The sequence below is a fragment of the Hippocampus zosterae genome, chromosome 16, assembly GCF_025434085.1.
Source record: "Hippocampus zosterae strain Florida chromosome 16, ASM2543408v3, whole genome shotgun sequence".
NCBI lineage: Eukaryota > Metazoa > Chordata > Actinopteri > Syngnathiformes > Syngnathidae > Hippocampus > Hippocampus zosterae.
Genome location: NC_067466.1, coordinates 17103883 through 18209254, shown reverse-complemented (window position 1 = coordinate 18209254; position 1105372 = coordinate 17103883). Strand labels below are relative to the sequence as shown.

At 46.5% G+C, this 1105372-nt stretch overlaps 99 protein-coding genes, 7 long non-coding RNA genes and 4 other non-coding genes across 175 annotated transcripts; 53 read left to right on the top strand and 57 right to left on the bottom strand.

The window, feature by feature from the left end:
• Window positions 1-721: 721 nt before the first annotated feature.
• Window positions 722-2751, top strand: LOC127588601 (uncharacterized). Its single transcript, XR_007959130.1, has 2 exons — window positions 722-1220; window positions 2207-2751. It is a non-coding gene; the product is annotated as an uncharacterized LOC127588601 (long non-coding RNA).
• A 1012-nt stretch (window positions 2752-3763) lies between these two features.
• LOC127588577 (transcriptional coactivator YAP1-like) lies at window positions 3764-150970 on the bottom strand. Of its 4 annotated transcripts, XR_007959122.1 has the most exons (10): window positions 150231-150970; window positions 149689-149965; window positions 148683-148876; window positions 147671-147822; window positions 146787-146888; window positions 146506-146585; window positions 145937-146055; window positions 145749-145852; window positions 143038-143303; window positions 3764-3811 (listed from the first exon to the last, which is right to left on the bottom strand). XR_007959122.1 is itself a non-coding variant. In XM_052047366.1 (9 exons), the coding sequence occupies exons 2-9, from the start codon at window positions 149899-149901 to the stop codon at window positions 143119-143121; spliced, it is 1149 nt and encodes a 382-aa protein (XP_051903326.1). In that variant the 5' UTR covers window positions 149902-149965; window positions 150231-150969; the 3' UTR covers window positions 141884-143118. The 4 variants fall into 4 exon arrangements, 3 of the variants coding, with proteins under 3 accessions (XP_051903326.1, XP_051903327.1, XP_051903328.1); XM_052047366.1 differs by lacking the exon at window positions 3764-3811 and having other exon boundaries at window positions 141884-143303; window positions 150231-150969; XM_052047367.1 differs by lacking the exon at window positions 3764-3811 and having other exon boundaries at window positions 141884-143288; window positions 150231-150962.
• On the top strand, window positions 8521-35375 carry tcf7 (transcription factor 7). Of its 10 annotated transcripts, none has more exons than XM_052047352.1 (13): window positions 8521-9327; window positions 9489-9561; window positions 12395-12501; window positions 25258-25384; window positions 26808-26895; window positions 29280-29372; window positions 30429-30548; window positions 31087-31249; window positions 31351-31458; window positions 31583-31615; window positions 32590-32638; window positions 33311-33383; window positions 33754-34017. In XM_052047352.1, exons 1-13 carry the CDS (start codon window positions 9127-9129, stop codon window positions 33755-33757), a joined length of 1239 nt encoding a protein of 412 aa, XP_051903312.1. In that variant the 5' UTR covers window positions 8521-9126; the 3' UTR covers window positions 33758-34017. The 10 variants fall into 10 exon arrangements, with proteins under 10 accessions (XP_051903312.1, XP_051903308.1, XP_051903309.1 ...); XM_052047348.1 differs by having other exon boundaries at window positions 8522-9327; window positions 33778-35375; XM_052047349.1 differs by lacking the exon at window positions 31583-31615 and having other exon boundaries at window positions 8522-9327; window positions 33778-35375.
• skp1 (S-phase kinase-associated protein 1) lies at window positions 37401-40509 on the bottom strand. The gene is made up of 6 exons (XM_052047381.1): window positions 40349-40509; window positions 39074-39173; window positions 38908-38981; window positions 38667-38810; window positions 37993-38133; window positions 37401-37868 (listed from the first exon to the last, which is right to left on the bottom strand). Exons 2-6 carry the CDS (start codon window positions 39168-39170, stop codon window positions 37833-37835), a joined length of 492 nt encoding a protein of 163 aa, XP_051903341.1. The 5' UTR covers window positions 39171-39173; window positions 40349-40509; the 3' UTR covers window positions 37401-37832.
• ppp2cab (protein phosphatase 2 catalytic subunit alpha b) lies at window positions 41505-47868 on the bottom strand. 2 transcript variants are annotated; one of them, XM_052047373.1, is made up of 8 exons: window positions 47526-47868; window positions 44344-44442; window positions 43123-43332; window positions 42859-43032; window positions 42674-42763; window positions 42444-42605; window positions 42227-42345; window positions 41505-42155 (listed from the first exon to the last, which is right to left on the bottom strand). In XM_052047373.1, exons 1-8 carry the CDS (start codon window positions 47625-47627, stop codon window positions 42083-42085), a joined length of 1029 nt encoding a protein of 342 aa, XP_051903333.1. In that variant the 5' UTR covers window positions 47628-47868; the 3' UTR covers window positions 41505-42082. The 2 variants fall into 2 exon arrangements, with proteins under 2 accessions (XP_051903333.1, XP_051903334.1); XM_052047374.1 differs by lacking the exon at window positions 44344-44442 and having other exon boundaries at window positions 47526-47864.
• Window positions 51634-56544, top strand: ube2b (ubiquitin-conjugating enzyme E2B (RAD6 homolog)). Its single transcript, XM_052047386.1, has 6 exons — window positions 51634-51862; window positions 54587-54667; window positions 54895-54920; window positions 55172-55261; window positions 55398-55486; window positions 55656-56544. The coding sequence occupies exons 1-6, from the start codon at window positions 51819-51821 to the stop codon at window positions 55782-55784; spliced, it is 459 nt and encodes a 152-aa protein (XP_051903346.1). The 5' UTR covers window positions 51634-51818; the 3' UTR covers window positions 55785-56544.
• On the bottom strand, window positions 56745-58347 carry cdkn2aipnl (CDKN2A interacting protein N-terminal like). Its single transcript, XM_052047380.1, has 3 exons — window positions 58044-58347; window positions 57240-57345; window positions 56745-57158 (listed from the first exon to the last, which is right to left on the bottom strand). The coding sequence occupies exons 1-3, from the start codon at window positions 58256-58258 to the stop codon at window positions 57150-57152; spliced, it is 330 nt and encodes a 109-aa protein (XP_051903340.1). The 5' UTR covers window positions 58259-58347; the 3' UTR covers window positions 56745-57149.
• jade2 (jade family PHD finger 2) lies at window positions 59754-98829 on the top strand. Its single transcript, XM_052047340.1, is given in 15 exon segments — window positions 59754-60476; window positions 62968-63031; window positions 64697-64782; window positions 69813-69970; window positions 82727-82872; window positions 83177-83388; window positions 83557-83724; window positions 84022-84138; window positions 85034-85369; window positions 85604-85768; window positions 90884-91001; window positions 93349-93489; window positions 93952-94097; window positions 94331-94881; window positions 94883-98829. Coding segments are annotated over 15 exon segments (2490 nt in total). The 5' UTR covers window positions 59754-60473; the 3' UTR covers window positions 94962-98829.
• On the top strand, window positions 91008-93144 carry LOC127588600 (uncharacterized). Its single transcript, XR_007959129.1, has 2 exons — window positions 91008-92494; window positions 92699-93144. It is a non-coding gene; the product is annotated as an uncharacterized LOC127588600 (long non-coding RNA).
• Window positions 101353-105740, bottom strand: lrrc32 (leucine rich repeat containing 32). Its single transcript, XM_052047342.1, has 2 exons — window positions 105424-105740; window positions 101353-103972 (listed from the first exon to the last, which is right to left on the bottom strand). Exons 1-2 carry the CDS (start codon window positions 105538-105540, stop codon window positions 102122-102124), a joined length of 1968 nt encoding a protein of 655 aa, XP_051903302.1. The 5' UTR covers window positions 105541-105740; the 3' UTR covers window positions 101353-102121.
• On the top strand, window positions 107749-111323 carry LOC127588586 (serine/arginine-rich splicing factor 1-like). Of its 4 annotated transcripts, XR_007959126.1 has the most exons (6): window positions 107749-108260; window positions 108724-108884; window positions 108969-109141; window positions 109953-110226; window positions 110450-110555; window positions 110850-111323. XR_007959126.1 is itself a non-coding variant. In XM_052047376.1 (4 exons), exons 1-4 carry the CDS (start codon window positions 108067-108069, stop codon window positions 110142-110144), a joined length of 720 nt encoding a protein of 239 aa, XP_051903336.1. In that variant the 5' UTR covers window positions 107749-108066; the 3' UTR covers window positions 110145-111323. The 4 variants fall into 4 exon arrangements, 1 of the variants encoding a protein (XP_051903336.1); XR_007959124.1 differs by having other exon boundaries at window positions 110450-111323; XR_007959125.1 differs by having other exon boundaries at window positions 109953-110555.
• LOC127588597 (dynein light chain 2, cytoplasmic-like) lies at window positions 111900-113639 on the top strand. The gene is made up of 3 exons (XM_052047388.1): window positions 111900-112062; window positions 112719-112861; window positions 113080-113639. The coding sequence occupies exons 1-3, from the start codon at window positions 111924-111926 to the stop codon at window positions 113215-113217; spliced, it is 420 nt and encodes a 139-aa protein (XP_051903348.1). The 5' UTR covers window positions 111900-111923; the 3' UTR covers window positions 113218-113639.
• Window positions 114277-121366, top strand: heatr6 (HEAT repeat containing 6). Of its 2 annotated transcripts, XM_052047325.1 has the most exons (19): window positions 114277-114602; window positions 114859-114966; window positions 115037-115177; window positions 115250-115365; window positions 115451-115565; window positions 115679-115780; window positions 115983-116144; window positions 116212-116426; window positions 116659-116839; window positions 116944-117150; window positions 117391-117490; window positions 117564-118027; window positions 118113-118202; window positions 118328-118462; window positions 118760-118882; window positions 118949-119073; window positions 119149-119245; window positions 119441-119645; window positions 120296-121366. In XM_052047325.1, the coding sequence occupies exons 1-19, from the start codon at window positions 114297-114299 to the stop codon at window positions 120847-120849; spliced, it is 3546 nt and encodes a 1181-aa protein (XP_051903285.1). In that variant the 5' UTR covers window positions 114277-114296; the 3' UTR covers window positions 120850-121366. The 2 variants fall into 2 exon arrangements, with proteins under 2 accessions (XP_051903285.1, XP_051903286.1); XM_052047326.1 differs by lacking the exon at window positions 114859-114966.
• Window positions 121550-125448, top strand: ddx52 (DEAD (Asp-Glu-Ala-Asp) box polypeptide 52). The gene is made up of 15 exons (XM_052047341.1): window positions 121550-121649; window positions 121865-122069; window positions 122201-122340; window positions 122487-122672; window positions 122754-122897; window positions 123061-123172; window positions 123263-123335; window positions 123687-123890; window positions 124058-124148; window positions 124231-124353; window positions 124434-124584; window positions 124764-124839; window positions 124925-124996; window positions 125084-125251; window positions 125336-125448. Exons 1-15 carry the CDS (start codon window positions 121563-121565, stop codon window positions 125361-125363), a joined length of 1860 nt encoding a protein of 619 aa, XP_051903301.1. The 5' UTR covers window positions 121550-121562; the 3' UTR covers window positions 125364-125448.
• rpl23a (ribosomal protein L23a) lies at window positions 125562-369091 on the top strand. Of its 3 annotated transcripts, none has more exons than XM_052047385.1 (6): window positions 125562-125643; window positions 126986-127166; window positions 127353-127529; window positions 128400-128469; window positions 128676-128702; window positions 369080-369091. In XM_052047385.1, exons 1-5 carry the CDS (start codon window positions 125619-125621, stop codon window positions 128688-128690), a joined length of 468 nt encoding a protein of 155 aa, XP_051903345.1. In that variant the 5' UTR covers window positions 125562-125618; the 3' UTR covers window positions 128691-128702; window positions 369080-369091. The 3 variants fall into 3 exon arrangements, with proteins under 3 accessions (XP_051903345.1, XP_051903344.1, XP_051903343.1); XM_052047384.1 differs by lacking the exon at window positions 369080-369091 and adding an exon at window positions 259032-259050; XM_052047383.1 differs by lacking the exon at window positions 369080-369091 and having other exon boundaries at window positions 128676-128740.
• Window positions 128952-141059, bottom strand: birc2 (baculoviral IAP repeat containing 2). 3 transcript variants are annotated; one of them, XM_052047345.1, is made up of 13 exons: window positions 140917-141059; window positions 140291-140425; window positions 139540-139768; window positions 139179-139459; window positions 138382-138690; window positions 137948-138230; window positions 137643-137742; window positions 137487-137565; window positions 137350-137398; window positions 136975-137217; window positions 136798-136896; window positions 129376-129531; window positions 128952-129296 (listed from the first exon to the last, which is right to left on the bottom strand). In XM_052047345.1, the coding sequence occupies exons 3-13, from the start codon at window positions 139631-139633 to the stop codon at window positions 129061-129063; spliced, it is 1929 nt and encodes a 642-aa protein (XP_051903305.1). In that variant the 5' UTR covers window positions 139634-139768; window positions 140291-140425; window positions 140917-141059; the 3' UTR covers window positions 128952-129060. The 3 variants fall into 3 exon arrangements, with proteins under 3 accessions (XP_051903305.1, XP_051903303.1, XP_051903304.1); XM_052047343.1 differs by having other exon boundaries at window positions 139540-140425; XM_052047344.1 differs by lacking the exon at window positions 140917-141059 and adding an exon at window positions 140728-140903 and having other exon boundaries at window positions 139540-140425.
• On the top strand, window positions 155314-160415 carry trpc6a (transient receptor potential cation channel, subfamily C, member 6a). Of its 3 annotated transcripts, XM_052047337.1 has the most exons (14): window positions 155316-155488; window positions 155656-155972; window positions 156823-156955; window positions 157076-157376; window positions 157528-157713; window positions 157794-157958; window positions 158046-158280; window positions 158558-158785; window positions 158882-159146; window positions 159219-159414; window positions 159640-159840; window positions 159916-159972; window positions 160042-160117; window positions 160187-160415. In XM_052047337.1, the coding sequence occupies exons 1-14, from the start codon at window positions 155373-155375 to the stop codon at window positions 160312-160314; spliced, it is 2604 nt and encodes an 867-aa protein (XP_051903297.1). In that variant the 5' UTR covers window positions 155316-155372; the 3' UTR covers window positions 160315-160415. The 3 variants fall into 3 exon arrangements, with proteins under 3 accessions (XP_051903296.1, XP_051903297.1, XP_051903295.1); XM_052047336.1 differs by having other exon boundaries at window positions 155314-155488; window positions 159640-159972; XM_052047335.1 differs by having other exon boundaries at window positions 158558-159146.
• Window positions 162713-174694, bottom strand: arhgap42a (Rho GTPase activating protein 42a). The gene is made up of 24 exons (XM_052047332.1): window positions 173931-174694; window positions 173141-173236; window positions 172408-172469; window positions 171192-171263; window positions 168966-169067; window positions 168791-168901; window positions 167632-167736; window positions 167360-167489; window positions 167192-167292; window positions 166966-167075; window positions 166815-166893; window positions 166682-166721; window positions 166519-166581; window positions 166329-166403; window positions 166164-166248; window positions 166025-166083; window positions 165861-165966; window positions 165403-165562; window positions 165183-165327; window positions 163966-164541; window positions 163743-163896; window positions 163557-163631; window positions 163387-163466; window positions 162713-163130 (listed from the first exon to the last, which is right to left on the bottom strand). Exons 1-24 carry the CDS (start codon window positions 174082-174084, stop codon window positions 163042-163044), a joined length of 2829 nt encoding a protein of 942 aa, XP_051903292.1. The 5' UTR covers window positions 174085-174694; the 3' UTR covers window positions 162713-163041.
• On the top strand, window positions 175825-178470 carry si:dkeyp-69c1.9 (uncharacterized). The gene is made up of 4 exons (XM_052047379.1): window positions 175825-175978; window positions 176291-176642; window positions 176723-176831; window positions 177342-178470. Exons 1-3 carry the CDS (start codon window positions 175870-175872, stop codon window positions 176829-176831), a joined length of 570 nt encoding a protein of 189 aa, XP_051903339.1. The 5' UTR covers window positions 175825-175869; the 3' UTR covers window positions 177342-178470.
• Window positions 177291-177994, bottom strand: snrnp35 (small nuclear ribonucleoprotein 35 (U11/U12)). Its single transcript, XM_052047377.1, has one exon. It carries the CDS (start codon window positions 177992-177994, stop codon window positions 177305-177307), a length of 690 nt encoding a protein of 229 aa, XP_051903337.1. The 3' UTR covers window positions 177291-177304.
• bud13 (BUD13 homolog) lies at window positions 178472-181619 on the bottom strand. Its single transcript, XM_052047365.1, has 9 exons — window positions 181442-181619; window positions 181193-181280; window positions 180643-180727; window positions 180144-180565; window positions 179911-180019; window positions 179673-179811; window positions 179141-179325; window positions 178983-179064; window positions 178472-178701 (listed from the first exon to the last, which is right to left on the bottom strand). Exons 1-9 carry the CDS (start codon window positions 181579-181581, stop codon window positions 178608-178610), a joined length of 1344 nt encoding a protein of 447 aa, XP_051903325.1. The 5' UTR covers window positions 181582-181619; the 3' UTR covers window positions 178472-178607.
• Window positions 182086-183511, bottom strand: LOC127588596 (thy-1 membrane glycoprotein-like). The gene is made up of 4 exons (XM_052047387.1): window positions 183358-183511; window positions 183039-183095; window positions 182645-182971; window positions 182086-182583 (listed from the first exon to the last, which is right to left on the bottom strand). The coding sequence occupies exons 2-4, from the start codon at window positions 183073-183075 to the stop codon at window positions 182498-182500; spliced, it is 450 nt and encodes a 149-aa protein (XP_051903347.1). The 5' UTR covers window positions 183076-183095; window positions 183358-183511; the 3' UTR covers window positions 182086-182497.
• LOC127588575 (integrin-linked protein kinase-like) lies at window positions 184148-189470 on the bottom strand. 3 transcript variants are annotated; one of them, XM_052047362.1, is made up of 13 exons: window positions 189438-189470; window positions 189181-189321; window positions 187565-187730; window positions 187393-187488; window positions 186810-186906; window positions 186640-186723; window positions 186477-186562; window positions 186261-186370; window positions 185481-185608; window positions 185258-185379; window positions 184808-184907; window positions 184597-184727; window positions 184148-184515 (listed from the first exon to the last, which is right to left on the bottom strand). In XM_052047362.1, exons 2-13 carry the CDS (start codon window positions 189267-189269, stop codon window positions 184366-184368), a joined length of 1359 nt encoding a protein of 452 aa, XP_051903322.1. In that variant the 5' UTR covers window positions 189270-189321; window positions 189438-189470; the 3' UTR covers window positions 184148-184365. The 3 variants fall into 3 exon arrangements, with proteins under 3 accessions (XP_051903322.1, XP_051903323.1, XP_051903324.1); XM_052047363.1 differs by having other exon boundaries at window positions 189181-189357; window positions 189438-189469; XM_052047364.1 differs by lacking the exon at window positions 189438-189470 and having other exon boundaries at window positions 187565-187746; window positions 189181-189317.
• Window positions 190085-196107, bottom strand: LOC127588553 (trichohyalin-like). The gene has a single exon (XM_052047324.1). The coding sequence runs from the start codon at window positions 194471-194473 to the stop codon at window positions 190142-190144; it is 4332 nt and encodes a 1443-aa protein (XP_051903284.1). The 5' UTR covers window positions 194474-196107; the 3' UTR covers window positions 190085-190141.
• Window positions 205691-230722, bottom strand: mtnr1bb (melatonin receptor 1Bb). Its single transcript, XM_052047370.1, has 4 exons — window positions 229982-230722; window positions 210642-210760; window positions 209515-209859; window positions 205691-208547 (listed from the first exon to the last, which is right to left on the bottom strand). Exons 1-4 carry the CDS (start codon window positions 230190-230192, stop codon window positions 208122-208124), a joined length of 1101 nt encoding a protein of 366 aa, XP_051903330.1. The 5' UTR covers window positions 230193-230722; the 3' UTR covers window positions 205691-208121.
• LOC127588548 (protocadherin Fat 3) lies at window positions 233766-281547 on the bottom strand. Its single transcript, XM_052047309.1, has 51 exons — window positions 280838-281547; window positions 277042-280016; window positions 276343-276477; window positions 276040-276241; window positions 269720-269838; window positions 268397-268595; window positions 266407-266468; window positions 264600-264914; window positions 263354-263564; window positions 262473-262544; window positions 261243-261379; window positions 260289-260564; window positions 259996-260206; window positions 259011-259225; window positions 258779-258937; window positions 258470-258591; window positions 258214-258396; window positions 258011-258125; window positions 257674-257940; window positions 257242-257592; window positions 256798-256971; window positions 256165-256695; window positions 253665-254029; window positions 253445-253598; window positions 253076-253183; window positions 252820-253003; window positions 251716-251936; window positions 251130-251585; window positions 250544-250678; window positions 250087-250432; window positions 248737-248933; window positions 247684-247837; window positions 247149-247561; window positions 246177-246390; window positions 245891-246105; window positions 245671-245808; window positions 244599-244742; window positions 244265-244462; window positions 243819-244096; window positions 243118-243680; window positions 242909-243040; window positions 242104-242270; window positions 241478-241943; window positions 241122-241287; window positions 239410-239566; window positions 238099-238512; window positions 237760-238000; window positions 236270-236371; window positions 235526-235585; window positions 235391-235429; window positions 233766-234728 (listed from the first exon to the last, which is right to left on the bottom strand). Exons 2-51 carry the CDS (start codon window positions 279991-279993, stop codon window positions 234079-234081), a joined length of 14085 nt encoding a protein of 4694 aa, XP_051903269.1. The 5' UTR covers window positions 279994-280016; window positions 280838-281547; the 3' UTR covers window positions 233766-234078.
• On the top strand, window positions 282291-286400 carry chordc1b (cysteine and histidine-rich domain (CHORD) containing 1b). Its single transcript, XM_052047372.1, has 10 exons — window positions 282291-282487; window positions 283925-283974; window positions 284037-284093; window positions 284177-284337; window positions 284617-284720; window positions 284928-284986; window positions 285308-285378; window positions 285456-285561; window positions 285767-285949; window positions 286017-286400. The coding sequence occupies exons 1-10, from the start codon at window positions 282424-282426 to the stop codon at window positions 286200-286202; spliced, it is 1041 nt and encodes a 346-aa protein (XP_051903332.1). The 5' UTR covers window positions 282291-282423; the 3' UTR covers window positions 286203-286400.
• LOC127588573 (tyrosinase-like) lies at window positions 286935-297558 on the bottom strand. Of its 4 annotated transcripts, XM_052047361.1 has the most exons (9): window positions 297424-297558; window positions 297142-297357; window positions 292708-292952; window positions 291329-291424; window positions 288787-289813; window positions 288389-288605; window positions 288173-288320; window positions 287625-287806; window positions 286935-287271 (listed from the first exon to the last, which is right to left on the bottom strand). In XM_052047361.1, exons 5-9 carry the CDS (start codon window positions 289603-289605, stop codon window positions 287015-287017), a joined length of 1623 nt encoding a protein of 540 aa, XP_051903321.1. In that variant the 5' UTR covers window positions 289606-289813; window positions 291329-291424; window positions 292708-292952; window positions 297142-297357; window positions 297424-297558; the 3' UTR covers window positions 286935-287014. The 4 variants fall into 4 exon arrangements, with proteins under 4 accessions (XP_051903321.1, XP_051903319.1, XP_051903318.1 ...); XM_052047359.1 differs by lacking the exons at window positions 297142-297357; window positions 297424-297558 and adding an exon at window positions 293238-293380; XM_052047358.1 differs by lacking the exons at window positions 291329-291424; window positions 297424-297558 and having other exon boundaries at window positions 297142-297391.
• On the top strand, window positions 291863-300749 carry grm5a (glutamate receptor, metabotropic 5a). The gene is made up of 18 exons (XM_052047330.1): window positions 291863-292011; window positions 292668-292945; window positions 293010-293143; window positions 293244-293508; window positions 293720-293834; window positions 293947-294196; window positions 295871-296106; window positions 296189-296310; window positions 297024-297148; window positions 297211-297379; window positions 297435-297561; window positions 297650-297767; window positions 297966-298152; window positions 298370-298528; window positions 298918-299043; window positions 299120-299302; window positions 299383-299552; window positions 300114-300749. The coding sequence occupies exons 2-18, from the start codon at window positions 292718-292720 to the stop codon at window positions 300691-300693; spliced, it is 3294 nt and encodes a 1097-aa protein (XP_051903290.1). The 5' UTR covers window positions 291863-292011; window positions 292668-292717; the 3' UTR covers window positions 300694-300749.
• On the top strand, window positions 303559-307122 carry rab38b (RAB38b, member of RAS oncogene family). The gene is made up of 3 exons (XM_052047378.1): window positions 303559-303841; window positions 305314-305591; window positions 305922-307122. Exons 1-3 carry the CDS (start codon window positions 303640-303642, stop codon window positions 306075-306077), a joined length of 636 nt encoding a protein of 211 aa, XP_051903338.1. The 5' UTR covers window positions 303559-303639; the 3' UTR covers window positions 306078-307122.
• bach1b (BTB and CNC homology 1, basic leucine zipper transcription factor 1 b) lies at window positions 307206-312249 on the bottom strand. 2 transcript variants are annotated; one of them, XM_052047333.1, is made up of 5 exons: window positions 312053-312249; window positions 311714-311947; window positions 309063-311198; window positions 307972-308178; window positions 307206-307694 (listed from the first exon to the last, which is right to left on the bottom strand). In XM_052047333.1, exons 2-5 carry the CDS (start codon window positions 311945-311947, stop codon window positions 307449-307451), a joined length of 2823 nt encoding a protein of 940 aa, XP_051903293.1. In that variant the 5' UTR covers window positions 312053-312249; the 3' UTR covers window positions 307206-307448. The 2 variants fall into 2 exon arrangements, with proteins under 2 accessions (XP_051903293.1, XP_051903294.1); XM_052047334.1 differs by having other exon boundaries at window positions 311729-311947; window positions 312053-312245.
• map3k7cl (map3k7 C-terminal like) lies at window positions 313028-318324 on the bottom strand. Of its 2 annotated transcripts, none has more exons than XM_052047389.1 (5): window positions 318161-318324; window positions 317038-317132; window positions 316312-316370; window positions 315648-315763; window positions 313028-314287 (listed from the first exon to the last, which is right to left on the bottom strand). In XM_052047389.1, exons 2-5 carry the CDS (start codon window positions 317111-317113, stop codon window positions 314122-314124), a joined length of 417 nt encoding a protein of 138 aa, XP_051903349.1. In that variant the 5' UTR covers window positions 317114-317132; window positions 318161-318324; the 3' UTR covers window positions 313028-314121. The 2 variants fall into 2 exon arrangements, with proteins under 2 accessions (XP_051903349.1, XP_051903350.1); XM_052047390.1 differs by having other exon boundaries at window positions 317038-317119; window positions 318161-318315.
• On the bottom strand, window positions 319890-328583 carry LOC127588563 (glutamate receptor ionotropic, kainate 1-like). Its single transcript, XM_052047338.1, has 18 exons — window positions 328104-328583; window positions 327522-327689; window positions 326824-327081; window positions 326468-326649; window positions 326242-326295; window positions 325823-325993; window positions 325483-325626; window positions 324932-325039; window positions 324804-324848; window positions 324023-324136; window positions 323732-323935; window positions 323422-323645; window positions 323235-323353; window positions 322396-322613; window positions 321883-322108; window positions 320861-321111; window positions 320571-320722; window positions 319890-320242 (listed from the first exon to the last, which is right to left on the bottom strand). The coding sequence occupies exons 1-17, from the start codon at window positions 328177-328179 to the stop codon at window positions 320597-320599; spliced, it is 2688 nt and encodes an 895-aa protein (XP_051903298.1). The 5' UTR covers window positions 328180-328583; the 3' UTR covers window positions 319890-320242; window positions 320571-320596.
• On the bottom strand, window positions 330319-351312 carry tiam1a (TIAM Rac1 associated GEF 1a). Of its 2 annotated transcripts, none has more exons than XM_052047322.1 (28): window positions 351173-351312; window positions 350199-350336; window positions 349557-350125; window positions 349177-349481; window positions 347473-347766; window positions 347056-347293; window positions 346406-346578; window positions 346060-346284; window positions 345455-345640; window positions 344464-344616; window positions 344300-344374; window positions 342252-342422; window positions 342052-342156; window positions 341248-341329; window positions 340804-340890; window positions 339735-339947; window positions 339028-339134; window positions 335018-335218; window positions 334869-334937; window positions 334662-334787; window positions 334251-334359; window positions 333994-334173; window positions 333597-333812; window positions 332924-332982; window positions 332687-332798; window positions 332456-332543; window positions 332129-332304; window positions 330319-331949 (listed from the first exon to the last, which is right to left on the bottom strand). In XM_052047322.1, exons 3-28 carry the CDS (start codon window positions 350116-350118, stop codon window positions 331498-331500), a joined length of 4764 nt encoding a protein of 1587 aa, XP_051903282.1. In that variant the 5' UTR covers window positions 350119-350125; window positions 350199-350336; window positions 351173-351312; the 3' UTR covers window positions 330319-331497. The 2 variants fall into 2 exon arrangements, with proteins under 2 accessions (XP_051903282.1, XP_051903283.1); XM_052047323.1 differs by having other exon boundaries at window positions 332702-332798.
• On the bottom strand, window positions 367802-370144 carry sod1 (superoxide dismutase 1, soluble). Its single transcript, XM_052047382.1, has 5 exons — window positions 369972-370144; window positions 368919-369015; window positions 368765-368834; window positions 368176-368293; window positions 367802-368101 (listed from the first exon to the last, which is right to left on the bottom strand). Exons 1-5 carry the CDS (start codon window positions 370065-370067, stop codon window positions 367994-367996), a joined length of 489 nt encoding a protein of 162 aa, XP_051903342.1. The 5' UTR covers window positions 370068-370144; the 3' UTR covers window positions 367802-367993.
• An 840-nt stretch (window positions 370145-370984) lies between these two features.
• On the bottom strand, window positions 370985-378676 carry scaf4a (SR-related CTD-associated factor 4a). Its single transcript, XM_052047331.1, has 18 exons — window positions 378488-378676; window positions 377393-377476; window positions 377266-377310; window positions 377005-377166; window positions 376635-376761; window positions 376414-376541; window positions 376166-376336; window positions 375996-376075; window positions 375810-375873; window positions 375366-375551; window positions 375202-375275; window positions 374893-375077; window positions 374698-374798; window positions 374512-374625; window positions 374038-374194; window positions 373838-373953; window positions 373615-373756; window positions 370985-373409 (listed from the first exon to the last, which is right to left on the bottom strand). Exons 1-18 carry the CDS (start codon window positions 378515-378517, stop codon window positions 372484-372486), a joined length of 2892 nt encoding a protein of 963 aa, XP_051903291.1. The 5' UTR covers window positions 378518-378676; the 3' UTR covers window positions 370985-372483.
• Window positions 378677-379349: 673 nt separating this feature from the next.
• Window positions 379350-386139, bottom strand: LOC127588570 (solute carrier family 22 member 4-like). The gene is made up of 11 exons (XM_052047347.1): window positions 385565-386139; window positions 384859-385041; window positions 384472-384575; window positions 384234-384388; window positions 383732-383903; window positions 383528-383657; window positions 382702-382796; window positions 381512-381726; window positions 381079-381261; window positions 380628-380763; window positions 379350-380071 (listed from the first exon to the last, which is right to left on the bottom strand). The coding sequence occupies exons 1-11, from the start codon at window positions 385769-385771 to the stop codon at window positions 379957-379959; spliced, it is 1695 nt and encodes a 564-aa protein (XP_051903307.1). The 5' UTR covers window positions 385772-386139; the 3' UTR covers window positions 379350-379956.
• A 1440-nt stretch (window positions 386140-387579) lies between these two features.
• Window positions 387580-412108, bottom strand: pdlim4 (PDZ and LIM domain 4). The gene is made up of 7 exons (XM_052047369.1): window positions 411872-412108; window positions 406099-406250; window positions 399194-399275; window positions 393001-393308; window positions 392729-392889; window positions 389917-390055; window positions 387580-389094 (listed from the first exon to the last, which is right to left on the bottom strand). Exons 1-7 carry the CDS (start codon window positions 411962-411964, stop codon window positions 388890-388892), a joined length of 1140 nt encoding a protein of 379 aa, XP_051903329.1. The 5' UTR covers window positions 411965-412108; the 3' UTR covers window positions 387580-388889.
• An 8725-nt stretch (window positions 412109-420833) lies between these two features.
• On the top strand, window positions 420834-429445 carry LOC127587887 (phosphatidylinositol transfer protein alpha isoform). Its single transcript, XM_052046358.1, has 12 exons — window positions 420834-421513; window positions 422952-422982; window positions 424104-424249; window positions 424804-424895; window positions 425125-425132; window positions 425302-425376; window positions 425571-425654; window positions 425741-425818; window positions 426486-426596; window positions 426672-426794; window positions 426861-426964; window positions 427455-429445. The coding sequence occupies exons 1-11, from the start codon at window positions 421497-421499 to the stop codon at window positions 426906-426908; spliced, it is 813 nt and encodes a 270-aa protein (XP_051902318.1). The 5' UTR covers window positions 420834-421496; the 3' UTR covers window positions 426909-426964; window positions 427455-429445.
• A 152-nt stretch (window positions 429446-429597) lies between these two features.
• On the top strand, window positions 429598-436883 carry inpp5kb (inositol polyphosphate-5-phosphatase Kb). Of its 3 annotated transcripts, XM_052046357.1 has the most exons (13): window positions 429598-430389; window positions 430843-430894; window positions 432690-432794; window positions 433312-433420; window positions 433496-433612; window positions 433694-433905; window positions 434012-434123; window positions 434202-434311; window positions 435117-435330; window positions 435456-435593; window positions 435667-435750; window positions 435999-436103; window positions 436184-436883. In XM_052046357.1, exons 2-13 carry the CDS (start codon window positions 430851-430853, stop codon window positions 436250-436252), a joined length of 1419 nt encoding a protein of 472 aa, XP_051902317.1. In that variant the 5' UTR covers window positions 429598-430389; window positions 430843-430850; the 3' UTR covers window positions 436253-436883. The 3 variants fall into 3 exon arrangements, with proteins under 3 accessions (XP_051902317.1, XP_051902315.1, XP_051902316.1); XM_052046355.1 differs by lacking the exons at window positions 429598-430389; window positions 430843-430894 and adding an exon at window positions 430946-431826; XM_052046356.1 differs by lacking the exons at window positions 429598-430389; window positions 430843-430894 and adding an exon at window positions 430951-431826 and having other exon boundaries at window positions 433694-433869.
• Window positions 436884-437210: 327 nt separating this feature from the next.
• Window positions 437211-442781, top strand: nle1 (notchless homolog 1 (Drosophila)). 2 transcript variants are annotated; one of them, XM_052048087.1, is made up of 13 exons: window positions 437211-437287; window positions 437951-438095; window positions 438198-438418; window positions 438605-438684; window positions 438781-438857; window positions 438926-439023; window positions 439091-439283; window positions 439353-439488; window positions 439679-439725; window positions 439809-440011; window positions 440090-440249; window positions 441489-441559; window positions 441630-442781. In XM_052048087.1, the coding sequence occupies exons 2-13, from the start codon at window positions 437961-437963 to the stop codon at window positions 441640-441642; spliced, it is 1434 nt and encodes a 477-aa protein (XP_051904047.1). In that variant the 5' UTR covers window positions 437211-437287; window positions 437951-437960; the 3' UTR covers window positions 441643-442781. The 2 variants fall into 2 exon arrangements, with proteins under 2 accessions (XP_051904047.1, XP_051904046.1); XM_052048086.1 differs by having other exon boundaries at window positions 437214-437287; window positions 437905-438095.
• A 136-nt stretch (window positions 442782-442917) lies between these two features.
• slc25a1a (solute carrier family 25 member 1a) lies at window positions 442918-445519 on the bottom strand. The gene is made up of 9 exons (XM_052048083.1): window positions 445078-445519; window positions 444327-444434; window positions 444166-444265; window positions 443930-444068; window positions 443767-443851; window positions 443583-443687; window positions 443360-443475; window positions 443225-443298; window positions 442918-443157 (listed from the first exon to the last, which is right to left on the bottom strand). The coding sequence occupies exons 1-9, from the start codon at window positions 445265-445267 to the stop codon at window positions 443043-443045; spliced, it is 1032 nt and encodes a 343-aa protein (XP_051904043.1). The 5' UTR covers window positions 445268-445519; the 3' UTR covers window positions 442918-443042.
• Window positions 445520-445890: 371 nt separating this feature from the next.
• LOC127588823 (uncharacterized) lies at window positions 445891-447475 on the bottom strand. The gene is made up of 6 exons (XM_052047689.1): window positions 447368-447475; window positions 447139-447268; window positions 446911-447016; window positions 446554-446624; window positions 446222-446470; window positions 445891-445935 (listed from the first exon to the last, which is right to left on the bottom strand). Exons 1-6 carry the CDS (start codon window positions 447391-447393, stop codon window positions 445891-445893), a joined length of 627 nt encoding a protein of 208 aa, XP_051903649.1. The 5' UTR covers window positions 447394-447475.
• A 4873-nt stretch (window positions 447476-452348) lies between these two features.
• si:dkey-175g6.2 (uncharacterized) lies at window positions 452349-456146 on the bottom strand. The gene is made up of 2 exons (XM_052047688.1): window positions 455817-456146; window positions 452349-454243 (listed from the first exon to the last, which is right to left on the bottom strand). Exon 2 carries the CDS (start codon window positions 454212-454214, stop codon window positions 452349-452351), a length of 1866 nt encoding a protein of 621 aa, XP_051903648.1. The 5' UTR covers window positions 454215-454243; window positions 455817-456146.
• Window positions 456147-473993: 17847 nt separating this feature from the next.
• LOC127589021 (multidrug and toxin extrusion protein 1-like) lies at window positions 473994-480607 on the top strand. The gene is given in 18 exon segments (XM_052048085.1): window positions 473994-474077; window positions 474079-474180; window positions 474395-474493; window positions 475520-475621; window positions 475681-475749; window positions 475850-475998; window positions 476073-476115; window positions 476190-476234; window positions 476324-476421; window positions 477346-477443; window positions 477542-477723; window positions 477790-477898; window positions 477983-478058; window positions 478144-478213; window positions 478289-478421; window positions 478505-478599; window positions 478925-478988; window positions 479106-480607. Coding segments are annotated over 18 exon segments (1794 nt in total). The 5' UTR covers window positions 473994-474008; the 3' UTR covers window positions 479297-480607.
• A 190-nt stretch (window positions 480608-480797) lies between these two features.
• Window positions 480798-483003, top strand: tmigd1 (transmembrane and immunoglobulin domain containing 1). The gene is made up of 5 exons (XM_052048084.1): window positions 480798-481114; window positions 481563-481847; window positions 482187-482474; window positions 482557-482660; window positions 482814-483003. The coding sequence occupies exons 1-5, from the start codon at window positions 481063-481065 to the stop codon at window positions 482823-482825; spliced, it is 741 nt and encodes a 246-aa protein (XP_051904044.1). The 5' UTR covers window positions 480798-481062; the 3' UTR covers window positions 482826-483003.
• A 1242-nt stretch (window positions 483004-484245) lies between these two features.
• Window positions 484246-488035, top strand: LOC127587958 (uncharacterized). Of its 2 annotated transcripts, XM_052046437.1 has the most exons (6): window positions 484246-484366; window positions 484982-485306; window positions 485388-485668; window positions 485771-485866; window positions 486399-486438; window positions 487058-487199. In XM_052046437.1, the coding sequence occupies exons 2-5, from the start codon at window positions 484989-484991 to the stop codon at window positions 486427-486429; spliced, it is 726 nt and encodes a 241-aa protein (XP_051902397.1). In that variant the 5' UTR covers window positions 484246-484366; window positions 484982-484988; the 3' UTR covers window positions 486430-486438; window positions 487058-487199. The 2 variants fall into 2 exon arrangements, with proteins under 2 accessions (XP_051902397.1, XP_051902396.1); XM_052046436.1 differs by lacking the exon at window positions 486399-486438 and having other exon boundaries at window positions 484248-484366; window positions 487058-488035.
• A 147-nt stretch (window positions 488036-488182) lies between these two features.
• cct8 (chaperonin containing TCP1, subunit 8 (theta)) lies at window positions 488183-492936 on the top strand. Of its 2 annotated transcripts, XM_052048088.1 has the most exons (16): window positions 488183-488350; window positions 489036-489126; window positions 489208-489287; window positions 489372-489521; window positions 489617-489797; window positions 489900-489961; window positions 490055-490192; window positions 490336-490514; window positions 490624-490690; window positions 490784-490871; window positions 490950-491065; window positions 491229-491300; window positions 491397-491561; window positions 491854-491973; window positions 492092-492207; window positions 492710-492936. In XM_052048088.1, the coding sequence occupies exons 1-15, from the start codon at window positions 488291-488293 to the stop codon at window positions 492197-492199; spliced, it is 1677 nt and encodes a 558-aa protein (XP_051904048.1). In that variant the 5' UTR covers window positions 488183-488290; the 3' UTR covers window positions 492200-492207; window positions 492710-492936. The 2 variants fall into 2 exon arrangements, with proteins under 2 accessions (XP_051904048.1, XP_051904049.1); XM_052048089.1 differs by lacking the exon at window positions 492092-492207.
• A 209-nt stretch (window positions 492937-493145) lies between these two features.
• rskrb (ribosomal protein S6 kinase related b) lies at window positions 493146-498041 on the top strand. The gene is made up of 13 exons (XM_052048090.1): window positions 493146-493428; window positions 494057-494347; window positions 494426-494509; window positions 494723-494791; window positions 494909-494978; window positions 495544-495651; window positions 495790-495830; window positions 495938-495965; window positions 496214-496303; window positions 496390-496478; window positions 496567-496677; window positions 496747-496860; window positions 496961-498041. Exons 1-13 carry the CDS (start codon window positions 493405-493407, stop codon window positions 497123-497125), a joined length of 1284 nt encoding a protein of 427 aa, XP_051904050.1. The 5' UTR covers window positions 493146-493404; the 3' UTR covers window positions 497126-498041.
• A 741-nt stretch (window positions 498042-498782) lies between these two features.
• Window positions 498783-505510, top strand: aldocb (aldolase C, fructose-bisphosphate, b). Its single transcript, XM_052048091.1, has 9 exons — window positions 498783-498949; window positions 502420-502536; window positions 503138-503349; window positions 503732-503786; window positions 503871-504031; window positions 504301-504384; window positions 504573-504747; window positions 504841-505040; window positions 505209-505510. The coding sequence occupies exons 2-9, from the start codon at window positions 502425-502427 to the stop codon at window positions 505299-505301; spliced, it is 1092 nt and encodes a 363-aa protein (XP_051904051.1). The 5' UTR covers window positions 498783-498949; window positions 502420-502424; the 3' UTR covers window positions 505302-505510.
• Window positions 505511-506418: 908 nt separating this feature from the next.
• On the top strand, window positions 506419-511109 carry pigs (phosphatidylinositol glycan anchor biosynthesis, class S). The gene is made up of 12 exons (XM_052047192.1): window positions 506419-506493; window positions 506990-507129; window positions 507233-507344; window positions 507604-507693; window positions 507794-507885; window positions 507959-508199; window positions 508339-508481; window positions 508664-508778; window positions 508882-509027; window positions 509521-509618; window positions 509697-509907; window positions 510573-511109. Exons 1-12 carry the CDS (start codon window positions 506475-506477, stop codon window positions 510849-510851), a joined length of 1686 nt encoding a protein of 561 aa, XP_051903152.1. The 5' UTR covers window positions 506419-506474; the 3' UTR covers window positions 510852-511109.
• A 392-nt stretch (window positions 511110-511501) lies between these two features.
• tlcd5b (TLC domain containing 5b) lies at window positions 511502-513022 on the bottom strand. Its single transcript, XM_052047687.1, has 3 exons — window positions 512900-513022; window positions 512408-512622; window positions 511502-512040 (listed from the first exon to the last, which is right to left on the bottom strand). Exons 2-3 carry the CDS (start codon window positions 512613-512615, stop codon window positions 511502-511504), a joined length of 747 nt encoding a protein of 248 aa, XP_051903647.1. The 5' UTR covers window positions 512616-512622; window positions 512900-513022.
• A 555-nt stretch (window positions 513023-513577) lies between these two features.
• Window positions 513578-517424, top strand: rcc1l (RCC1 like). The gene is made up of 11 exons (XM_052047201.1): window positions 513578-513732; window positions 514036-514329; window positions 514398-514527; window positions 514975-515103; window positions 515290-515356; window positions 515427-515563; window positions 515641-515822; window positions 515932-516019; window positions 516235-516408; window positions 516502-516587; window positions 516926-517424. Exons 2-11 carry the CDS (start codon window positions 514045-514047, stop codon window positions 517001-517003), a joined length of 1356 nt encoding a protein of 451 aa, XP_051903161.1. The 5' UTR covers window positions 513578-513732; window positions 514036-514044; the 3' UTR covers window positions 517004-517424.
• A 76-nt stretch (window positions 517425-517500) lies between these two features.
• pou2f3 (POU class 2 homeobox 3) lies at window positions 517501-527998 on the top strand. 2 transcript variants are annotated; one of them, XM_052047203.1, is made up of 13 exons: window positions 517501-517871; window positions 518193-518250; window positions 522508-522536; window positions 523791-523892; window positions 524164-524269; window positions 524360-524448; window positions 524607-524783; window positions 524860-525001; window positions 525866-525999; window positions 526103-526267; window positions 526810-526855; window positions 526976-527090; window positions 527507-527998. In XM_052047203.1, the coding sequence occupies exons 1-13, from the start codon at window positions 517833-517835 to the stop codon at window positions 527544-527546; spliced, it is 1242 nt and encodes a 413-aa protein (XP_051903163.1). In that variant the 5' UTR covers window positions 517501-517832; the 3' UTR covers window positions 527547-527998. The 2 variants fall into 2 exon arrangements, with proteins under 2 accessions (XP_051903163.1, XP_051903164.1); XM_052047204.1 differs by having other exon boundaries at window positions 517502-517972.
• Window positions 527999-530072: 2074 nt separating this feature from the next.
• Window positions 530073-535910, bottom strand: slc37a2 (solute carrier family 37 member 2). Of its 2 annotated transcripts, none has more exons than XM_052047194.1 (18): window positions 535301-535910; window positions 534376-534457; window positions 534197-534287; window positions 533663-533741; window positions 533437-533572; window positions 532938-533014; window positions 532169-532335; window positions 532053-532090; window positions 531795-531941; window positions 531536-531626; window positions 531404-531466; window positions 531213-531298; window positions 530983-531031; window positions 530833-530906; window positions 530652-530730; window positions 530469-530566; window positions 530342-530406; window positions 530073-530266 (listed from the first exon to the last, which is right to left on the bottom strand). In XM_052047194.1, exons 1-18 carry the CDS (start codon window positions 535357-535359, stop codon window positions 530251-530253), a joined length of 1497 nt encoding a protein of 498 aa, XP_051903154.1. In that variant the 5' UTR covers window positions 535360-535910; the 3' UTR covers window positions 530073-530250. The 2 variants fall into 2 exon arrangements, with proteins under 2 accessions (XP_051903154.1, XP_051903155.1); XM_052047195.1 differs by having other exon boundaries at window positions 531795-531896.
• Window positions 535911-536343: 433 nt separating this feature from the next.
• On the bottom strand, window positions 536344-540335 carry ccdc15 (coiled-coil domain containing 15). The gene is made up of 11 exons (XM_052047205.1): window positions 540232-540335; window positions 539941-540152; window positions 539660-539797; window positions 539498-539560; window positions 538905-539021; window positions 538693-538812; window positions 538033-538125; window positions 537846-537949; window positions 537401-537598; window positions 536664-536812; window positions 536344-536577 (listed from the first exon to the last, which is right to left on the bottom strand). The coding sequence occupies exons 2-11, from the start codon at window positions 540103-540105 to the stop codon at window positions 536528-536530; spliced, it is 1197 nt and encodes a 398-aa protein (XP_051903165.1). The 5' UTR covers window positions 540106-540152; window positions 540232-540335; the 3' UTR covers window positions 536344-536527.
• Window positions 540336-540430: 95 nt separating this feature from the next.
• Window positions 540431-543093, bottom strand: psmg1 (proteasome (prosome, macropain) assembly chaperone 1). The gene is made up of 7 exons (XM_052047207.1): window positions 542892-543093; window positions 542009-542112; window positions 541792-541928; window positions 541374-541436; window positions 541075-541273; window positions 540855-540985; window positions 540431-540564 (listed from the first exon to the last, which is right to left on the bottom strand). The coding sequence occupies exons 1-7, from the start codon at window positions 543017-543019 to the stop codon at window positions 540487-540489; spliced, it is 840 nt and encodes a 279-aa protein (XP_051903167.1). The 5' UTR covers window positions 543020-543093; the 3' UTR covers window positions 540431-540486.
• A 222-nt stretch (window positions 543094-543315) lies between these two features.
• On the bottom strand, window positions 543316-545039 carry nhp2 (NHP2 ribonucleoprotein homolog (yeast)). The gene is made up of 4 exons (XM_052047215.1): window positions 544733-545039; window positions 544466-544535; window positions 543906-544011; window positions 543316-543831 (listed from the first exon to the last, which is right to left on the bottom strand). The coding sequence occupies exons 1-4, from the start codon at window positions 544905-544907 to the stop codon at window positions 543706-543708; spliced, it is 477 nt and encodes a 158-aa protein (XP_051903175.1). The 5' UTR covers window positions 544908-545039; the 3' UTR covers window positions 543316-543705.
• A 676-nt stretch (window positions 545040-545715) lies between these two features.
• Window positions 545716-548688, bottom strand: LOC127588473 (T-cell immunoglobulin and mucin domain-containing protein 4-like). 2 transcript variants are annotated; one of them, XM_052047211.1, is made up of 6 exons: window positions 547882-548688; window positions 547588-547653; window positions 547317-547384; window positions 546824-546908; window positions 546392-546419; window positions 545716-545938 (listed from the first exon to the last, which is right to left on the bottom strand). In XM_052047211.1, the coding sequence occupies exons 1-6, from the start codon at window positions 548096-548098 to the stop codon at window positions 545806-545808; spliced, it is 597 nt and encodes a 198-aa protein (XP_051903171.1). In that variant the 5' UTR covers window positions 548099-548688; the 3' UTR covers window positions 545716-545805. The 2 variants fall into 2 exon arrangements, with proteins under 2 accessions (XP_051903171.1, XP_051903172.1); XM_052047212.1 differs by lacking the exon at window positions 545716-545938 and adding an exon at window positions 546088-546297.
• A 143-nt stretch (window positions 548689-548831) lies between these two features.
• Window positions 548832-566446, bottom strand: LOC127588469 (hepatitis A virus cellular receptor 1-like). The gene is made up of 7 exons (XM_052047208.1): window positions 566298-566446; window positions 550597-550773; window positions 550046-550235; window positions 549806-549954; window positions 549570-549709; window positions 549391-549499; window positions 548832-549267 (listed from the first exon to the last, which is right to left on the bottom strand). Exons 2-7 carry the CDS (start codon window positions 550745-550747, stop codon window positions 549185-549187), a joined length of 822 nt encoding a protein of 273 aa, XP_051903168.1. The 5' UTR covers window positions 550748-550773; window positions 566298-566446; the 3' UTR covers window positions 548832-549184.
• On the top strand, window positions 559823-567163 carry LOC127588461 (alpha-1A adrenergic receptor-like). Its single transcript, XM_052047200.1, has 5 exons — window positions 559823-560638; window positions 562379-562630; window positions 562769-563168; window positions 565800-565921; window positions 566196-567163. Exons 1-5 carry the CDS (start codon window positions 560336-560338, stop codon window positions 566499-566501), a joined length of 1383 nt encoding a protein of 460 aa, XP_051903160.1. The 5' UTR covers window positions 559823-560335; the 3' UTR covers window positions 566502-567163.
• A 2007-nt stretch (window positions 567164-569170) lies between these two features.
• Window positions 569171-570390, top strand: LOC127588477 (histone H2B 5-like). The gene has a single exon (XM_052047217.1). The coding sequence runs from the start codon at window positions 569853-569855 to the stop codon at window positions 570225-570227; it is 375 nt and encodes a 124-aa protein (XP_051903177.1). The 5' UTR covers window positions 569171-569852; the 3' UTR covers window positions 570228-570390.
• Window positions 570391-570793: 403 nt separating this feature from the next.
• Window positions 570794-570866, top strand: trnav-aac (transfer RNA valine (anticodon AAC)). The gene has a single exon. It is a non-coding gene; the product is annotated as a tRNA-Val (tRNA).
• Window positions 570867-571227: 361 nt separating this feature from the next.
• On the bottom strand, window positions 571228-573844 carry LOC127588456 (uncharacterized). The gene is made up of 2 exons (XM_052047193.1): window positions 573761-573844; window positions 571228-572949 (listed from the first exon to the last, which is right to left on the bottom strand). Exon 2 carries the CDS (start codon window positions 572803-572805, stop codon window positions 571288-571290), a length of 1518 nt encoding a protein of 505 aa, XP_051903153.1. The 5' UTR covers window positions 572806-572949; window positions 573761-573844; the 3' UTR covers window positions 571228-571287.
• A 160-nt stretch (window positions 573845-574004) lies between these two features.
• trnav-aac (transfer RNA valine (anticodon AAC)) lies at window positions 574005-574077 on the bottom strand. Its single transcript has one exon. It is a non-coding gene; the product is annotated as a tRNA-Val (tRNA).
• A 334-nt stretch (window positions 574078-574411) lies between these two features.
• On the bottom strand, window positions 574412-575064 carry LOC127588479 (histone H2B 5-like). Its single transcript, XM_052047218.1, has one exon. It carries the CDS (start codon window positions 575016-575018, stop codon window positions 574644-574646), a length of 375 nt encoding a protein of 124 aa, XP_051903178.1. The 5' UTR covers window positions 575019-575064; the 3' UTR covers window positions 574412-574643.
• Window positions 575065-575295: 231 nt separating this feature from the next.
• Window positions 575296-576746, bottom strand: LOC127588476 (histone H3-like). Its single transcript, XM_052047216.1, has one exon. It carries the CDS (start codon window positions 576534-576536, stop codon window positions 576126-576128), a length of 411 nt encoding a protein of 136 aa, XP_051903176.1. The 5' UTR covers window positions 576537-576746; the 3' UTR covers window positions 575296-576125.
• A 622-nt stretch (window positions 576747-577368) lies between these two features.
• LOC127588470 (histone H1-like) lies at window positions 577369-578279 on the bottom strand. The gene has a single exon (XM_052047209.1). It carries the CDS (start codon window positions 578257-578259, stop codon window positions 577585-577587), a length of 675 nt encoding a protein of 224 aa, XP_051903169.1. The 5' UTR covers window positions 578260-578279; the 3' UTR covers window positions 577369-577584.
• Window positions 578280-580143: 1864 nt separating this feature from the next.
• LOC127588480 (histone H4) lies at window positions 580144-580594 on the bottom strand. Its single transcript, XM_052047219.1, has one exon. It carries the CDS (start codon window positions 580501-580503, stop codon window positions 580192-580194), a length of 312 nt encoding a protein of 103 aa, XP_051903179.1. The 5' UTR covers window positions 580504-580594; the 3' UTR covers window positions 580144-580191.
• Window positions 580595-582083: 1489 nt separating this feature from the next.
• ncf1 (neutrophil cytosolic factor 1) lies at window positions 582084-586423 on the top strand. The gene is made up of 11 exons (XM_052047202.1): window positions 582084-582246; window positions 582354-582434; window positions 582554-582629; window positions 583469-583634; window positions 584068-584120; window positions 584442-584564; window positions 584893-585000; window positions 585071-585188; window positions 585278-585391; window positions 585470-585645; window positions 585877-586423. Exons 1-11 carry the CDS (start codon window positions 582175-582177, stop codon window positions 586038-586040), a joined length of 1251 nt encoding a protein of 416 aa, XP_051903162.1. The 5' UTR covers window positions 582084-582174; the 3' UTR covers window positions 586041-586423.
• Window positions 586424-586938: 515 nt separating this feature from the next.
• Window positions 586939-587010, bottom strand: trnaw-cca (transfer RNA tryptophan (anticodon CCA)). The gene has a single exon. It is a non-coding gene; the product is annotated as a tRNA-Trp (tRNA).
• A 624-nt stretch (window positions 587011-587634) lies between these two features.
• On the top strand, window positions 587635-595984 carry st6gal1 (ST6 beta-galactosamide alpha-2,6-sialyltranferase 1). The gene is made up of 9 exons (XM_052047196.1): window positions 587635-587836; window positions 588702-588779; window positions 591936-592142; window positions 592300-592644; window positions 592764-593028; window positions 594043-594140; window positions 594210-594311; window positions 594386-594560; window positions 594656-595984. Exons 2-9 carry the CDS (start codon window positions 588768-588770, stop codon window positions 594913-594915), a joined length of 1464 nt encoding a protein of 487 aa, XP_051903156.1. The 5' UTR covers window positions 587635-587836; window positions 588702-588767; the 3' UTR covers window positions 594916-595984.
• Window positions 595985-598222: 2238 nt separating this feature from the next.
• uimc1 (ubiquitin interaction motif containing 1) lies at window positions 598223-605728 on the top strand. 4 transcript variants are annotated; one of them, XM_052047179.1, is made up of 20 exons: window positions 598223-598435; window positions 599088-599209; window positions 599312-599399; window positions 599563-599684; window positions 599770-599926; window positions 600047-600195; window positions 600294-600896; window positions 601177-601298; window positions 601765-601864; window positions 601931-602035; window positions 602602-602645; window positions 602751-602965; window positions 603031-603071; window positions 603152-603227; window positions 603574-603915; window positions 604023-604098; window positions 604209-604311; window positions 604424-604472; window positions 604592-604625; window positions 605161-605728. In XM_052047179.1, exons 2-20 carry the CDS (start codon window positions 599090-599092, stop codon window positions 605324-605326), a joined length of 2712 nt encoding a protein of 903 aa, XP_051903139.1. In that variant the 5' UTR covers window positions 598223-598435; window positions 599088-599089; the 3' UTR covers window positions 605327-605728. The 4 variants fall into 4 exon arrangements, with proteins under 4 accessions (XP_051903139.1, XP_051903141.1, XP_051903142.1 ...); XM_052047181.1 differs by having other exon boundaries at window positions 598297-598435; window positions 600294-600878; XM_052047182.1 differs by having other exon boundaries at window positions 598297-598435; window positions 602751-602917.
• A 571-nt stretch (window positions 605729-606299) lies between these two features.
• Window positions 606300-612634, top strand: LOC127588460 (hexokinase-2-like). Of its 2 annotated transcripts, XM_052047197.1 has the most exons (12): window positions 606300-606464; window positions 606808-606876; window positions 607615-607695; window positions 609635-609797; window positions 610002-610150; window positions 610338-610457; window positions 610838-610933; window positions 611004-611103; window positions 611170-611353; window positions 611430-611585; window positions 611986-612219; window positions 612373-612634. In XM_052047197.1, the coding sequence occupies exons 3-12, from the start codon at window positions 607636-607638 to the stop codon at window positions 612563-612565; spliced, it is 1455 nt and encodes a 484-aa protein (XP_051903157.1). In that variant the 5' UTR covers window positions 606300-606464; window positions 606808-606876; window positions 607615-607635; the 3' UTR covers window positions 612566-612634. The 2 variants fall into 2 exon arrangements, with proteins under 2 accessions (XP_051903157.1, XP_051903158.1); XM_052047198.1 differs by lacking the exons at window positions 606300-606464; window positions 606808-606876; window positions 607615-607695 and adding an exon at window positions 608759-609034.
• A 2454-nt stretch (window positions 612635-615088) lies between these two features.
• On the top strand, window positions 615089-631290 carry zgc:77151 (uncharacterized protein LOC337153 homolog). Its single transcript, XM_052047178.1, has 12 exons — window positions 615089-615256; window positions 621008-621160; window positions 621726-621833; window positions 623407-623617; window positions 623800-624030; window positions 624111-624217; window positions 624424-624571; window positions 624667-624719; window positions 624830-624927; window positions 625000-625171; window positions 625282-625470; window positions 625772-631290. Exons 1-12 carry the CDS (start codon window positions 615236-615238, stop codon window positions 627113-627115), a joined length of 2835 nt encoding a protein of 944 aa, XP_051903138.1. The 5' UTR covers window positions 615089-615235; the 3' UTR covers window positions 627116-631290.
• A 3462-nt stretch (window positions 631291-634752) lies between these two features.
• Window positions 634753-668100, top strand: dbn1 (drebrin 1). 6 transcript variants are annotated; one of them, XM_052047185.1, is made up of 15 exons: window positions 634753-634940; window positions 659696-659751; window positions 659839-659951; window positions 660035-660109; window positions 661393-661536; window positions 661781-661861; window positions 661976-662127; window positions 662221-662278; window positions 662417-662473; window positions 662578-662692; window positions 663376-663501; window positions 664045-664167; window positions 664271-664713; window positions 665039-665138; window positions 665454-668100. In XM_052047185.1, exons 1-15 carry the CDS (start codon window positions 634858-634860, stop codon window positions 665510-665512), a joined length of 1785 nt encoding a protein of 594 aa, XP_051903145.1. In that variant the 5' UTR covers window positions 634753-634857; the 3' UTR covers window positions 665513-668100. The 6 variants fall into 6 exon arrangements, with proteins under 6 accessions (XP_051903145.1, XP_051903143.1, XP_051903146.1 ...); XM_052047183.1 differs by having other exon boundaries at window positions 662417-662475; window positions 662574-662692; XM_052047186.1 differs by having other exon boundaries at window positions 634755-634940; window positions 661784-661861.
• On the top strand, window positions 635271-637945 carry LOC127588482 (uncharacterized). Its single transcript, XR_007959089.1, has 2 exons — window positions 635271-636871; window positions 636946-637945. It is a non-coding gene; the product is annotated as an uncharacterized LOC127588482 (long non-coding RNA).
• LOC127588467 (proline-rich protein 7) lies at window positions 667607-673974 on the bottom strand. The gene is made up of 2 exons (XM_052047206.1): window positions 671706-673974; window positions 667607-670100 (listed from the first exon to the last, which is right to left on the bottom strand). The coding sequence occupies exons 1-2, from the start codon at window positions 672046-672048 to the stop codon at window positions 669580-669582; spliced, it is 864 nt and encodes a 287-aa protein (XP_051903166.1). The 5' UTR covers window positions 672049-673974; the 3' UTR covers window positions 667607-669579.
• Window positions 673975-675935: 1961 nt separating this feature from the next.
• On the top strand, window positions 675936-694107 carry nop16 (NOP16 nucleolar protein homolog (yeast)). Of its 2 annotated transcripts, none has more exons than XM_052047214.1 (5): window positions 675936-675992; window positions 692902-693010; window positions 693307-693373; window positions 693450-693556; window positions 693819-694107. In XM_052047214.1, exons 1-5 carry the CDS (start codon window positions 675937-675939, stop codon window positions 693954-693956), a joined length of 477 nt encoding a protein of 158 aa, XP_051903174.1. In that variant the 5' UTR covers window position 675936; the 3' UTR covers window positions 693957-694107. The 2 variants fall into 2 exon arrangements, with proteins under 2 accessions (XP_051903174.1, XP_051903173.1); XM_052047213.1 differs by lacking the exon at window positions 675936-675992 and adding an exon at window positions 692333-692568.
• grk6 (G protein-coupled receptor kinase 6) lies at window positions 677641-690976 on the bottom strand. 3 transcript variants are annotated; one of them, XM_052047190.1, is made up of 17 exons: window positions 690526-690975; window positions 688631-688762; window positions 686955-687050; window positions 685652-685764; window positions 684209-684286; window positions 683868-683968; window positions 683708-683800; window positions 683274-683337; window positions 681775-681915; window positions 680277-680467; window positions 680142-680179; window positions 679929-680018; window positions 679612-679820; window positions 679342-679482; window positions 679046-679183; window positions 678811-678945; window positions 677641-678376 (listed from the first exon to the last, which is right to left on the bottom strand). In XM_052047190.1, the coding sequence occupies exons 3-17, from the start codon at window positions 687004-687006 to the stop codon at window positions 678326-678328; spliced, it is 1635 nt and encodes a 544-aa protein (XP_051903150.1). In that variant the 5' UTR covers window positions 687007-687050; window positions 688631-688762; window positions 690526-690975; the 3' UTR covers window positions 677641-678325. The 3 variants fall into 3 exon arrangements, with proteins under 3 accessions (XP_051903150.1, XP_051903149.1, XP_051903151.1); XM_052047189.1 differs by lacking the exon at window positions 688631-688762 and having other exon boundaries at window positions 690526-690976; XM_052047191.1 differs by lacking the exons at window positions 683708-683800; window positions 683868-683968; window positions 684209-684286; ... (2 more) ...; window positions 688631-688762; window positions 690526-690975 and adding an exon at window positions 683423-683469.
• Window positions 694108-694352: 245 nt separating the features above from the next.
• arl10 (ADP-ribosylation factor-like 10) lies at window positions 694353-698142 on the bottom strand. Its single transcript, XM_052047210.1, has 4 exons — window positions 697822-698142; window positions 696293-696470; window positions 695523-695698; window positions 694353-695435 (listed from the first exon to the last, which is right to left on the bottom strand). Exons 1-4 carry the CDS (start codon window positions 697957-697959, stop codon window positions 695262-695264), a joined length of 666 nt encoding a protein of 221 aa, XP_051903170.1. The 5' UTR covers window positions 697960-698142; the 3' UTR covers window positions 694353-695261.
• Window positions 695492-697141, top strand: LOC127588481 (uncharacterized). The gene is made up of 2 exons (XR_007959087.1): window positions 695492-695642; window positions 696300-697141. It is a non-coding gene; the product is annotated as an uncharacterized LOC127588481 (long non-coding RNA).
• A 660-nt stretch (window positions 698143-698802) lies between the features above and the next one.
• Window positions 698803-717518, top strand: wwc1 (WW and C2 domain containing 1). Its single transcript, XM_052048002.1, has 22 exons — window positions 698803-699647; window positions 705116-705225; window positions 705335-705538; window positions 705734-705810; window positions 706254-706333; window positions 707856-707985; window positions 708637-708786; window positions 708870-708940; window positions 709026-709271; window positions 710541-710630; window positions 711381-712057; window positions 712145-712262; window positions 712358-712528; window positions 712698-712890; window positions 713015-713155; window positions 713259-713305; window positions 713840-714032; window positions 714098-714268; window positions 714345-714437; window positions 714871-715101; window positions 715260-715378; window positions 715473-717518. Exons 1-22 carry the CDS (start codon window positions 699529-699531, stop codon window positions 715537-715539), a joined length of 3498 nt encoding a protein of 1165 aa, XP_051903962.1. The 5' UTR covers window positions 698803-699528; the 3' UTR covers window positions 715540-717518.
• A 167-nt stretch (window positions 717519-717685) lies between these two features.
• On the top strand, window positions 717686-723531 carry rars1 (arginyl-tRNA synthetase 1). The gene is made up of 15 exons (XM_052048006.1): window positions 717686-717853; window positions 718686-718820; window positions 719066-719254; window positions 719350-719458; window positions 719548-719648; window positions 719745-719866; window positions 719945-720065; window positions 720161-720290; window positions 720616-720720; window positions 721028-721206; window positions 721291-721400; window positions 721859-721964; window positions 722050-722222; window positions 722295-722542; window positions 723323-723531. The coding sequence occupies exons 1-15, from the start codon at window positions 717806-717808 to the stop codon at window positions 723430-723432; spliced, it is 1986 nt and encodes a 661-aa protein (XP_051903966.1). The 5' UTR covers window positions 717686-717805; the 3' UTR covers window positions 723433-723531.
• A 4612-nt stretch (window positions 723532-728143) lies between these two features.
• On the bottom strand, window positions 728144-751051 carry si:dkeyp-23e4.3 (rho GTPase-activating protein 7). 3 transcript variants are annotated; one of them, XM_052048004.1, is made up of 17 exons: window positions 750834-751051; window positions 737374-737445; window positions 736751-736832; window positions 735827-735890; window positions 735128-735696; window positions 734755-734932; window positions 734251-734604; window positions 733774-734111; window positions 733415-733582; window positions 731728-731890; window positions 731420-731618; window positions 730468-730681; window positions 729999-730113; window positions 729717-729908; window positions 729367-729596; window positions 728828-729001; window positions 728144-728599 (listed from the first exon to the last, which is right to left on the bottom strand). In XM_052048004.1, exons 1-17 carry the CDS (start codon window positions 750940-750942, stop codon window positions 728491-728493), a joined length of 3330 nt encoding a protein of 1109 aa, XP_051903964.1. In that variant the 5' UTR covers window positions 750943-751051; the 3' UTR covers window positions 728144-728490. The 3 variants fall into 3 exon arrangements, with proteins under 3 accessions (XP_051903964.1, XP_051903963.1, XP_051903965.1); XM_052048003.1 differs by having other exon boundaries at window positions 733415-733591; window positions 750834-751050; XM_052048005.1 differs by lacking the exon at window positions 750834-751051 and adding an exon at window positions 740955-741235 and having other exon boundaries at window positions 733415-733591.
• A 6218-nt stretch (window positions 751052-757269) lies between these two features.
• Window positions 757270-868862, bottom strand: sgcd (sarcoglycan, delta (dystrophin-associated glycoprotein)). Of its 5 annotated transcripts, none has more exons than XM_052046406.1 (9): window positions 835594-836076; window positions 809959-810129; window positions 786997-787182; window positions 777159-777260; window positions 775882-775969; window positions 774795-774914; window positions 764578-764650; window positions 761213-761336; window positions 757270-757371 (listed from the first exon to the last, which is right to left on the bottom strand). In XM_052046406.1, the coding sequence occupies exons 2-9, from the start codon at window positions 810058-810060 to the stop codon at window positions 757285-757287; spliced, it is 882 nt and encodes a 293-aa protein (XP_051902366.1). In that variant the 5' UTR covers window positions 810061-810129; window positions 835594-836076; the 3' UTR covers window positions 757270-757284. The 5 variants fall into 5 exon arrangements, with proteins under 5 accessions (XP_051902366.1, XP_051902363.1, XP_051902364.1 ...); XM_052046403.1 differs by lacking the exons at window positions 757270-757371; window positions 835594-836076 and adding exons at window positions 758821-759533; window positions 868752-868862; XM_052046404.1 differs by lacking the exons at window positions 757270-757371; window positions 835594-836076 and adding exons at window positions 758821-759533; window positions 822628-822678.
• A 1171-nt stretch (window positions 868863-870033) lies between these two features.
• Window positions 870034-872304, bottom strand: mrpl22 (mitochondrial ribosomal protein L22). Its single transcript, XM_052046335.1, has 7 exons — window positions 872197-872304; window positions 872079-872121; window positions 871701-871836; window positions 871562-871627; window positions 871348-871425; window positions 871200-871269; window positions 870034-870321 (listed from the first exon to the last, which is right to left on the bottom strand). Exons 1-7 carry the CDS (start codon window positions 872219-872221, stop codon window positions 870113-870115), a joined length of 627 nt encoding a protein of 208 aa, XP_051902295.1. The 5' UTR covers window positions 872222-872304; the 3' UTR covers window positions 870034-870112.
• Window positions 872305-872416: 112 nt separating this feature from the next.
• On the top strand, window positions 872417-883074 carry gemin5 (gem (nuclear organelle) associated protein 5). Its single transcript, XM_052046331.1, has 27 exons — window positions 872417-872711; window positions 873167-873321; window positions 873384-873565; window positions 873982-874139; window positions 874226-874324; window positions 874687-874819; window positions 874886-875051; window positions 875477-875689; window positions 876021-876106; window positions 876188-876270; window positions 877350-877486; window positions 877598-877671; window positions 877755-877936; window positions 878018-878157; window positions 878297-878468; window positions 878550-878744; window positions 878812-878859; window positions 879006-879140; window positions 879246-879329; window positions 879421-879558; window positions 879656-879803; window positions 879869-879988; window positions 880504-880714; window positions 881442-881693; window positions 881775-882274; window positions 882385-882472; window positions 882857-883074. The coding sequence occupies exons 1-27, from the start codon at window positions 872570-872572 to the stop codon at window positions 883010-883012; spliced, it is 4197 nt and encodes a 1398-aa protein (XP_051902291.1). The 5' UTR covers window positions 872417-872569; the 3' UTR covers window positions 883013-883074.
• A 202-nt stretch (window positions 883075-883276) lies between these two features.
• Window positions 883277-885928, bottom strand: cnot8 (CCR4-NOT transcription complex, subunit 8). Its single transcript, XM_052046334.1, has 7 exons — window positions 885781-885928; window positions 884731-884920; window positions 884436-884629; window positions 884205-884366; window positions 883963-884107; window positions 883726-883836; window positions 883277-883645 (listed from the first exon to the last, which is right to left on the bottom strand). The coding sequence occupies exons 2-7, from the start codon at window positions 884845-884847 to the stop codon at window positions 883517-883519; spliced, it is 858 nt and encodes a 285-aa protein (XP_051902294.1). The 5' UTR covers window positions 884848-884920; window positions 885781-885928; the 3' UTR covers window positions 883277-883516.
• Window positions 885929-886180: 252 nt separating this feature from the next.
• On the bottom strand, window positions 886181-890285 carry LOC127587864 (protein FAM114A2-like). Its single transcript, XM_052046333.1, has 13 exons — window positions 890030-890285; window positions 889105-889292; window positions 888509-888611; window positions 888248-888438; window positions 888037-888171; window positions 887815-887973; window positions 887609-887732; window positions 887407-887492; window positions 887135-887221; window positions 886902-887029; window positions 886617-886689; window positions 886480-886533; window positions 886181-886407 (listed from the first exon to the last, which is right to left on the bottom strand). The coding sequence occupies exons 2-13, from the start codon at window positions 889270-889272 to the stop codon at window positions 886306-886308; spliced, it is 1410 nt and encodes a 469-aa protein (XP_051902293.1). The 5' UTR covers window positions 889273-889292; window positions 890030-890285; the 3' UTR covers window positions 886181-886305.
• A 445-nt stretch (window positions 890286-890730) lies between these two features.
• On the top strand, window positions 890731-892451 carry LOC127587976 (microfibrillar-associated protein 3-like). The gene is made up of 3 exons (XM_052046458.1): window positions 890731-890925; window positions 891333-891551; window positions 891707-892451. Exons 2-3 carry the CDS (start codon window positions 891344-891346, stop codon window positions 892270-892272), a joined length of 774 nt encoding a protein of 257 aa, XP_051902418.1. The 5' UTR covers window positions 890731-890925; window positions 891333-891343; the 3' UTR covers window positions 892273-892451.
• Window positions 892452-893495: 1044 nt separating this feature from the next.
• Window positions 893496-893567, bottom strand: trnae-uuc (transfer RNA glutamic acid (anticodon UUC)). Its single transcript has one exon. It is a non-coding gene; the product is annotated as a tRNA-Glu (tRNA).
• A 15257-nt stretch (window positions 893568-908824) lies between these two features.
• On the top strand, window positions 908825-925814 carry LOC127588251 (polypeptide N-acetylgalactosaminyltransferase 10-like). Its single transcript, XM_052046901.1, has 14 exons — window positions 908825-909311; window positions 913120-913222; window positions 914179-914317; window positions 914902-915068; window positions 919047-919232; window positions 919608-919791; window positions 921479-921596; window positions 923451-923558; window positions 923635-923856; window positions 923989-924105; window positions 924186-924335; window positions 924429-924608; window positions 924906-925028; window positions 925236-925814. The coding sequence occupies exons 1-12, from the start codon at window positions 909150-909152 to the stop codon at window positions 924591-924593; spliced, it is 1821 nt and encodes a 606-aa protein (XP_051902861.1). The 5' UTR covers window positions 908825-909149; the 3' UTR covers window positions 924594-924608; window positions 924906-925028; window positions 925236-925814.
• Window positions 925815-954668: 28854 nt separating this feature from the next.
• LOC127588250 (polypeptide N-acetylgalactosaminyltransferase 10-like) lies at window positions 954669-982668 on the top strand. Its single transcript, XM_052046900.1, has 12 exons — window positions 954669-955024; window positions 967529-967631; window positions 967746-967884; window positions 967995-968161; window positions 975425-975610; window positions 975721-975904; window positions 976401-976518; window positions 977901-978008; window positions 979025-979246; window positions 979321-979437; window positions 980588-980737; window positions 980814-982668. The coding sequence occupies exons 1-12, from the start codon at window positions 954851-954853 to the stop codon at window positions 980979-980981; spliced, it is 1836 nt and encodes a 611-aa protein (XP_051902860.1). The 5' UTR covers window positions 954669-954850; the 3' UTR covers window positions 980982-982668.
• A 12576-nt stretch (window positions 982669-995244) lies between these two features.
• On the top strand, window positions 995245-996776 carry LOC127588278 (uncharacterized). The gene is made up of 2 exons (XR_007959026.1): window positions 995245-995700; window positions 996052-996776. It is a non-coding gene; the product is annotated as an uncharacterized LOC127588278 (long non-coding RNA).
• Window positions 996777-998676: 1900 nt separating this feature from the next.
• On the top strand, window positions 998677-1003841 carry LOC127588271 (histone deacetylase complex subunit SAP30L). Its single transcript, XM_052046928.1, has 4 exons — window positions 998677-999321; window positions 1000678-1000800; window positions 1000933-1001031; window positions 1001987-1003841. The coding sequence occupies exons 1-4, from the start codon at window positions 999136-999138 to the stop codon at window positions 1002116-1002118; spliced, it is 540 nt and encodes a 179-aa protein (XP_051902888.1). The 5' UTR covers window positions 998677-999135; the 3' UTR covers window positions 1002119-1003841.
• Window positions 1003842-1004482: 641 nt separating this feature from the next.
• Window positions 1004483-1007853, bottom strand: LOC127588270 (heart- and neural crest derivatives-expressed protein 1-like). Its single transcript, XM_052046927.1, has 2 exons — window positions 1006963-1007853; window positions 1004483-1005367 (listed from the first exon to the last, which is right to left on the bottom strand). Exons 1-2 carry the CDS (start codon window positions 1007479-1007481, stop codon window positions 1005269-1005271), a joined length of 618 nt encoding a protein of 205 aa, XP_051902887.1. The 5' UTR covers window positions 1007482-1007853; the 3' UTR covers window positions 1004483-1005268.
• A 2260-nt stretch (window positions 1007854-1010113) lies between these two features.
• LOC127588283 (uncharacterized) lies at window positions 1010114-1026398 on the top strand. Of its 2 annotated transcripts, none has more exons than XR_007959032.1 (4): window positions 1010114-1010403; window positions 1012249-1012370; window positions 1020111-1020227; window positions 1026146-1026398. It is a non-coding gene; the product is annotated as an uncharacterized LOC127588283 (long non-coding RNA). The 2 variants fall into 2 exon arrangements; XR_007959031.1 differs by lacking the exon at window positions 1010114-1010403 and adding an exon at window positions 1010602-1010706.
• A 6058-nt stretch (window positions 1026399-1032456) lies between these two features.
• Window positions 1032457-1034518, bottom strand: LOC127588273 (cornifelin homolog B-like). Of its 2 annotated transcripts, none has more exons than XM_052046929.1 (4): window positions 1034434-1034518; window positions 1033652-1033810; window positions 1033390-1033550; window positions 1032457-1033224 (listed from the first exon to the last, which is right to left on the bottom strand). In XM_052046929.1, the coding sequence occupies exons 2-4, from the start codon at window positions 1033755-1033757 to the stop codon at window positions 1033093-1033095; spliced, it is 399 nt and encodes a 132-aa protein (XP_051902889.1). In that variant the 5' UTR covers window positions 1033758-1033810; window positions 1034434-1034518; the 3' UTR covers window positions 1032457-1033092. The 2 variants fall into 2 exon arrangements, with proteins under 2 accessions (XP_051902889.1, XP_051902890.1); XM_052046930.1 differs by having other exon boundaries at window positions 1033652-1033804; window positions 1034310-1034440.
• A 5238-nt stretch (window positions 1034519-1039756) lies between these two features.
• On the bottom strand, window positions 1039757-1043091 carry LOC127588264 (heterogeneous nuclear ribonucleoprotein A/B-like). 3 transcript variants are annotated; one of them, XM_052046921.1, is made up of 9 exons: window positions 1042864-1043091; window positions 1041666-1041851; window positions 1041316-1041484; window positions 1041062-1041220; window positions 1040833-1040964; window positions 1040626-1040752; window positions 1040378-1040527; window positions 1039977-1040061; window positions 1039757-1039918 (listed from the first exon to the last, which is right to left on the bottom strand). In XM_052046921.1, exons 2-8 carry the CDS (start codon window positions 1041824-1041826, stop codon window positions 1039994-1039996), a joined length of 966 nt encoding a protein of 321 aa, XP_051902881.1. In that variant the 5' UTR covers window positions 1041827-1041851; window positions 1042864-1043091; the 3' UTR covers window positions 1039757-1039918; window positions 1039977-1039993. The 3 variants fall into 3 exon arrangements, with proteins under 3 accessions (XP_051902881.1, XP_051902879.1, XP_051902880.1); XM_052046919.1 differs by having other exon boundaries at window positions 1039977-1040085; window positions 1042864-1043090; XM_052046920.1 differs by having other exon boundaries at window positions 1039977-1040085; window positions 1040644-1040752; window positions 1042864-1043090.
• Window positions 1043092-1043719: 628 nt separating this feature from the next.
• On the bottom strand, window positions 1043720-1045628 carry LOC127588269 (maternal B9.10 protein-like). The gene is made up of 4 exons (XM_052046926.1): window positions 1045127-1045628; window positions 1044885-1045022; window positions 1044451-1044712; window positions 1043720-1044174 (listed from the first exon to the last, which is right to left on the bottom strand). Exons 1-4 carry the CDS (start codon window positions 1045297-1045299, stop codon window positions 1043959-1043961), a joined length of 789 nt encoding a protein of 262 aa, XP_051902886.1. The 5' UTR covers window positions 1045300-1045628; the 3' UTR covers window positions 1043720-1043958.
• Window positions 1045629-1045664: 36 nt separating this feature from the next.
• Window positions 1045665-1051498, bottom strand: LOC127588260 (brain mitochondrial carrier protein 1-like). Of its 3 annotated transcripts, none has more exons than XM_052046914.1 (9): window positions 1051302-1051498; window positions 1050221-1050350; window positions 1049520-1049658; window positions 1049160-1049254; window positions 1048987-1049072; window positions 1048516-1048611; window positions 1048306-1048430; window positions 1047854-1048067; window positions 1045666-1047661 (listed from the first exon to the last, which is right to left on the bottom strand). In XM_052046914.1, the coding sequence occupies exons 2-9, from the start codon at window positions 1050282-1050284 to the stop codon at window positions 1047620-1047622; spliced, it is 861 nt and encodes a 286-aa protein (XP_051902874.1). In that variant the 5' UTR covers window positions 1050285-1050350; window positions 1051302-1051498; the 3' UTR covers window positions 1045666-1047619. The 3 variants fall into 3 exon arrangements, with proteins under 3 accessions (XP_051902872.1, XP_051902874.1, XP_051902873.1); XM_052046913.1 differs by having other exon boundaries at window positions 1050221-1050407; window positions 1051302-1051497; XM_052046912.1 differs by lacking the exon at window positions 1051302-1051498 and having other exon boundaries at window positions 1045665-1047661; window positions 1050221-1050510.
• A 456-nt stretch (window positions 1051499-1051954) lies between these two features.
• Window positions 1051955-1053149, bottom strand: LOC127588279 (uncharacterized). Of its 2 annotated transcripts, none has more exons than XR_007959028.1 (3): window positions 1053017-1053149; window positions 1052336-1052452; window positions 1051955-1052138 (listed from the first exon to the last, which is right to left on the bottom strand). It is a non-coding gene; the product is annotated as an uncharacterized LOC127588279 (long non-coding RNA). The 2 variants fall into 2 exon arrangements; XR_007959027.1 differs by lacking the exon at window positions 1053017-1053149 and adding an exon at window positions 1052893-1053006.
• Window positions 1053150-1053964: 815 nt separating this feature from the next.
• Window positions 1053965-1055602, top strand: LOC127588277 (glucose-dependent insulinotropic receptor-like). The gene is made up of 2 exons (XM_052046933.1): window positions 1053965-1054815; window positions 1055036-1055602. Exons 1-2 carry the CDS (start codon window positions 1054170-1054172, stop codon window positions 1055563-1055565), a joined length of 1176 nt encoding a protein of 391 aa, XP_051902893.1. The 5' UTR covers window positions 1053965-1054169; the 3' UTR covers window positions 1055566-1055602.
• Window positions 1055603-1056319: 717 nt separating this feature from the next.
• LOC127588276 (dual specificity protein kinase CLK2-like) lies at window positions 1056320-1059534 on the bottom strand. The gene is made up of 12 exons (XM_052046932.1): window positions 1059510-1059534; window positions 1059324-1059403; window positions 1059115-1059238; window positions 1058976-1059042; window positions 1058698-1058811; window positions 1058048-1058214; window positions 1057858-1057952; window positions 1057656-1057785; window positions 1057506-1057588; window positions 1057300-1057379; window positions 1056816-1056906; window positions 1056320-1056745 (listed from the first exon to the last, which is right to left on the bottom strand). The coding sequence occupies exons 1-12, from the start codon at window positions 1059532-1059534 to the stop codon at window positions 1056593-1056595; spliced, it is 1209 nt and encodes a 402-aa protein (XP_051902892.1). The 3' UTR covers window positions 1056320-1056592.
• Window positions 1059535-1062961: 3427 nt separating this feature from the next.
• Window positions 1062962-1067475, top strand: LOC127588274 (rho GTPase-activating protein 24-like). Its single transcript, XM_052046931.1, has 10 exons — window positions 1062962-1063322; window positions 1063808-1063924; window positions 1064011-1064218; window positions 1064296-1064428; window positions 1064535-1064608; window positions 1064681-1064802; window positions 1064882-1065089; window positions 1065184-1065431; window positions 1066302-1066869; window positions 1066943-1067475. The coding sequence occupies exons 1-10, from the start codon at window positions 1063271-1063273 to the stop codon at window positions 1067205-1067207; spliced, it is 1995 nt and encodes a 664-aa protein (XP_051902891.1). The 5' UTR covers window positions 1062962-1063270; the 3' UTR covers window positions 1067208-1067475.
• Window positions 1067476-1067617: 142 nt separating this feature from the next.
• LOC127588259 (putative monooxygenase p33MONOX) lies at window positions 1067618-1072393 on the bottom strand. Of its 2 annotated transcripts, none has more exons than XM_052046910.1 (9): window positions 1072121-1072393; window positions 1071535-1071700; window positions 1071374-1071435; window positions 1071122-1071297; window positions 1070745-1070859; window positions 1070528-1070655; window positions 1070314-1070417; window positions 1070055-1070233; window positions 1067618-1069367 (listed from the first exon to the last, which is right to left on the bottom strand). In XM_052046910.1, the coding sequence occupies exons 2-9, from the start codon at window positions 1071588-1071590 to the stop codon at window positions 1069147-1069149; spliced, it is 1041 nt and encodes a 346-aa protein (XP_051902870.1). In that variant the 5' UTR covers window positions 1071591-1071700; window positions 1072121-1072393; the 3' UTR covers window positions 1067618-1069146. The 2 variants fall into 2 exon arrangements, with proteins under 2 accessions (XP_051902870.1, XP_051902871.1); XM_052046911.1 differs by having other exon boundaries at window positions 1067618-1069364.
• On the top strand, window positions 1071682-1084574 carry LOC127588253 (protein POF1B-like). The gene is made up of 13 exons (XM_052046903.1): window positions 1071682-1071789; window positions 1073131-1073704; window positions 1081371-1081606; window positions 1081720-1081744; window positions 1081838-1081912; window positions 1081993-1082085; window positions 1082189-1082302; window positions 1082434-1082586; window positions 1082677-1082796; window positions 1082957-1083094; window positions 1083466-1083539; window positions 1083635-1083755; window positions 1084049-1084574. Exons 2-13 carry the CDS (start codon window positions 1073381-1073383, stop codon window positions 1084052-1084054), a joined length of 1479 nt encoding a protein of 492 aa, XP_051902863.1. The 5' UTR covers window positions 1071682-1071789; window positions 1073131-1073380; the 3' UTR covers window positions 1084055-1084574.
• A 1405-nt stretch (window positions 1084575-1085979) lies between these two features.
• On the top strand, window positions 1085980-1088711 carry LOC127588820 (homeodomain-interacting protein kinase 2-like). Its single transcript, XM_052047686.1, has 6 exons — window positions 1085980-1086207; window positions 1086292-1086483; window positions 1087524-1087705; window positions 1087780-1087903; window positions 1088111-1088224; window positions 1088493-1088711. The coding sequence occupies exons 1-6, from the start codon at window positions 1085995-1085997 to the stop codon at window positions 1088709-1088711; spliced, it is 1044 nt and encodes a 347-aa protein (XP_051903646.1). The 5' UTR covers window positions 1085980-1085994.
• A 2031-nt stretch (window positions 1088712-1090742) lies between these two features.
• Window positions 1090743-1099479, top strand: LOC127588268 (protein sprouty homolog 3-like). The gene is made up of 2 exons (XM_052046925.1): window positions 1090743-1091281; window positions 1095485-1099479. The coding sequence occupies exon 2, from the start codon at window positions 1095571-1095573 to the stop codon at window positions 1096480-1096482; it is 912 nt and encodes a 303-aa protein (XP_051902885.1). The 5' UTR covers window positions 1090743-1091281; window positions 1095485-1095570; the 3' UTR covers window positions 1096483-1099479.
• The last annotated feature ends 5893 nt before the right edge of the window (window positions 1099480-1105372 follow it).

The following is a 1105372-nucleotide window of genomic DNA, read 5'->3' as shown; positions in this document are numbered from 1 at the left end:
AAAGATGTATTTATTTATACCATTTATTTTTTGTGCGCTTGAACTCTCCTGGCTTCCACTATTGATTTCCGGTTGGTGTAAGGCAATGATTCTATTGAGTTTAACTAAGGAAAAAAAAAATACATAAAAATATGTATCTATAAGTGTATGTTTGTGTATATGTGCATATATATATTTTTTAATGTTATTCTGTTTATGCTAAACTGTTATCGGTTAAATTTAAAGCCACCAGAACTCGTTTTTAACTAAGGAAAAAAAATACATAAAAATATGTATCTATAAGTGTATGTTTGTGTATATGTGCATATATATATTTTTAATGTTATTCTGTTTATGCTAAACTGTTATCGGTTAAATTTAAAGCCACCGGAACTCCTCTTTATTATATAATGTTCTGTTTGGAAATAATAATACTGTGTAATCATTTTAATGCATTTTGGAAATAATATTTATCTTTAAGAGTAGCTTTAATTATGATCTTTAGAAAGGCAGCTGTAACAATGTGCTACCTCCTAAGGTAGATTATCGTGTTATCTTGTGTTTGCCAATAATTGCCTTTTAGCATTTTCTTTTGTCTTTTTAAGGAACCGCTCACTGCTGTGAATGCTGACGTTTAGCATGGATGCTAAAACAAGACTTGTGAAGGCTGGTCCCACGCCACAATTATGCGCCGCTAGCTAAAATTGTTACGTTTCATAGCTAAAATTGTTACATTTCATACCTTAAACAGAATTGTAAAGCTAGTTGGAAGATACGTGCTGTTTTGTTTTTTAATGAACAGCACACAATTTTAAGCTAACGTTAGCATGCAAGTTGATCCACACGAATAAGCTTGCTAAAGTCGGCTTGTCTTTTGTCCGCTGTAGCATCCAAGCTCTTGTAAGTTTAAGGCTTTCATCATGTTCATTTTTCATATTTTTGATCATTAATAGTACATCTGTCATTGATGGCGACACAGAAAGCACTTGCGCTGGCGCAGAAAAAGGTTTTATATTTTTATTTAGCATTTTTCACCCCGACGAAATGAACCACCATGTAGAGCCTGTCGGCGTGCGTCCGGGAATAATCAAGTAATTTATGCCTTTTTGGCCCCCCTCGGGTGTCCCGCTCACATCAAAGGGGCGGCGTGGTATCTCGACCCGCGACGCCCTGCCTGGAGACACGGAGGACCGAGAAATTTGAAATTTCACAACTCGGCTCTACGCTGCTACACCTGGCAGGTGAGTGCTCGCATTCGGCTTTTGCGCACATTTTAATGCCTATTTAAAAAAAAAAATTAAAAACGTCCCCTTCATTAGGTACACAACAACAGTGGTAAAACCTCAGTGTGGTATGATACCTTGTTAATAAAATAGTAAGATAAACATGAGAATATCCAGTATAAATTTTTTTTTTTAAATCGTGTAGTCTGACATCGTCATAAGTCTAATTACTACTACTTAATTTTTACTTTGGCAAGCCAAGGCAGCTTTACATACATACCGCATTTCAGACAGGTTACCTCAATGCGCTTCACATAATTAAAAGTACATTTAGGAGCAAACAAAAGAGTTCAAGACTTTATAAAAGCAAAGTAAAGAAATTCATAAATCGCTTTCGAAAAATTACCAAAAACAACAAACGAGCAGTGCAGAATAACCGTTTGGTGGATTATTTCCAAACGGTCATTTTTACCGCCCGATGCTAAGTTTTATCCGCTAACCTTCTCGGAGTGAAAGTACCTCAAACGTGTATTTAAATCATTACGTTCTCTTCCACCGCTGCCTGTAATCTGGTCTGTCAGAGCTAATTGCAGTGCTTGGCCAACGTATCATCATCATCATCGTGATCATCGTCGTTGTTATGACAACGCCGTTGCGCAAAAGTCGGATGATATACTGTGAGAAGGGACGTTTGTAAGACGGAGGGGGATCTTTCTCGCCGCCGCTGTGCAGCTGTGTCGGTTTTGGCTGTTGTCATCTTCCCCTCCAGAGGGAGAAGCCGTCGAGTTTTAAAAAACATTTTTTGTCATTATTCTGAAAATGTTTCAAAAATTCATGAAGAATAATCCTGGCGTAGCGACACGAGCTCATGCTTGTTCTCTTGTACGAGATTTGAATTTTATCAGCACGATATCTGACTCAATATCTGACCAATGGTCTCCCAATTTTGAGGGATTATTGTTCAAGCAAGATCTTTTTTTTTTTGTTTTGTTTTTTTTGGCCAGGACTTCACTCACATCAAGTGATCTCCAAGTTTTGAAGAACCTTAATGATTTCGAGCCACGCTAATGGATGTTTTGGGAAGACCAAGTTGAGAGCCTGAAGACGCTAGTAAGAGGAAGAAGAAAAAAAAAAACATCAAAGCCAGACGTTTGGTTTGGAGGACAGAAGAAGAAGAAGAAGACACATGCTTGTCTTGTCTTTTAAGGTCTGCCAAGAGTTTATTTGTTTTGGATTAATGTAATTATCCCCCCTAACCCCCAGCCCAAACCGAACCAACCCGGCCCAGCGCCCCCCCCCCCCACCCCTCCCCACTTTAACACAGTGAAGATTGCACAAACATCCCAGTAGCGCCACTGGATTACATTCGTGCTTTGTGTGGACGGCCGAGCAGCTGCTTTTGGGTTGTGTCCAAAATAACATTACATACGGATTGAAAAAGGCATTAACACAAAGATGGCTGCATAACTCACTGGACACTTTATTTGTCGCTCTGCTTTTAAAACACGACAGATGCTCTATTTTGGGTTAGTTAGTTTTTTGGGTTTTTTTTTTAACACAAAAAGGTGGAGAGTGTGCTGGATTTTTTTTTTCCAAAACTGCTAATACTCGCAAAATTGCCATACAATATTCTTCAACAGTTTATTCTAATACAGCTGTTGCATAGTTCACTATTTTGTAACTGTACTTAATAACTGAAATGTATGTTGGAAATGAATCGGGAAAAAAAATAAGCACGCATGTTACAATTTAAAAGCCATAATACACAAACTCATTCACTTCATGAAATTAAATCAATTATCAATATAATAATAATAATAATAATATTAAATCAATAAAGTTATCAATTTGTCCTGGAGTAGAACTACTCCTTCTTATCACCCTTCAAACGTTTCTTACGTATTATAAATTGAATGGGACACATACTTTTTTATTCATTCATTCATTCATTCATTCATTCATCTTCCTAACCGCTTGATCCTCACTAGGGTCGCGGGGGGTGCTGGAGCCTATCCCAGCTGTCTCCGGGCAGTAGGCGGGAGACACCCTGAATTGGTTGCCAGCCAATCGCAGGGCACACAGAGACGAACAACCATCCACGCTCACACTCACACCTAGGGACAATTTAGAGTGTTCAATCAGCCTGCCATGCATATTTTTGGAATGTGGGAGGAAACCGGAGCACCCGGAGAAAACCCACGCAGGCCCGGGGAGAACATGCAAACTCCACACAGGGAGGCCGGAGCTGGAATCGAACCCGGTACCTCTGCACTGTGAAGCCTAACCACTGGACTACCGGGCCGCCCATACTTTTTTATGATACTTCATATTTAATTACAAACTGTTATATTTCATACTTAATTACAGAATGTAAATCGGCAGCATCGTAGATACTGTGTGTTTGTGTGTGTGTGTGTTTCTTGTCTAGGTTTACACTATTTTAATACTTCACTGAAAATAAGTATGAAATATTCATATGATAATGCCAACAAATATTTATAAGTCTTTAAATGTTTTTGATTTTCACTTGTCACACAGCTGCGACATTTTGTAACATGACCACGTTTCACCTCTAGAGGGCAGTGTAGTCACCTTAGGCGGTCGCGTGTCGCCCATGGCTGACCTTGACCCATTGAACTTTCGAGCGCTAACATTTGGAGTTACGTGATCATGTCCATGATTGATGATATTGATCCATCGAATCCAATTGAATGCTAGTGCTTTCATCGCTTGTCTGGATGGCAGTGCGCAGCATGTTCATCCTTGATCTTTCCTACCGACTGGGAAGCATGGAAACAATCTTACACAGGCACACACACACACACACAGTAAAAAAAGCCAAACAATGATCCATCATCACCATCCACATCCTCCTACGGGCCACATCAGGGTACTTTGCCGCAGGAAAAAAAAAAACAAAAAACGATTCCAGATCAGGCAGCCAGCAGTCATCTGCGGGCCCCTTCGCCACTAGAAAGAGACCACTGTGGACGCCACATTTAATAAGAGCCACCCGCCTTCTGTCACAGGGAGCGGAGGAGGCTCCCTCCTCATGTTTGTCGAGCTGCAAAAATGTCTGCTACTGCAGTTTCGGGTTTCACGTCTAATGACAAAAAGTTGCGATATTTCGCAATGTAGCGCATTCTCTCTTTGATAGCAGTCGAAATCAAATCGCGGGCTTCCAGTGGCATTTCCCGCATGGTTTCTTGAGACTTTTTTGTGGGTCTCTTCGGCATAGAATTGTCAACCAAAATTTGTGAAGCCAAGTAAAGTGGCTTTGAGGGCTGGAAAAAAAAAGTAGCCTCATCTCTGTATTATTCATTGTTCAAGTTTACAAACAATCGGACTAAAACTGTGATCAGTTTGTCTTTGAAAATGCCACATAAAAACGGAGGTGGCCCTCCATCAGAAGCGGAACTGCGGCTAACATGCTAACCGCGTATATCAAGCGGTCGCGCAAGACGAGCGCATCGACACATGAAGCGGACAGCTGCTGCCGCATCGCGACACACTGTGATACAATCGGCAGCTTGGCTAATGGCGGCGACTACGGCAAAGACTTAACGGGGCTCGACCGCTAACATGTCATTTTGATTATGTTCCTTTTAACGACTGGACGCACACCAAACGTCTTTTCACCCAAGAGAGAGTTGCGTTGCTTTAAATAGCATAAATAGCAACACATGCTACAAGATAGCTTCTGAGCAACTGTAACTTTCAACTGCGTGTGTGTGTGTTTGTGTGTGTGCGTTAGTGAATGGCTTGGATCCACATCAAAGGGCCCCAGCTAGTCTCTGCATTAACGAGACCTTTTGTTTCCTGCCTCACAGATTACTGCATGACCCCCCCCCCCCCTCACACACACATACACACACCACCGCCCACCCACCCAGCCCGAGTCCCCGCTCTTTGTGTGTGCATGTGTGTGCGTATGCGGAGCACATTAACCTGTGCACCCAAAGGTCAAGTTGTGACGGTCTTCTTTGGTTTGCGTGGTGCACACGTGTGATGTCCGTTAGCAACCTTTGGGAACATTTGACGGAGTTCAAGCGTCAAGTATTTGCAGTTTTGTCGGCAGTATATCATTCGTCATTTCTTAAAGCCTTTTCATTTAAATTTTTGAAGATTTTTTTTTTTTTACTTCAACGGTTTTACAAATAGCGGAAAGTAAGTTTTTTTTTTTAAATCAAAATTTTTTTTACATCAAAATATTGCAATGCATTACAAAATATTGAAAAATATCTTAGGATATTTTTCAATTTTTATATATTTTTCAAATATTTTTAAAATATGAAAACATGTTGAATTAAAAATCAAAATAGCTGTAATTCATTACAAAATCCTGAAATTCTCTGACTTTAACTCAACACCCCCCCTCCAAAAAAAATGTGTAGATCCTCCAGCACCACCAAGCTGTTTTCAAAAATGTTCTTTTTTTTTTTTTTCCAGTGTTTGTTTGTTGTTTTCCGCCCCAGAGCCCCGCACAGATCTGCGATCGTAACTCATAAATGTTTGATAAGCCGCTAACGACGACGAGGTGAAGAGACCGAATCAATCGTAGCGTCAACACAAACATGCCTTCTATGGCTCCGTGGAGCCTCGTTAACAACTTCTCGCCAGAGTAAAACATAACTTCTGCACTGCGCGGCGGTGCAGGATGTGGACAAATATATTGGGACACGTTGACTTTCCATCTCTTGGAAGTGACGTCGGACAATATGACCGCGTGATTTGTTATGCTGGCTTGGTTCCGTTGGATTCTCAAAACTTCAAACAAAATGAATTCTTCTCACCAACGAACTGCGTGTTCCTTCGGAATTATGAGTGACCTGCTTCATAGGGTGACAGCGATCTTAACGACAAACAGCAGTGAGGCAGTTGCGATTGACTTTAAAACTAGAGACATGAGACGTGTATTTAACGGAAGCATCAAGCACCTAGCTTAATGCTAACACACAATGCAAAACATTGGTACATGGTAGGCTTCGGTGTTAATTGCAATTGTGTTTTGCATTGTGAAATGTGAAAAAAATTAGTCCTAAACCACTTCCTAGTTTGCCAAGAAAATGGGCTATTCTATTTTTTTATTTGAGGGGGGGAGTGGGGGATAGAGGCTAACAATTGCACCATATTTCGTGATCCATCCGTCTCCGAGCAAACTACTTCATGCTGCGTGGAGACGGACGGGGGTCGGTAACTTCATCATTCCGAAGAATGAATGAAATCCTGTTCACGAACGTCACTCAAATCAATACGTTTGTGCCTTAAAAGGAGCGATTAGTGCTGGTCGCAACATGTCGTGCTTGTTGTCTGCGTGATGCCTTCAAGGACATGTTTCCACGGGCAAGCGGGCAATAAAAAGGCACACAAGTGGTTCCAGTTAAGAGCCGTTTGCCTTGGATGTGGTTTAACCCCAATGAGAGGACATGATTTCATTACTTTGCCTTAATGTCGTGCCTGCATGTCGCTTTCGAAAGCACGGCACACTACAGTATGTCATCTATTTTCTTTTAATTGCACGTACAAACCCACTGTGATTCATCTTTTTTTAAAAAATACATAAATAGAAATTAAAGTGTGAAAGGTTTTCAGAATATTAAGACGTAAAGGGTGCGCTTCATATTTTTGGCTTGTTAACATGTTGGCGAGAGCTGTTTGTAAGATTTTTAATAAATCAAGTCCCAAGAATGTAAAATCGCTAGTAGCTAGTGAGCTAGTAATTAGCTAGCTTTAATAGCTAGCTCCTCTCTGTGTACTACCAAGTAGAAAGTTTGGTTCAGAAGGCTATAAATTTTCTTTTTCCGGTTTTATTCCAAGTATTTTTTTCAATCAAATCCATCACGTGGCTCTATTTCCGATTACCTGTGTGTTTCGAGCGTAGGTTCTACGTTGGCATATTGTGAAATATGCTAAGTTCAAACAAAAATGGCCAACTCGCTCGCTGTTTCACAGCATATGTTCTTCGTGGATTTCACGTGCATCTTGTCATGTTTTACATCCGCGCTGGATTTCGTAATAATAAGCCCTACTGGTGCCGGGTACTAATATGTTCTAACATTTAAGGAGGGCGTATTTTTGAAAAGAAAAGAAAAAAAAAAAGAATTGCCCACGCGGGTCTCGACAGACAGAAACATCTGTCTATATTTAATCAAGGCGAATAAACAAGGAGTTTAAACAAGTCATTCATAATTTAGATTTGCATACATTGGAAGTGCGCCTTTTAATCTTTGTATTAATATGCACCGGCGATGTTGTATAAATATGCAGCTTTATGCAAATGGCCGTGCGTCCGTCTTCTCTGTTTGTGTTTAATTTCGCTCCGCAGCTGAAGATCGTCATTCGGCCTGCGATTAAGTGTCGCGGATGAATATTTCTCAATTAACAAGCGCATTAAAAATGCATCGGCACAGGGAGCAACAAAAAGGAGGAGAAGAGGGAACGACATTGCAACTTTCAACTGTCGTGTGTGTTTTTCTGCCTTCTTTCCCTCCTCAACATCGAGTCAGCCAACATACAAAATGGAGGCCAGATCCGTGCCGGGTAGGCCACGCCCTCTTGTTTGGCACGGAACGTCCCGCGTGGCGTCCTCCTGCCCGGCGCTTGTAAATGAACACTTTTGGACCAGAACACCGGCGACATGCTTTTTAGCAAAGCAAAAATGGCGGTTCTCAATCTGGCACAGGATGACTGGAGAAACTTAGAACCCTGTCATTTCCTATTTTGTTGAATGCAGCGTAAAGGTAGTGGGAGTCAAGGCGGGTAATTGCCTTGTTTTGTTGTTGTTCTGTACTTTGCATTTACAATACAGATGACATGACTTATTTTGTTGAATGCAGCATAAGGGGAGTGGTCGACGACCCTGTTTTTAATTTCGTCTCTGTGCCCCCTGCGATTGGCTGGCAACCTGTTCAGGGTGTCCCCCGCCTCCTGCCAGAAGACGGCTGGGTTAGGCTCCATAAAGCGAATCAGAAAATGGATGGATGGCTTAAAAGCAGTGGAAGGGTTGATGGCTATAAGCAGCAGTCTTTGTTTGAAAGTTTGTCTTATGTTGATGTTGGGATATTTCCCAGTTTCGCAAATGCACCACAATCAAGTGCAAGTGGTGGTGGGGGGTTGGTCAGTCACCATATTTTATTTATTTATTGTGCTTTGATGTTAGCGTTGAACTATGTTGACATGGAACACTTTGAATACAGACCCAAGTGCAATGGACTCAATTTGCGAGGAATAGGGGCCCGGGTGGCGGGCATCATATCATGCATCAACTGTGACAGACTCATTAATTACTATTTTCCTGAATGTAGCGCACAGGTCACAGAAGTTTTGATTTTGTTTGTTTTACCATTTAATTTGGTTGAAATTCAACATTTTGAATCTGGACACAAGTAGGATTTCCCATGATCATGAAAGCAGCATGTTGTGGTGAAAACAATACAAATGCAGTTAGGCTTTCCCAAGTTTCATGAATGCAGCATTTGCTGACAGGGTGCTGGTGCTGTTCGTAGCCCCGAATCTTGGATGGTGTGAACACGCCTCTAGTAGTCATGAATGATGCTCGAGGACGATAAGGAGGTGGTGATGTCTCTTGAAGAAGTTCTGTAGAAAGAGTCTCTCGCACACAGACACACACACACACACACACACACACAGACTCGCATACACGAGTCATCGGAACTGTCAATCACCCCAGCGGCGCCCTTTGATGTCGGGGGTCCTCGTCTTGCCTTGCTCACTCTTGCGGGAGAACGTCAGTCCTCCTCCAGGCGGCCGCGGGACGCCACGGAACAACTTTACCCCGTCTTCTTCCGGACTTTTCAAGAGGACAAACTCGCAGATTTGACGTCTCTTTTTCGACTTTTTTCTTTGAACCTTTTAGTTTTGATTTTGTTGGACATACTTCATAAAAGTGTCCCCGGACGTGGACATGCCTCAGCATGGGGGGGACGACCTGGGAGCCACCGACGAGATGATCGCCTTCAAGGACGAAGGCGAGCAGGAGGAGAAGGTCCACCAGGAGTGCGCCTTCACCGAGCAGGACCTGGCAGACCTCAAGTCGTCGCTGGTCAACGAATCCGAGATCCACCAGCACAGCACGGGCGGCCCCGCCGGCTGCGGCGCCTCGTCGGTAGGGTGCTCGTTCTCGGGTTTTTTTCAAGCATTTTCCCTCACTTTCGAGCAGTTCCTCACCACGCGACGCCGCGTTTTATGAATCGATTCGCCCGCGATAGACTTGAAGACACTTTTAAGCAGCCTACAGCCTTCTTTTCCCACTCTTGCACCCTCCAGGCGGTGAGACGGGGGCAGCCGACCGAGCAGCAGAGGGGCTTCCCGGACAAGCACAGGGAGCAGCTCGACGCCGGTAAGGAAGCCTCCAAAACACACCGAACGTTGAATTTTAGGCTTTTGGGGTTTGGTTAGAGCGTTCAAAACAAACTTTTTATGAAACTTGTCCAAGTATTTTGCTCGCGGGGGCACGTGCTGTTCAACGGCGGCTTCAAAGAGTTGAGCTTCCAGGTGGCCACTGTAAAAAAATGTCGATCCTGAGTTTTTGTTTTGTTTTTTTAGGCTACCCACTGATAGCATCCATCCAGGGCGAAATGCTGATTATTGCTCTTATTTATCCATTTCTTACAGTTTTACTCTTTAGAAACTACATTTAAAATCGAAATGGCTACACAATAACTCTGGAATTTGAGAGTTTTTAAAGTTGTTTACACGTTTATGGAGCGAGATTCTGCCGTTAAAAAAAAACAAACTAAAATTATGAGTAAACATCCTCGTCTTGAAATTGGATTAACCATCCCACTAATTATCATTATTATGGCATTTTGTTCATATTTATATGTACTTATTAACTGCACTAGGCTACTCGATGAGTCTTGATGCACGCATGGATTTAAATGTAAGAGTTTTGAAGGTGTTTTTGAGCGAGTCAGAAATGGTTGATTCTTGTTATGATTGGGCATTTCTTGTGTTTCACTAGTCACCAGTCTTGATTAGAACTAACTATGAGACTTTTCATGTTTTTTACACATTGAGGAGCAAGTTTTTGCTTTAAAAAATGGCAATTAAGAGTAAAACTCACCTTGGAAGATGCACAGAAATCCTCAAAATTTTCATTTATTAAGTCAGTATTTTATTTACCTTTTTAGGGTTTCTTTTTTTTTTTTTAGGAATGGCTACAAAATAAGTCTCAAACAATTTTGGACTCACCTTGAGTGGTTTTCAGGTTGTTTACAAAATGACAGTCCAAAATCCTGTTAATTACGTCTGTGAATTATTATTTTTGGACAGTTTACCCATTAAAAATAATTGTCCTGTTTTAGTGTGACACAATGAGTCGTAATGCACCTATTTGGACTTAATTTGAGAGGTTTGACATTGTTTAGATCACGAAATAAGTTAGTAAGAAAGTTGACTCATTTTAATAGTGATTAAAAAAAACAATCTGACTGTTGTCGAGTGCATGAAATGTGTATAAAAAATTTAACAAAAAAAACCCCCACCCTGAACCGGTTGCCAGCCAATCGCAGGGCACATAGTGACGAACAACCATCCATGCTTACACTCACACCTTCAGACAATTTAGAGTGTTACATTCCAATACAATGTTTTTGGAATGTGAGAGGAAACCGGAGTACCCCGAGAAAAGCCACGCAAACTCCCCACATGGAGGCCAGAGCTGTAATTGAACCTGGTCCCTCTGCACTAAGAGGTCGACGCGATAACCACTGGCCCACCGGGCCGCCCCTCGTTGAAACTTTCAAGCAAATTTAGCTTAGCCAAGTAGCCACTAACATAGCGATATGTTTGGGATCAAAACAGTCTAGGAAATTTCCCTCTCCGGTCTCCAGATATTTATTTCACGGTCACACTGGATCAATTTCAAGCTGCTGAATCATTTCAGACCAGGTCGTTTTGAATCAACTAATATTGAATTGAATCAACAACCACAAACGAAATCCGATGAAATATTGCTAACTGTTGGGCTTCTTTTTTTTTTTTTTTTTTACAATTTATCTCACGATAATAGGCTCATATTAAGATGGCCGCACAGTGAGTCTCTGTGTATATTTGGACTACATTTGAGACGTTTTAAGTTGTCTACTTGATGAATGCCGGCGGATTTTGACCCCGCTTTTTAGTGAGCTAAGAATGTACAGCAATGACTTTAAAAGCTGCTAACATGTCTCTATTGTTGTTGTTTTTAAGCAACATTTCCTCTCATCGTAGTGCAATTCTTTGATATTTCTGTAAAATGGCTCCCGAGGTGACTTAATACCAAACAATGACCTTATTAAAACAGGCGTCAGCCGGCATCTGTGTCTCTGGGTACGACGTCAGAAAATTAACATGTAGGCTTGAGAAACAGGAGGAGGAGGAGGCGATGCTCGTAACGCGTCGAAGGATCTAACATGCCGAAACTAACAACACTTGTAAACGCTCGCTCTGCATTCTCGGATCATCACGTCTTTAAGGATTAGCACGAAGTAGCTGGGACAAAATGTGTTGCATCACACCAGACGACCAAACTAAAGGAATGCTGAATGACATGTTTGTTGACTTGTGTCACGTCATTGCACTGTTGTGGTTCTTTTTGTTCTTTGTTTTAGCCTGAAAGTTGGTTGACATGCAATGGTCGATAAAGACGCAGCTCGAATATTTCTTATTTTCTTGAACGCAACATAAAAGGAAGTGGAACGAGCGGGACGGCGTCAGCCATGCTTTTTTTAGGGGTTAAACTATGTTGATATGAATCGCTTTGAAAGCAAATTCAGGTGTCACTGACATTTTGATCGACCAATTTAGCAGATTTTACTGTTCCACTTAAGTTCTGCAGGTGTCAGTTGCTGACCGTCAAAACAAAAGGTGTTAAGACCATCTTTGGACTAAGAAAACAACAAAAAAACAAAACAAAAAACACGCTAACAACACACAACTTGTCTTGATTGTGTGTCGAACTTGTTGCTGAAGATAACTGCTCAGACTTGAAGCACTTCATGCTAACGTTAGCGCCGCTCTCGGCTCGGTGTTACGTTTCGCATGAAGATGGTAGCATAGTTATGCTGGCGAAGTTGATCGTTTAATGTCACTTGGGGAAATAGAAAAGTGGAACTACACTGAATCAAAATGGGGTCACGACCTAACTAGCATTTCCGCTAACTTGTTGTTGTTGTTTGTTTCTTCCGCAGCATCCAAGCAACAAGATGGCGGCATGTACAAGACGCCGGCGTACTCCGGCTACCCTTTCCTCATGCTGCCGGACCCCTACCTTCCCAACGGCTCCGTGTCGCCAACGGTAAGTCTGCGCACCTCAAAATAAATTTAAAAAAAAAAAGGTTTTGAGCACGGCTTTTTTACACTTAATTTTTAACATATTACATGTAATGAATTGCCTTAAATTATCAGAATTTTAATCTGTTCCTTAATTCTTGAGTAAATATGCATTTAATTTAATACTTTGCCTAATTCGTCTTTGAAATTGCATGGATTTAACTTTCATTTTCACTTTTTGCCTTTTAATATTTATATTTGTATTTTCACAACTTCATCCATTTAAAAAAAAGTGTTGTTTTTAAACATGTAGTTTTTAGTGATTCAGTAAATAACGGTTTACTCCGTTATTTACATTTTGCCTAATACCTCCGCAAAATAGCACAGATGTCACTTATTTTTTTGGCTTGGTTGACATCTGCGGATAGACACTATCTTAAAAAAAATAAAAATAAAAGAAAGAAAATTATACTGTACGTGTCTCTAAACATTTTGTTATTCTTTCGTAATCAGTAGTCATGGACGATCATAATGTCACAGATTTCTAAGATCAAGACGAGCCTGCTAGCTTCTGTCTAATTGTGACAAGATTGTTTGATAGTGCGTGTGTGCGCATGCGTATGTGTGTGTGTGTGTGTGTGTGTGTGTGTGCATGCGTGCGCGTTTGTCGTCGCGGAAGTCTGCCGCCGCCGCTAATCGCTAACAAGCGTGCTCTTTGATCTTGTTTGTTTGTGGGCCCCGACTGAGGTCACATGTGACGTTTTGAGCCAATGTTGTTGTTTACAAAGGCGACAATCTTTGAGTTGGCTGAGCAAGAACGGGATTTGATTTGGAGCGATACGCAATCCCCAAGTGACAATTGACACTGGAAGAGGAAACCGGAGAAACGGTTTGTCCATTGAACCTGACGGGGAGAAGGGCGTCGGTGCCCTAACGGTGCCATTCAGTTTATGTCTTATAATCAAATCGGTTAATTACCGTCGCCAACTATTGGCCTGGCATGCGCACTGCAGCGTCCTGTTACTTGTAAGGCTGTCGTCGTGTCAACAAGGCCTCGATGTTTTCGTCCAATGTTTCCATGCATCCTCTCCTTGCGTCTGTCCCCTTCGCTTCCCTTTTGTCCAAATAAGATCAAGGGAATGTTGCCCCTCTCGCGTCTTCCTACTTCCTCGTTTCTCTTTTGTAATGCTGCTTTGAGGGGGTTCTGGTGACTTCATCTGTTGGTCAACAATAGCAACAATATTGCCAGAGGGCCCCCCCCACCCCCACACTCTCTCCCTCTTCCCCCCACTAATGCAACCCCCCTCCTCGCCTTCTTTAAGACCCAATGGGGAGTCGTGGTAAGCCGAGGTCTTGGGAAATTGAGCTCCCGAAGCCAGTTCCACTTGGCAACGTGAATTTTGGGAGGCATGTCTATCATGAGCATCCGCACGCACACACAAAAAAAAGTTTCAAGAAGCCATGCCTCAAAAGATTTGACTTGGCTATTGTGAAGCAGTGGCACATTTTTTGGTCAAATTCAGCATCTCAAGATGTTTTTACTTGGCAGAATGAAATTTGTTACTCCGGTCTATCACGTGTAGACCCGCAAAAAGTCTCAAGTGGCTATGCCAAAAAGCGTACAATTAAGTCTGCCGTTTTTGGTTTGACATACAGTACAGGATTTGGTGACATTTAGCTCCCAAAGCCTGTTTCACTGACAGCATTGTGAAATTTGGTAGGATTGTCTATGATGAGTTGACCCACCCAAAAAAATCTCCACATACAACCCCCAAAAATGGACACAAATGTCTGCGTTTTACTCGCAAGTTTGAACCTTGTACACTGGGCTGATTGACATCGCTAAATCCATCCATCCATTTTCTGAACCGCATTATCCTCACAACGCTAAATTAAAAAAAAAAACATTAAAATTTTTAGCAGCGTGGGTGGGCAGAACATGTCGGTGATGTTTGAGGAAATCCCCTTGAAACCCCAAATTTTTTACCGGAAAAATTCAGCAGCCCCCCCCCCCCTCCCCCAAGTCATTTTCACTTGGCAGTTTGCCATCTATCATGATGAGACCCACAAAAAAGTCCCAAGAAGCCATGCCCGAAAACACACAGGAAGTCAGCCATTTTGGTTAGACGCGACCACTGTATGGACTTTTTCACGTGAATGTTGACTATAAAATCATACCACGACAATGATAATAAGCCCTAGGAAGTAAACACACGTGCATTCTAGATAAGCCAGATGAAGTCGCAAACCCGCGTCGGTTTGACTTTGAAGTGGCGGGTGGCTGAGGCTTTCGACGATCTCGAAGAAGAGAAGGGTGGGGGGGGGATGTTAAAGGGATATCAAAAGAAAGGAGGGGGGGAGTCCTCCTTTGAGACGGCCCCCGGGTGTTTGTACCTGTAATTATTCATTTTCCGGAAGAAAGGCGGGGCAAACAGGTGTGTGTTGTGAGGAAGTGGCTCTTATTTTTATACTTTTCCTAAAACGGGACATAATGATGATGATTAAACGTCGGTAAAATGTTCGGATCTGGTTTGTTTGTCTGCATGACAGAAACTGTGGAGAAAAAAAAAACAAAGCAGTTCTATATTATTATATGAAAATGTCTGACATGAATTGTATCGAATAGTATTCAACATATAATTGATCATATCAATGCAGATATTAAGAACATATTTCATATATTGACTATACAGAATATTTTTTATTTTATTTTTATGGATTTGTTGAGTCAATTACAAAAGGGAAACAAAAACAAAAAAAGAAGCAAAACCTTTGGGGGGGGGTTGCGGGGGGGGGGGTGCGGGATGTATTTTGATTGATCATCTGTGGCCTCCACACCCAAAACTTCCTCACGCGGGTGCATCATTAAAATAGTCTTGTTTAAAAATAGTCCAAACCACATGGAACTCAAACCTCCTCCTCCTCCTCCTCTTCTTCTTCTTCTTCTTCTTCGTCCTCCTGTTTATCGTTGTCGTTGTTCTCGTCGCTCTCTGCCCACGTGGCCGTCGTAGACCAGCCGGAGCCTCGGCGGCCGCATGAAGCGCACCGCCACACATGGCTGTGATCACGCACGGCCACCCGCCGTCCTCTTTCATCTACCGCCGCGCTCGTTCTTCTCCGTGACACACTAACATATATCGGTTGCGTCCAGAGAACGGGAGCACCAAAAAAAAAAAAAAGAATAAGTACTTGTCAAGAGGTTGTGAAGCCATGCAGGAGCAAGCAATTGTTATTTTTATTATATAAAGTTCTTTTTAAAGTGAGCAAATTTATTCTTGGTCCAAGCCGAATCCAATAGTGGGCGCTGACTGTACAGTAAATAAATAAATTGTTTTAAATAAGACTGTATAGATTGGTCCATCTTCTGATCGGATCGCTTATCAGGTTATTTATTTAGTTTTTTTAAACTAGCTGACCGCTCATTGGCTCCAAAATATTAATTGTGCAAATCCTAATTTTAATTTTAAATTGCCAAATAGTGGCCTGGAATGTTTATTACAGCATGTTCGAATGCAAAACTTGTCTAAAGTTTTTTTTTTTTTTTTTTAACTACAATACACTATGTCGACATACTTGATGAATTAATTTGTTTTTGTGCACATGATATCACCAACTACTGCCCTGGAATGCATTTTCATCCTTTTTTCGGGTGGGAGGTGATAAATTTGGACAACTATGTTAGTCAACACGACTTAAATTTTTTTTTTTTTTTTTACTATGCTCTGTTGACTTTGATGATTTGGGTGTTTGCATGTTGCGGTGGTGAACACTTCTAGGGCGGATGAAAAACTGGAGCAACTGTGACGTGCGCTTTGTGTTGAGGAGCGTTCAAGTGCGGGTGGCGCGCGCGCTAACATTCAGCGGAGCAAACGGCAAGCGAGTAGGCGTTGGAGGAAGTGCTCAACAGATGGGTGAAAGTGTCAAAAGAGAGTGGGAAGGTGACACCGGAGTACAGTGAGGGTCAGTCAGATGCGAGTCGGAAGTAAACAATCAGAGCGCTAGCAGCTAACCGCAGTGCGCTACAAGAACAAAAACCGTAGCCTCGCTCGAAAGTCACTCCCCGACACCTTCGGAACACCTTTAACTATTTCCCCGCCACACGCGCCAAACGGCAGCAGAGCTTGACTTCATATTTTGGCTCATAATCGTGTAGCACAGTGCGACATCATTCCAAACAGTCATTCCAAAGCAAAGTTGTTGTGTTTTAAAAGGTAATTCACATAAAAGTGGTGAATTTACGGCGCTGTTTTTAAAGTCGTTTCCTTTTCTCAAATGTTGTTCTTGTATGAATAACATTGACTACTACGTGGCAAATTTGTTGATGTTAATGATTAAAAAGAAAATATTAAAAAATCGGAGATACCCCCGTGTGATTGCCCTGCCCTATAAATTCTGCCTAGCAACAATCTTCTCAAACATGACCAGGAAAAAGACTGTCGAGAAAAATTAAATTAAAAAAAAGCAACCGCAAAATAATGCATTCGACATTAAGAAAAAAAAAGTTTTGTCAGTTTGTCTAGAATGTAGCAGCACCGTTGGCGCTTGATGAGACATAAGCGCAAACTCCTTATTGGCAGTATGTGTCTTCTAAGGTGGAGCTCACCGTGTGCAGTTTGGAGTGGTTGACCACGGAAAATACAAGCCTCACCTGAACCACACACACACACACACACACACACACACACACAAACATATGCAAACCACAAGTGGAAATTTTTCACTTGCCGAGCGACAGGGGAAAATGTAACCATAAGACAAAAAGGTATCATTTATGCTTCCTATGTGAAGTGAAGTTGCGTAATCTTGTCAAGTTAACACTTGGGGTGCGTTGTGGGGACAAATTCCAACCGTTGTTTTGGGACACACACACACACACACAAACACACAGACAAGCTCACTTTGTTATCTCGTATATGTAAATATGCGGCGCGTACGTCTGTCTCAGATTATTTGAGTATCGGCTGCCGGGTGAGGGTTAGTCGCTCTTCCTGAGTGGGTAGCAATTACGTATCGGTGACGGCGCGGAGCCCACCAGCTGAAAATGCAATGCGTGTGTTTATTTGTGCGTGCTAATACCCGCCTATTTACAGCGCAACTCGGCAGCACGCAATTTCTGTAGCTGCAGACGCAAAGAGCAGATGTTTCTAGAAATGGATGCATGTCAGCATTGGAAGAAATGAACTTCGAGTAAACTAAGTGGCTATAGAAATTGTCCAAGATCCCCAAATGTTCTCTTCAATCATATTTTCGTGGATGATGTTTGTACCGATCCATCCTTCCACACCGCCAAGACAACCCACTGTTTTATTATTATTATACATGCATACATCTTCCGAGCCGCTTGATCCTCACTAGGGTCGCGGGGGGTGCTGGAGCCTATCCCAGCTGTCTCCGGGCAGTAGGCGGGGGACACCCTGAATCGGTTGCCAGCCAATCGCAGGGCACACAGAAACGAACAACCACTCACACCTAGGGACAATTTGGAGTGTTCAATCAGCCTGCCATGCATATTTTTGGAATGTGGGAGGAAACCGGAGCACCCGGAGAAAACCCACGCGGAGAACATGCAAACTCCACACAGGGAGGCCGGAGCTGGAATCGAACCCGGTACCTCTGCACTGTGAAGCCGACGTGCTAACCACTGGACTACCGGGCCGCCTATTATTATTATTATTTTAGTAAAAATGATAAATGTGACCTGAGTGACAGTTTTTACCTGAGGTTCTGGTTCCGCCCCATGAAGAATGACAGCGAAAGAAGCACCGACTTGCGGGTTTTTTTTTTTGTCATAAATTGTGCACTTTAATGTCCCCAAATGGTCTCGCAGCAGAGCCTGCCACTTCTATTTCGGCAACATAATTACACACCAAAGTCGGCCGCCGCGTGATTATTACAGATGATCGATAGCAGAACCCAAGCTGCCACCCGACCGGGCTTGGACACAAACCTCCCAAAAGTGCCCCGCTATGCTATCGAACACCAACACTCGAGTAAATAAGACGTCTGCGCTTGTCGGCTGCCGCGCTTCTCCGAGGGGGCCCTAAAATAAAACAAATGTTTTATAAACACACAAGCGCGCGCATATGGATGAGACAAAAACATAAATACACTCGGCGGGCGGACGGTGTTGATAGATGAGCTCTTCGACACGCAGCGTCGCGGTCGAACACACGACAACGAGCCCGCTAAACGGTTTTGGGCCAAGTCCACTTGCGGTCTGCCGAATGGTAGCGCCCTCGCTTCACCCTCCCTCTCCCTCCCCGGCCCCCCTCTGCCGGCACACTTGGATTAGACCGGTGGAGCCGTGCCACGCCGAAATCTTGGCCGTTGGACAACGAGCCCGCTAAACGGTTTTGGGCCAAGTCCACTTGCGGTCTGCCGAATGGTAGCGCCCTCGCTTCACCCTCCCTCCCCCTCTGCCGGCACACTTGGATTAGTCCGGTGGAGCGGTGCCACGCCGAAAACTTGGCCCCTCTGGCTAAGAGGTTGAAATCAAATGTACTTTTTTTAGGGTTTGTAGGCCGATGGGGAGGAGATTTTCTCGGTCCGGTTCTGGGACGCCGCTCTCTGGAAAAACACGAGGCCGGCAGGTTGCTCGCAGCTTTTAATGGCAACGCATCCATTTTTAGCTTTAATATTCATTTGAAACACGCGTCCGGAGGCCATTTGGATTCTCATGTTTACGGAATGACATCCTCCGTTACTACCAGGGCGATGATAGCTCAATTTGAACTCGAGTCCAGATGCGTCATCATGTGGATCGACTGAATACTTTGCGAACAGCATCCACTTCGACTAATTTTTTTTATTTTTTGGGGCTGTGGGGCGGTTGGACAAAAAAACTGTTTTGAATTAAACGTTACTACCCAAAGCAACAGGTGTCCATTCAGATGCCTGATGACTGGTGGAAAGCTATATATTGCTGCTAGCGATGTCCTTTAAAAAGAATCTAGCTTAGCCGTTAGCCGAAACACAGGAGGATCCCAGCCGGCCCGTTTGAGTTTTGAACTTGTGAAAATAGCGAGTAATAAATGTTAGCATTAACGGACGTTACTTTAGCTTAAGTAACAGGTGTCCATTCAGATGCCTGATGACTGGTGGAAAGCTGTATATTGCTGCTAGCGATGTCCTTTAAATAAATCTAGCCTAGCCATTAGCCGAAACACAGGAGGATCCCAGCCGGCCCGTTTGAGTTTTGAACTTGTGAAAATAGCGAGTAATAAATGTTAGAATTAACGGACGTTACTTTAGCTTAAGTAACAGGTGTCCATTCAGATGCCTGATGACTGGTGGAAAGCTGTATATTGCTGCTAGTGATGTCCTTTAAAAAAATCTAGCCTAGCTATTAGCCGAAACACAGGAGGATCCCAGCCCGCCCGTTTGAGTTTTGAACTTGTGAAAATAGCGAGTAATAAATGTTAGCATTAACGGACGTGACTTTAGCTTAAGTAACAGGTGTCATAAAGACGCCTGATAACTACCAGACAGGCATTTTCCAGCTACCCGGAAGCATCTCAAGTCCTCATTGGACGAAACGCGCTAGCACCTCAAACCCAAGGTGGTTTTTTTTTTTTCCCCCTTTTGAGACTGCGCGGAGATAAAAGCGTCAGGCGCAAACATCAGATCAATCGGCGCATCAATGGCAACAGTGTTTCCCCGAGATTAAAGAGAAACTCCATGAGAGAGGCGAGAAGGTGGCGCGCTAATAAAGAACAAGAGCTCGCCAACGGAAAGGCCTTTAATTGATGCCGTGGATAAAAAGGCGGACATGTTCTAATGGGCTTTTTTTTTTTTTTTCTTGCTACAAGTTTGCACCTTTAGTCCGCGGAGTCCCTTTGTGCGCGTACCGCTCGTACAAACTCAGAGGAATATCGTCTAAGATGGAGACTTGTACTTTTTGGCGGTTGTCAATCTGAAACTCGCCTCACGAACGAAAGCAAGCGATGTTTTGTAAAAGAAACCTCGTGTGGTAACCAGACAAAAAGGCAGTTGCTCTGTCTTGTTTTTTTCCACCACCCCTTCTCCCATTCAAACATGGCCAGAAAGAGATTTTTCAAACCTGTTTCAAACTGAAATTTTTTTTTCAAACCTGTTTCAAATCTTTTTTTTTTAACCTTTCAAGCTCGCAACTGTACACAGCACGCAATTTGTTGGCGCTTCATTTCTTGTTACCCAACTCAATTCCACATCATCTATGACTGTACCTTTAACATGGCATGGTGAAGCGGAAAAAAAAAAATCAAGCAGAAAATGATTTCCCGAGCCAGTTTCGAACTGAAAACCGATTTCGGCTCCCGCACCAGATGTTCCAGTCGTAAATGAAAACCTTCTAAATCCTGCGTGCTATCCCCTTCGGAACAACTTGTCACCAGTTCGCCGCCAACATTAAAACGGCACAGCATCTCTGCGGGGATGGAGCAAGAGGGGAGCTGGGGGGGGGGGTAGTTTGGAATACATTCGGGCTTTCAGAAATATTCCTCAGTCGTCGACCGCAGGACGAGGCTCAGCGCCGAGCCGGCCTGCGCGGTTGCGGGCTTTTGGTTTTGCGCTTGCTGTCTGAAGCCACATCAGAGCCTCCGGGCCTGTGTAACGCGATCTGGACGGGTTGAGGAAATCCCCCCCCCCCCCCCCCCCCGCCCCCCCTCCACCTTTGGGTCAGAAGAAGGCCCTCAGTTACAAACAATTAACAATTCATAGCTAATTGTTTTCGTCAATCTCTCCCCTGCCCTCTAATCCCGTTTCATCTCCTCTCACCGTTTGCTTGATCCGAGACGTGAACAAAACATTTCTGATCTTTAATCCAAGACAGCCCAAATGCAGTGACGGGCCAAGAGCAGGCCTTTTTCTTGTTTTTTTTTTTTTTTTTTTTTTTTTGTAAGGACCCAAATGCTAAATTAAAGTCATATTTCAGAACAGCTGCGAGCAAACGGTATCCATCGGAGGGAGCGGGAGGTGGGGGGGCATCAAATTCCCCGTTGAGGCCGCACGCCAAAACCACTTTGGGCAACGGGAGACGATGGCAGTCGATGTTTTTCCAGGTGTTTGGAGTCAGGCGAGTTTTTCTTTTTTTTTTTTTGTAATTCTGATCCCGCTTGCGTGCCTACAGTATGCAATGTGGCGTCTCCTACTCTGGTTTGCTGCTTCTTTCATCGTGGCTTGTTTTCCGATGGAGTTTAATTGCGACGTAACCTGAATTTGTACGTGCAGTCATCCCGAATACGACATCTCGCACTAAACTACGCGAGCGTCGCTGGAAATGTCATAATTATAGCCAGTATTCAGCTTAAAGAAAATCACAGCCCATGAATCAATTCCGCTCAAATGAAAAGTTCCGCGCTTGTTCTCAACCGTGCTCTCAGAGAGTCCCACGAGTGCCCGAGTCGGATCCTCGGGCAGTTTTACCGTGGTGGACCCCCCGCTGTTCGTGGAAAAATAGAAACGGCGTGCATTCAAAAGTGATTGGTGTGCGAGGGCACATATGAATGATTTAAGGGCCCGTGTTGACAGTTTGTGTACTTGCGGCATTTCGGAACAATAAAAAGACAAAGGCACTCTCGGAACTTGTCCATTTTTTGGGGGGTGTGGGGGGGGGGTGCTCTGGAGGATGTCTGGTGACATTTAAGAATCTGGTATTAGGAATGACTGCTTTCACTCTGAGTGACTGCTCAGTCATATCGATCATGAGGCCGCATCGTAAACACAGTCCGGAATGTTTGCGGGGGGGGGGGGGACACAATCCCAAAGTCATTAGCATTCAATTTTTTCAGCCATTCATTTTCTCGCCACCCTGTTGTGCTGAAAGCAATTGTCACTCACTATTCACTCTATTCCCCCCCCCTTTGTCACATTTCGGGATACTGTATACCGGTTGTGAAGTTTGACGGCTGACACACAAAAGCCCGTCTTTTGTCATCGTGTCATTGAATAATTTGATTGTCTCGGTGTGAAAGTGGCACCGTTTCATTTCGCTGGGTTCTGTATTAAAATCTTCCGTTGGGATTCTGATGTGCCCATTTTGTGGGGTCTCTGTGGCACAAAGAAGAGAAAACTGCATGAGGTTTTTTGGGGGTGTGGGCTTTTTTTTTTTTTTTGGTGGGGTTGGTTGGTTTTGTGGGTCTGTGGTGGGGGGGGGTGTTGCTTTTTTTAAACACGGCTACACTGTTACGGCAGTCCGGCTTTTGATGTCAACCAAGGCTCTCATTTGGAGAAGGCAATGACTTCCAGATTTGGAAGGGGGAGCAGCGGGGGTGGGGTCTCTCTGGTTTGTTGTACTTGAGCGACACGCTAATGCTATGTTTACAAAGCTAGCATTAAACTGATATTTGGAACTTTTAGACAAACAGTCAGTGTGGCAGAGCTCAAGGGTCAGTCTTTTTAGGTGGTTTTGTTTTTTTAGGCACTACTACTCATAATTTTGGACTGATACGTGTCACATTGTGAGAATCTGGTTGACCTCGGAGCTCGTAGAGGCAAATGGCCAGAATAGCTCGTTCAAAAGATTTTTATTTTAGTTACAATAGGAATGCGATTACCGATACCAGATATCCACATCGGGCCGATACCAGCCTTATTTCAATGTATCGATTGTTTTGAATGCCTACCGATACTAGTCACAGATACACCTCACTGGCGCCCTCTTGTGGCTGGCCTAATGCCGGCAAGTAAATGGCATGCATAGCTGACAGAACGGGTTTTTTCTCCTCCCAAAAGCCCGTTAATGTGGATGCAATTTCTATAACGAGATGTATCTTTTGACAATTTATATTAGAATGCTTTATCAGCGTGCGAGCAAAAGTATACACTCCTTTTAAAAAATAAAAATAAAAAATCAAACAAAATATGTAACAGGAAATGGGCGAATAATTGCCTGTTTGCAGATGACATCAAAGATTGACTTCAAAGGAGCAATTACTTGATCAATTGGTTCAAGTATGTAAGCTAAATGCACACGCGTGTTTGTGTTGTGTTGCACGTGTGTACTTGAAAGGCCTTTTTGAGTCGTGTTGGTATTGTCCCGAGTGTTTTATGTGCACTCCTCCGCTCTCGGCGTGACACTTCATGACAGCTCGCGTCACACTTGTTTAAATCGACGCGACACACACATGCTAAAATACATGCTAAAGAGCACGCGCGCACGCTACTAATGTATTCTTTAGTTGTCTTTTTATTCCATTAAAAGCGGAAATTGAAACACTCGTCTCTTTGGTCCTTCACTGGCCCGAGTGTCTTTAATCTCACCTTTTAGAAAGGAATTACATTAATAATTGAAAGAAAGTGGGTGCCCCTGCGTTTTGTCGCCTGAATTTAAAAAAAAAAGCTAAAATCGCCTTACATTGGAGAAAAAAAATTGAAGTCCGTTAGCTTCGATTATTTGGTGCTGTTTTTTTTCTGCACTCGACTGGTCACAATTCTGGATTGATTTGTCTGGCCACCAAGGGGCAGTATCGGTCACGACTGCTCAGAAAGTTGCAGTAATGTTGGTCGATTTTCGCAGAGGATAAGTAATCTATGCCTGCGAGTATTTCAACTGTCTGTCTCCATCTATCGATTTATTTTTTTTGTGTGTTCAGTGATCCATTGTTGAAACACCAACATCGATGCTAGTTTCATGAGCCCGTCATTGGCGTTTTGCATTGTGTGTTAGCATTAAGCTAGCAAGCTTTCGTAAGGTAACATTGTGTGGCCTGTTTGAAAACACTCTGTAATTTTCTTGGTTTTATTGTTTAATTTGACAGTAAACTTCACCTGGCAGTGGCAACTAACAGATTAAAATGACTTTTTGAAGAATTCACTCTCTGCTACTTGATGGGTAGTTAGCTGCTATGCGCTCCTGTACAATTGTAAAATGTGAATGACGGGTCACTCACCATGAAATTTGTCGTGATTGAGCAAGATTGAAGCAATGACTCGACTTGCTCAATTTTGGCCCCAGAAACTGGTTGAAAGTTTATGAACAGAGACTTAGTAATGACTTGGCCATGTGAGTCACTCCCTCATTTAGAGACCCGATTCATTCTGTTACTCGATATTGTAAGAAAAGCTCTCAGTTCTGTAAATATATCACCGCAACTCCGTGAATAAAATACATGGTGTGTGTTCTGCGAGCGTCGTACGTGTGCACACTTGCTTGAGCCGCGCTAAGTGCGTGCGCAACGTGTACGGTTGTGCGAGTGTCTGTGTGTGCGAGGTGAGGAGTGGGAGATTTATCCTCCTTGCTTAACTACAGAGCGGTCTGATAATGACGGGGTTGGGACGAGTGCCTCCCCCTCGAGCGCGCTCGGAAAAGGCGGAAGGCGCTCTCGAAGCCACTTCAAGGGTGGCTAATTACGGCGAGGAAACGCGGACGCACGGGCAGGACGCGCTTTTTTTTTTTTCTTCGTCTCTCTCCCTACTCCTTTTTTCTTCGGTGAAACGAGCTCAGCACGTGAAAAGAAGCCGCAGTGACAGATGTGCGGCCGTGTGCGCTAAAGTTAGCCCGCCAGCACGCTTTTAGGATTTTTCGTGGCCACGCGGCACGAAATCGGTTGTTTAGAAGTGCGGTCGCGCCACGCTCATGCTGCCGTAAATGGCCACGAAAGTTTTTTTTTAATTATACGAATTTGTATTATTCATGATCGGAAGTGTTTCATACATTTTTTTACATACATATATTATTTTGTGATCATGCTTTGATTTTTTTTTTGTGTATTCCTGTTTAAACCCCTCATCAAATCATTTTCCCATTTAATTTTTTTTTTAGCATTCATATTTTAATGTTCGGATATTTTTTTTGTCGTTCCAGTCCAACAAAGTGTCTGTTGTGCAGCAGCCCCACGGCATGCACCCGATTACGTCGCTGCTGCCTTACGGCAACGAGCACTTTGGCGGCAGCCCCCCGCACCTGCCCACCGACATGAGTCAGAAGACTGGTACGAACGCATACACTCGCATAGTCACAACAGCTGTTTGATCCATGAAAGTTTCAATGCTTGGCCCACTTCCTTGCCTTTCTGTGACTCCTCCATTACGTGTCATATCTTGACAATAAAGTTGAATCCAATCCAATCCAATCCAAAAGACGTGTGTGGCACATCAAACTAATGCACCTCAGGCAATCGGCCGCCTTGTGTGTCTGGAATTCCCCCCTTTTTTTTTCCTGTACAAGCACACTTACTAAACACACACACACACACACACAGACGTCGATGACGCTAGCATAGTGACTCAGCTCTTAATGACAGACTGAGACACCTGCACGCGCACTAAAACACACACAGCGCTAACACCTGGATGCAACGTCCGACGTTTCTCACACCATCTCGGGATCGTTGTCAATCAACACACACGCAGACACGCAAAGTTATCTCACACCCCCCGCCTGCCCCCATATCATTCGCCACATTGTCCAGGCGTGCTGTTACATCATCAGTGATGTCATCCTTGTTGATCAACAGTATAGTCGCTCGTTGAAAGAAATCAATGTTATGTTTTTAGTGCTGCTACATATATAATTTTTGTTTTTTTTTTTTAAAAGAAAGCACAACATTAAACGGGCGACGACTGACTCAACCTACCGTGACCGATTTATTGCCTTTCTTTCGCTCTCGGGGTCCCGAAAGGAGAGGCATTCCTTCGCAGCAAACACAATTGGGCCTGCCTAAAATCTTGCTGCCGCCTGTTGACAAATGACTTCCTACGATCACACCCAACATTTTACTGTGTGAACAAGAAGAAGGAGTAAACAGCATTTTTTTCACGCCATTTTTAAAATCTGTTTAAAATGACGACACGCTTGTAACGTCTCTTGTGTGATTCGGCACTTTTCCCAACCAAACAAATTCCTTCCTTCCAATAAGTGTCTTTGAGTGTGATGAAAAGCACTTTCAAATAAAATGTATTATTATTATTATTATTAATATCCCTTCAAACATACACACACAAAAGGAGAGCTATCCTTCTTCTGGGCTGTTGCGCAAGAGGCTGAAAGTAGGCGTAGCGCCACCTATGGTTGTGGAGTCCAATCTATCTATTGTTAGTCGCACAATTTGACTTCATGGAGTGGTTGCTAGTGCGTTTTAAAGCTACAGTTGGCCAAGGGGAACGCTCTCACACACACACACACACACACACACACACACACACATACACACAAATACACACCATGTCATTGTATGACCTTTGTGTATCTTTACGTGCACTTAATATGAGGTTCCCACACTGCTAATATTGCTAATTGCCCTCGCGGAGGCCCCTTGAACTGACCTAATGATGTGCTTAAAAGATGCAAGTACGAGTGTAGTTGTCATAAGTGTGTGTATGTGTGTGTGCGTGCGTGCGTGCGTGCGCCTCTAGGTGTTCACAGGCACCAATCCCAGGACCTTTCAGGATACTACCCTCTCCCTTCAGGCGGTGTTGGACAGATCTCGCCATCTATGGGGTGGTGAGTGTCATGTACACACACACACACACACATTACGACGCAGACCACCTGTGTGAGTGCCTCCTCTGTGAACTTGCGCTGACCTTGTACAAAGTGTAACGGCTCTTATTTATGCCGCTTTGGATGTGATGTGATCTCATCCTGCACTCGGACGCTTTAGTCAAAAATACTCGGACGTTTGGCATACACCGAAACACGGTATTTTGGAGGTAGACGTGAATATGTTGCTTCCACAGCGATACAACATTTAGCAGACGCGTGAAACTTCATTAGTAGCTTCGAAATCAAGAAAAGTAGACGTGTGCTCATCTGATCTTAGATTCAAGAAATGTGTTAGCCGGAGGAAAGGAAGTGTGCTAGGAGATTAGCCAAAAACTTGCTAGGTGGACCTTTTAGCCGTATTGGATACATATGAATTCATTTGTAGATCCTGTTTGATTTATTGATATTTTAACATTTTTAATGTAACTTCTTTCCGTCTAAAAAAAAGTTTGTAGATTCACATTTTGTGTATTTACTCTTTGACTTTTTTATTGGTACTCTTCTGCTATGACCATTTATTTGAGATGGACTATTTGTTTTCTTGATTTCATTTCCCAAAATTCTCTTGAATGTCAATCAATTCCCTGTTGATTTGTGGATTAATTTCAACCGAAGCAGTTCAGGGATTCCGTCAAATGTCACGCATGCTTTCCAATGAAGTCTTTGTCCGAAGATATTTCCGATTGGGAACAATTTTATCTTTGTCGGACAAGAAGTCTTCATTGAGGAATTCCTTCGGGTTTATCTGCCTTAATCCGGATGATCTGCCGGTTCAGGCCCCTTGTACGATGTTGTTGTTTTTTTTATTGAAGGCAAAGGATCAGCGGAAATATTGTTTTGCGACAATTATCTTGGACGCTCGTGTACTCCCCGATGTTTGGCAGATTAGCCTGGATTAGCCTGGACTTCCTGGTTTTAGCGTGGTGTCTTTTGAACTGGAAGAACACATCAGAACAGAAAACGTCCCTTATTGAATCCAACACAACGTTTAGCATGTGCGTGAACACGTTAACCTACACAGGGAAGCGATGTTTGTCCCACAGAATTTTTTGTGCACGTACGGCATTTTATTTGTTTATTTTATAGTGAAATACTTTGTTCTTTTTTTTTATATTTTATTTACCAAGTTATTCTTTATTTGCTGATGATTTATCTTTTAATGAGTTAGTCCAACCAAATTTGGACTTTTAGCATGGGTGTTTTATTCAATCAGTATTTTTTTACTTACTATTGTATATGATTTGCTATTAAATATATATTCCGGGGTTTTTTTCTCCTTAATTTATTTAATATTTTATTTTTATTATTATTATATTTTTGTTTATCAATGAAACAATTTTGTCAAGCTGATAGCATACATTTTTTTTCATTTATATTTATTAGTTAGGATTTCATTTTAGATATTTTTAAAGCACTTTTTTTTTTAAATTATTATATTTTTTACAGATATTCATATAGGCAAGTTACTCCAACCAAGATTGGACTTTTAGCGACTTTTTTATTTATTTAGTATTTTTTTTTTCTAACTATTTCAACTTAAAAATATTTTGGGGGAGTTTGTTTCATCATTTATTTACATAGGACATTGTATTCTTGAAGCTTTACTTGGCATGTAAACATGAAACTGAAAGCTTTTTTTTGCTTCGACTCCTAAGCGGGTTAGTCCGTCCCAAACTTTTAACGTAGGCTGTTGTCATTAGCTTGGTGGTGTGTGACGTTACGCGCGGGTGCATTTGTTGAAAAAAAGATTTGTTAAAGAGGGGAGGAGCCCACGACATCAAAGGCTCTCGGGCCAGCATCTCACCCCACTGTGGTGCGACACGCGGCTGTCAACGGTAACCCCCGACGGATTCTCCTGCAGAGGCTCTCTCTGCTTCACCGCTTCCAATTAGATTCTCCCGAAGATTCTTTCAAACATGCGATTTGTTCCTTGGATACTTTTTTTTTTTAAACCCTTCACCTTACCACATGCAGTATGAAAAAAAAGATAATATATCAAAAGTACTTGAGGTATTGGTACTCGGTCCTCATTATTGAAGCTGTGTGCTGGTTCGACAGGTCTGGACAACTGGCAGACCAGTCAAGTACTCGCACACAAACCAAATTTGTTGTAACTTTTTTTTTTAACTTTTTCATTTTATTGACTATTTTTATCCATTTATTGTTTTGTTATGATTTACCTTTTTTTGTTGATGTTGTTGTTAGTTTTGAAATTGTATTTGTTTCTTGACTATTTTATGCATTGGCTACTTTAAATTGACTTTTTCCTTTGACGTAAAGGGCGTGGCATATACGTCCTGTCAGTGAAGCGACTGTGTTGTGGTTGTGCTGTGCTGTGGTAGGCAGAAGCAGACGGTGTACCCCGCCGTTCTGTCATCGTGCGGCTTCCGACAGTCCTTCCCCTCCAATTTTCCTGCCGCCTCGTCCTACACCAGGTACTGCGGCAGGTAGCCAGCTGCGCTGCGCCCGCCGCCTGATACAAGACAAAAATATATATCCCACCGCCCCCCTCCCCCCTCCAAAGAAAATGCATGTCAACGCTCATCCGCCGAAGTGCATCCGTGTACGCTTTGATAGTCATTTCATTTCGCTTTCACTTTTTAAAGAAAGCCCAATGTGGCGCCAAGGCGCTTTATTTGTTGCCAGCGTCGCCTCTGTGTGCTGTTTTTTTTGTTCTAGACCTGCATGAGGCCAGATGACTCGAGGGTCAAGTCAAAGCATCCAAAATAAAACCAGATTTCAATGTGAAAATTCTTCCTTTAATCCAGTCGGTGCACATATGGTGCGCCAACAACACGAGATAGCGAAAATAGTAGCGCTGATGGGAATCTGTCCCTCATGATTTTGTTGAGATAAATTGCCGTTGCTTGTGCGATTTAAAAGCAAGCTGAATTATTATTTTATTTTCAGTCATTTATTTAATTTTTCATTTTGGTAGTCTGATTTTCCACCTCATGCAGCTTTAAACAATTATTGTCATCTACTGATTTTGTGTAGTTGTCTTTTTTTTTTTTTTTTTTTAGCTCATGCAGATTAAAAGAATGTTTGCTTTCCTTTCTGTTAACCGTTCATGAATAATTGATTTGTGCAGTTCCACAATCATTTGTATTAACTTCAATCTTTGAGTGAGTAACTTATGCAGTTTTATTTTTTATTTTGCATCACGTGTCCACTGCTTCATTGTGGTTGCCTCTCCCTCTCTGTACAAACTCCAGTGACAAACTTTGGCTCCCTCTAGTGGAGATACAGCATATTCCCTTCAAACATCTTGGTTCCGTTTCCACTGGAAAAATAAAAGTGGCTAAAATGAACCGAAAGCGGGAACTAGATGTTGTTTGGACAGCAAATGATACATGTTGTCCTCTGTTGTTTGTTGTTTACCTTCTTGTGTCACGCTACTTGGCTCAGTTGGTCTTTGGCTTACATTATGATTGTTATTATCTTTTTATTTTGATGATTGTTTTTTTATTTATTTATTTTTTTGTGGTCAGGTTCTCTCACTCGCTGATGCTAGGCCCATCCGGCATGCACCCCACGGGCATCCCGCACCCTGCCATCGTGCCCCCTTCAGGCAAGCAGGAGCACGAGCATTATGACAGAGGCATGTACGCGTAAGTGCCACACTTGAATGGAAAACGCGCTTTCATGCTCAGCTTTTTTTAAATATGGAGTATCGTGGGTCTATCATTGCCATGTTGAACAAGGATCAGCTCCTTTTTCTGCTAATTTGGGGACCGGCCAGGATAACTCTGAATGTCGTGAGCATTAGCATTGAGCTAACAACTCAAAGCTGAATTTGTACTTGGGAATTGTATTTTTAGCTGATTTTTTTTCTGCCTTAACATAAAAACATACCTAAGAATGGCTTCAGTGCTAGCACCGGTGCCAACTTAACTTTTCGGAATGCCACATTTCAACTGAAGTAGCCAATTTCAGAAGTCGTACTCGGCATGAACATCTCTGCCCTTGTTTTGGCGACCACACACATGAGCAAGAGCATCTCCACATGATGTTAGCATTAGCTTCGCGGCTAAAATCGTGCCTTTGCTAACAATCAAACGGCTGTGAAATTGCGTTGCGGCTCTTCAATGCCACAACGGTAGACAAGAAAACAACACACAAGTCTCCATCTTCCTCCGCGCCGCGCAGGAAACCACACGTGGAGGCCAAGCGGGAAAAGGAACCCAAGAAACCTGTCATCAAAAAGCCACTCAACGCCTTTATGCTCTACATGAAGGAGATGAGGGCCAAAGTCATCGCCGAGTGCACACTCAAGGAGAGCGCCGCCATCAACCAGATACTCGGACGAAGGGTATGCACGCGCACGCACTGTCCCTCGGTCTGCGTGTGTGGTCGTCATGGTGATGGTGATCGCCATGTTTGACGCCCGTCGTTGTGTGTGTGCGTGTGTAGTGGCACGCGCTGACGCGTGAGGAGCAAGCCAAGTACTACGAGTTAGCACGCAAGGAGAGACAACTGCACATGCAGCTCTACCCCACCTGGTCTGCACGTGACAACTACGTAAGGCTGCTGACTCATCTTCAACACTGCACTCCTCTTCATCACACACACACACATACACACACACGCACACGCACGGTGGCACAGCACGTGTTGCGCTAAGTGTGCTGTTGACCTGTTGCAGGAGGCGGCAGGCGAAAAGAGTAAAGCCGATTGGGTAGGGACTCGTCTTGTTTGTGCTGGGGGGGCGGGGCTAATACGCCAGCATGCATGAAAGGAATTGGGTAATACCAACGACGGCCGCACGGCGTTCCCTCCGCATGCTTCCTTCCTCGCGAGGGGCGGCGGCTTGCATGCTGCTATGGTTACCAGCAACACACGAGACCACGAGACCGCTCACACGCTGACAAAAATGATGTCATCACGCTCGCAAGGTGTTTTTATAGGGATGCCCGCGCTGGTTTGTCTAATGACATCCAAGAACAAAAATCGCCTCATAATCACATTTAATTACTTATTTAAAAGGAAAAGTTATTATTTTTTGTTTTATTATGCAAAAATTAATGGATTACCTAATATATTCTAACTGTGGAATAGTACGTGGTATTTTGTTTTTATTTTGATTTTTAATCATTACGTATTTCACAATGAGAATACATGAAGATAAATAAATAAAACATTTTGAAAATATTAATATTTAAAATTGAGTATAGTGCTAATTTTCAAATGTCACCTTTTTCTTTGAAAAAGTATTCCATGGTATTAGATTTTTTGGGGGGGGTAATAAAAAATTTAAATGAACTAATTTCAAACGTTTTTTAAACACTATTCCTTGTAACAGGAAATTTGTTATAAAATATTCAATGTTAATGTAATATACCAGAACTGTGTGGAATGTAAAAGCCTGAAAATTGTTGCCCTAATTATACCAATCCAAACTTGCCCAAACAATTACCAAAAAATTCAGATCAGTGAATTTCTTCGATAACGTGTCGTATTGGATGTCATTAGATTGCGTGAGTGTACCTAACAAAATGACCGGTGCGTGTCGTCCTGTAAACGAGCCAAAGTCGCTACAAACTTGACACATGCTAATTAGCACATGTGTGTTTTTAAACTCAATATTTAATAGTCGACTCTCATTATTTTTATTATTGTCCAGTGAATCACTTCATATCTGTCCTCCTGCAGGGAAAGAAGAAGAGGAGGAAAAGGGAGAAGCAGCAAGACTCCAACACAGGTAAAAAAAAATGTATATTATTTTATATATATATAGCTTCCCCCCCCCCAAATTGTTCCATTCCTTTTCTGTAGAAAAGGTACTAATTTGATCCAGCAATTTTCCCAGTCCCTGTTAAATCCTGATTGAACAGCTACATTTGCTTTCAACACATCATACTAGACGCTGGGTTCTGTGTCAAACATCACATCCGATCTCGGCTTTTGGTTATTCATTTTCACATGGTAATATTGATAATATTCCTCAAACCTGCCACAAACAAAACAATTATTATTATTATTGTTAGATGCAGTGTTGCTATGTGAAATGTTCCACTCTGCTGGGTTACCATGTAAAATTCCAGATGTTCTGCAGCAGCAGTGGTGCCTCTTCTCGAGGATATCTGTGTGAAAGGGGAAATCTGACACTAACCTAAACTAATGTGAAATGCAGTGTTGCTAATTGAAATATTGCTTGGCTGAATTTCTGCATAAAAGGCTCTATATATTTTGTTTTCCCTCTCTGCGTGAAAAGGTCTGACTAAATTGTGTGCGTTTGTGACTAACGTGTATCCCGCATGTCAACCGTTTTGATGCTTCTTCTTCTTCTTCTTCTTCTTCTTCTTCTTGTGCATCTTTGCCACTCTTTTCATCGCCGTCCCCCCCGTCTTCGTGTCTTGCTGTTGCGGCTCAGAGCCTGGCTCCCCTAAGAAATGTCGAGCTCGCTTTGGCCTCAAGCAGCAGATAGATTGGTGCGGTCCCTGCAGGTGTGTAAACCACCCATCCTACCACCATGTGCACCACCTGATCCCCTGCAACCCCCCTTCTGAAACACAATACCTGTTAGCTTAGCACGTTAGCTTAACAAGTGCACTACTAACTTTGTTTCCACTAGTATTTGTGCTAAGGGCGCGCTATCACTTCTTGCCTTTACGATAAGCTAACTCTGCTCAGAAAGTCCGCCCATCTCTCGAGTCTTTGGTAAGAAATGTATACGAGTTGCACTTCCATGTTAGGAAATAACGAAATAAATAAAGATATACAGTCTAGTCATTTCCACATGGGTGTGTGTTGTACATGTGTTTTGTGTTGTATTTCTTTGGTTATTGACGTTGTGCCATTCGGATTTATTCCCAGATAACTGTCTGTGACTGTCCTTAGGAGGAAGAAAAAGTGTGTTCGCTACCTTCAAGGAGGAGGCTGCGCGAGCCCAACTTGTTCACATTTAAGTGCCGTAGACTCCACGCCGCCGCCTTCGCCCGCCGCCCTCGCCCGCGGATCACCTTTTCAACAACAACAACTACATCAGCGTCCCTGTCGCCCCCCTCCTGCCACGGCCCTGGGCAAACGCAAGCTGTCAGCCACGCTACTCGCGTCGCTTGCTTTCCTGGGTGACCAGGAGGGGAAGAAAAAAAAAACACACAATTCAAAATTTGTACAGCAGGGAGTTGGCGTGTTAAAAAAAAAAAAAACATTGGAGAAGTCCACACAAACACAAGTTGCTAGCCTAATAGCCTTTGTGCTTAAGTTATTTTTCAGCATTTTTAGAAAAAAAATTGAATAACAAAAAGAATCCACTTGTCTCTAGTCAACTTTTTGCGTTACCAAGTATTTTTAGCAAGCACATGAGCCGTTTGTATTCACATTACAACAACGGGTTTGAAATGACTATGGCAAATTAGGCAATTAGGCTAACAGAATATTCTTTCAAAACACGTTTTCATCACTTTTGCGCATTTACAGGAAACAGATTTTTTTTCTCTCCCTCTCTTTAAAAATTATATCTCAATATAAGTAAAATTAGATTTAATTTGTTTATTATATTTACAAAGACAAAGCAGAATTTTTTGTTTTTATCATGAAAAGAATTAAATAAATCACAATCAGGAAACTTTAATGAGAATTTTTGTCTGGTTTCAGGACAAATTAAAGATCTTTTGTCCCAACATCTTTTTACAAAGGAAAACAATATTTCTATTCAAAACAACTATTATAATCAATAATAAATTAACTAAATATATTTATTGTGTGTTTCAGATGAAAATCTCACCATTTGTATTGGGTAACTTTTCAATATTTGTAGATTTTATCAACTGAAATACCAGCAAGACCCTTCTCACTCCGTGCCCCCTTTTCAGACTTTTAAAATCAATGTGAGGGGTTATGGCGCCCCCCGTTGCTTTGGCATGCACCACACACCCAAAATGCGTACTTGGAGCATACACGAGGAACAAATGCGTTTGAAATGAAATATTTAGTGTCTGTGTGGACTTTTAGAGCCATCCATCGATTCTTCCTCATAGTGTGTGATCAAATGTTTCAACCATTTTAGGCACTTTCACTCACTTTCATATTTTGTCGTGTCTTCTTTCAAACTTCAGAGATTTTGCTGGTGGCCAAACCTGTGAGGGATTATCTTTACCCCTCCTTTGTTTTGACTGAATATTTTGTCAACGATTTCAAAGACGACCAAATGGGTACTATTGTATTATGTGTTGTAAAATTTGTTTTTTTTCTATCAGTGTCAAGAAGGTCCTGTAGTTAATTAACTTGTGTAAGTTGGGGGGGGGGGCATTTTTAGTCATGTCCATACCTTAAAGCAATATTTTGCAAGTGTTTTGTTATTGTTACATTCACATAGCAAGTTCTCATTTCTGCGATGATGCTTTTAAATGTCCCACCAAAACACACCTGAAGCTGTCTTTTTTAAAATCCATTTTATCAATTCTTATGTTGATGTATTAAAATGGAAATATATACACATCTTGCACTTGTGTTATTTGTGAGTGCCAAAGAAATTCAAATAGTCTGAATAAAAATATGCAATGACAGAAAATCCAGCTTGACACGGCAAATTTACATTTAAATCGAAATCACAGGTTTGTTAAAAAGAAGGGTCGAATTTAAATGTGTTCTTTCCAGTTTGATGAAGTACTCTAAGCACATTTAAAATATAAGTATTTATTCTCATACGTTATACAGTACTTCCTCAAGATATGTATTTGAATTTTGTTGTGTCGCCTGATAATTACGACGGCTGTGGCCTTCTTTTATTACGTCACCGAGCCCCTTGTAACACGTCAAGAACGCACGTGTTGAGCGGGAATTGCAAACACGGAAGAACAAGGTAAGCCGCTACAGAATTTTGTTCCATTTTGAAGTGAAGCAACGTAATGTTCGTCTCTCTTGGCGCCGGTGTGTATTAATTCTTCAGTTTGACCAGCACGTACGTTTGCTTGTGAATGACATGAGAGAGCAATAGTGCAGCTCGCGTGTCTGGACAAAAAAATTGTTTTTAGTTCACTTGTCATTTGTCATCGGTCTTAAGAGTTGTTGGGTGTTTCCCTTGGTTTCATTTGTTGTATTATATCTGTTTTTGAGTACACTGTGACCCCACTAGTCAAAACACGGTGTTCTGATTAATTTTGCCATTGTGTAATATGGATTAAGCAGAAGAATTCATATGTTTTTATCATCTCAGGGCGCGGCCATATCACTTCCACCTGCTGTCGACTGAATTGGACATCAACGCTGTCTCAGCTTGCGAGTGTCACGTGACGAAACCCAGGAAACAGGTGAACTCTGACTTCACGTAAAACTAAAGCACTCAATTACAACAAAACTTACGTATATATTATTCATATGTGTGTAAAATAAGTGTCATGCCGTGTCTCAGCAAATTGCTTTTGTTGCGATTAAAAAAAAACTATCTTGGTTGCACGATGTGGTGATGTCGCAAATTGCAGCCAATCAAACGGAAGCTTTCACACAGGCGAAAAATCGATTTCTGTCAACTGTGACAAATGCAGTAGATACAGTATAATATATAAATATAATTTCTTGTGTATATGTGAATAAAATAGTGAAGCTTGTGGTAAAAATATTTATGAACGGTGTACATTCCGCGGGGGTTACATTCAAATGATTGGGAGCAATCACGTATTTAAATATAGCCCTTTTTTGTCTTTATTCTCCCGTCATCTTCTGCATCTTCCTTGACTGATACTTGTGGCCTGACATTAACAGAATTGTACTGAATATTTACGTTTTATACATATACATTTGTATTCCGTGGTGACATTTTAATTATTGGATTAATATAATAAATTATATAATTTCATTGGATTATGGAAAATGTCGGGCGGCCCGGTAGTCCAGTGGTTAGCGCGTGGGCTTCACAGTGCAGAGGTACCGGGTTCGATTCCAGCTCCGGCCTCCCTGTGTGGAGTTTGCATGTTCTCCCCGGGCTTGCGTGGGTTCTCTCCGGGTGCTCCGGTTTCCTCCCACATTCCAAAAATATGCATGGCAGGCTGATTGAACACTCTAAATTGTCCTTAGGTGTGAGTGTGAGCGTGGATGGTTGTTCGTTTCTGTGTGCCCTGCGATTGGCTGGCAACCGATTCAAGGTGTCCCCCGCCTACTGCCCGAAGACAGCTGGGATAGGCTCCAGCATCCCCCGCGACCCTAGTGAGGATCAAGCGGATCGGAAGATGAATGAATGAATGAATGAATGGAAAATGTCTTGATTTTGAAGTGAGTTTTTCGTTACTTCTACATACAGCATACACAAAATGAAAGAAAAATTACACAAAATGAATTTTGAAAAAGTAAATGTTAAAATGCAAATCCATTTTTTGAATGCAATTTTATTTAAATTAGTCTAGTTGTCATTGACATTTTCCTGCGTTAAAAGGAAATAAAGGGTAGCCCCTGCCATTGATCATGTACTCGTATGAGAATCCATGAAATTTGAACGACTGGAAGACAAAAACATCACCAAACTCTTTTTCCAAACATTTTATTTCCTTCTTTCATCACTGGTGCACATGTTGAAACCCACCTTAAAAACCTTTGATCACTTCCCCTTCCCACGCCCCTTTTCATGTAAAGACCAACCTAACAGGCGACAATCATGTCTATAAAAAACAAACTGAAACCAACACATGGGGAGTCATCAAAAATGACTTTATAGACGACTGACGACACAAGGAAAGAAAGGGGGGGGCTTATTTAAATAATGACACACGTGTTAAACATGTCATGCTAGTATTTTGTACACAGTTTGGAAGTGGAGAACTGGGGAGGAAGTGTACTCGACTGAACCGTACAGAAGTAAGCTATATAGTCAATATTAACAAAGTATGAACAAGACCAGTGCAAGCAATAAAGCGGACACATTTCCATTCTGTGTGTTTGAGTAGTTTTGGCCAGATGCTCTACTTCTCTTCGCACCACTGGTTCTCTTTGCGCACCTGCAGGGGGCGACAAATACAATCCATAAATGTTTAATTTGCAAGCATTGGCAATATTTTTTTTGTGATCAGGCCAAAATCCCAAACTCCTTTGTAAAGTGAATGTGCGAGTGTGTTGGCTTACCTGGGCCTCCTCCTCCTCCGTGAAGTCGTTCTTGATGTTGAAGGTCTTGCGGATCTCCTCGGGGGTTTTGCCTTTAATCATGTTGGCCACAGTCTTGCACGTCACGTCCAGCAGACCCTTGATGTCCAAGTAATTGGCCGCCTGACGCAATTGGGGGAGAGGTTAGGGGGGACAGAGAGTAAAATATTAGGAACAGCTCTGGAAGTTGATTATTAGATGGTTATTTGGCTTTGGTGGAGGTGTGCATGCTACTCTGTGACAGTTTTATTATTTTATCTGAAAGTCAGAACTCTCATTTTTTTTCAAAATATGAGAAAAAAAGAACGTTATCTCCTTTCACTTTTTCAGCAGTCAATTTTCTTCATTCTACAGATTTTCTTTTGAGCTGAAAGTAAATGTTTTTTTCTTGTAGGAAAAAAAAAAATACAAATCAAGACCTACTTTTTTTGGGAGGGGGTGGCGGGTAACTTGATACTTGCCCAACAGAATGGCGACACTTTTATTATTGGAGCCCCGAGGTGATAATTTTGGACATTTGTAAACAAGCATGTTCATGTTTCACTTGGTGGGCGGTGTCATTTGCCAGCAGCTCTTCTGCGACTTTGTACACATGCAGAGCGACCAATGAGAAAGCCGCTGTCCAGTCACCTATCACCCTGGCTGCTGACGCTTACCAAAATAAGTTCGAACAGGGTCCCTTGGTCCACTTTGAGGAACTCCTGGTCCCACACAGGGATGTCGTCCGTCCTTTTCTCCTTGTTCTCGTCGTCCTCGGGGGGAGGGGGATCATCCTTGTGGTGGGTGCACCACTGGATCACCTGACATGCACACGTTAAGATTTAAAAAATATTCAGTATACAAACAGCGCAATTTATATTACATTTGAAAAAAAAAATCATGGTCTTGACACATTACCTTCTTAAGAATGGCCGCGTTGACGTTTGGGAGTGGCACCGGATCGTCATCTCCTTCGTCATCCATCCCCAAATCTGTCAACCCGCAAGTGACGTTAACATGTCACACTCCTCCACTGTCATTTCAACGATAGTCAAAAGTGGAAATAAATGCTGGGGGGGCTGACCTTCTAACATGGTTTTGATGGTAACAGACTGTTTGGCGATTTCCACATCCACCTCAAAGATTTCTCCATCCGAGCTCTGTAACTTTATTGTCGGCATTTCCTGAAACAAACAAAGCCACCTCAGAATCGTATCAACGTTAATATTTGTGTGGGACAAAAAAACTATTAGCAACAGCAACAATTAATCGCATAGTGTGCCGTGAAAAAGTACTTGGAGGCCAGCGAGGTCTAGAGTTCTTTGGATGTTCTAGGTTCTTTTGCAATCGCTGGGATGAGTCGTTGGCGCACCCTTGGAGTAATTTTAGCTGGTCGGCCACTCCTGGGAAGTTTTGCCACTGTTCCCAGTTTTCTCCGTTTGTGGATAATGGCTCTGATAGTGGTTCACTGGAGCCCCAGAGTCTTGGAAATGGCTTTGCAACCTTTTCCGGAGTGATGGATTTCAATAACCTTTTCTGTAATTTCTTTGGATCGTGGCATGATGCGTTTGGTTCTTGATCTTGTGCCTACTTCACTCTGACAGATTCTATTTATGGGATTTATTGATTCAACAAATGTGGTCCAAGAGTGTTGCCTGTGAAATTGAACGCCGCTTTCCCAAAACTGTCGTTAAGTCATGGTTACTTGGAAACGTATTCCCATAGATCTAGATGGGTTTTAATTTTTTCAAACCTTGGTAAATGAAATCATCATTTAGAAACTGCATTTTATATTTCCTTGGGTAGTCTCTGTGTGATAAATATGCAAAGAACAAGGAAATCAGGAAGGGGGCAAATACTTTTTTCACAGCACCGTAAACTCATGTAAAGGTATTTCTTTCCAACGTGTGATTGGTACAAGGTTTTTTTTCCAGTTAAAATTAGCAGACAAAAAATCCTTTGAGTACAACAAGCCTCCAACTTGAGTAAAATTTAACGTTTAATTAACGGCATTCTCGCTGAAGAATATCAACGATAAACGCCTGGCTGAAAACAACAGTTTAGCATCCTGCGTCGCCGATGATTCCCGCGTGCCGGCTTTTGTGCCGCTTTGACACATTAAACTCGACTTAAATATGAAGATAAGGATCTCCATTTTTGTCACAATTATGCTACTTACTATAGAGGGGCCCTATCCGTAAATGTCATCAATACAGCCGCTAGGATAAGCTAACGTTGCCAAGCTAAGTCACGAAGGGCCTCTTCGCAACCCGTAAAGTAGGACGCGAACAGAGACGAAAAACAGACGAAAGCCGAGCCCTGATCGTGTCCGGCTTCCGAGATGAAACTTAAAACATACCGCGAATGTGTTTATTCCAAACCCGCGGGTGGAATTTGTCCTCTGTTGTCAGTTATTGGAGGAAAATGGAGGAGTCGTAGACGTTCAAGTGTGTGTGCAGCTATGGCGCTGGCTTTGTCAGTTACACGGGAGAGGGGAGGGGCCAATCGCAGGTCGGGGGTGTTTGTTTATTTATTTTTAATTATTTTAACAAATGTTCATGAATTATGTTTGTTTTTTTAAATTATTTTAACTAGGACATTTACTATTCCCCCTAAAGTATAAAGTATAAAGTAATTAATAATAAAATTATGAAGAAAAGGTTAAGTATGTTTACGATGAGGGTTCGTGAATAGATTCCGTGTGGCAACAAATTTGAGTGTGAACTTGTGTTCCGGAATGCATTTTAGTGGATCTTTGGCGCATAAGGCCTGTGCTATCTTATTTGTAAAACACAAATTAACTTTAACCGGATCAAAATTAGTTTCTAATAATTAAGAACTGTAGTGAATCATTTCCAATATTTTGATGACCATTTTCTCAGCTCCATGACAGGTGCAAATTTTATTTAAACTAGAGTCACAAAAGGTTAAAAAAAATAGACGACAAAAAATTATACTTTATACGGGACTTTGGTATTTTAAACACAATTACAAGCTTTATTTCCCTAATTGGCTGGAAGAAGGCGGCCTTCAGGTGCAGCATCACCACATTTTTCACTCAAATTAAGTGACAGACTATGCTCTAAATTAACTCGCTCATTGAATTACATTTTGTTAATCTTCAATATTTTTTGTCTTTATTTTTAACATATTCCCCTATTAAGTTGGTTACCGGTACTTCTTCTTCAGCTTGACTTGGAAAACTCATGGGAGTTCTACTTGGTATGTGGCGTTCATTTTGGCTCAAATTGAAACAACTACATTAACACAAAATAATCCTACCGCCCCACTTGAACGATAAATCTTTCATACATCATATTTGATGTAAACTTGAATTATAGTTTGTTTTCTGCTGATTGGCTGAGAGAGGTGACACAGTTCTACTTTGCTGTGACGCCCATTTCTGCTCAAGTTCAACAAAATACACTAAAATATTTTCAAATTGTTCAGAGGTCAAACAAACATGAATACCATGATGAAATATCCCACAAATGTTGCCGAATTAAACTGCCATGTCATGAAGGAGCCACCTTTATTATTATTGTTCACGTCTGTTAATACAAGCTTGTGGTTCAGTGCGTTGATGATCTTTACACACACATGCATACCATCACGCATTCGACAAGACACCTCATGTAAAACCTTCTTGTTTCCGGGACATTTTTTTTTTGTAATAAAAAGAAAACAAAATGTAAATATTCTCTTCATCATTTTATGTTACATTTCTTACGATTTACAAAAGTGCAAACTGATCTTCCCATCTTCACAATATATGTTTGTAAATGTGTGTTGATATACTGAATTTTCTCTGTCAGTCCTAAGCATCGAGTAAACTTGATTGATCGATTTATTTTTTTTCTGGGCGCGGAATTCCTCAACAACCCATGATGTGTCGATTTATGGCACACAGTTTGGTCTGTCCACAGACACACACGTGCGCACACATACACACACACACACACATTTCTTGCTAAATGCTTAAATAGGTCTTTGTGTGAATGTACAATGTGTGCTGCTGCTGCTGCTGCTGTTTCTTCCATTATATGGCAACACTGGACTTGAATGTACAAGAGGGGTGGACTTTCAAAGCCGGTTACAGGAAGTAGTCTGGGGTGCGGCGGGTGACGTGGGGCTCCCCTCTGCGAGGTGCCGGGTCAAACTGCAAGCTAGTTGGGGGCGGAAAGTATTCATCATTTTAAAAAAGAGAGGTTTTGGAGGACGCGTTCACAACACTTACAAGGAGTATTTGAGGGTGTCGTCCAGCTCCATGATGGCCGCTTGGTTGCCACAGCGATAGCAGTAATTGGGAGCGCTGAATATCGTCACCACGTTCCTTTCGTGGCACCAGTTGTAGCCCTGGTAGCAAACACGAGTGTACGGTTAGTGTCCGCGCTAATGTGATCATTTGTAGTCCAGTCTCCAGGAGCTGGCAAGATTGGCATTTCTAGACTCGCCTCCATGACCAGCTGGTGGGCGCGGGAGACCAGCGTGAGGCGGTTGGCGTGGTTGAACGTCTCCGAGATGTCCTGGCCGAAAGTGTAGCCGGCCCCCCGCGGGGAGATGCCCCATCCGCCGCGGTCGTCGGGGTCCGACCACAGCAGGTCGCACATGGGACCCTAAGAGATGTAAAAATATTTTTTAGGGGGCCGGAATGAATACAAGATAGTATATATTCAATTTTTACCTCATGAGGCACTTCCTGTAAGCGATCCAGCGCCCTGATATGGTCCAGTGTGTCAATGGATGGTGACAAACCACCATGAAGACAAAAAATCTGGAAAAGCATCCGTTTTTTGAGAATCATTTCTCCTTCTTTTTTTTTTCTCCCCCTCCTCAGCATGAACGAACGGATCCCTCCCACTAATTCACCTGAGAGTCGACCAAGGCGGTGAGCGGAAGATAATCGAAGAGGTCAGTGAAGTACTTCCACACGTTGGCGTTGCCGTACTTGCGCAGACACTCGTCGTAGAAACCGTACACTTGCGTGATTTGTCTGCTCTCGTGGTTGCCACGCAGGATGGTGATGCGCTCCCGGAAACGAACCTAGTCAACTAGCAGGTTTAGAACATCCTACCAACACCGACAAATACAAATCAATAAATACACTGACCAAAGTATTACACAAAAGGCTACCTTAAGTGCTACAAGTAAAGTGACCGTCTCTACGGAGTAGTAACCCCGGTCCACGTAGTCGCCCATGAACAGGTAGTTTGTGTCGGGAGATCTGCCGCCGATCTTGAACAGCTCCATGAGGTCATGGAACTGGCCGTGAACGTCGCCGCACACCGTCACGGGGCATCGCACCTCCTGCACGTTGGACTCCTTGGTTAGGATCTCCTTGGCCTAAATAAATCGACACGCTTGAAAAGTTACTTTGTCGCGGGGCAGTTGGCGACTAAACCGATGGCCTCGTAGCGTAACTGCTCCAAGTTAAGAAGTTGGAAGCTATTTTAGAAGCACGCTCTAGCGCCACCTAAAGGATAGAAGCGCATAATCTAGCACATCATGGGTTTTCCCCAACTATGACGAGTCGGGTGGATCGTTGTGCTTTTTTTGCGCGGAGGTCTGCATCTTTATTCAATGCGCAAGCCGGTAGGACATCATAGCTGCGGCATCTCCGTCGAAATTCAAGTGTGCGTGTCCTTTGTTTCTGTAAAATCAATTTTGATTCACTTTTTGGATGGCGCACCTCATATTAGTCCAGCAGGACAAGTCGGGAGGATCATTCAAGCGACCGAGCTTTCAAAACCAAAAGCCACCACTGTCACAGGCGCTTTTTGCCAACTGTTTGTCTTTTGAAATATTCATTGCGCATCTAAAAAGAGGATAAATCAACAACTATTCGAGCGAGACCATTCATGACAAAAATGAGGTCGCTGCGTAGTAGTTCGCTAAATTCATCAGGTTTGTGGAAAAGAGAGTTTGTCCAAATAGGTCAACATCGAATTGATGTCGACAAAGTGCTCGAGTTGGTCCGTCGCCAGGGCAGATGGGAGAGCCGTGCACGTTGTTGAACTAAATTTGACACACACATACCCATGCTAACATGCGGCGATAGAGAAAATATTATCTCATCGCTTCTGAAGTTATCAGTTGATAAAAAAAGTAGAGCAATAGTCCAGGAACTTACCCCTACTTTTGTGATATAATTTTTTTTGGGTGTGTTTTTATACCCTAAGCCGTCTAATGTGGGCAGAGCTGACGTTTAGGCCGTATTATAAAAAATGGCATCAAAGGTCGCCTTGGAATTGGACGTACCATCCATTTTAACCCTTTAAAAAAAAATAAAACGCTTAAGTGTTGCGCCGAAGTCAGCACTTTTCCCGTCCACAAACACAATCCCATTAAAGGCACTTTTACGTGACCAAAGGTCCTCGCGTCAGAACGAGCCGGGGCGAGTTCAGCTTTACAACCGCAGAGGATGACTTCACTCAAAGCTGTCGCCCGATGGCCCTTTGAGGTTGAGGGGAAGAAAGCAGCGCAGTCAGCTGGTTTTGACCGCCGTGCGTCGTGATGTCTCTGAATTAACCCTTGCGTCGGCTATTGTGGTTTGCTTTTTGCCTGCTATGATTAAACAAGTGTGGAAATAGCGTCAGGCATCAACAGAACACCAAACGGTTGCGTCACGGTGCCAAAACTGGTCCTGTGGAATACGTCGAAAACATGACATGCGGGCACACCTTCGATGAGCTCATCGCGTGTCGAGGGAAAGCATTCCCAGCGGTTGCCCCGGCAACACGGGACGGAACGAGTGGGTCCACAGGGACAAATCAAATTGAGGTAGATTAGAGATTTATGGGCTACAAATGTTATGGGGAAAGCTCCACATATGCCAACAGGTAGCAGAAAATATTTTTAAAAAACACGCATTTTCCCTCGAGGAATTCCCAACAAAAAGTCAGAACAAAAGCAGCGGCTAATCCTTTTCATGTTCACATGCGGGCCGAGTGAAACGTGTCAGCACGTGGAAATCTGTTTCAAAAATCCGTCCGTCAAAGTAGTGCTCATGTTAGCATCATACCAAGTTTGGCAGCTCCACGTTGAACCATCCAATCATCATTGCTGTTAATTTCGCCTGCGGTGATCAAGTCTATTAAGTTTGATTCGAAATGCAGCAAAATCCACCCCCACCGCCCGTTTAGGCAGCGAGGCGAGCAATTAGGCCTGAAAGAAATGTGTATTTTTTTTTTTGTGATCTTCATTCGCCAAAATTGCTTTCAAGATTGCACATCGACCTCACAGCACAGAGGTCGTGGGTTCGATCCCGGCTCCGGCCTTCCTGTCTGGAGTTGGGTCTCCCCCAAGCCTGCGTGGGTTTTCTCTGGGTACTCCGGTTCCCTCCCACATTCCCAAAACATGCATGGCAGGCTGATTGAACACTCTAAATTGTCCCTAGGGCCTACTTCCCGAAGACCGCTGGCATAGGCTCTAGCACCCCCCGCGAACCTTGTGAGGTTAAGCGGATCGGAAAATGATTGGATGCTTTCAAAACGATACCGTCTCTACAACACAACGAGGCTGAAATAAAAGCTCTCGTTCCCATCCTCCTCCTCCTCCTCCTCGACGTCCTCCATAAATCCCAAAACAGCCTTTTGCTCATGATTCACTGCATTCTCCCGAGTCACGCTCCTCATCTTTTTCCGGCAACAAAAAGGCTTCAACATGGATCAATCGAATCCTCCCACTATTTATTTATTTTTCTTACAGCTGGGAGGGCACCGCGTCAAATTGACATAGCGTGCACCGACAATGGTGTTCACGAGGGGTGCTGATGGCGGTCAAGCTGTAGTTCGGAACCAAGGTCAGCAGAACCGTCGGGCCTGTTCCTCGAGTGTGGTCAATGCAAAATGGAAGCTCAACATCATGACTATCAATGACTTAACAGCCCCGTAACTTCAAGTTGCTGCTTCAGCAACAAGCCGGCGTTTAAAAGGTCAAAGCCGCGCTGCAGCGTAAACAACTCTGCAGGATGCCAAGTAACCAAGCGAGAGCAGATCAATCCAGACAGGAATTCAAAAATAAATGTGTAATATACACGCCAATTTATGATTTATTTTAAAGGCACTTCCAAAAAAAAAAATACAAGCGACTATAAGAGAATGTGTGATGGGCAAATTAAATGTAGCGTTTCCCCAGGACGACAAACTTTAAACAAAATCATCAAACACAATTAAAAATGGTAACGGCAAACCAAAATGGTCAACTTCCTGTTCGTTTTTGTTGGATGGATATTATTAAGCATTAATACAAGTGGAGGCGGCCCGGTAGTCCAGTGGTTAGCACGTCGGCTTCACAGTGCAGAGGTACCGGGTTCGATTCCAGCTCCGGCCTCCCTGTGTGGAGCTTGCATGTCCTCCCCGGGCCTGCGTGGGTTTTCTCCGGGTGCTCCGGTTTCCTCCCACATTCCAAAAATATGCATGGCAGGCTGATTGAACACTCTAAATTGTCCCTAGGTGTGAGTGTCAGGATGGATGGTTGTTCGTCTCTGTGTGCCCTGCGATTGGCTGGCAACCGATTCAGGGTGTCCCCCGCCTACTGCCCGGAGACAGCTGGGATAGGCTCCAGCACCCCCCGCGACCCTAGTGAGGATCAAGCGGCTCGGAAGATGAATGAATGAATGAATGAATAATACAAGTGGGGTGGGGGGGTGAAATCATTTTATGATGACCCTCAAAGCAGAGACATTCATCAGGACCCTGTCGCTTAAAGGGAAGAAGGGAGTTCAAAGGGATGATGACGGAAAGCGTTGAAGGGACGTAGTTTGCCGCTTGTTAGTTGTGTTTTAGAGTAAAGACGCACGACTTGCCTACACTTCAATCCCTGAGATTCAAGTGCGCAGCATTTCATCGGCAAGCCACCAAATTATATTTCTAAACCACCGTTGTGCGGTGATGTGTGGCATTTGTCCATCCCCAAAGCCAAAGGTGCCTCTAATTTCCCTCAGCTCTGTTTACTCTTTTGACTTTGACATTCCAGCACTTCAGGTAGATTGAAAGGGTCTCTTTCCCGTCCGGAACCTCATCCTGCCTCGCTGTCAAAGTTATCTGAGAAACCGTATCGGGCTGTTTCTGTTCATTAGTCCCACTGTGTCGTCACAGTGGGGCGGAATGGCTTGCTCATAGGCATGAGTATCTGAAATCGGAGGATTCGACAAAACCTGAATGCAAAAATGTAGCAATGAAAAAAATAAAATAAAAACCCGAATGCGTGTCCGCCTTTCACTCCACATAACATCCAGGAGTGCGGTCGAACCACAGCGGTCCTTCGAGGTCACATCTGGCGGACGGAAGAGATCCGGGTCCCTCGCGAAAGGACGCTCATAGACGCGCACACACCCCCCAACACGCCGGCCATCCGACGGGGCTCTTGAAGCCACCCGCCGAGGCACGTCGCCTGGGTAGGCCGGTGAAATATAAATCCAAGACGCCATTTTAAGAACGTGTGTATGTGTGTGTAAGACAAGCAGGCGGCGATGAGCGAAAAGACGTCCGTAACGGAGTGAACTAACACGGGGGGTGTCATGACAAATAACTGACCTTTTCGCACAAATTCTTCACTTGCCCCTCCGTGAGCTGTTTGCATTCGTTCAGCTGCTCGATCCATTGATCTAGCTCCTTCGTAAACACCTTTTCGTCCATTTTCTGATTGTGTTAAAGCGTGGGGGAATAGGTTTAGGAGGAGGGGGGGTGCGGCGTCGGGCGTTCTCGGATTTTCTGCCGCAGATGAGCCAGACTGCGACAGCTACTGACAGTCGCTCGTTCGTCGGCACAGTTGGCGTCGACGTCGCTCCCCCCGCCTCTCGACAGGGGCCGACACTTACCGGGCTCGATTAAAAGCGCGTCGAGGAGGGGAGAGAGGAGAAGACGTCAGCATGGAGAGCGACCCTGCCTACGAATGTCTCCCTACGTCCGGGTTTGAGCGTCAAAATAAAAGCATTTCCAGCAGTTTTGTTTGACGCATTCCGGCGTTTGTTTCAGTTTTTCCGAACACAACAAGCCTCGGTTGGGATATATTCTCCTGGCCGATTAATAGTTGATATCCGAGTCTTGGCTGTGATGTTTCCTGTCCTGTCATGGATTATTAATTAGCCTTGCCTTGCCAAGCCCAGTCTTGCATCTCACTTTTGTTTTGATTCACACAAACCCAGCAGGGGCCATCACTATTTCTGAGCGATGATCCTTTCTTTCCTCTGGTTTGGACGGTTAAATGCAAACCGAATGCGCACATCTGAAGCTGCATGCAAGTATGACCGTTCTTATTATTACTCATGTCACCAAGAGTGCCCTCTTCCAAGTTTGTGTCGGTCCTCAATGGAATAGCACTAACTGAATATCACCCAGGGCCTGCACAGCTGGTTGATAAATATTCACGGTTGATAATGTAGTTTTCTTCTGAGCCTGCCTCGTCACAGGAGTTGTGTTTTAGGTTCCCCCCCCCCCCCCCCCTTTGGTTCCACAGTGTTAATCATTCAGGAGTTAAACTAAAGTGACCTACTTCACAGTCGGTTCGAACAGAACTGTTCAGCCCACATTTATGTGGTAGAATTATATTCAGATGGAGGAGTCGTGTCGCTTGAGATTGATCCAAGATAACGCATCCTAGCTTTATTTGAGCCTCGAAATGCAAACTCAGCCACTTGGGATCAAAGACGCACTGAGGCACGTGTGCCAAGTGTATGACTTTATTAATCCTAAATGAAGACCGCGGGGCTCCTTTGTTATTGTTCATGAAAACAAAGCGAGATTACAGCTAGACAAATGGCAGCTATGTTGAATGAAGTCATTTTATTTTAAAGGCCCATAGAATCCTCAATAAATACAATACGATACTGTGAAGTGAGTCTCTCTGTGAGCACTGAAACCCTCCTGACGGTCATTGCAGACTTTGGCCTGCTCTTTTCATCTCTAGTGATGACAAACCAAAGCTAAAATTCTCTCCCTGTACACAACCGTGTTGACATGTTGACTATGATTACATCACAGTCAGGGGACAAAAGAATACGTTTGGCTTAATCTAAAATAACTCGACTGTCAGCTGCTCCGCGGGAGGCACGACGCTGTCATCGCCATGGCCAATCAATGTGTGGCCATTGATTGATGTTATTGTGCTCATAGAAGCTAATTCAGGAACAGAGCCTGGATTTAAATTCTCCCCGTGGATGAGAAACATTTAATTCTAAGTGATCGGGTAACACTATCATGCGTACGTGTTTGTCTTGGTTAGCTTAGCCTGTTCCATCCTGTCCAAGCCTTTTGTATCCTAGCCACCCGGAATTTGTCCTAGCCTTATCTTGTCATGTTTTACCTTAAATTATGCTAGCCCCATCTCATTAGTTAGCTGAGCATATATCATATCTTGTCTTGTCCTTTGATGCCCTTTTCTAAATTATCTTGGCCTATCCTAGGTTTTCCCAGTCTTTATTACCGATTTGTTTTACTGTTTATTGTATATGTTAAATTGCTCTATGTACAGCACTTTGTATGGAGCGACGGCTGTTTTCAAAGTGCTCTATAAATACAGTTGAGTTGAGAAAATAATTTTTACTGGTCACAAGTACATTTTATTCACTGTTTTTGTTCTGTGAGCTCCCTGGTGTTCTTGAAATGCTTGAGTCTAAATATAGCAAGAGGAGTCTTAAAACAAAAAAGGGAGGGAGCCCTCTCCTCTCTTTTCCCCCCCAATTAGGAGGCAGCCCTTCATCTCAGGAAACCTGAAACCATGACAACAGCCAGTTACTATTTCCATCCTGGCCCAGAGCGCCACCTGCTGCAGAATACCAGGAAGTGCCCTCAGGCCTGTCACGTGCCAGAGCAGACGAGGACGGGCTTTATTATGGAGGTACAGTCGTGAAGGTTAGTCCGTGCCTTTTTGAAAATGTACAAGTTTATTCCAGTGGTAATTTCACTCACAATTTAATTCTGGTTTTATAAATTGTAATTACTGTAGTAACCGTAATGGTGTGAGCTTCTGGGCGCGAGATGTCGTAAACAGCAGCTCCTCCTAAGTGTGTTTGCGATGGATCGAAACTCAAAGTCGAAAGTTGAGAAACTTGTAAGGATTTTTGTTGTTGTTGTTGTTTTTTTTTTAAATAATCTCCACCATCTGATCGGAGCAGAGCATGGCATCAAATGTTGACCATTTCGAGGATTAGCCATGAAAAAGGTGATTCTCGGGGTCTATTCATGGTAAAAGATCACCGGTTTCACCGATTGACACAAAGTTCAGCATTTTGACACAAATTTCAGCGTGGGCTACATGTCTGTCATAATAGGATGCGTAAAACTGGAACCAAATTTTACTGGATGTCAGACATTGGGTGGGGGGTATTCAAGGAGTCCTGCTTTGATCTCCTCCTACAGAAGGAAACACCCCCACTGAATGGTTGAAATGGGGCATTTTCAGTGCTGTAACCAGGTGGATCCAGCAGATAGAGTTATACATACTGACCACCTTTGAGGGAAGATGACATGGGGGGGGGGGGGGGGTGCTTGCAGTGAAAGCTCCAGCAAATATAACTGTCGTTTAATCTGTCTTAATCGTTCCCTCGATGGCGTTTCAGGCTATCAATAGAAAGGCGAGGCGTAGAGCATGGCGAGAATGCAAGTCACATGGAGAGGAACTTGTCATTTGAACCTTCAGAGTTCCACGAAGTCCGAAATGAGTTCAAACTATTGCTGACAGTCAAAACCGAGGGTGAAGAAGGAGGCATTTCAGCCGTCTGCGGAGGAGTGAAATTATAATGCTAATGACAAAGCAAACACAGTGATGGCATAATTAGCCTTGTGCGGAACAGAACGCTCAATCCTCTCAGGTCGCCACACATTTAAACTCTGGGTTTGACATGAAGACATTTCCACCATCTGTATCTTACCCCGGTGCTCGAGGTGGCGGTTATGCTCATTATGAAGTGGGTGTCAAAGCCACAGGGTTACCATCTAACATTGTCATTATTACAGTCACTTCTATATTTTTTTTTCCCTGAAAACTTTTACCAGTGCATTCTATGCCATGATCTCTGCATGGAGTAACGAGAGCCTTGCAAAGTACCAACTTCACTGGCTGCATAGACCATTCAGAGTATATCTCAGTACAGTATCATGACTGACTGATGTTACATTTATCTTTCACAGCGAATATGTTCCTGATGAGATTTGCTTGCATTCATTGTTCGTGGTTTTGACAACATGATGTGGGTGAATCTTTTAGTAGCACTCAGAGATATACTTTACGGCATTCCCATCGGAGAAATTTGTCTTTGAATTGGGCACTCCTAGGGTGTGGCAACACAAGATGGCCGCCGGTGACTTCGGTTCTCGCTACGACGAGTAGGTGGCATTATGGGTCCGGGTTATTTTTAGACGTCCATGTTTTTTTAACCGCTTTGATCTGCCGGATCAAATGTCTTCTTTCTTTGTGTCATTGTAATGAATTTATGAAGCATTATTTTCCTGAAATGATCAATGAGGGCCCAGCGGCGACTGTCTACGATTCAAATCACCCTCAAAACCATACAACCCGTGACTTTTTGCATAAATCATGGCCTGATCACCAGTCATGTTGTGGGCTCTTAACGTGCTCATTGCACATTGTTACATGGCCACGTGTGCGTCATTAAAGGGGCAGGGCCTCTGCTGGTGAGCTCCGTCAGTCAGTGACGTCATCACATGGAGTAAGCCTCCCAGACGCTTGTTTTGAGGGAGAGAGAGCGAGGAAGAAAAAAGAGGACAAGAGAAAGGGGGGGCTCCAAGCGGAAGAAAAGCACCGCTCGTCAATCGATTGATGCGTCTGCTTTCCCTGTACATACATTTTTATTTTTTAAATTTGAAATAATGTCCACCCCGGCGAGGAGACGGCTTATGAGGGATTTTAAAAGGTACCGCAGTTCGTCCTTTCTCTTCCTATGTGTGCGTGTGTGTTCGTGCTAACAGGGTTAGCAGATTGGAGCTAATGCCAGCTAAGTTAGCTTCGCCTGAGCTACCGGCGAACAGACCGAACGCAGGCTCTGCTTTACCTCACCGGATGTCTATTTAGGTGATATACTTCGGCATTGCGGTGACATTTTTTGGACAAATTATGTACCCAGTTCCAACCAAAGGGAGCCGTTTAGCGTACGCCGTTGATTATCGTTGGTGTGCCAGGCTGTTGTTTTTTTGTGTGGGGGTGATCAGATTAACATTAAAGGGACAACCAACCGAAACCTGTTTAATTGCTCGTGAAAGCAACAACATGGAATTATGTGGGCCATCCTGCTCGAGCCCAAGTAGCATTCGGTGGCACGGCATTAAATGTTAATGCGAATTTGGGTAGCAGTGTCGCTTTGAGGATAGATTTTCCGATTTTCCGTTTGTGCTTTTAAAATGGCTGAGAGTGGCAATGATTTTGTTATCGCCTACCCACAATCTGTTGCCATACGCCGAGTGTCATCTGAGTGTGTGTGCATTCCGATTTGGGCCGAAATGTGGCGCACAGGTGAGCGTTTGTGTTTTCAAAATGGCCGAGTGTCAATGCTTGTTTCACACCTGCACCATCCTTGAGTTTGTGTTAGTCAGGTGTATTTGTATATACCCTCATCACAAAAGAGTCTCGGAAGGGCTTCACAGACAGGCAACATCCTCTGATCTCCTATCAACCCCCTGGGCACACACACAGACCTGGCTTGGAAAAACTCAAAACCTCAATTTGGGGGGTGGGATCCTTGAGAAGAGACCATAGATGGAAACATCTCCCTTCCAGAATTGCCAGGCTGCAATGGATGCCGAGTGAGCAAAATGTATCACATAATATGGTGCTGTACAGTCTTAGTTGAAATAGCATAAGAATCCATGTAACAAGATGGAGCGCAGCAGTTTAGATGCCTTCTGCAAGGTGTTTCTTTGTCACGATCAGACCCGGTCAGTCGATGCAGAATCCTCCATAGCAACGCCTCCCGGGAAAGTGATCCACTAAAGATGTTGTCCCGGTCAGTCGTCACAGAAGCCATACAGCAGCAGCCTCAGATTTGATCATGGCTTCCTTGCCCCCTCTCAAACTAGTAGCTGAGGGGGAAGGAGAGTGGGGAGGTGGCAGTAAAACAGGACAACAAGCAAAGGTCAGGTGTCGGGGAGAGCACAAGGCAGCTTTCATACTATGTATGAGTTAATGTTAAACTGCATTGGCTGCTCAGCCTCCTTAAATAATGTTGTATTTGTCCTATTTAAATTCAGTTTATAGGGTAAGTGATGTCATGCATAATGGAGCCCCTCTCGAAAATTTTCAGCCAATCGGGACTTGCCCAAGAAGCCAGTGAAACAAAAGCGTTAGCCAATGGCTGAGCTAACCGGTTGCTGTTTTCGCACATGGTGGCATTAATGTATTTTTACACGTCATGACAGTAGTGTCCCCACAATGTGCAATCTGCTGCCGTCTTCCATCTGTTGTCAATGTGTGTGTTGTGTTGTGAAAATGCTGCAGTATTGTGGAAGGCTGCTGGGGCAGGAGGACACCAGATAAGGTGTCATGTAACCCTATGCTTGTCCCTAGGTGCTAAAGCATGTCCTGCTCAAGCCTGGTCAACAATGGCAACATCAGCTGTGTGTGTGTGTGTGTTCGGGTGGGGGTGGGGGCTCTTCCCCCCCAAAAATGTTTCCAAGAAAAATACAAATTTATTCTCGTGAGAACTTTTTTTGTTTGAGAAAAGATGTACTGTAAATTTAAAATACCCACGACAACATTATTGTGAAACGTCACATCAAGAAAAACGTGCAGCTCCGCTTTCGGTGTGACGTCACATTTGACATTTCCATTCTGCTAAGACATCAAAAAGCATCCATGAGATATGGAAAAACATACATCTTGGTGGTGATGGTTTATCTCCCAATATTTTGCCTTTGAGAGGATTTCCCGACCAAGCCTTCGTTTTTTAGGGGGCGGGGGACCAAGGCACAACTGTCAGAACATTGTGTTGAAGTGTGAGTGTTGAACAGAGCAGAAAACATCTCAGGGGAGCTTACCTTTAATGAGGTTAATTGCAATGCGTCGGTGTTCGCACACACGCGTGCGCTAACACACACACACGCGCGCACACACAGATGGAGTTGGCGTGCAAGGTCTGATCGGAGCTGATATTAGGCCGGCATCTGCCCTAAGCTGTGGTGTTGCCATGGCAACCAAACATGAAGTTTGGCATAAGAATGATTTTTGGTCCGCAGTGTTACTTCTTTTGCAGAAACACAATGTTATTCAACAGGGAAAAAAATGAATTTTCATTAGATCATGACTTGCTTTGCGGGGGCTATTCTGTCAATTTACAACCTTTTAATAGAAAAGTGTGCCATTCCCCCCCCCCCCCCCCCCCCCCCCCGCAGAAATACAACTTGAATGGACTTTTTCTCTGGTCAGATTGCTCCCTTTTTTGTGATTAAAATTAGGGCTAGTGAGATCAGAAGAACGTGTGACGTGTCACGTTCTTCTGGGTGGTAAATATTCCTTGCGATATTGATAATGCAATATTTGACGGGTACCTGAAGATTTTTTTTCCCCATGGAAAAAAAATAAGCAAGAGTTTGAGTTGGACCTTTTTTTTTCCCTTGAAAAATAATCTTTTGTTTGTCCTGTGTAGACTTCAAGAGGACCCTCCTACCGGTGTGAGCGGAGCGCCATCGGAGAACAATATCATGCTTTGGAACGCTGTTATTTTTGGGTGAGTTGCGCGCTTGTTCTGCACCGCCCTACCGTTTTGTTCCCCCCCCACCCCTCCTCTTGTTGTTATTCCACCTGCCCGGCAACCCCGACGTGTGACAACAAAGTTATGTCATGGTGGATGCGCCTTGTTTTCTCAGTCAACACAGAAATCAAGCAGCAGAGTGTGGACTTCCCTTCGCGTGGCGCGTTACTGAGGGTATTGACTGATTTGTTTTGTCTTTGCAGGCCTGTCGGCACGCCATTTGAAGATGGTGAGTTCCTCCGTTTGGGGCTCTTTCATTGTCTTTGGTAGAGAAATATGATGAAATATTGACTTAAAGGGGACATTCCTTTATTAGCTGTGAGTGCAGTATCTTGATTCATATTTCACAAACTATTGATATTTTTGGGCCTTTTGTTAGTCAAGAAATACATTGTGAAGATGTGGCTTGATTCTCGTAAGGTTGCAGCTTTTCCGTATATGCGTTGAAAAAATATATATTTTCTGTGTCTCTCACTGCAGGAACGTTTAAGCTTCTGATTGAATTTTCAGAGGAGTACCCTAACAAGCCTCCCACGGTTCGCTTTGTATCCAGAATGTTTCACCCCAATGGTAAAATGAACACAAGTGCCTCTCACATTATTTTAGTAACTTTTTTTTTGTAAAATATTTGACTCCATTCTTGCCGTTTTTGTTCTTATTCCCAAATTCTAAAGTGTTGATTGTTGTTTTTGCCGTGTTCCCTCAGTATACGCAGATGGCAGTATATGTTTAGACATTCTCCAGAACCGCTGGAGCCCCACGTATGATGTTTCGTCCATACTCACCTCGATCCAGGTCGGTGCCGTCCTTCACCACCCCCGCGTCTCACACACCCGCTAATCCATCGTTAACTGAAAATCATCATATCCAATTAAATGCACCCAAACTGGAGAAAGACTGATTTTGGTCCAAAATGAAAAACAAATCTTAGGCATTTATCAATCAATCGATCTCCCCCTCGTAGTCGTTGCTGGACGAGCCCAATCCGAACAGCCCAGCTAACAGCCAGGCGGCGCAGCTCTACCAGGAGAACAAGCGGGAGTATGAGAAGCGAGTGACGGCCATCGTGGAGCAGAGCTGGGTGGATGTGTGAGATCCCAAACCAACCCCCCCGCTTCCTCCAACCCCCGCTCGTTGATTTTTACCTCGTGTGTGTGTGTGTGCGTGCGTGTGGAGATGCGCATATCACAAAAACTCAATAAGTGCCACCATGCAAAAAAACAAACAAAAAAAAACAATGGACGTTATATCAAGGGAGTGAGGCAGAATCATGTCCCACCCACCCCCAATTATTTTACTTTTTTATTGCATGTTGTGACATAAGTTATTGCTAACAGAACGTGTAATATATGTGTTTGTTTGTTTGTTTTTTTTGATTGACACGCTGTCAGTGCGCTGCTGCTTGGTTTGCTTGGAAATGGCAGTTTCATGACCAAATTTTTTTTTAATCCCCCCCATGGGTTGTTTAAAAAGCCTTTTGATTGGATGCCATCTTTTAACATGAATCTCATGACGACAGATTTCCCCACCTCGAGGTAGAGGAAGTGCATCGAAGGACAAAAAGTGTGGTGAGTCAGGCTAAGTTTGTATTCTTGAGGGAATTTTTTTTCCTCTGATGTAAAAGGACTGAAAAGCTTGCCGGAAAAAAAAAACAATAAATAAATTAAAATAAAAATCACTTACTCCCTCTATCCAAATGAAAAAGGCTGGGAAATTGCGCTATTTTTTTTTTAAACTGGCATCATGTATTTAGGATTTGTTCCGACTGAGCAGAAGGGACGTGTTACATTTGTCAAAGGAAAGTATACTTATAACAATATGCTGTATAAAAAAAAGGTAATAAAACATTTTTTTCAGATGACTTTTGTCATTTGTGCTTTTGCTAGATGCTCTCGTGTGGCAGAATACGTATCCGATTGGTGAAAAAAGTCCCATCTTTCCAGAAGGAATATTTTTAGAATCATGTTGAATTGTATTTTCTTGACATGTCATAATCTAGAAATAGTCACATTTTATCAACACAAAAATCTGAATCAAGTGACAATAGTTATAATTCAACAAGTAGTAATCATAGCTTTATGGTGTTTTTCGGTTCAAGTTTTAGTCTAGAGAATGGCTGTATTTTAATCAGAATAGTCACATTTAAGAAACATCTTTTTTTTTCCAGGTACTTGAGGAAAAAGGTCAGTTTGTCCAGAATTGTTGTTTTTTTTTGGGTGAAAGAATGCCCAATAATTCCAGTTAACACAGGAGGATTTTTATTTTAATACATTTAAAATAGGTCATTTAAAAAAAATAAAAACTAGTACACTACAACAATGAGATAAAATGACATGACAAATGTCCACACTGCTGGCATCATACATTAATTCATTTTTTAAAAAATCATCTATTGGTGTGAAAGCAAACAGAACAGAAGCACAGCCTGGATGTTCCCAACAGCAAGAAAAGGAATCCATCATCTGCCCTGTAAGCACAGTAAAACGCCGTAGTCAGCAGATTGAATTCATAACATATGTGGTATTTTCATATACAGGCTGGACTGTACCTGCTGCTGCTTTACAATTTCATCTCTTGTCTTGAAAACGGGCGCGTCCTCCACCTCGATACCCTCGGCCATTTGTTTAACTTTGTTAAGGAGCTCCGTACTATACCTACCACAAGGGAAAAAACACTTGATTGTATGTTACGTCTTGAGACACCGTACTGTTCCTTTCACAAAGCCCCCTCACCTAATATTTTTTCCTATCCACAAGCTTTGTGTGTGTTAATATAAAAATGTTATTTTTATACTTAACATTTTATTTCATACCCACAAGCTTTGTGTGTGTTAATATAGAAATGTATGTTAATTTTATTCGCTATTTATTTTTTTATCATTAGCTCAGACGCCAAAAAGCATTTCCGTTTATAGCCAAAGGGGGCAGTAGCCAATTGATGTAGCAGCATCATTCTATAGGTGCGCAACGAAGAAGAGTAGTTTGAAGAGAAGAATCAGCCCAAAGAATTGCTTTGAATAGTTTGAGAACTTTTGGAGCCGTTCGTCTCAATTTAAGTTTAAATTTGGCAGTTGTTGAACGAAATCACGAAAACAAAAAAGGATCGTTCTAATGTTGCTTCCGAGCTGGCTGATGAGCCTATCATCTGAATTAGGTGTGTTGCAGGCGGAAGAGCTGGAAAACAGGACAGTGGTCCAGACTTTTACATTCCAAGAGGTAAGTGTAAATATGAACTGTTAAACCACTTTTTTATGAACCACGAATAAACGTAAAAAATGCATGTGTTCTATTGTCTTAGCGATGCTCAACAAGCAAATATTAGATATTGCATTGTCTCGGGGTGACTTGTGTACCGGCAGCCGAGGAAGACGTTGTTGGCCCACACCATTGAAAGCGAAAGCAGCTGGTCCATGTGCAACTCGCTCTCAAATCCGCTCATATTCCGCAGTATGAATTCCCTCCTGGGCACCCAGTGCTTATCGCTTTCCCAGTGTCCTCGGAACGCCTCCACTTGGTCAGCCACTGCACGGTTTTGTCGGATAAAATCGTTTACGTCCGAGACCGACATCGTCGCGCAGAGTTCCACAGCGTGAGCAAAACTCGAGTACAGTACTGTACAGTGTACACCGTTGTCAAGGAAGCCTGCTTCCGGTTTTGGAAGAGTTACCCGGATTTTGTTTTCTACTCTGCACTTTGGGACACAGCAACATACAGTGGTGGGAAAGAGTACTACAAGAAGGTAGGAGGGGTGGGGGGGGGGGCATTTATGCATCGCAGCATAAATGCAAAGATTAAGTACAGGACTTAAAACAAGAAGTTTGTGACATTAGGCTTGAGTGAAATTTCAGGATGGCAACCAAGTATATTTTAAGACATACCGTAAGTATATTGCATCATTGCAAAAATGGAAAAGCCATTCCACTTTGTAAGTCGAATAAGAATTTAAATGCTGTCAAATAAAACAAAACTACTTACTCACTGATGGTGCCGGGCAGGAAGGTGTATGAAGTATACCTCTCGCTTGGTAAAATGAGATCTCACGAGAGTTAAGTCAAGTCAAATTTATTTATAAAGCCCTTAATCGCAGAAACCTCTCAAAGGACTTACCATTCCAACCGTTGACAAATATTAACGACATCCCCTGATCTTAACGCCCAGGAGAGCAAGCAAAAAATAAAAAACAGGAAAAATGAGAAACCTCGAGAAGGGGACGGGGTAGGGGAGTTTCATTGCATCATCCTGAGAGCTGTCCCTAATATTTTGCACCATGCCACTTGCTTTGTTTAAGAAAACAACGGAGGATGACAACGATGGAAAATACATCACAGCATACGATGCAGCGTGGCAGATGACATTGCTGCGATTTGATTGGATGCTTGGCAATTGTCCAGGTTTGTCCTTTCTCAAGGTGAAATCTGCACATAAAATTAATGCATCACATAGTTTTACATTTACTTTAGAACCCGTCAATGTGACCTTGAAATCTGAGAGGATTGTGGGACACCATGCATATACCGTGGGGGGAAAAAAATCTACACCCCTCCGTTCAAATGCCAAGTTTTGAGATATGACAAGAAAAAAAACATTTGCAAACCAATGACCAGCAGGTCCAAATAGCAGTCAGTGTTCTCACAACACCTTCGGGAAAAGCCTACCACAACATCTGAACTTTATTAAGGGTTAATGAGAGGCACCTCAAATGGTGGCAAGTGTTTGCTGACTCTCGTTTAACACGAGAATGCGACTGGTTCATCCTGAATACAGCCACATGCTCATTTGCTATTGCTATTTTGTTACAGACATTGTGAAAAATACCCCCCCCCCAAAAAAAAAATTCTGAAGAGGAACAAAATGAATACATAATTACATACATCAGTAAATAAAACTTCACTAGGGGGCCAAGAATGGATTCTTGTTTGTCATTCATTTATCAGTTAAACATCTTAATACAATTACGTGTGAACGCATTAGTACATTTTGTTCCGCTGTCCTGTACGGAATGACGTACACGACGTGCTCGAAGTTGCATCGTTTTCCTATAGGGGGCGCTCGCATCTCAGAAACGGCACGACGAGGAAGTGCCACAACCGTGCTGCTCAATTCAAAGTACGCCATAAATATGGCGCCAAAAGAGTTTTCAAGCTGAGGCTCCACCGCTCCATTCCTCCTCCACATTTGTTTTGTCTCTCTCGCTCACTCTCTCTCTCTCCTTTTTTAAGGAGGAGCGTGTAGAGCTGTCGGACGTAGGGGACGTGCATCTTGTGCATAGCCGCGTCCAACATCGTGCGGCCCGGCCAGAGAGGGACGAGTAAGACGTGTTGTCCTGGTAGTGTGTTTTGGAAGAAGAAGAAGAGAGGTGGAGGACTGCGAAGCAAACTGGATTGCAATCTTTTGGGGGACCTCCGTTTTCCAAACTATTTTTGGACGCTGTTGTATTTTCGTGAAGAAAAAAAAATGCGACATGATTTTTTCCAGTGAGCGGCATGTCGTGCGCTGTAAGCCGCTCAGCGCGTAGTGAAACGCGGCTACGGTGGCGGCGACACCCCGGCCCCGCTGCTCCGTGACCTGGAGCTACTCCAGCGGACTTTTTCTCCCTCTGATTTTGTCGGGGGTGTGTGAATTTTATGTGGATTTCTTTTTTTTTTTTCCCTAAGCTGTCAAAGTGGGTGGGAGGGGGAAGGCTCCTGTCAACCCAACGTGGAAGTTCACCCAGAGGAACAACATTTCCATGTGCTTGGATCCCGATGGTCTCCTAATCGGTGTGACCCCTTCCCCAGCAGAACATGGTAAATACCCCTTGATTATGTTATTACGTAAACGGTATACGAATGTAATGAGGTTTGTGGTTCTGATGCAGCAATTCGGCATCCTACTTAGTACGTGTGCGAAGGGGTGTGTGATGGAACTAACGCATTTTAAAGAGGAAATGCACATGTTGCTAATACGCAAGCGCAATTACCCCCGCCCCCCAGCAGAACAAGATAAACACCTCCCTGATTATTGCGTTCTAATCAATATTACAGTGAACGGGAAATGCATATGATGTTACGAATGTCGCGGTTTGGGGTGCACTTTGGGTGATTCTGATGAAGCCCTTTGCCGATAAATCACATTAAATGTACAGTCATCTTAAAGTTGGAATGTGACGTCATAAGATGCGGTGGAGGTCCGATGGCATGTGTGTGTGAAGTAAAGCGTTTATTTAGGAAACGCACATGTCGGTAGTGAGCATGCGCGTGGTGTCAAGCGGTTTGTGTGTGTGTGGGGGGGGGGGCAACAAATTGTGCACGATTCGCAGTGGCGCGCAACCCCAAACTTGCCAGATAGTGAGTCGGATGGGGTGCGCATGCGTGGTCGAGTGGAGAAGTGCACCTTCACAGCCCTCGGAGGAATTGCAGGTTCCTTTGCATAGGTGGGGCGGGGGTGTGGGGGGGGGGGGCAGTTCTGCTTTTAGGAAGGCAGAGCACGCCACCACACACACACACACTAGGACTCGCACACACATGCACGCACACACCTAGGAATTAGAGCAACCCCTCTACCCGTGCCTCCTCCTCCTCCTCCTCCTCCTCGTTCTGCTGCTGCTGCTGTGTGCTGTGCAGATCCAGCAGGCTTTGGAGGAAGAGGACAAGGAGGGGAGGGTGTATTAGGGGTGGAGGGGTCTGATAGTTGTTTACCTCCATTTCTTGTGTGCAAGTGACTGCAGCACCTTTCCCATATTAATAGAGCGACAGCTACTTCCTAGCATCCGAAATCTGCTAATTGGATTGGGATGCACCGATTTGATAGTTAATACAGTACAGAGGAAGTATGTGAAGGCAAAGTAGGGGTGAGAAGCATTTACCTTGTTGGCCCAGGTTAAGGGTGCAAAAGCAGGTTGAAGTTTCACAATAGGCCTTCATCCCTCTTTTTGGATTGCAAAAAACAAAACAGTTAGTGATTCAATGTAGAGTCAAGGATTTTGAAGAAGGTTTTCCGTTGAACATTTGGGTGCCCATCCAAATGAGGGTTGTTGCCCCCCGGGGGAGGTCTCCACCATGCAATCTATCGTCACTTACTCGCCCATTTTTGAATCAATTAACGCACAATTGTCGGGAGACTTGTTAAGTGTTCCCGTTGGTGACCCATCATCACGTACACACACACACACACACACGCTCGCTCCCTCCTCCTGCTGGGTCTGAAATTGGAGATGAGTCATAATGTGTGTGTGTGTGTGTATGTGTTGCATATCCCCCCGCCCCCCGAGGGTCTTATGTGGCAAGATGTTGTTTCCAGGCCTTCATCTTTTCATCCCTCGTGCCTCCGTCATCATGCGACTCACAAGTGTACATACAGTGTACACGTGCGTGTGTGTGCTGGGCTGTGATTGGTTGAAAAAAAAGGGGTAAGGACCACCACGTGGTGCAGTGACGGACTGAGGAAGAGGAGGCAGATGAAGATTAAGGGGAAAGCGGAGGGGGGAGGGGGGAGCAACGTCACGCCGGAATGTACGCGGCTGCGTACGTTTCTGTTTAGAGAAACGTCGGCTTGCAAGTCATGATGATTCGGGTTTCAAATAAGGCACGCCCATTTTTTTTAAATTGGGGTGGTATTCTGATATTTGACAGAATAATATTCAGAGAAGCGATTCATCTGTCGACTCATGAAAAAAAATATACAGAATAAAAATGTTATGACATTTCTCCTTGTTTACAACAGAAAAATCGCCAGATATTTCGATTATGTATTTAAGGTGCAAGTATTAATCGACAACTGGTCTGTAATTAAATTAATGGAGAATTGTTTTGATAATCGATGTATTAGGCTTTCAAATCGGGTTACGATTTCACATGAGTGGTACTGAAATTTGGGATCTCAACTCGGTCTTGGGACTTGAAAGTCGAGTTTTCACACTGCACCTTGTTCTGAGCAGTGGACGCTGTCCCGATACTTTTTTTCCTTATCGTGTTCGGATGCCAGCGAGTGAGGGATGAGGGACGGGTGAAGGTGAGAACGGGGGGGCTGGCAAGGCAGGCGGACACACACACGCACGCAGTAGCATTATGAAGCAATTTATATGCAACGATTCGCTATCAAACTGACTGACCTCGGCCTTCTGTGTGTGTGTGCGAGTGTGTGTGTTCTGAGGCAAACAGCCTGTGTTGCGTAGCTGTTTGCGCGTCTGCCGTTAGTTACCTAATGTATGTTTATCATGGATGCATTTGTCAGTATCCCATGACGAGCGTAGCTCTGACTTTGTGTGTGTGTGTGTTGTCGACGGCCGTGTCCCGGTAGATGGAGATCGAGACGAAGAGGAGGAAATATTCCACCAGCAGTAACGACTCGGACACCACCGACAGTAAGTTTCTTTTTCTCCGCGTCTAAAACAGACTTTGCATTTCACTTTCTGTTTGAACGCACAAGCACGATTGCATTTTTTGCATATTTCAAAAAAGAAAAGGAAAAACATCTTTAACTTGTTTGTATTTTTAGTTGCTTGTATTTTTATTCTCTCGCCATTTGAGTCGTTTTACAATGGATGTTTTTTATTTTGGAGAAGGTGATTTTTCAAATGTTTTTTGTGTAGTCTTAATGGATGCATTTTTATTGTATTGATTTTTTTTAACTTTAAAATAATATGTTTTGTATCCTCAGCACAAAACCATTAAACTTTTCTTCTTGTTTTTTTTTTAATTACTTTTATTTAGTTTGTCACAATATTCATTCATTCATCCATTCATCTTCCGAGCCGCTTGATCCTCACAAGGGTCGCAGGGGGTGCTGGAGCCTATCCCAGCTGTCTTTGGGCAGTAGGCGGGGGACACCCTGAATTGGTTGCCAGCCAATCACAGGGCACACAGAAACGAACAACCACTCACACTCACACCTAGGGACAATTTGGAGTGTTCAATCAGCCTGCCACGCAATGTTTTTGGAATGTGGGAGGAAACCGGAGCACCCGGAGAAAACCCACGCAGGCCCGGGGAGAACATGCAAACTCCACACAGGGAGGCCGGAGCTGGAATCGAACCCGGTACCTCTGCACTGTGAAGCCGACGTGCTAACCACTGGACTACCGGGCCGCCCTGTCACAATATTGTTTACTTTAAAAAAATCTTTCACTTTTGTGCTTCCTAAGACCAAATTAAATTTAGGTGTTTGTAAAATTTTATATTATATATTAAGTAAAAACACATAAATACACACGCACTACGCAATTTGAAAGGTAAACATTGACAGCATTGCCGAGTGGAGCTGATTTGTGCGACTCTGAAAGGACGTGACACTAACTTTAATGGAGGCGGAGTGTGTGTGGCTGATCATTAGCACCTAGTGTGTTTGTGCGTGCGCGTGTGTGTGTGTGTGTGTGTGTGCGTGTGTGTGTGTGTTGCCTCCCACTCAACATATTTTCCTCCACTTCTGCAAACACCCTATTTGACTTGTCTGAACAAACTCATTCACGCGCGCACACACACACACAAGCAAAGCAATTAGGTGGCAATTGTCGAGTCGCTTTTTGCGAACAAACAACGTTGATTTCGATCTCATGTGGGTGGCGAGGTGTGTTTTGAGTTGGTGTCTTCGCAGAATTTTGACTCTGCCACTATAGCGGTGCTCAAAAAGGTCAGATGCTATGTTAGCTTTACGTGCTAGCTAACCAGTGGTTGGCTGGCACACGCTCATTTGGCCGCCAGCTTTTTGTAAACCGTTTGAGAGTTGATATGGATTTTATTTTTGTGAACTTTCTACTTCCTGTTTTTTCTTCTTCAATGCTGTTGGCTTGATAGGATGCGCACTGGGCAGCTTTTTGTCAACAAACGGACTTTGGTTATGATATTCTGTGACAGGCAGTGCGCTCGCATGTATATTTTATTTTGGTAACCGTACTACTTCCTGTTTTGACTCCGTTGTCGCTCGTGAACAAAAAGTTGGGTGTGTATTGCGGTTGTTTTGGTCCTTATTCTCGGCATTAGCTCAGATATGTGTTGATGTTTTTTTTTTTCTTTTCTTTTGATTGTTGCAGGTCAGGTGACGTCATGGTCCAGGTCGTCCAAGAACGCGGCAACCAGCATCACGTGGGTGCGACACCAGCACAAGAAGCATTCAGAGGTGAGGGACAACCTGAACGCCAATCAGCCCACATTCTTGGCTAATTGGTCTTTTTCAAGGCGGAGTCAAGACTTCCAATTAGGATGTCAAGCTTGGGGAGGATTAAGGTTTCAAATGATGGCTGTAAGCTGCATTAGGGTTTCAAATTCCAGTACTTGGTTAGGGTTCCAAATGAGGATTAGGATTTCAAGTCAGGAATGGATTTCCCCCCGATCAAATTAGCATTTTTGAATTAGGATGAGGATTTCATGTTCGGGTTATTTGCCAGTGTTACGGTTTTCAAAGAGGGGGGTAAAGTCTACGATTAGGGTTTCAAGCCTGGGTTAGAGTTTGAAATCAGGGTTTTAAGCACACTTGTGTTTAACTGGCCCAACCGGCCGTGTCCAAAGTCAATACATCGGTCTCCCGACACCGCTCTGACGGCCTGCACGATGCGGTCGGACAAAGTGGCAGGTTGCCCGAGCGGTCGCCGCGAGCGGTCGCCTCGAGCAGTCCCGTAGGACTCTAAAATGACTAAGCGTGGGGCGCAAGAAGCGGGAAAAAAATGGTTGCCGCGAAGGACGCTCTGCGGCTTGCAAATTCCTCCCGCTTGAAGGAGAACAATTGACCAAAATAACTTTGGACTGAAAGCAATTAGCCGTTGCTATGCGCTGAACATATTGACTGCGGCATCATTGTTTTGATCTCGCCCTTGGAAATAATCTCTTAATATTTTGAAAATTATGTTTAGGGAAGCGTTCCAAATGGGCAAGTTAAATCGAGAGCCGTGTGTCTATTTCTTGCTCATCCTCCTCACTGGAGCTTTTTTTCCTACAAGGCCGACCCCGCCTTGCTGCTTTGATTAAGACCGTTCCGGATACTTACAGGCGGTCGTAGTTCACTTCTTGCGAGCGATGCTTTACTGGCAGCGTTTAAAAAAAAAAAAAAAAGAAAAAAAAAAAGCACGTTTGCATCCTGAGACTCCATAACAACTTCCTGTGTGTGTGTGTGTGTGTGTGTGTGTGTGTGTGTATTTGATCCTGCTGGATTATTACTCTGCACAAGAAGCGTATGCATTTTGCACAAGTGTATTCAAAGCCCTACTTTCAAGTTAGGGTACCGAGCCACGGTTAGGGTTTCAAACAAGACTTTCATATGAGGGTTTTAAGTCTGGGTTCGGGTTTCAAGCAAGGGTTGGGGGTGTCGAGACAGAATTAAAATTTCGAACCAGACTTGGGGTTTCAAATAAGGGTTTTTCGAGGAGGTAATAATCAGCTGGACCTCAGGACCAGCAGACCTCAGTCCTCTTTGTTCATGAAGATTATTTCTATTTTTAACCACCACCCCCCCCCCCCACACGAATCATGTATCTGTCCATTTTTGTTTTAAAAGCACCAGTTTCCATAAGTGGGTCACATCTTCTTCCTCGCAGACATTTGTTTGTCTATTTGCACCACGCTCCAAAGAAGTGAGGGCAGAAAAAGAAGGTGGGGGCTTGAATGGGAATGGGGGGGGGCTGTAAAGTCTCCTTCATTATCAGGCTTTTCAGTGACCCACTTTTTTTCCTTTGTAGGTTTTCAGAGTGTGTTTGCTGCCTCACACTCACTCTTACGTTCCACTCGTACTCCACGCTGCTTCATATTCATGCCGTCACGCCGCCTTCACACACCGAGCAGCCCCCGAAAATCGGGTTTCCAGCCAGTGATGCGCTTTCAAGGCAGATTTACGGTTTCCAGTTTAAGTCTCAAGTTAGCGTGTTTGGATTCCGGATTCAATTTTGTGTTTTCGATTAGGATCGGTGGCCCTGCGATTGGCTGGCAACCGATTCAGGGTGTTTCCCCCGCATGCTGCCCGAAGTCAGCTGGGATAGGCTCCACCCCCCGCGCGACCCTAGGGAGGATGAAGCGGTTCGGAAGATGAATGAATTAGGATTGGACGCATGGATTAGGGTTTCAAACAAGTGTTTGGGTTTTAAAATAAGAGTTTCAAGATAGGATTCGATTTTCCAAGTCGAGACACGATTTTTGTTGCATGTTTGGGTTTCAAATTTGTTGCGTTAAGAATTTTAAATGAGCCTTTCATGCCTGGGTTACGGTTTGGAGAAATGTTTCCAATGAGAGATTCAAGCATGGGTTTTGAATTTGGAATTGTCTTTGAAATGTAGCTTTTATTGTTTTTTTTTTGGGGGGGGGGCCTTGTTTTTGTTTTTAAAGCTAATTATGCACCCCAATGAATACCACATCACCACAGGTGCAACATTCATTTACGAGCCCGATCCCAATTTCCCTTTTGAGCTTGTGGCACATCTGCTGATTTTTTTTTTTAATAGATTTTTTTTTTTCTCGTCCTTTTTAGCATTTTGGTTGGAACTCGCAAACGAGCTCGCGCCAGTGGCAGGATGTGACATTTGCCATCCCGAGGAGGAAATCCCATTCACGTTTCTATGCCGGCTTTTTATGTCCATTGACGGCTTTTTATTTTAACAGTCTCGTGATTTTGTCTGGCGGGCGGGGGAAAGAACTCAAAAGACCATCTTGAGTGCGACTCCTTTCATTCATGCTAAAAGGAGCCGAGAGGGGGGGGGCGGTTTTACTTGACAAGCTCTTTTGGGCTGGTTATTTTTTTATTTATTATTAGTTTGAAAAAAATAATTGTGACACCGGAGAGTCCCCAGGGGGGTGTTTGATGGTTTTGTTCTTCCGCACCAAATTCAAGTAGGATTTCATTTTAGTGTGTCAAGCCTGAGTTTGGGTTTCAAAGTAGCATATTATTTCCAGCAGTTGCCATATTTTGTTGTTCTACTTCTTCCTTTCATAACTTTGCTGCTGTGAATTGGGAATTTCTCCATTGTGAGACTAATCAAGGTTTTCGTAAGATTTCAAAAGGTGCGTTATTCAAATTAGGGATTTGAATTTGGGTTACAGATTCAAAGTAGGTTGTTGAAAATGAGGTTTTCGAGACATTCTTAGGATTTCAAAGAATGATTCGCGTTTGAAGGGGAGGGTTCGGGTTCTAAATTAAATGTTAAAAAGCCGCACGGCACCACGCTGCGCTTTTGAATAGCGGCGATTATGATCTTTTTTATTTTACACACGTGCGCACGCCTCCCGTGGACCTTCCAAGCTCCTCGCACTAAAATTAGCCTCCTCCATCTGAGTGGCGACATCTGCTGTGACGTTGTGTTGGGTCACCATGACGATAATGCTTCCACATCCTTCGCAGTAATGCCTTAAGAAAGCTGCCAGGCGCCTTCATCCCACTGAAAATTGATTCCGCTCCTCTGTCAACCTTGGACACTCGCCAAACGGGTGATGCCGAACAGAATGGTGAAATTCGGCGATAAAACTGGAACCGAATCATTTGTGTCGGTGACAACCAAATGTGTGAATAAAAAGCCATTTGTCTACGCCCCCTAGTGGCTGCAACCAGAGCAGCACTCCCGACAGGCCGCAGACGGACATAAAAATTAATTACCCAAAGTGCCGTCTGTCAAACTTGTTGTTTTTCCAGTTTCGGAGCGATGTGACCGTGTGCATGTGTGTGTGTGAGACGTTAGCTGGCCTTTAAAAGCACTTGGAGCACTTTATCACTGTCCTCTGTGGGAAAGTGACTCAGCAGTGTAAACGCGGCGCGAGTGGAGCTACGCGTGTGCGCGCGTCGATTGTCCACAGCATGTGTCTGCGTGGGTGCGTGGCCTGGTGTCGGTATCATGCGTCGCGGTGCATTCACGTGGATGCGAGAGTGGACTTCCTGCTTTTAAATGTCACCCTTCATCTCACCGCACGCACATACGCGCACGCAGGGTGAAAAATGCCGAAGTCGTTTGTGTAACATTGGTCTCGTTTGCCGTATTAGTTTCATTGGTGGCTTCGCGTGTTTGTGGTCGGATGAGCAATGACACATACTTGTCAGACTTGCATTGCTTCCAGCAATGTTTCTTAAGCTTTATTCAGACATGGCGGCAATCTCACGGCGCGTCGCCAAGCAAAAAAAAAAAAAAAAAAAAGGTCACCAAAGTAAATAAACTGAAGTCATGACAATCTCGTCTCTGTTTACTCACAAATGGAATCAGTGAGTGTGAAATCTGGGCCTGTTTAGTCGAGCACAAAGCTATTATTATTCCCATTATGGATTTTTGGGAGGGCCATCTAGATTTCAGTCTGGTCGAGTATATTCTGAGAACCGATTAATTAAAAAAAATATTTAATGAAAAAAACAATAAAGATATGAATAACATAAATTTGAATGATATATTCTTTGTCCTTTGGTATTTGTTTACGTTTGCCACATTGAGAAAAATTTGCAAAAAGTGAATTATTATAGGCGGCCCGGTAGTCCAGTGGTTAGCACGTGGGCTTCACAATGCAGAGGTTCGATTCCAGCTCTGGCCTCCCTGTGTGGAGTTTGCATGTTCTCCCCGGGCCTGCGTGGGTTTTCTCCGGGTGCTCCGGTTTCCTCCCACATTCCAAAAATATGCATGGCAGGCTGATTGAACACTCTAAATTGTCCCTCGGTGTGAGTGTGAGCGTGGATGGTTGTTCGTCTATGTGTGCCCTGCGATTGGCTGGCAACCGATTCAGGGTGTCCCCCGCCTACTGCCCGGAGACGGCTGGGATGGGCTCCAGCACCCCCCGCGACCCTAGTGAGGATCAAGCGGTACGGAAGATGAATGAATGAATGAATTATTATAAAAAAAATTTTAGGTGGTGCAGAATGTTTTATTTTGAAAATAAATAAAAATGCACACAATGGGAAAAAAACATCTGCGGATTTAAAAGACCTAATATCTCATCAAATCCTCTGGCTGAATAATCCGTCAGGCCTTAGTTGTAAGAATAACAGCAGGTGGGTACACAAATGAATGGAACACCATTAAGTTGTATCAGTCGCCTGAATAGAAAGTTGCATTTAAAAGCTGTCTGACAGAATTAAAAAAAAAAAAAACGCCATTTTACATGATATGCCCCGTGGTTTGTTTGTTTTGTTTTTTTGTTGTTGAGTTTGGCTCAAGAGTGTTTGGAAAAGCTTAATTCCCCGTGTGCTTGTTTCAGGTGTTTCGCACAGATTTCATCACGGCCATGAAGCTTCCCGACTCTGCGCAGCTGGGGCCCGACGACTTTTACGTGCTGTCGGACCCTTGGAGGCAAGAGTGGGAGAAAGGAGTGCAGGTGCCCGCCAACCTGGAGGCCATCCCGCAGCCTGTGGTCAGGTCAGACAATGCAACACGGTACTAGCTTGTCAATTTTCCAAAGTCGGACAACATTTGTGGGAGTTCATCTTGGAAAGGACCGCTCAAACTTTGTGTTGATCAATGGAAATGTTCTAAAAATGTTACATTTGTGATGAGGAGTCATCAAATTTTAGCTAAAATGGCCGCTTTGTGGCTAAAATGGCTGACTTCATGTGTGTTTTCAAGCATGGCTCTTGAGACATGATAGGCAAGTCAACTAAGTTTCATGTTTATTGAAACTGGACTCAGAGCCCCTCCCCACCTTCCCCGAAAAGGTTTTTGTTTGTCCGCTCCTGGTGGACATGCCTGCTAAATTTCATCTAATGCTAATGAAGCTAGCTTGAAGGGCTGAATTTTCAAAAATGTTTCGAGAGTTATCCAACATTACTTTGAACCAAAATGGCTGACTTCATGTGTGTTTTCAAGCGTGGCTCTTGAGACATGATAGGCAAGTCAACTAAGTTTCATGTTTATTGAAACTGGGCTCCGAGCCCCTCCCCACCTTCCCCGAAAAGGTTTTTGTTTGTCCGCTCCTGGTGGACATGCCTGCTAAATTTCATCTTGCTAATGAAGCTAGCTTGAAGGGCTGAATTTTCAAAAATGTTTCGAGAGTTATCCAACATTACTTTGAACCAAAATGGCTGACTTCATGTGTGTTTTCAAGCGTGGCTCTTGAGACATGATAGGCAAGTCAACTAAGTTTCATGTTTATTGAAACTGGGCTCAGAGCCCCTCCCCACCTTCCCCGAAAAGGTTTTTGTTTGTCCGCTCCTGGTGGACATGCCTGCTAAATTCATCTAATGCTAATGAAGCTAGCTCGAAGGGCTGAATTTTCAAAAATGTTTCTAGAGTTATCCAACATTACTTTGAACCAAAATGGCTGACTTCTTGTGTCTTTTTCGAGTTATTATTATTATTATTTGTTTGTACAGTTGATCCCAAAGCAGTCAATAGATATGTCATCGTACGTGATCGTTTGTGGCGCGAACACGGGATAAATGTGTCTTGCTAAGTGTTTACACTGGCTAATGGGCTCATATCTCACTCGCATTCGTGCGCGTGCGCACAGACACGCTCGCAGATGGATGCGCGCCGGTAGGCAGCGACGTAGAAGCAGATTGTCAAGGAAAAAGACACATGGTCCAGATAGGCAAGCGCGAATGGAGGCGAACCTTTTGATGATCAGCGTCGAAACGAGAACAGCCCCGAAAACACAAATGGCACCGCATGAACGGACGCAGGCTCGTTTTTCCATCTCTCATTCAGCGTTTTGCCACTCTCGCGTCGCTCCTGCGCCACCCTTCCTTTTCCTCATGTTGTGAGCATGCCAGAGCAGCAGGTGGCTCTGTAACTGTTAAAGTGGGAGTCCCTTGTAGCCAGTCACTTTATTTTAATTTATTTTAAAATAAATAAATATTTTAATTTCAATTACAACTTTTTTTTCTCACAATTTTACAAACGTCTCCACACAGTATTTTAACTAAATTCTTGTGTAACTTTTTTTCCCCAAAAATTTCCTCTCAAAATATACACATTTTATATTTGAGGAATTACAGATTTTTATGCATTATTATTATTATAAATTTATTCTTGCAAAATCACCAATTTTTTTCCCCCTCACGGTGTAACAAATATCTCACATTTACATTTTTTCCTCATGGAATTATTTTCCCGTCTTGAGAAAAATGTACTATAATCCTTTAAATGGTCTTTTTTTTCCCCTCTTAAAATTAAAAATGCATCTTCATAAATAAATAAGAAATTCTCCTCATATGACGACAAATTTACTCTGACCTGATTTTTCTTTGAAAATTACGACTTTATTTCCTCATAATTTTACAAATACCTTCTTTATCATTGTTAAAATGTTTAACCCTGCCCCGCCCCCCATATTATCATGGATTTATTGGCACAATATTCATCTTGCCTGCAACCGTGAATGAAAAGTGAAGGCTGAGAGAGAAAAAGTGCAAGAGGAAGACGAGTGTTTTGTCAAAGCCAGACGCGCCCGCAGCGCTTTCCTTTTTTCTAGTTTTTTTTTTCTTCTTCTCCACTCCAACAATTTTTAGTGATGATGTCATTATTCATCACGAAAAAAAAAAATAGGAGGAAAATATGTCTGCGCCCGAGGCTCGACTGCAGTGTGAGCAATGGAGGGCGAAAACGGAGAAGCTTTAACCTGGAGTTTGAGCTTCCATTTGTTTTGCTTTTAGTTCTTTAACATTTTACGATAGTTGTTGTTGTATTTTTTTGTGCATATATATATATATACAGTATATATATCGGAATAAAAAGGTTCAGATTCGACATTTTAAATTAAATTATTAAAAAAAAAAAAATACATTAAATCGGTTTTAGACACTTGTTCATGATTTAAAATGGTTGTTTTTTTAGATGGATTGATGAGGTTTAAAAAAAAATCTTTTATAATGGTCAAAATGTTATATTGTTTCGAAGGTTACAACGGCCACAAAATCGATGCTAGCTTCAATATTCCATCCATTTTCATATTATGTGTTAGCATTAAGCCGTTGGATATTTGGAAGCCAAAGTTATACAGTTTGTCTAAATACGCAACTTTGTTTGATGTTTAGTTTGACCGTAAACATCAAGTAGTAATGGCAATAAAACGGCTCGGAGGAGTCTTTTTTTTTTTTTTTTTTTTTGCTGCCAAACTGCCTCTTGTTGTGAAGTTTGCTGCCAATTTGTTACAATTGGAGTTCATGAGGTTTCAGTCATTTCAGCGCCACATTTTTAAGTCTTTATAACCAGCCCCAGATGTATTTATGTCATCCGTCGTGTGTTTTATGTCTTTTCACTTTGGATCCACCCTCCTTTGAATGTCAATGAGAAGAAGACAGAAGTGATGATGTTTGATCCCAGGGGGCCCATCCTGTGGTCCCCCCCCCTCCCTTGGCTCCTTATATTAAGCCAACAGTCTCGAACTTGGGTCTTAAACCCAACAGTGATTTGAAATTCCACCGGCAAATTGACCCTGGCACTTTACTTTGGAGTCAACCACTCCTCCATGAAGTGTCTCCAGTTGGTCCACAATGCTGCTGCTCGCCTCTTGACTGGTGCTCATAAGAGGGAGCACATAACTCTGACTCTTGCATTCCCTCACTGGGTCCCCATACATTTTAGAGTTCTGGTCTACAGTGGCGGTTTGTTTTAAAGTGCTGGAGAAATACCGTTGGGTCGAGTTATTCTTCAAGTTATTCGAGTTATTCTCCTGTTGAACGATTTCTTCAATCACGGCGTCGCGTGAGAGTGACACGCTCGTAAAGTGGTCCGAGTCCAGCGAAAGGTCGGAAGGAAACAGAAGTGCGTGCGCCCGAGTCAAAACGAAAGAGTAGAAATGAGTGACGGGGGCCTCGGTAACAGACGTAGATGCTGTGTTTTTCCACCGTCATTTGTGCCACAAAAGCAGCGTGTGGAAATCCCCCAACGATGAAACTTTTTTTTGGGGGGGTCACGTATCGACGAGACGCAGAAGTGTTCACGTGCACAGTTGGCGTCCAACTCATCATTTGCATATCTTGTGTTAGCTGTTGAGTCATAAATGCCCCCTTTTTATGTCAATTATATTTGGAGCTGCCACGGAGGGAAAAAAAAACAACAACTTCGATTTACCACACAGGAAGTCTTCAAAGGAGCATTTTGACATTCTTGACGGTCACACAAGTGTGAGCAGATGTTTAAGATGAATACGTCGCAGTCAAAGTGTTGTCAACCTCGGAGAATAAAGTCATGCAGTCACAGTGATAAACTTTTATGATGAAGCAATTGTCGTTTTGACATGACTAGAATTGGATTCAGAGAATAAATGTCATCGGGAAAAAAATGCTAGCTTTGCAAATAAGTGCTAATATCGGTCGGTTCAAGTAGTAGTATGGTGACAGTAGATTGGCAATGTTGGAAGGGGGGGGGATTTTTGCCAGAGTAACATTGTGATTTTATGTGCACAATTGTTTTTTAAATTGGCCATTTTGTGAGAGTCTGTTTCTCATATTACTAGCATAACATTGTTATTACAGTCTGATATTTCTAATATTGCCAGAATATAATTTTCAGTGTTACGGGAAAAAAAAAATCTTTTCATCTTCAGTTTCGCACTTCAGACATTGATGACTGACAGCTTGGCTAACCATAAAAGCAAAATTCATGTGCCAAAACCAGCGATCGAACCAGGTGACTTTTCGACGCCCAGCCTGCATCTTAGACATTAGCAACTTCCTATCCAGACACAATGAGCTTTACCCCCCCCACCCCCCCTTGGAATGGCCGTTTACGATTTTGTCTTTGACTTGATGTGTAATCACCCGCCCAACGCCGACGTTTTATGGCCGTCGGGTTCACGGCCCCGGAGCGTCTCCTGCTTGTGGCTTTTGCTTTGGCTTTGAAGCGGGCAGGAAGGAATGCCGCACATCATCGGCGGGGGGGGGGGGGGGGGGGGGGGGTGAACATCTTTTAAAACTTCGGGATGGATACCCGTCCCAGAAGACCACAAAAGACACAGAACGCGGCTTCTAAACACGTGGGTCGGTCGCCGGCAAAACCGTAGCGGCGGGGTCGTGAACCGGTGGAATTGCCTCGTTTTCCTCTCCGTCATCGTTTTGGGGGGGGGGGCATTCATTTATCAAGTCAGGCCAAGTCCTTCCCGAAAAGCCGGAGCCTGGTGCCAAATGATAGTTGCACAAAGGACACCTGATCGGCCTTCATTGCGCACAAAAACTGCTGACTCATCTGCAGGTTGTTTGGGTTCGGGAAAAAAAAAGGGGGGGGGGGGGGGTTTAAACGGGTTTCGCTTGGGAGTCTGACTCACCCTTTGGAAGCAGCCGGCGTCTGCACGTCCAGCTTCGCTTGTCATTCCATCGAGGGCCGGCCGGTCGGTCGGGAACGCTGCAACTGGCTGCCTTGATTGGTTGGATGCCGTCCAATGAGAGAAGGGCAAAGTCCTCCTGCCGGGGACGAGTTCCTTTCAACGGCAGGTGGCGGAGGATCGTTGAGGGGGGTGAACGACTCTTTGACTGCTCGCATACAAAATGGTTTTCACAAAGCTTTTGATCATCGCTTAGAAATTTTTGACGCGTTCGTAAAACCGCTTAGCTGGGGTCGAACGATGGGGGGGGGGGGGTCTACCGGACGGAGCGGTTGGACGGATCGTTTGAGGTTGTGGTCGGATCATGTTTCGAAGGATGCTCGGATTGCTGAATAGTCGGGTTCATTCATCCTTTCATCTTCCGAGCCGCTTGATCCTCATTAGGGTCGCGGGGGGTGCTGGAGCCTATCTCAGCTGTCTTCGGGCAGTAGGCGGGGGACACCCTGAATCGGTTGCCAGCCAATCGCAGGGCACACAGAAACGAACAACCATCCGCACTCACACTCACACCTAGGGACAATTTAGAGTGTTCAATCAGCCTGCCACGCATGTTTTTGGAGTGTGGGAGGAAACCGGAGCACCCGGAGAAAACCCACGCAGGCCCGGGGAGAACATGCAAACTCCACACAGGGAGGCCGGAGCTGGAATCGAACCCGGTACCTCTGCACTGTGAAGCCGACATGCTAACCACTGGACTACCGGGCCGCCCCCCAGGTTCAATGTTCTATTTTTTTTGGGGGGGGGGGCAGGTGACTTTGGTCGGTTGTACAGTGTGCATGACTGGTGTGGCCGAAACGCGTGAAAAAGTCCAACTCGTCACCCCCCCCCCCCCCCCCTCGGTTCTTCGTTACGCACGGTCAGCGGGTTTGCCTCCACTTTGATTTGTTTCCTTTTGGCCGCCACATTTTCAAGTCCAAGTGATTTGCCTCGCAGAGCCAGAGAGGACCGCGGCAGTCAGCCGGCGGTGCGCTTTGGTGAATTCATCACTGTCCGTTTAATCGCACGTTGGGAACGAGAATGAATTCTCGTTGCCGGCGGCGCCAGCTTCTTGTGAGGTTTCGGAAACGGTGTCGAAGGCAAATCGGGCACCCGCCCCCGAGGCTTTAATGTTTGTTTTGTCTGGAGTCGTGCTTAAGGGGGGATAGCTTTGAGCTGTCACCGCCGGGCGCTGGCTTGTCGAAGGGGGTGCGCCGCTTGAAAAGTTTGGCAACAATTATGGGGCGCGAGGGTGAAAAAAGTTTGAAAACAAAACCCGTTCAATGGCGTCAAATCATTCTAGCGAAACAGAGATTTCACGAAAGAAATCATAATAAATAATTTGGACTTTCAGCTCAACTGTCATGAGAACATTCTGAACTATGCAAACATCCTGTTCTCCCTCGGGCCCGACTAACGAGCGCAGATTTTCCACGAGCATCCTTTTAAAACGGCGCATGGCATCAAAAGGAGAGAAAATAAAAAATAAAAAAAAATCAAAGCTCGCTAAAGGTTATTAGCAGAGGCTGTTTTTCATCTTTTGGGGGGGGGGGGGGATGTTCGCAGAGTCAGCAGCCCTGAGGGACGCCGCGGATTCTTCCGAGACAAACCTGCCTGTCACTTAATGGCAAGCGACTGCTGCATTGTGGGTAGTTGTGGTCAGAAATGTTTTTTGGGTGGTTCTTTGCCTTATCCGGAGCGAATATAACAGCACATATGCGGAGCGAATGAAATATGCACAATATGGTCTGATAGTCACAGGAAGTCGGGCATTTTGATCTCAAGTAGAAATTTCCACGGGTCCTTGTCCGCCTGACCCTAAATTGGAACCGAGTTTGCGCGATGCTAAAATGTCAGGAATCTCAGTTTTCGGAGCCCGGCAGGAAAGTTTTGTGACTCATGACAAAACTGTTTTGAAAAATGTCGCCCCGGAAACCGCTTTCACTTTGCAACATGAAACTTGCCAGGCTTATCTATCTTGAGTTGACTCATAAAAAGTCTCAAGAAGCCATGCTGGAAGGAAGACAGGAAGTCGGCCATTACGGCTCACGGTGGCCATTTTTAGGATCTGACGTGCAATCAAAACTTTTTTTGTCGTTGTTGAAAATGTAGGCCCGCAAAATTTCTTGCACGTTTATCAAGCCATACGCAAAACACACACGGGAAGTCTGCTATCTCCACGTCGCCCTCAATCTCCCCACAGGGATTTGAGCTTCTGACACTTGCCCATTATACTCCACAGTCTCCACTTTGCTGCAGTGGCCCTTTGGCTCCATTAGCGTAGCTCTGCACATTTCATTACTCAACTCCGTCATACTGCTGCGGCCTTGAGTCTGCCTCCAGATAAGTTAGCTTACCCCGTTAAAGGTCCTCTGCATCCTTTGAATGCTAATACTTTAAAAAAAACATATTAATAAAATAAAAAAAATGCTAACAACAAAGCAACACTCCCCTCTTAACTGTGCATGTGACCGAGCCAATTTCTCCTCCTTCAAACGACCCAACTCACCTCATTGGCTTCAGAACACTTGGCGGTAACGTTAGCGACGATGCCACGCGTTTGCATTCGGGCGAAGGGCGCGTTTGTGTGTAAACGCGTGTGTGCGTCATCGCATCTATACTTGATACGCTAGCCATACATATTGTATTGCTTCCTGGAACAACAGCGTGACTCATTCGCTTCCCATAGTGGGCCATAAAAGCAATTTACACACACACACAGGCGCGCACAAGGGGATGGTGACATCATCCTAACCAGGAAGCGGCAGTTTGAGTACCTGGAATTGTGGTCTCTCCATCTCTCTTGTGGTCTTTCATGATCTTTTGAAGGAGGGACTCGCACACACACACTCTGCACAAACAGACACTTCACAAACAGACACTTGAGTATGATAGGAATGTTGTAACATTTGTCGAGAGAGGGCTAGAAATGACGGCAACAAAAAAAAAAATCCCCTTGTAAATATACTTGATCTTACGGCCCGGTAGTCCAGTGGTTAGCACGTCGGCTTCACAGTGCAGAGGTACCGGGTTCGATTCCAGCTCCGGCCTCCCTGTGTGGAGTTTGCATGTTCTCCCTGGGCCTGCGTGGGTTTTCTCCGGGTGCTCCGGTTTCCTCCCACATTCCAAAAAACATGCGTGGCAGGCTGATTGGACGCTCTAAATTGTCCCTAGGTGTGAGTGTGAGCGCGGATGGTTGTTCGTTTCTGTGTGCCCTGCGATTGGCTGGCAACCGATTCAGGGTGTCCCCCGCCTACTGCCCGAAGACAGCTGGGATAGGCTCCAGCACCCCCCGCGACCCTAGTGAGGATCAAGCGGCTCGGAAGATGAATGAATGAATGAACTTGTACTCTCTAGTCTCTACTTGGCCCTTATTCTCCTCTTGGCTTAAGCCGTTGTTGTGCCTTAGCTGCTCATGCTTGACTTTTATACCCCATGTTCTCCACTTTGCCGGATTGGCCCCGACCCCCCAACCTCAAATATATTTGCCAAACTTGTGCCTGTGCCCTAGCGTTCGACTCCTCTGTCTCCACCTGGCTGCAGGTGCCCTCTATCCTCTGTTGGATATACCATTTTACCCTTTTGCTCGTTTGCGTTTTGCTCCAGTGGCCCTCAGTCTCCTCTTGCCATGGCGAGCTCAGCCTGTCCGACCCGTTACCGTCCAGCTGCTGCAACTTAACGCTCCTCATTCTCCACTTTGCTGCATTTGCCCTCTTTCCTCCGGAATATTGCTGTGCTTTAATCGCTGGATGATGCTACAGTTGTGTAGTCCACTCCTCCCACTGTGACTCATTCCTCTCCTAGCCAAGCGAGCGATATGAATGAAAAAAATTCCCGCCGGCCTTGTTTGCCCAAATATTGGCCGCATTCTCCCCCCCCCCCCCCCCTTTGGTTTCCCCTCCTCACCCTTTTGTCAAACATTTGCACAGGCTGCAGCTCCTCTCGAGCGGAGGTGTTAATAAGTCGCTCGCATATCCATAACAACAGGCTCACTGTAGTGGCATCTCAACCGCACACAAAATGGCAGCTCGCTCTCAATTCAAATATGACGGCGCTAAGGTCGAACTATATATCAAGAAAATTGTTGTCTTTTTCCCCAGAATTAAGTTGAGATATTGAATTTTATCGGGAGATTTCACACATTGGACTCACACCATCGCTCTCTTTTCCTACCGCCCCCGTGTGGCCAGAAAAAATACTGCAGTGTTAATCCTGCATATTGCAATTTTGCTGTATCACGCTTCAACCGCTCTCATATTCAGTCCAAAATGTGATTTTTTTTTGTGGCGCTTTCACACCAGCTGCAGCTGTAACGTGTGTATACAGATTTAGCCCTTTCAGTGTGCTTTCGAGCATGCGAGCGGAGGATGCAGAGCCCATCTGTTGGCACACACACACACACACGCATGCACACAGAGGGAGAGTGTGGTGCTGTGAAAGGTTTGGGCATTTAGAGGGGGGATTATGGGAAAGAAAGGGAATCACGTTTTTTTCTCAGCCAGCCTGTGGCTGCGAGGTATTCCAAGAATTACATTTTAAACACACACCCGCTCAGACTTATGATGTTAATCAAATATTTTCCAGTGCAAACATGACATTTTTCTGTATCACACTTTTTACTCGCATTTTTTACAAGACTGACATTGTCGAGCCACAGAGGACAAGAGTGGGCTAACTCCATTTGTCTCATTTATAAATGAAGTGCCAAACTGAACAGAGGAAAATGTTTTTTTTTTTCCGGAATTAATGCCAGGCTAAATCACAGTTTACTTCCATTTCCGCCCATTTTTGCAATTGCCCTTTTCTTGATTCATTAATGCAACACTGGGCCAGGTCACGTTTCCAAGATATGAATTCCCCAGATTTTTTTTTTGGTGTGCATCTGCTGCAAAAATGAGTTAGCCCACTCTACAGCGTCACAATTTCGCGGCGTTTTGCCCCCCCCTCCTCCCTGTTTCTGTTCATGCATGTTCCTCTGAAGCCACGTCTGCGTCTGGCGGGAGCATCTTCTCAAAGCTCGCTTTCTCCCTTACCATACTTATTTATTTTACACTGTATGATTTGCTGGCGCTCAAGGTTATTATTTGCTTCACTGTGCGTCCGCGCTGCACATTTAATGAAGCCATAAATTAATGAGAGCACATAAAAGCGCTTTTTGTGCTTTGCTGGAGGTGCAAAATCTCCTTCTTCACTTGACACCCTTGACTCACAAATGTTATTCCCAGCTTGTTGCACGTTTTTCCTGCTGTTGCATAGGCACCCCCCCCCCACCCCCGCAGCCCCATTTCTTTTTTCTTTTTTTTTTTTTTATCTGAGACTTCATCAATCTCCAATAGCCCGCATGCGTGTCGAAAGCGTCCTGAGCCTCAAGACGATCCTAGCCCACGCTGGAGAAAAGCGTCTCTTGTGTCAACACTTGCAAGTTGACAAAAGATGATTGTTTTACAAGGAGGGGGGGGGATATGCAAAAAAAGAAAAAAAAAGGGAGCTTGCTCCTCTTGCCAGGAAGTTGCGATAACCGCCACAGTCGAAATAAACTTGACGAACTTTTTTTTTTTTTTTTTAATGGAGCGTGTGTTTCTGTGCAAGTGTGGCCTTGGTGATGATTATGTAGGAGGTGAGTCATGGAAGCAATGAAAGTGACAGATTAAATAGAAAGCCTCACATTTCCAGTGGACATGCTGCTCTTAAATGTCTTACAAAGAACACAAAAAGCACACCACGCACACACCGATGAAATGCGACACTCAAGCCGCTTTGCGCCTTACATAACAAGCGCCATTCTCTCATCTCGCTGTGTTTGTGCGTCTGCGTGTGCCCATGGTGAGGTGTCCATTCGCCGTGTTATTTAATTATCATCCCGGACTGAAATAGATCGGCGCAGTCTGTTTGTTTGTTTTAGATCATAAAAGGAAGCTGTAAAAAGCACGCTTTTTAAGATCACCGTTATCGCTCACCGCCTCGATGGCGCTAAGGGAGAATTGAGTAGAAAATGGGACAAAAGGGTTTATTTCGGGTCAGGACTGGGGAGGGAAAAAAAATGGAAATAAAATTGTTGCATCCAGGATAAACAAAATTAATCGCCGGGAAGAAGCCGGAAAAAAAAAAGTTTAGAGAAACGATAAAATAGACATAAGAATAGCCTGAATAATACACAGCATGGGCGGCCCGGTAGTCCAGTGGTTAGCACGTGGGCTTCACAGTGCAGAGGTACCGGGTTCGATTCCAGCTCCGGCCTCCCTGTGTGGAGTTTGCATGTTCTCCCCGGGCCTGCGTGGGTTTTCTCCGGGTGCTCCAGTTTCCTCCCACATTCCAAAAATATGCGTGGCAGGCTGATTGAACACTCTAAATTGTCCCTAGGTGTGAGTGTGAGCGTGGATGGTTGTTCGTCTATGTGTGCCCTGCGATTGGCTGGCAACCGATTCAGGGTGTCCCCCGCCTACTGCCCGGAGACAGCTGGGATGGGCTCCAGCACCCCCCGCGACCCTAGTGAGGATCAAGCGGTACAGAAGATGAATGAATGAATGAATACACAGCATGTATTGTATTGTATTGTATTTAATGTATCCATATCTCCCCCCCCCCCCCCCAAAGTATTTATTTAATTACACTTTTATCAGATTTGGGGTCAACAAATGAAGATAAGTTTGAGGTATGGACATTTCGCTAACTTCCTTTTGATGGACAATGTGAAAAATTGGCGCCCAACTCATCTAATAAATTCATCTGTGGAATATTAAATGGAGATCGCACAAAATATTTTACTTTGTCAAGTGTCTTTGGATTGTTTTGAATACTTCAATCCTACTTCAATCCCGTGTCAACACGAAGCAAAACATCGGAGAAATAGTACGCGTGCGCTTCACTGCGCGGAGTTGCCCGCTGTGCCGTCTGTTGTGATTGTTGTGTCACATGACTTTAACGTCAGTCGAAGGCAGCTGGCTCCCACCGGGTCACGCAGAGTTCCCGACCCCTATTTCTCTCGCTTGTTGACCGTGGAGATATTTTAGTCTGGACGAGCTCGAGAGCAGACAGTGCCCGGAGGAACTTCCTGCCCCGCATTCCCCCCCCACCGCGATTGCTCCCTTTTGACACACTTTCAACGGCGAGCGTCAGAACACGCCTCTTGAAATTGCTTTGTTTTATCATCATTGTCATTCTTAGGTCAAATAAACGACCATTTTTGACAGTGTTCCCAATGTCAAAAACTAAAAAAATTGTCTTGGTGGTGCTTTTTAACACTCCCACCCCCCAAAAGCCAGTTTCACCGCACAATCTGAAACTCTGTCATGTTTCATATCGCTCATGATTAAACTCCAAAATGTCTCGAGGAACCATGCTTGAAGAGACAGTCCGCCATTTTGTTTCCCATCCACCATTTTAACGATTTCCTGGGTTAAGTTGTTTTCAAATTAGAGGCAATTTTACGAGACAGATGGAGCACGTTACTATACATTTGTGAGCCGCACGTTGTTTTTGTCATTTCTTGTGGGCCACAAAGTTCCATCTAATCACCATAAAACAAAATTTTTTTTTTTTAAAATACAGCCCCTAAAGCCAGTATCGCTGAGGTACATGAAATTTGGCGAGGGCAGCTATCGTGAATCGACCCACCCAAAAAGTCTGAAGAAGCCATGCCCAAAAAAAGTTTTAGGATGACTTCCCGTATGCCTTTTAAAGTAAATTGTCCTAGCGATTTTGCCCTATTGCTACCCCTTTTTTTACTAGAGCAAAGTACAAGGCAAGTGGCTATTTTTATTTTTTTTTATTTGACCATTTCCATTGGTCTTTCAAAGATGAACTTGCCCTTCCAAAATGACTCACAAATTTGGAACGGGCAATTGAACTCTTAATCATTTTTGTTTTTCCCCTCCAAGGTTACTGCCCGAGGCACAAGACGTAACATCCAAGGAGGGCGACGTGGAACCTTTGCCTCTCCCCGGCCAATTGTACAGCTGCTACGACCTGGACGACACGGATGTGGCCTGGCTGGAACTCGTCAACCAGGAGTTTGCGCAAATGGGTGAGCGTTGACACTTTTATTTTTGTATTACAGTGAGGGGCGAAATTAAACAACAACATCTTAGCTAGCTTTAGCTCTAGCTTGTTAGCAGTGAATGTAATCCCCCGCTATGTCACGCTTCACCCATTGTGTTCCGACAGACCTTGTAATTCCCGTGATGAATGGGAGATTATTGTAGTCAGTTTTTTTTTGGAGGGGGGGGGGGGGACTATCAATCAATGATTTAAAAAACTTCAGTGTATAACCTCTATTTAGCGAGCGCTACTGAACATTAGCTGTGCTCTCCAACCCCAACTCTCATCAGCGCTGCCCGAGCTGGCCGAGCTGACGATGGAGCGCATCCTGGTGGAGCTGGAGCGCTTGTGCGAGGAGAAGATGCAGCAGGCCATCGAAGCGGAGGAAGGCCTGGGCATCGAGTACGACGAAGATGTGGTCTGTGACGTCTGCCGCTCCCCTGAAGGCGAGGACGGCAACGAGATGGTCTTCTGCGACAAGTGCAACGTCTGCGTGCACCAGGTACCACGTTTTTAACAAGCAGAACTTACCTTGAGCCAGACAAAGGAGGCAGGCGTTCATCTGACTGCCAAGATTTGTCTGCAAATAGCAACTCGGGCTCACATTAGCATTTTAGATAGCCTGATTAGCTTAGCTAGCTAACTTCTCTCTCTCTCTCTGTTTTGGTAGGCCTGCTACGGCATCCTGAAGGTCCCGCAGGGCAACTGGCTTTGTCGGATGTGCGCCCTGGGCGTACAGCCCAAATGTCTGCTCTGCCCCAAGCGGGGCGGCGCACTCAAGCCCACCCGCAGTGGAACCAAGTGGGTCCACGTCAGCTGTGCCTTATGGATACCTGAAGTAAGGCTCATAACTGCTCCTACTACTACTCTAGCTATTTGCTCAAAATAAACACACACGCTAATGTTAGCATAGCTTGTTCCTGTGCTGGAACATTGCGGTTTTATGTACTCTGGAACCTGCACTGTTCCATTCATTTTTCCGGCGAGCTCAAAGTGTGTTTGTTTCTATACATCTTGAGTCGATATTTACCAGGGCTGTCATTAAACGAATCGATAATCCTGTATAACAATGCAGTATTATGATGAAGTAGAACGTGTAGCCATCAGTGTTTCAAGTCCCCAAATTGTGTGCTAGGTGAGTATAGGCTGTCCGGAGAAGATGGAGCCCATCACCAAGGTGTCCCACATTCCCGCCAGCCGATGGGCTCTGTCTTGTAGCCTGTGTCGAGAGCACACCGGAACATGCATCCAGGTACTGCTGGCTTAAGTTTTTCGGCGCAGCGTGAAATTTGGTCTGCATGTATGTGATGAGTGCACCCACCAAAAAAAGTCTTGGGAGCTATGCCTGAGAGACACGGGGAGTCTGCCCTGTTGGTTTGAAGTGACCGTGTCAGAGTCTTATACATTGTAATGGAAGTATTTTGGGGGAGGGGGGGCAATTCAGCCCCTGAAACCAGTTTCAACAACATGAAATTTGGTCGGCATGTCTAATCATGATTAGACATTTTGTTTTGGTTTGACCTGGCCATTTTAGTGTCAATTTGGACACATCTACAGGTCCTCATGAGACACAGACAGTTTTTGATCATCTAAAAGATGCTAAATTGTCAACTATTTTAATTTTACGTAACAGTGAAACTTGATGACCTGCCATAAAACACAAAACTTTTTCCATTCCACAAGTTCAGAACTGGCGGCCCGGTAGCCCAGTGGTTAGCACGTCGGCTTCACAGTGCAGAGGTGCCGGGTTCGATTCCGGCTCCGGCCTCCCTGTGTGGAGTTTGCATGTTCTCCCCGGGCCTGCGTGGGTTTTCTCCGGGTGCTCCGGTTTCCTCCCACATTCCAAAAACATGCGTGGCAGGCTGATTGGACGTTCTAAATTGTCCCTAGGTGTGAGTGTGAGCGTGGATGGTTGTTCGTCTATGTGTGCCCTGCGATTGGCTGGCAACCGATTCAGGGTGTCCCCCGCCTACTGCCCGAAGACAGTTGGGATAAGCTCCAGCACACCCCGCGAACCTAGTGAGGATCAAGCGGCTCGGGAGATGAATGAATGAAAGTTCAGAACTTGACGTCCTGTGTTTGATGGATGCGAGCAGTCTAGAGGGAATAACCCCTGAGGTTCTTTCCTGGTTCTTCTTTCCAAACAGTGTTCGATGCCCTCATGTATTGTGGCCTTCCACGTGACGTGCGCCTTCGACCACGGTCTGGAAATGAGGACCATCCTTGCCGAGAACGACGAGGTCCGCTTCAAGTCCTTCTGTCTGGAGCACAGCGGCGGCGGAGCGGCTCGACCCGAGTGGACCACTGAGCTCCCGGAGTCCAGATCGGTACCGTATTCGGTGTCGGAGAGGGCCGAGCGGGACCAGATGGAACGGGACAAGGTGAGCCAGCGCAAGCAGAAGCTCCAGGAGCTGGAGGACGAGTTCTATCGACTGGTGGATCCCGGAGAGGTGGCGGAGAACATGGCGCTGCCTGTCACACAGGTACTTGGAGAACCGTAACCTTTTGATTTTGTCGGCAGAAGTAAAACCGGTCCACGGTTTTTATTAACTCAATCGAAAGAGAAGTGATGTGGGAGGAGGTAGAAATATTTTGGAAAAATGACGGCAAGCTTTACGATCTCATTTCCTGGAGACGTCTACTAAAGATGACGTCACGTCATTGCCGCACGGAATAAATGAAGCATTAAAATAAAATAAAAAATATCCCCCCCTTAGGTGGACTTCCTGTACCAGTTCTGGAAATTGAAAAGGAAGGCCAACTTCAACCAGCCCCTGGTGACTCTAAAACGAGACGAGGTGGACAACCTGGCCCAGCAGGAGCAGGACGTCCTCTACCGCCGGCTCAAGCTTTTCACGCACCTCCGACAAGACTTGGAGAGGGTGAGTGGGGGGGTGGAAACACTCAATCCCGACAGGCAGCAATGCATCCCGTTAAACAAGGTTGGTGTCACGGTAGAGCCGCCATTTACTCGCCTGCGCCTTTCAGACAAGACTTCGGCGTTTGTAAGGGGGCTGCGACTAGAGTGGGGAAGCTCTCCTAGACGTATCTTAATACCCAAAGCTGAAGTAATTGTGTGAACACCCCGATGCCATTAATATAGAACAGTGACGGGGGGGGATGCGTCTTCTACAGGCAACGAAATAGCCTAGGCAGATTGACTTCAGAAGTGTCAAAGTGGTGATTTGCAGTCTACATCGATCTTTTCTGTAACGCTTTCTTACCTCCTGTGGCGATAAAGTGCTCAATAGCTTCCCAGAAGGCAGCGAGACTTCAACAAGTGCTCTCCAGTGTCTCCTTTCACGTCATCGCCAAGATTAACTCCGCTCAGGTTCATCACGGCCACGTCGCCTGCAAATCAATCTATCGATTCACCGCCGCCCGCGCGAACCGGCGCTCTCCCCCGGCCCACGCCGCCCGTTATTGACGCCTTCCGCGTTGTTTATCCCGTCGATATGAGCCGAGGGGGTGGCGGTTTGGCGGCCAGGGAGCAAATCCACATGTAAATAACGCTAAGGAATAATAAATCGCAGTGGATCAGATTAGCATGTGTGGAAAGGTGAAGCGACGTAGCTCATGTTAGCATCACGCCACTACAATTACAAGTAAAAATTGACTGAATAAAATGTCATCCCCCCCTCCCTCCCAAAAAAAATCTTAGTTCCAGACTTTGAATAATAATAATAATATAATAATATATATAATAATATATATAAATATAATAATCTTTTTTTTTTTTTACACCTGAGCTCACGTTAGCATCGAGCTAGTAGCAGCAAGTCTTGCTACCAAGTCCGCACACACCATTTCTCTTCGCTTGTCGTCTTTTTTTTTTTCCCTCTCCATCCTTCACCTTGTCTCTTCTTTGCCCTGAAGAGCATCTGTCAGCATGAACGTGTTGCATTTCGTGTGTGTGTGTGTGTGTGTGTGTGTGTGTTGCCACAAAAGAGGTTTCCAATCAATTCTGATTTACTGGCAAATTGAAAAATCCCTTCCATTTAGCAGCAGTGTGTGTGCGTGTGTGTTTCTGGGGGCTCATGTCGCCCTGGATTACTCCCCCCCTCCCGCCCCCACTCTCTTTCCTCCACTCTCGGTCTTTGAAGTGCTGCCAGTGTAACAAATTACTGCGTAATGTCCCTGAAAACATCGGTGAGCTTTTTCGCCGAGTCGGCACTCCGCTCCCCAGTGGTTGACGAGAGTCGTCGCTTCGCGTCTTATCGGCGACGGCTAACTGCGACTGTCAAAACAATTCAAGAACAGAGGGAATTTCTGTTGTTTGTGGGCCGTTGGAGGCTAATGCTACGCAACAAAGCGCCGTGCATCTCGTGAACGCCATTCGTATCCATTTGCGTCCGACCGTCTTCTCACGGCTCACAATATTTGATATTTTCTCTGAATTTGACTTTTGTTATTCATGCCGTCGATATAACCATTTCCGAATCACACGTCCAACATGATATTTCGTCCTTTTACAAGCCTGACAGAGTGGGCTACTCTTTTATGATGTATTTTAGCCACAGGAAGAAAAAAAAAAAGACTGTAAGGGGAAAAGAGAAGCCAGATGACAGTTGAGTTGATTTCTCTGGTGGGTAAATGTATTAGTGAGGCCTATCTTGTATCTTCATGTCTGCCATCAACTGTGTTATGTAACTTCCTCGGGTTCAGGCAGAGGACAAGGCAAAAGGGGCGGAGGGGTGGTGGAGGGGGGGGGGGGGGGGTTATTCAATGACTCAGCCCAGCTCTCACACAGAAGTACAGTGAAACGGCTCACCCGAGGGCTTTGGAGCTGCGGGGCGGTCCCGCCCCGTTGGACCGGCATCAATGCAGCACGCAGCGCCGTTCCAAACACCAACACCCCCCTCGGCCCCTAAAACACGTACACAACAAACGTAGGTTTTGGCTCTCAAGTCAATCTGACATCATCCGCCCGTGTAACACTTTGTCGTGAAAAATTCCCAGAGGTGGAAATAAGAACACGGGGAATATTTTTCGATCGGTGCGTGCGACATAGACCGCCCATGCCTTTAAAAAAAAAATAATTATGTATGTATGTATATTATATACAGTGTCACATTTCCCATGACCATATTCCCAAATAAATGGATTAAAATATGTTTGTGTTATTTAAAAAAAAAAAGTAGTCATTTTCAGTGGAACATTTCTTCGGTTCAGGGGTGGCCCGGTAGTCCAGTGGTTAGCACGTCGGCTTCACAGTGCAGAGGTACCGGGTTCGATTCCAGCTCCGGCCTCCCTGTGTGGAGTTTGCATGTTCTGCCTGCGTGGCTTTTCTCCGGGTGCTCCGATTTCCTCCCACATTCCAAAAACATGCGTAGCAGGCTGATTGAACACTCTAAATTGTCCCTAGGTGTGAGTGTGAGTGCGAATGGTTGTTCGTTTCTGTGTGCCCTGCGATTGGCTGGCAACCGATTCAGGGTGTCCCCCGCCTACTGCCTGGAGACGGCTGGGATGGGCTCCAGCACCCCCCGCGACCCTAGTGAGGATCAAGCGGTATGGAAGATGAATTAATGAATGAATGAATGAATGAATGAATTTCTTCGGTTCAGTGTCAGCACTTGCAATATTATTGCAGAAATTAAGTTCTCCACTTAATATTAGTTATAAGTCCTTAGGCATATTAAGCTATGGTATGATAATAAGCTAAGCCTGCGGTGCTCGTATAACATCTTTTATTCAACCTCCGTTCCCCCCCCCTGCCCCACTTCCCACATGTTAGACCGTGCCAAGGCTACGCAGGACTGTAACGGGAACCCTCATCAATTTCTCTCACCTGTTTTTATCCACTACCTTCTCCTCGTCCTCCTCCTCATTCCCTGACGCCATCCCGCAAGCTGCCCCTCCGATACCGCGATGAAATAAAAATGAGGCCGCATATAAATATTTATTGCCGCTTGTGTGTTTCCATGGACTCGGCGGAGATAAATAATTCACGGGCAGTCAAACCCTAAATTCGCACGGCTTTGATAAGACAATAGAGGGGTTGGGGGTGGAGGGGGGGGGGTGCACGCTCACGCTAGTAAACACACGGGGGGGTTGACACGGGTAGCGTGTTGCTCTGCTACAGCCGTGTGTAAACATGCATGAAAAGAAATGTTGCAGTCTTGAGTGTTTTGCCGCAAGTGTGCATCAGTCACTACAGTGACAGATATTCAAAATTTTTTTTTTTTATTCTTATTAATTGACAAAAGGAAAAATAAGGACATGTTTGCTTTGTAGTTTTAGTCGGTTTTACAAAAGTGAGATATTGTTTCAGTTTTTTTAAAGGCATTTTTGTTTTTTTATTTCCTTTGGATTTTTTTTTTCTTTTCAATTTTAGCTTCATTTACATTGTTAGTTTTGTAACCATAATAAACTTGGTAGAGTGGAAATGTATTCAAAAGTCGTTTACTGCTTTTGCCCATTGTATTTTTTTTTCCCCCTTTCCCGGCACAAAAAAGGAACCCGCCCCAGCAAAAAAAAAACAACAACAATACACCAGTCAAAACAACAGTGTGGGCTGCCAAATTGTTATTTCAATAAAAGCCCTGCGGATGCCCGCACTGTCACACACCGTCGCATCACTCAATTTAATTCACTTTGCTGCACAAACGCCACCAAAAAAAAAAAAAAAAAACTCCTTCAAGTGACTGAAAAGTCAGCAGAGTCGGTTCCAGCATCGCGTTTTCTGCATTGAGACGTCATTTTGAATGCAGATGTTTGTGCAATGATGTCAGGCCTTTTTCGAGACGGCTGTGTGACGGACTCCCGATGTGACAAATGACTTGTTGATGCTCTCACTGGCGGTGTTCTCTTTTGGGAACATTCCATCTTTGTTTAAACGCCGGCTGTCCGTGCGGTGCCAATTTGAGATTAATAGTGGTGATATTTCAATGGTTCGGGCCCAGTGCACAAGGTCGATTGGGACCCGGCACTGACTTGAAACGATGTCTCGTATGCGTGGCAGTTGGACAAAATCTCTTGGATGAGTTTGCTTTTGAAGGACCCTCGAAAATAGCCAAAATGGGCCAGAAAAGGGTGGCTTGAAACGAAAACGGGCAGTTGAAGGACCCGTGGAAATTGTTAAAATGGCCTAGTGGGAGCCAAACTTGCGCGCAGACTTCCTGTGGCTTTTCGGTTTGCATTTTGGGACTTTTTTTTTTTGGTGAGCTCACCGATGGTTGCCATGTTAATTGAATTTCACGAGCCTAAGATTCCGTCATTGGGGGCTGAAATTCCAAAACGACTCTGCCTTTAAGGTCCCACGGAAACGGCTAAAAGGTCAGCTTCAAAGCAAAGAGGCAGACTTTCCACAGCCTTGTCAAGCATATGCCCCCTTGAGACTTTTTAATAGAATTTAATAGAAACGTGTCTATTAAATTTTAACTTCCTTGGGGATACTGCCCTCAAAGTCTGAATTTTCGAAAAATTACTGCTTGGCATGCAGAGAATGAACGAGAAAGAAGTTGGAAAGGAAACAAATGATTGCCCTCCTGCCCCGTTACGTCTCCTGTTTTGCTTGCTGATAGACGCGCACACTTTCGCACGCATTAGCAGTCTAATCGACAGGTTGCGCACATTGTATCCCGCTTGAGAAGCTATTATTGTCCGTCGTGCGCTAGCTCGCGGGGGGGGGATAGTGCAGGCCGGATAGGCCGAGCAGACCAATCAATCAAGATCAGCTCGCAGCCAACACACACGAAGTGGTCAGAGACACATAATAATCGAGTTAGTGTCGTACAACCCAGCTGGCTGGTGTCCAGTTTTTCACGCGTTAGCTGCAAGTGTTCTGGCCGGCATCCAGAGCTTAAAGTGAACGACTCTAGCGCCCAGATGCTACAGTTTCATAGCTAACGCTAACGCGCTGTTTGACAAGTCGACTCAACTAGTCTGCATTGACGTATAAAGCTCGTTCTTGTAACTTAGAAGTGCAAGATGATAGTCTTTTCCATTTTTTTTTATGCATTTCTTTTTTTTACTATGTCGTATTCGTCTGCTTCCAGGTGCGTAACCTGTGCTACATGGTGACACGGCGGGAGAAGATGAAGCACAGCCTATGCGACCTCCAGGAGAAGATCTTCCACATGCAGATACAGCTACTGGAAGAGGACATGGCCGGAGGTAAAACAGCCCGTGCGTTTCACACATCGATCAAGACGTCTTGTCTTTGTGGCGTACCGCAGGGTGTGCTTCTAAGTCCTGTGCATTGTCATTCGCTTGGAGGTTGTTGGGGGGTTTTTTTGGGTTTTTTTGCGCTGTCTTTTACTGGTTTTGCGTTCTACTGCCTTTGTTATTCATTCATTTTTTTACTGTTTGTTGAATTAATTATTCCTCCCCCCCCCCCCCCCCCATGTACAGCATTTGGGATACAGCGATGTTTGGTTTAAAGTGCTGTAGGAATGCAGTTGAGTTGAGTAAAAGTAATAGGAAGGGAATACAACGTACTTTTCAGAAGGCCAGCTCCTATCTAATTTGATTGTGTCACGTTCAAATTTTTTGAAATTTTGAGTTTTAAGCTTTTCTTGAGCTAAGATCCATGATGATCAAACTGATAATACACACTTTTTTACTGTGTGTGTGTGTAGTGAATCAGTTGCACGTTTTAAATTGAACCTACTGAAATAATTTTCTACAATATTCCAATCTATTGAGTTGCACCTGTCGATCCTGACAAGAACCCTTTTCGAATTATTTGAAGTGGTACCCGACACAAAATGCGGCACTGTCATCCGACACGGTTTTCTAGGCCACACACACATGCATGCAAGAGTATGAGTATTGTTATGCAGGAAGTGCAGCACATTTACATTCCGACTGTGACGAGCTGACAGCGGTTAGTTTTGGGCTCTCTGATCTGCTCTCGCCTGATGTGTGTGTGTGTGTGTGTGTGTGTGTGTATCGGGCTACGACAAAGGCAGCCAAAATGAGGAAGGAGAGGGTTGAGAAGGTTTATGGGATGGCAGTCCGAGTAAAGATAAGAGAGGGAGGGAAAGAGAGGGTTGAGGGAGTGAGGAAGAAAAGCTAATGAGCCCAGGTATGAAATAGGACACACACACACACACACACACACACAAACGCACAATTATGCTGCAGTTGAGTGCATCTGGAAAGCGAGGTCATTAATCATTCTGCATAACGTGTATCTCCCGCACAGCGAGAGAAAGGTGAGAGGTCCTCCGAGCATAAATATAAAAAGTCATAAGAATTAAAGCAGCTGCGAGTAAACAGTCTGAAGGAAACCAAAGTGTCAGCAGGGGAGCTATTGCATGAATGGAATGGCTGGAATGATCTTGAAACGGCTGCTTCTTGCCAAAGTGCTGTGGCTTCTTGTGGTTTTTTTGGGGAGTGGGGGGGGTGGCTTTTGAGACTTTTGTGTGGGTCTATTTGTGATAGACGTGGCAACCAAATCCCACGTTGCTCAGTGAAAGTGTTTTTTAATATAAACGTGTCGAACAAGATTGTCATTGGAGGACCCCTCTATGTCAACCGAAATTGGTTGCTTCAACCCCAAATACCAGACCCCCCCTGACTTTTCAGGCATGGCTTTTTTTTTTTTTTTTGGTGGCTCTTCTCGTGATCAACCTGCCTACCAAATTTCACGTTACGAGGTGAAAGTGTTTTTTAATATAAACGTGTTGAACAAGATTGTCATTGAAGGACCCCTCTATGTCAACCGAAATTGGTTGCTTCAACCCCAAATACCAGACCCCCCCCCTGACTTTTCAGGCATGGCTTTTTTTTTTTTGGTGGCTCTTCTCGTGATCAACCTGCCTACCAAATTTCACGTGAAACTGACCCTGCGGTCTGGATTCTCAAAGCAGCCCCCGGGGTGAGATTTTAGGCAGTGTACCCTCCCCCCCCCAAAAAAAAACCCCGTTCACCAGGTTGAACACAGCTGCAAATCTTTGAGGCTAAGAAAGCCCTCAAAATTGAGATTTATACGACCTAAGATCGAGTGCCTGCACACCGCTTGCTCGGTGAATAATGCCCATAAGAGCTTGTAAAATGGTGTTTTAAAGCACTGCTGATGGAGCTGGATCTGTGCGCAGATTACAAGCTGCAGGGGGGGGGGGGGGGGAATCTTCCACTCTTGTCCTTGAAAACCCCAAAAGATCTTTTTTTTTGGCCCCCTCCTGCTGAGCTGCAATGCACACAAAAGGGGAAAAAATCAGATTAGAGAAATTAAAAAAATGGGGAACACGGTGGCAAAATTCTGTTGCGGAAGATTAGAAACTGTCACAATGGTGAACAAAAAAAAAGAAAATATCTCTGGACTTGATGAAGCAGCATGTGGCTCAGGCTTTATTATCATACACTTTGATCAAGGTGAACAATCGCGTGATTTTAAATCACACCTGCTAACAAGAAAGGTGCTAGCTGAATGCCGCCAGTAGTAACTCATAGTGTGGGGGGGGGGGGGGCGTACTAAATACCTTGATAACATCTCCTTGTGTCTCCCCCCCCGCAGAGAGAGCCCAGAAGGGAGGAGGAGGAGGAGCAGGAGGAAAGAGGAAGCAGAGTGCAGGGAAGGAGAGCGGCAGGAAGAGTAGCCCTGACAAGCGAAAGGAGAGATGGGAATCAGACAGTAACTCGCTGCTTAAAGAGCTAGGTACACTCCACCACCGGATTGTCCGCGCTCCGATTATTTCAACGCTGTGCCGCCTTGCCGCTGCCTTCTGATTCCCCCCCCCCCCCCCCCCCCGAGGCGCATCGCTGCGGGGCTCTCAAAACAAACGACATTCTGTCAATTTTCAGTCATGTCTTATTTGTCCCCTGATGTAAGGTTGCCTAAAAACACGCGTCACATCATTTCCATGGCGCTGTGTTTACCTTCCTGCTCATTTTTCCGCCCCCCCCCACCCCCCTCCCTCCCTCGCTTCTCCTGCAGAGGCATGCTGCGTCATGGAAACAAATGCGTTGTGTTTAATGTGTGGTGTCCCAGCCACCCAAATAGCACCTCCTGCTGTCCTACTTGGCACATCATCCCTGAAGAATTGACACAGCCCGGGAGTCGAATTAGCTCCGCCTTTTTTTTTTTTTTAATATGAAACCTTGTGTTTGCTTTCTGCAGGTTTGTCCAAGTCCTTCCCGTTGGACAACACCTTGTTTGACAGCTGGCTGGCTCAGTCTGTGCAGATCACGGCCGACGACACGCTCAGCAAGTGGGCTCTGGGTTCACGGCACGGGGACAAGAGCGGCAGTCTGCTCTCTGACCAGGTAACGGTCCCAAAGGTTCCTCAGCCTTTAAAAAAAAATAATAAAAATAAAAATCTGTATTTCGGCCCCTTGAGCCATTTTCCCTTAAGAACATGGAATTAGCTCGGCATGTCTCTCACGAGTAGACCCACGGAAAAGTCTCAAGATCCCATGCCGGAAAAGACAGGAAGTCTGCCATTTTCATTTTTTACAACCCCCCGCTAAAATTTCCCAACTCGCTGCTTGTCCTGCAGCTCCTGCAGGGCGAGGAGAGTTTGCTCAATCTGATGATGGAAAACTCCATGGAGTCCGCGTGGAAGACGCCCCATCTGGGTCGCAAATCCCAAGGCAGCTGCAAGCCCCGCCCCCGCGGACACTCGCCCTCCTCTGGCGCCGCGCCGCCGCCGTCGCCGCGGATGCTTCTGTGCGCCGGCTCGGGGTCCTGCGCCTCCGCCGTTAAGGCCGCCTGGGCGGGCGCCAGGGCGGAGGAAAAGCACGGCTCCCGAAAGGGGTCCCGGGGTTTCTCCAGGGTCCTTCACCGCCACCACCTCCGCCGTCACCACACCAGGAGCTCCGACCTGCAGCCGCCCATCTCCAAAATGGACTCCTGCCACATCTCGGAGGACGGCGGGGGCGGCGTCACGTCGAGGCCGCCGCCCGCTGCGCCGACCCCGCGGCTACGCGTGTCCCGCCAAGTGAAATCTCGAGGGCGAGCCGGTGGTGGAGGGGCGTCCGAGGCCAAGGACCAGCGTTTGCTCCATGGCGACGGCTACTTTTCGGACGGAGAGCAAAGTGACTTGGACACGCGGAGCGCGCAAGCTCCGCCTGCCCCAGTTGCATTCCGGGAACGAGGACCTGCTGAGGCGGAGCGTCATGGCGTCCTAAGGACCCTGAACGCACCGTATACATGTTAGCGCTCTCCTTAGCCCACTGGCTCCACCTGTGCCCTGAGCATTCTTTGAATGTAGCCACTAGCCTCCTCGCGTCTCACCGCTAAGTTCCGAACGGAAATAGGAAGCAGACGTCTGATTTATTTTTTTTTCCTCCGAATTCTACGCGTTAAAAGACTTTGTTGTCGACATCTTTGGGGCATTCTTCTAAATATCTATCTACCGAGGCTGGTTTCAGGGTCTTGTTCGAATAGCAAGTGGTGTCGGAAAGCACAACTAGCGAGCAAGTAGCGTTTATGAACACAGAAAAAAGAAGCTTGGTCATTTCCAGATCGAAGAGCAGTTGTAGTTGGAAAGAAGGAAAAAAAAGACCATACAAAAATATTCTTCCTTATTCAAAATTCCGTTTGTTTGCCTGAAATAAATTCTGTGCCTTCTGTCGCACCCCTCTCCCCTCAAAGAAACCCCCAAGCCAAACAATCGCCAACCAATCAGCTGTCGCCCAATCCAATTTGTAACAATCAATGCGAATGTGTCACCTTACTTAATCATTTTTTAGAGTGCCTGAACAAAGGATGTACGGACAAAGCTTTGTTTTGTTTTCACCATCAGAGGTGTTTTCAACATCGTGCAGTGCCAGTTAACAGCCTCTAGAGGGCAGCATTTAGGACGTCCGACTTCCTGTTCCATTTACTTTTGCCGACGGATGACGTGGCTCGGCGTTACAAGGTTGGCCGGCAATTTGTGCGTTTGAGAAAAAAAGAAAACATTGCTGTTTTTGTACTGAAGGAAATCTGCGGTTATCTCAGGGGTTTTAAGAAAAAAAAAAGGTTTAAAAAAAGAAAAAGTAATGTCTTGATAACTCGACCAACAATTTTTTTTTTTTTTTGCGAAATTAAATGATTCCGCTAGCGACCGCTAACGTATCTATCTGAATAAATATATATATACTGTCTATATAGAAATACTGTATACATATCTACTTTGTATGTGTGTGTGCATATATATATATATATATATATACACACACACATACATATAAAAACGACATGTATGTCGAGATTGAGAAACTTCCATGTTTGGACGACTACTGAGCACTCGGTTTGGTCACTTGATCATAATGCCGGGACCAATCGTGCATGGGCCCACTTTTTTATGCCCTGCGTTTTTTTGGGGGGTCGGGGGGTTGTTTGTTTGTTTTTTTTTTTTGCGTGTGTCGCTCCGCTAATACGACGATTTCAAAATGGCGCGTTGCTGCTGAACTGATCACACAGTCACTTAAAGCAGGTTTTGGTGTAACAGGGTTTGATGATGCGACCAGACGTCAGCTATCAAGTGTACGCGCTCCAAATGCGGTCCCGAAACTCCCGAATGCGATCCCGCTGCTCCTGTATGTGTGCGCAACACTCATTGATGTGCTCGTGATACTCCCGTATGCATCGCCGACGCTCCCGTATGTGTTCCTGAAAGCTCTCGAATGCGCACCCGACACTCCTCTATGCACTCCTTCCGAGAGGAGGCTGTTATTACGATTATTAATATCATTATTCCTGCTGGCTATATGACAATGACAACCGTTGACGTTTTCCGTGTTCCTTCCAAGTAGACAGCAAAGATCGTAGCACGTAGTAGTGAAGCGGCGCGGTGGAGTAGGCGGCTCGATGTACTCGAATTTTAACCGCCACGCCTTCTCCTTAGTGTAGACAAACCGCTATGATACCATATTTACAGTGTGGCGAACACGCCCTTTCCTTCCTCGCTTCCTAGCCAAATGTAGAGCAGGGGTTCTTTGCCTCCTGTGTTGAGTAGATGCTAAGCTAATTCTCGTGCGCTACTTTGGACTCGCTGTTGGCTGTGAAGTACACATCATATTCCAATTTTTTTTCCCTTTAATTTTTATGTATTTTTCCCTCACGGGATTCCGGTCATGTGTTTTTAAACACCGAAATAGTCAGACCACATGAAAACACATTCAACCGGTAGCACTGTAGCCTGAAGAAAGTTTGAGGAATAGACATGAAAATGCCGAAGGAGTTGAACTACGTTTGGACTGTTAAATGAATTGATGGCACTTATGAATACAGTATACGACTTCAACTTCACCCTGTTATCGGCAGCATTTTACAGCAAAGCATCGACACCCGGGCTGAAATGCTAACTTCATTGCTAGCTTGTAAATGACAACCGGTTTCAAGTTAGTGTCTCACTCACAATCCCTTCCCCCTACTGGCACAAAGTGGTATTACAAGTTAATTTGCCTTTGACTTCTGCATAATCTTACCTTTAATCAACTCAATTTTTTCAGGTTTTAAAGCAGAGCATTCCATGCCGTTTATCCCAAGAGTGCTTTTACACTGGCACTCTTGAGTTTGCTTTAATCCAGTTGGTCCACAGCAGTTAGTAGGTTGTCATACACGTGTAATAGTTTCTGCCTTGTTTTGTTTGGGCAAGAAGATAATACGCATTTGGCTAATTGCTGGTGTAATTTAGCCATGTTTAGCTTGTCCACGTAGTTATTAAATTGAATTGAATACAACTTTATTGTCAAATGTTAGTCATTAAAAAAAAAAACGCTCTCGAAAAATCCAACTTCCTGTAACACTCTTGTGACCAATCAAAGAAGAGAGCAGCATCAGAATGTGGTCTCGTACACTCTTGAGTTTTTGTGAACCAAACCCTGGGGGGGGTCACGGACCAAGTTACAAACCCATCAATTGATTCAGAGAAGAAAAGGCCGACTACGGGTGTGAAAGCACCTCAATTAAACACTTAAAGTAGCACTTAACTCTCCTGTGACATTTGTTTCTCAGGATCGGTGATATTGTTCCTGGGTCATTTTGACCCAGCGCGTATTTGATTAATCATAAGTGGATAAACCAAATGGAAAAAAACTAATTGTATCAATTGTATTTATTAGTTTGGATATTTTTTTTTTGCCATGAAATGGGTCAATTTGACTCCGAGTGGTGTTTCATGATCCTAAAGTGTGAGAAATGAGCAATCTTAATATCTCCGTTATGAGCCTTTGCATTACAAACCTGTGAAATTGTATCTGTTCATAACACTTCGAAGCCAACCAGAAGACGTTTCCAAAGAAACAACTCCTTTTTGGGTTTAAAATGGGTCAATTTGACCCAGAACAGAACAGGAGGGGTTTAAAATGTTTTCTAAGCACTTATTGGCTTAAATCGGGCAAATTTTCTCTTTGTGTTCATTTAAAGCATCATCCTCACCAGCACCAGATTGAGTCCAGATTATGTTTAGACTGGGTGTGAATCTGGATCAGAATCTAAGAAAGAAAAAAACAAACCATCAATCTTCCGCTGCATCAAAAGTTTCTTTTGTCCAACACGTGAATATGAATGTCGCAGGGGTTTTATCCTTCTGTCTTCTTTTTGTTTTGAAAGAATGTTGTGCCATTTGTGAATAGCAAAGAACTATCAAACATATATGAGAAGAAGAAAAAGCTATTTTAAATTATTTTTTATTTTTCTCTGGCATTTTGTTTTGCTATATTTATTTTCTTGTATTAGAATCTTTGTAGAAGGGAGGGACAAAAACAAACAAAACGTGTATTTTTCCTTAGCGCGAGAAGCCTATTTTCTTCCTTTTTGTACAATTTGGATGTTTGGGGCGAGACTTTGACAAGCAATATGATGATGTCCTTCCTCTGTGACTGTATATCTGCATGCTTTTCTTGTGTGTTGCCTTAACCACGGCTGCCAATTCCCCCCCACCCCCCCCCCCCACCCCACCCCACCCACACACACACACACACACACAAACCTCTTATCCGGTGGTGTCCCACCCGGTCTGGTCCAGTGCAGTCCAATAAAAGCAGTGCTTTCTGTGTACCCCCAGGACGGTTGCATTCGACTTCTTCCGCACCATACTCATCAAGCACACCTTTGCGGACGTGCATGACTTCATATGTTGGTGTACGACGTTCACGCTAAAAGGAGAAAGTGTATGCGAACCACGGACGTGTGCCGTATGAGTCAACAAAGAAGTCATTTCTGTTTTTGTTGCACTTGGTTGCCATCTAGCCCGCCTGATGTCAGAAGATGTCATTTTGCACTCGAGTAAGCTTGTCAAGTCGAAAGTCCCGGAAATTGAAAAAAAAAAAACTTACCAGATAAATGAACCAAACATGCAAATTTTGGTGACAGGCAACGCATTGTTCAGTATTTGGCGTCATAATGCAAGAATAAAATCTATAATGTCAGTTGCATCTCTAACGCCCTCCAGTGGTCATGTAATATGCAACTGATGACATCACCAAGACATGAAACTCCCATCATCCAACACAGCATAATTTGAATATTAAAAAAAAAATCTTTATATTGAATACAATCCTAATATTTTCTACATTTCTGATAAATAATAATATGCATGCATAAAACAAAAAACTGAAACCTAATAAATGCAGTTAATCAAACGGTACACTTTTGTTTGTTCCAGTTGCGCCTCAACGATGCCTCTTCCCGTCTCCATCTCATCAAAGGGTGAGTAGTTTATTTTATTTTTACCTCCTCTTTATGTCCAACAGTGATTTTGAAATCTGATTCCAAGTCCTGTGCAGTGACATAAATCTATGATGATGATGATGACAGTTTGACCCTGGAACAGATTATGTCCAACATTGTGTGTGTGTGGGGGGTGGGGTCTCGAAAGGGGGTTCTCAAGGCTGATTGACAAGGTCACAGCATAGACCTTTTATCGATATGAAGCTGAGACCAAATATATTGTCTGTATATTGAACTAAAACAATAAAATGATGAGTAATATAAGTAATAATGATTTCAATAAAACTAACAATGTAAATAATTCAGTTTAAAAAATTGAGATGAAAAATCTAAACCTAATTAAACTCAAATCAATATCAAAGTAAACGACCATTGTTTTGTCGCACTTGAAATCGAGAGGCTTGTCGGTAAGATTCTGTGCACCAAGAAGCGGGGGTCCGGAAACTAAACAAGATCCTTCAAAGCTATAAATAGTGTTGACAATATTGCTGCATCGGCAGTACTTGTTCATTATATTATGTGTTTATTATTTTACTTTATGTTCACTGTTTTGTTAAGTGCTTTGTTACAGCTGCCGCTGTTGTGAAAGCTCTATATAAATCAGCTTGTATTGTATTGTATAGAAATCATTAGCCTGGTGGTGTTGAGTCCATTGTGAAGTCGTGAACAGACATCCATGTAAAGCCAATTAAGTGTGTGTGAGTGTGTATTTGTGCTGAATGCCAAAAAGCTGCCGGTGAGAAATTGAAGTCGTTGCTGATCTTCTTATCTTTGCGAAAATAAAATACTCACTGACGTCTCAGGCGCCATCTGGTGGACGCTCGAGGACACGCTCGTGGCCAACTTGGAACATAATTTGAACGGAACGCAGCGCCCCCTGGTGCCCGCGTGGTAATTGCTGCTGGCCAGTAAACTGGCAAGAGCCAGATTGATACGTTAATCACTCAAATTAATTCTCCACTGTGAACTCGCAAATAAATAATATTTAGCAATCTACCAACCATCTATCCATCTGGCTACCCTTCTAAAAAGTTGATTTAAACCTTATTGTATTTGTTATATTTGATATTTACATGGCGTCACGTGTCATGACTATGTCCTCCAATTCTAGAAGGGCCCATGAATCGACCTAATAACTACCTATCGCTTCAGTTTACCCTCCGTTGTTGTGGATTAGTGTTAGTTTGTGAGTCCCTGTATAGTCACACTTTTTTTCACCTTTTTTTTATCTCAGTGGGACTTAAGTGGACTGCTGAGCATCACCATGAGTCACCGGCGGCTTCAAGAGAACACAGACTAGTAAAGTGAGTGACTGAGATCTGCTTCAAATTAACCTCCCCCCCCCTAGGGGCTGTTCCGAACCTCCTTGGACCATCCTGTAAACACATATTTCTCCTTATTATTATGATTGGCATCACATTGTTGTTTACTGTTGTGTTGCTAATACACCCGAGCGTGTGTTTAGTCTATCAAATAAACAGATGAAGAGCCCTTGTGAGCGCGGCGTAAACAACAAAAAGTCTAGACATTTGATTGTGGTTATTATGGCTAAAAATAGACCAGATTTCCATCTCGGCTTTCCTGTGATGAAGCAGAGCCTTCAACGGGGCCGCTTTGACATTAGCGCCCTGCGCTTAGTATCCCATCTGTTTAGTGTTTACACAATATTTAGTTAGTCAGTTAGCAACCATGCGAGTCTCCATAAACAATGAGCAAGGCTTTGTCCAAATTGTGTGACAAATACTTCAAATTTTGTTTACCTTTGTGCAAAACATGTCGCAACAAGAGCCATTAGCATCGAGCATCCGAGTACAATCCAGATGATTTTTGTCTCTGTGACGAACAGACGGAGAAGAAGGAAAGTGTTTGGGGGTTTATGTTTAATCACGCACGTTTTCGGTGTATATCGTGATATGAAATGACTTTTTGGTACAAAAAGTGTGCCATCATAGTTTTTAAAAAAGTGTCACAGTTTTTATTATTGCGAGTGCTCAGTCCAATAATTTGATTAAATTCATCCTGGGTAATACAAAAATAAATTATAAAAACTGTTATTAGTGTTCACAAAATGACACAAAAAAAAATAAACGAGCGTAAGCGTAAAGTGCAAAACTACTTCTCGAGTCTGAAGAGGATCGGTCGCCAGACTCCAATTACGACAGTGGACTTCACCCACACTTTTTTTTTTTTTTCATGAGCTTTGAGTTCAAGCTAATGTCCAGAAAAGCTAAATGCTCATCCAAACTGTCCCCTCGGGTGTTCCTTCTCTCCAGCGGTTTAATTCCATCATCATTCATTTCCATTTATTTTAAACAATGTTGATCCTTAAACGTTAGCATAAAAATGGAATTTATCAAGCGGCAATAAAATGGAGACCGTTGACTTAAACCTGATTGGTTATTTGGTTTCAAATTGAAATCAAAAAAGCAATCCACGATGAAGACATTATTAGTCGAAAGCCATTTCCTAGATTGAGGGATTCTGGACTCTTAAAAAAAAAGTAAAGACCTTAGCAAAATTTTCAGCAGAATTTTAAGCAGGTGAGGTCAAAAATCAGATGTTAAGATCTTAAAAGTCAGTGTGTGTGGCGGGGGGGCTATAATCCACTTTTTCCTAAATAAATGATCCTTCACGCGCTAAATCTTCGGATATGCTTCCCCTTCCTCGACTTGCAGTATTTCACCAGCACTCCCAAGGCAATCGCAGCCAAGAACACAACCCCAACGATGACGACGACGACATATTTGGCTTCCTTTCGTCCCCGACACATTTCCCGGGTCACTTTCTCGATGTTGACCGGTTCCGAGCCATCGGCGAGAACGCAAGTCGCCGCCTCGATGTCGGGCACCACCACTGCCGAGTGCTGCAGCAGGCGCACCAAGTCCGGGTTTCCGCAGCAGCTGAGCGGATTGTCGCCCACGTAGAGCGTCTTCAGCGAGTGCTCCAACGCCGCCACGGTGCCTCGCTCCAGAGTGACCAGGCTGTTGTTCTGCAAGTTGAGGGTCTCGATAGACAGCTCTCGCTTCCACGCGGGGAGGCTGGTCAGGTGGTTGGTGGACAGGTCGACCAGTTTCAGGCTCCTCAGCGATGACACGTCCGCGTTCAGGCGGGAAATGTTGTTCTCCCTAAGAAGGAGCTCGACCAGGGAGTCCTCCAGACCGGCCAAGGAGTCCCGGTGCATCTCCAAACCGGGATTGAGGGACAAGTCTAGCGAGTTGAGAGGCGTGTTGGCAAACGCTCTGTCCGGCAAACTCTTCAGATTGTTCTGAGAAAGGTAAAGGGTCCGGAGATTCGGAACGGAAAAGAACGAGACGCATTGCGCAGGATTTTGATCTGGTTTTGTCTCTGAGGAGCACACTCGAAGATTGTTCTCCTGGAGCTGTAGTAGTTTCAGACTCGGAAGTCTCTGGAACGTTTGATGCGCTAGGGTGCTAAGGTCGTTACCTTGCAGGAAGAGCTCCTCCAAAGCCTGGAGACTGCCTTCGCCCAAGGAAAGTCTCTCTAGGGAGTTGTAGTTCAGGTTGATGATCTTGGCTGCGGGAAGGAGGTCTTTGTCGCTGACGGAAAACGAACTGACGCAGTTGTTGCTCACGTTGAGGACTTCCAGCGACGTCGTGGTGCGAAAGAAGGACTCCGGCAAGTCCGTGAGCCGGTTGTAACTCAAGTCCAAGTGTTTCAGGTGCCTCAGAACGGTCTCGGGTGTCTTGGTCTCGGCCGCATCCGTCACGTTAACGCTATGCAGGCGGTTGCGCGACAGGTCCAGGTGTCGGATTGTGTTGTTGGCGGGCAGCAGTGGGAAAAAAGGCAGTTTGTTTTCGCTCAGATCCAGAAAAGCGAGATGGTACGGCTCGGCCGATGCGGTACTCTGGAAGAGCTCCAGGCTGTTCCTGCTGAGGTATAACACTCTCAGCCGTCTCAAATTGAAGTCTGTGATGCAGGCGATGGAGTTCTGGGACAAGTCCAGTTCCACGAGGCCTTCAAGAGAGTCAAAGGCGCCGTCTTCGATCTCCAAAATGACGTTGTTGTGGAGGCTGATCCTCCTCAGGGACGGGGCGCCGCTGAAAGTGTTTTGCGAGATCTTGGTGATGCTGTTCCTGCTCAGCGATAGCTCCGCCAGCCAAGGAGAATCGGCGAGGAAAAAGTCTGACATCCCCGTGTACAAGCCATTACTGGAAAGATCCAGAGACTCCACCGCCGCCAGTCTTCCGATTTGAATTTTGGCCAGAGCAAACTCGTTGAGATGATTGCCGGAGAGATCCAAGACTTTGAGGTCAGGCATGGCTTCAAAAAGTCCCGGCTGAATGAAGCGGATCTTGTTGGAGTGCAGGTCCAGGCGATGCAGGCCCGTGTGGCCGGCGAGGGTGTCGCGGCTGAGATTCCGCAGCTGGTTGTGCGAGAGGTCCAGCGCTCGGACGCCCAAGGGGAGGTCGGCGGGGGTGCCGGTGAGGCTCAGATCGCTGCAGACCACCCTCGTCCCCACCTGCCGGCGGAGACAAACACAACGCGGCGTGTTGGCGGGATCTCCTTGAGAAAATAGCAACATGACTTTTGTTTTTGGGAGGATGTTGGAGGAGGTTTACGAGCGTTCATCCGTCCGATAAAAACTTCACGTCTTGATCTATCTGTTGTTTGGCTGTTTCGAGACGCAACATCATAAGGCTGCCACTAAGCCCCACTTCGGCACAAATCTTTCCGATCAATCGGGGGGGGCGGGGGGGGGGGGAATTCCAGAAGGAAGCGTCAACAAAAGCGCCTTTATTAGCGTCAGTTATAAAAGTACCTCTTTGTTGGGTAACTTTCTCTCCCTTGGCACAATCTATAGATAGGAGACCTATGGAGTTTGTAATTGAAAACAGATGGCCAGAGGACCCCCGCCATCCACCACCCACCCCCTTTGCCCCCCCAAAAACAGCCCATAAAACTGTCTCCATCTCCAATTTCTCACGGAGGCCTTTCGGATTCTCGGCATACTTGCGGTTTTGATGAAAAGCTGCTCTTTGCTTACGCGCCGAGACGTAAACAAACACCAGCGACTTTTTCGTGAACCCCGTCCGGTCCACTTCAAGGATTTAAGAACCTGAAGTGGATTCGCGTTCTCTCCTTTCAACCATCATCTATTCATCCATTGATTTTCTTTTCTGATTTGTTTCCGGATGGGGCGTTGATTGGTCCCTCCTACTTTAGTTTGAGCCAAAAGTGATGAGGGGCTACAGGGGCCTTGGAGGGGGGCAAAAAATGCAAAAGTAGTTTTTTTTTTAAGACTTAAATGAGAAGCAGGTCTCAAGGTGGATGTGAGGATTTTGGATTTGGGGGTTCAGGTTGGTTAACTCATTCAGTACCAGCCAATTCGAGACCAAATCTGAAAAGACGTTTAAAAACGTCTTTGGGAGTGAACGAGCCTTGCTTAGGACTGGTGTAGGTTTAGAGTCAAGAGTGAGCATCCGGTTTACCGTTTGGTGTTCGGATTAGCACGGCAAGGTTTGTGTTTCGGGGACGCAGTCACTCATGTGAACTTTTCGTTCTCTTTTGCAACCTCGTGTGATTCAATTTCTCGTCACTTAGCAAAGACTCCTCGTAGGAATTGCTCAGAACATTTATAAAACAGGAAGGGGTGTGCGGGGAGGGGGTGGGGGGTGACTTACATTCCCACTTTGTCATCCAATTACAACATCGCGAGTGTCGGTAATCGACGTGTACACGATTTACTGGGGAAACCTCTGGGCCAAAAAAGTCAAACGTGATTCACCAAACAATCTCTAAAGTCCAATAAATGAAGCGGCTCAGGCAGATTAGGAAACTCATCCCTGTTGCCATGTGCAACGTATCCAAATACCCCCCCCCCACCACCACCACCCCCCCCCTATTTTATTTACATTAAAATGTCAGGAATGTGCTTCCACCTCGCAAACACTCGTCGTAACATTTACTTACGATGTGGCAGGAAGGGCGATGGCGAGGCGGGCGGACCGCCGTCAGCGCGCAGCCGACCAGAAGCGGGAAGAGCAACGGGAAGGCGGCCATGTTGCTGTGGGACAAGGGGGACATCATCAGCGGACGCGTGCGGAGGCGCAGGATGCATGCTGGAAGTGTGATCGAGCCCGAGCAAAAGAAGGAAGTAGACCTGTGCTGACCTACGTGACGGAGCTATTTATGCCCGAACAAAAAGGGGCTTTTTTTTTTTGCTTTTCTTTTTAAGAACTGGTTCGACGGAACGCCAGTGACTCGGCAAAATTCATCAAAAGGGCATTGTGATGTCACTCGACCTTTAAAGCCGATTGCTTCTTGATAAAAATATACGTCACGTGACTGCGAGGTAAACTCCAAAGGGGGGGGGGGGAATTTTGTTTTATTTTGTTCAAGCGAAATTCAAATTTCAAATGTTCAGGCAGACAAAATGAAATGAAAAGTGAAGAGGAATCTTCCGACTTTTCACGAAAATCAAAAGCATCTTTTTGAGCCGGAGTCCATTTAAGTCTGATGTTGTCAGGCAGGAGGATGAAGACAATTTCTGCAAATTTGGCCCAGCACATATTCGTCAACGGCGGCCATTAAATATTCACCGACAGGGGGTGCGAGGGTGTGTTTGTCTCATAGACGACTCTTTCAATTCACGTCAGAAGTCAAACTGCCGTCCATGTCAAGTCGCGAGTCTTCAACTCACCTCCAGCTCACGTGTAGTCGTAAGACTTTAAACTGAAGCCTGAGTCGAGGTCTAAAACCGAATGGGGGCCTCAAGTCTTTCAACCGCAGTCCCTGGTTTTTTAAAATTCAAATCATGTGAGACGTGCTTCGTATCTTTGAGGGTTCGAGTCCCAATCAAGCGTAAGACCTGCCGTCCCAAAAACCGAAGAGCTACTTTCCAAGTGAAGTTTCTGGGCTGGAGTCTCAGCCAAATCAAGTGTCAATCGGTGAGCTGCGACTCTTGAATTTTTGATTAAAGCTCCCGTTATCTGCGTCTTTGATGCTGTACGTGACCGACTTGCGTTAGCCATTCGCTGTCAATAAATAAACACGACTTTCCGTTTGACAAGATGTCACACAATCTCCAACGAACGTGTACCTGACTCTTGGCAGACGGCGAATCTTTCCAGCGCGTCCTGCCCGCGTCGATTTCACATCGTCACCCCCTCGTGTGCGCACCCCACCTTCCGACACCTCCAAAACGGGATCGATAGACACGGCACGGCCGCCGGAATCCCCGACGCTCTTCTCAGCTGACTCTTTTCCTTTCTTCCTCCTCATGCCGCTCGACTCGGACTGCTCGTTCCAGCATCCTGTGAGAACATCCTGCAGGGCCACCCCCCACCCCTCCACCTTCCCTTCACGGACCCGCTCACTCCTTCCCTCTCTTCTAAGGGAAATGCCTTAAAAGGGGGGTTGGCAAGTCCGATTGGATTCCTCATTTCAAGGAGGCGCATGTTTATGTCTTCCGCAAATATCCCCGATTTATCAAAACCTGATGCCCCCCACCCCCCTTTCTCTGTGTTATCATCAGGAGGAATTTGGGGCATTTAGCCAAAAAGTTGAAAGGTTACATCTGCTTTTGCTTAGCAAGAGAAACACTCTTTTTATGACATTTGAAACAAGCATTTCGGTGCCGTTTATGAGTCCCACATCCTTATGACTTGTGACGTGCCGTATTGTCTTATGACTCTATGATGGTTCACACCACAAATTACACAGTAATAATGAAAAAAACAAGCCAGGCATGAAAACAATTTGGTTTTGTCGGTCTCCTCTGATACTTTTTTCACGTGAAAAGGGATATTGAGGTTTTTGAAGGTGGTTATTTTGGAATGATGTAGTACCATGTATATTTATTTCATTTGAATGAAACACTGAATTATTTTCAGTGTTTTATGTATTTTATTTAATTTATATCTGTTTTTGTGAATTTCTCTATCTATCTAAAAACATTCAAATCAGATTTTCATATTTTACGGGACATTTGAATGGAGCATATTACACATTTCACATTTGAATGAATAAAACCATTATTATAAACTGGGTGATAGATAGATAGATAGATCCAAATTACCCCATGAGAATAAATAAAGTTTTCTGAATCTGAATCCTAATTGCCATTTACTCGGTGCAATTTACATAATTTTTCTCCTGTGGGTGGCGGTGTAAGTGACATTCCAATTCCGCCATTTAAATATTCCCACAAAGAAGTCGGTGTTGGCGGGAAAGGGGAGTGACGCTCACTGAAGAAGTTGACACGTTTCTCCTGTAGGCGGCAGTGTGCTCATCTCCCCGGAAGCCTTTAAGTCGTCCAACAAAGAAGACGGCGGTGTTGGCGGAAAGTGCAGAGGCGAGCACCTTGAGGGAATTAGCGAGCTTTTTTATCCACTTTAATACCTTGAGGGATTTAACTATACCGCGCGCAAGTAGTGCCAGAATACTCCCCGCGCTGTTCCCAACGGTGAGACTAGACTAGTTGAACCACAACCGCGCTTCTTCTTCGCCCAAGCAAGGAAGCCAGCGAACACGCCAGCTAGCCTCAATAGCTAGCGAGCTAGCCCATCCACTTCCACGCTACCACGTCCATTGTGCGCTAGCTAGCTTGCTAGCATGTCTGGCGGAGGCATAATCCGCGGACCGGCGGGGAGCAACGACTGCCGCATCTACGTCGGCAACCTGCCGCCCGACATCCGCTCCAAGGACGTCGAAGATCTCTTCTACAAGTACGGTTCCATCCGCGACATCGATCTGAAGAACCGACGAGGGGGGCCGCCTTTCGCCTTCGTGCAGTTCGAGGACCCGAGGTGAGCGCCGAACGCGCAAACGCTCCCCTTGCAGGTGGCTCGGTTGAAGTTGCATCTTATCGGCGAGAATTGCTTTTTACTTTTTTTCAACAAAAAGTATGTCCATTTTGACACCACGTTTGAATAAGTTCAAAATTGGATAACTCGATACCCAAATACATCAAACAAAGGCCATTAATCTGATCACGTATTTATCCCTGAGTGTTGCTTATTGTATTAAAATGAGGAAGACGGACTCTGGTTGGCTTTAACCTCCGTAGTTAACATTTTATCCAAATAATCCAGAAAAAATGTATATCCTTTTTCTGAACCGCTTTATCCTCACGATGTTCGCGGGCTTACTGGAGCCTATCCTAACTGACTTCCGAAAGTATGCGTGTGGGGGGGGGGGGCATCAACACATACTCATTATGAATTGCGTGTATGTATATCCATGTATGTAACTTTGTGTTGAATTTGCCAGGGATGCAGACGATGCTGTGTACGGTCGAGATGGCTATGACTATGATGGCTACCGACTGCGAGTGGAGTTTCCCCGCAGCGGCCGAGGCGGAGCGGCAGGCCCCCCCAGGGGCCGATATGGGCCCCCATCTCGACGGTCAGAGTACAGGGTCATCGTGTCAGGTGGGTTGGGGCTTCCACAGTGTGTCAGGTATCTGTAAACCCGCCAAAAAGTCGCTTAACGTTTTGTTTTATTGTTTTTTTTAGGTCTTCCTCCTAGTGGGAGCTGGCAGGACTTGAAGGACCACATGCGAGAGGCGGGCGACGTGTGCTATGCCGACGTGAACCGCGACGGCAGCGGCGTGGTGGAGTTTGTGCGCAAGGAGGACATGACCTACGCTGTGCACAAGTTGGACAACAGCAAGTTTCGCTCCCACGAGGTAGGCGGGCGGATGGGGAAGAGCCCTTAAAAGCAGGAACCAACATATGATTTGGGCCGAGAGAGTTCAGAGTTACGATGAATGACTGGGCAACTAGGTTATTAATTTCATGATTTCTTTATTATTGTTTTAACATTTAGCAATAGAAGAGTAAGTATAAATCTGCTTTTAGGACAATATCATTTGTATTCACATTTTGAGTTTTTCCATTTTTACCAACCCCCTTTTCACATTTTCATCATTAATCAATCAATGGGATGAATTTCCAACTGTCACTATTTTACTGAATTTGCAATTTGATTCCCCTTTTTAGGTATTCATATGTATGTTTTTATTCTGTTTTGAGTATGTTCAATAACTCTTCACATTTTGATTGAATGGCCAATTAGGAATATGAATTTTAAAAATTGGATGTCATTTTTTTCCCCCTTACTTGACAATGAATTAGATTAATGGGTGTAAATGACTACACTTGACACATCTCCCAACATTAGGGGACAGCTAAATAAATACTTCAAATATTATCATTCATTACTCTTGAATGCAAATGATCGGTGGGCTGCAGCCAAAGCGGGAAAGCCCCAACTTCATTCTCCCGAGCCACTTCATCCAGCTTTTCAAGGGAGTCTTTCCCAAACCAGCCAGGAGACTATTCAGTGCATCCTAGGGCCTCCTCTCGGTAGGACACGCTTGAAACCAGGCAGGCATTCGAATGCAGTGCCCGAGCCACCTCATCGGGCTCCTCTCCATGAGAAGCAGCACCCAATGTGTTAAACATGAAACACTGAGCACATTTGTTTTATGTGCGCAGGGCGAGACGGCGTACATCCGCGTGAGGATGGACGGCCACCGCAGTCCCAGCTACGACCGCTCGCGCAGTCGCAGCCGAAGCAAGAGCCGATCGCGCAGCTACTCCCCTGCTCGACGCAGCCGGGCCTCGCCGCGCTACTCCCCGAGGCGCTCTCGCTCCAATTCCCGTTCCCGGTCTCGCTCCCGCACCTAAATGCACCGCCACCCTGACTGGATGGAGAGTGGCGCGTCGAGAGGGGGGAAAAGAAACCTCGGAGTCGGATCCCGTTTATCATGTATTTCTCATTAGCCCTGCCTGTGCTTTTTGTTGCTGCCCCCTCCCCTTCCTCCCCTCCCCACTTCACTGTCGGGTGACTTTTTTTTTTCTATTTTACTCACCATTCCTTCATTTTCCCGCTCCCTCTTCCCCGTACCTTGAATGCTTCCGCTATTGCTGTGCTTTTTATTTGGCTTCTCAAAGCATTATATCCGCTGATCTTCTTGTGTGTCTCTCTGTAGAGATCAGAGCGGCAGGATAGGATGGGAAGAGAAGGAAACAGTTCAAATTAGGATAAACAGGAGGAGGAGGATGAGAAGGAGGAGGATACAAATGTGGCACGCAATGGTATGATGGTTGTGCCTTTACAAACATCTAATTGTGAGGCTGTTCACATGTTTTTACACTTAAAATGGCGCCTCATTGTTTCTCAGTACTCAATCCCCCAACCCCAGAAATAAGATTCTGCATCTATTTTGTTTGTCGGTGGTGCCTCCACCCCACCCCGTTTTTTATTAACATTAATTTTCTTTGTAGTTTTCTTCAGACCGCTTTAGTGACGTCAAAATGTAGATATTTTTTCCGTTTAATGCGAAGGTGTGATTCTAACTCCTTCTCTTTGGTTCTGCTGGTATTCTGAAGGTTTGGACTGGGCTCATTGTCACCCCATCCGGAGCCGGATCACGATTTAGGATTTTTAGGCATCAGGATGGATACAAGGAGCAGGAGCATTGGAGATTTTTTTGTTTTTTCGTTTCTTTGTTTTTTGTACCAGGACAAGCTCCCACATCCAACCTTTCAAGCATTGTAGTTCCATAGTCAAAATCTAATTCGGCGTTCCCAAAGAAGCATATTTAGTGGTTATTTTCCATGTTGTGGAAATTAAAAAATAGTGACAGTGTTGTGATTTCAATTTTTTTTTTAATTGTTGGAAAATCAAGAGCTTTCATCAAAACCATGAGAGGCTTCCAGACGGTGGAGGGAGTGGGGAAAAGAGGGAGTGAATGTGGTTTATCTTCTTGAACCCGCTTTTTCCTGATGAGGTTTTTTTTTTCCTTAAGTCGAGTCTCCAATGTCATCAGAGCTTTATTCTCTTTTAATAAAATTTAAAACGTATGCCATGTGTCTGGAGTTGTCTCTCTTTGGGAATGATTGCTGAATACCGTCATTTCTCTTTGTACATGCGCTGAATTACAAATGACAATCAACATGCACTTATTTAAAAATAAATTGATAGTATCGTACGGTCGTAAGAGATGCAATGAAACGTTAATTGAGAATGCAGTTCTGGTGCATCGCCAGACATGACTGGATGTCTTACGCAACTTAATCCAACTCTTGCATTAATATTGCATTCGAGGTACTTTAAAAATCACGCTTCTGTTGACCAACGACTCCGATTTTTCATACTCTTGGAACGAGCCGAACGATTTATCTCCGCGATCGCAAGGTAATACTGTCGCTATATTATGACGTCATCGGCCATTCTCGCTTTTTTTCTCAAACTGTTTGTTTCGCATCTCCTGCGCGTTTAATTCACACGAATAGGCTTGCACGATGGTATTATCACGACAAATATTAACTCAATTAGGTTACTCAATTCGTTTTAGCTTGCGTATTGTTCAAATTTAGCCAATTACGCACCGAGATTTAGGGAGGAGAAGGAAGAGCGGTGCATTGTGGGAGGAAACAAGATGCGGCCGTCATACCCGGAAAATGGCCATTGATTCCAACCAATCAGCGAACAGGCAGGAAGGGAAGGGCGGTACTTGTGAAAAAAAGCACATTGTCGTTCCAGAAGACCGACGTGCTTCACCTCTGCGACGATTATACAGAACACTGTGGAGTGAAAAAGGTACGTTTGCTTGTGTTTCTTCTAATCGATGCAGATTTATTTTTTTGGTTATACGTCATTGCCGTGCACAAATTGCTCCCCCCACGTTATGGTCTCACGTGAAAGGATGTCACTTGTAAATGCGAAGTGATGCTAATTGATAAGTGAATAGTAGTGGTCGCAAACGTAAAACTCCGGGCCTTTTGGCTACTTTAAAGCCCTTCAATACAAAGGTAATTGATGAGCGAGATATATTGATTAATTAATAAACCTGAGCCACGTGCATGAATTCACCGCACTTTTCAATAGTGTGTGGCACAAAGTTATTCTTTAATGCATTGTGAATCTTGTCAGGCCTAATGAATTTAGCACGCCTGTCTGGAGAGGTTCGGGGTTCGAGTCTTGATTTCGGCCTTGTGTGGAGTTTTCATGCTCTCTGTGTGGTTTTTCTGCAGCTACTTTATTTAGCTTCCTCCCACATAAGAAAAACATGCATTTTGGGGGAAAAAAAGTTAAAATTAGTGCCAGTGAAGGGATGCCAGAGTAGGAGTTATGTGCTCCCTCTTACGAGTACCAGTCAAGAGGCGAGACTCAAGCTCACCCGTGATCCGAATAAGGACAAGTGTGCTTGAAAATGAATTCCTGAGTGTAATTGTTTTATCTTTTAATCTTTGGAGTCTTGGCCAACATGTCTGACAAGAAGGCAGTGATCAAGAATGCGGACATGTCCGAAGAAATGCAGCAAGACGCCGTGGACTGTGCCATGCAGGCCATGGAAAAGTACAACATTGAGAAGGACATCGCCGCCTATGTCAAAAAGGTGAGGATAGACACAGATTTTCAAAATGAGAGATTCCAGCGAAGTGTTTTCTTGCTATTTTCTCTCTGTTGTATTCCAGATGACCAAAGCAGCATACCATACTGTATATAATAGTATAGGAAAAATCACTCTCGGTAGAATCGTTCAGAATATTGCAATTGCAAAGCAAATTAAAAACATGCTCAGATTTGTCACTAAACTGTTCTGGAATCCCGCAGGAGTTTGACAAGAAGTACAACCCCACGTGGCACTGCATCGTGGGCCGGAACTTCGGCAGCTATGTGACGCATGAGACCAAGCACTTCATCTACTTCTACCTCGGCCAAGTAGCCATCCTGCTCTTCAAATCGGGCTGAAACTGTGGGTGGGGGGGTCTTTTTTGGGGATGAGAACACCACCCATTAAACTCCATGCTGTCCGTCAAGCACTCTGCAGATGGGACTCCCTCAGAAGGTACCTGCTCAGACTATTAAATGGAAAGAGACGCTGGTGATGTGTCTACAGGGTTTTGGGAGGTATTTGTTTTGTTAAACCCACGACCGTTGCTTATGTGTACATTTATTTCATATGGATGGTTCATTTAATTTTCTATGCCAGGCTGTTGCCATTACTCTAAATAAAATGTCACACTTCCAAGTTATAGTATGTCTGAACTTCACTGTTGTTGCACAGTAGTTGCTGTTTGTTTCATGTGTCAGTGCATGGTGTAATTTTGCTTACCAGTACATTCTGCACAGCAACACTGTTGTAATTAAATATTGTCTTGTATTTACATGTATACTGGTGTTTGTGTTTCTTTGGGATGAATCAACAAATTACACAAATGGTTATTTACTTGATATTTATTATTATTATTGCTTAAATTGAGAGAAAAATGTGTAGGATCAAATTAGTTAAAATAAGCTCACACATTTTTACGAGTTATCTATTTTCATAGCCATATCTATGTATATAAGTATGCTTAAACGGCATTTAGTTTCACAAAAATTGCTAAATATATTTTATCGGTGCCGAAACTTTTATATGAAATATTTTATAAAATAGAACATCAATTTCAAATATATTTTGTCTAATTTTGACTTTTAACCCCAAATGTTTTTTGAATGAAAATACATGTCCAAAATTTTTAAGCCACCAAATATATTTTATTTGGTCTATTTCTAGAATTGAAGTATTACTAAATTGTTTTTCAGTCCATTAAATGTATTTATGCACACACACTGACAAATAATTCCACGAAATAGTCATAATTTCAAAAAAAACAATATTGAGAAATTATTTGTGAAGTGTATTTTATGATCAAAATTATTTTTCTGTTATTTCTGTCATGATCAAGGTTGCATTATCCTCCAAGCCCACAGGTGGCGGTACTACGACCAGTGTTTTGCCACCGCAACACTAAAGTCAAGGAAGAAGTAATAGAATACAAACCAAAATGGCGGGTCTTGGCGACTTACCGGCGTCGTCTGCGCCTGTCATCGGACGTGATTTACCCGTTTTCCCCTCGGTGCCTCTCTCCGCCGATGCCGCTCCGTTCACGCCTCAGGGGGCCGACGCGTGGCAGCGCGGCGCCTGGCCGCAGACGGAAGCCGAGCGGCTCTTTAGCCGCTGTGCCGCTAAGGTGCGTGGGCTGCGGGCAGACTCGAGCAACCTGCGGGAGGAGCTCAACCTCCTTTTCGACCAGCTCATCTCCGAGCCCTTCAACCGCAGCTTAGAGCCCAACTATAACATTCAGCCGGAGGTGAGGATAGGACACCGAGTGTCATTTTTAACTGTCTTGTTCCAGGGGCTAAAGTGGAAGCAGAATCCCGAATCCTTCACAATTCGGGCGCTTGTCCGGGGTCCTCAAAAATGTGTGGTGTGTGATGGAACGACGAGGTTGTGTACATGAAAACATTTCAACATTTAGACACCATGTGAATTATCTAACAGTGATGCAATAATTTACGTCTAATAAGTGAAATGAAATGAAAAAAACAAACAAACTTTAATTTCAGGATGTTTGCATCCTGCTGGTGAATGCCACTCGTCTTGTGCCCATGAATCAAGAACATTTGGTTGTCAAGCTATGCAAGCTCGTGCACCACCTCCTCCACCAGCTCAGGGTAGGTGACTATTTACTCAGTAAGTCATAAGAAATCCAAAACGTTTATTTTTTTATTTTTTATTTTAAAGGTAATAATGGACAAACAGACCCTGGACATCCTGCTGAAATACTTGACGGCCGCGTTGGAAGCGTGCAGCACGTGGACGCACCTCGGGGTCCTGCAGGCGCTTGCCACCGTTATCTACGGCAACGGACAGCAGTGCCACCAGGTGCCACGTCTTGCGCACACTTTGTGGACACCACCACGGCTGCAATTTTTAATTTATCTTTTTTTTTTAAAGCACCTCGACAACCTGCTGGGAGAAGGCGGAGTCCTCCTGCTCTATGGCGCCCCCTCTCAGCCTGATATGGATCTACGTCACGCGGCCCTCGCCTGTATGGCCAACGTCTGTGTCAGGTGGGCTTGATATCTTCAGCCACAGGCGACAAATATCATTTGTGGATGTGTGCAGTAGCTCCTCCTGCGCTTTGTCTCCTTGCAGGATTTCGGGTCAGCCGCCGCTGGATGACGGGCACAAGAGCGTGTGTTTCTCGGTCTTCCTGCAAACGCTGCAGGCGCCCCGACCGGACGACAGCGATGAACTCTTTTACTGCATTGTAAGCATCGTTTGTGTCTTCGTTTGGGCCTGTTTTAATGAGGGATGGATTTTAAAGGGAGGAGGTGGACGGATGAGTCACCATCCACCATGATCGGAGAATGTCCGTTGCAGGTGCTCCAGGCCGCGTTAAAAGGACTCCATTGTTGTCTGCTGGGCGGGAAGTGGAAGTTCGGTGGCGACGAGGTGGTTGGATCGGTGCTGGCCGCTCTCAAGGTGACAAAATGAATTTATCAATGCCTTAAAAATTGGAATAGGTTAAATTCACGGCAGCCTTAGTATTCTCACGCTTTGGATTCCATGACACTTTGAGATGGTCACATTCTCCCACGCGAGAGTCACGGTTTAGGAACGTTTGGTTGATTTCGGCTCGGTTAAGTGTCCAGCTCGTTTATTAACACAGCCGACCTTCTCTCAGAGGCTCATGTTCCAAGGAACTCCGGGTGTCAGCGTGACGTGGCCTGCCGTGCTCTACCCAGCGCCTCTCTCACACTACGAGAGCCCTTCCGCACGCAAACCCGACGACGAAGCCCCGAAACCGACGCAGGCGGTGAAGGACGGCGGGGGGAAAGCGACTGCGGTGAGGCGGCGGACCTCCAGTGCGAGTCTTCTGACGGGATGACCGACACTATTTAATTTTTTTGTAGAACAAGAAAAGGAGTTCCAGAGGGAAGGCTAAGAAGCCGAGCGTGGAGGAGGGCAGGCGGGACGACGAGGATGACGGCGAGACGGCGGCTTTGGCGCTTCACAAAACAGGAAGTGAAGGCAAAGCTTCGGTGGTTTCTTTGTACCCCTCGTGGAAGCGGAACACTTCGGATTCGGAGTTTTCTGACTCGGAAGGCAGCGCGCAGGGCAAGCTAAGGTAGTGAAATTAAATACAAAACGGCCTGAAAGCACGCGGACAGTAATGCCAAACAAAATGCCCATTGCGTGACATTTAGCTTTCATGAGAGGCATTTTAAATTTTACTTGCTCTTTATTTGTTTCTAATTTTTAGTTGCGGGAGAAAAAAAAATTCCTATTTTGCCAAATGATACAAATACAATGAAATGAAAGCTGGCAATGCCAAACGATGCCTTTCCTTCCACTGTCAGGCTTCAGCATGCCCGCGTCCGCCAGGGGGCGCTGCACTGCCTGCTGGCCGTGGTCAAGTGGGTGGAGAAGCGGACACTGTACGGCTACTGGTCCTCCTTCATTCCGGAAGCTCCTGTCGGAAACGGAGCAGCACCGCCGCTCACGCTGCTCACCATCATACTGAAAGACCCCTCGCCCAAGGTAGGCCAAAACCGTTTGCCTTCAACCCCCCCCCCCCCCCCCCCCCCCCACTTCACCCGCCACACAAATCGGCAGCGGTTTCACACCCGGTCTGTGTTTCTTAGGTCCGTACGTGCGCGCTGCAGGCGCTGTCGGCCATGCTGGACGGTTCCCGGCAGTTCTTGGCCGTGGCGGAGGACACGGCGTCGCCGCGCACTTCCTACACGCCGTTTTCTTTCACCTTGGCCACCGCCGTCCGAGAGCTCCACCGTTCCCTCAGTTTGGCTCTCATGGCCGAGACGTCTCCTCAAACTCTCACGCAGGTCATCAAGGTATTCATACATCAATTCCTTGAATTTTTTTTTTTGTATATAATAGTGCTTTTCCGCCATCTTGTGGCATGTTTGTAAATGGAGCTGTGTTAAAGTCAGTTGAGGAGGTTCTCTTTGGCAAGAGTAGTGCTATAACTGTCGGGAAATTATAATTACTTCATTACTCGTGGGTTTTCGCCATTCGTGGTGAGCGTGGCTGTATTTTAAAGGAAAAAATAAATAAATTTCCTCTGTTGTCAGTGTTTGGCCCACCTGGTGTCCAATGCGCCGTACCACCGCCTGAGGCCCGGCCTGCTCAGCTCACTATGGAAGCAGATACGACCATATGTGCGCCACAGAGGTCATTATTGAGTTCCACACTCGGAAACTTGCCTGGAATCCGCACTTCAACCCAACGAAATCGTTTTCCTCAGACACAAACGTGCGCGTGTCGGCCCTGACGCTCTACGGCGCTTTGGTGACGACTCAGGCGCCGCTTCCTGAGGTGCAGCTCCTCCTCCGGCAGCCAGAGGGCAGCACCGCGAGTGGCTCCTTCACGCCGCAGGACTCTCGCGCCCTCAGCTGGCGACAACCGGGCGACGCCCCCTCGCCGCGGGCTCCCCGCACGCCAAAGGAGGCGGAGGGCGGCGGCCCGCCGTGGCTGCTGACGCTGTGCGCCGCGCTGGTGACGCAGCCCAGGGACGAGCATTCGGACAGCGAGGGCGTCGGAGGCTCGGCCTTGGAGCCGTCGCCGGTGCGCCTGGAGGCCCTGCAGGTGCTTTCCCACCTGGTGCGAGGTTACATCTCGCTGTCCCAAGCGTGCCTGTGCGAGATCGGGCAACTCTGCGCTCGCTGCCTGGCCGAGAGCGACCCGTCCATACAGCTTCACGGCGCAAAGGTAGCCCTCAGAAAATCCAAATATCTGTCAAAAATGTCCATCAAATGTCATCGTTTAAGCGTTTTGGGCACACCCTACTTCGCAGCTGCTCGAGGAGCTCGGAACCGGAATCATTCAGCAGTACCAGGCCGAGAACGCCGTTCCGGAGGGCCCGTCGCGGGTTCCCCTCAACCAAGTACGTTGGCGTTGAGATGCGCACACATAAAAAAAATTCTGCATGTCTAGCCATGGGGGGAAATTTACAAAATGAAAAATTAACTGTCTCGGCTTGACATATATTTAATGCCCTCGCATCAAAAGGTGGTGCGGTTCTGGACGGAGGTGCTGAGCGGGCCGCTGAACGGCGCGCTGCAAAACCAGCAACATCCCACCTTGCAGACCAGCGCCTGCGACACGCTCGCTTCCATCCTGCCGCAGGCCTTCGCTCAGCTGCCCGTGAGTCACGCACCCTTTTGTCCATTTTTATTTGTCTCTATACGTGCCAGCTAGGCCATCAATCCATTTTCACGTAAATTCATTCCACGATTTGACGTGGCTGCAAAAAGAGAAGAGATTACAAAAAGTGTAGTCCATGACACCAACGTAGTCAATTTTGCGACCACTCTTGGAAGTCATTTTCAACGACAACAACAAAAAAAAGCAACCAGAAACAAATCAAATGACTTTTTTGTGGGCGATTGGCGATTTCTGGAGAGTGCAGACTCAGAATCGTTTGCGTGTGTCTCGTCAAAGGACAAGATGCAGCTGATGTGCATCACCGTCCTGCTGGGCCTCACCTACAGCGACAGCGACCTGGTCAAGATGGCGGCCGTCAGGGCTCTGGGCGTCTACGTGCTCTTCCCTTGCCTGAGAGAGGTAAGGGGAGCCATCATCCAATTCTGGAAAAAAATGACTTGACGCATTGTTTTGTCTTCATTTGAGGACTTGATGTTTGTGGCCGACACGGCCAACGCCATCCTGGCCGCCTTGGACGACCGATCCTCCAACATCCGCGCCAAGGCCGCATGGTCTCTCGGGAACCTGACCGACACGCTCCTTGTCAACATGTGAGACCTTTAAAAAAAAAAAAAACAGGGCCCTTTTGTGCGCGCGAGTGACGTTTTGCTTCTCGTCTTCTCCAGGGACTGCGTGGAAGTCGACTTTCAGAAAGAGATGTCGGATATGTTGCTGCTGAAGATGCTGCAAGCGGCCACGCGGTCGGCGGCGGACAAAGACAAGGTGACATCTTAGGCAGATCGGATGTTCTGGTATCGGTAGCGCCGTAAGTATCAAAAAGGTGCTATGGTACAAATCTTGATTAGAAGAATTGTAGAGATGACACCAAAAGAAACATTTGGTGCAGACGTTTTTCCGCACATTATTTGTATACAACTTCCCCAAATTTCATGTTTTTGTTTTCGTCCCCCCTCCCAGGTGAAGTCCAACGCGGTGCGAGCCCTCGGCAACTTGCTGCACTTCCTGCGCGAGGCTCAGCTGAGCCGCGCGGCCTTCCGGCAGCCTCTGGAAGACGCTGTGAGAGCTTTGGTCAAGACTGTGCAGTCGGTGGCCACCATGAAGGTGCGCTGGAACGCCTGCTACGCTCTGGGCAAGGCCTTCAAGAATCCAGACCTGCCGCTCGGTAAGTGGACCGCAACCAAGCCCCAGAGTGTCAGTCCTGTGATTGACAGCTGACCAATGCAGGTTTTTAACCCTGCACAAAGTCACCTCGGATGACTTTATTCCAGGGGTGTCCAAACTTTTTGCCAAGGGGGCCAGATTTTATGTGGTAAAATGTCGGGGGGCCGACCTTGGCTGACATTCTTTACATTGAACAACAATATTGTTCAGCAAATTTTAGTAAGCCAGTCTGTTTCACATTTCCATTTTTATTTTAATTTCAACAATCTTAAGAATTTCTTTTGGTTCATTTGAAACAGGTACATTTAGTGAATGCTATTACTCATTTAGCCACTAGAGGGAAGCAGTACTCTATGAAACATCACTCACCAGTCTACGAGACCTCAGTCAATGCAACACGTGTTCCATTGCGCCCAACCTGCGCGCCAGACGGCACTGATTTTATGACGGGCCGAGGGCCGGATGAAATTCGACCGTGGGCCAAATCCGGCCCGCGGGCCGGACTTTGGACATGCTGCTTTATTTATTCATTTAGCTGGTTTTCCACTTGGTCGTGAAAATATGTTTATTATGGATTTTTAAAAATTCTTTTGGCTTGATATGAGTAAATATATATGTCAACATTGCTTAAATGCTGTCCCCTCGCTATAGAGTCCGCCTGCTGGTCCGGCGACGCCTTAGCCGCCCTTTGCAAGGTGGTGGGCTCCTGCAAAAACTTCAAGGTGCGCATCAAGTCCGCGGCAGCCCTGGCTGTGCCTAACCACCGTCGTTGCTACGGCGACGCAGAGCGCTTCGGTCACGTTTGGCGCTCACTGGATGCGGCGCTCCGGAGTAGCGAAGAGACGGACGACTTCCTGGAGTACCGCTACAGCGCCAGTCTGCGCCACACGCTCTCTCGGGCCCTGCTGCACCTGCTGCGTCTCGGGCTGCCGTCGGACCTACCCGCAATCTCCGCCTCGCTAGCCGGCGTGGAGGGCGCTGGCCTCAGGGAGCACCTGCTGAAGTACCTGCGAGCCGAGGGGGCGGCGGGGGAGGAGAAGGACGCGGCGGCGGCGGGGGACAGTTTTGACCCCCAGCAAAGAGTCCAGAGTCTACAGCAGACGGTTCAAAGACTCAAGGCGATGGAGGTCGACACGGAGGAGAGCACGAAAGAGGCACTCATTTGCTTCTTGGAGGATTTGCTGAAAGACTCCGAGGAACCCTGACAAACTTGCAACAAAACAGACACCCTTGTGCCTTACTGGAAGCTTTTTTATCATACACCATGAATAGCTTGCCTATTTTTTTTTTATGTTACTTGATCATTTCAACACAGCTCATCTTCGTTTGTCTTTGATGTTCAAACTCAGGACATGTTTGACATGTTGGGAGCACTTTTAAGTGATGATTTCATGTATTCATTCAGCCATCAATCCAATTTCAATACTGCTTGTTCTCATTCGTGAGCTGGAGCCTATCGCAGCTGACTTTGGGGAACAAGTCGACTGCACCCTGGACTGCTCTCTAGCTAATCACCGGGCAAATAAACAGCCGCTCTTGCTCACGGTTACAAGACAGTTGGAACTGTAGTTTTTTGTATTCTTGGTTTTCATGAAAGACGAATAATACTGTTCGGCCAACGAAATAAAGAATAACACAATCAGTATACACCGCTGTCAGGTATCTGAAAGTGAACATCTTCAGACAATATTTTCCTAAAACAATCTGGATTGAAAAATATAATGTGTGAAATCATTTAATTATGGACAATACAGTACTAGTTCCAAGTTTTCTATTTTATATGCACATGCTCAGTGTAAACTCCAATCCAGTTGTTGGCGGTAATAAAATAATTGACCGCCATTACAAACCACAGAAGAAGAAGCACCATCAGCTCATGTGCTATACGCATGCGCGTTTGCTTGGCCTACAAACCAAGATGGACGCTTTCGAATTGTTTCGGAAACTCGGAGCTGGAGCTAAATTCGACCTGAAAAGGTTCGGCCAGGACGCGTCTCGATTCAAGGTAGGTCTATTGTGTGTATGTGATGACTTGTGGGATGGAAAAAATAGTTATTGGATGTAAATCGCAACTATTCATTCGAATTTTGGCTACTCGTGTCAACGCGGCGTGATTGGCATCCGCCGTTATCGTTTATTTGGGAAGTTTTACGAACGGTATAATGTCACGAGCGACTCGATGTAACGCCGCAGTTCCGTCTGTAAATATTTTCTTTTTAGTTTGTCAGAACACATGCAAGAGACGCGTCGTTCGAGCAGCTCTCTGCGATCGATTACTTCGGCGCAGGGGGGACGAGTGGAGCGCAGAGCACAGCCAAAGATCGGGAGGGAGATGAAGATGAGAGCAGCGTCGGGGTCCAAAAAAGAAAGCGACGGGATGAGGAGAGGAGGGTGAAGAAGAAGAAAAAGACAGCAAAAATAGCAGGTAACATTTCTTTTTAATGGCTTCCAGAGCCACTTTCAATGCAGTATGTTGATAATAGCGTCACATCATATTGTACTTTATGAAAACATTTTTTAAAATGAATTTAATGGTTGATGGTCAACATTTTGTAGGGAATGCCAATGGACTGAATAACTCAAAGCAGGACGGGATCACCTGGATGTCCTCACTGGATGGGAAGATTCAGAACCTGCGGGGCGATGGGAAGGAGAAGTCGTCGCTGAAAAGGCTGAAGCAGCTTCATCGGGAGAAGGTCGGAATTTTACATTTTATGTGTGTGTGTGTAGGACCTTTATGTGTACTCTCCTGCCATGGATGAACTATTATGTCATCCATTATTATTAAAAAAAATTTCAGCGTATGTAATGAACGACTACGTTATGTCGTGATGTGATTCAGGTGAACCGCCTGCGTTCTCGTCACCGCATCAACGTTCATGGCAGCGACACGCCGGACCCCGTGTGCACCTTCGAGGAGCTGCAGTCCGAGTACCAGCTCAACCCGCGGCTCCTGGAGAACATGCGCAATGCCGGCCTCAGTACGCCCACGCCCATTCAAATGCAGGCCATCCCGCTCATAATGCAGGTGAGTACAAACACACACGCACACGTGTGCGCTCTGCGTTGATCGTGCACGCCTGTGATATCATGACGGCACGTCCTTCAGTGTCGCGAGCTCCTGGCCTGCGCTCCGACGGGATCGGGCAAGACGCTGGCCTTCTGCCTCCCGCTGCTTGCGCACCTCAAGCAGCCCGCCAAGCTCGGATTCAGGGCGGTCATCATCTCACCCACAAGAGAACTGGCCAGCCAGGTAACTCATGACAATCCCTTCATGCAGTAAGTAGAGCAATAATTATGACCTGCTGTCATTAAAAAAATTACTTCTTGATTCAAAGTGGACATTATAAGAACTTGTGCCATACTTTGGAATTTTTAACCATGAAAGAAGTCCTAAGCAACCATTTGTTTGTCAGACCCACAGGGAGATGCTGCGCCTGTCTGAGGGTACCGGCTTCCGAATCCGCATCCTAGACAAAGCGTCGGTGGCGGCCAACAAGTTCGGACCTCAATCGAACAAAAAATTTGGTAATGTGTGCTGAAAGAGGCAATGACCAAAATAAAAATGGTCATGTGAAGAGTTCATTTTCTTATGCCCTCCTGTTGCGTCGCACACAGACGTCCTGATCAGTACTCCCAATCGACTTGTCTTCCTGCTCAAACAGGATCCTCCCGCCATTGACCTCAGCAGGTAACGTGTCACCTCACATCGGCAGCCGTTTTGTTGCATTTGGCAGTTGTTCATCTTATCTTATTGGTTATTGATATTTTTATTTTTAATTATGTATGAATTTAATTAAACCTCTTTTATGTAACTCTGCATTTAATTTTTCACTTTTAGTTGATTGTTTTATTTTATTAAAAAATTAATGGATTTTTTTTATTTTGTTGGTATTGTGGGATTGTACTTTTCATTACATTTGAGTGTTCGCTCAAAAATGTCTTCAGTCTTTTGATTGGCTAAAAAAACAGTTTCAGGGTTTGGCGCCCCCTGTAGTTTTGTTGGGAGAGTGTCTTTCAAGTAGCGCTTGTCTTTGGTCAGCGTGGAGTGGCTGGTGGTGGACGAGTCGGACAAGCTGTTCGAGGACGGCAAGAAGGGCTTCAGGGAACAGCTGGCGGCCATTTTCCAGGCGTGCTCGGGCGCGAAGGTGCGCCGGGCGTTCTTCAGCGCCACCTGCACGCAGGATGTGGAACAGTGGTGCCGTCTTAATCTGGACAATCTGGTCTCCGTCAACATCGGACACAGGTACGGCTGCAGGAACGTCGGCGCTGATGAACTCTGGGTGTCGGAGTAGAAATACATTTTTTTTGTAGTGTGCTAATATTTTGTGGTATTATTTCTACTTCAAAAGTAGTGCCGAATCGGATGTATTTATTTTACAAATTAATGCTCGATACACGGATCTTATTTAGGAACACGGCGGTGGATTCCGTGGAGCAGGAGATGCTGTTTGTCGGCACGGAGAACGGCAAGCTGGTGGCCGTACGTGACATCATCAAAAAGGTTTGAACGCCACTTCCCGCTGTCAAAACAATCATCAAATAAAAAATACACACGGATACAAGCTCGAATGTTGTGTTTTCAGGGCTTCCTGCCTCCCGTGCTGGTGTTCGTCCAGTCCATCGAGCGAGCGCGCGAGCTTTTCCACGAGCTCGTCTACGAGGGCATCAATGTGGACGTCATCCACGCTGAGCGCACGCAACAGCAGGTAGGATATTTAATTATTATTATTTTTAAGCATGTTGCAGTCATAACTCAGTGCCGCTAACTTCCCCGATGGTCTTTTAGCGGGACAACGTGGTCGAGAGTTTCCGCTGCGGAAAGATCTGGGTGCTGATCTGCACGGCGTTGATGGCCCGAGGAATCGATTTCAAAGGCGTCAACCTTGTGCTCAACTATGATTTCCCCACCAGCGCTGTCGAATACATTCACCGGATAGGTAAGCAACCTTCGCCAGTGTCACTTGCATTTTACTTGGTGTTTTATTCTCTTTTTTTTTTCAAACAATTTTCCATGTCTAAAATTATCGAGACAGAGAATTACGTTGATTTACATTTAAGGGCCTTTTACTCAGTGATAAGATTTTAAAAGATGACGAATCCATGCCACCGCCCTTAGGTCGCACGGGCCGAGCGGGCCATCGAGGGAAAGCCATCACTTTCTTCACAGAGAACGACAAGCCGCTCCTGCGAAGGTATGATTGCGATGATAAATGATGCAGTCGGCTACATTCAAAAGTCTTACAAGTTGCTAAATGCTAATAAATGTCATATCTCTAGCATCGCTAACGTTATCAAACAAGCCGGATGTCCAGTTCCGGACTACATGGTTGGCTTCAAGCGGATACACAGGTACAAACGATTTTAGTCATTTTATGTCTTTTGCACATTCGCAGTTTAAGTAACTTTATACATTCTTTTTTAAATATTGTATTAAAGCAAAGTCAGGAGGAGACTGGAGAAGAAACCTCCCAGCAGGAGCACCATTTGCACCACGCCACGTATCCTCATGAAGAAACCGCCCCAAAAAGTCCAGAAAAGCAAGCAACGCCCAAGAAATTTGGAAAAACAAAAGAAAACGGCAAATTCTCTGAAAAAACAAGTCAGGTGAGACAACCGTGTGATTTACAATAATTCCGACTCCTCCTACCAACCACAGTTTTTGCAGCAAATGTTTTGTTCTCCATGCAGAAAAAAGACCAAGACACCACAAGAGTAGAAGATGGACTTTGGAAATGTTCCAATATGCTTTGGTCTTTGTATGTCGAAATAAAGAAAAAAAATAAACTTTGTATTACTATCTGGATTTTTCTCGGTTTATTGTTGATCATAATGACTATGAATTAAGTCTTCGTCTTAAGTACGACGTGTTAGTGGTGACGCCACCACAGCGCCACAGACCAAATATCGCGATACTTTAGCTCGCCCTTGCATTGTAGCTCCGGAAACCCCAAACGGTCTTTCTTTTCCCAACATGGCACCGAAGGTGAAGAAAGCAGGTCCGTCTCTTCCGAATACTTTTCGTGTTCAAATTTCACTAAACGTACGGCTCTTACTGTACCTCGATTTACAAATAGAACAGAAAAACATACGTCTGCATGATAACCTCAACAAAAGCCAACTAAAAACTCGCAATGTTAATCAACAACGCGTGCGAAGTTCCCGGCGTGTATATATGCTGAGGACGTGCTAGGCTAAGCTAATAGCTACATGTAAGATGTTTATATATTTTTGTCGATCGTTACACGCAATTGTCTGCTTGTCAAGATTTGTATCGAGTGTGTTATGTTTGTTGGTCGTTCTCAGCCGTAGTAATGGCTGCTTGGCGTGAAGGTTTGATGTGTTAGCTTCACGCAACGCATGTTAGCTTATCCGTCTGATTCACTCGGCACCCGTAAACGGTCGCGTGCATTTCCGTTCCAAATTTCGTCTTCAGAGGGCATGATTTCACGGCACATGTCAAGCCTTTATTTCCTACTTATGGAAGGTTTGCGTGTAGACGCTTAGGTTGTAGGCGCGTATCAGAAGCCCACTTGGTTGGCAACTTGAATCGGACATGTTTCGAGTCGTGTGCTTCTGGCCCATTACTCTTAACGTTCGTTTGAGGTGCGGTGACGTCCTGTTAATTGTAGGGCAAAAGAGTGTTTCGTAGATCGAAAACTTTCCTAAAGTGTCCCAGAGAAATAGTTGCAACTGCCATTAATAATACTTGCTGAGACATATGGATGTTCCAATAAAGTCGAAGCCAAATCTCCCTGGATATTTGTGCTCTTCCGAATTTCTCACTTTCCCCAAATTGAAACAATTAACTTAGTAACCAATGATAAAATTGAGCAGATCACAATGTTCCATTCAAATTAAACTTCCAAATGTGTTTGAAATTAATTGTTTTGGTAGTTCAACTGGAGCAATGGAGTCATTGTTACAAAAAACTCAATGGAGGATCTTTTTCATTCCCCCCCCAAAAAAACTTAATTTGCTTATTTTCATGGATGAAACAAAACTTTCAATCGGTTGAGTAGTGTTTAGAAAAGGAATGTTGGAATGGAAATGAATCAAAATGCGTTTGAACTAATTAAACTTTAACAATTAAAAAGTTCAACAAAATTGTATTCAATCTTGGAGTTAGGTTTTACAAGCTCTTAAATCAATGAGTCAAGTAAAAATATTCAGTTTTCTGCAAATGACTAGTAAACAATGATTTAGCTTTTCACTTTGCCTATATTTTATTGACCAATTTAATGTTAAGTGTATGTGAAATTGCAATGTGATTATTAATTAAGCAGTTAATTAGAAGTATGGCATTTTTTTTTTTAATTTTCTTGATTCCCCCCCATATAGCGGTCCCGGTCAAGACCGAGGCCAAATCGAAGGCCTTGAAGGCAAAGAAGGCGGTTCTCAAAGGTGTCCACAGCCAGAAAAAGAAGAAGATCAGGACTTCTCCGACCTTCCGCCGCCCCAAGACCCTCCGCCTGCGGCGCCAGCCCAAGTACCCCCGCAAGAGCGCCCCCCGCAGGAACAAGTAAGACCCTCCCCGATGGTGACCAAGTGGTGCAAGTGATGCTTAAAAAGCGATCAAAGTATGAACACGCCATGAGTCCAGCTTTTATCCCACTGATGCACCTCCATCAAACGATGAACTTCAGTCGTGCCAAACATGGCGGTGAAGAGATTTGCACTAACGAGAGACGTGTGCGGTGTCGTTCAGGCTGGATCACTACGCCATCATTAAGTTCCCGCTGACCACCGAGTCGGCCATGAAGAAGATCGAGGACAACAACACGCTGGTGTTCATCGTGGACATTAAGGCCAACAAGCACCAGATCAAACACGCCGTCAGGAAACTCTACGACATCGATGTCTCCAAAGTCAACACGCTTATAAGGTGCGTACGCTTGCACAGAGAATTTGGGGCAAAAGCCCCCCGAAAACCCACGACCATGTATAGTAAGGCGTTTTTAGCCATGAAAAAAACGACCATGTATAGTAAGGCGTTTTTAGCCCGAAAAAAACCAACCATGTACAGCGAGGCGTTTTTGACCCGAAAAAAACGACCATGTATAGTAAGGCGTTTTGAGCCCCAAAAAACGACCATGTATAGTAAGACGTTTTTAGCCTGAAAAAAACGACAATGTGTAAAGCAAGGCGTTTTGTCCGAAAAAAACGACCATGTATAGTAAGGCGTTTTTAGGCAAAAAAAACGGCCATCTATAGTAAGGCGTTTTTAGGCAGAAAAAAACCTGACCATGTATAGTAAGGCGTTTTGAGCCCAAAAAACGACCATGTATAGTAAGGCGTTTTTAGGCGCGAAAAAAACGACCATGTATAGTAAGGCGTTTTTAGGCGAAAAAAAACGGCCATCTATAGTAAGGCGTTTTTAGGCAGAAAAAACCTGACCATGTATAGTAATGCGTTTTGTCCGGAAAAAAACGACCATGTTTAGGAAGGCGTTTTTAGGCGGAAAAAAACGACCATGTATAGTAAGGCCTTTTTAGGCGAAAAAAACGACCATGTATAGTAAGGCGTTTTTAGCAGAAAAAAAAAGACCATGTATAGTAAGGCGTTTTGACCGGGGAAAAAAACGACCATGTATAGTAAGGCGTTTTTAGGCGGGGGAAAAAACGACCATGTGTTAGTAAGGCGTTTTTAGCCCGAGAAAAACGACCATGCGTTTTGAGTCGGAAAAAAACGACCAGTTTTTAGCCCCCCAAAAAACCCACGAGTTGTACTCACAAGGGTTTCCTTTTCCTTTCAGGCCGGACGGCGAGAAGAAGGCATACGTCCGCCTGGCGCCGGACTACGACGCATTGGATGTTGCTAACAAAGTGAGTTTGGTTTTCTTTTTTTCGGAAAATAATTCAAATTGCGACAGCTAGTCCTGAGCATATGATGCCAAACGAATTCGTCTGAATGCCGGTGATTGCGTTTCAAAGGAACCACTGATGCCAGGACATCAACGAACTCTTTTGGCATTGCTGTGCAACCATTTTCTTCCCCCTGCTAATGTTTCCTCCTATTTCTGTTTTTACAGATTGGAATCATCTAAAGTGGCAAAAAAGAAAATTTGGGTGCGAATAAATATTTGTATAAACCAAACACGCTGCTGTCTGTATTCATAACATAAGTTGGCCAAAGCATGACAATTTGAGTATCTTTGTGCAAATACATTTTTGATCTTTTCACATTCGAAGACTAGCCTCTTTCATTCAACATAGAATCCATTTAAGGAACTGCTAAAATTGAGCGATACCACGGTCGCCCGCCCCTTTCAGAAAAATGTTTTCACACAGCTGATGTCAACACAAAGCATGAGTTAGCAATTTTTTTTATTTCACTGATATGTGTACTGTGTATGTTAGGGGGGCTTTTTGTCAAAAGCTGCGTGTTACATTCAACAGTGATTTTTGCGGTGCTTTTTATGAGAGGAAGGTGCGCACGGTGCCTTTGACCAGTCCTCTGCAGATGGGACACTTGCGCAGGGACGGCGCGCACTCCCTGCACACCACCAGGTGTCCGCACGGGATGAAGACGATGTTGACCTCCTTGTCCATGCACACTTTGCACGTTCGCTCCTCCTGAAGACGTCTCAGTTGCTCCTCCATGGGAAGACCCGACAGGTCCTGGCTGGGGGATGCCGCTTCGTTGGACTGAGCTGAAAACGCATCAACGCAGTGTGACGCGCGATTTAAAAACATAGGATTTCTATCGGCTGTCAATGTTCCTTTTTGTACCCATGAGCTCTCGCAGAAGGTGCACGTCGTTCTTTTGTATCCAGTTGCGGAAAACCTCTGCGGCCGCATTGCCTTTGGTGAGGACCAGCTCGATGAGACGAGCCGTCTGCTGCTGTGGTGACGTCTGCGCTTGCAGCCCGCCGTACTCCTCGGCGCCTACGCATAAAGCACCAGTGAAGCCGAATGTTTAAAGAGTCAGTCATTTTAAGGGACACAATGGAAGCTTCAAACGGCTGCCCGGTGGGTGGTCAACTGGTTAGTGCGTCCACTTCCGAGTGCGCAGGTGCAGCGTTCAATTCCGACTCAGGCCTGTGGGTTTTCCTCCCCTTGTATTTTAAAAGAAACCAGCTTTTAACGGTGGCTCCATGGTCAAGTGGTAAGTGTAACGGCTTCCCAGTGCAGAGGTGCAAGGTACAATTCCAGCCTCCCTGTGTGGAGTTCTCCATCCCCGTACGTGCCTGCATTAGCTGTTCTTTGCTGAAAAATTGTAACCATGTAAGGCGTTTTCAGCCCAAAAAACGACCATGTATATATATAGTAAGGCTTCTTTGGCCGAAAAAAATGTCCATGTATAGTAAGGCGTTTTTAGCGTGGAAAAAACGACCATGTATAGTAAGGCGTTTTTAGCCCGAAAAAAACGACCATGTATAGTAAGGCGTTTTTGGCCCGAAAAAAACGACCATGTATAGTAAGGCTTTTTTAGCCGAAAAAAACGACCATGTATAGTAAGGCGTTTTTAGCCCAAAAAAACGACTATATAGCAAGGCATTTTTAGCCAGAAAAAAAAACGACCATGTATAGGAAAAAACGACCATGTATAGTAAGGCTTTTTTAGCCGAAAAAAATGACCATGTATAGTAAGACGTTTTTAGTGTAAAAAAACGACCATGTATAGTAAGGCGTTTTTAGCGTGAAAAAAACGACCATGTATAGTAAGGCGTTTTTAGCACGAGAAAAACGACCATGTATAGTAAGGCGTTTTTAGCGTGAAAAAACAACCATGTATAGTAAGGCGTTTTTAGCACGAGAAAAACGACCATGTATAGTACGGCGTTTTTAGCGTGAAAAAACAACCATGTATAGTAAGGCGTTTTTAGCGTGAAAAAACGACCATGTATAGTAAGGCGTTTTTGGCCTGAAAAAAAACCACCATGTATAGTAAGGCGTTTTTAGCCGAAAAAAAACGACCATGTATAGGAAAAAACGACCATGTATAGTAAGGCTTTTTTAGCCGAAAAAAATGACCATGTATAGTAAGGCGTTTTTAGCGTGAAAAAAACGACCATGTATAGTAAGGCGTTTTTAGCGTGAAAAAACCACCATGTATAGTAAGGCGTTTTTAGCGTGAAAAAAACGACCATGTATAGTAAGGCGTTTTTGGCCCGAAAAAAACGACCATGTATAGTAAGCCGTTTTTAGCCGAAAAAAAACGACCATGTATAGTAAGGCGTTTTTAGCGTGAAAAAAACGACCATGTATAGTAAGGCGTTTTTAGCGTGAAAAAAACGACCATGTATAGTAAGGCGTTTTTAGCACGAGAAAAACGACCATGTATAGTAAGGCGTTTTTAGCGTGAAAAAACGACCATGTATAGTAAGGCGTTTTTAGCGTGAAAAAAACCACCATGTATAGTAAGGCGTTTTTAGCGTGAAAAAAACGACCATGTATAGTAAGGCGTTTTTGGCCCGAAAAAAACGACCATGTATAGTAAGGCGTTTTTAGCCGAAAAAAAACGACCATGTATAGGAAAAAACGACCATGTATAGTAAGGCGTTTTTAGCCGAAAAAAAACGACCATGTATAGGAAAAAACGACCATGTATAGTAAGGCTTTTTTAGCCGAAAAAAATGACCATGTATAGTAAGGCGTTTTTAGCGTGAAAAAAACGACCATGTATAGTAAGGCGTTTTTAGCGTGAAAAAAACGACCATGTATAGTAAGGCGTTTTTAGCACGAGAAAAACGACCATGTATAGTAAGGCGTTTTTAGCGTGAAAAAACGACCATGTATAGTAAGGCGTTTTTAGCGTGAAAAAAACGACCATGTATAGTAAGGCGTTTTTAGCGTGAAAAAACGACCATGTATAGTAAGGCGTTTTTGGCCCGAAAAAAACGACCATGTATAGTAAGGCGTTTTTAGCGTGAAAAAACCACCATGTATAGTAAGGCGTTTTTAGCGTGAAAAAAACGACCATGTATAGTAAGGCGTTTTTGGCCCGAAAAAAACGACCATGTATAGTAAGGCGTTTTTAGCCGAAAAAAAACGACCATGTATAGGAAAAAACGACCATGTATAGTAAGGCGTTTTTAGCCGAAAAAAAACGACCATGTATAGGAAAAAACGACCATGTATAGTAAGGCTTTTTTAGCCGAAAAAAATGACCATGTATAGTAAGGCGTTTTTAGCGTGAAAAAAACGACCATGTATAGTAAGGCGTTTTTAGCGTGAAAAAAACGACCATGTATAGTAAGGCGTTTTTAGCACGAGAAAAACGACCATGTATAGTAAGGCGTTTTTAGCGTGAAAAAACGACCATGTATAGTAAGGCGTTTTTAGCGTGAAAAAAACGACCATGTATAGTAAGGCGTTTTTAGCGTGAAAAAACGACCATGTATAGTAAGGCGTTTTTAGCGTGAAAAAACCACCATGTATAGTAAGGCGTTTTTAGCGTGAAAAAAACGACCATGTATAGTAAGGCGTTTTTGGCCCGAAAAAAAACGACCATGTATAGTAAGGCGTTTTTAGCCGAAAAAAAACGACCATGTATAGGAAAAAACGACCATGTATAGTAAGGCTTTTTTAGCCGAAAAAAATGACCATGTATAGTAAGGCGTTTTTAGCCCGAGAAAAACGACCATGTATAGTAAGACGTTTTTAGCGTAAAAAAACGACCATGTATAGTAAGGCGTTTTTAGCGTGAAAAAAACGACCATGTATAGTAAGGCGTTTTTAGCGTGAAAAAACGACCATGTATAGTAAGGCGTTTTTAGCGTGAAAAAACCACCATGTATAGTAAGGCGTTTTTAGCGTGAAAAAAACGACCATGTATAGTAAGGCGTTTTTGGCCCGAAAAAAACGACCATGTATAGTAAGGCGTTTTTAGCCGAAAAAAAACGACCATGTATAGGAAAAAACGACCATGTATAGTAAGGCGTTTTTAGCACGAGAAAAACGACCATGTATAGTAAGGCGTTTTTAGCGTGAAAAAACGACCATGTATAGTAAGGCGTTTTTAGCGTGAAAAAACGACCATGTATAGTAAGGCGTTTTTAGCGTGAATAAAACCACCATGTATAGTAAGGCGTTTTTGGCCTGAAAAAAACCACCATGTATAGTAAGGCGTTTTTAGCGTGAAAAAAACGACCATGTATAGTAAGGCGTTTTTAGCACGAGAAAAACGACCATGTATAGTAAGGCGTTTTTAGCGTGAAAAAACGACCATGTATAGTAAGGCGTTTTTAGCGTGAAAAAAACGACCATGTATAGTAAGGCGTTTTTAGCGTGAAAAAAACGACCATGTATAGTAAGGCGTTTTTAGCACGAGAAAAACGACATAGTATAGTAAGGCGTTTTTAGCGTGAAAAAACGACCATGTATAGTAAGGCGTTTTTAGCACGAGAAAAACGACCATGTATAGTAAGGCGTTTTTAGCGTGAAAAAACGACCATGGATAGTAAGGCGTTTTTAGCGTGAAAAAAACGACCATGTATAGTAAGGCGTTTTTGGCCCGAAAAAAACGACCATGTATAGTAAGGCGTTTTTAGCCGAAAAAAAACGACCATGTATAGGAAAAAACGACCATGTATAGTAAGGCGTTTTTAGCGTGAAAAAACCACCATGTATAGTAAGGCGTTTTTAGCGTGAAAAAAACGACCATGTATAGTAAGGCGTTTTTGGCCCGAAAAAAACGACCATGTATAGTAAGGCGTTTTTAGCCGAAAAAAAACGACCATGTATAGGAAAAAACGACCATGTATAGTAAGGCGTTTTTAGCCGAAAAAAAACGACCATGTATAGGAAAAAACGACCATGTATAGTAAGGCTTTTTTAGCCGAAAAAAATGACCATGTATAGTAAGGCGTTTTTAGCGTGAAAAAAACGACCATGTATAGTAAGGCGTTTTTAGCGTGAAAAAAACGACCATGTATAGTAAGGCGTTTTTAGCACGAGAAAAACGACCATGTATAGTAAGGCGTTTTTAGCGTGAAAAAACGACCATGTATAGTAAGGCGTTTTTAGCGTGAAAAAACGACCATGTATAGTAAGGCGTTTTTAGCGTGAAAAAACCACCATGTATAGTAAGGCGTTTTTAGCGTGAAAAAAACGACCATGTATAGTAAGGCGTTTTTGGCCCGAAAAAAACGACCATGTATAGTAAGGCGTTTTTAGCCGAAAAAAAACGACCATGTATAGGAAAAAACGACCATGTATAGTAAGGCTTTTTTAGCCGAAAAAAATGACCATGTATAGTAAGGCGTTTTTAGCCCGAGAAAAACGACCATGTATAGTAAGACGTTTTTAGCGTAAAAAAACGACCATGTATAGTAAGGCGTTTTTAGCGTGAAAAAAACGACCATGTATAGTAAGGCGTTTTTAGCGTGAAAAAACGACCATGTATAGTAAGGCGTTTTTAGCGTGAAAAAAACGACCATGTATAGTAAGGCGTTTTTAGCGTGAAAAAAACGACCATGTATAGTAAGGCGTTTTTAGCACGAGAAAAACGACATAGTATAGTAAGGCGTTTTTAGCGTGAAAAAACGACCATGTATAGTAAGGCGTTTTTAGCACGAGAAAAACGACCATGTATAGTAAGGCGTTTTTAGCGTGAAAAAACGACCATGGATAGTAAGGCGTTTTTAGCGTGAAAAAAACGACCATGTATAGTAAGGCGTTTTTAGCACGAGAAAAACGACATAGTATAGTAAGGCGTTTTTAGCGTGAAAAAACGACCATGTATAGTAAGGCGTTTTTAGCACGAGAAAAACGACCATGTATAGTAAGGCGTTTTTAGCGTGAAAAAACGACCATGGATAGTAAGGCGTTTTTAGCGTGAAAAAAACGACCATGTATAGTAAGGCGTTTTTAGCGTGAAAAAACGACCATGTATAGTAAGGCGTTTTTAGCGTGAAAAAAACGACCATGTATAGTAAGGCGTTTTTAGCGTGAAAAAACGACCATGTATAGTAAGGCGTTTTTAGCACGAGAAAAACGACCATGTATAGTAAGGCGTTTTTAGCGTGAAAAAAACGACCATGTATAGTAAGGCGTTTTTAGCGTGAAAAAACGACCATGTATAGTAAGGCGTTTTTAGCACGAGAAAAACGACCATGTATAGTAAGGCGGTTTTAGCGTGAAAAAACGACCATGTATAGTAAGGCGTTTTTAGCGTGAAAAAACGACCATGTATAGTAAGGCGTTTTTAGCGTGAATAAAACCACCATGTATAGTAAGGCGTTTTTGGCCTGAAAAAAACCACCATGTATAGTAAGGCGTTTTTAGCGTAAAAAAACGACCATGTATAGTAAGGCGTTTTTAGCGTGAAAAAACGACCATGTATAGTAAGGCGTTTTTGGCCCGAAAAAAACGACCATGTATAGTAAGGCGTTTTTAGCCGAAAAAAAACGACCATGTATAGGAAAAAACGACCATGTATAGTAAGGCTTTTTTAGCCGAAAAAAATGACCATGTATAGTAAGGCGTTTTTAGCGTGAAAAAACGACCATGTATAGTAAGGCGTTTTTAGCGTGAAAAAAACGACCATGTATAGTAAGGCGTTTTTAGCACGAGAAAAACGACCATGTATAGTAAGGCGTTTTTAGCGTGAAAAAAACGACCATGTATAGTAAGGCGTTTTTAGCGTGAAAAAACCACCATGTATAGTAAGGCGTTTTTAGCGTGAAAAAAACGACCATGTATAGTAAGGCGTTTTTAGCACGAGAAAAACGACATAGTATAGTAAGGCGTTTTTAGCGTGAAAAAACGACCATGTATAGTAAGGCGTTTTTAGCACGAGAAAAACGACCATGTATAGTAAGGCGTTTTTAGCGTGAAAAAACGACCATGTATAGTAAGGCGTTTTTAGCACGAGAAAAACGACCATGTATAGTAAGGCGTTTTTAGCGTGAAAAAACGACCATGTATAGTAAGGCGTTTTTAGCGTGAAAAAAACGACCATGTATAGTAAGGCGTTTTTAGCGTGAAAAAACGACCATGTATAGTAAGGCGTTTTTAGCGTGAAAAAAACGACTATGTATAGTAAGGCGTTTTTAGCGTGAAAAAACCACCATGTATAGTAAGGCGTTTTTAGCGTGAAAAAAACGACCATGTATAGTAAGGCGTTTTTAGCACGAGAAAAACGACATAGTATAGTAAGGCGTTTTTAGCGTGAAAAAACGACCATGTATGGTAAGGCGTTTTTAGCGTGAAAAAAACCACCATGTATAGTAAGGCGTTTTTAGTGTGAAAAAAACGACCATATAGAAGCTAAAAACGCCTTACTATACACTGTCGTTTTTTTCATGCTAAAAACACCTTACTATACATGGTCGTTTTTTTCACGCTAAAAACGCCTTACTATACATGGTCGTTTTTTTCACGCTAAAAACGCCTTACTATACATGGTCGTTTTTTCACGCTAAAAACGCCTTACTATACTATGTCGTTTTTTTCGTGCTAAAAACGCCTTACTATACGTGGTCGTTTTTCTCGGGCTAAAAACGCCTTACTATACATGGTCGTTTTTCTCGGGCTAAAAACGCCTTACTATACATGGTCGGTTTTTTTCGGACTCAAAACGCCTTACTATACATGGTCGTTTTTTCGTGCTAAAAACGCCTTACTATACATGGTCATTTTTTTCACGCTAAAAACGCCTTACTATTCATGATCGTTTTTTTGGGGCTAAAAACGCCTTACTATACATGGTCGTTTTTTTTCTGGCTAAAAATGCCTTGCTATATACATAGTCGTTTTTTTGGGCTAAAAACGCCTTACTATACATGGTCGTTTTTTGGGGCTAAAAACGCCTTACTATACATGGTCGTTTTTTTCGGCTAAAAAAGCCTTACTGTACATGGCTGTTTTTTTCACGCTAAAAACGCCTTACTATACATGGTCATTTTTTTCACGCTAAAAACGCCTTACTATACATGGTCGTTTTTTGGGGCTAAAAACGCCTTACTATACATGGTCGTTTTTTTCGGCTATACACATGGTCGTTTTTTTGGGCTAAAAACTCCTTACTACACTATGTTGTTTTTTCCGGGCTAAAAACGCCTTACTACACATGGTCGTTCGATCGAACCCAGGTTGAAAACCACTGGATTATCGTCTTATACTTTTGAAGAGGGGGAGTGAATCCAGACTCGGTTTTGGAAAAAAACAAATTTTAGAGCAAAGTCCTAAAGGTGAGTGTTTCCGTACTCAGCACATTTTGCTCTCTGAGATGTTCCAAGACGGGCTCCACACTCTTGAGCCGCTGCACTAGAGCCGCCTGGTGTCGCTTGACAAACGTGAAACCGTCTGGAAGAACAGCACAAAGGTCCGTTGATGCTACTTTCAATGGATAGGACGAAAAACGGCGTTCCGAGAGCGGCGTACCCGATGCCATGGCCTCGGCCATCATCTCGCGCTCCTCCTCCCTCTTCTGGTCTTCTGCGCTGAGCAGGTCCGAGACCAGTTCCTGGACGGTGCGGTAGTTCTCGCCGCTGCTGAGGATCTTGCTCTGCACCGTCTGCTTGACCAGGCCGCGCTCGAAACCCATCTCCAGGGCCGACTTGATGACGGGCGTGTTCATCATCACCGCGTCCTCGCAGCGCTCGTCGCCCGGGCCCAGGTGCACCACTGGGGAACGCATAGACAAAAAAAAAAGCAAAACGTATTGGGTTCAATGTGTTTATATTTAAAGCATGCATGTCAACAGCAAATAAACTTTTTCAGAATTAAAAACTATTTTCAAAAACAGTTCAAAGTCACCTGGTGGATCCACAAACTCCCTGGAGCTGCTGTCTCCATTTGTCAAAAGCTTTTGGGAAACAAAACGCAGAGCGTGAATGTTTATTTTCTTCTCAAATTGAAACCAACTAACTTTTTTTTTTTCTACGCTGTCAAACCTGCTCAAAGAGTCGAGGGAAGCGCGCCTGAATTTGGTGCACAAACTCTTGACCTTTCTCCTGCAGCAAATATTCACACCTGAACCACAACCACACAAGCATTACCATCACGTTTCTCCGCACAAATTGCCGAGCCTCTTGATTGATTTCCGTTACCGTGGAAACCATTTGGCATGTTCCACCCAGGGATCGTCTCCCGACTCCCAGCAGCGCAAACCTCCGTCGCAGCAGAAGCACTTCACGTCGTCGTTACGACCTCAGAACAAAAAAAAATTTGCGTTTTTTAAATGTTTTTTTTTGTTGTTGAAGAAAGCACGTCTATTTTAATGGTCTTGTTCTTGGATAGAAAGAAAACATTTGACAAGAAAAATGTATCTTTTCTTCCCCCCCCCCCAAAAAAAGGCAAGACTTTTTGAGAAAAAAAAACAAACAAAAAAAAAAACTTTGGTTTGCTTGCTCACCGACATAGTAGAATCCCGCCTTGGCCAGCTGCTCGGGCCTGACAGGGATGCGCGTGGGCCAGTTGACAAAGGTGAGCAGCCGCTCGTCATTCTGCCGCATAGACGGGTTGGACACGTTGTTGAGAGCGGCAGACGACGATGATGAGGAGGAAGAGGAGGAGGAGGAGGGCGGCGCCCCCGTCAGCGACACGTTGTCGGTGCGGTCGCCCCGCACTAGGCGGCAGTTGGGGTAGTGGCGCTGGTGCTCTGACGATGCGCGGTCGCCCGGCTCCCAGTTGCTGAGCTGTCGGCGACACGCGGATGTCACTTTTTCTCACAATCGACTTGGATTTGAAATTTTTTTTTCAGGAAATATGCACTCACGAAATGTGTCTATTTTTTTTTTTTTTTTACAAGAATGAAGGATTGCAACTTCTATTTGAAATCTCCCAGACCTGCCCACCGCAGCTGAAGCAGGCCACGTGGTCGCCCAGCCCCAGGAAGTAGAAGCCTGCTTTGGCCAACTCGGCGGGCGTGATGATGGATAGCGTCCACGCGTGGAAGGAATCCAGGCGGTCCTGCTCGCGCCGCATGGCCGGGTTGTGACAGGCGGGGGGCCGCTGGTGCGACATGTCCTCCACGCCGCGAGAGCTCAGCGGGCTGGAGGGCGGCGGCGGACCTGAGAACCCCATGTTCAGGTAGCCCGCCGGCTCCTCTACCGCACCTCCCGCTGGGTTCGAGGTGGCCGGGCCTGGAGCGGGGAGCTAGGCGGGGTGAGGGGGGAAAAAAAAAATTACATTTTTTGAAACTCCGGAATGACAAATTGAACATTCATTCATTCATCTTTTTAACCGCTTGATCCTCACTAGGGTCGCGGGGGGTGCTTGAGCCTATCCCAGCTGTCTCCGGGCAGTAGGCGGGGGACACCCTGAATCGGTTGCCAGCCAATCGCAGGGCACACAGAGACGAACAACCATTCGCACTCACACTCACACCTAGGGACAATTTAGAGCGTCCAATCAGCCTGCCATGCATATTTCTGGAATGTGGGAGGAAACCGGAGCACCCGCAGAAAACCCACGCAGGCCCGGGGAGAACATGCAAACTCCACACAGGGAGGCCGGAGCTGGAATCGAACCCGGTACCTCTGCACTGTGAAGCCGACGTGCTAACCACTGGACTTCCGGGCCGCCCTCAAATTGAACATTTGAAAAAATAAAACAAGTTGTCTGGCATTCGGCGGGCGACTTACCGGTACGCCGGTGGCGACGCGGAGCGGCGAGAAGGCCGAGTGCGAAGAGGAGAGCAGGTTGGGGGCGGATGGCAGGCTCTGCACGAAGGAGCAGGACGGCGACAGCTGACGGTGCTTCTCGGCGGGACAGTCGCCCGCCAGCCAGCCTTCTGCCGTCACGTTGCAGCGGAAGCACTGCACGCGGTCGCCGACGCCCGTGTAGAACCAGCCGGCGCGAGCCAGGCTGCGCTCGCTGACGCCCGATGCCGGGAAGCGGGCAAAGGTGGAGATGCGGAACAGTTCTGCGGGACGGAAGGCACATAAGGACCTCAAACACATGGAATGTACATTTGTTTTTTTCCTCTGCTACAATGAAGGCTACCTGAGGAGTTATCATACTGCAGGTCAGGCGGGGGTCCGCTGCGACAAAGGCCCAACAGAAACGGATTGTTCTTGAGTTGAAGGAGAGTCTCCATGTTTTCGGGTGATGAAGATGAGCGAGGAAAGTGGAGTTGCCCCTCGTGAGGGGGAGAAGTTTGAGATGTTTCACTCACTCTCACAAAGGAGAGCTGACAGTAAAAACGAAATGGGAGGGACAAAAGCCGTACCACCTATGCATGTTAAATGAGTGGTGGGTGGGGAGAAAGGGGGTGGGGAAATACCAAATCAGCCAGGATCCACATCAGCGTTACGTATATTTGGCACGCACATGTTGAACTCAAACAATACAGCGTTGCCTCAACTTATTTTTTTTCTTTTGATACGGCAGCTAGGGTTGCAGCAAACTACAAAAAAAAAACTGTTTGACAGACAATTTTTCACCCCCCCCCCCCAAAAAAGAGGTTTCAAGCTCTTTATTTCCACTCCTAGTCGAAATTTACTGAAAAACTAAACAAAGTCAACCCACATGAGCTGATCTATGTCTTAAAAAACTCCTGTTGCTCACCCCTAACACACAATGCCTAACGCAATAAAGAGGAACGAGAATCAACGTGCCGAGGCAATGAAAAGTCTGCAGGATAAGATAAGATAAGATAATCTTTATTTGTCCCACAAGGGGGAAATTTGTAGTCTACAGACCCAATTAAAAAAATAAAAAAATCACATACAGACAGACGAGAAACATCTCAAACCTCTCCCTCTCCTTCAGGGCATCTCCTTTGCGGGGTCTAGCCGTCCATGACGAGAGGAAAGCCCCCCCGGTTGTAAATTAAAAAGAATAATAAATGTAAAGGGAGGAACTCCTGGTCTTTTGGTCTAAACAGCACCTGAGGGAACACAAGGAGCACACAACAGAATGTCAGTATTGAAAAAGACAATAAAGCCTGTCAGTGCACAAGTTAGAGTGGAATCGTGCCAAATCGACGCGGAAATCTGTGACACTTTCGTTTTTGTAACATCGAGCAACATAACGTCGTTACCCCTTTGATGTCTTCTATGCACCAACACTTTCGTGAATATCAACCGTAAAAAATATATATATTAAATCTTCCTTGGCACCGTTTTTAAAGTACATTGACTAACTGCACGTCTGCTAATTCGTCAATATTAAATAAAGTCAAACACTCACGTTCACGAACGAGGAAAATGGCCTGCTAATGCTACTCGCTCCCGTCAGCTCACTGGGTTTATTGCAACAAACACCTAAACCTCGTTATGCTCGTCAGACAGTAAAAAAAAAAAAAAGACGAAACAGAAAAAAAGAAGAACATTTCGAGCAAAAAAAAAAACCCCTCCCACGTTAGATCGGCACACTCACCGCGGGGCAATTGTATGAGTCAGGAGAGTGGTGGAAACTCCCGTTTCGGACAGCGACTCGCTAGCTGCTAACCAGTTGACCCACTTCCGGGTTCAAGCGAAACGAACCCATCGGTCAGATTGTATTCCAAATATTGTACTTTAAACACCACGTTACACGACGAGCGCCGATGAAAGTCACGCTCAGACTGTAAAATTGTATTATATTCATGAAAACTCACGAAATGTGTGGGTTATCTGTTTAAGTGTGTCGTAGGATATAGCTGTTAGCCTGTTAGTCATATCTGTAAATACATATGATTACATACATGTGTCACTTGGAGCGTGGCTGATTTAGTTCTTCATGTAAACCAACGACGACTAGTCATGACGTGTCAATAAACAAAGTCATGTGAATGCTGTGTGTCATTAAGACCATTTTCTCCGCTGTTATTATTAAGCAAGATCCAGTTACACGTTTTCTATATTGGGGGTAGTCCATAATTGCGCTCAGAACTTCATGATTAGTAAGTCAACTCATTTCACAATTGAGATTTGGGCACACGCTGAACACTTGCTCTAAAAGAGGCTCCAAGCTGTTTACTGCCACTCCCAGTTGAAATTTACTGTCAAACTTGAACACGAAACAAAGAATGACATGTCGTGTATTTAAAACCACAACGCTTTGCTTAATTTTTTTTTTAAAGTCCACTTGCCTTAATGCAAACAATGCAAAACACCATAAACTGCCCCCAGACGGCCAAGGCACGCCCATCAGAAGGAGCAACACAATTTCCACTGAATGGATATGTGGCAAATACAATTTAAATTCTTTAAAATTCTTTTGATTTGGAAACAGATTATAAACATATATGCAACATTTTTGAGACACCACGAACCCTTAAAGGTATCTTAAAATGATGAGTACTGTACTCTCACTTTTTATGTAAATAGTAGTCATATTAAAAATAGCACACACATACGCAATCTACTTCCATGGTTTGCATTTATTTAACGTTTATTATGGAGTTCAAACAATTAGTGAGAATAAAATGGATAGATGAACCGCATGCATAAAAAAAGGTACACAACTCTGTAAATAGATAATAAAGCTCATTGTTACGTATATATTCGTATACCATAAGGGGAGTGTCATGCATCATCCTAAAACAAATAAGCTAACGTTGCACTGAAGGGGTATGAATGATACGCGTAGAATCTTATTAAAAGCACACCGCAACTTCTACAATTAGGATGTTGCTCCATTAAGCAGCCTTTAAAAACATTCAAATAAAATTTTAAAAAAAGTCTTCATTTGCTGTTTATTGCCAAGGTAAAGGATTGTAGCGTACCTCCAGGAGTAACAACGGCGTTAAAATGGCCGCCAACGACAACACCACACGAGAAGGCTAAACCAGAATATTCGGAACGGCCGGCAGTACTCCACTCAGTGCATTCATTTCCTCGGCCATTCCTAATATTTGGAGCTTCTGGCATGGTACAAGAGGGTGAAGGAACGATTAGGAATGGCCCTCAGTACGAGAAACCGCAACAACACATTTCCGTCAAATGCATACGATTACTTCACAAGATTAAACACCTTCCCTTCATTTGGAGATTGTGCAACACTCTGTTTAATTTGTGCAAGGTGGTGCGAGGAGCCACTGCAAGACGTATAAAACAAATAGCTAGCACACACGCAAGTGGATTTTTTTTTATCTTTCTTTCTAGGCATTCTGTTATTTTCTGTTATGTGAGGTGGCATCTACGGATAACTGACGAGCGGTGCAATCAGATCAATTAGAAAGGCGCTGTAGGTACATTGCGCCTGTGCGCGTCATGGATTTTTTTTTTCTTTTGTGGATTATTATAAGTGTTCTGTTTATCTATGTTGTGCACTGTTTTATGGTATTATAATTAACTGGTGAAAGGAGCCAGAATATACAAATGACGCGTACATTTGGGGCTCCTGCGTGCCCAAAGCGTCGCTTCAGCCTACCGATGAGCGTCCCGACCATGTGGATTCTTCCGAAAACCTCCCCAAGAGAATGAATTCCAGCATCTGACCACCTGAGGTGAGATTATTTCAAGGGCACCAGGGAGGGTAGCGCTGGGCGTTGGTCGCGTGTGGGGGGGGGGGGGGGGGCAAATTGAAGTCTTTCTCGTGTTAGTGTCAACAATCTACACACAAAGTGTTCTTGGAAGAAGACACAAAATGGCGTCTTTATAGCCAGGTGAGCAGGCTGTCCCTGTCCATGTGTGAGCCAGACAGAACCGTCTCCATGTCCATCAGGAGGTCTGAACTCAGACCCTCCGGGATGCAGGGCATCAGCTCCTCACTCTCGCTCATGGCAGGCATCGAGTCTTGTAAAGTCGACGACTCGCCGCACTCACCTACGACGGAAGGTTCTTTTTTTTTTTTTAAATGACCAAGTGATGTTAGCATTTTAGCTTTTTCTTCTCAAGTTGCCGGAATATTGTTAGCATACCAACGGTCTCATGCTACAATGTCAGCGCTAAGTGATTTTAGCGTGATCTAGCTTTTTCTTCTCAAGTTGCCGGAATATTGTTAGCATACCAACGGTCTTATGCTACAATGTCAGCGCTAAGTGATTTTAGCGTGATCTAGCTTTTTCTTCTCAAGTTGCCGGAATATTGTTAGCATACCAACGGTCTTATGCTACAATGTCAGCGCTAAGTGATTTTAGCGTGATCTAGCTTTTTCTTCTCAAGTTGCCGGAATATTGTTAGCATACCAACGGTCTTATGCTACAATGTCAGCGCTAAGTGATTTTAGCGTGATCTAGCTTTTTCTTCTCAAGTTGCCGGAATATTGTTAGCATACCAACGGTCTTATGCTACAATGTCAGCGCTAAGTGATTTTAGCGTGATCTAGTTTTTCTTCTCAAGTTGCCGGAATATTGTTAGCATACCAACGGTCTCATGCTACAATGTCAGCGCTAAGTTATTTTAGCGTGATCTAGCTTTTTCTTCTCAAGTTGCCGGAATATTGTTAGCATACCAACGGTCTTATGCTACAATGTCAGCGCTAAGTTATTTTAGCGTGATCTAGCTTTTTCTTCTCAAGTTGCCGGAATATTGTTAGCATACCAACGGTCTTATGCTACAATGTCAGCGCTAAGTGATTTTAGTGTGATCTAGCTTTTTCTTCTCAAGTTGCCGGAATATTGTTAGCATACCAACGGTCTTATGCTACAATGTCAGCGCTAAGTGATTTTAGCGTGATCTAGCTTTTTCTTCTCAAGTTGCCGGAATATTGTTAGCATACCAACGGTCTTATGCTACAATGTCAGCGCTAAGTTATTTTAGTGTGATCTAGCTTTTTCTTCTCCAGTTGCCGGAATTTTGTTAGCATACCAACGGTCTTATGCTACAATGTCAGCGCTAAGTTATTTTAGCGTGATCTAGCTTTTTCTTCTCAAGTTGCCGGAATATTGTTAGCATACCAACGGTCTTATGCTACAATGTCAGCGCTAAGTTATTTTAGCGTGATCTAGCTTTTTCTTCTCAAGTTGCCGGAATATTGTTAGCATACCAACGGTCTTATGCTACAATGTCAGCGCTAAGTTATTTTAGTGTGATCTAGCTTTTTCTTCTCCAGTTGCCGGAATTTTGTTAGCATACCAACGGTCTTATGCTACAATGTCAGCGCTAAGTTATTTTAGCGTGATCTAGCTTTTTCTTCTCAAGTTGCCGGAATATTGTTAGCATACCAACGGTCTTATGCTACAATGTCAGCGCTAAGTGATTTTAGCGTGATCTAGTTTTTCTTCTCAAGTTGCCGGAATATTGTTAGCATACCAACGGTCTCATGCTACAATGTCAGCGCTAAGTTATTTTAGCGTGATCTAGCTTTTTCTTCTCAAGTTGCCGGAATATTGTTAGCATACCAACGGTCTTATGCTACAATGTCAGCGCTAAGTTATTTTAGCGTGATCTAGCTTTTTCTTCTCAAGTTGCCGGAATATTGTTAGCATACCAACGGTCTTATGCTACAATGTCAGCGCTAAGTGATTTTAGTGTGATCTAGCTTTTTCTTCTCAAGTTGCCGGAATATTGTTAGCATACCAACGGTCTTATGCTACAATGTCAGCGCTAAGTGATTTTAGCGTGATCTAGCTTTTTCTTCTCAAGTTGCCGGAATATTGTTAGCATACCAACGGTCTTATGCTACAATGTCAGCGCTAAGTTATTTTAGTGTGATCTAGCTTTTTCTTCTCCAGTTGCCGGAATTTTGTTAGCATACCAACGGTCTTATGCTACAATGTCAGCGCTAAGTTATTTTAGCGTGATCTAGCTTTTTCTTCTCAAGTTGCCGGAATATTGTTAGCATACCAACGGTCTTATGCTACAATGTCAGCGCTAAGTGATTTTAGTGTGATCTAGCTTTTTCTTCTCAAGTTGCCGGAATATTGTTAGCATACCAACGGTCTTATGCTACAATGTCAGCGCTAAGTGATTTTAGCGTGATCTAGCTTTTTCTTCTCAAGTTGCCGGAATATTGTTAGCATACCAACGGTCTTATGCTACAATGTCAGCGCTAAGTTATTTTAGTGTGATCTAGCTTTTTCTTCTCCAGTTGCCGGAATTTTGTTAGCATACCAACGGTCTTATGCTACAATGTCAGCGCTAAGTTATTTTAGCGTGATCTAGCTTTTTCTTCTCAAGTTGCCGGAATATTGTTAGCATACCAACGGTCTTATGCTACAATGTCAGCGCTAAGTTATTTTAGCGTGATCTAGCTTTTTCTTCTCCAGTTGCCGGAATATTGTTAGCATACCAACAGTCTTATGCTACAATGTCAGCGTTTCAGCATTCGGGAAGAGGCGTTACCAGTGTCCATGTGATCCGCAGAGGCGAGCGCCAGGTCGGACGAGCGCGGCAGGCTGCTGACGCTCAGGCCGCTGTCGGTGCTCTCGTTGCGCGAGTGAGCGCCGCTGCGGGGAGCCAAATCAGTTAATAAGTAACGTCGCGTGACGATAACGACGGGGAAGATGGAGGGGAAGGTGGCCGACGCTCACCCGTTCAGTGTGGGCTCGTGGGCGGGTGCTCGGATCCTGACATCCACAGATGGAGCGAGCGTGTTCCTGTCATGATCCATAGCCACTGACATCGGGTTTCTTCCTCCTGCGGTTGTGTCCTGCAACGCACGCATGTGGACGGATTCGTTCAAATACAATAGATAGAAGTCTTACAAATCAAAATGTTACTTTTTTTTTTTTTAATATACAAAGAGGCTGCTGTCAACCACAGCTCACGAGACACACAACATGCCCCCGTCAGGCGCATGCATGTCACATGTTGGCTACAAATTATTCTTCCAGTTTCTATCACTCACCAGCAGAGGGCGCTCGCGTGACACAAAATGGTTCCATTTACTACAGTAAGTACACTTGCATGCGATGAAAGCATACCGGTGCAATTCTGTAAACACGCCCTCGACATCAATGGAAAGATTTACACCACGCCCTTTGTTCTTACTCATGCCCTTATGATGTATTTATGTTGTAAACGTGAGTTGACGCACGCCGTAATTGCCCCTGAGGAATTAAAATTAAAAAAAAAAGTTTTGGGCAATATTTGTAATAACCTGTGTGTTCATCTGCATTTGTTGCTTGCAGCGCAGTCTTTCTTTCTCCTTCCGCTGCTGCGTGACCAAGCTCAGCAAGCCTGTAACACCCCAAAAAAAAGTATAATTTAAGAGTTACAATAATAAGTTTCATTCATTTCCTTAAATCAACTGTTTGTTTGTTTTTTCTCGTGACCTTTCCGGTTGCGGTGAAGCTCGTGGACAAACAAGCACCTCTGCAGATTCCCCCCCCCCATTCACCCCCACCCCAAAAAAACAAAACTGGACTGTGGCGGCGCTACCTAGACGCGGGTGGAGCCACGTGGTGCTCTTATTTATGTGATCGATGTAGTACACGTCCCCTTCGGCAGTGGCGGCCCGCTCCCAGCCTTCAGGCAGCCCACCTGAACAGCAGCGAGAGCACACATGAGCAGGAGAAGACGCACAAGATGAGCCCCCTTTTTCTTTCTTTTTTGAAATTTTTTTTTTTTTGGGATGCCCTCTGAGCAAAGGATTGTGCCCCCCCCCACACCCACCCAAAAAAAGCATCACAATGCCATTTTGTGCTTACTGAGTTTACAGTGCTTAAGTACAGTCCAGTGACTAAAGTGATTAAAGCTGCCGATGGTTTTGAATTTTTCATTATATACTAATTTTTATTTTGAGTTGTCTTTTCTTTCTTTCTTTTTTTTTTTTTACTGTACTTCATTTTCAGAGCGGGTTTGTTCATTTTGATGATGACTTTTTCGAAGATGCTTTGCTTTAGGTTTTATTGGTTTTAGTTTTAGTTTTTTCCAGTTTGTTTATTTTTTGTGTGTGCTAGATTTTTTTTAAAAAAGAGAGAAAAAGTACGGTAAGTATTGTGTTGTAAAAACAGCCCAAATATTGGATTTTTTTTTCTTTTTCAAAAACCACACCCAAATCAAATACAGCTCCTATAGGATAGTCCGCAGACGTTGAAGTACACGAAGTGCAGTGCAACCCGAACGTCACCTTGTTTGCCAACTTCTAAGATGCCTTCGATGGATAGCGTTGAAGGAAACGCCACATACAAAGTGCCGACAAGTTCATTCATGATTGTCGAATGACAAAAAACTCCTCTTGCATCATATGCGCCGGCATATAAGAACATATTGCATCATATGTTCTTGCGACTTTGTTTCTTGCGAGGATTCGCGAATGATACCTGCGTCTGGATTGCAGTTGGGCGGCGCGGTGGCCGTGGCCGGGTTGCTCAGGGAGTGGGCGTGGACGGGGGACGGGCCGGGCTGCTGCGGGGCGGCGGACTGGAGCTGCGTCAGCCGGGGGTCGTGCCAGGTGGTGGTCTTGTCCAGGTGGCTGCACGCACACACGCCACGCACGCACGCCAGGTTAGAACAATGGACTTGAAGAAACGAGACTGGATTGACCAGTATGACAAGAGGTGCAGCGTGCACGCAACGTGAGCGCATGCGAGAGACTCGCAAGTCACAGCAATTTGCCATTTTGTAATTTCCAGGAACAACGGAGTGCTACGTTGTGACACGTGATAGTGTCATTTTGGGACGGCGGTAGGGTTTCAAGAATCAGAAAGAGAGGGTTAGATTTTCAAAACTGGGGTTTTTAGGCAAGGATTTGGGTTTTAATTAAGGTTGGTGTTTTAAATGCGGGTTTCAAGGACAGGGTAGAGGTTTCAAAACACAGGACTAAGGTTTCGAGACGGGGTTCGGGCTTCAATGTTAGAGTTTTGAAACGAGGTTAGGGTTTCAAAAAAGGATGGTGCTTCAATGTAAGGTTTCAAACCGGCGGTGTGGTTTCAAATGAAGTTTGAACACTGGATTAGAGTTTCAAGCCTCGGTTAGGGCTTCAAATTCAGGTTTCAAGGCAAGGTTAGCTTGCAAAAAACGTTTAGCGCTTCGGTTTAAGGTTTCAAGACCGACTGTTAAGGTGCCAATGTTCAAAAACAGAATTCTGGCGTAAAATCAGGTTTCAAGGCAGGATTAGGGTTTTCAAAGTCGAGTGTCGAGACTGTGTTGGGGTTTCAAATCAGGGTCTTAAACCACAGTTGAGGTTTCAATGTGGAGGTTTTCAACAGGATTATGGTTTCTAAGTAGCGCTTCAAGACAGGGTTTCAAATTCAATTTGCCACTAAAACTGGATTAGGGTTTCAAAGCAGGTTTTGGGCTTCAGGGACTGCAAGGTCACACAACCGCACTTACTTGAGGAAGTATCGTTGTCCAGTGGGCGTCTTGGCCATTTCCCAGCCGTGCGGCAACGGCACATCGTCCGGTATGACGGGCGGGGCGGCGGCGGCCGCCGCGTCGGGCATGTTGACGGGCAGCGACGCGGGCGAGGAATGAGCACGGATGTGGTGAGGCGTGAGGGACGCACACGCGCTGCCGTCCGAACTGGCCTGACGTGGAAGAAAAACACTCACGCAATACATCGGATGCTTCTACGAAAGGAAGCGGAACATGTGACAGCGTTATGCTTTTCGATTGGAGCGTCAGGGGAGCGTTAAGTCCTTTAAACTAGCGTTGCGGTTTCAAATAAAATTTTGGGGTTCAAGATGGGGTATGGATTTCAAATTTGGAATTCAACACATAATTGGGGTTTCAAGTTCATGTTTGAAGCCTGGGTTAGGGTTTCAAACTACAAGTGGGCTTTCAATGGCAAGTTTATGGTTTCAATTTTGGCATTCAAAATGGGATTAAGGTTTCAAGACGCTGTTGGGATTTCCCTCCAAGATTTGGAGTTTCAAAACAGGTTTAGAATTTCAAGTTCAGATTTCAAATATGAGTTGGAGTTCCGAACCTAAGTGGGGTTTTCAAATATGGATTTCAAAACAAGGTCGGGGGTTTCAAATTGAGGATTCAAGACAGGATTCGGTATTCATCTTCAGTTTTCAAACCAGTGGTAAGGTTTCAAGACACGTTTAGGGTTTCAAGTTACCGTTTTAAAACATAGGTCGTGCTTCAGGTTAAGTTTAGGTTTCAAACCAGGACGATGTTTTCAAATTAGGGCTTCAAGAACAACAATGAGTTTCAATAAAGGCGTACAAGACGGGGTTAAGGATTCACGTTGGATATGAAAAGCGATCAAAATAGGGTTCAGGTTGTTTTTTTACAGGCAATGTGAAAGGGTCTATAATTTTGACCACTTATTTATACACTTGAAAAGCAATGTTTACTATCATCCGGGTCGCGCGAAAGGTCCGTTCAATACCTGTCTGGAGTGCAAGCGGGGGTCCGGAGGCTTGAAGAAGGAGTCGGGCAACTTCCGCATCCTCATGGGCAGCGAGGCCGGCTGCTGGGGGGCTTTGGCCGGGTTAATGACGGCGCTGAACAGGGCCTCCAGCTCGCTCTGGGAGTCGCCGCGGACGTGCACCACTTGCTGGCCGGCCGGGGGCGCGCTGCCGCCGCCACGGTGCGCGTCCATGTGGGTGGCTTTTTTTTTGTGGGCGAGTGTGTGCGCTGGTCACACGATTGACAACAAGAAAAAGCTGCAAAACAACACCTCAAAATTCAGAATACGCGTGGACGTCGCGGGGGCATGGGATGAGGCAAAAGTTGCGGGACAATGCGTGACGTGGTGACTGGATTGTTTACACTACTCCCCCACTTTGGTCTGATCTCCCCACGCCCCAGATGAATTTAATCAGAAGTTATTCAGAACTTCTTTAGAAACACGGAATCAACACGCGAGAAAGTGCGTGGGTGTGTGGAAAAAAAGAAGGAAAAAATGCACACTTCATGCCTCCCACATACCTTCACGCAGACAGTCCGTCTCCGGCACTCTCTTCGTTGGGATCCACGCTCAGGGTTCGGGGGAAGGGGGAGTGGGAAACCAAGAACAAAAACAGTCTGCCACCTCTCCTCAAGGAAGAAATCCACGCAGCGTGAAGTGGAACAAAGTGCGTGGAACAAATCACGACGACTCGTCCAAACTTTTCGTGCGCGCGTGTGCGCGTGCACATCCACGTTCCTGTGATAGTGCGCATGGGCGGGGTTGCAGCCTTTAAAGCCGCCGCTGCACCAAACTTGTGCACCCATTCGCACTCAAAAACAAATCAAAACGCCGATTTCGTCACAGTCGCACGGATGACACAAAACGGATTCTGTGTTATGAGGAGTTTTTGAGCAGATCGATGTCTGAAAAGCAACAAGAAATAGCTTAAAATGGACAAAACACGTCCCCTTAGGTGATTTAAAGATTTAACTAAATTAAAGTCAAACCAAAATGTGTTACCCCCAATGATTTATTTGAGGAAAAATTACACTGAAAGGAAACATCCGCTCCGTTTGGGTAAGGCAGACAGACGGCTTGCACCCTCTGGTGGAAAACACGCGCACTGCAGTTTCAAAAAAGAACACTCGCACACAATTTTAATACAATGCGACGCATTCTTCTCCGAGTGCCTTTATATAGAATTAAACATGGTTTAATATATGTGGATAAATGGTTCCGAAAATGGATGAACGTTTGTAAGAAAATATTTCAACATCCCTCCCCCAAAAAAAGACCTTAGCCAGATAGCAAGACCAATTAGCTGAATTACAGTAATACAGTATAATTAACGTGAAAGACGGAAAACTAGCTCACATAGCTTAGGCTTAGACACATTTAAAATGACTCGTCATTTTCGAAAACAGCCCCCCCCCCCAAAAAAATACTGTATATATATGGAGCTGTCTCCATATAATTAATTTGCTCGCGTCTGTTAGCTTCACAAACTAGCTCGTCAAACTGTGTACTGTGTATGTACCTTTAAATGTATATCCTGGGTTTAATCTGAAGGAAAAACACAATTTGAAAAGGCTGACTGTTAGTTTTAAGGTATTTTAAAAAGGAGTTCAACGCGATTTGGCTTTATTTAGCCTGCAAGTGGGGCCAATGAGTCTGATTAACAATAAAGACTGGAGCTATTATTAAGCTAGCTGAGAAACGCCACAAATTGGCCAACAAACACCTTGACAACGAATCATTCTCTGGTCTTAAAAAAAAGTGGATTTGGAGTTAGAGCTATGTATTTGCCACTGCATTCAGTCCTTGGAGTAATGCTAAGCTAACAGCTGGGGTTCATCCAGCACACTTAGCATACAACAGAAGACACACGTGGTTGTGCAACCCCCCCGTTTGTGGGGCCCCCTAAACTGTGTGGCCCCTGTTGACTTGCACTGCGCATTCCACAGCATTCGCCATCTTTCACTCAGTTGTTTTCTTTTCCAAGGAGGTGAGCGTCTCCATCTGGACTCCGGAATGTTCTCCTGCTTCCCGTTTTAATGGCCCAGTTAACGGGAGGTTTTAGCCGGACCCTACAGGAGGCGTCTTTTCCATCCCAGTGAGGAAATGTGACGCGTGGATGTCGCGATGAGTGAGTGAGAGAGAGAGAGAGGAAGAGGAAAGGGGAAAGGGGGGGTGGTTTTGTGTTCAAATCAAACCGCCATGTTTCCCTTTCACATCTGGTTTCCATGACTGGGAATCATGTCTCGCTCCTGGCGAATATGCACATGAGCACAAATTGCCTGTGCGTCTTATTCAGAGTGGGAATCTAGGGAATGTCATCAACCTTGACACACTACAACTCACTCAAAAATGCTAACCCTAACCCGTAACCCACGACAACCGTAAACACAAACTCCTGAGCTCATCATAATCCAAAACCCGAACCACAAACCTAAAACACCTCAATGCTAACCCTTGTTGCTCTTTTAGTATCTCCACCTCTGCTTTCGGGTCAGACCGGGCACATATATTTATAAAATGCTTCACCATAATCCAGAATAAAATCAAGTCCTAACCCTTAACCCCTAACAATGACCCAAAACTTCAAAGGTCTAACAACCTAACCCTGATCCAAACCCTTGACTAAGACACCATAGCCCTGATCCTGAGCAAGCTGCTCAGTCACAGCATGGCTCTTTTCAGGGAATGGCATCATGGGAATTTATGAGCGGGGGAGAAAAAGAAAAAATAAAGAGAGGGGGGGGGGGGATTGAGGTGCTCGGAGAAAAAAAACTTGATGTGACAGGGGAAAGAGGAGCAGCTTTGCTGGGAAATAAAAGTGGAAAAAGAGTTGGGAATAATCCAAGCGGAACAAACGTGATCAACGACTGTTCTCCACCTGTATTCGAACACATCTGCTTTCCTCCGCTCTAAGTACCCTCGCAGGCTCATAATTTCTGCCTAGCAACACATGACCACGGAAGAATGTGACATTCACAGCATAAATGAAGATTTTATGCTGTTTGCTTTGTGTGCGTTTAACTGCATCTAGGGCGGACAAATAGTTTTTTTTTAAATTGAATGGGTTTCATATTAATTCATTTTCTTGGCCAGAACACAGGAAAGAGTCTCGACCAATTTCCTTCCTCATTTCTATGTTCCATCCATTATAAACACTACCTTAGTCACGATTCTTCTACATTTGTACACAAAAACATTTTGTGCTTGAATAGGGCGATGTTCTCCAGCAGATGGCGCTGTTTACCTTGCAGCAACACAGACAGAGTTTCATATCGTCTAATAGTGTGCATGGTCTAGAAACGAGCGTATGATTGACGTATGGCTTTGAGTCAGAAGCCCTGACAGATTTATCTAATCTCGCCCAAAAGAACATTTGTTTTCACACAACTGTTACAAATAGCGTGACATCGCGTTACTGACTTTGAGTTACATTGCGAGACTAATAAAGGTTTTCTTATCTTATCTTATTACCATTACTTTATGGTAATAAGATACACATGACCTTACGCGACATTAAATTGCTGCATTCGTCAAGTTACATGACGTTGTTACGTTGCGTTACATTGGGTCAAGACATGAAGTGACGTAACATTCAGTCGTGTTACAATTTGACATCTTCTACCACACGCTACTTACAGTATGCAGTTTATGATATGGTATTTATGTGACGTGACATGAGTTAGGTTGCATTCAGTTGAAAGAGGTACGTTAAAATAAGTGCGCTAAATTACATGGTGGTGTAACATAAGCGATGTTACATTTCATGACGTTACGTTCTTTCCTGCTTCATTGGTACGGTCCCCGATTCCTGCGCATTCGCTGCGCTTTGATTGCCAGCTGAGTGATGACACCCCCTCAAGACCTTAAAAGCGCTCGGCGCATGGTGACAAGTTGTACCCGACTCTCCAGGTGTTTGCCTGCCCATTAACAAGATATACACACGGGACTTTTACAGTGTTTACATTGACATGGGGGCATGTGTTCGACTCACGCATTGAACAACTCACGCCGCTGACGCCTCGACCCCCGCTTGCCACCCGCGCCCCCACTAACTCACATTCAGCTTCACGCCATAAAAAGTCGGAAGTGTGTAATCCTTACCAATCGGGCCTTTTAAGGGGTGGGGGGTGGGGGGGGGTGCACAATCTGCACATCAGAGGCCCAGAAGCCTTATCAGATGTTCTCGTGCTGATGTCATGAGGTGGTATGTCCTCATCGAGGCGCTCCTGTAAAACACATTAGGTGGGAAAGATTCTGTTACCTGAAGAAAACGGAGTATGCAAGTCTACATATGTGTGTGTATATGTAAGTAAGTAAGTGTGTGTGTGTGTGTGTGCGCGCAGTTTGAAGCCGTTTTCCCACAGTAGACAACCGATCTGTGCAGGGTGGGAGGACACAGGAAGCAAAGTCTGCTGGGAATTTGGACCCCGAGGAATCTCATCTGCTGTTCATCTGGCCATCAGTCAACCCTGCGCGAGAGCACACACACACACACACACAGTGCAGTTTAAAATAACTGTACAACGTATGAACATAAAAAGCACATTTAGGGGGGCTATTTTTTGCCAATCGACACGTTTTCATCAATGTGACTGTTGAAGGAAAATAGCAGACATGCAGTATACAACAGATATGGAACACAATGTGTGCACAGCAGTACAATATTGATATTGTAGATAAGAATTATATACCGGTATATAAAAAAAATCTGTTACAATTTTGTTCCAAGGACCTTACTTTACATGAACATCCATTAGACTACGGTAAATTATGTTGTTAAATTGTGGCGCATTATGTTAAATTACATTCTGTAGCATGTTCATAAGATTGATTTGTTACATGACGTAATGCTACATGAAAACACGTTGCGTTAAATGACCTTACCTTAAAAAATACATTTAATTAAGTTACAATAGATTAGGTTAGGTTACGTCATGTTACGTCACCTGAAAATAAATTGGGGGATTGCGTCTGGAAGGCCCAAATCGTAACCCTTGATGGAACAAGTGAAGTTACCTTAAGAAATCTTAGACCAGGTTCATTTACGATTGTTAAATGAGGCTGCAATTGATTAGCTTGCTGTCAGATACATGACAAGCTGTTACGTAACGGTGATACATAACGTCTATAGGCCATGTATAGCTCACGTTGCATCAAGTTATATTATGATAAGCTAGGCTACATGCTACGTTGCTCAACGACACATGGCGCAACGCCCTGTAAACATTTGCGCCCCCGTTACAGTCAACTACAAAGTCGTCACGTCAGATTGTGTTACCAATCATTTGGTTATGTTACCTTAATTTAGGTTTGTCGTGTTACACTTCCAAATGTTTAATTTAGGTTAGATTCGGTTTCATTTTGTGAACATTTCATGACGTTGAATCGAACAAAGGGAGGTTACGTTAAATGACACCCGTTTGCGTCAACATTATCCGCGTTGTTTGTCTGCAGAATGTAATCGATGGATCTGGTGGAATCCGAAGGAGGATGATAAGAAGTCAAAGTATAGCAAGACCCCTGCAGGATGGATGCTTTCTCAAGGAGTCCAACGGGGGCAGAGGGAGGGGAGGGATGAAGCAAGGGAGGGGTGAACAAAAAAAAAAAGTCCCACTCTACTCCGACTGTTGTGATGATCCGCTCAGTCCGTCTGATCTCCCGGGATGAACTACAGGCGGGCCGCGACGGCGACCGCTCCGATCCACGACAGCCCGCGGGCCAGAAGCCGCGATAACCTGCTGACGTGCGACGATTTCCCCGAGGATAACCGATGGCTTGGGTGAGTTGACCTCGTTTGTGATCCTACCAAATCTTAAAATGAACAAAGTTCAGCATTAGGTTTTTTTAAGGGCAGGGGGGGGGGGGGGGGAAATGAAGAAGTCTTCAGGTGTCTTGTGTTTCAAAGTCAAAAGTTACCGATGGACACGCCGCGTTTATTTGCGGCAGGCAGAGCCAACTGTTGGCTCGTCTCAGCGCCGCCAAGCGCCGGCAGGCCCTGAGGGGCCCGGCCCACATGTTCACCCCACCGTCCGGCGGTCCGTCCGAGGTGGAGCAGCGCTTCCTGGAGGCGGCCGAGTACGGCAACATCCCCGAGGTGCGCCGCATGCTGCTGCACGTGCCGCACCTCAACGTCAACACGGTCAACTACATGGGACAGAACGCCTTGCAATTGGCCGTGGCCAACGAGCACCTCGAGGTGACGGAGTTGCTGCTGGGGAGGCCCGACTTGGCTCGGGTGGGAGACGCCCTCCTGTTGGCCATCAGTAAGAGAAAACTCCTTCTTGCTAGTCCTGAACCTGACCCTGATCCATAACCCGGTATCCCTAGGCTGGCCTAACTCCTAACCCCAAAACCCCTACGAATCTGGATGGAGGTTATCACAAGTCGTGGCTAAATCAGAGAAAGTCGATTCTTCAACGAATAGGACTAACTTGTGAAATCTGCACTTTTAAGAAGATCGTTTTTTTTTTCCTGGCTCCTAAATGACGATATTTACGTTTCTATGATTTGATCGCTAACGATTTGACTCGACTTGCACTCCAAAGCTCGTAACGTGAATTCAAGTGTCTCAAGGCGCAATAACAAGACCTAGAAAAGTTTGCTTTCAACACAGCAGTCTGTTTCTGTATGTTTGTTCGAGAATAACGAGACCCTGGACACCAGTGTTCGTTATGTGCCGCTGTATTCAAAACTGCCGGCCGTACAAACAAGCGCAAGCACTTCCCCCGTGCTGCTGGGGCAAACCATTCTGAAAGAGGGGAGTTTCACTCCCCCTAACACAGTCAGGCTATGTTGATTATGTTGGTCCTTCTTGCGCGGAAGTCTCTCTACGGTTTTTGTGTCTACCTCATTTCGGATGACTACACTTGGTTCGATGACAACACTGGAGACGTTTAATTTTCGCCAGGTCGCTACAACAGCAGTGCACTGTCACTGTCAGACGAACACAGAGAAGCTCCACCCGCTCTATTTATATGGACACGGAACGCTGTGACCTTCCAAACAAAATAGTTCCAAACAAGTAACAACAACGTCAGTCATTCTTAGTGAAAGTTTCCGACCACCAGGAGGCGACAAGCGGACAAAAAAAAAATAACATTCTGGACATTGCAGGTAAGGGCTATATCCGCATCACTGAGGCCCTACTGGCGCACCCTTCGTTCCGAGACGCCCATCGTCTGACAGCCAGCCCTGCTCAAGTGGACCTGCTGGATGACTTCTACGCTTACGATGAGGACGGGACCAGGTAAGACAAAGACGGGGGGTGGGGGGGGGGGGGAGCTTTCCTAGATTCGTGCTGAAGTCAATGGCCGTCATTCAAGATCACTCGGTAAGTCACATCTGAGCGGTCCATAACCAACCTCAGGTTCTCTCAAGACGTGACTCCCGTGATCCTGGCGGCGCACTGCCAAGAATACGAGATGGTCCACACGCTGCTCAGTAAAGGGGCTCGCATCGACCCACCTCACGACTACTTCTGCGGCTGCAACTCGTGCAACTACCAGCAGAAGTTTGACTCCTTCAGCCACTCGCGCTCTCGCATCAACGCCTACCGCGGGTTGGCCAGTCCCGCTTACCTCTCCCTGTCCAGCGAGGATCCGGTGCTGGCTGCGCTGGAGCTCAGCAACGAGCTGGCCATGCTAGCCGACATCGAGAAGGAGTTTAAGGTACGTTTAACGATACGCGTGTCGTTCGCATCATCTCATCTTCAAGGATATAAACATCAGGATTAAAAAATGTTCTACTCCGCCGCCAAACTGACTGCGAAAGATGCGAGTAAAAATGTGACTTTTTCATTTGTTTCTTCTGTGTGCGTAGAACGACTATTGCCGCTTATCCAGCCAGTGTAAGGACTTTGTGGTGGGTCTCTTGGACCTCTGCCGCAGCACCGAGGAGGTAGAGGCCATACTAAACGGAGAAACCGACTACGAAGACAGCTACGACCCGCCCGGTCGCCCTTCCCTCGCACGCCTCAAGTTAGCCATCAAATATGAACTGAAAAAGGTCAAACCGGATAAAGAATCTAAAGATTTAGCCTTGCTAGCGCTAGGCTAACTGTGGTCACGATGATTCTTGTTTTTCAGTTTGTGGCCCATCCCAACTGCCAACAGCAGCTACTAAGTATCTGGTATGAGAACCTACCGGGTCTCAGGCAACAGACCACCGGCGTCAAACTACTGGTGGTCCTGGCCGTGGCTACGGGGCTACCCGGGTTTTCTTTGGCGTACTGGATCGCACCATGTAGTAGAGTCGGTTCCGCGTCTCATCGAAAAATCCACCCGTCCGAATGTCTTCCCATCCCCAACTCAGATTGCGTTTGTTTTTTGTGGAGCCAGGTTGGGCGGGTGATGAGAAGCCCCTTCATGAAGTTTGTGGCCCACGCCTCATCTTTTACGATCTTCCTGGGCCTGCTGATCCTGAACGCGGCGGACCGTTTTGCGGGGACCGCATTGTTGCCCAACATGACCCACCACAACGTGCCAGAAACGGGCGTGGACCCGAGGCTGCTCTATCGCATGACCACAACGCCCTTCACCTGGATGGAGATCCTCATTGTCTCATGGGTCATGGGTAGGACCATCCAGAAACTGGGAACATTTGGGTTTCTAAGACAGGTTCTGGGAGATAGCGCCCTAAATAATATCTGTTATTAAACGTCTTACTGTTTATTGTATATGTTAAATCGCTCCATGTACAGCACTTTGTATGCAGCGATGGCTGTTTGAAAGTGCTCTATAAATACTGTTGACTTGACTTGACTTGACTAAATCAGCTGGAATAGGCTCCAGCAGCGAAAATTGACGGATGGATGGGGCCGGATCTTCACCTTATATCCTCTCGTTTACAGGTATGATCTGGACTGAGGTGAAGGAAATCTGGAGTCTGGGGCCCGGGGAGTACCTGGTGGAACCGTGGAACTTTCTGGATTTTGGGATGCTGGCCATCTTCCTGGCGTCCTTCAGTTGTCGCTTGTCCGCCCTGAGACACGCCAGCTTAGCTCAGACTCGCGTCGAGGCGCATTACACCGACCTGACAAATGTCACGCTGCCTCCGGAGCTCCTCTACTTTACGCTGGGTGACAGCGGTCTTAAATCTTTCCTGGCCAGATACGGTATGCAGACCTCTGCTATTCCAACCCGGTATCCCATCCTGTTTTGTTTTTTACCCCCAGCACGTATCCACTGGTTGCCGTCGGATCCCCAACTGGTGTCCGAGGGTCTGTACGCAGTGGCGGTGGTTCTGAGCTTCTCCCGGATCGCGTACATCCTGCCGGCCAACGAGAGCCTCGGGCCTCTGCAGATCTCCCTGGGCAGGACGGTGAAAGACATTCTCAAGTTCATGGTCATCTTCCTGCTGGTGTTTCTGGCCTTCATGATCGGCATGTTCAACCTGTATTCCTACTACCTGGGCGTCAAGCAGAACGACGCCTTCACCACGTGAGCCACCAATGTTCCTTCGACGTTCGACTGCCATATACGAAACTAGATTCCGGTTTGTCGACGCAACAGGCTGGAGGAGAGCTTCAAGACGCTGTTCTGGGCCATATTCGGACTGTCCGAGGTCCGCTCGGTGGTCATCAACAACGGGCACAAGTTCATCGAGAACATTGGCTACGTGCTGTACGGCGTTTACAACGTCACCATGGTCATCGTGCTGCTCAACATGCTCATCGCCATGATCAACAGCTCCTTCCAGGAGATCGAGGTTGTCACGGGGTCGGATGCCGAGTCCGCGAGACATTCGCTAAATGTTTACGCTGGGGAGAAACGGAAGAATTTATGCCATTCGTCAAAGTTGTTATGGTGTCGAGGGTAAAGTATGCACAAAGCGTAGGGTCAGTTTCACGGATAAAGTTTGCGGGTTCAGCTGAGGATCCGAGTGATGACGGGTGCAGCCGTCAAAAGTGTCATTTCTCTGGCGCTCCACCAGGACGACGCCGACGTGGAGTGGAAGTTCGCCCGAGCCAAACTGTGGTTCTCCTACTTTGAAGAGGGACGAACCCTACCGGTGCCTTTCAACCTGATCCCGAGTCCCAAGTCAATGTTGGGCTTGTCCAAAGGCGTCAAGTCTCTGGCGATGCGGTTGGCGAGGCGGCAAAGCGAGGACAAACGCGACACGCAACTGGACAAGGTGACTTCTTCAGAATCAACAATCGCACCCTCCCGTCGCAGTCACGCATGTTTTAGTTCTCCGTTTGATTTTCAGATGGGAGAAGGGAAGCATTCGGCATTCAGCGGTTCTACAAGTCCCTCCCGGTATCAGGTATCGACACCGGAATGCGTTCTATCATTTTGGAGGATTCCACAAGACTCACATTGAGCCAAACCGTAGAAGATCATGAAGCGTCTGATCAAGCGTTACATCATCAAAGCCCGAGCCGACCGGGAGAGCGACGAAATCACCGAAGGTGAGCTCGCGCGGCGCCAAAACGCAAACGACCCCCCCCCCCGTTTGACCAAACGATGATTCGACTTAGGCGAGCTGAAGGAAATCAAGCAAGACATCTCCAGCCTCCGCTACGAGCTTTTGGAAGAGAAGTCTCAGAACACGGAGGCGCTGGATGAGCTGATGAGGCGACTTGGCGACATCACCGCAACATCCTGAGTTACATTTTCTTCGTATGGTTGCATTTTTCAGTTTTTAAAAAAAAAACATTTATGCAGCTTGTAAGTTCTATCGACTTGTATAAGCAACTGTGCTATCCAGCGGCTGGATTGGAATCATTACGGGATGGCTTTCAAAGGACTGCCGTCTGTAACTCGCATGCAAGATAACACGTAAACACGAGACACCGAACTACAATGATAATACTGTATAAACAGGACATACCCCAACTTGCTCGAGTGTCATTCAAAATCAAGACGCTTCTTGCGGCTGACCCCGCGATAGGCTGTTCACCCTTTGGGAGACAAGACAAAGGACAAACATAAATCTCTCCAGTCTTGAGCACAGCCAAATCGATGGTAATGCAGTACTCAACTGATATATCTTCTTTATCCTCGACGAAGAGTGACTGTCACCGCAGCTTACTGAGATGACTTGCACCGTATATCAGAGGGTCCGTTTGAAAACTCCTCCCAGGTGGCCAAGGTGGACATACCAGAAAGGAGCGGCACAAAGTCCATTGGGTTGAAGCAAGAAATGTGACAACAACAAAAAAAATGGACATACTGTAAGTTGCAGCACTGCTGCGGTTACAATCATCTTCATTTGTTGTTTATGCAACGTCAGTGTCGCGTCTGACGCGTCTAAAGTTGCTCTTGTTCACACTAAAACTCACACGCTTATTCTTGTTGCGGACTCCGTTTACTCAACTCAGCGCGCAAGTAGCGAGCGACACATGTATTGTACACAATAGATATTCGGTCTGTTTAGATAGCTCGACGAGTGGAAAAAAAAATAACACCGTCCAAGCATAACTCATCGATTGAGGCTCGATCCAACTGTTGCGCAAATGTAACAGTTGGGATGGAGTGTTGATTGGTCATGCCGGAGAATTAATTGCACATTGTGTTTTTTTAAAAAAACAAGCTCACAGTTTTGCTTCAGTCAAGTCCACATAGCTTAATGGGAACACACAATACAAAATGCAAAAAAAAAAAATAGCTAATGGGTCGCATCCGAGTCACCGTCTTTGAACAATCCAAGTGATGGACATTTGAACAAAAATGCTGGAGCAACTCGTGCAGACCAACAACACAAGACTCACAGCCATATACATAGATGTTTTTTTTCCAACTCTGCGAAGAATGGGTGTAATTACAGCATCTCACTGAGGGTTTGAGCCCAGGGCCCGACTGATATGGATTATTTTAAAAGCCGATTTCGATATTTGGCAGAAAAGAAATTCCGGACGATTAATTAAAGAATAGATAATGAATAAAATACCTTTTTTTGGTCACTTGATATGAATTACAGGCAGAGTGTTTCACCAATACTTTTCATTTAGTATTTAATAATTCGTATGATTTTTGCTGTCTTTTGGGGGGGTTATTGTCAGCATTTTTTTGTCTCATGTTGTAATGTCTAAAAATTTTATTTTAAAAACTGGGGATTTTCCCCCCCCTATTTTTAATTTGCAAAAAATTCGACATTTTTTTGCCAATTTTAAAAGCGCTAATATGGCCCGATTAAATCAGCCAGTCGTTGGCTTATCCGTATATCTGTATTACACTGCCCCCTGGTGGTGATCAATTCTTTATCATGTGTACGTCAATCGATGGTAAGAATATTATCGAGTGCTATTATTTTTCTTAAAACATTAAATAAGCCCAGGCTATTACTGTTCCATTTGGCAACATCTTTGTACTTAATGATTTTGTTTTAGAACTTGAAAATGACGCGATCGACCACAATTTTTTTTTTTTTAAAGATGTGCGAAACCGTCATTGAAACATTTACAAGTTTTGAGCTAGGAAAACCAGACGGTCCACGGCATCCGGTTTGAGCGCAGCGCTGTGGCACGGGACCATGTTGCCGTCGGTGCTGAACGCTCTTTCCGACGGCGCGCTGGTGGCCGGGATGCACAAATAGTGCCGGGCGAGCTTGGCAACGTGAGGGAAATTTCTCTGGTGGCATTTCCACCAGTCGAAAGGGTCGACGTCGCTGTCCACCTCAGTGGTCTGCAAGTAGATGGTCAGCTCCTTCCTGATGCTTTCCTCTTCGCTCATTGCGCCGCCGTGCTTTTTGAAAAAGCTGGCCAAGGTCTTTTTTCGTTTCACCCGGTGCAACGTTCCGCACGGAACTTTGTACACCTTCTATCAGAATCCGACCAAGCTTTAAGATACAAAATCATATTTACGAGAGACTAAATCATAATCTCGCCACTTTTTGTCAAATCAATAAGAAAGCTTGGCCTATGGGCACGTGTTGCGCGACAAAATAATCCAAGAGTGCGTTTAGTAAATTATTAGCCACTGAAATACAGCAATGTGAACTGTGTACCTTTTGCCGTTAAATTATTTTCCTTTGCGTAACAGAGAAATAATCCAGAAAACACTGCTAGGGAATGTACGAGTCCTTTATTAGGACAAGAAGGCACGTCAGGCAGCAGTAGGATGACAATACAACAGTTCGCTTCCACATATCCCACATGAGTGGACACTGACAGTTGAATTGACCAATAGCAACAGTTAAATTATGACAATTAATTAAAAACAACAACAAAAAATACCACTGCTGTGAGACAAACACAGTAAACAGATGAGAATCAGTCATGTCGCACAGTGATTTCAGCTACATGTTTACCTATAAACAGGATACGCTTTACGGACGTCTTCAAGTCAGGCAGCGGATGTTTGGGTGTATATAGAGTGATGACATCAGAGAGATTCAGGTGTACGCGATGTAGTTCTCGGGTATGAGGCCCGTCCTGCCCTGGTAGGTCGCCTGGAGCCAGCCTGGCTCCACCGATGGGTGGACTGCCGAGAAAAAGAAGAAAAAAAAAGAAGACAGAAAGACGATGCAAAATAAATTCCAAACATATGTGATTCAGATTAATTAAGATTATTACAGAGACTTTTGTGTCCCACCAAGTTTAATGGGAACTGGATCGGAGGCTTTTGAGTAATCCCGTTAAATTCACTTACAAAGCTTCCTTGGCAGAGGTAATAAGCGGCAAATCATTGACTGCAGCTGCTAACCCAAATTTAAGACGCCATACCCGTCTGTTCTTACCGTTTGAAAAGAGCGCCCCCTGTGGGAAACTGAGCTCATGGCTGTGCTCGGCCTCGCAGGAGTACAGAGCTTTCGCTTCCCTGCGAGACAAGCCAAACGTGTCAAAACAGTTCATACTTCCCAAAACATTTCACAACAAAGTGATAACGTTGATTCATGAATCGGCATACCTTCCGGAAGCACAAATGTCCAAAGCCGAGGAGAAGACGGAGCTTTCACGCTGTTTTTGCGCCCGGACAGATAACCTGGTACACAAACAAACGTGAACATCGTGACATGAGGTCGCCACGGTTAACACGAGCTAGGGCGGAACTTGACGGGTATTCATAATAACAGTACGCCCCGAGGACACCTACACGGATCCTGGCCTCTGGTAGCCGTTGGTGGACAGAGACTGTGGGGTCAGGTTGTCCGAGTTTCGTCGTACGTGTGAAGTTTTCCGCATCCTTGTGGCTTCCCGCGGGCCCAGCGACGCTAAACTCTGCACAGAGCCGTGACAGCTCCGGTAGTCTGAAACGGGAAACAAACGCACATAAGCTCGAGGTGCTTTTTCAAGTCCGAGTGGAAGATGCTGCGTACCTTCCGAGATGTGCAGGGAAGTGAGTGAGGAGCATGTGGACAGCGGGTAAGGGAATAAAGACGATGAGGAGGAGGAGGAGGAGGACGCCATCCTGTACCGCCGCTGCTGTTGAGATGGAGGCGGCGGAGACTGCTTCGTCTCGTCTTGGGTGCTCCGCAGGGACGAGACGGACGATGCCCTGGGGACGCAGCGAGCCTCCCTGGCTGGGGACCCCGAGGAGGAGAGCTGCACGGTGGACGAGGAGGAAAGCGATTTGGAATCCTTGGCGGAGGACAGGGAGACGGTGGAGTCCGTCCGCTCGGCCGCGGAGCGCAGACTCCGTAGAGATGCCGCGGACGACGACGACGCGGATAACGCCGGCGGCGGCGTCTCCTTGTCCGTCGGCCATTTTCTATCGTCTCCGTTGGAGGAACAGGAAGGAGGCGGGTGGACTTGAGTGGAGGAACCGGGCTCGGCCGGAGGCGAGGACGGAGACGCCGTCAGTGATGCGCCGTTCTTCTCTGAGGAGTGTGAGGACAGCGACTCCTGGCTGCCTGTCGGGGTAGTGCCGGGACTGCTGCTGCTGAAGGTGTCGCCTGGACCCACAAAAAAACAAATATGTATCCAGCAAAAAAAACCAAAAAACTTTTAATGCCAGTCATTTCAAAAAGATTTTTTTTAGTAATCAGCAGCAAAAAACGGGTTGGTTTCACGCAAATCACTGATTTTGGACCAACATGCAAAAAAACGTTTTTTTGGGGAAGATATTTTTAGGCTCAACAGTAATTTTATGATCAGAATATTTGTTTTGTTAGCAATGTTACAATTGACAAGCTTTACCAACTATTTACACAGGATTTAGTAGTAGTAGTATTTAGTAGTGTGTACGTCCACACTTTGCTTCTACTTTTAAATGTAAATAATCTTTGTCTTCTTTTTTCTTATTTGTGACAGACTTTGTAGATGTAACATTTTGATTGATCTTAATCCCAATCAATCAAACCAAATGTCCCGTTTGTACCCCGTGTTTTTACCCCATGTATCAAGATCTTACCTAATCACCTTTTACTGGAGAGACGCACACCCCGACAACCTACCTAACTAGCTACTTAACTATCTGCTGACCGAGCGAACATACACGCCTATAAAAAAATAATAGCCATGAGTGTGTGTAACTCGAAAGATAAACTGTTGTTGTAGATAAAGCAACATTGTGTATCGTCCGTATCGCACTCACTGTCGTTGTCAGCCAGGCAGAGGGTGGGCGGGTAGAGGCGGGCCTTTCTCTTCCCCGACGACAGACAGATGGCCTTGCCCCTTCGAGGGGTCGCCCGCGAAGGCGGCGGCAACGGCAGCGATAGGTCGGGAGCCTCGCTGAATATCTGACAGCCCAACACAGCACAAAGTGTTAACGTGTGTGTGTGTGTGTGTTGTCCTAATTGTGTGCAAGTGTGTACCTTGTCGTGGTTCTCAATGATGATCTCCACGACAATATTCTGGAACTTGATGTTCATCATGGCAGCCACAGTCTCCTCCTGCGACCTCATCAGCGTGGGCCCGAAGATCATGCCCAGGTTGGATACTGTCATAAGGTTCTGGCTGCAGTGGGATGACACCCTGCGGACAAAAATGAACACCCCACCCGAAAAAAAGGCGGTATTGATATGGTCCACCAAGGATAAAACATCCTCAAAAAGGATAAAAAATGTTCAGGACCCTTACTGGGTTTATAAAAATGGTGATGCAATCCAGCAGATTGAGCAAAAGAAAACAAAAAAGGTTCTGTGTGTGATGGTCGGCAGCTAAATAATGTTCATTACTGCCACACAGAGGACTGGAGTGGAAGTGCAACTTACATGTTTTATCTTGTCTAGCCTTAGTGGAGGTGTGTGTGTGTGTGTCTGAGTGTACAAACCTGAGGAGGTGATTGGTCAGCAGGTCCAGCATGGTTCGGTTCTTCTCAGGTAGCTTGTGGACCAGCGCGTGGATCGCCCTCACGCGATGCTTCTGGTCATCATACTCTATGAAAAACGTTCATTTTAGCGATTTTTAGCGAGTGATCTTTGGAGGCCTTCTTACTTGCAGCTTTGATGAATTCCTTGTGCAGTCTGTAGGTCAGCACGGGTTCGGCCAAGCACCTGCGTATACACATGGGAAACCGTTAAGAGCAATTTTTTTTTTTTTCACGGTGTTGTGAATTTGGTCAAAATGCAGCCACCTAAAATAATTCTTCAGTCCGCTTGTGACGGTCTTGTTGTCCCAAGCGTCCGCGTCGAGCCGTGCGTCCGAAGCAGAAGTGGAGGCTGTACAAAAGCAGCCATGATTTCAGCATGACATCATCATCATCATAGGAAATAACATCAGAACGAAGCCTTTTTCTTACCAAACACGCTCGTCATCAGCCGCTGAACTTTGGAATTGACACCCCCGGTCCGGTACAGGCCCAGAGTGTTGAGACCTACACTCACATTTAGGAACTAAGTTTTAAACACTTGATCACGGTTTAACTGTCAAAATGCGCTGTTCATTCGTCGTTTCTTCCACTCTTTGTTTTACTTCTCGTCATGATGTACCTCGCGTTTCCACGAGCTCGATGCAGTTCCTCACAAAGCTGAAGCCCGTCTCGTTCAGGAAGGCTGTAAAACGGCACCAAAAAACCCCCCAAAAAACACATCTGATTAAAAAAAAAAAAGGAAACCGTCAGATTTGGAGATGAGATTAAATCTGCCGCCTTACTCTCTTCCTTCTTGCTGAGTAGAGACGGCAGAGTGTAGATCTGAGGGGTCGGAAAGAAAAAAAAAAGACGAAACGTCAACACCAAATCAATAGAAGGAGAACCGGCGCACAAGGTGAAACTCCAAAGTCGTACGGGTTCTTTTCCATCCATGGCCTCCATCCACAGGCGCCTGTTGGCCTCCGAGAGCGCTTGCAGAGTGATGACGCCGTGTCTGCGCCAAGGGCAAAGGCCAATTGAACCCGAGACGCGGCGGCGATATCAACCCCGCCTCGCTTCCCGTTACCTCTCCACCACTTCAATGTCAAAGCAGAAGCGCTTGTCGATGGAGTCCGTCTTCCTTCGCACGCACGAGCGCAGCCTGAACATCTCCGGCGCTCCGTTCGGCACGCCGTTCTGCAAACGTCAATCAGCTACCGTCATCCCATCATCGCCGGATGCGATCGCAATTAACGCAAAGAGGAGAAATAAACGCAGGGATCCCCCCCTCATCAAAACCGACGGCGGCTCACCTGTCTGCCGGCCGGCCGGGCCTCGGTGTTGCTCATGGTGAACATCTTGGAGCTCTTCTCGTACGTACAGTAGTATCTGGTCCACACGCTGCCCAGCGGCCCTGGAAGAACACAGCGAGGATGCCATTTTGTCTGCGAAAAGGGGGCGGGGCGTCCGATTCGGCTCACGTTTCTCCTGTATGTAAAGGTAGCCCTCCATGGTGAAGGAGCCGGGGGCTTTAAAGTCCTCCTCGGCCGAGCGGATCCTCTTCATCAGCCGCTCCACTTCGGCCCGCGTGCTTTCAAAATTGTTCCGGGCCTAAAAAGTGCCAGGTGGGAAATGACTGAAGCCTCTCGCGGAACTTTTTGAAGGACCGAGTTGGGATCCATACATGATTTTGTCTATCGCGACGCGCTAACCGGGACACTTTGCGAGAAACCGGCGGGTGTTTTGAACTTACATTTTGCAGATTGAACTGCAGCTGCTGCTTGTAGGGCTCAAATTCGCTGGCCAACTCGTAGCCTTCATGGTAGAAGGTCAGCAAGCCTTGCAGGAAGGCCAGCAGCTGAAGAGTACAACGGCAACAAAAGCAGATTGATTATCATAACAGAAAAAAAAAAAGAGCGTGCAGGCTGCCGTTTGGGTCACTGTTCTTGTTTACGTTCACAACAAAGACTTTGTCTCCCAGGCCGGCGGAAGAAATCTCCGCACAGGAAGTGGCGCGGCCGTAACAGGAAGTGGCCTTCACTGATATGTATCGTGGAAGCATGTTTTATCGGCAGTGTTTGGCGGCTGGGCTTTCTTTTGGGCTCCGCTTTTGATGCCGATGACGCTTAAGTTCACAAGCAATGACGCGGTGACAGAGAGGACCCCTTTTCAAAGTCATTACATGAGAAAAAAAAAAAAGAAAAGAAATAGATAAAGAACATTTTAGAATTGTCCCCCAGGGGGAACATTCAGTTTGCAATCTTCATGCTACTTTAACACGGTCAACTTAAACAAACAACTGATCCTTTGGACAGGAAGTGTCGTTTTTTTTTGCAACTCGACGTTTAGTATCTTGCGAGAAAATCTTGCCCCGACTTCTTCACCGAGTTCCTCGGACGTTCTGTTTTTTTTTTTTTTTAAACGTACACTTTGTTTAAAACGCTCAAACAAATACAGACGCTTCTCTCTCCGACAACGTGCCTTCCTTTTTTTTTTTCATTCAACTCAAGTGGCGTTCAAGGACCGCCTCAGAAAAACGTAAAATTAATGATAGGTTCAATGGCACTAAGGAAAATCAAAAATAAGACACCAAAACGGAAAATCCAACGAGGAAATCACAAAATAAATTCAATGGGGGGGGGGGGGGGGGGGTTGTGAACACTCAACAACGGAATAATTCTTAAAACATCAAGATGGGCATTTCTGAAACAGTCCGGTCTCCTACAAATGGATGTGAAAGACTTTCCCGACTTCTTCTCTGATCTTCAGTTATTTGAACGTTCCCAATTGTTCTGACACTAATTCATTCCATGCCACATTCAAAATGGACTCATACAAACACATTTTTGAAGAGTTGTTGCCTTGGCGTCTTGCTAGCGCGCGCGTGTGTGTGTGTGTGTGTGTGTCCTCACCGGCTCCACAAACTCAAATTTCTTCCTCTCCTGTACTTCCTGGATCTTGAAGACATATTGCAGCGAGGCGTCGTTAAACACCTGACGGTCTTTGCTCATCTGCGAGTCGGCCTAGGAGGACAACAAGCCAATCACAGGCCCGCGTGTGTGCGCGTTAGGCGCTTTGTGTTTTTACCTCATGTAGTTGCGATTCCTTCTTTTTAGAGGACAGGCTGAGGTGTTTCTCCAACACAGAGTAGTACCGTTCCGTTTCTTTGTCAAACTGCTTCTTGCCCTCCTGGGTGAGATAAGCGAATTATTTTAAAAATAAAAAATAAATCCCCACTGGACTAGAGACGAAATGATCCGTTCTCGTCAATATTTAGCCGCGCTGCTTAAACAGAATCCATCAAAACGTGACAAAGCTGAAATAGTTTTGCGTACAGCTGCGACTCACATGCTGCTGCTACATTCGACAAGCGGCAACCAAGAAAAAAAAAAAAAACCCTTGCACTCTCAACACAATCTCTTCAGTGTAGTTGTTCCAGACCACAAGCAAGCTATTTCTTTTTAATTGCCGCCTAACATGAGACGGCTGAGATAATTACGGGTCCAAAGTGAAAATCGGTGTTTTTTATATTTCTACACACCACAAAGGCAAATGTTCATTGACCATTTCTACTCTTCCGGGCAAGAAAAGTACTCTTCTCCAATGACATTGAGGAAGAAGCTAATTTATTTTCAATACGGCATTTACTGTAACTATATAAAATTGTCAGGTCAAAAGCTAAACGCCGAATGTTTTGTTTTCTTTGTATCAAACAGAAAATCAAGTGGTCATGGGCTATTTCTATTCATCCTGTCTAGAAAACTGGTCATTCCGGAAGAGCAAGAAACCCGTTTATTTTTTTTTTGGCATCTCGCAGGAGATGGCGGCGTTAACTGTCACGTTGACACCTTCCTTCAATTAACAAACCCAAATGAAGTCCAAATGTTTCTGGTCTATTCCTATTATATGCGCGTGATATAATATTAACTCATTCGGTACCAGCCAATTCGGGACCAAGTCTGTAAAGACGTTTTAAAACGTCTTTGGGAGTGAGTGAGTTAAGGATGGGATACTGTATCGGTGTCTTAAAAGGTGGCGGCCGGCCCGGTGAGTGACATGGGAGTCAGCAAATGACCGTGTCGAGTGTGCTGTTGTGCGCTCGGGTTACCGGCCAGCTAACTGTTAGCGCAGGGGTGACAAACTCATTTCAGTCGCGAGACAATTTGGGAGTTACATCTTCCCTCGGAGGGCCGAAACCACACAATTATCAGTAGTACACAACAAATTATTAGATTACTAGTTTTGAAATCAGTCAAGTCAATAATTACTGTTCAAATGAGTGGGAAAGGGGAGAACAAAATGATTGCAAAATATCAATGCTATGTTCTGTAAGTCTACGTCTGACGCAATACGGCTGATGGAACTGATGGCTGGGTTCTCTTGAGGTAAAAAGTCATCTTAGAATCGTTTATCTCAATTTGGGGGGGGGGGGGGGGGGTCCGGTGACAGCACATCCAAACTCTCACGGCTTATTATTGTTCGCTATCTCAAAAAGGCCCCGAAGGGATGATGGCCGTAAGTCTTCTGCTTCTTTGCGGGCTGAAGAAAAGATAACGTGGATCAGAGGTTGCCCGCCGAAACCAGACACCGGCCCATGTTTACATCGCCTCATTTCAAGTCTGTGACACGCCTCCCAGCGTCCGTTCCCATGACCTCCATTTGTGGTTTATCGGAACGAGCCACACACTCAAGACTTGGACTGGGGCACGGCGGGACTGACGACTGCTCTAAACACCTGACCAGACATTCACAACTGCGCAAGAATTTTGAAGTTGGATTAATCAAGTAGAGAAGAAAAACAATTCAGACTGGATTCCAAACAAAATGGCCGACTTCTTGCTCAATTTTGGGTCCTTGAGATATTTTTGTCTTGTTGTGAAAGACCCGGGCAAAATGGCAGACGTACTGTTCAGTCTCTAGTCGCTAGTAGAAGTACTTCAGAATTTGTCAGGATAGACACGCCCACCAGATTTTAACGTAACTATGTGAACCTGCTGATGAATAAAAATAACAATCATAATAATAATAATAATTAAATGATGTGAAGGAAAATTGTAAATAGTACTGAGATTTATCCATTTTGTGTTCATATTGCATTTAATTGAATGTTTTTTTTTTTCTCTTTCTTCTTTCTACCTACATTCTTGCTGCTAGAGGCTGTAAATTTCCCCAGTGTGGGACGAATAAAGGATATCTTATCTTATCTTAGCGAATCTCCACCCATCCATCCATTTTCAATGTACTTTTTGGTACAACTTTCCAGGAGCACACAGTGAGTTTTGTTGTTTTTTGAAAAAAAAAATGCAGTTGTACCTTTACAGCGCCAATCTGCTCTTTGCGAAACCTCTCTAGCGGTGAGATCAGTACGTTGTCAGCATTTTGGATCTGTGGGAGGGGGAAAAAAAAAAAATCGAATGCATGTCGCAACAGTGATGAAGTAACATGTCATGGTCATCGTCCACACACGCCGTCTTCCCGCTATGAGGCTAACTCTGGCCCGCGGTTGTGACGTGAATTGGGAGTTGCGGCTGTCTGTGCGTCAGCGAAGGTGTCTGACTATACGCACGGCAGTATACCGATCATGGCGGACAGAAAATTGTCAGTCAAAAAAAAAAAAAAAGATTTCCTCTATTGTTGTTCACCGTGTCGACTTCTTGTCGCCATTTGATGATGTCACCGCCACTGGCGCAGCCAATTGCTTTGTGGAACTGAACCCGCGGATGACGCTCGGGTCTCGTCAGACCCGAGCAGGCTGATGATGTCGTAAAAAGCAATAACATCTGCCATACGCCTGAGGGGCATGTGATCCGTGATAAGGCAGCTGTTGTCCACACTTTTTAGTGTTTGCAACCACACGACTCTCCGGTCACATGCCGCGACTTTAGTTTCACATCATGAGGTCATTTGTGTGAAAGGAAAACTTTCTTTTGTGTTGCTTTCGCCGCTGCACCGCAACAGCCCCCATGAAATTGGATACCACGAGACTAACTATGATGAATGTTCTGTTTTAGGGGCCGGTGTTAAGAATGCAATGTTCAAATTAGGGCTTGAAGCCCGGGCAGCTTTGCTAACCGCTAGTCCACCGCGGTGCCTATAGAAAACATTAGTGGTGGAATATGGAAAGGAAGTGAGGCCATGAAGGAAAAAAAAAAACGTGCACGCGCACAGACGCACAGGAGTCTTTTATGGACTTTCCCATGCAGCGAGGGGCTCGGCTCTCACTGGGGAATTGTCGGAATACGTTCCACATGGTTCCTCAACCGGTAGACCGTGCACACTTTCACAAAAGGCGCACATTCGCGCGCACACACACAAAGAGGGACCCTGTCGAGAAAGTAGCGCACTAAAACACACACTCTGAAGCAAAGGTCGATGAAGTGTGGCTGAGTCACAGACTTGTGTGCAGGCGGGGAACTCAAGCGGAGTCACGCTTTCGGAGAAAAACTTTCCCGCTCAACTCGAAACAGGAAGTACTAGTTCAGACACAACAGGTGGAGCGCAGTAAGCATGAAGTGAGCCGTTTACTCACCAGACGCTTTCTCTCCTCCTCCACGGTGCTCAGCAGCTGAGAGAACTCCTTGAGAGACTGGGCTGCAGCCAGGGTGCAAATACAAGTCAGAGTCTGGGTGTTGCTATGGAAACGACATTGCTTAAAGGGCTGTTCTGCTGGGATTTAGGTTGCTCTATAAGGCCAGTGGGGCTTGTCGACGTCATCAAATAGTGGCCTGAGCTCGGATGGAGCCATGTCCCACTTTCAAGGGTTTGAGATTTTGGGTTTCAAGCTTTAGTTGGGGCTTCAAAGTACCGTTAGGGTTTCAATGGGGGTTTAAAAACAGGGTCAGGGTTTCATGTTTGGTTTAGGGATTCAATCTGTGGTTAGGTTAAAATGCTATATTAATTAAAATGCCATGCGGAGACTAGCGGGGGTGCACAAAGCCTATTATTATAAAAGATATTCCTTGCCTTGACTACCCCTTGAAGGGCATCAAGGCAGAGTTAAGGTTTCAAAGTAGTGCTTTAAGCCTGGGTTAAGGTTTGATGCAAAGGTTGCGATGGAATTTTGACATAGGTTTCAAGACATGGTTAGAGCTTCACATGAGAAGCTCATATTAGGTACAGATTTCAAACTCAGGTTAGGATTTGAAATTTGGGTTTCCAAGTAAGTTTTTAAGACATTGTTAGAGTTATACTGATGATAGGCTGAGCAATTGTGGCATCTGTACAGCTGACAAAAAAAAAGTGTGAAATGGGGTCAAACCCACCGATGTTGATCTCGTCGTCCGTCTCGGCATCTCCGATGCACTCGAACTGGAACTCTTGCAGTGACTGAGAGAAACGCTGCACCGCTTGGGAAAGACCTGACAGGGGCACAGCAAACGTGACCTCAATTTCAGCAACAGCTCTCATATATGAGATATAGCAAATACTTTAATAGGTGTGGAAATTAAAGTAGAAGGACCAGCAGAAGTTACAGTGAAACAGTATCATTGTAGTAACAAAAGTAGAAGAGAGTAAAAGTTGTACTACCAAAATCAGAAGTAGTTATAGTACAAGTATTAGTTCAAGTGAAAGTTTTAATAACACTTGTAGTAATCTGTTATAAGTAGAGGCAGTACCAGTAGTTACAGTACTAAATGTAGTGGTGATACTTGTAGTAAAATTCAACAAAGTACTAAGAAAAAGAGTACTTATCTTGATACTAGTCAGAAAAGATTGCAGTATCATTTGAGTATTCGCATTTACATTGCAAAAATCACTTTTCAGACCACTTCGGGGTCTTCTCTGGGACTACCAACAGCCCGCCTTCCACGGGTTGAAACCCCTTGCTGAATTACCAAGGGCGCAAGGACGATAATAACGACAATAAAAATAAGGTAACAATAAAGTTTTATAAGACCGTAAATGTCTTTCGGGCAATAAAACAGGGTAAAGGGCAGTAAAAGTCAGCTTGGCTGTTTTGGAGCTTTTCAAGGGCAGCCTCAAAGAAAGCAATTGGAACACCGCAAGAATTACATATTGGTTACTTTTTAGCTTATTGTAAAATGATCTTACTTCTGAGAGCTGAGATGAGCAAGCTTCCATCTTTGATGAGATCTTTGATAAACCTGTTGGTTCTCTCCAGCTCGATCTCGTGGCACTGGAGCCTCTCTCGGAACTCGGGGCTGTCCACAAACGAGTCGCTGAACTCCAGCGTCGGGAGACCCATCCTCGGAAAACCGGAGCGGGACCACAAACTACGCCGAAAAGGACGCCGAGGGTCCGGTCAGGATGGCGTCGAGGCTCTCTGGGAATGTCCGGGTGAAAAGTTGGCTGCGCTTGACCTCTTTTTTCATGCCTTTCTCCGCTTTTTTTCCCCTCGCTCCCCCCGCTCGCCACTTCCGGACACTCGAGCGGCGTTGACAGACTTTATGCTAGTTTTTTTTTTTTAAGGGCAAGAATAAATAAAAGATGGACACAAAGTCCGATGGGGGGGGAGTTCTCGATGACTTCCTCGCTTAAAGTAGATGATGAAAGCGTGAGGGCGAGTGACAGAATAGCAAGATGCAACTTTGGTTAAAAATAAATCAAAGAAGAAGCGCTTGGCAAAGAATGTGACGCTGCTAGCTAAAGAGGCTCTGGTGGAAGGAGGGCTGCTGGTTACTATGGGGACGAGAGACTCCTGCTGGCGCCTCGTGAAACATGAACTAAATCCACACCACTGCCACTTCGCACTATTGGAAACTGCGTTTACTACCACTCATATTTCTACGACCCCCCCCCCCCCCCAAACTAAGGCTCACTTCTTCTATTACTTCTACTCACGACGATTCCTTTGTACTACCAGTACTACTACTGCGACTACTCATGCCTCCTCCTACTACACTTACTCCCTTCCAGTACTATTCAATGTAGTAGTAGGTTATTGTTGTAGTTTAGATAGTTTAGATGTAGATAACAATCATAATAATAATAATTAAATGATGTGAAGGAAAATTGTAAATAGTACTGCGATTTATCCATTTGTGTTCATATTGTATTTAATTGAAAGATGTTTGTTGTTTTTTTTTTCTCTCTCCTTTCTTTCTACATACATTCTTGCTGCTGGAGGCTGTAAATTTCCCCAGTGTGGGACGAATAAAGGATATCTTATCTTAGTTTAAGTGGTTACAATTTTATTTTTGTGTGTGTCTCTCTGCTCCAACAGACCAGAAGCGAGCATAACATATGACTCCAATCCCAAAGGCGTGGCTCCAAGTAGACTTGTCAAATAGATTTTAAAATTGTACTACTGGTTTATAAATCGCTGAATGATTCCGGTCCTTATTACATGAAAGAAATGCTAATCTAATCTAAACCCAACAGGGCTCCGAGGTCTGCGTCCTTGGGGGGTCAATGAATCGAGCTCAGAGTTCAAAGCAAACATGGTGAAGTAGCATTTAGCTGTTATACTGCACGCTCTACATTCTGTTAGTAACTTTACAAAGCTACTTTTATTCCTTTACATGTCTACTTTGTTTACGAACGCTTTTACACATTGTACCTTTAATTATGTGTAGCCCATTGAGTAAGGTCGTATATGAAAAGCGCGGAATAACTAAAGCCGCATTGCCTTGGAGTTATACCAGTTGTAGTAGCACTGCTAGTAGTAAAAATAGCCGAACTAAAAGTAGCAGTTTTTGTCAAAGAAGTAATATTAAGTGTAGTTTTACAAAAACTGGAGCAGGCCTCGTGGTAAATAAACAAACTGAGTCTGGATCGATGCCAGCTGCTCGGCGGCAAAGAAAGATGCATCAGTGACAGACGGCGAAAGGCGCCAAGGTAACCACAAGCTGTTTTCTGACTCGCAGCTTACACTTGATTCCAGCAATGACAAAGCTGCTTTGTTCTCGTCACTGTACCTGCTACGCCATGACGACTGCAGTAAACAGGACTTTGGTGTGGCCCACTGAGATGCTGTCTTCCAGCTCAATAGTCTAGAAATTTACGGAACGTTTCAGATGAAAGGTACGGCATGGAGCAATCCGAAAACATTTTCATTGAAAACCTGCAACGTGCCAAGCACCGCCGCGACTTCTTTCGGCGGGCTCGGCCATACAGAGGAGAACTTCCCACAGTGGCAGGTGAGATTAGCATTTCTTGCAACAGATTAGCGTGGAGCTGTGATGATGACTTGTCTGAGAACGAGAACCAGGAAAGCAGACCTCGCCAATCGCATGGATATTGTCAAGCCACCTTGAAAGAAGGCTGAGAATTGGAAGCCGGTCGGTTGCGCATACCTGTGCCGTATGGTTTTGATGCTATTCAGCCCAAAACGTAGCTTCATGACTTTTACATTAATACAGCTAAAATGGTTCAATAAAAAGGAAGCAAGGCGGATACAAATTGTCAGCATACAGCCTGGAGGATTACCTGAATTCACTCCAATCCTGCAGGGTTTCTCCTCTACCCGGACACCCCTGCCAAGATGGAGACCACCTCTCGAGAAGCTTTTTGCTTTAGGACCGTCCTGCCACGAGACAGCGGAAAAGATTGCATTTTCGTTCCGAATGCCCAGAACTCACGGCAAGAGACGCGCCATTCCCATGTGTTGTCCTCGAGACAAACAGGAAGTGTCAAGAGCAGACATGTAGAGGCAGATGAGCAAGCAGATATATGTGATGGAAACCAAGATGCGGAGATGCTGTCTCAGTACCAGAAGGACTTCCCGCCTCCGTCCTCCTGGCGCAGGAGGAGAACTCCGGCCATGCCGCAGCCGGACAACATCGGCATCAACCGGGCTTTCGGGTGAGAACTGCTGTCAAAAGTTAGGAGAGACTTGCGCATGCTTGTTAATTGGTGTCACCAAACTTTTTTGATTGGTACAGGATTGAATTTGGGACGGTTCACAGGGAGACGTACCGAAATTGGCACGACCTGAATATTGGACGGGTCCGGTCTACCATCCCTGGTAGCACAAGTGGGACACTTCATTAGGTATGAAAAGAATTCGAAAATTGAAATCCTCAATAAATACGACTCAAGTTAAATTTTTCCGCGAGACAGCACAGCATTGCAAAAGCAGTTAGTCATTGCTCAATTGTCATCCCTGTGCTGCCACTAGGTGGCATATTGGCATCAAATACTGTATGTGCTGTGATGCGTTTTCCAGACGAGACAATTTTCACGATTAAGTTTTAAGATGGCGGTTTGTTGTCGTTACCGTATTGTATTGTTTTTTTTTTGTTATTGTAAAGTGTCCTTGGGTGTCTTGAAAGGCGCCTATTTATATATTCCATTTTTATAAATAAAATGTATTGTCATTATTATACAATGAACTTTTTGGTTAGGTTACATAAAAATGTTGGGCGTGATAAGAAAAAAAAACAATCGATGAAAAATAAACCCGGCTGGGCCATAGAGCATTACAGAATAATAATAAAAAAAGGCTGTCCATTTTTCGTAAAGTTTCATCTCCTGTCTCGGTGCCTGCTCCTGTCACGGTAGCGGCTGTCCTCCCTCCCCCTGCTCCCCCTCTCGTCCCTGTCTCGGTCCCGGTTATCTCGGCTGTCTCTGTTGTCCCGGTCTCGCCATCCGGACCTCTCCCACTCCCTGCGTCCACCACCCGGCCACTCCTGCTGCGAAGTTCCGGCGACGAGGTTGATGGGCTTCCGGAAGGGTCGATCCCTGCCGCCGAAGCGCAGCTGGCCGGACTCCTTCTTGCCCCCCAGCCCGCCGCCGAGCCGCCTGGGGATCCAGCCTGTGAGGGTTCGCTCCAGCTCGAAATCCACGAACAACTCCTGCTGGTCGACGACCAGCTTGTTGGCGTCCCGGCGGGCTCGCACCACGGCCCGCTCCTCCTTGTACTCGACGAAAGCGTAGCGCTTGGAGAAGCCCGTGACGATATCGCGAACCAGCCGGAGCCGCTTAATATCGCCGAATTTGGAGAAGACCTGGTGAAGTTTATCCTCGGTGGTCATCGGGTTGAGTCGCGCCACGAAGAGAGTGAGCAGCGGGTCTCCTACGACGCCTTTGTTAGGCTTGTAGCGGGCGCACATCGCCCTCCACACGGCCCGGTCGTGGGGCTCCACGTCGGTGCCGTCGATGCTCCCGGCTTTGAGCGGGTCGTACACCTTGGCGATGGGGCTCCACTCTGCCATGTCGTGTCTATTTCGATTGCTCGTGGGTCGTTACGCAGGAAACAATGTGAATGATCCGCATAGATTCTTGCTTCCGCTTCAGCGTGCATCCACAAAAACAATCCGATGGGAAACAATTGGTCCATCCGATTGTTCCTCCTATTAAAATGACCCTGCGCAATCCTTGAGGTAAATTTAGAGTTGCCTTTTGAAACACAGTATCGATCGATTTTAATCGAACGTGTTACTTCAACAGTATGTTTAGCAATTGTTCCCAAGTATATTCCAGTCTTACCATTGCTACCTTCAACAATTCTATGTTAAGTATGGGAAAGGCACAACCCTTGAGATTTGCTTGAAAAATGAAATGTATAAAATGTCGGAAATATACTGTATAATCATATTGTATTTATCGTATGATTTTAAATGTGTTTAAACGAAAAAATTATTTGGGTATTATCCTGCATGTGAAAATAAACCAAAGGCTTTTCAAGATACTTCTTAACAAAGTCAAATGATTTAATTATCAGTAAAAACTGTGAAAAACATCTGTGTTCCACATTGTGTCATATTTACAACATCAGTCTGTGATGCTCACCGCTATGTACAGTCCGCGTTAACAGTCTCGTCGTGTCTACATATCCTCCACACTCCATTTATAGGCTTCTTCCTGGAGTGCTTTTTTCTCGGCAATCCTCGTGTAGCGCTTCTGCTCAAAGCCGTTGGACCTACCAAACACATACAACGAATATTCAGTCACAACTCACCGCGTGAACTGATAAGAACAATTGCTGCAATCTCCGGTCTGCTCATCTGGGGTACAGTATAAAATATAGACATGCCGATATACATGGAGACGGTCAAACCTCCTGAGCAAGCTAGTCATGTTTTTTTTTTGTATCGGAGAACGAATATATGTCTTGAGTATTGTCATATTGTGACTAAATGTGGCACCACACCATCATGTTCACCATCTGTCAAACTGCTGCGTATGTTTCACACATTGTACCTGTTGACGCCATCCCAGCGATATCCTGGTAAAATGTTGAACCTGTTGAGAGGTGGTGGAGGGCCTCTATACCGAGGTTTTTCTAACACAAAAAAACATCAAAATTATTTTCAAAAATCCCGTCGGTGAAAGTACCATTTAAAAATCTCTGGCATTACCTTTCACCGCGAGCGTCTTGCGCTCCTTCTTACGCCGCAACATGCCCGCCATGGGATCTCCCTCCCTCTCCTGCTCCCTCAGCATGCGGTCCAGGTCTTCGTCATCGTAATTGCGCGCCAGCGGCTTCTGGGCCTCGCGCACGGCGTCCTCCAGACGCTGCTGCTCCATCTGACCCTGAGCCACCCTACCAGCCGGTTTGTTCACATTAGTCAGATTTCTTTTACACTTTACAATGTAAGGTTTGAGAGTCAGGTTTTAAACCAGGGAGCGTATTTAAAGATTGAGTTAGGTTGTCAAAAGCGGGGTTCAAGATCGGTTAAGTTCGGGTTTTGGCATTTGGGTACAGCAGAGCTTCAAACACAGGGCTGTGATCACACATCAGGGTTTTAAGAAGGGTGTTGGTTCAAAGAAGGGTTTGAAACCATGAGAGTTTCAAACAAAAAAGCTCAAATAATCACGAGGCTTTCAAATTGGGGTTTTGAGGGTTCAGGGTTTCAAACAAGTGTTCGGGTTTCAAACCCACTCACTCACCCTTTTCCCCACTGAGCATATTTTTCATCCTTTGCTGCTTTTTCTTCGGCTTTCCTTTTCTGTTCTTCCCGCTCCGACTCCAGATCTCGCTTTTTGCCACCCTTGTCTCGAAACACTGTCTGAGCGTGGCGGGATGCATCTGGGGACACGTGTGTGTGTGCGTGTGTGTGTGTGTGTAGATCATGTCATCAGCATACAGTTGTTTTTTTTCGTAACTAACAACTAATGAATAACTGACTTTCGAGATCCTTGTTGTTCCCGTCCCTGCGTCGAGCCTCTTCTTTCTCCTTGCGTAGAACATCCGAGGAAACCAGACCCGCCTTTCCGCCAGAGAGCATACTATTGCCCTGGCAACAACAACAACAACAACACTTCAAAATGGCTACCGTGGAACAAGACATACAGGACTTCATCACAGTGAGGGAAAATGATTGTTGGCTCTACCCCACTTGACAAACTTGAATGTTTCACCTCAGCTTGTCCTGTCCTGCGAGGAGGCGACAGGTCATCATCTGACATATTACGGCCGCGCCTCCCCCGTTTGGGCGGTGACTGGTCCGAGTCGGAATCCCGTCTTCCCTTCTGATGCTTCTTCCTCGGCGGCGACTGGTCGGAACCTGAACCTTGTCTTGTGACTGGTGCGCTTTGTGCTTTTCCCGACTTCCCTGAATGCTGCCTTGGTGGCGACATGTCGGGAGAGTCGTGGCGTTTTTTCCTTGGTGGAGACATGTCAGGAGAGTCGTGGCGGTTTTTCCTTGGTGGAGACATGTCAGGAGAGTCGTGGCGAGCTCTCCTTGGTGGAGAAGTGTCAGGAGAGTCGTGTCGGGATTTTCCGCCCAATGACCGCTCAGGTAAGTCTCCTGATTGGATGGTGTCCTCTTTATTTTCATCTTCTATAACGTAACATAAGTCTCACATTGTATACTGACACAAAAATGTTTATTTCCCCCTGTGAAACAAAATGGCTGACCTCCAATGACTTTCCACCTGGAGCTGCTCCGGAAGATTTCCAGCATCCTCACGTCATCGGGGCGCTCATCAATCACTTCAGCGATCTGATTGGTGGACAACATCGGGTGGGTGGGTCATTTCAAATGTTCATATAACATTGATATGAAAGATATCGGTCAATACCAATGGAATGGCACCAATACTTTCATTGAAAAAGAATAAATTATTTCTTTCAAGTCAAGGATTCTAATGTGTTGTTTACACTGGTTTTTGTATTTTTTCTTTCAAAGCCAATAAAAGAACTGCAATGAAGTGGACTTTGTCATTAAATTTGATTGTAATTTAAACTACACTTACAGTTCGAAATTAAGGTTTCGAGACAGCATTGGAGTTTGAACTAATTGTAGCAAGGCAATTTTAGGTTCCCCTGCCTGGTTTTAAGGCTTCACGTTGGTGTTTCGATATATACGGTCATTTCTTTTCTTTCAATAGTTAAATACCGCGAAAAGTATTGCCTCTATTTTTACATAAACAACGGTCGTGCCTGTCAAATCAACCTGTCTTCTTACCACGGGCGCTTCATCGTCGTCCTCTTCCACCTCATTTTCCTCTGCCACCATCTGTCTCCAATCTACATCATCGTCGACTATTTTAAGTCTTGAATACGAGACAGAGGAACACAAAATGGATTAGAAACCGCCCTATCTCATTCATAGATAAAAGTGTGACGTGATGTGTAGCTAACGAATGGTAGCAACAAGGTGCTAACTACACACACATACTCAAACGAAGAGAAACAGCTCGACGTAAAAACTCACCCTTTCCCTGGAACTTTTCGGCGCTTCTTTTTAAGTTTTCCCTTAGACTTTTTGGCGTCATCGTCGTTGGACAAATAGCGCTTTAGGTACTCTGCTTTGGATAATTCTGCTCCTTTGATGCTAGTAGAGGAGGCAGACATTTTGATATAGGGCAACTACGGAAAGTGTGAGGTGTCAAAAAGAATATCCCACCACTGCGCGGGCAAGCGACATAACGAGTGCTCGTAGAAACGTTAAAAACGTACGTGTTTTTCCGGTTATAATAATTTTATAAAGATTACTCTGACATAAATGTTGTCTTTTTATATTGGCCAGCCGATGTAGCCATCTTGACGTGGGGCAATTGCGGAAATAGCGGCGTGCCATAGACATTCATTCATAAATTCATTTTCCGAACCGCCTGATCTTCACTTTTCGTATTACATCACGGTCTTGAGTGGGTTGGTTATCTCCTAATAACTGAAATAAGGTAACAACATTGTTTTTTTTAAATAAATAAAACGTTCAGTGTATTGTTGCCACTGAAATCAAATTAAGAGATGATGTACTGCCCCCCACACACACGCGTTAAAGATGAACGTACTGTATTTACATGTGACATGTTATACATAGACACGTTAAATGTTATGATTAATAGGTCACACTTTTGTCATTTTTGTGACTTTATTAAATAGAGTTGAAACAATCAGTACATCTTTCGAGCATATGCTCCCATAACAACTCTGTAGCGCTAAAGTGCAACTACACTAATACACAAAAAAAGAACAATCACTGGAGAACATGTCAATAGTATGGATTCTCTCTTGCCGATGAATACGAGACGCATGCAAAGTGGTACAGTATTTTTACATGGAGCTTTGCGGTTGTGAAAAGATGCTTTTGGTGCGTGGTAACAGCGTTCAAAGTTAAATACACCTTAACTGTACTCAGCAAATGCACTGGATCCAAGTCGAACCATAGCAATATTCTCCACGCTTTGAACATTTAAAGCAGCGCTTCTTTGGCGTTACCATTAGAGGTGGCCCACGTGCAACATTTCACAATCATTTTAGAGCATTACATGCAATGGTATAAAATCAGGATGGCGACAATCCAGGAGTTCTGCAGAAACGCGCTGACGGCACCACACGGGATGAGATGATCTGCAGAAGGAGATAAAGATGAAGAAATACGACTCCGAATGTCCTCCCTCCCTGCACTCACCTCTCTCCACATTCACGCTGGCTCCCTCCCCGGTGATCTTGCACATGTACGTGGTGTTGTGCGGCAGCTTGTCTAGGTAGCCGCTCAACGTCAGTCTGTAGCCATGTGGCTCCACTTCCGTCACACGGCTCACTTGCCGGAACTCGGCCTCCGCCGCCAGGCCTGACACATTGGAGTTGATGAGGGATTGCTTGGAGCCTGATGACCAGGAGAACTCATAGCTGTTGATCTTATTGGGCTTGCCCTTGACCAGGCAGTCCACTCGCAGGTCCCCGTCGTCTTCACGGCACACTGTGATAAGGTCGCACCGCGCCGGCGTCAGCAACACTAGTGTAGAAGGGGAAACAAAATGCACTTGAAGCATGTAGACACTCCTGTGTAACATTTTGCTCACCTCCTAGCATGCCGAACACAAACAGATGCTGGAGCATGGTGGAAAGCGCCCATCCAACTGGAAAACAACACCCCCCCCAAAAAAAAAAATCATGGCAAATCATCAAAGTCATCACAAAACTTTTCCTTTTCCGACATTAAAACATACATCATCAACTTTCATGCAAAACATGAAGCAGCAGTTTTTTTTTTTTAATGAACTAGATTAAATGTTACAATCAAATCGAATCCATGTGAAGAAACTACCCATTCTTTATTTTATTTTTCCTCTTACAAGAGTCAAATGTACCATTTTTTTTGGAGGGGGGGGTGTCTCTTACCTGTGCTTCGGTGCAGGATGATGAAGCAAATCTCAGCACTGCAGAGTAAAAACACCGGATGGGAAGGGAGGCAGCTGGAAGGGGGCGGGCGTAAAAAGGAGCAAGAGAGAGGAATGATGCTGAATGGCTGGATGCCTGATGAAGGGCACTCGATCCAAATAAACACTCGCCGACGCTATTGTTTTACCAGCACTGCTCTATTTTTAATCTTGTACGTGGAGCTGGATAACAACAACTTCACCTCGCCATTAATAACAATCCATCTGTTGTAACATTTCCACAATATAGTCGAGACAGACTATTTTGGTACTAATGAGCGTCACCACATTATTGGACACATTATTGTATATAATGAAAACATTATAATCGGCGTCTGTCGGCAAAATGTTACGCGTCCGACTTTATAAAAACTCCGGTTGAAGTAGATGTGAAGACCGTGAATAGGGCAAATGTGAAAAGGGAATAAAAAATGAAATGTAATTCTGGAGAGCATAGCGAAGGATGCACAAGGTGAGCAAGGAATCCAGAGCGCTGTTGAACCAGGAAGTAGCCACTCTCAAAACGTCGAACCATAAAGAGGTCACATGCGATTTTTTTATGACTAATAATTCCACCACAATGCGGGGCCTTACTCACGTACAAATAAGCGTATATAACGTGTCCCTAAAAGTTAAAAAAAAAAAAACAATCAATCGGCCCTCTGATCGTTTGAATCAGATGTAACAGGTCTGGTACGGCTCTCAAAGACCCAGAGTGCCATTCCCCCGCACTAAAAGGAAGACAGCAACGATTTATCATAAATAGAAAACTTTATTTGCACCGGTGGAGATATAGCGTTATCTTTTTTTTTTTTGCCTTAATTCGGTCACTAAATAGTCCAACCAAGAATAAAAAAAAAAACTATTAAAAAAAGCAAAAGCTTACTTCAAGCCGAGACGTATATTTACTGGAAAATGTGCGGTAGACGCAACATTATGTACAGCGGCTTAGCAGATAGTTGAGCGCAGTTCACTTGTCTTGCATTTTTTCCAAGATGGGCATGATCATGTCAAACTTGGGTCTCTTGGCGGGGTCTTCGTTCATGCACAGCTTCATCAGCTTGCAGATGTGAGGCGAGATCCCCGGTGGGATGGTTGGGCGCAGGCCCTCCAGAGCCACCTGAGAAGAGGCTGCGTGGTTATGTATGGCAAAACAGAGGTGATTTTTTTTGGGGGGGGGGGGGGGTATAAACATGCTTGCCTTCATGCCAATTTCCATTGGAGAGAGATGGGCGAAGGGCACCTCCCTGGTGACCAGCTCCCACAGGAGCACGGCAAAGCTCCACATGTCGGCCGATCTCCTGTTGATGTCTTCCGAGCGCTTCTGGAGGGCTGAAATGTCACAAGATGGGTGTCGAAATGTCTCGACTGCGGGAAGGTTGCGTTATGTCGATAGAGAAAGCTCGCACTACCTTCTGGGGCCATCCAGGCCGGAGAGTACATGCGTCCGGCACACTGGAAGGAGAACTTGGCATCCGCCATGCTTATCCTTGCCGTCATGTCCTCGTCAATCTGCCATGCGGTTGACAAGCACATCAACGTGATTTTTTTTTTTTTACAGTGATGGAGACGTCGCCGTAGTCGTGTTTATTAATGCAGGCTAACTAAATCCACATCTGAGAAGATGAAACATAAGATTTTTTTTTCTGGTCAGGTGGTTGCAGATATTACACATTTATTAACGTTAGCTGAATAGAAAATTAAATTTTAATGTGATTACTCGGTTCAACGTCATTGAATTAAGTTAGGTGGACTCACGTTTTGTGTTCTGAGAAGATGTTTTGAAATTGTAATTAGCGGTAGTTAACAAAATCCAAGTGCAAGGGAACTGAAGTACAAAGCCAGACTGGGGCGCCTCTCACCATGACATGTCTACTGTTGAGGTACAGCCGTGGCACCAATGGCTCCAGGGTGTGGAGGAAGGTCATGGCACTGGCGACGTCCAGCGCAAACTTGACCGCTTGGCTTTGGTCCACCACCAGAGCTGAAGAGCACACGGAGGGGGGGGGGGGGGGGGTGTAGAGATGCGCGCCTACTCTTTTGTTTTACTTAGAACCGCACGTGCCGAAGAGGACCGAGACTCACTTGTGCCCTGGTGGAGAAGGTTGTAGAGAGATCCGTACGGCATGTAAGGGGTGATGATGATGGGGTGAGGGGCCGGGGGGGATTGACATGCTCCCAGAACTGGGAGGATGTTGGGGTGAGAAAAGATCCTGCACAACAGCATAGCGACTCATAGTCAACACTACTCAGTGAAAAATTTAAATATTCATTCATTCATTCATCTTCCGAACCGCTTGATCCTCACTAGGGTCGCGGGGGGTGCTGGAGCCTATCCCAGCTGTCTTCGGGCAGTAGGCGGGGGACACCCTGAATCGGTTGCCAGCCAATCGCAGGGCACACATAGACGAACAACCATTCGCACTCACACTCACACCTAGGGACAATTTAGAGCGTCCAATAAGCCTGCCACGCATGTTTTTGGAATGTGGGAGGAAACCGGAGCACCCAGAGAAAACCCACGCAAGCCCGGGGAGAACATGCAAACTCCACACAGGGAGGCCGGAGCTGGAATCGAACCCAGTACCTCTGCACTGTGAAGCCGACGTGCTAACCACTGGACTACCGGGCCGCCAAAATTTAAATATAAAAAAAAATAAAGGACCTTTTTGTCCCTTTCAGCCCACCGTACCAAACCTCTGTTCCAGCCCATGCAGTGATTTACATTCCAACTTCAACTGCAAAATTTGTACGCACGCCTGTTTTGTTCGCATTCTGATGACTACGACGGTTGCGACGATTGTTTGTCGTTTTCCACTTTAAAAAAAATGCGAATACGGCATCTTTGTCGAGTGAATAATTTACCGCAGCTTGGGATGCTCCTCGCTGAAGTCTCTGCTCTTCCTGGTGCTCCACTCCCTCACCTGCAACACCTTCACCACCACCTCGTCCCCCTGCCAGCGACCCTGCCAACTCTGATACACACACACGGAAATAGAAATACTTTAAATCCATGCGCACGGACATTTCACACACAACGGTGGGGGTCGAGGTGGTGGGGCGGTCGGTCGACACACGAACCTCTCCCGAGTGGTTTTCATTGATTTTGGCCAGCAGTGAAAGTTGTTTGTAATCAATGCCGGCCTGCTTGTTGAGAGTGCCGTTACCTGAAGGCAAAATAAAAATAGACGTGAAGTTACGAGTGAAGACAAACGGCGCCGATATTGGTTGTGTGCTGACTGACGAGGCCTGGTCCTCATGGTGCCCTTCCAGAAGGTTTCCTTGTAGGGAATTTTGGTCAAACTTTGTCCCAGTTTTTCTGCCTTCTCTGAATCAATCGAAGAGAGCAACAATGTGTCAATGCTCCCTTCAAATAATAATCTTGCTAATACTTCCTCTTGTTTCCACTCTGACCTTGAAGCAGTTGCCTGAGGTGAGGCTTGGCCTTATCCAGTGGCGTCTGTCCGTACCGGTTGCACACACACACCTGAGCGCCGCTCACCACCAGATCCTGAACACACATTCCGTTGGAGTAATTTAAGGCATGTCATCATGTATGTTCCATCCATAAGTTGGAGGCATTTGACAGTGGATATAAAAAAAATGTCATTGTCAAATTTGATTTTTATTGTCACAAAGTCGGTCACGAGCTATGGGTCGTCACGAGCCAGATGAGGTGGCTTGGGCATCTGATTCGGATGCCTCCTGAACGCCTCCCTGGTGAGGTGTTCCGGGCATGTCCAACCGGGAGGAGACCCCGAGGAAGACCCAGGACACGCTGGAGAGACTATGTCACCCAGCTGGCCTGGGAACGCCTCGGGATCCCCCGGGGAGAGCTGGAAGAAGTAGCTAGGGAGAGGGAAGTCTGGGCTTCCCTGCTAAAGCTGTTGCCCCCGCGACCTGGCCCCGGATAAGTGGTAGAAGATGGATGGATGGATGGATGTCACAAACCAAAGTGTTGTTGTAATTTTTTTTCTCCAGCAGGGGGGGGGTGTACCTGTGCTACTGCCTCTTGCCCCCAGAAGCATGCGTAGTGCAGCGGCGTGTTCCCGTGCTCGTTGACCGTGTTGGGGTCCGCCTTGCACTGAATCAGCTGCGCACAACACAAAGACGATAATACGCTCGGCGCTTACGACGTCATCGAATTTGGCCACGTGACGATGGCATACTTTGGCTACGATGTCGGCGTGGCCGTGGCTGGACGCCAGATGCAAAGGGGTGTCGTCGCCGCGGTTCATGACGTTGATGCGGGCGCCCCTCATGATGAGCATGTCCACCAGGCCGCCGCGCCCCTCCCGGCACGCCCAGTGCAGCGGGCTGAAGCCGTGGTCGTCCCTGGCGACAGCAAAGCCTGTGTTACATGTCGAACATTTTCAACTCGTGCATTGTTTAGCCCCTTTCACACAGACCTTTAAAGTAGCCCCCGCCCCAATTTTCTCATGTCGCTGTTCTGCGTGAAAGGTAGTGATATGAAATGTCCTCACATTTCCTGTCGCTACCTTTCACAAAGTCGAACCACAAAATTCTAAGCTTCCGATGGGGTTTGTGTGAAAGGGTATAGCAGAAAACCGGGACATGAACACCTGACTCTCATTCCTCTCACTCTGTTGTGATGAAAGCAAATGTCACAGTGAGAAAATTATTTTACATGTCCGACGTTAAGCCCCTTTCATACGGTCCGTTAACGTCAGCTTCTTCCCAGATTTAAATCGTGTCAGCCTTCTGCCAGACGCTGGGTTCCGTGTGACATGTCACCCCCTTCGCACAGCCTGCCATGTCGTCGTTTGAAAGTGCGTACGGTCTGGGCAATATTCTGCCTTTGATGGGTTCTTTATGAAGAGCGAAGTTGGATATTTTCCAGATCCGTTACCACTTGTGAAAGGGGCTCAATGCGACACTTCGGCAGATTCCGAGTGGAAGGGGCTTCAATGGAAAATCAAGAAGTTTCACACCCTGCTCTAAATTGTAGCCGTCTCTGAAAGCGCACGGTATTGCTGCAATATTCGATTTGTTGAACACTGCGTGAAAGGCAAACATTTTTTTGTGTGCGTTAGCTGCTGTTCTTCACTCCTATCTTTATTTAGACTGCAGTGCACGCTTCCTCACGCTGCATGTGGTCTGAGGCCCAGCAGACGCCTGGCGCACTGATAAACACGTCAGTGAAAAAAGGGGAATGCCTGTCAGCCGTTGTTTTTATCTCTATTGTGCAAGATGCCAGTCTTTATGTGTCCAAGACTGCTTTGGATTTTTGTTTTTGTTTAATTATTTCTAGTTCAGTCCATTGTGTATAATGGTGGCCATCATGAATAAGTATCATATTTCTTTGATTAAAGTACAACAAGCGCCTTGTACTTTAACAGATTGATTTTCCTTGACACTTTAAATGACAGCGCAGCAACTTGGGAATCCCTGCCGTAAATTGATATCACGGTTGTGGCTTCCCGAGCTATAAAAGGAATCCAGGAGCGTCTGAAATATTCCAAAGCAGCTCATCATTGCGTGCATTCCAGATGCAGTGATGGAAAACGGTGACCAGTCCCTCCCCTTGTTGGCCTGGCCCCGCCCACACAGGAAATGAGCGCTATCAATATACAGTACATATATGGCCTGGGCCGGGAACGAGCTTCCTTTCAGGGAATGCTGCTATTATAATGACCTCTCGATTGTGTGGCGATGACATCATTAACATGCTCAATATGGAAACTATTTGATGGCTAGTGCACACACACACACACGCAGGCGCGCCACTCATTTTTTCCTCCCCAGTTTAGTTTTGTCCACTCACCCTAAATTAAGGTCATTTTCCGTGTTGTCCAACCACAGGCGAACGGCCACGGAGTTGCCCTCTCGACACAGGGTGAAAATGTCATCCATGTTTACAGTCGGCTGCTCCTTTAAATCCTATTTGGCGTGCGAGATGTGCCGCCTGAAAGGCGGTTAAAATCAACAAAACAAGCACAGCCTGAAATGTGCGCAAAGTGGCGACAATTTTTAAAAAAAAAACGAACGAAAGGCGCAAAGCAATGAATTAAAGGAGCTTACCGTTACGGCTTTGCTTCCGTTTCCCCACCCAGTCTTTAAAAAGTTCTTCCCCATAAGCGGGGAAGCGTAGCGGGCGCGAGTTTGCCCCGCCCCGGGAGTCGTCCTCCAGGCGTCTGCGGTTGGACGGGCCGCTCTGGAATCGTGGAGCTCGGTCGCCCCCTGGTGTACAAATGCAACAGTGCCGTTTTCCATCCGCCCGTGACGTCACTATTATTATGTCGCACATACCCGAGCCAGCGAATGCAAATCTCCTTATATGGAGTTGTAATGAGAGATTATTTATTTTTGGATATGATTGTTCATATTCGGTCAAGTGGATTTAGTCTTTATTTTATGATGTGACACAATACACGATTAAAATGTGCAAACAAGGTAATATGAACATGACAAGCAGTAGTTGAGCTGATAATACACTCTTAATATTTCCACTGGCATGACTCCACTAGTAGGCAATGTTGCCTCATTATCAGACCGTCCCCCACCCCCATCTTTCTTCTGCCTTTCTTTCTCCGTCTCCTCCATTTGATCCCACGCAAGTTTCTCCTCCCGCTTCTCGTTTTTCACCTCCTGCCTCCTTTTCTCGACATGCCTCTCCTTCTGTTCACCATTTCTCCTCTTCTAGCCTTGTCAATCTCCTCAACCATCTATCCGGCTGGTCACCTTTGACCCCGTGATCGGTCTTTTTCCTCCTCCTCATCCCATCATTACGCACACTTGCCAGGTTCCCCCCCCGGCCACTCGGATCTTCCCGGCCGACCGGCGTCGGGGATCACCGTGGCTCTGCCGATCCTCCTCCTGATGGCCACCAAACTTCTCTTTGCTCGCTTCCTCCTCCTGGTGGTCATCCAGCGCCGCCTCATGGCTCTGTACCTCCTCCCCCTCATGACCACCCACCGCCTGCCGTTCTCCCTCCTCACCCTCATCCACCTTTCCGCCCAAAGCCTCCTGGCCGCCTCGTTCCAACGGCTGGGGGGCACCTCGTCGAAGTCGCTTTCCTTGTCGTGGTCGCCCATGGCTTTGGTGTTGCTTTGTCTCACCGCGGCGCAACCCTCGTCGACATCCATCGCCTCGGACGGGTCTTCCGCCGCCGACTCGGGGCCCCCCACCCGATCCTTCCCGTCTGTGGCCCCCTCCCCCCCTTCCTCCTCCTCTTTCTTCTTCTCTTGGCCGCCGTCTTCCCCTCCCTCCTGATTGCCGTCGTCCTCGTCACTGCCGCTTTCCCGCTCGGGATCGCTTTCGCTTTCGCTGTCGCTCTCGTCGTCGTCGTCGTCTTCGTCGTCCTTGTCGGTCTCCTCCTCTTCCTCCTCAGTGTCGTCTTCGGCTTCGTCGTCATCGTCGTCGCTGTCCTCCTCCTCGTCATCCCGGTCGCTCTCCTCCTCGTTGTCACTTTCTTTCCCCTCCTCGCCATCGTCGCTGCCTCTCTCCTCCCCCCGGTCGCTCTCTTCCTCAGTGTGCTCCGCCTCCCCCGCCTCGCCCGCCGGGTTGCTCTCACCCCCGCCGTTTTCTTTCTCCTCGTCCTTTTTCTCCTCCGGGCGACTCTCTTCCGGGTCACTCTTTTCCTCTTGGTCCTCCTCGTGGGAATTCCCGTTCTCCCCCCGGGAGCTCGGTCGCTCCTCCTCCTGGCACCTCCCCCCTCCCTGGTCAGCCTCTTTTTCCTCCTCATCTTTCTCCGACTCCTCCTTCTGGTTTTCCTGTTCCTCATCTCGGTCCGCCTTTCCTTCCTCCTCAGAAGACCTTTCCTCCCCCCCTCCCTCCCGGTCGTGCTTTGGATGAGTCCTCTCCTCCTTCCTTTTCTCCTCTTCTTTCTCCTCCCCCATCCACTGGGCATCCTGCGTTGGGTCTTCCCGTTTCTGCGAATTATGATGGCTTCTCTTGTCCTCTTCTCCTTCCTCCTCTTGTTCCTGTTCCTGCTCAGCCATTTTCTCCTGCACCGCATGAACAGCCCCTCCCTCATTCTCATCTTTCATCCAGTCCTCCTGCCTCATCTTCATCTTCTCCTCCTCCTCCCCGCTGCCTGCCCGATCATCACCCCCGTTCTCCCCCTCCTCCTCCTGCTGCTGCTGCTGCTCCTCTTCCCGCTCAACCCTGTTCCCCTCAACACCTTCAGTCCCTTTGCCTTCCCTCCACCCGCCAGCTTCCTGCGGCCGGTGGTTCCCTGGCTCCGCCTCCTTGCGCTGGTTCATCTCGCCATCTTCGCGATGGCCTTCGTCCTCCTCCCGGATCGAGTTGATCTGCGCCTCTCGGAGGCTCCTTCTTTGCTCCCCCTTCTCATAGCTGCCCCTCCGCGGTACCTTCTTCTGGCTCCTCTCCTCCTTGGCAGTGCCCTTGTTGCTTTTGTCCTCCTCCCGGCGGCTCCTTTTCTCCTCTTCACCATCAGCAGCTTTCTCTTCGTACTTTTCCTCCTCTTCATCGTCGTCGTTCCTTCCCTCCTCCTCATCCTCCTCCTGCTCTTCACTCGTCTCCTCCTCCTCACGTTGCATCTCCTCCTCTTCCGTCGGGCCGTCCAGATTCTCCTCTCGGCCATCCCATTTCTCCTCCTCCCGGTCGCTCTTCCCCTCGCCGTCTTTGCGAGAAGACTCTTCCTCCTGTGGCTTCTTCTTTCGGTTGCCGCCATCACGCGCCTGCTCCTGCGTCATGCGGCGGGTTTGCTCCTCTCGGTGGCCGCCGCGTTTTTCCTCCGCCTCAGAGTTGCCCTTTTCGCCCTCTCCTTTGCAGTGGCTGACTTTTGCCTGGCGCTCGTCACATTTCTCCGCCCCCCCGCCGTCACTTGCGTTCTCCGCCTCCCCCCAGTCAATCGTCTCTTCCCGCTCGATCCTTTTCCTTTCATCTCTTTTGCCGTTTTTTATCTCCTCGCTCCTTTTCTCCTCCTCCATCTGATCAATCCGGTCTTGGTCTTTCCTTTCGTCGTCTTCGGGGTTGCTCTTTTTGGGCTTTAGGCGATCACCGCCCCCCTCCTGCGGGTTTCCCTTTTCCTCTTCCTTCACCCAGTCAATCTCCTCCTCGTCCTCCTCGCAACCCGTTCTTTTCACATCCTCCCATTCATTCTTCTTCTTCTTCTGGTCTTCGGGACGACTTTGCCGCTCCTCCTTCATCTCCTCACCGCCATCGCCCGCTTTGTCGTCCGTCGCCCGGCCGATCGCCGCCTCCGGGCTCGTTTCTTCTACGCGAGTCCCATCGTCGCCCTGCGGCTCGTTCTTGTTCTCCCCGAAATAATGGCCTCCTTCCTTCTTCTCCTGGTCGGCCCTTTTCTCCTCTTGACTGTCACCCTTCCTTTCCTCTTCCTTTAGCAAGTCACTCTCCTCCTCGTCTTGGTCCTTCCTTCTTTCCTCCTCCTGGTCTTTCTTCTCTTCTTCGCGATCAGACCGTTTTTCCTCTCGCTCCCCTTCCTGTTCGGCCTCCTCCTCCAGGGAGCTTTGGATCATCTCACCCACTTGATCCTGATCCCTCTCTTTCTCCGGCCCCTCTTCCCGGTCACCTTTGTCCTCCTCCACCCGGTCAAGCTCCTCCTCCTCCTGCTCATTCATCTTCTCTTCATCTTGGTGATGGTCGGCCTCCTCGGCCCGCTTGCCGTTTTTCTTCTGTGTCAACCAGCAAGTCTCCTGCTGCTCTTTGCCGTTTGCTTCCTCCTCGACTTGCTCCTGATCATTCTCTCTCTCTTGTTGTTGCTCAGTTCCTTTCACCTCCGTGCGTTGGTCACCCCGTTGGTCCTCCACGTCACGATTTCTCTCGTTCTTCAGCTCCTCCGCCTGGTCACCCGTCTCCTCATTGACCCTCCCCCGATCATTTCTTTTCTCCTCTGTCTGGTCCGTCTTCTCTTTATGACGATTGGCCTCCTCCTGCTCACGGATTGTCTCCTCTTCATTGTGGTCACCGTCCGTCTTCTCCTCCAGACGCTCAGTCTGCTTCTCTTTGTCATCACGTCTTTTCTCCTCCTCCCGATTTGTTTTTTTCTCCACCGCTTCCTCCCGGTCGCTCGTTTTCTCTCCCTCGTTCCCAGTCACATTCTTCTCCTCCTCCTCCTTCACTGGGTCACTCGTTTTCTCCTCAGCTTCACGATGACGGCCTTTCTCCTCCCCCGAGTTGGTTTCCTCCTCTTGGTCACTCGGTTCCTCCTCATGGCACCTCCTCGTTTCCTCTTCCTCCTGCTCGGACATCTGCTGGTTTCTTCTCTCCTCCTCTTCGTCGTCACTTTCTTTCTTCTCTTCCACCTGCCGGTCTTTCCGTTCCTCCTCCTCCTTATGAAGGCTCCCTTCCTCCCCTTTCAGCAAGTCGGTCTTTTCTTCTTGCTCATTCCATTTCTCCTCCCGGTTGGCGTTTCTTGAGTGGTTTTCAAGGTCGGTCTCCAGCTCCTCCTCCTCCTCCTTCACCCAGCGAAGCTCCTCTTTCATTTTCTCACCTGCCTCCCGGTTGATCGTCTTTTCGTCAACATGGCCGCTCGCATCCTCCACCACGTGGTCACCCTCAACTCCCTCTTTCTCCTTCTCAGCGTGATGGATGCTTTTCTCCTCCTCCACTTTGCGGTTGTTCTGGTCCTCGGCCGGGTTACTCTCCCGCTCCCGGTCCTCCTTCCGCTTCACTTTCTTCTCCTTCACCCGCTCAATTTGCTCCCCTCGGTGATTCTCCCTTTCCTCGCCGTCGCTCTTTTTCTCCTCCTCCCGATCACTCACTTTGTTCTCCTTATCGTCCCGGTCTTTCTCCCCCGCCCCCTCCAGATTTCCTCTTTTCTCCATCCCGTCGCAATGTCTCTCGTCTTCTTTTCCGTCTTGCGCCTCCTCCTCGCCTCCTTTCAGGAAACCCTTTGCCTCCTTTCCTCCGGACATCCTCTGTGCTTTTGAGTCTCTCGATCGAGTCTTGGAATTAACGCCGAATAGTTGACGTTGCGTCTCCTCCACACATGTCAGGCAGAAATCCAGCCAGCCGTCACGGATGCAAATCACGTGATGTCGGCGATTTCCCACCCGGTAACTCTCCCGGAAGTGTTGCAGTTGCAGATTGGACAGGCAGGAGCGTATTGGCAGCTTAATTTTACTCTCCATTTGGCGTGACTCTGCGTCACACTGTTGCCCGCCGGAACGAGACTTCTTTGACGCGATCGGGTCACCGCATTGCTTCCTGATGAGTTGTGTATTTTTTTTTCTCTCTCGCTTTCTCTCTCTCTCTCTCTGATCCGGACAAATTCCAGACTTTCCTGCCTTTGTCGATGGCAACTTTCCTATCTCATAAAGGCCGACAGGGCTATGATGTTTGGCGATGATGATTATGTCGTGGGAGTAAACAAGCCCTTGTCAACAATATGTTCACAAAGCAACGGAACTGAACCGGAGATGATTGCTGTGTGATTATTGTGAGCGTGGAGACTTGATGGGGCTCATTGAGGTTATTTTGAACACACCCCGCTTCCAAGTAAGCCCTTGCGTATTTGTGATGGCGATGAGGCCGCTTCATGTGGAGTGTAAGTCAGTCAAAAGACGTCACGGACCAGATTGTCATCAAGCGCTTGCAACTTTTAGCGTTGCTAATCGGCGCTAATTCAGCTTCCTTCCTAGCTTATGTTTGTACTCTTAACAAGTTGATGTATGTGCGAATGGCACCAGTTGACTCCAAACGGGCTCGAAAGCCAGCAGAGGATCCATACAGAGGCCACCGCTAGCTATTGATTAGCTGTCGGTCCGCGCGGGCTGGATTTGCACATTACTCTATTCCACCCAAACCGATTTGTTACTCGCTGAGGAGGAGGCTTGCAGCAACAACAATAAAGCCAAAAAGCAAGTCTGCGTCGGGGCTAAAAACATAGCGACACCACGACCTTATTCCACATTGTTTCCTTTGTCTATTGAGGTCGTACACGAGCACAGTCGCGACCTCATCCGACACACATTGAGGTTTGAGTTTACAAAATGATCTGGTTCGCATTGAAATTCAGATCACGTGTGGGGGGAAAATATCTATGCAATCTAGTAGACACAAGCATGTGAATGTTAAACATGATTTCCCCTGTTGAATTGACGCTCAGTCTGGATCGGGCCTGATTTCAGAGCAGGTGGGAGTTACCTTACCAACTATATCCCTTCTTAATATCGGATATGTTAATTAGAATTGAATTAGGAGTAGCATTGTTGCTACTCGAGCAATCTGGAATGGATTTGGATGAAGGGCACTTAAACGCAAAATATTTTAGACTTGTGTAGACCCGTCCACATTTGAAGATGTTGAAAAGGCTTATCCCCGTTTACATTGTTGCTATTTGGCCACTCTGGATAGGATCCAGATTCACAAAATTTGTGGGACAGCTAGCTCGGAGTAATACGTATAAATCTCATACAATAGCCTTTGAAACATGCAACAATGTGAAATAGGACTTTTCCATGTTGAGCTTACACGGGCCAAATGCGCAATCGGGTTTGGATCCAGATTCAGAAGGTGTTAAATAGGATGTTACGGATTGGAATAAAGTTCTTGCCACCTGGGTCTTCCCAGTTTAGACTGACTTGATCTGTTCCACAAGTGTTGTAGATTTCTACAAGACTGAATGTCGTGATCCTTTTCCAATTTGGTTTCGATTCAATGTACTTTTTTTTTTCACACCAGCCTTCCCACTGAGGACTGATGTTGACAATTCCTTCAACGTTCAATATTTTTACTTTGAGTAGCAACACCTTCTGAAACACAAAAACACCTGTGTCCCTAATAAAAAAAGAGACAAATAAATGACCCACGGAAAACCTTTTGTTGTGCTTGCAGTGACGCTTTGAGGCGTCCGTGTTGGCTGAAAGTCTTCGTAAGGCGTCGCGCTCCCCGTGACCTGAACACAAAACATCTCGATGTGTTGATTAAGTCACACAAAGACGAGACAACAACAACAACAACAACAGATATCGCAGTGAGCGCTGACCTGCGATCTTCTCCCAGATGGGATTTTCTGTGTGCTGGGTCGGCCTCGTCTCGCCGCTCGGGGTCGATGGGACTCTACAAAATGGCGCCCCACTTCCTGTGATGGCCTTCGGACAACAAAGAAAAGCAGCGCCATTCAGCCGTTGTTGTTGTTGAAGCAAGAACGGAAATGTATTAGTGATCTGCTGCGCGACTGCGTGCGCAACGGCAGCCCTTCCACGTGGGCAGAAAAAGGGCGTCATGAAGATGTCGGGGGGGGGGGGGGGGGGCGCACCTCACAAAAGGCCTACGTGTTGTTTGTCGCACGCCTGCGCACAAAGACGGCCGCTGCGTGACGCAAAAGTGGTGTTGACCCACGACGACACCGACAAAGCCGCAAGCAATTTCAAGGAAGGCAATGAAAACTCGTCAAAACTTGATAGGAGATGTCTTATGGCGGGAGGACAACAAAAAAGTTTTTGCGCGCGTCACACAACATCAATAACAAAACAGATTCAATTACAAAGGTTTGCAGGAAGACAAAAGCAACAGAAATGGCCACCAATGCTGACTTTTCATGGGTGATCGTTGAACAATTGTACTTTTTTTTATTGTCGTTTTGGTTTCATTCCAAATCCTGGGAAATCCTAACCATGGCTTTGTTAGGTCAAACCTTTTTGAAGCCTGGACTTGAAACCCTAATCCCAAACTTCAAAGCTTACTTTGAAACCTTATAAGGGGTTCAAAAACCTAACCTGAAACAGCAATCGGGTCTTAAAACCTGAATTTGAAACCCTACCCCTTGCTGAAAACCCAGTTTTAAACTCAAAACCTGACTTGGCGCAGCCCTTTGAATTGCAGATGTGCCTAATGAAGTGCCCAGTGGAGAAAGGTTTAATTTATTCTAACCCGAGCGCATTTTTACAATTCGAAGCATCACTCTCGTTGCGTGTCTCTGGTTTGGAAGAATCCCGTTTGCAAGAAATTCCCACCACCAGGGGGCAGATAACCTCCACTTGCGAAATCTACAATGTCACTTCGATTTCAAGCCTGGAATGACTGACATGCCTGAAACGGCCGTCCGCCGCTTGTCCAAACGCAGCTAACGGGCTTTCTTATGATACATATTGGTAGGAACTAACAACATTCTCCACCCTCACCCTCACCCCCACCACCCCCGTGCTCCCCCAACAACCCTCAAATTAATGTTGTACTGTGGGTATGATGCAACTCACAGCAACGTTGCACCAAACATGTTTATTCATGTCATGCCCCATCGAAAAAGAAGATAAAACAAGAACGCTTTTATTTATCTTGTTGAATGAATTCAGTAGAAAAGGCGACCCATGAGCATGTTACCTTTTTTTTTTTTTTTTTTAATATTTGTTTCATTTGTAACACACTTTACATTTCGGAACACATCTCAAAGTGCACAGTACAGGCACAGCTTTTTTTTTTCTTTAAGGGGAAGTCAACCGCAAAATTTTCCACTGGGCTCAAGGTCGGCATTCTGATTAATCTTACCTTTGTGGAATTTGAGTTACGTAGCAGAATCCACCCGTTTTTTTGCTGGTCTTGAATCAGCATTGAGCACTGAAAAAAAAAAAAGTCAATTAGAACGGGCATCTAATTTCCATGTTGACATTTGCTGCTTCTGGAGTCCCCTGACAGTTTTGAGTTCCTTGAAAAAAAAAAACAACGAAGAACAGCAGCTGACCACCTCGGGCTACAACTCCTCAATTCCTCCTTTTCTATTGCCGATGCTCGTTGCTGATGAATCGGGTCTGCAGAGACCCAGAATTACCCGGAAGTGCCAATTTTGATATTTTTATTGTTTGGACTGTGTTCCCTCGGGAGTAGTTTATGAAGGTGGATTATTCCATCGAGGGGGACATTTGTACCAAAGGACCTCTTAAGCTCTGCTGCTTTTATTAATTAGCCTGGGAGGAAATGGAAAGACGCTGTAGAGAAATGAGCTGCCATGTGGATTAATACAATTATTACTCAACCACCGCCATCGACTCAAACTTATGCAAAATAACATACTGCATAAATGTCATTCGCGGCTTAGACTGCGTACGTTCATGACTACACAAAAAAAATACGTTGAGTGAACTTAAAATTTCAAGGCAACAACCTTTCATAAAATTTTAAGTTGTGAAGTTCAACAAAATGTTATGTTTTGCTCATGAAATGCCATCACTGTCAATAATTAATATTTTAGAATTGTTCAATCTTACCGCGAGGCAGCTAACATCATTCCCCAGTGCTAAATCATGTTCCCCGCTCCCGTTCACGTCTGCGGGTTAGCATGTGTGCTAAAGGTTAGCGCGAGAAGCTTGACCTACTTGTGTGCTGTTCCTCAAAGTATGTTTTTCGACCACCACCCCGACTTAATGGAAACGAGTTTTGTTCTGCCACGTCGGTTTGCGCTCGGTGTTAGCGTTGTGCTGATTAGCTGTTGATGTGTTTGCCATGTAGCCGCGTCAGCACTAGCATGTGCAGTGTGTGTGTGTGTGTGTGGAGAAGGTGGCTGGGTTTTCACTTTTAAGTTTTTTTCTAAAAATTGTTGCCCTTTAAAAAATTTGGCGGCGTAAAAATGGAATGTGTCTTTTTAAAACAGCCATATTGTTCCATGGGGGAGGGGGGGGGATCACATGTATAAATTCACATTGACAACAATGGAAATACAAATTTTAAAGTGAAGATCAATAAAACCTCTGAAGTCAATCTAAAGTGGGCATTGTTATCCCTCCAAAGGCAGCCTTCATCCATATATCGACTTGTCAGATTGCGAACGGAGACCACACGTACAGTTGAATTTTTCGATAGATCAGGAAACCGCTCACACCAAACAGCAGCATACCTGTTATCGGAAGGCCGGAAATGTAGAAAGCAAAAGCGTCGGCCTTCTTCGAGAGCCAAGCGAGAAGATGTACGCGCCCAGATCGCAACGTCAAGGGCGTCAGCCCACATCGCAGCCCGCGTTACGTGACGCAAACAAAGCAGCATCCGTCATGCCATGTATGTTTTCATGCGTGCGCATACGGTCGCTTTGTATTGACCATTCCAGTTTGGTTGAAATGACGACAACGTCGTGTTCAGACCCCGGCGGGGGAAAAACGTCATCTCTTCTACCCGACTCTCTTATGTGGAAGCCGACCTAAAAGATAGAAGGGGGTCGGGAAAACAAATTCTCCCCATGCCGGACGTGAGGGCAAAGCAAAGTTAGTGGAGGGGGGGGAGGGCGGCGGCCAAAAAAGTCAATGCGGACTCACCGTTGGATCTTTTGACATTGTCTTAGAGCAGCGTCGCTTTCTTAGTTGTTCAAAGACTCCGGCATCGACCGTTCTCCTCGTTATTGAGCGCGCATCCGGAGCCGCGATGTTCGTCCTAATTGGATGCCGCGTGTGTGGAAGGGAGCCTTTCACGTGTACCCGGACACGAGGAGAACTTCATTGCAGGAATAGGAACATTATGAAATGGCACGTTTGATGACATTTTGCCAGCAATGCATTTGAGCAGGTTTGCCCTTTTTAATGCGTTCGTCTTTTTTTTTTGTGTGGGGGGGAGGGGGGGGGATTCTTTTCTTGTCGATGTTTTACAATCAATTTGCAAACACCACGCTGAAAGCTCTTAAGAACGACTCGCTTTTTGCTTGTCCTGAAGGGGCCACAATTTGAATTAAAAGTCCTTTCAAAATACAATTCAATAAAACTCTCTCTGGGAAGTGGGGGGGTGGGGGGTGAATATTAAAATTCACTCCACTCATTCAGATGTTTAATTTTCCCCTTCTCTTCCTGTTTCCGCATAGCAATAAGTTGCGCAAAAGATTCAAAAGCGAGCGAATAATGCAGAGCCCCTCATAAATCTCCATAATGCGGGCAGCCTTCAACTACCGTGCAGATAAGACAGAAACAACAAAAGCCATTAAGGAAAACATCGAAAAGGACGTCTGAATTTTTTTTATGTCAAATAGTCTTTTCACGTAGTATTTAAAAAAAAAAAAAGATGACATTATTCACCCGCTCGAATACGATCCGCAGCGTGCCACAGAAGCAAAACGGTGTCATTTTCTTTCATAAAGGCGGCCGCAATTTGTCAAAAGTGCGCCATTTACTGTCCTTATGCGCAAAATGCACAATTTACCGGGGCGCTCCCGGCGCGCATCTGCATGTCAAAACCCTTCGCGATGGGCATTGGTTCGCTCCGGAGTGCATGTTTTCAAACAATGCAAATAATGACGATGATGAGGATGATGATCCCGAGCAACATTTGCGCTCGCTAAAAATCAGATGAATGCCGACTTAAGCGCACACACCAAACAAGCGGTCCGCTATCATTGGGGGGCGTTGGGTCCTTATTTTCGTGTTTTGACAATCGAGCCCCAGCAACATGAAATTTGGGAGGGGTGTCGTGAGTGCCCCCCCCCCCCGTCCCCCCCGTCCCCCCCCCACACACAAAAGGCGGATGCAACAGGTTTTCAAGTTTGTGGAGATTGAACTTTAGAACTAATTGCTCTAAATATACATTTTATAGGGAATGAATGAATGAATGAATGAATGAATGAATGAATGAATGAATATAACTTCATGTGGGGGAAAAAAGTGCAGAAAATGAAATCCAAATGCAAATGTCAATGTGCAAATGACTTATTGGAAAATAAGAGATTTTTCAAATTTAGTTTGGGTACGTCAGGCTTTTATGTTTAATGCCAGCTAGGTAAAAAAAAATAATAATAATAAAAATGAAAGCGCTCCCTTTTTGTGATGGCGACACATCAGAAATGAAACTTTTTGGAAGGGTGCCGACATCAATTATTACCTTTTCGGGATCGTCTCCGTACACAATTTGTCATCCTGGTGGGCTTTTCATGGTTCATGTTTGATATGCCGCGCAGCCCTCCCGCAGTCGGGCAATCCTGCTTTTGATATAAATCGGCGTTTTCATTTTTAATTTTCTTTTCGACGCCCAGACAGCCCCCGCGGAACTTCACCTACAAGCAAAGTGAAATTACATTTGAGCATTTTAATTACTGTGGCAGCGTGTTGATGATTCTGGTTGGTTTCAGTTTCTCTGGCATGTAAACCACACAATTTCTTGCGATAATTCAACCCTGAAAGCCAGTTTTACTTGGCGGCTGTGAAGTTTAGGAGCTATTGTGAGAAGCCAAAGGAATTCATCCCTTTTGGTTTAAATCAACAGTGAAGTTCAATTACTTTTTGGGTTTTTTTTTCCCCCCAGCTCCCAAATTGAGTTTCACTGAGCAGCATGGCATTTGGTACCACGAAAAGACACAAATCGTCCAAATTCGATGGGGGTCTTCCCTTTTCATAGGACTTGAAACGCTTGAAAGTTTGACGATTGGCTGAAAAATCCAACCCCATCTCTTTGCTTGGCATTTAAAATGAACAAGAACTTTTTTTTATCGTTCAGTCAGAAGCAGCTCAAACCCCCCCCCCCCCCCCCCCCATTCCTTGTGGGGAGAGTGGGGGGGCTTGCACATGTCAAAAATGCATTTCAAGCAACACAAAAAGGAGCCGAGATGACTATTGACATTTGCACACAATAACCCCCCCACCCCCCAAAAAAAATTATGCAGTGAAAAGATGGACGTCATCGGCTCCGCGTTGGAGAACCGTGGTGGTGCTAACATGAAGGGCCCTTCAGAGTGGCCGCTTTTCAAAAAGTTCATCCATATTTCATGTGAAAAGGACGCGCGGGACAAAAGACGGCCGCATTAATTCCATCCACCGTGCTAATTAATTCTCTTAAGGGTTTTAAAGGTGCCCATGTGTCGATTCAACCACTGTGAGCAAAACACAGCAGTCAGCAAAGCTACGCTAAATTAAGCTCAAAGTAAAAAAAGCCGAGGACTTAAAAACTAGCTCCAAGTCCTCTCACTTATTTTTATTTTAAATGAAATTCTAATTGTATCATTATCTATTAAAATAATAAAATATTGTCACAGATGCATCAAATATCAATACAGTGGTTAGCTTAATGCTAACAAACAATGCAAAACACCCCTGACAGGCTAATGAATAGCATCGCTGTCAGGGTGTTTATGACCCTTCACACGATGGCGTTCCGAACTCAACACGAGGACAAAGAAACAGTAGTCACATCTATATATTCTTGATCCTCTGCAAAGAACAACCAACACGACTACGGCTTACAGTGCAATTGTGTCTGTATTATACTGGCCCCAGGTGGCCAATTGAGTTGCAATAGTGAGAATTTAACCGCCAAAATGTGTTCTTTGTGGTTCCTTGAGCGACAAAAATAAATAAACGGCAAAAAGGGGACCTCGGGTGTACCTAATGAATTGTCCAATCAGTCCACTAATTACAGGCAAATCCAACATGGCAGGCACAGTTAATCTGCCTGGCATTTCGCTCATCATATTTGCAAGTTACATAAAGCAGGCCAGCTCGCTTTAATGAGCGGGTGTCCTTTCCGTCGGGATGGAAGCTGCCATATTGTTTGCGGACAAAATGAACACCGGGATTAAAACATGTTCATCTAATTCCCCCGAATAAATCGCTAATCTGTGCCGTTAGATGCAATTAAAGTGAGAGATGCGATTTATTCGGACAAGCACGATCTTTGTCACGGTCTTATCGGAGCTCCCGACATGTATTCACGCACATACATGCATACATACATACACCGCTAAAGTGGATGAAATATTCTCTATGAAGCGCAGGAAAGACGTGACTTTTTGTTTTTTTGCACCCATCGAGGCGGCAGCCCGTAATGAGTCTCGCAATAACAGGCAAGCCTTTGAACCCGTCACATTACGTTCGAGTGCATCACATCCCACACGCCCCCCCCCCAACCCCTTTGGTCCATGTTTTCACTCGCAGCGTTGTAAGGGCATGCGAGCGCCGCACCTGTCGGAGAATTCGTGTCAGTGAACATCAGCCGAGAGCGCCGGCAGTCGAGCGCGACGCAAGCATCCCTACCCACAACGCAGCAGCAAACATTTCCGCCCTCGCCACCCCAAAAAAAGATTTTAATAAAAAGCAACGGTCTAGAATGCTGATGAGGGGCAATACCAGAGATTTACGACAGGTGGCGCTATAACGGCCCTCATGTTACCTCCAGGCCAATCAAAAGCCAGAAGAAAGTCCTTTGCAGAAAAGGCACAAGGAGATAAAAGGGACTTGGTTCAAGAAATTGGTGGAAGTAGAAGTAAAATCGAATAGTTGAATGACTTAAAAAAATACAATTAAACAAACAAAAAAAAATAGAATAAGATCTAAAAATTAAGCTAAATCGAATAAGGTAAAGTAAAAAATAAGACCAAGCAGGAAAAAAACATCTAAGAAAAAAAATTCTATAATTATGTTCAATTCATACTTCCAAAAATGTGAAATTTAATAAAAAATAACAAGTCCGGATTCATTTCCCACCAACCCATTCCGTTTCCATGCGACCCAAATGCATCGGCACAAACTAAACATTCCGACTGCAATTGATAATACGTCATTCTCTATAACCACTTCATAAACTCCAGCGCGTGCCTTTAATAATTCATCCTTAATTAGTAGTAGGCGTGTTGTGGTGCTCTTTAAGCAACATTTGGCGCAGCGCGTGCAGGCTGAAGGCGTCCGTTGCGCCCTATTTGTTTGCGGTGGCATACGAGGCGTCCATGAGCATCGTTACATCACTCAAGAGAGAGCCTCGGAGTGAGAGATGTTTTGTTTTTTTTTATTCTCGGATTGTGTAAATTGCCCACAACATGTCTACAAGGACACGTGCGGCGAGAGTGCAGGCATCAGAATGTCACAATGTGGCGTTTTTGACGGTAGAAGCAGAAGGGGATGGGTGGTGGCGGTGGGGCTGGGGGTGTAGCCCCTCAGGTGTTTGCAAAGTTGACTCCATGAAATACTAATCCCGTTAGCCAAAATTCTCGCCTTTGGCTTCTAAAAGTAAAAACACACCTCAGAGGAACTGCAAGGGCTCATAAGAGGACGTAAAAAAGACGTATCAAGGTTGATGTGAGCTTTACATTTCTATTCGCCGTGCAAGCTGATATAGCATATGACTCTGGACGATTAGATTTTGATCAAATTTTTTTTGGGGGGGGTATACAATACAATACAATACAATACATGCTGATTTATATAGCGCTTTCACAACAGTTTGTTGGGCTTCATTGAAACGCGTTGAATAGCAAAACTGGGAATCACACATTTGTATGTTGAGAATGGTCTCCAACTGTCATTTGCCAGGAGGATGTCATTAAAAACTCATCAACAGGGCCGAGTCTATGCTATGCATCATCTTTAAACCTGACTGGAAGCTCTCCGTGAGGTTCATCCGAGAAAGATTTTAACTGCATGTGCACCACTTTTCCACATAATTTTGTCATAAAAGAAACCTCATCAACGAAAAACTGCAGGAATCTATCGGAGGCAAAAATCTGAGCAAAAAAATAAATACAATTGTTTTGAAATAGTACACGCGGGTTGTGACGGTTAGCCTAAATTATCCATCCATCCATTTTCCGATCACAAGGGTCGCAGGGGGTGTTGGAACCTATCCCAGCTGTCTTCGGGCAGTAGGCGGGGGGGGGGGGGGGACACCCTGAACCGGTTGCAGGCCACACAGAGAAGAAACAAACATCACACTCACACCTAGGGACAATTTAGAGTGTTCAATCAGCCTGCCGTGCATGTTTTCGGAATGTGGGAGGAAACCAAAGTACCCGGAGAAAACCCACGCAGGCATGGGGAGAACATGCAAGCTCCACACAGGAAGGCTGGGGGCCGGGATCGAACCCACGACCTCTGCATTGGTCCAACCTAGCCACTGGTCATCCTAGCTAAGTCTCGCATCTAGCTTTTGACTGCACAGTTTTTAATGGAGTCGCCGAATCCAGTACAGCACGACAACGCACATGAATATTAAAATCCCCCTTGAGGACGATATGATCATACTTGGGCCTGATTTCGGCAAGATTTCAAAAAGTCTTGTTTTGTAAAAGTACTCACCGTTCCTCCATCGCGGCCTGAAGTCCTCGGGGAGTCCAAGAAGGGCGACACACCGGTACTTGTCCAAGTCTCCGTCGGACAGAGGAAATCCAGTTCAACGCAATTCTTGTGGGAGCAACAACAGGTGTGCATGCCTCTTCCCGCGCAGGGCAGTCGTGTCGTGGCCAACACAGGTACCAAGCACGAGTCCACGGGGTACAGGACGCGCCATGACGGAGTAAATCCGTGCGTTCGGAAACAGAGGACGCGTGTTTAAATTCGCGTGTTCCCGTTTTAAATTCACCGGTTGAATGTCACCGTTTGCCGCGGCGGCGGTGACTGCGCATGCGCCATCAAAGACGTACGGGAACGCGGAAGTGATCAGTATCCGGGCAACACAGGTCAAGCAGAAGCGAGGAGTCCACTTTTAATGACGTGACATGAACTCCCACCCGTGTGAGAGAGACATTTCCATAAAAACACGTCCATTGACAACAATTCAAATTCCACACTGACACTAATTTACAAAATGTCCTCGTTACATTTTTGGAAAAAACAAACAAACAACAAAAACAAACAAGAAAAGATGCCCTGAGATGGCGAGAAGCGGCAATGAATGTCATTGACTCACAAGAACAATGTTTTATTTATATGAAAATAAATATAGCACAAAAATATAGGGCTATGAAGGGACTGCGTGTGATGCAGAAGAGAAAGTTTCTTCATTTACAAAATTAGACTATATTCAGGTATTATTATTACAGTTTAGTAGTAGGATTGATTCAATTAGAAATTGTATTTTATTTTCCTGAATTAAAATTTTACTAAATTATTCGATAAAATGTGTTTCGACAAGATAGTTACCTTTTTAAAACAGTATATGTAAGTTAAAATACATTTATTTGGTAATTCAATTCAGTAGTTTAATTTTAAATGTCTTCTCTCTAGAAAAAAAAATACTAAAAAAATCAAGTACTTTTAGATTATAAATTTGCTGATTTCATTTTTATTCAGTCCTTGTTTCATTAAAATAAATTAAATAGACAAAGAAACTGCTAAAACATAAAATAATTTAAAAAACATTTATTTGACTGATTTAGTTCTTGCTTCTTTGTTAAATATCCACATTTGAAATAAAAGGCTTCAGCCTCATCACAGTAAGAATTCAAATGCAACAACGTAATCTACAATTCTAATCTTGAATTGACAGATTGTCCAATGGGCAGCATCCTCGAGATGCTACATCAAAGTAGCCATGTACGTTTGGTAACACAAGCAGCCATGTTCACCTCACACAGCGTGAGTGGAGAACAACTTCCTGATTGGGAATTACTAAGTTTGTCTACATTTTGGCTCCGTATACATCACAACAGGCCATGCCAAACACTCATTTCACACTATTGCCAGAATTGAGTAGGATTTTGTACAAAAAAAATCCAACATTTCTATCTGAGCCCAAAGAATAGATTCTTGCAATGCGCGAGCATACCAAATATGAGCACATTTACGTTCGCATTTGACCAACCCTGAGTCATTTTTTTTTAGCATATTAGCACATCTCAGTCTATTGAGGTCTCAAATGAACATTAAGGTTCCAAAGATAATTGCATGTTAGCATATTAACGTATGATATGACATAAAATCCTTAGACACGCATCAGCACTTTTTGTAGTCAAGTTTCTCTCTTGCTATTCACTGGCATAACGACTGTTATCATAAAAGCATTTGTGTACGCTTTTTAAGCATTTGAGGCTTCATGAGCACCCAGTCCAGTGAGCATTATTTTCATATTTGTCTACAGGGGAAGCCTGTAATCTGTCACAAATGTCCGCTTATGTGTTCACCAGAGCTAGCGGCTTATGTCAAGGAGTACTAAAAGCAATTAAAAACTCCTGGAAATTTTTGTAACATTTCCTTCTAAATTCTGGCAAGAGTAGATGTCAGCACCGTCATGACATAGCTGTAAATTTCCCCAGTGTGGGACAAATAAAGGCTATCTTAATCTTCACTGGTTGTGTGACTTAAATGGTATTCAAGTGAGGAGAGTCAGAGAAATGAATGTTACAGGTCCAATGTAGGTAGTTATGCGATATGTTAACATACCAACGCCATCTAAGCAATTTACAATCCACATTATTCGGCAATCCAGAGGCACAGGATGTTTCCAAATGAATGATAAGGTTCCAAAGCAGGTTGTTAGCATGCTAACTATTAACATGCCAGTAATTTATCAATTCCTATTTGAAATAATATGAGCACGATGTAAAACATTGACCTTACTTAGTGTTTTTCATAAATGATCATAATGACTGACCCGACCATAGAGCACCCTGTAAAAGATTTATCAATATGTCTTTTTTTCACCGTTGTGATGCTTTGTGTTAGCATGCTAACTGTTAGCTGTTATTTGAACCCAACCACAGGGCACAATGAAAAATCTTGATTAATTTTTTTTGTAGCCAGTGTGCTATCTTGCTATATGCTGGCACAACTACTGTTAGCATGCTGGCAACATTGTTAAAATTTCCATTTACAAAAAAATTAATCGATAATAATCATAATACTTTGACAGGGCAAGTCTATATTCTGTCACAAATGTTGGCTGAAGAAAAACTAAAAGTTCCTGGAACTTTTTTTGGGAGTAGTTTCTACGTTTTTCCTACTAAATTCTGGCACAGGACGACACCCTGATAATCATTTCGTTTTTTTTTTTTTTAACTAAACTGGCATTCAAGTGATGCGAGTCGGACATATTTGAGGCTTTGGAAGTTTATCAGGCAGTTCATGTGCAACTAATCGGATTGTTCCATTGGCGTTGCCACGGTAACAATGCTCAGTCTTTGTTGTTGGCTCGATCCCGAAGCGACTCGTTGTTGTTGAGCGGCGGCGGCGGCGACTGCTTGCTGCGCAGGCTGCGGCCGTCGGTGGCGGCCCGCGACGTCTCGGTAACAAAGAGGCGCGTCACCCAGACGGAGGTGACGATGCGCTTGTACTCGTTACGGAAGTTTCGGTTGAGCAGGCCGTAGATGACGGCGTTGAGACAGCTGTTGAAGTAGGCCATGAAGTAGCTGACCACGAAGAGCCACTCGGGGATGAGCGGCACGACGCGCAAGGGGTCCACCGCCACCGCCAGACCGATCAGGTTGAGTGGCGCCCAGCAGATGGCGAACAGCACGAACACCACGAACATGGTGATGAAGTTACGCAGGTCGCTGGGACGCAAGCGAGGGCTCTCCTCCGTCTTCACTTTGCGACGCACCTACAAGCCAAAAAAAAGAATTTGTCAAGTACAAGCAATTACTTGGATTATTCAAAAATTTGTAATGAGAGGAGCCAGATGAGGTGGCTTGGGCATCTGATTCGGATGCTTCCTGAGCGCCTCCCCGGTGAGGTGTTCCGGTCATGTCCCACCGGGAGGAGACCCCGAGGAAGACCCAGGACACGCTGGAGAGACTATGTCACCCAGCTTGCCTGGGAACGACTCGGGATCCCCCGGGGAGAGCTGGAAGAAGTAGCTAGGGAGAGGGAAGTCTGGGCTTCCCTGCTAAAGCTGTTGCACCCGCGACCCGGCCCCGGATAAGCGGTAGATGATGGATGGATGGATGTAATGAGACTGACATTTTTTTTCCGCTTAAAAATGAGACTTCTAATCGGTGTTTTAGAATTTTACTCTCGGTGAGTGTGTTGCTGTTATTTGGCTTTTTTTTGGGTTAGATGATCTAATTGTCAAGGATGATTTTACATCAATTCAAGGTGTTAGTTAGAGTATCTCGGATCATATTTTGACTGGAGCAACAGTAGAATCGACGACATTGCCTGATTGTTCCGCACGTGTGTGCTGACATTTGCGCACGTGCTCAAAGATGCAGGTAAAGGAAAGCGTTTGGCTCGTTACGGATCAACATGGTCAAGCTGAAATGTTAACATGTCAGGCAGGGTTTAAACGGCGTGTTGTGGCATTTACAGAATTACGCTGACTCGTGCAACCGAAGGGTCACAAATTAAAAGGTCGTTATTTCCGAATCGCCATAAAAGACTTCCAGTTTGGATCTATCGTAAGAAGCCGGAGAGATTTTGTTGTTATTTGGCTCACTGAGCTGAGGATTAGTTACGAATGCTTGCATCTGCAGCCTGCATTCTGACATTTTTTTTTATTCCCTCCTATGAAGATTCCAATTGTCTTTTCTCTCGCCACACTTAAAAAAAAAAAAAACAACCCAACTGACCTGAATGACAAGGATCCAGATGCGCAGGTAGCAGAAGGTGACCACGGCGATGGGCACCAGGAAGTGCACCACCACTACGGCCACCGTGTAGGAGCTGCTGACGTTCTGGGCGAAGGTGCAGGAGTAGACGCGCGGGTCGTAGCGCAGCGAGCCCACAAAGAAGTTGGGCACGATGGCCACCACGGCCAGCAGCCAGATTAAGGCCACCAAGAGCAGCGTGTTGCGGTAGCTGTACAGGCGGCTGTAGGAGAAGGAGTGGCAGATGTAGCAGTAGCGGTTGACGGCGATGCCCGTGATGTTGAAGATGGAGCCGATCACGCTCAGGCCCATCAGGAAGCCGCTCACCTGAGCGCAAAACAGCACCAAGGACAGTGAAGAGCGCGCGCAACCGCGACAAGGGAATTCTGTCAGATTGTTGTTGGGTTTTTTTGGGGGGGGCACTTTACGAGAGATCAAGTCGAGTTTTGAAAAGTTGTCTTTAAAAAAAAAAGCAACAAAAAGCATGACAAGACATTTCATTCTTTGAAGAAGAAACACATTTTTCTGAGACTATTTCAATATTAAAAAAAGGAGCATTTTGGGGGGGGTTAAAAAGTCAGGATTTTTTTTTTAAATTAAAAATAAATTCATGGCGGCCCGATAGTCCAGTGGTTAGCACGTGGGCTTCACAGTGCAGAGGTACCGGGTTCGATTCCAGCTCCGGCCTCCCTGTGTGGAGTTTGCGTGTTCTCCCCGGGCCTGCGTGGGTTTTCTCCGGGTGCTCCGGTTTCCTCCCACATTCCAAAAACATGCGTGGCAGGCTGATTGAACACTCTAAATTGTCCCTAGGTGTGGGTGTGAGTGCGAATGGTTGTTCGTCTCTGTGTGCCCTGTGATTGGCTGGCAACCGATTCAGGGTGTCCCCCGCCTACTGCCCGAAGACAGCTGGGATAGGCTCCAGCACCCCCCGCGACCCTAGTGAGGATCAAGCGGCTCGGAAGATGAATGAATGAATGAATAAATTCATGGCAGAAAAAAATGTTGCAATGATTTATTCGGCTTGCATTGCTTGATATCACTAAAACAGGGGTGTGTAGACTTTTTATACCCACTGCTAACATGGAGCCAATGCGAGATGGGAACCTTACCATGCACTGCGTGTTGCCTAGCGACCATCCGTCATGGAAGAGAGCGTAGAGCACCAAAGGGTACGGGTAGAACGCCACCACCAGGTCGGCAAAGGCCAAACTCACCACAAAAACGTTACCTGCCAGAAAAAGATTTTTGGTTTATTTTTTTTTGTTGCTGTTTTGAAACGACTGAGCCCACTCCCCTCCGCCCTCACCCGCGGCGATATTTTTGAACCGAGGCGCTGCTTACTTTGCACGATGGCGCTTTCAGCCGCTCTTATTCTACGGAAGGGCGCCGACGCTCTCCACGTGCGCCGGGCTCGCGTCCAGCGTGAGCAAACGAGTCAGCCGACGGGGCCAAAAAAGGTTGCTGGACCCTTGCGACGCCGGCGCCGCTTTTATCGGGAAATGGCACATTTGCTGCGGGAGTGTGAAAGGATGCCGGGGGCGGGTGGTCAGAGTGGTGTGATGGTGTCCTGAGCTTTTCGGGAAATCATCTTTTAACCTTTTTCGGACATTCGCGTGTGTTGTTGGGCTCCGAGGAGACAGTTGTATTTCTTTCGTGAATAAAAGTAGCGATACTGTATAGGGAATTTTTCAGAATAAAAGCTAATCCTGGGAGAATAAATTTGTATTTTTCAGATAATTTTTGTCTGATATATATGATTTTTTTTTTAAATGAACCTATCCGACCTGAACCAGACTTTCATTTTAAGGTTGCGACTTAAATTTAAAAAGTTTCCCTTTTCAAGGAAAGAAGCAATGTTTGGAGAATTAAGTCCGATTTGTTTTTGTTTTTTTTTGCTTTTGTAAATGAAAATAAAAGCATGAACTTTCAGAAGCTAGAGATTTTTTTTAAAATTCATATCTTTTGAGGGATTTTTTTTTCTCTCGCAATTTTCCCGGCCGTTGATGTGAAGCAATAAAATGAAAACAAACACGAAATATGCTGTCGTGTAGCAGCAGTGGCAGCGCCAGCAACCGACTGGGGAAAATTTGCTCAGTGAGGCAAAAAAAAAAAAAAAAAAAATCCCAAACACCTTGGTCAATACAACGGAAGAGAAAATGCATGGATGAGCATTTATAATGTTGGGAGTTATTTCGGGACAATAATTTCCTAGCAAGGACTTCCAACTTTGTCGGGGGCATTTGATGGATTATTTTCACAGAGGGGGATCAGGGCGAGGGGGGAGCGGGGGGGGCGGGTTGGGGTTGCAGCCATCCAGTCCCCGACGGCACCCAGACGATCGATAAGAAGTGATAGCTTGCACATATCAGCTCTGAAATCATTTGCACGGCAAAAGGGAGACCAGAAGGAAAGAACAGGAGGGGACTCGGGAGGCTGCCTTGGGGGATACCAAGCCGCTCGGGGTGATCGATGTTTTTCTAACACCAAACTTGAGACCTTGAACGCTGAAATGATGACCATGATGACCCCAATTCAAGCTTGAAGTCATCATTTGAAACCCTACTTTAAAACCTAACCTTAGTTTGAAAGCCCAACTTGGGTTTGAACCCCTAATTTGAAACACTAACCTTACTTCGGAACTCTAGCACGGGCTTGATACCCTAATTTGAAATACTGCTTTGATACGAAAGCTTGAACCCCAAACTTACCTTTCCTTGAAACCCCACCCTGGCAACCCCAATTTAAGACCATCATCCAGTTTGACAATTTCATTTGGAACCCTACCCCTGTTCGAAACGCTAACCAAAACTTGAAACCCAAACTTTAAACCCTAAACCTGTCTGAAAACCCGAACTCCAAGCCCTTATCCTAGCTTCCAATTGAAGTAGATGAGTAATTTACCTTGACTTTAGCGTTGATTTTGCAACCTTAACCCTAGTCTGAAACCAGCAAATGATCATCTAGCCTACCAACCGTCCTCCCACGACCTCTTGACGACTCCTTTCTGGAACTTTCTTTCCATCAAGTTGAAAAAGTAAAACTTTGCAGCCATCCGACTACTTTTAATCTGCATCGACAAGGAGCTTTTTTTTTAAACTCTGCTACCCGATTGATGTGCACAGCTCGACTGTAGCAAGATGTCTTCTTTTCAAATTGAACGGCCGACGTCGGGTTTCCCTTTTTGAATCCGGCGTGAGCGCGTAATGGCCCGGTAAGATCACAGGTGGTGGACAATGAAAAGGGATATTTTGTTCTGTATGGGGAACAAAAGAAGAACGGGGTGGGTGTGGGTGGTGGTGGTGGTGGGGGGGGTGGGGGTGGATAATAAAAAGGGCCGTCTTTTTAATTATGGCGTTGGACTCAAAGGCGCAGTTCTGTTGGTTTTCCGTTCATTAAGTTTACTTTGCGAGCAGAGCGAAAAATGTCACCCGGGGCCTACATTAGATTCACGTCAAAAAAAAAAAAATGTAGCGTGGGTAATTATGCTTTTATCTTTCTCTCACTCCAGAAGACATTTCATGTTTTTGTTTTTTTGTTTTCCGCACGCTACCTCAGCGAGCAGGTTAGCAAACGTCACGCAGGTGACGGACAAGCTGCAATTGGGCGCTAGCTAAACAAGCGAGCAACAGGCCTTTTTATTAGCTTGCCGTTACAAATTGCCCTCGTACGCAGACGACTTTACTCATTTTAATCCCCCACTGAGAACACTCTTCGAAAACCCCCATTCTCGGTTCGAAACCTCCATTTGAAAGTCAAACTCCGGCTTGAAATTCTTCTCCCTCCGCCGCGAAGCTCAAAGAACGCAATATCGCTCAAGCCGCAAAGGCCCTAAGTGACGGATGATGGTCGTCATACATCAGTGGACCAACGCGGCGGCCCCCCCCCCACCGGCGCACGCCCCAACGCGGTAAATAAGGTTTTTAATCATTTCCCTTCTTTCCACAAGACTAAGCCTTGGCAAAGTTGAGCTTCGTGTCGTTTTTTTTTTTTGCTGCCAACCAAATATCCCATTTGTATTCTGTTCCAAGCAATCCAAAAGAAATGGAAACACTTTCATGTCAACACCTCGCGCTAAACAAAAAAGTGCCCTTGAGCCATGACAAAAACCCACGCGAAACAATTGATTACGGCGCGCTTCTTCTCGCGCGACTATTCTTCCCCGAAAGCCGAAGACGTCATGCGGAGAAAAAAAAAAAAAAAAAAAAAGCTCAACTTAAAAAGGAAATCATGACTAAATTGAACTTTCATCGGAGCAGGAACAAAGCCTGGAGTTATGTTGCGTGATTATTATTATTTTTTTAATTTCTCACTTTTATATTTGACAGTCTTGTAACGAAACATGCTGTAGAATTTTTTATTTTAATAATTATTATTATTTTTTTTTGCATGAGATGTACCAGTGGTATCGGTTGCTTGGTATCGATGAATACCGAAAAAATGGTATCAAACAGCCCTATTTTCAATTTAAAAAAAATATTTACTTTTTTTTTTTTTAAAGAAATGAGTTTTAAACTCCACTAACAAGTGACCTACGTGAAATCACATCGTGCGCGGCTGCAGAGGGCCATATGCAAAAAGTCAAAATCATATTTTCCACCTGAGGCAAATCCAGCGCCTCTGTGTTAAAGTTTCAACTCCTAATCTGGCGCCGTGTGGCAAGGGCCAACGTCGCCTGCGGTGTGGAAAACTTTTACTCGCACTCAGAAAGATCATCACGAAAGCCACGTTAACTTTACAGAGCGAGAGAGGAACGAGCCCCAAAGTTGAGTCGGGCGGGCCAAACGATTCTGGGGGTGGGGGGGGGGGGGGGGGGGGGGGCGTCGACCCGCCCGGCAGTTCATCGCTGGCAACGAGTTGAGTTTTTAATGAGAAAAAAAAAAAAAAGCGTTGATCCCGCAAGTGCAGAAGGGGAAGATGAATCTCAAGACGGTGGAGAAAAGTGGATGAGATGGCGGCAACGGCGTCAAGCTTGACATTTGCAATACTGCGGGAAAAACTAATGAGATTTTCTCGCCGGCCTGCCGCTCATCCGCTCGTGATGATTATCGCTTTTAAAATCCAGTCGGGGTCAAAAGTAAACAAACGATGCTATCGCGTCAACTCGAGACCCCGAGCCCAGCTCGACGCCGCATTGAAAAGCCCGAAAAACCTGTTTGAAACACGAAACCAGGCTCGAGGAAGCCAAGCCGAAATCGAAAACCCTAACTTGAAACCCTATCCCAGGAATGGGAACCGTAACCCAGGATTGAGAACCCAACACATCAACGCTGCCTTGAAACACAAATCCAGGCTTGAAGCCCAACTTTCAAAGCCTTATCCTCCTAATCGAAGCGCCTTTCCGTGTCTTGAAACCCAAACAGCCTTGAATCCCAAACTCCCGTCCCCGTTTTCAAACCCTACTTTGAAACCCGCCTCCTCCGTACGGAACTCTCACGCCGGTGCCGTTGGCCACAATGCGCTACCGAGCTGACAAATGTCATTTCATGTAAATACAGATTTTTTTTTGGGGGGGGGGGGGCTGTCGAAAGCCCAGGATGTGTGGACATGGGGAGCTTTTATCCGTGTTTGCCGAAGCCCACCTGGGCTCCGGCGTGACCAAATACAGTCGGTTGGATCTTTTATGCAAACATGCGCTTTCTGCCACCAAGCGTGTCATTTACATATTCAACTCAAAAGTCAACACGGTCGCATGGCGCCAACTATTCGCCGTCGCTCCTCTTTGCATGCTAAACGATGCCCACTAACCTTGGCAAAAGTCAAAAGATTTGGTTCGGCAGTCATGAGTCAAGACAGTCCGTGTCGGGTGTGGCAAAGCAGCCCCAAAACAGAACCGAGCCTCCCCCGCATGTTTCACAGTTGGGTACAAAACATTCATTTTTTTTTCATTCATTCATCTTCTGTACCGCTTGATCCTCACTAGGAGTGCTGGAGCCCATCCCAGCCGTCTCTGGGCAGTAGGCGGGGGACACCCTGAATCGGTTGCCAGCCAATCACAGGGCACACAAAGACAAACAACCATCCACGCCCCCATTCAAACCTAGGGACAATTTAGAACGTCCAATCAGCCTGCCATGCATGTTTTTGGAATGTGGGAGGAAACCGGAGCACCCGGAGAAAACCCACGCAGGCCCGGGGAGAACATGCGAACTCCACACAGGGAGGCCGGAGCTGGAATCGAACCCGGTACCTCTGCACTGTGAAGCCGACGTGCTAACCACTGGACTACCAGGCCGCCGGGTACAAAACAACGTAACCAATTTCATCTGACTGAAGCGTTGACATTGTACCGAGCCCAAATTCAAGACGCATCGTGCCGGATGTAGCAAAGCAGCCCCGAAAACACAACCGAGTCTTCTGCTTAGTCTACGGGAAGCAACACCGAGTGTCATGCCATCCTCCCTTTTACCATTCAAGTGATACATCCTGTAATTAAAAGCCAGATCGTGGGTGGAATTTGTTTTCCCCCCCACCGCCTCCCTGAGTGAACTCGGGCCTGAAATGTCAACTCGCTGTCTGAAATGAACTCTCCTTCTCTCTGATCTGTTGCCGTTTTTTTTGCCGAGCCAGAACATCTCTCTCGCGAACGGCGTCGTACTGCCAAATGATTGCTGAGCACTTGCGGAAGACAATGCGAAATTGGCTGGATAAGGCGACGGCGGCGGCAGCGGCGGCGGGGGGGAAGAGAGAGCGGCATCTTGCGTAACGCCGCTGGAGCGGGACCAAGCGACGGGCGAGCCAACGTTCGACATGAGCGCCGTTCGCAGCCAAGGATGTGCGGCAAGCGATTGGAGCGGCGGCTTTAATGCAAAATCAAATCCTTGCAGGTGTTACATCAAAATTACTCCAGATGCTAAATATTCCGGGCGCAGGGCGCGAAGATGCCACTGCGAGCGTACACGCCATTGCTATTTGTCAAAACGGTGAATTAGCATCATCCATTAGCCAGGTGTCTTCTTATTTTCTGGGACATTTTGGTACATACCAGGTCAGCGAACCCCCAACGGCCGTCCGAGAAGGATCACATTGGACTTGAGAGCCCTGCAAGCGGTCATGCGATTAACTCGAAATGGCTCATCTGTCTCTGCCAATGAAACGAGCGCAATTAGCTTGCTCGTTCCACCTGTTATCTTTCACGCAGAAGGAAAATGAGCTCATCGAAAAACTCTAACTCGTTCCCTGCTAAGTAGGGCTGAACAATTTTGAACCCCACCCCCCCAAAAAAAAACACAGCTGATTGTAATCAGAGAGCCTCATGTGACCCTAAACTCGCTTTTTTTGCCGAGATATCTCATCAAATCAGGCCTAAGAACTCTGCAAGGAAGGCCGCCGAGGTTTGCAAAAGCAACTTTGGTTCAGGGACGTTATTTAAAAAAAAAACTCTTGGAAAGTTTCAAGGACGTCCCCGCGAAGCGCTAAGTCCTCTTTCCTGCGACGACGGGCTGCGGGGCCGGTGGGCGTTGCGGAGATGCAATCAAAGAGTCGGAGATTAAAGCGGATCTCTGGTGCTCAGCGGGTCAGCTGGTGATACAATAACTGCGTCATATTGGAAGTGTGGCGTGGCCAGCCCCCCCCCCCCCACCCCCCCACACTTCCATTAATCAAAAAAGGCGTCTTAAGTAAGCTCCTTAGCGGGTTTGTGCACACAAGCGGCGCAATGCTGAATTGTTAGAACAAAACATCCGCGACCGTTCAAAAAGTTTGATGCCCAACCAGACGGTGAACCACATTTGAACCGAAGTAGCCACGCTAGCAGACTAGCCAAAGGGAAGATGTTTTTTTTGGGGGGGGGGGGGGGCAGGAGAGGCCCAATTGTGTCACTGGACCCATTTTAATCACCCCCCCAGCCCCCAAAAGAAAATAAAATGTTGAACGACGGTTTAATGCTTTCTATCTCCACAATTCACTCAAACATAGCTCACAGTCTTTGCACATTTCCACCATGATGGATCAACAAAATCTTGTTTTACTGCAACTTCACATTCACAAGATTTTTTTTTAACTAACACGAGTCCTTGTGATTTGTCCAAAAAACTCTCGTCAGTTTTTACTTTTCAACCCTTCAAACTTGACGCCACTCGTCGCCTAATTCTCCTCCGTCGTCCCCAGACGCTTCCTCCGATTCTCAAAATGAAAAATGTGTCATTCAAGCCATTAAACGACAAAGAATATGACACAAAATGAGTCTCTCGTCTCCAAAACTGATCAAAGCAGAACTCACCTAATTTCTCTCCGTCTTAATGTTTGTCCCCGGCAGAACTTTTCGCACCGCTAAAGTGGCCGCATTTGCTAATCAGCTTGGGGATTTCGCTGTATTCACCATCTTGACGAGCATAGTTTTTAAATCTCTGATTCACCCAAACGCTCGCTTTCGGTCCTTGCGGATGTTTTTCCGCCACGTGCTACTCACGAAACGCGCTCACTGGTGTAACGCCGCATCGTTGGAATTGATTTCGTAGCATCCCATTTATCCGCGGGGAATTCTCCCGACCAAAATAGTTTTATCTCTCCCTCTGGCCGATCAACACGTTAGAATTCATTAAAACACACACAAAAAAAACATTCAAGTACATTTTTTTAATCTCGCTGTCACGTAACGGGAGATTTGAAGTGACGGCTTGCTACTCGAGCGCAACATGCTAACGTCGGCGCCGACGTCCCAAACGAGCCTCATTGTCGCTGCCTCCCGACGGATAAGTACTCCACGTGAGCGGCTGTCTGGTTAGGTTGAGGATATTTGGATGCGCTCGTGTGGGTGGGAGGGCGGTGGTGGTGGTGGGGTGGGGGGGGGGGGGGGGTTCACTGGCAAACAAACGTGTGCACTCACTCGCCACTTTATTTGCCATTCAAGCAGACTAATCGCACAGCCCCTGCGGTCAGGAGCGTTCCGAATATTTTGTGGCCCAAATAACAAAAGTGTAGCGGTCAATATTCATCTCGTTGGCCCGATGTCGACTTGCGTTTTGTTTTTTTGTTTGTTTTTTGTTTAGTTGTGAAAAACTCCACGTCGCCTGCTGCGACCTGCTTGGCGTAGACGCTGATGCAATTTGTCGTCAATTTGTGGCGTTTTGGCCTCAAGTTGTGATTTAGCGCAAATGAACTGTCAAGTGTTAATGTTTTCGGGGGGGGGGGGGCGACAGTCGTGGCTGCTGGGAGTCATTTAAGATGGCTCCGACTTGCCTCTGGAGGCTCCGCTTGAACTCTGCGCTAAAGCAAGTGAAGCAAATTATTGGTGGGCCGGGGGGAATGGAAGTGGGAGGGGGGGGGGGATTTGCTGGCCATGCGGGCAGCTTGTGGCAACTGCGTGGGTTTTTTTTTTCTTCCCCCCAATGAGTCGCTCTATCCGCGAATTGTGTGCATTCCGCAGGTAAATAAAAGATTTTGGCTGCGAGGGCCAAAAGGGGTCAGGGCGCGCGCTCATCGCGTATGCACTTTGCCCCCAGGCGGTACCAGCCTGCGTCCACCCCCCCCCCCCCCCCGCCTTGTACCTGACGAGCTTTTTAAGATGCACTAGAACAACCTCTTGAATTGTGCAAAAAAAAATGTTGCCCAAGTCAAGCAAGTGGAGCACAGGAGCCCCCCCCCCCCCCCATTGTATTCTTTTCACGTTCCAAAAACAGCAAATTGTGAGAAAACCTTGACATTAGACAGTGTCAGCAACCCAGCTATTCCGGAGTCCTGCTTTCCCGCTGGGGCTATTTTTTTGGGTTAAGGCCTGGCATTCAAACAAAATGGCTGATTCGACCTCAAATTGTAAACGGCCATTTTGTTTTTCCAAAATATCGAAATATTTACAGTCAAAATGAGACACTCTGCTGGCAGTTTAGCGTCGCCCATCTCTCTAGAGGTTTGCTGTTGTCGATAACGGATATCTTACCGGGGCTTGTCAAAATGCGAGCCCCCGGATACACCCAAAATGGGTTGACCCAATCAAAAATGGCCGACTTTTAGTCCCATTTCAGGCACGCATCCTTGAGACTTTTTTTTTTTTTGGGTGCATCCAGTTCTGATCCAATTTCATAATGATTGATCAAACTGGTAGAGGGCCTGATTATTTCCCCCTCAAAACAGAATAGAATAGGAAAAGATTTTGTTAGTGTATGTTTTGTGAAAAGAAAAAAAACAAACTGAGGGCATTACAAAGCCGTGGGTCCTTGAATGTTTTTTTTTTGTGGGTTCTGTCACACTGAGCGTTTCAGATGCACAAGAAGGAGCTCTCGAATTGTTCAAAAGGCTGCCAAAAAGCCAACAGGCGACGGAGTTTAAAAAGCAGAGATGCTCGCCTGGTTGGTTTAGGGGGAGCTTTAAGACGCCAGCTGCCGCCGCCGTTTCTGGCGGCGTCTCAACGCAGCAACCTGCAGGACGGAGAAACTGCCCGTGTCTTCTTCCCACTTTTTTTTTTTTTTTCGCATCGCATCCATCTGCGCCGGATGGGCTTTAATGCCGACGCCGGCGGGCCAGACGCCCTTTGAACTCGGAGAACTAAGCAGATGATCGAGTCGGAAGGCTGTCGCGGCTCGTCGTGATCGCGTCCGAGAGAACAATCTGGATTAAAGGCAGCACACGCTGATGAGCGGGGCGCCTCGGGGGCCTCCGTGAGACGGGCTGCGCTCAACCAGAAATGTCAGTTTCTGGTGAGCGAGTGCGGAGGGATGCCCGGTTGAAATGCCAAACAAACAGATGAGCGAAGAGGGAAGCGGTTTCGAATGCTAGCGATACCAAAACGTATTTGTGCTAGCGGGGGTGGCGGCTATGAATCTCAATAAACGTTGCGGTTTGGCTCTCGCCTCGTTTCAGGACGAGTCGTAAAATGTTGTTTTTGTTCAAGTCGCCATCTGTCAGGGATAATTTGGAATTTGGTGCGCGCTTACACGCTTGCCGGTTGAAATCGCAAACCCAAACTACTCCTACGGATGAGTTAAAGCCACCGAGGAATGAGTTAGCAGTTTAGCAATCAAAAATTTGACACATTTTTCTGACAAACAACTTCCCCCCCCACCCGCTGTTTGGCACACTTTTTACACCGGATGCCCTTGCTGACGCATTTTCCGGGTGGCGGGGGGAGTGTGGGGGGGGGGGGGGGGACCAAGATGTGAACTCAAAATCCAGCCGCCAGAAATAATGTTACGAGTTATGATTAACAGCTAGAATACGATGTGGACCTTTGACTATATTAAAAAGAAAAAAATAAGTTTGACTTTGCGTCGGGCGTGCCGAGCCGTCAGAGCGGGTGATGCGCGAGAACAAGACAGCAGAGGACGCAAAGGCCCCCGGGAGGGGCAAAAATGACTTTGCTTCATTTTGCTTTTTTTGTTTACTCGCACGAGCCGACGATTGCGCTTCAGCCCGCGCGTGATTGTCGGCGCCAACCATGCGCCGCCGCCTCGCTCTCAACTCACCCCCCCCAGCAAAAACATTGCGCCCCCCTCCCCCAAAAAGCCTTTGCGAAAGATGCCATTTTGCAGTTTACATTGCTGACGGGCCGTTGGGTGAGCAGCAGTTGGCGTGAATGCCAACTGATGAAATATTCAGTCGGCAATCAATCCCATTGCTGTGGCGCGAAAAATATCGGAAGCAATTTGAAGGTCGCTTATAAAACGGCGACGACAAACATTCCACTTCTATGAAACAGCTGTGTTTTTGCGAAATATTCATTGGACAACGCGATGGTCGCATTTGGCAGTGCTGTCCAAGTCGCCCGAGATCGCTGCTTCTTTGATTGGTTCGTCAAAGGAATTCTTCCAAAATGGCCGCCTCAAAGCAAAACGGCCAAAGTTCCGCGCAAACACTTTTGGGTGTCCTTTTACGCATGACATGCCGACTGAATTTTGTGTTTTACGTTCATATCGGTGTCGGGAATTGCATTTTTTTTTTACTAAAGCCATCCATCCGTCTGACTAAGTACAAACTCTGGAATTAGTCTGAAATGCTTGCTTCAAACCAAAATGGCCGACTCCCTGAAGATGGAGGTTGACCTTCAACTTCCATGGCTGTCATTTGATCGTGGTGTCTCGAAAGAATTAGAGATGACAACGTTTTGTTACTACATCCCATCTTATTTGGAAACATTCGGGAATCATCGCGGCGCAACAGGAAGCTCCTGTTGAGTCATTATGTGTGGGGGGGGGGGGTGCTCGGTGTTAAGATTATCGGAGCAGACCACACGCTATCCAACCTAAACTGGTCAATGCCTGATTTTGTCTGTCTTTGTGTGGGGTCTGTCACAGATTGGGGGGACGGGGAGGGGGGGGGGCGAATATTTCAGATTTGAAAAATCCTTCTGCGTGTACCCAAGACTGACAATACACCATCAGCAAATCTGACAAATGTGTGCTCGCATGCAGGCTGAAGCTTATTTACAAAGATGGCAAGGAAAACAACAACGGCGACTGCCGAACACAATGAACGTCTTCTTTTTTTTTTTTTTTTTTTTCCACAGGGATGAGAGTAATTTCCTCTCACGGGGGCTTTGCTTTGCCGAATTCTCACAGATGTAATAAAAGGATTAGGAATTCCGGCCCTGTTCTCCCACTGCTGAAGAATTTGCAATGTGTCGCTTCTAAGCTGATCATCAGAGACATTAAAAAAAAAAAAAAAAAAAGACTCCTACAAATGTGGTGGGAGTCCAGCTTTCAGGCTTTTCGCATGCTGCAAATTACCTAAGGACAAGCTATTGTAAAACACTCCAATGTAACTAGCGTTATTGTTGCAAGCGAATCAAAAATATTTTTTTTTAAAAATTAATCAGATGATTAATTGTGATTAATTCACCGTTGGTCCTCGAGAAATTAAAAATCTACTCCAAATACAGATACCTGAACGAGTATTTGTCCTTTCTCCAAAGTCGAAGAGCTTTTATGAAAATATGCGGGGAGAGCCGAGGGAGGGGGGGGGGGGCACGATACGTTTCATTGAATGCATCAAGGCGTCAGTGCGAAGGACTATTCTGCTTTCTGTGCATTCCAGGTGCGCTTCCGCATGTTTACATTCCGCACGCGGCGGCGGAAGCATCGGCAGGCAAACATTGTTGTTCGCCTTGTTTACGGATTCGCGCCGCACGCGCATCATCCTCTCCTCCTCTTCCTCCTCCATTTGTTTTTTTTTTTGCTCTCCCTCCCTCGTCTTCCCACCTCCTCACCCATGGCCGCCTGGAGGTTGGCAGGAGCCGTTACGTAACCCACTTCAAATTACCACCGCGCATCTTTTATGGAGACGCGCTCGCATGCGACGCCTTTGACTGATTTCGATGAGGAGGAATTCAGGGTCAGTCGTCCACGGCCGTGGGGATTCTTTGGGTTTTTGGGGGCAGGGGGTTGTGGGGGGGGGGGGGGTATTGAGCACTCAGCAGCAGGAAAGACTGAATCACCCTCCTCGTCCCCTTGAGCCGGCAGCAAAGTGCACACGAGTGGCGCTTGACCGTGATGGCACATGACAGCATCGGGAGCGGCGGCCCCTTACATTATGCCGCGCTTCTTCGGCCGATGTTTTCCCAACCTTCGTCGAGCCGAGGCACGTATCTTACATTAGAAAAACCTCACGTGTGCTGTATGGTGGCCGTGACCTCGGCTCAACTCATTTTACAACAAGCTGCAGTTTGCCAGTTATGGAGCGACTCTTCAGGAAGAAAAACAAGCACTTTGCCTTCAGCTAGCTTAAATGCTAATGCGCGCTCTTCCTTGAGATACAAGTGTTTGAAATTTAAGTTCACAACAAATGAACTAAACTCGTATTCCGAGTCAGCCCGAGCCGATTGAAGGTTGACCATTCATGAATTCACTTCTCTTCTCGTTTTTTTCCCTACCTAACACTGGAACCATCTCAGTCACGGGAGAAAAAGGAAGGCGAGCGGCTAATATTTTGTCACAATGGGACGTATAATGGCGGCGGCGTGTGCAATTCTCCCGCGTGGCTCCGAATCATTCAATATCAATTCGTATGAATTAATTCTCATCAGGCCCTGTGGCGAATCTTCCGCCCCACCCTTCCTAAAAAGGGGGGGCTACACCCTCCATTTCCATTCTGCCCCGCTCTTGCTCATCTCATTTAAGACGAGTTCAGCTGTCAGGAGAAACCTTTTTCACACTCGGCCAAATCTCCTCTGGATTAAACGGGATCCCATTGATCTGACAACCTGCTCGCTCGGCTGATTTGCGTTTTTTGAGATTCAAATCAAACCCCGAAGTGGCGAACGCCATCTCCTGCCCAATCGCCCAACAACCCCCCCCCCCCCCCAGCCTTTCCCGGTCGGGAGAATACATTAGCCGAGGAGGAGGCAACTCCACACCCCCACCCATCCTTTATCGGTGCCCGGCGGGTCGCATTAAGGAGGGGGAAAAAAAAAATGCGACGAAGGCCCTAAGTACGTTTTTAAAAACGGATGAGGAGAATATTAAATAGCACTAAAAGCAAAGAGCGGAGAAGTGAGGCTGGGAAGCGGGGTCGTGGGATGGCTCTTTTATAGCACGGGCACTTAGCGGGCCCGCCGCCTGGTGACATTTCTCTTCCCTCGGTGCATTTGGAGAACATTTGGCCTTCTGACGCCTGCCCCGTCACGGCCTTAACGGCCCCTCGGGCACGGCGGCAAAACTTTTCGGTCACAAACTTTCATCAAACTAAGGATTAGCATCGCGCGACTCCTTTTACTCATTCACAAGGCCGATTACGTCTTACGTCCAAACTTGGTGGAGCCTTTACAATGTATACAGTTGTAGTACCACATTGTGCCACAACATGCCCCGGCAGCGCTGAGCGATAATGAAAGGGATGTAGCATGGAAATGGAAAACAAGACGTTCATTTCCATTAGCCTGTATATGCTATTACCCTTTATATGCTAGCGCTTGCCTGTTAGCCAAATTAATGTGATTTGGTTTGAATCTTTTCTGTGTTTAAATCCACAAGGTCTTCTTTTTTGTTTTGTAGGACTGCTTTTCAGTCAACTTCAACTGGGAGTGACAAATAAACAACTTGAAGCAAGCATTCACATTCCTCACAGGCGCTAAGGAATACTTACAACTATTTTGTATACTTCAAAGTGTGTTTTGAGACATTTGAACACGTTTGAAGGCCGTGGAATTTCTAAAAACTCGCTTACGATGGGAGATTCTGACCTATCGAGCGGGTTCACTGTATTGCAGCGTAGGTTAGCCGTATTCAGACTTGACACACACACAAAGGCCAGTACGGTCGCTACCGCAGGAACGTCGCGGCTTCGGTACACGACTCGGTATTAATCAAAAGCCTTCCGTTTCACTTCCTTCAACCCGCGGAGAAAGTGTCAAACACACAAAACTCTCTCTTGTGCATTGCAATGCTAAGACAAGCCCATTCAAGATAAAACACACCTTCGGGGACAAGCGCGACTTGCTTTTATGTCGAAATAAATTGAGTTTTTTTTTTTTTTGCCGGAGTTGTTTTGAGAGATGCGTGTGACGCTTTCATTTTATTTTTTTTTTTCATTTCCTTTTCGCTTATTTGAAACAGCGCCTTTTTCCCTCGTCGGTCGTTTTGTTTGCTCCAAGGCCTGATAGCAATAGCGAGCGTCTCGGCGTTTACGAGCCGCCTCGCGCGTCACGTAGCCGCGTGACAAACGGCGTACATAATTGGGATGGACGTGGGGAAGCTCGAGAGGATTCCTTGCTAAGTGTCTTTGAAAAACATGCCGAAATCCCAACTACGCCCCCCCCCCGTCGCCATGTACTCACTGGACCGGAGAAACACAGTTGATAAAGCGGCTCCGTTGTCAAATGAACCGAGAAGTTGCATTTCATTACAGATGTAAGTCTCTCATTTAAGTTTTTTTTATTAATGTGAATCGACGGAATACGTCGTTGCATTGACTCGGGCGAACGCCTCCCGCGGTGCGTCAGACATCAGTGCCGCACGCAGCCATTTGGAAACGCGGCGTCAAGCAGAGCGACTCGGCAGCACAAAAAACGGTCTGGCGGGAAAATTTGGAGGTGGAAGCAATTTGTGAAGAGACCACGTGGGATTTCGCGTCCTGATTATCATTCGTACTTCTCCGCTGATCCTCTTTAAAGGCTCGGGAATTTTCAGGCTGGACGACAACCTCGAGATCAGATACAAAAAAAAAAGAAAAAGATCAAAGGAAGGCCAGTCGCCACTTTGTTGGCGTGGGCCCAGCGGTTTTGAACTGGTTATTGACAAGTTCTCGACTGAGTCTGAGCAATTTGGATGCGACAGCTAAGCGGGGGAATAATCTGGAGTTTAATGATAAGTGACAAAGAGAAATGCAAAGCTAATCACCGGTGTGGTGAGAAACGGAGACGAAAGAGTAACAGAAGAAGCCAATTGCTGTTTTGGTGGCATCCGGGATTTCAAATATTCTACAATCAAATGTTCTGAGCGTATCATCACTATTAAAATCACGGTACAGATGCTCTCTTGGGATTGAATCTTTTTGGGATAGTCTCTGCTGTTCAATTTTGGGGGGGAAAAAAAAAATCATAAAATCTGCAATTTTTCAATTTTGCTATATTTTTTGGGGGTGTTTTTTGTTGATGCTCAAAATAAAAACAGCTTTGCTTATGTAGTTATTATTATTATTTTTTTTTTTGGTAAATGATGAATAATTCCAGATATATTCATTACTAGCCTTCACCCAACGCCTCTCGGATAGAAGTTTGTTTATGTACGCTGGCTACCGATGATGATTCCCATCCCAGTGCAGTTCTTCCGTCTGCCACTTGGTGGCAGCAGAGTTACCATGAGATTGATTTCGAGTCGCATTTGGTGTATAAATTACACGCGCTTCGCCACAGATGATCGACGACGATCGCCACGCAAGTCAAAAGTGACACAATAAAATCTTATCAATCGTCTTCACGATAGATTTTGGGCAGTGCCGCCCAGCTTTAAGAGGCACACTTTGTATGTCGCAAGTTTCCCAAAGGCGTGGATGATTAGTGTCACGTTTTGCAGCAGATGGCTGACAACAATCGATCATCACAATGCATTTATTTTGGCGCTTTTCATTTCGAGATGTTTCTTCAAGCATTATGTTCAGACGGATGAGGGCCTTGGGGGGGGGGGGGGGGGATGTAGCTTGTAGATGTGAAATAAATAGTCTCTTTGAAGCGACTAACGTGTGATCGCTTTGACGCTAATCCCCTTCAAAGGCGGCGCCACCCCCCCTTCCTCGCAAAAAAAAAAAACTTCTGACCTACGCGGGGGTGCTCGCACATGCACACACTTCGGCGCGTCCGAGCTGCGAGGCCCACAAAAGCGTATTATGGCGCCGGCTGTTGAAAATGGGCCGATTTTTTGTCAGGACGCCCAATTCCATGACTTGCAATGCTGATTTTTTCCCCTTTTGACGTCAACGACTTTGCCATCATCTTTTTGTCGCTCACAATCAAGAGCGAGGCGTGCGTGGACGCCGACGAGAATAACGAGAATAACGCAATTTTGCAGTTGCAGACGAATTTTGCCGTCTAATCTGCCAAACAAGGCCATCTTTTGACATGCTACGATATCGTTTTGATGTGTTGCTTCATCCCTTTACACGACGTGACCTTCAGTCATCTTTTAGTCCAAAGGAGTAAACTGTCTTGCTTGGCGGTTTGACCTTTTGGGGGAAAAAAAAAAAAAAAAAAAAAAAAAGTTCAAGCTAGCGATCGTTCCAAATGAATGGACTTTTTTTTAACAACAGGGCCTGCGGTCCCAAGTGGGCCGCCGCGTATTACTTAACTTCCTCGCCGGCGCTATTATTATGCTAACGGCTCACGTAGGTGAGCGCGAAGCTCGTCGTTAGTCATCACCGCGCGAGGATTGCTCACGTCAGCAGCGAGTGGCCTTCAATCGGGTGTTTTCCCACCCGAAGCGCGCCGAGGGCGGAGGGCTTCACCCTCGCGGGGACGAGTGGGCTGCCACCTAACTGCGAGCGCGTGTGACTAAAAGCGCCGCGCCGCCTACTGTAATGCCTCTTCAACCCAAAAACAACACACACAAAAAAAAAAAAAAAACTAAAGGTGGGTTGTGGATTGGAGTGCGATGGTTAAGAGTAGTTTACAGGTGGCAGAGACGTTGGTGTGGACTCGGGAATGCTATACGTGTACGGCTAAAATATTCGTCGGCGGACTTAAAGCATGCGAGGCAGACGTGAAGTAACGTGTGCAATTAAAGGGGAGCTGGCAAAATCCACGGAGCTCTTTAAGTGAAGCGGCAAACCGAGCCGGCAAAAGCTGAGCGCTGCTTCGACTGAGCTTTTTTTTTTTTTTAAACGTCTCCGTTCAAACTGAAGGACGGCGCCGTGAAGGCAAACACGTCTTCGTCCTTCCATTGTAAAGATATGCTCAAAGATTGGGTTTTTTTCCCTGTTCTTCTTTTTCTTTTGGAAAAAAAAAGATCCTCCGCCAATTCTGTTCAATCACCTTCGGGTCAAGGTGATGTTGAGCGCAACAAAAAGAAAAAAAAAAAAAAGAAAATGCCTTTGAGCACGTGAAGAGAAAAAGCAACACGGTGCACTTTGGAAGTCGAAATATACAGTCTCGGATTTTAAAAAGTTTTTCCAAAAGAAAAAGTCACACGAATTGACCTTTAAAATGTTTACACTTTAACGGCCTTTATAGATTAAAAAAAAAAAAAATCCTCGTCTCACCCCCCCCCCCCCCCCCCGCCCTCCCCGCCTCGGGTGGTGTCCGTCCCTCATTCAGCTCGGGTCCTCTACCAGGAAGCTTGAGGCTTCTGCCCAGTATCCTTGCTGTTCCCATGCTACATCCCGTGTAGGGGGGCTTGTCCCCCCCCTTCCAGCGCCTCATCTTCTGTTCCCCATTGTCTGAGACATTCTCCGAGTACCGTTGGAGCCTTCTCCTTCATGTCTTCTTGGAAGCTTGGATGTTTCATCCTGGACCGTGGCCCTCACACTCGCTAGTCCCCGGCCTCCTTCCTTTTCGGCTTGCGTACAGTCTCAGGGTGCTGGATTTGGGATGGAACCCTCCACGCATGCTTAGGAGCTTTCGGGTCTTATTTTTGCCATTGAGCCTGGCTTCTTATAGGACTTGCCTCACTCGCCGGAGGAATTTGGCCGTAGCCGCTTTTCCTTGTTGCCAGTTCGAGGTTGCCATTGGCTTGCGGTCTACCGAGATACTTGTAGCTTGTCCTCAACGTCTGCTATTGTTCCTTCGGGGAGTGAGAGTCCTTCAGTGCGGGCTACCTTTCCTCTCTTAGTCACCATCCGGCGACATTTCTCAAGCCTGGAATGACATCCTGACAGGCTCGACATGTACAACCCCCCGCCCCACTTGCACCCCCCCCCCCCCCCCCGCCCCACGTGTCGTTGCATATTTACAAGCGCTTTCCCGTAAGTAATAACGCAGCGCACACGTCGCGGGGCAGAAATAGATGTCGAGGAGGAGTGCATTGTGGAACATGACAAGCAAAAGGTTCTCAGAGAATTGGCTGCCCCCGGTTTCCAATCTGGTTCAGATGCACGCACAAAAATGAGAGAGAAAGAGAGAGAGAGAAAAAGAAAACATCTTCTGCACAACAAACCAGACTTCTTTTCTCTGTCGCAAAAAGCACTATTTTTTTTTTGAACCTCGAAAAGCACGACTTGAATTCCTTCCCTCAAAATATGACCTTCTCTGTGTGAAAAGAATTTCTTGACTCAACAAAAGACTTATTTTTTTCATCAGAATGTGATTTTTTTGCACAGGCAAACCCTTGTATAAATAAAGGGACCACTTTTATGCCCCCCCCCCCCAAAGAGGACTGGGTGGTTGTTTTACTAAAACATTTCTGAAGGATTTGGGGGTGGGGGTCACGATAGATCCCCCTTCCATAATTGTAGTGGCACACTTGACCATTTAACCAACCCGCAAATCAATCGATTAATCCTCCAAGTGGCGATCTTATGCTGGCTCCCTCTTGTGGCAGAAAAAAAGATCACCGCCCTGCTACAATTCGGTTGTATTTAACCTTCACTAGTTCAATACATTTGAGACTCTTAAAACTGTTGGGTTGAACACACAACACTGGGTCCCCCCCCCCCCCAAAAAAAAGAAAAAAAACCCCATTGCATAGGGTTGAGGATTCGACCCAGAATGTTGGGTCAGGAATACGATCGTGATGAACCCGGCGCTGGGTCCAAAAGGGACTGAGTCAATGGTGGCTTATCTAATAACTTTGCATTGGGTCCAGGATTTGAGCCTGTATGTCGGGTCCAAAGCCCCACTTTGAAAAGAGTCAAATAAAAAACCCAATCTGGACTGATCTACCACTTGGAGCCAACTTTCTGGGTTGTTTTAATCAAACTTCCACTTTTCAGGACACAACAACAGCGTTCAAAACGGTGACCGACTTTCAACCCAATCAGCTGCGTCCAAAAACAATTGACCCGACCTTGGGTCAGCGTAACCCAGGCTGCTGAGGCCAGCATTTTGTGTAAAAAGTTCGATAAGCGCCAAAGGAGATGAAAATTGGACGTTTCTTACCCGAGTTCCTCAGCTTGCGGTTGCGGAAGACGCTGACGATGACCAGCAGGTTGCCGAGCACGTCCACCACGGTGGTGAAGATGAGCACGCCGGCTAGGATGCCGATGACCCAGGCGGGCCGGCTGCCCACCTCGCCGCCGCCGCCGCCGCCGCCGGACAGGGCTTGCGCCTCCTCCGAGCGATTGTGGAGGAGCGCCAGCGTTCCGGGCATCACGTCCCGCCGAGCATCGCCGCACCTCTGCCGAGCCGCCTCCGACTCCCTGCCGATTCTTCTTCTGGTTCTTCTTCGTCCGCCGCCGCCGCCGCCGCCGCTGCCGCTTGTTGTTCTTGCCGAGACACTTGATAGGCAGAGGGAGGCGCTCACGTGTGACCTACATAAAGTTACACCAGTCTTGTTCACTCAAAGTCATTCATCCAAAGCACACTGGCTTCTCCCACCTCCTCCTCAGCCGAAGCGCTCACGTGTTCTTGTTTTTTGTTGGGGGGGGGGGGGGACGTGGGGGTCTCCCTCTCTTCCGCTGCTCCCAAAAAGAAGCAAAAAATGGGAGATGTTTGCTCTAAGCCATTGTGACGCCTCGGCAGATATGCTCAGCATCCCCGAGGAACGCTCGCCCGAGCCCTTGGCAGCCTTCCTCTCACTCGCCGCCCCCCTCCCCTGCTCACGCGTACGCACACGCACGCACGCTCCCCCAGGTGAGGCGCGTACGGAGACACCCCGCGAGTAACACACCACCTCCTCCCACGTGCCTTTATAGCTCGCGCTCTCTCTCTCGCTCTCTCTCTCTCTGTCTCTATCCCCCCCCCCCCCCCCCCCCCGACGCTGAGCGATGCGTGCCAAACATCAGCAAAGCGTGGCAGCACCCTCACTCCGTTTATTACCTTTTTAACCGAGAAGAATATTAAGAATATTAATGTTATGATCGGAAATAAGAGTCTATCTTTGAGTTAGAATGTTTCTATATTTTCCACCATTTTTTTGGGGGGTGGGGGTCATCTGTAATATTCACATCTTGACATTTGTCGGAATTATTTTGAACCAAAAAAATGGAGGAAAAAAAACGGGGCGGGGGGAAGTTTCATTTTATTCCGTGTTTTCTCCGTAGAAATTAAAATAATGATGAAAAAATACAATAAAAATCAAATATAATTTCTGTCCAGTATTTTAAATTAAGGAACAAAAATCTTCAGAGTAATTTTTGGGCCGGAAAAATATATTTCAGATTGTCCCCCAATCCAAAGGTTCCCCCCACCCCCACTCCCCGAATAAAACTTTTTTTGGGGCAGTTATTAAAGTAATTTATGCTTTCAACTGTCATTTCTTTGTGTCTGGATACTCAAATTTTGATGACAGTTTGTTTTGAATTATTTCCAGAAAGAAAACGTTTTTTTTAAATAAAAGTTTTTGTTTTAGGGGGGGTAGAAAATAAAAGTAATTTTGAAACAGAAAAGTAGCGGCACGCACGGAGCGCGGAACAACGACGCCCCCCCACCCCCCCTCCTCCCACGCGCCTTGAGATGCGTTTCGCTCTCTCAGGCTTGGGCTCTCTCGAGTGCCGAGCAGTGCGCGCAAAAAACATCAGCGCACTGACGCAATTCATTCACCTTTTTCCACTCAAACTACTTGACGCCAATTGCGTGCACGCTGACGGCTGCTGCTGTTGTTGTTGCGTAAATGCTTATTTTGGAAAGGCATTTGTGTACAATTGTGTCATCAAATCAACCCAAAAAAATAAAAAATAAAAATCGCAACCCTCATCACTCATTTCTAAACGCAAATTTATTTATTTTTTATTTTTACATGTATTTATTGAAGGTTTCAGGAAAAGATGACGTACTAAAAACATCTTTTTTTGTTGGTTTGTGTTTTGGTGAAACAAGTGACAATCGTATCGCTTTGTGGGGGGGTAAATGTTGATTCGAGGTCCGAACGTTTCGTGTTGGGCGTCGTGCGCAATGTGACGTGTTACGCAAGCGTTTGTGGGTTTGTGGAGTGAAAGAAAGAATTGAAAAGGCGTCCAGTGAGTGAAAAGCGTGCCGTGTCCCTCTCCGGCGTCATTATGGAAAAACGCTCAGTCGGCGCGGACAAATCGCATCATCGCGGCTGCCATTGATCCCCGGACCCCTTGTGACGCACTTGCAATTATTCGGCATCGCCTGCATGGATTTTTGTCGCTTTTTTTCTTTTTTTTTTGTGGTCTCCTCGTGTGTGTGTGTGTCTGACACCGAGCGGGACCGCTTTCATCTGCCGAGGGGTGACTGTCGGATGGCCAATAACGCCGGCCTCAATGTGTCATGGCTCAAAATGTGGATGACAACGTTGGGGAGGGAGGAGGGGACAGTGTAGGATGGGGGTGGGTGGGGGGTCATCCAGCAGACGTGACGGTGCTTGGTAGGATTAACGTGCCGGATGTAATTTGTGGAGTGAATTGATCCATTTAAAACAAGAATTAGCAATGTCTCCTTGGGGGGAGGGGGGGGTATTTTGAGTGCAGAAATGCAGGTTACTTCATGACAAGGTTTTCAACGTTCATGAAAAGTTGCTCCCTTTGACGGGCGTTTAAGTGCACTCGCATCTCAATTGTTTCCTCGTATCTCAAGACTAAAATAAAATAGATAGATAGATAGGGACGCTTGCTGGGGGTGGAGTTTAAAAAAAAAGCTTCAACGACGATACAGACGTATTTACATACACACACGTGTACATATACATACACATATATACTCATTCATCTTCCAAGCCGCTTGATCCTCACTAGGGTCGCGGGGGGTGCTGGAGCCTATCCCAGCCGTCTTCGGGCAGTAGGCAGGGGACACCCTGAATCGGTTGCCAGCCAATCGCAGGGCACACAGAAACGAACAACCATTCGCACTCACACCCACACCTAGGGACAATTTAGAGTGTTCAATCAGCCTGCCACGCATGTTTTTGGAATATGGGAGGAAACCGGAGCACCCGGAGAAAACCCACGCAGGCCCGGGGAGAACATGCAAACTCCACACAGGGAGGCCGGAGCTGGAATCGAACCCGGTACCTCTGCACTGTGAAGCCGACGTGCTAACCACTGGACTACCGGGCCGCCTATATATATATATATATATATATATATATATATATATATATATATATATATATATATATATATATATATATATATATATTATTGGATATTCCGGTAATGCACAATGCCGTTTACTGAGCACGTTCGCAATACAGTAAAACAGGCAGCAGCAGTAGCGTTCCTGGCATATGTCAAAGGATTGTCCCGCTAATCATCTGCGAGACAGCCAGCCAGCCACATACACACACACACACACATTCGCACACACACACACACACACACACACTCACACCATGCACCATGGCTCACTGCAGCTGATTACGCCGTTGAAATTAAAGCATTGCTGAATAATACATGAGTGGCAGTTGCGTGAGATGATGTTTGTGTCCGTTCCAGCTGTGCATCCGCATGCGTGTGCCTGGCCAGGCAGATGTCGGCCAAGCAGATTAGGCTGCGCCCCGCGTGTGTGTGTGTGTGTGTGTGTGTGTGTGTGTGTGTGTGTGTGTGTGTGTGTGTGTAATCGTGGTGTGACAGAGAGCAAGCATCCTCCTCTTTCCTGCAAGCTTCATCCAGTCTCCCCACTGACCAACAGGGGAAAGTAATCAAGTGCAAAAACTACGCTTCCAAACTACGCTACTGGCTTGTAAAAAAATTGGAAGCACTTTGGATGGTCGCGCCTTGGCGGAGGTCTCGCGCGAGTCATAACTGACAACCACGACTTGCGTACGGCGTACACAATTTATTCACAGTGATAAAAAGACGGCCTGGAATCGACGTTTGTGCGCGCGCGCGCGCAGTCTTAAAAGTGTCTTCCTTTTAATTATCTTTCGCTTTGATGCTCGTGCCGCTCGGCCGCCAAACGACCTCCTCGTGAAATAAATAACTGGCGAGTAATGAAATGATTAAACAAAGACGCTGCTAATCTTAATAACATCTCTGAAGCGGGCGTGCCGCATGCGGTTAAACACTCCTTTAGCCGGAAAAACGAAAGACGAGGGAGGCTGATGTCTACCCCCCCGGGGCCAAGAGTCTGGCGGGTCATTGGAATCCGTCCCACCCCGCCGCAGGTTCTGACCCGGTGGAGGTTCTGTTGGTCCTCGTGGCCCTCCTGGCTCGGAGTGACACCAGGTTCAACAGTCTCTCAAGCTCATCCCCGGACCCGCTTATGGCACCCGAGCCAAGATTTCCGCCGCCGCCCTCCCGAGTCCCCGAAGCCCAGGCCCGCAAGGGGGGCAGGAGCTGGGCCGGGTGTAAACCGAGGCCCGGCGGGCTGGACGGGTAGCCGTCATAGGCTTCCCGGCTCGGGGGCAGGGTGTCATAGAGATCCTCGGTCTCCTGGCTGGTATCGGAGTCTCGCCGGGTCTCCCGGTACTCCTCGTAAACGGGCGATTCCTCGCTGCTGCGTTGCCGCCCTCGCCCGCCCGGCCACCTTTTCCTCTGCCACTCGCCCGACTGGTTCCTCTCCCACTGGAAGGCCCTCCGCCTCGCCTCCGACGACGGCTCCCGGCCCCCTCCGTCGCCGCTCGGCACTTGGATGGGGTAGTCCAGCTGCAGGGAGCGGGTGCTGCCGCCCCGCCGAATGTTCTGCCGGGTGTCGCTCAGGTCGTAGCGGGACCCCGCCTCGAGTGGACGCGGGCGGGAGGGCGAGAACCGGCCGGGGATCTGCCTGGAGGAGTCCCAGTGGTAGGCTGCGGGGACAGGAACGCACCCTTTTCAGGTCCTGTGTCGCTCCGTGAACAGGAGTATCATGAAATTGGTGTGGGGGGGCGGGGGGGGTGAAGAACTGAGCCTGCAAATGTATTGGTTGTGGCCCGGCTACGTGCTCACCCGACGACGATTTATGATAAACGATGCCTTGTGTGAACAAGTCAAGACTCGTTTTCTCTGTCGTCTTTTTGAAGTTGAACGCCCTCGGAGTCTCTTTCTCTCTTTTGTTTGCGCCGGCACGGTGAAAAAAAAAAAAAAAAAAAACCAAAACGCTCGGCGCTATGAGGAGAACTGGCATCGGTTGCTAGGGAACAAGACATCAAAGTCAATAGGCAAACGAAGTCTCTCTCAGCTTGGGCCATCGCACGACTTCCTGAACCTGACGGGAGAATTCCGGCGCTTGACTGTCAAACCGTCGCCCAAGACGCGTTGGGGCGCATTTGTTAGCAGACGCTCGGGAGCGCCTCGCTACCAAATCCATCGATTGATGAAATGAAACGGTCGGCGCGTTGAGGGTCTCCCACAATGCATTGCCAAGTCGAGTACTTCGACCTACGTAGCCGGCAATTGACCTTTGCCCCGCTCCAGCCCGCTCGCCCAAACCTTCCCGCAACCTATCGACATGTTTGAACGTGACACTTACCGGGACTGTGCTGCCACTGCTCCTTGTCCAGGTTGGTAACTGCAAACCATAAGAATAGTGAATGAACGGCAACCACCCCCCAGCCCCACCCCCCCACCACCGCCAAAAAAACAAATCTAATAAGAGTTTTCCTACCTTCACTTTCAATGTGGTCCACCGTGTCATTGACCAGACGAATGACTGTGACGATGGAGGCTGTGTGCGTTAAAACACACACACACACACACACACGATAGTTGACTTGAATGAGGTTTTGCATGTCGGTGTACACGCACGCTTGTTGTTCTCTTTCGGTTGTCAGATGGGCGACGGTAATTAGAGAGGACGCAAGCGGACACGCGGCCGGTGTGTTAGCAGCGCACCTTCCCGGTAAGCAGAGGGACGATCAATGCTATTGAGTTCTATGGGGTGGGGGTGGGGGGGGGGGCTTCTTCGCCTTGCTGTCTTCTCCTGAATGACTTCATGTCAGTGGTGGTGGTGATGTGATGTTAACTCTACCAGGTTTGTTTTTTTTTTAACTCGTTTCAGCAATAATTAAAAAAAAAATCCATTGACTTCAAACTGCCTTTTTATATCCGCGTGTGAAACGAACGCAGGCTTGAAACTCTTGATTTGACACCTAAAAGTTGCCTTCAAATCCTAACTCTTGTTTCAAACCCCTATTTTGAAACCTTTTCCAAAACTCTACTCCCGTTTTGAAGCCCATACCGTAACCGAGCCTTTTAAACCGTGACCCTTACTTGAAACCCGACTAAGAAGTCCCAAAAACCCGTCTAAAAACCTTACTTTCGAAGCCTTAACCCAATCCGAGGTGCGCCGTCATGGTCAGTAACGTATCATCTCGGTGTTGGCGCAATGTCGTTAGCGTCGTCCACGTACCGTTGTCATCGAAGGACTCTGACGTATACGAGCTGAGCTCCTCTGAAGTGGATTCTGACGAAAGGCCAATCGCGGCGCTCTGAACAGGCGACAACCGCTTACCTGTGCACACACACAATTTCAAGCCCGTCTTAAGAGTTTCAAGTCCGGGTCAAGTTTCAAATGAGGGTTCCTGGTCGGGTTGGGGGTTGAAAAAAAAAAACACAAAAAAAAATGAATATGAGTGCTCATATGTGCTCCGTGTTGCCGCTGCTAAATTATTCATCATATGCTAATCGTTAATTATTCAGCAGGCTGCGTAAACGACCAATCGGCTCGCTCGCCCGGCCCGTTTATGAGCCGGGCGGTGATACGCGAGCCGGCTGTCGCTGAGCTCGGCGCTCGTAAAGTCTTTCAGCCGCTTCAATCGGGCGCTAATTAGACGCCTTCCCTCACCGGCAGTGGGTGGGGTGGGGCGGGGGGCACAGCATTCCGATGAGGACATCCTGATCCTGTGGAAATCGATGATGACCAGCAGGAAGCGGTCGATAACAAAAACAAATGCTTAAGATTCACTTCTGGCATTGGAAACAAACCCTGTGGGATTGAGGAGTAGCCGTTTTAAATAAAGATCTGATTAATTAATCGAAAAAAAAGCAATTGGCAGATTAATCGATTAATCTAGTGAGCAGCTCTAAAACGTGGAAGCTAGTAGGGATCCGAATCGCTATCGGCATATCTCACTCATGGACGGTCGGTCTTGAAGTCGGCAGCATAGCACTCCTATCGTTTACATTTTTTAAAGTTGGGCTTCAAGGCCGGGTTCAGGTTTGAAACCTGGGTTAGGGTGGCGCGGCTCCATTTTACCATCTTTTGGTATTCCTCCAACTCGAGCACTTTGCTCCAAAGTAGGGCAAAGCAGCAACTCCCAACATTTATTATTCATGCGTGTTCATTTGAACCGACAATGAAAACGTGTATCGAGGTCAGCGGGAAGTCATCCGTCTCCGTGGCAACCATGCAAACCAAAGCGGGGCCCCGGCGCAGGTTCCCTTGAAAGATCCGAAACGTTGAAACTCGTAACTTAATTGGTTTGAGAATATCATTTGAAACCTGACCCTGGGTTGAAACCCTAATCCACGTTTGAACCACAAATCCCGTCTTGAAGCCCTTTTCCCTTTTTTGAAACCTTAACTACAGCTTGAAACCCTAATTTGGAAAACTTACCCAGGTGTGAAACGTTGGTTACAGGCTCTTATTTTGAAAGCCAAAACCAGGCTTGAAACGCTACTTTGCTGAAACCAAGGTTTAAGACACTAACCCTGTATGAGATTTGACGTTAAAAGCACCAACCCTTGCTCGAAAGCCGTAACTTCAGGCCTTACTTTTGAAATCCAGATTTAATACCCTCACCCAGTCGTGACGCTCTAACTTTGAAACCTTAACCCTGGCTGAAAACCTTGGTTTGAAACCCTGCCGCCGGCTTGACACGTCGCCGCGCGCAGTCTGACCTCCTCCGGTGTCCGTCCTGTCCGTCTCAAAGGCTCTGCGACTCCACTCGTCTCGGCGTTCGTCACGCCGCCTCACTTCCGCCGGCGCGCGGCCGTCCCAGGACACCTTGTGAGCGGGGCTGTGCCAGCTGGGGGGGCGGCAGGGCGACGGCGGGGGCAGGTTGGTGGGCGCCACGCTGCACACGGCCACGCCCCGACGGTTGCTGCGCACGTTGGACGTCTCTGGCAGAAACTTGCTCGGCTGTGACGGGAGAATTGAGGGATGGGGGTAGGGGGGGGATAAAAGACATGAGCAACTGTTGAACAGCCGTTGAGGGTCGTACGGTCGGCGCGACTGACCCCGCTTTCATCGGCGTCCCCGCCGCGTCGCCCGCCCATCAGCGGCGAGTGCGCGTTGGGTCTCACCGCCACCTGAGGTGGTCCCGCCAGGCCGCCGCCCACTTCGCCGCAGTCGACTCTGCCGATGACGCCCGCCTTCCCCGGCGAACCCGACACGCGCAGCGCCGTGAACTCGATGCCTTCGGCGCCCGTGCCCGTCTTGCGCAACACGTAGCTGGTCTCCGCGACGGCCGACACGGCCGCGACCCCCGCGACCCCTCCGGGCGCGGCGCCCGCCGCCGCTGCCGCCGAGTCCTTTCCAAACTGGATCTTCTTCCGAAAGATGACAAAGAGGATGAGGAGCAGGACGATGACAAAGGCCAGGACGCCGATGCCGATGATTTCGCCGGGGCCGACGTACGACAGTGGCTCCGCCTGCGGACACATCCGGCGCACGGTCATGACAATTGATTGACACTGATGATTGACGCTTGGCAGGGATGACTGTCACCTGTTACAGATCTCCAGATGCTATTTGTAGTTTACGTTGGATCATACTGGCAGCGGTTGCTAATATCTGCCGCATGAAATATCTTTACGGCAGTCGGTTCTGAATTTGATATCTTAATATCGTATTTTGTTTTCCTGAAATGCTTTTAATTTTAAAAAAATATAAAAAATATATAATATAAAAAAAATAAAATAAATATATATGTATGTTTATATATATTTTATAAAATATAAAATATATTTTATAATATATAATTAAAATAAATATAATATATATTTATTTTAATTATAGATATATAATTAATAAAAATATAATATATTTATATTTAATATATAATATTATATATTTAATATAATATTCATTCATTCATTCATTCATCTTCCGAGCCGCTTGATCCTCACTAGGGTCGCAGGGGGTGCTGGAGCCTATCCCAGCTGTCTCCGGGCAGTAGGCGGGGGACACCCTGAATCGGTTGCCAGCCAATCGCAGGGCACACAGAAACGAACAACCATTCACGTTAACACTCACACCTAGGGACAATTTAGAGTGTTCAATCAGCCTGCCACGCATGTTTTTGGAATGTGGGAGGAAACTGGAGCACCCAGAGAAAACCCACGCAGGCCCGGGGAGAACATGCAAACTCCACACAGGGAGGCCGGAGCTGGAATCGAACCCGGTACCTCTGCACTGTGAAGCAGACGTGCTAACCACTGGACTACCGGGCCGCCTAATATAAAATATAATATATATATATATATATCTTCTATCTCATGTACAGCTAAACGCTATCAGAGTGGACGGACGGGGGTGTACGTTCGCACCTGGGTGTCGTCGTCGACGTAGCCGTCACCCGCCCCGCCGCAGGTGCCGTCCTCGTCTCCCATCGTGCAGTTGCAGTAGAAGGATCCCGGCGTGTTGACGCACTCGCCGCCGCCCCCGCAGTCGGCCTCCTCGCACTCGTCCACGTCTTGGTCACATCTGGAAAAGCAAAAAGTCATTTTTAAATCAAAGAATTTTTTTTTTCAGGGTTAAAAGTGTCTCTGCGTTTCCCCACGAGCGACGTTAAACCCCCTTGTGTCCACCAATTTAAAAAAAATATGAATTAAAAAAAAAAGAGGGGTGGGGAGGAGCGGAATTGTTTTCCAGGGGTGGGACGTTGGTGTGGAAGAAGGTATAAACAAACAAAAATATCGTGATTCATTTAACAATACCCGCGTGTGCTTTGTAGATGAATTCAAGTTTAAGACTCTTTTAGCGAGGGCGCGCTCGGCGGTGGTCTGCCCGACCGCCCGCTGACGCGCCTCCACGCTCCCGCTTTGAAACGTAGCCCCCTGCCGTCAGCCCCCCCCCCCCCACCCCGAGCGAGACTCCGTCGTTTTCTCATTTGTGATGACTTGCATCACGCGCACACACACTCCGCTGTCTTCGTTCTCATTAGCACAGCACGCCGCTCCTTCTTCCACTTTATGATTATGATATTTGTTTGATATTCGGTTGTGCGGCGCGACACATGTGCAGCAACACTTGGAAATGTGATCGCGCTGAATAATATCCGCTGACTGAGCGTTTACGGCTGATTATTATGCGGTGATCAAAAGCTGGGGCCTCGGAACAATTAAAAAAATCTCTCTGAAAAACGACATTTAAGCCCTCGCTCTCATCAAATACAATTATTTGCACTTCGGTTCTATTCAGTATTATTTAACTTTTTTTTAATGATTCAATAAAGAAAACCCATTTGTTATTTCCATTTTTTTGCTGATGGGAACAGGTGATCTTGGTACTTGTTTCTTTTTATCCTCGGAATTATTTTGAGTGGATGTTTAATTGTTTTTCCTGGAATTGTGAAATTTGTTGTTTCCAGTTTTTTGCTGATGGGAACAGGTGATCTTGGTACTTGTTTCTTTTTATCCTCGGAATTATTTTGAGTAGATGTTTAATTGTTTTTCCTGGAATTGTGAAATTTATTTGTACGACGGTCCGTGCAATTGTTGGGGCTTGAATGATTTTGTTAATTGAAAAATAAAACTGCTACAGTGACAGTTCTATGATTGTATATTTGTGGATTGACTCAGAAAAAAAACATATGCTTCATGGGGGAAAGTCAATATAGTAGGTTAAGAAAATTTTAAATATAGATTTTTTTTGTTTTTGAAAATATTTTGTCGGCATTTTATTGTATTTTGTTATGATTATCAATATAAATGACTACTTATTGTTTTGTGGATTGGGTGGGACAATTCATGCATTTATCGTTTGTTTTTCTTCTGCAATATTATTGCACATTATGTAGTAACTATTGTATTTTTCTTTTTAATTACTGGTCTTCAGATGGGATCTTTTTTTTGGGGGGGCCAAAACTCAGGCGCTTACTCTGGCAAGTATTTAGCAGCATCAAAACAAAACTGTAACAAATGTGTAAAAGGAGTGGTGCTGCCCTCCTGTGGCGACTTTTGGTAATACCAGTCGCTCACCGAGTTGTAAACAAGACACGCCAACGCTCCACTAAGGCTAAAAGCTTTTTTGATCTCACGTAAGCCCAATCAGTCCCGCTGGGCATTGGCAGACAAATCCGCTAGTAGCGCCGCCTTCCGTGGCCCGGCACACGCCACCAGCCTGGCAGGGGTTTGGCGTGCAGGGCGTCACTGGGCTCTCGCAGCGTCCCCCGGTGAAGCCGGAGATGCAAGTGCACCCGAAACCTGTCAAAGACGCAACACGGCAAGCGTCATCAAAACAGCACTATTTGTTTTGCTGGGTTCTGTGTGAAAGGCAACTAAACGGATGAATCGCTGATTTTCTGTTATGGCCGACGACGATTTTGCAGGCAAAGAGGCAAAAAGAATGCATAAATGGTGACACTGACATTTTCATGCAATGAGTGGGACTGACCGCCAGAGGGCAGGCCGGTGCACATGGCTCCGTTGAGGCAGGGGGCGCTGACGCAAGGGTCCGGGTAGAGGACGCAGCCCGGCTCCACCTCACTCAGCCCGGCGATCTCGGCGTAGCGACTGCGCTTATTCAGCAGCGGCAGCTCTCTCCCGTTGAGCGTCAGCCGGGCCAGGCAGCCCTGGAAGCCATCTTGGGCCCTCGCCCCTTGGCCGCCCGCCGCCGGAGGCCTGACCCGCGCCCCAAAGAAGAAGGAGGATTCCGGGACGACGGGCCAAAGGCGGACGGGGGCTCGGGCAGCTCGCCGGCGCTCCACGTAGCTGTCGTCCAATGACAGGAGGGTGTAGTTGCCGGTCAGCTCCAAGGCCACGGCGTGCCACAGCCCGTCATTGATCCGACGGCCAGAGATTCCCATGATGCCGAGCGTGTTATCGCAGTCCAGCTGGAACCAAAGGCGGCCACCTTCGATCTGGAACAGAGGGATTCGGTGAACACCGAGACACAAAACCAAATAAAAGGATGACTCAAGAACCGTGTCAAGAATGAATCAAAGACCACATAAAATTTTTTAAAGTTTTCTTGAGCTCGCTAGATCTGGGACATTCCGTTTCAGCGACCTTTACGTTTACCTTGAGCATGGTGCACGGGTTGACTCTCGTGAACATGATGACACCGCTGGTCTGCAGCGTGCGGACGCTCAGGCCCAGCTTCATCTCGCCGCTCTGACTGCTCTGACCACTTTCAGTCACTTTGTACTTGATGTAGCCGTTACCAGAAAAACTCAGCGTGCTTCCACCTGGGACAAGACAAAAACACGTACTTTGCGAAAGGCTTTTTCCACGTGGGAACACTTCTACACCGACTACAAAGAACGACGTCAAGAATTAAAGAAAGAAAGACCAAGTCGATCCACAACCAACCAAATCAAGCCTCAGTGTGAAAGTCACAAACCAAGCCCAAGAACCGAATGAAGAACTTGGCTGCTTGGGACATTTGTAACCTGATTCTTTTATGTTTGGGAAGTTTATAAAAAAAAAATAATAATAATAATTTGAACAGATTGTGGCGGCCCGGTAGTCCAGTGGTTAGCACGTCGGCTTCACAGTGCAGAGGTACCGGGTTCGATTCCAGCTCCGGCCTCCCTGTGTGGAGTTTGCATGTTCTCCCCGGGCCTGCGTGGGTTTTCTCTGGGTGCTCCGGTTACCTCCCACATTCCAAAAATATGCATGGCAGGCTGACTCTAAATTGTCCCGAGGTGTGAGTGTGAGTGCGATTGGTTGTTCGTCTCTGTGTGCCCTGCGATTGGCTGGCAACCGATTCCGACCCCCGCCTACTGCCCGGAGACAGCTGGGATAGGCTCCAGCACCCCCCGCGACCCGAGTGAGGATCAAGCGACTCGGAAGATGAATGAATGAATGAATGAACAGATTGTACCAGCACACTCCTCCAGTCGCTCAGGTAGACACTGGCAGACAGATGGCGCCGTCGGGCCGGAGCGAACACACTGCATGTCTGCAGGACACGACTGACCTTCACACAGCTCCACGGCAGCGGGGCACGCCCCACCTGTTTGGAACAGGACCAGATGAACATGGGGATTTGCTGTCGTCCACCAAAAAAATTTAAATAAAAAAAACACTGACGGGGGCAGGTGCAGGTCTCAATGCGTCTGAACGGCAGCGACACCAGGCTGACCCTCTCCGTAGCGTAGCTCAGGAGCGAGCCGGCCTCCATGGCCAGCGTCTGCTCACACACCTGGTCGCCACACTCCAGCGCCCCGGAGCAGACGCCGCCCACCGCCTCCGCTCCGGCCAGGACCCCTCGCAGCTGCCCCTTTGCCTCCCGTAGCTTGGCGGCCACCTCCTGGGGCGTGTAGAAGCCCCCCGCCGTCCGCCCCCTGCCGCCGGGCTTCTCCGGCCTCTCGACGGCCACCAGGAGGTCCACGTCGGACGTCCCGTCCGCCGGCTGCACGCCGAGGATGTGGAGCGGGTCCTGTTGACCCGCCGACCATTTCCAGCCCGCCAGCGCCCGCAACGTCAGCCGGATCTGGTTGAGGTAGCGGCCCAGCAGGTCCTCGGGGGACAGGGAGCGGAACCTGAGGGTGACGGCGCTACGCAGCAGGACGTCCGTCACCTGTTCCACTCGGACCGAGACGTCGGCGATCACGGCAAAGCGCCCGTCGCTCACGGTGGCGTTCATTTGATACCTGACAATAGAAAAAAGATCAATGACCTAAGCTGAATGTTTTTTTTTTTTTCCCGATTGTGTCTGCACAAAGTTTGAAGTATATTTTAAACAGGAAAAAATAGTTTGGTTCAATGCAATCGAGCAACGCGTCGTCCACCTGCCCAGCTCCAGGCCCGGAAGAGCCGTCACACGTCCGTCCTGCCTGTTGATGCTAAACATGGCGTTATCCTGCGGCCCCTGGCTGAAGGAAAGCGCGTCGCTGGGGTCGCGGTCGGTGGCGTGGATGCGACCGATCGGGCCGCCCTGGAACGTGTCGCTCGCCGTCACCACCAAGATTTCCAGGGGAGAGACGGCAGGCTTGTAGCGACTGTTCCCGATGACCCGCAGGAACAGCCACGAGGACGAGATCAGAGGAGGCTGGCCCGAGTCGCTCGCCTGTCGTACGAGAAAGGACATTCCTCAGGCTGGTGCAGAGCATTTAGGGATATTATGAGGAGAAGAAAGAAAAAAAAATCTCATAAGTGGTCTCTGGAGCCAAAACGTTGGAGAGGTTTTGTCGCAGGACCGCTCAAAACATTGACAGGATGAATATTTGTTTCTCACCTGGACCTCGAGGGTGAACTCCCGCGGGGACTCGGGGCTGAACTCACGGTTGGACCTCAGCGTTCCCGTCTGGTCCAGAGTGAAGAAATCGCCCTGGTTCCCAGAAACTAGGCGGAACTCAAAGGGCGGGCCGTTCCTGGGGGAGTCTTTGTCGTCGACGGACAGACGTAGCAGGACGCTGCCTGAGGCTTGGTTCAGCTGAAAATTAAAAAAAAAAACTAAAACTAAAAACGAAGATCAGTGGTGGCAAGTAAAAAAAAAAAAATACAATGTCTAGCATTTATTCTTATTTTTATTTGATTCTTTATTCTAAAATAGCAACGGAAGCTTTTGCCTGGACCACAGCGGTGGCGTTGGGCGGGCTGAAGACTGGCGGGTTGTCATTGACGTCGGCGACGTCCACGTTGATGGTGACGGCCGAGGACATGGCGGGCGAGCCGCTGTCGAAGGCCTGTACTGACAGAGCGTAGCGGGACACCTGTACGGTGTGCGAGAGAGCGAGCACATCTTTATGCATGAGACGATACGGCCGACACGCTTCGTTACGGCCGCGTAATGCGAGCGCTCGCTGACCTTGCGCTGACTCAGAAAACGACTATTGATTTCCTCGTGACTTCTTTTGCGCGTGCTCAAAATGGGTCGACGGAAACTGGGATTCCAAGATAAATCTGGGCATTTTGTCTGATTACCCTAAAGATGATTCTTACTGATTATCACGGGGGTGTGCGGTGCGCTCAGAGTGATTTTTGTCTCCCTACAATCAAAGTCGGCAAATCAATACTATGCTGAGGGATCATCCTGTTGCGTTGATTTTTTTTTCCTCTCTTACCAACAAAGTCAGCAAAGGCCCGATTATCGGATGTTCCTCAAGGATGATCCTGAGCGATCATCCCATGGTGTGCGGGTGTGCTAATAGCAATTTTTCTTCGCTTCCGATTATCGGATGTCTCTAAAAGATGATTCTGACCGATTATCACGGGGGTGTGCGGTGTGCTAAGAGTGATTTTTGTCTCCCTACAATCAAAGTCGGCAAATCAATACTATCCAGAGGGATCATCCTGTTGCGTGGGATTTTTTTTCCTCTCTTAGCAACAAAGTCAGCAAAGGCCCGATTATCGGATGTTCCTCAAGGATGATCCTGAGTGATCATCCCATGGTGTGCGGGTGTGCTAATAGCAATTTTTCTTCGCTTCCGATTATCGGATGTCTCTAAAAGATGTTTATCCGGCGGCGTAAGATTAAAAAAGGGATTTTTCCTTTCTTCCGTTCAAAGTCAACAAAGGCTTAGCTACCGGATGTCTAAAAGAGCATCGAGATTGATTATCCTGCGGTGTGCGCATGTTGCGTGGTCGTCTCCAGAAGATTATCCGGCCATGCGTTTCTGTCCCCGTCACGCTCCGCCTTACCAGCTCGCGGTCCAGACGCTTATTGACTTTCAGCAACCCAGCGACCGGGTCGATCCAGAAGTGGTTACTCCGGTCGCCTTTCAGGATGGAGTAGGTGATGCGTCCGTTGACCTGACTGTCCGGGTCCTCTGCCAGCACCTTAAGACAAAAAACGCACGCGTCCGTTCAAGTCGCGGCGATTCCGGCCGACGCCGCAGACGATCGAACCGATCAAGACTACCCTGGTTATGGATTGGCCGACTGGCGCGTCCTCGCTGACGAGGACGTTATAGACGTCCTGGCTGAAGGCCGGGGCGTTGTCGTTGACGTCCATCAGCTGGACGGTGACCATGGTGGCAGCGCTGAGGGGCGGGCTGCCGCCGTCCCAGGCCTCCACCGTCAGGTAGTAGTCCTTGCACACCTCAAAGTCCAGATCGTCGGCCACCGAGATGGAGCCTGGGAGACAGAGGTAGGTGGGAGTTTGTTTATCTATCTAGATCTGAAGGTATCCGGACCGGACAGCTCACCTAGGTTCCTATCGATCGAAAACTTGTCCATTTCGTTGCCCGAGCGGATCCGGTAGGAGATTTCGGCATTGGACCCTATGTCGGCGCTGGTGGCCAGCACCCGCAGCACTTCGGTGCCCACCGCGACATCCTCGGGCACGGTGACGGTGTACTCGTGCTTCTGGAACACCGGTGCGTTGTCATTCACGTCCAGGACCAGCACGGTCAGCTCCACCTAGTGGTCGCAAGCCAGAATGACTTGCAGGGTGTGTTTCAGAGTACTCGGGGAAGCTAACGCTATCAATTTGGGGTCTTTAGCGTAGCGATGAAGTGTTTTTTTTTTTGTGTAAAGATTCAAGTTGTCTTGTCAAAGATGACAAGAGATTAAAGAACTTTGAAAAAAATAATACAATTAAGAACGAACCAAAGATCAATCATGATGGGATAGATGTTAAAAATGTGTATTCTTTGCACATCTTTCAATATTTTCCAAGCGTTTTTGCACCAGCGGCTGCCAGAGAGCCACTGGGCCCCTCAGCTGTCACCTCTTGTCATTTTTTTTCCTATCTCGGTGCTCATGTGATAAGCGCCGATCTTAATTAAAATCTACATGGCTTGTTATCGCGTCTCCTCGCGGCCCATCTCCAGATGGCCTTCTTTCAATGGGAGGCGCGCACGGTGGGGACAGGAGTACATCTATTTCTTCCGTTAATCGAAATGTATATCAAGGGTCATGTCTGAGCCTTCAAGGAGCCTTTTTTTTCCCCTCCATTTTTTTTTTTTTACAACTTAAACCTGTTCCCAGGTGTCAAAAGTCCCGTAAGGTACTTACTTGCTTAAAAACAGGCTAATGTTACTTGTCTTGCTTGAATTAGCATCAAACAAACCTCAGTGCACCCGTTGACCTTGGTAGTAGTGTTCATAAATGTTAGGTCATATCTCCTTTCATGCAATTTATTTGCAGCGAGGTTGATTATTTTCATTTCCACCAACCTGTGTGAACAGCGCCCCCTGCAGCCCGGCTTGGTCTGTGGCCCGAGCACGAAGCCGGTACGAGTCTTGGCTCTCTCGGTCCAGGGGTCTCTCCAGGACCACCACCCCGGACACGGGATCGATGGAGAAGAAGCCGTTGGCCGAGTCCACCAGGGAGTAGACGATAGTCCGGTTGAGGCCTTGATCCGGGTCGGTGGCCTGGAGTCGCGTGAGTAGGGTGTTGGGCGCGGCGTTCTCGTACACGCTGGTCACGTAACGCGAGGAGGCGAAGGACGGAGCGTTGTCATTGACGTCCAGGAGCACCAGAGACACGTCGCAGCGGCAGAAGAGACCGCCGCCGTCCGTGGCTTGGGCAATCAGCTTGTAAGCGGGGCGGCTTTCGCGGTCCAAGGGTGCCACTGTGCGCAGCTCGCCTTGAAAGACAAAAAGATCATTCAATTTTTGGGGGGGGAAATGTTTTCAAACAAGATGGAATCTTCAACCAATCTATTTTTTTGGGGGGGAATCTAATCTTGGATGGTGCCACGTGAGATACCAGTGTTGGCATCCATGTAGAAGTCTTCCACGCCGATGCCAAAGAGCGAGTACTGGATCTCGGCGCTGGAGCCCGAGTCCATGTCGGACGCGCCTACTGTCAACACGCCCTTGTTAGCCGCCACGTCCTCGGGAAACGAGGCGCTGTACACCGCCTGAGCAAAATGCACAAACACACACAAAGCTGTCAACGGCTCACCCAAATGGTTTCCATTGAGCGCATCCCAAAATGGCCTCCGCGATGTCTTACACACACACACATACAATCTGCGGGCCTTTAGTGCATCGTCAACAGGTTTTGGCGTATTGGTTGACAAACGTTTTAACGCAAATTCGAGGGCTTAAGATTCTAAGTGAGGAGTAGAAGAATCGAATGCAAGAACGGCAAAAAACATCCCCCCCCGTCTGTACTGAAGCACATTGTTTACACAAATGAATGTCTTTTGCAGCACCGGGGTGCCCCAGAGGAAGATTTGCATTGTGGGTGGAGAGAGGGGGGGGGGGGTTGCATGGAGGTGAGGACTGATGAAAAATAACAAATGAACGGGTAACTAGAACGGTGCTCAGTGGAGCGCCATCCTCCGCCAAGGTCTTTCTATCCAAGTTTGGAAAAGCCTTTTTTTTTTTCGTCCTTTCTATTCAGTCATTGGCACCGACCCAAAATATTTTATGATGAATATGTGTACTTTTTACTATGAGGGAATTGTTCTTTTCGCTCTCTATGTATTTGACATTGCCTTATCAAAAAACAAATAATATTAATAATACATTTAAGACACGTCTATTACAATAAGGGTTGTATCATATTTTTATCATATTTATGATAAAAAATATATGCAAATAATTTCATTTCATCCCATTCATATTTTCACCATGTAGATAAAATTAGGAGTTGCTTTTTTAGTATTTAAAATAAAATCCGCACGATACAAAATGGAATGAATTATGGAATTGCTGTTTTTTTTTCTACATGATGCACCCAGCTTAGATTCAAATATCCCCATATTTAAAGCGTTGACAGAGGTCGTGCCCTTTGGGCCTAACCCGACTTTACCTGGTTGCAGACGGGGCTGTTATCGTTGGCGTCCATGACGGTGACCTCCACGGCGGCGCGGGCCACGTAGAGGCCGTCGCTGGCCGTCACGTTGAGCAGGTAGCGGTCCTGACGCTCGCGGTCCAGCGGCCCGCTCACGTACACCTTCCAGTCGCCTTGCACCAGCGCCAGACCGAATACGCCGCCCACGTTCCCGCCTGACGAACAAGACCAGTTAAAACGATCATTTCCTAAACCTCAAAGACAATTTAGAATCTTCCAGAAACGACAACAACTTTTAAGAATGTTCAGCAAAGCTTTTCGTCAATCCTCTTCAAAAAGAAGCGAAAGGTTTTTAACCAACCCATCTTTTTTTAAAAAGTCGCTCAGAAACACCAAAGGCACTGAAGAACCATCAGCAACGATAACGAAACATCTTCCCGGAGTATCAAAGACTATTTGGAGTCCTTCTGACCTCAACTGTTTTGTTGTAAACATCAAGGAAGACATCAGAGGAGAGCTTGCCGGCGCTCGGAAAGTTTCAATCACGTCGTTGCCGTGGAGACCAGGCGTACGCGGCATTTGGCGCGTGACCTTTGATTACAGCGCCTCCATTAGGCCGCCGAGCGCGCTAAATGGCAGGAAAACAAGGGGCGGCGTGTTGACGACGCACCTTCATCCGGAATACGAAACACGTCTCGGCGAGAATTAAGAAGTCTCACAAGGCTGCCGCGCCGGCTACGTCTTAATCCCCAGGAAGGCTTTTTAAACTCACTCCTCCTAATCCAAAAGAGTCCGGCTCGCTGCGGAATAACAATTGGGTCCACGAGAAATGGACGCCGAGTCTAACGAGACGACAAGAAAACACTTGAAAAACCGAAGCAATTCGAAAGGCTTTTGTAACGATGGATTTTCACCGCAGATCAAACAGAAATTGAATATATTGGAGAAGCGTGAAGGCCCGACGAGCATCCTCATATGGGACACACCGAAGACATTTTATGTCATCTCAAATCTCATTTTTGGATCTGCACGGCAAAAGAGCTTTTAGCTTTTATTTTTTTTACATTTAGAAAAATATATTCATCCCAATATTGGGATCTCCGCCAAAATAAAAGCTTGAGACGGTGTGCGTGTGGGCCGATTGCGTCATTTCCTGCCGGAATTGTGGTTTTAGATCAGCTGGCAAGTCATCAAAATCCTTTGAAAATGCCACAAAAGCAAGTTGATGACCGATATACGCAATTCCCCCCCCCCCCCCCCCAAGATGGCCACCATAGGAAAAAAAAAAATTAAATAAAGACTTCTCAGAATGGATTACTCTGAACAGCATGCAGGCGACCCATTTAACTTTTTTTCAGCCTCCCTCACCGGTGATGTAGAAGCTGACCATGCGGTTCTGGTCGGTGCCATCGTCATCGCTGGTCTTGAGCACGGCCACCACCTCTCCGGGCGGGTCGCTCTCCTTCACGGCGCCGCGGAACAGCTCCCGCCGAAAGCGCGGCGGGTTGTCGTTGACGTCCGACACCGCCACCGTGACGGCGGCGCCGGACCGCAGCGAGCGCGATTCGCCCAGGTCGGAGCCCACCACCCGGAAGCTGTAGCTGGAGCAGGCCTCGTGGTCCATGGCGGCGGCGGTGGTGATCCAGCCCGTCTTGCTGTCGATGGAGAAAACCGAAACGGCGGCCGACGGCCCCTCCGCCAGACTGTACGTCACCTGCGGCGGGGGAATTTTCACCATACTTTCTATTTTCATGTCATTTTTCGCTTATTTAAAATATTCGTGCGGCATTTGGGGAAAACGGGCAACCGCACGTCGGTGACCCACCTGACCGTTGGAGCCCCAGTCGGGGTCCAGCGCCCGCACTTGGACCACCCTGGTGCCCACCGGCATGCCCTCCATCACTGTGGCCACATACGTGTCGGTCTCAAACACGGGCTCGTTGTCGTTCACGTCCATGACCTGCCGGCGGTGCGCAGAAGAGCTTTCGTTGGAATGCAGTAAATACGAGGCGGGGATTGGTGACTGAGCGTTTGGTATATTAACATATTTTGTGATAAACTCTTGAACTCGCTTTGGAATGCTTTTAAATGATTGCAAGTGAGATATAAACTCTTGAACTCGCTGCATAACTTGCATGCCTAAGCGACTTCGTAGTTTGCTTTGCTATGTTCCTGAATTGTCGAAACTTGTTTGCAAAAGAGGGAACAAGGCGAGATGTTCTCGTGGAATGCCACTTGGTTACACAACAAACAGTGTGGCGTAGGGGGGGGGGTGAGAATGGCCACTCACCCCTCCCGATGCACACACTTTAGAGGATAAAAGGAGGGGAGCGATGCTCCTTTAGCAGAGTCTGCTGCGGGTAGCGTACGGACGCCCAGCAGGTTAATTAAAGACCAACGGCGTTCTGGACCTTGACTTCCACGTCCACGCTGGTGATGGCCTCGATGAGGTCCCTGCGGGTGGCGGCGGCCACCTTGAAGCGGTACACGGGGAAGCGCTCGTAGTCCAGCGCCTTGACCAGGCGGACCAGCCCCGTGTCGGCCTCCACCAGGAAAGTCCCGCCCCGGTTGCTGTCGACCGTCTCGCCGGCCACGGCGGAGAAGACGGCGCCGCTCTGGCCCGGGCCCATGTAGACGGAGCCCAACGCCGTGCCCGCCGGCGTGTCCTCGGGGACGGTGAAGGAGTATTGGGGTTGGCTGAAGGACGGGATGAAGGCGGCGGGGGGCACCACGTGGATGAAGGCCGACACCAGCGAGTGTTTGGCCGGCGAGCCGCAGTCGGTGGCCTTGACGAAGAAGGACAGCACGGTGCCCTGGAGGTGGGACACCGAGCTCTTTGTCATCATCCAGCCGCTGTCCGACTCCACCTTGCGCAACGGGGGGGTGGGGGGGGGGGCAACACGGTAACAGCGGAAAAATAATGACTTTCATTTCATTGGCCACGATCGCCTTCTCCGTCTGAATAACCGCGCGCATGGGTTCAAAACCGAACCTGACCTCCAAGACGTCGACCAGGGACAAGCGCGCCTCGCTGTAGAGCGAGTAGACGATCCTGCCGTTAGCGCCGGCGTCGGGGTCGCTGGCTTGGATCTGCGTGACCAGGGAGCCTTTGCCCACGTCGGCCTTGATGCTCATGCGGTACTCCACCGCCCGGAAGCGCGGCGCGTTGTCGTTCTCGTCCGCCAGCACCACTCGCACGGTGCAGAATGACGCCCGGCCTGGAAATTCAACGCGTGATCAAGAAGCGCAACGCAACACTGCTAATTGATCTAATTTCGGCGGAGGTGACGAGATCCGTACATTTTCCAGTGGCTGAGGGTGCTAACATTGATATATCGATAACATTCATAATTGCAAAGAGTGTTTTATTTACTGGCGGCCCGGTAGTCCAGTGGTTAGCATGTCGGCTTCACAGTGCAGAGGTACCGGGTTCGATTCCAGCTCCGGCCTCCCTGTGTGGAGCTTGCATGTCCTCCCCGGGCCTGCGTGGGTTTTCTCCGGGTGCTCCGGGTTTCCTCCCACATTCCAAAAAACATGCGTGGCAAGCTGATTGGACGCTCTAAATTGTCCCTAGGTGTGAGCGTGGGTGCGAGTGGCTGTTCGTTTCAGTGTGCCCTGCGATTGGCTGGCAACCGATTAAGGGTGCCCCCCCCCCGCCTACTGCCAGAAGACAGCTGGGATAGGCTCTAGCACCCCCCGCGACCCTAGTGAGGATCAAGCGGCTCGGAAGATGGATGAATGAATGAATGTTTATTTACTCCGCCACAGATGGGGGGGGGGGGGGGAGTCTCGGTGCACTACGATGTTATTTGACAATATCTAATGTCATTCTATAGCACACTGTGATGTCACGCCAAAACATTCCTGATGTCGTGCTATGGTGTCGTCCTGTCATGATATCCGTGTCACACGATATCGTTCAATGTGCCACTGTGATTTCCGCACCATAATAACGATACTGCCGTTTTATTATGTCGCACTTTGATATCACGCTGTGACGTCCCGCATTGATGTCGCCGACACATACCGGAGTGAACTGGACCGTCACCAGACAAGTTTTGGACAGGACGACGTTGATGAGCACAAAGACGCCGACGGTACCTCCTCCATCCAGTGCCATGACGGTGAGCAGGATGTCTTTGTTGAGAGGGTCCTCTCGGTCCAGCCTCTGCGCGGTGGTAACGAGACCGTCGGCGTCCACGGCGAAGCCGGCCTTGCCCAAGTCGTTGATGAAGGAATAAGTGATCTGGCCGAACAGACCCGAGTCCTCGTCGGTGGCGCGCACCTGCAATGCCGCCGACACGCGTCGATGGGAGCAGGCCACACGGAATAAGATCACGTCATCACGTGATTGTACCTGGATGACCTTTGAACCCTGCGGCGCATTCTCCGGGACCTCTGCCAGATAGAACCTCTGACTGAACACCGGACTGTACAGGTTGGCTCCCAACACGTACACCACCACCTTAGAAACCGCAATCACCGGCGCAGTTGTTCCTCTGATTTGCTATTCAAGAAGCGTTCGCGCCTCACATAGGCAATTACAAAACGGCCGACGCGGCACAAACTACGAGACCGAGCGTCCCGCGCGGCAGCTGGTTCCCCGTCAGTAAATCCGACGAGACGTGAACGCGAATTAACCTCAGCGCACTCAGGTGCCGAGGCGCTCGCCAAACGCCGGGCGTCCGCTAATTGCGAGCGAGCGGGTCGGAGCGGCGGACGTCACCTGAGCCGTGTTGGTGAAGACGCCGTCAGACACGGACACGTTGAGGCGATACGACGGCTTCATGCCCTGTCGCCTCTTGTTAGACAGACGCAGAATGCCGCTTTCCGCCTCCATGGCGAACGTCATGCGCTCGTTACCGGACAGGATGCTGTACCTGGGGGGGGAAAGGACCAGGAGTAAAACAACGACTTTTTATACCCCACTCGATCCACAAACTGACCTGAGCCTCTGGGCGTCGCCCACGTCGGCGTCCGAGGCCTGAACGCAGGTGACAAAGTGTCCTGGCGGCGCCAGCTGGCTGACGAAAGCCTCGTACAGCACCTGGCTGAAGTCGGGCGGGTTGTCGTTGGTGTCGGCGACGCCCACCGTGACGCTCACGTCGCTGCTGAGCGCCGGCGCGCCGCCGTCCGTCGCGCGCACAACGAAGTTGAAGCGCCGGGCGCGTTCGTAGTCCAGCAGCCGCGCCGTCAGCAGCAGGCCGCTGTCGCGCTCCACGTGGAAGTAGTCGCTACTGTTGTGGATGTCCGCGACGATCTCGTAGCTCACCTTGGAGTTCTTGTCCGAGTCTTGATCCTGAGCAAACACCTGCAATGAACCATCGATGACGGATTTATAATAATAATAATAATAATACATTTGATTTAGAAGTGCCTTTCAAGAGACCCAAGGACACTTTACAATAACAAAAAACACAAAACAATACGTTTAATGAGCAAAATGAAATTTGGTAGGCGGCCCGGTAGTCCAGTGGTTAGCACATCGGCTTCACAGTGCAGAGGTACCGGGTTCGATTCCAGCTCTGGCCTCCCTGTGTGGAGTTTGCATGTTCTCCACGGGCTTGCGTGGGTTTTCTCCGGGTACTCCGGTTTCCTCCCACATTGGTTAGGAAGATGAATGAATGAATGTATGAAATTTGGTCTGTCATGAGTAGACTCCCAGTCCCAAAGCCTGTTCGACTTGATTAACGAGATTTGGCAGGCATGAGCATATCCACAAAAAAAAAAAAGTGTCAATAACCCATTGGTGAAAACGCAGTCGATTGTCCGTTTCAGTTGAAATAGCAGTTTTTGGCACATTTTCCTTGTTTTTCCAGCGGTTCTGGAAACTCCAAAAAACCCCAACTTGGTTCTGAGAGTTTTTGTCAAATTTTAAATCCCCCAATACCACGCAGTTGGTTGAAACATTCATTCATCTTTTCATCTTCCGAGCCGCTTGATCCTCACTAGGGTCGCGGGGGGTGCTGGAGCCTATCCCAGCCGTCTTCGGGCAGTAGGCGGGGGACACCCTGAATCGGTTGCCAGCCAATCGCAGGGCACACAGAGACGAACAACCATCCACGCTCACACTCACACCTAGGGACAATTTAGAGTGTTCAATGAGCCAGGCAGACATGTTTTTGGAATGTGGGAGGAAACCGGAGCACCCGGAGAAAACCCACGCAGGCCCGGGGAGAACATGCAAACTCCACACAGGGAGGCCGGAGCTGGAATCGAACCTGGTACCTCTGCACTGTGAAGCCCACGTGCTAACCACTGGACTACCAGACTGGACTACCTGAAGGCACTTTCATTGAACAACATGGAATTTGGCTTGCATGTCTCTTCAGACCAGACTCACAAAAAAGCTTGAAGAAAGTATGTCAAAAAAGTTTCAAGGGGTCCTCTCCAAAGACAAATTCCTTCCAGAGATTTTGTCAAATTGCTCTAGAACGTGAGCCACGTACAGTAGATGAATGAGGGATGCTAAAAAAAACTGAACTTGAATGTAGCGTCAACCCCACAATGATCAAACATCTTCGGTGTGATGACGTTTCTGCCGTGACGAGATTCAATAGACTGCCATAAATACATAACTCTGCCCCTAATATCTCCCAAATCAAGACTGTTCTTGCTTTGGCACTGGAGTACGAGCCCGGATAGATCAGCAAAGATGAATCCGATTTTTTTTTTTTATAGAAGACCAAACGCCCAATAGAGCAAAAATGCTCTCTGCTAATAACAACAGTAATAATGAGCTTTATTGCTGATGATTGATGACGAGATCCAATATAATTACACCGTCTCTGTGAGTCCAGACAGTTTAATTACACGTCGCCTTGCGCAAATGTTTCCACAGCTCCCGCTCAATCATTCGGAAAAGGTCAGATACTTTCTCAGGGAACTTTCGGGGGAGATTTGCATAGATCCGCTTCGGAATAACGTCACGGCTGATAAGCCGAGGTGATCGTCAATATTTTGGGGGCGATTCAAATTTTATTATAATTTTTTTTTAATAAAAAGTTGTATTTTTCAAGCTGGTTTTAAGATACATTTGTACGCTTTAATTTTAAATTTTTTAATTTATAAATATTTCTAGAATAGTCTTCATTTTCAAGAAAGGCCTTTAGTTTTTTTTTTGTGAAAATTACAGAATATTTGTCAAGATAAAAGTCACTACATTTAATTTTTAATTTTTTAATTTATAAATATTTCTAGAATAGTCTTCATTTTCAAGAAAGGCCTTTAGGTTTAGTTTTAGTTTTTTTGGTGAAAATTACAGAATATTTGTCAAGATAAAAGTCACATTTAATTTTTAATTTTTTAATTTATAAATACTGTACTTCTAGAATAGTCTTCATTTTCAAGAAAGGCCTTTAGTTGTTTTTTTTTTTTTTGGTGAAAATGACAGAATATTTGTCAAGATAAAACATTAAATCATACGGAAAATAGTAAATTGTGCACCTGCAGGACACTAGTTCCGATCATGGCGTTCTCAGGAATCACGGCCGAGTACGCCGGCTCCCGGAAGGCGGGCGCGTTGTCGTTGACGTCGAGCACCACCACGTCCACGTCCACCTCGGACCTGGCGCCCGTCAGCGCGTCGGTGGCCCGGGCCGTGAGGCGGTGGTACGGCGCCGTCTCGTAGTCCAGCGGGTAGAGCACGCTGATGACGCCCGTGTCGAAGCCCATGTCGAACTGCAGCGATGGGTCGCCGCCGGCCAGGGTGAAGATGACGGGCTGCCCCAGGGGGCTGCTGGCCTTGACGCTCAGCAGCGAGGTGGACGCGGCTACGTCCTCGGGCACGGTGACGCCGTAGAAGGGCTTGTCGAACAGCGGCATGGCTTTGTTCAACACGTTGACGGGAAATTCCACTTCGGCGGAGCGGCAGGGGGTGCCGCCGTCCGACGCCACGACCGCCACCTTGAACTCGCCGTTGGACAGGTCGGCTTCGAAGGCTCGCTTGAGTGTCAGCTCACCTGTCGTTGGGTTCACCTGCACGGTAAGAGTAAAGCTTACTTACAGTAACCCAACGCTAGCAAAAAATCCTAAAATCCGCATCTCAAAGAGACCGCCATGGAAGATCAGACTCCTAACCTGAAAGTTCCTGTGCGGGTCCTTGAGGCGGTAGGTCACCCGAGCGTTCACTCCCAAGTCGCGGTCGGTGGCGGTCACCGTGAAAATGGAGGAGCCGGGTTCGGCTTCCACCCGCACCGTCGCGTAGTACGGGAGGTTGATGAACTCCGGGGCGTTGTCGTTGTCGTCCTCAACCTGGGAAGAGACAAAATGAGCAGAAAGCCTGATTTTTGAAGTTTTTTTTTGTGGATCTGCTCATGACACGCATGCTCACTAAATTTCACGTTGCGAAGTGAAACGGATTTCAGGGGCTGGATTTTCAAAATGGTGGACTCGGTGCGTCTTTTCTGGCATGGCTTCTTGAGACATTTTTGTGTATCTATTCATGATCGATCTGCACACCAAATTTCAAGTTCCGATTTTTTTTTTTTTTTGGTAAACAACTTCTACGATTTTTAGCCTCACCTGCACTGCGACCTTGACTCTGGCCACTTTCAGTACTTCCTCCTCCCTACGGACCTCCACCACCAGTTCGTAGCTGTCCCGTTCCTCGCGGTCAAACGGGACGCCGGCGGTGAGCAAAGCCCCGCAGGTGGGCCTCATAGTGAAGAGCCCCCCGGGGTTGAGCAGCGTGAATTTCAGCGGCTCGTTGAGGCGCTGGCCAGCAGCGTTGACCACGGCCAGGACGCTCACGTTGCCGCTGTTCTCCTGAACGGCGGCGGCGTAAAACGGGGCGGCGAAGGATAAGCCGCTGCTGACGGCTTGGCGGACCAGTACCGTGACCAACGCCGCGCTGGAGAAACGTCCATCCCAAACCTGCGGCACGGATGAGCAGAGCGTGTTCACGGCCATTTTGTAGCCGTTAGCTTGCGGCTAACGAGATGTCGATTGGCCCACCTTCACGTTGAATCGATAACGGTCCTGGCTGAGGTTCTGATTGACGATCGTCACCACGCCGCTGCTGCGCTCCACCGAGAAGTGTTCCAGGTTGCGGTCCACCAGCGAGTAGACCAGCCGGGGAGTCTCGTTGCCTGGGTCCGAAATGACGTCGGGATCGAAGGCTTCCACGCGGAGGACCTCCACTCCGGGGTAGGTGGGCAGTAAGAGGACGCTCTCGTACATGTCTTGGGAGAATCTTGGTGGCGAGTCGTTGATGTTGATCACCTGAAATTCATAAAGCAGTGAGAGTTGATTGGCTCGAAGACGACAAACAAGTCAACGAAGGGCCACCGACCTTGATTAAAACCTCGGCGGGACCGTCGGCACTTTTAGGCGGCTGTCCACTGTCTCGGACGTGAACCCTGAAGGCAAACTCGGGGAAGGTCTCATAATCCACACTGGCGATCGTCCTGAGAGACGAGATGACAAGCGAATTTGTGTAGACGAATTAAATAGCATTGGGGCTCGGAATTTTCGAAAACTCCGGCCGGCACTTACCTGATGGATCCGGTCCCAGGGTCCACGCTGAAGAACATGCAAGCAGTCTCGTCTACGATCTGGAACACCAGCAAGGCATTGTGATTGCGGTCGGCGTCCGTGGCCCGGATGACGAGTGGGTTGCCGTCGTCTCCGAGGACCACGCTGTTCACCGGCGCCGCCTCGCTGATGGAGCCCGCGTACCTGCCGCAGGAGTTCCGACAGCGGAGTCAGGACGTACGGTCTATACCGTGCCCGGGGGAGGGGGGGTTGATACCTTAATTGCCGGAAGATGGGAGCGTTGTCGTTGACGTCGCCCACTTGAACGACAACTGCGGCGCTGGTCTCTGTGCCCGCCATGCTGGAAGCGCGGACCATCAAGAAGTAGGATGCCGTTTTCTGACCAAGGACAAAAACCACACATGATTTTTTTTTTAACTCGGGATTGCTAACAGATCCGATCATATCACCTCAAAAAAAAAAAATTGAGATTGAAATTTGTGATCAAGGAAGCCTTGGAAGGCTCCATGAAAAAGTTTAATTTTTTTCATATTTCGAGTTAGTTAAGCGACATGAATGAACTGACCTCAAAGTCAAAGCGTTTGCGCGTGCTGATGACCCCCGTGTGGTGATTAATGAAGAAGCACTTTTCCTCATTGCCCCCGGTGATGTCATAAACGAGCGCCGAGCGGCTCAGGGCGCTAACTGTGGTCACATGAGCTCCGACCGTGCTGTTTTCCATGATCTGCAAAAAAAACCCCAAAAAACCATCAATAAGTTATCATTTTCCAGGTCCGCCAAATCTCTCCCCGCTTTACCTCGGCCTGGTACTCCTTCTGAGAGAATTTGGGCGTGGATAAATCGGAGAGCGTCAAGGATACGCGAACAGAAGCAGTGGCCGTCAGCGGTGGAAAACCGCCATCCGTGACTCGCACGGTGAGCGTGTAGGAGCCTACGGAAGTGATGTCCAGGTCCTTTGCGATGAAGATGATGCCTGTGTTGTTGTTAATGCTGAACACGCCGCCTGCGTTGCCTGAGGAATGACACAACCACACAGAAAACATGCACGAATTTAAATGAGACTAACTTGTTTTTGAAATTTTGACTGCTTCCTACCTTGTGCGAAACACACATGCAAATTTTTTTTTTGCTGCACATATCTATCATGAGTAGACCCACAAAAATTCCTGGAATTTATACTGGAAATTGTACTGTGTTGGTATAAAATTGCAGTTAAATTAAATGAAGCAACTACTTATTCTTAGCTAATTATTCTTTTTTTTTAATTCATTCCCAGAAACCCGTTTTCCTTAGGAACCCAAAATTTAGTTGACCTGTCTATCATCAGTAGACCCACAAAAGTTCCTGGAATTTATACTGGAAACTGTACTGTGTTTGTATAAAATTGCAGCTAACTTAAATGAAGCAACTACTTATGCTTAGTTAATTATTCTTTTTTTTTTTAAATTCATTCCCAGAATCCCGTTTTTTCCTTCGGAACCCAAAATTTGGTTGACCTGTCTATCATCAGCAGACCCACAGAAAAAAGAAACGATGCCTGAAAACACACATGAAGTCGGCCATTTTGGTTCAAAGTGATTATTTCAGACTCATTGTGACCATTTTCCAGGAGTCCTTCCAAACGCCGCGTTAAGGAGGCGCTCTTGGTTTCAAAAAGATTTTGTTTAATGACTACTAACTTGGAAACCGGAGGTCTGCCGTTTGATTTTAAGGCACACAATAGGTAGGTTTGAACTTATCTGAAACCCCAAAAAGTCAACAAAAAGTACCGGTAATCCCAACCTGCTTGTATGGTGTAAGTGAGTTGCCCGTTAATCCCGTTGTCCTTGTCCAGTGCCGTGACCTGCAGGACCGAGGTACCAACGGGGGAAGATTCATATGCGACGGCATCGTAAACTGTGCTCGTGAAGTAGGGAACGTTGTCGTTTGCATCCTCCACCGCCACCAGGATCCGAGCCAAGTCCCGGTTGAATGGGAACTCCTGGTCCTTGACCTGAAGAGGAAGGGGCGCACACCACAAGGTATGACCATTGAGATCAAATCGGCGAGGCGAACAACGCTAGCAAGGAGCTCACCATGACGGTGAGGATGTGCTGCGTGCGGGCCTCGTAATCCAGCCGGTCGGCCGTGTAGACCGCCCCCGTGCTCGGGTTGACCCGGAACAACCGCATGCTAGCCGGGTCCACGCTGCCGTAGATGGAGAAACTGAGACGGCTGCGCTCGTCCATGTCCGACGCCCGCAGGCGCAGCAGCTCCGTGTCCAGCGCCACTTCTTCGGAAACGCTGACGTCGTAGGCCGGCTGCGAGAACACTGGAGGGTTGTCGTTGCTGTCCTGGACCCGGATGAACACCTGTGTGAAAATTGTGTGTGAGCTGAGCATGGCAGCAAAGTTTGATTATTTGCCCCAAAAAACTCAATTCCATAACATCAAACATGGTTTAAAAAAAAAAAATCAGTTTGGCTAAGGAACATGATATTTTGTGGGGGTGTCGATCACTAGCAGACCCACAAAAAAAAGTCTCAAGAAGAAGGAACATGATATTTTGTGGGGTGTCGATCACTAGCAGACCCACAAAAAAAAAAGTCTCAAGAAGAAGGAACATGATATTTTGTGGGGGTGTCGATCACTAGCTGACCCACAAAAAAAAAGTCTCAAGAAGAAGGAACGTGATATTTTGTGGGGTGTCGATCACTAGCAGACCCACAAAAAAAAAGTCTCAAGAAGAAGGAACGTGATATTTTGTGGGGTGTCGATCACTAGCAGACCCACAAAAAAAAAAAAGTCTCAAGAAGAAGGAACATGATATTTTGTGGGGTGTCGATCACTAGCAGACCCACAAAAAAAAAAGTCTCAAGAAGCCATTTCTGTTACGGTCGTATAAATCACATTCTTCGTTCCTTCATCAGATGTTATTCATAGCTCGATAATATTGTGACAAATCAATGTGCAGTTTGTGTGTGTGTGTATGTATGTACTGTATGTATGTGAGCGGGGTGGGGCGGGGCGGCGGGGGGGGGGGGGATGTACCTGTGTGGTGGCAACAGCGTTGCCATCCGTCACCTGCACCGTCATGTTGTAAATGGCCTGCACTTCGGCGTCCAGCGGTCTGGCCACTACCAGGGTGCCCAGACCCACTTGGAGGTCAAATTGCATATCGAAGCTACCTGCATCCACACACACACACACACACACACACACACACACACACATCTATAAGAGCATGTTAGCATTCGCGTCTCGACCTCCCCCTCCAATTATTGCGGCCATCTGGGCCGGATGGCTGAAGGCAGTAAAATGAAGTGAAACGCGACAACGAGCCGTTAGCGTTCTCTCCAGCATCTGCCTTTTAGCTCGCCAAACACCAGCCACCTCGCGGCCCAGGCCAGTGTACAGTTTATAGGCTTAATGTTTGATTAGAGTCTCTCACACACACACACACACACCGAGGGAGAGGGAGAGAGAGAATTGATACGCCTTAGCTATTCAACGCCATCCTCGCTCTCATCCCTGAACATATCTTGAGGGCTGCTACGGCTTCATGCGCCACCACATGAATACTGATTCCCACTGCAGGGATTGGCTTACTTTTTTTTTGGGGGGGGGGGGGGGGGTCTTGTTGATGCTCCCCCCCTCCCCCCCGACGCACCCCTCAGGACAAGATGGTCAATATTATGCTCAGGGTTTTAGCCGTCTTGCAGCATTACCAAAAAAAAAGATATCATCTCAAGTCGAAAAGGCTTCAAAGGCTTTTGACTCGGAGCAGCACAAATGTGAGGCAACTGTCAGAAACGACGCTCAAGATGACTTCTTCGCAGTGCAACGGGTCTTGGGCTGTGAAGAGCAGCTCACAAGTAGTCGAAGTTGTGTTGTGTGAAGCGGTTCTCAGAACCGCTGCTAACAATTAGATGACGGGCTACCATGCAACACGTGTGAAGTCGCTTCCATCCTATTTTTTAACAGCCTCTTCCTCATTTCCTCAGAAAAAAAAATTGTTTTCCCTGGTTTTGATTCGGAATATAGTATACCGATATTGCGTCATAGGCTAAGCCATTTGCGGCACTAATGCATTCACACGCTGTCAGAGTGCACGGACGTTTCGTCCAAATGAGATCAATCCATTTCGCCGTCGGCTAAGCACACATGCTGCTGTGCTGATCTCCCCATTTTGTTTTGTCCCATTTGATTTGATTCTTTTTTTTTTTAATGATCATTATTATTATTATCATTTTAAAGTGTCTAATTTGCGTTTTAGCTTACCCGTGTCGAGGGAGCAGTTCCTCCCACACGCGTTCTGCGGAATGTAGAACATTTCTCTGGCCACGCGTCCTCCTGCGCACGGAGACCAACAGCGATTAAAAAGGAAATGAATGGACCGAAGAAATGTGAAGAAAATTGAGAGTTTCCGCATGATGATTGAGGGATTTTTTTTTCAAATATTTGCAAAGTCAGATAGGATGTTAAGTGTGGCAAAATGTGAGCAAAGCAGAGGCCCGCGGGCCAAATGCATCCCATCCGGTTGTTGGATTCGGCCCGCCAATCATTTACATTATCCTGTAATATGCGTCGACTTAATTTTGATGTACCGCCACCTCAACCTTGAAGTCGTGAGCACATTTGTTTATTTCTCTACAAATCTAATCTTTATAGGCGCCAATTTTGTAACCCCGGGAACGGAAAATAATTTCTTCTCCAAAGCAGCTCCCAACAAATTGAGCCGCCTCCAATTCTACAAAACGCTTCCGTCCTTGTAGCGCACCAACAGCAACTTGATAAGCGCGACCGATCGTGTTACGACACGCTAGTTGGCTCTCATAAGTTCTAATAACAAGATTGTGGCCACTGAAGTATGAAAGATGCAAGCAACGATTCTAATGACGCTTTTCCTCTGCGCCAGACGAGTATTAATCGCTTCATTTTTAATTCATGCCTCGGCGCGTGGTGGTGTTGATCGTTCTGAACAACGACCGCAGTAGTCGAGAGCAACCGGCACAGTGAAAGGTCATGAAAATCAATGACATGTTGTCACTCGCACAGATTGAACAAATAAATAAATAACTCCGCGTGCGCCGTTTCCGTCCGTCCGAATAGAAAGCATTATCGATGTTTTTTCCGTCATTCACTCTTCCGAGTGGCCTCACCCGCAATGCTGAACCAAACCGGGGTGTTGGACTGGCCCACGGCGACCACTCCCACGGGCTGAGCCACGGAGGCCGTCTCGGGCACGGTGAAGTTGTAGCAGCGCTGGGTGAACAGCAGGGGCAGTGGCGAGGGCGCAGGCCTGCCGATCCACTCCACGTGAAGCTTGACCGTGGACCACAGCGGCGGGTCGCCGCCATCCTCCGCTTTGATCTGAGACAGGAAATGATGTCATGCGAGTGGATTCGACCGCTGATTGGTTGCATTTAATAAAAGGCTAAACACCAAATTTCATGTTCCTAAAGGTAAAGTGGCGGCAGGGCTGAAATTGTCAAAACCGTGTTTCAGTTGTATGAAAAAAAAAAGCTCTACGAGAAGATTGCGGACGTTGTATCGGTCTGTCGTGGTGAAGAAGGAGCTGAGCCAAAGGGCAAAGCTCTCAATTTACCGGTCGATCTACGTCCCAACCCTCATCTATGGTCACGAGCTATGGGTCGTGACCGAAAGAACGAGATCCCGGATACAAGCGGCCGAAATGAGTTTTCTCCGCAGGGTGTCCGGGCTCTCCCTTAGAGATAAGGTGAGAAGCTCGGTCATCCGGGAGGGGCTCAGAGTCGAGCCGCTTCTCCTCCACATCGAGAGGAGCCAGATGAGGTGGCTTGGGCATCTGATTCGGATGTCTCCTGAGCGCCTCCCCGGTGAGGTGTTCCGGGCATGTCCCACCGGGAGGAGACCCAGAGGAAGACCCAGGACACGCTGGAGAGACTATGTCACCCAGCTGGCCTGGGAACGTCTCGGGATCCCCCGGGGAGAGCTGGACGAAGTAGCTAGGGAGAGGGAAGTCTGGGCTTCCCTGCTAAAGCTGTTGCCCCCGCGACACGGCCCCGGATAAGCGGTAGATGATGGATGGATGGATGGATGAGAAGATTGTGTTTGAGGAGCCTTTTGGAAAATAGTTTGGGATTCGGCGGAGGTCTTGCGTTGACCAATCGGAGAAGAAATCAAGCTTAACGTCTGCAGTAAAGTGGTCTCAAAACAAGAAAATGGAGTCATTTATTACGATGACATCGGTTTGTAAACGAAGGCCCCCAAATAGGCTTTTTGCGTTGCCGTGATTGAGTGCGAGAAAACCGAAATAAAAAAAGCAATTCCATCGGCGCCTGAGCAAATGCATCTTAAAAATGCCGACGGTAAAATATGGATTTATGTCGGATGAAAAATGGTCCAAAAAAAGCGAGGCTGACCGACCGTGAGGACGTGGTAGGCGCCGGCCGCCACCGCCTTCTTGGACACCACCGTGGCGGTGCGCGGATCCACGCCGAAGATCTCGTCCCGGTTGCCGTCCACGATGCTGTAGCTGACGTTGGCGTTGGCGCCCAGGTCGCGGTCGTGCGCAAAGACCCGGTAGACGGGCTCGCCGCGCCGGTTGCGGTCGCGCTCGGGCAGCCGGATGCGGTAGGTGACCTCGGGGAAGACGGGCGGGTTGTCGTTCTCGTCCTCCACGTGGACCATGACCCACACGGTGGACTGGCGGGTGGTCACCGGCCCGTCGATGACCGTCACCTAGGAAACCAACACGGGCGGAATATATTTTTGCCGTGCTTTCCGCGGCCGCACGTCGGAGGCGATGAGGAGTGGAGGCTCATGGGAAATCTCTTTGTATTAAGCGAGGCCCGCGCTGGAGGCAAAGGTCTCATCACAACATCGATCGGATCACATCACCAGTGCGAGCCGCCCGACTGCCGACTGGACTCTTAATTAGACGCCGTGTCGGGCAAAGCCGCGCACGGCAGCGCTCTCGCGCTGCGGGGTCTGAGATAGAGAGCCTGTTTTCCGATTGTCTATTTCCATTCGCCGTCGAGTGAGCGCGCAGAAGGAAGTCGGAGCTCTTGCGATACGTTTCGTCTTTTGAATGAGCCCTGGACATGGGCAAAATAAGCTGAATAGCGTATGTCCGTTTCAAAATAAAATGGCCGCCTAGCTGTATCTTTACGGGCGTATTTTCTTTTTTTGTGGGTCGACTCGTGATGGACGTGGCCGCCAAATTTTTGATCCAGGAGGTAAACTGAAATTGGGGGCCGAATTATCCCCAGATTTCACAAATCTTTTGGACTTGGCTTTTCGATCATTTTTGTTTTGCGTCAACTCACTTCCGGAGAAGAATTTTCTTTCGAATGTTTGAATTTTGATGGCGAGTCAACGAACATTTCCGCCATTTTTCCAGAGCAATGGCTAATCTTATGATGTACGTCAACCGGATTTCACGTCACTTGATAGAATCAAGCTCCAGGGACTGGATTTGGAAAATATTCCTTGCTGTACTAATGACGTAAAGTAGTCTTTACAAAGGCGGAATTATCGTTCCAGCTCTTGTATTGGATCTGATTGAATTGCCCCCCCCCCCCAAAAAAAATGAAATGAGCGTCTATGATTTCAATGTCTTCCCCAGTAGTCCTCTCACCGTGCGCCGAGGCTGACAGATAAACATCTCGGGAGGGGTCACTCGAGAGGGGGAGGTGGGGAGGGCTTATTTCATTTCATTGCGGCAGTTAATAAATTGCGTGCAAAGTCTCAGCGGGGGGGGCGACGTTTTCCCACTAAAGTGGAGACGGTGCGATTATCCGCTTCATCTGCATGCAGCGCGGCTAGCGCAAATGCTAATCACGACGTTATCTGGACGCCCAGTGTCTGCACTTATCTAACACTCACACACTTTCACACACACACACACATACACACATGCACGCACGCACACACACACACACACACACACACACACACACAAACACACAAACACACAAAAAGTCCTCCCCAGGCCCAGCCAAGGAGATAACCAATGATAAACGATTATATTTAAGAAATCCTCACACCCGGGCCCCAAACCGGAGGCATTCATCAGCGTCTGGGCGGGGGGGGGGCGGCCTTGAGGGACCTGGTGTCTGGCTCATCCTCCAGCCGGTCCGCGGTGCTAACGCCGTTACAGGTGGCGACTAAAGATAAACGAACCGGCGGACCCCCAGAGTCCCCCCCCCCCGCGGCGGTCGTACGTAGTTACCTCCAGGAAGTGTTCCGACTGCTGCTCTCGGTCCAGCTTCCTTGCCGTGGTGGTGATCAAGCCTGGCGGTGTAAAGGCACAAGAGAGTCATTGAACGGCATAATCGCATTAACCGTCGATATAATTTGACTCAAGTCATATTACAGCAGAGTGAGTCCGCGCATTAAAATTGTCGGGGGGGGGGGGGGGGTGCCATACGGAAGTATGAGATTTACATCCTAATCCGTCTCAAAAATCTCATCAAGTCCGTCTAGGCACTGCGTTGATCCCAGCTTCACTTTCAGACATATTTCGGAATGTCTTTTTTTTGGAATGAATATGCATTAAAAATTCAATCATGAAATACACGCCAGTTAAATAACACGGCGCTATAATGAATGCCAATTCATTGACTCGATGGCAGCGGAATTAAAGCACAAGGATGAGGAGGACCGTTTGAAGTGTGTGCGCGAGCGCGCCGAGGTGTGTGCGTGTTATGAGGTGGAACGCGCCCCCCCCCCGTTTCAACCACACACTCATACACACACACTCATACGGAAGCCTCACCTTGAGTGGGATCGTCTCCCACACGCTCGCTTACACACAACCGGCATGCAAATAATGTCATCATACGTACACACACACACACACTCGCTTGATCATTTTTGTACCGTCATTCAGAAATGTCATATTTGCACATTGTATAAGTAAGTAATTGTGATTCATCCCAACCAAGAAAGGTTTATAAAAAAAAAAAAAAAAGTCACGCAGCCAGCGAGGACAAACGTGGTAGCTTATTCCTATGCCTTGGACCTTATGTCAACACTCATCTCTTGTGTTTGCTCCCCCGCCAAGCACGAAAACGAGGAGGAGGATGAGTGGAGGGAGGGAGGGAGGGTGGTGTGGGGTGAGGTGAGGAGGGGTTAAGTGGTTTCGGTGTGGTAGTGGTGTTCTGGGGTGGGGGGGCGTTGTCAGTGCTCCTAAAGCAGGGAACACTGCTTCAATCTTGTGTTGTGTTTGGCGACACGCGTCTGCGCACACATACACAACACACACACACACACACACAGAAAGTCACAAAACGAATCAAAGTGTCGAGGTGGAACGGGACACATCAATCAGTCCGGGCGAAGAGCCGCGGAAAGTTGCAGGACTCCCGGCACACACAAAAGTCCCACTGCGCTGTGATAACACGCCTATCATATCAATCCGTGGCTTTATAAGGCTACCGGTTGGGAGGCGGCACCGGATGCGGTAAAAGTCTATTTATCAGGGCACAGGGGCATCAATACGGACGAGAATGAGCAAGAGATAAAACGGCAACAACAAGAGCAGAGGAGGGGCGTGGATGGTGGGAAAAGTGCAACCTCTGTGGCGCGTCCCACAAATGTTAACTTCTTTTTACACTTTAATGAGGGCAAAGAGTGAAGGACCGAAATCGTTTATATTCAGCCCCGTTTGTGTCTGTGGCTACTCTGTCCATGCCTTCATTTGAGTCCGACAAATCGGATCGCTTATCCCGCCCACCCGACCTCCTTGAGGTGGAGGTGGGGGGGGACTTTGACAAATTGTGTTCCAAAACGTCAATGCTATTAAATAAGAATAATTCTAAATTTTTATTTAAATAAAAATAAATGTTAAAAGGAAAGAAAAGCTGTTGCATCAATAATTCCCATAAAAAAATGCAATTACATTATCAGAAAAAATTGAATTCAATACATAAAGATACAATTAACAATCATAATAATAATAATAATACATTTTATTTGAAGGCCCCTTCCTTGGCAGTCAAGGACTGTGCTAGATGTCCTTAAATCCAAGCGCAATAATTATTAAATATTAAACATATTCAATTTTACTCTTTATTGAGGTGCACAATTTAATTATTTCTCATTTTCCTTAATTAATTGACATTTTATCTACCTATATAGTTTAACTAACTAAATGTATATTCTGAAAAGCCTATTAGAACTGCTGAACTTTATTTTGGGTTGTAAATGACTTTGCTGACCTGTTTTGGGGTTAATGTAGAAGAAGTTCTGCGGGTTGCCGGCGGTGATGCGGTAGCTGAGGCGGCTGGGCGTGGCGGTGAGGTCGGGGTCCTGCGCCTGGATGCGGATCACCGACACGTCCCTGGGCGAGTTCTCCAACACCGACGGGTGGTAGATGGGGTCCGAGGTGAGCGGCGCGTTGTCGTTCACGTCTTCCACCTGATGAGGGGGACAAATATTTCTTTAGTTGCTTCATTTGCACACTTTCAAACCCCGGTGACATGGCATCAAATGATCGTGGAATATGAAGACGAAAGAAAAAGTCACATTTGCGTCTTTTATTGTGAAATTATTTGAATCCAGTAGATTAATCTCTCAATCAAGCATATGTAGCGCATGCTAGTCTGCTATCTGCCACACCCACGGCGTCCACTCAACTTCGGCGCGCGCCTGTGCGGAATATTTACGAACGTGGGCCGCGAGCGACACGGTGCCGAGACTCTTGAGCGGGTAATTGAGGAGCACCTGTGTCTGATTAAACTTTGTGTTTCGGGGGGGAGGGGTGCGCGTGCGTGCGTGTGCGTGACCAATCACACCCCGGAAGGCACAACAATCACGCTGCCATTCCGCAAAGTCTCTCAAATGTGTCCTGTTTGTGCTGGATGCTGAGGCGGAACAATCAAGTGATGCAATGTTTTTGCTTACAGGTTGAAGATCACAACATTGAGTTCGGGAGAAAGCCATGCAGCCAGCCAGCGTACGAGTCCATCAAAAAGCAACATGTCTATTCCATCGTACCCAAATTCAAAATTTTTGTTATTTTTCAACATTTGGACTTAATGCGAGTGCTGTGCTATTGTTAGCTTGCAAGACAAAATGCTGTCAGGTGCTAACAAGCTAAATTTTAGGTCCAACCCGGTACATTTTGTAGAACTGCTTGTTCTTGAACATCTTCATTGTTTTCCTGGACTGAAGAGCAACATTGATGTCCAAATTGTGCACAATGTCCATAAACAATTTGTTAACATTTGGACTTAATGCCAGTGCTGTGCTATTGTTAGCTAGCAAGACAAAATGCTGTCAGGTGCTAACAAGCTAAATTTTAGGCCCAACCCAGTACATTTTATAGAACTGCTTGTTCTTGAACATCTTCATTCTTTTCCTGGACTGAAGAGTAACATTGATGTCCAAATTGTTCTAGTTCACATGGCTCAAGGTTGTTTTTTTTTGGGGGGGGTGGGGGGGATGGATGTCCTGCTGTGGCACTGTAATGTTGTGGCCAGCGAGTAGATAACCATACCGCAAAGACGCCAATTGGCATGCAGAGAGCGTGCGCGTCCTACCTGGATGAAGACCTCGACGGAAGCGGACAGCGGCGTGACCCCTCTGTCTGTGGCGTGCACCGTCAGCCAATAGGAGTCCTTGCTCTCGCAGTCCAGGATGCCTGCTGTGTAAATCACTCCTGCGGAAAAGAAGACATATTAATACCAGCGGGGACATATAACACTCAAGTGTGTGTGTGGGTCTGACTGTGTGTGTGTGTGTGTGTGTGTGTGTGTGTGTGCGCGCGCGCACGTGGTTGTCACGGAGAGGATTCATTCCCAAAGTGAGAAACAATTTGAGTGCAATTTCCCCAGAGGAGGCAAACTCATTGCCCCCCATGCCCACAGATCAGCAAACAAGAGATTTCTAGAGGCCGCAGTGACATGCAGGGCCACTTGGGGCGCCGCCAGGCTCACATTCAGCGGTCCGGGCAATCGTCGCTCAATGCCGCTTCGGAGCAGAATCAGGATTTGGTGAAGGTTGGTCTAATCCTTCCGATTTTTCTTCGAATGATTGACGTCATTTCAATTTGATGTTGTTTAGCTCGTTGGTGAGATGTTGGGAATCATTTTCCCACAAAAACTCTCACATTAAAAGACAATTGACATATTTTACGCTATTAACCCTTCAAAATGTCCTCTTTATTCACAACATCTAGAAAATCAAAATTTCCGCATCACCCTAGTTCTCATCGGTTCCAAATTCCACCTTTTCACACGAAAACATCCAAACCAATAGACATCGACTTACTGATGCTCTCCCTTCCACTTTTCTGAACCGATTCAAACCATTCCAACTTCAAATTTATTCCGCGCACTCGCTTTCCATACTCAGCTTAGCATTTTGCAACATGTTAGCATACCTCCTGGTCGCACGTTGAGCAATTATTATTTGCAATTTCCCAGTTTGAATCCCGAGATGATTTCACTCTCTTTTTAAGGATCCATTTGTATTTATTTGCCCACAATAAAAAAAAAAAAAAGACCCACAATACTGGCGGCTGCAGTGACATTCAAGGCCATTAGCGGCGGGGGGGGGGGGGGGGGGGGGGCGCGGTGGTCACCTTCGAAACTTTGGTCGATCACGGCTCACCCCTCGCTCACTGTTACTTTTGTTGCCAGCACCAATAAAGTCACACACAATGTGTCAGTGGCCTCAAGTAAGATGAGGAGCTGACAGCTCTGGTGCGACCCCCCCCCTTAATGGACTGTCTGCTCTGCTCTGCATGCCAGACTTTGCATTGAAGTCAGGCCGTCTGACGGACAGCTTTTGCGTAGGCGAGTTTAGACAAATGTATCGAGACGCGCCTCCTTGATGGAAGTTAACCATGCATTCCCATAGCTGTTTTTTTTTGGGGGGGTGGGGGCTTTTTTTGAGTGATTGCAGGCTCCCAGAGAAGTTTCAGCAGGGGCGAGGAGGAGGCTGCTCAGGAAAAGTCGGCGCACTTCTGTAAGATCCGTGAACATCACGCTTGCCTTAATTCCTCTGAATAATTCATGACTCTCCGTGTTGGAAGGCATTCATATGCGGGGGGGTCGCGTCAGTGAAGGTGCTCATCCAAATGAGGATTGTTGAGGTCCGAGTTTGATTCCAGCTAATTAGTCGTAAGTTGGAGAGAGCCCCCCCCTTCATTATTCTGAATTAATTCCCGCCATTCTTATTTTAAAAGCCGTAAACTACATTTGGAGAGCATCTGAAATGGATTTAGTCGTGTCGGTCCCGAGAATATAGTCTTCCTCCTTCCCCGCGCAAAATCTACAAATGGGCAAATTTGCAAATGGCGAAACATGAATGTGATGGGGCCGTGCCCGGTGCGTTAACGACAAGAGGTGGGCTCGGGTGCACGTACGCCGCTGTTCAAAGAGTGTTTTGTAGGTGGTAATGACGCGCTAATATGAGCTTGTCCTTGGCTTTGTCCCTTCCAAAGAGCATCCTGTTTCGAGAGAGAAAGAGAGTGTTGGTGGGGAGGCAAGAAACACCCGCACACCCGGCTTTTTTCCACCAAAAAAAAACTCTCTGAACTCGTGAAGGAGCACGCTGCCGATTTCACACAAATGTGACTTGACAGCCTTCATTGTCACCATAAACAACACACTGCACAACAAACCGAGCTGTTGCTACATGCATTTTTGTTTCGCTGAACACCCCCCCATCCCCATGCCCGCCCCCCCTCACAAGTCTATCCATCACACGTCAGAGTTCTCAAGAACGCGCCCCCCACGCCAATCTCTGAGCATTCGCACGGGAGGAGTGAGTCATCTCCAAAAGGGGGCAACGGTAAGGCTGACCTTTGGGGCGAGGGAAGGGGTCGGAGGTCAAAGGTGCAAATGCTTGAGAAAATTGCAGACGTCGAAAAAAACGAAGGAAGTTGCCTGCGCGCCTTTTGCTTTCAAATCGAGACGCCCACAACAAAACCAAAATGGAATGAAAAGGGATTGAAACGGCGAGGAAAACAACCACTTGAGTGCTGTAATGCATAATCGAGCATGAATGTCATTCCCCCCCCCCCCCTCCTCCACAAAAAATAGGTCATCTTTCTGTGCCCCGTATAGAAAAAACAAAGCCCCACAACTGGCTTCCTAATAAAGTGGTATTAAAATGTTTTTTTGTTTTTTTTCACGACAGGAACCGGTGAGGGGGTGTTGTCGAATCGTAACTAATAGCAACAGTGTCCTTCCGAGATAAAGTTGGACGCCGACTATAAAACATGTCAAGCAGGGTCATAAAAAAAAAATAATAAAAAAAAGGTAATAAGGTAGCTTTCCGACCCCCCCCCCACCCCTCCTTTGCAATCTTCTTTCAGTTTCTTCTCCGACCTCCCCCGGAATAATCTGGGCCTCAGCGCCAGCTAGCTTTACGCCTCGGTAACTTTGTAATGTTAAGGTACACAAGTGTGAGCCGCGCATCGTTACACATTACTGCAAGGGGGTGGGGGGTGGGGGGGGCGCTCACATAGATGGAAAACATCTTTAAGTTAGAAAGCAACGTAGTATTTCTGCTGACTGCACCGTATAATGAGGTTTACAAATGTTTTTTGCATCGAAGGCATGATAAATACAGGTTGGGGAAAATAAAGCTACAAAGTCGCTAGTCATTTGAGTCGCTCGGCAAAATCAACATGTCCAAGGTACACCAAAAAAAAACAAAAAAATGTCTGCGTAAAATAATGCAAAACGTCGAGTTGAATACATTCGGGAGGATGTTGATGTGCTTGGGTAGGGAGTCACTGCCGTTTTGGTTAGAGATTTTATTTTGATTCAGTTGGATGGCGTACACAGCAATCAAGTGTGATACATTTATAATTTTACAAATGTGTGATTTTTTTTTGGTGGGGCCTACATTTTATTCTCTTAATATAATTGATAATATTTAGCTATTTTTTTATTTATTGTTTTAACTAATTTATTTGCAAGATCACGGTATGTTGTTTTAATTTAATTTAAATTACGCTGTTGAAATTTGTATTATTCCACAACACATTTTTAAATGATATTTCTCATGTTTTGCTTGTTTTTGTTACCTAGCGACATTATGATAATTTCTTGATTATAGTTCACATTTTGTTTTATTTGACATATTCACAATCATATCATTTACACTCCATTTGCCGTTTTCTCATTTTATTTTAAAGCTCATATATTTGCTTATAGTTCCATTTTTATTTTTATTTTGGTGGCTTACTTTTGTTATTTGTCATTTTTTTATTTCATACTCATTTTTACCTAATAGTCTTCATTTTTTGCATTGGACGGTATTATCCTCTCCAAGCGTACCTCATGCCACATCCTCCGAGTGGACGCCAACAGGACAAGCACGGTGGCCCGAAAGAGCATGCGGACCGGAGCCAACAGGCCTTGTATATATGCGTGTGTCAATTGATTGTTCTCCTGCGACTGTCCGATCAATACTAATTAGCCTAGTTAAAGGTCAGCGCGGCCCTTCGGTGGACGCTGAAGAGCGCACAAGACGGAAGGAGCCGCTTACCATCCCCGGCCGGGCTCACGAACAGGCAACAACGAAGCGAGCCAGCAGCTACTAGTTTGATACGAGAAGACAAAACAATAGATTTACATTGCGCTCGTAATATAGTCTTTTATTTTATTGCTTGCTGCGGTGCGCCTTCGTTTGATGGCTATGTGCTGAGCTGCCGCCGCGGCAACAAAGTCCCCCCCCCCAGCGCGGGGATAATAAAGTTCGCCTTGACCTTGGGCGAATGTTGAAATGAGAGCGGCGCCAAGCGTATATTATATGAGGGTTTATTATAAATAAAAGTGTATATGACTGGACATGTAAAGGCCTTTCATGAGCGAAGGAATGTTTGGATTGATTTCAGCGTATAGTGCAGGTGCACTGTTGTGTCTGATGACGGTCACTTTTGAATCATTCATGGCACAGCGAGGCATCGTTTTGTGTCATGCCGTGTTTTCCATCGCATGGTAAATTATACAGTACGATATCGTATCGTGCCTCATAGTGTTTCATTCATTCATTCATTCATCTTCCGTACCGCTTGATCCTCACTAGGGTCGCGGGGGGTGCTGGAGCCTATTCCAGCTGTCTTCGGGCAGGAGGCGGGGGACACCCTGAATCGGTTGCCAGCCAATCGCAGGGCACACAGAAACAAACAACCATTCGCACTCACACTCACACTTAGGGACAATTTAGAGTGTTCAATCAGCCTGCAATGCATATTTTTGGAATGTGGGAGGAAACCGGAGCACCCGGAGAAAACCCACCCGGGGAGAACATGCAAACTCCACACAGGGAGGCCGGAGCTGGAATCAAACCCGGTACCTCTGCACTGTGAAGCCAACGTGCTAACCAATGGACTACCGGGCCGCCTCATAGTGTTTCTTACCATCAAATATGACACCGTATCGCATTGTGTCGCATTGTATTTATATTGTCTCTAATCTTATATCGGACTGCGTCGTGTCATGTAGCATTTCTTCAATTTTGTTGGAATATTTGCACATAACGAATACAAACCGAGTGATTTGTTTGCTGCGAGAGCTGACAGACTCCGATCGCACAGCGAAACCTTTCTGCACACTCAACTTCCATGCAAATATGAACCGTGCAGACGTGCGTGGCATTTTCAACAGCCGGGCAATGAGAAGTGCCGGGATTTCAATCCAATCCACGTGTGCCAACGGCGGTCATGTATAGCAAATGTCAACGCACTGCGTTGAACACCTATTGGAATTTTTGTTTTCTTTGTTGTTTTTAGTCGGAACAGTCTCAGCGGTTATGGGAAAGCCTTGATCTGCAGTTTGGCTCAGTTGCAGGGCCTCTCACCCCCACCCACCACACCCCCCAAAGCTCTGCTCGTGCTGGTGTCATGTTGCCCTCATTAAAATAATGATCGCCACAAATTAGCATATCAACGACTCTGACGTCACTCTCGTCCCCGAGCTCCTTTCTAACCACAAAAAAAAAACGTATTGAGATTTAAAATTCTTGCTTGGCTTGAACTGACTCAATCGATGAAAATGTGACATATTTGCAACGGAGTGAAGTGATTATTTTTTTTTTTTTTCATATCTTACATTATGGGCGGCCCAGTAGTCCAGTGGTTAGCACGCCGGCTTCACAGTGCAGAGGTACCGGGTTCGATTCCAGCTCCGGCCTCTCTGTGTGGAGTTTGCATGTTCTCCCCGGGCCTGCGTGGGTTTTCTCCGGGTGCTCCGGTTTCCTCCCACATTCCAAAAACATGCATGGCAGGCTGATTGAACACTCTAAATTGTCCCTAGGTGTGAGTGTGAGTGCGAATGGTTGTTCGTTTCTGTGTGCCCTGCGATTGGCTGGCAACCGATTCCGATCCCCGCCTACTGCCCGGAGACAGCTGGGATAGGCTCCAGCACCCCCCGCGACCCTCGTGAGGATCAAGTGGCTCGGAAGATGGATGAATGAATGAATGAATGAATGAATCTTACATTATTGGATAATTAAATGTGCCACGGCTCAAATTGACTCGGGAATTTTCTTACTGAGAAGCGAACATTAGTTATTTCATTTTACCTTTAAAGAAGAAGAGGTCACATTGACCCGTGTTGATTCACAAAAGAAACAAACCTACCAGGAGAGTTAATAAACAACTCAATTAACCGCAAGGAGCTTTTCTCACGTCCACCGGCGGACTCCCAAACGGTAGACAAAGTCCCAATACTTTTGTCCCACTCATATAAATCAAGTAATCATGCAGCCATCATGCAGCCCTCGATTCCGCGTATCAGCTACAACACGACTTTAATAAGCGACCAATTACAAATAAATGGAAACATCCTGCACGAGGCACACGCGTCGCATCAGGCGTTAATTGGGTACGGCGGCGTCAAACCTGTGTCTTCGTCGATGGTGAAGGCGCCCAGCCCGCTGCCGCCTCGGATGGAGTACTTCACGGCGCCGTCCCTCCCCTCGTCGTCGTCCTTGGCGTCCACTGCCAGCACGCTGGTGCCCGCCCGCGAGTTTTCCTTCACCGAGCCTCTCACGGCAAAGTCGGCAAAGTAGGGCGCATGCAAATTCTCGTTGACGTCCACCACCTGCGAACCGGTTGACCGATTAGCAGTGGTGCAAAGTAATGTACGACGATTGTTTCGTTCATGGCATTTAAGTCGATGTTTCAGATATCTGTGTGGCGCACCTCCACCTCCACATACGTCAGGCTGCTGAGGGGGGGCGTTCCCTGGTCTTCGGCGAGCAAGGTCAGGTTGAAGAAGGCCTGCGTCTCAAAGTCCAGCTCCTTCCTGATCCTCAAAACGCCACTCGTACCGTCCATCTGCCATGTACGCACACACACAAAATCAGTAAATGCAGCATATAAATAAATACCGTATGTAGGACATATGTAGGGTGGATAATCCTTTTTCCATCTATCCATTTTCGATATCCCGTTTATGCTCAAGAACAGCTGGAGCCTGTCTCGGTTCACTTTGGGGTGAACGGCGAACTACACTTTAGGATTTTTACAGATTTGGGCTCTCTTCTTGTATGATAGCAACCCCTTGAAAACAAGATGATGCATCTCAATGGGTTGATCAAAATATAAATGCAAAAATGTAGGACAAGTCGGGCCTGCGTGGGTTTTCTCCGGGTGCTCCGGTTTCCTCCCACATTCCAAAAACATGGGTGGCAGGCCGATTGAAGACTCGAAATTGTCCCTAGGTGTGAGTGTGAGCGTGGTTGGTTGTTTGTCTCTGTGTGCCCTGCGATTGGCTGGCAACCGATTCAGGGTGTCCCCCGCCTACTGCCCAGAGACAGCTGGGATAGGCTCCAGCACCCCCCCGCGACCCTTGTGAGGATCAAGCGGCTCGGAAGATGAATGAATGAATGAATTACAGACCTCAAAAGTGCCGTTGAAGTCACTGAAGAGGGAGTACCGGACTTGCCCACTGGATCCGACGTCCGGGTCCTCGGCCTGCACCCACATAATGACGGCCCCCGGCGGGAGGTCCTCCAGCACTCGAGCGCTGTAAGTACTCGGGATGAAGGACGGGGCGCAGTCGTTGACATCTTCCACCACGATGTTCAAGGTGGTCACCGCCGATCTGCGGTTGCCTCTTTCGGCCTTGTCTCTGGCCTCGATCCTCAGAGTATATGCGGGAAAGCTCTCCCGGTCCAGGTGTCCGGCCACGAAGACGCCGCCGGTCTCGGCGTCGATGGCGAACTGAGGGACGCCGGTCAGCAAAAGATAGGACAGCTGCGCGTTCTGAGCGGCGTCTTTGTCGACAGCGGAGACGGTGACCACCTGCGTGCCCAAGGGTGCGTTTTCAACCACCGGCGCCGTGAACGACTCCTGGTCAAACTGCGGATCGTTGTCGTTGGAATCTTCCACGATAACCGTCAGGAGCCTCCAATTAGACCTCTGCGGGACACCTTGGTCGTAGACGGTGATGTTGAGAACGTAGCGGTCGGTTCGCTCGCGGTCCAGCGGCCGCAGGACGCTCAGCAAGCCGCTCTCCACGTCCACGGTCAAACAGTCCTCTTTGCTGCCGTCGGCCGCGGAAAAGAGAAGACGGCCGTTGAAGCCGGCGTCGCCGTCGCGCGCCCTCACCTGGAACACGCTGGACCCCGGCGGAAGGTCCTCCCGAACCAGAATACTTGTAGGCAAGGCTTCGAACTGCGGAGCTTGTTTGTTTACGGAAAAGACATCCGGACTCCCGTCAAAGTGCCTCACGCGAGCCATCGCCGAGGCCTTCGAGAGCATTTTCTCCGCCATCGAGCGGGCCACTTGGGTGTCCTTGCAGCTGAGCCCTCGGGGTGGCATCGAACCCCTGACCACGGAGATATTTACATCAGTGGGTGCCGAGGACATTTCGCCATCTGTGGCGACGACTTTCAAGTTGAACATCCCGCTCTTCAAATTCACCCCCGCTAACGATCGCCTCAGCGACAAGGCGCCCGTCTCCGCCTCCAAGGTAAAGTAGTTCATCTCGTTTCCTGAGATGACCTCGTACTTGACCATCCCGAGGTCGTCCATGTCGAGAGCCGACAGGGTGACGACGGTTTGGCCGACGGGGAAATCCCGGCCGATGGTCCCTCTGCAGGAGATCCTCTCAAAGACCGGCGCGTTGTCATTTATGTTGATCAAACGCACCGTGACGTTGGCCTCGCTCTCCCGTCTGTAGGGCGAACCCCAGTCCGAGGCCCGCACGGCAAACGTGTAGATGTCCTCGGACGACTCAAAGTCCAGGTCTCGTGTGACCCTCAGCTCCCCGGTGTCCCGGTCCACGGCGAAAGGAAGCCAAGGCTCACCGCTAAGCGTGTGCGTGACGTAGCCGTTCTCTCCCCTGTCGTCGTCGGCGGCCGAAACGATGAGAAAAACGCTGCCGACGGCCAAGCTCTCATTGATGGAAACGTCATAAAACGGCCGGCTGAAAACCGGGGAGTTGTCGTTGGCGTCTTCCACGGTGACGCGGACCTTGGCTCTCAGACGACCGACGGCCTCCAACACTTCCATCTCCATGAAAACCTGCGAAATCCCCGTCAGTCCTCTGGAGGTCCTGATAACGCCGGTCGACGGATTGATATCAAAGTACATGAGTTCCGAGAGGCTGCAGAAGCTGTAGTTGACGCTGGCGGGAGCCGGGGAGATTCTCAGAACCTCAACGACAGTCCCCGGGGGAGCAAGTTCACTCAAGGCCACTTCATAAACGTCTTTCTCGAAAGTCCCCGAAAGTGTGGGTTGGGGCTTTGTGAGCAACAACTGAAGCGATTGAGCGTCGGAGAATTTCGGAGGGATGCCCCGGTCTTTAGCCCGCAAGGTTAAGTTGCAGCCGTTCGGGTATCCGTCCCACTGGAACTGCTCTGACGCTCTGACCCAATATTCATTCGCAACGAGTGGCGATCGATCAATCGCAAACTGTTCAAGTGGGTCACCGTCAACGATGGACACCCACTCGATGTACCCGCTCACTCCGTCATCGTTATCCTCCACCGCTACTTTGGCAAAGACCGGGTTCTGGTCGGTCCACGACGGGGCCACGGCGACTGCCCTCACAATCGGGGCAAACTCATTTATCGGAGTCACGCTGACCGCCACTCGGGCCGTGCTGCTGACGTCGTTGCTACCGTAGAGCTTCATCCCTCGGTCCACCACCTGGACCTCCAACTCGATGAGGTCCCGGTCGTCCGCCCCGGGCCGGCCAGTCAGTGTGACCACGCCGCTCGTGGGGTGCACGGCGAAGAGGTCCACTTTGCTCTTGAAGAAGTAGTAGAACTCGCCGTTGGAACCCACGTCGGCATCGGTGGCCGTCACGCGGCCGATGCTGGCGCCCAAAGGGGTGCTCTCGGACACCACGAAGGAATAAGAGGTGGGAGAGAAGAGAGGTCGGAGGTCGTTCATGTCCAGGATTGTGATGTAGATGGTGGCCAGGGCCTCCAGGCCTCCTTGGGCGGAAGCCTTGACCGTCAGAGTGTAATTGTCTTGCACTTCTCGATTCAGCATGGCACCGGTGTTTGTTCGTATGCGTAGGAAGCAGAAATCTCCCACGGTAAAGTCCTCTGCCTGGAAGATGCCCTCGCCGTCGCCGGACTCGATGGAGAACTTGACGTCAAACGATCGGAGCAGGACCACGCCCATTTTGACCTGGCTTCCGGCATAGGTCCTGGCGGCGGAGTTCTCAAAGATGGAGACGTTGTAGACGGGCTGGCTGAAGAGCAGCGGGCCTCGGCCGGCCCTCGCCTCTGGCAACAACTGGCCAAGTAGCGTCAGGAAGTCCAAAATGAGCAGAAAGCAAATCCGACGGTAAAGAATCGGGAAGCGCATCATCATTCCCTTCGCTTCAGGCTTCATGGCTGTTTCATCATCCAGTCATCCTGCAAAGAGGAAAGCATGGCAAAAGAATAAACGTTTCTTTCACCAGCTCAGGTTTTCAACTGCTTGTTAACATTTTGATCAAGAACGATTGTAACAAAGACATTTCCGGGGTCTTCCCCCAATTGTAGAGGGATGCACATTCAAGTCTGCAGTACGCCATGTTTCCATTCAAATGAAGCCCAAAGGCACAAAAATATATTATTTCTAATACAGAGACGGTGGACATTGAAAAGGAAATATGACAAAATACTCGTTAATTAATGTGCAACTCGGGGTGTTGTAACTAGGCTAGCGAATTCTTCTTCTGCAGAGCGTGGAAAAAAAATCAAGTATGTGCTGCATTTAACAAATCTCAATGCAGGTCCACATGTCAGTGTTTCAGACGATTGTGACCGATGATTGTGCCAATTCGACAAAGTATGACAAGAACATTCTGAAGGGCTCACTACGACCTTGTTTTCAGAAATAGGTAGCAAAGAATTTACTCAAACCTTCTCTTAAGCGCTTTGTTACAGCTGCAGCTGTTGTTAAAAAAAGCTATGTAAATAAAGATGTATTGTATTTTCCTAATTTCACACGTCACAGGTGGATCCCGAGACCCAAGTACAGTATTTGCATACACGCTACTGTCTAAAGTCAACTTTCCATAATATGCTATGGTAAGATAACTGGGAACTGTTTTTAACGGGTTTTAAATGTTTAAGGGTTATATAAACTGTTTGTGCAGAGGTTAGAGTCAATCACAACAAACGGGGGAAAAACAGATTGATAATGCAAACCTCTGGATCGTCTGTCACAAACAAATGTCATGTTGTCCTACCTTTCTTTTCTGAAATCACTCAAAAGTGCATCCCCCCTCTTTTCCTCGGGGGAGGAAAAGTCTTCAAAAGCACTCAGACGAGCACATTAGATCCCGCCAGGAGGGATTCGTCAAGAGAACCGCAGCCATCCGCCGTCAAAGTGCACGCCAATTGTCCCAGTTTTCACGCACCTGCGTCCTGCCGAGCGTGACACAAAATGGACGTTAAAAACGCTGCTGCTTTCTCAGACAAGTCAAAGGGGAAAGAGTAGGAACCAAAAGATTTTGCGCAAGTTTTTTTTTCCCCGAGTGCGACCGGCCAGCAGCATCAGTTGTCGCCGCTTTGGGACCACGGATGGATCGGAGCGAAAGGAGGGAGGCGGTGGGCGAGCGAGCGAGAGAGACGGAAAGCCGAGGTTTTCCGAAAAAGGACGAACAACTAACAAGTGAGCGAAGGTAACGTGTGTGTGTGTGTGGCCAGAAAAAAAAGACCGTTCTTGTGTGATAACTTTTTTTTGTCCTCCAAAGAATATTAAAACTATGTTAAAAATACCCCACTATTCTTCACGTCATATTATTTTGGATTTGATGTATATTACTATAACACTTTCTCTCTCTCCCTCGTGTGCATTCAAAAGCTTATAGAACGTCACAAAGTTCACCTGTAAACATTTGAATGCATTTATGGTTTGTCCTGAAATTTCTAGGTCTTTTTTTCCACTCTCTTTTTTTCCACTGTGGAACAACATTGAGTAACACCTGTCCGCCAATGTGACACGATCATACTGCCCTTCTCTCCAACTACAGGACAATCGGATCACCATTTATTGTAAAGTGTCCTTGGGTGTCTTGAATGGCGCTTATAAATAAAATGTATTATTATTAGTATTATTGTTATATAGACCTTGAGACCACCAACAGGCTGCTCACGGAACTGCAGTTAGCCAACACAAGGACTGGGTCTTTAAAAAAAATGTTTTCTTAGAAATGTATTATTGCTTTTCATCATTGCCACTTTGTGTTTTTTTCTTCACTTTTTACGTTTTAAGTGCCCTAGAAATTTAATTATTCATAACTACTCCCCCACTCTCCAAAAATAAGCCATAATGTCTGAAAAAAGCGAGAGAGCTCTTTGAATAAAACCTACTTTTGTCCACAATAATTAGAGACAAAATATTCGTGTAATGACGTCTAAAAAGTAAATGGAGGATCAGACTTTGGGGGGTGGGAATTCTCCGATCCAAAATCATTTTTTACTCAGTTGTCATCAAATATATTTTTCAATAAAATATAATTGTAATAACACTTATTTTCCCCTAAAAATTTACAAACATTCGCATGACAAAACTTTCAACAACAACAAAAAGCCCGACTCTCCCTTGATCGACCTTTGCGGGAACAAAAGCCGAGGAAACCCGGAAGTGAGCGAGCGAGTGAGGCAATGACTGAGCGTGTGCCGAAGTTGACCGAAAGATTCCGATCAATCCGGAAGTGAGCAAGGCCAGCTGAGTGTGAGTGAGCGTCGCGCTGTGAAGCGTCCGCCGCGTCTCCTTGTGCTGCTTTTATAAGTGTCCGTTTCCGAATTTAAAATACATTTACTCGTCCCGATGTCTACTTTGTGCTACAACAAGGGCTGCGGCCAGCGATTCGACCCGGACAACAACCCAGACGGTGAGTAGCTAGTTCGAGCGAGGCTAACAATTCGTCTGGAAAATTCTACGTGCCGACAGGCCAAAGTGGGGCCCGCTAACTGACACGACTCGAAACAAACGCGTCCCCACTTTACTTCACTTTTGACCCTGTTAGTTTTACTTAGACTTGGGTTATTCGGGGGAAAACGCTGTTATTATCTTTGCACAACTAGTTGCCGAAAGGACAATTTCATCACATTTTAACTTTTATATATTGAATGCAGCTTTTTATTATCCTCAAGTACATACGGTGCCGTAAATTTTTATTTTTACAGTTTCCCTACTTCAGATCAAGATCATCAAATGTAAAGGGCACACAAATACAACCCAAACAAAATAAAATGCAGTTTTTTAACTGTTGATTTTACTTTGTGGTTAATTTTTATAAATACATTATTGGTCCTGTGTTTTGTAGTTGTTATAAACCAATGTTGCTTTAATTGTACCAGACAATCAGCAGGAATAAGAAACCTCAGAAACGGAGGATGTATACCAATTTTTTTCTCGACTGTGTATCGTGTTGATGTGACTCGCTTGCTTTTCTTTTTTCGTTTGTTTCCTGTAATAACTATTCCTTTAATTGGCTAAAAATTATTTACATTCAATCTAAAAAGGTTATCCAAACCAATCTAATTCCCACCGGCAACATGAGACTTCTTGATCAAAGAAACAAATAATCCAACCATCATCTATTATCTAAAGGTCACATTAACAAAAAAAAAAAAACAGTCTTCAAAGAATTGCTTCTTTCTCAAGAAACATGAACCTTTCTCATCCTATAATTTCTTTTCACGGTGACCCCAAATCTCATTTACACGAACTCTGAAGGGCAGTGAGGTAGTGGTAGTCTTTAGGACTTGGCATCAGTTTGAGTTTGTTACCGTTTTGCATTACTTGTGAAAATAATTTGTCGCTGGCTTATCGTTTTCATGAAGCCTTTTTGTCATAGTTAAAATTCAATTGGGTGTCTCTCTAGGTTTGTGTGATTAAACAAGCACACGTCTTCATCTTCAGAAATATCGCAGAGGACTCGTCTAATTTCCATTTTAATTGCATGCCACTTTTCATCACAGCGCAGTGCATTACCTGAAGGCTTGATGGAAAACTGTGTGGACTACTTGTTGGGAATTGTTGCTTTATAAGGTCACCCAGGCAATTTTATACTCTTTGTGACTTTTAAAGATGTGGAGCTGGGGTTTGTCTCTGCAGGCGGCTGCACGTAGCACCTTGAATTACCACAAAGTCAGAGTGTTGTTACAGGATAATAAAAAGACATGTTGGTATTTCTTTCACAGTAAAAAAAAAAACATTTTAGATCTGATTTTGTGAGGGAAAGTGTTGGAATGATGTTTTTCCCCTTGAAAGATGACTACTCCAATCATAATAATCAGATTTATTTATGTATTTTGGGCTATAGGCGGCTGCACATACCACCCCGGCGTCCCAGTGTTCCATGACGCACTGAAGGTAAAAACCCTTGGACAAAAACGTGACTTCCCAGCCATTAACGCTCATCTCCCCTTGCCTAGGGATGGTCCTGCTGCAAGAGACGGACCGTTGACTTCTCCGACTTTCTCAGCATCGCGGTAAGCTTTTCTTACCGCTCGCGACGTCGGCTCGCTTGTCCGCCTTGTCCGCCTTTAACGGCGCTCTTTTCTCCCGCTCGCAGGGCTGCACGAAAGGCCCCCACAACAAAGAGAAACCCCCCGAGCCGGTGAAGCCTGACGTGACCTCGTCGAAAGAGAAGAAAAACAGAGACGAGCAGAAGCCCAAATTTAGCGAGTACATCATCACCGCGCCGAAGCCTCAGGAGGCCATTTGCAGACCCAGGTTGTCCAACACTTTCACACTTGGAATCGATAGCATTCACGTCCAAGGCGCACACTATTGATTGGAAAGCAACTTAAAAAGAAAAGAATAATGGTATCGATTGACCCTCACTCAGCCGCCAACTGCACCTCCTCAATTTTTTTTTTTAAACCATTAAACCCACCCTTTGATAAAATATCTCCTGGTGCGATGTATTCTGCCGAACGATACAAAAGTGGACAATACCTGAAAGAAGAGTGACATTTCTCCAAAGCTATATCGTCGTCTTGTTTGTGTCAGTGCCGACGAGCCCGTGGTGAGGTTGCAGCACAAAGTGTCTTCTTCCCTCAAGCAAGCGCTGGAGAAGCTCAAGCTGACTGACAACTCGCATGCACTGAAACAAGGTGAGAGCACAACGCTTATGTTTTTTTTTAGGTGCAACTCAGTTCTCCAAAGAACAGGAAGTAAACAGAGTCCGGAAAGTTAAAAGATCTCCGCTGGGAATTGGAGCGCCATTTGTGTCAGAGAAGCTCAGTCAAAGTTGATGTTGACGCATCAGAACTGCCACGCACGGTGTTACAAGTGCGTGTGTGTGTTTTGCATCGCCGCAGAAGACGACAGCGACGAGGTCAAGATTGGCACATCCTGCAAAAACGGAGGATGTACTAAAGTAGGTGGATCAATCTGCATCGTCTTATTTACCAGGTACCAAGGCGCGATATTTATAATATATAATTAGGAAAAGAAGTAATTTTTTGAGATAATATTTTCAGGATTAAGGTCAATATTTTTTTTCTTGCTCATTCTTACTTTAAAAAGCACTACTTGGATATGAACTTTTATTTTATTAACCGTGAGATTCCCACTTGTCCAAAAAAAAGTCACATACCGTAATTAACTTATTTTCTGGAAATAAAAGTACTTGTAATTGATAGAAAAGCGACAAAATTACTGAAGTGAAACTCACCTTTTCACCCCCTCTCCCAAAAAGAGCTACGATGGCCTGGCCAGTGACACTGACGCGTGCTTCTTTCACTCTGGATTTCCAATCTTTCATGAAGGGTAGGTTGCGTTCCACTCTGACCATCTATTGCTGTGAGGGGGGGAAGGAAAGTACATGATTTTGTTTCCGTATTCAGGATGAAGTACTGGAGCTGCTGTAAGAAGAAAACCTCTGACTTCAACTCCTTCCTCTCCCAGGTGGGCTGCACTGAGGGCCAACACCTGTGGAGGAAAAAGGACGAGGTAGGTTGTTAGAAACAGCACTCTGGCCCCATCTGGTGGTATGATATGAAATCATCCCGCACACATATTGCAACGAAACAATAGTTTTACCATGTCAACGTTTTTTTCAAGAATTTTTGGACTACAATTCTACATTTATTTTTTACTGAGAGTAGACAGTAGTTAAACCTCCACGTTAAAAGGCACCACTATGTACCTGATTCAGGGCAAGAAGGTGGTGCCATGTCGATTCGACTGGCACCAGACTGGCTCGCAGGTCATCATCTCCATCTACGCCAAGAACGCCGTGCCCGAGCTGAGCTACGTGGACGCCAACAGCACCACGTTGCACATCCACGTGGTCTTTGAGGGCGAGAAGGAGTTTGAGCAGAAGATCAGCCTGTGGGGGGTAAGTCCGCAAGTCGGGGTTGGGACAGCAATACGAACATCAACCGTCATTGTCGCCGTCTTTGCAGGTGATAAACGTGAGCCAGAGCGCAGTCAACATGATGGCGGCTAAGATCGAGGTGGCCCTGAGAAAGTCGGAGGCCATGTCGTGGGCTCGCCTGGATCTGCCGCCGCCTGTAGCGCCACCCACGCAGGACCACGAGAAAAAAATAGACGCCGCTGACAGTGATAGCAACGATGAGGAGAACGAATGAGAGGACGCGAAAACTTTGGAACTTTTGCACTCATATTTTCATTATTCCTGAACTTGAATAGGCACATAATGCCAGGTGATGTCATGCTGGACGACCACATTTCTGCTTGACTTTCAGCCCACTTTTTTTTCCCATTCCAGTCAAAATTTCAAAGAGGTTGGTGAATCATGCTTAAAGCCAAATAAAATGTTAAAAGAACTGAAATGTATTTTCTCCACCTGAAAGAGAACAATGGATTTCATGTGATTTTGTCAAGTAATAATGTCCTTGAAATGTAATGTGAGAATGCTCAAGAAAAACAAGTTGGTAAATTGACAACAAACTTCCCTCAAGAAATGTAACTGGGGAATTTAGGATAATTTTACTGTAAAGTATCACTCCATTCACAGCAGGAATGTTCAATTATTTTTGAATGCAAGTCACGAAATAGCAGGTTTGCTGCCATAATGCTGAATACCCACATTTCCGCTCCCTTGACTTGAATATTTTACCTCACCAGCACTGATTTAACAACGTTTTAACCTACAGAAAGAGTCAAAGGAGCTGAAGTTATTTTCTGCACCTGGAAGCAAAGAATGGATTCCATGTGATGGCTTTTACTCATGTAATTGTCTGTCCTTGTGGTGGTTCAGACCAAAAAAAAAAAACGTTTTTAACAATGATAAAGTACTGTAATACTCACCTCGGATTCTCAAGTGCTCTATATTATACACACTCGGTTGTAGAACGGTCTTACTTTTGCAAGAAGAAAGGTCTTTATTGTAACATGTACATGTTGACAAACAAGCGCATGACTACCTAATGGTACGTCATCACATAGCTGCTGTGTAGCCGCAGGGTTTGTTTTCTTCATCTCTCCTGAGAAGAGGCTGAGTTTCCTGAAATGTTGGGTACAGGAAGAATCTTTTCCGGAGCCGTGGCCACGCCGGGACACGGCGTTTGATGTAAACTGCGGCGGCGGGCAATGCCAGCGCCGCAACTGCGCCGCAGAGGCTGGCGAGCAGAAACCATGGCCACATGGCATGCAAATCCTCCATGTAGGGACGCAAGGAGTCAAACAGAAGCTGGTCTGTAGAAGAAATAAGGAAATGTTGTGCCTTATGGATATTGGGCTCATATTTGCAGCGGAGAATCTGAAATTCTGAGAAAATTTAATTTGGAAAAAAAAATCTAAATGATTAATCCATAAACAAAAATGAGCGCTTAATTTGCTAATCGATTAATTGCCGATTAATTTTTGGGCCTCTGCATCAAAGAAATGTTTCGCTCTCAATAGGCGTTTAGTTACCACCATAAGATTTGAGTCTTAAAAATAACCCATTGTACAACGTTTTCGTAAACATACACACACTATACGTAGATGTGCAATTTCATTGTGTTCTGATGCAATGACAAAAGGAAATTTGAACTTAAAACACTTACTGGTAGCCAGCAGGCGTGAGTACTCGTAGCCCAACTCTTTGCTGGTTATAAAATACTCCCGGTTGGTGTGCAGAGGCAGGAAGGGAACCATGTGGTACTCGCCGTTGTGTCCAATGGGGGCGTTCGAAGTTGGGTATTGCGACGGGTCGGGCCTGTGCCTCCTGAGCCACTCTTCATAGAGACTAGACACGGGAATATAGCACAAATATTTAGTGGAAATGTGCATTTGCGTATGGAGGACGCAAGTCTTCAAAGTGCTTCATCACTTTGCCCATATTTTGTTATTTTGTCTTCTCACAAAAAAGTTGGAGCAAAAGCTATGAACAGCGAGCTGCACACCCGCGCTCACAGCAGCCAACTCGATACCCGCATTTGCTGACATCTTGTGGCATCTTCAAGCGTGAAAGAGGCCACAAAAAAAAAATGCTGAGAGCTGTGAATTTTTCAGCGAGTTCAGGTTCCAGAACCAGACACATTACTAACTAGTGACGTTAGGTTGTATTAAATTTGCTAGCATCAATAAGTTGGTCATGAAAGGTGTGTGTCACCTGTCCACAAAGGAGTGGTGCAGGAGAAAAATGGGGTCGTTAGCCGAGCCCTGCACAGAGGACATGGATCCGTTCATGAAGATATGCAGAGCAGCATGCATGCCCATACGAGTGCTGCTGCCCAAGCCCGTCTGGGGGTCCCCAAATCCTGGAAAGGGAAAAAAACAATCACACACACGTTTTTTTTTTTGTTTGTTTGTTTTGCATTTCATCAACCTTCCATGGTGTTCCGGAAGCTCATTGCGGCGGTGCGATCCATAGCGCCCGTGTCGTAGTTGGTCAAGCTGAGGGTGAAGGCAACCTCGGCGGAGGTGGGCAGACGCGGCACCCGGTTTCGGTCGTGGTTGCCCGGGTTACGGCGAAGAGGGCCCTCGGCTCGGGCGTCGCACAGAACGCCGCGAGCGTTGTAGTCCTGCGCTTGGGAACACAACGACTGCAGACAGAAACGGACGGCGTCAATAAACCTGTGCGGTATTTTACATTTTCAAAAACAAAGACTCGTCTTCAACAAACCGAGCAGAGTTATTTAAAAAAAAAAAAAAAGAAATAGGACAAACCAAAAGAAAAGCAAGCTAATTGGTGGGGGTAAGGAAATAAAAAGGGTCGTTATATACCCTCCAGGAGGAGAAGACGGAGCCGGGACTAAGCAGAGTGGGGTCCCGGGGGTTCCGCCCCCCCATAAGCTGATCAGTGCACACGTCGCATCCCTGCGCATCCCTCCAGTCCCAGAAGGGGATAGAGAAGCCGTCGTCCCCGGCGATCTTCCTGATCTCCCGCTCCCATTGCAGCAGGTAGACGCGGTGCCACGGAAGAAACCCGGGTGCCCAGTGGGCAAAGTCTACGTCCACCCACACGTTTCCCGCCCCGCCGAGCAGCGTGTCCCGGGACACGTAGTAGTGCATCCACACGAAGATGTCGTACACGGAGACATTGGCAAAGGTGGGGTTGGAGCCATTCTCCATATCCCGGTAGGTTCCCGTGGCGACCACGTAGTCGCTGCTCGGCGTCTGCTTGGCCAGGTTGAGGTAGGACACCAGCTGCGTTCTCTCGGTTCGGGTCAAGTGGAACACGTTCCTCCGGAGCGACTCCCTCCTTTCAAGGCAGTTCACCCCGTAGTAGCCAAACTTGCAGTCGGCACAGCTGAACCCCATGAAGTTGCCCATGCACTGGCAGGTTCGGTTGTAGAACACCAGGGGCCATCTCTCGCGGTCGTCCACCCCCCTGAAAGGATACTGCGTCCCATCCGGTGCGTCCGGTACCACCACATCTCGGCAGAAACCTCGACCGGAGCTGGCCCCGCACGCAGAGCCGTCCCCATCCCAAGGGGGGCAGCACTCCTTGGTCAGCAGAGCCTGGCGGGTGGCACAGGGGCGCGGGAACTGCTGCAGCCCCGGCTCCCAAAAGATCATAAAAACCAGGGCCACACACCACATCGCAGCCGGTATGAAAGAAAAAAGAAAAGGCCTGGAATACGGTCTGTCATGCTTTTCAAGGCCTTAAAAATCTTTTCCTTCGGAGACTCCTCCTTCCCCGCTGAGTCCGGTCACATGCTGCTTAACCTCAGGATGAGGCTTTCACTGATGCTATTAGAGAGCTCACGACCACTCAGACAGAAATTATTGGTGATGAAGTTGCACATTTCTGGGGAGGGGAGAGAAAAAAAATGAATGCAGTGAAAAAGGAAACTTGGGTCAACTTGAAAAGAAATTGAAGGCTTGAAAATTGTTGAATACATGAAGTCACAATTAAAGCAAACACTTTATGGAGCTCTTCAAACACCGAGACTGAAAATTTGAGAATCGTAGTTTTGAAAGACTGCAATTATTTTCACAAAAACTAATTGTTGTAGAGGTGTGAGTGTGAGTGCGAATGGTTGTTCGTCTCTGTGTGCCCTGCGATTGGCTGGCAACCGATTCAGGGTGTCCCCCGCCTACTGCCCGGAGACAGCTGGGATAGGCTCCAGCAACCCCCGCGACCCTAGTGAGGATCAAGCGGTTAGGAAGATGAATGAATGAATAATTGTTGTAGAAATCCTGTGCAGAAATCCCACCTCCTTTGCCGTGATTATGTTTCAGAGAATAAAGTTTCAATTTCATGCAAAAAAGAAATGTTTTATCAGAAAAACGCAGCGCATGTCTTAGAAAAGTCAAAACTTTTTTTTTTTTTTAACGAGAATCTAATTTTATGTTGATGTCAATGTATCGCATTCGTTTCAGGGTAAGAATTTCCCTGAGGCCATCACAGAACTCCCAACCACTCAGACAGAAACGTTAAGATTCCACTTGATAATCATATTTTACAATGGATCAATTTTTTCAAAGTTCGGTATCAGTTGTTTTTTTGTTTTAAGTGCTATGTGACTAAATGTCAAATGAGCAAACAACCGTTAACTCATGATCGCCTCACGGAAGCATTTACAATCGAGGCCGCAAAAATATATCCATTCCAAAAACCCACAGGCATCGTGGAACTGTAGGCCTTTTGTGGTATGGGCATGAGACAAATCCGCACAAATAGACCACAACACTAACTTTGACAAATTCAAGAATTGACATCAAGGTCAATGTCAAGGTCAACTGGCGCCAGTTACAGTCACATGCCCCCCCCTCGGGCTCACGCCAAAGACAAAAGATGCGGTGACACACCATAAAATGGCATCCACTTGAAGGTGGGAAAACACAGTGATGCGACACAAAAGAGTGCATTATTCGAATAAAGAACACTGGAGCCCTTCACTCGGGGGTTATTAATCGAGGCAATTACGTACCTGAGAGCAAATTGAATGTCCATTTGGTGTCCCAAGAAACTACGCTAATTGAAAATAACATTTTTTAAAACAGGACACAGCCGGCATCGGCATCACAAAATAGCCTGCGTTAAACAGAGCTTTAAGTTAGCATGGGTAAATTTGTTCTGCTTTAGCCCCATTGGCTTCAATTGAACAAGGAACTAAAATCATTATCTGCACTTGTGTTAGCATGTTCCTACGATGAAAAATACTACTCTTCTTGTGATTTGGTGTGGCGAAATTGGAAACAAATTAGGAGTCTTCTTTTAACACGGTGCCCCTTAATTTGTTTGACATAAAATTTGTTTGTGGAAAGCCCCAAACGCACCTTTTTGAAATGAATGTTGAACTCATTTGGCCACACTCACCACTTGAGCGACGAACAAGTGGAAAACGACGTGATTCAGGGCAGGTCCAGGAACGCATGCGCATTAATGCGCGAAAAGCGAGGCAACATGGCTGACCTGAAAAGCAATAAATTGTTGCCCATAAAAAAAAAATATTCCCCTGACACGGAGGAGATTTATAACGTGTGGGCTGACTCTGAAACTTAAAAACAACCGCAAATCGCCACTCGTCTGTTAAATTGAGCGTCAGAGTATCTCAGCCACAAACAAGTTCAAACGGCGCCACCCAGTGGCAAAGAAAGGACTATGTCATAAACGCCAACTTTTATCTTGAATGGCATATTGATTTAACTAACGGTGGACGAGGATTAAACGATCATTAGTATTTTTTTTAGTAATAAATGATGACGAGTATTTGTTAAAGGTTTACTGTGAAAGCACCTCACCCTATCATCCCCGGGGATGGCTGCTCTGATGAAGCCGTCTGTGAGTGGGAGGGGGACGGGAGCGATTAATTATACTACGAGCCGAGGGAGGCTGCGGGTATTCGCTGCTGCTTCTTGTGCTCGTGATGTTCTTACTAGACGCGCTCCAACCAGAAGAGATCAAATGTATCGACGTTAAGAATATTCCAAATTTCCCAGTGATGGAGACGCTCGGATCCGCGTAGCCTACTCACTTACATGGATACTACAGGACCGCAGGTAGGCTGAAATAAAGTTTGAGTGTGGCTAATTTGTGGTTTCAGAGCAGCTCTTGCAGACCTGGAGAGTTGTGTTGAATACCTGTTGTTAATATTATTGTTATATTTAGATTACAGCACCTGTACCATTAAAATAAAGCCCCCAAAACGGTGAATATTCAAGTAATTTACACAAAGCTTGTCTAAACCTTTTACGATAAAGAAAAAAAAAGTCGTAATTTTACAATGAAGTCGTACAGAAAAAGGTCAATTGTACAAGAAAAATCTTATTTTAACAGGGGTTAAGTTGTAATATGACAAAAAAGGAAGTTTTAATATTTGTAGGAGAGTGAAGTCACATCAGGAGTATAAAATATATCCTGATAAAGTACATGTCACAATCAATTTGTATTTCTACAATACACATTAGCGTTACATGGAAATCACTAGCTACTTTGATTTGAGGTAATAATAAAAACAGAAGCAAGATATTAAAACCTAAACTGCCTGTGGTGGAGCGAATGAAAAGCGAGCATTGTGTGCATTTGCCACCCACAAGCCCCCATTGGCCATGCTCCAGCTTCACCGTTTATGGCCAGCATGACATTGTTGCATTTGTGCAATGTTTACATTTACCCGTCGTACAAAAGTAAAACTCGTGCTATCATTCTACTCAAGTCAACTCAAAACCAGTGAGCAGCACGCATGCGGACCTCACCTCTGAGAAGATGGCGGCAGGTATGACGAGGAACGGCAGGGTGGTGTGGAGAATGGGGGTGTACGCACGGCTGCTGGCTGCGAGCGTTCTGCTGGGAGCCGAGATGAGCCGACTGGGTTCGCGGGATCGGGTCGGGGTCGGCGCCCAGAACAACGAGAGACGGGTGCTGGCTCGCATCCCAGGCGACATCATCATCGGAGCGCTGTTCTCCGTCCATCACCAGCCGCCCGCAGACAAGGTGGATACTGTTGATTGTCAGCGTTAAGTGTAAATGTGACGTTTGTGTGGTTGACCTCTCTCAGGTGCACGAGAGGAAGTGCGGGGCGGTGCGTGAGCAATATGGGATCCAGAGAGTGGAGGCCATGATGCACACGCTGGATCGGATCAACGCCGACCCCAACATTCTCCCCAATATTAGTCTGGGCTGTGAGATCAGGTAAATCTTTAACATTTACAAGCCGTTTTTTTTAGCTAAAGCATGAACATGAGGGGTGCTAGGATAGACCCCAGAGGCACAACTTTGTATCTACCCGCAGGGACTCATGCTGGCACTCCGCCGTGGCCCTGGAGCAGAGCATCGAGTTCATCCGGGACACGTTGGTGTCTAGCGAGGAGGAGGAGAGCCAGGCCAGGTGCATGGCACCTGGTGGCATCGCACCGGTGCCGCAGAGTAAGAAGCCCATCGTCGGCCTCATCGGGCCGGGATCCAGTTCGGTGGCCATCCAGGTCCAGAACTTGCTCCAGCTCTTCAACATCCCTCAAATCGCCTACTCGGCCACCAGCATGACTCTCAGTGACAAGGTTCGGGAAACTTGGCCTCACAGTAGGTCCTAGCGGATTGGTTAACGAGCATTTTTCACAACTCTTCAAATTAGCAAAAATATCTCGAATCCTCGGAAGCTATGTCCAGTTCTGTTCATTTTATTTTATTTTTTTTTGTGCTGTGATTGGCTCAGCAAAAGGTGAATTGTGAGCACACTTTTTAAAGACAAAAGCGCCTCCGTCTTCACAGAGCTTGTTCAAGTACTTCATGAGGGTGGTGCCTTCAGACATGCAACAGGCCAGAGCCATGGTGGACATTGTCAAGAGATACAACTGGAGCTACGTGTCCGCCATCCACACCGAGGGTAAGGCTTCAAAAAAGATTAGAGTGACCGATATCTCTCAACGCGTTGTTATCAATTACAGTAGAAATTCAAAAGGCGGAATGCAATCGCTTTTCCACAACCCCGACCCCAGGTAACTACGGCGAGAGCGGCATGGAGGCGTTCAAGGACATGGCGGCCAAAGAGGGCATCTGCATCGCACACTCGGACAAGATCTACAGCAACGCCGGCGAGCGCGCCTTTGACCGGCTGCTACACAAACTGCGGGCACACCTGCCCAAAGCCCGTGTGGTGGCCTGCTTCTGCGAGGGCATGACCGTGCGAGGCATCCTCGCCGCCATGCGCCGCCAGCGCCTGGTGGGTGACTTCCTACTGGTGGGGAGGTGAGAGCGCCGAGAGAACTCACTCTCATCCTATACATCCCCATCATCCATCCTCCGTCATCGCCATGGAAACCAGAAGGTACCCGCTCTCTCTGTTCTTTACGCTTGCTCTGTTGGGCTTTTTTCTAAATGTGTTCAAGAGTTGGATGGAAGGAAAGCGTGCGGAGGAGTGGAAGGGAGGGCCGATGATTGGGGAGGTGGGGGGTTGAGGGGGCGGAGGAATAAGCGGTAAGTGAGGGGGTTGATGCAACCGCAGGATTGGCCGCGTCTCCCAAGAAGGTGTTTTATTTTAAGGTTGCCGGGCGTTCTATAAATGCTTCTGCTCATTAGGAGACGCACATGTGGGCTGAAGTGGGGGGGGGGGGGGGGGGGGACATGTCAAATAACCTTGAACTACATTTCGCAAAACACGTCGTACACGTTTTGTCAAATGCGTAGTGGCGTCCATGTTGTTGCTCGCGTGCTGATGAGACAAAATGTCAAATAGATTCATGCAAAAATGTTGGTGGAACATGCATCGATTTTTTTTTTTTTTTTTACTACGATGGAAAGAGTTTAGTTAGATCAAATTGGAAGGTAAAAACTGTTTAATGTGCTTTAAAAAGCGTGTAAATTTAATGATGGTGTTTTGCAAAGGGTTTCAAGCCAGGGGATAGGATTCCAAATTAGGGTTTCAAGTTACGGATTCAAAATCGGGTTTCACATTTTGGTTGAGGGGTTCAAATGAGGTTTTCAAGTCAAGGTTATGGTTGCAAATTAGGGTTTCGAGCCTGGCTTGTGGTTTTCGATAAGTTGCGGTAATGATTTTGAATTCATGTTTGGTGTCAAGGTTCTCACGCCAGGGATATCGTTTTAAATGAGGGCGACAGTTTCAGTTTTAGGTTTCAAACCTTGGTTGAGGCTTTCAGAATGGGGGTTGAGGTTTGAAATTAAGGTTTCATGTCTAATTCGGCATCGGCTGAGAGCCGACTGAAAAGCCCATGCATGAGCTAACACATTAAGACGATAGTGGGACCGCAGCCAAATAAGCTCACGTCTCTATTCTCGGCGCTCCAGCCGCACGCGCGCGCGCCCGTTTCAAGAAATAAAAAAGCAGCCAAAGTTTACGACGGCGTCCCGGAGTTATACAAGCCTGGTGTGGGCGTCCATTTTGTAACACATCCTCAGAGAGGCTACACGCTCGTGGTGAAAAGCGCGCGGGGCTCCGATTCTGAGAGTTTGAATCACTCCTGAACTAAATAAAACCCACGCACCCGAGCGCTCGTGGGGGCTGGGGAAGGGGTGGGGGGGCAGCAACCACATCGCCCTCCTTCGCTACACCACCTACGCACACATCAACAGACGCACTTCGAGTCAACACGGGTGAACTTTGAAGCAGAGTAGCCACTTTCACTGCAGAGGAATAAACCTCATCCAGTGTTCAAACGTAACCTAAAATAAGAAAGCACTCCCCCCCCCCCCCCCGACGAGCACGGTTCGTGGAAATATTCGTCATCCTGGATTCAAACCTGAATTTGAAACCCTAACCTTGTCGTGCTTTTGTAATTTGAAACTCGCACCCGATTTTTTTTTTTTAAACTTTGATGGCAGTTGCCACATTCAAATGCGACTCGAAAACGAAAACGAGTCCAATGAATTGAAGAAAGCGTTTAGCATGATGTTCTTCCCGCTTAGCGACGGCTGGGCGGACCGCTACGACGTGACCGACGGCTTGGAGCGCGAGGCGGCGGGCGGCATCACCATCAAGCTCAAGTCGCCCTACGTGACGTGGTTCGACGACTATTACCTGAAGCTCAAGCCCGACACCAACCTGAGGAACCCCTGGTTCCCCGAATTTTGGCAGCACCGCTTCCAGTGCAAGCTGAGGGGGGTCCCCCAGGAGAGCACCGCCTACAACCGCACGTGCAGCTGTGAGACCTCTTCCTGATGGTGCCAGTAGGTGGCAGTAGAGCGGCGTGTAAAAAAAAAAAAAACAACGTCCCTTGTGCGCAGGGAGAGAGTCTTTGCGTCACCAGTACGCCCAGGACACCAAGATGGGCTTTGTCATCAACGCCATCTACTCCATGGCGTACGGTCTACATGCCATGCAGCAGGACCTCTGCCCGGGGTACAAGGTACACCCGAGACGTTGGACAAACTTTTCCGATGATTGAACATCATTGGAAATTAGGCTAACGTTTGATAAGGAAACCTTTATTTGTCTCACAATGGATTTTGGCCATCATAAAACAGACTCCGCCCCTCTTTTGACACTTTGGCAGTTGTACCGGAGTTACAAATTAGGGTTTCGAGCCAGGGAATCTATGACTAGATAGGGTTTCAAGTCAGGGTTAGGGTTTTCATTCGGGTTTTTAAAGACAGGTTTGAAGTTTTGTATTAAGGTTTCAAGACAGTGTAAGGGTTTCAAAGCTGGATTCGGGGGATAGGATTTCAATGAGGCTTTGAAGTTATGGGCTAGGATTTCAAATTCAGGTTTCAAGCTAGGGTCAGAGTTTCAAAGTAGGGTTCTAAGTCATTGTTAGAGTTCGGAGCCTGGGTTAGGGATTCATGGTGGGGTTTAAAATTAGGATCTGTGTAGGGTTTCAAGTCAGGATTGTGGTTTTAAATTGAGAGTTTCAAGACAGAGTTGGGGTTTCAACGTCGAGTTTCAAGTCAGGGGTAGGGCTTCAAATCAGGTTTTCAAGTCAGGGTTTCACATTCAGATTTCAAGACAGGTTGGAGTTTCAAATTACGGTTAGAGTTTCAAAGTAGGCTTTCAAATTTTGGTTTTCCAGCCAGCGTTAGGGTTTTCAAGTAAGACTTCAAGCCAGCATTAGGTTCTGTCCAGGGTCTGTGTGAGGCCATGCGGCCCGTGGACGGCCGCCGGCTTCTGGACTACCTGATGCAAACCAACTTCACGGGCGTGTCGGGAGAAGTCATCCACTTTGACCAGAACGGAGACTCACCCGGCAGGTGAAAACGAGGCAGCGTCTCCTCCCGCACGTGACGGTCGACTGACGGCGCTTTGGTCCCAGGTACGAGATCATGAACTTCAAGCAAATGGCCCAGGACGAGTACGCCTACGTCCACGTGGGTAGCTGGGACCAGGGCGGCCTTCGCATGAACGACCGGGAGATCTGGAACAACGACAGCGACCTCATACTCTCCGTGTGCTCCGAGCCCTGCCAGAAGGCCCAGATCAAGGTGAGACCAGAGCGACAAGGTGAGCGATGGAGATTTGATTGAACAATTTTGACAGGTGATCCGCAAAGGCGAGGTAAGCTGTTGCTGGACCTGCACGCCTTGCAAGGACAACGAGTTTGTGTTCGACGAGTACACGTGTCGCGCTTGCCCGCTGGGCTCGTGGCCCACCGACGACCTGCGCGGTAAGAAACTAAAATAACACACAATGCAAAAAATAATAATAAATAACGGCAGAACCTTGTGGGTTTTTTTTTTTCCTTCCCCGTGCAGGTTGCGAGCCCATCCCGGTGCAGTACGTGCGCTGGGCCGATCCGGAACCCGTGGCCGCCGTCGTCTTTGCCTGTCTGGGCCTACTTGCGACGCTCTTTGTTACGGCCGTCTTCATCAAGTAAGTCCCACGGGCTCCATTTTGACCGCCCGTTAACCATGACAAATTCAAAATGAAACGTTAGCACGACGCCATTTTGAAATCCCCAAAGTAGCATTTGAAAAATATGATGATGATGATGATGATGTCATCATATTTTGATGCCATCTGCGCCAGGCGGTCACGCGACTCTCTCGCTGTCATCCGACTGGCCGGCAGGTTCTGGGACACGCCGGTGGTGAAGTCGTCCAGCCGGGAGCTGTGCTACATCATCCTGGCGGGCATTTGTCTGGGCTACGCGTGCACGTTCAGCCTGATCGCCAAGCCGCACCTGCTCTACTGCTACCTGCAGAGGCTTGGCATCGGCTTGTCGCCCGCCATGAGCTACTCCGCCTTGGTCACAAAGGTGACAAAGCGCAACCGTGATGCCGGTTGACGTTCGAGTCCTTCCCATTTGCAGTTCTGCATCGTTCTAAAAAGTCAAACGACTCACCCCGCAAGATTGCGGTGGTGGGAGTGAGTCGTGACAAAGGGGGTGGGGGGGGGGGGGGAATCATCGAGATGTATTTCTGTATTTTGTGCCGGCCAGCTCGATAAGCTCTTGAATCTATTTTGGAACGCAGACCAACCGCATCGCTCGCATCCTGGCGGGCAGCAAGAAGAAGATCTGCACCAAGAAGCCTCGCTTCATGTCCGCCTGCGCTCAGCTGCTCATCGCCTTCCTGCTCATCCTGCTGCAGCTCGCCATCATTGTGGCGCTGCTCGTCATCGAGCCACCAGAGGTGGGTTTTCTGCAGGGTGTACGCAGGGAAGGGGGTGCACGGGTGTGTCAATTCGTTCCAAAAGGGTGCGCCGAATCAGCCCGGGCGGGTGAACGGCTTAAAACGTTGTTTGGACCTTTTTAAACGGGAATTCTGTCCGAATTCTCAAAGGGGTGCGCGACTTAACCCGATGAGAGGCTGAGACGGGGTGCGCCAACTCTGTCAGAAAATTTTTTTCAGGCTGTATGTTTCGAAGAAGGTGTGCACCCAAATTTTAACTGGTTACATGTTTTAAACCAGCACGCCCCCCTCCGAGGCCCCATTTCCCGCTACACCACTCGCGATAGACTGGTTGCACACCCCCTGTTTTAAACTATATGATGTAACATGAGCGTCAATGTGCTCTTTAGGTGATTCACGACTACCCCAGCATACGTGAGGTGCACTTAATCTGTAACCTCACCACTCTGGGGGTGGTGGCGCCCTTGGGCTACAATGGCCTGCTCATCCTCAGCTGCACCTTCTACGCCTTCAAGGTGCGCATGCGCACGCGCCGCGCGTCGTCGATACGCTCTCCGGAGCTTTTTTTTTTCTTTTCTTTTCTCGGCGCAGACTCGTAACGTTCCGGCCAACTTCAACGAGGCCAAGTACATCGCCTTCACCATGTACACCACCTGCATCATCTGGCTGGCCTTTGTGCCCATCTACTTTGGCTCCAACTACAAGATTATCACCATGTGTTTTAGCGTTAGCCTCAGCGCCACCGTGGCGCTCTGTTGCATGTTTGTGCCCAAGGTAAGCGCCGCCGCCGCCGCCTCCACCGCACCGGCCTGAACCAGCCCAGTCTTTTTGACCTTTACATTCCGCACCTTCAGGTGTACATTATGCTAGCCAAGCCGGAGAAGAACGTGCGCAGCGCATTTACCACGTCCACGGTGGTGCGCATGCATGTGGGCAACGCCAAGAAAGCCGCCAAGGCGAGTAAGCCGTCCAGTAGCATGGCCAACCTGTTCAGGCGCCGATCATCCGCGCAGGACAACGTCAGGTACGGGTTTCATATGGCTATTGCATGTTGCCGCACCCCCCCCGACCACCCCACTTCCCTCCTTTAACCCTGTTCTGGCCTACTTGGCACACCCCCAAAGCCATGCACGCGCCCCAAAAATGATCAAAACTATTTACAGCAAAGCAGCCCCCCCCCCCCCCCCCCCCCGTCTCCCACACACACTCTAAAGATTTCCAAAATAAAATGTTAAAGCCACGCACCCCCTTCAACATGATGGTCGGCGCACCCCTTGTCCATGTACACACCCTAAACATTGTCATAGCATATAAATGTCAGCATTTCCAGGAACTACCCACACCCTGGAAACAGGCATCGAAAGAGAGAGGAGAAGAAAAAATAGCCGTCCTCGGCAAATGTGGCCTCATTTTTTTTTTGACCCTTTGGGAATTTGATTCAGATTTTTCTTTCGAGGAAAGATGATGGGTAACGGAGGGGAATGTACAGTTACGTGTTAAGAGGGAGGGAAGGGGGAGATTATGGGAGGAACGCCAGGAAGTGGAACATGGAAGGTGGAGATCGCGACTCGAGTTTTGTTCGCAGCTCCAACGGGAAGTCGGCTGCCTGGAAGCAGAACGAGCGCAGCTACAGGCCCAACCTTTGGAAGAGGATGACCTTTCACGTCAAGAAGAAGGACGCCGCGGAAGCCAACCAGACCGCCATCATCAAACCGTTCTCCACGGGCGGCGGCGAAGATGCGGCGAGCGTCCAGTCTCAAAGGTTCCGAGACGGAGACGACACCGAACCGACGCCCGCCGTCGGCGACATCAGCGTCATCGGCGTAGGCGAACTCGGCATGATGGCCGGTCCCGTAGAGAGCGCCACCGTCATGGAGCAAATCAACTCCGTGGTGGTCAACAGCTTCAACCAGCGGGACGTCGCCGCCCCACCGCCGGCGGCCGCCCTCGCCCCCGCCGGGAAGCTCTACGAGCACCTGGCGCGCCGCATCAGAGACGCGGAACAGCTCGCCGTGCTGACGCCGCCGTCACCGTTCCGGGACGCTTCGCTCAGCTCCGAGGAAAGCGACGACGCTTGCTCCTCGCGCTCGCTATCTGGGGCCTCAGAGGCGGAATACGGGCAGCTGCTGCCGCGCCACTACAGCCAGAGTGCTTCCTCTCTGTAAACGCCGCTTCCCACGGACCAAACTTGTGGTGCCTTTAATACGGTGGAAAAGTCTGACGTGGATATGTTAACTTTCATGGTCAAGTAACGACAAGCTAATAATGCTAACGCTAAAACAAAAGAGTCAACGGGGAATACATTGATCCTGAAATTGGAATCCCCCCCCCCACACCACCACCCACTCCAGAAATTATCCAGGTCCCACGTCTAATCACGACAGGGATACACGGCACCAGGCGTAGGAAAGCATTTAGCGACGAGGGTATGCTAAATATAACGTGAATAGGAAGCTGGAACAGGCTCATACGCTATTTGGGAATTTAGAAGGTGGCAACTCTTCCAGGAACTGTCCACGTCACGTTCCGAATCCAACATGGATTCACCTCGACAGGCTGCGAGAACGTCAAGTAAAGCGGACACACCTAGCTTAAGAGAGAACGTGCTTTCCTTGAGCCTTGCATCTTAAGAGTCTTCCAAGATGGCAGATTTCCCAGGAACTAGCCACGTCCCGGTGCTATGACAACCTGGATTCATTCCAACAGGAAAACGGCAAGTCAAGCAAATGTCCTAATGCTAACGCTAAAAAACAAAAAGCTAAAGAGGGAATGTGATTTCAGTGCCAAAAGGAATGTATCCAGGCCCTGCTCCGAATTCTCGCGGTTTCACTCCATCGGGTGTCCAAGAATGTCAAGGGAATCGGACATCCTGACGCAGGAATTTTAGGAATTTCATCACCAGAAACGGCGAACGCGTTGCTGAAGAAAAGCAATGACGCTCACCCACGCTCCTCATCAAACATAAATTCACTGCGACGGGTGAAAAATGTTCATATTTGAATTTGAGAAATGATTATTTCCGGTGACCTGGAAGTGTTTACACCCGAATTACTTAGTTGTATCTTATTTGTTGGGTTTTTTTATGCATTGGTAATAATGCACTGTAAAAAAAACAAAGAGTTTTGATGAACTTTGAGAACGACTGACTTCGTCCGTTTACTTTGCGCAACTTCCTATGATTTTTTTTTTCTTTTAAGTCGATGCCTTGGCGCTCGCCGAATTGAGCTCTGGCGAGGAGTCCGGATGTTTCGTTGTTTATACGACTTTAAAAAGGCGATTTTTCTTTTTTTCCATGATTCAAATGAGCTAATACTATCGATATCCTACATGAGTGCTATTTGCATCTTTGTGTGTGTTTTTCTTATGGATTCATAATACTTTGTAAGATGTTTCTACGACCTTAGGAGCACAAAAAAAAAAAGTTAATTAACAAGTGAATGTGATTGTGGTTTTTAAAAAGGACCAAAAACCACCTCAGGACTGACAGTGTAGCAGAGTCTGAAATCTTGATAATGATGATTTAGATTTTTTTTTTTAAGATAATTACATTTTTTAGCTGAAATGTTGAAATGTTTTAGATTTTTGCAGGGGGGTCAATTAACTTGCCCCAGTTTTGTTTTTGGTCCCTGCAGACTTTTATATCCAACTAGAGGATAGCCATAGTAGTGCGGTTTGTTTCTCAAAGTCACTGGGCCCGTTTCACAAACAAGGCTTAAGCCCGAAGGCAAACCTAAATGCTTTTCAAATATTTTTTTTCTTTGTCCCCAACATGCAAGATGGGTTGGGTTGAATTCTATTATTCATCTTGAGTCAAAACTTTGTTTGTTTCGGTGAATGTCATTTTTATTATGAAAATTTTTCTTTCAGAATTTACAGTATATGCGTTTGTGTTGCTGCATGTTTACTCGCAGGCGCGCACACGCATGACGGCGCGATATTTGACGACGGTGTTGCCATGTTCGCATGCATCTTTGTGCCAGTAGACACTTTTGATTCTGATCGAAACGCCGACGAGCTCGTTCAAGTCAAAAACAATTTGCCTCGAGTCTATGAATTTGAGTTTGTTGCAAGCGGAACGGTTGGCGTCCTTGTAGAAATAAAGTGAAGTCAAAGTTGACCGCCGTATTACCTGTGCAAATGTTTATCTTTTGTTTCAAAGTGGAGTCCATGACTATTAATGACCACACGTTGGTTGTCAAAGTCAATTATTTAAGTGAGGAAACTTGAAAGTATTCAAAACAAATACTTAAGGTTTCAAAGTTTGGGATAAAATCCGGGTTCGGGTTTCAAGGAGGCTCAAAGTCAGATTTTGAGGTTGAGTTAAGGTTTCAAATTGGGACTTCCGGCCCGGCCGAGGTTGGAGTTTGAAAGTTGGGTTTCAAGCCTTAATTTGACGTTGAGGTTTCATGGCAAGGAAGTGCTTCAGGGTAGGGTTTCGAGCATGGGGGAGGGCTTCAAAGAGAGTTTCGAGCCTCAGCCATGGATCCAAACAAGCATTAGGGTTTCAAATTTGTTTTAAAAGCACTGCTGGGCTTCAAGTTGTGCTTTGAAACCGGAGTTAGGGTTTGTTTGACCTTCAAACAAAGGAGTTCAAAGTAGGGTTTCGAGCCAGTGTTCAAGTTTTTAGTCGTCAGGGTACGGGGTTTAAAGGTGGGTTACGGTCTCGGATGAGGGTGTTCGGCAACATTTGAGGTTTCAAGCATGAGCTTTGGGGTTTTAATGTTGCATTTCAAGCAAAGGGCTAATGATTCAAATCGAGGTTTCAAGACCCCGTTCAGTTTCAAAGTAGGGTTTCAGTCTCGGGTCAAATGAGGATGAAATTAGGGTTCCAAGGCTGGCTTTCAGATGGCCACAAGATTACGGTTTCAAAGTAAGGTTTTGTTTTGTTTTTTGCTAAATGTGCATTCTAGCTTATCTAGATATATTATTCCAGTTCTCTGGTGTCATCACCATAATTAGCATGTCAACAGGAAGCGGCGGCGCGCAACGGAGAGCCCGCCCCTCCCCGCGCGCTCACGAGAGCCGGCGAGCGGGAGCGCGTCTCTGCGAGTAGGGTGCGCGCACCCGAGAGAGAGAGAGAGAGCGCGTGTGAGCGAGGGTGGCCTGAGAGCATGGCGAGCGCCGGCAAGGAGCACCTGTACAAGGTGCTGGTGATCGGCGACCTGGGCGTGGGCAAGACCTCCATCATCCGCCGCTACGTGCACCACACCTACTCGCACAACTACCGCGCCACCATCGGCGTGGACTTTGCGCTCAAGGTGCTGCGCTGGGGCGCCGACGACACGGTGCGCCTGCAGCTTTGGGACATCGCCGGTGAGTGACCCCCCCCCCCCCCCCGACCCGAACGCACGCAACTTGACTCGAAGCGACTTTGGTTGAAGTAACTCGATCGCTTAAGCCCTCAACTCGAATAGGCTCACTCGACTTCCTCAAATGTTGACTTTTTTTTTCTAAGGGGAAATAAGCAAAAGACAAAACGTGCGTGCAACACAACTTTCTTAAATGTTCGGTCACGGAAGCGCGTCCACGTGGGCGGTGGGGTGCAAAAAGTCATTTGGAAAAAAAAAAAGTATTCAAAGATTCGATTGCATTCATTAGGGCTACAACTAACGATTATTTTGATAACGGATTACAGGTAATCTGTCGATTCATTGACGTGATGACGTTTTCATTTCAAGTTCAAGTTCATTTCAGTTTTATGATGAGAATCCAGGTGTATTTTCTTCTCACGGCAAAAAATCATATTCAATTTAGTTACAAGGTTGGAATTTTTCCAAAGTACACAGTTAACCTATAATACAAACATTTTACAAGACTAATAGCCATGTTTTTTTTTCTATTTTAAAAACCATTCATGCAATCAGAATAAAGTCAGAAAGTTTTCCAAACTTTAAAAAAAAAAAAAACGTCATAGACCAAAAGTCAAGCGTCAACCTCCTTCGCTCATGTGAGGCTTGTTAGCGTCTTCTGGCGGGGGGGAGAACGCAACGTGACACAATTGATGTTAAGCACAAACCCGGGTCACCAGATGTGCTCTTTGTCTCGCTTGAGATCCGCATCGGATGCAATGCCCCTCATGTGACCTGCGCCATTTAAAACAACGGCAGCGTGACAAATGTCTGGACGGTAGCTGTGTGTATTACTTTTTTATTTTTTTTTTGGGGTCCACAAAGGAGGAAGTGCACATCCTGTCATATGGCGGCTGATGATTCAGCTGCGCGCTTATTTGTTTCGCACATTGGAAATGTCACAGCGACGATAGCAAGAACCTGCTCTTACACACACACACACACACACACACACACACACACACACACACACACACACACACACACACACACACACACACACACACACACACACACACGCACACGCACACGCACGCGCGCACGCCAGGTCTTGTGCAAATAGTCATTGTTAGTGTCAACAAGGGCGGCCTGTGTGCACTGAAGGAATGTGCAATCTTCAACAAAAACATCAACTACGGCGCCGTCCATTAGCGTGCCAAAAGCGCTGCGTGTCTCACCGCTTGTCTTCGTAACGTGACCCGCGAAGACGTCCCGTGGGTGCCATCATTGTCGTCCTGAAACAGAAGGTCGTTTTGTATTAGAATGAATAAAAAAATGACAAGGAAAAGTTTGATTCAAAGTAAAATGTAAACTTTTTATTTTCCCCAAGAAAATCATATTTTCCAAGTAAACAGTCGCAAAATCATCACAATGGTCATTTTTTCCATGTTTTTTTCCCTAGATTTGTTCTTGTGTATTTTGCGTATTTGTTGGCAGGCCAGGAGCGCTTCGGCAACATGACGCGGGTGTACTACCGCGAGGCGACCGGCGCGTTCATCGTGTTCGACATGACGCGTCCCAGCACCTTCGAGGCGGTGCTCAAGTGGAAGGCGGACCTGGACTCCAAGCTGATGCTGGCCGACGGCCGCGGCATCGCCACGGTGCTCCTGGCCAACAAGTGCGAGCAGGGCCACGCGCTTCCCGCTAATGGCCCCAAGATGAAGCAGTTCTGCCAGGAGCACGGATTCGCCGGCTGCTTCGAGACCTCCGCCAAGGTTGCCCTTCATGTTTTTCTTCCCATGCTTGGAGATGACCATTAAAAAAAAAAAGTCTACACATACCTGCTCAAATTCCAGTCGTTTAAAGTACAGCTGTTCTATAGCCATTGACATATGTTTTAAAGTCTTTTGAAAATATGTCATTTTTTGAAGCATCGTTGTGACATGATCCGATATCCGGTTCAATTATGAAAAAGAGAAAATTATTTTAACAGATATTGTGGAAAAAAACAACACTGATTATTCTTACATGGCATTTGTTATTTGAAAACCGTATGCACATTTAAAAAGGTTTAAAATAATTGGTTCTTCTTCCTTTTATCACAGGACAATCTAAACATCGACGAGGCGGCCAACTTCCTAGTGACACAAATCATGGCGAGCGAGCACGCCTTGCTGAGGAGAGCCGCGGCCACCGACACCGTCACGCCACAACTCGACCGACATCGCCAGTCGGACGGATGCGCGAGATGCCTCAAGTGAACTGGAGAAGAGCCTCAAAAACTCCATTTTGCACATCTTTCAGTTTCAAATCCTCTTTATTATTATTTATTTACCATATTTTGTTAACTGACGGAATGGTCGTCGTCGTATTTATTCAGTTTGCTTTCATTTAACAGCCCCATTAGAATTCATATTTCACACACACACAATTTATATATATATATTAAATTTTAAAAAAGATGCTCATGCGTTTAAAGTTTTTAACACAACAAAGAAGAGTTCATCTTGCCCTGTATTGGCTCCTATTTCAAACGTGACTTGATACCATGCTAATATGCTAACAGTTAGAATGCTCACTCAAGGCAAGATGGCCACCTGGCCAGAGTTCAGAAAGCGCTAAAGCAGTTCGACATGGATTTTGCACACAAGGTCAGGTACTATTTCTGACAAGGAATACCAACAGACATTTTATTAATCGCATTACTGACCTTCTTCGTGCTGAATTATTCCGCCGTCTTGACAAGGTTGAGTGTCCATCCTACGCATCGGCAGCTTTGACGTAAAGACACCAGCTGAATAGCATTCCAATTAAGTGGCTTACGTCACCTTGTTCTTGAAATTCTGGCGTCCTCTTGTGGCACGTTGGTCGCATTACAACTTTTTACGAGTGATACGATTCATATTCACACAGAAATCTGAAAGTTTTGCGACTGTCCCTCAAGAATACTGTTTTTTTTTACTAAAAGGAAAAAAACTAACATTTAAAAGGTTCCACTCAAATCTATGTGAATATAAACGTAATATTTTTACACATGAAATCCAGGTGAAGATGCTGCGTTTGAGTGTAAATCTGTACATATTTAAAAGAATTACATTTACCAAAGATCAAAGGTCAAAAGTAACGCCTTTACAGAAAAGAAACCAAATGCAACAGTAATCAATATAAGACAATGGTTATGTATCTATTCCTGAACCTTGGCAGGACATTTCACGTCACTGAGTGGCGACCCATCCCACGGTGTCTGCACCGTGTACCACTACAGCATCAGCGACTGATATAACATTGTATCATAAAAAATAAGGGATTAAAACATTCTAAACGTGAGTGGTTAATTCATTGCAGTTAAATGTTGCAATATCAAAACGGAGTATGAAGGACTATGAAAGTAAAATATGAAACATACCCATTTATTTATTTACTTTTTACCACATCTCTGTACGGCAATGACTTGTGCGTTTTAAAAATAAAATGTGGTCCTCGAGCACCAAAGAATCAAAATGGTGCCTACTCGTACAAATATAGATGCAGGTGTTGGCATGTACTAAACATGTTTCAGGAACTTATTAGCATACGAAAATAGAAAATGAGACAAGAAAAGACTAGAAATTTGCATGAGGCCTCCGTTGCCTCTAAATGTCCTCCAAATGTCCTTCAGTCCCAGCTGTTGTCGAGGAAGCTGAGGTAGGGGTCAATAGTAAGGTGTCGAGGTGTGATGTGAGGAGGCATTGGGGGTCGAGAAGTCGCAGCTGGTCTGGCCCGAGGTCCCGGGCCTCGCTACAGACGCGCTGAGTGAGCGTCCTGACGCTGAGACGTGTGGTGGTCTTCAGGTGACGAAGACAGTTCTGCTCCACTAGAAGCTTTTCACGCTCGCACTTCTGAGGCAAGACAACACACAACATAGCCGTTGCGTTGCGGGGAAGAATCACTCAAGAAAAATAACTCACGGATGCATGAAACTGATTTGCAGACTGGCTAAATGGTTAACTCGCAAATAACTACCTGTAACTGACCCACCTGACACATTTACTTGAGTTGTAAACATTCTGTTTTGACGTCAATGACAATCTGTTTCGCTAGCAAGCAGCCTCATCCATGTTGCCGCTATCGCAAGAAGGCCCACGTATCGATTCGATGCGTCTGCCTGGCTCTTACCAGTTTGTTGATTTCCTCCTGCAGGTTTGCGATGCACTCCAGCTTCCTCTTGCGGCAGCGCTGCGCGGCCAGCCTGTTCTTGCTGCGCCGTCGGACGTCGTTGATCAAGTCCACTTGTTGGCTTGTCAACGCATGCTGACTCAGCAGATTCTGCAGGTCCACGTGATTCAGACTCACGGCGTGGTCTACAGAGAACGGCAGATCGACCTGATGCACACACGGCACGTTATGTTTACGTCAGCATGAGATCAGTCAAAGGTTCACAGCCGAACAATCTTGTTAGCGCTTTAACAATCGGTCTTGTTAGCACTGCGTTAGTACTGTCGGTCAGTCTTGCTATCATGCGCGCGATTAATCTCGTTAGCACTTTGTTCAGGAGTCAAGGAATTACATTTATTGGTACTCTTACAATCAATCTTGTTCTTGTTAGCAATCTAATGATCACCCGAGTTAGTGCTCTTTATAACCAGTTTTGTCAACACTGTAAAAGTTAGCATCCTAACAACTAGACGTCTTAGCAGACAAACAATAAGTCATGTTAGCAGCCTAGCACTCTTTTTAGCACTGTTAACGCTGTTAGCAGTCCAACAGTTAGCCTTCACTCTCAAGAAGAGCATGAAAGCAATCGTTTTTCCCCCCTTTTTTTTTAGCAGTCTGGCAATAAGTCTTGTTTGCACTGTTAGCTGCCGAACAATCTGCTAACAGTCAGTATTGTTCGCACTCTAACAGTCTTGTACTCAAGACTTGTTTAAAAACCATAACAGACATGCGCACACACGCTAGCTGGCATCAGCACAGTTAAATTGTGAGTCAACTGTCAATTATTAAGTCGGGGATTGACTCGGCAATGACATAATCAAACTGCCTGCCAAGAAAGCACACTGAACTCTGGGCGCAACACACACACACACTTGCACACACTGGTGAATAATTAACTGGTTGCCATAGTCACCCAATGCAAACATTTGTAAATTAGTTTCCAAGAAATGGACGACTTACAGTAACTCCCAGTCTTTTCAGGATGCCATTTTGGAAGCCACATACAGTAAGTTGGGCCTGAATCAATAGGTCTCCGTTCTGTCAGTACTCACCTGTCTGGCCCGCTCTCTGGGACACCATTCGCCCTCGCCGTCTGTCTCTGAGTCACAGTCCTCACCCGAGTTGAGGGATGATAGTCCTGACTGGGACGCTCCCTCGCTCTCAGACAGTGGGCCTCCTTTCCACGTTGGTCCGCCCCGCTCCAAGTCCTGATTCTGTACCATGGAGAGGCACTTGAGCCAGTTTTGATGAGAGGGGCCCGCTGAGTCAGACCCGGAGTCAGAGGTTCCCTCGTTGCTCCCTGGAGGTTCATTTTTCAGCGTGGCACCTAGGACCACATCGGGACCACAGGAAAACTGTGTTCCTGGTCCTTGTTCTTCTTGCTCTGTGATGTTCTGATCGAATTGGGCAGAGTCAGACCTGGAAAATGTGCTCATGTCGTCGCCGGTGCTGTTTCCTGGAAGATCTGTTCCATCCGCACATAGACTTCCAGGACCTTCAACTTTCCTGGTGGCTTGGACTAATTTTGTTCCTAGTCTTTGTTTGCTGTCTTCAGAGATGGTCTCCTCATGAAAGAGGTCTGAGCCAGACCTCGGACACATATCCATATCCTTGCATCCCGTTAGTGTTCCAGGACCTTCAAATTTCCAGTTGGAACTTGTTACCCGATCAAGAAATCCAGCAGAGCTTGTTCCTGGTCCTTGTTCTTTGAGAACTTCATCTTTCTGGGTGGCATCTGGAAATAGCTCGTGCTGACGAGAGAACCTTGTTCCTGAGCCATTTTCTTCATCTTCTGTGATAGGGTTTTTTTGCGAAAGATCAGAATCGGAATGAAGATACTTCAATCTGTTCTTGTGTCTGCCAGCTTCAGCTTTCTGAATGGCATCTGCTACCGGAGTGAAAGCAGCAGAGAACTTTGTTCCTTGTCCTCTTTCTCCATCTTCGGTCATAGTTTTTGGATGTGAGGGGTTAAAATTGGACCCGAGATTCCTGTCCACATCCGTACTATCCATTGGTCTTGCAGGGCTTTCATCTTTTCGAGGTTCACCTGGCTCAAGGTCAGGACCACTTGGGAACCTTGTCCCTGGTCCTTGGTCTGCATCTTTTTGTGATGGTGTCCTGAGACGAGGGCAGCTAGGACTCACATTGGCACTATTGACTGCAAACTCTGCTCCGTCCTCACATCCGGGAGCTTCACCTGCTACCAAATCAGGACGAACAGAAAACGTTGTTATTGGTCCTCCTTCTCGCTCTTCTGTGATAGTTTTCCAATTGGATGGCACTGAGTGGGGTGTGGGATCTTTGTTGGAGTCAATTCCTGAAAGTTCTGCTACATTCTTGTGTTCTGTTATGCTTCCAGGATCCTCATGTTTCCAGGTGGCAACTGGAACCAACTTGAAACCACCAGAGAACCTTGACCCTAATCCTTGTTCTCCATCTTTTGTGATGGTGTCCGGATGAGAGTGGGTTGAGTCAGACACGGGATTCACATCGGCCCCATTTCCTGGAAGATGCTCTATGTCCTTGTGCTCTGTTAGTCTTCTGGGACTTTGTATTGGCTTGGTAACACCTGAGAACCTTGTTCCTGGTCCTTGTTCTGCGTCTTCTGAGACAGTACCCTGATCAAAAGAGCCAGATTTGGATTTGGGACACTTTTCCAGATTGTCACCTTCGGTGCCACAAGTACCTCGAAGCACCGTTGCATCCCGACATCCGTGAATTTCAGTTGCTAGACCGGCATCAGCACAGATTCCTGGTCCTTGTTGCTCTTCCCCAATGCCCTTGTTCCATCCACAATGTTTCTGGGGTGTCTCTTTCCCACAAGCCAGTTGGAACTTCCGATACTTGGGGCCTCCTGCACCCCTAACACACCAAAATGATGCGGTCGTCCTGTTATTCCCCTCCGGGCAGCTGGGCGAAGTCGATTCCCTCGGCACTGGTTTCACGGCTTTGCGTTGCGCGTCCTCCTCCTCGCTCTTCTTCTTTATACAACACCTCTTCCTCTGTGATGGTAGAAGCGGTGGACCCGAGTTGAATTTGGGGAGCAGGAAGTCGAAGCAGGTCTGGTCCAGGTCGCGGAAGCCCAGCGTAGATGCTGCCTGGCGGATTTCCAGGATGTCGTGTTTGCTGAAGAGCAACTCAGATGTGTAGGCGAATGTCAGCAGGGGCTCGAACCCGCCCGCGGTTACCTAAGAGACAGGAAATGTACGTCATGATTGTCTGATGACTTTTTTAAATTGTCTTTTTTTTCCCAAATTGCCCATTTTATTAGGTACACATTCCAATTTAAAAAAAAACACCCAATGGCATCATTGAGGGACTAGGTGAAAATGTAAATAAAGTAAACTGTGCAAACACTATGACATCATCATCTGTGATACTGGCCACTTCAAATACGTACACTTCAGTGTCCACAACATCAAAAAATATATCCAGGCATTGCAATCATTGAACGTGCCCCTAATCAAGTGTCCAGTGAGCACCCTCCCTCGGGTAAACAATGTGACGTCATACTCAGGAAGTAGCTTATTAGTGAACCAGCCGCTTCAATCAAAGCAGTATTGTGGGCGTGTACCGAATGAGGTGTCCAGTGAGCGCGCACATACAGTGTCAACAAAGTGACGTCATTCTCCGAAGTGGGCCAGTGACAGCACGTGTCCAAAGGGGCTAAACAAAATGAAGTCACCCTCCTCAAGCTACTCACGCGCGCAGCTCTCACCTCGGGTGGCAGCGTGACGCCATGGCCGTCGTCCTGCTCCCGGTGGAGCCTTCCGGCGAAGTAGTCGCTGCACGAGGCCAGGACGGCGCGATGGGCGTGGAAACGGCGGCCGTCCACCTGGACGGTGACGTCACAAAACGCGCCGCGCTGCCGCAGCTCTTCCAGGCGTCGCAGAACGCGCGTCGGGTGCGCCGCGCACGCGTACGTGTACGAGGGCATCTACGCGAGCGCTCGCACGACGTTAGACACACAACTGTAACCGCGCGCAAAAAAAAAGTCGAATGATTTTTACAGTGCTTAATAAAATAAATTAGCCACGCTTACCTGTTCGGAGTCACGTCCAGTTTGTTGGGGAGGTTAGGACGACTTTGAGACTAAGCTAAGCGCGCTTCACACACTCATGTCAAAATGTGTGGGTGTGAGGGAGGGAGGTGGCGCGTGCGTGTGAACGCGCGCGCGCGCGTTTGCGTGTCGCAACAGCGCTGACTCATGCTGATAAAAGATGAGCATGCATGTTTTCCCGTCCAACATCATTCCCGTCTCGCCTCCCTCTCTCTTCTTTGCTAACCCGCTTCCAGGAAACAACCGCAACATGAACATGAAAACAAACAAAAAAATAAACACTAAAAAAGTTGAAAAATGATGTAATTCAATTCAAAATTTAAGAAGGTGCTTTGAAACATGGCAAGGGAACAACTCTCATCAATTTGTCTAAAAGATTACGGAGGTGACAAAATCAAAACAAAAATGAAAAAAGTAAAAAAAATTACACCGGGGGTGTCAAATTCTTTTTTTTTGTTCCCGGGCTACTTTGTGGTTACGGCTTCCGTCATTGGGCCCTTATGACGATGAGACCAAATAAATGTTTATTCGTCTTATCGTACGATTACATCTGCACGGCAATTTTTTTATTTTTTTTGCCAAGCTTGAAACTACAAATTTGTTCAAAGTAGAATCATGGCCTATTTTACTCCTTCGGTTTTTGAATTGGAACTTCTGAAGTCAATTATACATTCTGCACATTTTTCAAAGAACAAAGACAGATTTTTTTTTTTTTTGCGTGCGCGTGTGTGTGTTGTATTTGAAAACAAGAAGTAATGACGCACTGAATCCCATTGTGTCGGTGTACCTAAGCAAGAGTCTCGAGTGTGTGCATGGAACATTCCAGGTTGTGTGCTTCAGATGTAACTTAAAAGGAGAAGTGTGGTCAGATTGCGACAGAAGCGTCCCAGCGACCAATCAGGCGACGGTTTCAAATCAACTTCCTGTTTCCATGGAAGAAAGACAGAAAGCGTGCGCTCCTTGGAATCAAGTTTCGGTTTATTGAAAGATTGCTGTTGCGCCATTTAGCTCCGACGTCGTTCCCGTTCGTTCATCCGGCAACCGATCGCAACCTCGCCTCTTTTCCTTCTCGCCGTGACGGGAAAGTGTGACATTTGCAAATGGAGAGCGGGGGAGGGGCTTAGAGATTGACGATTACGATGAGTGACCGGACTCGTCGACTATTGAAATCTACTGCCAAGTTCCCCAAACTTGACTTGTGACGCATCACAATAACCCTCAGGAGGTGGCTCGTACGCCGTTACACCTACGCCGGGTAACTTTTGGGATTCGTTCTACTTGCCAGAGTAGTTTTTAAAGCAACATCCATGTCACCTTTACTCCAGCTGTTCCAAAGAAACGACTCTTACTCTGTTGCGGCTAGCTACTTTCGTTTGTATCTCTCAATGCTTCCTTGCTCTGTCCGTTTCTTTGTTTTTCGGTTCATCAGAGAGACTTCTGCCTCGAGGGCTGACGTGACCCCTGTCGAACGCAAACCACTAACAACGTTTCGTTTCATTTCACTCATCAAACAGAACCAAGCTGTCAGCAAGTTTACAAAAGTGATTAATTTACGTGAAGCGTGGCGGAAATAACTCGCAGTCCCGGCCGCACATTCAATCTGTTTAACCTTACAGACTAAAGAACAAACAAAAACAAACAAAAAAGCCCCGCTGTCATCTGTCCCTGGTGAAAAATTTGTATTTCAGCCTACAAAGCCAAACTTAACCAGAATCCAAACCAACACACAGATAATCAAGTCTGACATCAGCGGTGTAGACGGTTCAGAAATCCCAGTTTTCTCAAACGCACCCTCCACACACTGAACATAATCCCGGCCTGGTTCCCAAGTTTTGATCTCCACAAATGCCGCCTTCAAGTCCGTTTGGACCACATCGCTGCAGCTCCCGTGAATACACCAACGTAGCGGCTAACGTGCGCTTCAATGCTAATCTTTGCTTCCACAAAGATGGCCCTTAACATCGGAGCTCCAAAAACCAACGACGACATAGCATTTGTGTGTGGTTTGTTTCAAAAAAAAAAAAAAAAAAAGTTTCCAGATAAGTGTACAGTCAGGACGAGTTGGTCCTGCGTAGCCGCTGCAGTTGCCGCGACCGCTCACCATGCTTCGTCACTAGTGTTTGGTTTTCCTCAGACAGACGCCGGAACTCGTCCTCCAGGCGGGAAATCTCCGCCGCTACCTTCTGGTCCTCCACCAATTCGGCCAGGAGCTGACACCTGCGGGACGGCGACGGGTAGGGGAAGATGAATGTGGCAATGTCGTGCTGGCAACATTCTAGAATGTTAACATGGACATGCTAGCAGGTTAGCATGGATGTGAATTTAGCCTCTAGCATTATTCCGCTCTAAGTACTTGAAATGATTTATTGCTTGAATTCTAAACAAATCATCCCGTTTAATGCCTAATTTTTCATCTTGAATCGTCATTTCAAATCAACAGGGTTTTCCCACTGATGTATCAACAAAGCTTGACAAAAGTTCCGGGTGTTTAGAAGGGTCTGATTCGGCCCGGACAAGGACCAAATATGTTCTGTGATCTTAAAGCTTGAGTGACACATAATTGAAAATCAACTGTGACAAAAGACGACAATAGCCAAAAGTTTGATGAAACATAATTAGTCGGGACTGGCTGATGAGATGGGTCTGTTAGAGCGCAAAGAAGGAACTGATCCGTCTTGGATCTAATCCATCCTGGCCATGTTACATGCCATCATAAATCAAAACGACTTTTATTTGGACTACAGCAACCGGAAAAAAAATAAATAAATCAAGGACCATGACGAAATGCCTAGACGGGTCTGCTATAGTACGGCCAAGAATCCGAATTGCCGTTTACTTCATTTCTCTCTTGAGTCACATACTGCAAAGTCAGTAGGATTCTTGCACTACGTCACCCAAAAGCTTTTAGAAACCAACCCTGATGAGTTGGCTAGACGGGCCTGACGAAAGTCTTCCTTTAAAACTTTAAAAAAAGCAACAGTCTTCTCGATCTGATTAGTCGGGAGGGAAAACCGCATTTTCCCCACCCGTCAGGATTTCCAGCCGCCATTGGTAACGTGAACGCAAAGTGACAGGTCCCTGCAAACAATGTCGACCAACAGGACGAGCGAGGTCTGACGGCTTTGGCTCCGCTCGCGTCGCCCTTCGCAATCCTGCGGGTGGCGAGCGGGCCAGCTTGCCTCAACTCACCCACCGGGATATATCGAGAAGTAAAATGTTTCTCATCAAACCCGGCCGATGTGACTTTGAATTGTGTCCGAGTGTGTACGCGTGGGCGAGTCTGAGGGGTGCGCGCGCTGTGTCGGGTTGCGGCGGACTGTAAATAAAGTGTCTATTAAAAGACGGGGGGCAGATTGTGTGGCTAATCTGTTGTTTACGTCGGGATGATTGATGGCTCTTACTTTCAACAGCGGCTAATTTTGTGCATGGGACGTTTCGCTTTTGACGTAGCAACAGTGCGCTAATGTTGGGCCAATACACGCGCCAACGGGTAAAAGTGGTGCAAAAGTGATATACGTGTATTTTTTTTTTCTTGCCTTCTTCCACTGTGAAGAATGGCAATCCGCGTGCAACTCACTTGCGTTCCTCCAGGGCGGCGATGTCGTGCTTGACTTGGTGGAATTCCTTCGCCATCCTGCAGTGTTCCTTGTACACGTGCACGCTCTCCTTCAGGGACACGCACGGCGACACAGGCTAAACCAATGCACCCCAAAAAAGAAGCGTAGCAACAAGATGTGAAAAGGTTACAATGATGGCTGTAAATGTAAGAAAAAAAAATTAAAAAATACTTTTTTTTAATATTAAAAAATATATATTTTAAATATTTTTAAAATATTTTTTTATGGATGTAATGAAAAATAATTGACCATCTACTATGAGTGAAAATATATTTCGCGTTGATCCTTTTTATTTTTTTTGTTTACATTAAATGATTATTCCACAATATTCTAGAAATACATTTTAAAAATCAATAAATTAAAAAAAATTATTACATTTAATTTAAAACTAATTTAAAATGAAAAAATGCTTTTGATGCAAAAATTAAAAATAAAAAAAGTTACATGACTCAGTGGACCAAAGGTTACAAAAATAGACACTTACAGCCCCCGCCAAAAAATGAAATATAGTGACTGCATATTACTCTGTGCTCATTTCCAATTTCCCAGGTTCCACGAACGCTCCATAAAAGTTGATTTTGTCCCCGTGACAACATGTTGAATTTGCGTGGTGCCTTTGCGCACCTGAAGTCGTTGTTCAAGTTCTGGGAAAGTCTGCGCAAGCTTGTCGGCATCCCGTGTGTCTGTCGAAAGAATGCAAAACCACATTTGGATAGCACACGTTGCTAATCTTATTTCATGACACACATGATCAGTTGAAAATGCAGATTGGACGGGAGGAGGGCGGGGGGCACAGCAGTCCAGCCTCAATGGACTGTTAATTACTCTTGGGTGCCCCTAGTGGTCACGGGACCCGAAGCAGGCGCTTAGTTGGCTTTCGCCTCGGGCCGGCTGTTTTCACGGCAAACTGCCGTCCCTAATGAAGTGTCCGTCGGGTGCAGCAGCAGAGAGAGAATTAAACAGGCGGTCGGTGCGTGAAGTCATGCGGAACGCGCAATGACAATCCCATGCGGGCGTGATGCAACCTTCTAAAAGTGTCCATGCGGGAACAACAAGAGCATTTGTGCAGCTATGCGGGACGTGACAACATGACAGCCCCCGCGGGATGAACCCCGGGTCAGGGGTTCGGGTGGCGGGGTGGGGGCAACACCTGTCATGGCCGCAGAGCGCAAAAGTAAATTCAGGGTGGGCGGGGGCCGTGGGCTCCATTTTGGTGGTCAGAATGCGCTGCCCGCAGCCCGGCTTTGTGACGTCTTAAATGAGCAAACGGCACTTCAAATAAGTTGTTCTCAGTATTTTGGGGGAGCGGGCAAAAGCTGCTTGCTCGCGTGTGTGTGTGTGTGTGCATACCTGATGTATGGTCAAGGCTGAAGGAGATCTGAACTTCGGGTACATCAGGAGACACTCTTCTGGCTGACGTGATCATTTAACCCTGCGTCACAGTTCTTGATATATATATAACGGCACCGCCGTTAGGTTTGGTGAAGCAGCATGTTGCTCATTTCAGCTGTCATGTCAGGAATGAGCTTGAAAAACTACGACCAACTGACTGACTTAGTAGCCTCGACGCCAACTTGGAAACTGGAAGGAATGAGTGACTAGCAGACTGCCTTCCCAATGGATCGATGGACTAATTCACTCACTGACCTACTAACTGACTTGACTTACTAATTTAGGGAATCAGTAACTGGTTAATTAGCTCACTGACTGACTGGGAATTTACTCACTTGCAAAGTGACTGGCAGACAGACGTACGAGCTTACTACTTAGCTGGTTAATTGACTAACTGAAGGCTTAATTAGCGGACATGATGAGCAACTGACTGAATTGGCAAACAAAAAGAATGACAGGGTAAGTAATTAAGTGACCGATTACTAGGTGAACAACTTACCCACTAATTAATTGACGAATTATTTGAGATAAATGGTGAGTATGTCTGACTGACGGGCTAACTGATCGACTTTGACTAGGTTACTGACTAATTAACTGGTCCAGTGATTAACCAACTAGAAGCTTAATGGCAAACTAATCGGCCGGCTGACTCCTCAAATCACTGATTTAGTGTCTAACTAACCAACATACGCAAATAAAAGACGAACTAATTAACTATCGACCATTATCGACTATTATCGACCAACTCCGTGGCTAGCTAACTAAAGAACTAACTGACCCGCTGGCAAACGAACTGACTGACCAAATCACAAATTGACTAATTGCCCGACTTATTAGCGAATACAACCACGGGGGAGGTATCGCACTCTGACGGTGTCAATCAAAACACAACAGAATTACGCTTTTTGCGTACCGAATAAAGTGTCAAGCAAATGCAAGACATTTTTTTGTGCATGCAACAGTAAATAAATCTTGCTCAGTGCTTTGAAAGGGGCTTAACCGCCCTCAAAGTATCCATTTGACAACTGTCAATCAAAGATGACACCACGACCATGCAGTCAAACCAAAACAAAGAGCTTACCCGAAGCCGCCCCTCCAACCCTCCAAAACAAACCCAGAAAAAGTCGAAAGTCAGGCAAATCCGGTCCACAGAGTTTCCTGAGCTTTCGGGCTCGTTCTGGCGCCGGGCCTCCTTCGCCTGCCCCCCCACCGCCACCACCACCACCACCACCTCCTCCTCCCCCTCCTCCTCTTCTCGCCGCTCGCTTCGGGGGGTCTCGTCTAAACGCGCTTCTGCCCGCACACGAACTACACGAAAGCATCAGCAAACGCGCGCCCAGTCGTCCACCCTCCACCGGACCCTTCACAATAAAATGTCTCAGATGACCTGACCTGACCCCCCCCCGCCCCCTCCGCCCCCCCAGTGCTCATAACTAAAATAGCAAAGACGGCGGAAGGAGGGCAATACATCAAGACGTACGTAAGAGCACACTCCAGGTCACTTGATAAGGTACACTAATGACACCTAATACAATATTGCGTCATGAGGCATAGTTGACCATTTCACTCCATGCCAGTAGGTGGCAGTAAAGGCCATTTCAATGCATCTGATGGATCACGACCCCATTTAGCCCCAACGAAAGTAGACTGGAAGGGTAGAAAAAAAGACTAAATACAACTGTTTACAAAAACTGGGGAATTGTATTCTCGCTGGCGGTGGTTAACCGAGTCATTGTAACGTTTGTAATGTGGTTTTGTGTCTCTTATCTTTCTCCTAAGTATATAAAAATGGATGATTAAGTCTGCCCAGCAACGTGTGACAGCAGAGCTCGGGGAAAATAATATGATCCATTTTCTGGTATTTTTTTTTTTACTTTAATATTTAAATTGTTTAAAATGAACAATTACCAACTCCAACACTTTGGCACAGCACACGTTTAATGTATGTGATGTTTTATTTTGTGGTCTACCATTTGAATATGAAATTACAATATTTCTATTATGGTTCTAATAAATTGTCCTCAGAACGAGTGTCTGCACAAACTTGGACAGTAAATAATCAGTTGTTGTGAAATTTAGATGATGACAGACTAATAGTAACGATGAACCATTTTATGCCGCATGCGTGTTTCACAACAGAAGGCACTGTAGTTAAGTCGTATTTTATTGTCATATTTTTATTGACAAAAACTCCTTGGCAGGGAAAATAAACATCTTGTTGCGGGTGGTTGATCTTTAAGAGCTTTTCACAACACCAGCGCCCCATCTGGACGGCGCCGACTGTTTCGTATCGCAAAAAGCTTTTTGACGCGGGCGCGTCGAGGAGCCCAAGATAGCCGGCGTGTCATTCAGGTGAGGTCATCGTGTTGCGCTCAGACGTGCTGAATGCCAAGGTCAGCGGCGTAATCCCTGCCCTCATTCATAACGGATTAGACCCCGACAGGAGGGGGAGGGGGGGTAAAAAATAAATACCCCAGGGGTTCTGATGGAGGACAGCCCGCCCGCCGTGACGGTGCAGCGGGGGAGATTACAGGCCCAGCAATTACGCTCAATCCCGGGATTAATCTGCATGGCATACATAAAAAAAAAAAAGTCATTACATGAAGAGATTAAGAATGGTCCGAGGAATGAACACTAACCTGTATCAGGGCCTCTCATACATATCAATTTTTTTTTCGCATCCACAGGTGACATCGTCTAGTAAAAGCCTCTCATAAAAACGACTGAAATGCTCTTTCATTAGTGCACTACCTTTGCTGCTGTGGGATCCTGCTCAGATGGAAAACAAACTCAAACAGAAGCACTATATATACTTGCTTGCGCACACACACACGGAACGTATTTTTTTGTAAGTTAAGCGTATTGGTCGCCGATGTCATGGATGATCAGGTGACTTTAAATTGTCCCAATTACAGCTGAACTGCATTCGCAGGAAAAATTAAGGACTTTCACCACCACTGAAACAAATGGTGGAAAAGAAAAATACAAGAGGAAAAGCGGCACAGTTGACAGGAAAATTGATACCAAAAAATGAACAAAAACCCCCCCCAAAATAATTCTTTTTTTTTTGGTTTGGAGTCTCAAGAGTTCTCCATGTCAGGCTGACACGAGGCAACACTGCAAGCGGGGAGCCGTTTTGTCCAACAAGGCCCAGAAAGACACACTGAAAGACACGAGGACATTTGAGTCAATACAACTTGTGTCCTTCCTTTGTGCGCAAACTCATGAAGAGGATGGCGGCAAAGTCTGACAACTCGCCCCAAAACACAAGAACTATGCCAAGAGGTGAGCAAACAACAGGAATCCGGCCGGAAAAGCTGATTTTTGAGGGACAATTTGGCCCCTTAGAACAATTTCACTCAGCAACATGAACATTTAGGCAGCAGGTCGATCATGAGGAGACCCACAAAAAACAACAAAAAAACTCCGGAAACCATGCCCGAAAATACACAAATTGGATACGAGCACGTTTGCCGGCAGCGATTACAAACCTCTAATTTCCAACAAGTCGCCACGGTTACTCGGTGTCATCGCCGAGGAGCCTGCCACTCTCCAGGTCAGTGGACAAGGACGTGCCCGAGGAGGAGGTGGAGCCTCGCCGTTGAAACTGGCGGGACTGCACGCCGTAAAAGAAACAGAAGGCCTGACGCGGTGACCGGTTGGGGCAAAGACACACAAGAGACGAGAGCGAGAAAATACGCCGTTAAACAAAAAAGGGCTTTCCCGTCTGCCCCCCCCCCCCCCCCTGCGGGAGGAGCGCCTCGCCTCGCTCGGGGCTCACCTCCTCGATGTCGGCGTTGCGGCGGGCTTTGTAGATGAACTCGCCGATGGCCACGAAGACGGACAGGACCAGGCCGGCGGCGAGCACGATGAAGATGCCGCCGATGTTCTCCACGCCCAAGGCGTTGGCCTCCTTGTTGTCCTCCTCGGGGCAGCCGTTCCCTCGCCACCACTTCTCCTTCATCATGTGCAGCTTGCCCTCCTCCTGCAGCTGGAGGATGGCGATGGTCACCTTGTCGCGGTATGGAGAGCCTGCAGGAATGAAGCAAAAGAGAGAAAGAGAGAGAGAAAAAAAAGTACACGTTTTAAATGATAATAATAATAAGAATCCATTTTGAGAGAGTCGATGCCATCCAAGCCCTAAATAGGAAAGTAGCACAATTGGTCAATGGCTTTGTAGGTCGAGCAGGCATCATCATTTTTCGTGAAAGTATTCATCATTTTTAGAGACGTTTTTGCGCAATTATGTGGCAGGGCTTGGACATCGGAAAGGAATGGAGGATTAGCGTACGTGGTTCAAATTTGGGAAGCGTTGTTACAACATCTGTAGCTTGTTTTTGAATGATGATTATGATCCAATAACGTAAACCGTGTGTTTACGTTGGTAGCTTTTTGAGATTTTTTTTTTTTGGTGAGTTTTCTCGGGAAAGACATGCCGATCAAATTTGACGTTGTTCGGTTAAAATGGCTTCAAGGGGGCTGTATTTACAACATAAACATACAAATTTTTATGTCAAGTGATCAGAATTGGTCGCCGTGCTTATCTTACACAAAATTACCAAATTAAAATGAGCAATTTTGCTGCGCCTATATGTGTCAGTATAAATTTTGCAGCCACTCTTTCAGTCATTGAATGGCGAAAATGCTCTTCAAGTGGCCATTTCAAAACAAAAATGGCCGACTTCCCGTGTCTTTTCTGGCACGGCTTCTGGAGACTTTTTGGTGGGTCTTCTCTTGATATCAAGTTTCACGTTTGCTAATAAGCGCGACTGAATTTTCCAAACCGTCCCGTTGTTTCCTCACCGATGGGCGTTCCCACTCCGTATCCCTTGGAGTCGATGAGTCCTCCGATTTGCGTCAGGTTGCAGTTCCTCTGGCTGATGTACTCGATGCTGGTGGACTCCATCAGCATGGCGTAGTCGGTGGTGAGGACGCGCGTGATGCCCTCCCGGTTGTTCTTCACCAGCGCCGTGTTCTTCCTGCTGCTCATGAAGGCCCACATCTTCTCATAGGTGGAAATCTTGGATTTCTGTGGCACAGAAACATGTAAGCGCTACCGTTGTGTGTGTTTGTGTGTGCTAAGACAAAATGGGGCAGCTGTGCTCTAAATCTCATCCGGCTGATTCAATTTGTTCAAGTCGTCAACGCGGGCCGTGCCGTCTTATCCGGCTGCTTGTAATTCGTCAGGCTAAAGCCCAGCTCGAATCATTCCAGCGAGGACGGCAAGACGGAAAAAAAATATATCATCTGATCTCAACTAACTCTAGCTCCAGTTTATCTGGAACTAAATGCTAATAAGTCACAAAATCAAGCAACCTTGAAGAAGGTCATGGTGGAGCCGTCCCTCACGGCGCCGTACTCGATCCTGGTCTGTTTGGCCAGGTCGTCGGCTGAGTCGATGGGCGCGTCCATGCGCTCCACGGTCAGGAAGGCGGCCAGGTTGGCCGTGTAGGAGGAGATGATGATCAGGGTGAAGAACCACCAGATGCCGCCCACGATGCGCGTGGACAACGCCTTGGGCATCAACTCGGAGCCTGAAACAACAAGATTACCACTTCAACTACGACGCCTCACATCCAGACTATATGTGGTTGGTTAATCATTAACCCCGATCTAAAGGCCGCTAACCACAACCGAAAGATGAGTCACCTAAACTGTACTAACGCCAACCTAAAGGCTACCAACCAATAACCGGTAGATTACCAACCATAATTTAAACAGTACTAACTAGCTTAAATCCTACTAGCGCTAACCTAAATGCTAATGACTACACCTATAGCGACTTTTTTTTTTTTTACGACCAACCTAAACTTGACCGCCACTAATCCAAACCTAAATTAGACGAACCATAACTAAAAGGCGACTAATCCGTACAAACAGTAAATGCTAGTACCGTAACCGGAAAGATAGTAACGCTACCGTACATGCTAACCCAAACCCAAATGCTACTAACCTTCATAAAACGCTACTAACATAAATAAACGTAATCTATTTGCTACAAACCTGACAAACCACATGTTACAACCCTAATCGGAAAAGTACAACAAACTACTACTAAGCGTACCTTAAACGCTGCTAACGCTAACTCAAAGGCTACAAATTGGCTAGCTAGCTACTTTCAACTCACGCCAACGTTACTTCTGCTCTTTGTTCACCTTGCCGCATGAGCGCGCCGACACCAAACCAGAAGCTGTTGAGCAAGGTGAAATTGTTCTGGATCAGCGTGGACGACGGGTTGCACGGATGGGGGTTGTACCACTCGTAGGGGGTAAACCTGAAGGACAAAAAAAAGCGGTGAGCGCAGCGCGGGAGCAGCTGGCGTCAGGGTGATGCGATAATTACCTGGCGATGACAAAGAGCACGCAGCTGACACCGGTGCAGGCCAGCAGGACGTACATCCAGATGTCGGGCGACAGCGGGTTGAGGAAGGAGAAAACGCCCGGGTTGGTGCCATTGGGCTTGCGGTACAGGATGCTGATGCCCAGCGTCATGAAGGGTTTGGAGAAGTCGATCACCTTCTCGCGCACGTACGTGATGGTCAGCGGAGCCACCGCCAGGTCGGCCACCTACGGAGGCAGCCGGGGTTCGAATGGCTTTTGTCTTGCAGAGAGCCAGCGCAATTATCAGGTCAAAATCTCGGCGGCGCCCTCACGTGGTCGATGAGCTCTCGCACCATCCCGTTCCACTCGCCCTTGTCGTTCTGGGCTCCGTACTTGCCGTCGGCTACCAGCCGGACCTCGTAGGTGAAGCCCAGGATGTTGGAGAGCTCCTTGAGGAGGTCCAGGCAGTAACCCTCAAAGCGGTCGTTCCCGACCAGGTCCTTGTCGGGCTTCTTGTACATCACGTACGGGTTCTCCTGAAAAAGCAAAGGCGTCACGTTTCGTCCTCTCCTCCTTGGCACTTCCAAACTCCCCCCCCCCCCCCCCCCGTTCTTCTCCCTCACCAAAATGGTGGTGACGATCAGCGTCCTGTTGGCCAGCGAGTCGGTGATGTTGTTGCTGCTCAGTGTTGACTTCTCGATCAGGTTCATTCCTTTGATCGAGTTCCATGTGGCGATCTGGAGGGAAGAGATGCTGAATTCGTTTGGATTACTCACGCTTGACTTGTTTATTGTATCTTTTTTTACGATAAATAACTGCCGAGACGAGCACGGAATCCGACAGCCGACCATACCCGTGTTTCCTTCAACATTTTTTTTTTTTTTTAAATCGACAGATTTTTATTATTTATTTTTTACTCTGTGGATTAGTCCGAGTTGTGTTTATTTTTAATCGTGCTGGTTGGTAGTGTGAATAACTGGCGAGAGGAGTCAGAGCGTTAATTCAATTCACGTTGCACGTATGCCATCCACATACGAAAATGTGAGCGTATGCTAGCAGTAATACACAACCACACACACACACACACACACACACACACACAGAGGGGATCAAGCATATGACAGCTGGAGCCCGAGCCCCCCCCCCCCCAAACCCCCCTTCGCCCCCTCAGCTGCTAAAGAGCAAAGTCACTGATGCGATAAACGCTAAGTACGTTAAACAAGCACACTTGACATGTCATCAAGTCACACTTGACGCGCTAGATTATTCCACGCAAACAAAAGAGGTTCGCTCGTATCAGTTAGCGATCGCACAAATGTCAAAAGTCTAAATGCCCCTTTGCGCCAAAAAACAACGGCAGTTCGGAAGAGACTCTTTCACAAATCACGTCGAGTGAAAACAAACCTTGATCCACCTTTTGGTGAGGCGATTTACACCCTCCACGACACCCTGAAAGGACAAGGGTAAGTGGGAGTGAGCGTTAGAGTGCTAACAAGGTGCAAGGCATCATGGGAGCAGATGGAATCACTCACCCTGGTGCTGCCGTCCTCTTTTAGGCTGATGATGTCCAAGTCAAACTCCCGCCTCAAGCCGTCGCTCTTGTTGAGGACAATGTGGCCCGTCAGGCCATCCCACTGTGCCTACGACATGAAACACAAGTGCGTTTTACTTTTTTTTTTTTTTAAACACATGTATAAAAGTTTAAATAGTCCCTTAGTGGGTTAGTGAAGTAGTAACTTAGTGAGCTATCTATCTATCTATCTATCTATCTATCTATCTATCTATCTATCTATCTATCTATCTATCTATCTATCTATCTATCTAGCTAGCTAGCTAGCTAAGTAGGTAGCTAGCGTGGAATGTTGTCAGTTAGCTTCCACGCTAGCTACCTACTTTGTTGTCAGTTAGCTTGCTAAACAGTGTGTTCGTTGCGAAGGAGTTGGATTGCTAAATTAGTTAGTTAGTTAGTTAGTTAGTTAGTTAGTTAGTTAGTTGGTTAGTTAGTTGTTTCCACATGTCTAGTTGTTAAAAGTCTATCCAGCTGTCAAAAGTGAGTGAAAACGTCTTCTCCCGAGTTCCGTACCTCCTTAAAGAGGTTCATGTATCGAGGTCCGAAGCGCCAGGGCTTGTGTCTGTGACACTGCAGAGAGCCGACGGTCATCTGAGTAGCACGCTGAGACGCCACAGACACCAGGAACACGGCGTCGTACATCAGAGCTGCGTCAGTCTGTGACAGGAACAGGGTTGCAAATATTTAGCGATGAAATCATGACGCGCTGTCGATCAGCTACCATCACTCTACCTTTCCACTTATGCCGACTATTTACGGTATCTTTTCAACGACCGGCCTACCTATTAACTACCTACCCACCTTCGTAACAAGGTCGAGCAAAGTGTGTACAAGTCTAGTGTTATTTTATTACAGTCATGACGCCGTCCATGAGTCCGCCATCTTGCTTGGGCCCCTGTAGCCTCTCCATGGCCCACTTGTCCAAGGTGGAGGCCACCCGGGGGTCGTCAATGTTGAGCAGCCTAAAGCCCGTCATGTTGACTCCGCTGTATCGGTACGGCTCCAGGTCCAAAGCAAACAAGTCCTACACCAAGCAGGAAGTAGCATTAGCATCAGTTAGCTAGTTCGTTATCTTGTTGGCTCCTTTGTTAGGTATCTAGATAGCTCAGGGACAGGAGAGTCAATCAGTTACTTAGCTTAACTCAGTTGCAAGTGCAGTATTTTCTAGTTAGCTGCTTTTATCAGGTAGCTTAGTAGTTATTGAGTTTGCCTGCATGCATCTGACCTCCTTCCATGCTTGTATAAATATTTTAAATCCATGCTCCCACTCACCAAAGTCGTAAAGAAGAAGTGGTAGTACTCTGTCATCATTCCCATGGATGAGAGCTATAACATAAACAACAAAAATAAAAAAAAAATTTATACACACATATCATCATGGGTTTTCTCCCGTCATTACCTCAAAAATCCCGCATAGTAGGTTAAACGAAGTGGTTGATATAAGCAGGTCGGAAAATGGGTGGAAGTACAGTACATATACAAAGTGTTATGAGGATACCTGTTTGAGTAGTTCCGAGGCCATGCTGTAGGAGCAGTCGAAGAGGATGAAGAACTCTTTGTCCTTCTTGAGCTCTTTGAGCAGCGGCCTGGCGTCCTGGTTGCCGGGCGTCAGCTGGCGGATTTTCATCTTCAGGTTCAGCTTGGCGGGAGCCTTGATCAATTCCTGCATGCGCATCAGACCTAAAGAACAAACCAAAGCCAGGTCATTGTATGCACAATGGGGCAGTCCAGTCTCTGTTGATTTGTTAGTAAAATAATCAACTACATAGCTAGCTTGCAAAGTAGAATCCTAATTGTAAATTTCGGTCGACTGCATAATAGTTTGTGTTGCTAGCATAAAATGCCGTGACGTACCGGTGCTGTCCTGGTAGACGACGGTGAGCTTCTTCCACTTGAAGAAAGTGACCACATCCAGCACAGCCCTGGCAACCGCTCTGTACTCGGGGTACAGGTTGATGAAAAATGTGTCCCGGTTGTCCACCGATGGGTGCTTCCACCGCGTCTGGATGTGTGGAACCTCCAAAGCGTTGCAGATGGACTGAACGGCGCTGACGGAAGAGCTGTGGGACGGACCGAACACGGCCACCACGCCCAGGGACAGTTGGTCGCACACTAGACAAAGGGACAAGTTAGTTAGATAGCTAGGGAGATGTTTAGTTGCCATCATGAGCCAAAGAAAAATGAATGGCGTGAATGGTACAGTCGAAGTCACAATAACAATAATTTCCACTCATTGTGTATTGTTAGCTTATTTGTTGGTTCGCTAGCTAGCGACATTTCCAAGATGTTTGCTAGTCAGTAAGCCTTCCAAATAGGTCGTTAGCAAGCTAAATAGTGAGCTGGCTTGCATTGTAGTTAAATAGCCTAGTAGGTAGTTAGTTAGTTTGTGAGTTTGTTAGTCAGTTGGTCAGTAGGCTATGGAGATGTTAGTGAGCAAACAGATCTGCACAGTACTGTATTAGTTAATACATGATCGTTTAACTTCAGGGGTGACTGAAAGTAAAAAAATCAATCAAATGTGAGAATCAAACAATACAGAATGCGGTCGTGACCTCTGCGCGAGGCTTCGAAGCCGTCTTTGGGGTTGATGCGTTGAATGTCGTAGGTGAGCGTAACGTTGGGCATCAGGGTCTTGTTCCTGTTGATGTTGTTGACGGCAAACTTGAACGCCAACTCGTCCAAACTGACCAGCTCACGCTCGCGCGTCTCCAGGATGCCGCCTGGTATCAGGAAAGAGAGCATCTGAATTTGACCAAAAACGAAGTAGCATACAATAATAATCCGCTTTGCTGACATCAACAACCATATGAAATGTGGGTATTCAATAAATTAGTCGAGGCACAATACAAAAAGAAGTCACAAGAGGTGCCCATCGTGCTTTATCAAACATACTCATTACATATTTTAAATTAAAACAATTTTCTTATCGTTCTGAGAAAAAAACGCGATGGACTTGAGATACGTACTGTACTTAGAATGAAACAGTATCGATATTTAGCAGTTACAACCGAAAATGCAGCCCTACAAAGAAAATGTTCCGATACTACATTTTCTACATGTATTAATTTACGCAATAAAGTAGTGAAGACCGCGCAGTTTCCAAAAGCTAAATGGCATGTGCGTCTAGAGCTCACCAATACGCAAAACCTGAGCCTCGACAAGCCACGTGTGGACCAACAGAACCGGAACCACAAAAACCAGCAGGTCCATCGTGTCCACGGTGACGGTGCCGTGCAGTCAGCATCTGGAACTCTCTCCAGGATCTTCTCCTCCTCCGAGGAGGAGAATGATGATGCAGGTCACCTCCACCACCTTCACCGTGTCAACTTGAAAACAACCAAAGGAGAAGCTGCGCGAATATAGTCCAAAGACCTAAATGTCTGACAGTCCAATTCCCACCCCAACATAATCCCGACAAAGTCTTGAGAAGTCCACAAATTGGCGAAGAGTCAACAGACTCACACAGCGGCATCAGCGAGAGAAACGATGGCGAAACACACGAGAGCTACATCCGGAAAGCTCCTTCAAAGCAAAAGAAATTACGGAACCCTCAGTGACAACTGACAATATTTTAGTTTTAGGTTAAGGATGAACATAATTAACAAATGAAACATTGAGTGGCTTCTCCACAGAGAATTATGGGACTTGATGATCAGAAACAATGGCATTTCAAATGTCGTGTGTACAAGACTACATTTGTCGTAGCAAGCAGTTAGGTAATATCCTGTGATCACAATTTGTGTGGTTTGCCTTCTGTTGGTGTTTGGGATTAATCAGATGCGCTAGAATAATCTTCAGGTTACATGCCAGATGTCAGATTATCTCTTTAGAAGCACAACTGGATCACCCACACACATACGGTCTCACCGAGCGATCGAAGCCTGTCCATGGCAATTTATGTGGACGTACAAATTGTTCCCTGAACGACTCTGGTAAGAGGTGACAATAAAGGTGGTGGTGGCGGCGGTACTCATAACCGCCTAATGTGTACAATTTAGGTTTTTAAATGTTGTGTTCAAGTTAAAATAAAAACATTCCAATGTCTACCATATAGTAACACAAAAAAAAACTTCCGGCGAGAATACAGGGTACTTGGACACACAGAAAGTGTAAATGTATAAAGTTTATTGCTGTTGCCGTCATACAAAGGATCGTACGCCATGTGTCGTGTAGCAAAAAGTACAAAGATGAGACAAAAGGGGACACGCGTGATTGTGCCTCACAGTCCCAAAGTTCAACTGAATCACAAACGTTTGTACAAAAAAATAAAACAAGAAAAAAACTCCTACAAGCAAAAGCGGCTCATTGTTGACAACCGGAGTGTCATTTTGTTCTCGAGTGCAAACAAGCAGTGAAACAGTGGCGCCCGGTGGAAAAGAGGAGACACTGCACGGATGACTTTCAAGTAAACTCGGACCCTTGCTGAGGTCTGGAGGTGGGCGTGGCCCCAGATGACGTGAGTTATTACTGTTAAGATGAGCAATAGAGGGTGAGGCACTCGCGTTAAGTTTGCTCTCAACCGGCAGGGGGATTCAGATAACGTCAAGTGTTACTAAACTCTCTTGCAAGTGTTGCTTAGCTTTTAGCACTGTTGCTTTGATTTTGGTAGCCTTGCCACTTGTTTTGGTTCATTGGATCCAGCAAATCAATGACATTTTGGTGCACTTTTAGATTTTGGCAGGTGTCAAGTTCCTCTTTCTACTTGTTCATGACACTTTCAGACGGCGAGATCCACAAGCTAATGAAGTGAACAAAACAACTTGAAATACATCTTTTAATCACTTCCGTTGCTGTTAGTTTTTATTTCGGCAGGTATCAACTTGATCTCATTCCACTGCCGAAAGAGTTTCTTTTAATTTGAGGAGTGTCATCTTCCTGCTTTCATTCCTTTGGCCTTGGCTCAAGAAGGCTTTCCGCCAGTAACTTTTCACAAACAAAATGACTTCTCCGCCATTGCTTTTATTTGGTTAGCCCGTCTTTCCTGACTTTGGTCGCTGATTTCGAGAAATTACGGATTTGGATATCATGTGACTGGCACAGTGCTGTTACTGCTTTTATTTTGTTAGGTTGTTCCTTCCTGTTGCTGTTGGCTGCGACCAGCAGCTTTTTGTAACAAAGCGCCTTCATTTGGAAATTCTGAGGCTCGTTCAAACGTTACCTTTTAAGTTTGCCACTTCCTGTTTTAAGTTTTATTGCCGCTGGCGTGAAAACACTAATCAGACATACTAAGCGGCTTTTGTGTGAAAAAAATGATTTCAACTGGACGTCTAGTAGCATGTAAGGGTGCGCTAACACCATAGAGCAAGACTGTTGTAAACAACGAGTGCTGAAAGGCAATAAAGTCGGTCCTAACAAACATATCGTATCAAAAGTGAGCATTCGGGTCTCATAAATACAAACATCCTGATCACTCACCGGCGGGAAAAGTGAACGGCACAAAACAAATGTCATAAAAATAGAGAAGTTCAAAGTTTTGTGTGGAAAATTAGACTTTAGGGGCCTAAAAATATGTTCTCTTGTTGCACTAAACACTAGCAGGATTATTGCTGGCAAACTGCGGGTGTGGCTACTCTGGAAGCTTTGAATTTGGATCGCAGCTACCCGGATCATCTTTGTATTGCTAAACCCAACTGAGTTGTTGCTGGCTAAGTATACCATAAAATCCTAAAAAAACAAGTTTTTGCTGTAACTGTGTGGGGAAGTTTGACAATCGGCTTCGATATCAGCCACTTTGGCCATCTTGTACTGCGAAAAAACAATCGATAGGGTTCTTGCTGGGAAACGGTGGATTTGGAGCTATCCTTCAAAATAGGGTTCTTGCCGGAGTATTGGGAATTGTAACTGGCTGAAGGGCTGGGAAACATTATCAAGTCAATTTTCTTGACAGGAATATGTCCTACGCAATCCCACTAGTCGAAACGCGTGATTTTGATTCATATTGTATGAGCAGCAAACGCCACCCATTTTGATCCATCTCAGGGAGGCGGCCATTTTGTTTTGTGCTGCTACTTGGGTGTCGACTGAAAATGACAGCACATCGTCCAAGGGCTCAGGTAACGACCGTCATGGCTCGTCTGTTTTCTGGATTTTGGTAACGTGACACTGGCAAGTTGAGCCCGTGATGTCATTTTTTGTCAACAGCGAGTGGCAGAACAAGGCAAAATGAAGGCCCCATAAGATAAGTGGGAAAAACCGGTTGATTTTTCTGCCTCATTCATATTCGACAAAGAATATTAATCAGAATGCCGTATGTTGACTCATGGGGAGGCGTAGAAAACATTATTGGAAGCAAAAAATATATATAACCATTTAAAATAAATATCAGAAGGGTTCTTGCTCCAACAGCATATTCTGTAGATTCACGGTGAAATTCAAAAATAGGATTCTTGCAGTGAAGTGAAAACGGGGGGGGGGCTCATTGGTGTTCCTCACAGAGGGGAAAAGGTATCATTCGCACACTCTCGTGGACGCACGTGTACCTAATAAACAGGCCGGCGCGTCCATTCGGTCGTGATCAGACGGAGGATGTCAGAAGACGTCGCTGTTGCAGCCAAAGTCGTCCCTCCGCACCCACACGGCGTCACGCTCGGGCCCGCGCTGCGCCGCGCACGCCTTCAACACTCCGCGGATCTCCATGGCGTCCATCTTGGCGTCCAGTTCTGCGGTCTGCGCGGGCGCCCCCGCGCCTCGTCGCGACTTGCAGTACTCGTCGTCGTCGCTCAAAATGTCCGTCTCCTTCACCTTGTCGTCGTCCTCGTACGGTCGCAGGTCGAACTGCTGCTCCAGCCACAGCTCCGAGGGCACCGTCGAGTGCCGGGTTGGCGCCGACGGGGCCGCCGGTTCCATCCCAGCTGGGTCGGAGTTCCGCTGGTGGTTGTTGTTGTTGAAGACCGGGTCCGTGTCCAAGACCAGGTCCGTGTTGATGGTGAAGCGGTTTCGCAGCAACTTCCTGCGAGCTAGAGAGCGTGGTGGAGCCGAAGCTGAATACGGGGAGAGAGAAAGTTTACAGAGATGTTTTATTTTGGTACCTTGGTTGGTTTTATTTTGACGTTGCTACTTCCTGTTTCTGATCCATTGCCAATGGATTAACAGGAGTCAGCATTTTTTTTTTTTTTGGTTTGATGAAATGTATGATTTTTCAACAAAGTGTTGGGATCACCTGCTCGGTTGACGGCGGGCCTCTGCGCCCCCTTGAGGGCGCAGAGCCGCTTGCCCCCAAAGGGGATGTACTGCTGGCTGAGGGGAAGCGATTCGGTCTTGAGCAGCTGCCTCCGCTGCTTCTCCCTGAGGATGGAGTGCACCGCCTTCAGCAGATCCTTCTTGCTCTCCGCAGAACTGAACACAAAAAAGAACGACGGGACGGCGGATGTGCATTAAGGGAGGTGTGTTCAAGACAGCTGGGAAAACCCGAGTACATCCGTTTTAATTCTAGGAATTAAATTCAAGCAATTTCTTGCTGATAACAGAAATAAAAAAAGTAACAAACCTGCAGCACAACTGAAATGTTCTCTCGGGTCGGCCCTCGGATTCCGACCTGGTGTGAACTATTTCACACACGGTCGTGCCTTCAGAGTCTAGACACACACACAAGACAGATATGTACTGTAAACTGCTAACCTAAAAAAAATAAAATAAATCAGTTAAAGTTGTTCGTCTATATTCCCACGAATTGCTTGGCTATTAGCAGGCAAAAAAATTTGGGGTTTGATGATGTAACCTGGCGCCGGCGTACTTGCGAGGGCGCGGACTTGCAGCGAGTGGGTGGCGATCATGTGACGGAAGCGGAAGTGATCGCGCTCGTCGTTCATGGATGCTCGGTGAGAGGCACTCTGAAGGGAGGGGCGGGGGAGGGGGGGGGGGTCCGGGGGGTTGTTTGTAGTAAATTCATATGGTCACGGGAGGGCACTGGAGTTGACTTCATTTGGATATGGAAAACGAACAAAAGCATCCTCACCACTTTCTTCCGGTGCTTGGACGAGTCTTTGTACACAAACACCACAGCGGTTTTGAACACTAAAGAGACAAAAACAATTTTTTTTAATGCCATCATGTCGAGCTAAATCCAATTCCACGGGCCATCAAAGCACAATTCGCTTGGTGTGATGATGTAACAGTTGGAGTCTCTGAATCAAAGCAGAGCATGATGCAAAACAATAAGAGGGCAATGAAGAGGATTTTATGACCTGATAAAAATGTTCGTGCAGAGATCATATCGTGTATAGATACAGAGTTCGGAATTCCGCCAGAAACCCAACAGCGCATTTCTGTAAACGTTCATGTTGGCAGATAATCATTACAAGCCCATTCCTCCCTCCATTTTGTTTTCATTTTCCTCAACTCAACTTCATTGAGAAAGGTGCATCCGAAGTGCGGTACATAAAGTCAACTGCAATAAACAAATGACATTTTTAAATCGCAATGCTTTAGAACTTCAGTTAAATGGTTTCTGAAGAATTTCATTTTCAATTTCAATTTCAATTGACACGACGGATTTCCTTAAATTAGAAATGACAGCAGTTTAATTCAGCTAATTAAAATACAGTTTGGGGAGTGGACCTGGAAGGGCGCCCTGCGGTACTCCACTCTTATCACATTCGACATCATCAATCAAAATGGCAGACGCTTACCAAAGGCGTCCAATTCCGGATCTTTCTTGCTCTTCCCCAACGAGGCCGGAGGGTTGATCCAGACCACGCTGGAGTGCATCAGCAGATCCCCCATGGACAGGTCGCCCACCTCCTTCTGCTCGTTGATAAGCTGATCGAAGACGGCGCCAAACTCCTCGTGCAGCTTCTGCATCTCATTGATGTGACTCGCCACCTTGTTCATCGCCTTCATGGCCACTGATGAAAAGAAAAATTGAAAACTCAAGTCACGCATGACTCCCTTCACCAAGATCTAAACCAGAATGTTAAGACTCTCTGGCGGGGTCGGCGGCGGATCTCCTGTAAGCAAAGTCTAAAACACAGAGCGGACTCATTTTAAACTAGCATGGTATGTCAAGAAGTACGTGAGGAACCTCACCGTCCAGGTGGTAGTGCTCATCGCTGTCGGGGTCGGTGAGGGAGAAGAGCTCCCTGAGGAGCAGTGGGTACTTGAGGACCCTCTGGATGGGCTTGATGAGGTACGACTCCAGCGTGGACGAGTGCTGCTGCTTGGGGTTGCGCTCGGACAGGAACGCCTTGAAGTCCGGGTCCGTTTTCGCTGGACGAGACAAGGCGTTGACGTTCCAAAACGCAGAGAGAGCACTCGGGAGGAGGGGCGGAAAGGGCGCGACTCACCTTTGGCGAGGACCTTCGGGACCTTGGTGTGGCTGGCGCAGAAGGCGCTGTAGATCTTGAAGCGGTCGGCGTAGTAAAGGAACGAGCCGCCCAAGGAGAAGAGCACTTTCTACCAAAAACAAAACCAAAAAAAAATAAAAAATTCCATGACTGTCAACTCATTCACTCCCAAAGACGTTTTTAACCGTCTTTTCAGACTTGGCCTAGAATTGTCTGGTACCGAATGAGTTGAATTGGGTTCAAACCAGGATGCATGACTCTCTTAAACAAGATGTAAACTAGGGTGGATGACTCCCTGAAGCCAAGTCCAACCCCAAATCCATAGACAAGGTCTCAACCAGGGTGCGACCCCTTTAAATGAAGTCTAAACCTGGGTACGGCTCCCTTGGACAAGATCTAAACCATCGCCACCTTGAACTGTTCCACTTTCTCCAGTCGGTCTAGATCGGGCACCAGTCTGATTCCGTCCTCCAGCGTCTTCAGAAACTCCACCTGGAAGTCCACCATCTCGCCCAGGTTGCCGAACAGAATGTCCAGCTGGGACACACCGGGACGAACGTCAGACTCGGATGACGGGGTCCATTGATCCGGCGGTGCTTCAAAAGAAGACCATCTTACCTCATCCTGCGTGAGGAAGCTTTCCTTCTGCAGCGGCGTCAGGTAGCACTCGATGAGGCACCGCAGGTCCTGCGCACAGACGAGGAGAAGAGCTCAGACATGCGCGGGCGAGAGGGAGGGCGGATGGGGGGGACGGGGACGCCACCGACTTTGACGTAAGTCTTCTCCGTGTCCACCAGCTCGCTGATGACTTTGCGCAGCTTGTCGGCGTGCGAGAGCTGACGTTGGGCGCAGGACGGCGGCAGGGGTGACACCGGGCTGGGGGACGGCGACGACGAGGAAGACGAGGAGGACGAAGACGACGACGACATCGGGCACTCGGGGCGGAAGGAGGACGCCTGCTCCGTGTTCTGAGGGGAGGAGAGCATGCGGAATAATGAACTGAATCGTAGCCAAGGATTAAAAAACTCCCTTCGAGCCAATTCGAAGAATGTATGACGGGATGGAAACCAGAGTGCGCGACTCCCTTCAGGTTACAAGTCATTAAAATGATCTCGAGCGACGTGTGTGAGCAGAGACTAGACCCGTTCCAAAGAACCGGATGGCGGCTTCCCCCTTTTTGGTCTAAACTTGCGTATCCAGGCAAGACGCAATTAAGACTGACAAACAAAACTGAAGAGGCGGGAACGGACCCGTCCGAGCGCATTGCACGCCTCGTCTCTGGTTCGCACGCTGCTAAATGACAAAGCGCATTTTCCGCGGTGGCGCTCAAACCCGTGCGGTAGCGCCGCCGCATCTGGACGTGCACACACCAACACACACACACACACACACACACGTTCCTCGACTAAACCACAACCGAACAGACAAACCCAAGTCAAAATCAGCATGTCTAACATTAGCGAACAAGATTTAGAGACAGTGTCCGACTCCCTTAAAAAAAAGGCCAAATGCCGTTTTAAAATTCTCGGGCTTGCGTATCACCTTCAGGAGGTCAGGCGTACAACACCCCATAATAAGAGAACGAGAGTGTATGGCTTCCTTCACTAAACACGTCACACCTGCCCGGGTGTCAGATGGAAGGTGGTGCGGAGATGTCAGCACGACACCGAGACAAGCACTCAAAACAAGCCGCGCCACCCCCCCCCCCGTTAGCGACATGCTGACGCGCGCCCGGCTAACAATTCCGCATCGTAATCAAAACCGAAATGCGCCGTCAGCACAAGCGCGTCTCACCAGGCGTAAAACATCCCGGACTAACTTGGACGCCCACTTGGAGCCCACCCTGGTCTTCCTCTTGGACCTCCTGAAGACAGACATGCCGGGGTGCTCGGATCACGGCTCCAGCATCCGTCCGCAGGGGTGGGGGGGAGCCAAGAAACCCGCGCAAAGTCCAAAAGCCCTCAAGCGCGCACCGGCGATGAGAAAAGTCGTCGCACTGCGAAGCGCAGCAAGCAAGATGAGAAGAAGCGTCTCCGTGAGTTGAGAAACAAGAAGAGGAGGAGGGGGAGGAGGCGGAAGGGAGGGGGGAAAGGAAGGAAGCGCGTCTGCTCACTTGCTTATGTAAGCGCCACTGACGGCAACAACAAAGCCGATCGTGTCCACTTGCGTGCAAAGTTAAATATTCTATTAAAAAAAAAAAAACGGCCATTCCAGACATGCATCAAAAATGACTATTTTGACCTTGTCACCCCACGCAGAGCCCCTCAAAAGTTTCCCCGACGTCCTTTTGACTCATTTTTGCATAACCTTCATGAACACAAAAAAATAAAATAGCAACAACTATCGTGCACGACGTCTGATGAATATCGTCACGTTACGCAATGACAAAGCAGTCCCATCAAAACTCCAACATCGGAAAAAAAAAAAAAAATTCACACCTACATCAAAAATGAAACGTTTTCCCCTGAACCCGCCACTCTGCTTCTCCAGAAACATTCCCGCTGGTCCGTTGAGTCACTTTTTGCGCAAGAAAACTAACTGCAACAACTTTCCTTGCCTTGGAGTTTTTAACTCTCTCTCAGGCTGCGTAATTTCATTCCAAAGTCGACACAACCTGCACAGACCACACCTGGTGCTGAACTTTACACACACACACACACACACACACACACCGTTACGTAATGACTTTTATTCCACCTGACTGATGCACAACCGTGTGCGAGGGTCTCTTGTCACACCGTTTTCGCTACGGGATCACCCGTTAGGAAAACCAACGTTGCGCCAAAATGCTGCAAGTAAAAAGAGGAAGTAAATACATCCTAGACGACGAGTCTGGACGCGAGTGTTACCCGATGCCCCAAGCAGGTCCGACGCATCTTTTCACAGCATGTCAAAAGAGCCTGCGGCTATAGAGCGAGTGCGTTGAGCATGTGTGTGTGTGTGTGTAAGCAACGCGGTGAAGAGGGAGGAGCTGCGAGGCGAGCGCCAACCTGTCGCCGTCGTCACGCCCGCCAGCGAAAAGCGGGATAAACACGGATGAGTTCCGCATAACATGTGCCAGTTCTTGGCTTGACGACTATGAAGTTGTATCAAAACATTTGAGCAGAACAAGTGTGCGCTTGACAAAGCGATTTTTGAAAAAGACACTTTGATCACATTTTAATTGACATATTTTTTTTCCTTCCCAGTGATTCAAAGCTACTTCAAAATACTGCATTTTTTAATTTTTGGTAATATTGGTTGATTTTGAGTGTAGGATGGAAAAAAATATATAATTACAAAGACTATTTGGCGGTTTTCAGGACATAATTCAGGAAACTTTTTTTAATCATGAAATTTTCAGCAATTATTTAGCCCTTTTAAAGTAATTGGAAGAATAACATTTCACATTAAGTCGGACCACGGTGGCTGTGCGATATCGTAACAAAATTTGGAATTTTTGAGCGAATTCATTTCGGATTTTTCTTTTGTTTATGAGTTTGTGGTATTTTTAAGGCAGTTTGAAAGGTGGCTATCGATGATCAAAAGGTGACTTAAGGATAATTAAAGCGATCGTTTTTGAATAACTATTCAGTTTGCAAGGCGGGCACTTTCTGGAAGAATCATTTAAAAGACGAGCAATTGTGCTGCAAAATTCATCGAGGACAGGACGCCCTCTGGTGGACAGAGTGTGACACCACAATCAAGAGGCATGATTGCACACGTGTAATTTTTGCTAAGAGGTGAAAGGTCATCAAGAAACAAGCAATGTCTGTCAATCATGACAAACCCCACCCACTCTGACATTTAAATTGCATTTTTCATTTCAAAAGCCTCCAGGTAAAAAAAAATAAGAAAAAAATCTAGAAATGATAAGCAGACTGACTTTTTCTCCATTGGGAACGAAGACAATCAGCACTATCATCATCTCCATGATTGCTGTTATCCCAAGTGACACCCCCCCCCACCACCCGCATCCCCCATCTAACCGCCTCCTCTCTCCCTCTGGTTATTATCACATTTGTTGCCGCCGGTGACGCTTTTGTCTGAAATAATGAAGTTCGCCGTTTCCCCAGACACTCGTTTGTCTGCGCTAAATGACACAATGAAGCGACGGCAGTGTCGGATAATTAAAAACGGTCCCGCCTTTTGCCGCCGGGTGAGATGAGGTGAGACAAAGCAGGGACGGGAGAGAGAGAAAAATTGTGGGGTGGGGGGCGGGGACATTTGCCAGGATTTTGTGTGTTTGTTGACAGACAGCTTTAGCATGCCAACACAACGTAAAGCGCAACATTTGTGCTTCATCCTCTCTTGTCTAACCTTTCCAAACAAACCTTTCCACGCACGCACACAAAAAACGTCCACGAAGAGCTGTCGCCATGGTGACAGCGGGAACCGAGGTGACAGCAAAGAGGTATGCCGTTATTCTGCGAGCGACAATCATCACAATGCCGACATGCTGATGAGAGGCGACGGCCGCTTGATTACTAAATCATACGCTCGTCTCGCACCTGTCCGTCAAAATTGCGCGCACACGCACAGACAATTGCGACATGTAGTTTAGCTAGCCAGCAATCCCTGCAACCTGAAAATTCATCTTCCCTTCGTGATAGAGTGCCTCGTTGGTCGGTCCTGAGAGCACGCATATTACAGTGACAAAGGCAGAAGCGCCAAGAGAAAGAACTCGACAGTTAGCGTGTGGACCAGGGTTTCACGCAAGTGTCGCCGCCAGGTGTGGTTTTACACATCAGCAGACAAGCTCACATCATTTGCGGGAAAAGGGCTCCAAGCATGTCACCTTCTGCGCGTAGATCTTCTCTTCTGGAGGGTCCTCGGGACTCTGCGGCACCCCATCGCCCAAACTGTCATCCACAGTCAGACCTGAGATGTCATCCAGGATGTCCTCTGTGGAGGACACACAAAAAGGTTGCGCAATGTACTTGTGGCATTATTAAAAAAAAAAAAACGTTCGGGACAATTAAGGTCTTTATTTCCTCCTTCTGATCTAACCGGATACCACCTTTACCGTCTGTCCTGACATGTGAAGGCACCTCATGAATATTCACGAGCTTCCCCGCACGTTAATTATTCCATTCAAAATAAATAAATAAAAATCGGTGTCCTTGTGCGTGAATGAAGAGGGCAGGTACCGAATTAGCATGAGCTGCCACGTCACTTAACAAGAAGCCATCTGGAAGCCACATTCGGAAGGTCAGAAAAATTCAACACGCCACTTATTCATCAATTCAAGGGCATGGATTGAAGACAAAAACATCTCAAAATAGATCGCACAGTTTGGATCTAACCCTAAACCCCCAACAATGGCCTCGGATTTAAACCCCTATACTGAAAGCCTGACTTGAAACCCTAACACTCGGCTGACCCAACCATGAAACCCCGACTCAGGCTTGAAACCGCAATTTAAAACCCTGACGCGCAAAATTGACGATAGCTTATACACGGATGTCATCTTGGAAGCATATTTGTCAACCATGGCTTCCTGACCGTGGCTCTGTGAGAAGATGTCAGTGGCGGCGGGGTCAGCGGCAGAGCGTCGGGGCGGCGGCGGCGGGCATAGTGTGGCGGGGTCCAGGCGGGGTAGGGCGCCCACGCTCAGCGTCAGGGCCGGGCAGGCGAATGCTGCTCGCATGTCGTCCATCTGCAGGGCGGTGGCCGGTTTGCCGTTCAGCAGCAGGATCTCGTCGCCGGCTTGTATACCTTGACGCAGCGGGGAAAAAAAAAAAGTCCATATTAATTATTGCGCAAAATTACCTTTTGTTTCAGATGATGTCACAAGCACCCACAAGCCGTTTTACACGTTAGCTGCATGCTAATGCTAACTCCATTCCTGTCTTGACCGCACCCTGGTTTGAAACCCGTATTGGCACCCTTCACCCGCGCTGGAAACCATAATCCCGACTCCCAAACCCAACTTCAAATCACATGGCCCAAAGTGAAACCCAAACCCTCACATGCCGGCCTAATTGGAACACCTTCCCGTTGATTGAGACCCCGCCCCCAAAGCCTACTTTAAAACAAGTCAGCCCAAAGGAACACACACATCTCATCCAGCCACCTGCTCTCTTAATGGACAGCCAATAGACACAGACGGTTCACCTGTGTGTGCGCGTGCGCTCACACACACACACGTGCACACCCATAGACGTCCGTGCGCACACACACTTTTAATATCCATGTACCCAAATGACACATTTAGCCTCAAGTTGTGACCTATTTGTCGACAATGGGAAATGTCAGCTGTATAGTGGGAGTCTTTATCGGGCTGAAAGAAATAAAGCCGGCAGGGCTGACTGCTCAGCAGCTCCGCTTGTGTGCCTATGTGTGTGTGTGTGTGTGTGTGACTACATTAAGAGCGACGGGTTGGCGTAAAGCCTGCGGTGTTGGCCTGGTTTTCGTGCGTGATCTCTTTCAGTCCCCGCACATTCTCCTCAGTGGATCAATGAAGCATTTTGGCTGACCCACTAACATTGAATATGTGTGTGTGTGTGTGACTCCTGCTGAGTCACACACACGCATGAAGTCAGCTTCATGCTAAGCTAGCTGGTTCCGGTACCTTTAGCGGAGGCGAGTCCGCCCGCTTTGACGTCAGTGATGTGAAGCTGCTGTGTGCCGTCCTCGTCCAGAACACACACTGAGAAACCTGAAGATGACGAAACAACAGAGTCAGTGTAACCCCATCTGGAAATCTATGCATGAAACAATAACCCGGCCTTGAAACCTTACTCTGAAACCCTAAGCTAACGCAAAATGAAAGCCCTATTTTCACATTTCGAAAATCACTCAATTCTTCATTTGTGGAATCGGAATGCTTTGGAAACGCCTGACAACATCCAGTGAGATTAGACTCGTTGCAGCAGCCGAAACGGAGCAATTAGATCCGCTTGAGGCCGAGAGCGCCCCGCAAATGAGCACGTCACAAAAATCAATCAGCCACGGCCCGCCGTCGCCAGTTTCGAGTTTCAAAACACGTCTGCCGCGCGAGCCGAGGCCGGCGTACCGTAGCCCAGCGTGCACGACTCGGCTCGGTCGAACTGGATCACTCTGGTGGCTTTGGTGCAGATCTCGATCTCTTGGTACAGCTGAAAAAAGAACAAGAAAAACAAAAGCGTGTGACGGTCGTCACCCTTGGAAAGAGATTCATGTTTTATTCAACATCCGTGACAAAGCAATTGTGAATCCAGGGTCACGCTCTCTGTGTGTGTGTGTGTGTGTGTGTGTGTGTGTGTGTGCGTGCACGAGTCAAGATGTGAAATGAGAACGAGATAAGCATGAATGTTGATCAAAGACGATGAAGAGCACTCCAGGTTAAGGAGAAAAAAGGCCTTCAACAACTCCAGTGAAGGCCCGCGATGTTGTTTATCTATGAGATGCCAAGCACAACAAACTAATTTGCATAATTTACCACGTACGCTACGCAGGAATTTTAACGAAGGAGACGTCTGTGATCCCTTGAACCGAGATATAAGTGGCTAAACATGTTATAAATGGGAGTGGGATATTTGAGCAAGATGCTAAGAGAGCCAAATAGGACTTGAGAATTTAAATAAAACAGGCTGGATTATCTTAAGAAAATAAAATTAAGAAAATCAAAATCATGACACGTGATGACATTTAATAGACCGATAAGCATCATAAGTATGCGATTTTGATATATCAGCATTTAGACTCATGACCAATCTGGATCTGATCCGGATTCAACTTTTCAGCATCACGTAAAGGTAAAATGGCCGACACCAAACTTTTTTTCAAATTCTATTATTTAAATGGCAGTCGCTAACATAATGGCATCTCAATATCTCACCACATCGTAGATGTCCTCGTCATGTTTGGGCATGTACACGAGTGTGCGCTCGTCCACAGCCACCTTCAAGCGTAGATAGTGACCAGAAGGCTCCAGTTTGTTTTTCTGCAGGATGACGACAACAACAACAACAACAAGCCTTTCAACACTTCCCAAGTCACACACATGAAACCTCAAACGTTTGCATTTCGTTTGATCACCTTGCAGACGGCGCTCAGGACCTCCAGCGTCGTGTCGCCGGGCTGCACCACCGCCAGGATGGGCCGGTCGCCAGGCAGGCACACCCAGGAGGGGGCCAGGCTCTCTGGAGGCCACATATCGTTTTCCAGGGACAGCTGCGGAAGACTTTTCACCGAGCTCTCCCTCTCCTTCTGAAAAGAGGACCAGTGGAACACAAGAGTGACCCAAGTCAGTGCCCGGTGGTGACGAGCATCCGGCGGGTTGATCCGACGGGTTTCTGGCGCGACGCTACAGTGTATATGCAGTCATTTTGGGATATAGTTGTTCATATTCATCTCGTGGAAGAGTCGATGGAAGCTGCTGGTGGTCTCAAGCATCTGGTGGTCTAATTACAAAATCTCATTTGGGATCCCCTCAAGCTCCCAAGTGTGTGTGTGTGTGTGTGTGTGTGTGCATGCACGCGGGAGGCGGCAATCTGGCAGCCCGATCCACATCGACACGGCCTCGCACGTGGTGATCTTTCCTATCGTATCAGGTGACAGCTTCCACTTTCTTATTTTCAGTTTTTTTTTCCACCGTCGCTGACACACATTTGCAACAGAGGAGGGGGGGTGCGCTAAGGGTACCACCCGGGGGCCTTGAACCCACCCACCAACTCAGCTCGGCACCATCTGGCCCATCCGAGATGCTTCCACTGTCGGTGGAATTTGCCAAAAAAAGCCAACAGCTGTGACCGTTTGGAAGAATGCCGCACAGATGTACTGCTGTAGCGTCAGTGTTTCACAATTCTACAGCAAAGCTGCAATTCTATCTTGAGGGGGCCATTTTATGATGGGGGCGGGAAAAAAAAAATCAACTATGATTTTGGTCCAACGGCGACTAGATTTGAATGAACCACATATTCTAGACTGTCGAGGTAACGCGCCTCGTCACGCAGAAAATTAAGCATTTAACGTCAGAGGAAGGAATTGGATGGTTTAAAGTCCTGGTGCAAATTCCTAATTTGAACACTAGAGAGCAGCAGAGTGAATACGGGTGACGCAAAATTGCGAAGAACTTCAGTTTTTTTGGCAAGGCATGTTGGTGAATTTTGCAGACTTGCTGTAAAACACGTCTCGAGCTCCACAAAGTCTTGAAAATGTATCCCCTGCAGCCAGTTTAGGTACATACATGACATTTGGTAGAAGTGGAGTAAAAAAAAAATAAAAATCTCAGGAAACAAATCTTGCCAACGGGTAAGGTGAAGATTTCAGATCGATAAATGCCCCTCAGTGGGATTGTCAGTCAGACAAAGACCGCCCGGTTGATCCCCTCCGAGACTTATCAACTCTGGCTCGCCTCAAGCAAAGGGAAAGAGGAGACAAAAAAGGTGCCAAAGCGGGATGAGGATGTGCTGTTTGACAAGCTGAAAAGATGGCTGGGAATAGGAATAATTGCATTACGTGTGGATCAGAGGGCCAGGGAGTTAGCGAGAGAGAGACTTAATCCGACAGATAGTGTCAAAGACGGAACCTCAGAGGAATGCTCTGGGATGTGAGAAGGGTTCAGTGGTCGGTTCCACATTATAAGCCCTAATGATAATGATAATAAAAAAAAAACAATCACAAAAGGGGATTTGGGCAAAAGGAGGTGGAAAATGGCGGCATGCTGCTGCTTTTGGCCTCGGGGCAGCGGACAAGCTCGTAAACCATTAAACATGCGAAAAGACTCATCAGATGCACCAGTAAATTCGGAAAAAAAGACACACGCGCTTGGCCTAGAGTCACCAGGAAAGGTGTGAGCAAAACCAGGTCTGCGGCTCGTGCTAGAAGCTAACGTAGCAGTCATAAATAAAATCATTTTTGCTGCCACTGAATATCCAAATCAAAGCTTCTTGTTCCCCAAAAAGCAACTTGTTTGTGATGAAACCAACAACAAGTGAATAAAAAGAGGAAGTAGCTGTCAGAATAAAACCGTGAAACATGCTCTCCAAAACCTCAACTTCCTAAGACTGCACTTTAGTGACATGAATTTGCATTTGTGGAAAAAAAAAGTGGAGAAAATATGACACAATCAAGTTAAATCTTACAGATTTGTCGCTCGTGGAGTCTTCGTACGTCGGTTCCGCGGGCGCGTTGGCTGCCTCGTCGCCGTCAACAAACACCTGTTAAGATTCAGAATACACTATGAGCACATTGGACAACAACGTGGCGCTCTTCGGGGTGGATTTGCGCATGTTTGTTAAAGGTCCACCTGGCTGATGGTGGGGTGCTGCGCCCTGGACTTCCTGCGGGAAGCAGTGTCGATCCCCCACAGCGAGGAGAAGCGACTTCGGCGTTTGCTGAAGGTGCGAGAGGGCGTGGCTTGGCCGCGCCGCTTCGTAGCCATCTCGGTGCGCGCAGACACCTGAGATAATGCAAAAAAAAAAAATTTCAGAAATTCACATTTGACAAGTTATCCTTTTATATGAGTTTACACAAAGATAAAACAGTTTGAAAGGGAATAAAATAAATATTTTAAAACGAGACACAATATTGTAAATATAAAAGATATGATGTGCATGCAATTATAAGAAATAGTATATATATAGAATGGAAAAAAAAATTTACATATAAAAAATGAAACCGTATCTAAGTAACTTTGTATAAAACAACCAATCAGATCAATTCTACATATGGAATATCTCGGGGGGTTGGGGGGGGTTGTCGTGGCAACATTAACGCAGAGCATAAAGCATCACGAGGTATTTGAAGGCTACACAATATTGTCTGAAAATAAAATGGATGGGGAGGGGGGGAAGAAATCAATTGTGTGTTGATGATGTCTGACAGTGTGAGACAGTGGGGGGGGGGGGTGAAAGGAAGACGGCAGATATTGAGACAAAGGAAGGCAAGGGAAAAGGATTGAGGGAGAGAGGGAGGAAGAGAGAGAGAGAGAGAGAGAGAGAGAGTGAGTTAAGCCTGTTTGGTGAGAAAGCGCCTCAGGGACATTTTATATTGATCTGCCAATCAACACCATCAAACTCTGGTGTGTGTGCGCTTGTTTTCTTTGTTTCCTGGAAAAAATTGTCCTTTCCCGGAAAACCCGCACCACGTACGGTTAACTGTTAAGGGGAACGAACCATGTGCTGCTTCACCACGCCATTATCGGGTGGCACGTAGCAACATGCTAAATGCTAATCCCCCCCCCCCCCCCCCCGACAACATACATACAAACTGTCATTTTGTGGCGCGTAAGTGGGTACCAGCGCGTGGAAGGAGGACACGGAGAAGATCCCCAGGCGTCCCATGGCCAGCTTGGTGGGCCGCGAGGCGAAGCCCAGCAGGCGCTTGGGGTTGGGGGGCTCGCCTCCCTGCAGGCTGGCCAGGTAGCAGCGGCAGCGGAACAGGTCCACGTGGAAACGCTCCAGATTCTGCTCCCACAAGAAGATCTGAACGGACAAAAAAAAGGCCAAAAGGCTTGAGCGGCGAGAAAAGAACATGGCGCCTGGCTCGACGAGTGAGACGTGGGAGTGATAACCATGAGTAACTAAAGCCGGCCCACCCCCGACTGGAAAATGCATTGCAAGGTGGGGGCTGTGGGAGGTGAAAACGCGCAAAATCAAATCGAGCACAACTTTATCGTCAAATGCGCTGTATGTGCGACGGAAGTAAAAAAAAAAGAAGCCATTTTGAAAAGAAACCTTAACAATAATGAAGACATGCAACACTGCTAATTCCGATTCCCCCTGAACTGCTCGCCAGTCAGTCACAGAGCACATATTGAGACAAACGATAATTCACACCCACACCGTCAATCTCGATCCCTGCGGGGGGGTTTGCTCCCGGGCGCTGCGAGTTTTCACCCCACCTGCTCCAGGATGGTCTTCCTCTTCTTGCCGTCGGTGACGGTGGACAGCTGCATGTCGCCCATCTTCTTCATCTTCTCGTCCATGTCGATCTTCTGCTCGAGCTTGCGGATCTCGGCGCGCAGCAGGCGCACCGTGTCGTCGCGGTGGTGCTGACGGGCCAGGGTGGCGGCGCACGCCGAGTGGATGGCCGTGATCCAGTTCTCCAGCTCCGTCTGGCCCGACGTCTGAGGAGACAAACGTACACCATGAAATTAGGGACTCCGTGACGATAGATCACGTTCATCGTCGCCGTCAATCAACGGAGCGTACGTGCCGTCCATATTTAAGGGGGTGGCGTCTGCGTACCTGGAAGAGGAAGGCGTCTCCGACCGAGTTGCTTAAGCAGAAGACAAAATCCTTCTTGGGGTGTTCGGGCACCGCCTGCACGATGGCGTTCTCCACCCACAACGCGTGTTTGGGAACGCTGGTGTGGTCAATGCCCGAGCGACCATCCGACTCGTACAGGAATAGCGTGCAGCCTGCAACGGGCGCAAAAATCGACAAATCAACTTTTCCCCCTAAATTAACACGATATACGTCAACAGTACATCGTGAAAATAATAATTTCTGTAGGTGTAAAAAGTAGGATTGTAGAGGACTCGTCGGAAATATTTCTGTTTTCATTCTTTTAAGTGTAAATGGTTTCAAACGAAATGGTTTGCTGCCGTCTAGTGGTCGACAGTGGTATTGCACACAATATAAAAGAGTTACACCAAAATAGTGAACTGCATCACCCTTTACCAAAAAAAAAAAAATTAAATACATTGTGGCAATCGCAAATGCACAATATCAGCACATCCTCTGGATAGAGAAGTGATTTATTCATCTGCGCGGAGACGCGGATTTAATGGATTAGACGTGGACACTGGGCGTGAAATGAAACGAGGCCGGTAGAAAATGGAAAACAAACAAGCGGAGGTGCAGCAGAGAGCCTGACTCAAGGTCACACCGAGTACCTTTCAGCGAGACCCAGTAGTGTTTCCACTTGCGTCTGGCGGCCGTCTCCACCTTCTTGCTCTTCTTGTGCACCAGGAAGTTCTTGAGGGCCAGCGCGCCCGCCTTGCGCACCGTGCCGTGGGCGCAGCTCGAACCCGCCACCGACTCCGACGGGTAAGCGCTGCTGAGCGTGCCGCTGCTCTGCTCGTCGCTGATGGCCGAGCACGCCTCCTCCGAGCGGTCCCGGCTTCGGTGCACCTGTGAAGCGGGAGGAATGATCGATTTCTGAGTAGTCTGCAGTCACAGGAACATCAAGATGCTTGGAGATGGTCCTAGATGGTGAAATTATTTTGCCCCTATGGTCAGATTATTTTCACTCCTTTCTACTTTCTATGAGTTTGTTTTTCCAAATAATTTGCGCCAAGATTCAAACGCACCCAGATTTGATTGTCCAGCTCCTTGCGGAAGTTCTCGTAGACACCTCCTGCGCCTGCGCCTGCGCCGCCGCTTCGAGCCTCCACGCCGGCGCTGCTGCTGCCGCTGTCGCTGCCGTTGCGGAAGAAGGTGCTCTCGGCGGCCGAGTACACCGAGAAGGACGCCGACATGGCCTTGCAGCGCCGCGTCAACGGCTCGCCGTCCGCCGCCGCCGCCGCCGCCTCCGTCTCGGCTGCCACGCCGTCAATGCCGCTGTCGCCGTACTCGCTGCCTTCGCTCAGGGCGGCCGAGATGTCCTGTCGGGAGGACGCAGCAGTGCGTGTCATTTATAAAAACGCATCAAAGAAGACGGGACTCATAATCGGAGCGGTGGTTTCTGGATATTTTTCGAGGGTGTGCGTTAGGAACGGTGGGTGAACTTGAAATGCGGATGTTCGGGAAAGGGTGCGACACCCCCAATGAAGATAACCCACACATTTGTGTTTTAGTTTGGAATTCACCACCAATTGGCTGGCAACCAGTTCAGGGTGTCCCCTACCTACTGCCCAATGAAGGCTGGGAGAAGCTCCGGCACTGTCGCCACCCTCGAGTGGCGTATAGAAGCGGGGTTCTTGGTACAAACACAATGTGGCCATTTACGTTATATAATATATATATAATATATATATATATATATAGTCCGTGCGTGTGCTAACGCACAAGTGTGTGTGCGCGAGAGTTTCCGCTGGAAAATTTTCCACGAGAGGTTCAGTTCCTCCTTAGAGTTCGTCTTTTAAGAAACAGAGACTGTTCTTTCTCCTCCATGTTTTGCCGCCTTATGCGTCTATTTATAGCTACTACACAATTTGCCCCTTGACTGACACACACACACACACACACACACACGCACACACAGCTGTGTGAATTTGTGATGAGCACTTAGGGTGCAGCCTGGTTGGGGCTTGAGGCAAGGAAGCTTCTCTTGTGGACTTTTCTCCTCATGTGACACAAACTGTTGTTGCCTTAACAAATCCCCCTGGCGACTTTTTGCAATCAATCAACTTTTTTTTTTTTCCCAAATTGGGAAAATGGCTTCAATGAAAAATTCAACAACAAGTGTGCTTCATGTTCTGCTTGGCGGCGTGTTCAACTCCGGGGGGAGGGGGGGGGGGGGGACAAGGCAAACCAGGCCAGCGTCGACGCTGGCATGAAAAATAAAAACGATTCAAAAGGGCTTTGGATAGGCAAGTTCGATAATAACCAATTTATTACGCAATCAAAAATAACATCAGTGCGAGGTTATATTTAAATCACAACTATTCATTCATTCATTCATCTTCCGAACCGCTTGATCCTCACCTGGGTCGCGGGGGGTGCTGGAGCCTATCCCAGCTGTCTTCGGGCAGTAGGTGGGGGACACCCTGAATCGGTCGCCAGCCAATCGCAGGGCACACAGAGGCAAACAACCAATCGCACTCACACTCACACCTTGGGACAATTTAGAGCGTCCAATCAGCCTGCTATGCATATTTTTGGAATGTGGGAGGAAACCGGAGCACCCGGAGAAAACCCACGCAGGCCCGGGGAGAACATGCAAACTCCACACAGGGAGGCCGGAGCTGGAATCGAACCCGGTACCTATGCACTGTGAAGCCGACGTGCTAACCACTGGACTAACGGGCCGCCCTAAATCACAACTATTGACGATTCAAATCGGCTTTGTTTACCTGAGTGGTTTGCGCACGGCGTCCCTGAAAAACGGGATGCGGCGGTGGCGCCGTCGCCACGCCGAGCCCGGCCGGGCCCTCCGAGAGACAGTGAGAGCGTCGGCAGGGGAGCGTGAAGGCCGCGTACGCGCCGCCACCACCACCGCCACCGCCGCCGCCGTCGTCCTCCTCGCTCGGAGACATCGCCGACCCCGTCGCGGCGTCGTCGCCTCCTCCAACCCGCTCGCCGTCTCTGCGGCGGCCCCCCGGGCCCGCTCTCTGGGGGCTGCACAGGTGGTCCAGGGACGAGGCTCGCGCCGCTGCGCCTGTCACGCATGATGATGATGTCGCACTTTGCAGATGGCTTACGCAAAGAAAGTGACATGAACTAAATGTTGCACCTTTCGGTCCTCTGGGCTGTCGGTTGAACTGCTCCTCCTCTTCCTCCTCTTCCTCCTCCTCCTCCTCTTCCTCGCCTCCGTCCACCATCTCCTCCGTGCTGGTCATGTGTTCCTGACTAAGGTCCGACAGCGAGAACTCCAGGCTGTCGTCCCTCCACATGTCGGCCGACTTGGAGCGCTTCTTCTTGAAGGCGGACGCGTCGTCGTCCGGCGCGGGCGAGGCGGAGGCGTCGTGCTCCTCGGGCCTCAAGGTCATGGCCAGGCGTTGAGTCCAGTGCGGGTTGACGCCGAAATCCGCCAGGCCGCCCGCGTCGTCATCGTCCGGGGCGACGTCGAGCGAGCGCGGGATGCTGGGCGTGCTGGAGGAGCGCGTGGACGCTTCCGAGTTGCGGTGGCGCTCGGGTTGCTTGGCCGATAGGGAGTGGCGAGGGCGGCGGGTCACCGGCCGCTTGGCGGCGGACGACAGGCGCAGGGAGCGCGACGAGGCGTGCTTACGGGACAGGTGGTTGGAGGAGCCGGCGTGGAAGGCGTTCTCGCCGTTGTGGCTCTCCACGTTTCCCATCGTGCAACTGCAGATAGCGACGGGAACGGTGAATAGTGAAAGGTTTGACGGAAACCGCTTCCGCTGGGGAAAACGTTAACCTGTTGTCAAGGTCTGAGCCTCAGCGGCATCTCGGCCTCTCTGTCTTGCAGGCACATTATTCGCGCCCCCCAAGTCACGCTCGTGAGGCGGCGCCGGAAAAAATGGGATTCAAACGGCAGGGCGCACCTCTTGCTGTCCTGTACACACACACACACGCGCATGCATAAAATATAGTTTCAGCCTTGTAATTGTTTCTCCAAATTGTAAACTCGGCAAAGGAAGGCTCAGGCCAGATTTGACCCTACGACCTCTGCAATGTGAGGTAGGCGCCCTAATAGGACATTAATAAGGTGTACAGACATATAAGAAACATTTGTGAAGAAAAAGTTGGGACTATTTATTATTATTTATTATTATTATTATTTTTTTCAATAAATATATTTTTTAAAAATAGGATTATTTGGGGGAAAAAAGTTTTGGGGAATAAGGTATGATAAGATTCGAAGGGGAGGAGGGGGGAAACATTTCTAATTATGAAATTTAAAAAAAAGTAAGATAACCAGAATAACATTGTTTAGTTTTCTTAAATTTGACAGATTTTTAAAATTTGGAAAGTCATAATATATTTTTAAAAATAGGATTACATATTATATATATATATATTCAAAGTACTTTTTTTTTGTAAATTAATGTCGCCATGTGCTAATTTTATTTAACCGTTGATTTTTACATGAGAAGGATTGCATTCAAGGATTAAAGAAAGCAACTCCAACTTTCTTTGAATCCTGCTCCAGACTTTTATTTTTGAAGATTTTACATAAATGCCAACTTGCCAAGATGTATTTTTTAAAGTAAACATCCCTTTAACTACATCTTTATTCTTGTAAACATGATACTTGTTGCTGGTAAACATTTTTAAAAGATACAAATGAGCCCGTAGTTACACTTTTCGTGATCCGATTTGATTGACATTGACCTGAAGAGTGTCTTAAAATACGCCATTTTAAATAGTTCTAATCTTTCAGGTGCTCACCTCCAGGATATTGTGGTTCAAATTGTGTCCAAGTCCTCTTCGGACTACTCTGGATGAACCCAAAACACAAGAAGAGAGGGGGGAAAAAAAAAAACTAAAAAGTGAGGATAATCACAAGACGTACGCACGCAGTACAACGAGTCCCAACGTCAGGCCGCATTTCTTTGAACTCCAACCCGGGAAACTCACCACAAACCACTCGGGCATCTGCGCACACGCCAACGTCAGCCGCTCTTCAATCTTGACAAGAACACCAAATAAAAAAAAGACAAAAGAAAAAAAAAAGTAGATTTAAATGTGTCGATGTACATACACAAACACACGCACACATCCACTCATATGCGGCGAGCGACTGAGCGCACAGAGCAGAATAAAAGGATGAAAGCGACTATGATGCCGCGTGATGCGCATGATATGTAACAAATCAAAGGCCACCACACGGAGAAGCGCCAATTTTGTTGTTCCCATGCAAGCGGCGAAGTGTGACATCACTTCTGTCATTCATTAGAGTGCGCGGCCTTGCGGCGTCACATTAAAGAGGAACGTTTAAAAGGGGGGCCGGGGGAGGGGGGGGGTGAAATTAACGCCGCTCTTTTCCGAGACGAATGGAAAGCCGAAAGTCAACACAGTCGAGTGCAAAATCCAATTTGAACACGCTTGTTATTTAACAGCATAACGCACCGGCAGCTCGATACCATTACGCATTACAAATTAGACGGTATGTGTTCAAAACAATCACATAGCCTTGGCTTCGCTCTGAAGTTTCACTCGGGGGGGGGGGGGGGGGGGGGGGCAATTCGTTTTTCAAAGCGGACGCATCAAACGAAAGCGCATCTTTCAAAACAAAACCAAAAGCATATTTGACATTTTATTTTGATGCAATGGTTATTGTGAGGAGGCCCGATTAGCGGGATAAATGTGCTCCCCCCTGAGCCGTGATTTGTCCCGGTCCGGGGTTAGCTTAATCCTAACAAACAATGTGAAACGGCAAACGAATCGCTTCCACGTGACGGTGTTACAATCAGGCTTTAAGCGACAAATATTTGAACGCGGAGAGCGGCGCAACACATGCAGACAGAAAAAAAAAAAAATAACATGACCAAAAGACATATAGTCTTTATCCTCCGCAATGAACAATTAACATTACAGGTACTGCGGCTTTACTGTTTGGTCTGCAGAATTAAAAAAAAGTGCCATAAAATGTTTCAAACTTTAAATTCCATTTTATTGTGTGACGCAAAGGTGCCATTATGGTTGTTATGAAACAGATTAATCTATTCGTCTCAATGGGTAACCCCCCCGCCCCCCCTTCGCCTCAGCCTTTCAATGCACAGAAATACAAGTCAACAGTATTTCTCGAGCACTTTCAAACAGCCATCGCTGCATACAAAGTGCTGCACATGGAGCGATTTAACATACACAATAAACAGTAAGACGAATCGGTAATAAAAGGCGGTAGGTAGAAAACACCATGCAGTAAAATCAAGAACAAATACACACACAAAACCAGGCAGGGAAAACTCCTTGGCGGAGGTCAGGTAAGTGAGGAAACTACTATGACATGCTGGATCCACGGGTAAACACGAACACTTGAGGCCTTTCTATTTTCACGCTATTCACATCCGCATTCAAAGTACTTTTGTGCAACACAGCAGCAAGGAAAACAAACCCCCCCCCCAAAAAAGGACTTGCTTTCCCTCTCACGGCGTTTCCTGTCTTTTTGTTGACTTTTCTTTTTTACCTGCCCTACAGCGAGGTGTGTGAATGCGTGTGCGAGAGTGTGTGTGTGTGTGTGCCCTACGCGGCTCGGAATAGAACGCCGTGTGAAATGAAAGCAGACGAGGACGCTGGCCAAGGGGGGGGGGGGTGAGTGAGGTTATTGCCGCTCGCCGAGCTTGAAGAGGATAAAAGTATTTTTGCCTGAGCCTGGCAGTTCATTCGCCCGCAGTCTTCCGACTGTACTGTAACGAGCTGTCTGGTAAGAGAAGCGGGGTTGCAGCATTTTATTCGCACAAATTACACACAGTCAATCTTATCAAACCTGTTTGATGTTGTGGCTCGATGGTCGAATGATGCCAATTTCAAGTGGAAAGCATCACGGGCTTTAATTCTTATTGTTCTCGCCAGCTGGTTTGATTGCGTTGATTTATTGAAGCGAAATACCGTCAACGCGTCTTATTTTTGACAAAATTGGGGGCCAACGGGATGTCAAAATGGCACTTTGAGTAGGTAGCAGCATTTATTCATGCACTTACCTTCTCAACATTCATTCATTCATCTTCCTAACCGCTTGATCCTCACTAGGGTCGCGGGGGGTGCTGGAGCCTATCCCAGCTGTCTCCGGGCAGTAGGCGGGGGACACCCTGAATCGGTTGCCAGCCAATCGCAGGGCACACAGAGACGAACAACCATTCACGCTCACACCCACACCTAGGGACAATTTTAGAGTGTTCAATCAGCCTGCCATGCATATTTTTGGAACGTGGGAGGAAACCGGAGCACCCGGAGAAAACCCACGCAGGCCCGGGGAGAACATGCAAACTCCACACAGGGAGGCCGGAGCTGGAATCGAACCCGGTACCTCTGCACTGTGAAGCCGACGTGCTAACCACTGGACTACCGGGCCGCCTGGTTTGATTTATTGAAGCAAAATACAGTCAACGAGTCTTATTTTTGACAAAATTGGGCGCCAACGGGATGAGAAAATGGCTCTTTGAGTAGGCAGCAGCAGTTATTCGTGTACTTACCTTCTCAACATTCGAAGAAAAAGTTTTTTTAAAAAGCATTTCCTTTAATTCTCCTCATTCTTGTCTTGCCTTCGTATTTTTGCCGCGAGCAAGCTTTTATTTATGCAAATCACCCCCCCCCCCCGGGGCCCTAACTACCTGATCCATACAAACAAAAGGAAAGCCTGAGTCGAATTCTTATTATTCTTGGCAGGCAATTCCACAACAACGTGGCGTTCTTAAGACCTTTGAACACCCGATTTAAGGTTTACGTGTCATTACGAGGGATAACGAAGGCTTTTGTTTGCGCAAATCAAACGTACGGGAGAATGAACGCTCGGACTGTTCTTTCCAAACTGACAATGTGTCAGAAGGCTGACTGACGGCTGATGAAACGCTAGCAACCCCCCTCCCTACGCCCCCCCCCCTCCCTCCGATATGCATACTTATTATCATCACTGTTGTTATGTCTTCTGTGGGCAGGCTTCTCGGTGTACAACACTGTTTTTCTTGTGTTCCCAATGTGAATCGGCTCTTGTATAATGCCGATTTGCACTCCGCCCACAGCCATAAATCAGAGAGAGAGAGAGAGAGAGAGAGGTGTGCATGACTCAGCGCCATCATCGCCTACCCGGAACGACGACAACAACAACAACAACTTGTTCCATCTGTGAAAAATTAGAAATGATGTCTTGCTAAATGGCTGTTTGAAGGAGTCGCTTGGCAACCGGTCCTGAACACGCTCCGCCGTTAGGAGAGCGACTGCTCCGGAATCTGTTTAAATGCTAGTTTGTCGTCAAGTGGACGTAAGAAGCGGCGCCAGTCGAAAATAATGCGTTAAGCAGCCGAGCTGCTGTCCTGCGTTACGGGAGTGCGGGAGAGCGGCGTTGAACCTGAAAGGAAAGTCGGGAACCCGTCGTAACGTGAGACCGTGGCGGTTTGATTGATTCGCCCTGACCTCCGGGGGAGCAATTTTGCCCCAAAAGCCACAAGCCCGATGATCCATGGAGGCAGTTGTTCAAGTCATTTAAGTTCTGAACCTGTCGCAGACCTCGACGGGACAGAAAAGGCCGGAAGCTGCTTCTAAACCTGCACCGCAGTCCTAATAAACAGTCCCGAGCTGAGTGAAATACGACACCGTGACAACTCGACTGATTTCCCTTGACCTCCGGGTGCACCTTTGGGACACTTTGCCTGCGAGAAGCTACAAAAGCCACCGACGTCGTGCTTGGACTTCGCCTGCCCGTGGGGCCTTTCCTGCACCTTTGACATTCCTCACATAGTGAACTCTCCCACCTCTCCCTTTAAAGGGGGGGCGAGGTTGACACGCTATCACAGGAGGGGAGCTGGTATTTGCGAATGGATGGGAAGCAGAAATTCAAGCTCAGACACGCATGGAAGACTTCCGCAGGAATAGGTACACCAGGCTCCACACCCAACCGTCCCTTCGTCTGAGACATCAGGGGTTGGTTTCTCTGGATGGGAGATTAGTTTCTTAGTCATCCTTTCGGGATCTGACGAGCCGTCAGCAGCGCAAATCCCAACCCCCCCCCCCCCTCCCTCCCTCCACCGCCTCCATTCCTCGCAGCCTCCACCCACCGACACACAAAACGGCGTCCCCCGCCGCTCGAAGCAAACGGCATCGAAAGCTTCAGCGTTGAGTGGCACAACAAAGCTTCTCGTTTCCACATAAAAGTACAAAAAACACGAGACGGGACTCGGGATTACCGTCAACGGAATTTGAGAGGCGCCATTGCTGCCGATTGCTGTCGACCAGCCAAGCCAATCTCGCCGGGAAAACGTGACAGCCCGTCCTAAATCCCGATGGCATCGTTTCTGCACGCCATGTCGGTACATGACAGGCCATCGCCGTGTCATGTGCTGTTAAAAAAAAGAGTCCAAAATCCTCGTCGGGGAAAACTGCGGCCAAGCGGAGCAGCTCACGCCAAGCGTATGTGGGGGTGTTGGGCCTCAGCTGAGGTTTGCAAACTAGCCGACTTTGGAGATTATACTAAAGAGTCCTTAAAAGTGGGTCGGGGGTACAAAACGGCATAATATGGGTGGAAGGGGGGCGGGGGGGGGGGGGTCAAAGTATCCGAGGATCAAGTGTAATGATAAGCGCTACGGCAGAGGGAGTCACTAACAGCCAATTCCCTCCACTCCGCTCCTCAAGTGGCGCTAACCTCATTATAGACACCCCCCCCCCCGTCTCACCGAGAGCTTACTCCGCACGCTTCTCCGTGCGGCCGTCTGCGCTACATTACAGTCGGGGATTACCATAATTTAAAATAAAATCTCGTCAGGCGCGAGAGCCCCCTTTGAACGATGGGTGGGGCGGGGGGGGCTTACGGCACTCCGCAACCTCAGCGCAGATCCGACACGACGAACACCAAAAGATTTAAACATCCACTGACGATAGAGTCTCGGCTGTGTGAAAAGCAAAAACAAAACAAAACAAAAAAACTGCGTGAAACAATCTCTCTCTGTGGCTACACCCCGTGAGAAAGGAAGTTTTTAGTTTTCACGCGCGAGAGGCCGTTCTCCACAAATCCACACGCGCTTCAACCCGCAAGCTGCCGGCAGCTAGACAGGTGAGCATGTCAGCAAAATTGTGGGGCGACACCTCCTGTTCCGCTCCGGGTCCTCTGAAGGGTCGGCGGCGGAATCACGGCGAGGAGGCTGAGTGGGTGAGAGCGTGGGATAAGAGGCGAAGGGGAGACATGATGGATGCGGGGGGGGGGGGGGGGGGGGCGCGGAGGGGGAGCCGGTGTTGATGGACTGATGAGAAGCTGTTAGGGGGAGGGGTTGGGGGGGGATAGAGTTGGGGGTGTGCAGGTAGACTCGTGAATGATACGTGGGGGAAGGGGATCCGAGAATCTTTTTATCAATTGCGGTAAATCCTACAAATAAAAAAATGTACGGAAAAGTCACCAAAAAAAAGACCATAAAGGACACAAACAAACAAAAAACAACAAAGCACAACACGGCGACAATTTTCTGATCATCTGCGTATCCAACCGCACTGCATCTTTGCGTAGCTTTCGGCTAATAATCCCCCCCCCCCTTTTTTTTTTAAGAAATCGACTGGGGCTGCTGGTAGCAAACAGACAAGTGAAATATTAAGTGCGATTTGTACATGCTGAGAACTTAATCCGGAGCGATTTGGTGAAATGTGAGCTAACTCGCCGAACGACAAGGCGACACCGTTAGCGCTCCGTGAATGAGGCAAAAACTGCTGAGGCTCGGCAAAAAAAAAAAAACAAAAAACAAAATTCCAGCTGGAGAGAGCACGCCACGCGCTGGCACGCTCAGCAAAGGGAGGAAGGAATTTTTCGGCTTGAAAGGAAACTGACGTCGACGGCAAGCACGATAGCGAAGCGTCCCTTTGGCGTGGAAGACGCCAGTGGATTTCACACGCGCGCGTCACACCGAACGACTGTTGGATGACACGCGCCGGGGAAAAGTTGAACTCCACTCTGGCGTGTCGCAAACGGCCAACGGCTAACGGCCGGGCGCTGTTGATTGAGGTCCGCAAACCTTAACCACATCAAAAACAGCTAATTTTTTTTTGGGGGGGGGGGGGGGATTGGCGCAGGGGAGGATGGCGGCCCGGCTCAAGCTTGCCATATTTACTGTTTGGTTGCCACGCGACTGAACAGGGAGAAGCCTGATGCCCCCCCCCCCCCCCGGCCCCCCACCGTTTCCAAATGTGCTTCAGACTTCTTCAAGTTTCACTGTAGATTTCAACAACAGCAAGGCAACTTGCCCTCGTGACTCTGAAATCACCCCGCCGCCATCTGTCCAACCGGAGGTGGCGCCGCTTAGCATCACGTGCGTGAAAGGCACCAACTCCATTTTATTTTTTTTAGGGTACCAAAACATGACGCTGCGCATTGACCGAGAATGGTCACTTCCAGACAAAAAAAAACCATGTTGCTACCAAATCATTGCAAATTTGACGGCTTGCTAGCTAGTATCGGAACCCCCTTTCACACTGCTCGTCAAGGACGAATGTCTCTCTTCCCTCTACTGCGCGTGAAAGGCACTGACAAGGAAAAATGGCGTTGGAAGTATAAATCGTTCCGCTTCTGAGGCCCTACCAGAGGCGTTCTTTTCGTCAGCTTCTAAAACTCTCCTTGCCAAGCTAAAGCCTTCATACCTTACACGCCGCCGTCGGCTTTGTCCCCCGCCGCTGTGAACCGCACAGGCTAATAATCAATCTCAGCTACACCACCTTTGCGTAAATTCGGCGAGAAAGGGGGTTGAGCCCCTTGTTATCTACAACTAAGCAGGTGGCATTTGGCAGTAAAAGAGACATCCGGGGAACAAGTGGGGGGGGGGGGGGGGGGGTGTTTTATCTTCCCACGTCCCTGCACCTGAGTCAACACGGCTGTCGCAACAAAATTTTTTTTTTTTTTTTTTAATGAAGCCGAGACAGAGGACAATGCGCTGGGACGTCGAGGAACTCTCGGCGAGAATGTTGCAGACAAACGCCATCCGACCGGAAAGACCTGAACGCAGATCAACGCCGCGGTTTTGCGTGCGCTCTCAACCCGCCCATGCCGACGCTGCCGAGATTTCAAACGTGAGCACATGCCCGCAACGCTTCTTCCTCTTCAGGGAACAACGTCTGCCGCTTTTGTTCTGTCTGTACGTCGCCGGGGCGTGGTGGGGTCAGGTGCGGCCGAACGCCGCGCACCCCCGCCCGCAGATCATTATGATACTCGTTGGACTAAATAATGCGCCGGCACAACACTCGGTGATAATAAACTCCGTGTTGGGTTTCATGCCTTCCCGATGTCATTTGAACACGATTCCACTTTCACTCTCGGTTGCTATGCGCTTCTGTTCGTTAGCGACGGGTTTTTCTCACAGTACACAATGGATCATTCTCTGACTTTTAGCCTGTGGCTAAGCAAAGAGTACCGAGGGATTCTGAATCCGTCCATCGGGTCTTGGAGACGAGCTCTCTCAACGTCGCATATTTTCTGCAATGGACCTCCGGAAAAAGAAATCATGTCATCATGGACGCAAATGGGGAAACTCAAATCAGCAACTTTCAGTCTCCGTTCAACGCTTCACCCAACGCAGACATCTTGGGACCCAAACAAAAGTGGACGATGTCGGATCCGGGTCAGCGGGTCCATTTCCTGGTAGAGAGCGCACACACTCGTGCGTGCATGAGCTGGCTCGCACACACTCCTGCTTATTTGTCGGGAATGGTCGCCGCGCTGAATGGAAGCCTCTCGGTGCATTAGTGACCTGCATGAGCGCCGTCTGAGATAAGACACCGAGTGCCTGGCCTAAGGGTGGCCGGGACAAAGGCACCGTGACCCAGTAGACGCAGAAATGTGAAAATAAGCGTCACTCACGCGCGCGTGCCTAAAAGGCAAACTGCGTGGCAGTACCAATCAAGCCAATAAAGAATCAAAAGCCAACGTGGCACAATGAGGCTTCGTCGCAGCCTTTGTAGAGAAGCGCTTTGCATCTCTTCCAGGTCAACGGGCCGGAGTGCTAAAAGGAGACCAAAGTCCCTTTCACGCATACATTTTCAGCAAAATTGGTGCATCAGTGACATTAGGGGGGGGGGGGGCTTCCCGCTGAGTGACGTGAGTGGAAGTCAGCTAATGAGAGTGGAGAGTTGGCTGTTGTGAGCTCCGGTTAGCGGATGGCTGCTAACGGGCCAAACAAAAAAACGAGAAATTTGGAGGCCTACTTCAAAAATTCTCCCCCACCTATTTGACATGCTGCGCAAAATACACACACACACACACACACACACACACACACACACACACACAGACGAGCATCGGCTAGCATGAGACACACGTGTGCGCTGTAAGGCGACACCGGTTTAAAGATGACGAGTGGACACGGCAGGGCGGTCACGCCGACAGGAGGATGGACAAAAAAAAAAATGGAGGAGGGAAGGAAGGAAGGAAGGAAAATAGTCCATAGTCATCAAGAGAAGACAAAAGGGAGGAAATGGAAGGAGGGAAGGCACCACCCCCCCCCCCCCGCCGCCTTCCGCCCCACCCCACTCCATCACTCCTCATGTCAAGTCATGTGGCGCGCGAGCGTGGATGACAACCCGCGCAACCGGACCGGCCGCATGGCGAACAGACGCGCGCGCATGCACTCCGGCTTCCGTGAGGGTGAGTGTTGCGCAACACTTGGGCTAACGTGTTAATTGTTCGAAATATCATCCCTTCATCAGAAGACACACACACACAAACACTGCCTGATTGTACGTGTGTGGTGCACAAGGTTTGGGGATGGGGGGGCACAGGGAAAGGGGGGGTTGTATTTGCTTAGCAACAGAAAAAAAAAAAGAGGGAAGAACATGAAAGGCCGGAAAGACCAGCTCATCATCCTACGTCAAAACGACACATTTACAGTTCGACCTATTTATAAGACCTGACAGTTGTCATTAGTGTCGTGTTCATTGGGAAGTCCTCGCGACACTGCACGCACGCGACGATGCGGTCAAGGGCTGCTGACTTGGCGATTTGAATTTCGAGCAAACGTGTATTTAATGAGCGTTTCCGCTGTACAGGCCGATGCCGCCGGTGAAATCAAACAAACGGATTCAGCAAAAAGTACCTGAAGGGGCCGTCCTCCACGCCGGCTTAAACAAAGATGGCTTACTGTATTCATACACACCAAAGGTGACTTAGCAGCAGGGGCAGAGTATCAAAGTGGGTCACTCCACACACACACACACACACACACACACACACACACACACACACACGCCACAGGGCTTGCCTCCCCGACTCCCATCCCAACCCCCCCCTTTTGCGCAAACACGCACCAAATTAGCTTTACTGTACGCACACAGAGCACATGGCTGTGTGACTGCGCGCGCACACACACATGCAACCCCCCCCCACACTCACCCACTCACACTTGTACACATTGACAGGGATAATCGGAGTGTACGAGATAATGGCTTCTTCGCCTCCGTTCTGCAGCCCCGGGCTTCGGCTAAGTCTAAAAAAAAAATAGTACACACTTTCACGCACACTTTTTAGACACGCGCGCGCACGCACACACACACGCACGAAGCGAGATCGCAGCTTTATCCGCCACTATAAATCCTTTCGCGGGTCAACTCTTTTCAAACACAACACACTGCGGAGCGAGCAGGAAGTGACACATTTTCAATACAAACGTAGCAGATAGTGAAGTTCGAGTGTGTGTGCGTGTTCGGGATGGGGTGGGGGGGGGGGGGGCTAGCACATATCTACTCTATTAGATGTTATATGATACAGTGAGACTGTTTTGAATAAAAAAACTGACGATAATTACAAATTACAATCTTTTCTGCTCCAATTCGTGATTCCTAATTCCTTCGTGCGCCACGCTATTATTGGTCGTTCCTTGCAGAGGATAAAGAACATATGCCTGCATATGTGTGACTATTGCTTCACGATTTGTGTTTAAATATTCCTTGCCCACAAAGATGCTACTCGCCAGCCACCTATGGCGTTTCGCATTAAACGCTAGCATGAAAAGCTAGCGGATGATGTGCGCTTGTTATAAATCCCCAACGTGGATACAAAGAAAGTTCTTTGTATGACGTTTTGTTTGACAGTAAGCTTCGACTGGGAGTGTCCAGGAACGGCTTGAATTTGGATGAATGGTTCACTAAATTTACCCGCCAAACTGATGCTTGTTGTGAAGTGACTGCGACAATACAAAGCTTGTCGAGTTAAAAATGAAAAAAAAAAAAAAGGGAGGGGCTAGAATTTATCATTTTAGTTCAAAGGTGCATTTTGGCGACTTTTAGGGCCAGATCTGTAGACTGGAGCTAAAAGGCACGTTTAAAAGAACCGACTTCCTTTTGTTTGGGCCAAAGTACATCTTCACTTACCACCTTGAGCACAATTCATCTTTCTAAGTCATCCTATAAAACGTGTCTGATATAACCAACACATTTTGGGGGAACGGTAGCAGCGCACAAGAGATAAAAAAAAAAAACGTGTAGTCCTCCTCACGCCAAATGTCTTGAATTCACCGTCTTGAACACAACTGAGCTTTGTGATGGCGCTAGAACACGCAAAGTGCATCAGGGGGAGATGTCAGTCAGTTACGCTGGCGGTTAGTTGCTATCGCACTCAGCAAGTGTGCGTGTGCGTGTGTGTGTGTGTGCCCGTGCATGAGCCACTTTGAAACATGAATGATTGATAAACGTTTGAACATGCATGTAAATAAATGAGTAGTGGCGCTCGTAGCCCTCACATTGGGAATATTTCCCACCACCACCACACACACACACACACACACACACACACACACACACGCGGGGGTCGAAATCCCTCCAAAGAGGCAGTTGGAAATAAAAATAAAAAGCATGCGGCTGTACCTCGGCGCGGCGGTTCGGCAAGACGGGAGAATCCAGGCGTTAGTCCCGCACACATCAAAGTGCACACTTGCTGCCTCCTCGCACGCCCACACTAGAATGAGAGCTGTGTGACGAGAGAAAGAGAGCGAGAGGGGTGTGTGTGTGTGCGTGCGTAAGAGAGCCCGCCCACCCACATGCACTCACACACTCCTCCCTCAATTGGCGGCGGACTGCCAGCATGTGTGTGTGTGTGTGTGTTCTCCCTTTAATTGCAGCCCATTGGCCTCAAGAGTAACACACAAAAATACACACACGCAAGAGATTTTCTTTTTTGGCGGGTGGGGGGGGGGGGGTCGCTTTTCAAAAGGGTTCTGTCAGGGAGTTTCTAACCAACCTCTGTTGAGCCAAGGCACACATTTTACATTCGAAATTTGTTATGGCTCACCACCAAACGGAAAGGTCGGCGGTGCCTTGAGATGTGAGTCGTACTTTCCAAAAACATACGCTAAGGAGAAAATAGAAAAATAGATCGTAAAGTATGAAATAGCTTTAGCCACATTTTATCTTCCTAACCGCTTGATCCTCACTAGGGTCGCGGGGGGTGCTGGAGCCTATCCCAGCTGTCTCCGGGCAGTAGGCGGGGGACACCCTGAACCGGTTGTCAGCCAATCGCAGGGCACACAGAGACGAACAACCATTCGCACTCACACTCACACCTAGGGACAATTTAGAGTGTTCAATCAGCCTGCCACGCATATTTTTGGAATGTGGGAGGAAACCGGAGCACCCGGAGAAAACCCACGCAGGCCCGGGGAGAACATGCAAACTCCACACAGGGAGGCCGGAGCTGGAATCGAACCCGGTACCTCTGCACTGTGAAGCCCACGTGCTAACCACTGGACTACCGGGCCGCTCCACATTTTATTTATTTATTTATTTATTTGCTGCGACGAAAATTGTGCTGCTTCTGAACTCGATGAGTGCTATTCGGGTTAAAAAACAAACAAACAAAAATGGAGATATTGGCGACACGAGAAGAAAAACCATCCGATACAAACAGATTACATAACAAGCTGCTGATCTTCATTCCCTTCGTCAGCCGCATTCGGACTGCAAGCTTCAGCATCCGACGTTTTAGACGAGAAAATGTGGCGGCAAAAAAAAAAAAAGGAAAGAAAGTCGCCGTTTCATCCGGCACGTATGCTTCTCCCCCCAACACGACCCTTCGCGGGGGTCCGGCGAGAACAGGAAGTGGGCGATCGAGCGGGATGAAGCGGGGGCTGGGAAGGCCGCTTTCCCACAGCAACTAGCTAAACGCGGCGTTATTGGCTTGTAATCGAATTACACGAGGAGCGGCTCGGAGGCCGCGATGGCGTGCCGCGACAAGCCGCGGCGCTGGAGGCGCACGTGGAGGATTTGTTACGTAAGAACGGACGCCAGGCAGACGTGATGACGTTTTTTTTTTCGATTTGCGTCGAAAGCGGTTTTCAGCCTATTGAGTCACACCTGAGACCGTCTGCCGCCAGTGCCGCTTGCGTTTGGGCGGGTCAACGACTGCAACTTTCCGAACTTTAAAATAAAATATCAGAGATCTAATTTTAGATAAAGTCACCACGGTTGAAAAAAATAAAAAAATCAACATAAAAGCACCATATGTGATCTACCAGCTGCTCTTTTTAGCAAACATTATGCTAACCTACCATCACATGCTTCTTAGGCACAAGGTCGTACAACATGCACGTCTGCAGCCTGCAGCTACTCGTGAATATTCATAAGTTTGGGGCCGCTCAGCTCATTAAAAGAATTTTCGCAAACCAGGAACGCCGTAATCAGACGAGCGACGTGAACACTCAGACAAACAATTAAAAAAAGAACCAATTTGTTCCGGAAGGATATGGAAGAGGCGGTTTGGGGTCATGTTAGCTTTCACCCTCAACTGACTGACTTGTAAAACTACTGCTTAGTCTTGCAACATCTTGGCCGTTTCCCCATTTAAAAAAAAATATTCGCTTAACATTGTGACTTTTGTCTGCGAAGATAATATTTATTCATCATCGAAATGACGTGCACGCACAATGGCAAGAAAGGAGCGCTGGGAAGCAGCAGAGCACTTGCCACTGGAGCCATACATGTCACGCGCACACGCGACAAACTCAATGGGAAAAAAGTGGAATCCGTCCAGAGAATCCGTCCCAGCACACCAAGAGATAAAAATAATATAGAACCAAAACAAAGTGACTTCCGCTCTTCATTTTTCATGCTCGCAACATCCTTCTCCGCTAAATATTTGCTTTGGAAAGATGCGAGCGTGAGGGGGGGGGTGGGTGGGAGAGAGAGGGTGGCATTTACATAACGAAACTCCCTGCGGGGAAAGTCTCCGCCAGCAGACTCAAGGGAAGAAAAAAAACGCTGGCTGCGGAAGTACTGTCCCCCCCCACCCTAACACCGAACTCAAATTGTGCTCATCGGTGTACCTTGTCCACCTGGAGGTCAGTATAATGCAGGAAGATGATAAAAATGGCGACGACAGTCCTCAAAAAAGTCACATTAGTACTCATTCTTTGCAGAAGATAAAGAATGTATGCCTGTGAGCATTGTTGTTATTGTTCGATATTATTAGCCTCGCCGTTTTTGTTCACTTGTGTGTTGCTTAAAAGGGTTAGAACAATGACGCATTGATGCTATTTGCTAGCCTGCCAATGGCATTTCCCATTAAGTGGTAGCATGCAGCTAGCACTGAAGGCTGAGCCACGTTGACGTTTTGAAAATGTGACAAATGTCCTTTCATTTTCAGTTTGACAGCAAACTTCAACTGCACGGAGTCACCGCTGTAATGATTTTAAAGTTTATGTTCTTTCTTATACAGTATATTTTTGCAAAGATGTTTCTGAGTAGGATAAAAGCTAAGGGTTGCTTTTTTTCCGAGTACTTTTTTTTTTTTTTTTTTTAATGTTTTCGTGAGCATTCTGCGAAAAGTGACACGTGCTTAACAAAATGTCCCTCACTTGATCGATTCCCGCCGTAGTCAGACATCCGAAGCATCCCCGGAATGCTGCTCCAGGTAACCGCCTGCACCCCGTCGTCATAGCGATGAGCACGCCGAGTATCCTGGAGCGAGACAACAACAACAGGTTGTGAGCGAAATGGAGGGCAGAGCGTCTGCTGCTAAGACATGGTGTGGTCCCATTCTTCCAGTCTTGGCGCTTCACTTTCACATGGGATGCGGGTCAGGGTTCAGAGGTCAGGTCACAGGGTCCTTGTAATTAGTCTGTCTGCTCTGGACCATTTCTGACCTCTCACCCTGAACCTCTTCAGACTGCAGAGTAGCTTCTAAATTCTGTTCTGGGGTTAATTATCAGAGCTGAAGGTAGACAGTGTAATCACTCTTGTAGCTCACTGTGGGGGGGTTGGGGGGGGAAATCAAAGCAACAAACTTCAATCCAATTTGGGCAAGTCATAAAAATATTTTCCGTTTTGCTGTTGTGAAAATTGGCTTTCTCGCATTTCACAACAAAGAAATAAGTGTTTAATGAAACTGTTGCGCCGTCCGTTGGCCTCCCCAGGCCTTATTGAGAAGCCTCTGAGAATGCCACTGCTTCGTCTAGACTTTGACAATAAAAGCATGTGTCGGAGAGGCACATACAGCACAGTATTTCCAAAGCCTTTTCCAGACTTACGTAACTCCCATTACCACCTCCGTGTGAAACCGGGTGATGAATATCGGGCCAGAGCATGACTTTTACCTCTTTCTCTCTAATATGCTGGGGGTCAGCTGGATGCTTCCTCAACTGCAAATAATGGAATACTGTACTCCTTCCTTACATTCCATTAAGCACTTTTAGACCTCCTTTCTCTTCAGCCTCCATTATTCATCATCTCTGCCTGAAAGACTATTTATAACAACTTTTACCATCTGTCAGTCAGGCTGCAAAGCTGCTTCTCAACGATGCAAGGGGAGCATCAATGCAGGAGACCAAGGTGCTGACATTGTGGGAGCACAAAGGAATATAAATGGAAGCCCCCCGTGGGTGAAATTCAGAGGACTTTGACGATTGGCGATCTCTCAAGGATTCATCGATAATAAGTACTGATTCATTCTCTCCAAAAATTAGAATGCTTTTGTCTCCCACCGTTACGATTTCACTCTCGGAACATTAACGACTACCATAGTCCTGCAACATTGTTTTGTTGCAGGACTATGACTAAAAAAAAATAAAATAAAACAATTTAAAAAAGGAGAGGAAAACAATCACATACACATGTAAATCCAGAAGTGAGTCGACCATGCACATGCGTGTGTGGTCACAGCAATAAGCAGCAGCATATCCCATTCCAGCATCCAAAAGATGCAATCATAAAATCATATTCATATTTCAGTAGCTCCATGCGCTCATCTGACAGCTGTGCGAGAGTGAAATGTTCATGAAATGTTTTCATCTGTGCGCAACAACCAACAGCCATCAATATTTTACAATGAATAATTGTCATCAATATTTGAGCATGAGTGTGTGTGTTCTGCATTTGAACTCACTGATTCTCTCTTGTTTTGCCAACAGCTTCATGCATTTGGATGAGGGGGGGGTGGGAGTATTTCTGTTCTCCATGATGTAACGGCCGTGAAGCTCAACACCACCACCATCTAGTGGAAGACACAGTCTAATGCAACACGTTTGAATTGTAAAAACAAGTTTAAAAAAAGCTAAGAAGTCAGACGTGACAATGAAATTTCGAAAGAGTACCCCAAGCTAGTGATGGTAAACAATGTGGGGCTTAAATTAATATGAAAAGAGAACCCATCTCCATAAAAAAGTCAATTCAAATAAAAGCTATATTGTAGAACTAAGGTATTCAAGGCGAGTACGGATCAGGATCAACTGCAAGGAGCGAGTTACGTTGAGCCTTGCATGTTAGAAATGTACATTTTACAATTAAGAGGTTATTTCTTTCCATACCCTGTTGCGTCACGGCTAACGCTAGCATCGATGTTAGCCAAGAGGGGGAACAAAGTCCGTCGGTCTCCAATTCCTCGAGTCCTTTTAGAGTAAACTAAAGTAAGTTGAAACGTTGACTTCACTAGTCAAAATGGCTCATTTTGATTCAATTTATGCCAGTTATTTTCTAAAGTACGGCACCGTCGCAGCTGAAGCAAGTTATCACTGTTAGCCACCGAGCGGTTTATGTACTTTCGCTTCAAATGGCGGTGCTTTTTGTGGGGTAAACGACAAACGTAAACTACACGTTTTATATACATACATAAAAGATACTGTAGCTACACTGTTCACGTCGTCCTTACCTTGGTTCGCCATTGCCGCTTCCTATCAATACTAGGCTAAGGTAACTAACTACCAAGTACTGTACCTGATTGGTCCTTTCTGGGGTGGTCAATTAAGGCTCAAATTGAATTACATTCATAAATATTACTTCACCATGGCCATCTCCCTCGAAAACAGGAGTGAAATGGTACCTGGAAGCTCACAGTAATAAAATTACATCAGCTGTTCATATTGGTTGGTCTTCAAGACAAAACTGTAACCTCACAAAGGCAAAAAACAAGCATGAAGATGAACTCTTTATTTAATCTTTGTTTTCTGTCAGTTTACAACATGTGCAGAACTTCTTTTGGGGTCCAAGCAGACAATAGCATGTATGTAAGCTCATTAAATGGTCCAAAAAAAAAACCAATCACAACCAGTAGCTCAGTTGGTCATTTTAAGTGCATTAAGCTTCCATGGTTTCGCAGTGGTGTTTTTACTGGGTGATGCCAATGACGCCGCAAGCCAGACGTCCGCCGGCATTACCCGTCTTTAAGCTCTCCTCGTTGTTACCTCTGCCCAAGTCGTCTGCCTTTTCGTGGATCTGAAACACAGGACATTTGATGCAAACTAAAACCAAGTTCTGCGCACCACAACGCAAAGGGTAAGATTACTTACCACCATGGTTCTGCCAATAATTGAGTTTGGGCCAGTGAGGGAGATCATGCTGTCTGTGATGTCGATTTTGGCCACCTTACTAGCATCCGCGGTCACGTTGCCGAGATCGCCGACATGCCTGTTCAAGCATTTTAAAAGACTAAACTCAGTGAAACCCTAATTGACAAAACAATTGGTAGATCATCTAGCATGACTCGTGGTGGCTGCCAGGAAAGCAGGTGACTTATCAAAGACAAATCACCAAAAAGCAATCAGCAGAGGGCACAATACAACCACTTGCCGAAATGGTCGTCAGTACAAAAAAAACAACAAAAAACTTAACTACTCAAGCAGAAGAAGAGAGACGCGTAAAACCAGAAGAAATATTAAGTTCAATCATTTCCTTCAGTAGATAAAGTACAGCCTTTGAAACTATTTACAACATGTCATCCATAAACGGAAAAATGTGCCAATTCCAACTTGACAAAGCACAAAGTAGAAAGTACAGCAATAAAAAAAGTGTCAGACTAATTAATACTCGACAGACTACTCAGCGACAGGAATAAAAGGATCGTTTCTGACTTGCTTCCCACCACTTAACACGACATACCTGTCTGGATCCTTCGGACCGGCGTGATTTTTCTGGAGCGGATTGAAGTGAGGGCCAGCACTGATACACCCTGGACAAGAAAAACAAGCCGTGTACTCATGTGACATTTTCTATAAAAAGGAAGAACATGCGCCCATTGTCCATTATCGCCGACCGTTGGTGTTGTCTCCAAAGGTGTGAACGTGGAAGCCATGCTCGCCTGGCGTGAGGCCATCGATTTGTCCCGTCAGCTTCACAGGGCTGGACTCGCTCTGACATTTCAAGAACAGCAGCAACACAAGACCCGTCAAGGCCAGATGACAAACCGCCCAGTGAAGAGAATTTTGGGGGAGGGGAGAAAAAAAACAAAACTAAAACTGGAAAAGCTTGAAGTTTAGTTTTAAACACCAGCGGTCGATCAACCCTGTGTGACTGACAAGGCGTCAATCATTAGCACCCATCGCAGCCTTTTACACTGCTCAATCAGCTTTGATGACCATTTAAAAACAAACAAAAAAATAAACGTTCCATGTGTGCTGGAGTAAACCAAAGCAACTCAAAAAGGAGCTTGGGCAACTGAAAGAACACATCACCGTTGTATCGAAACTATCGTCTTTTGCATCGATCCTATTGCCGTTCGCTGGTGTAGCCTGTAAACAGGACGTCAGTTTGAGCGATACAAACTGGTCGTGACTCAGCACTTTGTCTGTGGGGGGCACACCTAAAAACAATTACCCTTACACTAAATGGGTGACCATTTATTTGGGGTAAAATGACGTTTTCAAATGCAGAAAACGCAACTAGTATGTCAGATTTATGCAACAGGCGAGGAGATGCCGGTCAATAATTAATCATTCGGCGTGCAAAGGTTAAATGAAGCCAATTGGTTTTTTAAAGTATACTCCGGTACATACATTGCAATGACCCCGTTTAAAGTGTTCGACTGAAGGATAATTGCACATGTTGAGCAATGACGTCGTATTTTTTGCAAGGTGAAGATAAACTGAATTAACAGGCTATGGGTTAGTAGAGGTCAACTTTTACTATATTTGAAGGAAAGTGTTCGCTATGTGAAGTATTCAACTAGCAAAAAGTGTTTCTGAACATAAACAAAGTAGCGTTAAAATGAATAACTGAGCTAGCTTAGCACAAGCTCCGACGCACAGCGAGCTTAAATTGAGCACGATAAAATGGTCTTTTAATTTCCTTTAGCTGTCACAAGAATTACCTCCTGCTGGAAATATACCGTTCCGCTGGTTTCGCCGGTTCCTCTCAGCACGCAAACGGCTTTAAGCGCCATTTTGTTCGAGATAGTTTGCTGCATGGGGGTTCGAACGTCGGTGCAAACGAGTTCAGGGCTAACTGCTACACTAACAGAAACAACCAAGCTCAACTAGCAGCTCTGAATTGGGCGGGTGCTCCTGGCTGCCAATCAGAGGCAGACCACTGCCTCTGCTCCCATGTCTGATTGGCCGTTTTGTGTATATGCAAATATAACCGGAAGCTAGTGACATAACGTCAACATTTTATTTTAAATTATGATTAGATAATTCAATTTACATACACGAATATTGATGGAAACAAAACATATAAAATGTCAAATTCAAATATAGAAATGCATACAGCTTCACAAACTTCTTGAAAAACGCCAGGCAGTCCTATCTGCTCGATAAAGCCAAATGCCATGAAAATTAAATGGAAGTAGTCAAGAAGAGCTCAAACTAACCAAATGTTATTGGAAATATGTCTGCTGGGCATGAAGCCTGATTGCGTTTTACCTGTTACGGGATCTAATAGGCCTACCACTTTAACTCTCCTGGCTAATATGGAAGCAAACATTTTACACTTATTGACGGAGCATCAGTCAGTTCTTTGTACACACGAATTTACAAGTCATGCATTATGTGTAGTTCATTAGTTTATTTAGCAAAATACCCAATTAACCGACAAGGCAAAAAGGTGCAACAAAACTTTTTTTTTGGGGGGGAGGGGTTACTGTGAGCCAATGCTTTGCTGTATTTTTATTACCGGTACTATTATTATTTAATGTCATCTTAATTTTGTATTTCCAGAGTTCTTAATTGTGATCGCAATTAGTGATTCCCACAAGTTTCATAGAGGTTAAAAACAAACACATACTGTATTCATAAACAATTACATGTCACAAATAAGTCCTTGAGGATGATACCAAATCAACCCGTGTTTTTGAAACATCATTCGCAGCTTGACAAAAATGGCCGATTTGGTACAAAAATAGTTTATTAAAAACATTTTTTTGTGGCTGAAATGTTGAACACTTTACATCGATGTCTTTTTGAAGGGTTAACAAAGCCGTTCACACGGCCAAAGAGCTTAAAGCAAAAGTTACGATTCCTTCTGGGTCCTTCAAAGGCTGTGCTGTCGGTGGACAAATGAGGAGCATCGTCATGATAACGGCCAGCTAGTGACAGTGAAAAGCATATTTACAGTGGAGAGCCCGAGCTGTCATTTGACTCGATTTTCCTTCTGGATTCAAATGATTCAAGTAATGGGGCAGGTGTTACGGATGTTACAGTAGTTTGCCAATGCAAAACAAAAACAACAATAAAACAAACAAGGAAGTGTGAGGAAAAAAACAAAACAACAGCAACAACCTACTTTGGAAAAACTTGAGAATGACTGACAATTAGTTAGGAGTGCCTCAGGCATTGTTCGGATAATTAGGCAGATTAATTTTGTAGTATTAAAAATTACATAAGATGAAAAGACTGCAAATGTTCTGGGCATTCACATAAGAATTTACTTTCCACTCCAAGTAGGACTCATTTGTGAAACTTAAAATGTTACATACGGTGTGACCCTCCCCTGCCCAACTTTTAGCCCCTTGTGGAGGATTTTTTTTTAAAAAAAAAGCTAGACCAGCATAAGACATTTTTAAAAATATTAGCCTAAGATATTTCCACTTTAAAATGGTTCACATGAACTCAAAACGTGCCAATTTAAAAAAATAATCCCCCAAATCAGACTGACAGGAAAAAATTACGCCCAAAAACTTTTAAAAATGTTTCAAGATTTGTTTAAACTCAGTCAATAGGAGGGTCAAAAGTAAACATGCAAGCAAGGTGCTCAAAATGAATGCCACTTTGTACCCAAGAGGTGCACGAATCAATCAATTGATCAAGCTCTAATTAATTTAATCAACAATTTTGATGATTGTTTCCGATAACTCGTTTAATGTAAACTGTGCAAATCCTCAGCATTTCTCATCTGAACTATAAATATTCCGTTTTCTACAGTCCATGAAAGCAGTCTGACGATCTCTGTTCAATTATGACTTTTACAAACATCTGATTTGACTTTGGATAACAATTTGACATTTTGACATTTTTTTAACCAAATCAGATGTGATGGAAATCCTGTATTTTTCATATTCGGTGATAAATTGACAAATAATATTCCGCTTAATCTAACTGTTAGTTGCAATCCTTACCCACCTTAACAAAGAAAAGAATAATGAAGATGATGAAGTAGCACTTGAAAATGTATTTTGGGATGGAGTGGCTGAAAAGCATGAAGTTAAAAAGAAATCTACAAACTTGATTAAATAGGTAAAAGCTGAAAGCAGCACAAGTAAAATGGCCATGCCGCATTCACACAATGTACAGGGAGGGAAACGAGGCAACATGTTCACTTGGCGCTCAAGTCACAGTTCACGTAGTTGCAGCTAGAGGGAGACAGAGCACCTGCTACGACGTCGCTTCCTATTTGGCTTCGACAGAGGGCGGCGCTGCCTTGGAAGACTCGGCAGCGGGAGGTGCCGACTCGACAGTCTTTCGGGGCGCTTCGGCTGTTCCCGCGGCAACGGCGTCAAGGGTCCGGACCTTGTCCATTTTGTCCAGCTCAGCCAGGCGGTCGTCGCGATCCCACCGGCTGGCCCTCTCCCGCCGCTTAGGCCGCTCGCCTTCTTTCCCTTTCTCCTGGGCCTCTCTGCTGCCGTTCTCCCGGTCTCGCCAGTCCCGTCTGTCTCTGTCCCATCCGCCACCGTCCAGTCGGTCCCTGGCGTCCGAGCGGTCGCCGCCAAACGGGCGCCTGGCGGCGCCACCGAATCCCCGCTCTCTCTCCGGCTCCCGCTCCCTGAATCCGGAACGCTCGCCCCGAAAAGGGCGGCCGTCATCGTCCTCGATCACACGTGGGGCGCCGGGCCGGATGAAAGGGGGACTCTGAAGGGCGGGACCCTGAGGGGGCGGACCTTGATGAGGGGGAACTTGAGGAGGTAGAACTTGAGGAGGCGGGCCTTGAGGCGGCGGGCCGTGAGGGGGCGGACCTTGAGGGGGTGGCCCGTGAGGTGGGAAGGGCGGCCTCATGCTGTGGGGCATCCCAAAGGCTCCTTTCGGCGGAGGGGTGTCGTGGCGCATCGGGGGAGGGTGCGAGCCCCTGGGAACCATCTGAGGCGGGACAGGCGGCGGCGGGAAACGCTGAACGTGCAGCAGAGGAGGGCCCGGGGGCCGCTGCAGCGGGATCATACCGGGCCGGGCCCCCAGCAAACCGCCCGGCTGGGGCTGGATGCTGAAGTTGGGAGCGTCCGGGACCTCCTCGTGCTTCCTGCTAACCAGAGGCATGTCGTCCCCTTTGGAGGGCGGCGGCGGCGGCGGCATGGAGAGAGGCATGGCCCCGGGCGGGGGGAAACCTGGGAGAGAGCTCCAGTTATTAGCCTGCCATTTTGTTTGAAAGCATTTATGAGTCACTCAAGCCATTTCAAATCTCAAGGACAGTTTCACTTAGCAAGGTGAAATTTGGACCATCGGGCTGATTTTAAATCGGAATGAATCACAGCTCGTGGCTTCGACTATTCTGATCAAATATGAACCACGTGAGAGTGCTGCAGGCGATACCTGGAGGCATCTGCATGGGGTTGAAGCCCGGTCTCATGAATGGCGGCGGGGGCATGCCGGGTGGGAAGGAAGGCGGCGGCATGCTCATGTTGGCGGGGAAGCCGGGCGGAGGCACCGAGCTCATGGCGAGCATCGGCGGAACCTGAAGAAAAAGGTGCGCCGCTAAAAGCGAGAACTTCCAACGGATTTTCTATCCAAAGTCGTGAGATCGACTCTTCATCACCTGCGTCGGATGAAGCGGAGTCAACACGTGGGCGTCCTCGGGCTGCTGCGACTCAGCACCGCCGTTGTGGGTGAGCTCCTGTGGGTTCTCCAGAGCTTTCTTCGCGGTCCTCCAATCTGCGAGCGACACCAAAAAAAAAAGGGACGCTTGGTTAACACGCGTGGAGTGCAAAATATACTCGAGTGGCATTGGTGTGCTACCTGGCGCTAAAGTGTCCCCGTCCAGGATTCCGCCTTCCTTCAGCTCCTCCAGCTGTTCCTCGCGGACTTTGGACCAGGGCAAGTAGGTGACCCCCAGCTCCACGTCCCAGAACTGCTTCAAGTCGGCCTTGATGCCTTTGTTCAGAGCCCAAGCGATCTGTTGCCAGACCAAAATAAAAAAATTATAATTGGAATAATAATAATAATAATTTGATTTATTATTATTAATTTAATTTATTATTATTAATTTAAAAAAACAATAAGAATTAATTCCACTTAAAATGAATGGTAGTTCTTAAAATCAAAACAACAACAAAAACAACAACAACAAAGTAGACTTTCCACATACTTCAGAAATTATAATTATGATTATTTTTTTACGACTTAATTTTCACTAAATCCATTGTAATATCTTTATAAAGAGATCAGGCAAAAATGTCAGGATATTACATTTTAGCGATTGTTCGTTTTCACCTTGATGGCTTTTTGGTTGACTTTGTAGGCGCCTCGACTGAGCTTCTGCAGGGCCCTGAAGGCGTCCTGCCGGTGGACCATGACGATGTAGGCGCACCCCCGCGGAGGGATCATCTACGCAAGACGCACGTCAATTGAGCTTTGCGGCGGCCGTCTCAAAACAAATTCACCTTCCTCGCCACTCACGTTGATGGACTCGATCTGGCCGAACTCCTCCAGCAAGCTCGCCACATCTTGCTGCTGAGTCCTCTTGTCCAGCTGGCCCACCCATAAAGTGGTACTGCAGACTGAAGAGCGCGCAATCAAGTCCACTTTGCAACCACCAAAAAAAAAAAACAAAAAAAAAACGGGAGAGCGCACGGAAAAGGGAGAGGCACTCACTGCTCAGCGTCTCGCTCTTGGGCGGCGGGAGACCTTTTTGACGTCGCTCCCGATCGCGTTCCCTTTCCCGGCGCTCCTGCGAGCGAGAGCGCGGGGAATGGTGGCGTCGGTCGCGGGAGCGGGAACGCCGGTGGCGGGAGCGCCGCGTGCGGGAATTGGACCGCGATCGCCTTCTTTTCGGGGACCTGGATGAGCAGATTCAGATCAAAAATGGCTTCCTTACGCGTCGCGGGGGGGGGGGCGTCACGATTCTCCACATGTCACGTGTTCCTCTCACTCCTCATTTGGCATCATCCTCCACCGGCTTACCTGGAGCCCGATCGTGACGTTTGGCCATGCTTGCCGTCCCTCGTGGAGGAACGGTCCGAATCGACGGTTGAATCCTAATAATGGCACACCAAGAAGACATGGTTTGGTTTTGGTTGTGAGGATTCCCCGCACCGCAGGAGGTCGCCGCTCGCCCGCCGCGTTACCTGCTGCTGCTGGGCCGAGTGAGAAGGAGGAGGAGGAGGATAACCTCCCGGGAAGCCAGGATGTCCCGCGGGACCAGAGAAGGGCTGGCCCGGGACCACTTGGCCCATCTGAGGCGTCATCCCTTGGAAGCCTTGTCCCGGCACTAGACCGTAGGCCGGGAGTTGGCCGTTGGGAGGGAGAAGACCCTGAAGACGACAAAATGACATTCTGTCACTTTACAAGTTGTTTGCCGCCTAAACGGGCTGCAGAGGCGAGTGTGGCCGTGTATGGTGCGGGATCATTTTGCAATTATTTCCGCATCTGAAAGCAGTCTGCCGATATGTCAGCAAAGTAGTCAGTTGGAGGTGGGCAACGTTTGTCTCAAAACTTTTTTGGGGGGGGTGGGGGCCATTAATTCGTTCTGCCTAAGTAGGCAGCTCCAGAAATCAAAGCGTAGGATCTACCTGTTGGGGGGGGTCCTGAGTCATGTTCATCGTCGGTGGCTGGAAGGCTGGAAGCTGCTGCATACTGTCGCCATGACAACAATGACATCATCATCATTTGCTTCCTTTTTTTTTGTTGTAACTTTACACCAAGACAAACGTGCTCCCGAGTTTCTAAGTCAATATTCCAATCAAACCAGGCCGTACAAGGTGGTCTGCGAGACGTCCTCCTTGGCGTCCTCTCCCGTTTCGGGCTCGTCGTCGTAGTCAAAACGATCCAACAGGATCTACGGCGGAGGGCGGTTTGAAATTTTAACACGCTCGCAAGTGTTCCGAAGGTTGCGGCCGCAGCCTCGTGGAAAATGCGCACGGCTCACCTTGTCAAACGCCGTCTTCTGCTGGCCGGCCTGGGGCGCATGCGGCGGGAGGGCATTGCCCAAAACCGGGGCCACGCTCGGGGTGTCCGAGTGGGGGGCGGGCAGCGCAGGCTGAGGGGCGGCTTCCGCTTGAACGGGCTGCTGCTGGAAGTTCTGAAGCATCTGCTGCAGCTAATAAAATAAAAGCGGGTTTTCCATATGATGCGTCAATTTCTTGAGATGAGAAAAAAAAAAATTTCCAAACGCACCTGCTGACCCTGCGTGGACTGGAAGAGCTGCGCCACGGCGGTGAAGGGGTCCTGTTTTTGCGGCGGGGCACAGGGCGCCGCGGCAGAGTTCACCGCGTGGTCTTTGGTCGGGGTCAGCGGGGAGGAAGCTACCCGGGGGGAACATCAGATCACTTCTCATTCTTAGCTCGGCGCTACGTAAAGGAGCACAAGGACGGCGGCCGCGCGCGGTCGACAATCACCCGGATCTTCGGCGCAAGGCGCGGCGTCGCTGCTGGCGCCGGCGGCCATGTCCAGGAGGGGCTGAATGACGTTGCTCTTGAAAACGCCATTCTTCTGCCAAAGGTTCAGCACGCGTACCAGCTTACTCTGTCGACACGGCGGAGGAATGTCAAGTACGTTCAAACGACGACTGAAATACGTAGATGAGAGACTTTTTCCACCCCTGTGCTGTGAATGTTGCTTGTTGACTTCATGAAAACCATCGAAACGTCTAATCGTTTGTCTATTGAAGATCAAACTCGTTCTTCATGAGAACTTGTTCAGCACCAACTCTGCACTTATCTGGTCTTTTTGTGGAAAAGGGGGGAAAAAAAAGGTAGATGTTCTTACTCTGTCCTCCATGGGGCAGAGGCAGAGGTTCTCGAAGGTGGCCACAATGTTTTTGGTGAAGCGTGGCCCGAACACGTCCTTGTCGGCGCCAAATTGGTGCCGTGACTGGCGGACGATGGAGTCCACGACGTACAGACCCGCCACCTTGTACTCGGACTTACACTACACATGAAAAAAAAAATAATAATAATAATACATGTATTTTTATTCTAATGATCATTATTCAAAGCTCGCTCCAATATTTTCATTTCACGGTCTTACCTTTTTAATGAACTTCTCCACAATCTGCACCACGTGCTTGTAAAGCTGTTCAAAGAAGTCACGTTCCAACATTTATTGTCCGTAATGTTGTATATTTTGAATCGCTTTACGACATTGAAGTCCTTACTTTCATAGCCTTGATGGCCGACTTGGTGATGGAGATCATCTTGGCGCGAGAAATTGGCGGCTTCGAGTCCATCAAGGAGAATAACTACACCAGCAAACCAAACAAACACTCAATTTATCAACGAGAGTGGGGGGAACACAGCTTGAGTGAAAAGGTTCTTTGTGAAGAGGTGACAAAGTGCCTCTATCATCAAACACGCAACCCGATGTCGGTACCTTACACACACGAAAGCAAGTGAGGAAAATGCCGGCTTTTGACACCATATTGGAAAACTGCCCTCAGGCTTGCATTGCAGACAGCTTACTTACGTTCTAGGTTTGGCCTTGTGACATTCACAAGGCGAGCCCGAGGGCAGTTCCCCATCAATTTCAGTCATTGCCATGACTGTGAAGTTTAACACCCCCCCCATACTCGCTGGCTGTGCCCTTTGCGGTGAACGCCAATTGTCACTGCCCCTGACACTCGTTATAGAAACACATTTAATTATCTCAATGTGGGAAGGGGCATCGGCTATGCACAGAACAGGACAGCGTTCCACCGCGCCCTGCCCGAAAATGCTGGCTCGGGCGTTCTACGGCGCGAAAGGGGGCAAACGACGCAGGCTCGTGACGCCTAAGCCCCGCCTCTTAACACTCTGGAGCAGGTTGACGTGACAACAAAGGTGGCGGACGGCAAGCTTGTGTGCGTGCTACGTGAACAACTTCTGTTATTAAGTCCTCTATAGCAACATCTCCTGCTAACAAGATCACAGCTAAATCGTGATATTCAGTCACATCTCACCATGATCACAATATTGAGTAACGTTGTAGTTGAGTGGTTGGTCATACAAGCTAACGTGCTGTGAGGCAACGTTACCCCAACGGCCTCAGGGTTAGCACGCGAAACACAAATCGTTCCATGAGAATGAAAAAAAAAACAAAACGTTTTGAAAATACACAAATGTATGGAGCAGCAAATGCTAAACGAGTGTTTAGAAATGTCCACAGTACGCGACGGTCAAAAGAGAGGCCCTCGCGTTGGGCCAAACACGGGTCCTCCGCGGGACCTCCCAAGCGGCTAAAACGCCTCCAAAGTGCGCCGGGAAGGCGGCCTTACCTCCTGGTTGAAGGCGTTGACAGCGTCCATGGTGGTCCAGCGGCCCCACCCCGCAACGACGTCCCCCCTGTTCGCACCTGCTGCCCAAGACGTTTATTCCAGCGAGGGTTGGCACAACATGTCCGTCGCTCGCAGCTAAGCGGCTAGCCTAGCTTCGGAGCAGGTTAGCTGCGCGTGCGGGGTCGGCGGGCACGGCAAAGCATGCTGGGAAGTCACAGATGTTGTTCCACCGATGACCACTGGGGGTCGGTGTTTCTTCCCAAATAGTTTTCCACAATGAAATGACGTAGTCGAACTTCCATTAATCCGTTCCACTCCCCTCCACCCCGCAACAAAAATATCCGCGTTTTTTTTGGTTGAAGAATATCGTACTCTGGCTGCATAAAAAAAAACAATCGACTGAAATAAAAGTGTTGTCAAACAGACAAACACATGTATTTGTGTTTGTCTGTTTGTCCCATTCTCGCCCACATGCAAGAGCATGACAATAATTTAATTGCTCCATTTTTTTCCACTTTACTGGAACGGAGGGAAATGTGAAATTCGCTCGTACTCTAATTTAGTTAAAAAATTAGTAAAGTAAAAACCTGAAAAATGTTCCTATATTCTCCTCAGAGTGCGAATTTTCTTCTCTTCAAAAATACATTTTAAACTTGTCATATAAATGTCTTTTGTATGAAAAAAATACAACTTTAACCACACAACAACCTTATTTACACTCGTGGTTGTACAATTTTACTACAAAAACGACAACGTTTTATCTAGAAATAATGTATGAATATATATTTTTAAAATAATTAGAGGGAAAAAAAACGTTATTCTCAAATTCCATTTCTGTCCCTCTTAAAAAGTACAGCACATCTCAAGTTAAACCAAAATGTTTGTTTTTATTCTCACTTCAAAAGCAACTGAGTAATATCCAGTATATGTGTACAAGGAATGTATATTGCTCATTTGCACAGTTTACACAATAAGACGATTGTACTTAACACTTAGCTTTGACGTCTCTCAGCACCTGAGCAAAATCGATCCATTTTGGTTCAGAGATTTTTTTTCAAATGGTTTGCACTGGGAAAAAAAACATCCAAACTTATAAAACGACACATGCCCTGGAAGGTAACACAAGACCGACCATTCCCATACATACAGTATGACCATGGCATATAACCGTAACAAAAATAATAATAAACTATTATTCATTAAAATAATAACACGATTATTGTACCATGAACAACATGAACATCGAGCAGCGTGTGGCCAGGCCTCACAGAACAATGATGTCTTCTTAAAAAGTATCAGCATATGTAAACAGTACCTGTACTTTAATTCAATGATATTATAAAATCAGAAATTACACTTTAAAAAAACACCCTGATAAGATTTATTTCCAAGTAAAATATCAGGAAAAGGCAACGCAAGGTGTAACATTTTTTTTTCTAATATCATTAGCCCTGTAAACAATTGTAATCTTAGGCAACAGTACTTTTATCATGATTATTAGTTCTTATTTCTTTAGATTTGAGATTTTCTGAAACAACCACAGCCACGGGGATTTCTGCCTTTGGGATGCACGGACACTTGATCCTGGGAAAATGGAGACAATGTGTTCATTCAACAGTTTTATCGATGACTAAAGTCACCAACAAATATTAAGAAGTATGACAGTAGAGAGACATGCGATTCAAATTGCTAAGCCTCTTTGCCGATTCCTACCAATGTACACAGACCACTGGGGAATCGAAAACGGGTTCAAATGGTTTCAACTCTTTGTCGTCGTTTGCCGTTTTTGTAAAGGATTGCCTTGCCAATTCCAAGTGAGACGAATGTCATCACCACGCACCTTCCTTAGAAACATTATTTATTAGCGCAGCTAGCAAAAAAACATGGCGACAGACCATGGCATCAAATTTGGACAATTCTCTGGTGGATCTACCATCCTGTAATTGATGTTGACCAGAGGTGAGAATACAATAAAATATCGCAAAATGTCTACTGTATCGCCCGCTCCAACGGCCATAGTCAGTGAATTAAATTAGAGCAAAGTGGCCTTTAAAAGTCTTCGGATTGGCCTGGTTTATTTCACATGTGCATCTGGATGGTCATAAATTTGCCTGCGGTGCACAGTGATCATTGAACGTACCGCTCTCTCTTGTGCATTTGTTGGATAGATTCAGGCAGTGGATGTCCAAAACTCTCTGGCAGGAGGACAGTGGCAAAGGCAGCTAAAACAGCCAAACTGCCCAGTATGATGTAAGGTAGGAATGGAGAGTAGAACCCTGTTTGAACAACAAATGACAGTTGACATCAGTAAACAACATAAGTCCACACGTGCAGTAGTTTGTCGTAGTCTTTAAAGGACTCTTCGAAAAGGAATAGGGAGGCTTTCCAGATGGTGGCTGGCTAGCTAGCTAAGATTAGCTAACGGTCTAACTTGATGCAGCGCTCAAGAGTCTGACAAATACGCTCGGAAAGGCTTCCATTTTATTCTGTGAGCGATCATAAACATGTCATCTGTTCGCATTTGTCAAGCTAAAACCAGTTGTGTGTGTGTGTGTGTTTTTTTTTCAATTATTATTATTATTGTCACTCACTGAGCTCCAGTAGGTACGGCATGATGCAGCTTCCCATTCGTGCAATCGTGTTGCAAATCCCGGTGGCGGTGTTTCGTAGCGCTGTCGGGTACAACTCTGTGGTGTAGGCAAACATCAGACCAAAGCCGGTGGTGACGGCAAATTTTCCCACCATCTCCAGAGTGAGCGACAGACCAGAGTAATCTGTTGGGACAGGAAAGTTGGTCAATGGGATGTCGACTTTCTGAGTGTTTTTGTGAGCTGTGGCCACACAGGGGCGCTGTTACCCGATTTCCCGGGTGTTCCAACTCTTGGGTTTACGGGTTTGGGTGTCTGATTGGGGTTGAGGTGTGAGGGCTACGGTGAGGACTTCGAATTGATGGTAAGTAGTGTTATTAGAGTTGTATGGTTTAGGTGTTAAGGTTTAGGAGTAAATGCGACAAATTCCAGTCACCTTCAGGCACCAGCTGTAGGACGTAGAGAAGCACGGCGGTCAGCACCAGGGAGCAGATGATGGACAGCCGTCGCGAAACATAGCGCAGAGCGAGCCAGCTGGCCACGTACGCCGGCAGCTCCACGGCCCCTGAGATGAAACAGCTGATGTACGCGTTGCTGTGCAAAAGCGTAGTGTTGAAGGAGATGCCGTAGTAGCCCGACGACATGGTGAACCTGGCAGAAGGGAGCACTGAGTGAGGACGTAGAACCGCTAGCTCAGCTGAGCTAGCGAGCCGCCATCTGGCTAGCCTCTCTCGGCGTCTGTTTGGCTGCGCTGGTTGTTTTTATTTCAGTAACTTTCTACTCCCTTGTTCTTTGCTCCGTCTCTTTGACGTGTGACGACAAGGAGCACTTAGTGAGGGCATAGACGACTACATTAGCTTCTTATCCTGGCTAACCGCCAACGATCAATGCAGCAAAGACCACCGAATGACGTGAAGTGCTTTGGCGCAGAGTTAGCAGTCTTGAATCCGTTTGTGACAAACAAAGAAAACTCAGTGAGGATAGATATACCGTACTTTAGCGTAGGGTTATGAAGACAATTTCGACAAATCGGTGAAATTCATGAAGCAGCAACCAAATATTTATTTTAGTGATTAATATGTTATGTTTGTTGTGTGCCAATATATTTTCTTTCAATCCGTAAGCAACCGTAAGGCATTCCCACAGCATATGGTGCGCCGCACAAACCAGTCTGTCTACTTTGACGTGAGCAAGGAAACATAAGCACAGTGACCGTTGAAAGTAGGGCAGATCTGCATTCGTGTAAGGTGTTATCTGGCGACATCTCGGAAAGGCATCGCCCTTCAATGTTTCATTGTGTGATATTTTGTCCTAACAAGTTTTCCATTGAGACAAGATAAGGGGATAGGTTACGGTCAATTGTGCCTGCTAAATGTTCTCTCTCTGATTATAATTTTTAATTCAAGAAAAAGAAATGCAATAAAGTCACCTTTTCTGATTAAAAATACAAATACATCTAGGGAGTAACGAGTGAGGATATTGCTGTTTGCCGGATGAATGGATGTTTTCATAAATTTCTGGGATGTGATACATAATAAAGAACAATGAATCCGGCCATCTCTCAAATGATTCAATTCCTCATCAGCTTGACTTTACAGTAGAAAGCGTATTTGATGGTGTACTCACGCCACATAGCAAAGAATGACTGTCATGAATCCGATTTCCACATTGGCCACCAGGTCCAGGATGCTGTGCTTTTCTTTGGGCTTCGGATCTTTGGACTTGCTCAACAACACAAAACCGCAACATCATCATCATCATCACATGAACACCAACCACTGCCTCCATGAAACTATGTTCTCCTAAGATTTCTGACACAAAAAAATGTATTTGGAGAGGAAAACTCGAAAAAAAAAAGTTTTTGTGTTGTGACTATGGATTGTACTTTACGACACTTATTTTTGAATGAAAAAAAAATATTTTACTCTAACGTACACAGTGGAATTTGCTGGCGTTATGTAATCGTGGGTTCTATTCAATTGATCACTTCAACATATTTTCTTTGATGGGTAGTGACAAGTATTATTATTTTGTAACTTACAACAGTTTGCCCACGTTCTTGAACAAGATAAGCGGCATAGAAAGAAAAGAGTCAGGGAATCCATATTTGTTTTGCAATTATGCATATTTCTTGAAATATAACCAAATATCCGCAACAGGAAAAGCAGCATGCAAAAAGGATGAAGATGACATCTTTTTCTTGAACGTGAAACATGCCAAAAATGAATATTTTTGCTTTGTGATCATGATAATATTATTATCATCATTAGTATTTTTGATAATTTATGATTTAATTTCAAAATGTATCACCAGAAAAAAAAATCACATCACTTAACAGAATAAATGTCACAGAAAATTTATGGATAGGTTTTTATGCAAAATAACTCAAAGTTCTGTTTTTGCTAATTCCGTATTATTATTATTTTTTTTTATGTCAACGAAGGGCACTCACAATTAAGTAGTCCTCAAAGATGACTTCGGGTGCTTGCACTTTGTTCATCCTCGCTGCCTTCCTCACGATGGCTTCGGCCTCTTCCACTCGTCCCTGGCAAAGGAGCCAGCGAGGAGACTCTGGGATGAACCTGCACGGCGGAAAAGCCAAAGTCAGGCCCGATCGGGTAGAACCACAACTCTACAAGAACGCAAAAGACCTGACCACCAGAAGGGAAAAAAGACGATGCAGGGCAGGGACAAGGCCAGTAAGAGAGACTTCCAATCCCTGAGGAAGTAGGCGCACACGGGGAGGATCATGTAGCCGACGGCGAAACCAAAGCAGGTTCCCAGCGACGAGTACAGCAGACGCGCATTCCCCGTCAGGATCTCTGCACCTGCATGCAGAAACCTGAGAAATGTCAAGAGAACAAATGGGCTGCGCGGAAATAAAACGCCGCCGTTTGAAACCGTTTGGTGTCGAGAGCTCATTTTGCAAGGTAGTGGTGATCGTGAACAACCATCGCGTGATAACCGGAAATTTACATCGGAGTCTACGCGGTCGGGCTCGAGCGGCTTCAGATTTGTTGTCGTCTGTGTGGATTTAAGAGTCGACCGATTTTGACAATAAAATGGTTTGCGCTCGACCAGCTCAGCAGATGCTGCGATGTAGACTGAAAATTGTCTGTAGGAGTGAATGCTAATAGGTGATTGTTCGTCATACGTACCCAGTACTAATGCCGCCATGTAGTTGGACATCTGTCCCAGGCCGTTGATGACCATCAGGACGGTGAACATGGACCAGGACACGGAGAAGACCTGAATGAAGGTGAAGATGGTCTGAAGAGCCAAAGTGGCGAAAAGGATGGGTTTCCTGCCTAATCTGTTGAGGACACACATACGTGATATCTCAGATGAACAGCACATAAAATAAAATTTTAAAAAATCTTAAGTTTCCTGCAGTACTTGTCTGAGAGCTGCCCCGCGAAGAAGGAGCCGCACAGGATACCCACGAAGAAAATGGTGGTGGTGAATGGTTTCTTCCATTGGTCGTTGCACACCAGGTCAAACTGAAGGACGGATGGCGCGCAAATGTGAGTTGGGTTGTTTCCTTTGTTAGCATCACGGGTTAGCGACACGGGTTAGCATCACGGGTTAGCGACACAGGTTAGCATCACAGGTTAGCTTCATTCTTTGTTTTCTATGTGAGTGCCTAAGAACAATATTTGCTTACTCACACCCAATATTGTCACATTTTTCTTCCTGGAGTAACATTCGCTTTATGAATCAGCAGCATATTTTAGCTTCCAAAGTCATCTCAGAGACAACCATAAATGTAGTGGTGCGCCACACCTCAGTGATTATGGTGGACTGGTAGATGTCCTTGCTGTAAATCCAGCCATCCTTGCATGTCTCCTCCTCCAGGGAGGTGAGGTTCACATCCCGGCCCAAAATGTAGCCCTGGTCCGACAGGTTGCGGACCACATCTAAGCGGTATCTGGTGCAGCTGCTGCGCACCTCTTTGCCATTCACTACCTGCGGGTTCAAAGAAAATGTGGATCGTAAATGCATGCTTTCGACTGGAATATACGGACGGAAGATTTCATCAACCGTGATGACGCACCGAATGCAACATGCAAATTGGCTTCAGTTGTGAGCGTCTTTGAAAAAGACGGGAAATGAATGCCACATGTCTCGTTACACTTACAGTACTTTACTGCACGCTTGCCAACAGAGGGCGCTGTGGCGGCCTATTTTCAGTGTCACAAAGTTTAAGACAAATGTAAATGTTTCGTTTGCATCAACTCGCTGATGTAATGTTCACCCGCATTTTGTTCTGTTGAAGGAACATTCACGCGCAACCCATCGCCAAACCTCATAAGAAATCAAATTTACGCCTTTTACGCACGGATGTGCTCTCATACGTCGTTTGGTTAACTTGTATCTTTTTTATATCAATGTCACGCGGTTACATTGACGATCGGGGCTGTGTTTTGATATTTTAAATGACTTTTAAAGCGATGGAAGACTTATCCGTCGGCCACACTGTTGTACTCACCTGGACCGGGATGACGGCATTACGCCAGTCCTCTGTCAGATTGACATCGGGCACCCGGCAATGATGCACCGGTGTGTCGGCCAGGAAGATGAGAGTAAAGGCGCCGAAGCCGTTTGGCACGATGCTGATGCACAGCAGGAAGAAAACGACCTGCTGGAAGCGTCCGAACTGCCCCAGAAAGGCGACGGTCTCCGGGTAGCTCTTCATGGCGAGTGATTAGCGCTCGTCAAAAGAGGACAACTCATCTCGCCAAATGGTTGCCTTCGCGTCAAAACGCCGCCTTCTCCCTTAGCCACCCCCCTGCCTCACCCCGTACGGCACGGAACGTACCCACACCCGCGGTTCATTCGGGAGGACACACGAACCCGTCCGATATAAACGAGTTTCCTGTTCTATAAGTGCTGACTATGCAGGAAAGAAGGATCCTTACAGTGTCACGTGACTGCCGAGACCCACCCAAAGTCAACAAAAACAACAACAACAAGATGGGTGAGGGGAAAAAGAAGTGTGTGTTTCATGTTCTCAGAAGGGAGGTATAGGTAGAACCTCGTTCCTCGCGGCTGTCCAATGCCCGGAGGGGATGAAGCGTTCAAACACGCGGAAGAGGGTGGGACATTTAATCATTCTCTCAGCAACTCTGCCAAGGTTGTATGGAGGGTGCAGTAACAGTAATTCGAGACTGTGTCTGCACCCAATCGCCTGACATGAAATGAAATAACAAAACCCACAAAACCCTTGTGAAACAATAACATGTGGTGTGAGGTGGGGAAGTGGCTAACTCTTGAAATGTTGACGTAAACATGCAACAGTGTGGGTCATTTCATCATCCCCCTCAAGATCTCTGCCAAGTCAGTGGGCCCAAAAGAGGGCGATAAAGCTCAGTACTGCACTGTAATACTCAACAAAATAGAAACCAATTAAGCGTGCGTGGGGTTCATTCTATCACAATTTTAACGATTTTGTCATAGTGATCAGATTCGTAATAATGAAGTGACAACACAACGTGAAACCTTCAGGCACAAATCGACAACTTTGGAAAGTCATGATTTCAGATTTTTTTTGTCAAACGTCCTCTCGGCAGCTGACCACACGGCGGCGCTAAAGCCCAACACAAGAAGCTCACGTTCCGCTTGTTTCAAATATGGTCACGTTAAATGGTACAATTTCCGGTTGTATTAATGAAATAAAGATAGAAAAAAATAATGCTTGAAAATAATTTATCCATTCATTCAATAATTTTCCGAATCGCTTGACCCTCACTAGGGTCACAGGGGGGTGCTGGAGCCAATCCCAGCTGTCTTCGGGCAGTAGGCGGGGGACACCCTGAATCGGTTGCCAGCCAATCGCAGGGCACACATTCACACCTAGGGACAATTTAGAGTGTTCAATGAGCCAGGCAGACATGTTTTTGGAATGTGGGAGGAAACCGGAGTACCCGGAGAAAACACCAAATAAGTCTCGAGTACCCCCCCCCCCCGCCCCCCCGCAACTTTTCTCTTGTAATACCCGCCAAATTGAATCTCAAAACAGTTAAAATGAAAGTAAACTTTTTTTTACATTATTTGTTTTATTGCTCTCTTGCTACCGTGAGAACCTTTCATTCAATAACTAATATTATAAAGAATTATTATTCACGGCATTCCTGTGATGCACACCTTTTTCCTGCTCGAGACTAAATTGTACACGTTCATAGAAAATTTCCTTGATGCACCAATTCAGATTTAAAATGTTAACTTTTATGAATATACCGCCCCCTACCGGCGTATGCATAAATGATGGCCTGCATATTATGGTGTTATTCACTCGGGAATGAAGGAAAATGTCATAAAAATTTCTTACCCGCTGTTACCGTGGTGACAGATGAGCCTTGAATCACAAGAGAATAAAACGGTCCAGCAAGCAGTGATGTCAGCGCGGAATGATTAAAAAAATCATACATCAATACAAAACATAATGCTCTTCGGAATTGTCAGTGACAATAAAAATATAATAAACAAGTATTACTACAAAAGAAGCACATTTTTCACACACGTTTTAATCATTTAATAACAAAGTCAAAATCATCCAGAAAAAAAGGCAGTTGGCAACTAAATAACATCAGCAGGGGGCGTGTTCAGGCACGATGAGACCCTGAGGGACTCCACAGGTGATAAAGCCTGGTTGTTATTCACATTCAAATGATTATCGCACAATAATTGTCTACATTGCGTTATTTTCTAACCGTTTTTTTTGTGTGTGTGTTGAGAGTGTTGGCATGACAATAAGTTAAGAAACAACAAGAAGATGTGTTGCCAAGACAACAACAACAAAAGTACAGGAGATGGCATACAGTTAGCGTTTTTAGTATATGTACAACAGAAAACAAAAAGCGTAGTGTGGTGACAATATACATTTTTCAACATTTACAACTGCACACTATAGAAAAAAAATGGTCACGTTTTCAATGATAAAAATACTTTTTGATAGAAAAAAATAGAACATCCGTTCGGTCCCCAGAATGATGACCATTTTTTTTTTAATTCATTGCATTATATTATGGAAAATGGTACCTTGAGATTTGAGTGATCCGATTTTTATTGTGATTTTTTTAGACAAAAATTTAAGGTAGGGGTGGAAGTTGTTTGTCGCCACTGCCGTCTAAATTCTACTGTCAAAGTAAACATAAAACAAAAGAGAATTACATTCTTATTTATACAAGTCTGTTTAGCTTAATGCGAACAAGCAATGCATCATAGCAAAAATGGCCGGAACAGATCAATGGCATTTCTGCACAATTCACTGGGGAAAGATTGTTGAAATTAAATTTAATATCTCAAGGCACCATTGTAAGTTGATGCTGTCATGGACTGAGTCAGCCCGTCAATCGCAAAAACACACAAAGTTGTTGGTCATTAGAAATGCATTGACAAAATAACACGTACACAAAAATATATTTTTCTTTCTCAACATTTTTTAAAAACTTTTTTCTTTTTTTCAACCCAAACTTACAGGGTTCCCCCTAGGGAAAAAAAAAAACGCAGTCGGGGAAAACGCAGTGATTGAAAAAACACAAGAAGAAAAAGAGGGGAAAAGTGTTGTCCTTCTCCCTCCTACCGGCTTTTTTGTTTCCACTTGCAAAGGCGGAGCTGCTTGCATATGGAGCCATTTAGCTGGGGGTTAGAGTTCAGCCAAACAACATGTCGACATTCCACCGGCGCTCCCCGTGACACACGCCTGTGATGCATGGCCGCTTACAAAGAGGAAAAAGTGACGTTCCCGAAAGCCCCGAAAGCAAACGCAAGCTATGATGGAGAGTTACGGCGAAACGTCCCGTCCTCCGTCCGCCTCACACGATCTCCACCTTGGAGTTGGGGTAGACGGCCACCACGTCGTAGCCCTCCGGCGGCTGCACGCGGGCCTTGGCGTGCGTCTCGCAGTACAGGTTGTCCTCGATGAAGAAGTAGCCGCGCTGCTTCAGGTTGATGCCGCAGTCATCGCACATGAAACACTCTGGGTGGTACAGCTTGTCGCGGGCTTTCACGATGGTGCCCCTGGAGGGGAAAAGGCGTAGTTCAAAAACATGCTCAGAGCGTTCAAAATGCCCAAAAGTAGCCGAGAGTGTGAGATCAAAATCTTGAGTGGAGGATGAGAAAACCTTAAAACCTGTAAAAATACAATTTAGAAGGGGCGGGGGGCTTTTGCGATTAAACTTATCAGTTATTTATTTATACTTCCCCATTTGGGAGGGGGGGGGGGGAATCCATTCTGGATTTAACATTGAATTATGTCTGACAAAATACTTCCTGTTTTCAGTCTTTCAAATGGAGTGTCAAACTAAATTGAGGGTCGTCATCTAGTGGTCAAGTGGGAAATTACACACAAAATAAATGGGAGGCAGAAAAAAAAAAACAACCTCACAAACTCATACAATGCATGCGTGTGTGTGTGTGTGTGTGTGTGTGTGTGTTCACAATTTCATTGATGAATAAGCCTCAACTTCCTGTGGTTCCTTTGCCAGTTGGTGCATGTCAAACTCACTGAGGAACACTCCTTGAAGGCAACATTGTATACCAATAACCTCAAAAAAAACCCTAACCCTAAACTGTGCACTTAAAAAAAAATGTGCTGCACGTAAAATTGAAATAAAAATTGCACTTAAAGTTTAAAAACAAGCAGTTCTTCCAGATTAAATCCAAAATTATTTTACTTTCCTGGAAAGTGAAATCCACAAGACGTGACAAATAAGGATCAAAAGACAACCCTGACAAGTCTCGAGCAGAGGTATCCGTGCTCCTTGTGTGACACTTTGAGAATCGCTCGGACTACTTTGACAACTTCAACCTGAGTGTCTTAGAAATGCCGAGCGTACTTACACGATGCCGGTGGAGCAGCGCGTACACTGTGGGAGCTTCTGGAGGCCCGGCACGCCGCCGGGGAGGGGGCTTCCCAGTTTGGGGACGGGCGATCGCACCGGCGACCTCAAGCTCCTCATCCTCTCCGTCGGGGACACGCCTACGAAAAAAAAAATAGTGATAATGGCGCCACCGCAGACAATAAAAGTGCTTTCTTTTTATTTGTAATTCATTTGACAATTTCAGATACATGATAGATTTTTTGTTAATTTATTAATGAAAGCAACTGTAACTATCATTATTATTTCATAACAATGTCATATGTTTGACTGTATATGTACATTCCAATTGTTAGGATTTTTTTTTAATGACCTCACGCACGACTACAAATGTATCCGTTTAAAAAATGAGATCCATTCTCATGTTTCGTGTTCTCGAAGGCATCCAAATAGCTCGCACGCCACGTGAAGCGGACCATCAATCAGCGCTAATGTCTGCCAGGACGGCGCTCTGGAGCAGCCGCATGCTAACGGCGCCGCCTTCAACTTTTGTCTCGAGCACGTCTGCGTCGAAAAGAGCGAGAGTCGCTATCGCGAGGGTCTGGTCCGGAGCACTGGCGCGGTTTTTCATACGTCTGCAAAGTCCATATCGCGGAAAACCGCCTTTTTACGGGAGTCTCGTTCCGCTTTGTTGCTATCAAGCTAGCCGCATCAACTGGCTTCAGTGGAAAGAAAAAGTCGAGACGTCCCTCATCGAATGTAAAGTTATTGTGAAGTTAAAGAATAAGTCGCAAAATCCTTTCGAGAGGAGGATTCAAAATAACCAACCGAGATAACGTGGTTGCATAAGTGCGCGCCCCCTCAATAACTAAGGATGCAGCTTGTTTGGAGTGAAAGTTTAGCTGTTCTCTTCGGATTTTTTTAAGCTTACTTTGCTTTACTTACAGTTACTTGGTTTCAAACTGCGGATGAGGCTAATAAACCTCCCCACCCCCACCAGATTACTTACTCAGTTACAAACCGAGAATAGGGTGGAGTTCACAATTAACCAATCACATTCAACCTCGTTTCACTGTCCAAAAATCTTCAGATGTTCTTGGAGGCTTTTCCTGACATTTGTTACTTACTTCCATTTCCTTTCATGACTTATTTAGCGACTTAGAGTTTCTCAGTTACAAACTGGCAAAGACTCAAATTCTGGACAAATAGAAGTCGGCACATCCCAGCCACTGTTCAAAGTGCCCCAAATAAAGTTCAGCTGTTCGAGGAGGCTTTTCCTGACATGTTTGTTTTCTAGCAGAAGCCTGAAGGATTTTTGCTAACACTGATGCTATTTGTGACTATTTCTAATTCCCTAAACAAAGACCTTTTTTGGGGGTGGGGGGGGGGGTTGTACCCCTCCAAACTTTTGACAGGATCAACTCCCGACCGTCTCATTTCTCCACCTCGAGACACCATCTCTGGGAGTCTGTGGAATTCCAGTAAAGAGACGGCGGTAAAAGCCCCTCAAAAGGCAAATCCCTCCTCTCAGTGGGGGGTTCAACTTGTCCGTCAAGATGACGAGACTTTATCCAGCGACCCAGACAGTCGCCGTGTGCTTTAATCTAGTCAAGACGCGGTATCTGCTTGCACGAATGCGCTCACTCTATTCATGTGAACTTGATTACAGCGCAGCGGTCCAAAAACAAGTGTCGGAAATTCCGAGTTATGATGAAGCGTTTGCTAAAATTTGTTTTTTTTTTAAATTCTGAGTAGCCATCAACTCAACAAATGGAAATTCCGACCGTTCTGATAGCATATTTTACTCCGTTTATTATCTTAAATGGTCGCTTCCCCCCCCTCCTGCTCTGAACTATTTAAAGAGCCCTCATCTTCCTCCCACCCTCCTCATCCATGTTTTCTCTCTTTCGCCGCGTCCGTCTATAAAAGGAAAAGTATGTCAGCGAGACGGACGAGCCACGCTGGGATTTATCATGTCGTTATGTGACTAATTCTCAGACACGCAAACGGGTTCTTGTCCAGGTGCCGGGTGGCTTGCGTCTGACTAACGCCGCCGCTCGGGTATCGCGTTGTTATGGAACGATGGTGGGAATTGCTTCTCGGGGAAAAATGGGAGAGGGAGAAAAAAAAAAAAAAAAGTAAAGCACTTGACTAAAATGATTGGCTTGGTTGTATTTCTGAGGATACGTCATTGGAGTTGATAGATTTCAAACAATATTTTCATATGATTATTGACAGGAGAATGCTTTTTAATTGAATTTTTTTCAATAAACTTTTTTTTAATGGTGTTGTGTAATTTGTATTTTACATGTAATGTAATTTATTTTTTTAAACTGTTGCTTTTTAGTTTTATTTCATTAAACATTTGAGAGAAAAATTCAGATATTTCATGGTTATTTTTTTAATGTTTTGCTGTTTTTTTTTTTTTGCTTTAACATTTAAGAGTTTTGATGTCGTCATGATGTGTCATGCGTTATTTTATTTTAACGCATAATAATTGGAAAAGGGTGGTTAGCACGTCAGCTTCACAGTGCAGATGTACCGGGTTCGATTCCAGCTCCGGCCTCCCTGTGTGGAGTTTGCATATTCTCCCCGGGCCGGCGTGGGTTTTCTCCGGGTGCTCCGGTTTCCTCCCACATTCCAAAAAACATGCGTGGCAGGCTGATTGAGCACTCTAAATTGTCCCTAGGTGTGAGTGTGAGCGTGGATGGTTGTTCGTCTATGTGTGACCTGCGATTGGCTGGCAACCGGTTCAGGGTGAAGATGAATGAATGAATGAATGAATGAATGAATAATTGGAAAAGGAATCCGCGCCGCCTTGAAAAACTGCTTACCCCCGTCCTCGGCCGCCAAGATCCCCTGCAAGTACTTAAAGGACCCCGACTGCTTGGGCTCCGAGGAAGGCTCCTCGTAGTCCGTCAGCATCTTGTAGACGTGCGACTGCATGTCGGCGCCGTCGCGGCTCTGGACGGGGGAGGGGGCGGGAGGCTCGGGGCTAGCGAAAGACAATTCAATTCAAACATGTCAAATGTATTTTGAAAAAATAAAAATAAAAAAAATTGCAGAATTCACTTGACAGTGTATTTGGTGCAATTTCAATCCTCACCTGTGAGGGGCGCTCAGGCTGAGACCACCCATTTTGCCATGTAGGGATCGTTCGCCGTTGCTGCCGTTGGGGGCATACAGCGCAGTCGGGTTGTTGTACTGAGCGTGCCCGTTGCCGTACGCGTAACCGTGGCTGTTGTTGGTCTTGGAATGGCCGTTGAGCGAGTGGTTGGGGACTTGCTGCTGCTGCTGATGCTGATGCGGGTGATGTTGCGTAGGGACCAGCGGAGGCGGCGGCGGCTGAGGCTCGGGGGTGTACGAGGCCTTACGGCTGTAATTGCTGTAGCCGCTGGTGATGGGCCGGAAGTTCTGTGAAGAAAGAAATAGTTTCTTCCGAGAGGAAAACAAACACAGATTTCCCCTCTGGTGTATTCAATCGGATGGATGATGGACAAAAAGTGCGTTTTCACCATTTGACATCGACTGAATGACGACGTTGACGTCCATTGCGCCGGAACGCAAACCTTCGCCATTCTCGCTCGGCCGGAGCCGCTCGGGAGGAATGCGCCGCGTTAATGCAACACAGATGCACATGCGAGCGCACAACCGCGGTCAGCGAGTTTTGCTTGAGGGTTAACTCCCGATACGACTTGTTGCCACAAAATAGCAAGCTAGGTCGCTGAAAAATCTCCCAGATGGACAAACGTGGACTACGTTCACTTCCGGTAATTGTCGTGTGTCGTACTTTTGACCGTGTGGTGTCTTCTGGAAAATTCCCAAAGACGTTTCCCATCATCAGGTAATTGTCGCGTCCCAATACTATTGTCCGTACCCTGTCGCTTTGGGAAATAATTCTTAAAAAGACGAGAAAAACGATTTTCGGTTTTCACACCGGGTGAGCCGACACTGATCCACGTCGAGTCGATCAACTGAAATTGACATCAAAGTGCCCTCGGGCTCGCATTACCGATGTCACGTGACCAATCCCAGGAAACCGCTGAGGTGTCACATTTGCACATCGACGTCAATTTCAGTCGACAGCAGAGGGCGCTACATGACAAAATACCAGCACCGGATTTCCCAGACAGATTTGTCCACTGTAGCGGAATTCCTTTCAGACAACCTGTCCCGCTTCGTTTGTCCGTTCGGCTTCATTTTGAGAAACGGTTCCGAAAAAGAGAAGACAACTCATATTTCAGTGGGACAACCAGGTGTCCCAGTACTTTTGAACACGTTACTTCTCCAGATGGGTCACGTCAACCGATGGGAAAAGCTGGAATTCATCTTGTCGTGACACTTTGTTGAGACCACACACACACACGGGTCCTCCATAATCAGGCCTTTTCTGGAAGCCTCCTCTCCTTCGACCAGTCAGTTTACATTTGGTAACCCCCCCCCCCCCCCCCCCCAACAAAAAAAGGCCTCCCTGTTATTGCCTGGTATGCTCCAGACAGACTCTTTGAATGATAAAGACGAGCCAAAGCAACTCAAAGACCTCATCAAATATTCTTCCAGGCCGCTTCTTCCGAAATTGTGACGATGTTCAAAACCAATATGAATATGAATCTGCGTGAAAGGCAAAGACGGATGTATGCCGGGGCTACTGTGACAGCTGGTCTCTGTGTGAAAGGTATCAACACTTTTGGGGGCAGTTTCAGAGCTTGATGGTGCCTGGGGGTCTGATACCGGGAGAAGAAGTTGAAAGTCGGTTTGAAGCGAACTGTGGGGCCAGTTTTCACCGTCTTGTCAAATTTGATTCGTCAAATTGTCAAATTTTCTACCGGTTTCTGAAATGGCCGTGTGGAAGGTACAGGACACAGAGAGGCGGCATCGACTGAACTCCACGTTGTGTCGAAAGCGGTTGTCACCGACTGACTTCAAAGATCACGCCACATAGAACGTGTAACAAAAGTCCTAAAATATCAAATGTTCTGCTTACAGTGCTCAGGAATTTGGCAGGCTCTCTGTGGGAAAGAGATTCCTCGGTGTACCTCAGTGACTTCAGGTCAAAAAGAAGGAAGGGGGTGGTGGGGGTGGGGGGGGAGTCAAAGTGGAGGACCTAAATTGAAATCACGTGTTTCCAGACCCCTGCTTGGCTCTGCCTTGATTGTCCGGAAACCAAAACATTGACACACACACACACACACACACACCTAGTTCTCCCATGAGGCTTACTCCCGGCGGACCCTCAAAAACGAAGCCCCTTCTCATGGTGCTCTGCATCGCTAAGCAAACACAAAGCGAGTCTTGAGGTGGAGGAGAGACAGACACATGGGCGGCATTTAGAGAGAGACGGGGAAAACAACATGGCCTCTGGCCACGGGCCCGTCCAGGTACCGGGGTGCCGATTGAAACTGTGGAGACCAGATCTGCGCTGAAATTTTCATGGATTCTAACTGGTCTGATAGACGTCAACGTTTTTTAAAAAGTCGGTTGTGGAAGGGCTCGCGCAAACCTGCTGACCGACAAACAAAAAGTACCTACGGAGATGCAACCTTCTTTGGTCCTGGATTTTGAGGACCAAAAATGTCCATCGGGGCAATAATTCTTGAAAATAAATGAAAGAATAGGACTTTTCTGGGTATGAGCAAGGCTTCTGTGCCCCCCCCCCCATTCCCGGAGAGAGCACCGCACCGTGACCTCATCAAGAGAAGACATCGACTGAGTGGGACACTTTTCAGGGAGGAATTAAGCGGATGAAGAGTGAAGAGAAACAAGCAAATCAAGCGGGTCACAGGTGTCGAGCGCTTTCCAAACTTCTCTTCCGCCGCGCTTCGGCGCATTCGCTGGCAGGGGGGGGGATGAAGCAAGGCTGGCCGCCGTAAACACATTTTGGCAACGGGCGAGAATCTGAAACCCTCAAGCGATTCCGTATTGTTACAAGCCGGTCAGCTGGAACGACTACAATTTGGATTTTTTTTTTCATGCGATTCCTGGAATCAAACAACCTGGTTCCATTCATAAAACACAATTGAGCAAAAAGAGCCAACATTTTTTCACCGAAGGGGGGCGGCAGGGGGGGGCACTTGACCTCAGTTTTAGGACACATGCTAGCAATAATGCTAACGGTCAACATATGCGAAGCTGGCAAAGATTTAAATGATTGTGTTAAACTCAAGGCCCGGGGGCCAGATCTGGCCCACTAAATCATTTTATGGGCCCCCCAACCCCCCGAAAGAATATCACGTGCGTCAACTTGCATGAGCCGTGCTAAAAAAAAGGTACCGAAATGTCACATTTTCATGTGCAAGAAATGACGTTGCGATTTCGCAATGATAAAAAAAAAAAATAATAATAATAAAAATTCTGCAAGGAATTGATCTGTCCGCTCACGCCAGACCTGAATAAGCTCCTCGCCGCGCCACTTCTGAACTGCCACGCAATGCATTTCCGACGTTTTTGCGCCAGGAATATACAGTTTCATGTTGACCGACAAGCTACACCCAGGAGCCCCCCCCCCCCCCCCCCGCCCTCCATTTTTCCAAGGTTCACCTGCAAGTCAACGGCTTTCCCCGCTCCCATTTGCGGTCTTAAAATTTTGTCAACGTCAACAATTGTTTATTCCATTGCAACATTTTAATGACTTCCAAATCTTCCCATTTGTCTCCCTGTCTAGAATCTTTATTTTGGCCCTAAAAACTCAAACCAGGGAATGATTGCAATGCCTCTCCAGCGACACCGTTTTGCTCGCCCACGAGCTTCGCCTCGGGCCCGCGAGCGTGTCGCCATGTGTCTTTGGTTTGTGTGTCGTCGAAACAGCGTTTTGGGAGCAAGCGAGACAGAGCCTCGCCGGTCGCGAGCTGCCGCCGGATGATGAGGACGATGACAGAAACGCGGTAGCTCGCCAACGCTCGCGCAAAGCGTGTGCTGTCATCCCCATCGAAGTCATGAACTCAGCAATGTAAATAACGCGGCCTGCACGTGCGTGGCCTATTTGTTACGGCGAAGCCTGCGAGACCACAGCGTCCGGGTTTTGCGGTATGTTAGCGCACCCGAAAGTGTGTCGTGGTGGAATTTCGAGGAGTCTTGACCTCCCCTGGGGGGTTCTTAACGGCCCCTATCCAATTGGATCTTGTTCGCAACGGTTTGGAAAATGTTGGTCCGTTTCTGGCCTTGGCCGCATTTTGCCAACCGCCGGCTTGTAAAAAGAACAAAAAAAATGCGGCGTCAACGAGCCCTTGCAGCGAACCATCGCACTGTCACGTCCCGTGTTTGCCAGCAGGGGGCGGGCTTTCTCTCCGCCGCCTGCACACCCGTTACTCATTTGTGAGTGATTACTATGCCTTTATTGGGACGCTCTGGCAGTCTACTCACTGCCGGAGAATTCCACGCCGCGCCAATACTCTCTCGCTCAAATTCCTATTCAGATTATTTGTTGCCTCTTAACCTTGTGGCTGTTATTACGCGCCATTGTTCCTCTTGCGTATGACATTTTTATATTGACTAATCAGACCTTCCTTGCCATTTGTTTTCCGCAAATTTTTTCTGTTTTCTGTTGTTCGCGTTATTCTATTCCTGTTCCTTATTTTGACCAGCGTTTTTTGTTATCCTCCCTGTCGGGTATTTTGTGTTCGTTATTAAAGACTCCTTTTGTTATCTGACAAAATCTTTTTTTGTGTCTGCTATTTCGGGGATCCACTTCCTTATTTTGTTGTGCACGAAGCGATCATTCTATCGCTTCGGGCACAACGTGACACGCTCGTCGTTTCGGGTGCCATCAACAAGCTACGATCCACAACTTCCGACACGACCGCCGTGACAGTTTTAAGGTACAAGACACCTTTTTGAGATGAGATCAGATGTCATAAAATCTAGACTGGAGGTGACCTTGGCCTGGAGTTTTAACGGTTTTGCTGTTTCAAAGCAAAAAAAAAAAAAAACTCTAGCATGAGTGCAAAAGACCAAACGCTTCAGCTCACTTGACCGCAATTCTCGATGAATGCCAAAAGACAATACGACGGCATCCGTTGCGTCTCCCGGGCTGAAAAAAAAATAAAAATAACCTCGACGGAGTGACGGATCATAAATGCCACCTCAGCTCTTTGTGTGGTCGCCGCTGGACTTGAAACGGCCAACGGTCTCTCTCTCAAAGAATCCATCCACATGCGCACCAATTTTGGCACCTCCCCACACTTCCCATCCCTTCCCCAAACGCTTCAGAACCTGCGGGAAACTTAAAAAAGAAAAAAAAATGCATCCTGGCAGCTGGTCCAATCGGAGAACAATCGACTTTGTTTTTTTTCAGCGCTGAATGCGTTTGTTCATTTTTACGACGCTATCCCCGGGACACGCTATTCTTGGAGGCCGGTCTTGACTGTTTCTATGGATGCTGTTTATGATCAACAGAGACTCTTCGCTGAATTTACAACCCCAGATGGCAAGTTGCGGTCTGTCGCCAATGATCATCGCAGCCATCAAAAGCCCCGGGATCAAGTTGGAATGGATTTTTAAAATCAAGATCAAAAGTTGCACACTATGAAATCAAAGCAGTTAATTTTTTTTATTTTTTAAACAAAGCAACTCCCACATTGATTCTCTCAGAACTCTGAATGGTGGGGGTGGGGGGGGGGGAAAATACAAATAAATAATAATAATAATTTAAAAAAGACTATCAAAACACATCAATGCCACAAAGCGAAGCAGATAAATAAGAATCGCTGCATTCATCCGACAAATTAAGATAAGATATCCTTTATTTGTTCCACACTGGGGGAATTTACAGCCTCCACCAGCAAGAATGTCTTTCACATCATTTAATAATAATAATTATTATTATTGTTGTTATTTTTTTTTAAGACAAGAAAACCTTTATTCGTCTCACAATGGAGAAATTCACACTTCACTAGCAGCAAAGTTTTGAAAGGAAGAAGGAGAAGAACAAAATATAGGAGCTGCTGTAAAGGCAGCCACTCTCGCGGCGCCATCTTGGAAGTGAAAATAACAAAATAAGTGGCTTTTTTTTTTGGGGGGGGGGTTAAATTCAACTCGTTTTGAGTCACGGGAAAGCTTTGACAATCCGACATCCGGTCAGAAACGTCCGCGCAGTTGGAATTCGTATTTCGTACTTTCGGGTTTTGGGGGAAATCACGTCAAATCGACGCATTTAAATTGCGGTTCACCTTGCAATGTTTTGATGACGTTTGAGTTCAGCCCAGTACCAAGTCCAGGCAGGCATCAAACTCATCACTTGCATTAGGAATGCACTGCGCCCCCCAAACCCCAAAGGGTTTTGTATCATGAAAATGGGTGTCTACCTGCGAGTCAGATTCCATGTAAGGGCTCGTCTTGCCATCTTGGCTAACCACCGGCGACCACACTCGTTCTCCCGATCCCGACCTGAAAGACAATACCGGTGAGAAAGTCCTGATCATCATTCCGCTCTCTCCAGCGGACTGGATTGGGGCACAAGATTATTTAACCCCCCCTGCACAAAATGCTCACAGACCATCCCTTAAAAAGTTTGATGTATTGTTATACATTTCATAACACATTTTATATTTAAATCATTTCATAGAATGATGATTTAGCCCCAGCTGATACATTCGATAAAGTTGTCGGCACGTCATGACTCCACATGATGAGCAATCAAGCATTTTTTTTGGGGGGGGTGGGGGGGCATAACTTATGACATATATCTTTAGCTTACTTGTAATTGGCTCCAGTTGCGGTGACTTACAAGAAAGAACATGACTCACTGACTGGCAGCTGTGACGAGATGCATCATTCAACTTTGCGAGCGCAGCCCCCCCCCCGTCGGATGATTTACGCTTTCGCTTTTGAAAAAGGCGCAACACGTGACGCTTTGCTGCGTTACGAGCTAATAAAACCCCCGTGAGTCATAGCCACGAGCTCGGGTTCAGTTTGGCGTCCCGCGACAAACAACTTGCGGCGGCGGCGGCGGCGTCGCCTCCGACGGTCCTCCGTCGCCGCGGCGACGGTTGTCGAGTGGGAAAGGATCCGAGACGAGGCGAGGCGAGCTTAGGACACGAAGCGGAGATATGAAACGCTGTCGGTCGCTTCTGTTGTGGTGTTTTGGTCTCGATGGCGACCGCACGGACAAGAGCCGTTTGTACTCAGACAGAGGGATGGTGCTACTTTGGATTGACATTGGGGGGGGGCCAGGGGGGGGGATAAGGATTACGGAACACAGTATTCATCTCCGTAACAATAATGGGAATGTGAGGACATCAGTGGAAAATGGGAGGCAAGAAATGGGACCAAGACTTTCGGTCACTTCCATTGGGGTGGGGGTCAATTCATTTCGCATACAACACAAATCTTCAATACGTGGAGTTCCCCCCCCCCCCCCCACCCCGCAGAGTGGAAACATTTCAAAGCAAAGTCAACAATAAGTCACAAACCGGCGGACGGATGACTTTTCAAGAGATTAAAAAGATAAACGGCCGGCTCCTCCTGATCATCAGGACGGCGGCTTTTATTCATCTCGAGTCGGCGCTGAAGCCCTTCCAAGGAAGTTAAAAAAACTTGATTTATCGAGCACTAACTGCTATCTTTGAGGCTGATGGAAGCAAAGATACTTTGCGTCAAAATCCAGCTGTGGGTTGCCAGCGACCGTCCTGTTATTTCGACCTCCTTTTGCTCCTTGCAGTCTGATGGCTACAGCAGATTTGTGGAGTCTGGGGGGGGTGTTTGCGAGGGTTGTTGCAACCTGCTGTCCAGCTCCTCGCTTCTCATATTTTTAGCTTGTATACTCCAGCCCCCGCCCCCGAAAAAAAAAACAAGCCGAAAAAGGACACGGACTGGAACAATTTCTAGAGGTGCATCAGAGACACCCAGGATGAGTTTCCTCGTCTTTCCTCGTCGTCATATTTTCCACCCCTTGACCAGGTTTAATTTCCTGATGTTTTTTTTTTTTTTCCTTTTCAGCGGTCAGCTAAATTTACTTTGGCTTCTCGAGATAAGGCCACGTTCCATGGCGAGGATGAGACGCACGGCTAGAAAGCAGTTATCCCCCAAATTGAGATGCGTCTTCTCCTGGAATATTTTCCTATCAGCTTAAATCCTCGTCCCACAAAAAAAAAAAAAAAAAAAAAAGAAAGAGAAGGTCGCTTCTACCACAAGTACCGGTAGTTGGAATTTTGGAAGGCTTGCCCACAGATGAAAGTATGGAATGTAACAACAAAGTAAATCTTTCGCCAAAGCCAAAAGGTAAGCAAAGCTGCATCGTTGTATCATCTGGGCAACACGAGTTGAAATGTATTTCATCTTTATGGGTGCTTGAAATATGGCGAGGTTAGCCAGCGGTGGGTTCATTTGCTGTCCTGGGCCCGCAGGGGTGAACATCTGCCCTGGAGGGAATCTCAAAGTCTCCTCAAGTCAAGAAGTTGATGGGCAAAACTCACAACAGGCGTTTGATCCGAGCACCCCAAAATTGAAGCCAAATAGCTTTTGGTGACGATTTCAACAAGAGCATCTGAGAGGGAGTCACTCAGGGCCTGTTCCTGCGTCATGGCGAAGAACACAATGAATGATGAATCCGACCGATCGTGGTTCCAAAGTTCTATTGACGTGGCATTCCACTGTCCACAAAAGACTGCGTGAGAATTGGGGAGGGGATGAAATGAGTTTCTTTGGGCCTTTTGTCCCCCCGCTGGAGTCTTGTGTTCCTTTGGTCCGGTGCAGCCTTGTGTGTAATTCCTTCGCGGTGAGTCACAGATCAGATCCACCAGCACCAGGGAAACCCGGTGTCTTTTCTGTGCCCGCCGTCTGTAATTCTTAAGCTCTGGAAATTAATGTTCCAATAACCCCCCCAAAAAAGAACATCTTTAACAATCTACACTGCTTACGAACGTCTCTTCATACGAAATCACCAGTCGGGCGATCGCTCACTATGCTGATATTTGCCTTGGACATTTTCAAAGGATTGTTAAAAGCCGACAAAAGAAAACGTCCTTGGATCTGTTCTTGACAAAACGCCAGGCAAAAACCACTTCTGAGGGAGAACATGAACAAAAAAATGGCAAAAAAAACGATCAGGAGGCAGTTGAAAGTTAAATGACCACCATTTTGAGTTTTTATTTTTCTATATTATGCACAACTCTCATTTATTGTGCAGTAATTAATTTTATGTGCATTTGTTAACATATTTGGATGCATTTTTATTGTTTAGAAAACATTTAGGTCTGAATTTTGGGGGGCACGGAACGGGTTAGGACATTTACATGGAAAACACGTCTTACAAAATTTTTAAGTTCCGAAATTTCTTCCAGAACATATACATTTCCTAAGTAGAGGTACCACCGTACTTCATCAAGTCCGGAGAAGGAGTCTTTTTTTTTGGCGTAGGCTTGGGCTCCAGGCCAGGAGCCATAACCAGCAGATACAGGAATTTATTTTCGCCTCCCTTAATTTCTCATGGAATCGTGCATCTGAGCTCTTTGTGGCCCCTGCTGGAGGTTTGTGCTCCGTTCGACTTTCCTTGCAGTTGCGTTGACAGGTTTCCACCTGTTGTACGACTCTTAGTCTAGACTTAATCCTGCCATGTGTCTTTCATGTAAGTGAAATTGCAGCACAGCGGGGGTATCCTTTTATGAACAAAACATACTTTCAGTCCGGGCTTTCAGCACATCCATCAGCAGGGGGTGGGGGGGTGCTCCATCCAAGCGGCCTGGCACTCGTCCCAACCGCCATCTGCCTCTTAGGGCTTCGTAACTGCACGGCTTTCTCCGCTAAGCCCTCGGAGAGAAAGCCGGGGATATAAAAGAAGGAAAGGGAGAGGTTTTTGGGTTGAGAAGGGCAGCAGGTACACGGAGGGGTGGGAGGGGCGAGCCAAGTAAGGGATCAGGCAGTCCACCGATGGAAAATCTAGTCAGCGTGGAACGGGTTTTTAGTGCACACTTTGACTTGGATGACAAAGATTCCAGATAGAAGTGGACTTTGGGGGCGAGGATTTGTGGTTGAGGTTCGTCACTGGCGACAGGGTTCACGGTTCAAGGACCAGCAGATGCTAAAAATTGCATATTTGTCTGGAGATTTTCTCATAGGAATGGAACGTGAGGAAGTTTAGTGGGTGGAGGATCGTTCCTTGTGAGGGGGTTCTGGGGCCTGAGAGGAGAGTGCCCATCTTAGGATGTACGACGGGTTGACGGGGTCAGTTAAGTGGCAAGGTTGGCTTTTAAGGTTCCAGGCCGACTTGATATTTCTCTCCGAAGTGCCTCGTCGGCAAATTGATATCCGGATTGAACGTTTAGGTAGCGGACGGTTAGGTTGAGGTTCGTCACTGGCGACAGGGGTCACGGTTCAAGGACCAGCTGATGCTAAAAATTGCACATTTGTCTGGAAATTTTCTCATAGGAATGGAACGTGAGGAAGTTTAGTGGGTGGAGGATCGTTCCTTGTGAGCGGGTTCGGGGGCCTGAGAGGCGAGTGCCCATTTTAGGATGTACGACGGGTTGAGGGGGTCAGTAAAGTGGCATGGTTGGCTTTTAAGGTTCCAGGCCGACTTGATATTTCTCTCCGAAGTGCCTCGTGGTACCAGGATGTCTTTTGGATCACTGCAACTTTGAGATCTCCAAGTAAGACATGATAGCAAACAACGGTAATAAGACATGAGCAGACGTTGCCGTGCAGCCGACATGGACTTTTGAGCACCGACTCCCATGATCCAATGGGTGGTGGTGATGGTGGGAAGGGGGGCACATCCTTGAAAATGAAAAAATGCGGCCTGTGACGGTAATGGATGCGGAAACATCCAAAGAGACATTTGTGCGTTACACAGCAGAGCTCAGATCCATGTTGCGCACTGTAATTTGGGTTCCCAGGCAGACGTGCAGACTCGTATATTTGTCCATCGGCAGCACCGGCAAATTACAGGTCTCCCGTTTCGACGAGGAGGATTTTATAGCAAAGTCTTAAAAAAAAAAAAAAGGGGGGGGGGGCCAAGGGGATCTCAGAAGTGTCCTCCTCCATTAGGATTATGTTCCTGTGAGTCAGCACAGGGAGACTAATGGCTGCAATTACTTTTTAAATATTTCATGTGGCAGCGGACCAATACTGGAATGAAAACGGAAAGTCTCAAGATGGCTTCGAAATGTAAGCCGACACCGACTTTTATTGCTTATCTATTGTGCTGCGCCATTTGTTTTCTCCCCCCCCTACAACAGAAAGCTTCAGTGGCGGTTGCTTCGGTGCTTTGATTGAATTTCCAGTGACGTGTGGCTTTGCGATCCAGCGCTCCTCTTCTCGGCTTTTCATAAGCTCCTCGCTGTGCCGCCCTATCTCTTTCCTCCCGTCCGCCAGGAACAACTGCCTCCCTTCTAATTCTTTTCCCCTCTTTTTGCGAGTACTCGTTTCACCAGAAAGTCTGGATCAGGGTGGCTGGGGGAATCTTTTATTTTCTTAACAGAGCCTTCCCGTTGGCGACTTTTCATCCAAAGGCGGCCCTTTTCAGTTCAACGGCAGCTGGTTTTCACCTCGGCGCTAAATATCCCAAATGTGTGCGCCTCACCCGTCCTGTCCAGAAGCGGGGCAACTCACAATGTCATTATTCACGCGGTTTATGACCGCAAGGTCGCATACCAACGGCCCGCCGGTTTCACCCTCTGCCGGGCGGCTCTTGAAAGAACACATTTGAATGACAAATCTCAGTCACAGGGAGACGAGGCTGGTAAGATGAAGAGGTGTGAGAAATTGCGACGCTGATGGCAGCAGAGAGCAAGCTGATGGGCGGAGGAGACTTGTTGCCATTTCCGAACGAAGCGGTAGAGGTCGATGTGGCATGCTGGGGTTCGATTCGATTTTTGCGGAAGACTTGTTTTTCTTGTGGTGAATCTCGTTGCGAGGCAAGAGCAGAGAAAAAGATTTACGACTTTTCGTCGTAGGGGGAGCAGAAAAGTGGGAGTGGCTTTCATGCATGAAGATGTTTTCACACTAGGGGGTATTTTCGCCCATGTAGGTTTTGTTGTAGAGGAGTTTCACTGCGCACCAAATTCAGGTGCGGGCTAAAGTACCGAAACACCAACTTCACGTCCGGGTTTACCGTACAGGCCTGATTAACAAAGAAACTGAAATCACAATCATCGGAATCGTCAAAGCGGGAAAGTGAGGCGTCCATACGAACGGAAATCCTAATCCTAATCAATGTAAAAGTTGTCCTATTGATCAGCTCCTCGCGCAATCGCGGATTCTTATCGCCGCTGGTCAACGATCGCACTGCGGTTGACTCTGCGATTTCCACCAATCCGAGGTACCTGCGACGTAACACCGGTAACTCCAGCCCGAAACCTAGTAAACGCGAACTCCCGAGTCAAACCACAGATGTGCTTCTTCCTCCAATCTGTTTGCAAACAGTGAAGCAACACTCATGCACAGTTTTGTTTTATGACGCCGAATCACATGTTCTCCCTTGTGCGGTATGAAATCACTTCTTGACGTCTAAGCAGAATTATAAGACACACTCTGGCGCGGGAAAAGTTGCAAGCGGCCGCACAGAATCCGCAACTTGGTCTTGAGCGAGCGCCGCTTCCCGCTTCCCGAAATAACGTCCCGACATGGACAAACCACCGCTTGAAGCTCAGCTGGCTTTGGACGGAAAAGGGTGTTGGGATGCATTCTAGCAAAGTCGAGTGCAATGACAAGAAAAGTTCCAGATTTAGAGCTGTGACCCTTAGAGAGCGAGTGAGAGAGACTCCTCGCCGTCTGCCAGTTGGCAGCTTTCCCTTGTAAACGAGTCTGAAACCGCAGTTTTTCTTCAAGTCGCTACTTTTCTCTGCCTCTGACGCGTTTAACTCTCTCAGAATAAACACGCGACGCGTACATACACTGAACTAGCGATTCACGATCCCCCCCATGTGCACAAGTGTTCAGGTGATTTAATATCCCTATACGTCCTAGACAGAAGTTGGTGGTCGATTTCTGACCGGGACCTTCAAACTGTTGGCTGAAAAACTCATCGAGTTGCGCCCATCTGCATTTTTTGGTGCTTTTTCAGTAACACGCCAAGTTTGCTCTACTTTGGCATCCGGCCATGTTGACGGAGAAGTTCCCGAGAGTCGACCGTCTCAACAGTGAACGGCAACGTCTTGGAAGATTCCGGAACGGATCCTGAGGCTGGTAAACCTCTCAAGGTGATGCAGAGAAAGGTATGGGCGGTCCAAGAGTCTTTGATGAGTTCACCAGATCTGAAAATGATCGCAAATACCTGCTGATGATGAGCGTGAGCTGCTGATTGCAGATTTTGATGCGGTTCTGGGCCTCCATGTGGGTCATGTGCTCGGTCACGTCTCCGTTGATAGCCAGGATGGTATCGCCCGGGCACAGGTCTCCCTGGGCCGCCTTGCTGCCGGCCGTCACCTGGAGACAAGAGGCGGGGTCGTAACTCGACAAGAGACCAAATCTTGCGCTGAGTGGGCTACAATAATCCTTCCACCGGCGAAATGTTTCACTTTTTAGGACTAGGCGTCACATCAATCAATTTGGACCGGTTTCCTACAAAATCATCCCCCCCTCCCACCTTGTGATCCGTCAAACCATTGCGATGGCGGGCATGAACATCCGCCGCCCCCCTCGTGAGGCCAAGGTCTGAAGTCAGACACCCTGAGTCACACGTGATACTAATTTTCTCAATTTGGGGGGGGGGGGGCTGCGGGGCTTCTCTTGGGGGCCTGCACCGATGGGCTTTTGAAGAAATGTCTTGTTGACGGATGACGAGGGCATGAAAGTGATGAACTCCACCGGCTTGGGCAACCCCCCGCCCCCCCCCCCCCACTTTATTCACTTTCCAGCAGTCTGTGATGTGGTTACAATAAAAGCAAAGCAGTTCACCAGTGTTCACACCAGGCTTGGTTTCTCTTTCTACAGCTGCCCGTTTAGGTAGCAGGCTAATTCCCCTTCCCTTGAAGATTGCTGCCAATAAGTCGAGTGACAACACAACCAAATCACAACAATCAAACGTCGATGAACCGATTGATCGTGTTGCGCTGTCGTCTGGTCACAGGACAGGACCAGACGACAGCGTCACATCAACCCCCCCGCCCACACCCGAGGGTCGATACGTTTCCTCACACCAGAGTTGCGTCGACAGCCTACTCGGTCAAGCTAAGTCGTCTTGTCGTAACGCCTTTGTTGCGCCTCCACGAAAGTCCATGTAAATGTGAGTCAACGGGTCCCGTAACTGGCATGATGGGTTACAATTTGATGCCTGCCGCGACCACCCCCCCCCCACCACCACCACCATTTCGCGCTGAGCCGTTAAGTGTTTTAAAAGGCACAGAGCGGAGGTTCACGCTCCATTAAGTGCTAATAGCCGAGTCGTGTGGTTCACATGTGGAATTCCTAATTTACGGCCTCTGACTGGACCGCACACCCCCCCACCCCCGCCCCCTCTTCCTCCACCCCCGGTTCCTCTCTCTATTTCCCCCCCCCCCCCGCTTTTACCCGTGACTCAGTTCCAGTAAACTGAGAGGTCATTGTGGCAAGTAAGCCCGTGTAAAAACAAACATGACACCCCAGCACTGCAACACTACGTGCTTTTAGTCGAGTGCAAGTCAGAGCAGCTCTGTCTTGCGTGAGCCGACACACTCCCGACAGGTCACCGTGTACCCACACCATTTAACCGCCGCCGGCTGCAGCCCTTTGTTTGTTTGTGTGTGACATCATTGTGGGCCAGACAGACGTTCTTGTTGGGTCATCGTTCACAATGCCATGAACTCCAATGCAACAAATCTAGCGTGTGCCCCCCCAAAACCCCTCCCGTATGTTTTTCTTTCAAAATGAAGAAGGAAAAAAAATGTATTTCCATTTGTCAGCCCAGCTCCTTGTGTCCACTAATCGGCTCCCTCCTGACACTGCAGTCTCTGTGTGCCTCGTTGTCTCGCCAGTTTACAAGCGTGTAACAATTTGGGAGCTAGCGGGCACCTCGAAGCCCCCTAAAAGGTCATTCATTCATTCATCAACAATTATAAACAGCAATTTCAAAAGCATTGTTTTACAAGCAGCCACAAGGGGGCGCTAGCATTTTGCATTATTCCGAGTTTCGTGAAGAGCCCACTAAAGTGTTTGAAATCCGTCATATAAGAAAAAGCGTCATATAATCCAAAAAAAAGGAAAGTGACACAAGTCTCTTCCTCATGCGCATCTCTAATTAGCATGACACGCTAAAATATCGACTTGACCGCGATGACATCATTCACAGAGCAAAGTATCTCTCAAGCAGGTCCAATCTGGGCTGTAAAATGACAGAGGGGGCCAGGGGGCGAGGTCCGATCGAAAGTTCAGTTTTGTTGCCATCGCGTTGCTACCAACAAACTCTGCATGTCTCCTTTTTACAAACTACTTGGAGCCATTCGACCGGTTTCTTAACGCGCACTTTCTGATCCATTCTCCCTCTTTCTAGTCTCACAAATTTCATCCCTTCAATCTTCTCTTTGGTCTTGACGTGACCGCATCTGCGTGATGCATGAGAGCCCCGCACCAGAAGGTTGCCCCACGCTCCCCCGGAGTTCACCGATCAAAGTGCTAATCATCCCTGCGGATAATGTGCGACGGCCAAAACGCAAAGCTGAGTCCAAGTCCACGAAGATTGGGAACGACAGGTGTGAGAATTCAAGTCTGTGGTGAACGCATTGACTCGAGATCTTTTTTTAACCTGCGCGACTTTCGGGGGATTTACAGGAGTGTCATAAAATTACGGGTGTCTGTCTGACTACCGTAAATCCCCCAGAAGATGTGCAAGTTGAAATAAGATTCGCAAATTTTGCTTGCAAATGCTCCAATAGTTGTGCGAGGTAAAAATCATAATAAATCGCTCAACCGCTCAAACGTCCTTTGCATTGTTCTCCGGGAAATTTCTTTTGTTTCGAAGGAGACGTGGGTCACAGTGTAACCCAGAAAAATGAAAGAAAAACTGACCATCCAAAAGCTGAGGATTAAATGGTCGTGACATGACCAGTCACAGGTTCTTTCCTCTGGAATGTGGTTGACAGAGGTCCAAGGCAGAAGAACACCAAGTTCACGTTGTTCATTCTCTCGTATTAACTTTGTCAAATCATTCCCCGACACGATCGTTGGGAGGGCAATCACAGCAGCTTTTCACGGGGGGAAGTGAGCGGCAAACTTTGACGCAGGGTTTTTTTTTTAGGCGTGATATTACAAACCCAAAATAACTTCCATCTGCACTTTTGGCGCTCGCCGGAGGTAAAAATGCGCCGTTGTGATTGACGGATTGGAAGTTTTGCCGCAATAAGGTCACCGAGCACGCTGGAGGCGCTTCATGACATCATTGTTTGGGGCCGCTTTGTTTGCGCGGTCGCGTCCAGTCTCGCTTTAGTGCCTCACGGAGCACGTTAACAGGTTCTTGCCGGGATCTTTGCACCTTCCGCTATGCACCAACTGAAACTGAAGCGTTGTTCCGTGGAAGCGGAGAAAACAAGCGGCGGAACTGCTGGAAAAACGCCAAGTGGTGTCACTTGAGATCCGAATCATTTGCAGGAAGAGCAGACACCTCCCATTTTGCCTTCATAAAATTAATACCGGGAGTGGGGATTGTGGAGCAGCTCAGGATACGATATCACTAACGATAGCGGTTGTGTCATCATGATGCAATCGTTGATATTAGTGGGGGGGGGGGGGGAATCTATGATACGATTGAATGCATAAATTGGGAGTTAAAATGTCTTTGGTCAATAAGGGCGCGACATCAAACAATGGATCGTGACCGTATCAATGATATTGAATGATAGTTGAAGACCGTATCGCTGATATTGGATGATAGTTGAAATCGATATCATGCAATTTATTGCTCAATATTTTGTTTGCCAGCAAGTTAGCCAAAATGAAAAGTTATTCTTTCTTCTCTACTTTGGGTGATTTGGAGGATTTGTTGCTAAATGATCATTTTAGAGCAAACGATACAAGGTTTATGATGAAGCTATATCAGGAGGAAAACGTCTACCATAGGAGACGTGTGAAAACGAAAAGACAATGGAGCCTTCGCTATCGCGTATGTTAACGTCGACGAATATGTGATGAAAAGCCAATTTCAAGGCCAATTCTTCGTCAGAACGCCGTTGACAGCTGCCCAAGCGCAAATAAACTCAGCGCAGTGGACGCTGCCAAAAGATTTTTATTTTTTTTAACACAGAACTGAGACCCAGATGCACCGGCTGTTCGCTCGTCTCATTTTTACAGGACGACATCTCAGAGTTCCGCTCGGTTAAATTATTCTCGTAAAAGCAGCTCTTCTTTTATTGCCGTATTGTAAATTCCTGTCATGCCGCGCTAATAGGAGACACGCTACGTTGACGTTTGTCATCTAATTGGGGGTCAGACACATATGTGCGAGTTAGATGGAAATGTGCAGTCGGAATAAAGTGGCCATGAAATCTTACACAGTGAAGGTGGATTATGGTTAGCCGGTCACGTCAAGGTTTTCGTGGAAATTCCAAGGCAACTATGCTGAACCTTTTGTGACGAGTTAGCAAAGCAAACTCAGGACTCTTTGTGTCTGCGGTCCAATTAGGCGTCGGGTGCCCGGGTGTGATTCAACTACCTCGGGGAGTGAGAGTCGGGGAGAGAGCTTGAATGTAACACCTGGAATCCTTCAGCAGCACCAATGAGCGCTGATGAAAAACAAATGTCATCACCCCCCCCAACCCCCCTTCCGCGACTCCCCCGCCCGGACCCCTCCCAAACTCCGAGCCATTTTGACAAGCCCTGCGGTGTGCGGCAGCGACACGTGTTGATCCTGGCCGGCATAAAACGAGCGGCTACTGGCGGAACCGCTGCCAAGCACGCTGACGCCTGAACCATATCCCGACGGGGTTCGGGAAAGTTCGCGGAGGTTCCCCGCCGCAATGGAGGGATTACATTTGTTTTCACAATTGCTTCGACGCCGGCTGAAAATAATCATTCACTGCATAAAGAAGCGATTGGCAAGCTAAAAGAGAAAAGGGTCAAAGGTCATGCCTTACAGCAAGTCAAAGAAAATATCCAAGAGTCTGAAATGAGAGCAATCTGATTGGACCCGGTCGCTACTTTATCTTTGATCTGTCGATGAGCAACCAACAGCCAACAAGTGACGATCTGATTGGACAATTAAAGGCGTTACCAATTTGTTTTTGGACTTCTCCTGTTCTGGTGGAATTTTCTTCTGGAAGCATTAAGATGGAAAAGAATAAAAATAACTCATTCGTCCAAAAAAAAGACATAATATTCAAAAAGCTTTTATAAACACAAATAAAATGCAAATCATTTAAACACAAATAAAATGTACAAAATAATTCTACAGTGAAAAACAGATGAAACCCAAAAAAGCTGTAAAATAAATACTTGTTATTAACCATATAAAAAAATTTTAAATGTCACTAGTATGGCAAAATGAAACATAAGAAAAAAAGATTAATAAATAATGACTCATTGCGATTTTTATTCGGGGTAAAATAACTTGATGACTCATTCAAATTAAATTGAGCAAAATATCATGAATGCAATTCTTACAGATTTTAACATAAAATAAGTATTCCTTACAAATTAAATTAAATCATGACGAGATAAAATAAAACGCATTAAAAGTTGACAAAGCGAAAAGATTGTACTATACAAAATAATTACCCATTAACATCTTAATTAAAAAATATCAAAAAAAAGTCCCTTCTGAATACATTAATCACGCAAACTTAAAAAAAATAAAACAATATTGTGACTCATCATCCCTTAATAATATACTTTTAACAAATAATTCAAAGTAAGAACATGATTGATAATTGGTTGCGTCACAAATTTGTAGCTGGAAAGAAATCCTGCACGCCATCTGGCAGCTGGCACGCCCCCTTTAAAGTACTTTTAATCGGATCAATTAATTAAGAATGAGGTCGAAACGTCTGATTTGTGCTCAACTTGTCATAATATTAAAGCGAATTCCGGTTAAACCTGCAACGAGGCTCTGATTTCGACCGTTGGAGTGAACGCAAACGTACCCTGGAGATGGTCAGCGGCGTGCTGAAGTCGCGTCCCCCGACCAGGCGGAAGCCCCACGGGGAGGGTCCCTGGAGTGTCACGCTGTAGGGCATGTCGGTGCCGGTGGGCCTGTAGACCGCGACGACGACGCCAAGAATATCCACGCGGGGAAGGAAGGTAGAAAGTCCTGCTCGGCTCGGCGACGCGCTCCCGCCTGACAAAAACTCTGCCTGAGTCTCGAATCAAGTTTAAATAACAAGAGCAGCCCGTGACGCGTGCGACGAGGAGCCGAGCAGCCCGCCCTCGCCCGGGAGGGTGGCGCCCACTCTGGGGAGGGAGGCTCCGGCCCTCCCCGTTTAGACGGACGCGATTCGTTCAAAGAGGCCATCCGAGTTCTCCTCAAGTGGACTTTTCTTAACCGGTACACTGAAGTGACTTTAGGTCTCTTTATAAACACACTGACTAAACCCCGGTGGAACGAAAACAGATGTGGACAGGACAGCTATGGTTTATTGAAAAATACATACATTTGGACAGAAAGAGGAAAAAGGAGAGAAACGAAGAAAAGTGTCGTCTCAACTAACAAGCTTCGCTTTGGTTGTGGCTAGGCTATATTAGCTTGTGTGGTAAATCAAAGCTCTTTGATGTGTAAAGTCCGTTGTCAGTGCTGATTGGTTGAGTCAAAAGACGCGCGCATTATCCGCACTGACGTACGCACAACAGAGAGCAGTGGATTATTGACTGCTGATTCGCGCTTCGCTCAAATGGCGTCGCTACACATTCACTCCGCACCGCGATATCCTGCTCCTGCTTCTACGATACTGCTACGAGTTCCGTGCTGCTGCTAGTACTTCGACTACTACTGCTACAATGGTACAGTAGGAACAGTAAGAGTAGAATCCCCTACGACTCCTACTACCGGTATTACCGTTGGTACTATGACAACTCCGACTGCCACTACTACTATTACTTCTAATAATACATCTTATAATGTGTTTATCAATAAGCAAAATATCACTTGATAAGTGTTCCTCATGACAAGTTTATGCCGGTTTGTGCATCGTGACGAATCCATTTTGGCTCCACTGCCCCAAACATGCTAGCTGTTAGCCCGTTATTCATTTGATGACGCGGGTCATGTACCTAATGAAGTAGCCAGTCCGTGTGTCTTATTTTACATTTGTCACTTTTGGATTCTCTCATCATTTGACTCGTGATCCACCGAGTGATGATGTCAGACAATCGGCGGCATCTGTTTCAGACAACCCGCCGGACTGCCTCCGGGTCTGAGTCAACCTGAGACGCGACGTAACGTGTCACCGTCGCGATCATTTTGTTTGGAAGCCTGAGATGGGAAGTAGGCTACTCGCTAAAAGGGTGAAGGTTTCCATGTTTGTGACCTTGATGGGGAAAAATGTACTTTTGTAACTGTGATAATTCGGTTTTGGACCAACAGGTGGCACTTTAGGGCTCCCCCTGCAGCTGCACACCTGTTGGTCATGATGTAATTAGTGCTTTAAAAGGACTCCCAGCCCGAACACTCGCTTTTGTTTGCTACTTTGGACTATGTTTGTTTTGGATTTAGTTTTCTCTGTTTTAATACAATTCGTCAACTTTATCTTGCTCCTCCCTCTTGCTTGCTTTTTGGGGTCCACCACCACCACCACCACCTCGCAACGTGACAGTAAAGAGCAAAGAGGCAACAAAGGGGTGACTGTTTTGACTAAAAAATGTGTGTTTAAACACTTCTAGATTGGACTTTATATCTCATATAAACATGGTAAACAGCTTGTGGGGCCGTAACAGATCAATTCTATTTCCATTCATTTCAATGGGAAACATTGCTTTGGTGTGCAAAAAAATGTGAGGGATGGCAGTATTCATACGAGGTCTCGCAATGTGGCTCCACTCAAGCCCAGACCAACACATGCTCATTTTGTCTTTTTAAAATCAGTTTAAACAAAAGCAATTCTTTAACTGGTTTGACGGTGACGCATGACCCCAAACACGACCACGACTCCCAACTTGGCAGTCTTCAGACTCCACATTGAGAGCATGTAAATTACCAGCCCGCCAAATCCACCCAATGTTTTTTTTTTCTTTTTCGCATCACCTCCAGTTTGTAGCTGCTTTCTGTCAAGTTGCGTTGACATGCAAAGCACTTTGGGTTTGCATCTGGCCCGGGCGGCTGGTTGGGTTTGACCAGCGACGCGCTCCTTCCCACATGTGCTGAAGCAATCGAGGATCGTGGCAACCTTTCAAGGGAGAAAGAGTGCAGTCCCCCACCGGTCGCCTGAACAAAATCTCGCCGTGGATCACTACAGGTCCCAAAAATAAAAATAAAATCCAGTTTACAGGGAGAATTACATCAAGTGGGAGGGCTAGCGGTGCCAATCAGATAGCGCCTTCACTAAAATCAACATACTTTTTCAGTCTTTGAAGGTACTCAAACATCATCACTTTTTGGTGACAAAACCACTGAGTCAAAAAGTCACTTGGATGTGACGAGAGTTGACCTAAATTGAAGAGAGAGAAAAAAAAAAGGTGCCGGGAACTCTATGTAATGAAGGCATGTTTTGACTCCTGGCAGGTTGGAGGGGGAGGGGGTTCCGTCGCGAAACCCAAAACTCAACTGACCCATTTTAGCATCCGACCGCCGTTCACCCAAAAGAAAACAAAAACCGCCTTCACCTTTTCACCGATGTCCTAGTCTGTGTTTGTGGCTCGGCAGCACTTTGGACCAGGATGTAAATCCCAAGGTTCTAAAACCCTTCCAAGTCGTAAACGTTTGCCTTCAGCGAGAGATTTGACCGATGACCCGACAGGGGTATGCGGTCCTTAAGAGCGCAGAACAGAAAACGTCTGGAAGTCATTACGCCGAAGAACGCGCCGTCCCTTGCTCCTTGTAAAGTCGGCGTCCTTGAAGGCCGCGCAAGTGTAACGTTGGCACGGCGAGCGTCGGCTGAAGGTGAATGAATCACTCCGCGAAACAAATGAGGACAAGGTAAACGCTGGTTCATATCAGCGCGGACGCGGGATTTCGGCGTTTGCATTTCTGTGGTTCGACGTCGGTGCTTACAACGCACCTCGAGGGACGTTGCGAATCTGTGCCTTGTAACGGTCGTTCGTTCTCACCATTTCCAACAAAATGGCCGCCAACCACGATGTACTGTACTGTAATTTCCAACAAAATGGCCGCCAACCACGATGTGTGATGCGGTATGAACAACTACAGGCGTAAAAACATGAAATATGGTGTAAAAATGTCAAATACAAACACATGAAGCAAAAAAAAATATATATTTTAGAAGACATAAAACAAACAACGGTAGCGTTCCGATGACATCGGTGAAAATGTTCTGTCGGCAAATGTTACCCGGCAAGTGCCGCTGACGAAGCCAACTGTCACTTCGTCGCCTCGGCCGAACTTCGTCTGGGAGACTCCCTTTCGTGAGCGAGAGACAATTTCAACAGCGTACCGAGTGGATCGGTAGCGTTGCTAAGGAACGGAGGGGAATCCGTGCTGTACACTTTATGCATTAGCAAGGTCGCGGCGGCAGTTAGCTTCCCGCGTTTTATTGTAAATCCTGAGGAGATCTTTCAGGCAAAACAAAATTTTTTGGGGTGCAAAATATGTCTGATGTCATTGTTTTAAGATGGTAACGATATTTGTATTTTGATCTTATCTTACCAATCGTATGAATCCAAATCGGCGTTTAGCGATTGGTTAGCGGCTGCTATTTTTATTTTTTTTCATTGCATTTTTATCTTGAACAGGACATCACGGGTTGAAAAAGGAGGGTAACAAAATCCAGACACCAGGCGTTTTCCTGGGAGTGCACATGTTTGTTTGAGTAGATGGGGTCAGGGGGGGGGGGGCGTTTTCATTTTTACGTTTCTGCTGTTGGAACATTCCTACATGCCTTCAGACCGCAGGACTTTTGGAAAAACGTCCGACTCAAGACTCCGAACGGGGGCAAACGGATATGCAATCTTTCCTCCAATCTGCACCAAAAACGCCGTGTGTGTTCCGACCGGTAGTTGTCGATGTTTGCAGTACGTCCCCTCTGGCGAATGCAAGACTTACTTCCATTGAGGTTTTAGGCTCCCCAAGGGAACTTGTCGGTCCAAAGCATACACCCGATAGTTAGAAACTGCACGCTTCCTGAATGGAAATATGGACTGCATGTACGCGATTCCTAATCTCATTTTTAGTGAACCATTGGTAAAGACCAAGAGCCAAGTGCTCACGCAAACAATGACAACTGTGCGAGTAACGGCGGCCGCGGCAGGCGCCTCGAATTGAGACATGTTGTATATTTGGGAGCGGCGTTGCCGTGACGTCAGACTAATTATTCCACATTTTAAAAAAAAATCTTAGCCCGGGGATAAACGCGGCAGACTGCGCATGATCGGTTTGTTGTGGCGAATCTGTTTTTGTGACTCACACAGATTCAAACACAAATGAGTGTGTCATTTACTTTTAAGAGTCCAGACATGAAGTCGTCCACGCCAACTATCTTGACAAGTTTTTGGAGGGACTTATTCTCACTCAATTTTTGCTTGTGTCACAAAAAAAAAAATTCTGTTCTCCGTCCGTCCCCGAAATCCACAAGCTGACCGACGGCTCAACTTTTTGTCAGCTCGTTGGCCGAGCGGGTCGCTCTGCGGCTGATTGACGCGTTTAATGGCCTTGTTAGAGCTTCAGCGCCTCACCGGCAGTGGAAACAGGAGGAGGGGGGGGGGGGGCGATGAGGGCGGCGGAGACGGAAACCCCTCGTCATGAACTCGGGTGAGGAAATATAAGACGATGGAAAATGACGAGTGTCAAGTCAAACTGACTGCGCCGACTTAAAAAGAAGAAAACTGACTGATGCTTCACTTCCTGAATACAAGACAGCCGATGTCACTTTCCTTAAAAGGCCAACTTTTGATGTTCCACTTTCTTCCGGAGACATCTCTTGATCTAAATTGTTTTCTGAAAATTTTTATTTAAAACTCCTGTTGGGGCATGGAGGGAAGCTTCCTCCCGTCGTTACCATGCACGCAAAGCGTAAACCTCTTGAGCCTCTTTCAAATAAGAATTTTTTTTTTACTACTGCGGGCAACATTTTACAAAGAGCAGGGAGAGGCCCCGCCTCCTCTGGCAGGCCAACAGAGCCGCCACAGTCCTCTTGTAGACAAGGAATTATAACCCCTGACAGTCCTGACTTTACTTCCCCCGACAAAGCCGTCACTGGTGCAATGAACTGACTTGGGGTGTGTCGACTTGTGTCCGTGTAGTTCAGGGTGGCCTTCGGGTGTGGGCTTCTTGTGGGAAAATATGGAGGCCATAAATTCCCATTCTGTTCTGTCTGTTGTTTATTTTTAGGCTTTGGCATTTCTTTGTCATTTTAAAGTCTAATTTTGGATGAGGTTTGCACAGTGTGTATTTGGTCAAAATGTATTGGTTTCAGGGATACCGAAACATAACCCAACCCCCCACCCCCACCCCCTAAAAAAAACGCTCTCTGTAGTCTAAAAATAGTGCTCAACACCAGAGTCACAGATTGACACGGAATTGGGTGGTCATCATCAGTTGCGCGAAGGGCAGGTATCCTGTTGAAAATGTAAGAATCTGAGGGGTACCCGAACATGATCCCTGACAACTGGCCCCATGGAAAATTTGGAAAATATCCAACTCAACACGAAACTGGGTGTACAAGTCTATCATATCGGGATGCACGAAAAAGTCTCAGGGACCGATGGCCAAAATTGAACGTGAAGTCGGATATTTTAGTTTGAAGCAGCCATTTCTGGCAAATTCACGGGCTCGTACGCTGACAAATGCCTCTGAGGGATTTACCCAAATTTAGCCTTGCATGCATAAATGTGCTTTTTAGGGTGCCTTATCGTGTGTGAAATCTCACAAATTTTCGCATGCGTATGTAATCTCGTGAAGTTCTATAAACAGGAAGTCGGCCATATTAGTCTGAAGCAGCCATGTTTGCCCAACTTTATGGTTTCTATGTACTTCACAAACTCCTACTCCAAACGAGGCCCAATCGTAGGTATCCTCGATTAATGGATGATACTAAATAACGACGCTCCCCCCCCCCCCCCCCCCATGCCATCTAATGTGGGCGGAGCATGGTGTCAATGTTTAATGTTTATTTCAGGAGGTTGCCATGAAAACGGGCCACAATGACCCATTCATGCTAAGGTCTTTAAAAAAATGGATTGTCTTAAAATCAAACATCCACCATGGAACAGAGAAGTTTTTGTTTCCTCACCGTCGTGTTTCACATCCATAAAAGGCCGGAATTGGTTTACGCTTCTTATCGGCCTCTCCTTTCATTTGGCTGTGTCAATATTGGTTGGTGTAAATCACTGCGCTGCAGTGACGGCAGCCTTTTAGTCAAAAGCGGGCATGCGGAAACATATTCTGCCGAAAGACGCTCCCAAGGGTGGGCAATGCTGAGTAAAATACGAGGTAGGAATTATGGAATACACAGACCTCCCCCAAGGCTTTTCCAAATGAATTAGTGGCCATCTGGGAGGAAGATCTTAATAGCTAAAAGGTCGCTTTGTCCAGATGCTAAAGTTCTTCTGGATCGAAGGTGATCCCTGCGAGACTGATGCTGTTCAACCTTCCGTTGTTGGAATTCTGAATTAATAACATGGTACGAAATAGACGTCTGCTGAAGCCGAGCAGCTGACTCTGCTCCAGTTTTGTTTTAGTGTCAATGCTCGAATTTTCACTATCTTGCATAAAACCACTGAAATATTCATTTGTAATTTAACACACAATTATTCAAATAAAAAAATATGTATTTTTAAGTACCGGTACATCCTTTTTTGCCCCCTTCCGAACTTTGGAAAGGATCATGCACAGACTTTTCATTTCACCAAGATGACATCACCTCACTTGGCTTCACTTGCTTGGGAACTTGCAAAGGGACTTCAGCCACGAACCAAAACTTCACCTAAAATTAGAACTCGTAGCCTGTCGCTAAATGTGACGACATAAATCAGTGTCTCCACAAAAACACAGCAGGAGTGGAAAGTAGTGCCTCACCGGCTTCGAGTCAGCATCCAGCCCAGCTGCCGCCCGCGCCCTCATGACATTTAATTAAAAGCGAGTGAAACTCAAAACGTGCGAGATGTGTGTGTTCACCTTCAATCGCCGGCAGCAGGTCAAGCCAGAACTTTTTTTGAATTTATTTTTTGTATTTCCAGGAGCCACCGGGCCAGAAGTGCTGGTGGGCACATCTGGAAAACCTTAACCCAGGATTCAAACTAAGCGCTAACATTTGGACACAGGTATGTGACACTCCAAAACATGACGCCGGTGTGAGACCTTGACGTCATGGTTTGTGAGCAGTTGTTGCTTCGTGTTTAGCACTTTTGATTAGCTTCCGAGTGCCTGTATGTGTGACATGCCAAACATTCAGTTCTGCGTGCGTTATCGCATACTTTGCAGCGCCTTTTTATAGCAACAAACTCAATCTTGGGCGAGAAATGGATGTGCAACAAAGGCTGGTAAACCCTGCGGGCTTTAACAGGCTCATAGAAGGGGATTTTGTTTCCTCTCTTATTAGCGACGTTTTCATGTGGCCGATGACCCTCTTGTGCAAGGGTTGGACTAGAAACTTGATTCTATATACTTAATCTTATCAAGACGTTTTGGACGAGCGAATGTTTCCATCTCTATTTGAGTCAACGGATAATTCGTGGTTAAAACTCACAATTTATTTTTTGTCACCTTTATGTCAAAATTAATTTGTCCATCAAAATAATTCCCTCCCGAATTAGTGTGACGTGCTGTGAATTGAAAGTAAGCATTATTATCTTGAATCTGTTGTAAAAGCCCTCACGCTATTGTGCAGCAATTGTTGTGTCTACAGTGACATCTGCTGGTTCAACGCCATTCCTGCACCTTCAAATTAATGTCAGAATTGCATCCATGCAATATGGACAGCCTTAATTGACTTGTACGTACGATATACTAGGGATGTAACTTTTTTTTCTGCATCTGGCACAAAATTATCCCATGGAGTTTTTTTTGGTCCGATGGAAACAGCTACTAAAATTTGACAGTACTGAGTGTAGAATAAAAAATACAGTCTCAATTGACTGTAATCTTAATCTATCTTTTAGCTACATTAGTGATTTAATGTTTTTTTCTGCATCCGGCACAAAATTATCACATGGAGTTTTTTTGGTCCGATGGAAACAGCTACTAAAATTTGACAGTACTGAGTGTAGAATAAAAATACAGCCTTAATTGACTGTAATCTTAATCTATATTTTAGCTATATTAGTGATTTAATGTTTTTTTCCTGCATCCGGCACAGGATTAACACATGGGGATAGGTGCATGCTCAGTATAATAACAATGAAAACCGGCAATGTTAAAATGACCCTCGAGACTCTTAATAGACTCTACATGTAAAATCTTGAGCCAATTTTTCCCCCCACGCATCCGGCACGGGATTATCACAATGCGGGGGATGTCATTCATTGCATGCTTCATTCATTCGTTGGACGACGGTGTCCCCTTCTAACAGCAAAGCTCAGGATGATGACGAGCGGATGCTGGCGGTCGGATGCAGATGCGCTATTAATACGACAGCAACCCACTGTTACATAATGGCCGAGCCTCGGGCACACGCGCACATACACACGTGCACATTTGTTGAACTCTGGGACGGCAGGTCCGGATTAAGGGACCTGAGACGCTCCGACTCATGGGGACATCTGGAGGTCCCTGACCTGATTGACATCACAATTGATCCTTATGCACACAACAGGAATTTTGGTATACTTGCAACATGTATCATACACGCAATGCGGGACATTCTGCTTTTCGCACCGGTGGTTGTTGACCGTAGACGTGGAATTAGATTGGGGGGGGGGGGGGGTGAGAGAGAGAGATGGATGGATGGATGATCGCCAAAAAGAAAAAAAAAATGGGTGACGAACAGAGATCGACAGAGGGAGAGAGATGGTATTTTTAAGTGGTATTTTTAATTTACGGTACAATCTATACATTCGTCTTGTTAGAAATGTTCGCCTTCACTCAACAGAATAGTTTGCTACAATCAATCTAACATGTCATCACTTTTTTTCTCGTTTTTCGAAACATTGTGTGACCGTGTTGGGTGCACGAGCTCTCACGGCACCGCGTCATAGTGACGTCACAGAGAGCTGCGGCCGGATAGGCGGGTTTTCTCGTGACGCTACGCAAGACAGTGACGTCGACCAATCTGCGATGACGCCAACGCAGGAGCCTTAAAGGGCCAGTCACCAAGTCTATGAAACTCGCGCCCAAATTACGATGAATTATTAATTTACTGTCATGCATTTTGTAACCTAGTGGCTTAACTTTCCACTTAATTATTGCTACTCCAATTTCCACTCCCCCTCTTAATGTCCGAAATGGACTCGCCTGCTGTCCCGAAACCCCTCCCCCGCCCATTCGCGGCGTCCCTCTTCTGCAGCAGCGGGCCGCGCGCAGGAAGGAAGTCATCGCGCACGGCAGCAGCCAGTCGGCGGCTTGTGCGGCTAGAATGACATAACGGGTGAAAAAGAGGAAGAGGAAGAAGAGAAACTAAGCATCGACGCAAAAAAAAATTAAGCCTTTACACATCTACTTGCCCAACGATGCTCATCAAGGAATTGTAAGTATGCGTGTATGTGCGCGCGCGACATTGAGGGTGGAGGATGAGAGAATGAGGAAGGAGGTGGTGCGGGTGGTGGGGGGGCGGGGGTATGGATGTCATATTTCCACCGCATGAAGTGCGGGAGGTGATGAAGGCTCTTGCATCATCATCATCATCATCTTCACCCTAACGTGCTCAGGCATGGCGGTTTTTGCCCTTCACATTCTGCACATGGAATGTTTTACTTAATCGAAGGAATGCGTAAAAGACGCATCCACATTCCTCCCCATGTTCTTGATGGGCGCACGGTGAAGGTGAAACCCCTTCACGGGGCCAATCCGTAATCATGTGTCCAACTAGCAAACAATCAAAAAAGAAGGGAAAGAAAGCATCATGTAAGGAATTTTTTTAGAGGCTTTGTCAGCATGCCCAAGATTCTAAAAAATGATTGTTAGTCACTGAGGCCTGCTAGCAGCAAGGGCAAGGCCATCTGCTCACACCTAGCCTGCTTTCCCTTTTTTTTAATGGCGTGGTCACATGGATTTAATCAATAAATTGTCACCACCCCACAAGGGGCGGGTTGGGGTGGGGGGTGGGGGGCAAAAGTCATGACATGCAGCGATTAGCAAGAAAATCTGGCCCTCAGCGGTGTGCCTGGAAGTGAATTAAAAAGTGTTAAATGCTGTCAACGCTGATATTTGACATGCCCACACCCGTCAAAATAATCCAGAAATACTGCAGGATTAACAATAAGGATCCAAAGAGATGAGAAAGGGTCTGAAATTATATTTAGATTCTGACTCCCGAGATTTGACGCTTTGATTCTTGTTCTTCCATCTTTAAATGTGACCATTATTATGATTTCGTGTGGTTCCGCATGCAACAGCTGTGCCCGTTTGGGGTCGAGCCACAGATTAGCAAATGGGGAAAGCGGGATTATGCCAAACTGGGCATACGCTTCATATTTTGGGACTGCCATTAGCATAGCGCACTTGTACGATTTTGACGATGGCACAACGTGATGCTGCTGCCTTAGAGTTTGTGACTGCCAAATTCCATCAAGGTCACAAATTGAACCCCGGTAACCAAGTCGTCTGCGTGGTTCCGTTTCTACACTGTGTTAGTGGGCTCAGTCAGTCGGAATTTAAACCAAAACGTGTCATAAAACAGGATGTAAAGGGATCCGGGAGGGGCCGGAGTACACCGTGTCAACAATATGGTCAATCAGTAAGAAATAAAGCTGTAAAACAAAATTTCAAAATAAGGGCAGGCGAAGGTTGAATTATTTCAATAGCATGGCAGCACGTTTTGAAACTTGACTATATCAACGTGTTGCGCATTTGAGTTGGTGGCATTGGTCAAGAGCACACCACGTCGACAATGAGCTCAATCGGTCAGAATTAAAGCCACAATGTTTTATTTTGTATTAATGGCCGACTTCTTTTCTCTCCCGCAGTCGGGTGATTCTTCCCATCTCCGTGGAAGAGGTAAAGTGACATTTTCAATCTTTTTGTATTGTGGCAGTCAGCGAAGTCACCCAAGGTTGTTTATTTCCGGTGACTCGTGAGTGAAAGGAGCGATTTTGGCTATTTGTTTGTATCACGATCTGATCTGATGTTTTTATTTTATTATTATTTTTTTTTGCTTTTGCTTTTTGAAGAAGTTGCTGTCTTCAATCGAACAATTATTTTAGACTCTCAATCTCCGGCGTCTCATAGCTGTCCGTTCTCTTACATTTTTGTTCCGATGCAAAGCCGAGCGCAGAAGAGCCTGAAGGGCTCTGAGATGAGTCTCCTCCGTCCGTCCTTGACCTTCACATCTACTCGGACCGGTCCGGACACAAATGTGTGACGTAGACGTTTTCCCACAGGGCGGAACTTGCCACAAAGACTGTTCCGGGCCTTGTTTTGAAATTCCCTCAAGAAGCAGTCGGGTTTCTTTTCCAGTCTTTTAGATTTATTTCACTTGCTCACGTTTTTCCAGCTGCGTGTTGCTTGGAAGAATTTGTAGAGGCGCAGTCATTTCCCCGTGGCGGGAAAAATGGCTGCGGACGTTCCTCTGCATTAAATATAAAATGCAGATTGAATCAAAAAAAAAATAAGAGCAGAGAGTATTTATGACTCCTCTTCACAGCAGGCTAGATATTTTTTTTTTCCGGTTCAACTGTCCTATGTGGAAGTTATAAATCCTTTTGTGCTGAACATAATTGTCCTGCGGACTTCCCCTCGCATCTAATGATCCGAATGCGGCAATCTGCAGCGGTTGTGTGAACGCGCACTTTTGTCGAGTAGCGTCTGAAAAAGGAAAACGCCAATGATAAATCCCGAGAAATCTGGAGACGTCGCCCATCCGCGTCTCCAGATTTGCGCCGAGGTTACGCACGCACTGGATTAGATGCGATTAGGAAAGAATGGCCGCCATTGTTCTGCACTTCTCGCAGTCACGTGGATCAGCAAGATGGTGGATGGTAGGTGCGGGAATAATGGGGGGCGGGGGGGGGGGGGGGAATAAGCGCTTGAGAAAGAATAAAGTCCATCTAAAAAAAAAATAAATAAAAAAAATAAATGAAGCAATAAATAACACGTTAGCCTTTTTCCTCCCTCGGCAGTACCAAGTGGGCCAGCTGTACTCGGTGGCCGAGGCCAGCAAGAATGAGACTGGAGGCGGCGAAGGCGTGGAGGTGCTAAAAAATGAGCCCTACGAGAAGGATGGCGAGAAGGGGCAGTACACGCACAAAATCTATCACTTGCAGAGGTAAGAGCGTACAACGCACACATTTGAATCGCCGGCTCCTTTTTAGCCTTTGTAAAGAAGGACGGCGGTGGGCCAGCTTGAAAGTGGTCACTTATGGGTCACATCAAGTTTGGTCCGAATGTCTATCATGAGTAGATCCCCCCCACCCAAACCAAAAAACAAACAAACAAAAAAAAACCCCATCAACAATCCATGCCAGAAATGTCAGCGGAAGTCTGCCATTTTGGATGAAAGCGGTCATTATCATTTGCGAAGGACTCACCATAAAACACAAACGTTCTTTCAAATCTGCCTTTAAACTTGAAACTTACCGTTTCAATGAGCAGCAAACATGTCGGCAGGACATGTTGATCATGAGTACACCCGTACAACAAAAGTTTAGTCAGATATTGCTACCCAATTTGATTCTCCTACACCACAAACTTGCGATCCATTTCCCACTCAGAAGAGACTCACACGCGCCCTCTGCTGATCAAAAATATTATAACAGCAATAACTCAGCTCCTGAAAGCTTATTTCCTCTCCCCTTGTCCCAAAACACTCTCTTCCTTCAGTAAAGTGCCGTCCTTCGTCAGAATGTTAGCTCCGGCCTCCGCCCTCAACATCCACGAGAAAGCCTGGAACGCGTACCCGTACTGCCGCACAGGTATCAGTACACACACACACACACACACACTGATGCAGTCCCTGAATAATTTACTGGATGGCAAGCCAGCGAGAGTAGGCAGGCAATCACCTGATCCTCACACACAACATACACAAAACAAATATCCAGCATATTGTCAAGACTGCCTCTAATCGCTCAATGGTCACTTTTTAAATTTTTGTTGTTGTCTTTTTTCCTCTGGCTGCTTTCTTCTAAACTGGATGCGTAGTCATCACTGTAAGTACAATCGCAACGTTGTGCACAAACACAGTTGAGAGAGAACGCCGAGCGAGAGACATTTGATATCACAGGGATGGGCAATGGTAGTCACGCATGAATGTGTGTGTGTGTGTGTGTGTGTGGATATGATACTTCATCCCCAACGTTGTTTCTCCTCCCACGGCAGAACGAATACATGAAGGAGAACTTCCTGATCAAGATCGAGACGTGGCACAAACCTGACTTGGGACGCCAGGATAACGTAACGATGAGCTCTGCATGAACGTCTTTGCCGCTTCCCGTTCGTCAAAGTGACGACGCAGAAAGCAAATTCCATATTCCAGATTTGACAAAGGCGAAGAAATGGAAAGCGGCAAAAATACGGGAACTAGACTGTAGAATCCCACCATGCGGCGTCGTGGTCTCCTAAAGCTCGCCGTGTCTCTGGGTTTTTAGGTGCACGGTTTGGATGCGGAAACCTGGAAGAAGGTGGATGTCGTCTATATTGACATCGCTGACAGGAGCCAAGTGGAGCCCAAGGTGTGCCGAGCGAGTTCGAGACCGCCAATGTAGACTTTGAAAGACACCGCCTGAATGTGAGGTGTTGGTTTTTGCTTTCTCGGCAGGACTACAAGCCAGAGGAGGATCCCTGCAGGTACAAGTCAGTCAAGACGGGACGAGGCCCTCTTGGACCGGATTGGCGGGTACGCACGTTCGCTTGGGATGAGGCCTAGCAAATTTGCCCTCGAGTCTGACAAATGTGCTGCCGCAATGGGCTGTCGGGGTATAAACAATTCTGAACAACAAAGGATGCAACTTGCGTACTGTAATTAGGAAGTTATGACGTTGTCGCGTCCTACCCGGAACAACCAACAGAGGGCGCAATAACTTCAGGTCCAGCCTGTTTGCTGACTAAATGGGCCACTGTAAAAAGCAGCAAGAAAACAGAGTGACATTTGATGTACAGCGTTCATAATTTAGAGCTTATTTGACTTGGTTCCTTTCCAACTTGGCAACAATCAACCTAATTCTGGGCTCCAGAACTGCTGCCTAAACGGGCTGTCGATTATGAATCATTCTGAGCCCCCACCCAAAAAAGATTTGTTCTTATTAGCAGGTCATGTTTTATTGTCATGTCCTACCTGGAACAAACAGAGAGCACAACTACCTCAAGGCAAACCAGTTTGCTGCCTAAACGGGTTGCTGTAGGAATAGAATCAGGAGGGAAACAGAATGTGCCATCGGATGCCGAATATTCGTAACCGGGACGTTAAGTGGCTCTGAAAGTCACTCATCGCTGGCGAATGCATCGGGCTATCGCCGCTGCCCAAATGGGCTGCGGAATGGACGCATGCGCACTTGTTCTCGCAGAAAGAGCTCCCCAACAAGAAAGACTGCCCACACATGTGTGCCTACAAGCTGGTCACGGTGAAGTTCAAGTGGTGGGGTCTGCAGAACAAAGTGGAAAGCTTCATCCAAAAGGTCTGCCCAACGCCGACTTTGATTTGCGGCCGCCACCCGACGCAGCAACTGACTTTCTTCGATATGCCTGCGCAGCAAGAGAAGCGCCTGTTCACCAACTTCCACCGTCAGTTGTTCTGCTGGATCGACAAGTGGATCGACCTGAACATGGAGGACATCCGCCGCATGGAGGAGGAGACGCGAAAGGAGCTGGACGAGGTAACGCCACGGTGGGTAGGAGGCGAGGGAGCGGAATGTAATCGGTGAGTGCGCCTCGTCTTCTAGATGCGAGTGAAGGACCCCGTGAAAGGCATGGTGGCGCTAGAGGACTGAGGTCGACCCCCCACCCCCTCCCCGCCGAGACTGTGAATGCTGCTGCCGCTCATCAGGTGAGACTGATCAGTTCAGTGGCGAGCCAAGTGTTCTTTTTAATTGCAGGCAAACTCTATTGATCGCGAGTCAAGATCGATAAGAAACTGGCACTAGTCCGCTAGCTTAATGCTAACATATGATGCAAAACGCCATTGACTGGCTAATGAAACTAGCATCAATGTCATGGTAATTAGAAACGCTCAAAAACCGGTAGCAACAAAGACGGAGCATACCACATTACACACAGGCATATATTCTTTATCCTCTTTGAAAAAACAATACAGATATTGTTGAAGCCTGGTTCTGACACCATGCTGGGTTTTATCGTCAAATCAAATGGAGTACTGGATGTTTGAATTTTAATACTGTTCCCCAGTGGACTACTTCCCATGTGCGTATGTATATTTTAAAAATGTCACTCTTTCTTTCAAAGTGAAATCCTTCATTTGCACGGTTTTGTTCCAATACATTTATTTTTCCCTCACTGCCGCGTGCTCTTCCTTCCAGACCCGAATACCGAGACACCAGCGGATTCACGTCCTCCTCCCATTCCAACCGACGCAACATCCGGACGTCCCCTTCCGAATTCCCAATCCCGACCCGCCTCCGTTCCAAAATTCCCTCGCTCGGGTACCTACCGCCTGGTTTTCACGATGCTGGACCCTATAAACTCCTCGTCTCTGGTCTCCGTCCTTGCCCCCCATTCACTGACAGCTCATCGGAGGTGTCCGATAGAAAATCAGTCGATCCATTTTGGTCATCAATTCATTCTCAGAACCACCAAGAGTTATTTATCTCTGCCATGTAGGATTTACTGAAGCTATTCCGATGTTGTACATACATACGCATTATGCCGGGTGGGTGGGGATTGTAGGGAATAATGCAGTATTTACATACTGTACATATATATATATATGAATATAGTATATCAACAGGGTTTTTAAAATGGTCTTTTCGGTAAGTCTGACTTTTATTTCACCCCATCGGCTGCTATGTGTGTGTGTTTTTATTTTCCTCTATCACGCCTTTGCTTTCCTTTAGCGTGGTTAGCATGTCGTTTGTCGTTTGAAGCTACAATCGTACCAATCGGCACGTTGGAGGTTCCGTTTATTTGTGCCCTGTCAATACTCGCTGCTTTGTGACATTGTACTGTACGTGGCGCGTGCGTGTGACATTTGTGTGCGTGATCTTGCAAGTTTGTCCAAATGAAGCATTTAGCATTCAGTTAGGCAGAGAACTAAACATTCACATTGTCCGTCGACAAATTAATTCAAGTCTTAAAGCCGTGTTTCCACAGTTTGGTGCGCAATGGCAACGGTTGTGAAGGTAATCGCGAGAGAGTCACTCGTGAGTTTTAATTTCCTGAAGTGATCATGCCAAGTTCTGGAAAATTCTGGAGTCCAGCACCTTAGGCTACTTGATAAATTAGTTAACAAGCCCAATTTGGTCAAGTAAAGCTCATTTTACAATGCTAAATATTGAAAAGGGTACCAAAGACATTTTACGTACCGAGCTCAGCTAAAGCTCGACAGCTAAAGATCACAGTGTATCGTGCGCTAAAGTGTTGATACGCAGTCGTCTAAAATATCGCTGGCATGTATGTCTGATGTACTCTACATCAAATTCAAGATCAATGATCGCGTTAACTGTAACTAAATACAGCGATAGCTGTGGCTAGCAAAATGCTAGCATATGAGCTATATACAGTATCGCACTGAATGCGTTAAGTAATAACGGCTGTAACTTTTTTTTTAGGGTGATATCGAACGTTTCTTCAGTATCATGAAGCTGTTGGTATCATTTGGAAATAAAATTGTATCGCGACGGGACTGAACTGGATCGCTGAGCGGTGGGAACGCGGCTTTAGCCAGTCACCTTTTCTCCAGTGGATAAACGAGCTTATCCAGCAATAGCAATAACTGCCATGATGACAAAAAAAAAATAGTCTACAATTTAGTGTTTTTGTTTTGGGGGATTTATTTGAGGTTTTTTTTCCAGACTGAACGGTGTCCGGTTGTTTTTGCAGTGTGCATGTGTGTACGTGTACGTGTACGTGTGTGTATGTGTGTGTGTGTGTGTGTGTGGGGTGTTTAGTGATGTGATCGTTTCTGTTGTACGTTGGTACAAAATGTCCAAGCAAGAAGCCGACTCATTTAACATTTGAATGCAATATGTCAAGAAACTTTAACGATATTGGATTAAATAACGAGATCACGTGTTTAAGATAACGAATCAGCACATGTTTCATTGTCAATTCTCCAAATTTCTTCAGGCTTCCATAAAGCATTTTACTGTACTGCCTGCACAAGGACTACATTGCGGGACTGTATAAAAACAACATATTTAATATATTTTTGTTTTTTGTTTTGTTTTGGTTTGAAATGTTGTAGTGCTGTTGTCATTCCGAGCTAAACTTTGCTAAGCGGCAAACCACCACTTGAGAATCAACATTTACGGTCATTCAAATTAAAGGCCAGAAATATAACCGTATCACCCCCCCCCCCCCCAAAAAAAAAAGTTTTGAGCGCCTTTGACTCTCTCACTTGTGTGTTTGCGTGCCCCTTGCTTTTTCTTGATCGTTTCCTGTGGTTTTGTGCCTTTTTTTTTTTTTGGTCATCTTAATCTTCCGATAACACAAATTGTACATTGGAAAGGTGAATTGATAAAATCAATAAAACAACAACAACAAAAGACAAGCTACGAATTGTATTTTGCTTTTTTTTTTAAAGGTGGGGTGAGGTTACCATAATTGAATATTCAATTTGAAATATGGAAATATCTCTCACTCACATGCACACTCACACACACGCGCTTGTACATCACGTTTACAGGGACATTTTGTGAGAAGTTCATGACCCCAAACAAGATTGAAAATATCGATATCGCATATGTTTCATCATAATATAGATCCTATTTATCGTGCATCTCATATACAAAGGTCAAATTTTGATAGCAATCCGACAAGGTCTCAAGGAGTATTTTTCAGACTTCCTGTGGGATGTCGCTTTTTGTGAGTGTACTCGTGAAAGAAATGTCGAGCAAATTCCACGTTGCCAAGTGATGGTGGCTTTTGGGGATGTCTTTTCAAAATGTGCTCCTTTTTTTTTTTATGGAGCGGCATCCAACTTTTCCAAACTGCTTGCGTCACGTCGACTCAACAAATGTGTCCATTCATGAATGATGTAATGCTTCTCAAGCAAACCTGCATCATAAGCTTGATCCCACCTTTAAGTCCCCCCATGCAGGAGCAACAGCAGCAGGTTGTTATTGCCGTGTGCAAGCAGTGGCGGCAAGAACGGCGACTCCACGACCCCAACGACGGGAGTGTCAACGGGAAAGCCGATCCAGACTCCGGACTCCTCCTTGGAGATCTTCGTCATCTGCGCACAAGGAGTCTGCAGTTTCTTCCGGACGCCTCAACACACCAAGAGCCAAAATACAGGTACTGAAATGACACTTGGGTTCCTCTCATGTGACTTTGAAAACGCTTGGTTCTGTTCTGGGGTTGCTGTGCTCCTCCAGGCACTGGGTGTCAATGAATCTGTGCAGGATAAAATGACATCTCAAAAGTCTCAGCAAGGCTTCCTGGAGTTAAAATGTGGTGCATGTGTTAGAAAACTGGTGCGGGATTTCCTACAATCTGTGCATGGTACTGTGAAATCTCAAGATCCACATGGAATACTTAAGCAAAAAATGAGTCAGGAAGTCCGAAGAATGACTAAGAACTCGATATGGGGATATTCTGAAGAGTCCTGATCTAAACTCTGAACTGTATTGAACGACGATCACACTCTAAGTGATTAAAAAAAAATTAATTTCACAGATGACAGCAGGACTGACTGTTGCCATGGTGACCAGCATGGAGATTTAACTCTGTGTGTGTGTGTGTGCGCAGGGGACGACATGAGTGCTGCTCGGTTCCCAAGCGGAGGAAGAGACAAGTGCAGGTGAGTTCAAGTTTTTTTTTTTGGGGTCTCTTCTTGTTCTTGTTCCTCACACGAGGAACAAGCATTGCCCGAACTGTTCTAAGAGGCTTTGGGGCGAGTTTGAGCGATAAAAGTGCCATTCTTCACCTCTCTGATCCACTTACAAACACTCCGCGTAAGTCTCTGCATGTGACTGTTGCGTGCATGGCCACGCAACAGTCTTGACTGCATTGATTTAGAAACTAGACTATTAAATGTAGAACGCGAAAATTAAATGCATGTTGGAAACAGGATGAAATGAAATCAGATGTGAAACAGAGATTTGAAACCAGACGGTATCTAAAGAGATGTGAAAATGAAATGGGAAATGGATGTAAAAGCGTTTCGAATGATGTGAAGCGGACGGCACTTGTGTGTACTTGCGCCCTGCCAAGAATGTCGGCATGCGGGTTGACCTTTCACCCGCTTCAGTGGAACAAGTGGACCGCAGCCAAAAGAAGCCTAATGCCATTGTCCGCTCGTTAGTTGGCGGCCCGGAGATTGCGGAATGGCGGCCTCCGGCTAAACCGGCTTATTGCACCAGCCTCCACATTCCTAGCTTAAATCTCCTTGTCCAAATCCACACCGCTGCTTTTATTATGGATGGAAGTCCGCGGAGGACACATCGCGGCGCTTCATTCCTGACGGACCTTTGAGGACAACGGGAAGTTGGTTTACCCACCGGAGATGGATTTCCTGTCGAGCGCCCGGCTCCGCTCGGACAGCGCGGCGAGCGGCGCGTCGACATCGTCGTCGTCGTCGTCCAGAATGCTTCTGCGACAGAAGCTGGCTCAGCTCCTGAGCCGCATCGACGACATGAGCTCGGAGGACGAAGCCGGCGAGGAGATGTCGCGCACGCTGGACGATGCCTTCCAGCTATGCTCGCGCTTTGCGCCGCCCACTCACACCTTCAGGTGGACCTCCGCCAAGACCCCCTTTGTCTGCGCTTGTGTTCGATGTTTTGCGTCAAAATATTAAGATCTACCAGCACGAGGACGAGCAAGTCTTTGAAGGATTATTTGTAAAGGCGAAGGTACCTCATGAAAAAAAAATGTGTTGAAACTATGCGAAAAATTTTAAAGAGATGTGAAAAATGTCAAAAACTGATTAAAACAAATCGATTACAGGTATTTGGGAACCAGAAGCGTGAAACCAGATTCGTGTAAACTGAAGAAGAGGGGACCAGAACGAAATGTTATTGTCGTAAAAATGAAAACAAAGATGAAACAGATTTGAAAATAGATGCCAGATGTCACGTGAACAGGTTTGAATTTAGATGTGAAAATGAATGAGGTGGAAAAAAACCATCAACATGGATGCAAAAACAAATGAAAAGGAAGCGTGGAACTGATTATAAACCATATTTCACGAACAAATGTGAAACTGATTTGAAACCATATTTCACGAACAAATGTGAAACCGATTTGAAAACCGACAAGGAACCAGATACAATAACTGATATAAAACCGAATGTAAAATGAATGGGGAAACAGATATCAACAGATGTGAAAGGGGCAAAGCCAAATAAAACTAAATTGAATCCAGATGCAATCTAAACAGATGTGAACATGAAATCCAACCTCATGTAAAAACATTTGAAACGGGTGTTAAAAAACAAATGGGGGAACCTTAAACTCAACTGCAACCGGATGCAATGTAAACGGGTGCGAACAGGAATCGGGGATTGAGTGCAACCATTTTGAAATGGATGTCAAAGGTTCTCGTTCGCTCACAGAACCGACCACCTTTCGTTTCCTAACATGAGCCACGTTGACAGGCTGCACATGGTGACGTGGAACGTGGCCACGGCGGAGCCTCCCGATGACGTCACCTCACTGTTGCAGCTCGACGTCCAACCGCCCACCGATCTCTACGTGATCGGGTGAGAAACCGATGTGAAATCTCATCTCGGAAATTTGATTGTGGACTCAATGTGGAAATGAGAGGAAATGTTTCAGTGAAATGAATTTCACTGAAATTTGATTTGAAGACCACAAATGTATTGCTAGGGCGGCCCGGTAGTCCAGTGGTTAGCACGTCGGCTTCACAGTGCAGAGGTACCGGGTTCGATTCCAGCTACGGCCTCCCTGTGTGGAGTTTGCATGCCGGGCCTGCGTGGGTTTTCTCCGGGTGCTCCGGTTTCCTCCCACATTCCAAAAACATGCGTGGCAGGCTGATTGAACACTCTAAATTGTCCCTAGGTGTGAGTGTGAGTGTGAATGGTTGTTCGTCTCTGTGTGCCCTGCGATTGGCTGGCAACCGATTCAGGGTGTACCCCGCCTACTGCCCGGAGACAGCTGTGATAGGCTCCAACACCCCCCGTGACCCTAGTGAGGATCAAGCGGTTAGGAAGATGAATGAATGAAAATGAATGAATGAAATGTATTGCTATGTGTCAGGTTACAGGAAGTATGCGCCACGCCGGTCCGGTTCATCTCGGATTTGATTGTCGAGGACTCGTGGAGTCATGTCTTCATGGACACCCTGGCGCCGCGAGGCTTCGTCAAGGTCATTCATAAAAGTACTATTTTTTTTTTTTTAAGTCATTGGCTGATGTGTGTCATTCCCCCGGCATCCCTGCAGGTGGCGTCGGTGAGGATGCAAGGTTTGCTGCTGTTGGTGTTTGCCAAACAGTCGCACCTGCCTTACATCCGAGACATCCACAGCACGTACACTCGCACTGGGATCTTTGGATACTGGGTATTGACTTCAAAATTCAATGCAATTGATTTAAAATCGAAATGATTTTATATTGATTGATTGATTGATTTTTTTCTTCAGGGAAACAAAGGAGCGGTGTCGTTGCGCTTCTCTTTCTACGGCCACAAGGTGTGCTTCCTCAACTGCCATCTGGCGGCGCACATGAACCACGCTCTGCAGCGCGTGGACGAGTTCGAGCATATCCTGGAGACGCAAGAGTTTGACACGGATGACGCACGCCGGGTGCTGGACCACAAGTCAGTCAAACACAGAGAAAAAGAACCTACGCCAAGGTGCAAGGATTGCCACATAATGACAATATGTAACCCCCCCCCCCCCCCTCCCTCACACACACACACACACGCACACAATTTCTCGCCCACATCCCTGCCCAAACAGGCTCGTGTTCTGGTTTGGAGATTTGAACTTCCGCATCGCTGACCACGGCCTGCACTTCCTGCGCTCTTCCATCAATGGCGGACGACTCAACCTGCTGTGGAGCAAGGACCAGGTGACTCACACACACACACACACACACACACACACAAACACACAAACACACTCGCTTATGCACTTCCTGTATGTGCAGCTCCTCACCATGAAGACGAAAGAGGCCTTCCTGCAGGAATTTGAGGAGGGACCCTTGAATTTCAAGCCCACCTACAAGTTCAGCCGCAACTCCGAAGCCTATGACCTTGGGTAATACACACACACACACACACACTCACACAGACACACTTTTTATATTAGCATTTGACAAACAAGAGGTCCAGAGTTTTTCACTCGTGTTGTCTGCAAGCTTAAGTTCCGAATGTAAACAAACAACTGCAGCTCTGAAAATCTCCCGTCCCGTTTGTCCATGCGGCACATTGCCTCTGATTGATTACTTTGTGATGTCGTCATTTGTGCGTCTGTGTGTGTTTATTAGCGTTAGCACTGCAGCGCTGCCCCTAACCATATATAGGCCCAGGCCCCCGCAGCGCTGCAGCACCACCCTTCTCTTCCTGCTCATCTCTCTCACCTGGGCACTGCTGTCTGTCTGGCTAGTAGACCCGCTCAGGTGGGTGTCTCCATGGCAACCCCTGAGCCCGTTAGAAATTGGAGACAAAATTCAATACAAAATGAACAAAAGTGTCTCATCCCACAATTGTCAAAACTTGAATTATAGCTCAAATCCTGTTGCTAGTCGAGATTGTAACTAAATCTCCCCTCGGTAGCATACTGCTACTATTGTGAAGAACATACAGTACGATACATCTTTATTTATATAGCGCTTTCATGCTAGCAACAACATAGCAATAGTTTACAGATAATACGAGTACATTTCAGATTTTGGAGCAGACAGAATGTTTGTCTGTTAATCTCTGAGGGAATCAAACGACGATGTGGATGAGCGAATATCTTTATCCGTCGGTTGCAGCTAGGCCTCACGTTTGTAGCGTCAGGTTAGCATCTTGGCTAAGGCGTTAACAACAGGCCATCGATCTTTTCTCGCGTCACCTAGCGGCAAGAAGAGGAAGCCTGCGTGGACCGACCGTATCCTGTGGCGGGTCAAACCTAAAAACCCGCCATCGGAAGACGACGACGATAAGTTGTCGAGCGCCACGGACGACAGCTTGGATGAGTACCCCCTGGTGATCAACCAGGATAAATACACCAGCGACATGAGCTATGGCGTTAGCGACCATAAGCCTGTCATGGCCAGCTTCGGTCTGGAGGTGAGAGACCGAGTCAGACAACCGTGTAGCTTTATACTGATCCACAGCACCTCTGTCCAATTCCGAGTGGGTTTGGCTTAGCAAATGTTTGATTCGCCCTTGAATTAACGCTGTTGTCACCACAGCTTCGGAAACACTTTGACACTCCGCTGGTTCACGTGTCACCTGAAGGCATCTGGAGCGCTGACCAGGACGCTCTCCTCAACTACACCGTCCAGCAGGACTTCCTCTCCTCAACGTGGGATTGGATCGGCTTGTACAAGGTGCATCCCGGAAAAAAAAAAAAATGGCCGGACGGAAGAAAGCATCAACAGATGCCGTGTTATTGAATCGCAGGTCGGCTTCAAGAGCTCGAGCGACTATGAGACTTTCGTGTGGGTTCGAGAGGACGAGTTGCCAGAGACAGATGAAGTCATACAGGTGATTAGCATGTAGCATGTAGCATCTTGTACAAACACATTGGGCGTGGATGCTCAGAGATCACGCCAAAGAGGCCTTTGGCACTTTTTAATACAAATTTGACATTGGTTGACTAATCGGTGCCGCGGGGATCTGGGCATCAGACAATCTGTGAGATACAAACAGATGTCTATTAACATCATCAATATTTCCAATATGTCTCTTCTTTTTCTGTTTATTGAAATCAAGCATGTGTTTTTGGTCGCTAGATCTCAGTGGATAAAGATGACATCCCTCTGCTAGGCGGGCAGTACGTGCTGGGCTATTACAGCACGAACATGCAGAGCATCATCGGCCTCAGTGCCAACTTCCAGGTGAATGTAGCTCATTTGCTATATTTGTCATTAAAATGTGTTGTTTATTCGAAGATTTCTTTTTGGGGTCAATCTTTCAGATCTTGGAGTCGAAACGTGCCGTCATGGAGGGTCTTGTGCCGGAGAACATCAACGGGCTCACCAAATAATTGAAGAAGCTTGGATGTGTCTTATTAGCCTCAAACTTGATCAAAGAACTGTGACATCTTCCAGTCGTACATGTGATTTCACACATAGGAAATACTGGAAAAGATGAAAACATTTAGAAAAGCCATTAAAAATACAAAAATAATGACTCGTCGGTGTAGTCTGGTGGAAACGATAGTTTACATTTAGCTGTCCACATTAATTCAGAAACATGTAATGAGTGAGTCAATGAGAACATTTATTTGGACCTACTGGTTCTTTCTTAGCACTGAATGCTGGAATTGAATTGTGATTATCTTCACTTGATGTTAATTTTTAACATGAATTAAATGATGCTTTGTTTGTTTTAGCCATGTGACGTAATGTCAATTTAACTGGCTGCTGGAAATCTTTCAAGTATGTAGCTTACGTGATTACAGGTCACTGAGTGGTGTGGAAAGGAAGTTACTTTGTTTTGCGTACCATGTGTGTCCTTAAAGTCCGGACACAAAGATGATTGATGGCAATGTCGGCAAGTTTTCTTCACATGACTGTTTTCAGAGTCCACTAATCCTTGTATTACGGATATGTTAAATCATATTGAAAATCTTATTCGTTTGCATTCAATTTGAGTAAACTTTTGTTGAAAATGTACATTTTGTGAAATATTTGTTATTGTGAAACTGAGGGACGCACTGTATTAAAATTGAGTAAATAGTTGGGGATAAGATGATCCGGTTGTAAGAATTGGATATATGGTATTTTTAATAATTATCGTTTGTTGTATTTAGCGTAATACAATAGACGGTAGTGATGGCAATTATTAAAATTTGTTTGGAAAAAAAATATCGACATTTTCGTGGGTCTTAACGTAAACGGAAGATTCGACAGAAATGTTACCACTTGAAGAGATGAGGCACAAAATTAGCACTCACTTCCGTGTTCCCATGAGCCCTTAGAGCCAGGGGCGGTCTTTATGTGACAGTCTTCGTCTTTTGCAACATCTTGGTGCGTGTACGCACGTGTGGACTTTTAACATTTTTGCTTCCTCGTTTCAGGTAAGTTTTGTTGCGTTTCGATGTTAAATTCACTTTATACTAGGTCTGACCGATGTGTATAAGCAACTGTTGGTCGGGGTAATGTCGTCGTAAGTGACACAGTCATCCCAAAACACTGGTGGCTCACAGCAAGTTACACGAGCTAGCTTGACAGGCTAGCGCTAACCATATTTCCAATGTTATTTTATACAGTACGCAGCCTAAGCATTGGCTTTCAGTCCATGTCATTTTAAATGGTATTTTTCTGAACCAAAGTGTATGTTTCAACACACGTATCATAAAGCTCGCTGAAATATTTTTCGTTTCCTGAAGCATTACTAGTTACATCCTCGTTCGACTTAATTGCTGCTTCCATAGTGCAAGTTAGCGGAATTCAGTGACTTTTCTCAACCCCTCAAATGACCATTCTGAGGGAAAAAATGACGAGCGATTTTAATTCCAGCTAATACACACACAACATGAGCGACACAATTTTCACATTGTCCGTAAATAAAAAGAAACCTTCTACGCCAATGCATGTTGGAATTTTTTTTTTATCGTTTCATGTGTTTTGTGTGTTGAGAGAATTCAAGCAAAAACAAGACGGGGAAAACAATTTTTATAATATCTTTTTATAGAGATGTCAGCACAGGGAATTAAATTGATTTGAGGTCTTCATCAAAGGCGTCTGAAGATGAGTGAAGAGGTGCAGCGGCTCCTGATCCAGTTCCAGGACGAGAATGGAGAGCTCCTGGGCTCCCCTTTTGACGTTCCTGTCGACATCACTCAGGACAAACTGCAGCTCGTATGCAATGCGTTGCTGCAGAAGGTACATGTGACTGGAAGTTGCGCGTGCACACACACACACACACACACACACACAAATATGAGCAAACTTTATTCAACTTATCTTTTTCTTTGTCTCTTTCAGGAGGAGGCAGTGCCGCTCGCCTTCTTCGCTCGCGGCGACACGGAAATCGTGTCTAGCCTGGGCGTCTGCATCAAGGAACTGGCATGGGAGACGGAACAGGTGCTGCCCGTGGTTTACCAGCCCCAGGCTATTTTCCGGGTGCGAGCCGTCACCCGCTGTACCAGTACGCTGCAGGGGCACACGGAAGCCGTCATCTCCACCGCTTTCAGTCCCACCGGCAAGTAAGTGGCATGAAAGGGCCTCGTTTTACATGGATATTTTGCTGCGGTGCCTTGACTTGTGGGTTTTATGTAGTTGTGAATAAGAAAAATAGCACACAGCAGTATTATACTTTTAACGGTGAGAAATATCCCAGTTGACCTACTGAACCATAGATTGGAAAATATTTGCATTTTGGTTGTTTTCAGATATTTGGCCAGTGGTTCCGGTGACACCACGGTGCGCTTTTGGGACTTGATGACAGAGACGCCACATCACACTGCCAAAGGTATGCTTGCTGCTCTGGGCTGCTGCGATGCTAGTCTCAAGCAAAATGTTAGCATAGCATGCTAATTTGTACTGGGTTGTGTTTTATTTGGAATAGGTCACTCACATTGGGTTCTTAGCATTGCCTGGTCGCCTGATGGCAAGAAGCTTGCGTCGGGGTGCAAAAACAGTCAGGTGACTTGGCAAAAGACACTCGCACGTACACACACACACACACACGTCACACGTTATTTCTTTTGTAGATATTTCTGTGGAATCCAGTGACGGGGACACAAATTGGGAAGACTCTATCCGGACACACCAAGTGGATCACGTGGCTTTGCTGGGAACCTCTTCACCTGTGGGTATAAGTTGAATCCGTCTTAAAAATGCCCACAATCACTGAACTGCCTTTTGTTTTTGCCCAGTAACGCCGAGTGCCGCTATTTAGCGAGTAGCTCCAAAGACGGCTCAGTGCGCATCTGGGACGTGGTGATGGGTCGCTGCGACAAGATCCTGACGGGCCACATGCAGTCTGTCACTTGTGTCAAGTGGGGCGGCGACGGGCTCCTGTACACGTCATCGCAGGACCGGACCATCAAAGTGTGGCGGGCCAAAGACGTGAGTCCCGCCGCCGGGCGTTCACGGGTAAAAGTGACCGTCAACAAGCCTCTGTTTGTGGTCGCTTAGGGCGTCCAGTGCCGGACGCTGCATGGCCACGCCCACTGGGTCAACACGCTGGCGCTCAACACCGACTACGTGCTAAAGACCGGCGCCTTTGAACCTGCCAGCGCTACCGTCAACCCGCAGGACCTCACGGGATCACGTAAGAACATAAATGTCATGTTTAAGAAAAAAAAATCATATTTATGGCCACAATGCGCTGCAGATCATGCTCCTCAACCCATTATCTTCTCTTTGTTTCTCATTTGAATTTGTGATGATTAAAACGAGGGTTAATTATATTGTTCAGAAATGTGGGAAAGTCTGACTTCTAATGCGATGTCTCCTCCTAGTTGTGGAACTAAAGGAGAAAGCCTTGCAGAGATACAATAGTGTTCGGGTATGTTTTTGTTTTCCTTTTATTTTAAGTCTGTACAGACTTAAAAAAAAAAAAAAATGGCGTGTTGCTTTGCGCTCCCACAGGGCTCCAACCCGGAGCGCTTGGTGTCGGGCTCGGACGACTTCACCTTGTTTCTGTGGAATCCCGCCGAGGAGAAGAAGCCTCTTGCCCGGATGACGGGCCACAGCGCCCTGGTCAACGAGGTCCTCTTCTCCCCAGACACCCGCCTCCTGGCCTCGGCCTCCTTCGACAAGTCCATCAAAATCTGGGACGGTCGCACCGGGAAGTAAGCAGTACCACTGTGAACCACTCCGTGGCGCTGTCTGCCAAGCTTTAACGCCTGAGCAACTCTGTCACCGGCCAGGTACCTGATGTCCCTCCGTGGCCATGTGGGCTCCGTGTATCAGGTGGCGTGGTCGGCCGACAGCCGACTGCTGGTGAGCGGCAGCAGCGACAGCACGCTCAAAGTGTGGGACGTCAAAACCGGGAAGCTCAACATGGATCTTCCCGGACACGCTGATGAGGTGAGGGGGCGGGAAGTTCTGGGAATAAAAACATTTTGTTGTTGGATTTAGGAAAGTCCTAAATCCATTAGTTTGTAAAATGTGAATTTTTGTTTTAATTTAAAAAATATATATATATTTATATACATAAATATTATACACTTTCATAAAGTAATTTTTTTCTAAATATTATAATTTGGGCGGCCCGGTAGTCCAGTGGTTAGCACGTCGTCTTCACAGTGCAGAGGTACCGGGTTCGATTCCAGCACCGGCCTCCCTGTGTGGAGTTTGCATGTTCTCCCCGGGCCTGCGTGGTTTTTCTCCGGGTGCTCCGGTTTCCTCCCACATTCCAAAAACATGCGTGGCAGGCTGATTGAACACTCTAAATCAGGCATGTCCAAAGTCCGGCCCGCGGGCCAAATCCGGCCCGCGGTCGAATTTCATCCGGCCCTCGGCCCCCTGTCATAAAATCAGTGCCGTCTGGCCCGCAGGTTGGGCGCAATGGAACACGCGTTGCATTGACTCTGGTCTCGTCGACTGGTGAGTGATGTTTCATAGAGTACTGCTTCCCTCTAGTGGCTAAATGAGTAATAGCATTCACTAAATGAATACTAGCATTTAGACACTAGGGGGCATCACTCACGAGTTAACAAGACATCACTCCGTGTTTATATTGACCGATATGTCATATTTCAAATTCCTGTTTCAAATGAACCAAAAGAAATTCTGAAGATTGTTGAAATTCAAATAAAAATGGAAATGTGAAACATTGTTGAACAATATTGTTGTTCAATGTAAAGAATGTCAGCCAAGGTCGGCCCCCCGACATTTTACCACATAAAATCTGGCCCCCTTGGCAAAAAGTTTGGACACCCCTGCTCTAAATTGTCCCTAGGTGTGAGTGTGAGTGCGAATGGTTGTTCGTCTATGTGTGCCCTGCGATTGGCTGGCAACCGATTCAGGGTGTCCCCCGCCCACTGCCCGGAGACAGCTGGGATAGGCTCCAGCACCCCCCCGCGACCCTAGTGAGGATCAAGCGGCTCGGAAGATGAATGAATATTATAATTTATTGAGTATTAGTTTTACAATATGTACGTACATATTTTTAAGTAAGAATATTGACCAAATAATTTAATTTATGAAAAATATATATACTGTAAAAATACAAAGTAAAGCACAATTACCGGCACATAAAGTTTACATTCAGTGCTGAAGCAATATGGACGCTGTATGTGGTTGAAAGCTGGCTTTTTGGTGCAGGTGTTTGCTGTGGACTGGAGTCCCGACGGCCAACGAGTGGCCAGCGGCGGCAAAGACAAATGCCTTCGAATGTACGTCAAAATACTTTTCTCTCTTTTTAAATCAATGAGTCGGACTTATTTTTTTGGGATGTGTTTACAGATGGAGGCGATAGCTCTCATGGCCCACTACCTCCATTCCCTTCTTGTCAAGAGATCTGGAGCAAAGGTGCTTTATAGTCACTTTGGTGTTTAAAAAAAAAGAAAAGAAAAAAGCGCATTGTCATGGCGACACGCTGACACAAACAAGGTAACACTGTGAACACCTTGCGCTGGGTTTTGTGTAAGTGACAGGTGGGACTACAGTACTTACAACTCTCAGCCCATAATCTCCTCCAGAACTGCAAAGAACTCGCCCGACCCCCGATTAGAGCCCTCTAATAAACATATACACAGACTTTCAATTTGATACCGCAACGTTTATTACACCATGAAAACCTCCCATGTATTTCCTGACGTCATTCATTCATTCATTTATTTTAACAGTCAAAGCAGTCTCACGCACCCACAACCACGCAGAAATGGGAACGACGTTCTCATGCAAAATGAGGAGGATGATTTTTAGTTTGGCAAAGATAAGGGACTCCAAAGGCTTTATCTGTGCTTATAAATACCGTACTCGTTTCCTCTCTTTCGTACGATCGCCCCCTTCACTTATATTTCTTCACGTGAAATTAGACATGAGTATCATCAGTATAGAAACCAATTTGGGTAACTTGATATGAAAGAAAAGAACAAAAAGGAAACATGAAAACACCCTTGATGAGAATTGAAGCCGCGGGCTGTGAGCTTTCTTGCTATCAAAATGGTCACGTCTAACAAAATGGCTGACGTCTTGTTGAATTTCACGGCAAAGGCTTAAAAATAATCATCAATTGTTACTGTTGCCCTAAAATCAGAATGAATCTGCGATTTGAGTTCTTCAAGCGTCCCCGGAAATGCGGCGTTTGGATTAGCATGACTATTAGCATGACTATTAGCATGCTAGCATCGAATGAGACAATCGGAGTCGCATGACGACGCCCGATAGCATTGAACGAGACGGATGGACTTGGTTTGTGATGACAAGACAAATTTGACATTCACAAAAAAAAGTGGCGGGAATCAACTTGGCGGTAATAAGATATTTAAGCTAGGTTTGCTAATTAGCTTTACATGCTACACTGTCGGAGTAGCGCGACACCCAAATGAGACGGATTGGCTTTGCATGTGGCTAATGGAAGATTGTGCCCCTTTTCTGAAAAACAAACCATAAGATGTGACAAAAAGTGTTAGAAATTACAACTGTGTGCTGGCTTTTTTTTGTTGTCGTTGTCCCAATACCTTTGTCCACCAAATTTCACTTTTTTTTTGGAACTCCACCTAAGTATCACAAAACCAACCCCCCAGCACCACCCTTTGTTGCTCTTCATCAGTCAGTCCTCCAAGCTCCAAAAATCCCACATGGAAATGTCTGATCCGGTGGTTTCCGGAAGGCCTTGCCCGTCTTGTTTTATGGGAGTCCTCACTGGTCCCCCTATTGGGTCTTCCAGACGTTGTTGAGCAACTTGACCACCTCCTCGTAGATGACAAAGACGATAGCCACATCCAAGCACACGCGGCCCAGCCGGGGAACGGTCCCCTTGTAGAACCTTTTGGGATGGGACAGCGTTAAGCTAGTAGTTGGGACTAGTCAAGGGAAAAACTGAAGCAACTCACGCCTGCGGTCCTTCCTGCTTGAGGATCCGGAAGGCGCAGTCCGCCGTGTTCTTGTAGCGATGGGCATCCAGACCCTTTCAAAACATGCTCATCAAGACACTCTTCCGAGCTTAAACACCCAATGTCCCATCTCACCTGCATTCTGGTCTTAACCACATCAAGAGGCGTGTTGCCGAAGACGCTGGCGGCCCCCGCCGTGGCTCCGAACATGGCCGTGACGATTGGGTGCATTTCCTTTCTGGGATCGTCACCTTGAATTCAGCGGCCAGCAACAAAATGTCACTTTAAATTATGCGCACGCGTTTTCTGATCCGTGGACTAAATTTTGCTCTCGGGCTACCTTGCGTGCGATCCTTACCTTTGTACCAATTACGTAGCGCATTCATCACGTAAAACCGGATGGCCTGATTGGTTCCCTGCTTAAGCACGGTCGCCGTCAGACCTTGATAGGTCCCCCGGACACCTACGGGTGGGGGAATCCTAAATGAGGCCAATGGTGAACATTCTTCGTCACCACCCGGGCTTAACTTTGGAGATGTTACCTTGTTCTCTGATGATCTCGCTGACGCCGTGAAAGAAACCTCGGTAGCGAGGCCTCAGCGAGCACTGGTCGTGAATCATTTTCACCTGCGAGGAGGGCCCGCACAACACTCATATTGATGTCTCCATCACAAATATGCCCCCGCCCCCCCTTCACACGCCCACCTTGAGCGTCTCCATGGGACACACAATGACGATAGCCTCGGTAATACCTGCCCCCAAGCCACACAGGAGGCTCCGCGTGTTGTCCAGTCGGCCCGTGGCATCTCGCATCGGGTTGCTGAGGATCTCGAAGGTGCCAAATCTGCAGTGAGGATTGGTGAGTGTTGCTACTTCATTGTTTTTTTTTTCCGATATAATTTTTTTTTTCTGCCAAATTCCCCTCAGAACACAAATCAAACCTGACTGCCGACTTGGGGATGGAGCCGTAGAGCAGCGAGCTGAGTCCTCGGTACAGGCCTCGCAGTCCGTGATCCTGCACGGTCAGTTTCACGCAGTCACCTGCCAAACAGCCGGGGGACGTTTAATTAAGGATTGGGCAGGTTGGCCGCGTGAAACCTACCGATGCCCCGGTAGCGCGGCGGGTTGGCTCGCTCGTCGAGCTGCAGTTGAGTCTTAACGTACTCCGTCGGGAAGGTGATGCAAATCTCGATTCCGCCCGCGATCCCACCTAAGGGGAGAATTTGGGGAAAATTGACATATTATACAGGAACCCCTTCGACAAAGTAACTTTTTTTTTCGTTTTCTCCAAATTGTGGTGGGTTTTGTCATGGAGACAATTTGGCAATCTGTCCAGCGATGGGATTACGGTGTATGCTATTTCTTCAGTAGTACAATCAATCAAGATTTAAACTTTGCATCATTTGCAGAGTCACCTTGCCAGCCCACAGACTTGTGGTTGTTTTGTCAGAGCAAGCAAAATTCACGAGCAAATCATGATCTGCACCTATGAATACAATCAACATCTTTGGTGAGTATATCACAGATCATAATCATACAGCTCTCAATTGGCCTGGCACCAGAGTATGGAAGAATCATTTATTTAGTATGTTTTATTGTGGCACCCCCCCCCCCCACCCCGTTCCTGCAAATGATTTCGGGAACACCTTTAAAAAAAACAAACTAGTGTAATTTACCGTATGTAGACGGCGCTACGCTACATGAGCATCATTGGTGAATTGGCTTTGTGACCCGGTTCGCCTTAGTTAGGCGCCAGTTTGCGCACAAAGCAGCACTGCAGTCGCAACAATCGACTCGGTGAAGCGCTGAAGGAAAAAAAAATAAAATAAACCACAATAAAAGAAACAGCGGACCTGCTAAGATAGCCTTGCCGGGATGCGTTATCTTCCTACCCCCCACCGCCGCCGCCGCCAGACTCCTCCTGGCCGCGTACGAGCGACTCAGGGCCGGCGGAGGCGAGAGCGTCGAGGCGGGCCAGGCTCTGGGCCGCCGCCCGTCGCTGTCGCCGTCCTCGCCCAGGAGAGAGGGTTTGTCGAGCGGCATGGCGGCGGAGAAGAAGGCTCCGCTGCGGCGACGACGACGACAACAACAAGACAGAATGTGGGGGGAGGCGCTGGGGGGGTTGTGTCAGTATGCGAGGCAGTGGGTCAGCCGCGCGGGCCGCGCCATTGGCTGCGGTGGTGTGGCTCGGTCACATGACCTGGCGCCGCCTCGGTGGACCAATGAGAAGGCGGGAGGATGCAGATTTTTCGCGATGCTCTGGCCTGATGCCGTGACGTCACTGTTCATACAAGGTGCATTTTGGTCCATTCGTAAATGTTTGAATTCATTTAAAAATGGGCGTGAGAGAGAGAGAGACTCAAATTTGTTCATAGAGCACTTAAAAACCATCAAATAAGCTTAACATAAATACGTTTTTTTTTTAAAAAGGAATACCTTTGCAATTAAACAGTATGTTAATATTCAATAGAATTTTGGTTAAATATGTTCTTAATCGCCGTTTTGTCTCTGCTATCACCAATTTCATTCCCATTTTACTTATGCATCGCTTCACGTCATATAAAAAAAGACAGCGTCAATAGCACCAACACAGCAAGAAAAACAAAGCTTTTAACATTTTTATTCAGCACGAGTGACGATGCGTTTGGATGCCGTACGACAAAATCCTATTTGTCGAGTTTGCGCAGCCCGTCAAACTGGAGACACTTTGTCTGCAGGGAGAAGCACAACGCATTAGATCGACTGCAGAGGGTGGCGCGTGCAATGGTCACCCACTACATGAGGTACAACTCATAAATTACGTGCACGGCTAATCGTGCAAACCTTCACCAAAATATTTAAGAAAATGTTGCAAAAGTATCCGAATGTTACTCAAGTCTCTTCCTGGGTGTGCATTTTTATCCACCACAAATGATGCTTATTTATTTGATTTCATTCCATGGTGCAAGTGTGCCTAATGCAGAGGCCTGTGTGTGTGTGTGTGTGTGTGTTGTCTACCTCATGCCAGCTGAGCGTGTCAGCGGGCATTGCCAGGTGGCAGTGCGGGCACGCTCGCTGTGTCTGCTGCTGCAGCTCATCATCGACCCCATCGGGAGTCCCCCTGGGCACCCAGTTGGGCCCCTCGCTGCCCCACAGGGGGCGACACGGCGCGTGGGAGGAGCAGGCCACGCCGAAGTGAGGGCGAGGGTCCTTCTGGTAGTTCATCGTTTGGCCTCCAGATGGCGGCAGAGACAATGAATCCGAATCCTGCTGGAACGCCAGAGAAGTTTCTTCAGTCAACATGATATCATCCTCAATATTCTTTTTCTTATTTTACAGAAGTTGGCAACCTGAGAAGCCCCGGGGTGATACTCTGGGTCAAGAGACCTGAGACAGTACCAGCAAGATTCGGACGGGCCATCTGCACCAAAGTCGTCATGGACATGGGAACAAAAAGGTAAGTACTGCTCATTTTAGACTCTGTTTTTTTTTCTAACTACAAAAAATAAAAGTACTTCTTTAATCAACCAGTCATTTGTAAACCTCAGGGTGAAAAACACACCCAAAGGATTCACGACATGATATGGAAGTTTGAAATTGAACAAAATGTGCATAACGTTTATTATTCTTATTATTATTTTTGCATTTAGCAGTCCTCTTCGAGACAAATCAAATAATGGTGGGAAGAAAAATCGTGCGGTTGTTACCGATTGTGTTGGAGGTCTGTGACGACAGTACTGCGGGGGTCAGCTCGAAATCTGTTGGTGGGGGTCCTTCTGCACTGTCATCTTGTGAACTTTCTAGGTCACTGACCTGCAAAAGACAAATGACCGCTCCATCCACCCCCCCAAAAGAAAAAAAGTACATATTTTTTGAGTGATAGTAAAAAAAAGGACGCATAAACTGTGTGCAAATTGTGTTTTGCCAAACCTGACCTCCGTCTCTCCATCACAGCCCTCGCCTTGAACCCGTCCTCCCGCCCTTCCATCTTCTGCTTCGTCTGGTTCAGAGAACATTTCGAACCTGCCGCCTTCTTCCTCGCCAGCCAGGTTGGAGGCCGTCCCGCTGGAGGTGAGAAACAGTCATTGAACCCCCTCGTCCTCTCAGAAACTGTCCCGCCAGAATTTGATCAGACGGGTCCCATCAGACGCCAAGATGGCTCACCTGTCTTCCTCGCCGCATCCCTGCATGCCTTCTTCTGTCTCCGCTCTGTAGTTTTTTTTTTTAAATGTCCCCGTGCTTGACTGTGTGAATCCGAAACGACAGGTGTTCAATATTTGATGCGAGCGAATGGCTCACAAGCAGCTCACTGTAAAGACTCACACACTGTGGGGGGTCGGGACGGGACTCGGGTGTCCTCCCGCTTTGGAGGTAAACAATCTGGAGGAGGTGTGCCTCAATGCCAAAACATTTTCTGCAGAGAAAAATTCACTCACGTGACTCTTCGTTTTCATACCCGACCATCGGATGGCGCCGACACAAAAACACCGTATGTATTCTACTCTTATTCTGAAAGACAAAGTGCACCACTTCTACTTGTGGATTGTGTCTGACTGCGTTCTTGAGTCATAGTAACCGCGATAAGCATCAGGTAAAAAAACGCAAACACTCGAATACAGTACAGTGGGCGATTGAAACAGTTTGACGACAGCGCCATCTTGTGCCTGTCACCCGCATCATTCGACCACCGCCAAAGTCAAAATCTGTCCTACTCGCACCCATTGACACCAGCGCGCTCTCCCACAACCCCCTCTTCGTCACCCCCCCCCCTCACACACACTCACACTCCACTTTGATGCAGTCAGACAGCCATTTGCAAAGCACAATCAACTAAATTACACAGCCAGCCAGTTGCTGCTTTCAGGGTCATTGTGCACAACCAGACTATGTGTGTGTGTCCTCTAAGTGCAGGGCAGGTAGGTAGTAATTGGAGTGATCCCACCCCCGCGTCCGACACCCCTCCCCATATGTGTGTGTTTAGTGGGAGGAGGACGACGGCGGAAACATAAGTGGCGATGACTCACCGCCAGTCTATTGTGCCAGCAGTGCAGCAGCGAGAGTGCTTTTCGCCCCATTCGCCTTCCATTGCGCTCTTTTTTTTTTCCAACAAGAAATGGTGAGATGAAAGGATGAAAAAGGGAGGCGGAGTAGGGGGAAAAGAAGGAGGGTGAACTGGGGTAGTGGCGGAATAAGAGGTGATGAATGAAGGTGGCGGATGAAGGGGGGCAAAAAAAAAAAACGCAAGTGAGAGACAAAAGGCGTGGCAAAATGGAGGCCTCCTTCGCTGCTCTTAATGGTCACTAAGAGCCCGCAATGGTCACAAATAGCATAGAAAAAGATGTTTGATGTTGCCCCCCAGCCTCGCAAAGCAACTGGATGAAACATTAGGAACAGCAGAAATCCAAGACGGGACTTTTGCGATGGCAATTCTGCCTCAAAATGAATTTTCATAGCAAAATTTGCCAAAAAGATTTTGTCGGCAGCACTTGACATTGGACACAACATTAGGCACACCTTCTCACACCCAATTATTAAGCTCTTACTTTGAAAGGAGCATATGTTGGCTCATTGGAAGCATCGTTAGGTACACCTCAAATTTCTCTTTCGAAAACAGCCTTTAAATGGGTAATAATATCTTTTATTTTTATTTTTTTTCTTTCCTGTCTCGCATTGGCATGTGACTCCTTGGACAGCACACGAGGGACACCTGCCATCCAATAGAAGAGCCCTCCGCTGACAGTTCCGCTTTTTCAAAAAGGTAACGGCCGCGTCGTATTCACACGTGACTCATTGAAAACAACATTAGAGACACCCAATTGCCCAATCGGGAGCTTTTACCTCAAGAATTCCGCCTTTCAACAAATACGTTGGAACAATTTTTGCATCGAGAGTTGCTCCGCGACTCAATGGACACGACATTCATCCGAGATCCAATCGGAAGCGTCAATATGACGATTCTGTCTTTTAAAACGTTCATAAAAGCGTCCATTTTTACAGCTTGTGACACTTGCCACACGTATCATTCGAGTGGGATGTTCCCTCTTGTCTTCAATGCTCCCCCAGCCTCGGTAATCTTAAAATCTTTTGTCATTTCCTCAACGCTTGTACAGTTACGCCGGTGTCGGCGTGTTAAGGTGCCGCGCTGTCGGCGATAAGACCGGAAAAAGTGCAAGTTAAGGAGCCTTTCGTTATTGAATTAAAGCTCTTTAAAGCGCCGAGGATTTCACACCGCAATAGTCGCGGCGGACATTTTGCACAGGAAACACGGCGGTATCGACGCCGGGGGGGTGGGGGGGGGGGGCAGGAATGCATTGTGGTTGGCCACGATGAATTACGATGAAACATTCCATTTATTTATTTATGGACATGCACATATTCCTGATTATTATTTTTTTTAAATATCTTAATTTGTAGCATATGTGAAACCATCTTTTAAGATTTGGAAAAATGCTTTTTGTGTGTAGCGCACCGAACAATCTGATGATTTATGTGTGTGGGCCGGGCCTTAGTCGGCACACGCGTTTTTGTGGTGACCCGGGTACGACTCATTTCTCCTTTCCGCTATTTTTTTTAGGGGATAAAAATTGTATCAAAGTGCCTCTGTGCACGTGTGAGTGTGTGTGCCCTTGGAATTTTTTTTAAAGGATTGATGTGTGTGTGTGTGTGTGTGTGTGTGTGTGTGTGTGTCACAGTGAAATGAAGATGACTCATTTTAGTGTGTCAACGTTTGCGATGTTGAAGTTGCAAGTCGCTGCAATGTCCTTTCAAGTAATGGGTGTGTGTGTGTGTGTGTGTGTGTGTGTGTGTGTGTGTGTGTGTGCGCAGGCGCTTGCTGTCCTGCAGATGGATGACTCATGCACCAATCACTACTTGTCAATCACCACCCCCTTTCCTTCCTTCCTTCCTTCCTTCCTTCCCTCCTTCCCCTTCATCCTCCCCTTTTTGCTCCCACTCACACCGGCCCGACACCCACGTTCACATTAAATTCCCCAAATTTCCATTTTTGCACCACGGTAGCAGGGAGCCATGAAGATAAAATCACCTTTAATAAAATAACCGCTTTTATTGATGATCATCTTTTGGGGATAGAATAGCAAAACTAGTGGTCATCATCATGCTGTTATGTACACATTGCCACGGCCATGTTTTTATTTCACACTGTACATGTTACAATGCTAAAGGTGACATCAACGACAAACGCCGGCCCAGACAGATGGCGTCGCAGGGCCTTCGTCCTTGTTGTTGTTGTTGTTGTTATTTTTTTTATGCTCACAGTTTTAATGAGAGAAGACAGCCATCTTGAATTCTCCACACTGTTTTATTCTTGTTTTTTTTTTTCTTTTTCGAAGCTGCAAGTAGAAAGACGTGCATGTTGTTGTTGTTGTTGTTTTTTTTTTAACTTTTTCTTAAATAGCACAATCCCTGACACATCCCCAAGCCAACCGCAAACTCGTCACTGAATTCCTTCAGTGAAATGAACAAAAACAATTTGTCACCCCGGACACACTCGGCCCACTTTTGCGGTGGCGGCGGACTTCAAGTATTTATTTATTTATTTTAAAGAAAAATAAAGCGATGAATGCCCCCCCCCCGTAGCAATTTTCTCATGGTAAACCCTCAAAAGGATCACATTTTGATGCCGTGGTCTGCTCACATTAGATCGCATAAGGCGACTTCAAATCCAAAATGGTGAACTTCTTTGTTTTCCATTTCAGGCATGGGTCCTCAAGACATTTTCCCTCATGTTGTTGTGGTAGAAATGACGGCCCAATTTTGAGAGAATTGATGTAATTATCTTCTCCCCCCCCTCCCCCAATTTCCCCAGGGGAGGCTCTCGAGTGAATATGGCTGCTTAAAGCCAAAATGGCCGACTTTCTGTTTTTATTCTGGGCATATGTGCGAAGACTTTTTGCGCGTGATCTTTTGTCCACCAAATTTTGTGACAGTCGGTGAAACTGGTGTTGGGAGTCGGAGGGGGGGGGGGTATTTATTTTATAAAACGTTTCCAGGAGTAGCTACTGAGTGAACATGGCTGGTTCAAACCAAAATGGCCGACTTCCTGTTCAATTTTGAGCAAGGGTGTTGACTTCTCTTCTCTTAAGGATAGACATGTTCACCCATGTTTTGCCTCGATGGATGAAACCAATATCGCAGGAAATATATTTATTTCTAACGTCCCAGGAGGAATTACTGAGTGAATATCGCTTTTTCAAAATGGCCGACTTCCTGTCTGAAACCTGTTACGATATCCATGTCTGCCCAATTTCGAGTCAAGTGGTGGAAGTGAAGTCAGGGGGCACCACTAAGTGACTTTTTAGTGTCGTTTCTATTCAGGACCGATAATTATTATTATTATATTATTTTTTTTTTTTTTACAAGAATGCTTGAATTCTCAAAAGTTCCTTAAAATAGGTTCGCGGGTTGCAAGAATAACAACGCAGAGATTCCACGAGGGCCCTAACAATCATGGAGACGATATATGAATCACAATGCTCACAAAAAATAAAATATGAAAGAAATATGACATAAATGCATCCAATCGTATCACAACAATGACGGCAAAACCTCGGCCCACCAGAACTGGAAGTGTTTTTGTGCTTTTGGGGGGCAGGGGGGGGGGGGGGTCCGCGTGTATTAGTTATGAGACTGGTATGCATAAGGCAAAAATGATGGGGGGGGGGGGGAAAGAAAAGCAAGAAATGTGTGTTTGTGGCACCTTTTTGTTGTATTGACACCACCGCCTAAATTCTAAAGGCCACCGGCACACATCCGATACAACCAAAATTTTTTTGTTGGTGTTTGTGTGTAATGTAACGTACAAAGACATGCTGTAAACATGATTCCCGTGATGCTGCGTGTTGTAGAAAACCTGAATGGAGGCGGACGTACGCCGGCCTGTGTTCACAATGTAAACATGGCGGTGTGCGGGGTATTTCCCCCCCCCACCTTCCCCCCCCCCCCCCCCCCCCACCTTCATCCCCCCCTCCTCTGACTGAACCTGATCAATAACAAACAAAAACAAAAACAACCAGTGGATGAAAACAAACGGGAATCTCATTCCCCGGACCGTCCAACGGACACATTTACTTACGATCACGCCACCCCCGCCCCCCCCACCCGTGGGTCCAATTAAAAACCTCCAAATTCAGTACATTCTGCGCTTCATGTAGATCCTCTCGATAAAGTTCTCCAGCTCCTCCTCACTATCCAGCTGAGGCAGCAGTCCGTCTTCCTCGTAGTCGTCGTCCCGCGCGGCGGCCGGCTGGTAGTAGAAGGGGGGCCGCCTGGCTCCGCGGGGCGGGGCCAGCGGTTTTGGGGGCGGCGGGGGCTGGTAGGTCCGTGGGTGGGGCAGGATATAGTTAGAGATGTAAGGTGCGTCGGGGAGGCGGGGCGCCGGCCGCTGCCTCCAGCCCTGACCCCGGTTCTTGCCCTGACCCCTGTGCCTGCGCCGGGGACTCTGTGGATCAAGATCCTGGCCGTTGAAGGCCCGGTCCCGGGCAGGCGGGGGCTTGCCATAGTACTGGGGCTTGGGGTAAGGGAAGTAGACGGGGTAGTACGCCCGATATGGCTTCTGGTAGTACGGGTAGGAAGGGAAGGCGAGGAACTGCTTCTGGGGCTTGTACCAGTAATCGATGGGGGTCTGAGGCTGGTACCAGAAGTCCTTTTTGCGCGACTTGCCTTTGTCCTTCGGCCACTTCTTCATGGACTTGTAGGATGCCTTGTAGGGGGGGACCTTGTAGAGGGCTTTCTTGGGGTTTTTGGACGCCGTGTAGTGATAGACGGGCGGCGCCGCCGCCAGCGGCGGAGGCACCAGGGGCCGGAAGCGGGGCAGGACCGGCAGGGCGGCGGCCGCGGGGGGTGGGGGGAGCCGGCGCCGCTGCTGCTGCTCCTGAAGTTCTTTCCGCTTCTTTTTCTTCTCCTCCACGTCGCTGATGATCTCGATGACGTCGTCGGCCGGCAGGTGCAGCTTGCTGCTGATCTCGATGAGCCGGTCGATCATCTGCTGGTCCAGGTCGTCCTCGTCCCGGTCTGGGAGGAGGACTTCCTCCGAGCGCTTGTCCTCGGCGGCGTTGCTGCTTTTCTGCCGCGGTTTGAGGAAGGCCTGCTGCTTGCGGCCCATGTACTGCAGCAGCATGTCGGAGGCCACGTCGGCCAAGCGCTGCTCCTCCTCGCGGGCCCGCTCGGCTTCCTCCTGCTGCCTGAGCACCTCCTGCTTCTCGGCCCGGGCCCTGGCCTCCTCCTCCATGCGGCTCAGGCTCTCGTCCTCCTCCTCCACCTCCTCCTCCGGCTCGCCGCCCTCGTCCTCCTCCTCAAAGTCGTCCATGAAGTTGCCGCCCTTGACGGGGCCGGCTTGGGAGGGCCCCTGCCAGTGAAGCTTCTTCCCGGCTCGGGCCAACTGCGTGTTGTACGCCTTGTAGCCCTTCAGGGGTGGCAGGATCTCATTGTCTTGGAGGCCCAAATCAATGTTCTGGAAGTAGCCGCGGATTTTGCGCCGCAAGGAGCCGTCGTCGTCCCCCTGGGGGGCGGCGGCGGCGGCAAGGAAGCTTTCGTCTGACGCTTTCTCCGGGAGGTCCTCGGCCGACCCCCCGCGACCCCGCTGGTCCTCAAAGTCTTGGATCGCCTTATCGGCCTCGGGTTGCCTGCTTATCTCGTTGACCTCTAGCAGGTTAGACGACGCCCCCTGCGGGTTGGCGCTCGCCTCCGGCGGCCAGTCCAGAGCCTGCAGGAGGACCAAAAGCGCCCGCGCCCGCGCCGGGTCCGATCCCAGCTCGAGCCGCTCGTCCCCGTCCTGCGACGTGTTGTTGTCGTCGCCTCGGGGCGGCGGAACAAGCACCGTCTCCTCCTCCTCTGCCGCCGCCGCCGCCGCCTCCTCCCCTCCCTTCGCCGTCCCTCTGTCCTCGGGTTTGGCCCATGCGGGGGCAGCTTCGGTGGCCAGCCGCAGAGTGACGGGGAGCAGGACCAATAGGATGAGGCGGGCTGAGGGGGAGGCGTGATGACGGGTCATGACCATGCGGGGCAGGCAGGAGGGAGGTGAAGCAACTGTGGGGAGGGAGTAGGGGGGGGGGGCATTAATTAAAATACAAATATTTAATTTAAAAGAAAAAAAATTTTCACCAAAGTGGCAGATTAAATGCAAATAAATGGTCCCTCGACAACATGAAACGCTCTTTCCAAAATCGTTTGATGAGGAGGCAACGTTTGAATTTCAACGTTTTTAAGCGCACGAAATGTCCTCGTTTTTTTTTTTTTTTTAGATTTCCTTTCTTTTTCATTTTCATCCTCTTTGGAAACGTGAAGATATTCGCTTCTCGTTCGCCTCGGCCGCGATCGCGCGCGCGAATAAGGGGGACGCGTTAAAAGGCAACGTTTTTATTTTGACGCACAGAATTGGCGCAACGGAGCCCGTTACCCCCCCACCCCCCTCACACACACACACACAGCCCCCAACACGCTCACGTGCCAGCCATTTTTTAAATATATAATACCTTCACGCCTGGATGAGATATTACTTTTTTTGGGGGGGGGGGGCTTTCAAATCGACAAAATGCGGCTCTCCCCTCCTCTGTCTCATGCGAGCTAACAAAGACACAAAATAAATGTTTCACAAAAAAAAAAAAAGGTCTAGAAAATGAAATCCTACACAAGTCCCGTGCGTCAAAGCGACGCGGCGCCACGCAGCGTGGAAGTCACGCGTAAAAAGCTGCAAGGCACGCTTGAGTTACTTTAACCCACCAGACCCCCCCGCCCCCCACTCCTCCCGCCATTCTCCGTCCCCACGTACAGCCACCCTCCTCTTCCTCCTCCCAAGCAAATAGCAAATTATCTGGTTGGTCCATTTGACATTCGCCCCCACCCCCTTCGCCCACCGCAATCACCTTCTTTGCAGGAAAAGAGTGGGTGCTGTCATTTAAAAAAAAGAAAAAAAAGCTTTACCCTTTTTTTTTCCTAGCGTGGGCACGTTCCCCCCCGCCCCCCCTCCCAGTCTGCACACTGTGGCGGAATCCACGCGAGCTCCAATTCTTTTTTTTTATCCGCTCTACGCGGCAGCATCTCGTTTATTTATTCATTTATTCGTTTATATTTTTCCTTTTGGTCATTCAGAATGATATTTTGTGAAATGAAACACGCCCCCCCCCAGCCCCGTCGCGTCTCCCTACGTCATCCAAGCACGTAAATTGAATTAAAATTGATCATGTATTATCTATTAATCTACTCAATAACTTGTCTTACAAAATAGACACGATTTATTTTGATACACGTCGTCGTTGAGGAGGTATAGTAATAATAATAATAATAATAATAATGTATATATATTTTTTAAACGAAAACATGCGCGTTGGTCATTCGTGTAAAAAAAAATCAATCTGGCAGTTGCCAGTGCGGGTAAAAAGCGGGTATAGACATAAATTTCGTTTGTTTATTATTCATATTGCATTATTATAAAACATAAGAAAACGTGAGATCGAAGGAAATGTTTGCAAATACATTTTTTTTTCTCCTGAAATAAAATTCCTCACGTGCTGAGAAAACGCGCAATGGACGATAAGCGTTCATAATGCCACTAGACGATGAATGAATGAAGAAATGGATGAATTAATTTTTTTTCACCTACCTGGGTTCCCACTATAGTGGGGGGTGGTGGTGGGGTTGGACGAGTGAAGAGGGAGGGGGGGCGTGGGTCAAAGTAAAGCCCCAAAATAAAATCTCATCGAAACTTGAGAAAATTGAAGCTCTTCTCTTTCTTCTTCTCAGCTTGGGCGCGACATTTAAGACTATTCCTAAAAATGTGACACTTAAAAAAAGAACAAAAAAAACAAAAACCTATGGGTTGTTGTTTTTCGTTTTTTTTTGTGGTCACTTTAACGCGTGCAGCTAATGTATTGTAGTGGATGTTTTCAGCACCACGGCTAGCGCAACTTTATTGTATATACCCTCCGTGGAACCACGTGACTACATCACCGACTCCCCCCCTCCCACCCAACAACCCCCCCACCCCCACCCGCCACCTCCCTTGCTCTATACGCCACCCTCAGCTGCAGGCTGTGCTGACGTCACGTCCATTGATAAGAACGTTGGTGTGGAGATGGCACCGACGCCCCTCGTGACCCCCCCCCCCCTCATCCTCCCCTCCCCCCTTCCCACTCCCCTTCCCTCCAGCATGAATGAAGGAAAATGGCATGAATGAAATTTTACTCAATGAAGAGAGCAAGTGAGCGAAAGATGGATGGAGCAGCCATTTTGCATGGCTTCTTAAAGCTTTCTCTGCACCAGGGGAACATTGTGGAGGGGGGGGGGGCGACCTTGTTAACGAGCTATCAATTATTGCTGCTCCGAGAGTGTGTGATGATGCTCACTTAAAGTGCACTTTCATGGCAATTGCCACGCTTCCCTTCAGTTTCGCCTTGAAGTAAATATTTATCATGACCGTTTGGTGATTTCCGACCGACTCTGAAGGCAACACGCCACTCTAGGTTGGCAGATCAGTCCTGTGAGGGAAGCTGTAATTTCAGGATGTGCCTGAAGGCAACACTTGACTTTATGGATTGAGAGATGGAAAATCAGATGTGGGAATTGCCTCCTGGCAAATGACACGTGTGTCTAGTTTTATTGGATTTAACTGCAGCATTTGATACAGTGGATCGCAGTATTCTGCTGACTCGTTTGCAGCGCTTGGTGGGCATTGGCGGCAGTGCTCTTGAGTGGTTTAGGTCCTATCTGGCTGACAGAACCTTTTTTGTCACCCTTGGCTGCCCTGAGGCACTGCTCCCCTGTCATGTGGTGTTCCACAGGGCTCAATTCTGGGGCCTCTGCTGTTGTTGCTGTATCTGCTCCCATTGGGTTCCATCTTAAGGAAACATGGTATTCCCTTCCATTGCTATGCAGATGACTGCCAGATCTATTATAAAAAATATAAAAATTATAGGTAATGTGAATGGCTTAGAACATTTTGAAACAATTTATCTTGGTTTAATTTCTGACTGTTCCTGAAGGCAACACGGAAGGTTGTGATTTGTACCGTTTTTACTTAAATTTTTTTGACTGAGTCTCGCGGACATTTACAGTATGTGTCATTATATTTCTTATCGATTCATCCATGAGAGCTATCCGAGCGCACGTCAACAGGGGAGGGAAGTGGCATGTGGAAAGTTATGATTTCAGGAGGGAAAATTCAACAAAGGATGGCTATATTCTGAATGGGTCAGTTGTGAATGTTTCAGACTGTCCTTCAAGGCAACATTTGACAATAGATGGACGGATTATTGGGTGGATTGGTTGCTACTTAATTTGTGGCTCGATTGCATGAGGGAACACAATGATTTCAGACCGTCCCCAAATGCAGCACTTGACTTTGGATGGACCGATGATATTTAGTCCGCGGGTCTGTTGTGTGCGGAAACGTATGCCCGTCCGTCTCTTTGGGCAACACGGACCGTTACACGGATAGACATTTAGTGAGTCGTACTGTGCGAGGAAAGCTCGACGTTTCAAACAGCCCTTTAAGGCATCACATGACAACCTCTTCTTGATTAGATTGCATTACGAGGGAGGGGTTGGGAGTTGCGTTGTTATTTGCGTGCAGAAATGCTTGATGATGGTGCCGATGATGACAGCGGCGCTGGAGGTGTGCCGCAGGGCAGATGTTGGCTGATATCACGGCCTTGGCATTATCAAGTGCCACTCTGCATTAGCCACCCGCCTGCGCCGCGCCACCTCCACCAACCCCACGACACTGACTCACACTCGACAACAGCACATAACCTCGGTGCCTTTGTCTCTCGCCCTGAAACGAAACAAAAATCTTTTTGCTTCTCTTCAGAAAAAAAAGGCAAAGATTTTAAGTGAAAATGAATCGATCGCTTGAACGTGTCTCGGGAGGTCTCTCAAGGTACTGGATAATGACCTCGTAAAAATGGCCGCCAAAGGCTTCATTATTCTCTCCTTCTGGCCGTCTTTGGCAAGAGTTAATTAAACGGAACAAAAGGCCATTCACGTGGCGCCTCACAGGGTCTCTAACACTTAATAGGTGAAAAGTTTCTCTCTTGCAAAGTTTTGAGCCCTGCTCATGTCATGAATGACGTGCCATGTGCATGCCAGGCCACTAGTTGGCAGTATTGCCACCGCTGTTTTTTTGTTATTGTTGTTCTTTGGAAAACAGATGAAGAACATCACCAAAAACACCTAGTTGTGCCCCCTTAAACAAACTTTAAAATCCCAAGCGATGCAACGGCGCCATCTGCACGGATCGGTTTATCATCACAATGGTTTACAAACCACAAAAATGTGATTTGGGGTTGGCCTGGAATGGATCAATGAGGAAAATCAATTGCATAAAATAGTACATTGACGCGACTGTACGTTTGTGCTCATGAAACGTCCCTGCGAAGGCGTACGTTGCTGCAATTTAGTCAGTCACTGGAAACGGGGAATGTGACATCGCCCACTAGTGGCCTGGCATGCACATTACATCTTCATTTACATTCTTTTTTTTCTTTTTACATCTTTTTTTTTCTCTAACCCGTAGTCCTGCACGAATAACCGTAACTCATGTGACAGTTTTTAAAATGAAGACTGCCGTTTTAGCGAGATAATTGCGGCGTTAACGTAGCCTAAGAGGCTATGCGCGGAGGGCCTTTTTGTTCCCTTTAATTATTGCCCTCTCCCTTTGTGACCACGCCGGAGTGTGGGCGAGGATGCTCAGGTAGGAGGAGATGCGCTGGTGGCGACCGTCTTTTCTTTTCTTTCTTTCTTTCTTTTTTTGCTTCTTTTTTTGTTCGTCTGCGCTAATGCGGCTGCCGGGCGCGCACAACACCTCCGAATGATAAAGTGCACTGGGGCAATTAGCATACGCTTCTCCCACCCACGCCGCACGCTTCCCGTCCGCCAAGGCTAGAAATGGACGAATAATTGCGCCGTCAGGTTCCCGTAGCACAATGAACGTGTGCTACAGTGGCGCCGCGTCGGGCACCTCTGTGCCCACGCTGTAATCTTCCACCACGCTGCAGCCTTTTAATCATAAGAATATCCAGAAGAGTTCACGCTGTGTTCTTTTATTCCGCGGCCCCTTCTGAACGAACAGGTGCTAACATACAGTGTATATATATATATATGTAGTGTGAGCGGCCCGGTAGTCCAGTGGTTAGCACGTGGGCTTCACAGTGCAGAGGTACCGGGTTCGATTCCAGCTCCGGCCTCCCTGTGTGGAGTTTGCATGTTCTCCCCGGGCCTGCGTGGGTTTTCTCCGGGTGCTCCGGTTTCCTCCCACATTCCAAAAACATGCGTGGCAGGCTGATTGAACACTCTAAATTGTCCCTCGGTGTGAGTGTGAGCGTGGTTGGTTGTTCGTCTCTGTGTGCCCTGCGATTGGCTGGCAACCGATTCAGGGTGTCCCCCGCCTACTGCCCGGAGACAGCTGGGATAGGCTCCAGCACCCCCCGCGACCCTAGTGAGGATCAAGCGGCTCGGAAGATGAATGAATGAATGAATATGTAGTGTGTATAAATGTGTATGTTTTGTTTCACCCAAACCAACCAGGAAGTTGCACACAAACAAACCAGGAAGTCATACACATTCAAACCAGGATTTCCCCCCAGACCCCCCCAGTCAAACCATAGCATGTAAACAACCCAGGAAGTTGCACCTACGCAACCCTGAAAGCTGGGTTTTATTTTATTTATTTTTTTCATTCATTCATTCATCTTCCGAGCCGCTTGATCCTCACTAGGGTCGCGGGGGGTGCCGGAGCCCATCCCAGCCGTCTCCGGGCAGTAGGCGGGGGACACCCTGAATCGGTTGCCAGCCAATCGCAGGGCACACAGAGACGAACAACCATTCGCACTCACACTCACACCTAGGGACAATTTAGAGTGTTCAATCAGCCTGCCACCCATGCTTTTGGAAGGTGGGAGGAAACCGGAGCACCCGGAGAAAACCCACGCAGGCCCGGGGAGAACATGCAAACTCCACACAGGGAGGCCGGAGCTGGAATCGAACCCGGTACCTCTGCACTGTGAAGCCCACGTGCTAACCACTGGACTACCGGGCCGCCCTTATTTTATTTTATTTTATTTTATTGTATTTTTTTAGTATTTCGCAGTGGCTAACGTGTTGACCAAAAGGCGCACACAGATGTTGGCCTGTCAGCAATGTGCGGCTTTATGGACTGCGAGCCGCTCGTAATGAAAACTCATGATGAAGACAAATCCATAAGGCAGTCAAAACCATCCAAGATGGAGCTGCGGACAACCATCCATCGCCACCCACCCATATTATCTACCCCCCCCCCCCCCAACCCCACCCCCGCCCCCGCCCCCTCACACTCACTCTCACTCCTTCCCCAGAGCTGGCGGAGAGGTGCCGGGAGCGTGTCAGTGGGCTTGGGGGAAGCGGCCGCCGTGACTGATGGCGGTCGTGGGCCAGGCGGCGAATTTGAGGTTGATGAGGCGTCTCATATGCGGAGTGCAAAGACATCAGCGCCCGCCATCAATCTCTACGCCTCGCATCAGTAAACACCGCATCCAACGGCAAGGGGGGGGGACCAGCCTGCCACACCGTAATAGGCCCACCGCCAGGCCCCGCAAAACGTTAATAAAAGCCGCAGTGGGACTTTTTTGGGTATTTTTTATTTTTTTTGTGGCCATCCAGCACAAAACTTGATAGTTTTTTTATTTCAACTTCCTGGTTGGGTTTTATTTGACGTTTCCGAATAACTACTTGGGTTGTTTGTGTGTAACTTCCTTGTTGTTTTTAAAACAACTTTCTCTATTTGTGTCCACCTTTTGGGTTGAACTCTGAAATACGCAGCGCCTCCTAGAGGACTGGAGGAGAAACGCCAACCCGATTTACAATCAATTGACTTTTCTTTGTTTCCAAAAAGCTCGAGTCCGCATTTGTCGTACGCAAACCGTTCAGTATGCGAAGCCGTGCGGCTTTTAGCTGTTGGGAATTTACAAATGGTGCATTTGCGTCCGTTTCTGACTGCTTGAACAATCTGTAAAATCCTAAAACGCATCACACAACATTTTTGAATAAGTCCCTTTTTTTCCCTTTCCAGCCATTTGTTATTAAACAATAACAATAGCGGTGTTATGCTTTAAAAAAAAAACACATCTAGAGGCAAAATTGTTTTATTTACCTTTTTTTCCCCCTCATTTTAAAAAAGCTTTTAATGCACACGAATCAGTGACGCAGCGTTTGTTATTTTCATCTTGAGCTTGAACGAGCAGCTTTTAACAATCTGCGTTGAACGCGGCGAGAACAGAAATAGCTGCGAGCTCGCCTTGCTGACATGAAATGGATAAATCGCCACTCGTTAGGTCATCATGACCCACCCCCCCCTCCACTCCCCCCCCAAAAAATGCAGCTGTTACAACGATGACACTGCACAGAATCAATTTAGTGATTAGTGTGATGGTGATGCTATTGTAAAATGAAATCAAATAATTCAAATACAGCCACGTCAAAAGAAATTCCATCAATTAATTCTAAAATGAAAGTATTGAACCAGATCATTACGTGTGTGTGTGTGTGTGTGTATGATATAGCTCGGAGTGCCCAAGGCGGCGGCGGGAGCCGAGCGAGTCCTCATGGTTGCAATGAAAAGTGTTATCAGTTATCAGCGCCGCAGCCCGACTGGCTGGGAAGTCATTTGGAACGCCCTAATGTGCCCGCGTGACTCATCGCCAACACCTACGGCGCCAAAGAACCTTGAATCCTATTGTCAGTCTGTGTGTGTGTGTGTGTGTGTAGTCGTTTGAGAATATTTTAGGTTGAGTCCGTATCATGTAAGGATGAGTCACTTTGTTTCCCCACTCAGCCGATTGTCGGATTCAAAGCGCCTCGAATGAATCCATCCGCCCCATTCCGGCGAATTCCTTCGGTGGGAGCTCACCGCAGCCGCAAAATATGGTCGCCTGAAACCAAAATGGCCGACTCGCCTTTCAATATCGGGCATGTGCACCTTGAGACTTTTTCGTGCGTCCCGTCATGAGAGACGCGTCATCTCCCAATTTGCGGTGACGGCTGAATCCACCGCCGGTCCTCAAAAAACCTCAAAGACACGTGAGCCCGCCTCTACTTATCGTCCTCAATGACGGTTTCCAGGAGCTACGATAAGCTACCCATGTTTTCGTAAACTTCGAAATGTTTTTTTGTTGGGGTTTTTTTCGCACGTCAAAGACAGTTTTTCTACCATGCCCCATCTTGTAAATTCATTCATTCATCTTCCGAGCCGCTTGATCCTCACTAGGGTCGCGGGGGGTGCGGGAGCCTATCCCAGCTGTCTCCGGGCAGTAGGCGGGGGTCGGAATCGGTTGCCAGCCAATCGCAGGGCACACAGAGACGAACAACCATTCGCACTCACACTCACACCTAGGGACAATTTCGAGTGTTCAATCAGCCCGCCACGCATGTTTATGGAACGTGGGAGGAAACCGGAGCACCCGGAGAAAACCCACGCAGGCCCCGGGGAGAACATGCAAACTCCACACAGGGAGGCCGCAGCTGGAATCGAACCCGGTACCTCTGCACTGTGAAGCCCACGTGCTAACCACTGGACGACCGGGCCGCCCGTCTTGTAAATATCAAAGAAAATTTTTGAGCGATTGGCAAGTCGAGCGTACGTTTTCATAAGCCTCAAATGCAATTCAACGTGCATATTCTCTTCGCCACGAAATATGTTTTGAAAACGGACCCGTTTTGCGTTCCACATCAAAGACAATTTTCGACGGTCCTCGCACTTGTTTCGAGTGAACCTCAAGTCGCTATTCTTGTAGCCATCGAGGGCAATTCACCACATCCCCGTTTTTGTTCGCATCCCGGGGACAAATCCGAGTCACCAATGAAACCCGACGCGTTTTCATAAACATCAAAGACAATTTGAAGTTGATTTGTAACACGGCTATTTCTTTATCGAACGTGTTTTTGGGCCGTTTTGATCGAGATCGCCGGCAATTAACAAAATTTTAGTCCTCCCCTGAAGCGAATGCGTATTGGGAATCCTCCAAGACGGTTTCACATCCGTGTTTTCGTTCTCTGTTTTGTTTTTTGTCATCATCATCCAAGGTGATAAACGACGCCGCGCCCGTTTGCGAGAAGCTAATCTGTTGTCGGAAGCCTCAAAGACAGACGAGTTGAAGCTGACCTTGTATTAAAAAAAAAAAGAATAAAAAAATTGCTTGTATGCCTTCAGCTCTTTCCAAGCAGATAGCGCACGGGAGGGGGGGGGGGGGGGTGAATTTTCCCATTTCCTTTATCTGCGACTTGGCACGGCGTTCGGGCATCCGCCAGTAAGTTGGCCATATGTAAGTGCACGTCCTAAACGCGCCTCTTGTCTCCGCTATCGTTTTCACGCTCACCCCCGTCGCCGCAACCCCCCCCACGCCCCCCACACCCCCACCCCCCACTTGCTCCTCCATTATGGCGCCATCCGCTCATTCTCATCTGCCTCCCTATCGCGCCACCGCGTATTCCATTCATTCCTTTTTTTTTTTCCCAGCAGCGGGATGAGCTTATCGCGCGTCGGCTGCTGCCGGCGCTTAGGCACAGGCGGTGACGACGACGGCGGCGGTGGTGGCGGCAGCCTGATTTCTAATAATTTGACCCTTTTCGCGTATCGCTAAAACCCGGAAATGTCGGTGTTTTGCCCGGCGGAGAACGCATGTCGGCGACCTCGTGCAAACTTTATGGCTTTGTCGGGGCAATCTGAGAGCAAGAATTCATCTATTAAAGAAAAAATAAAGAATGCAATCGCATTTTCTTTTTGAACTACCCCTCCTCCATATTGTGATTGGAAATCAAAATTTTCAAGGTCCTCAAATATTATTTGTGTTAAACACGGTTTGGTCAACAAGGTTAGTGCCTGCTATGGGTTCACGCCCCCCCCCCCTCTGTCGTGACTGAGTTGCAACTTTGACACGGATGCAAGTGGCTTTTCAATAGCTGCCCACTCTGTAGTGACTGAGACACCAAGAAGAGCCGATTAATATCTGCTCACTGTAGTGACTGATGCTGCTACTCAATCTGACCCCCCCCCCCCCCAAAAAAAAAATCTGGATAAGGCCCTTGACAGCAGCGTGGTGGTGGTGTGGGGAGGGGGGGTAAAATTTGAATACAAATCAATATATTCCTCATTGCAGGTGTCGCCATGGCAACAGGATGAAGGTGAAAACAAAACAACCCCCCCACCCCCTTAATCGCTACTTTCACACCTGAACGTTTGCAGCAGGGTCCCAATTCACATAACGACGCGCGCAAAAAGGCTAATGGTACGAGCGAGGGGGGGGGGGGGGGGGGTCTTGCAGCGCGAGGAGATGTGGGCGGACAAGACATTGAGGGTGGGGGGGGTGGCGGCGACCGCTCGGCTTGCTGATTGCGCACCACGGGCGACTCCAAAGACAAATGACGGACGCGCCGCTTTGTGTCTGAAAGCTCACGGAAGACCGTTTTGTTTTTTTCTTCACATTTAAAATCGCGCGCAGGAAGTCAGCCATTTTGATTGGAGGCAGCCATCTTAGGTCATTTTTCCTCTGAAAACTTGCCTCCCCCCCCCTTTTTTTATTTTTTAACCCCCAACTGTGTGGCTGGTGAGTTCTTTGGAGCAGAGGTGTTGTGATTGGACACATCCGGTTCTTTGTTTTTTTTTTTGTTTTGTTTTGTTTTTTTGTTCTTCGAGTCCGTCTCCCATGGCAACCACCAAGCCGATTCCTCGAGCCTGCTTTCATTGTGGCGCCTCCGATTGTGATGTCGTTCAGCCAAGACAATGCGCTTTGGAGCTATCGGCTGGGATTATACACAGCTCCACTCCACTGCGCGTATGCGTGTGTGTGTGTGCGTGTGCGTCTGTGTGTGTGTGTGTGTTGCCTACAGGTGACTCATCGCACTGCAGATGACCACAATGTGCTGCCGTTTGAGAATTCCACACTCACATTTCCCTTCCTCGTCCTTCTATTCCTTCTACTTCCCTTCGACGCAACGCTCGCTGCCTTTTGCACCGGCCTCTCATCAAGTCTCTTATCTCTCTCTCGCGCTCTCTCACTCTTTCACACACAAAACACACACGGTCAATCCTATCTACCCGCCCCAAAAACACAAATGTCAAGAACATACTCAAGCCACACAATTACGTTGTAAAACATTGACTGGGCGCGTCGACCGAGTTTTTGTCACGGGCCGCATTGTAGTTCGGGTTAGCCTTGAGAGGGCCGTTTTGCCAAATAGAGAGATGATCTTCTCATTTTGCATCAACGCAACAAACGGATAGATCAGTACCTTTGAAATCGGTAAAAGCTGGTTGAAGTTCATTCATTCATTCATTCATTCATCTTCCTAACTGCTTGATCCTCACTAGGGTCGCGGGGGGTGCTGGAGCCTATCCCAGCGGTCTCCGGGCAGTAGGCGGGGGACACCCTGAATCGGTTGCCAGCCAATCGCAGGGCACACAGAAACGAACAAACATCCGCGCTCACACTCACACCTAGGGACAATTTTTAGAGTGTTCAATCAGCCTGCCATGCATGTTTTTGGAATGTGGGAGGAAACCGGAGCACCCGGAGAAAACCCACGCAGGCCCGGGGAGAACATGCAAACTCCACACAGGGAGGCCGGAGCTGGAATCGAACCCGGGTACCTCTGCACTGTGAAGCCCACGTGCTAACCACTGGACGACCGGGCCGCCCTCTTGTTGAAGTTGATGCGCAAAATTTGCATCAGTGGGCCACCTGAAAGAATGCGATGGGCCAAATCTGGCCCCCGACCCTTGAGTTTGGCCAAGACAATTCTAAATGTCCACACTGAGATGCAAAGAAAAGAACACACACGCCACACGCACGCACACCGGTCACCGTAGTTACGGCGCACCAAGACAAAGTCAAATGATGGCGTGCGTGGGATCAAAACGTGTTTGAAAAGAAATCCGTGTTTTCGTCACAACAGAGAGAGATTTTGTTATTTTTAGCCATTCACAAATTTCCGTGCAGAGCGAGCTTATGTGCACAAAAATAGAAAATCGTGTCTGGGAAGAAAATTGCGTGTTGCGTCAGTGTGAGGTCACATTTAAAAACAAACAAACAAAAAAAGCAACAGCAAAAATAGTTTATTAATTTTTTTTATTCTTACACACAAATCAATGAAATAATCCTGCGGATAAATAATCCTGTTAGGTGACGCTTTTCACTGTCACTGTTGGAAAAAAAACAGCCAAAATAGATCAAGCTAATCTCAGTCGTGCACACACACACACACATATTTCCATGGTAATTACCCTCGAGCCCTGGTGGTCCCTTGGGGTGGGGGGGGCACGCGGGTGACGGTGGTCTCACAAGAGTCCCAGTTGTCCATTTGAGGAGATCATTAGGTTGGTTAGAAGTAATCCACAACAAGCCCCCCGAGTGTGCGTGCGTGTGTGTGTGTGTGTGTGTGTGTGTCCGCATTAAGCGGCTGTTCAATGGACTCCAAGGGTCCGCCGGGGGGGGTGCGGACATTAGCTTTATTGCCGCGATCTGAGGGTCTTGTTTAGCCACAGCTGGGATTTAAAACCCCTCGGGAGTCCGCCTGATGGTTTACGATAGCGCACTTGAATGGCACAGGAAATAGCCGTGAAATTGCCAGGCCAACACCCACCAAAAATCGACGCGTTGATTGATAGGGGGGAGGAGAAAAAAAAGGACAGTATGTCCATATTTTAGATATCCCCCCCCCCAAAGTTTCTTTTTGTGTCTGAAAAAAAGAAAAGTAATTTTTTTTCCATAGTTCAAGCTGCAAAAATGTTTTTGATGATTGGGTTTTTACCCAGATTGTTTTTGTTTCTTGTTCCCCCCCCCCCCAAAACAAAACAAACCACTTGCTTTAAGTATTAGAGAATGGCCATTTTTGTGCGTACACGTTTTAAAAAGTAAAGTTGCTGTTTTTAAATCCAGAATTTTCTCTTTTGTTGCTTTTCATCTTAAAAAAAACGTTTTTGGTGTTTCCCCCCGCCCCCTTTTTTTAATAAGAAAAGATAAGAAAACCTTTATTTGTCTTGCAATGGCGAAATTACCAATAATGAAAGGTAATTAAGTCAATTTTCCCACTACTTGTACTTTTGTGGGCCAGGTTTTCATCTGCTCCTTTTCTTTGCGTGTTCTTATAAAAAAGATTACGGAACAAACCTAAAACAACAAACGTCTTCACGTTTGTGTTTCAATTTAATCGGAGGCGTGACCTCTCAGATCAGCGGACCGGCTCTGTAAAACATTCTGCCATTTTCCTGACGTCGTTTGCTGGAGGTGGGTGGGGGTTGGGGGGGCTCTGGGTTTCTTTTTTTCTCGCTTTCCATCCGGCGGAGTGAAAAGGGTCGCGATGGGGAGGAGGAAGAGGAAGAGAAGAGACTGATTGCTCCTTTTGTTGAAGAGTGAAGCTCGCCACCTCTTGGAAGATAATTGGAGGCTAAACGTGGCAAACAAAAGCCGAGAAAAATAAACACCAATGCCGCCCGTTGGCTTGGAATTTTCGAACTTCGGGGATTTAACGAGGGGCATACACTTCATTTGTGGGTTTTGTTCATTTTTAGTTGCCGCCTTTGATGAGCCAACCGTGTACGTTTCGCAAAACAAAATACTTCTGAATGAATGTGTTTCATGATTACAGGAGGGGGAGGGGGAGAGAAAAACATGGCCACAAAACTGAATTGTCAAGTTTGTCTGACTCAAAATTCTGACTGACGATTCCCAGAAAGAAACCATTACATTTGTCAAGGACTCAAAATTGCCTGATGACTATTCTAATTTCACCAGAGTGTAAAAACCACCATTTTTTTCCCTCAAAACACCACTAAAGCAACCTGAATGGTCTTTTATGTTGACTTGTTCTCTACACCCCCCCGAAAAAAGTTCTAAAAAGCACAATCAAAATTATTTTTGACAGTCACGAAAACGTATGCGCACTTTGTTACACTATAAATGGTCTCTGACATTTTTAAAAAGGGGGGCATGTTTTCCGTTCGGTTTTCCTGGTGATGCCTTTTTTTTTTTTTTTTTACCTCGCCGCGAGTCTTTTGTCGCCGTAATTGACGACAAAACTGTGAAGAGGACACTGCGCGCAATAAAATCCACGCATGTCGTAAAACACACCGCAAACGCGCCACGTCCTGCGCAAACACCGATGACCTTTTTCCCCCATGCCGACACGCGTCACACCGGGTGAGAACATTGTGACTATCACAGCTGGCTTGTTCTCAACGTCGGTGTGTTTGCGCGCGTGTGTTTGTGTGTCTGTTTCATATTCCAGTCACAAGCCAGGGTGGCGCCCGATTGTCCAAAGCTACTGTTTTGAAAGTAGTTTCATTTTGTTTTTATGTGCCTGCCGGGACCTTTCCAAACGTTGCCACAACAAAGCAGTGACATGGGTGTCTTTGAGGCTTACAAAAAAAATGCATTAGCTTGGTTGTCGGCTTTATTAGCTTTAAATTTAGCATCTTTGACCGACAAACAGTGAAATAAATTCAACATTGGAAGAACTTGGGAGAAATAAAATGTCTAAAACCCACTGTCGGTCTTCAAGCTAGCTCGCTAACTCAACTAGTCCGCTAGTCCACAAGCTAGCTGCTAGTAAACGATGAATCAGAATGTTTGACATGTATCTGAAGCATTTTTTTTTAATTATTTTACCTATCGATGGGAGTTAGCACATTTGCCTCACGGTTCACAGGTGGTATAGTTTCGAAATCGAACTGCCACCTTCCTGTGTGGAGTTTGCGTGTTCTCCCCATGCTTGCGCATCAAATTTTAGGTTGCGGGAGGAGACAAAGCTAAGCTATCAGCTGTCAGGGATGACTTCCATTTTTTTAAGGGGATATTTATTTATTTATTTATTGTAGTTTGACAATTTTCTTTCTTTTTTTTTTTTTTAAACAGTGTCGGCATGAGACAAAACAATCAGTTTCAAAAACATCACACAATGAGTCGCACTCTAGCGGCACACCGAAAGGCACATGGCGGGGGTTCGAACATGGAACCTTTAGCGTAATCACCCACTCCATAAATTTTTATTTATTTTAATTTTTTTTACCCAGCTTGAAATGCAACAGTGGGCGTGACCCTCTCTGCACGTCGTGTGTGTGTGTGTGTGCGCGTGTGTAAATGTAGAGGTGCACATTTATGAGTCATCCGCCCAAAATATGCCCCTTCCCGCTCGTGCCGAAAAGTTACTTGATTTACTTATTTATATATATTTCTTTTATTTTGCACTGACTCCTCTTTCCACTCCTACTGCGAGTGTCGATAAGATGGGCCGCCGTGAGTCATTATCGCGATGCCAGGTGGCGAATCGTGCTCGCCGCTCTTATGCCACTCGCTGAGCTTTTGGGAGAGCGAAAGACGGTCAAAACAAAAAAAGCTACATGGGAATGTGCGGATGGATGGAGGGATGATGATGGAAGGAAGGGAGGGAGGGGAGGAGGGGGTGTGCGAGGGATGAGGGAAGATGGAGGGAGGGGCGGCGCTGATGCCGGCGGCCTGATGACTCATGGCGGTGCTGCGCTTTGTGCGTCACTGGCGCTGGCTGGAGGAGGAGATAGCGGGGAGAAGGGCTACGCATTTAATTACACGCACTGTACACGCGCACGCACACACACACACAGAGACACGCGCGTGCGCTAAATCATATCCCCAGTTACACTCTTTACATGCGAGTGATTTAAGCGTCCAGGTGTTTTCGTCGTCTCGGGCGTCGAGCGTTTGGAAAAGATCCAGCGTGGCGCGCGTGCGCGCGGCAGCAAATTAAAAGCGCTTTCAAAGCGCCTTGGAGATGCGCGCACCGCGCAGGGGCTTGTGACTGGAATGCGAAGCAGGCACGCGCACGCGCACGCACGCCGAAGACGCTCCAGCTGTGGCGGTCACGTTTCATAAACTTCGAAGGGCGTACGCCATTTTGGAAACATCGCCACAATTTGGGGACTTTTGCCGAATGAACGGTTGATGTTTTCATGAATGCAAAAAAAAAATACTGTAGAACATTTTCAGTGATTCGGTTCACTCGTCGGTTGCACTTTTTTTTCGTAAACATCAAGATAACTCTGGCTTTGATCAATTGAATGTACGGTCCGTAGCTTTTACGAAACGCTGAACTTTTTTTTGGTCATTATACGTACAAAGCATCAAAGACTAAATTATGTTTGATGATTCCAAAAACGCAGAAGTTACCTTCAAGTCAAGAGTATTTCTCGAGCACTTTCAAACAGCCATCGCTGCATACAAAGTGCTGTACATGGAGCGATTTAACATGCACAATAAACAGTAAGACAAATCGGTAATAATAATAATAATAATCGGTAGAAAGCACCAAGCAGTAAAATCAAGAACAAATCTTAAGTCAAATTGCCTTCGATATCGACAAAAGCCTCCGCACTGCTTTGATTTGTCAAAGGCGCTAATTTGTCTCTGGCGGATAAGAAATCAGTAACATGACACAAAATTGTCTTTGATGTTTTTTTTTTTAAAACATCGCCTTTCGTTTGGCTTGTCAAAGACCGATTTTGAAGTCAAGTGACTTACGGTTCATCCAACTCAAAAACATTTCGAGAAACGGCGTCGTTAGCCAGACAGACGTCAATTTCCTGCTTTAACTGACTCGCGCTGGCCGATTAGACGTGCTGCAACCGAGGCGGCCGCGACACCGCGCTGGCGTTGCGTCCCCCCCAACCCCCGCGAGCCGCCTGATGAAACATTCCGTTTTGGCTGCAATAGCTCGTAAGGCAATATTAGCAATCGTGGCGCAAGCCACGGCATACGGACGGACGGACTGACGGACGGTGTCCCGGGAGGCCCGGCACGCGCTGGCGGGTTCAAAGCCCTCATTAGCTGGTCTCTAATACCGGTTATCTGTTATCTTGTTACGCCACGCGCACGCATTCATCACCCGCGCATCCTGCGCACTCCAGATAAAGCCTGCTGACTTTCGAGATCATTTATATAAAAAACATTTTTAAAAAAAAGACGAAAAAACATCCAAGGCTGCTTTATGAGGTGGCTGGAGAGAGAAGAAAATGCAGTTGGAATAGTTGACAACGGTATTAATTTTTTTTTTTCTTTGGCCTACCGTAGCTGTGTCACGTGACCGACCGAGTTGATGTGATTACATCGTTGCCGGCAAGGATTGGAGAGTTCAGTCGACAAAGGCAGCCAATGGCGACCATAAAAACTCTGAAGAAAAGGAGTATGTCTGGGATATTAAAAGCACTCCTCGTTTTCAAGAGGTTCTGGGCGGCCAAGTCAATGTGGCGGGTGAGTGAGTCACACAGTCCGCCCTCAGCGATAACCAACACACCCGTGTTTTTGGGATGAATGCAACCAGGATTATAAATGAAGGATTGTTCATTTTAATGTTAGCTTTGTTGTTAGCGTTCCCGTTCATCGCCCGAGCCTTTGCTCCCGTGATTTGTTTTGACAGCTGTCAGTTGATTGTCTGAAAGCGTCATCGTGACTCTTACAGGATTTAAGATGACTCGTGAGCAATTGTGTCTGAATAGAGCGGCGTTGTTAGCGTTAGCATTGGATAGCATTGGAATCAAAACCCCTTTTGCGTCGTGATTTGTTTTGACAGTCAGCAGCAGTTCGAAAGCGCGCTATCGACATCTACAGGGCAGACGTGAAATAGCAGCAGTTGGCTAAACTTGTCGGCTTACGGGGGGGGGGTCGTTTTGCGCGGGTGTTAGCATTGGTGTTAGCGTTAGCATTCCAAGTGCAGAAAGAAAATATTTTTGTTTTCTCGATTTGTTTCAACAGTCACCATCCGTTTGAAAGCATGTGTACAGTCCATTAAAATGAAACGTATCAAATGAAGGGAAAGTTTGCATTTCATGTTAGCTTTGGTGTTAGCATTAGCATTACGAGTCGAGAATGGAAATGCCTTCGCCTTGATGTGTTTCGACGATTTGAAAGCGTGTTTTTTGATACATTCGAACGACATGCGTCGAATGGATGCAAAATCTCTTCACATCAGCATTATTTTTAGCATTTACCGACAAGGGAAGACCTACTTTTTCTTGTCAATTTGTTTTTACATTTAGAGAGTGCATTTTTTTTCAATACGCTCAATGGAAATAAAATTATAATTCATATTTGGATGGTGGTTTTCAAAGCACGCTTTCAATATGCTAAAATGAAATGCAACAAACGGATGCTAAACCTCCATAGCATTTTAGCGTTCGCATTGTCGGGAATGGAAACGCCTTCGTCGCCATTTGTTTTGACAATCGTCAGCAGTTCGAAAGCGCACCGCCGGCGCCAACGGGTTAAATGCAACACCTGTAAAGTTGATACAGTGTTTTCGCAGCCGAAAGCCAGAACAAAGGCCCCTCCCGCCCTGAAGGGTAAGGTGTGAAGATGAGCTAAACGGGCCGCCCGCCCTCTCTGCAAGGTCAAGCAGCTGCCACAGTCAATGAGCCTCTTCAGTCAACAAAGCTCGGAATTAACGCCAAGCATCGCGCCCCCGCCGACGGCCCGGCGGAGGGTGCCACGTGGAGGACGGCGTGTCACGAGGCGACGGGCAAGGGGGAGGTTGAGAGTCGGGGGCGGGGGGGGGGGGTGCCGTGACGCCATCGCCTCGTCAGGCGGATGAGTCACAGGCTGACAAATGGAAGCCGACGGCGTGTTTTTCGGTAGAAGCAGCAAACTTTGGACACTTTTCCCGCGATGCCCCCATCTGACAAGGACTTCATTAAGGGCGTAATCACATCCAAGCAAATTACGCCAACGCTGCCTCGACGGGCCGCGGTTTTGATCCCTATCGGGAATGTAGCTCAAACAAGGCCTGTGACTCACCAGCCTGGATTACTTTTGATCCTTGCAGTCGCTCCTTTATCTTTTGCTACAAAATTTGGACCCCCCCCCCCCTGCACCCCCACCCTCACTGTCCTACTGCTTTTTGTTCCCCACCTGCACTCATAAACGTGCAAATGACACAAAATTGCTCGCCCCCCAATGGAGGCAGCTCAAGTGTTTGCAGGTGACAGCAAGCCCCCGCCGACCCTTCCTCCTCCTCCTCCTCATCATCATCCTCACCCCCACGCCCCTTTGCGCCCCCCCCCCACCCCTCGACCATCTCCGCACCCGTCTTGGCAGTTATCCTCTCCTGTATTGCCATTATCAGCTGGAGCAGACACCGGAACGCGGACCCTGCATTATTCCCGAAAGCCCCTCAAAGCTTTTCAACATGCAATCCGCCCCCCCCCCCTGCCCCCCGCCCCCCGCCCAAACCCCCACCCCTTCCTTCCTCCATCTTGGCTACCCTTTTAGTCTCCGCCTCTCGTGACGCCATGCCCGCCATTATCTACGGCACACAACAGTGACATACCCGCCCCCCCACCCCCACCCCCCCCCGTCCCCCCATCATCATCATGATCATCCTAATCATGCCGCCGGCCTACTTATCTCCCACCATCCAATCTGCTCTGACTCAAAGCAATTATCTCTCATTTGTTCACCGAGGCCCAGCCGCCAATCAACACCCCCCCCCGCACCCCTGTAAACCCCACCCAACAAAACCCCAAAGCAACCCGCCGCCACCTAGTGGCGGCGGGTTGCTCAGCGTCAACATCATGAAAACGCGCATATACATCGGTATGGGGAGGGGAACGGGAGCGGGCGGGGGCGGGGGCGGCAGACCCTGGCGGGCTTTGCTGCATCACCACTGATGGGTGACGACACACACGTGAGGTGACTGAGGCACCATCACTTCCTGTCATGAAGGAGGAGGGCGCCACCGAGAGGGAGGGCACGCAAGTCGGGTGGCGGGGGGAGGGGGGGCATACAACCTTTAGTTTACGGATCAACTGATGCACAAAGGATTCTGTAATCCTGACCCTGTTATCGGTGGCACAGTCCTGTCTCAGTACAGTACCTGTCTCGGCAGCTCAAGTGGACGGATCCACGGGTGGATGGATGCGGGGGGTGGGGGGGGGTCACACGTGCACTTGCACATGTTACCGTGTCTGTCATCAGCTTGACGTGAATCAGTCACCAGCTACTTCCCTTAGAGACAAAAAAAAAAAAGAAACGTTCTTCATTTTTGTCAGCTGTTGTCGTCGTACCACTACCGGGCACATTCTTCCCAAGTTATTGATTAGCATCCTGGTAATTGGTTATTGATTGTAGGCCGGCGTCCCGTCCAGTCGTCCTGGCGTGTCGCCTTCAGTCCCAACTTTCGGCGTGTCATCGACAGGTCTCGGCGGGCCTCTGCGCCATGACGCGCTTCACGCTGCGGCTGCCCGACGAGTACAAAAGGGAAACGCTGCTCTTGGTGAAGCTGGCCGGCCCGGTGGTGAGTCTGGTGAAGCAGTATGTGGCACACGTTTTATCTTTCCGGATGGTATCAAAAAATTTGTGATCACGTGACGGCGCGCCGTGTCGCATTCCAAGAACCTTTTTGATTTTGAAGAGAATTGTGCCGGACGTTCAGATTGATCAATTGATTTGAAGTGATTACGTGACAGAAGATGGCCGATGTTCAACTAGCTGATGTTCAACGTCCAAGGGAAACGGTGTTTTTAAGAGGCTGCTCGTTTGAATCGGGTGTGTTGGGAGTAGGGAGGGCTCTAGAATAGGCAGGATATGGCTCTCGAGGAACCGGAGTTCCCTACCGCTGCTCGAGATCAATGGACGGACACAGAGAATCAGTTGAAAATAACTAGCTAGATTATCTAGCTAGTTAGATAGTCTAGCTAGCTAGACTAATCTACCTTTAAATCAGTTTCTTCTCCTCTTTCCAGCTAGCCAAGCTAGCCTCAATGTTCTCAAAGAGCTCATGCTAATGTTTGCGTTCAGAGTTTGTGCTAGCGTCTAGATTAGCTAGCTAGCTAGTTATGGGCTAGCTAGCTAGACTAATCTACCTTTAAATCAGTTTCTTCTCCTCTTTCCAGCTAGCCAACTAGCCTCAATGTTCTCAAAGAGCTCATGCTAATGTTTGCGTTCAGAGTTTGTGCTAGCGTCTAGATTAGCTAGCTAGCTAGTTATGGGCTAGCTAGCTAGACTAATCTACCTTTAAATCAGTTTCTTCTCCTCTTTCCAGCTAGCCAACTAGCCTCAATGTTCTCAAAGAGCTCATGCTAATGTTTGCGTTCAGAGTTTGTGCTAGCGTCTAGATTAGCTAGCTAGCTAGTTATGGGCTAGCTAGCTAGACTAATCTACCTTTAAATCAGTTTCTTCTCCTCTATCTAGATAGCCAAGCTAGCCTCAATGTTCCCAAAGAGCTCATGCTAATGTTTGCGTTCAGAGTTTGTGCTAGCGTCTTCGCGTTTTTCATGAAGGTCACGACGGAGCGACCTTTGACATTTTCTTATTCTTTCAGTTCATTTCTCAGCTGATGAGCTTCCTGATCGGCTTTGTCAGCCTGGTGTTCTGCGGTCACCTGGGGAAAACCGAATTGGCCGGCGTGGCGTTAGCGATCGCGGTAAGATGTCTTTTTGGCCGAATCGCACGCGACGATCTCACGCCGCCGTTTTGCCTCAGGTGATAAACGTTTCGGGTATCTCCATCGGCAGCGGCCTGGCGTCAGCGTGCGATACGCTCATCTCTCAGGTATTCTTTTGAGTTGTACGGAGCCGTTTCGACTTCAGAGCTGTGCGGATCAATCATTTGAATCGGTGCCTCCCCACGTTTTCCTCGCCGTCGCCGGCAGACGTACGGCAGCGGCAACCTCAAACTGGTGGGCGTGATCCTGCAGAGGGGAATCCTCATCTTGCTGCTGGCCTGCTTGCCCTGCTGGGCCGTCTTGCTCAACACGCAGCCCCTCTTGCTGGCCGTCGGCCAGAGCGCCCACGTCGCCAGGTGGACTTTGCGCACATCCCCCTTTAAAAAAAAATTTTTTTTTTTTTTACAATGCTCCTTTATTCTGCTCAAAGGCTCGCCCAGCTCTACGTCAACATTTTCATGCCGGCCTTACCCGTGAGTGCCCCCCAAAAAGATGCTTTTGTGTACCGCAAATGAAAGTTATGAATGGCATCGACGTGTCTTGGCAGGCCGCCTTCATGTACCAGCTGCAGGGGAGGTATCTTCAGAATCAGGTGCGAGCGAGTTGTCGACCGCCGGGTGTCGTTTAGCCTTTCTCTGCCCACCCATCGATCAATAAATGAGCGAACGCTATCTGCGGTAGGGCATCATGTGGCCTCAGGTGATATCCGCAGCCGCCAGCAACGTTTTCAATGCAATCATCAACTATGTCTTCCTGGTGGTGCTGGATCTCGGGGTAGCGTGAGTACATGCGTGCGTGCTTCGAAGGCACGTGAGTCGATGTGGACAATGAGTACAGGAGTAGTCAATGATTACGTGGATGGATTTGCTTTGGTGCATGGCGGGGATGTTTGATGACTCACCACGAATCGTGATCATTTTGGAAAATTCAGCACCCACAAGCCGGTTTAACCGACAAACATGAATTTGGTGGGTCTTTCTATCGTGACTAGTGACACAAACAAATGTAAAGACGCTATGACTGAAAAGATACAGGAAGGCAGCCATTTTGGGTCTGGGCGCAAACTTGAATGAATTGCACGCATTTAAAAAAAAATAAAAATCTGAAATCCAGCCGCTAGAACCACTTGTACCTCGAAATACGAAATGCCAAATGTTTTTCTGTCTGGAATAGACAAATAGAAAAACCAGAGAAAGCCATGCCTGAAAAGACACAGGGAGGCGGCAGCCATTTTGGGTCTTGAAGAGGTTGCATTTGATGATTCAACTCGCCATTAAAAAAAAAAAAACAACTTTCAAAAAAATTCAACATTCAAAACCAGTATGACAGAGAAGCATGGAAAGTAATTAGCGACACAAAAAATGTCTCAAGAGGCTGTGTCCAAAAAACAAAACAAAACACAAGAAGGCAGCCATTTTGGGTTAATGCAGCTATCAAAGAAATGACGTTTGATGACATGTCAAGATGTTTTTTTTTTGTTTCTTTTGTTTTTAATTCAGCTCCTAAACCCAATTTTACGGATCAATGTACATTTGGTAGGCACATCTATGATGAGTTTAGACCCACCAAAAAGTCAAGAGGCTGTGTCCAAAAACGCCACAAGATGGTCGCCATTTTGGATGAAAGCGCAAACCTTTGTTCTAAATTCATTCAAACTTTTACTAAACGTCACTTTCCCTTCTTGTTCGTCTCTCCAACAAAAGCGGCTCGGCGGCCGCTAATGCCATCTCGCAGTATTCCTTGATGGTGTTTTTGTTTGTGTACATGAACGCCAGGGGTCTTCACAAAGCCACGTGGGGCGGTAAGACAGAGCTACGCTATCTCGGGGCTAGCTCACAATATGCAATTCAGTGGCATACAAAAAATTCACCCTTGGTGACTGAATTGAGGTGTTTTCAGGTTGGTCGCTGAACAGTTTGCGCGAGTGGGGTCCCTTCCTGCGTCTGGCGCTGCCTAGCATGATGATGACGTGTCTGGAGTGGTGGCTCTACGAGATTGCCGGCTTCCTGGCCGGCTTGATCAGCGAAGTGGAGCTGGGAGCCGAGTCCATCCTTTACCAGCTGGCCGTCATGGTCTTTATGGTATGACAAGATGCGGTTGTGACATCAAAGGACATTTTATTCAATTGGCAAATATCCTTCCCGCAGTTCCCCGTGGGCTTTTCCGTGGCAGCTAGCGTTCGCGTGGGAAACGCTCTCGGGGCCGGGAACACCGAGCTGGCCAAGCTGTGCGGGAAGGTCTCGGTCGCATGCGCACGTACGTCCGGCGCGCCTTCAAACGCCACCGAAATGTTCCAACTTGAAAATCACCTTTGTGGTTTTTGTTTCCCGTCCGATCCAGTGGTGGTCTCGTGCTTCACCGGGACTTTCCTGGCCGTGTGCCGCAACTTCATCGCTTACATTTTCACCACAGACAAGTAAGGTGCACGTGTTGAAGGCGTCCTCGCTTTGGTCCGTGTTTTGTGCCGTCCCCCACCCCCTTTGCTCCTTTTTGTACCACAGGGAGATTGTGGCAAGGGTGGCAACTGTTTTAGAGATGTACAGCGCCAGCCATGTGGCCGATTCCTTCGCGGTAAGGATGACAATATCATCAACACGATTTTTTTTTCTCCTCCACCGCTTTTTTTTTTTCTCACCACACCCTCAGGCCGTGACGGGAGGAATCGTCCGCGGCGCCGGGAAGCAAACGGTGGGCGCGCTGTGTAGCTTGTTGGGCTACTATGTGGTGGGCTTCCCCATCGGAGTGTCACTCATGTTCCCCATCAACTTGGGAATCTTTGGTGAGAGGATTCTTTCTCATGTTGTGGATGAAACGGAGTCTTTTTCAATGATACTGATCTCAAATGTTGTGATTTTACCACAGGACTGTGGGCGGGATTCCTGATCTGTGTGATCCTGCAGTCCCTCTTTTACACCATCTACTTGTGCAAGCTCAACTGGAAAAAAGCAACAGTGGAGGCGAGTACACGTGTCAAATGCAAAGGTCAACAACATCACGGGCTCAGAATCACTCGAGGGGACTTGCGCTCATGTCCTGACATAAGACACGTGGTCCATGAATTAATGGGATTTTTGTTTTTAAATAGGTGATTGCCAATATCCAAAATCAATAAGGTTCTTGCTAGCAAGTGTCATTCATACAAATTGACTGTGACACGTTTTGACCTCTCATAGACGTGTATACCAACAATCTGATGTAAAGCCATTGTCGTTTTTCCTTTTTTTTTTTTTTTTCCTAATTCAAAATCGATATGATTCTCTCACATTGTGTTTTGGCACGCAGGCGCTGGTACGCGCTGGAGTCCACGTTCGAGAACAGGATAAGATCTTTGTCATCGACAGCAAAAGTAAATCTGGCAGAAACAAAAACACAAAAAAAAGAAATATTTCATGTTGTGTTGAAAGCAGTTGTGGCTGATTGAAATCTGCCCAGCAACAAGACGTGAAAACTCTCTCCCTCCCAGCATGTGAGCAGCAGATGAGTACCACTGCATCCAATCCTTCAAGTCCAGAAGAACCCGAGCCGGACGCGGCCGTCCCGTTATCCATCCGGCAGCTGGCACTACGCCGCGGCCTGGCAGTGCTCTTCATGTTGGCTCTCTTCGGCGTCGGAGTGCTCATGAGCGAGCTGCTGGTCTCCCTGCAATTGAACTGATTGTGAGCCAAAATGGCCGCCGTGCAATACTCAGTTTCACCGTAGGGGGAGAACGTCTGGATGTAAAACGCTTTTCACTGACCTCTCTGGTCATGTGCTGCCCCCTGTTGATTAAAACGGGTACGACACAATCTTCAAACGCTTTCAGCGGCCTCACCTTTTATCGGGACACGGCTCGTTGATGACTTTGCTCCTGGTTTATTTTCACCAAAATTCGATGGCAAAAATCCATTCAAGAATCGCGAAAAGAAAGTTGACTTAATTAAACAACTGAAACAATTATTTTCTGTGTGTTAAACATCAGCCTCTTGGAATTTAGCACTGCGGCACACAAAGGCATTGAATGCATTCCAAATCAACCTGGAATCACTTCTCACAGGCAACCCAGCCGAGATTGCTCGAAATTTCCTCTCCGGAGGCTGCAATCAGTGTCACGCTGTGCCGCCATTCACAAAATCAAGCCTGTGTATATGCCAGTTTTTTGTTGCGCACAACTCGTGGCAACAGTTCAGGTTGACAGTCTGGTAAACATGACCCCCAAAAATAAGGATGCTTCACACCTCATGGCGGACTTTCTCTGTTTTTGGGGGGCAAAACAATGTCTTGAGACTTTTTTGGTGGGTCTACTCATGATAGACAACCAAAAACTACAAGACAGTAGGCAAAAGCAAAACCAATACAAAGAAAATTGTGTTGTCGAGTAAATTAGGATGAACTACATGTTCCTATGCGCTTAGATTTCTTCCTGCATGATTTTGAGTGCGACAGGCATTTTTTTTTTTTTGCCAAGTGTGAATTTTTTATTTCATGAAACCTTCGCTTGGGGATAGCATGACAAAGAATGACGCGTGTACGCATGGCCACCCCACTGAAACTTTTCTGGCTACGCCGCTGGGTATGAGCGTGCGCGCATGTCATTTTAATTGCCTCTGACCTTTGCTCAGCACCGGATCTTTTGAATGAGCTGCAGCGACGCAGGAAAGAAAGGACGCAAATTAATCAAAGGACGTGATGGCGCTTATCTCGTCTGCAAATTTGCTGGCGGACAGTCATAAAATAAATTTGACAAGTCCAGCCAATGTCACTCACGCGCTCGGTGCAATGCATTGTGAGCTTCTGGTTGCATTTTGTCAGGTTTTCACGCTCATTTCCATGCATTGATGGAGGACGAGAGTTTTTAGAGTGAGTCGATTGTTTTGTGCTATGGCCTCCAATCACATTGCTCCAATCTTATCTGAGAACACTGGCGACGACTCTGGCCGCTGTTCTCGGTCACTTTTGCGCATTTTAGGTCACATCTTTTTTTTTTTTCAGGCACTGCAATTTTTTTTTTATTGTCCACACCCACAATTGCGCACCAGCCAACAATAAACAATAAAAAGGGTACATCCTCATTGATAACAAAGACTGGGAAGTCATAAAGCCGAACAGCATCTTTAATAGCGGGCTGACACATTGTCAAGTCCCAGATCTTCACGTGAACACACTCAGGTGAGCTCGTTTTGTAAAACGCTGCTGACTATTCTTGCTGCACTTCGCAATACAAAGCGCAGATGCTAGTTATCGCAATCCGACTCAGAGCTACTGATGAGCACTAGTCGCTTTTTTTTTTTAGGATCTCTATAAGCTTTGGAAAAAGGATACTGTTGTTGTTATAGTTGCTGCACTTTTTGGTGTGTGCAAGTCGACAAAAGGACTCCATAAAGAGCGTATGATTCATCCTAAACTATTGTCTCTCTCTCTCTCGCTTATTAGGAAGAAATAAAATGGCATCCTACTGTTTTCTTGTGTTAGCGATGTGTGCGGCGCAGACGTTATGTAAGTATTACACGCACACACTGCCTGTGAATGCTGAGAAACCAGCATTGTGTGTCAAACGGTCGTTTTTACCTCCGCCAAGGCCAAACTGCACGCAGTGAAGCTTTTGTCATTTGGTTTGAGTCGGGGTGATGCTTTTGATTTTTTTTTTTTTGTCATCGCAAGTTGTTTTGTTGCTTGATTTCAGTTTGTTTTAATTCCTTTTTAGAGCAGGTCTGCTAGTTTTTATTTGTTTATATTTTTTTTTTCAAAAATGCTTATTTTTAGTTTAGTTTTTAATTAGTTTTAGTGTTAGTTTTTTGTTAGTTTTTTTTTACATGTATGGTGTATTTGTCGAGTGCAAGATGAAAAAAAAGTCTGTTTGCCCTTCTTCGAGTTAACTTGACTGAGGGAATTAGCATTTTGCCGCTAATCTAATTGTCACCCCCCCCCAACCTCCACCCCCCAGGCATCACCATCGAGTCAGTGCCCGGCATGGACGGCGAACGAGTCATCCTGACCGAGCTGGAGCGAACCGTGTCGCTGTCGTGTTTCAGCAACCGATCGGAGGACGACGCGGCGGAGCTCGTGTGGCTGAGGAACGGCCGGATGGTGGCTCTCCGTGAAGGAAACCGCCAGGGACAAAGCGGCGTGTGCATCATGCCGGTTATCCACCAGGACAACGGTGCCACCTTCACCTGCCGCCTGCGCAGCAACGCCAGCGTTGAGGCTTCCGTCACGCTCAACGTTACATGTAAGCGTCGGCAGAAAACTGCACAGTGCAGACCTGCGCCAAAGCCAAATAAAAACCTACATATGTCCGAAAAACTACTTTTGATTGAAAAAAAAACATACCCCAGTCCTGTAGGTGGCAGTCGTCTGCAGTATAAACCAATTTAGGATGGGGACAAAATATGCCGTTTCAATCATTTACGATACGGTAGTGATGTCACAATCCTGAAATATTATCATGTATCATGACACTGCTGGTATTATGATATTTACAAGATGGTATTGCTAAAGCGGCGCCGAACACGTTACATGTTTTGTCTCGGGGAGTAACAGTAGCTTTCCATGATGTTCCCGTCCTCAGATCCGCCCGTAGTGTCGGGATCGGAAAGCGTATGCGTAGAGCAGGCCTCGCCGCTGCTCCTGAGCTGCGACACCTTCGCCAACCCGCCCGTCTCCTCGGTGCGCTGGACCCTCAACGGCAGCGCCGTCGACATCCTCGCGGGGCGCTTCACCCTGACCGACGACGGTTTCGCTAGCCGGCTGGCTGCTGACAAGGCGGAGAAGAGTAAGCATGAAGGCCTCTACCGCTGCACGGTTGACTCGCCTGTCTACGGAATCAAGAGCAAAGACTTCCTGGTTACCGTCACAGGTGAGTCCTGCAGATTCAGAACCCACTGTTGAGCCCCCCCTCCCCACACCACCCCCATGCTGCTAATTTTTGCTGTCCGCAGAAAGGACACTTAAGTTTCCGCTAATGCCCATCATCGCCGGCGTGGTTGTGGTGTGTCTTACGGCAGTCCTGGCCATTGTATCACGCTGGAAGAGAATTAGCAAGGTAACCTGCCGCTTACAGGACATGGACAAAAATGATTCGAGACACAAGCCATCCTCGTGGGTGTGCTTAGGTGTACCAAGACTTTTGGCCATATAACATCACTAATGGTGGCGCAACGCTGTCTCCTAACGCTGAACTTTTCTCTCCCGACAGTGCTGCAAGTGAATGATGGCCATCAACTGTCAAATCCCTGTCTGCAGTCGGTTAGCTTAGCGCCGAGGATCAGAAAAGCAGCAATTGAACGGACTCCTTTTGTAGATCGCCACGTGACTGCTCGTCTTCATGACAGAAGGACAAGGCTAAGATCACCAGCAAATTAAACACCTCCTTATGTAGCCCTCCATGAGGACGCCTCGTTAATTGTATATCGCAACTCAATGAGACTGCCTGAAGCCAGTTAGCTTAGCATGAAGCCAATTAAAGAGTCCTTTGGTAGCATTTCACACCTTTTTATTGGAAACCGCAACTGGAACAGCCAGTTAGCTTAATATAAGGCTAACTCGGGACCATTGTACTTGGTGCTGTTATCCTGCCACCTAAATAGCTTTATACTTTTATTTTTACCTCGCAATCACACTTTTTTGTTGTTTATTTGTATGGGCAATCTAGTGTTTTACCAAATTGGAAGCAATATTTTCAATACGTGTTCCTATTTTTTACATCCGAGACAAGTGGATTTAAACCAAAATTGAAGACCGCTTTTTATGCCTGACCTTTAACTCCTGAGTCAGTGACACTAACTCGTTAAAATGGTGTTATACATTTACTTTTAATGAGACAAAAAGCGACACATCAATGTTCAAGGCCACGCTCCTACTGTCACATACCCATAAAATGAATTATGCTGGTGTATGTGTTCACTTGATGAGAATCCAAATAAATAAAGAACGGGTTCACCCATCAATGTGTATTTTGTGGATTGGACTAACCCATTATCAATTAAAAGAAATAAGGAAAGCAAAGTGGTAACCTGGCCTGGTTCATGTCAATACTTCTTGCATAACATACCGGTACAATATATAGAACTGAAGACAATATTGTACGTTGGTCATCACTGCACATCGATTCATTTAATCACATTGTGATTCAACAGAAGTCGGATTAAGGCTCATGAACAGGCTGATGATAACGTTGAAATTTATCCTTGAACCATCTTTCCCCACACAAAAACATGACAACACTGAGAGCAGGACGCCAACCTACAACCACAGAGGCAGTAGCGACACATGCAGGTCGTTTCAGGAATCACACAAAAAAAAGAACGTTCGGAAGCTGTTGATTCAATTAATCTGTAGTTTTAATGATAATGAAATCCAAACATACGGAGACTAAATTTGAAATTTAAAAAAATCCGGAAATAATTGACCATGCAAGGAGGGCGAGACCCTGTCAAAGGCTTCATCAAATGGCCGGGGCGGTTCCTTACAACAGTTAACTCGTTATTGGATGCTACATTGTTAATATTGCTTCTGACAACATAAATATCTAAAAATAACAAATGCTATTAAAAAATGAAATTGTATAAATATTTAGCACTTATCGGAAACCAGCCTACCGGAAATAACACGTGGAGGGCGGGACATGTCTGTGACGTCACTTAACCGGGCGTTTCCCTGCCTGCCTGCCTGGAGCTGCTGCTTCTTTGCCGCCTAATTCAAACAACGGAGGACTCGTCGAGACTTGTACTACAAAGTGTTTCTTTTACGGTAAGGCATAAACATACACGTCCCCACAGGAAAAGGCGTGTAATGACGTTTCCTTTCATTATTATCGCGCGGGGGTGGAAGACTTTAATCTTTATCTTGCGTGAAGCTAATATGCGTTCAGGGGCGCTGGCCCGGTTTGAAAATTCCTTGTTTTCCCAAATCAGTTGTCCGTTGTCTGTCGTGTCCAAACGGACTCAATCGGGTACGTGCGTAAAATTTCAAAGATGATTTCCATCCAACCAGTATTTTCGGACAGATCTTTTCAAGACGGTTGCAATGATCAAAGTATCGATTTCCTCGGACAATTACAAAGAAAATGATGACTATTAAGAAGCTGTGAAAAATACACCAACGCAACGTCTTTAATCTTAGCTTATTTTGAAAAGACTGTTGTTATTGAACCGCTTGCTAAACATTAATAGTTATATTCATTATTTCAAATTAAGTTTGGTAAAGTTGCGTAACCTCCAAAAATGTAAATTATGTAAACAGTTAAATGCAGTAAATAAGAAAAAAAAGAGTCAAGAATGAACACGCACTTTATAAGCGGTTAATTTATGTCATCGGGAGCACATGTATCACTGAGTTAAATACCACTGGACCATCTTCACGCAGCGTCGAAATGTCATCGTCATTTTCCGTGATGGATGGGGTGGGAAGAGCCATGGTGGGAGTCTGGCGGGCCCAAACTACCCTGGACGAGTCGGACGGCGCCGAGAGCTCCCCGGAGGCCCCCGACCGCTTTCGCAAGCTGCGCTCTTCATCCTCCCTCAACACATTGCGCATGTCCCTGCGCAAGCGCCTCCCGCTGCACGCCGTCCAGGACAACTCCCTCCCGGAGGAGGATGCCAGTGGCGAGCCCCCCAGCGGGGAGCCCAAGACCGGCACCGTCCGCAAACTGACGCGAAGCGCCCGGAACTCCATCTATGGGGTCTATCAGGTACCAACACTCGACGACAGGATACTGATGTGACTATCTTTATTATTGTTTTTTTTTTTCGTTTTATCGTCTCCTACTCAGAAGTTGCAGAGGAGCAGGGAGTTCTCCCGCGACCAGTGCTTGGTGGCGACGCCCGGGCGCATCTGCGAAGGAGAAGAGTCCGACTCGCCGGCGTTCCACACCCCGAGACGCAGCACCAGGTCCGCCGCGCCCAAGGCGGGACGCACACCGGGCTCCAGAGGGAGGAGGACCCCCGACACCGCCGCCCTCGGGGTGAAGCACGGAGGAGGGCGGAGGCAGCTCGTTCGCATGGCAGCCCTGCGAAGCCCCTTTGCTTCTCCCAATATCCAGAACCAGAGGCTGTAAGTCACGTGGATGCTGTGCCCCCCCCCCCCCCCCCCACCACCACCACCACCACACGAATGACAATTTGCTTCCCTCTTTCTCACTTTTTACCATCTCAGGAAGTTTGACCAGGATCTGGAGTCTGTCTCAAGTGGACTCAACAGGCTTAAACGTCTCTCGAGGGCCATTGATGAGTTCATCGGAAGAGATGACAAGTAAGGATTCTTCTGCGCAGCACAATATAAATACGACTCGGGGTGCCCAAGTCCGGTTCTCGAGATCATCCGCCCAGCCTGTTTTTGATATGTATAGTCAATTTGGGTGCTCTGCTCGTCAGTGATTCAAGAAAATAACCACCATGCAAAAAAATTTTTTTTTTTTTTTTAATGGAGGCGGAGCAGAGGAAAGGGGGAATCTGCTCTGTCATTGATCATGATCATGATCAGAGAGACTCCCGTCCAATCAGTCCCAGCCGGCGTCTCCCGACATTTCACACACCCCCCCCCCCCCCACCCGTGAACATTCTTTCCCGCCTGGATTTCAAACTGAGGGGCAGAGCATGGAGAGGGAAGCAAGTGCGTGTGCGCGTACTCTGACCAGAAAAAAAATCCCAAGAATGTGTCTGACTGGCCGTGCTCTTGCGTGTCACTTCCTGCTGTGACGTTCAGCGTGTGGAATTACAGCAGTGGTGTTACAGAAACATAAAGTGTCTGTTTGTTTGTTTGTTTTACCCCCTTCCTACAACAGGCGCTTTGGTTATTCCCAAATTGCAGAGTAAGGGGAGAAGGTAAATGCATCCTCACAAATGGCAATGACTAAAAGGAGGAGTGATGAGCATGTGAAGGAGATGCATGTGCCTGGAGTGAAAACAACACTTTTCTTTGACTTACTGTTTGTTGCTTGTTGACGGTGGAACCTCGACTGGTGACCTTCATACATATGGGTAAATTTATGAAAAAGCATCGTTTTTGCCATTGACATTTTAATGCCACCAAAACAAATAGTTAAAAAAACTTTCAAACTGTGGTCCTCCAACGTTTTATACCACGTATTACCTGAAAAAAATGGCTCTCTGAGGACCAACAACATTAACATTTCAGTAATTTAACAAAAATTCTAAATTTTAAGAAGAAAAAAAATGCGTAACCGTACTAAACAGTGAACACAACTGCACGCTAGTTGGGCGGCGTTTCTGTTGCATACCACTAGAGGGAGCCCGTGTACCAAAAGTGGTACTGCAACCGCACTTTGAACTGAATACAGCAGCATTGCTTCAAATGGACTTTTCGGGGTTCCACCTTTGAGTCTCTTCCTTGACAAAAAACTTTCCCATCTAACGTCGCTTGTGCATCTCGACAGTCCACTGACAACAAAAGAACTCATCGGACTGTTGATTTATCTTTTAGGCGCACCACAACGGACAAGCGTGGCTGTTCGACAGCCATGACGACGACAACAATGACAACGATATTGATGAGGAGGAAATTGGACCCTGACGGGAAGCTCAGCTGCTCCAACCTGAGCCACCAAGCCTCGCGAATGTCGGAGCGTTTTGGGGGCTGGGTCTGCGCCATCCGCAAATGAGGCCTTCGCTCGATTTGTGTGACATCGCGAAGGGCCTTTCCTCTGTACATATAGCCATGTTACAGGAATCAAATGTGTCACTGTGTTTGGTGGGAAACACATTGAGTTGTGATACCGCAACATACTTGACATTTTTTTTCCTCCGAACTTGCCCATTAGCAGTTGTTATTTGTTTGGTTACTTGTGTCGCTAGGCTAATTCTGGGTCAACTATCCTAAAATGTACTTGTGTTTTGTTTTTCCTCTAGCTGCTACAACCAAATGTATTAGTTCCTATGTTTTTTTTTAATATAATAACTAATTTTTGCTAAATTAGAACTCTTGTTGAAAGGAATAAGACCAAAACTGTATCCGTAGAACTAACACTAATATGTATGCATTTGCAATGTTATTAATACTGTATTTGTAGACTTGTTTTGAACATGATTTACATATGAATGTGCCTTTTTTAAATACACGTACGTTTTTCTACGCGTATGTAACCCCCATCGAGATGAGGGAGCTTGAAATGTGACCTGTGAGTGATTTATGTAGTCCACTCGTTTTGTGATATGCAAGACCCATTGGGGGATAAAGTGAGCGAGTATTTGCTCCTGAAAACCTTTCTCTTGACAGGAAGTGGGGAAACTTGCCAAATGTGAATTAAACATTTATAGTAAACTACTTGTCTGATATTTTGGTGTTTTATAGATTTTCCCTAAAACTCGGTACAATAACATTTTAAAGGGTGGTATGCCAATTTACAAATTTAGTAGAGTCCTTAATTTTTACTTGTAGAAACTGCCATTCTTGTAATTAAAATTGTCTAAACAATGACGTCTCCTACGGAACTTAAGTTTATTTATCGTTAAAGTGTAAACATCTACACCGGTATCCTTTTAAAGCAGTTCAATTGGAATCCGCGATTTCGCCAATTTTGTCCCTTCTCCCTTGCTGTCGTAAGGCCGACGCCTCGCCAGCGGAAGTTCCGCCCCTTCCCCCTCTCTCTCCGGCTTTGTACTGTCCACGCCGCGGCTCCTCTACGCACAGTGACGCCGCAAAAAAGTACCAACACCGATGGCTCTCCACGTTCCGAAAGCTCCGGGCTTTGCCCAAATGTTAAAGGATGGCGCCAAGGTGATGTTCAATTTCAATTTTACTTTGGAACTTTGCCCTTCCTTGAGTCTCGTTGTGAACCAACGTGCTCGCTCGTTAGCCTTAGCCGCCTCGTTAGCGCGTACCTGCGTTCACATGCAGCGTGAGAAGACGAAGAAAGTTCTGGAAGGTGGTCGGGGTTGTTGGGAGCATCTGGACATCCATCTGCGTTTATGTAAATTGTCCCGTGTGTTCAATGTGAACGTACATTTTTTTGTATTTTATGTTCTTGTTGAGACGACAGTGGTGCTAATGTGAATGTGTGACTAAAGTGAGCTACCTAAGTTCAATGTTCAAATTATAGAAATATGTCATTGTAGTAATAATGCGCATTTTCTCAATTGCAACAATTACCTCGGAGGGCTACAGCTTCCGAAGAAAAATACTTGAAAAAAAATAAAATCCTATTTGTTTTTACTGTCGTAAAAAGTATGTTGTTATTTTTTTATCAGAAAAAAAACGTGATGGAATTTTTTAAAAAATATGTAGTTATTGATAAAATAATTTCTAGAAAAAACGTGGTGCATTCTCAGAACAATACTACCGATTTAAAGGGGAAAAAAAGTTTTTTTTTTTTTTAAAAATCAGAAAAATATTTTCTTTCCACCAAAAAATGTGTTTAAATAACAGATTGATTAACTATTCGTATAAACGCCATCTTTTGCAGCACTATTCAGGTCTTGAAGAGGCAGTCTTTCGCAACATCCGAGCCTGTAAGGAACTTTCTCATACCACACGCTCAGCTTACGGGCCCAATGGTACGTGCCCATCATATTCACTTAACATTATCACCGAAAATTATCAAGGGGCAGAAAGTAACCCTTTTTTTTTTAAACCAGGCATGAACAAAATGGTCATCAACCACCTGGAGAAGCTGTTCGTCACCAACGACGCCGCCACCATCCTCAGAGAGCTGGAAGTAAGGCAACCGGCGTTCCCGCCACGCCATCTCGGTGACATCATCCATTTACCGAGTCTGACCTCTGTGTTTGTGACCCGTTAGGTGCAGCATCCGGCAGCCAAAATGATCGTGATGGCGTCCCACATGCAGGAGCAGGAGGTGGGCGACGGCACCAACTTTGTCCTGGTGTTTGCCGGCGCCCTGCTGGAACAGGCCGAGGAGCTTCTACGGATGGGCCTCTCCGTGTCGGAGGTATGCTTGCGTTCGTGCCACTTTCAAAGTCTTCTGGGGGGGGGGGGTAGTCCATCGTGGAATGTCAAAATTTTTGGAAACGGCTTGGCCACCAGGTGATCGAGGGCTACGAGAAGGCGTGCCGCAAGGCGCTGGAGCTCCTGCCCGAGTGCGTGTGTTCGTCGGCCGACAACCTCCGCGACCTGAAGGAAGCCTCGGCGATGATCCGCACGGCCGTCACCAGCAAACAGTACGGCAACGAGGACTTCCTGTCCGACCTCATCGCACAGGCTTGCGGTAAGCATCGGCGCCCGCTTCTGGTCGCTGCGCCGTTCGATTTCTCCCCTTTTTCATGTCCTTTTTGTCTCCCCCCCCCCCCCCCTCCACTTTGTGCTTCAGTGTCCATCTTCCCAGAGTCCGGCAGTTTCAATGTGGATAACGTCAGAGTGTGTAAGATTCTGGTGAGAGTCTTCCAATGGGTGGATTGATTTTTCCTTTGAGGGGGAGTGGGGGGACTTTTAGGCCACATTGGCTTTTTACCCGCTTCTTCTCAGGGTTGCGGTGTGACGGCGTCATCGGTGCTGCACGGCATGGTGTTCAAAAAGGAAGCGGAAGGAGACGTCACGTCGGTGAAAGACGCCAAGATCGCCGTCTTCTCCTGTCCCTTCGACTGCATGGTGACGGAGACCAAGGTGAGCCGATCGCAAAGAGTCGTTTTTTTAGCGAGTCCCAAGTCGAGGAATCCCCGCTCGGCCGCGCCCCCTTGTGGAGTTTGTACCTTTTCATCCCCGCGTTCCCCCAAAATCCCCGCATTCAAGCGTGCTGTGCGGCGCAGGGCACGGTGCTCATCAACAACGCCAAGGAGCTGATGGACTTCAGCAAGGGCGAGGAGGACATGATGGAGACTCAGGTCAAGGCCATCAAGGAGGCCGGCGCCAACGTGGTGGTGACGGGCGGCAAGGTGGCCGACATGGCGCTGCACTACGCCAACAAATACAAGCTGATGGTGGTCAGGTAAGGTGGGAGGGGGGGGGGGGTGAAAGTGGTTTTGGCGGCTATTGTTGTAATTTTCAAACGGATATATTGAGAAATCATTTGGAGCGCCATCTTTATTCTCCTTCAGGCTGAACTCCAAGTGGGACCTGAGGAGGCTTTGCAAGACGGTGGGCGCCGTAGCTCTGCCGAGGCTGGTAAGCGTCCCCCCTCATCTCCTCCGTTTGTATCAAACCCCCCCCCCCCTTTAAAATTTTTTTTTTTAAATAAGACACTTGATTGCTCTCTAGACTGCACCTACCCCCGAGGAGATTGGTCACTGCGACAGCGTTTTCCTGACGGAAGTGGGCGACACTCAGGTGGTGGTCTTCAAACACGGTGCGTCATTTTTCTCGGCATCGGCGTCTCGTGCGGTACAAGCGTCAAATTAATTATTTTTTTTCCTCCGCGGATCAGAGAAAGAAGACGGCGCCATCTCCACTGTGGTGATCCGAGGCTCCACAGACAACTTGATGGATGACATTGAGCGGGCCATCGACGACGGAGTTAACACCTTCAAGGTTCTCGTGAGGGTGAGTGGGCGTCATGGGCAGGGGGGGGGATCGTTCGCAATGTTTTTGTTTGCATTTTGCGCTCACAATTCGAACGCTTCCTGTTCGGAAATGAGTGCTGATGTCACAATTTGGGGAAATTCACAAGTTAGAATAATGTATGTGTCCCCTGATCTTTTTCCAGGACAAGCGCCTGCTCCCCGGAGCGGGAGCCACCGAGATCGAGCTGGCCAATCGCATCACGTCCTTCGGAGAGGTTGCGCGCTTTTTTGCTTTTATTTGGACTCGCTCCAAAACATTCTTCATCACGTGACATTTTTTTTTTCCCATTCTTGGTTCCTTGTCGTTGAAGACTTGCCCGGGTTTGGACCAGTACGCCATCAAAAAGTTTGCGGATGCCTTCGAAGTGTTGCCGCGCGCCCTGGCAGAGAACTCGGGCGTGAAGGCCAACGAGCTGATCTCCAAGATGTACTCGGCGCATCACGAGGGCGACAAGAACGCCGGCTTTGATATTGAGGTGGGCCGCGAAACGAGAGCGATGACGAGGCCCCGCCCCCCAAAAGTGCACGTTTCGCATTTTTAGGGTTATTTCGGGAACGGATGACATTTTGCAGAAGAAATATGGAGTCCAGATTTTGGTCGTGTTGTTTTTTTTTTGGTTTTTTTTTTGTCTGGTATTTCAATGCCCCTTTCCGCCATCTTGTCAGAAAACTAAAAAAAAAAAAGTGTGAAATGTTGCTGCACGCTTGCAACGAGGGCTGGAAATTCAAGCCGCCGCTGCTGGCTCGGTGTCATTTATCGTTTTCCAGGGAGACGGCCCCTCGGTGAAGGACGTGGCCCAGGCCGGCATCCTGGACCCGTACCTGGTCAAATACTGGGGCATCAAACTGGCCACCAACGCCGCCATCACAGTACTGCGAGTGGATCAGGTACGGAGTTCGGATACGAACTTTGACCCACAAAAGATGCAAACTTTGGTCGTTTTTTGCGTCCGGTTCCAGAGTTTTTGTTGCGGCGGGTTAGCTTAGCTGTATTTGTACGACCCAGATCATCATGGCTAAGCCCGCAGGGGGACCCAAGGCTCCCAAACAGAGGGGCCACTGGGACAAGGACGACTGGGACGAGGAGCCCGATAAGTTTGAAACGCACCAGTAGAACTTACAGTTAGTAGGCCCTGGAACGTGTGTGTGCTTTCATTTTGTCGCTCACGGGTGGAAAGTTGCCTGGCACTACTAACTTGAGTGAACCAAAAAAAAAAAAGAAAGTGACGTCAAGGATGTGTTGCGCAATGAAGACGGATACGATGATGTGATTGCATGCGCATGTTTCTTTTAAGTGCACCTCGTTGGGTGAAATTGTGTGTTCGTTTGTTGCATGTCACCGGCAGTTTCACAATAATTGAGAAACCTTTTTTTTTTTTCCTGTGGAAAATATTAGCCTCAGTTTTGTGGTTTCGCAGTATCAGAGCAGCATCTGCTGACCGTGACACGCTTGATTCTGTTTATGATTTGTGGAATTAAATATTGTGGCCACAGTGAGAGGAGAAGTTTAAGACAAACAAATGGCAACCAAGGACACTTTTAGTTCCTCAAACCTCCTTCAATGCACTTCACCTGGACCACGTCATTTCTGATCTGTGCTTCTGGTTGCTCTTTTTTTTTTCAGATCATCATGGCCAAACCAGCAGGGGGCCCCAAACCACCACAGGGCAAGAAGGATTTCGATGAGGATGACTGATCATGCCCGTTACTTTTTCTTTTTTTTTTTTACTTGTTTATTTAAAGCTCTGCATTTCGGTTTATTCTGTAGGAAGTCTTCACAACAGTCGACATAATGTGGACGCACCGCACTGTATCATTCTTCCTCGCAAATAAAAGGCACTTGTGCTGTCATGTCTGACTGTATCGTTGCTTTATTACACAATTCGTGTAATGTTCTATATTTAGAGCATCGTGTAATGCATTATTTGTCGTTTCTTGTGAATTATGTATCCCCATTCGACATTCGAAATGGATATTAATGGAAATTGACTGCCTGTACATCCGATGCCCTAATTTGGTAGGCAGGTGGGCGGTGTTTCAAGCAGTCCCTTGGTTCCCGCGCTCCCATTGGCTGACGAGCGTGTGGGGCGGATCGGTGAGACGTCACCCGCATCCAGGATTAACCTGTTTTTTTTCTGTTTTGTTTTTTATATGTCACCATATTATGGCGACTCTCTCCTTTTTGGAGACGATTGTCATCAATATAAAGTGACGTTCGTTACAACTCCTCGCGAGGTTTCCGAAATCGCTTTGGATCGAGAAGATTCCGGAGTCGCGCGACGACATCGATGAGGCGCGCTCGCGTCGGCTGTCGCGCAGATGGGGGCCGAAGGCAGCAAGAAGGTAAGCGGAGCGGGGGGGGGGGGGGCAGGCGACATTTAGGGACCGTATGATGCTCGTGATTCAGACCGGGGGTTCCCGTTTCCATGGTGATCATTCAGCCTGCGAGGACTCGTTTTTGAGGGTACTTTGAAGTACTTTGCTCATTGAAACGGCGGTACTTTGTGGTATGTTACAACAGGAGGCACAGTCATGGAATCCTAGACGCTCCGTTACACAGCACATCTGCTTGGAGGCCCGCGGGCTTGCGTCAGTCACGTGACTAACACGACAATTGTGAAATCAAAAGTGAGCACGCAGAAATCGAGCATCCGGGTACTCCTGGTCTGACGCGGTGCAACCCGGAACTGTGTGACTTCGTCCGCCAGCTTGCCGTCGAATGGCGTTGACAAAGTTCTTCTTGCTGTTCCATCCGAAAAAAAGTTGATGACACGACAGTTTGAATTATTGCCCGTTTACCTCATTTGAGAATAAATTGACACTCTTAAAAACACTGAACTACATACAGTAGCACTTAGGACGTTTCCTCGAATTCTCGCCATAGAGCCGCTTTTTTTTTCATTCTAAATCAACCCTTCTCTGAATTCATGTGTTGGTTTACTGTGCATCATGACTTCCCAAATTCCACCAGAAGTCGGCTGATGGCCGGGAGCAAGAGCCCCTCTCTTCGGGCTGGCGTAGCTTCCTGTCCAGCATGGGCCTGTCACTACCTGCCACCTTGTGCCGCCTGGCGCCGCCAGCTCTGCGCATGGGTCAGCGGCGCATGCTCCAAGCCGGATCGCCCGACATACCCGAGCACGTCCTGAGGCTGGCGGGTGTGGGCCCTGAAAAGCTGAGGTCGGAGTGGAGCCTGACGGGCCTCAATGCCATGTTCCTGCCCGAGTTCCCCCACAGGGCCGTGCCGGGACAAGAGCACTTTGAGGTGGATAAATTTTTCGATTTGAACCCGTGCCTTGTGTGCGCTTGTGTTTTTGTGTATGATGGTGTCTTGCTTTTTCAGGTGTTAGGTTACATCGCCAAAGGTTCTTTTGGACCAATCCTCAAGGTCAAGGACAAGACCAAACAGAGAACCTATGCGGTCAAGGTAGGTCCTAAAAATGTGATAGTAGCTCTACTTGATAATCTGTTACTGCGTCAAACTATTGCGATCACAAAACTCTTGAGAAACTTTTGTAGCTGTTACGCAAGTGTAAAAAGAAGTCAACCGCGGTCAATAAATAAATAAATAAAATACGTTGTCAAATCTTGTCTTAATGTGAAGACAAAAGTGTTGTGACGACATTGCGCGGGTCCGCAGGTGATCCCAAAATCTGAGATCCTCCGACTGGGCGTGCTGGAGCAGTCGAAAGAAGAGGTGATAGTTCAGGTGAGTACTTTTCGAACAAGTTGTCGTCAGGTTGAAGCAATTGAATTCCCCAGCGGTTTTAGCGCTTCTTCCGCTGGAGCCGAGCGGCGGCACAACTCTTTTGAATTTTGCCCGCAGCGTCAGATTCGCCACCCGTTTGTCCACGACCTGCAGGACTGTTGGCAGACGCAGCGTCACCTCTACATTAGTGAGTCAGCCACAGAACAGTGAGCCCCCCCTTCAGCCCCCCGACCCCCACAGACCCTCACTTCAAGCTCACTATACACATCCTCACCTCCAATCCGACAATCCTCCCCCAATCCCGAGGCTCGGAAAGTTGTGCTGTGTTGCCTCCCCTTCTTCTGCTCTTACACCCCCGCGCCCCCCCGCCTCCCATCCCCATGTCCAATTATCCAGTGACTCAGATAGTGTGACCTATTTTGCTTTGTTGCCCGCACACCCACTCTGTGAAAATGAGCAGATACACTGGCCCTCTGGACTTGAGCAAACCCACCCGCTTCCGCTACGCCCCCCACCCCCCCACTTTTGTGATTGGTTGAGGGAATATAACGCACAAACGAGCAGAGTGTATGCAGATGTCAGTGAGACGTGTCATATGATTGCTATCATGCGATCATACAGTTTGTCAAATTTTGATATTATCGAGGTACTACGTTTGGGGGGGGGATTGTAAATAAATACCACCCCCCCCAAAAAAATTCAGGGTTAAGGGGGCCGCCAATTGCCATTCCCCGATGTCTTTTGCATTCCAGTGTGCGATTACTGCGGCACCGGCGACTTGTACACTTACTGGCAGATGATCGGACTCTTCGCCGAGGACACGGTGCGGGTGTTTGCCGCCGAGCTGGGCTGCGCGCTGGGTGAGCTCATAATTCACGTTTGGGAGTCGTCATCATAACGACGGTCAACCAATGAAGGCAAACGGCAGCTCGCTTGGTGAGACACTTGATTGTGGAACAAGTTTGTTCATTTTGTATTTTTATTTTTTCTCCTATCAGGATTTCTTCACGACTATGGTGTCATTCACAGGGATGTGAAGGTATTCTTTGATTTTTTTTTTGCCAGCACATCAGCCACCCTCGTGAGGACAAACGCTGTAGAAAGCGGATTGATAAATCTTTACATTAATCTGTCATTTCCTTCCAGATGGAGAATATCCTGCTGACAGACACTGGTGAGTCAACATGTCCAGCAGGGGGCAGCCATGTGCTCTTTTATAAACATGTCCAGCAGAGGGCAGCCATGTGGTCTTTTATAAATGTCCAGCAGAGGGCAGCCATGTGCTCTTTTATAAATGTCCAGAATCTTTCAGAGGACATCCTGACATCCGCTCAGTACTCATCAATAAGAATGACAAATGGAAAGTTTAAAAAAAAACGTGTGTCCCCTTAATGATTCATTTGGATTAACGGTCTGTTCCAGGACATCTCCGTTTGGCCGACTTTGGTTTGTCCCGTCGCTTGGAGCGAGGAGGGCGGGCTTTCACTATCTGCGGTACCATCCAATACATGGGTGAGGAACATTCCGGCACTTTCGTTTCATTCCGCGAAAGATGAATTTAAGGGCATTGTTGTGAGCGCGCTCTGTCCGCACCGCAGCCCCCGAGGTGCTGAGCGGCGGTCCCTACAATCACGCGGCCGATTGGTGGTCACTGGGAATCCTGCTCTTCTCATTGGCTACCGGCAAGGTGATAAAGAGAATGAGTTTCCATTCTGGTCAGAGAATTATTCGGAACGCTGTTGATGCTTGACGTTCAGTACGAATTTTCTCCTCAGTTCCCCCTGCCTCCGGAGCAGGACCACTGCGGCATGTTGAGGAGGGTGAGGTCTTTCCCCTACGAAATGCCCCTCAGCCTGAGCCCCCCTCTGGCCATGCTCATCACAGAGGTGAGCGCGGTCGCTAAGCGGCGCCTCCCTCCTGGATTATTGACACGCTCGTGCCGTTTCTCCGTGCAGCTGCTGTGCAAAATGCCCGCACGCCGACTTCGCACCCTCGATCGCTTCCAACGCCAGACCTTCTTCCGTGGACTCAGCTTTGACCAAAACTTGCTGCAGCGCCACCCTGTGGAGGTAAATGAACGCCAAACGGCGGACTCGAGCGCCTCACGGTCTATGAAGCCCTGCGACGGATAGCAAAATCTGCGAATAACGTCCCTTCTATCTATCGCAGGTGATTCTGGAGCTGAAGGAGCGCCCCGACCGTGCCGCCAAAGCCCGCCGAGGCCTTTCACTGCAGCCGTTCAACGGCTTTGATTACGACTCAATACTTAGTCCGCCGAACACGCCTGACGCGCAGCCGCAGGGAGCCGCCCCGCGTCGGGAGGTGTTTGTTTGACTCTGAACGCCAACAATCATGACCGTTTGCAACAGTACGGTACAGACTTCCCAAGGCTTCTCTTGACAAAATGGCTGGTCCATACCTAAAATGGCCGTACGTCCTCCGTTGTTGTTTACCGTGTGGCCGTACGCTACACTCACTTTCAGGTTTACCCTTTCACAATGTTACATGCTGAACTGGACCGCCCTACCCGATCTGCGGAAAGAATGTCAGGGACCCATGTCTGAAATTCAACAGGAAGTCAGAGGGGCATACTTGAGGCGGCCATTTTGAAGCAAATTCCAGGCCTCCTACTTGGATGAACTCAGGCAATGTCATTTGCCCAAATGACTCCTGAATGAACCTGCTTTACGGGGGCTTCATCATGCCTGTAAACTGAAGAAAAAAAGAAAAAAAAACTACAACTACAAATATCCTGGTCTAAATGTGTGAATTTGAGCAGTCCCTCGTGAGCACGATACTTCATGCACTGAGAGCACTAAAAGAGAACTTTTCCAAACCTTTTGTGTTTGCGCAAAGAAACTCTATTGTTCATGGACTTGAACGTTGCCTGTCGATATGCTGCAACTGTGGTTACGTAAAGAAAGGTCACTCGAGCTGAAGACAACGCGCCCTGTTTTGTTTTACTTGTTTGTGTGTGTCGTCACTTGTGCAAAGAAACCCGTTTTCTTGAATGATATTGACTCTCGCCACTGTATATACACGTCGGATAAAGAGCATTTTGTATTGCTGCCTCCTGTGTGTACCCAAATGCCCCACGAGTGATCCTGAATTTTGTTTTGTTACAAGAATGCTTCTATATATACACACACACACACAGACAAACAGTAACACCAAAGTCCCCAATACAAAATTTCCAAGAGAGTTTCATATGTTTACATGTCTTTTTGAACATTAAATGATCTTACTCTGCTGCTTTTGTCATTGGGATTGTGAGAAACGCCTGATTGGAGCACATTTCAACATGCGGGTTGACACACGAGTCGTTGCCCAACGCAGTCACTCTGATGACATGTGGGCGGAGAGATTAGATTCAACCCTGCACGTTGACATCCAGTGCAAACGCTCTGTCTCTGGAATACAAAATATTTTTTTTCACAACATCATCTCTCAAATCACTTCACATATCGTTGTGAAAATTTATAGAAAAAAAAGGGACAAAATCACCTACCAAACTAGTCGAGTTGCCTTTCTTCAAATGAATGAAAGCAGAGCTAAAGTGTCTGTTATAGTTGGTATTTAGCCATTGAAGCTAACACAAAAGGCATATATCACTCGTGAAAATGAGAGAAAAAAAAGATGACTGTTTTTTTTAAGGCTGTGTCATGGTAAATTTATTTGGGCAGTCTCGTGAGCCAAAACATTAGGAACGGCTATGCCTGTGACGCAATGCAGTTGTTCGCCACAATAAAACAATCAATCCAATACACGTACTCAGAATCAATAAAACCGCCGTACCGTATGTACATATTTTATTTGTATAAAACTACTCAATGTGCCGGTATTTATTAAATTGCCCCGGTGTTAAATTGACCGTAGTTTTGACTACATTTTGAAAAGGTCTCATAGCGCATAGCTTCCTGAAGAAGTCAACTTCCCCACCCACCCCATGATAGACGATGCTCAGCTGCTCATGCGCACTAGCTACCTTCCTGCCTCCGTTATGACGCAATGCACTCTCCGCCCCGCCCCTTGCCCAGCTTCCCGAGGATTTTGTAAAGCGTCACGTCGCTCTGCAGTTCAGTCGGTTTCTGCACGGAAGCTCGGCATCCTCCACCGCCGACCTCTTCTCTTAACTTCGCACGTCCTCCCACAAGCCAGGTAAAGGAGACGACATATTTATCTGACCGCAGCGTTGAAGCGCCATTTTGTTCCCCTCCATCGTGATGCTGCACCTTCATCTTACCTAGCTTAGCTTTTCTACTGCGAATCCTCTAGCGACAACCCTCACAAAAATGTCTCTGTATGTCAATACGATTCAATATCTGTTGACGAAGCGTTTGGTGTGTGCGCACCATCGCACTAGGGCGAAAACGAGATGACCTTCAAGGATGACGAGGCAGCCTGTTGCGTCGTCGTAAATAAGGTGCGCGTGCTCGCTCGTGTTGGTCCAGCTCTGTTAGTGCTCGTGTGTGTCCGCGCGTGCACGTTCGATGTACACGTGCGCGTGAGCGTGTAGCTGTTCCCGAGCACGTAGACATCCTTGGTGGAATGGGGGCGGGGCCAACTGCACATCCTGTACTTTCCCACACTGCACAACGAATACAAAAGCTATTAATTTAACTGTTAAGAATTGGTTATGCGATAAATAATCGCATAAAAGATCAATTGTAATTATAGATGGCGTTTTAATGAATGAATAAAATTCGATTCCCCCTATTTCAACAAATTTGAGTCATTGTCATGCATTTCCTCGTTAATTTAACTCTTCTTGAAAGAGTTGGACGTTTATTTTGCAAATATTATAATTATATATTGGTTTCTTGGTTTGACTGCATTTCGTTTCTGTGACTTTTCTTCATCTTGATAAAATATAACAGTCTGCATTCTGATAATGCTATTAATGTTTGTCCCAAAATGGATCTGGTAACATTGTGGCTTTGAATCTCTTTAAAAATGGCAGCTTATTATCTGGTGATATTTAGACTTTATTTCTCGATGAATTATTCTAATCAGTGTGAACTAAAGATTTTCTTAAAGGGGGAAAATTCCTGAATGACACAAAACCTGAAGTGATTTACATTCTTTCTAAATCAGGGTAAAAACAAAAAACGTAATTACTGGATACTGTGTGACAATAAATTTAGAAAAGTTGTCCGAGCCCACTCTGAGCTGTATAAAAGGGGCTATTAAATCACCTGCCCCTTCCGGATGATTACAGAGACAATATGGCGACATAGGCGGCCATTTTGAAAGATCCGCTCACAAGTCATTGCTTCAGAATTAAATATGTGTGAGAGAGAGAGACACTTTGCCTCCCAAAACAAGCCCCAATACACCATGTTCAATTTTATTTAGTCAGCAAACTGAATCAGAAGCGTCCCCACTGTTCTCGACAATGTATTGCACTCCATTTTGCCCTGTTTTGCTACAAAACACATTGGATTGGATAAACAATGACTCAGTGGTCACAAAATCGGTTCCTTCTGAAGAAATATCTCACAAGGTTGGTAGATCCACCATTTTGTTGGTTTAAGATATTGATTTTTCTGGACACTTTGAAGCAAATGATACATCTTAAAAGAAGGTGTGTGCGATTGTCGATCCTTGGCAGAATTTTTTTTCCGAGTTAATTTAAGCATTATTTCCTGTTAAGGTGATGTCTCAGTGTGGCGGGGGTGAGGAGGAGACCACTGTCGATGTCGCAGTGCAGAAATGGCGGCTAAGCGCTGTGCAACAGGCTGCGACCCCCCCTCCCCCCCACTCCTCTTGTGACGCTGCGGACGGCCCCGTGTCGTGTTGCTTGTTTATATCATGACATTGAAGGTCTTTTCCCTGAGAGCTCACACACTCTTGGAATTTACTGCATGTTTTCTCGTGGAAAATTGTACAAATATTTTAGAGGTCTCAAAGAAGTCACACATTGTTGTTTTCTTTTTTTTCCATGCGATGCCCTGAAAGCTTTCCCAGTAGTGACCCCTTAAAAGTAAAAAAAATATATAAAACAAATTAAAAATTAGCCCCTGACACTAGTTTCACCTTTGCACACCGATCATCACCAGACATCTGACAAAATCTCGAGGAACCATGCCCGTCAACGAACAATAAGTCGTCAAACGCCGCAATCACGGTTTGGAAATTGCAAAAGATTTTCGCATCCCTTTTGAGCTCATACACGACTCCGTGCTTGCCAAAAGATAGCCGCTATTTGCTTAGCGTGCGCTTCCTCTGGGCGAACGCCGTCTTTTGTTCACCTTTTATCGAGTGTAAACACGCTGCTGCGACCTCTTCGCGTTCACCTGCATGTGTTGTTAGCTCACAACGCTAACCTAAGACGAGGATTAGCACGCAGGCCCCGTTGGCCGGCCTCCATGCCCGACTCATTTTGTCAACCCGTCGGCGCACACGGTTCTTTTTGTGCTGCTCGGCTCATTGTTTTCACATGAATGCGCCCCTCTGTGTGGAACTCCATGTGGAAGTTGACTGGACTGGAAAATAGTCCAAATTCGTGCACAAGTGTTGTTAGCAGTCTGGACAGGGAAAAGGGAAGCCATCCACTGAATAACAAACGTAATCAAGTAAAGTAAAAGCCTTGCATAGGCACAATACTGTTTAAAAAAAAAACAACAACATTTTTACATTGAGACTGTGGATTATTTTGAGCTGTTCTATTTAATTCTATCATGCCTGTTGTAAAATGAGCGTGCACCCGCATGAATCGTGACGCACGCCTTTTCAAACGTGTAGCAGACGTTTTAGTGTGGTCCCCTGAATTAAGAGTTTAATTTCATCCGTGACCATGCCTTTTCCCTGTAACTCTCAAATTAGCTTTCTCCATTGAAACGAATGGAAATGCCATTAATCCGTTCCAGAAACACAAGCCCCGTCCCACAAATGGATAACTTGTTTTAAAAAAAACAAAAATATCACTCTACGTTGTAGCAATTTATAAATATATACAGGAATAACAAAATTGAAAAGTATTTAAAGAATGCAACCATTTTAGCTCATGATAGCAATAAGCTAGCACACTTTCGTCTAACACGGTTGTTTTCTTCAAATACTCCGCATGTAAATTTTTCTCTTGTGTTAATTTTTATGATAAACTTTAGCTAACAGTGACTACACTTTTGCACTTTTATTGTGAAGTTTGCTGCCTCCATCTTGGTTCCAAGTGCTTGGGTGTTATCGGCGACCTCCTTGACAATAAGCGGTGTGAAAGTGAAATGAAAGAGCAAATAAGAATGAATGAATGGAGTGAGGAGGGGTGGAAAAAAAACACACGGTCGGTCAGTTGGCGGCGTTGCTGCGGAGAGCTCGGCGAGCCCGGCGGCATCTCGTTACATAATGGCTCCGCCTCTGTCTGCTTGTGCAGCGGAGCGCTTATGTAATCAATTATTTACAGCGGCGAGAGGCGAGCGATGACGGGATGGAAAGCCTGCTCGCCGGCACGTCCCGACTGCTCGCTGGCTCCAATCAGACGCCGTGTCAAAAGCGGCCCTTTTGGGGGGAACGCTCAGTTCGGTTCGAGCACCTGCCGCCGCGGCGGCCATATTGGATTGGTGAGATAAAGCTGTTGAGGATCAAGCCCTTGACCTTCTCCCTGCATCCTCTGTGTGTTTGTTTATCAGCCACCATGACTCACCAGTTCCCCGCGCTGACTCCTGCCCAGAAGAAGGAGCTGCAGGACATCGCCCTGAGGATCGTGGCCCCCGGCAAGGGCATCCTGGCTGCCGATGAGTCCACCGGTATGCTTAGCTTGTTATGGTTTTAAAACTTTAGCGTCGTTGCTAGTCCCGCATCAAGTTTTGCGATTTCATGGCCATTAAAAAGCAAGCGGAACGGAAAATGTCACAATGTGGAACTTCACATTCATTCCCTTTTTGAATTCATAATCATGCTAATTGGTACTGCGTTACAATCTTCATACATACTCTTTTTAAACATTCTCCGTTGATCACAATTTGACACAGTCATACTTTTTGAACCACCCTGCTGCTGTCAAACGAACAAAGCAATAAAGAATTAAACGCCAAACGTATCAATTCGGCCAACAAACAACAAACGGCTAGCTTGATGCTAACATATGAGGCGAAATCCCATAGACGGGCTATGGGGAACTAGCGTAGATAGTTAGGGTAGTTGTAAACTATGGACAGCATGTGGAGGACACGCAGGGGCATCATGTAGTACGACACTGAAGGCACCTAAACATAAAACGTAGCATGCGCTGGCAATAAAGTGTTAGCACGGCTGGTTAAAAAGGCGATAAACGGTGTCCAAGCGCCGCGAGGGCGCTCGCTCAGTAGACACCGGTGTGTGTGTGTGTGTTGTGTGTGTCGCTTCCAGGCAGCATGGCGAAGCGCTTCACTCCCATCGGCGTGGACAACACGGAGGAGAACCGCCGGCGTTACCGCCAGCTGCTGTTCACGGCCGACGAGCGCATCGACAGCTACATCGGCGGCGTCATCTTCTTCCACGAGACGCTCTACCAGAGCACCGACGACGGCACGCCCTTCTCCAAGCTCATCAAGGACCGCGGCATCGTCGTCGGCATCAAGGTGCGCACGCTCAGAATGGCCGCCGGCGCTATTTTTGACCCATTTTGTCTTTCCGTGGGGTCGACTCTTGAAGGGGGAAACGCACACTCGGCATGTTTAGGGACACGTGTTGTGTCAACATGAAGTCTGGTTTCAAGAGGATTTGGCCCCTGTGATCTTTGTTGCGGTGTTTATTTGCCTAAAAATGGTTCATTCAAATTTAGTCTGTGAATTAAAAAAAGAATGGATTTGTTGTAGATAATAATGAAAAATTACAAGGATATTTCATTTTTTTATTTGAAAACCCACATTCGAGCAAATAAAATGTGAAAGTGTGTAAAATGGTGAATTTTATTCACGTAAATGAAAATGATATTTTTTGTTGTTGTTGTTTGTTTTGCAGGTGGACAAAGGCGTTGTTCCCCTGGCCGGAACCAATGGCGAGACCACCACTCAAGGTTGGGCCGGCGACTCTGCGGCGCGTCACATCCGCCGTCTTCGCTTCTCTGACTTGGCGAGTCGAATCTTTTCTGGTGTCACAGGTCTGGACGGGCTGTCGGAGCGCTGCGCCCAGTACAAGAAGGACGGCGCGGACTTTGCCAAGTGGCGCTGCGTGCTGAAGATCAGTGAGACCACGCCCTCCGAGCTGGCCATCTTTGAGAACGCCAACGTGCTAGCGCGCTATGCTAGCATTTGCCAGCAGGTTGGTGTTTATTATTATTATGATTTTTTGTTGTGTGTAAATTTTGCTTATTTAATTTTTTTGTGAGTGTGAGCGGGCTGGAATTTGTGTTTTTGTGAGTGCAACAATTGCTTTCCGACTCTAGTTTAGAACGTCAGATTCGGATTGGCGCTCGCTTACAGTCGGCTAGTTTCACGCCGCCTCTGCTGCCAGTCGTTCTGATAACGCTGTCGGATTGTTTTGCCAACGAGACTTTTCACATTGGCAATCTCCAATCACTTTAATTGCAGAACGGCATCGTTCCTATTGTGGAGCCAGAGATCCTCCCCGATGGAGACCACGACCTGAAGCGCTGTCAGTACGTCACCGAGAAGGTAATCCGGGCCAAAGAAATTTCCCAATTTGAATCGGAAAATCAATTTTGATGAAGAAAAAAAAAATGTGAGCGCATCCGATGGAATCGTATATCTCACCCCGTATCTCGAGACGCATTGTCTTTTATTGGCGAGATGCGCACCCCCAACAAATCTGAGCATGACCACACGCGCTCGACCACCCGCAGGTCCTCGCCGCCGTGTACAAGGCTCTGTCGGACCACCACGTTTACCTGGAGGGCACGCTGCTCAAGCCCAACATGGTCACTGCCGGACACGCCTGCCCCAGCAAGTACAGCGGCGAAGAGATCGCCATGGCAACCGTCACTGCCCTGCGGCGCACCGTGCCACCCGCCGTCACCGGTGAGGACGCGGCGGACGTTTGCCGGCGTGGAGGTCTTGCCGCTCACGATTTGTCGCCTGTGCTTTTTTTATTATTTTTTTTTTTTTTTTTAGGCGTCACCTTCCTGTCGGGCGGCCAGTCCGAGGAGGAGGCCAGCGTCAACCTCAACGCCATCAATACCTGCCCCCTGGCCAAGCCCTGGGCGCTCACCTTCTCCTACGGCCGCGCCCTGCAGGCCTCGGCCCTGCAGGCATGGAAAGGGCAACTCAGCAACGAGAAGGCCGCCACCGAGGAATTCATCAAGCGTGCTGAGGTGTGGATGACGTTTTCACAAAAAAAAAAAAACTTGAGCTGTGTAAATGAAATGAAACTCCCCCAAGGGTGTTTCCAGGCCAGCCGAAGCCACCGATCCAAACACTGGCTATTCAAGTTGGGACTTCTTATGAAATCTTTTGACGCGTGTCATTTCTTTGTTTTTCAGGCAAACGGCTTGGCCGCCCTCGGCAAGTACGAGTCCTCCGGCAGCGGCGGCGCAGCGGGACAGTCCCTCTACGTGGCCAATCACGCCTACTAAAAAGGAATCACGTGACCTAGTTAGACTTATATCTGCTCTGCTATTAAAACCTGAAACCCTTCCTCCCCACGCACTTCCTCCATTCACGCATCGCAGTGATTAAAACTTTAGGTGTTTAAAAGCAAAGGGGCACATTGAAAGGGAGCTGCTGTATTTTTATGATCGAATAAATCAAAACGGTTGAAAATATTTTGGGTGGAAAGGACCCCCCCACCCAAAAAAAACAACTAAAAAGAAATAGGCTTTTGTTTCCTTGTTTGGGATGCGTGTGAGACTCAACGAGGTGACATTGAGGAGGTCTGAAAAGACACAAGGGACTCCACTTACAAGCCGCCACTAACCAATCAACTTGTGTGTGTGTGCTTGTGTGTCCATGTTCGCTTTAAATTACACAGATTTAATGTATACGGTTGTGCGACGCTGTCAATATTGTGTGACATTCCTCTACCCCCCCCCAGTATTGGAAAGAGGTTCATTGTGATGATTTGCTTCTGGGGAGTCACTCACTGCTGTATTGGATCAACTGTGACGTTTGTGTTGTTAATAATGTTCTTGAAGCACTGGCTGTGTCAAATAGTGAAAACAAATAAACTATATTAAACAAAAAGTCGAGGTATGTCTCCGTGTATTCTTCTTGTCGTCTTCATTATACTTTTTTTTTTTACACGTTGCTGCAACTTCGTACGGTAGAAGGCAAGTTATTCAACTAAGCAATCGTTTAATTTTTGAGTGTCCTGTTTTGTAAGTGAAATGAGTGGACCTATTACTTCAGAATGTAGGTGGTGTATAAAAATGGTGTCAATGCATTGCATTGGAATGCAAAGTAGTATTTTTAAGAACCATAAAACAGCTGAAAATGCCAGTAAAACCAATAATTATTTTAAAAAATACAAAACGTTTTTGTTCATTTGTGCTCAAGTAAAATGTGTAGCAGTCGTAGTAATTTAAATGATTAAAGCCGCTGTCTTACATGACGGTAAAATTTTAAATATTTATTTTAGATTTCAAAAAAATATATAGTATGTATATATACAGTATGTATATATAAAATATGCCTTCAAGAAACGGGCAGTCTTTGGCCGTAAAGTGTCGTGTGCTGTCGTCAATCCCCTTTGTTGAGTGACGTCTCAAAATTGATCACGTGATGCGTGACGTTTATTCCCTTACAAAGCAATGGCTACCGCGGAAGTGGGTGAGTACTTGCAGAGTAGTGCTCGATTTTCCCTTTCCATTTAAGATTAAGATATCCTTTATTTGTCCCGCAATGGGGAAATTACAATCAGAATTCAGAAAGGAAAACGCTGGGTAGGGAGAGGGAAAAAAACTTTCTGTTGATGACTTTAACTACCTGTGTTGGTCGCGTCCTAATGAAATCTTTGCTTGGCTGCTGTTAGCCCAGCAGGGAAGGGAAATGTATGAAACTAAAAGCTGTCTTTTTTTCTAATGTCACATGCTACAATTAATAACTTGCTCGAGGTAGGACTGGGTAACATGGCTTTAAAATCAAACCTGCGGTTGTTTTCATATAAATCCCATTCCGACTTCTAACAGATGATTTCCCTTTCAATAAACTATCAAGTAATTGACAATTTCATTGTTGAAAAGAAGCTTTATTCCCTGTGTTCTCCCTATATGCGATTTTCTTTAAATTAAAAACGTAGTCATAAAACGACATTTTCATTTTTCAGAGAGGAGGCGCGCACGGCTCGCCACCCTGTCAATCGCGGCCGTTGTCATCCTCGTGGGGATCCCCCTGTGGTGGCGGACCACCACCACGTACCGCGCCTGGTTGCCCGTGACTCAGATTCAAGAGCTGGCTAAACTGCAGGTCATCATTTGTGGTCCACCTGCGCCTCTTCCTCTGCCTCGTTTCCGCCTTTCAAAACGTGCCTCCTCCTCCTCCTCCTCCTTCTCCTTGGATGCTGTCGCAGCTTCTTCTGAGTGCTGACGTGGAGGTGGTGTTTGCACGCGGGACCCTGACACCGGAGCAGCAGAAGAAGATCCCCGTGACACGCACGCAGGATGAGGACCACGACATTAACAGTAAGTAGATTTGCTATTGTTTTTACTGCTTGGTGCTTTCTACCGCCTTATTACTTATTACTTGTTACTGATTCGTCTTACTGTTTATTGTATATGTTAAATCGCTCCATGTACAGCACTTTGTATGCAGCGATGGCTGTTTGAAAGTGCTCTATAAATACTGTTGACTTGACTTGACTTGACTAAATTTCTGCTCGATCAAATTCCAAACTTAAAAGTGTCGGCAAAGTGTTGTTTCATTTTTGTCATTCTATTCCAGGAGAGACTTCTTTAACTTACAGATATGAGACACGTTATCGCACAGCGACAATCATGGAGGAGGACGCCTTGAGCCAGCCAAGTGCTGTGGGTCAGTCTCACAGTTTACTCGCCTCACTCGCTTGCGTCGGGTGCTCTTTGGATTCTAACGTTGTATCGTCCGATCCTTTTGCGTCTCCTCTCACTTGTAGCAACCGATCTTTCCCTGCATACGCTCAGCGAGAGTCCGTGCGGCTCGTTGGTGGTCTACGTCATCCCAGAATCGTCTTCGTTCCTGCCTCAGGTTCAAACTTGCGCAACAAGTACGACATTTTCGCGAAGAAAATAATCAAATCAATCGCCATGCCGCGAAACAGGACGTGGACGTGTACGTGGGCCAGCGGCGGACGGCCTTGCTGCGCGTGGCCGCTGAGACGAAGGCGGCCAAGACGCTGGACCAAGTGCTGGCCGCCGTCGAGCCGCGGGTGAAGGAGGTGCTGCAGGTGATGTCGTTCAGCCACCGCGACATCACGGCCGCCCTCGGCGACAGAGTGCGACTGAGCCCCGGAAGCCCGCAAAGCAAAGCTGACAGCATGAGGGCCTTCAAGTCCAGTCCGGGTTAGGAGCTCCGCCCCCTTGATACGCACCACGCATATAATTAAAAAGAAAAAAACACACACATTGACTGAATTCCTGGGTCATGTGATGTTTGCCATCACGTTGTTGCTCGCTAAACGCTTTGCCACCTGTTTTGTAGGTTACGAGATCACCTTCAGCCTGCTGAATCCCGACCCCAAGTTGCACCGACTGCATTGGGACATAGAGGGCGCTGTGCGCACCTACGTCCAACCGCTGCTCTCCAAGCTAAGCGCCGTGGCCAACTTTAGCGTCGACTCGCAGGTGGCCGACTGATACAAATATTTGGCAGAATCGAGGATCACTTGTTTTTCAAACAAAATTTCACGAATTGAATGTTTGTGTTTAAAATTTAGCATTGTATGTAAGAATCAAAACACTTGTCAATGGACCGCAATCATATATTTCTGGTTGTCACTTTTGTAACGCGCCGGGTGTTCCGGCAGATGCTGCACTACACCATGCTGGGCGTCAACGCCCAATTTGACGCCAGCCACGACGCATACACGCTAAGCGTCGAGAGCCTCGCGCACGTCATCAACCCCGTGGAGGCTCGACTGGGTAACTCGGCGACCGCTCACTTGCCAGGCTTCCATTTTTTTCCTTCCGAGTGCGTCAAAATGACCGTTGCGGTTCCTTGTGTTGATTTTCTTCTGCGGCCAAGGCTCCAACGCCGCCTCGTCCAACGCGCTGCTCAACTTCCTGCTGTACGTACCCGACCCCCAACATTCGCCGCTCCGCATCCTCGATCACCAGAAGCGACAGGTCGCCACCAATGCCTTTCACTCGCCGCGATGGGGCGGAATCATGGTGAGGGATGACTTGCGGTGGCGACGTTGACAGCTGGCAGGGACCTTCTAGAAATATGAACCCACTCCACTCTATGCATTTTCTTTTGTGGAATTTTGGACTTTTCACCTCAAGTAATTTTTTAGTTTGAAAATTTTCAACTTGCCTGCATCTAAAAAGTTCAAGTTATACTTGTAATTTTGTGCAAAATATGTGTTTTATGTGAAAGTCACACATTTGTTTTTTTTACTCAGCTATACAACTTTTTTTCCCTCAGAATTTTACCGTTTTTTTTTTCAAAAACTATTTTAAAAAAAATATACAAAATAAAAAAAAAAAATTCTGTTTTTGCTAAAAACAAAAAAATATGTTTTTTGAGAAATACTCGACTTTTTTCATCTATATTTTGAAAGTATGCAAACTTTGAAAACAGACTTTTTTTTTCCTCCTGTATGTCAAACTTTGTCACTCCACAATGTCGCGTGCGGTGATTCATATCGGTCTGTTTTCAAAGGTGTACAACGTGAACGGCTTCTATGAAGCGAATGGAGAGGCTGTCGACGTCAACATCAACATGGCCGACGTGATGGGCGTCTTCCTCGCGCAGCTACGGTACCATCTCGCATCGTAAAAAGAATGACTTTTGTGTTTTTCTGTAACATCATTCGATAAATCTCCTCCCCCAAACAGTCTGTTGCTGGGCGTGCATCCCTCGGCGCCTCGAGCCGGATTTTTGGTAGCGCCGCCCGACAGCTCGGGCCTGTCGGACTGGGAGCTGGACCGCCTCATGTGGAGTCGCAGCGTGGAGAATGTTGCCACGGCGACCACCACCATCACGTCCCTGGCACAGCTGCTGGACCAGATCGACAACATCGTCATCAACGACAACATCGCACAGCAGGTCGGAGTCTAGCGCGTTGGTCGTATATTCGAATTTTCGAGAGGAAAGCCCCTTTTCAGAGAAAAAAAATGTTGCCCAAAAAAAAAAGTCCACAAAAAAGGGGAAGAAAGGAGAAAGATGTCACTATTTTTTTTGAGCTGGTATTTTGGAGGGAAATAAATTAAGATTTTTTTTTTTAAGAAAAACTTTTGAGACAAATTTGGGGTCTTTTTGATTTAAAAAAAAAAAAGCTAAAATGTATATATATTTTGCAAAAAGTTAAATATTTAGGAGAAAAAGTTAGGTTATTTTTCTGAAAAATATCATTTTAAATGTAAAAAAATGCATTTTTAGAGAGATTGTTTTACATTGACAGCTACTTAAAGTAAATAATAGCCAACTTTTTCCCTCAAGTCCTAATAGTAGCAAAAAGGTAAATATTTTCTCAAAGTTTTATATTTTTGAGAGTTTTTTTTTCAATTTTCTTGAATCTAAAAAAAATGTTTTTTAACTTAGTAAATATGACTGTTGACTGTATAAAGTTTTTCTAAAAAACACAAAATTACTCACATAAGACTCCAATATTTTCCCCAGCATATCTGGATTTTTTTTTTCTTCCACCAAATTTTCGAGAGGAACAAAAAAAAAGAAAAGAATCCAACTTTCTTGGTCTGTGTTTGGCGCAGGTGTCGAGCGCGATGGCGTCGCTGCAGCTGGCGATGGCCGAGCTGGAGTCGGGCAACCTGGCCTTCGCCCTGCAGTACAGCAAAGAGGCCATCCTGGCGTCTGAGCGGGCCTTCTTCGACCCGTCGCTGCTGCACCTGCTCTACTTCCCCAACGACCAGAAGTTTGCCATCTACATCCCGCTCTTCGTGCCCATTTGCGTGCCCCTCGTGCTGGCGCTGCTACAAATGATGTCGGAGGTGCACCAGAGGCGCAGGGACAAGCAGGCCAAGAAGGACTAAAGCGGTGAGAATTGCTACCTTTTTAGTTGATCCTTCAACACCCCCCACCCCAAAAAAAAAGCAAAAATTGCTCTCTTTGTTCTGTAGATTTGGAGTAAAAAAAACAGGTACTGTACATACATTTTAATGGGCAACAAAATATTCTTATTTTCTGCATCAAGGATTTGAAGGGATTTTAAGGAATGTCCATTGCGACTGTTCAACACTACTACTGGACTACTAAATAATGTTTTGTATATTTGAACTTATTGAAAAAGTGAATTTTTTTTGGGTTACTTTTTCCCTTATTTTGTTTGTATTTATTTGATACAAAGTGACATGAGAGATGAGTTCAGTTCATCACAGTTGTGTCATCTTGCTCCATCGAAATGAATTGAAATGCCAATAAAGTGTTCTGTTGCACCCTAGCGGGGTGAAAAAAAGAAAACTAATCTAAAAAACAAAAACAAATGTTTGTAATGTGTTTTAATAAGAAATCTTGTGGACACTTTAGTTTGAAGTGGAAACCTTTTGAGAGAGAATTCAGCCCACATACCAAAAGGATTTGCTAAACGATACCATAAAAGGAACATGCCGTCTGCCATTTTTGTTTGAAGGAGCCATTTTATGGTCATTTTTCCGGCAAAAAAGCGAAAATCCTCATAACACCTTTATTTGTTCTTATTGTCGGAATGACATCTGTCCACCTCGGAATCTTTTCGCTTCTCCCGCCACTGTTTGTACCGCATCCGAGTTTTCTTGTATCCAAACCTGGCGATGTCCACCATGAAGACCCACGCCAGCCCGTACATAACTACGCCGCCCAGCTTCATCACCACAGTGGTCCTAGGCGAGGTCAGCTCGCAGTAGAACATGGCGGCGCCCACGCCCACCCGCACGGTGGCGAAGAGGAAGATGAAGAGCAGGTCGACGGCGTCGCCCAACAGGCTGTCGTAGCGGCCCAGCCGGCGCAGGAACCAGCGGGCCTGCAGCAGAGGGTTGGTGAGCTCGCTGCCGAAGATGACGGCGCACGTCTCGCACGCCGACACGCCCGTCAGCAGCGCCAGCAGGATGCCGACGATGCTGGCCGCGTGGTGGCCCAGCATGACTCCGCCTTCGCTGCCGAAGCGTACGCACCAAGCCATGTCGAACAGGAAGTAACCCAGGCAGACGCACAGCGCGGACGTCTGCAGAGCCGTGTTCTCACTGCCTGGGAATGACACATTTATCTGTAATAAAGACTCATAATTCAGCGAAATAAATTCAACTAACGCATCTCGGGCCGTGTAGTGGCACTTGAATTTCTGCCTAGCAACAAGTGGCCTCTTGAAAAACTTAATTCTACCCGGCAACAAGCGTCCATGCAAGGAAGACTAAATTCTGCCTGCCAACAAGTGACCATCCAATGAAAAATAGTCGACCCAGCAACAAGTGGTAGAACAAATGGCCTTTCAGATTTATTTGTGACTTCTACTTATTGATAAACTGAATACAAAAAAAATGCATTACTATGATTGTATGTGTGCGCAAATCTTCAGGCAATTGGTCCAAAAAAAAAAAGTCAAACCCGGACAGACCTGCGTGTGTGAGGGGCCAGGGTCCGTCCACAAAGACCACGTACGCCGTCAGCATCACGATGGCGACGCCGTGCGTCAGCGTGACGAGTCGACAGTTCCACTCGGTCCCGCGCTGAGGCGAGTTCCGGCACAGCAACGCGTAGAGACCCGACCAGCCCGCCAGGCTGCACAGAACCTCCAGCATCGCCGCCCCCGCCCCCGCCATCATCAACGCACTGGAATGGTCACGAATTTCACTCTTATCTTGCCTGGTTCATCGCAACATTATGGCAAAACCCCAAAAAGGGTCACACTCATAGTGTGCCACACAGGCTCCCTCTAGTGGTATCTGAAAGAATCACTGCCCAAGTACAGTTCAGTTGTATTTAGCTTGAAAGGTCTTGAGATAAATATTCCAACAGTTGATGGCACACAACGCACACGCCAGGGACTGACATGCAGTTGGATTTGTAACATCGAAGGTAATTATTGATCAACTTAAAAGGCTCTTACCATGACACCAACAGTTAGTTTCCATCATGGCATCAGAATGCTTGAAGATGATCATATTTCTGACAGCAAGGACCTCTGCACACCTACTCGCTCGCCTTTTTCCAAAGGTGATCCTCTTAAAAGATTACTGTCTCTGTCTGCTTGCCGACTCGCATGCTGCATGCAGCCCAGCTCGGATGAGATAACCCCCCACCCTTCAGATCTGACTACAGTACCTCCTAGCCCTTCCACCTGGGCCCCCTACTCTAATTTTTTTTAGATAACACCTAGACAAACAACAGTTCACAAATCAAACGTATGGACAATTTCGAGTGTTGCACTAATTAATGTTTTTGGAATGTTGGAGGAAACTGGAGTACCTGGAGAAAACCCACTGTACCGCCTATAATTTAATCATCCAAATTTAATACTTTTTCTCATTTTTACTATTATATAAATATTCCCCATTTTTATTTGACATATTTCAAAATTAAGAGTGTACATAGAGTGTATGTACAAAAAGGACATTTTTGAACTCAAATATTTAATTATGCTTTAATTTTTAATCATATTAATTATTGTGTACCAGCACTGAATTAAAAAAAATTGCAAATGTAGAATTTGTTGCATGAATTAACTGTGTAATTTCGTTGTTAAGCGGTAGGAGGTGCACAAGTGCGCCCCTTGTCTACCACGACTCAATGACACAGCAGACGAAGAAGAAGGTAGAGCGGAAGTAAAAACATTTTCTTTCCGCGTTGTAGATGCCGGTGCATAAACACACGAGAATGACACTTGGAACTTTTTATCTCTAAACGTTTTCCTTTCTCGCTGAAACACACGAACGGTGGAAGGTAAGTTTATTGCACTTCGTGTGCGAATATTTGTGTCAAAGAAACACGAGTATTACTCTGCTAGCATGCTAGCAGCACGACATTTAAAGTCCTTTAAGGTCTTTATGTTTGTATGAATGTGAGTTTATATTGTGTAGGTGATGTGTGACTCCGGGAGTATGTATACATGTTTTTGTTTTTTTTTTTTACTCAATGAGTATATTTTTTTAAAATCATGTCATTTTTAATGTATTTTTAAATGATTAAATTTAAATTAGGTCTCATTGCCTCTGACCATTGTTGTTGTTAATTGATGTGTTGCAGTTCAGCATTATGTCCCTTCCACGTGCTCGACGGCGCCTCCTCTCCGCACTCCAAGTCCCCTGTTGCGGCCACGCAGCGTTCAGCAGCGCCTCGAACCCTCGGGAGAAACCTGACGCCGACGGTCCGGTCTTCCAGTACGTTGGCCAGCACAGGAAGCCCAGGCACAAAGTGTTTGTGTGGGGCTTCAGCTTCACGGGAGCCCTGGGCATTCCCAGCTTTGTGATTCCCGACAGCGGGAGGAAAAAGCCACGCAAGTACCAGCTCACGCCTTACCGTCTGGAGACGGAAGACCAGGTAGGAGCACACTAAGGCGTCCCTACCACCAGCTGCAGTTGAGTAAACGATGACGTGATTTTTCTTAGATCTCCTCTGCCGCCTGCGGTTACGGCTTCACTCTCCTGGCGTCTTCCACCAAAGACGTCACCAAGCTGTGGGGCGCCGGCCTCAACAAGGACTCGCAGCTCGGCTTTCAGCGCACGCAGCGCAGCCGGCGTAAGATTAATGAATTAATATTCCTTGTAGTAGTTGTAGTATTAGCGCAGGTATTCATTCTGTATTCATTGTACAATAATTTCAATAACTTTCAGTAATGTAATATTTTTTTCTTAATTATGTATTTAAAATTGTAAAGATTTTATTTTTTCACATGATATCATTTGTTTTTTCAAATTATACACAAAATTCCGTTTTAAAATGATTTGTCACAATGATATATTTATTCTCACTTTTCATGTTCTTTTAAATAATTATTTCGATTTCTGATACGATGTTCAAAATCATCCTATTTATATTTGCTGTTTTATTTATTTTGGATTTGTATTATAATTTTGCTAGTTGGTGTGTTATTGATTCACTTGTTAATTCAATTGTTAAATTGGACTCGGAAGCCCTCATATTGCGCCGATGACTAACAGCGTCGTCCATTTTGTGTGTGCTCAGATCACAGTTACGATTACGTGTTGGAGCCGTCGCCCGTACAGCTGCCTCTGCGTGAACCGCAGAAAACGCGCGTGACGCAGGTGTCATGCGGGCGCGCGCACACGCTGGTGCTCACCGATCGCGAGGGAGGTCAGTCACAAACCCCGTCTGGGAGGTTGAATCTTTCTACGTATCATTTCAATGAATAGTGATGACATTTTAAATGGAGTGACTGTCCCGCTTGAATACTTTGTAGCACTGTTTTTTTTTTTTAATGATCTCTCATTGGGTTAATGTGTCCCCCATCGTCTTTCCTGTGACGTGCGTCCCGCTCAGTTTTCAGTATGGGCAACAACGCTTACGGCCAGTGTGGGCGACATATCGTGGAAGACGAAGCGTACGGGTGTGTAGCCGTTCCCGTCGCTAACGCTACGGCCGCGTTTCCAAGCTAACGTTCGGTCGTGCCTTGACAGCGCCAGTCACGTGATCCACAAAATGGAGGGCGTGGATGGCCGCGTGGTGCAAGTGGCGTGTGGACAGGACCACAGCCTCTTGCTGACGGAGGCGGGGCGGGTCTACGCCTGCGGGTGGGGAGCGGATGGACAGACGGGTCAGTTTGTCTAATATCGAGATATACAGTATATCTGATATCATATTGAGAACTCTCAAGATATTTGGTGCTTGCAGGTCTGGGGCACCACAAGGTGTGCCCCACCCCGACTGAGGTGCTGGGGGAGCTGTCGGGGGTGAAGGTGCAGCAGGTCAGCACGTACGCAGACTGCAGCCTGGCCGTGTCCGCCGACGGACAGCTGTACGGGTGGGGGAACTCTGAATACCTTCAACTGGCTTCCGTCACGGACACCACCCAGGTGAGCGTAAACCGGATTGTCGGGAATCTTTCTTATCGATTTAATTTTGAAATTAACGTTTGTGACTTGTTGCTAGGCAAAATGTGACGGTTGCGCCTTTGCTTTCTAGATCAACTCCCCTCGCCGGTTGCCCCTGCCAGGCTGCGGTCGGGTGGTGCAGGCTGCATGCGGGGGCACACAGGTGGCTGTCCTTAACGGTTAGTCCCGTCCAAACTAAAATATTTGAAGCAAAAAAAAAAAAGCGTCTTTTTTTTTTCCTCTCCCACACGCATCCTCTATTTCATCAATTGAATTCACTTCACCGCGTTTCAGTTCAGCATCTTCAGCATCCGCACACAATTTCTCCACCAATTGCATTTTGCCGTTTTTGCGTACCTTATTTGCCTTTTTTTTTTCGGTTTGTTTGTTTCAGAGCAAGGCGAAGTGTTTGTATGGGGCTACGGGATTCTGGGCAAAGGCCCCTCGCTATCAGAGTCCGGCTCCCCCGAGATGATCCCCCCGTCCCTGTTTGGACGCTCTGACTTCAACCCATCCGTCGTTGTCAGCAAGCTCCGATGCGGCCTCGGTCACTTTGCTGCTGTTACGGGTAAATTGTGGGCTTCCTGCGATGTGACGTCATAACTAGGGGGGGGGGGGCGGGGGGTGAAACGACTCACTTGATGTTTTTGGGTGATTGCAGATCGTGGCGAACTCTTCGTGTGGGGGAAGAACCTGCGAGGGTGTTTGGGTATCGGGAAGAGGGACGATCAGTTCTTCCCGTGGCGAGTAAGGGAGACGCCGGGGGACAGTGGGGGCACGAAGTTTACAATTAGTAAATACATAAATAATTTTAAATAATAAATATATAATAAATAATAAATAAAAATAAATAAATAATTAAAAAAATTGTGCAATGAATCAAATAATGATAATAATAAATGAAGAGATTAATTCACTATGCTCATTTTTCATGGATTCGTTCGTGACCTCTACATTTATACTTCGTAACCAATGTTTTATTTTAATAAAACATATCAAATGTATTTGGAAAAAAAACACACTAGAATGAAACCCCCCCCGCACAGAATAATGATGTTTCATGGAAGTGTCTGTGTTGTGTCCAGGTGACTGTTCCCGGTCAAGTGGTGGATGTAGCGTGTGGTGTCGACCACATGGTGGCGCTCGTCAAGTCCCTCCTCTGAGTTGGGATGCAAGAGCTCCGTCAAGCTAGCTGTGGGGTGGGCCGACCAAAATCCACTGAGGTGGGACTGGGGTTGGGGGGGACGGGTCTAAAAAGAACTCTTATGAACACTCGAAGACGTTTGGAAAGTAACCCCCCATTTTTTTTCTTTTTTTAAATAAATCATGTGAGACCCGATTAGGTTTGCCCTCATTCCTGATCTTTTTTTTCCCCTCAAACTTTGGTACTCTCATTTGTTGCTAGGCAGGATTTCTGGAGCACAGTACAACATTTAAATGATGCTCTCACTTGTTGCTCAGCAGAATTTCATGGCAAAATTTCTGCTCCGTGCGCTGATGTCTTTTTTTTGGTGGTGGGGGGCAAATTATGAAAGAAGAAAGGACAAAATAGTGATAAATTGGCTAAAAGTCAAAAATATTGAATGGTTAAAACATTGAATGATTAAAAACAACCAAAAATGGGGGAAAAAATAGTGGTGAAAATAATGGCTACTTCAGTTGCCTTAATGAGGACAAGCGGCATATAATTGAGCCACTGACAACTAGAGGGGGCCAACTCCATGTCAAGATGCAGAACCGAATCATCATTGACAAATACCGTATCCGCACCCGAGTCCGCCGTGAGCGCATATGAATACTTTTCCCACGTCTGATTGTCACGAACGGACTTTTGCCAGAATGTCGAGTCACTCTCTCACCAACTCGTCTGGTTCTTCCCCGCACAGAAGGCGCCGGGATGTGAGTCTTTGGAGCGTGTGCGCTTTCGCAGTAGGCCTCGCCGTTGTTGTTTTATGCAAAGCGTGCGGAGCGCGATAGGACGCGCGGCGGTGTATGCAAATGAGCGCCTCGGTGTACAAGCGCCGCACGCAGGTGAGCCTTCCTCCACTCTGGAAAATGCCAAAGTAAGTCCTACAAGTCGCACTTAGCGTTGACGGATTCGCCATTCTTGCATCACTAAACAGCCACTTCAGGTAGGTTTTCACCCCCGACCCCCCCCCCCCCCCCCCCAAAAAAAAAAAACCTTGTTATGCTTTGCTGGGAGAGTCTCCTTCGATGAATATTATAAGCAGCACATTATGTGGCGGTGGCGGTGAGGCCTCATTAGAATAACGCGGTGGTGATTTTCCTGAGCCTTTGTCCTGCCGATATGGCGTGTAGGAAAATCAGCTCAAGTGTGTTTGATCATCGCAGGTCAGGAAGATGAGCGCAGACACTCTGGAGCAGTCGGACGCTCAGGCGGAGCAGACAAGTGAGACCACCTTCTACTCTCTATCCCAAACGCCTGGTTTGTTTTATCTGCATGATTCGTAAGAGCAATTCACACTTTTTTTTTTTTTTTTAACCCGGATGGTTTTGGAATTGGTCCTCCTTGAATTTAAATGAGAGTCGGGCATTTTATGAGATAACGTAAAAACTCAAAATAAAAAAAAGACCAAGTAAAAATAACGTTATGAATCACACCATTCGAAATGACAATATTTTTCTTAAGTATGATAGTGTGTATTTATATACGAGTATATACACGCTGTATATATATTTACATATAGAGTATATATTGACACGTTACGCGCACAGTGATCTAAAAATCACACCGTGCGCTAAATGACCGGATGCTTCAATCTGCCGTTGACTTCCACGGTGATTTTTAGACGCTCATCACCGTTTTTGTTCCTAAAGGCAATTTTTCATTTGAAAATAAGCGGGCAAGGCGTTGGCGTGTCGACATCTTACAAATTCCGTCGACAAACCCGTGACGTTCTCGTGAGCATTTGCAGGTTTGCTTGTTGTGAAAACCGACTCATCAAATAGAGAATTGATAAGGTGTTGACCCCAACCGTGTAATTTAACAAAATTGAAGCTTGCTTAACAACAACAACAAAAAACATAGGCGGGCTAATGGAAATTAAAAAAAAAAAAAGTTTGTCCAAATTTTTATTTTTATAATAGAGAAAAAAAGACGCACTAGGGTTGACATTCACCCCCCGCCCAAAATTTGTCCATCCTTCAGCGAAGGCCCAAACAATAAATGAATACTGTACATCATTATGCGAAGTCTCGTCTTGCAAACAAGGATTGCCCCCGCCCCCCCTCGGACCCGCGGAGAACTCTCTGTTTGTGCGTGCGTGCGTGTACAGTGGCAGTTGGTCGCCATACCAGGATGGGCCTGAGGCTTATTTGCTGAGAAATGCCGGCTGCCTCGCGGCCGAGGACGGCAACAAAATTACAAAACAATAAATGGGAACTGTCAACAGAAATGCAGAACTTCCTTTCAAACAATGGCACACTGTTGCCGGTTGACCACAAAACCGACAAAAAGAGTCCTCCAAAAAGTCTCATAAAGAGAGCGGACATGTTCCCATTCTTAGAATAAGCAAAAACGTGCGTGCCATGATTGGCTAGACAAACGCCACTCGGGCATTCGTGCGGCGACGTTCACCTCTTTGTGAACAACCGTGCCGGAAAACAGTCGAGCAATTTCAGGATGTCAGGATTGTAGAGCCCATAATCTCATCAAAAGTGTCAGGGTATCCGAAAAAAAAAAATCACTGCAGGGAAACGGCAAGGCTGAAAACCAACATTGAATGGCCCGTGACCTTTGATCCCTCGGGTGCCACTGCGACAAAAAAAAAACAACAAAACATTATCATGTAAACGATGGACGACTACGTAGGTGAGAAAAGCAATGTCGGTAAATCCAGTTGGGCGTAAGGAAGCGCAACTTCAAAGTCGACTATGCAAAGCTAAAAGCAATTTCTCAACAACAGTCAGAAACGCCGCCGGCTTCTCTGGGCCCCCCCGAGTTTCATCCGAGACAGGCGCTGATGCAAAGTGGGAAAAGGTGTTCTGTGGTCTGACGAGTCCGCATTTCAAATTATGGTAAAAAAAAATTAATTAAAAAAAAAGCGGCACGTGAAATACGGCGACGGAATGTTGAAACGAGCCAGAATGGGAAAGAATTCAATATTTGCGCGTTTATTGCGGAGCATTTATTCAATTTCCAAACGCATGACCGTAAAACGACCGCGTTTTTCGACCCTCAAGTGCCTCGAATGGTCTTACGACTAAGGGCAAAGATGGTCCCAGTACGCGGACCTTCGTGTGGAAATGGAAGACCCTGCGCAGGTGTGAAGGAGCCCTCGTCTCCCCAAAGCTGTTTGGAAGAACAAATATGTATTCTTTGTCTCCCCCGTAATGAGAAAATCGCAAAAAAGGTGCCAGCCCTCGCCTGGAGTGAAGGCTGGCTTGGATGCGATTGATGTTTTTTACCACCCCGTCCCCCGCCCTCAGGTTCACAGAGTCCTCATCTTTGATCGGAATGTTTGCAGGGGTTTTTTTTTTTTTTTTTGGGTAAATATTTTACTTTTAATTGTAGCCCTTCTAGCTAAGGCGTGTGATCATTCCGAGATACACATGAATAAATAATTATTTAGATACGCAGCCACACCCGTCGGGAACTGGAACATAAAAACGCGCCGTGGTGAATGGGACCCTTTGCAAACAAAAATGGATCAACACTAATTATGTTGGGGGTGGGGGGGGTTGCCCCCTGTTCTAGTACAAGTTCGCAAAATGTCCAACAATCCAAGTGTTTCAGTGCAAATAAATGACGACCACGACTCGATTAGAAAATGTTTCACATTGAACAATCGTGTCAAATTAGGAACGTTTGCATTAAGAATAAAATAAAAATACAAATCTCAGCCGCCAACGGGTCACTTTGTATAAATGTCGCATTTATTCATATTTATTTAAAGCAACGTTACCCAGTCAACTATTACAATATTCATTTTTAATGTCTTTTATCATAGTCATTTAAATGCAGTTCTTCATCACAAGGCAAACATGAAACTATGTCACGCCATGAAAACCAAATAAAGGCTTTTTTTTTTAATTGTCCGTTCTTCTGAATCACAACTTTCAAACGGGTCATCGTAAATGTTTGGAAAATGTGATGCCAAAAAAAAAAAAAGTTGTTTTCTAAAATGGCATCATTTGTTCTTTAGTTTGACAGAAGTACGAGACAGAAGCCTCGTATTTAATTAAACAAAATTCAAAAATAATCGTTAAAATAAAGTGAGGGATATTTCCATTCTATATCACGCTTTGCTCCATATTTGTTCAACTCATGGAGGCCACAAACAAAAACACGATGTGTAATTTTTAATTTAATTTGGATGTTTTTATTTCATAGTTACTTACTTACTTATTACATAGTTACTAATCCATGAATAAAATTTTTTTATTTACTTTTTTTTTTTTATTAACATTTGAACATGCCAGGTGAACTTGACCGAAAACGGTGTTTTATTATTTTTTTTATTTGTAATTTTTTTTTCCCCCTCGTGTGTTGGAAGCTATCCCTCCTCTAGAGTCACATTTGCATTTCATGGTCATTTTCATACTGGAACTTTGCCATCCGGCCTGCTTGTCCTCAGGCAGGGGTGGGGTGGTTGGTGCTGGGGGGCATTGGAGTTGGCGGGGGCGAGTGGTCCGCTGTTGGGCGAAGAAGTGGATTTGCATGATGTGATGTTCGTGTGTCTGCGCTCTCTCTCTCTCTCATCTCACGCACACACACGCAGGTATAGAGAGTGGCCCCATTTGACATTCAAATGGGGCCACACCCACCGAACACTCTGCTTCGTCCGTCAGCATCCTCACACACTGAACTGTGGGCTGTTTAAACGTCGATGTACTATTTACGTCTATCTGTGCGTGTGTGTGCGTGTGTGTGTGTGTGTGTGAGGTCACGTCTGCCTTGTAGTTAAAAGAAATCAGTTGCATTGGTCCCAGCATTAGGTACACCTGCACTTTCCCCTTTGTCACTCCCACTTGAAGTTTCCGATAAAACTGACTCGTGAAACCAGATACATGGAACATTGTATGTACTTAAACACCAAACTACACACGCCGTAGACAAGCTAACATCAATTAGCATTGATGTAGCAGCAATTATAAACCGATGAATATTCAAACACCCAAATGTTCCGCCAGACTACAGAAAGTCCTCTATCTTAATATTTATACAATAGAAAAGACCACAGACGAGCTAATACAAATTAGCATTGATGTCACAGTAATTTGTAAACCTTTTTAATTTATTAACCCTGTATATTTAAACTCTAAATTGTTCCAACAAATCACCAAAGGTGCGCTAGCTTATGGTATAAAGAATACAAAATGCCATACACATGCTAACACAAGTTAGCAGTGAGGTGGCTGTAATGTTTATGTAAACCTTAACAAACAGTTAACATAAATGTCCAACCAAACCAGCTAAAATCCGATCGCTTCACGCTAGCATGAAAATTAGCATCAAGGACAAACGTCCAGACAACTGCAACTTGAACACGCTCAACGAGAGTGTACAACATCAAGTCCTTAAACTTATTTGCCTCTTGCGTTTGTTTATGTCAAAGTTATTATTTTGAAAAGTCGTCCTTACTTTCTTAATTGTTATGACCTAACGTGAGGATTAAAGACGTTTACTCTCTTCTTGTCTTTTCAGAGCAAAAACGAATCGGATTCCATCGACAGGTAAGTCACAGATATATCCATTTATTTCTTTTCTTTATGAGGGTTCTTTTGGACTGTTTGGCAAATACATGATAAAAATGAGCGACTGATTTAAAGTCAATGATTTTTGTTGTTGTTGTACGGCAGAAAGGACAACAATTTAGCACTTATTAAAATCACGATGAAGATTTTCAAAAAAGATTCCTGAAAAATATTGACTAGAATTAGGCTTTTTCACGAATAGGGGTTGTTGTTCTGGGTGGGGGTTATACTTGAGAGAAAAAAGTTGAAATCAAAGTGCTGTTTGGTGGCAGCTCATTCACTTAACAACGAGCAGGAGTTCGGCAGGTAGTAAACGATTCTCAAAAAAGAGGCTTCAACCCGTTTAATGCCGCCACAGTCGACGCTTGCGGTCAAACTAAATCTAAAACAAAGAGAATTACACATGTAGTCAAGCAGACTATGCAACTTACAAAAGCCTGTTAGCTTCATGCTAATACCCGGTGCAAAATGCCATCAACGTGATTGCGTAACAAGCATCGCCGTCGCACTACTTATAATCCTTTTATGTAATAGATATTTGAAAACAAAAGAGCGAAGCAACACATGTAGACCAACAACATTATTTCAATTGTGTCTATAAATGTGATGGCTGTTATCACCTCTCCACGCACTATTTTTCCTCGAACGGGACTTTCAGAGTCAAAAGCTTCATGAATTGCACAAGTTGAGAAATTGTGTGTGGGGGGGGGGGGGGGGGGACAGACAACATCCTTAGGACAAACCCTCCCCCGACACTGTACCCCTGCCCACCACACCCCCCGTGTCAATAATGACTCTCTCAGTCCTTCTCTCAGCACTCCCGAATCACCTCAAATAGTTTGCAGCTATTTGGCAACTTCTCCAAACATTTTTTTTTTTTTTTTTGGGCAGCGGGGACTTTTTGTTTCCACGTGTTTGTTTATTTTTTTTTTTTTTCTCCAGGAAGTGTCACTGCTTTAAGGGGGTGCTGTGGGTGGCGGGGGTTTAGTTTGCGCGTGTGTGCGTGTGTGCGTGTGTGTGTCTATTTGCATAGTAGCTCGCCCAAGGGGAGGGAGTCTGTCATTCGTATCTTGTTTAGCGACCAAACTGGTCCTGGAGTAAGCGAATACACACACACACACACACACACACACAAAGACGCAGAACCGCATGCACTCGTAACCTTCTCAGCACGCGCTGTACGTTTGGTGAGATGTGTCACTCCGCTTTGCGGCGGGGCGTCTGTCGTTGCAGATTAAGACCGAGGACATCAACGACGCGTCCCACCTGAATTCCTCGCTGAAGACATGTCACATGACGCAGAGCCCCGCCATGCACGCTTCTCACATGACTGGGGTAAAAGGAAATATCATAAAATGAGAAAAAAAATTTTTAAAAAACTAATCTGCTTGAATTGATTGACGGGTGGACGGCTCGATGGTGTGTCGTGGTGGGATCGGAAGCGATCGATGGTATTTATCAATGGACGGAAGCATGCTTGGATGGGCGGAGAGACGGCGTATGGATGGTGAATTAAGAATCGGATGGATGGATTTACATCCATACGTAAACACTGGTATCCATCCACTACGTATGCAATAATCCCGACCGTTGCCGTGGCGATCAGGACCTGATGTCCCTGCACAGCATGCAGCAGTTGGTCCTGATGCCGCCGTCTCACCTGTCGTCGCCGCCGCCCTTCCTGCTGTCCCAGAACCCCCCCAGCCACCAAGGTGATGATCGCCACCCCCCCCCAAAAAAATGTCGCCACACGATTAAGTCCGCACATCTGATCAAAAGACGCGTCTTGCTGTCCACCGCAGCTCTTCTGCAGCAGAACCTGATGCCCCTTCCGGTGCAGAACCAGAACAGTCTCTTGCAGCATCAGCCCGGCCTGGCTTTGACTCCACAGGTAAAATGTACATGCGGCGTTTTTTCTTCCGATACCACATGGGACAAAAAAAAAAAAAAAAGACTCGTTTTGTTTTCTCTTGCGTTCACTCGATAAGCTTGAAGCAGCGTTTCGTGACGCGTGTGAATCTGAGCCACCAGTTGTCGTTTGCGACGCAGGTGATGAGTCGCTCGGGCCTGCTTGGCCCGTCGATGGACAACCAACTGGACATGTCGCACATGGAGATGACCAAACACATGTCGGTCCCGCCGCAAGAAGAACCCAGCGACCTGGAGGAGCTGGAGCAGTTTGCCAAGGCCTTCAAGCAGAGACGCATCAAACTGGGCTTCACGCAGGTAACGCCGGCCGCCCTCCGAAAAACATCCGCCCCCGCCGCCGCCGCATCTGACGCCGTCGCGCGACGTCTTGCAGGGCGACGTGGGCCTGGCCATGGGCAAACTCTACGGCAACGACTTCAGCCAGACCACCATCTCGCGCTTCGAAGCGCTCAACTTGAGCTTCAAGAACATGTGCAAGCTCAAACCTCTGCTGGAGAAGTGGCTGAGTGACGCAGGTAGAGCGGGCGCCGGCTCCTGTCCACGCAAACCCTACCGAGGCCAGCTTTTGGGATATGCTTTATCAAAATTTGACCAACAAAGATTACAAAAAATATAAAATAAAATAAAATAATAAGAAATATATATAAAAAAAAAAAATTAAAATAATAATAATAATGTCAGGAAAAGCCTACTAGAACAAATTCCACCACATGATCTGAATTGTTTATTTTTCAATTTCCCCCCTCGATTTTGTTTTTCAGGATTTATTTTATTTTATTTTATATATATATATATATCAAATACATATATATATATATATATATATATAGCAAATTATATATATATAATTTGCTATATAAATTATATATATAATTAATATGCTATAATAATTATATATATGTATTTGCAAATAGCAAATACATATATATATATACATTTATATAAAATAAAATAAATCCCGAAAAACAAAATCGAGGGGGGAAATTGAAAAATAAACAATTCAGATCATGTGGTGGAATTTGTTCTAGTAGGCTTTTCCTGACATTATTATTATTTTTTAATTTTTTTTTTTTAAATATTTTTTTTTAACTTAAATCTGTAATGCCCAAGGCTGTGGGTAAGGAGAGCCTCATTCGCCAATCCACTTTTCAACCGCAAAGCTCTAAAAAAATGTACACTTTTTTTGGATCATTTATGTTATTAAATAATTGACTAATCGACTTATTGTCAATATTCCAATAAGAAGACTTGTAAGCCATTTTTTCCCCCCCAATACATTCTTTTCACATTTGGATTTCTGAAACAACTGGTTCATTATAAGTCACCAACTGTCATTCGAGTCCAGTTTTTTAAAAAAAAATGTTTGGTTGCACTTTCAGAAAACTCCCCGTTGGACTGCATGAACGGCGCCGCCTCGCTGCCGCCGCTGATGGAGGGCTACGGACGCAAGCGCAAAAAGAGGACCAGCATTGAGACCAACATCAAGCTGACGCTGGAGAAGCGCTTCCTCGACGTGAGTCGCCACATCCGTTCACTTCTCACGCACCGCTCAAAACGGTCATTCCGAACGAGCCAAACGGTGGACGCGGGGGGGGGGCCCTCTTGTGACTTTGCAGAACCCCAAGCCCAACTCGGAAGAGATCACGCTGATCTCGGAGCAGCTGGCCATGGAGAAGGAGGTGGTCCGGGTTTGGTTCTGCAACCGGCGCCAAAAGGAGAAGAGGATCTATTGCCCTGTCACCAGTTTGCCCGTCAAGACGCAGAGCTACAACTCCAGGATGGTCAGATTCTCTCGCGTTACTTGCCGTCATTTTCAATCAAATTAAATTCAGGACCAAACCGAAGCTGCTACGGTGTTAGCAAATACAATCGTGAGCATTTTTCATGACTAAATTCATTGATAAAGAGCGGCACTTATTCTACCATCACTATTATAGATAAACCTGATCAAATTATTCATAAAAATGCCAAGAAATTGGACTATAATCCACTATTTGGTATTTTTCATGAAACAATTGATTATACAGTTAATTATTTATGGTAAAAAAAAAATACACATTGTTGCATTGTAAGCAATTATATTAAAAAAATAATTTTAATAATTAGTCATTTATCAGAAGAAGAACAATGGAGGGTCATTAGCATAACATGTAGCATTTTTTAAGTTGTTGGATTTATGATAAGCAGATGACCTATGAAGAAGGGATTCCTTGAAACTCATTTTCACGTGTCTCTTTACATGAATTCTTTTTTTCTTACACTCAATAAATTGGTCAATGACCAATAAATTGACTTTTTTTTTCTCTCCCTTCCCCCCGTGTAGGCTGCCGCCGTGTCGCGATCGTACAGCCCGCTGGCTTCAGGCGGAGGTAAGCAGGCGCTTGCGTACTTCCGATGCGTGTCACCCAAAACGACGCGCGCCGGGATTTTTCTTGAAAAGTCTTTATATTTTTTATTATTATTTTATTTTTATTATTTTTATTTGGCAGTTTCCTCCAATTCGTCCCCGAACTGCATCAGCCGGGAAGTTTCTCCCGACAGCCTGTCCATGTCCTCGGCCTCGTTAACGGCTCACGTCAACCCGGCGTCTTACAGCACTCCCGGGTGAGTAAAACGGCAGCCATTTTAGCTCTTCCGAATTTATCGATAGCGTCCAACATGGTTCCACCGTTGCCTGCGGGGGGCATAACGAATCCGTAATGCTAACTAATATTATTTTTCATCTGCGTTGATGTAACGCGGGTTCATGTTGGTGTCCGTGCCGTGCCGGGCTTTGGGGCTTCATGGTCCTTGATGGTCTCAAGCTATTTGTCGCCATCTAGTGGCATCTCAAAGCATAGTTTTGTTTTCTCGATCCGTTTCAAATCAAAGGAAGAAAAGTCGTCATGCTAATCCATTTGCCACTAATCTCATCACCCAAACACCACATTTTGTTACGATGAAGTCATGAATGAGTTAATTGGATTACTCAAAGTAACACAATGTTTACATGCGTGTATGTGTGTGTGTGGACTTTCCAGGTCGTGGTACCGATGGAATTCGAGTGGCTACCCTCACTGATGTACCGCAGCCACTTAGCGGACTTTTCGAAGGATGTACAAAAAAAACTAAAACAAACACCAAAAAAAAGAGGTTTGCGAAGGAGATAAGAACGTTTTGACATTGAAAGGTGTGCGGAGGGAACATCAGAGAGATAAAGATGAAGTCTGAAGACGGTTTTCACAGTCCAGCTCATAAGCTTTTACGTGTGAGACTGTTTAAAAAAAAAAATCTTAATATTTCAGTCAGAATGTACATAGTGAGGAAGAAGCGCTTTCGTCGGGAGCCATCGCACTTGGACGCGTGTTGTTCTCCATGCAATTGGTCGTTTGGAACTGCTGTCCTGCAGGCAGTCAAAAATATTTTCTCAGAACGGCAATGGGCTCATTCCATGTTCGGACAACACAAACTCTAGTTTTCAACCCTACTCTGAAACACAAACCCATGTTTTAAAGCCACCTTTGAAACCCTAACCTTGGGTTTCAACCCTAACCCGAGTTTGTGAACCCTCATTTGAAATCTCAACCTTAGATTTGAAGTGGTCCTTAACCTTGTTCGAGGACCCGAACCCAAAACAGGTTCATTCAAAACAGAAAAAAAATTAATAAAATTTCAAGACATAAGTAAAGGTTTTTTTTTAATTGTGCACAAGATGAATGCGCCAGTGATGGCCAAGCGGGTGTGTCAGAATTAATTGATATGATGAGTTGGGTGAGCCTTACCCTGCATGGCACAGGCTCTGAGCCGGATTCACCAAAACACTGGAGGAAAAAAAACGCCTTGTATAGTAAGGCGTTTTTTTGCCCCCAAAAAAACAACCATGTATAGTAAGGCGTTTTAGCCGAAAAAAAACGAACATGTATAGTGAGGGGTTTTAAGCCGTTTTTGGCTGAAAAAAAACCACTGTGTATAGTAAGGCGTTTTTGGCAGAACGCCCCCCCCCCCCCCTGACCATGTATAGTAAGGCGTTTTTAGTCGTTTTTGGCTGAAAAAAACCCAACCATGCAAGGCGTTTTTAGCCGAAAAAAAAAACGACCAGGAATAGGAGTGCGTTTTTAACCGAAAAAAACCCCGACCATGTATAGTATGGCGTTTTTAGCCCCCAAAAAACGACCATGTATAATAAGGCGTTTTTGACCCGAAAAAAACAACCATGTATAGTAAGTCATTTTTGGCCCCTAAAAACGACCATGTTTATTGACGCGTTTGTAACCGAAACAAACCCCGACCATGTATACTAGGGCATTTTTTGCCGTTTTTGGCTGAAAAAAAACCCGACCATGTATAGTAAGGCGTTTTTGACCCGAAAAAAACGACCATGTATAGTAAGGCTTTTTTAGCCAAAAAAAAACGACCATGTATATAGTAAGCCGTTTTTAACCAAAATAAAACGACCTACTATAGTAAGCCGTTTTTAGCGGAAAAAAACGACCATGTATAGTAAGGCGTTTTTAGTCGAAAAAAACGACCATGTAAATAATGTGTTTTAAGCCCAGAAAAACGACCATGTATAGTAAGGCGTTTTTAGCCCGAAAAAAACGCCTTACTATACATGGTCGTTTTTTTCAGCTAAAAACGCCTTACTATACATGCTCGTTTTTTCCAGCTAAAACGCCTTACTATACATGGTCGTTTTTTTGGGGCTAAAAACGCCTTACTATACATGGTCGTTTTTTTGGGGCTAAAAACGCCTTACTATACATGGTCGTTTTTTTTCAGCTAAAAACGCCTTACTATACATGGTCGTTTTTTTTCGGCTAAAAACGCCTTACTATACATGGTCGTTTTTTTCGGCTAAAAACGCCTTACTATACATGGTTGTTTTTTTTCGGCTAAAAACGCCTTACTATACATGGTCGTTTTTCTGGGCTTAAAACACATTATTTACATGGTCGTTTTTTTCGACTAAAAACGCCTTACTATACATGGTCGTTTTTTTTGGCTAAAAACGCCTTACTATACATGGTCGTTTTTTTCGGCTAAAAACGCCTTACTATACATGGTTGTTTTTTTTCGGCTAAAAACGCCTTACTATACATGGTCGTTTTTTTCAGCTAAAAACGCCTTACTATACATGCTCGTTTTTTTCAGCTAAAAACGCCTTACTATACATGGTCGTTTTTTTCGGCTAAAAACGCCTTACTATACATGGTCGTTTTTTTTCGGCTAAAAACGCCTTACTATACATGGTCGTTTTTTTCGGCTAAAAACGCCTTACTATACATGGTCGTTTTTTTTGTCAAAAACGCCTTACTATACATGGTCGTTTTTTTCGGCCAAAAACGCCTTACTATATATGGTCGTTTTTTTTCGGCTAAAAACGCCTTACTATACATGGTCGTTTTTTTTTCCGCTAAAAACGCCATCATTGTCATGTTCATTTTTTTTGGAGGGGGGGGGGCAAAAAACGCTTTACTATGCATGGTTGTTGTTTTTTTGGGTTAAAAACGCCTTACTAACTTTTTTATTGTTTTAAGAGAGAAAAGTTGGATACTGTGTATATAATGCAATCCCCCCCCCCCAAAAAAAACACAGTTAAGCCAAAAGTAAGGTATGTACACTTTACTGATAAAAGAATAAACCAGTGAGCACAGCACAGTGTGTTAGTGAGTCATTTAAAAAGAGAAGTGTCTCGTTTATGATAAAAAGCGACCGAGTTGCATTCAGTCCCAGATGCGGTCAAACGGTTGTCACGGCGACGCCACGATGCTCGGTGTGACTCCTTTCAAGTTTCCTTATACCTGCAAGGCGGCAGCACCGTTAGGTATGAGCATAGATAGGAGGAAACAATATATATGTCTCGATCTGCTACTCACCCTCTGACTCGCGGGATGCGTACGCACCACCCTTGCGCTTCCTTGTAAACGAGCCTGGACAGAAACTGTGCAGGAAAAACTGTCAAGCCACGTTGTTGTCTAACCGCGGCTCCGTGCCGTCGCTTACCAGACAGGCCAGCACGTCGGCGGAGATGAGCATGTAGAAAACGTTGTTCCAGCCCGACGGCGAAATGAGCCCGGCGAAGAGAGGGCCCAGCGCGGCGCCTGCGAGGGGGCGACCGAACCCCGCGTTAGCATCAGCTTCCCATCAAAAATGCTAACGTGCAGCAAAAGACGGCCACGTTCTTACCCACTGATCCCGTCCCGTCGATGATGGCCGTCACCGTGGACAAGGCCCTGGAGTTGCCTCTCAGACTCTCGTGCGTGCCCTGAAATAAAGTGATTAAAAGTGGCTTTGAAGCAACCCGTTTTTTTTTTTTTTTTAACAGAGTGGATATCTTTGCAGGAATGAAATCATCTGTCAGACTTACCAGGTCAGCAGATACAGCGGTGGTGATGAGGGCGTACGGTCCATTGACCAGGCCGCCACAAACCAAGAGCATGCCTACAAGGAAATACCGATTGACTCCATATGTCGTGTTATCGAAGAGCGGCATCAACATTTCTTCCACGGATCTTACCAATGGTGGTTCCGAGGCTCCGCTGTCCGATGTGGTTGTAGAGGAAAAGCTGCGGCGGGGACAGCGTGGTTAATAACGACCATCACATCAAGGCTAATTTCTGTTAGCCCGTCCGTGGCGTTTCACATGACACGTTAGCATGGATAAGGAATGCTTGCAAAAAATGCGCGTTATCAAGTTGAAGAAAGTTTAATTGGAGAGGTTAAACTCGGAACGGTGGCAAGACTCACCATGGGGGCGGCGACAAGCAACATGACGCAACACGTGGTGGCCCTGCCGCCCGTGTAGTCCGACACGACGCCCGCCATGATGCCGCCTGTTGTGCGTCAAAGACTCAACATGAAACGCCGTCGCGCTAAGATCACATCGGGATGAAATGATGGAAAGGATGATTTTTTTTTTTTTTTTAATCGGGCCTTACCCACGATCCCCCCCACATCGAAAAGCGTGGACATGTCTCCGGCTTCTTTGGCCTCGAAATGCGCTGAAAGACAAAACGGGCGTGAATACGGGCGGTCGTCCGCGTACGACTTGCGCTCGGTCGACCACCGACCGACGTTGGAGATGTAGAGCGGCAGCCAGTAGAGGAACGTGTAGCTGACCAGCTTGGCGAAGAGCAGACACAGAGAGAACTCGACCACGCCCTGTGGGACGCCGGCGCAAGGTTAAAAAAAAAAGTCGTATTTCATGACTTGAACAAACAACTTTTCCATCCACATTTTCTGTCGCCTCATCTGTTTTTAAAAAAAATTCAACTTGAAGTCCAGCGCGGCGTGCGAGCAAAATCTAAAAACGCGGCGCAGAGGCCTCACGGGTATGCTGAGCGCTCCGCAGAAGCTGATGGCCTCCGAGTGCCCGCCGGCGTCGTCGGCCGCTTCGGCGACGATGGAACCGTTGGCCACATGCGACGGACTCTGCAGGAGAGGATCCGTCTCACCACTTTCACTTTCCAAGTCATTCTGACACGCGCACACACACACACACACACAGACAGACAGAAACACACACACACACACACGCGCTCACGCAGCTGTTTGGCAAGCGGGCCGGCGAGCGGCGCGGATGCTCACGTGATGCTGCGGAGGACTGCAGCCGACGTCTTCGGGCTCTGCGGGACGTGGCGGGCAGTCAGAAGGCGCGAGGGAGAAAAAGGGCGAGCGGGCGGTTAGCGGGCGAGCAGACTCACTCTCGACCAGGAAGAAGAAGCAGAGGACGCCGGTGGAGGCGATGACGAGGCCCGGCACGATGAAGGAGAGGCCCCACGCCGACGACACGAAGGCGCCGGCGATGAGCGAGCCCAGGATGTTGCCCACCGACGTGTGCGAGTTCCACACGCCCATGATGAAGCCGCGTCTGGTGGCGGCGAAGGACAGCGGCGCTTCATTAGGCCGCAAAAAAAAAAAGGGAACAAAAGACGCGGCGACGCGGCCGGCCGGCGAAGCGCTTTGAATTTTTTTCTAAAAAATAAATTCTTTACTTGTAAGGCAACGGACACGCTTTCTGTTTTGAATTCATTGCACGGGTCGTTTCTTTCAAATGTTACTTCCTGTTATGAAATTTCAGAATAAGAGCTCAAGAGTGCATGAAGGGAAACTGTTATTGTTCTCAAGGCACAACTTGTGTGCCACAACTTTGGGCCCACTTGAAAGCTTGAAAGGGATTCAATTTCAAAGGCGGTTCCTCACCGGCACGCTGACTCAGCTCAACCCCCCCCCCCCCGTCCCCCTGCGGTTTCCATATTGTCAGGTGCAAATTTCCGCACCTCCCTTCAAGGTAAGCAGGACGCGCACGTGCCGACACTTTCTGAGAATCGCCTTTTTTTTGCGCTCGGGGTGGGAATTTGCGAAGTCGGATCGCGGCAGGGTGTCGAAATGCGACGCGCGTGAAGGAGACAAATGCCGAGTCATCGCTATTGGGGGAGCGGGGGTGGGGGGGTGGGGGGGAGAGATACTCACTTCCCTTTTCCGAACCAGTTGCCGACGCAGGCCACCACAGCGGGCCAGCCCGTGGTCTGCATCAACCCATTGAGCACCTGCGGGATGGGGGGCGAGGGGGGGGGTGGACAGAAGTAGACACATAAGTCCCAAAACAAGCAGACTTGTCACCCCACCCCCCCTCCCCACATACACTGTTGTGTGTGCGTCAGGCTAATCCCCGACTTGTGACCGCGGTCATGTGACTCAGCAGCCACAAGTCAGCTGATAAAAAGAGAGCCTTGACCGCAAGACGCCTTGCTGAGTCAATTCTGACTAATTGGCAACAAATTGATCGTCAAAACAAACCGAGAAATATTTAGATTATCAATGCTTTTACTTTGGTATAAAATGGAATCGATTTTTTTGCTAACTTGACATCCTGTTTTGAGAACAAAAGCATTTTGTTGGTTTCTGTGCGTCAAAAGCCGCGCTCAAAACGAAGTCGAAAGTTTTCGGAGCTGCGCCTCACACGCCGTACCTGAATGAAGGCGTAGTAGCCCAGCGAATGGATGTTCCAGTAGAAGCCCAAACCGAACAGACAGGTGAACAATCCGCTCATCAGCATGCCGAAACTCAGGTAGTAACGTAGCGGCAGACGCTCCCCGAAGATCCCACTGCGGACACGGCGGGGGGGGGGGGGGGGGGGGGCACACACATATATGACACGCTTGCACGCGTCCCAGCGCCGAGCGGACGGGACGCACCTGAAAAACATGCCGATGGCGTAGGCCACCAGGAAGGAGTTGTCCAACACCCCGAAGAGTGTGTTGTAGTTGTCCTGATCTGTACACAGCGCACGCACGCGTCAAATGTGTGTGTGTGTGTGTGTGTGTGTGTGTGTGTGTGTGTGTGTGTGTGTGTGTGCCCGGGGCTCAATAAATGTTGACAAAGACCGTGCCGGATGCCATTACGTGGCTTGAATACACATTTCGCTGTTTGACGATACAGTTTGAATTCTGTTTTGTTTTCTTGAGTCGGGTTTTGCGGTAAATTTCGACTGTTGACCAAGTGGCGAGTCAATAGCTTAAAGCGTGCGCGCTGCTTGGAAAAAAAAAAAAAAACAGGCGGGTGAGGATGAACGGGTGTTCAGGAATATTTAGGGTCAAGGCATTTTTTTTGGGGGGGGGTGGGGTTGTGTTTACCCCTTTGGAATATATTTTAATCAATCAAGGGTGCTCGACGATCTGTCAATAGTGAAGATTTTCACCTCCAGCAGGTGGCGCATTCATGGCGCTTACCAAAGGGAGCCCAGTTACACCACGTGACATTGTTGGTGACGTTCACGTCGGTCGGGCGGATGACTCCGCTGCAGTTTCTGTGGAGTTCGTTCTGGAGGTGGGGGGGGGGGGGGAAATATGGAAGGGCATCAAGGTGAGTCCACAAACACGCCCGACGCGCCATCGGGTGTATCGGCTACCTTGACGATGCTGATGGGCTTCCGAGACAGGTGGTAGGCGGTGTAGAAGAGGAAGGTGAGCAGCAGGATGAAGCCGCGGTACCTGCGAAGGAGACGTGGAGTGAATGTAAAAATGGAGACATATTCTAAAATACAGTACCTTCTTTTTTTGGGGGGGTGGGGGCTTCCTGCTTTCAACAGTAATGATAGGAATTACCGCTGCTCCAAAATGTCCCCAAAATGGAAACAACAGATGCTTATTACATTTATTTGTGTTACCAGGTTGCGATACAGCGTTTAATGGTAAAATCCTCACATGGTTGATGTAAAAAGAACTTCTTTAATGCTTTATTAAGGAATAATGAAGCACTCAACTGTATGGTAACTATGTTGTTATAGAGATTTAAGTGTTTAACAGATTAAAAACGTAATAATGGGGAAATGCTCAAAAACAAAAAGTTGAGTAATCACTCAACGTCTCGTCGGTCAATAACGCACCGGGCCGCTTTAAAAGGGTGAACATTTTGTTTTTCGTGCTAACAAAAGCCACAAACATGCCACCGGTTGCAGCCGGATTCGTTAAATACTATAACTATCTCCGTTTATCCGAGCGTATCGATTCGGTAAAGGTCAAATCAGTGGCGGCTCGGGAGGACGGCATGAACCGCAAATTTTTTTTCGCAGACGCTGGTGCGGTTCTCACGATGCCAAGGCGCATCATGAAACCACCACGGCGAGCACAAAGGTGTGACAAATGCGTTTATTAATTCAACATTGGCGACGGGTTGTGTTTACTGGTGGGTATTGATTGTCTATATTGATGTGGTTAGGCAAATCATTCACCGCCCAGATGAGAGATGAGATGATAAGGTGGCAGCGAATGCGATGTTTACGGACACCAGGAAAACTGGAGAAAATAGTTAGCCGCACTGTTTTGTGCACTCACCAGCTATCCCGAGAGAAGGCCGTGATAAGACGAATGCCGGGGGCCAGCGACGTGCCCATGGTCGATAAAAGATGTCGTTAGGGGTTAAAAAAATAAAAATAAAAATAAAAAAAGAACCACTCAAACGCTTCTTCCAGTCATGATGAAAAGTTTCGACGAGATCCTGAAGGCACCGCTGAGGTCGAAAATCTGCTGATTATTAGCGTGTCGTGACGGCGATTGTTACGTTCATTAAATATGAAATATTCGGGGGAACATGAAATACGTGCTTACTTGTTTCGCTATCCTGTCAAAAACGACATTTAAGGCACTGGTTGAAGAGGAAAAGTGATGCTAACTGCTGGCGGAGGACCGCAGCGGCCACTGGGCTTCCTGGTGAGATTCGAGGTCCGCAGACATCCAGACGACGTTCCCCATAGTGGCTGAGTTTAAATACAAGGCAGCACGACCTCCAGAGGAATTCCAACGGCTGCGAAAAAAAAACCTCACAGACGCTCGAGTGGATGTGCGGTAGCGAGAGGTGGTTATTAATAGCGAGAGCTTGATTTTTCCACACGCTTTTCCAGACCGAAAGTCCCTACAGACACGTGATCGAGTGGGTGACGTCACAAGAACAGGAAGTAGTCGAGGAGTCGTGAATTTACAATTGACGTTTTTTTTTAAAAGAAATTTAAATATACCAAAAAAGACGTAGGTTTTTATGGTACCCGTACTTCAGTATTTATTGATGTTAAAAAATAACTAATACATGTTATTGCAGCCTAATTTTTACGTGTAGAATTTTGAAGGGAGGAAATGAATTCCATTTTAATAACGAGGCTGTAATACTGTTGTATTACAGCCTTGTTATGGATACTGCTGCTGTGGATACGTTAGCACTTTATATGCCTATAACTACAACTTTTTTCCCTTGCCCCCCTGGGCAGTAAGGTCAGGGGATGCCGTTAATATTGATCAACTGTGGGCATGTGAAGCCCTTTGAGACTGCTTGTGATGAAGGGCTATACAAACAAATGCGACTAATATGAACTATTCCATCAAGAAACAATCAGTCATTTTAATTAGCATTTAAACTCATTATCTACACACAGAGGTTGTATTAACATGTAAAACCATAAAAGCCAATCCACTATTTCAACCTTGAAACAAAAAGTTTGCCCAGCCCTGGAGTCAACGTATTTCTCTTTATGTTCGTTTGATTCTTGGTCAGCAGCTCTTCAGCAGTTTTCACTTTAAATCCAGACTCAACACGGCTGCATGTAGCGCCTGCGCATATTCTGCCAAGAGAGATGTGTCGCCTTTAGTATAGTTTTGTTCAAATGACCGCAAAACCTCGCTGAGCGATGTTGGCATCCAGCAGTACCTTTGGGATTGTTGTGGAAGACGCAGTTGTTGGCGCAGGTGTCGGGGTGCGACTCCCAGAAGGACGACGCGCAGCAACACAGCGGCGGCAGGTCCAACTTCTTGTTGGCCATTCGGTCCCTCACTTGGGATCTCAGAGCGTCAACGTACCTGTTCACAAATCAATTGGCGATTAGACGTCGGTAAAATGACAATTTCATGGATAGGCGACTGACCCCAAATACATTTCAGATGTGCCAGAAGGCAGGTTTGGTCAGCCCTGACCGATTAAATCAAATATTTGCTCTCTAACAAACAGATAATGACATTTAAAAACTCACCTGCAAGCAATTAAAAACAAGAATTAAAAAAAAAAAGTTTAAATAAATACTAAGAGTCTTGGAAAATAGTCAAATGTTCTGCCTGGAATTCATATCTTTAGCTTTATAAGAGTAAAGGAACTCCCCCAAACTCCAGGTTGTCGAAAGTTGATTCTCCTGAATATTTTATTTATTATGGTTATTAATTTTTAAAATTTATTTATTTTTCTTCTTTCTACCTACATTCTTGCTGCTGGAGGCTGTAAATTTCCCCAGTGTGGGACAAATAAAGGATATCTTATCTTATATTGGAATTATCCGGAAAAAAAATCCGTATCTATCAGGTCCTAATTGATTATTTCATGAAAGTTTCAAAGTCTTCTGCTGCAAAGCACCAAAGTGATCTTAGCGCGAGGCCATCCGAAGGCCTCGTGACAACCTGCCGGCCACGATGCTTTTGTCGCTCTCTCGTTTCCTCCTCTCCAGGTCGGCCGCTCTCTCCTCCTTCTCCAGCTTGAGGCGGTCCAGGACGAGCATCTCTCGCTCCTGCAGGCGCTGGCGCACGTGCGAGAGCTGCCGGGTGCGCTCCAGCTGCCGCTCCTCCTCCAGGCGAGCTTTTTCCTTGTTCGCTTTGATCCTGAAAAGAGGCAAAGGGATTCCATTTGGAGTTGCCGTAACCAACCACTTTGTAGTCTAGTAAATCATTTCATAACTGTATGTTTGTATGAATGGTAGGGTTGTCATATTTTAAAAAAAAACAACAACAACAACACACATTTCATTTCCTTTTTCACATTAAAGTGAAATTGATTATTTTTGGCCCGCGAGTGTATTCCGAGCGGCCGCGCTGCACGCCAACATGTCACATTGTGATCATACGTCACCTGGCCGTCCTTTTCAGGTGCTTCCTGTGCTGGTCGCTCTCTTTCACACGCTGCCGCTCGACGCTCATGAAGTGGCGGCGGTGCATCAGGAACTGCGACTGACGCTGTCAAAAAAATAAATAAAATAATAATTTTCAAAAAGATGCACCATTTTTTTACTTTTTTTTTCTTCGCTATAGAATGATACCTGTCTTCTCAACTCCTCCTGATCCTGCATAGGCCACATAACCTTGTCGATCCTCGGATCAGATGTGGAAACGTCCCACCTACGTGCAGTTGTCTGAAACATGTCAACATCGGATTATAATGTGGCTCACAAATGTGAGGCAGTTTTAGCTGGTTGTCGGGGGGGGGGGGGGGGGGGTTCATCCTTGACAACTAGAGCCGTTAATATTCTCATGACTTGTCTTTGCTGTTGAATAGCTGGGCTCTTCTTTCTACCAAATTGCAGGTTTGCTGGAAAAATACATGCGGTCAAAGGGAAGCATTTGGTTCCAGGAACTACAAGTAGCAAATATTCGAGGCACCTGAAATTTTGGGAGAAAATGTGACTTAAAGACTTTTGCATCGTACTTTTAAAAACACACAAACAAATCGCTAATCGTTGCAACTTCCTTAAATGGTGGGGGTAGAATGAAAGGGGATAAACCTCACACATGGTCTCTTTGGCTGACCTGATTAGAATTATTTAAAGAAAATTTAAAGAAGTTCAGGGGCTATATTTGATACCGTCGATCTTGAGATAAAGAGGAACTAAATGAGTCAGGAAGACTATATTTTGTTGGGATGCAACGACCGGCGGACATAGTTATGTTCAAAGGTGAGGATTGAGTGTGGTTGGACACACCAAAACGGATCTGGTACTGCTTGCTGGGTATCTCAATAGGTCACTTCTGTAGTCATCTTCATCATCATCATCTTCAACATCCTCCTCCTCTTCCTCCCTCAGGACATCACATTCAGTTATCTGTCGAATACAATGACCATTTCATACGTCACATGATGTTTAGCATTTAAAAAGGAAGAATTGGAAGTGTGGTGGGGACACGTAACACTCACATGTCTGGTGAGTGAGATCTTCCAGTTGTCCGCGGCGGGCTCTGACGTTTCATCGATGGACTGGCTGGTCTGGCAGGCTGCCAGTTTGAGTCGGACCTGACGGGTACTGTCGCGGAGCTAGAAACACATTTTTGAAAACATGCTGGATGTCAGTAAATCTTGAGAGGATTTTGCTTTTTCTTTCGGCTTTTGTTGTTTTTTTTAATGTCGGCACATAAGCAATTGCTTCATTCAGATGAAATCATTCATCTCAATACCATCCCTAGTGACCTCAGGTGTGCCCCAGGGCTCTGTACAAGAGCCTCTCCCCTCTTCATCACATTCATTCATTCCCATCTGCAATATATTACTTAGACACATCATTAACTTCCATTTCTATGTCGATGACACCTGTTGCTCTATAAATACAGTTGAGTTAAACAATGACGCAAGAATATAAACAATTTCCTTCAGTGTCCCCTTTGCTCACGTTAAAAGTCTGACTTCATCCTTCAGAGCAAATGATCACTTCTTTGTTACTTTCTCTCACTGCTACTACTGTGGGTATTTTCACTTGACAGAATGGGCACGAATGCCTCTTGCTTCTCCTTTACCTCATTTATGTTTGTCTTCCCTGGCACACGATGTTGCTTCAGGATTCCCCTGTTAACGAGACCCTGCACAGCGTTTTAGAAGATGCTGTTAGTACTGAAGGTGTGCAGACACCCCATTTCCTTACAGTCCAAACTAATGCCACAGATCGTGCAGTACTTTACCGTTGAATGTGCTTCCTGAAGCCGCCTCTTGCTCATTGCAGCCACACGACGACGCACTTGCGCCTGAAATCTTCGCAGGCTCTCTTCATTCTCCCTCTGCTTCTCCGCCTGAAGCTCGTCGGTGTAAGAAGCCAAGTCCTGAGGTGAAATAAAAGAGTTATCGGGCCGTATCTGCCGTTTTTGAACTTACTCCACTCCGTGAAATGGAAGAAGAGTGAAAAGAAATTTTATAAGATTTGTAACGGCTGCATTCGACTACAAGGCAAGCTCCGGGCACTCACACACGGATGCTCCTCGAATTCTTGGCCGTCCTCCACCCAGGCTCCCACGGCCACCACCGCCTGGTTCCTCTCGGCCAACACCTTGCTGGCCCGGTGCTCGTTCCGCTGCTTGTTGGCAACTTTCCCTCGAGTCTGTTTCGCTGCCGTCGCCCGGGTAGCGAGCATTGTTGCCAAGCGGGTCGCTCGAGGAAACTCGCGAGTTCTAAATTGAACTAGTTTCGGGGAGTAGGTTTAATGTTGCGTGCACGTCGTTTTGGTGGGTCAAAGACAAAGATGAAACGGTCAACTTACATTTACTTGTGTCAAAGTGACGTTAAAGAGATTCGAGTTTCGCTCGCTTGTCTTTTTCTTGGTCAAGCGTCCCGACGGCTCACTACTGCCCCGTAACGCACCGGAGTTGCAATGCACCACTATTACTTCGAATTAAAAAAAAAATCACAGTTCCAGGTCACATGTTTCTTTATGACGGTAATGACGTCACACACTCACGTTTGGTTCACGTTTTTATTATTAAAAATAGGACAGTATTTCAGCACATACAAAGTTTCATATGTAAAGATTACTCTGAGGGTCTCTGGTTCTGACAATCTTGCGGAGGGCGTCAGAACTTGGACAAGCATCCAACTGAAAGAGAAAGAGAGCAACTTTTCAAGGCGGCATTGCAAATGTGTTATAGGGGACCCATGTTCGCGACCCCTATGATACATTCAGTTTCACCAGCATATACAATATTATTAAAAAGGAAGCGTTTGGGGCCATTTTGAGATTGCTTCGTAACAATTCATTTGCCATAATAATATTTAGCACATTCAAAACTGTGAGCCCATTTCAACTGTGTCGCGTACCAAAATGGCAGCATCAACGCTCATAAAGGCTGATCAACTCGAGTATGGAGGTGTAGAAGTGCAAATAACCTTTATGGACAGCCGAAGCTTGGCGAGTGCCGGCTTGTAGGCCTCCATGGTGACCGAGTCGGCGCCGATGACATCACTGAAGCACTGGTAGACAACGGCGGAGATGCGGTGAACTTGGCAGTGGTTCAACACTAAAAACAGCCAGTTGGAAAGTCAATGAAAAAAGTGATTTCCAAACACTGGGCTACATTATCACTTTGAGGTTGTGTCATGTCAAAACCTGCAGCTGGAAGTCCATTGAGTATGTTTGGCTGCTCCAGGGCAGGGCACACAGGTGGTCCATTAAAGGTGGTGGTGTGGAGGGAGCGCAGGAAGGGCACCGAGCTGCCGCAGAGGTAGTCGGCGCTCTTGTAGTCGGCCATGGGGCTATCCGACAGGACGGTCACGTGCAGATCTCGTTGCTGCAGGCAGTCCAACACCTGCACACAGTCAGGTGCCACACAAATGGGTTTTCCACTCTGTGACAACGAGTCGCTCTAAAGTAGCCACGGCACGCTAAAAAAAAAAAAAGAAATATACCTTTTCTGCCCACTGGAACTGCTGATCTTCCGCAACATAGCACGTCAACTGGCAGATTAGAACCTATAGAAGGAGACACACAAGACATTGTTATCACTATTGTTGTTACTAATAACATGGTGGAACAGAATTTGGGAGGGGGTGGGGGAGAACCTTTGGAGGGGCAATAGTTGCACAACCACACACAGTCAAATACAGCAGACTCTATGATTGATAACATTTAATTTTATCACTTAAAAAAAATGTAGTGCACAAGAAAATACATTCCACAGGCTTCCATGTGTATGCCAAAGCAGGAGGTGGCGCTGTAGCGCATAAAAATGAGCCCAATGCGGACAATCGAGGAGCCTGAAGAATGTTATCCATACTTTTTTTTTGGGGGGGGGGGTGTCGTCAAAGAAAAGTCTTTTTAACTTACAGACGGCTCGTCCCTGTGTCGGTAGAAGATGCACTCGGACTGCTCGTCACTTCCTGCCCGGCTCCTCTCATTCCATACGGATGCATGTCCCACCGTGTCCCACTTTTCCGAGGTGAGAACGTACACCGACAGAAACCCTGGTAGAGACCAGACGTCAGTGTTGAAGTCTACTTGGGGGCGGCGTGGGCATACTCTTGTTTGTGCTGTGTGTGCTCACTGGAAGCGTTGTGTCCCACAGCGAGGATGAAGTGAGAGCATGTCAGCTTGTCCCCGGACTTCAGGGCATCACACACCTCGGGACTCCAATGGAGACAAACCTGCCTGATTAAAAGACGGAAGAGGGTCAGGAAAAAAAAATGAACAAAAATCTCAAAACTCAACAAAAGGTACAGCTACATAATCGACTTTAAATTGACTTTTTAATTTCTTACAAATAGTTGTGACTTTGGAGTTCCTGCCTACAACGGAGGCAGCTGTCAAATATTTTTAGAGAAGATTATTCAACCGGGCCTGATCTGGTGAGTGACGTGGGTGTCAGCGAATGAAAGCGTATATCGAGTTGGCTGTTGTGAATTCAAGTTAGCGGCTGGCTGATAACTGGCGAACCGTTAGCCAGTCTATTTATTGTTTGCTGCCAACAGCTCAAGAGATAGACTGGCTGAAGTTCCAGGGGTGACGGTGCCACTTTCAAGCAGCAGCTAAAGCGACCCATGTTCAAGTCGAACGGTATGCAGAGTTGCAATATTAGCAAAGAAGAACTTTGGCGAAGCACAAACGTCATTGTAATTTGGCGTCTTGATGATGAATCGGTGTCTCCACGCGTGAGTTTAAATTTGGTAGGATGCAGGGATTGACATTTGCGTCTCGCGAGAGTCATCGACTTCATTACTGGGTTGACGGAGATCAATAATTCTTGATTCTTCGAATATTTGACAAAAGGATGTCAGTTAGGCTGCTGAGACAGCTGGGAACGGCTTTCAATTGGGGGGGGGGGGGGAATGCATGAGTATGTCTGCTTGTCATACATACTGTTCATCGGGGGCAACGATTTCTGCTTAATCATAGCATCCTCCGATTGGGTTAGCTAGCCTCATGGTTACCTCTTTTCCTCGAGTTCTTTGCGAATTTGAGCGTCTTCTTCGTCCTCGTCGAGCGTCTCTTCGTCGTCATCGTCTTCATCCACAGCCCGAGAGTAGACGGTCACAACCTCGCCGAAAAACGTTGCCATTGTCTAGCGAAAGTTTGGGTTAATGAAGAAAAAGACCGGACAGGAAGTACTTCCGGGTATCTTCCGCAAATTACCAATCTTTTCAAAGTAAGACGATGGATTAAACCGCAACATACACGTATAATTTTATTTTAATGACAAGTCGCTATAAAAGGTACCCTTAAGTTTATTTGATATCCAGTTTTAATTTTTTTTCAATTGCCTATTTCTCTTCTTATGTGGGTGACGATGAGCATTAAATCCACATGCATAATATGACATGCAATGCAAACAAAATGAAGCATAAGCGTTGAGCCGTGCATGTACATTGTTTTAACTTTTTGTTCAAATCCAGTATGGTACATTTTTTTAGAGTACATTTTGCCTTAAGGAGAGTGTATATTACAAAATTCATACACAACACTTAAAAGTCCACACAATTCTTATCTTTAATTAAAATACATGTATTTCTATTAAACATCAAACACGATTGGCAAGCCTGATGTCATTTTTTTTATTTGAAAAAGAAAAATACAATAAGTTCACATTTCACATGTTACACATAAGCAGCAAAAAAAAAAAAGATCTGATCTAAAGCTTTAGAATGAAAAGTCCCCTCACATTCCAATACATTTCCGGCATCTGAACCTGAGGGGACGCATCTTGCAAAGTGTCATTGTCCTGTTGGATGAGTTGCGCGTAAGCGCTCATAACGGTTTGGGCATGTTGGTCACTTCCTCCAGACACTCGTTGTATGCCTCCTGATAATCTTCGTGAGGTTTGATCAAGATCACGCAGGTGGGCCTCTTGGAGCCCGCAGATGCGCCCAAATCCTGCAGAGACGGCGACGGATTAGCCACAAAGCCTCTGGACGCAACCCCGCACAGAATTGTGAGGAGCAACTCACCACTTTGGAAGGGACGTAGGCATACGGCAGGTTTTTGTCCTCGCACATGACCGGCAGGTGGCAGTAGACTTCGATGGGGAGCGTGTCGCCGGCTAACAGCACGATGCTGCACGCGAGACAAAACAGGAGAAAAATATAGAGAACTTTTCACACTGCCACCTTTCCAAACAAAGTCAATGATTACAGTGGTACCTCAATTTAAGATTGACCAACTTTTTTTGTGTGTGTCTTTATGACACTGCCCCTGGTGGCAAAGGCATGTGCATTAGAAGGAGCAGCACCATGTCAATGGAGCATTGATGTATGAAAACGTGATACACAAACGTTTTCTGTACATCTCTAAGTACACCACTCTAGCGTACTTAGTAACACTTGAATGCACAAATCACACAAAAATTGCCAGGACTTGTCTTGTTGCAATATTCTTTCATTTAAAAAAACGTGGTGCTTTTGTAAGAAGGCTGCAACGTAGATTTTCGTAATCGATTCATTGTCTCGTCTCAAGGGCCACTGCAAAGTTTACATGGGGGGGGGGGGGGGCAACAACAATGATGACTCACCCTTTCTCGCCCTTTCCAATGAACTTCTGAACTTCTTTCACTCCTCTGCGGATGTTTTTAAGTTTGGACGCTGAAAAGACAGCCACCGTTTTAAAACACATAATTACCAACTAAAACAAATAAAAATAAACATCTTAACATTCACTTAGCTACATAGTAATGCTAAAACGCATGATTTAAGACGGCGTCGGGGCATTTAAAGCTCCAGAAAGAGAGTCAAACAAGGATACAAATAAACAATATGTCCGGTTAAATAGTAAACGTTACCCTTTTTGACGCATTTGTAGAGTTTCTTGCTAAGCTTCCTGGTGGCTAGCGGCTGCGCGATAGCGTTCACGTTGGCGATCAACTCCTGGTAAATCTCCTCAGACGTCTCGTGACTGCCGGCCGCCGGGACCTCGTCGGCGCTGGACGCCGCTTTTTCCTTCTTCACCTTCGTCATACCCGATCTCCAAATCGATCGTTATTATTTAACCTATTACGCAGACTCTTAGCTTTGCTAACTGTGGGCAAACGGTAAAAACACATGTGCTTGGGCTTCTACGTCTTCCTCTGAAACGAGGCTGGACGCAGAGTACCACAGCGCTCCCACTGGATCGGAGTGTAACAACAACAGATAACCCCAATATAAAAGTTAGGATTCCTAAAAATGTAAATCACACGTTCGATTAAAAAAAAATAGAGTTAATTTTAAAGAAAACTACGCAACTCAAAGGTCTGTGGGACCTTTGAATTCACTTCTTTTCTTTCTTTTTTGTATTCTTTAATTGCAGTTTTTAATGTATAGCAATATTGCAGAAAATACTAAATATGATAGTGACACTACTGTATTTTCATCATAAGTGTATACAAGATCCCGCTGCACGCATTTATTTGTGTTCTACCCCACGCCCCCCCAAAAACCCTAATTGAAAATGTAAATGGTTAAAAAACATTTTCTTTTGTTCTCAACATGGTCTACCGAGTGGTCAAGCACCCAATACACCTTTATCCATATTCATACCTTTTAATTTTTCATCATTGTTCAGAGAGAAAAGTGTCAAGAGTCTTGCCACATTTACAGTTTGCTATTCAAACGCGTTGAATTCCTTTCAAGTTACTTTGCATGTAATGCCCTCGCATGTGGGAAAGGAGAGCCACAGTCACAGCTACACTTTTCAGCATTTTAATAAACTATAAACACAATAACATTCACGCAGGAGCTCCCGTCGACTACAGCTCACCCCCAGGTCCTTCACACGCAAGATTCTTAAATAGTTCGCTTTAACAATTGCCTTTTAATGAAGCCTGTCAGTCGACCAAAGATGTGCTGCAGCGGCATCGCGGAGGCCGTGGGAGCGTCAGGGTAAATAGTCGTATTCATCCGTGTCCATCTGGTAGATGTTGTCCACGGCCGCAGGTTGGTTGTGCAGGTGCAGAGACGACGACGTGGAGCTGAAGTGCGCCGAAAGGACGCTCGGAAGCTGCTGATGACTGCAACACATGTTCAATGAGTTGATTTGATGACCAAGTTGGTGTCGAAAAACTCAAATCCGATAAATTATGTTCATTTTTTGTGGCTGCGTCTGCATAATTCGGTTTTGCAGTACAAATAGTGCGCTGTACATCAACTATTTGTCCCATTTTGGACTTTTTTTTTTGTTGTTGTTGCGCTTAAGTGATGCTGCTTGAAAGCATATATCGCAACAAGAAGCGTGGGAAAAGGTTAGGCGTTTTTGTTTTTTTTTCTCGACAGAATCTGCTGAGTGGTTTGTCCTCCACTGGTTTCTTCGAACTTATTCTGCACGGCGTGACTCATCCGTGGCGGTCTGAGTCGCGCTCGTCGACGCATCCTGAGGAGATGTCACTTCAGAGACGCGGCACCCCTCGCAATGATTCAGAACACGTCAAAAGCGTCAATGTGTTGAGCCACAACATCAAACTCACATTTTGGTGAGACGCTGGCGTCTTCTACCTGCAGACAAAGACGAAAAAAAAAAAAAAAAAGTTCAAGTCATAGGTTGCAATTTACATTTCATGACTTATTGTCTCTTTTCATGCAAAATAATGGCGTGAAACGCTCAAAGTTTTGGGCTGGAATGTTGTCCGGAATTTTATGAGAAGAAAATGGAGGATATATTTGGGACCCTAATTTTAGAAAGATGAATTATTAAAGTCAGAATTTTCTGAGAATAAAGTTTGTTTATATTTGGGTGTCAAGTAGAAACGTCTCTGAGATTAAAGTTGGGACTTGACAAGAACAAAAGAATAAAGTCACACGTTTTCGGCATACAAAATGTTAATTTTGATGCGGAAAAAAATGTCTTCTCCTTTGACAAATGGTCGGCCAACTATCTTACGGCGGCAAGGGAAACCTACCGATGATGATGCTGATGACTGCGCCAAAGAGGATGAGCCCAAAGATGACGCCTGTCGCAACCATACACCCTTGGATGTCACGCTTCTGATTATGAAGACAAAAATGTCACATTTCTTCAGAGAAACAGTTGAAATTCATTTAAAAAAAAGTAGCATGAAGCAGCCTCACGAGACCATCGATGAGTTTCTTATCCCGTGATATAATTGGATTAGCTGGGTGAACATCCAAGGCTATTTTCCCTGATTTTATGTCAAAAGATAAGCAGAGCTGCAATGAGTTTTGTTGAAGACGCAGATTAGGGAACAACATTCGTTTCGCAAACGTGTGGTGAAGACGCGCGGAAAATATTTTGAATTGTTGAAAAAAAAAATACATTACAAGTCTCCTTGAAATGATTTGCGGTGTTCCTCAAGGCTCTGATGTTTGCCCCCTAGAGTTATATACATCCATACTGCGTGGACACAGTCTGGTGCATACATGAACGCATCTGACCTCGGTTTTGGTTTTGATATCGATTGAGGAGGAGGAAGTATTGAAGCCTTGAGAGGAGGTCATCTGAGCTGAAAAAAAAAAAAGGGGGAAGGAAACGTCGACCATTTTAGCGCAGCTGTGTCAGCTTTACATACTTGTATTTGCATACAAATATATTACAGCGATCATGGGAAAAGCTTCAACAAGATTTTGATGAAAGCGTATTCCAACCGAACGACGTCTCTATTTGTTAAAAAAAAAAAGATTCTGCCATTTTCTGTGTTTGCTGCACCTGCTGTACTGACGGCAGCAATGCTCCCCGCAAACATGTCAGTCTTTAAAGTCGTGCTTTGAGGGGCTGAAACACAAACAAATATTTCTAAAGAACAAGCATCAATATTACAGTCATTATAATCCTTTAAATAAAAACACTACAAATGCATCTAAAATAATATTTTAAAAAAATTAATACTTGAGCGCGAATGTTAATCGATTGCACACTGCATACACTAATATAGATCATCGTTTATTCTGCAATTATCCAGTTTTACTATTTGGCAAAAAACTGAAGGAAGAACTTTCTCACCGTCCATTATGATCAACTCGATGGAGTGTTTCTCATCATTGAAGATGCCAGGCACATGCACCCGGCAGCTGTACACTCCGGCGTCTTCCACCCTCGCGTTCAGGATGGTCAACGAAACATTACCGTCCTCCAACCGGCCCAGCAGCTTGTACCTGTCGCTTTCTTCCGTCACGCTCTCACCGTTGGTTTCAGCGATCTGGGGACTGCAGCCATTCATCGGCAAAGCTCCCCGGCCCCAGCAGACCCACAAATATCCGTAATGGATGATGTCATACGTGCACGACAGCGTGACGTCCTGACCTGCGATGGCCCTCACGGACGACGGGCTGGACTCACAGACTACGAAACAGGGGAGAAATAGTGACTAACCCAGTTGCTGTTTGTGCCATCAATAATCATGTTGCTTTGACGCAATCTGATGGGATATTGGTGTGAGAGTCATTTAGACAAAACCAGTCTTTTGCCGCCACCTAAAAACCTAAAACAATAAAATCCATCAAAGGTAACGAAAGACCTACTTTGCCGGTTAGCTGTAACCGATCAGAGGGCCGAAGAAAAACCCGCTGATGTCATCGGAGACCAACAAACAAGTTTCTGTCATGTAATTTTCATCAGGTTACCTGTAAAGAGGCAGCAACAAAGGAGCACCGTGCTGAAGCGTGTCCTCATCTTCATGCGATACCGGCCACAATCATCACCATCATCATACACGTCCAGATCAAGATTGAGACGAGCGTGCAGAGGACGAGTCTAGATTCCTTTTTTTTAAGTTATGAACTTTAGCTGAGAAGCAGCATGTGCACACATGACTTCATTTCTGTGGCTCACTCGGCTTCCTGTGGAACAAAGGCCTCTGGGTTTCACTTCTTGATGGTCGAGCTGCGCCACGCTAATTAAAAAAAAAAAGGCTCGTCTTCTCTACTGTTAAAAGTAGGAAAAAAAGAAATACATTGAGTTCAGTATCAATGTTTTATTGATTGATCGATGTATTGATTAGATAACTCATTCATTTTCTATTCATATTTAGATTGGTCTCTCAACTGGCCCAAAATAGAAAACAGGGAACTCAACTTAAAAAAAACCAACAAAACCAAAAGGATTCGTCCTCAAAAGCTGGTGTAAAAAAAAAAAAGGCACTTGTTCGCATTATGAAAGATAAAATAAATTTAACAAGAAAAAAACGGTCCTACCAACTGTAAAAATACACCTAAAATAAGTGAATATTAATACAAATGAATGTTTTTTTATTGATTTTTCTCCATTTTGAAAGGCCGGAAATCAGCAAATTAGGCTCCGCCCGATTCTACACGTACACGTCGTCCTCTGCCTCTTCTGATTCTCTCCCGCTGCTGCCAGTCACTGCTCTCTGATTGGACTTCCGGATTCCTGCGGCCAATCATGAACACAAACGCCGAAAGTAAGACGAGAGGATGCAATTTTGGAAACCGAATGAACTTCTTTTTTTTTTTAATGTGCAATTATGCAAAAGTTGGACTCGAGCGCACTGACTGTAAGCGGCGGTCAGTATCACTGCAGGAATGAAGACGATGAAGGCCATTCTGAGGGTGTTTCCGAGGAACATCCGCAGATTGTGGCCGTCTTGCCGCCGAACGTGTTTCTGTTACGATGACGCCATCGTCAGCAAAACACCAACTTGTGCCACCGGCCAGAAGCTGCGTCGCCCATACCTGCACCCTCGCCACCACCGGTCCGGTTGTGTCGTCTACCGAGCCCTCCCACAATTGGACGCTCTGCGTGACATCACTTCCTGTTACGACTTCCGTACTTCCACCTTTTATCGTCAGTGGTGTGTTCAGGTTCCCGCCGCCTGAAGGAATGTGTTCAGAAACCATTTGAGTGTTTTTTTTCCGAGTTCACGTGAAGCCATTCTCTATCGATCGTAAACGGCATTTGGTGAACCGACGTGGAATGACGATGAGGAGGACGGAGAAGGTTTTGTCGTTGAAGGGTCCCGGCAGCTGAACCCGGCAGTGGTAGAGGCCCGAGTCCGAGGGGCGCACGTTAAAGATGGAAAGCTGGGGCTCCTTGCTTGGGGCGGAAGACACCGAGTACCTGAGAAAGGAGAAGGAGGAGGAGTCTTCCATTTTGGGACTGCTGTCGCAAAGTATTCTGGGACACGTAGTCCCGCAGGTGAGCGGCCTACCTGTACGAGCTCTTGTACATGAGGCGCTCGCCCACCGCGTTGACCAGCACGTTGTGGCAGGAGAAGAAGGCCGGCTCGCCTCTCCCCCAGCACACGTGCACGCCTTTCCGTTTGGCCGCCGCCACCCGGCACGGTAGAGACACTCTGCGCCCGGCCACGCCCACTACCGTCTCCGCAGGACCCGCCCACACTGAATCATATTGCAGCACCGTCATTTTATCATGAAAATGTGCATCTCAAAGTGTTGTACTGTTCGTATTTGACTGTAAATCTGACAAGGTAGCAACATATTCTATTTCATAAAAAACAAACAAACTAACATCTGCATATTCGACACAAGCTTTTCATTGGCGAGCCCCAAATTCTAACCGTGACCCCAGTTTTCAAGAGTAGTTTTCATGTCGATAACATTTGGAGATACATGTTTCGGTCTACATCCAACTTCACATGGTGATTATTCCAAATGATTCCTTATTTCTTAGCAGGTCCATTTTTTTTCCCACACCAGTTTTTTAGCAATGACGTGCCTCTCTCTTCCTGTCTGGACTCACCTGCGACGCCAGCGACACAGGCGACGACGTAGAGCTGGAGCAGCAGCAGCGGCGGCATGTTCAGCGTTGCGCTCCCAAGAGATCGACGGACACGGACATGGCCACGGCCGAGCAGACGACTCAGTTTTGTCGCTTCCCTTTTCCATTCCATGCTATTTTTAGAAACAGTTTCTGCTGCTGAAATGACGGGAAAAAGAAACGCAAGTTAAAAAACAAACTCAAAAAAAAAAAAAACAACAACATCAGTTGCTTTCATTTCGGGGAGAACTGCCTGTCGAATTATCATACGGCGCTGCAATGCAAACAGTCCGAGGTGAAAGGTCAGCCATTCTCATGTCGGGTCTTCATTCCTGTCTAATTAGATTCCTTCAATTGGAAAAGCAAACACGGCGTTATGGAGCCAATGGCCTGCATTGGACCTATAGATGATATTCACGTTGGCATCCGACCAACACGACTGCAATTTGAAACGACTTTGCCCCAAAATATCAGGAAGAGAGATAAGCATAAAATAGACCCAGACGTCTCGTCTTGTGGAAACGAGCTGCCCAATAGACAGCGAGGCCAATGACGGGGTGCATGGATTTCATTTGCATGGGTGAGTCTGGATCACAACGAACAGGGTTCAATAAAACAACAAATAATGTTCCGACTGCTCACGTCACTAAATAGAAATGCGACAATAAAAGAATAGAATGACGCAAGTGACCCAGATCCTCCCAATTTAGGTTAAAGACTCAGATGAGGTCGAAATCCTCCGGGAAAGGAGTGAGCGCCAAGGTGTGCCCGTGAATACAAAACAACACTCGGAGCCGCGAGCTCCGACCTTGCGTCATCAGCATTTACACCTGCGCGCGCGGCCGCCATGTTTGTTTGCGGGATGCTAATTTGTCCCGCAGTCAATCTGAGATGAGGAGAGGGCAGATGGTGGAAAAATAACAACAGGAGGCGGGAGGACAGAAGGACTGTCGGGGTTTTTAAATCAATGGCTGCCATGGCGACAGGCATGCGCGAATGGCGCCCGAAGACAACTTTACTGTCGCGTGAAATACATTTTATCCAAGCAACGCCACACGAAAGTGCCTTGCAGGGACAAGATGAAAGCGGCGATAGGTCACAACAGGGCCGGAATAGTTTGTGAATAGTTTTTATTTGGTTTTGACTTTTTTTTTTTTAAATTCTGTTTGTTTTCATGAGTTTTTAGAGCTTTGTGTCCGTTATTAGTTTCTTTCAAAAACGCCTATCTTATAGTTTAGTTTTAGTATTAGTTTTAGGTTTTTCAATAAATATTTGGAGTGTTTGTTGAGTGCAAGATTAAAAAAAAAATTTGGTCACAAAGTATTGCGTAATAAAGAAAACACCGAAATACCTACACTTGAAAAGAAGCCGGAGAGTTCTCAGGTATGCGATGAATTGACCAAGAAAAAGACAGAAAACATTCTCGCAATAATTCCCGTTAGTTTTATCAATGTTAAAATGTAGTTTTCAGTTAGTTTTCATTTTTATGATATGTCTTTCCTTGGATTACACAAAACCTCAGGTTCGTGAACATGTTTAGCTTTTATTACGATTTTCATATGATTTATGTTTTAATCGTGATGCAATAACAGACCAAGAAAATGTGGCAACCCATCCAAGAAGAGGAAACGGAGGCGGGTGGGGTCACACTTCTTGGCAGGTGCAGTCCATTGTGGCTAAAGTGTCAATACGCCAGTTAACGTCAGTTAAAAAAAAAAAAAGGAAGACGTACAGAATGCAATCAACAACGCGGGCTAAGAGCAACCTTGAAGGCAATCACCTGGTTCATGTTCATGTTCATCTTCCGTACCGCTTGATCCTCACTAGGATCGCGGGGGGTGCTGGAGCCCATCCCAGCCGTCTCCGGGCAGTAGGCGGGGGACACCCTGAATCGGTTGCCAGCCAATCGCAGGGCACAAATATACGAACAACCATCCACGCACACACTCACACCTAGGGACAATTTAGAGTGTTCAATCAGCCTGCCATGCATATTTTTGGAATGTGGGAGGAAACCGGAGCACCCGGAGAAAACCCACGCAGGCCCGGGGAGAACATGCAAACTCCACACAGGGAGGCCGGAGCTGGAATCGAACCCGGTACCTCTGCACTGTGAAGCCGACGTGCTAACCGCCCGCAATCACCTGGTTTGCTGTTTTATTCCCGCGCAATATCGCTAAAGCGACAGTGAGGAAGCAGACGAACGTGCTCGCCATCCAATTGAGGATAATCGGGTAATGGGTGAGCTGGAGCCTATGCCAGCTGACTTTTGGCGAGAGAAGCGGGGGGATACCCCCCGGACTGAGTGCCAGCCAATCGCAGGCCGCATCTAAATCATTCACAAACACACCTCACGCCAAAGGCCGACCGATTTTTATTCGCAAAGCAGAACATGTTCTTAGCATTGCAGTGTCTTATCTGGTTTGAGGATACATTTTCTCAAGAGTTCATTTTAACTTTCCAAATTATCCAAAAACCCTCAATAAAATTATTCCAGGAGTTTAACCTGAAATTTGAAAAAAAAAAATGGGGCTTGGATTTTGAGATGAACAGTTGAGTTGCTGCGACCCTTTAAAAGGTTTTCGGCTATTTTATCTCCTCACCGACTCGTAAACAAAGTGGCGAGCTTCAAGTGCAGACGGGAGGGAGGAAAACTTGGAAGGCTACTTGACATCAAAGCCAAGACGCGCTGAAACAAGCGCGTGGTTGAATTCATTCGTAAGAGGATTTTCTTCCCAAATGATGAAAATGCAACACTCACGAGAAAATACCAAGGGAAGAGTTCTGAGGATGACGGCTGGTCTTAAACTATGCCCCCCCCCCCCGCCCCCCGTTGCGTTTGCCTTGCTTTGCTTTACAGTAAGCTCGCCTTGCACTGAAGAGCCCATCCTTTACCGCGCTCGTAACCGTTTTACGGCAGGATTATCAACCACTTCAGATCAAAGATGAGGTTCAAGCTGCAGTCCAAACATGTCAATATTTGTCAGGGACCGGAGAAGAGAAAATGAACGTCGAGGGTCCACGTCTTCGGAGCGACACGCTTAACAAGATCCACACGTCTGACGTTTTCTGTGGCCACATTGATTCACAAACCGGACTGCGTTTTCACTTCACATCTGATCAGGGTCAATATAAACAACTTCATTGCTTGTACCGAATCGTCTGTTAGCTTCATGCTAACGCGTCAGGCGAATGCCACCGGCTGCCACTTTAACAGCCACAACGAGGCACTCTACCGAATGCACGGCATTGTGCCTGAATACTGTACTGTCAAAAAAAAAAAAAACACCCAAACATATCGTTTCAAATTGGAGAAGATAAAAATGAATGCGGCCGAAAGGTTCTCAGTGGGGATTAAAAATAGTTAAGGCCGACTGTGCGCGCCTGAGTGTGTGTGTGCCCGTGTGTGTGTGTGCGTGTGTGTTTGCGTGCGCCAGAATACCATCTTTTTAAGGCAAAAAAACAAGACCGCGGCTTCAGGCTGTTATTCAAGGCTCCAGCTGGACTTCTCTTCATCATCTCCACACTGACCCCCACCTGCCGCTTAGCAACATCATTATCGTCGTTAGAAACGTCTCAGCGGCTCAGCTAGCCGTCATCCGGGCTCAAAAAAAAAATAGATATGATTCATTTCTGACTGAATGTACCAGCTTCCCCGCTGCGGAAGTTTTATTGTGTTGAGACTTAGTTCCAAATGAGCGCGGCGCTAAGTCGGATCACGTTCGGGACCCGCGGGGCTGCCGGTGGGCAGGTGCAGGATAGCCAAATTCCTCACAAGTGTCGCATTGATGGAATCAGTGGCTAAACTGGGCGCCCCGCTCGGGGGACATAACTCTTCGGCTGGTCGGGAACATGGTCAATACAGGGAAAAGGTGAAAGGGGATGGACACACACACACAGATACACCAAATAGGGCTGCTATTGCGTGTTAAGTGTCACGAATACAAGTGCGGGTGGTGAGATGGACATGCAGCACAGAAAGAAGGTTTGTGGGTGCGGGAGATTTCAGCAGTTTGAGAAAAATCAAGTTGTTGTTGTGTGGGGTCTGTTTTTTTCAAATAAACTTCAGCTGTGTTAAAGGGAAAGTGGATCAATGTTCAGCCCCCACCCGAGAAGGAAAATTAAAAGTCCATAAAATGGGCTCAAGAGAATCCGTTTGAGCTGCTGTGCTCTTACAAAGAGAAGGCGCAACCAAAATAAGTTATTTAAGCCCGCTTAAGCTAACTTTAGCTAAATGGATTAATTTTTACCCCTGTAAGGACTGCCACAGAAACACAGCAGCTTAAAAATGATATAAGACGGAGGAAAAACTCAGCTCAAGTAAAATAAAGACAAGGAAAATATGTTGTTGTTGTTTTTAAAGTTAACTTCTGCTATGACAAAGGACAAAATGGCTCCCATTAGCGCCATGGTCAGTTGATCTCATCAGTATAATCACTTAAAAAGAAAAAAGCTAGCAAGCTAGTTAGCCAGCTAGCTAAGATTTCAGACTGAGAAGGAAATGAAAATTTTGTCTGAAATATATTTTTTTAAACGGATTTCAAATAGAAGGCAGGTCACAATAAAATGTATTTCACTTGTCCCACTGAACACAGTACGCAGATATGCTAATTTCTGTCATTTTTCTTTCCCTGATGCTAATGTTGTTTCCTGACTTGACGTGACTCTCTAAAAGCAGAGCGGTGTCAGCCACTTCTTCAGCTTTGTCTTTATATTACAGCAAAGCGTGTTGCCAGTCCAATGACGTAAATTAGACGTGGCGGGGGGCGGTGGGGAGGGGGGGGGGGGGTGCTGTTGAACGTCTGCCCAAGATTGGCGCACTATTTATCTGCCATTTCATGACATCATGTTGAGCCAAAGACGTGCGATGCAGGCCCAAATTAACAGCTGCCGTGAGAGGTAAACGTTATTTGGCCTTAATGGCACCTGATCGTGAACTGTCGCTTTGCGTTAATGAAGCCCCAAGTGACTTTTGACAGACTCTTCGGTGGCCTCCACGACTAAAGCAATGAATGAATGAATGAATGAATGAATGAATGAATGTTGCCGCCCGCTTCCCTTTGCAGGATGACGTCTGTACGGCCATCTCGGGCCTCGCCCATCCATCAGCGGTCAAACTCCCGGCAGCTGCCCGAGCGAGCGCTCCCCGCCGCCATAACTCACCGGCCCGGCCGGGACAGCGCAAGACAAACTGCGCCCAAGAGGGAAACACAACAAATAACTTTCGCGGCCGAGAATTTATCCAAGAACGGATGCTCGCGTCTCCGCCGGCTGAGGGCGAGTATCGGGAGAGGCTAAATTTGGAGCTTTGATCTCGCAGGTATCTCCAAATTTGGTGGTATGTTTTTGTTTTTTTGTTTTTTTTTAAACCCTGAGACGTTCATTTGGGACAGCACGCCGGGGAAGTGGCTACTTGGAGACATTTGAGTCCTATTTTTCTGAAAGTAACAATACTTGAGTACAATTGTCGGCGACTCTTCTCACCTCTGGTAACCGTAGAAAAGACAAATAAATGTTCTCTCGCAAGCTAATAAAATAGGAATTTCCTGATGAAGGCGCTCTGTCGACTTTCCAAGAGGACTGCAGCATTTTTTATGGGGGGGGGGGGCAAAATTCTAGGAACGTGCAGTTGAATTTGGGGCGACATCGTGCCATGTTTAGCCTTGCAAGTCCAAAAGTCAATGTCACAGCCCCAATCGCGACGTTTTAATGCTTATTCAAAGTTATCCTTAAAGTTACTGTACAAAAATAGGCCAGAGAATCCACGTTTTAATAAGAGTCAGGGTATAGGACATTAAAAAAAAATTAAAATAGTTCACCACCGAATATTTGAGCAACAGAGGGCTTAAAAAAAATAAACAAATGAAACAAAAGGTTTTTGTCATATTGCATCAATTCAATTATTCTTTGCAGAGGATAAAGAATAGGCGACAGTGAGTATTCGGTTGTCTCTTGACATGTGCCGCTGAACTGTTTGCGTTTGCGGAGTTTGGGTCGGGGTTTGGGCCACGGTTATTTGTCTCCTTACTTAGCGGGACAAATAAGAAGAATTCTTCCTCATGTGAGCACCTCCATCCCCGGCAAGCATTCCCCCAAACCAAAATGATTTAATTTCAGTCAAAATCCGGAGCTGATGGTGCTGCAGGAATGCACCGCTGCTCCTTCTATGGAGGTGAGTTTGCGCTCGGCTCGAAGGTCTTTGCCAGCGGCGCTCGCATCCGCCACGTCACCTTTGACGGACCGCCCGACGTATGACTCGTCTACGCTCACTCGCGGCAGTAACAAGCATCCGTTAATGGCTTCAGACATAAACAGAGTCAAGCAGTAAAAGCTCCATTTGACCTCCGTGTGGGTGTGTGAGATTGTCTGCGAGACAGACGGCGCTCGGGAATAAATCGCTTAATATGCGACCCAACTCGCTGGAAAGCAACTGGCAAAGGTCCTAAAACAAAATTCGCTTGTCCACATGGAGGTGGCGTGAACCTGGAGCAGACTCGTCGACAAAAGCCGCTGCGCAGTGACGATTGTAGATCAAAGTCGATTAATTGCCAATTACCTGTTTGGAATTAATTACACGGATGCCTGAGTGAAATCAACCAACTCAATTGTATCAACCTTGCTTGGCGTCAACTACAAAAAAATAAAAATCATGCAACCCGTATCGCAGGGCACAGATGATTTTTAAAAAATTTTTTTGCTTTCGACAATTTTGAGTCTTCAAGCATGTTTTTGTCAATTATTTGAGTCAATGATTAATCAAGAATTCCCTGTAGCCAAACGTCAAAAAGCTGCCAAAATGGTAGCGTTAATTCCTCTGTGTTTGAAACATTTGGCTTGATGACAGAAGCTTTGGTATCATGGCAACGCTGCGGGTCGTGGGAACACTACGCTTGCAAGACGATCCAGATCTCCTCGGGAAAAAAAAAAAAGGCACATCATCTCAAGTATTCATATTTTTGATTAACGAGATGATTCACATGCTTGTTAGGTCGCCGGAGGCAGCTGTAATGTACGCTCTCTGGCCGAAACGCGATCCCTATCTTCCACTGTATTTTCACTTTTACAATATAGAAAGACCATATTTAAAAACAAAAAATACTTTGGGGATTCTTTAGAACACATTTAAAAAAAATGCTGCTGATGCCCTGTTCTGACTCACTCGCTGTAAAAAAAACAAACCAAAAACACACAACTTTGTCAAACAACAGTCTGCTAGCTTAATGCTAACACGCAATGCGTAAGGCCATCGACAGGCTAATGGAAATGTGCATGGATGTTATGCTCACTATAAAACCTCCGAACAACTGCTACTTCAACCCACGGAGCAGCAAACAAAGCCTACAATCGCAAAGGCCCTGAACGATGAACCGCGATATCGAGGGAGAAAACACTTGACAGCGTCAATCAAATCCGTTAGCATCCTTCGCTCGAAGTGTTAGCGGGCAGAGCCGGCTCGACGTGGCCGATGATAGATAGACACGCGCGCGCGCACACACGGCAACTTCTCCCATTCCTGTGTGTGTGTTTGTTTTGCTGTTTTATCAAAGAAGCGCCTCAAGCTTGTTCACGACACATTTGAGAAATGAGCTATCGTTTGAGGCCGCTATCAGTGGGAAGACGAGGGCAGGAGTCACAGTCAACACCACCGCAGGGTGACAATTAGCCGAGTGGCCGCGAATTCACAGCTCCCGAGGCTTCGTCTCCACCGGTTGTGGCTTCACTCCAAGACAATATACGCCTGGGAGCATTTTATTTGTGCTCTTTTGTTGCGTTGATGCTGCGCATGTGCTAATGTAGCAGCTGTTTCAAGGTTTATGATTACCATGACACAGATGCTAATTTCCGTTAGCATGACGTTAGCGGAGTCATGTTTGACAAACTGTTGTTGTTTTGGTTGAATATTTCAATGGTGGGTTTTTTGTTTATTTGGGAAGGGGGGGGGGGGCTATGTGTTTCTGCGCTGTGTGATTCACTTGTTTCACAAAATATTCTGCTCAAAAGTAAGACCAGTGATTCATCTCACATTCTTCTGTAAGACATCCATTCATTTCTGCATTTTAATTTAAAGTTAGCCCGCTGCAGCGGCCCCACCGTACAACTTCCCAGATTTTCCCACTGCATTGTTCTGATAACGAAATGAAGTTAAGTCATTTTGCGTCGCGGAATACAAAGGCAGTGGAGTGCGGCAGCCTGATGAGGAAACCACTTTGCGGTTGCTATGTTATCTGACAAATGATGACAGCGGCCTTGTTGTTAAGTTGCCTTAGCGGATGGATGGCTGCTGCAGCCAAAGCCGCTAAATCAGCCGCCACCGCCTCCTCCTCCTCCTCCTCCCTGTTATAATTTAACAGCGTTTGAATGCGGCTGCATTCTTCAGGGAAAAACACGAGCCTTGTGAATGTCACCACGGTGAAGGAATGCGGTGTTACGTCGGCTTGCAAATCGGCCCAACGGTATACGACGTGTACGCGCGTATACCAGTCCGGGCTGCTCGGTACAATATGTTGAGCAGGTGATAACAGGGTGTAGGTGAGACTTATTATTTTTTAATTTTTTTTTTGAGGGGGGGGGTCTTATGTTTAATATTACCAGAAAATAATATTACATATAATAATAATAATAATATATATTTTTTTACACTTGGAAAAGGTGCTCTATAGGGCACATTTGATTTTTTAAATGAAATGAGGGTGCATTTATGTATTTATGAATTAGATTTTGAAAAACTTTTTTTTGACAATCACCCAATGATTGGAATAGCTCAATTAATTCTATTTGTTTCACTATCCACTAATAGGTTTATTTGACACAAAATGAACCATTTCATTCCTACGATGCATCATGTGTATTTTTAATGTCACTTTGATTCTTTTGACTTTTTTATTCACAATAAAACGCATGTAAACACGAGTTCACTTTCCGTTCTTTTTCTAACATTCACAGTGAATTAATTAACTGACTATGGGGGTTTAAATGAATAAAATGCATACACTTGGGGGTGATAAGAAAGCAGCAAATTAGTACACGGTTGATAATGCGATGCCAATGCCGGTTTGAAATGCTACTTTAACCTTTTCTACTTAATTTGCTTTTTTTTTTCAATGTCCACAGCTCGCCTTTCAATCGCATGTTCATGACGTCACCTCCTCGTGGTAAAAATTGAAATATGCCCGCATTGAAAGTCAAACGACCAACGCGATTCCGCAGTGGCGGACAGATTTTTACGCCTTCGCGATTCGCCAGTGGACGCGTTGCACTCTTGAGCCAAAAGGCTTCTTCGTGATGCAAAGCGAACGCGCGCGCACAGTGCAGCTCGAGCGGCGAGTGAAAAGGGGAAGGATGCTGCAGGTTGGCGGTGGGTGTGCGCGCGCGCGCGCGCACGCGCGTATGTGCGTTTTTCTCTTCCTTTCTATCTCCTCCTCTCCTCGGAACTTTCCCACATTAAAAACACTTGGACCATAAAAGGACACAAGGCTCCGTGACCCGCCACTGAATCGGCACTTTTGTGGCCGACGAGGAGCCCCCCCCCCCCCGCTGGGAGAGAGCCAGCCAGCGACGTTCTCACTTTCCGCGGATATGACACCAAAACAACCGGATTCTTCAACAGTTACGGAGCTTTGACTGCCACAGAATTCCATATTTGATTTGTCCCACCATCCCCCCCGCCCCGACCCGACCCCCTTACCCCCACTCCCCGGCCACTCCGACTTTGCCGGGCATCATGAGCCTGTGGACGAACGGCTCGTCCCTGGAGCCCCTGGCCGGCTCGCAGGCGCCACAGGCGGACTCGAACGCCACCGGCAACCGCAGCAAGCACGCGCCGCCGGAGCTGAGCCGCGCCGTGCCGGTGGGCATGCTGCTGGCATCGTTCATCGCTTTCGCCATCGTGGGCAACCTGCTGGTCATCCTGTCGGTGGTGTGCAACCGCCACCTGCGCACCCCCACCAACTACTTCATCATCAACCTGGCCATCGCAGACCTGCTGCTCAGCACCACCGTGCTGCCGGTGTCCGCCACGCTCGAGGTGAGACGGCGCAAGGCCGACTCGACATACGACGTGACGAAAGGAGCTCGGTTACTTGCTGAACGTTTTGGTTTTTGAGGTTTTGAAGATGCATCCGGCGAATTGTTACGCTACGATAGTGCTGCTCAAACCTTTGACGCCAATTGGGGGAAAAATATATATACAGTACTCGTCTCTCCTACGAAACTACAGTCGTCTAGTCGTCCCAAGTGTTCATAAGGGGGGGGGGGGGGGACAATGATGCAGGGGTTCTATAATGTTAGAAAACCGCATTTAGATGGAAAAAAATGCTCATTGTGCACAGTTTCAACATTTATTTCAGTGATTTCACGACAAAGGTCAACAGCGAAGTTTAATCAGGGTTGGCTTTATGTATGACCAAATATAAAAAAATGTTTTCACTTTATGTTTTCCAGGCGTTTGAGATATTTTCTTTTTTTTTTTTTTAGGTTTGACCTCTAAAAGGTTGTGCAATACAGATTTTACCATGCATTGTAATTTATAACTAATGTTTCAGGCGGGAAAAAAATCCACCTGTTGCTGAATAAAACGGTTAATTTATAACTACTGCTAAATATATAACTATCATACAAATATTGCTCTGAACAACTGCTAGTTATTACTTGCACAATTGGGAACAATATATAATATACAAATGAACGTTAGGTAAAAATATGCCGGTAAATTTAAAATGTGTATTCCAACTTTCGGGAATTTTGTATAATGATACACATAAAAAATATTGATTGACTAATTGAACCAAAGGTATGCTCGGTTACTGCCAAATGTGTTTATTTATTTAGTTTTCATCTGATTGTTTCAAAATTGAATTGTTTTTATCGTATTATTTTGTGGTCCGTAAGTAACCTGATTTAAAAAAAACAGACGGCGAGTTCATTTTGCATGAATTATAAAGCATCATGTATACTGTATATAATTTCTTGCGCCCTCTGCTGGCTAGAGGAAGCATTGTTGAGTCAGGCGCAAAATGTTTGCAAGCAGGTTTTTGGAACGATTTGACCGTGTTGCCCTTCAACATAAAAAATATTTTGTCTAATGTACAGAAACGGATTTTGGTGAGCTTCTGTTGGTTCACACGAGTCAAAATGTTAGCCCCCCCCCCCCCGCCCCCCACACACACACACACACTCTCGCAGTATGTCATAGTACAGTTTCAAACCACGGCAAGCACAAAAACTGAATGAGCCCTAAATCTGCTCCAATTCGGGATCATTTGGGACACTTCCCCGCTAAGAGTTCAGTTCATCATACCTTGGAATCCCCCCCCCCCACCCCCATATCGAATGCTTCGAACCAAAATAACCAACTTCCTGGGGGCGCCGCTGTGTGATTTGGGGAGGGTATGTAGGGCCCCCTAAAATGGGAATTTTCCCAGCAGGGTGCACATGCTTGCAAAAATTGCTTGGCTTTGGGGCATAATTGATTTTTGTATTGATCCAATCCACACAACTTTGCCATTTGAAAATCCGCTAGCACTAAACACTGGCTCAACCCCACCCCTCCCCCTCACACCCCCGAGCCCCAAAACCTAGCGCATTGAGGCCACAGTGCTAAACAAGCAGGAGCAAAACATGTTGACAGCCAATACAACAATACCCACAGGCATCTATTCTTTATCCTCTGCAAAAAAAAAATACAAATATGAATGATACAGCATCCTTGTGTCCAAAGTATTCACTTTAAACAGGAGATGCCCATTCCCAAATCTTTAATCCACAGATTCTGGACTACTGGGTCTTCGGACGCATCTTCTGCGACATTTGGGCGGCGGTGGACGTCCTGTGCTGCACGGCGTCCATCATGTCGCTGTGCGTCATCTCCATCGACCGCTACATCGGCGTGCGCTACCCGCTGCAGTATCCGGTCATCGTGACGGAGCGGCGCGCGCTGCTCGCCATGCTGGCCGTCTGGATCCTGGCCATCGTCATCTCCATCGGACCGCTGCTCGGATGGAAGCAGGCTCCATCGCAGGTGGGCGTGTCCAATACATTTTCGGGAAAAACCAATCGGCAGTGTACGAAAGATTAGCCGGGTTGAGTAATTTCACACAAGGTGGATGGCAGGCCCGCCGGACAACTTTGCGCGTGACCTCCTCCACCCTTCCCGCAGGACGACACCGAGTGCGTGATCACCGAGGAGCCGTTCTACGCCCTCTTCTCCTCGCTGGGCTCCTTCTACATCCCGCTGGCGGTCATCCTGGCCATGTACTGTCGCGTCTACGTGGTAGCAAAGCGCACCACCAAGAACCTGGAGGCCGGCGTGATGAAGGAGCGGCAGCAGGACTCCAACGAGCTCACCCTGAGGATCCACTGCCGCAATCAGCAGATCCAGGACCTGTGCGCCGCCTCCAAGGGCGGCGGCGGCGGCGGCGCGAGCTCGGCCGGGCGCTGCACGCTGACCGTCAAGCTGCTCAAGTTCTCCAGGGAGAAGAAAGCCGCCAAGACGCTGGGCGTGGTGGTGGGCATGTTCATCCTGTGCTGGCTGCCCTTCTTCCTGGCTCTTCCCATCAGTACGTACCTCTCATTGTCAGAATTAACCATCGCTAATAGTGAAAAGGAAGCGGTTGACCGATGCATTTAGAATGTGCATCGATTGTTTGTGGATTTTTACTGTTGGCAGTCCAACCCGGTTTCTATCACCCACTAACAGCAAAAAAATTGCATTTGCAAAGTGCAAGACTACAAAAATAAATAACTATTCATCACTTTCTTTTAAATTCCATAATGTCTGAAACAACAACAACAACAAAACTAAAAAAAAACACCAATCTTTTGCGTGAACTAAATTACGTATTACAAAAACAAAGGACTCACTGAAAGCATTTTAACTACAATGCGTAGACATGGCACGTCGAAACAGTGCCAAACACATTTCGGTGTCAATTTTTAGTTATATGGCCATTTGCGTGTCGTATCAATTTTGGGGTAACAGTGCATTGGATCTCATCTGGTTAGATTTAAGAGCTTCTGTTCTATTTCAGATGCCCCCCCCCCGACCCATTTTGTTTTTTTTTACTGTGAGTTGCAAAAACATGAGATAGCATCATGTCTGCCAGAAGCTTTGCTCTACACTAACATACCGTGAAAGAGTTAGTTCGGCAATCTGATCATAAAAACCTCATTTAGACATGGAGATTTTCACCAACGTATTGTTGCTCGTACTCGGACGAGGTGCTCGAATGACACCTCGAGACTTGATGAAAGAATACATCATCATATAATATATGTATATTTATTTACCGCCTGGGTACTTAAAATTGCTTTATATATATTTTTGTATTGCTTTGACCTCTGCTGCTCTTTTAGTGCTGCGTTGCATTTTTGATGCCTCGTTTTTGCTGAGTCGTGAACTACACTTCCGACTCAATAAAACTGCACTCTGGATGGTGGGGAGGGGGTTGATTAATTGGTGATCTGATTAATCAGATCACAGATTAATCGGCAGATTAATCGAGGAAATTGGATAGTGACTAAAATGGCCGCTTGTTCGGTCCCTTAATACTCATTCATTCATTCATTCATCTTCCGAGCCACTTGATCCTCACTGGGGTCGCGGGGGGTGCCGGAGCCTATCCCAGCTGTCTTCGGGCAGTAGGCGGGGGACACCCTGAATCGGTTGCCAGCCAATCGCAGGGCACACAGAAACGAACAACCATTCGCACTCACACTCACACCTAGGGACAATTTAGAGTGTTCAATCAGCCTGCCACGCGTGTTTTTGGAATGTGGGAGGAAACCGGAGCACCCGGAGAAAACCCACGCAGGCCCGGGGAGAACATGCAAACTCCACACAGGGAGGCCGGAGCTGGAATCGAACCCGGTACCTCTGCACTGTGAAGCCGACGTGCTAACCACTGGACTACCTGGCCGCCCTTCCCTTAATACTTACATTAAAGTTACGAGTTACAGGCAGGACATTTGATAAGTTTGTTTACCGTTATCACAGAGAGAATTATTTTTATCTCAAATTCTCTCGCCATAAGTCAACTGGGATCGGCCTAAGCTCACTTGTGATCCGAATAACGACGCGTGGTGTCGAAAATGGACGGATGGATTGATAGTACCGTTAGCGCACTTTTAGCGTCGTACATTACATTTCCAAAATAGCCCCTTGAGTAGTGTGGTCATTGACAGTGTTTACACGGAGGACAAGGCCGGAACCCCAAACTCAAGCTAAAATAAAACCTTCCTGTGTGAGAGGAAAGAAATAGCCAAACTTGGGTTAGGATGACAGTGATGCATGATGGGAAGATGATGCCACGCACTCATTATGGTGGCGGACGGCTGGTTTTCGTGCCGGGTTTCGTCATATATAGTCAGAGATAGCCGGCGGCGATACAGGATGGCCTTACAAGTCCATGTTGGAGGAGAACAAATTCATCTAGCAGGAGATCTGTTATCTAGGAAAAATAAAGTGTCGATCCGCCACAAATCCCGGAAATCCCACGAGAGCCTCGGACGTGAGGAGCACCTGCCTCACCTGGGGGGGTCACCGAGGGCTTTAGACTAACATCCAAACTGGATGAAGGTGAGAAGCCTCTCAGGAATAACGATGATAGCAAATGCTGCCCCTTAGTGGCAAGAACTCTTCCCTGCGCCCCTTTCCAGTTTTAGTGGTACTGTACTGGACCATGCGTTACGTAGCCTAAGGCAGCTAGCCAGTTGGATGACTTCTTCCTTTTTTAAACAGATGGACTCAAATGTGACATCGATCCCCGAGGACCCAAATGTTCACAAACAACAACAGCGCACTCCGATTCGTGAGCAATCAATCTGCATGCAGTCACTTCTTGGGTATGCTAAGTCAAACAACTGTCGTGAGTCACGATTAAAAAAGGTACAACAACACACTAAAACCAGTGGTGGAATATCAAATGTGAAATTGGCCATTGCGGAACAAAAACAGGGTGTAGAAAACGTACCTCCCCTATCTTAAAAAAGACACAACCCAAAAATTAAAACACTATTACCGTAATTCAGCTGAAAGTGAAGTAGCTAGCAAGAGAAGCTAACATAGCAGTTGACATTTCACAAGCTCAGCCTTTAATTTAATGTACCACCAAAGTCCAGAGGAGTACACATTTGCTGTGTGTTATATCTTCTCATATTCCATAAAAACTTCAATGGTTTGTATGTTTTAGGCTCTTTTAACAGAAATTTGCGCCCACCCGAAACCTTCTTCAAGGTGATTTTCTGGCTGGGCTACTTCAACAGCTGCCTGAACCCCATCATTTACCCCTGCTACAGTCGCGAGTTTAAGCAGGTATGAAGCCGCTTAAAAGACTGCAAGATAAAGTGTTTCTTAAGTTCGCAAAATGAATCTTATTTCATCAGTCATTTGCTTTTATTTGAGCGTAAACCTAACCTGCAAGGTCAAAACGTTTATGTGTTGTAAATCTGGTACCGTTTATTGAAATACAGATGGATGTATTGCTTGTCTCTGTTAATAAGAATAGATGGAAAGAGGACCTTGACAAAAATAATTGATTGAATTGCGACCCCCCCCCCCCTCCACCCCCGCCCCACCGTGCCTTCAGGCCTTCATCCGGATCCTCCGCTGTCGTTGGAAACGGAAGCGCCAGGGCTGGCAGGCGTACTATAACTACCGCTCCCAGCAGGGATCCCACAACTCATCCTACCTGAACGGCAGCCAGCAGACGTTGTCCTCCATCAGCCACAGCCCGCGATGCGTCGCCCCCAAGCTGCAACCACCACCTTGGTCGTCCTCCTCCAACAAGCGGAACCTCCTGCCGGGGTCGGGCGGACCAGAACCCCGGCTGGGTCCGGCGTCACCGCTCGCCAAGGCAGCTGGCGGGCGAGACACGGGTGTGAAAAGGAAGTAAAACAGAAAAATTGCACAGTACGGTACAAGTGTTCGGACTCATACGGAAAAAGCTGTGGCCACTTTGAGTGTGAAACAACAAAATGGAGGAACAAAACCGGTTACATCGTTGGTAGGCCGCCGATCGTGTGCTTCAAAACTGATTCGATTGACCTTCCGTCGCACAAGCGTGTTGTGTTTTGTGATCATATTTATGAACGGGCACGCGGTAGCGTGGCCACCAAGCGGGCCTGAAGGCCGTGAGTTCCATGTCCAGTAGACATTTTCTTCGGTATGCTAGTGGTCACCACGTGTGCCTCACAATCCGAGGTTCTGGGTTTGACACTCGACTTTGGCCTTCCCGTGTTGAGTTTGCATGTTCTCCCTGCGCTTGAGTGTGTGTGTTTTTTTTTTTAAAGCTGCGATAGGTCCCGGCTTTCTGCTTCTGAGGACAAGTGCTTTTGAAAGCTACCGCGTATGGATGACTGGTTTGACATTTTACAAGTTCCTATCTTGAAGCTTGGAGAAGCACATTCACCATTTATTCCGCTACCTGTTTTATGGGAAGTCCTTGACTATTAAACACTTCAAAAGTGTTGATCACTATGATTTTTTTTCTTTTTTTACAGCCACTGTTCTTCCCAAACCTTCTTGTTTTATCTCCCACAATGCAGAAATTGTTTATTCAAGCCAGGGGATGATATGGTACCAGCCTGCCGGGTACAAAAATTGCAAATACACTGAAGCTAGATGTTTTACATGCATATAATTATCCAAATTTTAAAAGGCAATGTCTTATATATTGATCCTGTTAAATAAAAATAAAAATAAAAATAAAAAGGGAGACTAAAAAAGTTACACATACACACACGCGCACACGCACACACACGCGCGCGCACGTCGTGGTAAGTTCCTTCTCTGCGGACTGCTTCTCATTTCCCGCTCATTTTTAAGTGGTGCAGCGCACTAAAGGGTCCCACGAGAATGTTAAATCACGCACTTTGGTTCCACTTTTCGCATCGGCGACTCGGCGCGACTGCGTAATCTACGTTCGGAGGGGGGGGCCACAGGGGGGGGGGGCAGAATCAGTGCTACAGGGGCACTGGCCCCCGTTGGCCCTCCCCCAGAACCGCCACTGGGTCTGTGATGACCTGGCTTCGTCCCCACACAATGGGGGGCGGGGGAATAAAAGAAATGCATTGGTGCATTGATGAACGACTCAAAATGTTACTGAAGAGGACTAAAGGCTCACAACCTCTAAAGACTGTGGTGGTGGTCCTGTGGTTGTCTGATGACAATATAAACCTGCGTACCGTCTAGTTTGGGTTGCCTTGAAACTGTGAAACGCCATTTATTTGATCAGTTTTGCTTTTGGCATGACTACAGTCAATTTGACTCACTTGAATGTTGACTTTCTTTCATGCACACGAACAACTTAGCTCCTTCCCTTTCCTACTTGCCGTCCACTTGCACAAAGAATACACGTCTTATTTCAGCCTCGCGGAGAAGCAAAACTAATTTTTCCCAAGAAGGGATTATTTTCCTTTTTTGTGTCCGACATAGCCCCCATTTGTCCTCATGCCACGTATAATAAAGTCTGACACACCAGGAGTGAATTCTTCGATTATTCCTCACAGTACATCCGGAAGAATTCAACCGTGGTCGTGTTGTGCTCCTGACAGAAAGCAGATGATCCTTATAAAATGGCATTTTGAAGAAAAAAAATGACGTCATGGAATCCGATAACAAGATGCAACGCGTTTTCGTTTAGTAACCGCCCCGAGTCACGGTGGCAAACATTGTGTTTGCTGCCGTACCGATTTTCACCAATAAAAGACAAAATGAAACATTTACCATCGTGGATTTGATTGTAATCCGCGCTCGTTGTTCTCTTCTAATGCGCGATGCTTTGTCGCGACGATCACCTCACAATTAGGCACAATTTGAAACGGAAGTGTGAGGAAAAGTCATCGCGAACGTCACCGGGGGATTGAGTAGTGTTGTGTTGTGAAAGCTCTAAAATCTCAATTTGCAAATCTTTACAGAGAAATGTGAAACGGGTCAAAAGGTAAGGGTGTTATCTTGCTTGGAGGGTACAAAGCGTGTGGGTAGATGTTTTTCACGGCGCGCTTTTGGGGCTGAAACGCGGAAGAGAAAACACAAATTTCGTTCGAGTGGAGAACTGCTGCTAGTTGAGTCTCTCCGGTTCTCATGTGCCTGCCAAGCCCCGCCCCCGACTCTCCAGTTGACAGCCTCGTCTACAAAAACTGACAGCTTGTTCCGAAAGCTAAATTAATGAAGAAACCCACTGGGAAGAAAGCCAAAGCCAAGAAACCGTTTGAAAGAACAGTTAGAAAGACTCGGAAGTGCGGTGTCAACTCTGACACATAATCAAACTAAAAGGCTCTCTTCAGAGCCATTTCCTGACTCATTTCAACTTGGAGGGTCAGCAAACGTTTTGAAACGGAGCCATTAGTTTAGTATGAAAGGCAAATGGTTTGATGTGAACTTCGAATAAAACAAATATCTTCAAGTTGCTTTGAAGATTGATGCTATTATGGTGGCATCTTGTTATTTTTTTAGCAAATGACATTAATTACCGTGAAGACACTCATGTTAATGATTTTCTCACAATCATTAGAAAGAAGATACATATAAACTCACATTGAGAGGGTTATTTTTTTAACAGTTGCTAGTTACCTGCTCACCCCAGGATGGAAATGTGCTATAAGTGTTTTGAAACGCTCCAGTCTGTTGAGGGGCCAAGTTGATGATAGTTTGGGAGTTTTCATTAGTTAGTTTTTATTAATTCTCAAAGCTGGTTTGTTAGTTTTTATTCGTTTTTTTGTGTTTTTTTCTGGAAATGTTTGGTTAAGTTTAGTTTTAGTATTAGTTTTTTTTGTGTATTCGTGTGCAAAATTAAAAATTAGGACAATAAGTGTGTCGGAAAAACTCAACCAAAATATTTTTAAAACGTTCTGAAAACAAATATCCGTCTCTCTCATTTATGAACCGAGAAGGGAGACTACTTTTGACTTGTCTTACTTTTTGTGGATGTGGTACTAGAGCCATTCAAGGATTGTAACCTTTTGGCATTCATTTGCATTCTACTTTAATGCAAAATTCCCCTGTCGTCCCCTGGGCGGTATTCGGGAGACGCTATCGACATTTCAAATAGAATAAAAGCGCGACGAGTACCGTAGCCTATTGGCTAATAGCTTTCCGCCCACGATTTCAAAACAGCGTGTTTACGTCATCCAAAACAAACCAATCCTGTACGAGCAACAGCGCACAGAAATTTGCATAGCAGAATTATAAAAACGACACTCAGCCAAGTCGAATTCAGAAATCGCTTACCTGAGCAAGTGTCACAATGCCTGAAACAGCAGTGAAAGCCTCAAAGAAGGGCTCCAAGAAAGCCGTGGCCAAGGTCACCAAGACCGGCAGCAAGAAGAGAAGGAAGAGCAGGAGGGAGAGCTACTCCATCTACGTGTACAAGGTGTTGAAGCAGGTCCACCCCGACACCGGCATTTCTTCCAAGGCCATGAGCATCATGAACTCGTTCGTTACCGACATCTTCGAGCGCATCGCCGGCGAGGCTTCCCGCCTGGCGCTTTACAACAAGCGCTCCACCATCACCTCCAGGGAGATCCAGACCGCCGTTCGCCTGCTTCTTCCCGGTGAGCTGGCCAAGCACGCCGTGTCCGAGGGCACCAAGGCTGTCACCAAGTACACCAGCTCCAAGTGAAGTGCTATTCTTCAATCTCTGCAAAAGGCCCTTTTCAGGGCCACCACAAACTTCTCAAGACTTCATATCCATTAGCTTCAACATTACTTAATTGCCTCCCCAGAGATTGAAGTGTCAGTTTATTATTTTGCGAAGTGAGAACAATAAACGTTTATGCAGTTGCATAAATCGCGTTGAAAAAGGCAACCTTTAGAATTTTATGTAGTGTGACAGTATGCAAGTATGTCCTTATTACCAATTTAAAGCAACTTATTTACAGTAACTTAGTTGAAGCTATCCTGATCGCTTTGACATGGTTTCAGTCATAACGGCCGTCAAGGAAACGGTAACTACCATGTGGGCCCCGACGATGATCTTGACAGCCCCGGCCTACACTATTTAAATGTATCACGAAACCCGCTTCGTGTACTTTTGAGGCATACAGTACGATACAAAAGCAGTATTAGAACTTTAGTAGAAAGGTGACCGTTTTTATAGTTGGATAAAAAAGTACATGTAAGCGCTTTTGAGCGTCACATAAAATTGCATTGCCTACTTATATATTCAGTTCACAGGATTCTTCAACTGTTTCCGTAGTGTAGTGGTTATCACGTTCGCCTAACACGCGAAAGGTCCCCGGTTCGAGACCGGGCGGAAACATCTTTTATCCAGAAATCAAGGGATTTTTTTTCCATTATTCTAATCCAGCTATGACAATATAAATGACTCAAAGGGTAGCTGTATGACCTGAAATAAAAAGGCGTTGGACTAATGCAACTGGTTTGGCTTGATTTTATAATATGTGAAAGCGTATTCAGTTCACAATAATTATTACCTGTTTCCATAGTGTAGTGGTTATCATGCTTGCCTAACACGTGAAAGGTCCCAGATTTGGAACCGGGCGGAAACATCCTTTGTTAGTCAGTCATAAGGTTTTTGCCCCCCCCCCTGACTTCCTAAATGTTTTCCTAAGTTTTGGGAATTTCTCATGGCTTTATGAATGCATCGATTGAGCAGAAGACATGGCAGGAAATGAACATTTTTATTTTGCGCCATTGCCCTAAAAGACAACTACAGAAACCTACTCGATCTCCACCTCGATGTCAACAGGTTGCAGTTTTTGGACAAACACGATATCTTGGTCACCAGGATCCTGTTGGTGGAGGATTTCCTCCTCCGGTTCGTCTTTGCACCACGACGGTGACGACGGCGGGAGCTGGAAGGGAAGCTCGAAGACCGTATTCAGGTAATTGTCGTTCCTGTTACTTTTCCTCGCCATGGCAAGCACCTGAGACGCGACGGACCAGGCGAACTCCACCTTGTACGAGTTCTGGTAGCCCAGCTCAAAGTTGTAATCCAGGATTTGGAAAAGGGAAGGCACATAGCGCAGCCGGTTCTGCCGCACGTAGCGGTGCACCTCGAGCAGGACGCCCCTGGTCAGCTGTTGCAGGCTCAACTTACTCTTGGCTCCCCATTTGGAGCCCACGTCGAGATCCAGTCCGATTTGTTCGCAGGCGCGGAAGTCGTTGGATTGGATCGCCGCGACGTTCGTCTCTTGATTCGAGGCTATTCCTGCGCAGCGGTCCTCCGACTCGAGCTGCGTGAAGACGGGCGTGCTGAGCCACGGGTCTCCGGGGAGCGTGTTGGGCCATTTTTGGACCACCCCGGCGCACCATTTTTGCAACACGGCGGCGGCCCGGCTGTCACCACTCCGCAAGTCCAAATTGAAATTGTGCTCCAGGATGTCCTTGATCAGCTCGGTCGTCGTGCCGCGCAAACTCTCCACAAATTGGAACATTTCCAGCAGGGCGCCTACGGTCAGCGCAGACAATGGCAGCTTGACGCCGTCCGTCGGCCAGAAGTCCAAGCCGATCCTCTTACAGAAAGGATACGGATCCATGTCCGAGGATGGCGCCGCGCACTTTGTTGACTCGACTTCCTTTCCGCCGTCGTAAATGCGCGGGAGATGTAAACTGCCGTTGAGGAACTCAAATTGCGCTTTGTCGGGATGTGCGAGGAGGGCCTTCCATTTCGTGATTAAATCCCTGACCAGAGTCTGTGTGCTGTGCGCCTCCTGGAGGGCCATGCGAAAGTTGCGCTCCAGGATGTCCGACAAGAAGCTCACCGAGCCTTTATTTAGGGCCGTGGCAAACTGCTGAACCTCCATCAGGACGCTGTTGGTGAGCAGACGCAGATGCAAGGCTCGTTTGGCGCCAGAGCCGACGTCAAAGTCCAAACCGATCTCCCGGCAGCTCTCGAACTGGCTCTCGGCTTTCTGCTCTGTCAGGATTCGCGTGGAGCAAATGCCACGCAGGAGCCACAGCTTCCGCCTCGCGTTACCGTCCTGAGCTCCTTCATCAGAGCGTTCGCCGATCCCACTTTGGGTGTCCGTGCGAGTTGCCCTTACCGGAACCCGTCCGTCGTCTTCGTTGGCGGCCACGGCTTTCGAGTCGGACTGCGTTTCGGCCTCAAAGTCAAGTGGGCGCATGTAGGAATCGACCGGCAATTCTCCCGTGGCGTCGCCGGTTGTGCGCTGCAGCGATCGCTTTATCCTGGCGTCCGCTCCGGTGTGATCCAGAGCTTTGCGCTTCTGAAACATGACCCTTGGGATTTGGCTGACCTGGATGCCAAAGTTCTGCTCCAGCAAGGTTGTTGCCGATGCGATTGGCCGTGCTGGAGAAGGACGCGAGAGAAGTCCAGGAGTTCCAGCATCAGGCCGTTGGTGAGCAGATCCAAATGGAACCTATGAAAACGGGTTATAAAACAGAATGAAGTGCAAAACAAAAACAAACAAAAAAAGATTCTCGGAGTGTGGTAGCTCCAGGTTCCAATAGTAAGAAATCGGCGCCCTCTAGTGGTGTACAAAATCATTTTAATCCAATTCAGTTGTAATTGAACATACAATCTTTGTAGAACGGTTTGTGTTGACTTGAAGCAGTCATCTATGTACATTTGTTGTTTCATTTTCATCTGCGATATATTTTAACTGAATACTTATGTAAGGGGAAGCCGGAAGAATCACTGCCAAAGTTACAATTCACTTGTGTTTAACTTTTACATTCAACGCAGTGGCACCTTGGCGAAATGTTTGTTAGAAAAATGTGCTTTCATATTATATATATATATATATATACTGCCCAAATAGTTTCAATATTCAAACTACGTCACAGTGGCTAACAATAATATAAAACAATAAAACCTGCCGCGTTTAGATGAACACGTACACGTACATTTGAGATCGAATTGAGTTTAAAACATATTCATACCACGTCGGAGAATGTGGTTGCCTATCATCTTCTCAAACCACTAGTACAAATGATTAGATTCATTGTGTGGGCCCGGGCAAGCTCAACTAGTTGGTTCAAGACGAAGCCACTTGAAATAAATAACAAACACAGCAGCCCAAAACAAAACAGCAGGCAGTTCGAGGGCTCGCGTTAGCATATGTAAATAGCTCACGCTAACTAGGCGTTCTGTCTGCGATTAGTCTGCGGCACATAGGACAAAGACCGCTAAAGCGAACACACCAAGCAATGCATTCCTTCACTTCCTACCTGCCCGATACGGCGCTGAAGTCATTTTATGGACGCGGAAAGACGGTTTAGCCCACAACTGCTGCATAAAGCATTGGTCGGCTCACGTGGAGCGGAACTTCCGGTATGTATACCAGACCATCAGTTGCAGTAGTCTTTTTAACGCCTTTTTTTCGGCCCATACACCTACTTTTAAAATCATTTACAATTTCTAAAATGGATTAGAATAATGAAAAAAAAAATCCCTTGATTTCTGGATAAAATATGTTTCCGCCCGGTCTCGAACCGGGGACCTTTCGCGTGTTAGGCGAACGTGATAACCACTACACTACGGAAACAGTTGAAGAATCCTGTGAACTGTATGTATAAGTAGGCAATGCAATTTTATGTGCCGCTCAAAAGCGCTTACATGTATTTTTTTATCCAACTATAAAAACGGTCACCTTTCTATTAAAGTTCTAATACTGCTTTTGTATCGTACTGTATGCCTCAAAAGTACACGAAGCGGGTTTCGTGATACATTTAAATAGTGTAGGCCAGGGCTGTCAAGATCATCGTCGGGGCCCACATGGTAGTTACCGTTTCCTTGACGGCCGTTATGACCGAAACCATGTCAAAGCGATCAGGATAGCTTCAACTAAGTTACTGTAAATAAGTTGCTCTAAATTGGTAATAAGGACATACTTGCATACTGTCACACTACATAAAATTCTAAAGGTTGCCTTTTTCAAAGCGATTTATGCAACTGCATACACGTTTATTGTTCTCACTTCGCAAAATAATAAACTGACACTTCAATCTCTGGGGAGGCAATTAAGTAATGTTGAAGCTAATGGATATGAAGTCTTGAGAAGTTTGTGGTGGCCCTTAAAAGGGCCTTTTGCAGAGATTGAAGAATAGCACTTCACTTGGAGCTGGTGTACTTGGTGACAGCCTTGGTGCCCTCGGACACGGCGTGCTTGGCCAGCTCACCGGGAAGAAGCAGGCGGACGGCGGTCTGGATCTCCCTGGAGGTGATGGTGGAGCGCTTGTTGTAAAGCGCCAGGCGGGAAGCCTCGCCGGCGATGCGCTCGAAGATGTCGGTAACGAACGAGTTCATGATGCTCATGGCCTTGGAAGAAATGCCAGTGTCGGGGTGGACCTGCTTCAACACCTTGTACACGTAGATGGAGTAGCTCTCCCTCCTGCTCTTCCTTCTCTTCTTGCTGCCGGTCTTGTTGACCTTGGCCACGGCTTTCTTGGAGCCCTTCTTTGAGGCTTTCACTGCTGTTTCAGGCATGTTGATAACTTTGTTGAAAGGCGTTGTGTGAAGTTGGAACTGGCCGAGTTGAGCTTTTCATATTCGTGATATGCAAATTTCTGTGCGCTGTTGCTCGCACAGGATTGGTTTGTGTGGAGTGACGTACCACCGCTGCTATGAAACAGTGGGCGGAGAACTTTTAGCCAATAGGGCAAGGAAGTTGTCGCGCTCTTTTCTTTTTGAAATTTAGATACAGATAAATACTATGGAACGTGGGTGGGGCAACAGGATTTTTCATTGGTATAGTATGCAAATAAACATTGACAGTGTCGTGTCATTTATTAAAAATGATTTAGGAATAATCAATACAAAATAGGTCATACATTCATATTTATAAATGTCCTAAAAGGACATTTTTAAAATCGTATATTTATTTCATTCGTAATGCCAGTATTTACCAATGTTCACATGTATTTATACATGTAATAAAATGTACACAATATTCCAAATGACCAAACATCTTGTGTACCATTATCATATTTGATTAATTTTCAATGACCAGCTCATCAATGTATTCGCACCTTAATTTTTTAAAGTACTTAATACACCTTAAACCCTTATAGTATTTGTACTGAACATTGTAGTAACTTACCTACAACTTCAAAATTATAGCAATTATTTACAGACATGCAATAGGTAACCTGAATTGACATTTCATCACATTTAGCTTCAGTGTTAAATGTGTCAACAAAATGGTTTACATTACAATATTTGTCACCTTAAATATCAAAGCCATAAGGTGAACAGCAACACCAAATCGACATTTTAATGCAAACAATTCCCAACGTTAAATATAAAAAGGTAAATCTTTAGTATTCAGGGAACTATGGAATACTTTATACTTGCTATTCTTTATACCTTATAAATATAAAGACCGAGGCCAAAAAAATGGAATTATACGGTGCCATTCTTTGTGAAAGAAAATAATTTTGTTTGTTCTTCAAAGAATGGGAATCGTAATGTGTGCAACGTTTTCTACACCATACACAAACGAAATAAAGAAAGATATAAGAGGAATTGAAGCCATTTTAGAAATTGTGAGTGGCTCTTAAAAGAGCCGTTGTTGTGATGGGGTGACTGGGAGACTTAGGCCCTCTCGCCGCGAATGCGGCGAGCCAGTTGGATGTCTTTGGGCATAATGGTGACGCGCTTGGCGTGGATGGCGCACAGATTGGTGTCCTCAAACAAGCCAACCAAGTAAGCCTCGCTCGACTCCTGCAGAGCCATGACGGCTGAGCTCTGGAAGCGCAGGTCGGTCTTGAAGTCCTGGGCAATCTCCCTGACAAGACGCTGGAAGGGCAACTTGCGGATAAGCAGCTCCGTTGACTTCTGGTAACGGCGGATCTCACGGAGAGCCACTGTACCGGGCCTGTAACGGTGAGGTTTCTTTACTCCGCCGGTGGCTGGGGCGCTCTTGCGGGCCGCCTTGGTAGCCAGCTGCTTTCTGGGAGCTTTTCCTCCGGTGGACTTGCGAGCGGTTTGCTTCGTTCTTGCCATGGCGTCTAAAGGGAGTGCTTCGTCTGTAGTGATATTGCAAGGCGCCACAGGGAGAATTTATAGTGGAGTGTCGGCACTACGGGGACGCTGATTGGTCGAATGGAGAGTCACGTGTGGTTGTATTAGACAAACGATTGGGCCACAAGAATATGAAATGAACCAATGAAAGCGTTGGCGGGAGAACTTTGAAAGGCGCCATTTGTCTAAGCGGACGTTTGAACAGCTTCGCTTTTGTTTTTTTGTAGTGTCTGAATTGACTTAACAGTTTTCTGTTCCTCGAGTATTTCTAAAGCAGGGATGGCAGGCAACGAAATACAGGAGGGAGGGGCCATTTTTTTTTCTTCAGTCCTTACACCTCCTAAACAGATGTATAACAAAACTGCTACTTTAAACATGGGCAAAATATTTGCTCTTGATCCATTTAATGTTTCAATGCATGCATAAAAGATCAACTATCCTAATCCAACAATAAAAGGGTTTGAAGCAAACAATAAAATAACCACATAAAAAGGCAAAGGGCTGTCTTGCTTTAAAAAAAACATTCAAGAATGGCACAAAACCATTGAACAGCAAACTAATATCAAGTGACAGAACTTATTTTGTGCATTTGTCCACAAAATTCAACTCGCTCAAAATCTTAACACTAATGAGGTGCTCCGTTTATCCTGTATCAGAGTAGGCATTGGTGAACTTCTGGAAAATGGTTTTAAATTCCCAAACACCTGGTGGATTTCCAGGCGGTCCTGCGCAACATTGCTAACCCTGTCCCCCCACCCCTAGACTATTTATTATTTCAACACCCCATCCCAGACTACGTTTTAAAGTAAAAATCACATTTGGGGAGGTTATGTATATTATATACGTTCAAATTTTGGGGTTTATGAAGCATTTTAAATCAAATCAAATTCGGGATTCATTTATTCATGGCCAGTCAGCGTGCATTTGCTGCCACATGTCTAAAAGGAAGAACACGGAATTACTCTTTGAGTCGATGTGGTGGCTCTTAAAAGAGCCTTTGGTTGGTTGAAAATGTGAAACGTTAGAAGATTCACTTCTTGGATTTTTTCACTGCTGCCTTCTTGGGTGTTTTCTTAGTTGTCTTGGTGGCAAGCTTCCTCCCCTTTTTCGGGGTCTCCTTCTTGGACTTGGGATTCGACTTTGCTCTGGACGCCGTAGCCTTCCTGGGGCTGCTGGTCGACTTGGTAGCCTTCTTAGCAGCAGGCTTCTTCGCTGGCTTCTTAGGTTTCTTGTCAGGCTTGCCGGAACTGCGTCTCTTCTTCGCGGCTGCTGCCGATTTCCTGCCGGCGGCAGCGGCGGTAGTAGCGGTGGTGGTGGTGGACTTCTTGGCAGCGGGTTTCTTCTTAACATCCTTGGTTTTCTTGGCCTTCTTGGCGGTCGGCTCCTTCTTGGCGAGTTTGAAGGAACCAGAAGCGCCAATTCCCGTGGTCTGGCTCAGGACCCCCTTACCCACTAGAGAGACCAAGGAGATGTTGATGCGCCGGTTGTTTTTGGGCACGTCCACGCCTTGGCTCGCCAACACCCTCTTCATCGCAGCCACCGACATTCCTTTGCGCTCCTTGGAATCGGAAATGATGTTGACGATCTGCTTGGAGAGAGTGGGGGCATCTCTACTCGCCCTCTTGGCTGGTGACTTCTTCTTTTTGGCCTTTCCCGCCGCCTTAGACGGGGTCGTAGCGGCTGGTGCCGGTGCTTCCTCTGCCATGGCTCTTCTCTGGTTCGTCTTGCTGAAAACAAGTTGTCGACTGGAGAGCAGGAGGCGGGACTTATACGGCACATGAGAACCGGGGAGACTCAACCCAGCCGCAGCTCTGCACTCGAGCGATGTGTGGACGTGCTTTTTGTGTTTTCTCTTTCACCTTTAAGTCCCAAACTACGCTATAAATTCAAATCTATTATCAAATCTTTTGCACCAGATCATAGTTGACTCCCTCTTCTTTATCCTAGGAGTGTTTTTGTGGGTTAATATGCGCTGGTTTTATCACTAGAGCTTTCAAACCTCACCGGTTCTCTGTCATTCGGAGACGACCGCGGCCACTTTTGGTGTCATTTTGTCCTCAAAATGCGTGAAATTGTGTCGTGGCGGTCGTGATGCAGTTTCGCACGTTAGCAGAGACGCCTGAGCGTGGATTAGAACCAACTCGGCTCCACGATCGGTTTTATTTTTGCCTTTATCAGCGAAAATTGAGACGATGGTAAACACACGAGTTTCTCGCGGTGACCCCGGGGCGGTTACCAGTCGGCAACACACGCGAGGATCTTACGTGCTCATCGATCGTTTGGATGCATGAAAAAATCAATTGATGACAGTCGATTGATAACTTAACAGCTTGAATATAGTTTTGCACATATGTGACGTGATTTGAGGGTGTTACTTGCGTGGAATGTGTACTCATTAGAAGATTGCAGTCAGATCAACGTTTCTTCATTCCGAGGCAGGCCAAGTTTTAATGTTTGTTTTGAGTCCGTTATTTCCACTTTTCCCCTGAATTTCACGTAGCGATTTTTAGATGTTCGTTTGAACGTTTACGGTTCAAACGCTATGGTCTCGTGGTTGTGCATTTGAAGCATATTGGTTACAATTGATTGGGAGACACTTTTGCAAATGTAGCATTGTATACAGTTTATAAAGGACATTTGGAAAGGACACCGAAAGTTTTCCAGCACATGTGTGGTTGTGTATGTCCAAGCAAGCGCACAGTGGACATGTTGAAACATGACTCTGAAAGATTTTACCCACAACAACTATAATAGCCGAGTCGGAGTCGGACCGAGTAAACCTAGTCGAGAAAAACAAATACCAAGACCCCGCATATGCATTTGCTGTTACGATTATTGAACCACTACTCATTTTGGATTATATTCTACAAATAGGTACTTACAAAAAGCCGTGAAAACACGTTTGGTTAGCCAAGAACCACTAGATTTTTTTCCTTAAACAAAGCAGTTACTTATTACATTATTGAGCTTCATTACCATCTACTTTGTTGATAATATTTGGCATGTTTATAAATATTGTGGCTGTGACAATCTAATTTTGAAAGCGTTACTGAATGTTCAAAATGAATGTGTATTCCACGAGAAGCATTTAAAATGGGAGTTGATAAACGATGAAGCTTAATACATTCATACTTGATGCCCGGAAATTGCCATCATCACCACAGTTTATTTGGAGATCTCTACTTTGGCCCACTTCTGACTTCAAATTTCTTTCAAATTGTTTCCCTCGCCAGAGGCGTTCACGACATGTGGCGCTCATCATGGAAACATTGAAGCAATCCTGCTTTCAGAAGTTGATATCCACATTAATCGATTGCATTAGTTGACCGTCTTATTTTAAAGCTTCTGTAGAGTGCAACTAGTAATAGGGTAACATTTTTAATCGCTTGAGTCGATTACTGTTCGAACTTTGACTGTGTTACACGGCACCCCATACTAACTTGTCCCTGCGCCGCATTTGGCGACCCCTCAAGTCAAGACCGAACACTTTATTCGTATCGTGGTCATCATACTGTACAGAACCAACATCGAAAATTGACCACTATTGACCAAAGGTTTTCTCAGAAACGTGCCCTTTAAGTTTTCAGTGTGTGGCTCTTAAAAGAGCCGTTGGGTTGATGGGAGATAGCCGATGAATTTAACCGCCGAAGCCATACAGGGTGCGGCCCTGCCTCTTGAGAGCGTACACCACATCCATGGCCGTGACCGTCTTCCTCTTGGCGTGCTCAGTATAAGTGACGGCGTCACGGATCACGTTCTCCAGGAAGACCTTGAGGACACCGCGGGTCTCTTCGTAGATCAGGCCGGAGATACGCTTGACTCCGCCGCGGCGAGCCAGACGTCTAATGGCGGGTTTGGTGATGCCCTGGATGTTGTCGCGAAGAACTTTGCGGTGGCGCTTGGCGCCTCCTTTTCCGAGCCCCTTGCCGCCTTTGCCTCTGCCGCTCATTGTAGTAGTTGAAGAGATACTTGATTGAGAACGAGTGTGACTTACAGTTGAAACTGACCTTTGTTTATTCTCCAACTGCGGACGTGTTAGAAATACTCACCACATCGTCTTGTCACTCCGCCCCCAACCGTTGGAGCGCTGTACGGCAAAACACATAGGACAAACTAAATCCTACCGTCATTCGAGGGGACACGAAGTACCGCGTTCGTATTTTGAAACGCTTACATAACTGTTTCATGAATATTATACACATGCAAGAAAAATGACTTACTTTCAACTTTAGAGTTAAAATTCGAATACATTTTCAAATTTATACCTCTCATTGTACTTAGTGGTGGGCATTCAAGTTTCATTCCGTGTCAGAAGACTTCACATAAATCACCATTTGTTGCATTATATCCATTTATTCCAGTGGTGGGTGGCAACGAAGTACAAATACTTAATAGTCTAACAATCACTGTACTTAAAGTTATTTTTCAGGTGTGTGTACTTGACTGAATTTTCTTCTGACTATAACATTTCTCCCTTCTGAGTACAAGCACGAAGTAATTTAATCAAAGAAGGCAACTTTTTTTGCCAACATTTTAAAAGGACCAGCAGATATAATTCCTTTTGTACGTTTCTCTTTTAAATATTTCAGGGTCTGTATTTCACTTTTACTTACAGTAAGTATTGGCATTGGATCAGTATTTCAAATTTGTTGGCTCAAGGCCAGTGAGCTGCAGCTCGAAAATTTCAACATTTTCCATCCTCTTGATTGGTTGGTCAGAGCAAGCTGCATGCTGACGTCACTCTCAACTGTCGTTGACTGATAAAATGGCCAGTTTGAATGTTGCGCCCCACCTTGGTCCTATCTACAGTATTTTATTGAAGAGGAGCAATTGTGTATGTGACATTTTTCATAAGGGTTTTGCTTGATCAAACAGCGACAAATGAAACAACTTTGCTCATGTAAAAATAAACATGCAACTATTTGGACATATACTTGATTACAATTTTTGTCTTGGTCATATGGGGCCCTGACCACCCTGAGCCGCCACTTAACCCAAGTTAACTTGTTGTCAGATGAGGTTCTCTATTTGTTTGAGCGTAACCGTGGTGAACGCTTAACGGCCCACGTCAGGCATGACATTTTCTGTCTTAACAATTTCCCTTGCATCATGATTTTTATTTACTTAATTTTTGCAGTATTTGTGGCCATAACAAGAGGAAGTTTGCCGTTAGTGCTCTTCTATCTTCCTCTTTGTTTCTGTTGCGAAAACTTTGCAGATACAGAGTCATGTTGTGTGGACCGATGAAAAGAGTGCATAGTGGGCACCGCAACAACAAATGTCACCCTACAGACTAGTCAATGCAAACCCTAAAGTCTAGTCAGTGCATTTCATTTTCCATCAAGTGAAAGCAGTGTGACGGTCAGCACAGTGAGAAAGTTTTTGGCTCGTCCGCCTCAAGAATCGAGAGGTTCTGGGTTCGAATTGAAGTGAAGTTGCCGTGTCCCCCCCCCCGTGACCCTCATGAGGATGCATGCGTTTCAATTGCCTTCTTGACAAGGTAAAGAGGAAGTGACATTTGCGGCATGTTGATGACACAATAGAGGCACACGTAGACGCACCCGCACATTTATAAGCCTCCAGCAGCATCTCACATCAGTCGGTCTCCTTCTATCCCAACATGGAGGAAGTCTACATTCGACACGTGAAGCTACTTGGCTTTGAAAAACGCTTTTACCCCAGTCAGCACTATGTGAGGCTCCCAAAATGGCCGAACATGCTTTTTTTTCCATCATAAGCATCTTTAGTTTGTGTTAATGTTCTTTGTTGTTGGTTTTTTTCCACTTTATTTTGTTTTAGGTGTACATGCTGATGGTGAAGTGGAGCGACCTCGTCGAGAAATTGATCTTCAGGACATATCCTGAAATCTACACTTTCCACGTGAGTGTCTTGTTTTTTTTTTTTTTTTAATGCAAGACTAGATGAAATGCTTTTGCCCCTAATTTCAACAAGTCAGTACAGTGGCTGGCTGTTCAATAAAGCAGATCTCCCGTTCTCAGAAATCCCTGAAAGAGATGTTTCCGATTGAAGCCGGAGAAATCGAAACAAAGGACCGAATCATTCCATCGCTGCCAGGTATCATTTTGAAAAAAAATAATAATTCAGTGCAATTTTGTTTCCCTCAATATTGCAATTGCAATTTAATAGACACGTTTTTTTCCAAGGTGATCTTTACATGTATTTTTTTCAAAGAAATGCAATCCACACATAGAGTAAATCTGTCTCACAACCAACGAGGTCAGATTTATTATACATATTTTTTTTTGTTTTTAAAGGTTTAGGAACATGCTGCGAAATGAATTGAAGTGATATGAACGTTTATTTCTCTAATTCAATTAGAGTTACTAAATCTGTAATGCAAACAAATCTGGAACACACTGAACTAATCTAAAAGGCCTTTGTTATTTAAAATTGCAATTTGGATTTGATTCATTATTCAACCCAAGTAAACAGAGACTCATCACATGACTTTTTGGTGTATCTTCTGCATCCACGATACAAAGTGTACGTTTTAAAATGACTGGGAACTCATGGCGAATTTGTTTCAAATTACAAACGCTTGCACGCTGTAGGGGATTTTATTTCAGGAAGCACCTGAGTGTCAAAACTTTCACTTCTCTTTTTTTGTCTCTTTATTGAGACAAGCCAACAGAAGAGAGGAAATGCAATCAAAATCACACAAAAAACCCCAATTTTCATCACTCTGTACACAATTGGATTGCAGCGCTTCCTCTCGTCAAGGTCGTACAAAAAAAATATAAAAGAATATTACTCTGAAAGGCTGTTTTGTGTGACATTTGAATATTCTTCACTTTTATCCAAGGTGTGAATCACCATGAATTTTAAGAAAATTAAAGCTAAAATAAAGTAAAACTACTCACTAACATTTGTTCAATATCCATTTTGTTCCGCAGCACCGCGTTGGGTGGAGAGCCAAAGGTCTCGGGAAAGCAAGCAGAGCACACTGACCGAGTATTGTCTGTCGCTCATCGCGCTCCCGCCGCACATCTCACGCTGCTCGCATCTCAACGCCTTCTTCAAAGTGCGACCGGAGGACGAAAACCCGCCGGCTCCAAACACGTCAGTGAGCCGCATTCAACACTCAACAAGGAGATCAATGACTTAACTCAAGGCGAATATTATTTTTTTTTTAAACTCACAAACTTACTGAAGGCAAACAAACAAATGAGCTAACAAACCAATTAACAAAAGAGGGAGGGGATGAATTAGCCAACAGACCGTCAGGGTGGCTAACTAGCAAGGAAGCATTAACTACCTAACGAAAGAGGCATGGCACTTGTATTGCAATAAAATAGTACTAGTCAAGATAACTTTATGGATTGATATTTACCCTAACAATAGAATTCATCTCTACGTCATCCAAATTAAATGCCACATTGTGGGTTTCAGATGAGTCACCTTACCAATGACAGATGACTAACGCACACACAGTGCATGAACAAAACAAAACAAAACGAAAAAAAACAGTTCGGTATTTCTCTTTTCTGTTCAGAGGGAAAAAAAGTGAAATCTTCTTGGAGACCAAAGTCAACAACAACATATCCGGTAAGACTTGAAATATTGAGCGAACAATGCATGTGAACATAGTTGTTTTTCAGTGGCCTTTGTGTTTGTATATTGAAACATGCAAAATAGGACGAAAAGTGAACGTTTTGTGTTACTGTATCTATAAACTGGCATATTTAAGTTGTGTATTTATATTTATAAAGTCTTAACATCACAATCCTTAATTTCACCGTTTCTTATTTCATTAAACATCTATAATTTTAGGAATGGCATAAACATTTAAAATTCATGTTTAGTAAAATGATGCTTTCATGATTATTTGATATGTAAGGTACAGACATAATTAACTCCCCTCTATAGAGATTTCCGGGCCCATCATACTGGACACATACAGAGTAATCGCAGACTTCACCAAGACGTCCAAACACGAGCTCAACCTGCGCACTGGGGACTTGGTGGAAATTGTGGAGAAGAACCAGAATGGTGAGAAACTCCAAAAGGTCAAGAAGAAAATGTGATCGTTCGCAGCATTCTTATCCAAAAGAAAAGGGATGCAGTGACACCTGGTGGCAATTGAGAACATTGCACACCAGCCATTTCAGCAAAACATCCATAGAGAATGGTGGCCTCAATTTGCCCGAATCCTAGCTAGCAAGCTAACTCGTTAGCATAAAGCAGTATGATTGTTTGTTTGCTAGCTCGTAAAAAAGTGGTTTGTTAGCTAAAGGTGACCACTGGGTGTGGTAGGTCATATTCAGCTCTCCAAAAAAAGTGACATTTTGTGAATTTTAACATGACTGTTGGCATTCAGGCTGGTGGTTCTGCCAATGTGAAACAAAACGAGGATGGGTTCCTGCCACCTACCTGGAACCCCTGGACGGACCGGAGGAGACAGAGGACGTGGAGCCAAATTACGAAGGTAATCTTTAGTCCTTTTCTGATTATTTTCATAACCGCGTGGCTTTGTTTAAAACACGTTGTCCCTGAAGGAGAATTGCACGTAACGGTCCGAGCCTACAAGGCGGAGACGGACGATGAGATCTCGCTGGAGATGGGAGAAACCATCGAGGTCATTCACAAGCTCTTGGACGGCTGGTGGGTTGTCAGGTAGAGAAGTCGCTGCTTCACTCGTAAATCAAATGATGCATTTGGGTTATGTTTGACTTCAATGTGCGACTTTTTTCTGCTTTGCTCAGAAAAGGCGAGCAGACGGGTCACTTCCCCTCCATGTTCCTGCAGAAAGCAGGAAAAGGGGCCAAATATGAATACAATATCAAGCAACCAGAGGGACAGAAGCCTCCGCCTCGCAGGTCCATTATCGAGATGATCCTTCTTATGCTGTGAACCCTTGCTTGGGTTGCCAAAATTCATCCGTATCTTCTCTCCAGGTCTACCATTAAGAACGCCAAGAGCATCCACGAACAAGGCCGGCAGCGCCTAAGCCAGGAGGCCTACCGGAGGAACAGTCGCCGATACCTCCAGCAAAAAGGCGGCCTGCCCACCGCCCTGCCCAGGAAATCCAAGATGCCGGAGAAGTCACCTCTGAGGGAGAGAAAGAACCAAGGTAGGATGACTACCTTTGATTAAAAAAATAATAATAAAATCCTGCCTCTATAGAAAAGGATTACAATTGCTGATAAATGTAACAAGATGGCAGCAAAGCACTACTTTTGGCCTTTGCCAAACTAAATGAAGTTCCGCCCCTGACTTCAATATTGTTCCTTGGGTCCCAAATGCCACAAGATGGTGCCAAAGTAAAAATCATATAAATAGGATATTCACGTGTGACCCGCAGGCAACATTCCCGTGCAGCGCTTCAGTTCGGCGAATGAGCTGAAGCCAGAGGCCCCAGTGATCCCGCCCCGACCGAGTCCCGAGCTCATCCTGGAACGCTGCACCGACAAGACCTGCAAGAAAGTCAGCATCCGCAATTCCGGAAGCAGAAGCAACAGCACCTAGTATGAAACCTCAGATGGTGTCCCTCAAGGTTCCCCCTTGAATCCCCTCCCGTTCCTTTATTTAATGGTCCCTTTGCTGTGTTTTTAAATAATTCTTGATTGTTAAGTTATTAACTATTCATGACATCCATGCATAGTGACAGCACGAACAACTAAATGCTCTTTCACTAGATGGTAGCAGGTGGAATCGACACGTTTGGTCGTGTGCCATGACTTTTTTTTCTCATATAAATACATGCCTTAGCTCAATAAAGGTTGGGAAACCCTGTTCTGGATGACCTCGTGACAGCATTGTGAAAAGCCTCGACATTTGTGCTTTAGTCTGAGCTCCACCTTGCTCACAGTTGCAAAATAAAATCCATAAAGTTGCCATTGATCCTTTAAGTGTGTTACAGCATGGATGTACACGACTCATACACAAAAAACGTTTGCATACTTGGTTGAAATTTGCAGGGGAACCTACACAGCACTATAAGCAGAGTTACAGAACGTTCACTTCTTTGCCTTTCTGTGACACCTGCAGTCTCTGTGGCAATCTCCTGATGACAATATAAATCACTGGTCACTTGCCGTTATTTTCGTGGAGATGCAGCCATTTGCTGTCGCAAAGTGGCATCAGTCGGTTGCAGGAGAGAGACCAGAAGAGTCACAGAAAGGCTCAGAAGTATACATTCTTGGAATCTTTCATGGCTGAAACAGCTGTTGATCCAGCTACTTGTTAAACAACAAGTTGTACTCCCCAAATACACTGAACAGTTGGGACGAGGGTTTTCAAACACTCACAAAAGGTTTGCGTGCGCTTGAGATAGTTCCTGAAATTTAACCCGAAAGCCCAGGGCAGGTTGTGACAATGAAGTGTTCCGTATATGGAACGTGAGGAAAATGAACTCCAAAAGAAATGACCCCGACGTGATTTGAACACGCAACCTTCTGATCTGGAGTCAGACGCGCTACCGTTGCGCCACGAGGTCGACGCCAGCATTGTGTACGGTGTTATATATAGACAAATAAAACGAAGGAATTGCAGCAGTATGTCGCACCATCTTAATAGCGGCAGGCCCCTAATCACAATAAAACACGAACAAATGGCATGTCGTGCATTTTCTCAGCCCATCTTATGTGTTCTAATTCCTCGTCACCGGTTCATTCCAAACTGTTAAAAACGTTTTTCTAACCTTTTTATTCGGCGTGTGTGAGGGTGTGTTTTAACGAGCATTTTTTTGTCATCCGAATAGTAACGTTGAAATGTTGTCTGCGCCGACAATGGCGATGGACGCGTTCGTCTTTTCCCTCCTTTTCCCCACTGCAGCGATATTGCGTGTCTTGTCTTGACTGGAGAATGGTGAAGAACCATCACTGAGGCCAGAAATACCGGATACCGATCAGTGAATTTTCAAATTAAAATTATAGACTAAACTATTAGCACCTCGACGATTCCACGACATGATAGGAAATGTGTTTGTTTATTACTAATAAATATTTTATTCTTTATGTCCGTTTTTACCCACCGTAACTGGTGTAAATCGCAAAAAACGCAACTTTAAACTCTTATTGTGAAAATCAACGGAAAAATACCTGCAATGGTTTTTGCAAACTTGGTGCTCACTTTCCTGCGGGCCGAGTAGGAGCTGTACTTTCTCCAAACGCGACTTGGTCCCTACTACCTCCAAGCACCCCGTGAAGCGACCATGGCGACTATTCTCGCCTTTGTGTAGAAGGGAACCGCGCAATCGGAGAGGGAACCCGGCAGGTGCGTGGCGATGCTGAAGGACCGAGTAACAGCACTACTTCACACAGGTCAGCCCATCTATCTATCTATCTATCTATCTATCTATCTATCTATCTATCTATCTATCTATCTATCTATCTATCTATCTATCTATCTATCTATCTATCTATCTATCTATCTATCTATCTATCTATCTATCTATCTATCTATCTATCTATCTATCTATCTATCTCCATCTTCAATTGCATATTTTATGTTGATCAAAATGTATTTTAATGGATCTCTGTTGAATTGTCTTAGTAGTTCATTTTTCAAGTCTTTACATGCAAACTGGTGAAACAAGTTGTCATCATGTCAAGCATGTTTTTTTTATATTCCCATGAGACCGCCTTCCTTCGTGAATCTGTTTTTTTTTGTGACATCGGGAAATATGTGAAGCTTTACATCGTAATCATCAACTAATTTTCGAGTGAGGCTAAATAACGGGATGTGTCTGAGAATTTATGTCCCAAAGCAAACAGGAAAACTGTGCTGTAATTCCTACAGTACAATTTGCCTGAAAGAATTTGCCCCATAGCCACATTTCTGCTTTTTGGATAAACAATGTAGTCTGTAACTTTCTGTACGACAATAAGATGGTTTGTCATCAAATGACAGTGCAAACAGGAAATGTGAAGTTTGAATTTTACCCAATGTTTTGCAATCAATCTTCCACATACGCGAAATTGTAAATTGAATCGGTTAATTGGAATCAATACATTGATGTTTTTATTTATGCCCACCTGAAGTTGTATTTGACTTATAAGTTCGGTAAAGGTCCTGAAATTCTTTGCCCAGGTCGGTGGTGTTATGTTTAGCTTATCGGAGCACACCGCACACAACGGTTATGACTTGTGTAGCATAGCCGGTGTGAATATATCTTTCTTTTGGCAGGAGGGATGAGAGGAAACGGAAGGAAAACGGAGTGTTTCTAAGCAACAACAGCAGCAGCAGCCTACGATGGGCTACAAGGTACGAGTCATACACGCAGAACACGGATGGACGAATGGGGAAGTCAAGTCATTCAAATGTGGGTTTAATTTATCCAAACAGTTCTAACAGTTGTCACAGCTGTTTGTGACGACTCCTTACGAGCATTTTTTTTTTTTACAAAGTGATCAGTAACACCGATCAAGGACTACCATTTTGGAATATTGATATACATTAAATCTCCCTCCAGTTTGGGGTCCCACAATTTCCTGGAATTGTTTGGGTACAGTTTAGAGCTCAATTTTGTTCTGGCCGCCATTTATTAGAAGTAAAAACTGGTAGGGGGGCCTATTTCAAGTTCAGTTTTGCGAAAGAGTAGTTTGTTGAATTCTCTGTAGTCCTGCTTTTTACACCGACAGTGAGCGACTATTGTAAACTTTTCATTTCATGTGACATTTTTACTTGTTCTGATTTAAAAAAAAAATCTTAAATGTTGTTGCATATTATTTACAAATACGTTTACTCATGTTAACGTTTTATTTGGCATTACACCCAAAATGTTTCAGATTTGGATTCTTTTTTTTTTTTTACAATACTTAAGCCAAAATATGTTGATGTAGCCCACAACCATAGGAGTTTCAGATATTTATATATTGTTGTTGTTCATTATAATTGCAACCATCTTTTGGACAAAATATGCCTTTTTTATTTCTATTTTGAGGTAATGAATGACAGTCTACCCTAATTTTGATGGGGGAATTCTTTTTGCAGCTTCCTGCAGTGCTGCTTTTAGTTAAAGCTCAACCTCAAAACCAACAACTGTGCATTGTTCAAACATGAATTTCTCCAGCCGTTACGAATGGCATTTATCGCTCTCTCTTTACGATATTTATTTTGTGGCTACTTGGAGATAAGCATCCAATCAGATATGCCGCCTTTATTACAATTGGGGTCATATGAGCAGCATTTAGCTCGGGAAAAGAGAACAAAGGGATTCAGGTCGATATCTTTACGCCGATTCAGAGTGACATTGCCATCTGTCACCACATCCTCGGGCGGTTGCCCAACTGTTAAAGAAGATGATCATGTTGGTTACGCAACCACATAGACAGACACGATTTTGTTTTATTCAGAAACTGGGGGTATTTCTCAGCAAATAAGCTTCATGGCGCTGCACTCTGCTTTTGTGCTGATTTGAATGTGCAATAAATGCTGCTGTAAAAAAAAAAAAAAAAAAAAACATGTCTGGTTTATGTTCTGGAAGAAATTTCTTAACTAGAACATTTTATAAGTAGGGACATGTTTTCCATGTAAATGCCCTAATCCGTAGCAATTCAGACCGAAATGTTTTCTAAAGCATAAAAATGCATCCAAATATGTTCCAAATACATGTTACAATTAGATTGTTGCACGATAAATGAGAGTTGTGCCTGCGGCCTCATCGTCTTTCACATTGACGACGAGGACGCCGCATCGGCACATACGGTCTCGACATCCCTCTTAGCCAATGGGATGCCAGGATGATGCTCAATAAGTAGCCAATGGCAGAGCAGCTCTAAGTATGTTGCGTTCAGGAAACTCGGAGCTGCGAGTCGCACCCCAGACTGTATTTTTTGCCTTTCATGTCTGTACCCTGTTGAGGCGTGTTGTAACTTGAACATTTCATAAGAAGAGACGTTTGTAAGTAGAGGTACCGCTGTAACTGGAAATACACACAAAACCCGCTTCACTCACTGCGGATTAGTGTCTGTTGGAACAGCAGTTACTTCATTAATCCACAGCATTATGAATGACCTCCACATGGGAAAAGATAAATAGGACACTCCAACCCAAGCAAAATGGAGCAGCAGCCTGCTGAAAGGCCTCTTTGCTATATATATATATATTTTTTCATAAATTCTCCCGAGGTCAGTCGTAAAAAAGGAGATAATCTCCTCCCTCGGTCCTTATCTGACACAAGATTTTTTTTTTTTTATTACATTCTCAGTAAAATCCAAGCCAAGCGTCCATCATTATCGGGATTCACAAAACGTGTAAATGGCAACCAGGTCAAGTGACGGAAGGCCGCCTTCTCCGATGTCCCTCGTCGCTTTTATTTTCCTCGCTGCTGTATTGAGGGCGTGCACGCCTCACTTTCCTTCCTTGTTGCTCATCTATTCTGCCCCCGGGGCAGTTGAGACAGGCTCTTTCTCACTGACTCTTTTCGTCTTTATGAGTGAGCCACTGCGAGCGGTTTCGTAAGACATCTGGAATTTGAGAATGAGGAATGCACGTTTTTGTTCCCCACGCTGGGGAAATTGTTGTAAATTTCCCCAGTGTGGGACAAATAAAGGATATCTTAAATGTCTATTTATCGTAATTAAATGAGATTATATATGACTAGGGCGGCCCGGTGTTTGACGGGTTCGCACGTCCGCCTCACAATGCAGAGGTGCAGGGTTTGATTCCGGCTAGGGCTCTCCTGTGTGGAATTTGCATGTTCTCCCCTTGCCCGTGCGGGTTTTCTCCGGGTACTCCGGTTTCCTCCCAAATTCCCCCCCCAAAAAATGCATGGAAGGCTCAAAATTGTCCAGAGGTGCCATTGTGAGAGCGGATGGTTGTTCGTCTCTGTGGGCCTTGCGATTGGCTGGCAAATGGTTCAGAGCCGGGCGGCCCGGTAGTCCAGTGGTTAGCACGTGGGCTTCACAGTGCAGAGGTACCGGGTTCGATTCCAGCTCCGGCCTCCCTGTGTGGAGTTTGCATGTTCTCCCGGGCCTGCGTGGGTTTTCTCCGGGTGCTCCGGTTTCCTCCCACATTCCAAAAACATGCGTGGCAGGCTGATTGAATACTCTAAATTGTCCCCAGGTGTGAGTGTGAGTGCGAATGGTTGTTCGTTTCTGTGTGCCCTGCGATTGGCTGGCAACCGATTCAGGGTGTCCCCCGCCTACTGCCCGAAGACGGCTGGGATAGGCTCCAGCACGCCTTGTGACGCTTGTGAGGAGAACCTGATCGGAAAATGGATCTATGGATATTGTATATCTCTAGCTAGGTAGCTAGCTAGGTAGCTAGCTCTGCCGCCATCGTTTCATGTCCGTCTGTCATGATCATGAGCTCAAATGTCTGAAAGTTGGAAATTTGCTTCAATATTTTGTGTCTGAACACAAATACAGTATATATTTTTATGAATCTGATTATTTTTCTATTTTTTTTTTTTTTTAGATCCCCGGGGCAGCGATGGACCGCGTGAGCCTGCTGTGGCGTCTGCGTCGGCGTGCCCGCCGCGGCGCCCTGTGCATGGCCTTCTTCGGCATCGCCATGACGCTGCTGTACGCCCTTTGTGCCGAAAACAGCGTAACTGTCACCGACGCCATCTTCGGCGTGCGGGCGCGTACCCGAGCCCAGCCTCGCACGCGCGCCGCCGTTAAGGTGCGCGGTCACCGTGTTCGCCGATTCGCCTTCGTCGAGCTCGATAGTCAGCTTTTGTGCCCCCCACACCCCTCGCCCCTCCCCAAAAAAAGCCCTTTTTCAAAAAACATAGCTGCCAATTTGTAAATCTAACAGCATCATGCGACCTCCTCACCAGGTGCTTCGAGGCGGCTCCAAGCTAGCGTACATGGACCCCCAGAAGCTCCCCGGCGTGGTCCCCGGTGACCCCCGCCTTCCCATCCCCGTGCTATCCTCACCCAACCACACCCGCCAGCACCAACCCGCCAAGCCAAAGTCCAAGGAGGGCCGGGGTTTCTTTGCCAGAGTGCTGCCGCGGCCCCTGGTGAGGGCGCTGGACACGGTCTTCGGGGGCCGCCGGCGGGGCCAGCTGAGCGACAAAGGCGGCTTAGGGTCCAACGGCCTTCCGGGAAAAGTGTGGAATGAGCACATGTCCAGCAGCATGTTGGGGAGGAGACTGAAGAAGGTGTTTAACAACTACCAGGTGAGGTGACCACGACAAACCGGGGACGCAACGGCAGAAGAATCATTTTTTCGCCTTTTGTCCCGACAATCGTGAAAACTGAAATGAGGAGCCAACCTGCTCCCATTTGTTCCCTCCAGGCCATGAACAAGTACGAGGTGAAGCTCCCCGATGCGCCGGGCTCGCCCCGCGGGAGGGCGCTGAGCGGGCCGGAGCTCTTGTGCCAGCTGTACCAGAAGGTGGCGCTGTCCACGCTGACGGCCGACCTGCCGCCATTCTCCTCGTTGCCGTGGGCCTCGCAGCTGCCGCCCAAGCCGCTCGCCTCCCACGTGGGGCCGTTCAAGAGCTGCGCCGTGGTGTCATCCGCCGGCTCGCTGAGGGACGCCGGCCTCGGCAAAGAGATAGGTGGGACAAAGTCGGCTGTACGCGCCCCAAAGCGCTTCAACGTCTCCTTTCATTGGCTATTGGGAGGGGGGGGGTTGTTTTTGTGTGTGTGTGTGTTTTCCTTCCTTCCTTCCTTTCTTCTTTTTTTTTCCAATTTTTTTGGCCTTTATCATTTTTTCTCTTATTCCCTTTGAATTTATCTCTTTTCTCTATTGTAGTTTTTCCTGTTTTGTTCTTTTTGGGCTTTTTTTTTTTAACGAAAAATTCTCTTGAACATTCTTCATTTTTTTTTTCATTTAGTTTCATTTTCTCATCTCGTTTGTTTTTTCTTTCCTCCTCGATTACTGCTTTTCTTTTTTTTTCAATTTTTTTGGCCTTTATCATTTTTTCTCTTATTCCCTTTTAATTTATCTCTTTTCTCTATTGTAGTTTTTCCTGTTTTGTTCTTTTTCGGCTTTTTTTTTTTTTTTTTACAAAAATTTCTCTTGAACATTCTTCATTTTTTTTCATTTAATTTCATTTTCTCATCTCGTTTGTTTTTTCTTTCCTCGATTACTGCTTTTCTTTTTTTTTTCAATTTTTTTGGCCTTTATCATTTTTTCTCTTATTCCCTTTGAATTTATCTCTTTTCTCTATTGTAGTTTTTCCTGTTTTGTTCTTTTTCGGCTTTTTTTTTTTTACAAAAAATTCTCTTGAACATTCTTCATTTTTTTTTCATTTAGTTTCATTTTCTCATCTCGTTTGTTTTTTCTTTCCTCGATTACTGCTTTTTTTTCAATTTTTTGGCCTTTATCATTTTTCTCTTATTGCCTTTTAATTTATCTCTTTTCTCTATTGTAGTTTTTCCTGTTTTGTTCTTTTTCTGCTTTTTTTTTTTTTTTACAAGAATGTCTCTTGAACATTCTTCATTTTTTTTCCCTTTAGTTTCATTTTCTCCTCTCGTTTGTTACTCTTGCCCAGTTTCCCGTTTCTAACCTTTTTTTTTCTCTCCTCCCCGCCACCCCCATTCTTGGTCACGTTCGGCTTCAATGACAGACTCCCACGATGCCGTGCTGCGCTTCAACAGTGCCCCCACCCACGGCTACGAGAAGGACGTGGGTTCCAAAACCACCATCCGGCTCATCAACTCGCAAGTAAAGCCGCAAGCCCCGACGGCAGTTCCCAACTTTGCGCTTTTCGACGACAACCCGCATGTCTTGCAGGTGATGGCGTCCGACGACCACCATTTCCTGTCCAGCTCGCTGTACAGCTCAGGTGTATTGGTGGCCTGGGACCCTGCTCCCTATTCCGCGAACCTCACGCAGGTGTTAATGTGCCCACATGAAATACTTCAAGGTTAAGCGCGGCGCAGTTTTTGCTGACGCGGTCCATTTCGCAGTGGCTCAACCGCACCGACTACCCCATCTTCAGCCAGTACCAGCGCTACAGGCGGCTGCACCCCCAGCAACCCTTTTTCATCCTTCACCCGCGCTTCTTCTGGCAGGTGTGGCGGCAAATCCAGGACAACATGCCGGAGCCCATCCAGAAGAACCCGCCTTCCTCTGGCATGCTGGGTAATGGGATTAGATTTGATTGGGGTTCATGGATGTTTTTTTTGGGGGGGGGGGCATTGTGTCATTTTTTTTTTCATTCGCTTTCCTCCGTTCAGGTACGGTGCTGATGATGTCCCTATGCGAGGAGGTGCACGTATACGAATTCCTGCCGTCCCGCCGCAACACGGCGCTGTGCCACTACTATCAGCAGTTCCACGACGACGCCTGCACGCTGGGCGCCTACCACCCGTTACTCTACGAGAAGAACCTGGTGAAGCGGATGAACCAGGGCTCCGATGACGACATTTTCAACCGCGGCCGTGTCACGTTGCCCGGGTACAGAAGCCTCAAATGCAACGCTACACACGCAGGTTAAGCCGCCGTGCATGTCGGGCACAGACGACGGAGAATTATAACACGCGCTGCTGATGTGTTTATCCTCAATAGCGTTGCGAAATTTCAAGAACTTTCAAAGTTGGAAATAGGCACGGACTGATTAGCAGTATCAATGCTTGGGCCTGTGTCTGGTTTGCAACTTTCCATGGGAGGCATTTATGGAATTAAAAAAAAAAAAGTTGCTCCATTAAAAATAAAAACGCTGCTTTATTGAAGCGAGGGGGGAAATTTCTGCTTTATTTATGTCGCCATTAATCACAGAAAAGTCTTAAAAGGGCTTCACATGCCCACAATTGACACATATTAACGACATCCCCCTGATTTTTATTCGCAGGAGGGCAAGGAAAAATCCAAAGCGAAATTATGGAGCAATTTAGGTACTGTAATGCCCTCACATGTGGGCAAGGAGAGCGGCCTATTTTGCACAAATCCCCGCTTATTACTAATGTTACTATTTATGTGATACTAAAAAAAAATCCTGTTCATTCCCATGGAAAGTTTCCATTTTGGACCATTTTCTGAATTGCAAATTTTCTTTCCTGGCAGCGTTCATGACACTTTTGCAAAAAGATAAAAAGAAAAAAGACTTCATGCCAAATCAACACATGAACAGCAGGGAAAAACTGCACAAAGAGCAGCTTGATATGTCTGGTTGGAGCAGACTTGATAATAGATCATTTGGGGGAGAATGAATGTATTTACTGTATGAAACTTGACATGTTTTATTTTTAAATGGGCATTAATTGCATCTCAAATTGCTTGTTTAAGTAATCACACAGAGTTCAGTTTGTGGTGGGAGAAGCTCTTGATTTTTTTTTTTCTTCACATTTTAAAACATTTCCGAGGCATAAAAAAAAAGTTGTCACATTTTTTACACACTCACTGACCCTATTTTAAACTGGCTGTCGCTTTTACTACTGATGACCAGGGGCAGAGCAAGGGGGTGTGACGAGGAGAATATCCCCCGAGCCCCCCACATTACTCCTTTGCAGAGAGATGCCACCAGATGGTGCCAAAGCCCCTACTTTTGTATCACATAACGATAGAAATCGAAACCAAACGTGCATGTTTTTAAAATACAAGAGCAAGCCGAGCGAGCCCCGCGCGAAGCACGGGGAGATTCAAACCCAGAACCTCTCAAACTGTGAGACAGACGTGAAAACCACCATGGACCGCGCTCACAACTGAAGGAAATTCCCAATCCAAGGTTTCAGCGCTGTAAAGTCCTACGAATGGCAGCTTTGGCTTCAAGGGGATTTTTGAGGACAATCGAAATGTACATGATGATCTCAACAAGCAAGCAAGCACTTTGTGAACATTTTTTGAATGAAATCATCATCACATGCTGTGGAAAATGTGCAAGAATCTCTTGCTTGAAGGCTCATAAGACTGAAGTTAGCTTATGTATTTTTTATGTTAGTTGATTCGTTATCTGCGTTTATATCACTGTTTTTCCCCATTCGCTTGTCCTGGCCTGTTGCAACGAAAGCAGTTGTCCCCCATCATGATAATGTTTTGCCATTTTTCTTTCTTCTTGACATGTCACTTATCGAACCGTCTTCCTCTGTCGTTCTTTTCCGCCCCCTGTTGGCTTGGAGGCGTTTTGCGTTTCAAGTTGGCTTGGAGCAGTACACTCCGAGTTGATGATGGTAAAACCCTTTCAACGTTTAGTTGTTAATTGTTAAGCGCACAAGTGCAGTACATTGACCAAATGCTTCAATGTCTAGCCATACTGTCGTCGAAATAATGTGATGCGAGGACAGCTTTGATGTGACAAAGCTAAGCTAAAAAGTGGCAACTTTCGATGTGTTTTTTTTAATGTGAGTTCCGAGAGAATCGTAATCGTCATTTTTGTTGTTGTTGTTACTGGACTCACCTGAATTGTTGATGTCAGTGCTTTTCTGAGGGCAACGTTGATCTCGATGCACTCACTCGTCACACCTTGCATGCTTCATTTCTGCTGCCTTGATGTTCGTTCGTTTGGATGTTTTAAAGGTGTTCGAATCCCATGCATGTATTCTGTTCTGTCCATCACTGTAAGAAACATCACGAATCGACGTCACTGCCTGAATAATAAAGTAGATTGTGGCGCAGGAACTGGCTTCACTGTTATTACTCCACCTTAAATCTATGTTATCAATTTTCAACTCTGGTCCGTCTTAATTCTTTGATTGGGATTAAAGTTTGGGCAGTTTTCTTTGTTCTATTTCAACTGGTGTCCCCGCAGACAGGTGGTGTCTCTCTATGACTGCTGCTGGAAACCTAATCAATTATTTAGGCTGTGTGTTTTCCGTATGAGCCGGCTTTATTACATCATAAAATGGCGCATATTATCAAAGTGGTTTGTCCTTGTGTTTGTAAAATTAACCAGGAATATATTTGCCAAGAATTGACCAATGAACTGAAATAACATGTATAATAATCCAGATAACACCATTGTGGAAATTTCCCCCCAACAGCAAAGGAACTAAGCAAACACACTTGCAAAATAACATTTTATTAGTACACTGTCAAAGAAATAAAAAACAGAATAGGCCCCTTGTTCAAGAGAAAACGCCTTGCAGTGCTGAGGCTGACCAGGGGGAGTTTGGGAGTGTCACACAGCACCAAAGAATGGTGACAACTTGGTGAAGTGAGGACAAAAACTAATTCTAACTTATTATCGGATCAAATATTTGCCTCGTAAAAATAATAAATCATGTAGGCATTGTATTTTTGCAAACACTGCAGAAGGTTTACAGAGGTGTCATTGAAGTTTACGTGGGTGTTTAGAGACCGCAGGAAAAAGGGACACTAAAGAGTCTCCTGAACGAATTCAGCCGCTGACCTCGCTATGCTCCTATAAACGTTTTAAAATTATTAATAATTAGCCTGTGTGACAACACTGATCATAGTAATGGGTTGTCACAATAATCAACAATGGTTTAACAAAGTAGGAAACAGACAAATACAGTATCAACATGCAACACATTTCTATAAATCTCCGTACGTTTTTACGTGTTATCGCCTCAGCTTTATTGTTGGCAGTGCTGCTCTCATGTTCTTATTTTGTTGTTATTTTTTGTGTGCTCTGGTATTTTTCCTCCTGACAGTCTTTGAATAAAATCGTCATACAACAGTCGTCAGAACAAAACAAATCCGGCGATGTGACTATTGTTTTTTCCTGAGTCTTTGAAGACATCATTACGTACGCGCTGCGTGCAAATAATGGAAAAACTCCCCATCTTGAATCCTCCTAAAATAAATTGCTCATCTTGCTGAGATTTTACCTTCGCCGGATTGACCAAGGAACACTATATACGGTCGCTAATTTACCGTTTGGAAACACTGAACATCCACGGCTGCACAGTCCACACACAAAACCTGGCCACTGCAAGTGGTGAAATTTTTTTTTTCCGTTACAGCCTCTGAAGGTATCGTCAAAAACGCGTGTTACGTATCCGTTGCGTCACCACGCAGTCCGAAACAAACATGGCGCCGCGAAAGTGAGGGGAAACGACGTGAGTTCCTTTAAACTCATTTTCCTCACCGACTGTGTTTCTTCCTTCGTAAAACTAAACGACTTTCACTACACATTGTCGCAAATCGACAATTTAAAAGCCCTAAATTCGTCTTGTTTGTCCATTCAACGTGTGGTTCGTGTCCCGCCATGTTAGTGTCGTTCTGTTTTGTCACGTCAAAATCACACTTGTGCCTTGAAGTGAGTTTCTCGTTTCATGCTACACATTTCAAGATAGGAACATTTATGATACATAACAAGGAAAACATTGACCACGACTGTTATGGGAATGCTACCATAGTTTTTAGTGGAAACCTTGACAAGTGAGTAATTTGTTGCATTTTCACCCAGAGGACTCGTACATTGCAAAGCAACTTGATACATTTGCAGTGGTCTCTTTGATATTTGTTTTCCAGAGCTGTATATGAATGACAGGAACAACACTTCATAGTCAATGGTTAATTCAAGAACCCCCTCGCCACCCCCACAAAATCAAAAAATGTATATAATTCAGAAACTATAATGCCTTATGTGACCAAGTAAATGACAGTCAGCAGACCACAGTGGAAAAAGCAGGAATGCATTACAGTTAAAAAAATGTTGATTTAAGATCGAATGTGACCCCGGAAATTGTGTTCTGTGTGTGTTAAAAGGAATGGTGCGGCCGAGCAAGATGCCGCAGAAGAAGCAAAGCAACAGGGGCGGACCCCCTGAAAGCCAGTCGTTGGACCGAGACTCAGAGGAGGAGGATGCTGACACCGATGATGAGCAGCAGGTAACGAGTCAAAAGTACTCTCACACTCTGTGCTTTTAAGCCCTTTTATATCTGCTGTATATGACGAACCATGTTTGTAGCGCAATGTATTTGATCTCTCAGGATGAGTGCTCCACTTCACTTCTAACGCCATCCTTGTCAGATAGAGAAAAGCGGTGGCGAGAGAGGAAATGCAAAGCCAGGTGTAAAGGTAGGGAACGTCTCAGCTCAGTGATAAAATGCATATAGCAAGCCATGTGAGCTGTGAATGTCGGACTAGTAGGACAATTCAGTACACTCGTCGATACAAATGTACTGCTTTTGTTGATGTGAAATTATATGGGCTGGAAAAATCACTCCTCTTTCTGTCTCAGTTTCTACCTCAGAGATGACAGAAGAGGAGATGATGGCCTTGGCCCTGCATCTGAGCGCGCAGGAAGCCAACGTCGGCGCGCAGCAGGAGGACGCTGCTCTGATGAAAGCCATCAAAGAGAGTGTGAGTAGAGTGAAAGAAAGGCTGCTAGGAGGACTTTAAATGTAACGGTACAGAAGTTTTTTTTTTTTTTTTTAAACCCTCCTAGTTGTTCAGCCAGAGACGAGAGCTCTCTCAGAGTCAGAGTCTGCTGACCGAAGCAGACACCATCTTCTCTCAACGCGGTCACTCATACTCGAACGGCATGGCGGAGTTACGCAACAATCTGACAGCATCGGAGAACGTCTGCACAACCCTTAGCCGGGGTGAGTCACGTATGAAAACCTCTAACACACCGTCTCCATGTGGAATGAAGCACAAAGGAGACAGTACCTCAGGGTCCACTCGGCTCTTGACCGCTTATGGGTGTGCTGTTGTAATTATAGAGGTGGACGGGAACGGTGGAACCCAGCGAGGTCAAACGTGGAAAAGTAAGGAAAGTCCTCTGGCGGGCTTGTCGCAAAGCACCAACATCTGCACTCAGGCATTGGCCAGTAGCTCCGAGTCAGCGCTTGAATTTTTGGACTCGCCCCAGGTAACGCACATTGACATTGTGTTCGATTCCAAAATCCATAAGTCCAATTGCTTTTTTTTTTAAGTCAATCGACATGCTTTTTTTTAATATTCTACCAGAGCTGCGATTCCACGCACATCGACGATCAGCCACTCCCTAAATCCCCCGTCTTCGCCTTGAGCGGTCGCCAAGCCAGGGTGACCTCCCCCCAGCTGAGCCAAAACACGCCGGAGAGCTACAAGAGCCCCAGCTACGCGCTTTGTTCGCAGCCTTCGCCGGCACGCGGCAAAAGTCCCCTCTTTTCCGAGTCGGACACGGGAGACGAATGCGCCAAGTATTGCAAAAGCGCGGCGTTTGGAGATGAATCTCGATGCGACGGTTTTCTGGACGGCGAAGCAAGCAGCCCGGACGGACCAAACTCGGACTTCATCTTCTCTTCTCAGGAGAGCTCAAGCCCGTCCGCTAGGCCTTCTTCCTACCCGCCCATGAGCCTGGTATTCCCAAGGAGCCCGGCGCCCTCCAAGAACTCGACACTGCCAAAAAGTAGTCTCCTCTTATCGGGGACAGATGGAAAGCACGCCCAAGATGCCCAATCGACCAATGTGGACCGGAATCCATTTCTGGGTGTTGCAGATGACTCATCTGAAACGGAGCTGACGAGCGACATGACGCTTCGCTGGTCCGACGAAGACGCCGATCAGACGGTCCGTTGCGCCGCGTCGGTACATGCCCAAAAATGTTGTTTAAAAAAAAAAAAAAAAAAAAATCAGTCCCCAGCATCACTTTTACTGATCAAAAACAAGTTAGGGTAACAAGCAGGACAGACAAAACGGTATCAATCACCCTTTACCTGAAATTGAACTTTGAAGTCAGCCATTTTGGTTTTGAAACGGCAATTTTTGGGCAAATTCCAGGTCTCCCTATTTTGATTACCTCATCTATTCCCGAAACAATTTCAATGTTTCAAGGGCTGCGACTAATTCTCTTTTCATCGTATTGCAGCTGGTGAGCTCCCCCAGTCCAGTCTACCCGGACGAGAAGCGCTTTGAGCAGGCCGAAGCACAGGCAGCCCATTTGAACCAGGTGACCGAAGCGGCTCTGGAGACAAACGGCTCAAGCTGCAGGTACAAACAAACCAGACGTGCATTGCCGCTCAGGCGAGCCTCACATGTGGCAATTTCTGGCATCTTCAGATAAAAAAAACACTACAGGTGACCAAAATACCAAAACAGCACAAAGATTTCTGTCGCAGTACCAAGACTGACCTGTGAGGGGCAGGACTGACTGAAAATTGCAGCAGAAGAAGAAATAAGAAAATGCTCGGCAAATAACGCAACAGTTTGAACTTTTAGGAGTCATGATTATGTCACGATCCGATCATGGGGGGAAAAAAAATCTCTCTGAACACACCAGTTAGTGTGTACCCAGCTTTAACAATTACATCCACGCCTCCTGTTGACTTTAAAAGGAAGGGAAGGAGAAAAATAAATCAAATTTGGCCCGATTTTGGGTTTATGTGTGCCTTGCTTCAACCAACGCAACATGTGGCAAGACCTCCCGTTAAACGATCACGTCTGAATGTGTTTCCAGTGTGAACACCCAGCAGTCTGTCCCCGCCCCATCTTTGGTTCACTACTACTGGGGGGTCCCCTTCTGTCCACGTGGTCTGGATGCAGACGCGTACACACAGGTAGTGCGCCGCCGGCGACTTGAGCTGAGTGGAGCACTTCTCCCAACGTTGTCATGTGGCTTTCAGGTGATCGTGGCCCAGATGGAGTTGTACGAGAAGAGTCTGAAGGAGGCTCAGAGGTGTCTGTTGAGGAAGGCCGAGTGGGGGGACGCCATCGTGCCACAATTGGAGGTGTCCCAAGATTAGCACACTTAGCATTGATGATCACACACACAATAGTTACTGGCCCGAGAAACACACTGACGTCGGAGACACCAAAATCAAACGCGAGCCATTTTAAGACTCGTTGTTCTCTTTCCAAAGCAAAGTTTCCCATAGGAAGTAATGGGAAATGTATTAATTCATTCCAAGATCAAACTACAGCCATCATAAAACCTTTAATAACTGTTCAGGTAGGTTTTCACGAGAGAATATTCTCACGTGAACTAAAAGCTAAACTAAAGAGTAAACTTTTTGCCTGCAAGCTTCACAAGTAAATTTTTAGGGTCGTCGTTAGCCATACTGATTCTACTTTTTTTTTTTGTGGCATCTTGGTGATGAGGAACTATGCTGAAATTAGTTTAGGGGCTTTGCAACCATCTTTTGGAATCTTAAGGACATTTGAAACCTGAATTTTCTCAAATGATTGTTTTGGGCAAATTTTGCGGAACAATTATTTCTTCTTATAGCGCTGACGAACGCTGCAAAGTGATCGAACCTGATTGAAGAATTTTTTTTTTCATTCATTTTTGTTCCAGAAATCCCCATTATCTGACTCTTCCCACGCAAAACCTCCCCGAAGGTAAAAACCTGCCTGCGTCTTTTGACTTTTAAATCCGCAGGAAATAATTAGGCTTGGGCTTTGCGTTTGACTTACCCAAAAGTAATTCCCATTTCCTTGCTTTAGGCTTGGCCTCAGACGCAAAGATGCAAAGCTTAGCGGTCAGGAAGGAGACAACCTTCTCTTGGAGGAGGAGGACGAGGAAAAGAAGAAAGAAGAGGATCAGAAGGTGGAAGAGGAGATGGCCGAAGAGACTGCTCAGACAGACTTTGACGTCTGTGCCGTGTGTCCGGGTACTTCACGCACGGCTTTAGGAACGAATTTTTCCTCCCGTGTTTCAAGTAAATCCCGCCCGAGTACATTTTGCTTCTCTCAGAGTTCACTTTTAACTTATGTTCACCCACAGAGACCCAAATGAGCGAGGACGATCACACGGATCTATCGAAGGTGATTGGCGCTTTTGCAATGGAACTTGATTTGACAAACGTTGACCTCACCATCTTGCAATCGGCCGCCTTCCTCTGTAGCCCAGCAGTCCGGAGTTTCCTGCACCTGCGGCGAGCGATGACGATCAAGCGGCGGAAGAGGAGAAGACGATGGACGGTGAGGCACATTAAAGGAGATGATGCACATGTGTCATCGTACAAAAGATGACATTTTTTTTGTGCAAATTCACAAAGGACATTTCCTTTAAAAAAAAACTACTTCTAGATTTCCATGAGTTGCTGCACCGTTTTTGTTCAGTTGCATTAATGGTTACAAACCCGCAGGCCTCAATGCTAGTTTCTTTAGCCTTCCCATGCCGTTGCGGATTGTGTGTTTGCATTAAGCTAACACACTTTTGTTTCGTTTGAGAGTAAACCTGAACTATTAAGTGGCAATAAACAATTTCAAGGCAGCACATGCAATTCAAAAATTACTCGACTGACCTCCCAATTTTCATCTACAGGAAAAACTCTATTCTTCGATCAATCCTCGGAATGCTCTTATGCTGAAAAAGGTGCCTTTAACTTGATTGCATTCTCGGCTGACGGAGAGGCTCAGAAAAAACACCTCGCCGCCAGCGACATGGGTCGAAACCCCGCCCCGACGAATGAGGAGGAAGAGAGCGAGCTCGGAAGGTCGCGTTCGCCCGAGCCGCAGCCCGCCGGCTTCGAAGCTGCCGTGGAGTGTCCCATTTGCCAGGGAACTTTCCCCGCCGGCAGAATCGAGAGGCATGCGGCCTACTGCGACGGCGAGGTGGAGACCTCGGCCATGGACGACCTCATGCTTGCGGATGAACGTTCACAAGGTTGGAGGAAGACGTCCCATAATTCATCGTGCTTGTTTTGGGCTCTTTGACCACTTGATGTCAGTGTTTCTACCTCCTCCCCCCCCTTCCAACTTGAAACACTGTAGCAGCGTTCTTGAAGCCCAAAAGGAAGCGAAAACGGTGGGCAGCAGAGGAAGAGGGCGACGCCGCCGCCTCTGACACGTACGTTGCCCGGCAGCTCCGAACACGTTGCAAAAAGTTTAGAGATAGAAGGCACTATTGTTGGGCTAATATCATCCCCCCCCCCCCCCCCCCCCACCAAAAAAAAACAGAATCCAGGAGAAATGTTACATCTGCCAAAAGGCTGTGGCCCTGTGCGACTACAGCGAGCACACCGATCTCTGCATCCAGCGGCGGGCGGCCAAAACACCCGGGGTAGGACTCAACCAACATGCCTGAATATTCAAAAAAAAATGTTAGCATATTTAGTGAGCATTGCCAAATGCTGAATATTTTTCTTTCTTTTTTTTTTTTTTTAAACGTCCAGAAAGGGAATCTGTTGGCGGCTCTGGAGCATGTAGAGAGCAGGCATGCAGGTGAGCCCCGCGCGACCGATCGTCGCCCCATCCGCTCGTGCCAAAGCTGCACAATTACAAAAACGGCTGACATTGATCCAGAGAAGAGTTGGTAAACTTGTCCATGTCCTCGTGCGCAGGAGCCGGGACGTCCAGGTGCAGACTTCAGCAAGGGTAAGCTGTCAATCACTTCTCGGCGAATACGACCCTGACTGGTCGCCGGTTAGCTCAGCTTCTGACAGTCTGAATGGTCTTCAAAGGCTTAATGGGCTCAATGCTTTTGTAGTTTAAGGCGCCTTTTTAGTGGCACCTGCCGCGACGTCTGTTTTGGGATTACAATTGCTTACCGACCGAGAAATATTTTTTTTAAATAGCGATACATAATTAAAAAAAATTTGAATAATGTCAATAAGTCCAGTTTTATTCAATAAACAATTTTACAGTATCATTTAATTTTGTTAATTGATTTATCTTAGATAAATAGTGAAATAATAATTGACAAATGTATACATTCAAGATCTTTTTATTGACATTTTATTTTTTAACTATTGGATAAATATGATCACATTACAAAATTCACTTAAGGAGAATGTCTTTTTGAAATTTCTTTTACAACTTAATATTCATGCTTAAACTTCAGCATTTTTCTTGGGAATGACCACCCCAAAAAATAAGACAATTGGGCAAATGTTGACTTGTTCACGTTCAGCGACGTCATCGATCTGAGGGACGACAACGAAGAAGCGGGCGTTTCCACGCTGGCGGTCAGCAACTCGCCCATTAAGTCGTTCACGCCCATCTCGGAGGCCACCGACTGTCTCGTCGACTTCAGGCGCCAGCAGTGGCCGAAGAAACCAAGTCACAAACGAAGGTGAAGAGGAGAGGCTCGGGGTGCGGGGGCGGTACCCGGTAAGCCTTGATGAAGACCGAGGTGGGCCCACATCAGCACGGCGGCCTTGAGACTCAAGTCTCCGACCAAGAATGTATGCAACGCGCTTGAATGCTCATCATGAGGCTTTCGAAATCCCCCTCAGCTGTACTGCACTGAAGCAAACACCCCCGACCCCTTTTTTAATTTTTATTTTGGGTGCATTGGAACTAAGTGCAAAATGAAATTGGCATTTAAATTCAAATGCGAACAACACTGTGATTTGAATAATGGTCAATGTATGCATGTAAGCTGTCCCCCCCCCACACCCCAAATTTTGGTGATTTTTTTTTTTTTTACTCCTTAAAAGATTGGTTCATTTATTGTAAATAAAACATTGTCAAACACATTCAGTATTTGATATTTATTTCAATAAATGGGTTGATTATGAAGGAGCCTCTGAGAACTACAGTGGGAGAAGTGGTTTTGTTTTTTTTAGCGGAAAACCCCTTCCAATAAACGGGATCCTGCTGTTTCCCTCTTTTACTTTCTGAGAACATTTTTTACTTGCAAAAAGTTTATTTTGAAAGCTGAAATGTTGTTTTCCATTTTGCGAGTTAAATCGGAGATGCTGTAGACAACCACAAATACAGGCTCAAATAGTGTTGGGTTCACCAATGTTTTTCCCATCAAGTATTTTTTTTTTTGATGAACCAAAAATACACTGCATATTAATTCAGTGTTTCTGATACCAATTTTGGATATTTGTGCTTTTCATGGGGCGGCTATGATCTTTTAATACCTTTCTACACCATGAATAGACTAATCATGTCAAATATGCTGATGTAAAGTAGCAAGTATTTTCATCTTGCGTGCATCCTGTTAAATTAATTTTGCTTATTTCATCAGGTCGGAGCTTTTGCATTTCCTCACCAAAGCGTGTGCGTGCGTGACACATTGAGACACGCTTGTGGGTTTTTTTTTTTTTCACAATGTCACAATGCTCACTTCCACTCAGTCAATGCTGCCCCCTTCATGTACTCGCCTGTTAGAGTTTTCTTTTAGTTGAGCTGTGATCCGCCGCTGCCTTCCTGTGCCTGGAAGTTGATGGCTGAGCTCGCTCACTTTGTGAGAAGACGTAGCAGGTGAGTGATGTCGTCTTCTTTTTACACTTGATTGATTCACCGGGTGTTGTTTTGGGTCAAATTGCGCGGTGTTCTTCAGCATTTATGACAGCACTGTCGTGTTTTCCTCGTGTCACAAGTGGGGGATCCTTCATTTGTTACTTGTCATGTACTTTCAACCTTTCCATTCATGGAGTACAACTTCAAACTTGTTTTACCTGTTGGCTTGTTGAAATCTGCCTGCAGCTCTTTAGTCACCTGCATAGTTGTCTTTTTAGCGTTTAGAATACACACAAATACGCCTCAAGTATCGCTCATTTATACCGTATTATTATTTTTTGGTTGTGTTTGTGGTTTTTGACAGATTTTGTGGGAGCGAAAACCATTTGGGGGATTCCAGTGTGCTTGGACAGTGGCTGTACGTTTAATCCAGGTCAGGAGACATACTTGTCATATTGAATGTACACAACGCCTGGAACAAAAGCACGCTCAGGCTCAGTCTTGACGGTGTCATTTGTTGGGTTGCATTCACAATTCTCCCGATAATCCAAGGGAATACCTTCCACACGCACTCGCGGTAATGGACCTGATAAAATATTGGTTTTACGCCTCCCATATGCTTTCGACACATTAACTAAGGAAATGCTTTTTTTTTTTTTTTTAAGTATTCTTCAGCACCTTTTCTCTCTCACTGTCAAGAAGTGTGGGACAATCGTATCATTGAGGAAATTTGAAAACTCGCTGGTGCTGATCTCCAAATCAATGGTTAAAAAGTACATGTTTCATGCCTTTTCCCCTTGTGGAAGTTGAGGCTGACATGAAACCACCTTGTTTGCCTAAAATATGTCTGTTAGCTTGCATCATGCAAAACGCCATAGACGGGCGAATGGAAATGAGCGTAGATATTACCGTCGTCGGGAACCTTTGGATAAATACTGCTTTAATACACACTAAGCAGTAGCACATACACACACAGAGAAGGGCAAAAGAGTTAACCGCATGTTTAAACACCCAACATCTTCATTTCACCTAAAGGCTCATCGCTTCATGCTAACGTATTCCGACATGCTCTATGTGCATTAACGGATATTAACAGAGACGTTAGCCTTATTCAGCTGCTACCTGAACACATTTTGTTTGTAATTACCTCGTTTTAATCTTCTCTGTGCAGGGGAATAAAAGAATCGCAAAAATGAGCGACGAAATCTCCACCATCCACGTTGACGGTATCCCTCTGGACACGCTCAGTAAGGTGCGTGTTAGCCCACTGTTCAATACGCGAATTACGCTGGCCGACATTTTGCAATTGAGTGTGATGGCCCCTCAGATCGCGTGTTCAATGATTGTGTGTTTGTGCTCATTTGCAAGAAAGAGCCCCCCCCCCAATTTTCCCTTGGGGGGGCAAAAAAAGTCACATCAACTTTTTCCACCCGTGACTCGGTGCGTGGCCGGGTGAGCATCCAGAGCTACTTTCAATCGATGATGCACAATTGGAGGTGTACTTCATTAGCATAGTGTTAAGTGAATGACTACAAAGTATACTACCCACAAGCCCCACGGGTGTCCTATCATGTCAAAGTGAAAGGATAAGCAGAGCTGCATTGCGGTGCACAGATTAGCATTAGCCTCACAGCTTCGGCTTCTGATTAGCAGCTTGATTTGTGTTTGCGGTGTAGTGGATGGAAGTGCTGCCTCCGTTAATGAAAATGCTTTAATTGCGTTGCGTAGCACCCTCGTGATGATAAGCGGCTCAGATGATGGTCGGGTGGATGGATGTGTTGGGTCGTCACAGGGCTCCACCCCTTTTTCTTCACTGTTACATACAGCCTGATAGAGGTGTGGAGTCACTTGCATGAGACGGGGCTTTTTTCAGCGAGACACGAAATAGAGTGTGAAATGTGCTGTAATTTGCCAAGTAGTAGTTTGATAGTAGTCAATAATTAGGGGACCCCCTAGGAACTGTTTTAAACTGTGGGAAAATGTACAATATGTCTCCTTTAAGACTTCTATTTTCATTTGAGGTGTGGTGTCACCAATGGTAACCTCATCGAGGCGCTCGGATGTGCGTGGTAGCCACTTTGAGTCATGATGGAAGAATGAAGGCATGTCGTCACAAGTCCCGTCGAGAGCAAGGAGGCCGGATTATAATCAAACCCAAATAGTGTGAATGAGGCCTGAGCCGACACGCCCGTTGGAAAATTACTGGAAAATGCCGACACGTTTTTTTTTTCTCAATTTTCGAGCTTCGCAAAGCCCGCTCGTGGCACGAAAGCAAACAGCACTAAGGATGCGTTCATGAGATTGAGCCACGGCGTCAACCTGCCACCAAGGAACTTCACCAACAGCAGCAGGATGTGATGAAAGGAGTTCCGTGTCGCAATGTACACAGGCTCTCCTTTTACAAGCCCGTGTGCTGGTCTCCGAGCCTTTTATTGCAAATGATATCGCTGTCATTGTGCTTGAAGGGCTTTTTGGTCCAAACCAGGGACATGTTTGGCGAGCGCCCACGGCTGGTTGCAGTTTGACGGTGGGCGTTTCGCCCGCTTTTATGGGCAGGACAGGAAAACAGGAATTGTTGCTTTGGTCTCAAGGTGCTAGTAAGCGTCTTGTGTTTTCCGGTCCAAAAATGACCTCCTCTGCATGCTTTTTCTTTGTTTAAAACATGCCAACATTCCAGCACGCCATAATAAGTCGGTTAGGAACTCATCACGCCTTTATATTCATACGCATGATTTCAATCCCTTTCGTCCATCTTAAGTCAGTCTCTCATTGTTTGGTGGTGTGTTGCATAACAACTGCAGTGTGCAGTTGATGAAAAATGAGATGGAGAGATGGATAGCTAGATGTTTACTGCTGTAAGTACCTTAGACGTGATACTCCGGTTTCCTCCCACATTCCAAAAACACGCGTCGCAGGCTGACCGAACACTCTAAATTGTCCCACGGTGTGAGTGTGAGTGCGAATGGTTGTTCGTTTCTGTGTGCCCTGCGATTGGCTGGCAACCGGTTCAGGGTGTCCCCTGCCTACTGCCCGAAGACAGCTGTGAGAGACTCTCCCCCCCCCGTGACCCTTGTCAAGCGGCTCGGAAAAATGGATGAATGGATGAACCTAATGTGGCCCGACACATTCATGTAGTGATCCCGGGCCGCCGCTAATGTCGAACCCTGGTTCACCTTTCCTTTCCTGTACAGGTTCAGACTTACCTGAAGCCGTTCACGCTGTCCCTGGAGGTCCTGCGGCAAATTTCCGCTCGACTGGAGCGCGATCTGAGGCGAGGCCTGGGGAAGCACTCGCACCACAGGGCCGCCGTCCAGATGCTGCCCACCTTTGTCACGGCCACGCCAGACGGGACGGGTAACGCAAATCGCAAAGCAGTCGCATGCTAGCACATCATTGCGATCTCCAGAGTCCATGTAAATAAACCTCCTGCTGGTACTGAAAAGCATTGGAGGGCATTTGAATATGAATCAGTTTTTCTTCGGGCGGCGGCGCTAGTTAGCGAAACCAAAATATTTGATTGTATTCCCGGACAAACGAGAGACGTTGCAACCCCCGCAGAAAAAGGCGACTTCCTGGCTTTGGACCTGGGCGGGACCAACTTCCGGGTGCTCCACGTGCGAGTGCTGGAGGAGGAGCAGAGGATGGTGAAGATGAACAGTCAGATCTGCGCCATCCCGCAAGAGATGATGCGAGGATCCGGAGAAAAGGTGCAAAAAAAAAAAAAAAAAAGGAAGTGAATCTGTGAAGAAGTTATATTTTGGAAAGTGCACAACTGCACTGCATCGGACATTGAGATGAATGTGCTTTTTACGCCATGAATCATTTCACACCAAACGGACGTATCCTGCTCTCCTGTTTTTTTGAAAAGCGACTTTGACGTCTGGCTCTTTGCAGTTGTTCGACCACATCGCCGCCTGTCTGGGGGAATTTCTCAAGTCGCTGAATTTGCTGGACCAAATTCTCCCTCTGGGCTTCACCTTCTCCTTCCCCTGCCATCAGAAGGAAATTGACAAGGTCCCACAGACACTCGCGCACTAGAGATATCCACTTAAGATTGTTTGATTGGATTTTTGGGCAGTAAAATGTGGAATTATTATGCAGAAAAAGGTAGCAACCATTCAAGCAAAAAGGGAGAATTTTAAAATTTTATATTTCAGAAATAAAAGCATGCATTTTATTATTTCAATTTTTGTTTAGAAGTAGCTTTTAATTCAAATTTAAAAGCAACACTGAAAAGGAAAATACATAATTGAAAATAAATTAATCACTTTGGGAAACAAACCTTTAATTAGAAAATATATAACTCATTTTATAAATAACATCTCATAATGGGGGGGGAAAATTTTTGAATTGCTTTTGAAAGGAATTTGACGATTTTGTTTTGCGCGCCGCAGAGTATCTTGATCCGCTGGACGAAAGGCTTCCAGTGCTCGGGAGTGGAAGGCCAAGATGTGGTGAAGCTCCTGCGAGAGGCCATTCACCGACGAGGGGTGAGTTGCGTCGGGTGTCGGTCGTCGGGCGAGGCGCGACGCATCGAAAACATCCGCCGCTGTCGTTCAGGATTACGACGTGGGCTCCATCGCCATGGTCAACGACACGGTGGGCACCATGATGAGCTGCGGCTACAAGGACCAAAGCTGCGAGATCGGCATGATCATCGGTAAAACGCGTAACGCGCAACGGCGCCGCAGCTTATGCCAAATATTGAACCCCCCCTGCATTGCAGGCACGGGCACCAACGCCTGCTACATGGAGGAGATGAAGAATGTGAAGCGGGTGGAGAGCGACCACGGGCGCATGTGCATCAACACAGAGTGGGGCGGCTTCGGCGACAACGGTTCGCTCCGAGACATTCAGACCGAGTTCGACGTCCAGGTGGACAAGACGTCCATCAACCCCGGCATCCACATGTACGTTCGTACGTCGACGGGAGTAATCCGACGCCATGTTCCAACCCACTCGGGAGAATCGGGTGTTGTTCTGCAGCTTTGAGAAGATGATCAGCGGTATGTATCTGGGCGAGATTGTGCGCCTCCTGCTGCTGAGGATGACAAAGGACGGGCTGCTCTTCAAGGGGCGGCCGTCGGAGGCGCTGCTGTCGCCGGGCGGATTTGAGACCAAATACATCTCCGATATAGAAGAGTGAGTCCTTGTTGTCTTAATTTCCGGGATCATCACTTGTCCTCAATTTTTCCTCATTCTCAATGGAGCACTTAAGCAGGACACAATAATTTAAATAATATGGATTTACATATGTATGAGCAACGTTTAAAACCACGGTGTGCTGCGCGGTTGACTTTGCTGTCACCTAGTGGTCATTTTAGGGCGGTGCACAATACTGATTTTCCAGTAATAAAACCAATTATTTTCATTTCTGTTTCTCATTTATTTTCTAGATCAAATGTGTATTTTCAAAATAATTCAAAAGCCCATTTGTTGAATTTTTCCTTTCTTTTCAGTGTAATATTTTAAATGATCAATTTCATCTTGGACGGATGGAGTATGCTTAGTTGAGTCAAATATTTGTTTTTCCTCCCATTAGGGAGCTTGACGGTCTGGAAAACGGCAAGAAAATCTTGAGCGGCCTGGGTCTGTCGTGGGAGCTGGTGGACGTGCGCGTGGTGCGTATGGTCTGCGACACGGTGTCGTCGCGCTCGGCTCGCCTCTGCGCCGCCGCCCTGGCAACCATCACCACACGGATCCGGGTCGGCCGCGGCCTGGACCGCCTGAAAACCACCGTGGGAGTGGACGGCTCGGTGTACCGGAAGCATCCCAAGTAAGACACCCAATTTCAAGCGGGAAACTGGAAACGAGCCATCAAGAACTCAAGGGAGCCAGTGGGGGAGGGGCGGGGAATCCTCTGTTACGATGCACAAATCAAATCGAGCGTCATTTTGCAAAACCCTGTCTTTATTTGCCTCGCTCGCAGCTTCAGCGCCGAGCTCCAGGCCACGGTGCGCCGGCTGGCCCCCGAGTGCGAAGTCACCTACCTGCTCTCAGAGGACGGCAGCGGCAAAGGGGCCGCCATGGTCACGGCCGTGGCGCAGAGGCTGGCCCGCCAGTCGCGCCTGCTGGAGGACAGCGACGGTGAGGACAGCGACGACGACGACGACGACCAATGAGAAGCCTCCGACACGAACGCACGTGGCGCCGTTTATTTCCCATATTTTGGGGTGTCACCGCCTCATTGGGGGAAAAAAAAACCTTCAACGCAGGTTTTTTTAACTTTGAAAATCTCAACGGTGTGACGTGCTGTGAATGCTTCAGTTCATCCGGAAAGGAGTCACGTCGCTTCACCTTTTCCAAATATTCTTAGATGACAGCCATATTCCAAAATGGGTTAGGTAAAATTTATTTATATCTAAATCGTTTTCTAATTTTCTACAATCTTGAACATATGTTTCATCTCAAGAATAGTCTTTTTTTTGTCACAATGTACAGTATTCATGATATAAGACATAGGAGGATGATTTGTGTCGTTTTCACCCCTACCTCTTTGCATACCTCTCAAAGCTCAAATGTGGACTGGGAGCCATTTTCCGCTCTCTCCAGAGAGACTCACCATGTCCGAATTGAATCCATTTTGGAGTAAGGCTTGACAAAATGTATTTCAAATGAGTTGGTCTTGAGGAAAAGTGTTTGTCCTCCTAATTGAGGATTCCCAACGTCAGCCGACTGACAAAAATTGTGTTTCCAGTCTCTTCATTTGAATGACTTCATTTGTATGGATGCAGATACTTGAGCGCGGCAAAACTGCCTTAGCTGTTGCCTTAACAGGGTGTGCCTTAACATCAACATACCCCCAAAATCCCGGACAAAGGCTCACTGTGAAGCAACAATGAAGCTCCTCAAACAACTTCAACATTGTGGCCAAACAACAACTGATTGTGCCTGATCACAATTTCACTCCTGCGATGAAAACCTTTGAAGGTGTCAAGATTATGATGACAACATTAAATGCGTTTTAGTCCCGTAGACAAAACCTGCGCTGGTCCATTTTTTGTGACTTGGAAGCTTTGCACAACAGCAGCAGGTAAGGAAGCCGACATCCATTTAAACATACGTGGAGTTGTTTACCCTGTTTACATAAAATCAGGCTTGACCGTTTGGGGTTTTTTGTTTCTTTCGCTATTTTTTTGCAAGGGTGTGTATCCTGGAGCAATGTGTACAGTACTGTATTCTCTATCCCCAACAATGCTGATATGCTACACCCTAGTGGTTTGTTTCGGTATTGCACACTAGGCCAGTTCAGCTTTATATTTGACCTTTTTTTTGTACAAACAATATTACAGCCAGACTCAAGAATATTGTGATGATGAAGAAGCTTTTTTAAAGGGTTGTCTAGTTGCAAGATGAGTTCGAACGTTGCTTGGATTTTTAGTTATTCTGCAGATTATAATCATGCAAGAATAAGGTTTTATATTTTCGAGGGGAGAAATTTTTTTTGAAGTATAACTCGCAATTATACTGTATGACTTCATCCTCAGAATATATGACTATTGTTGTAAAGCTACTTGAATAAATAAGGGAAGAAATTTCATCTGTGCTGTGTGTTACAGTATATTCGACAAAGTTTATCCAATCCAATCCAAAAAACATCTCTCAAAAATGTTCTTTCTTTCATGTACAAATTTTGATCTCAAATACTGTATACATTTTTATTCTTGTATTAAATCTGTAATGTAAAAACTACATGGTTTTATTCTAAATTACAATTTTACACTTTAAAAATACTTCTTTTGTTCCAAAAATGTATTTAATATTGTATGTCTGATTTCAATTGGAATTTTTTTTTCTGTTCGTGTGTGTCCTGGGAGGAGTCAAATATAGAATATTAATTGAAGTGCTTATCGAAATAGTTGAGCCTTAAAAAATGCATTCATGCCTGGTTGAGAAAGAGTTAAATTGTTCTTTTCTGCAGACTGCAGTCTTATAAAATTCCTAGTCATCAATCTCGCCTGAATTTCGATGTGTCTGTGTCTGTTTGTGTTACTATTCATCTTAATTTTCAACTGGGCTATCAGAAAATGGCAGGCTGGATATTTCCAGACACATGAACAATGGATGCTGTCATTACAGCCTCCATTCAATGCTTCACCCACAAAAAAAAAGCACTGAACGCATATAGTGCCTGATACCACCACACATAGCATTAGTAATGATAACATGAATTTGAATATTTTTTATTAGACAATCAACATTTTCTCTGTTATAGAATTAGGTTTTACTTTTTCTTTTTTTTCCTACGGGCTTTCAAGCTTTACGACCAGTGGAAATCATCGCCATGCGTGCAACCTCGCGCATGCGCAGAAGGCCAACACAACAGAAACAAAAAGAGGAGGCAGCTCTGGGATCAGCTCAACGTTTTTTTTTCCCAAAATGTTACGTGACAATATTACCTACTCGGGCGTCTTATTGGCTTCCTCACTTGGATACTTGATTGAATTTGTTACATTAAAAAAATTGAAGTCAATACCGAGGTGGATTTATCAAAGTAGATTACTCATCCGTAGAGGAATTTATCTTTCGTTATTAACATTTAAGTTGGCTAACTTTGGCCACACCTCGAGCCTGCCCTATTTCCTCCAAAAAGCTGATTTTTAAGGGGGGGTGTATTGCGTTCTCTCTCTCTCTCTGTCTCTCTCTCTCTCTCTCTCTCTCTCTCTCTCTCTCTCTCTCTCTCTCTCTCTCTCTCTCTCTCTCTGGTTCAGTGGTGGTGCGTTTGTTTGTGTGACGGCGAGTCCCGGTGGTGTAACCGGAGAGGGGCCTCGCAGAGGGAATGCAGGACTGCAATGGAGCACAATGCAATACAGGTAAAAAAATATATATATTTATATTTATATTTTTTCTATGAAATGCCCCGATATGTACTAGTCGGTTTTCTCGCTGCCTACCACCTTGACGAAATTAATCGTCGACAAATATGGCCTCGGATTTAGAGTTTTATTTCATTTAGTTTGTCCATATCGCATTGATTGCCCCCCTCCCCCCTTCGCCCCCACAGACACATAGAGTTGCTGTGACTCACAATTCCAACTTTTATTCCAACTTTCCCCCGCTTCAAACGTGGCATATGTATGAATAATATTCTAATATTTGGATAATTTTCCACCCTCGCTCTGAAACGTTCGACCGTGACACACAACGAGTTAGAGCCTGACTGTCCCCACCAACGGCAGCACGTTCAAAATCCGCGTGTAATAATTTCTTGATATTTCCCGTTGTGTTTAATGATTAATTTCTTTGTGTGGTCGTGTCGACATGAGTCTCCCCGGTTTCGCGACTATGCTAACCGACCTCCCTCCACCCACCCGTGCGAAGCACATATTATCGAAATAAAATAACATTTATCGCCTAAAATAGACCAAAAAAAACAGGAAACTTTTAAAGCTAACACCGCTCCTCCTCTTTTTTTAAACCCAGCCAGCTAGCTAGCTTAGCCTAGCCACCAGCTAGCGATCGTTATAATTGAAAATAAAGTAGGTATTATTTTTTTATTTAAAAATGTTGGATTAGCTCGACCGGGGAGAGGTTTAACTGTTTCGTTGGCGTTAAACAGGGGGCGTAATAATATTATCAAGCCCCGACATTTTGTCTCGGCCGTAATTACCACAGTTTAAGGAGGAATGCTAATATTGAGGCAGATATGTGATTTTTATTTTATTTTTTTAGTTAAGATTTAAACCCCACAAAGAGGGAGCACAGAGCTCATAAAATCTATATATTTTAACATAAACCTCCCACGATTACATTTAATACTGTTATCTAATATTCATAATTTAAAATAGCAAAGTCTCACTGCTGTTTTTTCCCTGTTGCGTTGAATAATAGGATATAGTCAAGGTCAATACTCTTAGCTTGTTGTTGTTTTAAAAAAAGAAAAGATTTATGTATATGATAGGACATTCTGTTTCTAATATTTAATGGGAGTTTTCTTAGAACTCACAAAAATGTCTGCATTTTATTTCCCAGAAAATATCACGAGCACTGACGCAAACAGATTAAGGGTTTCCATTTGAAACTGTGTGTGTGTGCGTGTGAGTGTGTTTGTTAGTGTTCACATTTTGAGACTGGCCTCTCAGATTATATTATGTGGTTTTTATTTTCCTGCCTCATTTCCACCGCTAGGCTGAGCCGAGCACTGTTCTCTTCCTTAGCCACCTCCCCTCGGGCTCTGGAGGAGGGAGGGGGTAAAAAAAAAAAGTCCAGAAAGATTTGAGACTGCTGCATGAAATCCTTCTAATGGATAATAGTATGTTTATCATATGCTCATGTTGCTATTCATCACATGGCTTCACTGTAATTAAATGAAATATATGGAGAATGTGCATCCTGGTGCCCCCAGCGGATGCAAAAATGGAGGGAGTTTTGTTCTTGGTTGTTTTCGTGCTCTTTTGGATTGATAAATAGTTGTAAAGAGCCGTAGATTAATCTTGTCGACGTTAAAAATGATTAAGATATCGTGGGCTGCTAAAATAGGGTATATTTGTAGCACAGCCTGAGTTGTATTCGCTGAGCCTCTTTCAACAACAACTACGGCTGGTAAACAGTTTTTCAGGACAACAAAATGGTGGATTGATTTGTGTACTGCAGTGGTTCCTCAACTGCTTACAAGTAGCCCCTCCAAAAATTCAGTTTTGTGTCACGCCCTCAGTAAGTAATGTTCATCAAAAACGAGACAAGTCTCAGTCCTAAAATGTGTCTTTAATATTAAGCCACTGCAACATGATGGCCAGTTTGAACATGAACATTGCGCTTTAATGTCGAAGAAAAAAACATGTAGTTCAGTAATGATTTAATTAAATTGTACGAAACAAAAAGGGACTTGCCTCAGCAAACTTTTGAATGATTCAGTGCAAATGTATTGCGCTTAAAAGTCAAATACAAGGAGATGTACTAAACACGCCAAACTAACTTTCAGCCTTTGTAACATTCTGTGTAATTTGAACATTTAATTCAGTGATATATTTTTGTCAGTACGTATCGGTCAAACTAAACTGGATTTTCTGGGTGTGTGTTGTTTTCAAGTTACAAATATTTTTTAGCTTCAGAATCTTATTTAGTTCTTTTTTTTGTATATTACTACCTGAGATGATCTCGTGTGCATCCTGCTTGCTTTGTATTTATTTTTTGCCTTGTAGGGCATCCATCTTGTCAAGGAAATATGTTTAGGAAAATGTCTGCCGTTGTGCTTTTAATGTTAAGATATTCCATTTCGAGTTGCTTTTCAAGTCTATTTATATCACATATTTCACCCTTTTGTTCTTGAGGCGCCCGTTTGCTGTTGTTTTGAAATATTGGCAACATATGCCTTTTTTGATGCAGTGTATTGTCGCAGCAGGCAGTGGTATTTATTCGTATTGTTGCTACCCCACCTTAATTGTCATTTCTATTTTAAAACATGCATTTCTATTTTCCTGGGTATTTATTAGTACCGTGTATTTTTTTTTAATTATTATTTTTATTGTAGGCCCACTTTCTCAGTGTGTCATTATAATATCACTGCAGTCTTCCCTCACTTATTTTTATTCTTTGCTTCTGTAATTTCAGCTGCATGTGTATGTTTGCTCTCCACTGTTGGCCTCGCCCTTTTTTTTCTTTTTTTTTTTTAAACGTCAGGGAAGATTAATAAATGTTGCGTTAAGACTGAAAAGGAGACTTTGCTGTGTTTGTTTTTTTGATGTTGTTGGGGTTTTTTTGGGGGGGGGGGTTGTGTATGTGTCGTTTTCCCTCTGGGTGTTGGTCATGTGTGGCTTCCTTTTTCTCCGATGCTAATTGAGGCACTGTGACTTCACCACGTCACCACTCTGTATGTCTTCTTTTTTTTTTTTTTCTTTCCAAATTTTTATTTGCTGCTCGGGCTTTTATTTATTTTTTTATTATTCATTTATAAATTGATCCTGTGCCTGCTGCAGCTTGTCTGCAGAACTGTGGCGCGTGGGGGTTAGGGAGGAAGAAGGGTGGGTATGCGGTGGGGGAGGGGTTGCACGGCATGGTGGGGCTTTTTTTCTTCTTTTAAAGAGGGGGGGGGCTGATTATAGTTGATCCACACAAGAGTGCAAATTTGAGAATATTCTGCATTTCGGCAAGCAGGGAAGTAGGAAGGCAGGCATAACAATGACGAGCCAAACAGGAACAACTGGTTGTTGTGCTGTAATGTGCAAGCGTACAAGTTGGGCTATACAGGAAATGCAGAATAAGCACTTTTATTTGGGTGAATCTTCATGTCCGACCTTTTCAGTAGGAGTAAATGAGGAGCAGCTGCTCTTGCGACCCCACCCATACACACAGACACACACCACATGGATTAATTCATCTCAAAAAGACACTCGCCTGGAATACGAAAATCCCATATTTTTAATGTAGGAATGGATAAATTACCCTTATTACCATTTTTAAAAATTCTCCATAAACTATTTATTAGAGCACTGTTGAATAATGACAATATTTTCTAGCCAACAATGTTTAATTTTTACATTATGGTTACCAAGCTTATTGATTTTAATTTTGTCAAATAGTGTGTTGATTTTTTTTTGATGATAGAATTTTTACAGATAAACTTAGCAACAAGTAGCAACATGATTAGAAACAAAGGGGGAAAATCTTTTTTTTCTGGCAAATGCATCAAAATTAAATGCAATGTGTGGCTCCACCTGTAGAGGTGCTGTTGGGTCAAACACTGAGATTGTTGTCAAAACAACATGAGATGTTTTTGCCCTATTTCTTACATAGTTTTGTCTGTTTCGTTGTTAAAACGACCGTTGAGTAATATTATTGTGTAAATAAATATAATCAAAAACTAAAAACGTTTTTCTGCCATCTAAAATTAACCATAGTGCACCTAATTCAAAAAGCAGCTCACTCAGTGCCTAATGCATCATTCAGCCATTAAAATATTATATGCGGACAATATTTCTCTGTGCAAACGAGTCACGTTGAGAGGTGAGCACCTTTTTGAGCTAGACTATTTGTCACCCAGAAAGATCGTCTGAGAAATATTTGGGGTTGTTTGCTGCTGGCAGGCGGCAGCTGGGAGAACGCGTATTGTGTTTCACGTAAAGCTGCTGTAATTCTGCCCTTTTTTTTTTTTTTTAATGCCTTCAGCTCCAAACTGGAATCACAGAGGAGCCTGATGGATTCAATATCGCGAGGGCCGCATTTACCTGGCTGCCATGTTTTTAGAAAAAAAAAAACCTGAGTGAAAGGAGCGTTCATCTTTGCGTCATGAGCAGAAACACTCCTTAAATCTCCTACGGTCTTTCGAAATGGTCAACCTGGTCCCCACCATGCATTTCTGACATAGATCTGTTTCAAAAGCGGGGCCAAATATTGAGTGCTTCTGTTTGATGAATCACTTCTTTACAAACTGCAGAGTGGCTCTGCCACCGCAGAGTGGTCACGATTTTAATTGGGAGAACATTTAAATGTTGTGGATTGTCAGTGTGCTTGAGATCTCAACATGTGCTAAAAAAAAGGACATCTTTCGCCTCAACTTGAACTGTTTAACTCGACTGCATCCCTCCATGTACTTTATTAAAAAGTGTCCAATCCGGATTATGACACTTCCTCCGACCATTCACGTCACAGCATCCTAATGCATCATTTCGTGTCACAGGCTCCGCTGTGAGTCATTTTGAAACAACGTCATGTGCGCACAGCCGAAACGCACACACACACACACACTCACCCCGGCGATATTTACAGTCTGTATCAGGAGCCGCAGATATGCCGCGCTCACGCAGGGCTTAATTTTTAACGTCATTCTTCGCCTTCTTGCCGACGATGGAGACACATAGCACATTGTTAGCCTGATAGCATCATTGCATCATTGCAAAATCAACCCGCATGAGACATCATGCGGGTTGATTTTGTAAAGGTTGAATGAAGGCAGAAAAATTAATTTGTTGGGTTTTTTTCCCCCCTTGTTTTCTGAAAATGTTCAAGAATGTTGCTCTTAGGCAAATGACATAATCAGTCCAATTCATCAGTCTTATCAGTGACAAACATTTTACATGGTAAAAAAAAAAAAAAGGTCATTTGGAAAGAAATGATTCATTAGAGAATTTTTTTGACAAGCTGGTTATCTTACAAGAATAAGATTGTGGCATCAGAGATTTATCAGTAAATATGCACGATTGGCATTTCTTTTTGACAAGCCGGGACAGCTCGTTGTTACAGCGAAATATTTTTTGACGTAAGAAAAAAAAGTGGAATAAAATGACTGGGGTGGAATCGTAACACAAACAAATCTGTTTAAAAAGTACAAAAAATATTTGTTATCATAATATTTGATGTGTTTTGCGTGAGGTGCGGCCGTGGTACCGCTTTGCCATCGTGAAAAGTGTTGGTTGAAAACTGGTTATGTGATTATGTAACCTCATTTTGTATTTTGAAAATGAAAGCGACTAACCCCTCCCATGATTGTGTTTGCCGACAATTTGAATCCCCCGCAACGGAAAGGCCTCGTTATGTGCAATTGCTGAAATGACGCGTCATCATTGCAAATCTGCAGCTGCGCTTTTTGACCATTGTCCTGACCCGCGCTGCTGTCTTCCTCCCCACAGTGGTTGGGTGCTCCCTGCTGCCAGAGAGGCAGTTACGCCTTCTACAAGTCGGTCGGCAGCAAAACCCGAGCCGACGGCCCCGTGCAGGTGTGGCGGCTGGGCGAGTTTTACTTTGTCCGCTGCGGGGCGGAGGATCCCGTGTGCATCGCTGAGGTGAGTCGGCTAGCCCATGCGAAAGCTAAACTTGGCACATGAAGGTGACATGCACATCAAACCCGCCGCCGGGTTTGATATGGACATTTTAGGAGGAGGAGATGTACAAATGTAATTGCGGTGTTTTAAAAAGAAATACAACACTGCTTCAAATACATTGCACTCGGCTGAAAAGTTGCTCCATGTGGCCAGGAGATATATCTCTAGCTCGTAAATTGGTATCGGCTTCATAGTATCGGAGCATTTTGGCCGGCCCCAGTTGCGTGCAAGAGCAATGACATAATTAAACGCGATGCCAAGTCGTTTTCAAAAACTATTTTTCATTTGAGTGATGAGTGAATTGACCACTTCATTAAAAAAAAATGTATTTGGAATCATTCATACTATTCCCTCATCATTTTGCAGCGTGGGGATTTTGACTGGACTTTCTTTGGAAACTATACACGCAAGTTAAAACTTGATTTTGACTTACAAAGTATTAGGGTGTTTTTTTGGATGCCTTGTTAGTCCAATACCATTCAAAACAAGTCGATAATAAAATGGTTGCTGTCTCCTTTGCACGCAGGTGACTTTACTATGGGAAGACCAGACGCAGCGCCACCTCCTGGCCAGCACCAGACTCTACTTCCTGCCAGAAGACACGCCAAAGGGTCGAACCGGGGAGCACGGAGAGGTAGGTGAAAGGTCCCGGGGGAATGGGAGAGAGCCGGTGCGGGGCTCCGCTGGCTCATTCACTGCCAGCTTTGCCTTTATGGGCTTTGTCATTGATTTTATTGTGAAATGTAATATTTATACCTAGATACATTTTTTGGGGGGGTAATGGGGAGCGTAATTACCGACAACAAAAATATCACACGTCGGAATGGGATGCCCATTTGAGATCAGAATACATGTCGCCCGCATGGAAATGTTCTTCCTGTTCGCCAGCGAGTGAGTCCAGCGCCATAATATAATCAGACGAATGCGCCACAAACGTCTAATAATAACCGTGTCACAAGAACGTGGCCTCTAAAGGTGTTGTGGGAGGAATCTCAATAATGTCTCCATCCTTTTATTTTTTTTTTCTTGCTAATTCCCACTTTCATGTTCAAGTTTGCCCGAAGCAACTTTTCTGGCCCAGAGAGACTCCTCAGCCCGATTCCATTTCAGGTGCCGCGAGTTGCTGGCTCACTCGCCGTTGTTTTGAATTAGAAGCAGCGGCTTCCGCCTCACCTCACACGCGGTACAAACGAAAGTCTTGCGCAATGATGCAGTGCGGCGTAGCCTGTGGCGCGGGGACTATAAATCAGCCCCGCTCGGCCAGATAAGCTTTAAAATGAATAAACCTTCTTTCTTTTTTCTTTTTTTTTTCTTCTTTACGGTGAGCCTTCTCCCCTCAGCCCTCAGCCTGCTCTCCTCACGGTGCGTTAATGAGCTCACACCTGGCTCTTGTGTGTGTGGGGGCAGGAATGCGGGAACTCCCACCTGGAAGTGAGCCCAGGAGAGGTGGAGGTGGGATACGGGAGGTGGAGGGGGGCAGGGGGGGGGGGGTTCCCTGCATACAGGCTGCAAACGTACATCCACTGGAAAGCGCCTGGACCGTGACTCCCTCGTAACGTGCTATTTATTCACAGACGACATTTAAGAATCGCCAGCCAGCGTGACGGAATCCCAAAATAAGATGCCGCACCTTGAATGTCACAGAACGGAGTCAGCCGCTGCGAGCACAGCCGGGATTTGATAAATCTATGATGCAGGATTTATTTAAATTTTTTTTTTTATCCCCCCCCCTGTCCCCAATTTACTGAGAAAGAAGTGAAAATCACGGAGCATAAACGTGCCATCATCGTCCAGACAAAAATAAATAAATAAAAATTCATGCGGCGCATCCAAAGTGGAAAGACAATCTGTTGACGTTCAACTTGTTGTGATTTCAAAACCATTTTCCCACGGGAAATGCAGTCAACCTCATCTCAAATCAGTTATCCTCATTGAAACGAAACTGAATTCCAGCGTTGTTTAAAACCGCAGCAAGAGAAGAGAAAGATGAAGCCTTTTCAAAAGAATAACCGATTTAATTGGTTATCATAACATATTTGGTCCCAAGTATCGGCATCGACCTCAAATCTTTCGGGCCCACTAAACTTGAAGTCTCATGAGATTTGCTGAGCTCATGTGGCACCTTTGGAGGCACCTTATGAGCCCAGATCTCAAATTCTACCACATTTGGGAATGCCCGAGTGATGATTTCCCGCGCCTTTCCGTAGGACGAGGTTGTGGCCGTGTCCCGAAAGATGGTAATGCGGGTGGAGGACCTGGTGCGGTGGTCGTGCGCCGAGCCGCCGGCGTGGATAGTCAAGCCGAAGGCAGCGCCGTGCGTCACCCCCAACCGAATCCACAAACCGCCACAGGGGGGCGACGCGGCCGACAGCGCCGGCAACACGACAGACTACAAGCCTCTGAAGGACAAGAGTGAAAGTAAAAAAATCCTTTTTCTGTCGCGCTTTATCTTCTTGGGTGAGCTGTGGCCTATCCCAGCTGAAATGCTGAGAAACGAGGGACGTACCCTCAACGCGTCTTCCGTCATCTCCACGGCACATAAAGACAACTAACCATACGCACGCACGCTGACACTGCAGCTTTTTTTTTTTGTGTCGCAGACGGCGTGGCCGAATCCAAAAGCGTCAAAGTCCTCAGCTACCCACAGTATTGCCGCTACCGCTCGCTGCAGAGGCGCATCCAGGACGGCGCCCGGGGCCCGGCGCTGCAGGACGCCCACCTGTTGGCCCTGGGCGGCGTCAGGGTGACGCCCAGCACTCGCTTGATGTACTGCAGGGACACTTTCAACCACCCCACGCTGGAAAGCAGCGTCAGCTTCTCCTGGCACTTCCGTAAGGACCTCCGCAAAAACAAAACAAAAAACACAAATGACTCCATTTGAGTATTTTTCATCATTTTTGGTTTGCCGCAGGGTGTCCATCTCTTAGCCTCCGAGGACGACCCCGCAAGAGACGAGGCCACGACGGCAGAGACACTCCGACCCCCGGCCAGTCGGAATCCTGGATCGAGAAAATGAAGGTTTGATCAATGATCAAAATGTATCTTGGTGACAGAGACTCTCCACACTTTGCTTATGTTTGGTGAAATATTGAACCCAGTGCGTGGAAACTGGGATTCCAATCATTCATAATTGCTGTTTATAACTTACAACATTTTTTTTTTTTTTTAAGACAGACATCTCTTGAATCCCACCTGGTCAACCTCCTTATGTCGGTTGTGTTTAGGAGAACGTGATGGGCAGCGTCGAGGTGGGCGGCGACAGCGGCTGGCTCCCTCATCCCGAAGAGCAGCTGTTCCTGGACGAGCTCTTCGCCTTCATGGAGCGCCAAGGCTCACCCATCCACAAAGTGCCCAACCTCGGCTTCAAGAAGAGTGAGATTTGCTCGCACGCGGCCTTTGTTTTATTGACCGGAGGACATTTCAAACAAAATGTTGATTTTTCTCTGTCTCTCCCCCGACGCCCTTAGTCGACCTCTTCCTCATGTACTCAGTGGTCAGACGTCTTGGAGGCTATGAAAAGGTAACACGCATTTATTGTCTTCGTGTTCTGTCGCCTCGCGTGGATATTGGAAAGTGGAAAGCTTCTTTTACAAATGAACACTGTGATGGATTCCACGCTCGGCGTCTCAGGTCACGTCGGACCGCATGTGGAAGGTGGTTTACAACGAGTTGGGCGGATGTCCCGGCAGCACGAGCGCCGCAACCTGCACCAGGAGACACTACGAAAGGTTCGCCCATTACGCGCGAGCGTTCCGGCTTTTCGACGGCGCATCTCGAGACTTCTCTTTTTTTTGTCTCAGGCTGATGCTCCCTTACGAAGAGCACCTGATAGCTGGAGGCATGGAACTCCAAATCCCACAATGCCACCTGCCCGTAAAGCCCAGAGGCATCCGAGGGAGGAAGCCGCTCCCACGGAACCGAAAACCTGGACCCAAAGTCAAAGCCAAAATGGCAGCCACCCCACCTACCACTGTAAGAATTAAAAAAAAATGCTACTTACAATGAAACTTAATTTCTTTTTTTGCCCCCCACCATCATATGACCATAACTCAATGGTTGCGTTGATGTTCCCTTGCGCCCAGATCACCACCGCTGACGGCACCGTGGTGGTGGTGAAGCGAGGGCGAGGGCGGCCGCCGGGCAAGCGCAACAAGGCCTCTCTGATCGCCGAAGCCAAACTGCTGGCGCAACAGCAAGCCAAAGTCAAAGCCGAGTCGTCGACGGCTCTCCTGGCGGCCGATGGACCGACGCCAAACGGCGGCGCGCAGCAGGTACGAGCTTGAATGGGCCGCAAGTCCACATCGGGCTTGGTTCTTTCACTTATGCTTTCTAAGATAAGATAAGATAAGATATCCTTTATTCGTCCCACACTGGGGAAATTTACAGCCTCCAGCAGCTGTCAGGGCGGCACTTTTTTGGGGGGTTTCGTGATTAAACCCAGCGAAGGAGGCAAGAAGAAGTATCTTGTGTGTCAAAATAGGTCCAAATTGCGGGGGTGGGGTCGATACTCCAGACCATGAAAAAGTCCATTCTCCCTAAGATGGACCGATCTGCGTTCTCTCATCTCTCCAGGTGCCGCAGCCTCTCGCCTCTACCTCCCTGCAGCCCGCCCAGCCGGCCCCCCTTCCCATCAACATGCCCCTCACTCCCGACCTCTCCCCCATGTCCACCCCCTTCCTCCCCTTTCCGCCCAAGCCAAAGGAGCAGCCCAAGGATCGGGCCGGAGAGTCGGCAGCCGCGGCTCCGGGCGCCCTCCTCTCGGCGCTGCCTCGCCATTTTGTGGGCGGATCCTTGGGCGGGTTTAGCCCCATCAAAGGCCTGTGTCCCCTGGACGTGCTCAGGAACTGCGTGAGCTTCCAGAGGGTCATGGAGGGCCCCGGCCTGACTCCCCAAGAGCCGAGTCAACCGCACGCTGCCGTCTACGCCCTCCAGCCCAAACACGGAAGCCCGGACACGCCTCTTACGAGCGGGGACCAGCTGCCACCGCCGCCGCCGCCGGCCCGCCCTGTTCAGCAGCACCACAACCTGTACTCTGGGTGCAACCTGGACGAGGACACCGAGAGGGGAGGCGCTCGGGACCCACGCTACCGTCAACCTCTGCCCCCACTCCGGGTCCTACCTTTGGACCTGGACTGTAGTGTCCAAGTACGACAGCTGATGAGGACGCGCCTGGGCTCGACTCAGTTTCAAAGCTTCACTCGCAGGCTCTCCGAGGCGCTCTCCCAGGACCTGAGCGTCAAGCCGCCGTGCTCTCCCATCACGCCGCCGCCCGAGCAGGCCCTGCCCCTCAACCTCAGCAAGCGCTTTACCCTCAAGCGACCCGGCGCGGACCCGGCCGAGCCGGGTCAAGCGAGCGCCAACGGCGCGGAGTACGAGCCGTCGCTCAAGAAAGTCAAAGCCAATTGCTCGGAGCGCGCCGCAGACTTTAGCCTGGGCGGCGGCCCCGGGCGCCTCATCTCGGGGGCCATCGGAGGCGGCGGCCAGGAACCGGGAGCAAAAAGCCAGGAGGAACCGGCAGACCTGAGCTCCCCCGGCAGGATCAGGGCCTTCCTGCTGGGCCTGCCGCCTTTCCAGGTGAAACTGGACGAGGATCTGAACGGGATGAAGTTCGGCAAAGTCCTCCCGTCGGGCTCCGGGATGGAAAGCCAGAGGACTGTGACGGCTACGAAAGAAGCCGAAGCGGAGCGAACGGAGACGAGTAACCGCAAGTCGGAATTCACGACCAAACAGGACGGGAACGTCGAGATGCCGAACGAGGACGTCGAGGAGCAAGGCAACACCTCGGCGGACAAAATGGAGGAATTCGGCGATCAGATGGTAGCCAGTGTGGAAAAGTGTGACGTGGAAGTCTCAAAGGGCCACCCCAGCCCCGTTCTGCCCCAGGCCGGTGCTCTGGTCCTGGCTCAGCAGAGCTGAAGAGAGTCCACCCACAAAACTATCATCCACCTTTTATTTTTATTTTTTTGCCAGCCTAGTGGGAGGCCAACATCTGCGCTCGGAATGTTTTGGATCACATTCTTACAGTCGCACAGACAATCGCAAATCATTTCTTTCTTTTCCGGGAAACAAGCAACGGAGACTCTTGAACAAGCGTTGCCACACGATTAGCCCCCACCCTTCCCATCCATTATTCAAAAGAAATATTGAATTAGATCCATCAATAAATTAAAACCTAAGGCTTATTATTACGCATAAGGGGCATGCTATGCATCGAGCCGTCCCAACGAGCATCTGTACTGTAGTTCGGTAGCTTCAAATTTGAATTGTGCTCGACTTCTGTCGAGACGGTTATTTTCGCATAAAAAAAAAATAATGTTCTTGGGAGCACACACACGCACACACATATATATATGCGTGTGGGCCACTCCCAGAAGTCGTGCTCATTCGTTAGTTAGCTTGACGTTATATGAAGTGTTTAACTATTAGCTCGCTTTTCCGACACTAACGTGCCTTATAGGGGCTCGCGGTCATCGCCGGCTTCGCTTCGCTTTTTTAAAGAGATACCTTGACGCCGGGATGGAAATTTTCACGGCGCGCCACCAAACGCAGAAACATTCACGTCAAGTATATCGTGATGAGCGCGTCCGAATTCACTCGTAAATCGTACAACTATGGGACCTGTTCAGTTGAACGCAAGCGATCATTCTCGTGTGTGACTGAGTGCGTGTGTGCACGTGTATCGTTTTAATTGTACCTCCTGCCATTTAGTGAAAAAGAACATTTTCTCTCTGTCATTATCTGTCGCCGGAATAGATGACTGAAAAGCGATACATATGATGGAGAATTATTTTGGACACAGCCAAAGGGGAAACAAAAAAAAGTACAACTTTCCACGTCAAGGTGTCCCTTTAAATCCCTGCCTTCTTCCTTTTGAAATCATCGGTATACTTTATGGTTCAAATTTGCACATGTCCATATTTATACGCCTGTCATCTTTTTTTTTTTTTTCTTTTCTTGAGTAGTGGAAGCAAGATCTACGACTGTCCATCCTTTCATGACTACCTGGTGCTGTTTATTTCTTGTTCTGTAGCGGCTGCCATCTTGTTGCTGCGCCAAAGCCAATCTTGTCCAACACTCAAACCTCTCTCCGCACTCACACTCACACACACACACACACACACACACACTACAAACTCCAATATGGCGAAGTGTTTCACAAGATAGTGGAATACTTCCCATTTGTGTCATAGTGACACTTCTTTTTTTTCTTCTTCTTTTTTTTCCAGTTACCATTTTCATGTATCACACTGTTTGGTCATTTTACGTCCAATCTGAATGATACTTTCCGTTGTTTCACTTTTTATTTATCGAGAGTGAGCGTGAGCGACGGTTGCTGAGCTGAGAATCAATTAAAAAAAAAATAATAATAATGTAATACAATAAATGTGACATGACAACAATAAGGTAATATGATGAGAAAAATATATTTATGAAAATACTTACAGGAATTTTCATAATGAATATTGTGACATTAGTTTAAAAAAAAAACCAAAATAAAGTCATATCGGAGTCTGAATTTTACGAGGAACAAAATAAAAAGTACAGGAAGAAAGTTGTAAATTTATTAGAATAGCCGAAATATTAAGAGAAAAAAAAATTACAATAGCGTCATAACGTTAGTAAGAAAACATACTCCTATGAAAATATAGTTGTGATGTTATGGGATGAATTTAATATTAAAAGGGGCGAAAAAACGTAACGTTACACACACACAAAAAAAGATTGTAAATCACAAAATACAGTCGTGAATTTCCTGCGATATATTTTATATTACAAGAATAAAAATGTACTTTTCCAAACAAAAATGTGTAGATTCCCAAAGAAAATATTACAAGGACAAAGTTAGGTGGAAAAAGTTGTATATTTACTGAAAAAAGAAAATCGGTCAGTTTCTTATATGAAAATAAAAACATTTAGGTGAAAAAAGTTGTCATGTTATGCAAAGTTTTTTTAATAGAATAATGTTGTGATGCAAGAAAAAAAGTAAATCTACTGGAATAAAATAAGGATTTTGTGCCCCCCCCCTCAAAAAAATCACAGATATATGAGTTTAAAAAAAATTGTTACACTACAAGAAAGTCATAATACACTATTGTGAGGGGGGGTTAATAATAATAAGCCATCATTTGTACAAAAACAAACTCTTCCTATGGAAAAAAGTTTTGCCTAAATTTCAAAAGCAACTATTTTTTTCTCATGGCCTTTATGACCGTGTGGGGAAATTTAAAAATTGAAAGTTTTTTTTTCCTTAACACGGCATTTGTTTTCTTAATTATAAAAAAAAAAAACTTTATCCTGTGGCTTTTTTTTCTTGGATTATTACAAATTTATTCCCAGAACATTGAGTGACCCCCACCCCACCACCATGGGGGGTATATATATATATATATATATTCAGATTTTTAAAAATACAGCAGTTGTTTTTTTTCTTAAAAAATCTATTCTGATACTATTGTTTTTTGTTTGTTTGTTTTTTCTTGCCCACTAATCATCCTCTTGAACTTCATCCATACGGGACCTAATTGTCTTAAGTGGCTTTTTTTGGTTGTTTTTGTTTATTTGTGCTTTAAAAACGAAACGTGACAGCCATTTTAAATCGCACGTGCCATTTTCATTTTCTGTCTGCAACAACAAATGTGACGTTGAAGCCATTTGGTCGCATCACGTTCATATTTCAAGCTGGTTTACTTACTTTGCCTCTCGCCAAAGTCCTGTGTGTGTTTTGAGCATCTCGCAGCAGCTCACTGAATGCCAGTTGATTCCTTTTTTTATGTTTTATTTTCCTCTCAAGTTTTATTTTTTAACCTTCTTGCATGTTTTATGTTGGATGATACGCCACTGGGGCCGAACACCTGCTGGGGAGTGGACGCGGGGATCTTGTAGTCTCAAGGGCATGTAAAAAAAAAAAAAGATAGTAACCATTTTGTTTCCTCTTTGATTATTTAAGCTTAGTCTAGGGTCTTTTTTTTTTGTCTTACAGATTTCAATGTTTACATTTTATTTTTGTTGTATGCATGTTCGGAGTTGATGTATAACCCGGTGTTTTTGCACACTACCACAACATTGATGGGCTCTCTCCAACGGCACGCGACTTAAACATTAGAAAGTGCCTGATGACTTTGGAGCCGGCTTGGACGTTTAAAAAAAAAACATTGTGGTGGTTGACTTGAACATAAAGCCGTTTGTACTTTTTTCTTTGGGGGGGGGGGGGATCACAACGGTGAGAAATTCACAGGACAGCACAGCATGAACTGGACCTTCAGTACTTTTCCATCATATGGGAAAGTTGTTTTGGGTTTGATTGACGCAAAAGACATTCATCGGCTTCAAGTGACCAGTTTAAAGGTGTTGTCTCGAGGAAGGGGGAAGAAAAAAACGTTTTGAAGAAAATTGTCCCAAAAAAAAGGGAACGTTTTAACATGGCTTCACATTTGTGTGAAAACTAATAGATAATATATAAATTTTTAATTAAAAAGTGCTAACAGTAGAAACCACCAATTTTCATGAATTTTACATTTTACAACAACAACATTCCTCATTTTTGTGTAATTTGTTTTGATCCGAAAATGTTGCTGGGTTAAATTTGAAAAAAAAAACTTGTTCGGATGAAAGCTTTTGTCTTGGAAAGTGCTAAAATGATAACAGTGGAAAAACGTACTTTTTCATGTGTTTATATTTTTGGACGAAAGTTTATATTTTCTTCCAAATACAGTATACCTTTCCATGTTAAATCCATCCATGATACAAAACGGATGATGCGGCACCTTTAAACTTGTCGCCCCGATGAATGTCTGAGAACACGTCAACATCCTCTGACCTCACTTTTTTTTCTTTTCTTTTTTTTTTGATATCACCTCACCTGACACCAAAATACAGGTCATCTTCAGCATCGTTGTTGCAACTACATCATTTTATTATTTCGTTTTTTTGCTCCCCTTGTGAATTTGTGTCATTTAGACAACTGCAACACAAGCTCAGTTACCTTTTTTTTTTTTTTTTGCCTAATAGCGTTAAAAAAAAGAATGGCAGTGTCAGGTACCATTCCATATTAACACACTGTATATTTATAATAAAAGTATTCTGAAGAGAAATATGGGCTTTTAAATCATTTTTATTGTTTTGTCAGCTGTGTTGATGTGACGAGACTGACCTCCCGGCACACCCAGTAAGTAATTTCCTGCAGGTTTCTCACACATAAGAGTGGTACACTTTTTTGTTGTCATTGATGAGTGGCGGCCATTTTCAGCACATCTTTCCAGGCTTTTCAATATATTCCACCCCCGGCCCCCCTCCCACCTCCTCCGCCCGACAAAGCTTGATTAAATCTAGCAATACCCCAAAACTCCACTAGGCGACAGTCTAACTGGTAACTTTCCTGTTCGGATATGTTTTCAGTCTTTTTTTTTAATGACCGTTTAAATGTTTCTTTTTCAGGTCAAATTGTGCTTTTTAGGGCTACTTGAGACTTCCACACAATCCTTTGAACGGGTGAGTTGTTTCGCTTTATTTCACTTTCGTTATACCGTAGGTTGAAACAGACGAATTTACTTGAATGAAAAGGTGAGTCGATTTCCCTTTCAATATACTGTACTGGTTACATTCTCATTACTAACTTCGAACCAATAAAGATCGTAAATTAAGGCGCCACTGTACATCGTAAAAACTGAAGTATCACAACTGGAGTTTTGTTGAATAAATATAACATGAAAAGGAAAATGGCTGTTACGAATTCACTTGGGCTCCCATGAACCCTTCTTTCGCATTCATACACAAGATGGCGACATTTGTCTTGTTCACTCCAAATAAAATTCACAAGTTGCAGTCGTCTTTTTTCCCCCAACTGAGTTGTCTCGGGCGCTGTCAGTCACAATGGTGTAAAAAGTTAGGAAATTATTCATCTTGGCCTCATGCGTATTTTTATGTCACCCAAACTTGGTATTTGAACAGGGGTGTGTAGACTTTTAAGATAGGTAGATGGCTGTATAGATGTGAACATAGACAGGGAGACAAAGGAAGAAAGTCATTTTCTGGTCTCTTGTTCAGCTCCAATGTGCCCTTCTGTCTCCTCCTTCACAGCTGTGTCACAGATCAATACCTTTGTCAATCTCCCCGACTAGTCCAAACCGGTATTCATTAAAACAATTGCCGGTAATTTAGCAAATGTCTTAGTATTCGCAGAAATGTTTATCAGGATAAAGTCGTATTTTAAGATTAGTGTCTTTTATGAAAAACTTGTATCAATCAATTCTCAGTGGAAAAAAAAGTCTGTTTGGAAAAATGGAATATTGCTTGGATAAAGGTGCTTTATTCTGACAATAATGTCATATATATTTTGAAAAGAATAAATATCACAGTCCAAAATATAAGAACATTCATGCAGAACACAAACATTCACATTAGTAAGAATCACATCATGCTCTTCTCGAGAAATAGTCATATTAATCACTTTTTTTTTGTATAATCCCGCAAGCCTACATCCAAACATGTCTAAAATCCTTGCTATGGAAAAAAAAATCCCAAGTTTTGGAAAATCCAAATATGTAACTAAGCCCCCCCCCCACCACATCTTTAGCCGAAGCTCTGACCTCAATCTGAGGATTTACAAGCGCTCTTCGTAGCCATTTGCCGGATTAAACTCGCCCATATTTATAAGTGTTATTTATTTCTTCGTCAATCACAGTGTGTGTTAATCTGGATCGTTTGCTAATTTGTTCTGTCGCGCTCGGGGACAGAAAGGTCGCAGTTGAGCCTTCGCTGACTCGGCAGAGCACGGGAGCGGAATAGGGGCGATTCTCCTCCCCAAGAAGGACAGGATGTTTTTGTATGATTTTTATCCAGCTGGCTGTGACACACCCTCACTTACACTGGCTATCCAAACAGAGCGTGATGAAGACACGAGACCTCCAAAAGAACTGACCCTTACCCACGAATCCTAACCCAATCCATTTCAAGTCACTCTTTTATAAAGAAAGGTGCAAAGAGGCGCCAGTGTGGCCCAATTTAAATTCATTAGCATCATTCACGAAATAGTGCTGGATTTTGCGGATCATCATTGCACGAAGCGTAAAATCCTTTTGTGAGCAGCGATTCGGCAATAGCTCTCCGCAAACTCATTTCACAATGGAATTGGCCCACTCTTCTTCTCAGCGGCTGCATTTGCATTCCCAGGCCAATCTTGAGCAGCTACGTGCTAATTGATAGCGTTCCTAAGCTAATCGGGGTCATTCTCATTCTAGTAGTGCTGCAACAATCCGAGCAAGCTGTTTGCACCTTCATTTGATCTCCTCTTAGTGTGCTGAATTATGAATGAAAACGAGTGTGCCACTAATTTAGTTCAAAAGAACGTGAACTTCCATGTTTCTGGAGTTGTCCGATTTGAACACATCTCTGGATGTGTCAATCGAGGTGCCCCCTCCCCACCCCCCTCAACCCTTCACCCTATCCTCCATTATACCGTGGCTTCAATGATGAAGGTATGCGGGCTTGGTGCCAACCCCCGCGTGGTCTATGGGAGAAAAACACCCCCCGTGTAAGGTTGGACGCTGTGAGGCAGGCAGGTTACCGTGGCAACCAGCCCACCGCCGCCACCGCCGGCCAATGAGGGAAGCCTCTCGAAAAATGTTTCCGGGAAATCAGGGTAACAAAAAAAAAAGAACCCCGTTTTCAAGTTCATAAGGACCTCACACAAAAGAAGTATTTACTCCAGGAAAGGCTTTGAAAGTCTTTATTTTTGAAATGTTAATGAGTTGTCAATCAAGTAAAAATAATGCCGGTTCACTTTAAGTGATGAATGGTACCGTGACCGGACCGGGGTTATCATTGTTTCGGATTTGTTCATTTTTATTTTGAAAATGTTTTGTTTTAATTACGTTTTTAGTATTAGTCTCTTAGTTTATTTCAATACATGGAGTGTTTGTCGAAAAAAAAGGTACATATTGTGTAATAAAGTAAACAACAATTCTCACACAAAGTGTTTGATCTTTCTTCTTCTTCTGTACAGTTGTTCCCTATGCTTATTTTGACTCAAAATGCGTCTCTTTGCTTCTACTTAACAGCCGCCACATCTGCGCGGAGACACTCAAGTCACAGGCCATTGCATGTTAACAGTGGAGAAAGTTACCGACATCTTGCTCCTTTTTTGACGCCTTTAAAATATTCCTCAAGTCTTACCATATTGACACAAGTTAAACACTGTCTTGTTCCTTTAATTCATCTCTTTCCTGTGACATTGGTCTTGCTGGAAACGAAAATTGCCATGTCCCAGAATATATTCTTGATCCTCTGTGAGAGATGACAAATATTATTGTAGTTTAGTTGTGGCAGATTTATTATTTGTTTCATCATCAAATGTACTTGTCGCTTATCTGTTTGTATCAATACAATATATACGTAATTTTATTTGTTATTGCAGAGTATTGCATTTTTTTTGGTGCATGAATCCGGGTGGCACTAGGACCCAGCCGCATAGTGTCCCACCCCGTGCTGGAATTAGACGGCGCTAGGACCTGGCGGCCACCATGACGTTTCCTTTGTCTCCACCACTCATGGCTTCCTCCTCCTCCTCCTCTTCTTCCTCCTCCTCCACCTCTTCGTCCTCGTCACTCATTCCGCGTCTTTCCTCCATCAGCAGCGGCCTGGATGCTCCGCTGGGCTCGAACATGGCTGTGAATCTCGCAAAGAACAGACTGGCCCTACTCACCGCCTACCAGGACGTCATCGACGAGAGCACCGACACCGACTGGTAAGTCCGCGCCGGTTCCCCGCCGCAGCACACCTCGCACCTCTCCCGGCTTCCATCTGTGGAATGGATGCTGCTGTCTGGTTCGATTTTTTTTTTTCGGGTGAAGGATGAGCCGGACTTCCTGCACAGACATGATAAGAGCCTTTAGCTTTGATTTAGATGCTTCAAACGTGTGTAAATTGAGTTTCAGGAGCTTTGCAGAGCCTGAGTGAAAAGCTTTTTGTTTGCAGCTATGTTAGCTCTGCAGCCAGTTGGGTGCATTTTGTGACTTTCTATACAATGTCGGCGTGTGTGTGTGTGTGTGCGTGCGCGCTTGTGATACTGATGAGCTCCTGCATCCCCAAAATGAGGACGAGCAAGGAGAGGGGCGAGGCCAGGAATGGGAGGGGGTTCTAAGGGGGTTATCCATCATCACCCTTTGTGGCCTTCCGTACTCGGTATACTTGCACGACCAACTTTGCACACGGCTGTTAACGTTATGAAAAAAAGGCTTCAAAGTCACAAAGGCTTTAAGAGGTCACGTAATTGTTTGCTGTGATGACTGTGATGATTTACTGGCAACATTTGAGGAGGGGGAGGGGGGTTTCTTTTAATTTAGGCCAATTTCGATTTTTCAACCCTTTCAGATTTTGTGTGGTGATTTTGGGCCAAGCCACTCATACAAAATGTCAATTCGAAATTGTAAGGTTTGGTTCTAATTTTTGTTGTTGTGGACAAAGCCTTGGAATTCCCCCGAAATCGCTGCTTCAAATCAAAACGACAGGTTTCCTGTTCAATGTCTTGTCACACGTGCATCTTTGTTGGGACTTTTTGGTATGGCAACTCAATATTATGTCCCATCTGTGAAACGGGGGCAGGCACACGAAAAAATAAATTGCAACGTCAGCAAAAATGCGTTGTCAACCTCCGCAATCCACGACTGAATTCTTATCACGGACGGAGTTGATTAATTAGCCCATTCCATAATTAGCACCTTTTTTTTTAGCATTCTCATTTAACAGCTAGCAGCTATTGTGAAAGTGCGATATAAATCAGGATGTATTGTATTGTGTTGTAACTGTCTTCTTCCTATGAATAATCATTTGCTAACAGTGCTCCTTAGCGCCACCCTCCAGGGCTTGAGTGGAACAACACGGTCCAAAAACGATCTCGCGGCTTTAATCTCCGTACTTAACTTTGTTTGCCATAGAAAATCCCGACGTCCATGAGGGACACACTGATGGTTGTTGACCATCAAATATCTGGAAAGCGGAACGCAGAAATAAAAGTTCTGCTCAGCGCGGCAGCAAATATATTGTCTGCGGTATTAACTGGTCTTTAGCGCAATCCTGCATACATTCCAAATCAAATCAACAGACACGCATTGTTCCAGTTATCTGGATTGAAGCCACCACCATCATGTGTGTGATGAAATCAGCAGTGACAGCTCGATGTGTGGACGAATCGATATCGGGTGACAGTGTGGCGAGATGACACGAGGACATTTGGACAATTGTTGTACTATTTAGCACCCCCCTCAAATATGGATTGCTGCATTGTACAAAATAGTCTATCATGTTTTTTTTTTTTTTTCTGTCCTGCTTGGAATCGCTGTTCTTTTTCGTTGGGATGAACGAATCACCTTCATCATGTCCGAAAACGCAAGCGTATATATTGTGGCGACAGTGTGTCTGTTTTGAGGTGTCCACAACTAAAAGTTTCTCACAGTAAAAAAAAATCCCCGCCATCAATGTCATGGCGGTGAAATTCGGCGGGCGTGTCTTATCCTGACACGAAGCAGGACCTAGGTGTGAAATTGAACAGGAAGTTGGCCGTTTTAGGTTTGAAGCGGCCATTTTGGGTGAATTCCATTTCTAGGTTTGAAGCGGCCATTTTGGGTGAATTCCATTTCTAGGTTTGAAGCGGCCATTTTGGGTGAATTCCATTTCTAGGTTTGTAGCGGCCATTTTGGGTGAATTCCATTTCTAGGTTTGAAGCGGACATTTTGGGTGAATTCCATTTCTAGGTTTGAAGCGGCCATTTTGGGTGAATTCCATTTCTAGGTTTGAAGCGGCCATTTTGGGTGGATTCCATTACTCGTAACCGAGATGAACTCCTCCGACGGAATTTTGTCAAAAGAGCCCCAATCGGATGAAAGTATTCCCAAACAAAAGGGCCATGCTGAATTGCCAAGCCTGATTTTTATCCACGGCATCGAATGTGAGCGAAGTTAGGATGTTGAATGATTATTTAGAATGTCTGCCATGAAAAAGTTGTGCTGCGATGCTGTAGTTAGGAAAGAAATCCCCCCCTCCCCCCACCCCCGCTCCCGTCAGCTGTTTCACCACTCAACATGAAACTGGGGGAGCCTGTGTGTTCTAACGGAACGCTTGAAAATGTGTCAAGGACCCAAGTCCAAAGATCGATGGGAAGTCAGCCATGTTGTTTTGAAGCCGCCATTTTGGGGAAGAATACCAGGGCTTTGTACTTTTTCCAACTCCCACTACGAAATTTGATCGAATGAGGCGCAACTGCCAAGCGTATGCTCGGGATAGTTTGGAGTTTGCGTCTTCCCTCCAGCAGCGAGTGATTTGTGAATTATTTATTCCATTCAAAGGCCCGATGGAGCAGGTAACATCGGCGGAGGTCATATTTGACTTTTCAGCCGAGCTGTAGTTAAACTGTAAGCTCCTTGTCCTTGATTGCGACGAGGGAGCAGCTGGAGCCCGTCGGCGCAGCACAACACACGATATTTTCCGGTTAATTTTGAGTGTGAAACTTTCAGATAGAGCCCCCCCCGTTCAACAGTTTGTGTTACAACGTAACTCAGATTGCATATTGGGAGGCGATCACAAGATGGGGGAAATGACAATCGGAGCCATCTGCTTCTGGCTCTCTCCGGTCTGGAAATAGGGGAGGGCGTCTTCTTTATCAGTCAATCGTCGTCGTCGTCACAAATTTGGAAGAGGGCGTAGACACTTGTGGACAGCTGTTGTTCTGTCAAATGCCAAAAAAAAAAAAGGAAAGTGAACTGTTAAGTGCAGCTTTCACTGGTGTAAACATTACACCGGAAACGTCCTCGGTGTGCACTGCTCCAAAGTGACGTGAACTGACACGACTTGTTCGCTTTGGACCGATTCACCTAACTGAACCGTAACAACGGCGTAAAAGAAAAATCCCCATTTTTTTTCCCCCCCAAAGTGAACAGAACCGTATCTGGAATTTGTGCCCCTTTGTCATGGAATCGTGATGGAACGCGTTCCACATCAAAGAGAACCGAACAAGAAGACTTTGGGTGATCTCATGCAATGGACACGCATAAGATGGACTGTCATTTTCGAAGGTCTCCATCTTTTAGCGTGCTTTCTTGATCAATCGGTCCTCCTCGCAAATGTGGGACATGGCGCAGACGGCTGTGCGGCGCTCTGCTCGCTTGTTGTTTCACAATCGATACTCATTAGCGTCTGTCTGTCCTTCCTCTGCGATCGTTCTGCCTTCGTCGACTCATCATCGGGTCGGGTTTGCGTGTGGAGCCTTTGAGTGAGGACTTTGTTTTGCCTGCTTGGATCTTGATCCCCCCCGCTTTCTTTAGTCCTCATATAGCGAGTGACCAGTTGAATCGCATTAAAAATAGAAAAGGTGAGACTTATTCACTTGGTGAAAAAAAAAATCCAGAGCGTAGGAAAGGGACTCATTCATATTCAAGGGAAATGGTTTGTGTTGAAAAGGGCAAAAATGTCGGCTTTGACGGAGATGACGAGGATGCTAGGTTAGGGGGGGGGGCTGGCCCCGTTTTTCACACTTGATGAGATTTGAACAAAAGCAGAGACTTCCAAACGCGGCTGACCCCAAACAATGCGGAACACCTCCCCGACAGACCCCCGCCGCACCCCCTCTGTTGCCCCAGTAATGATACACTCATCGATGACCAAAAGGAAGGAAGCGCGCCATCAATGTTGTTTTCACAGCGGATTGATTGGAAACGGCTATCCAGGAACACTGGAGGCTCCTTGCTGAGGATTCAGATCATTTAAGATCTGCCCCCCCCCCCTGCCCAAAAACGAGCGTGTGTCAGTGAGTGTTTTTTTGTGGTCGTCAACCACAGCTTTTCAGATTAGCGCTTGTAAGATCATCTTTCAATGCTAGGAGGCTAGCTGCCGAAAGCTGACGCAATCGATTATTTTTTTTTTTTGCGAACTAAATTCCAAATGGAGTACAACCATAAAAGTCCCTTTTTTTTTCTTGGAAAAGAACGAGCTACCGCTCAGAAAATATTGAGACACTTTCCTGTTCTACTCTTGCTTTTTTTGAAGTAGCATCAGAGCTAGCAAGTATTGACGTAGTTACTTCACCACATGCCGTGTTTGCACTGATCGTGGAACGAGCGGTCATCAACCTTATTATGCAAGAGGAGATAATCGCACGTGGATGAAAAGACTTTGAGGATGGAAATGACAACAAAGCTTTGGTTCCAGTTCCTCTTTCTTGCCTTCCAAGTTCGGCGCGACCAGTATGATCAGCTGTTGCATCCCACATGGCTTTATTTCAAAGCACGCAAGCCCGAAAACATCTCTTGTCACAGGATTAGATGTTATATCTTGTGGTATGATTTGAGCAATCTTTTGGCTGCGGTTTCGACAGGATTAATCGCAAAAGTTGGAACCCCCCCCCCAAAAAAATCCTAAATTCCTAAATAGCCGGCCAGCCATTGTCAACATTTGTCCACTCCACCTTTTGACTCTTTTCCAGCTGCAATGTTGTGGTCAATCCTGCCCCCCCCCTCCCCCCATTTATCTGTCGTGTCTGAAAAATAAACACACGGATACATCTGAGATACGAATCTCGGATTTGGTGGCAGACAATGTCGTCGACGGATGCTCTTTTCCAGGATGTTTCCTTCACGTCCGTGCCGCGCATTGTCAAAATGTCGTCTTGGGCTGATCTCAAAAGGTCTTCTCTCCACCCCCCCACCCACCCCCACCCCCGGCCTGAAGCCGAAGAAGAAAAAGACGCTCTTCGGCGAACCGCAAAATGTCAGATGTCGGCGAAGGGGACGCGCTTAGAAAAGAGCACAGAGAGCGAGCGAGTCGAGGTTATCTGATATCGGACGATCCGATCCGCAGGCGCAGCGGCTGATTGGTTCTCGCGAGATGCCATCGCCCCTGTCGACCCCCAAAATCTCCCACCCGGGTACCTCGCGCACCCGTTTTGAACAATTGACCTGATTTTGTCAAATACAAGCGACCCCCACATGTGACATGGAAGAAATCCTCCTTTCAGGGAAGGCAAATGCTCAAATCGGGCCCTTTGATCGGTTACCTGAATTGTGAAACCCCCCAAGCGGGTCATCCGGGTCTCAAACCAGAGAGGAAGAAAACAACTATTAGTCGACAAAAAATTGAAGCCCACATAATGACTCTCGCCGGCTTCTCTTTGCCGTTTCCAATTAACGGTAATCCATACCTTCTGCTTCCGAAAATCCCAGCGAGATGTTCCCGTTTTCTCCCCTGAACGGCGGGCGCCGAATTCGCCGCGCAACCAGACGGGTGTCCGTCATCTGGTCTTTGGACTCCCTGTGGGAAAACGCCGTTTTTTTTTTCCTTTCAATCAGCCGAGACATTTGGAGTGTCAGAGGCGCCCGCAGACTCAAGGCCACCAGCGAACAAAGGACTGAAAGGAAACTGGAAGAGGCTCATGTCTTGTCGAGTGCTGAATGCGCACTTCAGTTCATGCTGGGTATTTTATTTATTTTTTCTTATGATTGAGTTGGGCGATCAATGGGAGATGGACGAAAGGGCTTTAAATTTTTCTCAAATAGTAAATGCTTGTGAAACCCATCCCCCCCCCCCCCCCCCCCAAGCCAATTCCCTGTTTGCTGCATTAGCTTCTCCTACCCGATACCTTTTTTTTTTTTTTTTCTCACCAGCCCACCTGTCCTCAAACCTCTTCTGGGAACCATCTCAACGCTAGATCTATATTTGGAAGCGCTTTGAACCAACCCAAAAAGCTGCCAGATCGCTATTCTCTTCGCGCGGTTGAAATTAGCAAAAAGAGGGGGGGGGGCTTGAGAAGACGCGTGCCTCTCGCTTCGATAGCGAGTCGCACCGACATGGCCGGCGACTGTTGGAATTGGGGCGAGATTCGCAAACATCACTCTGGTCACTGCCCGATTGTTTTTTTTTTTGAGGGGGGGGGGTGAGAGCATACCTGTTATGACGGGCTGTTGTTGACTGCAATTGCGCCTGATTTTATTTTATTTTTTTCCTTCAAGCTGGCGGTGAATTCTGAGTTTAGAGGTTTGGAATTTCTGCTGGCCAGGTCCTAGACCAAACCTGTGAGACCGGCAATCCCGATCAAGGCCACTTTTGTTAGCGTCATGACTCACGTCTCGGCCTCTCTGAACGCTTCTTAAGCGAATGCTTTTTTTTCTGTTTCTAAAAATTGCCGGGACAATAGAGACGCAACTAATGCATTACAGACACATCTTTGTGCAAGAACCCCCCCGTCCCCCATCCCCCCAACCCCCCCATTTGCTCCAGGCTATGAAGACGAGACCGTGATACTCTGCGGGCAAGATCTGAGCTCATCTTCCTTTTCATTTTTCTTTTCTGCCTGGAGAGGGTTTCTTTGGTCTGCGAGATTGTCAGGGCCGGCGAGAGCCTCCCAGCTTGCCCCCCCCCCTCCATCTCCACGTGTTCAGTCGCCATCTTCAAGCGGAAACGCTTCCCCTTCGGTGGCTTCCGACGACGGGAGAGTCTGAAATGCCGGGACGGTTTATGAGTCTCCGCTCGGCTTCATTCGCGTCCAGATGCTCATTTGTCACCCATCTGTTTCCAGCTTCAACCCATTCGTTAGTACTCGGTGACAAGCCCCCCCACCCCCCACCCCCGGATGAACCCGCGTAACCTCGCGAGCACGAAACGTTGGGGGGAAGCCGTGAAGTGATTGATTTGGTGTGTAGGGTGGCCCGAAACAAAATGTTGAGTTCTTCTTAGAGAAGAAGCGGCGACAGAGAGCCTCTTTTATGAAAATGAGATTCACAGACGCTGACGGCTGAGAATGTGGGAGGGGACCATTTTGGATTCATCTTTGGGGAGCAGGGGGGGGGGGGGGGCGCTGATGTTGAAAAGGGAAAATGCTTGACTTTATGGTGTCGTTTTAAAATTTGGTTTCTGCGTCAGCACTTGGGGGGGGGGGGGTAAGGCTGCAAGGCTCGGCCCCCCCCCCCAACTCCAACCCATTTCTACCTTGTAAATTAATCTGCGTCATTGTATGACCGAGCCACATGCCGCATCTTGATTTTATCGAAGGCGTGCTCCACGCATCACGACAATCGGACGTCATTTGAACTTTGTTCCTCTTGCCAATTCAAGTCTGTTTTGGTCACGCACTAACTTTGTGAGTTTTATAAGTTGTCAAGTGTTGAGTCATTTTAAAAAACACGCACACAAAAAAAAACGCAATGAAGGTGGTGTCCAATTATTGAAAGATTTTCAGACGTCTTTATAAGATCGTTCCCGGGGCGTATCCTTGGCGTCGGTAAATGTTAAAATATTTACGCACATGCCCGCTGGCAAGCCAAATTATTTTTTTGTGATCCAAATCGGCAAAGGCCCGATTCTCAAATGTTTTATCTCGTGCGGTGTGGGCTGTTCCACCCGTTTCCGCTCAGAACAGCGGTCGGGCCGAGCAACCATCAACCCCGTTCGATATTTACGATGAAAACTCCTTGCGTGACGATTTGACAAGGAACGAAAGCGCAGCTGAACATACTTTTCCAATTGGATTCCGCGTTCATAAAAAAAAAAAAAGCGTCTTATCAGATTCCGGCACCGCATTCCATCGACGTTTGGTCGCTCGGGAACTGGGGGAGGTGTACAAATCGACGGTTGCTAGCTTGGTTGCTAGCTTGGATGCTAGCATGCGGCGGTTGTGACTCGTGGGCAAACTTTTTCTTTTTTGGGGGGGAAAAAGAATTGCCGTAAATATGATCCTGGATTTTGTCCAAACGTAACACGAGACGACCAAGCGGTTTCCGCCCGGCGTGACAACAGGTTGACTTACAAGCGGGGGGAGTTGTTCAACGCTTGCCGCTACGCTAGCTGCTCTTTACTGCCGTCCGAAAGGACACCCTTCCATCCGTGTGCCATCTTTCCTTTGTGCGCCGCTCTCCCTCGCGCTGTCCTTTTGCTTTGCTCGTCCATATTTCTCTCTCCCTTCCTCCCCCCGCCCCCTCCCACGTGTGCTAATACTGTTAAAATGTCTGTCGGTGATTAAATTGCGGCGCACGGATCAGAGCCGCTGAGTTAATTCGCTATGATGGACAGACGGTGAACTCCTCTGCGTATTCTTTTGGGAATGATGTATTTCTTTTTTTGTGTCTTGTCAGGGTGTTGCGTTAGCAATCTGCTCTTCCTGTTTCAATCTATTTTTCTGACGGTTTTAGGCTAACGGCGCCGGCCTTGAAGTACTTGACAAAAACACATTTTGGGACATTTTCACAAGATGTGATTTCTTATTGTTGCAGTTGAAATGCTATTTTGGGGCAATTTCTGATATTTACATTTTAGATTTTTGTAATGGCATGATTTAGGCTTTGAATTTAAAAAAAATGTGTGTACCCTGCCGAAGCGAAACTAGCAGCTTCCGGTCTCAACTTGTGTCCTGGCAGGCTCAGGCAAGTGATGCCCTCCACACAAGCGAGGCTTTCCTTCAGCTGGATTTTTTAATTCTGGCGTTCATGTCAGTGTCATGTCTTTTCACCCCCCCCCCCCCCCCCCCCACCCCCCCATCGCATCTATTTCCCTCCATCAATCCCATAAGCCCCCCGGCAGGCGAGTTGGCACCAAAGCAGCTGAGCGCAGCTTGACTCCTCCAACTTGGACCGTTGTCCGTTAGGAGCCACTCGGCGAGCTTGCGCCGACGTCAAAACACAACACGAGGAGACAATCTGTCTGATTTTAAATCCCCGCAGTGGCACCGCAAACAAGCTCAATCAGCACGCCCACGTCTTTAGGCTGCCGTACAAAAACGGTTGAAGTGCACTGTCAAACTCAACGTAATGCCTTTATAAAATTTTTTTTAAAAATCCAGTTTAGCTACACGCTAACAAACGTTGCAGAATGCTATAGACGGATAGCATCGAGAGTAGCGGCGTTGTAACAATTCAAGCAATGGATAGATTTAACAATATCACTCTAGTCACAAGCATATATTATTTATCCTCTGTGACTAATATTACTACTCTTATGTGTTATGCTGCCCCCTGGTGGCCAAGTCACGGACACCAGAAGGAGCCACGCATGCACAAACTGTTTGATGCGTCATACCAGATTTAATTTCAGATGACTCCTAGTTATATTTGACATTTTTTTTAATTTAATCTTTCTATATCATAAATTGCATTTAATCAAAGTTCTTCCAGAAGAGCGCCAACAAAGGCAAACATGAAATTGTGAAGAGTGAAGTATTCGTCCAGGCTCGCTGGATTTTTCCAGGCCAATTAACAGTCTAAGCATGTTGTGAGCGTAATGGGGGGGGGGGGGGGGGGGTCGGTATGTTCAGTGAATCCGCACCGTTTAGTCCGCGATGCCTGCCGGAGAGGAAACGTGCTTCTGATGTGTTTTCGCGTTGGTCCAGCTGATCCCCCCGCCTCTCTCTGGCGGCCTTGTGGCGCTTTTGGTCTTGATTGAGATGAGGCAGCCACAGCGTAAGGAATAGGAAATCATCATGTTGTTAAAAGGGCAAAATTAGAGCAGGTCCTACTCAAATTATTTCAGGATGTTCACAGACGATTGGATAAAATTGTTCATTTGGCTCTTTTTTTTTTTTAATTACCACAAGAAAGAAATTCACAAATTATTTAATGAAATTGTTTTAAAGAAGGCTTATCGTAAAACCATATCATAAAATATTTATTGTATTGTTTTGAAAAATAATAATTTAAAAAAAAAGCCGACGGAAGGGGTAATAAAAAGTCTCCTGCTTTAGTTCTGCAATGTTTTGTGTTAGCAGTGCAAACGCAATAAATAAATACATAAATTTGACTTCGATTTAATCATAACATCTCCAATAAATGACATATCCAATTATTTAGAGTCGAGAACATCTTTTTTTGCTTCATTTCATTTATAAATAATTGATGAATGGATTTTATGGAGGGGGTAATGAAATGACCGCAGAAATAGGCCTGTTGGATTAGTATGAAATAAGAACGCCATAGTTTGGTCTCGCTCCATTCTCCACCAGCGTACGAACAAAACCCCCACCGAAGGGCTCCGAAACGTACGTCGCTTCCGCTCTCGAAACGTTTAAATCCTTCACCGCGGCAACACGATCAAAACGCAATCAAGTCAGAAGTATTCGGTGGCTACGGATTTTTATGATCGCATCCTTTTGAAAAGAAACGGCCCTTCACCATGTTACCCGATTTCCCGCTCTTCAAACACAACCACAATTGAATAAAAACGTAATTTAAAAAAAAAAAAAAAAAACGTCTGCGCGCCAAGCAGCAGTAGTCGCTAATCGCGTTTCCGCCGTCGATATTTCAAGCCTGCAGGATGGAAACGAGTAAACGCCGTCTCAGGTCTCAGGTGGACATGTAGAAAAGATCGAAAGAAATCACAGCGAAGTAAGAAGGGATAAAATGGATTTGTGGCCAGCGTGTACGACTCACACACACCTGTGTGTGTGTTTGATGTACGGCTTGCATTGTCAGGAGCCTTTGAAGGCTTTGAATGTCCCTCGCTGCTTTCAGCTGCAGGCGTGTGGACCCTAAGACATCTTTTTTTGTAGCGCTGCTGTAATGCTAGCCGTCTCCCCCCCCGCCAGCGTTTTCGGATCTTCCCACATCCAGATGGGACGCCAATAACGTCCAAGCAGCTGCGGCCTTTGCGTTTGATGTGAAGATAATTGCTCAGGAAGCCGGCTATCGATTGCCCCCCCCTCCCCCACCCCTCCAAATGAAAATGACTCATTATCGGGTTACTTTATGTGAGCGTAGCACCAAAAAAAAAATGTCATTTATGTCTGCAGTCAGCCACGCACGCCCCCTCCCTGTCCGTGTCGCACGCCGTCCCTTGAACTGGGATTTGGATGGCACGCGCGTGTCTGCGAAGCAAAGGATTTGGGTAAACATGTTCGGCCCCCAGCGGGGGTGAAAGCTCAGGCCCCCGAGCCCTCCCCGAAGGCCTCAAAACTGACCAACCAGGCTCCCCGTCACTCCTCATGTCTGCCGGAATTGTCGCAGAGCCCAAAACTTTTTTTATCGGTTAACGAGGGTCAAGACAAAACCGCGCCAGGTGTAAATCCGCGTTGAGAGACCGTGCAAAAAAAAAATGGAGTAATAGTTTACACCCGCTTTACATAACGGGAGCAAAAGGCACTTTTTGAAGTGTTCTTTAGCGCCCCCTCTATGTGGGAGACTGGTATAACATCACTGAGTGAATGTTTCAGTGAGTTATTAAAAAAAAATCATTTCTAGGTTTAATTTTCAAAGTAGTTTTTCTTGACCTGTAATAACCTTAGAACAGCACACGACAATGCTCACCCAGCAAATATTCTCGGGATATCCAGAGCGGAAGCACAGACGTGTAACTAACTCTCCCATTAGGCCTCCCGACATGAACGCAGAACCAAATGATCCCGATCGTAACCCCGTGGCGGAACAAGGCGACGGCCGCCGAGACGGACGCTCGAGTCGCCCCGACGTGTTTTACAGTCAATCGTGCAGCTTGAGACCGAAGGCGCCCGAGCGGAAAGAACCGACTGTCCTGGATGTTTGGAAAATTTGCTATTTTAGCTTCGGGTTTTTAATAATAGCAAGCGAAAGATCAGCAGTCCTGCAGCGCAACCTCCCCGCCGTCCTTGGATCGTCTTTTGGCTGACTCGGAACACGTCGTCGTCCCCAAAAAAAATATCGTCGAATAGTAAAAGGCATTAGTGAGACATATTGTCGGTCTACAAGTGTTTTGAATTTGCCGTTTGAGCATTTAGGAGCTTGTACGCACGTTATCTTTGGAATTGGAGCAACGGTGGCGTAATAATAGCACGACGACATGCTAGCAGTCAGCTAGCGTGTGCACTTATTTGACAGCCGTGTTGCTACGAGTGACACGTCGCGAATCGGAGAATCGTGATTAGAATTATAACCCCCGAACTCGTTTTTTTTCTGCTTGTTGGCCGTTCGGGGGGATCACTTGTACAAAACGCGGTGGTCCCATTATTTTTGCTCGCAGCGGTGGCGCCGGAGCGCTAAATGAGCGAGCGACTCGAGCCAAATGACGAGATAGCAGCTTGGCCTGCCGTTTGCTGAGTTCAGCACTCTGCCGCTTTGCAGCCGAGTGCGCGCTCGCTTCAAGAGGAGGGAGAAGGGGGGCCCGCAAGGGGCATTGTGGGTAGTTTCCACGCAGGTTCCACTCCCCTCTGCCCAGATACAAGCCGTGCGATGTGTTCCTCTCTGTATCTGCTGATCTAGAGTTCCAAATGCTCCTTTATTGGCTTTTTTTTTTTGCTTGAAATCACATTGCGGTGTTACTCAAACAGAATGTAAGGGGTTTAGGTCTAGGTACAGACTAAAAGTGTGATGAAGATGAGGGTTAACTCATTCAGTAGCAGCCAATTCTAAAGCAAGTCTGAAAAGACGTTTAAAAACGTCTTTGGGAGTGAATGAGTTCATGACGTGTCCCTGGAGATGTTTTTCCCCCCCGAAGCTCCCCGCAGTCGGCGCTCTGCTTATCCGCGCCCGTTTGCTTCCAACAATCGTCCGCGGATGCCGGGCTGCCTCGCAGCTATTTGAGCGCGATGGCGGCCCAACGTACACAACAGCTTTCGTTTACCGACCGGAAAGTGGCGAGACGCCTGAACACCCCCCCCTCCCCCACACCCCCGCCTCGCCTCGCCTTGAATATTTCATTTCCCTGTTGAAATCATCTGCTCTGTCTGAGAGGAATGACAAAATGCATTCGCTAATCGTGACCGAAGAAGAAAAACAGAGAGAAAAAGCAGAGAGAAACTGGCAATGTTGAGGTTTGTTTTTTTTTCTTCCTCCCCTCTCACGCTTGACACGTCTTCCTTGGACCATCTGGGCACCGACGGGGTCCAACTGCTACTGTTGCTCTCCGCCGTATGCCTGACGCATCAGTCTGCTGCCAGACATAAGCCGAGCCCAATGCTACAAGACCGATTTGCTTTTTCGCCTATTTTTTTGGGGGGGGGGGGTGGTGCTGGATTAGGCTTCACAGATCAAAATAATAGTTGGGTTGACTCCCTGAATCGCAATTCTTTCCCGTCTCCAAAAAAAAAAAATGTTGGACGATGCTTCTGTGTTTGTGGGAACAAAAAACAGAAAAGATCCATCGACGATCGTCAAGCGTAATTGAGTTGGCGTCTGTGGAATGAGCGCCCAACCGCAGGGAGAGCGGCACGGCCGGCTCATCATTCGGTCCGGATGCCTGCCCGAGTCCCTACCGAGTTTCGGCATCGTGCCGAGTTGGAGAAAAACGGCACAAAACCGGGCGGATGAAATCAATGTCACATCTGTTTCGTTCTCAAAAGACATTGATTCAATTGTCTCTCGAAATAGAAACGATTCGCCGCTGCTCCTCTGAGTGGTTTTAAGTGCACTGATCTCTCTTTGTTAACCCCCCCCCCCCCACCAACCTCACCCTTCTGCCCTTATCACAGAAAGAGATTAGGTTTTTTTATTTATTTCTCACAAATCTCAGCTCTTTGTGTTCTCTGCGTCTGGTCTTGCGTGGGGCTTTTCCCGGGTACTCCGGCTCCCTCCCGCTTCCCAAAACGTGCGCGTTAGGTTTCGGTGAAGACTCTTATTTGTCCAAAGGTGTGAAATTTGAAGACTTGAAACATGTCGGTAGGGTGCGAATATTGATTTATCGTGATGTGCCCTGTGGCGACCAGTCCAAGGCGTATCCCATTTGCCAAAAGTCACCTGGGATAGGCTGCGGCTCACTCGCGACCCGAACGAAGACGAGCGGCATTAGATGAGACCATCGGTGGCCATTTAATACCACCAAAACCTTTCCGGCAAAATTGATCTCGAGAGCATCGATCTCATCATTGTCACGTGACTTGATCGGTCTGCAATGAATTCTGGTTACTCCAAGTCTATTTCCGCTCAGCAGCCGCCTCAGAGCGCCGCCACGGGCGATCGCGCTCTTGACGGCGGGGAAGTCGCGATCGATGACGGAAATTTGCCCGGTCAAATCACGCAAGCGTCACTTGTCCAGCTGTCGCTTGTTTGACTTAAGCCGGGTTGCACGCGAACGGTCATTTGGGTTGGATTTTGCAAAACGCACAATTATCGGATGACTCTGAAAAAGATTATCCTCCGCGATTATCCCTGTGGTGTGGGGCGCGTAAGAGTGATTTTCTTCTCCTCCCTGATCTGATTAGAAAGCAGTCCGGGGTCGACAACCGCAAATGTAAACCTTTGCGCGACGATCGTAAATGTAAAGCCGTCCAGTATTTACAACGGTAACATCTGACGTGAGAAGAGCAATCGCCGTTACCAGATAAGCTAACAATTAGCCTAGCTTAGTCTATTTCTTCTTCTTCTACGACGTCTAGAAAGCAGTCCGGGGTTGACAACCGCGAATGTAAACCTGTCCGCGATCGTAAATGTAAAGCCGTCCAGAATTTACAACGGTAACCTCTGACGTGAGAAGAGCAATCGTCGTTACCAGATAAGCTAACAATTAGCCTAGCTTATTCTATTTCTTCTTTTTCTACGACGTCTAGAAAGCAGTCCGGGGTCGACAACCGCGAATGTAAACCTGTCCGCCACGATCGTAAATGTAAAGCCGTCCGGTATTTACATCGGTAACCTCTGACGTGAGAAGAGCAATCGTCGTTACCAGATAAGCTAACAATTAGCCTAGCTTAGTCTATTTCTTCTTCTTCTACGACGTCTACTCTTTCTTCTTTGTTTTTTCTGTCAGTCTGGAGGTTTCCTCTCACGGGTCAGTCTTGGTATAAGGACACACTTCGGGTTGAAAAAAAAATGTTACAATCTTTTTGTGTGACAAAAAAAACTACCCAGAAAAAAAAACTCACACTGAACTCTTGATCCCAAGCTATTGCGCCACTTGCACACCTCGGGAGAGATCTTCCAGATCTGTCTTTTGGTGCTTACGCCGCTGCGTAAATCCTACCTCGCGTTCATCTCTGAGTGGTACGACGCAACCGGCACCCCCAAAGTTGGAGGCCGACAGCAGCCCTTCACTTTTTATTGATTTATGTATTTTTAATTTGTTGTACTTCGGAATGTGAAATGTGAAAAGTTTTCACATGAGCAGACGTTGGCAAAGGAGCACACACCGTCTAAACACACTTTTATCTTATTAAAGGACGCTTTCAAGTTTTCAGCTAAAGTGAGTTTCCACCACAATTTTTTTTATAAAGCCCATTATGTGAAACACATTAAATTTGTTCTGTAGCACAAGCTGTCCCAGACGCTTTTGCCCACGTCAACCCCCCCCCCCCCCCAACCGCTTCAGTTGAGGTCACGATGACGTTCAAGGATGTACTTTGTCACCTTTTAAAACGCTTTGACTGTTTGTTGCCATGCCTTGATTTCCATGCTGTGTTTGACTTCCAAGTGTAGTCAGAAGCGGGGGGGGCGCCTGTTTTTGGATTGACAAGCGCTGGAAGGTGTAACTGTGTTTGTCATTGACTAAAACTAGCGCGCGGCAGTGTGTCTGTTTATGATTGACTTGTCTTGACCGACTGTAGCTAGAGGAGGGGTGGGGTTTTTTTTGGGGGGGGGGTTGACAGTAGAGCGTGAGTCTGCTCAGTTGTGTTTGTGTCGTGTCTGACTTCTAGTTTTTTTTTTTATTGTTAAATGTCCATAACGTCCTCTTGGACAAATATTGGCATTGCGCTAAATGATTTGGAGAACGGCTCTGCGCGACTCAAAACGCGTGTTTTGTCATAGCACGGGCGAGGTGTCGCAAACATGGATGGATGCCAGCAGTTGTCCTGGCTGTCAACAATCGCCACCGAAAAACAAACAGGATCTCCCTGCAGGGACAAAAGGGGGGGGGGGACCTTATGTGGCGTCCTGGCATGGAGCTCTGCAAACCTCCTTTGCTGAGAATATACAAACGTGCTTATTATTTTGCGATGAGGCTGCAATTTATCTTGACTGGAGGTCATTTTTACGATGACGTCGCGTCCATCCAGTTGGCAAAAAGCCAAACGATGACTTGAGGTTGGCGATACGCCGCTTGAAGTCCCCTTGATGACGCCGCGATTTAACATTTCGTGTCCTTTAAACCAAAGTCGAGCGATTGAGAAAACAGGGTCAAGGCTGTCGGGCTAACGTTAGCTAGCAAGCTAGCAAGCACAACGGATTGTTGTCACGTTTCACTTTAGGGTTAACAGAAATACTCAAAGTAGGAGCCCGATATCGAAGAGCTAAATCCAAGCCGCCATTTGTTTACCGACGCGGAAGAAACCCGCTAAGATCTTCTTGTAAGAATGATCCGACGGGAGCCTTGAAAGCAGCTGCCGCTCAGGCTGCCCGCTTTGGCGTCTTGCGTCGTCTTCGTATGGCGGCTCCGAGCTGTGAACGGACCGGGCTGGTAATGAAGGAACAGCGAGACACTCAACGTGGTGGATCATGACGATAGATGAACAAAATCTTGGCTACGGTCGCTCTAAAATTTAGAGCGAATCAAGAATCGCGTCGGATTAAGAGAGTTTGAACGTGATCCAGAGGTTTGTCTGTTTTTCAGTGACAGTAGCTAGAGAGGGTTGGTCAGTTTAGTTTGTTGGTAGTCGCTCGAGGGCCATGTCTGTTTTTTTGAAAGCTCCTATTGTCGGTTTGTTTTGTTTTTGTTTTTTTGCCGCGAGTAACTCCAGAGGGTGTGTCTTATTTTGATTGACGGTCACTCCTTGTGCGGCGACTCACGGTTACTTTATTTGCTCGTCCACGATCGACAGTAGCTAAAAATTACGCCTGTGTTTGATTTACAGTAATCGGAGCGGGCGTGTCGGCGTGTTGATTGTCAGCTCAAGCGGCACACTGTTGTCTGTCCTCGATTAAGCCGACCCCTCGCACGCCGTCTGGCGCGAACACTGGCAAAAAAAAAGACTCCAAAGGATTCGTAACGACAGACATGTGGACCGTCTCTCCAGATTTTTTTGGGGGGGGGTCTTGCGTTTCACATGCATACAAAAATATCCTTTGAGATGAAGCAGTGTCATGTTGTTTTCCACGCTGGATGAATAAAGAAGATGAAAAATCTGATTTCAGGCAGATAGCGTAATCTCTCAGGGCATCCCCCCCCCCCCCCCCTTCCTAAAGCGTTACCCTCACATTCTTTCCTTCTTTTTTGGTGGGGAGTGGAACTCATTTCCTTTTAGAAGCTCTGCCAGAGCTGCCGAATGATCACTGAAGAGCGTAACAACGCTTCTTGGCCGCCACATAAAGTAGCACCATCTAAAATCCTATTAAAATGGATAAAATGGTTTCGTTCCATTTTCTGGCGTGGCGCGGCCGTTGCGTTTTTGTTTCGTTGCTTCTCGTGTATGCGGTAGTGAATAAATATCTCATTATTTGAGATAAATGCATCGATGGCGGGGTGGTGGGGACTTTTGCATTCCTTCGCTGCGAGACAAATCCACCATTTTACAGCTATGGAGGGGAAAACTGATCACTCATTTCAAAAGCACCACGGTGACGTGTCAGTAAATTGATTTATTTTTTTTTTCCAACCGTAGTTGTGAGCATTTTGCTCTCTATGAACTCAACTAACTTGTCTCCCTCTTTCCTCCTCTCTTACATGTCTCTCCTCTGCCGTCTGATCTCGCCAGGTAAGAAAATGCTTTTTAATTTCAAGCTCACACACACAAACAAGCACAAATGCGACGTCCATTTTGGTACCGCGCGAAAATACCGTCCGCCCATTTTTGATGATTTTATTTTGACTTTTATGTCCCACATTAGGGCTTCGGAAACGGAAGTGTAGTCCTATTCGAAGCTATCAAACCCTGTTCTCGGTCAGAAGCCGTGCGAGTGTCGATACGGGGGCCGCCATTTAACGGTCCAGCGCATAGTCCTGCTGGGAACACTGGAAGTAAACGCCTCGAATGACAAATCGATGCGACGGGGGACATGGGGCTTGCAAAGGGCGCGACAAAGTGCAAGCCGACCCAGACCATAAACTTCATGACGGCGATTAAAAAAAAAGAACAAAAACAAAACGAAATCACTCGACTACAGTCACAATCAAACATGGAAATAGATTTTTTTTTAAATTGTTGCCGATCTGCAACATTATCTTAAATAGCATATTTCATCGACGTGAGATATAAGAATAGACGCCTCGCCATTTCCCGTCCTGAAAACAAAATGGCCGTAACTGAAATGAGCTTGGTTCATTTTTCACAAATGGCCATTAAAGAGTGAACTGCTAGACCTGCGTGAGATTTATTGAAAGTATTGTTTTACCAAGTGTAGATAATCTTTGTTTTTTTGTTTTGTTTTTCATGACGCCGTCCGTCTTTTGCGAGGATTAGCATTCCGGTCGGCAGCCATTTTGCGGACCCAAAAAAAAAAAAGATTAAACTGTGTTGAGCTGCTCACATAGCATTTGTTCCTTTTCCAGGGAAACTCTCGGTCAGTTTTCCCGCTCATGGCCAAAGTTCAGTTTATTACAAACAAGCGAAACGGACGTCTGAATGTTTTTGTTATTCAGGAAGCAGAAGCGAGCGCTCGAGTGGAGCCATAAACGGAGACCTTAGCAGCATGAAAAGGCCGCTCCGTATTGACTGGACAGATCAATAACCCGAGAAGAGAAAGGGGGGGGGGGGGGGGGGGAGCAGGCCCGTAAAGGCACAGACCAGCAAAAAAGGAAATGACTTTGCTAGATCAGATAACGACACAGTTAAAAAGTCTTAAAGGGTGGAAGGTGTCTTCATAACATACGGCGGCCATTTTAATTTCTTTATCTATTTGTGAAAATACAGCAAATATGATTTTGAATCAAAAGCACTGCCAGCCTATTTTTTTAGCGGCGTCCAGGCTCGCGACACAAATTACATTTGTCATCTGGAAGTAATGTTGTATTTGCATACAGGTTAGCAAAAAATGTCCATTTAAGCTGACCCACTTTTTGGCACTGGTACTGTAACGAGTCCTCCGGCGTTTATATAAAACGCGGATGCCGGGTCATTTGCTGCGGTGACTCACACACTCTTGGGGGGAGCCAAAGAACATCATCATCATCATGCTCTTGACGGTTCCGCGAGGTGGGAGACCACACTGGGAAAACGTTTCCGCTGTCGGCTCTGACGCGTGATTTTGAAAGATGCGCAAAGTTTGGCCCGCGTGAGCTCATTGCATTGTGCTTGGGAAAAAAAATGGGTCGACGTCGAGTGGTGGTAGGAGGCGGTTTGGTAATTGGGCAGTGGCCGGCTCGGGCAGCACGGCGATTCCGTTAATTCCTGCTCTCGGACGTCAATCGGGTCACTGAAGACGGCGACCTGGCAGGCTCAGTTTGTCAGTTTGTCTCTTCGCTGACGTCTCTGCCGAGTCGAGGGCGCTTTTTCGGACACGCTCATCCTGCAGAAAATGTGCTTGCTTGCTTCATTTCAAGCTTGACTCACAAGTCGTTTCCATGGGGCCCATCCGCTAAAAACTGACCGACACCACCCAAAAAGGTGCCAGATTGACCATTGGTGCCACAAGTAGGCGGCAAAGCCCTTTTTTCTTCCATCAGATGAAGCCATTGTTTCACTCAATGAAGCTGCTTGACTCACTTCATCATAATTCCTTGGCCCCCACGTTGACCCCTTGACCCCAAAGCAATATTTTTGTCTCCGGAAGGCCAAATTCATTCCGTCTCCCGCACATACTCTACATTCCTACTTGCCATTACATTACATTCTTACTTACCCATTTTGCATCAGTGAGGAAACAAGAGTGGCGAGCAGGCGGGAGGGACGATGAAAAAAAAAAAAAAAGGCCCCGCTGGCCCGCTGCCCACGTCGGCTCGGCCTATCAGACGCAATGGCATCTCACAAAAGCCACTCTGTGTGAGTTCTTGTTTTGTTTTTTAAGAGCAGCCCCCCCCGTGTGACACAGACGTCTCTGTCGGAGGCGACCTGACGCCCGCTGCTTCTCAATGAAAACTCCTCAGCCCACACATAAGCCTGCTTTGCGCTGGGTTGCTGCAAGCACCAGAAACGTTTTCCACGTCTTTCCGACGTGTCTTCGGCTCCGACGCGTTGGGCTATCGCTACAAAACATCGGGTCCCAGTCAAACAGTCCCATCACCCCAGTCCAAACATTCTCGGCTCGCTCGCGCTTGTTTACACTCGCTCGCATGGCAACGGCCCAGCAATTGTGCTGGATGCCGAGCGCCGGTCAGCGCTCGGACGCCATTGACGCAGCCGGGAGAGGGGAGGACTCACAGGAAGTCCATTATGAGCTCAGCGTGATACAAAGAGAGGCTGTGAACGCTGATCGGGCCTCCTCCATCCACAGTCACGCCAGGCTATGACCTCGCGGCGTCACATGAAAACGGGATTTTCCGATATCGTTTAATGCGGGATGTCGTGAGCCCGCGCCGACATTCGCAGATGAATTTTTTTTCCCAGTTCAGGCGAATCCAGATTTAGTTGCCAAGTGAGTGCAGTACCATGTTGTGCCACAACATACCCGGCAGCACTGAGCTCAACTGGATGTGCATGAAGCATTTTGGGTAACATTTAAAAAAAAAATGACCATGGTTGTTTTGTACAGAAAGTCATTTGAGCAACAGAAATAAAAGGGAGAAGAGTGAGTTTTTAGCAAAGAACGAGCATACATGCTAACAGCATGTTGAGGCGAAGCACATGACGGGGATTCGACAGAAAATGTATTTTAGAAATCAAATAAATAATAAACAAAAAAATTTATTTGTTCTCTGTTGAGATTTGCGTCGAGATGCTGAACAATAAAAAAGGCCAATGTGTGTTTACATTTATGATTGTCGGCATACTCAAGCAGATGGGGAAAGAAAATGTCAACATTTTTACTTCGCGGCGTTCCCGTTTTTGTTGCCAGCACTTGAGACATGTGCGTGCGCCACCAGTTGACACATTCCACATCTCGGGATAATCAATTGCCATAATCTTGTTTGTTCTCAAATTTGCCCCGATAATCGGTATGCGTGTACCCCTGCCCCCCCCCACCCCACACTTGAATGAAAAAGGTCGCTGAAAACCAAAGCAGAAAAAGAATTAGCGCAAGTCAGAGAAGTCACACCGCTGCTGAAAAGAGAGCAAGTGTCTGCCAGAAAACGAAGGAATTTGGAGGGCATCTAAAGTATTTCTGGAATGATGGACTTGCTCTCCGACTTGTCCCCGGGGCACTCGAGTGCTTTTCAGCTCGCTGTTGTGATTGCATTGGATTACCGAGTGCAAGCGACGAGTCTCTCTCTCGAGGGATGGACTCAAACCACCAGCCTGGAAACCCCCCCCCCAACCCCCTCCCCCCGAGAGACCCATTCGGCTATGCGGCTAACATGCGGACAATCAGGGACTCTTTTTCCGCCCATAAGCCACAATCCAACCAAACTCAAGACGGCGACAAAAGCGTTTAGTTCAGTGATTCTTTTGTACACCACTAGGGGGAGCACCACGTTGAAAAGTCTTCCATTTTTGCTTTTCTGAAAAGAGAATTGAAACGCTTTGTTTTTCAACGTCCATTTTGATGATATAACTTAACCTCCCAGCTTCTGCTTTACGTGTGCAGGTTTCATTTCACTTTTTCGTACGCTCGAGATGGTGCACGTGGGCCATTGCGCCAGCGCTCTCTCAGTTTCAACTTCCATTTTGGTTTGCTCACAAGCTGGAAGTCAAGAGTTTGGCTCTTCCTGACAATCTGAAATCGCCAGTGTCTCTGCAACCCAAATGTTGCTGATCCAGACAATCAAGCGACAGTCATCCGCCCCCCCCCCACCTTTTTTTTTTTTTTTGGTAAGGGCAACACTCAACAACAATGAAACCAGAAAACTTTGATGGAAAAGTCTTGCTCAATTTGCTGCCTCAGCCGCTGCCGCCGGCGGTTTGGCGGGGATCCGCGCTACAGATTCCCATCTGCTCGTTTCATTTGTAGCCCTGCGAACATCTGCAAAGAGAAGTGACGTCGTCAGGGGGGGAGAAGCTGAAGAAACGTCAGCGGTGCAGAAAAGCACCCCGCTGGTGTTTTATGGCGTTACTCATTCCTACGATCAGGCGAGGCAAAAAAAAAAACACCTGAATATATATATATTTTTTCGTATTCAGTCCATTTTTTTGAGTACTATATCATAGTAGTACAGTATAGCATCTGTCGTCACAATGTCAAAAAGCATCGACAGACAGAAAATATGGCATGAGTCAGGCATATATTCTTTATCCTCCCTTTTGTTGTTGCCGCATGTTTTTATCAATTATTTTTCTGACAACTTTTACTCCTGATATTTTAAAAATAGAAGCTTATACTTGTTTTTATTTTTTTTTACTGTCGTCACAATGTCAAAAAGCATCGACAGACGCAGAAAGAAAATATGGCATTAGTCAGGCATATATTCTTTATCCTCCCTTTTGTTGTTGTTGCCGCATGTTTTTATCAATCAATCAACTTTTACTCCTGACATTTTAAAAATAGAAGCTTATACTTGTTTTTTTTTTTTGTGGCTCATTACTTTTTCAAAAAAACAAAAAAGAGTGACTACGTGTAAATTCGGAGTTTGTAATCTTTAAGAAAATGATTTTTTTTTAATGACTTTTACAATATGACTAATAGTTGACTACAGAGCGTGAGGACCAATCCAGTGGCCCTTTGCCTTGTCTTACTCATGCTCGCCTCCCTCCCATGAATTCCCCATCCCTCACGTCTGCGTGTTCGCTCCATTGCTTGTGCATGAAGTCACCGCTATGGTTTCTCCCGCAATAAATAACAAAATTATCTCGCCTCTTTTCTCTTACTTGGCACTTTTCCGCCTGTTTGAGCATAACTCCGTTACCAGCTTTCGCCGTAAAAGGAAAAATTTTGATCCTTTTCCAAAATAGTTCCCAGCATTTTATAACAATTTACCGACGTGCTTTTGTGAAAATGCTCCAACGGTCAAGAAATATAGTTAACTTGTAGTACACAGTGTTTTGTGTTTTGTTTTCTTGTTTTTGTTGCTTGGTGGGCGCCGTCTGGTCATCTCGCCAGCAAGTGTGCGCCACAAGCCTGGCTGTTTGCTTCTATGGCGAGGGAGGGAAGAAAAAAAATACAACAAAAGCATGTCCATCCATCACATATGAATTCATTAATTTCGACTTGCAACTCTTCTTCAAAATCTCCGTGGACCGAGTCCACTTTGAAGAGGTTGTCACGGCAACTAAAGCGATTCTTTCCCCCCCTCGAAAACTCCCTTTCAACAGCCTTTTATCTTGATTGAATCATAATTAGATCATATCGCGTTAAGGCATTCTTCAAATGCTTCGCTCATTCCGTTTGGATCAAGCTGAGCTCTTCTAATCAGAGATTCATCATAACCGTGCTGCGGTTTTCTCATTCTCGCCAAATAGTGACTTTACGGTTGGTGAGCAAAAGTATCTAACTCATTTGGCTTGCACCCTGGAACTTTGTTGTTTAGTTTTTTCTCTTTGGTAAAATGCATTCCCTGTAGGATTTAATTCTGGGTTTTGCGGTTTCATCCACTTCAAAACCTTGCACACCTTCCCCCTGATTTGGATTTCACTGTTCCAATACTTTTGAAGGAGGCCCACTCAAATCAGTCCAAAGATCTCTACCGCCCTCTGGTGGCATTTTGCTGAGACTCCATGTTAGTCGACCACAAAATCAAATCAATTGGTCAAAACAAATGTACCAAGTATATTATCTTTCATTGATATGAATGAAGTTATTCCAATTTGGACTTTTTTTTTTAATTCTGACACTATTTAGACTAAAAATCTAAAGAAAAACTCCATGAGGTCGCGTATGTTTCACGAGCAGCCTCTTTTGTAACTATGAACACGTTTTGCTTTCCCATCATCCTCCTCCGATCTTTATTTAACACCACCGCTAGCCTGCGGTCACAAACTGCTGTTGCCTCCATAATGATGACGGGTGGCTGCTGGGGGGGGGGGATGCGCACGGTTGCCATGGAGATACTCCCAAGTGGCCTGTCTTTTTTTCCATTTGTTTTTTTTTTTCCGCGCCGCTAATCGGAACTGAAGAGATTGAGGTCGAAATGGACGGCGATGTCGTGAATCGGGAATTGCAGGAGCTCATGATGAATCTTGATTTTGTCTTTTGCAATCACTTCTCACCACTTTACTCGTCCTCGCCACTCATTCTTGTTATTCGTCAAGATTTTTTATTTTTTTGCCTTCATCAGACCTCTCTTGAAATGTGCCCATTACCCTGATTCAACACTCCCATCTTTTTTTCTCAACGTTTCTGGGTCACGGGGGCTGCGTATGAATAATAAACAGCTGTCTGCTTTTTGCAGAGAATTATTTATAAGGCGCCCTCTCAACATTAACCTGCGTCTCATCTCACCCCCTCTTTTGTTTTTTTGCTGTCTCATCCATAAAGCCGTCGCCCTCCAAAAATACGGCATTCCGTATTTCATTGCAAACTAGAATGAAATCGAACAATGACAGACAAAATTCATGCCTGCTTTTCTCCATCTTGAAAAAAAAAAAACAACGTGGCCGCTATGAAGTATCTCGGATGAATAAAAAGTGTGAAGGCTTGAACGGAGCGCTAATGTCGTGTCTGTTTCCAGGGCCTTGTACACATACGAAGATGACAGCAACGACTTGACGCTGGCGTCATCAGGAGGTCCTTTTCGCATTTATCCGCCGCACCCGTTTTCCAATGACTATCTCGCGGCGTTGACGGGTTTTTTTCCCTCCCATGCGCCTCCAGGCGGCGGCCTGGCAGAAATCACGCTGACTTTCGACAACGCCAGGGTGATGTACGGCTTCTGCAGCCTGAAGGAGCCCAACGCCGCTTTGCCGCGATACATCCTCATCAACTGGGTAAAAAGTTCCATTCCGAAAACAATTTTCAAGCTTCATTGTCGTTTGCTTTTCTAACCTTACTTCTCCTCTTGCGCTGCCAGGTGGGAGACGACGTCCCCGACGCCAGGAAATGCGCCTGCGCCAGCCACGTGGCCACCATCGCAGACTTCTTCCAGGTAATCCTCGTCGAGCCCCGGTTGATGTATTTGGGCCCGTGCGCACACCGACGCCCGCCGGTTTGTGCCATCGGCGCGAAATCGGGTGGCCATGTTTAGCGTAACGGGATGCACGAGGAAGTCTCGAATTGAGCAAGAAGTGATCGATTTTGTTTGGTTATAAAAGCTCACCTGAGTGACCTTTTATGACCCTGACCCCTTAGCAACTGTGATGTCATTTTCGACAAAATGGCCGCCTCCTAAGATACAATACAATACAATACAATACAATACATGCTGATTTATAATACATGATTTATTTATGATTTATATAATATATATATTATTATATATATATATATATATTATATAATATATATAATTTATAATATATTTATAAGATGAACAAAAAACTTTTACTGCTTAACTCTTATTCCACATTCGCAATATTAATCAGAATGCTGTCATAAAAGACTAGTGGGGCTGCAAAAAAAAAAACATATTTTAGTCAATAAAAAATCAGGGTGCACTTCCCCTTTAAAGTTGAAAAATTTGAAGTCGGATTTTTGTACAACACGCAATCCATCCATCCATCCATCCATCCGCTTTACGATCTGCTTAATCCTCACAAGGGTCGCGGGGGGGTGTCGGAGCCTATCCCAGCCGTTTTCGGGCAGTAGGCGGGGGACACCCTGAACCGGTTGCCAGCCAATCGCAGGGCACACAGAGGCGACAACAACCATGCACGCTCACACTCACTCTTAGGGACAATTTCGAGTGTTCAATCAGCCTGCCGTGCCATGTTTTTGCAAAATGGAGTACCCGGAGAAAACCCACCCAGGCAACCCACACAAACTCAGCACTGTGAGGTCAACGTGCTAACCACTGGATCACCAGGCCGCCCACAACAGAATATTGGATTTTATTCATTTCTGTCTCGGTATGTAATTACTAAAAAAAAAACAAAAAAAAAAAAATTCCCGGAAGCAAGCAGGTTAAAAGCTGCGTGTGGGATGATCAAAGAGGCGCGCGTGTATATGACACGGCGCATGACTAATACCGTCACTCTTTTTAAGTGATCTCTCTGCGATCCTCCTGCGCCCGTATACGCGTGCGCGTCTGAAATCGTCCACCTGGCAGACGGAACTATTTTTAGCATTTGCGGAGTAGATAAAAGCAAAAAGAGATTAAAGCGGCCAGTGACTGTTTACAAGAGCTGCTTCTCCAAAGGGTTGCGTGCCAGCAAAAGTACTAAAAGTGATTTCTCACCCACCCCCCGCCCCCACCCCCGTCCTTTTTGTCAGGGCGTAGCGGTCATCATTAACGCCAGCAGTCTGGACGACATGGATCCGTCCGCCATCGGACAGCGACTCACCAACGGGACCACGGTGGCGGCGAGTCCCGTCCTGAGCCGGCTGAAAACCCGAGAGGAGGAGCACGCAGACGTGGTATCGGAAAAGGAACCGTTATGTTTTCAATCGTTTCCGTCCCAAAACAATCCCAAAGACGATTGACGACAATGATCCTGAATGAAATTTCCGATTTTTAATATCTTTGTGACGATGCAGTCCCACGATGCCGCCGTCGCCCCCGGTTACCATATGACACGATACCGTTATGCGTATTTTAACTTCCAAGTTTGAACCTTTCCTCACCTTTTGTTTCTCTCGTTTCCCGCTCGCTTCCCGGGAGAAGGGTACGGTGTACCAAAAGACCAACGCGGAGGTGGAGATGAAGAAAATCAATCGGGAAGAATTCTGGGAGCAGGCCAAGGTTGGTTGAGCAAACCGAGAGAGGAGAAAACAAAAAAAAAAAAAAATCAAAAAACAAAACATCCCAACAATAATGCTGCCGACAGGCTGTGAAAATGTTTTTTTGGGTGTCCAGCGCGAGGAGGAGCTGAGGAAGGAGGAGGAGAAGAAGAAGCTGGCCGAGGAGCGTCAGCGCTTTGAGGAGGAGCGGATGGAGCTGGAGAGGAAGGAGCAGGAGAACCGAGAGCGGCGCTATCGCGAGCGAGAGAGGCAGATCGAAGAGCACAGGTGACCTTTGCCCTTTAGGCCACGCACAAAAACGAGACTTTCGGCTTTCAAATCAAAAAGGCCGCCTAAATAATCCCGCGATTCGGTTCTTAGGAAGAAGATGCAAGAGGAAGAGGAGGCCAAAGACAGACTGCAGACCCAGACCACCTTAGTAAGTGTCTCTCGGCTTCTCGGGTCTGTGGACTCGCGGACCTTTATCGGATTGCCGTCACAATGTGGAGAGGTTGAAACACGGCGCGGTTTCGCACGCAACCTCGAGTTTGGACCCAATGACTTGTGAATTTCGCAGCCGGCGGAGCTGAGCTTCGATGACCTCAGCCTGGACAAGAAGGAGTCTGAAGTGGAGGTATGCGGAAACTATTTTTGGTTTTTTGGGGGGGGGGTTTCTTCATCCCACCACACCAAACATGCAATTAAAATCCCATCTCTCCATCCCGCTTACATGTTCAGGAGGCGAAGGCCATCATCGCTCAGCGGTCCGGAAACCCTCGCGAGTTCTTCAAGCAGAAGGAACGAGCCATGACCATCAGCGTGGACACCTCGCCCGTCACCGTCCACCGGGCCGGTGAGTCACGGCATGACGTCATGCGCTCGTCCACGTCTGCTTTCGAGACGATTTGTAGATTGGCGCAATCGCCGAGCCAATTTGTTGACCTCACCACCAGTGGCGACTTCCTTGGTGGAGGTAATAGGATGTGTAGCAAGCGGGCGCATGTTCTGTTGGGTCTCCTCCGATACTTGGCGCAGGGTCTCTGTGTGAAACGAGGCCCTGATCTCGCTGGGAAAACTGTGTTTCTATGACAACAGCATGATAGGTTGTCGAGTGGCCAATTTTTTTTTTTTTTTTTTTTACACTGCGCTTTATTCTCGCTGCAAGTTGTTTTTATTTTTTGGCGATGGACAAAACAAAAGAAGAAGCGGCTGCGTTGAATTGCTTGCATGCCCGTCTGCACTGTCGGCGCGTGCAAGTTCACTAACCTCGTCTTCTTTTCTCTTTCTTTTTCCCCTCTTGGATTTCTTTTCTCTCTGTTTAACCCCAACCTTTTTTTTTTTTTTTTTGCTTTTTTCTCCACAACGGTATCCTGTTCTCCCCCCCCCCCCCTTTCCTTCTCATGTCGTCTTTCTTCCTTGGTTTGCGTTGCTTCGTTGTCTTTGTCGCACTGTGCGTGGCTGCATGTCAAACCCAAATCGCCCCCCCACACACACACCCGACCCCCCACCCCCCCTATCCCCCCACCCTCCCGCCAGGCCGCTTGGACAGCCCTTTCTTGAGGCAGCAGCACAGTCCCAGCAGCCCCACTTCGACTCCCCCGCCCAGGGGGGTGTCGCCCCTGCGCGCCACCGCGCCGCACGCACGGACGCACCGCGCCGCCGGTAGGTACAGCACAGCGCGTTATTCCCTGACGCAGCAACGGAAGAGTGTAACCAACCTGAAAAGCAGAGAGAGAAAGAGAGAGCCGTCTCCAGGTGGAAAACAAAACTTCACATTTGGCTCTTACCTATTTCGAAATGGAGCCAAAATGACAAATCGTCGAGATTAGAGGTTCAAGGTGTAAACAAGCAAGTGACCCCCCCCTCCCAAAAAAAGTAAATGTTCTTGTTTATTCCCTTTGATCGATTTCTCGGCCCTCCCGAACGACGCCATCCGTTTTGAATCCCATCCTGCACAAACTCTGTGGCACGCGTGTATGCGACGCATCTTTGCTTAGCTGTGAGCGCGTCACCGCTTGCATGTCCCGGCCTTGCTTTGCCTTGCGCGGTGTGACTCGTCGTCCGAAAAGCTTTTCTGGGTGTTTGATGGGATTGAAATCCGGGTTCAAGTCTTTTTTTTGTTTTGCTCGCACTTTTAAACTTGTCTGATGAAGTGTCGTGTACCGTTATCCCCCCCCCCCCCCCCCACCTCGCCATCCCTTGCAGGAGAGAACGACGACCAAGCGAGCGAGGAGCGCAACGTGGCCGCCGTGTCTCCCATCCCCCAAATCGTCACCACGCCCATCAAGGAGGAAGCCAACATGGAGCTCGACGGCGTTTGCGAATGGGGTGATTTGAACTTTCAAATTTGAGCACTCAAAGGAGAAATTGCGTGCGTTGCCGTGGGAAACGATCTGCACCTTGAGCATATCGTTGCGGGTTTGCCCCTCAGAGCCAAAGCAGGAGCAGAAAGCTCCGGTCCAGGACTCCTGCGCCGCCTCCAAGCCCGTGCAGAGCGTGGCCCCCCAGGCCCGCGAGCCCGCCCCCTACCCCACGTGGGATTCAACCACGGCCGACCTGGTGGACGTGTGGGACGCCGCCCCCCCGGCCGAGCCCTCCCACGCCTCTTCTGATCCGCTGGACCTAATGGGCGACCTCGTCGACACCCCCGCCGCCGCCGCCGCCGGCGACGTCCGCTCGCAGCCGCTCCTCAGCTTTGACGACCTGATGGACGGCGGCGTGTGCTCGGCCGCCGAGGACGACCCCGCCAGCCTGGTCGACGTCAGCGCCTCGGAGCCCATGACGCTCAGCTACCAGCACGCGTTGCAACACGCCGCCGGCGACGGTCAGATGCTCTTGACCAACGGGGAGATGCTGATGAAGGAAGCAACTCAGGTAGCAAATTGTTGCAACGTCATGGAAAGATTATCACCAAACTATCAAAATGATTGAGTTGTAATTTTACCCCCCCCCCCCCCCCCCCGCCCAAAAAAGTGCTAACTGGGTCAGATTTATTTTAATTGTAATGTTAAAATGAAAATGTCGGAAGAAGATCTATTTTTTTTTTGTTGTTGTCATTTCCCAATGCCCAGTGGCGCCATCCACAGGACTGGACTGGAACAACATTGAGTGCTCCACGATTGACTTTTTGCAGACGTCTGTTCCTCACCTTCATATTTCATATTGTCAAGAATTGCTGTCCTCGTTTGTGTCGTCACAGGCAAGTGAGGGCTACTTCAGCCAATCGCAGGAAGAGGAATTCGGCCAATCGGAGGAGGGCTCGGCAAAACCCGCACCCGTCCTTTATAACAAGCCACCAGGTCAGTCTGCGTTTTCCAAAAATGGCATCTTAATTTCATCTCAGGGTAGTAATAATAATCATGATAGATTATTGCCATTGTGCCTTTTCTGAAAATGTCTCTTCTGGTTTCTGATTGGCTTAAACAGCCTTCCCTTGTCTCTTCTGGTTTCTGATTGGCTTAAACAGCCTTCCCTTCTGTTCCCTTCTTCACTGTAATATTCTGGAATAACTCCACTTCAAAATTGTCTTTTTTTTTTTTTTCATTTGCAATGGTTTGCTAACTTGCTAAATTGCTAACGTAGCATCTGACTGTTGTCGCGTGGTGTTTTTGTAGAGATTGACATCACGTGCTGGGATGCCGACCCCGTGGCCGATGACGACGACGATGACTAGCCCGTTGGGCAATTCCAACGCCGAAAAGGCCGCAAATGAGGAAGTGCGCTTCGTAAAAAGAAACCCATTTTTCTAGGAAAAAAAAATGTAAAAATGCATAGAGACAAACGAAAAAAGTCTGGAAGGAAAGCAACTTGTGCATCTGTTTTTTTCTTTGTTCTTGTTTTGTTTTTAAGGAAATAACAGTAGCCAAACGAGTGGGGTTTCGCTATAATTTTTTGCAAGTGTGTTTGTTTATTTATTTTTCTTTCTATTTTTTTTTTTTGTTGCGCTACACAGATGTAATCACCGGGATGTTACTGAGATAGCTCATTGCTATGAGCATTTATTCACGATCCGCTTTTCAGTTCCACATACTAGTACGCCTTTTCCTCACTAGCAAGACGATTTGTTTCTTACTAGTAATTTTTTTTTTCCACTACTAGTATAATTTTTAACCTATCGGTGTGCAATTAAAACTTGTGCTGCACTCGTAAAACTACGATGCCCGACGAGTTGGCGTGTGACGCACAGACACACAAACACACACACACACGCGAGTAGACTCTAGGTAGGGCCCAACCCTACTAGTAGCTCCAAAATGTCCGCCAGAATTGTCCGACGAGTGTTCAGACATGTCATGCGGTAGTGGAAAAAATGTAAATAGTAAGACACAGTTGCTCTGCTAGCACTCCCAATTAGCCATTTCAGCATTTAGTCAATATCCATCTCCAGGTTTGTGTACTAGTACACCCTTTGTCCTCACCTGTAAGACACTTCAGCCACTAGTAAAATGACGTTGTTCCACTACTACATTTCCGCACACTAGTGCAAGTTCAGGTTACACTGAGGCACAACTGCACTAGTGGACAGCCGCTAGTAGCAATGTTATTTAATTCCACAAGCTAACATCTACAGAGGTTGTGCTAGCACAGTTGTGCCTCGTAACATGTGCTTAAATGTATGCCAAAGTTGTGCCATTAGTGTGCAGAAATATCGTTAAGAAAACAAAATATCGCTAGCAAGACAGTTGGTCGACTAGTGCACTGAATTGTCTTACTCGTGGGGACAAAGAGGGCACTAGAAGATGAACCTCAAGGAAACCAAGGATGCGGTCTTTGTTCTTACTAGCCAAACAGCTACGTTGCGAGCGGCACGTTCGTTGACAACCGCCTGCTACTAGTATTCTATTAACTCTGCTAGCGCTTCATGCTAATGCTGTTTGAGCGTTTATTTGATACAGAATAAATCGTCTTCTGCTGCCTTTCTGCTCATTTTGTCCGAGTCGCTTAATCTTGTGTCTAGTCGTCCCAGAGGCTAAATATTTATTCATCGCATCAAAAGCAAAATATCTCTTCAATTGACTTTTTGTGGGGGATTTTTTTTGGGGTGAGAGGGGCTGATAAAGAGATTTAAGTGGCTCATTTTAGTTTTTGGAGCACTTTTCTCTTGTCGCAGTGTCTTGACTCGATTGCGTACCTTTGCCCCGTTTTTTGGGGGGGGTGAATTTACAGATGCAAAAAATAAATAAAAAGAAGGCATCTCGATGATTCTACTGTAGATATTTTTCCAGGTTTTTAGAAGAGTTTTCCTTTCAAAGTAACATGTTGCACAGTCATGAAAAAAAAGTAGTTTGGATATGTTGATTTGGATTTGAACACGTCATTAAATGGAGGGACTAAATTTAAAAAAAAAATGTTTGGAGTTCTAAATTGCGCGTGCGATTAGTTGAAAGTGTAAGCGACTAACCTTGAGAAACCAAATATCAGGGACATGAAAATATTTTGCAGTTTGAGCTTTACAAACATTTGGTCCTCCCAAGAAAATTCACGCAAAGGAATATTTGGCCACACTGAAAATTTCCTGATAATTTTGTTTTCCGTGTGGCACCAATGCTCTCTTCGAGGATCAAATTGACATTCAGGACCTTTTTTGAATATTGGCAACAACGTTGTAGTCTCTTTTTGGCTGTATATTCCTTTTAGAAAATTTCAACTCTAGGCAATAATAAATAACAATACGTGTACATGCGTGCGTGACATCATTGGATCATTATGACGCTCACTTGAACATCACTTCATAAGTATGCAACTTTTACTTTGCTGTTTTTGTTCATTGTCTTTTTTTGTTTTGTTTTTTTTACTGATTTGTTAAATTGAAAAAGATTTGGTTGTCATGTTTGGGGTCGGGGAGTTTTTCAAGTAATCTTTTGAGAAAGGGTTTACATACACAAAAGAAAAACATCATTTTGACTTTGTGATTTGAGTGTTTTAAAATCTGCTGATGAAAATTGATGCTTTTGGCCAACGATGAGTTGAGAGTCAAATCTGAATTTGAATTGAAGCTGCTTGGGTTGTCCTGAGAAGATGCCTTTAACCACACACACACACACACGCGCGCGCTTGTCGCTCTTGTTTTGCTCTTTTTTGAAAGGTTGAAGCCGCTGCTAGTTTTCATGTGATCATCCACGCTCTTTGACTCCTTACTTAACATAATCGACTTAACATAAACGAAACGTACAGTAGACGTCATGGTTTCCATTTGTCACGATCTGTTCTCGAAAATGTCCACCGATGCATTCAAATTAAACTTGTTTTCTAAAGGTGCAACCTGTCTGTTTCTTTTTGTTGTTGTTGTTTTTTTTTTTTGGTGGGGGGTCGGATACTCTTGTTTTGTGATGACTTATTTTATGTCCAATCAGATTTCAGCTTCGATGTGTTGCCATGCCCGTGTTATTTCGTCCAATGCGCGAGTGTCGACCACACATATACGTCACACCGTTGTTCATTGCAGATTCATTTAGCCAATCAGATCTACTGCCGTGTGAGCCCTCCGATTGGTTGAACTCCCATGTACACCGAAGTTTGACTTATAATGGACGACGTGGTCAGTCCATGAATGAATATTCACCAACAAAGTGCACTTTTCAATAAAAATAGTATAAAATAGACTTTATGAGGCTGGGTCAACCAACACTGCTTTGTTGAGTGACTTGTCTTACTTGGGATTTTTTTATTTTTCTGTATGAGAGTGACCGTAGTGACCGTAGACCGCCACAGACCGGCGGAAGCCTCTGTATTCACAGCTGTGGTGAGTACGATGTGATTTGTTGATCTAAAGTTTGTATATATTGATAAAAAAATAAATTTTGAACTTCTAATATTGTAGTATAGATGATGTTTGGGGTTTGCAACGTGTGACGGTGGTGGTGGTGCGACGAGCAGGTAGCTAGCCATGGACATGTGCTGTTGGGAGAGCCAACGGAGCCCAGAGTTGTAGATTTCCACAAGTACTTGTTGAATTGAATCCATATGGAGATTTATTCCTGTTTTAAAATCCGAGGCCTTGGTCTTTTATTTCCCATTACCGGTTTCCGCATATATATATTTAGGTTGTACAATACACTCTTATCACTAGTGACTCATCGCCCGCACCCCCACCCTGCCGCCGTTACCTGATGGCGACCAATCTTAATTCAGGAATAGCAGTCTGACTTAGCCTCTTTAGCTACAAATGACTTTTATTTTCCCCACTGTTGGAAATTTGACGATGCAAAGACTGAACATGGAAGTGGCATGTCAGTAACAACCGGTGCGAGTGCTCCAACGCGGGAGGGGGGGGAGAACACGCAGCTCCCAGGCGCCATGGCAACGACAGCTCGGCACAATAAAGACGTTCTGGATGAAATGGACTCTGTTTGAGTCAGTTAGCATCCTCCGCGCCTCGAGAGTGCGCACTCGCTAGGACAGTGGTTCTCAAACGTGGGTTTGGGTACCCTGAGGGGTCCGCGAGCTCGTGAGACGCAGGTGAGCTTTGGTAGCCTATCCCCAACTGTTTTATTCCTTCATTTTGAAGTTTTGTTTGCCGGAGCCTTAAAACTGGGCTTGCTCAAGTATTTTTATTTCTAATAACAAAAGGAGTAGATAGAAGATTTAAGATGTATGTTTTTTTTTAACTTCCTTTTTTTAAGTTCCTTATATTTTTTTTCAAGATTCTAAGCAACTACCAATTAGGGATTTTCGCTCTTGATGGCAGGGTTGACGGCACCTAAACCATGTGAGGGTTCCCCGGACACAAAAAGTCGATCCTTAAACGGCTGTGCTCCGTCCCAACAGGGAGAATGCGGCGGGGAGACCACAAGTGCGCTCCAGTCCTCGTGTCCCGTGGCCCCGAATCCCCACGGACAACCCGCCCTGGAGTCCTTGCGCCCGGCCTCCGTCGAGTCCGGTCCTGATGTCTCGACGGGGCATTGTTGCCGTGGCGACGGCCGGCGGCACCGGCTCGTAAGGGTTGAACGGATTCAAGTCCACGTTGGAGAGGAGATGGCCCAGCGAGTCCCAGCGTTGCGATGAAGGCAAACGGATGAGCGAGGAGTAACCCCGCTCGGGGAAAACGCACGACGACGACGACGACTGCGGCGGGGGCTTGCGTGTCTCTGGACTCGGGTCCCGCTGGTCCCGGCGGGGCGGAGGCGCCGCCCGGAGCGCGGCGTGTTTCAAGTAGCCGCCGCCCACTCTCGGTTCTACCAGGACCTCGGCGTACGGCGGCGGAGGATCCTCCATTCGCACCGCCTCCTCATAACAGGGCGGGTTCTCGAGAAGATCTGCTTCTGGAACACCGAGACAATCAAGTAAGTCGTTACATGTTTATTATCAACTTTAATGAGCGGGCGAGCCACTTTTGGGTTTCGAAATCCTGCCGAGTCATGATTCCGCGAGCGCGAGTCATCCGTTTGCCATTAGTCAGCTCATTAGCGGCATTCCCCGCGTGTCATCAATTACCCTGAAAACGCCGGCAAATGTCTTGGTACTCGGCAGAGGATGAGAACAACAACGCTATAGAAAATCGGCGCTGCGCGCGCCCACACGCCGCACCTCGGCATGGCGGCGTGCCGTTTTTGTTGCTGGCACGGCGCTGCCGTATTTATATCCGACCTTGGCGTTTGAAAGGCGGGCAAGCATCTGTTTTGTTGAGCGGTTGCCATGGATGCGCTTGGATGTGGTCGTATTTACGGAAGCGAGCGCGCGCCTCCGCTGTGCCGCGGCGCGCGGGCAAAATACCGCGCGAGAGCTTATCGTTTCGCTATCCCGCTTCGTTTGCGGCGGCGGACGGGCGGTTTGTGATGTCATTGAAGGTGACTGACTCGGAAGAAATGTTAAATTGTGATGCTTCAGATTTTCGGGGTGGGGGGGGGCTGCCCGTGAAGATGACAGCTGTCCCGGTTAGCGGCGTCAACGGCATGAAAAGTGAAAAAAAACGGTTTTCACTTTTCATGCTGACTTCACCTTTGACGTGTGTACTGGTCGTGGAATTTTCATAACCTTTTTAAACATTTTTCATCGTAAGAGCCAACAGGAAATCTGACCAGCTGTCTAAAAGCGGAAAAAAACACCAATTGTGACGCATCATATGAGGAGTTTTGCAGTTTTAGGAGGCCTTTTTTGCACGAGCTAGCACGTGCAGCTAGCAAGAACGACAGCGACATTTTGCGTTTGAATCGAGTCACAATGCTGCCTGCGGGTGTAAAAACAAGCAATTGCGAGTTTTAGGATTTGGGTTTAGTCCGCAAAGATTTACAATTGAGTAAATTTGTAAAAAAAAAAAAAAATGTCAGCCAAAAATGTGTCCGGAATGAAGTCTCAATGGAGCTGTTAAAAAGTGTGCTCTTGGCTCGGGTTCAGCCGCTTCTTCCTTTTGAGTCCTCGCGCTGCCCGGATACCGACACCTCTTCATCAGTCTCGCTCCGGCGCCACCTTTTGGCTTTTATTTACCGGCGCCACTGGCTGACGCTGATGCTCTTTTTTTGGGAGGGGGACCTCCTCCTTATTTCTTAAATTTGACTTCCCAATTGTAAGGTTCATGCATCATGGCAGCAAATAGAAGAGAAGCTGGATTCTAGAGACGTTTTGGAACAAGGTGCAGAAGAAACGAATGAAGTCGTCCGTCGTAAGAAAAGAAAAAAAAAATCACATCTGAGGGAGGTCAGGCAAGAAGGCAGAAAAGTCCATTTAACTCATTCAGTAGCAGCCAATTCTGGACCAAGTCTTGAAAAGACGTTTAAAAACGTCTTTGGGAGCGAATGAGTTAAGCAAAGGAGCCAAAGGACGTCCAGCATGCACAAATCTTGGGATTTGTTTTTTTTTTGTCATGGAAAACACTTTCATTCTGCCAACGAGTCTAAAACCGGAGAGCTACCGACAGGTGAAAAACTTACCCGGAACGCTAACCCAGTTCGCTTCCGGCAAGGGATGAGGAACCTGAAGTGGAAGCGGCGGCGCCGGTGGGTCGCGTGGCATCTGCGGCGGTGGCGGCGCTATCGTCACGGGCATCGCCAGCGGCGCAGGCAACGCCTGCGCAAAGGCCGGCGCGGCGGCGCATCCCGGCGTCTCCGCCTCCGCCGTCCGGAGACAGCGCCCCCTCTGGCGAGCGTCGCCGCGGCGCTTGAGGCGCCGCTGCAGGACGCTGCAGAAACAGCACAGCATGACCACTAGGGCCCACACCAACCAGAAGCCGGCGAAGCAAGCCAGGAAGGTGGACGTGCCCCGGGACATCACCATGGCGGGCGGGGGGAGGGTGGGGGGGGGGGCAGGACAGGATGGGGGAGGCTCGACAACTCAAACCCCGGGACGTGTTAAATGACGGCCATGAATGTCAATGAAGTCTCGCCGGCTCGTCCCCCCCCCCCCCCACCCCCCCTTCCTCAAACGGCGGCCAAAGTCGTCGGGCTCCGAGGTCACGTCGTCGTGTCTTTTACGCGACGCTCGACGTCCATCCGACATCCATTCATTGTCGCGAGAGTCCAACGGAATGCGAGGCGCTGAAGGAAGAAGCCATTCTTCGGGCATTCATCCACTCGGGGGGTGCCTCCGAGACTGTGAGATGACCCGAGTTGGTCGGGGAGGGGGGGGGGGGGGCAAATTCTTCCGCCTCACACCCTGGCGGGATGCTTTGGCCTCGTGCGGATCTACAGAAGACAGACGCGGAGCAGAAAAAAAAAAGTTTCAGAGTTTCTTTCTAGTGAAAAACAAGCAATGGTGAAGATTCGGATGTGTCCAGCGGATATTGATTTACGCCACGGATCTATACCAACTTGGGGGGGGGGCAGTTTTTCACCGTTTGCTTGTTTTCATATTGGTTCCGCTTTCAGCTGGAATCATGGAACCCCCAAATAAGAAGTTCCCCGCATCCGACGGCTTGTTTTTCACCCGTAAAAAAAAAAAGCACTCCCGTGATTATTACAAACAAAGCTCGTGGCGGCAGAGCACAGAAGATGTTTGGAAAGAAATTACAAATGGCTTTCGTTTCCACGGCGACGCAATATCAACAGACCCGAGGGTTTTTTTATTATTTCCGCGCAAACGAACGTGACATTTATTTCCCGGAGTGTCCTGCGGCCGCCGCGTATTCAGAGAAGGCGCCGCGGCGTCCGGACGCTTGTACAGACGATGTTCTTAGACATTTTTTTTTTTTTTTTTGTCATAGCGGGACATCATGGCTGATATTGCATGCCCGGAAACAGCTTCTCGTGAGGCAAGCTGAGCAGCAGCTGGCAAGTGCGTCAACTTGAAAAGATGGACGATGCGGGTGTACCTAATGAAGTGACCTCTGAGGAGGGAAATGATTTGGACATATATATTTTTTTTTTTTACTCATCTCAAATAAGTCAAGAATGGGCCATCGTGTGTCCCCTTTACATTACCAAGTAAAGCCACCAAAGAAGACATTCTGGGTAAAAAAATTAATTAATTAAATTGTTAAATTACATTTTTTTAAATTAAAAAATAAAAATAAATCCGGAAGACATTATAAATGTATATGTTGGACACTTTTAAGTTATTTTTTTTTATTTCGCATAAGCAGTCTCGTTTGAAACTTGGGGTCGAGAGTGAAAAAGCTGAGAAACTTGATTTTTTTCTGTAGTCACTGAGGAAACAAGCGTCTTGGACAACACGCCGTTTTTTAAAAGGCTGAATTGAGCGACGGCGGAGCCAACTTCAGCCTCGTTGAAACAAGCATTTCCATTTTCGACACACGGCCTGCTAAATTCATTTTTTCAATTTTTTTTCCTCTTGACACACGAGATACATCATCACATCTCTCAGGATGCGCCGCAGCAAAGCAAATCGCCGATGGAAGGAAGTCAGTCACGTTCGGCTTCTTTTCAACCGCCGCGATTCTTACCGAACAACGAGACGCTCCAAACAAAACGCAACGGCGGTCTTTTCATATTTAGCCGGTCAACGCACCTTTTTGTTTTTTGTTTTTTTTTTTTGGTTTGTTTGTTCTCCCGAAACGTGTCAGCGAGCCATCCCGGTGTCGTGCCTGCCGCGCTCGTCAAGGTTGAAAATGAGGAGGCGCGGACGTGCTCGCCTCTTTGCTTCCCTCCTGCCGCTGCTCCTCCTCCGGCGAGAGCCTCCTTTTCTCTCTCTCTCTCTCTCTCTCTCTGCTTCGTGACGCCGTCTTTCCGTACGGACGACGGGAATACTGATTGGGGGGGGCGGGGAGGGGGGGAGGGTTCCAGGGACGCACCGTTTGGCGAGTACCAGACACAGTTGGGTTTTTTTTTTTTAGAGCTTCCGTCCTAGCCACGCCCCTTTCATTCCCGCTTCACCCCCCCCCCCGCCCCCCTCGGCAGTGGGATGTTGCTATTTTAGTGATACCCCCGATGTTTATTCTTGAATACGACGCAGATGGGAAACTTGGAATAATATGAAAGAGCGTTTACGTGCCTTTGGTGGCCTGCTGCTATTTTGGTTAGCAACGGTCGGATTGGAGTTCTGATGGGTACATGGTCTTTTGTTTTGTGTGTGTGTGTGGGAGCCGGTGGAGGGGGGGATTTCTCAAGCGTGTGAAAAGTGAACCAAGTATGAAAAGATGACGGCTGCCCGTGAGTGGAAGCTTCGGATGTGTTTTTTTGTTTTTTTTTTCTCATACACGTTCAAGATGTAAAGGCGTGCTCGCACCATTGACGGCCACTTCGCTAACAGTCGTTTGCCGAACACTGCCGCCGTTGTCCTTCCTTCCGTCATAAAGATCGCTCTGTTCAATCCGTTGTGGCAATTTATTTTTTTTACTCAAAACCTCCATGCAAATGAACTCTTATCTGAACGGGCACGACTGGTGAAACCCCTTCTTCGCTCATACCAAATGTCATGTTACATGACTTGAGATATTAAGTCGGACTATATTTTGACTCTCGTGAAAACTTGTGTGTGCTAGAGAAGGGGGAAAAAAAACAGTGGAGTCAGCTGTAAAATATAGGCCCCAAAACAAGAACACACAGGCACACTCCAGTTATAAGATAAGATAAGATAAGATAAGATAAGATATCCTTTATTTGTCCCACACTGGGGAAATTTACAGCCTCCCGCAGCAAGAATGTAGGTAGAAAGAAGAAAGAAGAAAAAAAAGCAACAAACACCGTTCAATTAAGTGCAATATAAACACAAAATGGTCCCCAAATTCATTAAGAGCCGATTGTCATTAGCATTTTGACGTCATATTTCCTGCCATCAACAGGGACAACCTGTGAGGCGCACACACGTTAGCCCGCCAAAAATATTGCAACCCCAAACTCCCTCCAACAAAAGTCAAATTCTTCCACCGGAACAGTCAACCACACTTATTGTGTGCTTTTAAAAAAAAAAAAAAAGACTGTCCACGTAATGGACGTAAAAAAGTTCTAACGCTTTTTATTTTTTTTAAGCTAAGAATTGAGTCACTGCCGAAGCGCCTTGACGCCGCTAGCACCTTTAGCGCTCGCCCACCGCATCTCGTGACCGACGCGTGAGTATTGCTCACAATGGCGGCGATTGCTCCTACTGAACCTTAACGCCACTTAGTCATCCACTTGGAGTCACTGCTCTCGTTTGTCTTTTTTTTTTTTTTTTTTTGCCATGAATCGTCTTTCATTCAAATGTCAAGGATGGGGGTGGGAGGGGGGGGGGGCAAGCGAGGCCGCCACATGTTCAGGCATGCGCGTTGGCAAATTCACATCTTGGCAGGTTTTATTTTCGTTTATTTTTATCTCAGTTGTTCACCAAACCCCCCCCCAACTTATTTGAGCTTTTATTTTTCTTTAGCCAATCGTCACTTAGTCATACATTTTTGCTCTTCGCTAACTAGGCCACTGGCTAAATCGTGAACATCTAAAAATAATTACAGGTAATTGCCAGGTTAAAAAAAAAAGTGCAAATAAACCAGGAATTTCCTCAAAAATGTGGGAGCTCAAGTTTAAAAAAAATTGAATGTGGGGGGGATTCCACAAATAAAAACAAATCTATGAACTAACAAGAACAACATCTTGCTCTTCTCTAAAGCCATTTCTTCTTTCTTTGTCCAATTGGAAGGGTCGGCCCGGACTGTACAAATATGCCGAGAGCAACATTCGTCTTTGTCGGCGCCTCGACAAAACAACAATCGCTTTTGTGAATTCCCCAAGTGACATGCTCACTCGCCGTGCTCCAAGGTCAAAGGTCAGTCCATCTGAGTTAGTGTCAAGGTAAGTCGACTTTATTTCAGTCAAAGTTTTGTGTTTATCATGTGTGTTTTCATAGTTTATGGTGGTGCTTTTCAGTGCGACATCTATTTTCCGTGCTGCACTCCAATTAACATTCTCAACTTAATTTAGCTTCGACTTGAAAGCAAACGCACCCGCAATCGCTCCTTAAATATTGCAAATAAATGAGGGGTAACGAAGATTAAAATAATCGCTACTCGAGCCGTCGAGTTTTTGTTTTGTGCTCCCTTTGCGTGCGTGTGTGTTGTTCAAAGGTTTACAATCAAAACAACATGTATGCTAATTTCTGTTAGCTTCTCCAATGTGTTTGGCATTATCTGTTAGCATTAAGCTAGGAGACTTTCTTGAGACTGCTTGTCACAATCAAGCCGCTGCTTTTCACTGGCCCAAAACTATCGAACCCCCAAGCTAAGTCCAGGGATCACCCGCACTTGACTTAACGACAGCCGTTCTGTGTTTGATGGTGAGAACCGAAGCCACCCCGAGCCGCCTCGCTCCCCGAATGCCTTCCTACACCGGGCGGGTTGGTCGGAACACGACAGAAATCAGAAGACGGGTGCCAGGCCTTTTCACTGTACGGGCGCATCGATTGGTTGCGCAGCGCTTTCATGGAGATGCTTCCGTTACTTTGAGTTGTCGTGGCAACAACAGGAGAGGATGAAAGGGAAGAGGATGATGATGATGATGATGATGATGACACCAGCGTGTTTGCTCAAGGAGCAGTCAGCCATGAGAGCACATGAAGTGTCCGCTTCAAATTGCAGAAACGAAATGCTCACGTGAGCTTTTAGACGAAAATCTTCCAAAAGTCGACCGAAAGCATCGCTTTGTGTTTGCTGCCAAGAAACAATTCTTTTGCACATTTGCTGATTTTTGTAGGAATGCAATGAGATGATTGATTTTGATGTTTTTTTTTTTTTTTAATGCTTCGTGAAGTTTGTGTGAGTTTCAGAGCTCGGGTAGTACAAAGAAAGAAAAAATAAGAAGCCATTTTTATCAACAAAAATGTTTTTCCCAATCGAAAAATGAGTCATTTAATACAATTGCCACATTCTGATGCGTTTCAAAGCGATTCAACTTTAATATGATTAGAAATGCGGAATTTTATTTTGATTGCATTCAAAACAAACCGCACATTTTACTTGGCAGAGAAAGCCGCGTGGCATGACACTTTTTTTTTTTCTCCCGTCAATTAAAAAATAAATAAAGTTTTGATGTCATCAAAGCTCAGTTATCAGGCAATGAGTTATTTACAAATAATCATACATTTTATGGTTTAATACCGGTACAAATAATACAAGCTTGTATCTCATCTGTATGTGTCAAAACACACGAGAAGCTTTCTACCGTCGTCGGTGCCGCGAAGATTTTCTTCCCCAAATCCCCAAAGCGTGCGAAGCCCCGCTGAGGCCTGAAAGCCTCTCGCTTCATTTGCACACTTGAGCGTCCCGCCGTGTAATTGCCGTTCATTTCGGCGTCCGCGTGCGTCTGCGCCGCCATGATGAGGCCCAGCAGGACGACTCGTTCCCACTGAAAATGATCCGCCGCCGCCAAGCAAACTTCCTTAACGTAGAACAGCCCAACTGGATCCGTTATCGTAACAATGAGAGTGACGGGAGGCACCGAAGAATACTTTAAAACGTGTGTTTTAATAAGTTGGAATATGTTTTACAAAGTCTAGATGTGTTGAAAGCAGGGTGGGGAAGGCGTAAAACTAAAAAAAAAAAAGTTCTCTCTACACATTTTTACAGATTGCCGGTGGCTCTGGAACATAGTCCCCGCTATCAACGGGGGCTCACTGTTTGTTATTTTTAATATACACATTCTGTACAGTTGCATCCATCGTATAGTACATCAAGTGGAGGCCATTTTTTTTCTGTGTTGAGAAAAAAAAAAAACATAACCAAAAAACATCTGAGGGCTTCACTTTGACGTCTTTTCGTGAAATCAAAAATAAAAAGACACACAAGAGTAAAAGCGAAGTAAAGTTGGTCACAGCATAGTCAAAAGTCACTCGTTTTATTCCCTGGACAATGGAGGAAGGCTTTGCCCTCTGTACTAAGTATTACTGTCACGAGTGCCCTCCAGCAAGGCACTTCTTTTATTTTCCAGCAGGTGATTGTTCCAACTGCTCTCGCTGTGATTTTTATCATTTATTTTAAATAATAATAATAATAATAAAAACATCATTATTATTATGGCCATGATGAAAATACATTCGGACATTTAGAGGTCGACCATCTTTCAAATAGAAATGTGCAAAAGGTTGTAAACAAATAGAGTGCGTGTGCGTGTGCGTACAGTGTGTGTGTGCGTCACAGCCTGGTTGGCTCGTCGTCACTGTCACTGCAGTTACCGCAGCATTCCTGCGGGGGGCGGTAGAGTTGAACAGAAAGTACGGCAACGCTTTTTCAACAAGGTTGAATGATGGTGAACGAAAACTAATGAAATAGGTTAATTTGGGGGGGGAAAACATTTATGAAATAAAAAAATATGAAACCAAAATCCTTCTAAAATAAAAATAAATTAATGTCAGACAGGAGGAAGTCGGAAAAGTCATTTGAGAATTGTAGTTTACTTTCTTCCATAACACCTACTGACTTTTTTTTATGTTGCACTGTACTCCAGATCTAAAATAAATACAACGAATATTCCAAAATATATTGACACGCTAAAAACAAAGTTAAAAAAAAAGTCTAAACGAAATAAAAACTGACTGTAATGAAAATTCCAACCTAGCATTACCGTGGTTACGGCTCAAAATCGTCTCTACCGAGGCTCGATAACTGCGCTCACCCACCTGTCTGCCAAATAGCCGCTGCAAGAGTCCCTGTTTCGGGGGCGGAGAGGGTTGTCCTCGCCAATCCAGGTCCGGGGGAACCATACCGTCCGGGTAGAAAACATTAAGCTCTGAGAAACATTCCGTCTCGATCATCTGCAGGCAAAAAAAAAAGCCTTTAGAACGTTTTTTAAAGATTTTTTTTTTTAAAAACGTACTTTTTGTAATTATCTTGGTAATCCTCTTTAATAATCACCTCGTCCTGCCAGGGAATGGAGACGCTGCCCGTGGACACTTTGCTATAGAAGGACTCGTCTTTGGGCTCGAGTTCCACGCCTTTCACGGTGGAGAACTGCTCGATGTCTAGCACGTCTTTACAGTAGATGGCCTGTGGCTGTAACATGCGACATAACAGTGTTTGAACATCTAAAACGATGGATAGGTGAAAAAAATGAATGGTTGAACCCATCAACATTAACAACTTAAAATTTTGGTAGTACGTCAGGTTGGTGCAACCGCAAACACGACACCTTCTGAATGTGGAGGACTCACATCGGGAATGAAAGGCGCCGGCAGCATTCCGGCCTCCAGCCGTTTGAAATTGATGGAGTGGAAGATGGGGTGTGCTTTGACTTGTGAAGCGCCGCCGTCTCCCTTGCAGCCCAGTCTCTCCCTGGGGTCTTTCGCCAGCAGCTGGAAACCAAATGAAAGTGTTAGAACCGGAAGAAAGCAGGGTGTCACCTACGCAACGACATTGAGAACTTCTTTATTTTTTTTTTTTGCTCTTTGTTGGTGGAAAAAGCAAATGATCGGTAAACCCACCGCTTTACAAAGCGACTTGGCCTCCTCCGAAAACTTCTCCGAGTATTCTTCGTGCACCTCCTTCACCAGCCGCTCTACCTCCTCCCTCTTGATCTTCTTTTTCCTCTGCTGGAAGGGCGACTGGCCCTCGATCATCTCGTAGAGCAGGCAGCCCAGCGCCCACCAGTCGGGGCCGAAGGTGTAGCACTCGTTGGTCACCACCTCCGGAGCTTCGGGGGCGGGGGGGGGGGGGGGGGGGGGCACAAAATAACCAAGAGAGCTTTACACCACCAGGGGATGACCTTGGGGTTTCCCAAATGTGAGTGAGTTCTTCTTACCCATGTATCCTACCGTTCCCACGCGGCCCCGTATGGTCTGGCCCTCTGGTACGTGAACGGCAAGACCCAGGTCTGATATCCTGATGTGTCCTTTCAAAAAAAGAAAATCTGATTTTTTGTTTTTGGTTAACGACTGAAAAGTTACAATCGCTCATTTCAAAATTTAATTAGCCCTTTCATGCAAGAATTATGATTTTTTTTTTGACAACTTACCATAGTCATCCAACAGGATGTTTTCAGGTTTCAGGTCCCTGTGAGGGAAGAAACGGCAAATGAACATAAGACAGACACAAAAAAATAATAATAAATAGGTTGAGTATGGGTTAGGTTTGGGGGCACGCCCCTCACCTGTAGACGATTTGCTCCCTGTGCAGGTCTTCGAGACCACAGCAGATCTCGGCCGAGTAGAAGACGGCCCTCCTCTCGTCAAAGCCCGCTTCGCCCATGTGGTAGATGTGGAACTTGAGGTCGCCGCCGTTCATGAGCGTCAGAACCAGGCACAGAGTGTCCTTGGTCTCGTAGGCGTACGCTAAGCTCACCTGGAAAAGACGAGGAGAAAAGAACGTTTTGGGAATTCAAAAACAAAAGAATAAATGAGACACTTTGTGTCATGACATTATGCCCGTCTAACTAGCAGGAGGCCCCAGGCTACAGGTTGCAGCCCACCAGAACCAATTAATGCAAAATTTTAAAAGGGCAAAGTCAAGCGACAAATGGACTCTCTTTCCTTTTTCTACTTGTGACCACGGCGTGAACAAGAGCGATTTGTTTGCAGGATCGTGTAACAAATGCTGTGTGAGTGCCAGTGAGTGAGTTCTTTGAGGAAAACCGGGCCAGATCATTAGCGTCATCCATCAGGAGATCACGTATGGAGGGAATTGAAATGGCTCTGGCATGGATTCCTGAGGGACACCTGGAACATTTTTGATTGGGTTGTCACTCGCACGACTGCGACTGGCACAACTTTTTTTTTTTTCAATTGCTCCATATCTTGTCGGTATATCCGGTTTTCTGTAGCGGCTAATTCGCTTTTTCGAGACCATGCGAGAGACAAGAGTGATACGTTTGCGCATTTGCGCTTGGAAATCGACTCCGTCTTGCTGCCCGTAATCCGCTTCGTAGTATAAACAGGCGATCCTGGTTCCGCTTTGGTCTCTTTACGAGTTCCCATTGGGACCGAGATGCTGACTGTGCAATGCTTATTCACAGTTTTGCATTCTAACCCGAAGGGGATCGTAACTGAAGAGACACTTTGTGCACTTGTGTGGGGGTTTTTTCCTTTTCGCGTTTACAAAGCAACATATGATATATCACCAGTGGCGGGCGTGCCCCGAGCGACGACATCATGACAAGCCTTAAAGGTTGACGACGACAATGCCGTGTTTTTCATGTTGGAATGCAAAAATCATCTGATCCGTGTTGGGAAAGGTCTTTTTTTGGGGGGGAGGGGGGGGGGTTAACTAGTCCGAAGTTCATTGCACTCATTTTAATAACATAAACCATCACTCCAAATTTTTGAACTCGGTTCACTGTTCCCAAAATGAACTAGTTCATCGTTGTTTATTGTTTGTACAATACAACAAAATCTTTATTCAAACTTTTGAATGATGTCTCGCTGCGAGCTATTAACCTAACATGACTGGAGTTTCCTCCATTGTTGCTCTTTTCCAAAGTAAGGGAATTAAAACAAAAAGCAGACTGTCGTTTTTCGCTGACATTATGCTTGACATTTTGACGGCGCGTGCGTCCGCCCGAGGCTCCGCGATAAGGTTTTTTCCCGAATTGAATTCGTTCGGGTACGCCGCGGCGATGGCACCAAAAGTTGCAAGTCCATTCGGTGGCTCACCACAAATCGGCTGTTGACTTTCTCCAGGATCTGCTTCTCGTTCAGCGCCATGGACTCGCCTTTGCGCTTCTTGATCCTCTTCTTCTCCAGCTTCTTGCAGGCGTACATTTTCCCCGTGGCCCGCACCTGACACGCACACACCTGCAAAACAAGACTTCTTCAGAAAAAAATAGTACCCAAAAAGACTTCTTGAAAACATACATTTCGAAAAGACTTCCAGTAAATGTATTATGGGGAAAAGTTATTTACAACTGAACTGTACTTAACTCATTCACTCCCAAAGACGTTTTTAAACGTCTTTTTAGACTTGGTCCGGAATTGGCTGGTACTGAATGACTTAAATGTCCTTTACTGGAGAGTTTTATTTAGTTTAGTGATGATTTATCCCAGGCGGCCCGGTAGTCCAGTGGTTAGCACATCGGCTTCACAGTGCAGAGGTACCGGGTTCGATTCCAGCTCCGGCCTCCCTGTGTGGAGTTTGCATGTTCTCCCCGGGCCTGCGTGGGTTTTCTCCGGGTGCTCCGGTTTCCTCCCACATTCCAAAAACATGCGTGGCAGGCTGATTGAACACTCTAAAAATTGTCCCTAGGTGTGAGTGTGAGCGTGGATGGTTGTTCGTCTTTGTGTGCCCTGCGATTGGCTGGCAACCGATTCAGGGTGTCCCCCGCCTACTGCCCGAAGACAGCTGGGATAGGCTCCAGCACCCCCCGCGATCAAGCGGCTCGGAAGATGAATGAATGATTTATCCCACTTCTTACGGCAAAATTGGCCGGGTGGGCGTGTGCCCCTCCTCTCGCCAACAATCCGTCGGAACAAGGCACCAGCTCCTCCTAATGAGGGCAAGCGCTGAATCCTTTCAAGTGGAAAACAGACACGGGCACATAAATGTGATTCCGTTTTATTTTCATGCACGTGTCGATAAAGGGACTTGAGTGAAAGCCGGAGGGGTGGGGGGCGGGGGGGTTCGCTTATAAATGGCTAGCCACGAGCAAAGAATATGCTCTCTTTGGTCGGGATGCGCAACAGTGAGTCCATTGTAGTCTTTTCTCATTTGTCCATTAATCAAAAAATAAAATCCCCACCGCTAACAGATAACTCATTGAGGGGTCAAACACGCTTTCGGGCAAGTTCGTTGGCATCTATAAGGACATCGATATCCTTCATGTCAAGGAAAGTGCAGCGCGGTGGATGAATGGGAGCTTGGATTGACAGACGTGCGCAAATTTCTTCACACGACGGCTGCTGCCGGTGATGGAAACTTTTGCACTTTGACTTTCGGAATGATTTGTTTTTGTATTACATTGCAGAGATTTTTTTTAAATTATTTCTGTAATCGTTTTTATATTTCAACTGTTATATTGAATAGGAAGCGCTGGTGGATGACGGGTTCACACGTCCGCCTCACAGTGCAGAAGTGCAGGGTTCGATTTCGGATTTTTTGATATACTAAAACATTCTATTCAGCCCTTATCAGAATGTTTTTTGTTGCGATGACTTACCTCCCCAAATCCGCCTTTCCCTAAAACTCGGTACTGCCTGAACGTATTCTTTGTCACCGGTTGCCTGGAAAAACAAAAACAAACAAAAAACACACACACAGTCATGCCACTGTTCGCACACCATCTGCAGTTTAGAAAACAAGAGAGACCTTTACAACGACAGAAATCCATTCAAAGCCAAATGTTGACTATTTCAACGCGCTCCACTCGCGGGGCGCGTTGACAACGCTAAGTCGGTCACATCCTGACGTGAACAACGTGCCTCCGCAGGTCTGCTTCAACACTTTATCTCACTTCGCTTCCTTATTAATTACTTCAAAAGCGATGCACCTCATCCGCTCGGCTCGGACCGCCCGTGTCTTGTTTTATTTTGGGGAAATATGACATCGGTGGGGAGGGGGAAGCGAGCGAGCGACACGGCGCTACTGTATTACCTCTCCAGCCACTTCCACTGGAGGAACCTGTTGTAGTACATGCTTTCGAGGTAGTCTCCAAAGGGCGCCACACTCAGGAAGTCGTGGATCAATCTGCAAGGAAAATACACGCAGTGTTGAGTACCAGAAACAATCAAAAAAATCGTTTTTGATCGCTTACTTGGTGGAGTCCTTGAAAAGCTCCTTGCAGGCCTCCTGTTGCAGGCCCTCCTCACAGCGGGCCACCGTGCTCTCGTCCACCTCCACCACGTGGTCCTCCGACTGTCGTGCGCAAAGTTCATAACAAACCGGACACGCAAGATTCACACCGAATTTTCGAAAATTGTAGATCATGATTCTGATGCAATTTAGCAATACACCAAAAATACATCTTGGGAAGAGTTGAGATATATCCTGTTCCACAATGTGGACCAAACCCATTTGAGAGAAAAAATAATTTTAAAAAATCCCGATTGCAACAGAGCAAGAGACAAAACTTTGGAGATGACTTTGGAGCTCGACCTTTGGATTGAAGAAGGCGTCGATGAGTTCTTGACCGCATTCCTTCCTCTTCTCGTCTGGCGCCACCTCGTACTCCGCCTGCGGGGCACATGAGTCTGTAACGTGAGCAGCAAGACGCACCCCCCCCCCTAAAAAATGTATTTTTTCATTATTATTTTTTTTTTCAGTTTATGTAAAAAAAAAAATAATAATATAAATGATATGACTCTCAGAAAACTGTCATGGCCTCCCATGGGAAAAAAGCACAAATCTCGTAATGACCAGCAGGTGGCAGCATGCAAAAAGTGCCGCTGGATGGATGAAGCCAACCGGCTGCATGTGGCACTTGTCAAGCCCACTCTGCCGGGAAGCCTGCAAAGTGCTTCCTCCGCGCGCAGCCGACGCTAAGTGATAAGGGAAGGCGCCGCTCGCCTCCCCCTTTTAACGTCCCGTTCTCGCGACGGGCAGGAAGTGGTAACGAGAAGGCTTCGAGGAGGATCTGTAATGCGTGTTGCCCGAGAGCCGTTGAAGCCGAAAGGTCGGGCTGGAGCCTCGCTGACGCACGAGCAACCGCTTCCACTTGATCGTATCGATAAAAATGTTGCCTAGTCAAAAAAAAAAAAAAAAAAGATCCATTCTTTATTGAATCGGCGCGGGTGCATTTCATGGCGATGGATCAATATATTGAATGCGATTGGCCATATTTCATGAACGACGTGTATCCTTTTCAAAAAGGCCTTTATGCACATTGGACCCGCGCTGACCCATTTTGACAGAGACTTTGTTTTTAAGCAAATTGAAATTATGGTTCAGTGGGGGGGGTGGGGGGGGGTTAGTTATCTATCACCTGATGCGCTTCCCCACCAGATGTCTAAGGACGCTTGAATAGCCGATTGTTTTGTTCGTGGCTTTTTCAAGGACAATGGCGCACACTTGTGTTGCAACATGCACGCCGGCACTGAAGCCAACTCGGGATGCGCAGAGACGGAGAAGCCCCCCCCCCCCCCCCCCCGACGATGTAAATTTCAGCAATAGCGTCGTTCCCACAGGGCAGAGAGAATACATCCCAAGTACGCATACGTGTTGTTTTATGCTCGCTTTGTATGTGTTGAAGGTTTCGACTTCAATCAAGGCTAATTTTTGTTCGTGATCGTCAATGCCGTCTTTGCTCTTTCAACAGACTTTTCTAAAATCTCTTTTGGCGTGTGCTCTCCTCGAATGTGTGGCTGTACGCTGTGCGTGTTGCACGAGGTCTTTACTGCATCATTCCGATAAAATCTCCGCTAATTTCCATTCGACCCTCGCTGGTGCTCTACGCGATGCGTTAGCATTAAGCTAGCAGACTTTTGTCTAGGCAAAAGGATACTGTCGGGTTGACATTTTGATGTTTCAAGATACAATGTTGAATGCAACTCATTCCCCCAAATTAAACGGGGAGGGGGGGTGGGGGGGGGCAAATCTTACCACGCCATCCAGAAACTTGACACAGCGCCTCAACTCGGGTCGGGTGTCGCAAAACTGTCGGAAGAGCAAGCGTCCGATGGGCTGCCGCTCGCACAAGCTGCTGTAGTCTTTCTCTGTGGGGGGGGAAACCAGAAAAAAAAAATCCACTGAAGCAACTTTTAAGCTACGTTGTCCCCTCACAATTCACTAAAGTCGTCATTGATGGACAACGACAGCCATTCTGAGAATCGGGGTCAAGTCCACAGTCTGTCGTTGTCTTGGGTTGCTTTCTAATTTTCCATCCAGGAGAGCAACCACAAGGACATTTTTTTTGGGAGGTGGGGAGTGAGGGGGGGGGGGGGGGAGTAGGTGTAATATATAAACATGCAGAATGTGGTGGGGCTTCGTCTCCCGTTACTCAAGGGTTCAATGGAGATTCACACCTGGCGAGTTGGAATGCACCTGAAGAGCTTCTTAGTTGCGCAACATTTGTGATGTCATACGGTCCCCCCCCCCCCCCCCCCCCAAAAAAAAAGAAAGAAGAAGCTACCAACAAGGAAGTTGACGGTTTCCTGCCCCGGCTCTTTCTCAAGAGCGTGTAACATACTCCAGCTTTCGTAATAACAGACGCACCGAGATGTACCTCGAAGTGCACGTAGGAATGGGAGGGGGGGGTGTTCGGATTGAAAAGGGCGACGTTTCTCGTGCTCTCAAAGCACTTCCTTCGCGCCTCGCTCGGTCATGAGGTGGCCATTTGACTCAGTCAAATTCGGATGCCATTTGCATGGCTGCCTTCGGCGGAAGAGCCCACGTTACGCGGACAGGAGAGGGAGAACGTGCGCCTCGCAGCCTCCTAGTGCAGGAAACTGCGGTCGGCGTGACTGACTGCTGCTTGAAAGAGACAAATTGTGGTGGTGGGGGCTGGGGGGGGGGCACAATTTGAAACAGCTCACGTGTTTTCATAGGTTTAAATGGAAAAGGGAGTGAAAACGCAAGGACTGAATTTTGAACTCCGTCTTCTCTAAGTGGAATTTTAGCAAAGCGAGACCGTTTTTAAAATTTTTTTTATATATTATTGTATTATCAATCTCAGGACATTTTTTTTGTAATTGTTCCACATTTAAATACCAATGTTCAATATTCTTGAGAATTAAAATGTACTCAAAATGGATGCGCTTGAATTCTTTTCAGGGCTTATCATTAGGGCAATAGCATTTTTAAAAAAAAAATCCATGATCTGAGTAATGGTTTTACGTTTAAGTCCCGGTTTGGTTTTTGAAAAACCAATCCGAAGTTGTAAATATTGATCTTGTAAAAAGTTTACCGGTGGCTTGTCGCAGCTCTTCACACAAACTGATGTGGGGGAACTGCAGCATCTGCTTCCACTTCTTGCTCTTTCCTTTCCGGTTGCCGCCGCCCCCTGCAAATAAACACGTAGACCATTTTAAGTCTGGATATCAAACTGCGTCGATGATCGTTAGACATCGGCTACACTGATTAAAAATGTTTTTGTTTTTTGTAAAAACACCTTCATGCCTGCACTTCTTATTGACGCCCATATCAAAACTATCAGAATAAAAGATGAGGATCTGTTACACTAAAGTCAAAGACGGAAATTAAATGAAAATTTGCAAATGCAAACGTTGCAAATTTCCAAGTTAAAAAAAAAATGCTAGCTAGTTAGGTGCTAGCATCTGGGAAAAATTACATACGGGTCACATACGATCTGGATCAAACACAGTACTGTAAAATATAATTTTATAATGACCGACAAAAGATGCAATATGTAACAGTTTGGGCCCTTCTCTGCCCCTCCTTCTGGCTCCTTATTACGTCGCCACTCATCCGGTATGCGGCTCGCTGTTGCACATTGTGGCAAAACGTGGTATGACACTCAAGGCTCGAAAGGCTACAATTGGACCTGCTTGTGTCTTTTAGTTGTAAAAACTCACCCAAAAAAGGATTGCTAAAAATTCCGAGATACAGCAGAGGCGCTGGCATTGAACTGTGACGCAGTTTGGGCTAATAAGATAAGATAACCTTTATTTGTCCCACACTGGGAAAATTTGCAGTCTTACAGCAGCAAAATTATGTGTGTGTGTGTGAGGGGGGGTGGGGGTGTAGAAAAGAAAACACAAAGTGTTGCATGCACAAAATAAATAAATGTTTCACAAAAAGAAGAACATAATCAAATACAAGGTTGCTATTTGTGCCTCACGGATGGAGGATGTACAGTGCATTGTACTCTCGATGCAAACAAGATGCGCCATTAAAGGTAAAAAAAAAGTGCCCATAGAATTGCAGACAAAAGCGAGGTTGTTCTTTGCTTCCGTGCGTGTGTGTGAAAAGCACGCCATGGCGTCCTGCGACGGGCCAAGTGGTGCTGAAAAAGAGGTGGACTGGGGGCGACGGCATCCAGGTGGCGCTTCCAGTTTTGTTTGACAGGCCAGGCTTTAAAAAAAAAAAAAAAGTTTTTTACAACACACGCTCGAAAATGTGATGAGCACGGCAAGTGGCTGTTTTTGCCCCTTTTTTTTGCAGGAAATTAGAGATTAATTTGGTGCACGGGGGATGGTTGCCAATCCTTCGGGCAAAACGAGACGATGCCGGTCTACTTATCGGGTTTTTATTATTATGTATCAGATGAACACATACTAAAAAGTCAGATAGCCAGCTGTCGCGATGGAATAAAAGCGGCTCATTGTCTGTTGGAGTCGACGAAAAGAAAAAAAAAATGCACAACATGCATTATTTCATGTAATCATTTGAAACGACGGCATCCGCACAGCGTTTGCACTCACAAATTCTGATATTGCCCCAACTATGTCAAATAGCAAACGAAGGCAAATTTAGCCGCAAGAAATTGACTAAAATTGATGACTACGGAATTCTTGTAAGCTGAAATGCCGACTTTTTTTTTTGTTTTTTTTGTAGACAGATGACAGTGCATGAAATAGTGGATCTTTTTTTTGTAGTCTGTAAGGTAAACACAGATTTTACCTTATAGACTTTGTGTGCCGTCACGTGACTTCCTGGCTCCTTTTGATTGGTGGAACGGAGTCAAACGTCTCTAGTGGTTACGTCGGATTGGTGAAACGGAATCATGTGACAACACCCGAGGCTGAAGTCTCTCTGAGAAACCAAAGCAAATAGATTGCGCCAACAAATAATACCGGTACCGGTAAAAAAAAAATAAAAATAAAAAAAAATAAACGAAGTAGCGATCGGAATGTGGCTCAATGTAATGGAGGAAAAGGGGCATTCAAACTATTTTTTCAAGTAAAATGAATCCAAAAAGCAAAATACGAGCGGGAATGTCGCGACTATGCACCTTTCTTTTGGGCCAACTAGCATGTAATGAAACTTTATTGCTAGTATTGCGTGTGTTCGTTAACAAATGGAAGTCTGGAGGACTTTGGAAAAATAATCGCACATTTAATCGTAATCGCCATGTGGATGGGGGGGCAAAAGCAACTTGAATATTTTTCAAACTCATTCCACCCGAGTAGAAAAAACAACGTTGCCGTAAGACAAAGTCACGCTACTTTTGGCGCCGAGTTATCTACCTGTGAGGACAAAGAGAGAGCGCACTGGTACAAAACCTAAAGCCAGGATTATCAAGGACATTGAATCGATTCTCAAACGGCTTTCTGTTCATACACGCGCAGGCCGCCGACATCCTCTCAAAGTCGTCGCAACACAAAAGAGTCAAAACCAGACATTGCGTGCGTACCCACAAAGCACGATTTGCTCCCTCTCGACATCCTGTTTCGCAAAGCGACAGGACGATGCCGCAACGTCAACCAGGAGAAACTCGCTAAGTCGCGACACTCCTATTTCACCCGACCGACCTGAGTCATTCCGAAAAACAAAACAAAAACGGTATTTCTTTGCTGAACCAACAACCAAACTATAAACAGCCAGGTTGCGCGTTCTAATCGTTTAGAGGAAGTGACTGTGTGAACAAGGTGGCAGGAAACTTTAAAATTGCTCAGTTTTCAAATGGAGTTCTGCACCACAGCAATGTTCCGAGACTTGCACTTGACTCATTCACCAAAGAGGAATTTCGAAATGTAAATTAATCTCCCAAATCAAAAAGCGGATACTTACTTGTCAGGTCTCACATTCGATGGGTTGATCTTAGAGCAATTCAAATGACATTATGATTATGTCAAATCACGAACGAGGTGTTTCTCTTCTGGGTAAGAACACAAAATGGATGATCTTATATTAAATACCGGAGTGCGGTGGTGCATTATATTAGTTTATAGGAGGTGTAGATATTGGGGTTGTGACAGAAGACGCGAGTGTTCACTTTTCAAATGGAATCCTACACTTTCAACAGTTACTGACAGTAAAACCTAAGAAGCGGGGAAGACGTATTAATTATGGACTTTAAAGAACTGTATTTCTGCGCCGCATCCATATCCAGGTGCTTAATAGTCTGGTTGTACATTACATGAGTTAAAGAGAAGATATGTTTGGCGGGAGACAGCGGATCTCCATTTGAAAACCGATGAATTTAATCCGTCTTCAAATGGAGATCGGCACTACATCAAAGTAAGTGACAGTTGGAAAACCTGAGCGTTAATAGTATTCAGGACCTTAAATAACACAGCATATGTCAATGCCGAATGAATCACAAGGCGTGATTTTATCTGATCGTAAATTGTACGGTTTTATGGTGGCCGTCCGTGTTCGGGAGGCGAGAGCAAAATTTAAACGACTCGGTTTTCAAAAGGAGTACTGCTCGTAAACACAAGAGTCATTACGGGGTAACTAACTAGTCTTATAAAGATGTAGTCCACTAAACCACGGTGCAAGGGCTTTGTTCCTCATACACTCTGCCCCCCTACCGACGGTCGGAGCTGTCAATTCGCCATCTCCATCCTCACCTTCCCGTGCTTTCAGCAGAACCGTGTTGGCAACGATGTTCTCCAGCTCCATGTTGACTGTGTGTCGAATGTAGCAGCGGCGATGCTGGGGCCGAGCTCCGCAACAGCGAACCGCCACCCCCCTCCCGGGCGGATTCGATCCTCCGTAAACGCACACCGTCCACTACCTCCTCCCACCGGCCGGCCTGAGGGGGAAGATTGTCCGCAGTCGCGGTTTTCCCACCGCAGTCCTGTCCGGTGACATCGGCACTTGGGCGCCCGCCTCCAGCCCCCTCCTTCTGCATTTCAAAATAAAGTTCGCCGGCAATGTTCATAGATTCCCTTACTCGTGATTTAAAAAAAAAGAAAAAAAAGACGATTGAAAAGAATCCCCAAAGTTTTCGCCCGAACAGTACAGTCCTGGAGGCGGATGAGGGGAATGGGGACTCTCGACCACCACAGAACTCATACACATAGATCCGATTTTGCATTTCAAAACAAAAGTATGAAACTTGCTGAATTGACGGACATTGTTCCTGTACTCCTGATTAAAATATAGGTTTATCATAACAACAATGAGAGAAAAAACAATCATACGAGAACAACGGTGCCCTCGTCTTGTCTTGTGCATGAACTGCTTACAAACCCAGAAATCAATAAATCACGACTCCGGAGCAGATGCTCTTTGCGGCAGGGTGATCAATGAACGCACCGCAGCGTTTTTTAAAGGGGCATTAGGAACCACTTTTTATTGTTTACTACCACAGAACAAGACATGACGACAGTGGCTTGCACATTGTCAGGTTCATAGAGTTATTGATCTGGTCTTCACTCCAAACTTATAATGCAGTATTGAGTGGTTTGTTGTTAATGAAACAGCATGCCCAGCGTGTTGCACAGGCTGCACCAGAAAATGGAGGACAGAGCCAATAAGCATGTGTGGCAATATTTGATTTGCAATACGACATATTTAGCCAAATATAATGTCTTGGTGAATCTGTGAATTGGTTCAGATTGGTGGTTTGGATCACATTCGAGGTGTCTTGTTTTCTAATCAACAATCTCCTTCTGTTTCTCTGACACTGCTTACTTCTGATCGCTTGTGGATAAATCACCATCGCAGAGTGCGTCAACAACAAAATATAATTAATAGCACCACAATCAAATAACAATTTGAATTGTGTGTGTATGTGTTTCCAATGAAAACTAATGTTTGTAAAAATATACAGCGGGGGAGAAAAATGAACACGTTAAGGTCACCTAACCGGAACTATAAACAAACTCCTGTCCTCAAGAGCTTGGTAATATTTAATTACTAGTACATAAAGATTAGTTTCTATAAAGCCGTAAAATCGATTCCATGTATTTAGATCACATACTGTACTTGTTTTTTTACTTCTAGCCACATTTGTTCCTCTGCTCACTTGGGACCTCTGGCGTAAAAATGGAGTCGTCGCCGATTTTCACTTGGCGTGGTTAAAGCAATCTCGCTCGTCAACTCAATTTAATAATAATAATAAAAACATTTAAAGTTATATAACGTTTGAAATAGTGGTGTCATATGTTACCAAATCAATCAATTAAAAAAGTAAACAATAATTTTTTTTGGAAAAACACGAAGGGGTGCGGTCTCAGTGGTCACATGACCACGATTGCCCCATGTTGTCGCTCGTCAATTTATTTAATAAAAGATAACAATGCGTATTCATAATCATAAAAACTTTAAATATATGTATAGGTTTTATGTGGTGAACTAAATAAATAAAAAGGAAACGCAATAAAAGCGTTGAGGGGAGGGGCGTGGGGGAGAAAAAAAACGAAGGGTTGTCACATGACCGGAACTTATCCAATGTCCTCTCACTCGGACACGTTTTTCCTCATTGCTAACCACACTTAGCATTGGAATACCTGCAACTCGAATTGAAGGGGGAACATCTGACATTCATAATCAGTAATCATGTCAAAAGTAAAAAAGAAGAGCAAAAGTAATACTTTTAACTATAATCAAAACCGCAAGAAGCTGAAGAAGAAGTTCAGGAAGAAAGCCAATCCGAGGATAGAAAAGTAAGCGCTAATAGCATGCTAGCAATGGCTCCATAAACATATGTGGTGATCTTGTAACTTATTCCATTCTACCTATCATTCCCTTAACGTAAAGATATAGTGAGAAGAGAAATGTGTGTTTTGTGATTTGGATCACTGTTATGTTAAGTTTGGATATGAAAGCAGTTTGTATACATATCAGAATGTGTGTGCGTGCGTGTATACACACACACAGAGCAAGTCGATTCAGTTGAAAATTCACCTGACTTCTGATGTGTGTTTTTATTTGATTTATCAAATCAATTGACAATTCCCCTGACCTCTGGCATGTCTGTTCATTTGATTTTTGTTCAGTAAACAAATACGAGAGGCATGGGATCCAAGCAAGTCCTTGACTAGGAACCTGCACGACATGGGCCTGGTGTCCGACCCAAACCGCATTTTACCCATCAAGAAAGAGAGCGTAAGTGTAAATGCAGAGTATATGGAGCCCCACTGTATTAGCCTAGTTGGTATGTCGCACTGGATGGAGGTGCAGGAAGTCTCATTCAGACATTTCCAGAAATGGGCAGATAACAAGATGTGTTTGGTTCAGTTCACGCTTCTGGGTAGGCAGCAAGGCCCCCAGAAACGCAATTTTCCACATGTCCGTATTTATGTGTTCATGTGCAATTTAGCATTCGCTTGCTGTAGTGTTTTGTTTTTGCCAGAAGATGGCAAAAAAGTGCTACTTTTTCTTTTTTTTCCCATCATTACCAGCTCCTTGGGTTAAGAAAAGAGAGAACAGCTCCCGCCCACATTGTGATCAAGCCCTACGTCGTCAACCGTAAGTTTTGGTGCACAGCAGTGAAGCAAGGCACAGGTGTCTCGTGTCACAATGCGAGTCTCAAATGTGTGAGCAGAGCTGGAGGAAGAGGCCAACCTGCCAGTGACGGACACCAAGACGCTGTCTTCCGACTTGATCATGTACGTCCAGCACATGATCCGGGAACACAAAGACAACTACAAGGTGAGGAAGCAACAACCAACAACCGACCTTGTTGCGCTATAAAGAAAATGTTCAATGCAAGCCGTGCAGAGTGAGCATATCGTGGCATATTTATAGTTTGAGGTGTCTTGAAAGCAAAAAAAATATTTGTGGCCAAGTCACAGTTCTGCTTATTTTGTTTATTGGTCAGAAATTCTATTCGACTGCTAAGTACTGCAGAACGGAAAGCTAAAAACAACTTTTTATTCTAAAGAAAAGAGCCTGCTTCTGTTTCATTCCGCAGGCGATGGCCCGCGACGAGAAAAACTACTACCAGGATACGCCCAAGCAGATTAAGAGGAAGATCAACGAGTACAAGCGCTGCCACTCACAGCACTACGACGCCTTTGTCGCCTCGCTTGCCACACCCATGTCTCATTGAGCGCTGGTGGCCAGGGGGGGCTTTCAAGTAAGAATGTTCCGTTTACTCTGAGGAGTCTGGCGCTTCACAAGTTCGCCATGTTAACAGACATACGGCTTTTTTTTCCATGGTTGACCCAGTTTGTGTAGAAATACACAAAAAAAAAGGAAAACACTTGATGTCTCGGACTTCTAGAATTTTAATTTTTTTAATTTTTTTTTGATCCACCAAAAAAAAGTGGAAAAGAGGCTTTACCTATTTTTTTTTTACAAATGGACATAATGTGTTTTGATGTTTGCATCTGATTATGTCTCCCCATACACCCAATAAATGCAATCATGAAAACACCGGCTTATAGGTTGTATAGCCGTTTTTGGAGAGAACAACATTGGTGCCACACTGTTGCATATGTATTAGAACAAAGCAAAAGGCAATACAGTATACTGATTTTTTATTATTTTTTTTTAATTATTCTTATTTTCCCCACATGTAAATTGCAGCGTGGCATGCGCACGTGGACCGCAGTTTGCATAAAACCAGCCACGCCTCTTTTCTCCAGTCATAAAATTCGGACTCCATTAAACGAATAAATTTCTACAACTACAGCACATCAAAGAGAATAAAACATTACTTTATGTTCACAAAAAGGCGGCTCCAAAATGTATTATTATTATTAATTGAGAGTCGTTGTCAACCATCGATAGCTGAGCTGAGAGCCGCTATTTGATATTCATGAGTGACCAGATGCTGGGAATCTTTTTGTTTTTGCTTTTTTTTCCATGCTCAAACCTGAAACATTTTCTAACTGCTTAACTGATGTAAAGTAGACAACATACAGTGTTTTATGGAACATTATTTAAATGTCATTATCTTTGTCTTATGTTGCAATGTAAAAATAAAAAGAAAAGTCCAGAAAGTTTGTTGATTTTAAGAGCAAAATTTATCGACCTGACCTTAAAAATCTGCTGTGTTTGCACGTTTTCTCTGTGCGTTTTTTTTTTTCCCCCTTGACCTAAAATTCTCTTTCCTTAGTCACGAAGGACACAAATAGGCTCTCATTTTCCTTGTAAATTCCCCAAAGTTCATTTTACAGACACAGGCAGCCAAAAATAAAACTTTCCCCCGCTGACTTTTCAGACGGGGTCACGCATCCTCGCGCATAGTCTCATCTTTGTTTCTGCCACGTGCCGAAACAAGCCAGCGCAAAAATACGCACGATGTAAGCGAAAGAGGATTACGAATATTTTTGTGTAAACGCCGCCGCAACTTCGCTCGTCTCGCTCCTTTGAAACAGCTGCCGAAGCGGTCCTCTTCCGCCCCCCCTTATCACACAAGCTGTAGCAGGAGGTCCTGTAAGGTGTCCAGGTCTCTGCAGGAGTTCCTCAGGGCACTGTCGGAGCCCAGCTGGGCAGCCAGGAGGAACAGCTTCCTATCCTCCACCACTGAGCCCAGAGACAAGGCCTCGTGGAGCTCGGACACGCTCACCGCGTCAGTTTTATCCTGGTAGAAGACACAAAACACAGGCACGATCACCCCCCCATCCGTGCTACTTTATTTTCACTTTGCAGGAACTTTTATAATTCTGACCTGTTTGTTCCCCAGGACCACCACGGGCAGCTGGGGTTGCACCCGCAGGAGGCGGTGCAGCTCCAACTTTGCCAGCGGGAGGCGACCGCGATCAGACGAGTCCACCACATAGACCAGCACGTGAGTTCTGATCAGATACTCTAACCAGTAAGGACGCAGTTCCTCACCGCCGCCAACTGTAAAACAATCCAACAGAAAAAAATATTTAAATTGCTCAAGGCGCCCCGGTAGTCCAGTGGTTAGCACGTCGGCTTCACAGTGCTGAGGTACCGGGTTCGATTCCAGCTCCGGCCACCCTGTGTGTAGTTTGCATGTTCTCCCCGGGCCTGCGTGGGTTTTCTCCGGGTGCTCCGGTTTCCTCCCACATTCCGAAAATATGCATGGCAGGCTGATTGAACACTCTAAATTGTCCCTAGGTGTGAGTGTGAGCGTGGATGGTTGTTCGTCTATGTGTGCCCTGCGATTGGCTGGCAAACGATTCAGGGTGTCCCCCGCCTACTGCCCGGAGATGGCTGGGATAGGCTCCGGCACCCCCCGCGACCCTAGTGAGGATCAAGCGGTACGGAAGATGAATGAATGAAAGTTGGAAAACAAAACCACAAAGGAGTTTGGGGTTTTTTTTACTCTCTTCCCGTGTACTTGTGAGTGAGCTAAATTGGACTTCTGCCACACTTTGATGTCGCAGTAGGGTAACAAGTAACCACAAGTTGGTACCAAAGAGCTACTTCTGTCTGAATAAAACTCATCTGATAAAACTCATGGCCACTTACTCTCCAGGAAGTCCAGCTGACAAGCGGGCGCGCTGAGGCTGACGAAGTTGAAGCCTCGGGTGGGCCGGCAGTGGCCCCTCTTGCCCCCACTGGGCGTCAGACCCTGGAGCACGCTGCTCTTGCCGGCTCCGTCCAAGCCGAGCACCAGCACCTGCCGCTTCCTGGGGTCCTCTTTCTCCTGCCGACGGGTAGATGAAAACGTCAGGCATCTCGTTGACGTTATGTGTTGCCTATGCGCTTGCGATGATGAGTAAACGGCCAAACGACAAATGCAAACAAGCAGTCTCGCGGCACACCGCGGGATCAACTTCGAACTGTAACAAGACGCGGTTCAGGATTTTTTTTTTTTGTCTGTCTCGGCTATGCGGCATTATCAGCACGGACTTTGTGCAGAATGGTTCTTGCGTCACACGTTCGGCTATTTCCTCATCAACAAATGGAGCAAATGAAACTATACAAATATGCAATCATACATTAGGCCAAACCCTACCAATTGAATAAAGTTTAAATTTTATTTCACACGCTATTTTTTTTTTTTTAGATTTTATTTACCTGTAATGATTTTTGATGTACAGCATAGGTCACTATTGACTGATCAACACAGTGCCACAGTGTATTCAAATTGTGTGTGAGATGTTTATTAATTCCCATCACTTGGTGAGGTGGTTTCCCTGTCAGATATAAAAAGACATTATGAATAAACAACAGTACAGCACTGACTTTAGCGTCCAATCAGATTGCCGGGACACCAGACCGCATGGAAAATGACACTTTTACCACATTGCTCGAAAAAAAAAACAAGTTTGAAACAATCTTGATGTTGAGGAGTAAACTGGAAGCTTTTTACGCCGCATCATTTCTGGTTTTCTATAATCAGCCCATCACATCGCAATTATTTGCTTCTTGGACATTTTGGCGATGTTTCACGTTTGCCTCCAAAGTACAAGATGTTCATTATCCCGGCACGGCGCCAGGATTTTCTCTCTCCTGGGGGGTGGGGGCTTGATCAATAACTTAGAAGAGCTGCAAAAGTCATTTATATATTTTAGAATATCAACTAAAATGATGGAGAGTCTTAATTGAGCCTGTAGCAGACGATCAAAGAGTTAAGATGACTTTTGGAGAGAGAAGTAGACTTATGATATCACCTGCTGGCCAGTGAATTGCAAATAAATCATGGCTGATTTGGGAGGGGTGGGGCGACGAACAGTAGGGGACACGTTGCCGGTCTATGATGTGAACCTAACTTGCAAACCACATATTAAAAGACCAAGATTTGAACCATGGGAAGACATTTCATCTGTGCTGTATGTTACATGTTACACATACAGTACTTTTGACAATAAACTTTTATCCAATCCAAGACCTTTATACTGAGAGACATTCAAGTTGACCATCAATTATATCCATTCAGTCAAATATTTTCACATTTTCACCTGTGGTCATTTTTTTCCCTCCCATACTCTAAATCAATTATCACACAATTTCTTTATCGGGATCGTGTGGATCCAAATGGAACGGCGCCTTACTTCCTTGATGGTGGCATATTGTGCGTACGGTGACCACGTTCGCCTCGGGTAGAAGTAGTTGCGGGCGATGAAGATGGCCGAACCCAGCGTGACCATGGCGGCGGTCAGCGCCACCGAGATGTGCCGGAGAAGCATCATGGGTGCGGGCAGGCGCAGCAGCGGGGTCGCTGCTTTCCGGATAGGAGCGGAGGGCAAGTGACGCCGTGCCGACTGCTTCTGCTGTGGTTCCTCCTCTCGACACGTGATCGCGCGCTCGCTTCTTGCTGGTGCTGTTTTTTGGTTCTCCTAAGGGGCGCAGGATGACAATGGGGCGTTCAAGTACTTGGCGTGAACGCGGCCTTCCGGTGGCTGCGTTTGACCGTAGGTGCGTTCATATTCAAACGAGGAATATCCTCGGGGGGGGGGGGGGGGGGGGGACGTCTCACGTGTCACGAGCTATAAACTTGTTGACTGACTGCACTCGCGACACTAAACACACTGTATTTTGTTTTTCACGGCAAATGATATATTTTCAAAATACCGTCTCATAATTTAATGTTAAGCTGAATTTTCCTAAACATTTTAACAAATGTTAAATGGTGTATTCGAGGTAGATATTTCAAAATAGCAATAATTAGACCCACCTATTCAAATAGGGTTGCATGCCTCCTCCCCGTCGTACGGGCAAATGTGTTCAAGGATAACATCCATCCCCATGGGTCAGTGTCAGTTCCACAATTGGCCACTTGGGTGTGCTAACGGATTGCTAAAAGTACTGCACAAGAAGTAAATGGTGAGTTGATAACTCTTTGCCTCTTATTGTGATCCTCGTTGGCCCTAATGCGCTTTATAATATATTATTATATCGAATAGTTTAGATTAGACCAACAAACCGACCACGGGGTTAAGACAACATTTCATCTTTATTCTGAAAGTTCTGACACGGTTTTATAAAACACGTTTTACTTTGAAACCGGAATCACAACACAGATATGTCCGGTTTGACTTGACGTATCCCGGATGACTAGCTAAGTCACCAGGAACTGGACGAGCAGTGTATCCAGCAGCACCACCATCACCTTCGCATCGTTACACGTCCTCGACCGTGGATGAATCGCCGAATGTTTATTGTACGTAGCGGTCAGTGTCCCCGCTTCCTCCCGGTGGACTTATTTTTGCCCTCCACCCCCACTTTTGGTCGTCAGGGGGGCTAGCATCGGTTCCTCCTCGGTTCTCGCTGGAACATGGTGGTGGCCTGTGGCCAAGACGAGGACAAGGCAGCCCGGGGACGTCGAGTGGAGTCTTTTTAAATCCTTATTTCGCGAGTATACTATCAACCGTCACGTTTGGAATTTCCCGTGTGGCCTCAAAACGACATTAGCGGCTTTTTGGTTGGGGCGGGTGGCACAACGCGGTAATTTGGCATCCGAAGTTGCCCTCAACTTTTGGAGGGGATAAAAGATGGCGACATCGGAGGAGACATCAAGTGCAGTCTGATGGAACTGTTTGACCTCCTTCGTCACGTTTAGTCGCCTTTCCCCCTGATTTCTTTGCTTGGATCACTATAGTGTTCTTATTATGGATATTCGCAGCCAAGCGGCGCCAGCTGGGGAATAACTCCCACCGCCACCGCTGATGACGATGATGATGACCGAGGAAAGCGATGGTTTCCCCTCGTCGATATTTTGAGTAGTCGCCGGCAGTTCATTACATGGAGACTCGCCTGACATGCCGAGGACGGAGTTGCCATTACCCGACGGTTGGGAGGAAGCCCGAGACTTTGACGGCAAAGTCTACTACATCGACCACATCAACCAGAGCACCAGCTGGATCGATCCTAGAGACAGGTACCCCCTCACCCCCCAAAAAAAGGGAACAAGGCATGCCGACCTGACACGAATAAAAAACTTATTGGAAGTAGGAATGCAGCACCAGAGCAATTACGTGGATTATACTCCACATTAGTCCCGTTTAAAGTGGATTGTGACATTTTCTATAATTTGGGAGTTTTCTCCTTTAAAATGTAAAAAGGAGAACGATTAATGTGGAACTCCCAAGAAAACGTGATCTGTACTAAACAGGTACATTTGGAAGTTAAAACGATTTGCATTCAGTTGCGCAATAGTGAATTTCTAAAAAATTAAAAACCCATTCATTTGGGAATTTTCTTTGGGAAAATGTGGAATTCTTCAAAGTAGGAACATTTGGTGGGGGAAATGATTCAAATTTTTGATTTGAAGTGAATTGGTTACCATTTTCTCATAGAAAATGTCTGCAACGTGGAACGTTTTGAGGTTCAAAGATTTGATTTGGTTGAAATATGGTGATTTTGAAGCAAATGTATTTATTTTAAATCCATTATTAGTCAAGGATCCGTCAAGGAAAATGTGGCATTATGACAAAAAAAACAAACCAGCGAAATTGATCTTTTTGTGAAAAGAAACACACAAGCAGATTAGGGATTTCAACGCTCCATATTTATTGCCTTTGTGACCTTTCAAACTGTAAAACAACAAAAACAAGACAGAGAAAGTGCTCTGGATGGAAAAATATTGGAGATACTACAAAAAAACGGATGACAACATTTTTCGTAACAGAATTTACAGTCATTCTGTCTTCCCTACCAAGTACATCCTGCTTCTTGTTACCTTCTAATAGAAATCCACGCTGGTAATAGGGTTCGCATGCGTAGCGTTACACCGCATGGCAATGAGGACTGAGGGGCGCCCCCCCCCCTCCACCCCCTGCTTTTTTAGCTTTATCGCTTACTTAAGACCACTCAGACTTTGACACCAAATCCCTCTCATGCCTCATGTCTGGAATCCAAGAAGCTTAGGCTTGTTTTGCTTTTCTGTTTTTGATTTGATTGCCCTCAGCTGCTCTGACTGACGCGAGTCCGGACGTCGTCGTCATGGCAGCGTTCTTTTTTCCTTTCTTCTTCTTCATTCTCGGCTCGCATCAAGAAACGGGGGGTGACTGAGTCCCGAAAAAATGAAAGTGGCGAAACGCTTTGAGGAAACGCAAGGATCACATTTCAATGAACTGCGCAAACTTGGATTTTTTTAAAAAGAAAAAGAAGAACGTAAGATGTACGTATAGATTTCCATTTTAACTATAAAAAAATGCTACTGACATTTCTAATTGAATTATTGCGAATTAATTCGAGTATACTGTACTTAACCGACCATTAAAAAAAATGTAATATATATTTTTAATCGTCATGAATGAAGCAGCGAAACAACTAAAATAAACAAAAACCTTGGAATGAGCATTATACAGTATATAAAAGGATTTATTTGAACATTCATAAATGCATTTTAATCAATCGATTTTAAGGCCACCTCTGCCCACGCCACAAGTCTTTTTTTTGGGGGGGTAGGTTGCTTAGAGCAGTTAAACATTAGTGATAGTGTTCTAATTTAGAATCAGAATCATCTTTATTCATCTGGCCAATTATGTCGAACACACAAGGAATTTGTCTCCGGTATAACACGCTGCATTAGTAAATTTAGCCGCTTCTTCTGGAAGATAGGACGAGGCTAGTCACGGTGTTTAGTGAAAGTGCCACTGACAGGAAAGCGTCCTTCAGACACACACACGCACACATTCCTGAAACACACGGCGTGAAGGGCCAAGCAGCACTCGCCGGCCAAGCGTCTGATTCGTCCCAAATCCCTTTCACTGCCTGCCAAGGTGCACGGGGTTCAAAGTTCACCGAGAGGCCCCACAAACATCGACAAGCGCCACAGACTCCTTCTGGAATACGTAACCAACAGAGTGACAACGTATTTTCTCTACGCTGGCTTGCGATAGCATTCAAACACACTAAAAGTCAAAGTTATCCTTTCAAAAGAAAAAAAAACAAATAACCAAAACAATAAAAACATTGTAAAAGTAGGACCGGAAACTTTTATGTTGAAAAAATGATCATAATCAATCTACCGTGATATTTATTCCTGAGGAAAAATACACTTTCATATTTCCCCGGTGTACAGTACCTACCACCAAAAATATCTGATGGTATTCTGTCCAAAAACAGCGACTTTTAAAAAAATGTGCTCCTAGGCATGTGTCATTTCCAATTTGGCATCCAAATCTGACACCAACCGCAGTTCAAGATAATCACGACGTGAGTGTTACTGCAGCGGAAACTAGCAACAGTGAGGAAAGTCAAAAGTAGCCAAGTTGCAAATGCTCCCAGATGTATGCGTAACACGAGTGCTTGGAAGCGCTGAGCAGCATATTTCACATTGCAAACATTGTTTCCGCTATACAACTGGATTGACATGTTGCACCAGTAATCATCCGCTGTTGGGAAAGAAAAAAAAAATGTCGGACAGCCAGCAACATGCTCCGTGGAGCCAAAATGCACTTCAAAGAATGATGAGAAGCGGACATTTGGAGAATGAAAAATGAAGTCAATTTATTCGCCCTTTGTCGAATGAAACATTGAAATAGGAAAGAATTTGCGGAGCTCTACTGACACCTAGTGGTGTTTTGTAGGCACTTCTGCGATTGCTAAGTATCCGAAAGTGGAAAGGAACTTTTTTTTCAAACCCAGGTCCGTTTTACAATTACGATAAAGAGACGAAAGTATGAAAAGTGTTTACAATACGGGGATCGTAGCATACACTCGGCGTTGGGCAATTTTGACATGTTTGTTTTCAATTTGAGTTTTGAATTGAATCATCATTCAAGCGCAAGCTTTACGTTCAAAATATGAAGATACATTTTACGAATACAGTCGCGTCTTAAGCGGCTTCCATTGCCGTTCTTTGTCGCCTTTTTGTCATTTTTGGGTCGCGCGCCCAAAGAGGGTTCAGCTCGTTTGATTCAAACCGCTCAAGTGAGTGGACTCGTTGGCCTTTAATAAAGTCTCCGGCGTGCAATATCGTTCATCCCGCCCGCAGTGACGCAGCAAACGCGTGTCGTCAGGCCGCGGGAATGTGATCAGGCAGATAAGGCGCGGTCGCCGCTCGCTAGGGCCGCGCCGATCTCCCGCCGATCGTCCCATTTTTCATCTGGGCCGAAGTTTGGGGCCTGGATATTGGACCTCGAAACGAAGGGATTTGAATGTGACGCCAAACGATCGTTTCCTCCCCCAGCTGTCGCCGCCTGACTCAGCGTTCAGCTATGCGGTCGCGCCTCGGCGCCTTTGCACTCCGCCAGTTTGCGTTCGCGCGCCAAGGCCCGGTTCGCATAGTTGTTTGCCTTGGAACTGGCGGGGAGAACGTTTTGCAAAGTCATTTATGAATATGTTTGTCGCTTTCCTCTCGCGTTGAACCCAAGCCAAGCCATCGTGTGACTGGGGGGGAAAAAAAAAAAAAGCTCCCATTAAAACGTAGCGAAACTTCTTTCTCACGTTCTGGTTTGCCTTACGGCCATTTGCGTGTGCGACGTGTCGGCGGAAAAGATCAGGTCAACCGCATGGAAAGTCGATCAATAGGTTGATTGATTGGCAAATAGACATTGTGGAAATTTAAACATTTTGAACATGCTCATTGACGGGGTTGGAATGTCTTTGGCTTGGCCATCGTTTGGAAATGAGCTTTGCCAATTCTTTTTTTTTTTTTTTTTTTAATGAGGGGGGGGGGGGTCGGAAGCAGTTTGACTGACTCATCTGTTTTGCTTGCTATCTCCGCAGGCCACGATCGCTTGGAGCTTGACTTGGTTGACGTGGTCTTTTGAGCTACTCTGCTAGCATTCACTCAAACGTGGCGCGCTAGGTCTTGTCATCTGCTGCATTCATTGAGATTTTATTGAAATTGTTTTTGGGGTGGAGGGAAAAAAACGCAACATTCTGGGGTCATATCTGGTGGCACAAACAAAAACGCTGCAAGTTGTTTGTTTTTGTTTCAGTTCAGGTCACTTCTGTGTTCAACAGTGTTGACATCAATTAAGAATCGGTCAGTTGCATCCCTAAAAAAATTTTTTTTTAAAATGATGGCCACTACAATGTGTCGACGGACAAACTATTCCAAACCAGGCGATTGGATTTGATTTGCTACGTTGGTGCTGTGAAGCAGCGGAGCATGTGAGAGCGACTTGAAGTGGCTATTGAGCGACCGACAGTGAAATGGGAGGCCAGGCCGCCGTCACCAGCTGGCCCTTCACTCCAAGGGAAAAACCAAGAGCCACCAGTTTGGGTCAGCGGCCGTCAGCCCCCAGCCCGCCCACCCGCACGCCCGCCCTCCTCAGCTCAGCCTTTAGAGGACACGATTTAGTGGGCGAGAGGATAGAGAGGGGGGAATCGAATAATGGGGACTCGGCCAGCCGACCAGCCGTTGGCAGCAGCCTCCATGTCGCTCTGTCCGGAAGCTAAATTTAGAGCCAAGCCGAGGTGGTCTTATGTGGCCCCCCTTTTTTTCTCTTCAAGAGTGAAAAGGCCCCAATTCATTTTGATTTCTCTGTTTGTTTGTTTTTTCGTGCTACATGTCTCTTAAGGTGAATTGGTAGCGCATGCTTTATGTGACAAAGTGTTTACACGCAACGTCTCGCATCAAACTTCAGACTAAAAGCTTTTAATGTAAGATTGAACTGCTGCGTTTTTTTTTCTTTTACTATTTGGCTTCTTGTTCAATGAATTCCGTTACACAAGAAATAGTTTTTTCACTTGCATCAAACAAGCAGCGTTTTTAATGCCTCGTGCCTGGAAGGAATTCTGGCTGTGGCTCATAAAAACACCGTTTTGAGAAAGAGAAGGAGGGAAAAAAAAAAAAAAAGAAACTGGTCGCATCATTGAGTAACCCCCCCGACACCCCCGCCCCTCGCGACTGCGGTGACTGGCTGCAAGGCCGACGGTTGCCCTAGAAACCTCCAGGCGATGCGTTAGTGCTGCTCGAGGAATGCCGCGGGTCGGTTTCCTCCTATTGTGGTCGGCAGGAGGGACCCCCGTTCCCCCACCCTCTGCTTTTTTTTTTTTCTTTTTTAATTCCCCACCCTCCTCCCTCTTTTGGAGGTGAATAGAGGACTCTCAAACATCAGGCCGGTCAACCCCCCCCCCTCTCCCCCCAGCGCCTCATGGAAGCGCTTTCAGCCATCGCAACAATGGCACGCGGCACCGACTTTACTGAGAGATATGAAACGAGGGCTCCACATGAATCAACAACTATTTTCATAAACCGAGCAACCGTTTCGACTCATCGTTGAGCTCAAAATTATCCAAATCGTCTGATCGATCGCAGTGCCTCGATCAATTACTCTCTAATTTCTGTCGTCCTTCATGAAAGCAGACCGATTAGCTTTTGTGCTATACAACAAGCCTTAAGTACAGTTTTGCTTGTTTTTGGGGGGGGGTTTCTTCTCTCCACCGCAGGCAGACGAAGCCTCTGACGTTCGCCGATTGCATCGGAGATGAGCTGCCGGTCGGATGGGAGGAGGTGTTCGACCCCGTGGTCGGGGCGTACTATGTCGACCACAACACCAGTCAGTTTCTGTAGTTTTTTCTCTCTCTCTGTTACAGTATTTTTTTTCCGTACTGTTTGAGTTGCATTTCACTTTGAAGTACAACGCGTCCGCTCTTGGTTCCACCCAGAGAGCACCCAGCTGGAGGACCCGCGAGCCCAGTGGCAGCGGGAGCAGGAGGCCATGTTGCGGGAGTACCTGGCCGTGGCCCGAGACGCCCTCAGTGCCCAGAAGGAGATCTACCAGGTGAAGGAGCAGAGGCTGCGTCTCGCGCAGCAGGAGTACCTCCAGCTCAACAACACCTGGCGGGACAAGTCCACGTCACAGACGAGCTGTGAGTGTCGTTATCGGATGAACGCCCACCCCCAAACTCCCACCACCACCAAAAAAAAGAAAAAAAAAACACGTGGGTCGAGCAGAAATGTCTCGAAATGAAAAACAATAAACACGCATGCTAATATTCGCCGAGCCATTTGCCACATTTGACAAATATTGTTCTTGAAATTATTATTATTTTTTTTCATTCCAGTGAATTCCAGAACGTCCACCTCCAGCAAGTATGACCCCGATATCCTCAAAGCTGAAATAGCTACAGCCAAAAGTCGGGTGAGAGAACGTCACCTTTCCATTCCTGCCTCGCCATACGCGCGTGCGATTGCGCATCTCGCACTTTCCACATCGCCCGTACCCAACGCTAGTCCGACTTGATAAGATAAGATAACATAAGATAAGATAAGATATCCTTTATTCATTTGGACTAGTATTATTTCACTTGGACTAGTAACCCCCCCCCCCCAGACTGACTCATCACCTCGCACAATTTCCTTGCAATCGTGAAATTGGAAAGTTTTGCCTCATGGTTTGGCTCGGGGTCCGACGACGCAAAATGAAAATCTGTTGGGCGTCATTCGATGGTGACGCGAAAGCGGCAGAAATCTTGTCTGATAAATGACGCAAAAAAAAAAAAGAAATTGCCATCATAATGCTCACGTGCGAAACTCTTTAAGACACTAAATGAAGCCTTTGAATGTTTCACGTGCGTGTCTCAGGTCAACAAGCTGAAGCGAGACCTGGCCTGTATGAAACAGGAGCTGCAGTACAAAGAACAAGGCTTCGAGACCCTCAAAGAGTAAGTATTTTCTCTTGGGAGGGGGGGGGGGGTGGGAGCATGGCTCATGCGCAGATTCCCTCCACTGTGTCACTCGTTGGAATTCGATATTTGCACACGTGTCATCATTCTAGTGAGCAATAAAGCTCTCCTTATCGCCGCGGTTATTGCCTCAGCATTTATTGCGCATTCCGCAGCACCATTAAAAACGGCCGCCTGTGTCAAAACGGCGGCTGGCGAGGGGAAGCGCGCTCGTAAGCGCAAGGTTGCCGCGGCCATCAGTCAAGCCGGCGGCGGGAGGGAAAGAGGGAGGCATCCATTCTTCCTTTTGTTTTAGACCGCGGCGATTGTCGAGTTCTTTCATTCCGCGTGCGTTTTTGAAATGCGACTTCTTTTTTTTTTTTCCCACGCAAATCAGCTGTCAGGCGGAGCTGAATGGGAACTAGAATGCGTGTCTCTTTGGCTCTCGGCTCATGCGAGCGAGAGTGTCGCTGGAGGATTAATGAGTAGCCGAGCGGTTGAACGACATTCCTGCGTGCCCCCCCCCCTTTACCCAAACCCCCCACCACCTCTCTCCTGTTACAGTCATCGTACGACCTTCCGCGACCTATCGCCAATTGCGCAAATACAAAATAGGCTTAGGCCTGGAATGCGGCCGCCCGCTTCTTGATAAGATTTTGCTAAATACTTGACGCGTTTTGACATTTTTTTTTTTCGGGCTCGGCGAGAATGCGTGGGAACCTTTTGTGGAAGTGCAGCAAGCCACACACACACACACACACACACACACACACACACACACACACACACACACACACAAACTCTTCTGAAATGTTTAACCATCAACATTGTTACAACCTCGGACGCTTCGTTCTTGAATCGCGGCCGGCGAGTGAGTGAATACACTCGGACATCATCTGTGATATCAGTCCCGTCACCGTCGTGACGCTTTTGTCCCCAAAAATCAGTCATTCCAACTTGATCCCTTTATTTAGCCCATTTATTGGTTGCGGTATTTATTGTAATTAATAAAAATAAATACGAGTAAAATGGCCGACCAGCCAATGTTCCCCGAACGCACTTTTGTTTGCAACTGGGGCCTCGTGACGCCGTTCCCGCTCTGCCCTGCTTGAGAAACTCTTAAAAGAGGATTCCGGTCTCCTCTGCCGTCCTTTCGCTTCCTCATTCTCCTCGCACATCTTTCTCTCTCTCTCTCGCTCTCTCTGCCTCTTCCCTCCCCAAAGAATGCGGAAGGACCTCTTGTCCCGCCTTGACGCGTGCACGACATCGTCATTGGCGACGCTCCGCCGCCCCCGGTGGCCGTTTGCCGCAGCACACCGCTCGACTCGCCGTCTCTTTCTCGATTCTAAACGCGCAGAGTGTAATACGGCGAGCTAACGGAAAGCCCATTGACACCCCCCCCCCCCTCCTGATATGCTGGATATCCATCTTAGGTGCACGTACTGTCCAATAACCACTCCGACATCGTTGGGCAAATGAGCCGCCATAATCAAAACTCCCCCCCCCCCCCCCCCTCCCGCAGGATTGACCAGAAGGTGTCCAACAAGCCGTATGGCTTCAAGCTGCAGGAAGCGCAGGCCATCCTCAGCGAGGTGCGCTCCATCCGAGACGCCATCAGCACCGGCGAGAAGGAAAAACAAGACCTCATGCAGGTGTGGATGCGCCGCTCGGCTCGTCTTTGGATTCATTCACTCATTTCCCGAGCGTCGTCACTCTCTGGGGACTTTTATCGAGTGGATTATGTCGTTAAAAAAAAAAAAGCCCATTCAAAATCACGACAGAGTGATTTGGCAGTTGGGAACGAGCAAATGATTCAATGGTTTGGAAACATTCATCGTTTTCTAGATTGTTCAGTGGCGAATGTACGAAGGAGCTCGTTAGTTGTCAAGCCCTCTCGCACTCCAACTCTTCCATCTGCCTTTTGTGATCACTTGCAGCTGACGGTGTGTGTGAGAGTGTGTGTGTGTGTGTGTGTGTGTGTGTGTGTGTGTGCTGTAACATTCAAACACACTTGCAGAACAACAATAATCCCCCCCACCACCCCCCAAAAAAAGCAAGCTAGCGCCTGTCGTTGTGCGGTGGCTAACCTGTGAAAAGCAGCAGGGTGCTTCCAGGGTATATGAAAAATATTTAAAAAAAACACTTTTAGTAGAGGAAGAAATAAAAGAAGCTCGGCTAATCATAATAACCGGTTGAACATTTGCGATCGTCGACCCCGCTCACGTTCCGATCGACAAACAGTTCTGCAAAATGTATATTTGCACGCTATATTTTCCATCTCGCCATCCGTTGTCTCCGCGCAGAAACTGGCGGTTCTGAAGGACGCGTTCCAACTGGACTCGGGCTCGCAGCAGGATCTGTGGGGGGGCAGCAGTCCCTCGCTGGGCAACTCGGAGCTGTCCATCCCGCGACTCTACTCTGACGCCGGATCCCAGACCGACATTCCCGCCGAGGTGAGTCCCCCCGCTCGTAAGCCGGCGACGGAAGCCCCCCGACAAAAAGGCCTTCTGTGAAGCTCCCTCTCGCGTGCGTCCAGTTTGTGAACAACTCCAACAAACTGGCGGAGAAAGTTCGTCTCAGTCTCAAGTACGAGGAGGCCAGGCGGCGGTAAGCCCATCGCTTTGTTCTCGGAACTTTTCCCCTTATTCGGCCGCGTCCGTCCGTCATCCTGACCTTCCCGAATGCCCGGCAGGATCGCCGGCATCGAGGTGCAGATCGCCAAGCTGGACAGCGAGGCTTGGCCGGGCCTGCTGGACCCGGAGCGCGACCGCCTCATCCTCATCAATGAGAAGGAGGAGCTGCTGAAGGAGCTGCAGTACGTGCGGCCGCGCCAGCGCCTGGAAGCCAACGACGCTCACAAGCTGGAGACGGAGAAGAAGCGCCTGGAGAGAGACCTGCAAGCCGCCAGGGACAACCAGAGCAAGGCTCTGACCGAAAGGTGCCTCGTCCATCTCTTTACATCGTGCGTCTGGAAAGTCCTCACGATAGGGAAACGCATTTGTTCTCCTTCATTCATTCATTCATTCATTCATCTTCCGAGCCGCTTGACCCTCACTAGGGTCGCGGGGGGTGCTGGAGCCCATCCCAGCTGTCTCCGGGCAGTAGGCGGGGGACACCCTGAATCAGTTGCCAGCCAATCGCAGGGCACACAGAGACGAACAACCATCCACGCTCACACTCACACCCAGGGACAATTTGGAGTGTTCAATCAGCCTGCCACGCAATGTTTTTGGAATGTGGGAGGAAACCGGAGCACCCGGAGAAAACCCACGCAGGCAAGGGGAAAACATGCAAACTCCACACAGGGAGGCCGGAGCTGGAATCGAACCCGGTACCTCTGCACTGTGAAGCCGACGTGCTAACCACTGGACTACCGGGCCGCCCCTGTTCTCCTTCAAACAGTCGTAAAAAAAAAAATCCATAGCGCTCTTTGTGATTGTAAAGAAACGATGTGTCACCGTCCCTTCTCCTGCGAGGAGGAGAGTTGCCAGGCAACGGGCCATGAGCCTCGGCGTTTGCGGCTCCGCTGAGAAATAAGTCAAGTCGTCGTTGCGAGCGCGGCGCGTGCTTCAACGGCACCTCACGCGGTGAATTAGATTCTTCTGGCTCTGCTCAGAATTCAACGAAAACTTTCCAGGGGGGGTTTCTATAGTGGATCGGGTGAAGGAGAACGCGATGAAGGTCGTGATGAAGGTCACCATGCGTTGATGGAAAAACAAATGACCTTCAATTGTCGTTTGGTCACGAGTGACGTCAAACCGCCGCAATGCTTATCCACCAATATTACGGACTCACCCAGCCCGCCGCCGCTCGCCCTCAACCCCCCCCATCCCTCCCCCTCCCCCTCCTCTCCTCTCGACAGGACTCCTGTTGTTCGTTCGGACCCTTCCTGAGCTCTCAAGCTCTCTCTGTGTGCCGTCTCCTGTTGCCGTAACGTGAGACGTTCATAAAAGAGCCTCTTGTGTGTCGCGTTCGCAACATCCGCGCATCCTACATCAAGTACACTCGTACCATCCCGGGAAATTGAATCCCGGAGTCGTATCCGATGCTGAGCGGAGTATGGCAAATCTAATTTAGCATATGTCATAATAGCTCCACGGCTTCATCGGTTTTTCATTTCGGTGAATTCAAACCGCCCGCTTGAATGAAACGTCGCCAACTTTAGGGGCGAAATGACTTTTCTCCTTTTCCTTGTCTTTGTTTCCAGGCTCCGACTTCACTGCAGGAGGAACAAGCTGGTCCGGGAGCTGGAGGAGTTGGTTCGACTGGCCACGTCGTTGCAGACTCAGCTCAAAAGGTGGCTTCACCCGAGAGGGTGCTTTGATGAAAAATGAATGCACTTTCGAACGTCTTCACGGAAGAGCGAACATAATCGCCAAGTGCCCCCGTGTGAGGAGAGAGCAGAAAAGTCCCTCAGGTCTCATTTTACCCTGATAACGTTTCCACGTTTTCATGACTCCGGGACGTGATGGCAGTGGCCTCGGAGCATTTTTCTCTCGTGTGAATATTCATCTTGTTTCTCGTGCTCGCATACGATTGCCGCTTTGCTAGAGAAGTTCGCCAGTCCGTCGCAGGGCGCATACAAACAAGCAAAAAAAAAAAACAACAAAAACACCCCACACCACAACTATGAACAATTAAGAGCCAACAAGTATGCTTTTGGAATGTACTTTAAAAAGTCGCCGAGTACGTGTAAACGCCACACGGGAAGGACGGAGGCACAATTCAAATGGCTAATCGAAATATCAATTAGTCAATATAGTTATATATATTATATATATTATTATTATATATATTATATAATATAATAGTTTCAAATATCCATTTCATTTCATAAGCTAAAATCTTACTGGAAGAAAAACAAAAGTGCCAGAAATCGTCATCGCGCTTCTCAACAGTTCAGCGCTTTTGCGCCCTCTTGAGGCTATGGTTGAAACAGCAAGTGGTGGTTTTTTTTTTTTTTTTTTTTTGCACCACCTCCACACAATCACTCTCGACGTTTTTACACAGTACGTGTGACATTCTCTTCTTCGTGTGCCTCACGCAGCCTGTCCGCAAGCACGCTCTCGTGTTCGTCCGGCAGCAGCCGAGGCTCGCTGACGTCAAGCCGCGGTTCGCTGGCCACCAACTCCAGCTTGGGTTCCACCTCCTCCCTCAGTTTCACCGACATTTACCTGGAGCAGCCCGAGCTGGCCGACCCGGACTTCCAGAACAAGCTGGACAGCCTCCTGCAGGAGGGCAGCCAGGCGGGCTACCGGCCCTCCAACTCCATCACCACCATTCACGAACACGAAGTGGTGACGGGCGCCGACGGGAGGGACGCTGAAAGGGCCAAAGGTCAAACGCCGGGACTGGGCGGGGACTTTGACAAAGGTGCGGGAGGAGTGGCGGCAGCGGACGCGGGAGCATCCAGGATTCAAGCGCTCAGACTCTCCGAGACTCCTCACTCCATGAGCTCTTTGTCGCCGCGCTCGTCGCTTTCCTCGCTCTCGCCGCCCTGCTCGCCGCTCGTCACCGACGCCGCCTTCCTGTCCGGGGAGCCCTTCGGCGGCGGCCAAGCGGGGCCCGGCGGGGTGAGCCTGGATCTGGAACTTCAGAGCAGACTGGCGGAGCTGGACCTCGGGCTGGACTCCCAGGAGCAGCGGCGGGGGGAGCGCGGCGGCGCCCCTGTTGGGCTGGAAGAGAAGCAGACGCGCCACGGCACGCTGGCCGAGGAGGTGAAAGGTAAAAATTCATACAATCGCTTCACGATATATCATATTTTAAAGCTTTCCAAGCAAAACATCTCTCTGCCCCCCCCCCCCCCTCCAGCTCCAGAGTTGCATGCGACGTCCTTTGCAGCGGTGCCAAAGAAGATGGGCGTGATCTCAGCTGTGTCCGACGAATCTGTGGCCGGGGACAGCGGCGTGTATGAGCCGTCCGAGCGCAGGTACCAGTCGCCCAAAAAGCAGATTCTGCACGTCACGGAGCTCTGGATTGTCTTCCAAAATGAATTTCTGTGTAATGTTTGTTTGTTTCCACTAGGCCGGGCCTCCCCGCCGACCTCCTCCTGTCCTCCTACGAAGAGAGGCTGCCTCCGGGCTGCGCTCAGGTGCAGCTGGGCTTCCGCTACGAGCCGCGAGAGCAGCGCTTCAGCGTCTCCGTCATGCGGCTGACCAACTGTAGCGCCCTCTGTCTTCCGGCTGACCAGAAAATGTAAATATTTGGTTGTTTACGTGAAGACTATGAACCCCCGTTTATTGCCGACGATATCTTCCGGGCCCACTTCAAATAGATGATTTTTTTTTTAAAGTATTTTTTTTTCAATTGCGCTTTAAACACACTTGAATTGATTGAAACCGCCACGCCGCCATGTCGCACGCAGGCACGTTCGTGTGGCGCTGCTCCCCTGCGTGGAGACGACCCGCTGCCTGTTCCGAACCTGCGGCTGCCTCCCGCAGGAAGTCGTGGACTTCAACGAGATTTTCGGCGCGCAGCTGTCCCACGTTGCACTGCGGAGGAGGACGCTGAGGGTGGACGTGTGCCACACCGACAAGTTGGGCCACGAACGATGCCTGGTGAGGCCCCCCCCCCGCCGTGTCCTCTGCCGGTGGGGGAGTACCCACGGAAAACCTGATCAAGTTTTACATGCAGCGTGGGGAAAAAGAAAAAATGGGATTGATTATTTTCCTGAGTCCACAGGCGGGAGCCCAGATCAGCCTGGCTGACATCAGCTGTTCGGAGGAGAGAAGAACCGAGTGGTACAACCTGCTGAGTCACGCTTTCCTGCCCGTTGCCGGCAGCACGGACAAGGACTGCGGCGCCACCTGTGGCTTGGACGTGGTAAGAGCCGAGCTTCACGTAGGCCGTACACGTGTCGACTCGATCGTCCTCGGCGTGTTAGTGAAGTGCAGTTGCTTCAACAAACCAACGTTGTTTGTTTCAGACCCGAGCTTCGTGCGGCGACGGAGTTTCGGGAGCCGAGGAAGCGTGGTGAGTTTTCTGCTCGTCTGAACCTGTTGTGTCCACCACGTGATGGGACTGGCTCCCGCGCCCTCACGCAGCTCGCGTCTTTCTTTTTTCTGCGCTAAACGCTTCTTCCTGTTTACACGTTGAGAGCGGATGTGAAGAGAACAGCAGATACCGGCTCGGGAATATTTGTGGCATGACAAAATGCTGCGCAACGTGCAGTCGGAATGCCGGCGGACCAGTTTGCGAACGTAAATAAAGCCGCTGTGAATGTCCAAAACATCTCGTGACGTGTCGTGTGGAAAATGTCCTTTTTACTCTCTTGTTTATAAATCGTTCGGTCTTTAGTGTTGCTGCCCACCCATTGAGCAAAATAAATCTCTTTCCTGCCTCGTTCTAAAAATACGATAGAATTGTTCTATATTCCAGCCTTAATGCAAAGAAGCAAAAAAAAAAAAATACTCGAGGCCGTTTTAAATTTACATGTTTAAATTTACGTGTTTCGATGATTTTTTTTCCGCCGTGGCGGCTAAACGCACCTGCGGGCTTCACTCTCAGGCACGGCGACCTTCTGGAGGCGTACGACGACGACGAGGAAGAGCTCTGCGCTGTGGGCTCAGAGCCTCTGGAGGAAGGAGAGCTGTTTTACGCCGATGGCGGCCAATGGGAGGCGGAGAACGAGCAGCAAGAAGAAGAAGAAGAGGAGGAGAGAGAGACCAAATTGCCCCCTCTCACCGCCATTAAATTAAAGGTACCCCCCAACCCAAAGAGCAACATCGGGTGTCCCCCACCTCATCACATTTGCGCTCGTTTTAGGTGAACAAGGAGACGAGTATGGGCGGCTTATCGTCATCGGGTCACCACTCGGTGGTCCGGCCCAAGGAACGGCGCGCCGAGCTCCCCCAGCGCCACGCCTTCATGCGGGGCAACGCCATCATCCGCTCCAAGACCTTCTCACCGGGACCGCAGAGCCAGTACATCTGCAGGGTGAGCCAAGTGTCGCGGCGCCAACATCCATCTCGCCAACGCTCGGCTGCAGCTCGCCCGTCTTGTCCGCTTTCAGATCTACCGCAGTGACAGCGACAGCTCCACGCTCTCCAAGAAGTCTCCGTTTGTGCGGAACGCCTCCGAGAGACGCAGCATGCGCATGAAGAAGGTACGAGGGCGCACTTTCAAATTTGTTGGGTGTGATCAAGACGCGCAAAACGGAAAGTTCGGTTCCAAGACTTTTTTTAAAGTTGCGTTAATGAAGAAATTAAAAAAATCGAATTGGCCACATAAATTTGAAAAATAAGACTATTGTGAGAAATGAAGCCTTTAGCCCTTGATTTGGTTTTGTTTGGGGGTGGGGGGGGCTTCATTTATTTCATTCACATTATCCTACAAAACCAGGATCAAATCTGGATTTGATTCAACAATTTGAATTAAAATTGAATGAGGAATGTAATAAAGTATCCGTACTGCATAAATTTCTAGAAATGGTTCTGCTGCTTTTTTAACTCGGTGTGGGGCGTCCCTTTTGTGACCAAATGCGGTCCCTTGACGTAAAAAGGTTGATCCAACTTTCTCGTGGCTTACGTCCCCCCAAGCCTCCCTTGCCGGTGAAAGGTCTGGACGGCCTGCTGCGCACCTCCTTGGACCTGGAGCTGGACCTGCAGGTGTCCCGCACCCGCCAGTCGCGCCTGGATCAGGAGCTGCACGTGCTCCGCGAGCTGAAGGCGCAGCTGGAGACGGCGCGGCAGCAGGGCCGGCGCGAGCTGCCCGCCTGGGTCCGAGAAGACGAACGCTTCCGCCTCCTCCTCAAGCACGCCGAGAAACAGGTGAGCCTTCGGCGGCCGCGTCCTCCTTTTCCACCACTCTGCGACATTTCTGTACATTGACCTTTGACCTGGATTCCACAAACATCGAATAAACGCTCAAACAGCTTCCTCTACGCTCCGGCCATCTTAAAGTTAAGCTCTCGGGGTGTGTCCCGCAGACTCAGGAGGAGCAGTTGCAGGAGAAGCGGGTGGAGAAGATGATGAGGGCGGCAGCGAAGGATGTCCACAAGATCCGAGGCCGCAGCCGCAAGGAGGTGCCCGAGGTGCAGACCTTCAGGTAAGAGGAATTGATTTATTTGGATCGACGACCGCTTCCTGTCTTGAGGGGGAAAGACAAATCGCATTCCGTCTCGTTGCTCTGTCGGTTTCAGAGAGAAAATGGCGTTCTTTACGCGAGCCAAAACCACCATCCCGGACCTGCCGGCCGATGACGTCTAGCCAAGCATTTCAAGAGTCTTAAGCCTCTTCCTCCGCGACTCCTCCCTCACGCAAGTCAAGTCAAAGCGGTTAGATGAAGAATTTGACAATGTCGTCGACGCAAAGCTAACAAACAGTACCTTGACCACTCAGCATTGTTAGCTTTTTTTTTTTTCATAAGTTTAGCGATGACACTGCTCGAGTTTCCCTTTTTCTCTCTCTCTCTCTTTCTTGTTTTGTCCGTTTCTGTTACTAACGCCTTTCAAATCATTCCAGCACAAACAAGAGCACAAATATCTAATCTCGTAACACCAACGGTACCGAAGCAACAAAAGATGGTTAAAAATCCTCCTTTGAAATGATGAGTATCGCCTTCGAGCTCTTTCGATTCCACTTGAACTGGAAGCCATCCTTGTGATCCCAGCATGCCTTGCAACAACTCATCATCACACACCCTTCCTTGAAAGATGAACATTTCTCTCAAAACGTTGACTCATTTCACCTACATCAGCAACAGGAAATATTTTAATGCTCAAAAGAATCCTATCTACAGCACTGATTTTTTTTTTTTTATGTTCTTATTTGAAGGAGTCAAAAACAAACACACTCTCTCACGCTCAGGTAGGAAATTAGTTAGTCTGCACTTTAACAGAATGATTTTAACCGTAAAGAGACACAAAGGAAATCGTCACACTGGAATGATTATTGAAACTTTATTATTTTGAATGACTGTGAACATCTTGATTGTATTTTTTTTAAGCCGGCGAGCAGCCGCCAAATGGGAGCACACCGGGCACCTCGCTCTTCATTCTGATTCGCTGTTTGATTGAACTCGTTGGAACTGGACGACATAACCGTTTTTCGCGTCTATAACTGGATTTTTTTTTTTTTTACTCTTAAAGAGCCAACCACAAATGACCTTTGCTTATTAATTGCTTCTTTGCAAAGGGGCAGAAAACGTTTCCCCCCCTTCCCCTTTAAAGTAATAGAACACTCTACTGTCATTTACATTCAAATTTACAATTATTTAAAAAAAATGGTTAGCCACATAAAGAGGAACGAACAGGAAGGTGTGTGTGAAGCAATATGTATTCCATGCATTTTTGTGTACGTGTGGGTTTTTTTGTTGTTTTTTTTTAATTGGCTCGCGTGAGAGAGATGGAATGTTCAGAATAATGTTTAGGGTCTGTTTTTTCTTCTGCTGGACTTAGTCAAGATGGAGCTACGGTAAGCAAAATTGGAAGGGTAATTCAGTCAAACAGCAACGTCCTAGTTTTAGGTGGGTGTGTGCACTTGTGCAACCACATTATCCCAGTTATTTTACTTCGCCTCTTGAAAGATGTTTAAAAAAGTGTTCTAGGTTGTATTAACAATGGGAAAAGTTTTAAAGTGATTTCTCCTGGTCTCATTTTTTTCATATCCTCAAAAGCTGGCCTTGAAATTGACTGTGGGTCGACTTTTGTCAAATTCACAAGTGATGAGAGATAATGAAAGGTAAATATTTTTTTTGGGGGGGGGGGGAATCCAAAAGCTGGAATGTTTGTTTTTCCTCAATGTGAACACTTTTGGCAAGAGAATCTCAATGTTGTTTCTTTTTACATGCAGATGAAGGAATGTAGTTTTTACCACACACATGAATGTCAAGAGAGAAAAACATGTCGATGTCACAAGTGATCTTTTTTTAATATAGTTAAGAGCACCCCATTATATCTGATTTTGTTAAGATGATGAGGGTGAAGGTGTGCATGTGTATGAGTGAGTGTGAGGAGGAAAACAACCAGCATGTATTTATTGCACTTTGTGATTTGGGTGTGCTTTTTTGTTTTTTTTTTTGTTTCTTTTTCTTTACTTCGTCTTTCTCGTCAGGAGTCCCGAAAAGCTGTGAATTGAATTCTCAGACACTGTACTGTCGACCAGAGTTGTAAATATTTCACCAGCACAAAAAAAATAAAAACACAGTATGTTTTGTAGTTTCACAACAAATAAAACCTTATCCTTTATTTTGGGGGTCTGGTTGTTGTCTTTTCAGTGCACCAAGCTGTGAATTTTAATAACTTATTTTTCAGTACATACTGTGTGTTTGCTAATGAGTGCAATTCTTATCTTTTGCAGCAGGTGGCGACAAACGAATAAGTCTGCTTTCCACATAACGAAGAAGAATCTCCCCGCCTACCCGGAAATGAAACGGAAAAAGATGTCAACTGCTTCCTCTTGGCTTGTTTCGTCAGCCACGCGACAACGCTCCGGTTCTACTTCCTGAATTCCGCCGCTCACCTGGTGCTTCGTAATGGACGGAGACCGTGTGAACGATTACGCGACGAGGTTCCAGAAGCAGGTGAACCCCGTTGGACGGCGGTTAACCAAGTTGAAGCTAAAAACCGGCGCTACGTGTCACGCAATGACGGCCAGTGAGCTCGAGGCAGAGCAGACAGAAACAAACAAGCACATTCCTTTGATCTAATATTAACATGTAAACGGTATTTGTGTGGGTGACAATATGTGGTACCGGACTTTAGAGTTCTGAAATTCGGCGTTAATTTAAAAGAAAGAACCCGCTGATTGGTTGCGAAAATTAGTGCAACGTGGTTATGTTCGGCACTACATCGCGTCGTATGTTTTCATTTTCCGACGGCCTTTTCGCGACTTTGTTCATCGTTTCTCAACTTTTAGTTGGTACTTTGCAAGTTGCTGCTTCGCCGAATTACCCACCCATACATGTTCTACATACTTGGTGTTGAAAGTTGTTCTGTCATTAGTGTAACTAGAGCTGCAATCGGGCATGCTTCTTAAATGACTCCTTCGTTAAACGAAGTCTTGTTGGGCTCGTTTTCTAAAGCCAAGCACATTTGGTGCCATCTAGCTGTTAAAATTATAAATGACAAATTTAGGACGTGTACTTGTTTCTGCAAGACCTTTCTTTATTATGAGCATCAAGTATTACGGTTTGAGAACGGTTACTTTTCAGGGCCTTTTTAAGGACCTACACGTCAGCTTAACGCTGTTTTTAATTGTTTGAATGTGTACTTTTGGTTTCATTCTGATGCACTTTTACTCTCAATAAAACTGGATATGTGATTTATTATCATGTGACTTAGCGGAAGCCCCCTTAATCATTTGCATTTATGGTGTTCCTTCCATGACTAAGCGGTTGTAATGCTTTGTTCCAGGAGTCCGAGATCCAAAGTCTCTCCGCAGAGCTCGAATGCTTGAAGAACCCGCAGAAGTCGAGTCCGTCTTGTCGTCTGGATGAGCTGCGAGAGGAGAACACCAGGCTACAATATCGCCTCAACATCCTCAAAAGGGTGAGGCGGGCAGGACCGTCTGCGTTTTGCAGACGTTTACGAATGAAACACCAGTTGAAGTTACTTTGTGCAATTTGTGTTCAATAAAATGATAAGTACACGTTCATTTGATGCCATTTATTTACAAAAATTAACAAGATATTTCGATTGAACTAAAGTATCTCGTATCATATATTTGAAACCGATAAGTCGACACACACACAAAAATGAAACATTCACAAGACTGTCGCTGCGCGTGTCCTCAGAGTCTGCAAGACGAGCCCCCCCACCGCGGGAGCGCTATGATGAACATCAACCAACGGCTGCAGGAGATTTTTGGCCGGGCCATCCGGGCCTCCTGTCCAGAGCTGGACAGCCCGCCGCTCTCCGTCACGCCCAACCAGCAGGCCAAGTTTGGAGACTACCAGTGCAACAGCGCCATGGCCATGGCACAGGTACATCGAAATGACCCCCACACCCACATTCGGTGGCCAAATGACCCCCACACCCACATTCAACCTGAGTCTCTCTTTTTTTTTTTTGCTGGCAGTTGCTGAAAGGAAAAGGCTTGAAAGCCAACCCGAGGGAGATCGCCGAGAAGATCATTCAGAACATTCCGGAAAACGAACTCATCCAGAAGACGGAAATCGCAGGACCAGGTATGAAACCCCTTCCGCCCCCCCCTCCCTTTTTTTTTTTCCATCGCAGGGCAAACAAGTTGAACGCGCGCCGCATCTCACTTGTGCAGGCTTCATCAACATCCACCTGAAGCGATCGTTTGTGTCCAGGCTGCTGAGCAACCTGCTGGTCAACGGCGTGCAGCCGCCCCCGCTCGCCTCCAAGAAGAAGGTATAAGACGCACGACCACCGTCGCTCCGGCAAATCATCTCAAAATTGCCCCCCCCCCCCCCGGCCCCCCCGCATATATGTTTGCGGGTTGCTCAGGTGGTGGTGGACTTCTCTTCGCCCAACATTGCCAAAGAGATGCACGTGGGCCACCTGCGCTCCACCATCATCGGCGAGAGCATGTGTCGTCTTTTCGAGTTCCTCGGCTACGACGTGCTCAGGTGACGGCCGAAACCGATCTCGTCACCCCCCCCCCCCCCCCCCTGACTCCCTTGACGATTTGTGACTTTGGCGTCCAGGCTGAACCACGTGGGCGACTGGGGCACGCAGTTCGGCATGCTCATCGCGCACCTGCAGGATAAATTCCCAAACTACCTGGAGGTGTCGCCCCCCATCGGGGACCTGCAGGCCTTCTACAAAGTCAGTCCGCTTGAAGTCCCGCCAAACCGCAAAGGCGATCTCGGTGGCGGCCGCTGAAGCCTTTTGTGCCCGTCCGTTCGCGTCTGCTCCTCCAGGAGTCCAAGAAGCGCTTTGACGAGGAGGACGACTTCAAGAAGCGAGCGTACCGCTGCGTGGTCCGCCTGCAGAGCAAAGAGCCGGACTTCATCAAAGCCTGGAATCTCATCTGTGACGTCTCCAGGAAAGGTGGCGCTTGAATTTTGTCCGACCGATGCCCGATTCCTTCGCTTTGTTTTTCTAATCGTGGCAATTTGAAATAATTCCTGACTCGTTTTTGCGGTTTTCGGTTGGCCTCGGTAACTGGCGGCTTTCAACTGTTAAAACGAGTCACCGTTCTAGTTACAACTTGAGACCGTCCATAGCGGCGCGGTGCGCTAGCGGTTAGCACGTCTGCATCGCAGGTCCAAAATGCTCGGGGGTTCAAATCCGGCCTTCCTGTGGGGCTCTTCGTTCATTGGAGAGACCCTCAATGGTCCAGAAGCGTTGAACGTGCGTGGGCGTTGCTTTTCAGAGTTCCAGAAGGTTTACGACTGCCTTGACGTGCACATCATCGAGCGGGGGGAGTCCTTCTACCAGGACTTGATGACGGAGGTGGTGAAGGAGTTTGATGACAAAGGTGAGGAGAACGACAACCCCCCCCATCCCCAATTTGGCAGACTTCTCCTTTAGTTACCTTCATGTGTCCTTTTTGTGAGACGTCTCAAATGATGTTTCAAATAGGGCGGGGGGGGGGGGGGGGGCGCTTCTGAGCATGTTTTCAAAGCACCGGAATCCACCTTTTCACTTGGGTGGGTGACTTCTCGGGGAGTTACGGCACAAGACGGCCACTAGGGAGCGACGTTGCCGTATTATTTCCTCTCATCATCTTTTCTACATTTGCGCTCTCCTTCTTTTTTTTTTTTTGTCTTTCTGAACCCGCCAAGGCCTGACGGAGATGGACGAGGGCCGCAAGATCGTGTTCGCCCCCGGTCAGCCCATCCCGCTCACCGTCGTCAAGTCGGACGGCGGCTACACGTACGACACGTCCGACCTGGCCGCCCTGCGCCAGCGCATTTTGGACGAAAAGGCCGACATCATCATCTACGTGACGGACAGCGGCCAGGTGAAAATGATGGAAAATGTGGCGTTTGAGGACCCCCCCCCCCAAAAAAAAAAAATCCAATCTGCTTCATTATTTGTATTTCAGGGCCCCCACTTCCAGTTGGTGTTCGCCGCCGCCAAGATGATCGGATGGTACGACCCCCAGGTGACCAGGGTGGAGCACGCTGGATTTGGAGTGGTGCTCGGCGAGGACAAGTACGACCGCGAGCTTTTATCTACGGGAGTGGATTATCGATTTTCGACCACCAAAAAAAAAAAAAAAACCCCAAAAAGCTAGACCGCTAACTTGAGTGATAACACAACAAAGATATTGATTGACGTTCTTGTCGAAATTTGTCGAGAGTTTGGTCGCAGCAGGCAACCTGTAATGGCCAATTAGGTCGTTAGCTTCCACATTATTTGGAGCCAAAATGGCGCTCGACGTCAGCAGGCTAATGCGGGAAAAGCGGACTGTCGTTAAAAGCCAAGGTCCCGTCGACTTTGAGTGCTTTTGTCGTTACCAACGATCGGCCATGACGAGGCGGACAACCGCTCCACGCCATCGACCGCATTCGACTCTCCCGCTAACCGTTGAGCCTCGCCGTCAGGCATCCAGACGGGACAACTCGCGGCGAGATGACCCCGAAAAAGTAAGCTGTAGCGCTCGCCCTCAGGAAGAAGTTTAAGACCCGCTCCGGAGACACCGTGAGGCTGATGGACCTGCTGGACGAGGGACTGAAGAGATCCATGGACAAACTGAGGGAGAAAGAGCGAGACAAGGTGAGAGAGCTTTCGTTCCCACCCGCATTTTGTTTTGTCATCCGTCCGCATGGGCTTCCAATGACTTTGGCCCCGCCCCTTCCAGGTTCTGACGCCGGAGGAACTGACCAAAGCTCAGCGCTCGGTGGCGTTCGGCTGCATCAAGTACGCCGACCTGTCGCACAACCGCATCAACGACTACGTTTTCTCCTTCGACAAGATGCTGGACGACCGCGGCAACACGGCCGCGTATCTCCTCTACGCCTTGACGCGCATACGGTAGGCGGCCCCCGCCCCGCAGTCCGCCCGATTCCGGATACCTTTGCGTACGCTCAACGTCGCCCCCCGCAGGTCCATCGCGAGGCTGGCCAACGTGGACGAGGCGACCCTGAGGAAGGCGGCCCAGAGTGTCGAGGTGCTCCTGGACCACGACAAGGAGTGGAAGCTGGGCAAGTGCATCCTGCGCTTCCCTGAAATCCTGCAGAAGATTCTGGACGACCTGCTGCTGCACCCGCTCTGCGATTACCTCTATGAGCTGGCCACCACCTTCACCGAGTTCTACGACAGCTGCTACTGCGTGGAGAAGGACCGTCGCACGGGTAACTAGCCGCCGCCACGTTATTCCCCCCCCCCACTAGAAAATCGATTTGTAGGTCACGAGTAGTCCAGTGGTTAGCACGTGGGCTTCGCAGTGCAGAGGTACCGGGTTCGATTCCAGCTCCGGCCCCCCTGTGTGGAGTTTGCATGTTCTCCCCGGGCCTGCGTGGGTTTTCTCCGGGTGCTCCGGTTTCCTCCCACATTCCAAAAATATGCATGGCAGGCTGATTGAACACTCTAAATTGTCCCTAGGTGTGAGTGTGAGCGTGGATGGTTGTTTGTTTCTGTGTGCCCTGCGATTGGCTGGCAACCGATTCAGGGTGTCCCCCGCCTACTGCCCGGTGACAGCTGGGATAGGCTCCGGCACCCCCCGCGACCCTAGTGAGGATCAAGCGGTTAGGAAGATGAATGAATGAATGAGTAGTACTAGTAGCGTGTGGCAGTCAACCAGTGCACAGTTTAGCCTCACTCGTCACGTCGTTGCCCCCCCCCCCCCCCCCCCCCCCCCCCCAGTGTGCGGTCTTGCCTTGCCTGTAAATGTCGGTTCATCCTCACCAGAGGGTTGCCGCTATTTAATGATGCTAATTCCTTATTAGCACCGTGGGGCTAATACACTTGGAACCCTCCCGTGGGATTGTTTTATTAGGGCCTGCTGCGAAGCCCCCCCCCCCCCCCCCCCAAAAAAAAAAAACAGTCTTTAGTTTTTGTCTGACAAGCTCTTTGGCTTTCGAAAATGGAACAAGATTTGAAAAAAATAAATACATCCATTTCCCCCCCTGCAGGTGAGGTTGTGAAGGTGAACATGTGGCGTATGCTGCTGTGCGAAGCCACGGCGGCCATCATGGCCAAAGGCTTCAACATCCTGGGCATCGACCCCGTGCAGAGGATGTGAGGGCAATCTATGCACTTTTCCACCACTCTAAATGATCATGAACTCATCATCATGTCCATAGATTTCGTTTTTTAATTAAAAAGCTGACATGGAACAATCTGCACACGGTCAGTTGATTTTAATTTTTTATTTTCAGCATTTGATTTTGTTCAGAGTTGAATCTCAAAGCAACGATTACATCCGTGTCATGTAAAACATTCAGAAAATGGTTAAGATAGTTTGATTATATTTAGAAATGTAATTAGCATAAACGACGATGGGTCGTCTGTAAAGGTTGAAAAACATTAGCTTTGCATTGTACATAAATTTCCGAAACGATTGGTTTTGTGCGCGACGTGTTTTCCGTGCGCGTGAAGGCAACTCGCCGAATGAATGACGCCTCGCCACGTGCGCTCAAGCTGCCGCAGACGTGCCGCTTTGCCGGCGGGCTGTCTGTTTCCCAAAAGACGACCGGCGACGAGGAGCTTCGTCGACAGAAAAGCCCGCCAACCATCGTACGGCCTCGGTCGTACTTGGGGTGGAGTGCACTCCAAATAGCGAACCCCAGTGCCACCAGATGCAAGATGCATATCGAGGTAAGCTGAAAGTTCATTCTCAAGCGGTGTCGAGGGCGAGAGACGGAGACTTGAGCCGAACATAATGGTCTAAGTATAATTTGTCGCTCTGTCGCTAATATTTCGTAATGTACTAGAATAGTACATGTAGAATATGAGTTCTCCGCGGCGTGTTCTGGCCAGGTGCCGCTCAACATTAGTTCGTCTTACAACTGGATGCTAACATGCTAAAGTTAGCACAAGTGGCAAGGATGTCAACAGAGATCATGCCATAGCATAGGTAGCTTGATTTTAAAAATGAAAGTTGTGGAGGGAAACACTGGAAAGCTACGCTTACCCGATGGATTCTCAGACGCTCATATTAGCATCCGTCACATTTTTTTGGGGGGAGTGAAAACAATTTGCTGACATCCTAATCGTAAAATAGCACACTGCAAATGCGGGTGGGGTGAAAACTTTCATCTCAGCTGTCTCATTAGCAGGCAGCTGTTGGCATAGCCACAGAATATAAATATTAACCTTTACGTAGCATGACATTTTGGGAGTGACGCATTTGAGGTTATTTGTGGCCAAAGCCTGACCGAGAGGCTAAAAAGTACAAAATGGAGCATGTTTGTCAACTAGTTTTTTTTGGTGATAAATATGTCAGGCTTCGAGTGAATTGGGTTAGTTGGATTTTATTAGTGTGTGTTTTTTGGGTTGGGAGCTACCCCCACCGTGTCACATCAAGCTGTGCTGTGCTCCACATGAGAGGGGCAGAAAAAGAAAATTCGGCCCGCAGGCAAGAATTGTTAGTCATATTACTCATGATGTGCAGAGATGACGTCCTTTCCTCAAAAGCATTTCTCCACGGCCACGCTTGTCCTTCGCCATGAAAAAGTCTTTATATTTATCGACATGATTTATTTTCCAGTGTTGTGGTGCTTGGCGTGGAGAGATTAAAACGGCTCATCTGGGATGAAATGGAGATATATTACAAATGGATGCAAATGAGGAGCGCGAGCGACTGTCGACAGGTCGACGCCAGAGGTGACTTGTTTTGATGCGCCGTGCGACTGACACCTTGATTAAACTTGTTTTCTCCTTCTAAACACTTGCTTGCTGTCCTGAAATGCAGTTTCCTCTTTTAAAGATTTTCTTGAAGAACAAAACGCTTCAAGAACAAACGCCTTACTATACATGGTCGTTTTTTTTTTCAGCTAAAAACGCCTTACTATACATGGTCGTTTTTTTGGGGCTAAAAACGACCATGTATAGTAAGGCGTTTTTGACCCGAAAAAAACGACCATGTATAGTAAGACGTTTTTAGCTGAAAAAAACGACCATGTATAGTAAGGCGTTTTTAGCGTGAAAAAAACGACCATGTATAGTAAGGCGTTTTTAGCCGAAAAAAAACGCCCATGTATAGTAAGGCGTTTTTAGCCCAAAAAAACGACCATGTATAGTAAGGCGTTTTTAGCGTGAAAAAAAACGACGATGTATAGTAAGGCTTTTTTAGCCGAAAAAAAACGACCATGTATAGTAAGCCGTTTTTGACCCGAAAAAAACGACCATGTATAGTAAGGCGTTTTTGACCCGAAAAAAACGACCATGTATGGTCAGGCGTTTTTTACCCGAAAAAAAACGACCATGTATAGTAAGGCGTTTTAGCCCAAAAAAACGACCATGTATAGTAAGGCGTTTTTGACACAAAAAAAACGACCATGTATAGTAAGGCGTTTCTGACCCGAAAAAAGGCGTTTTTAGTAAACGACCATGTTACTATACTATACATGGTCGTTTTTTTTTTGTCAAAAAACGCCTTACTATACATGATCGTTTTTTTGGGGCTAAAAACGGCTTACTATACATGGTCGTTTTTTTCACGCTAAAAACGGCTTACTATATATACATGGTCGTTTTTTTGGGGCTAAAAACGCCTTACTATACATGGTCGTTTTTTTTCGGGTCAAAAACGCTTTACTATACATGGTCGGTTTTTTTGTGTCAAAAACGCCTTACTATACATGGTCGTTTTTTTGGGGCTAAAAACGGCTTACTATACATGATCGTTTTTTTCGGGTCAAAAACGCCTTACTATACATGGTCGTTTTTTTCGGCTAAAAAAAGCCTTACTATACATGGTCGTTTTTTTTTCGGCTAAAAAAGCCTTACTATACATGGTCGTTTTTTTCAGCTAAAAACGCCTTACTATACATGGTCGTTTTTTGGGGGCTAAAAACGCCTTACTATACATGGTCGTTTTTATCGGCTAAAAACGCCTTACTATACATGGTCGTTTTTTTCGGGTCAAAAACGCCTTACTATACATGGTCGTTGTTTTCGGCTAAAAACACCTTACTATATAAGGTCGTTTTTTCGACTAAAAACGCCTTACTATACATGGACGTTTTTTTGGGGCTAAAAACGGCTTACTATACATGGTCGTTTTTTTCACGCTAAAAACGGCTTACTATATATACATGGTCGTTTTTTTGGGGCTAAAAACGCCTTACTATACATGGTCGTTTTTTTTCGGGTCAAAAACGCTTTACTATACATGGTCGGTTTTTTTGTGTCAAAAACGCCTTACTATACATGGTCGTTTTTTTGGGGCTAAAAACGGCTTACTATACATGATCGTTTTTTTCGGGTCAAAAACGCCTTACTATACATGGTCGTTTTTTTCGGTTAAAAAAAGCCTTACTATACATGGTCTTTTTTTCGGCTAAAAAAGCCTTACTATACATGGTCGTTTTTTTCAGCTAAAAACGCCTTACTATACATGGTCGTTTTTTGGGGGCTAAAAACGCCTTACTATACATGGTCGTTTTTATCGGCTAAAAACGCCTTACTATACATGGTCGTTTTTTTCGGGTCAAAAACGCCTTACTATACATGGTCGTTTTTTTCGGCTAAAAACACCTTACTATATAAGGTCGTTTTTTCGACTAAAAACGCCTTACTATACATGGACGTTTTTTTGGGGCTAAAAACGGCTTACTATACATGGTCGTTTTTTTCACGCTAAAAACGGCTTACTATATATACATGGTCGTTTTTTTGGGGCTAAAAACGCCTTACTATACATGGTCGTTTTTTTTTCGGGTCAAAAACGCTTTACTATACATGGTCTTTTTTTTCGGGTCAAAAATGCCTTACTATACATGGTCGTTTTTTTGGGCTAAAAAAGCCTTACTATGCATGGTCATTTTTCTCGTGCTAAAAACGCCTTACTATACATGGTCGTTTTTTTTCGGGTCAAAAACGCTTTACTATACATGGTCTTTTTTTTCGGGTCAAAAATGCCTTACTATACATGGTCGTTTTTTTTGGCAAAAAACGCCTTACTATACATGGTCGTTTTTTTGGCTAAAAACGCCTTACTATACATGGTCGTTTTTTTTGGCTAAAAACGCCTTACTATACATGGTCGTTTTTTTTGGCTAAAAACGCCTTACTATACATGGTCGTTTTTTTCGGGTCAAAAATGCCTTACTATACATGGTCGTTTTTTTTGGCTAAAAACGCCTTACTATACATGGTCGTTTTTTTCGGGTCAAAAACGCCTTACTATACATGGTCGTTTTTTTGGGGCTAAAAACGGCTTACTATACATGGTCGTTTTTTTCACGCTAAAAACGGCTTACTATATATACATGGTCGTTTTTTTGGGGCTAAAAACGCCTTACTATACATGGTCGTTCTTTTTCGGGTCAAAAACGCTTTACTATACATGGTCTTTTTTTTCGGGTCAAAAATGCCTTACTATACATGGTCGTTTTTTTCACGCTAAAAACGCCTTACTATACATGGTCGTTTTTTTGGGCTAAAAACGCCTTACTATACATGGTCGTTTTTTTCGGGTCAAAAACGCCTTACTATACATGGTCGTTTTTTTGGGCTAAAAACGCCTTACTATACATGGTCGTTTTTTTTCGGCTAAAAAAAGCCTTACTATACATGGTCGTTTTTTTCGGGTCAAAAACGCCTTACTATACATGGTCGTTTTTTTCGGGTCAAAAACGCCTTACTATACATGGTCGTTTTTTTGGGCTAAAAACGCCTTACTATACATGGATGTTTTTTGGGGGCTAAAAACGGCTTACTATACTGACTCATTTTAAAACTTAATTCTGCTGGTTTCCCTTGAACAGAAAAAACAAGACGATGCAGGGTCTGAGAGAAAAACAATTTTCTTTAATCAGACGCGTGGCTCTGATCACTTTCACACGACCTCACTCCAAAGCTTAAATATATGTTTACTTTGTTAGTTCCCTTAAATAATGACATTTGATTCACGCCACGAGGAGCGCCAATCCACATCTCGATAGCTTGCGTTTGTTCCGGTCAGTCCACAACTCGACACGGGCGAGGCAACATCGTTCGTTTTTCCCGCATTCCCTTTTGGTCTTCCTTTTGTCCGTGAATCACGTCACAGGTTGGCCAAGACGAGCGCGACAAGAGTTAAAAAAAAAGGGCGAACAATCGAAACTCCTTCCAACCCGCTTTCCAGCAAGCGTCGTCACACGGTGTTCTCCTTGTGCTGCCCTTGGAAGGATGCTTTGAGGGCCAGCAGAGCAGCAACCATGCGGTGTCCGCTCACTTTGCTGTGCCACGCCAGAGAGCGCCCCCTACAGGATAACACATGAAACGTGTCAGTGAGGAGATTCCTTTCAAGCCTGCTACAAGTCAGTCCGTTTGATCTGCAATCTCGTTTTTCGGTGTCTGAATTGACAATGCGAGAGTTACTGTGTGTGGGGTAACTTAAGGCAACTTGGGCAAGCGAAGCACCCACGCAACCATTCGGCAGAAGAACTTCATGCGAGTGTGGCGCGAGAAAGTGGATCTCGAGTGCCTACCTGGTGTCGGTGCGGCACACGTGCGTGAGGCGGGTCTTGCTGGCGGCGGTGGGCTCCAGCAGGTAGAGGCAAGCGTGCGTGTGCACTCGGACGCCCTCCGGTGGCACCTGAGGGTGCTGCGTGGACACGGACGACACGAAGAGTGGGCCGCAAGACGCCTCCGACTGCCATGTCCTGCAAATGACGACGTCGTTTTTGACCTCACGACATTCAAAAATGAATGCGTAGATAATGTCCAATATTATGATAATATTTTTGTATTGACGTGTCTGACGAAATCTTTTGCGCCACGTCAATGAAACTGGATGTTTCGATGCCTCATGTGGGAAAAAAAAAAACAAAAAAACGTGTCTGCCTGACTCAGAGGTAAGGCCGAGTTCACTTGTGCGCCGACAAAACCACGAGCGGATGACAAAGGCAAACAGACACGCTGTCAAATCTCATCTGACTCCAGGCTGGAATGAAATATTCATCAGCCCCATTCGCGCAAATAAATAAAGAAATTCCCTCCCTCCCTCAGACTTTCTTCTTTTTCTCACCTGAGCAGCAGGTCTTCTCGCGGCAGGCAGGAGGCCAGGCCTGCGTCGTGACCCTGGCGGAGGTATCGACAGACGTGGGCGCACTCGCCGAGTGTCTGAATGACGGCGCCCAGCCCCGCGCCGCCTCCGCAGGGCCGCTCTTCCTTCAGAAGCCGGCGCAGCAAAACCTCCTGGCTGGCCTCCACCTCCACCGAGACGCGCCACGTCCACAGCGGGCATCCCGACCACGTCTGCCGATACAAAAAACACAACTTTGAACTAAAAAAAAAAGCATTGCCTCTATAAAGTAGCTTAAAAACACTTCCAAGTTGTTAGCGCTAGCTAGCTAGCTAGCTCTCCGTCTCGCTGACCTTCTTGACAGCCAGCGACACGTGTTCAGGAGCGGGACGAGTCTCCCAGCCTCGACTCTTGTTGCCGGCTTCCTTGATGAGGAGCTGCGTACTCTGCCGGAGCTTCCGCATGGTCTCCTCCAGCCCTTCCTCGCTCGCCTCGTCAGTCGGAGCGGCAGAGCACAGATTCAGAGCCGGCCAAAAGTCCGGAATCTACACCAGAAGAAAATTGCAATTCACGAAGAATGTCCCGGAGAGCCCCGTGAGGCCTTTGCGCACGTGGAGCAGGTCGGCGGCGGCCACCTGGAAAAGTCTCTGTGCTTCGCTGATCATTTCGGCCAGGCCCTGCGTGGCGGCCAGGTTTTCGCTCAGGTCACGCTGGTCCGGGCGGCCCAGGCTGTACTTCCTGTGACTCGATCTGGAGTTAACGACACGGTGGGAAAATAGTCAGGGAAGCACATTTTCTTCTCTCTTCACTAAATTTGACTTAGGTAAAATGTAATGTTCGTTTGGCATAAAATTGAGATTTTATTCTCATAAAAAAGTCATCATCATAAATTCCAACTTTGCAATTTTGACATGAGGGGCTCCCTTTCTTTTTAATTGTAAAGTTCCAACTAGATTCATGTAAAATTATGACTGAAAAAAAAAAACCTCTTACATACTCCGCGTTTAATACTCATCAAATATTGACTTTGACAACCTTATATTAAATACAACAACAAAACAAAACATTTGATTGGACGACAACAATGTGTGTCTCCCAGGTGACCTGTTGGCGCCGGCGTCCCTCTTGAGGGCGTTGAGGTGGAAGAGCGACGGCGCCAGGCACACGGCGATGTTGGTGGGCGTCATGTGATTGTCGTCCACGCAGGCCACCACGTCGCGGAGGAAGAAGAGCAACGTCCGCAGCGCCTCGCGGTTCTCGTCCGGCAGCAGCAAGATGGCCGCCTGGGCCGCCAGCAGCTGTTGATCTTTGGGGAAATCTGCAGACAGCGGCCCACGCCTCACATTTACTCTTCAACCTTTTACGGCCTCCACGTATGCGGTTCAATAAAAGTCTTACGGCTTCTCCAAGGTCATATTCAAGCTTTTTCAAAAATCAATTTTTCTTCTCCTTACAAGCACTTGAAACCTTGGCAGAAAGTCACAGCTAAACATTGGAATTGTGTGTGCATGTGTGTAGATAGAGAGATACGAGACAAATAGCTAGCTAGCTAGAGACAGACAGAAAGCTAGCTGGCTAGCTAGCTAGACAGAGACGAATAGCGAGCTAACTGGCTAGCTACTTAGAGAGACAGATAGCTAGCTAGCTAGACAGACAGACAGCTAGCTGGCTAGCTAGCTAGACAGAGACGAATAGCGAGCTAATTGGCTAGCTACTTAGAGAGACCGATGGCTAGATAAACGGTAGATATAAACACTAGTGCACAGTGGTCGTAAGAACTTGACAAAATGTCCTGATGGTAAGAATAAAGGTCCACTGTGGCTTTTTTTTTTTCCAAATGGCAACTTTTTTCTGTGAAATTTAGTTTGGGCCTACAGCCTTCATACAATAATATTAAAGAACAAGAATGGCATAGGTATTTTCAATTCCGGTAAAGACGTTCTCCTAATTTACTTTCTTAATTCAATTTTTGGTAATCTTTTTTTTTTCTTGCTGGTAAATTTCCATTCTTGTCACAAAAATGCAATACAAAATAGCGAGGTGAAATGATGCTGACATTGGTAGATGTGTAGGAAGGACTCGCAGAGCTTGAAGGTGAAGATGGGCTCGGGCAGGTCCCGGAAGTACTGCTTGACCAAGTCGGCCACGTCGAAAGCCGACTGCCCGTCGTAGAAGACGGCGTCGGGGTCCGACTCCAGCATCTCACGCAAGTACTGGATCCGAGACTTCAAACCCGACTTCCGAAACAGACCCACCTGAAATCACACACGAAGCTTATCGAGACTTGATAGCTTGCCAGACAGACCGAAGATGGCGCTTACTAGCGTCCAACATGTAAAACGGGATTTTTGAATTAAGAGTCACCTGGTCCAAACATTGTGTCCTGAGGTAAACGAGCGCTTTGAGGATGGCCGGAGGGAGAGACTCTCCTGTCTGCTGCACGTTGATGAGCAGAGGAACTCCGAAAACCCGCCTGGCCTTGGCAGGCGACGCCTTGGCCTTCCTCGCCATCGTCTTGGGAACGCTCCTTTGTTGTAATCAAACCAAAACAACTTAGAACAAACACAGTGGTAGCATTTGGTTTGTATAAAACTATTTTGTGCCCTAAAATGAAAACTTCATTCAGGAGAATTCTACTTTTTTTTTTCTTTCAGTGGTACGATTCTACTCTCATATACAATTTTGCTGCTCCTTCCATTCAGACTTTCTGCACCAAAAATTCTTTCTTTGTGTAAAGCTCTAATGTTGTGTCCAAAACCCCTGAATGACTCATACAACTTTGATCTTTTCTGATAACTGTACGATTTCACTTTCATAAAAGGACCAAAAATTTGGATGTCAAATTCCGAATTTAGTCGTGTAAATATTTTGTTCATTCGCCTAAAAATGACGATTTCTTCAATCACCATCCCAGCATTGTCGTGCCTTTGTGGCCTTGCTCGTCCTCCGGAAGACTTATCTCGAGAACTGCCGTTGATCCGAGTTTTTTTTTATTTTTCAAATTTATTTTGGAGCCCATGAAACAGCTCAGGCAGTCGCACAGGAAACTGTCTCAATCCTTGGCATGGCCCAATGTCTTTCCTTTGAAGCAAGAGCCAAACGAACATTGTGCGTGTGTCTCCCTGATGGTTGAATGTGTGCAGCCTCCAAAAAAAAATAAAAATAAAACATGCCCAGGCTCAGGAAATCATGGAAAAGCATCAAAGACCGGGACATTTCAGGACTTTTTTTTTTTTTTGTGTGTGCGTCACTAAGGACTCTCTTGCTCAGCTCGTCATCCTGTTTCACGACGGCGTCATGAAAGCCTTCCAGACCCTTTTTCATTTCCTGTGAATCCGAGAGCGCCTCTCGGAAGCTGAGCGGAATCAAGAGCCTCCACCCAGGATCAGCTGCATTCCTAAAAAGACCCTTTTAGCATTTGGGGTTTTTGTGACACAGCCGCTTATGTTGTCTCTCCCATGGGCCACGTGGCTCCTTGTGCAATCCTTTGCCAGACTTTCATTACTAGCACTTCTGAAGCGGTGCACAATACGCACATGCCCGCAATCGGGCTTAATTTGAGCAGCAAGGTCCAATTATCATTACCCAGGTTGAACTGTGATATGGGACATGATATTTTTTTTTCTGCTGCCTGATTTACTTGAAAAAAAAGTGCCAACATCAATGGTAAATTATTTTGGCCTGTTTTGCTGCCGCTTCCCCAATCTAACACTGTACAGCATCATACCAATGTTTTAGAATGGGCGACATCTTTGTGAACCTTTGGCTTGTGACGATTTCCCAAGACTTTGCGACAATATAACGTAGTCCTTGTACACTAACGCTTGCCTAACAGTGCACTCTTGACTGTCCCCTTGAAATAACTCAAGAGTAATTTTACAGCCAGGGAGCAGTGTCTGCACCTGAGCACATGAATAATAGATGACTTTTCAAAATAGGCAGCCTGAAATAGTTCCCCTTTTTGCCCACGCACTTGTGTCACACCACACAATTATGTTTTGTTTATCATCCACCACGAGCTTGGATTCAACCTCCGCCACTGAGCGCTTACCAGCTCCAGCCTTGCTTGCTGGATGGTGAGTATTTGTCCATCAGGGCGGTGAGTTTGAGCAGGGCCAGCTTCTGAAGGAGAGCGAACTGGGAGACGGACTGGTGTTCCACGCCCGGGCTGGCTGGCAAAGAGGGAAGGCTCTGCTCACTGGACCAGTGCAGCTGCTGGCTGGCTCGGCTGGGAAATGTGACAAAATGCCAGAAATACATTTCATCGAAGAACAGAAGAGCTACACCTGCCCAAAGTATGCTTTCTTCTCTATGTGTTGCTGCTCTGTTCGTGTGGCTTCAAGTAGCACTTGTTGGAAGACTTGTAAAATGACTGTCCATACCGTCGGATGCCGATTTCCGGTTCCTCACCTGCTCTGGTCTTGCGGCGATCTGGTCTTGGACTCGTCCCCGCTCACCGACGACTTCTCGCAGCTCTCCTCCTCCTCCAAGCCCTCCTCGTCCTCCTCCGAATGTTGCACCTCCAGGTGGATGTGGATCGGGGAGGAAGGGCAGGGGGAGGTGGCGGAGGAGCCGCTGGCAGGTGAGCAGGAGGAAACAGAAGAAGAGGCGGAAGAAGAATCTCGCTGACAGTCGTCTTCGGATAGACTCTCGGCCCAGGTGGAGACCAGTTGCTGCAGGTCGTTGATCTTTTCCAAAACTGTGTCCAGAGCCGAGAAAACGTCCTCGCTTCCCAACAGTCGAGACACCTGAATTTCAAGCAAAATCACAAAATGTTAACATCTACCGCATCGCCATTGTAAGGTAGTACTGTGCTATGCAAGAACAATAAAAAAAGAAACGTTATGTAACAAGACCCTAAACGATAAATGGTGACACAGTACCCACCTCGTCCCCCACCCTCTCCGCATCGCTAACACTCCCCCCGCTGCCACCTTCGCTCTCAGACAGCTGCTGGTTGTCCGGCAAATTGTCGTAGACGCTCAGCCGATGATCCGGTGGGCTTGGTGAGGTGTCGAGCGACGACGCGCCCCGGCGACAACTGCGTCGTTCTTGGTAACCGTGGAAGCTTCCCGTCCTCCAGTTGACAGCGGATTGATCCATGATGGGGGACAAGAAGGCGTGCTTGTGGGCGAGGGTGGTTGGAAAGGTGCCCGGTTTGTGGCCATTGGGGATGTGGAAGAGAAGGCTGTTGTGGTTCATGTTGTTGTTGTTGTTGTTATTGAGTTGGTCTTTGTTGTCCTGAAAGGGTAAATAAAGGGGTGAATAATGCCCTAATAGTTTTCTTTTAAGATAGAAGAAACAAACATATGTCTGGGAATCGATCCTTGCGGGACACCGCACGGAATACGGGATTATTTCCAGGCGTCCGCTATCTTGTTTTGTACTGACCGTGGTGCCCGTGTTGTGGTTGTTGCGAGTCACTCCTTCACCCGTTTCGGTGCGTTTGCAATTACTGCGGACACGCGTGACCGGGCTGGGCGTGCTGACCGCGCTGCTGCTCCCCGAGTGGCTATTACTGCTGCTGCTGCTCATGGCGTGAGGGGACGAGGGTGAGGAAGATGCACAGCTAGGTATAAGCATCAATAAAACTTTCAATTAGTGTCGCAGAAATCAACACTTCTAAAAAATTGTCTTTTTTGTTTGATTCTGTGGCCATGCGTAAAAAAACACAAAACCTGCAGCTCTAGAAAGGAGCCATGAGGAACACCACCATCACATGTCTCAACGAGTCAAGCTACTTCACCACTTCAACAATGCTCACCTCGAGGGGCCTCTTCCATCCGCAGACCCTCGAGCTACTGCAGCCAGATTTGCATGGTTCCTGGGTGGAGAAAGGAGTCCAGTTGTTCCTCTCAATCTCAGTTTCTCCATCTTCCTCAGAAGGCTGGTCCCTTTCTTGCGTGGTGGTTTATCCATGATGTAGACTTCCAGACTCGCGGTGGACGATCCTCCACCACTTCTGCCTCCAGGCGACGGGGGTCCGCTGAACGACATGTCCAGGGACGGGGTCTTGTTGGAGGAGGAGCAGCGCGAGGAGCTCCGGCTGGTGGCCTGGTCGTCCGCGGTGCTTCTGTTAGGATCGGCGCCCTCTTTTGGACTCTCTCGGTTTTGCCGTTCGCTCTCTGTGCTGCTCGAACTGCGACTGGAGCAGACATCGTGGTGGTCGTCGCGGTGGTCACACAAAGGCACGTCCTGCGGGAAGCGTGAGGCATCAGATGAATGGAGAAATTCCGTCGAGGAGTCCAGGCGCCGCCATCGTCGCATCAGCCTGTCGTGCGTCCACCTGGGGCTGATGGCGCAGAAATCGTCCTCGAGAAAGTCTTCGTCGCTCTGAAAGCCGACACCACAATTGTACAATAATCATCTGCAACACACGTCAAAATTCAACACGAGCAGCAAACGACAAGCTCTCAAGCAAAATCATTCCTGCCCCCCCCCCCCCCCCTTCTCAACAACTCACTTGATGTTTCGCTTTCGGCAGATCCAGCCTCATCTCCGCACATTTGTTCAACGTGATCAGTCGCCTGCAAGAGGAAGATGAAGTCAGTCAAAATGTGATGCGATTCAATGGTCACCTGGCAAATGCGACATAGCCAGCAATCAGGTAAATATAATACGTTTTTGATTACAACATGTCTAAAGAACTAATATTTCGTCAAAGGGAAGCCGAGAGCTGCGCAATTTTCAACCTTTAGATGCCAAAAACTGCTGGATGATTCATTAATCGTTAATACGACATGCCCAAAACAACACCGCATTTCCACTGTTGCCTGCAGCTACGGTTTTATAGTTCAAAATAGATGCTAAAACATATTTTAAACAAGATAAGAATATTGCCCTTTTAGTACTTAAAAATTAAACTCCCAACTATCTCCTGGGGGAAAATAAGTGAGCCATAAAATGGCTTTAATGTCATTGCTTAACAGCAAGGCTTACAGAAAGGATACAGAAAGGAACGACATTGTCAAGGAGAGTAACAAAGATTGTGAATGTTGTGCGCAGTTGACGACAGTCGGTTTCATTTACACTTGAAGCAGTTCTGACTTTGCCCTCTATTGGCAAGTTTCACTTCTATTAGCTGCCTTGTTGAGTTCCCAGCAGGCAGTGTGTATCATGACTTTTCTCGCACTTTTAATCTACCGTGACATCCCGCCAAAACACAACTTTGGAGCCGAGAGAGAGCTCAAACGTGAGCCGCTGTCCAAATCTCATTTAAGCTAAGCAGGGAAAGCCACGGTGACTTGCAAAGTGGTTCAAGGACTCCCAAAGTGGCATTCGATGTCTTCTTTGTGGCATGTCATATGCAAGTGAAGCCAGGCAACAGACAAAAAACAAACAAACGATGCAAACAAAAATTCCCCACTACCATCATCCCGAGTGTTACCTGCTGAGTGAATCCAGAGCATCTTTATCCAGGAAGTGGTGATCCCTCTTGGCGAGCTCCACGTCGATGGGAAACCTGCAGTCTGGCACGCCAACATATCAAGCTTACTTTTGGATTGACTCAGACTGATCGATGCTGGTTTTGACTTTTAACCGGTTTCAAAATGATCTAATCTAGCGACAGCATTATGAGACGCTCGGTAGCTCCCCATCTACGTTCCAAGGGTGTTCCACAAGGCTCAATACTGAGTCATGTCCCGTTTACGATCTGCTAGCAAGCCTTTGACGCAATGCAACAATCGCTTTGTATTCTGAAACTGGCACATACTCCGAAATCTATGCTGCAGTACTACAGGATGCTAGTTGATCAGTTTTGGATTACGGTGATATTGTGGAGCCCCTTCCTGTCTCCACACTTAAAGCACTGGACCCGACACAAGATAGGCACTGGCTTCCTCTTCCTTGACAAAGCCTTGAATGGCGACTTGTGGCTGTACATATTAATTTCTGAACAAACACTTCAAAAATATAATCAAGGCTCTATTTTGCCTTTAATTGTAATCGACTCCTCACTGGAAATCAGAACTCGGCCCTTCAAGGTACAAGTAGAGGCTGGTTATTTACCTTTGAACAACTGCGCATACTGAGGGAAGCCGGCCGCTTGTAGCCAATCGCAGGCCTCCTTTGCCTCGATCTCTGCAAAGAAAATAAACACGACAATTCTTGAGTCGATGTCACGCTCCGACAGCTTTAAGAGTACAAATATTTGCACCCTGATCTGTTCAGAATGTCAGGGTCGACAAAACCCCTTCACTAATTATGAAGGCAAATCTGCGTGCGGTCAAAGTGGTTCAGCCGAGTCAGTCATTACCAAGATTGAGGAGTTTTTAGTGGCGAGATCCCCCCCCCCCCCTTGTCTCTGTGGGTCTCTCACATTTTAAAATACAAAAGTCCCTTTCAGACACTCTCCAGCATCTTCCTGACCTTTACGCAGAGCACTTACTACCTTTGCCCAGAAGCCAGCGATGAGTTCACCGAGGGGTGAAACAGGTGAACGTTTCCCCTCCCTGCACTCACATGTCAAATGTTGGAAGCAAGAGAAAAGCGGCTGGCGGCGGCCGCCCGGAAGGATTTGCTCTTGCGCCTTCCTGACGCCCGATGACACATTGTCAATGACATGGAGTCGAGTTGTGTCTGATGTTGACTCTGAAGCTGGAAATCCAGCTTGACCAGAAATGACAACTGCCAAGACGCATTTCCAAACGGAAGGCAAACGGCATGAGGACGACGAGCGCGACGGAAACTGCGCCGCTGGACCATATGTGAGGTTTTCTTGCCGATATTCCTTCAGTCCTACGGGCCAAAAAAACAAAATGGCGGCTTCCATATGGATGTTGCGAACTTCCCGGGCGTTGCCTACGCGGAGGCTGGGGAACGTGTTTCATCGCACATCCAAATCTCTTATCGGAGTCCGGAGGGACCACACCACCAACTTCCTATGACACACACACAGTCATGTAGAAAGGCACCCGGGCTAATAGCCAAACAGGAGCTGGGCAGATAGCATCGCTGACGTAAATACGAGGATGCCAGAGGGGCTGGATGAATGAATGCCAGGGCTGGGCTTGACACTTCATTGTGGTTTCTGACAGGTGTGGCGTGTTTTCTTCCTCGCCTGCGCTTAAAACTTCCACAAACGGATTAGGCCGAGAGTGAATTAGCGTCATTTTCAAGCTAGGCGGCTCTCCTGCTTTCCTATTTCTGTCCATTTGAATTTTTTTTTTCTTCCCTCGCTTACATAACTTGGGGGCGTATTCCGACAATATCGCACCTTCAAGGGGCGGTTTTGATCTCCTTATCGCTTTTTCGTTGGTTGCTGTGAAGTCCCTCAGCTAGCGTCCCGTTAGCTGCAATTGGGCACGTCTTCAAAGTCTTCTACCCGGAAACGCTCCCATAAAAGGTCACACATTTTTGAAGTCATGTGTTTTGCTTTGTGTAAGCGAGCCAAATTTGAGTTCCGAGCAAGCTTCAGAGGCCCTTCGAGTCAGGTGGTGGTGGTGGGGGGGGGGGGGGGGGGGGGGATTCAATATCGCACAGTCAATAATGACCATTTTTAACAGTCAGGGATGAACACGCAAATCGCTATTCGAAGAGCATAATTGCCAAACGTCACTTCACAACATCAATATAAAATCGCAGTGTTCTTGCTAAAAAATATTGGGGAGTTTTCTCTTCGGTTCTCTGGAGATTCTCTGTCATCCAGGTCATGGAGGAGCCCCCAATCTTTGTGCGCCAAATGTATTTATTTATTTTTTGTTGACTCAACAAAGCCAGAACGATACCTCGATGTATTTTGCTTGTCCGCTTCGATTGTGAGAGATGCCCCGCCCCCACCCCTCCAACACCCTCGACTCCATCTTAATTTCCCGAGAGAAAATGTAATCACATTCTGCATAAATATGCACAAAAGAAAAAGCTCTTAATTAACCTCTTGACTCGTGTTTTTTTTTTTTTTTTAACCTGCTCTACTCCCTGAAACCTCCTGTACTTTATTGAAGAGCAAACAGCAAGCAAAAAAACAGGAGCAAAGGGCTGTTTGCCAATTTTGTTGAAACATCTCTTTTCCAAGGACATTTTAAGAGTCTGGCCAACTTTCCGCCATGCTGAAAGACATGTTGAAAAAAAAAGGGTTTCACAGGTAAGGAATCTACAGCACATCGCACGGCGGACTTCGATAACACTCAGGATGATCTTTAACAGACACCGCAGACCTTTTGCTCACCCTCCCCACAGCGCGAGATCATCGGGCCTCAAGATCATTTTTTTAGAGAACATCAGGTCTGCGTACTCATGCCAGCACTCTCGTTGTCATCCGTTGCTAACAACACTTGTACAACGTACACTCCAGCGGAGAGATTGCTCCATTGAATCCCGCCCCCCCCTACTTCCCCCCGCGCCCCAAAAGAGTTTGTAGTTCTGCGCCGAGCTCTAATGAGTTGAGATAAACCCTCCCGAGTTAGGGTGAAGCAAATTGGAGCGACGGCTGGGGAATTGTTGGGGGGGGGGGGGGTTCTCTCCACCCCCCAAACAAAAGAGATCGTGATGCGGCGTGTTGTCGATTCCTTTTTGCATTTGTAGCCGCCTCGCTGTATACGTGATCAAAAATGCTCTCGACTCTAACTGACAGGAAGACAGCACAGAGAGTCTAAAAAGTGTCGACGCGGATGAACCGCTGATTGGAGGCGACAAACAAAAAGAACTTAGTTGGTGATAAGTCACTCAAGTAATTTCACCGCAGAAGTTCAACTCCACTGAAGAGCAGCACTTTGGAATCCACATTTCGTGTGTAAAACTCTCTCAACAGAAAAAAAATGGCACGATAAAGACAAGACAGGAACGAGAGTGACAACATGCCAGAGAGCAGACGACGAAGGCATAAAGAAGAAGAGGCAGAGAAGTTCCCCAACCAAGATTCAGTCATCGTCGTTACAAAGGAGCAGAGAAAATTTTTGAACTGTTTGTATGGGATGCCGCTCGGTGCAGGTTCGAGCAGCAGGCGTTTGAAGGTTTACAATTACTGTTACACCGATGCTAGTTTCTATTTTCCCCATCGAGCACCTTTCGCATGTTAGCGTTAAAATAGAGGACTTTCTTTGGACCGAATAACATGGTTTGGTTGAACATTTCGGTGTATTTCTTGACAACGATAGACTGAGTCTTTTTTTTTTTTGGTCAGTTTAATGAATAAATCATTATTATTTCTGGGCAGGTTGACGCTGGGGAGAAGAAAAAAAACCAAAGAGCAAAACCGGGTAATAAGGTTAAGAGTTATTTGCTTTTTTTTTTTTTTTTTTAAACATTGGAAACAAATATCGGATTTGGGAGATTTTATTTTAAAGCAATAACCCCCCTGCCCCCCATCATTCCCCCCCCCACAGGCATACAACTGACATTTTTGCACTTTTTAACCTGATCGTGGCTCTCGCGAAAAAGGAAAAAAAAAAACCCAAAAAGCTTCCGCTCTAGCAAACAGACGTTGGCGAAGGACACACTTACAGCAGGCAGAGGCTGCTGCATCGGCGTCTCATTAATAACTACTCACGATGCTAATTAAATGCCAATCGCCCGCTTAGCTCGCGGAGGCCCATTAAATAGCAGCTGCCATCAAAGACAAACATTCTATTATAAGTCAAACGCATACTCACTTGGGAGTAACATGCTTGAAGCTTATTAGCAAACTTCCATTTGGATGATGGTGATAAAATGCAGCCCACCAAAAAAAAAAAATTAAAAAAAATGGGGAGGTTAAAAAGAAATAAATCCAAAGTGGGAAATATATATCCTTAGTTGGAGCGCCGCGGTTAAGTCTTGATGTGTTGCTTGTGTCGGGCATCACGTTCATAAAGTCATTGTTAACCATTTCCCCTCCCTGCCACTCCTCTTCCTCTGGTCAGGACCAGACCATCCAAACAGCAGGGAAAAGGAGGAGGGGATGGGGGGGGGGGGGGGGGGCAGTGTCCTAAAAATAACCCTCTTGAGTTGCTCCCGACATGTGAGCACCAGCGGGAAATCTACCAGTTGAATATTTCTGGAATTTTTTATTTTTTTTTAAACATAACGACATGCCGGGCAGGAGGGTTATTTCGGAAAGTCGCATGCAGCTATACAACTTTTCAACGCCGCGACAACGAGGCACTCTACAGCAGCCACACCAGGGCTCACGTTGGAATTCTTTTTGTTGAACTTTTTAACCCTCGCTTGACATCAATTCACATTCTCGTGAGACGGCTAATGCTTTGCTTTACTCTGGTTCGGAAAAAGTCGTAAGGAACTTTGCGGGGGTGGGGGAGAGATCTGAAGGAAAGAGTAAAAACCATTGCGCGGTCACGTCCATTAGCACAAAAGCGCGTAATTTCATTGTCTCGGATTGTACGATTAACAAAGAGCGAGAACAAGGTCATTAACGAGATTAGCATTGGAAAAGCAGCACGCAACCAAAATGAGAAGGCGTCAAGTCCTCGGCGTGCACTCACACAGCCTGTACGGGACTTCTTCGGGGTTTCATCAGCACTCAGTTCAAGGTATGCCATTAGCGCTAATGGCCTTGCGTTTATCGCGTAGGTGTTAGCGTGCGGGCTTTCAAATGTGAGTAAACTCTTAAAAGAGCCGAAGCGAGGTCTCAGCGAATCGCTACATTAATTTCCGAGTGATGGAGCAAAAGAGCGTCTCATCAAGTTTTCCCAGAGTTCGTCGAGAGGAGACGCACGGCGCTGCCGCAAAACTTTCCGTGACATTCCTCCGTTTGAAAACAGATTTCTGGCGCTTTGTCTCCTTATTTCGTCAAAACAGGCATGTGTGTGTGTGTGTGAGTGTGTGTCCCGCGTTGGGCATTGTCATTTAAAATTGACGGCGCTACTTTGACCGATTTCTTTTTTTTAGTACATTTGCCGCCTCGGAGAGATTCCAGCATTCAGTCGGAACGCTTGAGTGCAAATTTTTCCGCCCTCGCTGAAAACGCAATTCTGTCGTAAACCGAGGACCTGTCATTGATTATTCGGTCAGAGGTCTCAGAGTGAAGTTACACTTTTCTAGCAACTTCTTACACAACCCTCAACTTTGGCCTCCATTGGTAAAGCACGTCTAGACCAGGATCGATCTGGGGAGGGGGGTGGGGGTGGAGGCAGGAGGGGGGGAGAACTCTCTCTTTCTGTATCTGTGTGGAAAGGTTACACAAGACTGCATTTCCTTTTCCTGAGGCTGGCGGGCGTCAGAAGAGGAAGAATCCAACAATACTCCCAGCGGATGGGAGTTTCACAGTGTGTGTGTGTGTGTGTGTGTGTGTGTGTGTGTGTGTGTGTGTGTGTGTTCCAGCCAGACAGTCATACGTTTGCGGAGGGATGTGCGTGACATGTTTACCCCAGCAAACTTCGCATGGCTGCTTACTTGTGTGCTCTGGGGTGTGTCCCAGTTTACTGTTGTGTGTGTGTGTGTGTGCGTGCACGCGCAGTCTAATCTGAAGTCAGCTTCAGAAGCTTTGGGGTTTGGCATTTCCGACTCAGTCGGACAGGAAGCGTCCTTCCCTCTCGAGTTTTCGCCTCACCCTGTGCGCAGCTCTGCGTTTTGAGAACGTGTGACAGTAGCGTTAGCCTTCGCCATCCAAAAGGGAGGCCGAGTCCTGGCTGCTCAGTCAGCTAGCTTGCCGATGAACGAAGCATTGGAATCAGGTGAGTCTAAATCAGGCAGGGAGATGTGCCCTCCAGGCCCGGAACGAGTTGGGCGGACTTCATTGGGGCAGTCCTAATTTCTGTCAAAAAAATAAAGGGGGAGAAATGTCTTTATGAAGGATCGCAAAGTGTCAGAAGCAAGCTAACTCACGAGCTTCTCCCTTAGCCAAGGACCGCATAACAAAGTGTTCCTTGTTGACGACACTATAAATAAAGTGTTTTTGTTCAGGTGCTTGATGGAAAGCCGGCGACGCTGCCAGGCGCCTGCGCAGCCTCAGGAAGCGTCTTCGGAGGATGGGATGCTATTACCGGACTTACAGCCAGATTCGGGTTTGCAAATTCTAACCCAGCCTTGGAGATGGAAAAAAAAATAATACTAAACAAAACAGTGAGTCAGGTCAGCCCCCACCTGAAGCCACTTGAGGGTTCGGTGGAAGTGTGACGTGGGGGGGGGGGGAGTCTGTGGTGCCAACCTCAATTAAATATAGCCACACAAACATTTGAGTCATGGCCGCTTTTGGGTACAACAAAACACTAAATAAGGACGTGTCAAGCCCCATTCGGAAAGCGCACACACACACACACCTGACAACCCCCCCCCCGCACCCCCATCCAATTATGAGCCTCGTGTTTGCCGTCACATACAATTATAGAGTGAGAAAGGTGCCTTTAAAAAAATATATATATTAGACGGTCAACAGCGGCTTGGATGTCTTTGTTGAATTGTGTTGGCAGCCCTTTGTTGCAAATAACGGCAACTTGGAAAAGACGAGTCCAAATCTGAAAAAAAAAATGTTCTTGTTCACCTTCAGCGAAATGCATTTCGCTTGCAAAAATCAAAAGTCTTGGCCGCGGTCGGATTTACACTGAAAAGCCTTTGGCCCGCATTCTTTCGGGTCCCCCCCCCCCGGTGACACCGCCAAGCGAACGTTTAGCAAGAGGAAGTCTCTGCCCAGAACACGGCGAGCCGCGCCACAAACGCACACTTCCATCGAAGCGGCCGAGGAACCGTCCTTGGCTGGCCCGCTCAGGAAATGCCTCGGTGATTAATCGCCGCCTTTCCAGAGAAGACCGCCTGCCCGTGATTGTTGCCGCTCGTCATTTCTGCTCATCTGTCCGAGTTTGGGGAAGGAGGTGGGGAGGGATGGGGGGGGGGTAGGGGTCACTCGTGCCCTGTGATTGACTGGCAAGCAGGCCAGGGTGAGCAAAAGTCATCTGGCGTGAAGGCTTTTCTACCCTTGCCAAGAGTCGACGGGGCTCAACTCCAGTTAGCCGTGACCCCAACGAGGACAAGCGGGACACAAACGAAACAACATGACGACTTGTGTTATGGCGTCTAAATGTAAACAGTGATGACTTTCCATTATCGGCCATTCATAATCCGCTTCGATGTGAAGGCGGAGCCAAATTGAATCGACAAATTTTGAATTGACTCTTTTGTCCCGGCTCTAAATCCCCCCACCAGTGTCCTTTTGGCAGCTTTAGGGATTGAACGGGAGCTCGGGTGATGATGGCAGTGTTGGCTGTCAGCCCGGGACTTCACGTTTTGGGGATTGTGAGCACTTTTTGACACACACATTCCCCAGCTATGAACGTTCCCCTCCTGTTCGATGGTGACGTCACGCCGTTCGTCTCTCTTTGGCCTTGAAATGGCAGCGCTTTTTTGGATCGATTATTTCTGCGGGAGAATGTCCTCCGTGATTTTGGGGGGGGGGGCAGAACACGCACTCACTGAGCAGTGCGGAATGTCTTTGACTGCATCCGGCCGACCCGGTTGAATTACAACGTCGTCACGCAGCCGACGGGATGACAAATTGCTTTCAAAAGTACTCGAGAGTCATTAGCGGCGAGGGTGAAAAATGAATAAAAATGAGTCTCGCACATTGTAAACACCGATACCCGGCAAGCGACAAATGCGGTTGACTCGCATCTGCACGCGGGGTCGCGACCTTGACCCGAACCGATCCGAGAGGTCCGCCTCCTCCGACGTGGGCGGCGTAAGGGTGTTGGCGCCCAAAAGGTTAGGCCATCTTTCCCGTTCGAAAATCAGTCGCCTGGAAAGATCATGACATTCAAAGTGAGGATCTTCGCGGCTTTTGGGGGGGGGGGGGGGGGCGGTGGCTGTGGCAAAAGGTGGACCGAGAAAGGGATGACACGGCACGCAATGCAAAATACCGTCATGTCGGAAGACATAAGCCCTTTAACAAGAGCGCCGTGCCTCCTTGAGGTGGCTTTTGTTCGGGATGTGATCCGAACAAAAAATCGTGGCCAAAAAATGTGAAAAATCGTGACACCATCCAAACTCACATTCGGACACAAAAACTAACTGGCCTGGTTCCTGGCATTGCTCATCAGGGCACGCCCCTTAAAAATCATACATACAACACGACAGTTGCTCCGAGATGGCTTGTCCTAAAATAAATACAGTTTGCTTTGTAGAACCAGTATTTCTCCATGATTTTCTTTTTTTTATATGGTTAGAACATGCAAAAATAATCATTTTAGGGCGCCGGAATGGACGAACGGCACTTCACACTCGATCGAAGATGAAAACATTGAGCTTGGTCACGCAGCAATTAAGACCCGGAAGTCAAAAATCAATTTATTCCCCAATGGCAGCTGGGTAAATAAACATTTAATGCAGACACAATTTGAACCAATACGATAAGTGTAATTGGCGCTAGCAACCGCCGAACAGCAGCTATCTTTTCCTCGCAGAGAAACGAGGCCAACGTGCTACAGGCCCAATTAGACATACTGTATGTATTTAGGCTAATGCTACGCTAGCAGACGCTGTGTGGAACCGAACGATTAGAGCAGCCAGCAGAATATGTTTGTGCATGTGTGTGTGTCTATATTTATGGTCTTGTGGGTTAAAAAAAAACATCCGCCAACACAAAGGCTGGAAGTGGGTCACTGAAAGTTATTCCGCTGCCGGTCCTGCTGGTCCGACTATTTTTGACACGGCGCAAGAGTGAGGTTGATATTCTGCCATAGGTCAACAGATTTTTCCATTCCGCGGTTCAATTTACTTGACATTACGTGGAGGATGACATTTTATGAACTGCGGGGGTTGTGATTTATTCTTGCAAAATAGTTTTGCTGTGTGTGTGTGTGTGTTTTCTTTGCTCTTTTTGGGGGGGGGGGTTTGTTTGCAAAACCATCTCGATAACTTCTTTAAAACTTTGTCTGCACATCAACCACATTCCCTTTTAGTCTCTTCTCAATCTATCAATCAATCAATCAAGATCTGGCACGCGATTGGCTTTACGTCTTTGTTTACGGAAAAAAGGTCAATAAATCACATCATCATTCAGGGAAGTTGAAAATAGGCAAGAAAGATATTTGCATTCAAACGTGGGAGGGGGCGGGGGGGGGGGGGGGGTGTCAGTCAGTCTCCAGAAGAGGAACTGGGAAAAGTCGACTGGCGTTTGTGTTTTGATTCAGATACGCCACCTGGTGGTAGCATAGCGCCGCTACAGTGTGACACCAGCCATCCGAGCGGGCTATTTATTTATCATTGTGAAAATGGTTTGGGGGAGGCACGGGGGTGGGGGTGTCGTTAAATGGGGAGAGACAATCTGTCGAGGAGAGAAGGTGGATATGCTCGTATAAGTCGAGAGGACACAAAACAACTCATTGGACACTTCAATTCATCAGAACGCTAACGGACGAAGAACGGCCACGCGGCGGCGGAAAATCGAAAGCATCTCGCCGCGGGAGTATGACGAGATGAAGCGATACAAAAGTAGATCCGGAAGAAACGTTATCAATTCAGGCCCGAACGGGTTTGCGGCTACTCAACTAATCAGGAAGGAGAACAGATCGGAGGCGATTGTCGCTTCGGAACATCCCAAGTGAGAGCGTCAACAAACGACGCTTACACAACAAAGCGGCAGCAAAATGCAAATGCGGCTCGCCTCCAAACGGCGTTAGCGGAGCTCTAAGGGGAGGCATTTGACCACGTTTGCCGCGTTCCATCCGGGGAAAGAAAATAATGGATTGATTGGTGACTGCCAAGGGAGGCGCCGTCAAAACGCCACCGCTCTAATTGAGTCTGACGCGCGCGAGTCCCGCGGCATGTTTCGACGTCGGCAGAGTGGCAGCGCCGCGGAGGTTTGCGGAGGTCGGCAAGAAGAGAAAACAATTACTTGAGCCTGCGAGACGGAGGGTTCAACTTGTTTTTATTCTTTCGCCGTGGGAGCGCGACAGATTGCTGCGCCACCTCAGGAAGAAAAAATGTAATTAAAGCATCCGTGAAGGCTCCCTTTGCCGCAACGACATGAAAAGGGGCTTTGTGTTGGGAGGGGGGGGGGGGGCTAGTCACACAATGCGCCCCAAAAATAAAAAATGGAAAACGAGAGACGGCGCTGAACTTGGTTAGCGAGGAGGAATTTTTAGGGGGAAAATGTCTCCATGAAGTTGGCAATTTTGGAGGCTGTGACGATCAGCTGGAATAAAATGTGGAGGATCCGAAAAAATGGCAGAAAAGAGAAAAATTTGGGAAATTCGGGAAAAGGTGCGCACTTGTTTGGAACGCAAAAAACGCGGCCAAAGCCGACTTCCGAGCGCAAGCGGGACCGCGGAAAACTGGTCGTGTCCGCTGTCCCAACAAAAAACGAGAAGTGCGCAAAAATTTTAGCCAGCGAGGTGGGCCGCAAGTTTTTGTTGTCGTTTGTTTTTTAGAAAACATGATTTTAAAAAAATCTGTCGCATGGAAAAGATTGCAGCCAAGATTAAAAAAAAAAAAAAAAGCCCCCGCCTTCCTCCCCTCACGCTTGATTCACATGCTAACAGGCGTCACTTGCAATTTCGTTTCACCGCTCCGGAAGGAAAATTTCAAGGGAAATCTCTCAAAGCCCGATTCCTCCCCGTCACCAATTTTTGCCTGAAATCATGTGGGGGGGGTTTGAGTCATGAAACGTTTGAGCGAGCTCGTACGTCTGCCATTCAGCCAACTAACTGCAAATGGAAAACGCGTTAACTGCAAATTGAATGTCGCCTAACAGGTGTCCAGTGTGGTGGTGGGGGGGGGGGGGGGGGTGCACGTCGCCTTCCTCTTGGGGCGGGGGTAAACATACGGATGCCCATGGGAGAAACGTCTTTCGTCCTCATTTTGAGGCCACAAAAAGTCGTTTCCATGTGTGTTTCCACGAGATTCAAAATGGAAAAATCTTTGAGGGTTTTTTTTTTTGGTAGGTCCTCTCTTTTGGCCAAAATCTCAAATCCCAGCTGGGCTCAAACAATCAAACGCCGCGAGGAAGAAAACAAGATCAGATCACTAGCGAGTGGACAGTCGCAAAGGCGCCACCCGGCTGGACATCTCGTCCGAGTCTTATTAAGGCGGTCGCCAAATGAGCACGCTTGGATTTCACGCCAAGAGAAAAGCTAATTAGCTGGCAGAGGAGGCGGAGCTTTATTGTGGAGACTCCGTTTGCTGTCGTCTTTGATCCGATCCAATGAGATATGTCTGAAAACAAAAACAAACGTAGCGGTAGTTCTAGCTCGAGATAAAAAAAAAAGGAGACTCCCTGTCAAAAGCAGCGGGAAAGAAGAAGCGCGGATGACGTCGAACCAAAGATCTGAGGTGGGAGAAGAGGAGGAAGTCGTCGGAATCGGGGCGGCCGCGACATCTGCTGAGTGTATCGAAACAAAAGCAATTGGTTGTTTCCACCCCCCCCCCCCCCTCCAAGTCGAAAAGCTCAATTTCTGCTGTGGGCTGGGCGGAAATCAAAAGCGGACGTCGCATTGATTCCTCCGAGTAGCTCAGAACACCCGTGCGTCTGTTACGTCGCCGAATGACTTCGTTGCGTAAGGATGTGAAAAGGTGTTGCGTCATCACCGGCGAGCGTTTCCTCTGACAGGAAATAACCTTTTGGAAAAAGTCTTGGGGGGGGGGGGGGGGGTAGGCTTTTTTTTTTTTTGTTGCGATGTGGCGCAATTACCACCCCGCTTGGTGATTATCGTTGCATTGTTTTATGTTTATGGCCAGATTGCTTTTCAGAGAAATATTCGGGACGCAACTCTGTCGTAAAAAGCAAACGACCCACTCGCTGTATTTGGACTGTGGGGGGAGAGAGGGGGAAAAAAAATAAAAAAAATAAAAAATAATAATTTACTTCAACCGGCGAGGCGGGCAATTCTATTCTTCCTAATCACAAACCAAGTTTTCAGCCCGCATTGCCTTCAGCGCAACATCACACCAAACACAAGCGGGAAATGTTTGAATTCCCCGCAGAGGAACATTTAAAGGCCCAACTATTGGGGGGGGGGGGGTGAGGGGGGGAGGCGACCTGATAAAACCAAATTGAATGCATCCTGCCATATTACGACAGAAAAAAGAATAGTAATGAAGTCCTACCATGGCACTCGTGACTCCAACGTCGCGGCTTTTGCGGAGATTTGCAGGCCGACGGACATCATTTCACATTCTTGTTTGGCGTTCGGGGCTTCTGGAAAGCGTCGCAACCATCCACGGACCAAACGCAGGCGCGACGGACACGTTTACAGAAGGCGCCTGCACCGCTTCGGGTCAGAGACCTTATTTGGTTACGCTGGCGTAAATATTGAGACGGGGGGGGGGGGGTATGATGGAGACGAGGCTAACGGGACGGGGCGAGCCAGCGCGCGTTCCCAATAAATCGGTTTGGCAAGCCAAGAACACTAATGAGGTCAAATGTTGACTGTCTATCTTTCAATCATTAACCCCCGCCCCCCTCCCAAAAAAAAATGCCCATCAGAGCATAGGGAGCGGGGGAGGTCACATTGATGTTTAGCAGCCAAGCAGCCAAAACGGGTCCGGCGTACAAAAAATGGATTAAATAATGGAAGACTCAATTTTCATCACACACGATGCAAAAAAAAAACAAAACAACCCCCCCCCCTTGTGATTTATGCAAGCCCCCATGCACGACTCCCGCCGGCGTGAGAAATACCAACCGGGGCGTTAAATCAGTCGTGAAACGGCCAATCAGTGGTCGCTCGCAACTCTTTTGTGGATGTGGGGGGGGGGGGGGGGCGGAGAGCGCAGCCACACAATACACTTTGATGACTGCTTTTTGTTTTTTGGGAGGGTTTTTTCCGCCACTGGGCCACCAACGACTTGCGTAGGCTGCTTACTAGAAAACTCCAGATCTTAAAACTTTTTAAATTCGTCCTCCAACTGCAATTTCACATCTTGTTAACACTTCATTAAAAAAAAAAATTAACAACCCAAATAAAACTTCAGCTACTGAGCAGTTACGGTGCAGTAGATCAAAAGAACTGCTCCCCCCCCCACCCCCAACCCCTTAGTCAAACCACATATTTGCCCGGAATTGCATTTAAATATTTGAGAATTAATTTGCATGTCCTTGGCAAACAAATAAAAGGATTTATTCCTAACACGACATTCAAACAGGATGCGTAGATTTTCTAACTCATCTCATAAACGTCCGAAATACCTTGAGGGTATTTTAACGAAAGTGCGGAGGGGGGGGGGGGGTATCATTTTTATCGATGTTTACAAGAAAATTTGCAATTATATTTTCATCAACCTGGATTCAACTTGGACTCGAGTGGTTCGCGATGAGATTAACGGCAAACTGTGTCCAATTCATAAAAGCAGATTCACAACACCGCCATCTACAGCAACCTGTGAGTCATTACAGCGGTTTACAAATCTGAAGGCCACAGAAAAGCCAAACGCACCTCCCCGTTGAAAAACGGCTGGCTGGATTCCGGTTGACCAATAGAACCGCTAAAGCGCCGTCTTCCACGACAGTTCTTGCATAATTTATTACGTTGCGATGGAGTGCGCTACTTGGCCGTTTTTTTTTTTTTTTTTTTAAGCGGACAGTGGCCGTTGCCATCGCGACTCACCCCACAGTCGCCTCTCCCTCACACTCCTCCAGAAGACGTCCCGAGCCCTGTCGGTGGAAACTTTCACATGCTCGCTGAAAGACCTCCGCAGCGGCGTTTTCGCCGCCATACTGGAATTAACCAATTAAATAGTCCCGGCGGGAAAAGTGCAGCGGTGAGTATCGGGAGCCAACGTGGGCAGCGTTTGCTATGTCACGACTCATGCTGAGGCTGACTTGGACTGAGCTCGAGGAGGAGGAGGAGGAGGAGCGAGGGGGCCGTGACACTTGATGCAAAAAGTCTGCATGTAATTTGTGAAACACCCCCCCCCCCCGGTACTCCATGGCCCCCTTAGGCTCTCCCCACCCAAAGGGTGTTTAGAAATAATATGCGCAAAATATGATCAATATTTGGGTTGGGTTGGGTTTAGGCCTCAGCTCAGCAAAGGAGAAAGTGAGTTGGTGCATTTTGCTTTTTTGGGGGGTGGAGGGGGGGGAGTAAATGAAAACCCTCCTGCAGTTATTTCTTGTGGCAATCAAAAAAGGTACTGTATTGTACTGTATTTAATTGACAGTTAAAAAAAAAACATTTTTTGTACACATTGTCTGTACTTTTTGACTTTTACTCAAATACATGAATTTGGTCAGTAAATCTACTTTTACCAGAGTACGCTACTGTTACGTAAGCAAAGAGAGCGAGTACTTTTGCCACCTTTTATTTGGTCATCTCAAGAGTTTCCCTGTGGAAGATCTGCCAATGCAATATGAATCATGCATAATGCATACGCGTAGCGCTCTTTTTACAATTTTGCAGAGGTGCCAATCTAGAGGCCGCTCACAAAGCCAGCCAATTTTTTTTCTTCACTATTTCCAAATGAAGGCAAAGATCTGAATTGATTTTTGCCTTTGCAATGAAGAGGACACAAATCATCGTTTCCATCACTCTGCTACACTTAAGGAAAAGGGGGAAAAAAGCACTTTCACAGATACTTAAAAGATGCTATTATTCCTCAAGGATGATCCAATTAGTGAGCAAAATGTTAAGCTTACCTCATCTCCTTTGTCAGTTTTATTCCCCATCTTGGTCAGGCACCTTTAAGCACCACACACATAAACACAAAAATGAGTCTAAATGCAAAAAAAAAATCAACTTATAAGCCATTCCAGGTCAATCTAAGCACCAACTTGTTTGGAAAAACGGACCATTTATTTACTATTCTTTGGTGATATTTTGGGGAAGAAAAACAAGCAATAGGCCATCACGTGCATCGATTTGTCCAGCTCGACCATAAACAGTATACTTTTATATGTGGCACTTCATATTTAGTAACACTGCAAAAGGCACTCTTTACACCGACCGAGTAGCCTCGAGCTAATACCGTAGCCTCGTAAACTTTTGCGAAAGTCGCGTCGTGGGACGTGACGATACATTGCTCTCGTGGCGTCAAATTTATCCTACAAGGGTCTTACCTTTGGTTCTTGGTGATCCATGCTTTCTGCTTTGCTGACATCAATATAGATTTTTAAAAAAAAAGAACAACCCTATTTCACTCCCAAATGGTTCATGTTAGCCACAAGTTTTGCTAGCCACAAGTGTTAGCCACTCGCTGCTAATTGCGAGCTTTTTCTTCGCCTTTGGTTGAACAATAATAATCGATACTGCGGTAATTGTAAACCTTACGTATATAATTATAAATTATATTCAAATACAAGTTCTATAGCAACATAGTTCAAGTTTGACTTTTACCGCATTGAAGTCACTGCTAGCGCTTTCCAGGCGCTTCTTACTCTGTTCCTACCACGAGAGGAAAAACGTATGACAGCAAGGTTTATCCCATTTGTTTGCGATATGACGCGACCGCGGTGTTGACTTGTAACTCTTGTTCCACTTAGACCCGCGCAAACAAAAGGAGGCTCAGATACGAGCTATTCGAGCGTGTCTTCCCCACAAAAGACGAGCGAAGACAGTAGGTGGAGAAGTTCGGGCGGCTCTGACAGTGAACTCAACTTGAACCCGGTCATCCACTGAGCTGCGGCATCGGCATCTAAAAGAGGATTTTTTTCCCTGACTCTCCAAAATTAGAAGCCTCAAAGCAGAAGTCACTGCTTGTTTTCGGTATTTTCATTATTATTGTGATTAATAATTATTCCCACGGCTTTTATAGTCCACTTTCTCCAAACGCTGATGAAACATTCAGCGTCAAGAATGTCTTTTTGACCGGAAGTAGCTTCACCCCTGCTCTCTTCCGGTGAAGGCAGACTGATGGGAGGCAGCGGATTTTGTTTATTCTTCAAACGAGAGCTCAATTAGTTACATCCGTAGGAGTCCCCCCCCCCCTTCCTCGTTTTACCAGAGCAAAGCATGTAATTAAATTGCACTCGGCGACACGCAACACGCCGCCTTGGCTTCAAATCCTCTTCGCTCCACGCGAGGATGGATAAAAAGGCGAGCGGAGAAACCAAGTCAATTCCGAACACGCCTATGGCATGTTTGCATCGAGTGTGGCTAATGCATAGGATGCAATCTCAACGACGAGGCCTATGTAGAACGAAATGATCGAGTCGTGTAATGCACCCCGGATTGATCACTTAAACGTTCTTATAATATAAAAACAAACACGCCTCGTAATTTAACAGTCACACGTTAGCTGCCATGACTGCGATTTACGGGGCCCCGTTTCTTCTTCTGTCTTTTGATGGTCGTCCAATACTTTTTGGTATATTACTGCCACTCTCTGGCCACTGGCGGCAATGCAATGACGATTTTGTGTGACGGTCCCTTGACGTTTGCAAGGGACACACTCGCAATCACACTCGCTAATGATTCTCCTGCTCGTTTGATTTCACACTCGATGCGTGGGCGGACACTCCAGACGTGCAAGTATTTGTATGCAAGCCATTAAAAAGTCAATTTGCCTTCATATGACCCCTTGCAACGCCTGCAATACTTTGCACTGTTTTGGTGCGCACGCGCACTTTTCAAGGACAGACGACGAAAGTCGCTTGTAGCAGCAGAGCAGCTGACAGCTCTTGGTGAGATGACATTTCGGCGTGAAGGGGGGGGGGGGGGTGCGAACCGATGGGTCGGAGTGACGTCACCGCGTCTACCTTTCATACCTCCCTCACACTATGTCAAGTCAAACCGGCTGCACTCGTCAGTGGAGGGGAAACGGGAGCACGCAGCAAAGCCTGCAATGGCCACAGCAAAAGAAAAAGTCGTCCGACATTCATCTTCGGTCTCCTTGCAGAGGAAAAGGGTTCATCGCAAATGTTACGGTACAGTAAGTCATTCGCGAAGTAAGGAGAAAAATGTGTACACGGAATAAAAAGTCCATGAAAGCTTGTGGATTTAATTAAAACAATCACAAAACGTTATCGTAACCTTCAAGCCAGCTAATTTAATGCTAACGCTAAAGCGCATCTAAGTCGCAGTAAATTTAAACAATGGACCGAACGCAACATTGCAGCAACGCACGTCAATTCGTGATGTAATAGGACTCAAAGTCATATGGTATATTATTGATCCTCTGCATAGAACGACTAACATCAGTGCCGCACCGGTGAGCCGAGAGAGCGGAGTGAAGATGTCTGGTCCGTCGTTTGCTGCCCCCCAGGTGCCATTAATTTAAATTGAAATCTCATTCATTTTTTTTATGAAGTAAAATATGGAGCGTTCGGGTCCGTCGAAGAAGTACGCAGAACGATTTTGGGTGTTTTGCTTTGTGGGGCGGGGGTGGGGGGGGGTTGTAACCGACAAATGGCATTTCCAAGACACCGCAGGAAACTAAAAAAAGAATTCAACATAAAGGCCTGGCGTCCGAATGCCGTTGTCCTCGTGGGGGTTACCGACCCCCCCCACCCCCCGCCCACCCCTCACCGCTCCCCTCCCTTTTGTTTTTTGCCGCATGACCTCAGGACAGCAGTCCGAGCGAGAGAGAAAATGACTGCGAGGGGACCACCCCCCCCCCCCTGAACGCTCGGCGAGACATCAGGAAACAGAACGAGTCTCGAGATGGCCATTGATGGCTCCTTAAAAAAAACGACTCCCATCCATCCACAGGTGTAAACATCCCCTGCCCGCCGCATCATCTTTTATTTATGACGCCTTTGCCCGGTGCCCCCTTCTGTTCTAACCGACCCCCCCCCCCCCCCATCTCCATTTGCAGCATTTCTCTGAGGTGACGGCATCCGTACATGAGCCGCCAGGTCCTGACCCGGGTAACCTCCCCGGAGACCCATTTGCCTCCTTTGGCGGTCGTTAATCCCACGCCTTTTGCCCGTGATAGATAAAAACTCGGCATGGAAGCTATTAGAGAGGGAAGGAAAAGTGCACGAAATACGAAAGGGAGAAAGAAGAAGTGGCGGGATGACATCCAGAATGAATTTGTGAATGGCATCGGAGCCAGCGCCAGCCGCTTTGACAGCTGTGCCCACTCTCAGCCCGAGTTTGCGTCGGAGGGAATCATCGCAGCCTCGAGTATGCAAACAAAAGAGACAAAAGAGACCTCGGAAAGGAGGAGAAAAGAACATCATAAACACACTCGGAGGAGGCAACAACCCGCGGGCGTCGACAGATGGCGTAAAAGTCGACGGAGGCCACCCCCCCCCCCCAAAAAAAACAACCCAAAAGGCCTCACACACATTTTCATTGTCTTTGATGTCCCTTAACGTCAAACACAAAGTTTATCCCGAAGGCTTGCAGGTGACCAAAGCATGATGCACATCATTTTTGGCGAGAGAAGTGGGGCATTAAAAAAAAGGAATAGGTTACCCTTCCATTAATTCATTCATTCATCTTCTGAGCCGCTTGATCCCCACTAGGGTCGCGGGGGGTGCTGGAGCCTATCCCAGCTGTCTCCGGGCAGTAGGCGGGGGACACCCTGAATCGGTTGCCAGCCAATCACAGGGCACACAGAGACAAACAACCATTCGCACTCACACTCACAACTAGGGACTAATTAGAGTGTTCAATCAGCCTGCCACGCATGTTTTTGGAATGTGGGAGGAAACCGGAGCACCCGGAGAAAACCCACGCAGGCCCGGGGAGAAAATGCAAACTCCACACAGGGAGGCCGGAGCTGGAATCGAACCTGGTACCTCTGCACTGTGAAGCCGACGTGCTAACCACTGGACTACCGGGCCGCCTAGGTTACCCTGATGTTTTTTTTTTTTTAGAATTTTTTTTAAAAAAGAATTTTCAATACTTTAAAAGCGATGTGTAAGATGACTCGAAAAAACGATTTCGGTCGCCAAGCAACACGTTCTCATATGACAAAATCAAAGTCTGTAACATGAAACAAAAGCTTTTGTGTGTTTCACCGCAAAGTCATGCTAGCTTAATGCTAACGGACAAGGCGGAACACAACGGAGAGGCAAAGCCAAACGAGCGTCCCCTCTCGTGGCAAAACACAAACAACAAGAGCGCGCGCAGATAAGTCACAATGACAATCATGACAGCGCATATATTCTTTATCCCTAACTAGAAACAGCGCTCACTTACTTGCAGTATGACTGTTGTCTTTGTGCAAGAATATGATTTCACTTGGATAAAAGTTTAATAGCTTTTTTTTTTTTTTTTTAGAATTAAATCCATTCTTCTCTGTCCTTAAATTGTGAGCGTGAGCGGGGGGGGGGGGGGGGGGGGGGGGGGGTCAGGAAGGACGAGCTTCATAAGCCTGGCGGAAATTGCTCTTCCTGTTGCGCACTCGCCCGCTGGCCGAATTTAAGACGGACATTTTGTCAATTAGTCTGCGGCCACGTCGGTGAGTTGGCGGCGGCTGCGTATCACTTCGATCTTATTGTACCGCAACCCACATCCTCTCAAGCCACCGAACCGCCAGACAAGGTGCAAAAAAAAATAAAATAAAAAATGTTGCCCCCCTTGCAAGATTTTGGAAAACAGAGTCAACTCTCGGCGTCGATCCCAAGCAAAAGTCAGCAAAGGTTGACTGACGCTCAAACTTGTTTTTGCGGCTCTGCGCGCCTCATTAGCTTCCTTCCCGTTTAGGCCCAAGAGGCGTTGTCGACTTTTCCCTCTTTTGAGCTGCCGAACCTTTTTGATGGGTGCGGGTGAGGGCTGGAGGGGGCGACGAGATTCGCTGAAGCACAAGTTACAAGAAGCAGGCGTGTGATTTGCTTGCTAATAGTTAGCGACTCTGCTATGGGAGGGGGGGGGGGGGGACCAGATTGGGATTGGGGGAAGATAACTTTCACACACTCGCAGTTTTGGAACATTTACTTCAAGAGGTTACGGGGGTCAATCGACCGTATCAGCGCGAAGCATTAGTGAGATCGCGCCGAAGCGTTTTTTTCTTGTTTTCTTGTTTATTTTTTTTTAGCGTTTGTTTGAATGACAATATGCAGGAATGTTTTGGAAAGAAATAAAGACAAGAGTCCAAAATAACAAGTGCGAGCACTCTGAACAATGCCTTTTATTTTGGGCACCATTAAAAAAAAAAAAAAGAAAAGAAAATTCATGTTTGACAAGTTCGGGACCAAAGAAAACAAGCTGATTTCATTTCAAGCGCCCCCCCCCCCCCCCCCCCATCATCTTTTCTTGTCTTTGTGTTTGGGCAGAAAAAACGAAAAAAGGTCAAAAGTCAAAGTAGCACACGTTTAACACACGGCACACTGAAGGTAGGAATGCAAAGGCCTTCGACCCACGCGTGCACACGCACGCACCGGCGCAAAAACGATTGCACTCAAAAGGCGTCACACGGATATGATCACAAAAAAAAAATTAAAATAAAAATAATTTGAAAGAATCGGTCTTTGCAGATGGGAGAAAAAGGCGGCAAAATGGAGGCCGTGTTGCGTTGACGACGACGACGAACGACGGTGATGATGATGATGTGCTTCTTTTTGCCACGAGTGTAAGGCACAGGCGCACTTCCTCCTCAAACGAAATGTGCAAGAAACAAGAAGGGGGTGGGGGTGTGGGGGGGGTGTGGGGGGGTGACCGCAGCTGTCGACCACATCGCAGTCCAAACAATCTCCACAAAACGAGCCCTCGGGAGCCGGGATGGTGGCACAAAGGAAAAAAAAAAACAAATGGGGACATTTTGGCACGAGAGATGTGGATTTCACAGTCAAGTCAATGACATTTTTTTTTTTTTGGTCGGAAATGTTGTCTGGAGCCAGCTCGAGTGTCGCCCGTAGCGTTGGAATTCGCCGGAACATTGGGTGGGCACGCGCGCGATGAAAATTCCTCAGGCTTCCTGCTTTTCTTTTGACTTTGGATGGGGAAAATATCGGGGTGGGGGGGGGTTGCCGCTTCCAATTTGGAGTGACCAAACGCCGACCTCATTGAAATCCAAATTTGAGAGGTATTTGTCTCAGAGAGCGCTTGGCATCACGGAGGGCCTCCAATGAAGACTCTTTGGATTGGAGTGCGCCATCAGAGGACGTCTCATCACACCGGGCGCTTTCACGTCGACCGGTTTCAAAATCTCCGCGTGGGCTCGAGGTTTTACCATGTCAGCAGGCTGGAGCAATTTCAAAAGTGAATTCAACCTTCTTTGCGCCGACACACGGGTTGGTGATCCTCTCGTATCACGACGGGCTTTAATGTAGACGCTTTCAAATATCGCGGGATGCTCTCCACGTTCCGCTGGACCAAGTTGAACGGGAAATGAAGAATGGGCCGTTTTGAGCCGGCCACCATTTTGTCACAGAGCTCATCCAATGCCAGTGAGGGGGTGAAAGGGGGGGGGGGGTAGGTGCGTGCATTTGACGAGTTGCCATTTTGGAACCAAAATGAATGTCGCCAATTCATACTCATGAAGTCCTCTCATGTCAAATCTTGGGAAATTTTCAGCCGTTTCTCAAATTCTGAATTCCCCCCCACCCCATTTTTTTTTTTCAGACACAAAACTCCGCCCACTGCATCCAAGCATCATGTGACGCTTGGATGCGGGCTCTTTTTGATTTCAAAGCGCTCTCGACGGTCTTCCTTTAGGAGCGAGAATCTTTTTTTTGCAACCGCCGTCGACTTTTTTCGCCTGAGTGCGCATCCAGCATGGTGAGCTTTCGGTTTCTACCATGAAATCCCAAACTGTTTGGAGAACATGGAAAAAGAACATTTGGGGTCAGAGATTTCCACCATGAGGGCGTCAGTTGCACAGTCCACGCAAAAAAAAATAAAAGAAAAAAGAAAAAAATATTCCAGGGGAGAAGATGAGTGACGGGAGAGTGGGCGGGGCTTAGCGATCCACCGAGCGGTTCTTCCATCGAATCAGCAGCGTCTCTCACCTTTGATAAAATGGTGTGCGTGGCAGTTTTGGGTCGCGCCATTTCAAAGCAATTATTCCTCTTCGATATTCCCAAAGGCGCGACTCCGTCCAGATCAGTGCACATCAAAAGAAAAAAGTCTCAGTTAGAATAGCGGATTAAATTCCCTTACGTAGAAAGTGACGGAAGATCACATAATAAATACAGTGCCCCCCTCCCCTCCCCTCCCCCTCTCTAATTTAGAAAAATACGGATCAGGGGCCTCAAAGATCAGTCCTGTTCCGCCTTAAGGTGGCGCTCGGTAGTCCTAGAGGCAGACGTTGTTGCTGATTTGGCAGGTGGAGCCGGTGCCGGCCTGCGAGAGGAAAAGTCTCCCGTTGGGGCAAACGCAAACCTCGTAGACCGTCTGCCTGCTGCCGGATGCCGAGGCGCCGGCCGACGCCTTCCCCTCCGGTAGGCGCGTCAGGCGGATGCGCCGGGCGTCCAGGGAGATCTGGAGGACCAGACGAGGGGAGGGGGAGGGGGGGGAAAGAAGGCAGATGAGCTTCGACCAGCTTTGTGTTTTCAAGCCAAACTCGTCGCTGCAAGCTGGAGATTTTTTGCAAGACCAAAACGGGTGGCGCATAATTTGTAAACTGTCAAAGCCCATTCATGACCAATCGATATATTTCAAAATATCTCTCTGGCTAAGAACAACAAGAAAAAAAATTGAAGGCATCCTCGAGAGAAAGCCTTAATGGGGCCTCGGCAAGATGAGTCCCATGTTTGCATCACATCCACTTCTTCCCCATTTCGACTCGCTCCAAGCCAACATCGATTGCGGATTCCCGTGAGACGCGCGTCTCGGACGTGACAGGAAGAAAAAAAAAACGACTCAAGGGTCTGCTCCCGTCGCCCATTAAAAGGCAAAACGCCACCTCGGAGCCGAGCCGAGTGACCCCCCTGCCAGAAATGTCACGCGACCTCCTCTCCTGACAAACGGTCTTCCGCGAGAGAAGGAGTGAGGCGCAGGTCGCCGCGCGGGGTTGCGAGCCAATCGGTGAATGGCGGAAGGTCGTCATTCTGACAAAAGGGCTTGGTGCAAAAGTGCCGCTAAAAGGGAGTCGCGCGATGCCTCCCGGGAGAAACGATCGCATTTCGTACAAGGTAATGGAGGCAAAAGGTGTTTTGGAATCAAGGCGTAGCGTTCGCCTTTGAACGGACGCGCTAACGACAAACATCGTGTGGTCTCGCGACTTTGTGCCCTGCGACCGGTCCGGGGTTCAACCATGCCCTGCGATTGACTGACGACCAGTCGAGGATAGACGCGGCTTCTCTTGCCAAACTCAGCCGTGCCCTGCGATTGACTGGAGACCAGTCCAGGGTGGGCTGGTCTCCAGTGGACCCCCCCCCCCCACCCCAAAAATTATTCCATTTCTTAATTTCCTTTTGTCGCTCATGAAATAGAACGTGTTACGCAATCGCCATTTAAAATTTTTTAAGTGATTAATCACGAGTCCCAATCTTCCTTCCTCTTGCCTGACGCCCCCCCCCACCCCCCCCCCTTCCGTCCTCTTTCTGTCTCTAACTCGGCGCTTCATGTACATTTTTTCCCGCTCACTCATCTTCCACGCCGATCCGTTCCGCACATCAGCCGACGCTGATAAAAGGATTTCCCTGGCTGGCTCTGCGGCAGTGGCGTGGTGTCAGATCTGTTTCACATCACCCGAGAGGATTAATGCAGGGGGGGGGGGGGCAACGGGTGGGGCGAAAAAAAAAGTATTTTCAAAAGTTAGTCGTATAGTCGTATACATTAAGACCTGCTGCTGCTGATATGAACAAAGGGGAGGAAGGTGACCTTGACTTGACTCTGCTCGTTGCGGATCAGACGTACGGACTACGTACTGACTCTTGTGCGCGTTTTTCAGGTCAAAACCGCTAACGCTGCCCCCTACTGAACTGACAAAAAGTCGATCACACACAATCGGACATATCGCTCGGGACTAAGGTGGCGAAACGGTTTTAGTATGCCGGCGCCAGATTGTTTTTGAGAAAAGCCGATTGAGACAGACAATGTCACCCTGCCGACAGACATATATTCTTTATCCTCTGCAAAACCCCGCGAATACTCTTGCAGTTTCCGGCCGGCTAAGAATTTGGCAAAAAAAATATGTTCGGAAGAGTGTGCGGCACCTCTCCGTCTTTGGACTCCAGTCGCAGCTCGTTCCTACAGATGGCTTGGATGTCGCCGGCCTCGGCCAGGATCTGGATGCCTTTGGGGGCCTCCATGAGCAGGGAGCGGGTGGGCGATTCCAGCCTGGAGAACAAAACCCAATCACAGGTCAGCTCAGTCATCGCTCTGGTCTTGTTTGGATAGAGACAAAAGTCCACAGACTATAGATGCCGGCAGAAAACCAATTTAGCGACGCCCCCCCCCCCCCCCCCCCCACCCCCCGAACGTAATCCGTGACCCGAGTCTGAGAAGGCGCTTTTTGAAACCTTCACACGATCCAGCAACCCGCGACTTGCGGCCGAGACAGAAATTTCCACAGTCTTGACATACTCGATGCCTGATGTAGCAAAGCGGCCCCAGAAAACCGACCCCGATCAACAGCATTCGTACTTTAATGGCCGCTTGAGCCGAGATCCATCTCCCGCTACTCCTACCTCCCCCCCTTCTTTTGTCACCTTTAACATTTTGCAGAGAGCTCGGTAAACGCACCAGGGCCACGTTTGTCCCGCGAGTTCCTTCATCCACTCGGCCGCGCTCACAAAAGCAATCAGCCGCACGACAGAGCGGGCCCGGATTGCCATTTAACCTGCGATTTGCTCCCGCGCTTATACATTTATAAGCTCAAAAGCGTTACCGGCGCTGGCGCTCGGCCTCGGCGGAGGACGCCCACCAAGGACGGAGGCTTATAAGAACAAGCGAGAGACGGAAAGGATGGAAGGAGGCGGCAAATTCTGATCATGTCAGAGGCGTCCAATCATTTCCGTTGCTGCTCTCAGGGTGCCGCATGAGCGAGCGGCATCCGAGGTTATTAACCTTTTGATTGGAGTTGCAGATACAAAGTGTTGAAAGGATAATGTGAAAGCTTATCGATCGCCGAGGGGAAATGAGAGTGCAACGGGCGAGAAAGCAAGTTTTCACGTACAAAAGGTGCGCGCTCGCTAATACGTTGCTCACGAAAGCTAGCAAGAATGAATGCCAGCGTCAAAGTTGACATTCATTCGGCACGTTTGATCGGAAAACTCGTCGCTATTCACGACGCAATCAATTTGCAAAGTGCCAGATTAAAGTCTGGCCCGCGTTTGCAACATCGCTGAACTCGGGCTAATCGCTTTTTGTTGTTTTTCTCTTTGGCGCGGGCTAGCGTGAATGCTAATAGATGATGTTGACGTGAGTGCGGGGGGGGTGACAGGAAGAACACGGTTGCATCACACGGTGAGAGAAGAGAGTGAGGAAAAGGAATTCAACAAAAAAAAAATCAAACGAGCGCGCGCGTGTGTGTGTGTGTGTTTAATTCATCATCAGAATTAACGTGACTTAGATGAGGGCAGAGGTTACGTGATGAGATTTTAATTTAGCCGCAGAATGCTAATTAGCTTGCGTGTTTCATTAAAATCCATGAACAAAACGTCTTCGGGGAAGGCCTTTATTTGTAATCGGCAATGTTCGCACGATATTAACGCGGGTCCAAATAAAAAATGACCACGATGAAGAAAAGTGGAGTCGGGTAAATAATTAAGGCGGACTAGGCGATAGCATATGCTAACGGCTTGTGATCTGGGACTACTTAGCGGCAAGGTGGTTGGAATGTGAGCGGAGTGTAACGAAATGGCAAAATTATCAGGGCATTCCGGAGCAAAAATTTGTCCAGACGTGGGGAAACGCTGCACCAAAACGATGCCGGGTTATGATTTGGGGCTGCTTTGCTCCTCCAGGCACGAGGTGTCTTAAATCGACATCAGGTGTGATGAAAACCCGATTGGGTTCCACTTTAGAGCTCGGACCGCGTTGTAATCGTTCTGTAAAAGTGCAGTCGACGACTTTGAAAGCTCCGGCCGTCGGAGTTTCACTTTGAGGGTCCTTATGTTTTGTGGGGGGGGGGGCCGCGGACAATAAATGGCCCGTCCATACGGCCGGACTCCGGGGGACGATCATCATCACAGGTTGGATGGAGTATGTTCCCTTTGCCTCCCCGGCAGTGAGACTCCATCAAAAAAAACAAAAACAAAAAACGGAATACAACCCCCCCCCCTGGCCCGCCCCCCTTCCTCTCTTCTTTTGTTTTACTAGCTTCTTAGCCGCCGCCCCGCTTGTCACTTTGCACCCTATTGCCTCATAAATATCGCCTTTTATCTTTAGCTGAAGATTGGCATCCATCAGCCATTTTTTTCTTCGGCGCAAAGTCGTCGCCGTGATGCAAGGACGCGTGGCGACGGATGCGTCGCTCGGAAAAAAGTGACAGCCCCCCCCCCCCCCCCCCGAGAGATATCACCACGTTTGTTTCATACGAGAGCCTCCCGAATGGGATCTCCTCATGTCCGACTGCCACTCGAAGCGGCCGAGTCTGATATGAGGATGAATGGCAAGTCTCACAAAAACATTTGCATTTACATGACTGAAAATGGGACCGGCGATTGTTCAAATGTCTCCTATCGTTGATTTTCATCCTGCTTGCGTCTGATTGGAGTCGGTCCCAGTTGACTTTTGATGAGCCGAGCGGGCCGTTTGCGCTCATTTTCCTACTTAAGGACCTAATGAACCATCCGTCGAGATGGGGCGGCTTTTGCAACGTTCCCTTATAACGGAGCGAAATCACATTCAAGAAGATCTTCGTCATCAAAAGTTCCTCTCACGCTGGGCGTTTTTCTTGGATGGCAATAAAGCAACAAAAAGGAAAAAAAAAAAAAAAAGCCCTCCCGACTTTCATCTTTTGCCTCCTACACTGGGGCGCTCGTTTGCCGCGCGCGCGCCCGCCGCCGTTCTTCATGTTCCAGCTCGTTTGCCGCCCGCCGGCTTTTCAAATTCACATCAAAAGCCTGACACGGATTGAAGCGCACCTTTTGTGATACAAAGTAGGAGCCACCCAAACAAGATGAGCCCGCCACACACACACACGAGTTGCCTTTAGGAAAGACAGAAAAGTGCTCCAAAAACTTTGATCCGAGCTTTCCGACAGGGCGCCCGTTAACTTCTGGCAAGCGATACCCTGGATTGGTTTTCCGGTCAACTGCGGGCCGCGGCTGACTTTTCATACCTGTGGGACAATTTTGAATCTTCAATGGTAGCAGCGGACTCTTGGCGCGATTAGCGGGCCACGTCTTGTCCTCCTACGAACTTTCTTAAGGACCTCAGATGCGTGACAGACAGACAGCAGGCCCTACGCATGGCGTGCCAGCCCGTTTCGCAAACGCGCCACGCGCCTGCCACCGCTCATTAAAGCGGACGTGCTCCATCTCACCTCAGGCGTGATCTCGTCGCATCGTCGACTCTGACGTTTGCGGGAATAAATAAGTGAGAAGCGGGACGTTTTCTTCCCGTAATAACTCACCGCAGCTCCTTGAAGGGCTCGGCCCGGACGTGCGGCGTCTCCACCGACTTGCTGAACACGGCTCCCTGGGCGCCTGGCACAAAAGGAACAAAATTGTCATTTATTATTCATTCGCCAGATCCCCAACACACAAAAAAAAAACAGTCTAGCCAGTCATCTGCTGCTAGCATGACTTGCTAATGCTGTTAGCATTAGCATTTTAGCACCGCAAGTTAGCGAGTGAATTTTCTAGTCTTCGGGTAATCATGTCATTGATGAAGATCTTTATTTTTTCAACAATGTTCTTTTCCACCGCTTGCCTGCCTTGCACATGTACCGATTAGCTCTACTCAAAAAGTTGCTAAAAATGGAAAAGCTAACCGAGATATCAACAAATCGACAAATTCATTCAATGCCAGCTTTTTTAAACCCTCCGACGTGAAAAAAAACAAACCCAAAGACATCGAAATATCACACGATAGCACACACCCACTTTCGCCGCTCACAAAGTTGCTCAAATGCAACCGCTAATTGTTTCACAAATAATTCGAAGTAAGTGGCTCGGCGGTTTCATCCGTAGTGCTTTGTATTCAAAGTGGCACCCCCCTCCCCCAACCCGAGACACAATAAAAGCATCCCTTCTGTTTTGGATTCCAACAGATGGTTGCGGGGCTGGCGAAACGTTCTCACCGCACGCTAACGATCATTTTTGTCACTTGCGAAGGACTTTCATCAGCGCGACAATTCGCATTAAAAAAGGCAACAAGTGTTGCATTTTTCGTAATGCGGATATTAAGCGCGCACGCCAGCGTGAAGAAACAGACGGCGGCGGCCGGCGGGGGAAAAAAAAAAGAAAGGCACTTGTTAAAGCGGCGTTCACATTTTAAGTGCCATTGTTGTTTTGCGAGGGAGCGAAAATGAACAAAAAGATCGCTTTTGCTTCTGGATGTTTCTGGAAGCTTCTGGAAGTGACAATTTCTGTAGCGGGTGTCATCTTCAGGGTTATAATTGTTTGGTAATTCGCCATTACGGTAGTTTCGTTGCAAATTTTTATTAAAAAAAAATTAAGTGTGATGTAATTAGTGTATAGAGCAGGTTTGTTTTTATGAGATCTTTTAATGCTTTATTTTATTGTAGTTTTTATTAGTTTTAGTTTTAGTTTTTTATTATATGTCACTGCTAAGTATTGTGTGGTAATGTAAAGTTAACCCCCCCCCCTGCCCCCTCCCCCTCAAAATATCATCTTGTCAGCATTAGCACTGAGCTCCGACGTTGATGACATTTAGACGACCTAACGGCGTCTAAATGTTTGGCCAGCGTTGTTGTTTTTTAAAAATTCTATCCTGCCGCATTGCCTGCTATATTTTCCCCGTCGACAAATTTCCGCAGCCCACGAAGCGATTTCTTGATGACACGGTCGTGGCCGCGCGTTCGCCGGTAAGGTGAGGAGGACGAATGAGGCTATTAAATATGAATGCATATGGGGGGTCGGGGTTGGGGGGGGGGGTGTGCGTGTGTTCATAGGGCAGCCAAACATCATCATTTGTGGCCCGAAGTAGCTCAGCGATGATGAAACACAATGTTGTGAAAAAGAAAAAAAAACCCAGACAGGAATAATTCCAGCGATTGCTGATGCAACGGTTCTGGCATGTAACAATAAGCTCATTTGTACTCGCTGTAAACAATCACAGTGCAGCCTCTGACTAAACTATCAATTTCATATAGTACATACTCCAAAAAGTTTTTTTTTAATGAGGAAACTGTCCTCTACATCTCTGCGACTGGATTTTGGCAATAAATTATGTCAAACTCCGTTAATATCAGTATGTGATGAAAACAACAACAAAATAGCCCAAGGCTAATGCGACAACGCTAAGTAAGCTAAGCTAAGTATCCTCACTTCCATGATGGCAAATCAACGACATTCATCGCAATTAGCATTATCGCTAAAGGAGGTCAAGCAACGGCTAACGATGCGACACTCTGACCAAAGCGCAAGAGGACAGTTGAGTTCATGCTAGCTGCTAATGCTAACCGAAAACGTCGAGCAAACCCGTTGATTGCTTGGAATTGATCAGCTTTTGTGGAATTGGTGAGGACATAAAATGCCGAGCGCTCAAGCTATCACAAGGCGGCTCAGTTTTTGGCTAGCGGACGTCAAGGCTAGCGACAAATGTTTTGTCATGTTTTGAATTACTCTTCAGATTCATCCCCACTCAATTCTGCCGGTGCTAAATCAACTTCTACTTTGATGGAAGCTCTAGATTGACTCTTTTGCACTCATCCCGGAGTTTGCTGGCGCTGCTTTGCGTGCGCCACACTTCTGAATAGTCTTCCCAGTTTTAGTATTGCAAGTCAGCCCCCCCGGAGGTGAGGCCTTGAGACCTTTGCTAATAAATACTCAACACACTCTGCCACTTTGGGGCCTTAATGTGCTTGGAAATATCAGCAATTTTTTTTTCAGCCTTGTGAAATACTTGAAAATATTCACTCACTCTCATTCACATGGAAATAATAAAAGAACAAAAATCCAAGAGTGCAGATAAAAATAAAATAAAAGCACACTTAAAAAAAATAAAAAATTATGCATTGCCAATGAATCACAAGTCCAGCTGGCTGAATTCAGGAAGTGGATCGATTTTGCTCATAGATTGACGACCTGACCAACCATCTGTTCGCCCCCTAAAAATGTTCCAGTGGAAGACATTTCTCGCACCATTAAGATCACATCTAGCCACCTCAAAGCTCCATCGCCCTGATTTCTTCATTCCGTCATCAGCGTCGTCCGCATTTGAGAGATGAAAGATTGCAATCTGCTTGGGAACGGCATCTCTGTGTTTCTCTGCCCCCCCCCTGCCCCCCACCCCTTGTGGCTTCTCTTAACGGGTTGCCGCCATTAGCCCAGAAGAAGTCGGGTCCTGCATGCCAAATTCTATTCCGGCGCCCCTCGAGCTGAAAAAGCTGCAGGTGGCCCAACGGAGGGGAAATTGGCGGCATCCATCTGGCCCTCGGCTCTACCCCCGCCCCCTTCCAATTACCATAGAGAGGGGAAAAAAAAATTGACATCAATCTGTGACAGGAGCCACAGCATGGAAGGACGTATGGTCCCCAATGTTCTCTCTACTCCTCACTCAGCACTTTTTGCAAAAAGTGCAATGGTGACTCTCTCTATTTACAGTATATACATATACATATATATATATACATACAGCAAAATACAGCAGAACGAATCGGAGAAATTCCCTCGCCCTCTGTCTTGGTGATTTTAAACATGAAGCGACAATAAATCGGACACACCACAACCCCCCCCTCACAGAAATTCGACTTCAAACATCCGATGTCTGGGATACATCTCAATGGGGCGCGCTTGAGCATCCACACCATGGCTTTTCCTTTTTTTTTCCCTATGTGACGTCTGCACTCACAGCTGACAACGGGGCGCTCTAAAGCGGCCCTGAACGGGGTCTCTTTCAACCTATGTGGCAGTTTTTCAGGAACCGACAAAAACCCACGCAAGCCATACAGGGATGTCCCAACTGATATTCGAACCGGATCTCCTGATTGCGAGGCAGACGTGCCAACCACGACCGTGCTGCCCCATTTTTTCGAATGTCGAAGGATATTCGGCGCCTTTAAGTCCTCCCGGAATCCGCCCGGCGACATCGCTCGCGCTCCCTTTTCTTTCCCGGACGCACGCGGACGACTTTGAAAGCCACTTTGGAGATCCATCAGTGAGGACGCGCAAGGCGTCACCGCTGTCACTTGATGATGCCGCCGCGACGGATGCTATAATGACATTAGCGCTAAGTGCGCTCGCCCCCCCCCCCTCTTGACGGAGGGAGAGGGATTAGAAAGTTGCGATGACGGCTTCTCCAGAAGGAGAGTCCGCGAGCCGTAGCTTGCGGGCTCCCCAAGGTCATTTACAACGGATGATGTCAGATCTTATTTGCGCAACTGCTGCCGCGTTAATAAAATATAGACGCTAAATTATTCAATTATGGAATTATTCCGGCCGATATTAGCTCTGACACGAATGTGATGTATCATAACATAAATCTCGATTACTACTAATAATAATAATAATAAAAAAACTTTTTTTTTCTCCATTGCGAGAATAATAAAGGTATTCTTATAACATATAAATATAACAAATAATTTTTTTGACAAGATCATGTATTTCTTGGTGCCAAGGAACTGCGGTGAAGTGAGTGGAGGAGCTTCATTTCGTCAAGCCGCAGCAAGTGGCGGCCATCTTGGGGCACGCGCATGCAATTCGAAAGCTTTTTAGGGGTCGTCAATTAAGATATCTTCATTCTCATAAATATGATTTTGTGATCGTAGCTGAGATTTATTGTACTTTCAAATGGTCTTCGGCTTATTAGGACTCCTTGCAAAAGAATCTTGAAGGGGGTTCCAGGACCATAAAAAAAGACATCAGTGTCTCCTCATTTGCCAGGTCATTCGCACACGCCCCCAAGCACGGTTGGGGCCGCGCGGCTCGGCCTGACCCACCGCTGCGCTTACAATCTAACCGGGCTTTGTGACCGCCGGCATCCAGATTTATGTCAGCCGTGAAAGGGGGAAGGCGGCGGCGTCCCTCGAACCCCGCGGCCAGCCGCGCGCCAGAATTTCTTAATTTCTTAAAAAAAAAAAAAAACCTCAATACTGCCGCTAGCTTCCTGGAGCGTAAACGTACAAAACGTAGAAGCACATCCGAGCCTTTTTTTTTTTTTTTAAATGCTGGAATTCAGTAGACATTGTGCTGCTCCTTCTGCTGTGTGTGACTTGGCCACACGGGGGCAGTATATAGGCAAATATATATATGTACATGGAGCCTGTCAAAACTAGGATATTCTAGTCAAAATAAAAAAGAAATAAAAATACCACTCAACTTTTGATGGAACTTTTGAAACAAAACACACCTGCAAGCACGTAGGCGGCGGCGGCGGCGGGCACTTTTTACGGATGTGTTTGGCCAGCAGGAATCCGTTTCGCTTTGGCCACACGTTCCAGATAACGGCGAGAAAGGCGGACGTCTGCCTCCGCGCGGTAAGTCGGCCGTCTTTTATCGTCTCATTACAGCTTAACGGCGTCCACTCCGGAGGAGGGAACGGCGGCGAATAAAACGCGGCGGAGGCTTTGACGGATGGCAAATATTAAAGTGAAGACACCTCGTCTCGGTGAACTTATGACATGATCGCGCCGTTTTCACGCTTTAACGGCGAAAGCCAAGCAAAGGAGGCGTCGCGCTACAAAAGAGCAAAAACATGGACATAATTGATTGCGGCCTTTAAAATGGACTCTCGAAACCACAAGATGGTGGACAAGATCTCCTTTTGCCTCAATGAAACTTCTCAACTCACTTTAACATTGTTCCTTGGTGCCAAGATGCTGCAAGGTGGCAGAAAAGCACTACTTTTGTCGCGTTAAACTCCTCAACTCACTTTGACATGGTTTCAAAAGGTTGACAACTCCTTTCAACGGAGTTGCTTGGAATCAAGTCGCCACAAGATGGCGGCAAAGTACAACTTTGCGTGAATTTTCATTCTTCAACTTACTTCAACATAGTTCAATCAAAACCGAGATGCCACACCCAAAAAAAAAACAAAAAACAAATCTTCACCATTTGGTAGAGGCTTGTATATTAAAAAAAAAAAAAAAAAAAACTGAAAACTTTGTGACCTTTTTCTTATCATTTTTTTTTTTGTGTGGTTTCTCATTTTGATCTCCCTGTAGCTAAATATGGCTGCCTAGTTAGACATTCCGCGAAGCACAAAATCGGTCGAGACGTTCGGCAAACAAGTCGCTGTGACCACACAATCAGTAGAAGGGGTGGAAAAAAAAAATAAAAGAAAGAAAGAAAGAAATCACGGGCTCATCATCCGCTTTCCGTTCCGCGCTGCCTGCGTTCGCCCTGCGGCGGCGGCGGAACGGGGAGGCGATGGGCTGATCACACGAGCGCATCCTGAGCTGATAATGCGCTCCCCTCCTGACCGGCTGCCAGGCGCTGAGCGCGACACGCTGAGTCAATGGGACATAAACTGGAGGCAAATCAAAGGAGGCTAATTGTAATTGCTGTGGAAAAGATGAGCGGAGCGATTGGGATGGCGCCAGAGTTTTGCGGGTTTATTTTTGCCACATTTTACGTCACTTACCGTATTTTCACGACTATAAGGCGCCATTAAAAGTCTTAAATTTTCTCCAAAATGGACAGGACGCCTTATGGTGCGGAGCGTCCTTTATATGCGCCGAGTTCCAAAATCTGACTGACAGCCGACACGCTGTTTATTTAGAGAAAAGGCGGAAGTGACGGTGGCCAGGCATGAAAGAAGTCGGCCAATCAGGGAAGGGTGGGCGTGTATATATACATATATGGAGAGGGAGAGAGAGAGAGAGAGAGAGAGAGAGAGAGAGAGAGAGAGAGAGAGAGAGAGAGAGAGAGAGAGAGAGGGGACAGACAAGCTAGTCCGCCAATGGTGAAGGGTGGGCGTGTAAGTGGACGCCTCAAGCCAGTACCAACACTTGTATAGAGTGTGGCAATGTGCTTTGTTGCAAAACAACTCCGGTTTTGGTTTCTAAGAACCCCTGAAAATAAATTCGACAAAAAGACAAGCCTACGAAGCTCAGTTCAAACTTAAAGCCACCGGTTATCTTTTGGCATGCGTGCCCATCTCACAGCAGCGGTGAAAAGACAAGTCAAGCAAATGAACTCTGAGCTTGCCGTTATTCCCGGAGGCTTGACTAAAGAACGCCAACCGCTGGACATTGGCATCAACCGGGCGTTCAAAGTAAAGTTGCAAACGGCATGGGAACAATGGATGATCGGTGGCAAACACAACTTTACAAAGAGTGAGAGGCAGCGCTTGGCGAGTTACGCCACAATACGCAACAACGAGAGGGAACGCGGCGTTTTTGATGGATTACGGTACTTGCACAATTGTTCAATTCTTTCTACACACACACGCGCTGCCACCATGTTTCGCTCTGTTCTTTACTTTCAAATGTGGGAAAGCTTCACACGAGAGAAATGTTGACTTTGCTGTTGCTACTCCTTCTTTCCGCTCGGCAATGCGTAGCAACTCACACTAGCATGTGATGCATTCAATGACAACTGAGATGTGCAGTCCTCTGCTTCTGATACAGAGGATGAGGACTTTGATGGATTTCTGGGTGATGATTGATCGAAAACGTGAGAACATTGTACGATGGCTAAATAAAATACACCCGAACTCAGTTCTGCTTTTGTTGCCTTTTTAAAAACGTGTTTTTATCTTATCTGTATGTCTTGGCATGCTACCGTATGCTTCAAGCTAACGTGTTAGAGTGCGCGCATGCATGCCGTATGTTTAAGCTGGCGTATGTTTTACCACTGTAAAACTGCGGCTATTCGTACGATGCGTCCTGTGTATGTGTAAAATACAGAAATGTCACGCATTAATGAGACTGCGGCCATTAGTACGATGCGTCGAATAGTCGTGAAAATACGGTATCTGTCTACCACGGTGGTTCTCAACCTGGGTTCCATCGAACCCGAGGGGTTCGGTGAAACGGTCTCAGGGGTCTTTTCTGTTTCTAATAAATTTTTATTAATTAATAAAAAAATTAATTAATAAAAATAAGCTTGAATTTGTAATAAATTTGTAATAAAATATATTTTTTTAAATTTTTCACTAACGAAGGGTTTGCTGAACGTGCATATGAACTGGTTGGGTTCAGTACCTCGAACAAGGTTAACCGCCACTTCTCTAGGGACTTAATCGTGGTCTTTGATTGACAGCTTCACACCAACAGACCACACAAAAGGGCTCAATTGTTCACATTTTCAAAGTGTTGATGTTGTCAACACCGCTTTTCTGTGGTGTGCGGCGTGTGTGTTTGTGCGCTCCCCAACAAAAGCAACCGTGAAGTCAAGCTCTTGAAAAGTGCGCAGCACAACACTCCTGGATGGTTGAATCGCCATCTTGAGTGGAGTGAATCCAAGGCCTTTGACAGTCCCTCGAATTGGTTCCGAGGCGGCGACAAGCGCTTTAAGCAAGCCGTCCGTTGGCTCGGATCGCTCGGGAAGTAACCCCATTTGTCAGGTAAATAAAACCGCTTCAGTCTCAGCATCAAGGTGACTCCAAAGCGCCTACCCCCCCACCTCTCCCCCCAAACCCCTCCCCTCCTTGTCAGTGAGCCACTTCGCTCCGCTTCTCTGCAGGAGTTTCCCTTTTAACGCATCCACTCGCTGCTGATCTCCAAGCGGAGGGGGGTGGTGGTGGTGGTGGTGGGGGGGGGGGGGGGGTACGCGCGCCGCATGAGTGAGCAGCGCTTACTTTGGAAGCGAGAGCCAATTCAGAGGTGGCCGGCGCTACTCCGGGGAGAAGTCGCCGCGACGCAGGGAAGCGGCGCCACACTAAATGTTTCAGGTTTGGACTTAACTACAACTGCTCCTGAAAGCTTGCGTGTCCGCAGGGCTTTTTGCCGAGTGTTTCTTTCAAGTGCTACACTTCGACGTGGTACCTGGAAATCCCCCAAGCTCCAGTGGCACCTTTAGCAATTCCCAAAGCTTTCCACGAAATCCTGAAAAACGTACACATTTCCGCAAATTGTGCGTATTGTGGAAAAAAAAGGATGTATTTTCTGAATCATGTACTGTATCAGATTTTTTTGTTTTTCCAAGCGATTTTTAACCGTTTAAAAACATCCAAAAAAATCATCAATTCCTTATTTTTATTTGAAGATACAAATAGTGAAGTGGGACATAGATCTCGCAGTCATCTGCACAGCAGTGGAAGGGAATACCATGTTTCCTTAAGATGGAACCCAATGGGAGCAGATACAGCGAGAACAGCAAAGGCCCCAGAATTGAGCCCTGTGGAACACCACATGACAGGGGAGCAGTGCGTGACTCAGAGCAGCCCAAGGCTGACACAAAAGCTCCTGTCAGCTAGATAGGACCTAAAGCACTCAAGAGCACTGCCGCCAATGCCCACCAAGTGCTGCAAACGAGTCAGCAGAATACTGTGATCCACTGTATCAAATGCTGCAGTTAAGTCCAATAAAACCAGACACACGTGGTCTCCGGAGTCATTTGCCAGGAGGATGTCATTAGAAACGCGTAACAGGGCTGACTCCGTGCTATGCAAATAGTGGAAGTCGTATGAAATCACACAAACACGTCAATGTTTTTGTGATGTGATATGTCTGAAAAACGTCCCTTTAAACTCTTTTGTATCTTCCAGATTGAAATGTCATCGTTTTCAGATCACCGATGTCATCGGATGAAATTTCAGCACGGCTAAAACAAGAGCGCGACACGAACGTGTTCGCCAGACACCCGCGAACCCTTTCAGGTTATTTCTAAAAAATGCATAAGTCTCCCGGAGCAAAAAAAAAGCGCAGCACGGACGCCTTCGAACCGAGATTTAAAAGTGGAACAATGCAACGTCCGTCCAATTATCCGCGCCTCCATCTCCTCCTCGCCATCTGCGGCTCGGCGGCACTTTCCTAGTCGGCTGACGCTAACCGAATATGACTGCAAAGGTTGTTAAGTGCATGTAGATGAGCAGCCGGAGTAATCGCTCCCGTCTGCAAAAGCGAGGAGCAAATTGTCTCGGGCGACGCCTCCAAGGAGATTCCTTCACATCTTTTTTTTTTTTCAAAATACATTTCGACTACAATATGAGCGCATTACGCCGGTGAAAGGCTCGCCGTGACTGATGGGCATATTTAAGCAAAGGATTCCGTGCGTGGGCGGGGCCGTTCACGACGTGCGCTTCCAGTTTAGCGGACTTCATCCACCAACCGTCATCCGTACGACACAAAAACGCAATTTGTAACGACTGTGCCACCAACAATATTGATCTAATAACGTGACGAAATGTGTTAACGTGTTGCCTGTTATCGATTTTGCTCCGACCAATCAATCAAAAGATGCAATAAGGCAAAACACCTCAAATCACTTCAACATCGTTCCCTCGCCATGAAGATAACGGCCGTCGCCACTCATCTTCATTGTATGTTTGAAGTTAAATGGGCTAACACGGCGTATTCGCAAGGGCCCGGGCAGATTAGACTGACATGGCAACACAGAGGGAGAAATCTGATTGGACAATATCGAACGTACACATGCGAAAAGCACTGAAGCCGAAAGAAACACGCAAAAAAAAAAATGAAAATAGAATAAGAGTCCTTTTGGTTTTTCTACCATCAGCATTGTTTTTTGTTTTTTTTCCCAGAAACAACGGAGCACTCACCCATCACCCGCAGCCTCTCGGCGCCCACCACCACTTCCTGCTCATCGGCCGAGAAGAGGAGTTTGCCGGATGTGGATTTGACCTCGAACATTTTGCCTTGCGCTTTGAACCCGCTGGATCCTGAGTCCAATAAACACAGAGGAAGATGCTTAATATTTTTTTTTCCTGCATTATCATGCACTGTCCTAATGTTGCGCTAGCTTGACTTGCTCGTAAGTCAATCATCGTCGGCCATTTTGATTCGAAGCAGCCCTTCTTTTGGGTGAACTCAAGCGTCCGTACATGTCTAAGGATCCCCAACTTCAACAGAGCGCCCCGAGCTGCTCAACAACCGAAAAGAAACGGAATGAAAGCTTTGTTTCCAAGCGGCGAGATGAGCCCCGAAAGAAAACAGTGCGCCAAAGTAGTCGAAAACGGCGGCTGATTGACGCTCGCAATGGATTCTGTCGCTTTCCATTTGGAAACGGGGGGGGGGGCGTGCTGTTCGCATCCCTTTCAGACAGCGTTGGCGCGTTAGGGCCAAAGACACTCGCCGTGCCTTGTTTACTCAGACTGATTTGTAGACGTCGCGAGTCTGCCGGGCTGTGTTAACGCCAGAGTGCAACGTCGCGGCAGAGTTACGGCGAGCGCGGATTGCGGGGAAACCTGGCGGCGCATCAAAGGAGCGGCGCAGCATAGCGCGGAGGATTAAGTGACACGGCGAGTTGTACAATTCCGCTGTGATTTGGGTGAAGAAAAAAAAACAACAAATAGTACCTTGGTCTACACTCCACTGACAGTTGGATCTAAAATGCGGTCGGCTCGTGTGGCATCAGCAGATCTATCTTTTATCAGCTTGACTCTTTTTGAATTGACTTCAAATGTATATTTGATAGCAGCGCGAAGTCTTCCATAAAAGTCGCTTTTGAAATGTTTTGACCAAGCCCAAAACAAACAAACAAACCGATGCGCTTTGCAAACACGAAGATCAGAAAGGAAGACTTTTCATTGTGGTGTTGGCCCTGCGTGTCGTCAGCCTTTGAAAAAGAGGCTCGACGGGTGATCCTTAATTTAAACGTGTTTTCATTTTCCGGCAGCGGCGTCGTACCTGTTACGAGTTGCGTGAGCAGCTGGTTGTTGCTGTTGACGATGTTCACCGATATGTTTCGGGACGACTGCAGGTACAGGGGGCGACCCTGTGGATGGACAAACGGCAAAAAGTTTCCATTTCATTCATGAAAAATACAAACCAGTTCATGTGAAGACAACCCCCCCCCCCAAAAAAAATGACACTCTTGAAAAAGAAGACAAAGGATCCAAGTGTTTTTGCCGATCACAGACAAAAAACACATTTGCGTCATCTCTTAAAACCCTTTTGCATTCCACAGGCAGGACATTCCATGTGGCGTCCCCCAAGGGTCAATTCTTAGCTCACAGTTATTTAATGTTTTCATGCTTCCACTTTCTCTAATAGTATACAAACACAACATAAATATGCAGATGACTTCCAGCTTTACATCAATGACGAGAAACTGTTTCAGCGACGCAATACACCGGCTAACAAAGGACATTCTACAACTTCAAGACGAAACAGAAAGCATGCGTGTAGTTAAATGCGCACTCTTTTTTTATCGCTTTGGGTTGTTCTCTTATGTTCCGTTTTAAAATGTCAAAGCTCAGTCCGTTTAGGTTGTTGGCACTTTTATTGCGGTGTATCAAAACTTTTTTAACCGTTGCAAAGCACATCACGTTCATGCCTTCACTTTATAAATCTAATCGGATGATTGACTTTTAGAATACCGTACAGTACAAGTACAATACAGTACAAATTTTCTAAGGATGACGTATAAAGGTTTAGATTGATGACTCTAAATGTGTTTCAAGCATGTTGGGGGGAGGGGGGACTATAAAATGAGATATTTTTGAACGATCTCTCCGTGAACGAGGGTTCGGTGTAAACGATTGGCACGCGGCAGCTTCAGATCCGACATCCCCGCATCTTTTCCAGTTGCCAACGCAACGGATCCACGTTAGTCTTAGCAGGAGGTCATCGTCCCTCACGAAACACAAAGTGTCTTTTCTGTAAGCGTTTAAATGTCTCTGCGGTGATGCAGAAACCGCAGCGAGTCGAACTAAACGAGTTTTTTTTTATTTTTTATGAATCATTCTTTGAAATTTAAGCCATTTCAATGAAAAAGTGTTACCACAAAAATATAGCAAATTATTTGTTGTAGCTCGGGCAAGCGAGAGAAGGGACTGAAACGGCATATGAGCAACTCAATGTGCTGCCATAATTAATGCAAAGAATAATAATAATGGAAGCTGTGAATAAATGTTTGACGCTTTCAAGCTATATACGACCATCGTGCAAGATGGTGGACTCACCGGTTTGGACTGGATTTCTTTGGCATAGAGAGGCTGAAGGAACTCCGAGTCCCCTTCCAGCTTGAGGCCCTGCGCTGTTATTCTCAGGTTGCCCATGCCGTCCTGCACGGAAACAAACACGCGTGCGCGTACACTTTGGTCACATTGTATTTCATATTCAATGGACGTCCCACCTTGTCACTCACGCGTTTGCACATCCAGCTCTCTCACACATACACTCACACACACTCAAACAAGAGAGGATATGAACCAGCCACTTGATATCCTGCCTTTTCATTCTTTTTTACATCACCTGCTCGATCAGTGTAAAGATAAGATGTGGACAACATGGAAATACTCTTTGTTTTCCTCCCTTGGGTTCTAAGGCAGCTCCTGGAGTTCAAGGCAGGTGAATCCCTGCGTATTCTATCGCGGCAATATTGAGAAGCGATATTTTCTCTGGTGGCCGGGGTGGGGGGGTGGGGGGTTCTTTGGTCAGCTGCCGATATGGACACAAACGCAACATTGTGTATTTGTAAACCACCGAAATAACAAAGAGATCCCAGTAGATGGCGTTGTTGCATCACTTTGGATTTGAGAACAGCACAGCTTTCGAGAAGAAGATCAAGATGAGAAGGTGAGTCCTGGATTGTCATGGGGTGAATGGTGAACGGCGCTGCAAAAGATATCTTAGTTTTTGGGGTGAGAAATAAGCGTTTTTGGTGAATCTGCTGATTATTAAAGAATGAAAAAGAAAAACTAGAAACCAAGCACTTCTGTAGCAAGATGAGCATCAAGTACTCGCCGCTCGCTTCTTATTCTGTGGGTCTCAAAAGATTAGTCAGTGTGCTGGAAAACGGCTGGCAACACTCTGCAAAATAATTCCACGTGAATGAGTTCATAAAGTTGAGAGTTTTTTTTTTTTGGTCAATGTATCCCTGTAAATAAATAACTGTGACTGGTGATGTGGAGCGAGCTAATTAGCTGCATTGTACAGTCACACCATGAAAAAAAAACAGTTTTGACTTGGCCTTCTAATCCAAACTTTTCCTGGGTTTTGTTTCTTCTCTGGAGCGTGCAAACGGCAAGGCGATGCGGTCATGAATAATTCACGAGACGATGACGACGACGACTTCTTAGCAGGACACTCAGATGAGCATCTTCACCTTCTTCTTCTTCGTCTTCAGCCGACTTTCATCCCGTGAAAAGTCTTCACCCTTGTTTGGTCTCCCTTGATGACAAGTGTGTTTTCCTTCTCGTCGACTCGGCTTTTTATGCCATCTGCCATCCCTTGCACCTGCCTGCCGGCTCTTTGTTTTCAGGTTCAGTCCGACGGCAGCGGCATTCAAGGAACTGGAAAAACAATATTAAAAAAAAAAACCTTGTTCGTCGAATAATTAACTTTGGTGTCATGTTTATCTTTCGATCTGAAACCCAGATGTCATTTTCTACCTTTCCAAAGTGAAGTCTTCCATTTCTAGGGGGGGGTTTTGAAGCGGGAAGTCTTGGGGCCCCTTAAACTGGATACATTTGACCAGGATTCACCGGCTCGCGAAATGGGAGTTGGAAAGTTTCCGATTGGAGTTCTCAATTGGGCAAATTCTTAGTCGAAGTTCTTCCAAGTGCAAGTCGTGGAATTTGGCACGGTCGGATTTAAGCGCTCCCACGTCCAAGTACCCGTCAAGATGCGAGCAGCAGTATTTTGGACCATCTGGAGATGCTTAATGGAGGATGGTCCGAGCCCAACGTAAAGTACTTTTCCAGTAATCCAGCCGAGAAGCGGCAACGGCAAGAGTTACAATGTCGCAATGGACAAATGAAGCCATTTTTGCGTTCATCGATGACTTCATTTGAAAAGACTTCAACTGCGACCAAGACTGCCACCGATCGTCGCCTCCGCCGTCACCATCGACGCTCTATCGTTCAGATTGATTGGCGACAGGCGAGCAACGACGACGTGGACGCCAAGGTAACATCGTGTATTCCCCCCCCCCCCACCCGACCCCTCCGCATTCATCATCCTTCTCCTTCGTCTTCCTTTGGAGGTACGCCGAGGCACTCTTATCAATAATACAAAGCACTCAGGCTATTATTGAGTGCCGGCATCGATATGCATCAAGGCCCGGCTAACCCGAGGCTAAAGCAAATATAAATGTCTCCAGGCCCTTGGGGAGATGACTCCCGACATTAAAAATACAGCGGTCGACAAAAGGAAAGAATTTCCATTTATACGCACGATGGAGATGGAAGCAACCAATGAGAGAGAGCCGTTCATATTCGGCGCTAGCTTAACTCGCGCGAGGCCGAGCCGAGGGGCTTTTTTCGAGCGCCACTTGGAATTTTTTTTGCTCTCCGTAAACTTGATGAGAATGTAAAGGAGAGGCCACGGCCGCCCACGTCATTTTTCGAACGGGGCAAAATGAAAACACCTCGCAAAGACGGTGAAGCTACGTTGCTCTCGCATTTTAGCTAAGTGATAGCCGGTCAAACATTACTTAGCATTTGCCTTTAGCGCCTGTTGGTTCCGGCCACGCCTTTCCACTTGCAATTTTGTGGCAACAGCTGAGGAAAGGACCTCAAACTGTGATCATCCACTTTTGGAGCAAACTTCCTTGCAGTCGGGAGCTCCGAGATTCCAATCTCTGGCTTCTCCACTTACGACAGTTTCACATGCCCGAAACATTCTTCATCGACTCCAAATTGCCTTTCTATCTCCATAGCCTGCGATGATGTGATGGAGCCTTGCTTCTCTCAGCAAAATGGGCTCCGGTGCCCCCGCAGCCTTCCTGAGCACGGATGTGAACGCCAGTTATGCCCTCCCCCACCCCAACTCTCTCTGGCCCAAAAGTGAGACGGGATTTTTTTTTTTCCCTCCACCCCCCCCTAGGTACGGAAGACCTATTTAGGACTAGCCTCAATCTTGTCGAGAACATTGGTTGAAAAAAAAAATGTGCACAATAGAGATCAAAAAAGCTTTATTTGAGAATAAAAGACGGACTGGATGAGTCACCACCTGCAGCCATCTGTCCGGTGTAGCAAAAGGGGGGAAAAAAGGGGGGGCGGTGTGTTGTTTGCTACCGAATGTCATGGTCGAATTGTTTCCGTTATTAAACCCGAGACGGTCACCCTTTGCGCCCCCCCTCCTCCATCCCCCGACCGCAGCTATTGTGCAGTTTTAAGCCCTTGGCTTTGAACAGAATAAAATACAGTCAGAGACATTTTTAATGCCAAAAAAAAATCAAAATTCGAGGTAGGGACGGTGCGTATGCGCCATTTATAGCGAAAGTGTTGCTTTTATAACGGACGCCGCTTTCCTTCAGCTCCTCGCTGGCGTTTCCTAGCCTGTTAGCATCCAAGCTAACAGGCTATTCTACCTGATCGCAGGTGACGAGCACGTGGCGGCAAAAAGGTTGCGGTTACTCAGTGGCGGCGCGATGGCTATCAACGGAATTAGCTTTGGGATTGTCCTCGCTGCCGTCCCCGCGTCATCCATCAATGGGATTAGGAGACGAGGGGGGGCGGGGGTGGGGGGGGGGGACAGCCTGAGAATGAACGATGAGGCACACGCAGAAAGTGAGACAGAGAGAGAGATAAACACACAGAGGCAGATTGGGGCAAAGGGACGACCGGTCGCGGCGTAAACGAGGGGGGCGTAAAAGGACGGCGCGGGAAAGGCAAGACAGGAGGCGGGGCCGTTTATGCAAATGACTCGGGTGATGCGCTCTCATCACTCGCTCTTTGTATGTACGGCGTCGATGTCTACGGCCAAGAGCAAAAGTCTCCACGCCCCTTTTTTTGCGACTCGTTTGACAAAGACGAATCATTTCAAAATGGTTTCCAGCATTCACGACACCCGTTGCCTGCCTGACTTTCTTTAGGAAAAAATGAAGAGACGGGTTGCATAAGTGTGCACACCCGCACTTAATTTCCTGATTGGGTCAGTTATTTACCGTAGTTGTTGTCACTTTGTCAGTTATGGTGGTTCGATTAAGTTATGTGGTTGATCAAAATTAACCAATCATATTGAAAAGCGTTGAAAATGGGAACATGCACACATCCGCGCCGATTTTAAGAGACCCAAATCAAGTTTTGGTGATCTCGCAGGCTTTCCCTGACATTTACTCAGTTACAAACCGGGGATTGCGGCGCTGTTCAAAACGGAACGATCCCCAATTCGAACTTAAATGGGAAGTCCGCCATCATGTTAAGTGCCTCCGGTTAACCCCGAATAAAGTTCAGCTGTTCTTGAAGAAGGCGAAAGGCAAGGAGTGCTAATTGCAACGGTTCATAATTCCCTCCACCTTGCCTGAGGCGCCAGCTGCAGCGGATGAAAAACGCATTTTTACCTTCCGACTTTAAAATATTCATTCATCATCAATGGAGGCGGCCGGTTTATAGCTCGCATTAAAGTTGGGGAAAGCTTTGCGATGTAAAAGGAGGCATTGTAAAGAGGGGGGGGGGGGGGGTGTAGACTTTTTTCCCCCCCGGATTCGCCATCTCACGCCTCTCGGCCACCGCGGCCGCTACGCGTCGCGACCGCTGATGGATTTCTGTTTGCTCGGGCGTCACCGATGCCGCGGCGACGCTCGCGATTGACGGCCGATGTTTGCAAGCTGCGGGGCCGTCATCGCGCTCGCCCTCGCTCTCTCCGCGTGTGGCTTTTCCACGTTGCCGACCGACCGGGCCTCCCTCGGGAGTCAAAGCGGAGCGATTAAGCTCTCGATTATGAAGTCATTACTTGGGCGTAATTGGACGCGCTTTATTGTTTTTATGGCTCATCGGCTTGAGAATGGCCACCGTCTCGGCCGTGTGACTGTGTGTGCGTGCGCCAAGATGACGCTCTGGATGCTAGCAACTGCGTCAAAGTCTCATAAGGGAAACGAGGGCCGCCTTGAAAATCAAGTCAACTTTTTTTTTTTTTTTTACCATGAGGGGAGCAAAAAGGGGAGCAAGCATAATTAAAAAAAATAACCTGCCAACTGTGTTTGATTATCTTGCCACGCAGTCGCTTAACTCAAATCGGTTCCAGCTCGCCCGCGCCCGCGACGAGCTTCCTGATAAGCCGCCGTAGATCGGAAACTTTTTGAAAAGTTTTGTTTTTTCTTTTGTTTTTCACGAATCCGACACTGTAAAAATTACAGCTCACCAAGTCGCAATCTGAGGCGACATGGAACATGCTCGTTAGTCCTCGTTAAAATCACTTGAAGCGCATATTCTTTGAATTTGGCAGCCTCCATAGCTTCCGCTCAGAAAAAAAATAACAATAAAAATCTCCTTTGTTGTGCACCCGAGGTCTCGTTTTGTGCAGTCTAATGTTTCTTTTTATTTTATTTTTTTTTTAAGTCAAATTTTTCTAGGCGGCCACTTGGGATGCCTCGGAGGATGCTGAAGCGTTTTCCACGGCCTTTTCCGATTTGGCTGCTTTTCTTACTGAAGACAAAAATGAAACGGGCATCAAAGTGTTTGCACTTGGCGCGCTAATCCATTTCCATAGCCGACACCAGCTGACATTCGACGAAAGAAGATTTTTTCTTGTAGCGACAACATTTGATTGATTTTCACTTTTAATCCGAGCTGATTTGACCAATCATCAATATTTGCAACTGTACTCTAAAAAGCATGGTTGAGTAGTTTTACTGTACTGTCGTTTTATTTGCGATAATCACTGAATCGTGACACTGCAGGTAAACGCGTGCCAATCGTAGGGAACGACGCAAAAGAGAAAGAGTAAATGCCGAAAAGAAATAAATAAGAAGCAAAATGGTGGAAGTATTGATTCGACAGGTGAAACAAAAGGAACGGGACGGCCGCGCCAGAGCATTTCCACATTCAAACGTGTTTTTTTTTTTTTTTCCCTCCGAAGCAATTACATCCAAACAAGCGCAAGGCAGCCGAGTGGAAAATGGAAGAATTCATTTCATCTCGACGTCGCGCGACAAAGTTTTGGACTTTTTTTTTCAGCGGAATGAAAACGTCTACCCGCGAAATGTAACACCGCCATGTCGGCGGGGGTAATTATTTGTCCAATCTTTGTGTTCGTCATTGTTTGGAATGGAATCACTTTCTGTTGGCAACAATGCCACTGACTCATTCCCCCCCCCCATACCCCAAAAAAAAGGCAACGTCGCAAAATCTTCCGTCTCATTAGCGCCTCCGTTCTGCAACAGCAAATTACACGGGAACTGTGAAAACCGCCGCAGACTGAGATTCTTTTTTTTTTTCTTACCCTTTCACCATCCCCGGATTCCTCTTAACGCCATCGCCACTGACCTTTTACCAAAAGCTGAGTGGGAGGAAAAAGGGGGCTTCTTAATTGCCTCAAATGAGAGCCTTGTAGCTCCGATCTCATCGGCACTGGGAGATTTAAGACCGCCGGCAGCTAATTCTGCAGCTCGCGACTCGTTCGGGAGGCTGGGGAGGTGTGTGGTGGCAGTGGGGGGGTTAGAAGTTTCAAGGGGGGCGGGAAGAACAGAAAAAAAAAAAACATGTTGACATTTCCACCTTGGCTGGAAATGTGTGAGAATTCAATGATTTTTTTCCCCTTTTCTTGCTGCGCTGCCCAAAAGAGTTATGATTTGAGTTTCTTGCTTTGTGTCGCCCCCCCCCGCATCCGTTTTGGTCTCATGTGACTCGCTTTAAATGAGGTTTAACCTAAAAAAAAAAATTAAAAAAATGTTTTTAAGGGTTTTGAGCGATATCGGTTACACATAAAATGAAGGTGATGATTGGACTCTTACGCCCCGCCCCCTTTTTAAAAAACATTCATTCATTCATTCATTCATGTGCCCTGAGATTGGTTGGCAACCGATTCAGGGTGTCCCTACTGCCCGGAGACAGCTGGGATAGGCTCCAGCACCCCCCGCGACCCTAGTGAGGATCAAGCGGCTCGGAAGATGAATGAATGAATGGACTCTTACGCCCCCCCCCCTTTTTAAAAAACAAAAAAATATAAATAATGATTTGACATGATGTTGTGCTTTGTAATTTGTGTAAAATCCTAATGGTCGACTTGCGGTTCAATTTCAGGCATGATGAGATCCCCAAAAAAGGCGATCCAATCAAGCGACTTTAAATCCAATGCAGGAAATCGCAAGTGAGCTACTCGGATGATTGCATCGCTTTCAAATGACATCTTGATGAAGATTGTGCCAATCTAAATCCAGTTCAAATTTGAATCCGGATTGCCGAAAAAAAAAAAAGAATTTGAATTGCCCAAAACCAAAGTTGTCTTTTCAAAGCGATCCAGATTTGGAGCAAAGTTCAAATCAACATCAAGTCGCCACGCGATTGTTGAATGTTCACGTCAAAATTTAATTCGGATCTGCTCCAGATTTTGGTCTGTTCACGTCTTTGATCACTTTGGGCAATTTTCTAAGCCTTTGGTTGAAGGTCTGCATGAAAACGGAAATAAGCCCGTCAGTAGCAGGTGGTCCCGATAGATCCTCTGTTTCTTCTCCTTGTCTTTACCGTAACCATCAGAGCGAAAAACAAACCCCAAACAAACAAAAGAGAGAAAAAAAAAGCCCCAGGGGGGGGAGGGAGGCCATGCTGCAGTCAGATGGAAAATGACAGCTCTCGCTTCTCTCGCCATCACCGACAATCGGGCGCACAAAGAGAGAGGGAGAGAGAGGCGTTTATCTGCTGAGAGCATTCCAACGTATTACCGGTGAAAAGTGGACAAGAAAGACACAATCTGGAAATCAAAATCATGCAAACAAGGATGAAAGAGAGGACTATTAGGAAAAGTGAGAGAGTCAAGTCAAGAATATTTCTCGAGCACTTTCAAAGTGCTGTACATGGAGCGATTCAACATGCGCAATAAACAGTAAGACAAATCGGTAATAAGTATTGGTAGAAAGCACCAAACAGTAAAACCAAAAACAAATCTAAGTCATGCCGAGTCGAATGCCAAAGAATACAAGTGAGTTTGGAGGAGGGGCTTTGAAGATTGTTCAGCGGGAGGTTATTCCAGCAACAGAAAAGGATCGATCCCCAGTCAAGAGGCGAGCAGCGGCATTTTGGACCAGCTGAAGGCGCTTGATGGAGGACTGGCTGACTCCAAAGTAAAGGGCATTGCAATCATCGAGCCGGCATGTGACAAAGGCATGGATTACTGTCTCAAAGTGTTCATGTGAGAGGAGAGGTTTGATTTTGGCCAGCTGTCTAAGGTGAAAGAAGATTTTTAACAACGGCACCGATCGAGTTTGAAAAAAGAGGCGGAAGAGAGAAAGGCGGGAGTCAAGCAGCTTGTCAACCTGCTGTCTGCGTACGGATTTTGCAAAAGCAACTTCCTGCTTCCATCTTGAACACACCAAATTTGGACTTTTTTTCCACAGCATAATATTAGGCCTGTTCCTTTTTTGGGGGGGGGGGGGGGGGGGGTACCCAGCAAGTCAATATCGTTCGTTCTCTTTGAACCTCATTCAATACGTCATTGATTACGATGACAAAGAGTCAACGTACAAAAGAAAAACCACACACAAACCCAACCGCGGATTTGGGGAATTCTTAACTATGAATGGATGCGTTTTCTGTAAAAAAAAATTTTAAAAATCAAGAAATAAAAAACGCAATCGCCTTTTTAACCAATCAAATGAATCGAATCTTCCGCACGAATCACTCGAGTTGAGATTCCACTCCCGTTTCCCGCCTCTGGCTTTTCTGCCGACTTTCTCCCTCTGCGTCAACCCATCTGTCTTGCCTCGCTGTAATCCACCGCGCCGATGATGACTCACATACTACAAAAGCGCGAGACACACACACACACAGACACACACAGACAGACAGAACATGCCATCACACACACAGCGGTAGTTTTGAATAAAACATGAGGTCCACTTCACAGCGGGGCTTTAATATGAGATCTCCATAAATCAGCCAACACTTTTGTCGTGGCACACGTGAGGCGCCATGATGATTTCATATGTCGGCCGGCGCGTCGGAAAGAAGGCAAAACATTCCAAATGCATTAGCGGCGACAAGGGCGTCGTCGTTTCCAGCGTCGCTCTCCCACCCCCCCGGGTGACAAATGACGAGCCAAAGATTGTTTCTTAGATTTGTTTGTGGGCGGCGGTTTCATGGGTGTGTAGAGGGTTTTAATTTCATTTAAAAAAAAAAATAATAATAATAATAATAATGATGATGATGACATTAAAATCTTAATCTTGAGGTTTCAGGAAAAAAAAGATTTTTTTTTTAATTTAAAGGGGTTGAATTTTCAGTCATTATTTTTCAGGTCATTTTTGTAATTTAAACAAAAAGATAATTTTTCATGAATCCGATTCCACTTGAGGTTTCAGGGGAAAAAAAAGATTTTTTTTAATTTTAAGGGGTTGAATTTTCAGTCATTATTTTTCGGGTAATTTTTGTAATTAAAAAAAAAATTTCATGAATCGGATTCCACTTTTAAAAAATAGTTTTGAATTTAAAAAAAATTTTACCAGCAAAAAGGAATCATTTTTCAGAAAAAAAAGTCAATTTAGAAAAAAAAAAAAGTTGGAGTGTATAAATTTCTTCAGAGAAAAAAATCTAGGCCAGATTCTATTTATTTATCTATTTTGAAGATTTCAGCCTGGATGTTGGAGGGGAGGCCAAAAAATTCCAAAGGCGTTAGCGGTGACAAGGACATCATCGTTTTCCAACACCCGCAAGTGACGAATGACAAGCCAACGATTGGTCTTTGTCGTTCAATGTGACAAGTTGGCTGCTGTTTTAATCGCGTGTGTGTAGCGGGAGGTGGCCACTGGTGCCAATTCCTATTTTACACCAAAAATGTCAACAAAACAAAATTTAAAAAATAAAAAAAGAGAGTGGCTGGTGCGGCGGAAGCAAGCGGAGGTTGTAAGCGAGGGGGACTTACGATGGTGAAGTTCATGACTTTGAGGATCCAAATGGTGAGCCCCAAGTTGACCAGGATGAGGATCATCATCAGCAGGACGAAGAAGTAAAGGCAGCGTTTCCTCCAGCCGTAGATTCCCACTTTGTACACTTGCGCTTGCTCTGAACTCTGGACATTGTTCCTATGACTGCACTGTTCTTGGGTCATCTGCCGAGACATGACAAAAGGAGAACGGGCTCAGGGTCCGGGACAAATGACAAATTCGCACCGCCAACCCTAGAAATCGCAATGCTTTTTGGTCCTTGCGATAGACCCGGCAAAAAGTCGAGTTGGCGATCACGTTGATTGATTGTCCCATAAAGCCCCGCATAAGGCCACCGCGTCTCCTCGGCCCCCCGTCGATGGCGTCCGATAAGCGATTAACGATGACTCTAATTGTCTGACTCCAACGATGAGGCACTCGACGCTCGGTCGTAATGGGCCGGCCCTAATACCCTTTTGCGGCTAAAATACAATTTACCGTCCTCTGCCTTTGGGTTATCAAATGGCTTTTGACAAGCGTGCGCATAAGCGGCTAACGGAAACAAATGGCACGAGACAGGCGGCCCCGGTTGCGGACTAACTGGCGCGTTTTGCTTCCGATTGCGGATTTTATTTTGATACCCCGGGCTCGCCGACGGGAGGGAAATCACCAAGTGGCAGAGCAAAGCTAGCAATGAAAATTCAGATTATTCGCAGTAGGCTTCAACCTTGGCAGTTCCATTTCCTGGATTTGGTTCAAGTACTTTCCCCGCCGCCTCATGAGACCAGCTTCACTCAAGGCTCATTTATCAAAAGGGGAACAAAGATGTGGCGACGACGACGAGCTTTACTGACAAACACCGTTTTGAAGTTACGAACGCCGCGCGATGAGCTAACTTGCGCGGCGCTGTAGGGACACATGCTAGGTCAGTTCCCGCAGTGCTCGCTTAGCGGTGTGTTTCATGCTAACCATGACTTTACTACTGCGTTAGCATACTGTAGGTTAGCGACAGACAATGGCTAGTTCTGATTACAAATTTGGTTCATGGTCACAGCTGTGTTGTGAACTAAAGGACGACCGGTACGTCGAAAATCGGATTCTTTGTTTCTTTGATCCGTTGAAAAGTTTTTCACTGAAAGACGACAACCATCCCTGTTCACAACATCCGTTAACAAATACATAACAAGACTCTAAAAATAATGTTTAAACGGAAGACAGACATGAATATGAAATGACTATTGCTTCCCAAAAGTCTTATCCATCAAGAGAGGAATAAAGACCGCGGAGAGAAGACGACTTGGCAGACTATTTTGGGAGTGACATCGCCGCTAAAATGAGCGCTAAAAAAAAAAAACTTGGGTAGTCATAATCAGATTTAATTGTCGTTTTGTCTAACTCAATTATTCTGTGTGACACGGTATTCAAAGGCTCTCCTGAAAAGAAAAAAAAAATCCAGTGATGGTGATCCAGTAATGTGTCAGACTGAAAGAAGATCAGTGTGCCAAAAGCAGGGATGGAAAAGCAAATTGGAGGCAAAACAAAATCCTGGACCTCGTTCACGCACTGCTGCTACTTCTATTGTTCAACCAACTCCCCCCTCCCCCCAAAATTAACCAAAATAACTCCGCAAACACAAAAAAACTAGGTAGGGCTCTGACTACACGGAGAAATAAGCTTTTCCAAACACTTCCGAGTGCCAAACAGCCAGGCAGCTGCCCGGTTCGTTCGACCCTTCTATGGACTGCACGTGGACCCGTACCAGCCAAGACCACCGTTGCCAAATGCAGCAGCCCCCCCCCCCCCCCGACGGCCGTACCAATCCAAACTGAGCAAATGGCCGCGAGCCAGCGGCGCTCTGCGATTCCCACACAAGGTGCGGCTAAACAAACCATTACAGAAATGCGATTAAGGCTGATTAAAAAGTTGTATCAGGTGCAAGTTTGAGGTCACGGAAGGTCACCTCCACCAGCCAAAGCAACTGTCCGTCGGGTTTCACGACGCCTGGAGGCATGGCGAGCTGAGTCGAATTCCATCCACCAAGTATTGTTCAAATGTTTTTTTTTAGATATATATATTTTTAATATCATCATATGGTGACGTTTGGATAACGTTACATCCCAACAGTGGACTGAGGACAGATCCAGGGGGAACCCCGCATTTCTCCTTAACGGCCATGATGAAATTGCTCTCGTGCTTGTGCTTTATTTAGCTGATTTTGTTATCCCATATTAAGTTCAACAGACTGAACAAACAGTCTCGCACAACTCCACCACTGTTGTGGGCTTTTTTGTGTGTGTGTGTGTGGGGGGGGGGGGGGGGGGTTGTTGTGTTTTTTCTTCTCAGAACTCGGCCCGAGGCAGGCACCGTCCCTGCGTCGAGCATATGAGTGTTTACGGTTCATGACACAATTGTGATTAAGACGTTAGCCTCTCACCGCGAGGTGAATGCAAAGAAGTGCAGAGGAAAGAAGAAGAAAAAATGAGAGGGGGGTAAATAGAAAAGCAATTTTGCGTCGCTGTCTTTCTTCGGGGTGGGTGGGTGGCGAGCCACGTGGCGTTGACCTGCCTTTGCCGGCGTTTGAAAGTATCATTTTTCATTAAAAGTGTGCCGAGGGGGGGAAAGCGCGGCCATACAGTAAATGCAACATTTAATTTCACTCTAGCTTTGTGCGATTAATTTCCAGGCACATCTTGATCGTTAACAACACCGTGTAATTGCTTGCAGCCAAACCGATGCTTTCCACGCTTCAAAAAAAAAAAAAAAAAAAAAGCCTTAAATAAAACGCTCCTTGAACGCTTGCGACAAACACTTCCACGCATCTCACTAATTAATCGCCACTGAATAGCAAATGAGGCGCGGCAGGGAAATTGGGTTTTAAATCTTTTTTTGTTTTGTTTTGTTTTGTTTTTTTTTACAAGGAGGAAAAAGGTACGCCGACGCATCAATCTCGCAGTGGAAAAATAATAAAGGGCAAAAAACATCAAATTATCTTTGCATTGTAGGAATTCAATCAATGGTCAATAGAACGGCACCACTGTGTCCTTGCTTGAAGAAATACTCCAAAGAGCAAATAGTGGAGAGGGGGTGTGGGGGGGGAATACAGGCAATATATTGCATTTTCCACTGACTGCCAAAGGAAATTAAAATCCAGATTGGAATTAAATATCCAAGCGATCAACACTCCGAAATGAGCCAAGAACAGAGCAAGAGGCTCGGATGGCGCGGTTTGGGGGCGCCAAAAATCAGCTCGGACGGGTATCGGGTACTCGCCGCCCGAATGAGGACAAGCGGCTTGACGGCAAATTCGGTCCCGGCTTACGTTTTTCTCTCGTCGTCATTTATTATCCGAGCCGCAGACGAGCACGCTTAAGCTACTCGGCCCTCACAAAAAAACATTTCCTGCACGCGCTGCAGATTAGGAATACATAGAAAGAAGAGCAAAAGTTTCTCGTCTATCGACTCGTAAGCCTTCAGCAAGCCTTAACCGGCAGACGATTGATTGTTTTCTCGTTTTTTTTTTTTTTTTTAACCTTCCAATCTCTTTCTTTGCCTCTATTGTTGCTTGAAGAAGCAGCTTTGTCCGGGCATTTAAGCGTTGACGGCGATTAGGGAACTATTTTTTTTTTTTATTTTGAAATGTCTGCAAGCATTCAAGACAGCCAGCGCGTCTGAGGATAAAACCCGGATGAAAGTCCAAGGAAAAAGCCCAAAATAATTTTTCTGTCCGTCTCAAAGGAAGATTTTCCAGGACAAGCTCGCGTCGTCGTCGTCGTGCACTTTAACAGATTCCTAATAGCAATACGCGGCTTAGCGAATCCCGTTCGAGTATACAGCAACTCGCAGTTGCGCTTTTGGAAGCAGCTCGCCGAACACTTGTGACCACCCACCGGCACCCAAGTGTATTTTTAGCCAATGGGGGGGGTCAGGGCACTTGACTCGGGAGGCAGGAGGATTTGTCCGCTCGCTTTGAACTTGAGGTGGGCTGAAGTGAGCTTCGACAAACATCCGCACCAGATTGAGAGGAGCGCTCGGCTCTTCCGCGGGAAGAAAAGGGGATTCCTGTCGGTAGGTTAGAGGACGGCAGTGAGGCGGACTTGCTAACCGCTAGGCCAACGTGCTGAGCATCAACACAGATGAGGAGAAAAAATAAAAAATAAAAGCACGCAACTGATTTTTCCTTGGATCCCATCGGAGGACTAAGGAAGGATGATTTTTGCCGGCCTTTATTGGAGATCTGTGCAAATTTTTTAATCGCGTCTCAGCACAGTCAGTTCATGTCCTTAACGGCGCTTTTTCAAATTTTTTTTTATGCATAACACACAATTCCCGACGAACCTTTAATAGAGCAACTCCCCGGGCTGTCTGGCTCGTTTTATCTTCACCGGCGCTTTGGACGCAGTTCATGACGTAACGGTCCAGTTGTTTTGTTTTGTTTGGGTGTGTGGGGGGGGGGGGGGTCGGAAGGCATCAGAATGATCATTAGTATGCGCCAAGGTGCCACGCCGCTTGCTAACCTGCTAAAACAGCGACGCTTATGTCGAGTGGCCATCGGTCTGCTTCCACTGTCAACACTCACGATGCGGCAAACAAAGAGCGCCCCGTCGTTCCGATGAAAAAACGGCTGAGGTGATTTTCGCATCTATTTCAGGGTGTCTGCAGCAAGTTGGACTTGAAGTTGCAAAAAAAGGTTCCATTTGGAGACCCGTTTTGATGCAGTTGTACTTTTTGGGGCTCGCGCCAATGCGATTGTCATGCAACTTTCAACGGCTTCAAGTGGAAAAAAGTTGTACAAAGTGGCACCGTAAGTGCCATGCCGTGTCGCCTCCGGGGAGGGGGGCAAATGAGCGCCCAGTCAGATCGGCTTTTTTCCGGTGTACTTCTTGAAGTGTTACCCTGAGAGGCCCGCAGTGACTTGATGACAAACTTAAGTGTGACTCGCGCCGCGGCTTTCTGCAACGCGGGTGCACGCGGCCGCTTCAACGGTCGTCAGGCGACCGCCGACCGGCAAAGTGCAACCTTGAAATGACGACGCGAGGACCCAGCGGCGATATCGGCGAAGGTGGGGAAACTAAATCATAAATCAATGCCGTCATAAACGTAAAAAAAGCCGTTTCGGATTTTAATCGGGTGGAAAGCATCTCCGCCCCCCCCCCCACCCAGATGCTTGATATCCAACTCAAAAGTCCATTTCCGAGCACTTTTTGTCCTTGCTAGTAAGACAATTGGGTCAACGAGTACGAGGACTAGATGTTCATCTTAAGGCAATACAATGGATGTCCACGAGTTGATCAACACGAGAAGGACTGGGTTTTACTCAGAATGTTTGTTTTTTTTTTACCCCCCACCACTGGATGACGTTTCTGAGCCCTAGTATGACAACTACTAGTCGAGTTATGAGTACAAAGAGGCATTTTGGCGATATTATTCGGCACCGCTAGTAGCTAGTAGCGGCTCCGCTTGTAGCGCAGCTAGCCTGCTAGCTGAGCTACTAGCTAGCACACTCGTGAAAGCACGGTTTGCAGTTAAACCCAATAAACTAGCGTGCTCAGCTAGTAGTGCAGCTAGCCTCCTAGCTAGCTAGTAGCCCAGGTGTTGTCTTGTTTTTTTTGGTTTCATATTTTAAATAAATTCTTTCAATGTTTATTTTATAAATGTGATGTGAATAACTTGGTGGATTTGGATGAATCTTCTGATTACTTCATGTTTAAGCTAGTAGCTCAGCTAGGAGGCTAGCTGCGCTACAAGCAGAGCACGCTAGTTTATTGGGTTTAACTGCAAAACCGTGCTGAGCTACTAGCTAGCTAGGAGGCTAGCTGCGCTACTAGCGGAGCACGCTAGTTTATTGGGTTTAACTGCAAACCGTGCTTCTACGAGTGTGCTCGAATCATTCTACTACTTGACCTACAAAGAGCACACGACGGCTTCCCAAGGAAGACGCCTTATAAGGACGCCCCTGAAATGTTACGCTTGTAAAATAGAAGAGAAAAAAAAAGTTGACAGTGACTCGGGCTGGTGAGGGTGACGACATTTGGCGGGAATGAAAAGCACGACGGGGACGGAGGGCGCGCGAGGAGGCTGCACGCAGGCTATTTGGGGGGCGAGGGAGGGGCGGGGGGGCTCAAATGACAGCTGCCGAGTGGCTTAGTTGGGGGTATTCGTGGAAGAGCTGAGAGCACTTCTAAACAAAGATACTGAAGGTGGCTGGAGTCGATGGCGCATATTTTGGCGCGGGGGCTAATTGAGGATCGATTGGCAGTCACGCTCTTTCTTCGCTCGTAATCAATAATTGCCGAAGGCGATCCATCTGCAGCCGCCACAATGAAACAGGTTAACGAGACTTTAGCGATAACAACTCTTGTTGGAACACTCTGGTCCCTTCCATGTCGGAAGCCGGCCGACGAAACGACAAAAGTGCGCAGACCCTCCCGTCCGCAGACCCTCGTCGGCACAAAAGGGGAGTGCAAATCTTCTCCGTCTCGATGAGCTTAATGGGCCTGTCCCGTCTGCGAGCTCCGCCGATATTCTCGTTATAATTACGCAGATAATGAGAGCGTGCCCAATCCCCCCCGGGCATCAATTGGCAATTATTTGTTATTTTTCACAACTGCATTGAGTAAAAATCGGAGCAGGCAACGAATGAGCTTTTATACGCACGCACAGACCATAAAAGTGTAACACTGAAGGCTAACAAAAGGACTCACAACACAAAAAAATAATAAGGGGAAAAGAACGTCGATAAAAGAAGATGCTTGAAAATGCTAACAAGTACACAAAACATGAAAAAAAATATGACAAGCGAGCAAGATTCAAGCACATTTTTGCGCCGCTATTCAAAAACAACAAGAGTGTCGGAGGCTAGCGTGCGCCCTCGGAAAATTGCATCAGATAATGATTACATTACAATGATTACAATAATTTTCAAAAGGCGCAATTACGGATGAGGCGAAAAAATTAATAGAGCAGCTTGAGAGCACGTTAAAATACACTTTTTCTGGAGGTTTGGTCAGAAAGTGAAGAAAACTTTGGACCCCCATCAAGATTCCAGACTTGAACTGGTCCCTCAAAAAAGGCCTTGGAGCAAATATTGGCTTTGCTCGCTCGGCCACTCACTGGGCTCCCTGCAGCCGGCAGTCGGTAGCTTCACTCGGCACGGCTCAGCCTCGTCTAACTTATTTATAGCAGCTACCCTTTCCTCAGAGGGAAGACGCGATTGAAACCAAATGTGTGGCCGGGAGCCACCCCGTCACCCCCCCCCCCTCCAACTCTTTCTCGCATACACTAACACACGGCTGGAAAATGTGAGCTGCGGACTTCATTTCCTCACAAACTGCGGTCATGAGAATGGTTTCTTGCCTTTAGTCCTACGCCGAGTATGAGAAACACGAAATTGTGGGAGACAACGATAGAAGTAAAGAGAGCCCGCAAAAACGAGTCAGGAGACGAAGAAAATCTGACAGCCGGTTTTCACTGGTTTCGGCTAAAATGGATGACAGATAATGCTCATAAATGTCGAGCCAAAAACAAGCAAAAATGCAACCCAAAGAAAATCAGGATGAAAGCAATTGCTAAGAACGGAACTCACGCCAATCAAAAAAAGAAGAAATAAGCAAAAATGAACGACTTGTACTACAAGAGGCGTTATGAAACACAAAAGCAGGCTAGCAAACAAGCTAACCGTATCAGACCCAAATGAGCAGATAGAAAACGACAAAAGGACACACAAAAGCAGGCTAGCAAACAAGCTAACCGTATCAGACCCAAATGAGCAGATAGAAAACGACAAAAGGACACACAAAAGCAGGCTAGCAAACAAGCTAACCGTATCAGACCCAAATGAGCAGGTAGAAAACGACAAAAGGACACACAAAAGCAGGCTAGCAAACAAGCTAACCGTATCAGACCCAAATGAGCAAATAGAAAACGACAAAAGGACACACAAAAGCAGACTAGCAAACAAGCTAACCGTACCAGACCGAAATGAGCAGATAGAAAACGACAAAAGGACACACAAAAGCAGACTAGCAAACAAGCTAACCGTATCAAACCGAAATGAGCAGATAGGAAACGACAAAAGGACACACAAAAGCAGGCTAGCAAACAAGCTAACCGTATCAGACCCAAATGAGCAGATAGAAAACGACAAAAGGACACACAAAAGCAGGCTAGCAAACAAGCTAACCGTATCAAACCCAAATGAGCAGATAGAAAACGACAAAAGGACACACAGAAGCAGGCTAGCAACCAAGCTAACGGTGTCAGACCCAAATGAGCAGATAGGAAACGACAAAAGGACACACAAAAGCAGGCTAGCAAACAAACTAACCGTATCAGACCCAAATGAGCAGATAGAAAACGACAAAAGGACACACAAAAATCACCAACGAGCTAAATTGAATTTGGTTTTCACAGGTTTCCGATGCCGACGGACAGCCTGGTGAACGGGCGAAATAATAAAAATGATGGAGGAAAAATGACTGCCAGGACTCACGGTAACAAAATAAGAAACAAGCTACATTAACGCTAGCATACCAAAGGAGACGCAATTAGAGATGGTGGACAGTGTGTAGATTAAAAACAAGCGGGCAAAAATCATACAAAGTAAACCATTGCAAAGAAAAGAACGTACAAGGTTCGAAGCGAGCTAAATGAAAGCAACTTTGTATTGTTGCCCCAATAGAAGCAAACAGTAAGTCACCTTTGACCGTCTTGCAACTTTCTAGTTGCAATTTCGCAGCTAGGAAAGAGTTAAAGGGAATGCAGCTGGGCCCCCCTCCACGCCCACTGGACATTTCCCCAGCGAAGGCAAACTTACCATGATGTTTTCTGCGCTATTTTGCGTCCGTCCCTTTTTCTTGTCGCAAGAATTTGCCGCTGTTCAAAAGAGGATGCGAGTGAAGTGGGCCCCCGGCTGAGCGACTGCACTTCTTTTTCACTTCCTGCTCAGCTTTTTCCAATCACGCACGATCCCCCGGCTTCGTTTCACTCTTTCCTGGACGCCCGTGACACCGACTGTCTGACTTTTTTTTTTTCCCCTCTCCTCCTTTTCCCTGTTGCTGTGCTGAGTGAAGTTTTTTTCAGGCTGCCCTCTGACTTGTCTGCCTGATTTAGAAGCCACATGTGCTGCGAAGTTTAAAGGGGCAGAGCTTACTTGTCATGTGTCGTCACGGTACAAACCCCCCCCTTTTTGGCGGTATTAAGTTTGCTTGTTTTCACACTAGTCAATTTTGAAATTGTGCAGTTACATGGCAATATTCGATTCTGGCGGCGTGATAATCAGTATGGCGATGTCACGGTATTACAGTGTGAAAATGACATTTTTTTGAACTGCCTAACTAAAAACTGTATGTATATATATATATATATATATATATATATATATATATATATATATAAATTTTAATATTTCTTAGTCACGGGGCCCCTCGGGGTGAGCTATTTTTAGCTATGTTGTCCTTGGGGCTAACTAATACCCGCTGGCATGACTATTATTATTATTTTGAAGGACAACGCATATGAACAAAGCAAAAAAAAGGCATCTGTATTTGAACAGTGTCTCTACTGTCTTACTCCCGCCCTTCTCCTCAATGTGTAACTGCTCGTCCCTCCCTTCTCCAGTCACCAAAATGAAAAAAAAGTGTGTGATTGTTTTGTTTTCTTTTAAAGGACGTTAGTCATTTTTATCGGCGGGCACTTTGTATTTCCGACTTCCCTCAGAGGGCCGTTATGACGGTGAAACCAAATAGATTATTATGCAGGTTATACTCAACAAATTGAAGAAAAGAAAATCGCGAGCTTTGAAATCAGAAGTCGAGGATGACATTTTGTTCAATTTGGTGCAGATTTTTGGCGAGGATTACGGAAGTTGACACACATGCTTTGTTTTTGCGGCAAGTCGCACAGAATATCCGACCGAACGGGAGTGCAAAGACGGGGCAAAAGCTAGCTTCAGCGATGCAACTGGATTAAAGTGAGCTGGTGTGAATCAAAACCACTATCAAATAATAAACAAAGCAGAGTGTCTACCCCCCACCCCCCCTCAGGCCCTCCTCCCTGCCCCGGAAAGTAACCATTTAAAAGGATCATCTGATTTGCATTAGAATGGCACCACAACAGCAAAGTGCATTTTGTTTGCGGCGCGCAGCGAGTCAAGCAGTTCGAGAGGCTGCGATTTTAGAGAATGCAAATTCCCGACGGCGCGCCAGAACAAAGCTTCTCCTTCTCCCGTCCCCTTGGAGCTCCCACCCTCCGTGATCCCCATTTGCTTCGCCAGACAGACGCTGCCCGTTCGGGTTTTGGGTGGGCGGGGCTTTGATGCTGCAGCCAGCGCGCTGGCTCGCGGTGTTTTTTTTTTTTTTTTTTTGGATAAACAAGAAGGAAATTGGAGGCTGATTTTACGAGTAATTGGCGTTAACTGCAGTCGGCGTCCTCGATGAGCTTCCCTCGTGCCGTCATTGTTGTCCGCTGACCCATTTGGCTTTGGAAGATGCCTCGTAAATGCACCCGCATCAGCACTAATCGACATATTATGCTGGGGGTATTTTTTGGGGTGGGGGGGTGGGGGGGTTGTCTCCATTTAAAACAGTTCCCAGGTGTTTTAACAATATTGTGGTACCCTGCTATTGTAAGCTTCATTTGTTTTCTGACCAAGCTTGTAACACAGTTTTCTCCGCCTTGAAATGCTTTTAATGTGTTCTCAACGCCCCCCCCCCCCTGCAAAAAAAAAATTAAATTACGCTGTTAAAAGAGAATTATGGAATGAAGTGCAATCAAGCCAAAGGTCTCTCTCTCTCTCTCTCTCTCTCACACACACACACACACCATGAATTCATGCATCGATGCCTTTAAGGGGCGTGGCCTACCGCTTGACGTCAGGAGCCGGAGTTACGCAGTTGGTTCAGCGTTAGCATCTCTTCCATGCTCCTTGTGAGTTTTTTTCAGTTTGCGAAATCCAGAACGGCTCATTCAAAGACACATTTTTGCAAATAGGAAGCTCAAATGATTTACTTTCATTTCACACGAGGCGGATGGGCCGGCACGCCGCAAAGCCAACTCTTTGGAAAGGAGCCATGAAAAAGTCCATTTTCCACAATTTGGCCGAGTCATTGACATCCATGCCATGTTTGGGTTTCCATTCCATTATTTTCAACCATAAGCCGTGATAAAAATGCAATGCGGAGTGTGGGTTGTTTAGTGCGGGGGTGCGCGGGAGAAAAAAAAAAACAACAACAACAACACAATAGCAATCATTGTTCAGTAGCCGAAGGGGGTCTGGCCAAGGCCTGAATCATAAGTGGGCAGCAGAGCAAGGGAATGTGCTCGCTGTTCCCTGGACTGCATGTCAAGCGTGAGCGACCATATTAGCTACACGGGCTAATCGCATCTGTTACACAAGCTGAGGGGTGTAACGGTGACGCAATTTGTCTGCGCATTGTTTTGTTTTGGGTTTTTTTTTTCTTGCAGTGTTGATGATTTTGATAATTGCAGCGTGATCGTGGTGGTATTATGGTGGATTAAGTCGGAGAAGCTCCCCCTCCACAGAAGGCCCAGGTAGCAAAAGCACTTGCCGCCGATATCAAAAGGAAGGGCGCAAATTAGCAATTATGTTTTGTTGCCACGCTCCCACACCGCCACCCCCCCACCCGCGGGGTCACCCAGTCGCCACACCGCACCTCGCCTTTATTATGTGGAGTTCACATCATCGCCGAGTGCACTCGCTGTACTCGGGCGAGTTAAGCGGAGTGACACTCATTTTGCTTCTCCATCACTCATCTGTCAGCGCTCGGCGTCCCTGCGGGCGCGTCTTAGGCACGCGTCGCCGCCGCTGGACAAAATACACGACAAGTGTGCTGAACGCTGTTGTCGCCGACAATATTATTGGATTCCACAGATAGCCCCCCCCCGCCCCTCCCCCCACCTTTCAAAAATGCTCTGTTTTCAGCCAATTAAGAACTCAGACAGTTCTGCTGCTGGGGTTGCCGCTGGTGGCGACCGTGGTGGTGGTGGTGGTGGTGGTGGTGGGGGGGGGGGTTATAGCCAAAAGCAGCTTGAGATGACATAAGTCATCATGAATAAATACAGCTGCCTATTGGATCCAAACTGTTTTGTTTTTTGTTGTGCGCGAGTGCCGTTTCCGCCCAGATGCACGCCTGTTTCTTCTGACAGCTTCCAAGCAGCCCCCCCCCTTTATTTTGAAAAAAACAAAACAAAAAACATAGCATAGAGTGCTCACTCACTCTATCAGCCCAGCTCGTTTGTGACGTTTAGGTCCCTGTCGATTACATTACTGTATTTGGGATTTGATATCAGCACAGGTTTTGAGTAGATGACAAAGATTAGGCGGCGCATTTCGGCTCGTCACATCGATCATGAGGGAGAGCATTGGCAACACGTTGAGAAAGATTGAGGCACCCAACGCTCAAACGCAGTCTGGTTAAAAAGGCGGAGGCTGGCCTGTTGAGTGTCACGCGAATCAACGAATGAGAGTTTAGCTAGGATGTTGTTAGCTTAAGTTAGCAAGTCTTTACGTGGAGTCCCAGAATGTCATTATTAAAAATTGCGAAAAAATCTCCTGCCAAGAGACGACTGTATACAAAATCGCGACGTTGGGAATTTGAAGTCTTCCTAGCAACAAGAAGCTGCGAAACAAGAAAAGTCTTCTGCTGCCGTTTGCCCTCTCGGATGCGCTTGTGATGAGTCACATTGTCCCTTCCTGCCGCACGTGCAAAGTCAGCACAAATTGGCGGTAATTAATCATAACGAGATTGCGAGATTCAAAGCTGCCGTGGAGTCAAAGCCATCATTAAAATGTATGACGGGAGAACGCAGCCCGCCGGGGGACTCGTTTGGAACTGGCAACCGTTTGGTGACACCAAATATTCAACATCCTCTAAGTACCCGATGAGCGTCTCATTCGCCGGGAAAGTCATGATGACCAAACGCAACATCTGCGCTCCAAAGGAGTTTGACCGACAACATTAGCAAAGATCACACAGATTTTCGATAACCGCTTGGTCCTCATTTAGCATCCACGGAGTCCAACCCCGGTGGACTTTTTGGCGAGAGTAGTGCGAGAAAGAAAAATCAAGTCTCAAAGTCTTGTTTTGGTCGAGTCACGTCAGTCAGAACGGCAAAGTGCCAATTGTCCTGGGTGCCTCAAGAGCGGAGACGGCTTCAAATTAAAAGCGACAAGGTGCGCATAGAAACAAGCCCCGCAGGTTAATGATCACTGTGCCGCCCCCTCTGCCGCCATCTGGCACGGCGTGTAATGGCAGCCCACCACCACCACTACTCCGCACTTTCCCTCCCCGAGAGGCTCACGAGATCATGTGGCGACCGGGTAGCCGAGACGACGGAAACATTTAGAGAATGCTGATGAGAAGCCAGAAGTGCGTTGAGCGGCTTTGCCGTTAATTATCAGCTAAGCGCGCCGGCGACACTAACGAGGGCCGAGGAGGTTGCGCAGTATGATGGGTGGCCGCATTATACAGGTTTTAACGAGGGATGCGGTGGAGGTGAACAATCCCCTAAAAAAAAAAAAAACAGAATGACTTCTGGAAAAATTACTAGCATCTCAATTAGGCTGGAATACTTTTACCGGTACAGTTAGAAGGATGCTCCGATGCACTGATGCTAATTACTGTTAGCTTGTTTTTTTTGGGTATTTCACTTTGTATGTTTGCCATCTTATTCCTGACTCTCATTTGGACTTTCAAGGCAATTCATAGCAAAGACATTCAAGCAGATACACAAAAGGCTGTGTCTGTCCTTGATACTTGATTGCGATTTGTTCTGACTCGGAGTGGAGCAATTGACTGCGCAAGGCGGTTTTGTTTAGTTTTGTAGCAAACGCATTCAACTCGCATTCAAGTCTCAAACATCAGTCTGTGCGGCTGCTGAATTGCCGTCTTCCGTCACAGTCTGGGTAAGTGCCGCCGCGAAAAAGGGATAGAATACGACTGCAACGGGCAGTTAGGAGTGCTCAAAAAAGATCCTTGGTACCCGCCGAACCGCTCTCGGGAACTTGGGACGCTGCGTGAACCAAGACAAAGTTCTCTAGGACCCTCCGCATCCTGGTCACCACTTCTTCCAACTTTGTTCCTCCTGTAGACGGCTATCGAGCTCTGCGTACCAAAACCGGCAGACATTCCAATAGTTCCTTCCCTTTTGTTATCAATTCCTTACACAGTTGACTCGAAATTCCATCGTGGCACCAGTATGCGGCAATGACATTTCGCAGAATACCTCAACCTAAACTGTTGCTTCATTTGATCTGTTTTTACATTTTCTTCTCCGAGTACAGCCTTATAGTCCCTGCGCTTTTCTCTCAGGACCCACAATGCAATCTGTCCGAAGCACTTCAATGGAACTGCCTCTTCCCATCCCGCCGCGTCTCCATCACCGCGCTCCAACGGAGGACGGCGTCGACCACGGCAGCGACGCGCCGCTCTACATTTTAGTTCCGCCGGGGAGTTTAGCCAGCGAGACGGATGATGAATAGCAGTCGACAAAGTTAGTCAATGAAACAGAGCGAGAGTGCTGACACATTAAACAACTCCCGCCCAAATTAGATTTACATGCAGGCTACTGTCCCGCATCGCTACCGATAAAGTCCCGACAGGCGATTGCAAAGAAAAAATACGGCAAATTACATTACAGGTCGGATCCTCGGAGATGGGGACAAGTGAAAAAATGGCATTCAAGTATTCGTTTAAAGCAAAAAGTCAAAAGATTATGAGAAGCCATCATGTTGGAAACGTAACAAGAGATAAAATTGTAATCAGAGAGACACCATTGATTGTTCTAAAGCCCCACGACAGGGGAAAAAGTAGTCATTGTATGAGGGGTAAAGAGAAACCAAAATACACGCTTCCTCCTCCTCCGCACACTCGTAACCAAGCGCAAACTCCTTCCAGATGCTGTAAGTAATCGTATTAGACTCGATGAATATTTCATACGCTTTAATGTTTGATGTAACATAAAAAGCCGTGTAACCCAATTGAACTCATTTGCATCGCTTGCCCCCCATCGAGACTTCATTGCTAATATTCAACGCTGAATAAACGCGCAATCATAGAGAGTCATGGCTTCACATTCTAATGTGACTATTGATTAGCACGGGCCAATTGCTAAATGAAGCACTATACTAGATGAATGGATGGATGGCTATTGCCGCATGCCGCTAACGTGCTAACTTCAGTCACGTGATCCTACACTAATACAAATGGAGGCACTCAACCGCGGACACCAAACGGGCCCCCCCCTTCAGTCTCATCGGAGATAAATTCAACTGCTGGACTCATTTGTGTGGTTTAACATGTTCAAATTTGGCCCGGCGGGGAGACGGCACGCTCCAGTACTTCATATGCTCACCGTCATGGTGATGACGCATCACTGAAAAAAAAACAACAAAAAAACAATACAAATTCCTAGAAAGCTGCCAGCCAGTCTGGAATCACGGGGCAGAGTTGTATAAAATATTATTTTGATGACCATTTGAAAAATATCAGGCACATGACAAAACTCAGCCGATTTGGGGCACTCGCTTAGCGGCTAGCTGCTAGCCACTAGCGCGCGCAAGAGACGTCGTCTTCTACAATGTCAGATTATGACATTGATTAGCCTCAATGTCATGCTAGCAAAAGAGTTGATTTAAAGAATGTCAAACCACAAAAATTTGACGATTGACTCGACTGTATTTGTCTGGAAGGCCTTCAGAAGTCACTTTTCCATCGTATTTCCCTACTAGGGTTAGCGATGCTACAAGGATTTCATATTTCTGAGCGAATAGAATAACGCCGCGTTAAGGCAAGCTAACACATGGACCTCGAAGCGCAAGGGCTTGAGTCCTACACGTCGACACCTTTTGAACAGTCTAAGATCCCGACGAGGGCAGACACAGAAAAGGCTTCCCTTTGAGTGTTTTCTCCATTGATCCGCAACGGCGCCGACGAGCGAGGTGAGGAGGAAGCATTGCAACAAGAGCCGATATCACAGCCGGGGAGAGCTTGTATCCACGCGTCGCGGGAAGCGCATGTCAAAGATTGTTGTCTTAAGAGGCCAATGAATCATTTATGAGTAAGCAAAGAGACACTGAGCGCAAGAGACGCAAAAACAAGGCGACGTTTACAGCGTGAACAAGTAGCGAAAAGAACGCTAGTGTGCTTTTCTTATTGCTAATTTGATATCTTAAGTGATTTTTTGGTTTGTTTTTACTTTCGAAAGAGTGATGGAAATTAATTAAGGGAAATACGCTCATTAATTGATGAGAATTTGCACATCACTGGCTCGTTGTCGAAAGAAGTCATTCACGCAGACTGACAAACAGATGACAGACTGATCATATAGGCAGCCCTCGGATCAGGGTTGGCCCGTCGGTAATGATGATGATGTAGCCTGCGGGCGAGCAAACGCCTTATAAATAATGCAGACTTCCATAAGCATTCATTAGCGCTACATGCTACATAAAGCATGAGGTTAGGAACGGTTTCGTGGGGGAGGACTTTTTTTTTTTCTGCTCGCAGTGTACAAAAACAGGCTCATAAAAAGGCTTTGAGATGAGGGACGCACGGTGACAGATAACACAATGAGAGACACGGGCATATTCTTTATCCTCTGCAGAGAATGACAAATGATCACCACTTACGTTTGTGTTTTACAACAATTAGATTTTTTAAAATGCACCCTAACAGTACTTGGTATCGGCGAGTTCTCACATATGGACACTCAGTTTGAATGTTTTTATTTTTGCCCCCACATTTAATGTCAATGTTCTCACTCCGTAACAGTACTTACCGTTAAAAATGTAATAAATGTCATAAGCCAAGTCCCGATGGTTCGGCGGGATGACCAAGGGATGAACAGAGTTATCGAGCGGGCTCATTGAACCAAGCCGTCGCGCATCTTAACACAGTTCGGGACAAATAGAGACACAAAATGTCTGCGAAACAATTTATGGACGCATCTCCAGTGACCTCATTACCGATTTCACACAAACACACAAGCCCGCGCGATATGTTGATTTGTTTCATAATTCAACACGTGGGGGTCTCCCTTCGCTCGGCGAGCAGCTGGTCTGGAATGCACAAGCGCGCGTCGTGGCGGCGCGTTTGCAATGAAGCGAGTACATCGGGAAACCCAGCTGGATATCGGCCTGCGTTCAACAATATTTATCTAAATCTACCGTTTGCCACTTTTAAAACGGCAAACACCGGACGTTGCTTCCAATATGAAGAGAAAAAGAATAAATATATAAATATAAATTTATATTTAGATATAAATTTAGCCATATATATGGCTCGTGTATATAATATTTATAATACATTTATACATAATACAATATACATAATACATTTATAATATATAATAATATTATATTATATAATATAATAATATTATATAAACATATAATACACATATAATATAATATATAATACAATATATATATAAAATATTCGTGTATATAATATTTATAATATTATATACACGAATATTATATTCGTGTATATAATATTTTTTTTCTCAGACTATGCTGGCTAGAAAAGTTCTTCCCCACTTTTATTGAGCAAAGCGCTTTTGATTGAGAGGTCAAAAAATAAAATAAAAAACGACAGTGTTGTGTGAAATAATCGGATGTAATATGAAGCGGGCTACGTAAGGGGAAAAAAAAACACTTGACCCCTGACCCTCTGAGCACTTTTCAGTTTTCACTTCGTGCTTCGCATGTTCAAGTTTCTGTTACTTCACATTTTCTCTGTGACTTCACCGCTGGCTTTTTCCCACGAGGAAAATTTCTAACACAAAGCTGGACCGAATACATCACGTTTCGCTCGAGAAACGCTAATCCTTCATTTCTCTTGCCACCTTTGGTTCTTCTTGTAAAACGTTACGTGAGGAGCCTTTGCTTGGATGATTGACCACAAAAAAAAAAAAAAAGACAAAGTGCCAGCGGCAGCAGCTTCCTGAAAAGATCACCAAATTTTCCGCTTAAAGCCTTTATCAAAAGAAGCGCCACCTCATCTACAATCGGAACAATGGTGAGCGCGCGGCCCTTTAAGGAGAAGGTCACGATGCTAAATGACGTGCCGCCGGTGGGAAACAGGTGGCGCTTGGGCCGCACTTTGGCGTAGCTATTAATTAGTGCCAGCGTGGTGTCGCGTACTGATCTATTATCCTAAGGCCTCAAAGAGCGCTCTTCAGGCGGCCATTATTGTGCGGGAAAGGACAAGGGGGGGGGGGGGGGCGCATCACAATGCGCCTTTCGACCGCTCGTCGCGGTCCTATTTTTAACGTGTGGGAGAAGGTCAAAGGATGGCGAGCGACTCTGGGTTCTCTTCTCGCATCAGCTGCCAACCTTTCCCGGCAGAGACTCGATTTTTCTCTTCACTGTCACGCTGTCAGAAATGAAGAATAAACAAAGAAATTGTGGCGATAGAGTGAAACCGATCGCAGTTTCTGACACTTGCCAAACTTTCACAAAACTTTGGTGTTTTTGTTTTGGCGAGTGCCAAAATAAAAATGGTGGATGTTCTTTATCATCTGCGATGAACCAATGTTATTACTAAGGGCTGTGTGTACACCAAAAGCAGCAGGAAAATGTCCATTCAAAGCAAAAAAAAAAAAAAAGGGGGGGGGCACTTTTTTTTTTTAATGAGAATGCAACAAATTATTCATTGTCCGAATCACTTATTAATGAATGTGTTTTTAATTTGTACTTCACGGCAAAAATCTCATTGACATTTGGGCCAGGAAAAACCCCCCGAGTCGACGGCGGAAATTGCAATGGCATACTTTGGAGAGTTTCGTCTTTAATTGTTAAAAACGGCGCCTTTGAGGATATTTAGGACGCGGCAAAACTTTTGCATCTTTCCCGTCCCGCGCCGCATTGGCATCAATATTTACCAAAAGCTTTCTTGAAACAATGCAGTCGGTAAAAGTTGCTTCCTCTCCGCTTCCGTCGAGCGAGGCTCTTTTGTCGGAATGCTTTTAGATAGAAGGCGATAAAATATGAAGTGGCTGCTCGGGGAAAAAGGGAAAATATACACACACACACACACACACACAAAAAGAGCCGACTGGCAGAAACACGGACGCCGTGGGGCACGTGCGCTCGCGTGCCGCGGCAACGTCGCCCGCCCGCGAGACACGGCAAGTAAATATTAAATCCGGGAGAGATGTGTCAATATTTATGTCCCAGAGAGGGGGAATCGTGCAAGTTTGCGAGGGAAAAGGTATGAGTTCCTTCATTGGGAAATAGCATTTCAGGCAGAAAGGAGGATTTTATATCCATTCCCACACGGATAGCTGTTCCGAGGCGGAGCCTCCACTTCTTCTCACCAAATTATCAGCTGAGAGCGGCTGCGATAAAACGGGAACCGAATGACAAGGAGCACGACAGAAAGGGTGTAATGGATAATTCAAGACGTGATTCATCAACTTCCACACCATTGGCAGAATTTTTAACGATGACATCGTCTCTTCTGCTCTGAGGAACACGTATGTCCATTTTTGCCAATTAAAAAAAAAAAAAAAAAAGCACACACCGAAGTAACAAACAAAAATTGCCAAATGTGTTCGGGGTTTTTTTAAGGGAGCGTCACCATTTTCACCGTTTTTTTGACTGCATCTCATCTGTGACAATCAATGAGAGACTTATTGTTTTGTTTTTTGGTGACAAAGCCAGTGGCTACGACTTCCCCAAGTGCGGACGGAAGAACGCACCTGTAAGATGCCAAAAGTATTTTCACAGGCAGTCAGTCAGTCAGTCAGTGACGGCGAGTCAAACGCACCGCCGACCGCGTTTGAAGCTAGCGCTAAACCGAGAGACGTCGAAACGTTTTCGACAAGCTAACAAGCAATTCGATAAGCTAGCGGTCAACATGTGCTAAGCCGTTAAACAGATTGGAAGAATTTAAAAATGGAAAATACTGAGCACAAAATGAAAGTCGTTTTTTTGGGTGAATAACAGAAGTTAAAGCCCCCCGAGCACCCCCCCGCCCAAAATAAAAAAATTCCAGTAACTGAATCCGTGACTCGCTAATCATGAATAAACTGGCGCACACCTTGTGTCCCTTTTAAATAAAGCTTCGAGAGCAGGGGTGTCAAACTCCTTTTTTCTCGCGGGCCACATTTTAGTGACCGTTTCCCTTGGAGCGCCGTCGCGACTGAAACCAGATCAAGAAGTCAAGAATCACCGTTGATTCAACTCTTGTTTAAGTTACCGTCGCGAGAGGTTTGGTAACAAGAAAATGCTTTGAATATCTCTTCTTATTTATTCCATGTGAGAAAGCATCATGGAACTTGTTTGATCTGCTTTGGTTGGACCACCTCAATGATGTGGCGGGCCGGATCTGGCCCCCGGGCCTTGGTTTGACACCTGTGTTCTAGAGGCTCACAGCATAAGCTTAAAAAAATAAAATAAAAAAAAAGCAAGAAACACCGTTGCAGCATCCGGCAGCTGCCAAAAGTTGTTTCCAGTCTAATCCGATTTTTTTTTTTTTTTACAGCATGTACACCATAAAAGCGAGCCTGAAACATCCAAGCGTACAAATCTAGCAGGCCTGACAGATTTTGATATTGCGCCTTCTGGTTTGATTTCATAAATTATTTTTTTTTGGGGGGGGGGGGGGGTTGCCAGGGGAAACACTGAGGAATCCCCTGTTAGTACCGTGGTGAGATGACAACACGTCGCAGTGTGCCGCGCCGTGGGGTCCATTCAGCGCAGAAGCTGTTTCCTGCTCGCTTACAAGGCGGCAACTAATTACTCCGATGATGTCGAATTGGCCGGCGGCTCGGATGCATGAAACACGCGAGGCGCGACGCGGCGCTTCTATCGCTGCGATAGTCACTCTCGGGTACTTCAAACTATCGTGCCGGAGTGAACTTCATGCCCCTAATGGTGCAGTAATGGATCTAATTGCGGCGGTTTTATCTCTGCGGGCATTCTGAAAATTGAAAAAAAATGAATGGCTCAGAGTGCCGAGTAACCGCTGTGTTTGTCCCGCTGGCAAAGTGGGGAAAAAATGGCTCCAAATGACAGAAAATGGTTAAACGCACCAAGGGGCAGTCAAAGAGAGCAGAAAATAAATGTATAGTGGGCTTGGAGAAAGGGCATCTGAGCATTTTTACATCTTGGGGGGGCAGCATGAAATCAAGGTTGAAAGGGTAAAAGTGCTGATTAAATGCCACTCATTTGGTTCCTTTTCACTGCCCTAATTGAAGGAGGATAAAAATAATTTCAATTGTTTTGCTCAAAAAAAAAAAAAAAAAACCAAAAACAATAACATTTTTTTTTGTTGTGCCCTGAACTACAATTTTCATCATCGTTGTGTCGTTGGACCCTCAAAGTACGCTTCACAATCTACAGCAATGGCAACAAAATAAAGGAAAGAAAAAAATAAACAAAGCACAAAACTGAAATTTTAATACCAGAGGAATTAAAAAAAAAAAAAGTATTCAATTGAATTACCCAAAAAGGTTTTGATGGTATTAAATCACTTAGGTACTGTAAACCAGTGAAAGCAAGCAAAAGCGATCACTTATTCTGGTACCCTTGTGTATTGTTTGCTCTTCATGGAAAAAAAACAACAAAAAAGAGTCCTCATCACAAATTGCTTGCTTTTTTTTTTAACTCTGAAAGCGCTAATCTTTTGCTAGCGCACCACTGTAGTTGATATTTTTTTTTCTTTAAACTCTGAAAGCGCTCATCTTTTGCTAGCGCACCACTAGTTGATATTTTTTTTTCTTTAAACTCTGAAAGCGCTCATCTTTTGCTAGCGCACCACTAGTTGATATTTTTTTTTCTTTAAACTCTGAAAGCGCTAATCTTTTGCTAGCACACCACTGTAGTTGATATTTTTTTTTCTTTAAACTCTGAACGCGCTAATCTTTTGCTAGCGCACGACTGTAGTTGATATTTTTTTTTCTTTAAACTCTGAAAGCGCTAATCTTTTGCTAGCGCACCACCGTAGTTGATATTTCTTTTTTCTTTAAACTCTGAAAGCGCTAATTTTTTGCTAGCGCACCACTGTAGTTGATACTTTTTTTTCTTTAAACTCTGAAAGCGCTAATCTTTTGCTAGCGCACCACTGTAGTTGATATTTTTTTTTCCTTTAAACTCAAAGCGCTAATCTTTTGCTAGCGCACCACTGTAGTTGATAATTTTTTTTCTTTAAACTCTGAAAGCGCTAATCTTTTGCTAGCGCACCACTGTAGTTGATTTTTTTTTTCTTTAAACTCTGAAAGCGCTAATCTTTTGCTAGCGCACCACTGTAGTTGATAATTTTTTTTTCTTTAAACTCTGAAAGCGCTAATCTTTTGCTAGCGCACCACTGTAGTTGATATTTTTTTTTCTTTAAACTCTGAAAGCGCTAATCTTTTGCTAGCGCACCACTGTAGTTGATATTTTTTTTTCTTTAAACTCTGAAAGCGCTAATCTTTTGCTAGCGCACCACTGTAGTTGATCACAATTTTTTTCTTTAAACTCTGAAAGCGCTAATCTTTTGCTAGCGCACCACTGTAGTTGATATTTTTTTTTCTTTAAACTCTGAAAGCGCTAATCTTATGCTAGCGCACCACTGTAGTTGATATTTTTTTTTCTTTAAATTCTGAAAGCGCTAATCTTTTGCTAGCGCACCACTGTAGTTGATATTTCTTTTTTCTTTAAACTCTGAAAGCGCTAATCTTTTGCTAGTGCACCACTGTAGTTGATATTTTTTTTCTTTAAACTCTGAAAGCGCTAATCTTTTGCTAGCGCACCACTGTAGTTGATATCCCAAAGTACATTCCACAAAACGCTCCAACCCGATCTCATTGAAAGCAGTACTCTGCCGGTGCCATCCCAAATATTTGCTACCCTGATGAAGTGATAACAGACTGTATGAAATAAGCCGCCTATCTGCCTACAGGTACAATGTGGATTTAACAAAAAAATGGAACACACAATAGGAAAAAAACGTGAAGCTCACCTCAGCGTGCGAGTGTGCTGACTCGCCGTCCGGCGGGCTTTCCCTGATCACCTGAGACGAGGCGGCTGAGCGATCCGAGCGGGCCGCCGCTGAGCTGATCATCCTCTCGGGGGCCGCATGATCATTACGACTCCTCCGTCGTCCGCCGCCGCTCGCCTCCCGGAGTCATCGCTTTTGAACAGAGAAGGCGACAAGTAGAGCGGATCAGCCAAAGGAAAAAAAATATATAATAATAATAACATAATAAAAACAAGGTGTGACAAAGAAGCTTCGCCGGCGGCTTCAACCCCCCCTGAGTGGTCATTGGGCTCGGCGCTTTCCGTTGTTAAATGACTGTGATTTAGCCAATTAGCAACGTTGCAGGCGCCACAGGAATATTAGAAGGAATAAAATGGCAATTAGTCACCAGCCGTGACATTGTTGTGATGAGGCTGCTTTATCCGACTGTAATAAGAAAAAGTTGAGGGCCAAACTTTGCCGCCCTTCTCACTCGTTCCTGCCGCGGCCTTTCTGTATATCCTCCGAAAACGTTTAGTACACAGCGCTCCCATCATCCAAACAGAGAGTTAGAACAAATAATGTTGTAAAGACATGAACGTTTGCAGTTAGCTAGCTAGCTAGCTAGCTATCCCTACATACCCAAAAGACATCTCTACCGGATGCCACAATTTGTAGAAAGGGTCTCTCAAGGAGGCGAACGAGCCCACCGCCGACCAAGAGGTAGCACTGTTAGCTCGCGAGCTAGCCGCTGGCTGGCGGTTTTTGTTGCGTCAACATGCGGGGGGGTGATTCGGCGCATTCAACCGACACGCCCGCAGCAGCGCCTTCATTTTTCACCATTTTGAAACCTCTTTTTTTTTTTAACTTGACGTTTCTTTTTTGGTCATTCAAATTTCTTATTCTTGAGGTAAGACTCATTTCAGGCCGAACCTTTCCTAATTGGCACCGTCTCCAAAATCTTTCTGCCGAAACATCTCCCCTTCAATTTAATCGACGTCTTTTGCTTTCTTAATTCAAGCCCCAACGCTGACACGAGCCCATCTCAAGGCTCCTCGTTCATGAATTCTTCCGTTTCTATTCTGCGTAACAAACTAAAGAACGCGCACAGCAGCGCGGAAACCGGCGCACGCGCAAGCACGCCGGTGTCTCATTTGGGCTGGGGTGTGAATTAACGAGCAGGTCGGGGGCAGGTTAATGAAGGGTGGCGCCGGCTCTGCTGCGGGCTGATATGAAAAGCGGCGCATGCCAGCCGGTTCCTGAGTTGGGGAAACCGCGCTTCGAATTAGCATGCGCCGCTATCGAGGAGGGGGGGGGGGGGAGTCAGATATCTTGCGTCTGAACTTTACTTGACCTTACGGGTTGTTCTTTTTTTTGTGTGTCTTCCACTTACGACCTGTTACTGCTCATACATTCTATTTTGTGACCACTATAGTTAAGACGCCATTTTGTTTTCCTGCTATTTTAGCAGAATGGCCGAATGTGGGAGGAATTTAATTTTTCTCAACCAGGTGACTAATTGAAATGTGGCATCTATTAGAGTCGAGACCACAAGACAGTTTTCTGATGACGAAGAGGAAAAGGGAGATGAATATTTGAAGGAGGTATTTATTTTTCCTCACCCTATACCAAAGGACACCTAGCGGTAGCCGCTGGATACAATTAGAGGGGGAGGCACAGACGCCGACGCTTGCATTTAATCTGCACAACTGCCGAATGAGTACACCGGCAAGACACGGCGGCCCGCTCCGTCTAATTAAGCAGATAGGAGGCGCCGACCGCGAGCGGGCGGCCATTAGTGTCACTCCTGCTTCTCAATTAATGGAGGCAAGGACGGATTGAGGCGGAGTGGCAACAAATTTAAAGGTTAAACTTAAGGGGGCTCTTTCTCTTGACTCCATTTCTCCTTCATCTGCTGCCTTTCACTCGCCCCCCCACGTCCCCCTCGCACCCGGAACGCTGCGGCAGCCGTGCCGCATTTCACTCGCGAGCATTCATTAGCCGAATGGCAAGGTTGACGCCTCCGACAAATAGGAATCGTTATACGGCGTCGAAAAAAAGGCTAAAATAAATGGCGCGCTTTCACCGGTGAGTGGCGAGGCTTCTGAGCTGATGACTCGGTAATTGTTTGAAAAAGCCGCGACACATCGAAGCGACAAATGTGCATTATCAATCATTCACTTGACCGGATAAATGCCTCTCGCCCAAATAGATACATCCCCCGTTGACACCAGAAAAAAAACAAGGGTATTAAATACTCGATATTTAAATGATGGCGTCTTGGTCACGAAACGGTCTTGCTAGCATAAGTGTCCCGCTAATTGACAACAACAACAAAAAATTTTCAAAGAAGAAGCGGATGGCCACAAAAGCAGAGGAAACGGACAAGATTCAGAACACGGTGGACGTTCTCAGCGGGCATTGGCAGCAATCGCGCAACACAGCCGCTCTCTGTGACGGAGACTCTCCGCGCTTTGCTAGCTTGAAAGCTCAAACGAGGCAGACGAGTCAAAGCCCATTCAAAGATTAACGTAAAAAAACTAAAAGAAAATCCTGACAAAATGAAGCACTCGATTTATCACAGGACTAAAGCAACAAACAAACAGCCGTTTAAGGCTAAGGATGAAGGTTGCTTCTTTTGTGCGAGAAGGTGCGAAACTATTCAGGAACGTTTCAAAACACAAGATGAGCGAAGGGCATAGGCGGAATTTAAACAGGTGTCATTGAGTGGGTTCAATGAGCTTGCTCTGGCACGATAGCTATGCCGTTTTAAAAAAAATGTTTAAAAAACGCTTCACAACTTTGGAGTTCGGAAGGTTTGCATCCACTTTGAAAAGAGGCTAATCCTTGAATCCGGGTAACATTTATCTGCTAAAGAAAGGCCCCAAAAAGACGACAACAACAACAACAACATTTTAGATGGATGCCTGTGGAGTCACGGCCGCGGAGGAGTGAGAGTATTAAGAGCGTTATCTAGGATTTGGACGCGAGCGGCACGGGAGGCCAGGGGGGGGGGAGCCCGAGTGCAGATTGCGGCGTCGCAAGGTGACAACAAACTATATCACCGCGAGGCACGCGGGGAACGCGGTGAGGAGATCGTTTTCCATCAGGCCAAAGGACACGGTTGCAATTCAGGAGAGGCGACAAAGCTTAAAGCGAAATAAAAACATCCTGAACAATGACGGTGAGGAGGGGTGCGGAGTGTGGGGTTGGGGGCGGGGGGGGGGGGGGGTATTCAGTAGCCAAAGCCAGGCTACAGTGAAACTCCTCTACAATGAAATCATGTTTGCACCAAGATCTTTTTCACAACGGGGGGTTTTTCACTGTAGCAAATTTGATATCAGATGTAAACACACACGCACGCACAGAGACTAGTGTAAACTTCTCTCAGTTCGGGTGCTGGAACTTTTTCCAATCAAAAGCTGCGGAATTCCAACAAAATTAACTTTACGACCGTCGACGCTCCCACAGGCTTTTTTTCCCCCCCACGTTTGCTTTCATCACCTTGATGGTTTCAATAGAGTACATTTGAAAACAACAGTCGCTTTCAACAAAGTCTACAACAACAAAAAAAGCTCTCTGAAGAGTGAAAAAGTGACAAAAAAAGAAAAGAGGAAGAAGCTACGCGAACGACATAAGTCAAGAAAAGCGCGATGGTGAGTGATGGCGACTCGCAATCAGACAAGTCAAGGCACAACCAAAACGGCTCGAAGGCTTTCTGGATGAAAAGCATCAATAATCCCCATCCTTCTTTCTGGCTCCCCTCCGACTCGCTATCCTTCATCCTCGGGATGTTTTTTTTTTTTCCTCCCCCGCTCCCTGACTTCGGAGGATTTTTATCATTCTCGTGCCGCCCCTGGGGACTTATTTCGCTTTAAAATCATTGATCCAGATTACCGCCGGCCCTGTCATATTGATTTTTGAGATTTATCGTCGCCCGACTCCCCCCGCCAAAGGTCCCCGTCACCAGGGTCCCCGAGCTGGCGCTCATTTTTTAAACCCTCGCCTCTTCTGAGGACACGCCAAAACTCCATATGCACACACAAACAAACCCTCTCAAAAATAGATTCCCAACAAATCACGCACTTGAGGTATTTCCTCCAAAGGTCCATTATTTGATGTTTCAAAGCAACAGGGAGTGTTGGAACTTGTCTCATAAGTTTTGCTCTTGCACTCGCGGAGACTCTCGGCGATGCTATAAATCAGCCACAATCCACCCCAGCCCAGCAAAGCACTTTACGGTGGGATTCACGATTGGCATTTTCGACGATATTTCGACGTGACTGTCTTTAGACAGTTTAATGGCTAGCACATTGTCATCGACTCGTTTTTAAGTGAGGGTGCGGTAACAGTAGGAACGTCAAAAAAAATCCCACGGCTCTAGCCGGTCCATAAGGTGCTGGACTTTGCGGCTAGCTGCTAGCCATTAGCCGCTAACGCACGAAACGGCGTTGGAGTTGTTTTTAAGTGTCCTTAATTAGCAAATGAACATGATTTCAGGACGACGACGCATCGATGTTGGCGGCAACAGTTAGCCGGCTAGCGATGCAAAACTATCAAGTCAAGTCAGCCGCCACGCAACCGCGACCTGCCGGGAACTTCAGAGTAAAAGCATATCAGGAGATTTGTGTGCATGTATTATTTGGTAAGATCCGATTTTGAAGTTGACCTTCTCGGCGCGCTGGCGCCACGTTAGCATCGAACATTTGCTGCCGCCGTTAGCTCGCTCGTCGGAAGGGGCGACTGAACAAACGTATTTGTACACAAGAAGCGCGTTCGCGCTACAAAGTCCATCCGAGCACCTCAAATGCCAAGTTGTCATGCTGCGGCGCGTCCGGGCGACAGGCTGATTTGTCACGCCGGCGTGTGGACATGCCGCCTCGGAGGTTGGCCCTGATGGATCGCGTGACAGAAGGCCACCGTCTGAGAATCCCGTCCTGCGGCGTCCGCTGAATGCTCTTAGAAAAGTCAGGTGACATTTTCTGGGGGGTTTTGCATACAAAAGGTTCTGAGCGAGGGCGTGAGCTCGCGGCCTTTGAGGTCCGTATTTGCGACAACGCGGCTGGTAGCGGCGGCGCGCACTCGTTTTGGCGCATGACAACCTCACAGATGGTGCGACCGCGAGCGATGAATATGCTGACATGAACATACGACAGGAGGAAAAAGGAGGGGCGGCCGCCGGGAAATGTCGGACAGCTGCTCAAACAACCAGACAAACCCGACGAACGTGGAACATGATTAGTGGAGCTCGACGCCGCTACAATAGCTTCTTGCGGTCACCGTCGACTGGCGAGCTGCCATCCGCTTGACGCGGCGGACTAATGATGACCATCTCAAACAGCAGCTAGCATGCTGAAACCGACGCTACGCTAAACCCAGTTGAGAATCTGCGTAGCATTCTCAAACGGCGCAAGAGCGCCACCTGTCAACTCTTCGACAAATCCGAGTTCACGTTCATATCGGATTTAAACGCCGTCTTGAGGCGATTTTCTGCAACCCGCCAAGAAAGTTAGCGCGTCTACAATCAGTGAAATCGATTCGACAGCTAACAGAGCACGACAGCTAGCTTAATTAGTTGGCTAATGTCAGTTCATTACCTCTTAAAAAAAATGGAGAAGAGCAGCCAAGTGCCTACTTATTTTCTCAGAAATAAACACTTTTACTGGGACTACATTTTATATTCATCGAGAATAAAGATCGTGTTCAATTGGGGGGGGGGGGGGGGACATCAGCAAAAGATTTCAAAATAATCCGACCAAAATAGCAATGACTTTATGAGCCCCGTCAATAAAGGTTTTAATGAGGCGCCGTAACGCCAACCGTTTCTCCGCGGGATGACGACATCACGATGAAAGAGGCGGCAGACGTTTCCTCCCCTTTAACGACGGCACGCTCGGAATGATTTAAAGGGCAGCTTCCTGACTGCTTTGCTGCCAAGTCCGAGGCATTAGACAGCTTTTTCCTTTTAAAAGCCATTTTTAGCCGCCGTGACACACATTCAACACGGTTTAAAAAAAAAAAAAAAAAGAAATAAAAAAAGGGTTGAGAAAGCTTGCTGACCCAATGGTTCGGAAAAACAAATAAACAGTCATGCGGTGAGGAGGAGGCATAAAAATGAATGAATTCCTGGCAGGGGTCACTTTATGTCTGTTGGCGCCTCGCTTATGCGTGTGTGAGCGTGTCAGTTAATGAACACTCCAGAGTTGAGGCAGAAGGCCCAAATGTTTTTTTGTTGTTGTTTTTTTTAACGCCATGAATCTCCAAGAAAGCCATCAGTGTGTATAAAAGCATATGTGCACCCGTGGGATGGTGTGCGCACCATTTAGAAGTGTCTGTGTGTGCCTTTTCGTACGAGTGTGTGACAGTTTTTATTGTGCGTGCCCATGCTTCCCAAACAATCTGGGGTGGGGGGGGGGGCCGAAAGAAATAAAACAACTCTCATCACTAAAAAAAGAAAAAAAAAAGGCCGTGCTGGCGACAAGCTGAGCTGAAATAGGATTAGCGGCGACCGCCGTAACAATGGCGGGAAAGCTGTCGGGGGTATTTCAAGCTAATTTGCCCAAGCGGAAATGGTGGGCAAAAAAAATAAAAAAATCGTAATTGAAATCGCTGCTTATACCGGCTGAAAGGTGCTTTCCCGTACGTGAAACGCGTAAAACCTAAAAGCCGAGGTTTTCTCATCCTAACATTAGACAGGGTCGTGTCCGGACAAAATACGGCTCCTCCCTTCACTTCAACTTCGTTCCTTGGCACTAAGCTGCCACAAGATGGCGACAAAGCGATTACATATTCGTAGACAAGCTTTTAAAAAGTCATTTGGAACTAATACGTGCCCTTGAAGTTTTGCCTTTATTTCGTTTTGTTTACACACAGAGCAGCTAGGAAAAGTCCCGTTTGCTGTCATTGTTATTTGCGTAATGAAAGTGCTCTTTAGCACAGCGCAAAATGACCTTTTTTATTCCTCCGCCATTTCTCCACTAATATCATTTGCGGTCACACATTGCATTAAATCGCACTAGCAAATGAAATCGTAATCACCGCACGAACGCTGTTTGTCGCGCGGCTTTTATGCCGCCGAGCGGCCCACGCAAAGGACTCGAGAAGGTCTTTCATCCGCGAGGGTCTCCGAGCAGGTGGGAAGGAGGGGCTCGCGGAGGCCGGCAAGCGCAAAAGGAGCGCCTCTAAATGATGGAAATTTACCCAAGCGTGTCCAAACGAGTGGTCACCGCCTTCGCCAAGATGACTTTGACGTCACCTTTCGAGCACCCGACCGTAATGAGACTCGCCGGCTAACGCTCGCGCGCGCGTTAGCGTATCTAATTAGCTCGAGTTCCACTCACCGAGGCGCCGTTCAAAATCTGGAATTTGTGCTCCGCGCCGTCTTTTGACTCGCCGCGGGCACACCGCTCGAACGTCCTAAATGCCTGTCGGACGCATTTAAACAAATGTTACGTTTGCGTAGCGATTATTCAGTCGCTAATCGCGCGCTGACCGACGAGAATCAGGAACACAACAGACAGAAGTGAGCCAATTTGATTTGACGTCACATGAATTCTTACGCAACAACTAACAACGGAGGGACACTTTGAAGTTCAACAAAATTATAAAACGTAAAAAAAAAATTAATTACGACGATAACCATAGAAGCACAAACTGAACTCACGTGTCAGTCGCAATGAAAGAGCTCAGAGCATTCCCGTTTCCAAACGCACCACTTCCCCTTTGGTGTTGTATAAATCTACTTCTCGCCGCTTTCGATAAACAACTTTATTAAATCTGCGCAATGAGACAGTTAATAAGCGTGACTTTTAATTGTAGCCTCGGCGACGGCGGGCGGGCCCCCCCCGTTTCATCTTACAGCCAGAGATCCCATTGTAATTGCTCGATTAAAATTCCGTCGCCGCGCTACCTTCGGCCCACATTTTCTTGTAAGTGCGTTAAGAGCGCACGAGTGTGGCGCCGGGCAGATTTTCAATTTCGAGCGACGCCTTCACACTGTGAACTGAAAATACCGCTGGCGCTAGCGCTGCTCGCTACATGCATTAGTGCAGGGGGGAAGGGGAGGGCAATTACAGAGCGAAATGAAGATGAATGTCTGGAACACGAGAAGGATATTTTACATATGGCCATCACTGGAATGGGGGGGGGGGGCGACTTCTGACAACTGCGTGAAGCATGGGCGGATCACCGTCATGGCTACCGATGGCACTTTGGAACAATGTTGCCATAGTTCGCTTGAAGAAAAAAAAAAAAAAAATAAGTCATGACTTGAGTGTGAAAGTAACTAAAACGACTTCATGAGTTACTTTCAGCCGAACAACAAACAAAACAAAAATGTTTTTTGGTTTTTGCCAATTTTCATCCGGCAATACAGGCGCAGGCACGCTCCTTGTGGTCACACTGCAGTTTTCAACAAATATGCTAAAACTTTCGCAACATTCTAATTTGGATCCAATTGAACCCTTCTGATCACGTCACATCAGTGGACTTGTAATTTCCGCCCCCCCACCGCCACCCCCGAAAATCCATCAATGGCAAGCGGTGCTCTTTTGGTTATTAACCTCCTGCGCAGGGGCGCCGATTCTGGAATAAGCTCACAACTCATGGACATGGACTTGCATTGTAAAGAATCCTTTCACATCGGTCAAATTCAAAGATGAGAATCGGATTGTTAACTGAATCTGAAACACACACACACACACACACACACAAATATGTCAACCAATTAGGAAGAATGAAGATTTTTGTGTGTGTGTGTGTGTGTGTCACTGCTGCCCGTTGGATTTGAATGACTCAATCGCAGTGCGCAAAATGCTCTCAGTATAAATGTGAACTCAAGTGGGCTGGTGCGAGCCATGAAACTCCAGGGCTGAAAGTCGCGACTGGCCAATGGACGCCGGCTTAGTCGCCGCGGTGCCGGAGGGAAATCCGGCATCCGTGTGTGTACCTACGACGGATACCGCGAAACCCTTGCCGGACGCGGCGGCGCGAGATGGAAGATGGGCGTCCATCTTTACTTTTCCATTACACGCTGTCGAACAAATGGGAAATGACTCGGACACAGAGAGATTAAAAGCTCAAGAGTGAGAAGAACGAGGAGGAGGAGGAGGAGGACATTGTTTACACTGAGACTGGAGATGTGGCGGAGCGAAGCCGATCTTTATTTACACAGCGGGATTTACGGCGGCCTTGCGGGCGAGCCGCGTGGCGGCGGGGAGCCACATCATTTCAAGCTCGAGTGCCCGCTGTGCCATCAAGCGCTCTGCCCTCCACCCCCCCCCTCCCTCGCCAACCTACCACCTTCCAAGAAAGAGCACAACGGCGGAATATCAACAAAACCTTGTGACCTTTTTGTTGTTGTGCAGACACAACGCAACCTCTTGGCCCACCACCCGGAGGGCTTGAACAACACTCAAAAGATGGACTTTGTGCACATTTCCCATACTTGGGGGGGTCTTTGAACACATCATAAGGCCTGGGTGGGTTAGGGGGGGTAGGGGTGCTGCGCGGTGTTCCCGTACGGGAGCATGCTGACAGTTTGCTACTTGAAATGCGGCGCGGCCGAAACTGAAACGGGCAAGAGTGGAATTTGAATGGTTTCCCATGAGCAAAGGTGGAGAATTTTAAAACACTTTGGCAACACGGCGGGGTCGTGGTTTTAGCAAGTTTGCCTCACTGCCAAGAGGGAGCGGGGGGGGGGGGGGGGGGGCATAGGCTGCAGCCCAACTCGCAGCCGCTCAATGAACCAGTAAAAAAAAAAAAACAGTTAAAATACGCTAACATTTGTGATATGTCGTTGGGGGGGTCACTGCCCCGCGCGGCCCCCCCACTGCAAGCGGACTGTAACGGTCTCTCTATATGACGATAGCAAACTCAAAATCAAGAATTTGACCCAAACTGTGATTCAAATATACATGATAGACATTCCATATAGACATTTCCAGACTTGAATTTTTTTTTTTTTTTTTTTTATAGTTCAAGTCTAACAGCATTAAATCAAAATATGATCCAAATAATAAACTTAACCGTCATATCAAGGATTAAAACCAGTACGATGCGTTTACTGCTTTATTTTGTAGCATCTATCATGGTTTTCTCGCTCGCCAGTAGGCCTGGAACGAATTCCCGGCAACAATTCGGAACTTTTTTTTTTTTTTTTTGCATTATCTGGCTAACAGGCTTAGAGGCCTGATCTTGGTGAAGGGCAGCCAACAGACGCTGGCGCGAAGGTTACCGGGAAATAATAGAACGGGAAGGCTGGAATAGAATCTGCGTGTCCTCACGTCCGGTCTGACTTCCTCTAAATAAAAACACGGGATAAAGCGACGGCGGCAAGGGCGCCCGCATCATCCCGTCTGAAAGTCAATTCGGGAGTGGAGAGGATGACGGTGGCGTCAAAATTAAAAGTGCACCGGCAAGACTCATCCCGCGATGGATGCGCGACCTCAGCAACCCGCCCGGAATGTTGAGGCTGACTGACGCCGCTTGAGACCGTGACGCGGTGGAAAGAGAGCACGGCGGGAGGACGACGCCTGGCGGGACGCCACAAAATCCAAATATAGAGGAGAAAAAAAAATGTATTTCCACAAAGGGGGGGAATAAAATGGCACCCGACAATAATAAAACCGCATTCTACAAAGGAGACGACTTTGAATTATATTCTAAAATAATTCCACATTTTTTGGCACATTTTTCCGACATTTTTTTTTTGTGGGCTCACCTCTCACGTGCAACATTTTGCATCCCTCACATCATTTGGGAGAAATGTCCAAAGTCGATGAGAAGAAAGTGCAAAAAACAACAAAGGATTTGATTGGAATTCAGCAGGAAATGAGAGAAAAAACAACAACTTTTTTTTGCAAAAAGCCGCATCTATCGAATTTTTTTGTGGATAACGAGAAAGAAAGTGAAAATGTTTGAGGAGGTTGTAAAAATGTGAGTTGGGGCAGAATGAAGCATCCAAGCAGAAGAATAAATACTGTTTTTCGCTATGTTGTTAGTCTACATGTGCTGCTGGACCATTTGTGTTCAAATCACCTGCCGCAAACATGGCTGGAGGTTCCCTTCGATGGTCACATGTTGGCTTTAAGATAGGTTGGCTTTTGAAAGGCAAAGCTACGGTTCAACTACTCTTTGCTAGACGTACCAAGAACTAAACTGAGGCTCAGAGGGGATCGAGCCTTTTCTGTTGCTGGTCCATCTCTCTGGAATGACCTCCCACTGAACATTCGGCAAGCCTCCTCGCTGCCCATCTTTAAATCCCTCCTCAAAAATCACTTGTATTCTTTGGCGTTTGACTCAGCATGACTTAGATTTGCTATTGGTTTTACTGCTTGGTGCTTTCTACCGCCTTATTACTTATTACTTATTACTGATTCGTCTTACTGTTTATTGTATATGTTATATGTATATGTACAGCACTTTGTATGCAGCGATGGCTGTTTGAAAGTGCTCTATAAATACTGTTGACTTGACTTGACTTGACTTGACTTGTTTTCTCTTTAAGTTTGAAACCAGATCGTGAAGCCCCCCCCGACAGGCTTTTCTCAGATATGGATGCACAGGTGGTCCTTTGGGACAGCAGGCAGGTGAAATAATCCCTTATTTTCCACGTGAGCTTTTTTTTTTTTTTTTTAAAGCGGCTAATGCGCGCTACCTGCCAGTAAGAAATAACAAGTGGAACGCCGTCGGATGTCACCGTTAAATCGGCTTAGGGGGAGCTAACACGAGTCGACGTCGGAAGACACGGGCGCAGATTCGGAGCACGCCGCACGCTGGAGACTGCCTGGATCAACTCAAACAAAGGCGTCAAGGGACGTTTAAAAAGTATAAAATATAACTTTACCCTTGGTCTTGTAAGGTAAGGTCTTTTTTCTCCCTTTCAAATAAAATCAGTTTTTTTTTTAATAGGAAACTAGGACTTCTTTTTCCTGAGATAAAATTTTATTTTAGCGAGTAAAAACGTAGGTGAAAAAAATCATTGCAAAATGTTATTGAAGGATGACTTTTCTTTTTTTTTTACTATGATCAGATTTGACCTTTCTTGTAACATTTTTGATTTAAAAAAATGCTGGCACTATTTTTTTCCACAAAAATGATTTCCTTTCTGAAAAACTAACTTCTCATTTAATGAGCACTTTTTCCATTTCTTTTATTCTTAGCGAAATATGTCTTCAATTAAAAAAAAGGCTCCTTTAGAAAAAAAGAAAGACTTCATCCTCCTGGCACACGTTTTTTTTTTCATTTATATCTTGCCGCTTCCCAGAACAGAGGCAACTCTGTTCTGAATATGCAAACCTTGATTTGTTTTTTTAAATACCGTATGAATAAGATAGCACGGCATATGCATTTGTAATTTTCAAGGATGTTCTTTCCTTTCATTGTAACAAAAAAAAAAAGCCTGCTTTTATTCACCTTGTGTTGTATTTTACAAATGACAGTTCTACCCTCCCACTTGCGGCAAAGAATTTTGGAGGATTGGGATGACTTGGGTGCGTGCGCTCCGCCATTTTTTGGGGCATTGTAAATTGTAGGGCTGCAAATCGTTTTTTTTTTTTTTTAATGCAGAGATTGTGTTTTTCCTTTGGTTAAATTTCGTTCAAAACACCTTCAAAGATATGAGCATTGCACGATTGATGACAAATAACATTCATTCATATTCAGACTACTTACATTCTGAGTCGAGTGCGAGTGTGGAGTCTGTGAGATGTGAAGCGTTCACGGGCGCGGCCATCTTGGAAACGGGCTTCTTCGTTGCAAAGGTGAATCAGGAAAAGGGCTGAGTGTAAATACTAGACTGCCCCCTATGTGTCAAAATTGGAACTAAACCTCATTTTTGACCAGGATTCATCAGCTCCGTCTTCATTTCATCGTTAACTTCAAAATGACAAAATAGAGTTCACCAGCTCTTGTCAATGGCTCAAATACAACACAAACGAATGTAGATTTTTTTTCTTTCAAATTTAAAAGACTTGTCGGGTCTTGAGCTAAAAAAAAATATATATATATAGCCTATGAGCAAGAAGTAAATGGGTCAAAAAGGTCCATTTAGGAATCCCCACGGTGTCCTTTTCTCAAATCCTTCCCAAAATTGAATGCATTCTTCTCACGTGAATAAATTAATATATCCGAGGCAGCTTCAGTCATTCGGTTAAAATATGACATTTTTGAAGCGGGAGATAACAAGTGTGCAGTAATTTGGAGCTAAAATGCAAAACATTTCTCGGGAAGTCAGTGAATACAGTTTGACTAAGTTACGTCCCGCAACGGTCGACCGATAAGACTTATCTCGCTTCGCCGAGCTACTTATGAATGCTAAGTAAGTAGCCCCCCCCTCCCCTCCATCTTCATTCAGTCTTCATAAACAAAGAGATGATAAGCACTTTTTTTGTTTTTTTAGGGGATTCTAATCTGCTCTGATGCGGAATTCATTAACATGACTTGAACTTTTGGGGGGAGGGCTCTTTGAGGGCAAAAGGTTGCAAATGGGAGGATATTAAAAAAAAAAGAAGTGAGCAAGTATTAAGTATTAAACATTTGGATCTGTTTGTGAGTTTGTTCATTAGCGAGAGACTTCCTGGGTAGCATCCAGTGGTGACCGTTAGCCGTTAGCTAGCTAAAATGTTTGACGCGAAGTAAAAGGAAGTTGTGTATTTAATGGCGTCTCTCTTTCTTTTTGACTGACCATTAAGAAAAACAGGATTATGCGTTGGAAGGAAACAATCTCCACTTCCCGTCGATCCATCAACGCCGTCCGAAGTAAGTCTCGCCCGCAGCCGCAAACGCACGCAACGCCGCCGCCGCGCTGCTGTCACTCAGCCTGACGAGCTGTCGGCCTCTCTCGGGGTTCGTGGGATTGAAGCCGTGGTAACGAGACGCTGTCTTGTCGCTCGCTCGGGGATTTGAAAAAGCGGCTCTGACGGCTTTGCGGCCTGACACGACTCAGGTGTCAAGGTGTCACCAATGTTTATATTAAAAAAAGAAAAAATCTGATATATTGTATACATTGTGCGCCGTTAGAACAGTAACACTGCGCTTGATTATCGGGGGTCAAACTGAATCGATTAAAAAGTATTACAAAACAAAGTTAAATACAACTGAACTGTAGCGATTCTTTTTTTTTTTGTCCAAGTGTCATCGGAGCAACTTTACGATTTCACTTTTACAGTTAAAAATGAATAAATGATGGTGAACTTGTAGGAGTGTGCCGCAAAGAATTTTGACATAAAAAAAAAAAAGGAATACAAATATGCTTTGCAGTAACTTTGCGGAAAATCCCCAAAAAGTTAGTGGAAATGTATTTTCATTTTTCATTGTTCTCTCGAGAGTAATAATACCTCAAAAATCAAGAAATATTTATAAAAATGAATACAAAGAAATGTTGCAATACTAAAGCCCCCCCCCCCCCCCCGAAATAAAATACAGCATCCCATTTTTCCAGAGTAAATAAAGGATTAAAGGCGAGCAGAATGTGGCATGCGATTCTCCGGCGAGAAGCCAGAGTGCTCGTAAAAAAGAGAATCAGTATTCAACGCGGACGAGAGCAATAAGAGCATACGATAATAGAAGCCGTGCAAATAAATGAGCCGCTCGCCATTCATCGCCGGCGCCGCGCGGCACGCCGATGACGGATTCCGAGCGCGGCGGCGGCGGCGGCGGGCAGGTGCATGCCGGGAAAGCGGCGTTGGAGGACCCTCCGGGGAGAAACAAATTACCGCTGAAGGTGCGACTTTCCCCGCCTCCGTCCCGGACCGCATTTTTTTACAACGCCGTTAAATCATCTGCCGCTGGCTCGCCGCCCGTGATGGAGGGGAAGCTCTTTGCTGCAGATTTAGAGCTCGGGACGGTGCCGAGATGTATATTCACTTGATGGTCATTAGCCCCGAGCCCTAGGATAAGTCTGCCTTTAGCTTTCCGGGTCCCCACAGAATGCTAAAGGTTACGAGCTTGTTCCCGCCCTCCCCCGGAAGAAAATAAATCAATAAATAAACAGAATCAGACCCCCGACATTAGTTTCACCAAACCGACACGAAATTCGGGAGTCACGTCAGCGATCAAGCATGAAAAAGTCTCAAGGAATTATGCGCGGAATCGAACGGGGAATTCCGCCATTTTGGTTTTGAGGCGGCCATTTTGGAGTGAATTCAAAGCTCGGCTCGAAAAACAATCGTCCCGGACGATGCTTTGGAAAATGGACCCAAAACTTGGTCGCTGTGTTTATCCTTAGGAGACACACGAAAAAAGTGACAAGGACAAGAATAGAACAGAACGGGAAGTCCGCCATTTTGGTTTTGAGGCGGCCATTTTGGAGTGAATTCAAAGCTCGGCTCGAAAAACAATCGTCCCGGACGATGCTTTGGAAAATGGACCCAAAACTTGGTCGCCGTGTTTATCCTCCACACGAAAAAAGTGACAAGGACAAGAACAGAACAGAAAGTCCGCCATTTTGTTTTTGAGGCGGCCATTTTGGAGTGAATTCAAAGCTCGGCTTGAAAAACAATCGTCCCGGACGATGCTTTGGAAAATGGACCCAAAACTTGGTCGCCGTGTTTATCCTCCACACGAAAAAGTGACAAGGACAAGAATAGAACAGAACCGTGGCAATTTGGCCAAAGTTGAGCGCTCGTACTTTAGCGCTACGAGTGACCAAGTTGCGAGCAAGCATCCTTGATAAAGGGCCGCCGCGATTTTCGCAATTCGTTTTGCAGAGGCTGTCAAATGTGTGCGGGTGGAGCGCGGTTGTCAACGTTTGATGATCGCTTCAAGGATGCGGCACCGGAAAATGAAATTCGAGGGCCCCGTTGTCAGCGCTTGCGGCTTTAATTATGATTGCTCTCTTTATTTATTTTATTCAAGCTCCTCATTAGTCACTAATGCGAGTGGCGACAATTTCGCACAAATGAGCAGCGGTTGCATAATTTCAGGCCGGCCTTGCGGCAGAAAATGCGCACTGAAAAGATGGATTACTGTCGTTTGTTTTATACTGATGAAAACAACACGAGAATGAACAGATGAATTGATTATCGCAGTCGACGGTCCAAAATCCGGTTAAAAATTGCCGCGTTACTCTTTGAGAGCATCTACAACGCTCACCGGCATAACTCTTTCATTTCTCGGGGCGATATTTGAAGCTCCGCCCATGACTCGACGGCTCAGCTGGGTGATTCGGTGCTATTTTCAAGCTATAAGATGGCAAAGCCAAAAGGTAAGCAGAGCTGCGTCGTTTTCATACTGTAGCTCTGGTATCAAAGCTGCGCAGTGGAGGGGGCACGGTGAGCAGTGATTCATCTGATTTGCCCCGGTTAACGTTAGCTAGCTTGCGAATCAGCTCACGGTCAAAAAGCTCCTCAGATGCTTCACAGACTTTTTTTTTTTTTTTTTTCCTGAGCCGCCGTATGATAATTGGAAGGCGGCGGCCCGAGGAGCCGCCGGGAGACAGAAAGCAGATTTTTCCAAGACTTGACAGCTGAGACCAAAAAAAAAAAAAAAACAGAAGTCGCAGATGGTTCCAGCAGAACAAGTGAGGGCAACCTATGGGCCCTTGGAATTAATCAATCTGAATCAAATGATAATCATCACAATAATAAACGGACAAGTAAATTGTTTCATCCACGTGATAGCGCCAATGAATAGTAGCAGCAGTTTGAGCGATGGAGCGATTCAAGCGGCCATTTTGGGCAAATTCAGAGGCTCATACTAGGAATGTATCCAATTGAGACCCAAAGGAATATTTTTTTTTGTTGGGGGGGCAGTTTTTGTATCATCATCATCATCGAGGAGTGCAAAAAAAATGAGCCGAGCTTTGCGGCAAAAACATTGATCCGCTGTAGATATTTGGCTCCATCCGCACGGCACTCCGCCTCGGGTCGTGCGGATTGATATATTCAGCCAATATCGACAGGCCGGCTCGTCTTGGGAAAGAATACAAATGGAAAGCCAGCGCTGAGCTGCGGACACGGATGCCAGGGTGGGCGGTTTGGAGAAACCCTAACAGGCTCCTCCAGAATAGCGTAAAGCAGGAATTTTATTATTTTTTTGGGTGGTGGCGTCGCAAATTACCTGAGAAAATCGCCGCCGAAACACAACATGGATTGCTGGAAAAGGGAAAGCCCATTTTTCGCATTTACAACACGAGAGCATGGCGAGATGCGACGTGAGCTAGCATGCGCGGGTAACGAAAAGACGTAGCATATGTTCATAAATTCTAAAATGAAAATATGGGAGCATGAATGTATTGTAAACAAGCCCGAGTTAAATCTTTGTCGGGCTTTACGTGCGAATAGCGAGGCTTAAGTCATCCAAATTGTGGCTTGCGGCTTTTTGCTAAAAGCTTGGAGAGCATCTGAGCGGTGGGCGCCACGAGCGAAATGCGCCACACTGCTTTTCTCTGATGTCAGGGAGAAGAATGGAAAGATTTTTTTAGCCCGACTCACAAAAGGGAAAAGCAACAAAGGTGCCGTTTTGGCTAATGCTACATTTTGTCTAATGGCCAAAAGGATTAGGTTACCTAACCGTAGAAGCACACGATTGTCATTGAAGCCATTTCCTGGCCAAATTACCATTTATAATTTGTTTAATGACTGGATGGCTTCAATAGACAATCGAAAATAGTCATTCTTGGCTAATATTATGTTTTGTATGAAAGCCAACATGATTACGCAACGTAACCGCAAAAGCACATTGGGGCCGTCTGATTGGTCATTAAAGCAATTTCCTGGCCAAATGATGACTTGTAATTTGTTTAATGGCTGGAAAACAACTCTTAAAATCTGATTGATAAAAGTTTCCGTGATTTTTTTTTTTTGATTCGCGCAACCCAACAAAACGTTTCCTGATACTTTTTTAAATTCATCATCAAATTGTAATGCTTCCATTATTTTGGGTGACGTTGCCAGGTAGCAAATACACTTTTAAAATTTGATTCGATAACGAACTCAATGCTAAGTAACGAGTCATTCATTCATTCATCTTCCGTACCGCTTGATCCTCACTAGGGTCGCGGGGGGTGCTGGAGCCCATCCCAGCCGTCTCCGGGCAGTAGGCGGGGGACACCCTGAATCGGTTGCCAGCCAATCACAGGGCACACAGAGACGAACAACCATTCACACTCACACTCACACCTAGGGACAATTTAGAGTGTTCAATCAGCCTGCCACGCATGTTTTTTGGAATGTGGGAGGAAACCGGAGCACCCGGAGAAAACCCACGCAGGCCCGGAGAACATGCAAACTCCACACAGGGAGGCCGGAGCTGGAATCGAACCTGGTACCTCTGCACTGTGAAGCCCACGTGCTAACCACTGGACTACCGTGCCGCCTAAGTAACGAGTGTAATAGATAAAAAAATAGCTAATTTCTTTTTTCTACCTACATTCTTGCTGCTGGAGGCTGTAAATTTCCCCAGTGTGGGACAAATAAAGGATATCTTATCTTATCGTATCTTATCTTATCTTAATTAGTCCAAATTGGACATTTTCCCCAAGGGGTGGACTCACTTTTGTTGTTGTTGTTTGTTACTTGAAGAGGAAATGTACACTTTTATTACGAACTGCACAACTTCATATTGTAGCAAGGTTTCCTTTCTTCAGGGCTGTCCCATTAGAAGATAAAATATTTACCAAAAAAAAAAAATGTGAGGACTGCACTCACAAGATATTCCAGAAGAGCAGTTATTCCGTCGCGACCGTTCAATCATTTCCCTGGAAGCGGCTTCCTCCAGACGGGGGAGTTGAATGAGTGCGTATGCTTGTTAAAAAAGCTTTTATTCGCCATCCTCTCCCCTCCCTCGGACGCACTAAACTCCCTTAATTGGAGTTCGAGACTTTATATCCGGCCCTGTCGCCCTCCCGTCCCTCCCTCGCTCGTTTAATTCCACGTCCTAAAAATCCAATCAGGGGGCCTTCGGTTCCAAATCAGGTTTTGTGTTTTCATCGGGATTCTTTTTTTTTGCTTCTTGCCACCTGGTGCAGGTTACAGGTGCCGGCCGGAGTGACCGCAGGCTGCGGCAGCGGGAAACGAAGGCTCGGGTGGTTTTAATGAGCTCTGGCCGAGTGCTTCCGCTTGTTGTTTTTGGAGAGGCCAGCTTGAGGCACTTTGGCTTGGAGGAGCGGCGGATCGAATACTCGCAAATAATCAAATCCTGCACGCATTCAGTTTTTTTTTTTGCTTGAGAGTGTCACACTTTTGGTTCCAGGGCTTGGATTGACCTTGTCATGTGAGCATAAAAGCCAGCCTGCCTCAATTTCACTAGTTTGAATCCACTGAGGGAATGCTAAGTGCTAAGCTAACTCGCTCCGTAGCTCCCGCTCCGGTGCGGGAAGTCAAATGAAGAAGCCGGCGTTTCGTTCAAAGGAAATCCACTTCTGAATGTCGTTCACGATTGTGTTGGCAAATGCGACGGGAAGTCTATCATCTTAGGCTGTCGGGGCCATTTCGGGCTCATTTTGGGGTCATTGCTCATGTTGCTCTAAAATGTCAACCACGCAAAGTCGACGGAGCGTTAGCTGCAAGATGGCGAGGGATTTGCATTTTCGGCGGAAGTTGGCGTCGCAGTCGGGACGACTCGCCATTGAACGCCAAATTGGGGTGGGGAGGTGGATGGGTCGGGCGGTGAAGGAATTTTTGAGAGCGGGGGTGGGAGGGGTGTGACGTGTGCTCGCTCACAGCTGCCACCGCGACACATGCTGACAACCTCAAAAGTCGTTTCGCATCTGCTTGTCAAACCCGCGGCTATATCGAGACGAATTCGAGGAGCTCCGAGGTGGCGCGTCCGCATATTGGCTCACTCGCCATTGCTAGCGTGGGGGACATCATGTCCTAATACAGATTGTACATCCATATGCCGTGACTCATCTCGTCCAAAAGTCGACGGATGCATAATTTAAAACGCTTGGCAGGCTCACCCGTGTGCCTCCTGTCGTGTCAAAATGGGACATTAGCAACAAAAAACAAAAACAACCCCCCCCCAAAACAAAACATGACCTTTGCATCCCATTTAATCTCTCCATTTGTTCTCAATTCCCCCCTCGTGTGTTTTCCAAACATTGATCCGAGACATCCCTCCTTCACAGTTTATTCCCGTCAGGCTGCTTGTTGCTCGGATTAATTGCCTCCCGATGACTAAACGCCGCCGCGCTCAAACTCTCGGCGCGCGCTCCGCGGTTTGTCAAATTAACCGACTGTGGTGGAGGAAGACGGACGCAGGCCCCAAGAGACTTTGAGAGGGAATCCCATATCGATTTTTGATGATGCACGGACCAAGGTGGCGGCAGATATAAGACCCTCCGAGCCAGCCGCAGGTTACATTCGGATGCGCCTTCACGCGGTGTCAAGATGTCTGGTACAAATGTTTTTTTTAAAAACGCAATAAATTGGCATGAATGGGCTCGGAGCAATTTTCCCGCAAACGGTACGATTGATTTGGACTGATTTTTGACACGGTGTCTCCAACCTTGGTGCCAAAAACCAAAAACCAACGGTAGAAGGTATATGTGACACAAAATGGCCGACAAAATGGCCGTGGTTGAACGTGATCCACATTTTCACCAAACCTCTTTTGAGTTTTGAGGTAAACGTTGAGCCTAGCGGGTCCTACGAGGCTCAAAACCCGACGCATGCTAACATGAGCAGACCCCGTTGCTGCTCTGTGGTATTTTGCGTCACTACTTTCCCCGTTACTCCGCTGAATACGTTTTTGATTCACTGATGCAAGGTTACGGTAGCCCAAATTTTTTTTTTTTTTTAGATTGTAGCCGTCACGTTGTCTTGCGGCGTTTGTAGTTACGACGAGCGGCTGTCGCTAAGCGCTTACGTCGAGATGTTTATTGCAACACGCAGTTAAAATGTACTGTCAAACTAAACATCAAACAAAAGAATGACATGCTGTGTATATAAGCCAGCCGCCTTTAAACGGATGAAAACTCGCAAGCTTTATTGGTTGATGATAGAGAGAAACTTTAGCATTATGTAAAGGGCTGGAAAAAAAATAATAAGACGTGGATTATTTTGTAGACCGCCCCATAACTCTATCCCGAAAAGATACTCACACCAAACTTAGGCGACTTCAGAAAATCAAAAATCCTGCGGTCGTTTGTCAAATCGGCCATCCATCCAGCAGGTCAGTCGTGACCATCCGTCATACGGTCACCTCGCCCGCCGGTCTCTTCAATTCAACGCAGTGGGGGGGGGGGGGGGCGAGTCGACCATCTTTTGCGAAGCCGGCAGATAGATCAGCGGCGAGCGATCCGTTCGCTAAACGCACTAAATGCCACCGCTTGAGGGAGAGAGCACGTCATCCTAAACAAGTCTCTCGAATGACATTTGACTCGCGTATCAGGCACGCCAATGATACGCCGGCGTTATTGTGCGCACGCGGAGATGGGGGAAAATCAAATCATGAATGAATTTTACAATCCCGGCTCGTTTCATTTTCGCCACAGCTCGAGGGAGGTAGACGACATCTCCGGGACGACGGCGATATAAATACACACGCGCAAAGACACAATAACAGCTCGTAATGTAGTCGCGCGCCGAGCGTCTCCCACGTCTGAAGTGGATGCGCTCCGCGCAAGATGGCGTTATTACGGGGATTTATGTGCAGGCCAGCGCAAAATCCACAGGAGAGAAAGTGGATGTGTGAGTTTGGCGGCCGTCTCGCAAATGGGATCGAGGACTGAGACCATGTGGTCCTAGTGAGGGCTTAGCGGTTAAGATTCGAGTTCCATGAAAGGGGTTAAGGGCATTGGGGGTCAAAGCAAGGCTTGGATCCGGAGATTAGCCCGTGGGGTTAGCTTTCGAGGAATTGGTGGCGAGTTTCAGGGTTAAGCGCTTGAAATTTGGCTTTGGGTAGTCACGATTTGGATTATGAAGGTTGACGTTGAAGGGTCACCAGGGTTGCGGCGCTGGAGTTCTTCGTTTTTCCGTGTCACTTTAGCAATTAGCGGTTAAGGTGTTGGGTCAGAGTGCTCAGTTCAAAGGTTAGCGCTAGGGTTGATCTGGACTTAAATTGAAGACCGAGGGTTGACGATCGGAAGTTAAAGGATTTGTTGTTTTGGACCAATCTTAGCGGCCATTTCCATTGAAAGATCCTCTTCAGTCGACTGCCTGAACTGCGTGAAGATAAAAGATTTCCGCCTGATTTGCCAGCGCCGCAAACACAAAAAAATGGTGTTATGATCGTTACGATTGGCCTTGTGCCAGCCAAGAATCTCCAGACAAAACAAGAACGACGGCTTCTTCAACGACGACAACAAAAACATCCTTTCTGACAGCTATTAGCCAAAGTGGTCATTTTTCAACGCCTCGTTCCAATAATTACTCATTGCGCAAATTGCTCCGCTACCGCGGGGCTACCCTTAAAGCACCGCCTCCTTGATTTACTTCAAATCGATAGCTCATCAAATCATATTCCCCTTTCGACAAACTCATCGGCGCATGTGAGTTGGGAGCGGCAATTGAACAGCGGCTCCTGCGTCAACCCCATCGACCACGGAATGGAATTGCGGGTGTCCTCCGACCAAATTAAATCCTGGCCGTCCTCAATTCCCGCTGAAATCTTATCCAACAATTTGTCTTCTTTTTAAGAAATGTATTTCATGTGTTGTAGTGTGTAAGAGTGAACACATTTGTGGTGAAAAAAACAAACAAACAAACTGGCTAGCAATTCCTGCAGCTCCGAAAATCAAGTCACCTGATTTTCGGAGCTGCAGGAATTGCTAGCACGTAGTGGCTGTACATTCATTCATTCATCTTCCGAGCCGCTTGATCCTCACTAGGGTCGCGGGGGGTGCTGGAGCCTATTCCAGCCGCCTTCGGGCAGTAGGCGAGGGACACACCCTGAATCGGTTGCCAGCCAATCGCAGGGCACACAGAAACGAACAACCATTCGCACTCACACTCACACCTAGGGACAATTTAGAGTGTTCAATCAGCTTGCTACGCATGTTTTTGGAATGTGGGAGGAAACCGGAGCACCCGGAGAAAACCCACGCAGGCCCGGGGAGAACATGCAAACTCCACACAGGGAGGCCGGAGCTGGAATCGAACCCGGTACCTCTGCACTGTGAAGCCGACGTGCTAACCACTGGACTACCGGGCTGCCCCGGCTGTACATTTAATGAGCATATTTCACCTGGCTTACTTACACATCGGCAATTATCTCCACACATTGTATCACGTATTTAGGAACGCATTTCTGAGTATAACGAAGGACTAACACGGCCGCTTTGAGTCACTGCTACCAGAATTCTATTTTTTTGTAACTGTAACTCGGCACATAAAAGCGCTTTGGTTTTATCACTCAAAATGAAGTGCAGTCATGTTGGACGTACCTTCGGCTTCCTGCTTCGATGTAGCTGATCGCATTAGCAAAATAAAGGCTTAGGCGGGAGAAAACACGTTTGTTGGCAGGCAACGCAAGCGCCCGACGACAGATCCGCTGTTTGGACTCGCCCGCCTGGCTGTTTTTGTTTTCGCCGCCGTGCATTAAATATTCATGCCAAGCCATTTTTCATTGTTAACGTCCTGGCGGCGGGTTTTACATTCATGCGCTTGTTTTGCTCATCGCGTACGAGCCGCGTAAGAAGCATCTATAGTGGCACCCTATTATCTTGACTCTAATTCTATGACAAACACTTTATCGGTATATCATGTATAATTCATACGATTCTGTACGTGCGCGGCGCTCTCATACACGCTAATGAAACGCTCTTACGTGTTATTGAAACAACCATTGGATGTATTTCAGAGGACTCAAGAACAAGCCCTTGAAGCTTATTCATTAGCTTCTCCAACTAAAGTTAAAAGGAAAAAAAAATGCTTCACGACTGACACAAAACAAAAAAAATGGGTGGACTTGTCTATCCATGAAAAAGTTCCAAGGACGCACGCCAGTTTGGGTGAATTCACAAAACCCCAATTCCAATCCTGATCTTTTGAAAATGTTCAACATTCCAAAAAGTGTAACGCGACTCTACAAGAACATAAAAATAAAAAAATTGAATCTATGAATCATGTCACTTTTGGGAGGCATCTTGAAAGCCAGTCGAGCAAAGCTTTAATCCAACTGGAAGTATTAATAATTTACATTCATTGCAATTCTGCCACATTTGAGTCAGTCAGTTTTTTCTAAAAAGAAAAACTCTTCACACAGAAGGAAATAAGTGGACTGACTGACTGACTGCAGACGTGACTACAAAAACCTCAGTTGCCTGGAAAACCAAAGACCTCGTTCCCATACGCGTTGCATCTATTTGCCAAAGGCCACAATGCAATGCAAACCGGTGCTGGATGCAAAATAATCCACTTCCTTCCTCTGCTGGTCTCCAAAACGAGGTCAAATTTAAAAGGAAAACCATTGAAATATTAAATTGAGTGACTGCAGACACATCAGATGTCGAATGCAGAAACATTGTGAGTCTCATTCTGTATCTGCAGAATCCGCAGTTCAAAATCACGTGCAGGATGCAGAAAATCAAAACATTTTTAATGCAACAACTGAAACAAAATTCTCCACCCTTGACTTTTACATAACTGGACCGACTACTGGCCAAACCACAAAAACAGGACAGGTGATGGATGCACAAAAATCAATTTCAACTCAACTTTATCCAGTTAAATTATTTTGACCGTCGGTTTAAACAAGACTGCAACAACCTCAGCCGCTGGATGCATCATGTCAAAACTAGGAAAAACAAACAAACAAAAAAGACCGCCTGCAGACCAGACCCCACAAAAAACCACCAGGTGCCGGGTGAGGGAAAAAAAACATCTCTTTGTACAATGCCCAGATTTGAAAAGAAAACACGTCACACTGGACAACTTGACCACATGCAGGCCAGACCCCGCAAAACGTCCGGTGCTGGATGCAGACAAAAAAATCCACTTCAATACTAAACAACCCCGATTTAAATGCCAAATTTCAACTGAAAACTCTTAACCCTTGCCAACTGAAGAACTTGACCACATGCAGACCAGACCCCACAAAACCTCCGGTGCTGGATGCAGAAAAAAAACAAAATCCTCTTCTAAACTAAACGGCTCTTATTCAAATGCCGAACTGAAAACTCTTCACACTTGGCTGACCAACTCCAGGCAAAACGACACAAACCTCAGGTGCCGGATGCGGATAAATCCCCGATTAAACCAAACACCTGTTTTTGTAAATGCGTGACTCGAAATGACAAAAACAACTCGACCAACTGTGGAAAAGGCCACAAAAAAACTTGCCTGATGCAGAAAACAAAATCACGGTAAAAGCAAACATCTCTTTTTTACAATGTCAAATTTTAAACTCCTCACACTTAACCACCTGCCGACCCGCCCCCGGCAAAACCTCAGGAACCGGATGCCGAGAAATCCTTTTGCAGCTCTCCCTGCCCATGTCAGCTGCCTCTCCCTCTCGCTTTCTCCCTCTCGCTGCCGTTTCTCTTTCGAGCAGAGACGACACAGTGATGCTCATTGCTACAAACGCTAAACGATGCATAGCAAGCAGGACGGAGCAAACCCCAGTCATGACCAATCACACGGTGCATCCAGTGATGGTTCACACGCCTCGAGGTCGAGCCAACTTCCCTTTTTTTTCCGGAAAATCCAGCAGAAGAGTCAAATCTGAGTGACTTTGGAGTGAGTCGAAAAGCCTTACCTCCGAGTCAGATGCCAACAACTGGCTGGTGCGACGATGCGTATTTGCGTGGGGTTTTTTTTGTCGTTGTTGTTTTTTTGTTTGTCTCAAGTTGACTTGTTGAAAAAGTCCAGGGGGGGGAGATTCGTTAATTCCCTGACATCCAGTCTTCCTTAAATCTGCTCGCTCTGGGAGTCGAAGTATTCCCGCTCCGAACTGAGCATCCCTTCAGTGGCGAGAGCGAAAATCATTGCTGCTCCAATCCCAGCCGAATGTTCCCACTCTGGACGGGCGGCAAAACGCGAGCCGTTCCGGCAACATGGCTTGAGTTTTTACCCCCCCCCCTTTTTTTTTTTTCTAAAAAAAGAAAGAAAAGAGCCGCTCCTCGGGTCGCATCTGCTCTTCTTGACAAGTCTGCACCGGGAAGGCAGAGAGTGGAGGAGAGTGTGAATGCATGCGTGCATATATACGTGTGTGTGTGTGTGTGTGTGTGGGGGGGGGGGGGGGGGGGGGGAATCGAGGGTGGAGTGCAGCGGGAGGCGGCGAGCGCCAAGTGGATCCGGACAGCGATGTGAGTGGCGAGACGAGGATTTTTTTTTTTTTGGGGGGGGGGGGCGAGGAGAGCGGGAGAGAGAGAGAGAGAGCAAAGGAGGGAGGCAGGCGCAGGCCCGCTCAGGCAGGCTCAGTAACGACGAAATTGACAGTGGCGACGGTGGAAAACAGTTTGAGCGTTTATTCGATATCCGCCTTCGGGTTTATCTGCCTCACTGTCCTCACTAGTAAGACAATTCAAAGCACTGGTAGAACAACTAGTGGCAGGCACGTGCAATTACATTTTTTTTGGGGGGTGGGGGTGGCTCTGATTAACACCGAATCATTAAAGGCGGAACGATCGACACGCCTACTCTTAATTTGAAGGGCGAGCCATAACAAGATCGATACTTGTTTTCAAAGCTCCAACTGATGGAGGACAAAGGTGAACATCGACCGCGGCGGAAATCAAGTCGGCTCTCCTGTCATGAGGACATTAAAAAAAAAAAAAAAAAAAAAAGGATTATTATAGCCAAAGCTGTGATGTAATATTTCAAAGGCCCACTTGGTTGGGCGCAGCCGCGGCTATTATTAGCGCCTGGCGTCGCGGTTTTGGCCGTCAGCGCGGACAAGAAAGGCGTCATTTGCGCCGAGCGGCTGCTTTCGCGCGCGATTGCTTTTGATTGGCGATTCGCTCGTTTTAAATCGCCGACGATAGTCAGCGTTTCGTTTCGCGTGACGGCGTTAAAGAGGCGGGCCGTTTGAGCGCTCGCTCCCCGGCCGTCGTTACGACCGAAGGGGAGCCGATAAAGAGCGCTTTGAAACGCGGCTAGCGTAGCGCGCGTGGCGGGAAAAAAAAAAAATTCATTATGCATGCGAGCCGAGGCATTGTCGGAGAAAGTCCGCGTTTAAAGCGGCGGTCGTGAAGACGCTATCGGGGGAACACTTTAGCGGTGGGGGAGGAGGGAAATTACACGTGAGGCGTTCGTTGTTTTTTTTTTTTTCCTGTGGGCAAAGACGCGCATTTTTTTCCACGCCGCGCCGTTTCTAGCGACGCCGATTCTTTGATGGCTTTGCGGACGAATGCCAAAACGAATGGCAAAAATAGCCTCAGCGGGAGCTCGTCGAGCTTTTCTGTCGCATCGTACAAAGTAATCCGGTGCTTCTTTTCCCAAGATTTTGTGGATAAAACCGATTTGTCACGATCTCGCTTCTCAATATATGAACGAAGGAATTTCATAGCCGTTGATTGACGCGTGACCGCCGTTGGTCGGACGAATAGTAAAGTTACAAATTACGCAACTACCTGTTGTCTGTTTCTGCGCTTGAGTTTATTTTTACCTGGACTGTGTGTGTGTGTGTGTTTGAGGGGGGGGGGGGTTAAAACTAGCATCCCGAGGTAATCTGACACCGCCGTCTGTTCATGCTGCCCTCATCCAATCCGTTTGCTTTATTTGTCTCTCCTGATTGAACTCGCAGCTGGAGGAGATCCTCGCCGCGCCTTCCTCGAGCGGAATACCAAAAGGCGGGCCTCTGAGGGATATTTTCTTGGTGGGGGGGTTGCGCGTTTTACTTGGCTCCGCCTCGGCTGGGCATCATCAAGCTAATTCATCCGAGGCGATGGAAGGGGGGGGGGGAACTCTCCGGATGATTGAAAGTAATGACACGTGACCGCATGAGGCGGCTCATCGGAAACGGTAATGAAGCTTGTGATGATGATGATGAGGAGGAGGAAGAGGAGGAAGATGAGGAACCCCCCAATGAAGAGGGGGGGGGGGGGTTTGCAGCACAGGCTTTTCAAAAGGAATGTTTGCATTTTGTTCAAATTAAACTGTAACCAAATTGTTGTGCAAATAGTCCATTTGAAATAATGTCATAATAATGTGTGTGTGGGGGGGGGGCGGGGGGGGGGGTTGTGTGTCAATAAATTTGATCAATAAGTCCTTTAAAATGTGTTTCCTGCATATTCTACGAAATCTTTCTTGTGGGGGTGGCCTGGAACGTAATCGCGGCCATGTTTGGTCACGTATGCGTACGGCCAAGTCAACCCCACGTGAGCACGCGGCGAGAGTTAGCGCCACGCTCGGCGCCGAGCAGTGCGGATGCGTGAAATGACTTTGGAGAAGTGCCTCCACTGCGGATAATCACAAGGAATCAAAATGTAAATGGAACTCATTTCTCCCCCCCACCCCCCTTCGTGTGGACGCGTATATCAAAAGTTAAGCTAACGCCGTTAACGTGCTCATGAGAGCTTCATTTAAAAACAATATCTGGTTGTCAAAGATTGCGGGCTCATCTGCGTTTTTCGCGAATGACAACAAACGAGACGATGAGTCAAACAGACAGATGCGGACGGTTCATTCTGTCGCCTCTCTATTTGACTCGAAGCGGGTTTCCCATCTGCCAGATTTGTGAGGCAGAAAGCAAAGGCGAGAGCGACGTTAATCAGAATGCGCGAGGCCGCGACAGAAGAAAGACGCCAGGAAGGAAAAGTCAGATGAACCGCTCAAAAATAAACCGCTCATTCCAAAGGTGAGCCATCAACGTGGGAAAAGAACGCGATTCTATTTTTAGCCAAATTGCTAACATAAAGGGGAAGTCGACTCAAAAGTTTTTTATCATTATTAAAGGTCTCGCCCGGAGCCTGAAAGTCACAGACGGGATCAAGATAATGATACCAGGGTTAAAGATTTATTAAAGACATTAACTTGAACACAAGATTAGTTCATGACCTCGCTAGAATTAGCCTTCATCAGCTAACTCGTTAGCTAACCCGCTAATTGCTAGAGAAGTCCAATTGGCTGTTTCTCGCCAAAACTGCCACAAAGAACCGCAAGAAAGAAGGAAGAATTCACTGTCTGTTCTTCTTAGCTAACATTAGCTAACCCGCCTATTGCTATCGAAGTCTAGTTGGCCGTTTCTCGCTAAAACCGCCACAAAGAACCGCAAGAAAGAAGGAAGAATTCACTGTCTGTTCTTCTTAGCTAACATTAGCTAACCCGCCTATTGCTATCGAAGTCTAGTTGGCCGTTTCTCGCTAAAACCGCCACAAAGAACCGCAAGAAAGAAGGAAGAATTCACCGTCTGTTGTTCTTAGCTAACATTAGCTAACCAGCCTATTGCTATCAAAGTCTAGTTGGTCGTTTCTCGCCAAAACGGCCACAAAGAACCGCAAGAAAGAAGGAAGAATTCACTGTCTGTTGTTCTTAGCTAACATTAGCTAACCAGCCTATTGCTGTCGAAGTCTAGTTGGTCGTTTCTCGCCAAAACGGCCACAAAGAACCGCAATAAAGAAGGAAGAATTCACTGTGTGTTGTTCTTAGCTAGCATTAGCTAACCCGCCTATTGCTATCGAAGTCTAGTTGGCCGTTTCTCGCCAAAACGGCCACAAAGAACCGCAATAAAGAAGGAAGAATTCACCGTCTGTTGTTATTAGCTAACACGTTAGCTAACCCACTAATTGCTAGAGAAGTCCAATTGGCCGTTTCTCGCCAAAACTGCCACAAAGAACCGCAATAAAGAAGGAAGAATTCACTGTCTGTTGTTCTTAGCTAACATTAGCTAACCCGTCTATTGCTATCGAAGTCTAGTTGGCCGTTTCTCGCCAAAACTGCCACAAAGAACCGCAAGAAAGAAGGAAGAATTCACTGTCTGTTGTTCTTAGCTAACGTTAGCAAACCGGCTTGCAGCCAGCAGAGTCTAATTGGCTGTTTCCTACATTTTAACTGTGGCTACATCCTTCCATAACGCTTCCTTTGTGGAACTTTTGCGTCTCGAACGTTGCGGTTATTAACTTTAAAGCGTGCGCGCGCACTTGACTGAAGGCCTTTCAATGAAGCTTTGATTGAGTGCAAGCCGCCAGCGCCGTTTCATGTGCAGAAGAGAAAGTGTCATCTTGTCAGGTAACAGCCCCCCCCACACTCACCCCCCATACCACCAATCCCCCGCCTTCCAGCAGCGTGCTCACATCCCGCCACTCTCATCTGAAGAATATTCCAGCAAAATACGTCAACAACAAAGGGGATGAGGAAATTGTCAAAGTGTTGCAGCAGAATTGCAGTCAACTTTGCTCAAAGGTTTTTCTTGTCTATAAATGCATCCGGGTCCCCTTCTCTTTTTTTTTTTTTTTTTTACAAAAGTTTGACACCAATCACTTTTACAACTTTGCTCGGGCCACCATGAGTGCAGTTCAGTGACACCTCGATTTCGGAGTTTTGAGATGTGAGCCGTCGCTCGGCCTGAGCAAAAATTTGACACACACACACACACACACACACACACACATACACGTTTTTATGTCAAATGATGACTTCGGCCATGATTTTGAAGAGGGTGACGATATGTCAAGTCGCATTCTTTGTCACAATGCTTGCGTTAACGCGGATAAACGCAGACCAAAATGTTATGGCGCGTCAGCTTACGCTTTGGAGTAAAAGCTTCCGTCCAACTGGCGGAATGTCTTCATCGGCCTCCAAACAAAGCGCCGCGGTCTTCCCTCCGTCACCCGCAGCACCTCGCAGGGAAGCGGATGACTGGCTGCTTGACCTTGATAGCAAATCGCCGCCGCTGACGCATAAATCGTCGGGAGCGATGGCGCTCGCCTTCGCCCGGCCAGATAACGGCTTATGCGTGAGGCGGGACGCGCTCGCCTTGGCCGGCGGAGACCATCTTGCTCGCGACTTGACGTGAATGATAACCGCCGATGAATTGCGAGCGCCCGCGTCCCAACTGTCATTTGCACTTTTGTGTTCTGGGAATTTGTGGAATTTGCTTTCCATTCGATTAGCTTTTGTTTGACTAGCTTGAGGAAAACGAAATAAATTCCGCTTCCACGTGTCAGTCATATGGAGGTCTAGGCAAAGACTTTTTTGGGGATGTGGATAAAAGTGGACTTGACTCCACCCCTGAATTCTCGCTCCGTTTTTAGCTCCGTCGTTGAAATCCACCTGTTCAGGAATTCAACGACGTAGCTAAAAACCGAGCGAGAGAATTTGTATTGAAATGAACATTTAGGTGCAAGTGCTTTCCCACATTGAGCTTGTTTTTTTGTGTGTTTTTTTTACAATAAAAATGGCAAATAAAAAAATCAATTTTCAATTTGGAGCATAATCCTTCATGTCCATCATAACGGGGTCCACAAAAAAAAAACAAAAAAAAAACGGGAAAAAAAACTCAAGCACTGATTACCAAAATAGAACAGAAAGTCGGCCATTTTGTTTTGAAGCAGCCATTTTCCTCAACTTGCACTTTTCCAAACTCCGATGAAATAATTTGACCATTTGTTTCCTTGTTTTTTAAATTTCTGGCTTATTCCCTGTACTTTGAGAGCAAACGAAAGTGTTTTGTTTCCTTGTGCCCGAGCTGTATTTTCCGTTTGCGTGACAAATTTCCGGCGAGGGAGCGCAGCCGCCATTCGTCATCTTCGCCGAGCTGACAGTTGAGAATAAGAGTGACACACTCCCATAACTGTGTGTCATGTTACGCCTGAAGGTGATAAGATACGCCCGTGTCATCTTTTTATATCCTACCGTACGGAGGAGTCCCACGCTTGGTTGTCCAAAGCCAATGACGGAGGCGTTGGAGCGAGACGACGAGACTAATGAGGCCTAATTGAAGAACGACTCCGCCGAGAAAGGACGCTCCATCATTCGCTCGTCCGATCGCCGGCGACGGCGGTCAAACTGGACGATTGGACGCCTCTAAAGTAGCGTCGTCCTTTTTTTCCGGAGAACCCTTTCAAATGATTTGTCTGCCGCTATAAATGCCTTTATTAGACAGCAGTGAAATTTCCAGATGAATTTCAAGGTCGCCGCGCGAAAACAAGGACAGACTATTTCATCCTGAAGCGTCAAGGAAATAAATAGCGGCGTGATTTGAATGAGTTAAGTTTGACGTTCTCATTGGCTTTCTTGTTTTAAGACTGTGGTTAATGTGGATCGGAAAAAAAAAATGTTATTCAATAACGCCACGGTTATTTAATCTGTTTTTAGTGTTTTTAGCAAAAAAAAACAAAAAACGAATATTTGATTAAATGTCACTTCCAAGACTCATCATCATGCCCAAGAAGAAAAATGGCACAGCGCACTTTTATTCCAAAGGTATATCTTCATGTCGCATCTCATTAACATTGTTGTCCGGCGGCCATTACTCACGCGGCAGTTCCATGATGAGCCCGAGCCGCTATTAAAAAGGTCTTCGGCTGCCTTATCTTTTGCTCTAAATTAATATGAGGCTCAATCGTTGTGCGACGGGACATTTTGTCTTTGCTTTTCCGCTTGCCTTCCTCGTTTTCAGATGACGTTCAAGAGGCAACGTTCAATCCGGGATGGCAGGCGGGAAGCCGCCTACGGTGCTTGCCATTTGTGTGTCGGTAGCCAGTAGGGGGTCCCCACACGAGACCTTTGGTGAAGCTTTGACCTTCTGGAACTGCTTTGTTGGAGTTGCGATGGTGAAAACGTACATGTTTTGGGGTTTTGCGGAATCTAACTGCTGAGTGGATATCTTGGAATTCATCGGATAAATTCTTGAAAGGAGTCCTCAAGATGTGCAAAATAACTCTAAAATGATTGCTTCTAAACAAAATGGCAGCCTTTTTTTTGTGGGTTGAATCACAAGGGCTCTTTCTACCAAATTTCATGCTGCTAAATGAAACTGGAAGAGCGTTTTGAAAATATTCCAGATGTACACGCCTCAACTGCGAATGACCAAAATGACATAAAAAGTTCTGCTTCAACCCAGAGGGGCTGATTTTTTTGTGGGGCTACTCAAGATAGGCGAGCCTACCAAACTTCATAATGTTAGGTGATACCAGTTTCATCAACTGATTTTTTTTTTTAATTCCAGTGTTGTGCTAGAGACCTGAACAAGACTCAAAGGAGTGGCCAATTCTCTCTGCGTTTCCAGGCGAGTGGTTTTGGACGTTTTTTTGTGGGTCTAACTCACAATAGACATGCCAAGCAAACTTCATGTTGCTGGTTGAAACTCCCCGTCGTCAAAAAGAGACCATATGTCGACATGGCGGGTCGTGTATTAATCAAACTAATGATCCGTGCAGAACCTGTTCAAAGCGATTGAAACCCTGATTTTGTTGCCGTTGATGAACCTGATTTAATCGTCCCAGTTTGTGAGCCTGTTTCAGAATTTAAAAAAACATTACATTGTGGAGTGAGTACAGTTTAATTTATGTTCCGGTAAGCCATGCAGAACTGTATTTATTATTCATGGCACTTTTTTTTTTTCCCAATCGTCAAATAACCTGCATGATACCGAGTAGGTGGTCCAGCAACTCTTTTCGCGGCAATTAATTCCGATTGGCGTCAGTGCGACCGCCGACTGCCGAGAACAATTTTTCATCATGCTGGAACTAATGTTTTAATTATTCACTGGCGAAAGGCTTGCGTTGAAAATGAGAAGAGGAACAAGAAGGGAGGTCATTCATAGGCAAGGCCGTCCGTTGTAATTCAATGCGGTCCAATTTTGGAGAAAAAAAAATATGTTAAAAAAGGTTTCATTTGTCTGCGGAGTCTTTTCTCGTAGAAAATCATTACCGTGAGGGGGTGCGGGTTAATTGAAAGTTCAGGGAAATTGCAACGTGGTTACGTGTCGACGGTGAAAAAGAGACGAAGCAATGTTGAGGTTGCCGTCAGGTTGTTAAGAAATCTCGTTAAAAAGGACGGTTATGAAATAGCTGCATGCCCACTGCTGTTTCCATGACAATTCTCTTAAATGGGTTTATGTCCTACTTTGGACCAATCATCTAGTAGGAGTTTGTCAACAAAGTACAAAAATAGTTGGGTTTCAGACATCTTGTGTCAACAAAGTACAAAAATAGTTGGGTTTCAGACATCTTGAGGCCCACAAAAAAACGGATTCAAATCAGGCTCATTTGGACAAAGTGCCCCGGTAGGCGTCTGTCAAAGTGCCTGACTTTCTTATCAATTCTCGGCATGGGGTCCTGAGGCTTTTTCGTGCGTCTTGTCGCAATGTGTGTGCATCGGTGAAAGTGGGGTGCTGGTGAGTTTTGGTGGGTCCAGTTTGGGACCGCTAGTATTGCATTTTTACCGGGATACACAGATGTGTGCTTTCAGATCAATACCAGTACGAGTATATTCACTCCTCGAGTACTCGCCGATACCGCTAGCACTTTTGATATTTGGTAGAAATTTTAATTTGCCTAAAGTTGCAATGGGTGGTATCGGGAGTGTCCGCGAGTACCCGATACTTGAAAAATAAGGCTGGTATCGACCTCGTACCGATACGTGGAAGCGATACTCGCCCATATCTGGTGGTTTGGTTACATGAAACATTTAACAACATTGTGGAGGGACCACAGGCTATCAAGCTACTGCAAATCATTAACTGGGGGGAGGGGGGTGGAAAAACCAAACCCAAAACATTCCTGGTTGGTGTGAATACTCCAAATCCATTTTAATTGAATTTCCGATTAATGTGGGAGCATTCCTTGAAGCGGCCGAGTGGTCTTTGCTTTACAAATGGCGGTTGAAAAATCTTCTTGTTTGGGTCTCCGTGAACTCTTCACCCATCTCATGTATGTCAGTAATTCATCTGACCTTCGGTTGAGCAATTAACCTCAACTGTCTGCTCTCCTTTCACGTTTATAACCTCACTCCCCCGACGGGCGCTCAAAAATCCCCCACACACATAATGTTGACTTCTGAATGTTAATATGACAGTGAGGAGCGGGCTAAGGGAGGTGTGTATGTTTGTGTGTGTGTATGTGGTGGTGGGGGGGGGGGGGGGGGTCTTTGACCCGCAATCAGCTTGAGCCAAGTGAACTTTACACGGATGCAATTATGAAAGCCTTGATTAGCCTGCTGCGGCTTAGTGTCGCGACGGAGGTGAATTAATCTGAAGGCGGGGGGTTGTCGGCGCGTGTTAGCGTGTTAGCACATGTGCGCCTCGCTAACTCATGCATCCATCACAGCGGGACCGACTCCGCTTGCAAAACAGTCAAGCGACATGACAACTGCCTTAAATCGGCAAGTTTCCAACGACACGGACGCTATTCTTCACCCGCGGACGTTAGCAATGAGCCCTCGTGGGCTAGCGTCAGGAAACTTGATTGCTAACCAAAACAGCAGCACTTATGTAGCATGTTTACGCTACGTTGGAAGATAAGATATTGTTCGGAGCCCCCCCAAAAAACCCATCAGCCTCTGATACCAGTGTCACTAATTAATATGAATTTTGGTGGACAAGTCTACGATAACAGTCTTGGTCTAAATTAAACCAGAAGTCAGCCATTTTGGGCCAATTCCAAGATTTGTCTACACGAAAGAAAATCATCCAAGACACTAGCTTCACTGATTGACCTGAAACTTGGTGAACATGTCAATCATAACAAAAAGCACCAACCCCCCCCCAGTGAGGATCCATATTGGAAATTGAACAGGTGGACCATTTTAGTGCGAAGCAGGCATTGTAATTGCATTCTGAGGCTTTCACCTTCTGCCAGGATCGACTTTTTTTCCATGATTGCCGATGGTTTAAAAAAAACTAAACTGTTTGTTGTTATTGCAAATGCCCCCCCCCCCCCCCAACACAATATTGCCACGAGTGCTATTTGAATGAACGAATGGAGCTCCGTGGTTCAAACTTGCCTGCTTCTGTATTTTTTTATTTTGTTTTTTTGGCATCATCTTATTTTGCTGCCTCTGAAATGAAAACATCAAAAAAGGACCTTCCCTGACTCTTCAAATCCCATCTCTCGCCCGTCATTGATGTTTTTTTCCCCTCCCACTCCCAACTCAATATAAAAAATTGTGCATTCATAGTGTTATTTCCTCGCATTCTTTCTATTGCCAGGCCATTTTTTTTTCAATCAACCAGGCAATCTGACCTAATTCATATTCCACCCGTAGTGCAACCCCCCCCCAAAAAAAAAGGGTCGGAAATTGCTATTATTGCTTCCCGTGAACAAGAGGGCTGCTATTATAACATCATCCCACGCGCAAACGTCATGTCGGAGGCCGCGCTACCTCAATTAGGCAGACACTTTAATGCTACGAGAGGCTAAAACAATCTTTTTTTGCGCAATTGCAGGTTTTGCGTCTCACAAGGGAGCGTGGGCTTTTTTTTTTTTTTCTCCCCTGAGGCGCCGCTCGCGTCTCGGCAAACAGCGTTTCAGGGCTGAGCAAATGACATTGCGGCTGTCAATCAACAATCGGAAAAGGAAAAATGCGCTAAAATGTGTCAAAAAAACAGCAAATAAGGTGTGTCGTGTTTCTCTCGGTAAGGATGTATGAATACGGCCTAGCTGGTGACTGGCATTTCCTGTTTTGTTGTAGTAGAATTGGATATCGTTGAGGAATATGTTTTTCACGGGCGCAAAACACGCCATATTCATACATCAAGTGGGAAAACTGCAGCTAACTGGAGACGGTGGGGCGTGACACGGCAAAGTTAAGCTAACGTTAGCTTACAGACAACACTTGAATTTGTTGAAATTTGTGGCAAACAGAAAAAAGTGTCATAATGATTTTTGAGCAGCTAATAGCGGCCACATTATATACCGAGAGAAGACGCAGGCAAAAAAAAATAGTTTTTTTTTTAAATAGTCGGAGTTGCGACTGCGGTTTGTCGGCGCTACGCTAACATGAGCGCGCACGTTAATCTTTGCCCTTTCTCATCGAGTGCTTTCAAATGTTACAGTCGATTCAAAGGTCGCAGTCTTTGGGCATGATTACCGGTGGATATTGATAACGTTGTTCGTTTTGGGGAGGAAAAAAAAAGGGGATTTGTTGACTGGAAACACAGACTGTTTACTCTGCTTTTGTGTGGATTAAAATATTGATTGAATGTGTTTGTACTATTTTCACAATGCTGTGTTAACCCTTTTCTCCCATCCGGGCCTGCCGTGCTGCAAAACGGCCACGATTAAGACCTGCTAAGTGTCTCGGCGTGCTGATAAGCATCGATAGACAATACCAGGCCCGAAACGGCATTCCGAGGCGCTTGCTAGGTGGAGAAAGACTCATTGGCTCACAGTTTTAGTCCCCTTATATGAGGGGATTTTTTTAAATGGTGTTGCACGCTCACACTCACACCTAGGGACAATTTTAGAGTGTTCAATCAGCCTGCTATGCATGTTTTTGGAATGTGGGAGGAAACCGGAGCACCCGGAGAAAACCCACGCAGGCCCGGGGAGAACATGCAAACTCCACACAGGGAGGCCGGAGCTGGAATCGAACCCGGTACCTCTGCACTGTGAAGCCGACGTGCTAAACACTGGACTACCGGGCCGCCCTCTAGAACATTTAGATTTAGTTTTAGTTTTTCCACACCCCAGCTGAGACGTTTCTACAAAATAAAATGTTTCCCACTCAGGCCCGTGTTCATCATCCTGACATAGCGTGACACAGCAGTCATCACGTGGTGTTTCGCTGGTCACCGACAGAACTCGTCTGTTCTCACATGCATGAACCCGCCGGGCTGGCGGCCAAATGAGCTCGCCAGAGGTGGCCGATGGCCTCTGAGGTTCACCGCACGCTATTTGGTTGCCCGCTGGACATCGCGCGCAGGTGATTCTTTTTTTTATGTGCATGGCCGAATCTTGCGGCCGACTGCAAAGATGCCGACTGACAGCTAGCGAAGCGTTCGCACGTAACTCGGGCGTTTTTTTTTTTTTTGTTGCAACATGTCAGGTTTAATCTCAAGGTCCTTAAAATGCTGCGATCGCTGATCATTTGTTGTTGTGTGCAGCACCTTCAAACGCGATCATCATTTAGAGTTCTTTTTCAACGCAGTTTTTTTTTTCAATCTAATCGTCCGGGTTATTGGTGACATAGCGCTTGAAACAAATTTCAACAAAATCCAATGATTTATCTTGTCCTCATAATTTAGACATCAGAGAATTTGACCAGGGGTGTGTGGACTTTTTATAGCCACTGTATTTGAAGGCCGCTTTTTGTTAATTGCATGTCTGCGATCCAACAATCAAACCGGTCGTGTTGTGTTGCGCTGGAAAAAGAAACTAATTAAGCATTAACAGATGGACGCGATAGGATTGCGCCGGATTTTGCAAAGTGCCGTGGATGCTAGGCTAGCTCTCTAAATTAACTTGCAAGTGGCCACGACGGGCTCGCTCATGCTCCCGTCTTTGACTACCCTTGTTTGTTTTTTTTTTGTTTGTTCTGCTTTTTGTTTTTTTTTAACGCCTGTTGGAGTGAGCACGAGAACTATTTAGAACACGGCCCACTTAGAAGACACATTTGTAATTTTAGCCTCCGGTCTGAGCGCCTGCGGAGAATTTATGAAGGGGCGAATCCACCGTGGTGGCGACACTGAATGAATGTTTGTGGCCTATTTCAACATTTTCTGTGTATGTAAACTATCCGTCGTTGTTTGACATTTGTCATTTTTGCGCTGCTGACTTGTTTCTGGCAAATTCAATAAGCAAAATGTGTTTATCTTATTTTTGCCACACCAAAATGTTGACATATGCTTACTTGCGACGTTCTTCTTCTGTTCATTCAACTTGTAATATGTCTGAACATATGATAGCGCCCCCGGTGGACAAGGCGCAATCACCACTGGTATACCGCAGAGTAATATTAAAAATTTGAAAACACCTTCTACTTTTGGGGTGAAAAGAATCAAAATAATGCTCATGTATCTTTGCACTCTTTCCAATTCATGTCCTAAGTGCCACAAAATACAGAGCAAAGAAACTCCTGGAGTAGTGTTGGGCAGCAGGTAAGACGAAATAGTGCGTCCGCTCCAAAGATTGTCATAATCCCGTCGAGACGGGACTAGGGGAGGCATATGGCCGCCATCATTGTAAATGCAGCCGTCTGGCCACTGCCGAGTGCTTATCTGCCTGTAAAAAGACAAACGCTTAATCAAGTCATTTGGGGAAGCTCCCAGGCGGAAGAAGCCGGCTGAATTATTTGTGGCGTGCAAGTTTCCTGGCGGTCAAAACTCGTTTGCTGAATTTGATTTTGGAAGGTGAATAATGTGTACCTGTTTTGTTGAATGTGTGATTGAGAACGAATAAGATTTTTTTTGTTTTTTGTGGGAACTGTTGCTGTGAAAATTTGGAATTTTTTGATCTGGATTTTTTTGCCATGAGAACAACGAGTGAAAGTCTCGTCAAATGACAACTTCAGTCACATTTTGAACCACTTTTTTTTTTTTTGTGGGAACTGTTGCTGTGAAAATTTGGAATTTTTTTGATAGATCTGGATTTTTTTTGCCATGAGAACAACGACTGAAAGTCTAATCAAATGACAACTTTAGTCACATTTTGAACCACATTTTTTTTTTTTTTGGTTCTGGTCGCAGCAACATCCCATCCGATTTCGGTGGGAAATCTGAAAACGGCAAGTAATCTGCAGATTACAGCACTAAAACCCCCAAAACGAGGACGGATGGCAGTGCGACAACGACTTCTCGCCTGGCGCCGAGCTAATATGCTGTGAAATGCAGCGCGAGATAGAAAGCCCGGAGGTATCACCTCGGCCAACGGCACCGTGACCAAAATAAATGGGGCAGAGATATTTAAAATGTCTCATACGCCGATGACTCCCTCCTGTGAAACTAAAAAAAAAGTCAAAATGAGGGAAAACCCTAACCAGCGAGATGAATCAGTGATGCTTTACCACATCACGACAATTATGTGGGGCCCCTGGTGGACGCCACACGGAAGACAAAACGAGGGTGGAAGAGGCAAGAAGACAAAATTGGGGTGGATGGAGAATAAATCACATGCATACGAGAACTTTTTTTTATTTATTATTGATTTTAACCATTATTTAAGAAACAATATCATTTTTAAAAATGATTTTTATTTTTTTCATTCAGAAATGTGTATTTCTTTTTGCTCACTTTAATCATTTTTGACAGGTTTAGTCTACTTTATTGTAATTTTTTTGTTCAAAACAGATCAAATATTTAATGATTAAAATGAGTACAGATGAATCAAACTTGTTTTTGAAAAAAAAAGCAATTACTGAACCGAATGTAGTAAAGTATAGTAAAGTAATTATTAAAATATTTACTAAAAAATATTTAAAAGAAATAAATTACAGTAATATTGTCGAAAACTTTTTCTTGAATTAAGGAAATAACAAATGACTCATTTATTTGTATGATTTATTTTACATGCATTTTATTTATATTGTATTGAATGGTTGATTTTATTTTTCTTTAAAAAATCAATTACTCCATAAGTGAGAATGAATAACGAATAACTACGACTTTTTTTTTTTTTTTTTGGCAAGGCAACACACATTCCAGGACTCCTGTTGATATCAATACTGAGTGGGCCAGATTGAACAATTTGATCGGTGAGCAATCTGGAGTGTATCGCCTTCCTCAGAAATGGATTGAGTGGCTTCTGCTCTCCAGTGTGCCCCACTTATGTCGCCAGCGTCGTAAAAGCAGCGTTGTAAACGTTGGCCGACTGCCACGTTCCCATTCAGGTGTCGCCTTTCCCCCGAACAAACATCCCTTTTAGCGCAAAAAGCAAGACCCCAATTCCCGTGTTTGTTGGCCCCGTAGCTCACTTGGGCGCCGCGCCCATGCGCGGTGTTCAACCAGCAGGGGGGGTGTCCCCCTCAGCGGGGGCTGCCCGCGGTTAGGGGGGTACCGGTGGAGTTATACTTTGATTTGCGGGCACCCGAGCGAAAATGTGAGCAAGAATACACGCTGGCAACCAAAATAGATTCTGCGAACAGGAAATTGCAGCCGTGAAGCAAAATTGAATAATGCATGCCGGCTAACATTGCCCTTCAACTTGAACTCAATGGAACAAATGTTGTTTTTTCAACTCAACTGTGTGCGTGTGTGTGTGTGTGCATTAACCTCCACTAAATTCTGTGAACAACAGTGAAAAGAGGTCACGCTAACAGATAATTGGCAGCCATACAATAATTGGTCAACCAAACTCCCTGGCTTTTGTACAAGACAGTGAAGCGTGCTTTTTAGTTGCATCTTGATTTAAAAAAAAAGAAAATTAAAATTAAATCAATTTTAGAATAGTCTTTGGTAATCATTCAACTTTTTCTTTTGTAAAATAATGACTAAAGAACTAGTTTTTTGTACTCGCTGCACTTTTCAAACTTACCATGTGTCACGCACACAGTAAGCTGCTGTAAGTCATTGTTTTTCACGGAGGATAAAGAATATATGCGTGTGAGTATCGCCATCTTATGTGTGGCTACGGCTTTTGTTCAAATATACAGCAAATGGTTGAAGGCAACCTTTTTTTTTTATGAACGCATGTTTTAATCACAGCATGTGATCAGCAATAGCGCCTCCTGGTGTGTGATAGATGAACATGAAAAAAAAAAACGTCAGAAAGGACAGCTTGTCTCATCTTATTTTTTTCCTCTCTCGCTCTCTTTTATGTCGACATGCCAGCTTGTCCGTGACCCCCCCCCCCCCCGCCGCCGCCTCCCGTACGCGCTACATTGATTTTCTTTTACAACCCGTCCCGTAATGTGGTCGTGACACAAGCGCTCTTGTCATCGCAAATGTCAAGCAATCGGCTCGTCTTGTAAAGGTCAGCGTTTTTATGGGCTGTTCAACATGTTTGAAAAAAGGATGACGGCTGCGCTGGCAGCGCCAACATATCAGCCGGCGGCGGCACTGTGCCAGGATGCGCGCATCTGTTGAGCGCAAGCGGGGAAAACGGATACACTGCCAGGAATGGACGCAAAAAGTCAAAAAATCATTTTTTTGGTTGCACGATAAAGCCGTAGAAATTGGCAACTTTTGTCTCACATTCTTGCCTTTGAATTGTTGATTTTTTTGTTCCTGTAAATGTTGATTGCTTGTAATATTTCTACGTTTTCTTAGCAAGATTATGACTATTTTTGTACCGATTCTTCTTGTAAAGTGAGACTTTCTGGCAAGATGATTTTCAAACTGAATTCAAAATTTTTTTTGGGTAGGTTACCAAATGTACCGTCAATTTTTTATTTTCTTGGACGACAACTATATCCTATAGCCTTCATTCAATGTTTTTCTTGTAATTTTTTCTTTGCGATTGTATTTTTTTTGTTCATTATGACTCATGGAAGTTCTGCTTTAATCTAATGTAACGTTTTTTGGGAGGGACCAGCAGGAGCTGATTGGTCCACACGAGTATAACCATACTGACGAAAACAGCCGGAAACAAAAACCGAACGAGCAGATGTGACGTGGAAGGAAAAAAAAATAAAATAAAAATAAAAAATAAAAAACACATTGCATGAGAAAACATGGACCAAAACTACGAGTAAATCTGATGAAAACAAACCCAACAAAAACATTTTTTGCTTCAGATTCTCCCCCCACCCCTCCGCTATATCCTTTAAAATCTCACAAAATGGCGACTTTACACTCTCTTTTTTAAAATTCTTCCTTGACAATATGGAAAATGACAATAAATGACAATAGCTTAGCATTTTTGCGGGTATATGCTAAGCTAGCAATTGGCTAGCTTAGCATATACCCGCAAAAAAACAACAATACATCTTTCCCTTCTCTCCCAACTTCTTGGCACGGCAGTCTTCTTCAAATGTTGGGCCTCAACTCCACTCGGAGTACTCCAAGTTGTCGGAGCCTTGCCAATGAAAAATGCACACGGCGCGGCAGGCCCCGAAGAAAACACCGGCTGAACGCGTTGAAAAAAAAAAAAAAAAAAAAAAAAATGAGCGTCCTCATTTCAAATTTCATTCCCGGAACCAGATGGTGACCTCTTCCCTTTGTTGTGCTACACTCGGATGCGTTTGTGTGCACTCAAGTGAACGCGTTTTTTTTTTCGTCCAAAAGTACGCCGATTCGAAGAGCGATGATAATTGTAAGCGCATCGACCGTATATAGTTGACTTGTCTTCCGTCGACGGTCAGAGGCGGGGAAGGTCGCTCGTTAGGGCGAAAAAGCTCATTAGCCGACGGCAAAGAGTAAGCAGGAGGGGCGGGCCAGGAGCGATCGCTGTCGCACCAAAGAAAATAACAATTAGGAAATGTCGTCGAGTAAATAACACACTGGGGGTGTGGGGTTGGGGGGGGCTGTCAAAATGGAGGTTAATTGGAGCACACCGCCCGTGGCTTTTATTTTTGAGCCGTTTTTATTTTTTTTCGATTCCCCATTCATGTTGGATGCGTTTTCTCGATTCCTGACATGGTTCAAAAATGGCAACGCGACGCTCAAAAATGACATTCATTCATTCATTCATTCATCTTCCGAGCCGCTTGATCCTCACTAGGGTCGCGGGGGGTGCTGGAGCCTATCCCAGCTGTCTTCGGGCAGTAGGCGGGGGACACCCTGAACCAGTTGCCAGCCAATCACAGGGCACACAGAGACGAACAACCATTCGCACACACACTCACACCTAGGGACAATTTAGAGCGTTCAATCAGCCTGCCACGCATATTTTTGGAATGTGGGAGGAAACCGGAGCACCCGGAGAAAACCCACGCAGGCCCGGGGAGAACATGCAAACTCCACACAGGGAGGCCGGAGCTGGAATCGAACCCGGTACCTCTGCACTGTGAAGCCCACGTGCTAACCACTGGACTACCGGGCCGCAAAACAAACACTCCCAATTTTTTTCTTGTTCTATTGCATTTCATATTTTTTTGTGACTTTTTTTTCATACTAAACCTCTTTCTTTTCAACCTGAATGGTTTTTTTTCCCCCGCATCGACTTCTGTCTTCATTCTTGTAATCGCCCCCCCCCCCACCCACCCACCCACCCACCATCACTACCCTCCCCCGTAGAATAACTTTGTTATCCTTGTGTCCTTCATATTTCATCGCCTTAGGGCAGCGCGATGACGGCCGACAGTTTGGCGTTTTCATTTGGTGAAAAAAACGTCACCGTTGTCCTTGATTTCTGTTGATCAAGGTGACAACGCAACATACGAGGGCTTCAGTCGAAGCCTTGGCGGAGGTTTTGGCCGTCCAATCAAGAGCACTTTTATGGGTTGCATCATTAAAAGGCCGCCCAACGTGCTTCGAATGCGATCGCGGAGCCATCTGAGGAAACCCTGTGGCTGTTGTTGTTGTTTTTGTTTCTCTTTTCGCATTCGCATCAAAGAGGTACAACGGCGCAGGGCAAAGGGCTCCCTGCCTCTTTTCCATCACTCTCTGCCCCCGAATTTCCCGGGCAGCTTCACGCAGAGGGGCAAAAAGAGGAGACGCCAACGCATCACGACAGCATCAATGGCGAGAAAACCCCCGCTTGCCCGTTTGCCTGTCACTAGCTTCCATGCAGGTTTCATTTGCATGCGCGTTTGACGGCGTGCAGCTGTAATTAACTTTCTGTGCACCCCCCCATATGGCTGACGTGTCAAACTCAAGGCACGGGGGGGGGGGGGTCATATTTGGCCTGCCGCATCATTTACGCGGTTCGTTTTCTCCGTGGCGTCGAAAGAGGAAGGAGGAATACAGGACGTTGTTTTTGCTGTTGAATCCTGCTTTTTATGCCTACAGAAAGAGCCGAGCGAACTGTCAGCGAAACACGAACTAAGCTGCGCGATTGTTACGTTTTGAATAAAGACGCACAATAAAGTCATAGAGGATGTGGAGACATGTTTTTGGACAATTAAAAATCTCATCGTGTGATTTGAAGAATGACTCGCTGATATTTATGAAGGACTCAACTTGCCGCGGTATTTTGGGGGTGGAACCGCTTCTTTATGACCGACTCCCACGTGGTTTTTTTTTTTTCAGACGTTTTGTAGGTAGACGAATGAGTGGAATATCATTCAGGCAGGCGAGATGGTTGGTACATCGCACCCCCGAGGCTAGTAGCGAACCGCCCCAAGAAACCCGACATCCCTGCCCAGCGCGTTTACATGCCTTGATGAAAATGACGTTCCGTTGAATCAACGTCAATTTTTGATTTTTTTTTTTCAGAAAAAAAATAATACGGCCGCAGGACACTATGGAAATAGAAACTCATGCCGTGCAAGGAAATGAGAGTTTGGTGATGCTGAGGAAATAAAAAATAAATCAACAATCCGACGGGTGACTGAGCCGCAATCCGCATGCGCGTTCCCGTCAGCCATTTTGTTTGAAATTCCTTCTGAAAATCAACTTCAAATACTTTGGGCATGGCTGCTCTTTGATATCGAAGGCTAAATTGGGTTGTTGCGGGCCCTCAAGGACCAGAGTTGGACACCTGAGGTCTTGGAGTATGTCCACGTCGGGCTTAGGACTGGATTCGTGTCGGTTTTCAAATGAGGTCCAAGTTTGTGTCGCATCTAGGATGAAATATATTAGAAAGCAGCACGAGTAACCCCGGTGGCATTTATGTGTTGCCTGGTAGCTTTCGCACTTTAGCACTTAAGCACTCGCTGCGCTTCAATGCTTGAAAGCCTGGGGAGTCTTGCCCCCAAGGTCCTTTAGGCTGTGTCAAGACGGTCTACATCCGCACTGTGGGTGTGTGAGTAAATTAAATCACACCACCAGGGGCCACGGCGCGGTCAGACACATGCTCTCTGGCGGTCTCTCTGTCACACACACACACTTACTAGCCCACGCGAGCGTGCGTCAAAAAACAAACGTGTTTATTCAATCTAATCCGCAACCAACTTAAGCTTCCGCCGGGCGCAGGGGCGAGAGTTACTCATCAAAAAGTGGATGCGACACATTCTTTAAATTCCGCCGGAGGATTTGTCTGCTTGCCGCTGACCTCTTTGAGGGCGGCGGGACGTAACGTGCCGCCGGCTAACGCCGGTCGACGTCAGTGACAGTACTGTGCTGAATGTCACGCAATCCGAGGGGCAGGTGCAGAAGAGCGAGGTAGCCAGAGAGGTAAGGTGGAAACAAATAATAGGATCTTCAAAAGAATGTAGAGGGAGCCAGTGAGGGAATGCAAAAGGCGAACAGCAGTATTTAGGACCAACTGGAGGTGCTAGGTGGAGGATTGGCTGACTCCAAAGTCAAGAGGCAGGTGCAGAAGAGCGAGGTAGCCAGAGAGGTTAAGGTGGAAACAAATAATAGGATCTTCAAAAGAATGTAGAGGGAGCCAGTGAAGGAATGCAAGCGGCGAGCAGCAGTATTTAGGACCAACTGGAGGTGCTAAGTGGAGGATTGGCTGACTCCAAAGTCAAGGGGCAGGTGCAGAAGAGCGAGGTAGCCAGAGAGGTTAAGGTGGAAACAAATAATAGGATCTTCAAAAGAATGTAGAGGGAGCCAGTGAAGGAATGCAAGAGGCGAGCAGCAGTATTTAGGACCAACTGGAGGTGCTAAGTGGAGGATTGGCTGACTCCAAAGTCAAGGGGCAGGTGCAGAAGAGTGAGGTAGCCAGAGAGGTAAGGTGGAAACAAATAATAGGATCTCACAAAAGACTGTCGAGGGAGCCAGTGAAGGAATGCAAGAGGCGAGCAGCAGCATTTAGGACCAACTGGAGGTGCTAAGTGGAGGATTGGCTGACTCCAAAGTCAAGGGGCAGGTGCAGAAGAGTGAGGTAGCCAGAGAGGTAAGGTGGAAACAAATAATAGGATCTTCAAAAGACTGTCGAGGGAGCCAGTGAAGGAATGCAAGTGGCGAGCAGCAGCATTTAGGACCAACTGGAGGTGCTAAGTGGAGGATTGGCTGACTCCAAAGTCAAGGTGTGCTGGAAGAGGGAAACACCCTAAAAACATGCTGGATGGGGACCCTTGAGGACCGGAGTTGGACACCCCTGAGGTAGAGACTAGGTCTATGTCCATGTTGGGTCAACTGCTTGGTTCCCGTTGGGTTCCAAACTGGGTTCACTTAGGGTCAAGGTTCAGGTCTGGGACTATGTTTATAAAGAGGATCCAAAGTTTTTGTAATGTTCAGCACTGCCCTACCTTCAACCTAGTCAAGAGCTACAGGAACCTAGTCCAAGACTCTTCATTTCACTTGTGCCGGTTTCCACAGAAGCCGAGTTCTACACCTGACACGAACCTTGACGAGACCCAATAAAAATGTTTTGTTTAAACTACTCTCCGTGAACCATGTTCTAAAACCTTCAAATAAACTCGTCTACAGCCGACATGGCCCTTTGTCTTTGAAGTGTCCTTCCATCCGAAATGTGTCCAATATTCTGGTTCTTTCTGACTCTCCGGGCCCCTCGCACAGCGGCAGGCAACTTGGCGAGGTCTCGTGTGGAGAGAACGATAAAGGCCAGCGGTTTGCGGCGGGATTGAAGTGCATATCTGTTAAGGGGTGGATGGAGCAGATAGAAAGTGGAGCCGGGAGGAAGCGGACAATTTTCTGCATGAATCAGCGAGACTTTTCGTGCCGTCGGCAGGGAAAAATATAGAGCGCGACTCGTGTAGACGTTCTACCATCGTTCCGTATCAGAATTGATCGGATACAGTGTTCACGTCGGGAGTATTTGAAGTTTCAAACCAGTTAGTTGCAGAATTCCTCATTTGGAAACCAAAAAACAAATGTTGACGTAGCATCATAAGTAAAATTAATTCATTATTAGAATTAATTTGTATAGAATTGCGTTTTTTCACAAAAAAAATTAGCAATTCAGCATTGCTTGTGTCGTTTATTTGCAAAAAATTTCATTCTTATCTTTAAAATTCATGACAAGTTATGATAAGTGATTGAACAGAAATAATTGTTGTTTTCCGCCAAACTCAAGGCAATTTCACAAAGTCAGTCGATAAATCGTTTAGAACATTTTTAGCACGTATTTGGTATCATCTAAGCGGTGAAAAAAGTAACAAAAAAACTAACAAAAAAAAAGACAATATTGTGTTTTGCATATGTAGCTGGTTGCGGAATTTATTTAGCCAACTTTCGCGTGCCACTTATTTGCCAAACTCCAGATGACTGAAATTCATAATAAAAGTAGTTCTGAATATTTAACCTGACTTTTTTTTTTAATTTTTGGAAATTTCCAAAAATATTTTATTATTTTAAATGTTTATTTAAAATGTGGAGATTTTTATTTATTTTTTTAACGATTTATAAATTGTTTGAAAACAACAAAAAAAAAAAAACAGCAGCCGAGTTGAAATCTGTTTCTGCTGCGCGGCTCACTCGTATCTACCCCGCCGCAAGCCGATTTTCTGCCAACCGTCAGATGAATCATGCACTACGGGGCCTCTCGTCACAACGGCCCCCCCCGTTTAAACTTTAATGACCAAACATAGACCTTTACATCACGGTGAAATCACAGCAGTATAAAACGTCCCCGTCCGCAGCCAAACGCGGCACTCCTAACGATCTGTTCATTCATTTTTTTATAGCCGATACCACAAACTCAAAAGGCACGAGCCAACTTTTAGAATCTGTCCGGTTTATTACCGCTGAAAGTTTTCACCGTGATGTATAATCTCGGCATACTTTGAGAGCAAGATGTTGAAAATACGTTACGGCGAAGGCGGCGGCGACAGCAGTCATAACTCCGTAGCAGAAAACAAACAAGCGTAAAACAAAGCAAGCGGCACCATCGCTCAAACTAAATGGGTGACTCGTCCCGGGCGGACGAGCTATTAATTTTCCTCAATGCGAGAGCGTAGCGTTTCCCAAATGTCGGACATGTTGTTTGAGCAGATCAAAGGCAAGATAATAAACAGGGCAATAATGTTACAAAAATTGATGGCATGACATTGCCTCAAAGGCACGCGCTCACCAAGAAGCATCGCATCACGTTGTCGCGGGTTAAGGTTTTTTTTTAAAAATGTATTTTGTTCAGTTCCGCAAAACTTGAAACAGCTAAAAACAACAACAACAAAAACATAGTAATCTAAGTGGTTTCTTGAAAATTGTAATTTTCTGATACCAGTAATAAGGAAATTGGTTTTTTTGGTGTTTTTTTTAACACAGACATGATTTTTGTCTTTCAACCAATGACTGGAAACCACCCAAAATTTGGATGCTAACACTCACATGAAATGATTCGGGTTGGTGGGATACACTATATTAGGAACTGAGGCTGTTTTTTTTTTCTTGGTTTCCACATGCGCAGCAAAGTCATTACCGTCTGGCGGAGAGCAGTCAGTTTCGCAGTTGGACGCACGGAAAAGTCAGGCCAGGCCACCCGCAGTTTTGATATATGAGGCAATAACCTGTAATGCAGTGAAGTCACCTTCAGACCCCATCGCTGAAATATAACACTTAAAGTAGTATTTGGGTGACTTTGCTTTTTTTTTGTGTGGTTATTTTACTGAAACGTTAGCTCAAGAGTGCAGAGGATTTTAGCGCCGCCGCCGCCGCCACCACCGGCAGACTCATAATTCAAAATAATTTACTCAAGGCAAGTGGGTGAGCGTTTAATTCGAATGTTGATCCGTAGAAAAGGATGAGTCACGGAGCCGCTCGCAGTCACTTAAAAAGATGTGCCGTGACTCTTAGCATCGTAGCCTGCTAATGCTAGCTCGGTTTAGCTTCTGTTGCCTTGCCTCTTTGTCGTCACGTTTCCAGTCACACGTTTCTTTCTGTAATTATTGAGCAAAGTGGCTAATTAAGTAAGGCGAAATACAAGTAGCGCTGTGACTGATATATTAAGATAAAATTAATATCTTAACCTGAGAACGCTAGATTTTTGTTTCACGTTCCCTGCCGTCGCTTGTGTTTTCTGCTCCTTGTATTGGCAAACCGGGCGCAAACTTTCTCACTTTTATCATCTGCTTTGTTGCGCAACGGTATGAAAATGCAGCCGCCTGCTATAAACAAGGCACTAATTAGCCGTCACGTCAGAGCCGCCGCCGGCGGGCTGCCGGTTCGCGGTGTCAAACCGTAACTCAAATCGTTTGTTCCAACAAGGCACAAAACAAAAAGTGAATTGATGAAATGCATTATTCATCGCCGTCGCCACGACTGTGCTGAATGGAAATTACAGAGCACGCAGCTCATCAATATTTGAAACGTTATTTGTGATTAGTGTAAACAATTCATTATGAAGCGGATACGTGGCGCCGGGCTAAGGGCGTGCATGTTTTGCGCTAATTGGGAGAATGTGGCGAAATGACTCCACAAACACGTATCGGTAATCAATCCTAGCTCATTAAAAGTTGATTGGAAGTGGAATTGTGAACGAAAACAAGGTTAGTGTGAGTTGGGAAAGATGGCAAACATTAAACAAGATCTGTAAGATACAATCGTCTCCAGTTAGCTTCGGAAGTGAGCCGCGCGCTACCTGAGACAATTACATGATGATTTTGTACAAAACGCCTTCTTGAAATGTGCGCCATGTGTAAAAAAATGTAGTTGAAGGCCGTCTCATAGGATAATCACATTTCAACAAGCACGCGAGCGCTTTTTCTACTCACACTCGTGAAGAAACCCGTTAAGAAGAGCCGCCGTAATTGCCGTAACTTTATCATGCAAAACCCTATTAGCCGCCGGCTTTTATTACGCCCCCCCCCTCCAAAAAAAATAGATAAGGTGTAATGCAAGAAGTGGCCGAGGAAATGAACACCGCTTAACTTTTTTAATAACGGAATCAAATGAGTTGTACAGAACATGAGAGGGAAATGTTACCTTTTGTGTCTGGTTTCAGCCGCCGCGTGTTCCCGGCAAAGACGCAATTAGCCGCGACCTACTTCAAGAGCGGGGACACGTGATATTTTTTTTTGTAATTGCGGTATTTTTCGCGGCACGATTGCCAGTCAAACTGCAGGAGAAAAAAAAAAAAGAAGGAAGATGGGGCGTATAATGACACCGCACTTTGTGGGAGGTTAATGAACAATTAGCAAATTGGCTAACGCGTTCATTCATTCGGGCAAATTCATTCAAATGACATTGTAATCAAACTGAAGATTTCCGGGACGCAAAAGTAGAAACAAAGCTTAATCAAGAGTTGTTTTGTTATTGTTTGTTCTCCAGACTTGTGTTAGCAAGTAGCTGGTTGGTTCAAAGTAGCTTCGCGCAAAGTAGTTAGCGCTTAGCTTGTCAGATTTATCCCTCAGCTAGACACATTGTAATCCAACTGAAGATTTCTGGGACGCAAAAGTAGTAACAAAGCTTAATCAAGAGTTGTTTTGTTATTGTTTGTTCTCCAGACTTGTGTTAGCAATTAGCTCGTTGGTTCAAACCAGCTTCGCGCAAAGTCGTTAGCACTTAGCTTGTCAGATTTATCCCTCAGCTTGAGACATATCGATATAAAGATAAATAGCATTAGCATACACGCTTCTAGCATGCATTTTGAATCAGTTTCTCATTTGTGACCACAGCTTAAAAAAAAAAAAAAGTCCAATTTTTGGCCAAAAATTGCCGTCTCTTCAAAACCTTGTAAGCCAGGTCAGTCGTTTCTCAAGGCAGCGCTGAATTTTTCTTGCCTCGCGCTCGCCGTGTTCATTATTATCCACGCTACTGGTACCTGCCACCTGCTCAGAGAAACTGAACAACCTGTTTGTATGGCAAGGTTATTTATTCTCAAACGACCCGTTCCAAAGTAAAGGCAACCAATCATACGATGATGAGTCATCGGTCGCTTCATCCTCGGTCCCGGTGACATGCCCGTCAATCAAAGGCTCTCAAAGTGATGCGCCGCATCTGAAGGAGACACGCTGGGTATTATCAAAGCCGTCAAAGAGACGCTTGACCTCTCTGGCTGTCACATGACTGTCATTAATAGAATGATTGCTCAGACGCCTTAACGCGAGTGCTGTGACGAGGCGACCGCACCGACGCCCCTCGCCGGCGCTTTTTGATCGAGCGCTCCGGACTGTCGCTCACACCTATTATGTTTGTTCGCAAATGATGCTCGCGTCCTTGCTTTGAACTCGGCGTTAGTCAATCAATCGCCCACTTGGGGGGTTGTCTGCGAGTTTGCGTGCGACTGTGCGGAAAATTCAGGCTTGACCAGAAGGATTTTAATCTGTGATTGATGTCCTGTCAAAGGTTCAAGAGCCCGTTTAAAAATGTCAAACTGTTCACTTCGGAAGTAGGAATAATTTTACGTCGAGTCTAAAGGTGTAACCACAAAATTATTTTGGCACATGTGCAAATTTTGCCATTGGCTGGGAAATGGAAAAATACAAAAGAGCACTGAACAAAACACCAAGGGCTCTATTTTCATGCACGTGCGCTTCAAGTCAAAAATTTGGTAGGCGTGTCTAGCATGAGTAGACCCACAAAAAAAGTCTCAAGAACACATGCTCAAAAAAGACACAGGAAGTCTTTGAAGCAGACATGTTGGCCATTTCCAAGTTGGTAGCGGCGCAAAATTCTGGGCGGTTCATCCCCTCAGGGTAGTTTCACCCGAACTTTTGTCATTACACCCACATAAAAGTCTCAAGAAACAATGAATTAACAGGCACACAAAGTCCTTCATTTTGGTTTGATGCTTGTTTGTTACGCAAAGCAAAGAAATGACCAAGAAAGTATAAAAACACCTAAATTGGGGCCACGTGTAAGAAGAAAATTTGTGGATAAAAGGTTCAAGGTTGAGAATCCATGCCACGTGGCCCCAGGATATTTGTATTAAAAAAAATCCCAAATGAGAAAAAAACGAAAGCTCATCAACATTTTTAGCAACTTTTGTCAACAACAAAATAGCCATTTCTCCTAGTCGAGCCTATTAGCTATGCACCGGCGCGCCATTCGCCACAGGCGACAAAGATTCCTCGTTCCCGGTTGCCTCGGGCCAATCTCACATGTTTACATGACGATCGGCAAAATTGTGGCTGAGAAAACATTCCTAAAACGCTCCACTGGTTTTAGTGCGTTAAAGGCGCTATCGGGGTGCCAGAATGGCAGGTTCGGTTTTGGGGCCGCTTTGCTATTCCAGGCATAAGGCGGGCTTGAATATTTTCAACGTATGAGGAAATCTCAAGAATATCAAGACATTCTAGAAGGAAATGTGCCATCCTAGTGTAACAAAGCCTTGGCCTTATCGGTCCTCCGGCGGAATTAACGGCCTCGCCGCTCTTCTGACGTCCATTCCGACTGATTGGACTGTCGGTGCGACTGTGTCATGACTAATGCAACGGCGACCCCGGAGCTCATTAGGGGCCGGTGCCATCTGTCGACTTCTAAACAGCTCGTGACGAGCCGGAGTCTGGCAACCTCCCGCCGACTGCGCCCTGACAGGCCCGGCGTGAGTAATCGATGATTCTGGAAGTCTGGAAAACGGATCCGATTGTTGTCGGCAGTCAGAGGCAATGAGAAGTGACCGCGTGCTAATACAAACTAGCTGCCTGGAACATCCTTTCTTTGTGAACCTTGGAGGAATTTCTGAATGTCACAGTGGCTAACCATCGATTTAAAAGGCTTCACGCACAGCGAGCAAGGAGGCCACGAAACGACTTTGCTCCGTCAGACGTGCTAGAAAACAAGGCTGAAGATACAACCAAGGATGTGGAAATGCCAGGCTTTGAGAGCCGTAAGAATCCGAGCGATACATATTCAGATTTATGTATTTTTAACCCGGTTACAAGCGGCTGAAATGAGTTTTCTCCACAGGGTGTCCGGGCTCTCCCTTAGAGATAAGGTGAGAAAAGCTCGGTCATCCGGGAGGGGCTCCGAGTCGAGCCGCTTCTCCTCCATATCGAGAGGAGCCAGATGAGGTGGCTTGGGCATCTGATTCGGATGCCTCCTGAGAGCCTCCCCGGTGAGGTGTTCCGGTCATGCCCCACCGGGAGGAGACCCCGAGGAAGACCCAGGACACGCTGGAGAGACTATGTCACCCAGCTTGCCTAGGAACGACTCGGGATCCCCCGGGGAGAGCTGGATGAAGTAGCTAGGGAGAGGGAAGTCTGGGCTTCCCTGCTAAAGCTGTTGCCCCCGCGACCCGGCCCCGGTAGATGATGGATGGATGGATGGTATTTTTAACCCCATTGGCGCAAATCCACATTCCGGTTGAGGGGGTACGGCTTTTCATCGTGGGGTCGGATGTCAAATGACTCATGGGAAGGGTGCTAATATTCATGGTATGCCTACTGCGCTCAAGAGTGGACAGCATTCTGTTGTTCAATTGACGGGGGTTCAAATGCAGGTGTCTTCCAAAATAACCGTGGCTTCCAAATGCGGATTGACGGTACTACTTGTAGACTTCCGCAACCGGTTGAGAAAACGGCTGAATGCAAAGCTACTTGACGGCCTCATAAACGTCCTGCGTTTGCGCGCATTGGCAAATTGGTCTTCTCGCCTCTTCGGCAAATGGAGGTCAGGTTGTCAGGCCAGACAAACGAGCGCCCGGCATACCGATCATCGGGGGCAAAAACGTTTCAGAGCGCAGTTCCATTATTGAGATCGGGCTGCGGAGGACCATGACATGATTAAGGCCAGCTGAGAGGCGGCGCGGGGTCAGGAGTGAGCGCGCGAAGATGCTTTCCGCGTTGCAGTCTCATTCAGATCAGGGCAAAGTCCAAACTCTGACGATGTGTATTCATCTTCCGTTTTTACCGTCTGGTTTATATCAAGTTTTATTGCCGAAAAAAAAAAAAAGTCCCTGAAGTACCAATTCTGAAGTCGACCATGGAGGTGTACAAGTAGTACCGTCTTCCTAGATGTTTGTGATCCTTTTTGGTTTCGTCTGTAGCACTAGCTTAAAAAAAACAAACAAATACGAAGCCACTGACTAACCGCAAACTCCCCCTCCTGATGATACCCGAGAAATAAAGATTTGCATCGCCCTGCCAAGTGCACGTAAGCCCCCTCATCACGATCAGCCTTTGACAGACAAAAAAATCCTCCGAGCAAGCGCCGATATAAGCAATGCTGCGGGTTTACGAGCTTGTCAACGCCCCGCGTCGGAACGTGAATCACCATCGCCGACGTGTCAGTTGAAACAAAAAAAAAACAAAATCTATCTCAATCCGAGCCCGCTAAAAGTCGTCCGTCAGCGCTCGTTGGTGCCTTTTTTTACGACGGACAGCAGAAAATGGATGGCGAGCCGCCGCCGGCGTCGCCTCCGCGCTTTTACTCGCGCCGCCGGTTCAAAAGCGTGGAGGGCTTGGACGTTGCGTTGCGTTAAAAAGGTAAAATTAAATTAAAATTAATTTAATTTTAATTATTAAATTAATAATTTAATAATTAAAATTAATTTTAAATTTAATTTAATTACCGCTAATTAAAATTAATTAACGGGCGCCGTGCAGAACTAGCGAAGAACTTTGTGTTTCTCCTGACCTTCCGCTCAAGCTGAAGGGGTTTTGCTTACGTCACTCGTGTGGTCGCGACTGCCTGGAACAATTTAATTAGTCGCCCGTTTGTTGGCAGGAAGTGGTTGTGTGTGGCGTGTTTAAAAAAAAAAAAAAATTGAGTTACTTAGGTACCATCTGAAATCTTGGTGTTGTTGCTACGTTCGTTTGCAATGACTGAAAAAATGACATTTAAGTATCATGAATTGTGTACATGCTAGATGCTATATATAGATTCTATACAATTTTGTTTCATCAAATCAAATTCATACTTTAAAAAAAAAAAAAAAATTATATGTAGTGATCCGAGTCCGAGCCCCTAAACCACATCACCTAACATGACACCAAATACGGGCTCACTATTTAGCTGTGTGTATTTTCATTTTTTTTCCCCATTTATTTTCTGCTACTGAACTATTATCACGCCTTAAAAACGTTTTTTTTCCAAAAGTATTTGGAGATACTTTATTAAACAGAGGCTTCATGATTAAGATATTAGTTAGCTACGGGTGCACTTCTGTTTTTTTGTTTCATTTCGACTGAACAAAAACTCAAAAGTGTTTAGTTGCAATTATGGCAACTTCCCGCTAAAACCGACTTGTGCGCTGCCTATTTCCAAAGCAATTAGGACGGTAATGAATGAAACCGGGCACCTGTAGCATAGGCGCAATCATAGGATTTGAGGGGGGGGGTGTGGGGGGGCGAGGGCATGAAAAATGCAACAATCAGATTAATCAAGCAAAAGGCACAGACCAATTACTCACAAAGCACTCCGGCAACAGGTGATGCTTATCATTAAATTGGAGGGAGATCGCAGGCGCCGGCTTCGTTCATCACGCGGGACCTTGACGAAGCTCCGACGCAGGGGGGGGGGGGACGGACGGGCGGGTGGGGGGTTTTTCGGGGCGTGATTAACGAGCGCGCGGGTGACTTTGCCAGGTAACACATCAACATCTGCTCCGACGGGATCCGAGCCTGCCCAGTTGGAGAAAGTCAAGTTTTTTAACCTTGCTCGTCACTCAGGGCCACGCCGACGAGAGCGTTGGCACGCCGGCGGTTGTTTTTGAAGCTAGATAACATTTTGTCAACAGCATAGAATGTGCAACGTACCTTTTTTTTTTTTTTTTAAATCAAAATAGTGTTCATATTTCCATCTCTCTCTTCGCTGGAAGGATTCACCAATCAAAAGTTTTTATCTGTTGTGGCTCTGTTTTGTTTCATATCCCAAGACTTCTCGTTTGTTTTTGTCATCGGAGACGATGAACTTCGGCGGGAACGCAATTGAAAATGATAGATGAGCCGTTTCGGGGGCAGACCCACGCGCAACGCGGTGCGCGGGCGACTTTGATTGATTGATTTTGGGCGTGTTTGTTTTCAGGCACTTTTGCGACTTCGGAGAGTTGCTCGGCATCGCCGGCGAAGGTTGCGGGGCCACAAAAACGCTTGCGTCAGGCGGGATTATTTTCTTATCTGTACTCTCCGTGCGGAGATTACGTGCACGTTTTTGGGGTTATGGTTCAAATCCGTTCATTGAATTGAGCTGATGAGCATGAATGGAATTTAATTGTTTGGTTTATTTATTTACTTTTTGCCTTGCTACCGTTTTGCTAAACATCGGGTTTGATTGACAGAGAAAAGTCCTGCTACATTTTGCAAATAAGGGCACCCCCCCCACCAAAAAAAAGTACAGATGTCAGTGCAGAACAAGTGCTTTGAAAGCTTTCTGCGCTCTTACATTACAATCTGCAAGTCAATATTTCATTAAGCCAACAGCGGGGGCTTGTTAACAAAAAAAAAGGCTTGCTGCCTTGTCAGACGTCTTGTCGGACTTTTCTATTGCTTCTGCATTTACTGGTCCTGGTTTACAAGAGAAGCAACGTCCAGAATTTGACCAAAATATCAATGAGCTCTGATTGGGTAATCACTGGACAGAATGCAAAGTGGCTGGGGAGGCTGTAAATAGACCATAATTAAGTTTTTGGAAACTTCAAAATAAAAGTGAAGCCTGAGCAACTGGCTAGAAACAGTGAAATATTGACCACTTGTTGGAAAATGTGTCCTCCGGCTTTGGATAAAAGCAGGTCTAAGTTGTGGCGCAGGAGGCAATTTTGAGGGATTTGATCGAAGCGCAGGCAGACAAGATTCTGGGATTGATGTCATTATATTGCGTGGATAAGACGACAGCGGGTGCCGAACCCGTATTAAAACACCCCCATGGGCCGTGGGACAATTCCACGGGGCGGGGGGTGGGGGGGGGGTGTCACACATACATGAACCGTCACATTGGTGTGTGTTTGCCCTGGTTAACTTCACCGCTTTCACTGGCCAGGAAGTAATTCGGCTGTGTTACTCCCACAACGGCGCAATCGCCTGTTTTTTTTTCCTGCGCTCAGCTACAAAAATGCCTAAAGAAAGAAAATTCCACCCATGCGCAGTTATCAATTAAATTTCACTGAAATGTTGTCTTTAAAAGCATTTTTTTTTCAATCATGAAAAGTTTTTTTTCCAGTTTTCCTTGACTCTAATAACCTTGCTTCAAATCCAGGCGGAAAGAAGCAAAGGATATTTTCTTCCTTTGTGTTTGACTTCTGTTGTTACAAATTTCAAGAGAACCTGAAATGCAAATACGTGGGTGAGAGAATCAGGAGGAAGCAGAGTGAACTGTAACAACACAACCCCCCCCCCCCCCCCGCCCCTATGCCGCACAATTTCTCCGCGCGGCTGGCGGCTTGCCGCCGCGTGTGACATATTTGAATATTGAAATGATGCTTGATGAATGGAGAGCCATGCAGGTAACACAGTAGGACCCACAGGCGTGGGTTTCTAATATCGCTGACATCACGTCGCGCTAAAAGACGTGCTGTGGGCCCGTGATAGGAGGGTGGCAAAAGCAGGACCGTCTGCAACACAACAGCGACACTCAACGCAATAAAATAAAATAAGACGTGTGGATATTCAAACAAAGCTCCAAAATTCCAGGAGGATGCATCCCAACTGTTCCGTGCCATCCCACATCTGATACCACGTGTCGCGGAACTCCCCAAAGTAGTCCCTCCAACTAATTACCGTCACTCTAACGCTTCTGCGATTTCTAGAGTGAGTCTGTTGCATAAGTTTTGTCCCACCTCATAGAATTTTGGCTCCAATTCAAGTGCAAATTGCGAGCGGCGTTTGCACCGTTGTGGGAGTGAACAAAGGTGACTCAAGCCAACCAAACCATTAAAATCCAAGAGAGCCCACTTCCCAGTGCCTTCCTCCTCAAACCTCCACCATCACAAATATTTTATATTTTATTCGAACGTACATCAAAACCAGAGTTCATTTTAGTTCCCTGGAGGTTAATTAGCAACAAAAGATGGCATTATAACCTCATTCTAATTATTCTAAAACAATCACTAGAATCGACTGCGACAGCCCGTACCAAAATTAGAGAAAAGGAAAAGTAAACGCAACTTGTCTCAGGTGGTGTTTACACCCGAACGTAAATCCCACTTGAACGCTGTCGCTCGCCAAAACACCAGCCTTACATCCAAGTGCACGCATGTGTGTGTGTGTGTGTTCAGTGCAGGTGGAGTATTTTCAACTACTCATGAATTTAAAAAAAAAAAAGGGTAGACTTACTTGGATCTTTCCTCCTGTTGATTTCTGACATTTGCGGCATGTTTTCTTGTCCCACAGTCTGACAGGAGACGAGGAGCAACATGCTTCCTGGGGGTGTTGCAGAGAAGCTTGTCTGTGCTCAATAATTCATATCGGTGTGCGTGTGTGTGTGTGTGTGTTCTCATGAAAACCACAGTGGACTGGCATAAATGTTTCACCAGCAAGTGCAGCAAGTTCTGTCAAAGGGCATTAAAAAAAAAAAAGTTTGTGTGTCCCTGTAATATTTAACCATGACGGTAACAGAGCCGGATAAGTCAACCACATTGCAGTCATGCATTTTCCTGAAATAATATCTACTCACCGTACCACGAGTAGCTATCCGGCACACTCTGCAGCCGAGTCAATAAAATGCACTGCACAGGGAAATACGGGTCATATTTGCAGCCATGTAAAAAAAATATATATAAATACACACCTAACTTTAATAAACTTCCCAAATTGTCAACCAAAACCCCTCCTACGCTTATAATGAGCTTCAAATTGTGTTTTTCATTTCATTTTAGCGATATAAAAACGCCCCAATACTTACACGCTGAACAGGAAAGTAGATGGAGTCGAGTCAATAAAAGCCACCATGTGAGCAACTTCCGTTCACATCCATTTACGTCGCAACTGAAATATCAAACGTCTAAAATGCGACTTTTTAAAACCCGAACATCTCACTTGAATAAACTTCTGCCTGCCAAATTATACAATCTGTCTCAGCCGAGTCTCAAACATCAAGCATGACCGTGAAAGTACTAATTAACATTCCGTCTAATGGCGGCTGCGTGTGCTTGCACTCCGAGAGGCGAATCATCAAGGGCAGCAGCAGCCTAGTGAATTTTGAGAAGGACTTTATTTTTTTTTGCACCCCTTATTGAAAGAAACGAGCCTGGCCCGAGACGGATGGCGCTCGCTCGATGAAACTGCAGCCGGACGGATGGTATCGAATGTGAATGTGTTAGCTCCCAGCTAACGGGTGCGGCGCTAATACACCTGATGGTGATGCGAAAAGAAAGTTTGGAGAGTAAAGCTATACTATTAAAACAGTGATGTTTGATGTATTGTTTATGTTAGCATGTACGTAGTAACGTTTTCTCTCTTTTTTTCGTTTTTGGGGGCGATAAATAAATCAGGACTGTTTTCTTGAATTTCTATCATCTCAGTATCACACACGTTCACGTTTGGGGGTGGGTAGGGATCGTATCGACTCCAAAAAAACGAGGTTCGCTGTACTGTACACAAAACGAGAAGCGCTAAGAGTGTCTCTTCAGGCATTTATTGACAAAAAAAAACAAACAAATATATTGCCGCACTCACACTCATGATGGCCGTTTGCGCTACAGACTGTGTATGATGGTCCTCCTCTTAAGGCTCTCCACGTACTCGTTGGCTTGGTCTAGGCTTGTCTTCTGCTCGATGGTGGGCGGCGGGCCCTCCACCAGTTTGACAAAATAGTGGCAGTAGACTTTGTCCATGATGCCAAACATGCCTCTGCCGTGGTAGCGGATGCGCTTCAGGTACATGCCTTTACCCGTGTAAGACTCGGCTGCAAAGCGAGGAAAAGAGAATGGAGATGAAGAGGAACATTAAGCTCATGTCATGGTACAGAGTCGTAAATTAACGATCCGTTGCGCGCTTGTAAACGTTAAAAACTAACTTAATGATGGCTAAAATGGAAATATGAAAAGAAGGGTGGAGAAAAAAAAAGTACTGTATAGTCGTCGGTGATGTTACAATGCCCTCTAGGGTACTGGAATGGAATTGCAATGTTGGAGTGCCAAGAGTAATGGCGAAATAATATAAAAATGAAGTATACATTTTTTATTCTGACAATTTTAATCTGACAATCTGACACTTTTGTTTTGGTTTATTGTCATAAAAAAATTCGTTTTTAAAAAAATATTGTAACACGATGACTCTTTTTCTCTGACAGCGGTTTCATTGTTAATTTACAATACAATACAATACATGCTGATTTATATAGCGCTTTCACAACATTTACTTGTCATATTATGATTTTACTCTTGCAAAAAAAAATCTCAATCTTATTTTAAGTGTTTTTGTATTTTGTGTGCTTTTTTTGGGGACGGGGGTGATTATTCTTGTAAAAATCTGATTCCGTTTACACATTTGTGCGTCAGCTTTGTTCTTCTAAAACATTCTTGTACCGGTAGTTTTACCAAATATTTCTAATTGTATTGTTGTTTTGCCATATTTTTGTAACAATAGTTATTTTCTGATGAAATTGTATCCTTATTCTTGTAATAAAAATTCTTTGCCATGTTAAATTATAACTTCATTTATATAATCAGACCTCGTAATATGACTTCACTGAACAGTATTGCTTAATAAATACAGTTCTAATTCTGTCCCAATTCCTATATCCTAATCGTATATCCATGTTTCCAAACTGGATTCACTCACCCACATACAAATTGGACTTGTACTCTACGTTGTGATTCTTTACCGCCATCTCCTGAGCTTCCAAGAGAACCTGGAAGGTAACAATCAGAATTTCAATGATGATTTGGACATTTGGATGAACAGATGGAGTTTAGATTTAGAAACGAACTTCTCTCATGATCTTGGCCCCTTTTTTGTCATTGAACTGCAACTGCGCCACAGCCTCGTCGATGCTCATCCCCCTAATCTGGTATGAAAAACATCAAAGGATCGTTTACACACCCCTGTTCAAATGGCAGGATTACAGTAAGTAATATGAAGACACAGAAACCATGATGAATCAATTTGATCAATTTTCCCACTCACAAAATGTTATAGCTCACCATTTTAGCCAGGTACCACATCTTGTCTTTGCTGTACTTGATCTGTCTCCTAGAATGATGAATCTCCTGTGTATGAGAGGGGGACATCACGCTTCATATTTGACATTTACAACACAACTTCAAGGGGAAAAGGACATACTGCTGGTCTGCGGGGCTCGCCAGGCAGCTGAGGCGGATAAACGATCTTGTTGTTCCTCTCCCAATGTTTTTGTTCTCTTGTAGTGCTTGTGTGGAGGCAAGACATCTGTTGAGGACCGGCGGCTACTGTCGCTAACCTGGACACACGAATATAAAGAGGGGCTAAAATGAATATCGCTGAGATCAGGTAAAAATGACTTCAGTGCATCAATCCATCCATATTCTATTGTGCTTTTACCGCTTGACTGTGATTACAGAGATAGATAGATACGCGTGCTACTTGAATAATATCTAACATAGGGGGTTCCGAATTGATTATCATAGTAACAATGTCGATTCGTCCTTCTGAGAAGCTCTGCATACAGTCATCGCTACATACCTCGGATAAAAAAGTCCAAACATACTCCTTAGTGACGCAATACCTGTAATTAAAATACAAAAATCTAATATTAAAAAAATGTATAGGCATTGTAAATAATCAAATGTCTGTTCCTTACCGCATCCTGTCATGGTTGCGGCCATTTTGGCTCCCCATCAACGAATTACTTTACGGCAAAAGTTTGTTTACATGTGTTGTACCATTAATTGAATTTAAAATATCACAAAACACCCACTTTTATATCAGTTTGAATTCAAATAAACAGATTTTAAAATCTTTATATTCAAACAAAACTTTTGTAAAACGTATGTGTCGTACTTGGGCTAACCCAACTTCCGTCGCAGCGGGCTTTTACGACACCGTGGTGACATACGGTCGTTGCCGTGACGCTCCACCGGTCTGTGGGAAACATGTGAGACTTGCTTATTCTGTTTTACTTTCCAACAGTCTTTTTTTTATATTCGGGAACCATTTAGACGTTTACTATCATCATGCACGAACGGTTCCTTCCCGCCTCTCCCAATTGGTACTGTTCCCGCTGCTGTGACATCAGCAGCGGCGGCTTACTCGGCGTCGGAGCCAAAAGCTTCATCTATTTGATTGATGTGTCAGCATCTACCTGCAGTCCTCAAGGTGAGTGGGCGTCACGTAAAAAAATAATAATATTCTACTACAAAATCAATTCCGAGTGTGCCGTAAAGTGTCGTTTTGGCTATCGAGTGGCCATTTTCGCAAAAAAGTGGCAAACTGCGTAGATTTCTGAGCACCATGGAATGTTACCCACCACCATACCCCTACTCACACTTACGTCTACCCCCGTCATCCATTAATCATAGTTTTTTCCAATTAATGAAATATTTAACAATAGATACAGGTTTGCTTCCAATAAAAAGCAAACACGTCCAAACAAATGCTTGTATCTAAAAAAAAAAACGTCTCATGTGGTTGCTTGTATCACGAGGCACCACTTTAATGTGACTTTATTCTGGTAATAATTTGATTCGGTTGCTATTGTGGCTTGACCCTGTGGGTCAAAACTTCATTTGAGTCTCTATAAAGATGCTCTCTAAAAAAACTCTCTATTTCAGGTGTTCTCGTGGGCCACAGAGGCTTGGTGTCGGGCGTTTCCTTCTGCCAAGATGTGACGCAGAGTCACATCTGTGCCAGCTCCGCCGGCGACGGCGTCGTCATTTTTTGGGACACTAACACTCGAACTCTCTTACGGGAGCATGCGACTCATCAGGTCAGTTCTGTCGCTCCAAGTCTGATCGTAGTTCCAGACAATGAGCGCCATTTCATCCTCAGAGCGCCGTCTCGGCCTTGCACTGGTCCCCGCTGGACAAGAACCTGGTGGTGTCGGGTGACGAGAAAGGAATCGTGGCTTGTCACTGGTACAACACGGGAGACACGGCCAGCTTCTTCCCCGAAGCCAAAAGTATCGTTTGCCTCACCTGCTCCCCGCACAACTGGAGCACTGTGGCGGTCGGGTAAGACTAGGACACGAACGCTCAACTCAACTTTATTTGGAGAGTACTTAGATGAATAACCGTAGCTGAAACAAAGTGTTGGACGGAAACAAAATGGAAAATAAAGATTAAATGATACAATTTTAAGAACTGTGGTAATAGTATTGAGACTATTTCATCTAGCTCGCTAGATGAAGTAAATAGCAAGCGAGCTATTTATTGTATTTCCTATATTTACAATACAATACAATATATTTATATTTATATATATATATATAATATATTTAGCACTTATCTGTTTTTTTCACCCAGGATGTTCCAATGTATTTTTTAATCCACAGAATAATCCACTTTGTGACTATTGGGTTACCTGATGACCACGATTCCTCACTTGTGTGTCTCTCGCCTTATTGATTGCACTTCATTCTCTCGCGCAGGTACAAAGACGGCCTGATTTTGCTGATCGACGTGAGCAAGAAGGGCGAGGTGACGCGTCGGCTGCGCGGCCACGACGATGACATCCACTCTCTGGCGTGGTCGCCGCTTGCCGGCGAGGATACCCTCAACTGGAGAGCGGAGGCTGGCGACGATAATGGTCACTTTGGGGGGGGGTCACTGTGGGATCGCCTCGTTTTTAATTCCAAATTTTCCTCTAAATCTATAGTCTTGTGCGTGTTGCAGCTTTGAACGCGGTCAGTGCGGGAGAGGAGAAGGGCTGCTACCTGGCGTCGGGAAGCAAAGACCAGACGGTGAGGATCTGGAGCGCGTCCACGGGAAAAGGTGAGATGGATGTACGCCGTCACAAAGTGTCCAAACGGCAGAAATAAAACACAAACTATTTAACATAAAGCAGTTGAAACAAAAAGAAGACTACAAGACAAAAAAAATAATACAGGTACAGTCTTCAGCTGAATTTAAAGCCAAAGAATGAAAAGCTGTTTACCAAAAATTAATAAAGAATTGGTAAATTGTGTTTTTCTAAATTAAAAAAATATATATATATACATTTGCACATTTTCTAAATAGCTTTTAGATGTACCTTTCACATTTTTGTACTTGTTTGATGCTAACTTAATGACAACATGATTAAACTCCAAAAGAAATTCTTTTACCGTTCAAATTTTGCGCCTCATCCCACGCAGGCGTGACCACCTTGAAGCTGCCCTACCTGAAGAGACGAGGCTCCGCAGTCGACCCGACGCTCAAAGAAAGACTCTGGCTCAACGTCCACTGGCCCAAATCCCGACCCACGCAGCTCGTTTCCACCTGCTTCAGGTCCGAGAGTCCGCGTGCCCCGCGTCTCCCGCAGCCCAGACGGTTAACACGCGTGCTTGTGTGCAGCGGCGAAATGGTGATGTGGGACCTGGCCCGGACGGGCAAGCAGAAGTGGATCCTGTTCGGCTCGTCGTCCGAGGGCCAGAACCACAGCAGGATCGTGTTCAACACCGCCGGCTTCACGCTGCCCGACGGCCGCCAGCTGCTCGTCAGCACGTCCTTAGACAGAGAGGTGGGCCTCCATTCAGTTTACGCCCCATTTTCATGAACTATAGAAAGCGGTGTCAGGAAAAGCCGACTAGAGCATCAGAACTTTATTTCGGGGGAATCACGAGGTGAGCAGGAGTGCATTGTGCTCCCGCTTAACAAAAGAGAGTGACATTCCGTGCGGTTAACTCGACCACGTGTTGGCTTATTGCTAACAGATAATGGGAAAAGTTATAGACGGGCTAACAAAACTATCCTTCAGCATTTATTTTTACAAATTTTATAAAGCAAATTTTGTTTGAACACAAACTAATCTTCATACCCCTTTTTCTTCCTCCTTTTTTTAATTGATTTATTTTTTCATACAAAAAAATGTCAAGTTTTCTTTTTCCTGATTAAATGTAAAATTTCGTTTTCAACTCCTCTTGTCATTTTTCCGGATCTGCAAAGGTGAAATGTTGGGACCTGTCCGAGCTGGAGTGCCTGTGGACGCTGCCCACGCTGGGCGGCTTTGTGTACAGCCTCAGCTTCTCGCCCGTGGCCACCGGCTGCCTGGCGCTGGGCGTGGGCGACAGCATGATCCGGGTGTGGAACACCCTGTCCGCCCAGAACCGCTACGAAGCCCGCTGCTTCTGGCAGGGCGTCAAGTCCAAAGTCACAGCGGTAAGAAGCCGCGTTTTCCTCGCGGAGGGCATCGGGATTAGTTCAAGCGAATATTTTCATTGATTTCATTTGGGAATGATCATTATTGACTGACGAGGATTTTTTTTTTTAAATTGATGTAGATTCTGGTGATTTGGCAAACGATCAAATCAAAAAATATTTTTTTTTCACTGTACTTTGTCTTTTTATTATTTGTTCAACTTTACAACAAGGAAAAAATTAGGCAAAATACATATTAAAACGCATATTCGTGATTTAATATTCTGATTTTCAAAGCCTATCCTACATTATGACGTCATTTCATTGCGTTTTTTTTTTTTTTTTTTTGCAGCTGGCTTGGCATCCAAAACGAGAGGGAACCTTGTCGTTTGGAACAGAAGACGGCAAAGTGGGAATCTACGAAGTCTTCTCCAGCAAGTAAGAAAAAAAAACGAACTCATCTTATTCAACAGGTTCCATTGTTGGTCGCTTGTTGGTAACTTTGTGGTCTCCTCGCAGACCGCCTCAGATTTCGAGCACCTACCACAAAAAGACGGTGTACTCGCTGGCCTGGGGACCGCCGCTCCCTCCGATGTCATTTGGTAAAAGCGTCTTTGCCACTTTGACCCGTCGGCAACACAACAATGAAGCTAGTCAGCAGACAAGGGGGGGGGGGACGCAAAAATCTGCACCCGCCTCTCTCTCTCTAGCCTCATAATTGACTGTGTAACTGAACGAGCCCAGTTCATTTAAGCAACTGCGGGCAGATGGCGTTTTAATGAGTCCATTCGTCAAACCCTGACTCACGGGCCCTGATTGTTGCCATGCCGACCATCTGCCAATCGGCTTTAATGGGCTGAAATGAAGCTTTTAACGTCAGCCCAGGTCATTTGTCTTACTAAGGGTGTTCGTTTTTTTTTTGTTTTTTTAACTACATTCAAACACCTGTATGCTGAGTGGCCGCTACAAGGCATCTGCTCTTCCGATCACATTTAAACTTGCGCTGCCGATGGAGGGATCAGTCTGCAAGGCCCGTCAACTAGTTACGCGAGTGACTTGACTTTGGCATTTGAAACCAAATATTCATTCATTCATTCATCTTCTGAGCTGCTTGATCCTCACTAGGGTCGCGGGGGGGTGCTGGAGCCTATCCCAGCTGTCTTCGGGGAGTAGGCGGGGGACACCCTGAATCGGTTGCCAGCCAATCGCAGGGCACACAGAAACGAACAACCATTCGCACTCACACTCACACCTAGGGACAATTTAGAGTGTTCAATCAGCCTGCCACGCATGTTTTTGGAATGTGGGAGGAAACCGGAGCACCCGGAGAAAACCCACGCAGGCCCGGGGAGAACATGCAAACTCCACACAGGGAGGCCGGAGCTGGAATCGAACCCGGTACCTCTGCACTGTGAAGCCCACGTGCTAACCACTGGACTTACCGGGCCGCCCCTGAAACCAAATAATAGAATCTCAAAAAGAAACTTTAAAATTGTGTGGGGAGCCAGTCAAGGGATGCCAGGGTAGGAGTTATGTGCTCCCTCTTACGAGTACTGAGCTGCAGCATTATGGACCCACTGGAGACGCTTAATGGAGGATCGGCTGACCCCAAAGTAATACGCGTTGCAAGTCACGGCGGCGCCGTGTTTCCCCGCTGAGGTCGTGTGCGTGTGACCCGCAGGCGCGGCGGAGGGCAAGGCGTCTCACAGCCTGTACAGCTGCGCCGGCGAGGGTGTCATCCTTCAGCACGACCCCACCAAGCTGAGCGGCGACGCATGCGACATTGACAAACTCATCCGGCAGACAAATAACATCAAGGTGGGAAGGGGGGGCAAAGTGCTGCTGTTCAACCTTTTTGACATTTTGTAATATTCCATCTATTATGATATGTTGTGACGGAGCAAACGGTGACTTGTGTTTTGCGAACAGCACAAGCTATCTCCTCACACCGACCTCAGCTGGAAGCCGGACGGCAAAGTCGTGGCTATCGGCAACGAGGACGGGTAACGAAAGCCCGGCTGCGCACTCGATCTGCTGGCGACCTGTCGTCCGATCGCGTCGTCCGATCCCCCTCGTCTTCCCGCAGGTGCATCGACGTCTACCAGGCTCCGTCGCTGAAGCTGCTGTGCAGCATCCAGCAGCACCACAAGGTCATCAACGTGCTACGATGGCACCCTGAAGACAACGTGCCCGCGGAACTGCACGGCCTGCTAGCCTCGGGCTCCTGCAATGCCATCATCTACGTCCACGACCTGCGGCAGGTCGTAGGTACCGTAAAATAATCGAAATTACTCTCTTGGGGGGGATGTTCAAGGAATGTCGGGGGCAAATGTATGTTGTCGCATGCAGAGAAGCCTCCGGAGAGCCCGTTGGTGTTGACGGAGCCGTATCGCAGATTGTGCGGCCACACGGCCAAAATCACCGGCCTGGCTTGGAGTCCGCATCACAGCGGCAGGCTGGCCAGCGTCTCGTACGACGGAACCGCCCAGGTCAGTGTCGTAACGCACTTGACTTTGGAGTCAGAAAATCCTCCATTCAGCGTCCCCAGTTGCTCCAGAATGCTGCCGCTCGCCCCTTGACTCAAGAGAGAGAGCACTTATTTTTGTTCTGAAATTGCGTGTCATTCAGGTGTGGGATGTGCAGCAGGAAGCGGCGCTCTCCAACTACCGCGGCCACGTGGGCTCCCTGCTGAGCGTCGACTGGTCCCCCGTGGATCCGGACGTCCTCTGGACCGGAGGGAAGGACTTCACCGTGCAAGAGTGGAGAGTCTCCAAGCAGGAGTTCACCAAGCCGCCCAAAGGTGTGACGCTCCACCCGTTTGGACACCCTTGCGCCTTTAAACCGCCAAAGCTGAAGATCCGCATCTTCTTCGTCCTCTCAGGTAAGAAGATGGTGGACCTGAAGGAGAAGGCCAAGCAGAAGAAGAAGAGCAAAAAGCCATCGGAAGCGGTGTGTGCGCCAGGCAACGGCGAGCACGTGACCGAGGCGGCGGCGGCGGCCAGTAATGGACATGAAGCCTCGGATGAAGCCGAACAGGAAGAGGTCCGCTCTGCCAGCAGTCCTGTGCCTGCGCCAGGTGAAAAGGGAACCTTCTCGCCTTGCGTTGTTCCAACCTTAAAGCTAACATTCATCATCCACCTTAGCGACGCAACGGAAAAGCGCAACTGGAGGCAAGAGCAAAGACCAACAAGGTCAGTTTCCACGACGCGCGCGTGTGTGTGTGTGGGGGGGGGGGGGGGGGGGGGGTCACGTGTGCGTGGGTTTTTCATGGTAGCGCTTGTGTCACGAATGTGTCTAAAATCTAGTTCACATGTAACTTGTGTGTGTGTGTGTGTAGTGTTTGCAGACTCAAGCGCTCAGAAGAAGAAGAAGTTTCGCTCCATCCTTCCCCTCAGCACGTCCATGGACCATCGGCCCAAAGAGGATCTGCTGCAGGATTGTCTCACCCTGGCCTCCATGACGCACGACACGAGTGCGTGTGCGAGTGTGTGTGTGTGTGTGTGTGGAGACTGTGAAAAGTTTGCATGTCATGTATGTATATGGCGGTGTTGATTGTTTTCTTGCTTTGGCACGTCAGCGCCTCCGGCAGGCCAGGGCGAGCATCTCCACCTTGGCCTTTTCTCCGACAGAGCCGCCCTGCGCCGGATGTTCCAAGCAGAAGGTGCCTTTGATTTTCACTTCTTTGCTCATCGAGACCCCCCCCCCCCAAAAAAAAACACATTGAGAGTTTTTGTTGTTGTCGTTTTTCTTAGAAGAGGCTCACGTGGAGAGCGGCCACGTCGAGTCGGCCGTCTACCTGCGGCTGTGGAGCGGCGACCTGGAGGGGGCGCTGCGACTGGCGGCGGACAGAGGAGAGCTGAGTGACCACCTCATCGCCGTGGCTCCTATGGGTGAGTGCTTTGGGCGTCGTCGTGTGAAACGTCACCATTACAAGGCAGCGGGGTAACTTTTTTTTTTGGGGCGGGGGGGGCGGCGTGGGTTTTGCAGCGGGCTACGCGGTGTGGCGCGATGCCGTGGAGCGCTACGTCAAGCAGCTGTGTCTGCAGGAGCAGCACGTGAAGGCGGCCGCTCACCTTCTGTCCATCAATCAAGTGTACCAGGCCGTCCAGTTGTTACACTCGCACAAGCTCTACAGGTACCCGTGTTGAGATTCCTCACGTCAGGGGCGACGGGTTTTTATTCTCTTATTTGTTGTCCTAGGGAGGCGATCGCTCTGGCCAAAGCGCGGCTGCCGGATGAAGATCCCGTCCTGAAGGAACTCTACGGCAGCTGGGCCGTCGTTTTGGAAAAAGACGGACATTTCTCCGCAGCCGCCAAATGGTGACTTGGCTCAAACGCTAATTTCTATTTAGAGAGTTTTATGTCGTGGGCAGTGGCGGCCCGGTAGTCCAGTGGTTAGCACGTCGGCTTCACAGTGCAGAGGTACCGGGTTCGATTCCAGCCCCGGCCTCCCTGTGTGGAGTTTGCATGTTCTCCCCGGGCCTGCGTGGGTTTTCTCCGGGTGCTCCGGTTTCCTCCCACATTCCAAAAACATGCGTGGCAGGCTGATTGAACACTCTAAATTGTCCCTAGGTGTGAGTGTGAGTTTGGATGGTTGTTCGTTTCTGTGTGCCCTGCGATTGGCTGGCAACCGATTCAGGGTGTCCCCCGCCTACTGCCCGGAGACGGCTCCAACACCCCCCGTGACCCTAGTGAGGATCAAGCGGTACGGAAGATGAATGAATGAATGTCGTGGGCGACATGCAGAGTAGCTAGATGCCGCCTGTGGCATAATTCTGGCCTAAGTCGTCCCCCCCCCCCCCCCCCCCCCCTACCATCCTAATTTCATCTCTCAGTTACATTGCGGCGGGTGCCAGCTTCGACGCCGCCAAAGTGATTGCCCGCAAGAACGACGCGACCTCACTGAGGACGGCGGCGCTGTTGGCCAGCGTGGCGGGCGAGGTCGCTCTGGCCCAGTCGCTGGCGCTGCGTTGCGCCAAAGATTCGGCGGCGGCGCGGGACTGGGTCGCTGCGCAAGAGGTCCTCGCCTCCCACAAGGGCCTCCTGGTCAGTGCTGACACTTTTTTCTTTCTTTTTTTTTTTAATCTTTATAATTTCATTGCCAAAACTGGGCTTAGAAAAACTAGAACCAAAGCAATAAAATGAGGCATAGGTTAGTTACTACTATTAAAATATGTGAATAAATATTGGATTGGATAAACTTTATTGTCAATTTCTTTTAACTGTACCATACACTGTAAATCGCAAATGCTTATTATGTCTTATCTAAACAGAAAATAGCCATACAATCAGAAAAACTATTTCAAAATTTTAAGAACTGTCGTAAAAGAAAACGGAAGACAAATGTGTTAATTTTTTTAAATATTAAATGATTAACAGATTAAAAAATCATTTTAAAAGAGCACATCATGTTAATTTGAAGAAAAAAAATACAAATAATATTAAGGAAAAAAATGATTTAGGATTTTTACTCACTAATACATTATGAACAATTAATAGACAAATTAATGGGAGTTATAATTTTTTAGGAAATTATCAATTCGGGCCACAAAATAATTGCACGAATTACAATCATAATACAATTACATATTACATATGTAATACATATGTATGTACATATGTATTACATATTACAATCATATTATGAATACAATTCATAATAATAAATGAAACAAATAAGAACATTTGATTGTACAAAAAATACAAATCACTTCTGTTTCTTTAAACGTTACAAAGTCAGTCAATTCAAGTTTCATGAAAAAATCCTGCGCAGGTTCACAGGCTTCACCTCAGCGTGGCTGAGCTGCTGTGCGCCTCCCTCGCCGACGTCCTCCCCGAGATGCGTGGCACTGGGCACGCATGGCCGGCCGAGGGCAGCATCCTGGAGCGGGCGCGCGATGTCTGGACGCAACACTTTGGCGTCGACTCGGAAGGCGACCACGACCGCGACGACCTCCGCGCTCTGCTTGTGGAGCTCCAGAACATGGAGGGCCCAGCGCTAACCGCTAGCCTCCCACTCACGCAGGTTGTACGCCCGCCACCCAGAAGCCAAGTTTGACCCGTTCCGCTGATATGATGTCTCAATGAGCTGCTCGTTTTTCGTTAGGTGCTGTTGGGTTTGTCCCGTCACGTGGCCAGTGGGATCCTATCGTGGTTACTCGACAACGACGGTGGCACGCTGGCGAAGGAGCTGTGGCTGGCGGCAGCATGGCTCCGGGAGGCCGCCGACTTTCACGTCTCGGGTGCCCTCTTTCTGATTCTGGCGGCTGCCTTGACAGAGGTCCATCGCGACGTGGGTGAAGAAGCCCGAGCCGAGGGCGACACCTTACGGGCGTGGGCCGCCTACCACCGTCTGTACGAGTTGTGGTGGCGATGCGCGGCTGATGATGTCATCAGCAACGGGCTCCATGCCGAAGGATGCCCGGAAGAAGCCAAGACGTCCGGTGAGCTGGACTTTGATGCATCTTTGCTGCTGTCCGACGCTCACGCCGCGTGGCAGGCCGAGCGGCGGGCCATGGAGGGGGTGCAGCAGCGCCTGGCCGCCATGGTGGCGCAGCACGGACGCAACATGGCCGCCAACGGGGAGCAACCTGCCGGGGCTGAACAGTGAGTGCTCGAGATCATCGGTAAAATACTATTCTAAAAATAACCATAGGCCCACGACGCTGTGGCTATTTTGTAGCCATCTTGTAACTGTGTGGTTTTCTTTTCTTCAGGTCTGAAGAAGAGGAGACTTTTCTCTCCTTGAGCGCAAAGATGGCAAAACACCAAACGCAGCTGGCTGACATTCCTGAAACCATCAAGGTACCAACATGGGATGAGTGTAACAAAATGACTAAATTCTGGCAGTGCAAAAGGTGATCCACGTCATAGCCAAACCCCCAATATCCATATTTGGTCATATCTTCTCCCCCCCCCCCCCCCCCCAAATCGATACTATTGGGTAGGAGGAAATGGAACAGTCCTAAAATGGTAAGAAATTCTATTCGGAGGAGTTATTTTTGTGAGTTTGTGACCATCGGCAGTTTGGAATCAGGTTGAATGGCCGTGACGTATGGGATCCCCCAAGGGTCAGTTCTTGGACCCCCTTAGCTCAGCCTGTACCCTGGGATGCATGTAATCATTGGATTTCTCAGCTCGTTCCCGTTTTAAACAATCGGCATCCTCCTCCTTGGCTCCACTCTCTAGTTGTGTCCTCGTCCCGATGTGGCAGAGTGTTGCCTGGTCCTCCTCCACCTCGGCGCCTCCATTTCCGAATCCCTGCAGAGGGACGCCAAAGACCTGCTGCGGAAACACGGAACATGCCCGATGCTAAGCAAGGCCTCCCGGCGATTCTTGAGCTAAGTCGTGGACCCAATTTACTGTACAGCCATTTTGTTGAATTAAAAACAAAAAGTTAGAACGTATGTCAAAGCTTCCTTTTTGCACACTTTAAACAAAAAAAGAAGAAGGGAGCGTACGTTGAAAATACAAAACAATTTAATGTACAACAATTTTAAAACAAGTCAGAACTTAAAAACAACGGTAACATCTTCACGCCGACAGTAGTTTGGCCCGGACAAAAAACGGACGCATGCGTTTTAAAACGTTCTCTCTTGACATATGGAGAAAATTTCTAAAACATTTTTATTTTTCTTTCAAAAAAAAAAAAAGATACATTAGAAATTTACAATGGGTGGAGGGCCCTACCGGCGTTCACTTTAAAACCGAGTGAGCGCAGCTTGGTAAGAAAAACCGCCGCTGGTGTTGTGGTCCCAACGCTCGCCAATGACAACAAGCGAACCCATGACAAACAAAAATGGATTTAAAAGGTTCTTAAAACAAGTGCAACGAGGGCAAGGCCGCCAGTCAGTGCTTGTTGTTGCTCTCCTCCTGGCCCGAGCTGGCGATGCCGTTCTGGGGTTGCGTGGAGCCCGAACCCAGGCCGTACAAGCGACCGCAATACTTGGCGTCGTCGATGTTGTCCTCGAAGAACAGCTGCCGGGGAAAGCGAAAGACGCGCCGGTCAGCGGTGTGAGCGACCTCGCCGCTCCCTTGCGTGGAAGAGCGCGTGCTACCTCTTTCATCCTGAAGAAGGCCATGCCGGTGAGCAGCGAGTCAGAACCCGCCTGATGCTGCCGCCCGATGCGCTTCAGCTCCAGCTGGTCCGCCACTTCCTGTAAGCCGCCCTGAGTGATGAAAACACAAAAGGCACTGATTGGAGGTACAGCACCTTTTTGTTTGGGTCGGTCTAAAATGTCCTCCCCTTCATTTCGGCTGATCTGAAAACCTGTTGTTGTGTTTGTTGGTGGTACCTTGAGGTTCTTGCAGCTCTTCATCAGATATTTGACGTCGTAGATGGCGGGGAAGAAGAGGTTGAGGATCTGGAAGAAGTCGTGCTCCTCCTCGGGCAGCCTGGCATCCGTCAGCAGCTTCACAAGGTAGCCAAAGTCGTAGCCGCTGGAGGGGGGGGGTGGGGGGGGGGCGGGTTGGACGACGTTTGTTTTGTCATGACGACCGCCGGCGGTAGAATAAAAGGGGGGCGGCCGGCACCCACCTGTGGAACGAGAGCCACTTGACGTTGTCGCACAGCACCAGGCCTGACGTCATGAGCAGCTCGGCGAAGTAGAGCGTGTCGATGCCTTCCTCCTCGTGTTTCTTGAACTGAAGGCCCGAGTTCTGCAGGAGGTCGATCGAGTCTTGAGAGTACATGTCTTCTCTGCAACGAGAGAGAGATTTTTAATTTTCCACACCGCGTGTACAAGTTAATGGTTTTAACTACGCCTACGTGAGGTTGAACTTGAAGTTGAACTGCCAGGTGGTGGTGCCGTGCGGGTAGTCGCCGTCCTGATTCATGAAGGTGAGGCCCAGCTGGATGATCTTGAGCAAGTCCACGTTGCAGCGCAGCAGCTGGTACTGGTAGTCCACCGTGCTGCGGAACTCGCCGATTGGCCGCACCACCACGCCGGGGAATTCAGTGTCCTTGCCATTCAAAAAAAGTCAATTTAGAAGCGCTCGTATTTAACTTTTTGACGACGTGACCAAACCTTAAACACTTTGTCTGGGTGGGTGTAATCAGTTACCATTGCGATGTAGTTGTAGCTTTGGATGATCTGTCGGATTTTCTTCATCTCGTTGTCCACGTTGCTGGCCCAGACCTCGCAGATGATCTGGCTGGCATCCGTGAGTGCGGCCGGCATGTTGGCGGCGGCTCACGAGACCTTTCGACGATCCCCACCTACAGGTCTGCAGCGCTCTTGGGTTGCAGCTGTTCTGGGAGGGGGGGGGGGGGGGGGGGGGGGGGCAAATAATATCTGACAATGGGGAAAACCTGCATTCAGGATGAAACTTTTTTTTAAAAGGTGTATGGGAATTTCACTTTTTGCCAACAACTCAGGCTAAACTTAGCTCCTCTCCCAAATACAAAGCTTGGCCTCTCAGTCAAGATACTTCAACGTGCTTCCTGAGATTCCAATTAGTGCTTTGGCACCACTTCGTGACGTAATAGGAAACAGCAGATAAATGCATTTTGTCTAAATGAAGCTCCTCAACTCATTTCAGCGTTTGTCAATATTAAACTTCATCACATATTTGGAAACCGTTTATTTTCTAGGCAGTAAATTGAAATAAAATGTGCAAAACAGATTCCTTTCATATAGGTTCAAAATATGTCATTTCAAAATAAACGCTGACATTAAATTAGAAATAAATGTAAATGGTATGCCTCCAGTTATTTTAGCTTCTAATATTCGTGATTTGATTGGTTTATTTTTTTACTAAGCTGCGCGGGTTGCATGCTGGGTATGGCGAGGAGTTGTTTACAAGAACCGTTCCGCAGAGCTTGGATGTTGCTTTCACTTGTCGGAACTTAAAAACAACACAGCAGTAATTCCGCCCCTTTTAGCAATCGTGTGAGCATAAATACTGAGAGTGTCGCGACTTCATAACGTGATAAGTAACGACACCGAAAGTTTAGCACCCAAGCTAATGTTGACTAGCCAACGGCGTGAACGTCGCCGGTCGCTCAACTGCTACGTTTTTGTTTCGTAGGCGAAAACGAAGACGCCTGCAACCGTATCAACACGAATAGAAATCTGTCGCCGAAATGAAAATAATTCGAAAGTAGTTTGTACCTCAGAATTTCGTCCACGGAGCCGAGCTAGCAAGTGCCGCACCGGGCTTCTTAGTCGTTTCCGCCAACGACTCTGATTGGTTCTTTCTTTGTGGTGCCAACGACTTCCGGTTCATGTGATTGTCGCCACCTGTCGCCCGGAGGGTGATTGGTAGGAAAATCATTTTTTTCGAGGGGGGGGGTGATATTCACAGTATTCATTCATTTATATATATATGTGTGTTTGTGTGTGTGTGTGGTATTTCAGTTCAGCAGTGGAATGAAAACACACTTATACCTATAAAATGTTTTATTTTAAAGCACTTCATCTGTTTGTTCCACCGCTCTGCACGTGACCTGACCACAAGACTTCATAGCTGACCACCTGAGCTTTGAGAAGGATTTTTTTGTGGGGGGAGGGGGGGTCAGAACTTGAACTGATGCTATTTGCAAAGCAGCAGTGGTAACAGTTCAATAGTGGCTAGTTTGACGGATACAAAACATATCGTTAAAAAACAGTTGAAACTGAGGAAGAAGGAAAAAAAAATCAGTGGTCGGGTGGGTTGGCTCTCCTCTGGATGTGGCAGATCTCCAGGATGGGCATCAGGAGTTGGAAGGCGTCCTGAATGTACGACGCACTGTTGGACGCCTATGTGAGGGGCAAGAGAGTTTAGTGCTGAAGTGCCACTCATCCTGAGCTCTTAAGACTCAAGACACAAACCTCTAAAAAGACTCCCGTTATAAGTGGGTTGAGCACTTCTCCCTTCTCGTTTGACTGAAAAAAAAAGGATCCCAGATAAATCCCTGAATCTTTTCCTGTTTGTTTTTTTTTCTCCCACGATTTATGTTTCTACGCACCCCAGCCGCTGTTAGACAGGTGGTGAACTTCTTGGAAAGCAGCGAGACTTCTTTACACAGGACCACCGTCAGCCTGAGGATGCAAAAGGAAGGAAGGTGAGACTTGTCGTCAAACTTGCCAAGCGTGTGGATTTTTGTCTGAACTTGTCATTTCCAATGTGCCAATAAGATACTGTTGACGTCCATTAAAAGAACAAAATCAGAATTGGATTTTGCTTGTACCGTTCCCCCCCAAAAAATTGCCTCCAACAGGCTGAAACTGTTTAGAAACTTCCAGCGTCTTACTGCGACAAGATGTCCACCTCCGGGACATCTCCGTTGGACAGCAGGAGGCCCTCGCCCAGCTTGTGGAAAAGCTCGATGGAGCGCGCCGTCAGCTCGGCAAGACTCCTGATGGCGGCGGCGTTCACCTCCTGGGGAAGACAAAATTGTATTTATTTTTTTTATTTTTTTACACCAATGATGCAATTGCATCCTTTGAACAGATAGCGGCGCTGTTTCACCAAATGCGTCCATACCTCCACTGTGAACTGGCCCCTCTCTTCCTCGTCGTCCTCTGCCCGTTTGCTGAAGTCCACGATCACGTCGCAGGCGTCTTTGCAAGCCTGCTCGGTGGTCACATTCACGGAAAGCGGGTTTTTGACATTTACGTCATATCCTAGCCGTGTACCGATTCGTCTTACTTGCGTGGACCGAGAGCAGTACGAGTAAGAGGACCTTTATCAAGGATTTGGGATAACTTGTTCAAACGGATTTCCATACGCTTCGCATATCATGGAATTATGGGCACCTTGCTAAGTTTTTCGGCGGTGGTGGAAACGCGGAGACCCTCCAGGGCTTGGCCGAGCTCCGCCTCAAACTCGGAGCCATCCTGGTCTGGAATTACAACACAGGAAGTAGTGGAAGTGATGACCACCGGACAGGAAGTGGAACGTTAACTCGGGAGGCGTTTATGGAATTGACAGAGAACAGCTCGTGTTGGCCTTTGATACCTTTTTTCTCGTCCACGTCTTCGTCGTCAAACTCCATCACGGAGAAGGCGGCCTTGATGAGCCCCAGCTCATCTCTCAGCGTGCTCAGCTCGTCACCCGACAGGGTCGTCAGCACCGACTTCACCTGTCCAATAAGAAAATAATAATCAAAATGACGGCAAATAAACTGGCCAAAATCCTCGCCTCGCTCTCCCTTCCATCCCGACCTTTGACTCGCTTTCCCGAGAAAGCATCTCCAGAGCCTCAAGGTGAGCCAGGCCCTGGTACTGGTCAAAGAGGACCCCGTAGTGAGCCACCGGCTTCTTCTCAGAGTCCGAAGAGTCCTCCGTTTGGAGCTCCTCTCGCTCCTTGGCCTCCCTCAACACCTGAGCCAAAAGACGCAAGCGTCAGTTCTTGGTGCTCCCGCCGCCCAACTTGCTGAAGTTCACCTGAGAGAGGGTGGAAGTCCCGATCATCAGGCCTTTGGTCTTCTTGAAACCGGGGTCGCCTTCCGCAATCGCGTCCATCGTCTTCTTCCCGATGAACTCGAGAGCGTCCAGTCCGCCGCTGATCACCGTCTTCCCCTGCAAGCACGTCGGATGCAACGGCGCCACCTGGCGGCGTCCCTCGGAACTGTGCGGTCGCCCCGTCGGGACTTACCGTGTTCTGAACAACGCTGGTGAGCGACGTGAGCATCCCCAGGGCGCCGGCCGGCCGTTCCATCTCACCCGCTTCCGGCCGCTGCCGCTCCTCCGCCTTCTCGTCGTCTGCCGCTTCAACCGACAGCTCGGCGGGACTCGGGATGCCCAGCGAGGTCTCGGCCTTCTCGATGACTTGGGTCAGCCCCTGGCCTGAGGGGCGAACGGCGTGATGATGTCATAGCGTGAGGACGTCGGTAGGGCAGCTGGATTGTGTACTCACCCACAGTGGCCACGGTGGCGGTGGCAGTGGACAGGATGGATTTGCCCCAGTCGCCCCAGAAACCCCAACCCCCCTGCATAACTGTAACCTGACTCGGTGGTACCTCAAAAAAAAAAAAAGGAGCAACGTGATTAATAATTGCAAACAAAGTCCAAAAACCGTAAGTGGAAAAAGAAGTTCATTCTTTTTTTTCTGTTTTTTTTAATACAAAAAATAAAATAATTCAGGAATACAATTATTTTTTTAATAATAATAATTTAAGGTTTTTTTCTGTTTTTTTTTTTTTGTTTTATACAAAAAAATGAAATGATTCAGGAATACAATTATTTTTTTTAATAATTTAAGTTTTTTTCTGTTTTTTTTTTTGTCTTATACAAAAAAAAAAAGAAATGATTCAGGAATACAATTATTTTTTAAATAATAATAATTTAAGGTTTTTTTTTCTTTTTTTTTAGGGGGGCGAATAAACATCTCCGGTGAATGATTGTTCTATCATTTGTGAACAAAGCATGAAGCTTTTTTGACTTTTCATGGACAATTTCAATTGATCTTACTATGTGAACAAAGTCATTCGTTTTCTGTGTCCGACAGCTTACCTTTGCCGGCTCCTCGTCCATTTTGGGTTTCTCCGGCCGTCGGGCTTGGGGCTCCGCCCTCCTCCGGGCTTTCCTGGTGGGCGCCACGTCGGGAGAGGTCGGCGGGGAGCTGTCCACGGGCGTCTCGGCGGCCTGAACCTCTGGTGCGCTGGCTTCGTTGTCCGACATGGTCGACTCTTAGCGCATGCCTGCCGGGAAAAGGCATGGCGTCTGTCAACCTGACTTGGACTTTTCAAGAGACGGTACCTTCCTCAATCCTTGCTACAGTCCTTCCTTCCTGTTTTATATTCTCTCTGTTCCATCCATTGTTTCTTCCTTCTTCATACATACTTGTTTCCTTCTTTCCATCCATACATCCTTTCTCCCATTCAGTGCCATCCATTTTAACATCCTGCCATCATCTTTGCTTGATCCCATCCTTCTTTCATACCATCCTTTGACCCTCCCATCCTTGCTTCTCAACTTTGATCACACTCGCCCTGCCTCTTGTCTTGAAAGTTTGGGCCGATCCGACATATTTCACGCTAAACACATTATCTTGCTATATTTGATCTCAACCCAAATCAGAATTCATGTTTATTTACAAGTATCTGTCTAATTGCGGGTGTAATGATAATTCTGTTTATGTGCAATTGCATTTCTTGGACATACATATATTATCTATGAGCTACGTGGAGGTACAAAGTTCAAAAGTCCCCGAAAACGATGTTGTGGATTTTTTAAAACGAGTCAGCCAAGCGAATTAGTAAAACTGCTGTTTTGTTGACAATATTTAATGACATTGCTCGGTAGTTTTGGCCAGAGATACTATTGCGTTGCTTTTAGCAAACTAGCGGTTGTGTAAGAAACCAAATTTGGTCGCTTTTCATGCGCTTCGATTACATTTGAAAGGTTTTTAGGAGACGCCACTTTGTAAACAGCTCACCACGTCTCTTCCTCTCCAGCTGTCAGTGTGGAAGCTAGCAGTTACGCTAGCCTCCGTGCAACGTTTCCCGATCAAAAACAACAAAAATACATGTGTCCACAATACGAGGTTATAGTTCGACAGAAGTCTTGTATTTCAGAGCGGATCAAATGCCTATATATTATGAATATTGTCTTCTGATCTTCCAGATGGTTAGCCACGTCACAAATGTGTCTTTTCTTCCTACGAATTGGTAACAAAAGAAGATCCGATTGATTGTTTCAAAATAAAATGATGGCAAGGTCTGTCGAGGCTAAGGGAAAACGTTAGATCTGCCGCCATTAAATACAAAGAATATGTTACTGTAAGTATAATATTTATCTACAAACAAAAATATAGATACTATTTAATGTTTACTTTTAAGGAGAAAAAAAAACAATGAAGTTCGTCGAGATACCTGACAACGCACTCGCATCGGCTGCCTAAATACGAAGCGAAAAAACAATTTCCGGTCGTTGTCACGAAATTGCTTAGTCTAGTTCACATCAACGTATGTGTAATTCAAGTAAATGTGTTGTATGAAATTATACTATATCTTATCATTGTTATAATTTTAAAAGGTGCAAATAAAACTACAATTTATACACTTTGAATTAAAAACGGCGAAGTTTGTCCACGCCTTTACCTGACAACAAGCCACGCCTACTCAGTCAATACAAAACTATTTTCTTCCTTAACACGGAAGTACATGACACGACCGAACTTTTTCTACTTTTAATGCAGTTTTAATGTGAACAAGATGACTTATGGGTGAAAGACCAATCTATTTTACACATTTCCACTCCTATTAAGCGTCTAAAATTGGAAGTAGTTTGTGTCGGCGGAGGATTTTAATTTTGCAGTCTGCTTGAGCACAAGTAAGCCCTTATTTACGAACACGTCTTTGACTGTGTGAGAGCGTCTGTATATTTTTTGTTTTTTTACTGTACAGTGGAAACTCCATTTCTCCAAATTATAGATTTCTAACCATTATTCCACGTGGAGACGGCATCTCGCGAGACCTTAGCTCAGTGTTAATTGTATTTACTATTTTTATCATGATTAATATTAAGTGTGTGTGTGCGCGCGCGCTTCAGATGTCAAATGAAATAAATTGTACCACAGTGATGCAAAAGTATTTCTAGCTCTCCATTTCACATCTGTCTTTAAATGTGAGAAATTGTTCTTGAGTTCAGAGGAATTGTTCTTCGAGCTTACACTGCACGTGTAACCACAACGGCTGATAACAAGGAGTGTGAAAATGTCACCTGACCTGTTTCTGCAGTTCTCGTCGACATGCCAACGGCGAAAAACATGCCCATGCTGCTGCTCCTCTGCACCTGCGTGGTAGATGGCGCCCAGAACCGCTCGGAGGAGGAGACCTCATCCGCCGGCGTCGTGCTCAAGGAAGGAACAGACGCCTTGATCGAGTGCAACGTGACGGGGGTCCACGATGATGTCAGATGGTACGGCCCCGACGGACGTCAGCTGGTCGAGGAACCAGGTAGGAGGAAATGAAGAAATTAATTTAACGTCACAAGTGTCTCCATTGTTTCGGGAGGAAGTGACTCGTTTCTTGCAGGTCCACTCAAAAACTATTGGGGAAATTGCTTATCAAGGACAAAGGGCAACATTACACTCGTCATTTTGTACTCGCAGGCGGGAAGTGGCTTATCGAGGAAAAGGGGCGACTCAACATCAGCGGCGTCTCCTTCGAGGACCGCGGGCGCTACATGTGCGTAACCGACGGCGGCAACTACAGCGTGACCGTCCGCGTGGCCTATACCCACAGCGGCCTGGGCGTCTACTTCGTGGGCGTTTGTCTCGCCGCCTTCTCTATCACCATGGTCCTCAATGTGACCCTGCTGGGCATGGTCCGAAGCCACCTGAAGAAGACCGAGCGGGCCATCAACGAGTTCTTCCGCACCGAGGGCGCCGAGAAGGTCCAGAAGGCGCTGGAGATCGCCCGTCACATTCCCATCATCACCTCGGCCAAGACACAGGAACTGGCCAAGGTCACCCAGTACAGAACCAAGGAGTTTGCGCGGCACATGGAGGAGCTGGCCCGCAGCATCCCCTTGCCGCCACTGTTAAGCAACTGCCGCGCCGCCGCGGCGGGCGCCGCCGAGCCCCCGGAGAGCGAGAGGGGGGCGGCCGGGTTGATGGCAGGGGAAGAGCGAGGAAGTCAGGTAGCAGACGTGGAGGTGTCCGTTCACTCGCCGTGACGGACGGTGAAGACTGGATTGACAATATAGGACATTTTTCTAAAGTACTGTCCCCCCAAAAATAACAACTTTTCCCTAATAATAAATAAAGAGCTGCCACTAATTATTATTTTTAGAATATAATTCTTTTGATTAATTGAATACAATTGTATTTTGCATTAACATGTATTATGAAACCATCCCCTCCATTAACAATTGTTTATTTTGTGTGTGTGTGTGTGTGTGTAGGTCTGAAAAATATTTTGAAATTTGAATTAGAATTTGACGTTTATTTGGTCTTCCGAAGGAGAAACTGATGTCCCCTCAAAAAAAAAATTCAAGCTGCTCATTTTTCTCATTGTATGATATTAAAACAATCTATAGCAGATGAGTCGATGGATAAAATCCAACAAATAAATAAAATCCCTGAAAATCATGTTTGAATAATCAAATAAACATCAGATATTCACTGACGTAGAAAAAAAATCGTTTTTTTTTTAATTGAAGGCGTTTGCCTTCAGCGATTGTTGTGAAAATAATCGACCACCGAGGGGCGCTGTCCCGTTTTGTATCGAAAAATGCAGATCCTTGAGTTCGCATATGGCTGCAATTCACATTTACTCCACTGTGCACTTCAGATGGTAATTGACCTTGCAAAATGCCATCCGGGGTCCAAGTATATATTTAAAAAGACTTTTGTCAGTGGATTATTAGCATTTAGCACAGCACCCCTGGATGATCTCCTGCTGTTCTTTTGAGTGAGTTGTAAAAGTGAAACCATTCACTGCCCTGTAAAAGTATTCTCACATTTCCCGCTGTGTCATTAGGCGTCATTTGTGTTTTGGTAAAAGACGTCATAGAATTTGACCAGACTTTTACGGGTTTCATGCCTTTTTGCGGATTTTATTTATTTATGTATTTAGTTAGTTATTTATTTAGCACAATATCGAATAAGTTGTCAGGCAGGGGTCACCAACGATACGCTTGTTAGCACCAGGTTACCACAAGGACCACATGAGTAGCTGATCTAAAAATAGCTCACCGATGATTGAAGATTGTGAATGTCGAGGAATGTTGATGTTTAAAATGAGAATATTGATCGAGAAAAATTGAGGAATGTCAATTGTTACTTCCTCGTTTCTAATTACGGTAGCCTTGTGCATTTATCGTCCATACGCAAGAGGTCGCTCTGACTTTCGAGAAGGATGAGGACTACTGTTGCTTTGTTGGCACCAAAATGGAAGTTCCCATACCGGGAGTCGAACCCGGGCCGCCTGGGTGAAAACCAGGAATCCTAACCGCTAGACCATATGGGAGCTGTTTGAGGTGACAAAATTATTCCATTATATTCTAACTAGTACCCATGACGACAGAAAAAGATGAAAAATAAATATTTATAGACACGTAAACGTATCACACTAAATCAATTTATGTCGACACGGTATTGAGAAGCATACAAAGTGGCGACTTGTCTTTTGCTTCCCTTGTTGGCTGACGTGAGTTGGCACAAAGCATCATGGGGTGTGTGGGCAAATGAATGGGCCGGCCAACAGGTCTTCACCATTCTTCTTTTTCTCAGACTGTCGATGTATTTTTACATTTGGTAGTATTTTTTAGTATGACAGTAAATAATGTGACTATGAGCAACCTTTTCCGTTTCGTGTTACTGCTGCAGTACGAACGAAATATTTCAAGGTGACTCATTTGAAGTGCGAAGCTAACCGAGCTAGCATGTGACATGTTAACGGGTGTTGATTCGTCGTAAAATGTGGCTGGACGAGGAAAGGCAAAGAAAGAAAACAATGGCAAATTAATTTCTTTTGTTAGGGTACTCTCATATGTTAAAAGTGTTCTTTTTCGCACTCCCCTCTAAAAAAAATGACGTGCCTTGTGCGGCTATTCCAGGTGTATTTTCAATTGTTGTTAACGAATTGTTAATAGCTCGAAAAATCCAATTACAAAAAAAAGTCAAAGCGCGGTCTCGGCCTCGAAGCATTACAGGGATGACTTTCCCACATGGACTAATGCTGCTGCAAAGTACTTCCGTCCATTCTGAAGTTAAAAGCCTACCCTGGCTCTTGAGCAGCCCCCACCAAAATCACAATAACCTTGGGCCTCCGTGTTGACTTACTCCCCCCCCAAATAAATAGATAAATAAATAAAAAAAAAGAAAATCCATCCTCCTTTCCCAGACCTGTCGTCTCCGGAGGCGAGCTTATCTAAATAGAATTGATCGGCCTTAGAGATCATTCATCACACCAGGCCTGGCGAGACAGAGGGGAAGGCGAGATTTGAAGGATTTGAATTTTTCCTGCAGATGTCACAGAGGTGAGCGACGCACATTGATTGGATTGGAAATAGTATTGCTTGTGTGCGTGAGTGTCTGCGCGTGTGGAAACAAGGAAGCAAAAGTATGCAAATGAGCTATTCGTTTCTTGAAATGACATTTACATGAACTCGTGTTTGTTCTGTTCCGTTTGCTGTGCAGTCGACGCCAAAAGGACGACAGACGATGCGGTTGATGACATTTTCCTCTGTTTGCCGAAAAGCTGTGAGCACGGTATCTCACTCATGCGCGTGTGTTTACTCTCCTAATTTGTTCACCTTAATTTTCGTGTATGTGTGGTCCCATATGTTAAATGTGTAAACAATATTCAAATTTGAGAATTTGATGCGCATGATGCCACGCACGGCTCTATTACGTCCCACGTCACCGAGAGGTGATTGTTCAGCCACACACAGCTTAAAAGATGGCCCAGTGGCAAAGACGCCGACCGACGGATTGACTGAACGGTAGAAGGCATGATAAATGTGCAGTAATGAAACTCATGAAATATTCATTGACCCGCTTCCTCCTCCTCCTCCTCCCACCGTGTGTTCTCTAACACAGGTGAGAAATAACACTTGGATGACGCCAATGTAATAACTGTTACTATTCAAGCCTCCATGCAAATGGGGCTGGCAGATCCACTCGTATTTACATAATTCACTGTCAGAGAGCCAGTCTGAGTATGTTTGAGTTTGCCAAAGCGCGGAATGAGCTGTAACATTCGGTCATATCTGGGTCACGGCAACCGGACGGTAAAGTATATGAACTGTAGGCATGTTGGATGGAATGATTTCGGGAAAGGGTTGACGGGACCGCCATACTGTAATTCGCCAATAAATACAAATATGCTCAAAGATATGCAATATATTTAAATCCAAACGGTTTTGTTTGGAAAAAAAATTGGAAATAAATCATATGTCATCATTAGTATTCACAGCTTTTGTGCAATCGTTTTTGTTGCTGCACCTTTGGCGGATTTTAGAGCCGCAGGTTTTTTTTTAAAGATGATGCAACAAGCGAGGTCGGTTTCTCGTGTACATGTGATTTTAAGCCGATCGAGTTTGAAATCACTGTCCAGTTTAAGGCCCAAGTTTGAGACCGTTGATTTCAGATAAGGAGACAGGGGGCCCAAGTCTACAGGATGGAATGTACAAGGGCCACTGGGACCAAACAATATCACCTCTGTCTTCTTTTCGTTGAATTTCAAGAAATTTTGTGCCATCCAGGTTTTGATTTCTTCCAGACAGGATAGGAGTGGCCTTAATGAGAAGGCGTCTTTCTTGCTCAGTGGGACATAGATCTTGCAGTCATCTGCATAGCAGTGGAAGGGAATACCATGTTTCCTTAAGATGGAACCCAATGGGAGCAGATACAGCGAGAACAGCAAAGGCCCCAGAATTGAGCCCTGTGGAACACCACATGACAGGGGAGCAGTGCGTGACTCAGAGCAGCCCAAGGCTGACACAAAAGGTCCTGTCAGCTAGATAGGACCTAAAGCACTCAAGAGCACTGCCGCCAATGCCCACCAAGCGCTGCAAACGAGTCAGCAGAATACTGTGATCCACTGTATCAAATGCTGCAGTTAAGTTTTAGTTAGTTTGTTGCACACACACACCCAAAAAATTTTTTAAATAGTTCATTTTGCGAATGCCTCGCTACACATATGCTCGAGTCCGCTGTACATCGCCTTTCAAGGGACACTGACCGTCAGAATAGAATAAAATGGAAATCCTCAACTGTCATTGTCAGGCGCAGACGTGTCACGTTAGTTATACGCGTTGCATGAATCCATTATTTAAAAAAACTAAACAAAAAATCATTGCTTGACTCGGAATTGGAGGAAAATATCCCCCCCACCCACCCTGGAAATCCAAATGTACCTTGGCGAGGATGCAAAGACCGTCTTCATCTGCCTCGCCGCCTTTGTTTTAGTCACTCGGAGCAGTCGCTGGCAAACACCATCAATGCGCGCTAGCTCATTTGGCAGCAAACGCAACAGATTGACTGGGGAGCCTTTTACAGATGGGCGCAAATGGCAGGCGCGCGGGAGCAACAGCTTGCGCAAACACAATGGCGCGCAAATTTGCACCCGCGTTCAAACAACCTGATTGAACTTATTGAACCAAAAGCTATTTTCTTTATTAGGCACTCACTCCGCGCGCGCTCTGATGAAGCTTCGACGCCATTAGCGGTTAACTGGAGTTGTCGAGAGAGTCAAATGTTCCTGAGGCCAATTGTGCTATTTCAAATAAAAGACGCCGTTCTGAAAACGGTTTGGTATAATAAAAACGGTATTGATCGGCGTTATAGAAATGCATGAAAAAAAATACCGAACGCATATGGTAAGCATTATTGACATTATCACATCATCTTACCGTCACGATATCGAGATAAAATAGCAACGTGCTTGCTAACAATTGTGTTGACATCATCCAGATCAAAGTCATTTGCAAAAGTTGAATCAAAACAGGGCGGCTCGGTAGTCCAGTGGTTAGCACGTGGGCTTCACAGTGCAGAGGTACCGGGTTTGATTCCAGCTCCGGCCTCCATGTGTGGAGTTTGCATGTTCTCCCCGGGCCTGCGTGGGTTTTCTCCGGGTGCTCCGGTTTCCTCCCACACTCCAAAAACATGCGTGGCAGGCTGATTGAACGCTCTAAATTGTCCCTAGGTGTGAGTGTGAGCGTGCATGGTTGTTCGTCTATGTGTGCCCTGCGATTGGCTGGCAACCGATTCAGGGTGTCCCCCGCCTACTGCCCGGTGACAGCTGGGATAGGCTCCAGCACCCCCCGCGACCCCAGTGAGGATCAAGCGGCTCGGAAGATGAATGAATGTATGAATCAAAACAACCGCACTCTTCTGGTGAGTTGAATTTGCAGTTTCCTTCCCGATAATGTTAAAAAAATAAATTTTAAAAAATGGCACACGCAAATATGACACTAGCGTAAACAATATGAATACAGATCGGAACACAATGACTAATTAGCGCCTCGTTACTCTTTCAGGGAGAATCTTCAAAAAGGATTCTTCCAACTTTGATGCTATGCTCCACCCGCATTGGACGACAATAAGCTTGGCAATTTAGCGAAACGTTTCTCTCTTGGTGGCCTGTTTTCGATTGGGTCTCATCGGGGGGAAAATTCCCTCATGGGAGTTTGTCAAGGAAAACAAGTGTTGCTTCATACCAAAATGGCTAAAACTTCCTGTCTGTACCTTCTGTGAAAGAACCGCAGGCGTGTCTTATTGTTCGGCTGAGACTTAATCAAGACTGTGTGGATCCATTTGAATGGAGCGCGTCTTTGTTTGATTTTTTTTTTTTTATGTTCGCATCGAATGTCGGACAGCGAGGACAAAATCTTTTCATGTTGTAAAATTGCTTTTTTTTCGGCGAGGCGGAGGAGACGTGGTGAAATTCCCTTTTGACGACACACTCATTTTGTTTTGTTTTTTTCAAAGGTCCTGATTGCCAACCAGCTATTTGTGTATCTTAAGTCGTTTTTTTGAAAGTTTATTTTTGCCTTACTCGAATGCAGAATGCGGCCCGGTAGTCCAGTGGTTAGCACGTCGGCTTCACAGTGCAGAGGTACCGGGTTCGATTCCAGCTCCGGCCTCCCTGTGTGGAGTTTGCATGTTCTCCCCGGGCCTGCGTGGGTTTTCTCCGGGTGCTCCGGTTTCCTCCCACATTCCAAAAAAACATGCGTGGCAGGCTGATTGAACACTCTGAATTGTCCCTCGGTGTGAGTGTGGGCGTGGATGGTTGTTTGTTTCTGTGTGCCCTGCGATTGGCTGGCAACCGATTCAGGGTGTCCCCCGCCTACTGCCCGGAGACAACTGGGATAGGCTCCAGCACCCCCCGCGACCCTAGTGAGGATCAAGCGGTACGGAAGATGAATGAATGAATGAACGAATGCAGAATCAAAACATGACACACACATCGCACAATATTTTCATTGATTGAGACGTTCAACGACACGTCCAAGCTCAAATCGCCCCCCCCTGTTGGATTGTGTTTTGTTTCGCTGCTTCCACGGCGCGGATAACCCGTTTGTGCGTGCGCACGTCGTACAAAAACAAATGTAATAACAATGAGGAGCAATCACACGCATCACTTCACGCGTTCTCTCTCAATTACAAAAAAAAAAAAACTTACATTTTTTTTCCCCCCCCTCCCATCTGCAGCAAAGAACACATCAGCGTATGAAAGCAAAAGAAGAAGTGACGTGACGGATGGCGGCGAGCGAGACGGCGGAAAGACTCTGGAGATCGACAACGTTTCAGGTCCCCCCCCCCCCCCGCCCCACCCCTCTCTTTCCAACATCTCATTGTTTGTTTCTCTTTCCAGGTGCTCGCCAGACACATGCCGAGAGATGCCGGCGGCCACGATTTGAACATTAATCACATGAGCGACGCAGCAAGCGCAGCGCGCCTGGCGTGCTCGTGGATGGCAGGTGGCGGCAAAAGTGAAGCAGGTGCCACGCCGATACTTTTCATGTGACGTGTTCATTCCTTCGTTTCAAACACAAGGGAGTTTTTTTTCGAGGATCTTGAGAGCGGCGCAAAGTTTTTCTCGGGCTTTTTTGACGCTTTTGAAGGAAAAATCAGTCCAGCATCGACACCTTGTACACAAACACGAAGCCGTGGTACATTGATTTGTGTTTAGTATTGATTTAATTAGTAAGCACACAACAAATCACGTTTGCAAGTATACTCCTGACTCGTATTATCGAGCATGCTAGACGAAATGAAACGCGAGCACAAACTGACGTGACATCACACAGTGAACAAATCTGCAAAGTGGCACTTTGAAACCATGCCTTGTGATGTATTGTGGTCATCCGCGAGTTAGTGTCAAAGCGGAGCAGTCGCCGGCCAATCTTTCGGCGAGGAAGGGACAAAAATGTGAATTCACAAATGACGAACTGCAAATATTATTTTTGCAAAATAATAATAATAAAATAATAATTTTTTTAAAAATTATTATTATTTTTTTAAGTTGTTTTCTATTCCAATAATAATAATACAGAATTATAAATGAAATTGGTGCACAGCACTGTATTGTATTCTGTTCTATCAATGATTTAAATGAATGTTTTTCAAGTATATAAAAACAGTCATCATTTTTTTTTTATAATCAAGTGTCTAAAATACAAAAGTAGAAATCGTTGAAAAGACAGTTCTCTCCTAAAATTCGGCCAATTTATTGAACAAAATGCTGTGAATATATTTTTTTATATTTTTAGTTTAATAATCAATCTGTGGGATGAGATGACTACATTCCGTTGTCATTTCAGAAAAATACAAAAGTTCAAAAAAAAAGAAAAGTTTTCAACAGGATATTGTTTTCACAAAATGACCACATTCTCAATTATTTGAGGTCTATATTTCAACCTAAATTGTAACTTATTCTTTTGTGTGATTTAATGACATTTTCATAATAATTCAATAATATCAATACTTTGCCTTTTCAAAAAAGTCCAATCTGAACTATTACAGATAATTCGTGGCAAGTAGTTCTCAATTATTTCTTATAACTTTTTCTCCCCGAATTTCAACCTAAACTACATTTGGTTTTTTTGTAATATAAGATGCAAACATGCGCACACACACACATCATCTCCCGCCGTGTTTGATGTTCTTTCTGTGATTTTTTTTTTTTCTTTCCTGCAGTTTTGCCGTGGGGGGTTTGGGTGGGAAAGCCATCATGCAGAACAGCTGCTGGATCGAATTATCACCTGCCTAATCGGGCCCGCCTGCTGCTTTGTAGTTGCCGCAGCTAACCCGGAGGTAAACAATTCCCTGGAAAACAAACTTGCACGCCAACGGGACTTTCACTTTAATGTCCTTGGAATCCATTTTTACCATCTAAGCAGTCGCGTTGGCAGGAGAACACGTTTTTCGGAGCGTCCTTGAAGGAATTCATTTACGACCGAGCTCGACTTCATTTTGATAAAACGTTAAGCAGCCCTTTTCTCCCATCAATCAAATTTCTTGACTCCAAACAGTTCTCTGCTTCATATCTATATCTCTCTTATTCTGCCCGAACGGGTGAAAAATAAACCTAATGCACTGATCTTGGTGAAGCAGCATGTGGCTCACTGCCCTAAGCGCTTCTGCTCTGCAATTTCTCCTCTTCCTCCCATAAAAGTTGATCATCAAGTATATTCTTATGGCAAAAAAAAAGGTTTATTTTTCAATTTCATGCCTCCGACAAAAAACAAACAAACACAAAATGTAATAACTCAACGCAAATATGCATACCACAGAAGCGTATTCATTCCTCGTGCGCGGCAGGGAGATTGGTTGATATTTTCCTTGCGAAAAAAAAAAAAAATGAGCCCACCTTCTTTGATTTTTGGTGGAATCAATAACCCAGGAAGACGGAAAGCTAATTCCGCGGCTTTTTCATCAAAATTATTGACTGCGCTCGCCATCTGCATTTTATTAGACTCGCCCGCGCCCTTTAGACCGCCGATATGCAAATGCGGGAAGGAAGCCGAGTCATGTGACCTGCGGAAGAAAAATGGGGGATGGAAATTTACCAAGAGCGTGCCGCTACATGTCGTCAGATAATAACGTTTGTCTTGATGAAGCAGCATGTGGCGCCTTGCCCGAGCATTAGCTTTTGTACGCTACGTTTCGAGTCCTTTAATGAGCCCCACAGGCGACACGAAGTGCTTAACAGCAGTTCAAATAATCTGAATTATTTTCTTTATTTAAAGCGTATAATATTCAGAGAATAAATGTGTAATTTCATGCAAAAAAAATGTCCTGATATTTAAAGAAGTTGGAACGTGGAAGAACGTGGCGAGTGTTGTCATTTTACGAGAAAAACGCTGCGATAGCCCGACGGCAAACGTCGTATTTCAAATGAGGGAAACCGCTTCATCTAAACTCTCAAACTAAGGCTTGATGCTCAACTTTTGACTTGACTTTCCTTCCCCCGCATGTACACATTTTGTCTGTCTGGCCGCCCGTCTGTCTTCCTAAAAGCAGCAGCAGAAGCAGCAGCATCGTCATCCTCCTCCCCCGCCTCCCCCTCCCCCTCACAATATTCTCAACCATCCTCCCAATCTGCCGTGATCGAGGTTTCTGTCGTCATATTCAAACAAATGCGCAGCCCAAGATAAAAAGGGAAAAGGGACCAATTAGCATCTCTGCGCCAGACTCAAACCACAGGAGAGTCGCCAGTCATCTTTCTGTTTTCATTTTATACACACACACACACACACACAGAACCTCTGCAAATCCCGGAAGTCGCTTAAGATAAATTGAACAAAAAAAAGCATACTTGTCGGAAGAGTTCTCCAAGAAAATGAATGTCGCCCAAAACTTTCCTGTCTTGCTCATTTTGCCCTTCATTTAACATTCAAATGGTACGCCGTTGTCAAGCTAACTGTGGATAGTTTTAAAATTCATTTGGCAGTATGAAATTTGGCCGGCACGTCTATAATGAGCAGATCCACAAAAAAGTCTCAAGAAGGCACGGTAGTGACCGTTTTCAACTCCGTATCACCCGCTCGTCAGTGGAGTCGACATTTCACAATATCAAATTTGGCAGCCATTCTGGAACATAAATCATGATTGGACCTCCAAAAAAGGGGGCCATATTTGAAAGGGCACCGAAACCTGCCATTTGTGTTTGCAGCGGCCATTTTTGCATCATTTTAGCCGTTTCCGAGGCGGTCATTCCCCCAGATTTTTTTTTAGTTATTTATTTTTTGGGCAGCAGGGAGTCGACCCTTTGTGCAATTTGGTCGGGATGTCAATCATGCTTAGACCTACACAAAAAAATCTCAAGAATCCATATTTGAAAAGACACGGAAAGTCTGCCATTTTAAGGTCATTTCCCCCACAAAGCGTTTATACCCGTCACTCGCTAATTGTTCGACATCGCTAATTTCCACAGTACACCGAAGAGAGTCTTTTGTATATCGTAATACAAAAGACAAATCAGTACACACACGCAGGTATTCAGCTCTGGAAGTGCGAGTGAATAATTCGGGTGAACTAATCAAGCCAAATTCACTCGAATAATTTAGCCAGTTGGCGGTGAAAGGCAGCGTGACGCACGCAGGTGCACAAACACAATTATCAGCGGGGGGGGGGGAAAGAGTCACATTAAACCTGTTGAACTCTGCCGCTTGAATGCGGAAAAAAAAAACTTTTGGCCCGGTAAAGCAGAGCTCAGGTGAACGCGACCTTACGCGCATGCGCTACGGGCGCATTATCGGGGTGTTACGCGCACACGTTCCTCCCCGTTGTCGGTGCCGCGGTCTATTTATTGGGCTAAATAACGGCACTGTGTCGACAGACTTTCAAAAATAATCACCGGGGATTAGATTTGGACCCGAGATGTCGAGTTTTGCTGTTTTTCCGTTTCCAATATTTCCTCCGTGGAAAGTGAGGCATGAAAAGACGCGCGCATCAATATGCTAATACGCAGGAAATAGGCTTAGCGGTTTGAGATAGAAAGGGGAGATAAATAAGCTTGCATATTCTCCATAGTTGTTGTTGTTCTTTTTTTTTTTTATATATATATATCGAAGCGGAACATTCAATTTGCCGTTTAATCTTCAGCAATGCTTGGTGACATGTTTAGTTAGTTTATCCCGCGATTGTCGGGGTTCGACAAGGGGTTACGTCTCCTCGAGACTAACGCTAACTCGCTCAGTGAATTGGCGAATAACCGTCACGATTTCTGGGAAAGGGAAACACAAAGTGTTTGGTCGAGCGGAAGTACACGCGCCAACGATTGCGGCAACGTAACGGTGGAGATTGCGAACATAAATGAACGCCGGTCGAGAGGGTCAAATATGGTGCTGGCCGGTAACCATGGCGACAGCAGTCAACGTGTTTCCCGCCCCATCACTGGGCCACTAACGACCCATCCGTACCACTTTAGATCTTTTGCCAAAACGCGGGATCAAATTGTGGCGGACCAACAGCTGCAGTCTGCCCACGCACAAAAAAAAGAAAAAAGATTTCTTGGAATGGAATGACTTTCTTTTGTTTTTTTAAGGGCCCACCCGTGTTATTCCCAGCTTCCCGATGGCTGCATTATTAAGGCAGCACGATTTGTTGCCAGAGCTTTCACCCTGGCTTCCAATCCTCACTCATTTATTCTGTCATCTCTCCATCCAGGCGCGGCTTTGTTCCGCCTCCACGTGGCCCAGGTGTGGGGGCAGCTGCTCCGTTCCCACCGCGTCCACATTGGTCAGGTCAGACACACACACACACACGCACACACACGCGTGCGGAAGGACAGTACAGCATGTATCTGGCAACCGGTCAAGAGACGATGAATGCAATCGGAGCGAAAGACCCCAGAGGTGGACTCCATCTCGGGCTGCCTTCAAAATGACCCGTCGGCACACTTTTGTACTTGTGTTCATCGAAACGAATGCGTGGGGGGGGGGGGGGGGGGGGGTGGGTGAAAAATAGTCATTATTTTGCCTTCAAAAATGTTGTGGGTCTTATTGCCTTTATTTTCAGATGAAGTCAAAAGCAGAATAGTGTATTCCGTCCGTTTGTCTTCGGGAAGTCTTGAGTTTGTCAATCGTACTGGCTTTACTTTTGTCTTTAGTGAAATACCGATTGAGATTTGGTGAGCGATTTAGCCAAGGAAGAATATAACTGCTTTCAGAATTGCTTTCAGAAAGTCCTTCCGTTGGCAGGTCTCGCTGCCTTCACTTTTGTCTTGAGTAAGCGACAAAAAGGCTCGCTTGAGTTAAGATCAGATGGCCGAGTCATCCGTTCCTTCGTCTTTAAAAAGTCAAATGTTTTTCGGGTCTTACTGTGAGGTCGGCTCCAGTCGACTTGACCGACTTGACCGACTTGACCGCCTTCACTTTTGTCCTCACCGAATGAAAATCCTGCTCGATTGTTTTGAGTTCAGGCAAACAACCTGGCCACTGAAGATTTTCCCATACATTTTCCTCGGCAACATTTCAAGCCGATCAATCTCGCCGCCTTCGCTTTTGTCCGTCGAAAGTGAAAAGCAAGCACGCTCGCATTGCGACGAAGTCGCCATTGTAGAATATTCAATTTCGTGGCCTCGAACGATTTTATCGCGACTCTGAAAGGCACAAACAGAAAATCATTGTCCGGTATTTAGCCACACGGCGAAGCCCTTTCAAGGATCGATACGTCTTCCTGGACGCTCTTGTTTTTAGACGATTACAGTCATTCGCCGGCCGACAAATTGGGACCTGAGATATCTTAATGCAAACGACATTTCAAATCAATTTACTCCTGCTTTTTAATGGCGTTTCGACGCACGTGCTTCATTTTTAATGGAGCACAATTCCCGCCCGGTAAAAGCATTTTTTTTTTTTTTTTACTCGAGCGCCACGATTTAGTGCATCTTACACCTCCGTCGCCTTCTCGTCACTTTGACTGAAGCTCATCTGCATGGAAGCCCATTAGGCGGAAAGATGAGGCACTCGGGCACGGGACGATCTGCTCCAAATGAATTCATGAATTTTTTTTTTCTCCCCGCCGCGCACTTCATCTTCCTTTTTATGCATTCATTTCCCCAGCGGTTTTCTTTGGGCCACGAAAGCGATCGTTTTCCAGATTGATCGATGGAGGAGGATACCCCCACTCCCCCCCTCCCCCCGCCATTCCAGTCTCTGTGGCTTTCATGCTAAAGCGGTGGGGTGGGTGGCTAGCGAATAGTTCGAAATGATGATTGTATGCATTTCATTTTCAGGGGTGAGGTACTTCCAGAGAGAAGCAATTTGGTCCCTCGATATTGATATCCCGAGAGACGAGAGTCAGATTGCGTTCTCGCGTGCCGTTTTGCAAAAAAAAATGTACAGAGGATGAGTGATGGAGTTAGCTAAGGTAGTAGTAGCGCTAGCTCGTAGGATTACTAAAAAGCTTAATTTCCGATTTCCCATAAAACGTAGACATCATGACACTTTTGGAGTCCTCCTCAATTTTTGTCAATGGGACCATTTTTTTTTTTTTCCATTTGGCCTCGACGGAGTTCTAGTTGTATTTTTAACATGACACTTACCGGGCGCCTTGATTGTCCTCCTCCCTGCGTGAACGATTGGCGCATATTCAGCCAGACAGAAAAAAAGGGATAGCAAGTGTCGGATGAGCGCGGAGCCATAAAGCAAATTCTCCTTCCACTCAGCAACAGCGGTCATGGGCGATTTGCCGTGCGAAAGTGTAATTCTTCTGGTGAATTACCACTCGTCGACCTTTCGCGGCATGACGAAAGGGCACTTTCACGCATAAATTTCCCCGCAGAACGGCGGCCAGGCTGCGCTTTATCACCGTCCAAATGGACGCCCCGGTGTTTCCTTTGAGTCTGTATATACGGCGTAATAAACGCCGTGTTGTCGCCGAACCTGTTGACTAATGGTGTCATTTGTGCGCCTGTGTGGGTCATTCCAGGACTGGAGGACAATTCGAGCAACATTTTTGAAAAGCAGACCATTTATTTTTGATTTAATATTTTTTTGGGGGGGTTGTTTGTTGTTTTGGGTTCATGTTGTCAGGAAAAACAGGTCGTCAACCATCACCGTTTGAGTCATCCAGTTCTACCATTAACGGTTTCTATTTCGTTCGTCGTGAGCGTCAAAATTTGCCAAATTGAACCTTTACATTTTATTTGAACGTTATTCGAGTTCCTGTCACGCGGTTCCAAATCGAACGTTCAGTTTTTGGTCTGCTTGTTTGTTTTTTTGTGCTAAAAAATACAAGCTAGCCGCGTCGGCCGTCATGCTAACTGGTCAAAAACAAAATTAGCTTTGATATAAATGTGTCTTTTTCGGATATTATGACTAACAGTGACGCCCTCCGGCGCTGCTGAAAACATTGACGTACATACGAAAAGCTTCGCTTGACGATGGCGTTCCAGCCGAGTCATGTCGCTTCCTTTTTTTTTTTTTTTTTTTTTGCTGTAATTGCTATTGCAATGAAACAAAATGTCTTAACAGTGACATTAATACATGTCAATGAAATCATATTTTTAAAGAAGCAGATTTAAAACTTGTTTTAATAATTAAGTTGGCAGTTGGGGGGAGCATGAGGGGAAAAAAAAGCCACAATATGGGATGCGCACCAGTTATTTGATATTTTAACGAATATTTCGGAGGCACTTTTATAATTACACAAGTGCATGTGTCTCTATTTTGCACATTAAGTGTTTGGAGCATTTAGAGCTAAAAGTCATAAGCATAATAACGACGGTAATAAGAGCCCCAGCGCCAGTTGCTGCTCAGGTCGCATTTGGCGCGTAATGAGTCGGAAGCTGGAGGGAAATGCGCAGTATGGCGTCCACTGGCAGGAAGGTGTGTTGGCCGCCGGCTCGTCACCAGGCCCCATTTACCTGCTTTATCCGCGGCGCAAGAGAGCCAGCGGTAATGCTCGGCGAATGGCCATTGGGCTTGATTCAAAAAACACACGGCGGCATCCCAAAGGGCGCTAGGGGGCATGTCAGTATCGAGGGTAATCGTTCAATTTTCACCGTGATGTCACGTTCTTCCACTTGTAAACGAACCCTTGATTGCCATTTGACCAATGAAATGACTTCAATTTAGATTTTCGTCTCATCGTATGAAGGTGTGACGCGGCGTGAGATAATTGGCCTCGAATTTGCATTTCAAACTGGTCAGTTGATGCAAAAAGCGGCATGTTGGAAATTCAAACATAATTAAATCAACCTTTTTTTTTTTACTCACATTGCCAGGAAAGTAGAGCTGGCAACTGTGGAGCGATTAAAGACGACGCTTTCTGAAAGGCTCTCCAATTAATCCTAAAATACATCCACGGGAATAAATCAACACCTTCCTCGAATAAACGCTGAATTTTTTTTGCCCTGGACATCCTCGCCGCCACACACAGTGCCTGGAGAGCATCGGTGGCAATCAAAGGCTCATTAGATGCTGCTCAAACAGTGACCTCCGCTCTAATAGCTACAATTTATCACTGGGTACATTGTTTGCGGAAATAAATCAGCACCTCGTCTCAAGTAAACGCTTTTCCTTTTCCACCGTGTGTCGCTCTGGACATCTTCACCGCAGCGAAGAGTGGAGGTGGTTTCTGTAGAGTTGCCGAACAATTAAGGACTAATCAGGCGCCGCTTAAATAGGGTCTAGTGCTCTTATAAATTACCATTCATTCCATAATCGCACGCCTTGGAGAAAATACTGAATATCATCTAAAGTCGAGGAATGTAAACACTCAGATTGATGCATTCATTAGAAGTTAAATAATTGGGGTCGTGCCCTACACATTTGTATGGCAAAGCTGAAAACTTGACCTCTTGCCCCCAGTAAACGCCCTGTAATGATCCATCATTGTCGCAAGCGGCAGGCCGTTTGCCCCCTCTGACACGCTTACTTATCTACATTCATAATCGAGGGCCCTTCCAAATCCGAGGCAATCAACCGCTCACGCGCAACACGCACACCGGCCAACACTTCACTGCGGCTAATCCGGACCTCCGCACGGCCAGCGGGGAGAAAAGCTTTATCGCCGGCCGGCCCGGTTGTGACAATTCAATCGGTTCAGTGTCTCCATCGGCATGAATTATGGATGAGTCCGTGAACGGGGCTCTGGGATTTATGACTGCAGGCTTGGGAAGGAAATAATGAAAAAAAAGAAAAGAGGAAAACATTATTGACTTGATGCGAGAATGACTGATTGATTGACTATCTTTTGGCTTGAATGAATTCCTCGTTGTATACATAGTACTTGCGCTCAGCCTACTTTAAGTTAATGGCATCAAGCGTGACTGAGCAGCAGAAAACCGGCAGAAGAGCTGTGAGGATCATTTGCATTAAAATAAAAATAAAAAGTATGGTGAAGCCAGGAAATGAGAGAGAGACAGTGGGGGATAAAGCATTAATGTTAGTGACTGTTAAAAAAACAATATGAGAAATATCTATTCGAATTTGGATTTTATTTTATTTCATTTTTTACAATATTATTATGAGTTCTCTCTCTCTCTCTTTATATATACATACTGTATATATAATGTATGTATTTACCGAAACCAATGGTGTTTCAAAAAAAAAAAGAAAACAAAGAAATGTCTGCTGTCATGCCACAGCAACAGGTGGCGCTGTAGTTATGTAACCCAAATGTCATTTTAGCCTTAACCTCGGGGAACAAAATACATTTTTAACATGATCGTAATAAATCTAAAAATATAATACAACAGATTTGACGTTCAGTAATTAAACGATCCCCACAAAAGAAAACAGCGTACGATGTGACGTCACATACAGACGACAAGCGAAAAGTAACGATAGACGTCGTACAGTTCACCGGATGCCGTTGTTAGAAAGGTAACAGAACTGTTCGTTTTTAAAATAATTCTGTAATATGTGCTGTTATTGTGAAAAGCGCTACGAGAAGTGACGTTTGCTTCCGAAGTCACATTACTTTGAAATCACTGCGCGTCGGCGTCTGGCTCGCAGTGTGAAAGTTGGCTGCGGAGGAGAAGGAGGAGCGCGAGGGGAGAACAGAAGCCAGCCAGACAGCCGGGGCTTGTTCACTTCCGCACGGCCGCTGCCGCCGAGTTCCTTCGGCTTGTTGTTCTTCTCCCGGAGCGATGAGGCGGAAGGAGAAGAGGCTGCTGCAGTTCGCGGGGCTGCTCATTGCGGCTCTCCTCTTCCTCCCCAACGTCGGCTTGTGGTCCTTGTACCGGGACCGGGTGTTCGACAGAGCGGCGGCCAACGCGGCGGACGGACCCGGCGGCGGCCAGCAGACGCAGGTGAGTCGGCGGAGGTGGCGCGTGGCGGGGGTATTCTACTTTCTCACCGCCGGGTGACGCTTTGTGTGTTTGGTGTGCGGAGCCGGGGGCGGGGGGGCCTCTCCATGGTTCTGAACCAGGCTCGGGCGATTTGGAAGCTCAACTCTGGCTCAAGTTCGGTAACACCTTCACCCACTGGTCGAAATATTTAGGTACCCCTTAACGTGAGCCAATGCGAGGACCTTGGAGAAAAATGCCACTTTTTTTTGATGTTATTGATTTCCTAATTGACTTGCATTTTGGATACCTGGTTCTGAGCATAGTGTCATTTTGGCAAGCGAAGTGGAGTGTACCCTGTGCTGTTATCCAGCCATCCATCCCAAGTGGGACGAACAATTTCCGTCTGTCCCGACTGGCATTTGGTGAGAGAAACGGGATATCTCATACTTTCCAGGCCAACTCATTTCCCATGACTGAAGCGAAAGTGATTTGGCGAGAGACATTGTTGTCGATCCATTTTCTATACCGCTTGGACTCATAAAGGCTCGCACGTCGAGCCTATCCTGGGTGACTTCTGTCAAGAGAAGTGTGATGTAAAATTTTTGATGGGGGGCCCCATGCATCCATTTTCCACCAGACTTGAGGACAAAAAATGGTTGTCTATTCATTTGTGAGTTCAAATCAATCCTGGCCGACATCTGCTGAGAGAAGTGGAATAGTAAATCATTTCTGTCCATTTTTGATAAGTCGAGCTTATCCCAGATGTCTTTCAAGCGCGTTGGGTGAAATGATGAGGAAAGTGTTCAAAAACTATAGATGACATTGCCGTGTGCTGCTCCAAATATTTTGAAATGATTCCCCGTCACGAGAAGCCGGAGACAAAATATTAGAGTCAGCGGGTTATTTTTGATGTACTTTATTTTTTTTTAACACAAAAGCAATCATTCCTTGTGTCATTTACTGACTGCTGTTTAACAGTTGAGTTATTGAGTCCTGTCTGTGTTTAATGACAAACAATGAAAATGGAAATGCCACCCAAAAAAATTGCCGTTTATTAACGACCTTCCAACCGAGAGTTGCGCGTGACCTTCTCCCTAATAACCTTTTAAACGGCACACATCTCATTTTTATTGAAAGTCGACACATGTGGAACCAATTTCATTAACTTTTTTCATCATCTTCTCCCGCTGTAGCTTTGCTTCTCTGGTCCTTGGTGACTTTTAACAGCCGTAACAGCCTTAATAGCTAATTGCGTGATATGCCATCACGGCAGAATTGATTCATTTATCAATTGGCAGCTATTCGTAAATGAGCTTCATTTTTTTTTCTTTCTTAGGGACTTGCGGGGATTCCCAAAGTTAACTGAAATCTGGGCTTTTTAATTATTTTTGCACAATGGCATTTGCTACTTTAATTTAGATCCGGCGGTTACATTTTTTTTTGTGGTTAACTCCACAGAAACTTCTCTTTTGTCAAATAATGGCAGACAATCGTTGGATGGGCTTTGTACAGAAAAAAAATGAAACACTCAGTCTACATGTCGGACCGGACTGGACTATTTATGTTCCCACGGCAACGTATCGTAACGTCACCGCGTAGCAACAGCCTAGCATAGCACCAGTGAAAATGCACCAACATATGGAAATGAAACACTTTGAACCAGAGGCAAGGCAACGTAACGATGTAACTATGCAATGTAACCACATAATGTGTTCACCGCAATGTAAAAACACACAATGGAACACGGCGTAATGGCGTGACACACCAGCGTGACGTAATAGTGCTCTGTCTCAACTTAACACAACTTAGCGTAGCTAGCGTGATATAATATGTGTCAACAGAACAACATCATGAAAAAGCGCAATGTAGCGATGCAACGTAACAGCAAAACAGTGCAGCGTCGTTGCACAACGTAATGCGGCGTAACCTAACAATGTGATGTAATAACGCCACGGCAACGTAACGGGTAAACGGAACGTACCGACGTAAAGAAACACTGCAACGTAATGACGTAGCGTAACGTTGCGACAACACTCCCTCGGTGCTTCTCCTGTTCTGCCGTTAGGATGTTGAACACAAAACACCAAAAAAGAAGTCCAAATTCAGATGGAAGACTGCTGTGGGGAGGGGGGGGGGGTGTAAGCGCCCCCCCCCCCATCCCCTCTTCCCCGGGGGCAACACATTTTATGAATGTAGTTCCTCTGCATTCTATTTCATCTGGCATATCAGGCCTCGTCTCGTCGCATTTAATCCGCTCTGATCTCGCTCGGCTGCTTTCCCGCGCTCGCCGTGTCATCTCCGAGCGAAGCAGACGCAAACCAACAAGGGGAAGCAAATGTGCGCTACAAACGGCTCTAACAAGACTTATGTGTGAAAAGGCTGAATGGGATTAGTGTATTGATTTTTTTTTTTTTTTGCTAGCTACTCCACTGAAGTCGTACCAGCCCATTGGGATCAGCCAAACACAAAGCGGAGGCGCGCGTTTTTGTTCTTAATTTGTCTGTGGTGGCGTTGTTTACGAATCGTCGAGCTGAACAAAATGCGAATGGTGGCGCGTCGCGATGGGAGTCGTCCGTTTATCACGGTGAAGTGTAGCCGAGCAGAGATAAATTTCAAGATACATTTTTTTGTGGGTCGAGATTTTTGCGCGACTTCAACGGCTATTCTTTCTCACCCAAGTTTTTTGTGGTATTACTGTTTTACAATGTCAGTAGTAATGATCAACACCGTCTTATTTTGTTGAACATTTTTTTGCATAAACATTTTGGTCAATTTGCGAAAAACGGATGACCGCTAAAGGTGTTCAAATTGTTTCGATTGCGTCCATTAATATTACCCGTCAACATCAGCACTATTTTTCTTTGTGGCAAATTGTCTATTGGAAATGTGACGCGATGATTTTTGAAGCAAATTATCCCCCCCCCCCATACCCCCCAATGTTGTTTTTAGAACCTTTGGTGTAACTTTACATTTGGACTTTTGGCGTTATTAATTTTAGCACTAACAACTGATACTGTTACAGTTTTTGCACGTTTTGCGGCACATTTTCACCACCAAAATGTTCATCCTGAATGAGTCCGTTTTTGAGTTTACACTGTCGGGCCGCAACGATGAATCAAACAACAATTCTCCTGTTGAACATGAGGACGTGAACCAAAACGAGACCTGTATCCCGCATACACGTTTTTGCGTTTGTGGTTTGAGTCAGTGCATCCTTGAAAGACACCCAAAAAAAGTTTCTGATCCTGATTGACTCGCCGGTGCGAGAAGTGGCCGACCAAAAGCGAGCAGAGGTGGCGAGGTAATTGCATCTCTTGAGGAGTGGGAAGGGGGTTGGGGGGGGATTCAATGCGGACTTAGCAGCAGACGAGGAAGCGCTGAGAATGTGAGTAGGAGGGGTGGAAGCAACAAGCGACTGCTATCTCTCAGTAGGTGGCGGGGAGGAAGCTGAAAGAGGGAAGTATCGACCCCGGCGGGGTGTTGAGAGAATGAAGGGGGATGCGGTCGGTGGTCTTATCGCTCTTTCTGTGGGATTTGGCGATGTCCTCGGCAAAATGCAACGCATGCGAAAGGAGGTTGCTCACCAGAGAGGCGCTTGCGAGCCGGACGCGAGAGTCACGTGAAGGCGAAGGCAAATTGAGCCATGTTGTGCTCCCCTTGGCCACCGGGGGCAGTAAAAAAAAAAAATCAACCGACACATTCAAGCCTAAAGTCACCGAGGCAAAGTTCAACCATTAAAAAAAAAAAAATGACATTGATTATCACGCGAGCCCCCCAACAAACAAATCGGGTAACCGACCACATCGGCGATTTGTCTTTAAACCCACAGGGGCTCAACCAGATGAGGAAGGTCGGCCATATTGGGCAAGACGGCGTGCGACGGATCGACTGGCACGACTACGATGCCATACGAAGGGACGCCGCTCGAGTTGGTGAGTGTGTGTGTGTCGGGGGGTGGGGGGGGCACCAAAAATGCACTCTCTGAATGTTCTTAGCTCCTGTTTTGATGCTGACGTTTTGGATGTTTGTGTAGCTATTCTCTCCAATGCTCAAGACAACCAAAAAAAAAAAATATTGAGAGAATGCATCGTGTGTGTCGTTTACCCATCCGGGTCGATTCAAACCACCGGCACCGATGCTGCTTCTCGTCTTACCGGCGAACGCCACTTTCCCCTTTCTTCGTGCCAAATTAAACCGACGGCTGATTTGTTAATGAGATGAAAAGTATTTGGCCGCCGAGCGAGTGGGAGTGCAGTGGAGCTCCTGCAGTTGTTGTAAATGAGAAACCTAACGTCACCGCAGGGACCCAGATGATGGATAAACACTGATGCCGAGCGATTGTTGGAGAAAATAGTGGCCACACGGGGGGGGGGGGGGGGGGGAGGAGAGGCTTTTATTTATGATCTTACAAAAAACCTCATTAGCACCTATTTGAAGGCTTGAAGTAATGAGCCTCATGCAGCCGTTTTCCAGCCTGACAAAGAACTCGGCGGAGATGTCGATTTGTAATAAAGAGCTCACCAAAAAGTCTCGCCGACGCAGATCCGGAATTCGGCCATTTTTGGTTTGTAGCACGAATTTCAAGGCGTGTACTTTGGATCAAGTCGCGCCGAAGGAATTTTGCCTTAAACGAGCCCCGATCGGAAGCTGATGCGCGGCGCTTTCGTGTTTTTGTATTTCTTAGGGATCGTATCGGTCTGAGATCAAGGCGATCCGTGCACGCGGCGCGAAACAAAACGTCAATTAGAGGAGTTGATGGCGCCCGCTTAATTACCAGCGGCAAAGCCGACACATCGCGCCCGCTTAATGGAACACGGCGTCTCCGTGTAATTTGATGAAGTCTTCTGACGGGCTGTGAATTCAACCGCCTTGGCTGTTCTCCCTTTAGGAAACGGCGAACAGGGAAAACCTTTTCCCGTATCCGAGGCCGACCAAGTGGACCTGGCCTACAGGGAGAACGGCTTCAACATCTACGTCAGCGACCGCATCTCGCTCAACCGCTCCCTTCCGGACATCCGCCACCCAAAGTAAGTCGTGTCATTGCTAGCTGTCTTGTGTGTTCGACTTGCAACTCGTTTGAAAGCTTTTGTCGTCACTCGACAACTTCACGGTGCTTTGCAAAAAGTGGCGGCGGCCATTTAAGCGCTTCGAAGCGCGCGCCCTTTATTGTGTGTCTGTCGGAGTCGCATCTGTGACGAGATGCGTGCTGAAACTGGATGCTCTCTCTCGGGCACGCGGGGTATCTGTTGATATCATCCGTCTTTGGAGACGCGCCGTTAACTCATTCACTCTTTTTGCAGGGGCGCGGCTCTCCCTTTTTCCCCGCTGAATTCGACGCCGTTAGCCCTTTTCGCGCCGTCGCAAAGCTAGCGTTTCCCCACTGGGTCCTTGTAAATCCATTTGTAAACATTTCCGACACGCTCTCAATCTCAAAAGACCCTCCATGGACGCTTAACCTTTTCCCGAAAAACAGATTCCAATTCCGCCTCGCCGCCATTTTCTCTCGAAGGGCCGCCGCGCCACGATAGCTGTGCTTACAAAACTTCCGCCGGCCAACTTCCACCAACAATCGACTGCAATTAATTGGTCCTGCCGTCTGCCTCGTGCGTAGCTGCAAACGGAAGCTGTACGCCGAGAAGCTGCCCAGCACCAGCGTCATCATCCCGTTCCACAACGAGGGCTGGTCGTCGCTGCTGAGGACCGTCCACAGCGTCCTCAACCGCTCGCCTCCGCAGCTCATCGCCGAGGTCATCCTGGTGGACGACTTCAGCGACAAAGGTACGCTGATCTTGCTCAATGACAATACTGCGCTTTGTGTTTTGTGGCAGGGGCTGTAATCTCACACCAAAATACTTTTTTGTGCTATTATCGTCTCGTTTGGAGTCGCCTGCCAGTTTTTCACGAGCCCAAATCAAATACTAATTGGTGCTATGCTAATTGCAATGCTAATGCTAATGCTAATTGCAAACGCGTGCTTTTCCAATGAAAAGCATGTGTTTGCACAAATGATAATTTTTTTTTTCTTTTTAACCAAACCAAAAACTTTTTTTTTTTAAATTGAAACATACAATTGCTTTTGTCATGTACTGTTTAAAAAAAATGCAATTGTCAAATCTGATTGGACCTTTTGTCGCCGTCCAATGTGATGCTCCGATTTAGGTTTTTGGGGGTTGTTTTGTTTTGATCACAGAAACAAAGTTGACCTTTTTTGGGGGGGGGGGGGAATCAAGAAACTTGCGTTTCATTCTTGACAATTTAAAAAAATAAAATGTCCCCCGCCTACTGCCCGGAGACAGCTGGGATAGGCTCCAGCACCCCCCGCGACCCTAGTGAGGATCAAGCGGTTAGGAAGATGAATGAATGAATGAATGAAAAAAAAAATGGAGGCCAGGTGGGGCGCCGCCGCACCAGCGAGCTCCATTGTTGCGACTTGAACCCCCCGCGGGCTGTCGGCTGTGATATTCCCTCTCGGGGCCGCTGGCCTTTGATTAGATTTCATTCCAACTGTAATTAAGCCTCAGATACCCGAGCGGAATGCGAGCTTCAATCGATGCTTCTCTGCGCATGAGAGACTGCCTGAGGAATGTCGGTGGTAGTGGTGGTTGGCAGGGGGGGGCGGGTGTCGGAATGGAGGAGGAAGGCGGTATAAGGCTGAAGTGTTCCTGCGCGGAATGCCGCACAAATCAATGTTCCTTTCTCGTCAAAGGCGAGCGCATAAATAGGCCGCCGCTGCCTGACGGAGGAGAAAAGTGTTTCATCGCGGAGGAGGAATCCGCCGCGCGGCCGCACGACACGCCAAACGCAAACCAATAGGAGCCAATGCGCGAGGAGGTGGAGGAGGTGACACGGACCCCCCCCCCCCCCCCCCCTGAGATTCCGCCTCGATTCGCAACATACTTGAACGTCGGCTTATATGAAAGGAAATCGGAAAAATTGGCCAGCGGTCGCCTCGCCGCCAAGCCACTCGCTCTGCCAAACTCTCAGACAAAAGATAGAAATTGCCGCGCCTCTTCCACTTTGCAGACGGCGGCGGCGTCGGGGTCCGCATCTCGCCTGTTGCCATGGTGACCTCCCCCGCCAACCGAGCACGGTGGCCGTTTTAATGGAGTCGTCAAGTAGGTGCAGTCGCATTTGCACTCGCCTTATCACTTCAGTCAGGCGCTTTTTCTCGGAAGCCCCCCCCCCCCCCCCCCCATTTTAGTTTTACCTTGAATCCCCGCGGCCAGCAAGTGAGACTTGACCGACTCTGATTTGGTTTTCCAGTCAATTTGCAAGGGAGGTCGCGCTGGGGAATTTCACAAAGGGGAGTCATCTTGACCCCCCCCCCCCCCTCAAAAAAAAAAATATATATATACATATGAAAATGATTCCAGCCAGTATCTAAAACATGTTTCTGTTCAGATCGATCACAGAATAGTAGCGGCAATCTGCACAAAACATTTTTTTTGCATGTCTCCAAAAGGTCAAAGAGGCATTCGAGAAAGCGCGTTTTGAGGCCTGCCAGGTGTCCGGCGAACACATCTCAGCCTCAATTAGTGTCATCCGCCTCCCGTGCCGAGCGCGGCGAAAGCGACCGAGTCGTCCGCGTCGAGGGCAAGCGATCGAACCATCAATCTGCCCGTGGCACGCCTCCGTCACGGGCTAGCTCATCTGCGCCTCAGCTGAATAAAATACGCGCTTGGCTACGGGCGGCGATGAACGACGCGTGAAACGTATCCCAAAAAGTTAACCTGGAAACCGCCAGAAAAGACGTGGAAGCTCCCACGACTTCCACGTCTGTGCGGCTTCAGCGACCGCACTTACTTGTCTTGTCTCCATATCTGACCGCTTTCCTTCTCTTGCTTTTCCTTCATGGCGGCGCAACTGCTGTTTGCAGGCAATTGAAAGCTTTCAACTGACAGCGCAAACCGCTAATTACGACCATCATTTCATCGAGGTGCTGACCCGGACGGCATAGAAAGCACGCTCTTCCTCAAGCGCTGTAAATGTGACCCAATCAGCATTTGATGAACTGATTTCCACCTCCAAGACGCTTTCATTAGGAATGTGTGTGTGTGTTGCTTAGAGGCCGAGAAGGCTGCTATCAAGAGCCACTCAAACCACAATGGCTGCGGTGATCGGAAATGATCATTCAGCGGCGGAACGACGGGCAAAACAGCTGCAGCAAAAAAAAAAAAAATCAAATTTAAAAAAAAAAACGACAACAACGCGCATGTTTATTCATCAGCCTGTGCCAGAACATCATGTGCGCGCGCGCGTGTGTGTGGCTTAGCTAACGGGCTAACGGCGCTCGGCACAGTGCGACGGCAAAGGCGGGAGGTCGGCGCGCCAACGCGACGTGACAAAAGCAGGATCATTGAGCGACAGCGCTTCAGGAGAGACGCCGATCGATCGGAATGTCTTTGCGGGAGGGGCGAGCTAGTTTGCGTGCGCGGGAAGCGACGCCTAGCCGCGCGGCCCTCGACGCCGCCGTCACCGGCTTTGGCGTTAACTTACAGCGGTCGCTCTTTTTTTTTTTTTTCGTCCGCGCATCAAATCTTTTTTTTTTTAATTTTAAATCTTTATTGAGCAAGTCAGAATACAATTCTCAGCAAACAGAAAACAAAACGAACGTGCTACCACAGCGGTCGCTCTTATCTGAGCTGGAGCTGGCGCTCGTGATGTCACACATTAGGCCACACCCCTTACAGGCACTTGTTAACACACGGATACGTTGCCTCGGGGAATTCAAGGGAGTGACTACAAGCAAGACAAAAATGTATTTCTATTTTTTTTCTATTATTTATTCATTTATTTATTATTATTTTTATAATTATAAATTATATTATTTTTATTAAATTATAATTATTTTTTTCTATTATTTTTTTTCACTCCGTACCCGCTCGCCTCCGACATATCCTTTATTGGCGACACGCTCGTGAATCAATATTCCTTTCAAGTGTGCTTGTATTTAGTCCGCTAAAAGACTGTTTAGAAGCCTCCGGAGGTGCTGCTGTTTTGGTTATCGTGTCATCCAGACGATATTCCACTTGGCCGCTTCGACTCGATTTCCCCCCAAATGGACTCATCTACCTTGCAAGCGGCCGCCTTTCCCCCTTCCCCCTGCCATTCGAGACGCCTGGCAGGTCACCCGCCCGCCCGCCGCGTCCGGCCCGACCGGCTTTCTAATAGAGACTAATGTGTTTGCCGCCGTTTTCCGCGCGCTCATTAGCGTGATTAATCGTCTCCTTGTGTTGGGTAAACACCGAGCCGTATTCCAATTTATTTCCAAGGGAAAATGAACCAATCACAATTAAAGGCGCCGATCTTGGCGGCCCCTCCCGCCCTCCCTTTCTGAAGTCTCGTCTCATGAGAGAATTAATTTGCCACTCAGGCTTTAATGCTCTTTTTTTTGTTCCTGCTTTGATTTATAGGGCTTTTTTTTACCCTGCCGAGCTCTCCTGTCCTTCATGGCAATGTCACTTTTTATAGCATGGAAGACTGCTGCCCAAAGTCCGACCCGAAGGCAGTTTTTGCTTGTTTTTTTTTTAGAGAAACTGAAAAAAATCATTCACTCCCAAAGACTTGTATTTAAACATCTTGGTCCAGAATGAGTTAAGGATGGCAGTACGGCACGGTGAGCTCGCGCTGCGGCGTCCCACCTGGCCTCCCATTTTCTTTTCTACATTTGAATCTCAATTTGAGATCACACTCTACAAAAAATGACCGAAACCGGTCCCAAATGACCTCCATCCCTTTTTTTCCTTTACCCCGCAGAGCACTTGAAGGCAGCGTTGGAGGAGTACATGGAGCGCCTGCCCAAAGTGCGCATCCTGAGGACCAAGAAGAGGGAGGGTCTTATCCGGACCCGGCTGCTGGGCGCCAGCGCCGCCAAGGCCCAGGTCATCACCTTCCTGGACTCGCACTGCGAGGCCAACGTCAACTGGCTGCCGCCGCTACTCGGTGAGGAAGGGAAGGGAAGGCCCGGTTGATTGCGGGGCCAAAATGATCATCACGGTTATTTTGATCAATATTGTGATCCGAATTATTCAGGGAAAATGTTTCCCCCTGGCTCCTCATTTCCAGTTTTTTTTTTGCTCTGCTTTCATTCTTCACCGCATCTGCAGCAGATTCCAAATTTTTTTTTTTTCCATTTAAAATCGGCCAAAAAATCAGGCAAATTGAATCGCGGCAGCAAAAATCATGATCGCAATTCAAATTTCATTTGAATTTTTCAAATTTCATCGCAATTCAAATTTCATGACCTTGTTGCTGGATTTCGTCGGAACTTGTTCACTGGCCCGGCGAGTATATTTTTAGGCGTTGTCATCTCCTCAGACCGGATCGCCCAGAACCGGAGGACGGTGGTGTGCCCGATGATCGACGTGATCGACCACGACAATTTTGGCTACGACGCGCAGGCCGGCGACGCCATGCGCGGGGCCTTCGACTGGGAGATGTACTACAAGCGCATCCCCATCCCCGCCCGCCTGCAGAAGGACGACCCCAGCGAGCCCTTTGAGTGAGTGACGCGTTTCGTATGAAATTGAATGGGAAAACCGGCGGCGCTCGCGATAACCTTGCAAATGTGCTCTTTGGAGGCACTACTTCTGGCTTTTTTGGGGGGGGGGGGGGCTGTGATCTGAAGCTAAAAATCAGACAGTCTGGCAGCTTCCGTTGCCCCGGCACAAACGTCGGACGCCGGCTGACAACGAGACAAGGTCACTCTGATAAAAACGTTGCCTTTTCTGTCCTCTTGGTGCCCGGGAAATAAGTCTCGAGGGGGGGTTGGGGGGGGTGGCCCACATTGCAGCAGCAGGAGCACAGTGCAGCCGGTGTCGGTAAGAGAAAAATGTCGACTTCTGTTCACTCGATGAATATTTTGCATTTAGTGGACGTATTCCAAACCCTTAAACAGCCTTTTTTTAAAAATGGACTTGAAAGCTAAACACCAGCTTGAAAAACAAAAAAGATTTGGAATGCACGCAGAAATTGCAGACAAAAATGTAAAAACCATACGTCTGGATTCGAAACTTAATTGCTCCGATAGCGAATGGAAATAATGACCACAGTCGTCATCGTGAACGCCGCGCTGTCAGCAGTCAGCCAAATCGAGTTACTACGAGCGCCGCGAGCGGGCTAATCGGAACGTCACTTTGTCATCAGCGCGCGAGGGGGGGAGGGGGGGGAGGCCGCGGGGACCCCGCCGGCCGATTGTCGGCGCCAGCTCGTGCCTTTAAATGAGCCTCCTCGGGGACCACTTTGGCCGGAGCGGAGTACGTGCCGGATGATGCCGATGCCCACCTGATGAAAGGCGTGTAACCATGGCAACCGCCTGCGGGGCTTTGAAGGATCTTCTGCCCGTCTGTGTTTACCGGGGGATGCGCACGATAACCAATCATGAACAACACAGAGAGCAGCGAGTGCGAAGCTTGACATTTGGCTTTTTCTGTTTGCGGAAACTCCATTCGGGCGAGCTCCCAATCGGAATTTGAAACCTAATTTGCGGTTTCAAATCCTCATCGAAGAATCCTATTCCAACTTGGAACGTAAACCCGGGTTTCGAATGTTAAAAATTAGGAACGGGCGAGTCTTGATGGAAGGCATCGGGTGCCAGACGTGATTACTTCAGGTAAAATCGGAATCATTTCAAAATCTGACGTCATGTAAGTCCTCCTCGGCAGTAGTTGGCGCTATCCTGCACGGCGAGTCATCATGGGCGTCAGAATGAAAGATCTTTTGTTCACAAATGAAGTGTAAGCATTACAAGTATCGGTACTTGGTATCGGTGAGCACTCAAAAGAGTGAATAAAAGTCTGCCGAAAGCGGCTATCAAACATCCCGAACGCTAAAATGCTAATTTGAAATCCAAACCCTTCTTTCAAGCACTTTGCTGCGCGATTTGAAATCAGGCGTCCAGGCGAAACGCGTCAAGTTTTGCTAGGGGCCACCAAGGAAGTTTGCCTGACTTTGAAGTGAAGTCGCGGGAGCACCTGCTTGGCTCGTTTGTGCGTCTCGGGTGTAGCGGCGGGCCAAAACAATAGCGCGCGAGAGAACGTGCGCCGCTAACGAGGTGCGCGACTTGCGAAAGCTGCGGCGGGTTAATTGCTTCTTCAAAGCGGCTTCCTATCTGAATACGACAGTCGCCCCCCCCCCCCCCCCCCGTAAACAGCGCACTGGCACGCTCAACGCACATTTGTGTGTCGCAGGTCCCCGGTGATGGCGGGCGGGCTGTTTGCCGTGGACAGGAAGTGGTTCTGGGAGCTGGGAGGCTACGACGCGGGGCTGGAGATCTGGGGAGGAGAGCAGTACGAGATCTCTTTCAAGGTAAAATCCCAAGGCGACGCCACCTCGACGTTGGAGTGATTATCAGCCGGTTGGTTCACAGTTAAAACCCAAAACCCGCTTTGATAGCCTGGCCCAGGAAAGAATGAGTCACCAATTTGTCACCAAGCGCTAACGCGTGGCTAGCGGCGGCCGCGTAAGTCTTAAATCCGCCCGGCCCAGCGACATTCAATTTGGCTTGCCCTTTTTTTTTTTTTTTATGAAGATCCCCATCAGCCGATAGGCTTGGCGCTAACGTTCTCCTGAGGTGAGAAGATTAACAGACTCTCGCGCTAATCCCGACAAACCCCGCGACGCGGTCGCTGGCTCTACGCGCAGCCGCCACCGCTCTTTCATTTTTGCCTGCATGCCGGCGATGAGAACGCCGAGCCTTACACGCTCACACCGCCGGATAACATCACGACTTGAAGCCGGCCGGACAGGCGTGCAGAATACTCGGCCGGCTAACCGCTCGCAATAGCATCCATCGGTACGCAAATGCCATGAATCCCCAAAAACCACTAGCATATTTTTTTCAAACATGTTTTTGAATCAAAAATAGCACTCGGCTGTATTGTACTAGGCAGTAAAATCGTAATCGAGTAGAATTTAAGGAACTGCTCATCGTGATTCCATGCCTCACTGCCCATTGACATTGTGCTACTCCTTAAGTTGTGTGTGCCTTGTCCACCAGGGGGCAGTGTAGTACTTGTGTCATATGTGTTGAAATGGCCACTGCTGACGCTCGGTTCCATTAGCACACTTGTGACATTTTTTTTTATTGTGGGTTAGCTTTCAGCTTGGGTTTTATTTTTGCTTTGACGGTAAACCTCAACTGGAATTCGTTTTGAAGAGTTGTTGACGACGTTTGTAACGGCCCCTGAGGCTCGTCTCCACGGCAACCCAATGAAACGGTCATCTCTCGGCGGAGAAATACTTTGCAACATTGTTGACTTTATTTTTTTATTTGATTTTTATTTTTTCTCATCGCTTGGTGGCGGCCGACATCGCTGTCCTCTGTCCCCACCCAAACGGACGCGTGCGCCGTTGCGGGCGAGGGCGTGCGCGGGTGGCCGACAACTGGAGGCGATTGATGGCCGTTGGCGTCCTGCTGCCCAGCTGCCGTGCTATTGTTCTTATTTTTATTGTGAGTCAAATAGCATAGGAAGTGATTGGACATCGCACATAGTTGATGTTTTATTTATACACGCAAGCGCAACCAGATACTAGAGACCGAGTCCGCTTTCTGAGCCCCGAGTTTGTCTTCCGGCTACATCTTTTATTTATGCACTAGTGTGTGTGTGTGTGTGTGTGTGTGTGTGTGTGTGTGTGTGCAGTGGCGTGCTAATGTTAACACAGCCACGGCGCAACTGCTCAGGCTGAAATCCCATTTGCATCCTGGCTTGAAAACTCTCATTCAAAATCCAAATGATAACTTGAAATCCAAACCCCAAAACCGTGACCAGAAACCATAAACCAGACTTGAAACCCAAACTATTGCCTGAAACCTTTGCATAGATGGGAGAGCTAAAACAACTAAATTCAAATCAGGACCCGGGCTAGATTCGCTCTTGCGAAACCCTAATTTCCGTCTTCAGCTGAAACCACAACCCCCGGTGCGAAACCCCAAACACATACTCGAAACTGAAACCCGAGCCCGGACCTAAAATCTTAACCCATGTTTGAAAAGCAAAAATCCTTCCCTGGCACGTCCTTCTTCCGACTTCCAGGCTTTCAACTCAAATCTGAAATGCAACCCTTGGCTTGAAAGCGTCATTTGAAACCCTAATCCCAGGACCGAACCCAGAAACTGAAATCCCCAAACATCCGTTAACAAGCCGGATGCTCTCTCGGCAGTTGTGGATGTGCGGCGGGCGCATGGAGGACATCCCGTGCTCCAGGGTGGGGCACATCTACAGGAAGTACGTCCCCTACAAGGTCCCCGGCGGGATCAGCTTAGCCAAAGTAAGGCTTGGCGGCGCGCGCACGTTTCGCCGGACAAAGCCGCGCAACCGGCCCCCTTTTGGCCTCCTCCCCCCAGAACCTGAAGCGCGTGGCCGAGGTGTGGATGGACGAGTACGCCGAGTACGTGTACCAGCGGCGGCCCGAGTACCGCCACCTGTCGGCTGGCGACATGACGGCGCAGAAGGAGCTGCGCAGCCGCTTGGGATGCAACGACTTCAAGTGGTTCATGAACCAGGTGGCCTGGGATCTACCCGAGCACTACCCGCCTGTGGAGCCCCCCGCCGCCGCCTGGGGCGAGGTAAACGGTTTGATGCGTTGACTCCTATCCCGCGCGTAAACGACACGATAAGCTAATACGAGGCTTGTCGTTGCCCGTATTATTACAAAGACCGAGAACCGTCCTCATTGTCTGATTTCTGGTGGTCCGCAGATCCGCAACGTGGGCAGCGGCATGTGCATGGAGGTCAAACACTTTGTGTCGGGCAGCCCCGTGCGCTTGGAGAACTGCGCCAAAAGCCGCGGCGACGTGGCCCGGAGTCACGGGCAGGTGGGCTCCCGGCGCCGACGCGTCTCTGCTCCGAATCACTTTAGCCGCCGCCGCTTGCCACGTTGGCTTTCGCCGCGCAGGTGCTGACGTTGGGTTGGCGCCAGGACATTCGCCTGGGCGACCCGGTGCACACCAGGAAGGTCTGCCTCGACGCCGTCTCCCACAAAAGCTTCGTCACCCTCTACGACTGCCACGGCATGAAGGGGAACCAGCTGTGGCGCTACCGCAAGGTGCGCGACCGGCAGATCTGCCGTCGTGAGGAACAAGCGCGTACTTATGCACTTGATTGATTGATTGATTGATTGATTGACATGAACGTTCAGGATAAGAGCCTGTACCACCCAGTGAGCAACAGCTGCGTGGACGGCAGCCCCGGCGAGCGCCGCGTCTTCATGAACTCGTGCGACCCGTCTTTGCTCAGTCAGCAGTGGCTCTTCGAGAGGACCAACGCCACCGTGCTGGAGCGTTTCAACCGGGGCGGCGATTGACGACGCCCTCGCAAGGTGCGTCGGCAAGACCTCGTCGAGTGAACCCCCGTCGATCTCGCAGGGGGGTTGGGGGGGGGGGGCTTATAGACCCGCCCACGGTTTACCATACAACTTGTATTATTTGGCAGAATTTAAAGTCGCCTAGCTTCATGCTAACAAGAACGGAAAGGAGCGTCGAGGTTTAGGGAGTGACGGAGAAAAGAGCGCGTAACAAAAAAAAGTGGGCTCGGGACGGATCCCCTACGAGAAAGCCTTGCCGCGCCTCAAATTGTTGATGCGGCGATCTGATCGTCTTCCCCGATCTTTGTGCAGATGAAGAAAACGTCGGCCGAATAACGAGCCGTTTGTCCGACAGTCGTGGAAAAGGCGCGGCCAGGCGGCTCCCCGGACCAGTAGACGACCATTTGACCGCGAGCGCTTGAGACCAGGAAGAAGGTACGACACCGGCCCAGAAAGACATTTTCAAAAGTTAAAAAAAATTAGCATAAAATAATTCAACGCGTAATAAACAAACCCCCCCCTTTTCTTTTTTTTTGTTTTCCGTCCAACTTGTTAAAATGTAATTATTAGCTTTAAAAATGAGCAGGGAGGGCCCCCGCGCGGTCCCAAATGCCGGCAATTAACGGCGGCGTCTGTTCCCAGGTGGTCCCGGAGCGGGGCGGCCGGTCCCCGAAGACCCTTCCGAAGACGTTGGCTCTCTTTTTCAAGCTCCCGCCCAAATGTTTGGAAAAAAAAAAAAACTCTGCGGGATTAGAACGGAAGCTCTTCTTCAGTCGCCGCCTTTGAACTCTCTGGGGCGAGTTTCTCCGAGAAAGACGCGTGGATGGGGACGGTTGCTCTTGCATCGAGGCGAAAAGCTCTCGGAGTGAGACTGAAGCAAGTCGGGCGCCGCAAGAAAGACTCGGCCATGCCGATCGCCAATCGTCAAGAGGGGGCAAATAGAAAAAATGAGCAGAAAATGGAGCATTTTACGGCGGGCGTGAAAGGGGCTACCGGCTCTGATACTACCTTCAAAGCTGTCACATTCCAACCCACACGCGCAAGAAATTAAAGCCACTCTGGATGTCATCTTGTCTCTGTTGCAGCTTTACTACGACCGTCGGAGGCGGCAAAATTGCCGAGTCGGCTTTGTAACTCCGACGGAGAACGAGGAGAAATTGCTAGGCGAGCAGATGCCGATCGCCCAAGACGAGGTCTCCGAACTAAGGCGGCTGCTGCCTTCATACCATTGCGGAGGCAAGCACGCAATCGTTTGCACGAATACGCCGGTTGACGCCAAGGTACAATCGTACATTTTAACCTGCGCCACTTTTTGGTAGATTTACGGCAGTCTTGTTCCACCGTGCGGGATTCACAGCCGGTGTGTTTTGTACTAAAAAAGTTCTTTGATCCCCAATTTCATGATCCAGTTGCTAACTTGGAAACGGGAATAACTTTGCTCCACGAGACAAATGCCATTTGATCGGATTTTCCATGCCAGCGGGCCCATGCGGTTTTGACCAAATCGTTCCATTTCCATGACAACTCAACGATAAATCTCGACAGTGGGGATGATTTCTTTGCGTCCTCCAACAAGCTAACCCGCTAACCCGCTAACAATTAGCGATCAGGGATTCGATTTGGTATTGCGCTTGCAGGACTGCGCCGCCGGGAAATCCCGCATCCATTACGGAAGCTGTCGGCTTCGCTTGATCCAGATTAAATTCCGCCGGCATATTTTTCGCCGCTTTGTATTTAGAGGGAGGGAGGTGGGGGCAAAAAAGGAAATCCCTAGAAAGCAAACTTTTGAACTGAGTTTCACTGGCGCCCTCGGAGACTCGAGAAGAAAAGTTATTCCAAAAGATTTGGCCTTCCTGACTGGAATCAGAAATACGATAAAGGCCTGACTAGCTTTTGTGATGACGACGATGATGATGATGATGATCTGTTTGTTTTAAATGGATGCTTCAGTGGTGTACAAAGGAAGAGTGGGGGGGGGGGGGGGGGCGAGTGGGCGCAACCCCAGGCATCCGACTCTGGCGGCTTTGACGTGCAAAAGTTCACCCGCATAATCATCTCACACGTGGAATCAAAAAGAAGTCGGAGGTTGCGTGGGCTCTCCCCCGCGACACGTGAGGCGAAACGGCGGCGCCGCCGCGCAGATGGACTCGGAGTCAAAAGTGTCCGATGGATTTGTGCGCGTCGACTCCCGCCGAGGGCGATTAGCCCCGCAGCCCCCCCCCCCCCCCCCCCCCACGCCATCCCATCTATCGATCGCGCAGTCGTGATGTGTGGGCGTGCGCGCGCTCTGCTCGATACTGCGTGACTTTTGCGAAAAGATGAGGGGGGAAAAATGCTCGTGTGCAGACAAGGAAACCTGCCGGGCCAAGATTGAATCTGTTTTTTTTTTTTGCTACAGTGTCTTTCTGGGGGGGTGGGGGCTAAAATTAAGAGCTTTAGGTCAGAAATACATGTTGCTACTCAAAAGCGGTCGATCTATGACATCAGACATGATTTTGTTGTGAAGCGCTGCCCCAAGGTGGCGCCCTCATCTCCGATAGCCCCGCCGGAGAGACGCGGGTTAAAAGAATGGAGTATCTGGCAGTTGGCGCCCCCACAGATCTTCACCGACGTTGCCCCCCCCCCCGAGCTAATCGAACAAGCTCGCCCAATTCCCCCGGAGCTGCCAAATTAGCATAAGCCAACGTGGTTTAGCAATTCGACCGCGTCATCTCCACTCGCAGTCGAGAAAGGAGCGCGGAGGCCGCCATCGCCGATGACTCGCCAAAACTGTACTTTGGTCAACAATTGAAAAAAATATATATACTCTATATAATAATAATAATAATAATAATAATAATGCAAAGTTGGGCACGTCATGAAAATCCCACAAAAGGTGCACAAGCATCCGTTAGCATCTGCGCTCGTATTTGCCGACGTTGTGAGCCAGCATGACATCATTTTGGATTCACTTCTTTTGATAAGAATAAACATACCAAGATGGAAATATTCCAGTCCCCCCCCCCCCCCCCCCCCAATGCTCGCTCCCAAACCGTATGCCGCATTCCTTCTACCTGCTTTTCCATGGAGACGCCACACTCCAGAAACAGCGAGAGGCATCGGTGATGCGATGGCTTCTTTTGAAGAAAGTTCAAAATTAAGAGTTTTTTTTTAGGGGGGGGGGTTATGTACGTACCTTGATCCCCATAACAACGATCCTTCCTAACATTGCGCGGAACATTTATGTCGGCAAGGCAATTGTCGTGGGCCTTTGATTTCCTTCCCTGACTGTTGCCGCCCCCCCCCCCCCCCACCCCCCTCCTCCCACCGCACATCTGTTTGCACGGATAAGATTGGAGCGACGTTGCGAAGTCTCCTGTCATCGGGCTCATTGGAAAAGACGTCGGCGGCGTACGTGCCCGCCGACGTACAACCCCCCCCCCCAGCAACGCACACCCGTCCCCCCCCCCTCCACCCGCCCTTCTTGGAGAAACCTGCAGTCGCCGAGATAGGAAGTGACAGCTGCGCAAATGACTCCTGATTTATTTTGCCCCCCCCCACCCCCCCTTTTTTTTTTACACATTTTGTTTTCTTATTACGCCGCAGCGGCTATAGGAAGCTGACAGCCAACACAAGCACGGAGGAGATCCTGTCAGCCGTACTTGTTGTTTGCCAACATTTGAGTCCTTATTTATTTCACCGGCCGACGTCGCAGAGGCACAGACGTGTCAGTTAGCGGCTAGCGCTTCTTTTATTCCTCTTGTTTTTTTTTTTTTTTCGTAAAACTCGGCAAGCCGGTTTTGATAATAGGCACGGGATAGAATCTCATCACTTTGATGAGGCTTGTAAGACTGATTCCAGGGGGAGATTCTCCTGTCGGGTCCTTGTTGAAGTGAGTTGAGGCGCTTCACTTGGACAAAATTCCGTTCTTTTCATTTCTCATCTTTTCCATACTTACAATGAAATCGTTCAGCTCTACTTGAACACAGAGTTGGCCTCCCAACCTCAATTTTTATTTTTTTAAACACTCCCCGCCTCCATGCCCCGTGGTGGCAGAAAAGTCTAAGGAAGCTATCGAGACAAAAAAAAAATATGAACTAAAAACAACAACAAAAAAACTCTCCTCTCTACTTGCTGATCTTTGAGTGAGAAGTTTTGATATTTATGTCATTTTTTTTCCCTGTGCCGAAAGACTCATTGAACCTACGCCTGCTGCTTCTGGAGCAGCAAAAAATAAAATAAAATGCTGACAGACCAGGACGCTGACTAAAAAGCATGTCGCACTTCCACCCACGTCATGCACCCCCCCACAAAACTTACCCCGTGTTCATTTTTAATCTTTTCGCATTTGCGCTGTTGCTTGCCACCGGCCCCCTGCTGGTCGGCGCGGTTTGCGGCTAATGAGGGACGCTTGACAGGCTCGCGCCAAACCGCTCGCGTACATTTTAAACGGCCTCTTTTTGTGTTTGGAGAATGTTAACCTCCTTCTCACCCGCTTCTTGACGACGCTTCAGGAGATGGGGGGCGGGGGGAGATAGTTCACACATACACGTCGTGTTTTCAGGAAAAGGTTAAAACCGCAGTTGTTCTTATTTGGCCCGAAGGCTTGGGAGAAGGTGGGCGGATCACACAAAACGTGTTGAAGTTCGACGTGCTGCTGACATTTTAAGTTTGTATGCGCCGTTGAAGCCATACTTTTCTTTCAAGGGAGGATGAAAACACCTATTTGGTGGTTACCCCGGTGACGAGCTAATTTGTTAGCTTGGAATGAAGCTAATTAAAAAAGTAGCACGTGAGGAAGTGCTGTAGACGTCGCCTCTTGTTTATTCAGCCGCAAGTGGGCTACGTAGCGCGGCATCCGAACGCTATCGCTAGCCAGCCAGCTAGCTAGCTAGCTGCTGTCTTTCAAGGGAGGATGAAAACACCTATTTGGTGGTACCCAGGCGATGAGCTAATTTGTAGCTTGGAATGAGCTAATTAAAAAAAGTAGCACGTGAGGAAGTGCTGTAGACATCGCCTCTTGTTTATTCAGCCGCAAGTGGGCTACGTAGCGCGGCAATCCGAACGCTATCGCTAGCCAGCTAGCTAGCTAGCTGCTGTGACTTAGGGAGAACCAATTTGTGTTCCCCCCCATTTTAGCCTTCCTTTCGCTTGTCAACAAGATATCAAGACAATTTGTACACTTGACTTCTTCGGCGGTAGTTTTCCGAGCCGACAAATAGTTTCCATGAGATTGGATAATTAGCCCTGTTGGTTAAGTGCGGATTCTACTTGTTTTCGGGCGGGATGCTATGCCATTTGCCGTACTCTTGCTTTTGTAGCCTTCACGCTAAAGCAACTTATCTGTACAATCACGACTGAAAAAGAAATGTCTTTGTGACAAAACGAGCCATGTCTTTGTGGTCGATCAAAGTAGGGGCAATTTTCAGGAGAAACGGATGTGCTTTCCTCTTATTTTTCTCCGAGGCTTTGGGAAGGCAGACTTGGAAGCAGCAGCAGACAGAAAGTAATAAAAGGGGGGGGGCCAGGCCCGCCGCACACTTGAGACACGGTTGAACCCCGGAGAGATGCGAGCCACCACGCCGGAGGATTTTCACCATCTTTTCAAGAAAAAACTAAACCGGGAGAGCTGAGGAGAAACTGATGTCATGGAGACTTTCAGGCATCGGACTACAGTTGAGTGAACCCCGCCGTTTTATCTCCCCGCGTGTGATCGGGGAAAATGTGCAGTACGTCGTCGCAAGACCAGATCTGTTCTGACTCTCTCGCCGGCAAGAAATCCGAGATTGTAGTATCAGGCTTACTTCAAGCTGTTTATTTATCACTCCCGATTGAAATTTCCGTTTAAATAAATAAATAGATAAATATATGACCGACTGTGATGTCACAATCTGGCTCAATCTCCTGTCAAGGATGTTTTGCAAATAAAGTTGTGCCTGGCGGGCTAATCAATCTGCTGTAATTCTGAACCGTCCTGAGGTGAGAGGACGCAACTTCATCTCTTCACGACACGGTAAAAAGTGGCATTCAGTCGATCCGTTATCTGTGTTCACAGACTCTTTGGCCTTTTCGTCTTCTGGCCGTTCTGCTGCTGCTGCTGCTGCTTATCTTGGCCCATCTGATGACCCGCCCTCCTCTCAGCCGGCGTTTCGGGAGAGAAATGGAGGTTTCATTTTATACCCCCCCCCCCAATCCCCGCCCTTTCCTTCACCATCCCCCTCACCGGATCAATATCCAATTCTGCCGTCTGTCGTGTCCACAAATGACCCTTAACCCCTGTCAACTTTCAACATAAGTAACGTCACTGCCTGGCAAGCCGGTCAGTGGATTTCGTTTGGGGGCGATCCGACGCCAGCCATTCCACTGGTCACATTTTCAACGGCGCCAGCAAACGTTTTCGATCCCGAACGGGAGTCCAAAAGTACATTTTGAGAACTTCCATGAGATAATTCGCACAAATGAGCCCCAAAACAGAAGCAGACATCCTAGACGGGCGGACGACGCAAAATTATGAAGCTCTTGTTGCTGCTGCCATGAAATAAGGGCGGAACATGGCATGAAAGTCATTTGGAGGATCCGTTTGTAGAAGCCAATTATGGATTTTTTTTTTTTCCTCATAAAACCAAAATGGAAGCCTCATTTTAAAAGGGCCTGCTGTCAACTCGTACTGGCTAATGACTCATCTTTGCAAAGCTGTACATGCGCGGTACATTTTATACATTTAGCCCCGCGGGCACGGTGCAGGCCACAGGATGCATCCCCTTTTGCATCTCACATCTGTTGATGAATAAAAGATGCAAGCACATCTCGCAAACGCTTTTTCTATTGGATGTGAAACACTTCTTCTACTTTTACTTATTCTCCACTCTCGTAAAGATCAGCAGGTCACGTGAGAGTTGGGTCAAGGGGATCTCTCTCAGCAAGCTCTATGCTTTTAAAATTTATTTTATTTTTTATTTTTTAGTAGTAGGAGTTGTATTATTATGAGAGCCCTTCCTTGCCCGCCGGGCGTAATTAATCAGCTCAGACTGATGTTTGCGTTGTCTGAGAGCCTGAGGAATTGTCTCGGAAAAAGACAAAGAAAAGTTCATGCCTCAGCACAAAGTCAAAAGAGATGAGAAGTTGAGCTCCAGGGGAGGCATTGCTTCCTATATTTCTTATCCGCTTCAAAGCCCGACAGAAATTTGGCATCGTGAGGCAAGGCTGTGCCGTGTGTCTCTGTGTATTAGTGTGTGCGGAAAAAAACAATCACACCCAGAGTAAATCCACTGACCTCCACCCGGAATTATGATGCCTCTGGGCCCGCAAACTTGGCCGGCATTGCATTAAACGAGCGGCGGTGCGGTGCGGCTCCTTTTAACGTTGCCGCAGCAAGTGAATTATGTTGAGAATTCGTTTTGAGTTCGACGGCATCGATTAGCCCCTTGACGCGAACGCGATCCTTCTCCGTTGTTGTGTGCTATTACTCGTTTGTACGACCACTAACTGCTATTAGCTAGGCAACAGCTAGCTACAATCGATCTATCCATCTGAATATCTATCTATCCATCTAGATCCTGCTAGATAGACAGCTGGTGGATGGATGGATAGCTAGCTAGCAAGCTAGTTAGTTGTCTAGCTAGCTAGCTATCCATGTATAGATAAGATAAGATATCCTTTATTCGTCCCACACTGGGGAAATTTACATTATACTGTATAAATAGATAGAGATAGCTACATGGATAGCTAGCTAGATAGGCAACAGCTAGCTACAATCGATCTATCCATCTGAATATCTATCTATCCATCTACATCCTGCTAGATAGACAGCTGGTGGATGGATGGATAGCTAGCTAGCAAGCTAGTTAGTTGTCTAGCTAGCTAGCTATCCATGTATAGATATATTATACTGTATAAATAGAGATAGCTACATGGATAGCTAGCTAGCTAGGCAACAGCTAGCTACAATCGATCTATCCATCTGAATATCTATCTATCCATCTACATCCTGCTAGATAGACAGCTGGTGGATGGATGGATAGCTAGCTAGCTAGCTAGTTAGTTGTCTAGCTAGCTAGCTATCCATGTATAGATATATTATACTGTATAAATAGATAGAGATAGCTACATGGATAGCTAGCTAGACAACTAACTAGCTAGCTAGCTAGCTATCCATGTAGCTATCTCTATCTATCTATACAGTACACATTTATATTTAAAATGCAGAGTAAAACAAGTCCACTGACATCTCTGATTCAACTTATAGGATAAAAACAGCGGGTGCGAATTTGATGTCGAAAGCCGGATCCGACGGCAGAACGGAGACAGCGTAGCGACTGATCACCATCCTCGCTTGGTCCACAGCCGTGGTTTTCCCAACGGTAAGATGAATACAGCCTTCTATTCCAACCCAAACTTTGATTAGTGGGGTTTTGAACTTGTGTTTCCCCCCGCTTGTGTGTTTATGGCCCAAAGCTTCCCTCCGTCTTTGTTTCGGACCAGTCCATCTCGCCTCCCCTGTGCCCCTCAAGAGTCTTGTTATCGCTGCTGTTCGGTCATCTGAGGGTGGCGCGAGACAGAATAGATTGCCTATTAGCCTCCTGCTTTCAAAGGGAAAAAATAAATAAAATAACGAACAAGCAACACAATCACGCGTTCATGGCGAGAAAACAGCAGCAGTCTAAGAGTTTTTAATGAGCCTTTTAAAATAAAATGTACATAGGCGCGATTGATTTTATTTTATTTTTCCTCGACAAAGTGTTTGGAACATCTTGTCAAAATAACCTTGAGTGTTCCCACAGATGACAGAGGCGCCTTAATTAAAGGTTGCCGTACGCGGGTGCGATCGTTACACGGACGCATTGGAAGAAGCCGGCGAGTAATGAGCACTTTCAAACTCGCCATGTCAAATTTATGGATTACAGGACTTGTTTTGCGAGGCAAACCTACTCGTGTCCTATTTATTCTATTCAAACAAACCAGAAAAATGCTCGCAAATTAATAATTAGACTTTTGAAGGATCTTCAACCAATTATAGGCGTTTACTTTTCACCGGATAGAAATACAGATTTTTTGTGTGTGTATGTTTTAATTAAGAGTGACTTTTTTTTCTTTTTTTGCGCAAAAAAGTCTCAAGCACCCAAATCAGACATTGATCAGGAATTCGGCCATTTTGGTTTGAAGCTGCCATTTTGGGTGAGCGAATTTATCGAAATGGGCGGCCCGGTAGTCCAGTGGTTAGCACGTCAGCTTCACAGTGCAGAGGTACCGGGTTCGATTCCAGCTCCGGCCTCCCTGTGTGGAGTTTGCATGTTCTCCCCGGGCCTGCGTGGGTTTTCTCCGGGTGCTCCGGTTTCCTCCCACATTCCAAAAAACATGTGTGGCAGGCTGATTGGACGCTCTAAATTGTCCCTAGGTGTGAGTGCGAATGGTTGTTCGTTTCTGTGTGCCCTGCGATTGGCTGGCAACCGATTCAGGGTGTCCCCCGCCTACTGCCCGAAGACGGCTGGGATGGGCTCCAGCACCCCCGCGAGCCTAGTGAGGATCAAGCGGTACGGAAGATGAATGAATGAATGAATTTATCGAAATGCGCCCTGAATAAATCCGTTTTTTAGGGGCCTTGTCATGTCGATAAAACTCAAAAAATTTTGAAAGCCCATCGAGCCTGCTGAAAAACGGATGTTTTATTTTATTTTTTTTGTATTCTATGTACATTTCCAGGCAAAGCGAGATGACTGCGGTCGAAATGACCTTGCCTCACAGGAAATAATCAAAGACGCCTCGGGTGATGTTTGACCCGCCTCCTTGCGTTTGCATTCCTCCGTTTCTCTTATTCTTGTCCAAGTGCTTTTCCTTCCCGTCGTCGACTAAACGGTAAACATTTCCCCGCCTGTCAAACGCGCCGTCGAGAGTAGAATCAACACAATTTGTCGCACTTAACTGTAAACGCCGCAGAGTTTGCTCAGTGGCAGCACCGCCGATTGAATTCGGTTATTAACCTTCCCGTGCGCCGCTTTTGTCTGCGTTTCTTTGAATACCCGTTTTAAAATTGAATCATGCACTCGGCGCCTTATTTACCAATTGAAGCACCGAACGCGGTCGCCCCCTTGACATTTTTATCTCGACGTTTTCCCTCACGGAGATGAACACGTGCGCGGATTTCACTCCGTCGGGGTCGACGCCTCCAACGCGGGTGTCGATTCGAGTCGGAATATGCGTCAGATGGCGCAATCGATGCAAAAGTAGCTGCGACAAGGCACGCGGTGTTTGCCAGCCCACGTTCTCACGGCTCGTCGTATATCCAAAGGTTGCCTCGTTGTGGTCGGATCGTTTTTCGAACTTTTAATTTGAAATTCCACACGGGTTCAAAAAGACGCCCTTCCCGAGAGCTTCGACGGAGCCGGAGATATTCTCATCATTCTCGTCCAGTTTACATCCTTGAGCACGCGCGGCCTCTAATCCGCAGAGAAATTGAAAATCGGGATTAGCCGACGTTTACGCGTATTAATTCACGTAGCCCCCCGCACCCCGAGACTTGTCGAACGGGCTTTTGACAGCGATCCACTGGAAACGGCCATTCGTCACACATGTGCTGGCAGGGCCGCCGGCGTGACCAATGCTCACGAGCCCTCCGGCGTTATTAACATTCTCCGTGGTAGGAAGCGTAATCAGTCGGGAGTCAAACGCCTGACTCGGCCATCTCTCTCGCATCATAAATCAAAAGGACGAGCGTAATATTATCGCCGGGATAGAAGAAGTGGGATTGAAGGACGCGGGGATCGATCATAAAGTGCGCCCGCGACCCTGCCGCGCGGCTCCTAATTTCCTCTTCGCATTTCCCCGGGTGTATATTCAGAATAGACTTTGAGCGAACGGCGAGGAGAAAAGAAATCGTGGGGGGGGGGGGGGGTTTATATGCGGTAGTTGCTGTGTACCTGCGGTGGCCGCCGGCAGTTGTGGCTTCGCTCCGCTCCGGAGTGGTTTGGAAAATATGTTCGCCTGTGAGCCTGCATATTGCTGCGCCTGTTTGTGTGTGTGTGTGTGTGTGTGTGTGTGTGTGTGTGTGTGTGTGTGTGTATGAGATCGCTCCATCTGAAAAATGCTTCCCCAAACATATCAGCAATTCCAGAAGGCTCACACGCAGCCTCACAGGACTTGATAATTTCAAGTCTAAATAGGCTTTGCCGACTTTCCCGAGAGGTCTTCTGACATTGCCCGGCATATATTAAGCAAGTTTGGAAGGCTTAAATCCCAAAATAGTGCAACATCCGCCAAGATTTAGTTCTTTATATATATATATATATATTTTTTTTCCCCCAGATGGCATTGTTGCAGGCAACACACACACAGAGTGACTCGGGGTTGTTGTCATGTTGTGGGTCTGAATCTCAGCTTTGATTGCCCGGCATACTGACATAAGGATCAAAATTGAGCACATCTGCCTTCCAGCTGAGAGGTTCGGAGTTCAAAATCTTAGCTGCGACCAGTCAGACATAAAGACATGGAAAAAAAAAATCGTCCTTGGCATTGAATGAGTAAAAATGCAAATGTATTTTTAAAAAAAACTGTCAATAATCTTCCAAGGTTGGTTTTCAAATTGACGCACCATGAAAAGAATGATCTGCGCGTTTAAAGCAAAATTAGCATAAAAATCGACTGTTAAGATTTGGTGAGAGTAAACTTAAAAGACAAAATCGCTGGCGGCGAAGTAGGAATCCATCCCAGCAGTGACGTAAAAAATAAACGAGTGCAAAATCATTTTGATTTCGGAGCTTTGTAATGTTTTCTCGAACCGCTGATGTCTTTATTAGTGATGTCGGACGGCAAAAAGAGATGACTTCCGATGACCCAAAAACCTTTTGTAGGGAATAAGCTAAACTAAAAGTGACTTTTGAGTCGGTTTGAGGCGACTGAGGTTTGCTTTTGAAGACAGCAGGACAACTTTGGACTGGAAGCCGCCGTTTTCAGATAGACTAAGATTTAAAAAAAAAAAAAAAAAACGAAAGGAAATAGTACAGAGCCTTGTGGTACACCACCATCATAAAGTCCGCGCAGTTCGCCCTCAATTGTTGCCTATTCTGCGTTCATGATGACCTGCAGTTTCGTTGGAACCTCTTAAAAATTGAAAGATGTCGGCGGGATTTCCAGAAAATCACGTCTGCGCATGCAGTCAAATCCAAACGGAGCCGCTGCTCCGCCGCTGCGCTCAATCCCTGCGGTATGATCGAATTTGTGCTCTTTTGCCCCTTGTTTGAAAGATCGTTTCTCACCGGAAAGACGGTTATGAATTTTTGCAAAGGCGCCGAGATAAGACGTCGCAAAGATATAAATACAATTTCTTACCCTCCGGAGTTATTGGCAACCTTGGTGAAGATGAGCCTCGGGGGGGGGGGGGGGGGGGGGGGGGGGAAGTAATGAGTTTATCTTCACCGAGGTTGCCAATAATGCTAGGGGGATGGGGGGGGGGGGGGTAAAAAAAAATTATAAATGATAACACGCTGAATTGAAACTGCTCGAAATTGTCCCTCGGTGTGAGCGTGAACGCGGATGGTTGTTGGTCTGTGTGTGCCCTGCGATTGGCTGGCAAGCGGTTCAGGGTGTCCCCCGCCAAGGAAAAGCTATTAAAGAGCAATGATATGCCTTTACTGGCCGCTTCAAATTTCTCCCGCCAGCGCTTTGTCCAGCCCTCCTTTATGGTTGCCTGCGTGAGAGCGTCGAGAATAATTAAAAGTCTTTTTAAACATCGTTTGTCGGCTGAGGTTCGTGGGAAATGAGTCGCGCGGACGAGGCAAGAAATCGCCAACGTCAATTCGAGAAACCGCGACTCGATTTCCGTCTTCTTTGATCGGCGACGTCAATGTTGCGTCATCGTAGTTGCTGCGAGACGCGACGCTGTCAATACCGCCGCGTTCCGGCGACCTTTCAGTTTATCGTAGACGATAATGAGACGACGTTTCGCCCGGCTCCAAAAATTAAATCCAATTAAAGAGAAATGACCACTCGGTGAGATAAAAAAAAAAAAAAGAAAAACAAAACAAAACTTGACATTTCACCGAGTCTATGATTTGAGAAATGGCGGGCCGCCGTTCATAAGGGGGGCCACTTTCGAGAGGAGTAATTACAGGATGCGCGCGGCGGGATCGCGCGGCAGTCATTTGGATTCATTTGCTGCTCGCCGGCGGCGCATACAAAATGGCACGCGTGCATAAACGCCACCTTGGACCCCCCCCCCCCCCTCCCCCCACGTGAAACGGATCCGCGACGCCAGGAGAACAAACGCGGGCCTTAGCTAGCAGGCGGCGCGCACTAAACCCGCGGCGCCAGACCGCGTTAAATGGCCGAGTGTTCACGTGATTTGTGCTGCGTTCAAGTTCCACTTTCAGCTCTTAATATGGCCGATTACGAAACCGTGTTAACGTTTTTTTTTTTGGGGGGGGTTAGTCGCGGCGGGGCTTAGCCGCGAGCTGAGGGATTTAGCGCTTGGTCGTTAGCATCCACGTTAGCATTAACGTTTTTTTGGGGGGGGGTTAGTCGCGGCGGGGCTTAGCCGCGAGCTGAGGGATTTAGCGCTTGGTCATTAGCATCCACGTTAGCATCGACAAGACCACTGTCGCCTTCTTATCACGAGCTTTTCTCTTATTTGGAACCAAGTTGGTGTAGCTCAAGAGGTTGTTTTATCGTTTTTTGTCGTAACATTTATGGGCGAACGGTCACCTTTCGGCCCAACGGTCGCGGCGTCTGAAACCAAAATCTGCTTAAGCTAGCAAAGTCTCGTCTAATGATCTCCACGACGTTGGCTTTTGTTTCTGGGAGCCTGATTCATCCGGCTGTCGTTTTGGCACAAACTTGATTGCACCGCGGATTTGTCTGACAACGGGGAGGGGGAGCGGGAGGGGGGGGCGGGGGCAAAAAAAAAAAAAAGCCCACAGGGCCATTTGCACTCTAATCTGACACGATTGCATTTCAATTTTGCCGTAATGATTCTCCCCCTGCGGAAATCCATCAAGCGAGATTGGGTGCGCTTCCCTGCTTTTAGCGTCGGCCTCTCCGCAGACGATTTTGACGATAGGAGGAAATGTTGACACGCCAGTTGAACTTTCTCGCCAGTTTGTACACAAAAAAAAAAAATCCAACTAGGGAAAGTCAGCCACAGGGGGGAGGACGACGGCGGCGTGTAACGAGCCGCCGCCGCCCCCGCCGCCGCCGCGCACCTCACCATTATTTCCTTAAACGCTCGTCATTAGCCACGGCCGGCCAGACATCGGGAAAGGCCAACTTGTTAAGCTCAGCTCACCCCAACCTCCGCTTGGATGCTTTTGCCCGAGCTCTCTTTTCTTTCTTTTCTTTTTTTTTTTTTTTCCTCACCTAACTAAAGCGCCATCATTAGCCTCGGCCAAGCCAGACATCAGAAGCGAGCCTTCCTTAAAACGGGAGATTGGACGTTTTTTTTTTTTTTTTTTGCCATACGCCGGGCATTTCCTTCTTCTTTCCTCTCAAAGCCGCAGTCTCCCCTAATCAATCCCATCAGAGCGCGGCCCAAAGGTGACGGTACGAACTCTAAAGGTCAAGTATCAAGCGTATCTTTGAAGTCTGGCGCACTCCTTCAAGATGCGACGTGTACTTTTTTTTTTCCCGTGTCCCCGGCTTTGTCCGTCGCTGCCGTCCTCACTCCGAATGTGATTTCCGCCACTCCAATAACGAATTCCCCCTTTTCCTCCCGAGCGCCCCCCCCCCCCGTGGAGGTCACGCAGATGCAGATGGCGCCGGTGTTTGATAAGGCCTCTCAAAACGCCTGCGCTCCCGCTGACATCAATCAAAGCTGTACGGGCGCTTATACACAACAACTCATAACTTCCTTGAAAGGCGGTAAACAAAAAGGTCGACTCGCAGCGTCCGTTTATTTTATTTTTTTATCCCCCCCCCCCCCCTCCGCGCCCCAAAAGATGTGACATTTCGCTCGATTCGACGCCATGATAAGAAGTCCCATCGATCACCGGTGAATGTCAAATGCAGGGGGGGGGCGGATTTACGGGCAATTTTTTTGTCGCCGCAAGGGCTTTTCATCAGATTGGCAGGCGGACATCTCGCTTCCGTTCCCCATTTGCGCACAACGTCCAAACCGTTTGGCTCCCCCCCCCGAAATGCGTTTTGGGACGTCTGTTGGGACGTTTCAAATGCGGCCAATCGATTGCGCCCACTTTTTCTCACCTTCCCACCCCCTGCCAGAAAAGGGCCGTTGGGGGCGGGGGGTCTGAAAAGGTGGCACTAAATTGCAAATCGGGGACGAGTGAGTGAAGAGCAACAATTGGGAAAGACTTGGAAGATGATTACATTGCTCATTCTGTTTTTTTGTTTTTTTTGGGGGGGGGACCAGACGTTTTGGGGGTCCCCAACAGTCCGCCTCGCTTCCTCCTGTAAAGTTTAAAAAAAAAAAAGAAAATAAATCTGAACCTGATACTAGTTTTACCAAGCGACGCAAAATTTTGTAGACAAGTCTATAATGACAGGACCCACAAAAAAAAACAATGCTAATTGAATGGAGTTTTTTGGGGGGACCATGGCATCAGTTTGATGAACTTTTGCCTCGAAAAAGGGGGTGCATGTGCCCACGGGCTTAGAAAAAAAAACTAACTAAGTAACCCAGTCCGGTAATTTTGTGGGGTGGGGGAGGGTTGCACATTTCTTCGGCGAGCGGTGCTTTCTAATCTTAGTCAACTCGTCTCCTAGCCAACCAAGAACAAAAGGTCTCCATCCTCACCCCTCACTGACTCCCGTGTCCTTGTCGCTGCTGATATGAGAGGCGCTACGATGTTTGGCACAGCAGGATTAATTTTTTTTTTTTTTTTTTTTGTCACGCCACTCAACCCTGCATCGCGGTGTCGCTGGGTTAATTGGTTTTATGCCCACTACAGACAAAGAATGAACAGAAGTCCGCAAAAAAAAAATCCGGCAGCTCGTAGCTAGCCTCGTTTTCTTAACCGGTTAAGCTGACGGCCTCATTATTATGATATTGACCAACAAGTCTGGTCTTTTTTTGGGGGGGGGGGGGGGGGGGGGGAGGTTGTATCGAGCAGGTGCAGAATCCAGGGCACAAGATGAGGCCTTATTTGAGGGGACCTTGCATGGAGAAAATGCGCATTTTCTAGTTTCCGTCTTGTGGCTAACATGGCAGCCGGTGTCACGTTTATGCGGGCTAACAGATGCATGCCATTGTTTTCTCATTTTAACTGCTTATCTTTATTCCGTAAAAAAAAAACCCACAAAACTCCATCACAAAAAAAATTCCAATTCATCCTTGAAGGATTTGCGTTTTGTGCCCGTGCTGTGATTGGTTGTCTACATTTAGGGGGCGTGGCTTCGGAATGTTTGACAACCGTCTTAGCCTTTTTTTTGGGGGGTTTGTTTTTGACATTTTCAAAGGAGGCTCCTCATTAACAGCACGTCTCCCCCCGCGCAGCTTGATGAGCTTATTTTGATATCCGAACCCGGACCAAACTTCCACTTTACCTTCCGACGTGAATCGAACGAGGGGAAAAAGTCCGCCTCGGTCCACTTCCTTCACTTGCGGATAATGAGCTTGATTCAAAGTGCGAGATGTGGAGGGAATTGGGACGGCGGACTTTTTCCAAAAGTTCCTTTTTTTTTTTCTGAGGATCAACAAAAAAAATAATAAATGAGACGCACTTCAGAAGAAATAAAAAGCCAAAGGGGCCATTAAAAAGCCTAATATTCATAAGATAGAAAGTAGAATAAACTCATGAATGCTATGTTCACTTTTGTGCTGCGATTTGAAGAAATTGCGCTTCATGATTGCGAAGAGGGAATAAAAACTCTACCCGGGCTCATTCTCTTAATTAAAAAGTTGGCGCTGAATTAAAGTTCTAATGAGCAGATAAATATTTGGAATGCGCCTTTAAGTTGTATTTTCACATCTTCAATTTGCAAAATACACTGAGCAGAAAAGCAGTACGGCGTATCAATAAAACACGCCGACAAAATCAAGAAAACATGGTTTCGTTTTCGTCATCTTCAAGCGTGATGCTAAAACGGCACGGCGGGGCGACCAGCGCGCGAAGCAATAACGTGGCCTAGCTGAGGGCGGCGGACTTTTGAGACGGGGAAAACACTTTAGTTGGCCCGGAAAATCTTTCCCGGCATGCGGCGAGCTCAAAACGACCCGCTGTGCCACAGCCAAAGAGTGAAATTTGCAAGCAGTCGGCAAAGAAAAACCGCCTCGGCGGGGGATGGCAGATTGTTTTGCGCCGACTGAACGAGGAATAGTCGGATTGCGGGAGGACGGGGGTGGGTGGGGGGTGGGGGGGTGAGAATGCAATTAAGATAGGAGAAGTCGATTAGAGCGGCGTGATTGAGATGATAAGAGACTGTGGCGGCGGTTTGGAAAGACTTTCAGGTCGTAAATCAAATGACAAATAGGGGCGGGCGCGGGGGGGGTCGGGGGGGGGGTTGATGAACTGTCATGCTGGGGACTTTTGCTGGGAAACGGGGTCGGGAGCTCACATCTTGCGTGTAGTCTTAACACGGAACATAAATGATTGGGACAATGGATTGTACACACACTCCGCCTTTGTGGGGACTTCATAGAAACCAGTGGCGGTGTTGATTTGGGGGAGGCAATACTACACCAAAGACCTGGAAGACGCGACCAGGAGACCAGGTGGAAAAACTTGAAGAGCCCCCGGTTCGAGAGGGACAGACTCACAAGTTCGGGATGATGGATTGTACACACACTCCGCCTTTGTGGGGACGTCATAGAAACCAATCACAGTGTTGATTTGGGGGAGCGGCGCCGCAAGAACACATGCCGCCAAACGGCCCGGAGAGACCCCGAGGTATCCTCCCCGAAAGCACTCGAAGTGTCCCAGCGTGTTTGTGTATCTGCCGCTTTTTGGCCGCGCCTGCGCCTGCGGTCGCAATGTATCTTTCATGCTTTGTTGGCAGCACGCAGCACGTCGGGGCTTGGCAGTCATCAAACATTCATCGCCGCCGGAGCGCATTTCCATATCAAGGGAGCGCCGTCGGAGCCCCCGTCTACTTGGAGCAGGTAAACCTTCCCTCCTCTGCCCCCCAACCCCACCACCACCCTCTTTATCGCTTTCTCCGTACCTCTCCCTGCCCACTAACACACACAACGTTTTGCTCTAATCCTGCTGGTTCTAATCCTGTTAAAAGCCTCTTTTGTTTTTGTCCTTTTGTGCTTTTTTTTGTGTGCTCCCGCTCGATGCCGTACGACACGGGAGGAGGCGGGGCTGACAAAGGATGGGCGGGGCTTGGTAAACAAAAGCGTGAATGAGGACGCGTTCACGTCGTAGCGGAGGAATTTGCGGCCAGCTGTGTATTTTGAGAGCATAACGGGGCCTTGGGCTGAATGTCGGCTTCGGGGAGTTTTTTTTTGGGGGGGGGGGGGTACGGTGAACCCATGACAGACCTTCCTGCTCTGGGTAAAAATCAGTGATACAGAGAGACCGTATCAAATATTTTTGCGAGTCTTAATCGCCCCCCCCCCCTCCCAAACACACGATTTAAAGACTTTCCAAAGTGTCTGTCAAGATGCGGGCTCGGTCCTATCGAAGAGCTTCATCCACAGACTTGGTTGTCTGGATTCTGGACTCTGTCCCCGCCCCCCCCCACCCTTCTACCAGTCGTGCCTGGACTATACAACCCACAGCATTCTACCACTGGGACTTGAACCCAAATGCAGTCGCGACTGTTCCACCTGTGAAAATTTGCGACGGGAATCGTCCGAAAGACGAATCGCGACGTGGCGGCAATCCACCGGTCTAAAGTCTTCTGGAGAAGCGGCAACACTTCACGGGTGGTGGCGGAACCCCCTTCAAAGTTCATCAAGACGTGCTTGGATGAATTTGGGGTGGGGGGGGAGCGTGGGAAAAAGAATTCCATTTCAGCTGGTAGGCATTATTTGCCCAGCGTCTCAGTTCGTCGTTCCCACCGCCCTCCTCACCCCTCCCCCCTGCGGTTGCACATATCTGATGGTTTAGGTGGAGGACGGCGCGCGCTGCGGAGGCAAGAACAAAACCACTCGGAAGCGGGTTTTCTCCACCAGCTCCCCGGCGTTATCGCTGCCTCGCCTCGAAAAGGTTCGCCACCCCCCCACGGCGACACGAAGCGATTAGACGACGCGGCAGCGGAGACGCGCCTCGCCTTTTGTTTCCTCTTCCCTCAAGCGGCTTTTCGCGCTGCGATGTAATTGGAACAAACAGCCGCGATCTCCGTCCGTCCGGCGAGGCGACCATTCGGTCCGATCGTGAGATAAGCCTGACGGGATCTCGGCCACGGCCATGTGAAAATGTGGACTTGGAGGCGCTGCCTTGTGGAAACCGCAAAGCTGCTTTTCCAGTAGCGCCGCCGTGCGGGATGAAGCATTTCAAGGAAATCGTTCTCCTTTCGCTCGCAATCTAATCATGGGCAGAAAAGATGGCCGTCAAGTTTAGGCCACAAATAAGCAAGTCGGTGAGGAACGGCAGCGGAAAAACATTTTCGGGGGCCCAACGGTCAATACGGCATTGGCGTCGGCACTTTTCCTGTCGATTGGTCCTTCAAGCCGCCGGGGATTATTTTCCTCTTCGTATGTGAGGCCGCCGTCGCTTCCCCAGGCGCTACTTCGGCTCTCGCTGTCAAAAGATGGCGGAGGTCAAAACAACAGTCGTTATTTTCCCAGCGCCAGACTCCAAGCCGGTTCTCCGACGATCCGCTTCACAGCAAAATTCACGGCGTGCGCTTGATTCTTGAGTCGATTGACACCCCCCCCCCCCCCCCAAAAAACGTCCTGGTTTCAATCGGCGCCTATGTTTAAACAGTCCTCGCTATTTGAACACCAGCGAGACTCATCAAATCAGAAGGGTTAATTGGTCTCAATTTCAACACTTTCACTTGGGGGGGGGCGGCGCGGGGGTGTTGGACTCACTTTTGTCGCCAGCGCTTTCGACATTCATGGCCTTGTGTTATTGGATCAAAGAATCTGTAAGCTATTTTTTTTTGCCGTATAAAATGGGAGTTCTGAAGTACGAATAGAGGGAAACTTTTTGGGGTCAGGGGGGGGGGCGTCGACCCTTTTTAAAATTTCGTGGAGTTACGGCTGACGTGGCTTCGTATTAATCTGCAAATGCATGCGGGGGTGTTGAACGTGTCACGCCACTTTTTTGACATTTCATTTCAATTGATAAATGTTGCGCGCTAAAGCTACTTTTCCTGGAAGCAAAAACTCATCCATAACCTCCCAGCAGCTTTTGGCTTTTGGGGGGGTGGGGGGGGTAATCACTTCCTGCCGACCATTTTGTGTGAAGGTCAGATCAGCTTGACTTCCTGCTGTAACTTCACCCCCCACACCCCCCCATCTTGCCATGAATAATAAAATGACATTAATGAAGTGTGAGCGTGTGCGTTCGAGTCCCGTCGCCTTCACATTACGAGTACAAAACGCACACACACACACACACACACACACACAAATAATGAACGGATAATCAGCAAGACAAGTTGACCTTATAGTGTCACGTTCGCCAACTTGTCCCCATTTCTGACATTTGGTTTTGTGTGTATGTGTGTGTGTATAATTATCACACTCCAACCCCCCCCCCCCCCCAGCAATTTCACCACCTCACACAGACACCTGAACATATTTTTTTTTCCCCTCAGCGCCGTAAATAAGGATAAAAAAAATGAAATAGAAACGCGCGTCGTCAAAACCGTCCCCTCGGCAAATGTCAGACAGCATCCGTGCTAGCGCTTTGCTTTGTTAGCGCGTCGCTAATGAATTTGCCAGAAGGACGACTAGAACAAGACCAACGCGGCCCCGGTGTTGATCTTGCGAGTAAATATCAGACGTGTGGCGGATGATCATTCGTAGCCTGAGCGGGGTTTGAGGCAACGCGGCCTAGTCGATAGAAGAGGGGACGCGGTGTGAGAGGCAGCGGGGGCAGGATTGAATGGCTGCCGCGGATTATCAGCATTCTGTCACCCCGAGATGCATGGATGCCATTTTTCTCAAGGGAGGGAGATGGGGGGGGGGGGGGTGACTGGATGCAGAGGAAAAACAAACGCCTTCGCTTCAGCGTGAGTGTCAATCACCCGGCAAAGGAGGAAAAATGGCGTCCGGGAGCTGAAAAGTGACAAGCGAGTTGGACTCGCACGCTCCGATAACTTAAAGAGCAGTCGTTGAGAACTCTGTTAGCGTACGTCGTCCGACGACTATCATTTGTTAGCGTCGCCATATGTTTACGGATGATTTCTTAATTTCTTCACGCTCAGGAGATCAATCCGAATCGATCTCTCCGCCCCACGTCGGAGGTGCGCGCAACAGGGCGTTAAAACTGAGGGGGCGGGGGGGAGAGAGGGGGGAATTCCACTTGACAATAATCACAGGGGTCCCATCAAGTCCATGACAGCATTCACAGCAAGTGTCTGTCACCGGGACAGCGGGCAATTTTCTTCCTCCCGCAACCTATTTCGCAGCCATGTGGGGGGGGGGGGGGGGGGGGTCAAAATTGGTGGCGAGCGAAAGGGAAATTTCCCAGGAGGGAGGCGGCGTTTTGTGCAAGGCTCCCGTATTGGAACGTATCCATTGGATTGTCACTTAGCAGCATTAGCACTTAGCAGCAACAATACGACGTTAGCTTCTGTTAAGTGCTGCTGGTCAACCTCCAGTTGATATTTCCCCAGTGCGGGACTAATAAAGGATATCTTATCTTATCTTATATTTGGGGGGGTGGGGTAGGTCACAAAGTGGAACGTTTTGTCCTCGAAAATGTACGATTTTCCACTTTGGTTGGGTATCGGTAAGGCAACGTAGCCGCTATTTCCCAGGCGGCTAGCGGCTGGAAGCATCCATTCGTTTTCATTTAATGAGATCTCGCCTAATTCATGCACGCAAAAAAAGCAAAAGTGGCAGTCGCGGCCGAGCGCTGGGACGGCGCACCGCCAGCCGTTTGAGCGCTTCAAATGATTCAAGATGGAATTAAAAACGTGTCTTTTTTGGAATGACGCGGCATGTTCATTTACTCATTTGGCTGAAGAGTTCCAATGTGGACACTCGGATCTGCTCGTTTGTCCTCTCAGTAGCGATTGTAGCGCGGCGACAACACATATTGTACGGTATATCATCATCATCATCCCCCCCCCAAAAAAAAAATTGGATCTGAAAATTCTGTGATTTAATCTTCATGTGAAAAACAACCAAAATCTTTGAAGCTAGTCGGAGCTACGAGCTAGCTGGACTGCGTTGACATTTGAAATTGTGGAAATTTGCTGTTGAAAATACGTGTTGACATCAAGTTTCGATTTTGTCCAAAAATATTTTGCCGCACAAATCCAAACCCCCCCCCCCACAAAATGCTTTATTTTTGTTTTGACTCATGAATAATTTGCCACAACGATGCCTTCGGGCTCGCGTGACTACACCCAGAAAATTGGCAACCCTCGAGATGCGTGAAAATGCATGCATTCATCTTATTCCCTAAATAGACACAAAACATGTTGCAAAGAAAAGTTTTGTTTATTCGAGAAAAAAAAATACTTCCCCTTGAGCTGCTCCCTTGAAATCCCTTTCAATGATTTTTAAGATTTTAACAATGACGAGCTCATGGTGCACAAGAGCTTCAATGGCCTCCAAAGCAAAGTGGATGTCAAAAAAGTCTACACACCCCGAGCTAATTCATTTTGAAAAATTTCCACCTGTGACCTCTAATCTGTTCAACAATCAGAGGAGAAAAAAAAACTTCCAGGGAGGGGGTGTAAAAATAATCAAGTGAGCTAATGTGGCTCCACAAAGCGTGCACGCCCTCGTAATGGATTGGCCGCATCCAGATTGAACCGATCACAATCAAATTCGTGTTCAGTGGCAGTCGGCAGCATTTGGAGTGCCACCAGTTAAAGTTCACATGTGTCTTAGAAGTTTTTTGCCTCTCCTTCTTCTTCTTCCTCAAACTTGCAGCGCTTATCAATAATGAGATCTTTTATCTGGAGCCCGCCAAAAAGAAAAAAAAAAAATCTTTTCCTCGCTAATCTCTTTTCCATATCGTGCCTTTTAGTTTCTGTGTGTTTTGGCTGATACTGCCAGACGATTACTTTTAATCAGATGTTGCTGGCAAGGCTGGCTCATTTGCATTTACCTCCGCCACTTACAGCCCCCCCCACACCCCCTCCCGCAATCCAGCCTTTTAGTCCTGCTCTTTTCTGACTGGCGTGAGAGCGTGCGGAATAAAAGCGCGTGCCATTAGCGGGACGAAGCGACATCCCAAAAGCGTGCTGCTTTCATTCAGTGACAATCGTCTGCTTGTGACCACCAGGTAGATAAAAACAAAAAATTAAAAATTGAGCGCGGGAAAAAAAAAGACAAGTTATTGATGTTGCACTTTCCTAAAAAAAAGATAATTGATTGAAATTTTTTTTTTAATATTTTGTTTAATCCCAACAAAACTCCCCCCAAAAAAGAAACATGGAAAACTACCCCCGACACCCCCCCTCCCAAAAAAAAAAAAAAATCAAACTAATTCTGTGAATTAGTTGACAATTTGCACAATTTAATGATTGCTTGCTCTTTTACTCTGGTTTGTTTTTAAAAGTTGGCTCGCCCACGCGTCGCCAAAGTTTACGTAAGCGCATCCATCATCAGCGAGAGCAAAATCGTTGCGTATGAAAATAATAAGACCGATCGGGAGAATGGTCTTGGGTGCCACTAATGTGACGCCCGGACCCGGGCCGTGAGCAAACGGCCGCCGCTGTCCTCGTTAGCATTCATCTCGCGGGGTCGCGGGGGGGGGGGGGGGGGGGGGGGGAGGAGACAGAGAAGCTAATCAAAGACGAGTGACTGGGCAGATTGCGGGCCCGACGAGTCGGGCAAATGAGCCGATAACGAGCCTTTCCTTCCTCAAAGCGGCCTGGGGGGTGGGGTGGGGGGGGGGGGGGTTGCTCAAAACCAATGCGGATGTCGCGTCGCTTGACTTCATGTCATTGACGCGTCGACAGGCTTTTGGCACAAAATTGTCAACCAAAAACAAACGCTTATCAATTTGATGGTCCATTTTTTTCTCCCTCGACAGTCTCTGGTTCGACTTTGTTTTAAAATAATGATAAAATAAATGTTGGATGTGTAATATGGGCTTGGGACCGTTTTTCAGCAACAGATCCTTTTTCATCATATTCCAGCGGCAAGTCCGACAAACGTGACTAAAATCTTTTTTTTTTTTACACGATATCTTTGAACTGCAACGCTGACTCGTCCGAATGAAACAATTCCGTCCATAATTCACAGAAGTGACGAAGCGAATATCTGCAGCCGTATGCTCGATGTCTGTCCTAACAAACCCGACTCACCCAAATGGCAAAATTGACCAAAATTTGTCCGCAATTGTACATCGTACATGCCCGAAATGCCAATTGTGCAAATGGAAGCCGTACAGTCGTATCTCAAAACGGCAAAAAAAAGACATCCAACAAAGCCATTAAATTTGGCAACGCTTGGAAACATTTCAACATGGCGAGTCACGCTTTCGGGGACACGGAAAAATAAACAATTTCATCCTCGGGCAAGGTAAAAAAAGCTCCAAAGGGAACTGCCCGTCATTTGCGGAGAAAAGGTCAGCGGTCTGCTTTTGATGCGTCCGTCATTTCGATTGTATGTTTTGATCAATCGCTCGGGTTCAAGTGGAAAAGTGCCTTGGCGGCACTCGAATGTCAGAAATGGTCAAAACAAAAGCTTTCACTCTGCTAACCTTGACGTGAAGATGCCACGGCTGCGGTCTTCGCCCCCCCCCCCCCCCCCAAAAACAAAACCCCTTGAAACTTCCACAAAGCCTGGAAAGTTAGCAAAAAATCTAAAATAAATGTGCGTGTTTGTTCCAAGACAACAATCTCCATCTTTGGCCTTGGCCCGAGCGTGTCATTATTCTTATTGCGACTTTCAGCACGCTCGCACCTGAGCACAGCCTTGGTTAGCCGCGCGCTAAACAATCGCCTCGTCCCCCCCCCCCCCCATCCCCCCTCCCCGCCGCATGGGATCTTATTGAGTCCAAAAGAGGGGGAACGCTCTCATTAGTCGCTATTAAGCATTCATTGTTTCTCATCATGCCTTTTCCTCCAGCCTGAACCCGGCAGGCCAAATGCCGAGGTCCATTATCGCTCATTAGCATCTCACGCTAGCGGCGCTCATCGTTGCCGCTCGTTTAATCTGTCGTCGACGCGGACAGCGGGAGTTCGACGTAAATGGCTCGCTAGGCAACGAGGCAGTCGCTAGTACACACACGGGTGTCAAACGCGGGTCCAGAAAGTAAATACCCCCGCCGCGGTTTAGCTTTAGCCGCAGTTGCTCAAGAGCTCGTTTACTTCCTGGTGGAGTAGAAGCGCATGTGGCTCAAGTCAAAGTGTGGCTAAAGCCGAAATGGTTTTTAAGTTACTGGACCTGCGTTTGACACCTCTGGCTACGCTTGTAGCATGTGGCTAACGGCTCGAGGTTATTTTCTTCGCCCTGTTGCGGTTAACTGTGAACAATTGTACACTTGTAAACCCGAGTTTTGGCTCCCCGGGCAGTTGCTGTCACAACTCGCTAGCGGCGAATAATGGAGTTGTTTTCGATCGCGTTAGCTTCGATGACTAAGCTAGCCATTTTCTGCCGTTGGAAATACCCAAATTCGACCTCGCAAGACTCGTATAGTAATGCTAGATTCACCGATCAACATTGTATTAGGCGGACACGTGAAAAAGTCACGAGGACCCAGGGTCCGAAATGTGACAGGAAGTCGGCCATCTTGAATTGAAGCAATTGGCCCAAAGTCGGCCGGATCGGAATTAAAACCCTGAAAGTGCGGCTCAGTTCATTTCACCAAAAGACAAAACAAACACAAATGAGTTGTATACGTACATGAAGAGCTTTTGTACGAAATAAACCAACACACTTTGTTTGTCCCCCTTCCCCGAAGACCGCGGGGAAACATTCGCAAGGCTTAAGATGATGTAAACGGCGCTTTTTGATCTGGTCGCGTGCGCGTGTGAGTCGGCTCGATGCGGCGGACCATGATTAATGCATGATCCCCTTTCATGCGCTTCCCCTCTTTCCTTAATGCGAAGCGCGGCATTAATATGGGAGTGTTTATATGTTTACGTTCCCTGCGCGACTTCTCGCGGCCTTGAAATATGCTGGCGGAAAGAGACCAAAAAACAAAGATCAATATCGGTAACGTGCATCGTCGGTTCGCAGGACGTCTAAAGCCGAGCATTCCGTACTATTTTTCATGCTTCAACACACGCGACAATTTTGGCTTTGAAGTCCCAATGGAAATGGGGTAAGTTTAGGCTACAAAAATGGCCGACTGCCCGGATCTGGCCAAGCATGGCTTTTTGAGATTTTTTTTTTTCATGGGACTACTCATGATAGGGAAGCTTACCGATTTTCCTATCGTTAAATAAAATTAACTTCAGGGGCAACAAGGTTTTCCCCAAATTCTGAAACTAACTTGGAAATGGTTTGCTTCAAACCAAAATGGCCGTCTTCCTGTGTCTTTTCAGGCGTGGCTTCTTGCGATTTTATTTATTTTTTTGGGCGCTCCTCGTGATAGACAGCACGATTAAATTCCCGGTCGCTAAATGAAACCGTCCAAATCTGCGCCTCATCCATAAGCGTCACCCGCCGTAAAAACAGCAATGACACAGCCCACTGCTAATACCAGCGCACGCTTACCGTCGTGCGCTTTCTTTATGGCACATCTCACACTTGGTGGGGGGGGGGGAGGCGGGGTGATAAAAATCTATGAAGTTAAATGAGGATGGACGAGGAAGGTGAGAGTCACGGCGGCGCTAATCGACCCTAGCGGCGACGTATCGATCGCCATGGCAACACCGGGCGACGGGGGCGATAAGGACTCTGCGCTTTCCCCCCCCCGCCATCTCGCCGCACTCCCCGTGTTCGGTCCCGTGCCATTGACGGCCACCGATGGCGTCATCGGGACTCGCGGCCCTCAAAACGCATCGAACGCCTGAAACGTGGTGGATTTGCTTCACTTGTTGAAATATGTGCTTCGGCTAACTTCTAGCTAGGTTAGCCTGCCTAGCTAGATCTAACCTCTAGCTAGGTTAGCCTACCTAGCTAACCTAGCTTACCTACCTACCTAATGACCCGCCAAGCCAACTACTTTTGACCACCTCCTGGCTCCTGAAGATTAGGGGCGAATAACTAGGGCCCTTTCGGGCGGTGTGGCGGACTAACCTCGAGCTAACCGCACGATGAGTTTCAGTTGTTAAACGTGGATCGGATGTTTTGGAGTCGCTCTCACACCGAGCTCTTTTTCCATTAGCCAGATTGGCGTTTGGAGTACATCTGCGTTTATGGGATCACGCCAGCTTTAATGGGCGGGCGAACGCCGGGTAGAGCATCTGTGAGGCTCTCACACACACACACACACACATATGTAACGTCCCACCAAAGAACAAGCCTTCAAGGGGAGGGCTCGTGGGGGGGCGAGATGAGATGGCGAGCAGATGTCGCGGAGTGTAAACGTCGCCCGAGACGCCCAATCTAGGTCAGGAATGTCATCCGATGATGCGTCCGTTATGATTTTATGAGGCAATTTGGGATAAAAAACGTCCATGGCTCATCATTGGACGGCGAGTAAGTAGCGAGTTCGTCCCCTCCTGTGGCAAGGGCGCGCAACGTTCTTTTTTTTTTCTTGTCACAACTTTTTTCTCGCATCTTTTCCAACCATCACATTACAGCTATCATCTTGGAACCATTTTTTTCTCATTAACGTGATCACATTTTCTTCGAATCGACCATTTTTTTTTCGGGATTCCAACATTTTTCTCGCAATGGATTTTTTTTCTTCACCTCGCAACAGTACACCTGCGCTTCTCAGGATTTTTTTTTTCCGTCCCAATTTCGAAATATGCAAGACTACGTAGTCGAAAGCCCTCCCCTTGTGAAAGTTATTTATTTGCGATTCACGGCTCTAATCTGTTCCTGATTAGGACGGCTCACGCTCTGTCTCGGCGGCCTGCCATCTACCAGTGTGAGTTGTGGCAATTCAATCTCTTCCGCGTCCTTCGGCATGAATTATAGATGAACCCCACCCTACCCCCCCCCACAAAAAAAAATAAATAAATCAGAGAATGAGGTGAGGGATTTACGTTGATCGAGCAGCCCTTCACTTTATAACCCGTGTCACTAGGCTTGAGGCATGGAATCGCGATGACACACAAAAAACAACAACAAGGTGAGTAGCCTTGTGGGCTTGCTGGTGATTGACGGCTTAGCGCTGGAAGCCATTAGCCGCTCTGCGTAATCAACATTCAATTAATGGCGCAGCTCGTTGAACAAAACAATAGGGCCACAAATAGAGGGCGGAATTATCGTCTGAATGCTAATGGCTAATTCGCATTCAACCTTTGGCTCGCGCTCATAAAAATGACAAGCCGGCAAAAGAAATTCAATAAAATTGTCGTGCAACCCATATTTTGCTGACACGCTTTGACCGGCCCGGCGGGGCCTGCTCCTGATTGGCATCTTGGCACGGGAACCCGTTAGCGCGTTCCGCGAGGCGCCCCCGTGATCAACAATTAGTCAGCGTCGGTTCCACTCCGACACACAATGTCGGGTAAATCAAGCCTATCGATTGGCCGAAAGGTATCTTCTTGTACAATCTCTCCGAGTGTATCGAGGAAACGTCTTCAGAGGATGCGCAACCAGCAACAAAATTGCTCATTGAGTGAATTTTTAATAGCGACCCCATTACCCGGAAAATGCTACTCTTATGTAAGCCACAAATTTCAGTGATGAAATTAAATCTATGTCTGAAAAGTTATTTTCCTTCATGTTTTTCGGAATGAAAAACAACCAAAAAAAATGATGTAACAACATACGAACTTGGTAAATATTCCGCTACCAATCAGACCTCAAAGACTTGACCCGGCGAACATTGTAATCTCTCCTCTTTGCTCCGCGACTTCACGTCTCATTTCATGCTCGGGCGGCAAACCGGCGAAACAAGAGGCCGGAGCAGAAAAATTACAACGGCCCAGCAAACAGAATGAAAACTGTAAGAGTAGAGACGGGTTAGAGGGTGAATACAAATGAGGCAGATCCCGGTTGCTCGGTTGCCGGAGAGGCAGCTCCAGAGTGCTCGCCATTGATTTAGCCGTTCCTTCCATTTCAAGTACGGCGGCGTCGACGCTCGCTGACACAATCTTCGCAACCAAGCACGTTGCAATGCTTCACACTTATACCATCCCATATTTTATTTGCAATGCGCCTTGCGTTGTTTTTTTTCTCCCCACTTTCCTCGCAACCACTTGTTGCATTTGTTTACTAAAGATAATTAACAGTAGCTTAGCCCTGGATGAACTTTAAAGTAGATGTAGCATCATTGCTGCGATTTATGATGTCATACTATGCAATCACAATATTGTTGTATTTGATTACAATCCTTAATTTGGAGTATTTGTTTGAATCGGCATTATATATAATTTGAACGTGACCGTAACATTTTTGAACCATAGAAATGAACTCTAGTTCATTCTCATGGTGTATTACACTGTCAGTGGATTTTCCACAGTGAGGGATTTTTCAAAATATATAATAACATAATTTGTTCATAAATCATTCATTTTTTTTATAAATAATTTCACTGGCAGGTTATGATTCTTAAAGCCCGCGTGCCATAGGTTGCCAAACCCCTTGAATGCTTTATTTCCAAGGTGCATTTGAATGCAACAGATGGTGGCATCATTCTCCCCCTTTATCTTTTCGAAGTCGGTATATATTTTTTACATCACTGTTTTGACATATCGATGTTATATTGATTACAAAACATTTTAAAAAGTAAAATACAATACATGCTGTAACAAGGTGCTTAACAAAACGGTTAACATAAAGTAAAATAACATTTTGAGCATGACGTCTCCGATCCACTGGTTAAAGCCTTACGGAGGACATCTCAAACTGCTTCAAACAACAAAGCGTGTGACGGGAAAAGTGGTTAGGACTGCACGACTGTCCGTGTTTGATGTTATGTGTTGAAAATACACCACAAATTTTTTTAAAAAAAGAATCATTCCTCCCTCCTCCTTCCTATGCTTTGCTTTCCGCCCTCTAGCGGCAGACAGCTGTCGCCCATTCGGCGTCACGGCTCCGGGCTTGACGGGCTCCTTCCGTCCCGCTGTCAGAGTGGAACTTCCCTCCAGTCGGATACCGCAAGACGAAGCGTGGACTCTCGGGGGAGGTTCGCCTTGATTCCTCCGCCGCCGCTTCTTCCTACGCTTCGTTTTCCCTTCCCGGTGAGATGAGGCGGAGGGAAAAAAGGCTGCTGCAGTTCGCCGGGCTTCTCGTAGCGGCTTTCGTCTTCCTCCCCAACGTCGGCTTGTGGTCGTTATACAGGGACCGGGTGTTCGACAACCCGCCGGACGCGGCGGCAGCGGCAGCGGCGGACGGCCAGGGCGTCGGACCGCAGCTTCAGGTGAGGCTGGAGTGCCGTCATGGCGTCGTCGAAACGCGGATGTGTGTCGGTAAATAAACAAACTAACGCGAGCTTCTCCGGAGGACTTCCAGTGTTCGTTTTGGTCGGTGTAGTTGTGATTTCGCTTACATTTACATCCGCCGAGTGTGTGTTTGAGCGGCGTGGTTGTCGTGGCGTTGGCCTTTTATTTGATAGCCGCGAGAGCGTGGTTGGTGAGGGGCCCAAGCGGCCAGAACGTGTCCGGGGGCCACGTCGCCACCTCGGCGCGGAGCAAGTAAAGTTGACGAGACCGACTTGAGGAAGTTGCTTGTGGTGCGTTCACGGGTTGACAGTTCAATGCAACACTGGCTCTGGTGTTATCTTAAGCAATGACACTTTTTTGGGGAGGTGTGTGTGGGGAAGAGGTGGGGTGGGGGGCACGACCCCAACTCTTCAGCTCTCGAAGAGAGGGGGGAAGGGGGCCTCGTTGTCATGACCACCCCAAGGAACCCCAGGCAAGGACCATTTTCTTTCTTTTGCTGTCCTGATTTCTGGGGTCGCTTCCAATTGTCTTCAGTGGGTCTGCTCGTAGGGGGTCCCCTGAGGGAGAGTCCCAAAGACCACCATGGGCTTTCCAGTTGTGTCGCTGATATGGACCAACATCAGCTGTCTCTTGAAGTCGCCAACAAGCCAACAGCAATCGCTCATGTTGCAGCAGCGTCTCTGAGCACAACCCCAACATTTGCCTCCGCTCACGTGAGTGGCCCTCATCGCGGGGGTAGAGGGGGAGCTCGTTGTCATAGCAACCCCAGCTTGGCCGAACCCTGGCGTCACTCCAAATGCTTTTCAACAATGGCGGGATTCGAAGCTCCAGGCCATGAAGTATCTTCATTCAAAATTGTTGACTTAGATTTGTTCTTGATTTTACTGTTTGGTGCTTTCTACCGCCTTTTATTACCGATTTGTCTTACTGTTTATTGTGCATGTTAAATTGCTCCATGTGCAGCACTTTATATGCAGCGATGGCTATTTGAAAGTGCTCTAGAAATACTGTTGACTTGACTTGACTTTGAAACTTAGCTTGTAGCTGACACGACTGTCCGTGTTTTATGTCATGTGTTATGTTTATTATTTTACTTTGTTAACTGTTTTGTGAAGCGCTTTGTTACAGCTGCCACTGTTGTGAAAGCGCGATATAAATCAGCATGTATTGTATTGTATATTGTAAAAGTGAAATGCAGCTGGATTTCCCCTTGCAGTTTCAAGCGTTAGTACTGCACCTGCTAAGTTTTGCGAATTTTTTAATCATAGGCTTTCTTTATAGACTAGTACAGATTTATGGGATGGGCTGTATCTAAATAAATGCTCTCCCCATTTATAAAGCAAATATTTACATCAGGAAATAAGTAATAATTACCCCCCCCCCCCCCATAATGAACCCCTGCGAGCCAACAATAGTTGCTCCTCTTATTCAAATGGGCCCAAATCTGCTGAATAGAGGCATTCATTGAATGTGTGTGTGTGTGTGTGGGTGTGTGTGTGTGTTTAGTAGAGTGACAGCGTTGCAATGTAGCCTGACTGGAATGATTGTTCGCTTTTAGAGTGAGTTCTTCAGAAGAAAATGTTGATTAGCTGCTATTGCAGTGTGAAATATCTTGCCTTTTTAATGGCCGGGGGGGTTGGGGGGGGCCTTGAAACTAATTTGCTGAGTTTGTGAGTCGCCGCGTTGTCATTCGTCGCGCGTCGCCTCTGGCGTTGACTTGTCTGGATTTGATATCTCGCCTGACAAGCGTCGTAATGAATGGGATTAACGGCGCCGAGAGCCTGTTACGTATTAGCAAACAGTGCGATAACAGCTGTCGAGCTCCGGAGCCATTTAATAAGTCAGTGATTGGGAAGATACAGTGCGTGTGCAAACACTTTTTATTTCAGGGAAGACTCGCTTTCTTACGCCACTGGCGATGTTATTTGCTCCTCCCTCCTCATCCTCAACTTCAGCAGCCATCCATCCAGCGCCAACAGTGCCGACTGTCCAACAGCGCCGACATCTCCACTGAACAAAACGGGGGTTGTGAAAAATGCTGCCCATTACAGGCGCAAAAAAAAACACAAGCGCCCCAGATCTGTTCAGCACCGACGGTCTATGGCGCCTCCCAATCAAAATCTGCCTGGCGGACTGGAAGAGTCACAGAAAGGCAGAAAAGTGGACATCCTTTGGGATGGGGCACATGTTAGAAATTTGCCGTTTAGCTCATCATGAGAGAAAAGCAAGTTGTCAAACGAAACTTTTATTGTTGGAAACTTGACATGCGAAATGAGCTCGGAGCGGGAAAAGTTCAATATCGTTTTGCATAAGCTGCCGTAAAACAGGCAAACTTTCATTTATGCTTGAGTATGAAACCTTTACATGAAATTAGCCTCAATTCTCCGTTAATTTCCATAAATGCCCTTTGGAACGCTTCCAACTTGGATCTTTTCCAAAACGGCAAATTGACTTCCCGGAAATGTATTGGAAATATTCCACCTCCGTGCGACCCTTGCATCTCGGGTCAATTTTCTTTTTTTTTTTTTTTCCATGCTGCCAGTGGGTTTTCCGGCGCCACGTGCAATCGGGTCATCGCCTCGCCGGGGAAGATGAAGTGCGCTCTTGAAAGGGAAGTTGGCAAAGATTCACGACGCTGTCACGGACAAATGAGAATCATGCGGTCCGCCTGGACACCGCAGGCGACGTTTACCAGTCCCACGTTGTTGGCGGCATCGCTGCACATTCATCACTGTGGGGGGGTTAGAAGGGGGGGGGACCTTGTGCTTTTCTGCCACACTTGGGAGACAGATGCGGCGTGGACGGTCGTTTTCCCCGCCGCCCTCAATCTCCGCTTGGATAAAATGAACCTTCTCCCCGTAGTCTTATCGCGTCTTGTTCCAAAAAGATGCGTTCAATGACATCACGTGCTTTTTGCAATTTCCAACACTTCTCTCCAGCAATGTCCTTCAAAGTTTCACTTGTGTTCCGAGCTCTGTCACATCCAAAATGTATCGCCCGGCGCCCACGTTTTGCCCTTCTCGTGATTTATAGCGGGGGAACTTTTTCGCCCCCCCACCCACCCCCCCGACATTGCAAGTGAGTGATCCGTGTTGAGATCAAGTCTGAAGCCAACGTTTCAGACCACGACGCCCTTTGTCTTTCACACACTTAAAGACTTTAAAAGTGAATAGAGTACTGGTATCAAACTGAAAAAAAAATGCGATACAGTAAGATTGATGGTCTTCAAAACACCCCCCCCCCAAAAAAAATAAAAAAAACCTGAGTGAATTTTCCCGAGCAGGCGGGGCGGCGTCGGCAATTAATGGAATCACATCAGCTCCCCGTTTTTAATCCTGTGAGGTGAAGAGCAATTAGAGAAAAGGATTTAAACTATTAAGCGCGGATTAGGGTGGGGTGGGGGGCTGAAAGAGTTGATTTTTTTCTCGCCGCACAGTCGAAGGCGCGAACAGTTGCAAGCGACTTGAGATTGGAAGTGAAGCAGAAAGGACAAATTAGCAATGAAAAGAAAAGAAACGGCCACTCTTTCTGACACAAACATTTGGCTTTGAGTTGATCGCATTCCCACGCAGCTCTGGGGTGGCCAAACTTTTCATTTGAGGGCCGCGGCCAGAAAAATGCAAAGATGAAAGGGCCACTTTAAAAACTCTTTTTGAAACGAGTTTTTAAGTTTGGTCAGGAAAACAATTATCGACCGTTTGTATTGTCGAGATGATTTCATCACATTTCGTTTCAAGGTGTTGAGGCAAATGTTTTTGGGGTGGCCAACTGCCCTCGATGTCAAGGAATAGATCCGGCTCTGACCAATCACCTCTCTGCATTCAGAACCAAAAAAAAAAAAGATTTTGACGATATTCGTTTTCTTTTTACTGTCACGTCGCCAAAAATGTGTAGGAAGGCCGCAAACGGCCCCTTTCGGCGCAAGAATATCGATAGCGCGACATTCAACACCCACAGCGAGTCAAGTGGACACAAACGGCCAGCATGGGGAACCCCCCCCCCCCCCCCAGTCGCTTGTCTTGATATTTTTAGTGGTGATTTCCGAGCCCCGCTGTTCAACTCCTGCGGTTTGAACGCGCGCGCGCTTGTTTTGCGCGAAGCCTCAGCGGTGCCCCCGTTTGAGATAAAGAAAAGCTAATTAAATTCCCGCCGCTCATCAAAACGGCACATATGGCCTATAAATACTCTGCGGCGTGCGTTTGCAGATTTCGCCGTCTTCTTTGTCAACAACACAAACAAAAATAAATCAGCGATCGCTCTACGACCTTTTCCCGGGGAAGTTTTTCTAAGTCGTCGTCGTCATTAGCCGACGCGCCGACACTTATTAAAACCCCCAAATTAATTGAAGTGTCCGAACGACTCAAATACGCTTCTCTTGCTTTGGCCATCGACGGCGGATTTTTTCCACAGCCGCGCGTAGACACTCCGGTCTAGAGCTTGAAAGTCACGGGCAAAGACGCGCGCAGGCGCTTGTTGTCGCCGGTGCTGATAAAACACCTCGGGAGGCAAAGGCAAGCGCCAGCAGGTAAAAGGTGTTTTTGTTCACAGGCTAACCTCGTTGGAGAGCGTTTCCTTTCCCCCCGGGTGCTGGCGCGCACGAGGCACAACTTTTTTTTTTTCTTCTTCGTGATAAAGCTATTTTTCATTTTATTCTTCGGGACCGGGGTTCAATTTGAACCTCAAGTTCAGCATTCGCTTCAATGATATCTGGCGCCATCTAGCGTTGAGAATGGGTCTAATGTCTAGACCTCGAATTAGAAGACGACCCGTCACTTTTTCAGTCTTATTTCAATGCAAAAAAAAAATAAAAATAAAAACACCGTCTCCTATTCGGGCCGATACGGTAGTTGACGGCGCGAAAAGAAACAAACGCTCGCGCGTGCATTTGACTGCGCTTATCTGACAGGCGTGGCCGCAGAAGTCTTTGCAAAGTGTCTTTGTTGAGCCGCCGTGCTGAACGTTGGACTCATGATTATCTGAGAAGTTTGATAAAAGCGCCATGCGATGATTGATGAAAAGTTTATCTTTCAAAAAGGAAAATTGTTGTTGTTGTTTTTTTTTTTAAAAGACAATTTGGTCAGACGAAATTGCAATCTAATACGTCCCAACCGGCTTGGCAAAGGTCGAAATGATCTGCGTTGTTTCCGACTAAGCGCTTTTTTTCTTATTTAAAAAAAAAAAGGCCCACATATTTTTTTTTCTTTAATTGGTTTAATTTGGGAGGCTGGGGGGGTAGATTTAGAATACGTTATAATTTTTTTTTAAATTTGTTTTAGTTTTTAGTTATTTTTAGTTTTTTTAGTTTTAGTTTTTTGTTTAGTTTTTTTTTAAGTTTTTTTTTAGATTTAGTTTTTTGTTTAGTTTTTTTTTTTTTTTTTTTTAGTTATAATCTTGCTCAAGGAACGAATCCAACTTGGAGAGCCGTACTTTTTGGAGACGGTACTTTGCGTCAAAAGTTTGAGCTCTACCGCATTGAGAGGAAGACTTTTTTCTTCTCCTTCTTCTTTTTTTGTGGTGGAGGTTGTTTTGAAAATTGACCTGGCAATAATTGTGGTATTTCTTGCTCGGCTAGAGCGTGGCCTTCTCTTGCCGAGCTGTTTACAAGAACGAGAACTGTGGCTACTTCGCAGCCTTTGATCACACACGCGCGTCTGTCTGTCTTCTCCTTACCGCCGCCACACTTTTGGCCGGCATTCATCGGCGATGTGAAAACGACGCAGGAAAAACGCAAGCTGCGTGGGCGAAGGTGAACGACACCGCGCTCGCAATGAATGCGAGCGCAGCTGCCGAAATGGCGGCGACGACAATGCGCGAGGAGGCGTCCGCCGCAATATTATACATCGCCTGGCTTTGCGAAATTCAGCTCCTTATTTTTTAATCTTTTAACCCGATTGGTGGTATGTGTTGCCTTGTTCTTCACAGGTGACCGAATCTCGGGGGGGGATTGGTCATATGGCCCCTCACTCGCGTGCACCTCGCCATTATCTCGGCCTCTTTTGGTTTCCCTCATTTGTACACAAACAGGAGCCCCGGCCCGGCGGTTGCTAACGAGTGTCCAATTTAGCCGTTGCACCGCTTCCTGCTGCCGACCGCATTGATTTTTTTTTTGTTTTTTTGTCCGCATCGGGGAAAGCTCCACAAAATGATGCTTAGCGGGATTAGGACCCGTGGAGACGAGTCATTTGCAGATCATTATGTAAGCCACATCTGTCCTCTGCTCCAATCCACCCCCCCCCCCCCCCACCCGTCGCTGTAGCTCCCGGTCAGCCCGCGTAATGCGACCACATCAGGGATGATGGCGGCGTTATCGTACAACCGTCGAGCAGGTGACCAGCCAAAGTGGTTTTGGCGGTCAAAGCGGGGGGAGCTTGACAGGTTTTAGCAAACCGCGCACTCGGCTCGCGAGATGTCGCAGGGTAGCGCGAACGGTCGTCTCTCCCGCGATTGGGCGGTGCGATCGTACGAGTAGGTGACTGATCTCGCAAGGCCCACAGGATATTTGCTTCTAATGCCATATAAACAAAATAAAATTTGGACTCTCTTCTCCGTTCTTCAGCAATCGGCATTACAAAATGGCTAAGTTTCATGGAAATGGCGATTCCTGGGCAAAAAAAAAAACAAAAACGGAGAAAGAGAGCACCACTGCCACCTACTGGTCGCTTTTTGACATGATTTACAATGCAAACGGCTTATTGTCATTCACAGATTGCATCAGACCCGCCTCCTCTCTGACGCAAGAAAAAAAAGACTTCGACGTACAAGTACGTCATTTGTAGGCGGGGCCTAATTTGAAAAAGACGGTATCGGATCCTTGACGGGATGATAACTGTGAGCAAGAATAGCGCGGTGTCACGGTTTTGGCTCGGAGATGTATTCTTCATTTTGAAACGGTAAAAAAAAAAGACTTCTCCAACGAACTCACTCGAAGTATGAATCGTCTTCGAAGAAGGGCGAATCGTGAAACTTTAGCGACAGCTTTTTGTTGTCATCGAGAAAGCAGCTTTCCGATAGGAAACGTTTTAGGGTTTTTTTGGGGGGGGGGGGCAGGCAGCTGCTCAGCTCGACGCCGACTCGCTGCGATTTAAGCAAGATGGCGGCGCAACAAGAAGAGCCACACGAAAGCCTCCAAAGTGCCTCTTTTGCTCACACCGAGTTCGAATTCTCGGCGGGCTGAAAGCGGAGAGGCGGCCATCCGTCGCGGCCTTTGTCCGCTCGCCGTCGTAGCGCTCGGCTTGCCGATAATGACTCGTGTCGCTTTCCCGGGAGGTCCCGGCGCCTCAATCTCTGCTCGGCCGACCTCGACGTGTACGGCAAAGAGAGAGCGCGGAAGTGGATCCCGCGGAGGGCTCGACGCTTCAAACTTTTAGATGAGATCCACCGACAAAAAAATCCCGGCTGGCTTTTCTCAAACTCTTTTTTTTTGTCTCGTAAAGAAGCGAAGCAAGCGCTCAAAGCCACGAGATGTTTTCACAACTCTTTGCCGTGTTTTATTCATGACCGTATTTTTTTTTCTTTCTTTCCCCCTTTGTCCTTCACCTCGCATTGGATATGTCAGTCTGTTTGTGTTTTCTTTCTTCTCCGACTCGTCCCGGAAGTACGCATTATTCTCCATATCTGCCTTTTTTTCTTTCTTTCTTTCTTTTTTTGTGTAGCGGCGGTGATGATTTTAACCTGCGCCGGCACCAAAGTCTCTCAATGGAATGGAAGCAAAGTCGACAGTTACGCGAGTTACCCCCCCCCCCCCCCCCCCCCGCTCGGTTGCCTTCTACTTTTCTGACCGCGATGCACCACTGGCGGCATCTCTCTCATTTGAACCGATTCCACAGTGTATCCCATTTTTGTGATCAACGGCCGCCCCCCCCCCTCCCTTACCCCCAATCCCCAAAATGTGATTGTTTAATTTGAGTAATTTACAAGGCTGTAAGCCTGAGGCAAACATTTCTCCTAATGAATGTATGAGAGTGTCGGGCCGCGGAGCAATGAAATGAATTTTTATTTCGAGCAATGAAATGATTTTTTTTATTCATTTTTTTGTGTGCAGGAAGAAACAAATGTATTGTATTTCTCCCCCTCGCCCGCGCATTCGGTGATCATTCATGGATGACAGCGGCATTACCGGAGCATCCAACCTTGAAATATAAAGGACCACTCTGGAAACTTTTTCCGTCGGTATAATCGTGTCTGCTGGGAAAAAAAAGGTGGGGGCACAGTGGGGGCTGCAACGTCAAATTTGAAATGAGCGTATTAATATATATATTTTAATTTTTTTTTTTTAAATGAACAAACACACGCACACATCTCGCCGACGTATTTATTCATCACCCCGAAGGTAGTCGTGAAGAAAGCCGGCACGTATCTTTGGCACGTATCGCTGTTATTATGTCGCGCAACATCTGCTGACGGTCTGAACCTCCTCCAGCGGCGGCGGCGGCGGCACCAATCCCGTCCTGCGCGACTGAATTGCAAACGTTATAATCTGCCGTCGGGCGGATTACCAGCCGACCGCGGCGGTATGGAAATGAGGTTAGCCAGCCGTCGTTTTCGGAGAGGCTGGTCCTAATCTGAAAATCCCTCCGCAGAGGTCAGAGAGAGGAAAGTCGACGACCGCTCGCCGGATGACTGCCGATTCCGTTTGGATTGCGCCCATGCGGTTGAAACGCTGCGGCCGTTCCGTCGGGGGGATTGATTCGAACGCGTTTGCAATGTTTGCGGGAATTTGTCCTGACATCATTTGATTGATTTTTAGAGCTGATGGGGGAGTTGAAAAAAAATGGACCAATCTAGTTAAATTTGGCGGAAATATACACAAATTTTTTTTATCTGACTGTATAGGATGAGAAACAGCACATTCCCTGAGTGAACAAGATCATCTGGATTATTGTGATTTTTTTTTTTTTTTGCTAACCCCCCCCCCCCAAATCCTTCAAAAACAGTAATAACCCTCCAAAAATCATTTATCACCAAAAAACAAGCCCCGCCCCCCAAAAAAATCAGTCTCAGGGTCCTACCCCAACCTCTTCCTCCCCAGCAACATTCGCGGTAGCGCTCAGTTATCGCACTTCTTCGACTCTTCGAATCGAATCGTCGGCGTGGGGGGAAAAATCTCAGCCGCGCCGTCAAGTGAGTCCGTCGGAGGCGCCCGTTTAATATTCAAGAAGCGGCTCGGGAGGACGCGGCCGAGCGAACAGACCGCGACATGCGAAAACCAGTGCCGCAAAATCCCACTTTTTCTTCCGTGTGGGTGAAGCTAACCGAGAGGACCCGGAGAAACGCAACCAAACCCCCCCCACCCCCCCACCCCCTCGATGCCCAACTTCCCCTCAATCCTCCCTCATTAAATTTAATGCTGCCATTTTAAGCGATGACAAAAGGCCACGTGTCAATCAGTGTTTGCACAGGGGATCCCAAACCACGCCGATGGCTGCACCCAAAGGGGCTGAAAAGAACTCAAAGCACGTAAATCAACCACTGGGGGGGGGGGAGAAAAAAATGTTTGAATGAAATCGAATTGGTTGAGCGAGCCAGTAGTCAAACCACCTAATCATAGTTTCGAAAGTAAACAACTTCCTCCCACTTGTTCTGAAAGGAGCGCACGCCGTGATTTCGACAGCCCCCCCCCCCCTTTCGCAATCCTATCTTCCATCTGCTCTTCCAGATGATTCAGGCTCACGTTGGTCCTCGCTTACTGTCCGTCTCCATTACCTTCCGCCGCCCGCGCCCTCCAACGAACATGGTTGCGCATTAACTCCAAACTTTATTTTTTTTTTGTCCTTTTCTCCTTGTCTTGTTTTCTCAAGGTGCTTACTGAGCGAGCTACAAAAAAAAAACAAAAAACTGAGGAACACGACATGGTCGACATGTGCTGATATTTTAGGAGCAAAAAAATGGGGCCAGCAAAAAAAAAAAAATCATGTCTCTCTTTTTTTTTATTTTATTTACTTTTTATTATTCTCCAGTGTGCATTTGCACAGATGGACTCTCTTTGCTTGTGTTCCTTGTGTGTGACTCACCCAATGTGTCCATCTCTGACAAGAGTGGAGGCAAAGCCAAAGTGAAGTGAACTGAATGTGTTTCCTTGATATTTTTTTTTTGGTTTTTTTTTTTTTGCGTTGGCCTCTTGGTCATGTTGAGAGCGAATGAGAGGACGCCAAATAATGGCTAACAGCTTCTTTCCTCGCACCACCAACACTAAAATGCAATTCCTGCTTTTGTGTGTGTGTGTGTGGTGATGGCGAAGCAGACAGAATTGTCACAGCGTGAAAGGTAGTGCAGAAAATAGCCCTTCATTGAAAGACATTTTGGGGCTATTTGTTGGGCTGCGAAATGGGTTTAAATTGCACGAAAGAAAAGCAATACGTGTTCGGTAGAAATAACAAGATTGGAGTTTTTCAATGGGCGGCGGCATGCTACGTTAGACGAGCGGTTGGCACATTTGTCTCGCGGTTCTGAGGTTCCGGGTTGGAATCTCGAGTATTGCCTGCGTGCGCATTCTCCTGGTTCGCCGTCTTCCTAGCATATTTCCAAAACGCGTTTCTAAAGTTAAGTTAAGTTTCTAAATTATCCTGAGGTGTGGATGTGAGCTGAAATGCTTGTTGCTTTACGAGCTGTGATTGGCAAGCGACCAATCCGGGGTATACCCAGCTTCCAGAATAGTGAGCACCAATATTCAGTGGGATGGGGATTGAGCCCTGTGGCTTTTTATTTTTATTTTTTAATTGAAGTCTCATAGAACCACAACTTTTTCCTTAATATTAAGATTTTGTTGAAAAAAGAAAGTTGATGCTTTTACCACAACATGAATAGTTTTCTTTTCTTTGGTCGGAGCAACAAAAAAATAAAATAAACACACACACTCAAATGCTTTTTATTGCATAATGGAGGATAGCGTTGAAAAATATTTTGCCAATAGGCACGTTATCAAAAGTCTAACCTTGAATCACGTACCATCGGAAACAATTCCGCTCAATCATTCGTGCTAAGTCCATTTTACAAAATGATACTCAACGAAAAAGTGCGCGGATTAAAAACGGAATTGTGTGTCATCCACCCGAAGGTGTATGACGGCGACACGCAATCGCAACCGAGGAATATTAGCGCGTATGTGACACTCTACTTTGTTATTCTGTGTCACGTTGTCGTGAACCGCCAGTCGGGTTAATAATTCATGCTAATTCATGCCTGCTGCTCGCGCCATTTGTATTTATAGCGCGGGGGGGCTAATTGCCACTTCCTGTCACCTAATTATTCCCCGCACCGACGCTGCGATCTCGCACTCGCCGTGCTAATCGACGCGCGCACATGCGAGTCATTTAGCACCCCTGCGCGATGAATCCGACGCCCTTTTGCACGCGGAGTGGCTCGGGTGCTACGTACATATACCGTACAGTATAAGGCCCTGTTTCGTCGGCGCATTGGTATTCACCTCGCGAGGTTCGCCGAGCGTGAAATAGAAGAGTACACTTTTCTGCGGGTAAACTCTCAGTGGAGCAGTGAACAGGCTGCCGCTGCTGCTGCTGCTTCTGAGAAGAAGAAGAAGAAAAAAAAATCTGCCACGGATACCGTCAGGCAAGAAAAAGCCTGTTGTATAACTGAAAGTTTTACTGCGCTGTAGTTATCAAGAAAAAGATTGAATTTCTCTCAGGCTTGTCTGTATTTGCAATAGGGCGGCTCGTCTTGGAGTTGTGGCTCAACTTCCCTTTGATCGAATCAAGAGTGTCCCTGCCGGTGGCGTCCGTGCATTTTTTTTTTTAAATACTGCATATATATATATATATGGCACACAAATACAATTTTATTTCCAAAAAACGGTCGGGAACGGAAGGTATTTGTTATCGGGTATATAAAAATATATGTATAAAAAATCGGCATTTTATATTGCGAAAATTGGAAGTGCTGTCCAAATGAGTTTCAATTCGAAAAGACAGCACAAGCAATCGATAGGTGTTCACATTTGTTGCGTCCATTTTTGCGTTTCAATCTGCAACAATAACTGATCCAGTACTCGATTCGAATTACTCGACCGACAAGTCGATCGCAGTCCAATCGGATCAATCCGCCAACCCTTTAAGTCTGTTGCCCGTTAGCTTGCGAGTTTAGCTAGTTTTAGTTATTATTTTTTATTTTTATTATTATTATTTTTATTCATTATTATTTATTTTTGTTGTATTTTTTCTTATCTTATTTGATGTAGTTTTTAACATTGTACTCGTGATTTTAACTGCTTGTTGTAAGGTGTCCTTGAGTTTCTAGAAAGGCGCCCACAAATAAAATGTATTATTATTATTATTGTGTTTGACGAGCAATCGGTTGGCAAAATACGTTTCTTCAGCTGCGACACACTTGGCAAATATTCAAAATGGCCGCTTATCTTTTTGTCATTTGTTGAAAACAAGCGTGAGGAATACACGTTATTTTCACCGCTGCTTCTTTTTTTTGTACAAAATCATCCAAAATGTTTTTTTTTTGTGCGTTCCTTTTTTCAGGGTGTTAACAAACTGCGGAAGGACAATCGAGTGGACAGGAATGGTCTTCAGAGGAAAGACTGGCACGACTATGAAGCAATCAAAAGGGATGCCTCCAGATCTGGTACGTGTTTCCTCCCGCGATGTCATTGAAACATTTTTTTTTTGGGAGGGGGGGGATGCCGCTGGATCGCCGCTTCCCGCCATCTTGTCAGCCAACTTTGTTTGATCGATCCAGGGAACGGCGAGCAGGGCAAACCCTTCCCCCTGGCGGACGCCGACCGGGTGGACCAGGCCTACCGGGAGAACGGTTTCAACATTTACGTCAGCGACAGGATCTCCCTCAACCGCTCCATCCCTGACATCCGACATCCCAAGTGAGCGTCGTCTCCTCGGTCTCGAATCCGCAGGCCCTTTTTACTTTTCTTGACGCGTTTCTCTCAAGAGCAGATTGTACAGTCGTTGCGCGTTTCTCTTTGTTTGTTAGCTGTAAACGGAAGCTGTACGCCGAGAAGCTGCCCAGCACCAGCGTCATCATCCCGTTCCACAACGAGGGCTGGTCGTCGCTGCTGAGGACCGTCCACAGCGTCCTCAACCGCTCGCCTCCGCAGCTCATCGCCGAGGTCATCCTGGTGGACGACTTCAGCGACAAAGGTCAGGCGGATAAGAGAAAAGCAAACGCGGTTGAGGCGACTCACCTACTTTTGACCACTTCCGTTCGAATATCGGGTGACCCGGCGGTAGTGACTTTAGGTTAGGGACTGAATGCGCAAGGTACCAATTTCGCCCCCCCCCCCCGCAAGAAATTCACAAACGGAAGCGATTGCATTGAAATGTGCTCGTTTCCGCCCACGTCGGCGAGGAATCGCATCTCGCGACATTCCTGTCGAAATATGAATATTTTCAAGAGCATTGCCCTCTACAGTCGCCTGCCCCCCCCCTCCCCCGCACCCCCTCCCTGCTAGCTTCCTCGCCTACGCTCGACGCTGACTCAGCCCAGCGCACGCAAATACTGAAAGTCTCCTGTCACCTGGAAGCATTTTCAGACAAACTCACTCAGCTCTGTCGCCGCTCATTTGGTCACGTCGGCGGCTAATGAGGAAACTCGTTTTTGCTCGTCATCAGCCGAAGTTCGTCAGCGCTTCGGGAAATAAGTGCCCGCAAACTTAAGAGATTTGTAAAACCACGAAAACTAGTCAACAGCTGTGTTGTTAAGATGTGTGCTGTTAACACATTCACTCCCAACGACGTTTTTAAACGTCTTTTTAGACTTGGTTTTGAATTGGCCGGTACTGAATGAGTTAAGGGGCGTGGTCTCGTGACCGACATCGGCGAACTCGTCCTGTTAGTCTGTGTGAGTGTCTGTTTGTGAGTTGTGGCGGACGGCAGGTCCTTGCGAGCGTTCTCATTTTAGAATTGTGTGTTTTGAGCGCGTGGCTGAAAGTGCCTCAGCAAATGTGGCTCTCCTTGCCCACACCTGAGGGCATCACCATGCAAAATCCAGAGTGGTGTGCAATTTGGCGCCTCCCCCCCAAATGGGAGGAAATGTGTGAATTGACCTCAAGGTAGGAGAGCTAATGACGGCCACTTGAAGAGGGGAGAAAAATACGGCTCGAAATAGAGCAGCGGGAGCACGTATGGGCATTTGAAAATGATGCGCTAATCCGCCTTTCGGGGTCGATGACGAGCTCCAGCCCGGAGACCACGAGGTCGGCTCGCTCCTCATTAGCCGCTAACCGAATTTCCGCGGCCTGTGCGGGGAGCGTGTTCAAGCTTCGCTCCCCCCCGTGCAGGAGGCGGTGTGGTTGGGGAGGGAGCGGACGTTGGCCTCCCTCGGCATCCTTTCAAGGTGAGCCAAGCTAATGGGCTCGTCTCTCGGCGGATTCCTCTGCTCGCCATCTGTCCTGCGCCGAGATGGAGACCGGTTCGGGGTTGGGGTTGATGAATTCTGACCCCGGCGGCTGTTAGACCGCCAAACTGTGAAAACAACCGAATGGACCGTTAAAACGCTCGCCCGCTGTTGGCTTTAGCTTCCATTTTAAGGGGAATAAACACACCGTTTCGTGACCATTAAGTCGTAGTTTGACGGGGATGGTGTTTTGGTCCTTCCCAGGATACTAAACATTTTGTCAGAATAAAAAGACACTTTTCATTGTAATAAAAACATATTTAGAAAGTACATATTTTACGAAAATAGTCATTTCATTGGCGCCTGTTAGCTTGTTCGAGGAAAGATGAGAAGCCGCGTTTGGCTAACGTTGTCTTGGCTAAACGCTAGCTTGTCGCGGCAAAAACGAAGCTGCCGTAAAGGGTAAAGAAGGCCTTCTTTAAATTGCTCGATATTATTTTTCGGTACATATGAAAAAAGGCTCAAGGGCCCTTGCCCCAAATTAAACAAAATGTCCGCCCAGGTTTGAAGTAGCCATTTTGAGGGACACCAGTGTCACCTATCGTCAGGAAAGCGAACAGGAATGTAGCCGTTCCACTTTGAAGCTGATTTTGTGCAAATTCTCCGGCTCCGACTTGAACGAGCCCCTTTTCTGGGACTTTGCCCGTCTTTATTGCTATTCTTTCAGTCGAAATTGGGACTGACATTAGCGCTGCTAATTGCAGCTGTAACTGGCAGTCATCCAGCTTAATGCGCTTCCTCCGCATAGCCAAAAAAACAATTACAAACGCACGGGTTAACTACGACGCACCTGGGGGGGGGGGGGGGCGGCGGGGGTGGAAGAATGAATGGACGGCACAGAGTAACGAGATGACAAAACATCGGAGCGGGCGAGCCTTTTGATTCGGATTTAATGGCGTTCCCCGTTGAGCGAAAAGGCCGCTCTCGTCGAGCGCGCCCGACCGATCAACCGAACGATCAACATTTTGCATGATTGAATCCTATTCTTCGGTAGGCCAGAAAAAGTGTCATTAAAATCAGCTATTTTAATTTCAGGGCTGCCCCCCCCCAACCCCCACCCCTTTTCCTTTTCACTCACACATTGCAAACACGCTGGCCCTATCTCGGCAACGACTCCCTCAAGGACTAATGCGCCCCGTGGGGGGGTCAGTATATTTTGTCAGCCACATGACGCGGCAGGGTAGGGAGCGGAGGGGGCGGGGGGGTGACTTAGCGACAGCAGCGACGTCAGCAGTGCTTTGCAAACGGTGACCAAGGATGACTCGGCTCTGCCGCCGCGAACCCCACGAAGATTTCTTCCTTTTTCCTCACGCTTGCGCTTCCATTTTTTTTAACGCGGTATTACAGAATACAAGTTTTCCCACTCCACGTGTGTTAAAGGAGCAGTTGTTTGCTAGCAGTCGTTCGCTAATTGCATTCCGCCCTTCTTTCCCGTTTAACATTACGCGTTAGCATCAAGCGAGCGGACGTTGGTGTCACTATTTTGCGCTGCCGCGAGAGTCTTTCATTCTCTTGACGGGGCCGGTTGTCTCGTAAACTTAAGCCGTGAGTGACGGCTTGAAGCGAGCACGCGTAACCTCTTATTTGGAGAACCCGCACGGTGACGTTGCGCCGCGATCGCGCCGTTTCTTGACGGCGATGGAGCGACGAGAGATGCTGGAGAATACCTTTTCAAAGCGCGTTCCACTAAGTTTAAACGCATGTGCGGCAAGGTAGGAGGGGCTCGAAAGATGCATTTGTTGATTGCGGATGGATTCAGACGGCGTGCGGGTGGCTGCATGGCTTTAGCAGGACTACAGTACCCTGAAAATTGTTCTCTCCTTTCATCAGAACGCTGCTTTCATCATGTTCGGCAGTGACTCCAAAGAGCACGCGTGCAGCATCTCTCCTAATAGGCTCTCAAAGGCTGTGTGTATTCCGTGTGAAAGGGGTAAAAGTATCTGGGGGGAGGGGTTGGGCGGGGGGTGTCTTAAAATCCCCTCCAGACTGGCTTATATCATCACAGACTCTCCTCCTGCATTTTTTTTTTTAAATGACGCCCGCAGCAAAGCAGCCTCAAAATGCTCCCCGCTTGGCAGCCTGCGAGGGGGTGCAAAAAAAAAAAAAGTGCGGCATATTTTGGGGGAATAAATTAGCAGCTTGGCTCTTTGGTGATGCGCCAGTAGGCCTTGGCGGGCAGGAATCCAGCAGGTTGACAAGGAAAAGTGCACCCGCTGCCTGAATGGATTCCGCTGGAAGTGGAGGCTAATTGAATCGCCCGCAGAAAAGTAATCGGCACCTCTGTTGTTAGGCTGATGATAAGACGGTTTGGGAAGGGGGGAAGAATCAACGTAGATTACACATTAGCAACAGATAGAGCGGGCGCGCTGCCCAGCCATGCACATTTAGTTTGAACTGGTACTTAGATAATTCGGAAAAAAAAATCGAATTAACCCCCCCCCCGCTACCAGTTCCATCAAGTGACGTGAAATTTGCCCAGCACGGCGATCATAACAGGACGCATCACGGACCCACGGCCCAAAGTGAACGTGTAGATATCCGTATTGGGGGAAATTTGAGGACCTAAAATGAGGTCCTCAAATTTGAAAACTTGAAAAGTTGAGACAAAAAATATATATATATCCCTCAATGCCAGTTTCACAAATCAACACGATTTGGTCGCTATGTCTATCATAACATGACACGCGAAAAAATCTTAAGGACCCAAGCTTAAAAACTGATGGTCGGCGATTTGTCGGAAAATGCTGAACTCCAAAAATCCTCCCACGCCAGGTTGACAGAGACACAAAATTTGCTAGCCGCACGAGAATTTTTTTTTTTAAGAAGCTGACGTTGAGCCACGTATTCCAGACAGATGGTCGGAGTGAAATTGTAACGAATTCCCGAGTTGCTACCGCTACGGTTGCTCAGAAAAGGGACCAAAAAAAGAATACAGAGCGTTTCAGGTAATCCATAATTGAGCCTTTCAAAAAGTGCCGACGGTCTCGGAGACCCGGTCGTGTCCCGAAACGCCGCACTCTTGAGCAGGACTAAATTCGTTTCCTAACGAGGGCCCGCCCCCCCATCTCAATTTGCGTGATTTACAGCCTTGCCAATTGTCCGTAAACCAGCGAGGCCGTAGCGTATCCCAATTTCTTGTGGCCAAATGAAGCATCAATAATTAGACGCCGTAACCTTTCCCTCCCGTTGTCACGAAATGCTCGCCGCTTCCTCCAACCTCGCTTGTCAGGGAGAGAAGGTTATGCGAGATTCAGCCCGCGGAACCCCCCCCCCGACCCCCAAATCGATCTCCTAATGAGTTGTCGCTAATGGCCTGACCTACGGCCGTGTTATGAAGGTGACGGCTGGCTAGCTTGTTTTATTTATTTATTAATTTTTTTCGTTCCATCCCGGGGGGTGGCATCAGTTCTCGGGAGTCATTGCCTTTTTTCCTTTTTTTTTCCCTTTTTTTTCTGGCAGACTCGTTTGTTTGGAATGCCGCATAACAAATGACAGCGTTTCTACGATGATATTGAGGGCATAACTTTCAGACGTTTCGGGGCTTGTGTCAGGTATCCAAACAGGACCTTTGGGGGGGATGAGGCGGCAGAGGCTTGTTTATTCCTGTTTTGTAGTGCGCTGCTTTCGAGGGCTTTCAAATACTCGGGAAAACGGAGAGAAAGTCGCAGGCTTCGTTCTGGTGATTTGCTCGGGGTTGTCGGCATGACGCCCAGAACCTGTTTATGTAACAGTCGCGGTTCTTAGTCCTCCGGTGATGGGGGGGGAAATGTCGGAAAATGCTTCGCGACGTGAAATTTGGTAGGCGTGTCTATCATGAGCGCCCCCACCAAAAAAAAAAAAGTGTCAAGAAGCAATGCCTGAGAGGATACTTGAAAGGCCGACATTTGGATTTGATTGTGATTGGACACTTTAAGGGCATGAAACTGTTCTGCTCCCTTCCCTTTTTTTAAAATATTTTTTTATAAAGGATAAATTGCGCTCGCAGTGATGTCATTGAATCTCTGACGATTATTGTAGTTTTTAAAATTTTATGAAATTTGCCACATTAAAGCGAATTGCATTGCTTTTTTTTTTGGGTGGGGGGGGGTGTTTTGGGATATTCGCGGAAGCTATTAAAAAGCCACTGTTCAAGAAAGTATACGACGGTTCGAGTCCGAGAATGCTTGGAAGACGTCGCCGGGGGGGCGGGGGGGGGGGGGGGGGGGGTATTGTTGGTTTTGGCTGGTCACGCTGTCCGTCGGGATCAGTGACGCCTTCACCGAGAGACCGGCGCTGCCAAGTGGTATCAAAACAGACGAGCGGACGCCGAGAAGCCAGAGAGGCCAGGCCGGGCAAGGCAGATGTGTTGCAAGGGTGGAGGAGGGGCCGGGGGGGTCATTTGTAAGAACTGCTATCAAGGAGGAACACTGACTGGGCTCATATTTTAGTGGCAGGGCGCCTTGTAAACAGGGGAACAGTAATTAGAAAAATGGGCCCCCTACCCAGCGACTAAATCCCCCGTGGCCATGCGTCAATAGAGACCCGCCAGCGAATCGATAATTCATAATGATCAAGAAGTGACTATTAAGAGATGAAACCAACGCCAGAACTTACCCCCGCCCCACCCCTCTCCTTTCCTCCGCCGTACAGTGACACACTTTCGCCTCTCAAAGTGCTTTTACGAGACGAGGCGGACCGCAGCGAGCTTGTTCGGGGGGCGTGGGGGGGGGGCTGTAAAAAGTAGCACTAAAACAGACAAAGCGAGCGGGCAGTTTGTTTGTTTCGCCTCGTCAAAATGACACTTATGGCGCGGAATGAATCAGGACCTCCTAGACGAGAAGATTCACAGAATACGGCAGATTGATTTGCGACACAAAGGAAGAAAAGGGCTGCCTTTCGGAGGCCATTTTGTACCCCCCCCCCCTTAATGGATGCTTTTGGAGACCTGCGACAAAGATGTGAAAACACCCGCGTGTTTTGAAACCTCACATTGTAACGCGACGAGCCCGAGAGAGGACTTTTGATGGCAAAATTGGTTTTATTTTTCTTTTATTTTTCTCCCTTTTTTTTTTTTTAAATGTCTTACACTTGGATGCTTTTCAGTCCGACGACAGCAGTTCAAAAGTGAAAAATCAGCAGATTGCAGAAAAGTTTGTGCAAAGGAGTTTTGTGGATGAGCTGTGATGTGGAAGGCCAAAAGTTGGGGGGGGGGGGTATTTTAAGTTTGGAGCAGGTGGTGCTGCCAGATGTCTTATTTAATGATGATAGTTAGCGTTTTTCATCTTTTGGAGCAGGATAGTCAGGGCGCTCTTAAATAAAGGTTTAATCCGCCCATCTGATGCTGCTTTTGAAGACTTGGTCTTGAAGTCTTTGGCTTTCTTCGGGCTTTGGAAAACTATTTTTTATTTGACAGGCGTGTTCATTGTGGTATTTTTCTTTTTTATTTATTATTATTATTTTTTTTTTGTTTCGTGTGAGTTATCAGTGGGACGTCCAGAAATTCGGCCCGCTAAACCGTTCTTAATTGGCGACGTGATATTTCATAAGCCTGGTTATCAATTTACAACAACCCTGACCAAACTTTCAAAACATATAAAATATAAACAGGCCATATTTGGGTTATTCTGCACATTGGCAGGTTTGCAACACCTCCCGGAATTGAAAAAAAATCAATAAAATTGAACCGCTAAAGCGAGTTGCAACCAAAATTTTGGGAGACAAGTCTGACAAAAAAAAAACTGAAAAACCTGTGCCCTAAAAGCCACATAAAATCGAGCCATTTTGCTTTGAAGCCTAAAATTTATAATCATTTGACACGTTGGCAATTCCCCCTCAAATTAAAAAAAAAAAGAATAATTTGGCCCCGAAGCTGCTTTCAATCTTTTGATGGCATGTCCATCATGAATAGACCTCCAAAAAAAAAAAATTTAAAAAAGCCTCAATACCCCATGCATTAAAAAACTCGACTTTTTGACTCGAAGCGGCCGTTCTTACAATAACAGTCAATATCCCCCCCCCCCCCCCCGCAGAGCACCTCAAAGCAGCCCTGGATGAGTACATGATCCGCTTGCCCAAAGTGCGCATCCTGAGGAGCAAGAAAAGGGAAGGTCTGATCCGGACTCGTCTGCTGGGCGCCGCCGCCGCCAAGGGCGAGGTCATCACCTTCTTGGACTCGCACTGCGAGGCCAACGTCAACTGGCTGCCGCCGCTACTCGGTGGGGAACTCTTGAAGACCCCCCCCCCCCAAAAAAAAGAAAAAAGCTCTTTCTTCCACCGTCGACAAATAGCGCGGATGATCCTTACTCTGCCGCCTGTGCTTCGGCAGACCGAATCGCCCAGAACCGGAAGACCATCGTGTGCCCGATGATCGACGTGATCGACCACGACAACTTTGGCTACGAGACGCAAGCGGGCGACGCCATGCGCGGGGCCTTCGACTGGGAGATGTACTACAAGCGCATCCCCATCCCCGCCCGCCTGCAGAAGGACGACCCCAGCGAGCCCTTCGAGTGAGTTTCCTGGAATTAGTCGTCTCCGCCCTCGCCCCCGACGAGACGACCTTCATCGGTGCAAATCTAATTGGGAGTCGCAAAGATTCTCATTTTCATTGTGATTGACATTGACGCAGCGGTGGTCCGAGCTGGGGAAGGAAAAAAAAAAAAATCATCCGTCATGCTCCCCCCCACCTCAATGTCAAACAGGCAGAAATAGAAAGCATCAAGTCGGCCGTTTCTAATTAAATCTCCACTCCGGGTTGGAATATTCACGGGCCATTGGGTCGAATCTCTTACCCCCCCGACCCCCCTCGAGTGTAATGACACTTGATCGTGAGGAAGCCTCCCGCTGAGAGAGCTGACATGGGCTCTTGGAGATGTTAGGCGCTCTCGTCTTCCAGACGGGTCCGTCGAAATAACACGTTAGCAAGACGCTAACGTGGCACTTTGTGTCTTCACTCTGAAAGTGATGCAACCTGACTGGTGGTTTTGGGGGGGGGGGTGGTTTTAGGTCTCCGGTGATGGCAGGAGGCCTGTTCGCCATGGACAGGAAGTGGTTCTGGGAGCTGGGAGGCTACGACACGGGTCTGGAGATCTGGGGAGGAGAGCAGTATGAGATCTCCTTCAAGGTAAGGAACAGGCTTCCTGTTTCCAAAAACGGCCGCGGTCGGACGGACGGGCCTGAACCCCATCCATCTATTTTCACCGGAATATATTCTTTATCCTCTGCGGAGATGACCGATATTACCCGACAGCTTCACGAGGGCTGGGTGGGTGTCCTGGAGCCTATCCCAGCCGTCTTCGGGCAGTAGGCGGGGGACACCCTGAACCGCTTGGCAGCCATTGGCTAACCACTGCCCCCACCCGTCTGATTTTATGCTTAATTAATATTGCAAGTCTAAAATCATCCTTCAACTTTCACCTTCACGCCGCCTTGTCGTCGAGCACGGCATGACGAGTCGGGCCTGAAATAAACCGCCGGGCGCCATGTCTGTTAGGATCGCAAGTTCAAATCATCCCGCCACAAATGCGACCTGCATTGCGATTGGCTTTCAACTCGAAAACAAGGCGGCCCGTCTAGGCGGCAAACAAGGTCAGCTACAGTCACTTGTAATGCGTAATCACGTCAAACGCGTACAAACGGATGGGAGGGAGTTCCCCGCCTGTGTTGTCCGTTCCGGTTTCAGCTCTTGTTAGAGTCAAAGGCAAAGCGGCTTCACATCAATCACACTCACGGCGCCTTTTTATTAGATTGGGCTTTTGTTTGCCGTTTCAACGGGAATTATTCCCTTTAAGCGGCGGCGACTCGGGCGGCATGCTAAGAAGACGTCCGGCCGCTCTTCCAGTCAGCCGAGCTGACTCGCTCGGTAATCGAATTGCGCTTTGAGTGAGTGCCTTGCTTTTGTCATCTCGCTTAATCACCCCCACCCCGCCCATTCGCCCTCCCCCTCCCACCAACCGCCCTTGGGGGGGGGGGGGGCTTGATGTGACGTGACGGATGCTGCGTTGCGGGAGCAAATGTTGTTAGTCGCCACCGGATCAGCTTTAGTTGTGATCATGAACTGAACTGTCAAAATCGATACCGTCCCTTTTCGGCCGATGCCATTTGGCTTAAATTGAGTATCTCGATATTTTTGGTGAGATTTACATGCGACGTGAGTGTGGAAGGCTCACATGGCTGTTATCGTTCTCATTTCGATCTCGATTTCGATACGATAAAGAGACATCGCCCAGCCCTCACAAAGCCGTTGGGTAATATTGGTCATTTTTCGCAGAGGATAAAGAATATATTCCAGTGAGTACTGCTTTTTAGCCATTACTGCAAGGTTTGGAATTGCTGTATGATTGCTCTTAGCTGCAAATACGCTTTTTAGCAAGCGACGGCACTTTGCTTCCCACAAAAATCAACTCCAAAGACAATTTACAAACAACAAGGGAAAGTTGCAAACTGCGAAGGAAAATGACGTCACGGTTGACCCGCCGCGGACTGATGCTGAGCGTTTGCATCCAGGTGTGGATGTGTGGCGGGCGCATGGAAGACATCCCGTGCTCCCGGGTGGGACACATCTACAGGAAGTACGTCCCCTACAAGGTGCCTGGAGGGGTGAGCCTGGCCCGGGTGAGTCAAATCTTGATCCTTGTAGCGAACCTCAGATGGACGCGGGTGGCAAGAAAAAAAATCTGTTTTTTGTTATTGTAAAGTGTCCTTGGGTGTCTTGAAAGGCGCTTAATGTATTATTATTATTATATCATGCTCTGCCCTCCATTCTCTCTGTGGGCATACATGCACTCGTGGCCGACAACGAGACACTCTAAAGAAGCTTGCCCCCCCCCCCCCCACACACACACACACAGGCAATCTTGTTGAACTTGAAAAAGATCACAGTCAATTTACCAGGCTCTTCCCTCTTTCTCTGTTTACACGTTGCACACTCGCAGCCAACAACGAGGCACCCTAAAACAGCCACGCCCGCGTGAAGCCCCTCTAAGAAGTTAAATCCCGTTTTTCGCCTTTTCTCACTGACGTGCGCACACTCGCAACCGAACAATGAGGCGCTTTCAAGCAAAACCGAGCCAGCGGACTATCCAAAGCGACGATGTCCCGACAAGTATTTAAGGGCTTAGTTTGGGAGGTGGTAGCCATGTTGTATCCCATTTAGAATTAAAATTCTTTTAAAGTTTTATTCCACTTTACACACAAAGTGTTTTTTTTAAATTAGATATTTAAAAAAATGTTTTGTCTTGATTACATTTCATTTACACAATTAATTCAAGCTTTTAATTTAATTGAAAAGTTTTAGAGTTGGCCTGTAATTATTTTTATAGAGCTGGGTGGGTACTGATTATTTTAAGGTTTCGGGGGTTCATGAAGGCTTCCGCAAGCAATCTCCTCGGCAGTAGTTGGCGCTATACTGCCACATTGGCCTTTGTTCAAAATTTTTCATCACTGTGATAAATATAAATTATCCTGCGGGCCCGATCGAACCTCCTTGGGGGACAGTTGCGGCCCACGGGCCGTATGTTTGACACCACCTTTTTACAAAGTGACTCCAAGTCCGACTGGGCTGCTGCTTAATAGACGGTTTCAAATGAAGCCAAGAGGGTGAACAACGGGCATCGCTCCTTCCCCCCCAGAACCTGAAGCGCGTGGCCGAGGTGTGGATGGACGAGTACGCCGAGTACGTGTACCAGCGGCGGCCCGAGTACCGCCACCTGTCCGCGGGCGACATCGCGGCGCAGAAGGAGTTGCGCAGCCGCTTGGGATGCAACGACTTCAAGTGGTTCATGAGCCAGGTGGCCTGGGATCTGCCCGAGCACTACCCACCCGTGGAGCCCCCCGCCGCCGCCTGGGGCGAGGTAAACGGCGGGGCGGAGCGCAACGCTATCTCGGCTACGATGCGCCGTCTCTAGACTCTGGCGTTTCCTCGCAGATCCGAAACGAGGTGAGCGGCATGTGCGTGGAGACGAAGCACTTTGTGTCGGGAAGCCCCATCCGCCTGGAAAACTGCGGCAAGGCGCGGGGCGACGTCAGCTGGAGCCACGGACAGGTGAGCGCCACCGGCGGCGTGGATGTCGGAGGAAAGTCGAAGAAAAGCCTTTGGCAGAGACAAAATGTCCGCCGTGGACGCCATCAAATTGCTTTAATTACTCGGACGACTTGCATATTGCTTTGAGAGACGCACGCTTGGATGGTTGATACGCTGTCCTGTTGTTGATGCGCCACATTGTCCCTCAGGTAATTGTCTTTCTATGTCCAACCCCCCCCCTCCCCCACGCCCCTACACACACACACACACACTTTCAGCGTTATTAACTTTACGCGCTCCCGCAGGAGTGTTTGTTTGGAGATGTGTAATCCCAGTTTATAGAATCGGCCTAATGGATTGCGCGTCTGCTTTTGTTTCCGCCGCCGCCGACAAAAGCAGCACATCGGCGCTTCTCTGACACCTTAATTGCTTTCGAGCGCCGTGGCCTTGTTGTTCTAATCGATGTCACGGCGCCCCCCCCCCCCCCCGTCCCGTTTGGCCACGAATGCGCTTCGTCACAAATCACAGGACGGCAACGACTTTGTTTGGCTTTTGTCCCATCAAACGCTGGAAGTGGGGCCCGCCAATCGCAAAGTGAAAGAAAGTTCGGGGGGGGGGGGGGGTTGCGTGATTGGGTGAACATAACCAGGGATGGCAATTGTTACGCGGAAATCCGCCGTTTTATTTCTTAAATTGATCATTTTTGTCTCAATCCGTTGAGAAAATTTTAGGTGGGGAGGTGGGGGGGGGCGTGATCGGGTGAACATAACCAGGGATGGCAATTGTTACGCGGAAATCCTCCGTTTTATTTCTTAAATTGATCATTTTTGTCTAAATCCGTTGAGAACATTTTAGGGGGGTGGGGGTGGGGGGGTCAGGTACCTTATCGTCGAGTTTTCACCAGCTCTCCCCGATCAGTCTTTCCATCTTGCGATTGTAAACAGCCCTGCGATTGGACGTGTGTGATGTCTTACTTGTTGTGATTGGCTGCCCCGTCCAGGCCACGCCCCTTTTTGCTTTTTTTTTTCATCCATCACTAGCCATTGCCATCCCCGCATAACAAGACGTGCGCAATTGAGCGTCGGCGTGGTCGTTTGTGGCCGTTTGGCATAAGTCGTCGCCACCTAGTGGCTCGTCGCTCATCCGTCGCCGCCTGTCACGTCCCCGGCAGGTGTTCACGTTGGGTTGGCGCCAGGACATCCGCGTGGGCGACCCCATGCACACCAAGAAGGTTTGCTTCGACGCCGTCTCCCACAGCAGCCCCGTCACCCTCTACGACTGTCACGGCATGAAGGGGAACCAGCTGTGGCACTACCGCAAGGTAACCAAAAAAAAAAAAATCGATCAAAATCGGTGATCGTGACCCCCCCCCCCCGTCGTGTGCCCCCCCTTCTCAGGACAAGAGCTTGTACCACCCGGTGAGCAACAGCTGCGTGGACGGCAACGCGGCCGAGCGGCGCCTGTTCATGAACACGTGCGACGCCTCCTCGCCCAGCCAACGTTGGCTCTTCGAGAAGATCAACGGCACCGTTCTGGAGCGCTTCAACCGCCGCGCCGCCGATTGATTCCCCCCCCCCAGCCGGTACCCGCCCGCTGCTGCTGTTTACGCTCTGCCCACCGGGATGGGCGCCCGCCCTCGTTGGCCCCCCGACTTTGATTGATGGCATTTTGATGCCGTATTCTTACTCCTGGCTATTCCTCACCCCCCCCCCCCCCGGCCCCCGCCCCCCCCCCCCACCCCCGCTTTCTTCGCCTTATTTTTCCTGCCTTTTCTTCACCGCCGAGTTCCTTATCTCATCCTGTCCTCGTCCTTTCTGGACTGACTGCCTCTGACCTCCACCCCCCCTCACCCCCCCCCCCCCCCCCCCCCCCCCGCTCCCTTCCCGTCATCACCAAAGTCGTGGCCAAGAACCACTTACCTGCCCGATGAATGCCTCCCCCCACCTTTGCCCTCGTTCCATCGCTTTCATCGTTTCTTTTTTTTTTTCCTCATCATTTCTTGACACTCTCGATGTCAGCGGTGGCTCGAAGCGTCCCCCCCCCCACCCCCCCCGTCACAGGCGGATGAGCGGATGGGGTGATGCGGGAGGGGCGGGGGAGGGCTCCAGGAGGGCCACTCTAATGCACTTGTGATAAACTTGAATGAAATCTTTGTGCCTTGTTGAACATTTTAGGTGTGTGTGTGTGGGGGGGGGGGGGTTGTATGTGTGTGTGTGTGTGTGTGTGTGTGTGTGTGTGTGACAGCAGAGCTGATATGAGCGAGGCGCACTGAACCCTGCGCTTCCCAGACTGAACCGAGTGGTGTGAGTAAAAATGTTCCTTTTCCAATCATGTGAAGCCCTGCTTGATTTATGTCCCCTTGTCCAAAGTCTGTTGGGGGGGGGAAAGTACATTTGTTCTACTTTTTTTGGGGGGGGGGGGGGGTTGTCGGTCTCCCCTATGTGGTTTTTGTCGTGGTCCTAAAGTTTGGAAAGCTTCATATGCATTTTCGGCCCAACCGGATCCACACGTCAATCATTGGTCCAAAAAAGTCCTTTTTTTTGGACCATTTTCAAGGCATTGCTTACAAGGATTGGGAGTCATTTTACAGCACTTTTGATTGATTGTCCAAGACCCCAAAAATATTTTTTTTTGTGTCTACATAACGTGCCAAAAGAGAAGAGGAGAGAGGGACGGGGTCGTTTTGACCTTATTCTGTTCTTTAATAATCAGCAGTGGAACCTAGGCCAGATACACTCACAACTCTGGTTTCCGACTAAAAAGCGGAGAAAAACAAACCAACATATGTTCAATGTTCAGTTTTCAATATTCCTTGAGATTTTTTCCTGCGTCCTTGTATGGCAAACGCGCACTCCCGATTTCCGCGTCAGTCAATGAAACGGGTCCCGGTCCCTAATTTTCCTCAATTTCTTGTTTACACACTTGCAAAAACTGGTGAGTTTTCATTGATGGGCACCCCCCCAAAAAAAAAAAAACTCCTAATGTTGCCTGTTTTTATTTTCATTCAACAACACCCCCCCCCCCCAAAAAATTTGTGGCCACCTCAATCATTTTTTTCATTGTTGTGGAGTCGTTAGTATCAAACTTCCCTTTTGTCAACGTGCGATCAAAACAATTCAGCAAAAGGAATGAATGTCTATTTTGCGTGCGTTTGTGTCATGTGACCAATTTGTGTGTCGCCAACTGTACATTTTGTACGGCGTGAATGACATTCGTCTTGATTTTTCTACTGTTGCAAAAAAAAAACAACAAGTGGTTGGGGGGGAGAATAAAAAAGTTTATTTAGGTATTTAACAAAGCGTACAATGAAACTGGAATTGTATGATATTTTTGCTGAGATTGTAAATAAAAGAAATCAAGCCACAAATGAGAAGAAAAGGTTTCTATATTTGAACGAAAAACATCAACGGTAGAATTTTGCGTCTTATTTGGCTTTAGAGCACATGTTCTTGATATATAATAATTATTCGAGAAGCTAATAATTGTTTCTGAAAATCGCGCGTTAATATTCAACGTTAGCACATTAGCATTGCTAGCTGACGGCTCCCAATATGTCAGCCTGACATGAGCGACATCGAGCATCATCATCAATCTGATTCATTTGCTGTTTTTTTTTTTTTTTTTTTTATGCTTGCAGACGGCGGCGGCGCGCCATCTGGACCGCGTTGTCGTCTCGCTAACTCGCCTTTCTAATTTCCTCCCCTTGTCACTTGTTATTAGTGCCGTGCCTGTGACTTTAATCCCTTCGCGTCTCCTCGGCGGCGCGCAAAAAACACACTTTCCTCCCCGAAAAGTGTGAAATCCCGTAATCGCTTCCTCGACGAATCACAGGCGTCAGGCGATATAGCGTTGGGCCGTCGTCGGAAATGGAAAGAAATAACATAGCGGGGTTTTTTTGGGGGGGGGTCTGGGCTTAACGCCACAAAAAGAGTGATGAAGTTGTGACCAATTTTTTTTTTTAATCCTCATATTTTTGAAGGGTCAAATTTGGATTATTTTGGTCTCGTTAAATTTTTCTCATGTTCTCATCATAGCACTTTATTCTGATAAAATTGCAATTAAAAGTAAAAATTAGAGTTGTGACTTGTGAGGACTTGTGATTGATTCAAAATAAATGCAAATGCTTGTCTTGGTAAATTTGTGTTTTTGGAAAATTACGTGTTTTTTTTCCCTCTGGTGGTATATTGTGACTTTCTCGGGCTGTCAAAATTTGGAATACAGAATTTTGAGATGTGGGGTGGCGGGGGGGGGGGGGGGGGGGGTCCCATTTCCAAGAAGAAATCAGGCCTCATTATCCACCCAAGCATCCCAGAAAGTCAGCTGCTGTGATTGACAAGACGCTCCGAAAGTAAGTCGTGCTTTAGTGTCACTTCTTTTGCTTTTATTTTATTTTTTATTTTTTTTGGTTTTATCGTTTTTGTTTTCTCGCAGGCAACCTGGATGACACTGGCCAGGATCCAAACTATGCCCACTAATTATCCAGGAAAAAAAAAAGTAATCGAAATGGATTATTCTGATCACTTTTAAGTCGGCGGCGCTGGCTTGTGTTTTGGTGTAAACTCACGGCAAGACATGATGAGTTTTTTTTTGCTGGGCAATCCCTCTCAGGCCCTCCCACCCCACCCCCCGCTCAGCCCACTGACAGCTAAAACTTAATTCCCCCCCACAACCGTGATGAATACTCTTGTCGTCGGACGAGAAGGATTTATAACAAATCGGCTGCAGAGGGATCTCTGTCTCATCAGGACGGGCCCTCGATCATGCAGGCCCCACCAAAAATCAATTTGCCGGCAATGTTTCACAGAGTGCGAACGCTTACGGGGGAAGAAAAAAAAAAAAAAGGAATCTTTCTGTAATCCAGAGGGGAAGACGGCGTTTTGTAAAAACGCAGCAGATGTCAGCCCCCGGGAATGAATGAATTTCACCTTGTCGTCATGGAAACCATTTCAACTTCTCCGGGGACTCATTTTGATGTCCGATTTGTTGCCATTTTTCATTTGGTTGCCGCTTGCTCGCTTCTCTAAAACTTATTTTGCTTGATTTGGTTTGTTGATTTAATTGCGCGTTCATCCATTTGTGAGCTAGCAAGCTAGCTACTGTTGTTTCTTTTGTTGTTTTGTTTTTTTTTGTTTTGTTTTGCGGTAGTTTGCGCTCAGGTTGTTTCTTTGCTTCCCGTAAACCCCGTGAATTGTGTGTACTCGGACATTCGGATCGCTATCAAGAAAAGTTCAATCGGCGCTCGAAAGGTTTTCCCAACTCCAGCTGCCTCCCTAAAGTGAGATGAAACCCTACAAATGATCCCCCAGCATTAGGATTTGGCGTTCTTTGTCCGCTCCAAGCAAGTAATCTCCCCTTGGCCGTGAATGATGGGCTAGCACGTCGCTAATGCGGCCGTAAATCTACCCGGCGGGAGGACGCCGGCGATAAAGACATGAAGAGTAACGCCGTAACTTTCTAATTCCACGGCATAATTCAGCCTGAGGCGACATTAAGATGCTGTTTTGATGGTGTTTTTCTTCTTCCGCACCAAAAAAAGAAAATCAAAATAATGAGCCGCGGCTGCATTGTCTCACGGCAAAGCAGTTTTTTTTTTTGGAGGGAAAAAAAGGCAATGATTTTTGAAGTGCGGAAGGGTGAGGTTTTTTTGTTGTTTTTTTTTTTTAGGGGTGAGTTTGGGGTAACGTGAGTAGTTTATCATTGTTATTGCTCTCAGCAAGGTTTTTACTGAGAACAACAGCGCAGAAGGCATTGTGATGCGACCGGAGATCGTTATTTGGACAAAAATCTCTTTAAAAAACGGTGATGAACGCGTCCTCGTAACCCCAGTTTTTCATGATCAATGCTCCAAAACGATCCATTTTGGACGCCGTGCTCCACCGACATGAAACGGGGTGAAGGCAAAGGAGCATTCTTATTTTGCGCCGCCCATCTGTCTGTTCTACCGTCTTCAGTTTGCTGCTCATTTGGCCAAAAGATGGCAAATTTTTCAGAGCTTTGGGGAGGGGTGGGGGGGTGGCTTCCTCAAACCAAAATGGCCGACTTCCTTTTCATTTCTCGGCATGGGTCCTCAAGACTTTTTTTTTTGCATCCTGGGATGATAGACATGGCCACTCAATTTTGTGTTTTTGGTGAAAGAGTCATTGCGGGCTTTTTTTTTTTTGTTTGCCAAATCGTTTTTTTTTAATTCTCAAAATGACGACATAAAAATAATTTATGCCATGGCATTGCCTAAAAATATAGTTTACCGCTTTCCAATCAAGGAAGATCCAAAATTTGTTTTAAAAATACATCCAAAAAAATCCTTCATTTTCATTAAAACCAACCCCCCAAAAAACTTTTTTTGGTGCATCACTCACATGACTTTTTTTTTTTTAACTACAAAAACTATTCTTGTTTCTGCGTTTTTATAACAAGCGATCATTTCGAGATGTCCCGGCCTGACTTCTTGGCACTAAGACGACATTTTTTGGCCTAACTCTTGACTTGCGTTTTTGGCGTGCCACAAAGCTTTTAGGGCTCCTTTCACGCCAACCTTGTTCAACGCCGGCTGGGTTCAGCCACTGCATTATAAATGAAACACCTGCGGTGTGTCGCCGACTGTCGTGTGGCATGCAGAGGACGGCGCAAACACATCGAGAGCTGTTTAGATCCGTGACCCAGTTGTTGAAAGCACCTGGAGGGGCCAGCGCTCCCGAAACGCATCCCAACATGTGTCAGGCTGCTTGTCGACAGTCCGCCGGGGCGCTAACACTCAACTGCGGAGGTGAAGGCGCGTGAAAATTCAGCCCCTGCAGGTGGTTTGACTTCTCGGCACAAAATTGGGTAGGCATGTCTGTCATGAGTAGATCCACAAAAAAAACTCTCGAGAAGCAATAACTGAAAGTCGGCTGCGATGTTTTTGAAGAAACCAATTTAGGCTCGTATGGGGCCTTTTCCTGGTCAATAGAAATGGCCCCCTTGGAACATTTGGAAAATTCTGCTCCAAAGGGCTGTTTGGGCCTGTAACATGAAATTTGGTAGACTTGTTTTTCATGAGTAGACCCACAAAAAAAAGTCTCAAAGTCATGCCGAAAAAACACAAAGTTTGGAACTTTGGGCTCGCTTTGACCATTTCCAGGTTGTTACCACCCATAATTTGATGGAAATTCAGCCCGAGAAGCCATTTTTCTTCAGCAACTTGAAATTTGGTCTTTACATGAGTAGACCCACAAAAAAAGGCATGAAAATACGCAGCAAAAAAAGGCTCATAAAGCCATACCCTAAAAAAAAGAGAAGTCTGAAATTGTCATGCCCATTTTGTCCTTTTCCAGGTTAGTAGAACCCCCCTACAACTCATCTTCCCCCCCCCCCCTCCAAGATATATCCTTTTGGAGTGCCTGTGTATTTCCCACGATGCACCTCTGCCATTCCCCTTTCCCCTGACTTTCCGCAGGCACTTTCGCAGCTGCTCTTCTGATCGTTACGATCACTCAGTACGACGCAGCGTTATTATCTTCAACACATTTTCCTTCCTCACGCTGCAGGATCGCTAACAAGAGCGAGTGATTGGCAGCGAGATAAATCCGCCGCAATAACGAGCGGGAAACCAATTTTTTTTTTCCTCCTCCAACTAAAATAACTCGAGAGTTTCTTTTTTTTAAATGAGATCCCGAGGAAGCACCTGGCACTCGCGGGGTTGTAGTGGGGGGGGGGGGGGGGGGGCAGGCTTGGCTTTGCAATGATGCTAATTGGACCTTGTCTTCTTCTCCGCTCCGTCACCCAGTGTGGGATGATCAAGGTGTCAATTAGCGCAGATGCGAGGAAACGTGGCTTAATGACGAAGGCGCCTTTCAAGCAAAAAAAAAATGAGCACCCCCCCCCCCCCCCCAAGACATTTACGACCATCTTTCAATCTATTGGCCTCGAACTCTGTCATGATTTTGTCGCCGACGAAGTACAACGATGACTTGAGTCCATGGGCAGCGTTGCTAAGCGACGGAGGAGAATCCCACGCTGTACATTTTAAAAACCGGAATGTCGTTAAGAGTCATTTTGGCACCTCGGGTCTTTTTTTTTTTTTTTTTTTGGTCTTCCCTTCAAGCCCCCCCCAAAAAAAATCCATCTGCACGTGCGGTGCAATCAGCCGGCTTTCCCTTCTCCCAAAGAAGTGCCATTAATATCCATGAACGTCGCCAATGTCACCTTGCTCCGAGGCAGAGACGGATCGAAGGAGATGAATCAAACGCCGAGACGATGGCTGAAAAGGAAAGGTAGAGCGAGGGGAGCGATGGGGGCAACACCGATGAGCTCTACGGGAGCTGTTTGAACCCCTAAAAACCCGTAAAAGTCACTTTAGCCGGTCGATCGCGTATCAGCGCGCAGATCGCCAGATGATGCGATCATCCAATCCTTCCCACCAGTTGCTCTTATTACCCGGCTGACCTTTCGCGGTCAAAAAAACAATTTTGGATGGGTAACTCGCATCATAAAAAAAAACAAGGAGACAATCAAACAACATAAATACCATGTACCCATTCCATACAGGAGCTTGCATCAATTTAAAATTCGTGACATGGAACAGCTACGATGTTCAATCAACAACGTGTTCAATCGCCGACTTTTTTTTTCCTGAAGTCAAGAGGTCGCTTGCGGATCGACACTTCCTAAATGACCGGAAAAGCACCAAAATAAAAGCAAGATATATACAATATAATACAATATAATACATCCTGATTTCTATAGCTTTTCTATATAGTTTTTGTCCTCTCTCTTGATCATATTCGGCAGTCAGTTCCACTGAGGTGCGGCGTTGCCACGGCGACTTCATCACTTGCTTTGTCTTGTTTTATCACAGACGCAAACACACGGTTTCTAAGTCGGCTGTTGGTGGGTAGGTCGATGTTGCTCTATGTGATGCTTGAATAAAATGTAAAAGATTTCTTCAGGCCAAGCATGAAGTGGCTTCGAGTTACAAAAGGCCACGATCTCGCATCCGAAATTAGCCGTTAGCGTAGCTCCTTTTCCTCCGCCGTTTCATCGACAAGCCCAATTAGCCGCAAGGCTTCCTTTTCCTTCACCGAGGTGACACGTTTCCGCTGAGCTTCCCGCGGCTAATTTGTCCTTTTCACATTTGCGCCGACGCCGTTCGGCCGCGCTCAGCCGAGGTAACTTCTCGCGATCTCGGAGGCTAATGGGGAAGAGCGGGAGGATCTATAAAGTCAATAACGGATGACGGAAGGTATGCGGGTGTCCTGTTCAGCTAGCATCAATGAGCTCATAGAACATGACTGCTTTTATCGCAACCCGGACTGGTTGCCATGAACTTGCAAGGCATTCACGGCTCCATCCAGATCAGGAATTGGTGAATTTGTCCACACGTGCCTTACGACTGACAGACGAGCAGTATCTCTCGACAAAAGTCAGTCGAGGTAAGCTCGCGCTCACCTGCGACCCTGCAAAGGTCGGCCATCGCGGGAGGGCGAGCTGGCTTCCTAATGAGGCGGAAAAAGCAGCAGAGGTGTTCTCGGAGTGACCCTCACGAAAGGACGCTTTGAGCCGGGGCCCATCTGGTTGCCATTGCTCAGACCTCCAGACCCTCGCCTGGGACAAGCCCCGTCCACGTGCGTGCGCTCACAAATAGGCCTGCGAAATTTTGTGAGTTTTGTAGGTTGGAAAATTTACTGGGGAATTAGTTTACATTTGTGGGAGGATGAATTTACATGAACGGAATTGCTATTAATTGAAAAATAACGAAAAGGTTCTGCATTGTTCTGTCTAAAAACACTTTTTAAAAATTTTATAGATTTAAATAATAAAAGCAAATTGTTTTTGTATTTACTATTAAAATCCTGTTCTTGCCATGCTTTATTTTTATTACAGCTGCAACCGTTGTGAAAGCGCTATAGAAATCAGGATGTATTGTATTATATTGTATATATTTTGCTTTTATTTTGGTGCTTTTCCGGTCATTTAGGAAGTGTCGATCCGCAAGCGACCTCTTGACTTCAAGAAAAAAAAAGTCGGCGATGGAACACGTTGTTGATTGAACATCGTAGCTGTTCGATGTCACGAATTTTAAATCGATGCAAGCTCCTGGATGGAATGGGGACACGGTATTTATGTTGTTTAATTGTATCCTTGTTTTTTATGATGCGAGTTACCCATCCAAAGATGTTTCCTGTTGTTTAATTTAAATTGCGGTTACGCTAATGATAGCCTCTCGTAGTTTGTTGTGTCGTGTTGCTCGCTTTCCGTTAGAGCTAACATTTTCATATGCCCATTTAAAGTTGTGTTAAGTTATTGTGGCATGTCAGTGGTGTCCATGGAGGTTTTTTTTAGTCTGTAAGAGAAACGATTTTAAGTGCATCAATTTGCATGGGGGGCGAATCTTCAGTTTAAACTGTAAACATTTATGACCAACTTATTGCACCAATGCATTCTGAAAATTAAAATGAAGTAATGTTAATAAATAATCGCAAATTGAAATTCAGTTCAACAACATTAACTCTGGAACACAATGTACAAAACACTGAAGTCTACAAAACACCTTAGCGCGAATGCTTCCTGCGCACTCTGACAATGAGGGCGCCACTGCCCACTGCTGGAGTGGATGTGCAATTACACTTTATTCTATTTTCTTCAACAACAACAAAAAAAAAAACGTTGGTCAAGAGAAAGTGGACGCGTCCGTATCAGGACATTTTGATAAGAAAGAAGCTGGACAGCTTTAAATTTGAAGTTATCTCATCTGGCTTTCTGCTGACGCGTGACATCAGAGTTGCATTTATTAGCGCCGCTTTTCCGTTTGTGACATTTTTCCATGCCCTTCGGATAAAGTGGACGCAAAGCGCTGCCACTTAGCCGTGACTGACATCATCCCGACAATACGGCGTCGATATATTTCCAGCGAGATGTGACAGCTGTTTTGAAAAAAAAAGGAAAAGAAACGTTCTGTTGTCACTCCCCGCCAGCTGTCAGCAGAAACGACACTGACGCCGACGTCTTCCTTAAAGCACAGACAATTTCACACACGAGAGATTTACATGTCGACAATTTATCGCAGGTCTCTGAGGTGGAATACCAAAACAGAAAAGGATGGTCGTCAGCCACGGAGGGGTGCAAATGTATGCGGGTGGGGGGGGGGGGGGGTACAAAAATAGATATCCTGCCTCCTGTGTGTTAAGCGTGTGTACGCCAATTCGGTGAAACGGGCGAGTAATTCCTCCGCCCCAAATTTAGCTCGGCAGAAAAGTCGCTTGATATGCAAATGGGCCGTTGAATGTTTCATGGCGTCTTGGCGAGGTAGCGAGTGCGTGCCAAGCAAAAGCCCCACACAGCATCAAATATACATCACAACTTCCGATTTATTTTACGTTACACATCGTCTGCGACTTAATGAGGAAGTGCGCGTCTGGCCCGGTGCCCTAACGAGTGCGACCTCCGCGTCGGGTTCGTCGTCATCAGTGTAGTCGTACAAACAAGACGGTAGTCGTCGTGCGATGAATCATTCAGCGCGCCTTCTGACAAATGAAGCCGTTTTGTGCCACAAAAGTCGTTCCGGGGAGTAACCACACACGGCGGCGTTAGGAGCAAAAATGATTATTGCGACATTATGCACTACGGAATTTAATCGCGAAAGGAAAAGTAGAGCATCGCGATATATAAAATGGTTATTCCGTGTAGTGTTATGGAGCATATAGTTTGCTAGAACAACGCGACGTAGGCAACATCCTCTAGCGTGACGTTCCAAACAGAATATTGTATGTAATGTCGCACAATGTTTTGTACATAATAATGTAGCATAGCATTATGAATGTCAACGTTAGCTAGCGCAACCGTATGTTCAACAACTCTTGTCATGTAAAGATACGTAGCATCGTGTTATGGAGCGCAGTTTAATGTCGCCTGTTTTTTTATTAGCAGCGATTATAGCGTCACTTTATCATGAGTAACATGACGTTGAGCAATATTACGTGACGCAACATCATTTGGCTAATGCTATGTAGCATAACACATTGGCGCAAACTGTTGGGTAGCGTGACTGAACGCAACGTCACGTCATGTAGCGAAATCTCGTAGGCTAGCTTGGCGCTATGGAGCATAGCATCGATGCAGCGCACTGTAGCGCTTAGCTTAACATTCGGGTTTGGGGGTTATTTTAAGCCGGGGTTGGGTTTCAATGTCTTAGTTACAGGCTAAATTAGCGTTGAACATTTGGGTTTTCATTGAGACAGGTTTGGGATTTCAAATTAAAAAAAAAAAGGTGAAAAGAAACTAACCGTCGAAAAAGGACAAGATATTTTCTCATGCATGATGGGATGTTTTCGCGTACTCAGAGTTCATCTCCTGAGCTGCGACAAGTTCCAGGTGTTTATTTTGTAGCGTCGTTTGTTTCGAGGCGACACTTTTTTTTTTGCCCGAGGCATTTATTTATGTGGAAGGTTTATTTATTGGAGTGGGTCCCGCACGGAGCAATTAGGCGACGGCCCTTCTAAGCACACGACTTCTGTAGAAGTACTTCTGAGATACTTAAGCATTCCTTCTGCACTCTTGAAATAAATGAGATCTTCATTTTGAACTCAAACTTGTCACTATCGATCGGGTTGCAGCCGGCTAACCGGAATGTTCCTCCTCCTCCCCTCAGCGCCGGCATCGCGAGCATTCCGCCTCATGTTCCGCTCGTTTGGACAAAACGCCATCCATCATACTTAGAAAAACATATTAGCTTATGTTTTTGTGCTCGCCGATGAATTATTCAACGAGCTATCGGTTATCCGGACCGGGCGCCGGCGAAGACGACGGCTTCTTTTTTTTTCCCCCTCTCACAATCGCTCAAAGCGCGCGCTCTAATCCAATTGCGGTTTTACCGAGAGGTCCATCTGGTGGCATTAGGCGCAAGGACAACTGTATTGGTCCACCGTGATTGTTTGAGACAAAGTGCGCGGTGTCGTAACAACGCAGAGTTTGCATTCAAGTGTCAGCTCGGTTTTGTGTCACATTTCGCTTTGCGGAATGCAGCGCGGCGGACGACGGCGCGCTAACCTCTGCTACGCTTACAAGACTCAAGTGTTCAATTAAATCACCGGTGTCAAAGTCGTGGCCCGGGGGCCAGATCTGGCCCGCCACATCATTTTATACGGCCCGCGAAAGCAAATCTAGCATGTCAAGTTCCATGATGCTTGCTAAAGTCTGAACCAAAATGTCAAATTGTCATATGTAATCCACAATAAAAGTTATTAGTCTTGACTTGTGATTTTAAAACTAGTCATCCATCCATTTGTTGTGCGCTGTGTATGTAATCTGCGAAGGTGACTCAACATGTATAATGGTTTCCGAAAATTCATAACGGACTTCCCAAGTCAAACCGTAACTACGCTGTGGCCCGTGACAAAAACGAGTTTGAAACGAGTTTAAATGAAAGCTAGAAAACTGAAACATAGCAGCGAAAAGTACTGGCAAAAAATATCAACGACAAAATCGACCTGCGACGTGGATTCGTCTTTGAAAAAAAAAAAGTTTTTCAGTATCAAGTGAAAACGTCTTGTTCTTTCAATTTGCGTGACTTAATGTACTGTTGCATAACATAACTTTTCGTGAAAGTAAAGCAAAGCCAAATGGTGTCGTGTGGCCTCGTGCAACGAGATAACATATCAGTGCTAAGTAACCTGATTGGAGGTCATGACCCCGCGGGTTTATTAAAAAATGTTTTTTTTTTTTTTTTTGTGCACAAAATGAATATCGCAACATAACAAAAGAACGTCATGTAACATGACAACGTAACAAAACATAACATTCATGGTCACCACACGAGGGCGCAACTTTAGGTGGCACCAACTTATCGTAGCGCAAAGTCCCGGACCATCAAGCGATGTCGGCTTGAAATCCAAATTCCACCCATCTTAAAAGAAAAGAAGCTGTAAAAAAAAAAAATAATAATAATAATAACTGCAAGCACACGTCGTGTTTCATCTGAGGATTAAGGTGTAGAGTGGTGAGACAAAGAAGCAAACGCTACTCGCGAGCTTCCCGTGAGGCCCATTTGCAATCCTCTCAGTCTCCTGCCGGCCGCCGCCGTGTTAAATCGGCGTGCTGTGAAATGTCATTAAAAAAAAAAGTGGGGTGGGGGGGGCATAATGGGGTTGGCGACAAACGGATTTCCAGAGAAGGTCTTATTCCCCTCTCCGTGCCGGTCGCTTTCACCCTTTGGGGATTTATTTCATCCAGCCGGTAACGGATACGCACTCACCCGCACACTCGGAAAAATACGGAGAAGAGCTCACAGAGTAAATAGTTACCGAGGCAGCAATAAAAAAAAAAAAAAAAAAAAAAAATCGGGATCTGCTCGGGGGCCTTTGCAGCCTCACTGCAGCACAGCAGATAGCAAAGCAGCTTGAGATGAACAACCACAAGCACCAACGCAGGCTGGATTGTTTACGAACATTTTTCTTTGGGGCGTTTTATTATTTTTATTTTATTTTATTTTTTTGTCTGTGTTTTTGTGATACAAGCACAGAAAGCTTCCAGTGAAGTCCAACTAATGGAGCGTCATGTTAACGCAGCGGGCTAAAGTAACGTAGCATAATGTAACCTGACGTGACGGAGCATGAAGGTTATGTACACAAATGCATCCAATCGCTTTATTCTGATGACATCCCATTCTTGATGTCCAATAAAATGTTGCTTCCAACATCATCGAGGTTTTCTGACGATCAATTCAGTTGACTTCCAATGAGGCAAAAAAGTGGAATGGCAATGCATCGTGGGAGCCAAAAAAACTGAAGAAAAAAAAAAAACAACCAACCAAACAGGTACGCTGTGGCAACCCGCAGACAGACAGCAGATGTAAACGATTTGGACAACGTCACAAACAATTATTTCCCTCCTGCATTGGCGTCCCTCCGTCTCTCCGCTTCCGCATTCGCCGTCCCTTTCGCTCCGCTAACCCAATCTCGTCTTTTGATCCGTTTTCCCTCATGCAATTTGCATGAAATAATGTAACTTCGCTTTCAACACCAGCGACTGTACTGCTGACATTGATTACGACATCTTCTGAAAAATTTCCCTCTGGGGCGGGGTGGGGAGGGGCGGGGGGGTGGGGGGTGTGAGGATGTCATCGTAACCACTAGCGAGTGGCTACTTCCATGCGCAAATTTTGTCACAAAGATTTGTATGGTGTTGTACGGTGTTGTTTTCATTTGGAGGAGGCCCGGTAGTCCAGTGGTTAGCACGTGGGCTTCACAGTGCAGAGGTACCGGGTTCGATTCCAGCTCCGGCCTCCCTGTGTGGAGTTTGCATGTTCTCCCCGGGCCTGCGTGGGTTTTCTCCGGGTGCTCCGGTTTCCTCCCACATTCCAAAAACATGCGTGGCAGGCTGGTTGAACACTCTAAATTGTCCCTAGGTGTGAGTGTGAGTGCGAATGGTTGTTTGTTTCTGTGTGCCCTGCGATTGGCTGGCAACCGATTCAGGGTGTCCCCCGCCTACTGCCCGAAGACGGCTGGGATAGGCTCCAGCAACCCCCGCGACCCTAGTGAGGATCAAGCGGCTCGGAAGATGAATGAATGTTTTCATTTGGTTTAAGTCGCCCCCCCCCCCCCCCACCCATCACACGTAAGTCATGCCGTGGAACCGAGCTTAACGTCGTTTAATGTAAAGAAAATGAGCATGACGTAGCATATCTGCATCAGATCATTTGTGTGTGTGTGTATAATGTAACGCAGCTTAGCATCACATCGAAAGTCAAGCCGTCGATCGGACTTTTAATCGTTTTAAAACGTTTCATTAGCCGCTATTAGTCAAAAAGAAGAAAAAAAAGACCTTCAAATGTTGTTCAAATGTGCCCCCCCCCCCCCCCGAGCAAATCTGTTCTGCCGACTACTTCCAGTCAGGACTCGCGCTATCCACCCCGGGTGCGCTCCATCCAGTGTGTCATCACCTTCATGGTCAAGCCGGCCCAATCAACATCTTCCGTGACCAACAGGCCGAGTGTCGGCTGGGAAGGACGACCGACCTCTGCGGCGGCCGGGGGAGGAAAATCGATCAGGGGAAAGTGGACAGAAGGCTATTTGACGCCGCCAAGCTGCAGATGTTGCTTTCTGGAGGTTACGGCTGCAGATTGATGAGCCCCCGTCCCTGGCCCCCGGCACATATTTCACACGGATGAATCCGCTAAACGGGGACTGGCGTTTTTACGGTTGCCTTTTTTTCGGTCCACAGGTTAGGTGGCAGGATTAAGGGGGAGAGGCGGATGTGGAAGTGCGGGCGAGAAAACGGGGGAAATGCCACGCGTCGTCTTTCGGGGAGCGGAAGGTCAACACACACACACACATAAAACATGGCCGACTAAAAGAATGGTGGCATTCAATTGCAAGCTTTTTTTGTTGTTGGTACCCCCCACACACACACACAAATATCAATAGTATGTGATCAATGCAAAATTATTCTCGTCATTGGCCTTGCTAAAGAAATTAATTATATTAGCTTCATGTGTCAAACATTGTACAGTCAAAAAATTAAAAAAAAAATAAAATAAAATAGTTATGATATGACCAAAACATTCTCGACAGCGGCTAATGTAAAATAGCACTTGGACTAGCGCAGTGGTGGTTCCCATTTCCCAGTTTCCTTGAAAGCAGCACTGAAGCAATTTGCGTTCTTCAGGTCCGATTGATATGCTTTTGTAAGGACCGAAGGACCAAGTGCTGAAAGGCGACTTTGGACTTGCTTCTGGGACCAGTGGACATTTCATTACTCTCCATTGTCCAAGGTGGACACGCTTAAGCCTTGGACGGGTGTTTCCGTTCCATTTGGCGCGATGAATAACGATGACGGGAGGGCCGGCGGACTTGAAAAGACGTAAGCGTGTCCAAGCTCATGTTGGGTCATTGATTACCAATGACAAACTGCTATCGCAGAGTGGGCCAAAATCAATCGCTCGTTTAGCTTTCCGAGCGAAGGGCATTGGCCAATGGGGAAGGCGAAACAAGCCCTTGTCGCACCCCCCCCCCCTCCCCCCTCCTTCCCAACTGTAAACAACCACGACACCATTCATGTGATGGACGATTAACCTGCAGGCGCTTTACCTCGCACGTGACGCTTTTGTTTTCACACTTGCACCGCCGCGGGACTAAATGTTGCAATTCATCTTTATATCCGTCGCGTTATGTATTTGGCGTCTTTTTTTTTATGACCGTCATTTGAGGCATCGTGCGCTTTACGTGATGCTCCGAGTACATCGTCACGCCTGTCCAGCTAATAGCGACGCAGATACATTGTCATAAACACCAGGCAGGATTGCCCGACCATAAAGCTGATTGATTCTTGATTCGTGTCGCAGTGCTCTCGTTTGACCACCAGATGGCAATAAAATGCGTTCTTGGGCCTCAGGGGACTCGCGTGCTTGGATGTTTGCTGCAGGGCGCTTGGAATGGGACAATTTATTGCTCCCGGGACGGGATCGCGGATTTAATCGAATAAAACGGGAAAGAATTTTATTGTCACCGTCTTCGGAAAGAAATAAACTGGAAATCTGTATTGTAAGCAAATGTAGAAATGCCCATTTCAAGGTCCACGTTGCTCTCATCCTGGACAAGGAAGGCAAAAAAAATAAAAACCCACAGAATGGGTGCTATGAAAAGCATATTCCAAACATCCTGCAGAAATACGGAACGAATCCAGCGGCAGGAAGTCCGCCTCGTTATGTCACTGATTTAAGCGCTTCATAAATTCCCCATTCAACTAAATATTTATTCCCTCTGGGTTGCTTTGACTGCCGTTATTTCCCGGCGCTTCCACATGAACGTCAGCCCAAGATTTAAGGGTGAGCGTAAGATGAACCCTCATTCAACCCTTTCTGTTTATCTAAAGAGCAGCAAAGAAGAGAAAACGATTCCATGACTTTTCTTTTAAACCCCAAGGCTTTCTGGTGGCTTTGAGGAGTCATATCTTGACACATTATACCTTTTCGAATAAAGGTATAAACTGGGTCAGGTGTCACATCCACACATCAAAAACACCACTGCCATCTAGTGTTGTGGTCGTTAAACGAAAAGACGTTAAGTTCCTCAGAGAAATCAATTTCAGGGTTTTCGTGCGCTTGTTCTTATTTTCATCCGTCCGTGACCTTCGATCCCTCGGGCGGCACCGCATCTTAAACTGACCGGGCTGCCTGCAGTCCACACCGGTTTCCCATTGAAAATGTGTGGCGTGTTAATTATTATCCTAAGGTCCCAAATGTTGACTTTTCCTAAGTTATTACCTTTTTTTGCAGCATTTCCACAATACATCTTATTTATATGTAGCGCTTTCTTAACAGCTGTATCTGTAACTGTATACAACGTATAACATAAAATAACAATAACAATAACACAGCGGAACACAATATTACAACCCCCCTAGAAAACTCTGCAAATGTTTACCATCTAGTGTCAATTCATCCTCACAGCATTTCTCTCCGAAGGTCTCATCTTAAAGTTCCATTAAAGCCTTTATTGGCCTCATCAACACAATTATCCAATTTGCTTTTCTGCTCTGCCACTTTTTTTAATGGCGTCCTCTGCATGAACCTTCCACATCGTCTGAGCATGAGATTGTAAACAAAAAAACAGACAAATGATAAGCATCATTAAGTATTATAATAAAGACGGCTTTTCAAATAAGCAGGGTTTTACTTTCAAGTGGGTAGTGGTGGGATTTTTATTTTATTTTTTTGGTAAACATTAAATAAAGTGTGCATCAAAGCAGGCTCTTGGAAATGTTTCAAAAGTGGCTGAACATTTTTGGACAGCCGAAGCGCCCCTTGTTTCATTTATTAGACTCTGCTGCCCCCTGTAAAGTCATTGATGGAGTCACACCATAGCGATGTCAGCGGCATGCGTCTTGCAATGAATATATTTGAATACATAATGATAATAAATGCACGCAATTATTTGTTCAGAACACGTAGGAAGTAGAATCATAAATAGAGTTTAATCAGAGTGATTGGTTTTGCAGAGTTAACGTCACGTTAATAGGTTGTTGTGATTGTTTCTCGATCGTAATTTAATTATTCATCACCCATTCCGGATACCTAAATGATTAACCGAATGTTTTGTGACTATAACCTGTCGAAAATGGGCCAAATGCGTCGTTAAATGTCCCTGGCGTCAGGCACCACGACAAACTTGTGTTGGAAAACACCGGATTCATGCACAGGGAGGTGTCAAGACAAGACCGGCGTTGGTCACAGCCAATCACATTGCGGCGTTTCCTCGCAAAGCCCACCTTCATCTACAAACTGACCAATCTTGGCGAAGGAGGGAAACTTCCGTTACATGCACTTCAGCACGTCCATTGTAGAACGCGATTGTTGCGAATTCGTCGCCAGATTTGTTTTAAACCGCGAAAAAAAGTTGCTGCGCCCGTCGAGTTTCATCTTAAGCCGCGCCGCAGTCGTTCGAGACCGCTGTCATACGGCAAACGTGGGCTCTCTTGGGAATATCCAGTCCACCTTGCGCTTGTGCTAACTAGCCGTAGCTAGCACACGTTAGCTGGCCGCGGTCGGGTTGGTCGAATGGCGACAGACCGGAGCATGTCTTCGACTCGCTTTGGAGGATTTTGCCTTTAAATACGCCACACTTGAGGGGTGGAAGCGCAAGCCCAACCCGCTCGTTATCTCAACGGACTTGGGCTCTCGGAAGGGATTTTGTGGTGTGTGTGTTACATTGTTTTGTTGGCGAATTCCGCAAGGAGTGGCCCCCCTCCAGGATGAATGGCTTCAGTACCGAGGAGGACAGCCACGACGGGCCGCCCGCGCCGCCCCTCTACGGCCAGAGCTGCTGCCTGATCGAGGACGGCGAGCGCTGCGGCCGATCGGCCGGCAACGCCTCCTTCAGCAAGCGGATCCAGAAGAGCATTTCGCAGAAGAAACTCAAGCTGGACATCGACAAGAGCGTGAGTAAGGGTGCAAAAGCGAGAGAGAAAGACAAGTGGAAAATAAAACGCGACGACTTTTCCCCGTGTGGGCTCCGCGAGACAACACGTTAGCCGGCTGATTGACAGCTAACGCTAAGATACCTCCAATCGGATGCGCAAAAAGGTGTTTTGTTTTCACGGTCTTCGCTTAGTGAGCTGACTTGGGCTTTGTTTGTGTCCAAAAAGGTTTTTGGTTTGTCGCATTCTGCGACGTATCAACGAGCGAGTTTAGAGAACTGTGCTAAAGTTAGCTGCTTTAGCGCTTCCGATTCGACTTAGTGTCCAACTCTCCGGCGAAGACATTTTGTGCGAATAACGCTGGCCTACTATTTAAAAAGCGTCCGACATTGTCAAGATGTTGAGCTTGACCGCCACTAAACCTCTGGCGTGTCATGTTTTTGCAGCCCAAATAGGCAAGCGTAGACTCGATTGACGGTTCCACGTTTGTTTTTCACTCGAACTGGATACAACCCAATGTTTTGCCACTCAAATATAGATAAGCGTGACCATACCAGAAGCTTTTACACAAAAGCCGTTTTTAAAACGCATAAGATCATAGACAAAAGCTGCTTGAAACCCGAAAATGCTTCTTCTTCTTCTTTTTTAGCTCCAAATTATTGTACACGGTCATTTGTGGTTGGTTGATGACTTGGTGAAAGTGTTTTTGCAACTTGAATATGAATAATTGTGTGAACATTTTAGATGCTTTTAAGCGCCTTTGTTTCGATGTTGCCACAAAGGCTGTTTATTTGCACAGGGTCATTGACTGTGTGCACAAGTTGGTTATTTTAGAAAAGAGGATGGGAACATATTTTTGGAGGCTGCAAAAATTTACCTGGAAATCGGGCGCTTTGCTTTTTCACTCACCCCCCTCACCCCATAGACCAAAATGCACTCGAGCATCAACTGTGCTTCCTCGGCAAGATGTAACAAAACATTCAGTGTCCTATGCTAAGACTTTAGAACCGCACGATCGATGCTTTCCAGACCCACCAAATGTTCACATGTCCTCCATCACATGCGGCGAGCCACGTCAAAGGCATGACCTCCAGTCCATTCACCAAGGTCGCGGGAGGACGGATTGAAAAGTGCATTCCAGTGGGCAGACGGCACTTGTGGCCTAATGGCAAGCTCAGTGAGCTTGATGGCTAAATCCACAACAAAACACATGCACATGTGGCTGTACTTTTTAATTTTTTTTTAAGCCTTGATACACTCCAGATATCCACTGGGCTTAGTGTGCAGATTTGTCAGCAGGGAAAGTTCCTGTTACACAGCTGCTGGGGAATGTTATGCCACTGTGAACTACGCTTGAACAGAATTTTCCCTTCGTAGGTGCGCCACTTGTACATCTGTGACTTCCACAAGAATTTCATCCAGAGCGTGCGCAACAAGAGGAAGAGGAAGACGAGCGACGACGGCGGCGAGTCCCCGGATCACGACGTGGAGGTGCCGGAGGTAAAGCGTTCCCTTGAGCTAATTTTCCGCACAAAAGTTGCGAGAGTTCAGTTTGCCGCCGTACGCTGATGTTGCTGCGATGAGATGATTCCCAATCCGGCTCCGACTGACCCCTGTGTCGCGTCTTCGCAGGTGGACCTGTTCCAGCTGCAGGTGAACACGTTGCGACGCTACAAGCGACACTACAAGCTGCAGACCAGGCCGGGCCTCAACAAGGCCCAGCTGGCCGAGGTGATCGCACATATGATCGCAACCGCAAATCCGCCGGAATGCCATTAGGCCACCGCAAATACGTGCGGATGATGTGTATTTGAAACGACGGGCGGACAGCGATAAATTTGCTCGACCTTGTGAGCTTTGGTGTCCAAACTCGACTACTTTGAATGGCCCAAGGATACCCAGGATTTCAGTTGTCGTGTAATAGAACAAAAAGTTTTGCTTCACTCGTGCCTACTCCGATGTGAAATTGGCTTTTCAGGGCAGACTGGGACCCGATGCCACGTTGTCGTCCTCGTTATAAGCGTTCCTCGCGGTCAACTGCAGTCCTGGTTGACTTTGACGCGCGCGGCGTGGCGGCTCCCACGCGGCCCAAATTGCTCACTGAGAGATTGTTGGACTAATTTGCCGCATCGACAGGTGGACTTTGCGGCAGCCGCCTTATGAAAACCTCCTGTATTTCGAGCCGAGCGGCAGGGGGAGTCGGCGTCGGGCGCCAACGGCGGATGAATGGCACCCGCCGGCAAGTTGAACGTTTCCCCAGACTCTGGACGTCGTTTTAACGAGCCGCGCACGTCATTAATAACGCGGCGCTCCGCAGCTGACAAGCGCCCACAGCTGTGCCAGTGTCCCTCATAGCGCTGAGTGTTTGTTTATTTTTTTTACATTTTAAATTTGTCCTTTTTTTTTCAAGCTTAGCTTTGTCCGCTAAACTCGAGGCGGTTGCTCACTTGCTGTCAGAAACACCTCTCGGGCAGCACCTTAAAATCCTGACCTACAAATGGCCAATCAGCTAAATAAACATCCATTGAGGGAATGTTTTCAGAACACAAGGAAAGATTTTCGTCCACGGCCCTACGAAACCGAAGCTTTAGAAAGCGAAAAGGAGCCGGCCGCTGATTATTGTCGACTAACCAGCGAAGTCGCGCATGTTTCTAACCCGGAATCTTTGTGTCCTGTGCCTCTGCAGACGGTGAGCCGTCACTTCAGGAACATTCCGGTGAACGAGAAGGAAACGCTGACCTACTTTATTTACATGGTGAAAAGCAGCAAGAGCCGCTTGGACCAGAAGGGCGACGGCGGCAGCAAACCACTCGACTAAAACAAAACGACAAAGACACACGCAGACACGGACGGGGGGGGGGGGGGGGTGAAAAAAAAAAAGCGACGAACACAACCAGACATGGTGAAACAACCAAAAACTGGATCCTCAATACAAGTGGCATCCCTGGAGGACTTTTTTTTTCTTTTTCTTTTTTTTTTAAAGAGTCGCAGCCATCCATGGGCCATCGTTCCGTTCACCCCAAATGGTTGCGACTCTCGGACCAGGACGCAATTTTGACCGAACACGTGTCAACTGTTACCGTGTCCCACCGTGACGGAAAAAAGGCTCACTTCTCCCGTCGACAGAATGTCCCCTTTAACCTTGTCGGCAAAGACAACGAACGTCATGTACTTAAAAGAAAGAAAAAAAAACTTGATTTGGTCCTCAAGCGCCCAGACAGGACTGCTGACATTTGCATGTGGTCTTTTTTTTTCCACCAACATGCGCACTGCAGACGGCAATTGTTAGCACTGACATGCTGAAGGCACTTGGCCCGTGTTTAACCCTCCTGTTATTTTTTACGGGGGTCCGATGGGCCCATTTTTATCTACATTTTAAATACAGTGGATTTAAGGTGTGTGGCCAAGTACAACAGGATTGGATGATCAATAATATATCGAATTATGAGCGGAAAGCCATCCTTATTGGATTTGGTGTTTGGGGGGGGGGATTGTTATCAGTGACAGGCTAAAACCCCTCCTGTTATGTTGGGGTCAAATTGACCTATTATAATTTTTTTTCTTAATTAGTGGCTACAGTACAGGATCCCCCCCCCCTTTATTGGTGACACTTTATGGAGAATAGGTCAGATTGACCATTCTGTTAATGAGAAATGAATGTAACGGGAGTTTTAAAAGCCCTCTCCAAAAATATTTGTAACCGCTGACATGCTAAAATCACGAGGCCCATTGTTTAACCTTCCTGTTATCTTGCAGGTCAAATTGACCCAATTTAAAAATTCACGTCTTTTTTTTTTAACTTCTAGGTGGCTTCAGTACGTGTTTGTGGAATGGGTTTTCCCAATTCTGACAATTTTTAGATAATGGGTGAAATTGAACGAGGATCACTATTAGTTTTACAGGATGGTTAAAAAAAAACACATTTTAGTGTTAATTGTTAGCACTGAAACAAAATGCTCTTTGCCTATGACCATTAGCGTCAGCAGAGGGCGCCACCAGTCTGATATGTGTCAGTCCCGTTTTTAAAAATATAGATTTTATTTAATTTTTGTGTAGTGATTCCAAGCACAATTTTGGGTAATGGGTCAGATTGACCTAAGAATACAATTGCGTTTGCCGAGAAGCCAATGTTAACAGGAGGGTTAAATTATGCCACCGTTGAAGAGCGTCTGTCAGCATTGCGCGCTACGATGCTTCATGCTTACTTGAAATCGTAGCGAGCTGAGGCTAGCTTTCCTTCGGCGGTAGTTACTCAGTGACAAAACTTGAGTGTCCCGTTCAGTTTAAAAAAAAAACGTGTTTTTCACTGCGTTGATGCTTGTACGCAGTTGACAGGTTTTTATTTGAGATTGTTTTTACTCCCCACGTTTTCATTTTTGCTGGTAGTTTTCGTTAGCATCACGTAGGGGATAACCATCCGTCTTTATTCACACGTAAGCGACAACAGCCGTATTAACCTGTAACCTTCGTATTAGAAATCACACTTGTATTTAAATATGGCTGCTTAATGCTCCTGCTAATTAATAAATGTACAGGCCTATATCTATGTGGGAATGAGTGCTTTTGCTTTTAACTTTTGTTGAACAGGATGTACTTGAATGACGCTTGCAAATGAACTCCAGCAGTTTCTAAAACACACCACTAGGTAACAGTATTGCTCACCAAACACTTTCTGTACCTTTATTTGCAGGCTTCCTGGAAAGCGGTGAGTAGTTTTACTTTATTTCGGTTGAATAGCAAATTGTGACTCGACTCGTTTAATTAACTCCAGCAGTGACAGTAAGACACCACTAGGTGACACAATTGTTTGCAAACAGCTATTTTTATTAAGTATAAACTTAAAATGGGATAACAAGTTTGACTGTAATTTGGTTTGATTCCAAATCTAGTTTGTCTCTGATTTCCAAGTGTTATGTTTCGAGATGATTCAATGAGTTGATCACCAATTAACGTTTTTTGTATTGTATTTTCCCCATACTTTTAAGAGCATTTGATAGATTAAAAATTTGACATTCTGAGCAAATTCGCTACATGTTATCATGTCAGTGAAGAAAACTACTAAAATCTCATATCCCTTCTCAAATTCAGAAAGCATAACACGAATCGGCAATGTTAATTTTCCGAAGTGACGTCGTTCTTACGCGACGTGATCTTGCGTAAAAATGAGAAACGTCACAAAATGTTGGGAGTCATAAAATATCAATTTATTATATAGCTTCACGTATAATGTACATTCCCATCCACATTTTGCACAAATACTTGAAATCGTACGTTTTCTTGTCGTTTGCGAGTTAGTCAAGCTGCGTTGAAGGTGAACAACATTCGAGTGCGTCTATTCAAGCGGACAGTGAGCACGTTGAGGTAGATTCTTATTATACAACAAGGCATACAAAAAAAGTCACAATGTTTACGTCTTCTGTCTTGAGTATGGCTTCACACTCGGCGGAAAATATACATGATGTCATTTTGTATTTTCCTTTCGATTTTTTTCTTCCGTTATATCCAATGAAATGACTTCACCTAAGGCTACCAAACACGACATTCGTACACACAAAACCGAGCAACAGTAGACCAAGAAATAAAATGTGCCGATACAAACACAAAATAAAAGCGTAGCCCCCCGCCAAAAAAAGGCAGTTAAAATAATGAACTATATCCCCGAATAAAATTGCCACCAAAAAAGACAGTACAGGTGTTGCAATTTTAAAACGTGGGATAAAAATGAAAGAATAATTTAAATGTCTCGGGGGGGTTTTCAACACATAATTTAAACTTTTTTTTCGTGGGATGTTGGAGACACAGCAAAAAGGAAGGATAAACACAATATTCCACATTTCTTATTAAACAGCAGGAGAGAATATGAAAAGTCCCATTTTCTTCAAACGGATGACGATGATGCGTTCACGTGCGGCCGTACAAGTGGTTTGGGGGATCTCTCGAGGGGTTATTTTTTTTGGGGGGGCGTGGGTCATTGGTTGAGCTCCAGAGCCCAAACCTGCTGCGGCCACCCGGTCCGACCTTTCACTTTCTTCTCGGGACCAAACGAGTCCTGTGCTGGACCTTCGTTCTGCACGAGCGACAAAAAAATAATCGTAAGAAGAAGAAACAACAACGTTTGTGATGACGTGACAAAATAAGACACAAATATCCCATACACAGTACATACCGTGTTTTAAAAGTGTATTCTACTGCGATTTAAAATTATGTTCAAGTATTACCCTCAAAATGTTGTGATATAAGCAATACAAATGTAAATGTTTTTGAACAAATATTCACATACTTGGAATTAGCCTGACGTGCTGTTTTTGTGCACTGCCACGTATTTTTATCCCCACGTGACGTGAACTAAATATACGTGTATTTATCTTTTTCAGTAGTGTTGACTGTGCGTTTGGCTACTGAAGCTTATATAAATGTGCTGAATTTACTGAATATTTCTCTGCTGATATACAAAATTCGTCCTAAGATTCACTGTTCAAAATGCAGCAGTGTTGTACTTGCAGAACGTAAACTGGTGATCTGCCCTCTAAGACGTACATGGATATTATGAACGCAAACTCCAAACTTATCATCTCTCCTTTTAAGATCCAAAGTTTCAAAAGATTTACTTAAATATTCAATTTTCAGATGGCATTTTATACAACAGCCTCGCATTAAGTTTAACCCAGTTAAAGAAAACCTCACAAAGGTGTTTGACAAAAAAAGTCACATTTAATGTGCGCATGTGAACCAGCTGCATTTTTTTTTAACAGATATGAGTTTTCAATACCAATGTGCCTTTCAAATCCAAGAGTTCGAAAGAAAATGTGTTTTAACTCATAAAACCAAAACAAATTGAAGTTACTATTATTTTCGATTATAAACGTGCAAGGCATCCGCTTTTTCATCTCCAGATCCCGGATTTAAAATAGTAATTTTGTTTTGAGTATCCAATTTTGAACTGCATTTTTAAAAAAAAATAACAGACACCCTAGCCAGTTTGAAACAACCACCCATTTAAAAAAACTAAACATTGGCATAGCATCAAGTTGATTTCAGTCACCATTTCCCTGAGAAGAACGTAAACTTCCAAATGTAGCCTCTTCCCTTTTATTAGATTACAGATTTTGAAAGTACGTATTAAACATCAGACTCCCCTTAGAAACATCGATTTAATGCGAACTTTCGTTTCAAGGTCCCTATTGACATAAGATCAAAACGAATTTAATTGGTCTCATTTCGGTTGCACTGGACCATTTATTTGGGGAATAACGCAGCTGTTAAATTTACTCACTGTACGCATGCGTCACGTGCAGTTACAATTTTCATTATTTATCCCAAATTAAATCATAATAAAGCGGTGTATTAAATATAAAAGACTCAGATTCCAAATTAGCCGCTTTATATCAATCCTAATTGACAGTAAATCAAACGAAATTAACTTTCTGTGGCGCGTGTAAAGTTCCAATCATTGACCCTTTTCAGATCCATTTTTTTTTTCAAGTGTACTGAACTGAACATACGCGATTGTGTAATGCAATTTCAATGACCAGATTGTCTTTAAAAAATCAGCCAGTGTAACGCAAAAGGAATGTCCGCGTCGAAAGCTGCGACTTGACAGAATGGAATGAGCGTGCGATTGCGTCCTTTTGGCGTGGACCTCGCAAAAACGTCCACACTCACCATCTCCCTTTTCCTTTTCAGATCCCGATTCTCAAATTTCTTAATTTCGGCCTTGAAGCCTTCAGTCTCTCCGGCATCCTTGGCCAGCACGTCCATCAGGTAGGCGATGTAGCTGGTGGCCAGGCGCAGCGTCTTGATTTTGGACAGTTTGGTGTCTGCCGGCACGTTGGGGATGCACTCCCGCAGCTCGGCGAACGCCGTGTTGATGCTCTCCGTCCGCCGGCGCTCCTTCTTGGGCCCCGACGCCCGCCGCTTGGCCATGCCGGCCTGCAGGCCCTCCAGGCGGGCGTGGTCGTGCTGCGAGGTGGCGACGGAGGAGGCGGCGGCGGCGGCGCCCGGCGTCAGCTCCGCGCCGGTCTGGTAGGGCGCCTGGATGTGGAAGTCCGGAGGCACCTCGCCGTGGTTGAGCACCCAGCTCTGGAAGTAAGGCGGGGCGTCCTGGTGGCAGCGCTGCACGAATGGAAAGGCTTCGGGCATGAGGTGGTGGTGGTGGTGGTGGTAGCCCCCGATCAAGTTCATCCTGGCCCGACTTCTGCTGCTGCTGCTGCTGCTCTCGCTTGGGGTCTCGCTTCTCGACCACTTGCACGAGTCATTCACTGCTCAGTTATTTATCCAACATGTCTCATTCTAAAGAAGGGAGAGAGAGAAAAAAATCACTTGTAACGAAATTTATAATTCCACAGAAGCGCCACTCTTGCGATGTAATTTCCACGGTGAGGCTCCACTGGTTGTTCGGAGAAATTTGACCCGGCAGAAGGTGCGAGGCGGACAGGTTTATAAAGGAGTGCGCGTCCCGGGGGGCGTCCAATGCGGTGGAGAGTGGGAGGAGTTTGGCAGGGCAGCTCCACAGAACGCAAAGCTTCAGTGACGCAATCGCCGTCTGGTTTTGATGAACATAAAATGATTGGTTTCCCCACAACATGTACACACGATCTGACTTTTTGTAGCAACCCTTTTCAAGGGAGAAACTACTTATTGGGAAGTGGACACACACTACTGCAATCACCAATGTGCCCTATAATAATATGATGTCATTATGAATATGCAATTCATCAGAAGTCTGTCTTCTGCACGAAATCAGCTGAGATGGGCTTCAGCAGACTCCCCCCCCCCCACCCTACTACCCCCCACTTCCCACCTCGCGAACCTGTTCAGGATAAGCAGTGTTGAAAATGGATGGATGTATTTCTCGAAAATTATTAGGAACAGATACATATTACATATTCTATTAATCACTGCCAGTATTTACGTTTTCTAATGATCACGTCTGCAATAGTCTTAGAAAATCGCAATATCCAGGTCATATGGACCTTTTTTAATCTTTATTGAATAAGTCAGAATACAATTCTCAGCAAACAGAAACATTTGGACCTTTATGTGCATCTCACCTGCCGTGGTTGTAATAGTGACGTCATTTTCAGGCGACAACAAGTGACAAAATGGCCACCCCCTAGTGGATTAAACATTGTGAAATTTGCTGTTTAATTCGTATTAAACAAACCCGAACTTCAACTGAACACCGCAGTTAGACGAATGGGGGCGCACAGAACCTACTGTCAGGATAATTTGTGGCGAGACTCTTCCTCTTAAATTTATTAGACCATTAAAAACAAAGTTATAGTTCGAAACATTTTCAAGATTTAATGGTGAGTTAAAATTTATTCAATGGATATATTTTGTGTTTTCTCTTCCCATGATCTTAACAGTGTGAGTTCATATGCGATGATTTTTGAGAATGGTGAGCGCTCTCGCACTCCTGCCCCCCACTCGCCCCACCACCCCGCTCTTGCTCGCCTTCTGTCCATGCAGGCGTAAAAACCCAAAAGCAACACGATCTCATTACATCGCATGACCTTGACGCTATTTTCAAACCATTTACGGCCGCGTCTTATCTAAATACAACCATAAATCACGCGGGGTGTGTTTCTTTTTTTTTTCTTTCTCCTGCATCGAAGCTGCTCGCTCTTCTTACTGTGTTTACACAGCGCCACTTTGCTGCCTTTTCTTTTAAATAATCATCTGTCACTACGTCCTGTCGAGCCTCTGAGCTTTGTGTTGATGTGGTTTAATTTATTTATTGTTTATTTATTCATCTTTTTGCTGGCCAATTGATTAGGTAAACCTGCACCATGGCCAAGAGCCTATTTTAAAGGTAATGCTTTTTATGTAATATTAATATGTACATTTGTAACTTATATTTGTATTCATAGAACTAATATTGAGCCATCGAAAGTAATACAAACTATGCCTCTCGAGTTTATTTTATTTATTAATTACAATATGCCCTATTCATTTGGCTCATAGTTTCTACATTTTATTTGCAGTATCCTGTTTTTTCTAACAATAAAAATACTTATATTTTAAAAAGTATCAATTCAACCACAATATTAAAATATAAATCTTAACCTAAAAAATCAACGTATGCAGAAAACAAAACACGAGATGCATTATAAATCAATAGTATATTGTAAAAATACAAGTCACATAGGATATACAAAGTACTAGGACTCAAGAAAAATACAAAAATAGTTTAAAATTTGCATACAAATTAATCGCATTAAGATATATATTTTAAAAACTGAAATAAAAACAATGCATAATAAAGAAACAATAGCTGAATTAAAAAATCAAAATTTAAAATGTTTTTGAAATCAAAATTTGAATATTTAAAAAATGATTACTCAAAGAAATATTTTGTTTTTTTTTCTTAAAAAACGAATAATAAACAACACATCTGTCACTCTGTGCCATTATTTTGACGCTGCATGTATGACAAAGGTGAATTTTACAATGTTTTATCAGAAACGGATCATTTAAACATGTTTCTGATACAAATTTTCTTACAAACATTTCCACATACATGCTTCTTGAATTGTCCGCGTGAATGTTTCACTTTTTCAGATTTGGGGGGATTCGTCCGGCGAGCTGCATCCCCGTGGCTGTCAGCCTGAAGAAGTCCATGCGGCCTCCAGAAAGCAAACCTGACACTGTTGATTAAGACGTCCACTACGCAGGCATGAAATATAAACCTCCACCCCCAAAACCATCTCGCCGTCTTTCCCCGAATCATTTCTCTCATTCTTTTATTCTCTATCCCATTGCGTCACTTTATTTTTTATTTTTTTTGCCGAAAAACACAAACGCCTTCTCTTGATCTTGTTGGATTTGATATCAGACCGCAGAGGTGCCGAAAGGGCGAGTGCAGGCCGCCACACTAAAGGAGACCCCGCCCCCACAACCCGACCCGTTTCCCCGACATCGCCAAGGGAAACGACCTACATAGGCCGCGAGCAGCCATCTTGGCCGTGTTATGAATTCCCGGCATAATTGTTTGTGTCGTCGCGTCGACGTTTCTATAGACGGCGCTTCCCCCCTCTTCGGAGTGCTTGCCTTCAACTTTAACATCTCCAAACAAACAAAACATCGGGCCCGTGAGTCAAAGTGTGTTTCCCCAGCGCTACAGTACGGCACGCTAGGCTAATTCAATTCAATGCCTTTAATTAGACACGGCGGCGGCTAGCTCGGCATTCTGGGAACAAGCGGCGGCACGTCATGGCGGCGGTCTCGTCATGGCGGCGGTGACCATTTTAGAAGTTAAAATAAAACTATGTCAAGTTTCCGTCTAAACGCTGCCGCCGTATTACTTAAGACGGGCGAGTCGGGTTGGAGGAGTCTCGCGGTGGCGCCGTTTTGACAGTCGCGGGCGAGTCAACCACCCACGAAAGAAGGGGCTCATCCAGAAACGTAAAGTCATAGTGTGCCGCGCAAACTGAAAATGTTTGCAGACTCAAAAATGTTTTTCGGGAGTTAGCGGGTCTTTTCCTACTTCATGTGCGTTAACGTTTTGATTTAAAAGTAACGAATGGACGAATGATACAATCTGCGCTAGTTGGTTCACGACAGTATTTCGGCAAAGTTGAAAAAAAAATCAATAGTTTTTGTTCCAAAACTTAACACGATCCACTGAAACGATATTAAGAAATCGGTAATCGTACTTGTGTAGCTTCATCGAGGGGGCAAAAATGGCAAAAGGATGGAAGTTAGCAGACTGCTTCCTGGTCTGAAGACAATCTGTGGATGATGCATTTTGTTTTTTGGGTGTACTGTTCCATTTTGGGCGGCCGGTAGTCGAGTGGTTAGCACGTAGGCTTCACAGTGCAGAGGTACCGGGTTTGATTCCAGCTGCGGCCTCCCTGTGTGGAGTTTGCATGTTCTCCCCGGGCCTGCGTGGGTTTTCTCCGGGTGCTCCGGTTTTCTCCCACATTCCAAAAACATGCAGCGTGGCAGGCTGATTGAACATTCTAAATTGTCCCTAGGTGCGAGTGTGAGCGTGGATGGTTTTTCGTCTCTGTGTGCCCTGCGATTGGCTGGCAACCGATTCAGGGTGTCCCCCGCCTACTGCCCGGAGACAGCTGGGATAGGCTCCAGCACCCCCCGCGACCCTAGTGAGGATCAAGCGGTTTGGAAGATGAATGAATGAATGTTCCATTTTGCGCCATTGGCAAAAACCTGACAAATATAACAGTGAACAACATCAAAATGCGTACATTTCAGTTGGAAAACATTGACTTTTTTGGGGGGGGGGGGTCAGTGTCTCCAACGGGCTTTTTGCTGCCATTATCATGTCGTAAATGTTGCAAGCTAACTTCGTTAAGTTGTTAGCTAACCAGCTTATTGACAAAGTCATTTTTGAGCGTATCCCATAGGAGGGGGGGCAAACAAGGAAAGTCCAGTTGCCTTGATTTAACCATTTTTGGATCACAGACCGTTTTTAAAGCGATTTTTGTCTTGATATTGTGACAATAATTTGAAAATGTCATCTGCAATCACGCTTTAAGGCTAAAAATTTAGCATTGATTGTACATAAATTATCTTCCATGGTTACATCATTGCTGTCCAATAAAAAGCATCTCCGAAGTTTGTCAGATGTAATCCAGAACAGTTGATTTTTTTTTTAAATTAAAATAAAAAACATCAACAACAACTAAGCCCCGAATCTGGACATGCATGTATGTCTTCTCTTGGACAGCGACGTGATTGACTGCTCTCAAGCTGTCCTCAAGAGAAACTTAGCGCTTTTTGAACTGCTGCTGATCTGCCAGCTTTAGCGCACCGTTTACTTTTACGGTGGCCATTCCACTCCGCGTTAGCTCTCACCTCACCTCCCCTCCCGGCCCGCTTGACTCTGGCTATCCCCGATCATCTCTTCTTAGGCGTATATTTGTATGGCTATGTACATATTTCATACGGCGGGCCCTTGATACGGACATTTCTCTGATCCTGCAGGACTCGCCCTCTGTAATTCTGCCCGTCCGCAGCCAATAAAGATAAGAGGCCGACGTCTGGAATGCCGCGGGAAGGTGACACTGAGGAGATGGAGAAAAGGAAAAGACACATCGTGACACTCTGTAAGCAACTTCTCGGCTTTTTGTTTTTTTTCCTTTATTTATGGTTATTAGCAGGAATTTTATGGCCGTGTCTCTTTCTGCCCTACTTATTTTCAAATAAGCACCTGAGGTCAGCATCTCATAAATTTTACTCAAATTCAATTCATGTGTTATTTGTGGTGGTGGGGGCGGGCTTTACTTTTCTTATTTAGGTGGCCAATTAGTGCAGGTTGAGCAGTGAAGTAGTGTAGAAGCATTTTGCCTCAAAAATCAGTTACATTTTTTGGGGAGTTCACTTCCATAAAAAAAAAAATACATGATAAATCTAGAAAATTAATTTGTTGGGTTGGATAGGAATGGGGAAAAATGTTTTCTGACATTCCACCAATTAAAATGTCAAAGTGGATTACTTATGTGTGTATGTCAGTTTTGTAAAAACTGACATAACTTTTGAGCTACAGAATCTTCTCAAGTCCACCATACAAAAATACCAAAGTACACACAATCAACAGGGAAAAAAAGAAAAAGAATCTGAAAATGATTCAGCAAATGTTTTTCACTCCATAACAACTTTTCTTTTTTCACTTGAAATTAAATAACTCAAGTTTTAATATCCATCAGTTGTTTTTTTAAAGTTATACTTAAATCCCCATAGTAAAAATATGCAATCATTTAGCTATTAAAAAAAATCAGACAAAAATCAGAAAATAAGTTCAGCACCTTCAGGACCTCCATGTATTTCATATTTACCAACCTTTTGCTCATGTACACCTCAATACTCTGCAGTCCGCTATTTTCTGCCCCTAAGCAAAATGATTATCGCTACGACACAATTGAATGCTTTTTTTAAGCTAAGAGGATAAGAAAACCTTTATTTGTCTCCCAATGGACAAATTCCCAATTTACAGCAGCAAAATTATGAAAGGGAGAAAATAGAAGACAAAAGTATATAATTAAATATAAATAGGAAGGCGGCATCAAGAATGAAAAAAAAAAAAAAAAGTCAGGCAAACGCGTGAGATGTTTGAAATGCAGCAAACGCGGCCATATAGATATGTGTCCATTCTGCTTTTTTGAGCGCGTCCTGCTCTTGAGCGTCGTGCGTGCCCGCGGTCCGGCGGACCACCGGGCAGGCGGGCCGGCCGAGGCTCTAATGATTTCACAGCCGTCGGGCTTTAACAGGGGGTGGCTGCTCTGTGTCAGACGAGCCCGTGAGGATTGCAGCCGGGCTGACAGTCAAAACACCGGCGTAAAGGCTTGACCCCGAGCAAACCTCCCGCTGGAGACGCATCAGGGACCCGCTGTCTCTAAAAGCATTTTTGCCACACACCGCAGGAGCGCCACTGGCAAACACTCACAAATATTGCTTTTAAGGCAGGCCAGGGCGAAAGGCCCCCTTGAAATTGCTTCGTCGCCTGTTTGAGGGCTTTCTCATTCTCAAAATTGGCGAACTTTGGCGGGCATGTCTGCCACGGAATCTTTTGGGGAAAATTCCGCCTCTAGAGTTGGTTTCGCTTTGCACCATGGAATTTGGTAGACACGTCTACTGTGAACAGACCCACAAAAAAGTCTTAAGAATCCATTATTGTCGCAAATCTGCAGGACGGACTCGTGCCCTGGGATCTAGTTTTTTTAAATTCAGTCCCCAAAGCTGTTTTTCATAGACCCATATGACATTTGGGAGACATGTCCATCCTGAGCAGACCCACAAAAAAGGACTCAAGAAGCCAATAAATGAGGGTGAAAAAATAGCAAAAAATTCCTTCTTGTTCTTCCTCCACAGAAGAACTCCTCGCAATGCTCCATTGGGGTTTTGAGGTTCAGTTTACTTCCAAGATTCATTTCACTTCAAATTATTTCAGGTGCAGGGATTTACTTTTATAGTTGGCTCGGGTTATATTTACTTTACTTTTGTCTCCACTCAGTCTTAAGCAAAAAAAGAAAAAGTCAAAGTATTCTTGGAATTTACCATGACGTCATCATCTGATGTCTTTTAATGTACTGTCAGCGTAGCCGTAAAGATTTGTTCCTTTTTGGCAAGCGAGAAGTTGTTGAAATCATCCGGGGGCTTTACTTCTCATTCTTCTTGCGTTCAGCGCTACGGCGAGATAACCCAAATAGGTCGTTGACCGCGTAAAAGTCGGATGTCGCTTTTCCTAAAGGCCATTTATCCAATCAGGAAGAAATGCAGCAAACACTCTGGAGGTCATTTGTGCTTTGGACAAAGATAATGGCCCCCTAATGGCGGCGGCGGCTAGTTAAAGTGGGGTCCCGCTTGTTCATTCATACACTGCACACGTCGCCGGCCAGACTCATTAAAGCCCACGAATGGGTCACAGATGTGCCACTGGGCCATTAGTGTTACCTGGAAGGTCATTTGCATTTCTTTATTTATTTCTCTATTTGGTTTTCATTTGGCTACTCATTTGAATTTGTCAGGTCTGCACAATCAATGTTCTCAAACTTACATTATGGTACAGCCCCCCCCACTTTCACTTAAAAAAAAATGTGTACAATAAAATGTCTTTATTTATATTTATATTTCATCAGAAAAAGAAACCTGGAATCAAAAGAACCCAAAGTCGTTTTCAAATGGCCATTTTGTTAACGTGTCCTGACTGCTTCCCCGCTTTGCGCGGTCCCGGCCTCGGCTAAAACTTGGCCCCTATCTCTCGCCGTCTAAAAATAGCCTCGCAGCTGCGGTGATAGCGTCGGTTCGGCCCCCCCGCGCGGAATGCCGCGACAGGCTCTGCGACTCCGATTGGATGCTTATCAGGACCAACGCCGCCTCTGATTGGATGCTTACCGGGTGGGGGGCACGGTTGGCACGATGACCTTTGCGGTATCAGCTGAAAGACGCCGTCGCCGGCGTGCCCAGCGTGTTAATTTTCGCACCTTTGCTGTTTTTAACTTGCGGAAAGATGCGAAAAAGGACGTCTATCCAAAAGTGTCCGTGTGATTTCGCGTAGTGAGAGGAGTCACTGTCCTTTGAAAAGCCCTTATCGCCAAATAGATTGAGTTTTGGTGGTGTGGCCAAAAATAATTTTTTTGGGATAAAACTAAGCAATGCAAAAAGTGATAATATGCAAGTCAAACTTGGTGGTGTCAAGTGAAAATGTCATCTCTGCACCCCCACCTGTAGACAACAATTATTTTAGTTTTCATTATTTAAATTATTCTTAAAAACGTACCTATTTTTTTGGGGGGGGGTGTATTGACGTTTAAAGAAAACGTTGTTTTAGACATTTTAAAAAGCTGACAGATTTTCCAGTGTCGCTGTGTTTTGGTGGTTTTCTCTGAAATCCACCACATTTTTTTGCTTGTCTACTAATCGCCAAAAAATCACAGACGCGTCTCCAAATTTTTGTGAGTCTTATTTTTCTCCAAACTACAACAGACCAATTTTCCCTTCTAAAACTTTTTCATCTCATGTTTTTCCATATTAACATCGGCCGTAGTAAATCACAGCATTTTATCTTCCTGAACTACTTTGTTTATTCCCCCCCCCCCCTCCAAAAAAGGGTGGGGTGGGGTGGGGGGGGAGGCCTTGGCGAGTGAAAGTCGATGCACTTTTCCCGAGCAGATGTAATCGTAGCGTGGGAAGCGACGTAGCGCTGATAAGGTTGTGTATAAATTAGCGTGGATTTTTAGGTTAAAATACTTGTAAAGATAAGAGTGACTTCTTGAAATTACACCTGAGATGGGGCCCGCCGGCGTTTGGCCGGTCCGCCGCCGTCCACATAAATCTGAGCGTGAGTGCTTTGTGGCTGCCCAGGTCACCCATTCATGTGGGAAAGGAGAGATGAGAGACCGGGGGGTCAATCTGGGCTAAGCCCCGCTGGTGCCAGCGGACTCCCTGGGACCCCAAGCGCCCCCGCCGTCTCCCGAAAAGCCTCCCCGCCCCCCAGTCTCCGCCTGACAGCGATGACATCATCAAACGGCATCCACGAGGATGACTCCGCGTTCGGGTACGTTTTCGCATCTGGTCGGGAAACGGATCGACTGCTCTGGAGTGTTTTTGCGAAGCGGCGCCGCTAAAAGAAAGCGGGTGTAAAAGGCGAGTGATCAATACTATCAGATTTGTATGTGATCAACGGGCAGCAGTACCGCACTGTAAAAAAAAACCACTTGGGTCCAGAATAACCCAATGTTGGGTCCAACAGAGGTTGAACGACTACTTGGGTCAGATTGAGCCAATTTTCCATTTTTGGTGTCGTTTTGTACAAAATGATGTAATTATTTTTTTAGGGCGATATTTTATTTATTGATTTATTAATTTGGCATTGCTTAGTGCAAAACAACCCACAACATTCAAAACCTTGGATCCGTCCATTTTTGACGCAAATTCGGTTGTTTTTGACCCAACTATTTTTAGAGCGCATCAATCCGTCTGTCCTTTTGGGATGGAGTTGACCAAAAAAAAAAAAAAAGCGTGTGCGCCAAGGCTTCCGGGAGCCGATCGGAGGCGCGATGCCGCTACCCCGCGCACCATTTTTTCATTCCGCCGGCTTTTGCGTGTCGACTCCGCTGGGCCGTTTGTCCACTGAGGAAAAACAGACGCCTCCTGTGTTGCTGCCTTTCTTCCTCCTCCTCCTCCTCTTACCCCCCCCCCCCCACCCCTTCCCCTTTTTGCCCCTTGGGCTTTTTTTTTTTTTATGGCAGGCCTTCTGTAACACATGATGACCTCAGTGGTGCATTAGATGCATGGTCAAGAATCCAAGCGACTTTTCGCCATCCGATTTTCACACGATTCGGATTTATTCCCCGCCGTTGAGCCCGTCATCCCAACACATAATGCTGCCTAGCGTCGGCTCGATGCAGCGGGGCAAGCGGTGATTTGGCCGTTTTTGGCACACGGGGGATTCGCGCTTCCTGTTCACTCTCATGAATTAAAAGCCAGCTCCCAATAAGCGGAGGTTGGCATTCCACGAAAGGACTCGGACGCATTCCTTGCGGCCGTGATGTGCAGGTGAACGACGTCAGCAGGGAGGAGCGACGGGGGGTGGGGCGTGGGTGGGGTGGTGTCGTTCATCATCTGCAAACTTCACACAAAATGACGTTAATATGGAAGATATGGACAAGCGTTTAAAACGGTCGCTCTATGAAAGCATGCAATCCAAATATCTTTCCATTTTTATATATCCAGTTTACATATATATATATAATATGCAGTATATACGTATATGTATATACAGTATAAGTATATGTATATACACAGTATATACCTGTATGTAAAACTGTTTTGTATTATTTTGTTGGCAAGTCGACCATGTCAATTGTCAGTCGAGCTAGACCAAACAAATTCTCTGATGGCGCATCTTCGTTTTCTTGCCGACATAAGAAAAACTTCCAAAACGAGCGGTCCCCCCCTTTTCCAAAACGTCTTCCGCCTAAATTGTTCTCCCATTGCGGCGAGCGCCGTCGAACAGTGACACGAACATTTTGGGAGCCTTTAAACGATTAAAAGGAGATTACGGTCTCGCGCGGAACATTGTCCGTCTTGATGTGATTATCAGCGCGATTATGACACGCAGCATCCGTATGACATCATGGCGGGGGCTTCGTTTGATACATCGTTTGGCGCTCTTGCTTTGTTCAAATCAAAAACCCATCGGCCAAATTTGAGCGGCAAGAGCGTGTGGGCTGGCTCCCTGCGTCCGCCTCATCCAACTGTCTGCTTTCATCCACAATCGGCCATTTGCGTTTTTGTGTGTGTGTGTGTGTGTGTGTGTGTGTGTGTGTGTGTGTGTGCGCGCTTTTGTGGACGTTTGAGCGATGGCCTGCTTTCATGCGAGCCGCAAAGTCTCGCTTGAGGAGACAAACAAGATAAATGGACCTTCGGCGCACAAACCACATCCTTTGCTCCACACAAAAGTTGCCTTTCAAGTCACATTTGCCAAGACGTCAAAAGCATGCAGACTTATTTCAGCATCGATACGAATGTATCTTTTTTTTTTTTTTAAACAATAAATAAAAACATTCTGGATTGCGAAACGTCCCTCAATGGCGTAAGGCAACGTAAACGCGAGCCGACGGACGTTCCTTAGCTCCCTCGCGAGGGTCGTACGTTATCCAACTAGTAATCCACTTTTTTTTTTTCTCAACAGACAAGCACCCCGCCCACATCCCCCTCCACCCCCCACATCATTTGAGCTCCCCCCCCCCCTCCCCCAAAACAACCTAGGCCCGTCGAGCGCCTTGTTTTTGTTTTACGGCATAATCCGTCTTGTCCGTCTTTGCTGGCGAATCCGATTTTTACGGCTTGCTTATACATTCCTGCAGCACATGGTTTACATACCGGGCCGGGGTGGGGGGGGGGCGTCCTAAATCAGCTGGCAGCTCGGAGCAGCTGGGATAAGGTGGGGAAACTTGTCATCGGGCAGACCTCCGCGCCCCCTCCTCTCCGCCTTACCTGCGATTAATGACGGCCCCGCGCTTGTAGATCGCAACGTTCAGGTTTGACCCCAGCGATTAAATTACGACCGCGGAAATTAAATTTTGACTCCTGTCGCTATCGGGGCACCGCAAGGGCGGCCGAGGTTGGGGGGCTGCTGGCTACCCCCCACAATCCACGACTCCTCCTACAGGTGCCCATTCATGAAACGATCCCATTCTTGGGGGTTCATGTCAATGGGAGAATGCTGCCAATGACCCGCCGACCTTCAAAAGGAAGGGGGGGGGGGGGTGAAATTTGAAACATTTTAAAGCAGCCAGCGCACCAACCATGCAAATACGCTGCTTTTAGGGTGGGGCATCGAGAAACGAGTCGAACTGGGGCTAACATTCCGGTTCTCCTGGAAATCGTTGGGCTTTTAAAAGTGTCCAGCCTAAATTTTGACGCTGAACGTGAACAAAGAAGGACCAATAGGAAGTGTTGTAGTCCCCCGCACCCCGCCCCCTTGGTACCAGTTCGCCTCGGGGCAACACCTGTAAATGTAATCCTTTATGGATTTGTCAATTAGCTGCTGCCCCCCACCCCCCAAGCCCCACCACCCTCTTCTGGTGCCCATTCATAAAATGCTGCCATCCCGAAAGTGCCGAGGCGGGTTCTAATGAGCTGGGGGGGGAGTTGTCGGTGACCCCACCGGCTGGTCGGCCGGTGCTCTTCGGGGTGGGTCCGGCGGCCATTTAAAAGCGGCCTGTGTTCCAGGTGAGGGCCTGCCACACAAATCCTCTGTTACCTCCTGTGCCTTTAAAACGCTTCTTTCAGTCATGTTAACAGCTCATAAATGGCCGCCCACATCTTCAGACCCTCCAAAATGAGCGCAAGGCCGTGGGCTTTTATACTCGTCGCCCCTCAGGAGGTTTTGGCGGAATAACGATGGCTTTAAAAGCGATAACCTTAGCTGCTGGATAACGCGCGGGCTCATTAAATACAAAGTCCGTGAAATTAAATAAGCATGTCAAGAATGCCAGAGAGGGCAAATGTGACGTATCAAAACAATTCTAAGCGATGCATTCGAGGATCTTTCAGAATAGTGAGAAAGTGAAACTTTTTTTTATAATCAATCTCGATATAAATCAGGGATGTATTGTTGAATTTTTTAAATGTTTGACAGAATCATTTCCCCAAACCAGGAAGTAGCTCTTTTTCGGGTTTAAGCTAGTCTGTTTGCATTTTCAAGCATTTTCGCCACCGCTTTCTCGCCAAGAGTGCTTTCCTCATCATTTATCAAGAGCTAGCTATTGTATATCACTTTGCCGTGTTTATGTTGCCATTCAAGTATTCCACTCCTTTTTTTTTTTCTTTTCCCCCGGCAGCTGCTGCTCGGCTGACGTCAAGAAGAAGAAAAATCGTCAAAATCCGACATCCTCCCTAGGGGGAGTCCCGGCCTGGCAAAAATAAGCTTATTTTAAGCATGCGGAAGAAGCAGCGAGGTGAGTTTGTTCTTCTTGAAACGTCTTACGAGCAAAAAAGGATGTTAGCTCATTAAGGAAAGGGGGAACCATAAATCTGTCCCGCCGCCTTCACTTGCGCCCCTTCACATCTGGACGCTAGCTTCTCTTCTTCTTTCGGCGAGGGATTTATGGGCCACGTCACTATTTGCCGCTGGTACCGCCGCCTCTCGCGCTCGGGACCTCCGCCAAGGCCTTAATACCCGCCCTCCCTCCCTTAATCCGGATACTCGTGTGAACATGTGCTTGGTCTGGTTTACCGCATTGTGATGTCACAATACGGTTACATTAGCGAGTGGTGGATTTGTAGTCTGCACGGGAGTGAACATGGAGTATCTGAAACACCGCAAAAGGTATTAGAGGAAAAATTGTCTGTAGGATGATCAAAAAGTAAGCTATATTCTGCAATATTTTTACCAAGTGGTCGAAATGCTTGAGCTCCACCCCTTGGTCGTGATGGCGACAAACGCCTCACTCATCATTTGCTTGAGAGGGACACTTGGAGATAATAAAAAAAAAACAAAAAATGTGTTGAAAAAAATTTAGCATTGCACATGCTAACATGCTAATTGATTCCCATTATTTCCAGTAGGATTGTTTTGCTTTCCGTACATCCAAGCAAATGCACACCAGATGTCAAGCGCGAACATAATGTTGCAACGTCTTCATTTTATCTCCCGGTCAGACACGACATCAGCAGCGCTAAAACCCTTTCAGAAATCCTCCTTGACAAACTGAAGTTTGTCTGGCGTCCGTGTTTTTCGCGCGCTCTCGGCCCTCCCTTTTCCCATGGTCCGAGGTGGCCGATAGATCAGCGGAAGAGCGGCGGCGTGACCGTCATGATGTAGCGAGCCCCCGGGTCGGAATCTCCCGTGTACGTGTAGACAGGAGCGAGCGAGGCCGCGACCGAACACGCAACGCCAGACGCTTCCAATTAGCAAAGCGCAACCGTATCACGTGGCCACACCTTGGTGGCTGTGAACACTTGTTTTTTGGGGGGTGTAATGAAAAAGAAAAATCCTGCTTGCTGGACATTAACCAAAAAAAATCTATTTGTACCATAGTACTCTTTGTTGGACAGCACAAAGGAAAATAATTATACGGAATAAAAATATGAATATACAAAAACTGAAAACATGTTTTACTTGTCAGTGAATATATAGATGCAAGTTTAAAAAATATATAAAATGAACAACAAAATAAAACAACCTCACATCCAGAAGCTTATGTGTTGGATGTAACGCAAATTCAAACTCATTTGAATTTAGATCCGATCCGAATCCAAATCGCAGTGAGCCTGTTCAGACGGGTTATGAACTTTTGATTCACGTAGAATCTGTTATCTGGAATGACACTTGGGCTCTTTTAGCCACTTGTGGCTATCAAGCGACTAGCTTTAAATGTTTCAGGCCTTGGCGAAGGTCTCTCATTTGTTATCTTTCTGAAATTCGATTTTTTCCCGTCCAGCTGTGTCTCTTGCCAGGAGCAGTTAGCGTGGTTTAGAGCAGACGCGCGTGGCACAAAAGGAAGCTTTTCCTTTAATGTTATCACGGCGCTGCCGGCTAATGAAGATAATGCGACTACGCCGCATCACAGGGACGCTTTTATTACGTTTCAGGGGCCGTCCATCCTCATCTTGACTGATCACTCGGGGTTTTTTTATTTATTTATTTTTGGGGTCGGGGGAGGGGGCGAGGTGGAGTCTGGCGACAATGATGCGGCCGCATCTGTTTTGCCCAGGGCGGGCAGGCCGGGGCTCGTTAGCAACGTTAGCCTCGGCTAAGTGCGCCTCTTATCATACGGCTCTGGGGGGCATCAATATGAGACTAGTCACTCTGTTGTTACCATGGTAACACAGAATCACCAAATTTGAGTCCTTTTGGTTGCTGGAGTGTAAGAATTAGCACCAATGCTAACGGTGTTAGTGTGAAAAGCGAGCACTTCCCACTCTCCATCGATCGACTTCTTGAATGGTTTGGTGTTGCCATGGTTGCAAAAAATACATTTGATTTAAAAATTTTTTTAAATTAAATTCATTTATTTATTGCGTAAAACGCCTGCACACAAATCTGAGCAGTGCCGTTCGCAGTGCACTGTGCTTGTAAAAACATTGTCGCACACGAAGATGATAAATGTTTATTCCGCTACATCATGTTTTAAAACAAACACGTTTTACTAGTGCTAGCCTTGCGTTAGCATTAGTATCACTTCAGATGCTTGTAAAACTGTCGGCCCCGCGCTAAAATCCTCAATGCTTATTTGAGGACGTGAAGTTATAACAAAAATGAGTTTTACTGCCAGGCAGATGGCACAAAGTTTTCGCAGTAGCTGTAGCATGACTTCAGACAGTTTATTTAGTTTTTGTTCAGTGCTTGGATTGATTTAGCATGTTTTTGTGTGGTTACTTTTTATTAGGATTTTTGTGGAATTAAAGTTGCAATTTCTGTGAAATTATTTTATTATTTTTATGATTATTATTAAATTGCTACTTTTTCAGAATTTTAATGTCTGCATTTTTTTGTGGTTTTTGAGAAGTTGCAATAGTTTTAATTCTCTATTTGTCTATTTATCTGTTATTTAATTTTAGGGATGTTAATTATTTCAATAAGTGTGGTATAGATTTTTTGCTTTCATTGTACTATTTTTGCTGGATTGTCTTGAAGAATTTCCATTAATTTTTTTAATGGAGCATGGGTTTGGTTTTAATGATTGTTTTTGTATTTAAATTATTTTGATATCAATTATTTTTGTGGTGCAAATCTTACTTACACTTGGAATATTTTGGTTGAATGATATTCATTGACCGTTTTGGTTGTTGTTTTTTTGAAAATGGCCTCATTAGACGCTGCATTTTCAGTCATTTAAAGGCTTCATAAATAACCCCGCAATGAGGAGTGAAAGTGTGTCGTGTCTTTAACGCTCGTTGGAGCGTGTGAGGCAACTCCCAAACATCAGACCATAAACTTTTTTCCCCCTTGTTTTTATCTCATACATTCCGACTCTGTGGCTTGTTTATTTGAAAGTGTTGTAAAAAAAAAAGTTCCAACCTGGTCTGGAGCGCTAACCCCCTTGCAAGCCCAAATCTAAATGGGGGTCTTTGATGTGTCTGTTGTTATTGTTTGTATCAGTGCTTATCACCACCCCCTTCCCCAACCCAGAACCCCCTTAAACGCACACCCCAATCGCATCCGTGCGTCATTACACTATTCCTCAGTTTGGCCGTACCAATTTTCTCCCCACTTTCCCCCACATCCTCTCCTCCGTTCATCCATCCATCCATCCGTCTGTCTGTCCATTCATCCAGAGTGCCCCCTTGCCTTAACCCCCCCACCCCAACCACAACGATGACCCCCCCCCCCCCAACCCTGTGATAAGGATGATGGATGGAGCAGAACCTTGGCTCCAGCCAAGAAGCCCGGCAGCTTCCTCGAAACTGAGAGATACTGAGAGAGGGATGGGGCGTATTGGGCGGTGGAAATGCCAATTTATTTGGTGGTGGTGGATGGGGGGAGGGTTACCACCGCGAAATTAAATAAAAGTGGGTGAAGAACTACAAAGATGACCGTTTTTCCGGACCCCCAACAAAAAATCCATTCAAATTTCACTTTGAAAAGATGTCATTGCGTCCAATTATGTTAGATGATGCCCAGTTTGAACTTGCTTAAATACTGTCTTGAAAGGAAAAAAAACCCCTACACTCAAATAATCATTTTATTAAAATGCACTGTGCATGAGCTGAATAAAAAAAAACAGGGGAACTGCTGTATGTTTGAAAACAAAGACTTTGAAAAAATGAAATGCAAATGTAGCATACTGAAAAGTTAAATACAACTGAACTGTGCTGAACAAATGTGGATTTGAAAAAGTTCAATATCGCTCATTCCGTGATTATTTTGCAAGCCACAAGAGGGCGACTGGATCACACACTTTCAGGGTGGTTTATCTGCTCTCTCCAAATTGGGATTATTTCTTTTTTGCAAAGGACACTTCCCGTCTTGATTTTTATTTTGTCTCATCTGTTTTATGTCAACTTTCAGCGGACGGAACGTGGACACAAAATTCCGTAATGATTTGTTTGCCTTCTAGATAGACAAGTGGAGGAATTTTTTGATGGCTAATTTTTTCAGTTTAGACATTTTGTTTTGGTTATGAAAGGGAGAAGATAGCATTTCCCACGCACGCATGCACTTCCGCTATTTTGAACATGGTGGACCGACTAATGAGAATTTTGATAAGATAACCATGTGGCATTTTATTTTCATGCGATTTGTTTTCATTGCTTTGTGGTTGGTTAACAAAAAAAAAATCCTCCCCCACGTCGGACGTAGTTGTTGTTAGCACAACTCATAATCAAAGATCCACACAACTGACCGACTTATAAAAGCTACTTGAACAGCTGAACTTTATTTGGGGTTAATCAGAGGCATTGCAGATGGCGGCGGTTGTGTGCCGACTCTCATTCAACATGACTTTAAATGTGGAACACATCCCCAAATAGATGTGAGGTGGTGTGCACACTTTTGCATGCGTGTGTATCTGTTGGATTTTACTTTCACGAAGGTGCGCGTCGGTGCGATGATTGAGGCGTGTTTACGGCAGGCGGCTTAAACATTTACTTTTGCATGCCATAGGTGAAAAACGTGACAACTCTGGACGACTTAACGCCGGCCAGTGCACGGAGGCCGACATTTATGAGGAACGGGCGGCACGTGACCATGACGCCCGGACACAAAAAATGCGTCAGCTCGGGAAAATGCATGCACACTGACATGGGATCAGTTTTATGCCAGGAAAAATCAATCAACGCGCGTGTCCTTCCCTGCATCGACTTCCGCTTGTTAGGATCTTGTTTCTCCAAGGGTGTACCATTTTTTCACCCTGCATAACAACAAATCTTAACTTCATTTCAAATTTTTTCATTGTCTGGCCTGGGGGCATCTCAAAGGTAAAGAGTCGTGGACCTAGAGTGGCACCTTGTAGGACACCATCCCCAACGACGCACGGGTCCATCCTGTTTTGTACAGCCGCCATCCACCATGACCGGTTTTGTTTTTCACTTGTCTTGACACCTTTTTTCGTGAACCGAGCGAAAGAATTTGTGGCAATTACGTCATCACGTTACTTCCTGCAAAACTTAGCAAACGCCATGTGACATTGGAGAGAGACAATTAGAATTAAGTGTTTGTACAAGCGCCAGATGAGTCATTTCCAGCCTTATTGGTGCGAGTGAGGCCATTCCCCTCCAATAATGTGTGTGCATGTGGGTGTGTGTATTCGTGTGTGTGTTTGTGTGTGTGCGTGCTTGAAGAGTGACAGACATGACAGCCTGGCTTAGGCTTATCTCATTGCAGGGCTGACATTAGAAGGTTGTGTGTGTGGGTGTGTGTGTAGATCCTGTATTTGACCCTTTACAGTTAACTTTTATAAATACTCATCTACATACTTTGGCTGCGTATATTCATGAAGTGCAAAGCTCAATTCTTGCTCTGACCTTTCTGTGTGCAGTTTGCATGTTCTCCTGATGCCTGTGTGGGTTTTCTCCGGGTACTCCTCCCACATTCCAAAAACCATGCATAGCAGGTTAATGGAACACTCCTAAGACGAATAACCATCCGCGCTCACAATCGCACTGAGGGACAATTTCGAGACTTCCATTAACTTGCTTGGCATGTTTTTGGAATGTCAGAGGAAAGCAGAGTACCCAGAGAAAACCCACGCAGGCACGGGGAGAACATATAAACTCCACACAGGAAAACCGAAGCCGGGATCAAAGCCTGCAACTCTACATCCTGAGGCGGACGTGCTAACCAAGTCTATCACCGTGACGCCCACATCCAGTATATGTATACGAATTAATTTTCCCAAAGAGGTTAAAGCAATCGTTTTTTTCCCCACTTTAGGATGACAAGGCAAGTCCAAGTGGATGTGGGAAAAGTGGATGGAGACTTTGAGGAGGTGACCGGTGATGAGCACATGACAGGACGAGCAGACGAGACAAGAAAAGTCCAAAAAAGAAAAGTCACGGGGGGGGAAAAAAAAACGATGAGAGGCGACGAGAGTGATGAGGTGAGGTTGAGCCCGAGCGAAACTTCAACAGCGTTCGTAACGTCACAACCACTATGCCATCGTTTTCACATTCACGTTGGGATCTTACAAGAGGTAGATGCTGGTTCCCCCCCCACGCACCCCTTTTTTTTTTAGAGAGAGAAAGTGATCTTAGCCCACAACAGAACATCTCACACACGCGCCAAACTTGGAGATGATTTTATTTTATTTATATTTGCCGCTGAAGTGTTAAAATGAGGAAGCCAGCTACAGAAACGAGAGCCACTTCTTGCTGTTTATTTCATTTGCTCTTCACGTCCAACATGAACGATTCTCCCTTTTCTCTTCTTTCTCGTGTGCCGGCGCTCCCGTCCGTCGTCGCAACAATACAGATACTTCATGAATTTGCTCTCGAAAAGCTCCTCAACCTGGATTCTTTTGGTTGTTGAAGATTTACCTGGGATTAAATGCCAGGATTATTTAAAAAAAAAACAAACGTCTTGAATGCGTTCATGATGAGCTCATCCCGAAAAAACTCTTTGGTGACTCAATGTGCATTTTGTATGGCAGTGCTGGTATGTCGTGCAAGGCGGGGAGGGGCAACCCCCCCTTGGCGGCCATTAGGGTCCTCCCGCCGAGCGAGGGGGAGATAAGGAGGGAATTGAAAAAGTGGAGGAAAGAAGAGAAAGAGGCTTCTCCTTCGCTATCTATCTTCTTTTCTTCCCCCCTCGTCTCTTTGAGCTTGATTAGCCTGCGAGTTTTAAGAGGCTCGTTATCAAGCTCGGAGGCCAGGCAACTTCTTCTTCTTCTTCTTCTGACTGTTGACACACATGCACACACACAAGCCCTGCGCGCGTGTGTGTGTGTGTGTGTCTCCTTGACTGATATGGAGTCACAATGCGGTCAAGCAATCGGTCGCGTCGGCGGACCTGAGGGACTCCAACATGTCTGCCGGCCGCTTTGCGTCCGTTCTCATTTTAATTTTTTTTTCTCTCATGTCAAGCGACCGGTCACTCTGTTCATGTAAAATATAAAATCGGCATTTTTAAGAGCCCGAGTAAGATTGTTCAAGTAGGAGACAAAAAGTTGAATTTTCGCTGTTAGCACTAATGCTACATGAAAATGAAAAACAATGACAATTGCTCAAGATGCAAGTTTCGAAAATTGCCAAGAAACTTTGGTCAATGTCTAAAGATGAGTTGTAGACAAAAATCTGAAATGACAGTCCCTCAAAATGCACATTTTGAGAATTGCCAATAAAAAAAAATAACGAATTAAAATGGACAAAAATCATCAAAGTCAGTAAAAATCATTCTCATTTTGAAGCATCAAGATCCGTTTTAAGCATTTCGACAAACGCTTAAAACAAAATGTGAAATCATGATTCCTCAAAAAGTAACGCAAATGAAAGTTCCCAAATAACTTTCCTTCTTTTGTTTAGCCAAACAGACATTTTCGTGACTGTTCCAATTAATTTTAGGTACCTTTATGAACTCAAGCTTCAGTTCTCTTTTTTTTCCCTTCAGTGTTTTGTTTTGGTTTTTTTAAGCACTCTGGTTGTCAGGACGGCTTTACCGTTGCCAGCCGTCCCACTGATGCATCTGTCGGGCTCGCTTTTGTTTATGGCGTCAAGAATGTTAAGGCGACACGTTAGCCTCGGCTACTTCACATGTGCGAATGTGTGCCCCAAAAGTGGCCGGCTGAAAAAAAGAAGGCGAGGGAGGGCTGAGGGGGCGATTTGGACATCCAATGGGGTGCAGATCTGGTGAATTTTGCTGGCTGTTTAGTCTAGCAATCGCCATGGTGACAAGGAGTCTAGCTTTAAGGATTTTTTTGGAAGGTGGGGTGGATGGGGGCGGGGGGTTACAGCGAGTGAGGACGAATGGGGGGCGTGGGTCAGGGTAGTTAGAGGCACTACGGGTCAGGCAGGATTAAACGGCGTCCTTCAAACCAAACGTATGTAATTGCACTCAGAAAGTTTCCAGAAAAAATGTCCAGAAGAGGAAAAAAAAAATGTTCAAACAAAAACTAAAGACTTGTCTCCCCAAAAATGAAAAGTTGAAAATATCAAAGAAATTATCTTGGGTTAGAATTTTCATCCTGATTGAGATCTTTCTCCTGTAAAAACTAGTTTTGTTTTGCTTTTGTTTTTGTTTTTTTGTGAGCACAATCTTTTGAAAGAACACGTTTTCTAAATATAAGATTCCAAGGAATAAGTTATACAGATTTTACAGCAACACGACTAAAGATTAAAATGATGGCAATGAATAGTGTTTTTTCTCTAAAAATTTTATCTGTTAACATTTTTTTGGGGGGTTGAGGGGACAATTCATGCAAAATATCAGTAGTCTACAATCCATGCAGCGCTACCGAAAACGGCACGCAAACTCAGTATAAGTCATCGGGTGAAGGTTTCGTAGAGCGGCCCAAATAAAAGTGGGGTGTCAAGGCTTGTGTCGCACAGCCATAGAAAGACACACACACCCACACACGCACGCACGCGCTCGGCTGGTCTGGACAGTTTAAGTCGGTGCTGACAGTGAAAGGCAATTCCTGAGACTTGGTTCTCGGCCAAGCACACTTTTGATTGGGAGCCGTCTGCATCCGCGCTCACGTTTATTTAACACTCGTCCTCTTGTCTACGTCGCCATGAGAGCTCACGTGTTTTTGGTCGAAGGCCCAAATGTTCCCCCCGAGAAAAGATCCAAACTAACGCCGATTAATGTGCGTGTGTTTTTTGGCCACGGTTAGCAGCAAGTCAAATACGCGTGAGCAAGAGTTATAGATCGTCTTCAGCCTTTCAACGAAGCTCGAGATGCACTTTGCGGCGGCAGTATATCACCACGCTAACGCCGCTAATGAAGGGAAAAGCTCCTCCCCATCGTCCGATACTGACCCCCGGTGGACGACGACCAAATCGTCATAAGGATTCCCTGAAACGGACTTCAGAGGACGACACCAATTGGAAAAACTGCACCACCAAAGTGACATTGTGATCGTGAGTTTGGCAATTTCAACGTCACTATTTACAATCGTGAGGAGGCTAAAGCGGCTAAAGCGTCATTTTAAATAATAGTCCAAATAAAATGAGGGTGGATAGTACTAGAAAAAGGTCATATTATAAAAAACAAGAAAGTCCATTTTCCAGAATCACTGAAGAAGTTAATTTAAATGTTTTTATAAAAATCTGTAAAAATGTCATACTTTGAGGAGGGTAGGAAAGGGATTCTTTTCAAAGCCAATCTTATTTTTGGAGAAAAAAATGGCACGGTTTAAATTGTTTGTTACCTAAAACAAACTCAAGTTTTAAGGAATATTTTTTTTTTAATATTTTTTTGTTGAAGTATTTTTTAAGGCTTCCTTCTCCATGAACTAACATTGGGTTTTTGAGAAATAAAACCATATTTTTAAAAAATCAACTGCATTTTTTCCCATCGCACATTTAAAAAAAAAAAAACTTCTGTCTTGCAAAAGACATTTTTCGACCTGCATCTACAAACGTATTAAACGGACTGAACTCCAATTTCAAGTTCATAATTATTACTTTTTTTTTAACAGATCTTGTAAAAAGAAAACCTTTTTCAAAATCATTTCTCTTCTGACATTTTGACTTTAGTCTCAAAAAAATATCGCTTCTTGTGAAATCCCAACTGAAAGCCTCCCTCCCAATCATGCGCATTGCACCTTTTTTTTGTCACAACTATATGCTTTTATTTTGTAAAACAGCTTTCTAAGGTGTACTTTGGCCTTAGTGCCCTTTTATTTCCTGCAGTCAACATTTCTTGTAAAATGGCAACTTTCAGTTCCACAAATTCACTTCTGTAAAATCCCCCCCCCCCCCCCCCATCGAATTGGACCTGCTCAAACCGTTCCGAACGTTGTCGCTGAATTTGCCCAGGAGTCCTGTCGTCTACCGAGAGGCCTGAATGTTTTGATTGACAATCTCGTCCTGATTGAAATAGATGGCCAAATCAGCAGGAGTCCGAAAAGTCTGGGCCCGTGCGCCCCTTTGCCCTCGACCCTCGCCCTCCCCTTCGCACGGCCGCAGTTATCAGACGCTCCCCGCTGCCGTTGTTTTCAGAGGTCAGAGTTGTTTGTTTGCCTGCAGGCTCGCGCTGTGATAGTCGGACTACGCCTGAGCGCCCCACGCATATGTCGTCGCCCCCCCCCCCCCCTCACCCCACCTAAGAAACGTACCATCACCTCATCTTAATCTGAGCGTTATCAGCCCACTCCTCCATCCCCCGCAAACTCGGAGCTTGTCTTTTGAAAAAGGAACACTTCCCCCAGGAAATGACAAAAGACTTGGAGGCAGATAGACCGTGTCTCTATCTGTCATGGCGGAAGACGGGGGGGTCAGGTTATCACGGTTCATGTCACTCAGGTGGGCTTCATAGGCCTCAGGTTCAAATGCATCCAGTGAGCCGGATTCTCAAAAGTGTGCGATACACAAGCTCCCTCTTGTGGTGCGGGAAAGAATCGCGGCCTAAGTGCAGTTCAGTTGTATTTCACTTTGAGGTTGCGCAATACGGCATTTGGCGCCCCGCCTGTCAGAAGAGTTTTGATGTCAGCTGATTTCTGCCCAGTGACGAGTAGCCGATCAGAGATGAGGGACACTTGAGCTAAATTGAAAAATGTTTTCATTCCGTGATGAATCACTTTCAGGAGAGAAGTCATTCTCAACTTGCTCCCGTCAAAGTACAACTTTACTCTCCTCAAGATTCAAAAATAATCATAATTTCACATTTACTTTGTGTTCCCAACTTAAAAATAAGTATTTTTCCAAAATGCAACTTTACTCTCACAATCGTCATTATTATTATTCTCACACGATTACATCTTTAGTATTGTAAAATCAGCAATTTATTCATGGATCAAGAACTTTTTTTTTCTTTCAACATTATGATTTTATTTTTTTCCATAAATCTCCTCCAAAAAGTTTTGAGTCCCGTTGTTTATTCTGGCAATTATGACATTAGTATTACTTTTCGAAGTAGTGCAAAATTACTGGATGGACAAAACTAAACATGAAACTTTAAAACAAATCGATATTCAATTTAGAATAAATGATAAATTTATCCAACGTACTTAATAATTTAAAATTTACGAGGGGGTTTACTGAATCAAATATGAGATTCTTTTGTTTGACTCCGTCGAGCTGAATGAAGACTTAACCATGTGTCGCCCCCTTGTGGTTGTCACACGACCGCTGCCACTGACGTTTGACGTTTGTGATCACAATTCAAATTCGAGTCATAGCGCAGCCTTAGTTGCACCTGTAGTTTTGTAACTTTTCCAAATTGGATTATAACCTGGGGGGAGGGGGGGTCAACTGCCTGATTAAGCAACACGGAGGAAATGAGACAAGCTATTTTGTCCGAGGATGGGAGCGGATGAAGTGAGTGCTGGAGGTGGGACAAGTTGCCTGCGCGCCTTGTGTGTGTGTGTGTGTGTGTGTGTGTGTGCGTGTGTGTGTGGAAGTCACAGATATTAAATCAGCTCTTGTGGGCCTTTTAAGGAGGCACAACAGAAGCCCTGTGCCCCCGCCAACACAACAAAGCGGGCAGCCAGCCAGCAATGAACATTCCTGCCGCCTTTACGAGCTGCCCTGGCCACGCCCCTTCACTCGCACCCCATTAACGTCGGCCGCATTCGTCCCGGCCAACCCAGACGCTCCAATCTCATCCAATTCTGGTTTTGTTTTGGCTCTTTGCGGCTTCGTATGATTCATTAAAAACGATGTCGATCTTGCTAACGTTTGGCAAATTAGTGTACTGCCACTTGCAGACTTTTAGGAATCGTATCGAGTAGAAAGTGGCAAAGGAAAATAAAAATAAGCAAGCCAGTCTTCTGACTTTTGGGTTATTAAAAGCGCAGGCTAAGATTTGTGGGGTTTTTTTTTTCATTTTTACTAAAAATGTAATTGACTGCTTCACTTTTATTGCTCTGGGAATTTTTATAATTGGCTAATCCATACTTTGATTCACAAATGTTTACAAATATGCCTTCTATGTGATTTTATCATTTAGTACCCCCGCGACCTCCCCACCTCCAAAAAAAATACATGTCAATAGTTTAATGGTTTCTCTCTTAACTTCTTATCTCACCAAAATTTTTGCTGTCATTGTAAAAAACAAAAAAAAACAATTGGTTCGTCATTCGATCAAATGATTTACTTTGTTTTATTTTGAAAAAAAAGTTTGAATCAAAAAACAAAAATCAACTTTCCGTTTTATATATTTATATTGTATCGTTATAAGATAAATATTGAGATGCAACATGAACATCAAAACCATGAGCGTAGTAACTGAATGAAAAATGACCAAATCAATCATGAAAATCAACTTTTCAAAATGACCAAAGACTGTGCGATGTCCTTCATTCAATTATTCCAGAAACAATTTGCAAGATTCAAGAGGCACGGATACATTTTCTCCTGCGGTCCCTTTACAATCCTCAAGGGGGTGCCAGTGAGCAGATTAGCTTTGTTATCTCCAGAAATCAGAATTCCAATCCAAATGATTGAATGATCGCGGCTCGTCGTACACATCGGCAGTGTTTGGGAGTTCATTAGTAAAGTTTGCCTCGAGAAAAGAAAAATGTCCCGCGACACATGGCGCCCATCCCGAAAAATCAATCTTCCCCATCGAAAATGAATTGATAAGCCATTAGCCTGTTCGACAGAAAGAAAAATGGCACTGGATATGTGTCAATATTGTTTGCGTGCGTTTTACAAACGTGTGACACCCCCCCACCCCCTCCAACGACCCCCCTCCAAAGTGTGAAAAGGAGCGTTATGCCGTTAGGCCAAGGTCTTAGTATGTTTGTTCACCAGCACGATTTCGATGGCCCGCGCTTTCATCTCGCGCGCCATTTGGCACCAAACGCACGCCGCGCAGAAGGTGGCGCACACGCAGTCGTTGAACATGGAGCCCTGCGGACGACAGATGCAGCGTCACTCGAAAAAAGGCGCTCGAAAAACGATATCCCGAACGTTTTGCGAGTGGTCAAAAGTCTCCCGCCCGGAAGCTCACGTCGTCTATTTGTGCTTTTGCTTGCAGGGGCGAGGAGGGGGGGGGGGGGCGCAAGGCTGGCTTACCCGGATGCCGTAGAGCTGGCGCATGGACACCCTGGTGGACATGGTGACGGGAGGGACGAAGGGGCTGAGCAGGACGTCCACCAAGGGGAGGCAGAGGCACTCGCCGTATTTCTTGGCCGTCATGCAGGCGAAGCAAGGCAAGCACCAGAAGGCGCAGCAGCCTTTTAAAGACACACACACGGAAAACACACACAGCGGGTTGCCCTCGCAAACTCCCAACGCTCGTCAACATGATGGTGATGTCACCTCGCTCGTCTCTTACACATGGGCACGTCGTCGCAGCAGTCGCAGATGCCGCTGCCCCACTCGTTGGAGTCTTGGTGGACCATGACGGGCTGAGGCTGCTTGACGACCATCTTGGACGTCATGTCGGCTCCCTGGCGGAGGAGGACAAAGTCTCACTCGGTTTGCAGCCCTGTCGCTGGAGAATTACACACAAAGAAAGGTGGGGACAATTTTGTGTTTGTTTTTGTTTTTTATCAGATATCGTATTTCCTCTCAGAAGGAGATAATAAGCGCGATAGACGCATGCGGGTGATTGGTCAGATAGAAACGGGACGAAAAACGGTCCAAATATTGGATGATCAAATGGTTATATTTGAACATGAAGGTGGACAAGTCATCTTTTTCCCTCAAATCGGTATCGTGACAAAATCTTCTTTCAGGACAAATAGTTGTTTGTTTGTTGTTGTTGTTTTTCCCCCAAATTTGTTATTTGAATCTTTCGTGACATGGCCAACTTTAAAACCCTCCGCCCAAAGGAAAATCCACTTATCCCAAAACATGTTCAAGAACACGGTCCGATTTGTTTTTCTCCCAAAAATGTTCCTTTTTCTTCAACAAAAAAAAAAAAAAAAAAAGAGCCACACGACAAACTCATTTGCCAAATTGCCTGTTTGAAAACGAATCACCAGCCCGACTCACCCCGATGACTTGAAATCCAGTCAGGTGTGCTTCTCCCCACCAAAAGATGAACATCAAAATAGTGACATTGTGAAATATCGCAAGGACAAGAACAATAAAACACGCGTGAGCGCGTCTTACCGGAGTGTGTGGCACCTTGAGGAAAGGAAAGCGAACGTCTCCGAATAGCCTGAGTGAGTGACTCCCGAAATAAAAAGCTGAGAAGAGCGACCGGACCGACCTGCTGGGCCGGTCGCCGACCAGCTGACGGCAAAGCTCCTCCAACACGAGGGACATCATCGCCAACGGGATTTGAATGCCAAAAGCTGATTGGTAGATCCATTCGGATTGGTACTGTACTTTGTGGGCTTTTCCATAAAGTTAGAAGAAATATTTTCGGGATTTTGCACAAAGATGACAAAAAGTGCACTTTGCCCCAACACGTGCTTGTGGATATTGCGCAATATTTTGTTGGTTTCAGAATCATTTAGTAGCATTTTGTACACCCCCCCTCCCCCCATTACATTTTTTTCGCCTCGCCCCCTGAAAAAAAAACCTAAATAAATAAAAAAATGGAGAGAGATTTGCTAGGTAGGTTCAAAATGTATCATGTGGCTTTCGTGTGAAAACAATTTTGTGGATCCTGACTCGTATAATTTTGTGTCTTTTGTTTCAGAATCATTTATTGACCGAAAGGCCTGAATTTGAAGATCCCCGAAGCGAAGCGACGTACTTTTGAACAGTACCGACAAATGCATTCCGGTCGCCACAAGGTGATGACATCATTTTGTTGGAGCAGCGCCAGCCAATGCCAACCGCACCAGATCACCTCCACCCAAAACCTGGCGCAGGCGCGGCAGCAATAGAAATTCTCCAAATGCTCGACTTGTGTTGACTCCTTAACACCATCGGTGTCAACCAGGTGACCCGGGGGCCACCTCCGGCCCGCCACATCATTGAATTGAAAAAAAGATTGAGATTGCATTTTGTAAGAAAATTTGTACAAAAATGACTTGCGTGGAAAAAATGATGATGATCATTTGTGGATCATATATCATGAAGGATTTGACACAAATATTACTGTCACGCTTTTTCAGACATTTTTGGGGGATGGTTGAAAAAAAATCATGTCATTGCACGATTGCAGTTTGCTCGATCGGTATGACGATGAGTCGCCACAAATCATCCCAAAAAAAAAAATACGTCCGCCCGTCCCGTGGCCGCGTGGACAGTAACCTCTCGATCCGCATCGCTCATTTGTTTGCTTTCTTCTCACTGCAGGTCAGCAGGTTCGTCCGGAAGGCGGCTTTCGGCCGGTTCACGCCAGACCGCGCGGATCCTCATGTGGGTTGAAGGTCACTGGAACACTCCGTACAGACTCGTATGCGCGCGTGAAGCACGCAGGGGAGGGAGGAGTCAACAGATGAGTGAAGTAGCAGTTGCAATTCCAGCAGGAGAAGAGACGCGCACGCATCAGCGACTGCACATCAGGTTCGCAAAATGTTCTTCCTCTCAAAAATGTCATTTTCCCCGATATGCTCACAGCTTGCCTTTTGCTTGCAGGCGACCGCGCAAAATGAACGGCGGTGCTGACATCCAAAGCGAGCAGACCTCCGTCTGGGCTGGATTTGGCCGCGGTCCCCCGGAGGAGCACTTGGGGGTGGCGAGCGACCCTTTCCTGACGGCCGCCCGGCTCCTGCGCGCCGGCGACCGGAAAGTCAAAGAGGACAAACGGCATCAGCACAGAGGCGCCGGCGTAGCCGCGAGGACGCCACGCAAGCAGTGGAGAACGTTGAAGACGCCCGGACTGGCGCCCATCGCCGAGACGTAGCCGCAACGCCAGCTTCGTTCGACTCGCGAATGTGTTCCATGCACGCGACGCGCTGCACCGCGCGGTGCTTTGCTCATTGCAAACAGCTCTCAAGGATTTTCTGCCCGTTTTCTACGATTCCATGTCGACTGAAATCACGTCTGTCATTTACAATCTGGATGCTCATTTGGGATCCGTCTTTTTCAGATACTAATTTGCCCGGTACTTAGAAAGGTTTTTACATTACACGAAATCTGTGAAATGATAAATCCCTGGCGTGCTTTTTTGTCGATATCGTCCATTATCAAAGGGTGGAACGAAAGTGTTGACGTGTTCCTCCACTGCCACATTCATTCTTGAATGTGGCACTGTGGAGTCTTCAACTGCCGCCTTTAACTTCCCTTTTTCTCTTGATGTCCACGGCGAGTTAAGCATTTTAGAGCAGGTCACGTGCTAGCCATGGCGTTTGAGTCGAAAAAAACGACGAATAAAATGACCATGTATAGTAAGGCCAAAAAAAAATGTTTGACACCAAACAACCATGTATAGTAAGTTGTTTTTAGGCCCCCCCAAAACAAAAAACTACCATGTATAGTAAGGCGTTTTTAGCTAAAAAATACGACCATGTATAGTAAGCCGTTTCTGAACCAAAAAAACGACCATGTATAGTAAGGCGTTTTTAGCGTGAAAAAAACGACAAAGTATAGTAAGGCGTTTTTAGCCGAAAAAAACGACCATGTATAGTAAGGTGTTTTTAGCGTGAAAAAAACGACAAAGTATAGTAAGGCGTTTTTAGCCGAAAAAAACGACCATGTATAGTAAGGCGTTTTTAGCCAATAAAAACGACCATGTATAGTAAGGCTTTTTAGCCGAAAAAAAAAGACCATGTATAGTAAGGCTTTTTTAGCTGAAAAAAACGACCATGTATAGTAAGGCGTTTTTAGCCCCCAAAAAACGACCATGTATAGTTAGCCGTTTTTAGCCCCAAAAAAACGACCATGTATAGTAAGGCGTTTTTAGCCCCAAAAAAACGACCATGTATAGTAAGGCGTTTTTGACCCGAAAAAAACGACCATGTAGAGTAAGGCGTTTTTGACCCCAAAAAAACGACCATGTATAGTAAGGGTTTTTTTTGCCGAAAAAAACGACAATGTATAGTAAGGCGTTTTTTTTGCCAAAAAAAACGACCATGTATAGTAAGGCGTTTTTAGCTGGAAAAAAACGACCATGTATAGTAAGGCGTTTTTGACCCGAAAAAAACGACCATGTATAGTAAGGCGTTTTTGACCCCAAAAAAACGACCATGTATAGAAAGGTGTTTTTAGCCCAAAAAAAACGACCATGTATATAAAGGAGTTTTTGACCCGAAAAAAACGACCATGTATAGTAAGGCGTTTTAGCCGAAAAAAACAACCTATAGCAAGGCGTTTTTAGCCCCCCAAAAAACGACCATGTATAGTAAGGCGTTTTTGACCCCAAAAAAACGACCATGTATAGTAAGGCTTTTTTGACCCCAAAAAAACCTCAATGGATAGTAAGGCGTTTTTAGCCGAAAAAAACGACCATGCATAGTAAGGCGTTTTTGAGCGAAAAAAACGACCATGTATAGTAAGGCTTTTTTAGCCAAAAAAAAAACGACCATGTATAGTAAGGCGTTTTTGACCCCAAAAAAACGACCATGTATAGTAAGCCGTTTTTAGCCCCAAAAAAACGACCATGTATATATAGTAAGGCTTTTTTAGCCGAAAAAAAACGACCATGTATAGTAAGGCTTTTTAGCCGAAAAAAAAGACCATGTATAGTAAGGCGTTTTTAGCGTGAAAAAATTACTATACATGGTCGTTTTTTTGGGGCTAAAAACGGCTTACTATACATGGTCGTTTTTTTGGGGCTAAAAACGGCTTACTATACATGGTCGTTTTTTTGGGGCTAAAAACGGCTTACTATACATGGTCGTTTTTTGGGGGCTAAAAAAGCCTTACTATACATGGTCTTTTTTTTCGGCTAAAAAGCCTTACTATACATGGTTGTTTTTTTTGGCTAAAAAAGCCTTACTATACATGGTCGTTTTTTTCGGCTAAAAAAGCCTTACTATACATGGTTGTTTTTTTTGGCTAAAAAAGCCTTACTATACATGGTTGTTTTTTTCGGCTAAAAAAGCCTTACTATACATGGTTGTTTTTTTTGGCTAAAAAAGCCTTACTATACATGGTTGTTTTTTTTCGGCTAAAAAAGCCTTTCTATACATGGTCGATTTTTTGGGGTAAAAAACGCCTTACTATACATGGTCGTTTTTTTCGGCTAAAAAAGCCTTACTATACATGGTCGTTTTTTTTGGCTAAAAAAGCCTTACTATACATGGTCGTTTTTTTCGGCTAAAAAAGCCTTACTATACATGGTTGTTTTTTTTGGCTAAAAAAGCCTTACTATACATGGTCGTTTTTTTCGCTCAAAAACGCCTTACTATACATGGTCGTTTTTTTGGGGCTAAAAACGGCTTACTATACATGGTCGTTTTTTTGGGGCTAAAAAAGCCTTACTATACATGGTCGTTTTTTTCGCTCAAAAACGCCTTACTATACATGGTCGTTTTTTTCGGCTAAAAAAGCCTTACTATACATGGTCGTTTTTTTCGGCTAAAAAAGCCTTACTATACATGGTCGTTTTTTTTGGCTAAAAAAGCCTTACTATACATGGTCGTTTTTTTCGCTCAAAAACGCCTTTCTATACATGGTCGATTTTTTGGGGTAAAAAACGCCTTACTATACATGGTCGATTTTTTTGGCTAAAAAAGCCTTACTATACATGGTCGTTTTTTTCGCTCAAAAACGCCTTACTATACATGGTCGTTTTTTTTGGCTAAAAAAGCCTTACTATACATGGTCGTTTTTTTCGGCTAAAAACGCCTTACTATACATGGTCATTTTTTTCGGCTAAAAATGCCTTACTATACATGGTCGTTTTTTTCGCTCAAAAACGCCTTACTATACATGGTCGTTTTTTTTGGCTAAAAAAGCCTTACTATACATGGTCGTTTTTTTCGGCTAAAAACGCCTTACTATACATGGTCGATTTTTTTGGCTAAAAAAGCCTTACTATACATGGTCGTTTTTTTCGCTCAAAAACGCCTTACTATACATGGTCGTTTTTTTTGGCTAAAAAAGCCTTACTATACATGGTCGTTTTTTTTGGCTAAAAAAGCCTTTCTATACATGGTCGATTTTTTCGCTCAAAAACGCCTTACTATACATGGTCGGTTTTTTCGGCTAAAAAAGCCTTTCTATACATGGTCGATTTTTTGGGCTAAAAAAGCCTTACTATACATGGTCGTTTTTGTCGGCTAAAAAAGCCTTACTATACATGGTCGTTTTTTTCACGCTAAAAAAGGCTGAATGGTTTGAATTGGGATTTGGTACGAGGAATAACGGTTTTAAACTTTTCATTCTCAAACAAACAAAAAGGACACCACGTCTGAATTTTTCTCTTTTTTTTTAATTTGTCAAAAAAAAAAGCTCCTTTACAGCGCCAAGTCAGTCGTCCAAACCTGCAAAGCCAGCTGACATGTAAAATACCCTTACAATACATTAGAATCAAAACAGGTACCAAAAAGTACAGTAAAATTACACTTCCTTTCAATGGAAATGTTGGGAAGGGAAAACAAAACAGAAGGAAAATAAAACCTAAAAAAATGAAAGCATACAATACAAAAAAAAGGGGGGGGGAAAAAAGTTACATTTCTGATGTTTTCTGTACAAATGGTCTTCTGTCATAAAAGGAGTCGCGTTTGTCCAGTCGGCCATTTTGTTTGGCTGGATCCTAAGAGACAAGAACCCTATAAGCGTGCCTGCCGCGGAGCTGACGGCGGATGACGTACCTTCCGAGGCGCGCGCATCAGTATGGCTTGTAGGTGCTCTGGTGGCCCCGTCTGGGAGCTTTGCCGTAACTGGCGCTGCCCTGGCCTGGCAACACAGCATCATCGTCAACTGCACACATCGCAAGTCGAAACAAACACAACACATTTCCACATGGTGGCGGAGCGCGACACAGTTTCAATCGCAGCTTCACGGGCGCAATCTTTGCATCGTCAACATTTGTTTTGATAGGCGTGTTCACAAATCAAACTCGGGCATTGTTTAACGCCACTTTTTCCAAGAAGAGTATTCACTGTGAGTGCTTTACAAGATGGCTAGCTAGAGAACAAAAGGTTATTCCAAATGAACTAGAAATAGAAAGCCCCCCCCTCCCGCTCCTTTTAATATGCCGCGTCATACGTACTGTAGTCGTATCCAGGGTATCCATAGTAGCCACCGGAGGGGTAGTCGTAGCCGCCGTAGCCGCTGTAGCTGCTGTAGCCGCCGTAGCCTTGGCCGCCGTATCCCTGGTAGTAGCTTCCGTAGCCGCCCTGGTTCCAGCCTTGGCTCTGGCCTGTCGACGCAAAGCCAAGGCAAGGCAAGGCACCCACATTAAGCCCTTCAATCCGACTCCTTTCCAGGATCAACTTCTTAACAAGTACGACGCCCGACCCCCGCTGCGGCCGCGACCTCCTTGGCTGCCGTAGCCTCCGCCGCGTCCTCCGCCGTACTGCTGCTGCTGCTGTTGTTGCTGCTGCTGCTGGTACACCTCCTTGGGCTGGGCGATCTTCAGCTCGCACTGCACCCAGAAACACAACGGCCACCCTTCAAACGCCCGTGCCGACGTTCTGGCCGCCCGCCTCCACAAGAACCACTGACCCTTCCGCCCTCGATGTTGTGGAACTTCTTCTCCAAGCACTTCTTGACGCTGGCTTCCTCTTTGTACGTGATGAAGATGAAGCCCCTCCTCTTCTTCGACTTGGGATCCAGGGGAAGCTCGATGGTTTCGATCTGAAAGATGACGACGACACGCGTCGGCAACTCGACCTCATTGCGCTCCATCAACAGACTTTGCTCTGTAGCCAGTGGGGGGGCGGGGTCTCCTCACCTCTCCAAAGGCTCCGAAGTGCTCCCTGATGCTTTCCTCGGTGGCTTCCGGGTTCAAACCGCCGACAAAGATCTTCTTGACGGGCTCCTTCTTCATGGCCAGGGCCCGCTTGGGGTCGATCTGGCGCCCGTCCAGTTTGTGCTGGCTCTGCTGCAGCACCTGCAAAGCGCACGCGCGGACGCACAGCCAACTAGTCAGTCGGCACGCAGGCGGACGAGGACACCGCACGGCGTTTCGTTTCGACGAGCACCCGCCTTGTCCACACTGGCGGAGTCTTTGAAGAGCACGAAGCCGAAGCCGCGGGAGCGTCCGCTGGCCGTGTCAATTTTGATGGTGCAGTCCGAAACCTCGCCGAACTTGCTGAAGTAGTCCTTGAGGTCCTTCTTGTTGGTTTCCCAGCTCAGGCCGCCAACAAACATTTTGCTGGAGAAGAGAAAAGGGGGAGTAGGGGCGGACGCTTGTTACTCTTCCTGGTGACGTGCACACAAATACAACCGCGTTGCAAGAAAATGCCCGGAAGTGTTGAGGAAATACATCACACGCAAGAAACCGAGGTTGACAAATAGAAAATTCTTCAAAATTAAAATAAAAAAAGGGCACCCACCCTGCATCCTCTTCACTTTTGCTGGCGTCAATCTTGCCGCCGTCTGCATCGTCGTCGGCCATCAGCTCGGCTTCGGCGGCGGCATCGTCATTCTGGTCCTCGTCGCCCTCGTTTCCATTTTGCTCCGAAGTCTCCATGAGCAGAATGTCAGCGTCGGCCATCGTGAGGTTGGATTGTTAACGTAGCCTGAAATGAGATTGGGGGTGGGGGGGGGGGACAGTACATTTCATCAGTGCGGAAGCCTGCGACCATTCAAATCATGTATTCTTGAGTGTAGCATAGACATGTTTTTTCAGCCTTTCTGCAAATTATAAGGGTTTTTTGTGCACTATTTTGTATTTGAAAACGTCTCTGCTGCCAAGTTACACCACTACTGCATTGTGACAACAATCTGCTAGTGATTTTTACGTTTGTTCTATACATTAACCATTAACATACAAGTATTGTAATTATAGATGTTCTCAATGAATAAGGAGTTAATTTTTTTTTGAAATCGTTTCCGCCAAATATCAGAATCGGCATCAAAACAATAACAACAAAAACGTCCAAATCAGTTGGGGTCTGGTTTTGAGATCGTGGTTCATGTTCTTCATGACTCACTCTGTTTGAATGACAATTTTTAAAAATCGCGATTATCCAAAATACTTAACGTGGCTTTTTTAGTACTTCACAGGAATTAAAGAGCGACTTCAAAGTTGCTCGAGCCCAACTGACTGACCTGAACCGGGGGAGGGAGTATTCCCATTCAAACAAATGCACGCTTGTCACACAGACCAAAACATGCGCAATCGGCCACTTTCAGCAGTTGTACTTAAAGTCACACTCGATTGGCCGAGTTATTATAACAGTAGACGTTTTTAAATGGATACTTGGACGGCCGCGTTTTCCACTTTGGCGACCTCGGCAAATGTTTGGTAACAATAAGATGGCTAGCCGGATGCTAACGAACCGCACTCGCGGGGAACGAGCAAGGCCCCGGGTGGCATTCCGACACTTGCAAACGAAACCAAGCGAAACATTACACACCGCGCACGGCAGTGGAGTTCATGGTAACGACCGAGATACAAAAAGTGTACAACCAGGTGGAAATTATGACTCGAATGCGCGTTAATCATTCATTAGCCATACGCAACACCAGCCTGAACATAAGGCGCTAGTGTTAGCCAGCTAGCTCGTCGATACGATAGCATCGTCTTACCGATCCGGGAAATGATGGTACAGTACAATTACGCTCAAATCGGAAGGTAGTCCAACAATACGTCAATAGCCGCGTACGGGAACCTTATCGCTCCTAGAGTTATAAACAAGCGCTTCAACAGCCGAAGAAGAGCAAATCTGTCTTACTTTAACAAGGGGAGGGGGGAAAAAAAGAGAGGGAGCCGCCGGATCTCAGCTCAAAATGGACACTCCGAATTCACCGCTAACTCGTGGCTGTTTATATACGACCGGATGTGACCTAGCGCTAAGCCACGTTCTAACAACACCCTTCCCGATTGGCCGGAGAAGTTACGCGCGCGAATAATGCCGCCGCGCCATTGGCCCGACGGTGGCCGTGACGCCCCAGAGTGACCGAGTGTCCTTCCTGTACACTTGCCTCGTCCTGCCGGAAGGCGGTTTTAAGCTAGTGCTAGCTAGTACTTGTACTCGTGAGGATAAAAAGCGTAGTAAAACATGGACCTTTAGATGGATGTCGATATCAAATGGACAATTGCACAAAAACACAATACATTAGACCTAATACTTTCATTGGGGGCGCTAATCATTGCTAAGGTGGAAAGTTCCTAATAAAATAATTTAAATCCAGATGCGAAGAGACCGTACTTTCAAATATAAGCAGTAATCTCCCACTTAATCAACACGTAATTAACACAATCCCCCCAGTGTAAAAAAAAAAATAAAAAGGCCCATTAGATGCAGCTTGATGTTGATTGCGGTTTCTATTCCCCCTGGGTAACATTGTTCTAGGATGAGTCCCTTAGTAGTCCATGTTGCAGACATTACATTGAGCACAGCGGCTACACAATCAAGTAACCGAGGGATTAACACAAACCATCTGAAACGGATCTGTTTATTTCTTTTGAGCTACAGTTCACAATTTACTTTATTCACAGGTACCGGTGATTAAAAACACATTTACAGTTAGAATTACTTAAAAGCACTTGTGTCAAGACGTTAAAAAAGGGGTGAAAAAAGTTAAATCATGCACAAATATTCAAAACCATTTCCTTCAAAGACACAAACAGCCCCGAGACTTTTTTTTTCCCCTCTCCCTTCACCGATGATCCAGAAAATTCTAGGAGCGGGACTTGCTGACCCAGTGGTACTTATCCACACGAGGCCCAGTGAAGGTAAACATAGCCCGGTAGGAATGGAAACCTTTGGAGCCCGCCAGGTGCTGTGGTGAGAGATGAGGTAGAGGGACGAGAGGCAGGAAGGTGTCCCCGCCGAATGGCTTCCTTTTGGGGTGGGTGAGCCATGTCTGGGGTGCGCCGGGAGCAAACTCGCTGAACTAAAGGGTGTTTGTAAAATACACGTCGATGATGATGATGTGATGGAACGTAACAAGGTAGTACTTATTTTACTTGGGTAGATTTTCAGTTAACTGTAAAAGGAGGAAATGTAAATTCAATGGTAACGTTACATTTGAATTAGCTTTAAAAAACTCTCATAAAGTTAAATTGAAGTGTTGTGGGAAGGAGAAGGCTAAAACTAGCCTCAGTCTATACTGTACTTTCAAGCACTAAGGTGGCTAAAGTACGACCCGTCTTTCCTTGCGCCGACTTACCCGGTAGACGCTTTTGGGATTGCTAACAGTCGGGATGGTTTTGGGTTCGGCACCGAGAGCAGCAGATGGCCCGCTGCTGCTATCACCGCCCTCTTCCTCCTCCACCCCATCATCATCATCATCCTCATCCGAAGAACTCTCCGAGGGTACGTCCAGGCTGGCTCGCTCCACGGCGTCGTTGACTCGCCGGGAGAACTGGCCGTCGGCACGCCGGCTGCCGTCCACCTTTGAGATGGAGAAGGGGGTGCCGTGTTCGCCGTACCTGCCACACATGTCTCAATTTTCAAGCAACTTGGATTTTAAAAAAATAACGACAAAGACCATGCTATTAAATTTCAAGTAGAGGACAGTCAGTCATTAAGCAAGCCATTTGTCATTTCGATTTTCAAATAAACAAGCCTCTGGCTTTTGTTGGATACAAAATGTCCGCCAACCTGCACGACACTTCTCCGGGGTCAACCCACACGGTGAGCTCCTGAGGCAGGCCCAAGTCCTCGTAGCGCACGCTGCTTCTATCGCACGCCTTCTGAAGCACCGGATCCTGTTGTTGTACCCGGTTCATTCGCAGACACCTAAAGCGGAGAAGAATAAAAAATAATAAATCTAGAATTGTCGGCCATTATGTAGAAGTCCCATGCTTTGAAAACGCTACCCAAAGAGTGACACTGAAGCCTACCTGTAGGCCTGCCCCTTGGTGGGCACGTTGGGGTGCCAGTGGTTCTTGTAGCTCTCAAACAAGGCGGACGTGAGCGCGGCGCCGAAGCGCTCACGGCCGTCGTTGTCCAGACACCCGTAGCGCTTGACCACGCGGCCCATGAAAAAGACGGCGGCGGCAATTTCCTCCTTCATAGCGTCGTTTCAAATGGAGCACCTGAAAGAACAAGACTGCTTCTCTGCTACAACATAGAGGGGGGATTTTTTTTTATTTAAAAAAGCACGTAGGGTGCTCTGACAAGTAAAAAAAAAAAGTAAAGATAAAGGGAACTAGAATAGTTCAAGCAAACATATTTGCTGTTGGCGCCCCACCGAAAAGTCAGCCTTCTTGTTCCAAACTCTTAACTTGACTGGTGTCACAAGTCTGGCGTGGGATGAGCCGACACCTGTCGACACTTGAATTAATTGGCATGTGGGCGGAGCAAACCATCTGATTGGTCCAATGGGAGGACTGCTCGAACGGCTCTTCCGTTTTCTCATTTGATTTATTTTTGTTTTGTTTTTTTTTTTTATTCTTCACTATGGGTGAAAAAAAGAAAAGTAAATCACTGGATACAATTGATTTTTTTTTGTTTTTTTAATTATTTGAAGTGTACATGGATTGAAGCCATTTTTTTTGACACACAACAGATGACAATCAACAAATCTGCATCCAAAACCACCAGCATAAAATGTCAACAATTTCAACAAGTAAAACCACCACCGCCAACAACAACAGGAAAAGAAAGAACTGAGCCCAAAGTGCAAATTGTTGCATTGTTTTCAAAAATTGAGTGTGCCTTTATAAAAACATTTGGATGACCTATGGAGTATATTTCAGTTCTTCTATTCAATACAACAAAAGGCAAAAAGTGCTTTATATAGCTACAATCAAAAATCAGAAAACACGGAAAAAAACCCATAAAAGTATAATTGAGCCTTTTTTTTTGTAACATTGAATGAACGACCGGGCGCTGAAGTGACGTGTCTGATTGTAAAACAGACGCGTGAGCGGGAATGAAAGCAGCGTCAATTTAAGCGTGTTCGACTCCCAAAAAAATAAATAAAATGAAACAAAAACGCCAGACTGGACCCACTCGTGAAAATAAATAGGTATCAAACAATAATCATTAAATACGAAGGCGCACTCTGTGGCAGACACACACGCACACAAGTTATGCGAGGCTCGGTTGAGTACCAAAAACTGCAACGATTCTTTCAAAAGTGAGCAATTTTCAATGTTTTGGGACCATGGATGCAGACTACCAACCGCACGACGACCACTGATTTGTTTCTCAGTCAGCGGCCAATGAAAAGCATGTGAAAGCCAAATCTCCCTTCCAAAACCAGAAATGTGCCTCAGAACTCAGAAGAGATTTTTGACTTCTTTTGACGCTTGTGTGCCTTATTACAGTTTTGTGACAATGTTAATCCATGCCGTAATCCACTTGTGAAGCTTTCTGTGACTCTTTAAGTCTCTCAATGTGTCTGTTGCGACTTGCTGATGAGAATCCCTGATGTCTGGATTTTGGCCTGTTTTATTGTCCCTTCTCTTCCCCCCCCCCTTTCCTGCTTGAAAAGATGCTTCCAGGCTCGATTGCAACCTGCTGATGACATGAAAGCAACGGCTCATATTATCACACAGGGAAAGTGGGGGGGGGAGGGAAGAGAAGTGGCAGTAAAACAGGCCAACTTCCAGATGTCAGGGGCTTATTTTGTCATCGGCAGATTGCAAGAGCGATGCGAAAAGACTGTCACAGACATTGTGAGAGTAGTACAGTATATAGGCAATATTTAAGAGTGAAACTACTTTTGGCACGTTTGACCTTCGTTGTTAGTCGTGACCCGCACAAGCCCTAAAGCGCAAAATACACGTCGCTACCAGTGTCACAGCAAAAGGCTTTTGGTTCAGATTGATGCTTGCGTCGTCTGGCTTTTTTCAGCCTCGAGAATCGCCGGCCTAACGAAACATAATAAACGTACATGGCACCTTACTATCAAGTTCTTGTAATGCAACTGACAAAACATTTCAAGCCTCTCGGATGCGCGTGACTTTAGATGAATTATCTTTGAAGAAAAGCTGAGGTTCCAACTCACCTGGTGTGCCGCAGTAACCAGGTTCTAACTCCCCCTTGTCTGTCTCCTGCTAGAGCCCTGATAAAAGTACCGGTAGCTGCCTGGTGTCAGTGCTCACGACTGTGGTGAAAACAGAATCCGTCACCCATGAATAAAGGAGCACCCCCTGCTCCCCCCCCCACAAAAAAGACAAAATAAAATACACATGAGGTGTTGCACGAGTGTGTGGAGAGGCTTGGCTGATGCTGTGGTGGAGTTGCTGGTAAAGGAGTGTGAATAGACGCCGGTGCCACAACCCTCCCAGTATTACTTTTTCTTCCGCGTCTCCCCCCCACCCCCCAAGATGCCGCATGGCCGACAGTCCGACAGATCGGCGCTGCCCCGACGATCGCTCCCCACCTTACAACGGGAGCTTCTTCAACTGCTCGAAGGTGATGAAGAACTGAGCTGCAGGTGAAGGAAAACAAGCTATTTTTTTCCCTAAACTTCCCTTGCACCAAAATTCACTCAATTAAGTTTTTTTTTTGTCGCTTTTCAGCTGTGATGCGGTCGGACAAGTGACTACCCGATTTAAAAATAAAACCGTGGACTTCACGCGAGCGACTTGCCGCAGCAACGGCAATGCAAAGGATACGATAATGTTCCAAGGCCCCAGCCGCAGCCAGTTGGGCCAAAATCCTTTGTAGAGCGCGAAGAAGCCCTCGTTCCTCCACGTCTGCATCACGCCGTCCAGCGTGCCTTTGTACATGGGTGCCCCCGACAGCACCCGCTGGTTCATCATGCGCGTGCGCACCACGTCCACGGGGTTGGAGGCCAGCGCCCCCGCCAGGCCGCATGTGAAACTTGAACTGCACGGACGCAGGAGGGGCAAAAAAAATAATAATAATACAACAAAAGGAGATCAACGGGAAGGTTAAGTGGCAAAAGTAGAGACACTTGTGTAAAAACAAAGACTTTGGTCGGTACGGATTCAACTCCTGTATTCATGTAGAAAGTTAAAAAAAAAAAATCAGTCCGAGAAAATACATATTCAACTTTCAAACTTCCACTTCCCACACCCGAATTGTGATGATCAAACAGTCTCACATGAAGTGTGTCAAAATGGTGTCGCCCATGACGCCTGACCGCAGGAGGTGTTTCTTTGTGATGTCGTAGACGGGAAGCTCAACGCCGACGACGATGGCGGCCCGCTGCGCCGTGGGAATGACGCCCTGAGGGACACCGATAGACAAACGTGAGCAGGGAAAACGGCGGCGACGGCTTTGCAAGTGCCCCCCCCCCCCCCCCCTGACTCACTCGCCACAGGCCTTTGGTGCCCTCCGTCTGGTAGATGTTGATGAAGTTGGACATCATGCTGCCTTGCAGCAGACTGCCCTGCGCCTGCATTCGGATCTGCAATCAAGCCATTCTCAATTTCAAGAGGTTTAGAATGGGGGGGGGAAGAAAAATGGCACTATATACCAAGACAAAATAGGCATATGAGGTACAGGATCATCATCCTCGCCTGCTACTACACTGTAGCACCAAATGAAATCTAGAATGGTTTCATAGTGACCATGAAATGGCTCACGGAAATGTTCAACAAGCATTTAACTTTCAGGAACAATAAAATGCAGGTCAAGAATTATTCGAAAAAGTTTTTGTCCGAGCCGCTGGGGGGCGCTGACCTTTCACGAAGGTGAAAGGTCAGATTTCTACCGCCTCAGCTTCATTTGAACTCTGGAGGAAGCCTGCAATACTTTTGTCCATCAGGCCAAGACTGGTCACCTTGAGGACATCCGTGGGATTGGCCAGCGAGGACGACAGGACGCCGGAGACCACTCCACAGAAGACGTTGATGACCATGGTCTCGTCTGTCATCAAACAAACATCAACACGTTTGACAATAAATAGAATGAAAAAAACAAACAAAACAAGTACGTACGTGGAGTGGTACTGACCTTCTGGGCGACTGACAAAAAGCCTCTTCAGGGAGTTATAGGTTCCGATCTTGATGGTCCCGTAAGACGCTTGTCTCAAGAGCGCAGGAGAGATCCTGCAAGGAGGAGACGTTAAAAAAAAAATACCCAAAGGAGAAAGAATTACAGCTGCCTTTCCAAGGTGCATCCATGGGCGTTGCCCGATAAAATGTGCTTGTTTTGAAGGCGCCAATGCACTGCTTCTTCTAGTCCAAATTGCAAATTCACAAAAAGCGAGCGGCCTATTAAGATATAAAAAAGTATCAATTGTATTTTCACTCGTGGATGCAGCACTTGCCTCGCTTTGGGTGTCGACAGAATAGAACACGCAAAGTCCTTTACCCTGAGTAGAGCGCTCGGATGCCCTCTTCCTTGCCAATCCTGAACAGGGCGTGGAACATGCCTTTGTAGCGCACCTCCATGTACTGGGACTGACCCTGCACCTGGAGCCGCGTCTTTGTCAAATCGATGGGGAACGTGCCTAAGAATACAAACGCATCATGAACAATTGGAATGAGGTGACAATGAAGCAATTGCGTGTCGGCATACCAAAAAAGGCCAAATACAGTGTGCACCACCGCTTTGTGAGTGTGTTTTTAACCCTCCTGTTATGTTTGCTACTGCGGTACACAAAAACTAAGTTATATACAGTAGAGAGACTTTTTTTAATGAAAAATGTGGGAGGAAACCAAAGTACCCGGAGAAAACCCATCAGTCTACAAGAGACTTCAAATGGAATTTAAGTAAAATACATAAAATAAAATTTAACATAGCCGAGTATACAGTATATAAAATTAAAAAAATATATTCCTGCCATAAATTTAAATGAAGAAGCAGGTCTATTTTAACTGCGACATAACGGGACGGGTTAATAGGCAAGTCCCACTCAAATATAGAAACATTTATGATGTTCATAAAAATTGATTTAAATACATGATAAAAAAAAAATAATAATTTTGAGCCCTACAGGGTCAATACCTTTACCCAAAAAAATGTAAAAGCTAATTGCCGAGTCACAATCGTTGGTGCGGTGCATCACCTACCGAATTCTGCGACGATCGACGCCATCCCGCCGTAGATGAACGGCTTCCAGTTCAGGTTGACCATCTCTGCCGTGGGGGCTCCAGCGGCTGCTCCAGCGGCTGCGGCTGCGGCTGCGGCAGCCTCCGCCTGCTGCAGCCCGGCCAGGAACAAGAGTAAGCCGCCCAGGCACAAGTCCACGCAACAGCGCTGTGACAGCAGGCGAACAAGCACGGTGAAAAACATGATGCTTCCGAGAACGGCAGGGGCTGCCTCATCAGCATCAGCACCCGAAAGCACATTGCGGCCGGAAACTGAGGCCAAGCGTCGTCAGCCGCATCATTGCTATTTGCTGTGGGCCACGTCAATCAATCGTGTACGCGACGCGATTCCAACAACAGTAAAAATAACTCGTGGTCAATTGATTTATTTTTCATTAAGGCCCAACGAGGCCAAAAACGGTTTAATTAATACAAGTCAATATAAATGCCTACATATCAAGTACGCGCTGAGAAAAGACACAAGACATCGCCAAATCGGCTGGGTAACTGCTATGGGCTGTCAACCATGTCAATCAAATATTTATGCGATTTCATTGGAGGAACGGCGCTCGAATGTAACGCTTACTAAAATAGCCTTTGTAAAGTCACCAAATTGACAACGGCAGGAAATATTAATCCCACTAAACATGTAATATTGAAATATGTTCCTATACATATTCAAAACACAGACACTAAGGCCGGAAAGAGACACAAACGTCGTCACGTTGTCTATTACGTTGTAATTGGCCGACTTGCGCTGTCAGTCAAACGCTCCGAGATTCAATTGGAGGAGGACGAAATTATCTGAACGACCCGTCCACGGGAACACGAATTGAAGTTCTTTATGAAGTCACGTTGTCCGACAACAAAACCGCCGAATAAATATTAAAATGTAACTTTAACATTTCTTTCATACGTTCGGAATTTTACTACATAATTTGAGGATTCATTTTGAACGCCGTCGTAGTGAGTTAGCTCTTGTCGGCTAGCACTTTCTGGGGATTACTAGCCTGTTGGATCACTTCCAAATAATTCCCGATCCAAATAAATTGTATTTACACACCTGGACGTAGTCGAGAAAATCCACAAACTGCCACTAAGATCGCTTTTCCGCGAGTCAAGACTCACGCATTGTTTACACCGACAGGGGGAAGAAAAGAAAAAAACTTGTTAGCCGTCTCGCTCGGCTGGTCTTGGACTCAGCTAATGTCAAGTGAAACAGAAAAGCGACACAGCCTAGATTTCCGGGTCAAACTTTCAAAGTAAAACGCCCCACTCGTCTGAAGCAAGGTCATGAGAGTATCAAAGTGAAATTGTGTTGTTCGTTGTAATTCGAAGAATTATAACAATTGGGGCTATTGTACGAGGTGACAGAATTAAGTGCGAGCGCAGTGTGAGGTGAAATACACTAGTAGTTTCAAAAGTAGTAGTTTCAAAATAAGTTTGCCCAACTGCGGATTTGCCGGAAGTACGGAAGGCTATGGCTTCTACCAGGCAATGAAGAAATAAAAATTCACACCACGTTATAACGTGATGAAATTCATATTTTAAAGTTCTTGATTTCACTTTATACTTATAACGTGATAATTCTTGCGTTTTGATATGACTTTGTAACTTTAAATGAATAATATTGTTCAAGGTAAATGCGATCAATATAGACGTCTTCGTCTTTAACATAATGACAATCAATCACAATATTGCCAGTGAGGGTGTTTTATTGAGTTAAAAACAACATGGCAAAAAGATACCACAGCAGCAGGAAATTGTAATTTTCCTAGAGTGGAATATTATTATCATCTTTCCACATTTTATTCTATCATTCCCAGCCGGGATTCACAGAACGTTGCGCAGCAAATCGGTGAACCTCTTGGAAAGCTGCTGGAACAGCGACATCGGGTTGCTATGGCAACAGAGAGTCAACAATGGAGATATTCGCGGTGGGAATGAAAATACTGAGCCAACAAGTGTGAATCTACCGTTTCTAAATGTCCATGTGAACTCGTGAAAAAAATAAGTACCCCCCCCCCCCCGTTCCCCTCCTAAATAAAAACGCAGGGGTCAAGTGAGGGTGTACCTAAAAGAGCAACCAAGTCTCACCGGGGTCCGGGCGAGGTCCCACTCTGCCGTTTGCGCTGACCGCAAAAGAGCTTGGCCGCACGCTGAGCGCAGTACACCAGCCTGGCCAGCAGGAGGCTCTTCACGGGCATCTTAAACCTGTAACTCAAACGGAAAGCGACAACGGCAAACGCACAACGTCTTGCGCATCAGTACAAATGATCCATTCTTCCATTATCTGATCTGCTTATCCTCACGAGGGTCGCGAGCGTGCTGGAAGCTATCCCAGCTATGTTCGGGCAGCAGGCGGAGTACACCCTGAACTGGTTACCAACCAATCTCAGCAGGACTAATATAAGATCGTTTTTTTGTGCATCATGTTAAGCGGATGCAAATATCTTAGGGTGAGTAGTTATGCCTTATTTTAGTTTCAGATTTTTTTTCCTTCTTAAAAAATATTTTTTTTCGGTATTTAATCCATTTGTTGATTAATTTCAATTTATTTGACTTTAGTCACGTGAATTCTCGACATCACCGAGAACAGAGTGAACGGCGTACCCGAGACAAACGGCCATCTCGCACAACATTGCAACACTTACCGATTTGTCCTCGGAAAAAAAGCTCCTGCTCGGTTAAGAAAAGGGAACGAAAAGAAAACAAAAGGGATGTCAGGAAATTGGCGTTGTCTCGAGGCGTAAACACAACCCAAAGCGGAGTCCTCACCTGGAATCCACAGCCCGCCAGCCACGCTAACTGCTGAGGCGGGCGCTTTTCAAAAGGTCCTGAAAGATCCAGCGGCGCTTGGATGACATTGATGCATTGTGTCAAACGCGGCGGCACCTATTTTTGTTTGTTTTTAATGGAGAATGGTGGTATGGTGGTGCGGTGGTGGGGGTTGCAGGTTGATAAAAAGCTCTAGGGTTGCTGTGATGCCATTAGTCCAAGTCATTTGAAGCTCGTCAACGAAATGACACCTCCAATGAGACAGTCCAAAGTCATTTCCTGTTGTTTTTTTCCCCGTTGTGTCCCATATATTAGCTGTTGTAGTTTTTTGTTTCCTATTCATTAGCATTTTCATAGTTTCCGTCTATTATAAAATTGAACTCTGGTGAGATAGTCAAGCACAAGTCAAAAAAATGAGTGGAACCCACTAAACACAACCGTTTTTAATGATGTTTTAATTTTGAAAAATAGCACTCTGCAGTCTCGTACTTTGTATAAAATACAATAACGGTATTTATTTTTTTTAATAAAAAAAATAACCGTTTTTGTATCTTGATTTGCCTCAGTTCAATGGATATTGGGCTGATCCTTCTGCTGTGTGCACTTTGGCCAACAGGGAGCAGTATAACACATACTGTACATAAGAAAGACACAAAGAAGACAGTTACAACTAACTCAGTAAGATTGGCCAATCAGAAACTCCCAAAAATGGAAGGTTTTGCGTTTATAATCCAGAGAATTGTACTCGGAGCTGGAGAACTGCATCATTTTATAAGAATTAAGTCCAAATTATCCTATAGATTAGACACAGATGACAAAAAAATAGGTGTCGCTTTTAATGAAAAAAAAAAAAAAAGTTACCGGTAATCAAAATACTACCGGTAGAATTAGTACAGCAGAAACATTTTGAATCCTGACTTTATTTCCATTAATTTTTTTCCCCTTCAGAATCACGACCCTATCATGGAAATCCTTTAACGTGAGGTCCTTTCATGCATGGCTGTGAAAAAACATCATTAGCCATATCTGTTTGTGCGTGAAGCTGAGTGGAAAATGTCCCGTAATGGCAAATGTCTCTCCCGAGGGCGGGTGGGAGTAAAGTAGGTCTGCCGGGTTGTACGTTAACTCGAGCTGCTGTTTTTTTTTTTTGAAAATGACTCAACCGTACAGGACCCGACGCGGGGGGATGTCTGAAAAAAAGCTTCATTTAATCAAGTCACTGGCTGGTCGATGGCGGCGGGAGTGCACGAGTTGCACACGCAGCCTGTATCGGGATCGCGAGAGGACTAGAGCGAGCATGACGGCGGCGGGAGACGGGTTGAAGCCACGGGTGACGGGTTTCATCCTGAGCGTGGCCTCCTGCCTCATCGTGGGCACCAACCTTCTGGTGGCTGCAGCCCTCCTGCGCCTTCTGGCTAAAAGGTGCAGCCAGAGCTGGTGCTTCGTCCTCAACCTCGCCCTGGCTGACACCCTGGTGGGCTTGGCCATTACCGGTCTGGCCACAGAGGACTTCGGTACCAACGTCACCTCCACGGACTACCACCACCACCATGGCTACTACCGTCACGGCGCCGGGAACTTCACATCCCCGTCCCCGGGAAAGAGCCGCTGTTTGATGCGGATGGCCTTCGTGATGTCGCCGTGCACGGCGTCCATTTTGTCCATGTTTCTGATCTCATTGGACCGCTACGCCGCCATCAAGGTGCCCCTGAGGTACACCAGGTTTTCCGGAAAGGGGACGGCGGCCGGATCCCTGGTGGCTCTTTGGGCTTGTTCGGTCATCGTGGGATTCTTACCAGGTAAAAAAAAAAATCACTCAATCAGTAGATTGAGATCTGTAGACTTTTTTTAATGTGAAGTACCTGAATCTTTTATTTGGTAGTTTCAAGGATCTTCATTTCACAGCGTTTTATTTTAGCCGCACTGCTGGAAGCTTTTTATTTCTATTTCTAGATTTTAGGTGGCAAACGTTGCGACGGCTTTCCCGACTCATCCTCCCCCCCCCCCTCCTGTCCGCAGTGATGGTCCGCCAGCTGCAGACGGACGGCTACGGTGGCCTGTGCGCCTTCTTCTCCGTCATCTACCCGACGGGCATCATCGTCCTGTTCAGCGCCTGTTTCTTCCCCGTCCTCTCCGCGTTTGTGTACATCTACATGGACATCCTGAAGATCGCCTGTGGCCACCAACGCCAGATCTTCCAGATCAGCCAGGCGGGCTCCCGGACCACCTCCGGCCACCGGCACTCTTCCCAGTGGCCCCAAGCGAGGAGCCGCTACTGGAGCCACGTCAAGGCCCTGAGGACCGTGGCTTTACTAGTGGGCTGCTTCCTGACCCTGTGGTGTCCCTTCTTCGTGGTGAGCATCGTGCAGCTGCTGTGTAAAAGCTGCCGGCTCATCACGGTGTTGGAGAACCACCTGTGGCTGCTGGGCATGTCCAACTCGCTCATCAATCCACTCGTCTACGCCTGTTGGCAGAGGGAGGTGAGGACGCAGATAGCCGACATGTTTGCGTGCCTGGCGGGGAGGGGGTCGGCTCCCGGACCGGTCTAGGGTTGGAGACCTTCAGTGGCGAGCACGGACTCGAACTGGCGGCCTCGAACTGGAGCCTAAACCGTCTTACTTTTGGCAAGAAAAGGCACTTCCATGTCATATGACCAAAGCAGAGTGAAGAAGAAAGACTCTGATGGGATTCCAACCCAGAACCCTTTGACTCCGAGGCCCATTTACTCACCACTTACCTCATTGGTTCACCACCAACAATTGCTTGTGCCTTTCAACGTGCATTCTCGTCGTACATTATTTCTAACTGACGTACTGTAAGACCGTCGTTGCGGGAGATAACAAACCCAAGCAAGCGTCTAATGCTTTATCTCAAGGTTTTTTTTCCTCCTGTCGAGTTGATTATTCAGTCATGGAAACGTCCTGGTTTGCTGCACTCTCAATAAATCTGCCAGCGGGCCACGTGGGATGGGGGCTCAGCTTGGATCCATATTGACTTAAGTGTGACTGCAGGCTGCAGTGTCGATGTAACCTAATCAGGCAAGGCAGGTAATAAGACCTAATTCCGCGTTACTCGCCATTTCAGAGAGGTCATGTAAGCACAGGGGGGTGCAGGGGGGGGGCATCTAGGACGTTGAGATAAAACCAACCAAAACGGCGCATATTTATTCACAAATTGTAATCAACAGAAAAGCATGATAATGCCACACTTGCTCTCCGTCGTGACAACATTCATTTTCGACAATCAAACTCAAATCCATAAAAAGCAGCAGGTTGTTGAGGGAGAACGTATTTGTTGGATGACTGTAAACTCACCGACTCACTTTTTTTTAAGGACCTAATGAAAACTTTGCCCACCTATGACGTATAAAGAAGCCCGGTGACCCGAGGCCATTACGTGACTGCGCCGGGCCCCCTTAAGTTCACCAACGCCTGCTTGTCCGGGCCAGTACAAATTTCTTAAATAAATACGATGACATACGGGGGGAGGGGCATTATTATTTGCGACTGCTCTTGGTCCCTTAACCAAATATTGAGGGTTGGCTGTAATGCAAGTGTGTGTGTGTGTGTGTGTGTGTTAGCTTAGCCGTTGTTTTTCCATTCTGGCCGCTGCGAAAAACGGGTGCCACAGCGCCTCCTCCAGGGTGATGCGTCGAGTCACGTCAAACTCCAGCATACAAACCAGAAGGTCCAACAGCTGCCGTTCGTCCTCGCTGCGCCTCGGCAAGCTCTGCCAAAACCGAGCAGAAATACGTCACTACCTGCCGGACTTCCTGCTTGACTCCCCGTGTCCGGCGTACCTTGAGAGGCTTGCAATGTTTCCGGACATATCTGCCCGAGGAGCTGAGCTCGTCCCAGTCCAGTCGGCCATTGAGGACGTAGTGCTGCTTTCTAAACGCAATGATTAATAACAGGGGTTCAATACAGGACCTAAAAAAACTAAATGACACTGACGCTTGGGGTCCCGTCCTTGTGGGGACACATTGGAGGCGTCAGGCAAGTTACTTACAAACACGTCAAATATGTTATACGGTTTTCGTCCGCATAGTCACAGATTCACTTATTTGGAACCTTTGCCACATTGTGACATCTTTAAACCAAGGAACTATGTTGAACTACGTGTAGGAGCTTCATTGAGGAAAAAAAATAAAAAGTCACGCTTTGCTGCCACCTGGAGGGATCTTGGAGCCAAAGAACTATATGTTGACCTGAGTTAAGAAGCATTTTGGAACTATGTTGAGGAACGTCATTTAGACAAGATCATGCGCCAGTGTTCTGTGGGACCTGGTTTGTTTCAGCATGTGCGGCGGGAGGGGTCCCAGGATCTTCTCCATCATGGCCAGATGTTCCTTGCTGTCATGAGTCTGGAGGGACACACAGGAAGAAAAAGGACTTTGGATTTTTTTTGGCAGCGGTGGTGTGAGCCTGCCGTACTGTGCCTCATGACCAAATATTCTCACTTCGCCCAGCAGACGGGTGTGTGTACATACCGGGAATAGGGTCTGGCCAAGGTAGTACTCCATGAGAACGCAGGCCAAACTCCAAACATCACAAGACTGATTCCAGCCTAGATCTGACCACACAAGTTTAAAATATGACCAATATTGGAAGAAGGAGCAGCTTCCCCCCCATGTTAATACCAAGTATGATTTCCGGAGCTCGATAGTGGCGCGTTGAGACCAAGGATTCGTGATGTTCATGGTCAAAAATGGCAGTGCCAAAGTCCACCACCTTTACATCCAGGCTCCTCATTTTCCTCTCGTCGAGTTTCTGACGCACACAAACATTTTCACTCACAGGTTTGATTTCAGCGTTTGAGGGTAACTATGGGGAAGCTTTTACCATCTGGTGGTTGTACACCATGTCATAGTCGGAGCAGACAAACAGGATGTTTTCCGGTTTCAGGTCGGTGTGGGTCAGCTTATTGCGATGTAGGACTGGAAAAAGACAAAAGAAAGTCAACTGAACTTTCGGGATGAACACAGAATAGAAGGTTTTGATACTCGAGCTCGTTTCAACACACTTGACTCACAGCTGACGGCTCGAAAAATCTGGAAGGCCATATGTCGGATCTGCTCCACGCTGAACGGCAGAAATTGGTTTTGCTTGAGGACCTCGTAGGTACTGAGTCCTAGGCGCTCAAAGACCAGACACATGTGGCCTTGGTGCTCAAACCAGTCCAGCATCCGCACACAGGCACTGCGAAGAAGACGGAGCTCAAATGGCACCACCTAAAAAACACTTTGCTCTCCAAGTAACATCATTATACCCAAGATTTGACATTGAAACAAATAGAGGTCAGCTAGCTAAACGGTGATGGCCACATTGTTAAAAAAGAAGTCAAAAGATTGTCTGTTGGGAGTAGTATTAGGTGATTATTATTGACACGGTGATCCATCGATTCAGTAAATGTAGGATTTTACTTTGTTCCTGAAGTTGGGGTGTTCCTCAGAGCTCCTTTCTAGAGCCCTTGTTTTTGTTGTCTGTCTTTGTTAGAGATTTTGATTCCTAAAAAGATATTTCATATCATCGCCTCCATGTTTTTTTTTCTCTAGAAAACACAAAGAACCCTGACCAGATACTGATAAAAAAATCAAGCCATTCTTTACGATTAAATACAAACGCTGATCCATCAAATACATCCTGCGACGTATCACTTGAGGAAAGCCGCGTATCACTCACAAACTGTTGTCATCGTCCAAGGCGTTGATCTCTTCCAAGACGGCGATCTCACACTTGGCCGCTTGACGGAAGCTTTTCATGTTGCGAATAATCTTCACTGCCACACGCTTGTGTCTGAAACATGAACATGTAAACACATTGCTGATGCCACAAGAAATCGATTAGCTGCTGGATGAACCACTTTTAGCGTGAGGAACAATCCATTTGTAGTGATGTTGGAGTCGAGCTCATTTTTTACAGCAGATGAAACTCAATTTACAGATCAAAATGTAGCTTACTTGTCTTGGTCAATACACTCGACCACCTTTGCAAAAGCCCCTACACCCAGCGTGGACACCACCTCATCTGGGAAGGGGACAGGTAGACATTTATGAATGGACCGACTTTGAGGGACAGAAAGGACAGAAAGCCACATACACCGTTTCTTCAGCACGAGGCCGGCGTAGTAGATCAGGTGACCTTCCTCCTCGCCATAGTTTCTGCTGCCGCTGGCCTGACTCCTCTGAACCTTGTCGTCATCGCTAAGGCGAGTGGGCTCGAGCTGGGGCAAAGAAGGCATGGCAATCGCAGCCTGTCACGTTTCTCTCAGTACCACAGAATGCATCTTTCACAAGAATATTACTTACGGAGTTGCCACCTGTTTGGTTGCCACGGTTTATGTTCTTTATCTGATCTTGGAGGGAATCTCTTTTGACTTCATTGCGGCCTAAGAAAACAATCCACGGATCAACCAGCAAAATAATTAATTGGTAAAATAGGTACACAATAGTCACGAGTTGGACAAGATTGATGTGAAAATATTAACCACGAACCACAGTGCTGGTCTTTCCTGCCCATGGTGCTTGACAGCTGGATGGATATGAAAAACAAGTTAAATCAGAAAGTCCGTTTTCAGCAGTCATTGCGCCAAAATATTTTTTTGCTCTCACCTTAATAAGACAAACGATGAATGAAGGCTGCTACGTTGTGTGTGCTGTTCTCCTCTGGCTGGTGGTACTTGGGACTTTTCCTGCTGCTTTATTCTGACTCCTCTGTCCTCTCCCTCCTCTTCTTCCCACGAGGTGCAACGTGAGTGTTGACTGCTATGTGGCCCGCCAAAAAAGGGGCTATGGAATTAACGTGACCGGTGCAATAAAACATGATGTTCCTCAAAAACGCAAGACGTAGGGGCATTCCCTCGAAGCGCCTCAGCAGTGGTAAAAGTCACAGCCAGCTGCAGTAAAACGAGACACGTGTCGTAAGGTGGCTGGCTGTGGGTGACGGAGCGGAAACACCGCCGCGGGCCCCCGACCCAGCACAAGGCTCTTGTTTCAAACAAAAAAAATAAAACCCGTGTCCTTTCTAATTTTAATAGCAGATAATGGTTTTGTGATGTAAAGGTACACGGCATTTGATGAGGCGTTCCGGCTCGCGTGGTGTTGTTTGACCCCCAAAATGTCAAGAGGTATCGCTCATTTAACGGCAATCACCGAAAAGAATGCAGATTCACATTTGTACAAAATTGACGAGTCATGCTATCAGTGTACAGGGAAGGTTGAAAATGTCGTAATCGTTAACCTTCTGGTGGGTTCACAACTTTAAACTGAAGCAAACATAACGTACCTTAAAACAAAGTTGAAAAGACACTAAATAAGGTGAGGTGGTGTTCCTCTGGGTTCAATTCTATGCCCACTCTTATTAAAAAAAAAGATTCCTATAGTAGCAACAGTTTGTTCAATAACAACTATGTGACTAGCTACTAATCAGTATGTTGCGCAAAAACAAACTGGGCAAAGTTCCTGTGTCTTAATTGACGTAAGTCAACACCTATCTTTAGCCTTAGTGGCAAGCGAGCAGAGCAACAGCACCTAATTAAAAAAGGCACGCTAAAATTAACATGACACCATTGGTTCCATGCAATCCCACCGCCGGCCAGACAGCGAAACAATTTCCTGCAGCTGCCTCACGTTCCTGCCATGACCCACCGTTAGTGGGAGGGTAACCGTTTGTTATTAGACGTGGAAATGATGGTTGCGTAACAAGTTCATGTGAAATCCCACCTTGAGGACATTAAGTGAGTCCTGTAACATGTTCATCGAAGTGACAATGAATGGATGAAATGAGGAATTTGGTAACACCGACATACAATATATATATTTTTTCGATCAAATGTTTGCTGTGGTCATTAGGGGCCTGTGCTTGCGTGTCGTTTTTCGACAGAAAAACACAAAAATAACCGGGCTTTTATCAGCAACATTGCAATAAAGTGATAATGTAGCAATACACACTAAAATGGTCTCTACTCTTTTTTTAAAGAATAGGTAGTTCATAGGCGTGTTTTTCATTTTAAATGAGATGTTATCAAAATGATAGTAACAGTTACCACTTAAAAATGCATTTGTCTTTTGGCAGTGACAAAACCAAGTCACTGAAAAAAAAATACAAATCATGATTTGAAACGTTTGCACGTTTTCCCGCGCACGATTCATTCATTAAATTAGTGAGACGAGGCGCTTCAGTATTTCATTCATTGAAAAGCTTGTTACTCAGGCGCACGCAGAGTTATGTGGTCGTCGTGGCACTCGTCAGGGCCGCTCGGATCGACGGACAGCTGTTTAAAGCTCTCGGCTGGGATTAGAAAATGGGGGTTGGGGGGGGGAAACCATCGATCAGGTCGATATACAGTCAGCCGTTAATATCAATCGGCCTGCTCTGGAAGTCCTCGTCCAGTGTACAATTTTCACGTGTACATTGTGCTTTTGGCCCCTTGGCACTTGACTTTTGAGTTTAGTTATGGGGGTGACAAAAATGTGCATCTTTTTGAACTTGGAATGATTGCGTCCCTCAGGGCTCCTATCAAGAACCACTGGGCTTTTGTTTGAGCATCTAGTAGTAGGGTACAGGAAATCACTCCCACTTTACCTCTTCTCTGTCAATGTATGGATTATAATTGACTGGCAACCAGTTGAGGGTGTACCCCGCTTCTCTCACAAAAAGTGAGCTGGGTTAGGCCTATAGAAAAAGAAATGCTCGAAAGGGGTGCCTCAATGGCGGCCTTTCCAATGCGTAGAGCCAAAATGGGTCTCCGGGGAGTTTTGATCAGGTTGCCAATTATTAGAGTAGCCACACATTTTGGTACTGGAGCTAGTTGGAACATCACTCAGACGGAATAAAATATATTGATCTGAAGTTGAGAGAGAGAGAGAGAGAGAGAGGGCTTTTTACAGCGAGTTCAAAAGTTGACAGGGACAACCAGTCTGTCTCGCTTTAACGTGAATCATGGTGACACAGTGTGTGTGTGTGTGTGTGTGTAGTGCTGCAGATGATATCTCAGCAGCAGAGTCGGAGCCACATCATCTCCCTCTCTCTATCTTTCTCTCTCTGCTGTGATTACTGGAGTAAAGGAGAGCGCTGCGTCGCAGAGAACCAATTTTCCTAATGCACTGGCACACATACACGCAGCGCCACGGTTATTGATGAGGTAAATGGGGAGGGGGACAACACGGGGCCACACGTAGTGCTGGGAAATGGGGAGAGAGAGAGAGAAAGAGAGAGAGGGAGGAGAGCGGAAGGACAAGCTGGACAAAGAGAGGGAGAAGCAAGGGAGGAAGAAAAAGTGGGGGCGGGCGGGATGAAGGCAAGGGAAACGGAGCGGCAGGTGTTCAAGGATGGAACAGGACATCCAGTCAGAGGGAGGGAACATTAAGAGGGGGGTTCCTTGAGAATCTGGTTTTCACGAGGGCACAAGAAAGAAAAATGGGCGACAGCTTCCAAGACGGACAGAATAATGCGACTTTGGCGGGTTATTCCGCTTGAAGTCCAAGAAACGGGCTTAGACGTTCACTTCAAACCGGGTTTTGTCTGCCGTGGGATTTACCCTTTAACCTGGAGGAGCTAGAGAGGAGAAGTGTGGAAGTACCAGGATCATCCGAAGAAGAACATGGAAAAGTTGAAAGATCCACAGGGGGAGCAAAACTAGAGGTTTGATATCTTCTAAAACGGAGTATTCAATGTGTCCGTGTGTTTTCTATGCCACCTAACCCGCCTTTTTGGGCTCTCTACTTTCCACGCTAAGCCCGATGAGTTCCACAGCGGACAATCCTCCCGCATCCTCCGCAAAAGGAGCCAAGATCGTAGGTTTGAGTATATTCTAGAATTTCCCCGTCATCTCCGTGGGCTTTTTCTCCCAATGTCTGCTTGGCTTCTCCCGGTTCCAAATGAGCCAAGCACGGCGGGCACCAAAGTGGTGAAGGAAGCTCCTTGTGAAATATTTCATCTTTTTCCAGGGCCACCGTCCCTTGCCCTGGACCGCAAGACCGGTTGCCCGTCAATCCATCGCCGGACGCGTCGAGAGGGAACGGATCCCGCGGCTAGCTGAAGAAGTCAGCGACATGAAACTCCATAACAGCCCAGATTGGAATCGCTTCATGTCCCACCAGGAAGAGGAACGCATCCAGCCGGCGGAGGTGCACTTTCCAGCAACTTCACTTTAAAAAGGGCTAAAAACTTTCTATTGTCTGCACTTGAGCGTCTAGAATTACCCGTTACTGCGGCAACCGGCGAGCACCGGAGAGAGCGCTGGAAGTGTTGCAGCATGGGACTCAGCTGCTTCAAGTCCTGGAAACATGACAGAACAGGCCTCAAAGGTGACGTCCACACAACACATCACATGAATCCAGAGCAGATCGCGCCAACGGCGACGTGCGTCCTTGAGATGAAATGATGACTCGGGGATTTGGAAAGTTCTCGATTTGACTTTGAAAGGGAGGCGGGGGGGGGGGGGGGGGTGTGCGGAATGTTTGACCTCTTGTGACTCTTAAGAAATAGAATAACCATGTTGTCATTTTGGTTCCGTGCACGGTAAAAGGTCGAGTGGAAGGTCGGCGAACGCTGTCGTGACAGTAATTGAGATGGTTGGAGACTGGTCCCTCCTGTGATCTTATCTTTCCTCAACGTAATCCAATTTCCTCTTTGGCTCATTAAGTGGCCTCTGCTCTACAGCTGAACTTGGCTCGTCTTGAGAAGAAGAAGAAGAAAAAAAAGAACTCACGTCCTCGTGACGCTTTGAGATGGGACGTGTCCCTTCAACGTCAGAACCATAAAAAAAGCACGTTTGGGTTGCTGTGCGCAGGGAACAGAGACGTGTTGGCCAGCCCGGGCTCGTATTTCTTCCTGTCCAACAGCGCCGGCCAAGGAGACGAGTGGCTGAAAAGCCTCAACAAGTCCGGAGTCTGGATTCCCTTTACAGGTGAACAAAATGAGCCCCTTTTTTAAACTTTTCTTCCAGTTTGGCGTCACGTACTGCGACGTGACTGATTTGCGATTCCGGCTTAGGCGTGTTCGGTCAGCGTCTGGAGGAGACGGTGCTGTACGAGCGTCGTTACGGCGTCCGCTCGGTCCCCCTGGTGGTGGAGCAGTGCGTGGCCTTCATACGAGAGCGGGGCCTCCAGGAGGTGGGCTTGTTTCGTCAGCCGGGACGGGCGAGCTTGGTGAGGGAGTTGCGGGAGGCCTTTGACGCAGGCGAAAGGCCCTCCTTCGGCAGGTCCGCCTCCGACGTTTTGTGGGGTTTGCGGTGCAGTCGGGTCGTTTCGATCAACTGAGCTTGATGTGTTTGTGCAGTAATACAGACGTCCACACGGTGGCGTCGCTGCTGAAGCTCTACTTGCGACAGCTGCCGGAGCCTTTGATTCCTTTCAGTCACTACCAGGACTTCCTGCTCAGTGGCCAGAAGCTTTCTAGCGACCGCACGCAGGTGAGGCGCCAGTCCCCCCCCGAACCCCCCGCCAAAAAAATGTAAAAGAGTGAGAAATTGGACTTTTGAAAAGTACACTTTAACACCCCCTTTTTTGCAATGACAGGGTTTGGGGGAGTTGAGGAATCTTCTTCAGGAGCTACCGGTGGCCAATTTCAACCTTCTTAAGTTTCTATGCCAGTAAGACCTACAGAATAACTACCAGTGCTCGGTCCAGGTGGCGCTGTTGTAAAGTCTTTGCTTTGTGGACAGATTTCTCAACGAGGTACAGAGTCACTCCAAAGGGAACAGGATGAGCTGCCAGAATTTAGCCACAGTCTTTGGACCAAACATTCTTCGGGCCAAAGCAGAGGACCCGGAAAGCATCATGGGAGGTAAACGGCAACCGGCGAGAGGCTTCGGCGGTTCGGTCGGTCTTAGCGTCAGGAAGACCTTGGAAGGATTGCGTTGCAGGCGCAGCGCAAGTTCAGGGGCTGATGTTGGAGCTGATCAGAGAGCAGCAGTCCCTGTTTCCCAGAGTTCCTCCTGCGCATACTGCCGGAGGGTTTCACGCTTCGCCCGGTGCTCTCGGACGACCGCATCTGCAGCAGCCGCCTTGCCTTCGCCAGATGTCGCTACCGCTTATCGCAGAGCGGCGCAAAGAGCCGGGACACGCCACCGGGTACCTTTTGGATTTCTGACTGTGGAATCACGCTGCAAACCATCTCTAAATCCTGAGACGTCAGTGTCGATATCAATTTGACGTCTTCCTGCAGGTTTATCCCCGCAGCTGCAGTCACGTCAGGGGTAACCGCAGACAACAAGACTTTCCTCGGCCATCGCTACACCTCGTCGCATCCGGAAAACTGCTTCTACCCGCTACCTACCTCAAGTCAGCCTCTGCAGAATCACGGCCGGGAGAAGACGAGAGACCGAAGCGACGATGGATCCTCCCCCGCAAATGTTTGTAGCCGGATGGAGGTCTGGACCAGTCTGGGAGAGGCAGGCGACTCAGGTGGCAAAAGTACTCACTGTCTGTAATTGAGTAGAAATACTTTGGTATAAGCCAGGGGTGTCCAAACTTTTTGCCAAGGGGGCCAGATTTTATGTGGTAAAATGTCGGAGGGCCGACCTTGGCTGACATTCTTTACATTGAACAACAATATTGTTCAACAAATTTTAGTAAGCCAGTCTGTTTCACATTTCCATTTTTATTTTAATTTCAACAATCTTAAGAATTTCTTTTGGTTCATTTGAAACGGGTATATCACATGCAACTGCTTATTCACTTGACTTTTTCTTAAACAGAAGTCTCCTGAGTGCAAATTGATTGATTTGAAACATAAAATGTATCACCGTGACTTTTCAATAGTCACAAAACCTTTGACTCGAATAACGGGGAAATGAACAAGCAATACACATATCCACAACTGCAAGGATCATTTGAAATATGACATATCAGTCAATATAAACACGGAGTGATGTCTTGTTAACTCGTGAGTGATGCCCCCTAGTGTCTAAATGCTATTACTCATTTAGTGAATGCTATTACTCATTTAGCCACTAGAGGGAAGCAGTACTCTATGAAACATCACTCACCAGTCTACGAGACCTCTGTCAATGTAACATGTGTTCCATTGCGCCCAACCTGCGGGCCAAACGGCACTGATTTTATGACAGGGGCCGAGGGCCGGATGAAATTCGACCGCGGGCCGGATTTGGCCCGCGGGTCGGACTTTGGACATGCCTGGTATAAGCGATTCAACTGCTTTACATGACTCAAAAGAAGAAATCTCTTTTCAAATGCTCAAAAGTTCAAAGACATTAGAGAAATGAATACAGTACTATCGACTTCAATCCGGTAGCAAAACATTTGGACTTTCTTACCGCGCAGAAGTGGCAGGCGAGCACCTGTGGAGTTCCAGCGCCATCCGCGTGGCAGGGGCAGAAGGCGAGGGCGGCGGCGGCGAGTCGCAGGAAGACGGCACCCCATCGGATTATGACAACCTGAACAGAGCGCCTTCTAGTCAGACCATGGAGGACGTCGCCGGCGAACATTTCGACCCCAACAACTCCGGCGAGGAATCAGAGGCGGCGTGGCAGACCGTAGACGACGACTCCTCCTCGTGGTCCTCCTGCGAGGTTTTACAGCCGGACCAGGGCAGCGATCCCGTCGGTCCTGACTTGAAACCGATGATGAGATCCCCCTCGAGTCAAGCTGCAGAAGATGACAAACACCTCGACGGCGACACGGAAAGTGACCTCGACGGAGGACGCCGTCTGAACACGCCGACATCCGGCTCGATCCTCAGCCCCCTCAGCACCGGCAGCTCAGAGGTGTTCCTCCCGTCCGGTCCTCCGGAACCTTCAGCATCCGAGCCCGATGACGCCGAGTCGCTCCTGGTGGAACTTCGACACAAGATGGCCCAGCAGAGGAGTGAGTACCAGGCTCGGATACGCAGGTACAAAAATACAAAAAGGTCAAAGGTCAAATGATTGATCAAGTTGAAGTGGATTGCCGCACTCTCGCCGCAGGTTGGAGCGCTGCAATGACGCCCTCGAGCGGCAGGTGGCAGCACTGCGCGAGCGACTGGAATGGCAGAGGCGCAGCCACAGCGCGGCAGAGGTCAGGATCCGAGACGTGGAGCGGGCCAGGGCCGCCGCCGACCGACGCAACTCCACACTGCAGGCGGACATGGAGATGATTTTCCGGACATACGGGAAGATCCAAACGCGGGAACGCAGGCATAAGGATGTCGATCGAGGCGGAAGGCGGGACCGCATCTTGAAGAGTCTTTGAGGATGGAGGGAGAGATGAAGAATTAGTCACGTGGATGCGGGACAAGGATGTCAATTCCAGTTCCAGATTCCGGTTGTGTGAAAGCCAAACCGTGGCAGGCTTTTGACTTTCTGGATCTAGATTTGACACCTGTGATGAACCCATTCCTACTTTTATATGCAAAAAATTACACTGCAAGTCTGTGTTCATTTGCATGAATCAACTTTTACAATTAAAGTCCCTCGATCGGTGTTTTTTCGTTGAATTAATCGACACAATATCGACTGGGAATTTATCAGGGCACCAAGATCAAAAGTACAAGACAGCCGATTTTTTGTGAGTTGTGCTTTGATAACTCACACAGGGCACCTCCCTTCACGATGACCAAAACCGACCTCGCTCGTTTATTTTCACAGGAAAGACAAAGTATGTTTATTTTTGTGGTGATGAAAATGTTGACATTTATTCTCAAATTCAGCCAAAAAGAATCATGTGCAGACACTAGAAACCACAACAAAGAAAAAGGACACATTTTGAGACATACTTCAGTCCGTTTCGAGGAGGGGTGGGCAACATACGGCACATGGGTCATACAGCATATACTGCAAGGGCATTTTTTTTCTGGGCCACAAATTGTCTGCAATAATGCATAATGTTACAGTGGCTTAACCGCGTCCCGTCTTTTTTTTTTTTAATCAAGGACAGTCCATTTGATAAGTACAGTTCAGCTGTAATTAAGTACAACACATTTCATTTCTATCTTTTGGAACCGCTTGCTTTCAAACATTTATTTTGGTACAATTTTATGTACATTTTACAAGCACTATCGGTTGGTGAAACCGTTTTTTCTCTCTCAAAATTCCCAAGGAGTGTTAATTGTTTTTTTTTTTCCTCAGTAAGGACCGTGGCGAACGCTGCCAACCTTTAGGCGTGAACAAAAAGTCATATTCACGGATGCTGTTATTTTTTTTTTTCTTTTCAAGGGAAGGGAAAGTAACAGTGACACCACTTAGTTGCACTTCCTGAAAATAAAAGTGCAATAACTAAAACAATAAAAAAAGTGCAACTACAACGGAAAAAAAGAGAGAATACAAGCTTCACATATGAGAACTCTTGCAATAACACCTGCAATTAAGCCGTGTTGCTTCTTTTTTGACAACTTGAAAAACAAACTAATGTACTTCTATTATGTACTGACTACACTAGTCATGAAACCATCTCAACAAAGAGGCAAGGAAGAAAAAAAAATAAAAAGTAGAAATGTGGACCATTTCATTCACGAGTGGGTCAGGCATTGTCCTGAGACCACAATTTTTTTACTTCAGTATACTTCATGAACATCTTCCGGATTAATTAAGCAGATCATGATGCTTGGTATAAAGTGCAAATACAGGATGAGCTTCTTGAATCATTCTGAAAGAATCGTGTCAAGATTATTCCAAAGTCACTTTTTCACGAGTGACAATTTGCACAGGTTTAAATAGATCCCGCTGCATATATTTCGGTATGGAGGAGCTAAGCGAACTTCCTGTGCACAAAAAAGTATTTTCATTTTACCGTATTATTTATAATTCATTGAATTATAATGATCCAAGCACTTGGAAAAAAAAATAAAAAAAGACTATCGAACTGTTTGACAGATACTTGCAACTCAAAATCACCATGAGGTGACAGCATCACTGGACCAACGCCTCCTTTGTTCGCCGTTTTGAAGAATAGTTGGGACTGCATTTTGGTTTCATGACACGGTGGTTCACTCTTCTGTGCTGTGAGGAATATTTAAAAAGCTACAAAAAAAATGGTTTGAGTCAATCACTGATGATGCTGCGAATTGGGATTGCCACTCTACCTCGGCGCTGCCATTTTGAGATGGAACGTAGCCGACTGAAAGCCGCGAAAAGGCAAACCGTGACCTCGTCGGAGCGGCAAGGCGATCGGGCAACATGACGGGCGGCGTCGTCTAAAAGCCGGAGGGCGTCAAGACGTTCATGTCGCGGGGTTTGAGCTTGTGCGGGCGAGCGGCCTGCCGCCGCCCGTCCACCGTTGGGATCTCCATCTTGGGCGGGGCGGCTGCCCTCTGGGCGTCGGGCACGTCGGCCAAGCGGCCGGTCGCCTGTGACTTCATGACCTCCGCGGCACTGGGCTTGTGGGCGCCGCGGTACGCCTGCAGTGCAAAGCCTGCTGGGTTTAAAAAGAAACAAAGAAAAATAAAGCAGGGAGAAGCAGGTAGGAACGTTGAGCAACGAGCCCCATGCTGCGTCACCAAGTTTCTAGACAAGCCTCTGGCCTCCTCTGGAAACGTGAACAAAGATATCCTCGAAAGTGCACCTACCCAAAGTCATACGGCAGTAAAAGGCTTCAATGTCTTGCCAGCATGTCAAATGTAGCTCCCCCACAGCTCTCTGCGTGAAACTGATCCTACTCCTCTGTTTATGTTTTATATGCAGCCATCCAAAATAGGCGGCAGTCTGAAGGTCATCACTTACACTCATTAACTCAAAGCCAGCCTTTTGTTGGCATTGTGTTTTGCTTTCCTGACTCACGAGCCGCGTTGCTCGATTTATTCGTAAACAGACGGTTGTTTACACTGTGGCTTGGAACTTTGTCGGACGAGGCACGTGCTGCCTCACAAAGTCTAACGGCAGCTGCAGGATGACCCACAAAGCAGTCGATGCCCTGACACGGGGACGAGAGAGAGTTGAGGAAAAAAAGTGGGGAAAATCATACTCGTCGACAAGGGGGGGACGAGGGATGATGAGGTGGTGGTGGTGGGGGGGCGCCAGGAAAATTGCTCGTCGCTTGCCACTCTCCCTGCCACTAGAATGGACGCAGCGTCTCGAAAGCTGATGTTGACACAGCCATGTTTACCTTGCGTTGAAGGATCGCCGCCCAGATCGGAGGTGGACTTGTGCGCGAGCGGTCGTGGCCCAAACGTGCCCCAGCGCTCCAGCATCCCTCCTCCTCCTCCTCCGTCGCCTCCCACCAGATCCACGCTGCTGTTGGAGGAGCTCACACTGACGTCCGAACTGGTGCTATTGAACCAGCTCCTAAACAAAACAAAATCAAACGTGAGAGCAGGGCCGGTTACATATTAGCCCGGATGGTTGGCGTGGGAGTGGCGAGGTACCTGCGTTGCTGTTTTGGCGAGGTGTGCGGAGTGGTGGATGGCGTGGACTGGGCTGACGAGTTCTGGCGCTCCTCCCGGGCCTCCAGGCTCTGAAGCTGCATTTTCTACAGAAATAAGGCGACTTGAAACACAAAACTACGACTGATAGAATAGAGCTGTAACATATTTGGTCTTAACACTACAAAAAAAGAAAATGGATGTGTTTGTGTGTTACCTGGAAGGATTCGGGCATGCGGTGGTGATATTTCGTCTCCTCTGCCGTGAGGCCTTTATGGGGAGTGTAACCAGTGTCGCTGAGGCCCGCTTTCTGCTCAAACTTGTACATGCTGTCGTGAGTCTGCTCTGTGAGGAAAGGATCAATAATTGAGTCATATCGAAGCATTCAAATGTAAGCACAAAGATATTTTCAAGTGTGCCGATCGTTGCCTTACTGGTGATGAGAGAGTTGAGGATGAGAGAGGAAGCCTTGGTCTTCACCACACTTGTGGACCTGGAGGGGGCGCCCTCCAACATGTTAGACTGACACGCCGTAACACCTTCGTCTTCCTGGTGGCCCAACAAATGGACCAATTCTTAAAACGCATCTCTCATAAGAACAGATTTTAATACGGCACACCTTTCAAGGGAAATCAAAGTTGCGTTATGGAGTTTTCCCCAAGAACGTTCAGATTTGTTAAATTGATGAAAATACAGTTGTAGTGCGATGAGGAGGGAGACCTCTTTTAATTTGAAAAAAAAAGGGCAGAATTTTATGTGATTTAAAAAAAAAAACACCATTGCATTGGAAGGTTTAGGGTTTGTGTACCACCTCAGCCAAGAGGTTGAACTTCCTCTCGGGCACGACGGGGCGCCTCCACAGGTTGGTGATGTTAATGTCGTGTGGGGGTGTCGACATGGGCGCCTCCAGATTGTCATCGTAGCTGAGCGCCCGGCGGGTCATACCGATGGGGAGCTTCATCCCGCCCATCCCAGGCCCTTCGAGAGCTGCAGCGGGAATACCATTGGTATTTCACAAAATCGTTCAGACATTTCAATGCCAGGAATATTATTTCCAACTCACCAGGTAAGTCACCTGAACCAGACATGGCTTCGGTACTATGAGGAGCAAAGATCAGTGAGTTCCTATGGGAAAAGGAGAGGTAAAATGAGAATTACAATGAACTCCACTTTAGTGCAGGAATGCACACAAATACAAAGTTAGTGCGGAGTATCAAAACTAACTTGTGATTAGAGTTGCAATGGAGGAGGATGGGCTCATCGCATCGAGCTGTGTTCATGTACTGTGGACCGGAGTGATGGGAAGGCTGGGGTTACAGCAGGTCAGCTGGGACACAAGTCCTCTGGCAGTGCATTGTGGGTGGGGCAACCAGCCAGGCCATAGGAGGAACTGCACAAGCGTATCAAATGTCAACACGGCATTTTTGGAAGACCGTGACCAACAACAAAAAGCACAATGTTCGCCACAACGTAAACCAGGTTAGGAGTACAAAAGGCCAAAGGTGTGTGTGTATATATAGGAATTTAAATTTTCGACGTGTCACCGTTGAAGGGTGTTTCTAACTTCAACTGATTTTTTTACCCCAGCTAAACGGCGGTTTAATAGGAGAGTGGTGGCTCCATCACATACACGCGCATATTAAGCTTTTATCCACTCTCGGCATGAAAATACGATGGCTTCGTTCATCCGTGAAATTTCTTAACGCAGTTTGGCGCCGCCGATTGCGGAACCATTTGACACCTAATAAGGACAAACCGATGCGACACAACCCGCGGCCAAACATCTCCCACGGCGGATATTTTTTCTTACCGCTGCGATAACGGAGACTTCGGGGCGTGTGGCTATAGTGACCGGTGAAAAGCTCCGGAGATAAGCGAGCGGTATGTGGATAAATGGATGATTTTGTCGACGGCCATTATGCTGATTTAGTATGAAAAGATTTCCGGGACGGAACGATGACGTCACCTCAGTCTCGCGAGGGTTTGTGAGTGTGTTTTATTGGAACCACCCAGCTTACACCTTGCTGCTAAACTAACTTCGACGTTAATTTCTATTGTATTCATTCGTTACAGAACCCGCTATTATATCAAAACTACGCCAGAATATTTTTTTTATGTGAATTGTACAGTTACGTCTGAAACATGAATAGCTCTTGTGTCTCCAAGGGGTCCTTTTTGTCCTACCGAAGTCTGTCGGTGAACTCTACCCCCCCCCCCCCCCCCCAACCCCGACTTTGCAACGCTGACCTCCCAGTTCAAAGGGTCGTTGTGATGCATTTTTTCTTCGTCGGAATTCGGAAAACTCCCAACTTCCCATTTCTTCGAATCCAATACGGCATGAGCAGTTACACAACGACGCAATACAAACGACTCACTGTTACATTCGTGTGCAGAGGGGTGGACGTTTCCATGGTGACCAGCGAACACGATTTATGACTTCATGTCTCGGAAACGATGGGAAGAGCTGTTTGAGCCATTTATTCCATACGACACCCAGCTGTATCTCCATGCACTACTGCACTCTTAATCCTCACTTACTGTAACTATGTTTTTACAATAGTGTACATTTTTCCAAACTAGTGAGGCAATTTTGGCATGTTCGTTGGAAAACATGCTACTGGTGAGGCAAAACTGGACACGAGTTGACATCTGCGCATTATTATTAGTAGTTAAAATTGTGTTACGTTATTAGTAAAGTGAAGCACATTAAACACAGCAAAGTAGCTGAACACGCACAGATATCGAATACAGTAAATGCTCGAAGGGCTTTGCCATATGTCGATTTGTTTGAACTTTTTTCTCGGTTCCGCCCACCTCCAGAGGCAGAGTAACTACTGTATTTACATGCTGAGCAAGAGGACCTCCCCCCCGGTGGAGCTGGCTTCTCCACCCCACCCCCGGGAGTGACTCCACTAACCGGACTTTCCTCCCGGGTGCTGCCCGCAGAGGAGGAAGTAACATCGAACGACTCACTTCTCTCCGGGAAAGGGAGAAAAAAACAACACCCCAGGAACTAGTTCGTTTTAAACGCGTTCACAACTTCTTTTTTCCTGCCCGTATCTCCGCAATAATGTCCGTCCAGAGCCAGAAGACCACCACGACCACCTATCGGACGATGAACACGGTCTCCCCCGAGCCGGTGACCGGCAACGCAGTGCTGACCACTACCGGGACAGTCCGCCCGGCCTCTCCGCTCCAGTACGCCGTCAACGGCGGCAACTACAGCACGCTGCGTTACCTGGTGCCGGTGCAGCCGACCGTGCAGCAGCAGTCCTACGTGCTGGTGCAGCAGCCGGCGGTCATGCAGCAGATGATGTCGCCCGTCTACCTGCAGGGCGTCCCCCGCGTGAGCGTCAGCAGCATGGATTCAGAGCTCCTGTTCCAACAGAATTCGGTGAGGTCCACCGCCTGACTCTCGCCGGGTCCGCAAACACAAAGGAAAAAAAAAAAGTTGTTGAACTCGTAACAAGTAAAAGTGTTTCGAGTCTTTGATAGTCAGCTTAATGTCTTTGTCCATACCAGAAGAACAATTTGGCGTCATGGTCGGACTAAATGTTACCAATTGTGAAGCTAAACCGTGTGCTGGTTGACACCTGCGTGCTGCTAGTAACTAGTGACAAGATCCTACTAATCCATAGCTAGCACTTAACTAGTACGACTAGTAACGCCCAGCTGCCAACTACTGCGCAGTTGTGGCTCAGTCTGTTTTTTTGCCGATAAACTTACCTCGTCATTGTTCTACATACCTTGTGAGTAGCTACCAAGGAACTATGTTGAAGTAAGTTGAAAAGTCGTGCTTTGCGATCGATTGGCAACTTTTTTTTTTTAAGTGAGGGCATCAATTATTCGTAGATTTCAGGGGACAGTGCTACCTTGCACAATTTTTTAAATAAAATAAAATAATAATATTTATAATAATAATAATTTTATTATTATTGTATTGCTACAATGGCAGCTCTGCACACTAGTTAGACCAACTTTGGCATACAAGTTGGGCAACTTCAAGTTACTAGTGAGGCAAGTTGACATCTGCACGTTACTAATACGAGGAGTAAAGCTTGAGATATAACCTGGGAGAATGTAGTCAGGCGTGGTTTGAGAGGCACACAGTTTGTCAACGAGTGCATGTTTTCGCCTCACTAGTAACGTGTTGTTACGATGCGAGAATGCCAAAAATTGTCCAGCTAGGGTGCGGAAACGTCATAGCACAATGGAGGGGGGGGGGGGGGGGGGGGACTGTGATAAACAGTTGTTCTAGTGCTGCGCCCTTGTCTTAAAAACTTGAAAAGACAACGAAACCTCCAAAGTTAAACTGGCTTTTGAAATTCCAACTTTAGAGGTTGCGCTGTTGCATAAATCAACCGCAAGCGATGATGTGTCTTAACTTAGCAATGATGTGAGTGTGGGTGTGTGCATTGTGAGCAGCGCGTTTCATAATTGTCATGATGCACTGTGTGTCATTTTGCATTGAGGTATTTGGCCGCATCATCATATTCCGGCTCCTTCTTTGCATGCCTGGAAAAAACGACAGCTTCTGGAGCTGTCGTCTGCGTCTTGTTTGTGGGCGGGGATGCATGATGCATGATGCATCAGCGTACGCATGTGCTATGTGGCGTCATCTGACCGCATCTTTAACACGCTGACCCGTTTGTCATCATGTTGGATGAGTGCTTGTCACTCGCACCGGTGTGTCTTTTTCACCCCATCCCGGGAATGGAATGGGAATGAAAGAAAAACAAAAAAAAACATCTTTGTAGGATACCTGCTTCCGATTGGGGCGCATTTTGGCAAACCAAAATGGCCGACTTCCTGTTCAGTTTGGGTGCTAGCGACTTTTTTTTTTTTGTAATAGGTGTCCACCCAGTTTCACAACGATAAGTGAAAATGTCGTTGGGGATTGATTTTTACTTTCATCCCCCCCACCGCCTCCCCCCCAACTTTCAAGCACTGGAACTCATCCCAAAATGGCTGCTACAACAAAATGGCCGTCTTTTCCTGTACAGTTTCCTGCATGCATCCCCTGAGAGTTTTCCATCTATCCAGCTACATGTTGTCCTGATTTTGTGTTAATTAGTGAAAATGGTGTTGGGGCAAACTTTTCGGGGGTGCTACTTGGTGAATTTTGGGGGATACATCTTCCAACAGTCCTCTCAGGATACATTGAAGGTTCTGCAAATACTCCCAGAGTGACTTCACTAACCTCTTTCAAAAATAAGACATCCACTTCCTGTGCTTTGGTTTTCATTTGGACTCTACCATTCTTTATTATTATTATTTTTTTTTTAATATAACCACCCACAAGGCTCCTCATTCATTTTCAATCCCACTCATTTGTTCTCCTGTTTGAGTAACCGCAGTCGGGAATGTCAGAAAAGCAAGCAAGCGCCACACCCCGCCCACTCAGGTGCCAAGGTGGCACACCCTTGAAGACCAAGTAGATAAAAAGTCATTCTCCCAACCCCCCCGAGGTCTGATTATCGTGGTCATAGGTTAGCGTGAGGCGTTTGTCTTTGCGTTGTATGTTAAAGTGTGACTTAAAACACCGCCGACTGTCAAGTTCAAGCTTTTATGATGGCGATACTTTGACCCTGAATTTCCATTAAAACATGCAAGGAGTGATTTTTAATTCATACATTTTTAGTGTCATTTGACTTGCCACTTGACATTCTCAAGACGCTGTTTGGAATGTTAAAATCTAACCAGAGCATCACCTGCGCAGCTGCTAAATGTGAACCTAAATAGCATGTGGCCAAGGAAAAGGCAATAAATGTTGCAAAGTGGACCTTGGACTAATTAACTCGACGGGATTTCAAAGCAAAGCAACATTTCGGGGACAAAAATGTAGCCCCTCTCCAAAAATTAAAAGGACAAATTCACTTGAATTAGCATAACATTTGAGCTACGCTCACGTTAGCGACTCCAAGTATACGGACGATGAGAGGTTTTTGTGTAAAACGGCTGTTAGCAATGTCGTTACAAGAATTTTCCGGAAAGACAAGTTTCTATTGTTTTGTTTTTTTTGGTTTTTTTTAATTAACAGACCAACAGAATGCGATGTCACTGCTCCAATAACACGAATGTAGCATAGTACGGATACCGTGTGGCATTATTGACTCCAACCAGCCAGGTGAGGTTGCAACGCCGCCGTGCTTGGAGCAGAGTCAAATTGAACAACAACAAACAAAAAACGGCGCGTTTGAGGCCAGTAACATTCTTCAGGTTTTTGTTGCGCTGCCACTCAGTGCTCAATGACGCGTTATGTAACACTGTGTGTTGCACGGCAGTTTGCTTTGAGCTGTTTGCCTCAAGCACTCGTGTTTAACGAGAGCCACCCAAAGAACATATGACAATATTTTCAAAGCGTTTGGACAGATACCGTCTTCAATTTGATTAATGATTTTATTCAATCCTAAATTATGAACCCGATGGTCCATCACTCAACATGGCTGTGGTTGTTGAATTGAACAAAAAGTGTCAGCATTTACAGCTTTTAGTAGGGAGGCCGATCCAGCCCAATAAACCAGACCGACATTTGGCACGTTCCTCAAACAGGAGTACAAAGAGGCATTATCCGGGGGTGGGTGGCGGGGCGAGATAAAGGACTCCGCCCGCCACGGCTTTCTAAGAACGCGGCTCTTTCTTCCTTTCGTCTCAGAGCCTGAGCAGGAACTCGTCCTCAGGGCTCAGCCTGTTTTCCAGTCCCTCCAAGACCCCCGAGCCCAGTTTGGAGGAGGAAGAGGAGGAGGAGGAGGAGGAGGCAAGGCACACACAAGTACACCAGCGGTAGCTTCCCCACGCGCTCGTAACTGTGGAAAATCTCTGGGAAGCAGCCGTCCATCTGGCAAGGGCACAACTATGTGTCCTTTGCCGGTGAAAGGTTTTGGCCTTTGTCTGCTTGACTTTGCCTCGAGTAGCTCCAGCATTAAATTCAAACATTCGTTTGAAGGTAACGCGACTTTCTCCATCGGCGTAGGAGCTTAAACCTGTCACGACAGGTTGCAGTAGGAGTTGAATTTCAAGGGGAAGTACTTCTGCAAAAACTGACGAGTTTCATTACATGGTGGCAAAAATCATTAGGTCAGACTTTACACTCAAGTGTACTGATTTAGATGAGGATGCTTGTTTGGAAAAAAAAAATGCTAATAGGTTCTCACCTGATATTTAAACAAGATGCAAGTAGTTATTTTTGGTCTAAAATCGTGATCCAAAAAAAAAAAAAATATATATATATATATGTATATATATATCTTTTTAAATATTATATATAATATATATAAATATTGTTTATTGCGGACGTTGTATCGGTCTGTCGTGGTGAAGAAGGAGCTGAGCCAAAGGGCGAAGCTCTCAATTTACCGGTCGATCTACGTCCCAACCCTCATCTATGGTCACGAGCTATGGGTCGTGACTGAAAGAACGAGATCCCGGATACAAGCGGCCGAAATGAGTTTTCTCCGCAGGGTGTCCGGGCTCTCCCTTAGAGATAAGGTGAGAAGCTCGGTCATCCGGGCGCGGCTCCGAGTCGAGCCGCTTCTCCTCCACATCGAGAGGAGCCAGATGAGGTGGCTTGGGTATCTGATTCGGATGCCTCCTGAGCGCCTCCCTGGTGAGGTGTTCCGGGCATGTCCCACCGGGAGGAGACCCCGAGGAAGACCCAGGACACGCTGGAGAGACTATGTCACCCAGCTTGCCTGGGAACGTCTCGGGATCCCCCGGGGAGAGCTGGACGAAGTAGCTAGGGAGAGGGAAGTCTGGGCTTTCCTGCTAAAGCTGTTGCCCCCGCGACCCGGCCCCGGATAAGCGGTAGATGATGGATGGATGGATGGATATTGTTTATAATATATATATATATATGCAGTATATATTGTTTTGTGTGGAGCGCCTCCAAAATATTTTGCTCTCTGAACTTGATGGTCACATGTAATGAAGGAGTTCCATGATGTTCCATTTGATGGAAACTGTCTTCGGTTTGGCACTGACAGGGAAAAAAAAAAAGGTGCCGGGAGCTGATGGGTGCGAGTTTGTTTGTGTGTGCGCGCAGACACATGCAGCTTAAAAAGCACATGAGCCAGGGGCGAGTCGCTTGAAGTGTGTCTGTCAGACAAAGCAAGGGTGTGTGTGTGTGTGTGTGTGTGTGTGGCTACAAAGGCGTGTCCGGAGCCACTTCCCACACGTTTTTGCTGTGGGTGGGTACATTCCCTTGGAATGTCAACCTGCAGTGTCACGTATAAGACGGGCGTGGCCACAACTCAAGTGATTTACTGCGTCGGCGCTCGCTTACCAACTTCGGGAGCACTTTTTCCGCGAAGATGACAAAAGCATCCCGAGATTGACGTCCTGGGGCGTGCCGCTGTCTCATGCGAGTGAACCGTCAGCCTTACGTTGACATCCATAAGCAAGTCGTCATCGCTTTCCGCCGAGTTCGTCCCTTTTGTACTGTACGGAAAGAAGTTTGAGTACAACATCTTGGATGCAATTTTATTTATTTTTTTTTCATTTTGATGACTGATGTGGCTGTGAATATTGATATGGATGATGAAACCCCGCCCTCTGGTAATCATTCGAGAGCAGCACACTAAATGAGTGCGTATCAAATGTGCGCATGCATCAATGGCGATGTAGGTTAGCGCGCCTCGTGTAACCCAAGAGGCCGTGACCGACAAAGGGTGCGTTTATCACGCCGCCTCTTTTTGTGAACCTGCGTGTGTTCGGATGAAATCAAGATTTTCTTTTGGACGCAATAGAAAGAGCTTCCAAAAATGGTGTCCAAATGCGACTATTCACTTCAAGTTCAGACTTTTTTTTTTTTTCTTTTTCCATCAATGACTATTTACTAGGGCGGCCCGGTAGGCAAGTGGTTAAGCACGTGGGCTTCACAGTGCAGAGGTACCGGGTTCGATTCCAGCTGCGGCCTCCCTGTGTGGAGTTTGCATGTTCTCCCCGGGCTTGCGTGGGTTTTCTCCGGGTGCTCCGGTTTCCTCCCACATTCCAAAAACATGCGTGGCAGGCTGATTGAACACTCTAAATTGTCCCTAGGTGTGAGTGCGAGTGGATGGTTGTCCGCCTCTGTGTGCCCTGCGATTGGCTGGCAACCGATTCAGGGTGTCCCCCGCCTACTGCCCGAAGACGGCTGGGATAGGCTCCAGCACCCCCTGCGACCCTAGTGAGGATCAAGCGGCTTGGAAAAAAAAATAAGAGTGTGCTTTCAACTTTTTTTTCCAAAAAAAATTGTGACCACATCTGTTGTAAGAAATAAACGAGTAGTTTGTTTACATTCCTCCTTGATAGTCATTTTAAACTCTTAGCTATCTTCGCATAACTTGTTATAACGTTTGTACAATTCAGGACATTCCTCCCATGCGCAGTCGGGTTAATAAACGACCTTGGCAGCTATTTGCAGAAACGCACTTGCGAGTTTTTCTCGTCTAAGTGACAAGCATGAGCTCAGCCGCCTCTTTGGAATTTAGCGTCTGCTGCTTATCTGCATATTGATAAGCCAGCTAAGCACTTTCTTGTATTCTGGGACAATCAACAGTGTCGACTCAGTACCAGTGTGACCTAACGAGGCCTGAAATGTACAATAATAAATGTACAATAATGACACTTATCAAAACAATGTGGAGTGTTTTCCGTATCACAAATTTGGAGTTGTCCTGAAAGGTTGTTTTGTTTTTTAATCCAGCTATAGTAGGACCTCACCAAGCGGTAATTAATTTCTTTACGTTCTCTTTTATTGTGTTTTTATGCAGTGCTATTTTGCTTGATTCAAAGTTGTTTTGTTTTGCTTTTTTATTTTTTTGGGGGGGTTCAGCAGACAGTTCCCGACCAGATTTTGGGCCGCCTTTGCTTACTTTCTGCGTAGGAATGACCGGCATGTGGTGACACACCCATGTGATCTCACACACAGGTTTTCACTTTAATTACGGTAATGGAAGCGTTAAGGCTTTCATCGAAGCGTGAAAAGTACTCGTAGTCACATTTGATTGCTAAAAAGGTCTTTCTTTAACTAAATTATTTCTGGAGCTGGCTTGAAAAATTGCACCAGACACAAATTGATGATTTTGTTAAGCCAACTGTAAACACTGAAGGGTTTTTTTTGGGGGGTCACTACGTTGCCAGTTTCTTCTGTTCCCTCAGTTTTTGTTTTTGTTTGTATTTGATTTAAAAAAACAGATAAGGAAATAACACTTTGTTTTTCTTTGCTAAATAAAACACATACCGATTTGGGATACGATAGACGGAGTGAACCTGACAAACTGCTCTTTCACTTCTGTCCCAACAGCAGAGAAATGCAAAAAACGTGCGACTTCTTCCCATATCAATCACATTTGAGTGTGCCAAGCAAATGACGTCAGGCATCGGCTCACAAAAGAGAGCGAGCGGCGGGGATGTTGACAGAGAGTTTGCATGGCATGACTGCGGATAACAGGTTTGGCGACATTGAGTAGGACCGAGCGGCTACGGATAAGAAAAACGCGGTGGTGGGTGCGTTTGGGCTTGTGTCGTAGAGACCGTAAAACTGTTAAAAAAAAAAAAATATGCCTTCTTACACTCTTTCAATACAGTACTTGTAAACACGTACATAAACTTCCACATACACACACATAACACACTGTACAGAAACACGCATGAAATGTGTAGAAAATGAATTTGTCGCGACTACATTATTGAGGGTGCTCGAATTACATTTTTTGTCTTGGCTTGCATTGTGTTAAGGTGTATAAAAATGGATTTTTGCAGATTATAAAAGAGAAAATAATTGACTGATTCAATCTGTCTGCTGATTAATCGGTTGGGCCCTATTATGGAGTTCCATCGCTGATTGTTATGCTGAATGTGACTGGAAATTAACCTGGGCTCTTCCTCCCTACCAGACGCTTTCCAAATGATGAGATGTAGAATGCCATGCTAAAAAAAAAATTAAAAAGGGGGGGGGGCGGATAAAGGACACCTGATATACGCAGGGTCACATATGCTGAACCGTGATCTGGAGGCGCCTCCTAAGCAAGTGACTCCATTAGCGTTAGCATCTTAAGACATGAGCGCTGTGCTACTTCCAGGAGGAGGATGAGGAAGCGGTGGAAGTGGAGGAGGTGGAGATCGTCAACGTAATACAGCAAAAGCCGCCGCCGCCGCCGGCCATCGAGAAGATCTCCCGGACGGAGGTGAAGACCGACCTGAGCGAAGCCACCAAGATGGACACGCGCTACTTCGCTGCCTTGCTAGCTGACGTCTACAGGAAGAACTGCGACATCCACTCCTGCATCTCCGAGCACGTGTCCAAGATTCGAGGACAGTAAGTGGCGTGCACTTCGCGACGGCACGAATGGAAACGTGCTGAAATGCTCATCCTACTGGACATTATAACACAAGTACTTTTTGGTTTGCTTGCTCCATTTTGTGTGACAGGACAGTGGATCTCGGTGTTGACCAGGTGCGTTAGCGTTAGCCCCATTCATTAAAAAAAAAAAAAAATTTCCCCTAGATCGAACACATTCACGGTATCAATAATAACGTGTGCGCTTAGGTGCAAGATGTTGAGGCCATGCTCCCCAAAGGAGCCACTGAACTGACCAAACAGCAAATTCGTTACCTGTTGCAGGTGGGTTAGCAAGAATCACGCGCTGAGATTCAGCGCCGAGCAACTTCTCAACAACTTTGTAAATGTGCGCGTGCGTGTAGACTCGCCTGACTGCGGATAAGAGCATGCGTCTGCTGCTGTCCACCTTCAGCAGCCTGAGAGAGGAACTCCTCCACATGTCCGAGGACCTGCGGGTAAGACCGGCAAACACACTTCAGTCCTCGCTCGTTTTTTTTCCATTAGGCACGCCGCCGGCAAATTGCCCCCCCCCCCCGGGAATGTGCGCCTTTTTTCCAGCGTCTGGAGAGCGAGAAGGAGGCGCTGGAACGAGATCTGGCCTTCAAAGTGGATCAGGCTCGCCAGTACGACAGCCTCTTGGAAGAGGTGCGCGAAAACAACAGGCAGCTTCAGGTAAGAACAAGCCCCCCCGGAAAGCCGAAACGCTCGGGCATTAAAAAAAAAATTTTTTTTGCTATCGATTACTCGATGAAAGGACGTGAAATCGAAGAGTATGTAAACTCCCCATCGTGTGCGCCGCCCAGGTGTCTCTGAAGGAGACCACCTCCACCCAGCGTGCCTTGGAGAGCCAGCTGATGAGCGCCCGCAACGTCGACTCGAGCCGCGACTTCCGCATGCGGGAGTTGGAAGGACGCATCAGGGCTCTGGAGAAGGAGAACGAGATTCTCCGACAGAAGGTGGACGGCCCACCCTCGCTCCGGCCTTCTTCTCACTCGAGCCTGAAATTCTCTCTGACGTCGTTCCATCCTTGTGTTTCCACCTCGCAGCAATTAGGCCAATCGAACAGCAGCACGCTGCACATCAAGACCGAGGAGCTATCGCGGCAATTCAACGAGCAGCTCAGCATCATGAAACAGGAGAAGGAGCAAGAGATCCTGCGGCTGCGGGTGAATATGTTGTACATCTCAGAGCCAAAATATAAATGCCATAGGCGGGCTATTCCAATTGCGTGAACGGTTCACCCTCCGCAGGATCGATACCGGTTTTGGCGATACTGCTAGAGGGAAAGCTCACCCTGTTTTTTTTGCGCTTCTCCCCACCTTCCAGACTCAGATTACGAGGCTCCAGACGGAGATCACCACCGATAGGACGTCGTCCGCATCGGAGAAGAGCCTCCAGCTGAAGATCTCGGAGCTCCTCGCCATGCTGGAGCAGCGGCAGACCACCATCACCAGGCAGGAGGAGGTCTGTGACGACACACGCGCTCATGTAGCATTAAGGGATCGACGATTAGGTATCGTATCGGTACCGATATCGGTATCGGTATCGGTCCCAAACTGGACATATTTGAAGGTAGAATGTTATTCGAGGAGGCTGTAGAAAATCAAGCAAGTGTCCGTCGGCAGTAACTGGTGCTATACTGCGGCAGTTTGACACAATGGCAAACGTATCCTCTCCATTAGCAATAAAAAAGTCTTTGTTCACAATTATTCGTCATTGTGTTCAATGAAATTTTGTGAATGTGGTCAAGCAGAGGAAAAAAAAAAATCCTGATTCGAGATGCCAAGTTGTCAGTATACTGGCTCCCAAACGCCGGCTTTTGGAATTGCCCGCAGGAGATCCGGAAGCTGATGATGGACAGAAGCAAAAACGACAACTCCAGGACAACTAAGACTATCATCACCAAAAGGTACGCTGCACGATATTTGGGAAAGAAAAAAAAAAAAAAAAAACAACCACTCGTCCCAAAAATCCGACCACGTGATTCCGTTTATGTCACTGTAGATACAGGACCCAGTACCCGATCCTCGGCCTGCTGGGTGACGACTACCAGGGGACCACAAGCTCGCCCATCGGTGAAGACAAGACCGTCGTCATTGAACGAACCGGAGATGTTTATCAACAGGTTTGTAACGGAATGCGGCGAGGCGTTTGGGACCTCATCACATTACAGTTATTTGTTTAAAATGTCTAAAAAGTTGATTTATGGTCTCTCGGTGGTGCCATGTTTCGCTTTTCGCGCGTGGGTCTGGAAAGTATCTCCCTTGGGGAAAGTATCTCCCTTGGGGATACTTTCCAGATCAACCTGCCAAACGTGAACCAGCGAGATAGCAATTTTCAAACGAAATGGCGCCACTTGGTGGCCAAAAAGTGCTACAGCAGGCAATTTGACCCACACGCGGCTTTGTGTCCCAACAGGAATGAGGAAACAACAACGTGGAAATCACCCGTCCTGTCCACTCCATTGATTCTGTAGGATGGCTCGAACGTGGGAATGCACCCCCATCTTTTATTTTGATACTAATACAACAATTCTATGCGCCCCGCCCCCCTTTTTTCTTTTTTTTTTTGCATTGGCCAATTATGGGCAAACATTGACTAGCTTTTGCAGTAGTTTATTGATGTTTCCCCATACAGCAAAGGTGAATTTGTCACTGTACATATTTAAATATATATATTTCTGAGACGGTTTAGAGAAACGGGGAGCTTTGCTTTGCTGTCAGACGCTCGCTACTGTAGCATGAAGGGAGGAGGTGCATGGATGTGGGTGCTTATAGTTGTTGGATGGATCTTAAAGCACAACATGATGTTAACGGTTATTTCCTTTTGTGTTTGGAGTGTAGTGAAAGTGTTTTGTTTTGTTTTTTTGTCCGCTGGAAGCTGTGCAACAGCCTGGTTAGTATGGGATGCTAACTCTTTAGCAATAAAAGTGCTTTACAAAAGATCTGAACTTGACTACTCATTCCCAGTGTGTCTGATGTTTGCTCACGAAGCAAAGCCACGTTTCTACCGACAGTTTTGTCAAAATAAAATGTATTATTATTATTATTATCACAAATACAGCGTTGCACCGTTGCGGTTTGGACGGCAGATGGCGCCATTCTATCTTCAGGTCAGGCGGCGCAGCGTGGAATGAGGTCATGGCAGCTCTGGAGGGCTTGTTGGATGCCTTATCGACTTGCTTGTCACTACACTCAAAAGTTCTCCTACAAATGAAACCCGAATCCCGAGTGAATTCTACTGTGCGCAGTATAAAGTGACGTGTGCGAAACTGGCACGAAAAGTGAAGCTTAAACATGGAGCTTCATTGTGATCCTTCCTCATCCTCGCCTCACACGTTACGAGACTCAAATCGATTATGCAGGCCGTACCGACGGTATGTAGGCCTCGTGAATTAAATATGAGGCGTGACAGGAAGAGGGGGTTAAAAAAAAGAATGAAAATGCTTACAAATTTCAGCTGTGAGATGGCCGAAAAAAAGGTCAAATTGCAAGGTGATTTTTGTATCTCACTAAGGAAGGCATGTCCAGCTCCGGGGGCCTGGAGGGCCACTGTCCTGCCCGTTTTCGGACCAGACCGGCTTTGGACACCCCTGCACTAAGGACTCAAACGTACTCAAAATATTAACGCGTTGATTAAGTTGTGTAAAATTTGAGCAAAATGCCCCAAATAAATGCACAATGCAAAAATTATTTTCCCATGTTGATGTCCCCCAGTCTCCACTTTGCCCTAAAATCTTGACTAACATTTCGTCTTTGTTCCGAAAAGAATCAAGAGAGGAAACCTTTGTTCTCTTACCGTTTTTTTTTTCCATTTGTTGGTGCATCTTGTTCCGACTGGAGTGCTCAACGCCGCGTCATTTTTCCCCCACAGTCAGCTTTGTCTTCGTTATCCTGCAGAAATCGGGTAGTAGCCTGGTAACTCCACTTTATTTCCAATACACAAATGCAAATAATTTGACACCCCAAAAAGTGTTTGATAACAACTGGGCACCCTTATCATGATGGCATTGATATAAACAAATCTAATATTGACTTTCTGATTGACCCTACTGTAAATCCTCTCTCTCTCTCTGTGTTTGGCCACCATTTTGATGACCCAGCCAACTTGATTTGATTCATTAGAATCCCTCAAAGGGATGCTGTGATTTGGGTACATTCTGAGTACCGTAAATAAAGGCATGGCACTGTGATGTCAAAAGGCATACCGCGGACATTAGTGATGTCACCCTTTAATACAAAATGACCTTTGATCATTTGTGTTTGCATAACCGCAATCATCTTTTTGTTTCTTGGGGATGTTTGTACACTCGATCACACCAAAAATGCTTTCCAGATGAACAGGGTAAAGTGCTATGGACAAAGATGGACATCATCTCCCCCCCCAGTGAAGCCGCATACCGCCTGCGCCCGGGAGCCAGGCTTCATTCGCCATTCGCCGGCTACAAGGTGCTCTCCGTTAAGGGCGAGGGTACCTTTGGCAAAGTGGCCAAATGTCGCAAAGCGGATACCAACAAGACGGTGGCGGTGAAGATGATCAGGGACCAGGGAAACTTTGCTGTGCAGGCCAGGTTTGAGGTTAGAACAACACATTCCAAAATTTAAAACACCATCCTGAAAATACTGTACGTCGGTGATGAGTGACCTTTGGAATATCTGCAGATTGAGGCACTGCAGAAAATCCAAATGCTGGAAAACTACACGAGTCACCTGGTCCAGTGGATGAGCACTTTCAGCTACATGGGCTACATTTGCCTGGAATTTGAATACCTGGACAAGAGTCTTTTCGATTTCATGAAGGAGCGACATTTCAAGCCTCTCCAAGTCAAGGAGATCCGACCCATCGTCCACCAGGTATTTCGAGTCCTGTCCATGATGTCATAATCCCACGGATTTAAACACGTCATATATACTCCAAATATGGTTGGGTTACAAAAATAATTTTTTTTTAAACAATTTGGGCGAAAAAGGGACCGAATCATTACTTAGGGGCTTAACTAGTATTGGTCGGTCCCTTTTTGAACCACAATCGGGTTATTTTTGTTCCATCTATTTGTAGAGTATGCGTTTTTATTTATTTTTTGTCCACAATTCAAAACTGTTCCCAGGTGTCTTACTAGCATATCTCTGACAAGTTTTGGTCAAAGTAACCCAAGAATCAAATAAAGCGCACTACTTTTTTTTCTTGCTGAAATGAGCTCGTTATGAGGCAAGCGAGCGCCTCTACCCTGTTAGCGACTTGGGGGTGGAGCTAGCACGAGTCGACTAGGCGAGCGGCTTTCTTCCTGGAAGCAGAGCTCTTTCTTGTCATTCTGAAATATCTTGTTTTCTTATATCTTGTTATATCTTGTAAAAAATATCTTGTTTTCCGGGTGTGGCCCTGTCTAATGCTAGTGAGTGATGGAAAACTCTGGAAAGTAGCCGTTTGTATACCATCCATCTTCCATACCGCTTGATCCTCACTAGGGTCGCGGGGGGTGCTGGAGCCCATCCCAGCCGTCTCCGGGCAGTAAGCGGGGGACACCCTGAATCGGTTGCCAGCCAATCGCAGGGCACACAGAAACGAACAACCATTTGCACTCACACTCACACCTAGGGACAATTTAGAGTGTTCAATCAGCCTGCCACGCATGTTTTTGGAATGTGGGAGGAAACCGGAGCACCCGGAGAAAACCCACGCAGGCCCGGGGAGAACATGCAAACTCCACACAGGGAGGCCAGAGCTGGAATCGAACCCGGTACCTCTGCACTGTGAAGCCGACGTGCTAACCACTGGACTACCGGGCCGCCGTTTGTATACCAACTGAAAACAAATATATTAAAAAATATGCGCAAAAGAAAAAGCCAAAGGCAATTTTCTACAGTATGTCCCATTAACAGACACTTTCTGTCAGCTCGCGAAGGCTCTGGATCACCTAAAGGGTGCCCGGATGATTCACGCCGACCTCAAGTTGGAGAACATCATGTTCATCAACCATCAGCAGCAGCCCTACCGCGTCAAAGTCATCGACTTCGGCCTGACGCATGACATCGCAGACGCCAGACCGGGCTCGTACATTCAAAGCCGCCCTTACCGGTTGGTGTTGGACTGATCGCTTCCGAGATTTTTCTCCACGGGAGCCAACTTGACCTTGTTGATCCTCTGCTCAGGTCTCCGGAGGTCTTGGTTGGGGCGCCGTACGACGAGGCTATCGACATTTGGTCCATGGGCTGCGTGACTGCTTTTCTGTACACGGGTACACTGATTTTCCCGGGCAAGAATGACTACGAAATGGTAATTATTGATCTTGGGGCTCAAATGTTGATCACTGCGGGCTGCTTCAAATAAAGTTTGAAGTGCTTTGGATGGGGTAGAGTAAATGCTGTAGTTCCATTCTGAGAGCAACTACGCACTGGGATTCGTTGTCGTTATCAAGTAACAACATGTTTTGCCTTTAAGGTCAGAGGTTTCTATGGCGACTGTGATGTGTTGTATGCTCAGATAACGTACATCACAGGGACTCAAGGAGCCTTTCCAGACAGCCTTCTGGTCTCTGGAAAGAAGACGGAACACTTTTTCCATCAGGAAAGTGAAACCAGTCTGTGGAGCCTGAAGGTACGGAACCCTCCCATGTGCTAATAATGGTGGGTGGGGCGATATTGACCTTGCTGAGCCATCACCATCCTTATCCCTCCCGTTCTCCCCAAAGTCGGGAATGCGGTCAAGTCGAGTGTCTCTCCTGTTTGAGTTGCCAATGTGCAGATTTTCTAATGTAAACCGTGAAGTCATGCATTTCAGGTCTAAGACCAGTCCGGTCTCACGAATGCCAAATCAAAGTCAGGTCTAACCTCAAAGGTCTAACCTCAATGTCGCCTCTCATCAGACGTCGGAAACGTACCAGCAAGAGACCGGAATAGCAGTCAGGATGGCCGAGAAGTTCCAGTTGAGCTCTCTCGACCATCTCCTCCAAGTAGGCTCGGAAAAAATGTCTCGGGAGAATCTTCACCAGGTTTCTCATCATGAGTTCTGTTCTCCAGCTCCAGCAGTTCCAGTGGTGTTACACCAGACACCCCTCGGACCAGGTTGTGTACTCGGCCGATAAGCTGATGTTTGTGGACATGTTGAAGGGGATGTTGCGTCTGGACGCGTCTCTTCGGATGACGCCTCGCCAGGTGTTGGAGCATCAGTTCATCAGCATGAGCCATCTGTGGCCTCACTTTGCCATCAGCCCCCAGTAAGTCCCCCCCTTATTCACCTTATTGGATTCCTGGCTAATTGCAGGTTTCTTTGTCGCACAGTGTTCGGTTTTGCTGTGGAATAATGGCTGCCTGCGACTGTAAGGAACCTCGGGGTAAAAAGAAGGAAGTGTTTCCGCAGAATCTGGGCAGCTGCGTCTGCAACAAGAAGCGGTCGGGGCAGAAGAAGAAAACCAAGGATGGTGGTGAGGCGGGACAAGGAAGTACCCATCCCAAAAAGCGAAAGAATGATGCCGGCTGTCAGCGCAGGTAGGCTCAACGACCAAGATCATCGTCATCATCATCATCAACACGGAACCCTTGGCCCTCACTTTAGAATCATCGTTTTCCAGAAAAAACACTTGCGTGGCTGACCAACTCCACGTGAGACGTCCGGCGGACTCGGTGCAACCAATCCAAACGTGGTCCGAGGGCTCCAAGAATGCAAGGCAGCATCTGGATGTTCACGCGGCATCTGAAACAAAATCAAGGGTGTGGCTAAGAAAGGACTCCAGGAGGTTCAAGCACTGGAAAAAGAACGGAAGGCTATCGCAACCACGTCCGACTTCCCCGGCCCCCGACTCCAACCTCCTCGCTAGCATACCCCAATATCGACCCCTAACCCCTTCGCCTCTGAAATGGAATCAAATGTATGGTCCGATGGACGTGAAGATGCTTCGGCAACTGGAATAGGGAATAGCATCTCAAGCACGCCTTTCCCGAACTCTGACCATGACCTCCCTGAAATCTAACCCGAGATGAAATCCAGAGTGTGGCTCAGGAAGGACACCTGGAGGATTCAGGAACAGGATCAAGAACATTCCAACCATCCTTTACCCTTACCTAGCTAACCCTTGCGTTCACTTTTCCCTAAAAATAAACCCCTATCACGGATTGCAAGTGATTGTGATGGGAGTCTGCGCGTTGTTTTGCATTCCTCTTTGCGTAAAGTCTGATAACAGGAAAAGAATTTCAAAATAAAGGCCAACAAATGGCCAATCTTCCTCCTACTGCGACCGCGTTTGCATTCTCACAGTCGTCATCTTTCCTGACGAGCGAAGCAAGAGTGAGGCCCTCATTAATAAAACTTGTATTCTTCGTCAGGAAATGCATTCGAGCCCCGGTGGCTGGAGCTCCTCTCAGACACAGGAAATGGCCGCTTGGCTAACAGCCAAGCGGGCTATTTCAAGGGGGAGGGAGGGTGTGCCTCATCCGGAGCCAATCAAGCCGGGCCTGGCCACTTAATGGATCAGTGTCTCGACGCATCTGCGCACCCACATATCAGCGGCAATTAGAGAGCGTGTGGGTGTGACCGGAGAAGCAGCTGGCAAAGCGAAAGGGGCGGGGGGGGGGGGGGGGGGGCGACAGTGGAAGTGATGCTCACACGTGATGGAATTCACTTCAGGACTGGACAAAAAGACAATTTGATGACAATTTTGTCGAGAATTTAGCTGGGAAATAGCCAATGAAGTTGCGACATTGTATAAAAGAAATAAAAAACAATTATTAGCAAATCCTCTGGCACTCCTAATGCGAGTTAGCGCTGTGCTAACATGTCGCGTCAAACCCAATAGACGGGCTAATGGAAGGAAATGAACATCATTATCAACCTTCAAACAAGCGCCCCCCCCCCCCCCCCCCCCCCCCCTGCTTCATACACTGAGCAGCAGCAACACCCGGCAAAGGCTCGGTACACACTGTACACTGTTCTGATTCGGACTCGACTAGTCATTGTGGCAAAGTAGTTTGATGTGCGTGATGACCACTTGAGTGCACGTGCATGAAGTGGCTTGAATTCAGTGATGGGAGAGGGTGGGGGTTGAGAGGGAGGAGTGTGAGTGAGTTTGCACGAAAGAGAGAGAGAGAGAGAGAGTGCAAGAGAGCATACGGCGCACACAGCCATTCATCTCTGGAGAAGAGACGCGGGCGCTACAACAGGGCGGGAAACAATTTGCGCCTCCCATCCTGTTGACTTGGATGCACGTTGTTACTTTTTGGAAACCTCTGCCAAGCGTGAAATTTGCGACACATTTGCGACTTTTGCTGACTCGCCAGCATCCTCGGACGGCTCGCGTGCCGGCTGATTTTCAGAAGAAGAAGGCGGCGGTGGTGGTGGTGGTGGCGGTGGGGGAGGAGGTGACCTCAGGAGGACGCGCAGGGATCCCAGCTCCGGGAAGAGGAGGAGGAAGAGGAGGAGGAGGAGGAAGAAGAGGGCACACATCCTGCTGATCGAGAGCATCCATGAAGCCCTTCTTTCCGTTTTTTCACATTCACTATGACAAAAACTTAGTGCATGGTGCCCTGTGAAGTGAGTTACTCGAGTTAGCAAAGATGCGTTTTGTAAACCTACATTAGTTGATGTGAGGGATCATTTGCATATAAAAGGACAATAAGGACGAGCCGCACACGTGCAACATGGATCTCAATCGAATCGGAGGTAAGTGCATCGCTTCAAAAACAACAGAAGTTCATGCATTTGTAGTGGGGCCCAAAAAAAAAGAATTTTAAAAAATTTACTTGGAAGGGACAAAAGTTTACAGTCTCCATGTGGAGATCCATGGAGGCGTCGAGGACTAGAAATCACATCATGGAAGTGTGTATGTGCAGGTTTTATATGGCGCAAGGACACTTAGACAAATTCATGCTTTAAAGCTGGAAATACAGTCGCAGTTTTGAGTTTGTATCGGATAAAAAAAAATACAAAGGTATGTTGCACATTTTGTGCTGTTCACAAAGTTTCAAAAACACGTTCTAGCACGTCAAATAAACCACCAAAAATAGTTTCATCATTATATTTATAAACATTGTGAATGTTAAGTTGTGCCGTGACAATATTAACCAAAAATCCGGCGTCCCATTAGTGTCATTTTCGTCTCGGTCCGTTCTGGAATTCATAACTTGTTAAAGAGTGCTTTGGAAGTCACATGACCGAAAATCATGGTGATTGCCTCTTGTGTCCTGGGGGGCCAAAACTCCCAACTCCATAATTAAAGGTTGTGTGTATGTATGTCTTGTAGTCAGTTGTACACACTTTGGTCTCCGTGAGGTGATGAATACGCAAACAGAAAATCTGCTTACACACTCCCATCATGGGGACCAAAAAAAAAAATCTGCTCGCTTATAATGGAAGGTTATGTGTGTGTAAGTTCTGGTATTTGTCATTTAATGGGGACAAAAGTCTGGGTACGGAAAAATGTTTGGTAAGACATTCACGTCATAGGCTTGCCGGGTGGAGTGCAAAAACCTGGGCATATTTCTGTCATATCAAGGCAACCTGTTGAAGCATAAGGACCAAAAACACGGCTCGATAAGGAAAAGAAAGGAAGTGTCGGTTTGTAGCGTGGAGACTAAAAATCACAATCCCGATAACGCAACTTTGTGTATGTATTCCTGTTTTTGTCTCGTCATGGGGACCAAAAACCCTGCCCTCCCCATAATGGCTGTTTGCGTAAACGTGACTGGGACACGCTTGCAGGGGTTGCCATTGATTGTGCTCAAGGTCGGATGCAGAATGTCGATAGCCATCTCCGCCGGGGTGGGCCGATAGATGATGAGATGGAGTGACGTTTTGTGGAGGGGGGTGGGGGGGGGCTGGGTCGAGGGCAGATGATGGAGCGGAGGTGCGTGGTGGGAGGAATAACCAGCCATGGGGCGGAAGAGAGGATAAGGGAGGGGGGGGTGGACGGATGATGAAAAGGATGAATGGATCACGGAGAAAGGGAGGGAGGAGATGAATGGGAGTTTTTTTTTTGTTTTTGTTTTTAAACGCCACTGTAGAAGCACTAATGCCCCGACTAATGCACTGTACAACCACAGCGTTGCGGAAATGTACGATTTGCACTTAAAGGCAACTTGACCAAGTTAGATTTGCCTCACATTGCCGAACAAAAGTATCGAGAAGCAACGACTTAATCAATCGCACAGTGGGCTTTTCCTCCAAGTCCTACGACAGCCGTAGATAATGTCATCCATCCATCCATTTTCTGATCCGCTTTATCCTCATAAGGGTCGCGGGGCGTGCTGGAGCCCATCCCAGCCGCTTTTGGGCAGTAGGCTGGGGACACGCTGAACCGGTTGCCAGCCATTGGGCACACAGAGACGAAGAACCCAAACTGGAAATAGCCCCAATTAGCCATAAATTGGGGGCTCCGAAGCAAAATGGCTGCTCTCCCGTGTCTTTCAGTACATGGAATCTTGAGACTCCACTTGAGGGTCCACTCATAACGGATCATGAAAATTGTCGTTACTTCATGCTTTTTACCAGATCATCATGGCCCTCAGAGGACCATGATGAACAAGGTTCCCCGCCCCTGTGCTATGGGAACTTCCTCCCCAACTTTCCCTCAGATGGCCTTTCATCATATTTACTTTAAAAAATCTTTAACAGTGTCGTGATCCCTCGGTCATTGGCTGACCCTTCCCTTCCTGTGACCACCCCCCTCCTCCTCCTCCCCCTTCCTGGTCTTCAGTGTCTATTTCAGTCTTTCCGTCACGGTCAGATTCAGCACATCCGGTATCTCATCAAGTTTATTGTCATCTAATCCTGCTGCTGCTGCTGCTGCTCTTGGCAGGGCATCGAGGGAGGAAAGCCTCCAGGTCTTAGTGCCTCAACCCCAATCCTAACGTTTACCTTTGCATGAAAACGTCAACCCTAACCCTGATTTGGAACCCCAGCCCCAAATTGTAACAGTACAGTAACAGTAACAGTTTAACTCTGATTTGAAACATTCAACTTAAATTGAATCAGCCTCACTTCAGCTTGAAACCCGAACCGAATTTGTTTTAAGTTCAGACATTCAGTGTCTTCGATATTTGGTGGTTGATTGCGCCATGATAGCATTCACTTTTAAAGATGCGGAAGTGTCTCGTCTGACAAATGGATCACCTAAGTCATATCGTCTTCTTGGAGATCATACGGTATCTGCGAGGAAGTGCGCCGCGCGCCTCCCCTCCCTTGCGGTGGCTTTTTAAAATAGCTTGGTTGGCTTGCATGAGGTCATCGCTGAGAGAGCTTGCTTGGTCCATTAAAAAGCCCCATCGACCGGCCACACTCAGCGGAAGTCAAAGGAAGAAACACATTTCGACCTTGAGCAAGCGCCCCCCCCCCCCCCCACCTCGGAAGCAGAGCAAGATTTTTCACACCAATCTAGTTTGTGATTTAGCTTGCTCACAAATTGGTTTGTCGGCTAAACAGTATAATTAGACTGTCTGACCGAAGAGTTAATTAGGTCGCTCGCTATTGAGCTAATTTGTTAGCTCGATGGCAGTGTTATAGGAAAGTAAGTTTGTTTGTTGATCAGTTAGGTTGTTATCAGTACTACTCGTGAAGTACTGTACTAGGTAGTAGATGTTAACAAGTAGGATATTACAATATTGCTCGTAGTGCGAGTAACATGCAGGTGTCAACTTTGGGCCAACTAGTAATATACGGTTGCCCTACTGGTAGGCTATTGAAGCCTAAACTGGAACACAACACAGCATCACCTAAAGCCCGAGACTTGACATGAACCCCCTACATGAAGAAACACATTTCGTCCAAACGTCAAGCAGTAACTGCAAACTGAAACCCTAAACATTTGAAACCCTAACCCTGAATTTTACCCTACCCCAACCCTTCGACTTGGCTCGGAGATTTTGATGGCGCTCGGCTTTAAGGAGGCCTCAAGTTCTCCATTTTTGTCAGGTTCTTCTGTCGCCGCACTTAGCCAAAAGTCTTCAAAGCCACGACAAATCTTCAAAGCCACGACAAATCTCCAGCCATGTTTTTAGCGATGTTCGATGTGTTTTTTGGCATGCTCTCAAAAGGTCTTTAATCCGAGACTTCTGCCTTTTCCCTTATCTGCTTATCCATTCGTCTGCAGCTTTTATTCAATTGACTCTACTTTGCTGCCTGTGCATTTCCTGCACTTCTCGTCTTTATTTTCCTTTTCCCGAGCATCTATCTGACATCTTTACAGCTAATTTATACGGGGACACAAGGCCCTTTATGCTGGCCTGAGGATTATAAAAAGGACTGACCTAAATTTCTTGTACAACTCATATTCTAATATTTGTGCAATGAAATTGCATTCATTTATTCACAGCAGTTTGTCTTCCTCATTTTGTTAGCATTCGTTTGTTAGTTGGTTGAATTTCTAGCGATACAATTAGCAGAAATATGTTAAAAACGCTGAGCTTGCTGGCTCGTTCGTAAATTTGTTGGCTGGCTCGGCATTTGCATAGCAGGGTATAATAACATGCAGCAGTACGCTCATTTAGCCTGGCTGCTAGTTAGCTTTGTAAGCTTGTTCACTAGATAGTTAGTAGAAGCATCTGAACCGAAGCAATTTAACATGCACAATAAACAGTAAGACAAATCGGTAATAAGTATCGGTAATAATGTAATACTGTAAAAACCTCTGACTATATTGTTTTGTTTTTTTTAGCCTGTTTGCTGGTTCGTTATTTTGTTTGCTCGATAGGTAGCAGAATCTCAAAAGACACCTGACTGCAGCGTTGTTGTTGAGGTTCCTCACATATTTGCTAGTTAGCTGCCAGATGATGCAAAAAAACGGACTGCATTTTTGACTACGGCTATGTAGCATTAGTACCGGGTAATCAACTAACACTCTTGTTGTGTGACTGACTCCCGCCCTCGCAGGTTTATCCGATGTCCCGTGAGCGTCGGCCTGGAGCCGCCCACCCCGGTGCCGCCCACCCTGGTACCGCCTTCTGTGGGTCTCCGATATGGACCCCGCTCATTCTTTTAGGATGGAGCTGGATGGGCTGGACCTCCAGCAGGCCCCGGTGCTGTCGCTTGACCAGATCCGTGCCATCCGGGCCTACAACGACTACGTGGACCGACCAGTAGCGCTGGAACTGGCATCCCAGTCTGGATTTTTCTATGCCCACGATGAGCGACACCCGCACGGAATATACTCGCAGCACCCTCAGCTGCCGGGTCACAACGCCCTGCCCCGCAGTCAAAGTCAGCAGCAAGCCCGCATGTCCCGCATCAGCCGCTCCAGCACCGTGAGCTCCTCCATGTCCCGGACCAGCGCCGGCTCGGACCAGAGGCTGCTGGCGGGCTTGACGCCCTCGCACTCCGGCCCGGCCGCGGTGGTGCGCACTCAACCGAAAGGGGAGCCGCTCAAGTCCGACTACTCGTTGAGCAAAATCCTGGCCGAGGACGAGCCGGGCCGGCACCAGTTCATCTGCGAGCGCTGCGCCCGCTGCAAGTGCCACGAGTGCTGTGCCCCGCGCCGGCTTCCCTCCTGCTGGGCCTGCGGGCAGCGCTGCCTGTGTTCCGCCGAGAACGCGGTGGAGTACGGCACCTGCCTGTGCTGTGTCAAGGGCCTCTTCTACCACTGTTCGGCGCAGGACGACGAGGACAACTGCGCCGACCGGCCGTGCTCCTGCGGCCCAGCCCACGCCCTGGCCCGCTGGGGCACCATTGGCCTCCTGACTCTCTGCCTGCCCTGCCTCTGCTGCTACCCCCCTGCCCGGCTGTGCCTCGCCTTGTGCCACTGCGCCCACGACCGGGCCACGCGACCCGGCTGCCGGTGCAGCAACACCAACACCGTGTGCCGCAAGATCTCCGCTTCAAACCCCAACCCGGGTCATCCCTCCGTGAGCAAGGCTGTGGAGAAGTCACTATGACAGGCCTGGATTGGTGGCAACAAGGCGCCAACCATTACTTGTGCTCACCGGCCATCCGTTCTCCAGCTCGAGGGGGACAAAAGCTTTACTGTGCCTGTTTGCCTTGGAAACTAAAAGCCCAACCTGAAGAAGAACTGAATTTGCCGTCCTTCTTCTGCCTAACGGAGATGTCTGACATGCATTTATTTATTAACGGACCACCTCCCGGCGCTTTACGATCAACGCCTGGACCACGGACCGGATCGGCAACTCACGGCTCGAGCACGACGGATTACCGAAAGGAGATGCTAACAGTGAAGATCTGAGGGCTAAGGAACCAACGATTTAAACGTGCGGAAAATCGCAGCACATCCGGAATACGGTTTGAGCGGAATCTCAATGCCATTCTTAAGCTCAGTTGTATTAGGTGGACACACGGTACTGCGCAAAAGTGGCAGGCCGCCGAGGAAAATAGTGTGTAAGATCAGAGGCACTTTTCTCGTTCCTGGAAAATCAGAGGATGGATTCTGGGACTTTGAACTCGATCCTCCGCCAAAATCAATGGGTTCTACGTGCCACACCTCGAGAAAAGATCATCAGAAATGGCTTTTAAGCAAACCCAAGAAGTCACCGGCGGTGGCTTGAGACTTTTGCGTAGTACCTCACCTGAAAAAAGGGACCACGACCTGCCTAATTGGAATCTCAATACTATTAAGCTCGTTTCGATGACGCTGACGCATCCCCAAGCGCTGGATGCTGGCACGAGACTCGCATTTTTAATGAGGTCCTTCAACCAATTTCCAACGGTTTCCACGTGGCACCTTACGAGAAGATCTCATAGAATGCCTTCGAACCGAATCAGTCCTGATCCCTGATCACTGGTGGTAGCCTTTGACTTTTGCACAGTACATCTGCAGCACCTCTGGAACACTTTGACGCCTGAAAAACGCTCGGAAGTTGTTCTTTCACAAAAACTACAATCATTGCCGGCGGGGTCTGAGACTTTTGCGCAGTACTCTACGTTTTTTTTCTTTTGTTTTGTTTTTTTCTCAACAGCCGTGTTAACCAACAACAGGGTGGGCCGGGTGGGTGGGTGCGTGTCTTTCTGTGTCTGCGTGAAGACGAAGAAGGACTTGTCTTTGTTGTCGTCTTATTTTTAGACTTGCTGCTAGATCTTTGCGCCGGTCCGGTCGGGTTTCTCCGTCTGTCGCCAAGCTCCCTGAGATCAGGCCGCCGCCCTAACGCCGGACAACCTCGCATCGCCTGACTCCCCTTTGCCCCCCCCCACTTGATCCTCCCATCCCTCCGGCCCAGCCACGCTTGCCTCTCCTCACTCGCCGGCCGGACGACTAAAAGCCTCCCGTCGAGAGTTGATCAGACGGGCAATTATCTCCGTGATTGCTCTTAATGGGCCAGACGAGAACGCAGGAAGGAGTTGCGGTGTTTTGGCGCATGGAGAAGAGGGCGGGGGTGAGAGGGGGGGGGGGGGTTGCTGGGGTGAGGCTCGGGTTTCCTGACGTGTGTGTGCATGTGTGTGTGCATGTTTTCAAGTGAACGTGCGTGTGTGTTTGCGGGATGCATGAACACAACACCCGACGCGTTAAAATCTTCCTTTATTTTTATATGCAGATATGAGCAAGCGACGTCGGAATTGATTTTTTTTGGGGGGGGGGGTTGCGTTACCATGACAACGGTTGTCAATTCAGGAATTTTTGAGGCCGGGAATAGCGGCAAAAGGATTTAGTAGGATAGTGGAGAAAATGTCTTTCCGTATAGATGGTTGAAAATGTCACATTTGGTGCCCCACACCCCTAAAAATATTTCGCTACAGTTTTAAAACGTAATTTGGGGAAAAAAGAAAAAGGTTTGTCATATTTACATTAAAAATGAAAATGTTTGCATGATTCAGTCGGGACATTACAAACGTAAAGAATAAAATGTGTGTTATTGCGATGAAAAAGTTAAAAGAAAGAGAAAAATTAAATAAAATTTCTGAAAATTCCGTGACTGATGTCCTAAATTGACATGGCAAATTTTAATTATAATTGTAATTTTCTGACAATAAATATTGTTTACATTCGTCCTTGTGATAGTACAAATGCATCGCAAACGCAAACGTAGCATTTTTTGGGGTGATATTTTCACTTCATTCGCATAAAAGAATGTGGCCCAAATACACACCCACGAAATCTTTTTTTTTAAACTACTCACTTTGCTTTTTTTCCAACAAATCCTACTAAATTCTTGCGAGAATAGACAATCTGGGGGGCAAAAATATGCAAAGTCGCCACAGAGAGCATTTTAAACTGTCATGTGGCTGCTCATGGTCAAGATTCTTTTATTTGAACAAAAACGAAACTTGAATTTATTCTTGGATGTGCGCGTAAAGGTACCTTTTTATTTTAATTTCTGGTTTGAGGCTAATGTTAGCTCATTAGCTACAGCTGGAGGGGCCTGGGGGGTGCAACCTTCTTCCAATCAGGGGCCATTTCTAAGGGCTACATTTGGGAATAGAAAATTAATGAAGTACAGTAGTCTTTTTATTATGAACTATGAAATTTTGTGTTGTGGAATTAATGTTTTTTTTTTGTATGGTGGGCTGGATGGAATGCTTTCGGGCTGCATATTGCCAATTCACCTTAGGTTGCCCCCCCCCCCCCCCCTCCCGCACCCCTCGACACTCCACACAGTATAACCACTACTCGTGCTTTCGGTACACAATTGGCATCTTGTTTGTTTGTTGTAAAGAAATTTAAGGAGAGTATATGGAACAATACAGTATATCGAGAAGTCTATCACAAAATGAGATATTATTATTCGGTTTATTCTAATGATATATGAAGAGAACGTGTTTCTTTGCCGACGTGGTGTATTCGGTTATTTATTTACAGGTTACTCGCCGCCATGGAGTCCGGTGCGAGATTACGTGTGTGCTTGTCGTTTGTTGTTTGTTTTTTTCTGGCTATTTGGTGTGGCTGCTGACGACGACCCAATAAAAAGGAGCTTTCCGAACATCAACGGGCATCTGTGTGTTATTGGGGTTTTTTAAAAAAAAAGTGAAGTCACAAGGATGGAGTCATCAAAAAAGTTGAAATGTTCTGTGAAAAAGTCCTACTTTTACGTTTTCCCAATGCCAATCGTCGCTAACTTGAACGTCCAATCAGGGAGCTCATTTCGACTCTACACTTTAGTCCAACTGCAGAGGTGGGTGATCGCTGCTGTTTTGGTTAGCAACAGCGTTCCGGCGAGTCAATGCTTGAAGTCGTCTCGTTTACGGAGTGATCAATGAAGAATGTGTGCGGAGCCCCCCCCCCCCCGCCCCCCACCAAAAAGGACTCCTGCTGCTCTCCAAAGTGAACAGACAACCAGACTTTGACCCTTCTGTCAAAGCAAGGGCTGAACCCCCCCCTCCTCACCCATCCTCTTGTCCCCCTTGGGAGTCGCCCTCCCCGAGGCAAAACCGGCTGTCCGTCAAACGGCCATACAACTGTCAATCAATCACGGAGCCACCCCGGAATGTTTACTCCGATTTTTTTTGTTGTTTAGACCTGTCACCACAGAGTAGTCCAAATGAACCAGGGGTCAAAGTTCAGGCTGGCCGACACATCAGCATCCTGGGAGGCGGGAAAATGGGACACCCCCCCCCCCCCCACTGAATAAGATGAAGTTATCCTGTACAGGCTCACGGGGGTGAGGGGTGGCGGGGCCTAGTTTGAAGCGGAGTTTTTGGGCATGTCCAGGTCAGTCGCCAACTCGTGCAATTTAGAGAGTATTCAGCCCCTGAAGCCCGTTTCATTTAGCGTTTTGACATTTAGTAGGCTTGTCTAACACGCACGGATAGCCCCCCCCTCCCCAAAATGAAGAAGCCACGCCAAAACAGACACAGGAAGTCAGTTATTTTGGTTGGAAGTGGCCATTTCCAGGTCAGTCGCATACTGCTGGACTTTTGGAAAATTCAGTTTCACTTAGCAAATGTGAAATTTGGTAGCCATGTCTATCATGAGTAGCCTCACCAAAAAAATTCAGAAGAAGCCGCGCCAAAACAGACACAGGAAGTCAGCTACTTTTGTTTGCAAGTGGCAATTTCAGGGCCATTTTGGACAAAGACGAATTCACCCAACGGATTTGATCTGAAAGCTACCAAATTAGAACCTTGACAACGAGACGTATGCTTGGTGGCAAATGGATGAAAATGTCGATTTTTGGTCATTGCTTGTGGCCACAGCGAGAAAATGAAGTGTGATGAATTGCCATAACACACAAAAATGTACAAGTCAGCAGCAGAAAGAAGTTTCACAGGGGAGGAGGATGCAGGGATGGAGGGTGGGTGACGGGAGGGGTCGGGGAGGGTGGGGAGGGTCCTGGGGGGTGGGATGGGAATGTTATCTGCAGGGGTCAGGCGGTCAGGCGAGAAGTTTCAACTCGCTTCCTGTTCCTGCTGCTGGTATGACAACAACAACAACTCCCCTCTGGAATTCCCGACTATTACTGCTTTTTTTTCCCTTTTTTTTTTTTTTGAGAAGACGATCCTTTCAGAACGAAACGAAAAAGTCACAAGCGTGGAATGCCCGTCAGAGTTGCTGGCTTGTGTTCAAGCATGCAGCTGCTACGTTCAAGGACGGCGATAAAGCATCTGCTCGCAGCACGTTCCCACCCTCTTTAAGAGCTCAGTCGGGACGTTTGTGCTTTGCGTTTCTTGAACCAGATGCGAAGACCAACAGAATTGTAAATATATATATATATATATACACACAATTTGTACACCATTTTTCTAGGCAAATTCGGACCAAATATGAATCAGTGGGGGATGGTATCAAACAACAATCGGGACCAATCTACGGATGCCACCAATAACGAAAATTTCACTCCCCACCAGGGATGGCTCCAGCATCAAATAAAATGCTTTAGGGGCTTAACTGAGGCTACACAGATTTCTGACAAGGCTGTAGCACCACCCCCTAACCCTGGTGGAGCACATCCTTGCATCCTGCACCACCGCCAAAAAGGGTCACATTCATTCAGTTCATCACAAACCGTCTCAAAGGGCTTCACATGCCCACAGTTGACAAGTATTCACGAAAACTCCCAAAACCCCGTCTGGGGAAAAATGAGAGACCTTGAGAAGGGGCCGCAGATAGGGGAATCCCGCTTCCAGGACGACCAGGCTGCAATGGTTGTCGAGTGGGCAACAGTTGACACAATATCGGTTTACCACGCGAGTTAGAACAATCTCAATTTTTTGGGTGATTGTTATTTATCACAAGGCTCCGATTAGTTGTCCTTCGTCGTTGGCGACCAAGCATGAGATCACGTTGATAATCCGAGCCACTTTCGCGTCATTTGCAGGCAAACCCCGAAAGCCAGCCGGCCGGCCGGCCGGACGTATGCACCGAGATGCAGCACTTAACCTCGCGGCAGCGAGCCATTATGGCTCAGGAAATATGCTGAATTATTCAATCGCTTCCTCTCACTGCATCCTCTCACACAGGATGCACAATGGAAATCACCGAGTCGCTCTCTCGCCGGCTTCCCAACTCACAAGCTTGACCTACATTACTGGCCGGGCACGAGAAAATACCCAAGCTATTCACCTTTCAGGGTGAGGAACCTTTTTTGCCATACCTCAACTGCGCAAAATTCATTCCAATCACATTATTATTATTATTATTAGTCAGTCAGAAGAACAGGGCGATAGCTCATCCGTGCTCGCCCCCAAAATATATATAAATGCTATAAATTGAATGTATTATTCTAAACACGTTTGGGTATGAAAGATAAAAAGAAACAATTCAAAACATTTACCAGAATTATTACTATTCTACATATTTTTGCAGCTAGAAATAAAATAAAATTCTGCAAAAGTGGAAATAATAGAGAGCACTATTAAATGTAAAATGTCTCTTCAATTAACAATGAACATTAAAAAAAATGTTCTCTAATGTGTCAATCAAATGATCTGTATTTTTTGAAAATGCATAAAAATAATAAACGTAGCCAACTATTTTGATTTGAATTTTTTTTTTTATCCCGCAATGGGCCAGAGTGGAAATGAGCCAGCGGGTGGATGCATAAAAATAATAATAAACTTTGCCAACTATTTTGATTCTTTTTTTTATCCCGCACTGAGCCAGAGTGGAAATGAGCCAGCGGGTGGATGGGGGGACCTCAACAAGTCGGGGTCAGGATCTCCGAGGATACAACGGGACAAGGAGCCACGGCGCACGTATGAGCCCAAAACTCAATATTTCATCAACCGCATTCGTTGCGGAAGCCTGTCACGTGGGGCTGGTTACAAAGATTGGCAGTCTTTTTTTTTTTTTTTAAATAAGGTTGGAGGTGGACTGTTCGGCACTTACCAGAGTTCCTGTCTGTGTTATGGTTCCCTCTGCTGGTCCAAATGAGAAATACAGGTCGCACGTCCTGGCAGCAGGCAAAGAAAAGAACTGAAATTAATTGAGATGTGCAAGAATATCCTTGTCGTTTAAAACCACACTTTGATTTGTAATTATATTCTTAATGTTTTTCCATTTTTTTCCAAACTATTGGAATATTTATTTAAAATTGTATTTCCAAACAGCAGTAAAAGTACTACTACTGCGACCACTTCTACCGCTATTAATAATAATTAGAAGAAGTAAAAGAATCACGGTATTAAGCGTACCGTATGGACGTGTTTTGCTCGTTTTGTGTTTATTATTCTAGCGGGCCTTGGCATGCAGTACTTCAGTTGGCCAAACAGCGTCAGCATCTGCGCACTGTTTGTGACTGGCAGACTGCCGACACACCTGCACTTGCTCACTAAATACACACAGAGGTGGCCAAAGTCAAAGTCGCTAGCAAAATACTCAAGTACAGATAAGTAACAAAGGATTTGTACTATGCCACTTTTCCATCACCGTCCACAGAGATATACAGTACTTTAGACACCCCACATATTTTTGTCAATATTTTATTCATCATGGGATTGTCCCAAATAAGGCTGCCAACAAAAGGGACTACACCCCAAAGTGAAAATATCCAAATTAGGCCCAATTAGCAATTTTTGGATAATACTCACAATTCCCGATGGTAAAAGGGAAGCGTCTATTTGAGGGAGGCATGAAGCGGATGCGGCAGAGATGAGAGCGGAGGGGTTGGAGGGCTCTTATTTGAGGTAGCGCACTGATATAAAATTCACACGGCGGCACTCAGACCCGATGAGTTCACGCAAGGGTCACTGGAAATTGTTTTAATAACCTCTGAACCCCCATGTGACACACGCACACACCGGCATGATCAATAAAGAGCTCTGAGGGAGGTTAGCTGTCACTCATCGGTGTCAGTGGAGAGTCTCCAAAGCCTGTGATCCCTTCTCTGACTTGCTCACTTGGCGGCTGTTGCCTCTGCCAAGGAAGCTCCGGTGGCAGGAAAGTATGACGTGAAATTTTGCAGCTTTCAGATTTAAGGCTTTTGTATTTTTATGCTGCATGTTAGTGCAGCAAAGTGGAGACTGTGGAGCATCATCCTGCAGCACTCAGGTAAGCTAATGTGAGAACGTAGAGTAAAATACTCTGGGCAAAGAGCAGCTAAGTGGGGAATGTGGAGTGTTTGTTTTTATTTCAAATCTTTTTACATTGTAGATATGTCGAGACTGAGGGCTAAGTGCAGCAAAGCGGAGACTGGAGTATCATAATACAGCAACAGGCTATTTTAACAAATTAGCTCATTAGCAGTATTTTTTTTATTTTTTACGCCTCAAACGTTTCAACAACTATCAGTCATACGAGTTAAAAGTAGCATTGGCATTTGACTACTGGTAAAGAAATGAATATTATCCAAGAGGACACTGAGGGCAAAGTGCAGGGAAGTGGAGAGCGTGGAGTATATTGATACGGTCTTCTGTAGTTGACAAACAAACAAAACGGCATCCAAGGGAGAAGCCCGATGCCGCTTGTGATGTTTGGGCTCGGCGGGAGACGCGCCAAGGTAGATTTCAACTTTAATCCTCCTCAGTCGGATTCCCGGGCTGCTCCCTTTGCGCAATGCCGCCAGGAGCCTTCAAAGGCTGCCCAGGCAAACGTGCAGGCTTGATATTCAGATTTGCGCTTGACTTTTTTTTGTATTGCTTGCCTATCCAAATAAAAGCATCCACAGATCAAATGTTGACACTGTGCTGAAACACGCTCGACACCTTGAATCAGAAATATCTTTTATCTGGGCCAGGAGCTTGCTAACGAGCGAGGAGGACAAAGACGACACTTGATAATAGAACTTAAGTTAAAGAAAAATAATCAAAAGACCGACTCCAGGCCACTCCAATCTGTTCAATTTGCACAATTTTCCCGATAGAAGAGAATGAAGGCAAAGTGCAGTTAAGTGGAGATAATTGCCCTTATATTGGAGGCACGTGGCTATTGGTAAGGAGACAAGTTTTATCTGAGAGGAGACTGAGGGCATAGTGCAACAATACGGGGACAATGGTATTTACTAGTAAAGCGGCAAAAACTTCCACTTCCCTGCCACCTGCTTTTGTATTTGCGTAAAAACTGCTAGTTAGGAGATTTGTTTTATCCAAGAGGAGATTAAGGGTAGGGTGCAGGTACAGATTTTTTTTTGTATTCTCATTGTTTTGAGTTTGCTTTTCATTCATTCAAAAATAACTCTTTAACATGAATTCTGGTAAGAAAATAAGAAAATAGTGCTCTTAATGTCAAATTTGTCTCCAGACAAATCATGGGGGGCTGGGGGGGGGGGGCTGTTTGTCTGTTGCGGCCGTTCCCTTTCTCTGTTTTCCTGCATTTTTCTAGCAGATGTAAAAAAAAAAAAAAAAAAAAAAAGTGACTGAAATCCCAGCAGGCCTCATTACGCCGAGGCCCTCCCGAGAGCTTTCAGGTCTTCAAGTAACGATTGAAACATGATTTGTATTAAAGCC

Coding starts and splice junctions, on each gene's coding strand:
- LOC127588820 (XM_052047686.1), top strand. CDS start 1,085,995: ATGGACATCATCTCCCCCCCCAGTGAAGCCGCATACCGCCTGCGCCCG. Junction 1,087,706..1,087,779: donor ATTCAAAGCCGCCCTTACCG/GTTGGTGTTGGA, acceptor TCCTCTGCTCAG/GTCTCCGGAGGTCTTGGTTG. Junction 1,087,904..1,088,110: donor GCAAGAATGACTACGAAATG/GTAATTATTGAT, acceptor TTGTATGCTCAG/ATAACGTACATCACAGGGAC.
- LOC127588553 (XM_052047324.1), bottom strand. CDS start 194,473: ATGGAGAGTAAAATTAAGCTGCCAATACGCTCCTGCCTGTCCAATCTG.
- LOC127588456 (XM_052047193.1), bottom strand. CDS start 572,805: ATGTTTCAGAAGCGCAAAGCTCTGGATCACACCGGAGCGGACGCCAGG.
- psmg1 (XM_052047207.1), bottom strand. CDS start 543,019: ATGGCAACGTTTTTCGGCGAGGTTGTGACCGTCTACTCTCGGGCTGTG. Junction 541,929..542,008: donor TGTGGGACACAACGCTTCCA/GTGAGCACACAC, acceptor GGTCTCTACCAG/GGTTTCTGTCGGTGTACGTT. Junction 541,274..541,373: donor AGTTCCAGTGGGCAGAAAAG/GTATATTTCTTT, acceptor GACTGTGTGCAG/GTGTTGGACTGCCTGCAGCA.
- LOC127588268 (XM_052046925.1), top strand. CDS start 1,095,571: ATGGACCCCGCTCATTCTTTTAGGATGGAGCTGGATGGGCTGGACCTC.
- LOC127588460 (XM_052047197.1), top strand. CDS start 607,636: ATGAGCGACGAAATCTCCACCATCCACGTTGACGGTATCCCTCTGGAC. Junction 609,798..610,001: donor GGCCACGCCAGACGGGACGG/GTAACGCAAATC, acceptor CAACCCCCGCAG/AAAAAGGCGACTTCCTGGCT. Junction 611,354..611,429: donor ATCAACCCCGGCATCCACAT/GTACGTTCGTAC, acceptor GTTGTTCTGCAG/CTTTGAGAAGATGATCAGCG.
- nop16 (XM_052047213.1), top strand. CDS start 692,462: ATGTCAAAAGTAAAAAAGAAGAGCAAAAGTAATACTTTTAACTATAAT. Junction 692,569..692,901: donor GCCAATCCGAGGATAGAAAA/GTAAGCGCTAAT, acceptor ATTTTTGTTCAG/TAAACAAATACGAGAGGCAT. Junction 693,557..693,818: donor AACACAAAGACAACTACAAG/GTGAGGAAGCAA, acceptor TTCATTCCGCAG/GCGATGGCCCGCGACGAGAA.
- map3k7cl (XM_052047389.1), bottom strand. CDS start 317,113: ATGATCACGTCAGCCAGAAGAGTGTCTCCTGATGTACCCGAAGTTCAG. Junction 316,371..317,037: donor CAGCCTTGACCATACATCAG/GTATGCACACAC, acceptor TTCTTTCGACAG/ACACACGGGATGCCGACAAG. Junction 315,764..316,311: donor AACTTGAACAACGACTTCAG/GTGCGCAAAGGC, acceptor GCATTGGTTTAG/CCTGTGTCGCCGTGCGTGTC.
- LOC127588479 (XM_052047218.1), bottom strand. CDS start 575,018: ATGCCTGAAACAGCAGTGAAAGCCTCAAAGAAGGGCTCCAAGAAAGCC.
- LOC127588597 (XM_052047388.1), top strand. CDS start 111,924: ATGGCCATTGATTCCAACCAATCAGCGAACAGGCAGGAAGGGAAGGGC. Junction 112,063..112,718: donor AACACTGTGGAGTGAAAAAG/GTACGTTTGCTT, acceptor TAATCTTTGGAG/TCTTGGCCAACATGTCTGAC. Junction 112,862..113,079: donor TCGCCGCCTATGTCAAAAAG/GTGAGGATAGAC, acceptor GGAATCCCGCAG/GAGTTTGACAAGAAGTACAA.
- LOC127588270 (XM_052046927.1), bottom strand. CDS start 1,007,481: ATGAACTTGATCGGGGGCTACCACCACCACCACCACCACCTCATGCCC. Junction 1,005,368..1,006,962: donor TGAAAAGGAAAAGGGAGATG/GTGAGTGTGGAC, acceptor TCGCTCGTGCAG/AACGAAGGTCCAGCACAGGA.
- si:dkeyp-23e4.3 (XM_052048003.1), bottom strand. CDS start 750,942: ATGGCGGCGAAAACGCCGCTGCGGAGGTCTTTCAGCGAGCATGTGAAA. Junction 736,833..737,373: donor GTATGCGCAGTTGTTCAAAG/GTAAATAACCAG, acceptor TTGGCGTGCCAG/ACTGCAGGTTTCCCATCGAC. Junction 728,600..728,827: donor GTGTGCCGCACCGACACCAG/GTAGGCACTCGA, acceptor GTTATCCTGTAG/GGGGCGCTCTCTGGCGTGGC.
- cnot8 (XM_052046334.1), bottom strand. CDS start 884,847: ATGCCGGCCGCACTCACGGATGCCAGCCAGATCATCTGCGAGGTCTGG. Junction 884,630..884,730: donor GCTACAACTACATCGCAATG/GTAACTGATTAC, acceptor TTGAATGGCAAG/GACACTGAATTCCCCGGCGT. Junction 884,367..884,435: donor AACTTCAAGTTCAACCTCAC/GTAGGCGTAGTT, acceptor CTCTCGTTGCAG/AGAAGACATGTACTCTCAAG.
- LOC127588570 (XM_052047347.1), bottom strand. CDS start 385,771: ATGAAGAGCTACCCGGAGACCGTCGCCTTTCTGGGGCAGTTCGGACGC. Junction 381,262..381,511: donor CCTACAGCTGGTGCCTGAAG/GTGACTGGAATT, acceptor CTGTCCCAACAG/ATTACTCTGGTCTGTCGCTC. Junction 380,764..381,078: donor GCCGTACCTACTGGAGCTCA/GTGAGTGACAAT, acceptor TTGTTCAAACAG/GGTTCTACTCTCCATTCCTA.
- si:dkey-175g6.2 (XM_052047688.1), bottom strand. CDS start 454,214: ATGGTCATGACCCGTCATCACGCCTCCCCCTCAGCCCGCCTCATCCTA.
- LOC127587958 (XM_052046436.1), top strand. CDS start 484,989: ATGTCATCGTCATTTTCCGTGATGGATGGGGTGGGAAGAGCCATGGTG. Junction 485,669..485,770: donor AATATCCAGAACCAGAGGCT/GTAAGTCACGTG, acceptor TTACCATCTCAG/GAAGTTTGACCAGGATCTGG. Junction 485,867..487,057: donor TTCATCGGAAGAGATGACAA/GTAAGGATTCTT, acceptor TTTATCTTTTAG/GCGCACCACAACGGACAAGC.
- aldocb (XM_052048091.1), top strand. CDS start 502,425: ATGACTCACCAGTTCCCCGCGCTGACTCCTGCCCAGAAGAAGGAGCTG. Junction 502,537..503,137: donor GGCTGCCGATGAGTCCACCG/GTATGCTTAGCT, acceptor TGTCGCTTCCAG/GCAGCATGGCGAAGCGCTTC. Junction 503,787..503,870: donor TGGCGAGACCACCACTCAAG/GTTGGGCCGGCG, acceptor CTGGTGTCACAG/GTCTGGACGGGCTGTCGGAG.
- bach1b (XM_052047333.1), bottom strand. CDS start 311,947: ATGCCCTCGTACACGTACGCGTGCGCGGCGCACCCGACGCGCGTTCTG. Junction 308,179..309,062: donor CCAGAGAGCGGGCCAGACAG/GTGAGTACTGAC, acceptor TGTGTGCATCAG/GTCGATCTGCCGTTCTCTGT. Junction 307,695..307,971: donor AGGAGGAAATCAACAAACTG/GTAAGAGCCAGG, acceptor GTCTTGCCTCAG/AAGTGCGAGCGTGAAAAGCT.
- LOC127588586 (XM_052047376.1), top strand. CDS start 108,067: ATGTCTGGCGGAGGCATAATCCGCGGACCGGCGGGGAGCAACGACTGC. Junction 108,261..108,723: donor GTGCAGTTCGAGGACCCGAG/GTGAGCGCCGAA, acceptor TGAATTTGCCAG/GGATGCAGACGATGCTGTGT. Junction 109,142..109,952: donor GCAAGTTTCGCTCCCACGAG/GTAGGCGGGCGG, acceptor TTATGTGCGCAG/GGCGAGACGGCGTACATCCG.
- pou2f3 (XM_052047203.1), top strand. CDS start 517,833: ATGCAAATGAGCGCCTCGGTGTACAAGCGCCGCACGCAG. Junction 522,537..523,790: donor GAATCGGATTCCATCGACAG/GTAAGTCACAGA, acceptor CTGTCGTTGCAG/ATTAAGACCGAGGACATCAA. Junction 526,000..526,102: donor TGGAGAAGCGCTTCCTCGAC/GTGAGTCGCCAC, acceptor GTGACTTTGCAG/AACCCCAAGCCCAACTCGGA.
- LOC127588470 (XM_052047209.1), bottom strand. CDS start 578,259: ATGGCAGAGGAAGCACCGGCACCAGCCGCTACGACCCCGTCTAAGGCG.
- LOC127588575 (XM_052047362.1), bottom strand. CDS start 189,269: ATGGATGACATTTTCACCCTGTGTCGAGAGGGCAACTCCGTGGCCGTT. Junction 186,724..186,809: donor CCTCAGGCAACTGCTTCAAG/GTCAGAGTGGAA, acceptor CGATTGATTCAG/AGAAGGCAGAAAAACTGGGA. Junction 184,516..184,596: donor CAATGGAAATTGGCATGAAG/GCAAGCATGTTT, acceptor GCCTCTTCTCAG/GTGGCTCTGGAGGGCCTGCG.
- ccdc15 (XM_052047205.1), bottom strand. CDS start 540,105: ATGCTCGCTACCCGGGCGACGGCAGCGAAACAGACTCGAGGGAAAGTT. Junction 538,813..538,904: donor AGATCTCACTCACCAGACAT/GTGAGTGTTACG, acceptor TGTATTCGACAG/ATAACTGAATGTGATGTCCT. Junction 538,126..538,692: donor GCAGTACCAGATCCGTTTTG/GTGTGTCCAACC, acceptor GACATGTTTCAG/ACAACTGCACGTAGGTGGGA.
- mrpl22 (XM_052046335.1), bottom strand. CDS start 872,221: ATGGCCGCAACCATGACAGGATGCG. Junction 871,628..871,700: donor GCGAGCCCCGCAGACCAGCA/GTATGTCCTTTT, acceptor TCTCATACACAG/GAGATTCATCATTCTAGGAG. Junction 870,322..871,199: donor CAAGTCCAATTTGTATGTGG/GTGAGTGAATCC, acceptor CTCGCTTTGCAG/CCGAGTCTTACACGGGTAAA.
- arl10 (XM_052047210.1), bottom strand. CDS start 697,959: ATGATGCTTCTCCGGCACATCTCGGTGGCGCTGACCGCCGCCATGGTC. Junction 696,471..697,821: donor AATATGCCACCATCAAGGAA/GTAAGGCGCCGT, acceptor ACCCGTCGGCAG/GAGAAAGAGGACCCCAGGAA. Junction 695,699..696,292: donor TCAGCTGGACTTCCTGGAGA/GTAAGTGGCCAT, acceptor ATTGTTTTACAG/TTGGCGGCGGTGAGGAACTG.
- LOC127588269 (XM_052046926.1), bottom strand. CDS start 1,045,299: ATGAAGGAGGAAATTGCCGCCGCCGTCTTTTTCATGGGCCGCGTGGTC. Junction 1,045,023..1,045,126: donor ACCAAGGGGCAGGCCTACAG/GTAGGCTTCAGT, acceptor TCTCCGCTTTAG/GTGTCTGCGAATGAACCGGG. Junction 1,044,713..1,044,884: donor CCCGGAGAAGTGTCGTGCAG/GTTGGCGGACAT, acceptor CATGTGTGGCAG/GTACGGCGAACACGGCACCC.
- arhgap42a (XM_052047332.1), bottom strand. CDS start 174,084: ATGGGTCTCCCGACGCTGGAGTTCAGCGACTCGTTTGTGGACAGCCCC. Junction 166,249..166,328: donor GCTGATGACGAGCGTGTTTG/GTAAGAAAAAGG, acceptor GCTTTTGTACAG/CCTCCACTTCTGCTTCGGAC. Junction 165,328..165,402: donor TCATTGAGAACCACGACAAG/GTACACACTTGC, acceptor TTGGGCTGTCAG/ATATTCAGCGAGGCTCCCGA.
- rars1 (XM_052048006.1), top strand. CDS start 717,806: ATGGACGGAGACCGTGTGAACGATTACGCGACGAGGTTCCAGAAGCAG. Junction 720,066..720,160: donor ACCTGCAGGCCTTCTACAAA/GTCAGTCCGCTT, acceptor CTGCTCCTCCAG/GAGTCCAAGAAGCGCTTTGA. Junction 721,965..722,049: donor GGGAGAAAGAGCGAGACAAG/GTGAGAGAGCTT, acceptor CGCCCCTTCCAG/GTTCTGACGCCGGAGGAACT.
- LOC127588253 (XM_052046903.1), top strand. CDS start 1,073,381: ATGTCCGTCCAGAGCCAGAAGACCACCACGACCACCTATCGGACGATG. Junction 1,082,086..1,082,188: donor ACATGTCCGAGGACCTGCGG/GTAAGACCGGCA, acceptor CCTTTTTTCCAG/CGTCTGGAGAGCGAGAAGGA. Junction 1,083,095..1,083,465: donor CCATCACCAGGCAGGAGGAG/GTCTGTGACGAC, acceptor AATTGCCCGCAG/GAGATCCGGAAGCTGATGAT.
- LOC127588469 (XM_052047208.1), bottom strand. CDS start 550,747: ATGGAATGGAAAAGGGAAGCGACAAAACTGAGTCGTCTGCTCGGCCGT. Junction 550,236..550,596: donor CTGTGTCGCTGGCGTCGCAG/GTGAGTCCAGAC, acceptor AATATGATTCAG/TGTGGGCGGGTCCTGCGGAG. Junction 549,955..550,045: donor ATGTACAAGAGCTCGTACAG/GTAGGCCGCTCA, acceptor CTCCTTTCTCAG/GTACTCGGTGTCTTCCGCCC.
- LOC127588461 (XM_052047200.1), top strand. CDS start 560,336: ATGAGCCTGTGGACGAACGGCTCGTCCCTGGAGCCCCTGGCCGGCTCG. Junction 560,639..562,378: donor CGGTGTCCGCCACGCTCGAG/GTGAGACGGCGC, acceptor TTTAATCCACAG/ATTCTGGACTACTGGGTCTT. Junction 565,922..566,195: donor ACAGTCGCGAGTTTAAGCAG/GTATGAAGCCGC, acceptor CCGTGCCTTCAG/GCCTTCATCCGGATCCTCCG.
- LOC127588476 (XM_052047216.1), bottom strand. CDS start 576,536: ATGGCAAGAACGAAGCAAACCGCTCGCAAGTCCACCGGAGGAAAAGCT.
- skp1 (XM_052047381.1), bottom strand. CDS start 39,170: ATGCCGACAATAAAGTTACAGAGCTCGGATGGAGAAATCTTTGAGGTG. Junction 38,134..38,666: donor CCCTGTTCGAACTTATTTTG/GTAAGCGTCAGC, acceptor CAATTGCGTCAG/GCGGCCAATTACTTGGACAT. Junction 37,869..37,992: donor CGGAGGAGGAGGAGGCCCAG/GTAAGCCAACAC, acceptor CGCCCCCTGCAG/GTGCGCAAAGAGAACCAGTG.
- bud13 (XM_052047365.1), bottom strand. CDS start 181,581: ATGTCTGCCTCCTCTACTAGCATCAAAGGAGCAGAATTATCCAAAGCA. Junction 180,566..180,642: donor CAGGTGGAAAGTCATTGGAG/GTCAGCCATTTT, acceptor GTTACGTTATAG/AAGATGAAAATAAAGAGGAC. Junction 179,812..179,910: donor GAACAACAAGGATCTCGAAA/GTCAGTTATTCA, acceptor ACGTGTCCCCAG/ATGCATCCCGCCACGCTCAG.
- LOC127587976 (XM_052046458.1), top strand. CDS start 891,344: ATGCCAACGGCGAAAAACATGCCCATGCTGCTGCTCCTCTGCACCTGC. Junction 891,552..891,706: donor TCAGCTGGTCGAGGAACCAG/GTAGGAGGAAAT, acceptor TTGTACTCGCAG/GCGGGAAGTGGCTTATCGAG.
- tlcd5b (XM_052047687.1), bottom strand. CDS start 512,615: ATGATGGCGGGGGCGGGGGCGGCGATGCTGGAGGTTCTGTGCAGCCTG. Junction 512,041..512,407: donor CTGGCCCCTCACACACGCAG/GTCTGTCCGGGT, acceptor TGTCATTCCCAG/GCAGTGAGAACACGGCTCTG.
- ncf1 (XM_052047202.1), top strand. CDS start 582,175: ATGGAGGAAGTCTACATTCGACACGTGAAGCTACTTGGCTTTGAAAAA. Junction 582,435..582,553: donor CTGAAATCTACACTTTCCAC/GTGAGTGTCTTG, acceptor TCCCGTTCTCAG/AAATCCCTGAAAGAGATGTT. Junction 584,121..584,441: donor AGTCAACAACAACATATCCG/GTAAGACTTGAA, acceptor TCCCCTCTATAG/AGATTTCCGGGCCCATCATA.
- tmigd1 (XM_052048084.1), top strand. CDS start 481,063: ATGGCATCCTACTGTTTTCTTGTGTTAGCGATGTGTGCGGCGCAGACG. Junction 481,115..481,562: donor GTGTGCGGCGCAGACGTTAT/GTAAGTATTACA, acceptor TCCACCCCCCAG/GCATCACCATCGAGTCAGTG. Junction 481,848..482,186: donor CGTCACGCTCAACGTTACAT/GTAAGCGTCGGC, acceptor TCCCGTCCTCAG/ATCCGCCCGTAGTGTCGGGA.
- LOC127588467 (XM_052047206.1), bottom strand. CDS start 672,048: ATGGTGATGTCCCGGGGCACGTCCACCTTCCTGGCTTGCTTCGCCGGC. Junction 670,101..671,705: donor GAACTGGGTTAGCGTTCCGG/GTAAGTTTTTCA, acceptor TCGGTGTTCCAG/AAGCAGATCTTCTCGAGAAC.
- cdkn2aipnl (XM_052047380.1), bottom strand. CDS start 58,258: ATGTCGGTCTCGGACGTAAACGATTTTATCCGACAAAACCGTGCAGTG. Junction 57,346..58,043: donor AACGTCTTCCTCGGCTGCCG/GTACACAAGTCA, acceptor CCCTTGTGGTAG/GTATAGTACGGAGCTCCTTA.
- trpc6a (XM_052047335.1), top strand. CDS start 155,373: ATGAACTACAGGCGGGCCGCGACGGCGACCGCTCCGATCCACGACAGC. Junction 155,489..155,655: donor GAGGATAACCGATGGCTTGG/GTGAGTTGACCT, acceptor TATTTGCGGCAG/GCAGAGCCAACTGTTGGCTC. Junction 157,714..157,793: donor TCAAATATGAACTGAAAAAG/GTCAAACCGGAT, acceptor CTTGTTTTTCAG/TTTGTGGCCCATCCCAACTG.
- LOC127587864 (XM_052046333.1), bottom strand. CDS start 889,272: ATGTCGGACAACGAAGCCAGCGCACCAGAGGTTCAGGCCGCCGAGACG. Junction 888,439..888,508: donor CGCCACCGTGGCCACTGTGG/GTGAGTACACAA, acceptor TTCGCCCCTCAG/GCCAGGGGCTGACCCAAGTC. Junction 886,534..886,616: donor CCTGTCTAACAGCGGCTGGG/GTGCGTAGAAAC, acceptor TTTTTTTTTCAG/TCAAACGAGAAGGGAGAAGT.
- LOC127588577 (XM_052047366.1), bottom strand. CDS start 149,901: ATGGACGCGCACCGTGGCGGCGGCAGCGCGCCCCCGGCCGGCCAGCAA. Junction 148,877..149,688: donor CCCGCTTGCACTCCAGACAG/GTATTGAACGGA, acceptor CTTCCACGTCAG/GCCAGTTCGGACGGCAGCGC. Junction 145,853..145,936: donor CACGAGCCCACACTGAACGG/GTGAGCGTCGGC, acceptor GGCTCCCCGCAG/CGGCGCTCACTCGCGCAACG.
- ube2b (XM_052047386.1), top strand. CDS start 51,819: ATGTCCACCCCGGCGAGGAGACGGCTTATGAGGGATTTTAAAAG. Junction 54,921..55,171: donor CGGCACGCCATTTGAAGATG/GTGAGTTCCTCC, acceptor CTCTCACTGCAG/GAACGTTTAAGCTTCTGATT. Junction 55,262..55,397: donor CAGAATGTTTCACCCCAATG/GTAAAATGAACA, acceptor GTGTTCCCTCAG/TATACGCAGATGGCAGTATA.
- rab38b (XM_052047378.1), top strand. CDS start 303,640: ATGGCGAGCGCCGGCAAGGAGCACCTGTACAAGGTGCTGGTGATCGGC. Junction 303,842..305,313: donor GCAGCTTTGGGACATCGCCG/GTGAGTGACCCC, acceptor ATTTGTTGGCAG/GCCAGGAGCGCTTCGGCAAC. Junction 305,592..305,921: donor GCTTCGAGACCTCCGCCAAG/GTTGCCCTTCAT, acceptor CTTTTATCACAG/GACAATCTAAACATCGACGA.
- LOC127588473 (XM_052047211.1), bottom strand. CDS start 548,098: ATGAATGGCTGCAGTCCCCAGATCGCTGAAACCAACGGTGAGAGCGTG. Junction 547,654..547,881: donor CGAGTTGATCATAATGGACG/GTGAGAAAGTTC, acceptor TTTGTGTTTCAG/CCCCTCAAAGCACGACTTTA. Junction 546,909..547,316: donor ATATCAAAACCAAAACCGAG/GTCAGATGCGTT, acceptor CTTCATAATCAG/AAGCGTGACATCCAAGGGTG.
- heatr6 (XM_052047325.1), top strand. CDS start 114,297: ATGGCGGGTCTTGGCGACTTACCGGCGTCGTCTGCGCCTGTCATCGGA. Junction 115,178..115,249: donor ACGGACAGCAGTGCCACCAG/GTGCCACGTCTT, acceptor TTTTTTTTAAAG/CACCTCGACAACCTGCTGGG. Junction 115,566..115,678: donor ATGAACTCTTTTACTGCATT/GTAAGCATCGTT, acceptor TGTCCGTTGCAG/GTGCTCCAGGCCGCGTTAAA.
- wwc1 (XM_052048002.1), top strand. CDS start 699,529: ATGCCGAGGACGGAGTTGCCATTACCCGACGGTTGGGAGGAAGCCCGA. Junction 712,263..712,357: donor TATGAGCCGTCCGAGCGCAG/GTACCAGTCGCC, acceptor TGTTTCCACTAG/GCCGGGCCTCCCCGCCGACC. Junction 715,379..715,472: donor CCCGAGGTGCAGACCTTCAG/GTAAGAGGAATT, acceptor TGTCGGTTTCAG/AGAGAAAATGGCGTTCTTTA.
- si:dkeyp-69c1.9 (XM_052047379.1), top strand. CDS start 175,870: ATGGAGCAATCCGAAAACATTTTCATTGAAAACCTGCAACGTGCCAAG. Junction 175,979..176,290: donor AGAACTTCCCACAGTGGCAG/GTGAGATTAGCA, acceptor CCAATCCTGCAG/GGTTTCTCCTCTACCCGGAC. Junction 176,643..176,722: donor GGCATCAACCGGGCTTTCGG/GTGAGAACTGCT, acceptor TGATTGGTACAG/GATTGAATTTGGGACGGTTC.
- LOC127588548 (XM_052047309.1), bottom strand. CDS start 279,993: ATGAAGCCTGAAGCGAAGGGAATGATGATGCGCTTCCCGATTCTTTAC. Junction 256,972..257,241: donor GAGTCAAGGTCGCAGTGCAG/GTGAGGCTAAAA, acceptor GTCTCTTCCCAG/GTTGAGGACGACAACGACAA. Junction 253,004..253,075: donor AGGGTTCAAAGGTCATCCAG/GTACAATCACGT, acceptor GCGGCATTGCAG/GTGCGCGCCACCGACGAGGA.
- lrrc32 (XM_052047342.1), bottom strand. CDS start 105,540: ATGATGTCCCCCTTGTCCCACAGCAACATGGCCGCCTTCCCGTTGCTC. Junction 103,973..105,423: donor ATCGCCCTTCCTGCCACATC/GTAAGTAAATGT, acceptor CTCCGCCGGCAG/GTGGGGACGAGGGTGGTCTG.
- LOC127588260 (XM_052046912.1), bottom strand. CDS start 1,050,443: ATGTTTTTCACCGTGCTTGTTCGCCTGCTGTCACAGCGCTGTTGCGTG. Junction 1,049,659..1,050,220: donor GTCGATCGTCGCAGAATTCG/GTAGGTGATGCA, acceptor TTGTATTCTTAG/GCACGTTCCCCATCGATTTG. Junction 1,049,255..1,049,519: donor ATCCGAGCGCTCTACTCAGG/GTAAAGGACTTT, acceptor TCCTCCTTGCAG/GATCTCTCCTGCGCTCTTGA.
- mtnr1bb (XM_052047370.1), bottom strand. CDS start 230,192: ATGCCCGGAACGCTGGCGCTCCTCCACAATCGCTCGGAGGAGGCGCAA. Junction 210,761..229,981: donor CCGCAAGCTGAGGAACTCGG/GTAAGAAACGTC, acceptor TTTTTCTGGCAG/GTAACGTTTTTGTGGTGAGT. Junction 208,548..209,514: donor TCTGGATCCTTGTCATTCAG/GTCAGTTGGGTT, acceptor TTTGGCTTGTAG/GTGCGTCGCAAAGTGAAGAC.
- uimc1 (XM_052047179.1), top strand. CDS start 599,090: ATGGTGCGGCCGAGCAAGATGCCGCAGAAGAAGCAAAGCAACAGGGGC. Junction 599,927..600,046: donor CTGCACAACCCTTAGCCGGG/GTGAGTCACGTA, acceptor TTGTAATTATAG/AGGTGGACGGGAACGGTGGA. Junction 603,072..603,151: donor ATCACACGGATCTATCGAAG/GTGATTGGCGCT, acceptor CTTCCTCTGTAG/CCCAGCAGTCCGGAGTTTCC.
- chordc1b (XM_052047372.1), top strand. CDS start 282,424: ATGTCTACTTTGTGCTACAACAAGGGCTGCGGCCAGCGATTCGACCCG. Junction 284,094..284,176: donor CCGACTTTCTCAGCATCGCG/GTAAGCTTTTCT, acceptor TCCCGCTCGCAG/GGCTGCACGAAAGGCCCCCA. Junction 285,562..285,766: donor TGTGGAGGAAAAAGGACGAG/GTAGGTTGTTAG, acceptor TACCTGATTCAG/GGCAAGAAGGTGGTGCCATG.
- inpp5kb (XM_052046355.1), top strand. CDS start 431,600: ATGGATTTCCTGTCGAGCGCCCGGCTCCGCTCGGACAGCGCGGCGAGC. Junction 435,331..435,455: donor TGGCCAGCTTCGGTCTGGAG/GTGAGAGACCGA, acceptor TTGTCACCACAG/CTTCGGAAACACTTTGACAC. Junction 435,751..435,998: donor AGACAGATGAAGTCATACAG/GTGATTAGCATG, acceptor TTTGGTCGCTAG/ATCTCAGTGGATAAAGATGA.
- LOC127588823 (XM_052047689.1), bottom strand. CDS start 447,393: ATGCAGGGATGCGGCGAGGAAGACAG. Junction 447,017..447,138: donor GCTGTGATGGAGAGACGGAG/GTCAGGTTTGGC, acceptor TGTCTTTTGCAG/GTCAGTGACCTAGAAAGTTC. Junction 446,625..446,910: donor ACAGACCTCCAACACAATCG/GTAACAACCGCA, acceptor ACTTTGGTGCAG/ATGGCCCGTCCGAATCTTGC.
- rcc1l (XM_052047201.1), top strand. CDS start 514,045: ATGTCCCTTCCACGTGCTCGACGGCGCCTCCTCTCCGCACTCCAAGTC. Junction 515,357..515,426: donor GTGGAAGACGAAGCGTACGG/GTGTGTAGCCGT, acceptor GTGCCTTGACAG/CGCCAGTCACGTGATCCACA. Junction 515,564..515,640: donor GGGAGCGGATGGACAGACGG/GTCAGTTTGTCT, acceptor TGGTGCTTGCAG/GTCTGGGGCACCACAAGGTG.
- grk6 (XM_052047189.1), bottom strand. CDS start 690,577: ATGGAGCTGGAGAACATCGTTGCCAACACGGTTCTGCTGAAAGCACGG. Junction 685,765..686,954: donor AGAGCTGCGACAAGCCACCG/GTAAACTTTTTA, acceptor CCCCCCCCACAG/AGAAAGACTACAGCAGCTTG. Junction 679,483..679,611: donor CCAAGTCGCTTTGTAAAGCG/GTGGGTTTACCG, acceptor TTTGGTTTCCAG/CTGCTGGCGAAAGACCCCAG.
- LOC127588271 (XM_052046928.1), top strand. CDS start 999,136: ATGAATGGCTTCAGTACCGAGGAGGACAGCCACGACGGGCCGCCCGCG. Junction 999,322..1,000,677: donor AGCTGGACATCGACAAGAGC/GTGAGTAAGGGT, acceptor TTCCCTTCGTAG/GTGCGCCACTTGTACATCTG. Junction 1,000,801..1,000,932: donor ACGACGTGGAGGTGCCGGAG/GTAAAGCGTTCC, acceptor GCGTCTTCGCAG/GTGGACCTGTTCCAGCTGCA.
- sod1 (XM_052047382.1), bottom strand. CDS start 370,067: ATGCAGCAAACTATCTCGAACAAAATGGCGCTTAAAGCCGTTTGCGTG. Junction 368,294..368,764: donor GGTCCGAAGGATCCAGACAG/GTATGTCGTGTT, acceptor ATGCTTGAACAG/GCATGTCGGCGATCTCGGCA. Junction 368,102..368,175: donor TTATTGGCAGAACCATGGTG/GTAAGTAATCTT, acceptor CCTGTGTTTCAG/ATCCACGAAAAGGCAGACGA.
- LOC127588277 (XM_052046933.1), top strand. CDS start 1,054,170: ATGACTCAACCGTACAGGACCCGACGCGGGGGGATGTCTGAAAAAAAG. Junction 1,054,816..1,055,035: donor CATCGTGGGATTCTTACCAG/GTAAAAAAAAAA, acceptor TCCTGTCCGCAG/TGATGGTCCGCCAGCTGCAG.
- LOC127588596 (XM_052047387.1), bottom strand. CDS start 183,075: ATGCTCCAGCATCTGTTTGTGTTCGGCATGCTAGGAG. Junction 182,972..183,038: donor TGTGTTCGGCATGCTAGGAG/GTGAGCAAAATG, acceptor CTTCTACACTAG/TGTTGCTGACGCCGGCGCGG. Junction 182,584..182,644: donor CAGCGTGAATGTGGAGAGAG/GTGAGTGCAGGG, acceptor CTCCTTCTGCAG/ATCATCTCATCCCGTGTGGT.
- ddx52 (XM_052047341.1), top strand. CDS start 121,563: ATGGACGCTTTCGAATTGTTTCGGAAACTCGGAGCTGGAGCTAAATTC. Junction 121,650..121,864: donor AGGACGCGTCTCGATTCAAG/GTAGGTCTATTG, acceptor TTTTCTTTTTAG/TTTGTCAGAACACATGCAAG. Junction 122,673..122,753: donor CCATCCCGCTCATAATGCAG/GTGAGTACAAAC, acceptor CACGTCCTTCAG/TGTCGCGAGCTCCTGGCCTG.
- scaf4a (XM_052047331.1), bottom strand. CDS start 378,517: ATGGACGCTGTCAACGCCTTCAACCAGGAG. Junction 377,167..377,265: donor TGGAGAAGTTCATTAAAAAG/GTAAGACCGTGA, acceptor TTTCATGTGTAG/TGTAAGTCCGAGTACAAGGT. Junction 376,076..376,165: donor AGAAGACGGCGTTTGACAAG/GTGAGCCGTGCG, acceptor CCTCCGCCGTAG/ATCCTGTTGGATCGTTTTGA.
- dbn1 (XM_052047183.1), top strand. CDS start 634,858: ATGGCTGTGAATCTCGCAAAGAACAGACTGGCCCTACTCACCGCCTAC. Junction 661,862..661,975: donor AATTCTGGGAGCAGGCCAAG/GTTGGTTGAGCA, acceptor TTGGGTGTCCAG/CGCGAGGAGGAGCTGAGGAA. Junction 662,279..662,416: donor TGCAGACCCAGACCACCTTA/GTAAGTGTCTCT, acceptor TGAATTTCGCAG/CCGGCGGAGCTGAGCTTCGA.
- snrnp35 (XM_052047377.1), bottom strand. CDS start 177,994: ATGGCAGAGTGGAGCCCCATCGCCAAGGTGTACGACCCGCTCAAAGCC.
- LOC127588250 (XM_052046900.1), top strand. CDS start 954,851: ATGAGGCGGAGGGAAAAAAGGCTGCTGCAGTTCGCCGGGCTTCTCGTA. Junction 967,632..967,745: donor AAGGGATGCCTCCAGATCTG/GTACGTGTTTCC, acceptor TGATCGATCCAG/GGAACGGCGAGCAGGGCAAA. Junction 978,009..979,024: donor GAGGGGTGAGCCTGGCCCGG/GTGAGTCAAATC, acceptor CTTCCCCCCCAG/AACCTGAAGCGCGTGGCCGA.
- tiam1a (XM_052047322.1), bottom strand. CDS start 350,118: ATGGGAAACGTGGAGAGCCACAACGGCGAGAACGCCTTCCACGCCGGC. Junction 345,641..346,059: donor GGAAGACCATCCTGGAGCAG/GTGGGGTGAAAA, acceptor TTGTCCGTTCAG/ATCTTCTTGTGGGAGCAGAA. Junction 332,799..332,923: donor CCAAGCACCGGAAGAAAGTG/GTGAGGATGCTT, acceptor CCCTCCCTTCAG/AGTGCCTCTCACCGAGCATC.
- pigs (XM_052047192.1), top strand. Junction 507,345..507,603: donor TGAGGACCACGACATTAACA/GTAAGTAGATTT, acceptor ATTCTATTCCAG/GAGAGACTTCTTTAACTTAC. Junction 509,028..509,520: donor CGCGATGGGGCGGAATCATG/GTGAGGGATGAC, acceptor CTGTTTTCAAAG/GTGTACAACGTGAACGGCTT.
- LOC127588264 (XM_052046919.1), bottom strand. CDS start 1,041,826: ATGGCCGACGCTGACATTCTGCTCATGGAGACTTCGGAGCAAAATGGA. Junction 1,041,485..1,041,665: donor AAAAGTGAAGAGGATGCAGG/GTGGGTGCCCTT, acceptor TCTCTTCTCCAG/CAAAATGTTTGTTGGCGGCC. Junction 1,040,965..1,041,061: donor ACTTCGGAGCCTTTGGAGAG/GTGAGGAGACCC, acceptor GTCATCTTTCAG/ATCGAAACCATCGAGCTTCC.
- sgcd (XM_052046403.1), bottom strand. CDS start 810,060: ATGATCAGCTCAGCGGCGGCCCGCTCGGATCGCTCAGCCGCCTCGTCT. Junction 764,651..774,794: donor CGAGAGGCTGCGGGTGATGG/GTGAGTGCTCCG, acceptor CTTTTGTGCCAG/GCGCCCAGGGAGCCGTGTTC. Junction 761,337..764,577: donor GAGCCCTTCAAGGAGCTGCG/GTGAGTTATTAC, acceptor TTTGTTCTCCAG/GCTGGAATCGCCCACCCGCT.
- zgc:77151 (XM_052047178.1), top strand. CDS start 615,236: ATGGAGCACAATGCAATACAG. Junction 624,031..624,110: donor CAGCTTCTCCTGGCACTTCC/GTAAGGACCTCC, acceptor GGTTTGCCGCAG/GGTGTCCATCTCTTAGCCTC. Junction 625,172..625,281: donor CAGCCACCCCACCTACCACT/GTAAGAATTAAA, acceptor CCTTGCGCCCAG/ATCACCACCGCTGACGGCAC.
- slc37a2 (XM_052047194.1), bottom strand. CDS start 535,359: ATGGGCACGTCGCTGGCCCCCGGCATTCGTCTTATCACGGCCTTCTCT. Junction 534,288..534,375: donor AGCCCATCAGCATCGTCAAG/GTAGCCGATACA, acceptor CCCCACCTCCAG/AACGAACTCCACAGAAACTG. Junction 531,942..532,052: donor GCAGTCCTCCGCAGCATCAC/GTGAGCATCCGC, acceptor TGCGCGTGTCAG/AATGACTTGGAAAGTGAAAG.
- rskrb (XM_052048090.1), top strand. CDS start 493,405: ATGGGGGCCGAAGGCAGCAAGAAG. Junction 494,510..494,722: donor AGAGAACCTATGCGGTCAAG/GTAGGTCCTAAA, acceptor GCGGGTCCGCAG/GTGATCCCAAAATCTGAGAT. Junction 496,479..496,566: donor TCTCATTGGCTACCGGCAAG/GTGATAAAGAGA, acceptor TTTTCTCCTCAG/TTCCCCCTGCCTCCGGAGCA.
- rpl23a (XM_052047385.1), top strand. CDS start 125,619: ATGGCACCGAAGGTGAAGAAAGCAG. Junction 125,644..126,985: donor ACCGAAGGTGAAGAAAGCAG/GTCCGTCTCTTC, acceptor CCCCCCATATAG/CGGTCCCGGTCAAGACCGAG. Junction 127,530..128,399: donor AAAGTCAACACGCTTATAAG/GTGCGTACGCTT, acceptor TTTTCCTTTCAG/GCCGGACGGCGAGAAGAAGG.
- LOC127588251 (XM_052046901.1), top strand. CDS start 909,150: ATGAGGCGGAAGGAGAAGAGGCTGCTGCAGTTCGCGGGGCTGCTCATT. Junction 915,069..919,046: donor GGACGACTTCAGCGACAAAG/GTACGCTGATCT, acceptor TTTACCCCGCAG/AGCACTTGAAGGCAGCGTTG. Junction 924,336..924,428: donor AGCTGTGGCGCTACCGCAAG/GTGCGCGACCGG, acceptor ATGAACGTTCAG/GATAAGAGCCTGTACCACCC.
- LOC127587887 (XM_052046358.1), top strand. Junction 424,250..424,803: donor AAAATCTATCACTTGCAGAG/GTAAGAGCGTAC, acceptor CTCTTCCTTCAG/TAAAGTGCCGTCCTTCGTCA. Junction 425,655..425,740: donor GGAGCCAAGTGGAGCCCAAG/GTGTGCCGAGCG, acceptor CTTTCTCGGCAG/GACTACAAGCCAGAGGAGGA.
- nhp2 (XM_052047215.1), bottom strand. CDS start 544,907: ATGACGAAGGTGAAGAAGGAAAAAGCGGCGTCCAGCGCCGACGAGGTC. Junction 544,536..544,732: donor CTACAAATGCGTCAAAAAGG/GTAACGTTTACT, acceptor CTGTCTTTTCAG/CGTCCAAACTTAAAAACATC. Junction 543,832..543,905: donor CCTACGTCCCTTCCAAAGTG/GTGAGTTGCTCC, acceptor CCGTCTCTGCAG/GATTTGGGCGCATCTGCGGG.
- LOC127588276 (XM_052046932.1), bottom strand. CDS start 1,059,534: ATGGGCAGGAAAGACCAGCACTGTG. Junction 1,057,786..1,057,857: donor TGGTGTACAACCACCAGATG/GTAAAAGCTTCC, acceptor TGTGTGCGTCAG/AAACTCGACGAGAGGAAAAT. Junction 1,057,589..1,057,655: donor AGCTCCGGAAATCATACTTG/GTATTAACATGG, acceptor TTGTGTGGTCAG/ATCTAGGCTGGAATCAGTCT.
- LOC127588273 (XM_052046929.1), bottom strand. CDS start 1,033,757: ATGACGTCCAAGATGGTCGTCAAGCAGCCTCAGCCCGTCATGGTCCAC. Junction 1,033,551..1,033,651: donor CTGCGACGACGTGCCCATGT/GTAAGAGACGAG, acceptor TGTCTTTAAAAG/GCTGCTGCGCCTTCTGGTGC. Junction 1,033,225..1,033,389: donor GCCAGCTCTACGGCATCCGG/GTAAGCCAGCCT, acceptor TGTCGTCCGCAG/GGCTCCATGTTCAACGACTG.
- cct8 (XM_052048088.1), top strand. CDS start 488,291: ATGGCTCTCCACGTTCCGAAAGCTCCGGGCTTTGCCCAAATGTTAAAG. Junction 491,066..491,228: donor CCTTCAAGGTTCTCGTGAGG/GTGAGTGGGCGT, acceptor ATCTTTTTCCAG/GACAAGCGCCTGCTCCCCGG. Junction 491,301..491,396: donor GCATCACGTCCTTCGGAGAG/GTTGCGCGCTTT, acceptor TTGTCGTTGAAG/ACTTGCCCGGGTTTGGACCA.
- LOC127588477 (XM_052047217.1), top strand. CDS start 569,853: ATGCCTGAAACAGCAGTGAAAGCCTCAAAGAAGGGCTCCAAGAAAGCC.
- slc25a1a (XM_052048083.1), bottom strand. CDS start 445,267: ATGCCGCTCGACAAACCCTCTCTCCTGGGCGAGGACGGCGACAGCGAC. Junction 444,435..445,077: donor CGGCAAGGCTATCTTAGCAG/GTCCGCTGTTTC, acceptor TTCTCCCCTTAG/GTGGGATCGCGGGCGGAATC. Junction 443,476..443,582: donor GCTACGTAATTGGTACAAAG/GTAAGGATCGCA, acceptor GCTGAATTCAAG/GTGACGATCCCAGAAAGGAA.
- LOC127588563 (XM_052047338.1), bottom strand. CDS start 328,179: ATGGACCTGCTGGTTTTTGTGGTTCCGGTTCTGTTGGTCCACACGTGG. Junction 325,994..326,241: donor ACTTCTTCTTTACGACTTTG/GTGAGTGGGAGC, acceptor TGCTTGGTGTAG/GACTTGTTTGCTTTGGACCT. Junction 323,354..323,421: donor GTGCTCTTTGTCATCGCCAG/GTAATTATCGCA, acceptor TTTGTCCTTCAG/GTTTACCCCCTACGAGTGGT.
- grm5a (XM_052047330.1), top strand. CDS start 292,718: ATGGCGGCAGGTATGACGAGGAACGGCAGGGTGGTGTGGAGAATGGGG. Junction 294,197..295,870: donor GACTTCCTACTGGTGGGGAG/GTGAGAGCGCCG, acceptor CTTCCCGCTTAG/CGACGGCTGGGCGGACCGCT. Junction 297,768..297,965: donor GTTACGGCCGTCTTCATCAA/GTAAGTCCCACG, acceptor ACTGGCCGGCAG/GTTCTGGGACACGCCGGTGG.
- ppp2cab (XM_052047373.1), bottom strand. CDS start 47,627: ATGGACGAAAAGGTGTTTACGAAGGAGCTAGATCAATGGATCGAGCAG. Junction 43,333..44,343: donor GGACCTTTGGTCACGTAAAA/GTGCCTTTAATG, acceptor CGATTTATTTAG/GCCAAGGAGATCCTAACCAA. Junction 42,606..42,673: donor TACAGGAAGTGCCTCATGAG/GTAAAAATTGAA, acceptor TACATCTCTTAG/GGTCCCATGTGCGACCTGCT.
- nle1 (XM_052048087.1), top strand. CDS start 437,961: ATGAGTGAAGAGGTGCAGCGGCTCCTGATCCAGTTCCAGGACGAGAAT. Junction 439,024..439,090: donor TGCTGGGAACCTCTTCACCT/GTGGGTATAAGT, acceptor GTTTTTGCCCAG/TAACGCCGAGTGCCGCTATT. Junction 439,284..439,352: donor AAGTGTGGCGGGCCAAAGAC/GTGAGTCCCGCC, acceptor GTGGTCGCTTAG/GGCGTCCAGTGCCGGACGCT.
- st6gal1 (XM_052047196.1), top strand. Junction 592,645..592,763: donor AGGTGTTTAACAACTACCAG/GTGAGGTGACCA, acceptor TGTTCCCTCCAG/GCCATGAACAAGTACGAGGT. Junction 594,561..594,655: donor GCCTTCCTCTGGCATGCTGG/GTAATGGGATTA, acceptor TCCTCCGTTCAG/GTACGGTGCTGATGATGTCC.
- pdlim4 (XM_052047369.1), bottom strand. CDS start 411,964: ATGCCCTACAGCGTGACACTCCAGGGACCCTCCCCGTGGGGCTTCCGC. Junction 392,890..393,000: donor AGCCTGAGCGCCCCTCACAG/GTGAGGATTGAA, acceptor GTCTTTCGCTAG/CCCCGAGCCTCCCGCCCCCT. Junction 390,056..392,728: donor CTTGGCGGCCGAGGACGGGG/GTAAGCAGTTTT, acceptor TTTTTTTCGTAG/GCGTGTCCCCGACGGAGAGG.
- LOC127588259 (XM_052046910.1), bottom strand. CDS start 1,071,590: ATGAACACAGCTCGATGCGATGAGCCCATCCTCCTCCATTGCAACTCT. Junction 1,070,656..1,070,744: donor CCTCAACTCTCTCATCACCA/GTAAGGCAACGA, acceptor CTTTCCTCACAG/AGCAGACTCACGACAGCATG. Junction 1,069,368..1,070,054: donor CGGCGATCCTTCAACGCAAG/GTAAACATGGCT, acceptor TTTTAAACCCAG/CAGGCTTTGCACTGCAGGCG.
- LOC127588274 (XM_052046931.1), top strand. CDS start 1,063,271: ATGGGACTCAGCTGCTTCAAGTCCTGGAAACATGACAGAACAGGCCTC. Junction 1,063,925..1,064,010: donor AGTCTGGATTCCCTTTACAG/GTGAACAAAATG, acceptor ATTCCGGCTTAG/GCGTGTTCGGTCAGCGTCTG. Junction 1,064,803..1,064,881: donor CCCGGAAAGCATCATGGGAG/GTAAACGGCAAC, acceptor ATTGCGTTGCAG/GCGCAGCGCAAGTTCAGGGG.
- LOC127588573 (XM_052047361.1), bottom strand. CDS start 289,605: ATGTGGTGTGTGGCCCTGGTTTTTATGATCTTTTGGGAGCCGGGGCTG. Junction 288,606..288,786: donor CCGTCTTCTCCTCCTGGAGG/GTATATAACGAC, acceptor TTCTGTCTGCAG/TCGTTGTGTTCCCAAGCGCA. Junction 288,321..288,388: donor CTTCCGGAACACCATGGAAG/GTTGATGAAATG, acceptor TTCCCTTTCCAG/GATTTGGGGACCCCCAGACG.
- LOC127588480 (XM_052047219.1), bottom strand. CDS start 580,503: ATGAGCGGCAGAGGCAAAGGCGGCAAGGGGCTCGGAAAAGGAGGCGCC.
- tcf7 (XM_052047348.1), top strand. CDS start 9,127: ATGCCTCAGCATGGGGGGGACGACCTGGGAGCCACCGACGAGATGATC. Junction 9,328..9,488: donor CCGGCTGCGGCGCCTCGTCG/GTAGGGTGCTCG, acceptor TGCACCCTCCAG/GCGGTGAGACGGGGGCAGCC. Junction 9,562..12,394: donor CAGGGAGCAGCTCGACGCCG/GTAAGGAAGCCT, acceptor TTTCTTCCGCAG/CATCCAAGCAACAAGATGGC.
- birc2 (XM_052047343.1), bottom strand. CDS start 139,633: ATGGAGACTCTCCTTCAACTCAAGAACAATCCGTTTCTGTTGGGCCTT. Junction 139,460..139,539: donor GCAGTATGATAACTCCTCAG/GTAGCCTTCATT, acceptor TCCGTCCCGCAG/AACTGTTCCGCATCTCCACC. Junction 129,297..129,375: donor CCTTCTGCGAGAGCTCATGG/GTACAAAAAGGA, acceptor ATGCGTTTTCAG/CTCAGTCCAACGAAGCGGCA.
- gemin5 (XM_052046331.1), top strand. CDS start 872,570: ATGCACGAACGGTTCCTTCCCGCCTCTCCCAATTGGTACTGTTCCCGC. Junction 873,566..873,981: donor TGGAGCACTGTGGCGGTCGG/GTAAGACTAGGA, acceptor TCTCTCGCGCAG/GTACAAAGACGGCCTGATTT. Junction 882,473..882,856: donor ACATTCCTGAAACCATCAAG/GTACCAACATGG, acceptor TCCACTCTCTAG/TTGTGTCCTCGTCCCGATGT.